At 45.4% G+C, this 1,153,433-nt stretch overlaps 9 protein-coding genes and 2 pseudogenes across 29 annotated transcripts; 3 read left to right on the top strand and 8 right to left on the bottom strand.

The window, feature by feature from the left end:
- Positions 1 to 60,798: 60,798 nt before the first annotated feature.
- Bms1 (BMS1 ribosome biogenesis factor) lies at positions 60,799 to 98,989 on the bottom strand. Its single transcript, XM_057780633.1, has 23 exons — positions 98,853 to 98,989; positions 97,967 to 98,172; positions 96,858 to 97,048; positions 94,873 to 94,952; positions 92,651 to 92,839; positions 92,070 to 92,212; positions 90,566 to 90,687; positions 89,907 to 90,100; positions 86,725 to 86,864; positions 84,022 to 84,785; positions 83,764 to 83,865; positions 82,578 to 82,735; positions 77,155 to 77,236; positions 75,114 to 75,187; positions 74,342 to 74,518; positions 67,804 to 67,992; positions 67,547 to 67,727; positions 67,324 to 67,382; positions 66,210 to 66,332; positions 65,150 to 65,297; positions 64,659 to 64,834; positions 61,769 to 61,930; positions 60,799 to 61,300 (listed from the first exon to the last, which is right to left on the bottom strand). Exons 2-23 carry the CDS (start codon positions 98,140 to 98,142, stop codon positions 61,070 to 61,072), a joined length of 3,861 nt encoding a protein of 1,286 aa, XP_057636616.1. The 5' UTR covers positions 98,143 to 98,172; positions 98,853 to 98,989; the 3' UTR covers positions 60,799 to 61,069.
- Positions 95,312 to 96,320, top strand: LOC130876523 (rRNA-processing protein FCF1 homolog; annotated as a pseudogene).
- A 4,075-nt stretch (positions 98,990 to 103,064) lies between the features above and the next one.
- Znf248 (zinc finger protein 248) lies at positions 103,065 to 127,399 on the bottom strand. Of its 5 annotated transcripts, XM_057789282.1 has the most exons (6): positions 127,309 to 127,399; positions 126,589 to 126,855; positions 123,202 to 123,244; positions 112,864 to 112,990; positions 112,491 to 112,580; positions 103,066 to 107,109 (listed from the first exon to the last, which is right to left on the bottom strand). In XM_057789282.1, exons 3-6 carry the CDS (start codon positions 123,214 to 123,216, stop codon positions 105,611 to 105,613), a joined length of 1,731 nt encoding a protein of 576 aa, XP_057645265.1. In that variant the 5' UTR covers positions 123,217 to 123,244; positions 126,589 to 126,855; positions 127,309 to 127,399; the 3' UTR covers positions 103,066 to 105,610. The 5 variants fall into 5 exon arrangements, with proteins under 5 accessions (XP_057645279.1, XP_057645288.1, XP_057645293.1 ...); XM_057789296.1 differs by lacking the exon at positions 126,589 to 126,855 and having other exon boundaries at positions 103,065 to 107,109; positions 127,309 to 127,331; XM_057789288.1 differs by lacking the exon at positions 127,309 to 127,399 and having other exon boundaries at positions 126,589 to 126,890.
- Positions 127,400 to 134,866: 7,467 nt separating this feature from the next.
- Positions 134,867 to 156,572, bottom strand: Znf25 (zinc finger protein 25). 2 transcript variants are annotated; one of them, XM_057791203.1, is made up of 7 exons: positions 156,517 to 156,572; positions 156,219 to 156,319; positions 154,222 to 154,324; positions 139,916 to 140,042; positions 139,194 to 139,289; positions 138,405 to 138,465; positions 134,867 to 137,963 (listed from the first exon to the last, which is right to left on the bottom strand). In XM_057791203.1, exons 3-7 carry the CDS (start codon positions 154,234 to 154,236, stop codon positions 136,898 to 136,900), a joined length of 1,365 nt encoding a protein of 454 aa, XP_057647186.1. In that variant the 5' UTR covers positions 154,237 to 154,324; positions 156,219 to 156,319; positions 156,517 to 156,572; the 3' UTR covers positions 134,867 to 136,897. The 2 variants fall into 2 exon arrangements, with proteins under 2 accessions (XP_057647186.1, XP_057647178.1); XM_057791195.1 differs by lacking the exon at positions 156,517 to 156,572 and having other exon boundaries at positions 156,219 to 156,374.
- Positions 156,573 to 167,513: 10,941 nt separating this feature from the next.
- LOC130877791 (ankyrin repeat domain-containing protein 26-like) lies at positions 167,514 to 244,910 on the bottom strand. Of its 2 annotated transcripts, none has more exons than XM_057775378.1 (34): positions 244,480 to 244,910; positions 239,371 to 239,485; positions 239,042 to 239,215; positions 236,003 to 236,109; positions 232,991 to 233,052; positions 231,155 to 231,188; positions 227,696 to 227,768; positions 224,429 to 224,489; positions 224,184 to 224,335; positions 223,476 to 223,713; positions 222,922 to 222,983; positions 220,737 to 220,830; positions 214,771 to 214,869; positions 214,174 to 214,202; positions 213,981 to 214,053; positions 210,524 to 210,579; positions 208,619 to 208,773; positions 206,253 to 206,420; positions 203,975 to 204,008; positions 203,559 to 203,700; positions 201,471 to 201,684; positions 197,790 to 197,973; positions 196,765 to 196,902; positions 194,826 to 195,782; positions 188,502 to 188,654; positions 184,499 to 184,569; positions 183,772 to 183,865; positions 181,230 to 181,342; positions 178,098 to 178,227; positions 175,489 to 175,779; positions 174,718 to 174,932; positions 173,153 to 173,381; positions 171,707 to 171,752; positions 167,514 to 169,098 (listed from the first exon to the last, which is right to left on the bottom strand). In XM_057775378.1, exons 1-34 carry the CDS (start codon positions 244,722 to 244,724, stop codon positions 168,965 to 168,967), a joined length of 5,142 nt encoding a protein of 1,713 aa, XP_057631361.1. In that variant the 5' UTR covers positions 244,725 to 244,910; the 3' UTR covers positions 167,514 to 168,964. The 2 variants fall into 2 exon arrangements, with proteins under 2 accessions (XP_057631361.1, XP_057631351.1); XM_057775368.1 differs by lacking the exon at positions 167,514 to 169,098 and adding an exon at positions 169,121 to 170,425.
- A 27,333-nt stretch (positions 244,911 to 272,243) lies between these two features.
- On the bottom strand, positions 272,244 to 834,984 carry Cacna1c (calcium voltage-gated channel subunit alpha1 C). 6 transcript variants are annotated; one of them, XM_057773598.1, is made up of 48 exons: positions 834,334 to 834,984; positions 780,307 to 780,628; positions 775,512 to 775,617; positions 482,923 to 483,062; positions 474,407 to 474,546; positions 450,947 to 451,105; positions 445,143 to 445,339; positions 436,770 to 436,873; positions 429,739 to 429,911; positions 406,783 to 406,873; positions 398,579 to 398,605; positions 390,559 to 390,719; positions 389,419 to 389,644; positions 378,619 to 378,826; positions 377,433 to 377,553; positions 375,518 to 375,632; positions 374,701 to 374,821; positions 374,300 to 374,369; positions 368,894 to 369,026; positions 368,444 to 368,573; positions 366,973 to 367,032; positions 363,115 to 363,221; positions 360,237 to 360,324; positions 350,362 to 350,469; positions 349,658 to 349,710; positions 349,246 to 349,392; positions 347,525 to 347,726; positions 345,549 to 345,707; positions 344,849 to 344,959; positions 331,380 to 331,463; positions 330,718 to 330,801; positions 323,591 to 323,623; positions 320,691 to 320,819; positions 318,601 to 318,666; positions 317,458 to 317,549; positions 309,061 to 309,226; positions 308,388 to 308,515; positions 307,679 to 307,775; positions 305,379 to 305,481; positions 295,651 to 295,752; positions 293,148 to 293,275; positions 292,532 to 292,666; positions 290,926 to 291,278; positions 286,987 to 287,112; positions 284,152 to 284,258; positions 282,627 to 282,730; positions 280,473 to 280,808; positions 272,244 to 278,835 (listed from the first exon to the last, which is right to left on the bottom strand). In XM_057773598.1, exons 1-48 carry the CDS (start codon positions 834,380 to 834,382, stop codon positions 278,533 to 278,535), a joined length of 6,504 nt encoding a protein of 2,167 aa, XP_057629581.1. In that variant the 5' UTR covers positions 834,383 to 834,984; the 3' UTR covers positions 272,244 to 278,532. The 6 variants fall into 6 exon arrangements, with proteins under 6 accessions (XP_057629581.1, XP_057629555.1, XP_057629565.1 ...); XM_057773572.1 differs by lacking the exon at positions 330,718 to 330,801; XM_057773582.1 differs by lacking the exons at positions 330,718 to 330,801; positions 436,770 to 436,873 and adding an exon at positions 437,176 to 437,279 and having other exon boundaries at positions 834,334 to 834,983.
- LOC130876908 (proteasome subunit alpha type-5-like) lies at positions 697,928 to 698,628 on the bottom strand (annotated as a pseudogene).
- An 81,080-nt stretch (positions 834,985 to 916,064) lies between the features above and the next one.
- Positions 916,065 to 959,762, top strand: Dcp1b (decapping mRNA 1B). 5 transcript variants are annotated; one of them, XM_057773619.1, is made up of 9 exons: positions 916,065 to 916,214; positions 920,865 to 920,905; positions 925,115 to 925,242; positions 942,089 to 942,155; positions 944,053 to 944,182; positions 949,036 to 949,164; positions 951,285 to 952,160; positions 954,459 to 954,635; positions 956,635 to 959,762. In XM_057773619.1, the coding sequence occupies exons 1-9, from the start codon at positions 916,065 to 916,067 to the stop codon at positions 956,713 to 956,715; spliced, it is 1,779 nt and encodes a 592-aa protein (XP_057629602.1). In that variant the 3' UTR covers positions 956,716 to 959,762. The 5 variants fall into 5 exon arrangements, with proteins under 5 accessions (XP_057629602.1, XP_057629594.1, XP_057629611.1 ...); XM_057773611.1 differs by having other exon boundaries at positions 954,390 to 954,635; XM_057773628.1 differs by lacking the exon at positions 956,635 to 959,762 and having other exon boundaries at positions 954,264 to 954,529.
- Positions 959,763 to 978,272: 18,510 nt separating this feature from the next.
- On the top strand, positions 978,273 to 1,082,343 carry Cacna2d4 (calcium voltage-gated channel auxiliary subunit alpha2delta 4). 3 transcript variants are annotated; one of them, XM_057779954.1, is made up of 38 exons: positions 978,273 to 978,518; positions 981,546 to 981,627; positions 983,148 to 983,264; positions 983,607 to 983,666; positions 985,538 to 985,700; positions 986,474 to 986,605; positions 1,007,958 to 1,008,018; positions 1,008,604 to 1,008,754; positions 1,010,299 to 1,010,373; positions 1,010,739 to 1,010,828; positions 1,010,926 to 1,011,039; positions 1,011,454 to 1,011,532; positions 1,015,847 to 1,015,980; positions 1,017,378 to 1,017,455; positions 1,018,130 to 1,018,210; positions 1,018,920 to 1,018,994; positions 1,022,437 to 1,022,523; positions 1,023,019 to 1,023,090; positions 1,030,562 to 1,030,623; positions 1,031,532 to 1,031,599; positions 1,032,189 to 1,032,234; positions 1,032,310 to 1,032,407; positions 1,033,726 to 1,033,819; positions 1,039,129 to 1,039,224; positions 1,040,704 to 1,040,831; positions 1,044,530 to 1,044,610; positions 1,070,366 to 1,070,427; positions 1,071,420 to 1,071,464; positions 1,071,646 to 1,071,708; positions 1,076,116 to 1,076,186; positions 1,076,634 to 1,076,709; positions 1,077,130 to 1,077,182; positions 1,077,640 to 1,077,692; positions 1,077,982 to 1,078,002; positions 1,079,477 to 1,079,594; positions 1,081,084 to 1,081,196; positions 1,081,443 to 1,081,525; positions 1,082,239 to 1,082,343. In XM_057779954.1, exons 1-38 carry the CDS (start codon positions 978,355 to 978,357, stop codon positions 1,082,341 to 1,082,343), a joined length of 3,351 nt encoding a protein of 1,116 aa, XP_057635937.1. In that variant the 5' UTR covers positions 978,273 to 978,354. The 3 variants fall into 3 exon arrangements, with proteins under 3 accessions (XP_057635937.1, XP_057635953.1, XP_057635944.1); XM_057779970.1 differs by lacking the exon at positions 1,018,920 to 1,018,994 and having other exon boundaries at positions 978,355 to 978,518; XM_057779961.1 differs by lacking the exon at positions 1,077,982 to 1,078,002 and having other exon boundaries at positions 978,355 to 978,518.
- Positions 1,047,177 to 1,063,986, bottom strand: Lrtm2 (leucine rich repeats and transmembrane domains 2). The gene is made up of 5 exons (XM_057779981.1): positions 1,063,731 to 1,063,986; positions 1,057,197 to 1,057,422; positions 1,056,608 to 1,056,740; positions 1,053,128 to 1,053,718; positions 1,047,177 to 1,049,846 (listed from the first exon to the last, which is right to left on the bottom strand). The coding sequence occupies exons 3-5, from the start codon at positions 1,056,672 to 1,056,674 to the stop codon at positions 1,049,392 to 1,049,394; spliced, it is 1,113 nt and encodes a 370-aa protein (XP_057635964.1). The 5' UTR covers positions 1,056,675 to 1,056,740; positions 1,057,197 to 1,057,422; positions 1,063,731 to 1,063,986; the 3' UTR covers positions 1,047,177 to 1,049,391.
- A 5,786-nt stretch (positions 1,082,344 to 1,088,129) lies between the features above and the next one.
- Adipor2 (adiponectin receptor 2) lies at positions 1,088,130 to 1,151,141 on the bottom strand. 4 transcript variants are annotated; one of them, XM_057779492.1, is made up of 8 exons: positions 1,151,030 to 1,151,141; positions 1,110,982 to 1,111,240; positions 1,101,581 to 1,101,700; positions 1,098,250 to 1,098,421; positions 1,094,927 to 1,095,113; positions 1,094,499 to 1,094,686; positions 1,092,598 to 1,092,791; positions 1,088,130 to 1,090,882 (listed from the first exon to the last, which is right to left on the bottom strand). In XM_057779492.1, exons 2-8 carry the CDS (start codon positions 1,111,150 to 1,111,152, stop codon positions 1,090,754 to 1,090,756), a joined length of 1,161 nt encoding a protein of 386 aa, XP_057635475.1. In that variant the 5' UTR covers positions 1,111,153 to 1,111,240; positions 1,151,030 to 1,151,141; the 3' UTR covers positions 1,088,130 to 1,090,753. The 4 variants fall into 4 exon arrangements, with proteins under 4 accessions (XP_057635475.1, XP_057635483.1, XP_057635466.1 ...); XM_057779500.1 differs by lacking the exon at positions 1,151,030 to 1,151,141 and adding an exon at positions 1,130,025 to 1,130,277; XM_057779483.1 differs by lacking the exon at positions 1,151,030 to 1,151,141 and adding an exon at positions 1,130,087 to 1,130,277.
- Between the last annotated feature and the right edge of the window lie 2,292 nt (positions 1,151,142 to 1,153,433).

The following is a 1,153,433-nucleotide window of genomic DNA, read 5'->3' as shown; positions in this document are numbered from 1 at the left end:
CTCTGCAAGAGGTATCGAAGCCAAGGACAGAGCAGATCACTGCCAACAGGAGCAACTCTCAGGGCGTCTAGCTGACTGTGGGTAAAGTCGGGCCCTTAGAGAACATCACCAAGGGAAACTGGCCACTGGCTTCTTCATAGTGGTCCACTGCAGGCTCTGCCACAGGCCCCATTCCCGATAGAGACAATGTCCAGGCTCACTCTGGAGCCACATCTCTTGCTCTCTCGCCAGTCTGTTCCCACCTCATGAATTTGGCCTTCTTTGGCCTTTAGAAATAGAGAAGTGGCAGACTGTGGACCAGGATCCTAGGTGCAGCAGTGAGTTAAATAGCTTGGAACCAGGGGCGCACCTAGGGCCAGATGGGAGAACAGGAGACCAGACATTGGGTGCCAGCAGGTGTTTTTACCTCCTGGAGAGAAGAGGCTCAAGATTAGCATTCAAGAAGGGCATGGAGGTACACATCTGCAACTCCTCGCACTTGAGAGGTTGAGGCAGGGGGATCAAGACTTCAAGACCAACCTTGACTCTATAAGAAGCTCAATAGGCTGTGGAATGGGCTACTAGTGAGACCCTGTCTGAAAACAAACAAAATTAGCACCTGAGTGGTGGAGAGCATTCCTCTTAGATTGCAGACAGCTTGTGGAAGGTGTCAGCTGCAGGGACTGAGGGCACCTAGCACTCAGTAAACCGCCAAAGGACTGCAGCTCCAAACCCCTGAGGAGCTAGAGCCCCGGTGTAGCTGAGATAGGGCCGCCTGCAGCTGCTCTCCTATGAGAAAAGGAGATTGAGCCAAAGGAAAGGAAAGGTACCATGGAGTCTCAGCCAGGCCATGAGGGCCTATGTAGTGCAGGAGCCGACGGAGCTGAGGCCTGCCCGCCATCTGCTTGGTCACCTTGTTCCCCTTATGTTCCTACAGGCAGGAAGCTCTGATCACAAAGACCGTACCCTGACTGCCGACCAGCCACTTCACTGGCATTCCTACTGCTACTGGCACGGAGTAGGCTCTGGGGGCCCGTTGTGGGAACCAACCACAGCACCCATTCCGAGTTGTCCCACCTTCCAGGCCATTCTTGTAACGCCTTGACCTCTGGTTTACATCTGCGGTACGGATGGAGAAATGTTCCCTATTTCCTTCACACACTGATAGCTTTTCTGGAATTCTAGCTTTGGTGAACTGGATAAAAGATTCTGAGGCGTTCTGAAGCCTGCAACCTCTCTTGAGTGGATCCCTGACTCATCTAGCACATTTCTACCACCATGCCTTCTTGGACCTGCCTCTCAGCCCCAGGCAAGATACCCTGTATCCGCTGCCATTCTTCTACCCGCCATTTCAAGACATAGACCTAGCTCCATTTGGACCTGAGTTCTCCAAAGCTTCCTTATGCCTGGCCAGCGAACTACATCGTGCCCTCACAGAGGCCTGCAACCTGTTACTCATTCTTCACACAGCCCACGTCTCGACTCCGGCCTGTGCTCCCCTACAGGGGCATTCACTCTAATTCCATCCCCGCATTCTACCTTCTAAAGAACCAAGGTCATCCCCGATCAGGGCAATTCATTCCCTGGGCAAGAATTTTCAGGCCAGTGTTGGACAAACTTAACTTCCAGACCCTCCACCCACTCAGGGGTTGGTCTGTGCTTTTGTCCAAGTGATGACAATGTCACTTCAGAGGCTTCCGAGAGCATCGCCTGCCATCAGGACACACGCCCACTTTGAGCCACCAGCTGCAGCTGCACACGCTCCTCATGGACTCATAGGGAGAAGGTCTGAAAGGGTGTATCCCAATTGCTCTTTCCCCAGGTGGGGCTTCGGCCTGGTGTCAGTGGACATGGAAGAGACCGTCTTCTGAACACCCCAGGTTGAGGATGGTAGCCTTCCAACAGAGCCACCTGCCACAGCTGGACAGACTGACGTAAGGAAGGTGGAAACACTCTGTTCCTGGCCTTGGCTGACCAGCAGAGGAGGATTGAGAAATGTGTCTGGCACTGAGGATGCAGGAGAATGCATAAGTAGCCAGCTCACTTACTGGAAGCAAAATGATCTAATCCGCCAAGCCAGCCTGAATCTTAATGGGAAGACCAGGCACAAGAATGAGAAGACTGGAAAGAGACCTTCTCTGTGCCCAGGGTAGAAGCTTGGCGGTGGCCAACTCCTGTGGCCATCTGCCACTTGTCCTGCCTGGGAAAAGCAGAGGTCCTTCCAAAACAGTGGTGCTTCTGAAAATGTCACTCTGTAACCCAGGAGCTCTCCTGTTGGACTAAAACACATGCAGACAAGGAGCAGGACTTTCCGGAGCCACTGGGTGGGCCTGGCCCTCTCCCTCTCCCGCCTGCTGTCTTCTGTTAAAGTTTCATTGACCCCAAATACACTATGCATTTTACAGAGAATATCATTTTTTTCCTTGCTGTGGCAATAACACATATTTGTCCCCAATAAATAAATAAAACCCCCTTCAGTCCACATACAGAACTTGCATTTTATGGACCTGCACCACAGTAAACCACACAGTGCACAAGAAACACCCAAAGCTTCTCAGCAGCCCAGATGCCGTCTCTTCTTTTCTCTGCCACCCCCTTCATTTAAACTTAAACTCACAAACACAGTTTTCTATATAGTGTAGGCTGGCCTCAAACTCACCATCCTCCTGAGTGCTGGGATTACCAGTCTGTAATGTTCAACTTGTGTTCTACATTTCTGATAAGTTCCAAGGTGATGACTTGGAGTAGCGAGATCTTGCTAGGTGTCTTTTAGGTATGTGTATTTGTTTTTATTCTACTATGTCTCTATAAAATACATGTTTTTTAATGACCTGACTCCATTCAATTACTTGTTGTGACTCTCTTCATCCACATTCAAGATATATTTCACACCAGGGATGGTGGTATATGCCTTTGGTGCTTACCTTTAATCCCAGCACTCAGGAGGGAGAGGCAGGCAGAGTTCAAGGCCAGCCTGGTCTACAGAGTGAGTTCCAGGACAGTTAGGGTTACACAGCTCACACATACCCAAAACCCCAATAAAGTATATATACACTTCAGGAATTGGAGAGATGGCTCAGCAGTTAGGAGTACTTGCTACTCTTCCAGAGAACCCCAATCAGTTCCCAGCACACACATCAGGTGACTTACCTGTAACTCCAGCCCCACCAGATTTGACAGCTTCTAGAGGCAACCACAGCATCCCTACTCATACTCATAAATAAAAATGAGATAAATCTTTTAAAACTGTACTTCAATAATAATTGATAGCTACCCAGAATTCCATTGGCTCTAAATTCTAATATTTATTTAACTAATCCCTTATTATTAGACATAAGTTGTTTTCAATTTTTTCTATTATAAACAGCATTAGCAAAGCTAAACTTTTTGCCGTTCACGCTTTGTGTGTGTGCACACACCTGTGCAGGCACCAAGTCAGAAGTTGGCACTGGAGTTGGTTCTCTCCTTATACTATGAGGGTTCCAGGTATTGAACTCAAATCAGCAGGCTTGACCGCAAGCACCTTATATACTGGGCTGTCTTGCCTGCCCAAAGCTAAATTTTAGTCTCTATTTTTAATTACTTCTTCAGAAATTTAATAAATAAAATTAAATACATGTAAGTTTAAAGCTTCATATACACATTATTAAACTTCTTTCCAAAAATGTCTATCAGCTAACACAGTTGCCAACAATGACCCAGTCACTCTTGTTAAAACAATTCTCCAGGGAAATAAAATCAAATGGCCTTGCCACTTCAGGAATGGTATGCATTTTCCCAATTTAAAAAAAAGCACAGGATCTTGCTCCTTCACTTATTACACAGCCACTTATACTTCATGTACAATGAGCCATCACTATGGGCACTCAAGAGGGCAAACACAATCCCATTGAAGTCAGTCAAGAAAAGAACAAAGAGTGCATAAAAATGGGCTGTTTGCCAGATTTTCTCCAAATACTCTTAGGTGATCATAGAGTGAGTCTTGAGAACTCCCTGCTGCTGTAATTCACTGATGAAGAACCTGAAGACAGATGGCAAAGTGACCCGCCTGGCACTTGGCAGGTGGTCCAAGCCACTCACCTCCTTTTCTGCTCTCATTTCTACCACATGTCGTTGGTACCTCTCTCAGATGGGCATCCATCTCTTCTGATGTCTTCCATCCACAGAACCCAAGGCTGCCCAGGGGTCCAAGAGAGGAGGTTACATGAAGATGGGGTTCTGCATAGGAGGGGTCTGTAATGGTCTGAGCTGCAGTACTTAGCTGGGGGAAACATGCAGCTTGTATCGTTCCAATTTTAGTATATGTGCTGCCGAAGCGAGCACAACATGCAGCTTGTAGATGGTGCTAGTCCAAGTATGTAAAGGCCCAAGAGGCCTCTGGGTGGGACAGAGTGAGTCATACTGCGATAGGCTCGGATGCACTTGGCTTCCCTGCCCTGAATGCCTTGTGGGTTGTGTGAGCCCAGAAGGGATGTGGACACATTCTCACATGTGTGAATCCATTCACACAATCTGTGTAAGTGAGGAATGGGCTGCCAGTGGGGCAGCAAGCCTCTTAAAGATGGTGAATTTAGACCAGGACTGGATCGGGATAGCGACAAAGGGATGTGAAAGAAGAGATGGCATGGAGGGACCCAAAGTACAGCCAGGAAGGGAGGGAAAGTAAAGAAAGGGGAGATGAAGAGCCATCAATCCTGGGCGTGGATTATGGAAAACTGGAAAAGCAAGTTTGTAGGTAGAAACACAAAACTTAATTTGGGACCCTGAATCCGGAATAATTCCAGACAGCCAGTGAGACATCGCTGTAGGAACTTTGACAAGTGGGTCTGGAAAAGTGGATAACTCAGTCTAGTTTCTGTTTCTTTAACAAAAATACCTACGTCCAGGTAATTATAAAGAGTGTCTTACTTGTTTATACGTTAAAAACCAACAAACAAACAAGAACACAAGGCCAGTAAGACGGCTCAGCAGACAAAGGTGCTTATGGCCAAGCCTGGTAAGTTAAGCTTGATTCCCAGAATACACATGGTGAAAGAAGAGAACTGATTCCCCTACATGCATGGGCACACACACACGTGCGCGCGCACACACACACACACACACACACACAAGTAAACACAGAAAGGCTTAAAAGGATGTAGGTGCATATAGCCTATGATTCTGGAGACTAGGTCCAAGTCCTGCATCTGGGGTGATGTGGGATTCCCCTCTGTATGCTGTGAACATCATTGGTTAATAAAGAAACTGTCTTGGGCCTGAGCAGAGCAGAATAGAGGTAGATGGGAAAAACTAAGCTGAATGCTGGGAGAAAGGAGGCAGAGTCAAAGAGAAGCCCTGGAGCTGCTGCTGGAGACAGACACGCTGAAACTTTGCTGGTAGGCCGTGACCTTGTGGTGATGCACAGATTAATGGAGATAAGTTAAATTAAGATGTAAGAGTTAGCCAATAAGAAACTAGAGCTAATGGGCCAAGCAGTGATTTAAATAATATAGTTTCTGTATGATTATTTCAGGGCTGAGCAGCTGAGAATCTATAAGTGGCTTCCCTTAAAACCCTGGGGCCTTCTGCTGCCTTGTGACATGGCAGAAGGAATGGGAGACAGAGAAGCATGACAAAGAAAGCTGCTGTTTTGACATCTACTCTTACGGTAATCTGTTAACCCATCATCCCATAGATGGATGCATGCATTTCTAAGTGCAGTGATGCCGTAACCAGCAGCCAGTCAGCATGGCTGCATTAGGGACCAGTTTCCAACGCATGAACTTCTAGGGAATCCTTTCAACCACAGTGTGGGTCACTTGCTTTCTGTGAGTCCTCTGTCCTTCATCTAAGCCATCTCCTCTTTGGCTTCCCTTTGCCGCTGTCCCAGTCCACTTCTGGTCTGGATTCCCTGGGAGAAAACTGGGGAGGAGCCCCTGCACTCCTGGTGTCAGGGGAAGCAGGAAGAAAGGAGAACTGCATGGATGGTGCTTCCCAGAATGCACTTGGCCCCCAGGGGAAGAGCATGGGAGGAAGGAAGAGCAGGAAGAGAAGGGAGATACACAGCAAGGAGCTTTGGCTCCAGTTCAAGCAGGAACATTTCCTTTTAGAGGACCCATTAAAACCGTAAATGCAGTTTCTCTCTGACCCATGATTTCATCTCCAAGAATTTATCCTCCAAAACCACTTACACAAATGCTTGAATATGCTTTAAAAATATTTCTGTTTTTTTTTTCCTAAGAGAAAAAAAAAGTTAAAGACAACCCCAGGGCTTAAAGCAGCACCTGGCAAGCAATGGTTCTTTGGGAACTGTTTGTTTAATGAATGAATGAACTCAATCTCATTAGCAGGGCTATTGATCAGTTCTGGAGAGAATCCTGCTGTCATCAAAATAAGTAGACTTATTTTCAGAGTCTGTAGTATATCATCAGGTGAAAAAAGGCCACTCCCAAAAGCTTAGGGTACACACACGCTCTTCTTTGAATTTACTCACGTGTGTACATGTGCACAGATAGGTAGACTACACCCTCGCAGTTCTACACAAGGGTTTTGCTGGGGAAATGTTCTCAGATAAAACCTGTAAAGGACTCGGGGAAGCAGGGAAGGACTGGGGAGAAGAAAGACAAGGTGAGAATGCCTGGCTCCATGGAGAATGTTGGCCATGGATGGCACCACAGGGCTGCCCAACCTGGACGCCAAGGAACCAGACTGCCCCTGTGCTTTGCTGTCACTGGGTAAGGGGGGCCCTGCAGGTAGGTGTGGCGTCTTGTCAGACTTTTCTAAATAACTGCCAAGGATGATTCTTCAGAGAAAGGTGCTACTGGGAGGCACCGGGGACAGAATCGGGGAGTTTGTCTAACTCTCACTGTGTGTATGGGCAAGTGTGCAAGCTCTCCGGTTCACCCCAAACATCTGGGATATAACCCAAGCCACCACTAAATAGTGGCTACCTCTGAAAACGGAAGCTGGTGTTTATAGAGGACAGTGGAAGAAGGAACTTTTCTATTTTACCTAATGTATTTATGTACACTGGCGGTGCCTACCTTTATAGCCTTCCTAACTTCATTTGTAATATAAAACCAGTGAGCTGGGCCAGCAAGCGTGCAAGGCTGTTAGACTCCGCAAACGGCAAAGCTGCCTGTGGGGTGGAGAGTGAGGAGCCCACTGGATTGAAGGGTGTCATCAGGGAACGTGAGGAGCCGTGAAGACAGGTTGGGCCTCAGGCAAAAGGGGCAGGAGATTCCAAACCACTCCTTGCCTCCCAACTCACTCCCAGTGCTCACTGTCCTACTCATTATATAGTGGTTTTCTTTCTTTTGAAATGGATTAGAAAATTGGGAAAGTTAGAGACTTTAAGCCAAAGGATGCACGTTCCTTTGCAGAAGACAAAAGCTTATACCTTCTCATAAGGAGGACGAAGAACTGTCAGGGATTAAGGGTGTGCCTTGGCATCTATCAGAAATCCCTCACTGTACTGGTCCATCACACCTTGAACGTACGGTCTCCAGAGGGAACAGCAATGCTCTGCAGGAGGCAGAGAGGAGACATGCCCTGGGGACCTGAAAGCCCTTGCATGCTCTTCCTCTATAGACATGTTTCCTAGGAGCCAGGCAGCCTCGCCACATCTTCCTCACCATGCCTACGAGAGCCTGGAGGAAGCCGACCACCTAGGAGGCGGCTGCAGCCAAGGTGACAGGGCGGGAGCTCCAGATGACACCAGTGTCTCCTGCTGCAGTCGGGGAATCACCATTGACGCTTCCTCCTGAGCTCCTCAGGGAAAGATGGGTTTCTGAAAATGCTTGACAAATTTGGGTCAACTTGTCATTTGATGATGATGACTCGCCCACAAATGGCCCTACAAAACCTGAAGACATAAGTCATGCCAAGGAAATGCATGGTACTGGCACAAATGAGCTGTCAGTGTGCTTGGCAGACCAGTCTCGGTCACTCTACAGGGAAGGAGTCGCTGTCCAGGAAACCCTGAGCAGCCAAGAGGAGGCAGCCAAGTGCCTCCTCTGGTGGCCGAGCATCTCCTCTAGGGAACATGGGAAATGCGTGGAAAAGCAGAGTCCTAAGAGAAAGGAAATTCTCAAACGGGTGAATTAATTCAATAAAACAAGTATGTGTGTGGTAGCTACTGAATCCTAAACTCTAAATATCTAAATAACTGTAGGAAAGAATAGCAACAGCTGGGACCAGAAAATGTCATGTTGGACAGTGAGATGCTACAGCGAAGGCCAGTAGGAATGACAAGCAAGCTCAGCTCGGGAAAGAAGGCTGTAGGTCCCACAGGCAGCTACGGCCTCTCCCAGATGGCTACCAAATGGGACAGTAAGCATTAAACAGACTGGAAAGAACTAAAAAAGACTTGACAGAATCCAGCTTGCCATATCTCAACTACAGATAATCACAATTACTTCCTCCTTTGCTTTCCGTTAGGTTTTCGCGCTGTTGTGGATGTTTCTTCACAGAGTCTGCTATCCTCACACACACCGGTATCCGTTCTCTTTTTTTCCTGCTCCCTTCTGCTTCCCTCCCCATCATTTCTTTTTGATTATTCGAATATTCTTGACTGTCCTTAACCTTCCACAACTTTGAAAATCCCTAAAATCCGCGGACTCTGACAGTAGCCCCGCTTGCCCTCCCAGCTGCTTCTCCCACCTTGAGCTTTTGGAAATGCTGTATCAATCTGTATCTTTACTCTCACACTCGAACCTCCATGACCCAAACCCAAGCAAACACCACACGCTCCTTGTTTGTCCCCTAGCACTCTGAGTTAGAGTAGCCATGGCTGTCATCTGGCTATTTTGAGGTGGGAGTAGTGGGCATGGCCAGCAGCTGTGGTTGTTCCTGCCATCAACACAGAGGCCACCTTAGCACCTGGACTGAAAACCTAATTTCTGAGCTACAGTCCTCAGCTCTCCCACAATTTGGCCTCCCTGGAGCATTGTGACTACTTCAACTGAAAGAACGCAACGAATGAAATAGAACCCATGGGGAAAGCCTCACGCCCAAATCCCAGTGTGGCCGTGAGAAACATGAAATACCAAGGCACCATGATGTTGGGGATCTTATTTTAAAGTGTGTTGCTTTTGTTTATGCTTCATTTAACTCTGTGAAGCTGTGATTCTTTGCCCGTCTAACACACCCGATGGTCTAATAAAGAGCTGAACAGCCATTGCAAGGCAGGAGCAAGGATAGGCAGGACTGGCAGGCAGAGAGGATAAACAGAAGGAGAAATCTGGAAAGGAGGAGCAACAAGAAAACAACAAGAAGAGGACATCAGGGGGGCAGCCACTGAGCTGGACAGCAAGCCACAGAGAAAGAGGTAAAGAAAGGTAGGCAGAAATAGAGAAAGATAAAAGCCCAGAGGCAAAAGATAGTTGGGATAATTTAAGTTAAGAAAATCTGGCACGAAACAAGCCAAACTAAGGTCAGGCATTCATAACTAAGACTAAGCCTCTGTGTGCGATTTATTTGGGAGCTTGGGAGTGCACCCCTCCAAGAGCCAAAAGAGTAAAGCATCCCACAACACCATAACTCCTCCAAAATTACTGATACCACAGTAATATCCACCAACAAACTGGAGATCCCAAATAACGTGGAAGAGTGATTGTAAGTGCATGGAGAGAAACCAAAGAAGACAAAACCCTGGATGAATTCCAGGAAAACACAAATAGCTGAATGAAGAAAGTCAACACAAGACAAAAGAGGAATTCAACAAAGGGCTGGAAATATTGAAGACAAACCAAACTAAAGCACAGGAAATGAAAAACACACTAAGGCGAATAGAGTTATTAGGAAAGCAGGACAGAAGAGCTGACATGAAGTGGACGAGGTGTGACATTCGAACAAGGACAAAGGAACTTTCAAGATATACGGCACGCCATAAAGAGACCAAATCTGAGAACCATGGCCATAAAAAGAGACACATTTCATTCAGACGGCATGGAAAACAGTTTCAACAAGGTCATGGTTTTCGTTTCTGGAAAATCAAGGAAAGAGATGCTGTTCCCGGGACAGAAAAGGCATCTAGGACACACCAAATAGACAAGACTGGAACGGAACCTCCCTTGGCCGGCGTACTGATGACCTGCTGAATATACAGAGCCAAGATAGAACTTGGAATGGGGCAAAAGGGAACCATGGAGCTGTGTGTGGCGACAGACCCCAGGTCAGCAGCATCTGTCAACAGACACTTTAAAAGAAAGAAGGGCTGGAAGGGAGGCATTTCAAACTCTGAAGGACAACTGGGCAGAGTTCTGGTAAAATGGCAGACTAGAGGCTGCCTTCGTGGGAGTCACTGAAGGAGAGAGTCAAAATGAAAAAAGAGTAAGAATAAAGACTAGAGAGAAATTGGGAAAAAGGTGTTGGGAATCTATGAAAGAATTCAAAGACATAAATATAAAATTTGTAAAAGGAGAGAAAAATGAGGTGTATGGGTGTGGAAAACGCCGTGGCAGGTGGATTCCTGCCCACAGACCAGCCCTGCTACAAAGCGCAGGGTGTGTGTCTGGAACCCTGAGTATCAGGACTCTATGCGCATGGCCATAGAGGAAAGTGCTGGGTAACACTTCTCCAGCTGGACCCAAATCAGAGGCAGAGCTGTCTCCAGCAGGGCTTGCGTCAGCACAAGACAAGAAACACAGAGATCTGAAACTGAGTGCTTCAGTGTCCACGATACCTCATCCTGCCATAACCCAGAGAAAAACTTGCTGGCCAAGGCACCACAAGAATGGACCCTCCTGCAAGTGGAGAGCTTGAGACCCCAAAAGCAAAGGATAGCATTCAGCAGCTGCACACACAGTTCTACAGAAAGGTAAGAGACCCCAAAGTCAGTAGACTCTCATGACACATCCACTCACCCCCATTTGTGCCCTGTGGAGCGAGAACCACAGGAAGTACAGGGCAGGATGGGAAACCTGTTGTTTCTCCCTGATCAAAGCAATGGACCCCAGACACACAAACTGAGGACAATGGTAAGGAAGCCTGAGGCTGAGGCACTGTCTGAGGAGGTATGGGGAACTCAATGTGACGTCCTATAGACAGAACTCAGGAAAATACCAAGGGTAGACTCTCCCCAGTCAGGATGAACCAACTGAGAATATAATACTTCTTACAGTTTGTTGAGCACACCTATTCCATTTTACTGATTATCTGTACTTATGTGTCTTATACTCTATTTTTTTATTTTAATGTTCTGTTTTTATATGCATACATATTCTGTTTAATATTATTAAATTTTTAGTTTTTATCTTAAAAATTATTTGCTTTTTTTCTCTTAATATGTACACTTTTAAATGTCCAATTGATATCTTGTAACTTGTATTAGATTGTGAAACGTCCGTATGTCTGTCCTTTTCTCCAAATGTAATAAGTAATATCTTCTCTAGTGTTCCTCATACTTATAACTATATAATTTTCTTCTTACTTCACCTCTATTCATTCCATCTTATTGTATCACTCATTCCCCGTTCCTGTCACTACTTGAATATATCACACTTTCTCTAGCCCATCAACCTAAAGGGACACAAGCCAAGGGCACAATACCTTCCAGTGTAGCTAACATGGAGACTTCTCTCAAATCACCATTGTTGCTACTGCAGGTGACCTTTGGCATGAACATAAATGCAAGCCAAGACAACTCACCAGGAGGACACACAGGAAATAAATGAGAACCCTGAAGTCACTGGACTTGTGTTGTGAGATAGTGTCTTCCGTATATGGCAGGAAAACTGTTCCCATGAAGTCTCAATATGGCCACCTAAACAAGACCAGGACAGAGACAACAGCAGCTGACACAGTGTGTGTGTGGCGGGGGGAACATCTCACAAGGTCCCACCCCTAGATGAAGAGCTACAGGAAACTGACAGCTGCCGAGAAAAAGGCAATCAGTGGATGAGACTCTTGACAGGTTATCCAGTCCCAGGTGGTCAGCCCTAACACATGTACATATAAGCAACACTAAATGAACTTAGCAGGTTGTATGTATATGTGCATATGTGTTCACACATGCACACACATATACACATACATACATATGCAATAGTAAAACTGAAAAAGATGTCATAAATTTGAGAGAAAAGTTGGAGAGGGAAGAAATAGGAGTAGAAATTACATAAACACAGCACTTATGTACAAAATTCTCAAAATTCAAGTTTTAAAAATTGGGAAAATGAACAAAACCTATCCACCAGGAGACACATGCTTCCCAACAGACGAGCAAAGCACAACAAAGAACTACAAAGCCACGAGACAACACTCACCGCAAGCCACAAGGCGCCCTTCTTGGGGATGGAAACAAAGACAGTGAGACAGGAAACGCCAGAGAGATTTCAGAGTCTTGTTTTTTAAAAAGTTCAAACACCAAGTAGAAGATCAAATAAACAGATAAGGAAATTAATCTAAGACCTGGATGAAGTGGGCTGGCCCATGGGGTGAAGTCAGTTTCCAGTCTATATGACATTCCCCAAGCACCCGCCTGGGCTGGTGAGCCCCCAACGCTCACACACCCTGTTACTTGGACAGAGAGGTTGGGCTGTGGCCAGTGCTGGAGTGTCTATGGATTGCTTTAACTCTGTCAAATGAGTTAAACAAAAACTAGATATTTCTATGTCTTTACTTGGCAATGAGTTCCGATGAATCTCTTTCTAAGGTGACTAAGAATAAAATTTAAATAATTTTTAATTACAATGATATTCTTTATAGAATTAGAAAAAAAACCACAATCCTAAAACACAAAAGAGCACAAATAGATGAAACAATTCCAAGCAAAAAGAACACAGCCAGAGGCATCCGGGTACCCAGCCACAAACCACACAGCAGGCCAGTAGTAATAAAAGCAGTGTGATAGTGGCATAAAACCAGATGTGTGGACCAATGAATGGGACATAGTAGTAAACCCGTATAGTCTGGACATTGTTTTTATAAATGTGTCAAAAACATGCACTGGGGAAAAGACAGACTTTTCAATAAATGGTGGTTGCAAAACTGAACATCAACCGGCAGAAGAATGAAATTATATCCGTATTTCTCACCCTGAGCAAAAATCAATTCAAAGTGGATCAAAGACCTTAATTTCAACCCAGAAAGGTTGAGACTGCTAAAGCAACACATGGCGGAAATGCTTCAGGACAGATATTGGCAACACATTTTTAAATAGAGCCCCACAAATAGGAAATAACCCTCAAGAGTTGGTAAACAGGACTTCAGGTAAACGGCAGATTAGATGCATCCCACTGGTACTTGGTGAAAGGAAATATCATGATAACAAGCAATCAGCTCTTTGCCCACAAGGGACAAGGCCTGTAAGTGAACTAAGCCATGGGAAAGTGGAGTAGTGAGAACCAGTGCTGGGCAGGGCAGGGCCACAGCCCTCTGTATCAGGGTCACACTGACCAGAGCACAGTATCCAGAGGAGGACAGCAGAAGCTGCACAAAAGGTGCTCCTCAAGTACAGCAGGGTCTGTAGCATCCCAAGAGGTCCAGGTGGAGGTGGAGGGCTGAGGGAAGCATTGGGAAAGGCTTACAGCCTCCCTCCCCACACACCAGAACATCCCAGCCAGCTTCCATTTGTCCTTCTCGCACATGGTACCAAATGAATCCTGCTGGAGTCATCCTGGCCTGTATCTAAGAGTGTTGTCTTGTAAAATAGCACAGTTGTGTGTGACAGCAATTTGCTCCAGAAAGGTTCTCTTTATTTCCTACTTCCTTTGTGTGTGTGTGTGTGTGTGTGTGTGTGTGTGTGTGTGTGTGTGAAAAATATCAAGGCAAAGAGAAATCACTGACATGGAAGAAATTATAACAATAATGAGAGATCGCCTACAAAATAATTTTTAAAATCCATTATTAAATTCTGAAGTGTGTGTATTAGAATTTAGTGATTCTATTTTGAAGAGAAGAAAACAAAAAATATAGAGTAAGGCAAAGAGAAGAATCATGTGGTGTTGGATTAGAAGTAGCATATAGGATTGACTCTTAATTTATGAACCCAACCAGGCTCCAGATCCATTTCTAAATGTCAGGCCCAACTCAACTGAACCAACACTTCCTAAGGAACATGGCAGAATGCAAATTTATCCTGTGGGACCATGATGATTAATTTTAGTCATCAGTTTGACTGAGTTAGGGGTGCCCAGTGATATGCTTCATATGGGGTTTATCCCCTAGACAAAAACTTCATGTTGAAAAATTAATCTTCATTATAAGATGCTGGGAAATGGGATCAAATGGGACCATTAGAAGATTGGGATCTTCCCTCATTTAATGGATTGCAGTGGGTTTTCTATAAAAGCCATTTTGACCAGGACTTGTCAATGTTCCTTGTGCCCCTTCATGTGGTACCCTGGACCATTTTGGAACCCTGTCCTCACAGGTCCCCTGACTTTGATCAGAACCATAAGCCTAAAAAATCCTCTTTTCTTGAGCTGGTAAAACACTATTTCAGAGGAAGACAGCAAGCATGTCTAAACACTATTGAGACTGTCAAAGTCTATCAGGATTTTGATTTGGGATCTACATTTGCCTATAATGTGGCCATGAGCCTATGGTGGCCAGGGAGTGGAAAGGGATAATTTGAAAAAGAGATACCCCTGGCTGGCTTAGGTATTTGAACACTTGGGTCTATAGCTGGTAGTGCTGTTGGAGAGGGGATTCGGCATGGCTGGAGGAAGTACATCACTGGGAGTAGGCTTTGAGAGTTCATAGTCCTGCCCTGCTTCAAATACACTCTTCTGCTTCCTGTTGCTGCTGCAGATGTGATCTGTCAGCTTCCTGCTCTTATTGTCTGCTGCCACGCCTTGCCTATCAGCATGGACTCTTCCCCCAGAACCGTGAGCCAAAGCGAGCTCTTTCATAAGTTGCTTTGGTCATGTTTTGTTGTTGTCGTTTTAAATCACAGCAACAGAAAAGTAGCTAATACACATGATAAAACCCTGCAAGCCGGGCAGCGGTGGCACACACCTTTAATCCCAGCACTCAGGAGGTAGACACAGATTCCTTAGTTCAAGGCCAGCCTGGTCTACAGAGCAAGTTCCAGAACAACCAGGGGTACACAGAAAAGCCCTGTTTCAAAAAGCAAAAACAAATAACGAAATCTGGAAATTCATGGCATACAATAGTCTTGAATCATTCACTAGCGTCGGATGGCATTTGTGGTGCAAATCTCCCAGGCTGATGCTGAGAAGCTGAGTGATGGATCAAGGACAAGTACTACATGAAGCACTGTGGACTCATTGGGTGTTGGATTCTGAATTACTTTTCAACTATTGCAAAAAAAAAGTTTCCAAAATCGTTTGCTGTTGACAAATTTTACACAATTTTAGTGACCTCCCCCCACATTCAGTCATGACACCCACAGGGGGTCGTGGCTCACAGTTAAAGGAGCAGGGTATTAGAAACCACCACGCTGCAGTGATCCACACACTTTTTAAGAAGAAATTTAAGGGACCTGCACAAATCATTTTGCAATGATTTATAATCATTGATTCACCACCAATGGATGTTCAAATCATTAAATGAAGAAGATTAGGGGATAGATAACCAATAGAGATTATTTATAAATCTTAAGGCCCAAAGCAGATGCCTGCACAATGGAAAACTCCGGCAGAGACGACCTTGCTGACTGAAGGTTAATAGCATGCAATGGGACGAGTCAGTGTCAGTTGTCACCCCAAGAAAGACATAGAGTGGCTTCAGCCCACAGCGTGCAACCTAAATCTAATCAAGAAAGAACATCAAACCGAAAGAGAAAAAAAGGCTCTATAGAACTGGCCTGCACTACTCGGAACTGTCAAAAAGTCGATGTGAAATTAAATAATTATTTTAGTTTACATAAGTGAACGTCCTTGTTTTAAAAGACAGAGTGAAATTCTCGGGAATGATTGTTGTGTTCACAATTTCTTTCTCTCATGATTGAGAGAAGGAAGGAGGGAGAAACACAGAGAGGGAGAAAGGGACATAGAGAGAGGAATGGGGAAGGAAAGGGGAGAGAAAAAGTGAGGAGGAGAGAGCGAAAGAGCAGGGAGAGAGAGGATACTAATCGGGACCTTAGGCACAGGGCAGTAGAGATTGACCCCGTCAGTCCTGCTAAGCATTTTCAGACAGCACCTCACTGTGTAAACCAGGCAGGCCTGGAACAGAGATCCACGCTCAAGTGCTGGGATTAAAGGCGGATGCCACCACGCCCAGCCACCTTGTTAATTTTAAAGCCCAGACAGGCATGCCAGCTCAGGGGTCACAAGCTACTTGGTGTGTGAAGTAAATGCTCACATTAACCAGAGGGCTGTAAACAAGACAAGAGGCATCTGAGAGCTTGCTACGATAGCAGCTGCCAGCAGGCGACAAACATACTCTACAGAACACTTGAGCTCCCAGACGACTCAAACAATGGATCCCAAGAAACAGAAATCTCCCCCAAGGATCTCACACTGGAAGAAGAAAAACTCTGAGGCCTGGTGCTGGAGAAGAAACCAGAAACAGACTCGTGGAGTTCTGACAGGTCGATGGACCGCCTCATAGGAGGAAATTAAGGCTCAGGCAATGGTGATCAACAGTTGGCAGGACCACACGGTAACTGGAAGAGCTTAGAAGTGCATAGTTAGACTTTCAAATCACTCCAGGACCCTGAGGATGGGATAGAGGAGGTCACTGAACACTTTATCTCTTTTCCCAATGTGGCCACATTGAATAAATCTCCTTTTTCTGCCTTTGACTAATAATTGGGCTATTTTAATTGACTTCTAGGATAGACGGCCAAACTTGGCTTCTTGGGGTGAAGATCATGGATCCAAGTTGGATAACAATATGTTGACCCAGATTGGACAAAAGACACATTTTTGAAGTATCTACTATTCACAGCAAGCTGACTCTGTAAGGAGAATAAAAAAGTAGAGGGCTCATCCACCGCTGAAGTCTTTCTTTTTCCCTTCCCACTTCAGCTGGCAGAAACTGATTTTTTCTTTTTTTAACGTCTGCTTTGTGAAGCACAGAAACAAGTACTTGGACTTTGTCTTGGATTTTCAGGCAGGCTAAACCTTTGGAAGCTTCTTTCCCATGGATGCAGCTCAGGGTTAGTTTCCTGCTTGCTCTCTTCAGCCCTTTGGTGACTGGCTGCCTTGGGCTGTTCTCTGCTGCACTAACTTGGCTATTCCACCATTTGAAGGACAGGCTCTGACAATGAGAAGCTCTTTCATCTGGGGCCTCTGATGTGTGACAGAAAAGGTTGGGGTTCCATTAAACTATGGGGTTCTCTACCGCCATCCCTGATGGCAAAGGTGCTGAGTAGCTCTCGGCTGTGATTTATGTGACCATGAAAATAGCGCCTTGAAAAGACCTCCTAGTGGGGCTGGTAGCTGACTGGTCGTTTACAAACTCAAGACAGCAGACAAAGTCCATCTCAGCCCCCAGAGCATATAAAGATCCCCGAGTGAGAAACGCCTGGCCACTTTTAATTGTATTTCTTTCTTTTAAACGCACTGTGCACTAAAGTAAAGACTATTGGTGTGCTCTTTTGAAATTAGTATGCATAACATGTTTGAACAAACACGCATGCTTTTAAGAGCTCTTCAGGCGACGGAAGAGATAATGCTTTTGCTTCTGTTTTTCCTTCCTTCCTTTCTTCAAAAATGAAGCTAGCTAAAATAAAAAAAAGAAATCAAGACTAAAAAGAAAGCTAGAGTTTAGTTGGGGTGGCTACAGGTCTGTGTGGGAGTTAACTAATGGGAAGGTTAACCGTGTTTCCTCAATGGCAGACTGAGCCTGATGCCGTCAAATAACCACAAAGACAGGAATAAAGAAAAAACATTATTACAAGCTAGCTAAAATTATAAGACCGTGACATCCAAAATGCTTTATATTAATAAACATCTCTCTAATATAAATTCAACTTTTGTTAGGTTATAACTATGGTTCTATGATAAATATAAGACTTTTGGTAAGACACATACAAAATAGATTTGTCTGTCAAATCATTAAGTTAATTAATTAAATTTAAAATTAAATTTGAATTTAAATTTCATTAAGTTAAAGGAAAGTTACAGGAAACATTTCCTACCAACGGAAACTCCAAGGGTCTACAGCGACTTACTCTGTAATAAAAAGGCTTGTTCCATTAGTTCTTATAAAATAATATAAACTATTATATTATTTAAAATTAAATGGTGGCTGAATTAGTAAGGTGTGCTTTTAATAAGTGGACAAAATGATCTCTGTACCACTTGTTGCTAGGCAAACTGTTTTTAGCATTCATCTGTCTAGAGACACTTTTACATGATTTCTCAGTCTTGTTCTATGAAGAAAGTATGGAATATATACATATTAGAGTACTACTCAGCAGTAAAAAACAATGACTTCTTGAATTTTGCATACAAATGGATGGAAATTGAAAACACTATCCTGAGTGAGGTAAGCCAGACCCAAAAAGAGGAACATGGGATGTACTCACTCATATTTGGTTTCTAGCCATAAATAAAGGACATTGAGACTATAATTCGTGATTCTAGAGAAGCTAAATAAGAAGGTGAACCCAAAGAAAAACATATAAGCATCCCCCTGAATATTAACCTTCATCAGGCGATGAAAGAAGACAGAGACAGAGACCAACATTGGAGCACTGGACTGAAGTCTCACGATCCAAAGGAGGAGCAGAAGGAGAGTGAGCACGAGCAAGGAACTCAGGACTGCGAGGGGTGCACCCACACACTGAGGCAATGGGGATGTTCTATCGGGAACTCACCAAGGCCAGCTGGCCGGGGACTGAAAAAGCATGGGACAAAACCGGTCCCGCTGAACATAATGGACAATGAGGACTACTGAGAACTGAAGAACAATGGCAATGGGTTCTTGATCCTATTGCACGTAATGGCTTTGTGGGAGCCCAGGTAGTTTGGATGCTCACCTTAATAGACCTGGATGGAGGTGGGTGGTCCTTGGACCTCCCACAGGGCAGAGAAACCTGCTTGCTCTTTGGGCTGAGGAGGAAGGAAGACTTGATTGGGGGAGGGGGAGGGAATGGGAGGTGGTGGCGGGGAAGAGGCAGAAATCTTTAATAATTAAATAAATTAATTAATAAAAAAAATTAAAAAAAAAAAGAATGGGCAGGGTTGGGGTAGGGTCCATGGACACCCCACGCATAGGTATTTCAACAGGTTATCTTGGAAGGATGGGGAAGTCACTGTCAAAACCTACTTTTTAAACTCGCTCCCTCCCTCTAGTTTAAATAATTGTTATTATAAAATTATTATGTAAGATAATAATTTTAATATTCATTTTAAAAATACAAAACAAATAAAGACAAAACTAAAAACAAAAAAAACAAAAAAAAATAAAATAAAATATACATAGCTGGTCAATGTTAAAATGGGCTAATTTTACTATTGGTATAATTGCTAAGAGGTAATGCATTTTATTATAAATAATGTTACAAATTAGGTTACTTAATATCTACATAAGTCATCAGAGCCCAGATGAATCTCAGACAGTGATGGGTCAGTGGTTGGTAGCACCACATCCAGACTAGACTTCTTAGACACACATATCCCAGGCCCTCTTCTTAATCTCATTTCAGGACCCCAAAGATTGAATTGCGGGAGACTTGGGTGTCTTTGTCTCTTCCCAAAGTGGCCAGGTAGAATAAGTCTCCCACTTCTACTTTTCACTACATATTTGTGGTTTTTTCTTTATATAAATTTAGTCTTCTGTTATTTTGCTTTTTTATTTATTTAAAATTTTACTTATTTATTATTTTTTATTTTGGCTTTTCGAGACAGGGTTTCTCAGTGTAGCCTTGACTATCCTGGAACTTGCTCTATAGACCAGGCTGGCCTCGAATTCAGAGATCCACCTGCTTCTTCCTTCTGAGTGCTGGGAGTTAAGCTGTGTGCTACCACTGTTCATATATTTGTGTTTTAATTGACTTCTTGAGGATGAGCAACTAAACCTGTTTTTTTTTTTTTTTGGGTATAGACTGTGATTCCAACATCAGCAACATTACCTTAGTTAACATATGCTGGGCCTGAGCAATAGCTCAGGATAAAAATGCTTTTGGTGAATAAAAGCATTTGCTACTGCTGCTGACCTAAGTTTAAACCCTGGAATTCAAGTAAAAGTTGAAGGAGAGAATCAGCTCCACAAAACTATGCTCTATGGTCATGACATAAAAAATAAAATAATTAATATAGAATAATACAAATGATTGTACTTACTTGATTAACAAATCTCATATAATAAAAACAAACAAACAAACAAACAAAAATCTGGAGCTTGCCAGCAGCTGAGAGACCTGCAAGCAGATGGCATCACTGGACTCAGTTCCCAGAAGACACCCTCCACTGCCTACCCCTGTATATCTCAGCATCCTCCCCATGGACAGCCCTCTCAGGCAACATCAGCAGCTCCTATAGGCACAAGAACTACCTCCAACATTTGGGAGAAGGGATGGTTAAACATCAGTGTAAGAACACATTCAATAACATAAAGGGCCGTGTGGCACCACCAGAACCCAGTGGTTCTACAACAGCAAGACCCGACATCCCAACACAGATGAAGCAGATGAAGATGTTAGGAGCCCTTAAAGATGAAATGAAAAATTCCCTTAAAGAAATTGAGAAAAAACAAACAAAAAATTGGAAGAAATCAGTAAATCCCTTAAAGAAAGAGAAGAAAGTCAAGAAAAAAAATAATCAACAGGTAAAGAAAACAGTTCAAGACTTCAAAATTGAAATAGAGGCTATAAAGAAAACACAAACTGAGGGAATTCTGGAAATGGAAAATCTGGGTAAGTGAACAGGAACTGCAGATGCCCATCACCAACAGAATAGAGGAAATAGATTCATCAGTCAAAGCAAACATTAAATCAAAAATATTCTTAATACAAAACATCCAGGAAATCTGGGACACCATGAAAAGACCAAACCTAAGAATAACAGGGATAGAAGAAGGAGAATTCCAGCTCAAAGGCACAGAAAATATATTCAACAAAATCATAGAAGAAAACTTTCCCAACCTAAAGAAGGACATGCCTATGAAAGTACAGGAAGCTTAAAGAACACCAAATAAATTGGATCAGAAAAGAAAATCTCCTTGCCATATAATAATCAAAACACTAAACATACAGAATAAAGAAAAAATATTAAGAACTGCAAAGGAGAAAGGCCAAGTAACATATAAAGGCAGACATATCAGAATTACATCCAACTTCTTTTTTTTTTCCATTTTTTTTAATTCTTTTTTAATTAAAATTTCCAACTGCTCCCCGTTTCCCATTTCCCTCCCCTCCTCCCACACATTGCCCCCTCCCCCCACTCCCCTCCCCCATCCCCACTCCTCTTCTCCTCCCCCCAGTCCATTCCCCCTCCCTCTCGATACTGAAGAGCAGTCCAAATTCCCTGCCCTTCAGGAAGACCAAGGTCCTCCCACTTCCATCCAGGCCCAGGAAGGTGAGCATCCAAACAGGCTAAGCTCCCACAAAGCCAGTTCATGTATTAGGATCGAAACCTAGTGCCATTGTCCTTGGCTTCTCATCAGCCTTCATTGTCCGCCATGTTCAGAGAGTCCAGTTTCAACCCATGCTTATTCAGTCCCAGTCCAGCTGGCCTTGAAGAGCTCCCAATAGATCAGTTCCACTGTCACAGTGGGTGGGTGCACGCCTCGTGGTCCTGATTTCCTTGCTCATGTTCTCCCTCCTTCTGCTCCTCATTTGGACCTTAAGAGCTCAGACCGTTGCTCCAATTTGGGTCTCTGTCTCTCTCTCGATCTATCGCCAGTTGAAAGTTCCTGTGCCATTCTCCTTGGCCTCTCGTCAGCTCTCATTGTCCGCCACATTCCGAGAGTCCGGTTTTATCCCATGTTTTTTCAGTAGCAGTCCAGCTGACCTTGGTGAGCTCCCAATAGATCGGCCCCACTGTCTCAGTGGTTGGGTGCACCCCTCATGGTCCTGACTTCCTTGTTCATGTTCTCTCTCCTTCTGCTCCTCATTATAACCTTGGGAGCTCAGTCCGGTGCTCCAGTGTGGGTCTCTGGCTCTATCTCCATCCATCGCTAGATGAAGGTTCTATGGCGATATGCAAGATATTCATCAGTATGATTATAGGATAGGTTCATTTCAGGTTCCCTATCCTCAGGTGCCCCAATGAACTAACTGGGGACATTGCCCTGGGCATCTGGTAGCCATTCCAAGTTCAAGTCTCTTGCCACCCCTTAGGTGGTTCCCTTACCTAAGGTATGAGTTTCCCTGCTCCCCTATCCAACCTTCCTTTATCCCCAATCACCCCGATTCCCCCAGTTCCCCTCATCCTCTCCTTCACACTTTTCTCTCCCCATCACCCCTCATCCCCATCCCACCCCACCCCCAAGATTCCAATTTTTTGCCCATCAGTCATGTCTATTTCCCATAGCTGGGAGGATATCTATATGTTTTTCCTTGGGTTTACCCTCTTGTTTAGCTTCTTTAGGATCACAAATTATAGACTCAGTGGCCCCTATCCATGGCTAGAAACCAATTATGAGTGAGTACATCCCATGTTCTTCTTTTTGGGTCTGGGTTACCTCACTCAGGATAGGATTTTCTATTTCCATCCATTTGCATGCAAAATTCGAGAAGTCATTGTTTTTCACCGCAGAGTAGTACTCTAATGTGTATATATTCCACACTTTCTTCATCCATTCTTCCATTGAAGGGCATCTAGGTTGCTTCCAGGTTCTGGCTATTACAAATAATGCTGCTATGAACATAGTTGGACAAATGCTTTTGTCATATGATAGGGCATCTCTTGGGTATATTCCCAAGAGTGGTATTGCTGGGTCCAGGGGTAGGTTGATCCCAATTTTTCTGAGAAACCGCCACACTGATTTCCAAAGTGGTTGCACAAGTTTGCAGTCCCACCAGCAATGGATGAGGGTACCCCTTTCTCCACAACCTCTCCAGCAAAGGCTATCCTTGGTGTTTTTGATTTTAGCCATTCTGACAGGTGTAAGATGATATCTCAAAGTTGTTTTGATTTGCATTTCTCTGATCGCTAAGGAGGTTGAGCATGACCTTAAGTATCTTTTGGCCATTTTAACTTCTTCTGTTGAGAATTCTCTGTTCAGTTCAGTGCCCCATTTTTTAATTGGGTTAATTATCCTTTTAAAGTCTAGTTTCTTGAGTTCTTTATATATTTTGGAGATCAGACCTTTGTCTGTTGCGGGGTTGGTGAAGATCTTCTCCCAGTCAGTAGGCTGCCTTTTTGTCTTAATGACAGTGTCCTTTGCTTTACAGAAGCTTCTCAGTTTCAGGAGGTCCCATTTATTCAATGTTGCCCTTAATGTCTGTGCTGCTGGGGTTATACATAGGAAGCGATCTCCAGTGCCCATATGTTGTAGGGTACTTCCCATTTTCTCTTCTATCAGGTTCAGTGTGTTCAGATTGATATTGAGGTCTTTGATCCATTTGGACTTGAGTTTTGTGCATGGTGATAGATATGGGTCTATTTTCATTCTTCTACAGGTTGACATCCAATTGTGCCAGCACCATTTGTTGAAGATGCTTTCTTTCTTCCATTGTATACTTTTAGCTCCTTTATCGAAAATCAGTTGTTCATAGGTTTGTGGGTTAAAATCCGGGTCTTCTATACGATTCCATTGGTCGACTTCTCTGTTTTTATGCCAGTACCACGCTGTTTTCATTACTGTAGCTCTGTAATAGAGTTTGAAGTCAGGGATGGTAATGCCTCCAGAAGTTCCTTTATTGTATAAGATTGTTTTGGCTATCCTGGGTTTTTTGTTTCTCCATATAAAGTTGATTATTGTCCTTTCAAGATCTGTGAAGAATTTTGATGGGATTTTAATGGGGATTGCATTGAATCTATAAATTGCCCTTGGTAGAATTGCCATTTTTACTATGTTGATTCTCCCAATCCAAGAGCAAGGGAGATCCTTCCATTTTCTGGTATCCTCTTCAATTTCTTTCTTCAATGCCTTAAAGTTTTTGTCAAATAGATCTTTCACTTCCTTGGTTAGAGTTACCTCAAGATATTTTATGCTGTTTGTGGCTATCGTGAAAGGTGATGATTCTCTTATTTCTCTCTCTGCTTCCAGATCCTTTGTGTATAAGAGGGCGACTGATTTTTTGGAGTTGATCTTGTATCCTGCCACATTACTAAAGGCGTTTATCAGCTGTAGGAGTTCTTTGGAGGAGTTTTTGGGGTCGCTCATGTACACTATCATATCATCTGCAAATAATGCAAGTTTAACTTCTTCCTTTCCAATTTGAATCCCCTTTATCCCCTTTTGTTGTCTTATTGCTATTGCTAAAACTTCGAGAACTATATTGAAGAGGTATGGAGAGAGTGGACAGCCTTGGCGTGTTCCTGATTTTAGTGGGATGGCTTTAAGTTTCTCTCCATTTAATTTGATATTAGCTGTCGGCTTGCTGTATATAGCTTTAATTATATTTAGGTATGACCCTTGTATCCCTAATCTCTCCAAGACTTTTATCATAAAGGGATGTTGAATTTTGTCAAATGCTTTTTCAGCATCTAATGAAACGATCATATGGTTTTTTTCTTTCAGTTTATTTATATGATGGATTACATTGATAGATTTGCGTATGTTAAACCAGCCCTGCATCTCTGGTATGAAGCCTACTTGATCATAATGGATAATTTTTCTAATGTGTTCTTGGATTCGGTTTGCCAGAATTTTGTTGAGGATTTTTGCGTCGATGTTCATGAGTGAGATTGGCCTGTAATTCTCTTTCTTGGTTGGGTCTTTGTGTGGTTTTGGTATCAGAGTTACTGTAGCTTCATAAAAGGAATTTGGCAATGACTCTTCTGTTTCTATATTGTGAAATACATTAAGGAGAATAGGTATTAGGTCTTCTTGGAAGTTCTGGTAGAATTCCGCATTGAAACCATCTGGTCCTGGACTTTTTTTGGAAGGGAGGTTTTTGATAACAGCTTCTAATTCTTCACGACTAACAGGTCTATTTAGGTTGTTCACCTGGTCCTGGTTTAACTTTGGTAAATGGTATTTATCTAAAAAAGCGTCCATTTCTTTTACATTTTCCAGTTTTGTGGCATACAGGCTTTTGTAGTAAGATCTAATGATTCTCTGAATTTCCTCTGTGTCTGTGGTTATGTCTCCCTTTTCATTTCTGATCTTATTAATTTGCAAATTCTCTCTCTGCCATTTGATTAGTTTGGATAGGGGTTTATCAATCTTGTTGATTTTCTCCAGGAACCAGCTTTTTGATTCATTGATTCTTTCAATTGTTTTCTGTGTTTCTATTTTGTTGATTTCAGCCCTCAGTTTGATTATTTCCAGTCTTCTACCCCTTCTAGGTGAGTCTGCTTCTTTTTTTTCTAGAGCTTTCAGGTGGGCTGTTAAGTCTCCAATGTGTGCTTTCTCTGTTTTCTTTAAGTGGGCAGTTAGTGCTATGAACTTTCCTCTCAGAACTGCTTTCATAGTGTCCCATAGGTTTGAGTATGTTGTTTCTTTATTTTCATTGTCTTCAAGGAAGAGTTTAATTTCTTTCTTTATTTCTTCCTTAATCCAGGTATGGTTCAGTAGTTGACTATTCAGTTTCCATGAGTTTGTAGGCTTTCTGGGGGTAGCATTGTTGCTGAATTCTAGCTTTAATCCATGGTGATCTGATAAGATACAGGTGGTTATTAATATTTTTTTGTAACTGTGGATGTTTGCTTTGTTACCGAGTATGTGGTCGATTTTTGAGAAGGTTCCATGAGCTGCAGAGAAGAAGGTATATTCTTTCCTATTTGGGTAATATTCTATAGATGTCTGTTAAGTCCATTTGATTCATTACCTCCATTAATTCTCTTATTTCTCTGTTAGGTTTCTGTCTGATTGACCTGTCCATTGGTGAGAGAGGAGTATTAAAGTCTCCTACTATTAATGTGTGTGGTTTGATGGCTGCCTTGAGTTTTAACAATGGTTCTTTTACGTACGTGGGTGCTTTTATATTAGGGGCATAGATATTCAGGATTGAGACTTCATCCTGATGAATTGTTCCTGTTATGAGTAGAAAATGTCCCTCTCCATCTCTCCTGATTGATTTAAGTTTGAAGTCAACTTTGTTAGAAATTAGTATGGCCACCCCTGCTTGTTTCTTAGGTCCATTTACTTGATAAGCCTTATCCCAACCCTTTACTCTGAGTAGGTGCCTGTCTTTGTGGTTGAGGTGTGTTTCTTGTAAACAGCAGAATGTTGGATCCTGTTTTCGTATCCAATCTCTTAGTCTGTGCCTTTTTATAGGAGAGTTGAGTCCATTGACATTAAGTGATATTAATGACCAGTGGTTGTTAACTCCGGTCATTTTTTAAGTTGTAAATTTTGTGTGTTCCCCTTCTTTGTGTTGCGCTGGTGAAGGGTCTCTAGTTGTCTGAGATATTGTGGTCATTGTTGGACTCCTTGGTTAGTGATTTTCCTTCTATTACTTTCTGTAAGGCTGGATTTGTGGCTACGTATTGTTTAAATTTGTTTTTATCCTGGAAAATTTTGTTTTCTCCATTTATAGTGAATGAGAGCTTGGCTGGGTATAGTAGTCTGGGCTTGCATCCATGGTCTCTTAGTTTCTGCAGTACATCTATCCAGGACCTTCTGGCTTTCATGGTTTCCATAGAGAAGTCAGGTGTAAGTCTGATAGGTTTACCTTTATAAGTAACTTGGCCTTTTTCCTTTGCTGCTCTTAGTATTCTTTCTTTATTCTGTATGCTTTGTGTTTTGATTATTATATGGCGAGAGGATGTTTTTTTTTGATCCAGCCTATTCGGTGTTCTGTATGCTTCTTGAACCTTCATAGGTATATCTTTCTTTAGGTTGGGAAAGTTTTCTTCTATAATTTTATTAAATATATTTTCTGGACCGTTGAGCTGCGCTTCTTCTCCTTCTTCTATTCCTATTATTCTTAGGTTTGGTCTTTTTATTGTGTCCCATATTTCCTGAATGTTTTGTGATGAGAATTTGTTGGCCTTGCTGTTTTCTTTGATCAGCGTGTTTATTTTCTCTATGGTATCTTCAGAATCTGAGATTCTTTCTTCTATCTCTTGTATTCTGTTGGTTATGCTTGCTTCTGTAGTCTCTATTCGTTTACCTAGATTTTCCCTGTCCAGCTGGCCTTCTGTTTGTGTTTTCTTCTTTGCCTCCATTTCAGTTTTTAAGTCTTGAACTGTTTCCATTATCTGTTTGATTGTTTTTCCTTGGTTTCCTAGGGTATCATTCACTGATTTACTCAATTCTTCAAACTTTCTGTTATACTTCTCATCCATTTCTATAAGGGCATTTTTTACATGTTGTTTAAGGGCGTCAATCACTTTCATAAAGTCAATTTTATCTACTTCTTCATGATTAAGGTGTTCATGTCCACCTGTTGGGAGGTCGCTGGGTTCTGGTGGTTTCATATAGTTTTTCAGATTGTTAGGTGAATTCTTGCATTGGCGCCTGCCCATCTCTTTCTCCGAATGCTCCCCTCTGGATCTTCTTTTACCGGATCAGGTCTCCTTGCCTACTGATGTACCTTCCCAGTGATGGCTCTCTGCAGTGCTAGCTCTCCTGGTGTTCTAGTGATGTCTCTCCTTGCTTGTTGCAGGCAGGCCAGTGTAACAAAGGAAGTCTCGCCTGCCTACTTGCCCTGAGGATTTGCCCCCAGCGCCAGACAGACTGAGCTGGATGGTGTTATGTGCCCCAAGAGGAAAGGGGGCAGAAGGAAGAAGGGTTCTGGATGCAAGCTAGGTGGGACAAGAAGAGAGAGGCAGTATGGGGGGGTAGAGCCCCTGCAGGGAGCCCGGGGAGTATAGGGAGGGGGATGAGGAACTTCAGAGTTCCCTGTCCAGGGCTGCTTCCGCCGCCGCTGGTCACAAACTCACCGCACTGCTGTCTCTCCTGGTGCCGAGATCAGATCTCCGTGCAGGTTGGGTAGTTCGTAAACAAAGCGCCTACCTTGGTTGGTGCAGGCGGGCCAGTGAGACAAAGGAGGTCTAGCCTGCCTACTTGCCCTGAGGATTTGCCCCCAGCGCCAGACAGACTGAGCTGGATGGTGATATGTGCCCAAAGAGGAAAGGGGACAGAGGGAAGAAGGGTTCTGGATGCAAGCTGGGTGGGGCAAGAAGAGAGAGGCAGTATGGGGGGGTAGAGCCCCTGCAGGGAGCCCGGGGAGTATAGGGAGGGGGATGAGGAACTTCAGAGTTCCCTGTCCAGGGCTGCTTCCGCCGCTGGTCACAAACTCACCGCACTGCTGTCTCTCCTGGTGCCGAGATCAGATCTCCGTGCAGGTTGGGTAGTTCGTAAACAAAGCGCCTACCTTGGTTGGTGCAGGCGGGCCAGTGAGACAAAGGAGGTCTAGCCTGCCTACTTGCCCTGAGGATTTGCCCCCAGTGCCAGACAGACTGAGCTGGATGGTGTTATGTGCCCAAAGAGGAAAGGGGACAGAAGCTACATCCAACTTCTTAATGGAAACTCTAAAAGACAGAAAATCCTGGGCAGATGTTTTACAGACTCTAAGAGACCACGGATGCCAGTCCAGACTACTATACCCAGCAAAACTTTCAGTCACCACAGACAGAGAAAACAAGATATTCCATGAAAAAAAAAACAGATCTAAACAATACTTATCCACAAATCTAGTCCTACAGAAAGTATTTGAAGGTAAACTCCAATCCAAGGAAGCTAGCTGCAACCGTGAAAATACAGACACTAGCTAATCCCACACCAGCAAAACCCAAAGAAGGCAAACAAAAATACACTACCACCAACAACAATAACATCAAAAAATAACAGGAATTAACCATCACTGGTCATTAATATCCCTTAATATCAATCTATTCAACTCACCTATAAAAACTCACAAGCTAACAGAATGGATACAAAAACAGGATCCATCCTTCTGCTGCATACAAGAAACATACCTCGCCGGGCGGTGGTGGCGCACGCCTTTAATCCCAGCACTCGGGAGGCAGAGGCAGGCGGATCTCTGTGAGTTCGAGACCAGCCTGGTCTACAAGAGCTAGTTCCAGGACAGGCTCCAAAAACCACAGAGAAACCCTGTCTCGAAAAACCAAAAAAAAAAAAAAAAAAAAAAAAAGAAAAAAGAAACATACCTCAATATCAATTACTTGGAGTAAGGGATTGGGAAACAAGCTGGTATAGCTATACTAATGTCTAACAAAATAAACTTCAAACTAAAATTAATCAAAAGAGATGGAGAAAGGAATTTCATATTCATCAAAGGAAAACCCCATTAAGATGAATTCTCAATTCTGAACATTTATGCCCCAAACACAAGGTCACCCACATTTGTAAAAGCTTAAATCACACATTAAACCCCACACACTAATAGTGGGAGACTTCAACACCCCACTCTCATCAATGGACAGAAACTTACAGAGAAATAAGGGAACTAACAGATGTTATGACTCAAATGGACTTATAGAATGTAGGACCCAGCCATGACAAGCTCAATAGAGGCCTGAGTCTCAGTAGTTTACCCTGGTGCCAAGAAAGACCACAAACTGAGACTGCCCAGGCACCACCCAGGAACAGACCATCCAACGGAAATTCCTAATGTTCCAACCGGCCAGAACACACCTGTGGCTTTTCACCAGGACACTCTTAGACAAATGTCAGCCAAGCAAGAGTCCTGAGCCTTAGAAATTCCTCACCTCCACCTTTGCTACTACAAAAACCCAACCCCAACTGAGCTTGGGGCTCTCCCACCACCCCAATACATTGGATACACAGAGAGTCTGAGTGTAAACTTGTGTAAGAATAAAGGCTCTTTGCTTTTACATAAAGGACTCGGTCTTCTAGTTTGTTTGGGGGGAAGACACTCCATGATCTGGGCATAACATAGAACATTTCACCTAAACACAAAAGAATAATGTATCTTCTTCTCCTCAGCACCTCATGGAACCTTCTCTAAAACTGACCACACACTTGGTGACAAAACAAATCTCAACAGTTACAAAAAAAAAAATGGAAACGCCCCCCCATATCTTATAGGATCACCATGGGTTAAAGAAGAGATCTCCTGGGTAAACTGGAGGTGGGATGAGGAGATGAGGGATGGGAACTTGAGGGAGAGGGTGGGGCAGGCTGGGTGCAAGAGGGGCTTGGGGGCCAGGATGGAGGGCTAGAGAGAAATTTATTGCCAGAGAAACTCCCGGGAATCCACAAGGATGACCTGAGCTAAGACTCCCTAGCAATAGTGGAGAGGGGGCCAGAAATGACCTGCTACTGTAAGCAGATTATGACCCTATTGTCATCACAGAGCCTTCATCCAGTAACTGAGGGAAGCAGATGCAGCAATCCACAGCCAATCACTGGGCTGAGCTCTAGGAGTCCTCCTGAAGAAAGAGAGGAGGGATTATACCAGCTGAATGGGGGGATGGTCAAGGTCATGATGAAGTAATACACAGAGACAGTGGACCTGAACTCGTGGGAGCACGTGGACTCTGGACCAATAGTTAGGTAGCCTGCATGGGACCCATCTAGGCTCTGTGCATGTGTATGACAGTTGTATAATTTGGTCACTAGCTGTGACATCAGAACCTGCCCCTGCTGCTTAACTGACTTTGGGGAACCTGTTCCCCATGCTGGATTGCTTAGCCTAATCTTTTTTACAGGGGAAGAAGCTTGGTCCTGCCTCAACTTGATGTGCTATGCTATGTTCAAGCCCATGGGAGGCTTGCTCCTCTCTGAGTGGAGATGGAGGAGGAATGGATGGATGGGGAAAGGGATACATGGGAGTCAGGGCAGGGAGGGAATGGGAGGAGAAGAGGGTGGTTGGTATATAAAATAAAGGGGAAAATGTTAATAAAAATAAACACCTGTGGGCTGGACAGTGGTGGCACACACCTTTAACATTAGCATTCAGGAGGCAGAGGAAGGCAGATCTCTGTGAGTTTGAGGTCAGGCTGAGTTACAAGAGCTAATTCCAGGACAGACTCCAAAGCTACGGAGAAACTGCCTTGAAAACAAAAAGACAAACAAAAAGCTTTATGTTTTAACCTCTGTAGTTGCACCATGGCACATGCACACACAATACAATAATAATAATAAGAGAGTGCAGTCTGTAGCAGAACTGAATCCTTGTGTCTTAACAGCCTTATGATCGTTGTTGAGTTTGTTAGTTGATTTAGGTTTTTAGTCACCTCGTCTAAATAGGTATACTGATAGCAGCTATGCTGTTTTGGTTTTTTAAAAAAATATTTACTTATTTATTATGTATATAATATTCTGTCTACATTTTTGTCTGCAGGCCAGAAGAGGGCACCACACCTCATTACCATGTGGTTGCTGGGAATTAAATTCAGGACCTTTGGAAGAGCAGGCAATTCTCTTAACTGATGAGCCATCTCTCCACCCCTTGTAGAGCTGTTTTGAAGACTGACATCTATGATTCTTCTAAGACTAATTGACACACAGTAAACATGTGCAATTATGTAGTGTTTCAGGGTGGGGTGGGGAATAAAAAAATGAAAAAATAATATAGTGTTTCTTATTTAGTAATATTAATTAGTCTAAAGCTTTAACTAGTCCTGCTCTGCAAAGTGAAGTCTCCTCAATTTTGGAAACATTTGAAAACATTACATTCTTGCTAGGATATTTTATGTTTCTTGAAAAAAGTAGGGAGGATTTGAAAGTCAGAACAGCGATGAACCAGACGCAAGGAAATGATAGCACCCACACAGAAAAACAAAGCAAAACAAACAAACAAAAGCAAGGAGCTGCAGATGAGTGAGAAGCCAGCACTATTTGCTTTTGGCTACCACTGAGAGAGCCAGACTGAACTATCCACATTCTGGAATACTTTTAGCACCTAAGAAGTATGTTAGAGCCACAGGAAGAATGCCAAAGCTATCCTGAGCAATGAATTCAGAGTTTCAAAGGACTTAAAGTTAAACAGGCAGAAAATTTCATTAGCCATCACTCTCACACCTTCCAGAGCTGAAGCTGCCTAAGTTTCTGCCTGAAGAAATGGCAGAGACTGCATGCAGGTAAGTGTATGGCAGGACGACATGGGGCATATAAGTACATTAGTCAACAGGGGAAATAATGAAAGCTCAAATGCCCAATGGCGACAGAAAAATATTGCATGTGTGAGATTGAGTACAACTTCATAGCAGTAGAAAGCAATAAATTGTAGCTATGTTTACCAATATGGACACATTTCAAATTTTTGACATAGAGAAAAACAAAAGAATATGTGTAAGGGGTTGGAGAGATGACTCTGAAGTCAAGAACACTGACTACACTTCTAGAGGACCCAGGTTTGATATCCAGAACCTACATGGCAGCTAACAACTGTCTGTAACTCCAGTTCCAGGGGAGCCAACATCCTCTTCTGACCAGCATTGGTACTGCATGCACATGATGTGCAGACATACATGCAGGCAAGACACCCACACACATAAAACAAAAATAAGTGTGGTGGTTTGAATGAGAAAGGTCCCATAGACTCATAGATTTGGATGCTTGGTCACCAGAATCAAACTGTTTGGGAAGGATTAGAATCTCTCTATCTCTCTCTCGCTCTCTCTCTCTCCCTCCCTCCCTCCCTCCCTTTCCCTATCTCTGTCTCCCCCTCTCCCTTCTCTCTCTTTCCCCAAACCAGGATGTAAAGCATTCACCTAATGCTCTAGACCCATACTTGTCTGCTTCCTGCCATAATGAACATGCACTAACCCTCTGAAACAGTAAGCAAGGCCCCTGATTAAATGCTTTTCTTTATGAGACAGAGTTGCCTTGGTCATGGTGTCTCCTCACAGCAATAGAACACTAACTAAGTCAATAAATAAATCTCAAAAAAGTTTTAAGAATACTTCTAAAAAAGATTGTGATGTCACACATCTGTAATCCTAACATTCAAGAGACTGAGAAAAATCAGAACAATAAAAAGTCCACTCTATATACTAGCAAAGAAAGCCATAGACGCCATGGTGAAAGTAAGGACAGTATTGTCTGGCAAGAGCAAGAAAGTGATGGCCTAAGAGTATCAAGCAGGAAGGTGGAGGGTGTGTTTCTTTTCTTTTTGATTTTTTTTGAAGCACTGTATAGTTCTGACTATCCTAGAACTCTGTAGATCAGGCTGGCCTTGAACTCAGAGATCCACCTGCCTCTGCCTCCCAAGTGCTGGGTTTAGAGGTGTGTGTCACCATTACCTGGTTCAAGAAGATATACTTCAAGCCACCGGAAATGCTATAGTCTAAACTAGATGTGCGTATAGACATATCCACAGCACTAGTATTTGAACAATACAGTTGTAGAGTTTCTTTCATGTACATTTTGCATTTTGACACATTAAATGATATATAAGGAGAGTAGTAACCACAGTGTGCTAAGTTCCATGAATGTGGATGGTACCATGGGCATGTGTTGCATGGAGCTGCTTGTTTGTCCCAGCCGCCCAGAACCAAAATAATCACACAGAACTTGTACTAATTAAATCACTGCTTGGCCCATTAGCTCAAACTTCTTATTGGCTAACTCTTACATCTTAATTTAACCCATCTCCATTAATCTGTGTATTGCCATGTGGCTCTGGCTTGCCAGCAAGATTCTAACCACTGTCTGTCTCAGGCAGAGGATCCATGGCTTCTTTCTCTCTGCCTTCTTCTCCCAGCATTCAGTCTAGTTTTCCCCGCCTAGCTCTGTTCCCCTATAGCTCTGCTATAGGCCCAAAGCAGTTCCTTTATTAACCAATGAAAGCAACACATAGACAGAAGGACCTCCTACATCAGACATGGGAGCAGAAAGCATGGGTGAAGCACGATTAATAAAAACTCAGAGACAGAAATTAGGATTCAATCTAAAGGTCAGAAAAGAAAAGCATCCAGCCACTGGTTCTTACCTCGACCTCAGTCTGAAAAACGGCGACTGTCTCCAGGAATTTCAGGATTAGATTGTGTCTGAGAGCTGTCTCCTCCCGTTTTACATTCCTCTCTAGGGCTGGGATTAAAGGCAAGCACCACCCGGTTTCTATGACAAACTAGTGTGGCCACTGGGATTAAAGGTGTGTGTTACCACTGCCTGGTATGTAAGGCTGACAAGTGGGGCCGTTTTACTCTCTGATCTTCAGGCAAGCTTTATTTATTAAGATACAAGTCACTACACATGGGCACCTGTTGTTTTTTGCAGCTAGAGCGAGGGAGGGCTAAAGGCTTATGAATTGCAGGGGTGTGAGTCACAGCTGGGAGGTTTCCTGGCAAGAAGCAAGGAGGCATCTTCTAAGCAGAAGGAACTGCACAGGCAAAGGATCAGATTCTCCCAGGTACAGTCTCACCTGTTGAGTGTGTGTACACGCGTATTTAGATTGCTGACAAAAGAAACAGCTCTCACCATAAAGAAAGAAAATAATGGCTTATTTTGTAGTCAAATATGAGTGGCCATGGCTCAGGAACACCAAATTAGGCTTCTCCCAAATGCCATGTTCCAATGAGGTAGTAATTTTATGAACTTTTTATAACAACAGAACAAAGTCAACACAACATACTTACAAATACATTGGTGGGTACATCAGGTAGGCGGGTTATAGGAAATTGAGGAAAACTCTACCACAGGCCTTGGATGCTATCTGACAGCATTCTTAGCCTTTTGGTTGGTTAGAAACTAAGAGCCTGCTTGTACTTTACACATGATTTACCTAAGGGTCACAAAGTTGCTAGGTCACGTACAGAGAAGAGCAACACATGGCTATTAATGGGTCCAAACGTGACCCCAGAAAATTTGGATCTGAGGTTATGACATTCTAAATTTCCACAATCATTGACTTATTAATCAGTTAAACATCCTTGCATCCTCAGATACAGCTTGCAATCTGAGGTTGGTGTAATCCTCAGAGCCACGCAGCCTCAGAGCCATGCATTAGTGGTATCTGGAGATAACGCTTTTGAAAGTGATTGGTCATTAAAGGCTTTTCCCTTGTGAATGGATGAATAGTGTGCTGGCTAGTTGGATGTCAGCTTGACACAAAGTCATCTGAGATGAGGGAACCTCCATTAAGAAAATGCTTCCACAAGATCCTGCTGTGGGCGATCCTGTAGAGCAGTTTCTTAGTTAGTGATTGATAGGTGATGGCCCAGCCCATTGTAGGTGGGGCTATCCCTGTTCTGGTGGTCCTGGGTTCTATAAGAAAGCAGGATAAGCAAGCCATGAGGAACAAGACAGAAAGAAGCACCCTTCTATGGCCTCTGCATGGGCTCCAGTTTCCTGCCTTGCTTGGAGTTCCTTTCCTGACTACCTTTAATGATGAACAGTGACAGGAGTGTAAGCCAAATAAACCCTTTCCTCCCCAAGTTGTTTTTGGCCATGGTGTTTCATCACAGCAATAGTAATCCTAACTAAGACAAATAAGTTATCAAGAAAATACCTTGGTCATTAAAATGAGCTTTCTCTGTTTCTGTTGTGATGCCCTTCATCATGTTAGGATTCAGCAAGGCCTTGCACCAGATAGATGCTCAGCAGCTGCTAGCCTGATTCTTTTGGACCTCAGCCTCCGGAACTAGGAGCTAAGTAAGTCTCAATTTCTTATAATGACTGTGGCGTCCCATTATAGCAAGAGAAAATGAATTATGACAGATCTAAAACAATGTTGAAAAGGAAAACTAATAATAATAAATAGCTGTATTAAACATGAGGAAAACTTAGAAATCAATTGTTTAAGAAACTATAAATTAAGAATGAAATAAATCCAAAACAAAGAGAAGAAAAACAGCAAATAAAAGTAGGCACTCAGCAGAGAAGAGGTAGACAGGGAGAGGACCAGAGATTGGACCAAGGTACCCACCCAGTCAGCAGACCCCAGCAAAACCACTGGGACATATGCACCAGTAGGCTGGAGACAATAGCAGGAACCTGTAGTGTTCTATAGCATCATGGAAGCGATTGTAAGAAGTGGAATTGCAGAAACCATCAAGCAGCATGAAGCATGTGATGGAGAAAACACACCGCTGCTGTTCCCCGACACTGTCTATTACCCTGCAGCAAGGAGGTAGCAGATTGTACTGAACTCTGAAACCAAGCTATTTCTCCAGACAGAATAGGAAATACTGGACAGCCACAGCCCAAAAACACTAAAGCCTTTCCCCACCCACATGTTGTAATGGAATCCCAAAACTTGCAACACACACACACACACACACACACACAGGTTCATCAAGAACACTCAGAAAGCAGGAGCTGCTGGTGCCAATTGTTCCAAAGTGTTTGTTCCAGGCATAGGTATGTGCGCGTACACACACACACACACACACACCTTGAGAAGTCAAGAAAGCATGACTGCTAAAGTCAAGACTGGCCATTGCTCAGAACACATCCCTGTGTGGTGCTGTCTCTTCCCCACCTTCACAGCTGACTCTGCATCTGGGCCCTGATCTAACAGACTCCACGCCCCCCACCACCACTCAGAAACGAGAGACAGCCCGAGTTCAGCACATCCTGTGGACGCCTCATCAGTCTCAGGGCATAGAACCTCCCTTTACGGTGAAACCTTTAAGGGAGGCTGCCCCTGCTTTGCCACCCGGGCCTGAGCTCTCCTCAGAACCCCTGCCATTCTTCTGCCTACCTGTCTCTCTGTCCACAGAATTAGTGACTCTTCTGATCTCTTCCCCAAAGGACAATCGGTCTCACTGTCTTCCTGGAACCACAGACCTGAAGTCTTTCAATGACTACTCTGAAGATCACCACTTCAATATTAATTGATTCCAGTAATAATGAACTGAATAAAATACCAGACAAATAATTTGAAAAAATTAGAGGCAGATGTGCAACTGAATCAAAGACGATATGAATAAACTTCTAAATGGATAGAAAGAGAGTGCCAGTCATTAAATGAAATAAAAGAATGATATAAAAAGTAAATTAAAGAGAAAACTGAAAAATTGAAACTTTGGAAGCAAAAAGTTTACTTCATCAAAAAAAAAAAATAATGGAAAGTTTTACCATTAAAATTGATCAAGTAGAATACAGAATATTAGGACCAGAAGATAGGTGGATGAATTAAAAGAGTCAGGTAACTATTAATGAGAGTATGGACAGAGCTTGAAAGATCTGCAAGACATCATTAAAAGGTCAAGTTTATGAAGCATGGGCATAGAAAAGGTACAAGCTAAAAACACAGAAAGTAGATTCAATTCAGATCATTTCCTAAGTTTAGGAAAGAGATGGGTGTCCAGATGTAGGATGCCTTGAGAATAGCAAACAGACAGAATCAGATTAAAAGCCACATCTCCAGCGCCATGCCTGTCTACCTGCTGCCATGCTCCCTGCCATGGACTCTATCCCTCTGATACTGTAATCCCCAAATAAACTTTTTCTTTTATAAGTTGCTTTGGTCATATCTTATCAGAGCATTAAAAAATAACTAAGACTTTTTTTTTGCTCTGCATACCCAACACTTTCACCATAATATGGTATGAGCAGTTTCTTTCCTGATCTTGTCTGTTGGATGAGGCAGAGAGATAACTGGGACTGGCCTGGGCTTTTGAAACCTCAAAGTCTGCTCCCAGTGACACACCTCCTCCAACAAGGCCACACCTCCTAATCCTTCCCAAACAGTTCCACCAACTGGGGACCAAGCATTCAAACAGATGAGTCAATGGAGGCCATTTTCATTCACACCACTACAGAAAGAATATTGAAAGTTTCAAGAGAGAAGCACCAAGATCTAGGAAGACAATCTATTTCAAGCTCTGAAATTCCACTGCCAACTGAAATCACTGTACCCAGAAAAACTATTCTTTAAAATCAAAAGAGTGCACCAACTAGGTTTATGTCAGCTTGATACAAGCTAGAGTCACGTGAAAGGAGGAACCTCAATTGAGAAAATGACGTAAGATCAGGCTGTAGGACACTTTCTTAATTAGTGACTGATGGGGGAGTCCAGCCCATTGTGGATGTCACCACCCGTGGGTTCTATAAGAAAGCAGGCTGAGCAAGCCATGATGAGCAATCCATTAGGCAGCACCCCATTCATGGCACCCCATTGGCTCCTGTCTCCAGGTTCCTGCCTTGTTTGAGTTCCTGTCCTGACTTCCTCCTGTGATGGATTCTGGATGTGGAAGCGTAAGGTGGATCAACCTTTTCCTCCCCAGCTTGCTTTTTGTCATGATGTTTCATCACAGAATAATAACCCAAACTAAGACAGAAATTAGTACAAAGAGTGGGGTATTGCTGTGACAGACATAACCGTACAGCTTTGGGGGGAGGATTATTGAAGGACTTTGGAGCTGTGGCTACAAAAACTATTTGGTGTTGAGAGCTCAGTGGGCTGTTCTTTAGGAATTTAGAAGATTCAAGTGCTGAGGATAGAGGCCTGGCCTGTAAATTTCAAAGGGAAGCAAAGACGCTACTGGTCATCTGTGTGAAGAATCTGTGCTATCTGTTCGTCTGGAGCTGAAGAATTGACAGTGATTTCCACGAGACCAAAACTGCTAAAGTAAAACTTTTGTTTGGCTGGGACAATGGATGCTGGCCAACAGGGACTGAAGACTCAGCTCTGATTAAAAAGATGCCATCAGTCAGGTGGTGGTAGTGCACACCTTTAATCCCATCACTGGGGAGGCAGAAGCAAGCGGATCTCTGTGAATTCGAGGCCAGCCTGGTCTACAGAGCTAGTTCTAGGACAGGCTACAAAGTTAGAGAGAAACCCTGTCTTGAAAAACCAAACAAAAAAGAAAGTGCCATCATCATTAAGTTGAAATATTCTGGGCAGTGTTTCCTCCGAGTCAGCACATGCAAACTGTGGCCAGAGTTGTACCTTGTGCTGTGCACCAAGTAAACCTTGGTCCTGTATAAAAGTCTCTCAGGCTGTGCTGTTTTGAATGGGTCATGAATGGGTCAATGAAAGGGTCATGGAGAGCAGCTGAGGCATGGCACTGTGAGAGGCCAGGAGAGGCCATTGGTGTAGGCACAGCCAGAGTAACAATGGAAGCTCCAAGATAGGAGGGGTCATGGGGAAAAGTTGAGAGAGTCCAGGAAAGGCTACTGGTGAAAATGCAGCCCTGTTGTAGTAGAAGACCCAGCATTTTGGAGATGCCAGTACTTTGGGAGGATCACCAAACACAGCAGCAGCTGCGGCGTGCAGATGGCTGGAGCTTAGAAAACAAGCTGTTTGTGCTGCGGAGGGCAGAGCCAGAGAAGGGACTGGAGCCCCTCAGAGGAGCCCAGAAGGTTAGGAATGGGTCCTAGACACTGGATGTGGAGTGATTTCCACTGTTGGGGTGTGGTCGTGTTTTATTCAGATTGAGACTGTGCTCTGGTTCTCCCCTCTCGAAGTGAGAATATTTTTACATTTAAAGGAGCTCACGGTCTAGAGACTTCAAACTTTTGAAGAGACATTCGGATTTTGCAGACTTTGGATTGTAAAGGAGACCTAATTTTTTAAGTGTTTGAATTTTTAGAGACTGTGTGGTATTTTTAAAATTTGGAATGTTTATGTCGTAATGTTGCTATTTATATGTAATCTTGGGGATGCAGAAAAAGAAAGGTTATGGCTTCACAGTGATGTGTTTGTGTGTCGAGCTGACAAGGGGTCAGTTGTGGTGGCTACTTCATGCCAACTTGGCATAAGCTGGGGTCATCTGAAAGGAGGGAACCTCAACTGAGAAAAAGGCTAGAGGGCTAAATAAAGTCTTCCCTCCCCAACTTGCTTTTGGTGATGGTGTTCATCACAGCAGTAATAACCCACACTAAGAGGAGGAGAAAGAAAACGTTTTCATATTATAGATGAAAGGAATCCATAACCAATGAGTGAGCAAAACAGAAGCTACTTCAAAGAAGTCCGCACACTGAGAAGAAAGATAGACACATCCATGAAGTCACAGGGATGGCTAAACTACTCTAGAATGGCAGCTAATTAAACGGAGATTATGAAAATATCAAACATATAGAAAGAACAAAATGAAAGGAATTAGTGCATATCTTTCAGTAATAACTCTAAGATGGCCTGGCAGGTATTGGACATTTACCACCAGGCCTAATGGCCTGAGTTTGACTTCTAGCACATACAAAGGAAGGAATGAACCATCACTCACAAGTTATCTTCTGACCTCCACATGCACACCAAGGTACATGTGCACCAACACCATGGTGCGCGCGCACACACACACACACACACACACACTAAAATAAATATTAAAAATATTTTAAAATTTTGAATGTTTACAGTCATAATTCGCCAATCAAAAGACAGGGTATCTAGTTAGACTAAAAACATATTGAACCCTTTGTTGCCTACAAGAAACACACCTCACTTGCAAAAAGAAACATGGCTTCTGGGGAAATGATGTAAAAAAAAGACATCCTAAGCAGGTGTGTTGAATTAGTCCAAATTAGACTTCAAACCAAAATTAACCAAAAAGAGCTCACTTTATATTAATTAAAGGAGTATTCCCTCATGATGATATATCAACTATAATCATATGCACTGAACATTAGACATCCAGCTTCATAAAACAAACACTACTGGACATGAAGGCACAGACTGACCTCAACACACTAATATTGTATGACTCCAACATGCCACTCTTTCTAATAGACAAATCATCCAGACAAAAAGTAAATAAAAAACACAAAATTTTTACAATATTACAGATCAAATGGGCTTAGCAGTCATTTACAGAATTTTCTATCAAGACTGTAGAATACACACACATTCTTCTCATGAGCCATGGAACATTCTCTAAAATAGACCTTATTTCAAAACTACCAAGCAGTGGGACCAGGATTTATCCCCAGTTCATGAATTGACTTTTTGAAGCCCATTCCCTATGGAGGGATGCTTTTCTCAGTCTGATACACAGGGGCGGGGGCTTGGTCCTGCCGCAACTTGACATGTCAGTCTTTGTTGACTCCCCATGGGAAGCCTTACCCTTTCTGAGGAGTGGATGGGGTGGGTGGGGAAAGGGGAGGAGAGCGGGAGGAGGAGAGGGAAGGGAAACCGTGGTTGGTGTGTAAAATGAAAAAGAAACTTTTAAATACAAAATTTAAAAAACTGCCAAGCAAATCTTAGCATATATAAGAAATAATATAAGCATATATAAATACATGATTTCTTATAGTTGATCATAATGGCTAACACTACACATTAATAGCAAACTGAGAAAATATACAAACTTGAAAAGACAACACAACACAGTGTTGAACAATAAATGGTCCATCAAAGAAAGTAGAAGAGGCATTTTAATTTCCTAGAATTGAATAATGAAAATACAACATGCAAGAACCTGTGAGATAGAATGAAAGTGATTCTAAGATAAAAATATATAACAATAAATATTTTCACTCAAAAAAAAATGAGTGAGACCCACTCAAACTTTGCCAGAAGCCACTCTCAAGGGCTTTCCTGATGAGGCCACTCAGTCCCTCACTATGTACTGCCCCTCCCCCAACTCAGGCTCAACAAAAGTCTACACTCTGAAGTGTTCTTAGTGTACCCTCTATTGTCCCACCAATGTGCCACCTTCGTACACAAAGACCCAGAAAAGAGCCACACTTGCTAGCTTGAGCACCTTAGTTCTCCTCTCTGAACCTTGTACTAGCAACCATCAGTGAGACTTTTTGGTAAGTCCCATTTATCCTGTCAGGTTGGAGAGAAGGCTCAGCAGTTAAGAGCACTGACTGCTCTTCCAAAGGTCCTGAGTTCAATTCCCAGCAGCGACATGGTGGCTCACAACCATCTGTAATGCGATCTGGTGCCCTCTTGAGGAAGAGACCCAGTCAGTTATATGGACAAGTTCAACAGAACCGTCATATATGGGCTCCCTGTGCATGCTTCAACGTGGCCAGGGCATAAATTTCATTTTTCTTTTTATTTATCCTATCCCCTGCCCCACCCCCAAACCTTGCCCAAACACTGACCCTGGACCACCCGTGTCCCAGGACCTCACCCCAGCAATCACACACTGCCACTGAGCCCACAGTGACACTAGTGAATTGGAATCACCCGGCCTCTTTAATAAGAAACAAACTCCCTCTCAGCAAAGATGGATAAGAAAGTCATATCAGATACACAACCAATGGGCTAACTCCACACACCCAAGGCCCATTGCAAAAACACAAATGATGAAAGACCAAGTCAACACCTCTAACACCCCCAGTCCTGTAAGAATGTTCTTCATGGAAATTACAAAATGAATCTCAGGACACAGAATTTAAAAGAACAGTTGCAGACAGGGTGTGGTTGTACACATCTTTAATCCATCACTCCGGAGGCAGAGAGAGTTCCCAGGTCAATCAGAGCTCCATTGTGAGACCCAGTCCTCAAACAAAATCAAATAAAAGAACAATGCAAACGTGATCAAATAAAAGAACTGAAAGAGGACACAAAGCCCTGAGCAAACTTAAAAGAGGATGGGAATAAACTCCTGATTGGGGTTCAAGAAAATGCAGATGGCTGGACCTGGCTTTTCCTTTTAGGCCACCATCAGCTCCCCACTCATAACACAGGGACTTATTATTATTTATGAACACTTGGCCTTCGCTTATGCCCATTTCTAGTTACTTTCAACTGAAACAAATCTGTTTCTCTTCATCTATATTTTGCCTCAGGACTGTTTACCTTTTCTTTCTGTCTGTCTTTCTCCATCTAGCTGGCTGGTAGCTGCCTGGTTGGCTGGTCCTGGACATCTCTCTCTCTCTTCCTCATTCTCTCCTCCTTCTTCTCTTTCTCTAGATTACTCCTATTTATTCTCTGCCTGCCAGCCCCACCTATCCCTCTCCTGCCTAGCTATTGGCCATTCATCTTTTTATTAGACCAATCAAATACCTTAGGCAGGCAAGGTGAAACAGATGTAATACATCTTTACACAGTTAAATACTGCACGAAACCACCGAGGCAAGCTGATCCTCCTTCTGGTTCCAGTCTGAGCTCCTTCCTTTTCCATTTCTCTCTCAAAGAGGTAGCTGCTGCCATGGCTCCTCTCCTCCCCCTCCTTCCCTCCCTCCTTCCCTCCCTCCCTCTCTCTGTTTCTTTCCTCATCCCCCTTCTCCCTCCCTCTCCCCTTCCCTTCTATAAACCACTAAATAAATATCCAACCTCAAAAAAAAAATACTGCACGACAGATGACTGAAGGAAATAATGAAGACACTCGGGATTTTAACAAGCGATTTAATAAAGAGAAATTGCGAAGAAAACTCAAGGTGAAATGAAGATGGAAAGGAAAGTCTCAATAATCCAATCAGAAAAACTCAGTGGGAAAAACTCCCAAGCAGAGAAGTGGAGTAGGTCGAATAGAAGACAGAAGATCAGGACTTGAGGACAAAATAGAGGAAAGCAGTGAAAGGAATGTGTGGCGCTCTGGTGGTGTAGGAGGTCCTTCTGTTTGTGTGTTGCTTTCATTGGTTAATAAAGAAACTGCCTTGTCCTGTTGATAGGGTAGAACTTAGGTAGGCGGAGAAGATGGAAATGAATGCTGGGAAGAAGAAGGGCGGAGTCAGAGAGACGCCATGGATCTGCCGCCAGAGACAGACATGTTGAAACTTTGCTGATAGGCCACAACTTCGTGGCGATACACAGATTAATAGAAATGGGTTAAATTAAGATGTAAGAATTAGCCAATAAGAAGCTAGAGCTAATGGGTCAAGCAGTGATTTAATTAATACAGTTTCTGTGTGATTATTTCAGTTCTGGGCAGACGGGGCAAACAAGCAGTCCCTCCTCTTGCACTCTGGGACATCATGAATAGACAAATCTATGAGTTTAAGTCACAGAAAAAGGAGAAGAACCCCAAGTCAATGGAATAGACTAGATCTCAATAGACTCGAAGAAGAAATTCTCCTCACTAAGAAATGACACACCCATTCATCCACAGAACACATAATAGAGAGGACCAGAAAACAATACACATAAAACAATAGATAAATTAAACAATTACTTTTCACAACCCACATCTCCTCCCACATCCTCTCTGTGGGACAAAGTCCTCTGAGGATTCTGGTCATTTAAGTTCCTGATACAGCTGTCTCCTGTGGCATAGATGGTTCTCTCTGAGAATCTCTATCATAGGGCTCTGGCTTATTTGGCACTGTGACTTCTGCTTACTCCCTTGGGGACACCAGCCACTTTGGTTGTGCAAGCCCTGTTCTTCAGTGTTACAGCTTGTGCTTCTACTTTGTGAGAGGTGGATTGGATGGGAAACAGTCACATGCGGGCTCCACACTCACCGCCAGCAGCCCCGTGCCAAAGCTGACCCAAGAAAATCATGTCACTAAACTGATGCTAGCGCCTGCTGCCCAGCTCCCACCTGTAGGACGTTAGGAGAGGCTGGTAGCCAGACTGAAGGTAGCTGCTAATGGCTCATGTACATGTGTTTGGACTTTGTGTTGTGTCTGAGTTTCCTGCTCCAAAGACATCTGTCTGGTGAAGAACCAGCCTCTCTGTGCTCAGAGGTCAGTGTCCTTCGTGTGGGCTTAACGCTGGCAAGGCAGAGGATAACTGGAAGGCTCCTCCAAATCTTCCTTCTTTGCCCCTTATGGTCCCAATAACCTGGAACTCCTCTGCTTTCTCTCCGGGCATCCTTCTAATTTCCCATTGTTTCTGGGCTTCCCTTCATCCCAATGTTTCATGCACTGGGTCAGGGGAAGTTGCTAGCCACCCTAGCTGTTCACTATTTCCTCTAGGACCAGAAGCTTCCAGCTACCCAAAAGGGAACGTTCCCTCCTCCCCCAGCTTCCACTCTGCCCTGTGCCTCTCATGAGCTTTCACTCCTCTTCTGACCCCCATGAAGTTCCCAACCTCTGCTCAACATCCACTCTCTAGTATCTTGTTCTTGCCCTTTCTCTCTCACTGACCGCTTGCCCCAATGCACGCTGTCCACTGAAGCCTTGCCCATCCACAGGCTCACACACATACTCACATTTATACATGTAGCCATATTTAAATGCACACACAGAGGTATTTCCACATACCCACACACATGAATGGATACACCCATGAACTCACAAGCATTTGCAGAGCTCACATGTGCACACACACACATGATTACAGAGTTACTGGCATCAGGAGCGAGGTAACATGGTATCTGTTGGTCCACCAAAGTCCCACTCCCACAGGAGCTGCAAGACCCTCCCATCTGACCCTTTCCGTTCCTTTTCTTCCCCACTTCCTTCTCTGGAGTATAATTGCTTACATTTCTCCTCTCTGGAGAAAAAAAAAGTGGAGAAGAGGAGGAGGAAGAGGAGAAGAAGAAAGGTCAGGAGGAGGAGAAGGAAAAGAAATTTCACTTCATCCCAAGTTTCTCCCTGGTCTATCCTTTCGTCTTCCTATTGCAGCAGCCAAGCCCTGTGCACACCTGAAACGGTCCTCCCCTCGTCTATCCTTGCCCCGTGCAAGCATGCCAGTGCTGAGTCTTCGACCAGAGGATTCTTTGAACTTTGTTGTTCCATTTTTTTCCAAACTTACCTGCTCTGAGGACCCTTGTTTACTTCTGTGTGTATGTGTGAGCTGTGCATGTGAGTGGCTGTGTGTTCACAGGACTGTAGGTACATGTGTACGTGTGTGGAGATCTGAAGTGATGTCTGGTGTCTTCTTCCATGGCTCTCCATTTTACTTACTGAGGTTTGGTCCCTAGCTAAGTGCAGAGCTCATCAATTATGGCTAGTCTATCTAACCAGCTTTGCTCTGGGGATCTTCTATTTCTGCTGCTTAAGTGCTTGGATTACAGGCTGCCATCACCCTCAGTCCCCACAGTGGCTGTGCCCCTGGTCCAAGTCCCCAGTCAGTCTCTGGTTCTCCCATCAGTGCCTCTCTGTTGCAGCCCTGGCCCTTCTTGTCTGAACACTCCCCACAGACTCAGAACATTTGTTAGACAACTCACTGGGACCCACCGATCCTGGTGCCTGCGGCCCAGGGCCCCCTGTATTTCAGTCCTATCCAGATACAGACTGGACCTCCTCCACTCACCAAAATCTCATCACAGCTGGTCAGCTCCCTGGGATAAAGGGGGTTTCACTACAGACCCCCTAAAGCCCAACTTGCCTTCAGGTCCAGCCTGCATAGCACCGATGTTCTTGGATAGGGTCTGGAGCCCTCAGCCTCCAAGGACCTTCCTCCCCACCCCCTGCTTCTGAGAATCTTCTTGAAACACGTTCTTCCCCGAAGCACCCAGATCCTACCGTGTTGTTCCATCAGGGATGTGAGCATGTTTGTCAAAATCCAAGCACTGCCTGTGCTCCTGGACTCTCTTCTTATGCTACACCCCCATCTTCCATACAGGGAATCAACTACCCACATAGCCAGCATTAATCATGGGATTTTCAACGTGAAAATGAAGGTAGTCATGACAAACCACGTCCCCATGTCCCTGGTCTGTGTACACTGTTGCCTTCCCAGCAGGGATAGTCCATTTTGCCCGCAGAGGTGACCCACCCAATCCAAGTTTCACTTCAAGAGCCTCTTGAGTCTTCCTAAAATTTGCCACATGAACTCTGCCTGTTCACTGCTGACTCCTAACTACTACAGGCTTGGCTCCTGCAGAGGGACTATGCACCTCCTCTCCAACTGGAGCTCATCTTCCAGGAGGATATTCACATTTCCAGTAAGCATGAGAGATGGTCTTGCCGTGTCTCCAACCACACACTACTTCTCTCTTGGGGCAGGAGATGCAGGAAAACAGGCTCAGAGGGGAACCTATAGAATGCCACCTACCCACAGACCCAAGATGGTGAGGGCAGGAGAGAAGCCCTGAAGGATTAGCTCTAAATCCCTGAGTATGATGTGGGACCAGGCATCCTCCATGATGCCCACAGAGAAGATGACCAGCTGCTTCTCTGGGGGACACACAGCACTTGGTGACTTCACTAAAGATGGCAGCGAGGACCCCAGGAAGTGGAGGGAGAGCTCTCATCTATCTACACGAACAGTCCAAGGTGTCCATCCAAGGGAACTTGTCCTCTGCCCTGCCCTTAGCTGTGCGCATGACAGCTTGAGTGGAGGCTAAGGTCAGAATAAGGACCCTTTGCAGGACACAAGTACCAAAGACTGAGGTCAGTCCTGCAGGTTAGCTGCTGAGATTGGCCGCTTCCACAACAGATCCATTAAGGACCAAGAGGCTCTCACCCATGGAGGGTGAGCACATCCCCACAGATTCCTGGCTCACAGGGCCCAGAGTGGACAGGCCAAGGATGGGAAAACTCATGACTAGGGAGAGAGAAACTGAGACTTCAACCCAGGGTCAGTAGCCTCAAAGCTCCCAGGCACTGGCCCTGTTCCTCTCCATGGGAACACCTCTTAGTACACAAGGACAGCACCATGCTAGGTGTACTCAGTCCTGAGACAGACAACACGTCCTGGGCGAGTCTAACGTGTCTGCTGGAATCCTGCAGGGAAGGGTGTATGTTTACCCTTCTCTATCTGGATGGATTTGTAGCCATTCACAACAGAACACAAGCAAAACTGAATACCCTTGCAGCTAGTCAACTATGGTTAGTTTACATAACTATCACACCAGTACTTGAAGGCATGTGTCACACACACACACACACACACACACACACACACACACACACACACTTCATCCAGACTGCTACACAGAAGGAAGAGTCCTAGGCAAGGGGCCATCTGCGTCCACCTCTCTTCACATTAGCTACTAGATGTTATGGGAAGGCTAAGGAAGACAGCAGCATCAGGCCTCAATGATTTCTTAAGGACGTGTCTCTAAATGATTTAATCTCTTCCTGAGACACTGCCCATGAATTGACGACCTTTGCTTTCCTCTCTCTTGTCTGATGAGCAATGGCTCTCTGACAAGCCAGTAAATTTTTCCAATTGCTTCTGCTGAGGATTTTTTTCAAGATGATGAAGTGAAAGTGCTTTATGGCAAAGCACTCTGCACCCTCCTCACTCTTCACCCCACCCCTCACTCTGCACCCCCCCACTCTGCACCCACCCCTCACTCTGCACTCCCCCACTCTGCACCCCCCTCACTCTGCACCTCCCCACTCTGCACCCCCCCCACTCTGCACCCCCCTCATTCTGCACCTCCCCACTCTGCACCTTCCCCCCACTCTGCACCCACCCCTCACTCTGCACCCCCCACTCTGCACCCCCCTCACTCTGCACCCCCCACTCTGCACCCACCCCTCACTCTGCACCCTCTTCACTCTGCACCCCCCCACTCTGCATCCCCCTCACTCTGCACCCCCTCACTCTGCACCCCTTCACTCTGCACCCCCTCTGCATTCCCCTCACTCTGTACACCCCCACTCTGTACCCGCCCCCTCACTCTGCACCCACCCCTTACTCTGCACCCACCCCTCGCTCTGCACCCCCCACTCTGCACCCCCCACTCTGTACCCGCCTCTTCCCTCTGCACCCACCCCTCACTCTGCATCCCCCCCCACTCTGCACCCACCTCTTACTCTGTACCCGCCCCTCACTTAGCTACCAGGGAAGGAAGGACAGGCTGCTGGTGACAGTATCCGGGCTGAGTGATGCACTGTTAAACGAATGCAGGTACGTTCCAGATGGTGACTTAAGCACAGAAGAGGCTGGAGACAAGGAGAGAGAGCTGGTCACCTTCCTAAACTCTGTGAGGCTCTGCAATGACGGGGCTAGGAGTATGGCACCTCTAATCTCTCCCTAACCAAAACACTCATAATCGGCCATCTAAGGGGAAATCCCAGAAGGCTCTTCAAAAATCTGAGTGCGATCCAACCATCTGCTAAACAGTCACAACCACCTACTGTGGCTCTGCGGACCAGGCACACAGCAGACCCACACCTGCCAGACTCCTGCCCAGGACATCTGGAACACAGCAGATACTGTGGTGCTGTAGAAACCCATTGACTGACTAGGGCAGCTGGAGGGGAAGACTGGTGGAGGTGACAGGACAGGTACAGCATCAGAGGGACTGTGGCAGGGACAATCAAACCTATGGGGACAACAAAGAGGGTAAAGGACTTAGTAGGTGCGAGGTTTTAGGGAACCCAAGGGGGTCTTCATTGGGTGCTGAAGAGTCTCCTGGCCATGCATGCAAGACCACCCCTTTGTGGATTCTGCAGCTGCATGACGCCCCCTGCTGGGCATATTCATCCCGCTCCTATGCCATAATGGTCACAGGCTGCTGACCTTGGCACTGCAGGATGCTGGAGCCCCAAGTTCTTCACATCTAGAATAAGGAGTCTGAATGAGAATGAAAGCACTGGCAGCACCAAGAATGGCCTCTCAAGCCAAGCCAGCATTGTGAGTGTGTTCTTGGCGTGGCTTCAAGGTCACCCCTCTTCCTTCAGAATTACCATGGCCCACAGCCTTGACCGGCACCGCCACACCCTGTCATTGCTTACTCAATATGCTGAAATTTACTTTATTTACATTGATGTGCGTGCATGTGCACGCGTTGAGCACGTGCATGTGTTGAGCACGTGCACGCGTTGAGCACATGCACGCGTTGAGCACGTATGGATGTAGTAGGAGCCACGGGACTGCATCCCACCGCCTGGCTAGCTTTATGGGAAATAATTACACGGAAACTGTATTCTTTTGAACACTGCCTGGCCCATTAGTTCCAGCCTCATATTGGCTAACTCTCACATCTCGATTAACCCATTTTTAATAATCTGTGTAGCCCCACGAGGTGTGGCTTACCAGGAAAGATCTTAACCTGTGTCTGTGTCGGGTGGGAGGATCATGGCAACTGCCTGACTCAACTTCTTTCTCCCAGCATTCTGTTCTGTCTACTCCACCTACCTAATTTTCTGTCCTATTAAAGGGCCAAGGCAGTTTCTTTATTAACCAATAAAATCAACACAAAACAGAAGACTCTCCCACATCATATGGAAGTCAAAGGACAGCCTGCAGAAGTTGGCTGTTTTCAACTCCTGTGTGAATGCCAGGAGTCAGATGACCGGGCTTCATGGTCAGCACCATTGCCCACTGAGCCGTCTTAATAGCCAATGCTTACTTGTTCTTGATGTCCAACCTCTCCAGAAGTGACATCCTGCAACTGTCAATCATGATGCACAAAAATCAAACAAAAGGTTCCTTCCATGAAAAACCAAGAGAGAACACGGGCTATACCAGAGAAACAGCCAAATGGAACAAATCTGGCACTGGCCTAAAATGGTCCTGAGCTTCCTAAGGCCAAAGCACAAAGGAACTCCATGACCAGAAGCCATAGTCATGTTGAAAAAAGCTGCTGTTACTACTAGTCAAGCCAAGATACATTATCACTTTCGGGTCTTAGAAAGACACTGAACACACATTCTCTATGGGACTTAGTTTTGTTCTGACCTCACGAGAGCATCATGTTAGGTCCTAGTTCACTGACATGTTATATTACTTACTAATTAGCTCAAGCTTGAGTTTTGTCAGACATGTATAAATGCTACAGTCCCAGCTTCTGGTTCCCCAGCCCAGTGTTAATGTTCATCCAAGAAGGGGCACAGACAGGAGGAAGGGGTGTGACAGGAAATGAAAGCCGTTAGCAGCTCCCCTTCCCTGGCTAAGAAGAGGAGGTGATGTCCACTGTCTGCTCAAAGGTCCCAGTTCTGGGCTGAAACACAAAGGAGACAGGCAGGTGACAAAGAGGAGGGGCACCAGCTTGAAAACTCCCTTGTGAGCCATCGGCCAGAGACATGGCTGGAGCACAGACCTTCAGGATGCCCACTGTCCTTCGTCAGTGCTCCTCTTCCTCTCAGCCCAGCACCACAAGCAGGACCTGATTTCTGTGTCTCCTGGGACACGTCATGTGCAGCTGGTGACCCAGAATGGGCTACTGTGTCCTGAAGCTAAGCTACACTCCAGTTACCCGGGGTTGACGGAACATAAAGGACAAGCTCATTCTAGGGAACCTGCCATAGGTCAAAGGTCTAGATACAAAAAAGCACAGGGTAGTTGTGCTTTCTAATTGCCTAGGTTGAATCTGAACCCTGGAGAGAGTAAACATCCCGGAGTCTCCAAAGCATGCCTCAGGAAAGCCCAACGGGTAAGACTTAGAGGGACTGGTAAGAAGGAGAAACTAGTGATGATGTGGGCACTGCATTTTATTATACTGCACACGCACAATCTATGGTCACACACACACACACGACCTTCACCATTTCCCCTGCCAAGTCAACCATGTCGTAAGCTGCAGATAATCTGTGTGCTCAGAGTCTGGGGCCAGGGGATGGTATTCTGCTGAGGCCAGTGAGCACAACTCCCAAGAAAGCCTGCAGGGACCAGAGGACATCAATGGGTGTCCCTTTGTCTTTGCTGCATCCATAGGAACCCACAGGGAAACATCAAGTAGTATAGGGAGTAAAGAGGCCCAGGCTCTCCTGTCCAGCCCCACTAGAGAATGGGACACTATAAGCAGATGGCCTGGTGACCACACTCAGCCACTAGGATGTAGACGGAGAAGCATCGTGTCTCGAAGGTCCCCCTGCAGTCTTGTATGGACCCTGTGATCTACCAGTGCCTCTCTGCTTTTTTCTCCCACGCCCTGCCTGCAGGAGATGCTCAGAGGACCAACTTCCATCACTCTGTCTGGGGACACTTAAGAAGCACACCCTGGCAGCTGCCTGCACTGCTCCTTGTCCTGCTGGACTGTCCATCTGTCCCTCTGTCTGTTGCTGCGAATGAAGGTCAGCCAGGAGCCAAGTGGGTCACGGGTGGAGAAACTTGAGAAGCAGGTGTCCCCTCGTTCATCCTCTGGAATGCCCCTGCCTCTTCCACTAGCTTCTACCTGCTTTGGCTGCCTGTTGATGCCCTGGGCAATCCTGGGGAGAAATCTGGGAATTTACACAACCCTGAGTCTGGTTACGGCTCATTACCGTAATGGAGAGAATTTCTGGACATTTCCCAAGTTTCTTCCCTTAAAATGTTCCATTAAGGACCTAGCCTTAATAAGAAATGACCACTTTCTGGAGAAGTCTCCTAAGTACTGACTCTTGTTGTTCAGTGTTTTTTGTTTTGTTTTTTTCTAACCTGATGAAACTCAATCATTCCAAATAAAACCAGAGCCAAAGCAGAGAGGTAGACGGACCAGTAGGGCTGGGGGAGGCAGCCTGGGCCCTTTCTGTCTTGTATCCAGCTGGTCCCTGGAGGCGCTGGGCTCTTCCTGTCCAGAGAAAAGCTGTAAGTACAGAGAAGCGTGCACGCCCTGGGAGCCGGCCAGGCTGCCAGCGAGGCAGCTGAAGTCTTGAGAAAACTTCCTGATTGCATTAACAAGGTCACACCACCAGGACCTAATCCAATCCCCCTGGAGAAGGCGGCTTCTGGAAAAGCTGCTGGTCACACATGGCAGAACCAGGGGCCACCAGGGCCAGAGGAAATGGGACAATCTGTCCTGGGACCTAAGGTGGGAAGGCAGAAGTCTTACTGCCTCTACCAGGCTGAAGGGGCACACAAGCCAGGAAGCCGGACGGGTTTGATAACTCGGGACCTCCCCTTTCCAGAGGGTCCATGGTGATCCTTGGTAAGCCAGGTCCCCAGTGATGACCATGTCATACGCCATTCTGTACAGCTCGGGGCGGGGGTTACTTTGAGAAGGCATGGGGCTGCAGAGGGCAGGGTCTGAGGCCGGCCTGCAGCTGCTCCTGCACAGCCATGCTCACCCTGTTTAGGAAGAGCACCGCAAGCACAGCAGTTCCCGATCTGTGAGTGGCAATCCCCTCACGCGCCAAATATCTGACATTTACATTATGATTCATAACAGTAGCAAAATCAGTTATGAAATAGCAATGAAATAGTCTTATGGTTGGGGTCACCACAACATGAGGAACTAGATTAAAGGGGTGCAGCATTGGGAAGGTTGAGAACCACTAGGCTAGACCCTTGTTTTAGACTGGAGCCACCTGCACCTCACCCACCAGAAGGAAGGCTGTGAGCACTGTGAGGCGTCCACTTCGCTTCTCTTTGGCTCAGTTTCTTTAGCTGTGCAACAAGAGGAACACGCTGAGGTTCAAAATAAAGGGCATGTCAATCATACCTTGCCTAGTACAAAAAAAAGTTGCAGGAGATGACAGGTGCCCGAACTCTCTTACGCAGAAGGGAACCTCTAATCTGCGTTTTCCTTTGCAGTCCCAGAGTACTTGAGAAACAACTCCTACAAACCCAATCCACAAAAGACCAAGGGATAAACCCAAGGTATATCCTGTGCCCATGCTTCTACATTCCTTCTCTAAAAACACCCTCTTTTCTGAAAGTTCCCGGGAGCCTGTGCATATTCCTAGACACCCACTGTAGAAGAAACGGTATTAGAGACAGTACAAACACAAAGATGGATGCAGACACAACAGACCGGCTGCCTTCTGATGCTCCTGAGGTCAGCCTGCTGTGGGCCCCCAACAGACTCCATCAGCTGGGCCTGAGCCGAGACCCCTCTGGCTTTGCTAGTTTGTGCCACACTCCATTGGGTTTTCCTGCTTCCCAGGACTCCTGGAATCCTTCACCAGCTAGCAGTTCCTTGTTGTCTTGAAGGTTTGGGCCTGTTTCCCTTCCCCAGACCACTTTGTTGGTGGCCCTTTGCATCCAGGACAGGGTTCCAGTTGTTACTTCACCTAAGCATTCCCCTTTCCTGATTCGGGAACTCACCTCAGCTTCCCTGGGACAGAGACCGGAAGTCCTCTCCAAGCCCTGCATCTTCTGCCTGGTCCCTAGACCCTAGGCCAGCAGTGGTTCACTCTTCTGTGTCCACTGCCCTACTCCTGCTTCCTGTGATTGGCCCCAATTAACTACCTTAAAAATGGGCTGAGAATTGAAGGCAGGGCCTGACATATGTCAAGCAAGTGCTGTACCACTGAGCTACAATCTTCATTATTTATTTATGTATTTATTTATTTCGCTTAAAATTTTAATCTACCTGGGGTTTATAAGGCATAGCAGAGGAGTGACTCTGGGTCTCTTCAGTGGAGCACCGCAGCTAACCCCAGCACTGGTGTTGAACACCAGTGTTTCCTGTCTCAAAGGTGCCTTGGTCCAGAACATGGTCACATGTCTGATTGTTGATCATGCCCCACTTCCAGGCTCAATCCTACTGTGACCTCTTCCCAAAGGAAGGACCTCCACCCAGATCCACAGCTGCCTTCTCTGAGCCTCTTTGCCATGTTTTCTAGCTCAGCTGTGCCTCTCTCTCCCTCCCCCAAAGCATGGGATAAAGACCTCTCTCCCCAGCCTTACACCCCTAAACATGACCCTAGACTGCATCTAGATGTCTCTACTGACAAATGTATGTTTTCTACCAACTTCAGTGACTTCCTCTCAACTCTTCAACCTGCCCTCCCTCCCTCCCTCCTTCCCTCCCTCCCAGCATTAACCTACCTGCACCTATAGCTGTGAGGAGACACCATGACCAAAAGCAACTTGGGGACGAAAGAGTTATTCTACTCATTGGTCCACAACACAGTCCAGCACAGAAGTCAGGCAGGACCTCGAGCAGGGTAGGAACCTGGATGCAGGAGCTGGAGCAGAAGCGGGGGAGCAACACAGCTCACTGGCTTGCCCCTCATGGCTTTCTTGACCTGCTTTCTTAAGCCACACTGGACCACACCCAGGGCAACACTGCCCTCAGTGCGCTGGGCCATCCACATCAACTGCTAATCAGGAAAATGCACTATGATCTTGTCCGCAGGCAGATCTGATGGGGCATTTCCTCAACTGAGGGTCCCTCTTCCCAAATGACTCTAGCTTGTGCCAGGTTGACATAAAATGAACCAGGACGCTCACACACAGATACACTCATGTGCAGAAAGATGCAAACACACACATGCGTTCCCACAGCATAGGTGTACATTATATACATGCATACTCCCCACATTAATGCTAAAATTTGATTTTATATAAAAGAATATATATATAGCAGACTCAAAGATGTCCAAAGGCACATAGCTACTGACTAGCAAAATAAAACACTTTTGTACTTTTAGCTCGACACTGGATGTTTTAAACGACACTTTTTTCTTTCTTAGACAGCAACAAACAAGCCAGCGTGCAAAGTTCCCGATAAGATGAGCAAACTCATGTTATGCAGTCAGCCTTGGGAATATAAGCACTAAATAATCGTTAAGTGCTCTGACTAGCAATTATTCTTGTGGTCAGTGCTCATTGTATGCACGGGTTAGCCTCCCCAGACTGGCCGCAACCTCAGCCTTCAATTTGAGGGGGAATCTGAGGCTGAACCCCCCCCCCATGACTCCCTCCTGGCTGGCCTTACTCTTGAAGTGCTTGCCTATGGCGCCACCTCGTGGCCGCTGCGGTAACTCCCAGTGAAGAAGCCCTGATGGGGATTCCTTAGACTGTGCCACAGGGCAGCATGCAGTCTCTCTGGGACCGCAGCAGCTGCTGACAATCTCACATGGAGATGCAGGGAAGGGGACTCATCCTTTAATCCCCTAGGTTCTAGAGGGAAAGAAAGTCCCCCGAGCACACTAACCACGTGTGATCACGTGTGTTTACAGCTGTACACATACAATGCAGCCTCCTGAGTGCATTCAGAAGCTCACACTTGCAGGTGTTCAGATGCAGCTGTATACCTTTACTCCTTCCCTCGCTCACCCCCCCCTCCCCCGCCATGGAGGTACAGTGGCTCACACGGGAATCAAAGCTGCTTCTACTCACAAAGGCAGACTTCAGTCAGAGCCGTGGTGCATGCCTGGTTCAGCTTATATAGAGAGGAATCCCGAAGCTCCTCTGTGGCAGGCCTAATATCCGCTGGTCTGCATGCCCTGTGTGGAAGGCCCCAGGCCTAGAACGGCAACCCAAGAGAACAGCCACCAGCTTCCCATAGCCTGGTCAAGGCAGCAGAGCCTCAGGAGGTACCCACCACAGCAGGTCAGCCTTCCAGTCCTCTGATGTCTCAGCAAACAGATGTAAATACAGTTATGAGCTGGCATGGGTGCCCCAGGGGACAGACACAGGAGCCAGGGCCAGGGCATGGAGCTCCTAAGTAGGGGTGAATCTAAAGAAGTCACAAGGCAAGTGTGGCACAGAACCAAGAGAGACTATGGAGGGAGGGAGGGCAGCTGTCAAAATGCTCCTGGAAGATGGTCGGTAAGAGCTTAGACTGGATTCTGGGGACAAAGTTAGCTCACTTTCTAGCTTCCTGTGTACACCACAGGAATATTAACTTTACAGTTTTTAAGGTCTTACTATATGTCCGTTCCCGCCGGGCGGTGGTGGCGCACGCCTTTAATCCCAGCACTCGGGAGGCAGAGGCAGGTGGATCTCTGTGAGTTCGAGACTAGCCTGATCTACAAGAGCTAGTTCCAGGACAGGCTCCAAAACCACAGAGAAACCCTGTCCCGAAAAACCAAAAAAAAAAAAACAAAAAAAACAAAAAAAAACTATATGTCCGTTCCCAACCTATTAGCATACTGGATACTGACATCCAAACTGCTGTAGAATAGAAGACACTCTTATCCAAAGGCACTCAAAAGTGCCTGGGTACATATCAGCCCTTGTGGTTCATGAGTCCCATTTAGAGAGATTCTCACAGCCCATCCCTTTTTGGAAACACAGAGCAGAGGGCACTTACCTATTCAAAGTTTTAGACTTTCAGCGGGTGGTGGTGTACACGCCTTTAATCCCAGCACTTGGGAGGCAGAGGAAGGTGGATCTCTGTGACTTCGAGGCCAGCAGTTCTAGGACAGGCTCCAAAGCTATAGAGAAACCCTATCTCAAACCCCCGTACCCACAAAAGAAGTTAAAGACTTCCTAGAATTCAATGAAAATGAATGCACCCCGTACCCAAACTTATGGGATACAATGAAAGTGGTGCTCAGAGGAAAGTGCAGAGCACTAAGTGCCTTCATGAAGAATATGGCGAGATCTCACACCAGTAACTTAACAGCACACCTGAAAATCTAGAACAAAAAGGAGCAGACTCACCTAAGAGGAGCAGACAAGAGGAGACAATAAAACTGGGGCTGAAATCAGTAAAATAGAAACAAAGAGAGCAATACAAGAATCAATGCACCAAAGAGTTGGTTCTTCAAGAAAAAAATCAACAAAATAAACCCTTATCCAAACTAACTAAAAGGCAGAGGGAGACTATCCAAAATCAACAAAACCAGAAATGAAAAGGGTAACAATAAGAACTCACTTCGAGGAAACACAGAGAATCATCAGGTCATCCTTGGAAAACCTGTACTCCAAAAACTGGGAGGAGATCTAAAAGATATGGACAAATTTCTGAATAGATACCACCTACCAAAGTTAAATCAAGAGCAGATAAACAGTTTAAAAAGACTAGTAACCCCTAAGGAAACAGAAGCAGTTCATTAAGTCTCCCAACCAAAAAAAAAGCCCACGGCCAGATGGTTTCAGTGCAGAATTCTACCAGAGTTTCAAAGAAGACCTAATAATACCAACACTCCTCAAACTATTCCACACAGTATAAACAGAAGGAATGTTGCCAAATTCTGAGGCCACAGTCATCCTGATATCCAAACCACACAAAGACACAACAAAGAGAGAGAATTACAGACCAATTTCACTTATAAACACTGATGCAAAAAAAATACCCAAAAAAATAGTGGCAAACCATCCAAGGACACAATAAAAAGATCATCTACCATGTTCAAGTCAGCTTCATCCCAGAGATGCAGGGATAGTTCAACATATGAAAATCTGTTGATATAATCAACCATATAAACAAGCTGAAAGAAAGAAAAACACATGAACATCTCTTTAAATGCTGAAAAAGCCTTTGACAGAATCCAGTGCTCCTTCATGATAAAAGTCATGGAGTGATCAGGGGTACAAAGGACATACCTAAACATAATAAAAGCAATATACAGCAAGCCGATTGTCAATATCAAATTAAAAGGAGCGAAACTCAAAGCGATTCCATTAAAATTGACAAGACAAGGTTGTTTATTCTCTCCATAGTACTTGAAGTTCTAGCTAGAGCAATAAGACAACTAAAGGAGATCAAGGGGATACAAATTGGAAAAGAAGTCAAAGTGTCATTATTCAAAGATGGTATAATACTATACATAAACAATCCCAAAAACTCTACCATGAAACTCCTACAGCTGATAACTTTAGTCAAGTGGCTGGATACAAGATAAACTCAAAAATAAATCAGTAATCCTCCTATATACCAACAATAAGTGAGCTGAGAAAGAAATCAGAGAATCAGCACCCTTTACAATAGCCTCAAATAATATAAAATATCTTGGGGTGACTCTAACCAAGTAAGTAAAAGACCTGTATGACAAGAACGTCAAGTCTTTGAAAAAAGAAATTGAAAAAGATATCAGGAGATGAAAAGATCTCTCATGTTCATGGATTGGTAGGATTAACACAGTAAATATGGCAATCTTACCAAAAGCAATCTGTAGATTCAATGCAATCCCCACTAATATTCCAACACAATTCTTTACAGACCTTCAAAGAACAATACTCAATTTCACAGGAAAAACAAAAAAAACCAAGATAGCTACAACAATTCTGTATAAATAAAAGAACTTCCAGAGGTAATACCGTCCCTGATTTCAAACTCTACTACAGAGCTATAGTAATAAAAACAATATGGCATAAAAACAGACAGGTGAATAAATGGAATCGAATCAAAGACCCAGATGTAAACCCACAAGGCTATGGACACCTGATTTTCAACAAAGTCAAAGTTATACAATGAAAGAAAGAAAACATCATGTCGGCATGTAGAAGACTGCAAATCGATCCATCTCTGACACCCTGCACAAAACCCAAGTTCAAGTGGATCAAAGACCTCAACATAAATCTAGATACATTGAACCTGATAGAAGAGAAAATGGGAAATAATCTCGAATGCATTGGCACAGGAGACAACTTCCTGAACAGAACACCAACAGCACAGGCACTAAGACCAACAATAGATGGGACTTCCTGAAACTGAAAAGTTTCTGTAAGGCAAAAGACACCGTCAATAGGACAACACGGCAGCCTATAGAATGGGGAAAGATTTTCACCAAACCCACATTTGACAGAGGATTGATTTCCAAAATACATAAAGAACTCAAGAAACTAGATACCAACAAACTAAATAATCCAATTAAAATATGGGGTACAGATCTAAACACAGAATTCTCAATAGAAGAATCTCAAATAACCAAGAAATATTTAAGATGTTCGACATCCTTAGCATCAGTAAAATGAAATTAAAATGAAAATCAAAACAACTCTGAGATTCCATCTTACAGCTACCAGAATGGCCAAGATCAAAAACAGAAGTGACAGCTCACACTGGAAGGGATTGGAAGCAAGGAGAACACTCCTCCATTGCTGGTGGGAGTACCAACGTGCACTCTTGGGCATATACCCAAAGAATGCCCAATCATACCATGAGGACACTTGCTCATCTATGTTCATAGCAGCTTTATTTGTAATAGCCAGAACCTGGAAACACCTAGATCTCCCTCAACCAAGGAACGGATAAGGAAAATGTGGTACATTCACACAACAGAGTATTACTAAGCTGTTAAAAACAAAGACACCAGGAAATCTGAAGGCAAATGGATGGAACTAGAAAACATGGTATGTCCTCACTCATAAGTGGATACTAGCTGTAAAATAAAGGACGACTATGCTACAATCCACAGACCCAGAGAGACTAGGTAACGAGGGCTCATGGGAGGAAACCCAGAACTCCCTGGGAATGGGAAACAGAAGAGATTTCATGAGAGGACTGAGGGCTGGTGGGGGTGAGAACATGAGCAAGCAGGTTGGGGGTGTGTGTGGAGGGGAAGAATACTGAAAGAGACTACTGGAAAGGGGGTGGCATCCTGGGGTCAGGTAAAAACCTTGCACAAGGGATCTCCCAGGAATCTACAAGGATGACCCTAGCTAAGACACTAAGCAATAGCCAATACATAGTCTGAACTGGGTATCTCATGTGCCTAACCCAATTGTCATCAGAAAGGTATCATCCAGCAACTGACGGAAACAGATAGAGATCCACAGTCAAACATTAGGAGGGAGTTCGGAGAATCCTGTAGAAGAGGACAAAGGATTGCAGGAGCCAGAGGGTCAAGGACATCACAAGAAAACCCACAGAATCAGCTCACCTGGGCTCCTAGGGGCTCACAGAGACTGGAGCGACAACCAGGGAGCCTGCGTGGGACTGACCTAGGCCCTCTATATATATGTTACAGTTATGTAGCTTGGTCCTCTTGTGGGACTCCTAACAGTGTGAACAGTTAGCTGTCTCCAACTCTTACAGGCTTTTGGGACCCTACTTCTCATACTGGGTCGCCTTGCTCAGGCTTAATACATGCAACTTGATATGTCATACTTTGTTGATACCCATGGAAGACCTGGTCTTTCCTGAAGAGAAATGGAGAAGAGGATTAAGGGTGGGAACGGAGGGGGAATGGACTGAGGGACTAGGAGGAGGGAGGGGAAACTATAGCAAGGGTGTAAAATAAGTAAATTTATCTTAAAAAACCAAAACAAATATAGTCACGTGTAATGCATGAGGATCATCTAAGCCAGCACCACAATCCCCTGGTTTAGAACATTTTAAAAGCATGATGGAGCCTACCTTTAATTCCAGCTCTCAGGATGCAGATGCAGGCAGTGGGTCTCTGTGAGTTCAAGGCCAGCTTGGTTTACAAAGTAAGTTCCAGGATAGCCAGAGCTACACAGAGAGACCCTAGCTCAAAAACACCAAAACCAAAACCAAAAGTACTTACTTTACCTAGCTACTATACTATCCAATGAAAGAAAACATGAAATTTTTATTACTATCCACTAGGAACAGTAATAAAAGAGTTTTTTAAAAAAATTAAAGATTGGTTAGAACAATGCACTTTTCACACAGAATCCAAAAGCTTGAGTTATTATTTTTCCCCCAGGACCCTCATGCAGACAGCAGAGTAAGCAGTTATTTCTCAGTTATTTATAGCAAACTGTCATATATTGCCTTCAAACAAATCACTTGGTCAGAATTAATGGGAAAATAGTTTAATACTTTTATATCACAAAATAAACCGAGACAGGAGAAGCAGTGAGCTAATTCACAAGCCCTCGGTTCCCCTGCCGTGGTCCCGTCTCACCGGACACTGGGAACAAGCACACACCCACTGGCAGGTTCTACAGTTCCTGCTCAAGGCAGAGTCAGGAGGACACATCCCAGTCTCCTGGGCTCGCACCCTGATGTGTCCTAAGCACTGAAGTCACCATGGCTGCCGCTCTAGAGGACAGCCCCTCCATTATGGAGACACTTCAGCTCTCCTTAGCCCTAGCTCCTTTCAGACTGGACTTCTGACTCCGTTTCTCCTTCTGACCCTGGATCGAGAAGAACTTCTTCCTCAGGTCCTTCAGCCGCCTCAGCTTTTCCTCTTCCTCCTTCTGCTTCATCTTCACGTGCTCCTTGTTGTGCAAGCTTCTCTGTTCTTTGGCGTTTTTCATTTTATGGTTGTGTACTGTGCTCAGAGCACCTAGCAGAGCCAGGACCTAACAAGACAAAAGATGGTGAGCACAAGCCAGCCAAAGCCTGCCTGTCACCTACATGATCAGGACCTCACCACACCGACCGCTGGTATCAAATGAGATTCAATCCCAAATGGAAACTGAGTGAAAATTCATCATGACTTGCACGGGGATGTAGGTTTGCATGCATTTGATACAACTAATATGATAAAACAATCCACATTTACCACTGTATGGAATCATATGCAGCTAGCTGCTGAGTGGTTCACCAGACAGGTGTCCCTATTCAAATATAGGCGGAATATGACTAACCAAGGATGTCAAACAGCCTCTGGGTTTTCCCCCAATTTCCAGTTCAGGGGCCTTGTATCAGTCTGGCCCTTATGCTTTCCCAGTGAAGACTCAGAACACAGTGGAAATGACAAGCGTGCTGCCCAAAGCACTGTTTTCATATCTAAACACAATGAGAAATAAGTCCCTCTCTGACAGTACCTTCCTCTCGTGAGGTTCACGTATGACAGCCGGTCTCTGCTTGTCCCTTGGCACTTTGCCTGCCTTTGCTTGGATCTTGGGCTTGTTCTTAAATGGCAGAGCCTTCTGCAAGGCTTTCGGAATGTGCAGTGAATTAAAATGTTTCTTTTGTCTAAGGATTGGCTGAAAAAGAAAAAATAAAACTGAGACTATATTTAAAGTATAACTCATATGTACTTAAAACTGTATCTAAGATCTTTTCATGGACCGCCTTTTCTACAAACTAGCCACATTACCATCTGACTGCCAGAAATCAGGATTCAGTCACCCATCCAATGTGGACACTTCAACAGGCATCTACACAGCTAGGCAAAACAAAGAGTACACACATCACAGCCACAGGTCTCCTGAAAAGCCAACAGGCCTACTTGAACAGAGCAGAGCTACGGGTCTTCAACAGAACATAAGAGATTCAAAGTATCTCAGCAGAGAACTTGGGTTTTCTCTTTGGGAATCTGGGGTGGTGCTCTTCTAGCATAACAAGGAGAGTCTAGATTCTCATTGTGACTGTCAACTTCTTTTCCTCAGCAGTCAAAGTTGAACTTAATTCTGACAGAAGGACAGTAGACAGCACACAAGGCACAATCTAGACACTGAATTCTATGCTCAAATGAAATAGTCTGACCTGGATATTTAACCACTCCAGAGATTACTGTAAACAGAGTTCTGCAGGAGCCACGCCAAAGGTGAGAGGTGGTGTGCAGGGAATCTCTGCTGGGCTTCTATTTCTCTAAGATATCGCCCACAGTGTCTTTCAGAACCCTGGTTAAAGAACTCAAACCTTCAGATTTAAAGAACTTGGATAAGCCTTCTCCAAAAAGGGGTAAACAGGACAGGATGGGATAAGAGGCCCCACCTGTAACTGAGGAGCTACTGACATTTGGTGGCTACTAGAGAGAGAAAGTAGTTGTTTTGGGGGTACAGTCAATAGCAGAGGACAGCCAATTGCCTAGACCCACATGGATTCAGTAGGCTGTTCTTTAAAAACAAAGAAGAGGACATGGGGGGGTGGGGGGGCTAGGAGGAAGAGGTCGGGGGTATCTGTGGGTGGATATGATCAAGACATACACATATACATATACGCATATTGTTGTGGAATATTTAGCTGTGCAAAGATGTGTTGCATTTATGTTGCAGAGTATTTAACTATGTAAAGATGTGTTGCATTTATGTTGCAGAGTATTTAACTATGTAAAGACGTGTTGCATTTATGTTGCAGAGTATTTAACTATGTAAAGATGTGTTGCTGTCTTATCTTGCCTGCCTAAGGCACCTGACTGACGTAATAAGAAGCTGAATGGACTACAGTGAGAGAGAAGGTATAGGGTGACTTCTGGGCAGGAAGAGTAAGTAGGAGGAATTTAGGCTCAGGGAAGAAAGAAAAGGAGACACCGGGATCCATCCAGTCAGACACGGAGAAAACAGGAAAGGAGGACATACAGAGTGAACGGTAAAAATCACTGCGGCAAAACGCTGATGACTAGAAACAGGAAAATTAATTTAGAAGAGATAGTGGGACAAGCCTAAGCTAAGGCTGAGCTTTTATTACTAATAATAAGTCTTCGTGTCTTTACTGGGAGCTGGGAGCAGACCAAAGGAAACTCTAACTACAGCATATACTCACATATATAATTATATAACTTATGTAATATAAATGCACATGCATTGCCAAAGAATAAATTAAACAGTCTTTAGAAACTTGTATTACTAGGCTACAGTAAGGAAAATAGAAACAGACTATCAGTATGGAAGGGAAAGCTCAGAAACCTCCAGATCCATGTGGTCAACTATGCAAAGGCAAGCAAAGACACAAGATAACCTTGTCAAGAAACATGTGAAAACTGTATCTCACTGAAAGTATAAAAGTAAGTTTTTAATCCTACAGCTAAATCAACTCAAAATGGCTCAGTGTTAGACCCAAACCCTAAATGTTTCCAGGAGAAAATTGCCTATATTTTTTCTGGGTGTCACACCAGAAAGAAGCAAAACCCCAAAGGGAAATGACATCAAAGTAAAAAGCTTCTGCACCGCACCACAGAACAATCTACAAAACGTAAAAGCAAACGCTAAACAGGAAAAGAATTATTTGTGAGCTGCCTACCTGAAAGGGGTTAGGACAGGGCTTAAAAAGGGCTCTCACAAGCAAATCACACAAAACAAATAAGCAGGGCCGGGAACCCATTCAGTCTAACAATGATAATAGTGTCAAGGGGTGAAGGCCCCACCCCCCAACCCCCAGAAGCTCCTCCAAAACAACCTGTCTAAAACAATGGGCAAAACACCTGAGCAAGCATCTCTCCTAAGGAAACAAAATGAGTGATGAGAACAGGGAGACAGGGGTGAGAAGATACAAAATGACAGAAATGCAGGACCAGTGTGACAATGTCCAGAGCAGAGGAGATCTGATACACAGAAGAACCATGGTTCATACAAATGTTTCATGTTTGGGATTTTTGTAAAGTATTTGAGCAAGGGGATGAAATGGTAGATTCATGAAATCTGCTTCACCCACAGTACGTAAGCACCTTACCAAATCCACATGCACCTCACAATGTCATTGGGAATTCTCAAACAGAACATTATGATTTTACAAAATATTTTAATTTCATTTCCAATTTTGAGAAAACCAATGGCACCATTTTTCTGTGTTCTTCCCCCAAAACAGCAAACAAATATATAATTGTTCAAATCAGATTCAGCACCTGACTTTATAATTGAAAATACAAGTCATATAAATAGGACATTACAGGGTTGGTATTTGGTTTGATCTCTGGTGCCGTAAGAACTAATAGTACAAATAAAGCCCCTGAGTGATGCCGCTAGGAACACAGACATGCAGACCCTTCCTTACCTTATAGAGTGAGTCCTTGTTTGGCTTCAGTTTGATGCCATGGGCAAGCCTCAGCTGATATGTTGTCCGCATCCCTGACCAGGTGTCTTTCTCACCCACAGGTTTCAGCAAAGATGTTACAGGGTTATAGAAGGCCGGGATGGAGACAGGATACCAAGTCCGCATGAAAACAATATCTAGAAGAAGATTCCAAAGGTCTGTATCCATCTCGAGTAATACACATACATGTGCACACCCCAAGTCGCCCCAACATCTCTACCTGATTAAACAGTATTGGAAAAAGAACTTAGCCAATTAAACTCCTGCTAACTATCACAAGGCTGTGGGTGTGAGCCCAGCAAGTACAAACACAGTGTGGATACTCCAACTGGACAGGGCTGGAGCTGACAGGCCTGAAGATCAGAACTCCTTCTAATCAATACCAGTGACAGTCAGTAACAAACCAGTAACAAACAGCACAGTGTCCTTAGCACACCACAAAGGAGTCTTACCACTCATTAACAACTTGTCCTCAAAGCTGGCTCGGAACGCCCCTTCTGGAGCCCGGAGCGCTTTCTTGATTTGTCCCCTTATTCCACTGACAGTTCGAATGACAGCACCTTCAAATTTGGCTACTTCCAAGGCAGAGTTAAACATTCCCTAAATGCAACAAAATAAAAACACTCACATATATACATTGCCATTTATTTCACTGGTTAAAAAACAAAAATCAATTCACTAAACGTGAAATTACTAACATCAAAAAGTATGCTACTCAATTTTATTTTCACGGAAATAAACTCTACAAGAGCAAAGAGGTATTTATGGATGTGAAGTGGCCTAGACAGCCTTGGCATCCTCTTCTGTGCAGGCTTCACAGGCACTCTACCACTGTACCGCCCTCTGTACAAGCACTGAGCTCCACCGCCTGCCCTTACGATCTTATTCCGAATGAAATTTCCCACCTGCCCTCTCTGACCCTGTGAAGCTAAGTGCACAGTCTGCTGAAATCTTGTCGTTTGCTGCAAACTGCTTTGTACTTTCTACTCAACAATCAGACAAATGTAATATTTTCTTTCCCCTCACTAACACAGCTTTAAAGTAATAAAACCCAATGGATGAGTCTGTGTTGGTTCTGGGATAGTCTCACAGCTATAGTTACTAAGTATTTCTGACTTTAAGTGCAGTACAAATCAATAAAAATAAAAAAAAAATATCAAATGTCAAGATTTCAAACACTTTCCTAAAAACTCTAAACTTGCACTTTCAAGTACAGGAAAATCTGCTATCTAACCCCACTTCATGACTCCCAGTCAAAACAAACGCACATCTAGACACTGTCTAACAGGACCTTCATGCTTGTGGATGATGTGTAGGACCCACAGACGAACTTGTAGCTAGACTTCAGTTTCTAGCCCAAAGATAGCCCATTACAAACATAAAATTATCTCAAAATCTGAGAAGAAAAACCACATTGGAAATATTGCTAGCTCTAAATATTATAGGCAATCAAAGAACATTCTACTCTTTCTTTAACAATATATAACTTGAGGAATATATGGATATACAGACCTTAATAAATGAAGTATTCTTGAATATTTTAAAAGGAAAACCAGTTAGTTTTAATTTCTTCACAATTTTTATGGATTTATCCAGGTCAAGGACAACTCCAGTCGCAGCAATCCGAAAGTCAGGCTAAAAAGAACAACAAAAATTTGAAAATAATAATATAAAAAGAAAAATTACAACTATCTGATATAATAATACCAAATTTTCATTCACATAAACAGTACAAAAGACAGAATTTTATTTCTTTTCTTACTAGGTACTTATAGTTTTGTTTGCTGTAGAAACAGTCTAACGCTCCTGGGCTCACCAACTCTGTGGCACAGGATGTCCTAGAATGCTGCCTCCACCTTCCTGGCTGTAAACTAGGATTTTAAGGATGCTAAGTCACTGCTGCTAACTTAAATATGCTCCTGAGAGTGATTTCATAGTAACAGTTTCACAACAACAATCAACTCAGAATCAAAGGAAAAGGCAAATTCAGTTGCAACATTTAAAAATGAGATTTTGGACCTCTAGGTAGCCCGCCTATTTATTACTCTTTTTTCTCATGTTATGTAGAGCCGATAAATAAAGCTTGTTTTCTGCCCAAAGACAACAGTGAACACAGTTTGTCCACATCACTACTAAGGGACAGCACCATGCCTAAAGGGTTACAGTGGATTCATAAAACGTGATGTAATAATTAGTATCCAGTGAACACGATTACAGACTTTTTAAGTAAGCCCAAACAAGGCACTAAAATATACAGTGACGTCAGTGCCATTATAATTCTCCCTCTCTCATGACTCCCACACTCTACTTAGGAAAGCCAGGCAGGGCGATTCACACCAGGAATTCCGACATTCAGATGACTGAGGTTAGTGAGTTCTAGGCCAGTCTGGGCTACATATCAAGATCTTCTTCGAAAGAAAAGCGGGGAGGGAGGGAGGGAGGGAGGGAGGGAGGGAGGGAGGGAGGGAGGGAGGGAGGGAGGGAGGGAGGGAGGACAAAGACTGAGGAAGACGCAGGGCAAGGAGAAACATCAAATGTGGTTGATTTTCAACTTAGTTTCAAGAATTCAGTTCATAGTCTCTAGTTTATTTGACTGACTGATGAAGAATGCATCTCTGATATTTACCATTGCACCACTGACAGACTGTACTGCCAAAAATCCAGTTCCTTGTGGGGTGATAGGACCTTAAAGAAAACAGAAAAGAAAATATAATAGACCACACATTTTACTCCAACCTCTTTTCTCAAACAAATCTTTGATGTTGGGCTTTCGTGACAAGCAGAGAACATACAGCGATATAACCCTAAATGGCAAAAACTGATCTTATATTATTATAATCACAATTTACCCCAGAAAGTTGCTCCACAATGCATGTGCTGTGGGGTGTATTTTAGAAGCCTCTGTCTGCCATTGTGGTCTTCAATATAGTACAGTGGGATTGTCTGAAACCTCCTCCATCCTACAGAAAAAATAATTGGATCTCGAGACTTGAGGATTTTCTTATACCAGCGATGTTTCTTGAGGCGCATCTAGAGACATAAACATTCAATAAAACAGTGTACATCCAAACAACCTGTCTCCAAGCCTGCAGCAAAAAGCACCTACCTGCACATATCCCACAGTGCCCTCACTATTGCCCAAACCACCCAGAATAATTGGGTAGTGTGGGTCGAAGTTCTGCACAAATTCACAGGGGATGTTTTCAATCTCAATTCGAACATACATTCCAGGTCGAAAACCCTCATATTGAACTCTGGTTTCATCTTCTTGGTCTTCAAATTCAGCATGGTTAAGCTACAGATGAGAAAAGGGACCAGAACAGAAGCACAATGAACCCACACCACCAGTATTCTTAGTCAGCATTAAGATTAAAGTTTTAAAAATACAAAGGAATCATGGACACGACAATTTAGGTTTTTATTGTAATAAAAAGCCATATCCTCTTCAACTCTAAGACATTTACAACTTTAAGATATTTTCCAACTGTATTTTCTGTTGCTCTAAGTCACAGCCACTAACTCCAAAAGATCTCTGAATGGTGCTCAGCAAATGGTGCTGGGCTATACTCTAACTCTCCTGGCTCTCTGTCAATCATTTTATATAACTTTGCTCATCATCAGTCTTAGGACAGCCAACCCATCCTCCCTTATCCTCATTCTAGCTGTTTCTGCTTCCAGGCAGCTGTGTTCTGGTGTTTGTACCCACACAGGCTTTTATTATGACTCTGCACTGTGCGTTAAGGACAAGTAACAACTTGGCCAAATAATTTTTTTTTTTTTTTGGAAACAAGATCTGTGTAATCCAGGCTAGCCTCAGTCTTCTGAGTGCATGAATTATTAAGGTTGCACACGTGTATTGGCAGGTATCTGTGACCCAGCAGCACAGGAGGCAACAGTCTACAGATTATTAAATCACATCTCTATTCAAGGGCAAACTTTCGGTTCCCAAAAGATCTTCCTTCTATTACTTTTTCTCATTTTTCCAAAATCCTTTGAGTTCTCTTTCTTCACCAACTACTGTTCCATTTCTCTGCTTCACTTTGAACAAAATTCCATGTTCCCTCTGAGTCAGTCTCCAGACCAGCAGCTGCTTGTCTTGTAGCCGCCTTTACCTACCATTGTTTGAAAGCATTTGTCAGTCACCACAGACCTCTGCCATGCCTTATCCAGTGGTTGTTCGCCCCTAGCAATAAGAACTGAAGTATATTCTGTCTATACGGTTGGCTTCTCCGTTTCTTGGCCACTCTTCAGCCTATGCCCCATCTCTCCACTCAACTGTTCTCCCTCTCTGTGCTAATTTCCCAAGTACCTTATGGCCTGAAGGAGCCTGAGTCCTGCGCGTCAAGGCCCTGATTGAACTTAACACTGTTTGTCTGAGCATCATCACTAACCTAACCAGTTATCAAAGCTACACTACCTAAAGGCTTCCTACCCTATCGTGAAAACTGACCTTTTCAGGAATTTCCAGGTGAGCTTCCACTCACTCTCTACTCCTACATATAGTCCACCAGAAAACTTACCAATCCATCCTTTGGAAAAAATTACATCTAGACCTCACCTACACTGCCATCTCCACCCAAACTGCTACCTTAATCCCTGCGTCCCTTCAAAAGGGAGAGATCATGACTATCTTTTTCTGCCTAAAACCTTCCTTAAGCCCCACATCACTCAGGAAAACATGAAGTTCTATATAACTGCCCACAAGGTTTTAAATTCTGGGGCTAGAGAGATGGCTCAGTGGGTAAGAGCACTGGCTGCTCTTCCAGAGGTACTGAGTCCAGTTCCCAGAAATCACATGGTGGCTAACAACCATCTGTAATGAGATCTGGTGGCCTCATCTGGCCTGCAGGCACACATGCAGGCAGAACACTATATTCTTCTTCTTTTTCTTTTTTAATATTTATTTATTACGTATACAATGTTCTCTCTGTGTGTATGCCTGAAGGCCAGAAGAGGGCACCAAACCTCATTACAGATGTTTGTGAGCCACTATGTGGTTGCTGGGAATTGAACTCAGGACCTTTGGAAGAGCAGGCAATGCTCTTAACCACTGAGCCATCTCTCCAGCCCCCAGAACACTATATTCTTAATAAACTTTAAAAACAAAAAGATTTTAAATTGCAAATGGCTTGAACTAGAGACTACAAAGATTATCTCTATATTGTTTAGTCACTCCCGTAAAAAGTCAATACAGACTAGAAACCACTAATTTATGACTACCAGGAGACATTTCTTCACACTGGAGTCTCTACCCTTCACACGCTAAGCTCTACCTTCCAATCTTAGGATGTGCTGAAGTGAGCAGCAGAGACACTTTCTCTGACTAGATGAAGGTCTAGACGAGCAAAGCTTGCCAACCACGTTTTCAAGTTCAAAGGAATTCTCAGTGCTTCCACCAACAAAGTGTGACTCAAACACTCCATCAATTGTGCACAGCTTTGTGTCCTTTGTGCCTGCTTCTGGTGAAATCACCGCCCACCACGGCCATAAGCAGGAGCACCCCCACTTCTCCTTCTGCATGCACTCCTCTCCCATCTGCATCTGCCTTGACATATAATACCCATCTGAACAACAAAGATGTGTCAAAACTCCCCCAGAAAGAACTTTGTGCACATAAGTCAATCAAACCATTCAGCTACTTGTTCAAAGCATTAAGTGATCAGAATTTGAACCTAGGCTTGTACCGCACATCAATATGTACACCAAGAGATGCAGTCAGCACCACTATTAGTAGCCTTTAGGGACCTCCACTCAGGTAAACCAGACCCTTAGGAACTTCAGGGCAATTGGAGAGAGGCTAAGTTACAGCGTGCCAGGTAATAACAGAGACAGGCAGTATGCAGTTACAAGTCAGGGTGTGGACTTCTTGAGAGTGACTCTTCCTTAGCTGTCCTTATAATGAGAGGTAACTTTATGCATTGTTGTAAGCTATATTTTTTTCAAAGTATGTAATTTACAAGGTATCAAGCTTAAAAACTAAAGTTTATTTAAGTGAAAATATATACAAGCTGGTTTACTTACTCATCTTAAAGTGCCTTCTTTAGTGGGCTGGGGAGATGGCTCAGTGAGTAAGAGTGCTTGCTAGGTGCAGGCATGAGGACCTAGTTTGGACCCCCAGAACACACATAAAAAGTAGGCATGGCTATGCATGCCTACAACCTCAGCTCTGTGGTAGGTGGAAATGGGGGGCTTGGGGTCTACCAGCAGTGCTCCAGCAGGGTTCAGCAGGAGATCTGTCTCAAAGGACGACAGTAGACAGCAACGGAGCATGGCAGATGTCCTCTTTCAGCTACGCAGGTGTTCAGAGGCGTGCATTCACACATTCACAGAAAGACAATTTTCCTTTGTAAATGAAATTTTAGGTGGTTTTTATGTGATGCACTGTTTAGATTTAGAAATGAGTTCAGAGAGGAGTGCTAACATGTTTAAATCCAAGGCCACAAACAATTTAGCCTGAAAAAATTATAGTTTGAGGATTTTTAACATTCTTGAAGTGTTATCTTTGTAGGCAGTTCTGATTTTTCAACTGTGTTGGTGCTTCTTGACTCTCATACAAAATATAAACTAGATCCCAGAATAAGTACCTCTCTGATGGAGGAGTTACTTTCATTTAATAAAGAAACTGCCATGGCCCATTTATAGGACAGTCCTTAGGTGGGTGGAGTAAACAGAACAGAATGCTGGGAGAAAGAAGCCGAGTGAGGAGTCGCCATGATTCTCCCACTCCAGACAGACGCAGGTTAAGATCTTTCCTGGTAAGCCAGCTCATGGGCTACACAGAATATTAGAAATGGGTTAGATCAATATGTAAGAGCTAGCCAATAAGAGGCCGGAACTAATGGGCCAGGCAGTGATTAAAAGAATACAGTTTCTGTGTAATTATTTTGGGGCATAAGCCATGCGGGCAGCCGGGTGCCGGGGACGCAGCCCTGCTGCTCATATTACAACAGAGTGGCACCCAACATGCTAATGAACTCCACGTAAAACCTGAGAGGGCTTAAAAAGGACACAGAGAGAATTTAAGACAGCTTTTTGCTGTTTGTGGGTTGCGTGCGGCAAAGAAATTGTCCTGACTCAGCAACAGGAAAAAACTGGCTGTTTTAAAATGCCGGCTTTCTGGGCTGTGCCGCCATCGCAATCTCTGTCTGGCTCCTGCTGGAGACAGAGCTTTTGAATGGAGCATTTGGAGTAAAGTGCTACGGCTTGCTTGATGGCAATGTGGACTGCTGTGTGCCTGGAACTGTGTGTGGCCAGGGGCACCAAATGGCTCTAAGGCAGGAGGGCTCAGCTCTGCCATGCTGAACTGTGCTGGTCTCAGGCAGGAACTACCATAATTACCATAATAACAGCGCAGTTAAGGTTTCGACTGGGAAGGACACAGGCGGTACCGTATTACCCCTACATGGTGCAACTTAAGTTTTTAAGAACTGCTTAACATTTTAAGAAATGCTCCTGAAAAAAAAAAAATTACAGATTCACAATAAAACAGATTCAGACATAAAAGACCTCTATGGGTCACAGTGTTGGATGAATGTACGTAGGCTTGAGAGAAACAAAATATATATATATATAGAATAAAGTTAATGCCCTTAAAAAAGGGGGATAAAGTCTTTAAAGAGACAGAGTACAGATAGTTATAGATTAAAAGAAATAAAAAAATAAGCCACGTAAAAATGTAAATTCACAGAGTCTGGATTTTTTGTATTATTGTGTTTTCTTTAAAATTTTTGACTGTAAAGGAGCTAACTGCAGAGAGACATTTCATTATATGGGCTGCCAAGTTAAACCAAAATGGATATAAGGGTATTATGATTTCAGAATATGGGTCTAAGGATATGATGCTTTGGAGAGGGTCTTCTTTTGTTTTCACAGAGGACGAGACCCTGTTAATTGCTTCTATCCCAATATGGTATGACAGACCACGCCCTCCTGAAAGGTTACTGTGAACACCCTCAAAAAATTACTTCACTCAACTGCCAACTGAGATGACCCTGGCACACAGGTTATACCATAAAAGACCCCAATAACAGCGCCCCCATTCAGCAGGAAGCAGTTTGGAGAAAAAAACTGGGCCCATGTTCCCAAATATTGTTTATAAATGTTCTTTTACATTTAAAGGGGGATATGATATAGATATGAATAATTTGCATTGGTGTGGATTTGAAGGTCAATTTTGTTATATGTATATGCATATTTCTAATCTTGATTAAGGTATTGTGATTGTATAGTTCATTTAAAAATGTAATGTATATAGGTTGTTAATGGATAATCATCGATAATTGTCAAGCTTTTAGTCATGTTAGTTAGATTTTCTAGATATGCATAGATATATTTCAGCTAGATAGGCATTCTTCATATCTTTCAAAGACTGCAGAATATGGCATTTAATGTTTTAATAACTTAGGGCTTTTCATGACAATGAGACACGTCTGCTCCTGGAAGCACCAATCTACTTCAAGAGGAAGATGGGCATCGAAGAGGCTCCTTATGGAGTTTGATAGCCATTTGGGCAAGAAACTGCTCTTGCCTGGACTGATGTATAAACTGGATGCAAAGAACCCGCAGAGAGAGGACTGCTGAACTTGCCTAAAGGTGAGATGGTCTTTCGGGATTCCTGACTCATGAAAGAGTCTGCGAGACATTCTGCAGGACACAGCAGATAGTGACTGGACTGTCTTTGGAATTTCCTGCTTCATGAAAATGTGTCTGCTGGATACTATGGGCCTGTAGGCCGAAGATGGATGCCCCAACGGTACAAAAGAACTTTGGGTGACTGTCCAGGCAGCGAGATGTCTCTGTCATTTCTAAAGTTTGAAGTTTCTTATTTCTTGTTTACTTAGGTAATATTATATCCTTCTGGAGTCTTTGATGGAGTTGAAGAATGGTTAGTTATAGTTATAGTTTTCCTTACTTATGATAAAAGATAAAATAGATATAAATATTGTAACTGTAATTCTTGCTTGATAACCGTTTTGTTATATGTAATTTTACTATGTTAAAGTTAAAGCCTTTCTTTTTTGTTTAAACAAAAAAAGGGGAAATGATGGAGGAGTTACTTTCATTTAATAAAGAAACTGCCTTGGCCCATTTATAGGCCAGCCCTTAGGTGGGTGGAGTAAACAGAACAGAATGCTGGGAGAAAGAAGCTGAGTGAGGAGTCGCCATGATTCTCCCACCTGACACAGACGCAGGTTAAGATCCCCCTGGTAAGCCACCTCGTGGGGCTACACAGAATATTAGAAATGGGTTAGATCACTATGTAAGAGCTAGCCAATAAGAGGCTGGAACTAATGGGCCAGGCAGTGTTTAAAAGAATACAGTTTCCGTGTAATTATTTCGGGGCATAAGCTAGCCAATGCGGGAGCCAGGGCGGCCGGAATGCAGCCCCGCTGTTCATATTACAACACCTCTCTTCTCACGTTCCCTTAACTTTTCTATCATCCTATCCTGCCTCGACGGCATGAGTTCCTTGGAAGCAGGGACCATGTCTCAGTCATCACTGCTTGCCAAGTATGTGGGGCTTGGTACAAGGTGGTGCTGATGAGAAGAGAAGGCAATCAAGGTCTGAAGAATTCCATAATCTGGGCTCAAAGTCAAAGGAAAACAAGGAGCAGGCCAGTAGGTGGCGCTGCCTGCTTTCTTACCTGCGCTTGTCTCTGCATTTCACCCTTAAGATCATCGAAATACGTGCTTTCTCCCCCATCGTACTCTGCATCAAACAGCTCCTTCAACTTCCTCTTCTTATTCAGGTGCTTTTTCTTGGCACTTTCCTCCTCATCTGGGTCATTTTCTTCCTTAATGTCTTCTTCTGTATCTTCACTCTTAAATTTCCAGATTAAAAATTATTGAGAAGCTTAGGGAGAACTTTCTTTAAACAAACAAAGCAGATTTTTATAGTGTTTGAGCTTACAAATTCTTTGATATGGCTATCATGACCAACAGACTTTGGCGCTGATCTGGGTGTGGCAAATTGCATGAGAGAAGTGTCTCCCAGCTAGATGTTCCAAGACACTGTTCAAACTACTATCCGGAAGAACAAGGAACTTTTTTGTTTAATTGTGTTTTTATCATTGAATGTTGGCAAAAGAAAGACAAATAAAAAGCATGAACTTCTCTGTGAGTTCGAGGCCAGCCTGGTTTACAAAAGCTAGTTCCAGGACAGGCACCAAAAAAGCTACGGAGAAACCATGTCTTGAAAATTAAAAAAAAAAAAAAAAAAAAAAGCATGAACTTGAGAGATGACTTCAGCAAGGAGGAGGGATGGACAGCAGCAGCATCCATACGCTGTACAAATCAACTGTCTGATCATCTGCTGCCACTCTCTAGGAAGCTATCAATCCATGACAGGGAAGTCAAAGCAGACCCCATAAGACACACTGACCAGATCAAGCTGGCAGAGCCACATCAAAGCCATACCTGAGTATCCGGACCCGGTTTTCCCTTGTGCACGTCCCCTGTTTCTAGGTCTTCGAAGTCCCCATAGAGCTCCTCTGAAAAAGAACATCTCCATGTGTGTCTGTGACACTAGCACCGCCCAGCTGGCCACCCCTGTGCTCTGCACTGCAAACCTCATCTCTGTTGTTCCCATCACTATACATGAGTCCTAAGCTTACATGGCCTTACATGCTTAGGAAAAGTAGATAGATCCGAGACTTAAACCTCACTTAGTGAAGGACTATCTCTCATGTCAAAGTAATGGACACTGGATAAGACACATAAGTGCAGCCATGAAGGTCAACTCCAAAACATTTCAAAGAATAAGTGAAGAGACAGCCTGATAGCAGCCCATGTGAAGTGTCTCAGAGAAGACAACACAACAGAGGCACCATGATAACACAACAGAGGCACCATGCTAAGACGATGTAAGTACAGAACCTGGAACAAAACTAGAGCTCAAAACTGTTGATCTCATAGGAAGAGTTCATTAATTCATGTATTTGCTCACTGTAGAGCTCTGGGTTCGGTTATAGGCTGTTCTCTTTAAAATACACAAGTTAAGAATGCCTTTGGGAGGGAGACATTTACTGTTATTAAGATATATTCACATAACAGATAGAAAGCTCTTATTTATAATAAAAACAATTTAAGTATATAACTAGAAGTGTTGGAAATTTACACACTAAAAAAAAAAAAATCAATAAAAAATAACAGGGCTAGTGACATAGCCCAGTAAGCAGAGGGGCCCACTGCCAAGCCTGAAGACCTGAGACCAATTCCCAGGACCCCCAGCTCCTGCAGGCTGTCTTCTGTCTCCACACACATGCTAGCTATGTAAGAGTTTTATGATGTCACCAGGGGGCACAAAAGGAATATCGGCAGACACTGCTTTCTTTCATAACAGCTTTCTGTAACACTGGGTCCAGCACACCTGACACCCTCTTCTGGCCTTCAGGGGCATGCGGCACACACATGGTGCACATACATGCAGGCAAAATATTTATGCAAGGAAAACTAAGAATACATTTATAAAAATTTCTAAATAAAATCTAAACCCCGGCCCAAAGTTTATATATAATAATGTTAAATGAAAGCAATAAAACAGATGTTAAGGCACCCTGCTTATGGGCACACGAACAAAATGACCTTCAGAATAAAAATGGTAATTGTGGACTACAAAAGGTGATCCAAGAGTTATCTGAAAATCATGTGCGCTCTCTCTCTCTCTCTCTCTCTCTCTCTCTCTCTCTCTCTCTCTCTCTCTCTGTGTGTGTGTGTGTGTGTGTGTGTGTGTGTGTGTGTGGTGTGTGTGATGGGATACCGGGAATGAACTCAAGGCCTCTGTATGTCAGATGAGAACTCTATTACTGAGGATGTATTCCAGGCCTTTTCCATTATGAGTAGGAGGACAGATCTCAAAATGTTAACGGATCTTTTATGTGCAGCAAGCAGACTTTTAGTATTATATGTCCTTTCTAAAACATTCTGCTATTGGTATGTACCTTTTACTTCGAAAGTTCCATGACTATTACATTCACTAAAACAAACATGTTGAGGACAACCCCCACCCACATAAATATATTTATTTATAAAAAACCTGTAGGAGGTTTCCCACTTTCCTTTAAAGTCCCCATAGAGCAAATGTGGGGGTCTTATCTGTCAGTTCCCCACAGCACTCACGACGGACTAAACTTCAACCTGACGATAGCATTAAAGAAAAGATGAAGGTAAGAATGGCTGCTGGTAAAGCCCTTGTACTTGCAAGTTCAAAGACCTAAGTTCTCTCCCCAGAATTCATGTAAACAAAACCAAGTGTCTCGCAAACCCAGTTAGAGAGGTGGATCTCTGGGTCTTGCTGGGCAGCCAGCCTAACATACTTAGTACAGGGAAATAAGAGATCAGGACTAAAGGTAAACAAACAAATGGGCCGGAAGTGCCTGAGGAAGGAACACCACCTGACGCTGCTTCAGAGGCGTGTGCACGCTCGAACATACAAAGGAAATATGCAGCCCTTACTTACCATCTGCTGCTAAGATCTTGGCAGCATCTTTCTCATCTTCCCACTTCCCCGTCACAAAGCAATCTCTGATACTGTTCATAACCTTAGACAGAAAAACCAGCACTTAGTTGACTTACACAAAACTATTTTTGAGAAATGAAGACCAGACAACAATTGCCTCTAAATACTTCTCAGGACACTTCAAACTGGCCCTGTAATCCTAGTACATACCTAGAATCCCAGCACCAGGGTTGTTGAGGCAGAATATTCAAGCTCAGTCTAAACCACACAGTGAGCTCTTAGTCAGTTTTGAATACACAGAGACTGTCTCAAAAATTAATAAGAAAGGAAATACATACTTTTGTGGATACATTCATTTCACATAAGTGTGTGAGATAATTCCTATAGAGTGACAGAAAAACATCTGCAACTTATGTATAGAAGGGACATGTACCCAGAATATATAAACTGATAAGGGGCATGTTCTCAGAAAACATAAACAACTCATAACTAAACGTGCATTTCTTCAAAACAGGAGAACAGTATGAACAGGTATAAAGACAAATAAACAGCAATCACCTGAAATGATGCTTGACAGAATTAACTATCTAAGAAATGCAAATCAATACCATGACGTGGCACATTTCACACCTTCTAATGTGACTAAAACAAAAAAAGGACAAAAATAACTCTTCAAGATGTAAATAAATTAGAACCCACAAATAATGCTGGTGGGAATGAAAAATTGCACAACTGCTTTTGAAAACAATGGATACTAGTGTAGGAGGGTCTTCTGTCTATGGGTTACTTTCATTGGTTAAATAAAGAAGCTGCCTTGGCCTTTTGATAGGCCAGCCCTTAGGTGGGTGGAGTAGACAAAACAGAATTCTGGGAGGAAGAAGGCAGTGTGGCAGATGCCATGGCTCTCCTCGCCTAGATGGACGCTGGTTAGGCTCATGCTGGTAATCCACAGTCAAGTGGCAATACAGATTATTAGAAATGGGTTAGATCAATATGTGAGAGTTAGCTAATATGGGCTAGAAATAATGGGCCAGGGAGCAATTTAATTAATACAGATCTCCGTGTGATTATTTCGGGGGTTAAGCGGCCAGGTGCCAGGAACACAGCCCACTGCTCCCTTTTACTACAGGATACTATGAGGGAAAAACTTACTTTCTCTAATCTTATCGCCAGTAACTAACATATTGTCCTGATACAGTTTTGTATATAACACTGAGATTAACGAGATAAGCAATTACATGATTTTTCTAATTTTGTTCCTTCAGATTCAACGAAGGACTAATTCTCTGGGGGGAATGTAGTTAAATATATAAATAGATAAAGAACATGAAATTGAGGAGAGACAGTGCAGGGTGGATATGATCAAAATACATTGTATACATACAGAAAAGTATCAAAGAATAAATATTATATCAGGTTCCCTAGCCACTTTTCCTGGGAAAATGACTTTTTTCCCTTCCCCACTCTTCTGCCAACAAGCAGCCATATGCAAAAAGAACAAGCCTAGTTCTAGACCTGAACCACATCCACCTAGTAAGTCTGTTCTTCCCTTTGCCATCTGTGCAGACTAGTAAGCTCTATGTCAGCTTGACACAGTCATTTGGGAAGAGGGAGCGTCAATCGAGAAAAATGCCCATAAGCCAGTATTCCATTTTTTGGATTGATAATTGATATGGGAGGGCCCAGCTCACTGTGGGCAGTGCCACCCCTGGGCTGGTGGTCCTGGGTGCTATAAGAAAGAATGCTGAGCAAGCCATGGGGAGCAAGTCACCAGGTAATACTCCTCTTCAGTTTCTTCATCAGTTCCTGCCTCCATGTTCCTGCCTTGAGTTCTTGCCCTGACTCTCTGGATATGATGAACTATGAACTTCGAGAAATAAACCCTTCCTCCCAAGCTGTTTCTGATCACATGTTTTACCCCAGCAATAGAAATCCTAGTTAAGACACCACTACAACGCTCTCCTGTCACTACCTGAAAATACAAAGGCCAGTTCTAGACCAACGCCCAACCCTCTTTGTTACTGAGACACCTCTGCTGAGTAAGTCACTTCCTTCATCTCCCACCCCCTTGTATTCATTCCCCCTTCAAAAAAAAAAGCAAAACAACAACAAAAACCAGTTACCATATCCACACCCACAAGCCTAGCTCCAGATCCATGGCCTTTGAACCTGCTTTCTTCAAGAGCCATCCTTGACTGGTGAGACACTCCTTTCCTCTCCGATCTTTCCATCTGCCCATTGCCATCGCTGCACCCACTGGCCTAGCCCTAGACCATCGGGAGCCATCTTTATGTGGTCTAACTACACAGCTCATCCACTAATTTTGTATGACCTGACTCAGGCCATACATCTGCACTGGCCCAATCCAAGGAAGGCTAGATTTTCACTTTCAGACATACAACCAAAGAAAGAAGTCCACATGCCCAGGTCAAATCCCCACAGCCAGCAAAAATAACATGAACGGCCATGACAGCATATTTCCCATCAAACCCAGTAGTCTTACTGAAGTGTTCTCTATTGAGAACTACCTAGGTGAACCCCAGGACACAATTTAAAAGCACAAGCATAAACTTTATCAAAAAAGTCAAGGAATTTAAAGACATCATCAAATACTTCATTGCACTCCACGAGGGGAACGAGAAACACCTGAGTGATGTCCAAGAAAATACAAATACATGGATGAATAAAATGAAGATAATTCACAATTTGAAAGCCGATTCAATAAAGAAAAGCACTGAAGTGTACACACGTTGAAATGAAGATGGAATTAAAAAAACCTCAATATCCTGATTAGAAAACTGCAGGGAAAGTCTGGCAAGTGAATGAATCAAGCAGAAGACAGAACATCAGGACTCGAAGCTAAAGAAGAGAATCCGGATGAAAGAAGTAAAGAAAATGAGATAATATTGAAGCACAGGAAAGGAACATTCAGGAAATGTGGGACACTATCAAAAGACCAGATCTTCTAATTATAGGCATAACTGAGGCAGAAGAATCCCAGATCTTCAACAAGATCACAGAAGCAAACTTCCCCCAAATTAAGGAAGGACAAACCCATGCAGACATAGGAAGCACACAGAACACCAAAGCCAGAAAAGAAACACCCCACAGCATATCATAGCAAAGACACTAAAGATACAGAACAAATAAAAAACCCTGGAAGCTGCCAGGAAAAAAAACACAAGTCACATATAAAGGAAAGCCCTTCAGAAAACCCGTTTTAACCCCAGGAAGGACTTCTCAGAGATGACCTCTCACTTCCGGAGCGTGCACTCTAAGCTCTAAAGCCACGGCTACCAACCAAGATCATGTACTCAGCATATTATCTGCTGTCAGTAAGAAAGAAACAAATTTTCCATGATCCAAACCTTAAAAAATTAATTTCTAACAACAAAAAAATGCTCAACAGAATACTGGAAGCAAGACTCCAAACTGAAGAGAAGAACAAACACAACCAAGAGACTTAGGAAGGAAACAAAGCTAAAATTAATGAAATACAAAGTACAACGATGAACACAAATTAGCAGGAAAAAAAGCAACAAATTGATTTCAATACACACACACAAACACACACATATATCTTTTAAATAATAACGCTATTCAATTTCCTGAACTCTTCAACCAAAAGACACAGGTTAGCTGAATGGATTAAGATACAAAACCCAGGGTCTAAACAGTTGGTTCAGCAGTAAAGAGCACTGGCTACTCCTTTAGAGGACCCAGGTTCAAGTCTCGGCACCCACATGACAGCTCACAGCTGTCTCTATCTCTAGTGCAGGAGATCTGACACCCTCACCCAGACATACATGAGGCAAAACATTAAGGCACATAAAATAAAAAGTTAAAAACAAAACAAAACAAAATCCATTTATCAATCATCTTAGGAAACTCATCTTAGCTTTAACAACACCACCTTGAAGTGAAAGGTGGATCTAAGAAAATGGGATCAAGAAGTAGGCAGGCACGGCCATCCTAATACCTGACAAAATATCTGACAAACTAAAACTAATCAGAATAGACGACGAAGAGTACTTCATTCTAATCAAGGGATCAATTAATCAGGAAAATTCACATGCATCAAACTCTGCTGTGCCCAATGTGGCTCAGCAGTCACAGGAACAAGCACTGACAAGCACTGACTGGACTTCCAGAGGACCTGGGTTTGATTCCCAACACCCATACTGTGCCTCCTAAGGGTTCCCTGGGATCTGATGTCTGCTCACCTTCACGGGCACCAGGCCCACACAGAGGCATATTGGCAGACAAAATATCCATACACACAAATCCAATTACTGTAGGTGATTTCAATACCCCACTTTCTCTAATAGATAAAAAACAACAGAGAAACCTCCGAATCAAACAGCTCTAACAGACAGACAGAATGTTCCACCCAAATGCCAAACATATTTTACTCAGCAGCACATGGAAGCTTTTCTAAAACAGGCTTGGTCACAAAACAAACCTTAACAAAGACAACTCCATGTATTCTACCCAATATTACACAATAAAAGCTGATAGCAAAAAATCCCCCAGAAAATGCATAAACTCTAAATGCATGGAGATTAAACATTTCATTACTGAATAATGGATAGGTCAAAAAAGAAACAAAGATATTCATGGAACTAAACGACTATGAAAACAACACAACAAAACCTCTGGAGCACAACAAAACCTCTGGAGCACAACAAAACCTCTGGAGCACAACAAAACCTCTGGAACACATAAAAACCTCTGGAACACATAAAAACCTCTGGAACACATAAAAACCTCTGGAACACATAAAAAGCAGTTCTGGGAGAGAAGTTTAGAACCTTGAGCATCCATAAGGTCAGAAAATGGTTTAATAATGCAACTCAAGAAAAAAACAAACCAAACCCAAACCCAGCAGATGAAAGGCAAGAAATAATAAAAATCAAAGTAGCAATTAATGAAATGGAAACAAGGAAAACAACACAAACAATCAATGACTCTAAGGCTGGTCCACTGAGAAAAGCAAGGACAACAGATTCTTGACCCAACTATCCAAAGGAAAGAAAAAGGAGACCCAAACTAATGAAATTAGAGATAACCATCGAAACATGACAACAGATAACAAAGAAGTTCAGAATATTTTAAGGAAATACTTTCAAAATCTGTACTCTGTTTAAGTTTGAAACTTGAAAGAAATGGATAAAGGATGAAAGTTAAAACAGGATGGGGGAAACCCCAAAAGGCAGCAATGCTTTCACACCAGTAGCGGGACATTTCCTTTCCTGTTCACAACACAAGTACGGAGTCCAACTAAATTCAGAACCTACTCCTGCCTGTGTGACAGAAACACGGATGTGGGCAAACAACCTGTTAGAGAAGAAGAAGCCAGGGACAGACGTGCAACACTGACATCAGCCTTTGTCTTTTCACAGCAAGCAGCTGCTCAGCATTACCTCCTCTAAATCCCAATCGTGAGGCGCCTCCACAAGGAACCGAGAGCAGTCCAGAGAGTCAGCCTTGTGCTTACACCCACGATCCGGCTGGCTGACACGGAACAGCCCTCCAAGCTCCTCTACGGCATCTCCATCATCGTCTTCATTATCCTCTGTCACTAAAGAGATCACCACAAGGGAAAGGTGAAAATAAAAACTTCAATCCTAGGACTCATTGCCCTGAACTAGTTAATACCTTAGAATTCAAGGAACTATAGTTCCTGCTCATTAGACATGTTGTGTCCTGGCCCACTCACCCACAAAAAGTCAAAAGGTCAAAGAACTTCCCCTTAATGTGTCTGGAAGACTTATCCTCTTGCAAAGCAGCAGCAAGAGAACTGGGGAGTGAAATACTGGAGGTTGGGAAAGGGAAGACATTTAAAAGAACACATCCTACAGAAGATCTTCTATGCAGAGCTCCCTTAGAACTTACTGTCACTAAATGTCTGCAGACAAAATCTACATGAAAATCAGTTCAGATCCCTCTCCAATTTTCTTATCACAGGGGCAACTTATTTCTGTACCTTTTCCCAAAGAGAACTGATAAACAAGTTTAATAAACTATAAAAATTAGTGAATACAGGCAAAGAAAATATAGAGTTCTCATTCTTACAAGGGAGGGGTGTTTCAACTATTATAGGCAGAAATATGTTCCTAACATTAAATTTAATAATGGATAATATTCTCATTAAAACTTTCATGCCAATTGAACAGCATAAGACCAATTTATGGTCCTTGTGACATTATTATAAACATCTGCCAAAGCCAGCAAAAGGCTCGGTCCTTGTGACATGATTATAAACATCTGCCAAAGCCAGCAAAAGGCTTGGTAGGGGAGGATGCTTGGCATGCAAGTCTGGTGACCTGAGTTAGATCCTGGAAAGCCATAAAAGGGTAGAAAGAGAGAACCAACTCCATACATTGCCCTCTAACCTTCACTCATATCCTTGGCACCGGTACTCTCCCATACCATAAATACACACACACACACACACAATTTAAAATGTTTGGTAAATATATAGAAGCTGATAGCCAGAAATAACGGATGTCAAAAGTATAATCCCAATCTTTGTATCAATGACCTCATTTCCTTTTCAGAAAATAATCGAAGACTTAAAACATTATAAGCTCTGGGCAGAGTTCTTACCTGTCCCATAAACCAGCTTTCGAAGATTTGGAGCTGCTTGTTGCTGCCTCAGAAAGGCCTCTGCTGCCTTCCTGGAAAGGTCTTCCTTCCACTTGAGGGCACCTGAAAGACCAACACCCAGTTACATCTGCTTACTGACCAGGGGTCACTCATTCATGACATATTCAAGCGGTTAACAACCCAAAGAGCAGACTGAAAATGTGAGCATCCTACAGATAACAATGGTGTGAGGATGCGGGCGCTCTGTGGAGCATTTACCTGACGTTTCTACAGAGTTGCTGTTCTCTTCCTTGTGATCCTCTTCCTCTCCGAGTAAGTTTTCAATGTCACTGGTCTCATCAACCAGGTTCTCTGACTCGAGTTTCTGCCCACTGCCTCCATGATGACTTGCAGGCTTTCCCCTGACAATGCCTCTGCATTCTGAGTCTTCCTCCTCTGAACTCAGCTCGGAGGCTTCAGACTCGTCTTCAGATGGACAAGCCTCTTCGGCTGTACAGTGACCAGAGTCAGAAGTGGTGAGGGCTGCTTTTGTCACTAGGGAAGGCTTCTCTCTACCCAGATGGTCCCTCCACTGATGAGATGCTGACAGTCTTGCTCCACTGTCTCCTCCAACAGATTTGGAATCCCCATCGTCTCTTTCTCCTGCAGAAGAGTCTTCATCTTCACTGCTTTCATCTGCTTCCTCTGCTGCCTCCTCTTCCCCAGAGCTCCTCTCGAGATCGTCATCGCTATCAGCAAATGCTGGCAAGTCCGCATCGCTGTCTTCTTCCTGCTCCTCGAGTTTTGGCCTTTTGCTTCCCCTAGCAGACATGTATTTACAGTCAGTGGTTTCAGCCCCGTCCTCTTCCCCTTCAGCTTCGTTGTCACTAGAGCCATTTTCCATCTGGTCACCTTCACACATTTCTTCATCATCCTCACTCTCTTCATCTCCAGACTCATCTTCCGTGTCCTCAAAAATGGCTTTCCGACGTACGCGACCAGTCTTCACGTCAAGTTGCTTTTCCTCTTTTGGCATCCACAGCCTGTATTTCAAATAAATAAAAGCTAATTCAAACTGTACAACAGTTAGTTATTCTAGAAATGTCAACCGACTGTGCAGAGGAATGAGAGGCTGAGGCAGGAGGGTTCAAGGTTCTAGTCTGCCTGAGCTATCATAGTAAAGTAAGACTACGTGTGCAACTTAGTAATTTAGTGAAACCCTGTCCCCATAGAGACGTTTAAAGAAAAATGGACTGGGGAAGAGTTTGTTGGTAGAGCTCTGAGCCAGACTGTGTGGGACCCTATGTGCACTTCTGCATTACTGAAGGAACAGCACCATCACTGTCCCAAAATGGTGACAAACCACTAACAAGAAAACTCACCTAGCTGCCTAAGGGCACGCTTGCAAAGCACTAACAGAACAAAGAGAACCATGCCTATTTCAGGAAGACTATTTGAAAGGGAAATGAGTATTTAGTACATCTTCAAAAACTGACTCCAGGTCCAAAGGACAGTGTAAGCCTGGATCACCCTGTTGTATCAGAAAGTACTATGCCTATGCTCACAGTTAATGGGGATAAGCCTAGAAGACATGGGAAACTCAACACTGAGGGTCACATCTGGGACCATGCCAAGCATCAGAGAAAAATGACAGTAATGGGATGGTAACGAAGTCCAGAGTCAGCAGTGATACAGAAAGCATCAGGAAGGGGAATGCCTACTGGCCCGAGTTCTGAACACAGCTCTGGGCACTGAGTTTGTAGAGCATGATGACACAGGCTGAGGAGACGCCTCAGGAGTTCAGAGCATTCGCTGATCTCAGAGAAGACGTGGGTTCCATTAATTGTTACAGTATTACTGACATGGTAAAGTTATGAGATAAAATTTAAATTAAACAAAGCTCTTCAATGTGTTACATTTAAAACTGTGACACCATCAATTGTAAAAGACTACAGAATACCATAAGACAGTTCCTAAGTCAGAAACACAAATAACAAAACAATGACTATATAAAGAAAATGCTTAAATTATAAAGGTATTAATTAAGTGTATGTGTGTGTGTGCCTACAGCGTTTATGTGTTCCATGAGCACGCAGGTGGCCAAGCCTGTCAGAGGATGTCAGAGGCATTTGTGAGGCAATAGATATGGGTGCTGGGCACTAAACCCAAGTCCTATGCAGAAGCAGGATGTGCTCTTAACCACTGAGCAATCTCTCAGGCCCTGGGAATAATGACTGTTAAATGAACTCTTTAATTTTCAAGTTACCATGCTAAGCAATAACGTACAGTATAATAAATAATACTATACACAGTCTACCATTTTCAGAATGATTATAAGCCATGAGTAGAACAAAAATCAATGTTCAGCAAGCACCCACTAAGTACAATGGCATATAAGCTCCCAATCCAGGCTGAAAAATGAGCCACGTTAGTGGCTATCTATCATGGTGACAACAATGTATGGAAGCCCTGCAGAGAGAAGGCAGATGCCTTCAAATAGGACCTAAATAAGCAGCTACACAGTGTTTGGGAATTTGTCACTAAAAGATAGCCAAGTGGGCTCCTAGAAAAATAAAAGCAATCAATAGTAAGGTTTGTGTAATATTTGAGTAATATTCTGAATATTTCTGTTGAAAACAAGTCTTATATTTTACATGAGAAAATATGTAATGCTACATAAATGAAAAACTGACAAAAAGCACATGAATATACACAGTAAACCAAAAAACCTGGGGTCAAATTCCATCAAAATAAAGACTGATGGTGCAACGGTAATGTAATTTTTACTTTAACTTTTTAAAATTAAAAATTAGGAAAGATTCAATAACACGGGTCATTAGGTAAAGAAAGGCACTTGCTGCCAAGCCTGACTTTCTGAGTTTGATTCCTGGCACTGACACAGTAAACAGAGATGCACCCACGCACACACAAATGTTTTTTTAAAAAAATTAAATAGAAAATTTAGAAAAATGGTAGACTTACCCTTGATTATCTATATCTTCTGACCCCAGAGGTTTGGAATCAGAAAAAAGTGTCACTCTGCTTGAAGCCATCTTGGCATCGATACTGGCATGGGTGGAGATGAGACTCTGGACCAGTTCATGCGTAGGGCCTGCTTCCTCCTGCCAAAGCCAAGAAAAGGTGCAAGTGAGGAAAGCACAGCACTCTGGAGACGTGCTGGTTTCATCATTCCTCAAAATTACCGTAAACTTGGGCTAGAGACAGCTCCGCAGTTCCGACAGCACACTGCTCATGCAGAAGACCTGAGAGTTCAGTTCCCAGCACAGCGCACACACCAGGAGGCTCACAGCTGCCTGTGACGCCAGCACCAATACTCGACAGCTCTGCCTCTGTGGCCACCTGAACACACGCATGCATGTATGTACACAGACGGGGACACACACACAAATAATAAATACAATGGTATATTATTTGTATTTTAACAAATAAAGCTTGCCTGAGGATCAGAGGGCAAAGCAGCCATACTAGTCAGCCATACAGACCTTTAATTCCAGGACACGAGAAACAGAGGCAGAGAGATCCCTATGAGTTCCCTCTGGGGTACACAAGAATGAATCTGTCTAAGAAAAATAAAGCTCATACAAAAGTGATCCCAGCACTTCGGATCCCACGCCTTTAATCCAGCACTAGGGAGGAGAAGACAGGAGTGATATGGCTAGGCAGAGAAATGAATATAAAGGGGAAACAGGAACTCAGTGGAATGTGGAGTCTGAGGTTGGTGGAGAGTATTGCTGGACTGCCCCTTGTTTGAGCCTTGGTAGAGTTAAGGTCTCTCTAGTTGTTGGCTGCTTTATTTTTTTGATCTTCAGGTTGAATCACAATATCTGTCTCTAGGTTTTTATTATTTGTGCTACAAATAAATCTTTTAAAAAATTCTTATAGTTCTAAAAACCTTTCTGTCTCACGAAAGAGAAGAAAATTCTTGCAACAAAGCTTAGACTTGACCCCCAACACCGCAAACACCGCTCAGCTCATGCACTGCATCAGTCTGGGACCACGGCCCTAGCTAGGAAAGCTCCCGGTCTCAGCACCACAGACAAGAACTAACAAAAACCTCAAGTCCCCATGACTCCCAAGGCGCAGGGAAGACCTTGGAATACGGGATGGAAGAATGTAAGCTGGGGGACAGGAACAGTGCTGTGTAACACTCCTCTGCACACAGCATAGCCACTGTACTCATGAACCAACAGCAGCCGTGCTGAACTGCACAAGGTGGAGCCTGCCAACGTTCGCATTTGGGCTGGGGAGGGGTTCATGAGGCACCATCTCTCCCTGAGGAGCAACTGACTGTTAATGGCTGCTGAATGGGGAATCTTTGCTTGCTATTGCTGTTTAACATGTAGTGTGTAAGGGTGTTTTGTCTGTACACTCTCATTTGTGCATGCCTTTGTGACTGCAGGGGTCAGAAGAGGGCAATGCTTTCCCTGGAACTGGATTAAGTCAGTTGTGGGTCACCATGCAGGTGCTGGAAAGGTCCCAGGTCCTCTGGAAGAGCAGGTAGTGCTCCTAACCTCTGTAGTCCACAACCAGTAAATAACTCCAAACCTATTCTCATGTAAACACCCTGATTAATTTCAGTGGGTCACTATAAAAAAATGACACGCTGAGAAGAGCTTCAGCAGGAAAGGAGAGGGACAAGGGAGGAAGCAAGTGTGAGAACTGCCACAGTCCATCACACACACACCGAAACTAGTTTGAGAACTGCCATGGTCCATCACACACACACACACACACACACACACACACGAACTGTCAGAGGACGTACTGAAAAGATGTCTAGCAGGACTGTGAGGGTGACAATGACCAAAACATCATATACACATATATAAAACTGTCAAAGAAATTTTTCAAAAGAACAAAAGTACCTCAAATGTCTTACACTTATGCACATATTCGGCTCTAACCAAGGGAAGAGAAAGTTCAACAGGAAAAAGAAGGAGGATAAACAACACAGTATGCTTAATAAAGCCTCAAGAAATCATTATTTTATATTTACATAAAATTATATATAATACACACACACACACACAGTAAGAGGCACGGCACTTAGACTGACAATGTTCTTCTTAAGAACCACAGTCTAACAAAAACCCCAGGACTCAGCATGAAAAACAGAAAACCTCCATGTGAGTTGCTGGTCAGGGGAGTCCAAGTGACTCCCAAAACAATCCAGGCTATCACTGTTGCCCTTGGTTGCTTCTCAGAGTTTGAAGGTAAGTTCCTATTGCTGAAGACAATGCAAACTCAGGACACAGAACCTAGAGGATTGAAGCTGGATCCAACCTATAAGCTCCTTCCTGAGGTCCAGCCATCACAGTACCAGAAAATACTAAGCAAGCCACGAAGGAAGGGAAGCAATGAATAGTCCTACCCGGCTGTGATGCCTACGAACCACACAATGACAATCTGTCCCTAAGGGTGTAATACTGGCACTCATATCTGGATGATAAAGGCCTGCTCAACAGGAAGGAAACCATGCTTGGTATTGGAAAGCTAACGGACTAGGGGCTAGTGAAGTCATGGATCTTCGAGGACTTACTATCTCTTCTAGCCCAGCACAATCCCACTACATCCTAAATGTGTCCATATACCCACAGATAAGGAGCTTCTCTTCACAGCAATGAGACCATTATAGGAGCCACACAGGTCACGATGCAGAGATCAACAGGTGGCGGGAGCCCAGTCTCAATGGCTGCAGCTACAACACAACTCCTGACCTAAGGTTCAGAGAACATCAGAGAGGGGGCAGAAAGACTGTAGGAGGCGGAGAAGAAGAGTTCTGTGGTAAAGAGGAAGGAAGGAAGGAAGGAAGGAAGGAAGGAAGGAAGGAAGGAAGGAAGGAAGGAAGGAAGGAAGGAAGGAAGGAAAAGAAAAACCAAAATAAGAGTATTCTAGACCTAGAAAACACTATCGTTTTCTAGAAAGAAAATGAGCATGGCAGTGGCGGTAACTACTGGGAACTTTAAATCTGAAGAGTATGAAAGTATTTTTTATTTTCTGTTTGTTACAATGAAAAACATCTTTTATAATCAATTCTTTTTTGCATAACTTGGATTAAAAGAAAAAAGCTTTAATAACTAGAAGATGAACACAGTACTTGACAAAGGTTTGTAAACAGTAATTTAGAAGAGACCCCTTCTTACCATTGCCTGAAAGCCATGGCTCCCACCGAGGTCGACATAGACAGCATCCTTGTCATACAGCACACCCCCAACTCCAGAGAGCGGCGCATAAACCAGCTTCTCCTTCTCATTCAAACAGCGCTTCTTTTGCTGTTCCGGAAGAGCACAGGGGTCTGGGAGAAAACTGACATCACTGACAGCAAAATCTCCTACGCCTGGAAAACAGAACCCAGGAAGCCAAGCACTCACAAACAAGTGTCAACTGATGGCATCTGAAGGCTTGCACTTGACACGGAAATGCACCATAGGCAGCAGCCCCTGCTAACCAGCAATATCTGCATCCACTCAACACTCTGGCAGATGATTCACAACAGGGTTATCTCTAAAACCTCAAGATCATGTTTCTGTCTTGTTTGATAATTTTTCAATGTTCCAGAGGAACAAAACCATCCCAAGAGGTCAACAAATACAAAAGAGAAGCCGGGCGGTGGTGGCGCACGCCTTTAATCCCAGCACTCGGGAGGCAGAGGCAGGCGGATCTCTGGGAGTTCGAGGCCAGCCTGGTCTACAAGAGCTAGTTCCGGAACAGGGACCAAAGCTACAAAGAAACCCTGTCTCGAAAAAAACAAAAAAACAAAAAACAAAACAACAACAACAAAAAGAAACACAAAAGAGAATACCTGGCATGTGAACCTGGCTGTTATTTTTCAGGTAGGCCCCTCGTAAATAACCATAAAGAGACACCTTTCGGTCACACTTGATGTTTGTGCGGATGTCCTCAGGGTTTGTCAAATCTTCCATCCTAGAATAAAACGCAATCATATGACAGGAAGGAGCGTAAGAACTTCTACTTCTCACCACATGCTGACCACTGTGTTCATGGGCCGGGAGTACAGCTCAATGGTTCAATGCAGTACATGAGGCTTGGAACTCAATATCAAGAACCACAAGAACAAGACTTGCTCCTTAAGCACATCATTTAGAAGACTACAAATACAGAAACAAGGAAGAATGGTTCCCCGTGTTCCAGAGGACAAGGAGTAAAAGCTTGACTGCCTCCAACGGGCTCATATGATAACGTACTCCACAAGACACTTGAAGGGAAAGGAGACCCTTATTAGGACAGGGGAGAGCACAGAACATGTATAGAGTAACCCTTTATGTAAGAACTAAGGTTACCCTGCTGGCTGAGGTTTTCTGGCTTATCTTGGATTCCTCTAAGGAAAGGTCTTATAGCCGGGTGGTCCTCTAAGGAAAGGTATTATAGCCGGGTGGTGGTGGTGCAAGCCATTAATCCCAGCACTTGGGAGGCAGGGCAGGCAGATCTTTGTGAGTTCAAGGATAGCTAGGGTTGTTACTACACAGAGAAACTCAGTTTTGAAAAACCAAAAAAATAAAAAGGGGGTCTATTATAGGCTGAGAGAACAAAACAGCACATGGACATCATCACTGATGCCTCAAAATTTCTCCATTCTTCAGTTATCCAATTTGTTTGGTTTTCTTGTTGTTGCTTTTGTTATTTTGTCTTTTTTTTTTTTTTTTTTTTTTGGTTTTTCGAGACAGGGTTTCTCTGTGGCTTTGGAGCCTGTCCTGGAACTAGCTCTGTAGACCAAGCTGGTCTCGAGTTATTTTGTCTTTTTGAGACAGGATCTCTCTGTGTGTATCTCTGGCTGTCCTGAACTCGCTCTATAGACCAAGCTGGCCTCAAACTCAGAATTCAAGAGATCCACTTGCCTCTGCCTCCTGAGTGCTGGGATTAAAGGCATGTGCCACCACCGCCTGGTTTGTTTAGGAAGGAAGAGCAAGTCAGGCAGTGGTGGCACACGCCGTTAGTCCCAGCACTCCAAGACAGATGTAAGCAGATCTCTGAGTTCATGGCCAGCCTGGTCTACAGAGCAATTCCCAGGACAGCCAGGGCTAAAGAGAGAAACCCTGTCTCAAAAAATAAACAAACAAAAAAGACAAGAAGAAAAAGGAAAAAAATACTGGGAATCAGACAGAGGTTTTGTGCAAGTCCTCTACACACTGAGCTCTACCCCAGCCTTTAGCTATAATTATTCACCCTAGAAAGCACAGCATCTTCCAATGACTGCATATGATAGGCTCTATCACTGATCTCTCTCAAAACCTTAAAGAAGCTAAAAAGAAATACATCACCAGGAGGAAAAAAACCTCATAGTTTACCTGTCTGCCAGGATGTACGGATGAGATGTTTGCCATGTGAGAGGCCTAAATTTCATAACTGTAATAAATCGGCCCAGGTTGTGAATCTCTTGGTTCTGATACTCTCCATGTACCATTCCAGAAAGGTAGAACAGCTTGGCACCCTAAACATCAAAAAGGAAAAAAAAAAGTAAAATGAATGTCAATTAAACGCCTGGGTGCCTTTGTCAGGACCTGTCATGTGAGGGTCTCACCAAAGCAAACTTCTCTCAGTTAAACACCAGCACCTGGGAAGAAGGCACGGAAGTTCCTGGGCAGAGAAAGGACTCTGTGAACAATGAGCCACAGCAGTACGAGAACGGCAGCCCTGGACGAGCAGAAATGTCTCAAGCTATGACCAGTAGAGGGTCCACTGTCTCATGCATGTGTACAGAAGCAAGTGAGATAGACCAAGAGACCCAGAGAAAGATCATGTGGAGGAAACAGGCCAAGGACTAGATATGCATGCATCCACGAACACCCCAGGGATTTAAGGAAGAGTTCTTCATTCTGGCTACTTTAAAGGATTACAGGTGACATGACTCAATATCTCTTCTTCCTACCGGGTAGACTTCTGTCCAGAACCTATGCTTTAACCGCTTCTTTGTCTTCTTGAGTTGCTTGTTGTGCTTGAAGGAGTCTAGATGGGTGAGAACTCCCATAATTTTAGGGAAGCCATGTACTTGACAGATGTTTAGAAACTCAAATGTCTCCATTTCAAACCCAAAGCTGGCATCTATAAGCATTAGCACCTAAAAACAGAACACAATTTCTCACACAAGTCATGAAAATACTCCACCCAGACCAAAAGTCAGCAAGTTATGGCCCATGGGTCAAATCAAGCCACACACTTGGTTTTTTAATAGTCAACAAAATGCCACAAAAGGTATCTCCATTAATAATGTTCTCAAACTACAAAATATTAGTATTTCAGTCATTTTAAAAACATAAGGCTTAGCAAGCTTATACTAAGTTGTACTAAGAGTAATACTTTATTAATAAATCCAAAACTAAAAATACCTATCTTTAACATCAATATAGTTTGGTGGGACTAGAGAGAGAGATGGCTCAACAGTTAGAGCACTTGTTCTTGCAGAGGACCCAGGTTCAATTCCCACCACTCTCACAACCATCTATAACTTAAGTTCCAAAGGACCAGATACCCTGTTCTGACCTCCACAGGCACCAGGCATGTACACAGTACACAGACTCACATGCAATCAAACCCCTTATATACATAAATAAATGAATCCTTAAAAAATTTTTGATCAGGAATGATAACTTTTATATTTTTGGAGTCTTTCTGGTCCAAAGGACAAAAATCTGTAGCTCTTTGACATCTAGTTAAATACACACACACATAAGTCACAAAATTCAGGGTATCTGTTATCCTGTCTTGCTGAGACAGCAAAAAAAGAGAAAAAAAGAAGAAGAAGAAGAAAAAAAAGGGAATGCCCACCACCACTTTCCATTAGCTACAACAAAGAAGACCTGCCAGGCAAGCTATGTTCACCACTCAAATGACCATTATGGTGGTAATCAACTGCTTTTTGATTCGAGGCCTGTTTCACAGAACTCATGCCTAGCATTGTAAACCTGGTCAAGAGCCAGTGGCTGGGGAGGCCATGGTTCTAAAGGAGTCTACTACTAAAAGGACAGTGTCCAACTGTCTTCTCAATGGTTATGTTTAGCCAGTTACAGTGATGCACACCTTTAATCTGTAAGACAGGGACAGGCAGATTTCTGAGTTTGAGGCTAGACTGGTTTACACAGTGAGTTCTATGCCAGCACACAGGGCTCATAATCAGATCCTGTATCAGAAATCAAAAACAATACAAATCAGATTAGTTGAACTCGAGACCTTTTCCGGGGATTCTTTTTGCAATGGGTGGCAGTTAACATAAATTCACTGCTGGTCAAAGTGCTAAGAATAATGACCGTAGAGTGCCTGGCCCTAGACAGGACATTGGTATCACTGTATTCCCCTCAGCACGCTCACAATACTGCAAAGGATAGGGTGAAAAGAAGGTAAAAGCCAGAAGATGGGGAAGAATGCACTCAAGAACTCACTGTGACTACCTGGACCCCTGCATGGAGTTCCGCCCCCTCAGACTACATGCAGCAATGGATACTGGGAGGGCAGCGGTGATGAACTGCTGCCGTTCCAATAAATAACCAAAGTCACACAAGCAGTCATAATTAAACACAGTGGGTCAAATAAATCACTAACTAAATGAATATAAAGACATCAGCAAGCATGGCGGAGCACACCTTTAATCCCAGCACTCTGGAGGCAGAGGCAGGGGGATCTCTGAGTCTAAAAAAGGCAAGAAAGAGAGAAAGGGCTCATTCCAAGACAAATTATTTAGCTGATGGGAGCCTCAATTTCATCATATGTAAAATACACATAATACCTGAATGAGCACATTGATGGTTATGTGAGCTAAACTTACAGAAAGCTATTAGTACAGTGCCTAGGGAGAGTTCCAGAAAAGGCAAGCATTGTGAGAGCAAGTGTGTGCATGTGTGTGTGCATTAATATAATCTTGCCATGTGTGTCTCTGTGTATTCATATATTAATCTTGTCCATTATTTTCTCAACCCTATGGTTTTACAATACATTCATTATGCAGATTTCATCTTTATGACAGTAACAATATCATAATTTCAATCACTTCTACTCATCTTTCCTTAACAATCACAAGTATTTCCCTGCAAATGAGATAGACAACCCATCTCACTGCCACACTCTCCATCGGGATCCCAGGCCACCTGACCAACTTACCAGATCTGCCACTTTGGCTAGATCAATCATTACATTGATGTCACACCCACATTCAATAATGGTAAGTCTGCGCTTTTTACCTGTAAGTACAAAGAAAATTTTACCTTTTAAAAATCTTGAAAATGCATTGTCATTAGCTCTATAATGACAATGCTTTTAATGAACCCAGTAAAACACCATACACCTCTATAGGAATGTGACAGTTCATTTTTATGGCCAAAACTATCAAACTAGTACCAATTCCATCCTGTTTTGCTTGTACTGATCGCACTTTACTTCTAAAAACATACAACTGCACCCAGATTTTTAAAAAAAGGTACAATCCTAGATGGGGTTTATAACTACCATGATCCTGCTGAACCATAGGCCACTCTCTTATCTCCATCAAATTTTTCTATGCTCTCAATATGGCTAAAAATACCATCAAACTGGCATGAACATGGGGAAGCAAATGAAAACAAGAGAATATGCTGACTATGCAGCGAATGCTTAGTCTCAGAGACGAGAGACTTAAAGAAAAGGATAGATTAAAGCCTAAAAAGAAAGAGAAGAAAGATCCCAGTGCGCTGAAGGAAAAGTCCCCCAACATCTCTCCTGCTTATTCTTCCAGTACAATACACAGCTGGGCCCACCATACCACATCCTTGTTGATACCAACTTCATCAACTTTTCCATCAAAGCCAAACTAGACTTAGTGCAGTCCATGATGGACTGTCTGTACGCCAAGTGTATCCCTTGTATAACTGATTGTGTGACGGCTGAAATTGAGAAAATGGGCCAGAAGTACCAAGTGGCACTAAGAATCGCCAAGGAGCCACGATTTGACCGACTTCCGTGCACACACAAAGGAACCTATGCTGATGACTGCTTGGTACAGAGAGTCACTCAGCACAAGGGTTACACTGTGGCTACAGTTGATCAGGACCTCAAGTGAAGAATCTGGAAGATAGCTGGGTGGTGGTGGCGCACGCCTTTAATCCCAGCACTCGGGAGGCAGAGGCAGGCGGATCTCTGGGAGTTGGAGGCCATCCTGGTCTACAAGAGCTAGTTCCGGGACAGGCACCAAAGCTACAGAGAAACCCTGTCTCGAAAAACCGAAAAAAAAAAAAAAAAAAAGAATCCGGAAGATCCCTGGAGTTCCTATCATGTATATTTCTAACCATAGATACAAGACTGAACGGATGCCAGACGATTATGGAACTCCTCAGTTCCAGTTCTTACTTGACCAAGTTTACCTGCCTTTCTTTACCAGTTTTCTCTGTTGTCAGTTAAACACACTTTTTGTTGTGTTTTTTAATCAAAAAAAAAAAAATACCATCAAACCTAACACAACAGGGTGTTCACAGGATAGTCATATGTTCCTGTACTACTATTACGAATACAAATATCCCCAAGCTTAATAAACCAAAATGTTTGTGGAACTTTCCCAGTTAAAAGGCAATGATTAAGGATATTCTCTTCCAGAGCTAAAGAAATGCTCTGTTCTACCACTACTGCCACAGAGGCACTTTGGGAACTGACTTCATTTTCCTTCACTTAAGCACACTGGGTTTAGGCAACAGGGGCATCTCTGTGAGTTCAAGGTCAGAATGGGCTACAAAGCAAGTTCCAAGGGAGCCAGAGACACACAGAGACTCTGTTTCAAAAACAGAAACAAACAAAAAGCACATGAATTCTCATAAGAGTAGCTTTGAGAAGAAAATGATGTATATGGTAGATGGGAGCAAACTTATTGTGAAATGAATGTGCTCACAAAAGACGGGACCAGTCTAAGCACAACTCGCAAAGTCAGCCAGTCAGGCTAAGGTGGTACACATCAACATTGTCATGTCTAAGAAGCTACAGGCAAATATGTGGTAATATGACGTAATAGTGTATTACGTAATGGTATATACTTTCCGCTTGAGCAAACAATGGAACTCAGATATGTTATCCCTCAGGCAATAATACTTGTCCCCTCCCAGCTCCAAAGCAGCGTACCCTACCTGACACAATTGTCACAGGGCCTCTGATCTCAGTCAACTTCTGTCTGGTGAAATTCCGAATGAGGCACCGTATCAAAGTGCTCTTCCCAACTTTTGGAGGCCCCATTACCACTACCACTATTGGTGGGGGTTCTAGTGGAGTTCGGTCAACCACTGGAATGTGATGCTTTTTTGTCTTTAAATCCTGAGTCCTATTTAAAATTAAAAAAAAAGTTACTTCCACAAAAGACCTTATCGTGCTAAGTTAAATTTTATAAAGAACAGATAATATACAGAAACAATTAACTTGAATTTAAATGTTTAATTTCTAAGCCCCCCAGTGCGAAACTATTCTTCAGTAAAGATAAAACAGATGACTAAAAAATAAAGTTAATAATCAAACACATCATAAATGAAGACTGATTTGACTTTAAGAGAATAAAAGGCACAGATGGAGACAGTGTATTATACAAATAGAGGTACAGGAGATAAAGCAAAAGTTCCATCAGTCAACTGGCTATTTAATTTTTGCCCTGGACCTGTTTTCTCATCCACAGAAAAGCGATGAGAATAACTCCTAACCTCTGCTCTTGAAAGAACTGAATTCAGGCTGGGCAGCAGTGGTACATGCCTTTAATCTTTAATCCCAGCACTCAGAGGCAGCGGCAGAGGCAGGAGGATCTCTGTGAGTTTGAGGCCAGCCTGGTCTACAGAGTGAGTTCCAAGAAAGTCAGGAAAAAACAAAAACAAACAAAAGAATTTAATTCAGTAACATTTAAAGGAAACTGCTGGATATACAGAATGTCTCCCGAAATACAGCAATTTCGTACTTTACATTAAATGAAGGATGGGGGGAGGCACCACACATACTGTCATGGAGATAGTTAAAGTTTACAAATTTTGTCTGTGAACTAAAATTCTTTTCTCTTGGATTTAAAAAAAAAAAAAAAGCAAAGGGCAGATGTTGGAGGCAAAACGCTTCTGTGGCTGGAGTTCTAAAACATTAGGAAAGTTCTATGGTATGCCTATGGCCTTCAGATCGGAGACAGACTTGCAAAGCCAAATACCATCTGAGAGAGGCTTCTAGTACTTCATGAAACGGAAGAACCATCAACCCCAGGTAAACACACCTGTGAAAGGACCGAGCCATCCGCACAGCGGACTGAACGGAAAAAGCTTTAGGGTTTCTCTTCCGGGCATCCTCTTCATCGCCAAGCTGTAGGTCCTGCAGGTACCGTTTCTTTTTCTTCTCAGCTTTAGGCCCACTGTGCTTCTTTCTGTGTTTCTTGTGTTCCTTGGCCTCCATGGCGGCCACTTATCAACTGTAAGTCTTAACCTATATGATGGTGGGAAATACTATCATCAGGGCAACATGGGGGGGGCAGTAAATTTCATTTGTTTATGAAGTAATGATATATTTGTTCTCCGAACAGAGGTAGAAATTGCTTAGCCACCTTCTTCAAATTCATTTCTTTCTTATGCCATAAAGTAGAAGAGTTGCCAGCACCAGTATTATCCCTTTTATTGTTTTACGTATCTTAAAACCATCGGCAGTGTTCGTTTTTGTGATGACAGAAATATACGCTATGCGGTTCTCTACACAGTAGCAATCAACTACACGTGGTTACAGAGAGTTTCAAGCGTATCTTGAGAAACTGAAAACTAATCTTCAATTTTAACTAATTTTAAATCGAAACAGCCATATGAGGCAAGTGCCGACTGTACCGGACAACTCAGGCCAGCCTTTCACGTTCAGTTCACAGTGAAGTTCATAACGAAGTGATTTTCTAAGTTAAGAGAAAACGAACATAAAAGTTTACAACAGTGCTGGTCCGACCGGTCTCGCAGCGACCGCAGGAAGCACATTTTTTCCCTACCTGTGCTCTCCTCTTTTTGCTCGGAAAAGTGCATCCGTCAGAACCGGCTAAGACCTAGGTCACCTGTTGGAGGGACCCCTCCCGCCCCATCTCCTCGGGGTCGGGCACCCCCGTACTCCCCGGCGGTTGGAAAACTTGCCTTCTAGCCCAGACGCGTGGATTGGGAGCAGCCTGTCGGAGGCTGGAGGACCGACCTCACCGGGAAGAGGACTGACTGACGGCGCCTGCGGTGAATCGCCCAATCCCTCGGTTGCAACTGACCGGGCCCGCAAGCACGATACCGGAAGCGGAAGTTGTCCTTCGCGTGCACCCGCCGGGGGAAACCGAGAAACAGGAGAGAAAGAGAGACCGGCAAACGGACGCTATTCGGGAGAAAGCCGGAAGTAAGCTCTCGATTGGCTGAGGGTGTGCGCAGGCGTAGCTGCCGGTTTTGCCGAGTTCCTCGGGTAAATCCTCCTCACTCAGCTGGAGGGGCCCAGCTGCAGGACTCGGCGGAGAGGAGCTGCGCACGCCTACTCCACGCCAGGGGTCCGGGCGGCCCTGGAGCCTCGCCCGCTTGGATAGCAGAGGAAAGCCAGGGGGCCCTTGAGTCACCAACAGCTTCAGTTTCAAAGCTCAGAACCCCACTGTGCAGGGCTAGTCCAGCAGCCTACCGCTCACTGGTAGGCCCCCACGGACAGTGCTTAGATTCTTCAGCTCTCTAGTGCCCTCTTGTGCCAGGGCCGACGGGCCGAGGGCAGAGCCAAAGAGTGCTTCTCTATGCTCCTGGAGAGGGCTGTTTTTGCAAGAAACATAGCCGCTTACCATTTTCTTTGGGTTCAGCCTTGTATTCCCAGGACTCTTTCCAGTCCCGCCTGAAGAAAAGTCCATGAACACTCCCCCCCAAACACACACACACAGTCCCAGTTCTTTGCTATAACTATGCCAGATCCAAAACGCACCCCTATCTCAAGAAGAGTAAGAAACAGGTTATTGCACCAAATATAAGTGACTGTGGCTTGGGAATGTGGAGTTCCCATCAAATATATGTCCATGCAAAACAGCTCTCACCTCAAAGGCAACATAAGCTTATTGTTCAACTGTAGTGATACTGGGCTAAAAACACGGATTCAGGTTGCCTCAAACTACCCTGTTTTGTTCCTCTTCATAGCATATCAACACAAAACAATTTTAAAGGTTTATAAGGAAATGATGAAACAAAATCAAAGGCTTAGCAATTTACAGTGTGTAAGGTTTGCGTGCCCCTCTCCTCCCATCCTTTGACCACCATTCCAGCCTTCCAGCCCCCTCCCCGCAAAATGCTCCCATTTCAGCAGGAAAGACTCTCTGACTTCCAAACCAGCCTGGTCTATGGAGCGAGTTCAGGACAGGGAGGGCTACACAAAGAAATACTTTCTCAAAAAACCAACCAACCAACCAAAAAAACCAAAACAAACAACAACAAAAATAAGCCCTCTGGACACTTTATCTGCTTTTGCGTTTTGCAAATCCTTTTAAAAGTCATTGTGCACTAAAAATTATGACTTATCCATATTCTTTCCAAGACATTTATCGTGAATGGACTTTGGATTTTGTCAAAGGCTTTTTTGGTATCAATTCAGATGATCATGTTATTTCTGTCTTTGGGACCATTTATATATGAAATTTAATCCATTTGTGTATTCTGAACGATCTCAGCATCTCCGAAATAAAACCAACTTGTTCATAGTGAATGATGTGTGGTTTTTTTTTGGGGGGGTAGTTTATGTTTGTATGACTTTTGGCGATTTCATATTTGTATATAAAGTGCTGATTATGTGCACCACCCATGATCTACTGTGGTCCCCCTCCCCCACCTACTGCCTCCTTTTTTCTTCACAACTCCTCCTCCTTTTTTTTTTTTTTTTTTTTTTGATTTTCGAGACAGGGTTTCTCCGTAGCTTTTTGGTTCCTGTCCTGGAACTAGCTCTTGTAGACCAGGCTGGCCTCGAACTCACAGAGATCCGCCTGCCTCTGCCTCCCGAGTGCTGGGATTAAAGGCGTGCGCCACCACCGCCCGGCTTTCCTCCTCTATTTATACTGTTTTTTTTTCTTTTGCAGGATTTACAAAGGTGGTCACAGCTCCCACGCACTTATCCTTCTTTTCGGTCCATAGTATTCCTTCGCGAATACTTCTATAGGAATAACTGCTGATTATATGATTAAAGCAACAGAGGGAGGTTCATTCCAAGCTGGCAGCCAAACTTGGCGGTTTCCTTCTCATGTACTCTGGCTTTGGAGACCTGAACAGTCCAGCACTGATGGGGGGGGGGGGTGTTGATTCTTCCTCCAGAGAGTCATTCAGTCAAGACAATGTGTGGCAGAGTTAAGAGTCCCTGCAAGGGGCACCGAGAGACCACTGGAGGTAAAGCTGGGTCATGGTGGAGACTCCAAAATATTGGACGTACCAAAGCACTGAGACATCTGCCAAGAAGAACTGCACACAGGATATGCAGCCAGCCTAAGACAGAGATATAATGTTGAAAGCAACAAAGTGAGAGAGGTAGAGCCATACAAATCCTTTAAGACTGAAGTCCCAGACACTGGGAGCATAGCTCGAGGATTTGGGTCTGCCCTAATTATTCCAGTATTTCCTCACTACGCGGCCATTCCTCACTTCTGGAAGGGAATGTACATTCTGTTTCATTATGGGTTGAAAGTATGTGACTTGGTTTGTTTTTCTTTTTAATCTACAGGGTGGTCACACATAAGAGACTGCCTTAAGTCTCCAAAGAAACTGGATTTTGAGTAGTTTGGATGCTAAAGACTCTTGGGCCTTTTGAAGTTAAGATGCATTTTGTAACATCTTGAGACAGCCAAATGCCTACAAGATCTAGGAGCCAAATGTGCTAGCCTGAATGAGAAATTACCATGGGTTCATGTATTTGAACACTTGGTCCACAGTTAGTGGTTCAGTTGGGGTGTTCCAGGCACAGAAATGAAACACCATGTTCTCTCACATGTGGGTTGTAGCTTCAAATCTTCTGCTACATGTATTTAATTTGGAGTACATGTGGAGGCCAGAAATCTACCAATGGGTCATTGTAGGATTAGAAAGCTCATTCTAAGGATCATAGGTGTTTTAGACAGAGAATCACAGCTTCGCAGAGTTAAGCAAATGCAGTATAAACCAAAGCAACAAATCTTTACATCATTAAACAAATGTTCCATTGCATAAACAAAAGTAACACACCTTAAAATAATATTCTACAACATACAGGCCGAGAATATCTGACAGACTTTTTTGTGAAGCAGGAATTTTGAAGGACTGTCCTATCGTGTTTTGGCAAAGTTCAGCAACTGCCTTCTTTTGTGTCCTGTTTGTTCAAGTTGGACAGCATTTTGTCAGTAGTCGAGGCAAGGGCAGCTTTTTGGCCTAGTGGATAACCCTGCCACAAATGAAAGCAAACACCATATGGTGGTTCTTTGATTCCCATCTCCTCTTTTGAAGTAAATTGGTGCTGCTAGGAGCAGATGTGTTTCACTATCATGAAAAGATTTATGTTATGAAAGCATCGTAAATGGCATATTCTGTTGGCCTCTGAAGTCTTTGAAGATCATCTGTCTAAAATATATCTTTGTTTGACATTGAAAACATATGGGGGCTGGAGAGATGGCTCAGTGGTTAAGAGCATTGCCTGCTCTTCCAAAGGTCCTGAGTTCAATTCCCAGCAACCCCATGGTGGCTCACAACCATCTGTAATGAGGTCTGGTGCCTTCTTCTGGCCTACAGGCATACACACAGACAGAACATTGTATACATAATAAATAAATAAATAAATAAATAAATAAATAAATAAATAAATATTAAAAAAACCATACCTAACATGTCTTACAAGTTGGATTGTTATAGATAACTAACTCCTAAGTTGCATTTTTTAATTAACCTAAATACTTTATAATATAGCTTTCAAGGACTAGAACTTTACATTTTTAAATGGGCTGTATAAATACAATACCTTACAGTGGGAAAATAACCTTAAATTTGTATCAAGACACAAAAATACATTAAACAGAAGTAGAAATATATACACAGGATTAAAAAAATAAACTCAGATTTGTGCAGAGGCATGCCACTAATTTATAGGAAAAAATGCAATGGGACTTAACTTCACACAACCTGTAACAAGGAACATCACAAATATGTTTGTAAATCATGTACCTTAACATACACTCTGCTGCAAAACACTTCAGAAGGTAGCATAGCTGCTATAGGACTCATTTTCAAAAGGGATTTATTCATATCAATTTTTTCTCACATGAAAGCACAACACAGAGAAAATAATTGTTTCAATTAGTACAATAGCTTTATTTCCAATACTAAGAGGTTAGGAGTTTACAGAAATGAAAACCACTACACTGCTTATTCTGTATTTTTGGAACCTGGACTATCTCTCCACCTTCTCTGGGCTCACATGCAGTTGCATCTAGTTGGGTTCTTCAAAATAAGGTACTAGCAATTTGGGCTATAATTTTGGTAGTGACAGTATCTCCTCAACGACATTAGCTTGAACTGGAATATGCTAATCCAGTTTACATCCTTGTCAGAAGGAAAATGGCAACCTGTATGCACTAGTTTCTGTGTGTTTCAACATCCCTTGCTCCTGGACAACATTACTAGAGTTAGTCTACCAGTAATGTCTCTTTATTTGCGGCATTCTATTTTCCCCCAGAAAGAACTGTGGCTTTACAAAGCATCCATCCATCCATGCAGCAAACTGTTAAAAGGACTTTCCCCCCACAAACCACTATATAAAATGTTAGCACTTGAAAAAGTGATCTCTGTTATTAACTGGAATGGCTTCAACTCTATGTGTCAGACAGTCCTAATAATAAACAAGTAACAGGTATTGTTGAAAATAATACAAAGTCCCAGAAAGAAGTGGTGTAGAGGACTAAACAGCTCAGTGACGTCATACCTGGGTCAGCTTTTTGCACTGTGTGCATTGCCATCGTTGGGTCACTGCCCTTCCAGACCACAGACTATATGCCAATATCATATACGGTCTAAGTAAACGCATCCAGCAGGTATAATATCTTTTCGTGTCTCTTAATGTCATCTCATGTTAGGACAATTTCATCACTGAGATCTATTCCAGTATTACACAGCATTCCCTAACTTCAAAAACTTGTCAGAATGGAGCTGCCATGACTAGCTTTGACTAATCTCAACTTATTTCCCAAAACATCTTTGGGCGGAGGAAAAAGAGACAAAACTCAGCTCAGCAAAGAAGTGACCAGAGCATCTCTTAAAACTACTGATCAGTGTGTTTCTAGGAGGTATTGGAAATAGCACAAAGGAGGTGGAGCCACTACGAAGGAGTCTATAGTTCTATATACAGATATATATTACTGAATTACACAGAAGTATGGTTACATGTAACCATGCCTAAACAGATACACAATGAAATACCAAGGGTTAAAAAATGAGCATTTTATTATACACTACCATATTTCATTTTTAGAGCGCAGCATTACCATTTACAACTCATGTTAAGTCATGTAAATACATGCCATTTTTACTAACAGCATTTATATGGTTGACACAGAGGTAGCTAAGAAAAACCCTCAGAAATATACTGCTTTATTCTTTTTCACCAAATGGGTAGTTTGGTAATAATGATCACACCTACTCATGGTCAAAAATAGTGAAAAGTATGTGACAATGTTTTGTGTGTGTGTTAAACAATGCCATTCGAAACATATACTGGCCAAACTAACAAGAGAATGCTAGTATTTAGAACTAGACAATTCTGAGGTAATTAAAAGGCTCAATAAACCATCTTTCGGCTTCTTTACTATAGAGGCAGTTTGGTAATGATGGCTATAGCCATTTCTATTTATTTATTTATTTATTTATTTATTTATTTTTTAGGAACTAGAAAGAAGGATGGGTGATTTATACTTTAAGTCTGCCATATAGCTCACATGCACACAGCTTCTCTGAGGAAATCCATACCCTGACACATGCTTTGTCAGTTTTGAAGGCCAAGCTACCAACATGAGAGTAGGGATGGATATGGTGGAGTCTGGAGAGACAGCAGCAGTAGCCTCACTCTGCAACACTCTCCGCACGGAGGCCAATGTCATGCAGCAAAGGTTAACAGGGAAAGATATCAAATTATCAGGAATGACGAGGGCTGTTTATTTCCTTTGCTGTCAATATAATTTAACTGCAACTTCGTGTAACTTTAAGCAATTGATTCACACAATTCTTGAAGTTTTAACAATTATTAGCACTTTTAAGTTGGTATGAGCTGCCTTTATGACATCTCCATTTGTGTACATGCATATAAATATATTTACATATGCATACATGTAGATCCACATTCACACACATGTCCATAAACATACATAATCTTATCAACCTAAAAAGACACTGGTGGTACTTAGTATTGAAAGTATACCATAATAGCTATTACACTAAGGGTTCAATTTTTCCTCACATCTTTACTGGGTTCTAATACACAGATCAAGCACTTCCTAAAGTACATAAATATTACATTAGCATATGCACACAAGGTCTATAAACATCAGATGTTCTTTACATACATGCTTAATGCTACTGTCACTCACTTTAAGTTTCATACTCTCCTATGAATACAAGTAAAATTAATATTACCCATTATATTTAAAATACAATTTTGAAACGCATTTGGAAGACATTACACAATTTAAACTTTATAGATTTTTTAATCATATGTTTATATGAATGATTTCCCTTTAAAACAATCTTCTAATGAAAGTTTGTATTTTCTTGAAAGCTTTCATGTATTTCAACAAAATGGCATTTTCTAGGAGTCTGGTATTCTTTGGCAGGCTCTAAGCTCACTTTTCAAACCGTACAACCAACTTAACAGGCATAAGGAAGGTGGCCATCTAGGAGGCTGCAAGAGCCTTCACCCTGGAGTGAATTCTCTGATGCTTGGTGAGCACCGACCTCTGACTGAAGGTCTTCCCACACACGTTACACTCGTAGGGCTTCTCCCCCGTGTGAGTTCTCTGGTGTTTAGTGAGAGCTGACTTTTCACAGAACGTTTTCCCACACACGTTACATTTGTAGGGCTTCTCCCCTGTGTGAGTTCTTTGATGTACAATCAGGTTTGACTTCACACAAAAGGACTTCCCACATTCGCCGCATATAAACGGTTTCTCTCCTGTATGTGTTCTCTGATGAACGGTGAGGGCGGACCTGTGGCAGAAGGATTTCCTACATGCATTACATTCATAGGGCTTCTCCCCTGTATGTGTTCTTTGATGTTCAGTGAGGTTTGATTTGACACAGAATGTCTTCCCACATTGCTTACATTCGTAGGGTTTCTCTCCCGTATGTGTTCGCTGGTGGTTGGTAAGGTGTGGTTTTTGGCAAAAGGCTTTCCCACATTCGGTACATTCGTATGGTTTCTCTCCAGTGTGTGTTCTCTGGTGCTGGGTGAGGTTTGATTTCTCCCAAAACATTTTACCACACTCACCACATTCAAAGGTTTTTTCTCCCAAGTGAGCTCTTCGAGACTGGGTGGGATGCATTTTCTTGCTGAAAAGTTTCCCGTTTTCATGGTACTGATAGGGCTTCGCCCCCATCTGGACTAGCTGGTGTTTAAAGAGAGCTGACTTTGCCCACCCTTTGTTTCTCACTTTATACTCCTGGGCACTCTGTCTTGAGTAAGCTCCCTGGTGAACAATGAAAGCTGAGCCATCGCAGAAGATTTTGTCATAGGTGTTCCGCTCACAAGGACTGCTCCGGGGAAGAGCTCCCTCATGTCCAAACTGCAAATCCACATGAAGGGACTTTCTACAAATGCTGCATTCGTGCGGCTCCATACGCAGGTGAGTTTTCTGCGACACACTGAGCTTCAAACTGTCGAAGAACGTTCTTCCGCAGTCAGTGTGTTTACAGAGCGTCTGCCCTGGCTGAGAGAGCTGACTCGGGCACAGTGCCACTTCCTCACCGAAGCCTTGTCCGTTTTCGTGACACTCAAAAGGCTGACCAGAAACTGGCCGTGTGAGACCCTGGCAAAGGCTGAGGCCACCCCTTTTCTCATTGTATTTATACGACTTTGCTCCTATGGGGATTTTCTCATGCCCAATTTTAAGGAGTGGTTTCTCACCTATATTAAACTCATCAAGTTTCTTTCTGGAATAGTTCTTTTTACTAATAATGACACCTGAAATATTCTTTAAATTCATTTCACATGAGTCACATATTTTGAGCAGAAAACTTGTTGAAGAAACAGGGTCCATTTCTAGGGTGGAGGTTTTTCTTGGGTTACCGCCACTGTCTACATGCATGAGCTTGTTGGTGAGCATGAGCGGCCACAAATGGTCACCTTGATCTTCCTGGATGCTCTCCAATAGGCCATCCACTTTCCATTTCCTTTCTATGAATGAGAAAAAAAATCACCAAACCTTGTATAATACTTTAAAAAAAAATTACTAGGGTTGAGGAAACACACAGAAAAAAGACACAGAGAAGGGACTTGGGAAGCTGAAGTACCTCAACACATTTCTGAGAATGTGTGGACGTTCACAGAAGTCCTCTACTCTATTCTTTTGTTTTAGATTCAGTGTTCTGGTACAAACTGAATCCAGCACATTTTCTTTAGCATCCTGGTTTGAGGAGAAAAACCAAATACGCTGCTGTGGAAGCAGGAATGGGGAACTGGGTGTAACATTTAAAACATAAATATAAACTTCAAAACCAGACACAAAAGGACTGGAGCAAAATGCAACTCACGGGAAACTAGCATGACTGATTTAGCAATCATCATATTCAAAAGGATAAGGTGAGCCCAACAAACAGCGAAAACTAGCAAAGCGGCAGCACAGATCTGTACACGGGGTTAGAGGATGATCTGCCCTGGGTGGAAACAAGACAGTGAGCCTGACGCCCCACACACAGCACCGGATCTCCAAAATATATAAAGAACTCAAGAAACTAGACTTTAAAATGCTAATTAACCCAATTAAAAAATGGGGCACTGAACTGAACAGAGAATTCTCAACAGAAGAAGTTCAAATGGCCAAAAGACACTTAAGGTCATGCTCAACTTCCTTAGCGATCAGGGAAATGCAAATCAAAACAACTTTGAGATACCATCTTACACCTGTCAGAATGGCTAAAATAAAAAACACCAACGATAGCCTTTGCTGGAGAGGGTGTGGAGAAAGGGGTACACTCATCCATTGCTGGTCGGAATGCAAATTTGTGCAACCACTATGGAAATCAGTGTGGCAGTTTCTCAGGAAATTTGGGATCAACCTACCCCAGGACCCAGCAATACCACTCTTGGGAATATACCCAAGAGATGCCTTATCATATAACAGAAGTATATGCTCAACTATGTTCATAGCAGCATTGTTTGTAATAGCCAGAACCTGGAAACAACCTAGACGCCCTTCAATGGAAGAATGGATGAAGAAAGTATGGAATATATACATATTAGAGTACTACTCAGCAGTAAAAAACAATTTCTTGAATTTTGCAGGCAAATGGACAGAAATTGAAAACACTATCCTGAGTGAGGTAAGCCAGACCCAAAAAGAGGAACATGGGATGTACTCACTCATAATGGGTTTCTAGCCATAAATAAAGGACATTGAGCCTATAATACGTGATCCTAGAGAAGCTAAATAAGAAGATGAACCCAAAGAAAAACATATAGTTATCCTCCTGGATATTAACCTTCATCAGGCGATGAAAGAAGACACAGACAGAGACCCACATTGGAGCACCGGACTGAAATCTCAAGGCCCAAATCAGGAGCAGAAGGAGAAAGAGCACGAGCAAGGAACTCAGGACCGCGAGGGGTGCACCCACACACTGAGACAATGGGAATGTTCTATCGGGAACTCACCAAGGCCAGCTGGACTGGGTCTAAAAAAAGCATGGGATAAAACCAAACTCACTGAACATAGCAGACAATGAGGGCTGCTGAGAAGTCAAGAACAATTGCACTGGGTTTTGTTCCAACTGTACGGACTGGCTTTGTGGGAGCCTAGGCTGTTTGGATGCTCACCTTACTAGTCCTGGAAGGAGGTGGGACATCCTTGGACTTCCTACAAGACAGGGAACCCTGACTGCTCTTTGGGCTGCTGAGGGAGGGGGAGTTGGTTGGGGGAGGGGGAGGGAAATGGGAGGCGGTGGCAGGGAGGAGGCAGAAATCTATAATAAATAAATAAATAAATAAAATATTTTGGCTATCCTTAACTGTTGGTACTCAATGCAAGAATGCTAATTATATACTTAATTTTAAAAAATCTATAGCGATCTACTGCCCTAAATATCAACAAAGTTATGATCCTAGCAAAAACAGTTCAAAAAAAATAAGCAAGCAAGTAAAACTTTATATCAACTGATTCACATTAAGTGTTTAAATCAACATTCAATATATCCATTAATACTCTGTACATGGAGGGATGAAAAAAAGCCCTCTCTGTAGGGCTCGCTCCATGTCCAACATGTAACTGCTCATCATCAGGATTGTTTCACCCTCAAGGAGGCACATGTCAGCCTTGGTTCTCTTCAGAACCTACACACCTTTCAATAAAATTTTAACTGAAAAATGATGAAAAACAATAAAGAGAATGAAACCCAAACTTCCTACAACATCCACACCACTTCAGACTCCACTTGTTCTAACCATCACAAGCTGGCGTTCATATGACCCACTGTAACTGGAATACATCCTTTGCCCACTGCTGCACCTCTTCCCAGGACCAGAGTCTGGCTCTTAGCCATTACTAGTCTGTTTTCTTTGCATCCTCTGAGGAGACCATCATGTAGTGATTCTGGAAAGCCATGACATATGGATTAGCGTCAGTTCTCCCTGATGGGTTGGAACACGCAGAAACATGCTGCAGAACATTTCCTAACTGCACTAAGAGAATGATCCACTAAAGCCGGGACCATAGTTAACCAACACGACCGTCAGAGCAGAAGAGGACAACCTAGAGATCCTTCCTTTTGGAAGACTAAAATCTTAGTGGGAAAGAAATCTTATGCAACCTGGATGATCAGATGTGAGTTCTGGGCCTATAGCCACTGGTGGGCTGTAGAAATAAAATATGTGCTAATAATAGCAAAAATGCTCTAACTTAAAGGATATAGTAAGCACACAAGGTTTAAATACCTCACAGATACAGTGTTACTTATTTGAAAAAATATTAAAAGGAAATGAAAAGTTAGACAAAGGAGAAACTATAAATATACTTCAAGTACAGAAAGGTGTGCGGGCTAGTTTTATGTCATTGACAGAGCCAATAGTCATCTGAGGGGAGGGAAACTCAATTAAGAAATTGCTTCCATAAGGCCCCACTGTAGGTAAGCCTGTAGGGCATTTTCTAATTACTGATGACGGAGGGCCCAGACCATTGTGGGTGGTGCCACCGCTGGGCTGGTGGTCCTGGGTGCTATAAGAAAGCAGGCTGAGCAAGCCAGTAAGCAGCGCTCATCCGTGGCATCTGCATCAGCCCCTGCCTCCAGAGTCCCACCTGTTTTGAGTTTCTGTCTTGGCTTCCCTCAGTGGACTGTGATTCAGGATACATAAGCCAAATAAACTCTTTTCTCTCCAAGTTGCTTTTAGTCATGGTGTTTTACCACAGCTAAATACAACCTAACTAAGACAGCAATTATGAGGCTTAGTATAAATTCTAGAGAACAAGAGAAATATAAGACAGGAAGAATAGAATCATGTCATAGACTTTAGTTTATTTTTATGGATGTTTCATGTGAAAAGGGGGAATGAAAGAGGAGGGGAGATGAAACAACGACAGTCGGGCATGGTGGCGCACGCCTTTAATCCCAGCCCTGGGGAGGCAGAGGCGGGCGGAGCGCCGGGAGTTCAAGGCCAGCCTGGTCTACAGAGTGAATTCCAGGACAATCAGGGCTACACAGAGAAACCCTATCTTGTAAAACCAAAAAGAAAGAAGGGGGAAAGAAAAGAAAAGAAAAGAAAAGAAAGAAGGAAGGAAGGAAGGAAGGAAGGAAGGAAGGAAGGAAGGAAGGAAGGAAGGAAGGAAGGAGAGCAGAGCAAAGAGAATAAATAAACCACAGCAGGAATTATACCAGGGTAAGGATGAAGAGAACATAGACATAACTTCTTTTGCATGTGCGCAATGATAATCAGCCTTATAAACAGGTGCAGGTGGTTTTGAAAGAAAAATAGTGAGAGTAGAGATGAAGCCAGCAAGAGCTGAGCAGATGCAGTACAGGGAAATCCATGGATGCCATGCAGAGGAACTAGTAAGATGGTAAGGTTGGGCTATACTTGATTCCTCAGAAATGGAACTGGATTTTGTATAGCTTAGGTTTTCCTTCTACTTCTCCTCTAATGGATGGATTTAATAACTTTATGAACAAGTATCATCCCATGACTGTTCTGACAAAACCATGCCCTAGAAAAGGGACTGGAAAACTATGGCTTGAGGCACTTCCTTACAACTGAAAGTATCTTTTATGTTTTTAAAGGGGAAACAGTAGAAGAAGCAATAGGGATGGGGGTGGAGGGGAGAGGGTCATGAGGACCAAGCAGAAAAAGACAGAAGAGCAGCAGCAGCAACAACGACCAGGAATGCACCGAAAATATCTACTGTCTGGTCTTCTAAAAGGAAATCTATCTATCTCAGCTTCAGATTTCATCCAAACCACATATAAAATACCATCTAAAACAATGATCTCTCTGCTACTGTTCAAGCAGAGGCCTGGCACTTCAAGTTTTCTCTGTCTAGAATAATTTCCGTTCATACAGTTTATTCTTACTCCCTTAAAGTATTCTATATAACACAGGCCTCATTCAAGTTTTCTCTGGCCTCTCTGCCAAATAGCATACACCATTATGCTGTCCTCCCCTCCCTGTGTGAGCTCTCTTCATCATACTTACCACCAACCCACGCTATGTGTATATACACATATATGTATGACAATAAATAATTGCATCTACATGATTCTGTTCTTCATTGTAGCATATACTCTATAATACATGGTATATTACTCTCTTGGTTACCTAGAACATGACTGTACCACAGTGAATGTTCTTCACTATACATCTGTTAAGTGGAATATATGGAAGTATATGGGTTTCTGCTAGCTAACAAATGGTGTCCAAAGAAAATAGAAGTTGCATAATTTGTAAAGACAAAGAGAAATTAACTAAGAAAAATATCTAAGATGAAGCCAACTGACTTTGGATTTATAGGTAGAAATAAATCACTCCAAAATGTCTAAGCAAAAGAAAAGTATGGAGAACAAGAGACAGATGGAGTAGTCGTTAGGGCAACAGTAGGGAGCTGTTCTTGGTCATTTCCAGAAGTCTGGAATTTCACAGGAATTGTGGTGGTGAATAGAAGTGGTCCCCATAGGCTCATGAAGTTGAATATTTGGTCACCAGGGAGTGGCACAACTTGAGAGGGATTAGGAGGTGTGGCCTTGTTGAAGGAATTTTGCGTCACTAGGGAGTGTGCTTTGAGGTTTCAGAAGCTCAAGCCAGGCTCAATGACTCACTGTGTCTTCCTGCTGCCTGCAGATTCAAATGCAGAACTCTCAGCCACCTCTCCAGCACCATGTCTGCCTGTATGCCACCATGCTTCCCACCATGATGATAATGGACTAAACTTCTGACTTAGGAGCCAGTACCAGTTTTTTCCTTTATAAGAGTTGCCATGGACATGGTGTTTCTTCACAGCAATAGAAACCCGAAGTTAGTAATCTGCCTTACCCAATGATACAGGGTCACTTTCCCTTGCCAATAACTCAGGACTGTACCTGGGTGACATGGGAATCCATTTTCTTGTATCCATGGCTCTTCTCCTTGCTCTATTTTGAAGATCACATCTGGTTTAGTAACACAATACCCTGTTAAGACAAAATAATACAGGCTGGTGTGCAATAGTTTAGCTTTGTGAACTGAAAAAAAAATGAAGGAAAAGAAAGGCACAGCCTCAGCTATGGTTCAGGAAGGTTCTCAGCATTCTGTAGAGAGATGAGAAGACACCGTTGTCACAGCAAAGAGGTCAGTCATCTTAGACCCGTAAGCCTTAAGACTCCTAAGGCTCAAAATGGAAATTACAAATATTCCCTCCCAACCTTGGAGATGTGTATGACTGGTAGCCACTGAGAAAAAGCCCTAAACCCTTACCTACTGAGACAAAGTTGCTATAGTTCTCCAGGGTCACATCTCTGTAAAGCACTTTCTGAGCAGGGTCCAGCAGAAACCACTCCTCCTTGGTGAAATCCACACAAACATCCCTGAATGACACTTGCTCCTGCAAGACAATATTCTTTTCCTGTATGAAGTCATCGGAACTGGGCAATATAGAGAAGATTTAACACAACAAGTTTCTTTAGAGTTTACTGAAAAATAATGAACCGGATACCCCCTCCCTTTTTTTCCTGCTACACTATGTAGAATAAAGGGATATATCTTGTACAAATTGAGACGCTGCTAAAGGTCTAGGAGTGTTTCAGCTGCAACATAAATATAATGAGGCAGGCAGAAACACAGTTCCTACTTTCAGAGTGCCTGTGCGACCTGTGTGGCCTGTGTGACCTGTGTGAACTGTGTGGCCTGTGTGGCCTGTACGACCTGTGTGGCCTGTGTGGCCTGTATGACCTGTGTGACCTGGTAAGAATTTTGCAGGCAAATGGACGGAAACAGAAAACACTATACTGAGTGAGGTGAGCCAGACCCAAAAAGAGGAACATGGGATGTACTCACACATATTTGGTTTCTAGCCATGAATAGGGGACGTTGAGCCTATTATGCGTGATCCTAGACAAGCTAATTAAGAAGGTGAACCCTAAGCAAAACATTTAGGTGATGAAAGGAGACAGAGACAAAGACCCACATTGGAGCACCGGACTGAAATCTCAAGGTCCAAATCAAGAGCAGGAGACAGAGCACGAGCAAGGAACTCAGGACCGCGAGGGGTGCACCCACACACTGAGACAATGGGGATGTTCTATCAGGAACTCACCAAGGCCAGCTGGCCTGGGTCTGAAAAAGCATGGGATAAAACCGGACTTGCTGAACATAATGGACAATGAGGACTACTGAGAACTCAAGAACAATGGCAATGGGTTTTTGATCCTACTGCACGTACTGGGTTTGTGGGAGCCTAGGCAGTTTGGATGCTCACCTTACTAGACCTGGATGGAGGTGGGTGGTCCTTGGACTTCCCACAGGGCAGGGAACCCGGATTACTCTTAGGGATGATGAGGGAGGGGAACTTGTTGGGGGAGGGGGAGGGAAATGGGAGGTGGTGGCAGGGAGAAGGCAGAAATCTTTAATAAATAAATTTAAAAAAAGTGATTAAAAAAAAAAAGAATGCACCAAAATGCATCCTCTGCATGGATGGATATTTAGCCAAAAAACAAAAAACAAAAAACAAAAAAAAAAAGAACACACACATGTACATTTATCAGGTGGACATTGCAAACCTTGGAGTAGACTCCACTTTTTCTTAGGAAGCACAACTTGAAATTGTTAAATAAATAATGATATTGATAAACAATAGGCTCCCACTAAAAAAGTCCATGACATCTTTTTTTAGTCCAGTGCTTGCCCTGGAGTCTAACCCCACAGGATAGAGCAAACCTCTCTGCCTGAGGAGACCATTTTCTGAAGTCTCATGGATTTTTTTTTTTTTTGGACAAGCACGGTAGTTTTATTAAACCTAGTAAACAGTTTCACGGTGTGTGAACCAATAGTCAACGAGAAGTAAAAGAAGCAATATAAACAGACCCATATTGACGGTTATTGAAATCATTAAATGTGAACTTCAAAATAAATTGTAGCTAATGTGTTCAATAAAGCATGAAATTCAGAAAAAAATATTGAAAGGATGAAAGAATTCAACAGATAGACGAAGTGGTATGGTGTGTGTGTGTTGTAGGAAAAGGTCACGACAGCAGACCAAAGGTTACCATCCTCCCAAAAGTTTTCTGCTTTCTCTGGTTCTCTTCCCCCTCACACATTAGCACACAAAGCACTACGATGAGTACCCTATATTCTCTAAAGCTGGTATGACTGCAAAGAGGAAGGTTAACTCTATTTTCACAGTGTAATCACCCTTGGATGGTGACTGACTGTGAACAATCCCCAGGGAAGGACTAGGAATAAAGCCTGCAGGGGGCAACTTTACTTGGATGACAATGTCCTCTGCTGCAGAGTTTTACAGGGTCCCATTTATCAGCTTTTGGTTGACTACACTATCAGGACATTGTTCAGAATGCCCTCACCTGTACCTGTTAGTTGGAACCTTTTCCTCGAATAGGTTCTAGGTATCAAGTCTTAAGTTGAGGTCTTGTATTCATTTTTATTTTGGACTTTTATTAGAAGTCAAAGGGAAGGATGCTGCTTCATTCTCTGACATGCAGCTATTCAGTTAGACCACTATTTATTGAAGATGCTATCTACTCTGATATGTATTTTGGGCCTCTTTATCAGAATTCACATGGGCTATAAGTCTATGGAGTTTTATCTGGGTCCTCAGTTTCGTTCCATTAATCAACGTGTCTATTTTAAAGACACCATTATATGACTTTTACTACTACAGTTGTATATTATAACTTAAAACTACAGATGCTACAGATGGCAATTCCCCTTTTGTGTCTGTGTTCATCACATTAACCATATAATCCTCTTTGTTGGGTCTTTGTCCTATTTTGGTATTACAGCAATACTGGCTTCACAAAAAGAATTTGGGCAAGACATGGTGGTGTAACCTTTAATCCTAGAACTTGGAAGCAGAGGCAGGTGGGTCTCTGTGAGTTTGAGGTCAGCCTGGTCTACATAGTGAATTTCAAGACAGCAAGATTGGCATAGTGAGAACGTATCTCAATAATACTAATGACAATAATAATTATTATATTAATTATATCATATTGCATACAATAGTTAATATAAATAATACATATAATACATAATATTAAAATATAATAATTATTACTATAATTGGAAGGGCTCCATCCTTTTTATTTTATGGAATAATTTCACACATATTAGTGTCAATTATTCTTTAAAAATCTGTCAGAACTCTGCTCTGAACCTATTTGGACCTGTTTTCACTTGGAGATTTTAAATTAATACTTCTACCTCATTGGCTCTTTAGGGTCTATTATTATTTATCTCAATCTGATTTAACTTCAGTGGATTACACACATTTAGAAATTCATCCACTTCTTTTAAAGTTTACTGGAGCACAAACTTTTAAAGTATATTCTTAATGAATCTCTCAATTTCCTCAGTATCTGTCTTTTTATTGTTTTTATTGTGCTATACATTTTTCTCTGTTCCCCTCCCTTTCTCCCCTCCCCTTCTTCCCTCTCCCATGACCCCCTTGCTCCCAATTTACTCAGAAGATCTTGTCTTTTTGTCTTTCCTATTTAGATCCATGTATGTCTCTTTAGGGTCCTCTTTGTTGTCTAGGTTCTCTCGGACTGTGGGTTGTAGGCTGGATTTTTTTTTTTTTTTTGCTTTATGCCTAAAAGCCACTTCTAAGTCAGTACATATGATATTTGTCCATCCTTTTGCCTGCAAATTTCAAGAGGTCAATATATATATATATATATAATTTTACCGCTGAGAAGTACTCCATTGTATAAATGTACCACATTTTCCTTATCCACTCTTCGGTTGAGGGGCATCTAGGTTGTTTCCAGGTTCTGGCTATTGAAAATAATGCTGCTATGAACATAGTTGAGCACATGTCCTTGTGGTATGAATGAGCTTCCTTTGGATATATACCCAAAAGTGGTATTGCTGGGTCTTGAAGTAGGTTGTTTCCTAATTTTCTGAGAAATCACCATAGTGATTTCCAAAATATGTCTTAACATCTCCCTTTTCATCTGTAATTTCATTAATGAGTCTCTTCTTTGGAAGGGGAGTTTAATTTGTTTAATGACTTGTCAATCATCAATTCTTTTTCAAAGATTCAACTCTTTGTACATTTGTTTCTACTTTATTACTTTCAACGCTGGTTATGATTACCTCTTCCCTTCTAGTGTTTTGGAAGGTTGTTTATTCTTATTTTTTCCACTGTTTGTAGGTTCATCATCAAGTTATTAAGGTCTCTCAGATTTAACGATGTAGCCACGAAGTACTATGAACTTTCTCCTTAGGATCACCTCCAGTGTGTTCCACAGATTTTACTATGTTATTTTCATTTGTATGTAATTTTAAGATTTTTGAATTTTCCTTCTTAATATCTTCCTTGACTCTATTATCGTAAAATAGTGTGTGTTGTTTAGTCTGTGGGTTTGTATTTTTCCCTTACTTTCTGCCATAGTTAGGGTTACTATTGCCATGATGAAACAACATGACGAAAAGCAAGCTGTCTTACACTTCCATAACATAGTCTATCACTGAAGGAAGTCAAGACAGTCAAACCAGGCTGAAACCTGGAAGCAGGAGCTGATGCAGAGACCATGGAGGATGCTGCTTACTTCTGCTCTCCAAAGCTTGTTCATCCTGCTTTCCTATAGAACCTAGGACACCAGTGCAGGGAGGGCACCATCCACAATGGCACAGACCCACCCCATCAACCACTAATGAAGAAAACTGCCTACAGCCAGATCTTGAGGAATCATTTTCTCAATTGAGGTTCCCTTCTGTCAGATGACTCTAGCTTGTGTCAAGTTGACTTAAAACTAGCCAGTCCTTTCTAATGCTGTTGCTATCTAGCCCATTCCAAGTGGTCAGACAGAATACAGATGTCTTTTTCAATTTTCTTGTATTTGGTAAAACCTGCTTTGTGTTTTAATTTGTGGTTGACTTTGGAAAGAATTACATGTGCTGCTGAAAAGAAAGTGTATTTAGTGTTTTGGTGGTGTGTTCTACAGAACCCTAATAGATTCATTTGATACATTATTTAACTCTAATGTTTGTTTAGTTTTTGTCCAGCTTACCCATTCATTGGTAATTGGTAATTGGTATTAAAGTCACCCACTATTACTGTATTGGGTTAATCTGTGGGGTTAGATCTAATAGTATTTCTCTTATGAAACTGGGTCCCCTTGGGTTTGGTATATATGTGTTAGGAATTATAAAGTCTTCTTAGTGGATTGTTCCTCTCATGAGTATGGAGCCTCATTAACCCTCCTAACCAGCTTTGGTGTGAAGTCTATGTTGTTGGATATCACAACACCCGTGCTGCCTGCTTCCGGTTCTGTTTACTAGGAACAGCTTTGCCATCCTTTTACCCTAAGGAAGGGTCTATTGTTGTGTGAGGTTATTGCTGGAGGCAACAAAAAGATGAATACTCTTTTCTAATCCAAACTGCAAGTCTGTGTCTCTTTATTGGAGGACTGAGGCCATTAAGAGTTATTATTGAACAATTGTATGAATGTCTGCCATCTTGTTGGGGGTATTTTTAGGCCTCATTTCTTCTTTGTGACTAACTCTCTTCTAAAACTGTTCCAGGTGAACTCTTTGGTGTGTTTACCCTTGACTTCAGACTAAAGTATTCCTTCCAGTAGCCTCTGTAGAGTTAGCTCAGCAGACATAAATTCTTTTTTTTATTTTTTATTTTTTTTAATTTATTTATTTATTATGTATACAGTATTTTGCCTGGGTGTATGCTTGTACACCAGACCTCATTACAGATGGTTGTGAGCCACCATGTGGTTGCTGGGAATTGAACTCAGGATCTTTGGAAGAGTAGTCAGTGCTCTTAACCTCTGAGCCATCTCTCCAGCCCTCAAAAATTCTTTTAATCTGTTTCTATCATGAGAAGTTATTTCTTCTTCAATTTGAATAGTTTTGCTGGCCGACAGGTATGGCCTTTCAGAACTCTGAATACATCTTTCCAGGCCCTTCTTACTTTAAATCTCTCTTCCAAATAATCAAGTATTATTTTGATGGGTCTGCTTTATATGGGATTTAACTTTCCTCTCTTGTAGATTTTAATATCCTTTCTTTATTCAATGGTTTTATTGTGTTATAGGGAGTTTATTTTCTGGCCATAAGTATTTGGGAAGTCTGTGGGTCTCTTGTGTCTAGATGATCATCTTATTCTCTATTTTGGGAAGTTTTTCTATAATTACATTGAAAATATTCTCTATTTCCTAACTACGGTGTTATCTTTTTATGCTCCTAATCTGAATGTTAATCTTTTCATGGTATCCCAATACTTTCCCACCTTCTGCTGGCGTTTATTTTTAAATTTATCACAATCTATAACTGAATGATCCAGTTCCTTTACTCTGCTGTTCATCTTTGAGTCTCTGTTTCACTCTGCTGGTAAGGCTTGCCACTTGTGCTTTTATTTGGTTTACTGATTTTGTCAATTCCAGCATCATTTTAGTTTGGATTTTCTTCAGTAATTCTATCTTCCTAATTGAGACTGACTTCCTTTTCATCCATCTTTTTGGAGTGTCCCATGCCTTCTTTGAATTGTTTGGGCTTATAATCACTGCTTGAACACACTTAATGTTCTTAATTGTCTGAACATTCTTCCAAGTCGTTTTCATGATGTCCCAATGCTTCCCCTGTGCTTGCTAGTTTTTATGTCAACTTAACACAAGCTGGGTTCACTTTAGAGGAGAAAACTTGTTGATACCTCCATAAAATCTGGCTGTTGGCAAGCTGGTATTGCATACTGTGGGCAGTGTCACCCTTGGGCTGGTGGTCCTAGGTGCTAGAAGAAAGCAGGCTGAGCAAGCCATAAGGAGTAAGCCAGTAAGCAGCACTCCTCCACGGCCTCTGCTTCAATTCCCACCTCTGGGTTCCTGCCTTGAGTACCTGCCCTGACTTCCTTTGATAAGGACGGACTGTGGTGTAGGAGTATAAGGGAAACAAACCCATTCTTCCTAAGTTGTTTTTAGTTGTGGTTTTCATCACAGTTATAGAAACCCAAACTGAGACAGTACCAATTTAGGATTAGCTCTTTGTTAAGGAGACGTGCTGTCTTGGTATTTCATGTTGTTCTGGTTTCTATGCTGGGACTTGCGCATCTGGAGTTTGATTGTTGGTTGAGTTTGTTTGTTTGTTTGTTTTATCTTTATTTTTTAAACTTAAATCACCCTCTTTCTTTCAGCAGTGGTTGTCTCCAGTATTCAGTAGAGGAATAAGTCCTAGTAGGGTTGAGATGTTATTTTCCTTGTGTTGGTATTTAGGACTGGAAGTTCTATCCCAAATATTCCTCCAAGGGTCTAGTATTGCCCTGTGTCAGCTAAGGCCTCCTGCATGCATCTGTGGCTTCAGCTGGGAGTTACATGACTCTCTGTGTTTGTGGGCTTCACCCAGAGTCAAATCTAGTCCCTCCCTGAGTCTGAAGTTTTACCTAAAGCCACTGGGAGGTGGGGGAACTTCAAACAAGCCTGTGGTCTGAGTTTAATCCAGTTCCCCATCCTATGACCAAAGTTTCCTCTGAAGCCACTGAGTGATATGGAATCTGCTAAGCACCAAGTCAATTAAGGACCTGTCCCCGCCCTGAGTCCACAGCTTCTATTGGAGCTGCTGGGAGACGGGGAACTTCTTGACCCCCTTGCAGTGCAACCCAGAATCAGATCTGCTCTCTGCCCCAGGTCTGCACCTTCTCCTGAAGCCCCTGGAAGTTGTGGATTTCCCTGAGCACCAACAGGCCTAGCCCTGGTTCAGGCCAGGTCCATACCTCGCATCTGCTGGGAGAAAATCTTTTCTTATACATCTGACAGAGAATTACCATCTAGAATATACAAGGAACGAAAAAACTAAACATCAAGAAAAGAAATTACCCAATTAAAAGATGTGCGTGGGCTGAACAGAGTTCACAAAAGAATATAAATGGCTAGGAAACATTTTTCTTAAACACCAAAATACTTCGTTACCAGGGAAAACAGGATTCTGCCTTATGCCCCTCAGAATGGTAATCATCAAGAATGCAACTGATAACAAATGCTGGCATGGGCTTAGGAAAGGGGGAGCCTGTATACACTGTGAGCAGAGTGGAAGTCTGGTGAACTTCAGCAACTCTGATACACCACTTGTGAACATGCACCTAAAGGACCCTAAACCCTACTGTAGAGATATTGTGGTTCACTGTTCTGTTCACAATAGGTAAGAAATGGAATCTGTTTAAATGACAATCAACTGATGAACAGACAATGAAAATGTGGTGCATACAAACAGTGGAAATTTATTCAGCTGTAAATAAAAATAAAATTATGATATTTGTAGAAAAAAATAATGGTGAAATTAAAAAATACTACACTGTGTGAGGTAATCCAGGTCCATAATATCAAAAGCCAAATGTTCTCTCCTATGTGTGGATCACCGTTTCAAATCTTGCCATGTGTATCCTCGTTATGTTTATAGAGACTTGGAAGTGGAAAGGGGCCTTGTGGAGGTAGAGGGGAAGAGGCATCAAGGAGAGGGGGACAGAAGAACACAGACTATATGAAATTGGACAGGAGAAATACTGGAGACGCAAGATACAAACAGAAACAGTTGCACTAGAGAGGAGTGAGGAAGGAGGATTAACAAAACTAAAGATGTATTAAAAAGTCACACTGAAAACTACTACTATATAAGCTAATTTATATCTTTTTGTCTTCTATTTTTATGCATTATTAGTATGGGGGTGTGTGGTGGTTGAAATAAAATGGCCCCCAAAGGGAGTGTCACTACTAGGAGGTGTGGCCTTGTTGGAGGAAGTGTGTCACTGTGAAGGCGGACTTTGAGGTCTCATATATGCTCAAGCCATACCCAGTGTCTCAGTTCACTTCCTGTTGCCTGAGAGTCAAGATGTTCAGTACCTCTTATTCTATGAAAATCAACTCAAAATGAACCAAACATCTTAATTTAAGACTGAGATAAGACCTGCACAGTAAGAGAAAGCACCTCAAATTAAACACACTAGTCAGAATTTCCTATAGAGGCCTCTGATAGCTTAGGAAATAATACCAAAAACTGAAACATAGCATTTCAGCAAAGTAAAAGGTTTAGCCACAGCAAAGAGAAAAAAGGCAACAAAAAAAAAAAAAAAAAAAAAAAAAAAAAAAAAAAAAAAAAAAAAAAAACAGACAAGGGACAGCATGCAGAATGCAGAAAAAAATAAACTTTGCTAGCAACACATAAAACAGAGGATTTATATACAAGAACATAAAAAGAACTCAAACAATCCAACCAATAAATGAGCTAATGAAATGAACATACTGCTTTCAAAAGCTGGAATACAAACGGCCTTTTGTGAGCAGCGTGCTGCAAGTTACTTGGTTTAAACAGAAAAGGGGAAATGGTGTGGGGAAGGCCTTCTGCATATGTGTTGCTTTCATTGGTTAATGAATAAAGAAGCTGCCTTGACCTGTGATAGGGCAGAGTAGAGCTAGACGGTGAAAACTAAACTGAATGCTGGGAGAAAGAAGGCTGAGTAGGGAGAAGTCATGGAGCCCTGCCGGAGACAGACGCTGGATGATGGAACCTTGCTGGTAAGCCACAGCCATGTGGCGATACACAAATTAATAGAAATGGGTTAGTTTAAGATATAAGAGCTAGCCAATAAGAAGCTAAGGCTAATAGGCCAACCAGTGATTTAATTAATACTGTTTCTGTGTGATTATTTTGGTTCTGGGCGGTCAGAATGAATAAGCAGAATGTAGGTCACTGTGCCTACAGTGGTGAGGGGGTAAGGCCTTATTTCTCAGGGTGAATGTAAAGGAGAAATGAACAAACATAAGCTGCCTGCATGCACATTTGCCTAGAAGCACAAATGAGCTGGCTAGACATTTAAGAGAGCTGCTTGATGGAGACTTCTCCACCTACTTTAGTGTTTGTTCCTGAACAAACAGGGGTACCAGAACAGTCTGCTCCAGTCTCAGTGTTGTGACCGACCTGACACACTCAGGCTCTGCTCTGGCACATTACAAGACGTGGTTATAGGAAATGTATCACAATCACCTCAGTGTGACTAAAAAACACAGAGACGTTTCTACAACCCGAATACTCCCGTAAGCTTAAAAATCTTCCATCTCATTCTGTCAATTCTCCTAATTCAAAATCTTCTGTGGCTGTACAATTCTGCCTTTTTTTTTTTTTTTTTTTTTTTTTGATTTTTGAGACAGGGTTTCTCTGTAGCTTTTGGTTCCTGTCCTGGAACTAGCTCTTGTAGACCAGGCTGGTCTCGAACTCACAGAGATTCACCTGCCTCTGCCTCCCAAGTGCTGGAATTAAAGGCGTGTTCCACCACCGCCCGGCTTTTTTTAAAATTTCTTTTTCTTTTCTTTTTTTTTTTTTTTTTTGGTTTTTCAAGACAGGGTTTCTCTGTAGCTTTGGTGCCCATCCCAGAACTAGCTCTTGTAGACCAGGCTGGCCTCGAACTCCCAGAGATCCACCTGCCTCTGCCTCCCGAGTGCTGGGATTAAAGGAGTGCGCCACCACCGCCCGGCCAATTCTGCCTATTTTTACGTTCTCATTAAAACACACACATACACACACACACACACACACACACACACAAATTCTTAAAACAAAATGGAAATAAGTAAGCCAAAAACTCACCTGGGATTTGTTCATTTTCTGCTCTGAGTGGAAGAGGGAAGATCTGAGGGGAAAGGAAGAAGGAAGTCAGGAGAGATGTGGCCTGCCCTGCAGTTCCTGGACTCACATGTGGATGCAGGACCATGCAAGGTGTTTTTACCTCAACTGTGGCCCTAACATGTGTCAAGTTTAGATAGTTTTCACTGAATGACTACAAACACCTGTTTCTTATTATCACCCATTTTAAAGAAAAATTAAACAGATGAGAAGATCTTTTTAATTCACCAAATAATAATCTAAAGGAGGGGGAGACGAGCGTGCGGACACGACAAGCTGTCCACTCTCTCCAACGTCTTCAATATAGTGCTTGAAGTTCTAGCAATAGCAATAAGACAACATAAGGGGATCAAGGGGATTCGTATTGGAAAGGAAGAAGTTAAGCTTTCATTATTTGCATATGATATGATAGTATACATAAGCGACCCCAAAAACTCTACCAAAGAACTCCTACAGCTGATAAACACCTTTAGTAATGTGGCAGGATACAAGATCAACTCCAAAAAATCAGTTGCCTTCCTAGACACTAAGGATAAGGAAGCAGAGGGAAATCAGAGAAGTATCACCTTTCACGATAGTCACAAATAGCATAAAATATCTTGGGGTAACTCTGACCAAGGAAGTGAAAGATCTATTTGACAAGAACTTTAAGTCTTTGAAGAAAGAAATTGAAGAGGACACCAGAAAATGGAAGGATCTCCCTTGCTCTTGGATTGGGAGAATCAACATAGTAAAAATGGCAATTCTACCAAAAGCAATCTATAGATTCAATGCAATCCCCATCAAAATTCTTCACAGATCTGGAGAAGACAATAATCAACTTTATATGGAAAAACAAAAAACCCAGGATAGCCAAAACAATCTTATCCAATAAAGGATCGTCTGGAGGCATTACCATCCCTGACCTCAAACTCTATTACAGAGCTACAGTAATGAAAACAGCTTGGTATTGGCATAAAAACAGAGAACTCGACCAATGGAATCGAATAGAAGACCCGGACTTTAACCCACAAACCTATGAACACCTGATTTTCGATAAAGGAGCTAAAAGTATACAATGGAAAAAAGAGAGCATCTTCAACAAATTGTGCTGGCAAAACTGGATGTCAATCTGTAGAAGAATGAAAATAGAATCATATAGATCCATATCTATCACCATGCACAAAACTCAAGTCCAAATGGATTAAAGACCTCAATATCAGTCTGAACACACTGAACCTGATAGAAGAGAGAGTGGGAAGTACTCTACAACACATGGGCACAGGAGACCACTTCCTACGTACAACCCCAGCAGCACAGACATTAAGGGCGTCATTGAATAAATGGGACCTCCTGAGACTGAGAAGCTTCTGTAAAGCAAAGGACACTGTCACTAAGACAAAAAGGCAACCCACTGACTGGGAGAAGATCTTCACCAACCCCGCAACTGACAAAGATCTGATCTCCAAAATATATAAAGAACTCAAGAAACTAGACCGTAAAAGGCTAATCAACCCAATTATAAAATGGGGCACTGAACTGAACAGAGAATTCTCAACAGAAGAAGTTCAAATGGCCAAAAGACACTTAAGGTCATGCTCAACTTCCTTAGTGATCAGGGAAATGCAAATCAAGACAACTTTAAGATACCATCTTACACCTGTCAGAATGGCTAAAATAAAAAACACCAATGATAGCCTTTGCTGGAGAGGTTGTGGAGAAAGGGTTACACTCATCCATTGCTGGTGGGAATGCAAACTTGTGCAACCACTTTGGAAAGCAGTGTGGCGGTTTCTTAGGAAATTCGGAATCAACCTACCCCTGGACCCAGCAATACCTCTCTTGGGAATATACCCAAGAGATGCCCTAACATACAACAAAAGTATATGCTCAACTATGTTCATAGCAGCATTGTTTGTAATAGCCAGAACCTGGAAACAACCTAGATGCCCTTCAGTGGAAGAATGGATGAAGAAAGTAAGGAATATATACATGTTAGAGTACTACTCAGCAGTAAAGAACAATGACTTCTTGAATTTTGCATGCAAATGGACGGAAATAGAAAACACTATCCTGAGTGAGGTAAGCCAGACCCAAAAAGAGGAACATGGGATGTACTCACTCATATTTGGGTTCTAGCCATAAATAAAGGACATTGAGCCTATAATTCGTGATCCTAGAGAAGCTAAATAAGAAGATGAACCCAAAGAAAAACATATAGGCATCCTCCTGAATATTAACCTTCATCAGGCGATGAAAGGAGACAGAGACAGAGACCCACATTGGAGCACCGGACTGAAATTTCAAGGTCCAAATGAGGAGCAGAAGGAGAGAGAGCACGAGCAAGGAACTCAGGACCGCGAGGGGTGCACCCACACACTGAGACAATGGGGATGTTCTATCAGGAACTCACCAAGGCCAGCTGGCCTGGGTCTGAAAAAGCATGGGATAAAACCGGACTTGCTGAACATAATGGACAATGAGGGCTACTGAGAACTCAAGAACAATGACAATGGGTTTTTGTTGCTACTGCATGTACTGGCTTTGTGGGAGCCTAGGCAGTTTGGATGCTCACCTTACTAGACCTGGATGGAGGTGTGTGGTCCTTGGACTTCCCACAGGGCAGGGAACCCTGATTGCTCTTAGGGTTGATGAGGGAGGGGGACTTAATGGGGGAGGGGGAGGGAAATGGGAAGCAGTGGCGGGAAGGAGGCAGAAATCTTTAATAAAGAAATAAAGAAATAAATTTAAAAAAATAATAATCTAAAGGAGGAAATGCCATGGCTTTGTCTGGACTGATAATCAAGGGGAGGAAGGGGAAAATCAGGACATATTGTTTATCTGACACCATTAATCCCTGGAAGTCAGATAATAGAAGAAAATTTGAGAAAAGAGATGGGATTCTTAAAGCAAGATAAAAATTTCAAAGTGTGTCCCAAGTTGCTTCTTGCCAATTCTCTTGATAAGAAACTTTGAATGACAAGTGAGAAATGTACAACCATTTGCATATGACAAATACACAACCATCTGCATCACTAAAAACTTACAAGATATTCTTAGATTTTCGGGCTTAACGTAAAAAATCAAAACAAAACTCTAAAACTGAGTAATTGCAGGATCTATCTACACTGTCTAGTGGACATTTATGGCCAGATAAGCATGGCCCTCAACATCTCCCTTCCTGCCACCTTTGGATTAGTCTGTCAGTGTCTAGAAACAGCCCCTCCATAGTTAACAAGGTAGGACGGGTGCATGGGATGTTCAGGAAGGAGGGTGACAGCAATTCCGGACCTGTGGCTGGTGAACCTTTCACCCCCAAGTGACATTCCCTGTGCAGCCTGGGTGCACCCATCTCTCTTAACTCCAGCTCACCTCTCTCTCCTTAAACTTGTCTCAGACTTTCGGCGGGCACACAGTCTTCCATGGTTTCAGGATATTGTGTCATTACACACAACAAATGAGCGAATATCAAATTCAAAACGGGGATCCCAAGTGTTTGAGGAGCAGAAGGCTAGCTAGGCCGGCTCTTTCCTCTTCCACTCCAAACACTGCGCGCTAGGGACCAGTCCAAAGGCCCGCGGCAAGGGTGGGCTACCTGCGACCCTCACAGGGTATTCCCTGCACAGGAAGTAGTTGCAGCTTTAAAAAAAAGAAAAAAAAGAAGTATTCGTAATAATCACATTGTGCAGAAAAGGAAACCGAGTCCCGAGTGGGTTATCCTGTCCCAGTAATTCATTCACTCGGGACCAGAGTGGTCCATTCGCCCCCACATCCCAGCATCTGGCCCCAGGAGCCAGAGGACAAACGCGTCTCAGCATCACGCTCACGCCTCGCAAGCGCGTAACTCCTCACGTTCCCTCCCTACAACCCTGCACCGGCCCCGCCTGCTGCACAAAATGCGCACGCGCAGCACCGCTAGCGGCCCTAGGTTTGCTCTGCAGAGGTGCAGACCATCTGGACCCCCGCAGCCCGAGACCCGGCGTCCGAATGCACCCCAGACCGGCCCCCCGCGGGTCCCTGTTTGCTGCCGACAGCGGTCCCAAGGCCCCGAGCTCCCAGAACCCTCCGCCCTTGCCGCCATGTAGGGCTCACCCGCTGCTCCCGCAGTGCGCGGAGCCGAAGGCCAAGAAATGTTCCCAGGAGGGACGCAGGGCCGGGTATCGACCAGAGCCCGAATGCAGCCTGCGCATGCGCAGGAGAAGGGGCGGTGCGCCCTTCTGTGCTAGGAGTGGGGTTCCTGTGTCCAGTGTTGGAAGGAGTGTTGCCCTGAGAACAGAGTCAGCTTTTGTCTCCGTTGTAAAATGATGCTATTGATGGCGTCTAGAAACCAGAGTTTCCAGAATTAAAGGCGTTTACAGCATAAACACAAACCTTGCCAGACTCATTTCTCGGGACAGGGCTTTCTGGTACACCATGCCAGCTTCTGCATCTTTATTACTTCTATCTAGAGCCAACATTCTGTCAGTACCCAGGGCATTGGGAATCAAATCAGAATATTTTTACATTCAAAAAGAAGGAGAGATGTGCTTAAATTTATGTTGGAATGTCAACTGGTGTGGTTAAGGTCTTGGACATGTAGAGATTTCATGGATTAACTCATAAATCCGGGCAGGACAGAAACCTCTGTCAACAGCGTAGCTTTTCTGTTATACCTAGAAGGCACAGTCTCACAGCAGACTTCGTGGTCCTCTTGCCCTACAAAATTCTCTGCCAGGTCTTCTGCAGTGTTGCCTGAGCCTTAGGTGCAAGCGTCCTGTTGTATCAGTTGGTGCAAGGAACTTCACCCTCCGTTGCTCTCTGTAATTTGGTAAGTTGTGACCTTCCGTAATGGTCTCCTGCTACTGTAGAAGAAGCCTCTTTGATAAGGGGTGAAGTCTACACTTACTTGTGGGTATAACGATAAGTTTTGGGAGTGCAGCTAGGAATTACACTAATTTAGGGAAGTGGCAGTAGTTGTTCTACAAGGTCCATCCGCTCACCAGTCACGTGCTGTTGTCTGGGTTTACAGTGTCAGGCAGAGTTATTCTCCTGTCATCTCTAGATGAAGAGTTACAAGCAATTAACAACTGCCGAGAGGGGAAATTCCTCTTCCCTGGAAATGAGCCCTCTGTTTATCCAATACCAGTGATCAGCCCAGAATTATATACATGTAGGTAACACTGAAGGGTTTCAGTGTTGTGTTTATATGTTTGTTTATAGGTATAGGTAAAAACAATGGTTAAAGAAGAAAAGGCTGTGCAGGAAGGGGAGCTAGATATGGAAGAGGTAGGAAGCAGGGAGGAGAGTATAGTGATATTTTATTTGTGTTTTTAGAAATAAAGCTTGTCTGAAGATCAGAGTGCAGAGCTAAGTCACTAGAGATCAGGTGACACACCTGGTGTGGTGGCCCACACCTTTAATCCCAAAACTCAAGGCCACCCTGGGTTACACAAGATTGAATCTGTCTAAAAAGAGAAATAGAACTCACACAAAGATGTTCCCAGCACTTGGGAGTCACACACCTTCAATTCCAGTACTAGGGAGGTGGAGACAGGAGTGATATGGCTGGGCAGAGAGAGGTATATCAGGCAGGAGGAGACAAGAGCTATTTTCAGTCTGAGGTTTAGTGGGGGGCATTGCAGTCTGCAGTCACATTGAGGACAGGATCTCCCCTTTGTCTGAGCCTTGATAGAGGGTAAGAGCTCTCTAGTGGCTTGGCTGCTTTGTTTTTCTGATCTTCAGCTTGAACCCCAATGCCTGTCTCTGGGTGTTTATTAGTCGTGCTACAGGAGAGGGAATGGGGCAATCATGTAAAATTTTAATTAAATCAAAAAATTAATTTATGCATATGAAACAAATTTAACTAGAATCCTGGAAAATAATTTAAGCTGAAAGAGCATCTAGTATCCATGTGAGTATTTCTGGAATAAGGAGAGAGACAAGCAACCAATTTGTACCAAATAACACAAAAAGGATAGGCTTCCAATCCCCAGCAAGATCAAGAGTTATGTCATTTTCTGCTACAGAGCCAGGTCAAAGCCCGCCTGGGCTACAGGAAATTCAAATCTTAAGAAATAAGTAACAGATATTTGTAGATTCCACCCATATTGAACTCATGTTAGCAGATGATGCTTCTGAGGAATATTTAATATAAGAAATAGCATGGGAATAATGTTACAAACTAAACTATAGGGTTTATTCAAATTTCCCCTCTTTCCACTGATTTCCTTTTCTTGCTCCAGGAACAAATCCAGACTACCAGAAGTCCCTGAAGTCGGTCATCAAGTCTACTTAGTCTCTGCCAGTTTATACTGGTTTCTTGGTCTTGTCTTCCATAGCCTTGATATGCTTGAGAGGAAATATTTCATTGCTCATCTTTGTGTGCCCGATGTCACTTACATTAGTATGGACCTGTGTATTTGTTCTGCTCTCAGTTATTATTCTACCTTTCTCCTTACCCTTCCTCCCTTTAGGCCGGTTTGTTCTATGCACTATCATTCTACCTTTCCCAGAATTCCAAATAAATGCAATTAGCTAGCTTCTGAATTTGACTTTTATTATATACCAAACTTTGTGTTTTAGGTCAGGGTCTTTACCTCTTACACTTTTTATTTCATAATATGATCCAACAATAGTTTGTTAATTCTGACCCTCAGTATTCGAATGCTAGACACTGGGAGCTCTTAGATATATAATATAGCCCTATTACTTTTAAGAAACTTTTCCTGACTTTTCGATACCACAAGATGGTACAGACTCAACCTGAATTTTCACTACACATAGGCCTAGAACTAAGCATTTCTCAAAGACCTATTATTAGAGATTTTGAGATCTTAGCTCTCTAACTGCACTCAGTGCTCTGAGGCAGAAATTTACCTAAATGTCTCACCAGATAGAGGTAAGAAATATGTATTTACAGGCTGGAGAGATGGCTCAGAGTTTAAGAGCACAGGCTGCTTCCAGAGGTCCTGAGTTCAATTACCAGCAATCACGTGGTGGCTCACAGCCATCTGTAATGAGGTCAGGTGTTCTCTTCTGGCCTGCAGGCATGCAGGCAGGCAGAACACTGTATGCATAATAAATACATAAATCTTAAAAAAATAAAGAAATATGTGTTTACTAACCCAAAATAGACATCTGTGTGTGGGTTACAACACAGTATTGGGGAATCGTGAGATATTTAGCAGCAACAACAAAAAAATGTTTATTGATGTGCAGTGAGCAAAGGTTCATTCAAGGTTCCCTGGAAACCCTGCCCATCCTCTGTCAATCAAACCTCATCTGTGCCCTTGGAGGAAGGTTGCAACCACCATAGCCAGCAGACTAGCAATCCATGGGAGGCAAGAAAGCAGTTCAGTTCAACATGACTAAGTAGCTGGTGTTGGTTCAAACTCTCTGGCTGGGATGAGGTTAATTTAGACTAACACACATACTTACATTATTTCAATGTTCACGGTGTATCCAGAGAGGGACCCCTCTTTTCTTTTAGGGGGCACTTTCTGAACCACTGTGGAAATTCCCAGTTAAGGACCCATTCCCTGTCTAGTCTCTCAGTCGTACCCTTCTATACACATGGGCCCCTGGCAGCAACAAGCCTACTCCTGTAGAATTGGTTAGAGGTGTGTTTTCTGGTACCTTCTGTGTGATTAACATGGTGGCTGACCAGATCTTACCAATATCTTTTTTTTTGGTATGGCAAGTGCTTCATGAAGAACCATAAATGTAGAATCATCATTATGGATGGAATTTATAGAAGATCTGTATTGCTTGGTCCAAAAAGTATTAAAAGAATTGGAGCTTTTGTGGTTGAAAGAACTGCAAAGCATCACCTGGAGTTAGAACTGTTGAGCACTAGAAGAAATAAACTTGACACGTAGGTTAAAAACGCAGGAACCAAGTGGAAGAAACAGATGGATGGGTGCGAGTGGTCCCTGAGAGGAAAGTAACCAGGCAAGATGGCCAGCCACTTCCTTCAAATCCCATGAACTAAATCTTCTTTTTGTTCCTTGTTCTCAAAAAAATCACTGGCATGCTTGAATTTTTAGAGATTTTGTTGTGTTTGTGAAGACTTGTATAAAGACAAGATGTATAAGACAACATGTCTTTCTTTGTTACCCCTCCCACTTGAGCTGTGCTCAGTAAAACTAGGGTCCAATAGCTCTAGACTATGATTATTGCATGTTAATTTTATATTCCTGTATTATCAAAAGCCTGTGACTTGGTGTAGTTAGTTGTGAGTTCTATAGATAGTTTCTGGGTAGTAAAAATAGAATTTGTAAGACCCTCCCCTAACTCTTATACCTATGGTGAGAGTAAGGCCTGGAACCTAACAATTTACTTTGGATCAGAGAGATATATTAAGGTAGGGGTATTCACTTCTGATCAAATGTGACTTTTGGAAGGGTATAAGCAGAGTATGTAGTTCTGATCAGTTGATTGGGAGGCAAAGCTAGGCTTGCCAAGGTTATATAAGCAAAGTTTGTGTGGTCATTGGGATCCAAGAGGTTAGTAGTGAGGGAAAGAGTGAGCTTTGGAATGGTTGCGACAGTGCATATACAAGACGGAGGTCATGGACATGCTTGTTAGTGGTATAAAGCACTGTGCACGAAAGGAGAGTATAGGCAGGGGCCGGGGTGAGAGATGAGGTTCTGGGGTGGCCTTTGGGACTGAGGAGGAGGGATAAGGTAGAGGCTGAGGGAGAGGAAGAAGGCAGTGCTAAGAAGACTAAATGGTCAGGAGTGTGAGGGAGGAAAGGCAGGGTTAAGAGATCTGGTTCAGAGGGAGTTTGGAGGCCAATGACGAGCGATTCGGTGGAAGAGGGGGTGTGATGCAGAGAAAGGAAGCCGCAGGTGAAGCTTGATGGGGGGACGGGGAGCTCATCTGCCAGATCAGGATCTGAGAAAGAGTCCAGGAGATTAGGCTTAAGAATTCAAGCTAGGTTGATCCCAAAATTCCCGAGAAACCGCCACACTGTTTCCCTGGACCCAGCAATACCACTCTTGGGAATATACCCAAGAGATGCCCTATCATACAACAAAAGTATATGCTCAACTATGTTCATAGCAGCATTGTTTGTAATAGCCAGAACCTGGAAACAACCTAGATGCCCTTCAATGGAAGAATGGATGAAGAAAGTATGGAATATATACATATTAGAGTACTACTCAGCAGTAAAGAAAAATGACTTCTTGAATTTTGCATGCAAATGGACAGAAATAGAAAACACTATCCTGAGTGAGGTGAGCCAGACCCAAAAAGAGGAACAGGGGATGTACTCACTCATATTTGGGTTCTAGCCATAAATAAAGGACATTGAGCCTATAATACGTGATCCTAGAGAAGCTAAATAAGAAGGTGAACCCAAAGAAAAACATATAGGCATCCTCCTGAATATTAACCTTCATCAGGCGATGAAAGGAGACAGAGACAGAGACCCACATTGGAGCATCGGACTGAAATTTCAAGGTCCAAATCAGGAGCAGAAGGAGGGAGAGCACGAGCAAGGAACTCAGGACCGCGAGGGGTGCACCCACACACTGAGACAATGGGGATGTTCTATCAGGAACTCACCAAGGCCAGCTGGCCTGGGTCTGAAAAAGCATGGGATAAAACCGGACTTGCTGAACATAATGGACAATGAGGACTACTGAGAACTCAAGAACAATGGCAATGGGTTTTTGATCCTCCTGCACGTACTGGCTTTGTGGGAGCCTAGGCAGTTTGGATGCTCACCTTACTAGACCTGGATGGAGGTGGGTGGTCCTTGGACTTCCCACAGGGCAGGGAACCCTGATTGCTCTTAGGGATGACAGGGAAGGGGACTTGATGGGGGAGGGGGAGGGAAATGGGAGGCGGTGGCGGGGAGGAAAGGGAAGGAACAGGCGTGCAGATAAACGAGGCCTGGAGCTAGAGAACCTCTAACCTCTTACCATTGCCTTGGAGGTCCCACAAGATGGCAGGGTTGAATGTACCAAATTCATGCCATGAGTTTTGGTTGTTGAGGGCAAATTGGGGCCAGATCTTAATAGAAATTCAGTTGAGGCAGGGGACTTCACTATTCCATTGAGCTCAAATTGATTGTTTTTTTTGTTTGTTGTAACCACATCTCATTGTGTAGATCTGGCTGTCCTGGGAGTCATGATGTAGGCATCATACCCTACTTGTTTGTATTTTTAATTAGATTTTTTATGTGTATGAGTGTTTTGCCTGCATGTATGTGCAAAATGTGTATTCCTGGTGCCTGTGGAGGACGTTAGATCTCCTGGAACTGGAGTTACAGATGGTTGTGATCCACCATGTGGGTTCAGGGAACTGAATCCGGGTCCTCTGGAAGAGGGGCAAGCGCTCTTGAACACTGAGCCATCTCTCCAACCTCTCGTTTGAAAGTTTTTAGGAGGCAGGTTGTCTTAGTTTTCTAGCAGTGTTGACAAAACCCCATGACCAGAGACGTTCACTTTCTTTATAGAAAAAAAAAGGTTTAATTGGGTGCACAATTCCAGGGTGTTAGAGTCCACGAGGAGCAAAGGCGAGGCGACAGGAACAGCCGATCCACAAGTAGGAGGCAGGGAGACACAATGGGAATGGCGCCAGCCTTTAGAAACCTCAAAGCCCACCCTCAGTAACACATCTCCTCCCGCAAGGTCTTGCTACATGTTGAATCTTTTAGATAAAATCTACTGTCGGGTTTTATTTTTATTGTTTGAAAATTTGATACGTGTATACAACATAACTTTATCATATAACCCCACTCCCTTCCTCCAACTCTCTCTGCCTCCTTCCAATACATCTCCCTCCCAACTTCTTAATTACTTTAGACAATGATCTGCTGAATCTAATTAGTGCCGCCCATGTGCAGATGGGCATGGGGACATCCCCTAGGACATGGGCAACCTACCAGTGACTACTCCCAATATTTTCTCTTCCCAATATTTACTTTAAAATTCTGGACATTGCGGGGGGTATTTTTGCTCTACAATTTCAAGATCTAGATAAACGCAGGGGTGATAATCTAACTTGAACAATATTGCTTTTCATTCATGAGGGTACAGTTGGGCAAGCTCTTCTTATAAATCAGAATCGACAGTTGGCACAAATGCTAATAAACTCCTGAGTGCCAGATATCCCAGACCATCCCTGGAAAGCCACAGACTAGCCATGGCATAGATGCTGGCAAACTCCTGAGTGCCAAAGATACCCCAGACCACCCTTGTAAAGCAAGAGACTACCCATGGCTTAAATGCTGGCAAACTCCTGGGGGCCACAGTTACCCCAGACCACCCCTGTAAAGTGAGAGACTAGCCATCCAACAATAACGTGATTCACAGTTTCCTTCATGTTTCACTTCTACATACTCAAAACTTAAGTTTAAATTCATTTCTTATTTCTTTGTGCATAAACTGAGCTATTTCTTCCATAAGCCCTGGCACTGGCTAGAGTCTGTCATTTGGCTGGCTTCATCCAACCAGTGGCAGGCTGAGTTGACTAGGCTAAGAAATCTCTCACACACACACACACACACACAAATACTAATAAATAACATAGATGCCATGTTTTATGAGCTAGTTAGAAAATGATAAATGATATTAGAAAAACTAGCCATTGCCTTGGAAGAAAATAAATGAATGTCAAGGGAAAAGAACAATTGAAAATTTAGTTTGATTTAATTGACACAATGTTTATTTCATATATTTGTTACATTTCATCAGGAAATTGTGTTAATGTAACAATTCAGTAAGTAAAAAAAAATCACATTTCTTTGGGAAAAATACTTCTAAGCCTAGGCTTTTTCCACATATAAATACAATGCACGAAATAAATATACTACACAGAAGTCACCCACCCATATATACTGCTGCATCATGTTTAATAAACAGAACATGTATAAGAGTGGGCTCAGGACCCGCTGCAGGGTGTGCAGCCCGGAGTAACAGGAACCTGTGTGGTAAAGTGCTGAGTCATCTTAGGCGCTATTAGCCATGTGGTCTGCCTCTATTACTCAGCTCCGCCAGCAGTGTGAGGGCGGCCACAGGCAGAGGGTAAGCAAACGAGTTTGGATTAGTGTTTTCAAAGTGCTTCATTTAGAGACACTGGCATTTTGTTTCGTGTCACCTTCATGTGTCAAAAACCATTTCATTCTTGCAGTAATTGAGTAATAAAAACGTAATCTCAGCTTAGAGGCTATAAGAATGGGCTGTGGATCTGGCAGATGGACCATTGTTCATGGATCTGCTCCTGAGCCACCATGGGTAGACACACAGCCAAATCAAATCAAGGCACTATCAGCAACAAGGTGGGAGATAGGTGGTGGGCGGCCGACCTTCCAATGTATGATTCCGGATATACAAATTAATGACAATATTACTGAATGTCGAGTTTTTACGTTTACGGACACTGTTCTGAGTGCTTTAAGATGCCAACCTATTTCAACCTCAAGGCAATTTTAGGATGCCACTGCCGTTGCTCTCACAGGAAGTGAAGCTGAGACACAGTGAAGTTGCATGGCATGGCCATGCTGGGGTCTGGGTCAAGGTAGTAGGAGCCTAGAATCTCAGTTCTAGCCACTGGCCATGTTGCCTCCGCTACCCAGAAAGAGAAGAAAAAACAATGAGGTATTTTTCATACAAAATACAAACACAGATACCACCGCTCCACAACATCTACAGTAAGAAAAGTTCAGACTGCTACAGCTGCGTCTCCAACCCAAAGTTTAGCAGATCACCATATAGCTGGAAAAATCACAAAGGCATTTAAGTGTCTTCTGAAGGGTCCACTTAGTAACAATGTCTGAACCCATTTGTAAGTGCCGGGAAGTAGATGAAAAGATACACTATGTGTTTAAAGTACACACCAACGGAGGTTCCAGAGACAACACTGTCAATGGAGATCACTGCTGACGTGCAAGTGTTCGCGCACATTCTAGCTACTGAGCTTAGGCACAATAACCGACGAGTCCCACGGGCAAGTTACACACGTACAAATGTGTTTTGTAGATACCCACATACACACCTACATTCTACATTTCAAAAATACATCAGTTTAGTGGTGTTTCCTGATTATTTTAGCTCTCTAAACAGTTTGATATGTGTGGTATTTGTTGGTTTCTGGTTTTGTTGTTTGTTTCTTTAGGAAGGAAAATCAGTCTTGGAACTGGCAACGTGATTCACAGCGTGACTGCTGCCTTCAGGATAAATTCCTTTCATTTTTCTTAAAAATATTTCAAATACTGAAAATGCCTACCTAGCTATGATCAAAGTATTAATATAACTAACACTCAGTGATGGATGTGTTCCTGCTAAGGCTTCCATATCTGCTGCAATCTGTGCACTAATCCCCCTTGATCTTTTTAAGTGCAACTGTGTGAGAGACTCTTGAGGGCTCGGACACCCATGGGAGGTCCTCACTGTATACTTGGGATGTGTAGTGCCTGACGCTAGGACAGAACTTCAGGACACTCACTTACTTGATTTCTGCCCCATTTTATCTCTCATGTCTTACAGTTTCTGTCACCTGATGTCTATAAAAATCGGCCGTATTGTAAAGGTCTTCCTAATAATACCACAGAATTTCCTTCTATACACGTGCTGATAATTCTATACGGAAAAGATAATCATGGCTGACATATCTTTCCTCGTTACTTAGACGGTTCTCCTTCTGTGTGGATTACATCAGAAGGATGAACTACGGCAGGAACCTGGAACTCAGGCTACTTGGAAGTTTTCCCTTTCTTGGCATGTGTCTTCTGATGTGTGGTGAGTTGTGACCTCTGGATAAAGTTTTCCCCACACTCCTGGCACTCATAGGGCTTCTCCCCTGTGTGCTTCCTCTGGTGTATGACAAAATGTGACTTCTGAGAAAAGGACTTCCCACATATGTCACACTCATAGGGCTTCTCTCCCGTGTGAGTCCTCTCGTGTAGTCTGAGGACTGAGTTTACAGAGAAGGACTTGCCACACTCCGTACACTCGTAGGGCTTCTCCCCGCTGTGTTTCCTCTCGTGTTTGGTGAGGTCTGACTTATAGTAAAAGGTTTTCCCACACTTACTGCATTCAAAGGGCTTCTCCCCAGTGTGGGTTCGCTGGTGCACAGTGAGGGCTGACTTCTGGTAGAAGCAGTTGCCACATTCCTTACACTTGTAGGGCTTCTCGCCTGTGTGCGTTCTCTGGTGTGTTTTGAGGTGTGAATTCCTCGAGAAGAGTTTCCCGCACTCCTTACATTTATAGGGTTTCTCCCCTGTGTGGGTCCTCTGATGGACTGTGAGGTGTGACTTTTGGGAAAAGAACTTCCCACACTCCTTACACTCAAAAGGTTTCTCCCCTGTGTGTGTCTTTTGGTGCACCAGGAGGTATGCCTTCACATAGAAGAACTTCCCACACTCCTTACACTCAAAGGGTTTCTCCCCGGTGTGTGTTTTCTGATGTTCCATGAGGTGTGGCTTCTGGTAGAATGATTTCTCACACTGGCTACATTCATAGGGTTTCTCCCCTGCATGGATTCTCAGGTGTCGAGTGAGGGATGATAAGTGGTAGAAGATTTTGTTACATTCTTTACACGCGTAGGTTTTCTCTCGGGTGTGAACTTTCTGATGCACCGTGAGCTCTTCATTTGTATAGAAAGACTGCCCACATTTCTCACACTTATAGGACTTCTTGGTGTGTGTTTCCTGGTGCGCGGCGAGGGAAGACTTCTGGCAGAAGGACTTTCCGCATTCGCCGCAGTCGTAGCTTTCGTGCTGGGTGGCAGTTTTCCGACGTCGGTTCAGTTCTCCTTTCCTAGAGGGAAAGTTCCCAGTTTGTTAATAGGACTTTCAAAGCTTTATTGGTGCTGTGCATCTCAATAACTTTGATGATGACTTCACTAATCCTGTTTGTCAGGTTCCTGGGGCTTCTCCACTGTGAACACTGACTTAACACTGTACAGAATGAGGCTTCTCCTGAAGTCTCGGGGTTTCCTAATGGCCACACTGTACTGTAAGTCTCCCTTAGTGCATAGTTCAGAAAAAGGAAAAGATAACTACAGAGTTTGGCTCTCTTGGTCCTAAACCACACCCCTCAGGAAGGCATGCCTGTTTGGGTCATAATCTTTTGGATTCACTCCAATGCCTGTTTAATGACATTTCATTAATCAACAATCTCTCTCCCATTCCCAGCATTCCAAACAAGACTATTCTTCCTCACAAAGCTTCTATCCTACACATTAATTCTTGAACTTGCCTTGCATTTCCAGCCTGATGTTCCTGGTGTTTGGCTCTGTCAGCAGCATTCCCTCGTTTGTCTACAAAGGAATCAAGATTTTAACACACCATTATGGTCAAAGGTTGATTTTTAGTCCTCAGGCAAGTATGTCAAGATGAAAGCACTCTTAAATGAAATTTTCCTCTAAACCATTGGTGACAGTTTTCCTTTTTTGTTATTCTAGAGGGTCGGGGTGGGGGGATGTCATCTAGATCTATGCTAGTGACTAACAGCAAGACTACCCACCATGCTGCTCAGAATGGCATTGAGCTTAAATTTTATGAATTTTGGATTTCTGGAATTTTCCATTTAATATCTCCAGATTGCAGTAGACCAGGGATAACAGAAACCACAAAGGAAAATTCAAGTGGACCGGCATCACTGTAATCAGCAGACCGCAGAGCTGTATCAGATTTCTTCACGTGTCCAGAGCAATCTGGAGACCAACAATAAAGTGAATTTCTCAGAACACCAATCTCCTCATGTGCTGAGGAATATCGCTGTTTTCTAGACTTTTGCTTTCCACACAGTTGGCTGCAGGATCCCGAGTGGCTGCAGCAGGCAGCTGGCCCTGAGACCATGCTGCAGGTCTTTCCGTGGAGAGAAGAAAAATTGGTGTGTTGTGGGATTCAAACATATGTAGACAATATCTTCAATCATTTCTAGAACTATAGAAAACTTAGGGAGATTCCTGAGAAACTGTTTCTAAAGGAAATCTTGACAAATATTTCAAAGGGTCACATGCAACATGAATTTTTTCAAACGTACCAGCACGGTTCCGATTTGGAAGTTCTCTTTCTAATACCCACGGCTCTTTTCCTTTCCTCAACTTGGAGATCACACTCGGTCTAATCACACGGTAACCTATTAAAGAGAAAGGAGATGACATAGTTTCCTTGGAAGTGAGGTACAGTTTCAGACAAGTAGTGAGGATCTCGCTTGTGCTTCCCACACTTATTCTTTCTTCCTTTCTTTTCCTTCCTTCCTTCCTTCCTTCCTTCCTTCCTTCCTTCCTTCCTTCCTTCCTTCCTTCCTTCCTTTCTTCCTTCCTTCCTTTCTCTTCCTTCCTTCCTTCCTTCCTTTCTCTTCCTTCCTTCCTTCCTTCCTTTTTTCTTTCTTTCTTTCTTTCTTTCTTTCTTTCTTTCTTTTTGGGGGGGTGCAGGCTTTTGAAGACAGGGTTTCTCAGAAGCTTTAGAGCCCGTCCTGCAACTAGCTCTTGTAGTAGACCAGACTGGCCTTGAACTTACAGAGATCCACCTGCTTCCGCCAGTCGAATGCTGGGATTAAAGGCGTGTGTCACCACCACCCAGCCACAAATTTCTTCTCTAAATGAAGTGGCAGAAACACACATATTTTCTCAGCTATTCCCAAACAGATTAACTATGAATCGTGAAACAAAGTATCACTTGACTTACAGAGACTTTAGGTGGTCCAGCCAACGGGAGAGGAAATGGAAACAACTGTAGTTATAGATGAGGAAATTTTCTCACCCACAGAGACCAGGTGACGGTAGTTCTCCAGCATCACGTTCTTGTAAAGCGACTTCTGAGCAGGGGTCAGTAATTTCCATTCTGCCTTGGTGAATTCCACAGTAACATCCCTTAATGTCACGGGTCCCTGAAACAACAATTCCAGTTCAGTCTGAAGTGACCGGGGAGGAAGACACAAGGTTGGGAGGTAGGCCAACAGCAGAGCACTGGCTTAGCGTTTGCGAGGCCCTGAGTTCAACCCCAGGACAAGAGAAATAAAGACAAGGCTAGTGTATTAAACTAGCGCTGAGTGGCCTCGTCACAGTCACCCTGGATAGCAATTACACATTTTGTCAAGGAATTTCTCTTTTGACAAGAGGCAAAGATAATAGATCCCTAATGTCCGTATTGTAGCAGATCTACGGCAGACGTATGTTCAGGACACAAGGCGTTCAGATGGTGACAGCTATCTGCTGTGTAATAGCTGTTAGATTTTATAAGGTGGTCAAACCATCCAATACAAACTAGAAAGAAAGGGTTCATAAGCAGCAATGAGATGAAGCGTGAGGAACAACAACTATAGGAAAATGGAAGCCACAGAGTGAGAGCTGGCTGTAGAACCGAGTCGACTCACTTAAGAAGTCAGGGAAGAGGACACAGCCAACAGAGCATGTTTTGCACATAATGTAACAGAACTCATGTCACATGTATTTACATCTGTTCATGAACTTTCCCAGGGGAGACACAGATATCCCCTCGCCACAGACAGGACACCAATGACAGACCAAAATACAATTCTATCGAAGTCCAAGTTGGTGAATCAAAGGGTTTACATCACTTTTCAAACTTAAGCTTATTTACATAAGAGGAAAATGTGAGCAGATATTCCTCCATTTTACATCATGTGGAGCACCTTAGACATTTTGGTGATGCTTGCCCACTTTGCAGATACAAATGCAGACAACGGGAACCACTGGTGAGACAGAGAGTGCGGTAGTTATAGGAGTAGATCAGTCAGCTACAGAGAAACTAAACAAATGGGGCACGACAGTGATGTGGGCAGTGCGCACAGCATCGCAGACACAGTGAAACCAAGAAGTATAATACAGCTTTTGTGTGCAGGGGTAGGTACGTGTGCATATGTACGTGCAAGCATGGGGGCCAGAGGCTGAGACTGTGTCTCTTGCTCTATGATCCTCCCTGCAGTAGTTTGAAGGAGAATGCCCCAGAGGCTCTGGCATTTGAACACTTGGTCCCTGATGGAGGTGGGTCATCTTTTTATCTGTTGTTTCATTGGTTAAGTAATAAAGAAACTGCCTTGGCCCCTTTAATAGGCCAAACCTTAGGTGGGTGGAGTAAACAGAAGAGAAGGCTGGGAGAAAGAAGCCGAGTCAGGAGTCGCCATGATTCTCCCACTCCAGACAGACGCAGGTTAAGATCTTTCCTGGTAAGCCAGCTCGTGGTACTACACAGAATATTAGAAATGGGTTAGATCAATATGTAAGAGCTAGCCAATAAGAGGATAGAGCTAATGGGCCAGACAGTGATTAAAAAAATAGTTTCCGTGTAATTATTTCGGGGCCCCGCCGCTCATATTACAACAGGTCCCCAGTTGGTGTACTGATCAGGGAGGTCTAGGAGGTGAGGCCTTGCTGGAGGAGGTGTGTCACTGGGATTAGGCTTCAAGGATCATGTGCACGTGTGTCCATCTTGTTTTTGTTTTACTTTGGGTTTTTGTTTTCTGTGAGACAGGGTTTCTCACATGGCCTGAATTTCACCAAATGTGGTGCTGCTCGGGGAGGTTTCGGTGGTGTGACGGTGGTGTGGTCCTCCTAAAGGAAGCATAGCTTCACCTATTTCCAGTTCATGCTCTGTTTCATGCTTGTGTTTGAGGCTGGAGCCCTCAGCATCCTGCTCCAGCCTATGTATGCTGTTTGCTTACATGCTTCCCCACCATCGTGGACTCTTGCTCCTCTGTAGCCATAAGCCCAAGTAAACTCTTTATTCCACGGGTTGCTTTTGGTCATAGTGTTGTATCACAGCAACAGAAACATTATCGACACATCCAGCTTTCTACATGGGTACAAGGCATCAATTCAAGTCCTCAGAGCTACCTGGCAAGTGCTTTACCAACTAAACTATCTTCCTGGCTTCTAGGAATTTATTTTATTCATGATCAAATCACAATAAAAGTTGATTTTATTATGATGTGGTATGAGAATATAGCTCAAGCGTTGGTTCAAAAGTCTATCCTTCTGTTAGAAAAGTAAGTTATATATTCCTAAAAATACATGGGAAGGTGGTCCTGAAGTGTATAAGAAAGCAAACTGAGCAAGCCAGTAAGTTGGGTTCTCCTATGGCCTCTGCTTCAGTTTCAGCCTCTAAGTTCCTGCTTGAGTTCCTGAGCTGACTTCCCTCAATGCTGGACTGTGTCTTGGAAGTACACCAAATAAATCCTTTCCTCCTTGAGTTTGTTTTGGTCAGTGTTTTTAGCACAGCACTAGAAAACAAGCTAAGGTATTAGCTTACAGAGTTTATACATTTACATGTGAGTGTGAGTGTGGGTGTAGGCTGGGAAGCTGGGGAGAGAAGGTGTTCAGGAGGGGAGACTAGGACACACACCCTGAGAGCAGAAAGGAAGCTATGGGGTAGGACGGAGGGGTGCAAGGCAGGATGTCATCGGGAATGGGGAGAACAATGAGTTGTGGGATCAACCTAACAATTTTTGCTTGAAAATGACAAAAATGAAACCTAATACTGAATATACGTTTCAAAAATTTAAAAACAAGTGACACAGAATTCACTAGAGAAGATCAGCCTCAGATCTGAGCAGCCCCAAACAGAATCTGTAAAGCTGACAGCATCCTAGGACAACTCTGACTCAGCGCTCTAGTGTCCGTGGAAGGCATTACCTGTGACTACTAACTCAAAAAGAGAAGCGGGACCATCATCTCAGAAGATCCCCGCCCTCAGGAGGCAGAGGCTGGCGGATCTCTGTGAGTTCCAGGCCAGCCTGGCCCACAGAGTGAGTTCCAGGCCAGCCAGGACTACACAGAGAAACCCTGTCTTCAAAACAAATAAACATGTTCATCATGAAAAACAGAAACTGTAAAAACTATGAGGTGGTGGTGCCAAGGTTTGGCTTATAAGTGTCCTTCGAAAGTCCGTAGGTTTCGAGGCTTGTTGGGAAGCTGACAGAATCCTTAGAGAGCCTAGACAGACATGGTCAGGTCCCTGGGTGTGTGTCACTGAAGAGCACTGTAGAGCCCTGGTCCCTTAGTCATAGTTATAAGAAGTTTTTCCCCGTTACCCCATGACTCCTACCATGATGTGGTGGTTTGTGACAGGCATAAATAAACCCAACTGAGCCAACTGACCACAGACTAGCACTTCTGAAGCCAAGAGCCGAAACAACCCATTTTTCCCTCTAAGATGACAGGGTATTTGTTATCGTGACAGCAAACTGACGCAGAGGGGACTTCCTTAGTTTGACCAAAGATGTTGCTATATGACCTGCACTTAGTGAGATACTCATGAATGACTAAAGCCTTCCCCTGAAGGGGGACAAACCAGTAAGTCTGCTCTCAGCATTCCTATTCCAGCAGCAGCCTAGACAGGAATCATAGCCAGTGCTAAAAATAACAGAAAATATAAAGATTACAAAAGGATAAATAAAACTATTTCTCTTTGTAGATAATTTTCATTTCTGTGGACAACATCACAGAATCATCAAAACACTTTCTATGATTAATTATTGAGTTAACTAAGGTCGATATTGTTTAAGTATGTATTTCTATGAATACAACCACTAGATACTTAAGTGTTAATCCAACTAAATATGTGCATGGCCTATATAAAGAAAATCATATAACAATGAAGAAAAAGCTCAAAGGCCTGAGCTCAGAAGACTACTGTGTCAATCTTAGACCAATCAGTATATTTAATGCAGTTCCAATCCAATTTTTACAAGGTATTTTATAATTATCAAACTAATTCGAAAATGTGGTTTTGCCAGCACAGAGGACGTGAGGCTGACCAATACCTGTAAGTTTGAGGCAAACTCAGTTTATGTTATATTGAAAGCCTTTTTCAAAAAACATGAACTTGCTAAAAATTGAATTTATATTTCCCAAATGACCAAACATGTTGGACATTTTTTCACATATATACTAGCCATTTGTATTTCTCTATTTGTAAGCAAATTTTGTGTATTTATTAAATTATTTATTCTACTGTGTTCAAGTTTTTGGGTCTTTATATATTCTAGATATTAATCCTTGTTAGATGAAAAGCTGACAGAGATTTTCTCCCATTATGCAGGCCGTGACTTCAGTCTGGTAATCGCTGTCCTTTGCTGTGCAGAAATCTTTAGCTCAGTGTGATACATTTCTCAATTTTTGAAACTCTTTCCTGAGCTACTGGAGTCCTGCCCAGGAAATCATTATCTATGATTGTATTTGGAAGTGTTTCTTGTTTTCCTCCAGCCTTTTCAAAGTTTTAGTCTTACATTAAGTGGGGGAAAGAAGACATGGTGATTGGAGAAAGGTTATCACAGAGTAGGAAGAGGGTACGTGGGGTGGGGGGACTGACAATTGCTGCTGTGAGAAATAACCTCAACCCATAATTTAAAACTTTATACAAAATTAACTAGAGATGGAGCAGAACAAAATAATGTAAATCTAGGAGCTGGAGAGAGGGTTAAGGGCACTGGCTGCTCTCCCAGAGGTCCTGAGTTCAATTCCCAGCACCCACATTACAGCTCACAACAATCCATAACTTGAGTCCATGGGATCCTATGCCCTCTTCTGGTGTGCAGACATACATGCAGATAAAACACCCATATACAATAAAGTAAATAAACAAATCTTTTAAAAATGTACATCTATACTTTTTTCATTTTGAATGTTGTTTAGTAACTTAAATATAAATATATTTAACTAAACTTGCACGGAAATTTGTTTCAGTCGGGTGGGAGATACTTGTTGAGTTGGTGTGGACTCCAAAAAAGAGGTAGATGGACTTTTTTTTTTTTTTTTTTTTTTTCGAGACAGGGTTTCTCCGTAGCTTTTTTGGTTCCTGTCCTGGAACTAGCTTTTGTAGACAAGACTGGCCTCGAACTCACAGAGATCTGCCTGCCTCTGCCTCCCGGGTGCTTGGATTAAAGGCGTGCACCACTACCGCCTGGCACTTTCTTTTTTTTTTAACCTAAGCTTTAAATACTGAAGTTACAGATTAACAAAAAAAAAATCAGTGATAATTTATAGAGTCTTTGCTATGTTATGTATCTTTGTATGTAATTAGTATGTTAAAATTTAATCCCTAATGTGATAGAATGCCAAGATAAGGCCATTGGGAACTCAGGAGCTATGATGGCACAGCCCTCATGGGTGTGACCGAGGATCTTATTAAACAGGGAGGGGTAAAGCTCATTTTCTTCTGCTCTACCCACGGGAGGACACAGCTGCCAGAAAAGATACACCATCTCCTGCAGATCTGCTGCACCCCATTCTGAAATTCTTGGTTGCCGAAACAGTAAGGAAGTCATTGTTCTGTGTAAGTTAGCCTGTTTCAGGTCTTTCCTTATAACATCACAAACAGACCTAAGACAGTTCTTATACGTGGATTACTCAGTTTGGTCCCCCAGGCAAGATGTTTCTGAAACATGGTAAAGTTTCCAAAACTAAGAAACATTTAACTCACTAAATTCCATTTGACCTTAATGCCCTCAGCCCTAGTACATCAAAAAGGAGCGGGATTATGGTGGCTAAAACAATTTTGAGAAGAAAAAATCCAAGCTATCTACTTTCAAGTTTTAAGCTTGTCACATCTATGGCAGTCTTTCCTTGATTTTCAGTTGAATGTTTACTTAGTTTTGGAATGTTGTAGACGAACAAGTGCCGTGTGAGCCCTGGATTACTGCCATGGCCCCATTCTTGACTTTGATAACAACTCTAACGAGCACTAATCAGAACTGCATTAGTTATATGGCTGTGATAGAATATCTTAAGAAAATGCCCAAAGAAGTACGAGTTTCCTGTGGCTCCAAGTTTGAGGGTGCACAGTCCGTCATGGAGGCAAGGCCACAGCAGCAGGGCCTGAGCAGCTGCCTACCTACACAGTCTGCAGTCCAGAAGCGCAGGCTAGTGAAAGCCCACCTTCACCCCGTTTTCATCCTGCCCAGGGCTGCAGCCCGTGGGGCGGTACCACTCACACCTAGTGTTTGTCTCTCTGCTGTCATTAGCCTGATCTTAAAGTCCTTCACAAACGTGAGTGGGGGCATGTTTCCATTGTAGTTATAAATCCCACCACGTGGACAATATGAAACACCACAACTTCACTGCTTGTGAACTTGAGAGTCACACACATCATTTTAAATGATATAAACCATCCATACCTCATGATCTTAGAATGAAAAATGCATCCAGTCCACCTTCAAAAGTCCCTATAGTCTTTAACAGTCCTAACAATATTTAAGTTCAAAGTCTCCCCCGAGACTCAAGCTATGGGTCCTTACAACACTAAAAACGAGGTCATACTTCCAACATACAATGGTACAGGGTGAACATTCCTATTCCAAAATGTAGGGAGAAAATATATCAAGGAAAGCAGATGGAAGCAAGACAGAAACCTAGCAGGAAAAACACCAAATCCTTCAGCTCCATGTCCAGGATATAGGATGCACAATGGACTCTCTCGGGTTCCCAAAGACATGGGTAGCCCTGCCCTTCAGCTCTGCTGCCTGCGGTACATATAAACTCTCTTTTGAGTTGGCTCCAATATAGACTTACCCTTTTTCTCAGGAGACATCCCACAGCTCTAGCATCCCCAACATCTTGGGTCTCCATTACAACTTGGGCATCATCTTCATAGCCTCACGGGTTCAGAGAAGAATTCCCCTTTCATCACAGTATTACAGGGGACCCGCGGTGCACTGGGGATGGGCACTCATTCAATGTTACAGGGGACCCGCGGTGCACTGGGGATGGGCACTCATTCAATGTTACAGGGGACACGCGGTGCACTGGGGATGGGCACTCATTCAATGTTACAGGGGACACGCGGTGCACTGGGGATGGGCACTCATTCAATGTTACAGGGGACACGCGGTGCACTGGGGATGGGCACTCATTCAATGTTACAGGGGACACGCGGTGCACTGGGGATGGGCACTCATTTGAGAATATACGCCAGTTTTCCTTTATAGCTATTTTTCTCTATCATAAAATATACTTGAAAACAAACCAAAAGTCTACTCTAGTCTTGACAAGAAGGGAGAGAATATATCCCATCTCCTGGAGGGAGTAGTATCCATACATATTATTTTAACTGTTTTATGAGGAAGAATGCGCTTTTCTCATTTGCTTATTCAATAATTTATATTAAAATGGCCTCATATACTTAATTCATTATGTTTTTTTACAAAGAAGCCCAAAATACACACTAGAGAAAGGACAGCATCTTCAACAAATGGTGCTGGTTTAACAGATAGCTCCATGGAGAAGAATAAAACCAGATTCTTATTTCTCACTCTGTATAAAACTCAACTCCAAATGGACCAAGGACCCCAATGGGAGACCTGCATATTATTAAGGAGAAAAGTATGGAATAAGCTTCACCTTACAGGCACAGGAAAACACTTTCTCCTTGGACTCTACAGCACAAGCATTAATACTAACAAATGACAAATGGGGCCACGAGAAACTAAAACGTTTTTTAGGCAAAGGACAATAGCATCCAAGTAAAGAGACAGCCTATGGAATGAGCAAAAGTCCTTACCAGCTATGCGTCTGACAGAGGATCAGTGTATACAAAGAACTAATAAATAGATAAATACCAAGAAAATCTGATTTTAGAAATGGGGCACAGAACTAAAAACAATTCTCAAAAGATGAAATACAAATGGCAGAGAAATACTTTTTAAAAAATGTTTATCATCCTTAGCACAGGGAAACACAAATTAAAATTACTTTGAGTTTTCATCTTGTCCCAGTCAAATAGATAAGATCAAAGAGCAAATGACAATAAAGACTGCAATAAAGTAGAAAGGGGGCCAACTTGCTCACTGCTGGTGGGAGTGAAAAGGGCGCATCCATTATGGAAATCAGCGCAGAGGTGCATCAAAGAGCTAGAAGTGTATCTACCATGTGCTCCAGCTGTGCCATTCTTGGGCACACAACCAAAGGATGCTCTGTCTTACAACAGAGGTGCACTCATTCGCGCCCACTGCTGCTGTATTCACCACAGCCAGCGACAGAAACAGTCCGATGTCCATCATGTGATGAGCAGAAAATGCAAATATGGTACATACACACAATGGAATATTATTCAGCCGGAAAGAACGAAATTTGAAGATAAATAAACAGAGCTGGACATAATCATTCTGAGTGAAGTAACATATTTTCTCTCATGATGTGCAGGTTAGCTTGGACTCCTTAGATGTGTGCTCAAATTCCTACAGAAAGCAGCAAATTAGTAAGAGGCCAGGCAGTGGTTCAATAGAAGGGGAACAGAACACAAGTGGTATGAAGGGAGAAAGAGGAATAATGGAACAGGAAGAGTTAAGTTGGGTGGGGAAGAGGAGGGCTGGGTAGAGGGGTGCTTATGGAGAGGGATAGCCTACACTAAATGCCTTTGAAAAGCAATATGTAAAACTCTACAGAAGCTTCCTAAATAACAAACATATAAATCATATATGCAAGGAGTTTAAATGGAGTCATTCTGCAATAGATACAATACCTCTCCCAGATGCATTGGGCTATCAAATAAAAATCCCTTTTGAGATGTTGGCCAGTGGGGTCTCACAGACAATCCAAATATTACAGGCTATTGCCACGACTCTTGGTTACCCACAGAACTTGATGGTAGTTAACTTGATGTCCCTATTACTGAAGGTAGCATATACTTGAGTCCTAAGACATGGATAAATCAAACTGCTACCAACCCGGAAGCTGCATCCCTGCTGACTAGCTGTCATAGTGCTGGAAGGTTCTATGTACAGTGAAAAATCACCAGTCATCTTACTGAGCCCCAGTAATGATCGTCCTGGCAGATATGATGACTGGTACAATAGCATCACAAATGCTAAGGGAGTAACCACCTAGCTTTAAGGCCTGCTTCACAACGCAGAACTCATACCTGGTACCATTAACAGAATCGAAAAACAATTGCCGGCTAGGTCATAGTCACTAGGGAAGAACCTATCACTATTACTCTGCTAATGGACATAGTAATAAACTACCCACTAGGTTCTTATCACTACACCCATAGATTAAGGAATCTCTCAGTTCACGAGCAGAGAAGCTTCTTCTGGTGATTAACGCAGACCCACAATAAGAGACTACAGCATGCTCCGACCTAACTGGACAGGTCATCGTCCCCCTTTCTTCCAAGACTCAGGGACCAGTGGAGAGACTGCAGTGCCAGAGGTGGTGGATAAAAACTACAATTCAATGGTGTTCTCCAGACACGTCGGGACACAGATGAATCCACAGTGGTTGTGACAGCACGTGCAAGACCTGTGCAAACTCCTGCCAGATGAAATGCCAGCCCGGGGAGGGGATGGGTGTGAAGCCCCACCCTAGCTGAGGAGTTACTGTCAACTGATAGCTGCTGGGGGAGGAAGAACAGTTTTGTTTTGTTTTGGGGAGCGGTGGGGAGGGTGTTTCGAGACAGTTTCTTTGTGTGTCCCTGGCTGTCCTGGAACTAGCTCTGTAGACCAGGCTGGCTTCAGACTCACAGAGATCCATCTGCCTCTACCTCCTGAGCACTGGGATTTTAAAGGCATGTGCTACCACTGAAGAACATTTTTCAAAAGATGTGGCTCCTTATAGGTAGTCTGGCTCCAGTGGAAGGTGACATATATCAATGTATATTGGACTTAATGGTATTCTTTTTAATGAGGACACAAAGTTGGGTGGGTAGGAGGTGGAAGTGGATCTGGGAGGAGTTGGGGACTAGGAGTGAACCTGATCAAATTATCAAATTATCAATGAGTTTTTAAAAATATTCTTGAAATGTTAAGATACAAATTAAAGGCTCTGACAAGCTCTCTGACAGATGCAGACTTCTATCTTAAAGTAACTTTAACACAGTTCACCCTTGTAAGGATATCCAGAGATGCAGGTTTACTCTTCTTAGCCAAATTACACGGTAACAATCAACACCAAATGACAACAGCATTCATAATGTGAACATCTTAAAGGGCCTGTGTTTCTTGATTAAATGGCATTTAATGAATGAAAACTATAATATAACTAGTTGAGATCAAAAAATATACTAAAAATTTATATTTTATTAATGAGAAGTAGATATTACAAAACAATCCCCACTGCAATCCCCTTTCCCTTACTAATTATAAATAAAACAAGAAGATTTAAATCAACATACCACGAAGACACTTGCACATCAATGTTTCCTGTGGCACTATTCATAATGGCTACGTTATAAAACTAACCTGTGTTCAACAAGAGGAAAATGGCTAAAGAAAATGTGGCAAATACACACAAAGGAATTACCGCCCTAAGGAATAAAGAAGCCACCGCGTTTGGCAGGTAAATAGCCGCAACAGCAAATAGACGTATTAACTGAGTCCCAATCTCAGAGGGACAGATATAGCATGTTTTCACTCACTTGAGGGTCCCTAAATTATAGAGATGCACAAAGTCACACATGTATGCATGACACAAGAATAAAAGTAAAACTGCAGAGGGGACAGAGGGGCCTAATGTAAAGGAGGGGAACAGGATGGTGGAGATGGGACCAGAAAGACGGAGGCATTCTGTAACCAGGATCACATTATACACTTGAATGACACCTTAAAACAATGTTTGCAGTGCTTCCCAATATAATTTAAGAATGTTTATCATTTTTGTTGAATTTTTAAATTAAAATATTTCACACATTTTGATTATATTGTCTCCCCTCTTCTAACTTCTTCTAGATCCTTCCTACCTCCCCATCCACCCAACTTCATATTCTCTCTTTCTCTCTCTCCTCAAATGAAAATTAAAACAAAACAAAAACAAAACCAGTCTAACCAAAAAAAAAATCAAAACAAAACAAAAAAATCATACAAAAACCCTGCCTTGGGATCAGCTTTGTGCTGGCCAACTATGCCAGGTTATGGGACCTGCCCGGAGTGTGGACAGCAACTCAGGCTTCAGTTGCAAATAGATCTTGGTTAGGGGTGGGACTTTGAGTCCATTTTCCTGTCTTTGTGCTGGGATTTTTTTTTTCTGGTTTGAACTTATACATAGTGCAATCACGGTTTCTATGAATTCATGTGTCAACTCTGTCCCAGAGAGGGAGCAAGAAGAGGGCGTGGCCTGATCACTGGGGGTGCAGCTAAAGGGTGTATAATGTAACAAGGCCACACTGTGTCCTTGGTCATTTTAAGTTTAGCTATAATAATCCTATTTTATGCCAAAGCATATGTTATGTAAGAGACGGGGGGGGAGGGGTCAGATCCAGCTCATGGTGGCCAGTAGATGTGATTCAGAAATTGCTTCCATAATGACTTTACCAACCGGATCTCTCTCCTGAAGATGGCATCCCTGCCTACTGAGTCTTGCCTGTACCAGATCTTAGGAATCAGTCTCTCTGCCATCACAGGACATCAAACAACATTTGTCCTCTGCACGCACAGAATGTGATGCTTACTTAAGCAACAAGGAGAACTATCAACTAAAGTGCCCAGAAAAGGGGCTGCACCTGTGCTAAAGATTCTACTGACTGAGTGGCTGCATCCGCTCGTAAATGAAGCCCTAGAACAATACTAATCCAAATCCAAATTACCTTGGACTATCTTCAGCCTTCTTAACAGCCATCCATCTCCATCCTTCGTGTTTGACCCGACATCCCTCCTTGTTAAAACTCCCTTTGGAACATACAAACAGACCCCCAGCTTCCGTCAATGCAAGGGTGCCATGAGATAGTATTGGGGCTATATCAGCCCTGCTTCACTGTAACCTGACACCCTGAGGCTTTCGCTTATTATCTTAAGGCACCTTGTTTTATAACTTTTGTCTGTCATTACAAAAACTTCATTAAATTGTCATCAACCTGGGACATGGTATTTGAGATAACTGGAGTCTAGGTTCCTGAGCCACAGCCAACATATTTTGCTCCAGAATAAGCTGTCTCTCATTCCTTCTGACTTGAGTGCTGTGGTTTTGCAATGACATTCTTGATTTCCAATTACCTCCCTCTTATTAAATTCAGGCGTCTCCTCAATTATTACATTTGAGAACAGCATTCTCTAATAAACACAAGATCTGTTTTTTTACTTTGCTTTCAAATTGCTTGACTCCACTACTGAACGTAAATCAGAAATGTTAGTCAAATACTGATAAATTTTACATTTATTTTTAAAATCATATTTGTTAACAACAAAAGTGACCTAGTCAGAAAATTCTTTAGAAAGTTGTCACGTTCAGTTCATTATAGAGGTCATACATTTTCCAAAATTCTAATTTAATCAAATTTTAAAATTAGCAAAAAAGAAACAAAAATACTAGCGGTTGTTTTCCTGGAAGTGACAGACTTTCATAAGATTAAGAAAAAGTTTGTAACTGGTCTTGTGGTGGCACACACCTCTAATCTGGGCACTTCCAGGGCAGAAACAAGAAGATCTCTGTGAGTTCCGGTCAAGCCAGAGCTACATAGTGAGACTCTGTTAATTCTCAATAACTACAGTTTTCTGCCAATTCTTTCAAATATAAAAGATATTCCAATGTTCCATGAAAAACTGTCAAGATATTTGCATAAAAATCAAATAAGTGCTTGCCCTAGGGCACCAATCGCTACAGTTCAGGATTAGCAGAGGGGCGTTAGGTGAACGTCCCATTCCATCACACAATGTTACAAAGATGTGCACTTAATGGTCAAGGGTTAACAAAATCAGCAATTTTTACAGAAGCATTAAGGATGAATGTAAATGTAAAGTATGCAAAGGAATCAGGAGAGTGTGTTCTCATTATCTTTTAATATCAAAAAGGAAGTTTTTACTGTTCCACTGAAGATATTCTTAAGTAAAGTAGAAATTTTTTACTTGGCTCTTTGCAAAAATCCAAAGATAATTAATAAATCTGTGTCACTGTCCTATTTTTGCAAGGTCTAAACTTTCATGCTATGTTGAAAGTCAAATATAGATCAGTCACCTTATGTCTTTAAAGCAGTGGTTCTCAACCTGTGGGTCATGACCCTTTGGGGGGGCAAACAATCCTTTCACGGGGGTCACCTAAGACCATTGGAAAACACAGATATTTATATTACAATTCATAACAGTAGCAGAATTGCAGCTATAAAGTAGTAAGAAAAGTAAGTTTACGATGGGGGAGAGCACAACCTGAGGAGCTGGATTAAAGGGTGATGGCTTAGGAAGGTGAAGAATTCTATGTTCAAAGCAGAATGCTGCCGGGCGGTGGTGGCGCACGCCTTTTATCCCAGCACTCGGGAGGCAGAGGCAGGCGGATCTCTGTGAGTTCGAGGCCAGCCTGGTCTACAAGAGCTAGTTCCAGGACAGGCTCCAAAACCACAGAGAAACCCTGTCTCGAAAAAACGAAAAAAAAAAAAAAGCAGAATGCCGACTTCCTGTGGCACAAGTATTGTAGGGACAGTGTATCTGAGATGAACTTTCAGCAAGGAAATAGGAAAGAGCTTTGCTCCCACCACAATACATTTACTATGTAAACACAGTACAATAATAGGTACCAAAAATGTACAATACTTTTCATATGTCAGCATAACTCACACCTTCTGCTTCTCGACTGATGCGATCTTTCCTCAGCTGCTCCCTTCCATCACCCTCATTGTTTCCAATTATGCAGGATAGTTATCAATCTATTATTACCTTCACACTAGTAGAACACATGCAATTTGTTCATTAATATGACCTTTGACATTACCAGATCCCTTGAAAGAGGCTGAGGGTGCTTGGGCTCTGCAAACCATACTTTGATAGCTATTGTTTTATTCAACCCTGAAGGAGATTTTAAACCAGTCATACTTTCCTAATTAAATACAGAGATTCACTTTTTAAAGATTTATTTTATTATTTTATGTGTATGAGTGTTTTGCGTGCCTATATGTATGACTGTGCATCATGCAAATGCCTGTGGAGGTCAGAAGAGGGCATTGAATCCTCTAGGACTGGAGTTACGAATGATTTTGAGACATCACATGGGTGCTGGGGATCAAACCAGGCTCCTCTGCAAGAGCAACAGCTGCTCTTAACCACTGTGTCAATTCTCCAACCCCGCAGTCTCTTTGGAAAAACCTCGCTAAACATGTGTGTGCACACACAGAGTTAAACAAATTAAGTTACTCACCTTGAACTTGTTCATTTTCTGTTGTGCTTTTAGAAGGGGTTTCTACCCTTTAAAGTTGGGAGAGTGAAGTCATAAGAAACCGTATGCCACAACTCCAGGTCACCTGTGAGAAATTTACATACAATGTTTTAGTACTGTCTACAGAGCTGTCCTTTTGATCAGTTCAGAAGGACGACCATGAAGTAACACTCACCTATCTATTGATAGTTCTAACAATCTTGATGAGTCTGAGACATTTTTTTCTTTTACTAAATCTAAACATTTCAACTGTTTGTTTGAAATGCATGTGTCTGCTTACTAACACAAAATAACTGAATACTTAAACACTGAATAAGAGATTAATTTCAAAGGGGCTATAACATATGCACACTGAGAACTGTGTTTATGTTGGAGACAACATTTTTTTTTCTGTTAATATTACAATCCCCCCCAGGTTAGAAAGTCATTTCAAAACTTTCAAACACGAGATATTTCTTCTGCCTAAATTACATTTTCTCTGAGCAAAAAGAAAATAAAACACTTCTTCAAGAATCTTACAAATGATACATTTTCAGTTACATAGGATACATTTTGTCTTTTGTTCTGTTGCAGGGTTAGCTGCTAATATAGGGAGGCAGTTTCAATGCTATTATCTCTCACCACCCCCATCTCCAGACAGGGTTTCACTTTGTAACAGTCCTAGCTGTCCTGGAACTCACTTTGTAGACCAGGCTGGCCTTGAACTCACAGAGATCCACCTTGCCTCTGCACCCCAAGTGCTGGGATTAAAGGTGTGTACCATCACTGCCCAGCTCAAAGTTGTTATCTTTAAAATGAGAGGAATTAGGTAATTGTGAACAACCCTTCCGGCAACCTTGAGTCAGTCTTGACACAGGAACACAAGTCTAGATCCCTGTAATTGACTATCCTCTCAAAATAGCCTAAATCTGGGGGAAATTTTAATCAAATCTCAATGAACTTTGACATGGCTCCCAAATCTAGTTTAGAAACAACTCTACCCTCAAAATATCAATTTGAAGCCAGATGTGGTGATGCACACCTTTAACCCATCATGGAAAGGTGGAGGCGGAGGGCTGACAAGAACAAGGGCAGTTTAAGCTACACACTGAGAGCTAGGCCAGCTTGTAATATATAGTGAGACCTTGTTTCAAAAAAGGTTATTAACTGGACAACAAGTTTAGAAAGATAGTCACTGAACAGGCATGTTGTGTATACAGTTAAAGAAACGAAATGCTCAAATCCAGCCAGCAGGGTGCTTACAAAATGCCTAATATGTAAGTGTAAGGTAATAAGATCAGATACAAATAAGCCAATCATCCGCGTTAGGAAATCGCCTTCATAACTGAGAATATAAATGAACTACAATTTTCATCTTTTAAGGAAAAAAATTGTCTCTGCTAGACGTGGTGGCACACACATTCCCAAGGCTGATGCTAGAGGCAACAGCTCCAAACTAGTCTGGAGCTACAGGAGCAGATTGCTCACACACACACACACACCCCGCCCAATCTCATTTCTATTCTCTTTGAGGGCGAATACGACATCCAGCTTCTCAGTGAAATTTAATATTGAAAGGTGTTTCTAAAAGTAAGACTGTTCTTCCAAATAACTGCTCAACAGTCTAACAAAGGCTGGTTGAGGGATGTAGGGAGAGCCTCAATTAATCGTTCACACTAAGGGATCGAGAGGAGGTTCAAGAATTTTTAGAAATAGAAGACTCCAGATATGATCAAGTATGCTTCATCGCTATGTTTTCAATCGCTGAGCAGAAAGCAACCGCAGACGTGACTGCCTGCCAGGAACAGGCGGCAACCACAGAGTAAAACAATAGAGGATTAAGGCACCCACAGGTCCTGGGTAAACGGAATAGCCTCTGTGACCGCCACCGGAGGCCGAGATGAAAAGACCCAGCGCGGGCAATCGGGAAGCATCCCGCCCTGCTGCTCCTCGGCACTCTGCACGACTGCCCTGCTCCGTGCGCCCCGGGCGAGTCTCACCTCCGTGACAGCGGTGTCAGGGAGTCCCGCGGTCTCCGCTGCAGACGTTCGGGGGTGGCTGAGAAGCGGGCCGACGCTGACGTGGCGGGCGGACGAGGAAGCTGCGAGTGGGCGCCACGTCACTTGGGCTGCGGCTCAGGCCGGCCTCCCGCCGCTGTCCTCTTCACCCCTCCTCTCCCCTCCCCTCGCCTGCCCTCCGCTCCCGCCCCTCCCCGCGCCCCTCCCCGCGCCCCGCCCGCCGCGCCCGCCGCGCCCGCTGCTCCCGCAGCTCCTCCGCCTCCGTGCTCGCCCGCCTCACCCTCTGCACACCGAGGTCCCCAGGCCGGGGGGTTCCGCAGCGCTGTTACCACCACCACCACCCCGTCCCAGCTCCCCAGACCCCCCTAGGCGGAAGACAAAATTTCCGCGGGTGACAGACGAGGGCTCCGCCCATGCGCCGAACGACCCTTCCCGGGGAACTACGCTTTCCAGCAGCCTCCGCGACGACTCCATATTGGATCACATTATGAAGTTTGTCGCTGAGTGCCTCACTGAATGCTGCGCCGCTTCCCCTCAGGCCTGGTCATTAAGGGAATGACTGAACTAGCAATTAACACCCTGGGAGGGAAGACAGATGCTGTCTGAGGCTGTACAGCGTGTATTGGGGGTAGCATATGTAGTTGAAACCAAGTGCGATTGTACACTCAAGTGAGATCTCAGTTTTATCCTAGGGTTGCTAGCTTTCAAAACTATGTAAATGAGAACACGAAACGTGAGAAACTAAATGTATGTGTGTGTAGTATATATAAACCAAAGACCAGACACCAAGTAAAGTGTCATACACGTTACTTCCCTAAGAATTTTAAAGCCTTATCCAACTGATACAGATGTCATTATTACCATCTCACTACGGACATACTGAATATGTAAAACAACTTGTTGATAACTGATAACTTCAGTTTGCAATGTACTTAACTTTAGAAATATGGAAATATTAAATGTTTCATAAGAAAATTACAATTGCTACTCATAAAATGTATGTATTATACGTTTATATGGTGTCAGAGCTTTTAGGAGCAAAGGCTGAGCCCTAAGACTAGTTCTCAAAGGGCCAACTTAAGAGAAGATGGTACTGCCAGGTGGCGATGGGCCCTTACTCCCAGAGTAGAAAGGTGTATATCTGAGTTCGAGGCCTGCCTGGTCTTCAGAGCGAGTCCAGGACAGCCAGGGCTACACAGAGAAACCCTGTCTCAACAAAACAATCAAAAGGAGACAATGGTACTGTAAGAACAAACAGTCTGCAAGATTTGGGGTAACTGACAGAGAAACACAGCTCTTGCCTCAAAGGGGATAAGAAAAAGATGACTTTGGAACCAAATTTAGTGATTCTGGTCCTGGAGCACAGATTTAGGGTACCCCAAACTTCATGTTCCAACGTGGAAGCAGATTCATGGAGCTATTTTATTTTATGTATATGGGTGTTTTGCCTGCATGTATGTGTTTGTGTACCATGTGCACCATGTATGATGAGGCGAGAAGGGGGACATCTGATCCCCCGACCGAGAGAGAATTATGATCAGTTGTGAGCCATAAAGTGGTGCTGAGAACTGAACCCTGGTCCTCTGGAAGAGCACCCAGTGTTCTTAACCTCTGATCCATCTCTCTAGTCCATCTCAAAGCCTTTATAATGGAACAAAAGGAGTCTAAGCCAGGATACTTAAATACATAGTGAAAGCATTAGGTAGGTTAGCATCAAGTGGGAAAATCTTGGCTATAAGCCTCAGATTCTATCTTTGGTTGGTGGGGACTGGATGTCTGTAAACTCTACACAATGTACCTAATGGCCACAGAGATGTTAGCTTATGCACAGAAGAGGACAAACAATGGGTATTAAGAGGGCAAAAGTTGCAGGGGCAAGATAGCACGTGCCGTTTATGCCAGCACCTTTAACGCGTGCACATTTGAGGCAGGCTAGCTTCAAACTTACAGAGCAAGTTCTACATAGCAAGTGCCAGGCCTGCCGGGGCTGCGTAGCGAGATCCTGTCTGTCAGGGCTACGTGTGTGCAGTCACTAAAGGTGGTCCGTAAAAACTTGGCTTTGGACTTGCAGCATGCCAACTTCTCCATAATCATTGAAGTCCTAGTTGGTTAATTAGCATTGCAGAAGACTCAGTGAAAGGTACAGGACTTTCGCTCATAGTTTTACCAGCCAGAATTGATAGAAAGGTTTTAATAAAGAATAGACACCATACACAAAAATACAGTGTGCAGCTTCTCAGGGGCTAGGGAGTAAATGGCACCCCTAAGAGGAATCAGGGTCGTTCTTAAGTCACCTACTTTGCCTGCAAGGCTGGTGTGTGGGATGGATTTGAACGATGTCAAGAGGGAAGCTCAGTAACAGAGGAGTGAATTTCAGTCTGCAACCTGTCCCCTTGAAACCAACCATTTGGGGTGAGATGTCAGAGCCATTACCAGTTAGGCCCTAATCGTTACTGTCAAAGCAGACTACTGGGGCAGGAGCCCAGCAGTCAGAACCTGCCTGTTGGACAGTGAGATATGCTTTTTATTTTCAACCCTTTTAGTTTTTTTTTTTTTTTTGTGTGTGTGTGTGTGTGTGTGCTGTCTCTACAAGTAACAGGAACAAAGCAAAGAAGAGAATGTCATTCAGTGTGGCCACATTGGGAAGAGGCAGAGAGGACGAGCGCCAGCCATCCTAAGGTCCACTTTCAGGGTACCGACTTGAGGTTGGTCTAGATGAGTAGAGGAAGTACGCACAGCCAAGTAGTCCTAGTTCATATGTGGTCCTGCATGCTGGACCCGCATCGTCTCTGCTCCTGGCCGGGGCTCCCAGTGGGTCACATAAATCATGAATACTGTGTGATGATGTTTTTCCCTTGGTTGGCATCAAGGACCAGCCTTGTCCTTCCCCTGGAAAAAGTCCAACTCATTAGGGCTTATTCTGTAGATATTCTGATAGCCTAAGGGAGGGGACACAAGTGTCTCTCTTAGAATAGCTTCAGGACAGTTACACATATGCCCAATGTAGAGTTAAAAAAAAAATAAAAATAGAACCCAAAGTCCTCCATTTTAACAAGCAAACACTGACTTCTCGGAGCCTAGCCCAGTGATTTGTTGAGGTCTTCCACACACATTTAGAAACCAAGACCTTGGGTTGGAGAGATGGCTCAATAGCTAAGAGCACTTGTTCTTGCTAAGGACCTAAATTCAGTTCGAAGCACCCACATGGTAGTTAACAACTGTAATTCCAGCTCCGGGGAATCTGCTGCCCTCTTCTAGCCTCTGGGAGCACTGCAAGCACATGGTGCATCAACTACCTGCTCACTAAACACTCATACACATAAAATAAAAAATATATTAAAAAATAAACTAACATGTAATGGTCTGTGGCACCTTAATGGCTACTCTAACTTTAAATGGCTAGAGTTAGGAAAGACAAGCGGTGAAGTAAAACTCACTGCTTAAGAATAAACAAATAAATAAGCTTGTCCTCTTAGATAGAGATTCAGTGCTTTGGAGAATGTTGATCCCAAATTACTTTATAATCAATCCCTAAGTCCTCTGTGTTTTTTTTCTTCTTGTTTTGGCACCAGGCCATATCCTCATATCCTATGCTGTTTGTTCTGCAACCAATTTCTTGAATGTCCTAGAATATCCTTGTCTTTTCTTGTGCTTTGGTCTTAAGCTTCTGAGAAGCTCAAAATAACCAATATTACTCATCCTTTGTATGCTTAAGTTGTATGATCTCTACTTTATCATTGCAATGTAGCACTTTATATCCCATGTTTTCATATCAGGTCCTCGAATACATGGTTTTGATAAAATGAACCTCCAGAGTACATTAGGAGAATTGCTCATTTCCACATAGATTTTTAACTTGGCACTATGGCAACATGTTCCTATTATTATTGTCCTCCCACAAAACAGAAAATGAAGCAAATATTCTAAAAACATCTTGATGAGCCGTAAGCAGTAATCAGTAAAGATTCACCCCACACATCTTTTTTCATAACACCCAAGTTTAACTATTTCAGATGGAAGAAAAAAATCCAGAAACTCACATCATTTAAAGATGTGACTGTGGGCTTCACCCAGGACCAGCCAGCAGTCCCCATACAGGGATGTGATACTGGAGAACTATAGCCACACTGTCTCCATCCGTGAGACCATTTTCTGTGTAATGCAGAAAAACATTGTAACATTGTATATCCTTGGGGCTGGAGAGATGGCTCAGCAGTTAAGAGCACTGGCTGCTCTTCCAGAGGTCCTGAGTTCTATTCCCAGCAACTATATGGTGGCTCATAGCCATCTATAGTGGGATTTGGTGCCCTCTTCTGGCATACAGGCATACATGCAGATAGACCCTCATATACATAAAATAAATTAACTAATTAAAAAACATTGTATATCCTTCCTTCCTTCCTTTCTTGTTTTTTCAAGATAGGGTTTCTCTGAGCTAAAGTCCTAGCTGTCCTGGAACTATCTCTGTAGACCAGGCTGGCCTTGAACTCATAGGGATCTACCTGTCTCTGCCTCCTGAGTGCTGGGATTAAAGGTGTGCATCACCTAAAGATTAGATTTAAACAAGAGACACCCCTTGATTAGAAGAAGTAATGTTTAATCAAACAGCTTGGAAATTCAATCTAAACTAACTTTAAAACTGACAAATGCTTTTCATTTGATCAGATATAACTTGCAATAAGGGAACCTCCCAAAAATTAGGGTTGGAGTAGGTTTTGTTTTTGTCTTTTCAGGAAAACAACGGCATCTAAGTAAGGAATCTGAAGACCACTGGACAAATGAGACATCTAAAAAAAGGAAAAATCATCCATAAAATATGTACCAAGAAAAATAGCAAATTGGCCTCTTGGTATATCACATTTCCAACAAGATAAAATTTCATAAATCTTCCCAAATGTTTGTTTCTGGTATTCTCTACGAACATATAATGCAAGTGATCTGTTTGTTGTCCCAGTTCAATTAAAAACTAAAGCTGGGGGAAAAAAGGTGTGCATCACCACCACCTGGCTTTTGTATATTCTTTTAATTGTGAAGCATCTGGGCACTTTGTAGAGTTTAATACTTTATTGGGTATCAGAAGATTGTGTGTGTGTGTGTGTGTGTGTGTGTGTGTGTGCATGCTTGCATGTGTGAGAATCATACGAAATAATGTGTGTGTGCAAGTCAGAAGACAACATTCGGTCAGTCCTGGACTTCCACCTTATTTGAGCAGGGTGTCTCTCTCTCTCTCTCTCTCTCTCTCTCTCTCTCTCTCTCTCTCTCTCTCTCTCTCTCTCTCTCTCTGCCACACACATCAGGCTAACTGGCCTACAATTTTCCAAGAATTCTCCTGTCTCTCCCATTTCTCCATAGTTGTTCTGATCTGGGATTACAGCTCACAACACACACCTGAGGATTGCTGGATTCGGTCTCGGGTCCTCAGGCTTGTTCAGCGAGTGCTTTTACCCACTGATCCATTTCCCCAGCCCTGAAGATATTTCTGTTCATTTCTCTATTGAGATGTTCCAGGAGCCTCATGTTTCCACCTGTATTAGAAGACATGACTTCTGGGCTGCCTGCCTATGTCCTTAACTATTTCTGTTAACGGTGTATTGTATGAACAAGCCAGAGGTGATCTTCAAACTGCAGCAAGGAGAGGAACCATGGCTACTAGAGGGAAATGACTTAAGTCAGTGAGATAATTTGTCTACTGTGTAGATGAACACTGGACATACTAAATGCCTGTAGCTAATTAGAAATTGGCAATCTCAAAACATTTTTCAAGAATATCTTTGTTTCCCACTATGTGCATTTATTATACATAGAGACATTTTTATACAAATAAGTAATATCTTTGAACATTTCCCCCGCACTCATCAACCCTCCCCTTCCTACTCATCCACCAATAGGTTTATATAATCTGCCCAAATAAATGTAATTTTGTGTACTATATAAGATTTGGGAACTACGAAAGAGTGAAAACACATTTGTCTTTCTGAGACTTTCTAATCATCTTAATATAATCCTCTCCCAGTTACCTCCATCTTCCTGTAAATGTAACTTCTTTTTTGTAGCAGAAAAAATACAATGTGTGTGTGTGTGTGTGTGTGTGTGTGTGTACCCTTCAGTTCACATTTTTCCTGAATTTCTTGAATTTGTTTTCCCTCCCTCTCTTTTTTCTTTCTTTCTGGTTTCTCAAGGCAGGTCTCTAGCCCTGGCTCCTAGACTTGCTCTATTCAGAAAGAATCCATTACTTGTAGACTCTGCTTTCCCTGGGTTATCACCAGTTTCCAGCAAACGTCTCAGATGTGGGTTCACAGTTTCTCCTATGTGTAAACTTTTGTTTAGTAGCAATTAGGGTACTGTAGTAATGTTATGCTAAAACCACCAGTGACTATAGGTAATGTCATTGGCTCGTCTGTCGATCCTTATCATTTTTGAAGGCTGCATGGAAAGATGTAGATTGATTCTACATTGGAAATCAAAACTATATCTTATCATAATCATATTCTTTCCTTTCCTCTACACCAGACCTTTCTGTGTAGCACAAATAATCAAAACCCAGAGACGGATATTGGGGTTCAACCTGAAGATCAGAAAAGCAAAGCAGACAAGCCTCTAAAGAGCTCTCTTACCTCTATGGAATCTTCAGACTGAAAGAGAGAGAGTTCCTGTCTCATCCTGCTTTATATTCCTCTCTAGTGCTGGGATTAAAGGCATGCACTCCCCCCTCCCCCCAAAGCCTCTATGGCTGATGTGGCTGGGATTAAAGGTGTGTGCCACCACTGACAGGCCTACATGGCTGACTGGTGAGGCTGCTTGCATTCTGATCTTCAGGTGAGCTTTATTAAACAGAATGAACTGCCACTACATTTCTGTAAGTTTTACTTTTGATCACAAACTCACATAATAGAATTGTGTCCACGCAGTCATTCTCATTCCTGACAGCCGGACAAAAGAGGACCACAGTGAATCATCTTAGGATTTTTGTAGTAGCAAGGTATTATTTTATAAGCGATGTGCTAGTGTTTCTGTGGGAAGATTAGTTTGTCTTATTTCTAGAACATTAGACAGTTGACCACTTGAATGGCTAGAGTCAAGAAAGGTAACCTAAATATCTCTGGGAAGCTGCATTCACCAATAACAAAACGCTGACTGAGGAACAAGGTAATGTTAACAGCAAAACCACTTCACTTGGCCATTAATTCTTTCCCTCCACAAAAACGCTCTGTGAGTGTGACTCAGAGCGAAATTCTAGCAGCATTTCAGAATTTGTTAGCAGGAAAAATTTCTCAAGAAAAAAATCCTAATGAACCTGGGCAGTGGTGGCCTATGCCTTTAATCCCAGAATTTGGGAGGCAGGGGTAGGTGAATCTCTGAGTTTGAGGCCAGCCTGGTCTACAGAGTGAGTTCCAGGACAACCCAAACAGCCAAGGCTACACAGAGAAGCCCTGATTTGGGGGCGGGGGAGGAAAGAACATCAAAACACAAAATCCTAATGAATCTAACGCCTATGGGGAAATTATTCCTCAACATTAAACGTGAGAAAATTCTTACTAGAGAGAAAAGTGAAGTTTTAAAAATAAGGCTACAAGCAATGTTCATGAAACACCCATTCAACATGAAAAGGTCCGGACTACAGAACAGATGTTTTGATACAATGTATGTCCAGATGCCATCCTGGGGAAAAAAAAAAGATGAGTAAGCTACAAAATAGGGAGAGCACAGAGCACACATGCTGTGAATCCAATAAACACGAGAGACTGTACTGTGCCGGCTCATCCCTTTTGTTCCTCAGACAGCTGTCTCTGAAGATAATCATTTGTGTATGAAATCCACTGCTTCCAAACGTGATGATATGCATTTGAAACACTGTGACTCTAATAAAGTTGAAAAAAAAAAACTTTAGGAGTAAATTTTCTCTCACAGCTTCAGAAAACTTGTAAAAATGAAAAATACAAAACAAAATTGGTCATATCAATCCATGCTAAACAAGCATTTGATGATATTCCATGCCCACGCACGAAAAAACCTCTCAGGCAACAGGTCTACAGCAAAGGAGCTTCAGTACAGTAAAGAATTGCTCCACTACAGCTAGCATCATGCTTTCAAGAAGATATTCTCTCTCTCTCTCTCTCTCTCTCTCTCTCTCTCTCTCTCTCTCTCTCTCTCTCTCTCTCTCTCTGTGTGTGTGTATACATGCTACAAAGGTACATGCCGGTGCCTGCAGAGGGCAGATGAGGGCCCTGGAGTTCAAGTTACAAGCAATTGTGAGCTGCTCAGTATGGATGCTGAGAACCAAACTCTGGTCCTTTGAAAAAGCAGCAAGAACTCTTAACCACTGAGCTGCCTCTCCAGCCCCTGACCACCACACTCACTGGCTTACACAGAGAGGCCTCCTTGCTCAAATCAGGAAGGATGCAAGGATGCTCTCTCACCTGTGCTTTTCAGCAGCTTTCTCAAAGTCCCACTAAAGGGAATAAAAGATGTAATTCTAAAAGACGCATTGGTCTTGAAGGTTTGAAGGGTTCTTACCAGCCCATCCAGCTGCCAGTTAAGTTGAGAGACAAAGTACTGAGGCAAGAAGGTAGAGAACTATTCTAAAACTTGGCTACAGGAGCTGAGGGCTCTCCTCATAAAGCTCTTCTTACCCAGAAGCTGATGGGAGTGGTCTGGTAGGAGTGACCAGCGGAGATTCGCACAGCAGGTACAATGGGTGATGCTCTTTTAATATATATTATGTAGGCCTGAGATATTTCTGATGTTTTTTTGCAAGTTTTGGGAGGACGGATGGTCATTCCTTCAACCTATGTCTGTCACCAGTTTGCATATATTGTATGATGGACAGGCTGGGGTAAAGCACGTGGCTGCCTGAGCGCCTCCTGCTGTTACGTAAGTGTGAACCAGCACACTGCAGACACGCCCGTCTTCTGGGGTGTGAAACTCTGTTACACTTGACCCAGGCCTCCCACTGTCAGAGGTCAAGGTTCTACAGTCTTGAGGGTATTGTCAGTCCTTCTGACCTGATTACTTACTACTCAATGGGGAACCCACAAGGGGAAAAGCGGGCAATGGAGAGGGAGAAGCCGATCTGATGGTACTTGAATATAGGCCTGTCTTCTAAACCTTATGTGATTTAGTAGTTAAAGACTTTAAAGGCAAAGTAAATGAGTGCCCTCTAAATAATACTTCTCAATTAAGAAGTAATTGGAATAAGCTGGAATTTTAGTTCCCAGTCCCATACCCCATGCCTACTCAGGTCCATACGGGGAATTAAAGCCCCACATGGTGAAACCAACTCATCTTAAACCACATCATATTCCAAACAATCTGAGAAGGCCTCAGGTCCAAAGACATCCCTGGGCCAACTTATACTGTCTGCTTCTAGAGGAGGGTTGCTGATCAAATTGGGTGCCCCGATTCATCTACATACTGTTTCTGTTCTCAAGAATACCTTGTCTGGTGTATTGAAGCAAATCCCTGCCTCCCCAAACACTATTCTATGGAGGAGAATAACAGAACCATACTGAGGAGATGGCTCAGTTGAAAAGAGATCTGCATGAACACAAGGACCTGAACTGGGACTCCAAGCACCCATGTAAACAGCCAGGCACGATATCCAACTACAACCTCAGAGCTTGCTCTTGATGTTTCTATTGCTCTGATAAAGCACCCCAGCCAAAAGCATCGTGGGAAGGAAAGGGTTCGCTCCTTCTTCCGGTTTATAGTCTTTTATGAAGGGAAGTCAGGGCAGGAAATCAAGGCAGGAACCTAGAGGCAGGAACTGAAGCAGTGGTCATGAAGGAATACTGTTTACTGCTTTGCCTTTACTATACCTCACAGGACCAGCTGCCCAGGGGTGGCATCACCTGTGGGCTGGGCCCTCTCATATCAATCATTAATAAAGAAAATGCTTTCCATAGACTTGCTTACAGACCAATCTGATTTGCTCAATTGAGGTCCCCTCTTCTCAGGTGACTAGCTTGTGTCAAATTGGGGCAGGAGGGGGGTGACGACTAATTTACACAGCACTAGAGGCCAGAAAGAGTCCTCAGAGCTCACTGGGGAGAGTGGGTCTAGATAAAGTAGCTTAAGGTTTACCATGTGGTCCCATCTCAAAAAATAAAGGGGAGAAGACAACTGAGGAAGACGCCCCTGCATCAACCGCCAATCTTCACAGACAAACACGCACATTGAAAGAGGGACCAACTTCTGTCTGGTTACCAGAAAGAGCAATCGTTTTTCCAATACAAAAAACCAGTGTCCTTGTACTTGGAAGGGTATTAGAGAATTTGTTTGTGAGAATGTAAAATGGGAAGTTAGTTTATAGAACAATTTGGCAGTTAAATGTTGATTTGCCATTTAGCCCAGCAATTCTCCAGCAATATTCTCAACAAAATGTAATATCCAAACATAAACATCTGTACGGAAGTATTCCTAGTCTTGTTTATACTGCCTGGATGTGTGTGACAACTTGACACAGCTAGAGTCGGAGGAAGGAGCCTCTGCAGCAGACAGCAATTAGCAGAGAAGCCCCCCCGTGGGTCAAGGTGAGACAATACTGGAGGTGGAGTGGGCAGCAATCCTCATGGAAGAGGCGGCAGAAATCTCTAAGAGCCAGAGATGGTGGACACCAAAAGAAGTGTTTTCTGGGCATAATAGGGCAGCTGAACATGTGAATTCCCAGCCATTGCTCTAGCACACTGCAAGACCTTTGCGAGTTCAAGCCAGACAAAAATTCTGGCACAGAAAGAAGGTGGGTACAGAATTCCATTTTGAATTTTCTACCTATAAAAAGTTATTGAGATAATTGTTAAAATTGAAATAGATGCTGAAATTCCTGACTCTGATTATTCCACTACAGGTATGTAAGAGCTCCTTGTTTCTAAAAGACACATACTTGGGAATAAATGTGTCATGTTTGCCACTCACAAGGGAAACATGCTCTTTCACACCCTTTAACCTGCATTTATTTTGAAAGAGGACAAGAAGGGGAAGGACAAAAACCAATGCTTACATTTGGGAAAAGAGTGGCAATAACCAAGATTTCTTTGTACTATTCTTTAAAAAATTTCTATGGTGCTCCAATTACCGAAACAGAACATTTACAAGCCCCCGAACACACATACAAAGGAATACTAACTGGACTCAATAGGTGGGTGCATTTCTACATGTGTATAAGTATAAAAACAACAAAGAGGCCATGAATGTGAGAGGGAGTTGGGAGGGACACAGGAGGAGCTGGAGGGAGGGAGGGAAGGGTGGACATGATAGAAATATAGCACTCACGTATGAAATTCTCAAAATTTTTATTTATCAAAATATAAAAATAATTAAAAACGTTATCAACCATTTACAACTCATTAAGTAAAATGAAGAACCATTAATCCACATGGATACTAGTAACTGAATATATTTTAAGTTTGACGAGAAACAGGTATTTACAGTCACAAATTACCTCCCCACAAAACAATTATTACAAAAGTAAATATAGGGAAAACCACAGCAGATAATTGCTTTAGTGATCAAAATCAACATCATAATTATAGGGAAAGTCTAAATTAGAGATTACCTAATAGGACAAAATGAGAAAAATTTTCATCTGTAATACTCTTGCCAAGAAATGCATGATTTAATCATAATGAAACAGAAAATTCAATTCAAGGGCATTACATGAATTCTACCACGAAGATTTAGTTATAAAAAGCAAGGAAAGACTGGGCAATGTTCCAGGCTGAAGGAGTCTAGGAAATGTGAGTAGCTGGAATCCAGGAGTCTGAAGGGGCAGTTTTTGCTAAAGGACACTGTAGTCAAGACGTCAAACTGGAAAAGAATTTGAGGATTAAATGGCAAGGGTGTATTAGTGTCAGTCGGCTCATTACAACGGTGACACCACAGTTAATTACAAAAATACTAAAATAGCCAAGGACAGTGGGAGATGGCAGCAAGGCTCTTTCAAATGGTCGAGTGGGGTGGGTGGGCACAATTCTTTGACGTTTTGCCTAATTTTAAGACTGCTTAGGAGACCATCAAGGATGAACAAGCAATGAATGAACAGAACAGGCGGGAAGGATCAAGAACTACAAATCAGGGCTTAAAATCGAAGCCAGGTTTGGTGGTGATACCGCGGCTGTAATACATTAAAACGTTCACAATGCTGACAACAGCAGCAGACCAAAGTGACAAAACCAGAAAAGTATCAACACAAAGACGGGATCTCATCCCACCAAAGTACTCAATGAGAAGCAGGCTTTTAGGGGTTTTTGTATGTAAAACCTGGTAATACTGGTTTAATAATACTTGCAAAATCTGCTTAAACCACCAAAAAACCCCATGTAAACATATTAATTTTCTAATACACATGACAAAAAAGTTTTCTTCACTTCTGTTTTCAAGTCATACATTTAATAGGACAATTAAAATATATAAAGTCTAATAAATATATTATATTTTAGACCATATGTAATAATATATATTATTTGTACAAAATTGTAGGTTTCATCACGACTTTCTCTGTGTGAGACTTGTAGCCCTGGCTGTCCTTGACCTTGGGAGACCTGCCCTTGGGAGACCTGCCCTTGGGAGACCTGCCTGCTCTGCTGCTCGAGTGCTGGGGCTGAAGGTGTGTGCCCTCACACACACAGTGAGTGCCCCTTTATCTTCGCAGGTGCTCTCTTCCTCTGGATCTTCTTCCAAACAGTCCCGCTTCTACTGTTATGCCTTTTCTTTCTTCCTTTCTTTTTATAAATTCAGCAGATTGTGTATTTTTTCTTTAAAATGTCTATATATTCTTGTGATGCTTCTGAGAGTAGATCTTGGCCTGGTTTAGTAGCAGATCCAAGGGGAGAAACTCTGCAGAATTCAGATTCAAGCTCAGCAGCAGCTGGAAAGAAAGGGTTACATATCTAAATGCCTATCAGAGACTTCCCAGTTAGTCAAACCCATGCCAGCAGAAGAGTTGAAACTGAACTGGCAGTGTGTATGCGTGACTAGAGTGCACAATCATAACTAAATTTGACTGCTCACACGTGCACACTTACTACCACTGTGAATATTGAAGCGTCTGGGCTGACTCATTTACTCAACAATCATGTGCAAATCTACTGTAACAAGCACAGGAATGACAAGATGAAATGATACAGTCCACTCCCAAAAATCACATGCAGATTATATCACAGAGCCATAGTACTGAAAACAGCATGGCGCAGCACACAAACAGGCAGGTAGACTAGTGCAGCAGAAGGCCACATATTTATAGCTGCCTGATATTTGACAAGATTACAAAAATATACACTGGAGGAAAGGAAACATCTTTAACAAAAGGTGATGGGAAACTGACGTTCACAAATGGAAGAACGAAACCAGACCTGTCTCCATCACTCTGCACAACAACAACTCCAAATGGGTAAAAGAAGACTTCAACGTAAAACCTGACAGCTGGAAGGAAACAGAGGTAGTACAGTACAAGATACACTCGCAGGAAAGGACTTTCTGAATAGGATTCAATTTGCTTAGGAACAACTGACAAACTGGGCCTCTTCCATACAGCACTGGAAACAATCAAGTAAGGAGGAAACCCGCATAACAGGAGAGAATCTTAGTGTGTAGCTGGATTACTATTCAGAATATACAAATACTGGAGAGTCAAGAAAACCAATCTCAAAAAAGGAACTAAACCCAGGAAAGTATAAAGGGAGCACATGTTGGTATGGGGAAGGTTGAGAGAACAGCAGGATACAGGGGATAGGAAGTGGGAAATGGAATATTGGGGAGGGGCACCAACTGGGGAGGAGGAAGAAGGTCAATACAGAAGGAGAGGGACGAATGCCAAGGTTGGTTGATAAAACTTCAAGGTAGCATATTATCTTATATTTACCAGTGTGTGTGTGTGTGTGTGTGTGTATTGTGTGTGTGTAAAATCTTAAAGGAAGTTATGTCACTAAGGCTGACAGTACTTCCCACGAGAACTCCAGTAACAGTCATGAGAAACCTCCTTTGGAATGGTCAGCTAATGGTTGGTTCATCCAGGTGACTCTCAAAACAACACAGACCATTGATGTAGCCCTTGGTTACCTCTTGGAGGTTGAAGTAAGCCCACATTGCTAAAGACACTGAAAACTTAGGACAAAGGACAAGATGAATTGAACCGGATCTGACCGGAAAGCTTCCTACCTGAGGCCAGCTCTTAGTATCAGAAGGTTCTATGTAAGCTGCCAAGGGAGGAAAGTTGTCAACATCTCTACTTGGCTGGAAAGCCCGAGAACCACAACAGTTGCTCAGCTGGACAGGCCACAGACCTTAGAGGAGAACCCTTTACTACAACATTATTAAAGAGATACAGTCTCCAAGGGCCTTGTAAACGTCTAACTTCTTATGTCCACAGATACATGTAGCTCTCATCTGTCATCAAAGATGCCTCTGTGTAGCACAAGGAGGCAATCACAGACCCACCCCTGGTCAAAATGCAAACAATAAGTGACTATGTGGTATCTTATCCCCAGACAGAACATCTGTCACAACTCCTACTCCCAGCGCTCAGGGAATCACGGAAGAGAAGGTGGGAAGAAGGTAAAGCCTAGGGTCCTGACACCCGCTGTGATATGTCCTCTGGTCAAGAGGATGCTGTATCCATAAACTCCCAACAACATGGTAACCTCCACAATATCTGCAAAGACTCCATCAGCTGGCATGCCTACAAGGATGAAGAAAAATCCACAAAGGCCCTGTCTTGTTTTATTTTTGTTTTTCCTGGTCAAATTGACACAATTTATCTGGGAAGAGGGAACTAAAATTGAGAAAATGCCACCATCATACCGCCCTATGCAAATCTATGGGGCATTTTCTTGATTAATGACTCAATGTCTGTGGTGCTACCGTGGGCAAGTGGCTCTGAACTGTGTAAGAAAGAAGGACGGTCAGTAAGCAGCCTTCCTCCACGGCTTCTGCTTCAGTTTCTGACTCCAGGTTCCCGACTTGCCTCAGTGATAGAAGTGAAAGATGAACAAACCCTTTCCTCCCCAAGTTGCCTTTGGTCATGGTCTTTACACAGCAGGAGAAACCCTACCTAAGGCAGTCCTACCCTGAGATGAAGAGCTAGGAACCAGTCTTTTTCAAGGACGAGACCTCATTCTTAAGTGGTTAGTTCTAAACACAGGCAAATACAGGCAACACTAATTGGGCCTCTAGGTTGCATATATCAGAGGAAGAGGTCATGAGAGGCGGTGGGGAGCATGGGTGGAGTCAGAGTGCAGAGGGAGGTGGGAATGATGCTAATACAGTGCACTTAAATATGAAATTCTCAAAAATAAAAGAAACAAACATTTGCTGCATTAAACCATGAAAGGAATATCTTCACATCTTTAATTTTATGTAAGACAATGATTAATTAAAAAAATCTATTCAATGAACAAGAAAAATGATGTCATTTAATATTTATAATTTATTTCAGAAATTAGTCAATCTAAACTTAATTCATCGATTTTGGTACATACCTTCTTTAAGTTCTCTATTTATACTTTTTTCTAACTCCTGGTGCATCTGAAATGAGTTGAATATTTATAATGTTAATAAAATGGAACATTTTTAACTTAGAAATTAATCTTATGGAATGGTACATTTATTTAATTAATAAGTAGTATCTGCATGAGATTCCTTTAAATCATAAATATTCACATGTAGGTATTTGGATGTTACCCATTCTCTTGTCATCCGAATGGAAAGTTCAGGACACTGCAGAGAAATGGTCATTAGAAGGCGTATGGTCACATTTTAAGCTGTACCTGTAGTCACAACCATGTCTAATTTCCAAAACCTAATGTAAGCATTCCTTTTAAGGAAATGGACTGCCTTAGCTGAAGAGTCCAAGAATAAGAATATAAAAATGTAGATTCCAAAAATAAGCAAAAGTAAATAAATATAAAGTTGTAAGCCTAGGAGAATAAAAACAGGCTGTCAGCAGCTTTCTCAGTAGCATAAGGATGGACTATGAACAGTGGGTTACTCTGCTTTACAACCCACAGATTGAGAGGCTGAAGAGGCCTCTGCAAACTTAGGGTGGTTCTGCAAACTGAGGATCAGCCTTTAGATACCCCGGGCCACTCATGACCAGCAATTGATGTGAGCTGAGGTAACTTTTTTTTTTTTTTTTTGGATTTTCGACACAGGGTTTCTCCGTAGCTTTTGGTTCCTGTCCTGGAACTAGCTCTTGTAAACCAAGCTGTCCTCGAACTCACAGAGATCCGCCTGCCTCTGCCTCCCGAGTGCTGGGATTAAAGGCATGCGCCACCATCGCCCGGCATGAGGTAACTTTTAAATGATGGGTTGTATGTGACGGTTGACTTTTTGGTTGTGCATCTTCCCATACCCTTTCCTGCCAGGAAAAAACAATGGACTGAATACAAACACTAGTTTAACTGAAAAACTCTGTTAATGGAAGTTGCAAAGAAGGGCAATCTGTGTCTAAGTTTCACCTCAAGATTGTAAAAATCCCTTTGTTACTACCTAATTCTTGTTACTTCTTAATATAAAAAGGGAGGGTTCGAAAGCTGGCCTTTGCCGCAGCCTTACAAGTCCATCCATCTCTGGCTGCGGTCTCAGCCAGCTGATAAGCTTTTTGTGCTCCATGGAGATTTATTTTTTTTTAATTTTTTATTTTTTCCTGGAATGAAGTTTGCTTCTGGTTTATTAGATTTGGTGGTCTGTCCTCATCTTTGCGTGACCCCTGTGGACCCAACATTAGCTGCATTCCCTGAACCAGGTAACAGTGAGCAACTGTTGAAATGAAAACTCTAGGAACTTCAGTGACTTTTCTCCTTTAGCAAAGTTACTATGACTTTAGTGTGCAAAGATCAACAAAACAACTCAGGATCATGCATTAAATTAAAAGTGAGAATTTTATCAGAAACTTGAAACCAAAAGGAAAAACGAAATATACTAACTTTGGTCAGGTAGATTTCCATTCTTTTATTTGACGGCTGTAGGCTTGAGGTAGGAATCACTATGTTTTCTCTTGGAATAAGAGTTCTGTTGAATACCAAACTATTATGAAGACCTCCAACGCAAGGACACTCTACAATAGGCCTTGTACTAAGAGAGCTTAGCAGCGATCTGTTCTGCTGTTCCTCCAGGAGCAGTTTAGTGCTGGCCTCCTCCAGCCTCTCATTAGTCCTGTGAAGTCCACAAAAGGCCAATGCTTAGTATCACAAGGTCCTAGATGAGTCTTGAGTAAGGGTTGTTTAAAAAGCTGTCCTGTGAATACATGCAATTTGCACCTCAACAGGGACTTAGCATGAAAAACCTGTCAGAATGTAAATGCTGAATATTACAGGTTTTAAATTATTCTAAAAAGTGCAGGTATTTCTAGAGGGACTCTTTTTTTTGGAGACAGATTTTCTCTGTAGTTTTGGAGCCTGCTCTGTAGACCCCAGGCTGGCCTTGAACTCACAGTGGTCCTCCTGCCTCTGCCTCCTGAGTGCTGAGATTAAAAGCATGTACCACTATCACTACCACGAGGCAAATATTTTTTTATTTTACATACCAATCCCAGTTCCCTCCCCCTTTCCTCCTTCACCACCTTTCCCCATTCACTTTTCAGAGAGGGTGAGGCCTCCCATGGGGAGTCAATAAAGTCTCCCACATCATTTGAGGCAGGAGCAAGACCCTCCCCCCTGTATCTAGAGGGATATTTAACAAGTAATTCCAACAAAGTAGGAGGGAGAGACAGGGCTGTTGAGATGTAACCGGTAACAGCTGCCTTCTGGAAAGGCTCTGCTTCCTGGCATCCTGAAGGTGTCATCAGAAACACCCTGTTAAGTGCTAACTGGGAGATGACTGGAGGATCAGCTTCCCTGTGTATAATTGAAACCTTTCACTCCCTGAAGAGATGAAGGAGAAACTTCCCTCACGAGATGTTTACACATTTGCTCCCATTACTCAGGATAAACTGAGCACCTGACACCAAGGACTAACTTGGAGCAGCACCAGGAATGCGGCGCTTCTGTTCTGTGTTAACACTTCCTACATCACATGTAAATTCGACACAGACTAGAAAATCTGTCCATTAGTCTGTTCACAGGAACCTCTAATGGAAACACTAAAGATGACAATCAGAGAAAACTGAAGTATCAAATGCTGAAAGTGCCCAAAGGAGGAATATCAGCAGTACCCTTGGGACTACGCTGTCTTCTTCCCAAAACAAAACATAACCAAGTCTGTGCACAATCCTATTTAAAGGATGTGGAAATACAATTGTATAACAATATAACCGTCTTAACTATAACGCTTCAAAAATATCTATCCGGAAGCCCAACAGATCATATCAACTAAGACAAAAATGACAAAGAAGAATATGAACTATGCCCAAGTAACATTTGCGGGTCACCGCCGACATTCCTTCTAGACACGTGTTGCTAGTTAGCATTCCCAATCTCCCAGTCTTACTGAAAATGTTGCTGCCGAGACAGAGCAGTGAGCTGATTTCCTGAGCGCCGACATCATGACTTACTTGTTCAGTTTACTTGACAACGATTTTCTAACTCGGAGTTCTTCTTGGTAGAGTTGCTTGTATTTTTCTAGTTCTATTTTATCAAAGTCTTCCTGACTTTTCATTCTGGAGAGCTGGGATTCCAGGTCTTTAATCCGGAGCTCCATCTGACTCCTCACTGAAGCGTTACTGCTCTCCCTCAACTGCTCCAGGTTTTCCTGAGATGCTGCCTGTGCCTGCAGCAAACCGGAAGAATATGCTTTAGGAGTAATTACAAGCCAGTCATTATCCACGTGCAAACGAGTGCTGACACTCAACTGCATTCGGTGTGAACTACAACACACTCAATCTTCATCTTCTCTTGTTTATTATAGTGCTGAGAGTCCAATCCAGGGCCTGGTGCGTGCTAACTGAGCATGGCACCTCTGCAGTGTATCCCCAGTTCTGTGTGTTAGTACACAAGTAATCTGAGAATTCAAGGAGCAGTAGAATCAGCTCCCAAGTTTAAAGCTGGAACTAGATAACTTAACAACTCAAGAGTTTGGTACACTTTACGCATCAATTTGTTTTCCTTCTAGCAATCTGTTTTATACAAAATAGCTTTAAAAGTCAAATGATTCTCTAATGAGAGATCACGAGTTATAACAATGAAGAACACTCGAACACAGGACACACATGTCCTCGTCTCTCTAGAACCCTGGGAAACAAACCAGAGCAAACACACACTATGCACACAGCCAGAGCGCACCTGCAGTGAGATGAACTGCGCCCATCACAGAAACGGAAACTAACCTGCAGGAAGAGGTTGACCTGTTTTAACTTCTCCACCAAGTCCTGCCTGGCTTGCTCTTCGACCTCCCGCCTATACTGCTGCAGCTGACTGTGCTCCACCATATTCTTCTCCATGTGGCTTCTGAGGCTGTCGACTTCTTGTTCCAGTTTCCTTTTGTTCTTCTCTAGTTTCACACACTTCTTCTGTATGGTTTTCATCAATAGCAACTCCTGCTGAAGAACCTGATTTTTTTTACCCAAATGTAGACATTTTGAAGATGTGGTTTCCAGTTTTGATGTAAGATCATCAATCTGCAGGAATAAAGTGATACAGTTTGGTCATGAAGAAGGCTGAGAACACGGCAGCATAAAACCAATCACAAATTTTACCTAAGCTCAGTTGTAATTAACCTGCAATGACTCTTATAATGATGTTTCTTTTTTCCTTTTTGGTCTCTCAAGACAGGGTTTTTCTGTGTAGACCTGGCTCTCCTGGAACTCCCTCTGTAGACCAGGCTGGCTGCAAACTCAGAGACCTGCCTGCCTCTGCCTCCTGAGTACTGAGATTAAAAGCATGTGGCACCATGCCCAGTTCATAACGGGGTTTCTAATTACTCGAAAGATAAAGTCAGAGGAGTAGCAGTCATAAAACATGCTCCTTAGGATCAGTATTCTGCTACGCCACAGCACTCAGATTAGATCGTTTTCACGGGACTGTCTCCCATCTTTCCTTCTCAAAATGACTCTAGCTCCTTTTGGAAAATCTGCATGGTGGTCCAGTGTGGTTTCGAACTGCAATTCTCCTGCCTCAGCTTACTTAAGTGCTAGGACCAGAGGTAATATCACAGTGCCAGGCTCCTGCAATCTCTACTGAGCCATGAAGTTTTAGTTTGTTTTCTGTGCCAAGAAAATGAATCCTAAGAACCAGATACTAGGTTGAGAGAGGATTAGCTGGGACTGGTGGACTGTAGTCCCAGGGCTCAGGAGACTGAGGAGGGAGGACTCTGAGTTCAAGGCTAGCCTCGGCTACATGGCAAGCTCCTAAAAGGAAAGATGAAAGGAAAGAAACAGAAAGAATTTGAATCTAAACTCCAAAATCAGCCCCATTCCCAATGAGAAGAGCCAGAAGCTCACGCTTCTTTCTTGTTGGTAAAGGTCCTCAGGTGATCTTACAACTGCAGTAATGAAAGCCAGGGCAGTGAGTGTCAATGTGCTGAGCTGGCAGGTCTTGTGCCCGAGATTAGAGGCAGATGGAGGGAAGGGAGGCGCACTGGGAAAGAAGTCAAAAGCTTCAATTAAGAAAGAAAATTAACGAACCCTATCTTTACAAGTCTACCTTCATTGTGTCATGGCATCGGCAAGGCAGAAAATGGGCACAGGCTTCTTCTAGACGTGAAGCAAAGTTTCCACGGGAGTGAAACTAAAGCCCCTACTTTTTTTTTTTTTTTTTTTTTTTGGTTTTTTTTCAAGACAGGGTTTCTCTGTGGTTTTGGAGCCTGTCCTGGAACTAGCTCTTGTAGACCAGGCTGGTCTCGAACTCACAGAGATCCGCCTGCCTCTGCCTCCCAAGTGCTGGGATTAAAGGCGTGCGCCACCACCACCCGGCTACTAAAGCCCCTACTATGCTGCTGTTTGCTATTACCTAAGGCATGGAGTGATATGCAACCTGCCTGGGAAGTTCTCCCTCGAGAACCCACTTGACTTGGTACTGGCCTAGAGAAGGCATGTAAAACAGCGGGAAACAAGTGCTACTAAGGCCACGGAGAAACTGTCCACCCCAACAGTGCAGGTGACACAGTGCGGCCACTCGGGAAGTACACTGGCAGTGGGAGCTGCCCGATTAGCAGTTTCCACACGATGACTCAGTTCCCGAGAACTCAAGAAAAAGTGAAAATAGATGCAGGCTATACTTGCCATAGCGATGTTATTAGTACCTGACCAAAGTGGAAACAATAAATGATGAAGAGTTAAATCTAATGTGTGTTCTCTCATATGACAGGGCATGACTCAGCAACAAGAAGACATTAGGTGCAGATGCTTGCTACCACACAGGTGGACTTAACACTGTGTTAAGTCAAAGGAGCCAGCACACACTGACATAGATCACTAGAACAGGGAGCTACAGGGACAAAGCAAGAAATATTCTTAAGTGGTAGAGATTGCACAATTCTATGGATATAATATGGGTGGGATATCTTTACTATATCCCAATAAAGCTGCTACCAACCAATCAATCAATAAAAAAAGACTTGGGACTCATGATTTAGGATCACATAATGATAGATTGCAGCCTGGGTTCAAGATTTAAGATCAACAGTATGAAGCCGGGCGGTGGTGGCGCACGCCTTTAATCCCAGCACTCGGGAGGCAGAGGCAGGCGGATCTCTGTGAGTTCGAGACCAGCCTGGTCTACAAGAGCTAGTTCCAGGACAACAGGCTCCAAAACCACAGAGAAACCCTGTCTCGAAAAACCAAGAAAAAAAAAGAACAACAGTACGACTTTTTAATAGAAAATAATACACTTTTCATTAACATCATGTTCATAAAACAAAACAATATAAAACTTCAATGTATCCAGAGATTTATATTGCTTAAAATTATTCTTGGGCCCAAAACTGATTAAAAATTACCTTTTTTATTAGCATATTAACTGGGATATCCATTTCAAATTGACTGTTTTTTATATCTTGATGGCGATTAAGTTCTCTGTTTTCATGCTCACTTAATTCTTTTTTGGTCTTTTTTAAGAGTTCCTTAAATCTGCAAAAGTATATAGAGTAAGTTAAGTCTTTAAGAGTACGTTCAACAGTTATTAAACACACACTAAGTTCTAGCATTCAACAGAGATACATTTGTAAACTGTGACCCTCTCGTGTGTACAAAAGTTTATGCTATGTATAGGCGATAGAGCTAATATAACTACAGAATGCCTGTAATTATTTATATCCACTTTAGTATATTAGTATTAAGCACTCTTATATATTATTTGTAACCCAGGTATCAGTAACCAAGGAGAAGACATGAATACTCTTTGTTGCCTGTCGGCAGTCTTCTCCAAGGCAAAGCACACACGTCAGCACTGAGGACGTAGCAGACAGTGAACGCTTAGCATCCAATCCCAACAAGTATCGAGGAGATTATCCAAGGCAGAAAAAAAGAGATGGAAAAACCAGTTTGCGTAGAGGGAAAACAAAATAGAATGTCAAAAGGAATGAAAGAGGAAAGTCGCATGTGAAGGCTCAGAGAGATGAGAAGAAATCTACAAGTCTTCGACAGGAATATCAACAAAATCCAAGAAATGCAAAACCACATACAGAGAGAGCACAGGGCTGCACACGACACTCAGTGATGGAACTCCAGTGCAGTGCAAGCAAGGCCCTGGGGTCCTCTCTAGCACCCCATCCTTCCATATAACAGACGCACACAAGACAGTTGAATAAGAAGAAAATCATTGATTAGAATCAGAGAGAAAACTGAAAATCTGAGCAACAAACAGAGAAGCAATCATGTTGGGGGCTGCGGAGACTGGGAAATACTCCACTGTAAAAGACGGGTGACATGGGGACCAAAGCAGCAAGCACTGGGCTTGCACGGTCTGCACCAGGCCCTCTGCGTAAATACTACAGCCTTCAGTTTAATATTTTCACGGGGCTCCTGAGAGTGTGAAAGAGTGGGGTCTCTGGTTCTTGTGCCTGCTCTTGGGCTCTTTCCAACTTTCATGTGATAGTGTTTGTTTTATTTTGTTATGCATTGTTATTTCTTAGAAGCCTGTTCTTTTCTAAAGACAGACAAAAGGGAGTGGATCGGATTGGGAGGGGAAGGTAAGGAGTAACTGGGAGGAGTAGAGGAAGGGGAAACTGTAATCAGGATACAGGGTATGAGAAAAGACTCTGTTTTCAGTAAAGGGGGCTGGTAACAGAAACACAAATGCTCACTTCACTGTATTTAAGTCATTTGTATATGGCTGTAAGCATGAGACATACAGTCAGCTCTTTGTACTTGTGGGTTCCACATCTAAATAACTTTGCCTGCAAAATACTGAAAAAGGAAAAACTGCACTTCCACTGAACATACGCAAATTCTTTTCCTTTTCCTTATTTCCCAAACAACACAGTATAACAATTGCTTAATTAACATTTACACTTTATTTGGAATTTGAAGTGATTTAGAGAAGAAAACAGTATATTGGAAGTTGAGAATAGGTTAAAGGCAAGTAGTACACTATTTAAGGGTGTGAGAATCCATGGGTTCTGCCATCTGAAGGAGTCCTAGATTCCATCTCCTACACGTACCACAGCAGAGACTTATTGGTTGTATGGAAAGCCCTGCCTCCTCATTTAGGCCTGTGAATGTCCAATGGGAAACTCAAAGCACACACAAGCTTGGCCTTTGTTCTTAATCCCTTTTTCAACACCGAAATGTGAATCACATTCTTGCTCAAATCCGAGGACATTCTAGTCATTCAAGGGGAGTTTACCTACAGCTAGCTGGTAATCCTCCTCCTTCAAGACTAAGGATACAAAGATATGAGTAATAAGGTATTTTTAAGGTGTTCAGGGACAAGATAATCACCAGACTGTCAAATGTCAATGTTTACAGTGTCACATTCCAGGCCCCTGGTGTGACACCTGAAATCTTGTCATTACTCTGAACCCCTGAATCCATCTTCCCTTGCAGACTTGACCTCTTCTCTGATTCACCGCAGTGACCCTCGATTCTAGGATAGCGGACATTATCTAGAAACACCGGCAACAGTTAAAGCTATTTCTAGACAGCAGCCACCTTACTGATAAAATTCCACAAGGACTCCACAGACACTCTGACACATGCACCTTCCTCTCACCCCAGCCCTTCTCTAAAACAATCCGGGCTGGTGCTCTTCTCTGTGTCCTGAGTGCAGGGTACCCCAACTTTCCCCAGTATTAGTATTCCAAACAAACTCCTGCCTTGTGGTCACTGTCGTTTTTCTAACCTTTCAGTCAACTGGAAAGAGGAGCTAAGCTGGCCTCTTGGGGACACCCTGTCTAGATTCCGGTAGCAGTACCAAGGGATGACTATATAGTATTATGTATGTGTGTGTATGCATTTAAAATTGTTTAAATAGAAGCTCAATATCATGTTAACCTTATATACATATTAGAGATGCCCATGGAACAACAATTTATGTCCATGATAAACTTTTGATTTTAAAAAGAGAAAGAAAATGTTATATAAAGATAGTTTCTGATATAGTTAAAGAAAAACACAAATAGGTTTTTAAGATATCAAAATGCCTAAACGGTGAAGGGAAGGATACTACAAAGGCAGGAAAAAGATCAAAAGCGTGTTCAAAAATGAAACTTCAGCTGGGCGGTGGTGGCGCACACCTTTAATCCCAGCATTCAGGAGGCAGAGGCAGGCGGATCTTGTGAGTTCAGGCTAGCCTGCTCTACAGAGTGAGTTTCAGGACAGCCAGAGCTACACACAAAAAAACTCTGCCTCAGAATACCAAAAATAAAAATATAAAAATTAAAAAAAAGAAAGAAACTTCAAGGTTGAAGAGTTCAGTTGACATTATATGCCAAAGGCATTTACTATTGTCTTAAGAAAATTTAAAGAGTAATTGCAATATTTTAGCAATCAAAAAACTTTAGTCTTTACCAATATGTTTCTGAAGTAAATTTTAAAGTAATAATGAGAATGCAGATAGGAAATGCATTTGTATTTAGGCTTCAGTTAAAGCAATAGAGAAAGGCCGAGGAGACTGAAATATTAAACCTTACCCCCTCAGTTCTTCCTCTAATGCATCGTTTCTCTTCTGTTCCTGCTCCAAAGTACACTCCAGAGATTCCTTCACCTCAGCAAGTTTCTTCAGTTTTTCTTTATCCTCTTCAGACTTTGAAAATAATTTTGAAAGAAAATAATTAGTAAAGGATTATTTCTTTTGTGTGTCTGTTGGGGGTGGGGTGTGTGTCCCACCATGTGGGTCCCAGGGAACCCCTCAGGTTGTCTGGCTACCTGGACAAGTGCCTTTTTCTGATGAGCCATCTCACTGGTCCCAAGAAAATAATTTTAAAATTTAAAGCCCAATTCTTTAAAAAAGTATATTATCCTGCAGGAGTTCATGCATATTGTATTTATACAGATCTATAAACCGGATACCAATGTGTACACACTACATTGGTTAATTTTGAGTGTCAGCTGGACTGCATAAAGAGCTAACCAGGGATTAGTGAATCTGAGTGTATCTGTGATGACCTGCCAGAGACAAGCAACTCAAACTACGACGGCTACATCAGGCGGTGATAAGAAGGGAGAAGAGGGTCAGGACAGGTATGTCTCAGAGGTCCTGTCTTGCCATGACCTCTTCTTGTCTGCCCTTTGCTCTGTGTTCATGTGCTCTGACTGCCATGATGTTCTGCTTACAACTGGCCCAGAAACACGGGGTCAAGTGACCACAGGCTGCACTCTCTGGAACATTCCACTCTTTCAAGCTGTTTGTGCATGCCACGCATCTTGTCACAGAAGGCATAAAAGGAACACGAGGACAGACATTTGAAACAGCTCAAACCAAATTATGCTTTCATCATTATCCTCTCTGGAATTTCAGCTGCCAATTATTTTAAATAAGTTTTTACACATAAGTGTACCATGAACAACTAGAGAAGTTAGAGGCTACTGACTGGATTGGCTAAAAGCTGTCTCTCAGCAATTTTTGTTTATATTTATTTATTTGGTGTGTGTGTGTGCGCGTGCGTGTGTGCGTGTGTGTGTGTGTGAGGACAGCGTTCAGGAGTTAGTTCTCTCCTTTTACCATACAGAGATTCCAGGGAGCAAACTCGGGCCAGGCTTGGAGCCCAGGCGTATACCTGCCGAGTTCATCATGCAGTTCTTAGGTTTGTTTGTTGTCAGTTTGCTTTATTTTGCTTGTTTTAAAGTTTTTCAGAGAGATCAATGGTTATCCCAGGCTAGCTTGAAACTGACTAAGCAGCCCAAGCTGGCTTTAAACTTTTGGCAATCCTCCACCTTCAGTCTCCAAAATGCTGAGATTTCATGTCTTTCCCTCCATCAAAGAAAATAAAGAAAACATAAACTAGGTATAATGGCGCACACCTTTAATCCCAGCACCTGAGAGGCAGGCAGATCTCTGTGAGTTCAAGACTAGCTTGGTCTACAGAGGGAGTTTAGGACACCCAGGGCTTACATAGTGAGGCCCTGTCTCAAAAAACAAAACAAGTCAGGCAGTGGTAGCTCACACCTTTAATCCCAGCACTTGAGAGACAGAGACAGGTAGAGCTCTGAGTTAGAAGTCAGCCTGGTCTACAGAAGTAGTCAGTTCCAGGAAAGCCAGGACTGTTACAAAGAGAAACCCTGCCTCAAATCAATCAATCAATCAATCAATCAATCAATCAATCAATCAAAAAACAAAAAGAACCCCATAAAACAAATTTAAATTTGTATTCTTAATACATTTCTTTACAGCTCCTATACAGTAAGATTTCTTTCAACAGTTTCATTTTTGTAGATTCCCCATCAACATAACATCATGTTAGAAAATATTAAATTAGGAAATAAAATTGGATAGTTTATATGAAACTACTCTTTGATGTTTCTTTGGCCCCAGAAAGAAGAATCAACATAAATAATCTAGACTACCTGGCCCATGTGCCCTTGGGATGGACCGCACAGTGTTCAAGTCAGTAGTGAGAGCATCTAGGATTTGGTGTCCAATGCATCTACCTTGTGATCTTTTCTAGCATTAACTTTGCTTTGTTTTTGGTTTTATTTTGTTTTAATTCAAAGTGGAAAATAGTTCAGTGGGGGTGGGGGACAGGACACTTGTATCATGATTTAGTATCTATTTTTGATTAATACAAATTATAAGCGATTCATTTTCAAAATCTCAGTGAAAGTCTTTGATTACTAAAAAAAAGTCAGAAGCCTAGATCAAATCACTTAAATTTCTTAGAATTTAAAAATTACTGTAAAGTACGAGCGGAGCAACACTGTCAATGTCAATGTCCATAGTAACATTACATCAATTACAAAGTCCATCAATGGACGGACGTGTAAACAAGGTGTGGTATGTATAAAGCATTAGTACTGAAATCATTAATTCACGAACTCAGCCGACTTCCCTATAGAGAGAAGGACTTGTATGTGAGGGACAAACAGTGGGCATAGAACACAACACCGAGACTTTGCACACTGCCCACCATGTTCAGTTACTACAGAGGACTGCCCTCTATGTCCCCACAGGGCAACTACAGGGCACAGAGACCATGCCCTCTTAGTATCAGAGAATCCAGGAAGAGGATCACTTACCAAATTCACACTTGACAGGTTTTCCTGAAGTTGCTCAATTTTCTCTGACTGGTTTTTTATTGTAATTTTAAAGTTGGAGTTTTCAAGTTCAAGCCTAAAATTGTATTGTAAAATAATTATATTTATGAAGCATTTTTTTTAAAAAAATCACATATTTTCTGAAAATCAATTAAGTCACTATATAAATTCTTAAGGGTCTGAAACGCAAATGATTGGGTAACTATGACTTCTCTAGGTGTGGATCAGGAATCAAACCCAGATCCTCATGCACAGGCTACACCCCTAACTGCATCCCTACTCAAAGGTGTGCACTCCAGGGAACCTAGAGGTGAGACTGGCCTGGTCAGAGACTGCTATCAGAACTGACACAGCTGCCACAAAACACTGAGTCACAGCTGCCCCACTGCACTGCTATTTGCTGTATAAACACTGAGTCACAGCTGCCCCACTGCACTGCTTCTTTGTTGTATAAACACTGAGTCACAGCTGCCACACTGCACTGCTATTTGTTGTATAAACACTGAGTCACAGCTGCCCCACTGCACTGCTATTTGTTGTATAAACACTGAGTCACAGCTGCCACACTGCACTGCTATTTGCTGTATAAACACTGAGTCACAGCTGCCACACTGCACTGCTATTTGCTGTATAAACACTGAGTCACAGCTGCCACACTGTACTGATAATTTGCTTTTTAAACACCGGAGTCATGCTGTTTAAACTGTACTTTTGTAGGTGGTCTTGCATCTTCTCAGCATGTTGTACAGCCTCTCTGTGTTGATCCTGTGCTTCTTGCAACTGGAATAAAGAATAAAACAAAACTTTACTAATACACTATTCTAAATCTGCACACCTCATTCCCTAATCTACAGTGTTCATGTGCACTTCTCTGCAGTGAAAGCAAATTTAACTGAGTTGCTGCAACAACTTAATGCTCTCAAAAACTAAAGTATTACCTGACACCCCCCCTTTTTTACAGAAAAGTTTATCAATATCTGCTCTGTGACTGACAGTTCATTTGTAAATCATAATCTACTATGCCTGCTAGATCAGCCAGCAAAGTCTTCAATTGTATCCTACTGGATATGTAAACTGACCACATGGGGGAAACCAAGAAAAAGGGAATTTCTGACAGTTCTTATGCATAGGTGTTTTGTATCCACATATCTATGAACTGCCACAGCTCTGCCAGCTGTGATGAACATGGTGTTTAATGACAGCTGACAGTCTTATGAAAGTTTCAATGGAGGTATAGCCACACAGAAGCCAGAACACTGTTGCAGGGCATTATTTACTGGGAAAACCTGTTTCTAGTTGTGCTGTGGCTCAGCCCTAGCACACACCTTTAATCCAAGAGCTTTCTGCTTGAATATTGTAAACAGGATTAAATCAAGTCAACCATAGGTCAAGAGGCAGAGCAAGCAACAGGAAGTGAAGATAGGATTATGAAGAAAAAAACAATAGAGAGGATGAGGGACCAGGAGGACAGAGAGAGAGAGATGCATAGAAAGTGTGAGGGAGGGACACTGACATCAGAAGAGAAATGGGGTCTTTGGGGATGCTGGCTGAGGAGGAAGGCCAACTGGATGCTTTCTCTGACTTTGAACTTTCACCCCAGCATCTGGCTTTACTTTATTAACAAAACTGATTGAGAGTTTGATAAAAACAACAGACTGCTTGGGTCCAAAGCCCATCCTCACCAGCTGCTAGATGTATAGATTCTGAGCAAATGAACTTCCTGTATCTTAGTTTCTTCCTCTGTGAAATGGAAACAATCCTATCCATATCAATGGACTACTGAAAAGATTAGTTAGGGAATATAAATAAAGCACTTGAACTGAACATGGCAGCGAGTTAGATTTTAGGCGGGTGCTATGGCAACCATAGAAGAGGTCATTTAGGCACACTGTATTGGCTCATTCCTTGTGTAACTGATTGTGGCAGGAAATGGAGAGTGAGATCCATACTACATCTTTAGTACTTCCTGTAACTTCCAGAAATATCACTAGCCACCAGCAACTGCGCATGTGGAATACTTTTTAACTTCTTTTTATTCCATGCTTCTCAGCTGGCAAGGATCATACAGTGCGGTGCAGACAGTGTTTCCTGGTGTAGGCACTAATGGCCTGAGAGTCAGCTGAAATATGGGGCTCCATTGATAAACTGAGGGTCCTAAATTCACTCCTCCCGAGAACATTGGGTTGCTTTATCCAGCACTCTAATGATACATGAAGGTTTTGCAGTACAGGATACCAGAAAAGTTGTGGACAGAGCTTTGCAGTTGGTCAGCTTCTACAGACTTATAGATCCTGACCCTGTCTATATAATGAAAGAAGACAAATGCAGTCATTTTTTTCCCTCAGAATGAGAAAAAAATGTTTGATAGAACATTTCTCCTCTATTAAATTATGTGCTTTCTACTTCATATGCAATTCCTTAAAATATATTTACAATAAGAGCCTTATTATAGAGGCTAAGTATATAACTCAGTTGGTAAAGTGCTTGCCTGGTATGCATGAAGCAAGCCCTGGGTTAGAGCCTCAGCAATAATAAACAAGGCATGGTGGCCTTCACCTATGTATAAGTGTAGCACTTGAGAGGTGGAGGTAGGAGGATCCGAAGTTCAAAGCTATCCTCAGCTATGTAACAGTTTGAAGCCATGCTAGGACACCAGGCCACATCTAAAAAAAGAAAGAAAAAGAAAAAAGACTGGGCGGTGGTGGCTCACGCCTTTAATCCCAGCACTCGGGAGGCAGAGGCAGGTGAATCCCTGTGAGTTCGAGGCCAGCCTGGTCTACAAGAGCTAGTTGCTAGGACTGTTACACAAGGAAAGCCTGTCTTGAAAAACAAAAAAACAAAAAAACAAAACAAAACAAAAAGTCATCACCTTAATGCCTCAAAAGAAGTAATTACTGTAATTACTGGACTGGTACGAAATACTTAATGACTACTAAGCAAAAACATTTTCAATTTATTCGATATATGCATATCAGCTCTCAACCCTTTAAGTTAATTTATATCCCAATAAGAGACAGCTCATACAAAGAACAAAAATAAAAGAAACCAACCAAAGAAGCAAAAGCCTATTAAGAGTAATGGAAAATCAGGATGTCAGACTGAGGTAAATGGAGTCAGAGTCAGGAAATGCTTCATGAAGATGTTAACTGTGAGTCAGTTCTAAATTGAATGAGGCAAAAAGAATAAAGACTGGGAAGATAAGAAGGCAGCACGAGTGAAGATGCACAGCTGGTGCGGCAGCCTCGTTAACTAAGATGCTAAACCCCACAGCAGCCTAGAAACGGGAAGTGCCCTGCTAGTGACAGCTCATTACCTGACAGCAGGAAAATAGGAAGGGCTGACAACATCATGCTGAGAAAGAGAGCCATTCAAAAGGACTAAACACCACATGAAATGCTCAGAAAAAAAGAAATTACATCTAGACAGAGAGATAGACTGGTAGGTCTGGGGAAGACGGAAGGATTAGGGTGACAAGAAGCTCATGGCTTATTTAAGATGATGAAAACATTCTAATTGACTGTGATGACTATGTAAATCTGTCAATACCCTAAGAGATATCAATTTTTTTACTTTTAGTGACTTATGCATTATATGTTCATTATAGGTCAATAATGCTCTTCTGTTTGAAAAACTCCAATGGCATGCCAGGTGTACTGGGCCTGCTTATAACCTCAGCACTCGAGGGGAGGCGGCAGGGAAGGCTCTGAACTGAGGAGAGCTGCTCTATGCAGCTACTCCAGACCAGCTGGAGCTGCAGGAAGATTCTAAAACAAACACACAGAAAACAGATGGCAGAATCTAGACGCTGGTTTTCATTCTGTTTGGGGAAAGAATACTATATATGATCTGAGTATTTCCATGTGGTTATATTTCTAAGTGAAAGAAATGCCTAGCTTTGGAGACAGGTTTTAGAACACCCTCAAACATTTGCTTTCTTGTTTCCAGCACAGCGGATAGAGCATAAGGACTCACACATTTGAGGCAAACACTCTGTCTCTGAGCATACTCCTCAGCCCTTTAAAAGTTTTCCAGGCTGGCCTCAAATTCTTGCGTTGGTCTCCCAAGTAGCTTACATTACACTTGGCTAACATCTGCATTTTGAGCAACGTAAATGGCTTTTCTGTCCAAATTATCCTGATATCTATTAAATAAGTATCAAAGATGCTGTATCCACTCACAAAAATGAGGATAAGAAGGAAGCCAATTTTCTGGAACTTTCTATAAACACCATCTCTGGTTTAACCTACTTTACCTCATCTGCAATAGAAATATCTCTGAGGAAAGATATACAGTTCTCAATTTTTCCCAAGGATAAAAAAGGTTTACAAAAATTGTAAGAAAAAATGGGGCCAGTGAGACTCCGGGAGTCTGAAGACGCTGGTGGCCAATTTGAGGATCTCAGCTGGGTCTCAGGGGCCACGTGGAGGAAGGAGGGCAAATACCCTCCCTACCCACATACAAGTTGACCTCTGACCTCCACTGGAATGAGGTAGCATGTTTGGCCTGTTCCCCCACACGAAATAAGTATTTTTTTAAGTCAAAGAAAAAATAAATATCAGAATAAAACCGGAGTTTAAGAAGTAAGCTCATTATAAAGGTGATGGCAAATTACAATGAAAACATGAAAGAAAGCTGTCTTCTGGAATTATCCTAAGACTCTATCATTTTACAGGCTGTACATGAACAGTAGACACATTAAATTTCATACGTACCTGACTTCTGAGCTGACCTAATTTCTTCTTTAAATCTCGTGCCTCGTCTTCTAAATTACTGCGGTAGCGTGAGGAGACCTCGAGGGAAGCCTCTGACATCGACTGCTTCTTGAGGGTATCAGCCAGTTCCTGCTGGAGCCGCCTCACCACCACCTGGCGAGGTATTCGTTACAGATTTCATAAGTCATATTACAACACTGAGCTCTTCTCCATGCTCTGAAGAAAATCTGCACATTTGGTAGTGTGTGTATCAGTGAGGCTGGCAGGAATGAATTCCACATTGTGGAACTGTTTTACATATTTTAATTTACTCATATCTTAAATTTTCATTTTTAACTGATATGTAAAAACATAAAACTGTACATGTTAGCAAGGTATCACATGATATTTGATACATGTACCCTTAAAAGGTTAGACACAATTATGGCTACTAACATTGATCATTTCTTTAGGCTGAAATCCTTTCTTCTAGCAGTTTGAAATATACAGCATATTATTGTTTAGTAGCTCCACGCTTCCTGTTCTTAACTGTAGCTGAGCACCCACGGCCTCCATCACTGTAACCGAGCACCCATGGCCTCCATCACTATAACCCAGCACCCACTGACCACGGCCTCTATCACTGTAACCGAGCACCCCCGGCCTCCATCACTGTAACCGAGCACCAATGGCCTCCATCACTGTAACCGAGCACCCCCGGCCTCCATCACTGTAACCGAGCACCCACGGTCTCCATCACTGTAACCGAGCACCCCCGGCCTCCATCACTGTAACCGAGCACCCCCGGCCTCCATCACTGTAACCGAGCACCCACTGACCACAGCCTCCATCACTGTAACCGAGCACCCACTGACCACGGCCTCCATCACTGTAACTGAGCACCCACTGACCATGGCCTCCATCACTGTAACCGAGTACCCACTGACCACGGCCTCCATCACTGTAACCAAGCACCCAGCGACCACTGTAACTGAGCACCCACCGACCGCTGCCTCCCATCACTCCTCCCTCTTCTTCTCAATCCAATCTCTGAGAACCACTATTGTATACTTTGAAGAAATCAGTTTTTAAGGTTCTCTATTGTAAGTAGGATCACGAGGTCCCTGTGTTTCTGCGCTGGTCTTCAGTTATCAGCCTTTGGTCAAGCACCAAAGGATTCTGTCTAGTTGTGGGCAGAGTCAATGTGGATGGACTACTCCACTCCCCTGTAGCACCCGAGGCCACCTGATGGAGGAAGGTCATTGGCTAATAAAGAAACTGCCTTGGCCCATCTGATAGGGCAGAATTTAGATAGGTGGAGTAAACAGAATAGAATGCTGGGAGGAAGAGGAAGTGAGCTCAGACTCGACAGCTCTGCTCTCTGGAGCAGACGCCATGCTCCCCTCTCCCCAGCAGACGCGATGAAGCTCCGACCCAGGATGGATGTAGGCTAGAATCTTCCCGGTAAGCGCTCCTTGGGGTGCTACATACATGAACAGAAATGGGCCAAGCAGTGTTTAAATGAATACAATCTGTGTGTTGTTATTTTGGGGCATAAGCTAGCCAGGCAGCCATGAGCCGAGCTGTGGGAAGAGGCCCACAGCTCCTACTACAGATGGCGCCCAGACGTGGATGACTGAATCTACAGAAAGCCTGAGAAAGCTTGGGGAAGAATAGAGTAAAGCATGTTTTCTTGGTAGCAGCAATTTCTCGGGTCTGCTCTGCTTGCTACAGGCAAGCAAGCGCTCTCATCTAAGAGAGGCTTCCTGACTCAGCTTTAGCTGCAAAATCCTGCAGCTCATTAAGAGGTCCTACCACGAAACACTTAAAAGGTATTGATAAAAGCTGACTGCATGCTTGTTTGTTTTCAGCCGTAGCAGGAAAAAAGTTGTGCTGTTTTAAAATGCTGGCGTTCTGGTCTGTCCTGCCAGGGCAAACTCTGTTTGAGGTAGGAGGGCTGACTACAGAGAGAGGACTTGAATGTTGTCTGTGGATATAGTATTGCAGCTTGTTTGTTGGCAAGGACCTTGAAACGCCACAGACTTGTGGTGATAAACATGGCTACAGCCGGTACCTCCGCCATGAGGCTGGAAAGCTAAGGAATGGCCTGGATTTAGCTGGCAAAGCCGCGGCTTTAATCCTACCCATATTGCTCAGTAATTTAAAGGCTCGTGTGGTCAGAAAAAGAGATACAGTAAAGACAGATTCAAAGACAAAGAAAACTTTAAATGATTTACAGTGTGTTTAAAAATATATGCAGGCTGAAAGATAAAGTTCTTAAAAGTAAAAAAACAAAAATAAGGAAGTAGTTGGGTGTGGTAGTACACATCTTTAATCCCAACACTTGGGAGGCAGAGGGAGATTGACCTCTGAGACTTCAAGGTGTGGTAGCATACGCCTTTAATCCCTCTGCCTGGGAGGCAGAGACAGACAGATCTCTGAGTTCAAGGACAGCCTGGTCTAAAGAGTTATTCCAGGACGAAGATATACAGAAAATATAAAATAAAAGTAAAAGTAAACAAAATAGAGTTAAAATAAAGCTGCACAAAGATGGAAAATACACAGAGAATCTTGATACTGTATGCTATTATGCTCTCTTTGAATTGTTTTAATGCTGAGGAAGGAGCAACAGATACTAAAAGATATTTGTTTATAAATGCTGCTGAATTAATCCAAGATAGATATTTTCAAAATACCTTGACTTCAGAATTTGGATCTAAGGATATGATACTTTGGAAAAGAGTTTCTTCTTTTGTTTTCACAGAGGATGAGACTCTTTGGATCGCTTCTATTTCAATATGGTATGACAGACCACGCCCTCCTGAAGGGTTGCTGTGAACACCTTCAAAAAATTGCTTCGCTCAACTGCCAACTGAGATGAACCTAGCAGACAGGTTATCCCAAAAAGACCCAAATAACAGCGCCCCCATTCAGCAGGAAGCAGTTTGGAGAGAAAAAACTGCGCCCATGTTCCCATATATTGTTTATAAATGCTCTTTTACATTTAAAGGGGGAGATGATATAGATGTGAATAATTTGCATTGATATGAATCTTGGTTTACTGATATTAATTTAAGGTCAATTTTATTATATGTATATGTATTTCTGATATTGATTAAGGTATTGTGATTGTGTAGTTCACTTAAAAATGTAATGTATATAGGTTGTTAATAATTATCAATAATAGTCAAACTTGTAGTCATGTTAGTTAGATTTTCTAGATGTACATAGATATATTTTAGATAGGCATTCTTCATATCTTTCAAAGATTATAAAATATGGCATTTTAAGTGTTTTAATAACTTAAGGTTTTTCATGACAATGAGACACGTCTGCTCCTGGCAGCACCAATCTACTTCAAGAAGAAAGAAGATGGGCATCGAAGAGGCACCTTATGGAATTTGATAGCCATTTGGGCAAGAAACTGCTCTTGCCTGGACTATTGCATAAACTGGACACAAAGAACCCGCAGAGAGAGGACTGCTGAACTTGCCTAAAGGTGAGATGATCTTTCGGGGTTCCTGATTTATGAAAGAGTCTGCGAGACATTCTGCAGGACCTAGCAGATAGTGACTGAACTACCTTTGAAATTTCCTGCTTCATGGAAATGTGTGCTGGAAACTATGGGCCTTTAGGCCGAAGATGGACGCCCCAACGGTACAGAGAAACTTTGGGTGACTGTCAAGGCAGCGAGATGTCTCTGTCATTTCTAGAGTTTAGAAGTTGCTTATTTCTTGTTTGCTTAGGTAATATTATATCCTTCTGGAGTCTTTGATAGAGTTGAAGAATAGATAGATAGATATAGTTTTCTTTAGTTATGATAAAGATAAAATAGATGTAAATATTGTAACTGTAATTCTTACTTGATAACTGTTTTGCTATATGTAATTTTGCTATGTTAGAGCCTTTCCTTTTTGTTTAAACAGAAAAAGGGGAAATGATGGAGGAAGGTCATTGGCTAATAAAGAAACTGTCTTGGCCCATCTGATAGGGCAGAATTTAGATAGGTGGAGTAAACAGAATAGAATGCTGGGAGGAAGAGGAAGTGAGCTCAGACTCGACAGCTCTGCTCTCTGGAGCAGACGCCATGCTCCCCTCTCCCCGGCAGACGCGATAAAGCTCCAACCCAGGATGGACGTAGGCTAGAATCTTCCCGGTAAGCGCTCCTTGGGGTGCTACACACATGAATAGAAATGGGCCAAGCAGTGTTTAAAAGAATACAGTTTCCGTGTAATTATTTCTGGTGTAAAGCTAGCCGTGCAGGAGCCAGGCAGGACGAAAAGCAGGCCCGCAGCTCACACTACAGCCACCAAAGAACTGAGGCCCACACAGACATGTGCTGTTGCCAATTCAAAGCTCAACAGTAACCGCAGTGTGAGATAGTGTTCATGAAGCTTGACCCTTGGCCACTTGGGCTGACGCTAAGTTGGGTCACACTCACAGCCACTAAGACCCATGTCCCATGGTGATCCAGGATTAAACAGGCACCCATCCCTACATACAAGTCTCTGCCTGTTGCCAGGGCAATATCCAAGCCCTGCCTTGCTAGGTATCAAGGTGAGACTGTAAGTCTATGTAGCTTAGAACAATCTCAAATTTGAAGTGTCCTGCTCCTGCCTCCTGACTGTAGGACTTACAGTGGTGCATCGCCATGCATGCACACAGAATTTCAAGAAGCCAGCTTTCTCCTAATTCAACCTCCTTCTCAAATCCTTCCAACAGTCTTCCTTCAGAATAAAAGCAAAGCCCTCGGTAAGCTGACGCCAGCTCCCACAACTCTCTCCCCTGCCCACTGCATCTCTGCTGTACATGAATCCTCACACTCTTTACTTTTCATTAGTTTGGACGTGCAGATTTAATGATAATTAATAAACCACCGGTAACTACATTTATTTCCATACTGAACAAAGCTGCATCCTCTAAGATCACGACTAAGCCCTAAGATGGAAACAGGAGCCTATTACTTATTAAAATGTGGAAAATTACAAATGCTGACATGAGAGATTAACATATTTTTGACTCTGTTAAAGTTTACACATCTGTCCCAACTTAGGATTTAATGGAAAGCAGATGTTTTTGGAGTTATGGTCAGAAGAATATATAATTTGGGACAAGCATTAAATTCAAGTAACATCAGACAATATTATACCAACAGGAAGATATACAAAGCTACTGAAAGGAAAAGAAACACTACAAAATACAGCATCTCTATTTTAGTTCCCTGATGAAATACAAAGCCTCCTGGCCTGTGGAATCATAACTGCAAACTCCGCATTTTAGTCATGAAAGTTCCCACTTAACCTGCCTCATCATGGTCCAAAAACTTGGCAAGAAAAAAAAGCATTAAAATTATTTCAGGACTGGGGTGTGTAGGTACAGTGTATGTGCAGCATGCCAAAGCCTAGGGTTCAGTTCCCAGCACCAAAAATCATAATTTAAAAGCGCATGCCCTCCTAATTATTATTTCATCAGCATAAAACCACATTATTAATACCAGTATATAACTAGCAAAATTTTTAAGTTAATCTTCTACAATTCCAAAGGCTATACAATGTGTCTACTCAAAATAACACATCTGTCAGGTCTAATTGTCCCTTCTTGCTGAGCAGTGGTAGCGCACACCTTTAATCCCAGCACTTAGGAGGCAGAGGCAGGCAGATGTGAGCTCAAGGCCAGCCTGGTCTACAAGAGCTAGTTCCAGAACAGGCCCCAAAGCTACAGAGAAACCCTGTCTCAAAAGACCAAAGAATTGCCCCTTCTTTCTGGATTTCAAATTCAGTTCTATGTATGTAATTACGATTCTTTCAAAAATTTAAACACAACTATGGTGCATGTTTTTAAGTACAATGTGATATTTCAAAGCACAAATACAACATGTAACAGTCAATTCTGAGTAATTGACACAATTTACCAAATCAAATGTGGATTATCTTTGTTTCAGGAATAAGATCTAAATTATATTTGCCGACACAGTTTTGTTTCTAAGGTAATATAACAAATATGATCAATAGATTTTTATAGCCAGCTAGATTCAACACTTAGTATTAATGAATAGTATTTTGAATATCCTCATGGGATGTTTTAAAAATGTTAATCTTTCTTGGGGTTAAAAAGATAGCTCAGAAAGAAAGCAATGACTGTTCTTCCAGAGGACCTGGAATTCCTAGCATGACATGGTAGCTCACAAGCATGTATAACTCCCATTCCAGGGGATCTGATGCCCTCATCTGGCCTCTAGTAAGCACTAGGCAGGCACATGGTGTGCAGACATACATGTAAGGCACACACCATACACCTAAGATAGAAAAAGAAGTTGAAAATCTCCTTCTCTTTACTGATACTCACTTCTCTTTCCGCTTTCTCATTTTCATACTGGCACAGTCTCTCTTTGAAGTGACTGCACTCGCTGACTAGCTCCTTGTTTCTGTCTTCCAGCATTAGCCTGTGCTTCTGGCCCTCCGCTTGGAGTCTGCCTAGCATATCATGGAACTGGTCTTGGATATTAACTATCGTCTTGTCTTTGCTGTCGGCTTTGTTGGAAGCATCGTCCAGCTGCTGTCGGAGCAGCATGTTCTCGCTCTGCAGCTGAGACAGCCGCTCCTCTATGGATTCTTGCTTTCCCATGTATTTGTTCACCTTCCCTTGCTCATCTTGGTACAGATGCTCAACCTCCTTCATCTGGCACTGTGTCTGGTTGAGGTCTCTTTGTACATGCTTCAAAGCCAAAGTCTTTTCTCTAAGCGCATCTTTTGTATGATGAAACTCAATTTCTAGGCTATTCAACTTTTTCTCAGTTTTAGAAAGCTGTTGGGAGAGAATCTCATTGTTATCTCTGAGGTTAGACAGATCAAAGTTCATCTTGTCTTGCAAACGAAGCCACTCATCTCTTGCCCTCTGGAAAGCAATTTCTAGGTCTCTTTTCGAGGCCTGAATTTCAGCATGGTCGTGCATAGCAGAAGCCAGTCTAGAGCGGAATGATTCAACGTCTGTTTCCAGTCTTTCTTTATTTTGTTTTTCATTCTCCAGCTTAGAACTCAGCATTGTATTCTCAGTCTTAAGATTATTAAGCTGCCCGTTATACTGGAATATTGTTTTTGTAAATGTTTCTTCGTTTAGCTTTATTGTTCTTTGAAGCTTATCACTCTTCTCATTTGCAGTCTTAATATCCTCAAGATACTTCTTTTCCTTTTCCTGGTTATGGCTTTTTACTGTGTCCATCTCCAGTCTTAGCATGGCAATTTCATCCTGCAACCTCTGGTTTTTATGCAACAGATCTTTTTCTTTTTCATGACTGACAGAAACCTAGGAAAGGAAACAAACATTTAGCTCTCACAATTCCTTATAGAATTCAGGAATAGCACGCGAAGTCTACAATCTAAGAACTGAAATACACACATGCAACTAAAAGCATCTAATTTCTGAGCTTAGAGAAGCCTAAGTTCCCCAAAGTTCATAAATGTAACTGAAGACAATGACTTTATGAAATTAAGGGAGAAACGATACTTTCTGAGAAACTCAGCACTGGGAAAGCCGTTCTCTGGAGGACAACAAACTTAAGGCACAAAACAAGATTATTAAATTGGCTCACATTTCACATTAGGAGATGCCTTAATGCAAGTGTCAATGCCAGGGTGTGTGGCAACTCACTGGCAGTCCCAGCACCTAGGAAGCAGAGAAGGGAGATCCTGGGGGCAAGCTGGACTAGCCAAGACAGTTCTGTGAGAGGGCCTGCATCAACACCTGAAAGGCAGTGATCAAAAAGCCACCTAGCATCAACCTCCGGCCTCAGTATGCATGCACATACATGTGCTCCCAAACAGATATGAACACATGGTTACATTATGCGTGCACGTGCGCACACATACACACACAAATTAGGCTTACACTTTAATATCTAACATATACAACTGGTCCAAAGTAAGTTTTGAGTCTGTTGTAGCAACTACATTTGTTGATAAATGCTTAAAAATAAGCATCATACAAATAAGTATGCTTGCACAAGGGTGAACTAGTCACCACCATTCTGAAAAGGGAAGACTGAAAATGTAACAAGCTGCAGAATTCTCAGGTCCCCTTAGCCGGCTGCTAGTGCTCCTTCACCAAAGCACTGGCTCCATATGTTAAACAGTGGGGCAATGTTTCTGCCATCTACCCCTAAAACAAATATATTATGTATACATACATATGGTTCAAAATCCTCTATAATTCCCACAGTGCGTAAGGTTGGCTCTGAAAATATGTAAGTATATAAATACACACATATTTAGAAAACTAAAGAACGCACCTCGGAAGTCATTCTCTTCTGTGCCATTTCGATCTCCTTTTGCTTGCAAAGGTGATTTGCAAGAATCCCATCTTGTAACATTCTGGCATTCTGTTCTTGGGAAAGCTGCCTCTGAATCTCATTCCGCTCCTCTAGAACCTAGAGACACATTCATGAAGTTTTCAGTCTCATACTATTGTACTGCTGTGGACAGGGCATCCAAAAGCTCAGTTAAGAGTAGAACAATGGAAACAAACTGGAAGCAGCCTATGAAAACAAGTGATTCTATTCCATATAAAACACAGTATAATATGTACTGCATATTATAGTTAAATTGCTTAAAAAACAAACAGTTCTTACAGGCAGAAAGAGTATTGCAAACTAGTTTGTTACAAACAGCCAGTTTTAACACAGTTTCAAAGACAGCCTGCATTTTGAAGAGGGCTAGACTAGCACTTATTTTCCATGGTAAACTTATCTTCCATTACCTCACCTAGAAAGGACATCTGTAGTACCTATTAGTTTCCAAGAGTCATAAATAATTGCCACTATCTGTATTAAAATTTATTCTTAGCATGAGGCACCACTGGTCAACAATGGATTGAATATATCCTGGCGACCCCACACAATTACATCAACTAGGGATGAGGCTGATCTCTGACATGATCATGAAGTTTGCACTATAATAATGAAACCAATAGATATTTTCATCAATGAGACATGGAGATATATATGTGGTATGTGCATATATAAATATAATAATATGTAATTAAAGTGACATTAAAAGTACAACAAATAAAGGTAGGATTAAGGAATTTTTATCAGTCAGGAACACCTTACTCCTAGCACTTGGGAGACAGAGGCAGGCGGATTTCTGAACTCAAGGACAGCCTGGTCTACAGAGTAAGGCCAGGATAGCTGAGGTTATGCAGAGAAACCCTATTTCAACCCTGACCCCCCTTCAAAACAAACAAACAAAAACAAACAAACAAAACTAACCAAACCAAAAAATCCCCCAAAGAAATTTTTCTAGAATATTAACGTACCTGGTTCAAATGATTTCTTACTGTCTTCAGCTCCATATCCAGTGTTCTGAGAGAGACTTCAAGCTGCTGCTTCCCCTCAACCTCGCTCTGATATTGCTCATCTTTTCTCCTAAGCTGCTCCATAGTTTTCTCAGAAAGCAGATCTGCACTTCTCCGCTTCTCTTCCTCTTGCTTCAGTGCAAATCTGAAATTAAATGTGCTTATCATAAAACTAATCTGTTTATAGAAAATGACGTTGACTTTGTGACCTGGACCTCACGATGGTTACGTGGTGTCCTAATAAAATCTGTTGTTAAATAATTGTTTCTCTTTTTGACTCCTGAGTTTAATTCCTCACTTCAGTCTCTTCTAAAGGCCATATGCTCTTGATAACAAGGATGAATAAAAACTTTAACTGGCAAATTTACAGATATCTGGTAAATATTATTGAAAAGAAAATTTAAAATTATTCAGTAAAGTTACAGGTTAATAATTATCTTTTGTAGGGATAGCGAGATGTCTCAGTAGTTAGAGCACTGGCTGCTCCTCAGTTTCCAGCACCCACATGGTGGCTCACAACCATTTATAGCAACAGTTCTAGGGGTTCTGATGCCCTTCTCTGCCCTCAGCAGGCACTGCACACATGCAGTACACACACATACATGTGGACAAAACTCCCATATACATAAAATAAAGTTAAGTAAATTAAAAAAAATTGAACTACTTGGGGAGCAAGTGCACATTCTGTAGTGGATTGAGACTTCATGAGAACTGGGCCTTGAAGGCCCACATGGCTGTGGGCTCTTGTCCAGCAGGAGGGTATTCACATAGGTGCTGAGTCAGACAGCAGTTATGTTGACTGGGGTAGCAGAGATGTGGCCTTGGGAAGTTGGGAGGGTCCTAATATGTGGTGATTTGATTCCAGTGGGCGGGGCTGTCCCTCTCATCTGGGGGGGGGGAGGTGATTAGCACAGGTCATGATATGACAGGCTTAAGTAAGGTATGAGGGACCTTAAACAAGATGCTGGGGGAAATGTCTGTGGTGCAAAGAGATGCTCCCCACAGGTCTTCAGATGAGAACACTGGACAAAGCGGGAGAAAGCGGCACTCAGCCTCATGCGGCAGAGATGGGGTGCTGAAGAGCAAGGTAAGTGCGGACTCTACTTGCAAGCAAGAGCTGCAAAGGGATCCTGGTTGGCCAGCTCTGAGAGCCAGGGGCACAGTGGGCAACCTTCCTACAGAGCAAGCAGGAAGTACGGAGATCTTTAGATGAGGGAGGCGGATGCCAGGGATGGAGGGCTTGGGATCAACTTACTAAGCAAGAGGTAAAGTCCAGCAAAGCAACAGGTGGGAGCCCCAGAAGGGTGGGTTTATAGCACAAAAGTAAGGAGAAGATGAAAACTGAAAGGAAATTAGAACTCTGTCTGCAATGCGGGTGGCCGTAGTCCTGGGAGGTGGGGCTGTGATATCCCAAAGAGCAGAACAGGCCTTACTGGTCGTGATTCAGGCACAGGTCCAGTCTGAAGGTCTCGGGGAGGGAGGGAGGAAGGTGGCCTTTATTAGCAGCATGTATGGAGGGAGTCCTGGAAGGGGGAGGAGTCTGAGGTGACCAAGGGATGGTAAAAGGAGAACCATCAATAGTGATGTATAGGGCATGGATCCTGGGGAGGCAGTGGGGTTGGGGCACCCAGAAGAGGAAGGAAGATCCTTTCTGGAAATGTATGTGGAGGGGATTCTGGGAGGGCTGAGTGTTTGGAGTGGCTGAGGCAAGGATAATAAACCTATGCTGGCACCTTGTGGGGCAGTGGGGAGACCTGAGAAGGTGGTAGGGGCTTAGGTGACCATTTGTATAGCAGGCCCTAGGGAAATTACAGGGATCTGGGGAAGTTATGGGAGAAGGAGGGCAGGCTCTGAAGGCGATGCCTGTGGTGTTGGTCCTGGGAAGGCAGCAGGGTTGGAATAGCTGAGGGAGAAGCTCAACCAGATAACCCTTATTCCCGATACACACTGTCAACAAAGTAGCTATATATAACAAACAACATATAAAAACCAGAAAGGACTTCCTGAGAAAGAAATTTGGGGAAAATGCCATTCACAATAGCTTAAAGCAGATACAACTTAGAACAAAAGTCGTCAACAGGTGAAAAGCATCTCTAGCAAAATGGCACCAGAGGGAGGTGCTACAAGGCACACACCTCATACTCAGGGACTGACAGAATCAATCCAGCAAAAACTGCCAAGAGCTATCTACAGATTAAATGCAATCTTCACGACATCTAACGACACATTCGTCCTCCTTCCCTCCCTCTCCCTGTAATTTCTATGAAGTATTACACAGAAATCACATGGTTGTGTGATGAGCATGAAGACCAGGCTGGTCTCGAACTCACAGAGATCCGCCTGCCTCTGCCTCCCGAGTGCTGGGATTAAAGGCGTGCGCCACCACCGCCCGGCTTTAAGACTTATTTTATCAGCTGGGCGGTGGTGCACACCAGCAGCTGGGAGGCAGAGACGGGTAGATCTCTGTGAGTTTGAGATCAGTCTGGTCTACACAGTGAGTTCCAGGACAAACCAGGCAATACAGAGAAACCCTGTCTTAAAAAAAAGAAAAAGAAAAAAAAAGTTATCTGATCAATAAATAAAGATGTTTTGTTTTTTTATGGCTGTTTTTATGTAGCCACTAAAATATGATTTCAGGGGGCTGGAGAGATGGCTCAGTGGTTAAGAGCACTAACTGCTCTTCCAGAGGTCCTGAGTTCAATTCCCAGCAACCACATGGTAGCTCACAGCCATCTATAATGAGACCCGGCGCCCCCTTCTGGCCTGCGGGCATACACGGAAGGAATGCTGTACACATAATAAATAAATAAATCTTTAAAAAAAATGATTTTAGTGGAATCTATGGTAGAATATCTATTTAATTCTTAGAATAATTCATAGTTAAATTCATTATATTATTTGCAAGAATTTCACATTTCAAAAGACTTAAGAAATTTTCTCTCTTGTAAACTCCATGACATGCAACAAAGGCCAACATTCAAGTATATCTCTGTATCATAAACAGTGAAAACATTTATTTAAAGCTAGGCTATCACGGCTGGGTAAATGGCTCAGTGGGTAACGGAGCCTACTCTAAGCCCAACTACTTGAGCTGGATCTTGGGGACCTGATGGAGGAAGGTCATTGGTTAAATAATAAAGAAACTGCTTGGCCCTCATAGGTTAGAACATAGGTGGGTGGAGTAAACAGAACAGAATGCTTGGAGGAAGAGGAAGTGAGCTCAGACTCGATAGCTCTCCTCTCTGGGGCAGACGCGATGAAGCAAGCCGCCAGGTCAGACATGCTGAATCTTTCCTGGTAAGACTGGTGCTACACAGATTATTAGAGATGGGTTGATCGGGATATGAGAAGTAGCCAGTAAGGGCTAGAGCTAATGGGCCAAGCAGTGTATAAAAGAATACAGTTTGTGTGTTGTTATTTTGGGGCATAAGCTAGCCAGGCGACCAGGAGCTGGGGCGGCAGGAACACAGCCCGCAGCTCCTATTACAGGGACCCACATGATGGAAGGAGACTGACTTTCCCAAGTCAGCACCCAACTTCAACACACATGCCAAGGCATGTGCTCAATATGAGCACACTCGCATAGAGTGAACGTCACAGGACATTGAACACTGATGAATGACATAAACCAAGACGGCACACCTCAGACTGGAGAGCTCCTGCTCCCATTCCGCCTTTTCATGCTCTAGCAGTGATCTTACTTCTTTTGTTTCTGATACTTCCTTCTGCAATTCCTTAAATTTATTTTCCATTCTTTTAAGTTTTCCTGTAAGTAGTTCACAATGGCTTCTTTTAAATTCTATTAATCTTTTATAGGAATAAACTGCATCCCGGATTTTCAGAAGACTAACAATATCTGAAGGGGGGGGGAGAAGAGACAAATAAAATGAGTGAGCATATTAAAAGACTGCATTTCTATGCTCTTTTGCTTATACACGGATGGAATATACAGTAGGTGCCGACAGTGTGAAAAACATCACATAAGCTCTGCAGATAACAAAAAGAAAATATGGAATTATACATCTGGAGTTTTTTTCATATGAAACTGGATAAAAGTGGAGATCTTCATGTTAAGCAAATAAGCTAAACTCAGTCAAATGTTCCATGTTAGATTTAAAAAATAGAAAGCACAAAGCATTTAATGAGTCTCTGTGTCTACTTTTAGCCAAGTTGAGGTAACAGCTATGGAGCCATGTTTTCACTTAAAACAACCCAGATGAACACAGTTAAAGTATCTCAAATAATAATTCTCAGGACAATGATCCTGAGCAGACAGGGAGTAAATGGATTCCACGAATGTCCCAGGTGTCTGACTCTCACCATCCTAGGAGAAAGAACTGAGGCAGAGCTCCCTAGACTTCAGCGTCTGAGAAGCCAAGACAGCGTAAGAGTACAGGACAGAGCAGAGAGGAAACAGCACCGCAGAGGAACACCCTGCAGGTCTGTGGAGGGCCCCTGGAATACTTCACCAAGCACTGAACAAGGGACGTATAGGAAGAAACTACATGAACCAAGGATAAAACACCTGAAAAGGTTACATGAAATCTCATCGTTGCTCCCACAGGACCCAGAAGAATATCTACTCTGCTTAGTCAGACTGGACAAACACGAGATGATGGATACAGATCAGAAAGGAGTTCATCATAGCAAAGGAAAATAAGCACATAGAAAATGTTCAGCATTTATCAGCAGTGTAAGGCACTTTAAGACCATGATGATATATAGATCACACACCTATAAGAATAACTAAGACTTAAAATACTGACAAGCAGTGTTTGTGAAGACAGAGCCCTGGATCTCTCCTATTCTGTGGACTGGAAAACAGAAGCATGGGAGAAGATCAGAGGTTTTTGTGACAGATTGGCTATCTTGATTACGGTGTTTATTAAGTATGTGTTTAATACACATGTTGACACTAACCAAATAGCCTTTATATATCAATATGCCTTGCTGACGCTGTGTAAGACAAAACAGTCTACTGCAAGAGCAAACTTCTAAGACAGCAACTAGGACACAGAAAAGGCAGGAGACAACTAAAAGATTGAGAAGCCTAACCTTGTAGCAAAGGGTTGATGTGATCAGGTCAAAATTTTTGCAACTACGCAATTACAGTTAGAGACAGACAGAGAGGGGGGTGGGGTGGAAAGGGTTTATCCACATCACTGTTCATCATCAAAGGAGTCAGGACAGGAACCCAAGCAGGGTAGAATCTTTGAGGAAAAGAACTGATGCAGAGTCCATGGAGGGGTGCTGCTTACTGGCTTGCTCCTCATGATTTGCTCAGCAGAATACTGGCCCAGGGTGGAACTACCCATAGTAATTTGGACCCTCCTGCATCAATCACTAATTAAGAAAAATGTCCTATAGGTTTGCCTATGGCCGAATCTTATAGAAGCAATTTCTCAATTGAGGCTCCCTCCTCTCCCATGACTCTAGCTTGTGTCAAGCTGACATATAACTAGCCTGCACACCAGGTAACCTCATCCAGTGACAGTAGGCACAGAAGAAAAGCAAGATCAACGGAAAGACTGGATGTGTCAGTCCTACGAAGCAAAGTCCAGTGAGCATGACTACAGTGCTTTGGCTGATGGTATAAATGAATGGCTCACATACTACTGTAACATGAAGTCTGTTTCTACATGCACAGCGGTGTGCTGGGTCAATGCGAAGCAAAGTGCATGTATTACCATGTGCAGGAAGGCTGCTCATTCATTCACACAAGCGTCATACCTCTACACTCCATCCTGAGATGCTCGATTTCACACAAAACACTCTCATAATCGGGGCACTGGAGCTCACAGTCCTCAGAGGCTGTTTCAGACAACTCATTCAAGTCATCGAGGTCGTCCACAGCGGCGACCTGCTTTTTGACCTACAAAATAAACACCATTTTAAACTGTTTCCCTAATATTTACATTATACATGAAATAATGCTTTATACAAGAAACAGTTCTTAAAAGAGCTGACAGTTGGCAGAAGGATGCCTTTATTTATGGCCACTCTTTCTTCCTTTTGAAGGCCAATGTCTTTCCATAACAAGATCCTTGATTTTTTCACTTTATCTTTCTTATCTTTTAACTTATATATCACTACCTTTCATAATTTATTTTAAAACAAAATACCAGTTTTTATTATTTTTACATTACCTTGTTATTTTTAATGGATGCTTTCTTTGTGGGCCTAAAATAAAAAACAAACCCATAAAAATCCTTTAAGACTAATAGTATGTGAAATACAAAGAATATCTAAGATTATTGACTTTTATACAAAGCCTCTACATTTGAAATTCATTTCTCCCACTAATAAAGTTTACAGGCTATTTAATATAAAACATTTTTCTATAAGGGAATTTGATTACAAACGGAGAGTAAAAATAATTATTAATATTGTAAGAAGGAATTAAAACATACACACACACACATAATTTTTATTTAGCTGAGGACGACCTTGAGCCTCCTCCCCTGATGACCAGTGCTGGGGATTTAAGTGTGTGCCACCAATGCCCACAGTGGGCTGCTGGCAATCAAATAAGGGTTTTGTCTATTCTAGGCAAGCACTCTACCAACAGCCAACTACCAACTCAAGACAGAAAGAATTAAACTTAGATCAAAGTTCTGGTTCTAAAAGTAAAGGAAAAACATGCTATTTACTTTTTTGATAGAAATATATAGAGACAGCTGAACCGAGCTCGTGGGAACTCACGAAATCGAGACTGACAGCTGTGGAGTCTGCATGGGACAGAACTGGGTTCTCTGCATGTGGAAGACAGTTGTGTAGCTTGGTCTACCTAAGGGGTGTCTATAGTATTGGGGCCAGGATCTATCCCTGGAGTGTGAACTGGCTTTTGGGAGCCCATTCCCTCTGGTGGGATGCCTTGTTCAGCCTTGATGCAGAGGGGAGGGGTTGGTTCCACTTCAACTTAATGTGCCAGGCTTTGTTGACTCCCCATGAGAGGCCTTACCCTTTGGGAGGAGTGGATGGGACATGGGCTGGGAGGGAAGAGGAGGTGGGAGGAAAAATGGGAGGGAGAACTCTGGTTGGAATGTAAGATGAATAAAATATAAATAAACAAACAAAAGAAAGAAACCCTTAGAGGAGAAAAAAGAAGAAGAAACTAGAAAAGTTTGTTTGGGGTTACTGAGTCATGAATACATACAGATTCCTTTGCTTATATATAAATTAATTATATGATGATTGTTTTTACAGTTAGAATAAGGGGGAGGAGAGAAAAGCTTTTTACATTTCTTTTTAGTACAGGTGTATGCATGTGCGTGTGTGTACACATATGTGTTAGGTCAGAGAACAACATGTATGAGCTGGTTCTCCCCATCAAATTCAGGTCCTCGGGCTTGGTGGCAAACACTCTCATCTAAAGCTACACTGCTGGCTCCCGTCTGCTGTTCCTGTACCTGCAGGAAAACAGCTCTGCGTTTACAGCCTATGTGGGAGTGCATCTCCAGTCCTCACATTAGGGAACCTTTTTTTGGTTTTGTTTTGTTCTAAAGATAAGGTCTAACTCTGTAGCCTAGGCAAGCCTGGAATCTAGTGAGTGGTCCAGGCTGGCCTTGAACTCATGATTAGCTAATTGCCTCAGTCTTCCTAGTGTTGAATTACCAGCATAACCCAGGAGCAAGCTATAGGTGTGAAGAAGAATCCTACCTATCTTCAAGTGTTTTTCAGTAATACAGTAGTAAATGAATCCACATTATCACTATACCTTTAGTTGTAATTATTAATAATTTCTGAATTTTATTTCTGAATCAAGTATTTTCTAAATAAAAAGACTTATACTGCAATAATTTTAGGAAATTGCTTTGTATGAAAATATAATTTGCATTACATTCAGGAAATACTGAGCGCACGATACATAAGACATTTGCTACAAGGAATTGTTTCCATACTTTTTTATTTTACTGAATTTCTATGCTAGTTTAACTTTCAGGACATCATTTTCATGTTTAATTCATATCGGTATATTCCATTTCCCAACTTATTTAGAGAAATCTTAACACCAGAATGAATCTTAAAAAAATTAACTAGAAATTGTGAGGACAATTAATAATAACTCTTCAGGGAAAATGTCGTTTAATACCTTAGATACACACCCAAATCGCACTGAGTAGGCATACACTTCTCTGCTGGTCCCGACATCATGCAAACATACTCTAAATGCCTCCTTTAAAGACGATTCGTAAACCACACATCTTCCTCCAGCCATTGCCTGCTTTTCTATTATCATTCCCAGCATAGAGATCTGAGGCGTGGTGACCCTTTACTGAAACCGCACTTGCCCTGCCTTCCCCTTTCAGCGACACTGATACAGGTTAGCTCTTTGTCTGGAGACTTCCACGCTGTGTTTTATTTCCACGACTGACTAGTCACAGCTAATGTTCCTTCACAGGGAATAAAGAGCTCCGACCTCACCTCGTTTCACTTTGGTCTGTGTCACTGAGACTGGAGCCATCCTGCAGGTGTAGTGGACCACCGGGTGGTGAGCCAGGCTTCTCAGTCATTGGCATCGTGACGGATTCTCTGGATACACACTTTTCATTTTCCTTTTTCTTCATTTCCTTCATAAGCAAGGGAGGACCTCTAAAACAATCCATTAAAAAAGCTGGTGTCTTACAAATAATTCTACTGACAAAGATTCAAGAAAAGTAATTTTGGGGAAATTCTGATTCTTTTCCACCTCAGTTTACTAAAAGCCAAAAAAAAAAAAAAAAAAAAAAAAAAGGTAATTAAATCCTAGCTAACAGCAAATGTATAAATATACATTAATGGTCCATGTGATGTATCGAGTTGCTATATGAGAAGTTTTATCTAAGGCTAAGAAAAGCTTTTCTGAAGAGGCCAAACTGAGCCTGTTCCCATCCTGGAAGTGTTTCCAGATAGGGCCTGCCCCTCCCAACTCCACAGGCCACCTGACTACACAGCCAGCTTCCAAAGATCTCCTCCCACAACGCCCACTACCCAGAGTTTATTCAAAGCACAGCAACCATACTTAGTGAGCCACACTAAAAGGAAACAGAAGAAAACCAGCAAGGTGGTGATGTTAGGATCAAGTATGCTCATGAAAATAGTAACCTGTTTTCAAGCCTGCAAGCCGTCAATAAAAGTTCCACAAAACAAAGCAAGCCTCAACTCTCTTACAGAAATAAACATAAAAAACCCAGACATGTGCCCCCCTCCAATCTACTAGTTCCAGAGCAACAAATACCAACGAGAGCGACTCAGATCATAGAGACAAAAAAAAAAAAAAAAAAAAAAAAAAAGATCATAACTGTGCTGAGACAACTCAGAGGGTCTGAACACACCCCAAGAAAACAACAAAAGCCAAGACCTGGAGGAATACAGATGTTAATCAAAGATATGAAAATGGAATTAACTATAGAGGTAGAATTGCTAGAGAAAAGCAGACTGAGGTGGTGCTGGAAACAAAACACTCAGTAAACCAAGCAAACTCCTCAGCGGAAAGGCTCTATGGAAGAATCAGGACTGGGTGACAAGGAGGAGAACCAGATCACTCAGTAAAGGTCAATCAGAAATTTAAAAAAAAAAAAAAAGGAATAGAGCATGTGTACACTTTGGGACACCATGAAAAGAACTAGCCTTCAAATTATTGGCATCTACAGAAGAAGGAAAATAATACTACAGTGAAGGTATAAAAGAAATCTCCCCAAATCTAGAGAAAGAGATGTCCATCCAAATACAAGAAGCCTACAGAACTTGAAATGAAACTCTCTACAACACACTACAGTCAAAACATTAAAAACACAATAAAAAAATCTGAGAGAAAGGTCAAGTCACATATAAAGGTTGGTCAATCGGAATAACCTGATGATTGACAGAACACGTAATACTTTTCTTTTTGAGAAGCATTTAGATTATCTCCAACTTTAAGAGATATTAAAATACATGTTCTTAAAATATACATACATGTAATATATTTACGTAAATATACAGAACATACATAACATAGCCTTAATGTACATTGTTAGTTACCTATCGTGTGTAACACAATATATAAATATACGTATGAATGCATGTGCGTTTGTAATCATATTCTCCTATTTCAGAGGATTTGACCCCAGAGTGAAGCTTCAGGCACTAGAAGGGTGCATGTCAAACTACGATACACACTGTTGAACCAACTGCAAAGTACTTATCATTCCACTTGTTAGCAGTCACGAGAATGCCTCCACTTTTGCCAATTCTAGCTATTTTTTAATAAAATATTAATTAATGTAAGTAGAAAAAACATTTTATGTTTTCTTGATAATCATGTAAGGGTGAATATGTATAATATATCCATAACATTATTTAATAGTGAACAGTAGTCCAAATTAGAACTGGTTTTGTAGAATAGTAACAACTACGTATACACCGCTAAATACTTGATGGAGGTGGGTCATCTTTCTATCTGTTGTTTCATTGGTTAAGTAATAAAGAAACTGCCTTGGCCCCTTTAATAGGACAGAAAATTAGGTAGGCGGAGTAGACAGAACAGAATGCTGGGAGAAAGAAGCCGAGTCAGGAGTCGCTATGATTCTCCCACTCCAGACAGACGCAGGTTAAGATCTTCCCTGGTAAGCCAGCTCGTGGAGCTACACAGAATATTAGAAATGGGTTAGATCAATATGTAAGAGCTAACCAATAAGAGGCTGGAACTAATGGGCCGGGCAGTGTTTAAAAGAATACAGTTTCCATGTAATTATTTCGGGTATAAAGCTAGCCGGGTGGCAGGACGCAGCCCTGCCGCTCACATTACAACAAATACTGCATAACCTTACCTATCATGTTCTTTATCTCCCTTCACAGGGAACTGCTGGTCATCAGCTTTTCCACTCTGTTGATTTACTCCATTCTCAACACTGTCAGCAGCACCGCTGTACAGACTTCCTGATAATTTTGCTTCGTTATTTTTGTATTTTCTTTTTTCTTCAACCTTTAAAGAAAAGTTGGGAGTCAGGATAACTTACTTTTCAAAAGACTTTTTCTGTGAGGGCACTGAAGAAATGGCTCCATGGCTAAGAGTACTGAATTGGTTCCCAGCACTCACACGGCAGCTGACAACTATCCCCAGGGATCCAGCGTCCTCCTCTGCTTTCTACAGGCACCAAGCATACCCACAGCGCGCGCACATGCTAACACACACACACACACACACACACACACACACACACATGGTCAGACACACCCACATGCAAAATAAAATAAAAACCATTACTCAATGGAAGAGGAATTATTCTTTTTAAAAGTCCCTAGTTTTCACTGATTTTTACCACTTGATAGTTTAGTCATGACTTAGATTTGACACTGGAGACCTGTGTTTTGTATATTGAGAAAGAGGGATGATATGCAAAATTTTATTCTCAGGAGTTCTTCTTTAAGTATGTAGATTTTTTAAAAAAAGAACCTTATTTTTAAATACTGAGTATACAAAAAGAAAAACTAGAAAACAATTGAAATTTTCACTGGTAAAAATGTTTTTAGCTATCTCTAAATCACTAGGCTGTAACTAAGAAGAACAACCAATTTACCTCACTCTAAAGCAGGATGCTCTGAAGCAGCCGACTGAACGTGTCTACTGTTTGTCTGCTCTATACTTCCGTGCTACCCTTACGAAAAACAAGTTAGAGGGGTTTTGTTTCGGTATCCCAAGGCTTACCCCATCATCCATTAAAGAGTACATCACTAAGTGGGGAGGAGGCACACTACTAAGTGCCAAAGTCAATAAATAGCAATTGGACAGAAGAGCAACACCAATTTCCACTATAAACTACGACGGTGTATTCATTGCTATTAAGTCCAGTTCTAATTGTCTCTGTTCGATAAACACGGTGGACGAAATCATTTAGAATATCTACCAGTTTCTAACAATGAAATAAAGTTTGAAAGTTAATGCATTTACCCCAATACCGCAGGCCTCACTCCAGTATGAACTCTCTTAAGAGGCGAATGAGGTTGTTTAATATGCTGGATGGAGAATAGTTTACCTGAGGCACTGAGGGCGGAGTGAAGGATGCATGCATGTGAACACATCTGTGTGTGCATGAGTGTGGACATGTGTGGGGGTCCTGAGGCCAGACGGAAATGTTGGTGTCTGCTCTAACACTCTGCCTTACTCTACTGACACACTGCCTTTTACTGAAGCGGAAGCTTTTCATTTTGGTGCTGGCTACTGAGCTCCCAGAATCAGCTCTCACTGCCCCAGTGCTGGGGTTACCAACACACATGCCCATGTTAGACGTTTTGTACATGAGTGCTGGGGATTTGAACTCAGGTCTACAGATTCTTATACAGTGAGCACTCCTATCCAAGAAGAATCTCCCTAGCCCTATTTTAAATTTGATAACTAGTTATAATGTTTTTAAAATGAAGTATTAGGGGATGGAGAAATGGTTCAGTGGTTAAGAGCACATACTCTTGCAGAAGACTGAATTTGGATCTCAGAACACTGTTAAGCTAATACCTACTTGTAATTCCAGCTCCAAGGGATCCTATACCCTCTTCTGCCCTCTGCAGGCACCTGCACACATATGCACTTGCCCCTACCCACCACATAATAAAAAATTTTTAAATTAAATATTAAATTATAATATACTAAGCCTAAAAGGCTAGTCTGAATGATACTCATCCAACATGCCGTACCACAGAGTCATGAGCAGTGAAATCCAGGACTAACTTTCACGTACCTTTCGCTGGCTGTCTTCACTGCCACCAAGCCTTTTCTGCTCTTCTAAGTCTGGTTCTGCAGACAAAGGAATATTCAGATAAAGTAAACTTAGCTAGATAAAGTCTTTATAAACATAGGAAAATAAATAAAAATTTGTTTTTTCATCTAAGAGTTTAAGTTTAATCATTAGCTACAAAGCTAAATATTTACGACCTTAGGAAATACTTTCAATTACCCAAAACTTCAACAAACCATTCAGAGACACTACCTGGAACCAAATTCACTGCATATAAAAATCTCAAGGATTCATGCACAAACTCTCTCAACATAAATACATCCTGGGGAGAGGCACTAAAAATACCAGAGAAGCATAGCCTCACAGTGCACACCATTATATCTCTGCCTTCGGGAACCACTGCCACTTCTCACACCTCTACTGCTCAACGCTGCCACACCTGCGGCGTTTCCAGCACTGTGCTGATGGGGTGCTGTTATAACAAGACTCGAGTCCACTCTGTGAAGCTCCAAGTGTCTGCATGCACGTACACACATACATACACACACACACACACACACACACACACACACACACACACACACAAGAGGCACAATGTGCCCATTTACAATCTGACTGATTTAAGATCATCAATATGATACTGCCAAGGTAAAATGATTTAAAGTACAAACACTGCTGCTGTTAAGAAACAAAGCTTGATTCTCAGCAAGCATCAGCATCTTCGAAAGCATATTTTTCAGAAGACAGCAACTCGCGAGGCTGCCGAGGTCAGTCCCAAGCTCCAGGGTTCAAGTGATCCTCACTACAGCTTCCTGAGATGTTAGGTCCACAGGTATGCAGCACTGTGTCCAACTCTCCAGCAAGCATTTTCAAAGTTTGGGAGGCTAAAAGCAAAAAAACCTTACAATCTCATAATTAAGCTTTATGAATCCCCAGAAAGTGTCAGGATTCTGAACCGTAAACAAATTTCTGAAATATTACAGTAAGGACATCTGAGTTGAAGCTTGCATTTAAAAAAAAAAATCCTTTTTACAGCCTGGTATTGGCATAAGAACAGACAGGAGGACCAATGGAACCAAATAGAAGACCCGGATATCAATCCACACATCTTCGAACACCTGATCTTTGATAAAGAAGCAAAAAATATCAAATGGAAAAAAGAAAGCATATTTAACAAGTGGTGCTGGCATAACTGGATATCAACATGTAGAATGAAAATAGACCCATATCTATCACCATGCACAAAACTCAAGTCCAAATGGATCAAAGGCCAGCCACACTGAACCTTATAGAAGAGAAAGTGGGAAGTACACTTCAATACATTGGCACAGGGAACCACTTCCTAAATATATCCCAGCAGCATAGACACTGAGAGAAACAATAAATGAGAACCCCTGAAACTGACAAGCTTCTGTACAGCAAAGGACACGGTCAATAAGACAAAATGACAGCCTACAGAATGGGAAAAGATCTTCACTAACCCCACATAAGACAGAGGTCTGATCTCCAAAATATACAAAGAACTCAAGAAATTGGACACCAAAAGATCACATAATCCAATAAAAAAATATGGAGTACAGACCTAAACAGAGAAAGAGGAATCTAAAATGGCTGAAATACACTTAAGGAAATGTTCAACATCCTTAGTCATCAGAGAAATGCAAATCAAAACAACTCTGAGACTCCATCTTACACCTGTAAGAATGGCCAAGATCAAAAACACTGATGACAACTTATGCTGGAGAGGTTGTGGGGAAAAGGGAACACTCCTGCACTGCTGGTGGGAATGCAAGCTGGTACAACCTCTTTGGATGTCAGCGTGGTGATTTCTCAGAAAATTAGGAAACAACCTTCCTCAAGACCCAGTAATACCACTTTTGGAGATATATATATATCCAAAGGATGCTCAATCGTGCCACAAGGACATGTGCTCAACTATGTTCATAGCAGCTTTGTCTGTCACAGGCAGAACCTGGAAACAACCTAAATGCCCCTCAACTGAAGAATAGATAAGGAAAATGGAGTACTACACAGCAGAAAAAAATAATGACAGCTTGAATTTTGCAGGAAAATGGATGGAGCTATAAAACATTATTTTGAGTGAGGTAACCCAGACATAGAAAGACAATTATCACATGTACTCACTCAGGTGGTTTTTAAACATAAAGCAAAGAAAGCCAGCCTACAAACCACAATCCCAGAGAACTTAGACAATGATACGGACACTAAGAGAGACTTACATAGACCTAATCTACATGGGAAGTAGAAAGTAGAAAAAGACAAGATCTCCTGAGTAAATTGGGAGCATGGGGACCTTGAAGGAGGGTTGAAGGGGGGGTGGGAGAGGCAGGGAGGGGAGTAGAGAAAAATGTAGAGCTCAATAAATATCAATAAAAAAGACTTAAAGTTATTTTCAAACAAAAAATCCTTTTTATTCTTGTAAGTACACTTAAAAACAGATAGTGACAATTATGGAGATAAAAGAAAGGAGCCACCGCCACAGCATCTGAGAAGCAAGGAGTCAAGTGCAACTGCTACCAGCTTTTGAGCAGTGGTTCTCATCCTAGGGTGGAGACCCTCTGGTTTTAGGAGTCTCAGATCAGATATCCTGCATTATCAGATAGTCACATTAAGTAGCATCAAAATCATTTTAGGGTTGAGGGTCAGTACAGCATGAGGAACTGTATCAAAACATTAGGAAGGTTGAAGACCACTGCATTAGAGACTTCTCTTTTCTCAGCTGTAAACCTACAGTTTTCTAGGGGTCTCACCAGAAACCCTGTTTACACTAAATGATATAACCCCCTTGCATGGCTCTTATTTATCCTTAAAGTTCCATTCAAGGGATCTTGGGAGTCACCTTATAATCTCATTATCAAAACAAGAGACAAGTGGAAGAAAAATAAAGGTTTCTAAAAGCCATTTGCAATGGATGTAACTTGATAGCCCCCGTCTGGCTAACGATTAAACACCGCGGTTCCTGAGAAGCCCACATCCACCTTGTGCATGTCTTCCTCTTTCCATGAGTCTCTCTTGACTCCTCTGTTTAGGAGCTACACTCAGAAGGTCTTTTGGTAAATCACGGCTCACCGAGACGTGCATCCCCACGCTTAGCTGTGCTTTCATTCATTTCCTGAATGTCTTCTACTCTTAGTAAAAACCTCAATTCTGTTTCACCCTGGCTAGCCCTAAAACTTGTTTTGTATGTGTGTGTCAAAGCCACAAGCTCAGAGTTTGACTGAGTTGAAGTCCCTAAGCGATTCCGGGAACTCCTCCGACCTCCAAGGGTAAGAGTGGGGAATTGTGTTCCTGTCTCCTTACTATGACAAATACCAATAATAATGTTCCATTATTTATTTCAAATCCTTGAACAAAACTGGGAGTAAAAAATGTTTAGGAATCAGAAGACTGAGCATTTCCAATATTTAGTGTACCTTCCCCAGAGTATTACACAACTTACCTGATCTGAACGTCTGTACATCCTTCATTCCTGCTGTTTTGTTCAGAACAGGATCCGGCTTTTTGATGCTAGGCTGGATGGGTTTGGAGAAGTTAAATTGTTAAAAGTAATTTGTTAAATTGTTAAATATACATTTAAGAAATATATATTTCATAACATGTAGTTAAAATTCATGATGAAAATATTATTATACCTCCATGACTGGGTACTTCCTGAGGGTCTCTAAAAAGCAAAAGGGAAATTATATGTAATTAAAAATCTGGTACACCAACTGTCTATTTATGCAGTTACTATGGAGCCAAACCCTCATGCTGCATCTGAAAATGATCAACCCTGCCACCCTCCTCTGCTTAGACCAGCAACATGTCAGAAATATATTCAATAAGGAACAAGAGGGTAAGTTTGACAAAACATGCAGGAAGGACTCAAAGTGAGGAGTTTCCAACGACTGTAAGTAAAACAGAACCGGGTATTTGCCAATGTCAGCATGCTGATGAGCAGACAGAAACGTGACCATTAGTTAGAGGACCAAGTTACAACTGTGACGATTATTTCAGAGACGATGGCAAAAGCGTGTCTTAATGCAGCACACCAGGATGGCTTATGAGATTATTCTACAAGCATTTATCACGTTCTTCAACTCACCCTGTAATTTAGAAAGTACAAAGATGGGACAATAGTTCACTTGAAAGTACAATTCACTTCTCAACAGGGAAAATTTTCTAAATTGACTAGGTTGGATATATACTTGTAGAATAATAATTAATAAAAATACCAGTTTTTTCCATACCCTTGTGGGCTACTGGAATGCCTACATTTCTTGATTCCTCTAGTTTAGCCATCTTAAAGTTTCTTGATCCACTCATGCAAGAAGGTATATAAGTCACATCTAAGAAATAATGTATGTGTTTTTAATATTAAATGATTATCAAAAGGAAAAAGTAAACTGAGTTGTCAGATATTAGCATCATAGATATTAATAAACTTTTATTTCAAAGTTGGTTTAATATTTAAATTAGTAATTAAGAGATGAACCATATTGGCGCACACCTTTAATCCCAGTACTCAGGAGGCAGAAGCAAGCAGAGCTCTGTGAGCTCAAGGCCAGCTTGGTTTACAGAGCGAGTTCCAGTATAGGCTACACAGAGAAACCCTGTCTCAAAAAAAAAAAAAAAAAAAAAAAAGAATTGAACCATAATTCTGTGCTTTTAAACCAATTTGCTTTGGCTGTTAACTATGTTAGTCTTTAACAGATTTTCATGAAACATCTATTTCACCAGAAATGAGCTATCTGGAAAGATAGCAAAGGCTTCCATAATTAATTACTCTAATCCAACTAATGCATTAGTGAGACCCGATGCTTGCTAGGTATTCAGAGGACAGCTGGGTGGCTGCGGTAAATCAAATGCTAACACCACTTTCTACCTCCAGCAACATCCGAAGCACAATAACCTAACGTGTCTGCCAACGTACTGACACCGCCACGAGTTCCCTAGCATTCTCTCTTCATCAGCTCCAACATAAACGTGCTCCTTCCTCCATCTCCAGGGGATCCCACACCCTCACACAGACATACATGCAGGCAAAACACCAGTGACCATAAAATAAAAATTCCTAAGGTCAAAATTCAGTATGTTGATAAAACATGGAACCTGGCTCTCTGGTATTAAAATATGGCATTCTAAAAACACTCATCTACTCTTTGTAACATTCACAGAAAACTGGCCTACATTTACTGAATGAGTCATTTGGGACTCGGTGACTCAATTAGATCCAAATGTTAAATCTGGCAGCTTTCTCACTGGATAAGGTGACCAACATAAAAAAGTAGGAAATTTTCCATTAAGAATGATTCCCTCATTCTGTGGGCTATCTGCTTGTTCTGTTAATAGGTTCTTTTGCTATGCAGAAACTTGACTCCATGAAGCCCCTCTAGTGGTATCTGGCTGGGGCTTTTCCCTGTGCTGCTAAAGTCCTATTTAAACTTCTTACTCAATTCAAAAGTATTCAAAGGTTTTCTGTCTTTGCTTGGACAGCTTTTGTTTTTGTTTTTTCAAAAGAGGGCCTCACTGGGTAGTCCTGTCCTGGAACTCACCATGTACCTCAGGCTGGCCTCGAACTCTCAGAGATCTGTCTGCCTCTGCCTCTGAGTACTGGGGCTAAAGGCATCGGTCACCATGCCTGATTTCCCTTGTGTTTCCTCTTAGAAATCTTAGAATTTAAGGGTTTGTTTTAAGGCCTTTGATGCTCATCTTAAACCGACTCTGTACAGAGAGAGGCACAAATCTAATCTCACTCTTCTGCAGGCAGGCATAGAGTTCTATCAACACCATTTGTTAAAAGGTCTCTTTTCCCATTGCACGTTTTAGACTTTGTTGAAGATTAGGTGACCATAGTCTGCTGGTCTACCTCTGGGTCTTCTAGTCTGCTCAACTGCTCACATGCACGTTTTTATGCCAGGAGGTCTGCCTTGAGCATTCTAGCTCTATAGTATAGTTTGAGACCAGAGATTGTGAAACCTCCAGCTGCATTACAATTCCTTGGGGTTGCTTTGGTTATTTGTGGTATTTTATGGTTCCTTATTAAGTTCTTAGATTTTTTTCTATGTTAGTAAAATATGACATGGGGTTTTTGATGGTTATTGCACTAAATCTGTAGGTTAATTTTGGTCACCTTGTCATTTTCATGATATTAATAATGCCAGTCCAGGAGCATGGAAGTTCTTTCCATCATCTGGCATCTCCTTGGGTTTCGTTCGTCAAAGTCTTGACATTCTCATTAGAAAGGCCTTTCACATCTTTGGTTAGGTATGTTCCAGGTATACTTAATTCTTCTAAGCTATTATAAATGGGATATTTTTCTTAATTTCTTTTTCTGAGTGTATACTGCTAGTATATATGAAGGTTACTTTACCAACTACTTCAAAAAGAGGGCTAATACTGAGAATTTACAAAGAACTGCAGAAGTTAAACACCAAGGAAACAAAACTACCAACCAACATACGGGCTAATAAAATGGATAGTTTTCAAAAGAAATAAAAATAGCTAATAACTTTTTGAAAGTCTTGAATATCCCTAGTCATCAGGGACATCTAAATTAAACTACTCAGATTCCACTTCATCCCAATCAACATGACTGACATCAAGAAGTTGGAGAGGCTGGGTGGTGGTGGCACACGCCTTTAATCCCAGCACTCAGGAGGCAGAGGCAGGAGGATCTCTGTGAGTTTGAGGCCAGCCTGGACTACAAGAGCTAGTTCCAGGACAGGTTCCAAAGCTACAGATGAAGCCCTGCCTCAAAAAACAAAAAAGAAAGAAAGAAAGAGGGAGAGAGAGAGAGAGAGAGAGAGAGAGAGAGAGAGAGAGAGAACAGAGAGGATGAGTGCACTGCTGAACCCTCAGCAAGAAGCTTCTTCGTGCAGAAGATGGGAATTAGCACAGAGACCTAGAACTGGACAGTGTGCAGAGTGAGAGATCTTGGAGCACTCAGCCCTAAGTGGGATGTCTTTATCAAGTCCTTACTTTCAAGGCTCAGAGGCCTGTGCAGAAGAGGAGCTGGAAAGATTCTAAAAGCCAGAGGTGGTGGATGACTCCAAGGGAAACAATGTCTTCCAGACGCAATAGGGCTGGCAGACATATGAACCCACAGAACTTGGAGAACATGCACAAAACACGCACATGTTCAAGTAAGACAAGATCCCAGAACAAAGAAGAAGAGGACACAAAGTCCCACCCCTAACCAAGAGCTGTTTGCAATCGATGCCTGCTGGGAGAGGAAAATCAGTTTTCTCCAATGGAGTGTCACCGGTACATCAACCACACTCCAGGGCAGGCTCCATGCTCAGGAATAGTTGGCCAACACAAAACAGATTCCATGGTTTTTGTACTATTGTTTGTTGGCTGGTTTTTGTTTTATTTTTGAAGAACATGAAGTTGAGTGGGTAAAAAGGGTAGGAAAGGATATGACCAAAAAATATAGCATATGAATAAAATTTCAGCCACTAAATAAGATGAATATTCTTAAATTACACTAGGAGATATCATATACATAAAAAGAAACTCTCAAAGAATTAAAAGTAGCTGGGCGGTGGTGGCGCACGCCTTTAATCCCAGCACTCGGGAGGCAGAGGCAGGCGGATCTCTGTGAGTTCGAGGCCAGCCTGGTCTACAAGAGCGAGAAGCCCTGTCTCGAAAATCCAAAAAAAAAAAAAAAGAATTAAAAAGTATTTAAAAATAAAAATGAAAGAAATAGACACAATTATTAAGAGACTTTTAAACATGGTAATTTAAAACTCAGAATTGTTTATCATCTTTTCAAAGTGAGCTTCCAGGGGAGAAGAAATTTGTAGAACGAGAGCTAAAAAAGGCAGCTCCATCAATGGGAAAGATATCATCCAGTCTAGAAAGGGAGGACTCCACAAGGTACTGGGACCAACCTCCTGCACTCAAACCATGACACAAACTCTTATCTCCCCTCCAACTTGTGCCACCCCGGAAGAGCACATCCAGAGAACTGCAGCTGGGTGACATTCATCCCAGCGACACTGGCAACTGTCTGCCTCAAGTAACTGACTTAAAACCCTTGTAACAAAAATTCTCTCACTTTTTATGCTTCTTAAATAATTAACATTTAGGTATTAATTTTATTGATATATTCATAAATGGCAAAAATGTTAGTTTTGGCTTTAGTAAAGTCACACTGAAGACATGATGTCCTTCCTTTAATCAAGATTTTGCAATGTCTGTCTACGTACTCAGACATACTAAATTACTTAAAGAAAGTCTTACATGTTTAGAGACTCCACTTTTATCACTATCTTCTAACAAGAACTCTTGCATTATTTACTATAAATTATACTTTTTAAATTAAATAATATTCCTATTATTAAACTATACTTTTTAAATTAAATAATATTCCTGTATTACCAAGTGACTCCTGTTGATATTCCATTTATTTCCCTTCCTACAGATAAAATAAGAAGATTTGGCTCTTCCTATGAAACCTATGAAATCTTAATGTATGAGTTCTAACTCTGCCTCTTATATCTGGTACACAAAAATAGACGATTTTGGTAGAGGGAAATTAAAAGTCAAACAATATTGTCATTTGCTTTCTTTTATAATGTGACTTTTCACTTGGCTACTCAAACTAAAATGTAGTATAATACCAAGATAATCGGACAGATGAAGTAATTATCCCCAAATAATTATGAGGCAGGAGGAGACGACGTAGCGGTTAAGAGCACTTACTCCTCTTCTTCTAGAGATGCTCTCCTGCTACTCATCCTCATCTTTACACGATTCTAGAAGTGCATCTTCCCAGGACCACAGGACATCAAAGTATAATTGACTTTCCATGCAGAAATCGAGATGGTTGGCCAACTGGGAGAACTGTCAACCAGTGTTCTCAGGGGAGCAGTCTCGTTTCTGTTAAAGATTCCTGCGACTGAAAGCCACAACCCCTGACATCACAGGTCAGAACCAAATCATCTCGGGCTATCATCAGCACTCTCAACGGCCATTCCAGCCTCACCTCGGGGTCTGACCCGAGTCCTCGGTCAACATGGGAAAGTATGAACACATGTTACAGAAAAAAGCCACGCTATGTTACACACTTCACGAGGCTGACCGAGTGCACTAATTAGAGAGAACTGGGATGATGCAGGTCCAGAGCCCCCAAACAGTCAGCTGTTTATCATCCGTCTCTGTTTCTGGCCCATCATCCCTGTGACCACCAAGGACACTCCTTTTTGAAATGTACAGACCCATAGATTCCACCAACTCAAAGGCTGAGAACATTATTAAACACCATCTGATGCCTGGAACAGAGACTTTCTATAACCCATTCCCCTGATATCTCTACCCATGTACTATGGGGGGTGGATGTGTGTGTGTGTGTGTGTGTGTATGGTGGGTACGTGTGTGGTGGAGAGGGAGAGGGAGGGAAGAGAGGACTGAGTACATGTGTCTGCAGGAACACATAGAGGCCATGGCTGTTCAGATATTGTCCATTGTGGGCTTTTTTTTTTTTTTTTTTTTTTGGTGGAAGTGGTTCTTGGTGTTTTTGAGACAGAATCTCTCATTGACTTGGTACTTTCTGAGCAGGTGAGGCTGGCTAATCAGCGAACTCTACAGATCTGCCTGTGTTTGCCTTCCCAGCCCTGAATTACAAGCAAATGCCACCTTTTTTTTTGGGGGGGGGGGGATTAGATTATTTTATTAATGTGTGTTGTGAGGTTTAAATGCAGGTCCTCAAGCTTGCACAGCAAACACAGAAGCAGAGGCAGCTTCTATCAAGTAGTTTTGTTTGTTTGTTTTGAGACAGGGTTTCTCTGTCAGGACAGCCCTGGCTGTCCTGGAACTAGTTCTTGTAGACCAGGCAGGCCTCGAACTCACAGAGATCTGCCTGCCTCTGCTGGGATTAAAGGTACGTGCCACCACCTGCAAATGCCATTTTCACCTACAGGCTTACTGAACTTCCCCCACCCATCATGAAGCACACCCTTCTTGCATCATCTGTCCTCACACTTGCTGCTGTCCTTGTCTTCAGTGCTCTTCCCCTCAAGCTTGGGCACAGTTTCCAGTGAACTAAAGTGCAGTGCGGGGTGCAGCTCTTAGCAACACTCCCAGTACTCTGCTGCTGGACCTTGGGAATTCATACACAACTTACCACTGCTTCCTCCTACGGACTCAGCTGACAACACATGATACTCTAAATAGAGACCTGTCAAATGGCTTTAAATAAAGCAGTTCTTACCTTCTACCTGTCCGTGTACTCTTGTCTGTCCTGTCGGATCTGCAGCACCATAGAAACGATCCACACCTTTCAGTGAAACACTGTCAGAGATACTCTGTGGAAGCAGATATCAAAATGAGTTGCATACGGATTTCTTAATAGTTTTCTAAAATAGTTCAATTTCCTGTTTAAACAGAAAAATAAGACAGCATGCACTCATAAGAAACATGCCAGTAAACGAAACTCTCTAAATTTGCTCTCTAGATCAAACCTAACTTTGCTCTGCATCTATGAAGGAAAGCATGAAAGATCAGAAGAACATATTCATAAAAATATTAATTTATTTTCATGTTTCAATGAGCAACTAAGCTCAGAATACTTAACATTACTTCTTATTCTTCATGCAATGTAAGGGGATGATTTAAGAAAACAGACATTTTAAGACAGCATGAAACACTTAAAATATACCCAATGGTAGAAGTTTAAAGTAAACTAAGAAACCTGGCACACGTGGTAAGAGACTCCAGAGTGTGCCACACTGGTTACACACAGAGTGTGCCACGCTGGTTACACACAGAGTGTGCCACGCTGGTTACACACAGAGCACGGTAGAAGCTCCTATATTTAGGTAAAGGAAGCTTAGAAAAATCTAAGAATTTTTGTGTAAAATTTTTACTGCCAGCAAAAATGACTGAATAAAAACAATAAAAACCTTTTGTTTGTATAAGTAAAAGCCAAAAAAAATCAGATGTAGAATATGACCCCTTCTCAATCAAAAAGGAACTTCTAAAATATGCAGCAAGCTTTGATAAGAAAGGATATAAAATATTTAAGTGTTTAAAATGTGCCAGGGAATTGTTTTGTATATATTGTGTGTATGTGGATATCATACTTCGTGCTTCTGAATCATCTCAGGACATTTAGAGCAAATGATGAACAAATGTGATCCACTGTTCTTTGGAACGTTCTGGACTCTCATGGGCTGGCTGCTGCTTCCATCCTCTAGGTGGGAGTCTAAATGCCATTCTGAGAAAGCACCCTAGTAAGGCCACCTCCACTCCGCCTGAAATCCAAACTCCCTCCTACTTTCTTTATACGAAGCAGTTAGACTGACTTACAATATGTCATTTGGTCCTCTGTTCTATCGTTACTTGAGCACTGAGCCCTCATTTGCAATATTCAGCATCTAACTGCCTCGGACGTAACATAACTCAGCCACAGAAACGTATTCACGGGCGAAGCATTCAAGATCTCATTAGAAAGACCGCATGCATGGAACCACTAGATGCTTCTCGGTTATCTCAACTAATGGCTTATTGAGATTTACCATTTCCAGACTGGAAATGTGTCTGCCCCTTCTACCTTCCCTTTCTTTAATAGACACTACTTCTCCACTGTAGGAAACTGGCCCTCGGTGTCCATCTCGTTTTGAAGAGCACTCGGATCTTGCTGCTACATATTTGCAGACACCTGTTACACCTCACAAGATGTTTATCTCCTCACCACACCTGCGCACCACACGTCTTTATGGCACAACAAAGTCACTGATGTTCAGAAAGGTTAATTTCCCCACCCCCCAAATTCTATAAATATTAAATGCCAGAACTATGTATGAACACGTCTTGGCTGTGGTGATTCCAGTGTCACTACACTTCCAAGCCGGCCCCAACTCGTTGTATGGTGGTGTCATTACAACTGGCAATCATTACTGATATTTATGTTACTTCAAGCATGGATCCTACACTGAACTCAATGCACTTCACTTCTGAAAATGATTTAAATATATTAAAGAAGTTAAATTAAGACAAATTTAAACGAAATCTCTGTAACCCCACAGTTACGTTCATTCTCTCCCTTCTCCTGACTTACAGTTTCCAGTCTCATTTGCTATCCTTTTAGGGTTCAGAAGTAAGAACTTAAGAGCTCATGTTCCCTTTTGGATCCTATGGCACTTGCACACCCCACATCTATCACAGCACCTTGCAGGTCACAGGTTCAAATGATTTTTTAATTTTTAACTTAAACTTAACCCAAAGTTGTTCCTTCTGACTTCTACATTATTAAACGAGTCACACAAACTAGCAAAATTGTACTATGAGCCGCACGCGGTAGCTAACTGTTATCTATAGGTTAACATGGGAGGAAACAGCCCTCAAAGGCATCATGTAGACGAGAAAGCAAGCATCTTATGTTTCCTTGTCAGTACCTCAGAATCCCAAGGTGATTCTTCATCTTCATCTTCTCCTAATCCTAACGCAGTCATCATTTCTGTAAAATGTGGTCACACATACATTAATGAGAATATTTATCACTAATTTCTTTCTTTTCTTTTGCTTTCTTTCTTTTCTTTTTTTTTTTTTCAAGACAGGGTTTCTCTGTGTAGCTCGGGCTGTCCATCCTGGAACTCACTTTGTAGACCAGGCTGGTCTTGAACTCACAGAGATCCACCTGCCTCTGCCTCCTGAGTCCTGGGACTAAAGGTGTGTGCCACCACTGCCTAGCTTATCACTGAATTCTAAACAGATGCATATTTACCTATTTTCATAAAATTACAGTAGAGATAATAGCAAAAAGGAATTTCAGTGGATTGAAGCAGTTTCAGAAAGAACTGGTAGCAGCAAAAAATTAAAAAAAAGAAAAAGGAACAAAAAGCAAGAGAAAACTATTAAGAAGAAATGGATACTATTTCTGGATGTAGAACTAATGCTTTTTATAGCAGTGTTAAAACATGGAAAGTGTTTTAAGTATTCACCAACTCACCACTTTTATTACTTTTGTGCCAACCACTGGCATAGGCTAAATTGCTATGGTTTGGTTGTTCTTGTGAAGCCCTTTCAACAATATTAGCACCGTTTTCTTGTGAAGCACTTTCGACAATCTCAGCACCGTTTTCTTGTGAAGTACTTTCAACAATATCAGTATCATTTTCTTGTGAAGCACTTTCAACAATATCAGTACCATTTTCTTCCCTTCCAATTGCAGGCTCAGTTGCTCCTTCCTGTGGGGAAAACATCCAACATCAGTATTTCAGTGCAATTTACAGGGGCCTATTTACTGTTTAGTGAAAACGGCAGATCACAGTAAGATAAAGGTCGGAGCCTTCAGTCTGAGCTGTACCAAATGAAGTGTAGAGTACATGGCCGGCAGACCCGCAGAGTGCTTTAAGAACAGCATATGGGGCTGGAGAGAGGGCTCCGCAGGTGAGAGCACCTGCTGTGTTTCTGAGGGCACAGCTATAACTCCCAACACCACATGGTAGCTCAGAACCATATAAGTAAATCCAGGTCCAGGGCTCCTGATGCTTCTGGTCTACATGCATCTATACATGTGGTAAAATGCTCATATAAATAAATCTTAAGAAAAGAATATGAACCAATAATTATATGAAAAGAGAAAGGATCCCTCCCCCTCCAATCCCATCTAATCAAAAGGGATTCCTGAGCTTTAAAGATAAAACAATCTACATACCACTGGCTCAGGTGACGGACAGGACGGAGAAGAGGTCCGGACTCCGGCTGATGTTCCAGGACCAATTTCAACTGCATCTTCATGTTCACTGTTGGAATTACTATTGTCAAACAGGCTACTATTTTCTAGGTTCTCAATGCCACATTTTGTTTCTATTACCAAAAAAAAAAAAGAAAAGAAAAGATAGAAATATTTACCTTTAAATCAAGAATAGCACAAAAATAGGCCATCTTCAAATGACTTACGGTTTTTCTTGGACTGCTGAGCAGCTGCCCACAGCTCTGTTAAGTTAATTTTGGGGACATTCTAGAAAAACAAAAATAATTTCAAAAATAACATATAATAAAAACAAAACAATTATAATATTCACTCTTACTATCTGGTTTATTATGAAGAATATATTTCTGAATCCTTCAGATAGATTTAAATATTAATTCTTCCATTTACTAACCTAGAAACCTCTACTGCATAAAGATCATGGGATAGGAATATCACCAAAATTTTAATTTCCTTAAACCTGATTATTAAATATTTTTTGATAATCTTTAGTGTATTACTTACATGAAAATAACCTAGAACAAAAATTTATTCACAATTTAGAGTACTTCTGAAAACATTATCATTTAAAAAATTTAAAATACTTTGAATATACCGCCATGACTTATATTTACATGAATTACTCCTAGAGGAGAAACCATTAAGGCTTATTTTTCTGCAGTTCATGGGCAAACCGTGTAGTTATTCTACCCTGTGTGCCAAGAAGCAAAATGCAAATTATTATATATATATTTAGCTCTTTCTAAGAGAGAAGGGGAAAAAAGAATAAATATTTTTTGAGAGGCAAAGACTGACAGAGCCACACATAGCAACTAAAGAGACAGATGCGACTAAATATGCCAACAATGAAGAAAAAAGACACCTAAGACATGTGACATGTGTTCTGAAGGAAGAGTTTATGTTGGGAATAAGTCATATTAAAAGAGTAAGGGAGGCTGGGCGGTGGTGACACACACCTTTCGTCTCAGCACTCAGGGCAGAGGCAGGCAGCTCTCTGTGAGTTCAAGGCCAGACTGGTCTACAGAGCACAGAGCAAGTTCCAGGGCAGGCTCCAAAGGTACAACAGAGAAACCCTGTCTCAAAAAGAAAACAAAACAAAACACACCACCAACAACAACAAGGTAAGGGAGGGACAGAAAGAGTAAATGAGGGAGGAAAAATATAGAATGAGTTTAAGTGAAGAAGAAAAGAGAAAAGCTTGTCTTAATTAGGGTTACTATTGCTGTGACGGAACAGCATGACCAAAGCCAGTTGGGGAGGAAAGCGTTTATTTGGTTTTCCCTTCCATATCTGTTCATTATGAAGGAAGTCAGGAAAGAAACACAAATAGGGCGGAGACCAGAAGGCAGGAGCTAATGCACAGGCCGTGGAGGAGTACTGCTTACTGGCTTGCTCCTCATGGCTTGCTCAGACTGCTTTCTTATAGAACCCAGGAATGGTTCCATCTACAATCGACTGGGCCCTCCCCCATCAATCACTAATTTAAAAAATGCCTTATATCCTGACCTTATGGAGGCATTTTCTCAATTGAGGTTTGCTGTGAAACAATGGTGTGTACCCTGTCAATTGTATTTTAATAAAACGCTGATTGGCCAGTAGTCAGGCAGGAAGTATAGGTGGGGTGACCAGACAGGAAGAGGTGGGGCAACAAGAATTCTGGGAAGAAGGAAGTTTCAGTCTGCAGTTGTCACCCAGACAGAGAGGAAGCCACACACAGAGCAAGCAAAATGTGACTGCCTTGCCGAAAAAGGTACCAAGCCACATGGCTAACACAGACAAGAATTATGGGCTAATATAAGTTATAAGAATGAATTAATAAGAAGCATGAGCTACTAGGCCAACCAGTTTATAATTAATGTAGACCTCTGTGTATTTCTTTGGGACTGAACGGCTGCAGGACTGGGTGGGACGGAAAGCTCCATCAACAGAGGTTCCCTCCTTTCAGACAACACTGGCCTGCATCAAGTTGACATGAAACTATCCAGCACAACATAAGCCTGAGATTTGTAAAGAAGTATGAAAGCCTTGATTCATAGTACATCCCTACTAATGATTTGTAATTACATTTTGTAGACATTACTATAAAGAAAAGATTAATTCTGTGTTATAAAATAATGCTTTATTAGTCAATCATGGTTGTCTAACATCACCTGAGAGATATAACATCATTACAAGATAAAGTAAATGCGCAAAAAACAATGCCCCATTAATGTCCTACTTGGAGAACGATTTGCTAATCAAAGTTCAATGGGTAATATATAGCTTCAAAAATATATTATTTAATCCAATATGGGTAGGTCTCAAAATAATCTTAGGATATTTTAATCATCTCATTCATAATTGAAATCCACAATTTCAGGATGGCAGACATACACTGATGCCTTCTTCCTTTCCATGATATCTCTTTAATCTGTTTTTGGTTTTGCTTTTTGTTTTGTTTTTTTTTTTACATGACACATTTCCTCAGTGTAGCTCACAAGAATTTATATCTAAACATCAAAAGGGAACATGTTTTTAGAAATTCAATAGACTTTATGTTTTTATATATGATATTTTCTCAATACAATGCACCTGAATTTACATTAAAAGGGAATATAAAGGTAGGCCATATTTCTAGAAATTCAATAGACTTTATTTGGGGTAGAACATCTACTCCTCAAGTATACAGATAAAATCCGGAGTGAAAAAAGTGAGACAACCCTTTCAACATAGACTGTAATAAACAGATTTAAATTAGTGTATTTTTACAATTTCTGGTATTAGGTCATTTATATGCAGATTAAGAATAGAAAAAGAGAAAAAGATCACCTAAAATCTATATTATACAGCTAGGCAGTGAATGTGCATGCCACTAATCACAGCACTCGGGAAGTAAAGACAGGAGGATCTCTGTGAGTTCGAGGCCAGTCTGGTCTACAGAGTTTCAGGATATCCAAGGCTACACAAAGAAACCCTGTCTTGAAAAACAAACAAACCAACAAAAACCAAAAACTCTATCATACTAAGAGGTGTCCAAGGAAAAAGAGAAACAGAAACTTCATGCTGTGTGTTTACAGTTTTGAATGTAAAGGTACCACAGAGGGTCCATGATTTATTATACTATCTGGGCCCATCAGAGATTAATTTGGGTATATTATAAAAGTCACAGTCATATTAATTTACAAATTATATCAAGGTACATTTATGAAAGTAATTTTTATTCAATCTCATGTTTTCTGTACTGCAGGAAGTCTTCCATGATGGAATTTTCCTGTCACTGTGGATTTTCCAGCTCACTCACTTTTCTAGTCTCTACCTCCTCAAGAAACAGTCCTTGATATTCATCACAATTAAAAAAAAAAAGCAATTCAGTTAGTCATTGATAGACACTGATAAGACAGTGATAGGTCACCACTAAATTTAAGAGCAAACACTCAACAAAACCAAACCATTATTTTCACAAAACTGCATTTTACCTTGGTATCAAAACTGTAGTCATCCTCATCTGATGAAGGCCAAGAATCAGCAGGATCAGGTTTGTGAGAAGACCTTAGGACAATATCCAATAAAATTCTAAGTCAAGTTCTTAAAAGAAATCTAGGAACAAATCAGTGGCATCATCGATGTCTGCTATCACTTTTGTCTCCAGAACATAAGGGAATCTGACATCCCAAAGCATGGACAAACCCTGCCTTCCCTGCTCAAACACTCAGTGCGGAAAAAGGAATGGCGGCCTTGTACTCAGCCTGGAAACCGTCACACCAGGTCTGATGGCCATGCCTACAATCACAACGCGCAGCGGACTGCCACAAGCTGAAGGCCAGTGTGGTTTACATGGAGAGCTGCAGGCTGAGGAGGGCTATGCGGTAAGACCTAGGATCTGAGAGCTTCCAGGACCTTAAAACAGTACAGGGAATCCCAAGAAATACTTAAAGGGTTTGAAAATTAAGTTACTTAAGTACAAGCTAATATTGTTGGCAATATATATTCTAGAGATTAAAACACTAAAAACTATAAAAATCCAATTGTTTTTCCCAAATAGGTCATGTCTTACTTGATTAAGTACACAGAAACAATCAATCCATTGAAAACCATCATAGGTACTGACATATTGTACCTTTTACTTCCTTATGAAGAACCTAAATATCTTTATTCCTACAAAAGGTCCCTTTTCTGCAAGGCTCAATGGCAATTTTCTTTTTTCTTTTTTTTCCTTTTTTTTTTTTTTTTTTTGGTTTTTCGAGACAGGGTTTCTCTGTAGCTTTGGAGCCTGTCCTGGAACTAGCTCTTGTAGACCAGGCTGGTCTCGAACTCACAGAGATCCACCTGCCTCTGCCTCCCGAGTGCTGGAATTAAAGGCGTGCGCCACCACCGCCCGGCGCTCAATGGCAATTTTCAACCTTTAAACCTTTACCTTGCAAAGGCACAGATCCTGAGACAAGGAAGGGCTCAAAGGCAGCAGGCAGCAACTCTGTCTTCCTACGAATAACATCGCTGTCACCTGCCACCAACCTAGAAAGAGCTCATGACTGACTGTGCTTCTGGTTAATTCTGCTGTGGCTCACCATAAGGACATCAGTGAGCAGGGAAGAGGCACAGAGGAGGGGACACATGCACTTCCAGGCTGGTACTGAGGGCGCTAGACTGCCTTCTGTGAGTGGGGGGCGCTAGACTGCCTTCTGTGAGTGGGGGGCGCTAGACTGCCTTCTGTGAGTGGGGGGCGCTAGACTGCCTTCTGTGAGTGGGGGGCGCTAGACTGCCTTCTGTGAGTGGGGGGCGCTAGACTGCCTTCTGTGAGTGGGGGGCGCTAGACTGCCTTCTGTGAGTGGGGGGCGCGAGACTGCCTTCTGTGAGTGGGGGGCGCGAGACTGCCTTCTGTGAGTGGGGAGCGCTAGACTGCCTTCTGTGAGTGGGGGGCGCTAGACTGCCTTCTGTGAGTGGGGGGCGCTAGACTGCCTTCTGTGAGTGGGGGGCGCTAGACTGCCTTCTGTGAGTGGGGGTGACGGCAGGTGTGGAGCCACATTCCTGCCTGCTAAAGGACGGACTACCCAGGAGCTCAAACTAGATCTAACAATTTTCAGCAGAAACCTAAGTTTCCTTGAGATTCTGAAATTCTAGAGGTTTTCACTTTGTCTAAAGAGTATCAGGAATACTTAGCTGACAAAAAGAAAATGGGAAAAAAGAATTTATTTTATTTGAAAAAAATTAGGCCACAGAGAAACCCTGTCTCGAAAAACAAAAAAAAAAAAAAAAAAAGAAAGAAAAAAAAATTAGTTATGAAAATTAAATACAAGTTAAAAACAGTTAAAGAAATAAGAGATGAAGCCGGGTGGTGGTGGCGCACGCCTTTAATCCCAGCACTTGGGAGGCAGAGGCAGGTGGATCTCTGTGAGTTCGAGACCAGCCTGGTCTACAGAGCTAGTTCCAGGACAGGCTCCAAAACCACAGAGAAACCCTGTCTCGAAAAACCAAAAAAAAAAAAAAAAAAAAAGAAATAAGAGATGAACTAGGAGATGATGCAGTAGTTAAAAGCGTTCAACTATGCAAGCGTAAGGACCAGAACCACATAAATCCACATAAATGCCAGAAGGGGCATGCCATCTGTAACTACAGCCTCAGAAAGTAGAAACAGGATCCCCAAAGCAACTCGGCTTGCAGGACCAGACATAATGGCAAGTTCAGGTTTAAATCTGATACCCCGCCTCAATGAATACAGTTGAAGAGCAATCAAGGACAATTCCCATTATCAACCTCAAGCCTTCTCAATATATCCCACTCCTAAAATCATCTCTCCCTCTCAGAAATCTGTAAGTTGAAAATCAATTTAAATCATCGTCTAGGACTGAGATTTCTAGAAGGCTCATCTAGGATGCACAGAGGCCTGCGTTCAGACTCCAGTATGGTATAAAACTGGCCACGGTGGTTTGTACCTATAATCTTCCTGAGATGGAGGCAGGAAGATCAGAAGTTGAAGGACATCCTTGACTAGATAGCAAGTTTGAGGCCAACCTGGACTATATGTGACTCATTTCAAATAAATAAAACAATATTTTTATAATCTTGTAAATAGATCCAAATGTAATTAAGACAACATAGTCTGCACACTATTCTTCCTTCCAGTCTGAGTTCCTCTCCAGAGCTTGCCTGATTTGGAATGTCTGTGGTCCTACAGTCATAGCTGGGTAAGAGCTATCCTAAAATAGCTTGACACTGCAACTGTCAAAATGATTAGGGCAAACTCTATGAATATAACTACTTCTAAGGAAGACTTTTGACCAAAGTTAACATAACCGAATTTGACTTTCTAAACTGTTCTGTCCTAAATCTTACCCCAGTGCTGCACAGGCCCCTGTCGATCTATGCAGAGGGGCAGCAGACTGGATTTGGGAGCTGAAGAGATGGCTCAGCAATTAAGAGCACTGGAAGCTTCTCCAAAGGAGCCAAGTTTGGTTTCCAGCACCCACACGGCAGCTCACAACCACCTGTAACTTCAGTTCCAGGGAATCTGATCCCCTCTTCTGGTCTCCATGGGAACCAAGAACACACATGGGGCACAGACCTACATGCAGGTAAAACACTCATAAACATAAAATAATAATTTAAAAAACAGCATAAATAAATGCTTTTTCTACAAAAAAAAAAAAAAAGATAGACTGACAGTAAGGTACCGATAAACCATGCGCTCATAGGCTAAGTAACCCTTCTGAGTGACTGCTGTCTAATGAGTCGGAAGGAAAGCAGAATGTGGGTATGGGGGTTAACAACAACAGATACTTTGCGAAACTCTTGCGACTACTGTAAGAAATAAGTGTTAATCACACCACACAGTATACTTACCTGCTCACAGCAGAACACTTAACAAATCTTAGCTTCTATCCCTGCATTCTCTAATCAGTTAACATCTAATTTTAACAATGTTATATATTCCTACCCACCTGCTTAAAGATTCATCTTCAGAACCGTTATCCACTGTTGAAGAAAAATAAAAAGTACATTTTAAATTAACAATAGGAAACTGTTAAATTAATATGTGTTGTCATTATTCAGCTTTCTCTTTGATACCACACCAGAGGCTATCCTACAATGAATACTAATACTACTACTGATTAGGTAATTAATTCATTAAGAATGCTTGTCCCTCCTTCTTCGTATTCATCAAATCCAAGAAAGAACAGAATGATACACATCCGATACCGAAAGGAAAACTGCCGGGATATGCCCACAGTCCTAACTGAACACTACCAGAGCGACAGCAGATGGCACAATTAGCAGCATCCACATCACATGCAGGGCTTCTCTGGACTAACAGCACTGGGAACAATTGCAGCACAGGTATTCTGTTGTGATGCAGTACAGCTTTCCCAGGTTTTCAGTCAATACTGCAGTTGACGATAAAAAACGCTGGTACAAATAAGCACAATCTAAGAGTACCGTGTAATTTTAATGTATAAAAATAAGGCTATTAACCCAAGCTTTCAGAATGTGACAATCGGCTTTCCCTGGCAAAAGAAAAATAAATCTCATTCCATGCAAAATATAAATTAAACAAACTAATCAGCGTCTTGGCATTTCCCATGATGCTATCTATACATGTCAAGTTTGAGGCTTTGTTCAGTGGCAGAGCACCTGCCCTACAAAACAGAACAGAACAAGATGGGCCTAGTGGTGTGGTGGAAGCAAGGGTACCTTAAACGACTATATTCAATCACCTTGGTACTGAACTTAATGTTTCAAACACCAGGAAACTCATTCACTGTATTATTCCAACCACGCAACTGTGCAGGAAAAAGTATAATTATGAAGACAGTAAAAAGAGCAGTGGCTGCCAGGGGGTGGGGTCCAGGAGAAAGAAATAGTGACAGTCTGGGGAATATTTAGGACAATGCAGTTATTCTGATTGTGATGCTACAGTGGTAACTACACGTCATACACTGGCCTACAGCCATCGGACGTACAAGACTAAGAGTGAAGTCTTGTTTACACTAGACGCGCTGGAGTATGATGTCAGCGTAGGGCTAACAGTTTCAGCAGGTGGACCCACTACTCAGGTAATGACAACGCGAGAGGCTATGTATGCATGGGAGTCACAGGCTACATGGGAATTCTGTTCCTTCCTGATAATTTTGCTGTGAACCTGAAAGTTCCCTCAAAACTAAAGGTTCATTCTTAGCACATGCACGCACATACAAATGCACATACACAGGGGAAAAAAGAAGTTATTTATCGCTTGAAAAAATAGCAAGTCTTCTATGAAAAGAAGGAACAATACTGATATCCTCTTCTAAACTGAAGACTCTGAAAACACACAGAACAATTTTAATTCCATACCTAGCGGAGAAATTGGTAAAAATCAGTGAAAACATTTTGTACCTACTTTTAGTTGCCATACTTTATTAGTGACTCCAACAACTAGATAACATTCTCTTAATAAGTGCAAGCTATTTGCTGTAAAATCCACTCTGATGCTAAGTGCAACCTGCCGCAATGTGGCTGGGGGAAAGACCTGCATATAATAACTGGAAATTATTTTCCCAGTGGATTTCAGGGACCAACACTAAATGATCTAATTTTTCAGGAATAGTTTAGTCTGCAAATTTCCTTTAACTAATTTCTTAAATAATCCTCACTTCTAGACTGAGAATAAGGGAAAAAGTACAAAGGTCACTTACATGATTTTTGTTTATACTGCTCTTCTGTGATCTAAACTCTCTGAACTGCACGTGTTCACCCAGGGAAGGCCACAAAGAAAGACTCTGTAGGAGGAATCTTACCTGGATTGCTATTTTCAGAAGTTTTTTGTCTTTTCCCATCATATTCAAATAATTGTCTGTTGCTATGTTAAAAAAAATGACAAAAATTACTATTTTAATCCTGAAAAGTACAATTACTAAATATATTAATTAAATTCATAACGATATTACAATCAAAATCAGAGCTAATGTCAGAACCATATCCCATGTGATTCAAATGTAGAAGTTCTTCAAGCTTTTGAGTGTGCTTCAATAAAAAGAAAATCAACCAACCAAACAAACAAACAAAAAAACAAAACCACAGGTGAAATGGTGAGGAACTGAAGAAGGACGGTTAAACCAGAATGGCTGGGCAGAATATATAGTGATATTTTCTTTATGTTTTAATAACTGAAGCTTGCCTAACGACCAGAAGGGCAAAGCTAAACCATTAGGGGTCAGGCAGTGGTGGCACACACATTTAATCCCAGGATTTGGGAGACAGAGGCAGCAGGATCTGACTCCCAGTACTAAGGAGTTACATGCCTTTAATCCCAACACAAGAGGGAAAATAAGATGAGAGGAGAGAGAGGCTTAGTCCACTTAGTCTGAGGCCGCCCAGCCTTGGTAGAGCTAAGACTTCTCCAGTGACTTGGCTGCCTTGCTTTTCTGGTTTAAACCCAGTATCTGTCTCTGGGATCTTATTATTCGCACTACAAGGATGGAAGGTTCCCTCAGCACAGAGCCCCAGCCCTGGAGGTGACAGTTAACTCTTAGGCAGCACATTCTCTTAGGCTCAATGCTCCCTTTCAAAATATTATGGAATGTAGTACTTTTGGTTACTCAGTTCCTCTGAAGATCCACAGAGAAAATATAAATACATGCTCAGCTATTCTGGAGTTCTAAGCAGAATCTAAATGAGTGTGTGTGAGTGTGTGTGTGTGTGTGTTCACAGGTTCTAATACAAAATACTAAGGTTTACCTTGATTGTTAGCACTTCAGTTCTTTGTGGCTGTTTGTGCCAAGTCAGCTACACAGTAAATTGAACTAAATGTACTGGCAAGCATCTTATTAAATTAGGTAAATGCTTCCTATGACTGAACTAATAAATCACACCAAGGGCAGAAAACATAAAGATTAAGACTTGGTTTGGACACTATTCCTTGTCTGTCTACTCCAACTCTGAACCAGTAGTTCTCTCTTAAACAATGCTTAATTTCGACATTTATCTCTAACTGGCGTGGAAGACAAATTACTCTGTTATATGCGGTTGGGCATGAGGAGGACCTGGGTCTGGAGGAGTGTAATCTTCCTCGATTTAGAGATGTCTGCTGAAAACTTAAACACTTTGAAAAGCTAAGGCAGATCCGGGAGCTTTGCCTGGCCAGCCGGCCTGGCCCAAAAGGTAAGCTTCTGGTTTATCACTCTCCACCCTACCCTTTAAAACAGGCTTTCACCAAACCAGAAGTGCTTTTGGATGGTTAGCCAAAGCTAGGCGGGCTGGCCAGGAAGGCCCCAGGATCTTCCTGCCTCTTCCCATCAACGCTAGGGTTACAGACACACACATCCTCGCCTGGCCATTTACACAGGGGCTGGAGATTCTAACTACGATGCTCCTGCTGGCACAGCAGGCACTCTTACCCACTGGGCCATCTCCTCGACCCTGGTATAATCCAAAGGGTGCATTATCCTCCTTTCCATATGACAAAGCTAGGAGTTGAGCTTGGTAATATGTGAATCTAAAGCTATCTGCACATGTATGTATTATTCCCATTATTATCCACCAATGACTTATTTTCACTAAAGAACAAGATTAACCATTTCAAGTTATCCCTTTCCCTCTGCTTGAGCTAATTAAAACAATGTTAGCCTATTAGAAACAAAAGTGGAAAAAATGAACAGCGTGTAATGACGATCAGACACTTGGCAACCTAACGTCAGCATTCTCCACACAAGTAAGTGAAGACAAAAAAATGCAAAGGAAGAATAATTTGCAACTTCTACTTAGGCTCAACTTCTACTTAAAAGGAATATGTAAGTAATTAAGAATTCAGTGCTGACTCTGAAAGCAAACTAAAGGTTTGTAGAACTAACGTGAAATTGGTATAGCTAATATCAGATCAGGCTACAACATCACTCATTAAAAGAGAACATGGATCCCATTACAGGCTGTGCTGTCCAGTCTGAACAACTGCTTGTCTACCGAACTAATGTGGGTATTGATGTTTTTCAACATCTTAGTACTTAAGTTAATCTTAACTCGTATTTGAGTGGTTGTTAACATGCCACAACATCAATTTTTGCTTGTTTGTTTAGTGTGTGTAGTATATGCATACATGTGTATGTTGTGTGCATATGTGTGTGGGGTGCATGGTGTATGACTACATGTGTGTTGTGTGTGGTATATGGTATATGTGTGCATGTGTGTGGTGCATGCACACATGTGTGTGGTGTATGCATACATGTGTGTGGTGTGCGGTGTATGGTACGTGTGGGTGGGATATAGTGTGTGCGTACATGTGTGTGGTATACGCACGTGTGTGTACGTGGTTATGTGTATGTGCGTGTGGTATATGCAAACATGTGTGTGTAGTGTATGTTGTGTGTATGTGTGTGGTGCATGGTGTATGAGTACATGTGTATTGTGTGTGATGTATGATGTATGTGTACGTGTATTTGATGTATGCACATGTGTGTGGTATATGGTGTATGTGTACACATATGTGGTGTATGCACGTGTGTGTATGGTGAATGAGTACATGTGGTTATAGTATATGCGTACATGTGTGTGTGGTATGTGGTGCAGGTGTGCACACATGCAAAGACCAGAGGAAGATATTAGATGTCTTCCTCTATCATGCTCCACACTGAATCTGAACTCCCCCAATCCGCCTCGGCTGGCATGCTTCTCTCCACTCCCCATCATTTGGGTTCTAAGCATGCATGGCCATGCCTGGTTTTCCATGAGTGTTAGGGATTTAGACACAGAGCAAGCACTCTCAAAGGAGTCATTCCCCAGCCCCAACTGCTTCTTGAAAGAACAAACTACTGTACCTTCCCAGCTGATCAACTGCATGACAACTGGTTTTTTTCTTTACTAAAAATTCCACAATATGCTGTTTATTTTCCTTTACAGCAAGTAACAGAGGTGTGAGGTCATCCTGTAAGACATTAAGAGCAATGTGTAATTCACAAATTGCTGACTTCTCAACTGCACTGTGCTTAGGAATCACGTGAGTGCAATCCAGCCAACCCCGCATCTCTTGAGGGTAAGTGATGTTGTCTCTTCTGTTTCCGCAGCTCTAAAAGAACTACAACTTTTAAATCTCACCAAATTACAGAGCAAAATTACTATTTAATAAACTGCACAACAGTGTGTGGCATGCTGGTAGTGAAGGAAATCTCCAACTTTATTTGATCTTTATTTGAAAATATTTTCTTTGTGGCAAACATTAACACTGAAGGAGTAAGTCAGGGAAGTGGGCTCAAAAGCTTTTTATTTATTTATTTATTTATTTTTAAATATTTATTATGCATACAATGTTCTGTATATATGCCTGAAGGTCAGAAGAGGGCACCAGACCTCATTACAGATGGTTGTGAGCCACCATGTGGTTGCTGGGAATTGAACTCAGGACCTTTGGAAGAGCAGGCAATGCTCTTAACCACTGAGCCATCTCTCCAGCCCCTCAAAAGCTTTGTAAGACTGTGAAGTTTCCACTAGGCCAGCTCAACCTGCGGGTTGTGACCCTTTTGGGGTTGCATATCAGAGAGATATTTACATGATGATTCATCACAGTGGCAAAATTATAGTTATAAAGTAGCAATGAAATAATTTATGGTTGGGTCACCACAACACGAGGAACTGTATTACAGGTTGGGAGCCACTGCCCTGGGATATGCAAACTTGTTGCTTCTCATCTGTTTACCATGCCAGGATCCCAGAATCCAATGTCTGATATTCCTGCTCCAGGGAGTCACAAAGGAAATGGCACTGAATAAGAAGACAGAGACGCAAATGGACAGACACGATCTGTGGGTTTTCTCTTATCATCTGAAGGAATGCTGTTCCCGTTAGACAGCGCAGGAGGGTGAGTCTTGCTTTGAAAGATCCTGGATACCCTGTTCACATCTACTGGCTTTCATTTGTTTTCACTCTGGTATCATTTTAATTGAGACTTATATTTTTGTTTCTGCTTTTAATCTTAGGCAAAATATAAATCAACAATAGAAATGTAACGCTTATGAACCAGTGGAGTAGACAAAGGTGCTGAAATGAACACTAACGGCAAGAATAATCTGTTCGATGAAATTATAACAACAAAAATCCTAAGTCTAAAAAAAGAAGCGTTCAAAAACAAGAGGCATCAATGACATGACAAGAGAAGACCTGCCCCACGACCTATAACAGTCAAGATATCAAAACACGAAAAAAAAAATATGAAAAGTCGTAAGGGAAAAACGCCAACTGACTTCCAAAAGGAAACATGTCAGATCTCTCATCAATAATCTTCAAGCCAGGAGAGCTGTATGCATATCAGGAACAATTATTTCAAGCCCTGGAAGTAAGAAACTGCTGACTAGACTTCTCTATCCAGCAAGGCTGTCATTGATAGTAGACAGAGAAATAAGAACACTTCATGACAAGCACATACTAGGCAATCCACAACAAGCAAGCCACCACTGTAAAACTTCCTTACAGGAGACTGGCAAGGTGGCTCAGTGGGTAAAAGTACTTGTCATGCACGCCCGGAGACCTGATTCCACAGTGGGAAGAGAAAAATGGACTCCCAAATTCCTCGAGAGGAACAGATGAACAGGAGAACTATCACACCCGGAACAGCAGAACAGAAGACTCATAAGATTAACAGGTGACAGATAAAAGAACAAGCAGCAATCTGATCACAGAAAAACTAACAATTACAACAGATATAAAATGTCAGATTTTGATAACAACAACAGTGGGTGACTTCAACACCCTGCTCTAACCTTTAGATAGTTCACTTTCACTAAAGACCATGAAGGGAACTTCAGAGTTAAAGTGCACCACGGCTCAAATGCACCTAACGCATCTCCACAGACGGTTTCCCACAACAGATATGGAATACACATTCTTCACACAGCCTACGCAAACTTCTCTAAAACAGACCTCATTCTAGACCAAATCAAGTCTAACAATAAAAAAGATAACTTCTTGTATGATCACAGTGAAATAAAACAGAAATCGAAAGCAAGGAAACTACACAAATATCTGGAGACTGGAGAAACTGGTGGGCGGGGGGGGGGGGGGATTTAAGTTCCTAGAATCAAATTCACCGACCCCAAGAGGAGCACTTACAGCTACAAGGGCTTACGTTGAAAATCAGAGCGCTCTCAAACAAACAGCCTAGTGATGCACTTCACAGTCTTAGAGAAGCAAGGACCATCCAGACAAGGATAAGAGGTGTTGGGTCCCTGGAACAGGAGCTATGGATGTGAGCCAGTGTGGTGTGGGGAACAGAGCTTGGGTCCTTTGTAAGGCAATGACTGCACTTCATCTCTGAGCCATCTCTCCAGCACCCCCAAACATCTGATTTTTCGAAAGGGTAAAAAGGAAATCTTTTTAAAATGCAGTGGTCTGAGTGGTGGTGGGGGGATGGGGCAGCAGGTAAAGGCTCTTATTGCCAAGTCTGTCAATCCAAGTTCAACCCTGAGATCCACAAGGTAGAAGGAGAAAAGCAACTCCCTAAAGTTGTCCTCTGATCTCCATAAGCACCTGCACGCATACCCACCCCACCCCTCCTATGCACACAAATAAATAAACAAAATAAGAAGAAAATGAGGAAATGGTTTAATCAGTGAGTTTCTGATACTGATCGAGGGCTCTTTTCATCACAATGAAAGTACCCTTAAGGGGGCAATTATATTCAAACTTAGATTCCACCAATGGTTTAAAACATTGATTAGATCTAGAGTTCTCACGATCTAATCATTTCTATAAATATCCTCACAAAAATCCACAGAAGTGTGTTTTCTCAATCCGATCATGGTGACATCACAATATGTCACTGGTAAATGTACTCTGATTACTAGGAAATAAAATCAGTATCATACCTTGTTTTTGGCTTCCATATTTGCATTGTGTGCAAGTAGTTTGGCCGCTATGGACGTGTTCTCACTGAGGACGGCATAGTGGAGGGCAGTGTTGCCGCGGCTGTCCATCACATCCGGATTGGCACCGTGCTCCAGCAGTATAGTGGCACATTCTTCTTCTTGGCACTGTACGGCCTGTTGTTATTGCATCAAGAAACAGATAGTTTAGGAGCTCAAAATAAGCACATTCTAGGTTTGACTTATTGCCGTATTCAAATGAAACTGATTTCTTTTTGTCCGAAGCACTTAAACCAAACCCGTCTCCGTTTGACCTGCTGGCTGCTAGGTACCTTAATGAGCGCAGTGCTGCTCTCGCCGTCACAGGCATCGATCTCACATTTTCTCTCTACTAAGAGAGTCACCACTTCTGGATGGCCGTAAGCACAGGCAAGATGGAGCGCCGTTCTGTGAAAGCGAGAGCACTGTTTAGTAAATTACAGAGCATCATCTAAAAGCATATCTCCTGTAACGTAAACACTAACCAGTATGTAATGTCTCCTCTTTCTAAGCAAACAATTCTCTTCTGGCAGCAGTCCATTCACAGACAACCTACTGGATTTGTGTGTGTGGCTGCAGGGAAGCCCCAAGACTCCTGCTAGGTAAACAATTACCCAGCGAGGTTCCTAGCCCAGAGTAGCCAATGTGCAAAAAAGTGCAGCCTTTGGATTGAGCTTGACTTGGGTACCAAAACTCTTTAAGGTCTCCTATTTATCAGCCATCACTTAGCCTTTCTCTGCCTCAATTTTCCCACCCATGAAATAGACAAAGGCATTTGACACAAGCTTCATGACCCAAGTTCACACCCTAAATTCCAAGTCAAAAGGAGAACCGATGCCTGAAAGTTGTCACCTGGCCTCTACATGCACAGCACACACGCACACACATGTGCACACACACAAACACATGCAAACACACACCCCACATTAATATCAAATTAAACAAAACCTTAAAAATAGTAAGTCATCTCATGGGATGCCACTGTGATACTTAAACAAGAATCTATACAAAGTATCTAAAATGCTTTCTAACTCATGTACCATAATAACAGTTATTATAACTATTTCTATTATTTTACAAAGACAACATTGTAATGAAATAAAAGAACACAATGAAACCTACTTAGACAAAATGTTTAATCCCAGCACTCAGGAGGCAGTGGCAGGTAGATCTCTAAGTTTGAGGCCAGCCTGGTCTACAGAGTGAGTTCTAGGACAACCAGGGCCTAGAGAAACCCTGTCTAGAAAAACCGAAAAGCATATGATGCTCTGTAGTTAATGCTTGTGTTGGTCTCCTAGCAGACCTGAGTTTAGCTCCACACCTACGTCAGGCTGTTCACAACAACCTGTAACTCTAGCTTCGGGTACCTGGCACCCTTTCTGCCACTGTAGATACTAGTACACATGTGAAGCATGCACGCGTGCGCGCACACACACACACACACACACTTGCACATGCCACACACACAGAATATTTAAAAAGAAAGAAGACAGAATGACAGTCCTGGCCACAGGGCAAGCCCATAGTTCATGTCTGCTTCAAGTCTGTGTGGGAGTGAGGAGTGGGGTGCAACAGTGATTGCTCCAGGGTGACAGGCCAGCACTGAAGAAAAAAATCTATTTTGTTGCCTCCCATTTCTTTGAGTGATACAACCAGGTTCCATCTTGAGCGTGGGCCAATTATTTGAGACTGGGCTATTCTGGTTATCTGAACAAGAAGCAGCTACAACCCAGGGAGCCTGGGGGCCATGAAGCCACAGGGTCTGGGTAGTAGACAGTCGCAGGATAGGCAGAGATAGAAGTTAAGTCCCTATTGCTGAAGACACCATGCACTTCAGACATAGGGTCCAGAGGCCCCTGAGCTGGAACTGACCTGAATACCTCCTCCCCAAGGACTAACTTTTATGGTCCCAGAAGGAGCCATGTCAGCTTCCAAAGGAGAGAAGCAACCAACAGTCCTACCCAGTTACGACGCCTGTGAAACACAAGCATGGAACTATACTCCTAAGTGTGTAGGAGTGGCACACACACCTTGATAGTAACCAGCAGCTCACTAATTGGATTTCAGGCCTATCCAACATGAGGAAAACCATGCCTGGTACTGGAAATCTAGCCAACTAGATTTAGTTTACTAGTGATTCTGGTAGTGATCAAGGATCCTGAGTGACGTCATGGATCCTGGAGAAGACCCTACAACCACTGCTTAGCTAAACCAGCACAATCCCTAACCACATTCTAGATATTTGTCCTTACACCCACAGGTAAGTGTACACAGATTTCTCTTTGGAACAGACCATTACATAAAACCACAACCAGTCAAAATGCAGAGTTGTGGAGTCCAGTCCCAATGCATACATCTACAAAACAATTGTTTCATTGCAAAGGAGGAGTAAAAAAAAGATTTTAAGAGCCAAAGGAACAGGGAGCTTTGTTATGGTTTAGATTAAAACGGTGCTGTTCCCCAAGGGGCCTGCGGGCCACGAGGGGCAGCAAGTCCCAGGCAGGGTAGCTGAGTGGAGGTGTGAGCCACTTGGTGGGTGAGAGACAAAGACATCATGCAGAGAAAGTGGGTATTTATTTAGTGAGTTATGGAGGGGAAACAAAAAGGGGGAAAGGGGAGAAGGGAGAAGAGCAGAAAGAGAGAGAGAGAGAGAGAGAGAGAGAGAGAGAGAGAGAGAGAGAGAGAGAGAGAGAGAGAGAGAGAGAGAGAAGGGGGGGGAGAAGAGAGACAGAAGCTGCCTCTTCAGGAGAGAAGCTCAGGCTGCAAGCAGAAGGAAGGAAGGAAGATGGTGGGGGGGAGCTTGCCTCTTAAAGGGACAGCACAGACCATTACAAGCTTACTTGAGACTGTCTCCCAGAAATGTCAGAAGCTATCTGCACCCATAAAGTCTCACAATATGACTGGCCAAATGAGAACTGAACAAGGACAACACCAATGGACTGTCAAAGTGGATGGGGAGGAGCCTGTGGGCTTTCAACCCTACACAAAGAACTATAGACAACTGAGGAAAGCTGGGGGCAGGAGGGGGCCTTCCCCAAGGAAGAGCACACAGACTGGTTATCCAATACTAAACAGTCAGCCCTAAATACATACATATGAATAACATCATACAGACTGAGCAGGTTATACTTAGAAATACATATGTATACATATACAAATATGCACGTAACAACAATTAATGAAAAGACAAGGCCATGAATTTGAAGTAGATCAAGTGAGCTTATATGGGAGCATTTGGACGGAGGAAAGGGAAGTGGGAAATGATGTAATTATAATCGAAAAAAAAAGTCAGTAACTTTTATTTTTTATCACATTTTCAATATATTATGGTTAAGACAGAGCATACCTTATGTGTGTATATGTATAATCAAACTGATGTCTTCTTACTTGATGTACCATCTTCCCATGTTAATCTGTATCTACATCTACACTACCTTCAGGGCTCATATATTCCTAATGGATGCACTGCAATTTACTTATAAAATACATTTTCCAGCTTCTTCTTAATACACTGCTATTTCAAGCAGTGCCAAGAAAGAGAAATTGCCTCCTTATTCCCCAAACATGCTTTAGGGACAGAAACATGTTTAAGGGGGGCAGACTACTTACTACCAGTTTGCCTATTTGAAAAGTCTTAAGCAACATACACTTCAGCAGCAGAAGTTGCACTGTCCTTCACCCTTATACAGTGAGTCCCTAAAAACTGACATTTCATTTCTCTCTTGACTTACTTTCCTGTTCTTACCACGGACGTGGAAAATTTTTCTAATGTTCATAGATTACTTATAGATCTACAAAAAGAAAAAAAAAAGGAAGGAAGGAAGGAGGGAGGGAGGGAGGCAGGGAGGAAGGGAGGGAAGGAGAAAGAAAAAGAAAAAAGGGCAACAACTTTATATAAATTAAATTAAGAGTTCAGGGGCTAGGAATCCAGTTCACCTCCAGAGAACCTGCCTGATATTTGCAAGGCCACATGTTTGATCCCCAGCAAAAATATACAAATGACTAAATTTAAAAAAAAAAATAAGAGTTTAAGTTTTTCCTCATTGAGTTAAAAAAAATTCTCTGTAAGATGAAGATGGTTTTTTATGTGATATTCTCACACACACACACACACACACACACAGTGAATGCTTTGCAAGTTTACAGTTGCTTTATCCTCGCTGTGCTTAGTCAGTTCTTGAGAATGCTTCATTTCAGCCTTTTACAAAGCTCAAAGGTAGACTGTATTCTGAGCATACATCACAACCTGCATTCAGTCCCCAACACATACAGACATGTACACAGGCACATAGACACACATACGTGACGCAGTGTTTTGTAGTCATTCTTAGTCTTGTTTTGGTACTTTTCTCATTATGTTTTATTAACGTTTAAATTATAATCTATCAGGAATTTATTTTAGTGACATAAACCTGCAGTTAGTTTTCTCCAAACAAGTTAACAAGCATCTTATTCATGAATGACGTTTCCTACTCATAGGGGTGTTACCAGAATCAATTTCTAAATTCTTATAGATATTCGATTGGGTACTTCTAGGTTTTCTATTCTGCTCTATTCACTGATGTGCCTCTTGGCTGCCAGTAAACGACCGATGTGTGAGAACTAATGTTAGGTTTTGATACTTTAGAAAGGTTTTTTTTTTTCCTACTCTCATAACAAAATCAAAAGCAGCATGAGAAACTCAAAATTGTTAAAATGATGATATTCTTATTTGGCATATGTAAAATTGATAAGGATACAGAGTTCACATTTCTGGGAATTATTCATCCTCTATTTCAGAACATGGAACTATTTTCCCACTTCAAAATGTAGCACAAAGGCCGGGCGGTGGTGGCGCACGCCTTTAATCCCAGCACTTGGGAGGCAGAGTCAGGCGGATCTCTGTGAGTTCGAGACCAGCCTGGTCTACAAGAGCTAGTTCCAGGACAGGCTCCAAAAACCACAGAGAAACCCTGTCTTGAAAAACCAAAAAAAAAAAAACAAAAAAACAAAAACCAAAATGTAGCACAAAACATAGTCACACTGGTATGTATTGATATGTTATTGGATATTACTGGAAGAATCGTTAACCTTCAACAGAAACATTTCTCCCATTATGTATTTTTTTACAATGTAAAACACTTTTAAATGTGTGCAAAAAATTAAATTGTTTAGTTAACGCACTTTACACAGCCAATAAAGGGAACTGTAAGTGGATCAGAAGTCTGCTAGAGTGTTTTCTAATGTAGTCTTTGCTGCTCATACAGGAGCGGGTCCCAGATCCCACAGAGGCTCTGGCATCCAAAAGCAAGATAGGAAGAGTCAGCTTCCTTAGTGACAGCCAGCAGCCTCTGTTCCAGACAAGGTGCCTGCTCCGCCACCAGCCACGTCCCGCCCCGCTAGCTCGGGGCCCTATTTATTACCTGTCCTTCTTGTCTCTATCGTTCACGCCACTTTTCCCAAGGATAAGGATATGCTGTACTTTGGCTACATCACCCACGCTGGCAGCCTTGTGGATCTTGCCCATATCCTTGTCGTGAATGTGGTACCTGGGCATGTGGGCGCCACTAGCACTCTCACGCCCAAAGCCCACGCAGTTGTTCCGCGGGCGAGCAGAGGGGCCTAACGGCGACGGGCCCTTACTTCTGAAGCCAAAAATCTTCTTCATGGCAAGGGGGTACGCCCCTCACAGGCACCTTCTCCGCGCGTGGCTTCGGCTGCCTCCACAACGCAGCCCTAGCGTCTACTGAAGAGCCAGCCAAGTTTCATGGAGTCCCAGCAGGAAAGTCGCTGCATGGCTCGGCAGGGTTTTAAAGCACGATAATCGCCAAGCAAAGCTGCAAACTAGCAACCCGCGCCGTCTAGTCCCCGCGCACGCGCGTACTGGCCCGGCCCAGCCGGTGCCAGGCACGCATGCGCAGAGCCAGGCTCCGCCCTCTGCTCTTCGCATAGGTCAAGCAGCTGCTGAGTTGGTTCTCCAGCCTTGGGCTTTTGCCCGAGGTTTGCGGTGTCTTCCCTAGCCGTGCAGGTCTATCCTCAGCTAGTGTGGCCTGCGGGCCAGCCTCGGCTTCGGGATCCCCGCAGGGCTCCGACAGGGATCGGAGCGAGGACCCAGCACTCCAGGCTTTCTGGGTGTCTGCAGAAGAGCCCAGAACCTTGACCCGCTGGAGGCCTGCTTCCCTGCTTAGCTTTGGCCTTGTTTTCCAGTGTCAGTTATAAGGTCCTTGGGGGGCAGGCAGGCGACTCTTTTAACCTGGGCCATAATCCAAAGTTGGACCAAACTACAGGCAGCATGGATGGAATTATAGCATGAGAGACGAAGGGAAGAGATATTTTTTTGTCAAGCTAATCCATTAAATATTTGGGAATTAGTGAAATATGGTTGTTTTTCATAGCCCAGAGAGTCAATGTATGAATTACACAAGCTGCCTGAATGAAATAATGTGACCTTAGTTTTTGGTTTTGGACTTGGGAAAAGTAATTCATAGTAAACAGTTTTGCCAGTTGAAATATCTGCTTTGACGTTTTAAAATCCTAATAATTTTGTCAATCTAGAAACAGCTCACTTCAAAGGGTGTGGTAGCTAGTATTAGATCAAGTTGGCACACAAACTAGCATTATCGAAGAGGAGGGAATGTCAATTGAACAAAATGCCTCCATAAGATCGAATGTAAAGCATTTTCTTAATTAGTGATTGATGGAGGAGGGCCCAGCCCATTGTGAATGGTGCCATCCCTGGACTGATGATCCTGGGTTCTATAAGAAAGCAGGTTGAGCAAACCAGTAAGTAAGCAGCAGCCTTTCATGACCTCTGCGTCATCGGCTCCAGCCTCCATGTTCCTGGGCTGTTTGACATGTCGTCCTGAGGTTCTTTGATGATGAACAGCAATATGGAAGGATAAGCTAAGTAAACCCTTCCGTCCCCAACTTGCTTTTTGTTCATGGTGTTTCATGGCAGCAATAGAAACACTAAGACAAAGGGAATAAAATACCATTAATTTTGGAGCCAAATCTTACTGCCCAAGTTTCAGGAACACAGGTTCAGATTACCCCAAATTCCGTTCTATGTTCTAATTTTAAGAAGTTGTATAAAAAGAATAAATCAAAACACTTTTCAATACATTGGTGGGTACATCAGGTAGGTAGGTTTTTAGCAACACTGGAGATGATGGTGACTGTGTTACTCTCCTCAAATGCCTTTTGATGGATTTCTTAGCCCTTCTGATTGATGGAAACAGACTGATTGAACATTCCAAAGATTTTACCTAATGGTAACAAAGAGGTTAGGTCCCTCACATAGCAGAACAAGATGTCTCGATGTAATTTGGCTCCGGATTTGCAAGATTAAGAGCTCTTTGCTGCTGTAGTTCTGGTCAGTCGGTCTTGTGCTCACTGCTTCTTTCTGGGAATTCTGCTACACAGTGTGGGCCTATTTTACATGCTGTACTCTGTTCATAATGATTTGACTATTGCGAATTTAGTTTTTGTAATAAAAATAGAAATAATCTCTACTGCTACTGATCTTATATGTGTATGGAGGAGGGGGTGTCTCACTCTAGCCGGAGCTGGCCTTGAACCTACAGTTATTCTCCTGCCTCTGCCTTGGAATGTTGGTGGTATGGGTGTCAACCGCTTCTCCTGCCTTCTATTACTCAATCACACTTCTTTGGACCCTGCTCTGAATCTTTTTCTATCCACTAGTGGTTCTCCGTAATAGCCTCCATCTGCTGCAAAAAGGAGCTTCTTCCAGGAGTGTTGGGACCAATTGGAGTCCTGGCCTTTAGCTGCTCTTCCCTGCTAGAACCTTCTAATTGAACTTACTAAAAGCTGTGCCTTGCTTAGAGGATCAGAGGATGGGATTTTCACCTGTTGGCCATTGACTGCAGGGTATTTAAGCCTCCGTGGTGCTATTAAAGAGGGGCTTTTGTACCAGTGAGGTCCGTGTGTCGGTCTGCCTCTGTGTGTGTTTCCTCAACCTCCAGCCCCTTGCCTGAAGCTCACGAACTGATTATAGCACTTAGAGCACAGACGGGGGCACGGTGTGTGGCAATTGGAGGTCCTAAGGAGATATTGGGAACTAGGGAACGCTGAGACGCTGAGGGGGGAGGGGGGAGGGGGAGGGGAGAGAGTGGAGGGGGGAGTAGTTCCCGGCCGGTGGGGACATATTGAGGAATTAAGATGGGAATTGTTAGCAGTATCTTCTCTTCCTTGTTCAGAAAACAGTCAGTCACTAGGGAGGAGTTTGATTTAGAGTTCGTAGAGGATAGTGAGGATTCATCGGAAGATGAGGAAATTATACGCAGGCAAATAAGAAATCTCTGTAGAAAACTGAGAATATGTAAAGTAAAAAAAAGATTCACACTTAACTCCCTCAGCCCCACTGGTAATGGCAGTTAAGTAGGGGCTCTAATGTTGAACAAAACAAAGGGGTTTACTTTCGTCCTACACACATGGTTGCTCCAGTAATGGAGGTGCCAGACACCAACAACCCAGGGCAAATAATTCGCCAACATTTTGCAATACGATGTAAAGAAATGAAGCAATTGAAGGAAGCTGTAGCTGTATATGGGGCTCAAGCACCCTTCACACTGGCTATGGTGGAATCTTTCTCCGCTCTGAATTTCACAAGTGATTGGCAGCAATTATGTCGTGCTGTCTTATCTGGGGGAGATTTTTTCCTATGGCGAGGGGAATATCAGGAAAATTGTATACAAATGGCCCAATTAAATGCTCTAGCGGGTCAAGCTCAAAGTAATTTAGATATGTTAACTGGGGCTGGGGCTTATGTTGATTTGCAGCAACAAATTCTGTATGATCCACGAGTATTCGCCCAAATAGCTGCAGCTGCCACGAAAGCGTGGAAGGCCCTACCTAACAGGGCAGCTGGATATTAATTATCAAAAGTTTTACAAGGACCATCTGAACCATTCCAAGATTATGTAGATAGACTTACAATTAGCAGGTAGATTGTTTGGAGACAACAGCCATGCCTATAATAAAGCAACTTGTATTTGAAAATGCCAACAATATTGTAAGGAAGGCTTACGCCATCACAAAGCAAAGAGTTTAAATGAATATATCAGGATATGCAGAGCTATAGATGGGAATTTCATTCAAGGCCAGGTTATAGCAGCAGCTATTCAACCTCGGAGAAACATAGGAGAACTGGGAGAGAAGGCCGGAGGCCATAATTGTTTGAATTGCTGAATTCCTGGTCATTTTCAAAAGGAATGCCCACAGCTGATAATGAAGGGAAGGAGGAAACCTGGCATGTGCCCTAGATGCAGAAGGGGAGCACATTGGGCTAATGATTGCCTCTCCAAAACAGATAGATGGGAAACCCCTGCCGCCTACCATTTTAGTCAACAGCAGGGAAACTGGCAGAGGGCCCTGCTCTAGGGCTCCAAAACCTCAGTGTACAGGGCAATACACTGGTGAAAGGAACTGTTTGTGTTTTTCCTCCAGGAACGGACAAGCCCATTTGGGAACCAGAGCGATATGTTCAGGCTGTGGAAAATGATGGGAAAGGATCCTGTGATGGGCCTGAGAATGACACCTGTCATTCCTCTTGATGAGCCTCCTGCTGAGTCCCAATCAAGCGGAAAGCTCTGTGTGAAGCCTGGTAAGGAACCCCCTTGTATTGACCAGTGAGCCAAGCTAGTTCTTGGTATTTATCTTTTTATTCCTCAAACTATACAGCTGGAACAACTGCTTTAAGCAATATGGTGAAAAAACAGGCTTTATTAATCAAACCTTTTCCTTTGTGAATGTTTTATGCTTTGCTACATTTGTTGGGCTATGAATATTACTTTAACGGAATATCCTATACAAGTGAGTGTAGTTCCTATCTTTCTTTTTTTTGGAATATTTCTTTGAGAGCCCAGGCACTATTAAATCCCGTGTTTGTTTTAGTTTTCTTTTTTCTTTTCCTTTTTGTAGTATGGAATAGCACCTTTGAGGGAAAAGATATTCTTGGAGGTTCTTTCAAAAACTGTGGCCTGAGAGACTGCTGGAATGATCTCCGGTGCTGCCTTGTTGGTTCGGGTACCAGCCATCATACCACTGCCAATTACCAAAAAGGCTAAGCAGACTGAGATGACCCTGTATCTAGAGAAACGAGATTCTGGAGAGACAGCTGCAGTGGTTGATGTCATTGCAGTGTCTGCTGCAATTCATTTTTTTCATGATTTATTCTCTCGATGTCTGCAACCGAGTACTTTTGGTTATCAACAATATTCTGTAGCCGATCGTTCTCCTGTCTCATTGTTTCACAATCTAATTCTAGTCTACCAATTTCTTCATCAAGACCATTCAGTTTCTGGTCTAGGATGGATGAATTTGACTCCAAATTGCTCATGTATGCTTTATACTTTTGAACATCTGTTTGCAAGGAAGTTTTCAGTTTCTTCAATGATACTAGACGATTTGGTTCTTTTTCTTGCTCTAACCTTGCAATCTGTTCATTGAGTGCTTTGTTTTCTGCTGTTTTCTAATGACTCCAGCTTGGACGCATCTACCTCATATAAATCCTTCAGCTTCGACTGCAGCTCTGCATTCATCTCTTCAAAGGTGTCAGCACCGGTCATGAAACTCTCAGAGCATTTGATGGTATAGTCCAGAAACAACTTATTATGTTTAATTCCATCTTCTGTTTCTTCTCCCCAAGGCTTCCCATCATCAAATAAAGGTGTGCTTTCTTTCATGACTCTATGAATCTTAATGTAGTCTATCAGCCATACCAAGGCTGCCACGATGTGAGGCCAGGTATGAGGGGCTTCCACTGCATACATGGAGCTCTTGGACAGTGCAAAGGGATACCCAAGGTCTTTAAAAATTATTTGCCCTGGGTTGTTGGTGTCTGGCACCTTCATTACTGGTGCAACCATGTGTGTAGGACAAAAATAAACCCCTTTGTTTTGTTCAACGTTAGAGCCCCTACTCAACTGCGACCACCAACCTTCATCATTATAAGCGGGTGGGGCCGAGGGAGTTGGGTATGATCTTTTTTTACTTTACATTTTCTCAGTTTTCTACAGAGATTTCTTATTTGCCTGCGTATAATTTCCTCCTCATCTTCTGATGAATCCTCACTATCCTCTACAAACTCTAAATCAAACTCATCCCTAGTGACTATTTTCTGAACAAGGAAGAGAAGATACTGCTAACAATTCCCATCTTAATTCATCCCCGCCGGCCGGGAACGACCCTGTCCGCTTTTGTGGTATGGAATAGCACCTTTGGGGGAAAAGAGATTCTTGGTGGTTCTTTTAGAAACTGTGGCCTGAGCGACTGCTGGGATGACCACTCCAGTGCTGCCTTGTTGGTTTGGGTACCAGCCATACCACTGCCAATTACCAAAAAGGCTAAGCAGACTGAGATGACCCTGTATCTAGAGAAACGAGATTATGGAGAGACAGCTGCAGTGGTTGCTGTCATTGCGGTGTCTGCTGCTGCAGCCATGGTCGCAGGACTAGTACAAACATCGTTGGTGTCGGACACCATGGATAAACTGGCGAGACAAATCAATGATGCTCTCCAGACTCAGAATGTCCTGAATGTCCACATTAAATTTGGACTTTCGAATTTAAATCAAGAGACTGCCCTATTGTAGGAGCAGGTGGACTTATGGCTGGTACAACAAATGTCTTGTTCACACTTTTATCATTCCATTTGTGTGACATCTGTTAATATTTCTAATGCCTCTTATGTGGTGAAACAACTCAATGGTTACTTGAATAGCCCTTGGAATGCTACAATTAGCACACCAGATTGTTACCTGTGTGCCCTGTTTTAGCCAAAGGGTTGGTAGAATACCATAGCCCAAATGGAAGGCTGGGTCTGGTGGTGATTGGGGACCCTATTGCTGGCAATCTTAACACCTGTTGCCATGGGCATTCATCTCTGAATTCTGTGTAAGATCAGACAAACCATGAAAATGCAGCATATGGTCACTTAGCAAGTCCTTCTGAGCCTGTTGGCCAGTAACTCGAATGTATTCCAGGTTTGGTTGCAAATACTGCACCAACAATGGAGACTCCTTCGACACCTCCATAGACGGGCAAGTTCTACAGAAGACGGCCCGTCTAAGACAGGGAAAGGGCCTCCCAAAGACGGGTAAGGGTTTACTCTTCTGAGATGACCTAAGACAGGAGAGTCTTCTGTTTTATAAAAAATGTAGGGGGGAGATGTTGGGACCAATTGGAGTCCTGTCCTTCAGCTGCTCTTCCCTGCTAGAACCTTCTAATTGAACTTACTAAAAGCTGTGCCTTGTCTAGAGGATCAGAGGATGGGATTTTCACCTGTTGGCCATTGACTGCTGGGTAATTAAACCTTCATGGTGCTATTAAAGAGGGGCTTTTGTACCAGTGGTTGGAGGTCCGTGTGTCGGTCTGCCTCTGTGTGTTTCCTCAACCTGCAGCCCCTTGCCTGAATCTCGCGAACTGATTGTAGTGCATAGAGCACAGACGGGGGCGCGGTGTGCGGCACAGGAGAAGTGAGACTTACACTCATCCGTGGGTCTAAGAAGGTATTTAGGATGAAGGTGGGGGAGGGCTAGAGAAATGACTCGGCCAACAAGAGAACCTGCCTTCACTTCTCAGCACCCACATGATGGTGGCTAGCAGTGCTCTGTAATATTATTTCCAAGGGATGTGGTGCCCTCTTCTGCCTTCCATGGGCACTGCGCAGACATACATACAAACAAAACATTCATACACAATTCAAGAGGAAATCTCAATACTGAACATCTATGCCCCAAATACAAGGACACCCTCATTTGTAAAAAACACTACTAAAACCTAAGTCACACATTAAACCCCACACACTAATAGTGGGAGACTTCAACACCCCACTCTCAACACTGGACAGGTCGCTCAGACAGAAAATTAACAGAAAAATAAGGGAACTAACAGATGTTATGAATCAATTGGACTTTGCAGACATATAAAGAACATTCCATCCAAACAGAAAAGAATATACCTTCTTAGCACCTCATGGAACCATTTCTATAATTGACCACATACTATGTAACAAAATAAACCTTGACAGATAACAAAAAAAATAACTCCATGTATCTTATTGGATCACCATGGCTTAAAATTAGAATTCAACAGCAACACTAATTTCAGAAAGTCCACAAGCACATGGAAATTAAACAATGCTCACATGAATCATCAATGGGTCAAAGAAGAAATAAAGAAATTAAAGATTTCCTTAAAATTTAATGAAAATGACCATGCAACATACCCAAATTTGTGGGACACTATGAAAGCAGTGTTAAGAGGAAACTTCATAGCACTAAACACCTACATAAAGAAACTGGAGAAATCCCACACTAGTGAGTTAACAGAACACCTGAAAACTCTAGAACAAAAAGAAGCAAACTCACCCAGGAGGACTAGATGGCAAGAAATAATCAAATTGAGAGCTGAAATGAACAAAATAGAAACAAAACAAAGAATGAGACAAAGAGTTGGTTCCTTGAGAAAATCAAAGTAGACAAACCTTTATCCAAACTAATCAAAAGGCAGAGAGAGATTATCCAAATTATCAAAATCAGAAAGGAAAAGGGGGACATAGCAACAGACATGGAGGAAATCCAGAGAATCATTAGATCCTATTTCAAAAACCTGTACTCCACAAAATTGAAAAACTTAAAGGAAATGGGACAATTTTTTGGATAAATATCACTTATATAAATTAAATCAAGACCAGATAAGCAAATTAAATAGATCTATAACTGCTAATGATATCGAAACAGTTATCAGAAGTATCCCAGAAAAAAAAAAAGCCTAGGGTCAGATGGTTTCAGCACAAAATTCTACAAGATTTTCAAAGAAGAACTAATACCAATACTCCTCAAATTGTTCCACACAATAGAAACAGAAGGAACATTGCCAAGCTCCTTTTATTAAGTTACAACAAATCTGATACCCAAACCACACAAAGATATTAGAGAGAATTACAGACCAATCTCACTCATGAACATCGATGCAAAAAAAGTTCAATAAAATACTAGCAAACCGAATTCAAGAACACATCAGAAACATCATCCACCATGATCAAGGTGAATTTATCCCAGAGATACAGGGATGGTTCAACATATGAAAATCTGTCAATGTCATCTGCCATATAAACAAACTGTAAAAGAAACCACATGATTTTCTTATTAGATGCTGAAAAAGCCTTTGACAAAACACAACATCCCTTCATGATAAAGGTCTTGGAGGGAGCAGGGATACAAGAAACATACCTAAACATAATAAAGGCCATATAAAGCAAGCCAACAGCCAACATCAAACTAAATGAAGAGAAACTCAAAGCAATCCCACTGAAATCAGGAACAAGACAAGGTTGTTCACTCTCTCCATATCTGTTCAATATAGTACTTGAGGTTCTAGTTAGAGCAATAAGAGAACAAAAAGAGATCAAGGGGATACAAATCGGAAAAGAAGTCAAGCTCTCTCTATTTGCTGATGATATGATAGTTTACATAAGTGACCCCAAAAATTCTACCAAGGAACTTCTACAACTCATAAACACCTTCAGTAATACAGCTGGATACAAGATTAACTAAAAAAAAAATCAGTAGCCCCCCTGTACACAGATGATAATCGGGCTGAGAAAGAAATAAGAGAAACATTACTGCAATGGTCTGTCCTGTCTCTTTAAGAGACAAGCCATGCCTCCAATGCCCCCCTAAACCTCCCCCCCCCGCCCCCACGGATCTGCAGTCTCCCTGGCCAGGACCAGCCGCCTTCAGAGACCAGCAGCATGGTCTCCTGGCATGCCCATCTTTCTGTCTCTCCTGTGGCCTGCTGCAGCCTCTCGGGGAACTGCGCAATCCCTGCTTGGGACTGGTCTCTCTTGGGACCTGCTGCCACCCCTTGGTGACCTGCAGCGTTTCTGCCACTGCAGACCCTGGGGATCCTGCAGCAATTTTAATTAATCCATTACACATTACTCTTCACAATAGCCATAAATAACATAAAATGTCTTGGAGTAACTCTAACCAAACAAGTGGAAGACATGTATGACAAAAACTTTAAATCTTTGAAGAAAGAAATTGAAGAAGACACCACAAAATGGAAGAATCTCCCATGCTCTTGGGTAGGTAGAATTAACATAGTAAAAATGACAATCTTACCAAAAGCAATTTACAGATTCAATGCAATGTCCATCAAAATCCCAGAAAAATTCTTCACAGACCTCGAAAGAACAGTACTCAACATCTATGGAAAAACTAAAAACCCAGGATAGCCAAAACAATCCTGTACAATAAAGGAACTTCTGGAGGCATCAGAATCCCTGACTTCAAACTCTACTACAGAGCTACAGTACTGAAAACAGCCAAATTGAAGACCTGGATATCAATCCACACACCTACGAACACCTGATTTTTGACAAAGAAGCAAAAAATATAAAATGGAAAAGAAGAAAGCATATTCAACAAATAGTGTTGGTTTAACTGGATATCAACATGTGGAAGAATGAAAATAGATCCATATCTATTGCCATGCACAAAACTCAAATCTAAGTGGGTCAAAGACCTCGACATAAAACGAACCACACTGAACCTCATAGCAGAGAAAGTGGGAAGTACATTTGAACACATTGGCACAGGAGATCACTTCCTAAATATAACCCCAGTAGCACAGACACTGAGAGAATCAATTAATAAATGGGACCTTCTGAAACCGAGAAGCTTCTGTAAAGTAAAGGACTCGGTCAACAAGATAAAATGGTAGCCTACAGAATGGGAAAAGATCTTCACTAACCCCACATCAGACAGAGGGTTGATCTTCAAAATATACAAAGAACTCAAGAAATTGGTCATCAAAAAAACAATTCAATAAAAAAATGGGGTGCAGACCTAAACAGGGAACTCTTATCAGATAAATCTAAAATGGTTGAAAGACAGTTAAGAAAATGCTCAACATCCTTAGCCATCAGAGAAATGCAAATCAAAACAACTCTGAGATTCCATCTTAACACCTGTAAGATGGCCAAGATCAAAAACACTGATGACAACTTATGCTGGAGAGGATGTGGGGTAAAGGGAACACTCCTGCATTGCTGGTGGAAATGCAAGCTGGTACAGCCACTTTGAATTTCAGTATGGCGATTTCTCAGAAAATTAGGAAACAACCTTCCTCAAGAACCAGTAATACCACTTTTGGGTGTATACCCAAAGGATGCTCAATCATACCAGAAGGACATGTACTCAACTATGTTCATAGCAGTATTATTTGTCATAGCCAGAACCTAGAAACAACCTAAATGTTCCTCTATTGAAGAATGGACAAAGAAAATGTGGCCCATTTATACAATGGAGTACTACACAGCAGAAAAAATAATGACATCTTGAAATCTGCGGTCAAATGGATGAATATAATAAACATCATATTGAGTGAGGTAACCCAATGCCAGAAATATTATATGTACTCACTCATAAGTGACTTTTAGAAATAAAGCAAAGAAAAACCAGCCTACAATTCACAATCCCAGAGAACCTAGACAACAAAGATGACCATAAGAGAGACATACATGGATCTAATCTACATGGGAAGTAGAAAAAGACAAGACCTCCTGAGTAAATTGGGAGCATGGGAACCATGGGAGAGGGTAGAATGGGAGGGGAGAGGAAGTAGAGGAGCAGAGAAACATACATAGCTCAATAAAAACAATTTAAAAAACCATTCATACACATAATAAAAAATGAATCTCAATTATACAATGAAATTATATTAGAAATAATACTAGCTAAGGAAAATGGCAGTAGAAGACCATAGGGTGCCCAACCCCCAACTGAGGCATCTAGAATAAAGTCTATACCTAGGTCTCAGGGAACAGCTTGAAAGAGGCTGTGGAATGATTGTCAGGACAAGAGGAGCAGCACCCCTGCTGCTCGTGTCCTCTATACGTGAGAGGGAAGCAGCACCCACAAAATCTCATCAAGGCCTAGACAAGAACTGCATAATAACACCATCACTTAGTATGCCAATGGAGTAAGGGAAATCCCAGAAGGCCCCACCCCTAGATGAATTGCTACAGGCAGTTAATGGTTGCTGAGTCACGGAGAATTGGTCTCTCTCAGGGACTAGCCCTGATAATTTATGTAGTCTCAAGTGGTTAACCCTAAATACAAGCAGCACCAAAAGAACTCAGCAGGATATATGAGATTTTATGAATTTGAAGGAGAGTGAGGGGTACATGGGAGAAATTGGAGGGAGGGGGATGAGGTAGAAATGACGGAATACAATACAGTATGGAGTTCTCAAAAAATGATTTAAGAAAATAGACTTGTTTGTTATTCATTAAATTTATATTGAAGTACAGTTTTCACTTCTTGTTGTTGTTAGATAAAGTTTTCTACCCCCAGTCTGGCCTTTTAACTAGCTCTGGAACTGAAAAAGATGTTGAACTTGTGATCCCCCTGCCTGTACTTTCCTAGTGCCAGGATCACAGGCATGCATTACTGTGCCAGGTTCATGTTATACTGGGGTGGGGTTAACACTTGGCAGGCTTTCTGAGGGAGGGGCACTATTTAGTGGGCTTTCTGCGGGGCACAGTGTCTGGGGAGAGGGGAGGTGGTGCTTCCACCTAATCAGCTACCAGTATTGCATGGCTCTCAGAACTCACACAGGTGAAAGACATGTCTCTGTCCTTGATCTGTATACTCTCATGAGAAATTGAGGACCTATTTGATTTTCTTTAAAAACCACAACTTTCTCTTTAAAAATTATCAAATTTTAAATAAACCTATGAGAATAAGGTAAGAACTTCCATTTGTGAAAGAGGGCATAGATCATGATGGCAAGTTGAGAGAGAATTTCCTTCAAGGTATGGTCAAACTGCTTCTATCCAATTTGTACGAATGAATTTTATGGAGGACTTTAAAATTAGCTATGTACATGTTTATCATAAAATTCTTTATGTGCGCTGATGTTTTGACTATATATATATATATATATATATATATATATATATTTGTATATGTGTGTGTGTGTCTATGTGTGTGTCTATGTGAGGGTGTCAGGTCCTCTGGAATTAGAGTTATAAACAGTTGTGAGCAGCCATCATATCATAAAATTCTTGAGTTAATCCCATTGATCGAGAATAAGACCACTACCACAGTTTAAAGTCAAATTTAAAACAAGCTTTAATTAAACAGTGGCCAGGTGGATGGGCTCTGGCAAGGTCCATACCCAGGTTCCTGGGAAATGGCCCAGGATCAAGTATGGCAAGGGCTTAAGAAGGAAATTCACTGCATTTCCCATCTGGTCCAATCAGGAACAAGCAGACATCCTGAAGTGCCTCCAGCCTGTGGACGTCCTGCCCATGTGTGATCAAGCACAACCGGTGTGTGTGGGTCAAACAAACTTGTTTGGGGGAATGAAAAATACAAGGCTTGCTATCTCCCATAAACGATAGCCTCCTTCATTTCAGGATCTCTCTGTCCTTGGGCAAGGGGTTTGCAGATCAGAAGCATGTTTGTTTCAAGGATCTCTTAGGCATAGTAATTAAAACTTAAAATGTAACTTTGGCTTTCTCACTTGCTCCATTATTTTTTAATCTTTTGATTAGTAGTCATCTGCATTTATTTCTTACAAGGAAAGGAAAAACACACACACACACACACACACACACATATAAAACACCTTAACCCCAGCATTCCTGAGCCTACATCAGAGTTCAATTTTAATCTGCAGGCTTCTTTTCCTCTTCATATTTTCACAAGTGTTGATACTAAGAAAGCAACAACAGGCTCCTAAAAGCTGTGGATGTTCCTTTGTCTGTGTGCCTTTTAACACCTTGACTTGAGAGAGCCTGCTAGCCTTCCTGGGAATGGGGCCTGGACACCATGTTTCCCTTTCTAAACATCCAGAGTCCTACCTCACACGCCTTGGAAACTCTGGCATCTTGTGCCCGCAGAGTAAAAGGCTGCTGAACCCAAGTGTCAGGCAGACCCAGCCGCATATTTTATGACCTGGAATTTCTAGTTAGTGCTCCATATAAACGAGTTTGCTGTGATATAGGGCTACCTCCCACTGTCATTGGTCTCACTCCTTAAGAATCATGCCCACATTCCTTATGTTTCTGCCAATATATATTTTAAAAAGTCTTACGATAATTCTGATTAAATTTTCCTTCCTGGGCCAATAGGTGCTCCTGAGGTTTTGAAGTACTTGAGGTTTGATTTAAGCTGCAGGTTAGGGCAACAGAAAGTAATTAGGGGAGCCTCTTTTCTTAGGCTTCAGACCTTGACATTATCAGAACAGGTTTCCCAATCCCAAGTATCAGGGTCTCATTGTTTCCCAATCAAGATCCCATCTTGCATCTGTATGAAAAGCTTGCAAAGGTCATGAATTCAATTGCTACCTAATCCAGCCAATTGCACAGTTGCTTTTGTGTTTGATTTTCAACACCAGTGGCCTTGTGGTTACTAGAAATGAAATTCTATTAGGGCTGCCATGGAGCCCTCTGATTCTCATGCTATAAACCGAGTGTTTCTTTTTATTTCTTGAAGAGCTACACTGCACTCAGCACATTCAATTACATGCTGCAGGCTTGTTGCAGCACCATTACCATGGCAACCAAGCAGTCCTTGGGCTCCCCAGGGAGTTGCTTCAGTTAGCACTTTATCAAAACCAGGCACAGGTGGTGATTTAATTACTTAGAGTGGAATGTGTGTCATGCCAACATGTAGTTCCTCTGGTAACAACTTTAGCAGTGCCCTTAAACCTGAACACATGGTTGAATACTCCTAAATCCCAGTGATGAAAGTCCCTCTCCATAGACCACTCCTATTGCCAATTCTATATCAGGGACTAATCTGGAAACAAACAGACAAAAATATGCTAGAAATTTGAATAGGAAGTTTTTTAATGTAAAGAATTGTAACATGGAAAGTCTTAACTATCCAATCAGAAGTAGTGAATGCAAAATTCAGCTATTGTCTTTGGGCCAGAGTGACTTCAGACAGAAACTGGAGTTGTGAAGGACCCTTCACACAGTCTTCTGGGGGTTGGGGGGATCCTGCCTGGGAGCATACCCCAATGCTAGGTGGAAGAGGAATGCTGAAACACTACAGGCTGGAACTGATCAATTGGAGCGACTGAACTGAGCATAACTGTGACCCTGGCACTGTGGAGAACCTGAACAACTCAATGCTTTCATAGAGACCCAGTGAAAGGACAAAGGGAGCTTCAATTCTATGTCCTTGTTCAGACAGGAATGGACTTGCCAAGGTTATGTAGCATGAATAATAAAAACCCAGAGACAAATATTGGCATTCAGCCTGAAGATCAGAAAAGCAAAACAGCCAAGCCACTAGAGAGCCCTTACCTCTATGAAATTTTCAGACTGAAAGAGAACAAGTTCCTGTCTCATCTTGCTTTGTATTCCTTTCTAGTACTGGGATTAAAGGTGTACCACCAATGCCAGGCCTCTATGGCTAACTAGTGTGGCTGCTGGGATTAAAGGTGTGTGCCACCACTGCCTGGCCTGTATGGCTGACTAGTCTGGTTGTTTTGCATTCTAGTCTTCAGGCAAGATTTATTTATTAAAATACAAATAAAATATCACTACATTTCCCCTTCTGTCTAAAATAAAAAGGCTATAACTAATGTAAGAAAAACTATATATAAGTACAATAACTATATACAATATACACAGGCAATAAATGCATCAACAATGTCTAGTTCATTTACATTTTACAAATGAAGAGAAAATGCTCCATATCTATCCTATCTTGGTGAGTCCAAAATCTTGTACCTAATTTACTTTCTATCATAACTTGCTTTCTGCATCTGGTAAACAAGGAAAATTATAACTATCTAGTCTTCAACTCCCCTAGAGATCCAAGAAGGAAATAATATTAACTACTCTGAGTAAGCAGAAAGTAAAGCAAGTGACTTCCAACAAATGTGAGAAATGGGGCTGGAGAGATGGCTCAGTGGTTAAAAGCACTGTCTGCTCTTCCAGAAGTCCTGAGTTCAATTCCCAGCAACCACATAGTGGTTCCAAACCATCTGTAATGAGATCTGGCGCCCTCCTCTGGCGTGTGGGTATACATGGAGGCAGAAAGTTGTATACATAATAAATAAATAAATCTTTAAAAAAAAAAAAACCAAATGTGAGAAATGAAGGAAACAGGTGGCTACCTGGACATTCACCCAAAATTTCTCTGCAATGTTGGGGCATCCATCTTCAGCCTACAGGCCAAGCTTATTCAACAGACTTTTCCATGAAGCAGGATATTCTGAAAGGCTGCTCTACCTTATCTTGACAATGTTTGGCAGTCACTCTCTTTTGTGTTCTGCCTGTCCAGTGTACTGTCAGCAATTGAGGCAAGGGCATTTTCTTGCCCGGTGTCTTACTTTTGCTACAAAGAAAGTAAACGCCATGTGGAGTTACTCTGATGCTCATTTATCTTCTCTGAAGTAGATTGATGCTAGTAAGAGGACATGATTCATTGTTTTATAAAAGAGCCTATGTTATTAAAACATTTCTGTAGATCTCTGAGGTGTTTGAAGATGAGATGCCTATCTTAAATATATCTTTGTTTGGTCTTGAAAAGCACACCTAATGTGAATACAAGTTCGAATGTAATAGGTGACTTGTTGCTATACTGCATTTCCTTATTATTCTAAAGAACTGATAACAATAATTTTCAAGGACTAGAAATTTGCACTACATTGTTGATTGAGTTGTATAGGCATAATACCTTGAACAAGAGTAGAAATGTATGTACAGTATATTCTAACAAAATTAATCTCAAATTTGTATTAATACACAAAATTTGTATACAATATACAAAGGTCCGATTCAATGTAAAACATTTAAAACTAGTAGTTGCTTTTTAGAAGTAGATTCAATAACCTAACTTTTTATCTTATTGTATCTATATCTTGCCTTTTTTTCTTTTCAGAGTAGATTTAATAATATATCCTTTTATCCTATCATATCTGTATCCTCCTTTTTTTCAAAACAATAACTCTGTATCTGATCTCTTTCATTCAACTTTCCTCCTCACCATAACAACTTATGACCAATCTCTCTGAATAATGACAAATATCCATAACCCATTGAATGACCGAAAACTACCCATCCCACCTCTTGGGAATGTGGGTGTCATTTTCTTAAATTTACTTCCTGCTGTCTGGGGGCAATAACATCTTTAAGAGATCCTGAAAAGAAAAATATATGACCATTAATATCATGACAAAAAGTTTAAAAATATATATATATATTTGATTTTACAATATTTTATCATTTTAGCTCTCACATTTATGCCCTTGATTTAGTTTTTGTATATTGTATTACATAAGAACATAACTTCATTCTTTTCCACATGGACATCTGACTTTCTAAGATCTATCAGCTGAAAACTGTTGTGTGATATTTTAGTCTTTTGGCTTTTGGGGGGTGGTCCCCCACCCAGCTTCTAAATAAATCACACATGGAGATTTATTTTTAGTTATGAATACCTGGACTTAGCTTGACTTTTTTTCTTGCCAGTTTTTCTTAACCTAAATTATCCCAGTTACCTTTTGCCTCTGGGCTTTTATCTTTCTTTATTTCTGTATACCTCTTTTTACTTCTTTCTCTGTGGCTTTCTGTATAGTTGGGTGACTGACCCCCGATGTCATCCTCTCCTTGTTCTCTTGCTCCTCATTCTCTTCAGTTCTCCTTCTATTTATACTCTCTGCCTGCCAGCCCTGCCTATCCTTGCTCTTGCATCTAAGATATGTATTGGCCATTCATCTCTTAGGACCATCATGTGTTTTAGACAGGCATAGTAACAGCTTCACAGAGCTAAACAAATGTAGCGTAAACAAAGTCACACACCTGAAAATAATACTCACCAATATTTCCCCCTTTTTTCTTTCTAAACAAAAATGAAAAGGTTTAACTTAAACATAGTTAAGACTGTATACAATAAGAACAATTATCAAGTAAAGATTACATTCACAATGTCTGAATTCCAATTCATGTCTGGTAAATTTAAAAACAATACTCCATAATCTATATTATCTTAGTAAATTGTCGGGGACCATGCTTCCACAAAGATATCACTTACCAGGGTGGGGCATGAGGATTAGAAAAATAAGCAAAGAGTCGAAGACACAAGTAAAAATAATAAAACAGAAACATAGGATAGTAAAATAATATAGCAGAAACATAGAATAGTAATGAGAGGGTATTCCAATGAAATTTCGCTGCATTTAACTTTCCACACACTTTTATACCCCAATTCCACAGGGGAAAGAAGACAAAATACTGCTTTAACATAATACAAAGGACAACTAGAACAGTTATTTGTTTCAATACTTTGAGACATCAAATCATTATCATTTTGTTGTTTAGACAAAAAAAAAAAAACCTATCTTAGACCAAATATTGTGAAGGCATCTACTCCTAAGGTCAAACCTCCTATTTCAAAAGAAGGAGGAGAAGTACTCTTGAATATCCTGACCATTGGTCGGGGTGGAGTGGATTTACCTATATGGACCATCTTAATGTCAAAACCACAAAGTAATCACACCCTAGGTCAGGAAGTGTAGCCACACATCTTGTCAACAACTTTGAACAAGTTAAAACTCTGTGACCTTCAGACAAGGTGGAAGTAGGCTCACACACATCTTTGGGCCTCCACAGTAAATCCAAAAATTTTATACCTAACTTACTTCCTATCATATCTAAGGAAAATTGTAACTATACATATCTAGTCTTCAACTCCATCAAAGGCACCAGAAGGATAATATTATTTAAATAAACAAAAAGTGCATTGCAAATGACTTTAAAATCTCTAGAAATGCCGGGCAATGGTGGCACATGCCTTTAATCCCAGCACTCGGGAGGCAGAGGCAGGTGAATCTCTGTGAGTTTGAGGCCGAGAAGAGCTAGTTCAAGGACAGGCTCCAAAGCTAGAGAGAAACCCTGTCTTGAAAAAACAAACAAACAAACAAATAAATTCTCTAGAAATTACAAGACTTCTGACTGCCTGGACAGTCACCCAAAGTTCCTTTGCAATGTTGGGTCATCCATCTTCAGCCTACAGGCCCAGAGTATCTGGAAGACTTTTCAATGAAGTAGGAAATTTGAAAAACTGTTTCGCCTATATTTGCAGTTTGTCAGTCACTTTTCTCTGTGTCCTGCAGAATGCCTGGCAGTTTCTTCTGTGAAGCAGGAACCCTGAAGGACCATCCTGCCTTTTTCAGTCTTGCAAAGTTCACTGGTCTCTTTCCTGTGGGTCCTGCATGCTCAGTTAAAACAACATATAGTCAAGCAGTCTAAGCAAGAGCAGCTTCTTTGCTCAGTGATTAACCTTGCCACAATGGAAGCAAACTCCATAAGGAATTTTTTCAATGCCTGTTTCTTCTCTGATGCATACTGGTGCTGCCAGGAGCAGATGTATCTCATTGTCATAAAAAACTTTAGCAAAACATTTTAAATACCATATTCTATAGGTCTTTGAAGTATTTGAAGACTATCTATCTATCTATCTATCTATCTATCTATGTCTCTATATGATCTGGAAAACATACCTAGCATATCTACAAATTTGATTGTTATAGGTGACTAACTACTGGCCTGTATTTCTTGATTATCTTAAACAATTCATAATAATGGTTTTCAAAAACTTGAATTTTACCTTACATTTTTAAATGAACTGCATAGGTACAACACCTTAAGCAAGAGCAAAAACATATATACAACATGGTGTAACAAAAATAACCTTAAATTTGTATCACTATACAAAATCCTTTAAGCAGAGTAGTAACATATATACAGTGTGTTATAACAAAAATTACCTTAAATTTGTATCAATATACAAAAGTCCTTAAACAGGAGTAAAAAAATATATACAGTGTAACAAAATTGACTTTGAATTTGTACCCATATACCAAAATCCATGCCAATGCAAAATATCTGAGATTAATAATTGTCTTTTTATCTTATATTTCCTTAAATATAAAAAAATCCATAACCCATAAAATAACAAAAGACCACCCACATCCCCTTTTCTTTTGGGAATGTGGACATTGTATTCTCTAGACTGCTTCCTGCTGAATGTGGGTGAAGTATTTTTAGTGTCCCAGAGAGAAAATTTGAGATAATGACCAAGTCCTGGAAAGACCAGTTATAACCCTTGTTGATAGATATCACCTGTCAAGTTTCAGGAGGTCTCCCTTCATCAAACCAGATCCAAATCAACCTGGAATGAATCTATAGCCTCTTGTTTCCTGTGAAAACAAAAGCAAAACCTTTTCTCCAAAGCATTTATGATTTCCATTTGACAAACACATTACTTGGCTTTTTTAAAGTTAAGGCATTATTAAAATATCTAGGCTGGTTTATTTTAACAGTCCCTCTTTCAATTCCAGATCTCTTAGCGGCTGTCCTTTGCTTTTCAGCAATCAAAAAATCCAAAATCAACACAATTACAGGATCCAGACTCCCTGTGTGTTTCCTGACTCTGCCCACTCTTAGATCATGAAAGTTAAGCCCAAAGCTTACAGCCAGGTCAGAGGTACCTGACCAGGAACTAGAGCTCTAGAATGCTGATACTTGCACTGTGGTAGGCATTTTTACTTTGTTTGTTGTTCCTACTTAACATATGAGGTGTCAAGATCTTACTGACCAGCAGAAACTGCCCTGCTGAAACCCTTAAAGGAGCCATATCTTTTTTTTAAGAGTTCTCAGACTCTTGATGGATATTTGAGCCCCAACTTGTTATGCCATCATGTTGTATGATTTTTTTACTCTTTTGACTTTTTGGGGGGCCCACCACCCAGCTTCCAAATAAATAACACACAGAGGCTTATTCTTAATTATGAATGCCTGGCCTTAGCTTGGCTTATTTCTTGCCAGCTTTTCTTAAATTATGCCAACTACCTTTTACCTCTTGGCTTTATCTTTTTTATTTCAGTATACTTTTCTTTCCTTCTTACTCCGTGACTAGTTGGGTGGATGGCCCCTGATATCCTCCTCTTCTTGTTCTTGCTCCTCCCAGATTTCTCCTTCTATTTATACTCTCTGCTAGCCAGCCCCGTCTATCCTTGCTCCTGCTTCGCTATTGGCCATTCATCTCTTTATTAGGACCATCAGGGATTTGACACAGGCTCAGTAACACAGCTTCACAGAGTTAAACAAATGCAGCATAAACAAAAGTTACACACCTGAAAATATCCTCCAACAGAAAAGACTGACCTTCCCTACAATGAATGGCCTTCAGTCCTCCTCAAAGATGACTTATCGGGGCTGGAGAGATGGCTCAGTGGTAAAGAGCACTGGCTGCTCTTCCAGAGGTCCTGAGCTCAATTCCCAGCAACCACATGGTGGCTCACAACCATCTGTAATGAGATATGGCGCCCTCTTCTGGCATGCGGGCATACATGGAGGCAGAATGTTGTATACATAATAAATAAATAAATCTCTTTTTAAAAGATGACTTATCATGTGTATGAGGGGTTGGTTATTTCTGTGATCTTTATATCATCCCAATTGGCCCATGTTTTAGGGTTTCTATTGCTGCAACAAAACAACATGACCAAAAAGCAAGTCAGGGAGGAAAGAGTTTATTTGGCTTACTTGCCCATATTGATGTCTGTCACTGAAGGAAGTCAGGACAGGAACTCAAACAGGGCTGGGTCCTGGAGGCAGGAACTGATGCAGAAGCCATGGAGGAGAGCTCTTTACTGGCTTACTTCCATGGCTTTCTCTTCTTATAGAACCCAGGACCAGCAGCCCAGGGATGACACCACCCACCACGGGCTGGGCCCTCCTCCATTTATCACTAATTTAGAAATGCCTTACAGCTGGATCTCATGGAGACATTTCCTCAACTGTGGCTCCTCCCTCTAACGACTCTAGCTTGTGTCAAGCTGACACACAAAACCAGGCAGTACAATTTTTATGTCTGTGTTTAACCTAGTATTCTACAACCTTACTGTTCTCTAGGTTTTGAAATAAGAAAGCATATGGCTGCAGCTTTGCTCTTATTTTTCAGGATAGTTTTAAATATTTGGATTTTTTTGTAGATTCCTATAAATTTTAGAGTGGATTTTCTATTTTGGTAGACAGTATGATTGAGAGTTTGATAGGAACTTTATGGAGTTTTATGACTGCTTTGAGTCATTTTGACATCTATGAATATGGAACATTTCTTCTTGGTATGCCTTTTCATTTGGAAACACTTTGTAATTCTCTTGTGTAAGTTTATTTTTTACCTCCTTGGTCAAATTAATTCCTAACTATTTCTATCTTTTTGATACTGTCATAGACGGAACTGTTTTCATAATTTTACTTCCATATTGTTCATTGTTAGTGTATGGAATATAGCAAATGTGGGGATGTGGTTCCGTGGTCCAGCACTTGCCTGGTATAAAACTGTGGGTCTTCTCCTCCCAACACAAAGAAATGCAACTGAGTTTTGTATGTTTTGTTTTCTGCTATTTTGCTAGACTCATTTATTAGTCCAGCTTTCTTTGTGTGTGAGTTTGTTAAGGGTTTCTACATATTCCATGAGTGAAAATAGATGGTTTTACATCATGCTTTCCTACTAAATGCTTTGTTTTTTGCCCACTTGCTATGTCTAGAATTTGCAGTACTGTTTTGAATAGACACGACAAAAGTGGTCATCCTTGCCTTGCTCCTGATCTTAGAGGATTCATCTTTCTCCATCGAGTGTGCGATGTTCACTATCGGCTTTTTGTGCAAGGTTTTTTATTATATCAAGGTAGTTTGTTTTAATAATGTAGTATTTTTGATAAGTCTTTGAGAATTTTATACATTCACATGATGGAATTTGGATCAGATTTGCTCTCATCCCTCCCCATTACTCTCCCCAGTTTATGAAGTTATTAAATTTCATTGATGTTCTCAAAGTAACATAGTTAGGCTTCATTTATCTTTTCTCTTCTATCTTTCCTTCCTTTTCTTGAGATGGGGTTGTACTATGTAGCTCTGGTTGTCCTGGAACTCACTATGTAGACCAGGCTGGCCTCAAACTCACAGATATATGTATGCTTTTGCCTCCTGAGTGCTGGGATTAGAGGTGTGCAGCACCATGCCCAGCTTAAATTTTTAAAATTAGTATACACGATTGTAGACTTCATTTGTTTCCAGTGATTCTCCATCACATCGTCCTACCCCTTTGCTCTCTCTTGGTCACACATCCCCAGTAGCCTCTGTTCTGCTTCCGGGCCATGCATTTTCTGTTGCACACTCTCCCCATGTCCTCTTTTTTCTCTTGCATGTTTTCCTTACTGTTTTCCTAGCCTATACCTGCACTCAACCCTCTTACACACATATAATAGACATTATGGGCTAGGACAGTAGTTCTCAACCTGGGGTCGAATGATCCTTTCACAGGGGGTCACCAAAGATTGCTGCAAAACACAGATATTTGCATTACAGTTCATGACAGCAGCAAATTAACAGTTATAAAGTAGCAATGAAAATAATTTTATGGTTGAGATCACCACAACATGAGGAACTGTATCAAAGGGTTGCAGTATTAGGAAGATTGAGAACCACTGGGCTAGGATCTGCACAGACAGACATGTGGGCTTGTTTTGTTGTTGGTGGTTTTTTTTTGTCTTTTCAAGTAATTAACATAAGACTTTCCAGATCATCCATTTCATTGAAATTTTCATAATTTCATTTTTTTACAGCCTAATAAAATTCCATTGTGTGTATGTGTGTGAATTTTTCATTATCTACTCATCTACAGATGGGCATTTAGGCTGACTTCATTTCCTCGTCTATTGTAAACAGTGGAACAATAAACATGGATGTGCAAGTATTTGCACTGTAGGACAGACTCATTCTGATACGTGCCCAGGAGTGGTACAGCTGGATCATATGGAAATTTGTTTTTAATTATTTGAGAAACTTCCATATCGGGAGGCCCTGTTGGTCAGAGGCAGGAGTCTACCGTGGCCTGGCAGCTTTCTCCAAGCTTTACAACATGGAGGACTCCCTTCCCAGTGAGACTTCCTGCTCTCTGCCTGCCCTTATTTGGAGGATGTCTTTAGGTCTGCATGCCTGACTTATCTCAAGGGTGACCCTTGACATGGTTCCCTGCAAACTCTTCCCCTGATGCCCACATGATGACTGGGCCAATGCTCTAGCCATTTTGATAAGGCCATGTTTCCACTAATCCAGCTACATGATAGGAGCATGACACTCACTGCAACTTAGGGTTTGTCCCCAGGCCTCCCATCCTATATGTTTCCTATAGTCTGGAATTGAGTCGTCCCACTGAGGTCATTTCCCGGAGGGCTATCTCAGTCACATCCACAGCCCTCAGAACCCTGTTCCCCTCTTCTGCTCCCTCCTCCCGCATGACCCAGGTGGTCAACAATCTTGAGGAAGAAGGAGAACCACGTCACCATAATGACTGCATCAATCTACACTCCCACCAGCCAGATTAAGTGGTTACCTGTGCCTACATCCAAATCAGCATGTTTTTTCTTGTTGGGGATGAAGGTGGAATCCCAATGTAATTTAATTGTGTTTCCTGGATGGGTAAAGATGCTGTACTCTTTAAAAAAATATCTATCTACAACAAGTGTAGTGACTTATGCCTTTACTCCCAGTAGGAGGTACAGGAGGCAAAGGCGGGCTGAGCCCTGTAAGTTTCATGCCAGTCAGGACTATATAGATCCAGCCCCAACACCAAAATAAAACACCAACCAAAATATCTTTTTCCAAGCAAAATCTTATCTGTCATTTGCATTTCTGCATTAGAGAACTGTCTGCTCACTCCATCAGTGTATTTATTGACGGACAGCTTTGGATTTTGTGGGTGTTTAATTTTTGATAATCTTTGTATATTCTAAGTATTAACTGCCTGTCTGAAAAAGATTACCTCTCACTCTGTGGACTATCTATCCAGCCTGCTGGTAGTTTCCTTAGCTATGCAGAAACTTTTTATTTCATGTGATTCCAATTGTCAGTTCTTGGGGCTATTTTCCTATGCAAAATCTTTTTCAGAAAATTCTTGCGTATATCTATGTTTGGAGTGTATTATCTATGTTATCCTGTTGCAGTTTCAGAATTTCAATTAAAATTAAATTTAATTTTTTTTGTGTGAAGGAATCCAACTTCATTTTTCTGCAAATGGGCACCAGTTTTGCCAACATTTTTTGAGTGGATTTTTTTTCCTTTTGAGACAGAGTCTCTCTATGGAGTCCTGGCTGTCCTGAAACTCATTATGTAGACCAGGCTGACTTCGAACTCACAGAGATCCTCCTGCCTCTGCCTCCCAAGTGCTGGGATTAAAGGCATGCGCCACCACGCCTGGCTGTGCTCTTTCTTCTAAGGATTGTTTTGACTATTTGTGGTCTTTTGTGTTTCCATTGGGAGTTTTGGATTATTTTTCCAAGTTCTCTGAAGAGTGTCATTGTAATTTTGATGGCAAAGTCACTGAATCTACAGATCACTTTTGGCAACAGAGCCATGTTCACAGTATAAAGTCTGCCAATTTGGGAGCACATAAGGTTTCTTTTCATTATCAGGTATTTTAATTTCTCTTCTTATTGTCTTCAAGTTTCCTTTTTAAAAGGATTTACATGTCAACACAAGAATTATTCCACAATACTTTATTTTGCAGGGGGCTATTGTGAATGAAATGATGTGTCTGTGTGTTCAGGGGGTGGAGGTCTCTAAGTAGCCCTGCCTGTTCAGGAACTTGCTTTGTCGATCATGCTGGTCTCTGCCTTGAGTGCTGGGATCAAAGGCCTCATGGTTGGAATGTTTTTCAACTCATTTTTAGTATATGTGAATGCTACTGGGTTTTGTGTGTTAGTTTTATATTCTGCAAATATACTAGAACTATTTATTAAATCTAAAAGATCTCTGGTGGAGTCTGTAGGGTCTTTTAGGTATAAAATCACATCATTTGCAGATAAATATAACTCATCTCCTTCCTTTCCCAATTTTATCCCTTTTATATCTTTCATCTTCTTGCTTGGCCTAGCCCTTCATGAACTATACTAACTATGTGTGAAGAGAGAGAGTGGGCACCCTTGTCTCCTCCACATTTTAGGGGAAATGCTCTCCATTTTCCCATCTCATAATGTTGGTAGACTTGTCATACACAGCCTTTATTGTTTCTAGGTATGTTCTGCCTGTTCCTAATTTCTCCAAGTCCTTCATCATGTCTGCATGGCAAGCTCTGTCAAAAACTTACTCTGCATCTATTGGGAGAATCCTATGATTTCTATCCTTAAGACTGGCTCTTTAAGATGTAAGTTTTTAAAGAAACTTTAGCCAGACAGTATACAGTTGGATTGTTTCTGAAACAAAAAACCCAAACTATTCTGCTAATCCCTGTCTTTGAATTGGAAATTTTAATTCATTTAATTTTAAAATAATTTAGTAGGATGGACTACTGTTATCTGCTGTACATTTGCCTTGCCATAGAGCACTCTGTGCATGTGCGTGTGTGCGTGTGCACGGGGTGTGTGTGTGTATGCGTGTGCACATGTCACTAACCCTGGAGCTGACCTACTGGCTAGACTAGCTGATCAGCAAGCTCCTGGAGCCCTCATCTCTAGTTCCTATACTAGGATTACAAACTTGCTGTTCGATTTGCATACCATTTTCTTGACTTCCTCTGTTTCTCTTTAGTTTTGAGATCATCCAGAAAATTAGAGCCCTGGAAGGAGGGAACTGGTTCCTGAAAGTTACCCTTTGATATCCACATGTGTACCTTGGCACCGTATACCGTGCCTCCCCAAACAAATAAATGTAATTATAAAAGAGTAATCTTTGTTTAGTTAATTTAATCTTTGTTAGTACTTTCTCCAGGTCTTGTTCAGAGATGGTCCGTTGATTTGTTGCCTTTTGATTGGGTCACAGTTGCCTGCCTCTTTGTATGCTTTGTGATTTCTCGTTGCACAACGAACAGCTGAATCTAGAACAGGGTGACTCTGGAAATGAGATGTCCCTTCTTCCACATTTTCTCATGGTTGTTCTTTCCTGGTGGGTGCTAGTTTGCTAGTTTCCCAGCCCCCTGTTGTTTGTTCAAGGTCTCCCTGTAGCGCGGACTGGCCTGGAACTCATGACGTAGGCCATACTAGCCTCAAACTCATAGTCACCTACTGCCTCAGCCTCCCTGAGTGTTGGGGTTATAATGAAGAAGGGTAAGCTCCGTGGCCAGGATCGGTTTGGATGAGCATACTATATAAACTTAGGATTTCTTGAGTCTTTCTGAGGCCAAACTTTTCCCGGATATGGGCAATCACTTCCCAATGTTCTGTCTAGTTTCCAAAAGGAGGAAAAAGGGGAAAAGGGTACAGGCCCTTTAAATCTAAGAAGTTACTTCAGTTGGATGGGGGTACAATAATGACTTCCTGCTTCTGTGTTTACACATCAGTGATTAGAAGCAGCAATCTCTGCTGAGCACACATCTTTGATGTTCAGGAAGATTAGCTTTTCCATCTGCTGTGGTCCCGACAGGCTCCATGCCAGGTGCCCTGGATGAGGGTTCAGTTGCTGTGCCAGGCTGGGTGGGGCACGGTGCTGCTGCTGGGCTGCAAGCTGAACTTGCCAAAGTTAAGTTGGCTGTTTATGCATTCCTCTTCGGGGATTCCAAAGCACCAACAGCCTCCAAACTCCAGGAAAGTTACAAGAAGCCAGAGTCCAGCAGATGAGTGGTTCCCTAGGCAGGGGGCAGGTTCTGGAGCCGCTTCCCTCACCTCCCAGAATCCCTGCAACCATTGTTTTTCATGGGCTTATTCTGGGAGCTTTGCTTGAGCCAGTTTACATCGACATGGTAACCGCAGAACCTTGCATTTGGTGGCTGCAAAACACATCCTACTTTCTGTCCCTTTCCCCCTATATCTCCCTCCCCACTTTATCCAAGATCATTTACTTAGGGGACAGTACTACTATTTCCTGAGCTAACCATTTGTTTCTCTTGTTTTGCCTCCTTATTCGCCTTGGGCCATTTTTGTTGACCCTTGTACAGATGAAAGAACATCTTTGTGAGATCCACTGGGGTCATGAAGTTAGGAAATTATGCTGGAGTCACATCCCCTATTGTCCCCTGCTTTGAAGGATCTGATGCAAGTGAAATAATGAAGGTTAAATCTATTTCTGTGACCTGTAGGAACAGGAGACAAGACAAGGAGAGGTGTGGAACAGGGGAGATACTGATTAAACCAAGAGCGACATTGTTAAGAAATTTATTTGCAATTCTTTTTTGCGTTTTTTTGTTTGTTTTTTAAATAACATCATTCCTTAGATAAAAATGCAATCTTACAGGAATATACAGTAGCGTCCCACACAGAGATGGACCCTGAAGCTCTCCTTGAAGGTTTCCCCTTCTGGATTCCCTGGCCTCGCTCGAGGGGGAGAAGGCGCAGCAGGCAGGGCCTTTGACAACAGGATTATTGGATGATTACAAACTGTACAATATTTACAACAGTCGGACTGTGGTGTCGTGGAGTCTGGAGGGGCAGGCGTGAGATGTGCAGGTGTGTATGAGCGACACAGAAGCCTGTTTATCTTTCCGTGCCTCTCTGGGAACAGGCATGGCACATGACACAGGTTTTCTCAGGGACATGAAGTGGACTGAGTAGACACATGGCGCGTGGGGGATGGGCGCGGCGTGATGTGGACCCCTGACATGGAGGACGTCTTCCGTAGCAACACTGGCAGATCAAAGTAGAATTGCAGTACTATGGGAGAGGCAGCGTTCACTCCTGGGATCTATTTCCCAATGACTTCTTTCCCCGTAGGTTGCTCTTAACTGCTATGGTCACAGATGTGGGTAAACCCAGCGGTTCTCCTGCCATACAGGCTCTGCTCGGGGCGGCTAGCAAGCAGCTCACGCCCGAGATGGGCAGGGTAGATGGGTGCATGGTCTGGCGGGAAGGCTGAGGGGGGATTTCAAGTCTGGGGGACGGGATGCAGGTGTGGATGTGTGCTGGGTGGGGCACAGAAAGGGACCCATAGCCTGCAGTCCCTGTGATGCCTTCTAAGGGGCCCTCTGGGGGGACTGCTTGCTCACAAATCACCTGTCCTCAATTCCCAAGGGTTCTCCCCTGCTTTTAACTTTGGTGTGGTTCTCCATGCTGGGAAGTCTTAGGAGGCAACATAGAAGCTAAAGTGCTTGCCCAGCATGCACAGGGAAGGCCCTTGGCTCAACCCCCAGTACCTCCATGCTGCTCCCCAAAAAAGGAAAAGAAAAAAGAAACTACCTTCCAGTTCCCTATAGCCTCTGTCTTCCCCAAACCGTCTCTGTAATGACCCTGCTGAGGGAAGCCTCAGGGAAGTTTTAGGTGGCAAATTTGCATGAACTGGACTCATTCACGCTGGAGTAAGTGACACGTCACCTGGTCTGTAACCTTTATACATCCAATCATTTAGATTCTGGGAAATTGGGGTGCATATGATTTCCCATGGGGATGAGGGGGCTACACCTCTAATGAGCATCTGAGACGGTTTGACTCTGGTGATATGACATTTCATATTTTCATTGCATTTTCTGGCCTTGCCTTCCTTATTGCTAGCAGAGACCTAGAAGAAACATAACAGGAAAAATCTCAATTCTGACTTTACTGTCAGTATTGAATTGATTTGCAATGCTTGATATATCCAGCTACATACTCCAACTCCCTTTCAGAGATGGTACCTGGTCTTCCTCACATACCAGGAAGGCCAGGCCTTTATCACGTACTGTATGGGTCAAATCTCTTAAGATGGCTGGAGGAAAAGCATTTCCTCACTGTAGATGAATAAACGGTCACCATTTCCACCCATGGAAACTGTTCTAGTTTCTTCCACACGTTCCCCTTCAAAGGTGTTCAGTGTTTTTGTTATAATAGGATATCACCTACACATGCGCTGTGCACATCCATAGCTGTTCTGGAGCACAGAGCTACAGACTGAACAGGTTGAATGTGCCTACCACGTGGCCAACACCTCAGCACTTGTGCTTTAGGGTGTGAGTGAGTGTGTGTGTGTGTGTGGTGTGTATCAACTATCTCCCTAACAAGGTGAAGCGCTATGGCATAAAAAACACTGTAAAAATCTGCAAATGGTTCCTTTCGCCTCTGTGTTCCCTTCACTGGGCTTGCAGAGGAGGAGAAGGGGGAAGGGAGAAAGAGGAGTAAATGCTGAAGGAAGGGACGGTTCCTGTTACTGATGTCATAGATAGGGTGCTTCCCCTCCCTGCCCACAGCCTTCTAGGACACCTCTACCATGGCAGCTGCTGTAGAACATGGGCTTTGCTGAGGGAGACCAAGCTCCCCCAACCACTTTCCCATTGGCAAACTCTTTGGCAAGCTATGGCGGAGGGGCCTCACATGGTCAGGTGAGGACCATATCTCTCTAGCTAGGTTGATTTAGCTGGAAAAACACCCAGGGTAGGAGTTCATTTTTCACAGCTTCCAAAGCAGATTATGGAGCCATCGGCCTTTTCCAGGGCTTTCCATATGATGAGGTGACACGGATGGGGTCAGGACGCACCCTTTCCTCGCCCTCACTCCCCTCTAACTCTCTCTGTGCTGGTGCCTGCTTCCGAGCCAGGGACTTGTTGAAGACAGAATCAACCAGGACGCTTACAGCCCGTTTTGGCTTCCCTGGGCTCTGAGTAGCTCTTCTGAAAGCTAGACAATCCTTCCTCAGGTCAATTGTTTCTAGCTCCCGAATGAGGACATTTCAGTCATTCAAGGTCCCAGGATGGAAGGTCCTTCCCCTTGGTGACATTTGAAATGTGGGGTAAGAAGGCTAAAAGCCCTGATTATCAGATTCGACTCCGTGCTTGATCTGGGTCCTTGATCTCTTGACCTGCCTTATGGAGCAGTGGTGAGTATCTCCTGGCCTCTGGACAGCAGCCACTTTCCTTCTACTGACTTCCAGCATGTTCTCAAAAACGTGCTGATGTTGGCAAAGGAAGGGCTGCCTACTGCATTCTGTTAGGGTGTCTGGTACCAGGGGAAGGGGAATGACAGAGTTGGGCCTTGGATTTGTCAGGTTACGATGGAAACCACAGCTAATAGGAAAGACATTTACAAATCAAACAATGCCTAGGAAAGTCTCTCTCTTTTAACCTGAAAATATGAAGAACTTTCTAGGACCAGGCAGAAAGGAACCAACAGGATTCTGTCTGTATAAAATGGCCACACACATGGACAGAGCGTAAAGAAAAGAGACAGCTAATCACGGAGATGAAAGTACAAGCCCTTCGCTCCTGGTCCCTTTGGTCCCCAGCTGCGGGCTAATTCCCTGCCATCCAGGGACTGTCGGGATTGCAGAAGGCCTGCAGTTCCATTCAGAAGAGTCACTGGGAAAACTCCATGGTGGGCGGGGAGGAGACAGTCTGGTGTACTGTTCAATGGCTCTCCTACTCACTGTCCCCTCTGTCCTGGCCACAGGCAGCATGCATTAGTCTTATGTAGGTGGTCATGACGCCAAGCATGAAAGCCCCACTGTGCACTGAACCTTCTTTCCTCCTAGCAATAAAGGGCAGGGACCCATCGTCCCTGATGGCGCCACCCCCACAGGGTGCAGTGTACACGTGAAAGGCTACTCTGGTCTTCTTGGCCATAAAGGAGAAGGCAGTCTGTGGGTATGACTAGTGAGGGGCAGGGGGAGTTGGGGAGCCACACTGAGCAGAGTCCTGGCAGGGGTTGCAGAAGCTTGGCCTGTACTTGTGTCATTGGCCAGAAGACTGGCAATGCAGATCAAAGCTTCTACAGGAAGTCAAGGCAGCATGGGGAGAGAGTATGCAGCCTATGCATGTCTGTGGGTAGGAGCAATCAAAACACCACATTTCCCTAGGGGTCAGATGCATGCCAGAACCAGACAGCCAATCAGAGGGCTCACCTCTCCATCGTCACTCTAGGCACATCAACAGTCTCGGAAACAAGACAAAGGATGTCGTCTAATCCTCATATCTAGAAGCCCTTATGGTACTGAAGAGGATACATAAACGCTGGGTCGACGGTGCACGGGAATTCAAGGAGAAATGCTGTTTCTAGACTCTGGTTAACCTGTGAACACTGCCTCTCTCTGCATTTTCATGAAATAGCCCACGAGAGCATTATCACTGAGGAACAACCTTGCTGAATTTCTAGCAGATTCTCACATAATTCCCCAAATAGGCTGGAAGGACCCTGGGACCGGAAGATATTCTGTACGTAGGTAAATTCTGGGTGAATGGTTGAGTCTTATTTTCCCCAGAGCCCTTCCTTTCCAACCATTCTTGTTAAGACACCACTGAAGGACCTGGTACTATTGTAATGGTTTCTGAAGGCAGACATAGAGGAGCCGAAATAAAAGTCCCACACAATCTGTTCCTTCCATCCCTATGAGATCCCGATGTCCCTGACTTCATCAAGATCCCTTGCTTTTCCGCTTTCCTGCTTTGGAGGAAGGAAAGGATGTAGTTTCTAGAAGGATCACAGACCTACCCAGTCACCTTTATCTAGCCACGGCTATGGCTATCCGTGCTTGGGTAGATCATGGGTCCATGATGAATCTGTTCTACCTCTGCCCCAGCCTGATTGTCACCTCATCCTCTCAGTGGAGATGTGGGCTGTGGGAGTGCTTGACAAAGTCAGCCACCTCTCCAGAGGAGCATCCTGAACAAGTATCCACAGAGAAGGCAGCAAGTGAAGAGCTGGATGAAACATGTCCTGATCTTGCAAAGCAAGATGTGGAATGGACTGTCTTACCACACGGTTTTTGGAAAGATTGAGGGAAATGGAAACAAGACACAAGATATGCAGAAAGGTACCTCCCAGACCTTCCCACTGAGAGCAGGATGAGGACTGACACCGGGACACCTTTGCTCACTTTGCAAATGAAAGAAAACCATCTCCTCCCCAACCACAGGTAGAAAAAGCACTTAAGAGTTCAAAGGGAAAGCTTGTCACACTCCAAATACAAAATGATTTACTTTACATGCAGCAAAATATACAAGAAGTGAATTTTAAAACAAACTTAAGTCATTATATTTGCTTGGCACAATTGCAATTCAGTTTTTAAAAAAATATTTGAAAAATACTGAAACTGACCTGAATTCAAGTATAACAGTTTCTTCAACAGAAACATTATCAATGCAATAAAACATTACACAGAATATATCGAAGCAAAATGTCTTCTTGAGTTTTTTCCCTTAAATTTTGTGTTTTTTAAAATAGAATTTTAATGCCGACACAACTCACAATCGTATTTTAAAATGGATATTATTGCATTGCTTTTGCATATCTCGTGGGACAGGAAATGCAGTTACCGATTCTCGTTTCAGAAGCAGAAGCGGAGACAGTGAATTGTTTTTGCTTTCGAATAGCCCCAGATTCAGATTCCCTGCAGTCAAACCGGAACGGGGATCTATGGACTTTTGTGCGGGGTGGGGAGGGCGGGGTGGAGAGGGTGCGCACGCACCGTGTGGGTGCGCGCGCGCGCGCGCACACACACACACACACACACACAGACGACACTATGGACACATGTGTGACACACAGATGCTCATACATCCTCTCTCTTGAACCTGTCCATACACCCAGCTTAGAAAGGAGCCCAGTTCAACCGCTCAGGCACGCAACACCTTATCTAACAGCCCTGTTACCTGCAGATTGTGACTGTCAACCAAACCGGAAAGAAGGGGGGGAGGGGAAGGTGCTGTTACTTAAGGAAATTATAACAAATTACTGGGCATACACAGAACAGGTAAACTTTCCTGTGGTGCTATTGAGCTCTCGCTCCATGGGTGGAAAAAGAGGGGTGGGGGAAACCGCACCATTTGAAGAATATAATAAAACCAAATCCGCAAATGTGGAAACAGTGAGTGAGGCTGCGCAACTGTAAACGCTCTTCTTCCTCCCTTCCCCGTGGGAAAGCACAACAAATACAAAATAATAAAGAAATCCAAACTCAGAAAACCGAAACATGCTAACAAGAACCATCAAACCGTGAAACCAAGATCACCGAGCAGCAGCCTGTGCCCCCTGGCCTGGCTAGCTGAGGGCGGTGGTGCGGTCTGCACCAGCTCCGATCACCTGCATCTACTCCCGCAGGGGACGGGTCCCTGAAGGGACCAAACCTGCATTACTGGAACCTCACAGCCACCTCCCCTACTTGGGGCACTGGCCTACTCCCGCCATAGATCTCTGGGTCACTGCTCCATTGAGACCGCCAGGCTCAGACAGAACATGTGCAAATGACTGTTTATACAAGCAAGGGGAAAACACCCTTTTGGTTAGGGGGGTGGGGTCCTTTGGGCGGTGCTGCCGCGGGAAGGTGCTGGAGCCTGCACCACGGCCTTGGCCTTCTCCCCTGACAAGCCGACTCCGCACACCGCCCAGCTCTGAGACTTGTCCCGACAGCAGTGAATGAAGACGCTGTTCCGGTTACCTCCAGGTCACGAGAACAGTGAGGCACTTCTGAAACGAACCCATTAGGAACATTGAAACGAATAAAAAACACCCGCGTCTGGTCAGTCCTGCGGACTACAGGTTGCTGACGTAGGCCCTGCTGTCCGGGAGCGCCTCCTCGCTCCGGCCTCGCCCCAGGGCATATGCGCAGCTTTCGTCCTCCGGGACCACAGCCCTGTCCTGCCCTGGGTCCCTGCAGTTCACAAAAGGTAAGAGGGTGCCGTTAGGGCTCTGCTGGGCGCCCCCACTGAGGATGTTGTCTGCGGCGTTCTCCATCTCCTCTATTGTCATGTCACAGGCGTCAGCCAGCTCCTGGGTGGTGACTTCGATGAACTTGGGATCTTGAGCAAACTGTCCCAATCCTTCTGAAATCAAGACCTAAAAAGGAAGGGCAAGAAGAAGACAGAAGAGGGGCGTGGTCACTAGAGTTCCAAGCTCCCGAAGGTTAAAGTCACAGGCTGCTGTAAAGAAGAGCATCTGTGTGTACATAACATGTGCATGTGGGTATGTATGTATAGATGGGTGTACGCATGAGTGTGTGAACGTGTATATAAGCGTGCATGTGTGTGGGGTGTGCATGCATGTTTGTGGTCTGTATTTGTGTACTAAGAGGGGCACTCACAGGAAAGTAGAGATGTAGTATGGACCAAAGGAAGTGGGCATGCACAGATAGATCGGAGGAGAGAGCTTTAGGTTGGAGGATATCCTATCACCAAGTGAGAAACTGGCAGAGGGGCTGTGGACTCTGTTTTCCCATAGGCAGATCTTAACTTGCCCTTTCTTTTCTCCTCTCTGCCCTCCAAGACATCCTTCATGCCACCCTTTCCAAGAAGCCTTCACTTTTATTTGGTGTTAGCCACTGCCCCCACCTGTCGGCCTCTCCAGGGCTGCCCGTGCAGGATGCATGCTCCAGGACTCTTTGTGGAGGACACAAGCTCGGTTTTTGTTTGCAAGGGCTGCGGGTGACTAACATGTGACTAGCTAGAAGGAAGATCACTAAATCTCTGAGCCAAGGGGTAGAATGCGGCAGCGAGGGGCGTCTCTCTTTCTCCCAGGCTCCTGTTCCTCCTCCTCTGCCCGAGTCACTCTCTCCTCATCTTGCCTGAGTTTTCTACTGCGACCCTGCCTGTTCCGGCCACACCGTGCTAATTTTGAACCTGTTTGTCCTCACCAGCACAAACCTATAGGTGCCACACCTGGGAAAACTCTCACAGATTTCTGAGATGAATCGAGGACAATAAAGCTCAAGAATTAGTGTTTCTGACTTGGAAGGACCAAGGTTACTTGATTGCACTCCACTCCCAGGTCCATCTGACCACAGGACAGATGCAGCCTCTGCTTGGCACGTCCAGCGATGGAGGTTAGCTCCTTTACAAGCCTCTTAGTGGGGAGAGCTGTGTCGGCAAGTCTCCCCTCCACCAGCTCTCATAGGAGATGGTTTCTAAGGACCTTGCCACACTCACTGGGGTCTGTTTCAGTTTGTCAAAGGCCCATAAATGTGGTGCTAGGGCTGGAACAGATGCTCCTCAAAGGCAGAGAAATTGGGACAGTAAAATCTCTCTAAAGGAGGAACAGAAGCCAAGGAGGGAAAGCGCCATCTTAAACTTGGCCACTCGTGCATTAGAATCACTGGAAGCCCTGAAAAGGCCAGCCCTCTGGCAAGCTTCCAAAGCGCTGGGACGTTGTTCTGAGCAGTCCAGGCTGCGCACAGAGAACCCTGGCCCTCTTTGTGGGAACAAGCTCCAGTACATGTGAACACTGGGAGGCAGTAGAACCTCTCCTAGGGTTCACTGGTCTGTGCTTTACTAAGGGCTTTCTATCTGTCCACTACACTGGAGACTATCATCTTGTATAGTCATGGTTGCAATTTTCTGCAGGTCAGGCTTCCTTCAGCATTTCTCTAGTTTACCCACTTGACACCCAGTCTACTTGGGAAGGAGCCAGGCTTCCTTCCCTGTACAAAAGTCTCTTGTTTTCTGGGGCCTCTCCCTCCCCAAGACCTTGAATTTACATACCGCTTCCACCAGGCTGCTGGCACTGCCATGGAACTGTCTCCCTGGAGCTCCAGCCGGGCTGGGCACGGTGAGGGAGACGGGCCGGGCTCTCCGGGCCATGCTGCTGCCACCACTACAGGCAGTGGTCTCATCAGACCAGGAGCTGCAGTGGATGGATGGGAAGCTGCTGTTGAGTTTCTCGCTGGACTCAGCCCCCTCCAGCCGTAGGGTGGGGATAGGCTGGAGAGGCCTGCCCCTGCTGCCTGGAGTGACAGGGGGTGTGGGACATGGCCTGGGGAACTTGGTAGGAGGATGGCTTCTCTGCAGGAGTGGGCTCAAACCTGCCACTGCCAATGCCTGTGGACATAAGACAAGGAGTTACCAGGAGGGTTTAGTCCTCTGCCTTCTGAGTAACTTTGAAGCAAATATTTTTCCAGTGGGTCCTGCCTAGAATTCTCAAAGTCCAAGTCCTGTCTACTTCACTGAGACCTGGTGTGAGGTTCAATAATATCCAGAAATATTTTAATGAGCATTTCTTTCTAATACAATGACATTTCCCTCTAACTTCAGGACAACCGGTATCATCCGCTGTTTAGAGTGGCTCTGCCATCCACAGTCTCTGGATGTAGTCACTCCGGCTTTCCCATTAGGGCAGAGAGGGCCATGATGAGGCGTTCTCCACAGAGCCAGAGTTCACCAGTGCCCGCTCTATGCATCGGCCTAACGGCCAGTGTGAAGCCAAGCTTGATAAGGCCATCATAAAGGACTAGACAAAACCGGTAGTCATTATTTTAACTTTTAGGATGACATAGGCCCATTTTAGGATGACATAACACCTGTCAATCTCAAGCGGAGTGTTTCGACTCCTGTTTAACAGTCAACTGCACCACGATTAATGGTCTGCTTTCTCTATCCCCAAATGCTCCAGAGCATCCTGAGGGTGACCCTGCTTTCCCGCTGCCACTGTGACTCCCAGCAGTGTCTACTGTTCAGAGGCGATATGTCTGTTAAAAAGAATGACACTCTGTGGTGGGAACAGAGAGAACGGATTGGAGGTGGCACAGTGATACAAAGAGAACCTCATTTCCTGCCTGTGGGCACAAGGACAGATGGACAAAACCAACTTGGAGAAATCTTTCGAAATAGTACACATAGTGTCCCTCCATCTTCCTTTTCTTCCCTCTCCCCAGCTTACGAGGGTTCCGAGCTTCTGGGGACCTGGAAATCTAAGGGAAGCATAAAACTATGTTCATAATGTTGGGAAGTTCATGACAATAATCCCTATTTAGACAGTGCTTTGGCTTTGAGACGAAGTTGGAGTAGTTTATAAAATACATTTGTGAGCATGTTACCACACACATATACACATGCACACATGTACTAGCAGAGATACACATGAACACATGTGTATACACACGTGCAAGTGTACATACACACACACACACACACACACACACACACACACACACACACACACACACTGTAAGCACAGGCCCCAAAGGGAGTTTGTAATTACAATGGGGGGAGGGCTCAGGTTTAGGTCCCTATTTGCTGCAGGTAACGTACTGACTGTAGCCTGAAGTTCCTACTTGTTCTAGGTTACCAAGAGCGAGGTGACACTGTGTTTTCACTTTCTCAGCTGTTCCACGCTAGCGTAGACTTCATTAATTAGCCTCCTGGCCTTTTCTCCTTCGAGACCATTCCCTACCTCCTCTTGCCTTAGTCTCTTGGAGTGCTGTGATTAGCATGACCACCATGCCCAGCTTTCCCTACTCTTAACCGTGCTGCTGGCGGGTACTGCCATCATTTCTGCGCTACAGTGGGTAGACAGATGGCTGTGACGCTCAGCTCCCAGGTCCCATCGAACCCCAGGTATGACTGTCTCTGCTTCAGAGTGTACGGAGAAAGGCAGTGTGTCGGGGAGGGATATCTGCGCACTGTAAGGAGAAAGCTCGCGAGCCCTGGAGCTTGCAGTTACAATCATGAAAGGAACCCCTGCCAAGATTTCACAGGGACCTGCCTTTCAGGGTCACAAACTGTGGTATCTGCAGAGCAGTGGATGGCCCTCCCCAGGGGAGCGGATTCCCAGAGACCTGAGAAGGGGAAACAGGGTTTCTGGGACCTGCCATCATCCTAGGGGGGTAAGGCTTGTGGCCTGTCCACAGGTGTTAATACCTGATGGTGAACCAGATGCAAGGGCAAGGCTGTCTTCTGAGAGATGTCTCCCCCTTGATCCTTTTGTCTCTTCAGACATTCCAGATGGAAGGAGGCCCTTCGCCCTGCAAAAGCGGATAAAGAACTAGAATCAGGGCATGGGCGATGGCACCGGCCTGTGACAGCTCTGCCACACTTTAGATCTAGCAAGCGTCATGTCTTAAAGGCTTAGTCCCCAGTTTGATACAAATGAAAGGTTGGTTGAACATTTAAAAGGAGGAGCCTCATGGGAGGTTTTCCACCTTTGATGATGTGTCTTTGAGAAAGATCATGAAACGCCGACCTCTTTCCCTCCGTTATATTCCTGGCCAGGAAGCATTTCCATCATGATGCTCCACCTTGCCACAGGCCCAAAAGTAATGAGTCGAGCTTCCAAAATCGTGAGCTCAAAATTGTCTTTCTTATTTTTAAGCTGATCATGTCAGGTGTTTCCCTACAGTGATAGAAAGCTGACCGAGAGAGGCTCATTCTCAGGTGAGGTACGAGGGTTAATGCTATCTGTCCCAAGCTCTTTTTTTTTTTTTTTTGCCTCAGTTTATCTCTGAGGCATCTGAGTAGTCAATGTCTAGGTCCCATTCCAACAAACTATGTCTTTGGAGAACTATCTTTCTGTGGGGGTAATCTTTTTGTACACTGTGAAGATGTATCTTTGCCAAGGTGCCTTCTGATTGCTTTAATAAAGAGCTGAAGGGTCAATAACTAGGAAGGAAGAGGTTATGATGTGGGAGTGTCATATATCAATCTGTTGCTTTCATTGATTAATTAATAATGAAACTGCTTGGCCTGATAGGTTAGAACATAGGTGGGTGGAGTAACAGAACAGAATGCTGGGAGGAAGAGGAAGTGAGGCAGACACCATGCTGCTCCTCTCCAGGGCAGCCGCGATGAAGCTCTGACCCAGGATGGACATAGACTAGAATCTTCCTGGGAAGCGGACCTCGTGGTGCTACACACATTAATAGAAATGGGCCAAGCAGTGTTTATATGAATACAGTTTGTGTGTTGTTATTTCGGGGCATAAGCTAGCCAGGTGGCCGGGAGCTGGCGGCAGGAATGCAGCCCGCAGCTCCTTCAACAAGGTTAGGCAGGACTTCCTGGTAGAGAGAAAAGAAGAGAAGATGAATCTAGGTACGTGAGAGTCACCAGAGGACATGGAGAGAAAACAGGAGGTACAAGATGGAAGAGGGGTAAAAAGTCATAGGCAAAATATAGATTAATATAAATGGGTTAATTAAAGTTATAAGAGCTAGTTAGAAACAAGCCTAACCTAAGGCTGAGCTTTCACAATTAATACGTTTCTGTGTCATGATTTGGGGGCCGGTGGTCCAAGAAAGCCTGCCACATCATCTTGTCAATGTGCACATCTACGAGCCCATCTCTAGAGGCCGCCTCAGTAGGCTCAGTTTCTCAGGTGTCCCTGGTGCCTGACCATTGCCACCCTGGAGGCGACGGCTGTCTGCATCTACAGGGCAGCGCGTGAATTTACCTAGAGAGGCAGAGCGGAGGAAACTCCTCTTCGGAGACTGCTGCATCTCCCTCTTGTCCTCCTCTGGGGATGTCAGCTGCCGGTTTTCATCATCCTGGTAGGAGAGACTGGAACAGAAAACCCTTAGTTCTGGCTCCTGAAGGCTGAGGGGTGCCACTCGCCGGGACAGCTGCTCTCCCCAAAAGCAGTTTCCATTTTCCTTAGTGAAGGCAATGTCCATGTGTGTGCCTATACTACAGGTGTGGGGAGCAGATAGCAAGGTGTGCTAAGAGACTTGTGTCTGCACTTAGGCACTGTAGTTGTTTAACAGGCCTGTATGTTGCGGTGGGGGTGGGTGTGGGGGGTGTCCCGGCTCTTAATACATATGCTGTGCAGGAGCCTTGTGGTTGATTTTTTTGTTTATTGTTTTCCCGTGGGCTGAGGGCTGGAATTACAGGCCTCATGCATGCTAGACAAGTACTCTAACACTGAACTGCTATCCCATCCCTGAGCCTTGCATTTTTAGTTTCGGCCAGCAGAGGCTCTCTTGGTTATAGAGAAGTAGGACGAAGAATTCTAGGCCTAGAGCATTCTCTCAGAAGTACCTTAGATGCTTGCCTGTCTTTATATAGTAGTTCTATGCTGTTCACTTTGGTAACTCTTGATGCTGCCCCAAGATCCCCCACTTCTCCAATTTTTCTCTGTGTGACTATCTCTTCACTATCAAAAGCACATAAGTCACAGTCTGTAGTGATCCTGCAATCATCCAGTCAGTAGATAGCAGGACAGTAGCAGCAATTAAGACAGTGGTTCTCAACCTTCCTAATGCAGTGACCCTTTAATACAGCAGCTCCTCAGGTTGTGGTGACCCTCAACCACAAAATTATTTTCATTGCTACTTCATAATTATAATTTTGCTACTGTTATGAATCATAATGTCAATATCCGTGTTCTCCAAGAGTATAGACGAATCTCAAACGGATTGCAAACCATCAGCTGAGAATAACTGCCCAGGGCCCCCAGTTGAGGACTTCCAAGCTTCTAGATGATGTCTCATAATGAAAACTGTATTGTACCTATCCCCGGTATCAGACATCCCTAGCCATGTGAGACCCTGCACTCTTTGCAAGCCACTCTCTGATTCAATTTCTCTGTTACTGTGGTCGGTATTATCTTTTTCAATGACTGTTGGCCATCACCCACTGAAGTCTCTCAGTCTTCAGTTTGAGAAGCACAGTTACATTCCAGCCCTCAGTGGTGTAGATTAGATCACAGACTGCCACCACTAACACTCTTTTGTTAAGTTTACTTTTTTTCTTTGCTTGCAGTGCTGAGGATGGAACACAGGACCATGAGCATGCCATGAAAGCATCCTACCACTGAGCTAGGCTTGAAGGCTGACACTGTGCAGCCTGCTTCCTGACTCCACCCCTGCAACCAAGCACAGTGATTCCAAGAACATATATCTGTGCAGGGGAGTTTGGGACATGAGGATCTCATATTCCTATGCTGCCCAAGCCGCGTGTGCATTTCCAGCTAGATAAGCCCTCCCCAGTACATTTTCTTCTTACTCAGCTGTCCTCATTCTTACAGACCTGACTTCTGCTTGGTCTGCTACACAACACCAGCTACACTGCTTCTGGGCTTGTTCAGATGTCTGTGCCCCTTGGCACTGGTACTACTCTGTGGGCGGTTGGTTAGAAAGGTCCACATTTTTTCCCTTTTCTTAGCTTCCTAACTAGTTAGTAAAATCTCCCAGATTTGAAGCTGGCCTTTTCGGAGTTAGGTAAGCATGCAATAAGAATAGGAATCTCTCCATTCAGGCCTTTCTTAACTTTAAGGGCCCGAGAAGCTGGTATGCTTTCAGGAATATGAAGGGTGTGTGCAGTAGTCATAAACGTTGCTCAAGGAGCCTAGAGAGGCACATACTTAGGAACACGCGTCATAAACAATATTTACTCTTGCAGTACCTTTCTGTTGTCTTCTGCTGATCTTCTATTTTATTTATTTGTATCAATTATTATTAACTGCATATTTATGAGGCATGGTGTGACCATCTGACATATGTAGAGAATGTGTGATGACTGAGTCTAGCAGTCAATGCCCACTTCCTTAAACAGTAGTCTGCTGTCGGGTGTATAATAGACAGTATTTCTGGAGTGCACTGTGCCAATTCAGTAGACATGGACAGTACGGCATGAACGCTCCATCTTTTTACATTATGTTGTGTTTGCCATCTTTGAGGTCCTTTTTTTCTAGGTATTCATAAAATATATGCTGATCCAATTCTTAAGAGCACTGGTCCTAGCCAGGTGGTGGCGGTGCACGGCATGCCTTTAATCCCAAGACTCAGGAGGTAGAGGCAGGTGGATCTCTGTGAGAGTTCGAGGCCAGCCTGGTCTACAGAGTCAAGTTCCAGGATGGCCAGGGCTACACAGAGAAACCCTGTCTCAAAATAACCAAAACCAAAACAAACAAAAAAAATAAGCACTGGTCCTTCTCACCAGATGGGCACTACAGTCACCCAGTGGATCTAGATGGAAGCGAAATATTCCCAAGAGATATGCCAATTGTACTTCTTCTGGGCAGACTTAAAAGAATCTATTCCAGAACAAGTTTATTTAAGCATCATATGTATCTACTGACTCACACTAAGAAATACACGTATAACTTGATCTCACAGTTTAAGAACAATATTTAGAAGGCTTTCTGGAAGTGTTCCGCAGTGAGGCCACCCAAACTGCAGAGGGAAGGTGTTGCTGATATGCCACTGTCTGTCCCAGAGGAGGGGTCTCAGCACTGCTCCCGAGCCCCCACCCTTTCCCACACTTTGGGTCACCTGGGCAGAAGGCTTACATATCTGTGGTGAGCAGGCTGGGCTCGCTGCAGTACTCGGCGTCCTCACTCATCCTCACGCTGCAGGTCTCATCGGGGAACATCTCTTGACTCACCGAGGCCCCCTGGCTCTCTCGGGAGTGGCACCTGCAGCATCCAGAGTGGAGAAAGGCATCAGCATCTTCCAGCCCCCCTGCCTCTTCCTCAGCAAGGAAGATGACCCTGGCCACATGCAGAGATACAGTCCCACGGCTTCTGATGAAGCCGCAGAGCCGTAGATGCCACAAGCTGTGTCGGGGCTGTATGGAAGAGTCAGGGAGGTCTGAATTCTGCCTTAGCTCACTTACTCTTCGGCCCAAGACCTTTAGCTCACCCCATGCCTCAGTTTTCTCCTTGATGACACTAGAGTAACACATGCCCTGCCTGCTGCGGAGGCCTAGTCAGTGGGCTGATTATCACACAGCACGAGGATCTGAATGCCAGCCTGGAGAAGCAGGGCATGACTAGCTAAATGGGTGAGCTCCAAGTTCAGTGAGAGATCCTGTCTCAGTGGACTATAATTGAGGAAGATATCTGAGGTCAATCTCTGGCCTCTAAACACACGCACACATGAGCGCATGTACCCCTACACAAACCCGAACATGCACAAAGACAGAAGTGGGGAAGGCTTGACTTTGAAACAGAGTCCTGGACTGTGCAATTAATACGGGGCTTCACAGGCTGGCTGTGGACAGCTGAGCCTTTAGGTGACTGTTTGAAACTGGTAAGTCCCTGGATCGTATTCAGTGTGCCTTTGTTCTGACTCTGAAGTGAAGGCGTGGGGAAGAAACTTCACATAGAGGGCTTGCTCTACGCAGGCAGAATAAGCCCGAGGCTGTGCTGAGCGTGGGTATTTCCTGAGCTAAGAACCTGCCACACCTGGATGTGCCTTTGAATAGAGTGCTGTCGCTTCTAGGACAGGTCCTCCTGCCCATTCGGCCTTTTCTTCTCCAACTCTGGTCAAGTGCTCTTCCTCTCCATGTGTGTGGTTCAGTACTTTTCTGTAGCTCTGTTCTCACGGACCCGGCATGTCAGGGCCCTAGGCCTATGGGAACCTACTGTTGTTTACTACACAGACATGCTGTCAAAATGCCTTCTAAGTATTTATACCTAGTGCCCTGCTTAGCCTCGGTCAGAGACACTTCTTTTAGCTGTGAGCGGCAGGGACTCATAGGTGAGTGCTGAGAATCATTTCCTGTTGACAGCTCAGTCCTAAACAAGAATCTGCATCACTCCTTCTGAGGGGAGAATGGGTAGCAAGCCGGAGGATTCCACTTGCCTTCACGCAAGCCTGGGTCTATCAACATGCCATCACGGAGGCACACCCCTCCACGAGGAGCTATTGGCTGGCGGAGGAGAATGGGCAACCTTCAGTGTGTAACCTTTCACCCACTCTTATCCAGGCAACCCTAACTAAACTCAGCGGGCCACATAAAAAAGAAAAGGCAGGAAAGTAGGAAGGAGACGAGTGGGAGTGGAAAGAGATAAGAGAGAGTGATGGACGGGAGAATATCATGGAAATATTGTAGATGTGTATGAAACTGTCAAAGAAAAAACCAGATAAAATGAAAGTTAAAAAAAGTTAGAAGCTTCAAAGAACAGTACTCAACTTCATATAGAAAAGCAAAAAACCCAGGATAGCCAAGACAATCCTATAAAGGAACTTCTAGAGGCATCACAATCCCAGACTTCAAACTCTACTACAGAGCTACAGTACTCAAAATAGCTTGATATTGCCATAAACATAGACAGAAGGACCAACAGAACCAGATTGATGACCCGGATATCAACCCACATACCTACGAACTCTTGATTTTTGACAAAGAAGCAAACAAATATAAAATGGAAAAAAGAAAGCATATTCAACAACTGATGCTGGCATAACTGGATATCAACATGCAGAAGAATGAAAATAGATCCGTATCTATTGCTATGCACAAAACTCAAGTCCAAACGTATCAAAGACCTCAACATAAAACCAAGCACACTGAATCTCACAGAAGAGAAAGTGGGAAGTACACTTGAACATATTGGCATAGGAGACCACTTCCTAAATATAACCCCAGTAGCACAGACACTGAGAGAAACAATTAATAAATGGGACCTCCTGAAACTGAGAAGTTTCTGTAAAGCAAAGGACACGGTCAACAAGACAAAATGGCAGTCTGCAGAATGGGAAAAGATCTTCACTAACCCCACATCAGACAGAGGCCTGATCTCCAAAATATACAAAGAACTCAAGAAGTTGGTTATCAAAACTTATGCTGGAGAGGTTGTGGGGTATAAAGGGGACACTTTTGCATTGCTGGTGGGAGTGCAAAGTGATGCAGTCCCTTTGGATGTCAGTGTGGCGATTTCTCAGAAATTAGGAAACAACCTTCCTCAAGACCCAGTAATACCACTTTCGGGTATAAACCCAAAGGATGCTGATTCATGCCACAAGGACATGTGCTCAACTATGTTCACAGCAGCTTTGTTTGTCATAGCCAGAACCTGGAAACAACCTAAATGAACCTCAGCTGAAGAATGGATAAGAAAAATGTGGTACATTTACACAATGGAGTATTACACAGCAGGAAAAAAATGACATCTTGAAATTTGTGGGCAAATGGATGAATCTAGAAAACATCATATTGAGTGAGGTAACCCAGACCCAGAAAGACAAATACCATATGTCCTCACTCACAAGTGACTTTTAGACATAAAGCAAAGAAAAACCAGCCTACAATTCACAATCCCAGAGAACCTAGTCAACAATGAGGACCCTAAGAGAGACATGCTTGGATTTAAGGTACATGGGAAGTAGAAAAAGACAAGATCTCCTGAGTAAATGGGGAGCATGGGGACCATGGGAGAGGGTAGAAGGAAAAGGGAGAGGAAGGGAGAGGAGCAGCTCAATTAAAAATAATTTTAAAAAGTTAGAGGTTTTTGCAAGGCATAGGAGGGAAGAGCTGGTACTAGGACTGAATCCTCAAAGGTGGGACAGAAGTGGTGTTGCAGAAAAGGGTGGGGCCACCAGAACAGGCATGGGACAACTGCTTCATCTTAATAATGCCCTAGGTGGAGCCAACCATCAGAGCAGCACACACTGCCTGTGTGTGGAGATCTCCTGGGTTCAAGGGCTCAGCCCACAATGTTGTTGGGTGATTAGAGCAGCTAGTGTCCCAGAGTATATACCAGGTAGGATGGATGCCATGGCAATAGCCATTCAAATGTGTGGGCCATGGAGACTAGTATGTAGCCACCTATAAATGGGACGGTGTGAAAACCAGCGAGCAGGTACGCTGCTCTGTGGGTAGCAGATCAGGACACTTGGGATTTGAAGAGATGCCTGAAATTCTTGATTATAGTCTAGGCCAGTGGGCAAGGGAAAGGACAGTCATATTGCAAACTGGTGGGCTGGAAGGGCAGCTAGGTAAGGGTGATGAAGAAGATGCAGAGGGGGTCCTCTTCCATCCTGGCTCAGGAGCCTACAGCTGATGGAGCAGGTAAAGAGGGGACCTGCTGCAGCGCATGACATGCTTCCTTAAGCTATAGAGGTGGATATATTGCCCAATCTCATCTGGATGAAAAGTCAGGCTTAGGGACCTGGGAAGGGGCAGGGGCTGCTCTTGTTGCACAGGCCCAAGTCACACGTCTTGGATGGTCACAGGTCAATATGAGGAGGGACGAGGGGGAAAGGACTGTCAGAGGTGTGGCATCTCAGAAGACATGGGAAACAGTAACGTCATCACTGTCATTGCCGTGTGTGAGCAGGAACGGATGGGGGTGACAAGCTGGCTGCAACCTCTAGTTCAGAGCAGCAGTCTCTACCCGAGATTGGCGGCTGTGCAGAAGGCCGAGGGATCTAAGTCTGTCATTCCTGGTGTCATCTGGCTAGGGCGTGTGAAGCCTCATGCCCAGGCCTATCCCCCTGCTTACCTCTTAGAGCTGAGCTTCCAAGCTGCCTCCTGTACCCGGACAGCAGGGGACAAGGGAGGCCCATGGCCCTCCACAGTGCTGACCCTGCTGGAGTAGCCGGTGGGGTGGGGGAAGCGACCCAAGGCAGTGTTGTTGGCATTGTTGATGTTGGCGTTGGAGCCTGTGGATGAGTAGCTGCTGGGGGTGAAAGTGGAGTCCACCAGTTTCTCATGGGATGGCGACTCGGTGTCGCCCTGGCTGTTTCCCGTCTTGTTAATGTGCAGCGGGCGCTGGGTTGTGAAGGTCTGGGGAAAGTTGCTCCTGCTGTCGCTCTGATAGTAGCTGACGTGGTTGCCAAACAGGCCTCCAGCCCTCTACAGACAAGAGAGAGGATTGGGTGGAGAAGACTTCTCTGCATTCTCTCTCTCCTCCCTCCCTCACCCGCTCTAAGAAGCACAGACCGCAGGAAACCATCTTGCCCTCCAAAGAGGCACACACTCTGGTCACATGGTAGAGGAAGGACTTAGATGCTCAAGGTTCCACAATTCTCTCTACATGTAACACCATGATACGAATTCCCTCATGGGCCTGGGCAGGCAGGAGGTTGCTGGTCTAGAAGCCTCCCTGGAAGTCTGTTTCTAAGGGAACACCAGAGACTGAGGCTGGGTTTCAAGGACAAGTCTAAGATGAATGTCCTTCACAGAAACCAGCTGCTTAGCTTGGTGGAGCTCGCTGTGGATGCGGAGGGGTGGGAAGAAGGAACGGAAAAGGCGAACCAGATTGTTTTAGTGGAAACACAGCTGGTTCTTGGAGCGACAAGCTGTATCGGGCAAGTTGAAACTAAGGGAAGAGTTTACTGTATTGATTATACCTGCCTTCCTTTCCTGTATGGGTTCTTTGAGATTCAAAATCAGGAACAAGTATTTTTCTCCAATATTCCTTCTTCGTCCTGGAACAAGGGGTCTGGGGAATAGTGGTTTTGGCAAGGTTTGTCTAATGTGGTATCTGAAGGTCCTCGGGAGCCAGACCTGGGAACTGGGATTGGCAGGAACTAGGAGGGAGGGAGTCGGATGGGAAACCGTGGGCTCATGGCCCAGCAGTGTGTGGATTTACTCACTACCTTAATGTTTCGCACTGCAGGGAAAGAGCAAGAGGCCTAGAGGGGACGCTGTGGCTTGGAGATCACATGCTCCATCTTAACAAGGCAACCACTGCTCTCCAGCTGTGCCTAGGAACCCACCCCTAACACGGCTACTTAACCTGATTTCTTCTCTCCAAGAAAAGTCAGAAGCTTGTATTTTTATTTAGCTAGGCCAAATATTCAAATAGTGGTGAATAAAATAGGTTTTCAGATTATAAGAAGCCCAGAGTTCCTACTCCACGCCTTCTCCAGGAAAATGTATTTACAGCAGCAGACACCCCTGTTCTCTGAGAGTTGGCCATATTTTGAACTGCTGTGTCCTAGGAGGAAGTCATGGCATGGAGTTGGCTTGGAAAGAAGGTAGGGAATCCGGAGACAGCTGACTAGGAAGAACGTGGCACCCCTCAGAGAGATCTGGCAAACACCAAGTTAACACACCGTTTCTCCATAACTGAACTTCGTGAAGACACTACTCATGGCACTTACCCTGAAGATGTCGTCTTCGGAGGCAGCGGACACAGCCTCCTTCATAGCCTTGTCCAACTCTTCCTCAGCGGTAAGATCCCCAGAGATGGCCCGTCGGATCTCGGGCCCAATGTCATGCAATGTGCGCAAGCCAGCCTGGAATCCAGAGGGACATGTGAAAACCCAGGTCCTTTTCACTAATCTTTAGTCAGCCAGGACCCTATTGCTCCTCCACAAGTCCCTGCCTCTCTGTTTCTCTGCCAGGCAGCTGGGCACCCACACCAGGAGACGGGCTTCCCTGGACCCCCATCCCCACCTCACCCAACCATGCTAGAGCAGAAGAACCTACTTCTCTACCTAGGAGGAATGAAGGCATATTACTGACCACCAAGAATCTGCTGACTCAGGAGCAGAGGTGAGGACTGGGGGCTGGGAAGGCTGGCAGGACGGTTGAGGGAAGGATGTGGGCAAGGATGCATGAGGGGAAGATGGCATTGCCTTTTCATTGTTTAGAGAGCTCACAAGCTTTCTTGGGATGGGACCTGGCCTCTACGTAGCTGGCAAGACTTGGACCCTGGCTAGAATCAAGGGGAGGTGACCAGGACCTGAGTGTGGGTACCTCCCTCTAGCCCCTCACCTGCAGGGACAGTGCATTCCTCTGAGAGGGCTTGCCCACCAGCCCCTGCTCTTTTCGCTTCTTGAATTTTCGGAAGTACTCTTGGATCAGGAAGGTGGCATAGAACTTGCCGACTGTGACCTCGTCATCTAAGGCACAGAGAGGAGAAGAGGATGAGCGATTCTGCCAGAACTCCTTGATTGTTTGCAGCACCGAAAGCTTCTCTAACATATTTGCTTTAATTTCTTAGTGCAAAAGAAAACATGTAAAGAGGCATATGGCTGAAAACTCCCCACATCCCTGCCTGCTTGCTTACCACCTCTTGACAGCTCGTCACGCCACCAGTTTCTTGAGTTCTTTTCCAGAAATAAGCAAGCATGTTCATATCCTCTTTTTTCAAGAATGTTTTCTTCTCTCATATATTGTATCCCAACCTCAATTTCCCCTCCCTCCATTCCTCCCAGGCCCTATCCCTCACCCCCACTCTGCTAGATTCACACCTCTATTTCCCTTCTGAAAAGGGGAGGCCTCCCAGGGATATCAACTGAACACGGCATAACAAGTTGCAATAAGACTAAGAACATCCCCTCATATTAAGGTTGGATGAGGCAACCCAGTAGGAGGAAAAGGGTTCCAGGAGCGGGCAAAAGAGTCAGAGACAGCCCTGCTTACACTGTTAGGAGGCCAACAAGAACACCAAGCCACACAATCATAACATATATGTAGAGGACCTGACTCAGACCCATGCAGGTTCCTGATGGTCACTTCAGTCTGTGAGCCCCTGTGACCCTTGCTTAGCTGATTCTGTGGGCCGTGTTCTTGTGGTGCCCTTGACCCCTCTGGCTCCTACAATCCTTCCCCCTCTTTCTTTTGAATTAGGACAAGGTCTCCTATCTTGTCCAAGTGGCCTCCAATTCCTGGGATCAAGTGACCCATTCCCTCCTGAGTAGCTGGGACCAGAAGCGTATGCTGATGTCTGTGCCTGGCTGCTTTTTTCTCATTTCCCCCCCTCACAGAAAAGGGAGGTTATTATCAAGGTTACTTCACACTTTGCTTTTTCCACCTTATTGAGTGGACATTTACTAAGTCTTGTTTGATCCCACTTACCACCAAATGACCAGTCTCCTAATTGCCAACACAATTCTAGTTGGGTGATATGTGCTAGTGGCAGGGAGTCTTCCTTCTTTATGGAGGGTGATTTCCTTTTCAGCCAGCTTGCTGGCTTAGACCATGTTGCTGGGCTGGGCACACAAGACTACACATGACATGGTCTTGATCTTAGGAGTGAGCTAAATGTTAGGAGTGTCCCCAGGGGGAGTATTTCATGGAAATCAAGTGGTCCCTTCATCTACTTTCCTGCTCTGTGTGAGAAGAACAGATGGTTGGGCTGGGCCTCAGGACCTGCAGTGGCTTTCCTGATCCTCACTGTCCTTTAGAGTAGCCAACTCTACAGAAGCTCTGGGCTTACCATGGGCAGGGGCTCATTTCTACACCTGGGAAACCCTGGAGATCCCTGACGAGGGAAATTGGGAATGAACTTGAGAGTCCTGTGTTTGCTCAGGCCTGAGCCAGATGCCCGAGTCTACACTGTACCCACTGGGAAACCCACATGGCTTCTACGAGCATCATTTCCTAGAGAGAACTTCATAAAGACGAAGCAGCAAAGCATTAGGTGACACAGGCTGACTCCTAGCACACCTTGCCTTCCCCTTTGGACGGGGTTTCAAACAGGAAGTCTCACCTCCAGAGGATGTTTCCGGAATCTGTAGGCTCAACTAACATGCTAATATAATGTAAATGACACATGTAAAGTGTTGACAGTATTCAGCGCTGTCTTGTTTATGTTCAACAGTTACTCATTTTCAGTGTTTCATGTGAGGGTCCCATCAGTTATCATAGCTTTCTGTATGGGTGTACCAGGCATTTCTACAGTGAATGCATTTGCTTTTAACATACCTCATTTGAAAGCATTCTACTAGTGCTGTGGGAATTACGAGTGCAGGCAGGGTACCTATGAATTTGACTTGGAATTACAGGAGGGATGGTGTGAAGTACTTGCTAGGGAAGGGAGGCTTGTGGACTGACAGGCATGAGAAATGCTACTCTAGGGGAAAAAAAGAGCTTTTAAAAAGATGGAATGAGTTCCAGGCAATTTTCCTTCCAAAACTCTGGAGCAACTCTAGAGCAGTCAGCCCAGTGGCTTATGGGTATTTCTATACCCATATATGGTAGAGTTCCCATGAAAGTTATGCCAAACTCCTAAGCATGGAAGGGCTTGCCTGTTCCCAGGGTGACTGTGGCATTACAGCAGGTTTCTAATGGGATAGTTTACATCCAACCTTGTGTAGGGCCTCTGAGTCCACGGAAGGGTCCAGAGAAAGAAGGATTCAGAAGCACGGAGGACTCAAGCATGTAAGTCTCAAGGGCTGTCTGCACTGCCAAAGATGGCATAGCTAGAGAAGGTGGAGAAGCCCTACAGGCTGGGCTAGAGTAGCCCTGGTCTGGGAATGCAGGGAACACTCACCACCTGCAGGGGGCACCACCTGGTCCAGCAGCTTCATGCTGGTCCTCTTCCAGATTTTCTTGATGATGGCCCGCAGCTCCTCATTGGCTTGTTCTAGGTTTCCTGATAGAAGGAAGTGCAGACTGAAAACACCCCCACCCCCAACTGCGCTGGGAAGCCCCACAAGTCACCCTGACTCATCACATTCTGCTCCCCAATCTTCCTATTTCTAGTTCCTTCCATTTTCCCTTCCCAGATCTCTTTACTTACTTCCTTTCCTTGTGACTTTCCTCTCTTGTCTTGTCCAATGCCATTCTCCTTCATTTCCTACTCCATTGTAAGACAGCTCAAAGCCCACACCCCCAGCCCCCAGCTGTGTTCCCTCCTGCTTAGTGCTGAAGAGTCTGATGGTGCCTGCAGACACTCATGTTTCAGCTCTGATCCGTTTGCACTGCAGGGCAGCATTAAGGCTGACCCTGAGGCTGACATTTTACAATGACCTCTGTGGTGACCCAAAGGGAGTGGCACTATTAGGAGGTGTGGCCTTATTGGAGTAGGTGTGTGGTCTTGGAGGAAGTGTGTCACTATGGGGGCGTGCTTTAAAGTCTTTTTCTCAAGCTTCACTCAGTGTGCCAGTCAGTTGACTTCCTGTTGCCTGCAAGATGTAACATTCTCATCTTCAGCACCACATCTGCCTGCATGCCACCATGCTCCCCACCATGATGATAATGGACTGAACCTCTGAAACTGTAAGTGAGCCATCCTCAAGTAAATGTTTCCTTTATAAGAGTTGCCATGGTCATGGTGTCTCTTCACAGCAATAGTAAACCCTAAGACAGAAGTTGGTACCAAAAGTGGGGAATTTCTGTGCTAAGCCTGACCATGCTTTTATATGGAGGAATGAGGACTTTGGTACTCTGGGTCAGGCAAGCAGCAGAATGCTGTAAGCACTGCTTACTTGGGCATACTAGTAGGAGCATGAAAGACAATGGTTTGAAATGTCAGAAGCTGGCACAAGAGGTTTCAGAGAAGACTTTTAATATGTTGTCTGAAAATTGTTCTTGTGATATTTTGGTGGAGAGAGTAGCTGCCTTTTGCTCTTGTCCAAATGATCTGCCTGAGGTTAAAGTGAAGAGTTTTGGATTAATTACCATGGTGGGGAAGTCTTAAAACTGCCTAGTATAAACTCTTTTGTGTGGTTTTTGGTGGCAACTCTAAAGAAGATTTATAATGAAAAGGAGCTAGCTGAGCAGGGTAAATTACAAAATGTAAATTTTGAGGAGAAAAAGAGCATCAGGAAGAGGAATGGACCTAAATCCTTGTTCAAGGAGATAAATGGATTGAGAAATGAAATAAAGGGAGTGGTGTCCTCAGGACAAGATCCTACTCAGATAAGTTCCCAACTTGTGGAATGGAATAAATGAAAGTCTAGAGTCACAGGTGTTGGTGCAAACCTTTAATCCCAGCATTGAGAAGGTAGAGGCTGGTGGATCTCTGAGTTTGAGACCTGCCTGGTCTAAACAGCAAGTTCAAGGACAGCCAAGCTTAGGCAGTGAAGGAAAACAGAAAGCTGGCGAAGATGTAATTTAACATGGGGGCCATGTTTTAGCTCCAGTAAGCAGCAGAACTTGGCAACTTTGGTCACATGGTTCTGGCTTTAGCATTAAAGATTGAAGAAACGGGTTATGGAATTTGCCTCTGCACTCAAAGAAAGCCACTGAGGCCAGGAATGTGTCAGGGGTGTCTCTGAATTAAGGTCTAGTAGAGAGGTCATAGACTGAAGCTGTGAAGTTGAAGCCTGGATTGCCTTGGAGAACCCAAGATGTTAGAGAGTCTTGGGATACCTGACGAAGAGAGCTGGTCACAGGGAATAGAACCAGCCCAAGAGAAAGAAGTGTGTCGCAGTCAACAAAGCTGAATGGAGTTGGGGATCTGAAGAGCACTTTGACATTAGACATAGAGATGCAGAGTTTGGAGTTTTCACAGCTGTTTTTTGGTCTTGCGTTGGTCCAGTATTTCCTTGCTATGCTCCCTTCCCTATGTTTTGAAATGGTAATGCATATCCTGTAACATTATATGTTGGAAGTATGTGATCTGATATTTGAGTTTGATTTTTACAAGTGATTACAGTTAAGAGATTGTCATGGTTCCCAGAAGAGACTTTGGACTTTGAAATAAGTTTGAGACTGTTATAGACTATGGGGAATTTTGAAGTTGGGCTGAATACATTTTTGCATTATGATATGACTATAAGCCTTTGGGGGACAGAGAGTGGAATAAGGTGGTTTGAAAGAAAATGGCCCCAAAGACAGTGGCACCAATAGGAGGCATGGCCTTATTGGAGTAGGTGTGGTTTTGTTGGAGGAAGTGTGTCACTGTGGGGCAGGCTTTGAGGTCTTTTTCTCAAGCTTCACTCAGTGTGACAGTCAGTTGACTTCCTGTTGCCTGCATGATATAGCACTCTCAGCTTCGGTGCCAAGTCTGTCTTCATGCCACCATGCTCCCCTTCATGACCATAATGAACTGAACCTCTGAAACTGTAAGTGAGCTACCCTCAATTAAATGTTTCCTTTCTAAGAGTTGCTGTGGTCCTGGCATCTCTTCATAGCAACAGTAAACCCTAACTATGACAATCTCCTTGTGTGGTTGCAGGAAACGAGAGGTTTTGATGGAAGGATGATCCACTCCTGCCCCACACATACACAACACAGGGACACCCATGTGATGGAGGAAGGTCATTGGTTAATTAATAAAGAAACTGCTTGGCCTGATAGGTTAGAACATAGGTGGGTGGAGTAAACAGAACAGAATGCTGGGAGGAAGAGGAAGTGAGGTAAGACACCTCAGACAGACACCATGCCTCCTCTCTCCAGGGCAGATGTGATGAGGCTCCGACCAAAGATGGATGTAGGCTAGAATCTCCCTGGTAAGTCACCACCTCGTGGTGCTACACACATTAATAGAAATGGGCCAGGCAGTGTTTATATGAATACAGTTTGTGTGTTGTTATTTTGGGGCATAAACTAGCCAGGTGGCCGGGAGCTGGGTGGTAGGAACGCAGCCCGCAGCTCCTTTCTACAGAATGGCGCCCAGACGTGGATGACTGAACTCCACATAAAGCCTGAGACAGCTTGGGAAGTAATTCTAGAACAAAATGAAAGCATTGCGCCTGTTTTCTTATTAGCAACAACTTCTCAGGTCTGCTCTGCTTGCTAGAGGCAAGCAAGCGCTCTCATCTAAGAGACACTTCCTGACTCAGCTTTAGCTGCAAAACCCTGCAGCTCTTTTAAGAGGTCCTGCCACGAAACACTTAAATGGTGTTGATGAAAAAAAAGCTGAACGCATGCTTTTCGGTTTTCAGCTGTAGCAGGAAAAAAGCTGTGCCGTTTAAAAATGTTGGCTTTCTGGGCCGTCCTGCCAGTGCAAACTCTGACTGTTTGAGGCAGGAGGGCCGGCTACAGAGAGAGGACTTGAGTGTTGTCTGTGGATATACTGTTGCAGCTTGTTTGCTGGCAAGGACCTTGAAATGCCATAGACTTGTGGCAATAAAAATGGCTACAGCTGGTACCTCAGCCATGAGGCTGGAAAGCTAAGGAATGGGCTGGATCCAGCCGGCAAAGCCTCGGCTTTAATCCTACCCATATTGCTCAGTAATTTAAAGGCTAATATGGTCAGAAAAAGAGAGAGAGATACAGTAAAGAGAGATTCAAAAACAAAACAAAACAAAACAAAAAATCTTTAAATAATTTACAGTGTGTTAAAAATACATGCAGGCTAAGAGTTAAAGTTCTTAAAGTAAAAAAAAGAAAGAAAGAAATAGAGGTTAAAATAAAGCTGTACAAAGATGGAAAATACACAGAGAATCTTGATATTGTACACTATTATGCTTTCTTTGAATTGTTTGCATGCTGAGGAAAGAGCAATAGCTGCTAAAATATATTTGTTTATAAATGCTGCTGAACTAATCCAACATAGATATTTTGAAAATACATTGACTTTAAAATTTGGATCTAAGGACATGATGCTTTGGAAAGGAGTTTCTTCTTTTGTTTTCACAGAGGATGAGACCCTGTGAATTGCTTCTATCCCAATATGGTATGATGGACCACACCCTCCTGAAGGGTTGCTGTGAACACCTTCAAAAAATTACTTCACTCGACTGCTGACTGAGAAGAATCTAGCACACAGGTTATACCATGAAAGACCTGAATAACAGAGCTCCCATACAGCAGGAAGCAGTTTGGAGAGAAATAACTGTGCCCATATTCCCAAATATTGTTTATAAATGTTCTTTTACATTTAAAGAGGGATATTATATAGATATGAATAATTTGCATTAGTATGTATTTTAAGGTCAATTTTGTTATATGTATATGTATTTCTGCTACTGATTAAGGTATTGTGATTGTGTAGTTCATTTAAAAATGTAATGTATATAGGTTGTTAATGGATAATAATAATCAAGCTTGTAGTCATGTTAGATTTTCTAGATGTGCATAGATATATTTTAGGTAGACATTCTTCATATCTTTCAAAGACTACAGAATATGACATTTAATGATTTAATTACTTAGGACTATTCATGACAATGAGACATGTTTGCTCTTGGCAGCACCAATCTACTTCAAGAAGAAGATGGGCATCAAAGAGGCACCTTATGGAGTTTGATAGCCATTTGGGTAAGAAACTGCTCTTGCCTGGACTGTTGCATAAACTGGACACAAAGAACCCGCAGAGAGAGGACTTCTGAACTTGCCTAATGTCTGCTGGAAACTATGGGCCTGTAGGCCAAAGATGGATGCCCCAACAGTACAAAGAACTTTGGGTGACTGTCCAGGCAGCGAGTTGTCTCTGTCATTTCTAGAGTTTTGAAAGTTGCTTATTTCTTGTTTAATTTGGTAATATTATATTCTTCTGGAGTCTTTGATAGAGTTGAAGAATGGATAGTCATAGTTTTAGTTTTCCTTAGTTATGATAAAAGATAAAGTAGATATAAATATTGTAACTGTAATTTTTACTTGATAACTGTTTTGTTATATGTAATTTTGCTATGTTAAAGTTAAAGCCTTCCTTTTTTTTTGTTGTTTAAACAGAAAAAGGGGAAATGATGGAGGAAGGTCATTGGTTAATTAATAAAGAAACTGCTTGGCCTGATAGGTTAGAACATAGGTGGGTGGAGTAAACAGAACAGAATGCTGGGAGGAAGAGGAAGTGAGGTAAGACACCTCAGACAGACGCCATGCCTCCTCTCTCCAGGGCAGATACGATGAAGCTCCGACCAAAGATGGATGTAGGCTAGAATCTCCCTGGTAAGTCACCACCTCGTGGTGCTACACACATTAATAGAAATGGGCCAAGCAGTGTTTATATGAATATAGTTGTGTGTTATTATTTTGGGGCTAAGCTAGCCAGGTGGCCGGGAGCTGGGTGGTAGGAACGCAGCCTGCAGCTCCTTTCTACGTCTATGTGTCCAAAGGATCTCTGCTGAGTCCTCCAGAGGAGGAAGTGTAAAAAACTAACAGTGAAGGCAGAAACTTGAAGACCTATGCTATGGCAGTTTGGATTAGATGCATGCTGCCTGGGACACTGGTCTCATGCTGGTGGAGAAGCAAAGTTAAAAAGTAATCATAAGAGGAGATGTGCTAGATAGGATTCCAGGGTTCTCCCAATGATACCTGCTTCTTGCTTACCAGTGTGCACGCACTGTGTAATCCCGTGGAGGGACTGCACACAAACAGAAGTGGGAGGATTTCAGCCACAGTCTGAATGGACTTAGCAGTGACACCTTCTCCTGGTTTAATTAGTGTACCTAGTTTGGTCCTGAGAGTCCCCAAGTAGAGCGCCTCATTTCTCCACAGCTGGACTTCTGACAGAACTGTGAATTAGTAACTGGGTGTTCTTCGAAGCTGTGGAGTTTATGGGGTTTTCTGTGTAGACTGGGAAGAGGATTGGCTGGCAGTAACATCCATCATATGGGAGCTGATGGCGAACAATGTGAGCTATGGGGCCAAACTGCCTGAGTTCAAACCCAGCTGCGGATTGGTGTGTGTGAGCAAGCAGAGGCACTCATGAGGACTGCCTCTGCTTAAATGATGGCTCCTGAACATGCTGAGCATCACATTCTGACTGCAGCTGAAGCCAGAACATCTCCTGGCCATTCCGACATGCCCTCAGTTCCCTTCACTAAAGATCATCCATAGCTTCTTTCTTTGTTTGTTTTCTGAAACAAGAGCTTATTATTGATCCCTGATTTGCCTCAAACTCATAATCTTTCTGTGTTGGGTTTTCAAATGCTGGGATTACAGGCATGTCCTGCCATTCTGGACTTGGTTTCTGACACATGCGGTGAAAGAATCCTGACTATAACAATGTGCAAGTGAACTTATCTTCTGTATTGGGTTGAAAGGAACACCCCCAAACTCAAGTCTACCTGAAAACTCAAAATATGAGTTTATCTAGTGTGGTGGTTTGAATGTAATTGGCCCTTGTAAGCTCACAGGGAGTTGGCACTATTAATAGGTGTGGCCTTGTTGGAGGAAGTGTGTCACTGTGGGGGGTGGATTTTGAGGTCTCCTCTTTTCAACTTTCCCTCATTGTGACACTCAGTTCACTTCCTGCTGTCTTCAGATCAAGATGACTCTCAGCTACTTCTCCAGCACTGTGTCTGCCTGCACGCAGTCATACTCCCTGCTATGGTGATAACTGATTAAACGTCTGAAACTGTAAGCCATCACCTCAATTAAATGTTTTCTTTGTAAGAGATGCTGTGGTCATGGCATCTCTTCACAGCAACATAAACCCTAACTAAGATGGAAGCTGGTACTGGGAGTAGGGTGTTGTTGTGACAGACCTGACCACACTTTTGTTTAAAGGAACAAAGACCTTGGGATTGAGGACTAGAAAAGCAGTTGACTGCGTAAAGTGTCACTTTATAGGCCATACTAGCAGGAGCATGAAAGACCACGGCTCTGAATAAGGTCTGAGGAACTGTGGGACCTGGCTTAGGAGTTTCCGAGGAGAATTTTAGTGTATTGGCTAGAGATTGTTCTTGTGGAATTTTGGTGAATAATGTGGCTGCTTTTCATCCTTGTCCAAAAAGTCTGCCGCCAGCTAAATTGAAGAATTTTGGATTAATTTCATTGGGAGAAGAAATCTCAAAACAGCCTAGTACAGACTCTGTTGTATGGTTATTAGTGTTAGCTCTAATGAAGATTTATAACGAAAAGGAGCAAGTTCAGAAAGTGAAAATACAAAATGTACAATCTGAGGAGAAAAATAGCATCAGGAAGTAGAATGGAGGTTAGTCTATGTTCGAGGAGACAACAAATTAAGAAATGGACTAGGTCATACTAGGTCATACTGTGAAGAGGAAGGCAGAGACTAAGGGATGGAGCCACGTACTTGAGACCACCTGAAGCCAGAGAGAGACATGGAGCCCATTCTCCCTCAAGGCCTCTGGAAAGAACCAGGCTGCCAAAACCTTAGTTTGGGTGGTTCCTCTCTTAAATTGTGAGGGGAATCAAGCTCGTGATCATTTAGTTAGACCTAAGGAACAAATGTATCTTCCAAAGGATCCTACACATTTTTAGGCTTTCATTCATTTTCTTAACAACTCAATGTAACTGGAATTTCACCAATAATTGTTTCATGTTGTAAATGTTTTATTTTTATTGTTCTGTTTTTGGTGTTGGGGTCTGAATCTTGGGCCTTGTGCATGTTAGGCACCTGCTCTACCACTGAGCTATGTTCCAAACTCTAATTTAATACCTTCTTCCTTCAGTGTTCCAATAGAAAATCTTGATACCTGGCTTGGGATAAAGTTTCTGGTTCTCAAGGTACATGTTAAATTTTTTTAGTTACTTCCACTTCTTATAACTGCCTGAAGGGTGAGTGAAGACTGATCTGTCTTATCTCTATGAATGCTGATGTTTTCTCCCATCTCGTCTGAGTGTGGTGTTGACCCTCCGTCTTATGGAACAAGTTCACAGAGGCCTGTTTTGGATGAAGGTTCATTCTTAATTTTTTTAATTTTTTTTTTGAAGGTTCATTCTTGAATACTAGAGTATTACATGCCCTTGGCAGATATTCCCAAGAGTCTTTATGTTTAAGTGCTTTTCTTTAATTCTTAATTAACTGTATGTCCCATTGACTGGCTTCTCCCTTAGGCATTCCCATTTGCTAACAGTGGTTATCTGCGGTTGAGTGTTTGGCAACCCTTCAGGTACTGGCATTATTTCCTCGAGATCTGGTTTGCCTGTGCAGCGCATCTTGGCTGCTATGCACAAATCCTTTTTATTCCTTTCTGGAGCCAAAACCCACAGTATTAGTCTCTCTCAAGCCTTAAGTATCACAACACACTCCTTCTAGCAGGCATTCGGTCTTTTCTCCTTGGAAAAGGAAGTCCTTCCCTGGGAATGGAAAGGAAGTAATATTCATGTAGAAAATCTGGAAAGATCAGAACTGAAAGAAGAATGTTCCACTACATGGATATTCAGTATTAATTTATCAGCAGACACACTTCCAGTTTTGTCTGTTATATATATGTGTGCATTAAGCGTGTATTGGATTATCTCATCAGCAACAGGCCTATTTATATCTACCCCCCAGAATGAAGTTTTGCACTAACCACTAATGGATTTTTTTTGCCTTTGCTTTTTTTTTAGTTTACCAGGAAAATTTGATCCATTTTTCTTTATTAAAGTTTGGATCATTACCTTGACTTGTATCTTACAGGATTGGTTTTTGGTTCCCTCATGTCTGTTACTCTCTGGAAGAGTACAGCTAAAGAAGGCACCTCTCTGGGTGACCCTGTGAAATAAATGCCAGGTGCCACCGCCTTTCATTATTTCACAATATGGAAACCGAATCAAGGCAGTAAGTAGTTATACAATGAGATGCCCAGTGCCCTTCCACTGTACCAAGGACCCCGGCCAGAAGCCTGGGGCTCTCAGGTTGCACCAGTGGTGTCGATCTCTAGTTCATACATGAGACGTGTATGTAGCTATCTCCAAATGCAGGTTCTCACGCTCTCCCTCAGACATGTGGAGTCACAGACTCACTCAGTGCTTCAGTGTAGCCTTCAGAGCATCTCATGATTCTGAGGCCTTTGCTCACTCTTACGAGGTACTTAAGCTGGGTCTTGGGGAGCAGCAGCTTCTTTGGAGTTGTGTACACACAGCCTATCCCAGAGCAGTTCAAGGTACTTATCAGTGAGATGACAAGAGGTGCCTTCAACAGGACTGCTTCTAACCCACGGGGCAGCTCTTGGCCCCTCTATTGTATGCAGTCTGAGGATTTTAACCATTAGTAATTGTAGACAATGACCTCTATTTACCACAGTCACTGCTTGTCACTGTCACCTTTCCAACATAGGTCCTTTTAATTTCAGAAGAGATCTGAATGTTTGGGAGACAGGCCTGTCGCTAATACAAGGCCATCAGTATGGGGCTTAGCCCTGCTCTGCATAACAACCATCTCTTCCGTGTTTTGCATTAAACCTTCAGTCCTCAGGAGTTACCAGGACGATTTCTAGGGTTTGGTGGAAAAGAAAAGTTCAAAATGAATAAGCTATGGCAAGGAGGACATTTAGAAACCAAAGAAGATGTAAATGTGGTGCACCTCTTGGAGAGTCAGCGTGCAGGCTCTTGATGTTATTCTGCTCTGATGCTGTGTAGGCAGGAGCATCTTCCTGGTGGGGATGCTAGACCTTCCCATGCACCCTCCTCCCAGTGGTCCTCGAGAGCCATTACCTTCTGTTTTGATCCTCAGGGCTGTCCTGACCAGGGCAAACAGGGTAGCATTGAACATGACTGTCCCATCGCTGTTCAGAGGCATGTTCATGGACACCAGACGCTGGAGGGAGAAGGAGGCTCAATCAGTGACAAGGACAGGCAGTTCTTAAAGGCTCTGCACAACCCTTGTGGCAGGGAGGCTGGGAGGTCCCTGGAAACTTGGATGGGTGCTGTTGGGAGTGGGAGGGGTACATATGTGGTCACCACAGTGTTTCCAAAGCTTTTCCAGGGAGAAACTAGGCTTTGGGGTAAGAACTCTTGTGCCTCCACATTCCTTAGACCCTTGGTTCCACATGAGTTCCTTCCTGTTCTGTGCTCGAGCCTACAGACACAGCTATGCTATCTTCTAGCAGCAAGAACAGCCACCTGCCTGTCAGACAGAATTATTCAACTCCAAAGCAAAAGAATAGGAGATGGCTATGTGGGGATAGAGCGCTCTCTCTCTCTCTCTCTCTCTCTCTCTCTCTCTCTCTCTCTCTCTCTCTCTCTCTCTCTCCCTCCCTCCCTCCCTCCCTCCCTCCCTCTCCCTCTCCCTCTCCCTCTCTCTCTCTCTCCATATCCCTACTTCAGTCCTGGTCCCAAATTCACGACCCAAACAGGATTCTGTTGTTCTTCACCCCCACACATGCTCCCCTGGTCTCCTCCTCCTTCTCCTCCTCCTCCTCCTCCTCCTCCTCCTCCTCCTCCTCCTCCTCCTCCTTCTCCTCCTCCCTTGGTGAGCCAGCAGCACACACAGGGGTCATCGGGAGAAAGAACAGTATGATGCCCACTGTAGATGGCAGTGATGTCATCCCTTAGACCACATGGCGCCTTCCTGTGGCTATCCTGTCAAGGTTTGTATTTTTCCCGAGTGAATGCATCATTGTGAATCTTGTAGACACCAAGGTAGAAAGCGTCAGTCTTGGCTTTTGCCCCTGACAGACCCACGTGGCAGTCATGACCTGTACACTCCAGCTCCCTCTAGACTGTTTGATCTTACATTTGAGCTGTACTTCCTACAGCTTGAATCCTAAATGTCACCCAAAGGCCATGCCATAAAAGCTCAGTTCCCAGCCTCAGTACTCTTGGGAAGTGGTGGACCCTTCAGGAGGTGGGGCCTAGTGAGAAGAAGTTATGGGAAACCATGCCTTTGAGGGGGGTATTGGGATCTTTCTTTCTTTCTTTCTTTCTTTCTTTCTTTCTTTCTTTCTTTCTTTCTTTCTTTCTTTCTTTCTTTCTTTTCTCTCCTTCTGAGGTCCTGAGGTGAGTGTGCTTCTTTCTCAACTGTAAAGTTCCAAAGCAGCTACAGACCCAAAGCTCAGGCCTGACGATCACAGACTGAAGCCTCCAAAACTGTCAGTCAAAAGAAACTTTTTTTTTTCCCCACAGGTTGAGCAACTCAGGTACTTGTCACAGCACCAGGAAACAGAATGACAGAATGCTCCTGTTTCTCACATTTTCAGGACTCTTGGAGTTCTTTCTGGAATAAAGTGGGGTTCTGATGAGGGGAATCGGACTACCACAGAGCATAAATCAAAGTTCCATGCCTCCTAAACTCCATTTCCCACAGATGGGTTATCCAAGGAGCTCAGTGATTGGCCATTGTGTTTCTTCTTCTCTATGGCTCGACTCTCTGCTATTGCTTTCCCCAGCTCTTTCCAAGCTCAACATAATTCTCACTGGAAACACAGGATGGGGAGAATGGAGGCGGGATGGTGACCAAAGTCAGCTCTTCTCAGCAGCTACTGGGCCACATGGCAGGATCTAGAGCAGGTATAAGGGTCCCTCCTCTCCAGGTCAGTCAGAGGCTGTTTATCAGTGCCCAATGCGTTTGTTCCAGCCGGTTCAGGATCACAGATTCATTTAGGAATTTGATAAAAACAGCAGGTCCTTGTGTAGGTAAAGTCTGTATTTTGGGGATGATACATCACTTGTGACCTTTCTAACAGTCCTCTGACTTCAGGCCAAAATTTCTAGCCCATCACCCTAGATTACGAGAGTCACCTAGGCCTGGGCCGTGCAGCCTGAGGGACCAAATAAACCCTTTATCCACATAGGATATTTGTTTCCCTCACTGGGGAACAAGGGATTCATTGTGACAGTTGTTCTTTTATAGCCTTGGGACTTTAGCTCTGGGAGGTCCTTAAAATAGAATCTGGTTCACATTTATTTCTTTAAATACCTAAAATATCTTTATTCCCTAAATAATCACAAAGGCAAACAGGTATCCAGCTTCCCATATTTGTCCTCTCCCCTCAGTAGCCCAGGACATTTCTTACTTTGCAGGCCACACGGTGTGGACACAACTTCCCAAAACCCAAGGGGGGCTGAATTCGACGGAGGAGGGTCACCACATCCAAGTGTTTGATCCGACCCCTAGAGAAGGAAGGAGAGAAGGAAAGGAAGTTAGGAGCTCAGGACTTGTGTACTGGGGTGGGGCCAGATGTAGGGGCATTCCCTGCAGGGTCCCTGAAGGCCCTGGGCAGTGCAGAGATCCATTATAGAACGGCAAACCCCGGGCACATGTTACTGTTCTCATTCCAGGAGAAGTTTGTTAGTACTGTGCTCCAGGTAGAAGGGATTTTAGTAGTGCCATTAAGTCCCAGGATGTATTTGTTGCTCAACCAACCATTGGGTCTTAAGGCATTTTAGAGATACTCACTTAACAGTTATGGGTAAACGGGAGTTACCCATAAACTTGAGGTCAAGACGACACTGAAATCTACCTAATCCTAAATGACCCAATGGAAGCATTACTAGTTTCATCTGACATTAGAGGTTTTTTTGTTTTTCCATTCAGCTGCTATGCTCACCAGGTGTAAGAATGGTACCTGGCCTCCTCCTGCAGGCCTTTGACTCTGGGTCTGATATATCCCAAGGTTTTCAGTTGTTAGTACCCTCAATGTTGACCCCTCTTGGATCTCTTTGACAGGTCCCTTAGCTCCTGCTCAGCTTGGGGGGTTTGGGGTTTCCCCTCAAGGAACTTACTTGGCTTCGGGGTCATACTCGGCCCAGATTCTTTTGAATTCATCCAGATGGTGGGGACCAAGGATAGACCAGTCCCGTGTCAGGTAGTCAAAGTTGTCCATGATAACAGCTACAAAGAGGTTGATGATCTGCAGGGAACAGTAGGTACACTAAGGGGCTTTGCCAAGACTCTTACACATTTGCTGCCTAAGCCCACTTCACCAGCCAGTGCCCAGGTAAGCCAGAAACCAACGTTTCTAAGTATCAGCAATATGCTAGCATTTAGGATGCCAACTGCTAGAATCTGGGTCTCCTGGGTATGAGCTTAACACTATTCTCCTGAGCATCGGGAGGAATGAATCCTATGTGTAAACAGAACAACTTCCTTTGTACCAAGTTACCAGGGACAGAGAGGGGCTTTGTCTGGTTTCCTTTCCCTCACTCCTGAGCAAGGTATCAGAGACATATAAGTTCACACAGGGCTTCTATACACCTTTGTCTTCTAGAACAACTCTACCGTGACAAGAGCCATGAATGGACAGGAGTTGAGATGCTCTGCACCAAGGTTTCTGGCCCTTCTCAGGGATGAGATGTCTCTACTCATTCAGTCTTCCCAAGACAGCTCTTATGCTGGGATTTCCCTGACCCCACGCTGCCCTGAAACCGCCCGCTGTTGAGTCCCATCTCAGCTTACCAGGAAGGCACAGAGCATGTAGAAGCTGATGAAGTAGAAGACAGCGAAGCTGCTGCCACAGGGTGTCTCCCCTTCCGTGCTGTTGCCGGGCTCGGACTCTGGGGCACACTTCTTGCCCGGCATACAGGCCAGCATGATATCCTGCCAGGCTTCCCCGGTGGCACACCTAGACAAGAGAGGCAGGAGAGTCCAACCTCAGCCGGCCACTCTCACCCATGCAGGCGAAGTTGCCTCTGCCTCACCTCCCAGGAGGAGTTGCTAAAAGCAATTGAGCATTTCGTGCTCACTGGGCGCTGATCGTCAAGTTCACTAAATATGGAAATACAAAACCATCGTTTCAGGAAGTTCCTGAGAACTTGTTCTCTTATCTATGCGAAGTTTTTAGATGCAGCCACGAAGACATATTTTAGCTGTAGTTTGTTTTCACTGCTACACAGGAGTACCCTCCATGCGTATGTTAAAATGTCCACCCTTGCCATGTGAGAAAGCTTGTTTTGGCTGTCACAGCTAACACTGCAGCAAGCATGCCACTCCATGTCTTGGGTGTCTGCTCAGGAATGGGACTACCACATGGAGATGCTTCATGTCTTCGTCTTTACCAGGTGGCACTTGTCTGGCTTAGACCAGTGTCACTGCAGACAGATCAGCTCTTGGTGTTAGAGAATTCTAAACAATGCTCCTCAGATGGTAGTGTGGAGTGATATGTCACTACTATTCAAATTTGGCTTTTCTGGGCTAGCCTGGGCTACATGAGGTCCTGTCTCAAAAAGAAATAAAATGAACATCTTTCTTAAAAATGGTTTTAAAACGATTAGTATGTTGGGAGTTTTGATTCTGCCTCCTCTTGACTGCATGTTCATGACTTTGCCTCTGTGACACATGGGCTATGTATCTTCTTGTTTATTCAAGGAATCCTTGGCATGGCCACATGAATTCCTTTGTTAGCTACATCCACTACAAATGTCTCATTCCAGATATGGCTTGTCTCTAGCTTAACTCATTTTAATTGCTATATACATTTGCTCTGTCTGGAGTGCCACCACTCCTGCTGAGGTTCTCAGTTCAGGACCCATGCTCTCAAGGCAGGGATGTTACCCACCATCTACCACCCCAGCCCATCCTTCTCATATTGTTGCACTGGGTAGAGCTTTCAACAAAATACTGACTAGAGAAAGTGATAGCACAATGTGTCTATTGTATTTATTAATTGGCTCTCACAAGCTGGGGGTTTTCTCGCTGGCTCTCCCACCTCACACTAATCCTCCCCACTGTTATAAAGTTGATTTGCTTTCATTTTCTACTGAATTAGCCTTTGTCTTCAGATGGCAGAACCCTACACTGTAGTGTTCGTGACTTCTGCCTTCTCTTTAAAAACAAAATAATCAGTACTAGTTCATCTTCTCAGCTGAGTCGGGAGGTTCCCGCCTCTTTCTATTTCTGAGAGTTTGGATGACTCGGAATGACTTAGTGCTGGGTCACAGATGAAAACACAGGAGCGTAAGCCTTGTAAAGGCTGTGATTTTGACAACCTTCTCAATATCTATTGTAGCTAATGCTACTCATTTATTGAGAGCATTTTGGTGTTAAAATTAGCACTAATCTGCTCCTGGCAGGGAACGCCACTTCTCTGATAAGCTGGAACTAATGGATCGCTCACGTTGATCTGTGTGAATATGTAGCAGTCCAGAACACTACACTCGGACATTTTTTCAAAGAATAATTTGTTCTTTAAATTTATAGTAGTTTCTTGATTTATCAATGCTTTTCCAGTTAATAGCATTACTATCATGATCAGTCTATTGCTGCCCAAATATTCCTGGGTGTGTGGTCTTCCATTGGAGCAACATTTTCCTTAACAAAATTTTTGTAATCCGTATTTTCCTAGATAAAAGCATGTACTTCAGCTGGGCGTAGTGGCACACACCTTTAATTGCAGCACTTTTGAGGCAGAGGCAGGCAGATCTCTGTGAGTCTGAGGCCAGCCTAGTCTACATAATGAGTTCCATGCCAGTCAGGAATAGGCAGAGAGACCCTGAATTAATAATAATAATAATGATAATAATAATAATAATAATTTAATAATGAAGCACCTACTTCATTTAGATTCTCTAACAGATTGGCATAAATTTGTTCATAGTACTTTGTTTTAGTTGTTGAATTTTGTTGCTTGCTTCTTTCTCAAGGTCTGATCTTATTTTGCAAACCCTCAAACTGACTAGCCTTGGTCAGAAGTAGAGACAGCTGGATGGTCTCAGGGAGAACAGCCCTATCGCTTGGCAACTGATTTCTGGCTTCCCTGGTTTTATCCATTTCTTTAGTGTATTTTGGCATTTTGCCTTTTCCTTCCTTCCTTTCTTCTTCCTCCTTCCTTTCTTTCTGTTTTTTAGTACATTGTTTCTCCTAGAGCATCAGGCTAGTGTTCACGTTGCAGGACACCGGAGGGAAGCAGGATTCAGACTCCTGGGTGCTCTGGTCCAGGGTAGTTTACATTCTTTCTTTGTGGGCCTCTTCACAAAATATTGGTGAAGATAACGTTAAAGAGACTGAAATGTTTGTGTATCTTGCCAACTTTGGGGTCCAGATAATGAGATGGTCAGGAATATCCTTCTGCCTTTTCCTCAAAGTAACCAAAAGCAGGATACAAGCAACCTGGGGTAGGATTTGCATATGCTTTTCTCCAGCGCACATTGGTCCACAATAACAGGAAGGCCCCACTCCTTGGTGCAGGAAAGCAGCCCTGCTTCGGTATACCATTCTCTCATTTATTTAGCACGCACAGCCTCTCAGCCTTCACCTGAGTGACAAAGGCCACTTCTGCGGCCACATGCTTATTGTATAACGTTTGTGTTCACTGCCTGCTTTAAAGAATTTCCAGCAGCTAGTGGCCAGAAAGACATGCAGCTTCCTTCATTCTGAAGTAGCTGATCACCTCAGAGATGAAGCAAAATGAGACACGAAATTCACTCATCATTTTAAAAACCATTTCCACATCCACAATTATGCTGTACTCCCACGCTTACTCTTATGCTTTTGTTTTATTAGTGTTTATATTTAATAAATGCATATTTACTTATTGGTATTTTCAAAGAATCATCTTCTAAGGATTAAAAAAATCTAGTTTTGTTTTTTATTTTGGCAGCTTACACTTTTATTTTCATGAGTGAACTCCTTCATAATTTGGGATTATTTTTGATGTTCATTTGCTCATCTGTTTATCTTATATAATCTCCCAAGTAAGGACACTTGGGCTCTCATTTTATTTGGTATTGACCAGTCATCTCGTCCTGCCTCCTGCTTTCATGGTTGAGAAGCTGTACTGTCAACTCAAGCTGATTAGGGGAGGGTCTTAACATTTTACGTGGGTAGATTTTACAGGGGCTGTTTCTGTGCACAATTTCTAGCTTGCTGTATGAATGCTGGAGAAGCTTTAGAACTTGTTAAACTATGACTTAAGTTTGGCTACTTTTATAGATGTTTGTTTCTGAGTGTTCAAAGAGAATGTGTCTTTTGCCATTTAGTCTATAAATAACACCTCTTAATTGTGTCATTTAGATGGTCTTTTGCCTATGCCAAGCTATTATTTTTTATAAATAGTATATTCAGCCACTCACCATTATGTAATTGCTTCCTCCTTGTGTCCCATTACTACATGTATTTCCAAAGAATATTGTTAAGCTTACATTGTTTGTAATTGTTATATATTATTGGTTGACTAAACCTTTTATCCGCATTGAATCCTTCTCGTTTTGTTTAATGCTTCTTACCTGGAATTTCACTTCTACTGATGCTGTGACTGTGCATACACACATCAAGCACTGCTGGTGCTCCCATTTCCCACCTCTTAGTCCTCACTGGGTCATTTATCCTCTCTTTGGGTCATTTTGTTTTAATATGTCTATTACAAATATTCTAGAGTTAGAATTCTTTCTTTCTTTCTTTCTTTCTTTCTTTCTTTCTTTCTTTCTTTCTTTCTTTCTTTCTTTCTTTCTTTCTTTCTTTCTTTCTCTTTTTCAGACAAGGTTTCTCTGTGTAACATCCCTGGCTGTTCTGGAACTTGCTTTGTAGACCAGGCTGGCCTCAAACTCACAGCAATCTGCCTGCCTCTGCCTCCTGAGTGTTGGTACTAAAAGGCATGTGCTACCATGTCTGGCTAGTGTGAGGCCAGAAAAGATTCCATTTTTATTCTGGGACCTTGTGGAGGAAAGTTGGGGGTCGCTAGCCCCCTTTTAGGGGAAGTAATAGCTATGGGAAAAACCCAAGCTACACAAAACTGCTGGCAAGATGCTGACCACCTAACCTCCCCTATCGATTGAGTAACAATGGACCAAAATCAGGTAAGTCTCCAGGCAGACCCTATGTTAGTAAAGGGTCAGCAGATGTCTGGAGGATGTAACCAGAGGGGGTGTTTGCTATCCCCCTTCAATACTAATGGCCTATCAGGAACTAACAGCTGAGCTGTACCTCACCTTTAGCCAATTGTGACACAGGATAAGGAATTTTGTAGTTTGAGACTGTAACCTTGTGACTGCTTTATGGCTTTTATCTTTATAAACCCCTTATAGTAGTAGATGTGGTCCTTCTCCCTCCATCTGCTGTGTCAGACTGTGAGGCAGAGGAACACTGCTAGCCCGTACTTAAAAAAAAAACAAAAAACAAAAAACAAAAAAAAAAAACCCTGCTTTTGCATTCGGAAGTGTGGCTCCGTGGTGGTCTTCTTGGGGGTCCTAGGACTCAGGCACACTAGCACCAGCAGTGGAGTATCAATCTTTGAAAACTGTGATTGTTCAATCATATTAATTGTACAAATGAATAGGTTTCACTATGAAATTTCTATATATGTGTGCATCATGCCTGATTTTTTTAAATATTTATTTATTATGTATACAATATTCTGACTGTGTGTATGCCTGCAGGCCAGAAGAGGGCACCAAACCCCATTACAGATGATTGTGAACCACCATGTGGTTGCTGGGAATTGAACTCAGGACCTTTGGAAGAGCAGGCAATGCTCTTAACCTCTGAGCCATTTCTCCAGCCCCCATGCCTGATTTTTTTTTAAAAAAAGAATTAAAAATTATTTTTTGGGGTGTGTGTGTGCCACAGCACATGTGTGGTGGTCAAAGAACACCTTGGAGGAGTTGGTTTTCCCTTCTTCCGTGTGGGTCCTGGGGGACTGAACTGAGGTTGTCAGTCTTGCCAGCAAGCTCCTTTACCCACTGAGCCATTTTGCTGGTCCTAATGCTTGATTTTTAATGTAAAATTTTAACAAGCTTAATTTTTAATATCTTTGTATTATCTTTCTTCTCCCCTTTTACTTTATTCTCCTAATTTTTTCTTTATTCAAAGCCACTTTTGCCCTTCCTTCTGCTAAACCATTGATGTTTCCCTTGTCCAGTGTTTCGACCTAGTGGTTTGCTTTCAGGCGGTGCTGGGAATCCAACCCAGGGCTTGGGTTTGTCAGATAAGCACCGTACCACTGAGCTACACATCCGCTCCCCTCCCCTTGCTTTGAGATGCTCTTTCAGTGTCTGTGTATCTAGTTGCTAACTTTCCATATTTAACACATATGTTTACCAGCACTTTCCTCCCAGACATAGATGAGTCACACAGAAAGTCTCATCTACTGAGATTGAGATGGCCACAAGGTTTTTGTTCTTCTTCATTTTGTTAATGTGCTGTATCACACTTCTTTTTTTTTTTTTTTTTTTTTTCGGTTTTTTGAGACAGGGTTTCTCTGTAGCTTTGATGCCTGTCCCGGAACTAGCTCTTGTAGACCAGGCTGGCCTCGAACTCACAGAGATCCACCTGCCTCTGCCTCCCGAGTGCTGGGATTAAAGGCGTGCGCCACCACCGCCCGGCTACCACACTTCTTGATTTGCATATGGAGGACCCAATTTCCTTTCAGGTTTAAATCCCACCTGTACACAATGATTGATGCTTTTATTGCATTGTTCAATTCAGTCTGCTAGGATTCTGTTGAGGATTCTTTTGTATTTATGTTAACTATGGATATCCGTCTATGGCAGTGGTTCTCAACCTGTAAGCCACAACCTCTTTGGGGGTTTTAAGACCATCAGAAAACACAGATATTTATATTACAATTCATAACACTAGCAAAATTACAGTTTTGAAAGTAATTTTATGGTTGGGGTCATCACAACATGCAGAATTGAATCAAAGACACCAGGAAAGTTGAAATCACTGGTCTATAGTTTCCTTTTCTTGTAGTGTCTTTGTACAGCTTGCCACAACAAACAAACAATTCTCTTTCTCTAACATTTTTATAGGTTGGGAACCTTCAATTTTTTTTTTATTATTGGTATTCTAAAAAGTCAGCATAAACGATCAGTTAAGGATATTTGAGGATAAGCCTGAGAGAGGGCATTGCCATGTAACCCACACTAGCTTTGAACTCACGGTGCCCCTGCTCCAGCCTTCCGAGTTCTGAGTATACAGACATGAGCCACCACCCCTTGTCAACTCAGTCTGCCCTTGGTAAACCTTTTCAAACTGGAGACTTGCGTCTTTTTGGGAATTTCATTTGATCAGCCGTTGTTTCACTCTCTTTGACTCTTTTGCTCTTGTCTAGAACTTCTATTTTTACCTCTAGTCTTTGTCTTAATCTTTATTTCATACCTTATTTTCCTTTGTGCTTTGGCTATATAGTAAAAGAACCTTAGTAGATATTTAAGCTCATCAATACATGTTTAGATGTATCCTCTCTGCTATATGTCTCATCTATTTAAAAACATTTTAGAAAGGAAAAAGATTTAACCTTTGTATTTTCTCTTCCTTCTTTGCTCTGTTTAGTAATGGCTGCTGTTGCTGTTTCTTCTAATTTAACAGAAGGGTCCGTCTTTAGTCGCCTTAACAATGGGAACCGCATTTATTTAAAATCTTTAGGATCTGGTCCGTCCTTCCCCCTCCCTGTATGCTCATTTATTTGTGACTTGGGCATGACACAGACACCTCTCTTTCCTGATGCTGGCTTTCTCAAATATTTTGGGATTACTGTCAGTTGCTCTTTGTGACTGAGACCGCAGCTCTCTGGATAAAGTCCTTATGTGAGTTCTCTGGGGAACACAGACTAAAGGCAAGGTGCACCAGGGGCCTGAGGGGTAGCTTCTCTCCGAGAGAGAGAGAGAGAGAGAGAGAGAGAGAGAGAGAGAGAGAGAGAGAGAGAGAGAGAGAGAGAGCATGCGCGTGCGCGCACACCCTGCTGGGTCTATCAGACTGCCAAGCCCTGGGGTGATGCTGTCACACCTTAGGAACACAGAAGAGCTTCCCCAGAATGCAGGCCCCAGAGGGATAAGTTCAAGCAGTGGCCCAGATCTCTCTAGTCCCTTGTTCCCTTGTATCTGTTGACACTCAGGTTGGAGAAGCTCCAGGCTGCTCTCACCCCCTCCCTGGTCTTAAAACTGTCTGGAAACGTGAATCTTCTCAGCTCATTCTTTGGTGAACTGAACCCTATCTGCTTTCTTCCACTTAGAAGTTCCTCAACACTCCCAGTTCACCTGTAGCCTCTCTCATTTTCCCTTTTCCATCCTCAGCAGTGTTATGGATTTATTCTTCAAAAAGGCATTTTCTGCTGTTAAGAACTTTAGAAAGGAGGGAGAGATCAGTGGCCAGCCTGAGGTCTGTGACCATTTCCTGCATCTGAGTGTGGCATAAGCTTGTCGATGTGAAACAGCAGATTTATAACAAGCAGCTTTGTTCTGACGGCATGTGAGGTGGGAGGCAGTGGCATCAGGCGGATAGGAAGGAGACCCATCGTTTGGAGCAGTGATAAACTTGGGTGTGGTTCTGTAGAAGGTGGGGGGGCAACATCAGTTAACAGCTCTTTTCCCCATGTGCTCTGGGAAAGCATTTGCCTCAGATACAAGAGAAATGGTCTCATCTACCAGTCTGGGACTAGACGGAGTCTCAGCGTGTGACGTGCAAAACAGGAAAGTGTGAAGATGGAAGCAGATAAGGGGACCACGGTGAGCCAGGAGAACAAGAAGATGGTGGCATAAGAGATGAACTCTGAGCAGCATAAGAAAACTACCTTCTCAGCCACACCCGTGGTGGCAGAGTTGCAAAAAGTACGGATGCCTTGGTGAATATATTGTCAGAGAAAGGAGACACATTAATCAAGGCCAGTGTGTTGCGGCTTGCCTATGCCCTAGTCCAGATCTGAGCCACCATGCCTCTGGTGTTTAACTCTGACCCCCTAATGGCTGGGGTAGGGGACTCCCAGAAAATGCGTGTGGTGCCCTGTGGCTACACATGGAAAGTTGGTGTAAATGACAGTGTGAGGGGAGGAGAGGCCATTCTTTTCTGGCCCCTTCGGCTCTCCCGGGGATGGACTACCGTCCTGGAAGTGTGCACCGTGCACCTACGTCATCAGAGACCCACCTGAAGAGCAGGAGCACAGCTTGGGGGAACGTCTGGAAGTTGTTGTTCCGATTGATCTCTGTGGTGTCATTCAGGGCGATCTTTCCAAACACCTGAAGAAAGAGGCACTCAGGGACCAGAGCAGGACAGTGTGATCATCTCCAGCCACCGTCTAACAGCCTCTCCGGGCCTACCGGGCCAAGCAGCAGACACCTGCTGTCCCCTGAGCCCTGGAGTCAGCTCCAGCACTGACAGCTTTAGGAAGGAATGTACCCTCAGCCCACAGGAAAGGTCTCCCACCCAGGGGAAGCTGGGGGCGGTAAATGTATGCTGAGATCAGGGTGCTCAGGGTAGGAACCAGGGCTCACTGCCTTCTTGCCTTCGCTACTCCAGATACCCAAATACATAGCTGATTCTTGGATTCTGCACTGCTATGGAATGGGCGGTCCAGAGCTTGGACAAGCTTTGTTCATTTCTAATGCCAGAGGTCTGCTTGTGTTCTTCCTGGCCCTCTGAGGCCATGCTTCTCTCAGAGGCCGCCAGTACTCTCCCTGTATCTGCTGTCAGTGTATCTTTTTTTCCCTTTAAAGTGCAGAAGACTTTTCCCCTCAGGAACTTTCAGGGATTTTGTACAGGGAGTTGCTAAGTGAATATCCTGGCTAGTGTACATGCTTGGCTGGGGTGGCACTGCCTTACAGAAAGACTCAGCTGGAGCCTTGAAGGGGTGGGGGGACTCTGGGTGAGGGAACAGAGAAAGTACAGCAGGCCCCTGGGAAGGAGGCTTCTGAAAAGGGCTGCATGTTTGATGGGCAGTGCTTTTTCTTCTTTTCTCACTCCAAATTGAGCACATCCAGCCTGAACAAAGCAGAGGATGCTGGTGGGACACACCCACTTTCTGCTGTCTCTGGCGGGAGGCTATTCTCTCCTGAGGCCCACTGCTTAATTTATGAGTGTCTTCCCACTGCAGAACCCAAGCTAGTACTGTAAGGAGGGACCACTGTGCTGTCTCTTGCCCATGGCCTACAGCACATAATCGTATTGGGGGAAGTTCCGCTCTTTGGAGGTTGAGTGACAGGCAGGGACAAAAGTCAGAAGAGAAGGAATTGGGAAGGAGCTACCGTGCTGGGGGCTGGGAAGAGACCAAGGAGGCGGAGTTTCTCATACCTGCATCCCAATCACTGCATAGATAAAGAACAGCATCACGATCAGAAGGGCCACATAGGGCAGGGCCTAGAAGGAAGCACACAGCGACCATGAGACCCAGGGGTTCAGGCCAGCAGGATCTTTTCCCAGAAAGCATTGCATCCCCAGTTCCACAGCAATCAGCTGCTGTTTAGCTGAGAGGGAACTGAGTACCAGGGAGAGAACCTGAGAGGTGGGCTCTGGCTTGCCATATCAGCAGTTTGTCTCTTCGTCTGTCTATCTATCTATATCATCTATTTATATATCTATCAATAATCATCTATTTGTCTCTATCAATCAATAAATATATCTATCAATAACCATCTATCTGTATCTATCAATATATCTATCAATAATCACTATCTACCTATTAATATGTCATCAATAATCATCTATCCCCCCCCCCCCACCTATGTATTCCTCTATCTGTTGGGAATGGAGCTGAGGGCCTCTACTACTGAGCCCTGGTCCCAGCCCATAGTTTGGTTTTAAAATACACTTCAGAATAATGGAGGTAGCTCCACATTGTTTACTGAGAACAATCAAGGAGCAGTCCTCCTCAGACTACAGTTATGTATTTGCACAAAGAAGGAAGGGGCGATAGAAATTACCCCCAAAAGACCACTGTAGTCACCAGGGAAAAGCGGAAAGGAGGCAGCTTATACCCCGTCTTGATCCAGATACTTTCGTAGAAATGAGCAGTCAGCACCATTGCCATAAAAACAGTTAATAAGGAGAAATGTAAAAAAAAAATAATCATCTGTTGCTCCCCTCTCTTCCCAGCTCTACAGCTTGGACACAGTGTTTAAGTTCTCTGGACCTGTTTCCTGATCTGAATGACGAGGAATGTACAACCCTTCTACCTGGCAGGGGTGTGGCATTTGAAGGGTGTAAGGCTTGTGAAATGCATGACACAACAGTGCATACACAATCGGGTTCACACATTTTACTTATTCAGTATATCCCCTAAACAGAGCCATAGCCACTTGGGAGGAGGCACCATGAGTCTCAATGCCTTTTGTGGGATCATGGAAAACTGGCTTTCCGGCTTAGGAACGATGTTGCCCATGTACCACTAGATGGCACCAAGAGATCACACAATTTTTTCATGTGTGGCAGGCTCTCTTGCTCACTGATCAAGTCCCAGTCTTCAAGGTCACCCCAGCCACTTTTCATTACAAGGAAATGTTGGGGTGTCTCAGGGGCCAAGGCAAGATAACCCTCGCATCCTGATCCCACGAGGGCCAAGGATTCAAATCCTTAGAACCCCCCCTTCACCTTGACCTGAGAAGGATCTTGGGGTGGGTGTGAGGAGCCCCAGCTTCTCATTAGGGGTCCAGAGGCCAGCGGGGTGGGGCATGTCTGGAAGAACTCTAGATCTGTGTGTAGCTGGGCTAGACTTGAGGTCATCTCTCAGAGAGCTTTGGGTGGCACTGTCCGCAGAGCTGTGAGTTTGGAAGAGGACTCCAAATAGGGCAGGCAAGTCACCACCACAAGACATCTGTCCCCTGGGTACAGTCACAACTCTGAGCACATCTGGATGGAGACAGACTCCATGACCGATTTGAACTTGCGCTGTCAAGGGCAGGGGACACGGAGGCCTAGATGCTGGTCTAGGGAAGTCTAAGAGCAGCTCTGTGGGAAGAGAAGCTGGCTGTTGTGTGGTGTTTGGGAAGCACAGCTAGGAATTTCTACAGACCTTTCCCAGGGGTCCAAGTGCCCTAACTCACTTCTCATGAACTTTGCACTTACAAAGCACTCCTCAGGACTGCACTTGCAATCCGTTTTTTTTTTTTCTAGTAAATTCTTTGGAATGTGTTGAGTCCTGGATTTTGGAATCACAGGTCTACTTGCATCCTCTCTCCCTTCAGAACGAGGAAAGCCAGGTACTATCATATTGCCATCTCACACTGGACCACTTGGACCAGTGTGAGAGCCGGCGTCAGCCAACCCTGGGCCCCATATGCTGTTTCTTTCCTGGTCTGCCCTTTGTGGGGAGCCCCAGGGAAAGTAACGGTGGAGCACTAGGTCACTCTCTTCTTGGGAGCAGTGGACGGGGAGGGCATGGCTACCTGGAAGGACTTGATGAATGTCCACAGCAGGGTCCGGATGCCTTCCCCTCGGCTCAGCAGCTTCACCAGGCGCATGACCCGGAAGAGGCGGAAGAAGGTGATGGAGATGCGGGAATTCTCCTCTGCGCTCTAGAACCCGTTGGCAATAGGGGGTGCAGTTAACACAGCAAGAAGACAAGGCAGGAAGGGATCCTCTGAGAAACAGCCATTGGTTGAGAGGAGGCAGGCCAGGGTGGGGTCAGCTGCACTAGACTCTTCCCTTAGGTTCCTTTCCAGGTCGGCAGCCTATCCCAAGGTGTCTGCTAAGACAGCCTGGGCTCATGGCCTTGTTTTCCTATTCCCATAATTCCTAGGTTTTTTTTTTTTTTTTTTTTTTTTTACTATTACAAGCCGTGGAATCTGGGCCCAGAGCCACTGCCCTAGAGGCTCCTGCCCTCCTGTGACGGGAGAAAGCAGCCCAGCGGCTCCGTTTGTCTGTTGGGAGTTCTGCCCTGTGACTGGACCGCTGCTCTATCGGGAGGAGGCTGGATGGTGATGGCGTCTCTCCCAGCTGCCTGAAATCGCCTCTGAGCATGCCTTGGATGCTTAGATCTCCCTTCTCCCGGTCACCACTTTCTACTTCCCGTGGTCCTGCCCTAAAAGCCTGCTGGGGAATGGTGGTAGCGGGTTGCTGTGTTATAATGGGGGGATCACAGTCCCGTGCCTCTGGAGTTGCTGCCCTTTCATGGTCCTTGACATATGGCCTCAGTGGCTGTGACCTTCCCTAGAGGTCCAATCTGGAAGGGCTGGCGATGCCAGCAGGACAAGGCAGGAGAGGCATCCTGTGCACTGAGTCCCCAAAAAGACTGAGCCTGGTACATGGCCACTGTGGGGTGCCACCCAGTGTACCTCTTGCATGGTCTTAGACAGAGAGAAAGAGACAGAGGCAGCATTGAGGTTAGGGGCAGCTGAGGTGGGCACAGAATTTCTGAGCTGCTGGGAATCTATGGCCACAGGTTCACGACTGCCTTCTTAACCTGGAGGAGATTGAAGGTGTGGACACGTGCCTCTGAGGCACGAGTGTCGTGTTTTGCCCCCATACCTGAGAACAAGAACTAATCATGCCCTTGGCCCACCTGCTTATGTGATTGGCTGTGCTCCAAAGCTCCAAGAGCTCCTGGGAGCCCTTCTGCCTTCCCCAAAGCTAGTGCGGCCTACCCAGCCCTGCTGGCAGCGGCACCCGGAGAGAAAGGACCCCAGAATTTCCTGTTACGGCTCCCATCCCAGGTACCCCTTGAAGGAGGGGTCTGACATTGCTTGTTCTCCTGTCTTAGCCCTTTAACTTGTGTTCCTGCTGTACTTGACAGTGTTTCTAGCTCAGTCCCTCACTGACAGCACCACACCTATATGTACCCTGGACCGTTCCTTGGCGCTAAAGGGCTCTACAAACCCTTTAGTTCTTCCTCTATGGCCTTCTGGACCATCTCTGAGTTCAGGTCAGTTTATCTCAGGTCTGTCAGTAGGGGTGCATGTAATGGACTTTAGGAATATGCAAGGAATATGCAACAGACTGGAGTGATGAGATATCTAACCTCCATGTCAATGACCACCCACCAAGGGAGGCAGCAATGTGGGGTAGATTTTCTGGATCAGCCCCACCCTCCATACTAGGAGTGCTCTGAAGAAAGCAAGGCAGAGGGTTCTGGTTTTTAGACCCTCTAGATAGGACAAGAACCAAAACATTTCTTATATTTTAAAATTGGAGGTACCCCAATTGCTATTAAGATGCTAGCCCGCCAGTCAATGGGCAGACTCACAGGTACTGGGAACTCCTAAGGCCTGCGATGTGGGCTGCTGGTCCTACCCAGAAGTCTTTGGCTCCCTCTCCCTCTGCATCTGTTTGCCTCCTCCAAGTTCTGTTTTCTGTCCTCAGAAGGTTTTCTCCTTAGAGAATCCTACCAGGAGCTCAGAGCCTTTTGCTACCTGTCAGTTCTACCCACAACAAAACACAACAGAACAGAATCAACTTAAGGGACTTCAGTTGTGGGTGTCAACCATTTGTGAAGCTGGTGTCGCTGGGACAACTGGGTCTGATGAGTTAAAAAACAAAACGAGAATTTCCTAGACAGCCTTTTGGCCAGCGTGGGCTGCCATGGGGATCGCCACAACACTCCCCATGTATCTCACATGAGTTTGGAGAATGATTAGCCTGGTTTGAAAGGTGTGACGTAGCTCTTAGGGGAAGCCATTTCAAGGAGCTTCAAGGTCATATCACTCAGACAAAAGAAATGTATACTTCTCCGTCAGAAGTGGCTCGGTTGGTTTGCTTTCCCATTTCCCACATTATAGAAAAGTGGTTCTAGCACAAATGGAATGGACTTGGAAAATTCAAGAGTAAAGCTTAGGTTACAGTAGAGAGACTGTCGGGCCAACCTGTGCCACGGCAAATCCCAGCTTGTGCCTCTCACACAGCTTTCCACATGAAGCCCAGGAGAGGCTGGTGGTTCCAGCGCCGGTTAGAACTGCCTTTCCCTCTAGCTAGCCCTCACCCCCGCTTTTGTCTTCTCCCTGGAACCCTCATCACAGTTCTCAGAAGCATCCATCACAAATTCCCACGTGAGATGAAACACAGAGTCCTTGGGATGTTTAACAGGAAATCGCAAGGGTCCAGTTCTCTCCCAGTGGATCACGGTGACTCACCACCCAAAGGAAGCTTGAGGAGGTAGAGGAACCCACTGCACACACACCCTCGCGCAGCTCGCGTGAGCACAGGCAGGTAAGGCACACAATGGACATGGTGGCCACATGCAATGGGAGCTGGGCTGGGCTCCCAGGGCTCTGGAAATTGGGGTGGATAAGAAGTGGTGGCTAGAGGGGGGGGGCACAGAAGCTGGGAGTGTGGTCTGGAGGGTTGTTCTTACCATAGAGGGAGAGCATTGAGTATGTTCAGCTGGCTTTAAAGAAAGGCAGACAGAGATAAGCTGTAATGAGTCTCCAACGAAGAGCCTGGTATTCTAGGTCTTGGCTAACAGAGGAACAACACAGTGGTAGGAGAGGGCATAAGGAAACAAGTGAAAGAAATACACAAGCATGGGCCTGGCAGGGGGAGGGACATCAGTGAGAGCATGGGCTGTGTGTCACTAGGCCATGCGGCCAACAAGGACCCACAAGAGTCTCCTATCCGATCCAGTCACCACCCGTGGCTATGAGGGAACTAACTCAGCTCCCAATACAGAGGAGGAAGTGAGGTCGCCCAGATTTGTGGGTGGAGATCAAGTTATTTATTTATTTATTTATTTATTTTGTTTTCAGGTAGTCTGTTTAAAGTGAATCCGACTCAGGCTGGACATGGACTTGCTTAGAGCTCAGTTCAGATTAGCAATGTGGGGGCCCTTGGCCATTGACATGGGAGTCAGTTGAACTTCTTTTTAATCCCGAAGGCCTGGCACACAATTTAGGATGTCACCAATAGTGCCCCAAGTTGTTGTTTTCTAGGGTTAGATTACTGAATTTGTTTGGGGGGGGAGGAGCTCACAGGGAGCACCTAAGGCCCCTCCTCTCCCAGTTTCCCTAGTAATTTTCGCAGGGAGCTACCCCCACACTGGGCTCTAGCACACAACAGTCATACCTGGCTGATCTCAGCCACTGGGGCTGGAGCCTAGGCCTTGATCAGCTACTTTTAGATGTTGCCCATGATTGTTTTCAAGGTGCACAAACAAGGAAAGACGTAATAGAATGTTTGAAGGAAAGAACTGTTCATAATCAGACACCTTCTTGAAGTATGAAAATAACTTCTTGGTAACAGTTCTTACCAATTAATTAAAAAAAATTTTTTTCCCATAGAGTTGGTTTTGATGGTTTGGGAGGATGGTAGAGTGAGTTGGGGTGGGGGGTGGGGTGGAAGGGCCTTCTTTAGTCATTTACGGAACACGTTCTGTGTCTGCGAGGATTGCCAGCTGTCCGGCCAGTCTATGTGTCTAGAGGGGATGGGTCAGTAGGATTTGGCTACTGGGTTCGTAGGAGACACAGAGACAGATGGACAGACATACACATTCACACAGACAGGCCATTCCTTGTCCATGCACCCAAGCCTCTCTTCCACCAGCATGAGGCAGCTGCCATGATGGCCAACCCTATGTCTCTTAGTGTATCTCTTTGCCCTCCCCTGCCCTGGTTGGTTGCTCCAGGGCTTTTGCCCATGGATTACTAAATAAGAGTTCCGTGTCTGGCAATTTGGCAGTGGAATGGGAGAGCCACATGGAGGTGACGTGCTCTGTAGACATGTCAGGGGGCTGTTCTGGGATACTGCTTTGCTCCGAGGAACATCCTAATGTCATCACAGCTACCTGTCACTTTCAAGGACCTTGGGTCAGCCTTTAAAGGACTTCTAGACCAATCTCAACCTACATAAGAACAAAATGGAGGCAATTTAGAAAATTCGCCAGCTCAGCTGGCCCTACTAAAGCAGCCTTGAGCCATTGCAAAGAAATAAAATGGTTTATTTTACCACTTGAACACTGGGGATCCCTCATTGGAGGAGTTTAAAGATTCATTTGCCATGACCACTTTCCCTCCTGATGCTTTTCCTTGGCCTTTTGTTGATTAAAATATCATCTACTAAGGGGAGGGAGGGGAACTGGGGTTGGTACGCAAAATGAAAAAAATTTAAAGAAAAAAAGAAAAAAAGATCATTTACTTAAGTTATATTTTACTTCAAAATTTAGGCTTAGCTGGGCGGTGGTGGCGCACGCCTTTAATCCCAGCACTCGGGAGGCGGAGGCAGGCGGATCTCTGTGAGTTCAAGACTAGCCTGGTCTACAAGAGCTAGTTCCAGGACAGGCTCCAAAACCACAGAGAAACCCTGTCAAACCCTGTCTCGAAAAACCAAAAAAAAAAAAAAAAAAAAAAAAAAAAAAAAAAAAAAAATTAGGCTTAGATCTGATTACTTCTCCAGTATTTTATTGTTTTAGTATCATGCCTTAGCTTGATAGTCCTCAGGTCATGTCTTATAGCACAAGACAAGATTGTGGAGCAGCTTGGGGATGAGGGCTGAGATCTGGGTCTTACGCTTCCCAGCCCAGGTAATAACAACTTTGTAAAAAAGGCTGAGAAACTGTGGGGTAACTGTTCCTTGAGCCTTAAAGCCATACTACTCAGAAAGCTTTTGCTTGGCTGGAGTAGTGTTTCCTTAGCATTCGCCACACACTGTGCTTACACGCTCTCAGAAACAACCATTCAAACAGCCAGGATGCAATCATGGAGTGAGTTCTGCATGGGAAGAAGCCTAGGCAGGCCAGATGGTGATCCCTAAACCACCTCATGCCATCATCTGGGTCTTCAGGACCCTCCTAGCTGCAAGTGAAAAGCCTCTGCTGTGCTACATAGGGGGCATGGAACTATTGCCACTGGATGCCCATGCAAAGCAGTTTAAGCCTATGGTCACATCTGTCTTGTTTGCTATACTTTGTGAGTTCCTCATATTTGTCAGGGTGGACACATAGTAGGCAGCGGTCTCTATGCCCAGGCTTTTCTCCATTGTAACAAGGAACTGGAGGCAGGGAAGAAGCTGACAGGCTCCATTATCAGGGAGCTAGGAAGTTGTGCATGGGGGTCTATGGTGGAAAGATGCTGCAGGGGAAAGGCAGCACCAAGGATGGCAGTGAGGGAGACCTGGAGCTAGCACCATAACCCATCCTTTCCTGAAACTGACCCCAACTCCTGTGTCCTCTGCCTGTTCGCTCTCCTTGTCTCTTGTCCCTGTTGATCTGGCCAGTGCATGTGATATGCATTCCATCCCCATGCCTGCTCTCCCTAGAGTCTCTCTCCTGCTTCTGCCCCTGTGATGTGCTTTGCCTGAGCATTCCAGGTGTATCCAACGTCCTCTGGCTGAGCATCAGCACAGGGAATCTGGTTAGCAGCTCTGTATAGGTCAGCTGCAGAAAGTACCAGAAGAGGGCCCAGGAGTGGCAGAAGCCACCAATGCCTACATTTAGTGTTGCTATGCTGATGCCATCTCAATACATGGCCATAGCTCTGTGGGAGTGAAAGAGCTGATTGACAGGAATGGCTTGAATCATAGACTTGTCACCATTTAGCTGGAAGACTTTGGACCGATTGTTTGCCTTGCGTATGCCTAGATTTCACATGTGCAGGGGGTCCTGTGGTCTTGATTCAATCGTGAGTCACACAGTTGTCCTGATGACCGACATTGTCAAGGACAAGATCTCATGTTGCCCCTTTTCCCTTTTCTTCCTCACCAGCCAAGCTCACAGAAAATGACTTTAATCCTTAGTTTATTCTCCTGCTCTGGTCATTTCTGTCGTCCAGCACACTGCGTCTAGTACCCTTCCATATTTCTTCCTCTTAACTTGCCTAGAATCCCCCAAGGGTTGGGGTTCTTTCCCCAGGACCTCTCCCAGTGCCTGCAGCTCTCCCTGGAGGGCTCGCTCTTGTCCCTGCCTCTGTTTAGTCCTACATGAACCACACTGGAGTCCAGACAGAGCTGAGTACATTGAGGGCCGGGAGGCTAGGAAAGCAACAAGGAACTCTTACCTCACCATGCAGGAATCACAGAGGCCAGGAGCTACAGGAGACTCTCAGGCCTCTCAATCCAACTCCTCCCACATTCAAATAAATGGAGGCCCAGGGACCTGGACTGATGGCTCTAAGGTACCTGGTTCCTGGAGTTTAGTCTAGAAAGATAATCATGGCTTCTTAATAGACAATTTGAAAATGGTTTTCCACATCCATAATGTAAGAAATGAGGTCTTCTAGCACTTTCTATTGTTCAAAGTCCTTTCAGAGGCAGCACAAAAAAACAGTGCGCAGAAAGGCTGTTGGTCACATCCCCAAACTGATTCTCATTTGGGATATCAGGGAGCACTCTGGGGGAATGCTATCAGATCTTCCATGGATGACCATGGAACACTTCTAGAAGGTGTGATTTCATATCCCCGGACTGGAGAAGCTCAAGGCTTCACCAGAGTGCGTGGAGTCACACCACGCTTTGACCCTACAGGGGTCACAAAGGCAGAACAGGGGAGATTTAGGCAGAGGCCTGGGTCAGAGACAGAGTGGGGGCTTGGAGCGGAGCTTGGAAACATCCTGCCGTGGTCAGGAGGATGCCCTTCTGAATCTTCAGAGCTCAAAACTGAGGATAAAAAGAACTATCAATACAAAGTGGCTCTGAACTCAAAGGTGCCCACCTGTTCATGCCAGGTGCCTCTGACCTGCCCTCTTTGAACCTCCTTGCCCTTGACTGCTTTCTCGGTAGGAAGCAAACCGTTAACATAGAACCTTTTTTGACTCAGGTGTATCCTGGGTGACAGACTATGAGCATACAGAGTTGAGTGGGTGCTGATCCCCGGAACTAATGAAAAGTACATTTCCTGAAAGGGAAGGACACTCACCTGGGGAAAATGGATTTAAATATGCAAAATACTCATAAGGACATTAGGGTGAACGAGAGATTCCATGAGAGGACAACAGCCAGCCATGTCCCAAAGGAGCCTGACGTGATGGTTTTCAGGTGAAAAGCCATCATGGATAGCTTCTGGATAGAACAGGTGCCTGGGAATCTATGCTTGTGGTAATGGGATGTGTCTAGAGAAATATGGGAAGGCCTGGCGCAGGTGTTAGGGATGCAGGATTTCCTGAGTTTTCCCACAAGGTCATAAGAAAATCCTGACTCTGCAGCTCGTCACTGTCACCTAGCGGCAGAGGCAGGTGAGCAGGGTGATCTTATCATGCAGCTATCCTATTGGCTGCTGTTCGGGTGCAGGGTTTTTTGGCAACCAGTGTGGCCACAGGCCTACCAAGGCTCTGGTCATGTGGCTGTAGATGGTCTGCACTTTCTCTGATGGCTGTACCTGCTGGTCACCTCCATGAGTCTCATTAACAGCAACTAGAAAAGGCGGGCACTCCTGGTGTGTGCAGGCTTTAAGTTATGGGCATACCAAGGCAAGGGTTTTGATGTGATTTGTTTGGATGCTTTAGCTTTTACTTCATAGATCTTTACAGTTGACCCAGGGCTTTAGGATAGGTGCTGTTATGTGAGCAGACATCCACACACATATTTTATATAGGGAACTACATATTTGCGTTGTCTTTGTTTTCATTGAGAACAGAAACAACGATGTTACGGCAGGATGAGAGCTATGGCTTTTGCTAGCAGTCCAAGAACCCCAGAGGGACTCCTAGGGCTACAATGGGTTTTCTGTCACCATGGGAAGCAGCCGGCTGTCCTTCCCTGTGTTTTCTTACTGCACATCTCTGCATTGATTTCTCTGCCAGCCTGCGCTACTGCCTACATACAGATGGCAGAGCCCATGCCTCAGTCTTTCTTTTTACTGCTCTCTCTGTGGGACCCTTAGGCGGCACAGTGCATGACATCTGTGATCAGCAAAGAGTCTGGCCTTGAGGTTCTGAGACTTAAATAACAACAGGAAAATAACTTAGGGTTCACGTGGACTGCATACCGGGAGTCTACTCAGAAAGGAAGTTAGCAGCAATTGCGGAAGATTGATTTTGCTTTTAATTATCTGAGTTTTTACCTGAAGGAGTCAAGCCTAAGGGTTTACATGCATGCATATGTGCGCACACACACATGCGCACGTGCATACATGCACACACACGCCCGCACATACATGTACACACACGCACATACACACACACACACACACTGAGGCAAAGACAAACTCAAGTTCTCAGAGACAGAGGGGCAATTGTTGCTGGAGTTACAGGATAGGCGAGGGCATAGGCCAGGGGACAGAGGAAGGGATGTATGGAGAATGTAAACTCCTTCCTCCTAAGCACGGTGGCTACATAGAGGAGAATCACACCAGTGCAATGTCTTGGGGATGGCCAGTCTACATGGAGGTAGTGGAACATGTGGAGGAGAGCAAGAGAATTCCAAACATCTACGATCGAGTCCCAGAATCAGGTGCTCCAGGCTGTTATTCAATGGTTCTATCCATCAAAGGTATAGACAAATATTATCAAATCTCTTTCTTATGGAAAACTAATGACAGAAACTAAACAATACATGTTAAGGACTAACAGCAAGAAGACTTGCTTATAGATAAAGAGGACACCCAAACATGCCAGGTAACAAGAAGACATGTGCGAGAACTGTATAGAAGGAGGCAGCTCTGGGGAGGGGAGGGCAGCAGGGCTGGGGTGTGGGGCCTGCCTGAGGTCCGCGGGCCAGGGGCAGGTTTTGAAGGGCAAGGGGAAGGAGAGCAGGCAGGTGTACAGTCTATGAACTCTAGGATGAGTTCATATGGATATGAGGCTCTTACATGGATCCTGTTTCCATGGCAACAGAAGGACAAAACCCACCCGGAAGGCTCTCAGTAAATCACCAGCCACCAGGCTCTTTACTGTTTCCAGAGAAGGGAGGACAAGTAAATCCCAAACACTAACAATACTTCTCTCCCTCAGAGTGCCCGATATGGGATGCTGATGCTTAGTCAAAGCAAACAAGAGTTTGTTCAATGTGAAGACAATCAAGTAGTTCTTGGGAGAGAGTAGGCCATGGCTGACAATGCAGGCAAATTCCTAGCTTTGACTCCGGGTGTTCTTTTTGCGGGCACACCTTTTGGGAAGTTATGGGAATGGAAAACAAACAGGAGGAGAGGCAGAATCTGGAGGTGAAGTTTTGGGTTAGGAAAGGTTTGGGTTCCAGCTCCAGTGGTTGCCCAGAACTCGTAAAGAACCCTTCATTTCCTCACTCCGTAATTTGCGTAGCTGCACCCTCCTATACAGTGTGAGTCATGCCAGGCTGATTATAGAGGGAGAGAGAAAAAGATGCAGCAACCAACACTTAAAAGGAAGTCTTAGTGCGTTCCAAAGATTAAAAAAAAAATAAAAAGAAATCTCCGAACAATGCAGTAAAAAAATAATTTTTAAACCAATTTAAAAATGAAATAAAAAATAAAGAAGTGGGGCAGCACAGAAAATAAAAATGAAAGACAAAAATAAAGCAGGGAGAAACAAATGGATGTTAGAGCAGGCGGGGTCAGCTGGGTCACAGACACCATGTACTTACGTGTACCTCGGTGATTGCTATATCAACAATGCTACCCACAACAATCAAGGCATCAAATGTATTCCATGCATCACAGAAATAGTGCTGCATGGGGCAGAAAAGCCAGGAAAGAGAGAAGGGGACAAACCAACAAAAGAGGAGAAAATAAAATAAAGGGAGGGAAATGAAAAAAAAGAGGCATGAAAGAAAGGAGAGAAGAGAAAAAAAATGAGAAAAGAAAGAGGTTACGTGGGTATATTAAATACTCTTACCACTCTATAGTTCTGGCGGCTCAAACCTGGGCAACCTGGTTTCGCAGGATTGAGAGGCCTGACAAAAGCTAGGTTAGTTCCGAGGTGGGTGGGCGACAGCCACCCGGAAGGCAGCCAGTGTTGGCCCAACCAGTGTGCAGCCTGTTCCCTCCGCTCAGATCTGCGCCCTTGGGCCCAGCGCAGCCAGGACAAGTGGGAAAAAAAGGAGAAGAGATTTCTGCTTTTTTTCCCCTACAAGACGACGGCAGGTTCAATAAAAAGCATGACTGGAGGTGGGTAAAAATCAGAAATTAAAAAAAAAAAACAACAACAACATAAAAAGAGGCAAAGAAAGAGTGAGAGAGAGAAGAGCGGAGGAAGTAGGAGAGGTGGAAGGACTAGGGTCCCTGGGGAGGGCAGAGCGATACTCACATTAGTCTCACTGAGAATGACATCAATTATGCTCCCAATCACGATGAGGAAGTCAAAAACATTCCAGGGATCACTAAAGTAACCCTACATGAGGGAGGGGCAGGCAGGATGGGGATTAAAAAGGAATATTAGACAGACAAGAACAGAGCAACATCACCATCAGAATCACTGTCCAGGCACCTGAGTGTTGCTGTTAGGGGTTCCGAACATCAGCATCTGGCCAGGAGCCTGGTTGGGATAGGAGCAGCAGAGAGGCGGTCAGTTCAGCCCTCCTGTCCTGCCTTTCATGGGTCATGTGGTTTGCATTCTCTCTGCCTCCTGCACAGAGGACCCTTCCACTCCCTCAGGGTGGAAGTGGCCATGGGTATAGGGACAAAGGCAGGTAAGGCACAGTGGTGCGGGGTGTGGCTGGATTCTACTGTTTATGTGTCAGCTCCTATAGTACGGAGTATACAGTTAGTATATAGTTTCTAGCAGATAGTATATGTCATATAGCATATAGTAAAGGATCTATACCTTTAGTTCCCTCTACTAGAAGGACCTATCAGAAGGGAGGGAAGTCAGTGGCTCATGTCCTAGAGTTGACAGGACTGGGATGCAAGCTCAGAGACAACCAAAGGACCAAATGACTCCAACAGTGTCCACGCTAAGTCGGACTCTGTGGAGATGGAAAGGGGCTTAGCCTCTTTCGTGCACTGGACGTGCCCATCTGTCTCAGGGCAAGTTTGCCTTGGGAAAACTTTCCTCGTGGGATAGAAGTGTCTCCTGGTCTAGAAGTACCCGAATGCCTGCAGGGGTGTCTCTTAGGTACCATCCCAGGTTCCTTGAAAATGCTACCGAAAGTGATGGCCATTATTAAGGACTTCCTGAGCTGGGCTGGGGGCGGTGGGATTGATTGGTGGGCAGGAATACTGCCTTCTTAGAAAGGGAGTAAGGTAGCAGAGCCTTGTGGAGGGGAGTTAGGCTCAGAAGGGAAAGACCAGGCTCCCAACTTTACTACTGCCGCCTGTATACATGGCTTCACTGACTTTCCACTTACTCACAAGAGGGAAAAGTGGAAGACTTTTCGAAGGACATGGACAACTGTGTGACCAGGTATCCAGAATGCCCAAAGGGCTGGGGACTCCTGGGTAGGCAGCCACAAAACAAAGAGCAAGTGGCATTCTCAGGTCTTGAGTATTGCCTCTGTGGGAGGTGTGGCAGCTTAAATGGCCATGTCCCAAGACCTTACAGAGCACAGAGCCACAGCCAGGAAATAGCAAGTCAGTCATGTGCCCATTGGTGGCATCAAGGAGATCTGTCCTCTTAAAAAATGACATTTGTTCCTTTTGTTTCTCAGGTGATGCTCCCCAAAGAGGACAGATTAGCGCTGCTGGCGTTTGCTCAGCGGGGCCACTGCTCCCTGCCTGGAGCTTTCTGGAGATGGATGTCTGGAGGTTGGCCAGAGGCTTTGGAAGCAGGAAGAGCGCTCAGGGAGGTTCTCCGTTCTTTGCTCTCAAAGGCTTCTAGCTCTCTTTGGCATTTTGTACTTCTAAGAGCTGAGCCTGCGTTCTTCCATCCTCCTCACCCTATCCAGATCCCCAAACTGCCTCTTTTCCCAGCCATCTCCTTCTAGAGCAAGCTACCAGACAGGCTGCCCTACGGCTATTATTCTTAGAAGAGGTCAAGCCCCAAGGAAAGGGGACTCGAAGTTCCCAGGCATTTCTGCCCAAAGAAAACCTGTGTTTCCCCAGGAGGCTTTGGGCGGTCAGACTGGGGCTGAGACTGTCCAGGTCACAGGGCACATGAGGGTCAGCCTGTGCCAGGGCTCTTTTGCTGGCTTCCTGGAGCAACACCCTGAATATCTCAGGCAGGCACTTCTCTCTTCCAGTTAAGTCACATGGTCTAAGCAGCAAATAACCAGTGCACTTCTAGGTTCTTATACCCGCTCAGGGTAGAAAGGGAACACTAATCTGGGGGAGGGAGGGTGGGAGCGAATCTCTCAAATGAATCCTGTATATGTGTATGCTTTAAAAGTGGACCCTGGAAAAGGCTGGAGACATCTCTAAGTATGAGCTGCTTGTTTGGGAATAGAGCTATTTCAGAAGAATAAGGAAGAGAAGGCAAAGAAGAGGAGGGAGAGAAACAGGGCCAAAAAAACCCCCCCAAAACAAAAAAACAAAACAAAACAAAACCAACCAGAGGATGACCAGCACCAGCCTAGAAAACAGGGCAAGCAAACATTATTGGGGTATGGAACAGGAAGAGAGAGGAGGGCGGAAGTCACAGTTTTCCCACAAAGCTGTGGAGCTGTGGAGTCTCTCCATCCAAAGACCTGAAACAAACGGGCAATCTGGCTGTGTCTGCAGTCTCTGAAGGAGGAACGGGGAGACGGAAGAAAGCAAAGAGTGGGCTACTGGGTGAAAAACAGATACACACACAATTAATCCGCTAGTACGCACCAGGGGAAGGGGCTGAGATTGAAAGGGACTCTGTCAGCCTCCCGCTGTGCAGCTCTGCTCACCGCTTCTCTTGGATTTATTTTTTATGTGCAGAGAGAAAGAAATGGTCTTCAGTCACGGCCCTCCCCCAGCCATAGCTGCAGATAACTGGACTGGCTAGGACTGTTGGGGTTAGTTACACCTCCTGGTTGCCTGAACCAGGCTGTGTGGCTGGGGCTTTTGCTTGGCTTCTCTGTTCCCTGCCAAAGTACCTTGTGGAAACCACTGGGTGCAGAAACCAACTAGTTATCTTGTTGCCAAAGGCTCCAGTGGACCCAGTCCTGGCGGACAGATGCACAGCTGGAGAGAGCGGCGTCAGAGTGACTCCAGGAGGGTGGAGAGTCCCTTTAAGGGGCAGTTTTTCACCATGACCTATAGACCCACCTTCCCATCCCTTTAGCCCACCAGTCCTCCCAGCTGGTCCTTGAGGATGACTTCAGATCCAGCTTCCGGGTCCCCATTCCCTTGGCTGGTTTCTTCCTCTGCTATTTCAAGAATCATGACTTCCTACTTGCCCCACACCAGTTCCAGAAACAAAATCCACGTCCACCCATTTGGTAATAAATAGGTTGTCAAGGGAGACACCTGGCCAAGTCCTTACATGAGGGGCCTGGAAGAAGATTTCTTCTGTGTGCTCTGGTGTGTAAGGGTCAAGTGTTTTCTTTCATATGCACACACATGTATGCACATGCACCTGCTTCCCCCTCTCATTTTCCCATGAGTAATTGAGGCTTGGGGATGTAACAGAGAGGAAGGTGGGGGAAAAGCGCAGGTCTTTTCTTTAATAAAATCCATTTGACAAGGACCAGCTTATACTTGCCATCAATCTTTTTTTATGATGAGTGGGTTGGGACATCAGGGCTAGAAAGCTTTGTGCTGGCTCTCTTAGAAGTGGCAAACCAAACCTCTGAGCGCCCAGCTCCTCAGAGCCAGGGAATGTGGTGTGTATATATAATATAAAAGATGGAGCTTGTACAACTAGAAGATCTCTCTTGCCACCTTCAATAGCCTACATGCTGAGTGCCTCCCCTTTCAAATTACCACCATAGAATAGGGGCCTCCCCTCTGGCCCAGCCAGAGAAGGCTGGCATGGCCCCCAGAGCCAGAGTCTGATTATCTGTCACCCCTGCTTAACCTCCCCCCACTAGGTGAAGCTGCCGAGTAACGGACAGCTAACTGGCTCCAGCAAATCATTTATAGGAAGGAAAATTCACTACACAAGCTTCATGCCATGCATTTCATATGCACAAGGATTCTGGATTTTCTTCTCTTTTGGATTAGCTGTATCTCTATTCAGTGATGTCATGGGAGGCCTACCATTTTGACAAAGACAGTAGTAGTAACGGTATGGTCTCTGGAGACTGCGGGTTTGAATCCTATTCTGCCACTTACTAACCAGATAGCTGTGTGTATCACTTTCCTATCATGACGAAACACACGTGGGAACCAGTAAGGAAGGAAGCTGACTCTGGCTCACGGTTTCAGTTCACCTCACTGCTTCCACTGCTCTGGGTCTCTGGTGAGGTAGCTCACGGTGGTAGAATAGGTCTGTTTATCCCACAGAGGTTGTGGAGGTTTGAAAGAAAATTATCCCCAAAGGGAGTGGCACTACCGAGAGGTATGCCTTTGTTGGAGTAGGTGTGGCCTTGTTGAAGGAAGTGTGTCACTGTGGGGGTGGGCTTTGAGGTCTCAAATATGCTCAAGCTTCACTCAGTGTGATACTCAGACTACTTCCTGTTGCCTGCAGGATGTAGGACTCTCAGCTATTTCTCCAGTACCATGTATGCCTGCACACCATGTGCCACCATGATGATAATGGACTGAACCTATGAACTGTAAGACACCCCGATTAAATATTTTCCTTTGTATCCTTTGTAAGAGTTGTTGTGGTCATGGTGTCTCTTCACAGCAATAGAAACCCTAAACTAAGACATTGGTCAAGCAAAGGAAAACAGAAAGGGTCCCTACACTTCAAAAACACTCTTTCAAGGACCTACCTTTCACCAGGCACCTACTTCTAAATATCCAACTGCATCTCAATAGACTCAAGATCCAAACTATAGCATTAAGAGTGAGCAAATAACCTTCTATGCCTGTTTTCCTATGTAGAAAACGGGACTGACTATAGTGGTGAGGTGAGGTTTAAAGATACCACACACACACAGCACTTAGACTTGTGTCTAATCTGGAGGAGCTCTAAATTCATACTAGCTCTGGTCATCATTAGCTAGAGTCAACCTGCCTGCCTCATTGTTTAGAAGCATCTACAAGTTCAACTTTCTTGTGGGACCGAGCAAAGAGAAAATCAAAAGCAGGCATATGGAAGCCAAGAATGTAGAAGAGGGAAGAAGCTGAAGGCCTGAGCTTGTCAAGGCCGTTTCTGCTCACTATCTGGTCTGGAGATGCTCCTGAGTACAGTCAGGCGGCACTGTTGACATTGTGGCAGTATGCAGGTTGTTATGGCTTAATTTTTTTTTATCAGATTCAAGTTCATATAGATAGCTCACTGTTAAGTTCTTAAAAAGGAACTATTCAAACCAGAGGGGATGTGGTCTTCCTTGGGCTAGAAGGCTAGATGAGAAGGGTGCTAGACTGCCAGGTGGCCTCCATCTCCGACAAAGAGAGTGAGATCACTGCAGAAGAGGTTGTAGGCACACACCTTTGCAGAATTCTGAATTCTGTTCCTTCTCTGCCCAGACCAGAGGCCCCCTCTCTCAGGAGCACAAACCTCACAACAGGTACGTAAGAAGCCACAGAAGCTCTGTCCATACTTTCACTGGTATGCCAAGGTTATGCGACTCATTCTTAGGAATTTTAAGGTAAAGATTATGTCCTTGCTAGTCTTTGTTATTTTTTGTGTCCTATGTTCCTTCCTGCCCATCTTCATTATCTACCTTGTATGGGTCTGGCAAAGTCAAGCAAAGAGGCAGCCAGGACCTTGTTGGTACCCGCATGGATGGTGATACAGTTTCAGTCCATCCGGGGCACTGACTCAGGACTGCACTCTCCCAGGCCCAGGATAGCTTTGGGAGATCTGAGCTCAGATTAGAAGCGAGACTGCTGACACAGAGAGGTGAAAAGTCAAAACCAGACAAAAGCACAGATAAAGGGAGACTTGATGCCATGGATTGGAGATGCCAAAAACATTCAGGAATCACAGAAATAACGTGAAAAGCAAGAGATGGGGAGAGTATTGGTGAAAAGGGTCACTGAAGGTCAGTGGGAAAAGGGGAGACTGTGCAGGAGGGGGAGACATAGAACACACAGATGGTAAGAAATAGGGATAATGAGAACAGGGAAAATGAAAAAAAAAAGCAAGGAGGAAACAAGGGGAAACAGAAGAGGAAGAAGACAAAGAGGCTGTGAATGATGTGAAGTACCCAATGCTGGGTACCAGAACTCTGGACTGACCACACAATTCTGACAGCGAAAAGAAACATCAGCCAACACAAAACCAGAGCGAGTAGCCGAACCCTCTTTACAGAGCAGGTCTACAGAGAGAGGGACAAAGACGGCTAGACCCAATCCAGGGCAGGGGTCCCAAACAAATGGAGCTTCCTGGTTTGGGGGAGCAAATGTCTGAAGAAAGATGTGAGGCACGAGGCTGAGGGGAGCAGGTTGTGAGTTGGTGTGGAGGGGACCGACATAAGGTGAGGCTGAGCCTAGTTCCTAGGAGGGATGATTTTTTGGGGTCCTGGACTGTGGAGCTGAGAGGTAGCGAACTTGATGAACTGGAGAGAGAGGTGCTGAATCCAGCCAGAAACAGCAGTGACTGTGGCAAAGCCTCGTTGTGTCTGTGAAGAGATGATATTATGGGATATCACGGAATCAATGGTTAACTGACACCAAGCAGAGATAATATAGATCGTATTACATTAGGGTGCCACTTAGATATAACTAATCATGGAGATTAGTGGCGTCTAGTGGCGAAGGCATCACAGAGCACACAGCTGCTCATGGCCTACAGCCTGAGAGGCAGTGAAGATTTCTGCTTTCCCGTCAGGCCCATCCTATGGTCTGCTAATTCAGAAGCTCTGGAGAGCTCCCACAGAAAGCTGGCTACCGTAGGACAATGGACAAGAGCAGGCCAGGGTTGGGTCCCTGCCCTGAAGATGCCCTCACTGGGACAGGGAAATGGCACTCCCAGGATGGTTAGAGGAATATAGACCTGGGAATGTGTGCTTTCCATAGACGCCTTCTGCTCTGGAGTTCCACTGGAACAGACTGAAGGCATTCATTATTCATCTCATCAACATGCAATGAGGGCTATTAGGAGCACAGAGACATGTAAGGCTTGGCATCCATAGACCCTGATCTAACCCCCAAAGCTGGTGGTCTGTCCCCTGAAGCAGACAGAATTGGGGACTATGGGCTCCTTTTGGGGACTCAGGAGCTTTTTTCTTTCTTTGCCTTAGTTGTGCCTGGGTAGACTGGAGGATCCCATAGCTGCTTCTCCTTACTCACTTTAGAGTGAGCATATCTATGCAAAAGACTCCCCTCAGATTAGGGTGCCTGCCGAAGGCTGTATGCCTGGAGGCAGGCATGGCAAACGGTTTCAGGTTCAAGCACACACTGCCCTGAAGTTCACAGTAAAGAGGACCCAGTAGCAGTGGGAGTGGGTGTAGCAAGGACAAGCAGGCTGCCTTTGCTGAGTGGGCAAGCTTGGTCCTGCCATGGCTCTCTAAAGAGTGCAATGGCACAGGCTGTGGGGAGGCTTTCAGAGTCCAGCCAAGACATGCTCCTTCCTGCTCACTACCCTTCCTCACTCCCCACCCTCACCTATCATCCCTTGGTCCCAGGCCCCACGCCTGCTGGATTTCACAGGCATGATTCAAGGGAGGTCATCTGATCCAGCCACTTGCACCTCCTTTGTAATGAGACACCAATGAAATAGTGAACCGCGCGCTCTCTCTCAGATGAGTCTCCAGAGCTCTGAGCAAGCGGGCTGACCTCTCTGTGCTTCAGCTTCCTCATGCAGGGCATGGCAAGAATAACTGCGCACGCCTCTGTGGGTACGGGAAGTTTGTGCATGGGAAGTACCTACAAGGTCTGACTCTGATGGAGTGCTCAGTGCCCACTCTTGGTGACATTACTGCCTCACTTCTTGGTGGCTCCTGCATCACAGAAGGCCCTTCCTGCCCAGGAGGATCTGGGAGTCTTGTGGCCACCCAGTCAGGGTCACTGTTTTGTGTGGGCTGAGTTCATGCCTCAGCACCTTCGAGGCTTGGGAATCCCCCTCCTCGTGGGTTCAGTTTCTTTTCCACTGGCAGGCTCAGAGACAGGGAACCACAGTGTACTTTCCCACTGGGCGCTTACCCAGTGTGAATGCTTTTCCACATTAAATAATTAAATGTAATAGCTAACACTTTCCTTCCCACACGAAGGCTTTATGTAAGTCATATAATTATTTTTTATCATTCACGGTAAAAGCACCATGCAGGAAAGAAACCTGTCACAATGTTGCAACAATATGCAAATCTCTGGGTACAAGAGCTGCGGTGAGTAGGCCCCTCCAGAGGAGCCCATTTGTGCCTGTCTGCTGGGCACTGTGAACATCAGGTGTCCGTGGGCACACCATAAATAAACAATAATCAGGGGAATGCCTTCTTACCAATCAGCTGTTAAAAAGCAAGCAGGGGCTGGCTGTACACCCACAGGTCCCTGGGCTCTCCTAACGAGGCCAGAAGGAGTGGAAGGGGTGGTGGCATGCCATACCCAGTGCCCTCCTCCCGCCATTTTTCTATTTCTATGCCTTTAAGTGACATGCGTGCCAGGTCTGTGGGACCATTGGCTCCCCTGGCAGCGAAAGACACTGATTCTTAGTAGCTGAGGTGAACAGAGTTCAACTAACAGTTAACAGGCTCTATGAAGTCCCACCTGGCTCTGTGTTCCACTTATCAGCCTCCAGGGGGCACTGTGGAACTGGGTAGAGCTACAGAATAGGTCCTGGAAGCCAAGCCAGCATTTTGGATTCTGTGGGTGGGAACAGGGACACCAACTAGCCTGCTGTGTGGGACAGCTGAGACTTAAGAGTGATGTAGCCACAGGACTTCTGAGAGACATGTGTGTAGGTACTGTGCACAAATCAAACTGGCCTGTGGCAACTTCAGTTTTTATTCTAAGGTTCCGCACCTTCTTCTGTTGTCTTCAACTTTTGTGGGAAATGAATTTTTTAGCATATACAACCTTTTTCACTTAAATTATGGCTAAGAGATTCTGTATTTTAGACATTTTATGAATGTGTGTGAATGTCTGGGAACTAAAAATCCATTACAGAATATTTATCATGAAAGAGGGGCTTGTAGGTCTAGAAAGGATTCAAGACCATTAGCCTAAAAATGATGACTAACTTCCCATACAAGTTTTAAGAGAAAATATTTTTACTTACTCCTCAAGTTGTTTAAACTGAATTTTCTAGATCAATGTGACTTTCAAGAAATACAGTCCTCTGCACCATTCACAGAGGGGGTCTAGTACATCTAGGGTCCCCTCCTGCTCCCCTGGAGAAGCAGGGCAGCCTCCAGGCTCTTGTTCGCCCTCCCTTCATTCTCTGTGTCTGGTTTCGCTCACACAGCCCTTTAGCCTGAGAAACAGTGGTTTTTCCTGATCTTTGTTCTGGCCATGGCAGCTCTTGGCCTCCAGACTCCCTCCACCTTTCCCTCCTCCCTAGTGCCCCACCTGTTAGCTCAGCATCCACTTTCTGGGATGAGGAGGCTCCAGGACAGCTCTCTTGGAACTTTTACTTGGGAGAGCCATATGTAGTACTGATTCCTAAGATAGATCTCTTGCCCAGACTGCCTGTTCCAGATTTTAAAAGCTTTTAAAACCCAATACATCTGCGGATCCCCTTCGGGCTAGCTTCGCCCTGCTCTCCTCAATTTCAATGAATTGTTGCACCAGTCCGTTCCCCGGGGGACAGGCCAGGAAACTTTGAGCCATCTTTCATTCCTTGTCTGCATCCTCACAGCTGATTCGCATCAGATGATATCAGCATGATGCTGACACCATGCTGTACTGCTGGTCCAGCAGGCTCTGTCAGACAAGGCATCCTCTGAGCCCACGTCAGGCGATTCCTTACTAAGTAACCAACACACTAGTCCCAAAGCTCCCTACTCGGTGCCGAGGTGAGTTTCACTCTTACTGAGAACCTTCTGAAGCAGGGAGGTCAAAAGCCTTCCATTAGGGTGACCCCTGATGTCCTAGACCTACTGCACTGGGAGAAGTGTGCAACTCAGGGCTCATTAAGTCTTCATTTTGTTGTTCTTGCTGAACCTTTGTCACCAGCAAAGCCTAGGGATGTAGGTGATGACATTATCCCCGGCACTCAGCCCTCTTGCTAAGAGTGGAATGTCGAGGCTACACCACCCTTCACCGGGCCCTGTACTGCCCTCCACAATTGGGGCAGAGCTGCCAACATGAGCTCAAACCTTGAGCTCCAAGGCTTATCCAACAACTCCCTGGGTCTGCTGTGTGTCTCCCTCCCTTCTGCTTTTCTGGCTGGGGTAGGGTTCCTTACGAATTTTATTTGGGGTTGTGCTGAATCTATAGATCAAGTCGAGAGGAAATAAAGTTTTAGCAATGGAGTGTTTCCCAGCCCGGGAGTTCATCTCTTCAGTTATTAGCTTTTATTTATTCCTTGGTATAAAATTTTAGTTTTCTTTTTGTTTTATTTATTTTTAGAGACTGAACATTTTTCAGCATCTATCATAAAAGTTTTCTTATTTTTTTCTGTAATTATTGACACATTTCAGGTCATGGTAGAAATATAATCTCTCTTGTAATTAAACAACCATTTAGTTACTCTTTGAACATCCAACCAAACCTTTCCACCAGCTTGCATCTGCATATTTATGCAGAATCGAGTATCATCCCTGTTTCTTTAGCCTGTTTTCCCTATAGCTGAGGACAGAACTCCGTTGGCATTCACCCATCCTTTTCTGTGGGTCACCTTTGCTTTCTCCAGGTTGTTTGAGTCAGAGGTCTTTAAACTTGTTTATATTAACATCTCATATTTCTGCGAAGGTTTCGGATGAACAAAGTATGGATTTAGGGAGTTGGGGAGTTGGATTCAGGGCAGAGATTTTCTTGAGTAAACTTATTTTACATTGAGAAGTGAGGAAAATAGGTATGGATGAAAAGATCACAAGCATCAATCACAGTAGAGACAACGGAAGAAAGAAATAGAACCAAACTGATAGATTAACCCATCAACCAATCAGATATGAAGAGGATGTGACAAGGAAAATTGAATCAGGGACCCCTCCAGATGATGTAGCCATGATTACGGGTAATGGCTATTGCTGTGGTTTGGATGTTAAGTAGCCATCAAAGGACCATGAGTTAAAAGTTTGGTCCCCAAGAATGGTTCTAGGGAAGGGGAAACTTTCAGACAATGGAGCCTAGTGGAAGGAAGGAAGGAAGGAAGGAAGGAAGGAAGGAAGGAAGGAAGGAAAGAAAAAAGGAAGGAAGCGGGGATTGGAGGAAGTAACTCAAGGCCTGCTCTTTGAGGACTGTGAGATTCTAGCCTGAACTCTCGCACTGATTCCTGGTTACAGATGTGACTGAACTGCTCCTATACACACCTGCTTTGATGTACCACTACCTACCAGCCTCCCTGGAATGTGTTGATGGAAGCATATAGCACTCAAACCTTCAAAACTATGTTAGTCGCTGCAGGTATTTTATAATTATAAAAATTATAAAAATATAATTATGCCAGGATGACTAACAGATTCACCTTCTTCATTCTTGCTAACCGTCCTTTCCCAGGGAACTCACTTCATACATGAGCAATTGGTAAAAATGAAAGTCCGGAAGTAGTCCAGGTCTGTTAGAAGTGACTCCGTTGTTCTTGGGCAAACTCCAGGCAGATGTTCCTACCAGAGTTACGAGTGTTTCTGCTTGGTATTCTGCCTGAAAGCTCAAGGGCCCATTTCCTAGTCTGTCTGTCAGCGAAGAATACAGTCAATGAGGGTGCACAGGGACCGGGCTCTCCTTCATCTTCTCAATTAACTAGTCAGCTGTCTTTGTCACAAGCACTAATAGTCTTCCTCTCTATTGTCCGGGGTCCCTTTTGAGGAATTAGTAGAAGAGACTCCCTTGCCCTCCACTGAAGCCAGAGACTGACTCTTGCTATGTGAGATGCCTCTCTTTTGCACCCAGGAAAAATTTCTCATATTTTACCCTATCTTCTCATTATAGAAAACTAGGCATTGAAGAAAATAGGAAACCCTTTATGGCTTAGGCCATCCCAATTGGTTATGTCTTATGAACTGGTTTCTTTCTCATCAGTAGGATATACCAAATGTGTGTTTCAGGCCAACATCCCTGAAGATATCAATCTCATGGGCTTCGCAGAGCAGGTGGCTTGGTGCTAGAGACATGATCCAGAAAGTCTGTCCACAGTAGGCTCTGGAGATCCCTCAGACACCAGGACCATATCTGAGTCCACCGTGGGATGATCAAACACTAAATATTTAAGTCATATGTTTCATGCCCAAAGTGAAAGTGATGGCAGCTTCCTGAGAGGCTGAAAACTGGGGGTGAAGCCCAGTACTCCTGCTCCCCTCGCCTGGCTCAGGATGCATGGGTGATGCTTCTGTATTCTCAGGCACGGAACCTGGAACAGGGCGACATGTGGGCGGCAATGCTTGCAGGTCCCAGGAAAGGTGGCCACAACAACTTGGTGATCTTTTCCAGGGCAGAACACCGATTATCCCTTAATGGGTCTGAACTTAGAAAGAACAACGACAGAGAATGTATGTCCTTCTTGGAGGTAGGGAAACACTGTTGTTACGATTGTTCCAGATGAGCCTCACTAGGAGTCTCCGTGTTCTGATCCCTCCGTGTTCTGTGGCCGAAAGGAAGGACCAGTGTTTCTGAACCTTGCATGGACTATGTTTACGTGACTTAAATGTCTCTGCTCTTCTGAAAAGTATTCAGCAGAGCCCTTGCCAAGGACGGACCCTTGTGACACTCCACACGACAGAACGCACCAACTCCTTCCTTAATAATTACGTAGTTGATTGTAGGTATGTTGTCAAAACATGCACTATAACACGATCTAGCTGGAGATTTGTCTTTTTGCCTCCCTGCTGCTCTGTGTTGCATCTGGTAAAGCTGGTGAAGGACGGGGAAAGGAAGCTCGGGAAATTGGTTAATGTTTCAAATCTCTAAGTGTGCATCTCCAGGCACGTCCTTTTCGCCACTCTCCAGGCCGTGTTAGGGCGGCCACAGGAGCTACTGAGCTGTGGCTACAGCTGCCCCCTGAAGAGGCTGTCAGTCACAGGCCAGTGCCTAGCAGAGATTCTGGCCTTCTATGCAGGTCACGGACTGTAGGCACTACTTCCTCTAGTCTACTCTGCAGTCACCTGGGACGGCGGGCAGGGCTGGTGAGGAAGAGTGACAGGTGGTCAGTTTTGTCAGTTCCACCTCACTCAGACAGTGCTAGCCCCCCTCTTCTATGAGGTGCTCTTTGCGAGAAGTGACATAAGAAAATCTGCAGGCAACTGCTCGTCCTGTGCTGAGGACAAAGGGAGCAACGGCAGTGTCTCTGACCATGGTCCATGGCTTGGAGGACTGGGCCCTGAGCAAACACAGGCCCAGCCTGCACTTCTCACAGTCACCTGCTCTGCATGACACATGGAATGGGAGAGGGGTATATCACGGACCTTCCCAGATCTGAGGCGCTGGGCCAGGAGAAGTTTGGTTTGCCAGGTTGTGGGAAATAGGAGGGGAAGGGGTGTGGCTGAGCTCATGGAAAGACCACAGCTCTGCTCATGGAGAAATCTATTTCCCAGTCACGGACCAGACTACAAGATAAGGTTGTATTTCAAGGAGTTGGCCTGGTTCACCTCTTGGCCAGTGTAGCTTTTAGAGCACTCTTCAGGGAAGGGATGGCCCTTCACTGGGCCGTTCTCCCGCCACATCCCTCGCCCTGTGGACACATGCCCACCCTGTCCCATCAACAGCTCTTTCTCAGAGGCCTACCTTGGGTTTGAAGGCAATGAGTTTCAGGATCATCTCCACTGTGAAGAGGCCAGTGAACAGCATGTTGAGGATATTCATGGCGATTTTGAAGAGGCAGCTCTGGCCATAATGCTAAGAGGAAGGAAGCGGAAGACCATGAACATGAAGCTGAAGCCCTCCGGCTCTTTATCACCTTTGCCCCACTTTCTCAGACGCCTCCAGGTCTGCAGAGATCTTTCTGGAGCCATCCTCAGAAGGCAACCCACCATGACTTGGGCAGGCAGGCAGACCCTGGAGACATTGCAGGCTCTTGCCTTTCCTACTGTCTGATAGCTGGGCAGCAGAGATCTGAGTTCCTGATGACTGGGCATGATGACTTCTGGATGTTTCTGGCACTTGAGAGCCCTGGCACAAACTGACTTCCTCGTAGGTGGGATTTGAATCCACCTCCACACCCATGCCTTATGATGATGACTCCAAGCTTACTCCCATGGTTCTCTACCTCCTCTATTCCCTGTTATCAATCCAGGGCCCCGGGGATTCTTCCATAAGCTCTTAGAGGAACCCCATCCCTGAGAAGGGCTACTTGTCTTTCTCTCACTCTTCGGACTCCCACACTGTCCCAGCTGCAGGCAGTGACCACTGGCCCGGCCTTGCGGCTCCTTCTACTACATCCTTCCCCAGCCCTTTCCCTAGGCTAGCCCCCCACCCGCAGACTGACCTGCATGGCCAGGCAGATGGTGTTGAGCAGGATAAGGACGAACATCAGATACTCGAAGTAGGTAGAGTTGACCACGTACCACACTTTATACTGGTGCTGGTTCTTGGGGATGTACCTTCGCAAGGGTCGGGCCTTGAGGGCATATTCCACACATTGTCTCTGGAAGGAAAGGAGGAGAAGTGAAGGCACATGGAGGAAGAGTGGGGGTGACAGAGGGCGTGGGACAATAAAAGGCAGGATGCTTGCGAAACCACAACCCGGGAAGGTGTTCTCGGGCTCTGCTCACACGTGTGGCATGTAATGGCTTTTGATTTTTCTGGCATCCCTTGTCAAGGACAGAGGCCCCTTCCAGCAACTCTTCTCCAGATTGCAAGCAATGAGCTCAGCTCCTTTTCTCCAACCGGTAATGACTGGTGCATTGCTCAGCAAGTGCTTGGCGCCTGATAAATACTGACTGGCTCATAGCTCTCATTGGCTTTGTCCCACACCACAAATTCTCCATGGGGTATTTCTTGCCTAATTTGTTTTTTTATCCCAAATCCTTCTTCCTTATTGTTGAGCATCTACACGATCAGAAGACACAGAACTGTCAAGAGAGGAACTCTTGTTCTAACTAGAGTCTTGGGAATACAGAAAATGTCAGGCAATCTCTATGCACAGCACCCAAATCTCTAAATCAGGAAGCAGAAAACCAACCACTGTAGCCTGCTTGACCCTTGACCTCCATGCTTAATCCCCAAGTCTTGCTGATCTGACCTCCGGTTTTATATCAGTTAGGTCAGATTCTCTACATGCCTCATCTATGCTTCCCTCCTTCTCTTTCTTTCAATGCTAAGTCTACACAGTAGCCCAAATGCTGAATCTAAAGCTAAATAGCAGATATCAAAGCCCACAAAGGGTCCAGCTTTCCTGTCAAGCACAGAGCTGGGCATACTGGGCTGTATCCTCATGAGCTGGCTTTATTCAGAACATGTTTTCACTGGGAGGGCAAAGGGAGCTGAGGTTTCACACCAATGTCCAATCCTAACAGCACCTTACTCACCCAGGGAAGCTGAGAGAGCACATTCTAGACCTCAGTGTCACCATGCCATACCCCCTTAAGACTCTTCTCTCTACCCCTGCTCAGACCTTTGTTTTGCTTGAAAAGCCATCTAAGTGGCTTTCTAAAACTGCTCTCTTGGCCATCCCCAGCTCTCTCTTTACAACATTGTTCTAGTTTCTCCTTTGACAATTAGTGTGGGAGATCCTTCTGTCAATGTGTTGCTTTTATTGGTTAATGAATAAAGAAACTAGCTTTGCCTGATAGGGTAGAACAGAGCTAGGCAGGGAAAACTAAACTCAATGCTGGGAGAAGGAAGGCGGAGTGAAGAGAAGCCATGAAGCCCCGTCAGAGACAGATTCTAGTCAGAATCTTGCCGGTAAGCCACAGCCTTGTGGCAATACACAAATTAATAGAAATGGGTTAAATTAAGATGTAAGAGTTAGCCAATAAGAAGTTAGAGCTAATGGGCCAACAGTGATTTAATTAATACAGTTTCTCTGTGGTTATTTTGGGGCAGAGCAGCCAGGAACTAACAAGTGGCCTCATACTACAGACAAAGATGCCAACATACCTGGGCATAGAGTAACTTCCTAAGTTTTGGATATGACATAAATTTCTTTTTTCCATGTTGCCTGAAACAAAGTGTCCCTAAGGGGAAGTTTAGCAAATATTCGCTGATTGATCATATTTTCCAGACCTGGGATTTGGGAGGATTTCGTGTCTGTCAGGTCTGAGAAAGACTGGATCCACATTTCTGCCACAGGGATTTGGAACAAAAACCCTGTTCTAGTGCATGACAGGACAGAGAACCTTAGCATCCACACACATCTCTCTAAGTCCCCTAGGCTCTCTTCTGATGGCTCTTGGGCAGCCAACTTCTGCCCTTCCTTCTGGGGTCCTCTTGGCTTTTCTCCTTTCCCTCCCAGAAAGCTACCTGGTTCTTGTCCAGCTCACAGTTCTTGTACTCTTGCTCCCCCTGCTCCTGGAAGGTGACGATGACGAAACCCACGAAGATGTTCATCATGAAGAAGGCGATGATGATGATGTAGATGATGAAGAAGATGGAGATCTCCACACGGTAGTTGTAGATGGGGCCCTTGTCTTCCGTGTGGGAGTCGATGGAACGGTACAGCAGCCTAGAGGAGGAGACAGGCTCACAGAGCGAACTGGAGAAGCAGTGCCACCTCCATGAGATGATGGCACCACTGCTCCCAGGGATCCCTGCAATCAAAGGAAACAGCTCCAGGCTGAGGCCAGAGGGTCTGGGGCTCAAGTCCCATCTAGGAAGAGCAATGAATCTCTTTGGCACTGAGTCCACAACTGTCAAGTGGAAATGATAATTCCCTACTTTCCTATCTGACAGAGCAGCTGATATAATATATACACAGTGTTTTGAAACTGTCAAGAGCTGTTGAACTGTAACATTCATCACTGACACCAATTTCAAACACAGAAGTATTGGTAAATATTGAAACAGCTTTGCAAACTGGCATGGGCTAAAGGAGGTGAGGCCAAACAAAAAGTAAACCTGAGGAAAAAATATTCATTTAGATAAAATAAAACTAGCATGACCTTAGATTATTCACATCATCTACAGTAGTACACACACACACACACACACGCGCGCGCGCGCGCGCGTGCACGCGTACACCTGCCATACATTGCAGTCTGGGCTGTGGGGCCAGAATTATTTCTTTCTCTTCTATTGTAATTTCCCTGGCATATGGTTATTCTCCAAGTAGCGCTTATATATTGCCATATAACAACGGCAAATCCCATCCATGCACTGTTGGATGGGGACATAGGTATTTAAACCAAGACACAAAGGGTACTAGATGGGCCAGCCTGCTACCAGCCATGCCATGTGAGGACCAATGATCTGGTCCTGTAGGGAAACTATCACATCTGCAGAGGGACTGGGCCCCTGGCTTTTGTCTCTTTCTTACTCGACAGTGTCAGGGTAGATAAGGCTTTCCCCAAGGAGACTAGTACACAGTCTAATGGGACAGAGACCTCTTGGTAACCTTTACCTATGCCAGCGACACTGGTAAACTGGAGCTCTGGTGATCAAAGGTTTACACAGAGAAATTCTGTATTTGACTCAGAAATGCAATAAAGATAATGGCAGGGACTTCCAATCCTGTGACTCATACTGAGCTTGGGGAAAGAGTTAAAGGCATCCATCTTTGGTTGGGATTTCTAAGATGCTGCAGATGTATCGAGTGGTACAGCGCTTGGATGACATGTACAAGGTCCTCAGTGAAATCCTCTGCATCCCCATCTCCTGTAATACCTTCTATAAGAGATAGTTTCTGCTCTTGAGATAGAGTCTCACTGTGTAGTTTTGGCTGGCTTGGAACTCACTACATAGTCTAGGCTAGCCTCAAACTCAGAGATTCTGTCTCAGAGTTCTATCTGCCTCTGGCTCCCCAGTGCTGGGATTAAAGGTGTGCACCACTATGTCCAGCTAAAAGTCTATGTTTCTGTGGTGATCATGTTCTGTGAGAATTCTCGAAGCAATCTCACTGCCCGGGGACAACACAAGTATGACCTCTGGGTAAGAATTCAGAGAAAGTATAAGACTTTGGATAATACATAGATAGTCAGTGTCTAGACTCTAATGTTAGGGCTGTGAGCCTTGGTATTCATACTCACTCTGGCCACCCCTCAAAGGTGGAGACGGTGAAGAGGGCCATCATGGCTGCCAGAACATTGTCAAAGTCAAACTTGCTGTTCTCCCAGCTTCGAGGCTGGATAATCGGGTGGTCAACTTCTCCATCTTTGTATGTGATGTAGTTACCCCTGAGAAAGGGAGAGAAAGGTAATCACAGAATGTCCCATATCTCTACCATCAATAATTCCTGGCATGCTGGGTAGGATGCAACCACATTATCCCAGCCACCAGATGACTCAGTGGCTTGAACTTTGAGGAATAAAGTCACATGTCACAAAAGTGAGGTCAGATAATGAGAGGGTAAGAGGACAGGCTTCACTCCTCTCTAACCAAGCCACCAGCCTCCCCTGAGTTAACCAGCCCTGGCTCTGCAGCCTCTTAGCTTAAACTCACTTGCATTCTGCCTCCGTCTGTTTGGAGCTATCCGAGCAAGTATAGAGCTTGCCCTAGGAGAGAAGAACGAAGTGATTAGACAGGCTCTGCAAGGGATGGGTCTGCCAGAAGATAATCAGTGAGCTTCAGGGATAACGGGCTAAAGATGAACAGAGTTCAGATGCAGCGGACGTGGTTCACGTCAGAGCCCAGAGTGCACTCAAATTCAAAAGCAGGGTGCACCAGTCTTTGAAGACTGCTCTCTAGGAAGGCCTTGAGAGGAAGAAAGAAGGGGATCTGGGATTGAAGGGAGTTCATGGGAGGAAGTCAGTGGAAATTTATATAGTGCGGGGTGAGGGACAGAGAGAGCGCTTCAGATGAGAGGCTAGCAGAAAAGAAGAGACCAGCCAGGCCTCTGGCCTCGGGCTGGGTGGTGTAGGGGAAGGGTGGCATAACAGAGAACACAGAGGCCTATAGCGGGGAGAGGCAGAGCCGGTTTCCCTCTACTCTCTTGGTCTAAAAACCTCAAGTAGATTGTGGTGAGAGGTCACGGTGCCTCAGGTCTGAATGACAGGTTGTTGTCTGAGGTCACACTGCCACAGTGTGACAGGCTGTAGTTTCAGGTCGTACTGTTCTGCACACCTGACCTAGACTGATGTCCCCTCTTGCATCTTTGGCTCCTTTTCCTGGAATGCTGTTGAGAGGGGAAGGAGGCGGGACTTTACCTTGAAGAGCTGAACCCCAATGCAGGCAAACATGAACTGCAGCAGAGTGGTGACAATTACAATGTTCCCAATGGTCCGGATGGCCACAAACACACACTGGACCACGTGCTGTAATGGGAAGAAGAATGGGAACGGGATAAGGTTTCAGCCTAAGCAGGTTTGAGCCAGTCCCAGGGCCCCTCCATGCAGGCAGTGCGGGTGCAGGCAGATCTTATGCTCCACTGAGTGGGAGAAAGCAGGCCAGGCAACCTTTCCAGAGTCATGATGATGGAACTCAGAATGCGAAGGGCTCCTTGGACTCTGGGAAATGACAGGGACATAAGCCCTTCCAAACTCCTGTCTGAGTGGTGAAAATACCAAACAATGCTAACTCAAAAATGGCTTCTCCCTTGCCTTCACCCTACTTTTGAATCAATTAGATTACCCTCATGTAGAGTAAGTCTTGTAATTACTCTAGAGCCAGTCCTGTAACTGCCCCGTAGATGCCTTCTAGGAACCAGTTACTAACTACCCACATAAATCCTAGTCCCTGACCAAGAGGGACAACACCTTCCTTAGTGTTCTGGCCTTTCTCTGTCTATAAAGAATAAATAATTTTTTTTTGTTTTTCTGTCTTTGTGGAAATCTTGGCACTCTAATCTTGACCGCGATTTCCACCTAAACACTGTGGTAGAATAAAAAGGAGAACCTTCTTTTATTTCCTTGTTCCTCTTTCACTGTGGGGCCTATAGTAATTGGCTGAATCCACCGGCAACTGAAGAGCTCTGGCTGGGCCTAATCTTCAGGGATATCCAAAGGCCTACAGGGTAGGTGACTCCAGATGGCCAGCATCAATCCTTTTGTCTCCTTGTAGAAGGCCTTATTCCACACTTGCAGCTGATGGACCCTAACTAAAGCTATTCTTTGGTGGATCACTAAGGCAGTAAGGAAAAGGATGGTCCGCTATAGCCTGGAAAGGGTAGGAGCTGCTTCTTCTTTCTGGGAATCTCATGGGACCCCCCCTTTCTAATCTCCCCCTTGCTTCTCTTTTTCCATACGTTGAATACTACCAGACCTCAACAAACCTCCTAGCTGCTGGTGATCCTCTTTCAGGAATATTGTGAGTTAAAAGGGGAATTTTAGGAGCCGACTCTGACTCTGTTGGTACGAGAGAAAAGACTTCACTGTTTCAGATGGGAAGCTCCTTTTCATCTCTCACTTGGTGTGCAAGGTCCACCACTCCTTCATCTTGTTAGAGACAGCTTTGAGAGTGTCTTCAGGGAAGACGCTGATGGGGTAGGGACACCCCCTCTGTTCTCCTTTTACCAGTCAAGGTTGACCCCTCTCCTTGGGGTGTTGGGGAGGTGCCCCCTTCATTTGCCTTATCCTGGCTTTTTACTCCTCATGACTGTTTTTCTCTTCCCTGTATGTGATGGTTATTGCTAATTATCACTTGACAGGATCTGGGATCACCTAGGAGACATCCTCCAGGCAACTTACGAGGGATCATTTAGCTTCTGGGCTGCCTGTGAGAGGTTATGCTGATTAGGTTAACTGAGGCGGGAAACCCTAGATGAAAATTTCGGCAGCACCATTGCCTGGCCTTGGGTCCTGGTTAGAAGAAAGGAGAAGGCCAGCTGAACACATGCTTCACTCTCTGATTGCCTACTGTCATGTGACCAGTGGCTTCGGGCTCCTGCTGCATGATTTTATACCATTATGTACTGTATCCTTGAACTTGAACTGAAGTAAATCATTTTCCCCTTGATCTACTTTAGTTAGAGTATTTGTTTTTATCACAGTAATAGGAAAAGAAGCTAAGACACCATAGGGGTTACCATGGGGAATGCCCAACTGATCTCCTTTGGGCTGTCAACTCTTCTTCAGAGTACAAGAACACAGAACATGTGGCTAAAATGTTTACATCTGTGCCTGTGGTTTTCTTTCCTGGACAGAATTTCTGATCTGAGAAATCTACAGGAAGCCAGACTTTCAGTTTCCTCAAGATTTCCCCAGAATTTCCCTTCTCTAATAGCTGGTAGTCAAATCCCGATTTTCTGACTCCTCCCTGGGGCTGTTATATCCACTCCTGGACCATAACTTCTGCCCATTTAACGGCCCATGATGACTTCTCTCTACTTGCAACCCAGCCATGCCTGCAGTCTCAGCCCTGCTCTGGTTTCCTCCCGAGCCCTTTTACTTGCCTAGCTTTCTTCCTCTCTGATACAAAGCAGAGTTTTTTCTCAATGCTCAGGCTCACTGCCCAAATGAACTCTCTTACACACTGGCTTGAGAACGTCATACGGAAAAAATTCAATAAACAAAATTATCCCCTCTCGTTTGAACATCTCTGACGAACACTAACTGCCTTACCCCATCCACCTAATACAGACATCACTGTTGTTTGCCTTCACTGGGCCCTTCTCAATGTTTAAGTGAAGCTCTGTATCTTTGAGATATAAATTTCCTACCTATTTGCTACTAAAAAGCATATCTGATTATGTTGTGTCTGTTCATGGCAATTATTTTTATGCGATTGGCTTTTATGTGTCATTTTGTGTCCCAAGAAAAATTGAACAACAAAATTGGTGGCTATTTATTTATCTTTCAAGAAGTTAGCAAGTGCTATTCTTGGTATATGCTTTGTTTTAAGATTCATACATATGCACATAAATATAAACACTTTAAAGACTATTTTTAACTGCTACAAACACTTGAAAAACAGATTTTCAAGGTCCTTATCTAGCCAAGCCTAGGTAAGAGACAACACTAAAACTATGATAAACAAAACTGTCATTTAAAGAACCGATTAACCTACTGAGAGGTAGACAATGACATCTTAAGATTTACAGATAATCCTAACTTGTTTCCTTAAAACATAAAACACATTTTTTTCCTTTGCATTCTATTTAGAGTAATAACTTACTATGCCTTCCGGTTTAAAGAAGGAGAAAATATAAAAAAGGAGAAAATATTTTAAATAAAACATTGGCTAAACTATTAAAACCTTTACTATAAAGGTAAACAAATTGACCCAAAAGTAAAGGTGATAAAAAGGATAGAGACACAATGTCTCATTTTAATGCTGCCTTCTGGTTGCCATGTAGACCTAAATGACAAGCCACTGCAGTGATGGCATATGTCTTTAACCCCAGCACTCAGGAGGCAGAGGCAGGCAGATCTCTTGAGTTTGGGCCATCCTGGTTTATAAAGTGAGTTCCAGGACAGCCAAGGCTACACAAAGAAATCCTGTCTCAAAAAAAAACTTTAAGGCTTAAATCTTAAAACAAATAATGTAAATTTGTTGAAAATGTCTCCAGAACTGTTCACATTTTTGTGTTTCAACTTCCTGTGTTTTCTTTTAAATTTTCATATAAATTGAGGCATATTCAAATACACTGGTCTAAATACCACATAGGTGGGTTATAGCAAAGTGGGAAAATCTCTGTCATAGGCCTTTGATGTCACCTGATGGCATTCTTGGCCCAGGGTTGGTGAAAGTTTGGGATCTGTTGCTGTTTTCCAAAAGGATTTACCTAATAATAAGCATGCGTTAGATGACACCCAAAGACATGGAGAGCCTAGCAGTGTTGCTATCTCTGTAGAGGAAAAAAGTGAAGGATGGCTTTGTTTTTGGTTGGCTGATTATCCCAAGGACGTTCACGTCACTATTTGCACCAGTGGACTAATCCTGCCAGGACAGTCATCATTTTACCGCATAGGGTTCACAGCTTGGAAAGATGGATGATTGCTTCTCTCCTCTGGCAGCATGCACAGCACTTTCCAGCACCAGAAAAGCTAGCCAGGGATAAAGCTTCCAGGTCAGTCTGATTTCCTCATGTTCCATGACTCAAGTACGTGGTACTGTCAACAGTAGGGTCTTACTGTCAAGTTCTGGAGGGTAACTAAGAATAATGGCAATAGCCTATAATGTTTGGGGATTTATGGGACCCAACTTGTCAACAAGTCCAAAAGCGGTAACCCATTCCTGGTTCTAGATTCTTCATTTGTGACCCTGTGGTGTCTAAAAGGAGCATTGTTCCTGCCCTGTTATAGGGTAACTCCACTTAAACCGTTTCCATATGTGTATATTATATATTTAGAATCTTCTATAGTAGTAGGTTTCCATATAACTTTTTAAAAAGGCCTTAAGTGTTAGTTCTCCCTTCCCCATAATCCCTCCTCAACCCTGCCAATGCCCCTACCCCATTTAATCATTCCTTTCCTATAACACATTCTTCCAAGGCTCAGGGATGAGCCTAGAAGAGGGGACAGAAGACCGTAAGAGTGAGAGACAGTGGATGATGCAAGGAGTCTCATAGACACACAGGGCACTTGCACATATCAACTCCCAGCAGTTGTGACACATGTCCAAGACCTGCAAAAGTTCAATCCAGAAAAACTCCAGCATGGAGGAGAGAGATTGGCACAAGGCCCTCCCTCTAGCTGAGGAGCTATTGGTGACTGGTAGTTGTTGGGAGGAGAGTCCATTTCCCTTAAGGGCATGACTCCTGTAAATCAACCATAATCCAGAGGATGGTCTCACATCCAAGAGTATTTGGGTAGCACAAATTAGACTCGATGGATTAAAAAAAAAAAGAACATGAAGTTGGGTGAGCAGGTAGGTGGGGGTGGATCTAGGCAAAATAAGAGTAGCAGGGATGAGTAGGATCAAAATATATTGCATGAGATTCTCAAAGAATTAATAAAATATTATTAAAATACTTTCAATATTGTAAAGCATAAAAATTAAAAAAAGAGATGACACTGGTATGACTAAACTGGCTATAAAGAAAGGTTATTAAAAAATACCTTGAGATAAAACTGATGCTTAAATAGAATAAAAAAAGAAAAGGCCCAGAGAACTAGGGTATTCTATTTTATGCTTTTATCAAGTAAACCATTTGAAACTTAGTGATTAGATTTCATATGAATGTTAAAATACTAAGACTGTGTGTTTACCAATGGGGTAAAGCCTTCTTTAGCTAGATGGCCACCATCTTCATAGTAGGAGAAATGCTATTAAAAAGAATTACTTGAAAAAAAATTATTCCTACTTGGGGACATGCCTTTCAAATCACTTAACAATTGCAAAACTTATTTTAGTAGACAATATTTTAAACTATTTTAAAACTTTGATCTATTATACAAAATTCTATCTGCCTGCCTGTGATCTTCAGTCTTTTAGCTTGGTGGGTAAGTAACCATATTACACCAGCTGTTCAAAACTAAAGCGTTTGCTTCCTTAGCCTATAGCATTCTTGTTGGCTCTCTGAAATCTAAAATCTACTTACCCTCTTCGAAAACATTTATTATCCCTTTATAAAATAATTATTGGGTGTCCCATTAAATTAAGTTAACCAATGAACCATCTTTTTTGTCCAATTTGACCCAAGCTAGACTTATCTGGAAAGGGAAACCTCAACTGAGAAAATGTTTCCATCAGACTGTTTATAATGTGGGACTAATGATTCGTGTGGGAAGGCCCAGTCCACTGGGTGCAGCGCCTCTTGCAGACAGTCCTGAGGTATATAAGAAAGCAGACTGAGCAAGTCATAAAGAGCAAGCCAATAAGCAGCACTCCTTTATAGCTTCTGCTTCCATTCCTGCCTTCTTGTTCCTGCCCTGACTTCCCTTTATGATGGACTACAACCCTAAGCTAAACAAATAAACAAACAAACAAGCAAACAAACAAACAAACACCAACCCCCCCCCCCCCCAAGAAAAACAACTCCAAAAAAACCAACTTGTTTTTGGTCATCATGATAGATAATCTTGGCTGTCAACTAGACTATACCTTGAGTCAATGAAAACCTAAGTAATCTGGGCATGCCTATGAAGGATTTTCTTGATTAGATCATTTAAGGTGGGAAGATGTCCCTAAATCTGGGCCACACTTTCTGGTGGCAGCCTACATTAAAGTACGAGGAAAAGGAAACTTGCACTGTTTGCTGCTTGCGCCCTCTCCCATCGGCAAGCACCTCTATCCTGTTGCTGAGGCATTCCTTTGTTCATGATAGAACCTACTTCTTTGGGATTCCAATGTATAATGAAGAACAACAGCCCTCTAGGTCTTCCCTGGGGCTCCAGCATGAGACAGGGACTGCTGAGACATTTCAGTCTCCGTGACTGAACAACTACAGAATTCTTGGCCTTTACACTGTAAAGACAGCTACTGTTGGATGACTTGGACCACAGCCCATAAGCCACTCGAATAAATTATATATATATATATATATATATATATATATATATATATATATATTCATATCATAGCAATAGGAACCTAAGTAGGACATTTTTTTTTTAAACCAGGTTCATGGGCTATTGCTGTGACGACCTATCCATGTTGCTTTCATGAGGATTGCAGAAGGACTTTGAAACTTTGTACTGGAAAAACCATTTAGTGCTCATAGCTTTACTGGGATGCTAAAGGAGCTTGGATGACAGGGATGCTGAAAGAGATGCAGATGATGGAGAGGCCTGGCCTGTGATGTTTCAAAGGGATGTTTGAGTGATACTTTGAATCAAGAATCTGGAGCTCTGGTCAGCTGGGACTGAAGAATCGGCTGTGATTAACAGGAGGCCAGCACCATTAAAGAGAAACCTCTGTTTTGATGGGACAGTGGATGCTGGTTATTGGGAACAGAGAAATTAGTGCTGATCAAGAAGAGACTGGGATCACAGAAGTGAGCCTTTTGGGAGTATTTTCTCAGGAGCAGCAGACAGAAGTTGTGCTCCAAAGAGGGCCAAGGCTATATCTCAGGTTGACAGCTGGAGGTATTACTGGTTTCAAAGGCATGATGAAGTCATGGAGAGTAGCTGAGGCCTGGCACTGGGTAAAAGGGCTGGAGCCCCTGAAGAGAGTTCTGGGGAGGCTGTTGGTGAAGGTGTAGCTTTAGTTGCCATGGAGACCCCAGAATATTGGAGACAGCAGTACCACAGGGTGGGTGACTGCCAAGGACCAGCCTAAGCCTATGAGATGAGCTGGAGAAGGGAAGCTGTCCAGGCATGTTGGAGTTCAGAAGACCATGAGTGAGGCCCAGAGGCTAAGTACTGCACATTCAACACTGCTTACTTTTGGTTTTGCTTTTATTTGACTGTGACTGCGCCCTGGTTCTTTCCTCTTGGAACAAGAAAGTATTTAACTTAGTTTGAACATAATAGGAGCCCACAGTTAAAAGGTGAAACTCTTATAAGGAAACACTGGATTTTTAAAAAGACCGAACTTTCAAGTGCTGAAAAATTTAAAGACCATGGGACTTAAAAAGTTATATCGCATTTATATTATGGTATTAATATTAGCATGACATCTTGGGGATAAACGAGAAAGGAAACTTCATGGTTTAACAGCAATATGTTTGTGTGTCAAATATTAACAAGAGGACCATTTTCCTGGCTGGTTTGTCAGCCTGACACAAACTAGAGTTATCTGGGAGCAGGAACCTCAGTTGAGAAAATGCTTCAGTCAGATTTCTGTAGGCAAGTCTATGGGACATTTTCTTGATTAATGACTGATGTGGAAGGGCACAGTCCATTGGGGGTGGTGCCACCCCTAAATGGGTAGAAAGCAGGTTGCGCAAGCCATGAAGAGCAAGTCAGTAGGCATCACTCCTCCATGGCTTCTGCTTCAGTTCCTGCCTTAAGTTCCTACCCTGGCTTCTCTTCATGATGGGCAATGATTGTAAGCTGAAATAATCTCTTTCTTCCTCAGCTTGCCTTTGGTCATGGTGTTCAACACAGCAAAGGAAACCCAACTATCATCTTTGTTAAAGATAGACATAAACTGTAAAGAAAATGAATTTACAAAATTTGCAGAAAAATGGATGGATCTGGAAAGTATTATATTAAATGAGGTAACCCCAACTCAGAAGGACAAAAATTGTACGTTTTCTCTCATATGATGGTTGTTAGCTTCAAATAATGTGTTTTGTGTATCTATCCTGGAGTAGATATGGAAGTCTGGGAACTAGCAGTGGGCTAGTGGATGTGGGATACACTCACGACAAGGGGACAGGTTACAGAAACAAGGTAGAGAAGATGGAAAAGTTTAAGCAGGTCCTGTAGTGGTGGGGCTGAAGGAAAAGGGGTGGGGAAAGGATTAAGCAAAATGAAGTGTGCATGAAGAAGACACGTGGGAACTATGACCTTGAAAGCAAAGCAAACATTATAATAAAATGGGAGAGTAGAACACGTATGAAAAGGGGGGGTTGTGGATCCTGAGAGCTAAAGTTTTACATGGAGATGGGAGAAAGGGGGTTGGGAAAATCAGAGGTGGTGAATGGGCTAAACAAAATTTAGGCTTCATGAAGAAGTCTTATGAAATGACACCAGTTTTATCAAAAGAGTTAAGAATTCCAGCATGGAGGCAGAGGGGCTCTTGATACCTGACCCTAGCTGAGGAGCTAATGGCACTCTGAGGGACAGGATGGAGAGTCACTGGCCATTGGCAGATTGCCAGTGCCCCAGTTGATAACCTTCCCCCAATGCACATATGCACAACACCAACTGGACTGAATTTGTGAGTTGTTTAAGAGTAGAAGTTGGGAGGAAGACAGGAGATGGTAGGGGGAAGTGTGTGGGGGCAGGAGAGAAAGGGGGAGAGATAAGATTGTGATACATTGTATATGCATACACACACACATAAACTTTTCAACTGGTACCACACGAAAACATGGTGTTTGTAGACGAGTGGATAATGAAAATGTGGTACGTATAAACAGTGGAATTATTTTTTCAACATAAAGAAAAGTTAATGAAATTTGTTGGAAAATGTATGGAATCGGAGAACTGTATTATGTAAGGTGATCTAGGCACAGAAAGACAATACCTACAAGTTCTCTCATCCATACCCCGGCTTCTAATTAAGTGCGTGTATTTAGGTGGGAGCAAATGAGGGCAATTTCCAGGAAACAAGAAAGGGGGCAATGAGATGGAAAAAGAGGCTTCAAGGAAGGGGGATAGGAGAACACGCGGCATACGAAAGTGGAAGAGGGAATCCTGAGGGTGGAGGGGTACAGCAGGGGAGGGGGCAGGTGTGAAGGGGACAAGGGAAAAGAGGGGAGATGATTAGAGCGACGGTGAGAACTCCATGAGGAGAAAACCTGTTATACTGCAACCCAATTAAAAAAAAAAAAGGAATGAGTAACTAATAACAAAAACATGATATTTGGAGCACCAAGTTAGGATCATTTATATTTGGCACCAAAATAAACTACCTCGTATCCTCTTTAAGGGAAAATCTGTGGGTTGTGTTTGTTTATTTGTTTGCCTTGACAAGGGTTTGGAAGATCAAACAATATGTTAGTTAACTTAAAAATGGCTTCTCCCTTGTCTTAGTTCTACCTATCTGAATGTTAACCTAAGTGGGCGAGTATTGTGTGTGCCTTGTGGCATCTGTCGGCTGAGCTGGGTAAGAAACAAATGAGGGAAATTCAATTGCTCTGGAAGCCACTCCCTGGAGCCAACCCTGTAACCCCGTGGATGCCTCCTAGGAAGCAGCTAGGAGAACCATCGATACTTCATGAATTCTAGATCCTGGCAAGGGATGGCCAACAACTTCCTAGTGTTCTGGCCCCTCTCTGTCCATTTCAAGTCAGTAAACTTCTCTGCTTATGCTATCTTGATGCAAATTAACATTCCTGGGGTGCCAGCTTCAGTGACTACCTTGCCAAGAACCAGGTACACAGAGACTGACTTATCGTGTGTGTGTGTGTGTGTGTGTGTGTGTGTGTGTGGGCAACCCTTTGAAACACTTAGCTTTAGAGAGTGACTCTACCACAGGTGACACTCATTCACCTGTCCTGTAGCCTGTCCGTCACCTCAGCTTCCACCAGTCAGAGGGAGAGATAATGTTTACTGCATTGATGCTGTCCGCCCAGACCCTCTTACTTTACCTTTAGCCCCTTGGCCCTGTTGATGGCCCTCAAGGGTCTGAGGACCCGCAGCACTCGTAAAATCTTCACAACGTTGATTGCACTGGACCTGGGAGAGAAGCAGGGTGGGTGGTTAGTTCCCCTGCCTGGGCTACAGCGAAGAATGGTGTGTGTTTGGATGCTGTTCTGAGCGGTTGCTCTTAGACAGACAATAAAGGAGGAAAAAAAGGAAAAAGGAAGGAAGGAAGGTAGGAAGGGAGGAAAGAAGGAAGGAAGGAAGGAAGGAAGGAAGGAAGGAAGGAAGGAAGGAAGGAAGGAAGGAAGGAAGGAAGAAAGACTCTGTCTTGGGGACTGAGAACTTCTATCACTCAGTGCTAAGAACCTGGGACCTCTTTGTTCCCCTGGGACCCTTGTGACCCTGGCAGTAAAGGCACAGCAGCAGTGGGGACACCACTCAGGGTGAGGGCTCGCCTGGCATGCTTGGGGCCTTCTTTTGATCTCCAGCCCTGGTGTAGGGAGGGCTGGGGCACAAAAACCAAGTCACTAGCAAATTAATATGTAACTTAAGAGATGTCTACAGTGTCAAAAGTGACAACGAAAGCCAGCCAGATGTGCATCAGTCCCCATGCTGTAACCAGCCAGCTGCACGCAGGACACATTTCTTAATTTTCTGTGCCCTGGTTTTTCATCTGGAAAATGGGGCAGTAATTAGCTCAAAGGATTGTTTCAGGGACTGAAGGGGAATTTATGGACATTAGGTAGAAGGGACTTGGCACAGTATAAATGCAACAAATAAAATGGCAGTTTTCACTATCTTGCCTGCTGAAGACATCACCATAGTGCATACCAAATGCACATTGATGGTGAAACTTCAGGCTTTGTGGTTGGAGGTGGTAGGCACGGGAAAGTAATTCTGGAATATTTCCAAATACAATGCCTGGGCCATTGCCCACTACTGTATATAAACTCTACCACAGTTCAGGACATGCTCAGACTTCCAGGAGGCAGTGGTGTGCCAGGAAAAATGTTCAAAGAAGAAGTGGTGTCCCAAGAACCATGGAATGCTAAGGTCACACCAGCGTATCTGGGTGCTTTGGATTATGGCTACTTCCTGATGGGAAGCGGTGACAGGTATCTCCATAAGCCCTTCATCGAGATGGCTAGATGGCTTCCATCTGTCCAACCCAAGTAGAAGTCATTAACCACACTCAGTGGTTGAGCAGCCTCTGAAGTGACCTCTGACCTGAGGTGCTGTCTAATGAAGGCATCTGCTCCAGCATGTGACAAGAGGATTCAAACTTGACTGGGAACCAACCAACCAACCAACCAAACAACCAACCAACCAACCAACCAACCAACCAACCAACCAACCAAACAACCAACCAACCAACCAACCAAACAACCAACCAACCAACCAACCAAACAAACAAACAACCAAAAAAACAACCAAACAACCAACCAACCAACCAAACAACCAACCAACCAACCAACCAACCAACCAACCAACCAACCAAACAACCAACCAACCAACCAAACAACAACAACAACAAAACCAGGGTCTGATGTGTTAGCAAGTGCTGATCTTATTCTTCCAATGTCAAGAGAGAGCTAGTACAAAAATGCAGTTTCTCTGGTCCATGGATCTTTACTTCAAAAGCCACAAAGGCCATTTCTCTCTGTCACTGTTCCCCCAGCATTTGGGAGGCAGGAGGTTAGGATTGCATCACAATGGAAAAAAATTAAGGGCAGATTCGAAAACAAAACAAAACAAAATATCGAAATAACCAAGAGGAATTGTTGGTTCAATGTGAAATAGTGACCTTGGTAGTGTTGAGGTGGGACTCTAGATGTTTAGGCTCCGAAAGAGAAATTTTAGGTAACATAATTGATGACCAAAGAAAAAGGTCTCATTTCTATGGCCCCCATATCACCATAGAAGCTAACCATGAGTCAACCTTGGAAGGGAGACCCAAGATGCCTGGGATACAAGCCTTGGTAACGGGTATAACCTTGGCTTAGTCTCTGAATGTCTTGAACACCAAAATTTATAAAAGCATTTCCTTGCCTACCTCATAGGTAGTGTGTGTGTACCTCTGTGTGTGTGTATGCACCATGGAAAAAGGCATTCTTTTTAACTTCCCCAGAAGGTTCCTCTGTGCAGCTAGAGGTTGAGAATCAGTGCTAACCACCCTCCTCCTTCTTAATCTCTATCTTCCCCATCCCCATTGTAGAACAGAAGTGCATACCCCCACCATGTGTAGGTGTGTACATGGGAATCAGGGGAAAAGGCTGGGCTAGGCCAGGGTGGGTCACAGCAATGGCCGGTTTGTGCAGCTCTAGGGCAGCCTCAGGCCTTAGGCACAGTGAATGAGGCTTGAGAGAGGAAGGTACCACAGATACCTGTTTGTTTGTAATGGGGCCTGAACCTGCCATGACAAAAATACTGACATTTAAACAAATTCTTGTGGATTAATGTACCTCAAGTGTCAGACCATGAAAGACACAGATATAAGAAATTAAGTAGGACCTGGTGGTGCAGGTCTATAATCCTCTCTACTCAGGAGCTAAAGTAGGAAGTCGTAAGTTCAAGGTCAGCCTGGGCAACTTAGTGGGATCTATGTCAAATAAAAACTAAAAGAGTTTGGAGCACTTGTCTAACAAGATAGGTCCTGTGTTCAGTCCCAAGTACCACGAGGAAAGGATGGGGAAGAGGAGGAGGAGAGGGAGGAGGGGGGAGGAGAAAGACACAAAAACAAACACTGGGTACTACTTTAGGCTCCACCCCATTCCAATCCTAGTCACACTGTCAGAGTCCTGCAAGAAGGCCCTCCAGGGCTTGACTGACTTCTCTGACACCCACTCCTAGATGCTTGCCCCCATCTTGGGTTGAGGGACTCACTGGATGCCAAAGGAGATGAGGGACACGCTAACCACCAGCAGGTCCAAGATATTGAAGTAGTTTCGGCAGAAAGAGCCCTTGTGCAGGAAAGCCCCGTAAGCGGTCATCTGCAGGGAGGAGAGAACACGAGTGAGTGACCCACCCAGGCTTCAGAGACGTTTAGACACCGGGCTTCCTGCCTACAGCATCAGCATCCCCAGGGAAGAGCCCAAGCACTGCACAGGGATAGCAGGGAGGACCAAAGGTGACACAGTGCCAAGAAACTCCTCCGCCATTCCTTCAGCTACCAAAGGACACCTCCCCGCCAGCTCGGGACATTAAGTAGCTCTGACAAGTGTCAGATTCTTCAACCCCAAACCTCAGATCGGCACCATGACACTCTGCTAAAATTCCACTGTCCTTCATCCCCAGGCCAACATAGCTGCACCCTGCAGGGTCCTTTGCTACTTCTGCATAGGTTATGTTCCCCCTGTGTGCATGGCTTCTAACTTCCTTTCTCCATCTCACCCTCAGGGCCAGCCAAGACACAAGGCATCAATGGAAGAATGAGACATGCCCAGATGGACGTCCGACCATCCTGATTTGTCCAGGACTTAATTGGATTTACCATTAAAAAAAAAATCCCATACCCCAGAAAATCTCTGTCGGTACCAATAACCATAGTTAGCCTTTCTCTACATGCTGGTCTCAGCAATGCTTAGGGTCTCTGTCAAATGTAGAGGCTCGATGGGGTCTTTTAAAGAGTAGGAGCTACGTTCAGAGGGCCAAGGTGGAACAGTGGGGTCAAATACAGCCCCTGAAGCTAGATGACCTGGATTCAAAGTCCAGCTCTATTATATTTCATACGTCTCATGCAAAAAAAATGAACGTTTTTGTGACTCATTTTCTTCATCTGCAACATTAGGATAATGGTAACACTTGTCCCATGGGTTGTGAGCATCAGTGGAGTGGTCACACATGAAGCACTTAGGACATGTTTCTGCACATGACAAGCTCCATAGGTGTGTTCGCTTTCACTATGGCTTGGGTTTGAAATCTATATTCCTCCTATACAACAGAAGCTGTGCCCTTATCTATAAAGTGTGAGTGATATTTCATGTTTTTGCACGGGTCAGACAGCAAAGAACGTTCTCTGAAAATGTTCAAAACAAGAGCATGTCAGGTGATGATTATTGTTTTAGGATCTGATACACATTGTTCCCTGTGCTTGTAAGAAACTGCACTCTGGACACTCACACTTTGCTGACTGCAGTGAAGGCTCACAGAGACCCAGGAGGAGCCTAAATAAAGCTACTGGTCACGGAGCATCTGCCCAAGAAAAAAATGTGGAACTGACGGTTGAGAGACCAAGAACGAACAGTTTCCTGGTCATCTGGAGTCCAGTTTTTCTCTTTGGAATCAGAGCATGTCTAGGGAGGTACACCCAAAGACCAATACATGGGGAAATTGGCAAAAATAGCTCTTGCGACCTAATTCTTGCCATTTATCTCCTACAGCGGGAGATCACAGGGGACTTGGGAATCTGTGCTCGGCAGCAGTTTTTAGAAGTGGGGAGATTACATAAAAGATTCTGGGGTAATATGGCTACAGATCCCTCCCAAAGATTACAATCTGGAGGGCTCACTGTCCTACGGTTCTGTGAAGACCTGGACCCCAGACAGTAGAGTTAAGTGACTGTCACAGTTCATATTCATCAGAAAGTCCTGGACAGGGACAATGTGGCTCACAACACAACTTCTGTCTCTTGACTTTGGGCATGTTTTGTCATGGATGCTAGAATTAGAGCAGCCCTTTAGAATGCATGAGGATGTTGGGTGGGAGCAATGGACATGTGCCCAGGTGAGACCAGAGTAAGAGTGGGGTGAGAATGGGGAAGTAGATACTCGGAAGAGAGAACATTCATTTGAAGTCTACGTGCATTCATGGCACCAGAAAAAGCCAGGACAAGTGACCTTCTTCTACCCTGTGCCACTAGATTGTCACCCGCCTGGTCCCTACTTCCTGAAGCTATTTCCCAAGGAAGGCCTGGGATTAGGCATCTACGCTCTGAGAAAGGGATGGAGTGAGAAAGAAGCTTCCACGTTCTTTGAGCTGGAGGTGAAGTTTTCTCCTCGCACCCAACCCAGACAATCACCTTTCTCCAGGTAACCTCTAGGGACAAGCCACCCTGTCACTTATGCCACTTCCTTGGCTGGTTCTTATTTTACTTTCGTTCTCCTCGACAGAACAGGCTAACTAGTATGCTCCTACCTGTCCTGTCCTTTCAAAGACAAATGGCTCTTCAACAATCCTTTGGAGCAAATGATGCTCTGGGTACCATCACAATCAGTGTCTTGGCATGATACAGGACCTCCCAGCTGGGCAGACAAACCCAGGCGCGGGAGGTATGGGAAGTGGAGTGGGAATGCGGGAGGAGTATTCGGAAGCACAGTGAGCGGAAAAGAGACTGGAAGCCAAAGGAAGAAGTGGGGGGAAGGGCTTGCCATGGCAATGCTTGCAGAAACTCTCATCTCCGCTTGCATGGCAATCTTAAGGAGAAAGCACCATTGAAATCCTCAAGTGAAGCTCGGCCTGGGGTCCTGGGAACTGGGCCTCAGAGATTTTCTTGTCCTGGGAAAGCTCTTCCAGGACCCGTATGCGACCTTGAGTCTAGGGTGCAGCAGCAAAGCAGAAAGGAGGAATCGAGATGTAGGCTCTAGGCACCTACTTCCAGGAACCTGTCCCCCATCTAACATCTCTGAGCAGGAAAGAAAAATCTGAGCCACACAGTTGGTGAGCAAAGGAAGCTAAGGGTCAGGACCACTGAGCCTCTGAGGTATAAGGACATCCTGGGAGACACAGAATCTGCCCAACTCAAGTCATATCTGGATGGCATAGAAATGTCAAGCCCTCTAAAAGGCTGGGTGCAATCTGAGGGTTTCATCAGGAAAAGAGAGGTCTGGAGCTGGTACTGGTGCACACTCAGAGTGGACAGAGGCTTGTATCCACCCCAAGGATGAGCTGAAGAGAGGCCTGAGCTTTTTTGGGAGAGGGCGTCCCAGGCAAGCGTCCCAGGAAGATGCTTAAGCTGAAGCCTGTGACCAGAGACTAGGACTCCTGTTTGTTCTGCTCAAGGGTAAAATCTCCCTCTTGCTCAGAGAGAAGCCAATATCACCCGAGGTCCTGCAGCCTAGGTAGACTACCAAGGCCATGCATTGATTTACAGGTGCAGACATATTTGTAACAACCTGTAAAAACCTCTCTCATCTGAGCTGCAGCTTACTGGGGGTTAGAGAAGCAGGTCATACGGGGTTAGAAACAACCTCTAGTTGTCTGCTGTATGTCTCAGTTGTGATGCTGGCTCCCAGTCCTGTTTCAGGCTCACCATTACTAACCATTATATGGCCCAACTAATGTTTGCCTTGATACTGAGAAAGGTATTGATGATAAGCCTCCAACCACAGGAGCCAAAGTGACTCCTTCATGCTCCAGAGGGTTTGCCTTCCTAGAGCTTGTTTGGCATTTCCTCTACGCAGGAGGAGGGAGAGAGAATTTCAAGTAGGGCTCAGCCACTGACTGATTCTAGAAGGTACATGCGAATGTGGGTTCTGAGCACCCCCGACAGCCACCGTGCTCAGCCAGTGACGGGCTAGCATCCACATGGTGACACAGCCAGCGCGTGACTTTTCGAGGCCTAGAACTGCGGCTGAGTGAGTGGATGGGAGTGGTGTGGTAGGGTGGGTTCCTCCTGGCAGCTGAGCTGAGGCGAAGTGAGAGCATGAAGTGAGGACACAAGAGTCAGAGAGTGAAGGAAACGGAAGAGTCACCAGACAGAGCAGAGACACAGAGAGACGGAGACACATGGCTCAGGGGCATTACCTTAAGGATAATTTCTAATGTAAAGATACTAGTGAAGACATAGTCTGCATTGCCTAGGATCTGAAAAATAAGCAGAATTGGATTAGTGGCTCTGAGAGTGCACCCAACACCAACAGGAGCATGTGTTAGCAACAAGACAGACAGCAGCAGAGAGCTGGGACTGGCAGAGAGAGGAAGGAAGAGAGAGGGAGATGGGGCTTTACCTTCAGAGCAATTTCAATGGTGAAAATGGTAGTGAAAACAATGTCAAAATAAAACAGAATCTGCAAAACAAAAACAAATAGGATGGGGGGGGTGGGCAGGACACAAGCAGGAAAGGGGCGAGGTCAGTGGATGTTCACCAGAAAAGGAAAAGCACTTCAAAACAAGGCGCATCCCCCGTACACCACCAGAGCCTTTCCACACGGAGATAGGCAAGGAGACAGGTAGGAAAGACTTCCCCACATTAGTTCCCACTCAGAGCTAGCACAGGTGGCTCTGGCTCAGCTTGGTGTCTGTAGGCAGGTAGGAGGAGCTGCCAGGGCAGACCTCAACAGGAACCAGGTCAGAACAGCGTCCATCTGGATGCTTCCTTCCATCATCCACTCGATTTACTTATAAACCCAGAATAGACCATGGGATGTTGGTCAGGAGAGCAGAGAATGGGTTTGTTTTTGCAGGGCCACAAGAATGCCCAGCTCTCATACAGGTGGGGCATGCTATGTCAGAGGAGGACATTCACATTGCTGTCACGGCCTGGGGCCCTAGGAAGGAAGTCCTCCAGGCCAGCCCAGGCTGAGAACAAACTCTAGCATTGATATTTGATTTAATCTTATGAGATGGTCCAGGTCTGAGGCTACTCCTCCTGACCTCAGCAAACAGCCCAGAACAGGCAGAATCCCAGAGTTGAGAACTTTGTTTATAGACGTAGCTTTGGAGAGTAGCTCTTTTTTCTTCATGCCTGTGTGGCTGAAATTTAATAAAGTTTTGGGATTTTTGAAGTATGGCAATTCTTTTTAGTATTTAATGTTGATCACAAGAGCCTTGGGTAGCTCCAAACATATTTACTCTTGAAGATTACCATGCTTGTTTTTTAAATTACTTTTCTTATAAGGTCAGCCTTAACATCAGCACCTAATTGCCAATGCTCCTTCTTAGTCAGAGGGAATGGGAGCAGGGCGCGAAATCAGTGGCCACATTGCTTACTTACAGGCAACTTGAGCTTCCTGGGGAACATCCACAGGCAACAAGATGCCTGATCACTGTCCATTATCAACTAGCCAGATGCATTGGATACATGCTCACTTGCTCAGTGAAAACTCCCGGGCTGGGTTTTCTATCAAGGTTCTAATCTCTTAGAGGACTCTTCACTGTAATTGGAATATGATGTCAGAACGGGCCTCCTAACTGAGCAAAGACAGCAGCAGCAGAAGCTGTGGGCCCGCTCCACTCTCAGAAGGACAGGGTGCAGAGAGCAAAATCGAGTGCATACATGGTTCCTGAAGGAGGTGTGTTGCACGGGGTCCTCGGCAGCCAGAGAGATGCTGCTGAGCAGAATGAAGAAGAGGATCAGGTTGGTGAAGATAGTGTCGTTGACGATGCGGTGACACTGGAGGCGGAACCTGTGTGCGAAGGAGGAAGAGGGAAGAGATGTCAGGAAAGGTGGGATACAGGCAGGACAATTCCAGTACCGCTGAGCCTCGGTGTCTTAGGGTAAACGGACTTAGTGTGGCCCACTAGGAATACTTCACACGTGAAAATCCTGAAGAAGGAATTAACCACAGACCAACTGATTCATGATCCAGAACATTCCTAATTTAGTGTCTCCACATAAGTTGTGGGGAGCCAGGGGCACCGAGGCTTCTCCTGTAGGTTGGATACAGGCAAGTGCTAAATTCGGATCCAGGGGAATCAGTTTCCTTCCCTTGCCACTCTTACACACCTGTTGTTGGGGCTGAAGATAAAAAACGCACTGGCTTCTGGCATAGGCACCGCCTTTTCCTTAAGGTGTAGCTCAGACAGGGGCCGGGGGCGTGGCCCCACAGGCATCTCTGGCTCCTCCTCATCCTCTTCCCCTGTAAGAAAGAGCAAAAGCTCCATTCTCAACTCCAGCACTCGCTCTCCCCTCTGTGCCTCCTTCCGGACACCTCCTACGGCAGGATCAAGACATTATTGGTGCTCTGAGCTGTAGAATGTTAATCCAGGCCGATGCTCTGCCCTGCCCCATGGGGCTGTCGAAGGCTTTGCTGGAAGTATATAGTTCTAAGGGCTGTAAATAGGATATGTTCTACTTTGTCCAAACTTGTGGTTTTAAAACTGAAAATCCCCTACGCTGGAAAATCCCCTAACACTGAGAAAAAGAGAAGATTGGTTACGATTGGTTGAAAGGTGCAAGAGAGCAGGTTGGGATAGGCTCGGGCACTGCCAGGTGTCACCCTTTATCTTAGCTGCAGGTGAGAGAAGGGGGTGGCCTAGCTGACTTGCGCAATCCTGTCTGGTCAAGTCCGATTTTGAAACTCCCATTGATCAAATGAGGGAACTTTCTATTGCTTTGTACCCAAAATGACATGGCCACAAACTGCCTTCTAAAGAGTTTATCTTTATGCCCATAGACAAACGCTACTTTCAGCAGTAATCTGAGAATTTTCCAGTCACCATGGATGGTAGTGAACACAGAGACACATGGCTACTGTAGGTGCCAAGCATAAGCGACAGTTCCGTGCTTAGTCCTAAATAGGACATTTATATCTAAGACTCAGGGAGCATGACAAAAGAAGGGCTGGACGGAACATGTGAGCCTGAAGTCAGGAACGAGGGCCGCAAACTGCTATCTTCTGGGAATGACAGCCATTGCAGGCGAGATCCCACAGCAGTTCACGTTGCCTCTACTCGCCTGCATAAGACTGGGCCTGCATTTTCCTATGATTTCCCAGAAGGTGAGGCAGGGATAACGGAGCTCAAACAATGACAAGAGGTTTTGGTCCTGATGCTGGACAGTGACATCAGGTGAAGGGTTCCTCTGCTCTCCTGGCCAGTGGCTAGACCGCATGGAAATCAGTCGACCCATTCCTACTTAGCTCGCCTCACAGCATCTCCGGGGAAGGTGCTATGTGTTCTTGGAAATCAACATCCTGGGAAAGGTAGCTTGCAATGGCTGCCATACCCAGAAATGTTCCAGAAAATGCCTTCATCTAAATCATGACTCTACTGCTTTCTGAATACGGCGCTTACACTTAGTCTCCCCATGCTCCGCTTCTCCTCTGAAGGAATAACAGTAACAGCACATAGATATTTCAGGACACTGATGTGTAGCTGAAGTCGTGCAAGTGGCAGCTCTCACGCTACCATCTCCCCAGAAGACAGATACAGAGCATGTGAAGTTCGTCTTCGACGTCTTTCTCAGTCTCATCCTGTCTGTTCTGAATTCCTAACAGACTATCGCTTAAATTCAATCGTTGTGTGGCCAGTAACTTCAGTGAGTTGACTGGTAGTCTCCAAGTTAGGCTCACCCGGATTTCAGAGTGTGACCTTAGACACAGGGTCTTCTCAGATGTGATCAGTTATGGTGGACTATGTTGGGCCGTACATCTAATGACAGTTGGTCTTCTGAGATGGTCTAAAGGCACACACAGTTTAGAAGGCCATGCGAATGAAGACAGAGGCAGAGATGAGCGTGGTAGGTCTATAAGCTGAGCATTTCTGGCTACCAAAAGGAAAGAGGAAGAGACACGCAAGGATTCTTTCCTTGCAGAAGGAGAACGGCGCTGCTAACACTCTGATGTCAGACATGTGAAAGTGTGATAGAATCAACCTAGTTTATTTTAAGGTGCCCGGGGTGTAGTTATTTCTTAGGGCCCAAGAAGCTGTAATACTGTGTGCTTTGGCTGAAGCTAATGCTCTTCCACTTTGAGCTTCCTGTCATTGCCTGCTCTGCAGAACTGACAAGAATGTTAGTGCAGAGACATGGATATGAGAAAGGGCCTTGTAGGCGCAGGGGGAGGGGACTCACATGGGTAGGCGGGCAATAGGAGAGGATAGGCTGCAGAAGGCAAACAGAATGTATCAGATATTAAGAAAATAGGAATAAATTTAATAGAACTATTCCTTTAAAATTAACAATTTATACTTGAGACTAAAAACAAAAGCAAAAAAACAAACACTTTCCAGTACTCAGGAGGCACAGGCAGGTAGATGTCCGTGTGAGTTTGAGGCCAGCCTGGTTTATATACTAAGTTTCAGGCCAACCAGAATTACAACATGAGACCCTGTCTCAAAACAAAAAGGAAAAAACCAAAACAAAACAAAAAATTCATCAAAATTCTAGTCAACTAAACAAACAAACAAAAATCCCCACCCATATTTTCCCATCTGATTCCCAGAAAACATACGCTGGAGAGTAACCTTTCCCCCAGTGTCCCGACTACCCGGCCTTCAGGGACTGACCTCCCCGTCCATCCCTCCATCATATCTGGGGTTATATGTGTGGGTTACCACATCTGTTTTATGTGGTGCCCACGCGGTCTGTGGATAGAACCACGGCTATGTGATTGGAGATAAGCATTCAACCAGCTGAGCTACACCCCATCCCAGCAGCCCTTGGTTCTGTTGATGATGAAACTTCCACACTTTCTTAAGAAACAGAACCTACACCCACTCACCCTTGACCTATTGGGCCTTGCCAAAGGCCCATGTGACTTCATCAAAAGACCACGGACTTCGACCTCTGAACCTGTGAGTGAGTCAGAGCCCTTCATCCTGAAAGAGTCACTATTTCTGGTATTTTTCTCTGACAGGAAGCTGACTAAAATAAGAATGAAAGGGGTGAAAGGACCAAGAAAAATGAAGGCAAATGTCTACCAGAGGCTTAAAAAGCCAACACTCTGCGTTCTGCTTAGAACAACACAGCTCAAGGTCACTGCCACAGACTTAGGAGGTCTGCCATCCCTCTGACATGCAGAAGTGGGGGGTTCAAGGGGCTCAGCTGAGTACACATGTGAAAAGACTCAGATACAGGCACAGTGTACATGGGGCTGCCTCCTACAGGGCACGCTAGCCTGGGATGGGCTCTTCTCAGGGTCCAGAGCAGTGATATATATATATAATTTTACTTAGACTTTACAGGAGTAGAGAGACTTGTAAGGTGGCTCTCTGTATGCTTTCAACATCTACTGACATTTTGGCTGATGTAGTTTTACTTATCTTTTCTGCTCTCACTTTAGGAGATTGTTGAACCATTTTTAAAGCAACTTCTAAACACTCCAGACTCTAGACATAAACACTGTAGTATTTGAGAAACAGATTACCACATTATTATACTAACATGATTAGCAAAAATCTACTTAAAATAATTTAGCCCCAGGTCCATATTCAATTTTTCTCCCAATTATCTCGAAAGCATCATTTCAGAATAGAATTTATTTATTGGGGACATAGACAAAAATCTTTCCTTTGCTTTGAGTCATTGCTTCTAGCAAGTCTTTAAGATTCTTCACAGCCTTCCCCATAAACCCTTAGGGTTTTGAGACATCAAACCCTGGACACACTCTGCTCTTCCTGCGAGCAGCAGACACCAACTCCTACTTCTCTTGCAGGGAGAAGGGAGTAAGGGTGGAGGAGAAAGCGAGCTGCTTCCAGGGAGGAGGCCTATAGCATCTCTGTAGACCCAGCAGAAAACCAGTGGGGAAAAGCAACAAGGAGACATAGTTTTGCTTGGCTTTTGGCCACCTTCCTGGGTTAGCAGCCGAGTGCAGTCTGACCTGGCTAAAGAAGAAAGGTCATTACAATCCACAGTCATTTGCTGCGCGTTGGCTTCAAGTTTGGAGCTTGAGACAAATTGGCAGCTTGAGGAAGCAAGCCTAAGGTTCACGTTGGGATGGGGCTTCCAGAAGTTGGGATGTAGATTGGGGCGGGACAGCTAGGGCCTCCAACCTTAAAACCCTCTGAAAGGAGACTGCCTGTCAGGTCACGCATCAGAAAAATGCACAGAATCTTGTCAGCAAGAGTTCCTTTGGCAACGAGAGACCTGAGAGTATTTTATGAAGCCACAAATGGGACATCTGTGACAGCAGCTGTCCTCCTAGTGAGCAATGCCTCCTGAGTAATGACAAGATGGATTCTGGATTGACTATTATTAGGTGAGCATAATGCAGCAGCATATGCTATACTAATAAAATACGTCAGTTGACAGTGATAGCGACACACGTGGTGGGATGAAACGTTAACCACATTGGTGGCGCAGGAGCACAGCTCCTTAAACTGTGGGCCGCGGCTGTCATACGGGGCTTGTAAAAACTTCGCCCATAGTGGAAGGTTTATGACTGTGCAGCCACCAAAATGGAACTCGAAAGCAAAGGTGAGAGGCACCGAAGGTGCTTCTGCCAGCGCCCGCTATGATTCACACAGCTTTAGTGCAGCCTCGGTTCTCCACATCCAGCAGGCACTTGCACTGAGCGTGCTAACACGCCAAGCCATGCCAGCGAGTGCTGCTGGAGATGTCGCAATTCGGATTTAAAACCATTGCCTGTTGTAAAGTTCATACAGAGTCTTCTGCTGTTGAAGACACATAATGGTTTAATTGTGGGAAACAGGCAATAGTTCACTATCATCATTCCTCTAATGTAAGAATCAGCTTATCTCTAGATTTTAAAAAGTGCTGTTTGAGTTGCTGAATTGAGTGTCATTAAGAAAATTCATGAAATGAATTTTGGTTTGGGATTAGGATGACACTTCTAGCAATTGCTTTATCTGGCCCTAAGCATAGGTCTATTGCTTAATATGTCTTATGTGAGAAGCATTCTTAGCGCTGACAATTATAAAATAAAAATGTTGATCAACTATGAGAATTGCTGAAGACCTCTGTGACCTGCAACATCGAATATTTAGCCAAGATTTGTTTCTTTATATGAATATAAGCCTATATATCTCATTAGTATGACAATTTGCATTAGTCCTTAATAGCTGGTAAATGATCTGTATATGACAGAATTATTTTATGATAAATTTCTTCATGAAATTTAATACTATTAGAAAATATTTAATTTGTATCCTGGATACTTCCCCCTTTTCCTAAACAATAAAACAGAAATTTTAAAAAGAATAAGCCAAAGTAATTATAATTCAAAAAGTCTTCCTCAAATATGGTATTATCCCAATATTATCGAGAGGAACCCAGGAAGAGCATTTCCCGCAGACTGCAACTGGCAATACTTAAATCCAGACACGAGATGCTTAGTGATGAAGGTGTTCATAGAGGAGACCAGTCCCAGGGTCCCCAGGGCTCGGCCACTCCCACATAGCTGAGTCTCCACCCACAGCCTTTCAGTCTCAGGACCAGGTAGTACAAAGGTACCTGCAGTGTCGGGGTTGGAGTGGGGGCTCTTATCCTCATTTTCACTGGGCTGGAGGTCATCCATGTTGATCTAGGCAGCCAAATGAAGGAAAAAGAATTCAGTTAGATGGGTGCTAGGGTTCTCGGGCTTAGAGGAGCCTTGGAATTACACCATAGTCAGGCGCTGAGCTTAAAACAAAAAATGAATCTTTGTCCTGGCTTTCAGCTCCCCTTGGAATATCAGAAAGGCCGAGGTTCCACCAGTATGTCTTTTCTTCCCCCTCAATTCCATTGTCACTCTCTTCTCCCCTCATCCTTCCCCTTCCCTTTTTTTCCTTTCATTCAGGTAAAGAACAGGAAGACCCCCCTCACCCCGCCACTTAGTGACAGTCCCTGAGCTCCCAGAGATGCCCGCCCCTCACCTTGGTAGTGGGCGGAGACTCTCCATCTGCAGTAATGGACTTCAGCTCAATTTTCTCCTCTTTGCTCTCCTCCACTGCTGGCTTCTCCATCACCTCCTGTTTCTTCTCTGGACTGGCAGTCCTGGCCGGTCAGCAGGAAAAAAACCCAGAAATGGATGTTTACTGAATGATAGTGGACAGTGTAGACAGGAACTGCTTTGTGGTCTTCTAGGGGCAGCAAGACCAGCCCTGGGTCTATATATATTATCTCTGCTCTAGAGATATCACACCTGCAGCTCCATGATAGGTACCACAGCGCTGCTCCCCCCCCCACACTCTGTCCGGGATACATTTGACCTCTCCCAGATCCTTCGTCGCTCCCCCTTTTAAATCAGAGGATCTGAGTCTCACTTAGGATTCCTAAAGGATCTCTGCTCAGTGTCCAACAAGGGCATAAGACAGTTCTAGCTACACAACTGGGGTGGAATGTAGAACCTTATTCTGTCTTTCTAACACACCAAGGGTACAAAAATAGTGAGAAAAACATCATTTTCTGAGCTGGAGTTGTATTTTCTTCTGAAGGCAGCTTTTCCCCTCCCCCATCTCCTCCTTGTGTTTCCATGACTTCTCTTCCCAAGGGATGGCCCCGGACTTCCTGGACCAGTGCGGGAAATGCAACGTCTCTGCAGAGACTATACAGCAATGGTTGGGAGCTACAGGAGGAGCCAAAGTACTGTAAAAGCATCACTCCAGTCCAATTCAGCCAAAAATGGCCATTGGATGAGCACCAGTCCTTTCTCTCATCAGTGGGGATGACATTCTAAGCTTAGAGGGTTACCTGGCCAGCTTCTTTCTCTCCTTCTCTTCTTCTTCTTCCTTTTGGGCAGAAGTGAGGCTCTCGGCATCAGCCAGGTTGTCCACCGCAATGGCCAAGAACACATTTAGTAGGATATCTGTTTGTGTCCATTCTTAAAGAAAACGACCCTTGGTTTTGGGAAACATGATGACCACAGGGGGCAGGGAGAGTACAGAGCATGCAGAAGTAAGAGTTCCCCAGGAGAAACCCACTGTGAGGGGTGGAGACCAGTCCTGTACCTTCTTTTCTGTCCCCACCTGCCTACTCACTGTTCAGAGTTTTCTAAGTGAGACCAGGCAGGCTTTGCAGACTGGAGCAGGACAGGTCTGAAGCACCAGATGCTGCCTTGCTCTTTAACTGCTGGATTTCATTCTTTATTTTACCACTGAAATGCCTGGCTTTGATAGGCAGCACCACCTCTATCAGATTGTTCTTAATTCACATAACATGGCACTGAAGAGGTGGTTTGGAACCCCTGTCAGTCTGCGACATACAAACACCCTTTGAGGGTCTGACTAGAGCTGGGCCGATTTGAGAGTTCTTGCTGAAGCATCATCTGCCTGTCTCTCCCACCCTGCCAAGCCCTGCTTTTCTACCAACAGAAACACTATGGACCAGAGAACCAGAGAACCAAGAAGGTATAGCTTGGCAGTTTTAAGTTTGTTGAACCCAATACCCAGTCCTGGGCACCCATAAATCCACACCATTGGCTACACAGAGCTAGAACTCCCCAGAGAAGGGTTTGTCCTAGATTGACTTTTGGCCCTTGAATCTGGAGCTAAGAAGCCCTTATGTGCATTTTCCCAGTAAATTCACAGGGACCCTTTAAGCAGTACTTTCTATTATTATACTGCAAATTCAGAACGCCTGCAGCAAAGATCTGGATGTCAATTTATTTTTCAAATTTTGAAATACACATGATGGGATTTATCTCGGGGATAGGGCCCAAAGTACTTTCGTTTTCATATAATCCTTTACACATACTTTGACATCGACTTCTACAAACCTTTAATAATTTTGTACATGAGAAGCTCATGTGGTTTTCTACCTAATGCAATCTGTAGGCACATAAAAGGTTCCAGATACTGGGTTATTGGATCAGGGATTCTCACCCTGTCTTGCACTGTAGATATACCAAAGAAGAAGGCCTTTGATATACCAAAGGCCATCCAGCTGACAGAATGCCACTTTTGTCTGCAGGTAGCATAGTGTTCTTGACTTTTGAACCACCCCCAAGGGTTTCTCTCAAATTTGGGGCTAGAGGTTTCTATCTTATCAACCAGCTCTAGACTCCACTCTCACAGGCTCAACCAGTGGGAGAAAAGAAAAGCCTAGGGCTTGAGGCCCTGGAGTCCTGTCCCTGACTCTGATCGGGAAGGAGCTATCAGGAAAAACTTGGTAATTTGTTCGTCTCTGTCTATGACTGTAGCCCTAAGAAGAACTTCCATAAAAGGGAGAAAACTGATCAACACACAGAGTGAAGATCTGAGTGAGTGCAGTGGCTCCAGAGTGGCCAGGGCACACAACTCCAGACACACTGCGTCCTAGTCTGTGCGAGTTTGGTTGCACTGGCTGCAAAGTTTGGGGGCCTCATTTACCTAGTCTATGACCAGAGCACACCTCCTAGAGAGGGTGGCCCTCGAGTGTAAATGGGCTCAGGAATGTGAGGTGCACTGTCTCCTGGGTCCCGGCTGCAGCATGCACCCAGACCCACACCATGGCTGAAGTGGTTCTAAGCCAGAACACATTTCCTTCCAAGAGTGGTCTTGCCCAGCTAGCCTGCAGATGGGCAGCCACAGCACAGAGCCCCAGTCAGGGCCTTAGAGCACACATATGACACTGTGCAAAAGGCCGAGTGGGATAGCAGGGTTGGGGCAGCATCAGCATCAAAGGATACAATTTCCACAGATGAAGAGGATGATGAAGTAAATACAGACTAACATCCCTGGAAAAGAGGGGCCGCCATAAGCCATGATCCCATCATACATCACCGAATTCCAGTCCTCCCCGGTCAGGATCTGAATGACACATTCCCACCAATAAGGGACACAGCGTTAGACCAACAGCAAACCCCCAAACTCCCCTGCCCTGCCCTGCCTGCCCTGCCCTGTCCCACTTTGTTAACAGAAATGCCCCAAATCTCATTTAGACTTTTCCTGTTCTGGCTCCCAATTATTCTTGGGAACCACAAGCCTGGGCAAGTTGACCTCTACCCACACACAAACTGCATGGCCACTGGCACATATAAAAGCTTTGTGATCAAAATATCATGTTGCTCTTAACATTCAGTATAAGAGATGGTCACCATTAGTTCCCTGGGTGGCAGTGTCAGGTGAATTAAACATAATTATTTGGTGCCATCATTAAGATTTTAGCAATATAAATTTATACATAATATTCCCTTCATTTGTAATTAAGTATATTCTGAAACTCAAATACATGTTTCAAATACATGTAGCTGTCATTTACCGAAACATTCATGAAAGCACTACTCTGGACCATCTGGAATTCTTCCAGTGTCAAGGATGCTGGAGCAAGGATGCTGGAGAGCAAATTCAGGTCCTTTACCTCCCAACCAGATCAGTCTCCTCTCTGTTTGCTGTGTTCATACAGGTTTTGTTTGTTTTGACTAATGGGTGCCATGGCCACACAAACATTTTTTTTTTTTTTTTTTTTTTTTTTTTTTTTTTTTGGTTTTTCGAGACAGGGTTTCTCTGTGGTTTTGGAGCCTGTCCTGGAACTAGCTCTTGTAGACCAGGCTGGTCTCGAACTCCCAGAGATTCGCCTGCCTCTGCCTCCCGAGTGCTGGGATTAAAGGCGTGTGCCACCACCGCCCGGCTCACACAAACATTTTAAAACTGATCAATTAGATTGGTGCATCATTAGTCTAGTCACGTATGCAGCTCCGTGGAAGGTTGAGAGACAAGACACTACAGAAAGGCCTTCCACGATGACCTAGGCTGGCATCATGCCCAGAGAAAGGGTCCTGCTTTCCCCGCCCCACCTTTTCAAGGCTTCTTCTTGCCCACCTCCCACTTGGCTGAACTCCCCTCCCGGTGCGAATGGCAGCAGCGAGTCCGTACCTGGAACACAGTGAGCAGTGACTGCGGGAAGTTATCGAAGGTGCTCCTACGGGTCTGCATCTCATCAAAGTTGAACTTCCCTCCAAACAGCTGCATCCCCAGGAGGGAGAAGATGATGATGAAGAGGAAGAGGAGCAGCAGCAAGGAGGCGATGGAGCGCACTGAGTTCAGCAAGGACGCCACGAGGTTGCTCAAGGAGTTCCAGTACCTGGGGACAGACAGGGAGTTCAGCTGCCCGTCCTCTGCTGCCCTCCATCAGCTTTCACGTGTGCACCCCTGCTGGCTCTGCCACAAACTCCATTCCCTGATATTGCTCCCATTTCCTTTGTTTGGTTGGGTAGCGGTGTGAATGGACTCACAATTAGGATGCAGAGCTATAAATTCAGCATCAGCTAGGAGAGAGGGCTCAGAGGCCAGACATTCCCACGGCTCTGCCAGCTGCTGATGCCCTGGGAAAAGTCATTAACCCCCCTCCCTTTCCTGCCTTCCTGCCTGGAAAGAAATGGAGAGAGCAGGACTGTGTACAGTCATTAGGTAACCTGGAAGATAATTTCCTCCCTCTTCTCAAGGCTGCCCAGTCTGTCACACAGCTAATTTAAGTTTATAATTACCACGGACATTTCTGCCTTTTTAACAGAGAAAACACACTCCCCTCACCGAGAATGCCAGTCTGAGCAGATTGCAGCGGCCGCTACCTGGGGAGATGGGAACAGTACTACTCACAGCAAAGAGTGGGAAAGAGCTTAGCGATGGCCCTGACCTCCCTGTCACGGTGGTCTGTTTTTAAAGGTCATTCCTTTGGAAATTCTGACCCTGTATCTGGGCCCAGAGAGCTACAGTTTCAATAAGAACCCACAGGATTTTGATAATTTTAGATTACAGCTAACTCATCACTCTACTGGGGACAGCTCCAGGCAAGGGTCCTCCAGGGAGCCCTCCAGGGAGTCCTCTGGGCCTCTGTTTACAGCTTATTAGCTCAGTGATCAGAGGGAATAAGCCTTTCTTCAAGAGCCTGCTGGAGTAACCCATTCTGGCAGCAGAGCTCCCACCCACAGCCCAGATTACTGGTTCAACGTCACACGACCATGGCCATCTTGAGTCTTATCCACTGCAATTACCCCAGGCTAACCCTTACTGTTTCTTTTTCTTGCATACTTTGGCAGTAAACTACAGAGATAAGACCATTAGAATAGCATGCAGGGCTTTGCAATCAGACCTGGCTCGGGAGAGGCCCCTGACTCTTTGATACTGTACTAAGACAACAGGTCCATTATGGCGATAATTGAATAACTTTTGTTCTAATCTAGAAACTCATCATTTTTTTTTCTGAATCAAATTATAGGATCCAATTGGCCTGTCTGCCCCTCCAGACTACCCATTCATCAGCAAGTCACTGAACTGAACTGCACGTAACCATAATCTGTTTCCCTCACCTTCCTCAGTCTCACAGCTTCTCTGTGTCAGTTCTTACAGGCTAGGATTGGCGGCTCTGAAAACCCCTGATGTGCGAGTGGCTCCCTGGAGTCCCTATTGGTCAGAGTTGGTGCTGATATGCTTAATGCAAGAAGTCGGAGAGAGATTTGGGGTTGGAACACCTTTCCCTATTATACTTGAAAGAACTCTTCAAACCTGCCGGAGAGCAGAAGCTGCTCAGATATTAACCAGGTCCTAAAAGTGTCTTCTCAGGTCCCCCAGGAACCACGAGGTCACACTCTCTGATGCTGGGGCTTGAGTGATTCACAAACAGTCAATGCAGGGCCTGTCAACACACTGGTATTCGAAATCAGCAACTTTAGATCGTATTAAATGTCCAGTCATACAAAGTGGAGGGCGTCTGCATGGAGACTGAGTTCAACTGTCATGGAAGGTCATAACAGTCAAGGGAAGTCGTGAAGTACACGGGGATGGGGGAACTAGCATCCTGGGCTTGAACCGAGATTCAGCTATATCTGGGAGTCATGGGGTCACTCAAAGGAGTCAGGCACAGAGGCTCTGGACTCCAGAGGATAAGTCACTGCGGAGACCAGGTGAAGAGGAAACAAGGCAGGACAGAGAACATTTCTTGAACCGGTCTCCTGAGGCCTGAAGCTCTAGGGAAGTGGAGTCTATGGCAAAGGACTGGAGCACAGGGCAAAGCAGAACCCATCCAAGAGCCAGAGGAGATCAACAGGCTGGCCAAGGGGAAACACCAGCTAAAGCATAGCCCAATATGGCCCGCATCCCCAACCCAAGTGCTATCCTGGTTAGTCTGGGCTTCAGGTAGTGAGGTAGGCATACCACATCATGAGTCGTGAGGTTTCCTGCTGACCTTTCTCCCATGTCAGGAGATAAGAACAGCAGGGCCAACCTGTACTTTTCTTACCCACAGTAGTAAGTCCTAAGGTTCCATCTTCAAAACAAATCTTGACTTTGGCCACCTCCCACTGAGTCCATCACCTTGGCCTAGCCACCAGCCTCTCTCACTGGGATTTCTGGAACAGCCTCCTGCTTCCCATAGCAATTCACCACACCAGAACAGTGAGCCCTTTATAATGGAGCCATTCCCAGCCACCGCCATTCATGATACCTGGTAGAAAATCCTGAACCAACTGGGTGGTGGTGGTGCATGCCTTTAATCCCAGCACTCGGGAGGCAGAGGCAGGCAGATCTCTGAGTTTGAGGCCAGCCTGGTCTATAAGAGGTAGTTCCAGGACAGGCTCCAAAGCTACAGAGAAACCAACCCTGTCTCGAAAAACCAAAAAAAAAAAAAAAAAAAAGAAAGAAAGAAAGGAAAACCCTGAACTTTCATGACCTCTGGCCTGGCTCCTATGCTCGTCCTCTTTCACTCCAGTTGTATAAGTCTTGATGCTCTGCAAACAGGTCCTCATCCATCAACAGCCTATTCAGCTCCCTCCCAGAGGAAAGTATGGGACACCTCCTTTAGGTCCTGGGCCTTTGATCTCAGAGCACGCATCTCTGACCTCTGCTTTAGTCCCTTGTTCTACATTATCTCTTAAAATTTCTATTATTGGTGTGTGTGTGTGTGTGTGTGTGTGTGTGTAAGTGAACCACAGCACACATGTGGAGGTCAGAGGATAACTTTCTGCAGGCATCCTGTCCTACCTCTACAGGGTTCTGTGATTGAACTCAGACCGTCAGGCCTGCACAGTGAGAACTTCATTCAATGAGCCATTTGAACAGCAGCTCATTCTATTTTTAAAGGAAATATCACCATCAGACAAATGTCTATTTCTTGGCTTAGTGTTTCTTTTCCCTACCAGAATTGAGGTCCTTGGGGGAAGGGAGTCACATGTGCTGTTTGTTCCCTTATATCCTCTCTCTCTCTCTCTCTCTCTCTCTCTCTCTCTCTCTCTCTCTCTCTCTCTCTCTCTCTCTCTCTCTTTCTCTCTCCCCTCCCCTCCCTCCCTCCCTCCCTCTCTCTCTCTCTTTTAAAATTCCTTATTGATGCTTTGGAAATTTAACACCATGTGCCCCAACCCCAGGCATCTCCCAATCCCTCTGTATCCACCCCTCACCCTTGCAGGATGCCCCCCAAATTAATTAAAAACAAAAGCAAATAAATACATGAAAACTATCTCCTTCATCCATCTTTCCAACACTTCTTCATTTGTCCTAGTGGCAACGGGAGCTGCTGTTTGTCATGTAGTATATCCTTTTCCAATCAGCCCAACCCCAGAAATGTTCACTGCAATGAGCTATATTATATTAAATAAATTAAAATGTGATTTTTAAAAACAGAACACAACACTAGTGTGGTTCTGAGGTTAGGGAGCTGGCTGTGTGAGCCCAGCATGCCACAGCTGACAGCGGGGTGCATGGAGGGCGTATTTCCACCATGGGCAATATGGTGAGATCTGCAGGTCTCAATCAGTAGCATTGGCAATATAAGGGATGCCCTTGGGCCTGCAAACACTCTCCGTCTCCATCTCAGGGCCGTGACTGCTGAACACAGGACCATGGTCCCCACCCTGAACCGCTGTCCTTTTCAGGAAGCTAACTGGTGCTCGGCCTTCAGGCCTAACGACATCAGCTTTTATCCTAACTGATCAAAAGCACGAACCACACACCTCACACACCAACACACTTTGGAGAACAAATACTTAAGGTCTTCAACAAATATTTAGACCTCATAGAAAATCTGGGAGACCTAAACATCTGGGGTCAGGACACACAGCTGGGACCTCCAGGTTCCTCCACCCCATCACTGGACCCCCATGTTTCTTCCTCTCCAGTGTGTGTTTCTGCCTCCCGGTCCCTATCCACTGACTCATTGTTCTTTTCCTAAACTGTGGTCTGCCTGAGAGAGTCTGACCTGGCCGAGTTCCTGCCTACCTAAACCCTCCCCTCCCCCTCTGCTCGCCCTCACTGGCCTTCATGTTTTCTTCACTCACTGACGGGTGACCACTCGTTCTTTATTGCTAGCCTTGGCCCCCAGTCTCCTGGGTTGACTCAACACCCTCTGTTCAGGGACACTTTTTCACCGTCTCTTTTCCCTCTGTACATCTGTTTCGGGATCTGGGCCTCTGTAGAATTCTCCTTTCTCTTTTTTAATGATCTGAGACTTTCCAGAACCTTTCAGTTCGGAAATCTTTCGCTTCAAAGAAGTCGGGGCCAGCCCTTTACCTTCATGCTGGTGTTCACCAGCCCTGAGCCTGCTATAAATAAAAGATGGTAGAAACAACAGGATTAACTGTTGAGGATGCTTCCCGGTGCCCCATCCTACTCCTCTGTTCCAGAGAGGGGCATCACTGAAAGTACCCCTGCCAACCAATCTTATGCCAAACTGAGGAAATGTTCTCTTGGTTTTGGTGGCAAGTTATCTATTGCTGGAAGCATTCTCAAATGGATTTTCACACAGTAAGTTTGTGTACTACGGTGCTTTGTGACAAAGAACAGAAAAAAGAGGGATGAGAATCAAGCAAAGCAATGTGGGGGCCAGAATATATACAGCGAACAAGCACAGTCTCTCTCTTCCTCTCTTTGGACTTACCAAGGGACCCCAGCATGGTCATCCTTGCACCAAAACTGCAGTGTGAAGTTGAGCCTGGTCCTTGAATATGCAGCAGACTCTGGGGGTATTTGTATGACAGGAGTATAAAGTGGTGTGTGGTTGGTCAGAAGGAGCCATAAGGAATTCTAAACTGTCTTGGTTAGGGGCTAGAACAGCTTGGGCTAAGGCACAGTTCCTGCCAGTTCCTCTGTCTTCTCCATCCTGCATGGAGAATAAGACTTGGCCAAGATACCACGACTGCCTGGTCTTGACCTTGGGATGGGCTTGGGAAGGTGCTTCTCTGAGTTTCTAGACCAGAGGTACTGAACATTACCTAACTGACCCCCAACATCATAAATGTGATGGAGTCTGAGAGGAGGCACATTCAAATAATCTGTAGAGCATCTTCTTAAGCTCCTATAGGTGACAGCTAGCACCCCAGGGAGTAACTTTCTTTCCCCCCACAAGGACAGCATGTGGCTCTTTGGTCTGGGCATCTTCTCTATAGACTATAGCCTGGGAACGTCACAAATACCAGATTCCTGTTTATTGGTGGCCTTAGAGGGGGTGAGAGGCTCCATAGACTCCTGAGCTTCTGCTTTAGAAGGTGGTAAAGAAAGCTGGGAGGGCTGGGGGTCCGGTGGGGGGTTGGGCAAGACTCTGGATAAGGACTTGAAGATCACATGGGGCTTTGAGGACCCCATTAGTGGTCATGTTTTAGGGTGGGTGTGTCTTCTAACGTTGATCTAATGGCATATTTGAGAGCGAGGGAGGCAGCTGCAGGGGAGGGACAGGTGACAACAAGGGTATTTTGGTTTATAACAAGCGCAATAGAAACACTAGTGGTAATAGATGCTGACAAGCACTATGGCACACTGTGTGTTAGAGAGGCTGGTCCTGATGCTGACATCCTGTAGAGTATCTCAGCCTAATGACCTCAAAGGATGGGAAGAGGGCTGATTCCAGATGAGATGACTGGGTATAGAGTTAGGCCATTTGCCCAAGGTCGTACTGCTTAGGTATCACACTGGAGACAGTGAAGGGCGGGTCTGTCTCTCAGAGCATCCTCTGGATCCCAGCGAGCTGCAGAACCAACGGGGCAGGCTGTTTCGTTGTTCAAGTCCCGAGATAGGACTTAGCGAATTGTGTTCATACTGGCTCTTATTAGACGACTGGTCACCATATTTGGTTTTCCTGAGGTCTGAAAACACTTTCAAGTTTTCGCTGCCTCTTAAATAATTCTCACATGGCCCATGTTTGAGGTATGGATTTTTTTTTTTTTTTTTTTTTTTTGCTTTTCAGTTTCATTTAGAAAAGGAACTTCACTGTTGGATATTGTTATATGATCTTGGAGTGATTGCCCATTGATTCCCTTTTAACTATTTTGTGTATTCTCATTGTGAAAATACTGACAAGAAACAACTCTTTAAAAATTGGTTTGACCAGAGGGCATTCCAGAGCCCCACGCAAGAAGACAGGCCTCAAAAAGTCCAGAAGCAGAATAACTCTATTGTCTAACCGGAGGTTACTTCTTCAGGCCCCGAATCATCCAGAAAGGTGTATGTTCAGATGTTCACAGGTGCACAGCGGTAAGGAAATAAAAGACAGGCTATCTGTGTAGCGTGTCGTCTGCTGAAGAAACTCCTGCTTCCTAAGAATCTGTCTCCAATCTCAGACCTGAAATGCTTAGAATATGGGCTGGGTGTGGGCACTGTGAACCTGCCAGCCGAGTCTGGCAATGGGACACCCGTGTGTGGCTCTTCTGTTAAGCAAGTGTATTTCTCCTTCTCAGATCTCCCAGAGGATACCTCCCAGAGTCTTCCTAGTACTCACACACTTTAAAAGCGCACTGTGAGCAGTTTCTGTGGTTTCTGAGCTGCTGAGATCCTTAGAGAGCTCACCGAGAGCACTGCCTCTCAAAACGTCCAGACCTCCTGGTCCACGCTTAGGTCTCATGACCTCACCGTTCTCCCCTAAGAACAGTAACAATGCTGACTGGACCGGAGACAAAAGGCCCTGATGCTGGCCCTGAACTTGAATACGCGCGTGCTTCTCACTGGAGTCTCAACCATACTGTGCCTTCAGATGGCTGCTCAGAGAAGTGCAGCAAGGATAGTGACAGCTAGGATGCTTCACAGCTCCTGGTGACTCACTCAGAGGAACACCCTGTGTGAGTTATGATGTGCTTGTCCTTGACCTGGAAACACATGTCTCCAACACAATCCAAGTGAGCGGTTTGATGCTCCTGTTTCCAGAGATTGCCCACAAAGCAGATTACGAAGGGATCTGGGGACTTCTAACTGGAGGAGGGTTGAAAGACTCCCTCCAGCTTCCTCACTTAAATACATTTTTGTAAGTTGACCACATCTCACTTATGTATTACCCTGACAACCGGGGGGGGGGGGGTATCACAAAGGCTTTTATGAAACGACGTTCATGGGTTTGTGAGGCCCTCGGATGTTTTTCCAGTCAATCTCATTTTTTTTATTGAAAGTAATGGTCAAAACAAGGAAGACTAGAACTCTGTCATTTGCTGCATTGTGGAGGGAGCTAGAGGGTTACAATCTGTCCGGCACAGGAGAAAGTGCCATGAGGTTCACTTGTAGGTGGGGTCTAAAACACTCATCTCAAAGACACAGAGAACATCGAGGTAGCAGCCAGGGCAGAGAGGGAACGCGAGGGAAGGACAGATCACAGCATGGTAGTGGAAGGTACAGTCACCTCCGGTGCCCCTAACACAGAGCAGAACAACTGCCAACAACAACAACAGTGAACTGAACATTTCAAAATATTTTGTAGAGAGCATTTTGAATGCTTTTTTTTTTCTTTTGGCAGAAAGACGTAAGTATTTAAAGTAAGATGATGTGCTCCATAAATATGTAAACTACCATCTGTCATTTAAGAATAAAATAGGTAAAAAAGAAAAAAATCCTCAAATAAACCAAAAAAACACACCAAATAAACAAACAAACAAAGAGAGAACAGTTCGTATGAGTAGCGGAGATGCATTACTGGCAAGAATGTAAAATAGTCTGACCTCTCTAAAAAAAAATTATCATTTCTCAAAATCTTATAAAGAGTTTATTGAATAACCCAGAGGTTGCATTCCTAGATATATATCCAAAAGAAATGAAAATTATACATCTCTGTAAAAACTTGGAATACAAATGTTAACATAGGCATCATAAAGTAGCTCAACTCAATGCCCATCACAGAGGAATGACCATGATGTGTGAGATAACTGTGCAGTGGGATACTCTTCACCAAGAATAGGCGGAAGTTCTGATCCACGCTAAAACCTGGATATACCTTGAAGACACTAGGCTAAGTGAAGGAAGGTAGACACAAATAATCACATTGTTCACTATTACATTCAATGTAATACTGTCCACAATATGCTGCTGTATCCCAGATTTCTTCCTCAGGATATTTGTCATAATAGACAAATCCAAACAATGAGGAGTGGCTACCTAGGGCTAGCATGGAGTCAGGATTGGGGGAGAAAAATGTATGAAGTTTCTTTGGGGAATGATGAAAATGTTCTAAAATCAGAACGTAATGCTTGCAAAACTCTGAATCCATACACAGAGAAATGAAAAGTTAAATCTTAATAAAATAGTTTTTAAATGATGATGTCAGTCCGTAAATTGATTTTACCAGGCTAGGGTGAAATCAATTTCCCTGACCTGGACAGGCTGCCCACTCACACTCCCTGTACTCCTGCTATTCCCTCCTCCTGAGTCTCTGCTTGCCCTGCAGTGAGGATGAACAGTCTGTGGATGGGCCGATGGACAGACGGATGGGTGTGTGTGTGTGTGTGTGTGTGGCCAGACCGAAGCCCCGAGATATAATTCCTACCATCTGGATTCAGAGTTGGCCATCTCTGTGCATCTGTAGCAACCCATGCCTGTCAGAGAGACCCATTTCTCAGCTTTTCCTAATAACAAGAACTGTCAACGAGACCAGAAAACTTTGTTGAGATTTCTGGAAGAGATTTTTTTCCCCCATTTTTAAAAAATACATGTATTTATTTGTTTTGTGGTGAGGAAGGAAAACATGAGGAAGTCGGAGGATAACCTGCCAGCGTTGCTCCGTCACGTGGTTTACAAGGGTCAGACTCAGGGCTTCAGACCTGGGGGTAGGCTTTGACCTGCTGAACAGTCTTGTTGCCCCTCAAGTTTTAACTTGGCTTATTTAGAGAGAGCAAGTACACATGTATGGAAGTTAGAGCCAGTGCTCTCCTCTGCCATGTGGGTCTCAGGGACTGAACTCAGGATGTCAGACTTGGCGGTAAGTACTTTTGCCTACTGAGAAATCTCAGCAGTCCATTATCCCCAACATTTTTATTGTGTTAAAACACATAAAATCTACAATTACCACCTCACTCACTTTTAAGCTTACAGTGTAAGGATATTAAATACATTAATAGTATGTAGCACCCATTTCTAGGATTCTTTACATCTTCTAGAACTGAAGCTCTGGTCTTTAAATGGCAGCCACCTTTGCTCCCTGCCCTTTGCCCTTAAGTCACTGCCCTGCTTTCAGCCCCCGTGGTTCTGATGAACTTCAAATAAACGCAATCAAACAGCATTTGTCTTTTGTGACTGGCTTATTGCACTCAGCATAATGTCCCCAAAGTTCATCCATGTGGTACCAGGCATAAAAACTGTCCTTTAAAAGCTTAGAGTGTTCTGTGGGCTGTAAATGCTATTTTCCATCCATTCTCCCGACACTTGAGACACTTCTGCATTCTGGCTCTTGTAAATAACGTCATTCTAAACATCACTTCAGGATTTGGCTTTTAATCCTGTGTGTAAATACCCAGAAGTAAAGTTTTGGGGCACTTGGTAATTCTACTGTTAATTAGCTGAGAAACGGCAGCTCTGTATTTCACAGTAGCTGGACGGCAGCTCTGTATTTCACAGTAGCCCATTTCTACCACAAGTCTGTTAACCTTGACTGTCAACCTGGGGAGATTTAGAACGACTTAGGATACAAACCTCTGGGCATATCTATGAGGTTTTTTTGCAAAGAGGTTTAACTGAGTGGGGGGCATCTTGAATGTGGGCAGTACCATTTTACACACTGGAGGTACAGAGCAGATTAAGGAGGAAACGAGCTGAGCACAGCGTCCATCCTGTCCCGCTGTGCTTCCTGACTGCAGATACACTGTGCCCAGCCACCCCACACTCTGGGTGCCACACCTTCCCACCTGATGGACCCTGAGCCAAACTAAAGCCTTCTTTTTTTAAGCTGCCCTTGCCAGACATTTGGTTACAGCATTGAGAGAAGCCACAAATACACTCCAAGAGTGCCAGGGTCCCCAGCTTTCCATGTCTTCCCTCACATTTGATGTTTGTTGCCTTGTTTGGTTTTGGATAGCATCTCTAACAATGGGTCTGCCTGAGATCTGGGGGAGCAAAGAAGCAGACCCTTTTCTGCTTTTCCAGAGAATTGATGAGACCTCAATGACCAGAAGCCATCTTAGACCCTACAGTTCAATCAACGCCAATGCTGGTCAAGCCAAGGACAGGAGGTGACCAAGTCCCTGATGTTTTCCTAAAGCCACCTGGTTATCTACCTCTGGACTCCTAGTCACACAGCAGAACAAATGCAAGCAAGTTGAACGACAGCAGTCTGCAGCTAAGGGCATTTCTGAGTGGCACATGAACCACAACTCCCCTTGCTGAAGACAGTCAGAGGCTAGACCATTCCAGAACCTACAGCTCTTCCCGCATCCAGGCCATCCTCTCTGGCCCTCCAGTAGCCTTCTGAGTCCCATGCCCAAAGGGAAGCGAAGAGCCACACACCTGGTGATCTTGAAGATCCTGAGCAGGCGCACACATCTCAGCACAGAGATGCCCAGGGGAGACATGATCTTGGTCTCTACCAGGATGGTCTCCAGGATGCCCCCACACACGATGAAACAGTCGAAGCGGTTGAAGAGGGACACAAAGTAGGCCTGCAGGCCTAGGCTGTACATCTTCAGGAGCATTTCCGCAGTGAAGAGCGCCAGGAGGGCCTTGTTGGCTGTGTCTGGCAGTGTAGGTCAGGGGTGGGATTCAAGCAAGGAGCCGAGAGGAGCAAAGAGGAAGAGGAGGGAAAAAATAAAACAGTTACTGTCATAGCTGGAGAAAAAGGCTTACCCTCTCCTCTCCCCCTTTCCCTCCCTTCCCTGGAGATCTCTTCCAGCTACTTCTGAAAGAACAATTAGGTCCAGTTTCCGTCATTATAACCATGCACCGAGCATCCACGCATTAGAGCCTTAGCATATGTTGTTCTCCTTAATCCCCAGAGAAACTGAGGAGGTGCGGTGCTGTTTCTATTAAACCCAATCTTTAGAGAGGAAACAGGAGGTGCAGAAGGGTCAGTGACCCATCCAAGCCAGTAGCCAAAGCTGAGAGTAGGCTATCTGCCCTGTCCCTGTTACCTCTAGATGATCTCTTCCTAGGATCCCCATAGCCTGAGCCATATCTGCCTCACTCCCCAGAGATGCTTAGGCATGGGTTATGGATTTCTTCACAGGGGTCCAGGCATGACAAGGGGTCTTAGCTAACCTCTGGGGTTACTGTTCCTTGTCCAGGCTCTGCTTCTTGTTATGGTCTGGGGAAAGCTACCTGGAGCTATAGTAAGGCCAGAGGAACTGAAAAAGGCTTCTGGGAAGCTGGCAGCCGAGGGTCTGAAACAGTCAGATAAGCTGTCCTGTTACTGGGACTCAATGATGACCATGGCTGCAGGGGAGGGCGAGAGGCACATCGGCACTTGAGGGCTACAACTGTTTATAACAAGGAGCTTGCAAACTTCCAGGCCCTAGGTTTTTCCAGCATGGGACCAGTCAAGCCGTAGTCACCGGCTGCTTGTTTGTCAACCTCCCACCAATAACTCATCCCTCCTCAGGACCCGGAACTCGGCTGGCAAGTGTGAACATTACAAAGCCAGGGGCTGCCCACCTTGCACTTCCGTGAGCCAGTGAGGCTGGTTGTAGTGCTCGGAGGCAATGGTGAGCGTGTTGAGGAAGACCAGGAAGATCACGAGCCAGTAGAAGACATTGGACTTAACTGCTGCGCGGCACTTCCTTCTGCAGAATCTATTCCACCTGCGCCAGTAGCGGCTGGAAAAGGGCAAGGAGGGAAAGACGGGGTCGGTTGGGAGATCCAGACTTCCTGCCAACCCAAAGCACACGAGGTGCCATCTCACCTGTCGTTAGCTTGGCCTTACTACACAACCTGGTGGTGGAGCGGTCTAAGTGGGCTCCACGGTTTAGCTATCTATGTGGCCTTGGGTCTATCTATCCTCCATCTCTAAGCTTCAGTTAGAAATAAGAACAGGGACAATTTCACAGGATTCTTGTAAACATGCATAAAATGCCATATAAGCCATCTGGCACAAAGTTGAAGTTGCCCAACAAGTGGGACTGCTTTTTATCTTCTCAGCTGGGGATATACCTCAGTGGTAAAGTCAAGCACGCACAAGCCTTGGTTGCAATCTCGGGTACTGGAAGATAAAGGAGTTTCCAGCTATTTTTAATTTATTTTAACGGCATTATCAGAAATAGCGTGGCAAGTATAGGGGGAATTAGTCACTGTGCTGGTGGCAGTGACAGATCCAGTAAACGGTTACTGTGACTGAAGCCTTCTGTGGGCTTGGTATTTCAGGAACGTCGTAGGGCTTCTCCAAAAGCCTTTAAGTCAAGCTTGTGTTATCCTGATACTGAGGAGGAATCTAAGGGCCACTGAGGTTCATTTTCCAGCACACTAGAGCAGACAGGGCTGAGGCAGGGTGATGCTCTGCCCAGCCCCGCCCTCCTGCTGGACCCATACGCCTCACCATGCAGAGGAAGAGGCTGGTTTACACCAGGGGTCCTTTACACTCACGGGGTCTTAGGATATCTTTTAAGAACTCAATGAACGTTTAGATTTTCTCTTTAGAAAAATGGGCACACCCCCCTGCCCACGCATACACCGAACCCTGAAGCTCAGCTAGACTAACATAGCCTTCCCCAGCGCTCCTGATCAAGGACTCTGTCAGTGGTTTTCAGGTGTGGCTATGTGCAGAATGGCTTGGGAAACTTCCAACAACCACCCAGCCACCCCTTCCCCTAGTTCCTCACCTCAGCAGCTAAGCAATCTGATTGAAAACTCATTGATTAGGTGCTGAGTACATTCAAACACCCAAAAGATAGCCCTGGCCCTTTTGATCCTCCCCCAGCTGGTTCTAACGTATAATCATGGTTGGGAGCCATTAAGCTGGGGCTCCCAAAGAGACATCCCCATTTAATGACTCTGCGATAGAGGGTTTCCCTTGCACAACACACAGCGCTGTTGGGGACTCAGGACGATGTATTTAAGAGCTGCCTGGAATGCAATGGAGAAGCGTGAGAAGTAAGACCACAGACAACCAGGCCAAGACCCACCACAGGAAGGCTCACACGATCAGATTTTATTCCAGAAAACCAGACATCAACAGATACAAACACCTGCTGAGCTTCTAGATCAAGGTGGAACCCAGGAGACAGCTCCAGCTGTCTGGATTAGTGATGATGGAAGGAAAACGTTATTTGTGTCACAAAGGACAGTGAGGACATAGAAGACTGGAAGCAGAGGCAACAAGAGACTGGAATTCAAGAGGGGCACTGACATGCCTACCTGGCAGTCTGGGAGTGTGACACCCACAACCAATCAAAAGCCAGAGAGGAGTACTCTGGGAAGGGAGGATGGTTGAGAAAAGGGCAGTGATGCAGGGTGGTGGTGGGCAAGTATGCAGAAAGATCCCTAGGCACGCAGAGCCCCTGCTCAGGTGGTAAAAGAGGCAGGAGGAAGTGAGACAAGAACTCCCTGGTGCAGCAATTGCAGGGACCTGCACTCTACATGTGGTAACTTCCAGTCTAGGCCTCTAAGCAAGCATGCAGGACCTGCTTGCAGCAGATCTGCAAACCTCATTCTGCAGCCCAGGAGTGACTGGAACACTATCTGATAGGCCATGACTGACACTGAGAAAAGAGACAGAATGAAAATATCATAGAAATATTCAAAAAAAGTAGTAAGAAATGCTTGAATAAAATCCTTAGTGTGTGTGTATGTGTCCCGGGCCAGAATGCAAAAAAAAAAAAAAAAAAATCAGGCTTCTATTTTAGGGCAATGAAATATTGGTCTGTAGTTCTACATTCTGAATAAGTCTGTGTCATTAGTCCATATCTGCAGTCTCTGGTGAGAGAAATCATAGAGAAAATGTAGTAGACTTGAACTTGTGTGTATCAGGTGAAGAATCATGGCTGGTCCTCAGCATCACACAGCACTGCGTGCAAGCATGCCACAAGTGGGAACGGCTATATATTATATACATTGTTCCCAAACTCAGCTCTCTACTCCTTAAGGGAGACCTTTCTCACCATCACCAGCTTCATGCCAAGGACAGATTGTATTCTGTGGTCCTGGGGAGACAGACCTCTATATGAATACTTATGTCCACTTGTCCACATTGCCTTTTGGGACAACTTGGCTTCATCTATGTCTCTAACACTGCCATTTTTGTCCCTGTTGTTCCTTGGAAAATCTTGTTACCAAGGTTTAACTGAATCCTCCAGTGAGGATGGAAGAACCAGGCCAATCTAAGAACTTGAATTCTTCCCTGAAAACTACCAAGAGGATCTTGGGTTTGGACCTGCAAGCGGAAGGACAGATAGATCAGCCTCAGTGTTTTGGCATGATCTATCCTTCACTGGATGCCCCATCCTTGCAGGAGACACTCAGCTTAGTGGATGCTTTGGGGAATTCACTATGCACCATGCAAGCCAGACATTAATCTGTAAGTGGCCTTCAGGGTGCTTGAAACATCTATTCGTACCACATGCAAGTGTGGAGATGGGGGATATGTGGAGAGGGACAAGGGACTGGGACAATGAGTCCCAGGTGGTTGCAATGAAAGACAGCCTTTTGTATTTGCCTGAACTTGATACTGCATAGTCCTGTGTTATCAGAACACATCTCTATTTCTTCCCATGATCAATAATATTATTGGATAATTTAAGAAACATATATTAATTGCAAAGATATGTTTTAAAATAGACCCAATCCCCTACCGCAGAGACCACTGATAGTTGCCATGCAGACTACAAAGGTTGCTTTTACAGTCGGTAGAAACTGACTTGGATTTACCCGCGGCCATCCCTCTCTCGTTTACAGTAGTGAACACGGGTTGTTGTAAAGTCAGGCCTATCACATGGGTCCAGAACTGCTCTTTGGCCAGCTCTGTTAGATGTGGTTGCTACTGCACAGAGCCGATTTGGAGAATCACATGGATTTGGGGTTGTGGTGGGGATGGAAGTAATTACTATCCAGGGAAAGTATTTAAAGATAATTGTACAGCTCCTACTCTTCAAATGTAGCTTTGCTTGACAGCTGGTTTCCTGGCAACACTTCCTACTACATAATAGATGTAATAGTTTATTAGAATGTGTAGATTTATTTATGTGTTTACATATGCACAGAGGATATTAAATGATAAAACAGGGAGGAGAAATTTGCCTGCTATTCATGTTCTCTTCGCAGTAGCTGGAAGCCATTTGCTCTAGAAGTACAGAAGCAGGGGAGAAGGATGGAAGTGTGTCTACTGTACTCAACTGTCTGCAGCACTGTGCTCTGCTCGCTCTCCCTTGGCTCATCTTATCTTCACCCCACCCTCAGCACAGGGCTTTGCACCCTTTTTAGAAACACAAAATATGCTTCCAACCATGAAGGTTTTCACCTTCTAGTCCCATCCTCTCGGTCCTGCTCATCTTTAGGGTTCAACTCAAACCCCAGCTTCTCTGCAGTGGACTTTCTGCTCTTCTAGCCCTGGCATCCCTGCAGAGCCTGTCTGCTTTACACATTTTGTTTGTGTATGTAACACCTTATTTAACACCTGCTATGGACAAGGTATCAACCGTTAACAGACTCGGTCCTTCTCAGCACAAAGCTCAGCCGGGGCACAGCAGGGCACATGAACATGCTACATGCTGAGGAACTCTACAGTGGTGTCCCCAGATCACATCTTGTGCAGTCATGGAGGCACCCAGAGAGGTTTCTCCCAGTAGAGGCCTTCCATTGCCTGGTATTAGTGTATGGCCCCTGATTCTTTACTGAGATAATCATATTCCCAAGAGGCAGGGGCCACGTCTTCTATTTTGTTACAGACCCATAGTATTAAACACAGTTCATCTCACACAGTAAGATGCTGGCTTATAGGCTGTGTGAGACATGACACAGAGACATGCCCCAGGTCTAACTCCCTGATAAAGGCAAATCTTAAAAACCCCTGGCCTCGGGAAGGTGAAAGGACAATGCTCTCCAATGTTTTCTCATCATGCAAATGCAGACAAGACCGAGACCAGCAAACAGTGGACACAGCAGGCCGCCTGGTAGCTGGAGGGAGTTTCCATCTTCAGCAGAACCGGAAACAAGCAGCAGAGAAAAATCGCTACATTTAATTCTTTCGTGAGTAAGTAGCCTAAAAATGGGCTACAGAGACTGGGGCGGACTTGGGTTTATGCCTGGTTCCTCATGGCACAGCAGAACTACAATGAGGTGGAAGGCAGTTTCTGCTGAAGACTGGGCCTGGAGAGTCCTCACACTGGAACTCCCCGCGATTTGCTCTGAATTCTGCAGAGTTGTGCTAGGAAAGACTCCAACAGGCCTCTGGATCAATGATGCATAGTGAGTTTCAAATGTAGCCAATCCTTTATTTTCCTTTACTTGAAAACCTGAATTATCAAAAACCCAACTGTCATCTAATTTGTCTCATTTTTCCTGCAAGCTCTATTCAACCATTCTCTGAAAATTAACTATAACTTTGTATCATCCGGTCCTGCACCTAAAATAGGCCCATTTGAAGCTCAAATTCTATTACTGTCACTATTAAATTGTTTCCCCAACTGAGAGAACTATTTGGGAAATGTTGATAATTCTGGGAGCATTTTCAATCCATTACCAGCTTTAGCTGTTCTCTAACCCAAACACCATCAGGATCTAGGTTAATAGCTCAGTATTTCTAGGATCTCCTTGCCTGGGGTGATAGCCCCTAGCAACATATGACCAATCCAAACTAAGATATACATAGTAAATGTTTGTTTGTTTTTCTTTTTCTTTTTTTCAAGACAGGGTTTCTCTGTAGCTTTGGAGCCTGTCCTGGAACTAGCTCTTGTAGACCAGGCTGGACTTGAACTCACAGAGATCGGCCTGCCTCTACCTCCCGAGTGCTGGGATTAAAGGTGTACACCATCACTGCCCAGCTACACATAGTAAATGTAAGGTACACGCCAAGTTGCAAAAAGTCTTGGTGCAACAAAGAACACAAACCATCTCACTAAAATGTGTTACGTTAATTCCCATAGAAATGAGAATGTTTTCATTGCAAGTGCTTTAAATAAAAATGTTTCCTTTCCTGCTGCTCCACTGTGCTGCTTGACATGGCCACTAGAATAATTTTCAAAGCGTGCACAAAAACAGGTTCAGTACACCAGCCAGGACTTGACCTACAGGATGGCTGAGACCATCTCCAGCTCAGGGATCATCTACAGGTGTTTGTTAGTGACAGTGCCAACCCACTGACAAGAAGCCATTTGTGAATACAAGGCCATTTCTGTACTTCCCTTAAACTGGAAGTATATAGAGAGAAGCATCCACTCCTGAAAGTAAACAATTAGAGCCCTGTGGCTGGAGATGCAGAGTGGACCAAGTCCCAAGGATCAAAAGATTGTAACTTTCAAGGACATACCTAACACTATAGATTGCCCAATTCAAAGGCTTGGTCTCCTGATAATGCGTGAGTGTCCATCACGCATGGAATCTTCTGCACAAGTCTCCAGATTGTGTTTATCCATTCATTCATCTATGATTTCCTCATTTGCATGTAGCGAGAATAGAATTTGGGAAATATTTTCACTGTAAAATTTAATCTCTTTACTATTACTGTGTGGGGGCCATGGAACTGTTCAGAGTAACATGTACTTGTCAAATATGACATTTGTTTGAACGTCTGTCAAGTTTATTGTCTTATCAAGACCAGGTGATTCATCAATCCATCGATCCATCGATCTATCCATAAATATTACAGAATTCTTATTATACACCAGCTACTTTTCCACATGCAGGAGATGAAGAGGGGAGATCTAGAGAGGATTCTTGTGTGTTAGAGCTCCCTTTCATGTAATAAAAGCCAGCAACCGGTAGATCTGACCCAGGATGTTTATACTAAGGAGGCCTTGGTTTGAAAGAACAATATGGGGGAAGGAAGCTTGTATTTTCAAATCCTAATAGAAGAAGGGAGAAAGGAGGTGTTGGAATTGGAGTCAAATACTAAAGTCCTCACTCAATCTTAACGCTTGGGTGTTGAATGTCATGAAGTTAGAGGGACTTGCTTAGAAACACCTGGATGCTTAAAAACACACACCTGGATGTCATGGTGGGGCTTAAGGATTTGGGGCTTGTAGACAGGCTCTTCAGGTTCTTCCAGAAATGTCAATAATTAGCCTACCACTCTATCTGGTTGGTTCTCAGAGAGAGCTGGATGTAGGTAGCTAGAGGATGCGCTCTGGGGCCTCTGGTTCCCAGAGCTCAGTTATGGTCTATGAGAGACATGAAAGTGTGAAGGGAGGGAGAACAGAGGACCACAAAGCTTGGGAGTCAGAGAACAGTGGAGATTTCAAGACTAGAGGGGTGTGGTGCAGGCACATGGCATGGCTTGTAGTAACGTGATGTGGGATTCCCCTCCATATGCTGTGAATACCATTAGTTAATAAAGGAACTGCTTTGGGCCTATAGCAGAGCTATAGGGGAACAGAGCTAGGCGGGGGGAGACTAAACTGAATGCTGGGAGAAAGGAGGCAGAGTCAGAGAGAAGCCATGTAGCTCCACCAGAGACAGATGCTGGAACTTTAGCTGGTAAGCCACAGCCTTGTGGCGATACACAGATTACTAGAAAGGGTTAAACTAAGATAAAAGATTTAGCCAATAAGTAGCTAGAGCTAATGGGCCAAGCATTGATTTCATTAATACAGTTTCTGAGTGGTTATTTCAGGGCTGAGCTGCCGGGCTGCCGGGAAACCAACAAGCAGCCTCCTTTCAACAGTGGGGGATGTCCAAACCAGATAGACCTGCTGTATGCCAGGCTAGCCCATGTATAGGTTTTGTAGAATTAAATGCACATTCCCATCCTACATATATAACCAGTCAAGCAGTCAGGGAGCTTGCAGAGTTCACCCGTGGGGTAGCTAGGTAGGCACTGAGCGGCCTGCAGTGTGCAAAATTCAATGGAGGCATCAGGCCTTTGAATCAATATCTAGAGTGTAATACGGTAAGTTCTAGGAGAAGGGCGTGGCCAAGCATGCAGGGGTGGAGGATGAAGGGAAGACCATTTCAGTCTCATTGGGAGTGTGCCAAGGGTGCCACAGAAGGTGTAACCTTTGAGTTGATTGACAAGCCTGACGTTTCCAGATAGAGACGTAGATGGTGAATTTGGTGGAGGAAAAGCCCCATAAAAATCTTAGTGTGCAAGAGAGTAGAGAACATTCAGGGACCTGCAAGGAGTTGCATGCAGTGGGAAGATGTGCAGCCACAGGCAAGCCACAGGGTGGGTATTCTGGAAGCTTCTGACATCGTCTCAAAGCAGTGGCAGAATCTATGTTCTGTCTATAATCCTTAAAGTTGTTCCATATGCCAAGTAGTAACAAATGTTCATACATTTATTTGAACCGACTTTATCTTATACAGGAAATAGACACATTTGTTCTAACCACTCAGAGCCTACCCAAGAGAACCTAAGTCTCAATCCTTGAGGTAGTTCCCTTGACCAAACTGTGAACCCCCATATCAAAGGGAGCAGTTATACCCCCAGAAGGGCCCAAGCTGATGGGACTTACCTTGGTCATCTGACACTGTAGCTGGGAATCAAACTAGAGGGGCAGAAGGGAAGGGGAGCAATCTGCATCTCACTCACCTGAACTTGGATTTGGAGATCCGGTGTCTGAAAGAGGAAAAGGAAATATTAGCAAAGACAATTGATGGAGGAGGGTCATCTTTCTATCTGTTGTTTCATTGGTTAAGTAATAAAGAAACTGCTTGGCCTTTAATAGGACAGAAAATTAGGTAGGCGGAGTAGACAGACAGAATGCTGGGAGAAAGAAGCCGAGTCAGGCAGTCGCCATGATTCTCCCACTTCAGACAGACACAGGTTAAGATCTTTCCTGGTAAGCCAGCTCGTGGTGCTACACAGAATATTAGAAATGGGTTAGATCAATATGTAAGAGCTAGCCAATAAGAGGCTGGAACTAATGGGCCAGGCAGTGATTAAAAGAATACAGTTTCCGTGTAATTATTTCGGGGGAAAGCTAGCCGGGTGGGCTGCCGGGCGCCGGAACGCAGCCGGCCGCTCCTCACAACAGACAATGTACTCACTTTCTTCCACATAGAGAGTGTTTAGCTGTCCCCGAAGTATGTGGAGTTCCCCAGGACTATGTGGGAACTGGAAGGGTTTGCGGGGCTAGTGATAACGCTGCAGAGAATGAACGCTCTGCATTTGAACGTGGCTGGCCTGGCGGACATCTGCAAACCTAGTATCTTCTAAGTGTGGTGACACTTACAGGAGAGGGGAGCACACAGTCTGACAGGATCAGTGTCTGCCCACAATCTCCATGACCGGATAAGCACAGCACCCCTTGAGGAAAGCCGTGGCAGATGGAAAGTCTCTCCTGCAGACAACAGAGAACTCTTGGTGTAGAGCTCACTGTGGTCCACCAGGATCTTTACCAGAGCTGGATTAGGAGGCCACCGGAGACAGCCTGAGGGAAGGTCATTGCTTCCCTAGCTCAGAGCTGCTCGCTAGATCTGAACACAAAGCCTCAGGTTCTAAAGGGACATTGTGTGTACTGAAGGCGGGTGTGGCCCTGGAGATCTAAGCACAGGTGGAGTGTCCTGACAACAACTGCCTTGAAGGATCCTGTGTACTGAAAGGTAGCGCCCTCAGGGAGGCTGTGGGCTGTCCAGTCCATCTAGAACAGATTAGGTAGCGCCCTCAGGGAGGCTGTGGGCTGTCCAGTCCATCTAGAACAGATTAGGTAGCGCCCTCAGGGAGGCTGTGGGCTGTCCAGTCCATCTAGAACAGATTAGGTAGCGCCCTCAGGGAGGCTGTGGGCTGTCCAGTCCATCTAGAACAGATTAGGTAGCGCCCTCAGGGAGGCTGTGGGCTGTCTAGTCCATCTAGAACAGATTAGGTAGCACCCTCAGGGAGGCTCTGGGACTGTCCTGTCCATCTAGAACAGATTCCAGGAAAGCTACACAGAGTTAGGAGGAGGAAAGAGGGCAAGAGAGAGGCTTGTTAATGTACAGAAAAGTGAGGGAGAGAGGGAAGGAGAAGGGGGAGAAAGGGAAGAAATAGGAAGAGGAGGAAGGAGGATGTGAACAACCAACAGAAAACATTTTGGAAAAAAGACCCCAAATATTTGAAGGTACATGCCAGCTTAGCTTTGAGGCTGAGAGAAAGGGGAACACAGACAAAATAGCAGGTTGACTGAGTCTACTCAGACAGCCACGAGCAAGACTTGTAAAATGGCAATGCCAGGGCAGACGGGGGAAATCTCAGAAAGGCCCACCCTGAAATGAAGAACTACAGGCAACCAATGCTGCCAAGAGAGGGGGAATCCGTCTTCTCCAGGGATGAGGTCCCTGACAGGTGACAACCCAAGTCAGCTCTAAACACATTGCATATGAGCAATAATAAGTGGATTCAGCGGGTCACATATTTATAAATATATACCAGTAATAATGAAAGAGAAAGAGGTCATGAGGTTGAGAGGAATGGGGGGATATGGAAGGTGCTGAAAGGAGAGAAGAGTGAGGATGATATAAATACAGTACTCATGCAAGAAATTCTCAAACAAAATCAGTTTAAATTTAAAATGCCCATAACTCCTAGCCGTGGAACCAGGATCTATCCCTCGTGCATGAGCTGGCTCTGTGGACCCCATTCCTATAGTGGGATGCCTTGTTCAGCTTTGATACGGGCAGCAGGGGGCGGGGGAGAGCTTGGTCCTGCCTCAACTTAATGTGCCAGGCTTTGTTGGCTACCCATGGGAGGCCTTCCTTACCCTTTTGGAGGATGCAGGATGGGTTGGGATGGGGAGTGGGGTTGGAGCATGAGGAGGGGAGTGAGGTGGAATTGTGGTTGGTGTGTAAAATGAATAAAAAATTAAAACAAAAATGGCCACAAAGAACAGAATTCAAATGAGACATGACAATGACCAGAGACTCTTGTAGGGACATTGGAAGGTGACTGCTTGGAGCCATGTTGTCCCAGTCAGCAAAAAGCAAGCTATGTCTCGTAAGAAAAAAAATCAATCCCTCTCATTTTTTTTATTATTAAAAAAAATAAAGCAGAAGATGTGACAGGTGGCAAAGCCATCGTGCATGAGATAATTATATCTCCAGGGCACTGGGAAGCTGAGCCAAGTGCCTTTATTGCTCTGAACTGTTAGCTAACAACCCTTTGCCACCCCCAAGACTGCCTGCTAGGCTGCAGGGTTTAATCACATGTTAACTGAGCATGTGGGAGGGGGACCTAGAGCCCAGGGCAGCATCTTTTCATCCAGAGTCACCGTTTAATGGGGGATGAAATGTTTGCTAGCTGCTAAATGGAGAGAGGGAGGCAGGCTACTCTCTGCAGCAAGGACGTGCTAAGCTCAGGCATCTTTAAGACTGTGGTATCGGTTCCAGGCTTTCTTGCAGAGGGTCTCAGTGGTTCCTGGCTCATCTCAGACCCTTGGCCTCTTGCAAGTCTCACTCTCAGTTCAATTAAAGTCCCAAGCAAAAGTGAGACCTTAGAAACTCCCTGTCGAGGAACTTCGGAGTTCTCTTAAGGAGATGAATCTGTGATATGGGATAAGGGGAGATCAGAGCTGTGTGAGAATTTATCCTCGTTCATGTGTGGCCACTGTTTGGTGTCCTTGTACTCGCTGGTCCAAAGGAAATGGTCCATGAGCCGCCTGCTTATTTGGCTCTGAGTCCTGATGTCTAACCCTGTACACCTCACATGAAGAAGGCTTCTTCTGGCTTGCAGGAGCCTGTGAGAATGACTTTGGGTTTTCTGTATCCAATATATCTCTTTGTTTTAATAGACGCATATTTCCTTGACCCCCAGCAGCACATAGGAAAGGAGTACTAGCATTCAAGTGGGTCCTCGAAGAGCTGGGCTTAGAACTTCTAATAAGATTAAAGACTTCGACTCCTCAGCACTCCCTGAATGTAGGAGCAGTTAGCTACAGGACCTCACAAAATAGAAGGACACTACTGCCTACGGCCCACTGTCTCCTGGCGGTAGTGATAGACTCCATCTCTGGACAGCTGCTCTCACTGTGGAGAGAGGGGCCAAAGAGCAGTGAGCATCTTTGCATGTTTGCCTCCTACTGATGCTTGATATCCGTGCAGACTGCAGAGTCCTGGGAACAGCAGAAGCCTCCAGTGTACCCAACCCCCAATGGGCATGAGCGGCTTGCTCCGGAGTTTCTGGATTTTTCCATCATTCATATACAAGTGCAACACCATCCCTACTTCATGTCTCCGGTGGATTTGTTAAAGGCAAGGAAGGGGAGGAGGTTAATAACTAGCTGTCACACGAGACCTCCAGAATACACCCCTGGGCGGGGACTGAAGTCTGTTTATCCGCAAGTGCTCACCCGAATCTCCAGGACCAACCTGGAAGATCAAGATTTTCCTCCCTGGTTTTATCATTCAAAATTTGAGACAACTCCCAAACCATTTTCCCTTTTAGTTACCTGCTTTGTATTGATCATTATCTGACAACTATTTGAACTCCTTGAGAGCTGTTCACGCTTTAGGCTTCCCCTTCCTTCTTTGGGCCATAAGTACCGCACACTTACTACCTGCAGTGGAAGAGTGCTTTCCTGAATTGCTCTCAATTTGCCTTCAGCACGCGCTGAAGGACAGCTGACTCAGCTTCTCTAATCCCACAGCTTAATCACGACCCCAGTTGTTATGGTGAGAGGGGACATATCCTGGAGTTTGCTGAAGTTGAACATCGCTCCAGTTATTGGGTGCTAAACCCAGTTGCTCCCCATTTCTAGCCTGAACCTCCTTCCTGGAATTCAGGCTTTGCCTGTAGAGGATCCTCTCGACCACTCTGCTTCTTCCAAGGCTCCCAAGCAAACAACAGACTTGACTTCTAGTTCAGCTTGGCCTTCAGTGATGTTCATGTGGCCCTTGACATAAGGCAGATGACCCATTTGGCCTTTAGCTGGGTCACTGTGGCTAATCCCCACCTAGATTCACATAATTTTTGGTGATTCACATATATATTTTTTTAGTGCTTTTAGGCTATAAAAAGTTCCAAGAACACATTTCAAAGATGCCAAGTCTACATCAACAGTGTCAGTCTCCAGGATGGCCAGAGCTGCATACCTAGTGGTCCCTTGGTGGTCCTCCCATTTGGATTTCTCAGGTTATCCTTCAAGTTTCTACATACCCAACCCCCACCCTGCGAAAGACGATGGATCTTAGAATGGTTCCCGTCACCGACCAGTGTGCTCCTGACTCCACATTCTTTACAGAGTCACAGACCCTCAGAGCTAGAAGGAGCCCTTCATGTCACGTGATTTCTCAAGCTGTAGAGCGCCTTAGTCATTTGTGATCGCACATGGAGACAGATATGCCCAAGAGAAGGAGGTGGTGCCCCTTTAAGTAGCCCTGGAAGGCAGCGTCCAGCCTTGGCTTCTGCTGGAATCCAAGGTCCATCCTGTCCCTTTTTCGGGAGCAGGAGCTTAGAGAGAGTGCCTGCTTGATGTCTGATGTCGGCTCCCTTTCATTTTCCAAGGCAGTGGAAATCTACTTCCTGTGTTCAATTCCTCTGCAGTTTCTTTAGCCTCTTGATTTTCCATGGCTTCTCAGCACCTTGAAGATCTCCTTGATGGCACTGAATGCCATCCCTTTATTCCCGCGGCACCTTCTCCTTTCCCTATCCCATTTCTCTCTCCCTTTGCATGTCCTCAGTGTTTTGGTGGGTGCCCTGCACTGGCACATTTCCACCCTCCCCTCGCAGAGAGTGGCTCCCAGAGTCAGTATACCCCCAGGCCCCTTAGAGTAGAGAGCTCCAGGACACACTGACAATTGGCATATTCTTTCTGTACCCGTTAGAATTCTACCCGAGGTTGCCATTACCCCATACACAAGCAGCCACAGGGGGTGCTTCATCTTGTATATTAGCCTCTTTCCTAATGGCTCCTAATGTCAAGGTGATCCTTCGAGAGCACAAGACATGAAACAGACTCCCTCACATGCTCTGTGTTCTTGCTGCTTTATAACAAAGACAAAGCTCACGGAAGAGCCTACTCGTCTTTGCCCTGCCCCTGAAACACCGCTCCTCACACACACGCTGGCCCTCATACGTGGTGTTTATATTCATCCTTAGTTTTCTCCAAACCAGGACTCTCCGCTATTGAGGACACATTTCATTGTTTTACACACCACGACACCCTGATTTCTAGTCTTCCATACTAGATGGTCAGCTTCATGGAGTCAGTGCTCCTTTTCTGGATGACTACAATCTCTACTACCCAGCACAGGGTGTGACTGCCATGAAGGCTCACCCAAAGAAGGCTTTCCTGACATCTCCCTCCCACATCATCTCCCTCCCATGTCTCCCTCCCACACCATCTCCCTCCCATGTCTCCCTCCCACACCATCTCCCTCCCACATCATCTCCCTCCCATGTCTCCCTCCTACACCATCTCCCTCCCATGTCTCCCTCCCACACCATCTCCCTCCCACATCATCTCCCTCCCACCTCTCCCTCCCACATCTCCCTCCCACACCATCTCCCTTCCAATCTCCCTCCCACGTCTCTCTCCCACATCTCCCTCCCACATCTCTCTCCCACATCTCCCAGCGTGACTGTCCGTTTGCCTGCTTCTGTCTATTCTGTGTGTCAGTTTCTCCAAGTTTGGTCCATGTCTCCCGCTTCCTGCACCTCTCTGAACAAACTGTGACTTATGAGTGGTTGCAAATGCCAGTCTCCATCTCTACCGAGAACTGAACCTCAGAGTTCCTCACCCAGCTGTCCACACAGCACCTGCATATCCTTTAGGCTGGACCTCCTCTTCCAATCCTGCTTTGGCCTTGATATCAATTTGTCTTATCAAATTTTGGTGAGCCCTTCCTTTGTCTCTTCCCTTGTCACTGCATAAGTGATGTCCTTCTTTCTGCACCCCTTTGCCACCCACGCGACATCTTTACCCCAGCCTTCTCCTTACATGCAAGTCCTCGTCCTAACCTCAAGACTTTAACTTAGAGGATATAAAACAATGATCTCTCACTCTGCCCTCAGCCTGCTTCTCATCTCAGGCCGACTCACCGATGGGAACAGTGGCTATCTTAGCTCATCACTGTCTTGCTGGTGATGGGGAAAGACACTAGAGGATGAAGTGCATGTTATAATTCTGGCACCATAATCGTATCCCTTGTAGATGTTTATCGACCCCAGCATGTGTAGAAATAAGATCAGCCTCGAAGCAGAGCACATCTTCCTAGGAGGTGACAGACCAGTGACACCAGTTTTCCTCCACAGGGGACAATCGGGTTTGCTGTCCAGCCAACATCATGGACTCTGAGGATGTGCTGTTCAGTGAGTTCCCGGTAGCAGCTCCCTGGCCCCTCCTGGTTTATACCTTGGGCCACGCCGCCCCAAAGCCAGCGCTGTAATAACCTTGATGATCTTTTCTCCAAACTCCCCATCCTTGATGTCAAGCAAGCTGAAGGACCTAGAACTTATGGGCTAGAAGGGCCCCATATGCCTGTCCCTATCATTGCTATTTGGGGCCACTTCTAGAAACTCGAGTGCTATTTTGTAGAATTCCGAAAGAGAAAAGAAAAAAAATGGCCAGGAGTACTGCTTACAGATGTAATTAGCACCATATTTTAACAGCATTTTGACAATAATTGCTTTGCGACAGCACTGAGAAGTTTGCAGTGCAGACTCCCTGGTGCCATTGTCACAGTGAGTGATGCCACAGCCCCGCGTACCCTGGAACCGGGCTGCACTGCTCCTCAGTCTTGCTCACCTCCCTCCTCTGGCTCACTCCCAGGCACACTCAGATTCGCCTGCAGCTACTGTCGTGAGGAGGCTGGGCCGGCCTGGCAGTGAGTCACGCTACACGGGAAGGTGCTGTTCTACCGGGGAGCATTTGGAGACACATTTTACTTGGGCTAATCCTGGCCGGGGCTTTCTCTCTGCAGTTCCTTCAGTGGTCAAGACAAGGTTACAGCTGTCATGCTCATGGCCAGAGGAAAAGCAGTCATCGCCTCCTAAAGTGAAGCCTGAACGTGGTGACCTAGTGGTCATATTCTACCTAGTGGCATACCCCTTTGTCCCCAGGCTCCGCTTTTGTGGACACTAGCAATCAAACAGGTTTTGCCATTTTTAGTAATGAAACCATCTCCCCCTCTATTTAGGGAGTGAGGGTCATGGATATGGATGACCTGACTCTGTGTTCCAGATCATGACAATCCACACGCAACTGATCCCATGACAACAGCGCTCATATTTGGCTAAGTCACAGGTCAGAGTTCCTGGCAGCCAGGGGTTGGGAGGAAGGCTCGGATGCTCAGTATTGCTACCTCCTAGGCTGAGGACATTCCAGGCGGTACACCATGCACTGGCTCTCCATCATTAGGAGGGCTGCTCAGAGCTGCACAGGATGAGGATCATCATTCCCGGGCAGTGGACTTCTTAGCTGGTGATTTACTTTGAGGCCATGTTTGTCAGAATAGAAAGGATGACCATGTAGCTACAAGGACCTGATCTATTGGCTCTTATGAAAAAATATAAATGACAGGGAATAAAGAAAAAAGAGACATCAGAGCACCCTACTTCTGTACTTCTCTGGTGGGCTGAAAGGCTCCAGCATCCAAGTTTGGTGGCCCTCACAGAAGTGAGGGCTTCAATGTGAAGAGCCCACTACCATATACGAGGCCATGCTTCAGCCCAGGCCTCTTCTCTCTCCACACAGGGCACAGGCTGTCAACCACGGTTCTGATTCTGCCCCTGCAGTGAGGAGCCACCACACTGGACTCCGCGAGCCAGTTTCCCAGGCCATGTCCCAGGAAGAACTCAGCGCTAAGTTTGCTATGGGTACTTACGCAAGCCTGGCTCCACAGTTTTCGCCCTCGATGTCACCTCCAGCCACATTTTCAGTGTTGACAGACTCGGTCTCACTTGTGGGCATGCTCACTGTGGGGGAACGGAGGCACGGAAGGCGTTAAGGGTAGGGAGAGAGAAAGAGAAGAGTATTAGTGTGTACTGTACCATCCTAACCCGGGGCTGGTCGGGCACCACCTGCTGGCCTGTGTGTGGGGGCCTGGCCCTGTCCTCATCCGGCTGGGCAAGACAGCTGCCAGGACTCTGCAGATGAGCAGGAATGTGGGGGGACTCTGGTGATCAGACAGGATGCATTCGGGAAAGAAGGATGGTGGAATCCTTCATCTGCCCTCAACTTCGTAGTCCCAGAAAGGCAGGAAACTTTTCCATTTGCGTCGTCAACTTAGCATAGGGAGAGAAGCCCTCAAATCAAGACTCCGCTGCCCTCTTTCTTTTCCCTACCAGCTCCAACCTAAGACTGGAGTCTAGCTTGTTTGCAGGAAGGGCACTTTTGCTACTCAAAAAAGTTTTTTTGATAAATTTGAGGACATTATTTTTCCGCAGTGCACCGTGTCATAGAGCAGTGACACTTAAGGCCGAACTGAGGTGCTGGGCTTGAGGTGACCAGCCACTGTCAAACTCATGGGTTTAGCCTCACACAACAGGGCAGACACAAGAGATACTAGTGACCTGATTTTCCTGGAGCCGATCTGCCCAAGCAATGTCCAGCATCTTACACCATGGCAGCAGCAGGCTAGATTTCCAGAGGGGAGTTTTCTAGCTTAGACTCAGCATGGTGGCTTAGAAGAGATAAATTCTTCCAGTATCATTTATTCTAGGAAATTAAAAGTTTAGCTCAAAGAGTTCTTCAGAATTGCCATCATCCTTTTAATATAATATGAATCCATATATGTGTAGGGGTGTGTGTGTGTGTGTATTTACTTTTTTTTTTTTTTTAAAAAAAGATATGGTCATGATATATTCCCAGCTGTCCTCAAACTTGCAGTTCCCCTGCCTCAGCCTCTTGAATGCTGGCATTAGTGAAGTGTACCACAACTCCCAGGGAGTCCCCTGATTTTATCACTCCTTCTTTGGAGCAATGTGGACCAGCACCTCCGCCAAAATAAACCTCATCCGGTAAGAAATCACCAGCCCTTGGCAGCCACAGTGTCTATGGCTAGTCGGAATGTGGGCTAGTGACAAGTTCCCATGGGCCATCATTCCTAGGTCACATGGTGATGTGGATGGAGGTGCACTTTTCCCAGTTCCCTTTCTTCTGGTTTAAGGCAAGTCAGGTGGATGAAAAGAATTTCACTTCAAAAAAACGGATGATATAAACAGGAAACCCATGAGTTACTATGTTCTGACTATCACATGGAGTAGTTCTCTTGGACTTAGGATTCTGCCTCAAAAATGTTGAGGAAAAAGATCTTAAGGGCTGGAGGAAACTACAGAAATTACCTGACTCTATGTTACAGGAGAGGGAAGTGAGGCCAGAGAACGGGTATGACGGTCAAGGTCACATGGCACACCTAGAAAGGGCTAGTGACTGGGCACTGTCCCTGTCCCATGCTCACCTTGACTGCTCCAGTGTAGACCAAGTCTCTTCTCTACATCTAGGGTAAGTCAATAATAGGGAAGCCGAGCCAGTCTCTGGGCACACCACTGGATGGCATAGAATAGCCCAGCAATGTTGGAACTGTCAATGCTATGAAACTGAACACTGTTGGATGGGATTAGTCATTTGAGGCGGCTTAGTACTGGGGACTGGGAATAGGGGCCCTCAGAGGTTTCCATGGGTTGTAGACAATCCACGTTAAGTGAGAAGCTGTAACAGCGAGAAGTACTTCGCCTCTCAGTTCATTTATCTTTAGTCACCAGGACTCCGGGTGTCATTCTTGGGAGGTCTGAGCCCTATGGAGAAAGCCACTTGACTCTGTGGTACTTGGCTGTCAGAGAACCCTTTGTATGTGAGTAGGCTGGTGTGGGAGTAGTAGTTCTAGGCTCAGGAAGCCACCAAAACTAGGAAGAAGCAGCCTGAGTCTTAGGAGTAAGCATATCCTCTAAAGTCAAGGTACTTCCAGTACCAGGGCTCATTCTGTATTTACAGTGACTGGTTCTGGCTGTCACTATCTAAAGGAATGACTCCATCTTCTATCAGGGAACAGTTGGTGCTGGTTGTAAAGCTTGCTGACTTGATCCAGTGGAGGAGATGAGGGTTAGTGGTCCTCCCCTCATAAATAAACACACACACAAACATATACCAACAGAAGAGCACACGTGTGTGTGTGTGCGCACACATACACCCCCCCACCACACACAAATACCAGACATCAAGAGCAGCATTCTCCCATGCAATCTGTATGGACCAATACACATTTACACACAGAGAGCATAGGAGACATTACCATGGGTCTCTGTAGAGTGACTAAACCAAGCAAACTTCCCTTTCTTCTGATCAAGCAAGCCCGCCGCGGCACCTCCTTTCACAGACACGATGGCCAGTGTCAAGATCAGGGACAAGACATCAACAGAGAACATGCAATCAGCACAGGCATAAGAAATAACCCAGTTCTTACACAGAACACTGTTATCTCCAAAAATTAACAAAAACCATGAAAAACATAAACCAAGACATGTAAGAAAACATAACAAAATCTGGTCAAAATTCTTAAGTCAGGTGAATTATCAACATAAAACAAATGATGGACCCTTAGTAATGCAAATGACGGATGCTAGAAGATGCTCCCAACCACACTGGCGCATGTAACTGGGACTTCCTAGTATCTATGTCTGCTTAAGGTAGGTGTCCCGTTTACAGATTTAAGTAGGTAACTACTGAGATCAAGCTAGTGCCTGAATTTGCCCCGTCCCACTAGCTAGGTGTCAAGTGCCCCCCTCACAGGGACCGTAAATGCCAGCTTCAGTGGGCTCCAGTGCTTCCTTCCCACTTGTCCCCTGATGATGTCACTTGTCTATTGATCTACTTGCCCCTTCTCTGGCTCAGTCATTGCCTTTCATTCAGTAAGAGGCTCCCCAACGGCTCGATCTCGGTCACATCCAGAGCACATAGGCACCTGCTTGCTTCAGATTTCACGCTCGAATGTTTACTTTGTTCAGTTTTGCATATACTATGCATGCAATTCATACACAGTCCTTTTCACATTCCATTTCCTTTGGAAGAGCAATAACCTGAGAGTCTTGGGAAGCTGTCTTGGGGATTCACTTTTCATCGGAGTTCAGTTTCCTGTGCACAGAAAGCCTTACGCTCTGTTTTGCTTGTGTCTGGGCTTAACCAAAGAGGAAGGAGCTGAAGGACAAGGCCGTCTGGGTTACACAGCGGCCTGAAGTCCCGGGAGTCAACGCTCTAGCTAACTCCCCAGCAAGGGTGTTTCTCCTGATAACATTCATACTTGTGTGCTTCTGTGAACCACAGAGCTGCTGTGGGAAACAAGCGAAGGGCACGATTAACCACCGTGCTCTTATTGATGAGGAGCAGCAGTGACGGGGATAGGAAGTTACCAGAGAGGCCTACAAGAAAGTGTGTGTGTGGATGAGGACAGGCAAGTGGCCCATGTGCTCCAGCGAAGGCAGTGAAGGGAACTCATCCTGGCCTCCCGCAACTTAGATGATAGCCAATGGGCTTTTTTGTTAGTGGGGACTCAGAAATCTGGCTCCTCTCAAAAATGGGTCAAACTTATTGTCAACCTATAGGAAGGTCCATGTGTACAAAACACAGGGTATGATAACAGCAACTCTCAAATCAGCTCTGGGTTTCTCTTTATTCTAAAAAATCCAACCTGAATCAAACACAGAAGTGATTTAACTCCTATGTCCCCTCTAGAGAGGTGCTTTTTAGAGCAAGAACTAGGGAAAGAATGAGAGTCCCATGAGGACCAGGCTTCCTGTGTGTGGGGGGTGTGTGTGTGTGAAATGGAAGCAGAAGGCTGCTTGTTGCCAGGCTCCTGCCGCTGATGTGAGGACGAAAGGATGCTGGTCAGTGGCTCAAGGCTCAGAGAGCTGTCAGACAGCAGCACTGCCCAGCATTTGGCTTGACAAAAAGCGTGCCATATCTTGTTCAGTTTCGGAAACAACTGTGGGATAACTTTAAAAGCCATATGAAGAACCCGATAAATATATGGGTGTCCAGATGTAACCTCACATGGTCAGGATACACCTCACGTGGTGGGATTTGGCAGAAGCTCCAGCTCAGTTTCCTACGTGGCCTGCATGGCCTCCACTCAATCTGCTATGCAGGTGAAGTTGCATCTAAAGGTCCCTGGCTGACATGAACGTCTCCCACCAGAACGGCACATAATATGACAGCTTATTCCATAAGCACCTGGGAGAACAAAACAGCTGAAAATGAAGCCTGTGCTCCTGTCAGGAAAGTATCACACAGCAGTCTGTGCTCCTGTCAGGAAAGAATCACACAGCAGTCCGGCAGCTGCTGTTAAGGGAGACTTCTGGGGAACCATGTGCCCAGAGTCTTTAGGTCTAGAATCATGTGAGACACCTACCCCACAGGTGAGCCAGAAAGCTTGACCACCTGTGCTTACTTAGCTAAGGTGGTTGGCTGAAAGATGGGAAGGAACTTGGAGTCAGAGGACACCCCATTTCAATGTGATTATGTGAATGCCTGTGTCTCTCCAGACATGTTGTGAGAACATACCCTTTGTATAAACACAGTGTGTGTGTCTGTATATGTATGAGTGTGTCTATATGTGTGTGTCTGTGTGTCTTTGTGTTCTCTCTCTGTGTGTACATGTGTGTGTTTGTGTGGTGTATATTGTATGTACCTGTTCATGTGTATGCTGTGATAGCATGTATGTGGATGGATGTCAGAGGTCAATCTCAAGCGTCTGTTGGGAATTGGAGTTTGCCAATTTGGCTGGGATGGCTGGTGAGCAGGCCCTAGGTGTCCACTTGTCTCTGCCTCCCCAGCATGGGGACTAAAGCGCTCATCACCAGGCCCAGATTTGGTGACGTGCTGGGGTCAGGCTCAGGTGCTCACGCTTGCGCAGTAAGCGCTTTACTGTCTGAACTGTCTCCCCAGCCCAACTTGATGCAGCTTTGAGGGAAGAGGCTGAGGAAGCAGTCTAGAAATGGAGTTCATTTTTTGACTTTACTGATAACAGGCACTATCACCAAATGTACATCTCTGGGGTTTGGGAAGGAAGACTCTAAAACAAAACAAAAAATAAAGATTTCTTGAGAAAGCAATTCACAGTTGTCATTGCAAGTGACAGGTGGCATCACTATTTTCTTAGTTTTAGCAGCAATGCCTAAAATGAGTTGTACAGATTCTACTCTTTCTGTTTTATTTAGCATACAGGGTCCTGTGAGGCTGTCAGGATGCCTAAACTCCTTAACTTAAAGAATCCTTCTTCTGCCTCCCAGATAGCTAGAAGCCACCACGCCCACTTAGGCAGTATTTTGCCAACAGCTCATTTCATGCCCGGATTAGTAAGTACCAACCCTCCATCCCTCTTAACATCCACTCTCTGTAGCCACTCTTACTTGAGTGGCACTTCGTAATGTGTTTCTATCTCAGGAGAGGTGTAGCTAGTGTCTCTCCTCGGCTTGCTTGGAAAATGACTGGGTAGATACCGTGGAAATTGTAATAAATTATCACAATCTCCACATATAATTTCTCCACGAGATAATGTGAAAACCGCACAATAATATACCTCAGAGGAGGGTAGATCTAAGCTGTTGTCCAGTTGGGTGTTTCCAGGCATGTCTGAGTCTACAAACCCTCTGGAAATCTTAGCCCTGGGCTCTGGGACTCCACCATGAGACACCATGTGGAGTTTTTGAATTATGGTGGCACAGCTCATCTGGCAGTCTTCCTGCAGCTGTGGTCAACGAGGAGGCTTACAGCTCGTGGTCCTCGTGGTCCACTATAGGAAGCCAGAGCCCTGTAAAACTACAGCTCCCTCCGGACGGACCTTTGGGAAACAGATCCACAAGGGGCAGGGCTGATCGGGGCTGGGCCTGTGAATCAAAACTCATGTTTCCCTCAAGAGGAAATTAGCTCCAGCCTGGCCCCACAACATCAGCATAATGTAATACGTGCATTGGAAGATGAACAGTTGCATCCACATAAGTAAGAAAAAAAAATCTCAGAAGGGGTTTGACAAAGGTTTGAGAGTCAAAGCAATTTGTGTTTTGGTAAAGGAAAATATTAGTATGGTTACTGAGCACGGAAAATGGAAGAGATACAGGGAGAAACAGTCACACAGAACACACCTAGGCTGGCCCGGTCTCAGACTTTCCTACGTATTCTTACCACTGAAGAGGCACCTAAGAGGCATCTTTTCCAGGGGATAAAGATGAAATGTATTGAGTTCTGAAACTTTTGAGTCCCCAAACAGCCCTGACTTTGTCCCGGGTGTGTGTATGTGTGTGTGGGGAGGTCTCTAGGGTCTTCATTTGACATCAGTGGGGATGGTCAGCTTCTCCTGAGACTTGCAAAGAAAAATATTGTCATTTTTGCAATATAGCTGTTAGGCCATTATGTGAACTCAAGAGAACTCACCTGCTACTTTTGAACCCTGTCCTTTCCTGTTGAGAAAGAGTTACCACACCAACATAGGCATTACTGGCAGTGGCTGAAGGTCTTTCCCCATGAGGCCGAATGCTGGCAGGAGTCCCGGGGTGACTCCTGGCATCCAGCCTGCTGGGCTGCAATGGCCGGGCCCATCCATTCCTATATGAAGCCTTGCCATTTACTTGGCCAGATGACAATTTTATTACATTTTTATACAAAAATGGTATAGCTAGCATTTGTTTCCTCGAAGTACTAATGACAGTATGGCTAACAAACAAAAAAAATTTCTAGTGCCTAGCCTTATAGGCTCCACTCCCTTTAACTTGGGCATCTCATCTGCTGTGGGTTGAATTATGCCCCCTAGAAACCTACATGCTGATATCTTAAACCATCTTAACTAGAATGGACGATTTTAGGAGACAGGGTCCTTAAATATGTATAATTAAATGAGGTCACAATCTAACATGACTTGTGCCCCAATAAAAAGACATCTGGACAGAGACAGAGGAGAGATCAGAGAAAGATACAGGGTGAAGACAGTGCGTATACACCCAGGAGTGGGGCCTATAATGGACCCCTCCTTCACAGCTTTGTAGCCTCTGTGGAGCCAGCCTGACCTATACCTTAATCTGAGATTCCAGCTTCCAGAATCAGAAAAGCAATCCCTTACTGTCACTTGAGTCTGTAGTACAAGCAGGCAACCTAGGCTGTGATGGTACCTGTTTCCACCCATCCTGAAGAATTTTCCAGGCAAGCTGAGCTGCCTCATCACTGTCCCTCGATGCACTGTCCCTCAGCTGCTGTCTAAGTAGCATCAAACAGCATCCATCCCTCCTCCGGGGAGGGTCTGGTCCCTCCACCTCATATCCTGTAGGCGGGCAAACTACTGCATCCAAGTCTAGATGGCCACTTATTTCCATGAATAAAGTTTTGCTGGGTCCCAGCAGGGGCCTCTTCTGATGTTGTGGACCGGTCACCTCTCTCTAGAGAGCAGAGCTAAAGACCTACAGGAGTTACCGCAGGGCCTGCAGAGGCAGGGACTCTTACCAGTTGGACCATCCCAGGCAGTGCCTGCCAGTCCTGTAGCCACTCATTCATTCTTGGAGGCCCAGGTTTAGCCTCTGGTGGCTTCTAGAACCATCCACTGCTCAGAGGCTGTCCTCCTCATCTAGAGCACTTGAGTCACTTAGTAAATACAATCTAGATGTCAGCTTTTGTCCCACCGTCTACCAACGACAGGACGTCAGGTAAGCCACTTAGCTTTTCTGGACTCCCATTTCCTCCTCCACAGAGAGATCATGGTATTATTTACTCAAAGAGCTTTCCGTATGGGGTAAGTGGAATAATATTTGTAAAAAGAACTTTGTAAAATGGTTACTGACATAAACACTCGCTAGTAGTATCAACTAGTTTTAAACTGTTTTTCTTAAAGTTTATTATTTCTTAAGTAAACCCAAACTTTCTCAAGGCTAGGAACTTCGTCTTGGAATTCTCTGAACCCATAGTCCGATTCTCTGCAAGAGTAGCAGTCATGTTTTGTACCGCCATAGCTGTCAGGATACTCCTACGTGCTGCCTGTGTGCCCCCCGCCTGTGCTCCGGACCCCAAGAGGCTGACCCGTGTAAACCATATCAAAGGTCCTGTTTCTGAGGCTGGCCAGAAGGGAGCACTAGCAAGAGTCTGTGGCTGGGTCAGAGGAGATGGGGCTCAGGTCCTTACTCTGCTACTTCTGGGCACAGGGCATAGTGGCTGCAACTTGATACCAAAGGCTGTGGCCCTCTTCACACGGCTGCTCTCTCCTTTGTACCTGCAGGCAGGCCCACAGCAAAAGCTCCCCGACTGCTAGTTTAGGGTGCTGTTCTGACTTCCTGAATCCCCTGCCCATCTTTCTGGAACCCTGACTCCATCTTCATCATAATCTCCTTAAACCACCCGTCTAAAGCATTCTCTGTGAGGATCTGACAGAAGAGCACTTAGGGTGTCATGCAAAGATATGAATTCCCAGTGAATATTCAATGAAAGATAGGTACCCGAGGGGGAAGCTGGTACATGGCAGACAATGGATGGCAACGAGTCCAGGGCTTATTGCCACATCAGGCCATGGCCTGGACAGTTTGCTTAAGTCCACACCATGAAGGGTGAAAGATAACAGGTGGCTCACTGTGGTGCAGGGGGACACAGCCCAGCCGGGAAGGAGGTGGATATCCTAGCTATAGATGCTGCTCTGGTCACTCTCGGGAGGAGCAGCGGCATAGACCATGTGATGGTCTTCTCTCTTGCAGAATAGATACTTGCGTTCATCATTTTTCCATGATTACCAAATCAAACCCACGGCCAGAGATCTCTCACTGTGTGGGTTTGTGAAATCCAGGATCTGCCACCCCCAGTGCCATTGGTCTAGGACACATCAAGGCACTTCTGGCTTGGATACTAAACAGCTCCTGCAGTTCCCAACCAGTTGAAGTCCTGTGCACTCCACCTCTGATGTGGCTGAGTTCATCTACATGACTGGTGAAAGGCTTTCTTATAGGACGAACCCACAGTTATGGAGAAAGAGGGTGGAGGCGGTGAGAGAGAGCAGAGAAACAACGGGGTACCAGTGACAGCGGTCTGCCTGAGAAGGAAGGTCACATGAAAAGGTACCACCACTTCCAGAACCTTCTCAATCACTTCCTGTCAGCCCAGGCCAGCTTAGCTTCCTCCATATTAGCAATTAAGCCTAGGGCTGATTTTAAGCCAATAAGGCAAATATAAAACAAGATCAAACATGAAGACTCCAAATAGAGGCCTTACTTATTAAAAAGGAGCAATACAGGTGTGGTGTGCCATCATCCTAATTATTACTACTGCTGCAAACTGGGAGGAGGTATAAATGGCTGCCCTGGCTCTGCAGCCCTACCTCTAAGAAGGATGCTGGGGGCTGTTGTGATCCCAGCAGGTTAGAAGCATCCATCACTCCAAGCAGAAAATCCCTTTCCAGCACTGGGACTGCAGGGACTGCGGGAGGGAAGGAGGGTGAGGAGAGCAGGAGGAGGCGGGGAGGGAGCTCGGCTACACCAGACAAGCTGCTAAATGTGGGTGCACATCTCTCCTTTCCTTTCCCACAATGCCTACCTCTGTCAGGAGTGACAGGGCCAGGGACAGCCCCTCTGCAGCCCAAAGGGATGTGGCAGGGATCCTCCACACACGGGTAGGAAGGCTCTTTTGTAGGGCTCCTCTGTGAACCCAGTTATTTTAAGCATAAAGTTCTTCTGAGGTTACAGGCAGTGTTTTTCTAGTTACCCAGGCTTAGAAGAATATGTTGCCTTATCTGGCCTGGTATCAAAGAAAAGAAAAGAGATGTGTGCCCCTGATCTCTTTCTAAGTGTGGTCCAGGTCCGTCTTGGGCTTTGTCCCCCCAGCAGTACATACAGTGTAATACTCTGTCTTAATCGGAACAGTCTAGCTTTTAAGCATTTGCTATAAACTAGCCTCTCTTTCAGGTTTTACACATATGAACTGAGAGCACCCATGTGTGAGATATTACATGAGCCCATCTTACAGATGAGGAAACTGAGGCTTGGAATTTAATCACTTGTTCAAAGCAATCAGCTAACTAGGACCCAGGACTTTGAAGCCAGGTAGATCTGGTGCCAAGCATCCTCTTAGCCACTGTGTAACCAGATGAGCTGTTTATTCTAATCATGAAAAGGGCAAGGCTGCTGGAGGTGCCCAGGTCATTGAAGGAGAAGTCCCTTAATTGATGACCCTGTCATAGCCTCCATGTTAGCACTTTGAGCCAAGGGAAGACAGGAATCAAAACCCCATGAGCTTTGGAGCTAGAGGTCTGCTTCTGAATCCAAAATTCTTCTGGCAAAGTCACCACAGTCCAGAGTCCTAGTCACGACGGGTGGCACTAAGAACGGCTCTTCGGGGAAGGGAAAGTCTGTCTTGCGGACTGTGGGGCATGCCGATGTTCACGAGCTGTGTAAGAGCACCAGGGCTCCTCGGGCAAATTCAGTCAGCTCTGTTGCTGTGGCCCCTTGCATTGTGGGGGTGATAACTGTAAGGATACCTGGCTGAAGGAAGCAAAGACACGAGCAGTCAGGCATAGAGAGACCCACTGGACAAAGGCGGGAAGCGGAGGAGGAGGCTGGCCTTGCTCTTTCTAGCCATAGCAGGAAAAAGCAGCAGCAGCAACCTCAGGAGCCTCACTGAGGTGTGGTACTGTGACAGCTTCCAGGGGCCACTGGGGGAACTGACTGCTGGGGAAGGCAGGAGAAACTTTCAAAGGTGTAAGCACGAGTGGACACATGAGGCGGATGAGAAGGCAGAGAGAAAGCAATCAGGGTAACTAACCATTCAAAGGTAATTAACAGTAGCAGTGCTGCCCCACAGCACCCAAGACCAGCATGGGAGCGTTACATAACTGTAGGCGACAGCTGAGGGTGCCAACAAGTGCCCTAGGTTCTTTAGTAGCAAGCACTTTCCTCGGTCAGAATCAGGACAGTGAGCCCCTACAAATTAGCACTGTCTCCTCTCTGAGCCAGGCACACATCCATTCTGCAACAGGGAACTCAAAGAGATGGGCAGTGCCAGAATGGTCGCTGAGAGGGCTCGAAAGCCCAAAGATGTAGAGAAAATTTGAGTGGATCTATATATTATTTTACAGAGCAAGAAACTGAGTCTCACGGAGGGGAGGGAAAGGAAGGAGGGGTTGTCTGAGGACATTGAGCTAACTCAGATTGAAGCTAAGACCAGGAACCAGAGCTCCTGACTTGCTCACCTGGATGAGAAGCAGAGAATGGGTTTTAGGGTCCAGGGATATAGACCTTGGGGAGAGGCGAGCGTGTGCCTCCTGCTAAGCAGACATCCATTCGAGCAGATGATCTTAACCTGACGTTTTCTTCTGAAACTGGAGAGATAATCCCACTGCTCTGGGAAGGTTTGATGAGGATTAGACACTATAACTAAGATGAGGAGTTTGATAATGACTGCCAGTCATAATACTAAAAAACAATATAGTATGTATGTGGAGAACACTTGTCTACTGGGCAGGCGAAAATGAAGTGTAGGCTGACACAAGGAACCTCAAAGTCACCTTATGTCTCAAAAGGAAGCAGGACTCTAAGCACTTAGTGGCGATAATAGCTGTCTCAGGGTCAGTCCCTAAGAATGACCGCAGCTGCCTGGTCCTTTTGGGGCTGGCTGTTTTTCAGATGCATCCATTCCTGCTGTCTTCTTAGCATAAAGTAGTCAAGATGCCTAGTTGTGTGCTAAGAGAAACTTACCCGTAGAATGGCCTCATCCTGGAAATGCTCAAGGCCTTGCGAAAAGACTGAAAAGTCTCAAACTTCGGTTAACATCAAGATTTAAGTCCAACAGGGAAAAGAGAGCTTTTAAAACTCCCTTCTGTGTCTCTTGATTTTTTTCTTCTTTAGAGACAAGGCCTGTCTACAGCTTCAAACTCTCAATCCTCCTGTCTCAGCCTCCCAAGTGAGCCACCACACTGGACTTAGATTATTATGATTTTTTTATAACCTTACGCTGAACCAAGGCTGTACCAGAGACAGTGTTCTGCTCTTTTAGTCTCATCTCTAGCATGTCAGGAAAGTTATCTGTGACCACCATCTGGGCTTTGCGGTTGGCCATCTGGCTTTGCCAGCTCATCAGTGAGGTCAAGCTGACATCTTGGAAGACTACTACCACGGATTTCTGTGTTTTAACTAGAAAGAGATTTAGATTCTGTGAAGCAATGAGATCAGGAGCAGGGTGATGCCCGGCTTCAGCTCCCGATTGGTTTTAAGTAGATTATAGTCTAAGCGTATTTTTCAATATGCAACAATTGGGTTAGTCTAATGACAAATGTCATTCCCAACTATTGCCAGAGCAATATGCCATTTCCATTAGGAGTGAAGTTTCCTGGCCAGATTAAGACATGGAAAATAATTTTTGGTTATCAACAATTCCCTTCAGTCTCACTGATCAGATTAGGCCTAGCTACGGAAAGAGGAATGTACAAATTAGATGCTGTTCTCTATTTATTACCAAAATGGTCGCTTTCCACTCCATCCAGGAGGTATAGCAGAGATCTCACTGGTTCTCAGCTGGCGATAACACTCACTCCATAAATCACTGTCCTTTGCCAGCAGTGGGTGGATGAGCAGCGTGCTGAAGACCACACAGTGGATGGAATCAAACCTCAGGACCCCTCGCAGTGAGACCGGCCTTACAGGCCTAAAATGCCTTCAGTGTTCTGGACCCGAGGAAGCACAGGGCATCTAGCCTCACTTGCCTCTTAACCATTTGCTGACAGCTATTCTTGGCTGGCTAGCTGGCGTTCCTGAGACAGGATGAAAGGCGAGAGATATTTCCAGCGCTCAACCCTCACATATTTGACGAAGGCAAAAAAAGGCAAGCGTGCGAAGAGAGAAGCATTGTGGGACAGTCTTGCCTTTAGAGAAGTGTAAAAGAAAGGCTGGCAGATAAACAAAATGGAAGATGGAAAATTAATTTACAGATCGGATGCATTATATATCCTTAGCTGAATCAAATCCAGCCTACTCTGGTTTCAGATCTGAGAGAGTGACAAGACAGGTCCAAGTCCCTGCTTCCAACCAATATTTACTGTCCATCCATACTGCCCCAGGCTCTGCTAGTGCTGAGCCGACAGAGGTGCTGCTTCTAAGAATGGACAGCCCAGCACAGCATAGGATAAACATGCAAACAGACACAAGTACATTTAGGAAGCACTGTGCAGCAGGTTGACAAGCATGCTGGACTCGGGGTGGTGGGGTGGGGGAGCAATGCAGTCCTTCAGGGAGGGGCGGCAGGAGAGGGGAGGAAGGCTTAAAGTTAACCTTAGTCCAGGTGGCTTAGGTTTCCCATGCAGAGAAACTTGGATGTGTGTTGGGTCTTAAGGTGGCTTTGGGGGCACAGACTGCTGTGCAGGGATCCCATGCCATTCCAGAAGTCTAGAGATGACAGGATTCTAGACTCCCAAATGCCTCAGCGCTCTGATAGACTAGAATGAGCACTCCAGGTCTGACCAAGACACCTAGGGTTAAAGCTAACATAGATGACCCAAGCGCCATGGCAACAGCTCACCAGAGCTAGAAGGTGTGTTTTTCACAGTTGCTCTTCCTCCTCTATGTACCAGCAAGCAAGTGTGGAGAGGCAAACTGCAGATTAGTTACTGAGTGGGGCCTGAAGGGACAAGCTTCCAATTTTCTCAACCACTTACTAGTTTTACTCCAACACAGTGCTGGGACCCCAAACTCCAATAATCCCATTAGAAAATATAATTATATATATGTATATATACATATATACATACATACATATTTTTCCCCCTGAAATTTTTAGCACTTGCATACAATGAAACATTATCTAGCCACCATTTTCTCCCTTCTAAATCCCACCAACATGTTCCCCTCCAAATTTCATGTCTAATTTTTGGGTAACTCATTAAGTCCAGTTAGTGCGGCCCATATGTGTCCAGGTGTAGGGCCATCCACTGGAACATGGGAAACCTAGCAATGGCTGCACACTAGAGAAAGGATGATTTGCACCCATCAACTACCAATGGTCAATAGTGAGGGGTGGCCCTGGAGAGCGCCTTCCTGGGGTGGGGGTTTTTCTTGCCTTAATAAATTCTCAACTCCTCTGGTCACGGGAAAGGACTTGAATTCACAGAACAAGAGAAGGGACTGTGGAAATCCTAGATAGATAGAAATGACGTCACACCCTCCATAGGCTCTACATGAAGGGCTACAGTTTTCAAGAAAGTTTGGGATCTTCCTGGGGGAACACGGGCACTCCGCCTCATGATTAGCAGCTGACCCTTAACTTCCATATCCATGCAGAGGGGCAGAGTAAGCTGGGTACCTACCTGTCCACAGGGACCCTCTGCCACGGACTCAATTTCATGCTTAGCACCTGTCCACCCTCTGCCTCTGCTGGGCATGGAAGACATCACAGCTTCCACTCTAGCGGGACCCAGCTGGCCTCAGTGAAACTAATAAATACAGGGAGATGCTAATGAACACTCCAACAAAAAATGGGCTCTTGATTTCTTTCCATCCTGTGCCTGGCATGCGTGTGTGTGTGTGTGTGTGTGCACCTGTGTGAGAGAGTTCTGGAGGACCTTGTTAACATGATAGCTGGACACCACGGTCACGTCTCATGAGTCATGTGACTTGCTCATGCAATGGATGGACCTGCTGATGTGTACCCTGGGACGGAGGAGGGCAACCAAAGCTTTCCCCCTAGTGCCAGCCTGACAAGCATGGAAGCAGGTTAGGTCAGCAGCAAACCTAGCTGGTTGAAGTAACTTTCTGCTCTCCCACATAAGGTGCTGGATTTCTGAACATAGGAGTCCTCAGAGTGAGGCCTGGGGCATATTAGTTAAATTCAGTCTCGTGGACTATTTTTCCTCTATTATTATTGATTAAATTTATTTGACAACTGTATGTAATACATTCTGAATACTCTCACTCCCCAACTTCTCGCTGCTCCCTGATGCTCCCACCAGCCTTCATTCCCCACAGTTCCTTTCTCATATCCATGTCTTTTTGTTTCGTGATCCACTGAATCCAACTAGGGCACTCCTCTGAGTGACCATGGGTATGACACAATCCAATGGATCCTGGTGGGCTCACCATTGGGTGCACATCCGAATACAATACCACCCTCCAGAACCCATCAGCAGCCAATCATTCATCAGGGAAGGGATAGAGCCCCAAGAGCCCTACCCTATTCATGACTGGCCCAGTATTTATGAGTGCATCACTGAGTTCATGATTACAATGGCCATTGTCATACCCTTGATGACTTATCTTTAGTGAAAGATTTAAGGGCCAGCCAGAAGTCCTATGTCCAGAAACTTTAAAAAGTCTTAACATTTTTTTTTTGTGTGTGTGTGTGTGTGTAAAATAAGCCAAAACAAAGAAACTTATCAGAATTCACACATATGTTTCTGGAAATGATAGACATTTAATCTTATCAAAGGTTATCAAAGTTGGGCATGGTGGCACATGCCTGTAGTTTCAGTACTTGGGAGGTAGAGGCAGAAGGATCAGGAGTTCAAAGCCAGCCTGGATTAAGTGAACTACCATCTAAACTCACCCTGAATCCCTCAAAAAGCCCATCTGTTCATTATCCATCTCACTAGAAAGACCTGAAGATCTTCGATGGGAGTAGTTTCTGTCAGTCTGAGGGAGGACTAAGAATGACTCTCAACTGCAGTAGATGCTTGTTTATTTGTAACGGAGTCAATGGCTGACACTTAGCTTTACATTTTTCCCCTATAGGGCATCTGGACAAATTCTCTGGGTTTGGTCTATCCCGATGACCTCACCAGAGCCCACCCATGCACTGTGGGCGTCTGGGACTCAGTTAGAAAGCTGACTTCTCTAATAATTTGTCCAGGAAGTGGTTTCCCATTTGTGGCTCCCACTTCATTACCCAATTCTGAAGGCTACTTTTCAGGACTTGGGGGGGGTCTCATCTGAATTTCTGGTGCCATAGGACCTGCATCTGGCTTTGATAGCCTCTGTCTCCTGGGAGCAAGGTGGCTCTGGAGCATGCTGGCTTCAGACTGCGCAGTCAAGATAAGCAAGGAAAACAGTGAAGTGGAATGTCTCCTGAGATCTGAGTAGATCCTTTATGGATTTCTCTAACCGGAGGAGATGTGGGACGAGCCCTGGCATCAAGGTAGACCCAGGGAAATGCTGACTATACCTTTAAAAAAATGTTTTAAGATCACATGATTCATGAGCAAGAAACTCAGGACCGCGAGGGGTGTGCCCACACACTGAGACAATGGGGATGTTCTATCGGGAACTCACCAAGGCCAGCTGGCCTGGGTCTGAAAAAGCATGGGATAAAACCGGACTTGCTGAACATAATGGACAATGCGGACTACTGAGAACTCAAGAACAATGGCAATGGGTTTTTGATCCTACTGCACCTACTGGCTTTGTGGGAGCCTAGGCAGTTTGGATGCTCACCTTACTAGACCAGGATGGAGGTGGGTGGTCCTTGGACTTCCCACAGGGCAGGGAACCCTGATTGCTCTTCGGGCTGATGAGGGAGGGGGACTTTATTGGGGGAGGGGGAGGGAAATGGGAGGTGGTGGCAGGGAAGAGGCAGAAATCTTTAATAAATAAATAAATTAATTAAAAAAAGATCAAATGATTATGTTTATGTCCTTGACACGTATCTAATATAAATCAATGATATTCAGATTATGCTTGCAAACTGCATGGAGCTCTTTGTGGCAACTGCAGTCTCCTGGGCCCTCAAATTTCTGTATTTCAATAATGCATTATCCTGAGTCCTGTGGGGCACACAGCAGGCATGTGGTTCTGTTGGTTAATGATGATTGCAAAAGTGACTCTACAGAGTCACGTTACCAACCAGCACTGGTACAAATATTTAATCTTCCTTATCTGGGTAGAAACTCCATGTTTGGTTCTACTGTGTGTCCATCTTTATCTTTACTGCTCATCCAAATAAACATGCATCTTACAGTAAGTTTCAGAAGGCTGGGTCCATACTTAAATTGTCTTAGTAATATGAGAGAGAAATTCCAATATGAGTAAACATTTAACAGATGCATTTATTTTTTATCTTGAAGAGAAGAAATTCCCATTTCTCTCTTTTTAAAAACTGCATTAGTCTGTATGGGTGTGTGTGTAGGTGTCTGGAGGTCAGAGGACAACTTTGTGGAGCTGTTTTTTCTCCTTCCAAACCATATATGGGTTCCAGAGATGGAACATGGGTTTCCAGGTGTGCTCAGCAAATAGTTTCACCTGCTGGGCCATGTTGCTGGCTCCCCAACACCTTATACCCAGCTGTTCCCTCGAATGCCTTCCATCAGAATAGAGACTGGACCCGAAAATGGACTATGTGATTGGAGCGGGGCCTCTCCACCAATGACAATGAGCTGGAAGCATCAGCAATAGTCTTCAGTGGATACCTTGGAAAGGAGTCTTCACTGGAGCCTTAGAAGAAGGCTAGAGGCAGTCAACAGGGCAGCGAGATCTCATTGTTGTCCTGGTCTTTACCAGACAGAAGAGGAACTTGGAGACCAAGACTGTTTCCTCACATAGAAGCTACACATGTCCCTTTCTTGTGTCTTGGGATGGCCCTTGAGTATCTACCGTGTCCTTCTTTGTCAAGGCTGTCTATGAGCAGTTGTGTGGCAAGGCCCGGTGCCGACATGGCTATGATGGGGTCATGACTAAAGACTGGGATCTGGCTATGGTCTTGTTTGGGCCACAGATACACTGGACTGATTGAGTGAGCCTCTTCCTCCCTCCTGTATGATACGAAGGCCTGAGTCATTAGATCTCTGGCAGCTAATCCAGGTCATGCTTGAGGCCATCCTAAAGCAGACTGGAACTCAAGAGACTGAGGAATGAGAATGAGTGGGCCCAGATTTCGGCCAGTGTTTCCTGCCAGTGTCTCCTCATCCCGCTGGTCTTCAGCAGCACTGCCACGCTTCCTCTGTTTCTTAGTTCTCTGGTCTCACTTTGCAAATCTTTTCGGCAGGTTCTTTTTTTTCAATCAACTTGTTTCCAAACCTCAGTCTTAGTTCTTGACTTTACTTCCTCTCTAGCTATTCTTTCCTAGTAATGTCACCCAGACAAGTGTGTCTCAGCGCCTTCTCCATGTGGTCACCCAGACAAGTGTGTCTCGGCGCCTTCTCCATGTGGTTGACCTCCCAAATTACAGCCCAGTGTCACCCAAACAAGTGTGTCTCAATGCCTTCTCCATGTGGCTGACCTCCCAGATTACAGCCCAACGCTAACGCTTTATCTTGAACTCAGTTATTGTCAGTCACCCACTTAACATTTCCTTTTGCACATTTGACAGGCATTTAAACCTAAAGGTCTGAGTTGTTTGTCTTTCTTCATATTCTTGCCCCATTTGGCTCTGTTTTCCTTCTGCCAGTAAAGGACAATCCCATTCTTACATTGACTTGGAATATCATCGACTTTTCTCTCTCATGTCCCACATTTTATCTGTCAGCAAATGATGTCATCTTGAATTTTGAACTTACTACCTCCATTATTGCCAAGATAAGACACCATCATCTCCCAGGGAGTGTCCTCTCAGCTAACCCCTGCCCTGGTGGCCTCCGTTTCACTCTACACAGGGATGGTGGCCACAGGGATCCTGTTAGATGCATGTCAGATCACATCATACTCTTCTCAAAACCTCCAGTGGCTTCTGGCTTACTTCCAGCTCAAATCCAGGTCCTCATGTGAACAAATGGCTCAGACTTCTCCCAGCTTCCCTTGGCATCCTCTCCACCACTTTCTTCCCCACTTCCACCAAGATCTAACTGCATGAGCCCCTTTTCCTCTCAAATGTAGCAGCCAAGCTCCTGTTAACATCACCCTTCCCATTCTCTGAATGATCTCTTCCCAAATATCTGTGTGTTTCCTTTTAATCTTCAAATCAATCAGAGTTCCATGACCATCTAACACCACAACCTCTCGAGACTTACCATTCTGACAGTTTAATCTATCCTTCACCCATTAGAATAGAACCTCCCCAAAGGCAGGGAGTTTTAACTGCTTTGCTCGTGGTTCTATCGCCAGTGCCAACAACAGTGCCTGTAAGAGTAGACATCTAATTTACACCTGGATGGCTGAATGGTAAGAATAACTGGAGTCTGTGTTTATAGAGAATTAACTGTTTACATATAGTTTACATAATTTTCTCTCATCTTGTAAGTGAAAAAAAATCTCGCTCTGCACTTTTTTTCCTTAGGAAAGTTGACTGACAGATCCACTTAGGCTTGTTCAGCTACTGCACAATCATGTGTCACGGAGCTGCCCCCACAAAGCAGTGAACATTGCCTCCAAGTGACTGGCACCAGTGGCCAATGGTCTGTGCTGATAGGGATGCTGGCTGGGGCACAGTCACCAGAATTGTGATAAAGTAGTCACACATCGCTCTACTTTCTGAGCTGGGGCGGCAACTCAGTTGGTAAAGGGCTTGCTGCCTAAGCCTGAGGACCTGAGTTCCATTCCTGGCATCCATGCAAAAACCCAGACAGAGCCACAAGCACTTGTAACCCTAGGGATGAGGAAGTGGAGATGGACAGATCCCTACAGGTTTTAGCCAACCTAATCAACCAGCCCCAGGTCCCAGTGAAAGACCCTGTCTAAGAAAACAAGGCGAATGGGTCCTTAGGAATGATACCTGAGATTAACCCGTCCTCCCTGTCCTTCACATGCATGTGAAGGTGTGTGCATATATCCACACACAGGGATATACATGTCTTTCATGCATGTGCATGCACACATACATTCACAGTCTCCTGCTCTCTCTCTCTCTCTCTCTCTCTCTCTCTCTCTCTCTCTCTCTCTCTCTCTCTCACACACACACACACACACACACACAATTTTATTTCTGAACTGAAAAGAACTGGCAAAAATCCCACAGTGTAATCTTTTAGACATTTCAGAAGCTAATTAAAACACAAGCGTTTATTCCCTTATATTTCTTTCAAAGAACAAACCATGAAGTCCTAAAGAGAAGACTACAGATTCCAAGCCACAGAATTGCCCTTTCTTCAAATAAACTACATATAAATAGCAAACTGTCTATAAACATAGAATCCAGTTCACTTCTTCATCCACAAATGAACTAAAGGTCTACTCTTTGCAAGGTCTTCCTTGAATTCAATCATTAAATTACATCTACTCCACATTTATTGGGAATCCTATGATTGCTCCAGCTTTGTTCTGGAGTCCCACATCCCCTTTATCACATGTAACTAGTGTACCTTCCATTTCTTGCTTCTTTGGATCTTTGTTCCCCTGACCCCCGCGCCCCCCATGGAACAGTCCCTCCATCTATCATATATGTAGGATCTAGAATCTCACTCCAGTTTTCCTAGGGCATGGCTGACCTGGGACAAGAAGCATACTCCAGATGTTTCTCCAGCCATAATGAAGCAGTATGGGGGGGGCAGGTATTTCTCTGGAGTGTTGTGGGAATTCCTTTAGCCAATAGCCAACTCCTTCAGCCAATAGTCTTTTAGATACCAGCCCACCGTGGGTGTGGTCTCAGGTACTATAAGTGCAGATGAAAAGCTCGCAGACCATCTGGATTCAGTTCCTAGTTTCCAGCATACACAGAGGACTGTGGATTGCTACCCTTATTGTGAGTTTATCCAGAAATAAATAATCCTTTTTTAACCTCCATTCCAGACTATTGTGGGACTCTTTGATACACCTACACTGAAATCTAACCTATCAAAGTTGAGCTTCAGGAAACCTTAGCAGTGACCACCTACTGGACAATCCTGTTAGTGTAAGCTGCTCCAACAACAAGGTATGCTCCATGCCGGGAACACTCTTTGGAATTCACTCCTATAAAGGGCAAGATGGAGAAGCTCTTAATTTAACAGAAGGCAACATAATCATGTGTCTCTGTGTATGGTTACTGGCTGTGAAGCAAGTTGTGAGTGTTACCCGTTTCTACATGACACATCCTAACAAAACATGTATCCCGATTAATCCTGAGCAAGGGCAGAGAGAGCCAAGGCGTCAACCCCTCTGTAAGCTCCTCTGTGACTCACAGGCCAACGAACTTTGTACTATTCCACTCAGTGCCACAAACTAATCAATTGCCATGGTTCCATCACCAGTGTAACAGAGGCTGCCATGCATTTTTCCAGAAAAACCCTCAGTGGCATAGTTGCTCATTGTAATCATCTATCAAAGGCCCCATCTTCCAGCCTGCAAAGCTACTTAGTGGAGCATGAAGGCTTCCTTGGGTTATAAAATTACGTCGTTACCAGTCCCTTGTTGTTTCTGTGTTTTAATTTTGTCTTTGTACCTTGAGCAGGGTTATTGGGAAGGGAGCAGTTGATAGGTTTATTACATCAGTCTTTGGAGTGAGAGAGCGAGAGTCTGCTTGCACCTTTGGCTGTCTTCTTCCTCCACCTTTTCTTCTCGTGCAGAATCTCCTCTGAGTCCCTCTCTGCTTAGAGGCAGATTCTGTCTTGCTACCCTCACCCGCATGGCTTTGGGCTTGAGAAACCCAATGTTTAAGAAAATCTGTCTCTAAACCATGCTGCTTGAAAGGACAGAAACACAACTATTCAAATACAAAATGTAAGAGAAATGCTGAACACAGGAGAAGACACAGGGTATTAAATCCACAAAGATCAAGGTCACAGGAAGAATGTACTGTTAGGATAATCATTTTGTACACGGTATAAAGATGTGGCTCTATTTTATCTTACCTGCCTAAGACACCTTCTGATTGGCTTAACAAAGGGCCAATAGCTAGGCAGGAAGATGATAGGTGGGACTTCTGGGAAGAGATTTCTGAACTCTGGGAAAGAATCTGAGGCAGGAGATTCACCAGCCAGGCACAGAAGAAGTTGGACTTATGATACTGAGGAGAGGCTATGAGCCACGTGGCAGAACATAAAATGGTTAAGTTAAATTAAGTTTTAAGAGCTAGTTGGGAACTAGGCCAAGCCAAGCTTTCATAATTAATAAAAAGTCTTTTTGTCATTATTCGGGAGCTGGAGGTCCAAAGAAAGATCCATTATGATGTACAGTAGTTAGAGCTAACCCAAAGGTTATAAGACTCACCAGGCACCACAGTCTTTGGTTAACTCACTCCATGGCTCCTTAGTCAGTGGGTTTGGGAAGGAACCCGAGAGTTTGCATTTCTAAGTTCCAGCTGCCACCATTGATGCAGGGATCCCACTTGGAAAAGACTGGGCTAATCAGATTTAAGTCTGATTTCCCATGATTTGTTGTCTTAAACATTTACAGTCACCTGTTTTTCCCATTTTTATCCTGCTCTAGTTTCTCCAGCAATCTGCCATGAGAAAATCCAGTGGAGGAGATTTGGCTCGGTGTTTATACTCTCAACGGATTCTGTGGAATTCCTCCGTGTTTGCTCCAGCCTTCCCAGGAGCACTTCCTCAGATCCTTGACTATAACTTACCGACCCAATGAGGATGCTCACTCTGTTCCTCTAGAAAAATCTGGGGGGGGGGGGGACCTGGAAGGCCTCTGCCAGTGCAGAGGGAATCCTGTCCAAGTACACAACTTCCTAAGAAGCTGGCTAGTGGAAACTGTTCCTGAGGAACAAGGACAGGATGTCTGCCCCACCCACCTTAAGGGACAGAGCCCACAGGAGAGGCAAGCTTTACTCTCCTTACACAAAGCTTCTAAATGGAATGTGAGATTTCTACATTAATAGCAGTTATTTCCCTTCTGACTAATGCCTATGAGTAGCAAATGACAGCAATCACTGAGAAGACTATTCCTCCAAGCACATCAGTTATGGGCTAGAAAGAAAGGTTGGTGTGAAACACCTTTTCCTTCCTTACTGGCCTTCCCAACTCCCAGACCCCCTCAAAGAGAAGATAGTTGCTCACTGTTTCGGGGCTTGTCTTCATCCATGCCCTCATCCTCATTCTCAGGGTCAATGTCTTCTGCTTGGGTGATCCAATCCAGGTAGCCTTTCAGATCTTCTTCTAGCTGCTGCTTTTCTCGAAGCTTCTGGAAATCGCCCCGAGCTTTGGCTTTCTCCCTCTCTTTGGAAAACTCTCTGGTGTGAGAGGGAGGGGAGTGGGTACACGGGGCAGCACAGAGGGCCACCCGGGAGGAAAGATGGAGAGGAGAGACAAGCAGGTATTAATTCTCAGTGTGGCAAACCCTGTGCAAATCAGCACCCCCTTCTGTCTTCACTCCCACAAGAGGGGGAGCACTGAGAGCATGCTCTTGACACAGGCCAGGAAAATCTAAGGGGATGAAGGATGTTCATTCACTTTCTAGATCATAATTGTTTTGCCCTCGAGTAACAGCTATTCTCCAAAGCCTGGAGACCCCTTCCAAACGGTCACACTAATGCTCTCTACAACTAGGAAACATGTGTCACCCAGGATTAGGTCATACCTTTAAAAAAATGACAACACATCTGCAAATGACAGATTATTAGGACCCAGTGATGACAGATCCCACTTACTTGTACTGGGTCTCAGAGAAATAATGTGTTCTTTTCCCAACTCTGGCTTCAGCAATGTCCCCTTGATAGTATGATAACAGCTGAATTCGGAATATTTACACCATGAAAACTGGCCAATGTATGTAATTGATCCGGGTGTTTCCCCACAGAAGGGTGGTAAAGATTTACCAGTACCCCATTGTCTAGGGGACCAGAGGGTTTGACTTTCTCAATCTCTATTTTCATGGCTACAGTTCACTCTACTGTTCTTAGCATGCCTGGAGGGAGTTCAACCTACATGGCTACCCATAAGGATTCCAAACACAAGAAAATATCCTGTGGCCTGCCATCTAGGTTAAAGTAATCTATCCAGGATAGAAAAATATGTAAAACAAAGATGGTTTCAAAGTTAATGTTGCAGTTTAAAGCAATGATCATGAGATGTTGTAATTTGCCTGGGATTTGCTGGAAGAACGAAGCATAGAGGACATTCTCTCCTCAGTTGTCTCTGACGTAGGCCTTCTTTTTTCTAACTCGGAATTCATGTGGAGCAGAGGCAATGGCAAACAAGCCAGCTCCACAGCAAGTGTGAACGCCTACTTTCTGCGGGTGGCAGGGGAGTTTGGTTTGCTTGGGTTTTTGACCTATTGCAAATGGAGTCCTTGTTGGCAGGGTGGGGAAAGGGGTGTGCATGTGACTTCTCTGGTGTCTTGACTCAGTCCTGGGCCATGGTTCCCACCTCTCTTCTCAGGAAGAGCCTGATTCAGGACAACCAGCAGGGGACCCAGCCTACAGAGCTTCGTGTACAAGCTCGGTGCCACAGAGCAAAGGCGCCTTGGAGGTAGCCATGTCACCATCACCAACAACTTCGGGGGACAAAAGGCTCAGTGAAGCCCAGTGTCATACAGGGGAGGCTCTGTCACCTCATGCCACCTGCCTAGTGTTTGCCTTCTGTCCCTGGTACTTCAGAGCTCGGTTTTAGCACTCTCGCCATTGCGGTGAACCGGAGTTGAGACCCAGGAGGAACCTTGGGAAGGTTTTTATTGGGAGAATTGGGGGCTCTCGAGCTAACGAATCTTCTTAACTACCTCCTTCACAAGGCTCTGCTTCAGATTGAATTTTCTTCTCAAATCTGATTGAGTCCAATTATAATCGGATTGAATTTGCTATCTCTTGGGCTTCCTGCCAACCAGTGGGCACTTTTATTTCCTTCCCAGAAAGTTGTATGCCAGGGAAGAGGCGCTGGATTGACAGATCACGGTGAAGGTAGGATCTGGCTTGGCTCACCTTGCTTTTGCTTTTGGGGTGGCCATGGAAAGATGCCAGCCCCTTCTTGCCTTACATATGGTGAAACCTCCTCTGCTTTAACCTTGCTCTCTAGAGACAACAGTTTCGGAGTGCCTAACCCCTCCGTACGGAAAGAAACAATAAACTAAAAACCTGGCACCTAGAGGATCCTCTCCTGAAACTTTCTGCTATGCCCATGTGCTTTCCTTTGCCCATTTGTCCTAAAGTGGGTTTGAGTAAAATCGCTAAAGGAGTCCTTTACCTCTGGACAATTTCAGAGTGTTCCATCTCTGGTTTTAAGATGCCCATCATCCCTCTTAAAGCCTTGGAAGAACAGGTCCCACATTCAGCTGGAGTTAGGAATCAGTCCTGGTCCTATTCCACAGCATCTGCCCTCGGAGTGGAAGCTCACTGTCTCCATCTCCGGAGCCACAAGCAGTGGTCCAAGCAGCAAGGCATCATGGGGCTTTAAGAGTACCATGGGCAGGCACTATCAAAATCTGGGCAGTCAGATTGTGACTGCATGGAACTCCAGGCTGCACGTGGTGGTGATGCACTGGTGACAGCCCCTGTCTCTTTCCTCTCCTGGATGCCGGCTATATGCCTGCTCTGGAGTCTGAGCTGATGAAGACATGAAACCCCAGTCTGACAGGCTGTGCCCAGCCTAGGGGCCAGAGCCAGCAAGACCATCAGTTACTACTGTGGGATTTGTCACAAGGCAGGAATGCATCTGTCACTAGCAATGGCCAAGATAAAACATGGGAAGGGGGGGGGGGGTCGGGCTCAGTCTGGTAAAACATGCAACAGGGTGTGGTTGGGGCTAATGACATGGGACACGAGGCCCTTTGAAAATCAATACTGAACAGATAACAGTAACTCGACTATTTCTGGGTTTGCTAAGATTTGTTCACAACTCCCTAATCAATGTTCATGGCATGTTCAGTCATGTGTAGGCAGATATGCATGTAATAGCAAAAAAAAAAGTCACTTCCTGTTGAGGTCAGACAAGGTAAGGTGCTCTTCCTAATTCAGTTGCCATAGCATAAGCAAATTTCTTTAGGGTCAGTCTATTTAGTTCCGTATCTCCTCTGTTTGTGTATTTTTTGTGCTATTTATCAGAGATTTTGATGTTGAAAAGGCCCCAAGCACAGCTCTGATGAGCAAGAAGGCTGTGACATGTCTTACAGAGAAAATGTGTGTTAGATGAGCCCATCAGGCACAAGTTCCAGTGCCGATGGCTGTGAGTCTAATGTTAACGAATAGGTTACTAAGTCGTGGACAGAAACACACGTAGGGCTATGTTTTAACGGGTGGCCAAATGTAGCCAGATACTCACTAGCAGGAATCTAGCTCTGTACTTTGCACTGGCGATCCAGTATTGACCAGTACATTGCCCACCATGAGTTGGGGGAACATAACCACTGAACAGCGAGAACCTGTTCTGTGTGGCCACCTCTCTTGCTCCTGTCACAGCGCTGCTGGCCTCCTTCTCGCTTTGGGCCTTCTGTCTTGACAGTGGCATCATATTCCAGGAATACTTTCAGGCTGTAACTCTCCCACCCATCAGAGACTTTGCTTTTTCAAGCTAGAGACATGCTTGTCTCCTGATGTGGAAAAGGATGGGGCAGCTACCCAGGTAAGAGATCCTTGGTACAGACATATCCGAAGGCCCAGATTTCAGAGAACAGGCTTCCACTCCCCTCCCCACAGCTTCAAGTGCAGTTTCAAAAGTCTGACGGTCACTGTTGTTTGGGTTCTAATAGGCTGGGGGCTGTAATGTCTGGAAGAGAACGCATTTCTAATCCAGTCATTACCTGTCCTGGCGCCAGTCCTGTGCCTTGCATAGGGTGGATATGAGGGTCACTACATAACCCGGGAGATTTCTGAAATGCATCCAAGAGACGAATGTTCTTTTCACACTATGTGGCCTCATTAGAATGAAGCCTTTCTGGATATGTGAGGGTTGCATTTAAAGGATGCAGCGTCCTCAGGTAACCAAAATCTTGGGATTTCTACCTTTATAATAAAAACCATTTGGAATGCCAACCTTATCCTGAGTGGAACACACAGGGCGCACTTTAGCCTTTCCTTGCTGGCTAAAGGACACAGTTTATGAGGTGAGTTACTTCATTGGGCTGTGAAAGAGGATTACTAATTGACGGATAGAGGGTTCACACCCCAACCATTTGGTCACAATTGCCTCAGCTCTCAGAGCCCATCAAGTTCTACAGAGCTTCCGATCTGTGCCAGCCAGGTAGCATTTTCCAGCTTGGGCCTTTTCTGTCCCCTGGCTGTGTGCAGAAGCCTGTAGACTGTTTCTGCTATGATCTCCTTCCCCTGTTTACCTTTGCAGGCCTGGCCTTTAGCACCCTACTTCCTCCTGTGGCAGGGGAGAGCAGGAGTAGCATGGACGCTAAAGGAAGAGACTATGGACCGACAACGTTCTGGCCTAACACTCTGTTCTCGAATTTCCCCCTTTATTAGAAGGGATGTGGCTTCCTCATCTAAACCTCATTCATTTCTTCTGTGAAATGGAAACATGACGAGCATCCAGGTCAAGGAGTTGTTGATGTATAACTCAGTAACTTAATATATGAGATGCTCAGAGCAGACCTTGGCACGTGTGGGGGAGACTGTTCGTGCTGTCCTTGGGATGGTGCAGTTCATGGGCTCTAAGACTTTGTGAATATTCTGGAAGGTTGATTTAATTAAAGTCTAATTGCTGAGTAGGTGGGTGTTCCTCTGCATATTTGTGGTTAATTATTACACTGTTGTCTGGATTAATCAAGATGCCAACTTCAAACCATTGTCAGTGTGGTCAACCAACAGGAGGCTGTTTCCAGGTTTGTCACTGTACAGGTTAGAAGCAACACATTTGGAGAAACTGGCTCTTGATAAAAATCCAGAAGGGGTAGCCAATAGCTTACAGACACCTGCCTGGCTGGGCAAAGGGTCCATAAATATTTTTGGAGCTGCCAGAAACATCTGTAACTTTGAGAATGTCTGGGTACCAGAAGGTTCCAGAACAGACCAATTGAACTCTGGATCACAGACCCAAAGGTTAAAGAGCCTCTGTATTCCTGTCCCATGTCAATCAAATGTTCTGAAAACAAGTAAGCATCAGAATTCTAGGTTCTGCACATCTATCCCATTTGACCTAAATGAGACCAATTTGTGATTTCAAAGCTACCAGGCCTTCAGCAGCAGCAGCAGCAGCTCCTTTGACACCAGCAGGTTGGTCATTCCTTTGGGGATGGGGTGGCAATGACGGTGAGCTGAAGAAGCGGCCTTTGGAGTCTAGTCCTTATTCTCCATATTGGATTCCCGGAGGAACTTTACATGCTAAGATTTGGTTCCTAACAGCTGAGGGAGGAAAATGATTTTTTTTTTTTTTTGGCATAGAGCTCTGAACTATGCTAAAACTAGGCTCTTCAGTGCAGGCAGTCATAAGAAAATAGGGGCCAAACGAAGACTCCAGGCCCAGGTCTGCTGACTGCCAGGAAAGTGGCATCTCTTGGCTCGTGTTACTCATCTTAAAAGAGATGTCAAAGCAAGCACTGCAGTTTCAGCACCGCCACTGACCGCAAACTAGTCCTCGTGCTAAGTATTCTACACGGCCATCCCTGTTCATTCTCCAGTGACAACCACCTAAGAGTTGATGGTATCTTCATTTTTTTGACATGGGAAATGAAGGTTTAAAAAAATAAAGTTGCCAGATATTATATATCAAGCAAATACAGAGCTACGCTGGCCAAGTTTCTGTCTTCAAAGGGGATAATGAGTTTGATTTTTTTCCAATGCTGTCTGTGAGATTCACGTATAAACAACAGGCCATTTTCTTGTGTTGGAAGAGAAAAATGAGCCCCTTGCCCCCTCCAGGCAGCTAACTAGGAGCTTGTATGCCACTCCATCTCCCTCTCATCTTGCTCTCCTATGTGGTCTCACCTCGGCAAAAGGCAAGATGCCATCCAGGGCCATGGGAGGGTAAGGAAGGAATAGGTTCCTCACTCCATTCTAGAATGAACCCCATGCCCTGGCCATGGTGGGAGGCAGAGCACTGCCCGGTCTGCAAAGACAGGGAATCCCTAGGTGCCGGAGAAGACTATGAAAGCAGCTGGCCTGTCCAAGCACAGCAGAAACAGATCGCCCGCAGCCTCCCCCTGCTACAAAGTCAGTAGGAAGGTCCCCTATTAGAGGGCCAGAGGGTCACCAGGAGCATTTAGGTGTCAGGTCTTGGCATGGCTGACATGAGCTAGTGAAAAATAGGTGGCTGAGGAAATAAATATCCCAGGTCTCCATGATGAGAAGGTGGCCATGCTTGGGGTCACGTGATACTCCTGCCATGAGCCATTTTTTTTCACTTCTAATTGCATCTTAGCAAGGGCTGAAAACAGGTAGGTTTATATCTGTGGCCATCTAGCTAAATTAATAATTTAAAGAAAAATAAATTATGCCTCATCTATTATCTCATAATAACCTGTGGCTTTACACAGTTCCATTTCCTTTGTATTCAAAAAGGTAAACATTTGGTGATGGGCTGCTTGGTCTTGAAATGAGAATTAGTATTTGTTTGCATATATATGTAATCATACACACAAACACACACACACACACAGTCACAGAGTTTTGGCTGGTCTTGTTTATGACAATGCTGGTCCAAAACCCAAACTTCCTTCTCTGGCCTGTTCACTCAATAAAAGTGATTTCAAGTCTGTATTGTTTGCCTGCAGATAGTAACTGGCTCAGGATATCAGGCCCATGTTTATTTTCAAGGGCACTGTGAGTGTTGTGTGTGTTTGAGAACCTTCTTACAGATTCCTGCTGTCAAGTCCTCCCCTCTCAAGGGTCTGTGCTTCTCCTCAGTTTGAGTGAGCAGGGCACAAGGGAAGCAGCTGACTGCCTGAGCAGCTACTGGGGCTGGGAAGGTTGGTGTGTACGTTGGGATAGGGGTGGGACTGGGTGTCTCTTCGCCAGGACCCACCACCCATACCAATGGGTTAACTCCTATGCATCTGACCCTCTTCACAGTCAGGCCAGAGACCTTCACTTCAAGGCTCCTGAGTGACCCTTTCTCCCAGGTTCATCAGAGCCAGAAACAGAAGAGTGCCAGGAATAGCAGAAAGAATGAATAAAAATGAATGGAAAAATCAAGACCATTTCCTTGGTCCTGCTTACCCGCTAAGAACACCGAGAACCAAGTTAAGTACAAAAAATGACCCTATGATGATTAGTGTAACAAAATAGATCCAGGGCCAGTCCCTTCCTACGGCATCATTGACCTGGAAGAATGGAATGATAGTTAGTCAGGCACACACAGCAACCGAGCATGGCCAAGCGCCAGCCACCGGCTCCCCAGCGCTGATCTGAGCAGCGTGGGACCCGGGATCCTCATTGTGCAACTCAGAAGCCAAACCGCCTGTGCAGCCAATGGTCAGAATCTGTGCTTGCATGGAGAATTTTGTTTTTCCTGTTTTCCTGGGCCTGTTAGGGTCCTGTCTCTGAGGATTCTGCATTGAACGCAGTGGAACCTGGGACCTTGCTCGGCTGCCTTGTATAGAGGACACAGAAATGGTCAGCTTACCCGCTCAAAACACCGAGAACCAGATTTAGAACGAAAAAGGATCCAAAGATGACCAGACTGACAAAGTACACCCAGGGCAACTCATAGCCCATAGCGTCTTGCATCTGGAAAGATGAAGGAGAGTTAGGACAGAGCAAGCAAAGGACAGGGCGAGACGGACAGGCAGGGAAGTGTGAGCAGACCCACAGGAAGCAGAGGGCGGACCCTGGCTTTCGGTAAGAGGGCCAGGATCTGTCATTATATTTGGTTTCATCCCTACTCAAATTCTTTCCCTCCAACTTTGACCTGAGCTATAAGGACCTGCGGGGTCTTGGAGGGGGTCGTGGGGCAGGGGGATCTTGCCTGAGCTGTAAGGACCTGTGGAGGGTCTCGAGGGCAGGGGGAATCTTGCCTGAGCTGTAAGGACCTGTGGAGGGTCTTGAGGGCAGGGGGATCTTGCCTGACTTTTCCTGCGGTTTATCTTCTGGAAAAGAAATAGTTCCCCAGTGCTTTTTCTTCCTGAAGGTGGGTCACCTCACAAAACATTTTTTTTTCATTTTAGAATAGGCTTAGCTTATTTGGGCTTCTGTGGCCATTAAATCTTAAGATGCACCCTGAAGATGGCTGTGAAAAGGGCCAGCTTTACTGACAGGGCTGGAGACTGAAGCTTACATCACACAAGAAAGTGATCGTCTTTCCTGGAGCCTAGAGGGCACGACCTTGGTGCTTCACTAACAGTACCCTCCCTGGCTTATGTGTTGGAGAAGGGGCCTCGTCCCTGACACCACAGCTGAGTTGGAAGAGGTACCTAGGCTGCAACTGATGGACTGATGGAGTCATTTCGTGGCAAGTCACAAATGCCTTCAGGAATCGGAGGCAATGGGAGACAGAACCGGCTCCTTTGGGCGGTGGGGGCGGGGTTTGCTGTGAGAAACCTCTTCAGACCTCCCTGTCCGCTAACTTCCACCCTCTCCCTCCAGCTCCTAGAGGTGGTTGTCAGATGCCCCCTAAACTTCTGGCAGAAGGGAGCGCGAATACAAGTCACAGTGTGTCTATCAAAGAGGACATATACTCAGCCTCAGATCCTCAAATCTATTTCTTCCAGTGTTTTCCAAGCATTAAACATGCTTTACTTCTGGTTTACTGAAAATGAGCCCCAAGGTTGTCTTTTGTGAACCCGGCTTAGAAAACTCTAGACTCTAAGGTACCAGATTCCCGACTGACTACCATCAGCAGCTTTCGAAGGGTGGCCTCCGGTAGGAGCACCATTAGGTGCTCATTCAGAAGTGCTCACACTCCATCTCCCTGGAGCTCTGGAGGTGGCAACCAAGCACTACAGGTTAACTGGATGTGGGCTACACGACAGAGCTTGTGGGCCCCTCACCAATACCACTGTCTTCATGCTACCAATTGCATATGGAAGAACATAACTGTGTATCTCCACTACACTGGGCCCTACGACACTACATAATTGTGTATCTCCACTACACTGGGCCCTACGACACTACATAATTGTGTATCTCCACTACATTGGGCTCAACAACAGTAGATTACTGGGTCTTGTCGCGTGGCCTAGGAGCTCAGTACAGTTAGTACATCTGCATTATGACTGCAGTCATGGTCATCCCAAGTGATCTTCCTAAGGAATAGGAAAATCCGATAACTGCTGCCTCAATTTGATTTCTATCGTGGTGCCTCAATTGAGTTATAGATGCACTGTTCTCAGTGTGATAGGACTAAAGATGGAGAGGCACTCAGACCTGCCTGCTCCAAACGGCTTGCTGTTTTATGGTGAGAGATATTGTGTAAAAAAAAAAAAAAAGTGCCTGTGGCTCACTGGCTTGAGCTGAGTCAGTGAGGAAGAGTTCCCACACACGTCCACGGCGCAGTGAAATTCAATTTAACAAATTGTTGAGCATCCCCCTTCCCACACGCCTTGCTCTAGTTTTTCCACAGCATTTATCACTTTGCGGCTGTGTGGTCTCCTTATGTGTCACACTGGGTATTCATTGTCTAGCGACAGTGTAGGTTTCACGAGCACAGGTGGCCTTGGTTTGGTTAAGTCACCGGAGAATCCCAAGTGTCTGGAGCAGGGCTTTGTGTTTGATAGGTACTCAGAGAATGTTTGAGCGGGATTCATAAACATAATACCTGCTAGGCTTAGTACTATAAATACGAAGTCCTCAACGGCAGGGGGCATAGGCATAAAAAGCAATGATAAGCAAAGGGTGGGAGATGCAATTTAGGGGGAAATAAGAAGTGGAAGGCAGGAAGTAGAGAAGACAGCTGGATGGGGTCAGGTCAGGCAGGGCTGCATGGACTTTGCATGGTGGCATCCCTGACAGCAGAGGGAGAGGTGTAGCATAAGGAAGTCTGGGGTCCAAATGACCCTGTGATAACAATAGATATCCCCTCCCTCGCCCCAGGACTTGGTCATTGTCAGAACGATGAACACGGCTGTTAAAGCCTTCCTGGCTGTGGAATAGTTGCAAAGCAGAGTGAAGTATCCAGGAAAGGGGCAGTGGTGGCTAGCAGAGGCGGGGCAGTCATCTTTAGATGGATGCTGTTCTCAGGGTCCTTCCTTGACCAGTGGTAATCTGCTGAGCTAGGAGTGCAAAGGAAACCAGAACGGGGCACTAGAAGTATGTTTTCATGCCGGGAAGAGGAAGGCAAAGCAGTCAAGACAAGCAGGAGAGACGAAAGAGTACCAGGGAGAGAAGGGCAAGCAAGGGAGCCATGTACCCAGCCACGAGGCTTCACCACACCAGGGCCTGCACACGCCTCTGTAACATGGGACCTGCGCAGGAATCTGTTGTCTGTTCACACAGCATCCACTTGCATTCACCAAGTGCTTGCTGTGGGATGTGCAAGAGGTGGGTGCACTGAACTTGAGGTTGTAGTAAAGGAACTGTGTGGAGAGCAACCCCAGATGGGGTTCTAGACATGCGCCAAGAGAGGGGTTCTAGGGTAATTTGGGTCTGGGGCAATGAGCATTTTTTTGTGGTTTTCCCCTCCCATTACTTTGCGTTAACACAGGCCAGAAGTGGCTGTCCCTTTGCCTCTAAGCGCTTCTGCCATGTGTAGTGAGAGTTGGGCGAGCAGGAAAAGCTGCTGAGAATGAGAGATCCTCACCCGAAAACAGGCAAGCAGACCCAGCGCTCGGGCACCGTCCTGCAGTGTGCCCCCAACCCCCCTGGAGCCCATACCCAGCTTCAGTGTTGCCAACCTGCTCTAAGGAAGCTGGAGAAGGCCACTAGCCCTACTTCTGGATTTCTTTCCCCAAAACAGCCCTCCAGGTCCTTTTCACCTTAGAGGTTCCCTTGGGTTCTTGATTAGCCTGGGGTTCACACATGACAAGGTAGCTTAGCTTCATCAGGAACTGCAGTGGAAAGCATCCCCCGGCTGTCCTCTTTATCCTAGGCCACATACTTTCAGGCTGACTGGCTGGAGGCACACACTGGTGGCCGTCTCCTAAGTGGGGTGATGATGGAATGGCACGGTCATTGTCTCCAATCTGAGAGCAGATCTACTCACACCGAAAAGGGAGCCAGCTTGCTATCACCGTTATCCGGAGAGGCACACAGCGCAGGTCTTGGGGCTGTTACAGCAGGGGCTCTGCAACTTTCCCAAAGAAGGTGAGACAGCCTGGCTCCTTGAGCCCAAAGTCAGGCAGTTTTCAGGACCCCCCAGACCTGAGACAGAGCTTTCTTATTCGAGCCAGACCCAACAAAAAGGAAGACTAGAAGGAAAATACCAAGACATTTCTGACCCTAGCATCTAACTGGGTGACAGAACCCCTGCCTTTTACCTTCAAACCAACCACTATCTCTTCCTTGGGGATGGGGGGTAAGGGTAGGAAATACCTCCACAGTGAACTTCCCAAGGCCTCTCTGATCCAAGTTAATTTCCACATCATGTGTACCTAGGACAAGCCCTATGGATCTAGACACTAGATGGTTTCCACAAGTACCAAGAGAGGCCATTTTCCGTCCAAGAGGAGGTGCCAGTCATAAAAGCCACGGTGCTTTCCACTCCGTGTCTCTGGTGTCCATGCATGTCTTCAGGGCAATAGCTCAGTGCGTGGCTGCACTTGATGACCTATGCTGCCTGGAACATGAGTGTCCATCACACAGGTCACAGAGTAAGGAGTAAGCGGAATACTCCCCCAGCCCTGGGCACTGACTCATTCTTTGAGGAAAACTCCCCAGGCAGCCGAAACAGTTAAGAGCCTCATCCGGGTAGGAAAAAAACAACAGATTCCAACAACAGGTTAGACAGCAAACCATCTGCATGTGTTCAAACAACTTCTGAAAGCAATGGGCTGGTGTCCTAACCTTGTGGGGAGGGTATGAGCAGTGATATCCTAGTCTAAGCACCATGTTGGGAACCACTGACTTACAGATGGAAAGGCTGCCAGAAGTGTATGGTCCTCAATGATGCCTAAAACTACATCCCACAGCCACCAGACACTATGAGCAAGGACACTCTGGGTGCCACAGTGGTTTCCTGGGCTTGCTAAGACACTAAAGCACACTTTAGTCCAGTATCCAAAGCTACCGATGATGTTTTTCCAAAGTATGGGCATCCGCTCTCTGGTTCCTTGTCCAGCCTCAGGACTCTCAGAGTGGTCTACCTCCTGCACAGCCTTGCCATCCTATCAGGGAGTCTTCCTTCTTTCTGAATACTGCATGTCTCATATTCTGAACTCCTGGAAGGCAGGTCTTACTCTTCTCTGTCCCTGCTTCTGGGAACATAAGGAATGCTCAATAAATATGTTTTAAATTGAATTATTGATCTGTAAGAATTCATCTAGCACTGGTAAACTGAGTGAGATGGATGGATGGATGGATGGATGGATGGATGGATGGATGGATGAATGGATGGATGACTGACTAAGTGGGCAAGTCAACAGGGGCTTTGGGAGATGCTAACTCTCTTGGATACTGTGTTTATAATCCCCAGCATACTGGTTAGGTATCATATTCTCTCAGTTAAGCAGCTATTTGGTTCAAAGGTTAAAAAAAAAAAATCCCACATTTGAAAAAAGACAAGAGAACCAATGGAAATGGTGCTTGACTCTAGAGACTTCCTTCTTTTGGTGCTTAAAAAAAAAAAAACAACAAAACTTGGGCATCCTGGGAGTACATGGAGAAACTTTGGTTTAAAGAGATATTTCCTAGTAAAAATACATGGGATCTTGAGTTTTGATCTAGTTTCTTTCCCCTAGAAATGTCTCTTGACTGGGTGTTTAAAATGAACCCAGCTCTGGGGGTTCCATTCATTGCTACACATGGGAGTCTTCACTGACCCTCTCGGGGTTCTCTAGACTTGTACTTTACACTTGAAGGGAAATGTGTCCTGGGCAGAAGACCCACACCCCACACTCCGTCAGAACTAGCTCCAGTCTGGTTCTAATCCAGTGGTATCCTAGGAGCACTAGGGAGATTCAGCTGCTCCTATTTCTAGGGCTTCAGACTCAAAGGTGCATCATAACAGCTTGGACAACTTCCTCTTCAGACACTAAGTTACTAACTGGGGACTAGTGGGGGCAGCTCTGAGGATTTTTATATTTTATATGTTTGATGCTAAAACATGCTGAGATTTGAGTCTCTGGGTTAGTGATACAAATCTAGAGCTGAGGAGGAGAACTGCCTAAGGGGGAAGAAAGGAGGAGAGAGAAAGAGAATAGAAAATGAACCGGCCATAGAAAGGTCAAAGTCATGAGAGGAATTGTCTGAGAGCAGGAGTGCTGAGCGAGGAGGTGCCTCTATCATGAATACACACCAGGGAACACAGTCTCAACGTATGTGTGCGTGCTCACGGGCACATGCAACTCTCATGTGCACACGCGTGCACAGTCATAACCTGATTGTTTTGGAAAGGTGCTGGGAATGTCAGAATGAGAGGCATCCCCAGACCCTGGTGCTCTCTCACCTCTGACAGGTTTCCTGCCCTCGGCCTGAGCTCTATCACACCCCCAGGGGAGAAGGGAGAACACAGCTGCTGGAAATTGGTACTTACTGCTGTGTGTGTCTTCAGGCCCCACTCTGGCTGTCACTATGACAGCATCTTAGGGCCGCATCTGGCTGGTAGGGTATCAGTGACTCGCAGAAAAGCACAGCAGGGCCATCAGCAAAGTAAACTATATTTATGCCCCCTGCCTGCACCTGTCCCCAATCTGATGTATCAGCTGGCTTTCCAACAGCGGCTGAAGGCACAGGCTGAGACTACCATGATAAGATGCTGGAGCCCAGGACCACACAGTTATAGGGTCTGTGGCTCACAGGTAGAAATCTGCAAAGAGACCTTTCTGTCCATGGCTCAACCAGACAGGAAATAAAAGCTCCTTTGTGAAAAACAGAGGGGAGAGTTAAGGCCACTTGGGAATCTGAACTGCTCTACGAAGTGGAAGAATTTGCCTAACTATAGAGAACCCAACCTCCATTTCATTGTCTTTCAAGTTATATTAAAAAAAAATCAGGTTCTTATTGAGGCCAAGGCTGAAAATGCCTCCCAGTGTTTCATTTTAGTTTGAGGTAGATGCAGATGACAACCAGTGTTGTCTGCCCACAGCAAGTCAGAACAGCCCGCCCCAGCGCAGGTTTCTGCGGTACTCAGCTCAGAATCTCGATATTCTACAGACTGAGCTTCTTTGGCCGAATTGGATCTTTTTCATTACCAAATCCTCAGTGCCTAGAGCACCCTGGCTCACACGGACACTCGTTTGGTGGGAACACGGTGCAGGCAAACTGTAAGTAGTCACTTCAAGAGAGGTACACACTTCACAGCAACACTGGGCTCTGGCATGCTAACAGTGATGTTGAGGCTGGGAAGAGGAGGGCTTGGGGTTTACAGGAGAGGGTGCACATGGAAGCAGCGGGAAGCTACATCTCCGTGCAGCTACAAGACTGCCTCGGATTCTGGGAGAAGTCAGCACTTCTCTTGGCCTTGCTTGTCTTTCTGGCTAGCAAACACGGGACGTTCTGTTGCTTCCCCCTCCCTCTCCTTGCTCTAGTTTGCAGACAGGAGGATGCAGCCGTTTAGATGTTTTCACCAGGGCTACATGGATTTGACTATCTGAGAAACTTGAGAAGGATGTTATTTTCAAGACTGGCAACACACTGTATTCACCCAAATTCCGAAAAGCAACACTGGATTCTGGCAAATCATCTCTCATGCTGAAGTGGAAAGCACCACAAAGAGATTTTCTGTATTTTTTTCTAAACAAATAATGGACTCCATTCTGCCAGAATGAAGACAGCTCAAATATGGCCTGCGTATTTACGGGCTCTGCAAGGACTCAAAGGGGGGCAAAGCAGGCATGGCTAGCTAGGCCTTATGAGCGGCATTTTTAACGTTAAAGGAGATATACTCAGGATGGGTTGGCACTCAGAATGTGTGTTTCTAAATGTGCACTGTACACTGAGCAGTTGCTGGCTGACAGCGAGAAGGACTTTGATGGAGAGGTTTAATATGTTAAAACTAACATGAGAATCAAAGCAAGCAGCACACCACAAGGCAATACAGATCAATAAAATGTCAGTTTTCTTTATGGTGATTCCTTTTAGATCAGACCTGACTTTTCTCTGAGAAGTCCGCCTGCAGCTCCCTTTTAGGTAAGACACAGTAGAGGTTAAAAGCAGAAGGGATTACAGAGCAGGAAAAGGAGCTGGATAGAGTCCTTAGCCAGGTGTAGCCCAGTTCATCGGCATAGCATCAGCCGCACACTAGCGGCCCAGACCATGTCCGGCAGCGAGAAATAACCCTCGCTAAGGCTGGTAGTGGGGCAACCCTTACAAAAGTGGACATGCTATGCTTTGTTTCTCAGGAAAGCACTGGAACAAATCAAAGACATTCATCAATTACCCCTCAGCTTGTGGGTGCATGTGTGGGGTCACGCAGGTACCTGTAAGCTGAGGGTAGAAAGATGAGATGTCCAGACAGGCCTCCTTCCACAAACCCACCCTCTAAGTGCCCCATCTACGTACCCAGTACAGCACATCCGTCCAGCCCTCCATGGTAATGCACTGGAACACTGTCAGCATGGCGAAGGCGAAGTTGTCGAAGTTGGTGATGCCATGCTTGGGCCCGTCCCACCCGGGCCTGCACACGGTCCCGTTCTGACACTGCCGCCCATGGCCTGTCTCCAAAGCACAAGGGGAAGGGTCCTCTTCCGCTGGAACATCTCCACCGCCAAGGAAATATGAGATGGAAGGGGAAGGGAAGGAGGGGCAATGATGGGCAGAGAATGGAGAAGAGAAGTTAGAAAGATAACAGGATGAGGCTTATGGGTAACCATAGCAGCGATCGCATCCATTTCGCTCGGTGCCCTCATGTGGGGATTAAAAACACATGAGCCCAGACATTCATTTCAGGGGCACAATGACATAGGTAAGTGCTTTCCCACAAGTGTTGTGAACACTGCATTTTAACCACAATTGACTTCACAGACACTACACGTATTGTCTGTTCTGTCATAGCATGGTATCATGTCCAAGTGTCCAATCAGAAAGTAATAATGATGTCTCCATTTCAAGGCCAAGCTGTTCTGGAAAACAGAAGACAAGGTTAGGAATTCGGAGTTTGTGAAACCAAGGGTTTCATCTTGCAGCGATAGAAAGTAAAGGCAATAACAAAGAGAAGACCTGAGCTTGAACAAACAATTGCCTCTGACAATGGTGAAAATGCAACTCCAGAGACAGAATTTGCCTGTGGTTCTTCATTTAGGGATAATAAGATACCCAGAATCGTCGCTTCTTTTATAAGGATCCAAACCATCACAGTGTGATTATTTTGCCCATGGGACACAGGCTCTTTATGGAAGATGACAGGCTGGATGGCTGTTGGTGTCTGTGACTTCTAATTGAAACTGTTTACTCTCACGTAAAAGGGGGGCAGAGAAATGTTAACCCTTAACTGTGGGAGGATTCTTAGGAGAATGGAGGTGGGTGCTGAGGTTCAAATGGTGTGCGAGTGTCTTCCTGGGGACAGCAGTGGCACCTATCACTTCCTCTTCTATGCCACCCCAACTACTCCATGTCCTTGTTTGTAGTCCATTCTTGTTTCTGTCCCCAACTCCAAAGAAGCCGATTTGTTTTCCATCTTCACAGCTTGCCTTTCCTATACATAAAACCACACCTGAAGAGGCTTTTTGTACCCCGCATCCCTCTGCAGCACAGGGCTTCTGAGCTGAACCAGGCTACAGCATTCCAATCTCTCCTGTTCCTCTGTATTGTTGAGCAGCGTGTTTCACCGCATGCGTTCTCCAGATGATGGGGCATCTGGTGCACTCCCAGACTTGGGCCATTCAGAATAAAGCTGCTTCCTGCCTTATTTTCTGCGCATGCTATAGTCAGGGACCAAGGGGGACAGGTCTACATTACTGATCTCTGAGCTGTCTGAGGGTATCAAGTGTCCAAACCATTTCCTTATCCACCGTCTGGCTTCCAGAGGCTACATATTAAGGAATCTGAACGGAATTACCTCTAGTTACAACTTTTTATGGCCTTAAGATTGTCAAATCTTTAGAGACGTGGATTTAGGGTTGTTGGAAGTAGAAACATGAAAGTTATTTTTCAAACCTAAATAGTATGTTAAAAATAGCAAAGCAAAGCACCTAAAAAACGAGAGTTGAAAAATAGGGAAACCAAGAACCAAATAGATCATTAATTTCATTCTTATTCTGGAACCAGTTTCCTAATGTCAGCGGGGACAAAGAGACAATGGGAAGAGAAAGGGAAACTTCCATTTGGCTTGTGTTTATTTGTTGCACAAAGATGCCGGCTGCCTATTCATAATGTGGCTCCTGGGCTGATAGTCTACCCTGGATTTTCAGTTCCTAAAACAGTAGAAACAGGGAAAGGACGGGGACAGGGTGCTGCCCAAGCCAGCTCTGAGTGTTCACGGGGAGGAAAACAGACCTGCTGAGTTTACAAATATATGTTAGAAGAAAATGGAACCGAGGGGTAGAGATCTCACAGCTAGAGGGAGGAACGGAATGGGCCTTGGGACGATCATCCACAGGCGCAAGGGCTACTGTGCTATTTTGAGTCTTCCCTGAACAATAAAAAAAAAAAATCACAGAACAATTAAGAAGCCGCGATGAGCCAGTAAAAATAGGTATCTATAAAAAGGAACACTTGAAAAATGTGAACACACAGATCAGCAGGTCCTAGTGACATACGCGCCGGGGTGAGGGAGGTAAGCTTAACCATAGGACGAGCTGCAGAGTCTCTCATGAGGTCCTGGATAGGAAAACAGGAGAAATAAAGCCATGTGGGCTATACACTTCACAACAGAATTGAAGAGAGTCGTCAGTGTGGAAAGACCAAATTAAGTCTTTGGTAAAATAAAGGAGGTTTTAGAAACGGACTCAACTTCAGCGAGAACGGAATCCTGAGGGAGCTTTTGGCCGTGTCCCAAGGAAAAACCACCAAGACATCAGCAATTACATTTTTTAGCTCTCAACTTGAAGGACAAAATAGAATGGTAGTGATTTCATTGCAAGGTTTAGCCAACAAATTCCGTGCCAGTCTCAGGGGTAATTATCGTGCTGAGCAGAGCTACTGAGTGCCCTGGCTCCAGATCCTCTGGACAGATGGGACACCAGAAACAAAAGGTATTGGCATATGGCAACATATCTGCTGAGCAACCAGGAGGGCGCCTTACAGTTGCTAGAGAGATTGAGAGAAAATCGCCTCTTCTGAGAACATCACCATTGGACACTAGACATAGAAAGAGAAGCCTTAAGTCAGGACAATAGCTCCTTGGAAGGCTCAAAAGCTTCCTTGCAGGGCTCCTACAAGAAACATGGCTTAGAAAATTTAGAAGAATGTAAAATTCAGTCTGTGAAATAATATCAGTTTAAAAGGAAATGTAAATATACACATATATTCTATTAAAATTATAACAAAGACTCATTAAGCCTTTTGTAAAATCTAAATATTGCAGAAAGTATGTTATTTTAATCTAAAATCTAAAAAACAACAACAAAAACAAAAATAAACCAAACAAAAAGCCAAGCAAACAAAACATTCCAAAGGTTCTATAAACACTGATGCTGGCTCTTTGTTTGCTTGTTTGTTTCTTAGGGAAACAACAAGAGTCTGTGCTGTGGGCAGACAGTGTGAAGAGGAAGGAAGGGGGCAAATTCAACTGCTTTCTTCTGAAAGTAAGGTTGCTGCAGCCAGGAATCTTTGGCCTCTTTCCCAATAGTGGCTCTGGCTCCTACTGGAGCCCAGTGTCACCTTTCTGAGGGACATTACTCTCATTGCCCTGACATCCTGGCTCATTAGGTTTTCACCCAGGAGGCTAACTGGCTTCTGAAGTGGCTGAACGGGGGTTAAACCCATCACAAAATGCTGTCATGAGTGTTGTTGAAGGACGCACGTGGTGGTTCAGATGATTTTCCTGACCCTGTGAACTATCAAGGCCAGGATGACCTGAAGTTGACCCCTTCAAAAGTTGAAGCCCAGTATGATCGTCTTTCTAAGGGCAGACAAAGAATGTCTTTGGTGCTGGAGTGGCGTTCCACAGAACTTCTGGCTGTGCCCGAGAAAGAGGGTGCTGTCTGGTTTCCTTTGACTCTGATACTCATCATTCCTGTCATTGGAGGCCACCGAGGACTGGTAACAAACCCCATGACTGCAACAATTATTCAAGGCTGCATTTTGCTCACAGTCTGGCAGGACCTCCACCAGCAGGAGAAGACATACTTTTGCCATCTTTCCTTTAAGATGACAGAGATGGCTGAAGGTTTTAAGCAGCTCCCCAGGGCTCCGTGGCGCACTGCATCAGTGTCTGAAGGCATGCTCCAGTCGCTGTCTTGGCTATCTGACAGGATTTCTCCCTATATTTTTGGTGAGTGTCCGACCATCAGTCACGGCCAAATTGATGGGGAATCACTGGGATCCTGTAGCTCTGGGAGAGCCTGGTGAGTGTGGGTCCAGTGGACCACTGATGTCATAGTGTATCTGCATCAATTTTCTCATGATGCAGGTTGTCCTTAAGGAGCTCCAACCAAGCTGCACCATTACCATAAGTTACTGGTTCAGGGTTAGCTACAGATCGGTTAGGTAAGTTACTGGTTTGGGGTTAACTACAGAACAACTGAGAAAGGGGAAGGATCTGAATTAAAACGAGACACTGATCATTATGTTGGCTGGTATTCTTCAAGCGAGGTGTAATGTTCCAGAATGTTAGCAGAATGCAGGAACTTGCTCTTCCAATTAAAAATTATATATCAGCTAACATTTTAAGTTGTCACCAATTTCACAGAATTACAAGTCAAATAATTCTGAATTTCTCTTGAGAGTGAATAATTTATCTTACAAAGAATCTAATCTCTTTTTAAACTAAAATAATTCTGTAAATATAGATTTATAGGTGTGATTTGTCTTGCTGTGACTCTGTGATGACTGAGCAGCCTTGAAGACACCTAGCTAGTCTACCTAGGCACAATACCCTTTGCATCCTAGGTAGTAACGTCGGTTCCTGGGTGCGAGTTTCGCATTTCTGTCATACAGACTGGTGCCATCACCAGTCCTAACTTGCAGCTCAGGCTAGATGGGAGTGACGGGACACAGAGGAAGGGCACCTCTGACATGACTAGAGCACATGCGCCAGACATGTGCTCTCCCTTTTCCTATATAATGTCCAAATGAAAACAGCAGATCTGTTTTGAAAAACGAAATAGTGTAACAGCTAATAACTTTAGAATCAAATGTGTGCTGTATACACATACATGTGTATCTATATGTACATCTGTGTATGATCAGTGTGCCTGGTGCCCTCAGAAGCAGAAGAGGGTGTATGACCCCCCCAGGAACGGGAGTTATAGAAGGCTGTGAGCCACTATGTGGGTGCTGGGAATTGAACCCAGGTCTTTTGGAGGACTTGGTGCTCTTCACCACTGAGCCATCTCCCTAGCCTCCTATTTAATTCTGCTGAAGGCCAGGTTAAGACGTTAAGACGTTAGTTACTTTAGAGAGCAGTCTATAGCTTATCCAGCAAGCCAACACTCTGGTGCCACTTAACACAGTGCTTAATGAGCCAGCACTGCCTGTTAAATTCAATGATTTATGAAAGGAACACAAAGAGGGGAGGTTCAGAAAGGCAGGATTGATGGTTGTGATACGGAGCTGAACCTTTTCCATGGGGAATACAGATTTCACTGGTGGCAAGGGGGTATTCAATGGCAGCCTTTTCCCCTAGTCTGGCAGCCTCTTCACCCAGTCTGGGATAGGGAGGAGCCCTGTGGCTTCTGCCTTTAAGTGGAGAAAAAATAATAGCTGCAAAGGAGCCAGGGCCAGCTCTAGGAGGGTAGAGAGATGGGTGGTGATGAGAACTGGTGGCGAAGACTCCCCGAAGGGCTTGCATGCTGAACCACATTGGTGTGCTGCTGGATATTCATGCCCATCAGTTCACAGTGGAGCTCACATGCTCAGTATCTGCCTCAAGAGTGAGAAACCGGCGAAAGGTGGGCGCTTAATCTTTAACTGCTTCTCCAATTGGGTTGATCTTTTCTTGGTGTATCGCAGTATCGCAGTGCTGGACAAAGCTTACACCTGCTGTTTGATCAGAGATCTGCAGTAGTGAAAGCAGAGATTAGAAATGAGAGGGAAGAATGCCAAGCCCGGCCTTTCATTGTGGTCTGAAGTATGGGAAACTGGATGCCTCATCCAGCTCCGTGGCACAGGTGGCTGCAGCAATTCGCTCCAAGGGAAGCAGCTATGAGGAGAGAGAGCAACCTCCTCCCGGGTACCCGCTGCCTACAGTGAGCCCCGCCTCTTACCTGTTATGCCCTCCTGGTTGTAGCAAGTCTTGTGCATCTTCCCCATGAAGAGTTCCAGGCCGATGATGGCATAAATGATGATGACGAACAGCACAAGGAGGGCAATGTGCAGCAGAGGCACCATGGCCTTGATGATGGAGTTCAGGACCACCTGGAGACCTGCGCAACAAAAGCATCAATAGCAGCAACACAACCGCCACCTCCTCGTTTGAGCCAATGCTGCCTTAGGTACCATGCTAACACGACCTCCTGCACTCTCCTCAACAGCTCGAGTGGGAGCCAGGAGTCCCATGCTTTAGATGAGGAAACAGAGTCTCGGGGTCACAGCCCATGAACAAAAGGGCAAGAATCTAAATTCAGGTTGGCTTGATGCCAACTCTGTCCTGGAGGCACATCCAAATAGAAGGATCAGCAGATGCTGTACTTCCAAGGGGGAGAACATGTTGTTTTCATCTGTAGCTATCAAGATTTTAAATAGCCCGTCTCTGAGACAGTGTGTTTTCTCCTGGAGTTTGGCACAATGAGAACTCACTGTGACTACCCACAGCCACACGGGACTTAATCATCTCCCGGGCTTCTCGGTGGTGGATTACTAGAGCCGATCATCAGCCCACCTGTTCTCAAACACAGATCAGCCTGATGGGGAGGAATCCAGGAGGGGTGATTTCCAGTGAAGAAACTACCTCACCAGCAGGATATAGCTGAGAACAACTGTATCACAGCCAATGGTGTATCCCTAACGGTATCTTCCTAGTGGTAAATAAGGGGACCACTGCATAGTTCTACCAGGGGAAACACCACCTGAACATCACACTCAAAAGCTTCACGGGAAGGGGCTTCTTATTTAACAGCATGGGGTTTCAGTTTGGGGACAAGGAAAGTTCTGCAGATCAGATGAACTGTCGCAAATACACAGAGTGCCCCTGGGCCACACTCGCAAAAGTAGTTAACACAGCAAACTTTGTCCTATACGTATTATCAAGAAAAATAAACTAAAAGTCCCCAGACACCATTGGGAGGCAGAGGAGTGAATAGGCAGTCCCGCGGAGAACACTCATCAGGCTGCCACAGAGTTGGCAGGGCAGAGGGATGGGCATGTAGTGGCTGCACCAAGGATGCTCACGTGGAACGCTACCAGGAAGGGACTGTGACAGGACAACGAGGTGACAGTAACAGGTTACTCTGAAGCTTGTGGCAGTTCCTGAGCACTTTCTATGGACAGCAAGCACATTAGGTGTCCGTGGTCCGGGAGAGCAGGGAGAAGACAGCTGAGAGCATAGTCCTGAGGGTGCCTGCAGCACCCAGAGGAGAGCAAAGCCCATGCAAGTCTTACACGAGGTTGACATGTTTATAGCATCTTCATAGGACTTGCCATCTTCCCCAGTCCTCTCAGACACCAAGGTCTTTCTGTACTGTTCTTCGGCATTGCTGTGGCCAGTAACCCTGGATAACCACAGTTGGCCACATTTCTCAAGTCCCTAAGCTGTCACCAAAGTTCTGAGCTGCAGCCAGTGATTTCCACAAGACTAATTAGAAGAACTCTCCCCAGATATGAAGCCAAGCTGAGGAAAAGGAAAAAAAAAATAAAAAAGAAAGATAGAATAATTTTACCTGAGAATTAATGTGAGCGCTTCATAGGCTCCCATTAGATCCAAACGATTCCATTAATTAGCAAGTTGTACACACATTAGCATTAAAGTCTGCCAAGCCACGAAGAAAGCCGAGTCGCAAAGCAACTTCCAGGAGAGGCTGATGGGTGCTGAGGAGTCTTCTAAGTGCTCCCCACAGGAGCAAGGAACCCCATCCTGGCTGCCAGGCCACCAGGGAGACATCAGGTCTCCAGCACCAGCCTCCAAGTGCCAAGAAACAGACAGGCGACAGACATAGAAGGAGATGTGCTCTGGGTGGAAGCCAGACAGGTCACATATAAAGCCACTCTGGAACATTCAGTGCCTCTCAGGAGGAAGGCCAGATTTCCTAGAGCTCCGAAGTCACTGCAGGGTCCACCCCTCCTCCATGCAGTCTCTGCCCTGTCCCACTCTCTGGGTTTCAGACAAATAGCATTTCTCTTAGATTTAAAGACGCCTCAGCCACATGTCGCAGAACATGTGGTACCCGAGGATAAAAATGGAGCTAGAAGTGCCTATTGCTTCCCGGCGCTATGACTGTCAGAATACTGACCAAGACATGCATCCCTCACACGACTGTGGTGCTTCCTACGACAATCAAAACATGACACACGCAGTTATGGACGGTGAGTAATATTTAAGATGACAGTAGATGGCTGAGTGACTTCTTAATGCATTTACTGTACTGTCAGAGTTTGATTCCTGGGAGTCACATGGCAGAAAGAGAACTGACACTCACAGTTGCCCTCTGATCTCTACGTGTACTGCGGGGCATGTGTGCACGCATGTGTGCGTGCGCGCACACACACATACACACATGCATAGACAAGCAATTCACAAATAAGTGAAATGATACGTTTAATTGTTTTTGAATGCTCATGATAAAATGGTGTGGTGACAGTAGTAAGGACAGCATCTTGTACTTGTTCCATCTCTGTACCCAGAGGCCACCTCCAGCAACTGACTTGTACTAATGAGGTGTGTGCAAGTGCCCTGCAGGACATTCACTGGACAATGGGAACACCTAGTGTGCAGTTCTCAGACACAGCACCGTTAAGGATGGGGCAGCTGTACTGCCACCCCACAGCACAGATACAGGGACCATTCCCTCCCCTCAGAACGCCTAATCTGAATTTTCCCTGGCACCCGTTCTCCAGCTCCCTCCCCAAGAATCCTCCAAACCCCTCATCAGAGTCATTTCCTCTGATATACACCCTCTTAGAATCATCTGCATTCCTTCGTAACATTCTATGTGAATTGTATGTTGTGAATGCTCTGTGAGTTAAAGGGATTTAAAATATTTACATCTGTCTTTCCAATTAGGTGGCATTCTGTGAAGATAGACCGTGCCTGCTCTTTTCATCAGCCAGGCCTGCCTGTGAAGTGCATCCCCGGGGCACTATGTAAATACTGACTGACAGCAGAAGCGTGTTCTCTGAGCAGCTGCACCACAGGGCTGGTTCTACAGTAGTGCAGTCAGTTGTCCGGTTGGTGTAGCATGGCCAGGTGACTTCAGGAACCGTGAAACACCACGAGGAAGGCACCAGCTGGAAGCCACAGCAGCCCATGTGTTTCAATCAGCCATCAACACTGCTAAGAGTTATGCACTCTGTTCTTTGCACCCCTACCTCTCTGGTGAACATACTACCCACTTGAGCTTCGGTCCTGGATGTGCATTCCCCAAACTCCCCATCCAATCAGATTCCAAATCCTGCTAGCTTCATGTTCAACTATCAATAGACAGGCATAAACTATTTTATTATATAAATACTACATGCTGATTACAGAGAGAAAATGCTTATGAAAGAAAAATTAGAAAACATAGTTGGGGAGGTACAATCGCTCACTGTCTCAACCTCAGAGAGACATCAGTTAGTTTTTCATGTATGTATGTCTGGGGGACTTCAGTTCATGACTCCACCCACTTTCCATCCTCTCAGATGTTCAGCTACCCAGCCCTCCAGCTTGCACGCCTTCCCTGTTCTCGTGCGGCAATTAGATTGTTCTTTATCAAGGGAGGCAGTGAAACACGTCACTTTTAAGTGCACCAGTGATCCCTGTCATTTACAGTGACAAGTCCACCTCCTCCTTTGCTGTTTTGGCTTCTATGGCTCCTAGTTTCTCCTTACACTCCAGCAGCATGCCCAGACGTCTGGAGGTCCCTGGCTTCATGCCTCTCTGCCTGAAATGCTGGCCCCTGCCTGCCCTAGCCAGAGCTCCTTGAGTCTCATCTTGTCTTCTCATCTTTGTGTTCAGGCATGTAGCAGAACTCCCAGAGTGAAATAACACTAAGCACGGGGTGTCTTCAGAAGGCAAAGGGCACAGCAGCCAAGGGGTCCGCAAGCACACCAGCAAGCACAACAATCACCCAGAAAACGGAAAGTTACATCAGAAGATAAGATTCACGGGATAGGACAAGGACGCAGGCAACAGGGCTTCTTGTTAGTATCAAATGATTTTCCCATGACTTGGGTTGCTGTTTTGAGGATGGTGGGGATAGTTATTTTGATAAGACCAGAGGAAGAAAGGAGGACTAACTAGGAAGTATCCAGGAACAAACAGAATAGGTCCAAGAGCATCCCTGTGTGCAGAGGGCATGGGATACCTTAAAAGGTAGTGTATCATGATCCTCGGGGGCAACCACTGACTGACTGAATGAGCTCTTGTGAAAGGGCTTGGGGAATCGCAAAGACTGGGTAAAAGATCCCACCGACACATCGAAGCCATGCAACCACACAAATCATGTACTGAGAACACCCCAGCTGAGGTACAGCTGTTGCTATTCCATTTGGATTATTCTGCTTCCTTCTGGTCACAACTCTGAGAATTAGATGCTATAAACCATAGTTGACAAGGCAGCACAAAAAGAGGAAATGACCTGATTATGGGGGCACAGCTAGTAGATGGTGGCCCTGGGAGCAGAAGACAATTCTGACTCGGTTTGTCTAGGCTGGGACGTGAGTTTGCATTTCCAAGCAAGTCCCAGCAATTACTAATGCTGCGTGCTGGTTCAGCACCACTATGCAAGGCAAGGCCTCAGAGCACCTGTCGGGAGCCGCAGCAACTGCATCCACAGCCTACCCGGGAACTCTGAAGCAGTTTGAATGCCATGGAGGTGTGAGTTACTCCTAACAATACCATACTTTTGGGGTATTTGCAATTAGTAAAACAGGAAATGTCCATGTGAGATACCGAAAACCGCACTGCCAGCCTGACTACACTACAGACTTATTTATTATGTTTTTCGTTTACTTTGTTTTGGACATATGAACGCTGCAGAGGATGACACAGGAAGACTATTCTTGTACCCTTCACCCCGGGAGCATAAGTGATGGGCACTGGAGCCACTACTTCCAGTAGCAGTAAGAGTCATTCAGTAGAGTTATGGGTGAGACCAATGACTGCATCCAACACTACAGCAAAGGCAGGAGCTTAGCATTTTTTTTCTGACAGTGACCTCCACCATTATCACCCTGCCTATGCAGCACTCTGAGGGCTGCTGACATCCTCTCCCCAGCCAGCCTAGGCCTCCACCTCCACCGCTCTTTCCCTGCCCATTTGTCCATGATTATTCTTCATCTAAAAACTCCTCTTGTCCCGTCTCTGCAACTGTAGCTTTAGCTCTCTGTGACCCGGACAGTTAATTCTTCTCCTTTACTCCCCCATTCCGGGACCCTTTTGAGGGCTGACTATGTAAGAAGCACAAAAATGCAGGCCTGGCCACAGAAGCTTCCAACTAGATAGGGAGACAAATGACCAGATGTTTGCAAAGCCAGCTAACTATAGTCCCAAATATTACAGCTGAGTGGAAGTGATGCAAGCACAGCCGCTCACCTATGAAATTCTCAAATAATAAAAAAGAGAGAGAAACCTATAGGCAAAGACTTACCTATTACTGTAGAAGCTTCTTAAACCGTATATATACATACAAAAGTTTAAATGAAATTAATCTTTGACAGGGGGACAATACCCCAACTAGATACCATATGCTAACAAATAAAGTACCAGTACCAGGAATGAGTTTTTATCTTTTTAAATTATTTGCCAGTGGAGTCCCATAGACCACAAAATATTACAGGTTATTGCCATTGTTCTTGGCTATCATCCAGAGTTTGATGGTAAGAGCCTATTGCTGAAGATATAGTATAAACTTGAGTCATAAAACATGGAGAAATCGAGTAGTTATTCACCTGGAAACCCCATCCCAACTGGCTAGCTTTCATAGTGCTGGAAGTGCCAGGTAAACTACCAGGGGAAAATGAATCACCAGTCTTACCCAACTGAAACCCCATGAGCTACAACAGTGAGTGCCCTGGCAAGATATAAACCCTGGTGCAACAGTGGCATGAAAGGGGTCACTAATCATGTTCTGGTTGGGTTTAAGGCCTGAATTACATGATGGAATCCATACCTGGCACTACTGTAGAGGTAAAAAGATGGGGCCAGGCAGTTATAGGCTCCTGGAAGAATGTACTACTAAATTCTGCTAAATGAACAGATTTAGATAAACCGCATCCTAATGACTCACCCCTATACCTAAAGATCGGTGGACCTCTCAACCCTCATCAGATAAGATTCTTCTGGCAATAAATTGTACTGAACGCAGGTCTATAACTGGTCAATATGGAGAGAATAAGACTATGGAAAGGTCAGCCTTAAAAGTGGTATTTATGTCACACTCCTCTAAGTCTCAGGGATCTCCATAGAAGAGGGGGATTAAAAGCTGTAAGAACTAAAGACAGCAGACTAATATAAGTAAACTGTGTTTTCTGGACCCAGCAGTATCACCGAACACATGAACTCATGGCAGCTATGACAGTACACAAGACTTGCTTGTGTTAAAGCCAGACAAAGTATCAGCACAGAGAGGGGAGGTGAGCATGAAGTCGCACACCCAGACCAGGACCGATTGGCAATTAACAGCTACTGGAGAGGAAGGGGGAGTTTTCTTTAAGGGTGTGATCCTTCTCTTCTAATTTCAATTCATGCTTCTCCTACCATGTCCTACCAACCCAACACATTCACAGACCTAAACTTGAGTTGATCTTCTTAAAGCCAGAACCCATAAATATGAACATGTGCAGTCATTTAGGCCTGCCCTGCTTCCTTTTTGTTTATTTGTTTGTTTTTGTTTTTTGGGACAAGGTTTCTATGTGTAACAGCTCTGGCTGTCCTGGAACTTTCTTTGTAGACCAGGCTGGCCTCGAACTCAGAGATCTGCCTGCTTCTGCCTCCCAAGTGCTGGGATTAAAGGCATCTGCCACTACCGCCTGATTATGCCTGCTTCCTAAACACCATGGCTACCATTGCCATAGTTTCCATTGCAGCCACTGCCGTTCTTCCTGTTTCCTGCTTGGACTGGAACACAGGACATTCTCTTTAATTCTTTTACACCCCAAACCCATTCTGCAGCCTCACCCATGATTCACATGGCCCAGACCAGAAACCTGCAGTTCTCCACCTAGATGGCATCTACCAAATTCTCTCCTACAGGATCTGCACATGGTGAACACTAAAAACATCTTTGGAGAAAGGTTTAACTTCCAGGATAGCAGGTTCCAGCAAGAAACGAACAGCACACTCAGAGCAGGATCACTCCCTGTTCTCCATGTTCTATGCAGGTAAAGGGTAAAAGGACCACAGGTAGAGCAATATCCTGGGAGAGGCAGTAATCACCTCACCCTGAAGAGGTGACTGAGGCTCGCTGCCGACAGGGAGCAAGGAGGCCAAGACTACCTGGTGACGGTCCTCAAGGAATGATCAGGGGATCCAACAATACCCTCTTCCCTCCTTCTGAGTTCCCCCTTGATTCTCCTTCCACTGAACCCAACCAGAAGCTGGAAGGAAAGGCAGCTTTCTAAGATAGTGCCTTCAGTTGGCATACCCTGCTGTAGGAGGTTCTTCTGTGTTTGTGTTGCTTTCTCTGGTTAAATAAAGAAACTGCCTTGGCCTTTTGATAGGACAGAACTTAGATAGGCGGGAAGACAGAACTGAATTCTGGGAGGAAGAAGACAGTGTGGCAGACGCCATGGAGCTTCTGCCTGAGACTAACGCTGATTAGAATCTTTCGCCATAAGCCACGACCTCGATTGGTAGATATCTACATAGATTGGTAGAAATGGGTTAAATCAAAATGTGAGAGTTAGCCAATAACAGGTTAGAGATAATGGGTCAGGGAGTAATTTAATTAATACAATTTCTGTGTGATTATTTCGGGTATAAAGCTCCACCTCCTACAATACCTGGCCTGACAGAAGAGTGGGGAAAGCCAATAAGGTGAAGAAAAGATGAGCTAGAACAGGGGGAAAGTGTCAGACCTTCTGTGTAGCACCATCGCCCATCCATTAAAGCCAGCAGGTGTTTCTCTATTTGGAAGCCTGCTAAGCTCTGTGAACCAACAGCTTCCTTCTGAAGGAGTAATAATATAAACAACCTTTGAACCTAACTCACTAGTCAACTCCAGGTCCTCATCCCAGAGGTGAAACCAACCCAGTGTAGAGCACATGAGCCGCCAGCTCTGGTGGATGTGCTGGTCATGAGCATCACTAGTTACGACCACTGACTTGTATCTATAGGAACCTGTTGTTTGTGCTCACTAGGAATTAGAGACGTGATGAATCTCACAGAACTGAAGTCTGTGATTCCCTTTAGTTAATGAGACAACAGACACATTTAAATAGTCTCATAAGTGTAATGGCTTTTGCGAGAAAATAGGTCTGAAGCTAGGAAGGGAGGCTAACAGCTCGTTCTTAGGCTAAGGAGTAATGGCTGCACTGAGCTTAGGGGTGCTAGCATATTCTCTTTCTGGAAGAGTCTTCCTATTGCAGGGGGAGGGGTTCTTGCCCGTCTAGTTTCTGGGAGTCCCACATCTTAGGATTTTGCATGTTGTCCTTTAGATGTGCACGTTCATTTATTTTCAATTTAATCCTCCCATTCAAATATATTTCTGTACCCAACAGAGATTGCTGAACACTAAGGGACAATTGTGTCCCTGGGAAGGACTGTGGCCACCCCGCTGCCTAATGACTTAGAAACCTAGAGGATCATTTTAGATTGGCAATCTGGATTAGTGAGAGAGAGGCTCAGAGAAAAGGACATTAAAGAAACCCTGCGGTCAGAAGAAAATTGAATATGGAAGGAAGGAGACAAGGTGATCCGAAGCTACCTATACTTCCCGAAGATTCAGACATGCTAGGTGTTGTGTTGGTGTGATCCGCACATCAATCTACTGAATTTCTCCACACTCCTAAATAGAAACAAACCAAGGTTTGAATACGATAAATAACTTGTCCAAGTCTATAAATCTGCTCAATGGTAGGGCTGAAATTCAAAGAAAAAACTTTGAAACTCATACTCCTTAGTGACTATCCAGGCAAAAATGACAAATTGCTCATAAGGCCCACCCACTCTGCTCCATGTCAGATGAAGTTCTCTGTCCTCTGGTCTCCAGGGAGGCCTCACAGCTCTTCACAGCACGTCTCCCATAGCAACTCTAGCCCTGAAGAAGACCCCACAACGCAATGTGCCCTTCTCTGCCCACCCCTGCTGCTTACGAACTGCATCTTTCTGACGTACACAGAGCAGAAACAAACCCTCTGGGGCAACTTCTGGGGGCTCCGAGGCATCAGTTCCTCCTGTTTCTTATTCTCTTTTAAAAGCTACAGAAAGTGAAGGCATGACACAAGGTGATTTATCACAGGCCAGTGCCACCCAGAATGGAAGAGTGCATTCCTAGCTCAGTAGATAGCCTAGGTCCTTCTCTGTCAGCGTCCCCCACTGTGTCAGAAAAGTCACTGCATGAACAAGCTAAGATGCAATTATCACAGAATAACAACTGTGAGTAAGTGTGGAAGAAACATTTAATAAAATTCAATACCCACTTATTCTTCAGTCTTGCTAGATTTCTCATGTTTTTTTTTTATTCTTGTTGAATCTTCTTCCTCTGTTCTCTCTACAGCTGAATAATTCTGTTTTCAGCTATGTCAACATTTACTTTGAAATTTTTTAATTTTAGCTTTTGTAGTCTTCGCTTCTAAACTTACATCTGGTTGTTTCCCACATCTTCTGGCTCTCTGGGAAACTACTGACCTTGTCTTTGATGTCTTTATATTCAGTAAACAACATTCCACATCCTCTAGCTGGCAAGTATCAGTACCCAGGTCTCCTGTGCGTCTCTTTTTATTGTCTATAATCTTTGCTCATTTTCATTTATTTACTTTGTTTCCCTGCATACCTAGCTATTTTGTATAATGAGTTACTTATTTTCAAAAAACTGCTTTTCAAAATAATTTGACAGCTTTGACGGTGTTGTGTTTCTCCAGAGACTTTTCATGTTTGTTACTGTCAAGCATCTTTTCCTAGTGTTCCACAATTCGGAAGATTTTCCCAGCATATCAAATGCTGTCTTCATCAGGACAGTTGATCCAAATGACCTCACCTGACATTTCCAAAAGCAAGAGTAGCCTGCACTTCTGAAGAGCGACACCACGTGAGGGAAATTGCCCCACTGTCTTCCTGCAGACGCCACTCCCAGCACTAGAGAATCGGGTCTCTGAAAGCCTGTGGCTACTTTTAGAATAAAATTTCTGGAGACTGGCTATCTGTGGAGTGATCTAACAATAAGGTTAGATAGGAGGGGAGAAGATGGTATGGCCATACTCACCACAGGTTTTTTACTCTTAAAAAATGCACAGAAAGTGCAGTTTTGGGGGAAAATGATGAATTTTCTCATGAGTTTGGTGGCAAATCACTCACTGAAGTGTTACCAAACGAACTCTCCCTTTCCATATTTATACGTATTTCTCCAACAAATACTTTTCTACCCAAGCAGCTCACAACTTCTTCTCTCCTGGCTGAGGTGATGTGAAAGCAAGAACCATGGTCTAGTTGCTGTCCACTTGCTCAAGGTGACCGCTAACTATCCGCTCATTCTCCTACAGTTTCAACAAAACGCTCATCATCTCTTCATTCTGGTCCAACTAACATATCAGTGGAAACTCTGCCACTGATAGTTTTCATGGAGGCAAATCCTCCAAACTCTAAAAAGAAATCATATAATAAAAAAATCGTACATATTTTCAGATTGGGAAGATGGCTCAGTGGAAATGGAATTTGAAGGCTGAGGAGTATGGTTTTTCAGTTGACCTACACCAATAAGAATAAAATCAAGTGTATACAAGCTCAGAACCTCAGCTGCCTGCTGAGGAATTTAAAAGCTTAGGAAGATTCCAGAGTCTCTATAGCATATTACCCATGATTCCATGGCTCATAAAAATCACCAGATACACAAAGAAATGGGAAAATGGGATATGCATCCAACACAAAATGAGACTCTCTAGATGCTAGAATCAGCAGACGCCTATTTTTAAACAGTTGTTATATACATGCACTTGAACACACACATGCATACACATACACACACACAGGAAAACACAGCTAGTCAAATAAGTATATTGTATTAAAGAGGGAAGAGAGGCATGCCATAGGTGGTTGGGAACTATATTAACGGGAACCAAATTAAAACTCTGCAATTAAAAAGCAACTGAGCTGAAGACTAGAAGAAAAAATATCATTCAATAAGATCAATGAAGATAGAAACAGCAGAAGAAGAAAAGAATAAAACAAAAACAAGTGAATTAGAAAGATAAAAGAAGTTATCCAGCCGGGCAGTGGTGGTGCACACCTTTAATGCCAGCACTCAGGAGGCAGAGGCAGGCGGAGCTCTGTGAGTTCAAGGCCAGCCTGGTCTATAAGAGCTAGTTGCAGGACAGGCTCCACAAAGCTATGAGAAACCCTGTCTTGAAAAAGAAAAAAAAGAAAGAAAAAAGAAAGAGAGGAATCATCTAATCTGTAGAATGCAGACCAAAAAAGAAGTGGGAAAAATGAACGAATAAGGACAAACAGAATGATCTGTGATGACTAAACATGTGTGTACGTGGGGTTCTGAAATAAGAGTGTGAGGAGAGCAGAAAGCAGTGTCTGAAGACGTAGCACCCACTTAAACAGCAGGAGACCCAGAAACGGCAGGTAAACAGGCACATAGAAGTCTGTGTTTCAGTTTTTTCTCTAATTTACTTAAGCCATCTGATTGTTTACTGAGAAACAGTAACATAGGGTATGATTATAAAATATGTATACCAACAGAAGAAGACTGCAATGAAATTGTGCAATCATAAAATTGTATGATACTGCACTTGTACCTCTATATGTAAGATCTGCCAGTTTTATGGACTATTATCTGCCCTCCAGAAAAGCTGTCACCGTCTGGATCTTGACCACATGCATTATAGGTGTGGTCTCCAGGATGGCATTATTGAGAGGTGACAGAAACTTCAGAGGTGGGGCCTAGTGCAAGTCTTGGTCACTAGAGGTGTGTGTGTCACTTTGAGGGGAGAGCACCTGCACCAATTAATCACAGATGAGATTCTCTGAAACCATGAGCTGAAACGAGCCCCTCCTCATAATTTCCTTCTTCAGCTTCTGTTGCAGCAACAGAAAGCTGACTGATGTGAGTGTTATTTTAGAATGCAAGCATAGAAAGCCTGCCTTTCGTAACTAACCAACTTGGAACCCAATGCAAATAGATAGGAAGCTGAGGTCATAGGAATGCAGACAACCAATAGTTGTTGCTGTAGGAAATCCTACAGCCAGTAGCCTTTACATTACCTGTCCACTGGGGCGTGGCCTCTTATACTATTTATGTCCTCATTTGTTACATGGTTGTTTATTGTATAATATTCTAATATGAAGGCTTTGTCTTTAAATTATATAGGCATTAAGAATTATAGATCAATAGTCATCTATGTTTGTTATACTTATATTTAGACTAATCTGGTTCTTTAGATATATAAAGACTGTATTCTGCATATATAGGTAATCTTCAACCACTTCAAAAAGTTGTAGAATATGGTATTTAAATAACTTAGGGTTCTGTTGAAGTGAGACATGATTGCTCCTGAGAGAATGTTGGGCACTGAAGACACTCCACTCGGAGTTTGTTTCCTTCTTGGAAAAACTGGCCTTTGGGCAAGAAACTGTCCATGCCTCAACCACTGACAAGGTACATGGTATCCGGAAATGGATAAGCAGGACACAAGGAAAAAGACTGTCAAATCTTACCATACAGGGTAAGATGGTTTTGAAAAATTTGAAAATGGTCTGTCAGTTAATCTAGGCCTTAGCCAAAGTTGGATGCTTCAATGTTGCAAATGAAACTTTGGGTGATTGCCCAGGTAACCAGTTGTCTCTGTCATTTGCTGCACATTTTGGAAGTTGCTTGATTGCACCTCCTACTTACTCAAGTAATATTATTTCCCTTCTCGGATCTTCAATGGGGTTGAAGACTAGATAGTTGTAGTTACTTTCCTCTCATGACTTGGCCAAGTTATTATATAAGACTTAAACTCATTAGGATAGGATAATTATTGAATATATTTGTTCTTACTGTATATAATTTTGCATTAGGTTTAGAACTCTCTTATTTAAACAAAAGGGGGAGGTGCTGTAGGAAATCCTATAGCCAGTATCCTTTACGTTACCTACCCACTTGGGTGTGGCCTCTTATACTATTTATGCTGAAGTAAAGTGCACGTCTGACCTCTTTTCCAGCTGTAGGATTTGGTTGCTGTTCTCTGTTCTAACAGAGGATTCTGATTTGTGAGTCTACCCCTAAATAAATAACCATCTATTATTCTCAATTCTGAGCTAATATGGGATTTCTTTTAAGCATCCTTCTTCAAGTTGTAGTATGCTTCCAATGTATAGAATGCAACCCTAAATTTCTAGCCAGCATCCACTTATTGAATCCTCAAAATTTCCATAAGACAGATGCAATTTTAGCCCCCATCTTATGGACTAAGGAACTGGGGTATATGGCCAGCCCATGAGGATTCTGGGAATGTGGTCCTCAGCAGTGTTGCTGCTGTCATTTAACTAGAGACTGTAGGAGTCAGCAAGTGGAAGTAAGCACAAGAAAGGCATGGAGCTCATGGTCGGCACAGTGACCACTCACCAGGATCCTGAATCTGTTTTCATTTTATTCCTTTCCAGCACTTAGTATGGGTCACTTCACGTCTAAGCGGACTTTATTGCTACCATTAGTTCTAATTAAGTGCTAGTCACCTTGCTATTGGCTGCTTTTGCATGGTCGAGATTTCCAAAAAAGGCCAGGCACAGAAATGCATGTTGACTTCTCACGTGGCATACTTCTCACCACTGATCATGTCTGTTGACTTAGCATGTGCTACACACACACACACACACACACACATACACACACACACACACCAACACCAACTGTCTGACCACTACTATCTCAGGAGTAAACGACTTGCCAACGACTACCAAAATTCTAAAATTAGTATCTCAAAAAGAATTCCTAGACCACTGTTATTCTCTATTTTCAAAATACAGAATGACAATACTCAGGATATAATGTTAGAACAGTTTAACCCTCTCATTTCACAGCTAAGAAAGCTGAAGTCTCCTGGAGGAATGAAAGTCAAGCAGCTGGCTCCATGCAGGCATAAATCCATGCTTGCTCACCTGCAGGCCAACTTCACCACTGAATCCTGAGGTGGCAATAGAGCCATGTCTCATTATCCCTTGTAGCCCAAGGAATTCACGACTTCTTGAAAGGCAAGCTCGGCTATCAGCTCCCTCATTCTCCCCAGCTAGTCCTCTCTGTGGGGCAATCCAGCACATCTATCCGGACTGCATTCTTTAGTGCCCACCTTCCTGCATTCCTGAGGGTGAAGTGTGGCAGGCTGTCCTTTCTGCGTATAAATCAGGGGTGATATCCCTGCCTCCTGGACCACTGGGCCGGCTAATCACCCAATCAAGCTCCTGGAGTCAAAGGTTCACCTTGAGGCTGTCCACTGCCTCAATGGGCTACCTCTTGCTGACCTCCTGCTTGTGTTCCTTTTAGTTACTGGGTGAGGACTGCACTCCACAGTACATTTAACTTTGCTGTTGGTGGCATGTATTCTTTGTCACTGATATTTTTCTTTTACCCTGCTCTCCCCAGTAATGTGATTCCTCCAGTTTAGGCAATACTGCTATTCATTTTTCTTAAAACTCCATGGCAGCAGAAACGAGAAAGCATGAGTTGCTCACTGAATGAATTCACTGACTTCATGACCTCGGGGTCATTTTCTCTTACGACTGCTGTGGCTTGTCCAGGAATGGACCGAAAAGACTTTATTGCTGGAGGGGAACAGGGCTCTATCAGGAAAAGGTTTGTTATAATTTGTGGTGTGCATATTATTAATCACAATTTATATACAGAGAAACTGGGGCAAAGCAGGAAACAGACAAATGTAGGCAGCAGACCCAGGCCTCCTGGACCACTGGGCCGGCTAATCACCTAATCAAGCTCCTGGAGTCAAAGGTTCACCTTGAGGTTGTCCACTGCCCCAATGGGCCTCGTCCTGCTACCTGTGACCTGGACTTGTGCCACAGACTACCTGGAAGGAGAAAGATGAGCTGCTTAGCAGAGAAAAGAGCAGGGCACAAGAAAGCACTGTTTGCAGTTGGGGTTGGAGAAAAAGTGGCTATCACTTCTTCCTTGCAGCCATGCTTCTGCTCTGACGCTGGCAGGCAAGCCACACCAGCAACAGGAACTTCATGAAGCTCCTTGAAACAAAGCAGGCCAGGGGATGTGCACAGGAGCTTGTCTGGAAGCCACCTCTGTGGAGTATGGGAAAATCATGCTGTTCACAGAAACCCTCCAGAGTACCTTGAGGACAACAGTCCTGGGCTGCCACTTGCCATGGGGTAGACAGGTACAGAATAGAGAGAATAGTGTGCTGTGTCTGCATGCATGCTTGCATAAATGTGTGTTGGCCCAGTGTATGCCACAGATGCCACAAAATTAGGGGCCCATCATGTTCCCTGGCAGAGTCTTGTGGGAAGCATAAGAATCTGAGTCCTGTTTGCTGCTACCAAATAGCTTTATCATATTGGGAGCTTTGGAATTTGCTGGCCGAAGCATCCCCATTTTGATAGTGGTCAAGTAGATAGCCATGGTTGCTTCCCAGCCACACATTCTGACTCAGGAAGAGGGGCAGAAGGTTAAGGATTATGATAAGATGTGGTTACTCTGCCTGCTTACTGGGACAAAGGAGCAGAGGTGGCAGACTGGGCTATGTTGCAAAGTTGATTCTGAGGAGAGGACAGGGGGCCTGGTAGTCTCAGAAGTAAAATGCAGGAAGGCCAGTGGGTGATACCCATGTCCTCAATATAGCTCTGTAAGAGAAACTTCATGTTGATAAGGTGTGTGCGGCAGTCTTTTAGAAGTACTGGTGAAAAAGCAGAGGAAGCAAGGCAGGAAGAAAAAGGAAAAGATAGGAGACAAGAACAGCAAGCAAGAAGCAGCACACTCAGCAAGGAGCAGGAGTGTGGACAGGTTCAGAGGCTGAGTGCGGAAGGAAGACACAGATACAGGGCCAGCTCATGTCCTGCAAGATGGAGGAGCAGAGCTGAGTCTGCCAGGCTGGGGGTCAGTGAGGGCTGATGGAGTCCCATCATCTGCTCTGCTCACTACCTGTACTCTAACGCACTGCCTGCCGCCACCCAAGGGATTATGTAATGTTCACCAGAATTAAAGGGCCAGAGGCAGTTATAGGCAGTCAGAAATGCCAGGGATGCGGATGAAGCATTGCGGCTGAGCCTCTGCTCTGACACGGATCTCTTTTCCGAGACTCAGCTTCCTTTAAAAGTTGCCAATGAAAGGTCCACACTCCCTAGTTTCATTTCTGTTGTGGTGACAGAACACCCCAACCAAAACAAACTCAGAGGGACAGGGTGTGCTTGTCTTATAGCTCCAAGTTACAGGTTATCACTTCAGGGAAGTCAAGGAAAAAACACCAGGAAGCTAGCCACATTACATTCAAGAGCCTAGAGGATGAATGCATCCACAGTGTTCAGTTTGCTCCCTATACTTATACAGTCCAAGATCCCTTGCCTGGGGAATGGTGCCACCCACAGTGGGCAGGTCTTCTCATATCAGCTAATCAAGACAATCTCTGCAGGCAAAGCCACAGGCCAACCTGATCTAGACAATCCCTCATTCAGACTCTTCTCAGGGATTCTAGGTCGTGCTTAATTGACAGTTAAATCTAGCCATCACAGCCAAGTTACATGATTTGGGGATGCTAGGCAGACTTGAACTTGCCATGTCTGGAATCAAGATGCATTCCCTAAACACTAGGAGGCACCACACACAAACATGCATGTATGCACACATGCACCCCACTCACGGTTGCTAGGACCTATGAAGTCTGAGCCTTCCTTCTCTCTACCAGAAAGTAAGTGCCCTTGAGTCTAGAAAACTCTGCCTGGGAGCAATGGCTGTAGCTTGAATCATGACTGTTCTTGACCATGAAGAGCACTGGCTCCCTCGTCAGTATGGCCACCCTATGGTTGCTGATTCCAGGAGGCGAAACCAAGAAGTGAAGAGGAACAGACTGAGGTGGGCACTAGGAACCATAGTCACAGACAGCTGCATAAGTGTGCCTCACCTTAGGAACTGGGCACACAGAAACATAAAGTCCTTTTTATTTTTTTAAATTTATTTTTAACATTTTTCATTTATTTTACATACTGACCACTCCTACCTCTTTGCAATAAACTACAAGACTCATAGTCTCTAGTGTGTCCCATTGCCTGGTGTTGTGGCTTGCTGTAGGATGGTCATTCTGTACACTGTGAATATATATTCCTCTCATTGGTTAATAATAAAAGCTGTTTGAGCAATAGCCAGGCAGGATATGGTTAGGCAAAAAAATCAAATTGAGAACTCAGATGTGGAGGGGTGGGGTGAGGAGATGCCAGCCAGATGTGGAGAGGGCAAGATGGGCATACAGTACTGCGAAAAGGTACCTCCACATGGCAGAGCGTAAATAAGAAATATGGGTCAACTTAAAATGTAAGAACTAGTTAATAATAAGCCTGAGCTAATGGTCAAGCATTTATAGGTCACATTAAGCCTCTGTATGGTAATTTGGGAAGCAGCTGCTGGGTATTTGGGACCACGGCTCTGAGACAGGAAACTTCCACCAGCAGTGACTGATGGGGAGAGAGCACAGCTGGTGTCCCTCTTGAATGGAGACAGCCCTTAATTCCTTTTTCCATCAGAGCAAGGGTGCTCCAGGTTTTTATCAAAGGCCTCATGAGCCTAAAAGATGACTTCATACTTCCATCTGCTGCCTCACTTGCTTTAGTCCACTCTTGGAAGGCCATATCCAGAAGGACACATGAGGAATATATGGAAAGGGGCTTACTTATTGTCCCACAAGCGAGCATACCCAGTGCATAGACACTGTAAATTTTGGATCACAGTTCTCAGTGTTCATTGTTCACAATTATTGTGTCATGCTTCTTGCTATGAGTAGCTTATCCTTTGGCTCATCTGGGAAGGAGTGGAGACCTCACAAGGAAAGGGACTTTATTATGAAAAGTCTATAAAGCAAAGCAACCACAACTTTCAATAACATGGCATTTCACTGCCATTGGGAGTTTGTCTGTTTTTTTTTTTTTCTATAATCAGCTCTTAAATTCCTCCTGTGTACATCTCCAGGACCACATTGTCCTTTCTTTTTGTAATATTCTTCCTTGTTTGTCCATTGAAATCTATTTCAAGTTCTACCTCCTTCAGGCAGACTTTCTGATCCTCAGTCCCCACCGCTGGATCCCGAAGCTTACTCATCATGGCACTCTGTACTCCTTACCTAAAACATTTTTTGGAATCTCTAGTTTTTATTTTACATACCATTTTTATGAGTATTTTTTCCTACTACAAAGCCTTTGAGAGCATACTTAGCATAGATTCACGCCTGTCTCTTGACCAGCGACTTCTCCCATACAGAAAGGTCTGGAAGAGGCTGTTGATGACTCACAAGCCTTTTTTCTCACAGTCATCCTTCTCCATGCAGGATCTTCCATCAAGATTCCAGTGACATTTAGTAAATATATTTAAAAAAATAGCAGCAACTTTTGGGGCCCCTCATCCACGGAGTTTAGAGTTACAAGTTTCAAAAACCATAGAATTTTCCTTTTTTTCTAAGAAACTTGCACCAGAGACACACATATCTATGACTATAGGTTGCACAACAGTCATGAAGAGCTGGTGCAAGAGAAGAGTTCAGACTCTGGACTGGGAAATGCAGCACACACACATGGGTCTCGAAGCATTAGTAGCATCTGAGGAGCTAGGCAGTCTTAGCCGCCATGCAGAATGGCACTCGGCATGAGGGTTTGAGATGATGCCACACTTTCTACAACACCCATCTACCACTGTCGGTGCTAAAAATATGGCTGTGAACAAGGATATTGTAAACTGTGACCCTGGCCAGAATGGATGACAAATGAACAAAAACATAATTAGTGTAAGTGACAAGTGATGTGGAGACAATTAGAACAGTAATTTGGTCTGGGACACAGCAAGTAAAGAGAATGCCTGACACAGAGTGGCAGTGACAAGCTAGAAGACTATCAGCGTAGACTAGAGAAGGAGAGTAGGCAGGTGAGGGGGTGGCCTGGTCAAGACCACAGCGGGAAGGAGCAGTGACACCTGCCTTGGCAGAGAGCCAGAGTTCTCCAGGATGGGGAGAGCGCTGATGAAATCCACAGTTGGGGAAGGGCAGAGGGGAGGAGGGGCCACAGAGGAGGAATGTGAGACAGCACAGAGGGGACTCCAGCTTCCACTATGGGTGGCTTAGGGGCTTTAGAGCTCCTCATGGGGCAAGGACAAGGCAGGACTTGGATATCAAGAGGGCCATGTTGTCTTTGCATTCAGTTTAGGCTGGGTGTGACGGCTAATCTTGGCTGTCCATTCTACTATAGCTGGAATTAACTAAAACTCAAGAAGCTGGGCACAGCTGAAGGACATTCTCCTTGGTTGTATTATCTGATGTGGAAGACCCTCTCTGATGTGGATCCTTGGCCTTTCTATCAGGAGACAGACACTGGTGTACTATGTGGACCACAGGCTGAAAATGACACTAATAAATCCCCTTTTAATATGAACACACACACACACACACACACACACACACACCCTAACTGATGCATTTTGATTAGGAATATAGGTAGAGGCAGAGAATTCTGTCCATATGAGAGATGGTGGTGGCAGAAAAGGAAGAGAATGTGAAGACAGCAAGAAACGTTCTTCACATATTTTGAAAGTAAAGTTGAGAGATTCCTCTATTGGATTTAATGCAAAGGATGAAAAGACAAAACAAACAAACAAACAAAACTAGAAGTAAGTCAGGTGTTTGGCTCAAAATAAAAAGCTGGAAAGTATGTCAGCATCTACTAAGGTGGGAAAGGATCTGGGAGCTGGAGAGTGGGTTGGGGCGTGGTCAGTTATGACGCTCACTGCGATCTGATGAGAAGAGAGGAGCTGCAATCCAGTGTGTGACTCCAGCGCTCTCAAGTCTAGAGGCTAAGAATGTGACATTCGATCCTGTGAGTCTGGATGATGCAGGACAACTGGGAAATGAGTGCAGATGGAGAAGAGGCACAAAGACCGCATCAGGAGCACCCCAGGGCCCCAAGGGTGGAGAATGAGGAACCACAAAGAACTGCAAGAAGGAAGAGCAAGGGATGCAAGGGCAAGGCTAGGAGTGAATAGTGTCTCAGATGCCAAGTGATGAGAGGTTAAAGGCCAGCTCTGCAGAATTAACCCGAGAGATAAAGGTCAATGGGCCAGACAAGAGGCCACTGGAATCACTACTGTAGCGGTACGGCAGGGAAGGAGAAAGCCTGGATGAGTGAGTGTAGCAAAGAAGGGAGGATAGAAGTGGTGACGACATGGAGATACGACTCCAATCAGGAGCGTGCTGACTAGCTTATGTCAACTTGATGCAAGCTAGTTATCTGAAAGGAGGGAACACAGCTGAGAAAATGCCTCCATCTGATCCAGCTGTAGGGCATTTTCCTAATGAGTGATTGGTGGAGGAGTGCCCAGCCCATTATGGTTGGAGCTGGCCTGGGTTGGCCCTGGGTTCTGTAAAAAAGCAGCCTGAGTAAGCCAGTAAGCAGCATCCCTTTGTGGCCTCTGCATAAGCTCCTATCTCCAGGTTCCTGACCTGTTTGAGTTCCTTCGATGATAAATGGCAATATGGAAGTGTAAGCCAAACAATCCCTTTCCTCCCCAGCTTCATTTTGGTCATAGTGTTTCATTGCAGAAATAGAAACACTAAGACAAAGAGTTTTGCTAAAGGCTGCGAGAAAAGGGGGTGGTATTAAATCACAGTGCACTTGGTCACTGTGACCTCATACTTCACTGTTTCAAATGCTGAACAGAAACTAAGACAGCACAAAAGGTTAAGCCAAGCCCTTTCCTGAAGCTCAGAGAAAACCCATTCTCGGTGTATTTGTGATTTTCACCAAATCAGCAGCAGCTTGAAATCTCTGAAGAGGACTCACAATGCAGAAGGCCTACCACACGCTTCTGTCCAATTATCTTGGAGGTTAGCTATATGAGCTGCGCTGGCCAATGGAATGTGAGCAAGCACACCTTGGGACTGTTCCTGTGCCAACTCCAGCTCATCTTCTCCAATCATCTGCTTCTGCCATGAAGACAGCACAGCGGATGCTGATGTGGCTGAGGCTCCAGACTTGGACACCACATAGAGTCTTGTTTATCCCATCCAGCAGGCTGCAGCTAATCCTCTCCATCATGAACTGTGAACCAGACACACTGTGTCTGCTCACAGGTTATATGGCATTTGGGAATCATCTGTTCTTGAAGCAAAGGCTGAGTGGAGTGCTCTTGCCCTGCGCTGCCCCAGTCCTCCACGGAAATAAGCCCTGACAGCCCTCACAATGTGGGAAGGTCCCAAGCCCCCATGGAAAATATAACAGGGTGAGAGTCAGCCTGTCTATGGTAACTTTGGGGTAGAAGTCTAGGGTTTGCTCACAGTCCCTGCCTCTCACACACTGGTTGTACTACCATAAGCTCCTTTAATGTCATGTTGACAGTCACCCCTGCCTCCCATTTTGCTCCCCAATGCCACTTTATGGAGTGATGGAAGAATAATTAAGAACAACCAAGTCATCAAGTATGACAAATGTGGAGCTTGATGTTGGCCATCATATAAACCATAAGTAGTGTGACATGGTTGAGGTGGAGTAGCCAATGGCAGTTTTAACTGTGCGTGTGAGGCTTGGCACCACGTTACTTTTCAGTCTGAGATGCTCTATAATGTCTGCTCCTGTTGTATAAGAAAGCAGATTGAGCAAGCCAAGATCAACAAGCCAGTAAGCAGTATTCTCTGTGGCTTCTGCTTCAGTTCCTGCCCCCAGAGTTCCTGCCCTGACTTCCGTCAGTGACAGAGTGTGATCTGTGAGTTGTGAGCTGAAATAAACCCTTCCATCCACAAGTCGCTTTGATCATGGTGTTTATCCATAGCAATAGGAGCCCTAACCAAGGCACCAGCTCCTGTTTTCAGTACTCACCAAGCTCCCCACCTGGGCTAGACAGAAGATGAACAGAAATCAGGGAGAATAAAGGGCACAACGCTGGCCTTCAGGGAGCCTTACTGCAGTTGAAAAGACAGGAGATCCATGCAAACATGGAAGACAACCAAGAACGATAGCCTTAATTCTTTAAACGTGGTGTGGTATGGCAGAAAGGGCAGATGGGAAACCAGGTCTAGCCCAGACTCTGTTGCTAGTTAATTAAGACCCTCCCCCAATTCTACACACCCGCTAGGCAGCTTCCTGGGGCTTTACGACTCTAAGACTCCTTCAAGCAATAAGAATGCCCTCAGGTGCTAAGCACAGGGCTATTCTCAAAGGATGTCTGTTTTCCTGCCTCTGGCCATGTGACTACATAAGTCACATGCTTACTGATCCAAGACATTCAATTTCAGCCAACAAGCCCAGACTTCTTCCCAGATTCCCAGACTGTAGAGGATGAGGGAGAAAAACCCTATAGACTCTATAGTATATGATTGCTTCCTTCCTCAGGAGCAGGTTGCTCATGGTTTGCTGCAGTCAAGAGGTACCTGAAGCTCCCGAGCTCAGAGCCTCTACACAGGGAGAGAGGGAGTGTGTGTGGCTGATATCATGAAGGGCAGCAAGTCTCCCCATACACAGTTCTGAGAGCTTGGTCCCTCTCCCTGGCAGAAACCTATTTTCTGGGTGGCAGGTATCATGTCTCTGTGTGCAGCTGAGGATGCCTCATGCGTGTGCAGAGAGGAAATGGCAGGAGACCAAGCTTTCAGAATGTCCAGTGATGCATTCTTGACATTCTTTGGGGGAAATACAGAGAACAGAATTAATCTCATGAGCTAAGGTAGACGAGGGGTTAGCCTTCTGTGGCCCAGGCTCCTCTGCTGTAAATGTGTTCATTCCGACGTTGGCACGCAAGACGCACATAGCCAGAGGGGCCCTTTCTCTACCTATCCTAGGCTGTCTTCCTTCGGCTGTGTGACTCCTGAAAATATTCCTGGGTTTCTGCAGAAGCTGGGCCCCATGTGCTTGGTGCATTTGCGCCAGGACTTCAACTTTAAATCAGAGACTTGTCTATAAAAAACTTTCCATTCGGACAGGGAACCCTGATTGCTCTTTGGGCTGACGAGGGAGGGAGACTTGATCGGGGGAGGGGGAGGGAAATGGGAGGCGGTGGCGGGGAAGAGGCAGAAATCTTTAAGAAATCAATAAATCAATCAATAAATAAATTAATTAAAAAATTTAATAAAAAATTTTAAAAAAAACCTTTCCATTCGTAGAAACCAGCACTTCGCAAAGTGCGCTCCCGGTGTTCCAGCAAAGAAAAAAAAAACAGTTATGAGAACACTACGGAGAGGAACGGGGCTTTACTTACTTGGGACTCCAGACACCAGCCGCAGGGGACGAAGCACGCGGAAAGCCCTCAGCGCCTTCACATCGAATCCAGCTCCTTTCCCTCCTAGCGCATTGGCCCCATCGGCTTTGGTGGCTTGTTCTAAAATTGCACTAAAAAGCCTAGAAGAGAGAGGGGAGAGGAGCCATCAGGACCCCAGCTGGTCGCTCAGCTGGGCTCCAGTCCAAGAACCCAGCCCAGATTGTTGCAGTCTGTCACAGGTGTGGCCACTGGAGGCTCACGAAAGGCTACAAGTTGATATTCCATCAGCGGGTGTATCACACACACGGGGAGGGGACGCTTCCCACAGAGAGTGCTGAGTGGGTGAGGGGCAGCTCTTTGCTGTCAGTGTGTGGGCATACTTGATCTGGGTGAGCTAGGGTCCTGGCACAGCTGCCCAGGCACAGGGACAACGTAGGAAGTCTAATCCTCTCTTTTGGGTGCTGTCATCACTTGCTGTGGACTCCAGCTTCCCTGCCATGAGAGCTAGGAGTCACATGCTCTGTGCCTACTCCTCCAACCTGATGACCACGCTGGACCCATGTACTCCCCGCCTGCTCTTCTATCCTGATGGTCACCTGGGTGTGATTTGTTCCAGGGAACAATAACAAAAAACATCGAAATCCACCTCACTCGTTCACGTAGCTGCCACCAAGGAGCCACATGTTGAACAAATGAATAAATGGCTGAGGTGTCGGTGGGAGAGCTTCAAGAAGGACCCACCAGCCTGTGCACACACAACACTAAAACACACAGACGTCTGCTCTCTAACGATGTCTCTGAGATTGCACATCTCCAACAAACACAAGCACCTACTGTTGCAGGCACTGTATTAGATGCTTAGGTGGGAGCAGAAGGGAGCAGTCCAGCTCTGAGCTTCAGTAAACCAGACCTCGTAGTGTGTGATACTTGGAAAGAGAAGGGGTCCGTAGTGGCACAGGTAAGAGACGAACCTTTGAACAGGGGACAGCTCAGAAAGAACCCTGCTCTGGTGATATTTTAGAAGAGAATGAGTGTGTGGCCTCTGCTGCTGTTTGGGGATCACCGCAGGCAGAGAAGTGGTTGGAACAGTGATTCTGAGAGATGCAAGGTGAGATGTTAGGGGCCAACAAACTGCCAGAACAACTGGGAGAGAGAAAATGGGAGGAAGGTGAAGCTGGAAACCTGGGCAGGAAAGGGACTCAGTCTGAGTGAGGTCTAACTAAGTCCAATGGTGCCGGCAGTGGGCAGTCAAGGGCAGGCCGGAGAAGGCTGCTGCAGTGGCCCAGGGGGAGAGGCTGGGGCTCAGGCCAGGTGATAACTGGGAGCTGGTGAGATCAGATGCTGGATTTATTTTCAAGATGGAGCTAGTAGGACTGGTACTGGACTAGTTGGGAAGTGTGGGGTGACAAGCATGAGATGTGACTCCATCAGCCTGGGCTGGAGCCAGAGGAAGGACAAATGGGGCGGTACAGGCACCCACATGCTACTGCCACCTTCTCCAAGCCCGGGCTGACTGCGGTGTGTCTGATGGTTTTCCGAGCTGCTATCACGTGTCTGGAGGTCAGAAGAAGGTCTAGGATAGAGACAAAACTGCCTTCTGTATAGGGTGTATGAGGGTTGGACAGCCTGAGGTGTGGTTGGAAGTCGGAGTGAGAAAACTGGACCATAGGGTCCTCCCACACTGTGGAGGCAATCGGAGAACAAATCAGAAGAGACTGATGAGGAGCGGTTTGTGGGCAGCAGACTTGGTACTCTATGGAGACTGTGAAAAGCGAGATGGCCATGGTCAACTGTCCAAAGCTGAAGACTCTTGTGGGAAACTAACCACTTCATTTAGCACAAGCAAGGCCCCTGAGACCTAGAAAATACCCGATGTGGGGGGCAATGGAGGAAGGCCTAGTAGAGAGGCCCAGGAGAGAGTGGCAAAAGCTGGAGCCAGAGAGAATAGCGAGCTTTGCCTGAAAGAAGCACAAAGAAGCCCAAATGTGAGCCAACTGAGCAACCTTTCCAGCTGCCATGCTAATAAAGTATAAGGAGGTGAAGTAACTATGGAGACACGTTTATACAGATCAACACTATAAAAATACAGCATCTCAACATATAGTTAAAAAAGAGGTTATTTGTTATCCTTTGTTTTATATTCAATTTTTGAAACATGTTGTATGTTTTTACGTGTGCTGTACCCTTCAGTTTCAGGTGCTATGACTGCATATGACTCTAGGTTAGCATAGAGCAACTCTCTGGAACTCCCTGCAGAGAAAAACGAAAGTGGGTGTGGTATAGAGTTTGTGTGAGATGGGAGTCATCTGAAGAAAGAGCTGGTGGTGCAGAATGGGGAGGACTCACATCCTTCAGAAGGCAGGAAGGGATGCTTTTGTGGTACCCTGAGGATGCTGGCTTTATATGGGGCAAAGTTCAGTTGAACAGAAGCTAACAAACCTTCTGGTGGAGAGGGAAGAGAAGCCCTGCTGGGGGTCCGCTTTTCTTTCAGAGACCTAGAGAGGTACATTATAAGGTTATGGATGTAGTATAAAGACATAGGAAAGCTCTCTTCTGTTTGCATTTTCCCTTGGGGAAAGTCTTTCCCAGGATACTAGCTGGAAATCTGAAGAGAGGGGCATAGTGGGAGTGTTTGAAGAGGGTAGTAAAGCTACGGAAGAGGGACCCAAGAAAGTGAAGAGGGGGTAGAGCGGGGTTACGAGGAAGGATTGCTGGGTACTAACAAAGGCCAATTTGACACTGCGGTTCTGTATTTCTGTGTTCGGGTACCAATATTTCCATGTAGTTGGACAGGATCTGGGCAGGTGTTTTTCTCCAGGTAAATAAGTCAAGCAAAGTTAAGAGAGAGTGGGCCAAGGGTCCGTGCTAGTGTGGTTATGATGATGGAGAGTGGCCCTAAACTGACTGGAGGGAAAAGGCCAGGAGTGGAGGAGGGAAAGGTACACACAGAAGGTCGCAGGGTGAAGTCATGGTATTTGAGGGAGGAAGCTGCAGAGAGGTAAGGTTAGGAGCAGCATTTGATAGGACACTCTAACTCGAGGAGGGTATTTTATTAGGCAGGACAGAGGAACTAGCTATGGATAGGGAAGGGGCAGTGGAGATGGGATGGGGATCAGGCTCTCGAGTTGAGAAGCGAGAGGCATGATGGCACGTGAGTATTAAGGAGAATGTGAGTGGCCTATGCCTTCTTGGACAAGGAAGAGGGACTCACAGGTAAGTGGAGGGTTGTGACAAGCGGCGGGTACAAAGTCTGATGACAGATGACAAAGGTAGAAACAGAAGCTCCCTCCCACTCCCCCAGCAGAGGAAAGCCTCTGCCCCCAGTGACTATGGAGAGGCAGTGCCGTGAGGAGAGCCTGATAGGGAACGGGGAGATCAGACAGAAAGCTGAGGGTTCAGGGCATGGTGGGTCACTTGCTGGCAAATGAAGTTTAACCGAAAGGCAGTTAGTTCTACATTCCCATTTACACACTGCCAGTCTCCTGGTACAGGCAGGCCCAAGCAATGAGGACAGACACTACATAGCTCTTCTGCTGACAGCTTCCATCTGACCCTTTTGAAATGGTGTCTGTAGACCCCTGGGAGAGGTGGGTGTGTGGGGAGTGGGCGGGTCTCAGCAGAACAGGGGTAAAAAGAAGGGCTTAGCCAGGAGGATACCCGATTAGGGATGGCCCAGAATTCTAGGTGTTTGGTGTCAATGGAGAGAAACGGGGAAAGGCCGTTCCAATCACTGCAGCCAAGTGTGCTGGGTGATGTGTCTATCTACATGAATGAGGATGACGTTAATGAAGAAGCCCGGTATTCGAATTGGGTCCACTATCACAGCCAGTGAGACAGAGGAGTGGATGGGGGCCAGGTGTAGAGGGGAGGCAGGAGGGGTGAGGGAACTGGAAGAGAGGAGGGAGGGGAAACTGTGATTGGAATGTAAAATAAAAAAAAATAAAAGTAGAAAACAGAATCCCAACTCATATACTCATAAAAGGGAAAAGGAAGTTTGGCCACCTCTGGAAGACTCTAAAGTCTCCGAGTTCCTTCCCTCTGCGGGGCACTCTGAGTCTTTGAGTGTGGCGCTCACACGGCCTGAGTCTGGGGCAGAAGCTGCCAGGATGAGGACAGTGGGTCACAAGGGAAGGATCTTTCCACCAAAATCTACAGCTGGGGCCCAAAGAATCAGAGCCCAGTTTGCAAGTCAGTCAAATGATTTTGTTCACAGTGCGTGTGGAAGAAATCAGCAGACCTACCGGAGGGCAGGAGGGTCACAAAAGAGAGAGGATGTCTAAGACTTTCTTCTCCTCAGCCCCGCCCCCTCTGGCTTGGACCGCTTTAGTGAGGTCTGCTTTTAATGGAGGAAGGGCAGAAAATTCAGGCAATTTGTAGGAGGAGCTCTTGGCTAGGAGCACCCCAGTATATCATCTGGATTAGAGGCTGTGCCCCTGATTCCTAAGAGCGTGGTTCCAATGTCCTGCTGGGCTGGGGGCATGACAAATATTTCTACAGCCAGGCCTTAGAGATTTTAAGAGAGGAAGATAACAAGATGCCAGAGAGCCCTGAGTTACAGAGTCATCCTGAAAGGGTGCTGGGGATACAGCAGAAGACTTTGTGGCTGGATAGAATCCCTTGAATGGGGACCTTCTGAAGAGTCCATATTTCTTGGGTTGTGCAGAAGCAGGTGGCTCACAGAGAGGGCTCTGAAGTCTTCTCTACATTCATTCAATCACCCCTTCTTCCCATCAGACCAGAGAGATCACACCACTTTGGGAAGGAAATACCTCTCAGCTCATGCCACCGGCATGGCAATCAGACACACGAAGGACAGTTGGCTATAGTCAGAGTCCCCTGTGATCTGAAGGAGGTCTCAAGAAACCTTCCCAGATGTAGCTTCAGAGAAAGGCACAGGAGGAAAGATTTCCCAAAAGACAGAGAGGCAAAGGAGAATCCACTCAGTACTGTAAAGGGGCTAAAAGGAGGTGTGGCTAGAGAGAAGGGGTAACTCATATCCTCTGGGGGCAGGGGATATTTTCCTAGTTAGAAAGAAAGCTAGGATTTAGACTTGATGTAAGACTCATAGGGTTAATACAGAAATCTAGCTGCTAAATATGGCTTCTTGTGAGATCAATGAGGGATACCCCAAAGACCACAGTAGACTGCAAGCTGAGCAAGTGGTATTTGAAGAATCCCAAGTCTGGATACTTCACATCTCAGCCCAGAGCCCAGGCAGGGAGCCGATATGGGTGGACCCTGTGAAAAATTGGCTGAGTGCTAGCAGTAAGGAGCCACCTTCTAAGGGGTGGAGCAGGGGCCAAAAGGTACTAACAGACAAGCACCAGCCAGTGATGCACTTGCTCCTGTGGCGCGGGCAGGAAAGTGCTGAATCCCACCTCCGAGGCTCCTGTTTGCAGTCCCTCACTAGTCTTGTGTCCACTTCCCATGCTCCAGCTGAGGCTATGAATGGACGGAGCACATCGAATGGCACGACTGTTGTGGAATAATCTTCCTGTACACAGTGAGGATGTATTTGTCTTTGGCAAGGCACCTTCTGATTGGTTTAGTAAATCGCTGAATGGCCAATAGCTAGATAGAAAGAGGTTAGTGAGACTTCTGGGTGGAGAGAGGGTGAGGAAGAGATGAACCTAGGCATGGGAGAGATGTGCACGGAGAGGAAAGAGGAGATGCAAGATGGAAGAAAGGTAAAAAGCCATAAGACAAAATGTAGATTAATATAAATGGGTTAATTTTAAGTTATAAGAGCTAGTGGGACTAGCCTAAACTATAGGCCAAGCTTTCATAATTAATAATAAATTTCCATGTCATTTTTTGCGAGCTCTAAGTCCAAAGAAAAATCTGTCTACACAACACCTTCCATGAGCACGGGAAGAGATGTGTTGTATCTGCCCAAAGCAAATGGTCCCTGCAGGTCACAGAGCCTCCACCATGTTCAGAAAAACTGGCTCCCCACTTGTTTCATGAACTCTCATTGAGAAAGATGCTGAACTTCTAAAAGGTTTAAAGGGCTGTGAGCAAGCCATCTTTGAGACAGTTCCTAAGGTGTGCTAAGGTGTGCTTGGTTCATTCAGATCTTAGTTTCCTCTGTTGGGAGTCAAAGCAGTGAAACCCTTCACAGAAGTGTGTCCTTCCCCAATCTTTAAACCAGATCTAGACTCAGCTAATAACCAATTAGCTCCTCAATTTCTCTTGAGGATACTCAATGTTCATGTGGCAAAAGAGGATCATTCATTGGCCAAGCCATGTGAGACAAACAGGAAAAATATTTTAACCCTTAGGAGCTGTCTGGATGGCCAAGGACAAGGAAGTCACTACGAAGGCCTCCTTGGCTCCTGTGTTATTTTCTGCAGTGACAAACGGTCGGGCGCTCCTCAGAATCATGAGCAATGGGTGCTCTGGGGAAGCCACCAGGATCTGGGTCTCCACAGGGACAGCACAAAGAATTCACCAAAAAGAAGCTCCAGGGATAAGAGCCTCCTGACATCCTGCACTTGGCACTGGAGCCGGCCAGACTCGGGAAAAGTAACGGGCAGAGCGGCTGCCCTGGAAGTGACTGCCAGGCTTCCAATGGCCCAAGCTCAGAGGAGCTGGTGTGTGGTTGCGTGGAAGCTGCTGTAAAGGCAGCTTCATTTTCAAAACGCTCCAGTATGGCTGGAATTCCACCACTGTCTTAATACGGTGTGCTTCCCTCATACTCCCTTAGTATACCGTTAGAAACAGGTATATTAAGGAGAGTCTTTTGAGGAAGTTGCTAACTTCTCAGTTTTTTTTTTTTTTTCAAACTTCTGAAAAAGACAACACTTTTCTCCTGGTCAAGAGGGTAAGCTCTGAAAAAACAAAATATAGAAAGATGGGAGGGGCACTTGGTGTTCATTCTAACACAGGTGGTGATGGTGTCCTTTATTATTGTTTGGGGTCTGACATCAGTGAAAGTGGGGGTTCTTAACAGAAGGGATGCACAGGAAATGAAGCGGGGAGGAGTCAGCCATTTTAATCAAGAACATAGCAGGGCTTTTGTGTAAACAAAGGCTGTGGGAGGGGGAAAGGAAAACATTTGCATAGAAGTTTTATAAATTGGGGAAGATTAAAAAAATCTGAATTCCTTGCCACAAGACACAAATTATATAGTATTTGATAGAAAAGACTCAAAACAAATACTTCTTAAAAACCCGCATCTCACTTTTGAAGAGTCATTTTCTTCAAACTGATTATGAAGGCACTGTTCTTCTATCCTGTCCTGAGAAAAGAGACTGCAATAGAGGGGGTACCTGTTTAGTACTGGTTGGCTCAGCATGCCTGAGTTAGGCCTTCAGTACAGGGTATTAATTACCCCATCTAGTTCCTCTGCATGGTTTAAAGTGGCCCTGCCTCCCAGGGTTGGTCCCTTGGCCAGAAGATTGGCCCGGTCTCCTTGGAATGTTCGGTCTCCACTCATGCCAGAATTTACTCTCTTGGCCAGGATGAGTTTTCTCTTAGGCCTCCATTACTATTTTTACATTCTGCCTCCCTAAAGGGGTAACCCTAGAATCATCTAGGAACCAGTTAAGAGATCAGAGCTCCCCAGATACTGTCAGTATCACTGGCTTCTGGCAAGAGTCCCAAGGACATTTCTGGCTTTTAGTCAAGAAAAAAAAAAAAAAAAAAAAAAAAAACTGGTCATTTTTTTTTTTCTGGAGAATTTACAAACTTCTTGATCACAGTCACCAATTTCTTAAATTTAAAATTTATGTGAGATTTTATATGTCTTTATATTTTTAAATTTTAATTTTTGAGAATTTCATACATATATACAATGAAATGCAATTATACCTACTCCTGCTTTACCCTCCCAGCTCTCCCATATTCCCCCAACACATCTCCTTCCCAACTTTATGGTTTTTTGTTTTTTTTTTTAATTAACACACCACGGAATCCAGTCAGATATGTGTGGATCCATCCACTGGAGCATGGAAAACTTATCAGTGCCCACACCCTTACAAAAAGAATAATTCTCCTTCTCCCAGCAGCTATTAACAGCTAGTAGTTCCTCAGAAAGGCATGGGGCCTGTGGACCCTCGACCCGGTGCTTGCTTGTTCTTGTGCGGGTGATGGCAGCCGCACTGAGTTCATGAGCGCTACAGCCATGCGTGTCCACAGGGCAGTGCTGCACGGCACTCCTCCTCTGGCTCTCAAATTCCTTCTTCCCCTCTTCTACAGTGTTCCTTAAGCTGTAGTGGTGGTGCTGGTGGTGGTGGTAGTGGGAGAAGAAGTGGTGGTGGGGGTGTTGGTGTTAGTGGGGGTGCTGGTGGGGGTGCATATGCACACATACAGTGACATGTGGGAGGGGTGGTAAGTTTATAATTTCTCTCTTGGGAGGGCAGTCTGAACCCAAAGTGATTTTTAACAGATCCTTTCACTGTGCAGATCTTTTCATTGAAGACAAACTCGGTTACATCAGATCAGAGGTAGGAATACACAGGGAAAGAGGCACAGGCAGGCAAGGTTAGGAAAAAGAACAAAACTTTCACACTTACCCTACGACCACAATTATAAAATCTAGTAAATTCCAACCATTGCGGAGGTAAGCGTTGGGGTGAAAGAGAAGTCCATAGGCAATTACTTTTAAAAATGCTTCCACGGTAAAAATTATGAGAAAGAGATATTCCACTCGCTCCTAGGAAACAAAAATAGAAAAGAGAGAAAAATAAATCATTAAGTTCAGGGATTCGGAAAGTTCAGACGCAGCAGAGTTCACAGGTGCTGTCGCACTCAGCACAAGGCTTCAGCCTGCCGTGGACTGTGTGCTCAGTGTGGTCCCAGCAAAGCACATGGCCTGTAACGTCACTGGTGTCACCGCCTGTAACTCACTGGTGAAATGGCCTACTAACATCCTTCCCAGAATGCAACGTGGTGTCCAGCAATGGTGAGCACAGGTGAACAATGGTGAGATCTACAGCCTACTCCAACACCAGAGCTCCAGCTGGAGGAGAGTAAAGAGTTTTGTTGTTGCTTTCAAATGCTGTCGTTAAAATGTAAATTAGGACCATGCAAAACTTCCACTCCCAAAGAGTCCTTTAACCAGATAGCATTTTGCTGTGCCTTCTAAAGTGAGAATTCAGATGGTCTTGGTCTCCAGGGGAATAAGACCAGGACAGTGGGGATTAGAAGCAGGTGAGCTGAGCCCCAGCAATACTGTGCCAGGCTTCTGTTAACAAGCCCCAAGGGCAGCAGGCTGGGTTTCATGAGGGGACTAGCTGACATCCAAAATAAATGTAAAAACACTGCCCTGAAGAAATTGAGGGTATCAATTTCTGAAAAGAGGCAATATGTGGATCCCGAAATTTGAGATCTCTCTTGTGGGAAAATAGCTCTCTGTCCAAAGACACACTGTAGGTAACCAACCTACAGGAGCTGAACAGGGACTAGGTGGTGAATACAAAAGCCTGCTTTTCTTCTCAAGGGGCAAAGCAGTCTTTTCTCCCCTAACACCTAGGAGAAACATTGGTGCTTAGCATGTAATTCTTATCCTAACTGCACTCACCTGAATTGACTCTGGGGAGCACATGTTTTTCTTCTTAACCACTGTTTTCCCTCTCCCTACCCTAAAACAGAGCCTGGCGGCACGACCTGGACCTGGTGGAGACTGCTTGGGTCCCCTCATTCTCCACAGCTCAGCCTTGCAGGAGCCTCAGGCAGCCTCTTCCTGGAGCCAGAAAACACCAGGCAGGGACAGTCTATCCCAGGTCACAAAGCAGGCTGGGCCAGTCCACAGCTTCCAAGAGGCTCTCAGCTCAGGATCCTATGACCCTCTCTGCCAGGCCAAGGAACACTCACTGAAGACCTCTGGGCCCACACACAAACAAGCCACATACCAGAGAGGCCCACTACCCCTGATGACTTGCCATCTCCCGTGAAGGCCTTCTCTGGGGGCTATACAGGTTCTGAGGACTCTGTGGGAAACTAGGCCAGAACAGATGGCCAGTGCTTTTTGTCACTCTTCCCATCCCTAGACATCAAGGAGCACCAGGCTCACTGTGAGGAGTCCTGGGAAAAACAATCTGTGGCCTCGATGGTAAACATGACAATTCTAGGCCTCACCCAGAGTTGCCAGAGAAGGTCACCTGGCTACCGTACCTAGGAATGGGTGATCTACACAATTCCAGGGGAGTTGAGACCAAGTCTAAGAACTACCGATCCACATGCTGCTGAAGCCCTCAAGCAGGTAGGAATAATGGGGAGGAAGTGAGTGGTCAGTCGGGTTTAATTAGCACCTCAGGTCCTTTACTTCTACTTCTTTTAGCACCAACAAGTTGGCCTGCAGATGTGACTGCCTTGTTCTAGGGAGCAGGACCAATCTACCCTGCATGGTAGGGTCAACGTCTTTGTATCAGATGGTGCTGGGTGAGAACAGAGCCTTGCACATTGAAGGGACAAGCAGGTTACAGAAGGTGCTACTATAGCCTGAGGATGGTGGGAGAAGAAGCTGTCAGTCACTCGTTGGTTTCCACACTCCACCCCAGGATAGCTAAGAGCTGCATTAAACACCAGAAAACAGTTCCATTCCTATTCATACTCCCCAACCCTCCACAGCTCCACCCCATCCGGACTCCCCAACCCTCCACAGCTCCACCCCCATCAGGACTCCCCAACCCTCCACAGCTCCACCCCCATCCGGACCCCCCAACCCTCCACAGCTCCACCCCATCCGGACTCCCCAACCCTCCACAGCTCCACCCCCATCAGGACTCCCCAACCCTCCACAGCTCCACCCCCATCCGGACTCCCCAACTCTCCACAGCTCCACCCCCATCCGGACTCCCCAACCCTCCACAGCTCCACCCCCATCCGGACTCCCCAACCCTCCACAGCTCCACCCCCATCCGGACTCCCCAACCCTCCACAGCTCCACCCCCATCCGGACTCCCCAACCCTCCACAGCTCCACCCCCATCCGGACCCCCCAACCCTCCACAGCTCCACCCCATCCGGACTCCCCAACCCTCCACAGCTCCACCCCCATCAGGACTCCCCAACCCTCCACAGCTCCACCCCCATCCGGACTCCGAAGCCCTCCACAGCTCCACCCCCATCCGGACTCCCCAACTCTCCACAGCTCCACCCCCATCCGGACTCCCCAACTCTCCACAGCTCCACCCCCATCCGGACTCCCCAACCCTCCACAGCTCCACCCCATCCGGACTCCCCAACCCTCCACAGCTCCACCCCATCCGGACCCCCCAACCCTCCACAGCTCCACCCCCATCCGGACTCCCCAACCCTCCACAGCTCCACCCCCATCCGGACTCCCCAACCCTCCACACATCTCACTCAGTTGGAGGTGCGATGACAAGAAAATTAGAGCAACAGACACTATTTGGGTAGGCACCGCCAGGTTCCGTGGGTTTCCACTCATGAACACCTTCATTGCTTTTGTTTTTATTCACTTGCCCACCCACATACCCAACTACTAGGCATGCATGTACCTTTCTTCCCCTGCATCCAGCCCATTCATTCGTGTATGCATCTACCCATCTACCCATTCATTATCCATCCATCCATACACATATCCACACATTTATCCATGCCTGCGTCCTTGCTTCTGTCCACTCAGTCATTACCTGTCCATCTCACTCAGTCCTCCAGGACAACTAGGATACAATCAGATGAACTGCCAGAAACTGACTCTGGAGTTTCCTCTCAGCTGTCTGGACAATAAGCATCCTGGAAGAGACAGCACCCAAGCTCGGGTTTTACCCTCCTCAGGAAGAGCTGCTGCAGTGTCCCAAAGACACCTAGGGCCCTATATTCTGGGAAACCTGAATTCCTACATGGCTTTAATAAACAGCTGGAACTCTTGATCCAGACTACCTGGCATCAAGAAAAAGTCTGTTTATCCCCACATCACCGGTTGCTTTCCTGGCATGAAAAGAGAGCACCATAAGGAGGTGGGCCCCTCAAGGTGGTGCAGAGGCAGACCGCAGGTTTGCACACCCAGGGTGTGATACACCATTCTGCTCTCTGTGATAGGAGGATGGGAGACGTAAAGTCTGTTCTTTGTTCCAAGCCGTTTGAACTGAATCAAATCTTCATGAAGACTACCACAGACATGTTTATGTGTACTGTTGGATGCTGGAGACCCTTCGGGAGGGGCAGGCTCTGAAACAGACCCTAGCGGTCTGGTACAACAGAGAGGGAGCTGTAAATGCACAGGCAGTGCCAGCACAGTCATGAGTGGTGCCGAGGGCAAGCACCGTTGGCTGTGGAAGAACAAAGTTGGGGTCTGAGTTGACTCTGCAGGGATGAGATGAAGGCTGGGAAGCAGGAATACAGAGTATAGCTTGGAGGCCAGACACTCCAGGAGGAGAGAAACTGAAGGGGGAAGATCAAACCAAGGAGAAAAATCAAGCAGCTATAATGTAGTGTGAGAACAGACCCATAGGGTGGCAAGAGCAAGACCATTAGAGGTTTGTGGACATTCCTGAACACTAGGGGCCAGTGTTTGGAAGGGATCCATGCAGAAGTTATGGGCTAGGCTGGACTGGACTTACTGATGATGAGACATGTAGAGGCAGGTCTCACTGCAGAGTTCAGTTGACAGGTAGGACTCAATGAGGCCTCCCAGGGAGGACACAGACTAGAGAGAAGTCTAGAGGATGATTCAATGCAGTCAGGAAAATACGAAAGCAGTGTGCACATTCTGGCAGACATGACAGGACCCTGCTTCAAGTCACAGAGTGGCATACAGATGGTCTAATTAACCTCCTCTTGACACAGAAAAGAGACGGACACCAGGGAGAAATGAGGCAAGAGGATGAGAAGCCAGGCTCCCTGACATTCATTCAGTCTCAAGGTCTGTTCGCTGTGGGACAATGGTCTTGTACCCTGTAAAGATCTGTCAACTTGTATTGGTTTAATAAAACGCTGACTGGCCAGTAGTATAGGCAGGGCAACCAGAATACAAGAATTCTGGGAAAAGGAAAGGTTCAGTCTGCAGACACAGAGGGAGCAAGATGAGAATGCCTCATTGATAAAAAAGGTGCCAAGCCATGGGGTTAACACAGACAAGACTTATGGGTTAAGATATAAGAGCTAATAAGAAGCCTGAGCTAATAGGTCAACCAGTTTATAATTAATGTAGACCTCTGTGCATTTCTTTGGGATTGAACAGCTATGGGACCTGGAAGGACAGAAGTCTCTGTCAATGTCTGTTCAGCTTGTGCTGCCTCCCAGGAACCACGGAAACCTTTCTCACAGGTCCCCACTTACTCTCCAAGAATAGGTTCAAAGCCCTCGTGGTAAGTTGTCTAAAGGTCTGAGATAGAACTGAAAGAGGCCCACACCTTGAATTCCAGCACTTGGGAGGCAAAGCAGGCAAATCTCTGAGTTCTAAGTCAACTTGGTCTACTAAGGAATTTCAGGCCAGTCAGGGTTGCATAGTGAGGTAAACAGTGACAAATATATCAAAAATATCAAATGTGGGAAAAGCATGGTGTTCAGAAGGAGAGCAAGAAAGGGTAACATTTGGTGATGGGAGGACAGAATGCAGGCAAACAACACAATCATGACAGAGGACAGGAAGCTAATTGGTTTTCTTTGGCTTGTTTTTTTGAACTACACACACACACATACACACACACACACACACACACACACACACTGTCTCTCTCTGAGGATAAGTCCACAAGAATGTAATTGATAGTCCAAGTGTGAAGCCCCAGGCAAAGCTCTATGGCTCTGGAATGGCTATTCCCTGAGATGCACAGTTTGGGGCTGGGCAAGTGTCTGTTAGGCTACCATAATCTAGCTGTGAGTTCATTACAATAAATTGATAACAAAATGCAGAGAGTCCAGGAACTAAGAAAAGAAGGTCTGGACAAGAATCCAGAGACATTTGCCTTTTAGTAACAAGTCTAGTATGCAGTCACAGCATAGCCCGTGAGACTGGACAAACTTTACAGCCAGCTGGTTGATCCCTTCAGAGCATACACTGAACTGCCACAGAAATATCTAAGTGCCCAAGGGGATGAGCGGAAGTCAAGTTTGTCAAAGAGCATTCCTTCAGGTGTTCAGATGCTTCTGGGCCCTGAGTACACACACAATCCCTCATAGCCCTCCCAAGGCATCAGGTCCAACACCAGAGGACTGTGTGTGCACGCGTATGCACGTGCACCTGTTTGTGTATTCTGAAGAGCACACAGCTCCCTGGGGAAGTGGTATAAGTCTGACATGTGACCCGTCCCTTTCTGTGATCCTGGGACTTGAGAAATGTCAGCAACCAACTAGAGCAGACTAAAATCCCTGTTCGCGCTGTTCTGGGTGGAGGAGGTACCTGCAGCAGAGGCTAAAACAGCTTCTCTGGGCTTCCTGGGGACTCTGCTGTTCCTCTGACAGTGGGAGTCCTGGCTGCCCGGGGCGGCATGATGGCTGCCTTCTTCCTAGCACTCTCTCTTGCAACCCCATATCGTTTCCCCTCATCCTTTCCTTTCAAATGTCTCCTCACTTTCTCCTCTCCTTGGCCACGTTCTAGCAGATCTGCTGACCGATGGAGGCCCATGGCTGCACTCAAGTCTGAAATCTTCAGATGAACTGAATGGAAAGGGCCATGGCTTTAGGAACAGGACATTTTCCAAACACCTCATAGAACTTGGCATGGATATGTATGGGATTTCACCATCTTCCATTTATCTTGTATTTATGTATGTCTTACCCATTCAGCTACATGGTAGGCTCTCAAGGGACACAAGTCTATGACATTTCGATAGTAATAATGAATCAATCCTCTTGATTCCAGCACTGAGTGGTTTGTGTCTTTAAGCAAGTCACTTCACTTATCTGAATCAGTTTTATCATATGTAAAAGGAGGAGAAACTCTGTCTTACTGCACTGAGCCCTGGGCATCTCAGGCTGTGGCAAGACAGGGGAAGTCAGTGGCATTAGGGTGCTTGAATGTTAACAGGGCTGTGTTAGCTCAATATTGGTTTCCAGAGGTCCTGACCCTGGGGAATGGAGTCCAGGGAGCTAGTCTGATGTAAACAGAAAACATGGACAGAACGCAAGGGCCTCCCTTTTACTGGCAAGTCTGAAAACTTTTGTCAACTAACTATGTTTGGGATGTAATCTAACAGAAGGAACACTACTCTGTGCCTTTTTCTTATAGCTGGGAACCCACCTCTTGCCCCTCCAAAATCCAGTAGTATGTAAGAATGGCAGTCTCAGATCTGGTTAAGGCCAGGTGGACATCAGGGAATGGAAGACATCTGTCATTAATGAATTTATATTCATGAGCAGAAGCCACAGCAGTGTAGGTCTTTTAGGATGGGGACAACCATGGAGGACTAGCAGGCTATTCACATATGTGTGTGTAGGCAGCACACACACCCGAAAGAGCTAGGAGATGCTAAATGCCACCAACCAAAGTTGGGAACTCACACCAGAGAGCCTGTGGGTACCAACGGAAATTTATGTGAGTGTATTTCTCAAAGCTGCCAAGAAGTCTGCCCCAAGTAGAATTGATGAGCTCAGTTGCACAATTTCCTCTCAGGACAACACACACAGACAGCAAGCACAACAGCCCATTTTACACAGCACGCCATATTCCAAATTGCTTCATAACGTAAGCACCATTCACCCCGACCTCTAAGCCATCTTCTGTCTTTTCTCCAGCCGAGAGACCAAGAAGCATACAGCCTTAACTCTATGATTTCCGGGCCTTCTCTCACACATTCCTTCAATGTCACTAAATCTTTCCTGAGTTCCACTCTGCCCGGCTAAGCAGGACATGGGTGGGCCTGTGGAACAAGAAAGCAGGACAATTAAGACCCGCATGTCCACTGCTCTCCACAGCAGAGAAGCCCCATCTGGGTGAGTATCTAGTCCAGACAATGGGCTACACCGCAGCTGTTGCTGTTCACACATTGACTGAAAGAAGCCCCGAGTCACTGTGCCCATTAGTGGATGAAGAGCCACCCCCTGGCATGGTTAGCAAAGCGGGCAGCAAGGCACAGACACTACAGAGAAATGCACATTTCGTCAGGGGTCCCCACTGCAGCCTGAAATGCGGGAAGAGGACGAGTTCCTTTCATTCCCAGAGCAAGGACTGAACAGAAGACGGAGACTATGCGTGATGGAATATCATCTAGCTGTGAAAAGGAATGAAGCTTTCATGTATGCCACAACAAGGGTAATGATTCGAAATCAAAGAACCCAATTGCAAGAGATCAAATACTGTGTGGTTCTACTCACAACAAACACCTGCACGAGCGAATTTACAGACCCAGAGAGCACATCAAAGCACTGGGGGCTGGGGAAGAAGATGAGTCCATGTTTAATGGGTGTAAAGTTTCAGTTTGGGGCAAGGATGATTCTCGGGGTGTACCTAACACCACTGAGTCAGACACTTATCTGTGGTCAGAATGGCAAGTCTTACGTTGTGTCTTTTCGCCACTGTGAAAATGGAAAGGGAACATTCTTCAGGACACTGGGTGCTTCTCAGCTCTACCCATCTAGAGTTCTGAGGTAAGAATTAAAGTGGGGTGTGCTCCACCTTGATGGGGGGTTCTTCAGAGGTGGATTAGGAGCCTGTCTGGTTGTGGGTAGGAAGTCCACATTTCAAAAGATGAAAGTGGGGGATTTGAGGGCAAGCCTCATTCGGAAGCCTTCTTTAGAAACTGTGCGGTGTTTCCAACAGTTTGGACATTACTGTAAAGGGCAAAGGGATAAGAAAAACAACCAACCAACCAAAACATTCAATGTCCCAGAGTAAAAGGAGACTTAAAAAGAAAAGTGCTACTTATTGCGGGCAAGAGGCAGGTGCATTTGGATGGTTGAAGAGGCTGTTGGTCCCACTGCCTTTCTAGGAGTTATGCACACCCCACATCCTACACAGGCTGTTTCTCTGTGCCTGCCTATTGTGCAAAGTTGAGTGATTACCAGTTTCCTTCATGCACATCTCCTTCCCTAAGGGCCTGTCTTACTTCACTACCAGGGAACAGCAGGAAGTTCGGGGCTCAAGTCAGAGTGTGGGGGACGAGACCTGCTCACCGCCTCCCAGTCCTACCCTACCTCAGACCTGTATTCTCCTGGAGCACATGGTTTTCTAAGTGGAAACCCCTGCCAGGAGGCAGGCTCCTCCATTCCTGCTTGGTGTCCAGCATTTGAACTATTGACCTTTACAAACTGTTGCCCTTTTCTTGGAGACAACAGGAAGCCTAAGGTCGCTCAGGCCAGTCTTCTCCCTCCCCACTGAACCTCCCCACCTAAGGCCACTGATCTCATTGGAGTCTGTTAGAATCCTTTCCTCTCTTAGGTGAAAAAGAGATGACCATGGGTGACAAATATTGCCAATTAGGGCTGGATCGTGGAAGGACAAGCATTGGCTTAGTGAGTGTGGGTTGATGGGTAATTTTCCAATTTGGAGGAGTATCCAGGCAAAGCCTTTCGCACTTTACTAACTACCTAACATTCACTTGAGGTGAGCAACACTTAGCTAGGCAACAGGACTACTCTCTGCCCATCTCACAGCTACCCCCATTCTGGGTCCAATTATTGACTATCTAAATACTGGCTTAGTTAGGATTTTTATTGCTGTGAAGAGACACCATGACCACGGCAACTCTTATAAAGAAAATATTTAATTGGGGTGGCTTGGTTACAGTTTCAGAGGTTCAGTGATGGAGGAAGGTCATTGGTTAATTAATAAAGAAACTGCTTGGCCTGATAGGTTAGAACATAGGTGGGTGGAGTAAACAGAACAGAATGCTGGGAGGAAGAGGAAGTGAGCTCAGATGCGAGGCCGCTGCTCTCCAGGGCAGACGCGATGAAGCTCCGACCCAGGATGGATGTAGACTAGAATCTTCCCGATAAGCACACCTTGGGGGGCTATACACATTAATAGAAATGGGTAATCAAGATGTAAGAATTAGCCATTAAGAAGCTAGAGCTAATGGGCCAGGCAGTGTTTAAAAGAATACAGTTTGTGTGTTGTTATTTCGGGGCATAAGCTAGCCAGGCGGCAGGGAACTGGGTGGCAGGAATGCAGCCCGCAGCTCCCCACAACAGTTCAGTCCATTATCATCATGATGGGGAACATAGGGGCGCTCAGACAGACAAGGTGCTGGAGGAACAGCTGAGAGTCCTATATCTCGCAGGCAACAGGAAGCTGACTGACACACTTGGTATCCTGAGTATAGGAAACCTCAAAACCCAACCCTACAATGACACACTTCCTCCAACAAGGCCATACCCACCCCAACAAAGTTGCACCTCCTAACAGTGACACTCACTATGAGATTATGGGGACCAGGTGCATCCATACCACCACAGACACTCAAACAGCATTAGCCCTGTTTTACAGTCATCTAGGCAATTTTATTGCTCAGAAGCCTTCAGCAGTTCCCCGTGACCTTCAAGCGAGTCCAGCTTTCTGAGAGCAGATCCAGGATTCATCATAATCTAGCCACATCCCTGATCACCACTCATTGTTCCAGCCAACCCAGAATCTCACGACACCCAAACCAGATTGGCTAGCTGTGAAAGGTCCCTTTTTCCACTCCTCTATCCTCCTTCATCACCTAAGGTCCAGTTCAATGGCCACCACCTGCCTCCCTTGCCTCAAGGGGTGGAAGGAGCCCACTTGGGCCTGCAGCACCCTTTGCACACAGGGCCATCACAGCACACTTTATGGTGCATGTGGTTTCTTCGTTCTTCTCTCCTCCAGGGAATCAGCATCTACAGGGCAGAAGTAGGTGTCTTTGCCGCCCATGGTTCAGGGGAGCCTTTCCACTAAAGGCAAAGGAGCGGAGGAGAAACGGCTCAAGGTTCATACATATCTGGGCTCAAACCACAAGCTACACAAACTGTTTCAGGTTCAGCTTCTTTGCTATTGAAGTGGGAATAATTAATCATGCCCTTGGGTCATTCTGAGAATGAGAAACCAGAGCTGCCACTTTGAGTGGCAATTGCCGTCTTGCAAGCTTGCATTCACGGCTGCATTCTATGTGCAAACATGCATGTACATAGAAAGTGTGCAACACACCTTTGTTGAGTGGACCCATCATCTCTGTTCTAATGGCTCTGAGTATCCTCCCAGAGGGCAGCAGTCAGCAACACTGCCTGATGCCTCTCCTCCTCCTCCCTGCTCACATCAGCTGTCCTCCCTTTTAAGTGGTGGCATATTCCCGGTCCTCTCTTGATTGTCTTTATTTCAACAAAAACAAGAGGCACGAGGCCCCACATCTACTCTCTATTATCAAAACCACACGAAAACATCAAAATAAACTCCCCTGCTGTATTCTGTTTGCTGAGTTCTATTTGTTCAGAACCCTCATGGGCATCTCGTTCCTCAGCCCTCTGATCCACAGGAATAGGTTCCATTCTAGTTTCACAGACTCCCATAGCTATGTGCATTTTCCTGTATCTCGGGAAAGCCACTGTCCCTTGGTATGAATGAGGGGACTAAGGAAGGTCTTAGAGGTGGAGGTTCCATGTCTTTAGAAGGTTTGATAACCACATGATCATCGCCTCCGTGGGAACTGTCTGGGCAGAACTTCAGCTCCCACAGTGGGTACTTTTGCATCCATCTGGTATGCATGCTGAGTCTCATGGCCCCAAGTGGACAAGGAAGAGTGAGTACTTTTCTCCTCTTCCCTGTCCTCTTTCTATCCCATCCCCACCATCACCACATCACAATCACAATGCATGACCACTGTTATCTCCTTCTCCACCTCCATCACACCACCGTCACCGCCACTAGCATCACCACCACACTACCCACGTGATCACTGCCACTGTCACCCGCCATCTTCATGCCATCCTTTGTAGAAACATTTCCTCCATTTGCACTGCAGTTGACCAGATTCTTCAGTCCTGCTCCCACTAGCAGCGCTGCATGCGCGGTGCGAGCCTCATCTCTGTGACTACATAAGGAAGCTCACCAGAGAGGGTAGAGGATCTTCCACAACATAGTTAGTGAGAGATAGAGCTGCAATAACATTTGTTTTGTTTTTCTTCATTTGGGGGGTTTATAGAGAAAGCTAAACCCTACCAGCTTTCTCCTCCACTACGCTAGGGCTCTAGCATTTTTGTCAGAATGAGGATGTGTTCTGGGGTGGGATGACTGGTCTCTGGGTGACACTCAGCAATGTAAGCAAGCCTGTGCCAGCATCCCCAGCCCAGGACACTCAGTCCTTGCATGGCATTTAGACATAGGGCTGCAGAAGTCACCACAGCTGTTCTAAAGACCCATGGTCTTTTCCCACAACTGGTCAAACCCCACCACCAAGTGTGGCGTGCAGCTAACTACAAACCAACCACTGGTCTCATTTCTCATGGGACTGCAATCCTTGCCACCACCCACTGTGGTATGTGACCCAGCCTAACAACTGTGGTGAGAAGGAAAGGTTTCTGATTGGTGCTCTGGTGCTGGCCACACTCATGTTTGTAGGACATAATTGGGACCATGATGGGCGCAGGGTGAGGGCGGCAGCAGTGAGCCAAGGGTGACAAGAGCATGGGATGGAAAGGCCTCAAATCTAACACGAGTCGCAAAGTGGTGAGTTAATTCGGATGCTGCCCTCGTTTGGGGCTCCTTTACCCTGTCCTCATGAAAGCTGTTCTAGACGTGCATTTTCCACCTCCGTCCACACAGTCCACATCTCACTCAAGTCCAGCTCATTTTCACACATCGGGGAAAAAGCAAGTGCGTGTAAGCCTGGCACGGGAAGATGATCTCAGATCATGGTCCGACTAGACCTCCAGCACGGCCTAGACTGCTATCAGAGGGCAGCCGGCAGGGCTCCAAGCTCAGCTCTCCTTGCAGCACATGACTGACAGTGGAGGACTCGCTGCAGGGGGCAGGTACTCACTCTACAGGCCTTGAAGCAGCCAGGCTGAACCACAGAGGCCCTGTTATCCTACCACCAGCGACACCCAGGGGTGAAGAATGTGGGGGCACAGACTTGGGGTTCTCCTATCTTATCTGAGCATGTTCTTACCTTCAAAGGATGAAGGAACATTTGAGCAAGGAATGTCCCATCACCTCACACTGAGTGCTGTACCGTTTTAGCAGAGGTCCCTAGTCCTGAGTCATCAGGCTCCACTCCTCTTCCCTCCCCACGTGCTGTCCCTTGTCATCCCCCAGAGCCTCACTTCCTACCTTCCTGCTCTCACACCCCTAGGGGCCAACTGTATTCAGTCCCTAGGAGAGGACTGTTCTGCCTTCTCCATGTCTGGTGACCTCCTTCTCCTGTGCTCACCCTTGCCTTTGGTCCATCTGCCTGTCTGCTTATTTAGCATATTCCTATCTGGCTCTAGAGCTCACATGACAAACTTTCTGAGTGTAGCCAGCGACTTAGGAACTGAGTAACCTGGAGCTATGTCTCAGCATATTCTATGCCCGCAATGCTTTGTGCAGGGCTAAGAACCCACATGACTTCCCACCATGAAGGACAGCGAGAGTCACCATGGTTAATGTCCCAGCCCTTTCCTTCCTCTCCTGTCCAGAGCTCCTTATGCAGACAGTGGGCTGTCCTGGCCCAAGCTGCTTCACTGAGCAGGTGTGCAACTTGGTGTGCAACTCCAGGCACAGTGAAAGATGGCTTCCTTCTAAAACAACCCTTCTCCACCCATACCATGTGAATTCAACAAGGAGCCCCATCACTGTCAATATGGAGAACAAGGTCTGGGGACGCTGCACTCTGAGGCATAGACACAAAGATACGCCTATAAGCACTGTATGTCCTCACTCATATGTGGAGATCAAGAGGCTTGATCCTCATAGAAAAGACTCAAATAATCACTAGAGGCTGGAGGTGGAGGCAAAGAGTGTGGCCTGGCCATAGGCACCAACATGTAATAATAGAGGAACAACTGGTTCTGGTGTTCTATAGCACAGCACAGTGACTGCGCTCTATAACTAGGGACAATACAGTCACTAAAAGCACAGCAGTGACCATGGTCCACAGCCATGAACAGTATGGACACTAAAAGCAGAAACTAAAGGACCCTGACTCACCCAAGTATAGGCACTGGAGGAGGTAAAAATGCTAATGACACTAGGTTGGTCATTATGTCTTAGAGACATGCTTACAATTTCCTTATTGTCTCCAATAAATATGCACAGATATCACATATCAATTAGGAAATCAAAGAGTATAAGATGCTACCTCTGTCATGTGGCCTCACAGTCTACAGGAGGCTGGACAGCACACATCATGCAGACAAATTATCATGCAGGGCCACATGTGGACACGCCTTCAGTGATCACCACGGACACCAGAAATGTAGGACAGGAGAAAGGGTAGATTTGCTAGGGCTGGAGGCTGGCGTGTATGACGTCAGATAATTGAGTCTTTGTCACATGTGGGCAATAAGGTTTCCCAGGAGACACAAAAGGAAGAGCCTTTTTTGCCTTAATTTTCACTGTAGAACAAAATGGTAGATGTATTTGGTGAAAAATATATGAATATGTGAAAATATCATAATGATGATCATGGCAGTGTTTGCTGAGACAGTGAAACAGCTACTAATATTTTGCACTTATTATAACCTAGACTATGTGCTAAATGATGCCGGGTGGAAAGAGAAGGCTTAGAGCACAGCAGGTTTTGAGTGATAGCACAGGGGCCACATTTGCACTAAAGAGATAGCACCTGGGTGTAAGACCCACCGTGAAGGCCTCAGGCTGTAACTCAGTGGTGGAGGCCCTGTGTTCAAACCTCAGTGAGGTGTGTGTGTGTGTGTGTGTGTGTGTGTGTGTGTGTGTGTGTGTGTGTGTGAGAGAGAGAGAGAGAGAGAGAGAGAGAGAGAGAGAGAGAGAGAACCACAGTGATGAAGTGATAATGGTTTGAGACTGAAGGGTAATAAGTGTTTTAGGGAGATAATAGGTAAGGCCACGTTTGGATGCCCTCGACTGGACAGAGAGACACCTGCAGGGTTCCAGAAATGGAATAGTGATGGTTGACTAGAAAGGGCACGAGTAGCTCGGAGAGCAGGCATTCTGCACACAGCCTACAGGCCACAGAGCCGCCATGGCTAGATGGCTGCCTCGTTATCCCAAAGGCAATCTAATTTTAAAAAGTGTTTCTTGCGAGCTATAAACAGTCATAATTCTGGCTTTCTGTTGGCGTCTCCTTTTCCCTGTAAAAATGGACCTGCACATGTTGCTGATTGGTTCAATTATGGTATTATAAAACAGAAAGCAGAAAACGGTAGGGGGCATGCCCTGAAATGGGGTATTTAGTCAAGGTGACTCATGACCTCGTCCTTGGGGTCCTCAGCAGGGGGAGGTGAGCTCTGGGTCGTCTCCCCAGGTGAGGAGGAATTCAGTGCTGGGAATCTTAGGACATGGACCTCCAGGGGCCATGGACTGGAGATCCCCGCAATCCCCCGATCTTTCCAATGGCCCGTGTCCCAGGGTCTTCACCCTAAAGCTGCAGAACGGCCACTGAAGTATTGTTCGCTGTGGCTTCCTTGGTCGCTGTCATAGTGGGGAGGCAGAGCACTGACCCAAAATGTGGCTTGGCCAATCTGAACTCCTAGCTCCTGCTTCATGCTTCCTGCCAGGTCCTAGGCCCAGTGCTTTATATAAATTTTTACACACTTATCTCTGACCCCTGGGAGGCTAGTTGACAGCCCCACGCTGCACTGACTTTTACAGCATGGCAGAGCACACTGAATTGCTGGGTCCCTTACGGCCTCTAACTGTTTCTCCCTCTGGGAACACGGCAAGGCAATGACTAGGTTACAGCAGCAACAGACTGTTCTTGAAGTCAGAACCCTAGGTTCTAATTTTAGTCTCTCCGATGTCACCTGGTGACCCGGGAGAGGTCACCAGTCTCTGCAGATCTGATTTTTCTCATCCATGAAATGAACAGGCTGGTTTATCCGTCGCTCCTAAACTTGGCTCTCTCAGACACCTAGATAGGCTCTGGGCCTCCATCCAAGATCTACTGATCCGAAGTCTTCTGGATTTGGCTATCAGAACTTCTGGCAAGCTCCCCAGCCTGAAGAATGTAAATAATCTCCATGGCTACTTTCGGGCACAGTATTCTCTTAATCTCATATGTGTTCCCCACCCAGGGCCCGCTTTGGCAGCTGAGAGGGAGAACGCTCTGCAAGAAATCAGCCTGGGTTCCACGCATGGGGTGTGAAGGAAGCACTGCCCACAGAGTGGCAGTATGGGGCTAATGCACTGGGTGGACAGAACCAGCATCAGGCAGCCTACAGGTGAGAGGCTCTGGCGGGCCAGCAGTCAGCTAGGGCAATACGCTGACTACGCTCCATGTACACAGCTTCACGGTGAGGACTCCGGGGAACACACAGAAAGGTCTGTCTGTATTCCTGGGGACTGTCACCCACACAGGGTGACCACTACAGACCCAGGAATACAAGTAACAAGTACAGACTGAAGAACAGGGTGGGGCTGCTCCCATGGGAGCAAACAGTGTTTACATACATGAGAGTCCAGCATTGGTCCCATGCATGCCTGGCTGCCCTCGACAAGAGAAGAGGAAGGGGGCAGGGTAGGGAGGCATTCAAGATGAGTTATCTCATTTCTGATCCTCAGGTAAGACATTTCATGTTTCTGCCTTCCAGTTGGGAACAATCTTTGCCCTGCTCACTCAGGATGAACACTAAGAGCAGATCTACAGCAAGTTAGGGACATCGCTTGTTACTGTCTGAGTGTTTGTGTCTGCCGTGCCCCCAGCTCATATGCTCAAATTTGAACCACAGGGCTAATGGCTTGGCTCAGATCTCAGGCCTTGGTAGGAATGGCACTGGCACCCACTACCTAGGCTGGGCTGAGGTGGGAGGCATGTGGTACCCGAGGGTGAGCAAAGGGCTTGAATTCTATCTAAAGTACTTCCAACCTCCTAGAAGTTTCTCAACTTGATAATCAGAGCCATCCCTTGCAGATGGGGAGCACAGGATGATCCAGAATGGGGATGACACCTGGAGGTTATGGGGGGCTTTTATTTGCTTAGGTGTATTTTATCACTCTTTGTCCTGCGAGGAAAGAAAGAGTGTCTGTCTTGCAGTGTGAGAGAGGCAGAAGTTGAAGCGGGCTTAGCTGCTCCATGGTAGAGAGGTTGATACCCAAGTTCTCCAATTCCAGACTTTGTGTCCAAAGCAGCCTGAGGGGTGCCGGGTGACTACGGGGCCCAGCTTCGCTCTAACAGTCCAGCAGGCAGATTTCCTTTCCTAGTCTCTGAATCTAGACCTCTGTGGGCTGGAATGGTGTCCCCTTCCTCAGAGCCTCAAGATGAAACCTTATCTGGAAATGGCCCCTGTGGATAGAACTGGACAGTGTGAGGTCATCCCAGAGGAGAGCATGTGCAGCCACATGCTGGCAGAGGCAGAGCCAGGCCATCTGGTGCTTCCAGAGGAAAGTCAAGGTTTCTGGCCATCACCAAAAGCGAAGCGAAAACTCGGGACAGCTTCCCTTGAGAGCGGCCCTACCCACAGCTTAATTCCGGATTCTGGCCTCCAGAATATAAAAATACTTTGTCTTAAGAACTTCCTTTTTATTGTACTTTGGTCCAGTACCCCTGAGAAACGAACACAAAGCCACTGTGAAGCTCCAGTTCCTCTACAGTGCAGTCTACATAGTCCACAGAGGAGGCACCAGCATGGGATAAACACTGCTCCCCAACTACTTCAGATTTACCACCACTGCAGCCTGGGGGACATCTCTGATTTTAAGGAGCTATCCCATGTCCTGCCTCTTGGGGACACATTATGGGGACCCATGTTAGAGAGGCAGGCAGAGGAGCACGCGCACGTGCGCACACACACACACACACACACACACACACCACACCACACAAAGTTGGCTGACTGGCCCTCAGGCTGGGGCTTCTGCTATACTGTAGAGAGCTGAGCTCCCCTCCGAGACAGTCCTGTGACTGGATGACTTACTACTCCATATCTGTCTCACTAGATGCCTCTGGCACTTGGATCTCACCTCAGAGTCTCCAAGGAGGTGCATGCTGTCAGGAGCACAGCTCTCTGCCATTACCAGAAGGGTATAGTCAATATCTCTAAAAAATAGAGCAAAGCAAGGCTGGGGAGATGTTTCGGTGGCTGAAGGGCTTGCTGTTCAAACATGAGGGCCTGTGTTCAGATCCTCAGAACCCACAGGAGGCTGGACACAGCAGCATGTGGAATCCCCGCACTCCTACCATGAGATGTTAGGTAGAGAGAGCCCAGGAGCTCCCAGGCCAGCGAGGCTGGTGTACAGTGACAGACAACAAGCCTGTTTGAAACAAGGCAGGACCAGGGACAGATGTGAGAGGTTGTCCTTTGACCTTTATATGCATGTCACGTCACACAAGTGCCCCTCCCCCCACACACCACACATCACAGAAAAAGAAAGGAACAAGCCTGAAAGAACAAACTGAATAGGTGCCACGGTGGTTGATGTGGTAAGTCCCTCTGTACGCTGTGAATATGCTTTATTACCACTGGTTAATAACGAAGCTGCTTTGGCCTAAGGCAGAGCAGAATATGGCTAGGTGAGAAATCCCAGCAGAGAGATAAGGAGAAAGAAGGCAGAGTCGGGGAGATGCCAGCAGCAGTTGAGGGGAGCAAGGCATGAGGTAACAAGTCAAGAGCCACATGGCAAAATACAGAATAATAAAAATGGATTAATTTATATGTCAGAGCTAGCCAATAAGAAGCCTGAGCCATCAGTCAAGCAACTATAAATGATATCAAGCCTCTGAATGATTATTTATAAGTGGCTGGGGGGACTGGTGGGTGGGAGAGAAAGCGGTCCAGAGGGGCCTGAAGAGACTGAGAAAAGACTTCTGCTCCAAGTGGTTGCCTGGAGGAGGTGGGGTAGGAACTGAGCTGTGGAAAGGACAGAGCGGAAAGGTGGCAAAAGTGAGGGTCAGAAGCCAAATTCGCCCAAATATGGAAGTCAGAGCTGCTAGATAGGTTTTCCCTGAAAACGACAATGGTAAATTTTATACTAAGACAATTCTGTGTCAAACCTCCCAGGGAAGAAAGAACAATATCTCCTTACCATGGCTATCATTCCAGTATGTATGAGTAATTTATTTTTGTGTATGTATGTTTTGTTTCGAAACTGTGTCCATGCCTTCTCCTCACAATGTTTAAATATCTGGTGTCTTTCTTCAGCTTTTTCTATGGCACACACAGTAATCCTGCAACATCAGAGCAGCGTTGGGAGGGGCATATGTGTGTATGTTTCTGTGATGTCTGTTTGTGTGTGAGACCAGGCCCTGATTTGGACCTGAAGTTCCTACCAACCTGGTAGTTCCAGGCTTTTCCCTTACAGGGGAAGTATGTCTGCTGCCACACTGGGTCTCACCCTTGGACTTGCTTTTCTTATGTGGCCAAGAATAAGTCAGGGCCAGGTACTTTGTTAGGCCTTTTCTGATCACCTGCCCTCAGCTTAAGCTCTGCCCATGTCCCATGCAGCACCCTCAGCTAAGCAGGCTTGCCCACCAGCCTGGAGAAGTATGAAGGGAAATGCGTGGCACAGAGGCTAGCCAGGATACTGATGTGGGCATTACTTTGTGGGCAGGGTTGAACTAATAAAGCACAGATCACTCTTAGGGGACTCTTCTTCAGGTAGCGTAAAAACAGGTCTGTACTTTGAAAGTGAAGAACTGAAGACAGCTTTCCTGAAACTTCTGCATTGTTCTCTTGGCCAAACAACAAGCCACAGAGCCAGCTCAGCTTAAGGAAGAGAGGAAACAAGTATTAACTCTTGATGAGATTCACTACGTAGCCCAGACTGACCTTGAACCCGTAATCCTCCTACTGGGACACTCCTGCTAGGGCACGGCCTAAAGTAGAAAACTATTCACCCTGGGTTGTTGGGTCTTTAGGACTTCAGTCTTTGAAGGCATCAGTGTCAGATAAAACTATGCCAAATAAAATTATTGTGCTACAAAACAGAAAAGAATCTTGATCTACTTGCCGGACTCCTAGAGGTGGAAGCAGAGCCTGTCCCTAACGCTTTGGTTGGTTTTGGAACCTATTCTTCATACTAAGTTGCCTTGGCAGCCTTAATACAAGGGGAGGAGCTTAGTCCTACCTAAACTTGATACACCATACTTTGTCAATACCCATGGGAGGTCTCCCCCTTTCTGAACAGAAACAGAGAAGTAAATTGGAAGCAGGCAGGGGGAGGTGGGAGGAGGAAACGGGAGGAGAGAGGGAGGGAAATGCGGTCAGGATGTAAAATAAAATGAATAAATAATAATAATAATAGAATCTTTTTAAAAAGCCACATTTCACACAAAATCCTAGTCCAGCCGGAACCTTGATTAGCTGGGCAGCCTTCCTGATCACACAGATCATCAGTAAGATAGTTCTCATTTTTGAAAAGCCTTGGTTTCAGTAATCCAAGTGATTCCCAGGCTCTTGTCAAGATTTCAGAGATCAACAAAACAGCAGAAGAAGCATCAGAGACACAGGGCTGCCAATTCATCTTTCTGCCAAGAAGAAATGTTTAAAAAATAATTACCACCTATAATCCTAGAATAAAGAGCACTCAGCCACCTCCACCAACTGTCCCTATCACCGTCACACACATGTCTCCCTGCATTCTTCCTATTCTCGTGCAATAGACTGAAGAATCTTCTCTGCAAATTGCCCAGGCCACAGATGGCCATGCTCTGTGGCTCAATGAAACTTCCTGTGTCCCTTCCATGAAGGTCTCCTTTGGCATGAAATCCAACCAACCATCTGATAGAAGTTGGCAAAAACAAAACAAACAAACAAACAAAACTCTGCACAGTGGTTAAGAGCACTGCCTGCTCTTCCAAAGGTGATGAGTTCAATTCCCAGCAACCACATGGAGGCTCACAACCATCTCTAATGAGATCTGGTGCTCTCTTGAGGAAGAGACATGGTCAGTCATCCTCATCAACTTAGACCATGAAACCCAATATGAACAAATTCAACTGCCATATATGGGCTGCCCATGCGTGCTTCAGCATTGCCAGGAAATAAATTTTCATTTTTTTTAAATTTCAATGCAAGTTAAGTACTGTGATGGACACCTTTAATAACAGCGCTTCAGAGGCTGAGGCAGGAGGATTATAGGTTTAAAGTCAGCCTGGGCTACATAGTGATTTTCATCAAGAGTCGATGTGTTTCCTCACTTCTTTAAGCTGAGCTGGCTCTATCACTTGTTGTTTGACTAAGAGAACATTGCAGAGGTTAGAGTGTGTGTCTAGGCCTTAGGCCCGCAATGTTCTGGACTGTTTCTCTAGAGGAACAAGCTTCTGATAGACTCCTAGAGATAAGGACACAATCATCCAAACATGCCTGGGCCAGCTCCATCCAGCATCCTCCCAGTTCACAGCAGATGTCTGATGAATGACCTGGCTAAGACAAGACCCCTTCACCACCATCCTAGGGCCAACATCCTTGGGTCAGCAACACCACACAACTGAGCCCAATCCCAGTGACCAACCTACATGTGAGCTAAATAGAGAGTTGTTGTTTAAAGCCACTGTGGATGTGAGAGGAGGGGACACCGTCTTTCTTGCCATAATTTGCATAGATCTTCTACTCCTTCCCTTTCAAACAGAAGTGCCTAGTGCTTTGCCTAAATTACCCCCTCTCGAACCTCAGGCCTATTATATCTGCTCTTTCTAGCCATTCTTAAAGAGTCAACATTCCCTATCACTTTGTTGGCCTTGATTGCATACTGATCACCTTGTGATATTTCTTGCTGTTAATTTATTTCTCATAGTGTTAACTTTACATGCTGCCTTCTCAATGAGATTGTTGTCTTCCACGGGCAAAGGCTTGTCTTGCATTCAGACTTCGCTTCACAGGGTTGGTGAGATCTGGCAACCCCACAGAGACCTGAGCACAAGCCTCCTGAGTCACTTGTTTCTTGCCAGTGTCCTATCCGTTTCCAAGCTGCACTGTGCTTCCTCCAAAGGTTTTTCCAGGTCTGTGCTCATATCTAGGCCTTGCCCCAAAGGAGTCCGAAAACATGGGGCATGGCCAGTGTTTTAGTTTCATCCCTGTTGCTCTGATGAAATAGCTTGGTAAAAAGCAGTGTAGAGGAGGAAAAGGTTCATTTGGGTTACAGTTACAGGCTAGAGTCCGTCATTTCAGGGAAGTCAGAGTAGAAACTGCATCATGTAGAAATACCACATCCTCAGTCCAGAGCCGAGAAACAAATGGCTCCTTGCTTTTGACTTGCTCTCATCTAGCTTTCTCCTGTCTCAATCCAGGAGCCACAGCCTGGAAATGGTACCACCCACAGTGGGCAGGATCTTCCTCTATTAATCGACAATCAAGTCAGTCTCCCACAGACATGCCTACAGGTCCACCTGATTCCCCGTTAAGACTCCTCACAAAGTTGGAAAGACAGCTTAGTGGTTAAAGAGCACCTGCTGCTCTTGTAGAGGACCCAGGTTTGGTGTCCTGCACCTATATGGTGGCTCACAAACTCCTGAACTTCAGTTTCAGGGAATCTGATGTCTTCCTCTGGCCTCTGTGGACTCCAGAAAACTCACAGTGCACATAAACTCAAGTAGACTTGTCCATATACACATAAATTTAATATTAAAAAAGACTCCTGGGGCTGGATAAATAGCTTAGCAGTTAAGAGCCCTTTCTGTTCTTAGAATCTTGGTTTAGTTTCCAGCACCCACAGGGCAGTTCACAACCATCTGTAACTCCAGACCCAGGGAATCTGAACCCCTCTTCTGGCCTCCTCAGGCACTGCACACATGCGCTACATAGACTTACATACAGACAAAGCATCCATACACACAAAATAAAGATAAACATCTTTAAAGAGGAAAAGGTAGAGTCTCCTCTCAGATGAGCCTAGGTTATGGTTAATCAAAAACTAGCCATCTCAGCCATGGCCCGCACGCCCTTGTGAGTACCCTAGAAAACCAGAGACGCATTCCAGTCCAAAGCAGGCAAAACCTCACTTGAAGAAACACTGGCTTCTCTAATCTGAACTACCTGGAAATGGCCCCCTTTATTCTGGTGACCTCCATTTGTCCCAGGTACTGGCCTTGGCTCCTGCAGGCTCCCAGGGCCTCTCAGCCCTCACTAAGGTCTTTCAAGTTAACTACAGCGCTTTGAGGGGAAGACAGATAAAAAGCTTAGCATTGCAAATGAGGGGAGTGGAGCTGGTGCTGAAAAAGAAGAAGGCATTTAAAGCAGACCTGAGGAAGCCGGCTGCTTGGAAGAGGGCAGAGGCCCTCCCTGCTGGTCCCACTCTTGGCCTCACTTCTCTGAAGTGGCCAAGAATATGTGAGTGTCAGGTGCTTTGCTGGCCCTTCCCCCATCCTCCATCCTCCATCTGAGCTCTGTCCTTATCCAGGTAGCACACCCTCAGTCGAGCAGGTTTTCCTATCAGTTTGTGTGTGTGTGTGTGTGTGTGTGTGTGTGGTGCTCTTTTTGTTTTTTTTTTTTTTCTGTGATAATAATACATAGAAATCTCTAAGGCAAAACCTCTGATAAAGAAGAATGGGTAATGTTCTGTTATCAGGGCTATCATTTGGGTATATATGGTTATTTCTTTTGTGCTCTCAATTTTTTTTTTCAAAATTATGACCATACCTTCTTCACATGGTGTTTAAACATCCTGTACATTTCTTCAGCTTTCTCTAGGTCATTGCTCATGAAAACGCTCCAGAATCAGAGCAGCATGGGAAGGTAAATGTGTTTGTGTGTGTGTGTGTGTGTGTGTGTGTGTGTGTACATGTGTGTGCATGTGTGCATGCTTGCAGGCATGTCTTACTCTTGGGGCTGAGGTTTCCATCAGTCTGATGAATCTAGGCCTGTCTCTTGCAGGAGAGCTCTGATACTTGACCTTAGCTGGGACCCTCTCCTTTCTACTCAGTTACCCAGATAAGGGGCCCTGCATTCTCTTGCGGTAAGAAGTAACTACAAAGAGCCAGCAGGGTGCTGGTACCACACTGCCAAGACCCTGCACCAGTGTGAGTACTCTCCCCTCTCTGTCCCTCAGCCTCTAAGCCATGGCCTCTGCCAGCTTCTCCAAATGTTAAAGTTACCTCCTTGCCTTGGACCTTGATACTCCATAAGCCAGCAGAAGAAGCAGGCAAGGTGAGGGGCTCAGATCTCTGGAACTCTATGACACATCAGTGCTAGACTAACACACTCAGGTCTCCATGCTCAGCACGTCTGAGATTTGCCCCATCCACAGATGAGTCCTTCTGCAAAATGTTACACTACTTTTTGTTGTATTGGAACCTCCTGCTTGCCCCTGCACTTGCCCGCCCCCCTTCCTGCCCAATGACAGAACCTCTGACAAAGGAACCAAGAAGGCCAGTCGTGAATTTTTAGTGGCTACTGAAGCTTCCTCCTCTGCAGTTGTCAGCTGCCCAAGTCCCCACTAAGTGCTCAATTTTGACCATATTTGAACATAAACCCAGTTTGTGGCAGATACGCCATCACCCCTTGCTGACAACCCATAAAGGCTCCCTGCTTTCATTTGCAGGCATGACTTCTCTGACTTAGATCTCTGGGACCTAACAACTGCCCAGGAGTTGCTCTGCTCGAATATCACTGTTGTTATACTTTTCCAATTCAGTTTGATCTGGCTTACGGCATCAGCAGACCAACTTACTAAGGGGGGCGGGGACACAGGGGCAGAAAACCTATTACTTTCCAGGTAGTCCTCTGACATCACTCAGCTGACCTACTTTTTTTTTTTTTAAAATATTTTATTTATTATGTATACAATATTCGGTCTGTGTGTATGCCTGCAGACCAGAAGAGGGCACCAGACCTCATTATAGATGGTTGAGAGTCACCATGTGGTTGCTGGGAATTGAACTCAGGACCTTTGGAAGAGCAGGCAGTGCTCTTAACCTCTGAGCCATCTCTCCAGCCCAGCTGACCTACTTTTTAGACAAGGCAGCAAGCACTGAAGTGTCTGTCGCATGCCCCATAAAGACAATCCCATCCTCACATCTGGATAGCTTTAGCTTCTCTTCCTCCCCACATCTCCTTTTCCCATCCTCTTGAGCCTTCTAAGTTTTTCCTTTTTCCAACTATTCCTTCCGTCTTCCTTGGCCATCTCATATTTACCTTTCGTCCAGTGAAGGAATAGGCATCCTGTCTCTAGTAACTCAGCTAATTGCGACATTTCTTGTACAATTCTGGAGTTGGGAGGGCGCTTAGATGTCACCTCATGCAATTTCCCACAAGGACCAAGATTCGATTTGCATTAGGAAATCGAAAAAGACTTACAAATAACCTGGCCCCATGTCAGACTGGGACAATGGCCCACCAAAGATGAACTGGGAAGGGAGGAACCCAGCTGGGTCTGAATTCCAAACATCTTGACTCCTGCCTAGTGGTCAACCCAACCAGGAGATGCTGCTGACCCAGAAACTCAAGTTTCACATGCTGAGCTCCGGCAGGACCTCAGGCTCTCTCCTACTGTCTCATCAATGGATGGATGTTAATGCCCTTCTGTTCCCCACATCTTATGTGCCCAGTCACTCAATCATTCAAATAAGAACCTTTTTGAAAGTGAAAAGCTAGAAACCGTTGTGTGAAGACATAGGTGTAAAGTAGGCAAACTGGAAAATAAGATCAACATTCAAGACAGGTCTTTGTTCCTCTAAGGTAGAAGAGCCAGGAACCTGATTTGAAAGCAGGTTTACTGTGATCATCCATACAGACGGTGGTGGGGCACTGAAGGGAAAGAACCAAAAGCCTCCGGGTAAGAAAGATGGAGGCGCACCTTGGGCTTAGGGGTGGTCTGCAGAAACAGAACACTGTCAGGATCTTTCCCCTCAGACCCCGGCTGGGATGACTAATGCCTTCCCACTGGGAGGTCATACGGGTCTGCTCAGCCGCCGGCCTTCTCTTCTGATCTCTTTCTTTATGCTGAATAATTGTTTCTGTATTTCTTTAATTAGCCAATTACGAATGTGTTCAGGTATCTTAAGGAGAAAGAGTTTGCCCAATAATTAAACAGGCTGCTTTAGATTTCTGGTTCTGAAAAGTTACAGCCACTTAAATTTCTACATGGCAAGACTTAAAAATGAAGCTCTCGTTATGATGGAATTCCTGGAGCAGAGGAACTGCGAAGGGCACTCTGCTCCTTGCCAGGCTCACCAGGGTGCCCTGCTCCGTGCCAGGCTCACCATACTACCGCACAGTGCAAAGAATCATGATCGCGACCATGTCAGAGGAAGCCTTGTGGCTCAATGAATAAGGGACATACACAGCAGCAGTGCCTCTTGGCCTCTAGGCCATGCTATTGGGCTGTCCTGACCACTGCTTTCCATCTTGGAGGCCCCTCAGATGCTGTTTCCTGGGAGGAATACCACTGAGTCGGTGAAACAAAGAGACTTACCCAACAGTCTGAAAGGCCACCTATGGAAAGCGCTGCCTGGTATTGCTTCTGATTTCTTTTTGTTTTCCTCATTTTCATTTGTCTCTGGGGATGAGACTCACGATCTCACACCTTATCTTAAGCACACACACTGAGAAACATTGACAGCCCTTCTAACTTGTTTTCATTTTCTTTTCGCTATCACGAATGCAGTACTAAGAACTGCGCGAGCCAGGCGTGAGCTCTGCTACTGACCCCCACCCCCGGCCCTCGCTCTGCTTTTCACTTTAAGGAGTCTAACTTTCCCAGGCAGGCCTAGAACGTGCGAGCCACCTGCCTCAGCCCGTCTTACAGCTTGATCTCAGGCTACTGGGCGTGCCCGTTTGCCTTTTTTTTTCTTTGCCTTTTGGCTCTCGACCTATAATACAATATTTTCAGAAGTTTCTGTTAAGAGAATTGGACAGATCTGGACAGATCCTCCAGTTAAAAATGACTGCAATACCAAGCCGCATAGAAAATCAATTTTCTTATTATCTGGATTGAGAGAATGAGAATTGTATTAATTGTATTAAAGACAAGACTTTGATGTCAACCCATGACTACTGGACCAGTCGATGTGGACTTCAACTCTACGGCCACCTTAGTTCTGGGGCCATTTATAACCATATTCTCAAGACCTGACTGCAGGAAGCTCAGGTCATGCAGGGGTGAGAAGCAGGGCAGCTACCAGGATGTCCAGAAAATACAAATACAAAGAACATCAAATATAGAGTATCATTTAGTCCTTACAACTTCTGCAGAAAATATAAATGTGTTCTCTAGATAGGGAACCTAGACTCAGAGAGGTTAAGTCACTGACGAAAGTAAGAAGGAGGCAGGATCAGAACCCAGCCTGGACTTCTCCTCAGTTGTTCTGCGGGTACCTGATGCCTGCCAAAAATGTCTGCACATCAGCAAACCATGATCCAAGATTTCAAAGTACTTAAGAACGTTCTAGAAACCTGCTTACAGAGTTCCTGCAAGCAAGACAAACTTCAATCTTGTTCTTCACTCAGAGGACCCACTTAAAAAGACTTAAGCACCTTGGTCCTTTACCTGATTTGGGACTGAGACAGTCAGCCCCTGTGTGAGAAAAGAACCGCGATCGGGGAGAGCACCACACAGCAAGGCCTAGTGTCCCTTCAGGACGACACCAGCTCTAAAGGTTGCAGTCAGCGCTCCTACCCCTCCCGGTGCCTCCAGCATCACTGCTGGGGCAAAGGACAGGCTCTGCCTTCCTTGGCCAATCTCTCACATAAATTAACAGTGGCAACTGATTACCGGAAAATAAAAAGATGCCACATAAGGAGGGCAGAGAAACCCTCTTGGGAGAGACAAGGAAGAGGGAATTGGAATAGTGGAGCTCTCGGCTCAGGTCCCTGTGTGGCTCTTTAGCTTCCCCTCTTCTGGTGCTCACTCCCCTCATCAAACAGTACCCAGACCATTTTGCCTAGCACAAGGTACTATGTCAGCTCTATTATCGGGATCATAGAAGCACAAAGCTGTAGCCACAACGACCCAGTAAGACAAGCTTGACAGCATCCAGAGCAAGGTTCAAGTACAGGCCAGGCTGGAGCCTGTGGGAAACACAGAGATGGCCAGGAAGTGAGCCCCACACAGATATGCTCTGCTCCCGGCAGCCACTAGGACATGGCTGTGACATACATTCTGCTCTGAGCCCAACTGGCTGCTTCTTGCCAAGGGAGTTGAAATTGGAATCTCGTCAGAAATGAGGCACTGTGCACCTTTGCAAATTCCACTCTCATGCCTCCTCCACTGTAACCATTAACAGGGGACCACTGTGTTCTACAACATGGGTGCACACTACGTGGAAGGACTATTCTTTGAGCCTCCAAATCAAAATACACAGACAGACATGTGACCCCTGGGGAGTGTGGCCCTTGCTTGTGCCCTGGAGTCTAGTTGGCAGGGGCAATGACTGCCAGTAGGCTTGAAATGACAGGAAGGACCATGAAATGAGCACTCTGATGGCTAATCTCGGTTGTCAACTTGACTGCATCTAGAAACTGAAACCCAAGCTGCTAGGCCCTCCTGTGATTTCCCTCAATCACATTATTTGAAGCAGGAAGACCCACCCTAAACCTGCGTGTCAGCCCAGGTGAAGGGATGTGGCTGAAGGAGACAGCTCCCGCCTGCTCTCACTCTCATGGTAAGTCCATCCATGCCATGACTCCCGCATTCCTTCACCAGTGTCAGAACCAACTTCTCTGTGACTCCAGAGACTGACGCCCAGCGGCTCTCCAGGAATCCTCCAGGCCTCCAGGGTTGGACTGGGGCTGTGAAGACATCCAGCCTTAATGGACTAAACAACTACAGAAGCTCAGCCTCTCCAGTGTGAGGTGGCCACTGTTGGACTCCTCGGAGCATATCCTGTAGGAAGCCAATCCACTAAATTCCCACGTCTGTCTGTCTGTTCATCCATCTAAATATCTCTCTATCCATCTACTGATCAGTTGACAGACATACAAATATATCCATACTATTTCTGTTTTTTTTTTTTTTTTTTTTTTTTTTTTTGAGAACCCTGACTAATATAGGTCATCAGGCTTCTATTTCCTAACCTATCACATGCACAACCCCATCCCTCACCTTTGCCCGGGGATGATGCTATGCTATAAAATCCTATACTAGGTTTGCTCTGAGTATTGGTAGACATGCTTCTACCAGTGTCTGGGAGGTGGAAAATCCCTCTGCGAAGTTCCTTTCAGTGGTTGGAGCTAGGTAATTAGCATGTTCTCTCTCAGGTAAGCAGGGCAAAGCTCTACAACACCAGAGAGGTGAACCACCGCTACTCCTGCTACCCAGTTGACCAGCTGCTCAGGCATCAGCTCCTTGAAGTCAGTGATAACCGTGGGTGGGGTCTCCTTGCAGTTCATTTTACTTCCGGAAGGAGTCCTATGCCCTTGTGGGATGGTCTGTCTTCAGCAAGCTGTTTTCCTTCTTTCCCATAGTCCTTCTCTCTACACCTCTGTACTCAAATAGATCTGGCCTCCTCCATGAAGCTCGCAAAGATGATGCAGGTAGAGTTTGTTTGCCAGTTCTCCCCAGCGTCTGCTACCCTTGCCTCTGTCCAGTTCTCCCCACCGTCTGCTACCCTTGCCTCTGTCCAGTTCTCCCCAGCCGTCTGCTACCCTCACCTCTGTCCAGTTCTCCCCAGCCGTCTGCTACCCTCACCTCTGTCCAGTTCTCCCCAGCCGTCTGCTACCCTTGCCTCTGTCCAGTTCTCTCAAAACCTGCTCTCAGGATAGACCACTTCCACCTAACTGTAAAATAAATCCTGGAGGTCCCTCTCCCTGGGAGTAACTGAACTAACACACACTTTCCTTTGTAGCATTTGAAACAGAGCAGAAAGATGCAAGGACCGTGTGGCAGCCACATGCAATACTTTGTAAGAGACTCCAAAATCAAGGGCCACATTTAATCCTACCAAAGCCTCCTTGACATGAGGGCTCAGTGTTGCAAGAAGCTGACGGGATCAGACACTCAGGAAAGAGGCAACTCGTTGGTTGTTTAGTGATGGTGAAAATAATTATTACAACAACATCTACTTCCTCGCTGCCTACAAGTCCAAGAGGGCAGGGCCGCCCTGGGTGGATCACTGCTGAAACCCCCTCAGCAAGTCAGCCTGCCCCAGGGTAGCCTTCCCAGGTGTGGGCAGGCCAGAAGAAAGCCTACCTGTCTTGGAGCCTGAGTAGCAAGCAGGAAAGGTGGCCATTTACAGGGAAGGCAGGGTGTAGTGACAAGTCTGCTCAAAATAACTCTGCAGTCAATTCCTGGAGTCCTCGACACTGACACCACTCCCTTCTCAAGGGCTCTCTCAAGGAGAAGTGATTGTAACCGAATTAGACTCCGGGAGGGAGTGTGCATTGCACATCTCCGATTGAGAGCACCCTCACCTTCCCCCTCTCATCTGATGGACCATCTCACAGACACAGGACATGCCATGAAGACAGGGGCTGGGAAATTCAGGGCTCCTTGCTGTGCGAGGCTGGAAGAGGCCATCACTGCTGACCTCCTGGGCAACAGAGTGCTAGGCCTGTCCCAGAGCTGGCATTAACTGGAGGAGGGTATGGTTTTAAAAGCACACTACAGGACTGTAATGGCAGTCAAGGAGGAGACCTCTGACCCGGACATGGGTATTTAAAGCAGTTCCATGAGGGGCCTGGAGGCCAAGGCCCCCTACAGCGAGTGGGTCAGGTTTTGAAGTTCAGTGTCCTAGGATTGACAGGTGCAGAGTACTGGGTACATGGACGGTCACTCCCGAAGGAAGTTCCATTTAATTCCGCATGGCTTGAGCTGCCTCCTTGCCTGAGGGTTTCGTGTTCAACACTCTGTAAGGTGACCTCAGCACCACACTAATCCGCTAAAAACCATGCTCGTGTTATGTGCACATGGTCATGTTTTCAAACGGAAAAGGTGCCCATAAGTCAAAAGTGACATCCGGGGCAGGACACTTACAACAGTGGAATAGGACACTGGATTCAGCCCCCAGGCTCCCTACATCTGAGTACTCATTTGTCAAGATGGTGATACCTTTGTCAGAGGTTTTTGACACTAATGAAATCTTATGCATAACGGTGACTTCTGCAGTTGGTACCGAGCACCCGCTAACTGCCCTCCTCCTATGGTGACAACCTCTGGTCAGGGGAGTTGGATCCAGTTGCCACTGGCAGAGCTCTAGGCTAGGATGGATCAGAGCACAGCACTTGTGAGCCTGGTTTCAGAGAGAAATATTTCAAGGCCCCTTATTGGCACGTCACTGCAGGCAAGCTGCACCAAAACCATGTCCGAAGCTTCCTTATTTATCCAGCGGAGGCGACAGAAGCTAGCTCGAGTGACTGTTAGGAAGACACCAAGGGTTAGAACTTGTGCATCTTCCAGCTGATCCCATCTCTCCACTCTTTCCTCTGTCCTCTCCTGTGTGTCACACCTCCTGAGCCTCGGGCACTGAGATCAGCAAGTGGAGAAACAGTCAACAGCCAAAGGTCTTGCTCTTACTGAACTTGGACTCAGCAAGAAGAACTGGGCACTAAGAAAGAGGGCAAACAAAGCATTTCAGAAACAACAGCAAGTTTCTGCGAGCTTGGCAGCATTCCAAGGCAATCTGTACACTAGGTCAAAAGTGGGGCGGGTCTGTACTGAGTCCTCTATGTGTACATGGCGATGTCCTTCTTCCCGCATGTCCTCTGTATGTAAGCTGGCTCTTGCTCCTCTGAGAGGTCAGGAAGAGAAGGCCATCACGGGCAGGGAGGTCACTAAGAATACCAGGAGAGGGTGGCGGGTGAAGAAGTTCGAGGAAGGCACTGCAGGGACTCCGCAGGCTAAGAAGGACAAGCCCTGTGATGGTCAGAGGAATAGGCTGGGGTAGAAGCATTAGGACAGCTCAAGTTTTATCTCAAAATAGCTATTCATTTCTCAAAAGACACTGGACTTCCCAAGGGCAGTGACTGGGAGGCCCTGGCCCGCGCATAAGGGCACCTGTAGCGGTATTTCATTTGTATTTTAATAAATAAAGCTATCTGAAGATCAGAGAGTAAAACAGCCGCCCTGGTCAGCCTTACAGATCAGGAAATGGTGACATACACCTTTAATCCCAGAAGCCACACTAGCTTGCCATAGAAACCCGGCAGTAATGGTGCGCACCTTTAATTCCAGCACTGGAGAGGAATGATCATAAGACAAGAGGAGACAGCTCTCACTCACAGTCTTATTCTGAGATTCCTGGAGGCAGGATTGTCATTTCAGACTGAGGTAGAAGTAAGAGCCAGTGGCTGGCTGTTTTGCTTTTCTGACCTTCAGGTTGAACCCCAACACCAGTCTCTGGGTTTTTATTAATTGTACTACAGACACCAGTGGAACCTGGTACTGTGCAAACCTGCCCAAGGCCTCCTCCTTCAGCCCTCAAAACTCACAGACTGCCCACTGAACACAAGCGATTAAAATCTGTGCATCCAAAGCTGGGCGGTGATGGTGCACACCTTTAATCCCAGCACTCGGGAGGCAGTGGTGGGAGAATCTCTGTGTCTGAGGCCAGCCTGGTCTACAAGAGCTAGTTCCAGGACAGGCTCCAAAGCAACAGAGAGAAACCCTGTCTCGAAAAAATAAAAATAAAATAAAATCTATGCATCCTAGGGAGCTGGTGCCCTGCCCATGACACATGACCCTCAGATTGCTGCAGTAAGACTTTCACTGTCCAGCTCAGAACTCTGAAGGACCTGACAGGCGGCCACACTGTGTAGGTGGTCAGCCTCTTAAGAGAAATACTCAGAGTGACAAGAAGTCAGGAGGGTCAAAGTAGCCAAGCGACTGCCAAGCAATCAGATAATTCTCACAGCTCCAGTGATGGTGTTGGTCCCATTTTCTTGGCAAGAAAAGCAGAGCTCAGAGAAGCCAAAGCATCTTACCCCAGGCCCTGTGGCTAGCCCAGGACGGAGCTGGGATGTGAGTGTGGGATGGCCTCACTCTGAGTCCATTCTTTTGTCACTAGTGCATGCCAGGTGCTGCTATGAGCGAGATGTGCAGGAAAGGATATCTGAAAATCCAAGGGTCTTAGCTTTGGACGCCTTTATAGTCCCACCGTAGAAGAAACTTGTGTGCTCAAATGATGAGCAGACAAAATGGTGCCCAGGATAGAGGGAGAGAAGCAGGTCTCCACTGGGGAGGGGACAGACACATGGAGAACTAACCTTTGGGCTGGCCCTCAGTGGACAAGAGGGTCCTGTGCCCAAGATAGCCAGGGAGGGTTTTCTGCATGAAAGGGTCATGGTGAACACAGAGTTGGGAGGAGAGGGGCAGGGAAGTTTCGGGGACCTGCGTGGCCATGTGGAATTGAGGAAGAAGCAGTAGGGTTGGGAAGATGATCCAGCTAAAGCCACCATGAACTTAAGCATGAAGATTTGGTAGTAGTGGGGCAAGTGGTCTCAAGACAACCGGGCTTGGGAATGGCATGTCAGTGGGCTCCGGTAGCCTTGCTGGCAACACATTGTTGTAAACTAGTCCTCCCATTTCAACACACTTTTTTACAGAAGCAATCATTGGCATGGCAATTTCCACATAAATGAGGGAAGAAACTTGGAGGGCAGTTGGGGTTTGAGGAAATCACAGACACATTGAGCTCCATCCAAGAGCTCACTGACTTGATGCTCGTATTTCTGCTAGTGCACTCGTCACTTCACCTGCATTCCTTGTGGTAGGCTTGGCCAAAGGGGCTTGCCTTCCAGTCTGCCCTGCAGGTGCACCCTCTTCCTTATTCTGTAGAGCAGCATTGGCAGCTCCTCAACAAGAGACCCCAGGGCTCTGGAGCTGGATTTCTCTCCAATCCCATGCCACCCAGCTCAGTTTGCAAAGATGGCAAATCCATTTTTATAGGCACCTGCTAAGTAGCTCTTTTAAATCTCCCTCCAGATAGTTCAACTCTCTGGCTGAAATGCTTTGTTGAGCATTCTATGAGCACTGAAAATGGTCAGGCTAAGCTGGGCAAGTGACCAAGATCAGGCCTGAATTTGGGTCCCTTTATCGGCACCTTACTGCTCTCTGCAAGTTTCTAAGCAGCTAGGCCCGCAGCTTGGAGATGCGCAGTCTGAGAACTTGTCTCATGGCAGACCCTTATCGTTCACGTGATTCTTCCTCCTGGAAAGCGGGGTGTGAGCAACACATCTGCACCTGCTGGCAGGGCTCAGGAAAACGGCACTTTGTGAAGGGCATCACACACTTAGCACCTGACCTAATTCTCCACGAGGCTGGCATGAGACACTTGCACCCAGTACAGGAGCCCTCTAGACACATGCCTTAAAGAGACCAGCACCCAACCTGCCCCACAGTCCTTTGGGTGTCTACCTCCATGCACCTCATTTTAAGTTCTACTTTCTGGAGTATTTTCCCATGCCTTCAGCAGGATTGAGGCTAACAGATCCTCTGCCCTGCTCGCCCTGCTGCTGCTGAGAAACAGCGCTTGAGTGTCCAAGGACAGATGTCAGGAAGGCCAGTGCCTGTCACTGTTTGCACGCAGCAGCTGGTGATGAGCTGGCCAGCTGTATAAACCTGTGTCAATGATCACAAAAGGGCCACGGTGGTACTTAGCTAGCATGGCTGGGTAAGCTGTGGCGGTAGGCTGGCGTTCACTGGAACCACGGCGATGGGCACCAGCTGGTTTCGTTTGCTACCTGGCTGGCTGGGCAGGAGAATTCCATACCTGTGATCTGTTTTATTATCACTCCCCAAACAGAAGAAACACATAGCCTAGCGTGTGGTTGTAAACAGTGGCTACTGTTGCCAGAGAGAGAGAGAGAGAGAGAGAGAGAGAGAGGGAGGGAGGGAGGGAGGGAGAGAGGGAGGGAGGGAGGGAGGGAGAGAGGGAGAGGGAGAGGGGAAAGAGGGAGGGAGGGGATAAAGAGGGAGGGAGAGAGAAAGGGGGAGAGAGAGGGAGGGGGAAAGAGGGAGGGAAGGAGGGAGGGAGGGAGAGAGAGAGAGAGAGAGAGAGAGAGAGAGAGAGAGAGAGAGAGAGAGAGAGAGAATGACAAGGTGATGACATTCAGAATATCCAGAGGGAGGGCAGGAGTCCAGTTCCTTGGCAGCTGTCCCCTTCTACCCTTACTTACAGATCATTTCTACGACTCAGTCCAGCTTGTCCCATTCCTTGATGTACACAGGTACTCAAGGCCACCAAACACCCTTGCACCCACAAAGCCCAAGTTCAGGCTCAGAGTGAGTCACAGGTTACACAGGGGCCTGGGTTACCATTCGAATTCTTGGGAGCCTTCAGGTTTTCTCCCTGGGCCTGCCTTCCAGAAGGACCATGGAAAACCTGCTGGGAGAGAGGCTGCGGTCTGGTTGCAGCAGCCTGGGGCATGCTCTCCTTGAAGAGCCTCTGGCCTGCAGCACCAATCAGCATTAAAGAGGAACTGGGGCAGCAACCTGGACACCTCAGCCATGAATAAGGACCAAGCTGCAAGGAGAAGGCAGCTCTGGACCCCAGAAAAGACGTTTGCTGGCTCCCAGTGAGAGCCCCGGGAAAGACTGGGGAGCCTAGATGCCCCCCATCCCGACTTTCTTTCCATACCCCCAGATGAAGGCAAACAGACACATCAGTTCCTTCCCTGCCCTGGACTTTCCTGTTGAGGGTCAATTCAGAGACAGAAAGACCAATCACAAGAGGGGCCGGGGGGAACTGCTCACTGGGTTAATGCTCCTGCCACTGACAAGAGCTCTGTGATCTTATTCTCACTAGAATTCCCTTCAGTGTGCTCAGGGACTTCCAGGGCAGCAGTCTGAGAGGAAGAATGCATGGTTGCCTTCTGAAGCAGCCAGAAGGCTCCTCCAGAGACTGCTGAGTCAGGGAAGCATAGCAAATGGTTTAGTACCCTGGGGCCCCATTTGGCTTTCAGTTACGCACCCCCTTTATAATAATGCATCTGGCATTCGGGTCCCTTCACCTGCACATGCTATGCAGACATCCCTCTCTACAATGTACCCTGCATCTGCAGAGCAGCCTCCCCGCAACCCACACCTGCACTGGGCTACACATTTTCCCACCCCTCAACAATTGAATCAGTTCCTCCATCCTTGGTCACAATTGAATTTAGACAGTTTCTATTCGATATATCCCCAATGTATCCAGGTATTAAGAAAAGAAGGACTGATCTGGCCTGAACTGGTTTTGGATGCATGCACAGCAAGACAAAATTATGTCCTCCAGTAATCTTTTAGGGAGAATTTTCTATTTACTGATTATGTCTATACATAATTGGAGAGGCATATGATTAAAATCAGACGTGTTACGGGAAAGGGCATGGTCAGTACAGAAATGATTAAACAACCCAGTCTATCAATCAGAATGAAGAATGACCCAAACTACGTCCCTTAGTAGCCAAGTCCTTGCTTCCTTAGACCCAAAGAAGTCCTCTGAGTGTATCAGTCATGTCAATCCTGACAGCACTTCCCTCCTTAAGGTGTACTATTTATTCCTTTGCTCAATGAAATCCTATTGTTTCTTTGTAAATCTGCATAAGCCTTTATTGTTAATTCTTTGGCTAAGAGACTCAGAACTTCAGAATATTTGATGCAGACCTCAAGCATCAGGAAAACTTCCGTATCACAGGGGCAGGGTGGGGGGTGAGGGGGTTGGGGCAAGGGAGACAACCAAGAGTGTGTTCCCTTGTTCTGCTCCTCAGGTTCTCTTTTGGTTTGTTTGACTCAGCACCTCACCGTGTAGCCCTAGGTCTGTCTGTTTGACTCAGGGTCTCACCATGTAGCACTGGGTGGCCTAGAACTTTCACTAAGCAGAGTAGGATGGCCTCAAACTCATAGACATCAACCTGCCTCTGCCTCACAAACATGGCCTCTTCAGTATTTTTAATGGCTGTGTCCACGGAGTCCACCACACCACCCAAGCTCTTAGAGAGAACAAGGTTTCCATGGTAACACTGGGTGGTTTGTGAGTGCTCCTTGGCAGCCCCCAGCCCTCAAGTGCCTTGTCCGCAAAGGTCCCTAGTCAGTTCTTCCGGGAGCTCTATCTGGTCACTTTCCCCATGATCACTCAGGATTAGTTTCTCACAGGACTGCTTGACCACACTCCCAGGAGTGGGAGGGGCAAGGCAGACATGCTCTAACCCTTCTCTTTCTTCTTCCGAGTGGTGACCGCTCTGAGTCCCACAGAGTTAGGAGGTTGGGAAGAGTCAGGCTTTGCTCAGGGAAGTTAGGAACACATGACACGCATATCCAGGGAGTCTGGAAGGGCACCCTGATGGTGTCATTTGTCCTCGCAGCCATGGGAATGGGGCTGTTTCTCTGGCCCGCAAAGTGCGGTAGGAGACAGATGAACAAAAACTCCACGCCATGGTAGAAGGCACAAGGAGAAACGAAGGACAGGAACCATCCTGAGAGCTGAGGTCACCTTTGGAAAAACACACATACGCATAACACATTCACAGTCACACATAAATACATACACTCATAAACATACACTTATAAACATACACAGTCACATACATTTACACACATTCATATATGCACACATATTTACAGACTCACACATATTCATAACATACATATTTATACACATTCATATATGCGCATTTACACACATAATAGTCACATATACACATATTCATATATGCGCACATAATCACACATGAATCTTCACATTTACCCACATACCTATACACACAAACACACACTCATACATTCACATATGCATACATTCACTCATACACACATATACACATACATGCACACACATATTGACATATACACTTACACACCATTCACACTCATACTCACACACTCACACCCACACAATCCAGAGGCTTTTCACGCCAGGCATATTTTTGCCAGCTCACTTTAAACACTTGCTTTTGGCTTCCTTTGCACAAAAGGGTTCACAGGAACCATGGCCCTTTAGAAACAAAAGCCATATTGCACACCGGGTTCCTCGTGAAGGTCCCTTTCTTGAAGACCTGTTTTGGTAAGGGATTCCTGGAGTGGAACATGGCCGGCCTGGTGAACAGCCAGAGTCTGTTCCCAGGATCTGAGTGGTGGGGCTCTGACAATATGCCCTGCAGCAAGTGAGGGCATGAAGATTTTTGTGATCACTGTACCCAAGTAACTGGCTAAGCCACACTGCTCTGGAGAGTGACCCTATCCCTCTGGCCAGGTCTGATAGACACAGAATGCATAATGCTGCCATTTGAGACTGGCAGACAAACACAAGGCAGAGTCTCCGAGAGCAGCAAGGTGCCAGCCTGCTGAGGCCTGCAGCTGGGCGGGAGGATCTGCACCACCCTCAGGAACCTTTCTGCGTAGAGTCCAGTCCCCCAGAGCTCCCTGCTCACGCCTCTGGTGCCTGCTTCCCACCCTTGCTTCCTCCTCTCTTGCCAGGTTTTCTTTCACACCTTCTATTCTCTTCTCCAACAGTAATCCTGTGTCAAACATCCGAGGGCCTTCCAGTGCACTGGCATGGACGGAACACAGGTGGACTGCTTTGTTAAGGGGGGTACTTCAGTGTCAGGCAAGGGGGGCACAAGATCACAAAGGAAGCAGTAAGAGGGGAAAGCCCTGCAATGAAGGACCTAACTTCAAATGGAAACGTATCTAAGAGTCACTGATAACTTCTCTGGCTTTCTAAACACAACTGCCAAAGAGAATTCAAAATTATGGGCAAAACCTGAAATGGGAGTCTGAAGGAAAACTCTGCACACCACCACACACTATGGGTGGAGAGCCGTCAGCAGACTTCCCCAGAGAGCCCAACCACAGTACCGCCTGTTTGTTTGTTTCCATCCCCTGCTCTGACAGCCTTTGGCTTCAGGAGAGCTGATGAGTCTCAGAGCACAGGTGTGTCCACAGGAGGTGGCCAGAGAGCTGAGCGGATGGAGTCTCACTTCTGTGAGGGGGCTCTGAGGCTCATGAGCCCTGGGAATGAGCTTTGTCAGCAAACAGGGACTTGAACCCACGCATCCCACTGGAGCTCCTGGCATTACAGCAACAACAGACTGTCATCCAAGAAGCATTCTTAAAAGTCAGAAGTCATCATAGAGACCACATAACCTTAACACAAGGACTATTTGATCACATGAATAACATAGAGGGAATGGACTGTGGCCAGGAGCTAAAGAAACTACTGTTTAGGTCAAGAAGAGACGGGACAGCATAAGTAGAATAAACTGGCTCATGATGGACAATGGGCACAAGCTAAAGTCAACCATAACCAGTATCACTCACCATAAGCAAGAGTGCTCAGTGATACAATGTTTCGGTGGACAAGTGATACAATGTTTCGGTGGACAAGTGATACAATGTTTTGGTGGACAATTGATACAATGTTTCAGTGGACAAGTGAGCCAATGTTTCGGTGGACAAGTGATACAATGTTTCGGTGGACAAGTGATACAATGTTTTGGTGGACAACAAGGTGCAACTTACCCAGTGCCAGGACTGCAGCCCAAGAACTGTTAGCAGAAACTTCAGCAGTCTTTCTACTAAGTCCATCTGAGAAAATAGATTTTCTTTTCAAGTGTAAAGTGGAATGACTGAGACTGTGCTGCCTAGCAAAGAAGAAGGAGAAAGAAGAGACAACAGAACTTTTCCTAGAAAACAGAGTGCCCTGGGAAATGCGGCAGGAAATACACAGAGACTTATTTTCTTCTATGTTTCCACTAAGTGCAATTGAAACACAGGCAACTGGAGTGTGGCTTGGTGGCAGAGCATTCACCGGGCACATGTAAGGCACCGTGCTCCGTTCCCAGTACAATACGAATGAAAGGCTCTAGCAGCAGTGAGAAACTGCCTGGCTAGGAGCCACAGGCCCTGAGGATGGTACCACCTGAGTGCTCGATCAAACAGAGACCCAGCGAGTACACAGAAGACAAGCCCAACTAAAGTTTCCACCCCTCCGCCAAAGAATCAGGAAAGAGAACTCCTATCAAGAGAAACATTGTCTTAAAAGTTATCAATGAACAAAACAAAATTCAGTGCTGTGGCTTGATTTATTCTTCTGGCATCTTCTTTCCAGATAGACCCTCATTATGTAGCTCAGACTCAAACTTGTGATCCTCCTGCCTCTACCTTCCAAATACAGGGGTGCCATGATGCACAGAAGTTTCGTTTTGTTTATTCAGTTTTGGTTGTTTGCACTCCTATTGTTTGAATCTTGACTGTATCCCAAAGGCACAGATGCCGAAGGCTTGGTCTCCAGCCCATGGAGCTACCACAAGGGGCTGAGACTCTTCTTAGAGGGTGGGGCCTAGGAGAAGAAAGCTAGGTCACGTGGTGAAGGGGATGTCTTTGAAGAGGACAATGCCTTCCTCTCTCCTTTCTGCCATTTTCTCTTTGCTTCCTGACCGCCACAGGAAGAACAGGCCCCATCATAAGACACCATGACGTGTTAGACCTGAAACATGGAGCCAAGTGGCCATGCACTGAAACCAGGGGTCCAACAAACCCTTCTCTTGATACACTCCCTCGACGACTGAAGGTTAGCTATTTGCTATTTTAACCATTTTTAAGTGTCTGGATCTCTAACATGCTGTGCTGTTATCATTGCGATCCATCTTTCGAACTCCTTCATCCCAAACTAAAGTTCAGAACCTCTGGAAGGATAACATCCCATGTCTGGCTCTATGAGTTTAAATATTCTAGGTACCTCCTCTAAGCAGAAGCACAAACTCTTTGAATATTTGTGACTGGCTTATTTTACCCAGCACAATGTTTTCAAGATTCATTTATCCGGATTGTGACATAAGCCAGAATCTCCTTCCTTGAAAGGCTAAAGCATGCTGCACTATTTATAGCTGCCAGTTTTGCTTATTACCCATCAGTGGTATTGATGGGTACTGTGTCTACTTTTTGGATGCTGCAATTAACACTGCTATAAACATAGGTGTATATATATCCCCTCAATCTGCTTTTAGTTCTTTCGAGCATATACCTAGAAGTAAAATTTCTGCGTGGTAAGGCAATGTTCATCATATGCCTTCTCTTTCCAGTAGGGCCCAAATTCCGCGGGCTTCTACTAGTAATGAACGACAGCTCTGGGTTCTGCACACCACCCCTAATGCTGCTTATTTTCACTCCACTGCTGCCGTCTGAGTAAGTGTGAGGAGGTGTTTTACTGCGGTTTTGACTGTCATCTCTCCATGGCCATTCGTAGGTATTCTTTGGAAAGGGACCTCTTCAAGTCCTTTGCCTTATTTTGATCACGAGTTTTTTAAATTTTGGTGACACTGAGAATTAAATCCAGGACTTCATGCATGTTAGGCAGGTGTTCTACCACCGAGCTACACCCTCTGTCTTCACCTATTTCTAAATAAAGACAGAAAAATTTAGGCAATAGTTATTCTAATCCCATCATTTAGCAAGCAGCTCCACTGCCATGGCTCTGAGCACAGGCTGAGCAGGGTATTCTAGACCTCCGACCTAACCAAGCTACAATGAAGCACCTGAGCCTTCCTGCAGGATGGGATCTAGAATAGTAGGGAGTTATGGTGTCCTTTCCCACTGGGTGGTAAGGAGGCATCCCAGAGCTCCTGGAGGCTTTGTGAAGAACAGGACGTCTATCCTGAGAGGAGCTAAGATTTTTCTTGTTGCCCAGTGGCAATGAGGTTTCCCTGCATAGTGGAGCAGTGGGATTTCCTCTTTTCTCTTCTTTTGGGGTGGTGCCAACAGAGGCCTGTGGGAAGATGAGCATGAAGAACAGCAGTCACGAGGAGCCCCGCCCCTGCTGAGTATAAGCAGATAGCCATGGGAAACCAGGCTTCCATCTCCACCTGGCAACAAGATGGAAAATGCTTCTTCCCTGCCATGTCAAGGGAAACTGGTTTGAAATAATAACCAGGACAATAGCATACATCAGATCCAGAATTGCCAGATTTAAATAAAAACCATCGATTACACCAGGAATCGGGAAACCTCATATGACTGAGAAAGACAACCAAGAGTTTCAACCATGAAGCCACATAGGTTGTAGAATTATCCAACAAGGAGAAACTCAAGCAGCCATCAAAAGAATACAGTGACACACAGATACCTGCACACTTAGTGACACGGTGAAGCAGGGAATTCTCAGAAAGAAAATAGAAGGTCCGAAAAGAAAACGGGGTGGGGGGGCTCAGTGCTAGAAACACACACACCACAGGACATGAGAAGACCAAAGGACAGGCTCAGAGGGAAGCAGAGGGAACAGGAAGGAATCTGTGACCATGGAGGCAGAACGATAGAAATGACCCACGAAACTATGATGGGCAGGGTTCCTTGATTAGCCGAGACTTAGCCGGGAGGTGGGCCTCTGGGCAGATTCATGGGAACTGTGTAGATGGCACTAACTGTTGTGGGAAGACCCATCTTACTTTTGGATGGGAACTGGGCTGTCTAAATGAGGATGTGAGCTGAGCATCAGCACAGGAGCATTTTCTTCTGACTGTAGGCAGGTCTGGGGCCAGCCGCCTCACGCTTCCACTGCTGGGGCTTCCTCGCTCTGGTGGGCTGCAGCCTGGAACTGTGAGCTAACAAAATGCTTTCTCCCTTAAGTTCCTACTGTTGTTATGTATACAGTGTTCTGCCTGCACATCTGAAGAGGGCACCAGATCTCATTATTCATGGTTGTGAGCCACAATGTGGTTGCTGGGAATTGAACTCAGGACCTTTGAGAAGAGCAGCCAGTGCTCTTAACCTCTAAGCCATCTCTCCAGCCCCCTTTTGTTGTTTAACAACAGCAGCAGGAAAGAAAAAATCAAAACAAAACCTAAGACAGCAACATAGAGGGAACGTATTTTAAAACTGACCTGAGTTCAAGAGATCTACAAGAATATAACGGAAGACCTAGCATCCAAGCCATCAGGGTTTCAGAAGAAGAGAAGGAGAATAAAGTGACCCAAAGAGATAATGGCTGAAAACGTTGTATATCTAACAAAAGACACAAACTTACACATTCAAGAATATGAGTCAACTTGAAACAGGATAAACCCAGAGGATATCTACATTAGGACACATCATACTTGAACACTTGATAATTAAAGCCAGTGAAAAAAGTCGTAAAGGCAAAGCTTCTTAAGGGAAATGGCCCCTTCCCTAGCTGGGAAAGCAAGATGAATGACAGCAGATGCCTCCTTGGAAACCATGGCTGTCAGGTGGAAGTGGCGCTAGATGAAGAGGACCATCCACTAGAGTGCTATACCCAATGGGAATATTTTTGCACAAACAAAGGAGAAATAAGGCTAAAAGTGCTTACACAGATGAAAGAAAACTCAGTGACTCTATCACCCACAGACATGCCCTAAAAAAACAGCTAAATTCTCTAAGTGGAAAGAGATAATTCTTTTAAACAAAAGAAAAATGCAATAAATACCTTTTAACACCCCTCCCCCGAATTTTCTAAACAGAGTGTGATGATTGAAGCAGAAGTCACAACCCTGATGCATTTTTTATGCACGTGGAGGAGATATCTAAGGGAATTATATTATAAATGAAGGAGAGTAGAGGGAGATAAAACAGCTGCACTTCATCTGAGTGGGGAAAAGTAATACCGCTATACCAATAAATATGACAAAGTATGCATATATAATATTTAGAGCTATACACAGAGATATTGGATATAAATAAAAATGGGGTTCTGGAAAACGTTCCCATAATCCTTAGGAAGGAAAAAAAGCCATTTATACAACACTGATAAAGTGACAAGCTTATAGAGCTGGAGCACACTCTACTATCTGCTAAGAGCTGGGGAGGGGGAAGGGCGGGTGAGTGACAGGACTCATGCGGGTCCTCCGGAGCACTGGGGCAGTGTGCACACGATTGTGCAGTACTCGTCATCTACACACGATAAATGAGAAGAGACGGAACACGCACACCAGTGTCAGCTTTCTGGCTTTCATCTGACACCATAACCATGTCAGAAGTGTAAATTGGAGAAAACCGAGGAAAGGGCACAAGGGGTCTTTCTGTCCTCTCGAAACTTTGTATGGATTCATCATTTTCAAAAATTAAAATCTAAAATGACTTGGGAGGGTAGAACTGATCTGCATTCCTTCCTCCCTTCTTCCCTAGCCTCACAGTGGGTAGCTCAATTCACCTCCAAAGAATTCACTGGAAAATTTTGTTTGGCAGTTGGGGAAACAGAGGCAGGGGGTATCTCAGAAATGAAAGAGTCACCCAGGCAATGTCCTCAGCATTGTGCCAGGATCTCCCTTAAAAGCCCCAGAGTGTTCTCTTTCCCAGAGCCTCTCCAGTCACTGATGCTTGGCCTTCCACAAGCAGAGCCATGGAACCAGAGCCACGGGATTCTCCAGTGGAAATCTCAAATGACTGCGTCCACACACGTGAACAATCTCCCGGAAGTCAGGCAGTTGTCTCTCTGCTCCATCTTCAGAAAGCCAAATGAATTCATTCAGAAGGCTGCCCCCAGTTATCATGTCTCGGCATGGGATAGGCTCTGTATCAGAAAGGGCAAGTGATGCTAACCAGGGTTCGACAAAGAAGGAATTGTTCCTACAATGACCAGGACCATGCGCTGCGTCACTGCCCTAACCTTGACTTAAGAGTAATATGCATACACTGTGTGCTTGCCACCCCACGCCTGCTAAGTGGGTCATTTGTGACCTGTTGGGGAGCTCTGGAGAAGAGAGACACACAGAATGTTAGTCTAAGGCAAGAGAACATAGATATATGTTTCTCTCCAAAAAGGTTTGTGGGGCATCAGTTTTATCCGTCTTTTTGGATGAAACATGTTTCCCCATGTCCTGCTCTCAAGACTAGCTTCCTGTGTGTCCTCTGAGTCACAAGGGACACACTCAACAGCTTACGGTGTCCACCCTGTAGATGTAACAATCAGTTCTAAGGCAAGATTCTGTCAGTGACACCGAACACAGTCCCGTTCATTGAAAGGGAAATCCTCTGTCCTCACTGAGTCCTGGATAACAGCACATGAATATGCAGAACCTCTCCCACGGCCCAGGAAGAACTGAGCCCTCAGCTGGGAGGAGACTCCGGGACAGTGCAAACGTCCAAGTGTCATGGGAGTGCCTAATAAGGAATCCTCTCTGCCATCTGGGAACAGTGGGGGGCAGGGAGACACCTGGGCTTGTGTTCCTGAGAAGCCAGCAGAAGTCCACCTGCAGTTCTCTTGGGATCTGTGGGACAGGGGTGGGAGGGGACGAGGAGGAGGGCCCTTCGGATTGCCAGAGCTGTCTTCTCATCTGCTATTTACCACTGCCTTCTTAATCACATGGTGCCAATACAGCTCTAAATTATCTTGTCTCTCAGCAGCTGCCAAGAATGATGAAAGCTGTCACCTCATCAAGAAAGTTTAATTAAAGAGGGAAAAAAAAGCCAGAGAAGGCAAAGCAGCCTTGAGATGGCACCCCAGACCTCGAGTCTCAGAGGCAGAGAGGCCGCGGCAGTGTGGGGGTTGCGTACCTTCGCTCGTGTCTCCAGAAACCACCGGCACAGGCCAGCTATGGGTGGAGGGGGGCGTGCTGAGTGTGCACAATTAGTCATCAGGCAAAGACTATTGTCAAAAATAAGCGGAGTCTAGGTCCTTCAGGGCTGGATCTGTTCAGCCTTCACTTTGGAGGAAGGGCTGACCTTGGGGAATCCTGGGAAGACTAGTTTGTCCTTTGCCCTGCAGGCCCTTATCTCAGCTCCATATATCTCTGAGCTGCTACCCATACAGTCAACTGTCCCTTCCTCTTTCCATGATGATATTCTAGGTTCTCTCACAAGGTGGCTGAATGTTTTTAACTCTTACCGCAAAACAAAACCCAAAGAAAAGTCTTGCTCCTTTTACAGGCCCATGTGTAGAGGCAACTAATGGATCTTCTGTTCATAAGGTCTTATCGCTGACAATGACCTAAATCATGACCCTCCCCCAAGAATAACCGCAAAGAGAGTGAGAGAGATGTTCTGGTGGCTACAATACTAAGCCTTTCTGTGACAGGAGACTGGGAGGCAGGACTGAGGAGGCTCCAGCTGGCATTAGGATGCCCCAGGCTGGCTCTCAGCAAAAGAACAAGAAAACTGGGCACATCTTGCTGCTGGCGAATGAAATCCTTGCTAGTATACTGCTGCCTGTCTCCATTGGTACCTTAAGGCCATAGCATCCCACATGGGAAGTCAGCAGGACCAGCATAACAATTCTCACTTTGTAGAGCAACAGTGAGACCCGGAGAGGAGAAATGTCTTGCTTAGGATCACATAGCTGGTGTGGGATTCCCCTCTGTATGCTGTGAATATGTTTCATTACCATTGGTTAACGAATAAAGCTGTTTAGGCCAAAGGTTTAGCAGAGTAAAGCCAGACGAGAAATCCAAACAGAGATAGAGAGAGAGAGTAGGCAGAGTGAAAGAGATGCCATGTAGCTGCTGAAGGAGAATGAGACGCCGGAACCTTAGGACCTTACCAGTAAGCCACAGTCTTGTGGTGATACAGAGATTGATAGTAATGGGTTAATTTAAGATGTAAGCTATCTAGGAATATGTTAGAGTCCTTGGCCAAACAGTGTTGTAATTAATACAGTTTCTGTGTAATATTTAGGTCTTGGTGTCCAGGAAATGAACAAGCAGTCTCCACCCACAAATGGTACCACAATGTGGGGCAACTACATCCACATAGAATCTGAGAAAACTTGGGAAGGAATTCTAGACACAGAAGAACAGAATTAAGCATGGCTTCTTGGAGGCAGCATTTTTTCGGGTTCTGTTTGCTGGCCACAAGCAGAGATGTGGCTCTTTTAAGAAAGCTTCCTGGTTCATACTGGCAGCACCAACAGAACAGCTCTGGCTCTTTTGGGAGGTCCCATTACAGAACACTTAAATGGGGTTCATGAGCAGAGCACAGTGCTACAAGTTGCTTAATGGCAACACAGACCTGTTGCATCCCTGGAGCTGGGGCGGTATTCAAGGCTTGCAGAGGCAGTGGATATGCCTCCACCATGCTGGACTAGGCAGAATAAACAGGCATAGCTGCGGAGTTTGTCCTAGTCATGCCCATTTAGCCTTCAGTGTGACAAGGCTGGCCATTTTGTCAAGAAACTGCTCTTGCCTAGACTGCTGTATGAACTGGACATGCAAGACCCACAAAAAAAGTGGCTGCTGAATTTTCCAAAAGATGGGATGGTCCTTCAACATTCCTGCTTCACAGAAGAAACTGCCAGACATTCTGCAGGACACAGAAGAAAGCAAGTGATGAACTTTGTCATTACAAGGCAGAACAGATCTTCAAATTTCCTGTTTCATGGAAAAGTCTGGATACTATGGGGCTGTAGGCTGAAGACTAGATGCCCCAATGTTACAGAATTTTGGGTGACTGTCCAGGAAGCAAGATGTCACAGAGTTTTGAAAGTTGCTTACAATGTACTTTCTGCTTACTTAGGCAATATTATATCCTTCTGGAATCTTTGAAGAGCTGAAGACAGATAGTTACAGTTTTCCTTAGTTATGACAAAAGATAAATTAAATATGAAACTTTAGACTTACAATGAATTATTGTAACTGTAATTTTTGCTGATATATATTTGTTATATATAATTTTACTATGTTAAAGTTAAAACCTTCCTTTCTATTTAGACAAAAATGGGGAGATCTTGTGGGATTCCCCTCTGTAGGCTGTAAATATGTTTTATTACCATTGGTTAATGAATAATTGTTTTGGCCAATGGCTTAGCAGAATAAAGCCAGGCAGGAAATCCAAACAGAGATAGAGAAAGAGAGTAGGTGGAGTGAAAGAGACCCGAAGGAGAAGAAGACCCTGGAACCTTAGGAACCTTACTAGTAGACCACAGCTTCATGGCAATACAGAGATTGATAGAAATAGGTTAATTTAAAATGTAAGAGCTAGCTAGGAATACACTAGAGTCATTGGCCAAACAGTGTTGTAATTAATATAGCTTCTGTGTGATTATTTGGGTCAGGGTGGCTGGGAAATGAAAGAGCAGCCTCAGCTTACACATAGCAGCTAGTGACAGAGAGACCTGAGATCTCCTGCCTTTTACTTTCCATACCCACTCAGTTTGTGGTACTCCCTGAGTCTGTCTCTAAGCTACCACATCTAGCACTAGAGCACCACATCGACCCATAGAAGCACCTAGAGTTGCACCTTCAAACATATGCTCCCTGTCAGCCACACTGCACACAGCACTCTTCTTGTTTCTTTATCATCCTCAGAATGCCAGAAACAGGAGAGGCTTCACCGGAAAAGCCTGGAGCATTTGTATTTAGTGAAGACTCAGAGTGATCACGTGTCAAGCACATAGGTTGATACTTGTTTGTAGACATTAACTCAGTGAATCCTTACAAGGAAGTGAAATGAGCATTCCACCCTTTCCAGAAATAATGGGAGACACACGCATACTTGTGTATGCACACACACGGGCACACAAAGACACACACACACACACCACATAGGCACACATACCACACATGGGCACACACAGACACACACACACAGAGACAAACAACACATACCACACACAGGCACACACACACACACACACACACTGCGCACACATGCAGGGAAGTAAAGCAATTAGCTATGGAGACACAGCAGAGCCAGAGAAGTGGCCAGGGTTCACTGTCTAGTTCCCAGGGCCATGTTTTCCTATCACACAGTCCCACCCACCCAGGAACATGAGGGCGTCTTCTGTCCATAAGTCTCAGGGTGCTTTGTTTTTCTGTCTGGTGATTTCTGGGGATCTGTTCTCCCACCTGCTGGACGCTTAGCCTCAATTTCTTTATCACGGTTTATTCATTAGCTCACAGGAGAGACCATCCCACCTGCCCCCTCACTGACTGGTTGGTATGACCCTGAACCTGGGATCTTAAGACAACCAAAGTTACAAGTGAAAATACTGCACCTTTGCCCTCTGCCGGTCGGCAACTCTACCACCAAGGTGGGAATGCTCTGACCAGGTGCCAAAAGGCTCTTAAAACTGTCTCACAGAAGCTGAGGCAGGGGCCTGTTCCTTTGCATGGCTGCTTTATCACTCACCTCTGCACCAGAAGGGGGAGAGCACTGGCCCTTTTTCACCCAAGTGGGAAGTGAGGCTCCAGAAGCTAAAATTTGCTTCCAAGACAGATTCGGCCTTGCATCCTGAGTGATGGGTCACTGTTGCAGTTGTGAGTGGGCCAGTGAGGGCACTGACCTTAGGACACTGAGGGAGGGGAATAGCAGAGGTCACGGAACGAGCTGAGTGCCGTGGCTTGACGAGTAGGAGAATACAAACGAGCGCAGGTTATCGGGGACTAAGCTGCTGGGCTGCGCACTTCATCCGCACCACGCCATTCAGTTTCACGGCAGTCCCGTGCAGGTTACTGGGTTACAGAGAAGGATATGCCCCTCAGCAAGGCCAGACCAGACAGAAGATGCAGTGAGTAGTGGAGCCATCCTCAGACCCAGTCCCGGTAACTCCAGAGCTCACGTGGCTGATCACGTGGCAGAGCAGAGGTCTGTGATGGGCCACACGTCACCTGCTGCATAGGTGCCACCTGAGATTGGTGGCTTGCTTTGCTGTTCCTGGACCTGCATAGTCCTCACTGGAAGTTAGCCTGCACCGCAGAAAAGCGGCGATGGAACACAAAGAAATGGTCTCTTTCCTGGAGCTAAGCAAAGCTACACTTGGACTCTATGGTCAGATGGTTTAACCTCGGCTCTCTCCTGGGTAAAAAAGACTCAAAGTAGACTCAGGACCGCCCCCCTCGCCCTGATATTCACCTTTAGGGAGGGTGTTTTGCTGTTTTGTTTTTAATGGGCTGTGACTGCTACGAGACTATCTAAATCTCTTAGATCCATGACTAAGTGGAGAACTGAACCCCTGGTGCATAAAAGCAGATGCTAGCATTAACTCCAAACAGCCATGAGACAGGAGAGCCGGGGCTCAGTTAGCAAAGAACAGCCTATTCTGAGTAATTAAGGAGCCAAGGCTGCATCACGGAAACAAAACAGAGGAGGCTGTGGAGAAAGGATCTGAAGACAGGGAAGCTGCTGTTTTCTCAGGTCTGTGACAGGGACAGCGGCCTCGGCCCTGAGACAGCACTTCTGTCATCACTGACACGGGAGTATCTCAAACACTTCTCCATTCACTGGGCTCATCTGTCCTCTTCAGAGCCTGTGCTTGTTTCTGAGCTATAGCTGGGGTGAGTGAATTTCCTGGCCAAGTGATGAGAAGTCGGGGAGGCACAAAGTGGGTCCTCGAGGGTCCTATGGTGAAAGTGTAGGGCATTCGAGGCTGGGCAGCCCCTGACCCACCTCTGGTCCTCAGTAATGTGGGCTTATTGATGATCAACTCTGAAACAAATGGAAAGTTCTAGAAGCTCTGGGGCTTTTACGATAGAGAGGGATGAAGATTTTGCGGCTGAGCCTGGCTAGTGATCAGGAAGGAATGCTGTCAGGTACAGCAAGAAGTCCTTCTGGAACCCCTGCAGCAGGCTGCCAGCTCCTGGCAAGGACTCCACTTTCCTTCTCAGAGCACAGGCATCCCCTTTGTTTTCCCACCAGCCCCTGGGTTGTTTCCTCCTTAGTATAAAGGAAGGTCAGAAAGGTTAAGTGATGTATTTAAATATGTCAAACAGTGGCACCTTGGGCTCTAAGTTAAGGAGATGTCTGATCCTCATATGACCTTACAGCCACGGCACAGGCCTAGCTCTACCTGGGTGAGCCGCAGGATGTTCATGTTTAGAAAAGCAGTCACTGCTAGGCAAAGGCACCTTTCCCTGCACAGCTGTAGGTGCTCCCAGCTGCCCACTCCAGTGCCTGTCAGAGCCGTGCCCAGTGAGCTTAATCCCTAATCTAATCGGTTTTCAAGGTGATGTGACTGTCGTCCCCCCGGGTGCCAGGATAACATGTTCAGTATTACTCACAGCAAGTCTGTCATGTACAGCAGAGGCAGCAGGGCACAGCTCAGTCCCTCTCATTTCCCCGGGACATTTTCACCTGCAGCCTGTCCCTTGTCCTTCACCTGATCTGGAGCCAAGCAGCTCCTACAGAGGCTGGAGGGGTTGGATACAGTCTTTAAGATACTCCCAGCCCTAGATGGAGCTAGTCACAGCTGTGGAAAAAGCTCTCTGGGAGTCTGCCCTAGACATCAAAGACCTAGCCAGGAGTTATGAGTTCTCTGGGTGAGTAGCCTCAGATTACTGTCTCTACATGGTCCCCCATGCCCAGGTCTAGCTGGAACCCATGGACCTGCTGTTTTGGTGACTTCACCCCAAACCCAAGCCCAGTGTTGTCCCTCTGCAACCCAGTAGAGCCACAGCCAAATCTGTGCCCGTGTGTTCTTTTGAAGAGTCTTCCCAGGCCCTACAGGCAGAATCAAGAATACTATCAGAATATGCCCTCTCTCCATAAGCTGCCCCGATTCTTGCCCTGGGCTGTACCTCCATGCCCAAGTTCAGCAAGGGCTCGTATTCTCTACTTGACTTTACCATAAGTCCCTTACGTTAGGCAGCTTTTCAGCACCCAGAGCCAGGTAGGAGCTACATCCATGCACCTTCTCAGATGGAGACTGGAACCACCCCAGTCTCTCCAATCAAAACCAACACCCAACCTCTGAAGGGCTGACCTATGAATTCTTCCTATTTGCCTGAAATCACCAGGCTTGGTCAACAGCAGAAACAGAACCAACCTTCCACTCAACACAGGCAGCCACACAACTAATAAAATAAATCCATATACCTAGGTCCCATGGAAAAAATAAAAACAATATGAGAGGCCAAGAAAACATGCACCTCCCCAAAGACCACTATCTTACAGAAAAATGGCATAGGTGAGCCTCAGGACACGGAATTTAAAACAGCAATCATAAATATAATCCAACAATTCAGGAAGCTTACAGAGGACAGAGGACACGAAGAAATACCTGAATGAACTTCAAATGGATGGGAATGAACTCCCGATTGCAGCCAAAAAACCAAAACCTACAAATATATATTGCTGAGCAAAATAATGAAGACAATTCAAGATTTGAAAAGATTGAGAATTCAATAAAGACGTAGAAATACTAAAGAAAACTCAACTGAAATGAAGATGGAATTGAAAGACTAAACAACCCAGCTAGAAAACTCGGAGAAAGTCTTACCGATGGAACTGATCATGTGGAAGACAGAACGTTAAGATGCAAAGAGAAGGCAAAGGGATTAGATCACAAAATCAAATAATAAGATATACGGAAACACACACATACAAATATTCAGGGACTTTTGGGACACTGTGAAACATCAAATCTATGAATCACAGGCACAGAAGAAGAATTCCAGGTCAATGGCACAGAACAGATCTTCAACAGGATCACAGAAGAAAACTTCCTCAAACTCAGGAAAGGCACACTCATATAGACACAAGTAGTACACAGAACGCCAAATAGACAGAACCAGAAAAAACTCCACGCATCATATTATAAATGACACAGTAAATACACAGAACAATGAAAGGGTCCGGAAAGCTGCCAGAGAAGAAAGTCACAAGTCACATAGAAAGTAAAGCCTGTCAGAATAACAGCTGATATCTCAGTGGAAGCTTTCCCGGAGCAATGTGCTCCCAGTTCTCAGAGAACACAGATATTTTACCCACTAACACTACCTGCTAGAGTTGAAGGAGAAAGATAAGCTCTCTAAGAGATAAACAGGAATCCATGTCTACCAAACCTGCCCTACAGAGGATATTGCAATCAATACTTAGGACTGAAAAGATGAATAAATATAGCCAAGAGACCCCAGAGAGAAAACAAATGATCTTATGATAACAGAAACACATTAAATAGGACTTAAAGGTAGGGCATGGTGGCATGTACCTTCAAATTCATGAGGCAGCGGCAGGCAGATCTCTGTGAGTTTGAGGCCAGCTTGATCTACACAGTTAATTTTAGCCAGTCAGGACTACATAATGAGACCCGGACTCAGATATAAAACAAGAAAAGTATGGAGTTGGAGAGATGGCTGAGGGGCTAAGGACACTTCCTGCTTTTGAATAAGACTTCAGTTCAGTTCCCAGCACCCACACGGAGGCTCAACACCTTCTGAAACTCCAGTTCCAGGGGCCCCAAAACTCTCTTCTGACTCTGTCTAATAAAAATAAGATAACTCTATATTGATGATGATGATGATAATGATAATGATAATAATCATAATAAATGTTCTCTTCAAACCCCAAAGCAAAGCATGGATTTGGAAAAGCTTTGTAGCGTGTTACCTTTATATTTAGAGATGATCTAACAAAAAAACAAAAACCTATTGCTTTTATAAAACAAACTTCATGAAGTAAAACTCAGTAAAATTTTCTTGATCAGTGGACTCACAGAAGGGGTTGGGATTCGCTAGGGAGGCAATATATGAAGTGGGCATCAGCTCTAAGAAGGCTTGACTACTTGGCAATGCCAAGGGCAATGCCATTTAAAAGACAGAAATAATGAATCAGTATTTTAAAGCATAGAAGTAAAGCCTTCTCTCCTTACTTTGGAAGAGGCCAAATAGTCCTCTTTGATCTCACTGTCCCTCCAACCTGTCCTGAGCTTATCTTACCCCTTGAGCAGATATGGAGATTTAGGGACTGCAGTCACAAGGGGCCTGGGTAAGAGGCCTTTGGACCAACTCTATGAGACTGACTGTGTCACTATGACCAAATATCTGACAGGAACAGGGAGGAGGGTTATTTGTTTGTAGATTTAGGGGTTTGGGTCCATCATGGTGATGGACATCACAGAAGACAGGAAACGGGAATGAAAGCAGGACGGGGCTAGTGCAAGGCGGGGCTCCTGACGACACATCTCACTGTGCCCCAGCCCACAAAGCTCCAGTACCCCAATACTTTACTCAAAGTCCAAGTCCTTCGGTGGATGAAGCCTTAACTAGGCCAGACTCTCATGATCCGATCACTCCGCCTTTGGAAACACCCTCGTAGACATTCCCCGAGATATCTCTACTAATAATCTCCTGGGGAACGCTCAACCCAATCAACTGTCAATCAGGGCTAACCACCATGGGCCAGTGGAGTGATGCAAGAGGGACAGACACTTGCCAAAATGTCTGGCAACCTGAGTTCACAACTCAGAATCCACAGGATGGAAGGAGAGAACCAATTCCTGAAAGTTGTCCTCTGATCTGATGGTACAACGCATAGACATTCCCTATGACATCCTGCATGCATAAATAAAGTTTAGAAAAAGATTAATCATCACACTATCTCTTTTGGCTCCCAGACTTCAATGCCTTCCCTGTCACATAGGATACCTGCAGGACAAGGCATGCTGTTCACAGACTGGCTGCCATACGTTCTAACTCTGCCTTCCTTCTAAGGTCTCCCTTCCTCCTAAGTCCTGAGCTTCAGGTTCAGGGGAAAAACTCCTGCCAACACTGATTATACTCCCGCATAGTGGTGTGTTTCCCCACCCTCAGGGGCTTTATAACTCCTGTCTACCCAATACTGACAACTTAGTTTATTGAGCCAAACACTTTGTACACCTGAATTTCCCGTGTCCAGAGCTATAGCCTCAAGACTTACCAAGTGCTATGGGGGATCAATCAATAGCAAGGAACATTTGAATTCAGGTTTATCCCCTCCAAAGTTTGCGAGTTCCCCTCCATGCTAGGCTGCTGCCAGTGGCACTAGTTCAAAACCAGCCCTGGGCCCTGCTGCAACTAACCTGATTCATCCCTAAGCTCAAAATGCCTCTGGCTCAGGCTGGAGAGATGGCTCAGTGGTTAAGAGCACTGCCTGCTCTTCCAAAGGTCCTGAGTTCAATTCCCAGCAACCACATGGTGGCTCATAACCATCTGTAATGAGATCTGGTGCCCTCTTCTGGCCTGCAGGCATACATGAAGACAGAATACTGAGAATACTGTAAACATAATAAATAAATAAATCTTTACACAGCTGCCATGGGGTGACTGTGGCTGAAGAGGGCCTCTTATGACTGAGCTAGTACGTACACCCATCACGTCTGCAGTGAGTGGAGTGATCCATCCCCATTGTACAACTCACAGACTTCCAGAAATTCTAGACAAATAAACTTCAAAAGCAGAAAAACACAGCCTATTTTTGCTGTTCTTGGTGGTATCATTCCACATCGGCATGTCTAACTCTGGAAGAAGCTATGGGTTAGCATCCATTGCAGTTTCAAGCCCTACACTATATGTTATATGCATGTGCATAGCTATGTTCTTCTAGGGAGAGTCCAAAGCTTGCATCAGATATTCAAAGAGGCTCATTGTCCTAATCAGAGTCACGATTGCTGTGATAAAACACCATGACCAAAAGCAAGCAGGGAAGGAAAGGGTTTACTCGGCTTACACTTCCACATCATTGTTCATCACTGAAGGAAGTCGGGGCAGGAACTCAAACAGGGCAGGACCCAATGCAGAGACCCTGGAGGGGGAGCTGCTTTCTAGCTTGTTTCTCGTGTCTTGCTCAGGCTGCTTTCTTATAGAACTCAGGACCATCAGCCCAGAGGTAGCCCCACCCACAGTGGGCTGGGCTTGACCCTATCAATCACTGATTAAGAAAATGCTCTACAGACCTAATCTTTTTTAAAAAATAAAAAAATAAATAAAATTTATGTTTTTAAAAAAACAATCTTTTCTCACTTTACATACCTATTTATTTTCTACTCCCTGCCCTCCTCTCGATCCCCTCACCTTCCCCAGCCCTCAGTCCACTCCTCAGAGTGACACATCACTTAGAGGCAAGACTGAGGACCTCCCCCCTATATCTAGGCTAAGCAAGGTATCCCTCCGAAAAGAAGGGGTTCCAAAACAGCACTAGGGATAAATCCTGGTCCCAGTGCCAGTGGTCCCACAGACAGCCCAAGCCACACAACTGTCACCCACATTCATGCCCTAGTTTGGTCCTATGCAGGTTCCCCCACTTTCAATTCAGAGTAAGTGAGCTCTCACTACTCAGGTCAGCCCCTACGGCCTAATCTTTGGGAGGCATTTTCTCAATTGAGGTTCCCATCTCTCAACTCTAGCCTGTGTCAAGCTGGTATAACACTAGCCAGCATACTTATGGATACCAAAATAGTTATGAAACACCAATAAGCTGGACAGCTGTGTGACATGAAAGTGCCCACCGGAAGGTGGCTGAGACACCGCGGCAGTCTTCCCAGGCCTCCAGCTGGGACTCCTAAAGGAACAGATTCCTGGGATGGTGAGCCTTCAACACTTTGTTTTTATTAAGTGTTCCTGTAGTTCTGAATGGAGTGCTTCAGCCAAGCTTGGAGTTGTGCCTTCGGAAAACCACTAATGAAACATTAAATAGTCGGGGAGGCCCAGTTCATGCCAGAGCTCTGGGTCAGCAGGAGGCTGAGGCGGTTAGGTCCCCAGAAAATTTAATAGGTGGTGACAGGGCTCATCCGGGTAGCTACAGCACATTGGGCTCATAGGAGCTGAGTCTTAGAGGCCTGGGAGCCTCAGGAAGCAAGACACTGTTCAGCCCACTCCAAGCCAGAACATTTCCCAGGCCAGAGACCCCATCAGTCCTGTGCAAGCCACGGGTTCTCCTGGATGGTCCTTCTGCTCCCAAACCACAGGAAGAGAAAAACGATCCTCCCTCTTGTTAAACAGATATCCACAACTTTAGACTCGGAGACTATGGTGTGCTGCATGCAAAAATAACACAACTGCCCATATTCCAGCATTTCCCAAGGCAAGGCTTCTCGTTATCTCTTTCTGCCACTCTGCTTCTGGGAACACTAAGAAACAGAGACACTCGGGTATACCCAGTTCAACAAAGACATCCCCAGGGAGTCGCCCTAACTCAGCCAACGCACTCATCTCGAGAGGTCTTATGCTTTTAAGTTGGATTCAGCGGCCAAAACTGTCCAGAAGACACCTTAATATCATTAACACACCTTCACCTGCCCAGCCATATACTGCTGAAGTCCAGTTGTCAGGAGAGGAGACGGCCATAAAGCTCTACTAATCAAAGACCCTGACAAATTAGTCTCTGAAGACACAGTTCCCTTCACCAGACTGAGGTACACATGCCTGTATGCTATAAGCTCTCAGGGAGGCAGATGTTGGCAGCCGAGCTGCCTGTGGCTCAGGCCTGTGCTAATGCAAATACTGAGGAGGAAGTGGAGTCTGCACCTTACCCACTGCCTTCCCTTCCTAAATCACAGGTCTCCTGAAGGTGCTCTGGGGTCCCCTCCCTGTGAGGAATACAGGGGAGGTTTCTGGTCACGTGAAAGACACAGCTCATCTTAGAAAAAATCCCACTTTCATTGTAACTGCAACCAACCTCTGTCCATTAAGGGTACACTGATTCCTGTTGTCTTCAACGCTGGTGAATAAAAAGTCCCTTTCCCTTTACTGAGCTCGACAAAGCTGGAACTTGTCACATGGAAATGTCATTAGGATAGCAAGAAAACAGAAAACAAACATGCACAGAATGAGGCGAGCTGGCAATGTGCGACCCTGGCAGGCCGGCCTTGCACTGGAGTCACAGACTAGTTACAGAGGGCACCCCCTCTGCCCCCCACCAGTGGCAGGCTGGCCGGTACTGTTTCATGTATTCTTCTCCACTTCTGCAGCCCTTTCTGCTGGGCTCTGTTCACTCCCCTGCAGGGCATCTCTGGACTCCAGCGGAGAACCCTGGAGAAGCCAGAGTGTCCCAGCATAGAAAACTCTTCAATTTGTGCATCCAGTAAACTCGAGGACACCAGCGTTGCCAAGGAGAGAAAATGGCTGTTCTCCCTAGGCATCAGAAGGCTTTTTATAAGTTTTAAAACAAAGGTTTACAGTTTAAAGGTCTCCCTGGAGCATCTCGCATTCATCCTGCCTCTTCCCTATGCATCAAGAATGGAGAATTTTTTCTTTTATTAGCCACAATTACTTTTTCCTAGGCCTTAGATTCTAATGTGATATTTATCATGGCCAAGTCCAGATTTTTCCCATGAGATGGGAGGTGGTACCAGGGTGCACACCAGTGCAGCCTCATCAGAAACAAGGTGATGTTAAGACTAGAAAACAGGGCCCCAGCTTCCAACCTGGACTACCACTGAGTAGCCTTTGAATTCTTGGAGAATTGTCTAGCTTTTCTCCCCACCTCCCTTCCCAGGCAATTTAGAGATGCAACCATTTTCCAAAGGGCTGTGGACAACAGAATGTTAAATCATCTGCCCTAGTAGGCAAGAAAATCAGTACCCAAAAGGATTTAAACACGAGAGAACAGGGAGCGGAGTGCTGTCAGAGCATCTGTTTCGGGCATTTGCCATGCATCACTGAATTCTGAAACAGCCCTGAGAAATAACAGCTCTCCTCATCTCACATAAACCAGAAACAGGCGCACAGGAGTCCAGAGGTTTGCTCTGGACCATCTAAGGGGTAGGAGCAAAATCTGGGTTCTTCCCACTCACAGCCCGCTCAAGATTATGCAGCTAGTTGACAGCAATGCAGAAACATGGGCAGGACAGCAGCGGTTGTCCCTGTACACAAGCTGACTGCTGGGTGCAGGACATTCTCTGGAGGAGACACCGAGGAAGCAGTCTTGCTGAAGACAGGCCCATTGTCCACAGCCGCCATAGCCAGAGCTAGGAATCACTCCATGCTGCTTGTCCCTCCTCATCTCAGCCAGTGCTCACTTAAAGAGGTTCCCTCAGCCAGGCTGGATTTCTACAGTCTGCCAGACATCATAGCAGTGTCTGGGGGCCTTGCTGTTCCCAATGAGACCAGGTTCCTGTGGAAGCTGAAGTTTCAGGGTAAGTTTCTGGCTATGACGTGGGGCACTGAACTGCATGGACTGTTAATTCAGAAGAAGCTATTGGGGTAAGCTGTAGTTGGAGGCTGCGCATTCATTTCCCAGCTGCCCAGACAGGAAATAATCACACATAAACTGAATTAAAACACTGCTTGGTTAATCATTTAAGCGTATTGCTAGCTAGCTCTTATATCTTAAATTAACTCATTTCTATTATTCTATATTTTACCGGCAAGGTTCCTGCATCTGTCTGCTGCAGCAGCTACATGCTGTCTCACTGACTCTGCCTACTTTCTCCCAGCATTCAGCTTAGTTTCCTCGCCTAGTTCTATTCTGCCCTATCACTGGACAAAGCGACTTCTTTATTCATTAGCCAATAAAAGCAGCACATATACAGAAGGACTTCCCACACCAGTAAGCTTTGACTGAGAGCTAGGTATTAGTACCCAAAGAGTGGGAAGTACTCCATTGCACTAATACCAAAGGGCTTAAAGAAGCTAGTGACTGACCGATGCCACAGACTCTTAAAAATGTCGATTGTCTAAGGAATCTAAGTAATATAACAAAGGCCAGATGTTCCTTAAGAAACTCCTTCTCGATGCCACAACATATCGAATGTTTCCATAAATCAACCCCTAAGACATTCAGTCAGTGGGCTCACAGGTAAGGGCTGGTACCAAATCAGAAGGCAGAATATTGTACCCAAGTGCCTGCTCCTGTGGATACTAGATACTTATGTACAAAGAACAATGCAAAAGAGATTGTTACTTTTAAAAACATAATTCTCTCGGAGACATAAAACCATCCAGAGACAAATTCCCAGTAAGAAATGACTGGGCATGCTGGATTAGGAAGGAATGAAAAGTATGCTCTTTACTGCCAACAAATGGCCACATCCAAGGTCCTGGGAAACTGGATACTTTTCTTCCTACTGATAACAAGACCTTCTTAAAAGGGTCCAGACAGCTGGGAAGCTAGTTGGGCTTCCGTAGCTTCCTAGAAGAGCCTGAACTACAACTGCCAAATTTTCCTTATGAACACATAGCTTTAAAAAAAATAGAAATTAAGTTATATAGCTACCCAAAAGCTAATTATCCAATGGAAAGAGTTACTATAGTAACTATAAAAAGACAGTGCGTGTTAGTCAGAAATAATTCATGTATTTCCATCGCTCTTTTTCCTTTATTATGGACACTTCATTATAAGCCGGCATTTGGGGAAATGTTGGCTTTAAGATAATCACAGTTCTTCGACCAATTTGAAAAAAAAATATCCTCTGGCTCTCTTCGCTTTAGAACTGAGTTTGTAAACAAGAATAAGATGCTCAATTCTAAGCGCAGGGTTGAGAAGCTGATGGACTGTACTGGGGTCCTGAGCGAGACGGCCCAGGAAAACTCCTTCGCCATGGAGGTCCTACCCAATCTGGTAGCCACTGGCCAGGAGGTGACCAAGCACCTGCTAGCAGTGGCTAGTGCTGCTGAAGAACTGAATTTTAACTTGTATCTAATTTTAATTCATTTGAACTTAAACAGTTACACATAGGTAGTGGCAAAAAGTGGCATGCTCTGTATGCTGACAAGCAGAGTGGCTGTTTTTCTTTTAATGGTAAAAGGAACTTTCTTCAGATGTCATTATCCTGAAAAAGAAATTCTCTTTCTTAATCTGAGTTCCTGTTTAAATACTAGAAAAAGACACGAACACACCAGTGTTTCCTGAAACTCAACCAGACCTCACTTTAGCTACGCCTCCTGCCCAATCCTACTGAACTGTTCCTATGACCCCAAGTAACTGCCCAGTCTGAGACCCAGCAGCTCCTCTGGGCACCTCTGATGTTACTGAGAACCCTCCCTTTGCTTTTTTCTCTCTTGGCCTCCTGAGAATCTCCTTGGTTTTCTATCTGTCTGTGGTACTAAGAAGATCAAGCCTGGGTCCCCAAGCACCCCCTACTCCACATCTGCTCCCCACCACCTCAAGCACAAAGCAGACAGAAGGCCTCTGGGGATGCCTCCAGCCCTCAGCATTCTTTAAAGCCTCACTTTCATAGGGCCTCCTCTGCTGGAGCCCTTCCAATCCAGCCACTTCTGCTTTGTTCCCATGATGGCTGATCTTGGTTGTCAACCTCACACACCTAGGAGACAGACCCTTGACTGAGGATGATCCTCCATGGGACTGGCTTGTGGGCATGTTTGCAGGGCATTTTGTTGATTGCTAACTGATGTTGGAGGGTCCAGTCCACCGCAGGAGGTACCAGTGCACAGGTAGGTCTGAGTTATATAAGAAAAGGAGCTGGAAGCCAGCCTGGAAGCAGGCCAGCAAGCAGCACTCCTCCGTGGTCTAAACTTCAGTTTCTGTCTGCAGGATCCTGTTTGAGCTCTGCCCTGACTTCCCTCAGTGATGAGCTGTGACCCGGAATAAGCCTAAGCCAAACAAACCCATTCCTCTTCAATTTGCTTATCACAGCAGCAGAAGAATAACTAGAGAATTTTCCAATGCATCTTTTTCCCACAAAGCCTATCAAAGCGCATCAAACTTAATTATGGAAATTTTATCTTTCTTTCTCAACAAACTTTCAATACAAGGGATGTATCTCATTCATTTTGGCCTCAGAAAGCAGAACAACCCTGATCCACAGGGAGTGCTCAATTATTAGCCCCAAAAGTCAAACACCAGTCAAAATGAGACTCTGGTCTATAGGTCAGAGAGCATATCCATCATAGGTAAGGTGACCGTATGTTCCAGCTAGCTTATAATAGTCCCCAGGTATATCAGTTGTCCTGATATTCTACTTAATTCTTACGAGTATCCCCATTTAAGGGCTAAATTATATGGTTGCCTTAGTTATAAGGCTTGGGTCTGTGAAGTCTTTTATGAAAAAATTTCTTAAAGAAGATGATCTGCCGATGGTAAACAGATTACAAATAGATCTGCCCGGAAGTACAGAAAAGGCCGGATGACCTTTCATCTTCCCCAGCCACGAGCGTCCAGAGTCTATGATTTCTGCAAGTATTTTTAAGAGAATTTTTTTAAAAATCAGCCATTTTAACTTCCTCAGCCTGGGAACCGGAGGCACTGGAGACAGTTTTCTCTTCAAGCTGATAAATGAGAAATAAAAGAACCAGGCACAAACTGGAGCTTGCCTAGTAAAGACAGAAGGAGCAGTGAGTCAGGCCCATAAGAGTTAAAGAAAATAGTGGTTGATTGCCTGACGCCAGAGCAGGAGTGAACACACAGAATACACTGCCTCCCAGAGGCTGGTGACGGGAAGAGGTTTTTTTTAAAACCTGTCAATGAAAAGAAAAACAAAGGCCCAACATGTGGACAGCTAACCGGCAGTCTGCAGAAACATTTATCAACAAAATGAGGCAAAGCCAGGAAACATTTGTGACAATCCTAAATGTTTATCAGGTTAAACATAGGGGGTTATAAAGTGAAATGTGGCATTGATTACTTCAGAAGGTCACTCTCCTTCATTCATGGAGGGCAAGTTAACAATCTCTCTCTCTACTCAAAATTTAGACAGCTTGCTTCCTCTATCATAAAGCAAAGACAACAAAGTAGAAAAAAGCCTTTCATCTCAAATCTCTTTTCCCTCACCTCTGCAAATCTCTTTTCCCTCACCTCTGCTTCCCAGTTAAGGAGGAGTCTGGATGACTGAATCCACAGCCCCCTCCCTCTCCACACAGAAACAGCATTTTCTGGCCTCCACCTTGTGTGTCCATTGGCAGCCTGGCATACTTTCATCCTGGGCCCACTGTGTTTGAAGGTACAGTAGCCAAGGCTTTACCTTCTGCTGTGGAATAATCCTTCTGTAAACTGTGGGAATAGATGTTGCTATGATTGGTTTAATAAACAAGCTGACTGGACAATAGTTGAACAGAATAAAGTTAGAGAATGCTGGGAAGGAGAAGGATGGAGTGAGAGGAGTCGCCAGTCAGAAGGAGAATGAGTCAGACACAGAAAACGAGATAGAGGTAAAAGCTATGAGCCTTGGGGCAGCACACAGATGAATAGAAATGGCTTAAGTTGTAAGAGCTAGTTAGTAATAAGCCTGAGCTATTGGCCAACATTTATAAGTAATCTCGTCTCCATGTTGGTTATTTGGGAGCAGGTGTTTGGGACAGAAAAATTCAGCCTACAGCCTTCCTTTCCCTGCTTTGCAGAAGAACAGGAGAGTTTGTTCATCACTCGCTAATCTCATACTATTATCTTTAGAGTGTCCATGACTTTATAATTCCTGCTTTTCTTTCCTTCTTCCCACCCACTCCATTTGTTGGTCTCTTCCTACAATGGCATTTATTCAATGTGATGCCCGAGAAGTCCAAACTCCTCATACTCTCGTCATTCTTCCCAGATGATGCGCAGCCATTATTCCTGTGGCTTTGGTTGCTACCCAGAAGCTGATGATCCAGATAATAAAACATAATCACAGCATACAGAGGGGAATCCCACATAAATGTTTTTCTATTATACCTCTCCCATCTGAGTTCACAATAAAAAAAAAATCTGTTGTACTTGGTTTTGTAATAAACACAGCTAACTTCACTAACCCAAAGATAACAATAAAACCATCCATAAATGTCATAGATATGGCCAACCTGATGAAGCTAAAGGTCAACAATGGAACCCAGCATCTTCACTTGAAGACATCATAGACATGGCCATCCTGATGAACAATGGAACCCCTTTGCTGCACCTGAGATGTTATAGACATGGCCAACCTACCAACCCAAAGATGAATAATGGAACCCCTCTGCTACACTTGAAGATGTCATAGACATGGCCAACCTACCAACCCAAAGATGAATAATGGAACCCCTCTGCTGTACCTGAGATGTCATAGATATGGCCAACCTACCAATCTAAAGATAAACCATGAAGCAGCCAGCTCCCCCTGACTATCCCAGGTTCTTTATTCTTTCCTCAACTTCACCGCCAAATCTGATCATCATGCTCCATGATTCTGTTTCGATTCAGCTCTTTCATAGTCTAATAAATGCTACATATGACTGAGGTGCATATTTTGATGTTTGGATAGCTATACATCATGAAGCAATTGTCACAATCAAGCCACTTCTCATATCTACCACTCACATAGCTTTACCTTTGTGTGTATGGTAGAAGCCGTGTTTGTTTGCAGAAAATTTCCAAGTACGTGATTTTATTAACCATAGTTGTCATTCTACATATTTGTTTTCTAGAACTTATTCCTCTTTAATTGAAGCTGTATGACCTGGATGGCCTGGAATATACTATGTAGACCAGGTTACCCTCAAACTCACAGAGATCTACCTCCTGCTCTAATTGATAGGATTAATTATGTATACCAACATGTCCAGCTCTAGGTGAGTTCTAATAAGATCTGATTTATACCATGGTGGTGTCTCACTTCTCTGAGGATATAGACCAGACTTCTGAAGCTGCCTTTCAAGACCCTTTTATCCTGACCCCTGACTGACTCTCTAGGCCAGCTCTCTTTACCTTCCAAAGGCTCTCATCAATTCATTTCAGATCCTTAAAGTTGCTGGTCTCCCTGGCAGGAACTTATCATGCAAATAAGGAGGCAGTGAGAGCTCCAGGCAGAAGAATCCACTTCATGTCGTGGAGTGAAAATACATTAACAAGAGTAACGGGATACATCTGGGTTACTACAAGTAGTTGTGGGCCACTGGACTGAAGGAAGATGGGGCACTGGGTTTCCAAGACGTAAGGGAGGAAGGCAGGAGCAAGACTCTGCCTGGAGTCTCTTAACTCTGGCTGCTCTGCTCATTACAGTCAACTGGGGAAAAATTTTTAAAATTATGCAAAGTTCTACCCCCATAGACAGGTGTGTATGTATTTGTGTGTGTGTGTGTGTGTATGTATTTGTGTGTGATGATTCTGCAGCTGGTGCACAAGTGCTATAGGTACATGTATATGTATGTGTACATGGTACATGCATGCATGTAGTTGTTCACTAGGGCCGCATTTTACAGTTTCCATGGTATTAATATTTCTACCATGGTCAGCTTCAAGCTACAATGATCTGTCACTGAGGGAGAGTCAGGAGGGATAAGCAATAGTAGCAGACTATAATATTCTCACTTTACAGATCCAAACCAATGTAAATAACCTTAAGAGCACAGTCAATATGACTTCTGAACATTATCACCCTTATAAAATACCATTTATTAAACTATACATTTATATGATTTATATATATATATGTTTTTGTGTAAAATTTTGTTAGATGTCTTTACATTTTTTAAAAAATTTATTTTATTGAGCTATACATTTTTCTCTGCTCCCTTCCCTCCCTCTTCCCTCCCCTTCAACTCTCTCCCATGGTCCCCATGCTCCCCATTTACTCAGGAGATTTTGTCTTTTTCTACTTCCCATGTAGATTAGATCCATGTATGTCTCTCTTACGGTTCTCAGAGATTGTGATTTGTGGGCTGGTTTTCTTTGCTTTATGTTTAACAACGACTTATGAGTGAATACATGTGATAATTGTCTTTCTGGGTCTGGGTTACCTCACTCAAAATGATGTTTTATAGCTCCATTCATTTGCCTGCAAATTTCATGATGTCATTATTTTTCTCTCCTGTGTAGTACTCCACTGTGTAAATGTACCACATTTTCCTTGTCCATTCTTCGTTTGAGGGACATTTAGATGTTTTCAGGTTCTGGCTATGACAAACAATGCTGCTATGAACATAGTTGAGCACATATCTTTGTGGTACAATTGATCATTCTTTGGGTATATACCCAAAAGTGGTATTGCTGGGTCTTGAGGAGGGTTGTTTCCTAATTTTCTGAAAAATTGCATACTGATATCCAAAGGGGCTGTACTAGCTTACATTACCACATAAGTTGTCATCAGTGTTTTTGATCTTGGCCATTCTTACAGGTGTAAGATGGAATCTCAGAGTTGTTTTGATTTGCATTTCTCTGAAGAAATGTCTTTACATGTTACTATCCAGACTCCTACTGTAGTTGCTAGGGAGACTGTGTTATGCTAAAGGGACTGCCTGAGGCATGGCAGGCAGCGTTGAATTCTGTTCTGAAACAGGAGTGGGGGTTTATCTTCGGTTCCCATGATGTTCACGTGGTACAGCAAGGGATTCTTAAGGCCAATCTTACTGAGTGGGTCCCAGGCCACACTTTGTCTGAGCAGGACATTGTATAAGCCGCATTAGTATAGTAGCGAACAGCGAACCTACTATGGGTCACCAGACCATCTACATGGATTTAGCCATCAGTCCTTAGAGTTCCCCAGATACAACAGCCTTAGTCCTTGGCTGAACTCTCCCAGGCACACCACAGCACACCATAGCAATGCCTTTGCACAGAGGCCAGCCTAGTCACAGAGACCACTTGTGGTCACCCTCAAGCTCTACTTTGTCCTCAGAGAACACAAGACTTTCTGAACTACCTCAATCAATTCCCAGATCCACCAAGACCATTCTGTACCCTAGTGCTTAAGACTGATTTCTATCCCTGTCATTGTGCCTCAAGATTTCACCTCCAGAGTAGCCATCTTCAGCTAGCCCTGTGTGAGCAACTCATCCAGTCAGCTTCAGAGATGCCATTAGCAACCAATTTCCTCTTCCTGAAAATCTGCATCCACCATCGCGCCACTGTACACTGCCAAGAGGAAAGCTATATAATTTAATTTTAACAATGGCTGCATTTAACAACCCATTTGCATGAGTCCTGAAACTTTAATCATTGGCTGTCGCAGGCCATTCAGGGATAGCTCCGCTGTGTATATTACACACCGCGAGTTCAAAGCAGTTGCAATGATGTGGAGTCAACAGGGGTCAGGCATGGGCATTGGTAGTTTCTAAAGGAGCCCCAAGTGACTGAAATGTGCTTCTCAGGCCAGCACCACTGATGTGTAAGCCCCATTAAGTAGTTGGACAGAACCAGAAGGAGCAGTGAAGTTGCCGACATACTGAAGGCTTAAACAGTAGCAAGAGCCTCCAGGATGTGCTTTACAGAGAGACCCCCTTGATTCTCTGACATTTGCATTGGCTGAGGGGGCAGGGAGGCTAGTCCTGGCAGCAGCTATGCAGGTAAAGGAGGTCCAGAGAGAGTGGAGAAGGGAGGGGACGACAGACTGACTGTTGAACAAGAACAGGCTGCAGGCGCTGATTTCTCTGTTGGTGACCACTGAGAAGATCGAGGAAGGTGGTTTCTGAAGGCCCCATTTTCCAAAAGCTCTTCTGAACCAAATCATGAGGTTTGCTAAGAAGGGGAGGCAGGAAATAGGATGGGGCGCTCGAGGACAGCAATGCTTTGTCCTCGCCTCCTATGGGCAGCCAGCCTGGAGTCTGAACAGGCTCTACTTCATAGAGTGAGGCAGGTCAGCAGAACCCTGGATCCTCTTCCAGCCTCGAGTCTCATTCTCTCCTGCTGGGTCTTGCCGGTGCTTTTTTCTCCCCTCCTGTTTCCTCTTCCTTAACTTCCTCTGTGACTCACGTCACACCCTGCTGCAGGTGGGGAGGCTCCCTTGCCCTAGGAATCTACACTGCATCTGTGTGCGTTTCCAGACAACGGAAGCAACTTCTCACTGAAGATGAAGCTGTTTCCCCATCTTTCTTTGCACAGGGAGCTGTCTCCCAGACTCTAAAACTGAACATTTTCAGCCCCTTCCCAAATGGGACAAAGTAGGTCCCATTAGAGTGTCATGGGACATGGACATACCTTGTGGGGAATCATTCTTGCAATAAATTCCCCTAATTGAATAAGGCTAGGAATGGATTCTGATTGAATCCGGAGATCCCAAGGATGTTGCTATCATATGGTGCTGTCTGTCCTTCGGTGGCTCCTGTTGGTGGATGATAGTCCATCCTGCTTACCCCTCCTCTGGGCTTCTCTTACCTTTCCCTCTGCCCGGGGCAGGAAAACTGTACAGCTGAGCACCATGAAAAACAAAACAAAACCCAACTATGCTTGGTTCAGCAGCACATAGACTAAAACTGGAACAAGACTCAGATACGCACATGGCCCTGGGTAAGGACAGCACACACACTTGTGCAGTAGCCTATATTCTTAGTATCTCATACTTAGAAAAATGCTGCAGGAGCCTGAAGGTCATTTTGAAGAGCCATCTTAAGTACTGAGCAAAATACAGAAGGCGCTGAGAAAAAGCAACAGATGGTTCAAGAACACAATAACTTGAGACTGAGCTCGGAGGTATTTGCAATGATGCATTGCATAAAATAAAGGAGATTACTGCCATTACTGCCCGAGGTTTCTGTTGGTGATGAGGAGAAAGGAACTGTACAGCAAAGAGGATATGCAACCCATCCTATCGGGCTGGGCATGACCCTTCAGTGTTGCGACGTCTGACTCTGAACTCCCCGGAGATGATGCGTGCTCTCTTGTAAGGCAGATTTTTGATGTAGCCATTGCTGAGCTTGCTACATCAAGTAGAGTCATACAGAGACAGCATGGGAGGAAGACGGTTACTGACAGGTAGCCTGACTGGAGGCACTGGACACCCACAGAAGTGAAGTGGAAGAAGGGAAATAGGAACTTGTTAACCAGTTTTCCGACTTTTGTCTGGTTCATTCTAAAATTTACAGCACAATGCCATTTGAGCTGTCCCACAGATAGTTTTGGCTTACAATTTATAACAATTATTTTTATGAGTTGTGAGATTCTATTACTTCTATTTAAATTTCTATGTTTCTCATTAGGTTTTCATGTTAAACATTAGGGGAATAGAGACAGCTAACATTTAGGGAGTTAATATTTCCAACTTGAAATGCCCAGTCTGGGTATGTGGAATTTTTATGTAAGTTATAAATATATTTTGCAGAACAATTTTTTTTTTCTTGAGATAGGGTCTTACCATGTGGTTCTGGCTGATCCAAAATTGACTTTGTAAATTATATTGACCTAGAACTCACAGAGATCTGCCTGTCTGTGTCTCCCAAATGCTTGGATTAAAGAAGTGTGCCTCTTTGCAGCTGGCGTAATACTTTTGACATACACAAGGGGTTATATTTTTGTTTGATCTAATAGGGAATAAAAGGACCGACTGATTCCAGCCACAGGTATAGTTACTGCAGATATTTTAATGTCTGGAGCACTTCAGGGTTGTGGGACAAATACCCCACTAATACACGTTAGACTCTTGCATTTCTGTGAACAGTCCATCTCAGGGTACACACCTTTGTCCACAGCTGCAGAAGTGATCCTTCAGGAAATGCTGTGACCCTGGCAGTGGGGTCAGCATCTGTCCCTGGTGCATGAACTGGTTTCTTAGAGCCCATTCCATGTGGTGGGACGCCTCACTCAGCCTTGATGTGGCAGGGAGGGGCCTGGTCCTGCCTCAACTGAATGTGCCAGGTTTTTTTTTTTGACTCCCTTTGGGAGGCCTTACCCTTTCTGAGGAGTAGGGTATGAGTTGGGGGAGAGAGGGAAGGGGAATGGAGGAGGACTGTAGTTGGTATGTAAAATAAATTTTAAAAAATTTAAAAAAGAAAATGCTGTGACCCAATTACTCTGGATCAAGGCAGAAACAGCTCACATTCCATTGTTTGTAAAGTTACCTGCTGTTTATTTTGCTACATGCTTTATATATATTTGAATATTTCAAACAATCTGAGAACAAACAGAAAAATAAAGATAGGGTAAGAATGAATTGCTTGATTATTTCATGTACTAAGCACAGCAGTCAAAAATAAATTAAATCCCATGTGTTTGAGTTCTTTTAGCTCTTTCTGCTTTTGTGATTTCTTTTTATACTTACCTAACATGCATGTTCTATAAAAATACATAGCAGATATGAAACAGTGGTTTCTGGACACGACATGCCCACGACACAGAGGGACTCAGAGCGGCTGTTGTTTCCCACATAAGACTCACACAAGATCAAGCCAGTCGAAATTCCAGCATGGATGGCAGGGGTGGAGGAAGGAAGCTACTGGCAGCTGATGGCTGCTGGGGGGGGGCGTCAGTTTCCTTCAGGGAGCTGACCCTTGGTAGGCTTACAGCCTCCAGTGGATGACATAAAGTCAGCACCAACCATAATCAGTGGGCTGAAAAAAGAGCGTGAAGTTCAGAGGTGAAATGGGAGGCTCATGGGGGAGGTGGAGAGGGAGGAGGGGGTTAAAATGATCAAAACGCACTGTATACACATATGAAAATTCTCCAAGAATGAATTAAAAATATATGTTAAGATACGTAAAAGTTTTTTTTAAAAAAAAGTTGCTGAATTGTTTAGTTATCAAATAATATCTTTGAACAATATGGTTTTATTTACAAAATACTATATATTTTCCTTCGACTGCCATATTTCATTAAAAATATTTCATAAGTTACAAGTGGAAAATTTTTAGTAAGGAAATAACACGAGATGATGGCTAATTTTGTTTAATGCTTTATGAAGTTTTCATGAATAATCCAAGACTAATTGTTAAGAACACATGTATTAAATTTTTGAAAGTGTAATAGATTCTTATGAATGTACTTTTCAACTACTTTCTTTACAGCTTTTCATGTAAATTAGTGTTTTGGTTTTGAAATTTCTCTAGAGGAAACTGTACATTCTTGGAAATTGATTCCTTATTCCCTTTTGGCAGCTAATGTGTTTTATCAAGTTTAAATGCAAATTGTATCGTAACAACAGGCGACACTGACATAACTGCCATCCTCAACCTTGTCATATGTCCCCCCAATACGGTGAAAGGGAAACTGAGTGGCAAAAGATGATGTTCCACTTAAAGCTTTGGTTCATAGAATTTTCAAATAGGAAACCACAACGTTCCTGGCTCACTGTAACACTGGGTGATAATCACTACTGTTTCTTGAAGAACTTCTTTCTTATTTCTATTTTTTTTTACAGGTACACAAGAATGTCTTCCTTCTCAGCCATCTGTCTTGTCCCCAACCATTCCCACTTGGTGGCAGTGCTCTTGGGAAAAGACCACGTGATCTTTCTCCAGTCAGTGTTTAGGATACCTGCTTCTTCTGCTTGCATCTCACGAACTTCCCTCATCCTCTTTCCTGCTATGCATCTCTCCATGGTTGAGACTGTGCTATCTCTCTGGAAACTTAAGCTACCCAAATGATGTCTCTGCCTGCCTTTAAAATCCTTCTCCTTGCTCTCTGAATAACTGTGGAGCTGAGTTATACCCAAAGCCCACACACTGCTGGATATTTCCCCAATACTTTACAGAAAAAACCAAACAAAAATGACATTTTAAATGTATTGGATCCCCTAACACACACACACACACACACACACACACCTTTTAGAATGTAAATTCAGGAAGCAAGAATGATGCTTTCTGCATGGTCTGTTGTGCCCATTTCTGCATGGTCTGTTGTGCCCATTTCTGCATGGTCTATTGTACTCATAAATGTGGATAATGAGGTGGGGGCACACATCAAAAGGAAAGGACAGCTGTGCATTGCAGAGGAAAACCACCTGCTTTTGTTTAAAGACAAAGGTAGTGTGGCAGACTTTTAGGGAGACATCCAATTGTACCCATTTTTGCTAAGTCCCTCATGGACTCTATACTCAGTTTCAGGATCCACAACTAATGTGGGAGCAGTGGGACCTGAAAACTCAGCACAACACTGAGAGGTGATACGGATCAGAAAGAACACAGTGGTGGTTTCAAAGAAAATGGCTGCCAAAAGGGAGTAGCACTATTAGGAGGTGTGGCCTTGTTGGAGTGGGTGTGGCCTTGCTGGAGGAAGTGTGTCACTGTGGAGGAGGGCTTTGCAGTTTCATGTGTGCTCAAGATAATGCGCAGGGTCTGCAAGATGCAAACTCTCAGGTACCTCTCCAGCACCATGTCTGCCTGTACACCACTATTTCACATCATAATGATAACGGACTGAACCTCCGAAACTGTAAGTGAGCTCCAATTAAATGGTTTCCTTTATAAGAGTTGCCATGGTCATGGTGGCTCTTCACAGCCATAGAAACCCTAACTCAGACAAATATTGGCGGAAAGGGTGGAAGCTGCACAGCTAAGCACGTTGTGAATGGAGAGGAAGGATGAAGACTGAAGAACATCTTTGAAAAGGTAACTCTCAGAGACTCGGTGTTACACGATCACCTAGACAGAAACCCGCAGAGACCGTGGACTGGGATGAAGGAAGCATGGTGGGACTGGTGTGGGATCAACGGAGGCCAAAAGCTTGCTTGGCTAGAGACATGGCCACTGTGTGAGTACTTGAGATTCTCACTTCTGAAGGATCCTTGACTCCCAAGCTCCTCGGCCCCTCTGGCAGTGGGGCTGGGAGGTGTAAGCTGTCCACTGAACAGCTCTGCTCAGTGACTAAAACAGAAAGCTAAGCCTAACCCATCCAGGCTGACTCCTCATTCTCCCCCTCCTAGACCATTCTCCAGTGGTATGTCCTTTGTGGTGGCTCTGTGAAGGTCACTGGGGTAAAGGGCATGTGACTGGTTTTCTTTCCTTCTGCTTTCCAAGTCGGGGTCTCCATTTTCCCAAGAAGTCATGGGAAGAGGCCTCTCACCTTGACTGACTCCATAGTGGAACCCTCAACTATGATCATTAACTTTATCTTCACCGACGAAGCAGTGAAATTCCCCAGCTTGCCCTGCTGCCTCCTTGGATCCCCTCCTCCATGTTCGGAACTTGACCCTTCTTTGTAAAACTGGCATGACCTACTCCAGAGTTAAAGCTGACCCCTCACTCAACTTGACAGCCAAACACCGTAGCTTAGACATTAAGACAGAAGGGCCGAGCCCTCCCACCCCCTCAAAGAGCTGCTCTACATGGCCATTCTCGTCAGCCAGGAGCTGGTCGATGACGGCAGCAGTAGCAGACAGAAGGGAAACTCCAGGCCTCTGACTCACTGTCGCCTCAAGACTCCACGCTTCAGCCCCCACTGCTCCTCTCACTGTTTGCTGCCCTTTGCATCTTCAGCATTCTCCAGAGGTCCACGTGTGTTGTAGACGTGGTCCCCAGTTTGTGGGGCAATTGAGGGGCAGTGGAACCTTGGACAGGTGGGACTTAGCGTAATTAAAGTAGGTCACTGGCAGCATGCCTTTGAAAGGAATACTGGGAATCCATCCCCTCCCATCTTGTTGTCTCCGGGCCACAGTAAGATGAACAAGCCTCTTCTACCACATGCGCCTACCAGGAGAAGCGACAGGGAGAGCCAAGTGCTCATGCTCTGAAACCAGGAGAAGCATACTTCTCAGCTGAGGGTCTCCGGTATTTATTGCATCAACAGTAAGCTCCTTCTTCCTGAGTTTCCCAAATACTGCAGAGGCCTACAGCAATAGTTCCATCTACTTGGTACTTAAGGTTACCCAGGCATGCCTAAGAGACAGAGCACCCCATTTAAAGATGAGAAAGCAAACCCCCACAACAACACACATGATGCTACAGTTGGTTAATTGCAGGGTTGCTGACTTTAGAATGCATGATTCCAGCCCTGAGATAGAATGCTCCTCTCACCTGCAGCTAAGTGGGTTCCTATTATGATCACCCTGCCCTTTCTTACAGAACTCAAGTTGCTGAAAGAGACCCCAACAAACAAGACGATCTGAGGAGTTCTACTCGAAGTCAGCATGTCCCATGCTGGTTCAACTACCCATCCACACTTATGGGTTTTTTCCTTATTTGATTATCTGGTAAAGGGGTACTCAGGGCAAAACAACTCCAGAATCTGACAAATTAACTCTTCCCTCTTAGGGTATTTGACTTGTCTAAACTCTTAGCACACACAACACTGCCTCTTACATCTCTGAGTTCACATCCCTGTACCCATGTGAGCTACAAGTTCTAAGCCTTGTGTGATTCAGACACAAGCAGCACTGCAGGGGACAGGTGAGTGACTGAGAGCAAGGTGATCTTCAGCACTATGGGGACGCTGTAAATCCTTTTCAGAAGAATGTTATAATGCAATCAAGGAATGCAAATAAAACCAACTCACACAGAATAAAGGATTGTAATAAAAACAAACAACACTGAACTATATTTATCAAAATATGTATGAACTAAGAATTCACATACTTCTTTCTTAAGGAAGTCAACACTAAAATTGAATGGATTCTTAACATTTCAAAGTAGAAATGTATTTTTGAGACATCTGCACCCAACTTAATGTGATTTCAAAACAGTCACGGTTTCTAGCAGTGGACAAAGTCATGGAAAATGCTAATGCTGCAGCTTGTTGCCTCCACTCCTAAAGGCAACACACAAGGAATACCAGTTAGGAGTCTGAAAGTAAAGATCTAGCCATTCTCCATCTAGTTCAGGGACACTCTGGAATTCCACCTAGAGACCTCCTGGACCACAATAAAGAACTGGTGACCTCAGTGAGGATGTGTTCAGAGCAGAGAGAGTCTCTGTAACTGGACGGAGGCATTACCAACTTGGAAGCAGTGAGTAGTCCCTGGGAATTAATCTCTCCAATCAGTCTCCCTGATTCTTTTGGAAGTCTTCAAAGATAATTGTTTGGATTTTCTGACAGCATCCTCCCAAGTACTCATGGTGAGCATCTCCAACATTCCTAACAGTTAATCCATTTATTACTAATTTATTAGTAAAACTGCCAGTGAGAAATGCTGTCCACTGCTCTGTGAATCCCTCTCTAGGAAGGCAAGCTATATGATGCATATCCTAGGGATAGCTTGGACCCCTAGGTAGCAAGCTGTAGGATTTATATCCTAAGGATAGCTTGGACCCCTAGGTAGCAAGCTGTAGGATGTATATCCTAAGGATAGCTTGGACCCCTAGGTAGCAAGCTGTAAGATGCATATCCTAAGGATAGCTTGGACCCCTAGGTAGCAAGCTGTAGGATGTATATTCTAGGGATTGCTTGAACCTCTAGGTAGCAAGCTGTAGGATGCATATCCTAGGCATAGCTTGGACTCCAAGGTAGCAAGCTTGGGAGACCATCTCAGTTCGCTGCCACAAACCATGAGGCCCAACAATAAAAGTACTCCCCCAAATTGGCAGATGTCACACAGTGAACAACCTGGGAAGGTTCTCAGAGCTGGGGCTCCTGAGGTAGGAAAGCTGCAGCGAGCCTGTCAGGAACACTGACAGAGTCTTGCAGGTCAATTATTTAAAGCAGTAGTTTATAGGGTGTTTCTAACCCAAGGCTCCTTCTCCTGAATCCATAAACCCTTTGTTGAGTGTGACTCAGCTGATAAAATGCATCAGGTTTGATGGCTCTAATGTCATCCACTGACAGACCATGCTGAGTCCACAGGGACCGTCTCATTCCATCCTTAACCGTGAGTTCAAAGACCCCTCCAAAAATCAGCACTTAGCAAAGGACATCTGACCCCTGAGAAAGCAGCCAGGGGCATATCCCATATGCATGCAATTTCAGGACGTTCAAGGACCACTGAAGCATGTCTAGGTCAAAACTGTTTTGATGTCATTCCCTCCCCACCTTTTTTTATTCATACATAATAAGGCAGGGACCAAGGAAGTAGGGAACCTCCTCCTATCACAAGTGGCTAAGCTGAACACTGCTGTTCGCAGCAGTCCATGAAGGCAAATGCTAAGGACTTGAACCTGATAAGAGGCCAGGCCACCAGAAATCGTTTCTCTTAGTCCCCATACCTTAGCTACTATCCCTGCATGACATGGTGCCAACAGAAAGCCTTGGGTCTGATCCAGAAGAAGGCTGCACCTGCCGCACGTTCTCTGCAGGCCATGCCTCGGTCTCGGAACATCATCCATCTCTCCTGCTGTAATGAGGACAGTCCTTTACCCCAAGTGGGGCTCCCAAAGAGGCTGGCCCTGTTATTTAAGGCTTTGTCTCTCTACAAATAATAAATGCAGAGAGCACAGGCCTGGGAAAGTTAATTAGTATTATTATGTCTGTAATTCTAATGTCGCTCACTGGCAGAGCTCTTTCGTGCCAGCTTTCAGCCCAGAACACACTTTTGGGATATGTTGTACTGGGATAAGCCCTGCTGAAGCTGAGCTTTTCTTGTGTCTAGAATGGGCAGTGCCTCTGCTTGGGGTTGAGGAGTCTAGAGGATGAAGCTGTTGGGAGAGTGTCTCAGTGTGGAACCACCCCCACCCCTGCACAGTGTCTCAGGCCCCAGCAAAAGGAGTCAACGCACCAGGAATGCAAGCATTACAGCCTTCTTATTAGAAAAGGATCACACGGTGGATACGGCCTCAAGCGGCTTGTGTATTCATTCTTCGGGGGAGGAAAGGGGCTTGAGGAAACATCTAGAATCTCATCAATCTATTAAGAGCCCAGCTTCTAAGAGAAAGCAGAATGCTCTGAAAGAGGTGAAACTCTGCTAAGCATCAGATAGAGAAGAGTGACGCTCAACATTGAGATACATCCAAACACACGGATGAAATGCTTGAGCTCCTTCTCGTTATCATTCCCTCCTCTAGAGGCTGTGTTCAGATCAGACCACGGTCTAGAGGCAGGAGGGGGTAGTGCAGCTGGTAGCATGCATGCTGACGTACATACCATGCATGAGGCCAGGGTTTGATCCCCAGCACCATATAATCCAGAATGGTGGCAGGAGAATCAGGCAAGGCCAGCTTGGGATACATTATTCCCCGTCTCACAACAACAAAACTAAACACCATTGTCTAGATAGTGCTTTTCAGTTGCCCAAATCACAATCATTCTCCCTAAAAAGAAACAGGCCGCTTTATATGTTAAAGCAGCAAAAACAAGTCCAGAAAGGACACCAGAGTGGCAAAGTCTGTTGAGCCTGAGGCAGATTTGAACCACACACATACCACCCAACACGGTTAATCCAGGGACAGCATCTCTCTTCAACAGCTCACGCTCAACTAACAAGACTTCTGACACAGAAGTACCCCTAGGGGACACCCAAGCACTGGGCTGTACTGGATACATGTTAAAACTGATTTGATCATTCTAAGGATGGCAGTGGGATTCAGGGGACCCAAACGAAGAACAACATTCTGACACTGTGTTCAACTCTCTGTAACAGGCAAGATTAGCTCAATGCCACTTCCCAGTGCCTCTGCCATGTATGTGCCAATGTGAGCTTAAACAAGTTACTTCTACCTCTTGGCATCACATCTTCTTACCCATGGAATGGGAACTTGACGGGACCACTTCTCAGGCTTGGAAAGTCTTACAGCTTATGGGAAAGGCAAAACAAAAGAATAAAAACAAAAAAAGAAAGAAAGGGAAAGAAATAGAAAGAGAAGAGCCTTTTGGATCTGTCTCTGGCTACCTATCCCCTTTACACTTTTAACAACACACATTCCCTTCTTCGCCCCAAGCCCCGGTGAGTGCAATGCTCAAGGTTAAAAACCCTTTCCACTTATGCTAAAGCGTGAAAGAGAAAACCGAGGAAGGGATGCAAATGGTTACTTACAATTCCTCTAAAGGCTGCGGGAGCTAAATAAAGGGTTCGTGACTATTAGTCCGGGACAGCCTATCATCACTGTTGCATGGACAAATTGTATTGCACGTCAGATGCACAGAAAACGCACGATAATTTATCAGTCAGGACCCAGAAAATTGTACAGTACGTGAGCTCTGCAGCCCCACGCATCCCTGCCATGCCGTCCTCCCTGCTCTGTTAAAGGGACACTGCCAAGAAAGTCCCCCATTTAGGCCTTGGTTTAAAAAAAGCACTTTACTAAAACACAAAATGAATAGAAATATTTCCATGACATTTATCAGGAAACAACAGCAAGAAGAAAACAGTGTTTTTCTCTCTTGTTCTCCTTTCCTCCTGTGGTTTTTACCATTCTCTAGGTAGTTTCTTAAACACAGTTACAGAAAAGAAAATTAAACTCATGTTGTAAACATGGACTTGGCCAGGAAGACAGATGAGACAGACCATCCATGGGGCCTGTTTAAGGAAAAAAAAAAAAAAAACAGAAAAGGGGATAAAAGAAAAGGAAATGAAGGAAGTAAAAAGAAGGACAGAGCCACAAGAGAAATCAAGCCGAGCGAGCACACAGTGGCCAGCGACAGGGTCATACTTAGTCGGTGTCCAGTGTAGAAGGCATTCCTCCCAGTGGAGAGACATATTTTATCATGACGGTATTTGGAACTTGTAGGACACAATGACAAATTTTTAAAAGGACCCAAATTTTGTCAGTTTTATTATGACTTTTAAATTCCCCATAGACAACAAGTCCCTAGAGACCATAGAGGGTGGATGGCTCCCATCAACCTGCCCTTGGAAGGCCCTTGAACTCATTAGTTGGCCTAAATGTGTTAGGCTGGACCACTGCAGGGATCTGACATCCTCAGGATGGATTTATGAGAGGAATCCTCCAGCCCTGGGATATTCTGATGGAAAAGAGAGAATTTAGGGACTGCAGACTAAAGAGACAGAGAGAGGCATCCCAACAGAAGGGCCTGTCGTCTGGGACACACAGACAACCCCTTGGAAGCTGGTCTTGTTTTTCCAACTTCTGCTCCTAGGACTGTCTTGACCTTGGAAGCTTGCTCCTAAGACCTTGTGCTCCACCTTCAGCAGGGTCTCGCTGTATTGTGTCTAGTGTCCGTCAGCATTAAAGCTGGATGGTACGGAAGCCTGAAGGAGTGCAACAGTATCCATGATCTACTAAAGTGTGTGTGTGTGTGCGTGTGTGTGTTGGGGAGTGTATGACAGCACTGCAAAGCCATGAGCCTAGCCCAAATCCCCATCTCCCCTCCACTGGGACCACCGAAATCTACACTATACTACTCAGCTATTTTACTTCCTTCCCCGGATTCCTCAGAACTACTTCTCATCCTGTCTTCCCGTGTAAGAGATAGTGACACTCCCATGTGACACAGGGAGACCCTGTACCTTACTCCGAGGATGGCACACAGAACCAGAAAGAACTCTGGAAGCCACGGGTAATTTTACATCTTTGTCCGTGCTACTGGTAGGACTTGGGGACAGCCACAAAATGTCTGTGAGCTTCATTTCACTCAGGGCCACCATGCCACGCTTCCAAGTGAGCAGTGTCAGTCACATGGACAAAGATACACCTTTGTGCAGAGGGTCCATACTGCAGTGAAGGAAGCAGGTGCTTTTCGGAATTTCCTTGCTGTCACCCCATAACAAAAATGACAGTCTAAAGGACACCAATGGTGAGTAAACTAAACGCTGAATCTCTCCTTGTGAGGGCCCTCCTGCACACCTGTGGCCTGTGAGTCACAGAAGCAACACACGTGAAGTCTAATGAAATGCAGATAGCAATACTGTCCAGAAGCCCAGTTTGGCTTCTGAGCTTGGTCAGTCTGGTGCCCTGTGTCAGTAGTCTGGATGCGCACTCCCAGACCTCCAGAAAAAACAAAAATGGAACTGAGAAGCAGAAGGCACCCCTGAGAGGAAGGGCACTGAGCCCTCACTCAGGAAGGTTTGCTTCTGTGGAACCTTAGCCTACTGGAGCTGAAATGCTAACTATGGGTTTCTAGGCCAGCCCCTTTAATTCCTCCTTTTGTTGGCTGGATCTCAGCCCTCCCTTCTCCTCCAGGCCCCTCCCCAAAGATCTCACCAGCTGGGGAGTTGCCCCACCCCTAATTATTAGCCCAGGGCTGCCAAGATGCAGCTCCACCCCCGCAGAGGATGGCAGCAGAGCACAGACTGTGACAATGGCAGCAGCAGGTGGCCCTTCAGAAAAGGCCAGATCCTCTCTCTGTGATTACTGTTACCCATCTGGAGGCCAGCAAGCCTGGGCAACTCGGCTCTTAGGGCTACTGTCCTCTCTCGGCGGACACAGTGGTATCTAGGCAGAAAGGTGAGATAGGAACACACTCAGCTGGCCATACTAGGGAGGGGCTGGTCAGTTCAGGACCTTGGTGTTCCGGTTAGAGCTCAGTGTCCTCAGAGCCCTCCCAAAGGGAGGAGTCAAGCCCTCCATAGCTCCCAGGGTACAGAGGACTCCTGACACAGGAAGAGTCCCCAGTCTGACCAAAGGGCTGAGCCTCCTGGCCTGTCACAAAAGGGCACAGCAACCCTTTAGGAGGAAGTGACAAGAATCTTTAGGAACAACCCAGAATTCCTTGTATATTTACTTGTCCCGTGTCCCTGAGCTGGCCACCCAGCAACTGCTCGCCTACTGTATAACCCTGTGCTGTGCGACGTGTTGGAGTTATGAAAATGGAGAGGCCTTACCCACTCTATCCGTCCCCAAGCACAGGTCTTCCGGAAGCGTCACACACGTGATTTTCTAGAGACTTTGTCACGAGCCTGACAAGGAATGCTTTCCTCACAAATGGGGCTCAGACTTACCCCAAGTCACCAGAGGGTCCCACACCTGGGGTCCAGCCTGACTTCTACTGTAGTATGCTTTCTATGGATACACGGCTAGCGCTTGCCCAAGCAACAGCCAGGGGCCAAGGAGAAGCTGTGTCTGTGAGTACAGCTTCTGCCTCCGTGTGAGCAATCGTGGCAATTCCCGCGACATTTATCAAACAGCCACTGGCAGAGAGCACGGTGCTGAGGCAGGTGGTGTAAGTGGCGCGGTGCCCTGCTTCCCTGCTTGCTCGGATTCTCCCCCTCTTCTATCTTGTTTATTTGATTCTTCTCTACCAACTTCAGTGTGGTTTAATCTATGCCCCCCCCCCCCCCCGCAGGTGATTTCATTCCTCTTGATCTGGTGGCCTGCACCAGCAGTGTCTCTCCAGGGTGGTCAGCCTGCGTCACCACCGAGCCTTGGCCAACACTGAGGCTGGGGATCTTGTTAATTGCAGCTCCATCGGACTGGTTAGGGCCTTGTCTGGGAAAATGATTGTCAATTGAGGAAATGTCTCCGTGAGATCGGGTTGCAGGCAAGTCTATGGGGACATTTTGGTAATTAGTGATTGGTTTGGGAGGTTCTAGTCCATTTGGGTACCAGCCCTGGTCAGGTGGGGCCCTGGTCAGGCTGAGAAAGTCATTGAGAGCAAGTCAGTAAGCAGCACTCCTCTGTGGTCTCTGCTTAGTTTCCGACTCCAGGTTCCTTCCCTGCTTGAGATCCTGCCTTGACTTTCCCAGTTAAACAGCATGGATCATATGACGGACTGCATGATGCATGATAAACCCCTCTTCCTCATGTTACTTCCACGTATGGTGTTTCTCATAGCAACAGAAACCAAACTAGTGACAATCTGTGAGAAAGTCTCTGTCCCAGATAGGTCTATTAAGATGTATACAGTCACCAGGCCGAAGGCTCCCTATCAGTAACAGTGGCAATAATCCTTAGGGTATAATGTACAGAAAGGAGAGGCAGTGGGGACCAAGGAAAACCACAAGTGACAATTTCACATTAACTACACACAGGGAGTCAGAAATACTTCCAGAAGGAAGCATGCAGTCATCCATGGCAAGCTGTTCAATCTGAGAGGGTTTGCAGTCTGGCCTTCCACTCTGCAGTGAGTCAGCTAAGCCTGGCCAGTTTACGACACAAGACTTGCTCATGGTTCCAAAGGAACCCAGAAAATGCACCTCTTGTACATTGTGCCAAGCTCGCATGGCTGAGGTGGGCACTGCCTGCACCTTACACGTCATAGCTCCATGGCACACTGGCATCTCTGCAGAATACAGGACATTGTCTTAGCTATGCTCTTTCCTTGGTGGCCAGTGAGCCATAGCAAAGTGTTTTCCAGTGGGAGGGGAGCAGGCAAGCGATCAGCCTGACCTTTCCCAGATCACAGACCCTCGATGAATCGGGTCTCCTCTTAGCTGTTTTCACATCTGAAGGTCAAGTCACCTACACAGCTGAAAGCTATACAGAGTGGGTAATAGAGAGACTAGGTATACCCAGCACTCAGAAGCCAGAGGCAGAAAGTTCGAGCTCTGTATTACCTGAACAACAGAGCTAACAAATGTCTATGTGATGTTAGGCACCGGTGGACAATGGAAGCTCTTTATGACTGCTGCTGGACAGGCCACAGAGAAGGTTACCAAATATGGGCTCCTGCCATAGATACTCATGGAGAGCCACTTGGGTTTCTAAAAAATCCAGAATCTAATAGTTGGGTGAGTGTAGTCAAGCGTCCATCTCTTGGATTCAGCAGGGCTGTTAGGGACAGGAGCTGGCCTATTGCCACCCAATGCTGATGTATCATTCCTGCAGCTGGGGGTATTGCCTATTCTTAGATTCTATGACTTCTAAAGGAATGGTAGTCAGACCTCTCTGAAGTGATGGAGGAGGAGGAGGAAGAGGATCTCTATGGAAGCAGGGACCTCAACATGGGTTCGCACCAGAGAGACCTGGCCATGCTGCCAAAACCTAGGACTGGGAGAAATTACCCAGTGCAAATTTCCATGCTACAGCCTAGCCCATAGGAGGCAGCATGGTATAGGCTGCGACACAATTCTAAGTGACAAAGGACCGTGGCTATAATGACATTATTCAGGCTGTTTCACCGGCACATCTGCCTAGTGACTAAAGATGAACACGTACTCCCATCACAGGAGCATCAGAAAGACCTAGGCGGTCAGGGAAGATGTCAGGAAGCCCAAGAGAGCCCCAAACTCCCCCAAAACAGAAAGGGTGAAGACGGCAACTGCCACCACAGTGAAAACTTCAGTGCAATCCAATGTGGGAGCCAGATTTTCCACCTGATGCAACTGACATTCCAGGACTCGACCATTCTAGCATACCAAAGAAGGCTGCCAGGACTTGGCAAAGAGTGGAGAAGATTGATCAGGAAAGGAAGAGAAAATAAAATACCAATTCTGTAAATAAAATTGCCCATGGAAAAAACACTAGACAAAGAAAGGGGCAAAAGCGGGCTTCAGGACCGGAGGCCCAACCTCACTAGCTGTTAGACCCTGCTCAAGGAGGAACATCGGTCCCCTAGCAGCTAAGCTCCATCTCCTGTGAAATAGAGGTTGGAGTCTGCAATCCTTCAGGACTCAACTTGTTCTTGCATGTCCCAGCTCCACGGGCACCTCTGCAGAGTGCAGACACTCTCCCTTCTGCACTGTCTCAGCTTGGTGGCCACCGAGTCACAGAACAGCACATAGATCCTTGCTTGCTGCCGCTACTCAGCTATGTTCTCTAAACGTCCAGGCCGGGGCCCAGCTGGTGAAACCACTCACTCTGAGTGCCTTACACCTCAGTGATAATCAGACATCCCCCCAGACATGCCCACAGGCCAGACCACTCTGAATAACTGTTAATCCTGCTTCCTGAGAGACTCTAGGCTATGGCAGGTTGACATTTAAGACTGACCATCACAAAGGGGCAGCACATGGCTCTCCTTTCTTTTCCTTTTTCTTTCTTTCTCTTTTTTCTTTTCTTTTCTTTTCTTTTTTTTTTTTTTTACTATGAATAGGCTCTATCTTATTACATGTTCCTTGAGAAATAACAGGGAAGCTTCACCTGTGATACCCCAACAACAAGGCTGCCTAAACAAGAACTACAAGGACCATGTGAACAGATATGGTAAAGAAGAGGGGGAAATATCATGGGGACCCACCCCAAAACAAAGAATTGTAGGCAACTAAGGACTGCTGAGAGCTGGAGAAGCAGTCTCCCTCAGGGGCGAACCCTAATCCCTGAAGCCATATACATACAAACAACACTGAGCAGACTCAGAAGGTTGTAATTACGTATTTATGCATATATATAATAGCAACTAAATAAATGTTTTTTTTTCATTTGTCACTGTCTAGTTCTGAATGGCCCCGAAACTACTGTTGACGTGGAAGCATTTGGAGATGACATCTGTGAGGGGAAATTAGGATGAGATGAGGTCACAGAGTGGGCTCCTCCTCCTTGGTGTGATTGGTGGTTCTATAAGAAGAGAGACCAGAGCTAACACACACTTGGCCTGCTTACAAGTTGGTTTATTGTCATCGTAATGAAATATGTGAGATGCACAATTTACAGATAAAAAGGGTTTACTTTGAGTCATGTGTTCCATGGTTGGTGGGCCCATTAATTTGGACCCACAAGTAGGCAGTGAACCATGATGGAAGTGCATGGACCCACAATGAGGCAGTGCACCGTGGTGGAAGTGCATGGACCCACAATGAGGCAGTGCACCGTGGTGGAAGTGCATGGACCCACAATGAGGCAGGGCACCATGGTGGAAGTGCATGGACCCACAATGAGGCAGGGCATCATGGCGGAAGAACATAGAGAAGCAAAATTGCTCCCCTCATGGTAACCAGAAAGAAGAAAGAAAAACAAAGGACTGGACTCTTCAAATCCCTTTTGGGGCACAGGTCCAGTGACCTAACTTCCTTCCGCTAGGCCCCAAGGCTCTACGTCATAAAGGTCCCATTGCCTTCCAACAGCACGGTAGGCTATGGGGCAACCCTTTAACACAGGGACCTTTAGGGAATATTCAAGATTTAAACTGTTACTGTCTTTGAAGTCCTTTGCCGTGTTATGATGAAGCTTCACCAAATACCAAGCGAAGCCTAACTTCTCGAGCTAAACAACCCTCTAGTTTCTATAAATTACCCAGTATTCACTTATAAAACAGAACACAATCACAAATAGGAAGGCCAAGAGGGAAGGAGACAGGTGGGGACACTTGACAAATGTGAATCCCACTACTTCCCTTCCCTTCTACACACTGCCAGGGATTCCATGCTGGTTACTCAGGACTCCTATCTTCTTGAGGCAGGTAAGCGCTACAGACGTGCTTTCTGGCCCCATCTTCCTCCCGCTGCCCCCCGTGAAAGGTTGAACCCTGAATTTACCCGCTGCCTGGGAAGTTCTTTCTACAACTCTGGCAGCTCCCCTCCTAAGCTCTAACAAGTCATTAAGTCCCCATTCCTGATCTTTCCCTCTCCTGGCTTATTGGCTGTTTACTCCCCTGACTAGAACACAGGCACAGGAGAGAAGTCCTGTCCTGTGCTCTTTCATGCTGAGGGTCTGCACGTGGAGATGCTCAGGGAACACCCGTGGCATGAGGAGAGCTGTGAGGACGGTGAATAGGAAATTAACCACGCCTGCTTCCCACAAGGGACACTATAAGGCACTGAACAGCCACAAAAGTGGGATCTTCCTTCACCAAAGGTCTATAGAGACCAACCAGATTCCTTCCTGTCATGATGGATTCAGGTTGCTGTCCTTTGTTTGACCAAAAACCCAGGTCACAAACGGATCCTAAAGCCATAGGTCAGCTCTGCGCATAACGTGCAAATGGATGGAGACCCTCTGTTTGTTTGATCAGCGAGTGGAAAAGCTTCTGCAAACTAGGAAAGACTGATCTTTCCTAGGGTTGATCCCACCCCTGGCATTAATACTGCTAAGGAATCTCCAGAATGAAGTTGCATGAAGAAGCGCTGGCCCTCTCCACCCTGATCAGAGAGCTAGTCCCCTCACGGGACCCTGGGGCTCTGTAACTGATTGGACTTCCCAGCAACAGGCTAGACCTGTGGGCAGATCTACATGATTAGATGGCATGCCAGTGTCTTGGAATGGGGAGGGATAACTCAAAATGACACCAAAGTCATGCTTTGGTTGATTCTTGTGGTTTATAAATACACACACACACACACATACACACAAAACAAAGTGTGGAGTGTGTGTGCCTTTACTCTTATTATTACTCTGATTGTGTGACGTGGGAGGGTGCAGGCAGGAAGGGGTGCACGGGTTGTAGGCAAACCGATCACTTTTCAGTACATCCTGTGCCGTCAGTCCCAACCTATGCGGGATCACATAAGCTCCTGCCTGAGCTCTGCCAATGGTCTGAGGTGCATCAAGTCAACTTGATGTTGCTATGAGAACCAAATTCCTCCCCAGCACCATAGCAACAGACTCCAAAGTGTGTTAAGCACACAGTCTGCTCACACTTTACACCATAAGCTGGGAAAGAGAGCAGCAGGAGTTGTGGGGGTGTGCACATGGATATTTTCCTAAACCAATTAGCTGAAAACTCAAATACATCAGGCTCAGTTTGAATGGGGACGATCATAGGGGCCACACGTCGTCATTAAAATTCCTCAGAGTCACTGAGAATCCTTCTCTCACTACCAAACTTTGGGGGCCTATTTGTGGCTTCCTACAGCCTATCTAGATCTGCTGTAGTCAGAAGAAGCACTTTACTGAGAAAGCTTTCCTCTCCAGGCCACGGAGAGCAGTCAGCACGACACAGGCAGCCATCTAACGCTCTAGACCAAGACTCTAGTCCTTGGTGCACTTCTTGGGGACAACACACTTCCCCACCATCTAAGAGCAGTTCAAAGACCAGCAAATGGTGGTGCCTGTACCTATCCTAACGATCAGTGCCTACAGGTTTGGCCTGGTGGTGGGACTGCCCCAGGGTCAGGGCAGGAAAGTGGCTCTGGGAAGAATGGCCTGCCAAACAGCCCACGTACTGCAATAATGTTTTCCAGGAGACAGAGCTAAGAAAGGAAGTGATTCTTCAGCGTGTGTCCCCCAGATGCCACAGTTTGTTCCCGGGCTGTCTATACCAGCAAGCATTAGTATATTTGTTGCAACTGGGTGAAGCAGTGGGCCCCAAAATGGGATTCTCAGGCAGTCACAGCATCAGAGAACTTATTTAAAATGCAAATCCAGACATCTTCCACCAGCCCTGTGACTCAGAAACTCTGGGGTAGGCCCAGCAGTCTGTGTGAACCAGCTCGGCAGGTGATCCAACTGCAAAGGCAAGTGGAGGCCCACAGGCTTAAACAATCTGTGCAAGCCCTCCACATTTCTCTCCTCCTCAACCTACTTGGCCATTAGGCCAACTGTCAGCTAGAATCACAGACTCTCACAGGTAGAAGAGGCATAAGACATCATTCCCCCAACGGTGGTGCTGGGTACCACGCACAGCCTTTTGCATGATGAATACTTGCATGGACCATATAGAGCACCTGTCCCTTTAATGCTGATCCAGGAAAACTAGTTCCCCTTTCTGCAGCCACTTACAGTTTTCTACCTTCATATATTAGCAGCCAGGGAAAATGTTGTCCCTTAACTTCTCTGTCTCTAGGTAAACACTCCTAGGTCTCTCTACAGTCCCTGATATAACAATATTTCTCGTTGGTCCTGTAGGATCCTCCCTGCCAGTGATCAAAATGAGATGAACAAGACCACTGGAATCATGGAGGAAAATATCCTAGCCATACCTGACTTACAGAGAGCATGGGGACTGTGCCTCCCACCCCCGCATGGACAATAAGAAAAGCTCTCAAGGACACCTTGCTTTGCTATGACCACATCTCCTGGCCCATGCAGCAAAACCCCTCTGGTCTTTTTAATAATGTTGTAATTAAAGTCCTCTTCTATTTATATTTTGGAGCTTGAGCATATAATTCTACATTTCTAATAATAAATTTATCTCCTAGTTCTGGTCTAGAATTTTTATTCATGTGTGCCATTAAATTTCTCCTCATACTAAATTGAAAATATGATGCTCTGTATAATTATTTTCTTTTTAAACTTTATGACTGTACTCCATATGTTTTATATTTTACTATATAAAATGAGCATTTCGACTTGTCGGTTTTTGAAACAATTCTTATTAGCTCATACAAATGATAACATTTATTGGTTGATTTAAACACCCTCTCCTGATATGAAGGTCTTTCCTTTTTGACTGTTATACATAATGCTACAGCGAACAGCTTTGTACATAAAATATAAATTTAGTTTCTTAGTCCAGATTCCTGGAAGGAAAATGACGGGCAGAAGAGCAGTAGCATTCCAAGGACCCCGTGCCTATTAGCAAGCGGCTTCCTGCCGTCTTTGTTTTTCTCTGTTCTGACCGCTGTACTTGAGACCCGGCTCCGTCAGAGTTTGCTACTTCACAACGACTTTTTAAAAAGTCAGTTTAATACATGAAAAACAGAATCGTTACCTGTTTTTTTTTTTACTAGTAGGTTGTAGAATATTATTTTAAGGTGTGTTACTTTTGTTTATGCTGTGGAACATTTGTCTAATGACCTAAAGATGTGTTGCTTTTGTTTCTGCTGCGTTTGTTTGACTCCGTGAAGCTGTGATTCTCTGCCTGGCTAATACAGAGCTGAATAGCCAATAGCAAGGCAGGAGCAAGGATAGGCCGGGCTGGCAGACAGAGAGCAGAAACAGAAGGAGAAAACTGGGAGGAAGGAGCAAGAGAAGGAGAGAACACCAGGGATCAGCCATCCGGCTACCCAGTCAGCCATGAAGTAAGAATGAAAGCAAGATATACAGAAGGAAAAAAGAAAAAGCCAAGAGGCAAAAGGTAGTGGAGATAATTCAAGAAAATCTGGCTAGAAATAAGCCAAGCTAAGGTCAGGTATTTATAAGTAATAATAAGTCTTTGTGTGTGATTTATTTGGGAGCTGGGTCCCTAAGAGGATAAAGAGTAAAAACAACAACACTAGAACGCTAACTACATACACATACATATAATGATAACCACACAGCTCACAGTTTGTGAATCTGTTTCTGCTCTTACCAAACAGCGGAGCTGTTGTTTCTCGTACTGTTCCCAGGGTCTCTGTCACAGCAGCAGCAATAACCGGGCGTTTCTCTTCCATTGCATGGAAGAGCACCTTCCTGCTTTGGACTTGCCGTTCATATTTTCCTGTGTTTTATATATTTTAGGCTTTATATTTTAGGAGTTGTATCTCTCAATGTTTCCATTTATGTCTACCTTTATGTCTAAAAAGACCCTTCTGATGCTGCCACCGGTTACGAGCCCTCCCCCAATTCTTACAGCTTTTGCATTGACAATACATTTTACACTTAGCTCGAATCCATCTGTGATTTGTTTCGGGTCAATGGACCAGGTCAGCACAAAAGGCAATTTTCTTCCTAAATACTTTTCGGCACCTTCTCCTCTCCAACCCTGGATGACCCTGCCCCTTCCTTTATTGTGACTGCTCACTAGTCATATGTGTCCCCAAGAAGACACACCTTCCTGTCACGGTGTAGCTATTCGTAGTGTACGACTGCTGCAGGGAATTTCAAGCGGGTTCTGTCAGGGAGATCATCCTTGTGGGCTGGAGCACAGCATGTGTGTTTCGCCTCTCACAGGTGACAGTCTGACTGCTGGTGCCTCCGGCTCCCACTTTTAAAATGGTGCCACACACGAGTTCCACTGGACACCTTTCTTCTTAAGGACTTTGTCGTTCATACTTAGGGTCGTTTCTCCTAGGGTTTTGTTTTCCGTCATGTTTTACTGTGCTGCCTGGTTCTTTGTGTCCATGCCACCCTGTGGAGTAAGACACTCTCTTGCTGTGGGTGCACTCCTCACTATGGTTTTTACATGTTTTCCTTGGTAAATTCTGTCTGTTTTTCTTCCATATAAACTACTAAACTATTTTTGCCGAGTACCCTTCTTTCCATATCAGAAAAATCAGAAAACAATCAAATAAGCAAACACCCTAAGCAACTAATTATATTTGTCATCTCCATGAGGTTCAGTCTTACCGGTATTCAGACTGTTCATCTATTAGTTGAATTTATCATCATGTACTCAGGTGTGTTTAAGAATATCCCATCTAATCCGGGCGGTGGTGGCACACACTTTAATCCCAGCACTTGGGAGGCAGAGGCAGGCAGATCTCTTTTTGAGTTTGAGATCAGCCTGGTCTACAGAGCAAGTTCTAGAACAGGCTCCAAAGCTACAGAGAAACCCAGTCTCAAAAAACAAACAAACAAATCCCATCTAAGCTGAACAGTGGTGGCGCATGTCTTTAATCCCAGTACTGGCGAGGTAGAAGCAGGTGTATCTCTTTGAGTTCAAGGCCAGCTTGGTCTACAGAGTTCCAAGACAGACTCCAAAGCTACACAGAGAAAGCCTGTCTCAAAAAACAAAAACAAAAAGAATATCCCATCTAAAGATGGTCTAAAGTTTTGTAATTTCTACATATGAACATCATTTTCCCTTCTATTTTCTAAATGGGCATTTTTGACAACTAAAACATTATTTTAAAATATTAATGCCATACGCAGCCACCTTTCTGAATGTTTTTGTTAACCCTAACCATTAGATATTCTAAGATTATAATAATGTTTACAAATATTGGCAATTTTGTCCCTTCCTTTCCATTCCTGCATCATTGTGCCCTCTAGACCTTTCTATGCCTTTATGTGTATGTATGCATGCATGCATGCATGTATAGGTGAACATGGGCATACTATGGCACACATGTGGAGATTAGAGGACAACTTGGCAAGTGGATCCCGGGGACTGAGCTCAGGTTGTCAATTGAGAGCTGGCCCCTTCCCCCACTAAGTCACCTCAGTGCCCCCTCTAGACCCTTTTAAATACCAGCCAGCACTGGTAAGCATACAGACCTTTGGGATCTTTATTTAAAAGGGAATACCTCGAGGGTTTCATTACTAAACTTCTGTTCTAGTTTTAAATGGATTTCTTTTTATAGAAAAAAAATTTGAGCCTAGTAAGCCCGATTAATGCTGTCTATATACATACGTGTTGGGCCATCCACTGTAGTGGCCATATTTCTAAAGAAACCTACTAAAGGCCACATTCCTTTCTCTCATCCCAACAATTTCAAGTGCCAGTAGCTCCTCAGCTAGGGTGGCCCCTCAGGAGTCCCACCTCTTACATGTTGGAAGATTTTAACTTGCTTCATGTTGTGCAGGCCTGTGAAGGCAACCATAGCTGCTGTGGACTCACAGGGTAACAGCCACGTCATGTCCACAGGACAGCATGTCACAGCACCCTTCCCACCCTCCTGCTCTTTCTGGTCCGTCCTTCTAGGTGTTTTGATTACGTGTATGATAGCAGGAATAAAACCCCTTGTGTGGAGCAGATCTCAGATCCACTCACCCCAATCCAAACCACGGTTGATGGTTACCCTCCTACAGCAGTGCCAGGATTACACCAACAGGCACATCCTGCCTGGCAGTACAGTACAGTTCAGCAACAGATAAAACCATAGACATCTTTTCTCTCGAGGAATCTTGGATAACACCTTCTAGAATTGAAATTTAGCCAGTATGGAGAGTTTCCTGGTCCGTTCAAGATTGATTTCTCTGTGTTGTGCAAGCAAGTTATAGGATATCTTTAGCAATAGGGTCTTGATTTCTAGTTATGGTGGATAACCCAAGCAATGGCAGTGACCTGTAACTGATTTGGATGCCTCTGAGGTCTTCTTAACCACTACCTCATAGGGAGGTGACCCGAGTGTGGCATTGAGACTTTCATTTAGTAACTCCTATCTTCTGCGATAAACATTATTCACCAATGCGGGGTATTTTTGTTCAAATTCCCTTTTTTTAAAGAAAAAAATAATTAGTTTTCAAATTAGTAGGATTCTCCATACATCCTTAGTTTTAGTTAATTCACCCCTACCTTTCCTTTCCCTACTCCCCATATGCACCCCTCCTGCACCTTTAGCTCCCTCTTTTCTTCTCGTCCTGCCACATGTTTTAATATCTCCTCTTTTATTCTATTTTTATATTTGGATCATAAGATCATAGGTTCCCAAGAAGTTTCTCACTGCACACTTCCCTTACTCTGCACCCCGCCTCTCTCTTAGCTGCATGAATCCTTGTCCTCCAGTGCCATTCCCTCTACTTTCTCCACATATATTCTACCATCTCCACTCCCTAACGCATCCTTCCTGCCAGTGGCTTGCTGCTTGTTCCTAGCTTCTATCTGTTAAAACAGTCCATATTAAATATGCAAAACTAAGGATCTGAAGCTAGGACCCTCATATGAGATAAAACATGTAGTGTTTGTCCTTTTGACCTTAATATATACACATATATGTATGTATGTGTGTTTACTTAATATTATACATGTATTATATATAAAATATATATTATGTATATAAAAAGGGTGAATTTATTTGATATTTTTACAGTTGTGTTGATTTTGGAAAAACTGTATTGCCTGTTTAGATATTTTTACATATGCATGTGTGGTGAGGGCACATGCATGTCTGTGCATTGATGCATGCCGTGATGCACACGTGGAAGGCAGAAATCAGGTCCTCTTTCCACTATGTGGGTCCTTGGGATCTAATTCAGGCTTAGCAATAATACTCTTAATCTTAAAATCTCTTCTGTGTATGCTGCTATGCTTTCTTGTTCATTTCCTTGTTCTCTATTACTTCTGAAGTTCCTGAAGTAATATAATTTCATAGCACCAGTTCCTTGATACATTTATCAAATCTATTCTTAAACTATTTCCTAAATAATTAATTCAATGTTAGGACTTCAAATCACTTCATTTTTTAAAGGTTGCTTTTATGTTTAAGGATATACACACGTATGTCTTTATGTGGGTATGTACTTCTGAGTACAGGCACCCAAGGAGGCTGGAAGAGTGTGCTTAACTACTGAGCCATCTTTCCAGCCCCAAATCACTTTATTTTTACTGTATCTCTTGTATAGAATATGAATGGATTTTATTTTTAACCTAATTCTTCAATTCTTGAGGGTATTTTATTTTTGAGATTTTAATATTAAATCATTTCTTCCACCCAAAACTCCCACATATCCCTCCTTGCTTGTTTTCAAATTCATAGCCTCTTTTTTCTTTAGTTGTTAATACATGCCCATGTATATGCATACTTGCATATATATTCCTAAATATGACCTACTTTGTCTATACAATATTATTGTCTGTGTGTTTTGGCGGCTGCCATTTGGTACTGGACAGCTAACTGTCATGCTGTTCTCTGAGAATGACCACTTCACCCACTCTTTGACCCTACTTATATCATAGTTAACATGCTGGGACCTTACTTTACCATTTTTTCTATGCTTACTGATATTTTTGTGCATTTACCTTGCAGTTTTGTTTCACAGAATATATCTTCTTCTATTTTGGGCTTTTGATGGCTTTTGAAACCTCATTTTTAGCCTTTGTATTTGTTAAATATATTCACAACCTAAACCTCCAATTTTACAAAGTTCAAAACAGAACTGTAACTTATGGCTTCCTGCACCACGACAAGCTAAACCTGATTTCCCCAGCATTTTGTACTTCTTTGCTATCACTAATTAATCATGTATATGCAGTCTCTATAATATATTTTAATTATTTCTCAAGACTAAATTCTGGTTGGGCAGGAGTGAACACAAAATCTGGGGTCTCACACACGCTAGGCAAGCACTCTTACCACCAAGTTATACCCCAGCCCTCTCATTTATATTCTGTAACTACAGCATGGTTATTTTATTAATAGCACTAATAGGGTTGACACAAGTTGTAACTTATTGTGTGCTTTTCATCGTCTGTGGAATGCTTACAGAAGTCATACTTTCTCGATGAGGTTCACAAAGGTTAAGTAAATCTTGTTCAATTCTAAATTCAGCAGCAGCAGAGGCAAGGTTCATTTGCAGATGTCTGTTCTCTTGCGTGGTACGGCCTAACTCTATTTATTATTGCCTTCAAGCTGACCTAATTCTCAAATACATTTCTACTTAGGCTTTGACAATTTCATACAAGTATTTTGGCCATGTGTACCCCCTCATTTCTCTCTTAACTCCCCTCCCCCCCACTCCTTCAAGAATTCTTATTTTGCCCAGTAACTCCCCAATGCTCCATGCTTTTTCTATGAAACACTGAATTTAATTTGGGCTGCTTGCTTGATCATGGCTGTGGGTTATTTATTGAATCATGGACAACTTATCAGTGTCTACATCATTGGGGGGAAATGATTCTCCCTGCCTCAGCAGCCACCAACAGCCAAAGCTCTTCAAGGAGCACTGGGGCCTCATGGGCTTCTCCCCGATCCATGCTGGAATGTTTATAGGCTCGGTTTTGTCCAGGGAACCACGGCTGCCATGAGTTTAAGAACCCATTGGCTATGATGTCCAGAAGACAGGATTTCCAAGCATTCTGCTGCTCACCACTAAAATAAGTCTCCTTAATAAAACTGGGGAATATAAACTCAAATATTTAGAGCGCAGTTTGCCAATGTGTCCACTTAGCCCAGTAACAGCAGTAGGTTCGACACTTTGGGCCTATGACCTCCCCAGCCATGGATTTGGGCTAGGTTTACAATATCAAGCATGAACCCCTCCTATGGAACAGACCTCAAACCCAATCAGAAAGCTGTTGGTTACTACCACACTGCCATGCCACTATTACACCACTGGGTGCATCTTGCCTGGCAGGTATTGTGGCATGCGGAGCCCACCCGTGGGTAAGACTGTGGGTGACTTGTCTCCCCTGGTCATCTGCACAACAGTTCCTAACATCTTGAAAGCTAGATTGCCAACAGGATACTTCTCAGTTTCAGTTTGATTCCTTTTGGTCCTGCAACCGAAACATGTAGTGTCTTCAGCAACAGGGTTTTGCCATCTAGTAACCAATAGCAATAGTAATGCCCTGCTTTGTTCTTAGAGCTTCTAGGACCACTTTGTCTGTTTTGTACTGTCTTGGGGACCTTGGTTTAGATTCCTTTCAGTCACCTGGATCATTGAGGACTAACTGACCCACTGTCTCATGGGGAAGACATAAGCAATTTGTTTTCTGAGGCCTTGTGTGAGAGCTAGCTTAGGCTGTCAACTTGACTACACCTGGAATTAACTAAAACCCAAGCAGCTGGGCACACCTGGGAGGGATCTGTCTTGATTGGATCATTTGAGGTGGGAGACCCACCCTAAACATTTGGGCTACATCTTCTGGTAGCAGCCCACATGAAGGGACATGGAAGAAGGAAGCTTTAGGCCTGCTTTGCTCACTCTCCTGCAAGTTCCTCACCCTGTTACTTATGCTCATGTTACACCTTACTTGTTTGGGATTCCAATATATACTGAAAACCGGCAGCTCTCTAAGACGTCTCTAGGAAGGACTCCAGCACCAGACTGACTCCTGAGACTGCCAGTCTCATGGACTGAGCAACCAGCAAGTCCTTGACCTTTGCATCAGAAGATAGCCATTGTTGGGCTACTCAAACCACAGTCTGTGCCTGTAAACCACTCTAATCAATCTCTCTCTCTCTCTCTCTCTCTCTCTCTCTGTCTCTGTCTCTGTCTCTCTCTCTCTCACACACACACACACACACAGAGAGAGAGAGAGAGAGAGAGAATCATTTCTGTTCCCTTAAAAAAACCCTGATTAATATGCTTTGCATATCTTTATGTGTATATTTTTGTGGCATTTCCCTATGTGAATTTTACCACACCTGTCCAGTATTAGGGGCTATCAAGAGCAGCCATGAGACGTGCAGGCCAAGAATGCGCCTCTCCCTGCGCACAACTGCTCTCTCTGAGACATCCCTTTACTTTCACTGAATTGCCATGTGGTTTCTGGTTCCAAGCCTGTGGCGTGTTTATAGTCCTTTATTTGGAAGCTCTTAGGAAGAGCATCAAGCTTGTTTGGTCTCCTGTCATGTTAAGTGGGAAGGCAGCATAGATTTTGTAAACATTTTTTTCTATTTGTGGCATTGATCATTTCTCCCAAGTTGGTGACCTCAATGAATCTCAGTAACCTTCATCTTTATAGTTCTATGAAATCTAGTGAAAAGTAGGTCTAAATCCCGTGACTGTGGACTCTGGTTATAGATTACCAACCAGATAATCAACTACAAACCCGTTTCTCCAAAGAAATACTGAAAAGCATTCTTCCTCGAATACCTTCTTAAGTCAGCATGGTCCTTGGCGTTCCTTTGATATAAGCACTAGTCATCCGTGCCAAAGATAAACTAGATAACACAGTGTTGCTAAGTCAACTGATTTCTTTCTAGAATATGCACACATTCATCAGCATCTTTTAAGGATGTTTTCTACACGGGCAAGACTAGAACCTACAGACACTTGGCCTTCTCTGTCCCTACACAGACTCGGGAATTTCACCAGAGCATGGTAAGAAGCTTTGATAAAACACCAGGAGCATTCCTGGCTTCCAGGCAAATGAGACTTTAGCCAGAGACAGGGCTATTTCTGCACCTATTTCATACACTGTATTGATACATCACCATTCTTACCTCATTTACACAGCCAGCCTAAATACTCCTGTCACATGACTCCTCCTCTGCACCAAGCCACCACACTCAGGTGGGAGGTTACATACCTGCACAGACTTGAGTGGTGGAAGACCTCACTTCCACCCTCTTCTGCCGGAGCTTGACCTTTCCAACAGGATAGCAAGCTCCTTTGTTACCGCTGCTCTCAAAAATGCCCAGAAAACAGTGTTTTCCCTTTTACACTAACATCATAATGTCTTTCCCTTATCCTTCCAGACATTTCCCATAGACCTTACAATCATACCAGTTATTACAGGAGGGCTATGAGAGATGGCTCAGTGTATACAGTATGTGCTGTGTGGTGCCAGCATGAGGACATGGGGTTGGAGCCTCAGAACCCACCAGACACAAAAGCACATATCTGTAATCCCAGAGCTCCTACTGCAAGATGGGGGACAGACAGAAGAATCACACACTCATGTGTGCGCACACGCACGCATGCGTGTGCATGCACACACACACACCAGGTAAGAGAAAAAGAGATCAAAAACAGCTAAAGGGCAAAGGGTGCTGCCCTTCACTTTGATCTCATTTAGAACTGAGGGCTGCAGAGGCCCCGGCCCCAGGGCTGTGATAGATTCCCACGGAGAAGACTTGCCGACATCCTCATACTCTTTGGAGCAGCAATTCGGGTTCTGGTTCCAGGTCAAAGCCAGACATAAAAGATTATCCATGATGTTCCCATGGCTTCCAGGCCTGAAATACACCTTGGCTATCGCTCAGGGGACCGGATTACTATGTGAATACGCTTAGGCTTCTCTTTTCCAAAGGTCACATAACTGTGTTTCCTCCAGTCACATACATCCCAGCCTCCCACAGAACCCACACAAGGGCACATCACCAGAAAACTCCAGAAAAGCTTGCCCCTTGAGGCTGTAAAAGACCTTCCATGCATCTGCCTTCCACTCGCCACCCATACATCCTGTCTCTGCTTCTACACAAGCTGCCACCAAAAGAAAGAACAGAATTCTGGAAAGTTCTGTAACATGGGGGAGGGCAGACAGAAATCTCAGTGCTAGGCATTTGGCAAGCAGCATGCAAGCTGGGGCAGAACTCACCAGAAAACTAGTGTTTGCAGACAGATAGATAATCACAGCCTCAAATAATTGAAGCTGGTTTTGTTGGCATGGGTTAGTTACTTCCTCAGAAGAGGCATAAAACTACATACATTTATATAACACAGTGGTTCTCAACCTTCCTAATGCTGTGACACTTTAATACAGTTCCCCATGTTGTACTGACCCCAACCATAAAATTATTTCGTTGCTACTTGATAACTGTAATTTTGTCGCTGTTATAAATCATAATGTAAATATTTGATATGCAGTTTATCTGATATGCGACCTCCAAGGGATTGCAACCCACAGGTTGAGAACTGTGGATATAAAAAGTACTGTATAAAACCCAGAAACCTATTAAAATAGGGAAACAGAAATGATACAGGAAGGGAACTGTTGCCATGACTTCTGAAGTTTCCCCACTCTGTTCCCAGACTCCACAGGTGGTTTCTGGAGAACAGCAGGCGTCTGTCAGGAAGCGCACCAAGCTTCTTGTCTGTAGCCTCACACACAGAGCCCAGCACAGTCAGTAAGGGAAGGCAGCATGTTCTCTGGGCCTGAGGAACCAGCCTGTCTCGTGAGTCAGACAGTGTCCCTCTGGAGAGCCAGGAGGATAACACGTGAGACCTCGAGGGTCACTCCTGAGAAGAGGGGTTGTACATCCTTGCTGCCTGGCACCTGATCACCCTGGGAGCACTGCTAGCCTGGTACAGTCACCCATAGGATTGTAATAAGGAGTCTTCTGGCTGAAGGCTTCCTTAGGATGAGACCAGTTCTTCCCATGCTGCCCACAGCTAAGGAAAGGGGTAAATTCCAACGACCGTCAGAGATGCCACCACCAGAGTCTAGGCCAGGTCTGTGTACATCTCAGGTATCCTTCGCTGGCTCCAACCTCCTGCTCTATCACCAGTGGGCTGATCTACACTTGCTTAGAAAAAGGAAATTTAACCCAAAAAGTTCTGCTTTCTCTCCAATAATACCGAGCCCAAACTATATTCTGCATAAAGTGTATAAGCTTGTCTTTGCTTCCTTGTCCATGTGGAGAACACATATTCATTCTCTCTGTCTCTCTCTGTCTCTGTCTCTCTGTGTCTCTGTTTCCGTCTCTCTCTCTCTCACACACACACACATACACACATACACTCATCCTATGGAAAAGCAGGCCAGCCCTAAACTGCATGGTCTTCAAATAAACCCAGCGAAATGTTGGGGACAGCTTGCAGGGCTCCACAGATGAAGACTCAGCAGGGCCAAAAAAATGAACACTAAAAGCAGATTCAGAGGCGTAAAGGGCGTCGCATCCCATAGCAGGCCCATTACGTGAGCTCCTTCAGCCATTGGCACCTGGCCTGCTCCGCACCCTTCCTACAGTACAACAGCAGACAGAACCTGCTTTATGCTTGGCCCCGTTCCAGGGTCCCAAGATATTCCCAGCCCATGCCCAGGTCCTGGAGAGTGGGAGTTGTTATATGTATATCCTCAGAGTTCAGCACAAAAGAGGCATGCAGCCACTACTTGGAAACACCTACTGTGTGCTACATACTAAGCCAGTACCTTATAAATATGACATTTACTTTGAGCAGCCTGTGTATTCTTTATTGCTATGATCAAAATGACAAACTTCAAAGGGGAAGGGTTTATTTGAGCTCATGGTTTTAGAGAATCCAGTCCATGGGTACCTTGCCCCTAGCACTTTGCCAGAAAATCATGGCAGCAGATTCCTGGTGGACAGGAAGCAAAGAAGTTGGGGGTGGGTGACCAGATAAAACCTTCAAAGGCCTGCCTCCGATGGCCTACTTTCTCCGGCTAGGCTCCACCCCTAAAAGTATCCAGAACCTCCCAGACAGCACCATCATCTGGAGCCCAAGGATTCAACACCCTTGCCAGCCAAGGTCATTTCAGATTCAACCATAAGAGCCTGGGTGGTGGAGACTTTTATCCTCATTTACAAATGAAGGCATTGAGGGTCAAGAGGACTGTTCTGTTTGGTCAAGGTTTTGGTTAATCTGAGGCAGAGCTGTGTGTCACACCGTGTCTAGCTCTGAAGCCTGGGCCCTCTCCCACGCTATGCTGCCACAAGTGCCTATGGCTCAGAGGAACTCGGCTGCAGTTCTTTGCCTTTTATCCAGGTTTTCGTCAACTAAGGGAGCCTCCCTGGACCCTACAGGACCTGCAGGGAATTAGTTCACTGCATAAACGAAAGCACAAGTGACCACGACATCACTGCCTCTCAGAGAAGAGCTGCCCCAAGGGAGGCGGCTCAGAGTCGGGTGGCAGAACCATAGCTACTGAATTTCAGGCTCCTGACTTTTTTCTCTGCTTTACACTACAGCATGCAACACTTGTTGGTTGCCCTTGAGGGTGTGTCTCTCATGCACAGAGAGGCACCTCTGGTATTCTCACCTAAATAGTGGTGTGATCTAGGAAGGTAACACACCTGATGAAAGGCAAGTAGGAAGAGACCTAGGGTTTTTTTCTTATGCTACAATTTGATTTTCCCCCCAAATATCAGAATGTGCCTGATCCCCAAAGACTCAGAAGCAGAGTTAATAATTGCCAATGGAGCTTTTACCCCTCTTTAGTGCTGCAGAAGTCTGCAACACACTGGGGAAAATGCAAGCAAGGCCAGGATCACCTAGAAATTCCCATTTTCCCTCGGCAGTGTACTCTTTGATCAAAATAAACACATTTAAAGCATACAGGAAACCATCCCAAGGCCAAAGTTAAGAATCCATATGTCTGCCACTAAATGAGGGAAAAGCTTGTTCATGGATCCGTGCAGTAGACAGCAGGCTCTGGTCTAAGCCTGGCTAACTGCCCCGAGTCCACAAGTGTATCCTCCACACCCATCCAGCTTCTCCCAGACAAGGAATGTACAGAGGGCAATGTGCACAGTTGTAAATATTCCGTCGAGTATGACAGTAAATCTACTGTTCTGTCCTCGGGATCTTTAAGGAGCTCTTCAGCCAGAGTCGCAGGACGGGTGGCACTTACAAGATACCTACTCCAGCCACCTCCTTTGCCAGAGGAACGAGCCACCGCAGCTGGAAAGATAAAGCCCCCTGCTCAGGTTTAAGGAGAGAGCAGCCCTCAAATGCCAGGCTCTGTAATTCTCACACTAGTCACTCTCGGTATCAGAAACGCCACAGATCTTCTATGTTAGGGCTATGGCGCTGCCACACAATGTGGGAGTGAGTATTTTCCCAGCAGATGTGTGCGCTCAAGGAGAGACACAAGGACTCCTCAGAGCCACAGGGAAGTTCTGGCCCATCTTGGGTCTACCCCAGTATCCTAACAGGGGTAGTGGATGTAGCCAATGGGGCTCCTATTGACTGGGTTCCTGGAGAAGCTTATGCATGGCGAAGAACTTGTCTGACACAGAAAGGACAGCAAGAGGCATTTAGGGAGGAGTTTTCTCTCAACACATAACTAGTCCCTGGGCTCTTGTCTACCACCACAACAAATATGGAAGATGGTCAACTTTAAAAATGAAAGGTTTGTTTGGGCCACAGTTTTGGACGATCGATCTTATCTAAAATCTTTCGGTTGGCCAGTGAGACAGCATATCCTGGTAAGTATGAGATGTTACCAAACTTCTCATCTGGTAGACATGAAGCAAAATGGAGAAAGAAGAGACCAAGGTCCACAGTCCCCTTCGAGGACACGTCCAATAGCCTAACATTCAATGAGGCCCCACCTCTCAATGGAGCAACCCTGAGTGTCTGAACCAGGACCTGTGGAGGTCCCTTAAATTCCAAATTACAGCATTTCTCATTGGCTTAGATGTGTCTCTTGGGAGAGGACTGGGCTTCCCTTCTAGGAATTCAAAACCAAGAAGCCAAAACCAGGAGCTTAAATTAGGCTTCTCAGAAAAAAAGAAAAGAAAAAAAAAAAAAAAGACAGACTTTCTGTGTGTCTCACATTGGAACTTTTGGGCCTTTTGGAATCCTCCAATTTCAATCTCCTTAGTAGTGAGACTACAGGTATGTGCCAACATACTAGTCATGAGAAATTATTGTGTGTCCCAGGAAATACTGATGCTGCAGTAGTGTGTGTATGTGTGTCTGTCTATCTCTCTGTGTGTATCTGTGTGTCTGTGTGTATCTGAGTGTAAATTGTTACTTGCTGTTTATACTTGTAAACAGTGGACCCTGGGAACAAGGTCACCCTTAAGAGGGAGAGGAAAAAGGAGCGAACAGCTAAGGACTGTGCTCTAGAGAGCAGCTAGAAGAGAAAATATTTCCAACAGAAGTTACCGTTGTCTACCTCTTGGTATAAAAGCGTCTGTGGTGGGAAAGACAACGGGAAGCTCACCTGGGGAGAGCAAGCTCAACATGCCTCCTCTGCCCCAGTCAGTTTTTGCTGGATGTTTCCAAGTCCCGATTGATGATGACTTACTATCTATCTTCTACTTGCTGTTTGTTCTTTTACTTGTGCCTGTTGTAGTCTTAATCTGGTCACTAATTCAAAACCGGAAGCCTGACTATCGTGGTTCATCCTCCGGACTGTACACACCATTGCCACTGCACTGTAGTGCTGACCTCACCCACCCAATTTCTGATGTAAGAATTCCTCCAGCACCCATTTCCTGCTCCAAGCCACTCTCCCTGTCAGGGCCAGGCTCCAGGCCCCATCCGTCATGGCCTGTAGTGATTGTCTAGTCACCTGTTAGCCTTCTTTGTCCATCTGACCTCTCATCCAAGGGCCTGTCTTCTAGCCCATCAATTATCTCCACGATTTTCTTTAAATGCTTTCCAACTTCTCTTCAGGCCTTAGTTCTTTGTTCTCAATTCTTATCTTGAACAGTTTGTGTCTCTCATAATACAAAAAAAGAAAGAAAGAAAAAAGAAAAAGAAAAAAAAAGTCCCGCTTTGAAAGAAGTCAAAAGCTATTTTGACAGGATTAATTTAAGAAACTTCCATGTAGCATCCCAGCAATCCAGGAAAGAGGGCAGGTTGCATAAGAATGCCTGAGAAAGGTACTAGGTGATACCCCATCATCTCCATAGCAACAGGCCCCCAAATTTTCCTGAGTGCTTGCTTAGGCAACAAGGAAAGTTGCCAGAATGAAGGTCTGCCCACTGGACACCAGAAAGCAGGCAAGATTGCTGAGGCCTCCAGAGACCGCAGGAGCAACCAGCAAGATGAGCTGGCACAGGACCAACCAATGAGACTGCAGAAGATGAACTAGAAGAGCTTGAGATGAAGGCAAGGAACAGGAGGAGAGACAGTGGGTCATCAGCGACCCCTGGTGACAATGGCCTCAGCTAACCTTAAAGAAATACACTTTGAAAACTTTTAAGAGCCACAAAAAGCCTGTCTCAAGGGGATAACATGAAAAGTCAGTCAAGCAGGTGGCAGGGAGAGAGAAGGCAAGTCGGGCACCAGCAGCATGCGGACGGGACAGACCCGTGCAGCAGCCACAGAGTTATTTTCTCTGAGGAGTGGGAAGAATGGGGGTGGGGAGGACAGCAAAGGAAGGCAGTGTGGAGAAAGAGCAGAAGGGTACAGGAGGCCTGGCCTGGCCAATGCAGCCTCCAGTCACCTGGGACAATTACAAAATAGGCATTTATTAGTTATCAACACCCAAGATTATGGGTACCAGATTTGGGTATCAGTTAGTCCTTAGTACTGATGTTTACTGATGCACCCCTGAGCACGCCTGCAAGTCCTAGTCCAGCAGATGGAGAGGGATGTAAGGAGGCTGAAAAGAAATGATGTAATCACATAGCAAAAAAAAAATGTGAGCCAACTATGAATTATGAATGCGGGGGAGGGGAGTATGGACACAACCAAGAACCATTTCTTCTCCTGGAAGCACCTGCTGCAATCTTTTCTCAAGTGGAGGAAATGCTGGCTAGGAGCATTTCAGATGTGCCTGCTAAATCAGCAGCAGGAAAGTCTGGGGTTTGGTTGTGACTTTCTTTTTTGTAGGAAAAATAAAATAAAACAAGCAGAAGTAGACGGAGACCTTCCCGCCTTTTGGTTCATACAAATCCTGGCCCAAGAGGTAATTTCGTTATTAGCCTCTTTTCTTCTCTAATTAGTCATTATGAGCAGCTGGAGAGGGATTACTCACCTTGAGAGGAAGGAACTATGCGCCTCTGAGAGATGTCACTTAGGGAGAAAGGCAGAAACAAGAGGAATGGACAGAACAGGCCCCCAAATTAGACACATCTTGACTAGGGCCAGGCAAGGAAACCTGGGCAACACGCCACCTCCTGGTTTCTGCGTTCCACTCTCTAGTATCCACTTCCATGGGGCAGAGAAACAGCAGCTGCCTTACAGCAAGGTAGTGCTTGTAATTTTAGACACGCTGGCAACTAGGAGTACAGCCGGGGGGTGGCAGGTTCTTCTGGACGGAAACGGAAAAGCTAATCTTGAAAAGAAGGCAAGCCCAGTTCCAATCCAGTCTAAGAGAAACACACGCAGCCCAGGACAGCCCTGTGAACAGTACAAGGATAGCTTACAACACCCAGGCTAAGCAAGACCCCATGGAGAGCACGCAAAGAGGGGCAGATGCTACACTTTGGAGGTTACAAAGAAAAGGATGAGGGCGTGTTGTAGGATGGGCAAGACATGAGTCCCGGGGCTGCGAGCAACGCTCTTCCTTGCGCTTGTCTACTGAGTGGAAATGCTGCTGGAAGGGAAAGGAAGCATCCAGAACACATCCTGTATCTGGAGGAAGGCACGTGCGACAATCAAGTCCAGCTTCCTGCTTGCTTATGTAAGAACTGATTTCTCTCATTTGCAAATTAGGCCACTAATCCCACAGGTCAGAGTCAGAGTTCGCCCTGGGGTAGAAGTGGTTGGCCAAAACGCAAGTCATTTGCCTCTCTGCGACATATTTCTCCTTCATCTGAGCTCCCCAAAGTGGGTGCCCTCAAGGCATGTCTGGTATGCCAGCCTTCTGTTCTGACAGCCTCAGGACAGAAGGATGGGGACCCAGGGCTGCAGAAACACCCAGACCATTGTCTGCCTCCCTCTGTCTCCCTCACGATTACAATGTGAATATTTTCTCTGTGCATTCACGGGTTAAGAATGCTGGGACGCTCTGCCCCTCATACTGCCCTTGGGACTGGGTCTGGACAGTTCCATTTTGCACCCTACTTTGAAAGAGACTGGAGCAAATTGAGGTCTGAGTCGCATCTCCTGGTGACAATGAAATTTGAGAGGTGTGTGACTAATGAGGAGCCCACAGGCCTTTACAGATGTCCCCTTTGTCCCTAAGCCTCTGCATCTACCTTCTTGGGTGGCCTCCTGCTCTGGGCCACCAGGTAGGCTGGAGCTGGGCCCAAAGCACTCCTTGACAGGAAACAGAGGACGGCTGGGCTTCTGCCGTGTAATTGGTGCATATGCCTAATGATCTGTGGGGCAGCTTAGGTTCTATTCAATTTGATTCAATTTAACTAAATGAATTCAATTCCGCCCTGTTTATTGAGTGTCCAGCTAAATGCAATGTCTTCTCCTGGCTCTTGGGGAGCGGATTAGGAAGGAGTGGGTCAGTGGGCTGGAGCAAGACACACTCAAGAAGGTATTTCCCCTATCCTAGCTGCTTGGTCTGCTCCAAAAGCAATACCCTGCTCCCCACGGTTTCCACCATGACTGCAGCCACCTTGGGACTCTGGCTTCCTGGTGAACAGCTCTGTTAGGGAAGGACAGTCCAAGCTGTGACTGGAGAGTGGCCCTGGGACACAGGAGGAGGCCCTGAGCACAAAGTCGCCCTCTTGGGCTGCTGCAGAAGGTGCAGGCAGGAGAGCAAGGGTTTTGGACACTCTGGCAATTTAACTATACCACACAGACACAGAAGGAAGGCTTCCACCATCCAAGAGTTTCTGGAAAACAGATTCCATCTAGGCTCCCAGCAACCTCCACACTTTAGAAGCAAGTTCCTTAGTTGTCTTCTTTCCCCAGCTCTGTGAGGCCTAGCCCATGCCTTTGTCTATTTCCAGACACGCTTTCCTCCGAATTCTGTAAACACAGCGGCCAGACGAGCCACACTAGAACAGGACTAGAGTTTTACACCTCCCTTGTGACCACATCCATTGGCCCCATGGCCTACAGAAGGATGCCAAGACGACACTCTGACAGGAGTGAGGGGAGCAGCCATCTGCCATTTTCAGGCCCTTCCCACTCTGCACCTTGCTGCTCTCTACACAACGTATACTGCCCCTGCAGACAGAACCCCCAGCACGGGCCAGACTCAGCTTCTCTTATCCTAAAGATTCTCATTAATCCTGCACATAGCTGATGCATGGTTTATATATACCTCACCTCCTCCAGAGAGCTCCAACTCTGAAGTCCATACCTGAACCCCAACACCACTGAGGTGCCCTGATTCCAAAGCACATTACCTGATCCCCAACACCACTGAGGCATTCCAACTCTGAAGTCCATTACCTGAACCTCAACATCAATGAGGCACCCACACTCCGAAGTCTATTACCTGAACCCCAATACCACTGAGGTGCCCCAAATCTGAAGTCCATTATCTGAACCCCAATACCACTGAGTTGGCCTGACTCTGAAGCACATTACCTGAACCCCAATACCACTGAGGCGCCCCAACTCCGAAGTCTATTACCTGAATACCAACACTACTGAGGTGCTTGACAGATTCAAGAAAGGGCAGATGCTCTGGACTTCCCCTTTGGGCAGTATCTTCATCAGAGCAAACCCTTGGGGTTTCCTCCCTCTTTACCCTGTTTTCTGGTAGGATTTCCCCATTCTGAGAGGAGATGGACAGGGCATAAGTACTTGTCTACCCCACAAATCTCCAAGACAGTGGTTCTCAACCTTCTTGATGCTGCAACTCTTTAGTGTAGCTCCTCATGTTGTGATGACTCTCAATCTTAAAATGATTTTCATTGCTGCTTTTCGTAACTGTTTTTCTACTGTTATGAATCATCATACAAATACCTGGTATGCAGGAGAGCTGATATGTGACCCCTGTGAAAGGGTCATGAACCTCCAAGGGGTCACACCCCACAGACTGAGAAGCACTGCTCCCGACTCTGTCCACCTCCGGTGCCTGGATGCTGACCTCCCTACAGTACCATGTCTGGCACATGATGGAGCACCCAATCCGCCTTTTCTTTCACAGTAACAATCCATCTATCTCTTGTGTATGCTTTGTAAGTTGAAAATCCATTCATCTTGAAAAGTCTCATTTGACCTGAGAGCTCTGACAGAGTCCATGTGAGCACCAGGATCCAGCTTTCCGGACTGACAAGGCTGAATGAGGTCCAGAGAGACTGTTTATCCAGCGCTTGCCTCTTAAGCACAATGTAGGTCAAGGTGAATCAAGCTTGTTTCCCAGACTCTCCCTGTCCGCAGCATCCACATCCTCCAGCAGGTAACCAGAGCTTCTTCTGCTCAGTGGTCGTGGGGAGCAGCAAATCTCTCCCCTCACAGATTTTTTTTTTAAATGAAGATGTTACTAGCAGAGATAGGGAGAACAGCAGTAAGGCAGAATTTGCCTGCTACATCTCATCAAGGACCTCACGCCCTACCACGTTACCCCATCTTCCTGCAACCCGGACGCATCAGAGGCGAGCATCTTACTCTGTGTAATTGATTATGATGTTGCTAACATGACTATTTAATTACGGGGCAACTGCATTTCCAGATGGTCTGCCAATGGAGGTCCCACTATTCTGACCCCCCTCCTCCCCGACACCCGTAAGTGGAAAGGAAGCCTTGTTAGCAAGCGGGAGAGGGAGGGGAGACAACAGCTGCAGGCAGCCTTTTCCCAGGGCATCTCTTGCCAACCTGAAGTGCCAAACATAGGACATCAAGCCAGGGTCTGATGGCGGTACCCCAAGCTGTCCACAAGCCACACTGCTTTAGAGGAAGCAGGAGCCCATGAAGAGGAAGTGTGGCCCTGAAGACATGGAAACTGTATCGCATTGGAGGAGTACAGGCACGGTGGCCAACGTGCTCCTGAGTCGGGTCCCTGAGAACAGGGCAGTTATCAAGACCTTCTGGACAGACGGAAAGCCCGGTGACACAAAGTCCTAGCACCTGTCCTCAGACCTCCCCACAGCCAGGATTTGAGTGACCCTTGCCTCCACACTGCTTGATGGAACATTTCCAGGCCTGAGTACATATGTGGAGAGGCAGGGTGGTATCACGAGGACACTCTAAACCACATATGCCAGGAAACGTGTCCCTGGGCCACCAGCCGCGCGTGCTACAAGCGCTCACATTCACTTTTGAGTGAATGGCTGTCACAGATACCAAGGACGTGCACTGTAGGAAACATACTACTCGCCACCCCCACCCAGCCCCTGTCTCCCCACAGCTTTTGAGGTGAAAAGTGGGTGATTCCAGGAAGTAAGTGGCTCACCCATCACAATCCAGTTCTCTCTCCAAGGAAACCAAGGGGCCTCTGGGTCCAGGGAACGGTTCAGAGGATACCTACCTTGCAGCCTCTGGGCTACTTCAGCAGAGACCAGGCAAAGGAGGTTTCTACTAGCCAGAGGTTGACAGAGACTAGGTTTTGGGCTGGTCTTTGAACCACTGACTTGACCAAAGGCAACTGTATTCTCTTTAACCCAAGGCACATCTGAATGGAAATGCAGATTTTTGGTTGCTCACACTGGACAAGGAAGGCTGCTTTGACACCAAATAGTCAGGAAATGGGGATGCTGTGCAGCTTCCTGTAGTGTGTAGGATACCCCTGATAACAGAGATATACACCCCCAATAATCAACAGGCCCATAGCTGAGGGTGACCAAATTATAGTAAGTGAAGCAATTCTGCCTTCAAAGCAGCTCTCGAAGGAACAGACCAGAGCCGAGGCAGGAGCAGGAACCACTGCGAGGTCCACTCTTCGGAACCTTCTGCAGAACCAAATAGGCACGTGAGACACCTCAGTCACCTTGGGATGTTCCCATCCATCCTTCCAAGATGGCAGAGGGGCTGCTGGGTTAGGGAGCAGAGGTGAATGAACTGTACCGCCCTTTCTAAATTACAAGACTCTAGTGTGCAAAGATTACCAGACTCTGGGGCTAAGAGAAGAAGGAGGAGGCTGAAAAATGCCTGCGGAAGGAGCTAAGCCCAGCAATGTCAGTGATACGGAAGACGGGATTCATTCCAGCCTATGAGAATGGAGCCTGAAGGGAATGCATGTCACCCATTTAAGGAGGCATCCAGCTGTGCAACATCTGGGGACTTGGGCTTTTCTTTCATGGAGAACAAGGACTATCCAACCCAGCCTCTTCCTCTGCTGCTTATTACCATCACAGGGGTGTACAGACCCGTGTTCCTCCTTGATACTTCTCTTTTGGACCTGCAAGGCACCATGAGAGTAGAAGTGAGGGACACAGAAATCCTGGCTCATACTCCAGCACTGTCCCTGAATGGTCATGGGAATTTGGCAAGTTAGACTCATGCAGAACCTCTACATCTCATTTGCAAACTGGGGTAACATCAGTGCCTTCCTCAGGGTGTTGCCATGGAGCACACAACACCGTACCTGCTGTGCAATGAACTGATTGTTTTCAATATTGCCACCGTCCGCTGCTGCGCATGGAAGGACCCATCCGGGGCTCCTCTTGACTTTGGTCCTCAACAGACCAAAGTGAAGTGTGTGCCTAGCCTTACATGGCATGGGAAAAGAAGGCATCTGCAGCAATAAAGAATTCCTTATAAGCCATCACAAATATGTACATGGGAGAAAGGAGCCCAATTTTCACAGTTTCTGAGACAGGCCACTGACTACATAAGCATAATTGCCAGGGTGAATGTCATATCCAAAGGCCCAAAAAGGAATTCTAAAACCTTGTAAATGTGGGGGCACCTCCATTTTCTCACTCCCTTTCTTACCCTGGTCCTCTCAGGAACTGTGGTGTTTATGGAAAGTTACCCTTCTTTCCCCGAGTCCCAGCGAATCAGACTTGCAAACTCCTGGTGAGACAGCAGAATTCCCAGTGCGCTAAGACAGGCAGCATCCATTCCCAGGAAGCTGTGGTCCGACTCTGTGTAAGGCTCAGCACCCAAGGCACCCTCCTATCTCTGTCCTAAAGTGAGGACCCAGAGGCCTACAGAGCTAGAGGGGTTCAAGATTGCACAGCTACTGAAGCCCAGAGCTGGGCTATAAAAGCAGCCCTGTGTGGTGCTGTGAGCTCTTCCACAGGCTCTTCCTTCAGTTGTTCAAGCTCTAGAATTTCCCATCCACGGTGAGGCCAAACGTGGGGCTAGGCTTCCAGACAGGAGGCGAGCAGGGCAGGAAAGAGCTCTTCTCTTTGCATATGACACCCTATTCTGAGTCCATGTGATCCCTTCCATTCTCCTTAGCTTTGAAAAGAGATTGTTACATTTGACCCCATTCTGGGAGTCTTTAGATAATCTGTCAAAACCTCCCACCTGTCTAGAGATGAGCCCAAACTCCTACCTTATCCTATATCTTCCAAGGAAAATGTCCTTCCCAAACCAGGCTGCAGTTCCTGCAGGATTAGGGGGCGTTATTGGTCCCACCCTGAACCTAGCATCATTCCCACTTACACTCACAGCGGCGCTGGTACTGAATATGGCAGTGTAACCTCAAGTGCTGCCATTCTCCCCCCAGGCCTCGGTTTTCCCATCTCAAAGATGAATGGAATGGAAAAGGTTACATAGTCTTTTCTGGGACCACCATATTCCAATTTCCTGCGGATTTGGAGACAGCCAGTTTAGTGTCCTGAGCTAACTGAACTCCAATGTATGAACCTGAAGGTAGTGCCTCGCTCCAGGAGGCATTCCATTATCCACCCATTTAGGAACTGGGTCAACTTCAAAGAAAGGTTTTTCTGCAGGAATCTGAATGCTGACATTACTGGGTCACATCTATCCACATCCTCATCCTTTGTGTGTGTGCGCGCTGGGGATGGGACAAGCATGCGCCCAGCACACACCCAGCTGATAGTCTACCACTGACGGAGCCATACCCATCTATGGCCCACTTATTCTGCGGTTTCCAGGCAGGAGGAAGCTGGGCAGCTGCTTCCTCAGGGTTCTACGGGTCCTGGAAAAGCACTTGTCCTCTAGGGAGCCCAACATTCTGGGTCCCCAAGGAATAAATCCTTTAAGCAGCATGGCAGGCAGTTTGTATTCAAGATGCCAAACATTCTCTGGATTCCTCCTAAGCATAAGCAGGCCTTAGTTCATCTTCCTTTTCCTGTGCTGACCACTCCTCAGCCCTGTTCTCTGAGATCCCATGCCCCGTTCCCATGGGAAGAGGACATGGTAACTGCCCACAGAAAGTAGATTCTTCAACATGACAATCACTTCCATGTCTGAACCACCTCGCTGAGCTGCTAAGAAGGGGTGTGATGGAGTCATGGGTGGAAAACCACCCGAATATTCTGAAACACAGTATCTGGAGCCCAGGGGCCATGACTTGGAACTCTGACCTGTGCTGGGTGACAGACAGCAGTCCTTCAATGCTTCTCAGAAACAAAAGATACATGGGAGAGTCCACACAGTTAGCACTCCAGGACCCTCCCTACTTAGGCCTGCCATCCCTGGAATGTTCCCATTCTCACAAGAGAGAAGGAGCACGCAGACAGGGTTCATTCACTATGACTGCCGCCCCACTGTGGTCTCTAGGTCATGCTTCTGCATATAAGCCTTCCTGAATACCTGGCTTAGACTGGTTTGCCCAATAGGCACCAAAAGCCATTTCTAACAGCCCTGGACAAAACCCTCACATTTCAGATCCCTATTCTTGGGCACCTGGTCCTTCTTTAGTAAGACCCTGGCCTTCCATATGCTCAGCCTCCCGAAACAGGGAGAGAAAAAGATAAATTCAGCTCCCAACGTGCAGATTTCCCTTCCAACAGAAACTTGCCAAGGGCATCACCCAAGTCAATCTTGAACCAGATAGAGATGCCTAGCCAGGTAAGGTTTGGAACATGGGATTCCAGAAGACCAGTCGCCCAGAACTCCGAGATCCTGAGCTGGAAAGAAAGCCCTGTGGCTCCTGAGTTCCTGGCTTTTAGAGTCTCCAGGTGACCAGCTGTTACAGAGACCTGAGACCTGGAACCTGATGGTTAATGACCTAGACTGCCTGTTTTCAGAGTCCATGAGAAAACACATGGGGCCTAGCACCCTGTCCTGTCCAGCCCCAGAAAGAATAAACCAGGCAGCTGGACCAGGGCTTGAGGATCTGTTTCAGGACAAATGAAACAGATTCTCCACTTGGGCTCAGCATCCAGATGTTGGCTGAAGAGCAAAGCTGAAGCTGTCTGGCAGGTGGACTGCCTGGATCCCAGAAAAATCCATTTCGTCCTCTTGTCAGTGATGAATGAGGTCAGCACAGCATGGGGAGGCGAGGAAGGGCACTCTCACTTCCTCACGGACCATCACTGCCTACCGATGGAGGAGGCGCCTCTGAAGAAAGGCTGATGAGGGAGCCTGGCCTCTGCCAGCGGGAAGAGAAGCAAAGCAACATGGGAGGTGGAGTAAAAGAGGTCATAATCCCAGGCAAGAGGGGGGGCTTGCCTCTCCAGCAGAGACCAGATAACTTTGAGTCCTTCAGTACTCTGGCCAGAGGAAATGAGCTCATCCGGAATCAGCACTTAGAAGAGAGTTAACACAAACCACCCCAAACTGAACAAATGTCACATGTACACTGTTTCCTGTGTGCCTTTGTAATGTGTGTACATGGTCCCGTGAATTACATACAAACAAGGGTTTTCTTCACATCATGTTTGACTTCTGACTTCTAAACATTACTTTTTAAGGTTTTCCCGTCACCTACCACAGAGCTACCAAACCCATTCTTTATCACTCTGGAGATGAAGGAAGGCATTGCAAGGCTTGCAGGGTCTGTGGCTCTGCTTCAGACTGAGGAATCACTGTCAGAGCCCCACTCCTCTTGCACACAGCAAGCCAAGGTGCAGAGAACAAGGCCTGTGAAGTGGAAGCCTGTTCCAGACTCAAGGAAGGAATGGAGCATAGTCTGGATAGACACAGACAACCCCTTAGATACAGCTTCCAGAATTCTCTGGCTTCCGTCACGGTTGGCCAGGTCATAGCCATTATCCAGGACACAGGAGAGCCAGGACACAGGACAGCTGTCAGAGAGCCTGGATCTCCCTGGTGCCTCCTGAGGTAGCAATAGGGAGCATGCTGGTCTCTTATGCACACCTTCAAATCCTGTTTCCCTGCCACTATGTGGCTAAGCTTCCTTATAGACTAAGCCACAAATCAAAGGCAACTAACAGAGTTAGTGTCACTGAGCAGAGCCCTAGGCTGGTAAATTGGTTTGTACTTCTCTCCCTCTACATCCTGGACTTTGGAATTTGGTCCATCGAAGAATAGAGAACCCACACAATTATACCTTATTCCTCATGATGGACTCAAGGACACTGGGCACTATATGAGCCAACCAGGCAATCACCTCTGTAGCTCAGTTTAGAAACTGTTTCTGGTGGTCAGTCTCTGTCACCTTCAGGGAAAGCAGTCGGCCATTTGCACGGTCTTCAAAATTAAGCAGGCTATTCCAAGATGCCTTAGCACTTTCTAGCCAGGGTCTTTAGGAAGTTATTTAACAATGCTGTATTGTTCAAATTCAACTCATATAGAAGACAGCAGCTACTCGGACTCTAACCTCTGGAATTAAGCGTGAGGTGGCTGAGCTAATACATGTCATGGAGCACTTGGCATTGACTGAACTACCATAACATTTCAGAACAGGTTGGTGACCAATGTCTTGGCCCACAGAGAATCTTCCTATGCCTTGGTCCTTCTTAAAGTACTCAGAACTTCCCTGTGATACAGTTCCTAAGGAGTAAATGCCTGACAGTCAAGTAAAGCAGGCCTGTACCTGCAGAGGGATCAATACACAGCAATGTGGGGTGTCTGAATGTCACCCCTGCACTCCTAGATTTCAATAAATTCCCTTTTAATCTCTGTGCCCTCCAAAATACTTCAGATACCCTGCACCCTGCTTCTGGACACTGAGCCTTTTACTGAGCACCAGAGGTTCCCACAATCCACCTGCTCAGCTTTCTCCTGGTTGTTATCAGCATGCACTTCCTCTGCAGATCATTCAAACCGAGACACATGGGCTCCCAGCCAGACGACTTGACCTTACATGGCTCCCAGCATCATTTTTACGCTGGAGATATTTGGGAAAGGCTAGAATTTACGTCTACACTTTTTGTTAAGCTTGGAAAACCCCAAAGATAGTCCCTCGAGGCCACAGCACATACACACAGCAGTATCTAAGCTGGAACGGAATCCATTTAACTCCCTCCACTGTTGGTAATCATGGTCTGAAGCAGGTAGCAAGGATAACATTGAAAAAAGAGGGGGTGCTGCTCAACCCTAGTATTATCTGAGTGAGGGACACAGGGCAAGTTCATGGAGACCCATCTGAAACGAGGCAGAAGTTAGAAAGTTGAGCACCCCAACTGAGGGAAGGAGGTTAGACTATCCACCTACATGGGCTTCATTCCTAGTTAGCACTTCATAAAAGGAGTTGAATATACCTTTTAAAGGGTATCGCTTGGTTTTTAGATTTTTAAAATTTAATTCATTCCCTCTCCAAGAAAGAAGAGCTGTAGTGCGCGGCTCAGACAAAGGCATGGAGCATGTCCCTACCTCCCAAAAGTGAAAAAGGGCACAGAGCAATCTTCATCCTTCAGACACCTGAACAACAGGGTGTGCGGCACTTGCACACCCTAAGCCTTTCCTTGCTGCGCTCCCTTCATCGGAGGCACCCCAGACACATCGCCCAAAAGCAGGGAACTATTACCCTTACCAGCATGACTGGAAAAACTCAAGAAGACTTTCTAGGGGAAATATGCTTCCTGAGGTTTCAAGAAGTTCTGTGTGTCCTAAAAGATGCTGTCTATAATATGATACATGATACTACCTACCAAGGCTGAGTGGATGCAGAGTACCACCCAAGGAACTGAAGCTTTACAGATCCACCAGGCTTTCGGGAAGGGGCATTGTCTTTCCCATCTCCAGCATGGGCACCAAGCACCCACCTCATGGGGCAAGAGACAAACTCTGCCCCGTTCATAGAGAAACACACTCTTAAAGAGTACAAACCTGATGGACTTATGAAGCAGCTCTTTGCTGTTTCCTGTTTTTTAGTTATATGAATAGTTCCCTTAAAACATCTTACAACATATTTTCATTAATAAATATTAATAAAACAAATTAAGAGAGTTTGGTGTGATATCTCCATGCTTACATACCTCACCCCATGCATTCTCTCCAGTTCCTAGTAATTCCTGTTCTACTCTCAGATTGCTTTGCGTTACCTTGTGCCTATGACAAAGAGTATGTGTCCTCCTATGTCTGGTTTACTTCACTTAACATGATGTTCTCTGTTTCCAACCATTCTGCTGCCAATGACAGAATTTTATTTTTCTGCATGGCTTAATAATGCTCTCTTATAAAGAGAGAGCACTTTTCTTTAGTTATTTTAGCTATTGTGAATAGTGCCAACATAGATATGGCATGAAAGTATATCGCTGGTGTGTTGAGTTACTTTCCTTTAAGATGAATACTAGGAAGAGGGATAACTGAGTCATGTAGTATATCTGTTTTTACTACCTGGAAGAACCCCTATGCTGGTTTCCATAGTGACTGTACTAATAGCTCCTTCTCTAGCCAATTAAAGAACAACCACAAACTGGGGAGTGGTGGTGCGCATCTTTAATCCCAGCATTCAGGAGGCAGAGACAGGTGGATCTCTGTGTGTCTGAGGCCAGCCTGGTCTGCAGAGCAAGTTCCAGGGCTGGCTCCATAGCTACAGAGAAACACTGTCTTGCAAAAACTAAAACCAAAGGAAAAGAAAAGAAAAACACCAACCAAACAAAAGAAACCTAATGCCATGTGAATCAGCTCAAGATCCAATTTTTTTCCTGGAAGCTTTATCTATCAGGACAGATAGAGTCTGAAATCCTACAGCACGGTCCCAGCCCATACTCTCCCTCAAGTCACCTAAAGGAAATTTACAAAATTCTGGACTGCTGGTTGAGCCAGAGTGTTGCCATTGGAGCCTCAGATAAAATGTCAGCTAGATCTAGAGTTCAGGAAAAAATCATTTTTATATAAATATGTTCCAAATATCACATGAAATATACTAAAATTACTTGTTGTACATTCAACTGGGCATCTTCTGTTTGTTTTAGTTCTGTTGGTTGTTTTGTCTTATTTCTTTTTTTCTTTCTTGCTAAGTCTCACTATCCATCTGTTTTGCTTATACATGTGAAAAAAGAAACAGGTCTATGAAGTCCAAATAAAGAGAGATGGTAAAATCAACACATTAAATCTCTAACACTCTAAAGATCCTTATAGACCTTCACTGAAATATTTAGACCCCATTCTTCACAGCAAATTATCAACACCAAGCTAGAAGGAGGTAAACAGTGGCTGACGGAAGAAGAACTGTGGCATGGGAATCCCAAACTCAGAATCAGAAAACCTGGCTCTCGGCCATAGTGCACTTCTGGCAATGTGGCCTCTGAGCACACTGCTCAGCTCTTGAAGTTTTAGTTTTTTTCCTATTTTTCCTTTCCCCTTTTCTTTTAATCAACAGAATTGATGGAAAGAGTAAAGGAAATGATGCATGCATACAGAAGGTGCTAAATTAATGGAGGAGCCCTGTTAACACACGGAGACATTAGGAAATTAGCACCCTCAGCTTCACAGTCAAGAAAGAGACAAAGTATAAAAAACAAATACAGGTGTTCTTACCCCATATAAGAGCAAAGTACTCTGTACACTCAAGCTGATGGTGCACCATGTAAATCCTAGGAGCATGGATGTTCACAATGACAGCCCTTTGTGTCATCACAAAAGGCTGCACGTTCTTTAAGGAGGCAGAGAAGTGCTCCAACAAGGCAAACCTATTAGGGCCCAAGGCCTTCAGCAACTGACTCAGCCCAACCGAGACCTCCAAGACTTGACTTCTAAAGTGTGTTCAGGACTCTGATGGGCCAGGTGCTTATTCACATTCCAGAGCTTAGACTGTCTGTGTTCATAACTACTGACTAGCGTGCACGGATAATCAGTGTCCCATTGAGAAAGGAACAAAATATGGGTGGACAATTCCCCATGGAATTCCAAAGTGCTGGAAATGTGAAAAGAACACTGGATATATTGGAAGGATGATTAGCTCCCTTTATAAGTGACAGCACAGAGCAGGACAATGAAAAGATGCTAGTATGGTCCCAAATAGATACAAGATGCTCCTTGCTGAGGGAGATGTGGAGTCAGTTAGAAGTGGGTCATACGGCAGCAAGTTTCAGTGAGCAATTGGAGGCGTATTACAACCAATCAGATGACACTCTTGTATGGAACCAAGGTTCCTAACACTATTCAAGTGGTTGAGATTTAATGAACCATCTCATTGCTCTCATATTTAGAGAATAAGTAGATAGTCTGGCTCCCCCCCCACCACCACCACCAAACAAATGTCTGGGCTCATCACAACTCTGATGTGAGAAGCAGGAGGATAGTCAGAAATTAGCCTAAAGAGAGTGAGATGGACGTCCCTCCACTCAGGGTATTAGCAAGAGCTAAATGCAGTTCTTCTGGAATGAGGATGTCGGGGGTCATACCAGGATAAAATAACCCAACAGTGAACAAGACATCACAGCCAGGGCAATAGGCTGGCCTACCAAAGGATGTTCTTTTCCATTCCATCTTCTTAACATTTAAGCAATAACCCCTGAATGTAGGCCCCATGGCACAGGAACTTACTGCTTAGAATCCCAGAAGAGGGTAGGGAGTGTCAGAAGACAGAACAGACATAGTCTCGCCCACAGGAAATTCATTTGCTAAATTACTAGACAAAAGGCAGCCGGGCGGTGGTGGCGCACGCCTTTAATCCCAGCACTCGGGAGGCAGAGGCAGGCGGATCTCTGTGAGTTCGAGGCCAGCCTGGTCTACAAAGGGAGTTCCAGGACAGGCTCCAAAGCTACAGAGAAACCCTGTCTCAAAAAACCAAAAAACAAAACAAAACAAAAAAAAATCAAAAGGCATCAAGGCAAGAAGACAAGTGCAGAAGTGCAGATATGTGCTAAAGGATCACGTGCAACATCACCACAAGGAGTGCTGGACAGGCCGCTTCCCTTAGAGGAGCCTCAAGGCCTAAGGCCATCTATGCAAAATGTAAATTCAGAAAAAGCCAAGATTCCCTTGCTACTCCACCACTGATTCTTGGAAAGGCAGGCTTTCCAAGGTCTGGTTTAGAACCGTAATAAAACATACCTGCAAGGGTTCTCACAGATCTGATACAGGGATGCCTAGTTTGAACAAATGAAAAAGGGAGAGTGGGTGGCTCTGTGCTGGGCTCTCAAAACATTATCTGAACCCCAGTGACCCCCATGAGGTGGACTGCACATTCCTTTCAGGTCACTCACCAGAGCATAAGGCTGGGAGGTCAGTCGGGGATAGACCAGCTGGAAAAAGGGATGGAGAGCTGGGGATAGACCAGCTGGAAAAAAGGCCTGGGGCAGGGGTTGCTTCATTGCTCGATGTCTGCTCTCACTTCCAGGGCATCTTTCAGGCCTCAGGATACTTGTGTTTTCCAGACCCTGGTCCATGCACATTGTTCTCTCCCCAGTCCTCACCCAGTCCTCGGGGGCACCAGAACCAGACCTTCCAGAACAGTACAGAGGAAATACCCGTGGTCAGTAAGGAGACTGGGGAGAAGGAAGCGCTTCCACGCTACCACCTGCCAAGGCAGTGGGATGGAGCCATTTCCTCATGAAGAGCTCTCTCTATTCTAAAAACTCTCAAGCTGTGTAGCCAGAACCTGGAGGCAAGCACCTCCCCCACCTTTATCACTGTCAAGATCTTTATGGCCCACAGTGTCCGTCTTAGTGAACCTAGTTCTTGGCTCACAGATGTTCATCTCATTAATTCAAAGGCTCTCTCTGACTTGCTGACGCAAATGAGGAATGCTGTTAATTAATCGCCCTTTTGCCATAGGTACAGCAGAAAAAACAGCAGCCTCTCTCCTATCCTGCATCTGGCCAATCCAATGATCTACGTAGGCTGCGACATAGTCCAACCAAGTCCCTCCTGCTGTAGAGAAGAGAATCTGAGGGTAGCTGGTAGCTGGTGGGGGTGGGTAGGGGAGATGGAGAAGACAATGGTACTGAGACCTTGGACCTAACCCTTGGATGGTCACTCTAAGCATTAGAGCAAGAGAAGAGCACAGTTAAGGTATCTGATCTGACGACCACAGGTAAGATACTATGGGGTGCTGACACCAGAGACAGAGAACAAAACTGGATGGACAATTTCTGGCTGTGGAGTCTACAAGTGACCTTGGTCATCTTCTGTGATCCCAGAATGGGCTCCCCAGAACAGCTAATATCATGGGTCAATCACCCATGATAGCCTGCCCTTGGGCGTCCATGGGCCACTGCAAAGAGCTCAGGAGGCTGAGTGTGTTAAAGGTGCTTTGTTAAACTGTAGAGTGCTGTACAAATGTTAGCTATTATTATTAAATGGCTGAGACAGTATTTTGTCAGTAGCTTAGTTCTGCTTGGTTGAGCACTATGCTACAAACACTTTACCAAATACAAAACATGACTTTTTATTTAGGGAAGAGATTCGGGAGCTTTCATGGAACACTGGAAAATCAAAACAGCAGTTAAAAACACAATTACTGGTGCTTCCAGATAAGAATCTTGACCCTGGTGGGTTTGGAGGAGGGACTATTGATCCCTAGAACCCTCAACCACACTAAGAGAAGGTATCATCTCAGGTGGTGGCCTAAACTCTGAACGGGGTCTTCGGGGGAACTACAAAGGACTACAAGGGTGCTCATGTGATTAAAAATGATTCTGGCTTCATCTATTCAGGTTCATCTTATGGTTGATCCTGAGAGTCCATTATCTCAACTGGAGCAGAGCCTCTCAGGGTACACAAGCATTTTAAGAGCACACATGCCGACAACCTGGCATCATGAAACTTTCACCTTGGAAGGCATACTGTAGCAAGATCGCCTCTGTGTCAGTTTTCCTTCAACCAATCTGGAGGCTTCTCAGGTACAGGCGTTGTTCTCTTAGCACCTAGCGAAGAGCTTAATGTATAGTCAGATTTCCATACATAATATGCTGGAGGGATGACTGAAGAGATTGTAGATGTGTGTGTATGATTGGAAAGATAGATGAAATGGATGGATGGATGACAGATGCATGGATAGATAGATGGATAGATGGGTGTGGATCGCAGATGGAAAGATAGATGAACAGGTGGGTAGGTGGGAGAATAAATGCTCATGTGGACGAATGAAAGAATAAACTGTAGTGAATGTGCTTTGGTGAATGACTGAAAGCATTGATGGATGGGTAGGTGGTTAGATAGATGGATGAAAAGAGAGATGAGAGGGTAGGTGGGTGGCAGCAGATAGGGGCTGGGTAGATGAGTGATAGACAGGTAGGTGGGAAGATAAATGAGTATATGGATGGAGGGATGGATGGATGGTTAGATAACAGATGAATAGCTGATGGGTTGGTAGATGACTGGAACGATGGACAGCTGGATAGACGAACAGACAGATGATTGGGTGTTTGGATAGATGGATAAATAGATCAGGAAAAAAACAGCTGGCTAGATGTACTGGAAGATATCTGAATGGGTAGGCTGATAGATAAATAAATTATGATAATTTCTTATCCAATATCTAATCTAGGAGCTATCAACCTGTTTCTTCTCATCTTCTCAAAACATCTACCACTTCCTACAGTTTCTTGACCCTAAAACAATAAAATCCCAAGATTACATGTGTCCCTGGCCTGCCCCCCTTATCTGTTCTCTGTTTCTTTGACCCACCATTGCTGACCATGAAGAGGTTGTTTTGTTAATTCCTGATGCTGATGTGACCCAGAAATCCCTCCCTCAGGCTGCCAGGAAGGCTCTTGAGGTGGAGGAAATGGCCCTATTTCTAGGCCAGCAGCTCAGGTTCCTCCCCGGGTAGAGGATGAAAACTTTCAGGGATGAAGGCAAAGAACCTTCCCAGAAGGGCAACAGATTTCTATTTAAACATCTGTTTTCTTGTACGTTTTCCACTAGGCACAAAAGCTTTGCTTTAAACCCTCACCTCCTGGTGACTGGACTATTCTTGCCATCTGAGTCACATATCTCTGGGCAGACAGACCTTCTGACTCACTGGGGGTTGAAGTCTGGGATTCACAATACCACAAAGCTGCTAAAAATAGGAGCCACGGACCTGGGCAGCAAAATAGGACACTGACAAACACAGCGCTGTATGAGAACCACTGCCCTGTCGATCACAGAAAAATCAAAGAGGGCCGCCAGTCAACCTTGCTCGTGTTACCTGAAATTTAAGAAGATCATCTCCAATCCTAGAGAAGTCCACAAAGCAGATGAGTAACGCACAGAAAGCCAGCAGACAGAGCCAGAATAATGATTTCTAATGCATGTTGGATGTTTTTATTAGAAAACTCTATACCTTACATTGGCAGAGGGGCATTTCCACGCAGTGGGAGGGAAACAGAATTTCTCTAGTCCTGTTTTCCTTGTGGTTTTCCCCTTGAGAATCAATGTGGCTTCAAATAGTTTGTGAAATTGTCACAGAGAAGCAAAGAGGATGTTTGGTGCTCTTCCCCTTCCACTCTCCCCCAGCTCCTGTTATTATTTCTAACTTCTTCGATGATGACAAATTATCCATATTTGAGTAAAACTGACCTAGGGAGGGAACACGCACATCACTGTATTTGAGTAGCATTGACCCTGTGAGGAAGACGCACATCACTGTATTTGAGTAGCATTGACCCTGGGAGGAAGACGCATATCACTGTATTTGAGGAGCATTGACCCTGGGAGGAAGACGCATATCACTGTATTTGGGTGGTATTGACCCTGGGAGAAAGATGCATATCACTGTATTTGAGGAGCATTGATTCTGGGAGGAAGACGCACATCACTGTATTTGAGGAGCATTGACCCTGGGAGGAAGACGCACATCACTGTATTTGGGTGGTATTGATCCTGGGAGAAAGATGCATATCACTGTATTTGAGGAGCATTGATTCTGGGAGGAAGACGCACATCACTGTATTTGGGTGGTATTGACTCTGGGAGAAAGATGCATATCACTGTATTTGAGGAGCATTGACCCTGGGAGGAAGACGCACATCACTGTATTTGAGGAGCATTGATTCTGGGAGGAAGACGCACAACACTGTATTTGAGTGACAACTGTGACAGTTTATTTCATCCTGACTCTGTACTTCAGAACTCAACATGAGGCTTTACTTGATACCAATACAAGTTATGGAGAGACAGACAGACATCACCACCCTAAACCTTCTGGGGAAATGCTGTACTCAGGGTAAGTGCTTATATGGAGTGGGGTCCTGGCAGACTTCCACACAACATTTTACCCCTTAGTTGCAAAGCTAAGAGATTCATTTGAAGGAAGAGGGCTGGGGACTGTCTTCAAGGCAACAGGAGCAGTGTTGGTCAAGAGGGAAGCTCTTTGTTATCATTGTGCTTCGAATTCCCAATGGCTTCAGCTAGTGGGAAGCAGCAGGCCTGTGGCATAGCCTACCAGGAGACAAAGATCATGGAGGCTGCCTAGAGAACACAGCCCACAACAAGACTTCTGGGTGATGACTGGTCGTCATCGTCACACTGACTAGCTAGAGTAACGAAAAGTGGCACGGCTGGCAGGCCGCTGAAACACTGGGACTACCAAGCTCAGTTCTCCTGCAGGATGATGCCAGAGCTCATGTGTGTCTGCCACTCACGGGGAAGCACACAAAAGGCTCTCTGAGTAGGCTGTGTCAGTCTTGGGGCATCTGTATAGGTCTACGGAGCTGCGTTATATCTGAAGTCCTGCAAACACAGCTTAAGATAATTAGCGCGCACAAGGAAACGCAAAAGCACTACTACATAAATAACTGCTTAAGTAGGAGGGACATGCAATTGGCAAGAATGGGTTATGACAAGTCTTTGGTATTCGCCTTTTCTTCTAAAGCTTGTGATGGTTTGTTATCTTTAATAATAAAAGCAACAGGTAACAAATTTGCTGGAAACCACACGGCTATGAAGAAATGAAGTCCCGACCTATGGGGAATCAAAGCCCATTCTTGTTTCACTATAGCTCCATTCCTCCCTGGAGAACTTGCCCTGATCACCAGACGGTGGTTAGGCCATATGAGTGAAGCAACATAGTGTCCTCCTCTGGCTTTCAGCTTATCTCCAAGCCTGCGGTGTCATTACTATGAGCTGCTAAGAGCCAGACTGCAGTAAGAGTGGTACCTCGTTATGAGGTGAAATAGGAAGTGTAAGAATGGCCTAATGGGAATTCCAACCTTTTCACCAGAGGCAGCAACCCAAGGGAAAGAGGTTTACAACTAGTGAAAACCTATTAGAAGTAACTTTCTCTTCCAAGGCAGGAGACGGGGGCAGAAAGGAGGATACATATAAGTTGATATGTCAGGATCAGAGAAGAAAGGGAGAACAGATCTCACCTACTGATCTCCTGAGCCAGGAGGTCAACCAGGGCTGTAGTGCAGGTTATAGAGTCCCTGCTGTGGTTTAAATACAGAGTGCCTCCCCAAAAGGCTCATGGGTTAGAGACTTGGTTTCTGGCTTTGTGATGCTAAAGGGGCGGGGGAATCATTCGGTAATAGGGCCAAATGGGAAAGTGTTGGGTCAGTTGGGCCATGATTTTTTAAAGAAAACTGCAGGACTCTGGCCCTTTCCTCTCTCCCTTGTCTTCCTGGCATCGTCGGCTGGCATGCCCACCTGACCGAAAGCAGTGGGTGAGCCTGATCATACACTGCCACCAAAGAAAACATTTTATGCTATCTCAAGTGTGCATTTTAGTCAAAGAGAGCTAACCCGATGCCACGTCGAATCCCAGCTTCAGCTGTAGTTACACACTGGCCTTGCTGTATCATTTCTCTTCCCAGTTCTATTTCCCGCACCTACCGATGATTAAATGAGATTCCGTAGTGCCTGCCACAGCCCTCCACGGCCCATGCAGGCTACACTCCATGCTGTCTCCGCGACCTCTCAAGCACCATTAGAGCTAATCCTTATATGCTTTCTTCATCTAGAACTAAAGCTAAAGGTAGTAAGTTTTCCTAAGATTCCCAATACAAACTGACAGACTGTATTTCCAGAGAAACCTGTTGGCAGTCCTCAAGAGCTCCTCTTCACTGTCAGTCCGTGCTCCTTTCATGCTTATCCTTGAACTTACGGTTTTAACTTTTTATTTTGAAATCATTCAGATTTACAGAAAAGTTGCAAGAATGGTGAAACACCCCATCTCCTCTTCCATCCACTGCCCAATTGTTAACATTTTCTTTGTTTTTGTTCCATCATTTCTGCAAGGTATATATATATGTATATATATATGTGCCACCTTATACATAAATATACATAAATACATGTAGATTTTCTGATTCATCTGAGACTGAGTTCCAAATATGATACCCTTTTATGCCAGGATTCTCAGATGTGATGAGCAAAATCAGAAAGCTGACATTGATGCAACATGGTATCTATCTCGCAAACCTCAAATTTTACTTGACATCGTTCATAGCTCAAAAGAAAAAGAAAACTAATCCAGGAATCAATCCAAGATCCTGCGTTGCATTTAGCTGTTCCATGCGGAGGCTTCTTTAATATTCAGTGGCTCCCTCGGGCTCTGCTTTTCATGACCATGGCTTTTAGAAAAGGATACCCAGGGATATTTGCCATCTATCCTTCAGTTTGCATTTGCCTGATATTTCTTCCTGATTAGATGAAGACTGTGTTTGGGCAAGCCCACCACTGATGGGACACTGTGCTCATCTCGAGAAGTGAGATTTGGAGCGTGATGCTGCTATGTCCATGCAGTAGCGAGGCTAACTCCAGTCACTGTGTTAGGGCTATGTCTAGGTTCTGCACTGAAAGGTTACTGTTGGGTTACATCAATAATTGATACAAACATCATGATCCTCATTCAAGGCCCATCTGCTAGCTTTAGCATACACTGACGATTCTTTAGAAGTCAAGGGACGGCGGCCAAGGTGTGGGTGACATTCTGACATCACTGTCCCACTCGCACTTGTCGTGTTGTGTGACCCACGGTGAAGCGTTTCTCATTCTCCACTACTTACATCAGCACAGACTTGTGGATCCGGTTTGTCTGTTAATACCGTCATTCCTCTCTACGTATGAAGTATCTTAGACCAGGCCAGTGGCTGTTCCTTGGGACTGGTCTGTGTCACATCCTTGTCTTATCCTTCTCGGGGACTTTCTCACATCAGACATTGCAGGAGGTTCTCCTGTAGCAACTTTGATTTTGATTTCTTTTAGTGGAGAGCCGAGGTCTAGGTGGCAGGTGCTACAGAGTGTGGCTGCTTCTTAATCCTACACACATAATCACAAACGTGTGTGTGTGTGTGATGTGGATGTACAAATATAATAATAGTATGGCATTTCTTTCGTTTTGTTTTGAGACAGGGTTTCTCTGTGTAGAATTTTAAAATTACAACTCGGATACTGAATGACTCCTTTGCCCACTTATCTATCAGAGTCTTTGTATTTCTTATTGCTTTAAGCATATGTTTAATACTAACATAAGAAAAATGTAATGTTTGTGGTAAATGCTTTCCCAGATTTCCTGTTTGCCCCTTTATTTCTGACGGAGGTATTTCTGACACTGTGCAGCAGAGACTGTCATCAACATTTGTAGTTTCTTCTATTGTTTGGAGCGATATAAAGTCTGATCCCTGGCAGAGATTTGATATTCACCCCTATTTTCTTCTTTATTTTCCCATTAATCTACTTACTTAACTTAGACTATATTATGGGAAAACGAACGAGATGAAGACCTAAACCTCTTTGATATTTTTTTTTTTCCAGTAGCTAACTGATTGTCCTAGCGCCATTTATTATATAACCCTTCCCTTCATCACTGATTTATCATTGTTGTTTTTGGAAATTGCTTTTGATATCTCCATCTGGCCAAGAGTTTGTATAAAGGTTGCAGGGTAAAACTGTTATTCTCTCCTAATATTACATAATTTAGAGCCTCAGAAAAATCGTACACTAGCTAAGCGTTTTGGCCTCCGTATTTAACACAAGCTCACAGCTCTCACCAGTAAAACGGAAACAACACTAGAAGTTTCTTCCCAGGGCCTCATAAGGATTTAAGGGGTCTCCACACTTACAGTGTTTGAAACAGCATTTAGTGCACAGATGAGTAGAACGAAGGTCAGCTCTTATTTTGGGGGGACCTTTGTGCCCCCCTGTTTCTAGGATGAGACACTGAAACTCACAAAAATGAGATGATTTTCCCAAGATTATGCAATCTATCCCATTCCAGCCCTCTGCACTGCACACCACATGAAGGTGGGTCCCTCCGGGCATCTCCCACATTCCTATTACCTACGCTGTGGTGCTAATTCCATTATCTTGCCATGCTGGTAAGTTCCCAGCGTTTAAGTGAAATTTTTGGTAGAATGCATGGACCCTTATGTTGATCCCACTCAGAATCCATCTGTATTTACTCAAAGACTGTAACAGCAATACCACAACTCTCAGATGATACTCTCTTTTTGCGCTTATTTTAGTTCTTACCCTCTTCTGGTGTTGTTTTTCTCTGATATTAACTTCAGAAAACATATACGGACCTGCATTTTTTCCATACCTTGAAAGTCTCCGTCATCACCACACAAGCAAACCACAATCACAGCTGGTCATCAGAACTGTTTTTAGTTTTCCCAAAATGATAAAATTAAATTGGTATTATCGGAGGTAGGCGAACACTTGAAGAATCTAAAGTGACAAGCAAGGATAGGGGACATGGAATGTATTGAAGAGGACAGGCTTTCTTGACAGGGCACATAAGGAAGCTGTTTTATCAACGAGCCTGGCACGAGGCTTCACTGTGGTGACTATTTGCCACGGTGCCGCAGGCACAGGCACTACAGAGGAAGGAAGCGCTCCTTCTGCACAGTCCACACTTGGGGCTTGAGTGTGGCAGCAAAACCCTTATGCTGTAAGACAGACCTAATTTTGCTACAGAGTTCTGTTGGAAACCATGTATCTAAACAACAGACCCTGCTGATAACGCTGACCCTTTCATCAAAGTCATTCCAACATCAAGTGCAGAAAGAGGACATGATTCTGGCGAAGAACGTGTGTTAAGGCTGAAAGACAGGAATATCTGGCTAACATCTAGCACGGGTAACGGGTCTGCATGTTCCGTGGTGGCCCAGTGACCAGGAGGTACTGCCCATTCATCCTGTCATTCCGGTCTTTAGTTCCCAGAAGAGCCAGCTCTGTTAATGCTCATGCAGCTGCTGTTTCCACTGAACACATGAACTAAGGAGATAAAAATAGAACAGGAATGATAATGCATGGCACTTAATTTCATCTGACTCGTAGACAGACAAGCTCCTCGGCATGTCACTTGCTCTTAGCCATTCAGTGGTGGCTAAGTGATCTTGTCTTACCTCTGCTGTCAAAATGCATGTTTCGGGTGATCGATGGCACAATAAAAATGCCTCAACAATATTTAAAATGACTTTCTAATGGAAGGTGGCACTGTGAAACCCCTGTCTAGTCATCAGCTTCAAACCAGACCAGGATGGCAAACACACAGCTCAAGAACAGACCGGCGGAACATTTGCTGATCTTGTACCCAGCTTTCTCCAGAACCAATTTGTCAAGAAATATGGCTGTCCACATTCCCACACGGGCTTGGAGTGTCAATTCAATTCACTGGTCTTCACTTTTTTTATTCCAAAACCCTATCCGAGAGGCAATGGGGAAGTGAAAGAATCTGACAACATAGGTTGTACTGTGGCTTGACTTTACCCATCCATCTCTACCTTCAGCTCACTGCAACATCCATGCTGGAGTCAGAACTGTGTGACTGAACACACTGAAATAAAACAAAGGAAAATACTAGCCTCCCAGTGACTATTGTGATGTTATCCTGAGAACTGCAGTAAGCCACAGCCCACAGGTCTACTCGATAGAAATGGTCCAGCCATGGTAGCCAAGTATTTCCTAGGAGATTCAACTGACCAGGACAAGAAGCAGTAAGAGGCCATGTTGCTTAGAACACCCTTCAAAATTCTGGGATTATTAAGGAGCAAGAAATCCCAGCCAATACCCTCTACTCAGTGCAACTAACATAGTTGCTGGCAGTCCTGATTCTAGATTAATCTAACATGACTACCCTGCTTTCCCTCCATCTGGTGGTGCAAGCCAATAGACCCAACTACTTGAGGAAGCTGAAGCAAGAAGATTGAAAGTGCAAGACCTACTGGGATGCATCATAAGGCCTGCTCTTAAAATAGCCTCACATCCCCAGAGGCTAGGGATGTAGCTCAGTGGTGCACAATTGTCTAGTAAACATGGATAACATCCTGGACCTTAGGCCCTAGCCCCAGCATGAAAAGAGAGGAAGACATGTTATCCATTGGGCTGATGTTGTATCAAACTTCCTCTCTAAGAACAGGTACCACATGTAGATTGCCTACCATAGGTGAAGGACCAAAGGAGGTGTAACTTCATCTTCCAGGGCTGAATTTTCACTTGTAAGGACTAATAACAAGGGAACTGAATGTTCATCTTTCACAAGAACGTGACATTCCAAGCTCATGATCTTGCTTCCAACCACACTACTGCATCATCCATCCCCAACTCCATCCTTTTTCTAACCATCCTTCAGCCAGCATTGTCCCCAAGTGAATCAGTCAACCAGGCGCATACACCCTGAACTTCCTAACGGACACCAATGCCTCTTAGAATTTTGGGCAGTCTCAGGGGCCATTAGAAATGATTGGAGCATGGCGGCCATCCAGTGGAAAACTGTCAGTGCACTGTGGATCACAATGAACTCAAAGCCACAGAGCTAGTTACTGGCAGAATAAGGTACCTTTGCCACCCAGGAGAACGCTTGCTGAAAAACTGAACATGCCTGACTGTGTTTCTCTGTATGGCTTTGCAAGGGAAACATCAGCTAACAGATACACAGAGGATGTATAAAGTTATTGAAAACATAAAAGGGGAAGGAGCCTCACATCCAACACCTGAGTCCCAAAGGGTAGGTCTGGCCTTCCTTTCTGTGAATTAAACAAAATGGAAGTGGATCGGTTTCATCTTGTGTGGAGCTATGGAGGGAAACTGTCTGCTCTGGGCAGCTTAGAGAGACCAAGTACTTGCAGCGTACTGTTCTACCGTCTGCTACTGGTGGTCCAAGACAGCTACTATCCACCTTCCTCGCAGAAGAGAAAGAAAAGAACGGACACCAGAAGACCAGTAATGTATCTGTCATAGCAATATAGAGAAGACGTGGACTAAATCCCGAGCCTCGGGGCTCATGGATGTTTAGAAAGCTTCCTGGAGTTTGCTGAGACATATCCCAGTTAGGACAATTAGACTAGATTAACTCTCAGATACCTTTCAAGCATGAGCCATTCTGAGTGAAAAGAACTGGAGAGATCAATGAAGCTAAGTTTTGCTTCCTGCAGTGAATCCAGTATACTCTTCCATGCAGTTAAGCCTAAAGACTCGGGTGGGATGTGGGATGTCCCTGTGCCAAGGACAGCACTGAGATCTGCAGGGGTGTTCACTAGGAGATACAGCATATGGAGGGCTAAAAGGCAGGGGTCTTGCCTGATGATACTTGTGAAAAATAGGCCCTGTCACCTGAGGGAAACAGGGTAGCTAGCCCCCTCCACCAAGTTGGGGACCTATATGATCTGCAAGAAAATGACAGGGTGTCTTCTCCTAGGAGAAGAAGGAGCCTGGGGGCTTGTTTGAAGCTGTGTGACTCAACCTCTCGGGTCAGTCCTAGAACCTCCTTAGTGTTCTCACTTCTAAAATTAGGAATAGCAATTCCTTCTTGGCAGGGTGCTAGGGAAGACTGAGTGGCACTATAAGCACGCCCCTGTGCCTGGTGATAGCTAGACCCACAAGTACCTTCCTACCTGTGAATACTGTGTGGAGAGCCAAGCCAGGTACCTGCCACCTCTCCATCCCTTGATGCCCTGCCAGAAGTAGGGGTTTATGGAGACCTGCTGAGTCCCTTTGCATATCTTTAACAATTGGAGGGCCCAACAGTAAATCTTTCCCATCTCCTCTGGAAGTCAGGGAGAAAGGTGACTGATGACCTCAGGGTCAGGCAGAGGCAGGTGGAGGAAACTTTTTCTAGGAATACAAGTTGGAGGAGTGGCTAGGTTAGCTACAGGCTCACAGGTAAAGTGGAATGGATCTAGTGTGTCCTCTGGGCACTTGCTCAGATGCCCTCAGGCAAAGCTCTGCCGCAGTCAATGTGCTAAGCCCTTCCTTGGGCCTGAAAAGAAATCTAACTGCCTCCGGGGGTGGGGGGGGGGATGCCTACACGCACACATTTAGGCTCCCCGAATACTTCCTGCCCAGGCGAGGTCCTTGAAGTGCCTGGCCGTCCACTCTGCCCGTCCACTCTGCCCTCCTCCTGGGAAGGATGCAGGCTTGAGAGAGCTACTTTTAAGCCACAGAGTTGGGGCCTGACTCACATCTCCAGACTTGAAGGAAAGGCTTGACAATCTTCTGGACATTCTGGACATTCTGGACATTGAGGATCACAGAGAGCAGAAGGCTTATTCTCAAACAGGAAATATCCAGAGGACTCCATAACCAGCTCCCCAGATCAAGGGCAGCACGGATCTCCCTCAACCGTCTTTATCATCAGTACCACACACTACTACCTCGGCCGGGAGGATGGGGTCCTGTTCCGAGAGCCACAAATGACGTCCCACCACGTCCTCCCTGACGTCATCTAAGCCTACTCCAGTCGACCCACTGGTTCCCACGAGCCTGCCACAGTCCAGGGGAAAGACACAAGAGGACCCATCAGAATGCCATGAGAGAAACTAGGTGAGCTGGCATCCCTCACAGAGGGTAGAGCAGCACCAGGCCTGGTCTTCTGAGGGCTGCCAGGTGATAGGTCCAGTGCAGAATGTTCAGAGACGTGGGACAGTGGAAGAGAAGAGTGGGGGATAGCACAGGCCAGGGAGCCTGCCCTGCTCAGGATTGGGCCCAATCCCAGTCTGCGTGGCTGTGCTTCACACTTCTATTCACAGGACCCCATTTTGCTCCCTGAAATCTATTATTACTCTCCTGTTCCACTGTCTTTCCCAATGGTTCTGGCCCAAACGGAGCTGGATATGGTAAACACACATTTATCTGGCCGCAGATAATCTGTCAAACAGACATAGTGCTGTCAAGTAAGCCTGAATTTTTTTTTCATTTTTATGGATTAACAATCATCTCCTAAACTTCACGTTTACATAGAGATAGACTTACCAGACTGAGACAAAAGGAACAAGCCTGTTTAAAAGGCACAGCAACTGGGAATTTGTGGCACTATCTGGAGAGCGGGGTGGGGATGTGCCCATGTTCCTGTACCCACCTAGAGGAGAAAAGGGAAGGAGGAAGGAAGGGGAGGGGAAGATGAGGCCACAGATGTGGCTGATGCTTTTAGCCTCACTGCTCTCACCCCCTCATCTGGTGGCCCTCAGAGTGTTGGCTTAATCATAAACATGGTGCCACTGGTGGAAGGGACCCCTACTGCCTGGCTCCACACATATCTGTGGTATCATGACCGCTCTGGCCACGAGGAACTTCTCAAGGTGGAGAGAAGGATGCACAGCCTGGAGTCTATGCTTCCCCACCTCAGGTATCAGTCACTCTGTACCACAAAGCCAAGAATATTACTACTTCAGTTAAACACACACACGCACACACACACACACACACACACACACACACACACACACACCTTAACCCCCACCCAAGAATCCACCTTGCAGGCAACCGGGCCCTCCCCAGGGTCTCAGCCACTACCTCTGATTCATCCTCAGAGCAGCGACAGCAGCCCTGGGGATAACCTGCACAGATTAAACTAGCCATGCACAGGTGAAGGGCAATGCCATCACCCAGAAGAACAACTTGAGTTAATTTTTTTAAAACAACTTCTGTTTATTTTTATGTGTGTATATGCATGTGCCATGTATGTCTGGGTGCTGAGAGTCTAGAACAGGGTTTCAGATCCCTTGGAGCTTGAGTTCCAGGCAGCTGAGAGCTATCCAACATGGGGTACTGGGAACCAAACTCAGGTCTTCGAGAAGAGCACAAGCACTTTTAACCGCTGAGCCATTTTTCTAATGCCTTGCGTTAATTTCTTAATAATGTCCTATAAATAAACTTTGGCTACTGGAAAAAAAAGAGTAACAAGCCCTGCCAGAGCATGTAGATGCAATGAACCTGGCCAATGTAGGGGTCCTCCAGGAGTCCAGCTGAGATGAACTGGCCCTTGACTCTAATGACACATTAATTTTCTTTCTTCGCAGCACATAACACCACCTCAAACTGTCCTATTTGTTAACTAGTCTGTTTGCCAATGACCATCCCTCCACCTCCACCCCCTCATACAGTATTCCATGTGAGCCCTGTCTCTCACTGCCCTCTTCCCAGAACCTACAGGAGGCCACACGGGACCCACAATTGATGCTCATTCATTCTTGCATCATCAGAACTAATTACCTGATTGACCCATGTCAGCACAGGGCTGGGGCATCAATGCCTTTCACCATCCCATCAGCCTTACAAGAAATTCCAAGTCTTCACGGTACAGATGCAAAATTGGCCCTGCCTGATGCAAACTTTCCAGGAAGGGGCTCCCAAACTAGCACTGTCTGAGCTGAAAACAGACAACAGAACCTATCCATAGCTGAACAGATGGGGCCAAGATTTACACGGTCTCTCTTCCTTCCACAGCTCCTCTGGAAGTCAGAAAGAGGCTCCTGGATGGACAGAGAGGATCCAAGGAACTCAAGAGGCTGTGACAGCTACTGGTGACACCACAGCCACCGTGAAGCCTGAGTGGTTGGCTGCCCTGTGGCTAGAGGGAGAAGCTAGATCCCGCAACTGTGAATCTGTGTTCACAGGCTGGAACCCCAGCCACCCATGACCTTAAACCACCTGCTGCCACATTGTTCCGGCCCTTGAAACCCTTCACAGGATGAGGGCTACAGGGGCGCTGCAGGGACTGGCTCTCACTTTTTTAAGGACAGAGAGCGGAGAAGCACGCACGGTACAAAAGGACTCTGGTTTCCAGGAACACCAGCACTTGGCCTGTGTGCGTGACCATGGCTACACCTAAGCTGCTGGCCACATGCAGTTTTTCTGGAGTCCTAGATGGGGGACAGAGGATCAGGAACTGGCAGCCACAGAGAATGTAATGGTGACATCTTTTCTGAAAAAGAACAGGGCCTTGGAGTAAAAACACCCAAAGAAGCCAGGCACCGTCTTCTTCCTTAGCTGGTGGCCCCACAGTATCCATTAATCCACTGGCAAGGTAAACCAGAGGAGCTGGGCACAAGGGTGCACATCCTGCTAATTATGGTAATTGCTATTTAATGATTTGTGTACACTGCTCAGACTGCAAGTCGTACACAGCTGCCGGATGGATAGGGAATCAAGATTGGAGTTGCTACTTTCATTTTTCTTTTTCACTAAAACATACATTCGTGTGTGTGTGTGTGTGTGTGTGTGTGTGTGTGTGTGTTCACATATTCATTCAACAAACAAGTGGGAAACAAACAAAAGCAAGCCTGACCATTAGACATAGCAGAACCGATCTCCAGGATTCGAACCACTGGAGTTTGGAACCCAAAGATCAGTAACAAAGTGACTTGTCCTTTGGCAAGGGATATCCCATGGCCTGAATAGCAGACCAGTTTGAAGTAGAATTAGAAAGGTCCTCCAGCAGAACTCCCAGATCCAGAGACTTGAATGCTACAGAGGTGGGAGCTGGTGTCAAGACCAGAGTAGCTCATGGGGCTTCCTCAGTCTTGGGAAGTAATGAGTACCTTCTGGGAAATGTCAAAATGACTCAGATATAAGGAATGAGCTGGAGCCTCCTGTGGCACAGGAAGGCCCCAGTAGAGCTGCCACAGGCCCTGACCCTCCTCTTAGCACTCCCACAGCCATCTTCTCAGGGCAGGTATGGCCTACCTCAGCCTAAAACCATCCCTCTGGCCCCTAACACAAACACCAATCAAATCCAAATGCACAGGGCCTGGAGAGACGACTTACTTCTCTTCTGAGACAGCTCCATGTTTGGTTCTCAGGACCCTCATCTGGCAGCCCCCAATTGCCAAGCTCTGGGGTATCCAACCTCCTCCTCTGGCATTTGTGGGCACCCATGTATGTGTAGCAAACATTCACATAGGCACATAAGAAAATCAAAATAAAGTGCATAGGGGGAGCAAATCAAGAGTAAAAGAAGTTTCTGTAAACCACTGACTAGAGGGATGCGGAGGGAAGGGAGCAGCATCCGTGTCCCTGGTGAGTACCTGGCGGCCAGTGTCCCCAAGCCCTCCCACCCCATGGCTCCCCTCAGGCTGGAGTCCAGGTCAGGCACATGGCAGGACTAGTCTTCAGAGCCGTGCTCTGTGGCATGTTCAGAGCTCTGTCACCTGTTCCCGTGCCCTGTCCTAGCAACTTCCATGGTATAATGTGAGCTGCCATGGGGCGAACAGAAGAGCCACCTCCCCGGGCCGGGTCCTCAATACCCTACTGTCACAGAAGGAACTCAATTCTGAATTATTCCACTCTCAGCCCCAGTTGAAAACTGATAGACGGGCACTCCTGGCCTCCCTCCCTCCCTTTACTTCCTCGGTCAAGTCTCCTCTGGACAATGACCCTCGAGGCAGGAGCTCCAGTGTATCCAAGTGTGCTCAACCTGTACCCGCACTATGCTTGACCCAGAGGCCATGCTGTAGGAGATGAGGATGGCTGGTGGGAGACGGGTAGGTGGTGTCGCTCTCTGTCCTGCCCCACACTCTAGGGATAAAGGCAACTGATCTCAGTGTCCTTGGAACTCTCTACCTCTGATCTTCTAAGAAGGAAGTTGCTTGCCCTGGAAGTAACTGTGTCTGGGGATTTGGAGCTGGTCACTTCTGGCCCATGTGCTCGAGAGAATCCTCCACTCTCCCCCTGCTTAAAACCATTGTCTCAGTGTCTACAGAGTAAGCTGTTTCTTCTGACTCGCTGTCACCTGTCAGGTCTGTAATTACACTGCACAGTTCTAACAGAAGCACCGTGGGCTCTAGAAAAGTAGAGACAGGCGAAATTCCTGCAGATCGTCCCTAACATTTTATGCACTCCATCCTGAGTCGGGCGCAAGCCATTCGGAACCTTCCCAAACATGGTCAATTATTCTAAGTGGCTTCTAGCCATTGACACAGGCCCCGCCCCATGTGCCCCTGAGCCCCTGCCACACACACTCACTGTGTCTGCACAGGAGAGGAGGAACATACATTTCCTCAGGCCCATGTCCCTAACCGCTCTCCGCTAATTAAGACAGGATGTCAGTACTCATTCTTTAGGATGAGCTGAAGCCACAGTGATAGCGCCTCTCCCAGGGCTGTTTCAATTTGATTATGAAACAAGAGGGATGTGTGCTATTCTCTGTGATCCTGAAGTCTCTCCACGCTGTCTGGGTGAGCAAGGAACCTAGCGGTGGCAGCTGTCCCTGAGCTAGGTTCGCTCCTCCATAATTTCTCAAATCCTTTTACCAGCAGGTCCTCTCTTGTACAGCCCTGGACCACAGTTCTCATTCTCCCTGCCACGGTGTACGTGTGGTCGGTCCTTCAATGTTCCCATGTTAGAAATTTGGTCCCCAGTGTGGCATCATGAGGAGAGACAGGACCTTTAAGAAGCAGAGGTGAGAAGTAATTAGGTCATTGGGGATTGCGCCATTGAAAGGGACTGATAGATCTCATGGGAACCTGGAGAATTCTCGGCAGACATTCGTTTTAAAAACTCAGGTTGAACTCTTCTCTCTGCCTGTTGTCTCACAACATGCTGTCTGCCTCCCCAAATAACTCCCTACAATGTGATGCCCATAATACCTCTCCCAGAAGCCACTGTTCTGCTTGCAGACTCCCTCTCCCGAGACCATGAGCTAAACATCCTTTTATTTATGCATTACTCAGTCTCGGGTATTCTGTGACTGAAACAGAAAGCGGACTATGACATCAAGACATTTCTTTGATTCTATTAGTTGTTGCCATAATTATTTTCTGAAATCATTTACGTCTGTTTCATAAAGCCACGGTAATACACATTATAAAATCTTCCCCTTGTGTTTAAGTGTGTAAGCTCTCAACAGTGTCATGCACACTTGTATTACTGTGCAACCAGTATCCAGAATTCTCCTAACCTTGAGAACCTGAAGTTCTGTCCTCATTAAACATGGACTCACTACTCTCTCCCCATCTGATCCCTCGTAACTGCTATTCTATCTCTGTCTCTGTGGAGTTGACTACTTGGGGACTTTGTTCATTTAGCACAGTGTCCCTGGGTTGATCATCCACAGGGACTTATTTCTCTTAGAGTCTGACGATTCGTTGTAGTAAAGCATTATATGCATACAGTGTTTTGCTCGCCTATTTACTTGTCTGTGGGCACTGGGAGCATCTCTACCCTTTGTGTGTTGTGGATGCTGCTGCTCTGGTCAATGATGTACAACTGTCTCTTTGCCACCATACTTTCTATTATTTTAGCAGTATAGAGAGAAATTGAGACCATACTTTCTATTATTTTAGCAATATATAGAGAAATTCCTATTTTGGTTTTATTTTTAAATCCATCACACTGTTTTCTGTAGTAGCTATATCATCTTACATCTCCACCAGAAATACACAAGAAATCCAACTTTTCCACATCTTAGCTACCTTGGTTTTCTTTTCATATTTGTTTTTTTTTAATTTTTTAATTTATTTATTTTTATCATTTAATGCTATTTTATTATTCAATATTTTAATTAATTTTTATCATTATTTAATTATAATTTGATTTTATTATTTAATTGATAATTAAATATTGTTACAATAACATATTTTTATGTTCTCTTACAATTTAGTCTACTCCCAGTTCATAATGATGATCATCATTTCTTATAACACACATTATAGGATAAATTCACCAAATTCTTTTTTTCTTTTTTCTTTTTTTTTTTTTTAAATTTCCACCTCCTTTCATTTCCCTCCTTCTCCCCCATTTCCCTCTCCCACCCTCTCCAGTCCAAAGAGCAGTCAGGGTTCCCTGCCCTGTGGGAAGTCCAAGGTCCACCCCCCTCCATTCAGGTCTAGGAAGGTGAGCATCCGAACAGACTAATTGGTAGTCATCTTACTAGATGTGAAAATGATCTTTTTTTTTTTTCCTTTTAAGGTTTGAATACTATGCTGGGCGTTTGGCTTGAATAATCTCTTTTAACCCACAAAACCAAACTGACAGTTTGCTAGCCATGGCTGCCTTCTACGCCGTGATACTGGCTGTCTTTCTATGCATGTATGCTTCCTCCCAGAACACACCAGCTTGTACAGTACATATGTCTACATGCATGCATACATACTCACACGGTGTACACTAAGGCTCTGACATAGCACAGACGCATCATTTTCTGCTGGTGAACTACTGAGCTAAGGCATCTCTTTTGGGCCATGGGGGTCTCTAAAGCTTGGCAGGCACATACGTGTCACTCTCCTGAGCCTGAGGTTAAACCTCTTTTACCCAAGAGCACCAGGACTTTCCAAAGCAAACTCATAAGCAATGGCCTGCCCTAACTGGGACAGCAGCACCTCCATGGTGCACAGAGCAGGTGTCTTGAAGGCCTGTGCTGGCTGGGCCTGCGTCTGCACATAACAGATGCATCAAACATCTCCTGCCTCTACAAGAATAGTCAAAGAGCTCTCAACATTCACCACCTGCCCTACACACTACACGTACTGATTTCCTCTCTGAGAAGCCTGGTGGAACAGACACATTTAGTCACAGTTTATGAATGAGGAACTGGAGAGCTCAGAGAAGTATGCACCCCCTTCTAAAGACACACACCTAAGTGGCATCAAACAGAGAAGTTGACTCTAAACTGTTCTTAACTGTTCTGCCCTACTGTCTCTTTGGATACATCAGCTTTGGATCTGCCCCACACTGATAGACAACAACAAACAAGAACAGTACTCCTGCCTTCCTGTCACTGCTATGGTTATCCTGAGGGTTGAATATGGAAGGAGCAGGAGAATCTCGACACCCGAGCAACACATTACTGACTGACCTTTCTGTTGTCATTTTGCCCCATGAAAATTGTACTTTTCTGGAATTTGTTGATGCCAAGAGACTTTCGTTAAAAAGCCATGCCTCCTGGAGTACTGTATTTTGGGGAGATCTAAGTGAACATCCCAAAGGACTCTATTTTGGGGAGGGAAGCAAGGCTCTAATGACCTGTGCATGTCTTTGCTCAGTCATCCCTATCTGCATATATAAAACAAAGGCTTGAACCGGATCTTTATACAATCAATTGTTTTTCTTCCTCTCTCAAGCTTCTTTCTCCAGTCCACACAGGAGGATAAAGGAGGATGTAGGGGGAATATAGGAGTATGCAGGAGGATGGAGGAGGATGCAGGAGCATGAAGGAGAATGCAGGAAAATGGAGGAGGATACAGGAGTATGCAGGAAGATGGCAGAGGATGCAGAAGGATGCAGGAGGATGGAGGAGAATGTAGAAGGATGCAGGAGAATGGAGGAGGATGCAGAAGGATGCAGGAGGATGGAGGAGAATGCAGGAAAATGGAGGAGGATGAAGGAGGAGACAGGAGGATGGAGGACACAGGGGTATGCATGAGGATGGCAGAGGATGCAGAAAGATGCAGGAGGATGGAGGATGCAGAAGGATGCAGGAGGATGGAGGAGGACACAGGGGTATGCATGAGGATGGCAGAGGATGCAGAAAGATGCAGGAGGATGGAGGATGCAGAAGGATGCAGGAGGATGGAGGAGGACACAGGGGTATGCATGAGGATGGCAGAGGATGCAGAAGGATGCAAGAGGATGCAGGAGGATGGAGGAGGATGCAGAAGGATGCAGGAGGATGGAGGAGGACACAGGGGTATGCATGAGGATGGCAGAGGATGCAGGAGGATGGAGGAGGATGCAGGAGGACAGAGAAGGATGGAGGATGGCTTGAGGAAATGGTTAGCTTTAGGCTTCATGCTAGAGGCACAGGACACAAAGGCACATCTTCCTTTCATTCCTTAATGAAAAGTAGCTACAGTCTGAAGGACATGGAGAACTCTTTGACAAGCCATCCTAACCAAGAAAGGCCAGTAGGGAGAAAGAAAAGCAATCCACAAGTATGTGCCGTGTTCCCCCAGGCACCCATCAGTCTAGCAGAGGGAGCCTGGCCTTCTGTCATAAATTCAATCTTAAGCACTCATTTCCCCCTCCTTGGTTATCACATAGACAGAAAGCAGGCGTTCTCCTTCGGGAGAGGATCAGGGACTCACGCTATCCCAAGTCCTCTGAACACACAGGAAAGGCCATCCTGCTCTGCTTTAGGCCTCAGCATTTCTAAGAAAATTCTATGTGCAGGAGAAGGTGGAGGATCTGCATGGTCTCCTCTAACATCCTTCAGAATGAAGGGTCCTTAGGGGACTAAGGGGAAGGTAACGAGGTGAGGTATCAAGAAAGAGATGGAAGCTTCTGAGTTTTGACAAGTCACAATCTTTGGGCTTCTTCTAAAGGCAAGATGGCAGAGCTGACAGTAGGGTGGCCCTCCCTGCACTTTTTCTATGTGGGAAAAATAGCTAACGACTGATAGTGCTCGCTGGAGAGACAGTATCATTTTCTCTAATAATATAACCACAGGAGGACTAAGAGGGAAGAAGGCATTCATGGGGAAAGGAAGGGGATACCACAGGGTAACTGGAGATGAATATCAGCATAATAATTTGTACACATACATAAAACTGTCAAAATTTTCAAGTTTCTATTTTAAAATATCAAATATCACATGGCAGTAATCCCAGAACTTGGGGGAAGTGGAAGCAGTAGGACCAGCAGTTCAAGGCCAGGCTGGGCTACATAGCAAGTCTGAGGCCAGCCTGGGCTACATGATAACCTATTTTAAAAGAGAGGGAATGAGGGAGAAAGAGGTTGTTAAGTTAGACTTGTGTTTACAACATTCCTTTGCTGTTTTTTTTTTTTTTTTTTTTTTTTACATGTCCTGTCCTCATCATGGTGGACAGTGCTAGAGCGACTTTCCTTGTCACAATGACCAAACACACGACTAAAATCAAGGGAGAAAGAGCGTCTGCAGTGGGGAGAAGGCACGGTGACAGAGGCAGCTTGATACCTGACGTCAACCAGGAAGTAACGAGAGGGGAAAGGCAGCGCTCATCTGGCTTTCTTTTTCCCCTGCCTTACACTCGGTGTGGGACGGCTATCCATGGGACAGTGCTACGCATGTTCAGGCTGGGCCCTCCCTCCTCAGTTATTCCTTTTGGGCAATGCCCTCACAGACACACTCAGGTATGTCTCCTAGGTGATTCCAAATCCAGTCCAGCTGACGGAGACTATTCACCATCACCAACAAAGCACTGATATGGCTTTATATAGTGTTGCTACATAGCTGAATACAGTAACAGTACTTCCAGGCCTGAAGACTGAGTCAGTGAGACTACAATCTCAGAAGATACTGGCTTCTGGGAGCAGGCAGAGGCAGGAGATGACATGCCAGTGAGAATTCTCAACACTGACAGTGGTTTCTAAGACATGGAGAGGGGAAACAGGGATGGGGATATAGCTCAGCAGGAGGACACTTGCCTAGCATGTATGAAAACTGGCTTTCAAACTCTAGTACCCAAAAGGTCAGGGGTGTGGATTTTGAAAGATCAGGAGCCTGCAGAGAGTCGGTATCCATAGCTGCAAACCCCGTGCTCACAGAGCTGCGGCTGCAAATGGAGAAAGCCATTGATTCATCTTCTCCACTTCCACAGCATGGGAAGAACATGTGATATGTAATGGAGCTGCCCTGATGGTAATTATTTCCTTATCAGACAGGGAGGTGATAGATCATCTCAGAGGAGATGCCTTAATTGAAGAAGTGCCAGGAGATAAAGAGCAGTGAAAACTTTTTCAGCCCAAAGTGCAGCTCCCTCAGCCCTGAGTGCTCCAGTCTTTCCCATCAGGCCCCTCTCCTAAGGGAGCAGGGACCAGTACATTTTCATAATTGGAGACAAAGCGTCTGTTTTCTTTAAAGCTAGGGAACACAGTCCTCTGTAAACTAAGAAACCAATAAAAACAAGTGCCATATATTTCACTTTTCCTGATTACAGGGTGGCCTTTGGAAAGGAGAACTATCCAGGCCCTTGCTTCTCTGTCCAAAGACACCCAGGCGAGGTCCGGAGGACTCTGGGAGAACTCTAGCTCACAGGCCTCAGTCTGCAATGCGAATAGCTTAGAAGTTCCTGGGTGAAGATATGATATTTGACTGATCTATAACAGTGAGGTCTAGGGCAACCAGGGTCTTCCTGGAAGGCCACAGACCACGGAATGGATTGGCCACCCACCACATGATGCCACAGAGCATTCTGCCCTTTGAGACTGTCCAATACTCGGTCCATTTATCTGGAAACAAGGCTGAATAGGTGGAAACTGGGTTTAATAGCTATCTTTTGGTACTATGGTTAGCTAGTGGCTTACCATAACAACAAAGGAGGTCACCAGGCTCCTGGCCCAATCCTGTCCAACAGCACCACCAAGCCATGAGAGGTAGACCGTTTTAACTCAGATGAAGATGAGGGAAGGAAGGTTGAAGGAGATTAGGAGTCAAGTAGATATGCTGCTCCCAGCATAACTAGTCATAGTAAAGCTGGTGGCAAACTCCTGGATATAGGCTAAATTTATTTAATTTCAGAATTGAAAACCATATCAAGTCATTCATGGAAAAACAACTTGAGGATTGCAATGATCACAAGGTGTTTTGCTTTGTTTTTTAAAGACAACAGTGATATATTTGGGCATCAATGTTGGATGACAGTGTGGGACAGAAGAGGACAGAGAGAAGCAGATTCGCTCCCCTCTCTTGGCAGACTGCTATTCATGCTGTGTTTGATGCTGGAGTTAGCCTAAAATCTGCTGTGAATCTAGGGAAGCTGCTGAGGATGAGAGGCCTAGGATGAAAGTCACATGAAGATCATCGGAAGGAACTGAAGGGAGGAAGTGAAGGATCTACCAGCATAGAGTCACTATACAATATTGAAGGGCAGACATCTACTGGCACCTTATTCTGCATACTACCAGGAGGCGGAATGGGGGTCAGTAAGCATGGTCATGCTTACTAAGGCTTACTAAGGAAGAGTCTTCAACAGTGAATTCTGTCAACAGAAAAGTTAGTATTTGTATATACATCAACACACCTGACCCTGCAAGACTAAAGAACACGGGCTCCCTCTTCTCCTTCCAGAGCTGAGCTGAGCCAGCTGACTTCCAGCACCCTGTGGCGGCTACAGTCAGTATTGATTATTATAATTTTTATCTGGAGTGTCCCCCCAAAGGCCCACGTGTTGAGGTTTGGTCCCCAAAGTGGGACTATTAGGAGGTATGTTAATAAGAATGGCCCTCTTAGGCTCATATATTTGAAAGCTTAGTCACCAGGGAGTGGCACTACTTGAAAGGGATGAGGAGGTGTGGCCTTGTTGGAGGAAGTGTGCCACTGGGAGGTGGGCTTTGAGGTTTCAAAAGCTCATGCCAGGCCCTGGTTCTCTTTCTGTTTGTGGATTGGGATGTGACACTATAAGCTAGCCCCAAACTAAATAATTGATTTTATAGGCATTGCCACGGTCATGGTGTCTTTTCATAGCAGTAGAGCAATGTCTAAGACAGGAGGTGATGAACTCTTTTTTTTTTTTAAAGATTTATTTATGTATTATACATACCATGTTCTGCCTGCATGCCAGAAGAGGGCACCTGACCTGATCTCATTATAGATGGTTGTGAGCCACCATGTGGTTGCTGAGACTAGAATTCAGGACCTCTGGGAGAGCAGCCAGTGCTCTTAACCTCTAAGCCATCTGTCCAGGCCCCAGATGATGGACTTTAAGGTGGGACTTGATTAGAAGTTAGGTCACTGGGGGTTGCTTTTGAAGGGAATGCTGGAATCTCAATACTTTCTTCTTTCTTCTCTGCTCCCTAGTTCATGAGATTGTTCCTTTCCTTTGCTGCAAAATCCTTCAGATGCGATATTTTGCCAGAGGCCCAGGTAATGGAACCACTAAATAGTGGAGCAGACCCTTCAAACTTTGGACGTTTCCTCTTTATAAGTCATTTGCTTCAGTGATAGAGAACTAACAAGGTGTGTATCACCATTTACTCAGCTTTCTTATAGCTCCTTCAGGGTCAACGTGCTACAGATAGAGGGCATGTGGAGGGCTGGTCCGTTCTAAGGGTGTGGCTTTCACGTGTCTTAAATACATGTTCCTGAAATCTCAGGGCATTGCTGAAACAGTTCTCAGGGAGCCACGACTTCACCCTCTTACAGCATATGAGAGGAGAGGAATATTCTAAAGATTCTGATCGTTTACATAATCCTAGAGAACCTTTACTGCCTGAATATTCTGCCTTTTAGTTTAGGAGGTGAACTATATGTTACTTAAAATTAACCATGTTAACCGTCTTGAAGTTTGCAGCTCAGTGACATTAAATACACTCACACTGTCACTTCTGAATGCCATCGTGAACTTAAAATTTACCTCCAGGAGTTATTTCTAGTTTTATCAGCCAAGTACTAGATGCCATGGTTTTCTTTCCCTGCCCACCACGGACAGTGCTGCTGCTCTTGCCCATGTGTGCACTTGTATTCCTGGTCAAGTAAGCTTCCAGCAAGTCTGTAGTGCTCTGTGCCTGTGATTGGTTCCATATGAACATATGATGAACAGCTATGCTTCCCATGTTCTGACTGCTGTGTGCTTGATAGGGATCATCTTGGAACCCCTCCTTTTAGGTAAGCAGGTCAGCTCAGGTCCTGTGACATGGGGTTTTTTTTGGGGGGGAAGGTAAAGGTGGGGAGGGTGTGGTTATCAAAGACTCCTGTAGCCTCCAGTTGCTCTGCTCGTCTTGGTGTTCATGCAAACAGTTCATTTTAGCCTTGCAAGCCTAGAGAATACAGGGCAGCTTTAATTAATTCTAGTATATGCCTTGCAATGTTTACATTCCAAATTACCTTCGAGTCAGAAGTATGCGGCCCAGAACCACAGTTTGGGGCAATAAAATTCCACTGGCCACTGCTTCCAGCATCTGGAAGTCTTTAGCTGAAAGAGCCCAAGTTTGCTATTTGGTGTAGTTAACTACACTTCACGATAGAGACAAGGTACTACGGGCTCCTCCTGAGCTGCCGATACAGGCTGTCTCCTGAGCAATGCAAGCAAACAAGCAGAGAAACATGGAGAAAATCCACTATGGTGCTCACAATCAGGATCAGTTTCCCAAAAGCTGTATACTTTGCTCGGGCCCCAGCCCTGAGTTCTGCTGAAGAGAGATGGGGTGAGTTTTCTCCATCATCTCCCAACCCTGCTGGACCTGCGGTACATCTCACAGCCTAAACACTGAAGGAAATGGAGGTCCAGCGAGCGGAAGGACCTCAGATTCCAGTCTGTCCACTTGAACGGAGCTGCACATCACCATCCCAGGCTTCCGGTTGCCTTCTCTATCACTTCCCTCTTCAAATCTCAGAAAATCCAGGTTGGTAGGAAAAATACTTAACATTTGCTCCTTTGGAAGTCAAATTTCCAAGTGACTCACCAATACTGGAGGGTTCAAAGCATCTCCGAACAAATCAAAACTCTATGAAAATCCCATTGTTTGTCAATGTCATTTTCCTCCTACTCATTAAAAAGCCAGTTGCAATTGTTTATGATATATTTCAAGAATTCTACATTCTTACAATCTGAGGGTGGGGATAGGGTGGTACCCTGCTTTCCAGTTAAAGAAACCGAGGGAAGAGAGTGCAGGCACCCTTATGAAGCAGACAAGGGTTGATCCTGTCTCTTAACTCATAAAATGATACTACTGCTCATCTGGTGGGTTGTCATCCCTGGGGAAGGGACTCTGCACACCAGGTGCTCCACACATTGCAGTCAGACAGTGAAACCCGTTGCTCTAGGAACCAAGCAGCAGGAGTTGAACGCAGGCCTTATGGACTTGCGGGTCACCAGATCTCAAATCAGAGATGGACTAGATTTTCCAGAATGGTTCCTGCTGAAACTCCAGAGAGAGTGCATACTCAGACTTCAGGAAGCTCCGGGAGCACATGAGGCTTCTCAGCAGCCATGGATCTCAGCTGTTCTTTCCACATGCTTTTGCTATATTCCCTCATTTCCCTTGCCACCAGTACCTCAACCCTGGCAGCTGCAAGCCCATGCTATCCAAGACATCTTTAGAGTCCACATTAAAATACAGACAGCTGGACTTTTTGAACACAGTGTCCTCCATGCTTGCCCATGTTGTCACAAATGGCAATATTTGCTTCTTTAGAGTTGAACAATAAATATTAGACACACACACACAGCACATTCTCTTCATCCAATCATCTCTCAACAAGCTCGGTTTTATTTCCATACCTTGGCTATTGTGACTAAGTGCTGCAGTGACCACGGGAGAAATGATATCTTAATGTCCTTTGGACATGTACCCTGATACAGGCTTGTTGTGTCACGTAGTACTTCAATTCTTACTTTTCTAATTTTTCAAATGCATTTCTGTAGTATTTTCCATAGTGGACGTGCAAATTTACATTTCTAGCAGCAGGCAAGGATTCTATATTTGCTATACTCTCACCAACATTAGCTATAGCCTTTTTCTTGTATTTATTTTTTGTGATTTTTTTATAGTTTTGGGGAACAAACACCCTAACAAGCATAAAATGAGAGCACTAGGCGACAGTGGTTTGTCTGTCCGTGGCGACCAGTGATGGAGCTCACCTTTCTCTCTTCCTGTTGGCTCTCTGCATAGTTCACCAGAAAAATGGCCACTCAGGCCTGTCTTAGTTTCTTTTCTGTCTCTATGATAAAACACTGAAAATATCATCTTAAAAAAGAAAGGGGGTATCTGGGCTCACAGCTCAGGGTACAGCTCATCATGGCAGGGAAGTCAAGACAGTGGGAACTTGAAGCAGCTGGTCACATGACAACCACAGTAAAGAAGCAGAGAGGCTTGGATTCATGAGTTCAGCTACCTTCCCCATTTTATGTACAGAGGGAATGGTGCCACCCACAGTGAGCACGGTGGGGTCACTTGATACAGTGGTCATGGGAGCCCAGAGACCCACAAACAAGAGAATGAAATAGCACACTTAAGTTAAAGTCTTCGATGTAAGATAAAAGCTGTAAAACTACTAGCAGAAAGAATAAGAAAAAGGCTCTTTGATGCTGACCTTGGCAATGATCTTTGAGATATGGCTCTAAAATGAAGAGAAACAAAAGCAAAAATATCCAAGGGAGATTCCACCAGCTTAGGGAAGGCTTAATACCTTCCCTACACCTTCTTACCTGAGAGGTCAGACTGTGAAAGAGGGGAAAATGTTTGCAGAGCACATATCTCACAAAGGATTAATATTCTAAGTATGGGAGGAATCTGCAGCCCTCAAGAACCAAATGAGTGCTTTCAGTGACCGTGGGAGTGGTGTCACTGTGCCCAGGCCATCCTCACTAGATGAGGAAAATGCTTAGCTCATCTCTCCAGCCCCGTGGGGGCGATCATGGGCCTGAGTTTTCAACCTCATATTCTAGCAGGTGGTGTTTAGTGGCTGCTATAATCACAATGTCCGGGCACTGCAGCTTCTTCCGGGGAAGCTGCATCAAAGCCACAGGACATACGCCCGGCCAAGTGGGTGTGCTTACCACAGATGCAGAGTCGCAGGCCTCCCGAGACACAGTTAAGGTTCTTTTCTTGAAATGGACCCACTCAAAGGAGTGAGTGTGCGCAGCTCCATGGCTTCTACTTCCAGACTTAACTTTTCAAAGTCCACAACGGTGGGCAATACTGATCTTTCAGAAGAAGAGCTGGCTACAGAAAGTGAACTAAAGCAACGGGGATTTGCACCTCTTTTCCCAAGAAATAGGCAGTGTATGTTTATATACACTGGAGAGCAAGCAAAGACCCTCAGGGCTGCAGCTGCAGCAGCAACCACTTCAGAGCCACTGAAGGATGCAATCTTTTCCAGGTGGTGTCCCTGGTCCCACCCCATATGGTCCTGGTCCTCTGAGATGGATGGTTCTATAATTTTTAGGAAGTACCCATGGTGGTTCTGCTACACAGCAAACTCTGACAAAACAAGCTCAAAGCCATGCTCTCTGCTCAGCACCTCTGTGGAGGCAGTGCTCTGGAGCCAAAAGCCCCACAAATGCCAGGAGGGTAGGCGGCTGTGCTTAAACTCCGGCTCTGCATCTTTGAGAGGCTATGGACCCTGCACAAGTCCTTGAGGGCCATGGAACCTTAATTTGCCTCCACTGCCCAATGAAGGCATTAAAATAAATCAGCAGCTTGAAGATTTTCTTTTTGCAGTCGAATCATTTTCCCAAAGAAACGAACTCAGAATCTGTGTGTAGGAAAGACGTTAGAGTAAAGCAGAAGGCTGGACAGCTTCTGTGGGACGTAAGGGTGGAAGGACTTCTCCTGGGCCACCTGCATCTAGATCAGACTCATAGCTGTGCATGTCCCAAGCATACACCCCAGGATGGGAGGAAATGAAAGACATCATGCTCAAGGGCAGACATGAAGGGTGCTGGCAGAAGGATGGCTCCTGGGTTCAACTGAGTGCAGGGTGGCCAGGACAGTCAGACTACCTCTATACATAGTCACTGGGCAACAGACACTATTTAGTTGCCCATCAGTGCAGCTGTTCAGACATTGAAAACCCTCTTCACTGCATGTGAGCTGAGGAGAAGGGCTTCTGTGTCATCGACTAAGCTTAGATTTGTTCTTCCACCAAAGGGCATCTGTAGGTAATGGCCTCTCTAAGTCCTATGGCAGGCAACCAGTGTTCAGTCTGTTCTTAAGCCAGCAAGCCTACCAGTGTTTATTTACTTGTCTGTTTGTTTGTTGTTAGATGAAAAGACCCTTTCACAAGTAAAATTTACCCAGCATTCTCTGGGAGACCACCTACGATATACAAATATGTAGTTTCAGATGTGCTGAGAACGTAACTCTGGGGAAATAATGAGCATTTAGAGGGTTTAGCAGTAGGGAGAGTAACGTAACTATTGGGACGGGGGTTTCTCCCTCCTTTCAGTTTTATATCCTGCAGGATCAAAGGTCACCAGGAGTTAACTTTCTCACTATGTCAATCCTGGAACTCAGGCTAGTTATTGATGAGGACTCCCCAGGATCACTGGAGCCTGCAGGTTCTGCAGTGACAGCCAGAAGACCCTCCTGTCATGCTCTCCTTCTGGGATGCCCACCGCGATCCCTGAGGGCACCATCAGGCTGACTGGGCTGCATGACTGCCCACTCAGAGCTTGCTTTCCTGGACCGCAGGCTGAGAAACACATGCGGGCAGAACATAAGGTCTAAAGCCCCATGCACAGCCCAGTCACCTGACATTCAGCACACTGAGGGGCATGGTGGGTCCTGTGTGGAAAGATACACACCATTAAGGACATGGATCTGAAATGAAACTGCCTGGGCCCAAGCCTAATTGCTGCTCTACCCAAGGTAATATAGTTTCCAGAAACTTCCTTAACCTCTTGGTTCCTTGATTTCTTCAACTGGAAAACAGGGAAGGACAATATGAGGAGTAAATTAGCTTGCATAAGCAACATGCTTAAAATAGTGCCTGAGGTATAACAAACGCTAGAAAGACATCTGTATTATTAGCGTTATTCCCAATCGTGCCTGCCAGCAGTCAGGGGGGGATGTTCATCACGGATGCAGATGGGCTGATGGAGTGTCTGAATCTCCATGAATACACCTAGCAGAGCAAGAGGTAGGAAGACAGAGAGCATGCACAAGGTATGTCCAGTTGGGGGTGGGGCTAACGAAACACACTGTCCTATAGGAAGGGAGATCTGCCAGGAGCTGAGAGATCTGAGCTCCATATCACACTATCATAAAACAAAGCAATCTTTGCTTCATGGCCAGTGACAAGTCCCTGAGCCTCCCTGAGCCTTAGCTTCCTCCTGGGTAAAATGATGAGGTTAATAAAGTAGCCTCAGAGTCCCTCCAAAGTTGCTGGGTTCAGGGAGGGGCTGGGGGTAACAGAAAGGGCCAGGTTGAGTAGAGGAATATGCCCGCAGTGTATATACTCATGGAGTGTTAGGAGACCCAAGAGGATGGCTGTTCGGATGCCTCCTGAGGTGTCTCTGCCAAGCAATTCTCTGAGTAGCTCAAGGTGGTGCCAATACTGGGGCAGTTTTCCTACAAACACAACACAGCTTCCACTGAGTACCTGTTCAGCTAGGAAAGAGCTGCCTGTTCCACGGCAGAACAAGGCTCTGCAAAGGCAAGGTCTCCGGATACAGCCACTTTTCTACCGTGGCTTGTCTGGAACAGGTGGGCGACTGTGCACACTTCAACTTCACTCTGCAGTCCAGGGCATGGGGCATCTTTAGAACTATAAGGCGTGCAGGGCCGAAGGTACATCCTCATTCTCAAGGATGACTGAATGTCCCTGGAGTCCTCCTGCAACCTGCTGCGGTGTTTGGACTCAGTATGTCCTCTGTCCCTTCATAAAGGGAGGAGGAGTAGAAGCTGCCTTCCCAGAACCTTGATCACAAGAGATGGCATAGCCTCGTCCAGCTCTGGGAGGCCTGCCTGTGGGGTGGAACTATTCAGTACTGGGGACACCACACAGCACAGCAGTCAGCTAACCAGCTACTAGGGGTGTTCTGGAATGCTGGGCTAATGTGTTGAACGTGGGCTTTGTTATTGCAAATTGCCGCTTTACAAGGGTGCTTGTCCAGAGAAGTCCGCAGTTCCAGACTCTCCCAGGACGGGTCACTCTCCAGACATCTAGAGCTTTCCCAGTTCCTCACCACCATTTCACACCCGTGTGTATGCAAGCACATGAATATCCATCCCCTGGCTGGCAGCTCAGCAGACCCACCCCTCCACTTCCCACTTCCCACTGGAGCTCTGAGCCCTCGCAGACATCCCTCACCTGTCCTTGTCTGAACTCTAAGAACGCTCTGACAAAAGTGACAAACTACCTCCCCCTCGTGCTCCCCGGCAGTGAGGGAGGCCAAGCCACCCGCCCCTACACCTCACCTTGCTGGCTTAGGAGACACTATGTTTCCCTAGGTGGGGGAAGCAGCTCTGTAGAAAGTCCCCTCGGCTTCTATCCAAAGTTTGGGAAAAGCAGGAAGCAGGGAGGAGTGGGGGTAGTACAGCCTATCCCTTCCTCAGAGTGACTCACTCCCCAAACCTGGGGGAGTCACACTGGCTTCCAAGGCCCCCTCTAACCTACAGATAGCTAGGTAGAAATTAGACTTAGGTGCCTCTCCATGGTCTGGCCACCTAACCTGTGTGGAGACAGAAACACAGACAGATTCTACTATGGGCACCAATGTCCTGCATTTATATCTGGAAGTTCCACGAGCTGGGAGCTGGGACTACACTTAGAGGCAAGGTGTATAAAGAGGCAATTAGTTAAAATGAGGTCATTAGGGTAGGTATTCAATGTCACGAGTGTCCCTTTCAAAGAAGAGCTTAGATAATGACAGATACATAGAATAATGGTGACGTGAAGACACAAAGAGAGAAGCCCGAGAAGAAACAAGAAACCAACCCTGCCTTAGACTTCTGGCCCCTAGAGCTGTGGGAAAATCAACTCCCATAAGTGACATGGTCTGTAGTATGTTGTTCTAGGAGTTCCAACAAACTAATTTCAGGGTAACAGAATGTTAATCCGAGCACCCAATCCTGTCACCTCTGAGGCAGTTAACGCTCACAATTTCCATAGCAGATGCCTCTCGCCAATCCCTGGCTGGCTTAGGCTAAGAGAGATCAGAAGCAGAGGATCAAGTCTGGGAAGGAGGTTCTTGGAGATGGCCCCCACACAGTGGTGTTCCCATCACTAGACCTGTTGCCTTGTGGCATGAAGAACCAGCTCTGTGGCTTTGTCTGTGGCTGTTCCTCTTTACATTATAATGGTGTTTTACATCTATGAGGACCCTGGGGATGGAATGAGTCCCTTACCACTGTGGAGGCACCAGAATCCAGCCCAAGCACTTAGCCTACATCCTGGCACCAAGGGAGAGCTGTTATGCCGGGCGACCCTAAATTAAAAGCAAAGGGCTGAGAAACCAAACAGACCAAAATACCATTCTTCTCACGAGGGAATATTTACTGAATAGTTTATATATACTGAATGAATCTTATGTAAGAGTCAACATGTTCAAAGCACTAAAAATAGGTCTGGATACATTCTGGGGAAGAAGCTAATGGTGTATTTAACCCTTCTAAAGAAAAAGTAGACATGCCAAGGGAGAGAAGTAGCTGTTCCTTATCTACACACGCTCCTCGTGCCACCGTGGTTTGCCAGGGGACCTCAAAGGGTAGGCAAAGCACAGGAAGAGCAGCCCAGCTAGCAAGGCAGCCGTGTCCTCAGGCTTGCATGGGCTAGGGCCACTAGGGAGAAACTTCTAGGAATAGATAACTGGGGGAGGAAATGGGAGTGTGTCTGGCCTTCGGGTCTATGCAAGAGGGTAGACTAAATCTGGTGGATGGGAGGCCTTCAGAGAGGAATGGCTGAGCAGTCTTGGGGTTGTGCTGAGCGTTTATGATATAGACTCTCCACCATAAAGCCCCAGGATCAGGAGTTATCAAGACAGAGCCCAGGAGGGTGTTCTAGTGAAACAGCCACCAGAGAAGGCAGAGAGTAGGAACTCAGTGTGGACTCCCTGAGTGCAGTGGTGGTCAGAATCTGTTCATAAATGCTACCTGTGATAGTTTTTTTCATTGACAACTTGACACAAACCTAGATATATGGAGGAAGAAGGAATCTCACCTGAGAAACTGCCTTCATCAGTTTGTCTGTGGGCATGTCTGTCGGGCATTTTCTTGACTGCTAATTGATATTGGTGGGCCCAGGTAGGACTGGACTGTATAAGGAAGTGGAATGTGAAGGCCAGGGGAGACAGCTTAAGAAGCAGCATTCCTCCATGGTCTCTGCTTCAGCTATTGTCTCTAGCTTTCTGCCTGGGCCCTGTCCTGACCTCCCTTTATGATGGACTTTAAGCAGGAAGGTTGCTCCCCAAAGTTGCTTATGGCCATGGTGTTTATCACAGCAACAGAAAACAAACGAGGACACTGGTCACACAAACACCACGTAGCCTCAAAAGCAGCGTCTTTTTGCAAGAAAACTAAATACACATGAGTAGACCAAAGTTTTCAAATTTTCCTAATAAATCCATTGGATTATACTTCATTTGTAAAGCAACTGACCCAGAAACACAGCCTCTCGGTCACTTCAATCACTTATTTTATTGCAGTGCCTACCTACAGCCCCCCGCCATTCATCCTAGGTTTCAGCTAATGAACAAGCAACATGAAAGCAGACCTGGACCTGGGACTCCTGCACACGCCAAGGACAGGCTGGGACCTCTCTCAAGCACGCAGGGTCTGAATTCTAGCAGTACAGGGTAGGTGATTCTCTGCTTTGTTCTGCGGGACCCTCTACTGCGGTGACTCAGGGTATGCACAGGTGCTGAGGGGCGCACAGTGTCTTGGTGAGGCACTGGAGGGATGGTGTGGGCTCTTCCCTAAGATTCTTCTCTCAATCTTCAGACTGCTCTGAGGATCTCTGTGGCTGTCTTGGAGAGAGAAGGGGTTGCAGCTTGTCTTTGGCTCCTATGAGCATAGGAACCTGCCTATTTCCTGACCTCGGGCAAATCATGGATGTGGAACTTTGGGGAATTCTTCTTTGGTCTTCTCTGTTCAGCTGCTGACCCCAAATGAAGAGCCTGCCTGATGATCAAACCTAAGGAATGAAGAGGTCTTGAGTAGACCCAGCTAGAAACCTGCTCATAAAAGTAAGATGCACATGCTCACGGAACGTGGCAGCTGGCAGGAGACCATAGACCCAGATACCCCAGAACAAGTGTCTGTGCAGCCGGAAGGTGATGGTAACCCACACTGTCCCTCCCAGGTAGCTGGCTATTCATGGTTCCCCATTGCTGGGAGCCGATTGAGTGGCTGCCATTACAAGATGGTGCTTGGCCCCGGCCTCGCTTGCTGGACAGCTCCATATTAGGCAATGCAGTGGAACCGTGCCTCTCGTATGTGCAGTGATGATGATGTGCTTAGGGCCAATCCCGTGGCCAGGAGCATCGGCAGGCGCGCATCGGCCAATCCAGGCACGACTCGTTCCCTTACCCCCATATAAGCAGCTGCCGTTTGGCGCTCGGGGCCCCTCGCTTCCGCTCTCCCTTCAACCAAGAGGCTCCAATAAAGCGTGATTTGGGAAGAATCCTCGTCTGGTGGTCGTCCTTTCCTGCTGGTCAGGGAGTTCGCCGCACCCCATTACTACTCTCATTCTTGTCCCAGGCTACTGCCCTGAGACCTTTCCTCAGTCACCACTGTCTTTGTATTTCTGTACCTTTAGCCCCTCTCCAGAGGCCCTCGCTAGCCATCCTCGGAGCTCGATCAGTTCCATCTTGAAATTCTTCAGCTCAGGATGGCCCCAGGGACATGGTAAGCACTTAACTACATAGCCTTTCCTCCTTCTTTCTTCAGAGTGCTGACTGTGCTCCCAAATCAGACTACCAGGGTCAGAAAGAGGCGAAGCCCCGTTACCTGTGGTACCAGTAACTCAAAGCTGTGCAAATAACAGGCACTCAATAAAGACAGGCTAACTGAATCGTGGGGATGAAGATCAGGACCTGGCTATTTTCTCAAGAAAGGCTTTTATTCCTAACAATATGCATCCAGTCTGACACATACAATCTTATTCCAGCTCTCCCTGTGGAAGTTTCTGGTTCAAATTCAAGTTAAAAAACAATTTATGCCCCCTCTGCCTCTAGGTATGCCTCAGGCTTCAAGGCCACAATTACTCATTCCAACTCTTAAACCATGTAAGTTCCTCCTCTAGCCCGTCAACTCTATCTGAGTCACGCTTTGACTATGATGATAGCTCGATATGGTGCACACATGGAATGTCTGTGATGTACAAACATCCTATGGGCCTTACCTCCTTTACTTCTTGAAACGTTTTTGTGAGACCAAGTATCACTGAGGCATCTACTTCATAAAAGATGAGCCCAAAGCTCAAAGAGGCTGTGTCCTTTGTCCAGGTCCCAACACTCATCTGCATGAACCTGATGGACCTCAGAGTCACTCAGTGACCAAAAGAAAAGACAGAAAATGTTTCTCCCTGAAAATGAGGAGTCTTCCCCTCCTGTCTGGGAATCTGTGGGTTCTTTAGGTAGCTTTAGTAAAATAACTGCTCTAACAACAGTAATAGTGGTCAACCTTTTTCGTGTCTACCTCAGGGTGGAGCCAGAGGGTCTTCCCGAGGATCACTGGGTGATTCTGACGGTCATTTGAGAGCACAGAGATCTGACCCTGCACGAATGCCCATTGCTCACAGCATTGACAGAGGTCATACCTATATCTGACATGGGGTGACCAATCAGTGCTCACGTGCATGTCCCCAGCTGGCAACAGGAAACCTTTGGCTGGTGTGTCGGCCCACCTTCCTTCCTCTCTGGGGCTGAGTTCCTTTTAGCTCAGTAGAACTCAACCGCAGCTGTACTTTAGGAACACTCGAAGGACTTATAAAAGCAACAGATGATGATGAAGAAGAAGATGATGACGATGAAGATGATGGTGTGGCGGTGGTGGTGGTGATGATGATGATGACGATGATGAAGATGATGGTGTGGTGGTAGTGGTGATAGTGATGATGATGATGATGATGACGATGAAGATGATGGTGTGGCGGTGGTGGTGGTGATGATGATGATGACGATGATGAAGATGATGGTGTGGTGGTAGTGGTGATAGTGATGATGATGATGATGATGACGATGAAGATGATGGTGTGGCGGTGGTGGTGATGGTGATGATGATGATGAAGAAGAAGATGATGACGATGAAGATGATGGTGTGGTGGTGGTGGTGGTGATGATGATGACGATGAAGATGATGGTGTGGTGGTGGTGATGGTGATGATGATGATGATGATGAAGATGATGGTGTGGTGGTGGTGGTGGTGGTGATGATGATGATGATGATGATGATGATGAAGATGATGGTGTGGTGGTGGTGGTGGTGATGGTGGTGATGATGATGATGATGATGATGATGATGAGAATAAAAATAAAAATTTAAAAAGCCCTGGTATTTGGGGAAGGTGAGCAGAACAAAGAAAAACATGGGCCCTGGGTCACAAAAGGTCCATGGTGAATGAGGAGCAGAAGGAGGGAGAACATGAGAAAGGAAGTCAGGACCACGAGGGGTGCACCCACCCACTGTGACATTGGAACTGATTTATTGGGACCCCACCAAGGCCAGCTGGACTGGGACTGAATAAGCATGGGTTGAAACTGGACTCTCTGAACATGGCGGACAATGAAGGCTGATGAGAAGCCAAGGACAATGGCACTAGGTTTCGATACTAATACATGAACTGGCTATGTGGGAGCTTAGCCTGTTTGGATGATCACCTTCCTGGACCTAGATAGAAGTGGAAGGACCTTGGTCTTCCCGCAGGGCAGGGAATTTGTACTGCTCTTCAGTATCGAGAGGGAGGGGGAATGGAGTGGGGGGAGGAGAAGAGGAGTGGGGATAGGGAAAGGGGAGTGGGGGGAGGGGCAATATTTGGGAGGAGGGGGAGGGAAATGGGAAACGGGGACAGGTGGAAATTTTAATTAAAAAAGAATAAAAATAATAATAATAATAAAAAAAGAAAAACCAAAAAAATTATGTAAATAAATAAATAATAAAAATCAGGGTAATAAAAAGAGGCAGGTTCCTTTAAAGTATTCAGAACAAAAAAAAATAAAAAAAAAATAAAAAATAAAAATAAAATGAAAGACTGGAATTCGACCTCGGCCTCTGAAACTTCCTTTCCCACATAAACAAAGTGTGCTCTCCTTGATAGCTCCAGTTAGTTTCAAAACTAAAAACACTAAAGACTTCAGTGCCCCCATTAGTTTGCCTTGACTTCTTTAAGATAAGTATATAAAATAGAACTTATACCCCCAAACTTATGAAGCTGTGTCTCTGGAAAATGTCCCATTCTCCAAGTGCCTGCTCCATGCTGATTGATCTGAGAACGACAGACTAGGAGGGACAGTGAGGGTTGGGGGTTCACTGATGAGTCATCTGTGCTCAGAGAGTAAAGCAGAGCGTTTCTGGCCACAGAAAACTAATGTTGACTAAAAACCAGTCCTGTGGCTGACGGATGGTGCTGTGACCAGCAACCGTGTATCTGAGGCCCTAGGCTCTGCCTTTTTGGTTTCCCAATGCCAGGGCAAGTATGATTAATTTAATATTGGCCATTGAAGCCTCTTTCACCTCAGAGATACTTGAATTTTAAACTCCAGTTCTAATCATGGGATGATCAAGTCATTTGTTTCCTGCTAAAAGGCCTTGTGGCCCATGTGGATACTCATCCTAGAAGGAGAGAGGCCAAGTCTTTCCAGTACTTCCCTTGGTTTAGGCCTCACAACAGCCCAGTGAGCAGCCGTAAGATTGGCTGCCTTCCTCAGTTGAGGAAGAGGAGACTGTGAGAGGATAAACCCCAGCATCACAACACAGCTGAGTGTTTGAGATGGAATGTCTGTATCCATGCACACTTCCCTTGTATTTGCTCACTGGCCAGGAAGGGGGCACATTATGAGAAGAACCACTAAGGCATGAAATGAAGAGGTAGCTCCTTCAGGCTGTTTCGTCTTTCTTCTCATGTGTGTATGGTGTGCATGTATGATGTTTCTTGGGGAAGGTTAGGATGTCAACACAGATTTGTACTTATCTAATGGTTAGACACAGATCATATACACACATCATATACACAGGCACATGCATATAGAGTGTTGAGAAATACTCATATATGTGACATGCAGGAATGCACATAACTTTATACGTTCATATTTATACTGTGAAGAAGAGAAGAGCCAAGATTTTCAAAGATGCACCTTGAGTGACTTAGATACTGCAGTGTCAGGCATACACTTCCCAAGCATGGGGTGACGGTGGGGAGACTGCACATCTGGGTCAGACAGAAGCAACCGCACACCACTCTCTGGCCGGTGCATCCTTTCAGAAGAAAGAACTGCATGACAGATTCTCAGACATCCCATTGTCTGAAGAACTGAAGTAATAACCACAGTGACACGCTAGAGGACCAAGCTAGTGCACCCGTTCACCAAGGACAACCCTGGAACTCTACAGGGACTCTACAGCATCCGAGAGCCAACAGCTCTCAAAGCCCACACAGTGTGGGGATGTAGCAATGTCTCCGACCCACATTGCTCTCCTTCAGACTGTGCCTTGTCCCACATGCTATGTGTCCTGTCCCCAGAAAGTAAACGTTCACAGAATTGAGTGGCCAGGTTCAAAGGACAGCATTCAGGATGCTCTCAGACGTCCGCTGATAAGGTTCACTATGAAGTTCTTGCCTCTTCTGTCATCTCATTGTAGGCGCCTGTCCCCCACAAACATGATCTTTCCTGAGGCTAAATGGCGAGGGAGACAAGCACTTATTTTCAGAGCAGCATTTATGTGACCTAAGATGAGATGGTTCTGATATAAGTTAAGGAACATTTTCACTTTCCCTGGAGGATTAGAAAGAACCCTTGCAGAGGTTAGCAGAGCTGGTGAGTTTCAAGCACTGGTGCTTACAAGGAAGAGAAGTTCCTGCTCCTTGGAAACCCGTCCCTACTGCTGGACCACTTGGTGCTCAGCATCAGCCTGCCATCCCTCCCCTTCCCTAGTCCTCTATGGTAACAAATCTGCATGGTCTGCAGTGTCATAAGTGTTTTAGACAGAGGGTGGGAACAGAGGACTCCATGTGGGTGGGGGCGACAGGTGGTCTCGGTTAAGTGTATTTTGGGTTGACTCTGGGATAGAAAGAATGCATCACTTTTGACCCTAGTAATTCTCCTCTAGCCTCCCAGTGGGTCTTAGGGCAGGGCCACAAATGGCCTTGCACTTCCCAAAGAGCCAGAGTCCAGTGTCAAAGCTCAGTATCCCTGAATGTCAAGCACCTGGTTGTCTCTGACCTCCCTTTTGAGCCAATGGGAGGAGACTGTGTGAGGGCTTCTGGCTTCTTCCATCTCTAGGTTTGACAGCTGAGCGACTATTCCTCGGGTCCATTAGAGCAGAGAGCCCATCACACCCCACTCCATTAGCATGGGCAAACACTTGCGTCCACTTCCCATCTGTCAACATCCCTTCCCCACTCCCTTTTCATTTTCCCGTCCCCAAGGCGCAGGGAGCAAATCATCCATTCTGATGACACCTGACGAGAAACCTCATTTTCCCAGCCACTCTGGCATGTGACATCTCTTCCATTCTCCTGGCTTTGGCAAAGGCGGTTTCCTATCACAGGGCTAAGGAGGCAGCATGATCAGAAAAGCAATGAACTCACGCTGCACTGTGACAGAGGACGTGTGCCCAGAGGTCAGGCTGTGTGTTCCCAGACAAGGAACATCGTTTCTTAGTCACCTGCAACATGGACAACGCCAACCCACGTGTAGTCACATGACATCACACAATGGTGACAATTGGGTCTAGTGCTGTGCCTGTCCTGCCATGAGCACATAGCAGGTATTGTGATTAATTTGAACCCCTAAATTCTCTTAATAACACTTGTCCCCTATTAACTATTTGGTATCTCAAGTAGATTCCAAATCATCCCTCCTGGCAGCCATTCGCTGAATGGTCACTCTTTTAGGGAATTTTGCTAGAAACTTGGAATAAAGAGAACTGCCCAAAACTCCCCTATGCTAGGAAGAGAACCAAGGGCACACAGGAGTGCTAGCCAGGACCTAAGGTATGACATGACATTAAGGGCTGTAAGGCCACAGGAAGGATGCTGAGCTGAGAAGTGACCATGGAAGCTTCCTGGAGAAAGAACTCAGGAAGAAACTTTGAGAGGTGCTGGGGGGTGTGAGGGTTCTTAAAACGGGCTTGGAAAAAGGGAGAAGAAACTAAACACGAACTAAAAATGAAGACTTTTACTGTGCTGGGAGATTGACAGCAGGAAGTAATGACAACAGGGTGGGGAGGGTGTGAGTCCAAAGCAACTTTTAAGGTTCCTAGGGGAGAGTAGTCTGGGGTGGAGACTCAGCAGGGGCACCCATGAAAGCCTGGCTAGCAGAGCTCTCTGTAATGCCCGAATCTCTGAGGGTGGTTATGACAGTCCTCAGAAGACATGGTGGAAGACGAGTCAGAGAGGAAAGGAGGGAAAAAGGGATGGGGGAAGGGGAAGTAGGAGGGAAGAGGGAGGAGCAGAAGAAGGTAGGGGAGTCTGGAAAGGGAATGGGGGTGGAGTGAAGGAGAGAAGAAGAGAGCAGAGAAGGAGAAGAAAAAAAAAGGAAGGGCGAAGGGGAGTGTGGGAGGAGAGGCAGGGGTAGAAGGAGGAAGATATGGAAGGAAGTACAGGGAGGGGCAAGGGAGACTTCTAGAACCATTCTGCATTCAGCTTGTATATCACTGCCATGTAGAAACAAGTGTCACATGAGGTGGATGTCATCAGGTCCTTAGGAGCCCCTGTTGCTTCTGGGACAGGAGAAGGCAAATAGGAAACAACCTGGGCTGTCACAAGAAAATGCTTCCAAAGGCTGCTGCAGACAATGTGTCCAGCATCTGTCAGACAAGCCCTTGCGTTCCCCGCAGCGTGATGCTTCAGTGACAAGATTTAATAAAAATCTATTTACACCAAACACAAGACCAAACAGAAATTTTATTTAAAGTACCCCCATTTCAAGGGTTGCAAACCACCACTTGTCTTGCTTCTCCATCCCCACCTTGTCCTACTCATGCAGAAGGAGCTTGCAGTCCCCAGAGGCTACCAGTAGGTGGTGCTGGCAAATTCCACATGTGGGCTGCAAGAGGAGCCAAGGGTCCTATGAAAAAACTGTCTGGTTCCATGCTGAACACTAGGCTATTGTTCAGATTTTGAGACCCCCTCATCAAATAACTTCTGTTTCCAAACTTTTTTTTACTTCAAATAAAGGACTTTTAATATTCTTATTTTCATAAGAGCCTTTTGTACCAGACATACCCGTAGGTATTTCAGACACCTCGAATCTGGGAAACAAGCCTATGACATACTGATTACCACCTCATAACACATAGGAAATGGAAGTCACCTAGTTCAAATGCCTTGTGTGCATGATTGGCAACTGGTCAAACTGGAGACTTAAATCTAGTCTATAGGACATCCATGCAATCACCTCCCTTTTTCATGAATAACTTTACTGACAAAGACCTGAGAAGTCTTATAGGAGTCAGCAAGGTATCCGCTACATCTCACAGACACGTGGTCACCCACGTGGACCATGCTTCTCAGATCCCCATAGCATGGCAGTTGCTCCACAAATGGTTATCACTGCACACCGCCTCAAGTCCTTGACTCTTCTCACTCCCTGTGATGCTAAGCGGAAGAGTCAGACAAGAGGGGTCCTGGGAGTGCAACCCTAAGCGTGTTTCCTTAGTAAAGTCAGGCACACAGCTCCTCTGGCTGTTCTCCATGGGCAGTGCAATTAACCATGCTCCCACTGAAGCCTCCACGGCATCTCCCACTGCTTTGTGGTCATCTTTCTAGGTCTGTAGAGTTCCTTAGCACAGCACATCTCTTTCTCCCAAAGAGGGCGCTTCCTCTGTCCCCATCACCCTTTTCTCCTTTGGAGGTATCTGACCCAGGGTTTTCCCAGGGAATGCCACATCGCAGGACTTGCAGAAGACAGCCCACCTAGAAGCCTGCATCTGTCCTGCTGCACCTGGGAGACCCAAAGGGCAGTGCCATTGTATCTTCCCCTCTACTTGGTCACAGCCAGCCCCCAGTTCCCAATCGCCATGGCATCTGCTGAGGTACCAGGTGCTGGCCAGAAGGTTCTCGGCTGCTGCTGCTCCTCCACCTGTCCTCACTTACCCACCTGCAGACTTCAGCTCTGCTAGGCCAATTAAGATATTAACTCTTCAGCGTCGGGGCATCTGGTCCTAAGTGCCCAGAAACTTTCCCCGAGCTAGCTCTACTTCTCCGGAGGTGGCAGAAGAGACAGAAGTACTGAGTGGGCCATCAGAAAGGCTGGTTTGCATCAAGTGTTACTGCCGGGAGCCACAGAAATATGGACTGGTTGCTTAACTTCTCTAGATTTAGTACCTTCTTGCTCAAAGCCAACGGGCTGGATCAGGTGACCTCTAAATGCAAACATTTGGCGCTTCTATGTTCCTTGACACAGATGTCCTCTTATTAATAAAGAGTAACCTGGGCTCAGTGTGAGCATGTAACATCAAAAGACAAACGCTGTCCCTTTACAAACAAAACATCTCAGTCAATCACTCAGAATCCTAAGATGTTATCTCATGTACTCGAGCACCTTAGACCATCACTCGTATGGCCAAGCCAGCAGCCTCTGTGAACACAGATGTCTCCCTAAGGACAGGGACTCGCTGCTGTAGCCCCAGTGCCCACCACTACCAGCATACTGTGCACACTCAGTATAGGTTTAATTTCCTAAATAGACTAAGGACGAAGCAAGCACACCTTTATTAGATTTTGAGTTCTTCTCTAGCCTTATCCTGCAGAATTTCATGAAAATTTAGTTTCTGGTAACTCCAATTTTGGGTTTTGTCCAACAAAGCTGTGTCTGGAGGTGGCTGGCTTTCCCCCACCAGCTACACCGTCACTGGACAGTCAGGAAAACTCAGGATGGCCACTAGGGCTAATACCCTGACACACTCTCCTGGAGAGATACCACTTGCTGACCGCTGTGAGCTCTTATTTTCAGATGCTCACACTCCATCTAGTCCGTCTGCCATCAGACACAGTAAGAGAGGAAGCCCCGCACTTCTGGAGGCTTTGACTCCTAACCACTCTGGTCACCACCTCGGGTTTCTCTTCCCATAGCGGACACATTGGGCACTTACATTATCGGAGACATTCAATTCAGTGAAGCCCTAATTCTTCCCATTGGTCTCTGATAATTCGGGGACCAGTGAACGCTCTCAGACGATGCCATTAATTGATAAATAGAAACAGCTTTTAGCTAGAGCTGGTCACTAGAATCACTTGGGTAGTTTGAAGATCCTGTCTGTGGAGATCCCAACTGAATGGCAGCACTGATCTTCCAAGAATGTCTCAGTTCAGCAGCTCAGCCTGAGCACAAGCTGATTAAAAATGCAGGCTCCCGTGCTCTGCCCAGAGCCACGAAGAACCTGTGCCCAAGCAATCCTCCAGACTAGATGGTTACAATGTCTGGCCACAGACAAGAACTATTAATGTAAAAAGCAAAAACTACAGGGTCCTTGCCAAGGGAACCTGGCCCCTCTGCACAAGATCACCAAGCTTTTCATGGACAAGACCACAGGGGGCATGCTGACTAAAGCTGCAAGACCACAGGGGGCATGCAGGTTAAAGCCGCTATGCTGGATGCTCGCTCTGACGCAACCTTCCTAAATTCCAGGGACAGACAAATCACATTCATCTCTCTCTGTTTCGATGGAAGCACACCCTGCACAGAACCACCTCAGTGGCAGTCATGATGGCACACGTGCTTAGATCACAGTCATAACAGACAAGGATGACTCGGTTCTTGCCCGGGTCAAGTGAGAGGGAAACCCATCCCCAGAACACTCCTGGGGAAGATGGGAGAAAGTGGTTAAAGTATGTACGAGGAAACCAAGACACTATAGTGTCAACACTTGTGTCCCCAGCTACTGGAGAAGTTGAGGCAGGTGGGCTGTCACTAGGGGAAGCCCTGTGGCACTTCCTGCAACTGGGCCCAGGTGCCCCCACTATATAAGGGTCAGCTTATAGGACCCTTACCCCCAAATTTTTGATTTTATCTCCAGAAAACAGTAATGTATTAGATCTGTTTAAAGTTCCTCTGGGATTGTCAAGTGTGTGGGACAGAGGTACAAGGGAATGTCACTATCAACTTCTGTTCTGGCCAATGCCAGACACGGTACATCCTTCTGGAATTAGGGAGAAATACATTATCCTAGTGTGAGCATCCCTTAGTGACAGAAAACATAACAAAGAAATAAAGACCATCTCCGACAATACTTCCAGAAAAGAGGTGCTTCAGGAGCTCTGAGGCTTAGGCAACATTATAGCTCACTGGGCACCTACCATTAACTGGGAAGCACATCAGTTAAGGACTGTGGCACCCCCATTTCTACAATTCCAGTTGCTCTTGGACAAAATCCTCCTTGAAGCCAGAGAGACTACAGTGGAGAGAGCCCTACATCACTGGTGAAGTCTTGGCCCACGGGGGGTGGGGGCTTTCTCTCTAGCATCCTGCTTCTGGAATATTTTCGTCTGTTCAGTCCACCCCAAATAATTCTTTTCAGTTAAGACCCGAATGTGGGGCAGACCTGAGCTTCACCAAAGAGCTCCCTCCCCAAGAGAACAGCCATTCAAACCCGCTGGTCTAGGGGAGCTCTGACTCCAGTTCTAAAGCATGGGTAGACATGACATTCTGGTCCCAAGGCTTTCAGAGAGGACAAAGGACATGCAAGACACAGAAATGGCTAAGTACAAGTGTCAAGGGCGCAGCTTTCGGTAAATGTCCCTTCTTTCTCTATCCTCCAGTAGGGATTCATCTGAGCAGACAGACATTAACTTTAGTTAGAGTCCAGACACTAAAGACTTCTGCAGGCCTCTGCTTTCTGGTTATAAAATGAGGCTGCTGGAGCCCTAAAAGGTGATGGTTTAAACATACGAAAGCCTGAAATACTGCTTAATTTCAAACCACCACCCCATCCCCAGTAGGAAATACAGAACGTGCCCTCCCCCAGGATGGTATTCTTGGGATTCATAAGTTAACACTTCTCATCCTCCAGCGAAGGCCTGCCTTGAAGGGACACACGAGGGCAAGAGAAGAGCAGAAATAATGTCACCTAGGAGATCCCAAACACAGAACGGGGGAGGGGAGTGCAGGGCAGACAGTGGAAGTCTCTACTTTATTCTACCACAGCTTTCTCCTAGAACACAGCCTCTCCTGGAACTGGGTCAAGCCACATGGGGAAGAGAATTATCGGGGAACATTCAGGAGGCTCCTCTGGGCTGCCAGCACAGGTTTACAAACCACCCTACCTTCCCTTCACAAGTGGTCCAACCAGCCCTGTGCTGGTAAATGTGGGATAGGCAAGAAAGCTCTTGGTGTAGCATCTACCCACTGTGTATCTTCAAGGGTGGCTCCATCTTGGCTGGCCATGTGGTGCTACTGAATAAAAGGTTCAGGGTTGAGCTACCCCTAGCTCCCTTGATCCGAGGTTGGTGAGCTCCTGTTGGGTAAGCAGATATAAGTGGACTGGAGAGGATGAAGCAGTTGCTAGAGAGGGGGTGAGGGACGAGAGTAAACCACTGCCAGCAATTAGTGACCGCTATTTTAGGGGATCGAGAGAGAAGACAGGCTGGCGGGAGGCAGGGTCTCTGCACAGTCCTAGGCCCTGTCACTAAAGGAGGGCTCCCACTAGGGGAGAGTCTGGAAAACTCATACCACGCTGTGGCTACATAGAAGATAGCAAGGAAGATGCTGTGGACTGAGAAAAAATAAGTCTGGGGATCGCTCAAAGAAGCTAATTATGGCCCAGCTGCAGACTCACACTCAAGTGGAAATGAGGGCTGCATGTGGCCCAGGCAGGCAGGGAGGCAAACGAAACACGAAGACCTAGAGCGCAGAGCCCTGAATTACGGTCATTTACAAAGCACCGATAATGGCTTGCATGTGTACACGCCTGACACAAGCAAACCTCGCTTTAATGGATCATTTCAATTGTTTTTTTTTTTCTTCTTTTTATCCTGGGAAAAGAACATGGGCAGCTAGGTTCTCCCTGAAATATTGACAGTCGCAGGCTACAAATGGGCAGTGCCCAACCATTCCTGGCCACACCCTAGGGTCCTCATGCCCCCTTGCTGCCTCTTCTTCCAGCAGCTCTTCTCATTCATTCCATCTTGGCAGCAGACTCTTGTGTAACTAAAACCACAAGAAACTTTTTGTTTGGCTTCTAATTCAGAAGAAATTCCAGTAACTCAGTTCCTGAATTTTTTTTTTTTTAAATAGGGACAAAAGTTTACAAAAAAAAAAATCATTATTTTCCTGCTATGCAGACTGGTGACCTCAGTCACAGCTCAAACAGTTGAAGAGCTTAGTCTCTGAGTCTCTTAGGCAACATCCCCTAAGGCCAGGGCTGAGGGCTTGTTCTAGAACCCCAGTCCCAGAGGAGGTTGGGATGACTACCTGGTAGGCCTCTACTTCAAGTGTTCCTTTTGGTGAGGCAACTGCTGAGGAACCAGGCAGGAGAGGCCGCATCCCCATACCGCCCCACACCCCATACCGCGCCACACCCCATACCGCCCCACACCCCATACCGCCCCACACCCCATACCGCGCCCACACCCCATACCGCCCCACACCCCATACCGCCCCACACCCCATACCGCTCCCACACCCCATACCGCCCCACACCCCACAGGGCTCCCACACCTCATACCGCTCCCACGCATAGGGCCCAGGTCTAAAGTGTGCAGGATGCTCAACAACAGTTTCTCCCTTGACAGGGCAGTCCTGGTGGGCTTGGAGCTGTATATCCTAGGACCTCTGCGTTCAAAGTCAGAGCCAAGATAGGTGACAACTTCCTCCATTGGGAGCTATCTCCATCAATGACATCCTGAGTCCCCATTCTGGATCTTATGAGCGCCCCCCCCCCCCCAAATCAACATTTTGACCGGCTTTCCTGGGCCAAATAAACCTCCATTAAGCCTGAAAGCAGACTTGAGGTCTTGAGACCAACCAACACCTATTGATGTCCTGTCTGTGTCAGGTTCTGTGCCTGATGCTAATGAAATTCCCTAAGTAGGATTCCTGCTTCATGCGCCATGTAAGGTAGGCTGGCTTGTGTCGCTACAGGCTGGCGGGACAGGATAACGGAGGACACTCTGAACTCTTCCGAGACCAACTTTGTGGCCTCCGGTGCCTATGCACTGTGCGTGTGTGGCTAACCCTGACTTCCACTGGACTTCCTTCTTACTGCTTTCTCCTAGCAAAGCTGAAGGGCAACGGCCTACCCGCTTCCCAGCTACTTGTTACTCTGTGAGTAAATTCTGGTCGTAAGATGAAAGAGAATCTTTGTGAGGACCTGCTGCTTGAAAGAATCCAGCTTCCAGAAGCACTGCTTGCTCTCTGAACTCAGCCAAAATGCAGAGTTTCAGGCTCCATTGTAGATCTGCTGTATCTAAACCTGTATTTCAGCAAGGAACTCCCAAGGGATACTGGGGTATGAAGTTCAGAGCTTCTGGGAAAACAGAAGGCAGAGTGTTACTGGCACGACTTTGTTGTTCCTGCCTTGAAAGAGGCTATGATGTCAGGAACTACGTCCACCTCCTTGCAACCAAGAGAAGACAAGCTTGGGTAAGGAAAGCCAACAGAGCAAAGGATAAGGAAGCAGAAAGAGAAGAGGAGCCTTGGTTCTCAGCAGTATCTCAAGCTGTTATGCCCATTCCAAGGCTATTGCCACACTTACGTGCCATACGACTTGAATCTACTCAAATCCTTTAGCATGAGGAAGGGTCTCGAAGCAGATGACCAGTATGAAGAAAACTAAATTTACTGAGACTTGTCACAGCCTGATAGCCAGTTTCTCTGTTCCTTCAGGATAGGAGGGACGGGGTGGGAGCAAGCTAAGGACACAGGTGGCTGACACGCTGCATACGGAGAACACTTATATTCCTCCCTCCATCACCCCCAGGACAGAACAGTTTTCATTACTGGGCGATGGGAGAAAGTACACAGTGACCTCCCCCTAAAGCTGCTTCACAGGCAGGGCTTCCTGGGTCGCTGGTGGCCTGCTGAGATCAGGCTATGTTCTACCAGAAGTTACTCTATATCAGAAAACATTTATTCAGGCAGTGCCTTGCTCTGGGAGATTCTAGGGTGGAAGATTACTGTTAACAAGTGAACATCAACATTTATCCAGTACCACCCATGCAGCAAAGACCAATAAATGACTTATTCTTGGTCATAGAAAGGGAGCTGTCCTATACATTTATTGGGATTTTAATACACATATCAGGGAAACTGTGCCCAATAACTACTGACAAGGTAGACGGAGAAAGGGTGTGATTCCCTCACATGGCCCCCATTAACTCATGTTGCCATACACTGTGATGGCAATGGCCCCACAGCAACATGCTGTCTGATGCTTGGTATGTGTGTTAAGAACCAACAGGCAGGGCTGGGCAGTGGTGGCTCACATCTTTAATCCCGGCACCTGGGAGGCAGAGGCATCCTGTTTTCAAAAACAACAACAACAACAACCAAAAAAAAAAAATCAACAAGCAAACTCCCAACTTCCCCTAAGACTTTAGCTGAGCTAGGTCTCCTGGGGTTAACACAACTACTCAACCCACTTGCACCTCTGTTTGGAGCTGAAGCTGTGGTTTTTCTGCTCCCCGCCCAGATCTGCCCTTTCATCTCTGCAGCTGAGTAGACTTAGCTCTCAGCTCTGATTCCCCTGCAGCCTGATTTCCACAGCAACAGCTTCTTCCCTAAGGTTTGGGTTTCTTATCTTATCGCTACACACCTACTACATTTCTATAAGCCCACTACTGAGACCTCTTGAACCGTGCTATTTCCTCCTTAACTTGCATTCATTATCTGTGTGTGTGTGTGTGTGTGTGTGTGTGTGTGTGTGTGTGCTAGCACTCTGTGCTAGTACTATTAGTGCCAGGTATAGTATCCGACAGGAAAGTTCCAGACTGTCTTGCAGTGACTTGTGATAAGTTACAAACTTAAGTCATACAGAAGTGTTAGGGTTTGAAGACCTCAGATGGTTTCACTGAGTGGCCACATTTTAGAGATTTTCCCTAGTTCTTCTGGTCTCCACTGTCCTGATTTGGGCACCTAGTTTCCACATAACCCTTGGGTCCTCTCTGCTACCACCCTTGCATACCTCAGCTAAACTTGCTTCTCTTATGCTGTGGGTATCTATTGTCTTTTCAAAGAGTTCCCTAATCAGAAAGGGTTCTGTTGGGAGCCCTGTTCTGTGCAGTGTTGATCTCTGTTTAAGTTATTCTGCTAGAAAGTAAGTACAGGCTACAGGATGGTAGCACAGAGCCACCTGCCCTGATACAGTGTTTTCTTACCACAACCCACTGGGCTCCCAGGGTCCTAGAAGATGCCTAAGGTTTTCTTGGGTAATCAGGAGAAGCATAGCTGGTGGGTTCTGGGTCACTATCTCCTCCCCATGATCCAAGGTATTTCCTGTGCTGCTGAAGGTCTTACAGAAGAGATCAGAAGAGAAATATTGTTGGTTGCTTTCTCTAGATTGAATTTGATCATTGCCACTTATATCAGAGTGAGATATCCGGTAGACATGGCCTGTTGGCACTGCCTCATAGGGAGAGGCTCACAGGCTGCTGACATCCTCCCTGAGGTCATTAGAGGTAAACAATGGATAGAATGGGATTCTTCAGAGATGATGTGGCCCTGAATTTGCCCAGAGGACTTTCCAGTAGTATAGTTTGCCACCAGGCTACCCATGCTCCTGTAAGTAACTTCACTAAACCTGCCAAGGTTCTATAAGCCAGACTTGCAGAGTATCATTTATTTGCAGTATTGGTGCCCTCAGTGGCTGGGGCAGATAGGAAATGTCATGGTTCGATAGAAATCTTTTGTAATAAAATAGCTGCTGGTCTGTGACCTTCTTCAAAACTGATTTTTTTAAGTGGGACTCCCAAAGAAAGGGAGCCTCAGCCCAAACTCACTGTCGTTGAAGGCACAGAAGCAGCTCACCCTCCTCCAGAAAGGGCGCAGCAGCAGAAGCCTGGTCCTTCCCAGAGAGGATGCCAACTTGTGTCCTGAGTACCACCCTGCCCTCTCCTCCAGGCCTGGGCTTCACGCTGGGAATGCAAACATCTGAAGGCCCTCTGGCTTCTAATACTCTGATCTGCTTTGCTTTGCTGAGCATCCACAGTGGGTGACCCCTCAAGAAAAGGTCTGTGATAAACATTCATCTCTGGAAACACTGGGACCCTCCACCTGCAGGGTCGGCTCCTGTCTCCACGCTGCGAATTCTCTGCAGTCTTCCTCCTCATCTGGGTCTGATCATGGAAGCCATGACACAGGCTGAGACTGCCACATTCGCTGGAGGGATGTGGTAGTGCTGGGATGGTAGGAGTCAGCCCCATGCTTTCCCATGGGTTCAGGCTTCTCCTAAGGACTGACAGAGGGAGTGGGTTCTCAGTGACAACCACGGCTGTGTGAGGCTGTGTTGTGTGGTACTTCTCCCTCTGGATATAGTAAGATGCCATCCTGGAGTGTGTCCTAGTCGCCATGGCAACTAGAATAGACAAACACAATGATATCCAGGCCTATAGTAATAGTAAGAGCTACTGACACTCCCTAGAAGATGGAGGATAGAAAAGTTTTGAGACCTGAACTTGAAGGTCTAGCCTTTACCCCCTTGACCAGCTATGAGTGATCTTGGGAAATTCCAGAACAAATTGGATGCGAAGGTTAACTAAAAACAAGATGCTACAATTCAGCTTCATGAAGTCCTAATCTTGATGGGATAGGACTCTGCGGTGATGTGAAGTCCTCATCTTGATGGGATGGGACTCTGGTGATGTGAGGTCCTCATCTTGATGGGCTAGGACTCTGCAGTGATGTGAGGTCCTCATCTCAATGGAATAGGACTCTGCAGTGATGTGCTATTTTGGAGTCACCCACATTCCTGTGAGTAACCCCTCACCTGGGCTCTGTAAAAAAGATCAGTAAACTGACAATTCCTACCAAGCTAAACTTTGGTGAAATTGTAATTTGTCTGTTGTTAGTGCCCTTCTGGGATGAAGAGATTTTTGTTCTCATCTCCCCAGGGAAACTTAGTATTCCGGTTGCAAGCTAGAACAGGGTGGGGGCGCTGCCTGTGGTGGGGGATAGCAAGGAAGGATCGCTACAGAGGCAGAGAAGGAGGAACAGAGAGAGCCAGGCATGTAAGGGTGGGAGAAACAGCTCAGGGCAACACAGTTCAGGAGGGACGCTCACCAGACATGGGAATAGGCCCTTCCAAAGGCTCCATCTATTACTATTAGGGCATTGAGGAGGAGTCATGGCAGACAGGCAGTCAACAGACACACAGAGCCTTACATGAACTAAGGATAGGCAAGAAAAGCCATGTGCTGCTGAGCTTACATTGAGCCCATGGCTGCGAGCTTACAGGACGGGGATTACATACTCAATCCACGGCAGCAACTAATTTCCAGGCAGATCAAAATAAATCAGAAAACAAAACCACCCTGACAGCAGAGAAATGCGGAGATGTGTTAAGTGATAACTGCAATCTCCCATTTCACCGCATCTCTGCTGCCACTGGTGCCAGCGCTGAATCACAGTCGTCTCTCCATCAAGAGGCCATGGACACTGGAGGAAGGATGCAGAGTGTGCCGGCCAAGCAAGCTACCACACTGGGCCGGGGGATAACTACTGACAAGAACATCCGTCCCATCCCCAAATCTTAGAACTGGAGCCAGAGGGGGTACCGCATACCAGAGAGAGGCCACTGTGCAAGCTAATCCTCACCTCCATCTCCTGGGGCTCCTTCCAGCAAGACCACTGTCACCTACTCTGCAAAGTGCATGGCCTCATGCCCTCCAATAGCATATCCTAGAGTCAGATGGGTCCGGTTCCACGGGCTTCTAATCAGGTGGCCTTGAGCAAGATCCCAGAGTTCTATCAGCCTCAGTTTCCCCACCAGAGAGAAAATAGGCAAGTGCCAATGGCGGAAAGTCACTAGAAGCATTAGGATGGCGGAGGTACAGCATTTGTAACTAGTAGGGTTTACGGTTAGGCATCACAGTTATTAGCCTTACAAAGCTGATCTGAGAGGTCACAAATTTCCCGATCCTTCAGACTACTGCCCTAGGCCTGCTTAGGAGCAAGCCTGGAGTAGCAGGAGTGTCCTTGGATGTCTTTCAAGGGCTAGAATGGCTAGAAGGGAAGCGTCCATCTTCTCCTTCTCCAAATCGGTCTTCCTGCTATTTCCCAAAGAAACAGGTGCAGCCTAGAACATCAACAGACACTTCCAAGTAAACAGGAGAAGTACCCTGGGCTTTTCTTGTTGAAATGACTCAGACATTTTCTTATCTTTTGAATGGATGCCGGAAGGGTCGTCAGAACTCCTGAGGTGGCTGCTGGGTACGCAGCTTAGAAGAGGGTCCATAGCATGATGACCTGAGGCCAGGAAGGAGGAAGATATAGAGGAAGCAACTCGATCCTTGGGGGATGTTCGCGCCTGAACGGCCTCACCAGTATCCCATCTCTCCAGAGTCCTGTGAGGATGCTCCCCGATAGTTAGACAGGCATGTAGGTGGGACATTTATGCAATAAGCCCAGGTGTTCTGTACACAACACTGAGCATTCTTAATCTCCCTCCCACAGATCTTACTCCTCCATAGGTTGAGAAAACAAAGGTCTTGGGTGTTGAATAAATTACACCTAGCTATTAAATGGCTACACCATGCCTGGCACTCTCTTCGCAGCTTTCTCTGTGTCTTCCCATGAGAGGATCTATTTCGGCCAAAATGGTAAATACCTGTCTGGGCACCCACTGCGGCTTGGACATAAGTCTACAGCTATTTTTTTCTACCTAATACAAAAGAGGGAGAAAGTGGAAGGAAATCTGAACAGTCAATAGCCGGTCCTGGAAGATATGAAGGGCATTCCAGGCGCCATGCTCCTGGCCTTCTGTGCCGGCTAACAAGGCAGGAGTGGCTAACTCCTGAGTGACAGAGCCCACTCTGGGCCCTATGAAGCAAAGAGCTCCTGGACGTTTCAGGACAGGAAGAGGAAGGGACATATGAAAGAGCAATGTCTGCCTCCACCCTGCACAGGGCGCCCAGAGACTGGAGAGTGAGCTGCAAGCCACCAAGTCAGCACTTGGCTCTCGCTCTCCAGCAGCCCCCAGCCGCTGGCTGTGTGACTCTCTCAAACATGCTAAAGACTTCACCTGTCCCTCTCAGGTGGACTAGGGCGTCACCAGGAGAACACCTGCACATCTGCACAGTGACATCGAAAGACACCATGACATCTGGATGAAAGAGGCATTAAGAGACAAGAAGTCCTGCTTGATCCTGCATGACCATGGGCCTCCTCAGTCCAAGGAAAGTCCAATGTCAAGCCTGTTGCCTTGTTCTCCACTGTCCTCAGCACTGGGTCCTACAGGGCTATGACCTTCCTGTGTAGAGCACATCATCGGTTTCGAGTGTCCCACCCTCAGTTCCTTAGGCCCACTCATTTTTTCTCACCAGAGACTCAGGTCATGTGACAAGATGGCCATCTATGCCAATAAGCCAGCTTAAGGGCTATCATGGAGGTCACAGAGCTCCTGGGCCCTAGGAACCGGAATCTCTGGATACTGCCAAAGCCGATGGGGAGGGTTAAGGTCACTCATACTAACTGGTAATAAGTGGCTCTGTCCTTGCCCTCAGAATACTGCTGTCTTAGCCGGGTGGTGGTGGCGCACGCCTTTAATCCCAGCACTCGGGAGGCAGAGGCAGGTGGATCTCTGTGAGTTCGAGGCCAGCCTGGTCTACAAAGGGAGTTCCAGGACAGGCTCCAAAGCTACAGAGAAACCCTGTCTCGAAAAATCCAAAAAAAAAAAAAAAAAAAAAAAGAATACTGCTGTCTCAAAGAAGGAACACTGTGGGCACCTCTCAGAGGCCCCGTCGATTTGCTCGGTATGTTTTCATATACACATGCAAGGCTTGAGGGCAGTAAGAAAAGGAAAAGGCCCAATGGCAAAAGGTAGGTGGGATAATTTAAGCTGGTTAGCGACAAGCCAAGGCCAGACATTTGTAAGTAATAGTAAGTCTCTGTATGTGATTTATTTGGGAGCTGGGTGAAGCACCCCTCAAAGAGAGAAAAGAAAGACAAACGACAGGAGTACTCCATCTCAGGACGCACTTTCTGGAAGGGTTTAAACTAAACCAATACCCAATCTCTTGCCCACGTACCTCAACCCACTTGCCTCTCTTTCCCTCCTTGGCCTGTGATCTATATCTGGGAGGGGTCTTCCAGTACTCTGGCTTCTGCATCTGAGCAATGAGAAGCTACATAGAACATGACACCCTCTAACTTGGTGTTATGTTCTTAGCAAAAACCAAAGTTTCCACCTTACAGTCGCTCCTTCACGTTACCTAAACCACGGCTGTTTTGTCCTTGCACCTTTGGACATGGGGTGGCAACGCTGTCCGTGCCAGCTGGCATGCTGACACCTCACCGCCTTTGATGTTTATTCTCCGCTAAGATGCCCTTTGATTTTTTTTTCAGCTGAGCCATCTGTATAGACGATGCTTCTTATCATGATACCAATGGAACACTTGATGCTCAATGTGACATTTAGTTCGGAGTCTAAGCAAAAAGCACAGAGTAACTGACCCAATCCTAAAAAGACAGCCCTGCTCTCAAATCTCAGAATGTCTGCACAATGTCTTCTGTCCTAGAGGGTTACATGCGCCTCCAACTCCAGAAACTAGGGACTCAGAGTTGCTGTCCCTCAGCCACAGCTAGGGGCTTCACTGGCACTGTCACCAGCAACCGACTTAACTCCCGAGGCTCACATGTGGATGGCAGCACGCAGCAGAGTTAGTCTAGCTTATTTCTTGCAGCCAGTCTGTAAATCAAGCCCTGATCCCCTGCTCCCTCCCTGGTTTTGGATTAGCATTCTCTCCACCCTCTACAGAATGTGCTCTGCATATTGAAGTCATTTTGCTCATTGCTCGCCCTTTCCTGAGCAGAGGTGGAGGCATTTTGTAACCGTCAGTGTTTTGATAAAGCCTAAGTATTTAATCATATGCCTATCACCCTTGTTCGACACAGGAGTTTTGGGCACCTGCCACCTGGACAGCCGAGGAAAGGCCAGGTCCTGGAACACCTACACCGTATACAAGAACCTTCAAATCTGCCTAACCAAAGTTTGGCCAGAATACTCAGCACGAATGTGCAGTGTAAGATTGAGTGGGACAGCAAGGACCATTCCGTTCTTTCCCTTGCCTCTTCCGGAACTAAATCATCTTTAGCAGATGGTGTTTCTATCCACGGTCTCCCTGGGAAACCTCCCCACTGCCTAGCAACCTCCAGCCCCGGGAAGTCCTCACTGCAGCCTTTACTAACTGCCCACGACTCTACTGGCCCACTAGCCAGGGCACTCACAAAAAGAGGCCTTGGAGCAACACTCCCCCAGCTGTAGACTCCATGAGTGTTCCCTTCTTGTAGTCCTTGCTCATCCTTGAACACAAGGTGACCCACACAATCCCCAGCCTACCCAGGGGCATCTTCTTTTCAGCCATTTAAACCTTCCTTTCTGGAAAAGAAACCATTTTTGAAGCCTGGGATAGGATTGCACACAATCCTCTGGAACTAAGGTGGCTGGGGCAGTCTGTGAGTGGATCAGAGTCAAGCCAGAGATCTGCCCTTTCTTCCAGGAGTATGGGCCCTGCTAGAACCCCAGGCTCTTCAGCCTCCCCTTGGCTCTGCCTCTCTTCAACCCTGCCATGTCCTTGAAAACTAACTCTTCAGAGGAACCAAGTCAACCTCTCCCAGCTTCTCCCAGCTTCTCCCAGCTTCTCCCTTTCCAGAAATCACCTGATTGAAATACACAAGATCAAGTCAAAGTTCGGGGACAGGAAAACAAACCGGTTGGTCCTTAGCAAACACATAGGCTGTTCAGAATGGAGGCCCAAATGGTAACTATTCCAGCAGAAATCCGAAGATCCTGAAAATCTGCCTCTTCCACACTGACAGCAACATGGGAGGGGGCACAGAAACCCTGTTTTTAAAGCCGCTCTTCGCTTTCCATGCAATCTATCCTGAGCAGTGTCAGTGGTCTGGCAGTGCTCTGAGACCAAAGGACCAGTCTGTCAGAGAAGCAAGTTTGGGGACAGAATCCACACTAGATTTCCCCCGAATCACATCAGGGACACTGCCCCTAGACATACCCACTATAAAAATCCCAAAGTAAGAGAAGTTCCATCCCTCCACCTCCTCCTACTTCTCCTCAGTGGGAGGCAGAGGGTGGAAGTGGGAACAGAGAAGCCACCAAGCATTCTCTACAGATCCTGTCCTGGGACGAAAGAACTCTGGGACAATGGGTTTTCCCTTTTATGGTTCAATCCTTTCCCTGGACACAGTCCCAAGCCTAGACCAATGCTGAGCATTCCTTTTGGTTCTTTTCCTCCCAAACCAAGCCTCAGTTTCTCGTCTGTACAATGGGTATGGTAATGTCTGTCTGTGGACTGTGTGGATGGGGTTATATCATGAGTTTACGGAGTCAGCAAGTGCCAGCCCTGCCTAGGCTCACCACTAGCTCTCCTAGGTCTCATTTCCCTCCCACTTTACATGGGATGCTATATACAGGCTGAGACGCTTCAAAAGCCCATGTGTTTTGAGAACCAGCGTGAGGACACAAGCAGAAAGCGGGGTCACGGACACACTGCAGCCGCACCAAACGACTGCAAACATCTTCAGTTCTGGGTCTGACATGTGTGAAGCGTACGTGAACCCCACGCCAGAGCTGGAATCACACCCCTCAAGACACCTTCCTGTGCCTATGTAAGTTTTCAGAAGCCCAGACCAGAAGCTCAAGCACTTTGGGATGGACACATGCAACCCATACCTCATGTGCCTGCTGTGGGTGGGAACGGAGGGGAGGACAGAGAGATAAGCCCTCAGGTCACTTCTGTCTCAGTTCCTTGTGTACCCAGAGAGCCAGGAGACAGGCTGAGCTACAGAGCTCAGCAACAGGCAGTGCCCACTGGAACTGGTGCTCTCACAAAGCAATCAGGGAGATACTATACAAAATGCAGGGGGAAAATCATACAAAGCCACATAGCGCTGAAGATTCTCCTTCATTCCCTGGAGGCTTCAGGAAGGAGAATAAGGCTCACGGACCCTAATAAGAACCCAAAGCTCACAGATACTCTTGTCACTAGTCTTCTTAGGAACTGTCCCCGTGGTTTAATCCCACAGCACACAGATGAGCAGAGAGGCTAAGAACAGAGAAATATGGTGTTCAGGTGCTGTAGCCTGCAGCAAAGGAGAAACGCAGGTCCAGACCTTCCCAGCTCGAAGCCTTCCCCCAGCCTCCACAAGCTCAGGTTTAATATATAAACTACAAGTTTTCCTAGGAGCTTCATTTTGTCTTACTGGATCTTTACAGTGTTCACCAAAGCAGCAGGATCTTGTTTTTATCCTTCTGCCTCAAAGGAAACCAAGGCCCAATGTTTCTCGCCCAGCACAATAGAGCCAAACCTATTTTCATCACAAGACCACAATGGCTCCTGCTTCCCTCTGACCCCAATATGTCTTCCATAAACAGGGCAGCGACATAAAAACACATTCAGCTCTGGCAAGCACCGACCTCAAACCCCAAACTCCACCTGACAAGTGAGCCTGGAGTAGAAGCGGGATCCTGGAGAAGGAAACGAGAGCAGGTGTCAAAGGTTGGAGTGTGCCCAATGCCCCGCCCCCCGCCCCAGAGCAATATGCCCAGTTTAATGACTCCAGACCCCTGCCAGTTGCTAATGCTCCAACCCATGCTCTGTGAAAGATAATGATGCCATATGCTCCCGCCACCAACAGCCCAACACCAAATCCAAAAAGCACGCGCAGGAGGCTCATTCCGAAGACAGAGGAAGGGGAAAGTGAGGCCACTTTGGGACAATGTGGCTCTGAAGGCAGGCCTATTGGGCTCTCCTTCCTGCCCATTTCTCATGCCAGCCTGGGCTGTACAGCTCTTGGCGAGTGGGTCAGTGGAACTGCTGCTCTGACCACAAAGCCAAGGAGAAGGCATTTAATGCCTCACACTTCCAGATCCGGTGTGGGTGTTCGGATGCTGTGACTGCATAGAGCAGGGTACAGAGAAGGGGCAGACACCAAGATAAACAGGGCAACCAGAAGGCCTCCGAGGAGCTCGTCATGATCAAGCCCACCCACTTTTCCCTTGATAGCAGAGAGAACCATGGTAGTGGTGGTGGTGAGAGACCCATGGGTAGCACAGGAAGTGGGGACAGACCCTGCAAAGCTCAGTCCTCCCTCCTCACTTCTGGACTCTACCCACTGCCTGTCCCCAAGGCGTCACTCTGGCATCTCCAGATGAGACAAGGCTGCCTCAAAGCGGCTGCACCATCTGCAGAGGAGATTTGCAAGGAGATGCGCTGCCCAGCTACCACGGAATGAAGGAGGCTTGATTACCTGCAAAGAGAGGCTAGATGTGGGAGGAAATGACAACGGGGGAGAGGAGTCCCTGGTCCTTACCAACCGTCTACCTTTCCCACTATCTACTGGGGTGTAAGCAGGAGACTTGGGGCAATTTCCCTCCCTTGATGTAGACGCTGCATCGTAAAGGGAAGCTCAGAGCACCTATGGGTTCAGGGGGACCCAGACCTAAGCTTTTTTGTTTATTTTTTTATTTTTTCTTTCTTTTTAAATTTTTTTTCCTGAAATAGGAATGAGGCAAGTGCCCCAGTTTGCTGGCTACCAGCTCTGTATTCAAAAGCTGTTGGTTGGGAGCCAAGAGAAGAGACCTTTACCAAGACAGCCGGACAGCAGCGGTCATAGCAGTCCCTCCTAAGGTCTGGGCAGGTCAGTATAACTTCCTGCTTCAAATGGATCAAGGCCTGCTATCACCATGCCAGCAGAGATACCAATCTCTGGACTCACTGTCCTGGAATCCCTGCTATTGTTGCCAGGTCACTTGCTGGCATGAATGACCTCAGTGCCACAGGAAGGCACCCAATGGCCAACTTTTAAGAAGAAATCCAGGAGCTGAAGACAAAGTTTAGAAAGAGGCAGCTCAGAGTCCTGGCAGAAGAGAGGGGTTTGCAAAATAATAGTCTGGTGTGGGGTTGGCCATGCCAGAGGAACCAACTCAGATCTGGGTGAAGTGGATGTGGATGAAGACAAAGACAGACTTGGTGCAAAGCTAAGCACCCACACGGAGAACACAGGGACAATGCACCTAAAGACACTGCTTGAGGAAATACTGAATGCTGAATGAACCACGTTCCTACACCAGGCAGTCCAGGCCTGCCATTCCTCCCAACCTTGTTCTAGAAGCAGGAGGTTCAAGTGGAGAGGGCCCAGGGTGAGCACAGAGGAAATACAAGTACACAGCCATATCTAAAACTGCACGTGCCTGGGACAGTCACAAAGGTCCTCCGACAACATCCTGAAGCTTCCTGGTTATATCATCTCACGGTACAGAAAGGAAACAAAGTCAGGCAGGATGCTCTCTGTGGTCATTGTGGATTGGGAGTTCATGACCAGCCTGGTCTACATAGTAAGTTCCAGACCACTCAGGGCTACATGGTAAAATCCTGTCTCAAAAACACAAAACCAGAAACCTCAGAGATCCTTCTGCCTCTGCCTCCAGAGTCCTAAGACTAAAGGCATGTGCTACTACACTGGCCTTCTAGACTGCTATGTGTCCACCAGCCTCAGGAGCTCATGAGCTCACTGTTTTTTAAGACATGATTCTATCATGCCCCTCCTTCGCTACAGCCCCATGAGCTTCCATCTCACGACGAGGAGGAGCCACATTCATCCCCCCCATGACTGATGTGTGGAGCCTCAAGTGGTTCTTCCCCTCTATTGCCCACTGTCCTCATTCCATCACAAAGCACACTGTAGTCCCACCCGCTTCCTCCCTGTTTCCTCCGCCCTTGAGTGTCCTTTACCCAGACACACACAGAGCGGACTCACCCACCTCCAGCTAGTCTTCGCGCCACTGTCTTCCCAACTGGACTTTCTCTACGCCTTCTATTTGAAGCTGTCGCCACATGCTGAATCATCTACAGCCTTCTTTTCACTTCTTCCCTTCTGTAGCTAACACTACATATTTTCTTTTCTCTCTTCCTTTATTTTCTTCCAGGAAAGCACAATTTCCCAGAGGGCAAAATTTTTTTGTTACATTTGTTCACGGATGTAACTAATGATACACATATAACAATGCTGGAACATCAAAGTCACTTGCCAAATATTTGTCGAGTGACCAGTAGTCCCCTCTACCTATAGGAACCTAGAGAACAGTTAAAGAGATGGGAGGGGCTGGAGAGCTGGCTCGGTAGTTAAGATCACTTGGTGCTCCTGCAGAAGACCTGGATTTGGTTCCTAGTACCTGGAACATGGCTCGCAAACATCCTTCACTCCAGTTTCAGGAGATCTGATACAATCTTTTGATGTCCACAGGTACCAGGCACACATGGTGCAATACATACATGCAAGCAAAACACCACACACATAAAATAAGTAGAAAATCTTAAAAAAAAAAAAAAACTATTTAAGTGGGGCTGCAGGTCAACTTCTGAACTCCCGTCTCTTTCCTGATGTGCCTGTTTGTTACTCTTCGTTCTCACTAACGTTTGGACTCAGCGTTTGCCCCACACTCTAGAGACCTACCTCAAACCTTGAAGCATCAGGCTGGCTTTTGGCTGCCATCTAGCTTCCTCAGGATCTGACTGACTCTGACCCTACCACACACAGATGCGAGTCTGCTAGACTATAGCTGGTAGCTCAAGTCCAGTTCCTCAGCTGGTTCCCTGTCCCCTGACATCTGCCTCTGACCACAGATCAATGACCGGAGAGAGTGAGAGGAGAGAGAGAGAGAGAGAGAGAGAGAGAGAGAGAGAGAGAGAGAGAGAGAGAGAGAGAGCCTGCAAGCTCGTGCTCTCACGGGTCCAGGATCCCCCACCCCCACCCCCTTGAAGATGAGAGAGGAAACAGATTGGGACTCCAAACACACCAGGTGTTTAATAGCGGGCTAAGTGAAAAGGGCTTCCAAACAACACGCCAACACAGCAGCTTGCTGCAGCTTTCGGCCTATTTCCTACGTTATGGCTTTTGACTTCACAAAAGGCAGAGGGGAAGGTAGCGGGGAGTTCCAGCTGCCATATGGTGGGAAGACAAAGTCTTGGACTCTGTTGGGCTCTAGGCTCCTGCCTCGGCCTCTCCTGAGCCTCGAAGCTCCGTATGCTCCTAGGCAAACCCCTGCCAATCCAAAGACAACTCCTCCCGTTGCCCCCTCCCTGCCGCTGCTCTGGTAAACTCAGGTAAAGTTTAGATCTAAGAGACCCTACCACATTTCTACCTCTCAAAGACACCAAGGAGAGAAAGAGGTGATGGCAAGGTGAGATGAGTAAGCCTCTGTCTCCTAGGAGGAAAGGAGACAATGTGACACCTAATTAACATAATTTGCATGTTAGTGCACAAGGACACAGCCTATGATAGTGTTGCAAACGAATACAAGTAAGTGTGTTCTAGGAGGCTGCTTGTTGTTCTCGGCTTTCCAGACCCAAAGTAACCACACAGAAACTGTATTAATTAAATTACTGCTTGGTCTATTAGCTCTAGCTTTTTATTGGCTAGCTCTTACATCTTAATTTTAACCCATTTCTATTAATCTGTGTTATTGCCACAAGGCTGTGGCTTACCAGGTAAAATTTTTGCATCTGTCTCCAGCAGGGCTACAAAGCTTCTGCTTGATTCTGCCTCCTTTCTCCCAGCATTCAGTTTAGTTCCCCCCACCTCTGCTCTACCCTATCACAGGCCCAAAACAGCTGCTTCTTTATTAACCAATGGTATTCGCAACACACAGAGGGGATCCCACATCACACGTGCAAAGATCTTCTGGGCTCCTGCTCACCACAGGAGAAGATAAGGGACCATGATGAAGAAGCCACAAAGGTATTTGCTGCTGTATGAGTTATATGGAGATCCCTGCAGATTGACTCCATAGATGTGTAAGAAACTCTCCATAAGATTATGTCTGCTAGTTCATGGTGACATTTACAATAATTTCTCATTCACTGACTACCACAAGCAAAGCATTATACTAAACACAAGTCAGAAGGGCTTAACTCAGGGGTTCTTTAAATTTCTTCAGGGAATCTGAGCACCTCAGAGACCTCTGTATCACCTCTGTGAACACTCCTGATAATTCACAGATGGGATTTCCCTTTTACTACAATGTCCTCACAAATGTCATTTCATGGAGGCTACCTGACATGACTCTGAGATACACTGAGTGGCAGTAATTACAAGGATCCAACTGTTTGCATCAAGCAGGACTCTAAAGAAACATACAAAAAAAGGAAAAGGTAAAGTAGGGCCCCTCTCACTAATTTTTTTTTTCAGAAAATAGCTGCTTTTCATTAAACATATTATTTATATTTATCTCTACCGAGTTCATTATTTTGAGTAAATTTCAGTTACTGGAACAATGAAACACCTGTATGTATAAAAGTCCACGGAATCTACAGTTACTGTTAAATGCATAAAGGAATCTTGTGAGCAGAGGGGCTGAGAGTTGCTGCATTCGCTACACTGTTCTCAGGACAATACTCCATGGTTTCAGCTCAGCCCTTGTCTGGTGTATCTTCTCACTTCGACCTGGTGACCGGGAGCCTCTCACCAACTCAACAAGCCTGTGTCACAACTGGGGCATGAAACCAGGCAAGTGATAAAACTTTAACTCAGCTGGTTCACATCCTCTGTCTCCAGGCTATTAGAATAGGAAAGACAGGGTCTGGAGATGCAGCTTCGATCCTAGAGTGACTGATCCCCATGAGTGACACTCCGGGTTTGAGCCCCAATCCTGCATAAATCAGGATGGTGGTATGTGCCTAGAATCCTAACACTCAGAAGGTAGATGTGCCAGGATCAAAAGATGAAGGCCAACCTACATGACAAGCTTGAGGTCAGCTTGGTATACAGCAAAAGAGGAATGGAAACAGGACTTCTCCAGCAATCAGAATGTAGGAAGAGGGGCTTGGCCAGCAGTGCTGTGTAGTTCCTTCTTGCAGTACCAGATAAGCTCCGAATGGCTACCCATCCTCTGCGATGAGGGAGAGAGAGGTAAGCAGTTCTCAACATACAAGGAAGAACCACAGAGGCTGCTGAAGATGCCCCGGCTTAACCATGATGCAGGCTGGGACAAGAGCTCTGAGGTATGCATGATCACCTCCCTCCCCTGTTCCACCCATGATGAACACGCAAGCGTCACGGAACAGCAGGTGTGATGTGACGTAAGTGAGGTGGCCTGGCCGACTCTGTTTAATATCACGGCCCTTTGTTTCTGGCTCATCCTAGATACTGACCTCCCTTGCAGAAGATGTGTGATGTGGGTGACCCTCTGGTCCTCTGAAGGCCACACTGTCACACAGCAGCCAGGAACTTCTTTCCAGACTGCCTCAGGCCCATCTGCTCAGAGGTCTAAGCAAGGATGTCGACCTCTTGATTGACACTTCCCTCTCGCTCTGCCAGAGACCATCTGTACAGGTACCAACCTGACAGCCTGGGCCAGCCATCCTCCTGAGGGTGCGAACGGGCAACAGCAATGATAAGCAGGCTGAGACCCAGGAGTGAGAATCCTTCCTTCCTCATCGACTCCCCCACTCACCCCCCCACCCATACAACAGACCTAGGGAAGCTCTTCCTTCTCTGGGAGAAGATTCTTTCTCCCAGAAGGCTTTGTTCCTACAGCAGCATGAGGCCTGGCCTCGCTCCTTCCCATGCTTTCCAGGCCTTACAGTGCCTGAGTAAGATCAGTATGCATCCAGGTCCTTCCCGCACATTCTGTAGATGGCAGAGAGAATGGAAAGCAGACTTATCCAAGGTTACGCAGCATGTCAGTCAGGAAGGACATTCAAGCTCCCTGCATCCAAGCCGTTGCGTTCACATAACTTTGAACATATTGCATTCAAAGCCTTCTTTGCATTGGTGGGGCACAGGACCACTGTAACTTAAGATTGTGTTCCCTCTGCCTTATATCATAGGCCTCTTGCTCTTCGGAAAAGAGATGCCATGCTAAGCTGGGCATCCCTTCATCTAAAAGTCCTTCAGAGAAACCTTTCATCAATTGGCATCCAGTCTGAAGAAACAGAAACAACGGACACTTTCCTCTTAACAGCTCTCAAAGTGGGAGGGGTCACTTAGCATGCCCAGTGTCCTCAGTTCGGTACAGGTTGCATGGGAAAGCAATAGACATAGCTTCAAGCTGGCATTATTATTATTATTATTATTAATCAGTTTTACATTCTGGCCACAGTTTCCTCTCCCTCCTCTCCTCCCAGTTCTCCCACAACTCCCTCTGTCCGCTCGCCACCCCAATCAACTCCATGTTTCTATTCTGGAAATGGCAGACCTCCCACGACTATCAACAAAACATGGCATATCAAGTTGCAGTAAGACTAATCACCTCCCCTTGCATTAGGGTGAAGAAAACCAGTATGAGGAGTAGGGTCCCAAAAGCCAGGAAAAGAGTCAGAGACAGCCCCTCCTCCCACTGTTAGGAGTCCCTCAAGGAGACCATGCTACACAACTGTCACACATATGCAGAGGGCCTAGGTCAGTTGTCGCTTCAGTCTCTGTGAGTCCCTGTGAGCCCAGGTTAGTTGATTCCGTGGGGTTTTTTTGAACCTCAGTCTCTATTTCTGCACAAAAAAGGCAATTCTGAAATAAAATGTTGGGTCTGGGGTGTAGCAGAAATGGTTCAGTGGTAAGAGCATTTGCTGCTCTTCCAGAAGAACCAAGTTAGTTTTCCCAGTTACTGTGTCCAGTTCATAAATGCCTGCAACTCTAGCTCCAGGGGTATCGGATGTCTCTGGCTTCCACAGGTACTTGAATGCTCACACACACACACACACACACAATCTTTAAAAATACATGGTTAGTGAGGTCTACACAGAGCTCTAGATGAACAGAGAGCAGAGTAGGTTATGTGAGGAGGAAACACAAAGGCTCGCACATATCCATGAGCCTCAGCCTGAGTCCTCAGCAGCCTACTAACCAGAGCGTTGGGTCTCAGCAGGTCTCTTCTGTTCTCTCCTCTCCTGCCCACCAGCCTGGGGCACATGGAGTGAAGGCACGTATGCAGGTCCGCAGGCGTGAGGAACATGAGACCTGATTAGTTCCAGGAAAGGCAAGCGCCTGACACTAGGAGCTGCAGGGGAGAAACTACATTCACAGAGCACAGCTCAGTGACATTCTGGCCCTGCTCATTTTTGTCCTAAATGTGGTCCAGCCAACCCAGCAAGGGTCTGGGGAGGGTCAACAAACCCAGGAATGCCTGAGGATCATCTATCCTGTGTCTTATGGCACAGATAGCCATGTTAGAATCCCTTTAACGGTCCCTTCACTTTCACCTGAGCCCTCAGCCTCACTTCTCATTTTCAGAAGGTTCTCAATGGTTCTATAGATCAAGCATATGAGATAGAAAGTTTCCTACTATCTATTTAGCTGATTCTAAAAGAAACGTCACAACTGCGGTTAGACAGGGATGGTTTAGACTTCAGAACAAACATCTGGCAACATGTACTACTTACAGACCCCCAGACATGAGGGGAGGGGTAGGCACCAGCAAATTTTTAGGACCCACTGTGGCATTCAGAGAACACCAGGCAAGAAGCATAGTTCTGGAGAGACAGCTCTAGAAGTAACGGGTGATGCTACGTTTTTGTGAAATAATGTCATGGCCTGACTGGAGTGTCCAGTGCTCTGGGCACTGGCCAGTAAATAATATTTTCTGTCCTTTTCATGTTCAGAATTGATTAATAAATAGTACACAGGAAGCATACAGATTAACCAGAATAAAGCTTTATTACAAACAAATTCTAAAATGAAAGTGGCTTAGATCAACTTCAAGGGACTTGGTAAGTACTTCACCTAAAAGTAAACCTATTGACCCTGGTGAAAAATAGGACTTTGAAGACTTTCCCCTCAGGGCCACAGCAGGCCCCAGGAATTTGGTGACCTAATCTTTGAGGACAAGTGAATTTCAAAGGGGGTCCTGGGGGGCTAGGCTTGTGGGTAAATCAGGTTGAGTCCTTCTCTGTGCTGGTTAGCTACTGTCAAGTTGACACAAACTATGGCTACCCAGAAAGAGGAACCCTCAATTGAGAAATCCCCTCCATCAAACTGACCTGTCTATTGGGGTACTCTCTTACTGACTGACTTGGGAGATCCTCTCCCACCGTGGGCAGTGTCATCCCTAGATAGATACTCCTGGCTTTTACAAGAAGCCAGGCTGAGCAAGCCATGGAGGACAAGCCAATAATCAGCATTCCTATGCTGTTTCTGCCTCAGATCCTGCCTTGAGTTTCTGACTCAAAGAAGGATCAAGATCAGAATGTATAATCCAAATAAACTCTTTCCTTCCTGCAAGAATCCTTCCCCAACTCCCTTCCGTCTCCTACTCAGGATCTGCCCTCCTCCCTTGTCCTCCTTCCAGACAGTCTTTAAACCCCCAGAGATTTGTGTATATATCAGAGCTAAAGAGTAGAAGAAGCCCTTGAATGCAGCCAGATCATAGAGGCCACTCTGTATAAACCAAGCCTTTTTTGGACTTTCTGTTTCGGGCGTAGTATTTGCACACCACGAACCCCATAAGGCCGCCCAGTGGATAAACACATCCATGCAAGCAGCTGTCTCTAGTGGAGAGACATTATTATTAATTGGGGTTCTAGTTCTCCCATAAAGTGCAGCAGGCCCCGAGCTGACTTGATTTAATGGTATGCAGGCTCTTCCAGAACTCCAGGAGACACTTCACAAATAATGATACAAATGTGAACTGCAGAACAGACGTGAATTCAGACAGCCTTTATCACCATGCCCACGGACCTGAACTCTTTCAAGTGGCTGGCCACTTGGCACAGCCTGTCACAGAGTGATTTTCATGGGGTGGAGTCATAGGAAGGGACAGGTTTGGGAGCTCTCTCTTGCCAATGCCAAAGCCCAAGAGAATGGAACTGACTGGGATCTACTGGACCTGGTGCCAGACATCCGGCTAAGACCCGCCTCCCACCCAGTTCCCACTTGGACTTGGCTCTGATTCCCAAAGTGTTTTCACTTTATGGGGACTAGGAAGATTCCATTCTCGGTAGCACTCCAGGGCAGCTGTTTCTAATTCTTTTTCTAAGAGCAACACATAACCAAAGGGAATTTTGATTACAAAGCATTTTATTTTTCTACCTACCAGAAGTTACACACATTCATTCATTCATTCATTCATCCATTCATTCATCCATTCATTCCGGACTAGTACTGGGCTTGGTTACACTGGCCTGGATTCAGGTCAGGAAGGTTGGTAATGGGAGCACTCAAGGGTAGCAGTGCCACCCACATAAGCACCAGGGCACCTGACTCCTTCCTAGTATCTCTGAGAAAGTTCAACCCCCCTGACTTGCGTATACCTGCTGGAAATCTTGATGCCATTTCTTGTCTCAAAACAACCAACTGCCATCCCAAAGAGGGGCCTCAACAAGGTCAAGTGTGTTTTTGTCACCTCATTGCCCTAAACTGTTGAGTGGAGCTCCACCAGTCATCCACTGTCTGCCCTATGCATAACGGAAGCCTTGGGAGGCCATCAGGTGAGCCATCTTCTCCACCTCGTCTTGCATTCCTTTGGTCACAAGTATTCCGGTCCTTGCCCAGGCTCTCCAGTCAGTTAAGAGTGAGTTTTCATTTCCCAAACAATCACTGTGACAAGTAGTAGATGACCACATACACATGCACAGACGAGAGAGAGAGAGAGAGAGAGAGAGAGAGAGAGTTAAGTAGCTCACACCATCTTACATCACAAGGTTCTCAAAGTACAGGATCCACCATGTTAGATGCAAGGGTCTCTTTCCCAGAAAACACACAAGAACAGGAAAGCCACCCTAGGTTAATGAGAAAGTAAAATTTTCAAGGTCAAAGATGAAAAAGTAGTTATCTTGAGTGTCTTTTCATCCCCTTTGAGAACACAGCAAATCCTTACAACACACAGAACTTCCACCATAGCCATGAGACGAGAGATGGTATTCTCACGAGGAGGATCACTGGCTGGTTCAGGAAGTGCATGAGGAACTTACTGTTGACCCCTCCACAATTCTCAGGCCTGGGCTGACACAGAGCATCTGTCGGAGTCTTCACCTTACTGTGGTTAGCTACCTCAGCACACTGGAAATGACATGCCATAACTACTAAAGGAAACTAGGTGCCAATCAAATGCAAAAGTAGTAGTTAGTGAGACCTGTTGAATGTCAGGCATTGAGCCAAATGACCATTCTCCCAGCAGCATGGTCTGTGGTACCATGGTGCTCACTTCATTGATGAAGAAACCAAGACTGGGGTTGATATCACTTGTTAAAGTCCCACAGTTGGTAAACATCAGAACCACAGTTGTATTTAGTAGGACAGGAGGATACAGCCAAGCCTGGGGCTTACTTCTTTGCTGCATGTAATCAGACATTGCTCTCCTCCAGAGTTTATTCCTACTGAATCTGGGAGCATCTCTGTACTGTACTGATGTTAACGAGGCTGCCTCACCTTCAGAAAAAGGAAGATCCACATCTGTCCCCCAATGGAAATCATTACCTCTCCTGTGTCATTTCTTATTTGCCTTGGATGTCACCTGGCAGCATGTGGCATCGCTGCCTTCTGTGACACTGGGCTTACCACCTCACCTATGAGCTGCTAACCTGACAAACAGGGTGTGGTGTACAGGGATGGCCCAGCCCTTTCCCCATGGAAAGGGATGCTTCCCTGGGTCGCTGGTCTGCCTGCAGTCCAGCTCTCCTTGAAAGGACACACAGGGTCCCCAGAATTATTGTCTGGCTCCTCATACAGTCATTCCTCTCCTTAGCTAATAAGGAACTGAGCATGAGACAGAGAAGACTCACAGACTGTTTTGTAAAGAATAGTCCAGAAGCCAGGAAGTGGCCATCACAGGACCGTGAAATGTAAACAGCCTAAAGAAAGCATTTGTCCGTTGTGGTGTCAGCAGACCTTTGACTAGAGCATTTTTAGGTCATATAAGCTGTTGAGATGGTGGTGTCCCTCATACATACATACATACACACACAGAGATAGATAGATAGATAGATAGATAGATAGATAGATAGATAGATAGATAGATAGATAGATAGATAGATAGAGACAGAGAGAGAGCGCAGGGTGTTATGGGAAAAAGTTCTGAGTACAGAAAGATAACCAAAGTCCTTCTCAATTTCAGAATAACTTCTCTTGAGAAAGAGAAAGGTTATCCTTGAGGTGACATAGCCCTCTTTCGAGTCAACAGGTCCGCAGTTACTTATCTAAGACCTCTATGACACCTGCCTTGCACACTCCCTAAGTGGTTAGAATGTAAGACCATCAAGTCAGATAACCACAGCTGTAGTTCCTATGAGCATATTGTGTCATCACCCTAGTTATCAACAGCTGTATATGAACAGTCCTTACTCCTCAAGAGCCCACAATGCACTAACAGCTGACCCCAACAAGAGACTTCCGTCCATTCTCTCCAAACAAAATACCCAAATTCCAGGCTAGCCCTACTTACAAGCCATGTTGTGACCTTGTGTAAGCCAATTCATCTCTTTTATCTTAACAGCAATGCTTCTCAATGCTACCACATAGAAGTCTTTTATGTTCACATAAAAGTATTCTTGAAAGCCAGGCAACTGTGTTCTACGGCTGAACGGGCCAGTCATTGTTCTCATTCACAAATGAGGAGACTGAGGTCTGAGCAGAACCAGGTGTAGGGTCTGGCCTCACAGTCTTTGACCCGGGTCTTTCTGTTACATAATGTGTCTCCATTCATGAGGATAAACAGGAAGGGTCACTCAGGTCCCAGGGCAGAGCTCACCACGGACGCCAGCAGGCCACTGTGACACACAGCACAGGCAGCAACACTCAAACAAAAAGCAACCCCAGGTCCCACTCATTCATCTTCTCCAGTCACTGGATATCTTCAGAATTCAAACAGATGCCATGGGCCCTGTCCTTCCTCTGACCTACTTTCTTAGACTGTTCCTGTCTGATGATTGATCACCTATCTATCCCCTCACAAGCTCATGCATGCTCTCTCGCTCGCTCTCTTGCTCACCCTCTCTCTGGAGTCAGTGTGTGGGTGGTGGGCAAAGACACGAAGGGCAAAAATAAATAACACAAACATAATGGAAAGATGTGGAACTGGGGCAGCTTTAACCTTAGTTCTTTCATAAGACTTTGGGCAAATTGGCTTCATTACAAGCCTCTGTTTTTATCATATTTAAAAATGGGAATAATGATGTTTACTTTGAAGAATTGTTATGAGGGAGAAATGGCACAATAAACAAGAGCACAGAGCCGATTCACCCACCCTGAGGCCCAGTGAGTCTGTGGCAAACATTGTCTCCACTCGGCACCTTTGCTCCTTCACTTGTGGAGGAGGCAGGCTTCTAGAACAAATCAAGTCAGAAACAAAGCTGCCCGGAGCCTTTCAGAACAATGCCTCCCTCTCCCACTGCCATTACCTCCCGCTGTTCAAAGGGTCACAGCACAGGCTGGTCATACACACTATACTTCTCTTTTGAAGCATTATTTCAGAAAACTGGAGCTGTCCCCTGAGGACTAAGATACGCATCCACTAAAAGTCATTAAAATGCAAGTATGAGTGCTGGCAGGAACTCTGTGATGGCCAAACCACGGGAAGATGGTGGGGTGAGGAGGTGAGAAATAGAAGAACCTGAGACAGGTAGACTAGTGTTATTCATAGGATGAAGAACAAGGCAAAGAAAATGGCCAGAAGAGGGGCGGGAAAGGAGGTAGCAGAAGGCCAACCATAGCCCATTGTAACCGTGGAATGGACAGGTAAGGGTGAAGACATCACCTTGTATCTTGGCCACTATCTATTATATTGGCCATTTAGCAAGTTCAATGTGAGTAGCCTGCTGGACAGTGGGCCAAGCTTGGATGCTGTCCACAGAGATTTTAAAAGAAGTGTTGTTTTTTACAGTAGCTGTTCTAGCTTCGTGGGATTCACCCTCCTGGTCTATGCTGTCCACAGCACTTCCAAAGCAGCTCTACCACGTGGATGGCTTTGTGCTAGCTTCTGCTTACCTCAGGAGGATGACAGACACTTCTCCACACAAGTGGACTTCATCAGAAGACTAGAAACATGCAATCCAGATTTCTACCCTCCCCCACTTTTCAAGATCGCTCAGGTCACATATTCTTTAAACTACATTATTATAATTAACTCACAAATAAACACATCACACAAGCCAGGTTAAGGAAGCCACTCAAATGCTTGCCCAGCCCCACACTTCATACATCTCAGTGGACTTCTGGGCAGTTGGAATGGCCACTCTGAAGCCATGGGGCTTTGCTCAGGATTTCACACTTGTCACTATCAATTAATTTGTTTGTATTCACTTATCCAATACACACACACACACACACACACACACTGTGGCAGTTAGAAAACAGATAGCTTTGTATTATCTTGAAAGACTCTCATCCTTATCCTTTTGTCTACATTCAGTCCTTCCCCATCACTTAATATTAGTCTCCCTGCCTGCCAAGGGAAAGAATTTCCTACTCTGTTCTTGTAATTCCTATGAGGAAGGAAACCATGGCAGGGGAGTCTGAGCCTGTGGATCAGGTGACCAGGCAACACAATGGCAGCTTCCAGCTTCTCTGAAGAATTATCATCTGGGCCATTTCTGAACCCTAAGGATTCTGTTAGCATTGATTCCGGAGCAGCAACAATATTTTCTAACTGATCCAGCAATTTAGCCCTTGCTGCGACTGATACAATCCCTGTGAGTAATAAAGCAGTTTGAGAGCAATTTAATTCTTCACAAATGTGTCAAACATTTCAGTTTAATTTTATCCACAATTTCTGTTTCTTTTCAAAAATCCATGGAGGTCCCAGAACCTTTACACCAAGGCTTACTGACCATACTGCGAATGGCCAGTTCCTCCCTGCCCCTTGTCTGAGCCCTGTCAGCTTACACCACCCCTACAGATGCTCAAAGGTCCCAGCCAGAAAAACAGATGGACACAGTTGCTGAGCTGCAGCGAATGGCACCTGGATACCCAGCCTCGGTGGAAAGAGCCGGACAGGAGCCAATGAAGCATCCCCAAAACCTGCTCTGGGGATACCACTGAAATGGGAAAGGAGGCCGGGGATGCAAGGAGCAGAGTAGGAAGGCTGGTAGAAGGGAAGAGGAATGTGCCCAAAGCATAGAGCAAGGAAGATGGGCTGGAGGGATGATACCTACCAGAGGGAACCTGAGCTTCCTGGGAGAGAAAGGAAAATGCCTGTGGCTGGTGAGAGGAGCCCAGAGATGGCACAGTAACAGGGACATCAGGGACTAAGAATACTCTCCAGAAACCCAGCTTCCAAGACCCCTCCATTAAAAAAGTAAGCATGCATTTAAAAAGCGTGGAATCAGGGAGTGGGGAACACATCCTTTAGTCTCCGCACTCCAGAGGCAGAATCAGGCGGAATTCAGTCCAGGCCAGCCATAAAAGGACAGGGCTACATAGTGAGACCTTGTCCTTCAAAAGTAAATAAATAAATGAAATGACGGCAGGAAAGCCTTGGGGACTGGAAGTTAGAGCTGTCCCAAGCTCTGCTGCCACTCAGGTAACTACCGGAGGACACAGTGGGGAAAAGCTGAGTCTACATTCCCAGATCCATATAAATCCAGACACGGCAGCACCCATTTGCAAGCCCAGCGCTCTAGTGGTGATGTGAGAAGCAGCCCCGGAGAATGCCTGGAAGCCAGTGGGCCAGCAGCCTGGCCTACAGAACCGCAAACAAGGTGGAAAACATGAGAAATAACCTCTGAGGCTGCCCTCTGACCTCCACATTCAGGCCATAGCACGTGCACACACACACATTTACACCCCCATACACACACAAATACACATGCATGCGGAGAGGGGAGTGGGGAGAAAGAGAGGGGGGGCTGTTAAAAGACACAAAATCCATCCTTGGATGTAAGTGATTACACTACCCACTGGACAGAGCAATTCAGAGTCCTTCTCCTTCCAGAGAGTGGCCTCACAGAAGATACTTCATGGCCCAACGTCAGAACCCCGTCTGCCCTACCTGGGCTGTGAAGTCTCGTCCTAGCTACTTGCCAGCTTTGCAGCAGAAAGGAGCCTGACTTTCCAGTGTCTTTTAAGATGCCACAGGATCTTGGTGGAATTTCTCTCCAAACTCCCCAGTTAACAAACCTTTTAGTCACCCCCACCATAATCATGAGATAATAGAATGTGATAATCTTCTGGGTCTGCAGCTCAGAAACGATATGGAAGGCAGGGATGAGGAAATATGATGCCTTTCTGTAATGTTCAAGTTATTTCTAAATTCAGTAAAGAAAGGCATTTTTGCTTATACCGTATGTATATGGTTCAACACCATTATCTCTGTAAGATGAGCATATCATCTTCAACTAGCCACGCCTTCACAGGAACTACGGATATATATATATATATATATATATACATATATATATATATATATGTATATATATATATTCCTTATTAACAGCTTCTCAGTTTCCAGTGCTTGAGACATGATCCCAAACAAGACTGTCTCCCTTTGGTGACAGCTAGAACAAAGAATCTATGGAATCAGCAGTATTTCGTGGCTTTTGAATAAACTTATATAACAGAGAGAAAGGAAGATCAGTCAAAATGCATTTATTGCTGTAGGTTTTGAATATTAAAGCCTATCACTGTCACCTTTATGCCAGAGGGATCGTTCAGTATGTAAAAGTAGAGATGGGGAAGGGAAAGGAAGGCATTGTGGGTCTTAATTCAGTCGGACAGACAATTTGTTAATTAATATTCTATCAAAAGATGTTCTTTCCCGAAGTTCTGCTTAGCCGAGGAATACAGCGTTGCTGGCTGGCCTGGTGCATGCATACGTCTGTACTGTGCTTTGAAGCTTAGCTGTGAAACCGAAGGACCCAGGGAGGATTAAAGGTACTGTGTCTTTCTCAGGTCATTTCTTCAGGCAACACGAAGAAAGATGAGGATCCATAGGCGGCAGAAGAGCTCATCTTTCCTTCCAGCTGGCGACATCTCAAAGGAGGTCAAATATTTACCCTTGGTAACAGAGTACTTGAGCCTTCTTAGACTTAGCACAAGCCTCTGCCACAGTCCCAGAGGAATGAGTCTAAGAGACACCAGACCAGCTAATGCAACCGAGTCTGTCATTTCTTCTAGTGAACAGCGGTAGAATAAACATTCACATGCCATCGGGTCTTGGGGTTCTTGTTCCTTGGCTCCATCCGACATTAGTCATCTTATGGGTCTCGCCTGAGAGGGACAGAGTGCTTCTCCGATGATGTCATCCAACTGAGACAACAAAGTGAACCACTTTACCAGGCCCCGAGCAGGGCAGGCCACCAGAGGACAGGGTAGACAGGCAAGAGCACTCCAAACAAGGGAGATGCTTACATTAACAAATCCAGAACCTTCTCTGATTTCATCCATTAACATCGACATTCTCCTAAGACCACCACATGGCACAGTCTGGTGAACCCTGGCTAACTATTGGATTTGCCATATACCCCACACCACCAATAAGCAGATGAACCAAAATATTGATACATTAACACAGCAAGATTCAGAAGTGGTTATCCACCAGAACTCAAACAAGAAGAAAAGAAGTATCCCAAGGCACTGCAGAATCCTCATGATGTTGGAATCTGACGGTTAGAAAGGCCCTCGCCAGAGGCTGACTTCAGGATTCCTAGGGAAAGCTGTTGTGTGTGTGGCCTCTTCAGTTAGTAGAAGCTCCCACAGCATGGTGAAGCAGTCTTGTGTGGAAGGACATACCACTGGTCTACATTTTCAGAAGAACTTGGTTCAATTCACCTATCAGTTCTGCTTGAGTTGCTAGGCACACTCAAAAGCCAATAGTTGCCATGGCAATTCTGCTTTGTGATGGAATCTAACATTGTGTCTGATCTCTTGTACACTGTGTTTGGGGGAACTGTTTATGGAGTAACTCAAAAGAAGTAAAGACTGAAAATAGCCCAGAATTGCCAAGTTGAAACCAAGGAAGTGACCACTACAAAAGCCCATTAGACAAGATGCTGGAGAGCAGGCAGTGCTGAGGGCAGGGTGTGGTAAGATTTCTGTTTTGTACTGAAGTCTCAAGAACATGAGTGTACAAGCAAAAACCGATTTTCCTCGCTGGCCACAGTTCTCTTCTCCAGTGTGTTTCTAGTAAAAGTCTTACTGGTATTACTCTATTGCTCATGGGATCCACTAAGTGTACTCTTGACAGTGAAATCCACGGAGGAAACGGTCTACTTTAACAAGCTCTTTCCCAGTCAGCCACACTGGTATCCAGGGAGCTGGACAGGGATGAGAGTCTCCAACCCACTCCACACGGGCTGACTCAGCGCCTGCATCTCACTACAATGCCCTGATGATTCGTGCCTACAATAAGGTTAGAACGTCCTAAGACACACTGTGAGTTCTCAAATGAGAAGGCTCTTGGCTAGGAAAGTCTTGGCGGAGTGACTTCGATATTGCACGATAGATTTTAAGGTCACATTGCCTGACATAACTCCTGAAGCAATTCCTGATATGCAAAATTATTAGCTCTTAAATAATTCAATATTCTTATTTGTAAAACAGTATCACCTGCCTCATAGAGTCCAGTGAGCACTAAAGGAGCTCACATATGCAAGGCACTTAGAACAGTGTCAGCCATGTTGTTAGCATTATAGCTGTCCTCAGTATCTGAGGAAGCACAGTTCTCGAAACCTTTCCAGGATCTAAATCCACAAATGCCCAAGTTCCTTATTTGTAGAAATGGCATGCTGCCTTTATTTGAATACTTGTATGCTCTGATACACTTAAAAACATCTACATTTAATATCTAACACTATGAATTAGTGTTATACAAAACTGTAAAGGGAAAAATTGACCAAAGTCTGTGCATGGCCAGTAGAGATGAAATCTTCTTCAAATGTCCTCTACTGATTGCTGGTTGAATCTGAGAATATCAAATATCCATCGGCCAGATAAATGGAAAGATGGTTGTACATAAGAACTGATGGAAACAGAAGTGGTTTCTACACCTGACTACTGCCATACAAGCTGACAGACAAGTCCTTTGTGGATGCATTCTCTTACCAAACTCAACCTGACATACCCCTGCCAGGACCCTGTTCCCAAGGAAGCACACAGATATGCCCCATAGAGCACTGTGTTTCACCCCATCGCAACCTGAGTAAACCTTCCTTGGGTGGTCAGGTAGGAAGGGAGACACTTCTCCATGGGTAACTGATCCCTCTTCCTCCTACCAGAACGAAAGATCTACATGTATAAGCAAATAAACATACAAATGCAGCCTGCTGAGTCCATTTACCATAGCAATAATAACAGAAAAGAGGCCACAGATTTGAGAGGGAGTGGATGGGGAAAACTGAGAGGGGTTGGAGGGAGGAGGGGGAGGAAAGAAATGATAATGTTACATTTTAATTTTGTTTTACATTTCAAAACAAGCCAGAGATTTAAGAAAAAGTAACCCACGATTTTCTGCATTAACCACTCAGTCCAAGTTGCTCCTATACTTGGCAGTTCTGTCCTACAATGCCAGGTTGGGGCAGTGACCAGCTGCGAATCTGGGTGTGAAAAGGAGAGAATCCAGGCTGCATAAAGGCCATATGGCCTTTCCGACGTGGTAGCTCCAGATGTTGGCTTGTTACTATAGAGAAACTGAGCCAATTATCAGTTTCTGTGGAATTAAAACCCTGGGATATGGAGGATAAATGAAAATAAGAAATCAAGACTGTATGGCATACCATGTCCTTGTCCATAGCCACCCCGCCCCCAGGAACCTTTAGAGAATCCAGCACAGAGACAGCTGAAAGGGGAAAGATGGTGTTTAGAAAGTTAAGGAGCAGTGCTGCAGAATTCCTCCCTGAAGGGAGTTTCCACGGAGTTCTTAGCAAGATGACATCAAGAGGTTAACATGCCTAAGAATGTCAGTTATGGAAGGGTATGGAGGTTTCTATGACAGCTAGTATGATTCTTTCCCTGAATTCCTTGTCGTTCCCATTGTTTTGCCTGAACCAATGCTCTCAGGAGTGAGCTTCTGCCCCATCCTCACCCTCTTGCCAATCTGTAATGTCTGCTACTTTTCACTGAAATAAATTATGTAGGTCAACCGATTTAAAATTTTCAAGGGCAGTAGTGTATTACAAACAAGAGGGACATACCATGCTATACTCTGGGTTGCATATAATATATTAAAATTCAAACACACAGATGATTTCATCAGCATAAAAAACAAAGAGTAGTACCAAAGAGTCATTTCTTAAATCTCTGGTCATCAGCAACCTTCTAAGGGGCTCAGCTCTGCATTGCCCATTTCTCTGGCAGTTCTAACAGACATCAGGTGCCTGGGGCCTGTCTTACCTTTCAAGGCAAATGCAAACTATTCCTATTATCCTAAGGATCTGACTGCAGGATGCACAGCAACCATCTTGACCACAGCCTGATGGTCCATGAGAGGCAGTATCGTGTGTGCATTTTTGCATACTGAGAAGACACATTTGCTCAGTGACACAAAAAACATAATTTAACAGATACCAGAAAAGGACAGAAAGAGAGAACCAGTCTCAGCACGGGTCTTCAGCATCTCACCTCTCCCGAAAGAAGGCAGGCAGCGGAGGCTCTCAGGCAACTACTCCATCTGAAGAAGCTGCATCATTTATTCAGCAAGGTACCCTTGGAAGTCACACCTTTCTATCCATTTATACTCAAAAATTTAAAGACAATGATCATTAACACACCAAGAAAAAGCACCAGAATAATGCCATGAAAACAAATCTGAAGGGGAGTGGGAGCGGTGGGAGCAAGGTCAGGACACACTCAAATGACCTTTGGTGACATCACTTAGAAGTCCCTTCAGCCTGCACCTGTTCAACCAGATGAGAAGGGGGTCCATTAAAGCCAGACTGGGACCTCTGAAGTCACACTGCTGCTGACGGTCATCCTGGAGTCTAGGAGCCTCATGGGAGAGGGTGGCACTGGCAAGGAGCCTATTCTGGCAGCACGTGTCCTCTTCCGCCAGCAGTCTCCCTTCCCCATCCTGCTTGTTGTGTGCGGGGAACCCCCAAAGGCCAGCCAACGTGCAAACATGCATCTCCAGCTTCCTTGAAAGAAGCATAAAGAGGCTAACCTGTTTCAGAACCACGTAGTGGCCCAAAGTGTCCAGTAGCTCTTGTGGTGTTGTGGTTCACCTTCTAACAGCTTCCGGGCCAGACATCAGAGCTAACCATGTCAGCTCTGCCTGAATCTGCAAAGTTGGAGAATGCTAAATAATCTGAAGAGGGTTCTCAAAATATGCAGTGAACAAGAAAAAGCAACATCACCCAGGTTTCACAGACAGGACAGGGCTGCATTATAAACTGTGGGCAACATTTAAGCTACCAATGCAAAGCAAACTCACATCAGGAGCCCTAGGATACAGCCTGCCCTCCGCAAAGATGTGAGGAAACACTGGAGGAAGGGCAGCGCTGTTTCATAACCCGAACTCATGTGTGAGCGGTAACAGGGCAGAATGTAAAGATCCCTGGGATCAAGACAGAAGGGTCACAAACTATTACTGATCCTAGACAAGATAAAAAGCCAGTGCCCCGGAGTTCATGCTTCCATCATCAAGAAAGAACTGACATAAGACAAGAGCAAGTGCACACAGCGGCATCCACATACCACTCTCAGATGAAAGGAGCCAGGATGCCCTGGAGAAATAGTAGATTCCTATAGAGCAGACCAATCATGAGGTGCCCTAAGGACCCTGGGGTTCAAGAGTAGAAAAGAATTGTTGGGTGTCAAATAGCAGGAAGGATCTCTCAGGGGACAAAGTTATGAGAACCTGAACAAAACCAGTCTTGCTGAATTATCTTCCCAAAACAAAGCAAATAACCATGATGTTGTAAGACTGACGAAATAGGAAGAGGCAGAAAGAGCAAGAGTTCTTCCTATCAGAAGACCCATTCATAAATATAGAATGGAAGGAAACAACAAAAATCTTTCTCAGACAGTAGCAGTGACCACAGCTGTTGCAAGCAAGAGCCCCTGATGAATTCTAAAACCATACGCAAAAGTCTGACAAAAGCCAGGGTATTTTCGAAGCCTCATGCTCTCTCCCCTAGGAAGTGCACTAGGGGAATGAGAAACAGCAGCATCTCAGTGAAGGAAGACATCAGATATCAGCAGTCACGGGGTGATAAAGGGCTGAGCACAGACAAAGGCATCCTTTTCCCAAAGCTGAAACTCACTGAAGGGCATAGCACCTCTGTAACACCCGGAACCATGTGCTCAGTCTGTAGAAACGTACGTCCTCAGACTATTCTAAGGAAAGAAACCCAAACCAACACACGAGGTAATGGATCTGCAATCTTCAAAAGTCAGGATGATAAAAAACAAAGGAGGAGCATCTTGGCCCCAGTGGGAGGTGATGGGGAAGAAGGGGAAGCAAGAAATGATGACTAAAGGCAATGTGAGTTCCTGAACTGGAGCCAGGACCAAAACAAGGATGTAACTGGAAAAACTAGCAAACTCACAAATTCAACTAAGAGACTTGCAAGTCACCATTAATTTCTTGGTTTTAATCATTTTAATACAATTCTGCACGATGCTGAACTTCTAGGAAGCAGGCTGAAAAGGGGATATAGGAACTCTGTACTATTTTATGATCTCCATGCAACCCTAAAATTACTTCAACATTAAAATGGAGTTGGGGGAGTGAAGCTGACTATAAAGTCTGTTTATTGGCATAGTATATGCCCTGGAAAAGTCTTGATCTTGTCAAGGACCCATAACTGGTCAGGGAAGCATGCATTCAGCAGCACCACCATGCCCAATGGTTTGCATGCTATTGGAAAGAAAGAGCGAGTATTCTTAGACCCTGGGACCAAGTTCTGCACTCAGCAAGAGTGCAGACTGACCTCACTCAGGCACTGAGAAAACACATGAGATTCTGGTGTCTAACTTCACATCCACACCAAAAGAGTGAGCCTACCGTGACCTTGGGCAGCTCACCTGTTGCCTTTGAACTCAGTTTTTTCAGAGTTAAGTTGGAGAATAATGTGGGCTCTACCCCTTCACAAGGACTGGCTGAAAGACGGACTCTGTGGAAAAGTTTTGAAAAATCACAAAACATTATTTGACTCTATAACTATCTTATCATTCCAAGCTTTAAAATGTTCTCATTTCACTGTTTTCCATCTTTGGTGGAAACTGCTTATCAAACAAATCAGAAACCATTGTGTGATTCTAGGCATCTACTATGTTTGGGGTGTTGGCTTAGATTCTATGGCAAATATTAAAAGTGAAAGCACATGACTCTGGATGAGTGTCCACCGTTTGTAAGAGGATGGTGACCTGTGCATCAGTAAATGAGAACATAAAACAAGAAGCGGAAATGGCCAGGTGCCTGGCACAGATCCCATTGGACATGTGGAAGAAGAACTCAGGACACTTTTTCTTATCGTTCTAATCACATGAAACTTTGTGCTTATTTGTGCGCATTATTCCAGAAACTTCTTCACAAAATCCCACAGGGTAAATAAAGAACTCCAAGTCTGACAAAGGAAAAGGGGACAAATCTCCTGAGTCAGCCACCTCAGACTGAGTAATATTCCCACCACTCAACCCCTCTGGCTCCTACCACCCTTCCTCCCCCTCTTCTGGGGGAGGCCTGGCTGTGAGCCTCTGTTCTGCTCCCATCAGCTGCTGGATGAAGCCTCTCCTCTGATGATGACCGGGCTAGGCACCAATCTGCTATATATAGCAGAATATCATTAAGAATCGTTTCATAATTTTTTGGGGGGGTCAGTCATGTTTGGTTCTACCCTAGGTCTCTGAGCCATCCACCTGCAGGTTCCTGGCCATCCAGGCAGTGTCAGGCATGACCTCCCTCTCATTGCTGAGCCTTAAGTTAGACCAGTCATCGGTTGGCCACTCCCATAAGTTCTGAGCCACCACGGCCCCAAGTCTTCCAGGCAGAACTGCTTATGGGAGTGGAGATGTCCTGGACTCTTGCCTGCTCTTGGGGACCTTCTCCCTCTTACTGGGTTGCCTCATCTAGCCTTGATATGTGTCTAGTCGTATTGCATCTTGTTATGCTGTGTTTGGCTAATATCACTGGAAGACCTAATCTTTTCTGAAGGGAAATGAAGCAGGGTATCTTGGGGAGAGGGGAGATGGGGGTGATCAGGAAGAGGGGAAGCTGTGGTTGGAATGTATTGTATAAGAGAAGAATAAAAATTTTTTAAATAAATAATAAATAGTCCCACCATTTATGAACAGTGGACTTCTAGGGCAAGGAAGGTCCTTAGCCTCTGTAGTGTTTCCTGGAAAATGGGGATAAAGATGTGCTCACCTTACAGGCTTCTTCCAAAGACTGAAGCAGCCAACAAAAATCAAACACAGTGTCTTGCGCAAAATAAGTGTGGCACAAGGGTTATTTTTCTTGTCTCGGATTTACTTTTTGTGGCTTTGTGATTGACAGCAGAAAACACACACACATGTATGTGTGCAGAGAGTCAGAGATAGAGATAGAGAGACAGTGACAGAATTCTAGTTACAAATGCCTCTTTGCTTCAGAAAAAGCCACCTCCCCTGACCCCAAAGAGGAAGAAAACAGATCAGCAGCGGAGAACTAGCTGGCCTCAAGGCTGTTGGAGTTCAACAAGTTGTGTGACTAGGTTTTCCAAGCCTGAGTCTGTGGGGTTGCATTCTCAGCTTTCAGGGTCATGGGTTCTTCCAGAGGGCCTGGGCCAGGCATACAAATAACTTCTTACCAATGGTAACGTAGCTTTCAGTTCTTGGCCACACATCTCCCAGAGATCCAACATGGTACCATGGAATAAGCCAGAGGGGGAAAAAAACCACAAAGAAATAAACAAACAAACAAAAACCCTACTCTCTGTCCTCAGCATGACCCTAGTCTCAGCCCCCAGGCTCTACTCTTATTTCTCTCAGGAACCAATGAAATGGGCCTTTCTCGAGTTCAACCACAGTCTGGACGTGGGACCTTAGCTGTAAAGGCAGCCCAGCAGCCCAGCAGCCCAGCAGCCCAGCAGCCCGTGTCTTGCACAATGTTCCAAGCCCACACTAATGGGAAACCATTCAGAACAGGCACAAGGAAGAGCCAAACCCAAAATGCAAACCATATTTCTTCAACCTCTTCCTCCTCCTCCTGTCTGCTTATATTTGGCCTTGAGACCAAAGATGATTACATCTCATCTTACATCAAGACTCCTCTGAACTATTGCTAACACACACACACACACATACACACACACACACAACCCCACATTACTTCTCTCATAGATATAAGTCACCTTCATAACACAGTAGACCAGGCCACGCTTTCCCACAGCTCCTGTCTTGCTCCAAGCGATAGCTGACGAGATCACAAGGGCCTCCCAGGTCCTGTTCTACGTGACCTGCCACTTACAGTCCTTGCTCAGGCCACTCCTGATGCGCTTCCTCCCGGCTGTGTCCTCATCATATCAGGTCTATTACCTATGGACATTTGTTCTCACAGTTCTCTCTGCTTGCCACAAATCCCCTCAGTATCCATCTCACCAGACCTCTAGGTCCCAGAAGCCTCTGCCAATGCTCAAACATCCCACTGGGCAGCTTTCCCTTATCATTCCATAGAATGTAAAACCCCAACCACAACCTACGCTCTCCTGCTTGCCTTCTTCTATAGCATTGATCCCATCCAACAAATTGCCTCATTCTTTGTACTATCTCTCTCCACTGGAGCTTAAGTCTCCTGTGTAGGAATTTGGTGCTGTTCTATTGTTATATCCACATACATGAGCACACATGTATATGTCCCTACACATGCGTATTAAGGAGCACCATACTCTGAATGCTTAATAAATCTTCACAATGGGGCTATGAAAAAGTTATGCTAGTCCACAGTATAAGACAACAAAGCCAAAGTTTGGGGTTCAGGCTACTTATCAAGTGAGCCAGTAAGGAACTCTAACACCAAAATGCAATCCTGGGGGTCCATTGTTCCTTGTGTAACTGTCTCCCAGAGATCCAGAAAGTTGTTCTCGGCTGTTCCTGTACCCAGATGTCAGTGTGCCATGCGGACACTAGGCAGGTGATAGAGAAGAAGGAACCAGGTTACTGAGAGTAAGACATACTTATTTTTTGTTGTGTTTTTTGAGACAGGGTTTCTCTGTAGCTTTGGAACCTGTCCAAGACTGTTCTGGAACTAGCTCTTGTAGACCAGGCTGGCCTCGAACTCACAGACATCCACCTGTCTCTGCCTCCCGAGTGCTGGGATTAAAGGTGTGCACCACCACTACCTGGCCATACTTAGTATTTTTTAAACCAGTAAGAAAGGAAAAAATTCTACCACTTCAGTTCCAGCCTACCATCCATTAGAAAAAGTATCTTGATGTTATAGAAATTAAAGTCTAGGGTTGAATGCCTTAGAGTCAACAGAATCAACAGAACACAGTCCGATTCGTTTGAGGTGGCTCCTTAGTGCAGCAGGCAATGCATCGGTCTCAGTCCCTTACCTGAAATTCTCGAGATCAAGTGTCTTGGAGCACAGATGTTTTTTTTAGATTTTTAAAAATATTTGTACATGCATAATGAGATATCTTAGGGATGGAATCCAAGACAAAATGGGAGTTTGCTCATTTTTCATATACATGTAACCTCAAAGTCATTTTATACAACGCTTTAGGGCTTCTAGGTTAGATTTTTAGTGCAATTTGCAACACGTGGCATCACGATACACTCAAAACCTTTTGGATTAGGATGCTCAACCTGAGCATCAACCTCTTTGTCACACCAAAACCAAACTGATACCTAACATATGTTAGCAGCTAGAAGTGAAACACATGGCAAAGCCACCAGCAGGATGTCTCACCCACATGTCACGCACTGGCTTCCATCACAAGGTTCTCTGAAGAGGCTTATGAGCTCTTTAGAAGGGAAAGAGTAGAACCACAGTGGCTAAGCATGGGCACCACTTCCAAAGGAGGTACCCATCTCAAAGGATAACATCATCATCATTCTACAGACCCAAAGAGGTGAAATAACATGCTAATGAAAAAAAATGAAGCTGGGATTCAACTCATGTGTCTGCTCACAAAGCCTATGGCTGAGCCACCTGACTATGAGAAACCCCTGTCACTAGATAGGTTTCCAAGTTTGACATTCCCCCCCCCCGCTAGAATGTTCAAAAAGGTGAATATTAGTTGGAAGGCAGATCATTAAATAGATGCCCTTAAGGATGGCTGTGAGATGCTGCTCTGTTCTCTCTGTGGCTCCTAACCACAAGGTAAGCATCTTCCTCCATCATGCGGCCCTGCCAACATGTGCTCCACCACAACCAAAGCAACAGGGGCCAACTAATCCTGGACAATAGCCCAAATAAATTGTGGGCCACAGGGAACCTTCCCTCTTTAAGGTATCTCAGTTTCTCTCTAGGGCTCCACTTTCCAGTGTCTAGTTGATGAGAAAGTCATTCCAACAGCTCAGTGGGAACACTTGCATCTTCCTGGCTGGCTCGGGGTTCATCCACGTCCAGCTCGATTTGGATCTCAATCTCATGAAGTCCTAGAGTTTTAGGAAGACTAGTAAACCTGGTGTCTGCTAGGTTACTGAGGCATCACTAAAGCAGTCCTAAGTCACTGTCATCTTGAGTCTTAGTAGACATTAGGAGATTAAGTCGGCGACAGAAGCCACAACACCAGGATCCCAGCTAAAAACCTCCAAAGTCTCTCCCCTCCCTCTTCCCCCACTGGGGTCTCTTTGCTCAAACCTCAGTGGGTCACATTTATCAGTTTCATTTGCACGAAACAAGATCCCTGTGTAACTTAGTTCTAGAAACACAGAAACTTCCTAGCCAGTTTCTCTATGTACTCTCTGACAAGAGGAAATTCCTCTCAGTCTGAGCTCCGGTTAATAATTTATGCTGTCAGTTTTTGTGTAACATGAAACACGGCATTTGAATGATTGCTCACCTTAGCTTTTAGCGGCTGCCTTTAAGAGAAGGCATTAGAATATAGTCCTGCAGGCAAACAGGAGTCCCAGGCTTTATCCTTCTCCTTATGTAACACACGTAAGTGCTGAATAAATGCTTTCTAATGATGCAGCAGATGAAAGGGCTCCGCACATTATCTTATTCATGTTGAAGATATCCTGGCAAAGCGAGCAGTGTCTCACAGATGGAGAAACAAAGGAGCAGAGGTGAAGTGACGCACATGAGATCAGAAAGCAAATCAGAAACGGAGCCTTGACAAGCTCGTGCTCTTCACTCCAGAGAGCTAATGTTTATTCATTCATTCCAGAAAGCCACAACCCCAAACATTCAAGTTCTCCAGTCCTGCAAAATTTGGGTGTGATTAAAAGCACTTTATAGATTGCGCTAGAAGAAGAATAGCCCTTACAGTTGGCTCTGGGACAAACTATTGCTTCCTCCCAAACATCAGAAAACCACTTTGCAAGAAGTAAACATTACATTTTCACCCCCTTGTGACAACACTGGCAATGGAAGGGCAGTGCTCACACGAGACCTCCCATCTTTGCACCACAAGGTACTTTATAGTTTAATCATCTCCAGCTCTGAGCTGCATTCTTGTAGGAAGGAAGCCAAATTGTCCTTGCTTAATCTAAAAATGAATGGAAAATACCCAAGATGTCAAAGTGGGGCAACCTATGAACTCAGCCTCTAACATCACCTTGAACACAAGGCAAAAGCCTATCCCTCCATCCTCCCCTTGACACTGAAATATAGTGGAACTCCCCATGTCATGTTCCAGCATGAGAAGACAAGCACACAGAAGGCTGAGGAGGGAGGGGCCCATGCAGAAGGGACAATGGGAGGGAACACGGTGTGTTCTGAGCTTTAATGTTGGACAATTATACTTAGATTCTTTGCCAGGTGCATGAAAACTAGATACAGATACAGACACATGACCTGTTCCCAGAGAAGTGATAAGAGCTGGGAATCCTACTTTCTCATAGAGATCCCTTATAACCACCATATTTATTATGATAAGATATTCCTTTCTGAGCTTGCAGTTAACTCTGAAAATCAGAACTAGAAAAGACAAACAGGACACATGTAGGGTGGGTGAGGAGAAACTGGCCAGCAAGCAGAAGGCCGATCTACACCCCATAAAGCAATGTCAGAGAAGTAATCCTTACTGTCCAACCTGCCAAGGAAAACTGCACACATCGTGTCTCGAACTTCTTTTCCTCTGGTTTCTCAGAGACACTCTCTCCCTTCTTTAAACTTCCAAAGACTTCTCTGTACACCAGACTGGAGGTAGAGATACCTGTCAGCTTAAACTACAATGTTTAAGCTGTTTGCATGTTATTTCTCACTCAAAATTTATTAACTGAACTCTTTCCATAAACGTTAAACTCTTAAAAGCATGTTTCTTGAGGGCATGAACCATGCCTCCTTGTTTTTAGCTGCAACTGGCTATACACACAGTCATACTGTGAGATACACATGAACCTTAGTGCTAAAAAAGCAGTTTAGTTGCCGGGCAGTGGTGGCGCACGCCTTTAATCCCAGCACTCGGGAGGCAGAGGCAGGCGGATCTCTATGAGTTCGAGACCAGCCTGGTCTACAAGAGCTAGTTCCAGGACAGGCTCCAAAACCACAGAGAAACCCTGTCTTGAAACCCCCCCCCCGCCAAAAAAAAAAAAAGCAATTTAGTGAGATGCAGGAAAATAGAAGAGTTTGGACATAGGCCTGAGAGGGGAAGAGATCTAGTCCCCAGTGCAGGACTGTTCAGCTTTGTGACCTGGAGACAAGTTACTTTACCTGCTTCCTAATCTGTGACATGGGGACAGTAATCCTGAACCTTGCAAGGCTGCTGCTACTAAAGAGATGATGCATGTAAGCCTGTAGGCACAGTGCTCACTCAGAGAGCATGCTGATCAACAAGTGTTACCTGCATCAGTATCCTTCTTGAGCATCTTATCAACATGAGGGTCAAGAAGGCCATCCACTTCAGGAAACAGTGCATTCCATCAGAGGTAACTACACTACTGACCCCTCAGTCAGTAGCTGTCAGGACACTAATTCGAATGGCAAGTTAGTTTCTACTCAGGTTCACAAGACATTGGTGACCAAGATACCCTTTTGAAGAGGCATCTGGACCCCCTGTAGTCACAGCTGTCTGAAACTGGCCTGGAAGGTATCTTCCAGGTTGGAGCTGTGATTCCTCAGAAAAATAAATCTCAAAGGTTGGTGAGGCATGGCTGCTGTGTCTTCCTTTCCGCAGGAATCTCCAGCTGCCATGGGAGCCAAGCCTTCTTTCTGCCATTGCTCTGGGTTCATTTCCTACAGCTTCTCTCTAGAATGGGACTCCTTCCTCAGACATCCTCATGTGGACACACTATCCAGGATACTCTGAGGCCTGTGGCAGGCCGGATGTCCCCAGCATTGTGCAACTTAAGGTTTTAAATCATGTGTGTCTGCTAAATTGTTCAGCATTTCTATTCATGTCCAGCCAAAGCCGCCAGGGTTATGACATTGCAGACTGCAGCATCTAGGGTCCATTGAAAGCAAATGCCTCCCATTAAAGGAGAGGTAGTTCCTATTTCCTTCTCTCTTCCTCAGTCGCCTGCACCCCTCTCTGCTCCACTTCTACACAGGTCTCCAGGAGAGCACAGACCAGCAACAGCCCACAGAGGTCCGGCCGTTCGGCTTCACCTTCAGGTTGAGAATGGCCCCATCCCAATTTTCAAAAATTAACACATTTTTCCTATTTTTAAAAATGTGTGTGGTGACTTGCCTGTATGCATGATTATGCACCACATGTGTGCTTCAAGCCTATGGAGGGCAAAAGAGGGTGCTGGATCCCCCAGAAATAAAATGTCAAATGGCTGTGAGCCACCATGTGGGTACTGGAACACAAAACTCCCGTTCTCTGGAAGAGTGGTCGGTGCTTGTAAACATGGAGTCATCTTTCCAGCCCTCCTCCCCTTTTTTTCTTTTTATTTCAAATGTTTATTACAGAAATTTAGTAGAGCGCAACAGAGAATAAAGCAATCCGTCCTTTTGCTTCTTGAACTCCAGCATACGCCCTCTGGACTCTCTGAAATTCTGGCTCTCATCTATACCATACACTCCTAAAATTAAGATCATAGTAATTAGTATCCTATTAGCTACTGTTTCATTTAGCAGTCCAATTGAACACTTGCTTGCCACTACACACCCTCCACAACACCATCTGAAAGAGACATGACATTCCTTCATGTGAATACATCCTAACTTAGTCAATTCCAAAAGGACTAGCAGATACTAGAGGAAAGTAAATCACGCCAAGTTTGGCACCATTATGAAGGAGACTTCCAAACAGCCTGGTAAATGAAGTTTCAGGAACCTCTGAATGGTGGTTGTTTTTAGTTTTCCTATCCAGGAGAGAAATTCAGCAATTTTTTTCACTTTTTAAAAATTAAAATGAAATTACATCGTTTCTCCCGTCTCTTCTCAATCCAGCTCCTCTGACTGATTTCATAGGGTAAAATCTTACAGAATTGTTGAACCAAATGGAACACTGTTAACTCTTATGTGTTGTCAAACTGCCCAAAAAAGTACTCTATGTACACTGCCATCAGCCAGGAGTGAGAATGTCCAGCTCACGATACCTCCATCCACGCGCTCATCAGTGGGGCTCATTCTGGGCCAAGAGCCACCTGCCTAGCACCTGGAGGCCCTCGGAAGCACCACAACCAGCACGCCTTGGCAACTGCCCTCCACAGCACAGGCCTCTTCCATATAATAGTAAAGCTAGGTCCACGTCCATCCATCTCGCATCCACCACCGGCGTTTGGAACCGGCCCTTATGTCTCCCCAGCAGCTGGCCTCCCATATGGCTTGTCACCCCTGCCAAGCCCATCTCCTAAGCCACAGGCAGAAGTAAACAAGCCACCATTCTACCTGCCATGCTTCCCCTCCTCCAACGCGGCTCACCTGCCACCCTCTCCACTCGCAGCACTGTCCACCAGTCCGGCTTCTCCTTTCTTTGACATTTTCATTTTTAACTGACATGGTAATTGTACGTATTTACATGGGTTCACTGTGTGATGGCCAGACCAGAGAAACTGCTGTATCTGTCATCTCAGGTAAAATCGGAACATCCAAAGCAGTCTTTACTAGTCATTCTATAACACTCAATGAATCGTTACCACCCCAGCTGTCCCATGGTTGTATACTACATGAGATTTGTCCCAACCGAGCCTTGTTTCTCTCTCTGACACATGTCAAGGTTGTCCTGCCTGGGCCTCTGCACTTTCTGGCCCTTCACTCAGAAGTCTCTTCTCTTTTTCGCAAGGTTAGTTCCTTTTTATCTTCCAAGTTCCATAAAGGTCTTATCTGGCCAGCAATTTAAGTTACCATCTTATCCTGTGTTCTGTTCCTCCTTGATGTTTTTTTTCACATGGCTTATCAAAACATCAAGATTTCTTATTTGTGTATGCCTAGATCTCCATTTTTCTGCGCTCCTCCCCGGGCAGAGAGAGACTATTAACCCCTACTCCCTGCTCTGTCACCGGCGCAGGCCCAGAAACCCAGCCCACAGCCTCCCTGGGCAACACTTGTTGGATGAATGAATGAATGAATGAATGAATGAAGAGAACAGAACAAGAGACTCATTCAAGTAGTGCCCTCGCCAAGCACAATATTAAGGCTAAGTTGTTTTTAAGAACACATTGCTGACTGCCTTCGGGATCAAGAGGGGAAGACAGGAAGCACTGAGCAGTAGGGAGCCTGCCTGTACCTGCACTTACTGGGATCCATCAGCCTACATCCGCCTTTCCTATACGACCAACGATCTCTCAGAATCCAACCAAACGTTACAGTGCTATCCTTAGACACCAGAAGTAAGCCCCTGTTAGCAGACCCAGAGAAGATGCATCGAGAAGAAATAACACCATATTTTCAAATGGCTGAGAACATCTAGTTCGATCAACTATGAATAGGGATTCAAGAACCAGCATGTATCAAAAAGATAAAAATATGAGACACGCAGGTCACATCTTTAGCTTTCAAATAGAATAGGGGTGTGCATGCAGCCCTTTCGATGGCACGAGCCGCTCCACACCTGCAATCCCAGGATAAGCAGAGGTGAGGGCTGTCCTAGTGCCTATGCTATGCCAGCGCTCGACCTGGCACAGCGCATACATTATCTCATAGAATCCACAATGCTCTCAGCAATGTCCTTTCCTTACTCATACAGATAAGGAAACGAAAGGCTACAGTCAGGATTCCAGCATATCTAACTGCAGACAACGACCATGGGAGCCCAACAAATTTGAGAGTGGTGTTCTAGGTCCTTGGAGTCTAGCCCACTTGCCCATCTTAGATTGACTCCAAGGATACAGTACCATGCTATAGTTAATGACTGAGAGGCAGAGTCCTTTCTGTCCACTGTGGAGCACGCCTCCATTTAGATACTCATGACAGCCACAGCATAGTGGAGGTCATCCAAGGTCAGAGAATGCTCTTCAAGGCCAGTTCCCTGGCCCTCCTTCACCCTGTCAACAGGCTCCAGGCACTAGACAATGCACCTCTCTCAGGTTCTTAGCTCCAACATCTGCAAACCCTGCTCATATGTAACAAGTTGCATGGTGTGTGAGAGGCGTTTCCATGGATTCCAAGAAGTCCTCCTAGTCATAAGGAGGAGCCCATCTCTACTCTATGTCATCACCCAGGGACAAAGCTGACCTGCAGGGTAACAGTCTGCAGCTCCCTCAAACTAGACACAGGTTGGATTAAGCCATTTCTGTTTCTAGCTCAAGGGAGTGTGTGCTTAGCAATACTTGACTCTAGACTTTTAAAAATTAGTTCAAAACTCACGATTATTTTCTAGCTGAGCAGATAAATAAGAAAGGAGAGATCCAGGGTGGTGTTAGAGGCCTGCTTGTGGGTGTGACGTAACCATGTCTATCAGTTCTGTTGGATCTGGAATCACCTAGGAGATACAGTCCTGGGTGTGTCTGTGAAGAAGTCTCCAGAGAAGCATAATTGAGGTACGAGGTCTGCCCTGAATGTGGTGACACCATCATGTGTGCTGGGATCCTGGACTGATAAAGAGAGGAAGAGAGTTGAACACCAGATATTCAACTCTTCTGCTTCCTGATTAAGGGCACAAATGTAACCAGTCCCCACCACCATTTATTCCCTGGGCTGTGATAGGCTGAATCTCTTCAAACTGTGACCTTCCTTCCTTGCATTGCTTTGGTAGCGTGTCCTGCCATGGCAGTGAGAAAGGTAACCAATGAAGTGGCTGTCTGCTGCAGCAAGCACTCTGACTGGCAAAATGAAGGCAGAGGAGAGGAGAACTTCGGTATCAGGCTAAAAAGTAAGAGTGGAGTCAGGAAGGAAACAGAAGATAGAAGAGACAAGGCATGAAGTCGCTTGGCAGGCTCCTCATCTAAGTTTTACATGGCCAACAACCCACAAGCCCTGAAAGGGACCAGGAAGAGAGGACATACCTGTGCTTATGATGATCAACAAGGGGACAGTGGACTGGGAACAGAAATTCCTCTAGGTGTCCTCAGCTGTGATGAACCTACTGAGCACAGGTTCCAATGAGCCCTTCCCCTCCAAACACTAGGCACACCAACATCCAGTGCCCATTTTACACCTACAACTCCCCACCATTGCTTCCAGTCTTGTTCTTCCCAAAGGGAGTTTTTCAGGCTAGACTAATCAGAAGCTCGTGTGTGCACGCACACGCATGCACATATACACGTATGCATGACAGCACACACACACACACACACACACACACACACGGGATCAGGGGATGGGTTTCTGGGCACTGATCAGTGATCCCCTGGCAAGCAGACACTGAATGACTGGAAACCAACTTGAAATGACCTGAACGCTCTGAGGAGACATGCTCTACAGTAGACATGGGAACCCTACTCACACAAACACACATTTCTTTTATTTTCTGTTGTTTTAACACAACAAATCTTAAATATAGTTCATGTATTGCAGTAGCTAGACACTGTTTCCTAGAGTGAAACTAAACACAGCATTGTATTTGGAAAAGGCTGCCTGACTCAGTTTCCCTCCCAGCATTGCCAGACAGCCCTTCCACTTGACAAGTGGAGAGCTGGGCTGGACTTGAGATTTCCTTCTATGGCCCTAAGGTCTACCAGCCTCCTCTGCCAGGGGAAGCACCATGGGTACCATAAGAATAGGTGTATTTATAACACCGCACGGCCTTCAAGGGGGAAAACTCTTGTCCTCACCCCACCCCCAGACAACCCAGAGCATAGTCCTGTCCTACTGGCAATACACTGCCTAAGAGAGGGGAGTGGGCTTGAGAGGGGAGTGGGTTTGCAATGGAGCCTTCTTTGGGGGATAAGGACACTGTCTAGGACACAGTTGCATCTTTTGGGACATCACTGACAATCCACTATAGGAGAGCAGCTGGAGAGGTTCTGCCGTTGTTTATTGCACACCCCTGGAGGGCACCTCAAGGAATGGAAGGTGGTGGAGAAGCAAGGGTGGCAAGGCAGGATGGTGGAGGGAACCTGAGTTCCTAACATCTAATGTAGATGCAGAAATCAAGACGACAAGATCAGCTCACACTCTCCTCCCCCAATGCAGCAAAGGTCTATAAGAAAAAAGTGCAAAAGCAAAGTGAGTCCAAGTGAAAATCTAGATTCCGAGCACCAGATAAAGCAGGATCTGAAGTGTGTGTTTCCACACGCACACATAAAAAGAGCATGTCTAAATACTAAGGGATTTTAAAATTTTCTTCTTGATAATTTTTTTTCTAAAATCTTAGAGTAAGGTCATTCCTATTAATCGGAAAATAATTTCAGTTGTTTTAAGATGCACATGGCATAAAACCAGCAGCTTAGCCATTCTAGGAACTCATGTAAATGAAGTCCTTTCTCCTTTTGCGACTGACTTATTCCACTTAGCATATCCTCCAGTTCATCCCTGTGACGGCATGTGTCAGCATGCCCCTCTCTTTAAAGCTGAACAATATTCCACTGGGTATCCATACCACATTTGTTTACCCACAAATCTGCTAATGGAAAGTTGGGTTGCATTTACTTTGGGGCTATTATGAACATGAATATACGAATAATTTTTGAGCAGCTAAGCTTTAAAAATCCTGCGATGTATTTCCAGACAGTGCTTCTGCACATTAAAAACAGAACATGTCTCCCACTGCCCCCTGGATGACAAGCAGAGCAAGTCCCCTGTTGAAGCTGGCTTATTTTTTCCTCTTCTATGTTTCAACACTTCTGCATTGGTGATTCTCATTCTGACTATGTATTAGCATCATCTCTGATGTTTCTAAACCGCCACAGAGGCCACAGCTCTGCAATGTCCTCTGAATCAAGTGTCTCTGGTGGAGGTAGAGGAAATGGGTATTTTAAAAAGTTTATGTCTTTTGTTTATGTGTGTACACCTGCAGGAGCCCATGGAGGTCAAAAGAGGGCATCAGATCCACGAGAGCTAAAGCAACAGGCAACCGTGAAATGTCATCTGGGTGCTGCTAACTGAACCTGGGTACAGTGACGGGCAATAAGTGTTCTGTTCACAGAGCTGTCTCTCCAGCCTCCAGAAACGGGTATTTTTTAGAAGCTGCCAAGACTGTTCAAGCGATGAATGAAGTGAAGACCACCATTGTAAACCTTCTTCCTGGGGCTCTAGATTTAGAAAATCTCTGACCCATTAATTTGTGTCTTTTCCCATCAAAACCCAGAAGGGTGTGATGTCCACGCAGTCGCTCCAGTGGCCTCACTGACTGCATTTCAGCTGAGAACGCTCGTGGTTCACAGCTGCCTCCTTGGCTAAGCCTCTTATCTGACCGTGCAGCAAGAGCTGCATATTTCTCGGAAGGAACACACGGATGAGCTAGCAGGTAGGCAAGGGTGCCTAGGCTTATTCAATCCTCAGGCAACTGTAATTTAGTCATTAAGGCCATGGGGCAGCAAGAGCAACCAGACAATGTGACAAGAGAGGCTCTGCCGTCTAAGAGGCAGGTCCCTAGCCCACACAGACCTGTGACCATCCTTCACTCTCCGCGATCCTTCACTCTCCCACTGCACCCGCAGCACTGTGGCCAGTCTCTCCTCACTCTCGCCCAGAAGGACGGCCAGCTACTTCCGTGAAGTTTGGAAAACAATGGCAGGGCCGTGTCTGGTGTCACACTTGCTTTCCCTGTGGGACTGGTTTCCCGTGTGACATCTCAGAACTCATCTCAGGTCCACATGTAGAAACCTAACAGACAAAAGGTGACGCCATTGGCCATGTAACAGAGGATCCAGGTGCACTGAAGGACAGGAACCACCATAGGAGTTACAGAAATAGGGGCACATGGTCTCCCTGTGCATCGCTTGGCCTTTGCAAGCCCAACTCTGAGTTCTCCCTGTAGCCTGTCAATCAAGCTCAGCCCCACCAACCTGGTGAACTACCTGCACAGAAGGATGCTTGGTGCCATACCTGCTGACCTGACTCTGCTTGGCTTAACAAGCATAAAAGTTCATAGCAAAAGCGAGGGAGAGGATGTTTCAAAAGAGTAAGGGAGCGGCTGGAGAGATAGCTCAGCAGTTAAGAGCACTGGCTGCTCTTCCAGAGGACCCAGGTTTGATTCCCAGCACCCACATGGTAGCTCATAAGTGTCTGTACCTCTAGTTCCAAGGGATCTGACACCCACACACCAATAGACATAAAATAAAGTAAAAAAAAAAAAAAGAGTAAGAGAAATGAAGATATAAAGAAATTCAGACCTGTGTGTTTCTGACGCCGTGTCTCTGAGCAGAGAATCCCAAATACGCAGCTGAGCAGAATCTGTTTCTCCCTGCCATTTTGCAATGCATCCTGAGTGTCTGCTGCTTGGTGCAAGATGTAGGCCTGGGGTACCTCCTGTCTGTTTTGTTAGGTTTCTCTACTAATGGTGCTATGGATAGAACCCAGGCCCTCAGGAATTCTAGCCAAAAATTCTATCATGGGTCCAGCCATGGTTTTTAATCTCACCTTTTGCACAATTCCCCACTCACAAGTGGGATGCTACTTGCATTTCTTCTTCAGCATCTTTCCGGCAGGGTGAGACATTCCTGACAATTCTCTAGGTCTATAAAACCCAGCGGTACAGACAGAGAAGAGACAGAGCTCAGATGAGCCCTACGTATCAGCAAACACCCTGCGTTAATCAGAACTGTGTGCCCAAGGATTAACGCCACGCCAGGCAGAATGAGAGGCGCTGCCCATCAATGCCACTGTCAATTGAAAAGATCATGGTGCCATCCAAGGAGTGGCCCTCCAGCTCAGGCTGTGTTTGCAACAGTCTGAGCACGTTTATAGATGAGGAGGTGCACACTGTGTCACTGAGAGGACATGGAGACAGCATCTTCATAGGTCCTGTGACTTAGGATTCCAGAGCTACACCAGCGCTGTAAAGGAGGAAAAAGAAAAAACGGGTGGGGGGGGTTCTAAGTTGGAAGGGGGAGGGAGGACACTACAGAAGGAAAAAAGGGGGGGAATAAATAGTACTAAGATCTTCTTAAGGCATAGTAAAATAATACTTTATGTTTGTTTAAAATACATAGTGTGTGTGTGTGTGTGTGTGTGTGTGTGTATTCACACATAGAGATAGATAGACAGAGTTTGAATGAACACATTTGGGTGGTAACAGTCTCTCGTTGAGAGCCATAGACTACCTAACAAAAATCCCACTACCAGGCAACAGAAACGCCTCCTTGAGTTGTTTGTCAGGGGAGTCAAAGAGACTCCCACAATAATATAGGATATTACCATTGCCCTTCTCTGCAACCCCCAGAACTTGAAGATAAGACCCTATTGCTGACAAGACCCTGTCGCTGGAAACACTACAAACTTTGTACAGAGGAATTAGAGGCATAGCTGGAACTACCTGGAAGCCTTCTCCCTGAGGACTATCTCATGATATCCATGGGTGCTATGCAAGCTGCCAATGAAGAGAAACAATATTCCTACCCACCGACAAAGTCCATGGACCGCAACAATGAGCAGCACAACAAATAGCCCCGGGAGTACAACAGAGGCGCGTAGATCTTGGAGGTAACCAACAGCTAACTGGAGTCTAACTGGACTCCAGGTCTGTTCAGTAGGATAGAATTCATTCTTGGTACTATAAACCTAGGCAACTCCCTCAGGCTGGAGAGGGCATAGACCCTGGAGAGAAACTACTACTGTGGCTTTCCTAAACCAGTATAATTCCCAACGGCACCTAAATGCTTAACGTTCTACCCACAGACAAATGCAGCTCCTATCCCTCACTAAAGAGCCTTTCTGCAGCAGATGGAGATCTACAACGGATCAAAACACAGAGAATAATGACTGTGGAGTGCCCATCCCCCATTGATAGAGAATCAACACAACTTCTACACTTAGGCTCAGGGAGCACTGTAAAGAGAGTGTGGAAAGGTTGAGGAGCCAGAGGACCATGACATTTGCTTCAAGATAGTGCCTTCTATAGATGACAGGGAGGCCGTACCCACGAAACCTCAACAACACAGGGCTTCCTAAACAAGACCTGAACAATGACAACAGCTGTAGATATGCCAGTGTGGATGGGGGACATCGCATAGGCCCCACGCTGGAGGGATGGCTACTAAGACAGGGAGAATCGTCCTCTCCAGGAATGAGCCCCTTCACGGGTCACCAATGCCAAGCAGTCAGCCCTAAACACATAAGAACACTAAATGGGCTCAGCAGGCTCTGTGTTTGTGTTGTGTATGTGTGTGTGGAACAAAAATTAAAGAACAAGAGGTTATGAATTTGAAGGGGGGAAAAGGGGACATGGAGGAGCTGCAGTGAGGAGAAGGAGAGGTGGAAGTACGCAAATACAATGTGCATAGATGAAATTCTCAAAAAAGAACCTTTTGATTGTTTTTTTTTTTTTTTGGTTTTTCGAGACAGGGTTTCTCTGTAGCTTTGGTGCCTGTCCCGGAACTAGCTCTTGTAGACCAGGCTGGCCTCGAACTCCCAGAGATCCGCCTGCCTCTGCCTCCCAAGTGCTGGGATTAAAGGCGTGCGCCACCACCGCCCGGCAGAACCTTTTAATTTTAATTTTAAAAATACACCTGAAATTAAATGACTGTTTCGGCGATGGCAAGAATCCTTTATTAATGTCATTGCGGCGACAATGGTTCCCTATCAATAATTACTCGTTAGGTGTTCTTAAGCTTATTCACGATTAGCACACCTGATCTCCTTTACCAGGAGCAACAAAATGCTTCATCTGCTGAGAATGAATGAATCATCCACTGTGTACTAACGTGGAGCATTCCCACAGATGCGCTGGCAAGGACTAGAGGACCAGAGCCTATGTCGAACAGAAGACACAAAGATCAACATGTTTATACTCACTCGAGAAGCCCAGGGGCTGGGGTGAGGGGAGAAGGATAGCATCTCACCAAATTCCCTGTGTGCTCTTTATTTTATAGTACACAAATGTGCTGCCTTCGAGCACTATGAAAAATGTAAGCAATAAAGCTGTGGCGCGCTGCTGAGACTTTCACTGCACTGGCAGGGGTCCCCCAGTGCCACTACACCTTCCTCGGTCGACACAGCAGCAGTGCTGGGGGTTCCGGTCTCGGACACAGTTGAGCTCATGGGAAGGTGGCGTGAGGAAGTGCCACCTCCACTGCTCATTGCAGAGCCTTGCAGTATCACCCTCAAGACAATCGTGACAGTTATGAGCCATCTCTCTGGAAGCAACACTTAGTCATGGTGGCAGCACGCCACGTTCACATAGCACCTTAAATCCAAAGAGTACAAAGGGATTGGGCAAGCTCCTGCAGCCCGAGGCCATCTCCAGAAGGAGGAAGCCCGTGCAGGCTACTGCACCATGTGAAGAGATCTGATACACCAAGGTTCTATGTGTTGTCCTGTCCATCTTTCCCAGTGACCCTGCAGGTGGTTTTTTATTATTATTTTAAATTTTTTATTTCAGAATTGCTGTTATGTACAGACATCATGGGAGGACCTTGGACTTCCCGCAGGGCAGGGAATTTGGACTGCTCTTCAGTACCTAGAGGGAGGGGGGAACGGAGTGGGGGGAGGGGGGAAGGAGTGGGGAGAGGGGGAGGGGAGGGGAGGAGGGGGCGATGTGTGGGAGGAGGGGGAGGGAAATGGGAAACGGGGAGGAGGCGGAAATTTTAATTAAAAAAGAATAAAATAAAGAAAAAAAACACATACTGGATATTTTCCATGACATAAGAGCTGGAAATAAAGTTTAAGGGCAATTAGAAGAACTGAAATTGTCCCATAGATGTCTGAGGATAGCTCCTCCTTAAATGTCCTCCATCACCTCCTCCAGTTCTTCCTTTGTGAACGTGTGGAAATTTAGACCAGGTTGCACCATGGCTAGCTCTGTGTTTGTGGCGTTCAGCTTCTCCTCCACTACTTGTTAGAGTGAAGACTTGGTGGCTTCTTCCAGTGTCAGAGACTTCTGATAAACATCCTGCAAGGAGCACCCTCCGAAGCAGAGCCAATTGCTCGAGCCTCACACTGTACAAAGGTCCCAGATGGGTCCATATGGAACAGCTGGGGTCCTTTCTCATCAGCTCCACCAAACAGCAATGCTACTCCAAAGGGATGAGACATGGCACCTGGATCTGCATCTTCTTCTCCAAACTGCAAAGCTGGATTGAACACAACCTGGGTGACACTCTCCACCGTCACTGTCTCATTATAGGTGAACCAATGGTTCTGTGTCTCCACTCTGGCTTGATCAATTCAAGTTTTAGCATCAGCAATTAGCCCACTCATGGCACAGCCTATATGAGCATCAATCTCTACAATTTTCTCAGTGCTGCTAGACTCCATTAGTAGGGAGGTAATTCTCTTCTCCACAGCTAGACACACACCCCATGATGGCAATGGCCATAGAACCAAGCTTAAAAGCCTAATGGCATATTCCACTTGAAACAGTCTTCCTTCAGGAGAAAAAGTATTCACACCCCTGCCATACTCGGACCGAGTGAGGAACATGGCGAGGACAAGAGGAGGCAGCAGTGGATGCACGGGGTTTGCAAGGGCCACACGACTCCAAGTAGCAGCCTAGTCAACCACACCGCCACAGCACCAAGGACCCTGCTGACCCTGCAGGTGTTTAACCACGCTTTGCCAGGTTTCCTTCCTTGTAATTCAGAATAACAGTATTTTAGTTCATAAAATTAGACTGCAAATTAAGTAATAAGCTGACATAATAAAAGCTAATACTTAGGGAGCCATGAGTTTATTCTAGATCCTGCCTCGAGCACTAGACCCACTCTGCCCTGGTGGAGGGCTTGTGATAAGGCTCAGAAGTCAGTGCCATTGCTATCCAGGATTGTAGTGAGGAAGCAAAGCCAAGGTTCCAGCAAGTGACCCACATCACAGAGCTTCTAAAATATGGGAGGGCAGAACACCTCACAGACCTCTGCGGGACAGTGAGAAGCACCAAGAATTTGGATGACTGCTACTTCCATTGGGAAACGAAGAAGCAGGAGCAGATGGCTGCCCCTCCTCAAAGAGTCCCGCAAAGCAGCAAAGACCACAGGGGACAGGAAAGGAAGAGGACAGGAGTGTGGGGTGGGTCGCTGACTCCCCGCCTAGGCAAGCTACAGGTCGTCACACTGTGGGCACCGGCCCCTTCAATGGCAGCACCAAATGACACAGGAGTCTTCTGACTAACTGCCATTAAAAATCAGCACAACCTCAAGATCCCTGAAAGACAAACCAGTTCCTATTCCTTAGCCTGTGGGTGCCACTTAAGAATGTGAAGGGTACAGGCCACTCGGAGGCAGGGTGTAGGAAACTTGTGGGCACATTAGTAATGGGGACATGTAACCAGAGCCACGGGCTCCTTGTTGGCGATGGCTCCATTCCCTTCCTGTAAGAAAGTGTCTAGGAGACCTGTGGAGGAGCAGGGACTCTTGCGTTTGAGCCCTGCAGGGCCAGAAAGATAGTTCTGCACCAAGTGTCTGTCACAGAGCAACGGGTAGGGCAGACACACAGGAGAGCTTCACTCATTAACATTGGTGTTGCCATGACAATAAGCTGTTGCCAGGTAGCAGTGAACTAGAAGAGTGAGAATTAGCAAAGCCTAAAAATAAAGCTGTTGTTTCTTCCCCATCTAGATGTCCATGGCTAACAGGCAGTGAGCTCGCCTCCTCCTCTGCACCCAGCCTCTCTCCAGCCAGCCCCCACTGTGGCCTGACCCGGGAGCACACAAGACAGCATCCAGCTCAGAGCAAGAGCGTCTGACATGGGGACAGAATCTTACCGAAGCAAAGACCACACCCAAAATCACTGAGCAAACCCAGAGGGCTCGCTCCCTCCCTTGGACCTAGAGTGCTAACCTCAGTTCCTGGCTGGATGAGGAACAACTAACCCCTCTGTTCTGAGAGCTGGGACATGTTCTTCTCCCCCGCACTATACATGCCTCTCCAAAAAATGCTCAAATGGGTCCATGTCCCAGAGGCAAGAGTGGAGTCAGACGCCTGTGGCTCCTTTTATAACTATACTACCACCCAGAAGCCACTGCCTAATAATGAAGAAGTGGTGGTAAATATCTCTGAGGCGCACTACCTTAAGTCTTCTGATTTGGTTTTGGTAGCAAAGACTCAAGAATTGAGCATGACTTTTGACCACTGTCCCTGACAGCACATTAAGTTCCAAGACGACAGACACTGAAGCTAGCTGGACACCTTTCTGGCCTCAGCATGTGGTATCACCCCAGATGTGTCGTGAGAGCATGGTAAATACCCTGAAGACAGGAGGGAGGGGAAGAGGCGCCTGGCTGACATGGCAGGCACAAACAGCAAGGCATGGGCAACAGTGCCATCTGGCCTAAGTGAAGGACTTCTCTCTGGAATTCTAAGCTCTGCATTCTAAGAACCTAAGCCCATCCCCTAAGCGGGTCTCTAGCCTCAGACACTGAGTTATCATGTATATAGCTGTGTCTTGTGTTAAATGTATCTGACAGACTGAAATCCAGAGCTTTGGTGGCCATGAATTCTTTTATAAGTAATGTTAGTAAGATCTCCTCACACACAGCATCCACTTCGCTTCTCTGCTATAAAATACCATGTGCTCAATTTAGACGGAGGGTGCTCACATGGCTCTGTACTCGGAGCGAAGCTAGCGGCAGCATTTGCTTTCCTGGTGTCTTTCCCTGCAGCCTCGCTCTCAGTTCTCCCTACCCATCAACACTGCTGCGCTGAGCAAGGGCAAGCAGGGACCTCCAACCCCCATGCAGGAAGGAAATGAAATTCCCCTCCTTCCAGAAAGCACACAACCCAGAGAAAGAGAGAGGTGATTGCTTGGTTCTTTATTCTGAATCATCCCAACCATGTAAGTTTGAGTACATAACTTAAAGGTGGGAGAGACAGTGACAGGCTAAAGAGGGAGCTAAACCAATGGGGACCTGAGAACAAGCACCTTTCATGTCTCCAGCTCACAACTTCCAAGTAAGACCACACCTAAAAGTTATTTTCCACTCTAGGGAGAGTGGAAAATCAGTCCAACAGATTTGACCTGCCATCTGCCACTGCCACTGGCCTGTGAGTGCAAGCTCAGAGAGGAGGTATCATCTTAGAAACCACAAACCCCCTAATCATGCTGCCCTTGAGCCCTGGGAGGTATGATCCAGCGGACCTGCTGTTGATGGATGCCGTCCCTCTGAGGGCTAGAGTACCTTCATGCCAGCCCCTGCCTTGGCCCACAACCAGCAGGACATCCCCTTGGCCACAGAGCACAGGAAAGCTGGTCTAAGGCTGTCCAGAGCAAAGGCCTCTCTTGGATGGTTTGTGATAAAATGCACCCTGACTTCAAGTGAAGCCACTACCTTGGTGTTCAGGAGCCCAGCCTATTACCACTCCCAAACTGTGAAGTTCTCTCATTGATGGTAAAAAAATTCCATTTACACCTGCAAGTTAAAGTGCAAAGGACTCGCTGTCCCTGGCTCCAGCAACCCCAACAGTTATCCCTGTAACGGGCTGTTAGGGGATCATGAAATATAGGTCGGACAGATGAATGATGAGAACCCTGACTCGACCCAAACTTTCCCTGTCACGCTGCCTTGGTCCTGACTCACAGGTCACCTAGCACACCAGGTGGATGCCAGCACAAACACGGATGAACTGGGATGAAGGCTCCCCACCCCCAATTTCTCAGGCTTCAGGGTGGATGGAGGTGTTACCATCAAACCCAGGCCTCCTCACGGGAAAAGGAGACAAGGCAAACCACTTGAATACTTTCAAATAAAGCGCTGTCGCTCCAAAGCCATTGTAACTAGTATTCTTCCTGTCTTCCCACAACAGTATTCACTATTTGGGGTCACAATGTCAGCTCAGCTTACCCTGAGCACCCCATGACATAGGATGTGCTTATGTCCAGCAACGGCTCCCATGAAAGCAAGCACAGTGGCCCTAAGGAAGTCATTGAAATAGCAGGTCCCAGGAGGACAGGGCTCCCTGCTTGTCCTGCCTTTCTCCTGCACAGAGCAAGCTGTGTTCTCACTCTGAATCTGCCATTTTTAGAAGGGGTTGAAGTAAAATTCCGATTTCCTCTGCCCTCCCCTACCTCTGCTCCTCTACCACGTGGCCCTGTATTCTATGTAGTGTGACTTGCTAAGTCCCCGATACAAACTCCTCGGCAGACACACACATTTTAAGAGTGTGCATCCCTTAAAATAACCGGATTGTAAACCTTCTGGTTTGAGCTGAGAATTCGATTTGACGACTAGAGAGATTTGGGTTCTTAAGAAAACAAAAAAAAAAATGGCTATTTTGAAGAAATGTGTGAGTAATTTTTAAGAAACTGGTGGTTGAAGGATAAAAGTGTCTGACTTGCTTTGTGCCCAGCAGATTCTCCTTTCGAAGTACAAATATCTTTCCACACAGTTCCCACAGGGAGTTTCTGAAGCTCAAGACAGTATCATAAGACCCCACCTCCTTTCGCTGCATTCCTAAACTATAGCTTCACCCTTTGCCAAAGAAGTGCCAACCGGGCACTGTGTGAAGTGTAGTTAACCACCACGAGCCAGCTGCTAACCATACAAAGTGGTACACTGTCTGCAGAGAAGCCCCAACCTGCTACACACACACACACAGACACAGAGACACAGAGACACACAGACACACACACACACACACACACACACACCGTGAAACACATTGTCTTCTGAGGACCATCAAATCTCAGGCACATGACAGCCCCCCTCGGTGAATTTCAAACACACGCTCCAGGCCTGCTGTGGAGAGACTCACTGGTGTCTGTTTAATTTTGGTCTGCTTTCCAACCACACAGATTTATAGAAGGGATGCTTGCAAAAATCTCTGAGATGTTTGATTATTGTTTTCATGAATGATCATGCACATGTAAAGCCCAGATGTCAGAGAGTCTTAAGACACTGACATGGTTTGGGGCTGAAGTAGAAGAGAAGGAGAAGACCCAAGAACAAGAGTTGCCAGGATGTATAATACCCACTGTCAGATGTGCGCCATGGCTGGCCCTGCCCAGTGCACACGCCCCTGTTTGATAAGCAAGGGGCAAGGTGAGTTGTATGTGGCTTAGTAACCATGTTCAGGTAACAGACTTCTCTAGGAAGATGGAGTGGGTGACAATATACACTTGAGGTTCACTAGGCTGCCACTCCAGGGCTCAGATATGATTTATATCTTAGTGGCTGTATAGTCATAGTACTCTGGCCATTAAATAGTCGTCTCTTCTTCACGTTTCCCTAATGTTCAAGGGCCCCAGCCATCTGCCCCTATGGCTGGCACTAATTGCACAGATCCCATTGAAGCGGGGGTGGGGATGGGAGAGCTGCAGCACCAGTTGTCCCTGCAGGGGAGGAGGGGCTCCAGAGGTCCACGGCAGCACCAGGCATTGTTACATGGGACTTCATCAAGATCTTACCGAAGGCTATCTCACTCAACCCAACCATCTAGCCAAAACCAGAGTAGCCTCTCAGGAGCAACCAGACTCTCACCTCCTCTCTACTGGCCCGTGTGCTATCCAGCCATTCCCTCTTTTAGCAAGCTATAACTTTGCTGCCTTTGGGCAGTGTGTGTGTGTGTGTGTGTGTGTGTGTGTGTGTGTGTGTGTGTGTGTTCCTTCATTCAATGTAGACTCAGAGAAAATTAGAGGAGACATCCTACTGTGTTTTATGTTTCTTTGCTCATCAGCTCAGAACTTACAAAGAACATGTTGTATTCTAGGTACTAACGAATACTCACTAGAAGAAACTTCTACTTTCTGGAAATCAAGTAGCCAAGGTATCACATACTCTCCAGACCCCTAGCCTTCTAAGTCTGGCGGGGCTACTACCCTCCATACAACCCTTCTGGCTAATCCCTTCCTCCCATCAATCCCTTTCTTTCTAACATCGCGGATCCACAGACCACACTATCTACTATAGCATCCTGACTGACGGAATCACCTTATGTCATTTGTTAAGCTCTACGTGGAAAAGCTTGTCCTGACACCCTAAGTAAACTGCTCATTTTTTCTTTTAAAGGTAGAAATATGGCACATCAACAACCCTCTTCTGATGCCCTGGGAGATACTAACCTATCTTATTAACTTAAATAGGAAAAACTACAAAGCATTAGGCTTTGGCCTCAAAGTGCCTCTTAAAGCATCAGCAAAAACCACTTAGGATGCATTTCCTGAAAGGTAACAAGCATGCAGCGAGATGCCTGCTGCACAGCACCCTATAAACAACCCATGAGGATCCAGGGGACGTAAAGCACTCAGAGTGCGCTTGCCAACTCCTCAGCTTCATGTGTGAAACCCTTCCCACTGCTTTCACTGGTCCTCTACAAGGACCTAAGAGGAATTCTCTTTCTAGGAGAAGCGACAGGAAGAAGGAAAGGGAAGAGAAGCTGGAGACATTGCCGGCTTGGCCAACCCTCTGACCCTCGTGCTGTGAAGGGCTTCCTAGACACAGGTCCCAGCCCGGGAACGCCCCCACTGAGTGTCTCCTCTTAACAAAGCAGCCACAAAAACACCTATGAGGGATTCTTCTGTCTTACCAATGTATTTGAAATATAACTTAAGATGTATATTTACAAAGGTCTATAGAGCTTTGGGGATGTATTTTTAATTTTTCTAACAACAGCATCCACTTAAGTCATTTTACTCAGAGATGCATTTAAAATATGAAATTGCGGTATTTAAAACTATGGTGTAGGAAACACAGTGCAGGATAAACTTTTACTTCCACAACAAAATGATGGGTGTCTCATGTCCCCTACAGACTATGCGGGTAGGCTACATAAGGATTGGCAGAGTAAGTCAGAATAGGTCACAGAGCTAAAGAAATGTGAAACTGGCCCTTTAAGAGAGCAGAGAGCTAGAAATGCTGGGCCTCTCTCTAGGGGGCAAGGTTGGGTATAAGAAAGAGTAGGGGTCATCTTATTTCATATTTAAGTGAGGACACAATGAAGAGACAGCCTCTGTGATTCAAGAAACAGTTCAAATCAGGCACCTTGATCTTGAACTTCCCGAGATTCAGAACTGTGAGCAACAAACTTCTGTTGTTTATGGGCCACCTTGTGGGCCGTGTTCCAGCCCAGGTGTCTGAACAGACTGAGAGCACCAAATCTGCTTCCTACTTCCTGTTACACAAACACCAAGCCCAGACAGTCACCAGTTGTCCACTCAGCATCAATTGGGGACGCCGGATGATCCTGACTTGTGCAGCTTACCATCCACCGCCGCAGGGAACATCCAGATAACACAGATACAAAGGGTTCTAAGTGCACATGGCAAGATAAAGGGAACTCTGTTCAGAGCAGAGGCCCGGGAAAGCCTATTCAGGAGAAGGGACATATATCGAGACTGGAAGAAACAGGAAAGGAAAGGAGTATGTGCACTGGACAGTCCACTTCCTCCCTGTAACTTAGCTAACTGTCACTTCCCAAGGCCCTGCTCTACCAGTTCCTATGTGGAAATGCAGAGCCTAGCCTCTCAAGGAGAAAGGACACACCCACTCCACCACACAAAGACCCTTCCAAGTCTAATGCCCTAGAATCCTGCAGTGCGGTTTTACCCCATCCTTTAAAAGGCTAAAAGAAATGGGTCTATTTAGGAAGAAAGGCAGGCAGAAAGGAAAAAGAGAAGTGGGCCCGGAAGTCTCGCTGGGTGGGAAAGCACTCTAGTTTTACAATCTTCCAAAACATGTGGCTATGACCCCTCTCCCCTGGGAAGGGATAAATGTTCTTTGGGGCAGAGTGTGAGTGTGTGTTTTAAATAAGCATTCTGAGAGAAATGTAACTAGTCTGTTTCTGATTCATTCATAACTCACCAAATTATTGTTTTGCAATCACCATTTGATGTTCAAGAAACTGCCCAGCCTCCCTAACCCCCTTTCTCCCCCTTTGAAGTGGCAGCTGTGTGGACATCACGGAGCCTGCACTGTACTGAAGAACCCAGCCTGGGGCTCTGGCCCTGAGGTCTGACAAGAAGCAGACCCTTGAAGTCACAACAACCCCTTCTACCCTCCTGGGTTCTGTTTAGCAAGCTCCCTGGTGCAAAAATGTTTCCCAATTACATATCTAAGTAGACCACAGCACGAGGGGAGAAGAGGAAGAGAGACAGCTTTTCCCAGTCCTGACATTAACACACTGGAGGAAGCCAAGGCATGCTGGCAACTGGCTGAACACAAGGGGGAGTGTCCCCAACATGTGTCACCTCCAATTCCTGAGGCTTGGTGGAAGCAAGGAGGCCAGCTGAACACAATGCAATGTGGCCTCCAGCAGAATGACTCAGTCAGTTCTGGGTCTAACACATTCTCTACAGGAACTGTATGGTCCCAGCAGACAGCAAGAATCAAGTGGGGCCACTTCTGGTTGTCGTGATACCTGGGTAGAGAACAGAAGCAAAAGGCCAGAAAACTCCATAACTGAGAAATACTGTACCCTAACAGCGCCCCTACTGAGAGACATCACACCCCAGCAGAAGCCCAACTGACAGATACGATACTTTGCAAGAAGTCTCTACCTACACCTGCTGCCTGTGGCACTAAAGAGGATGGCACTGAGCATGGGGAACTGGACAGAGCCCCTATGTCATCCCCCAAGTACTAGCTTGCTGCTTCTGTGGCCTGGTAGTCCAAACATGTGTGCCTCACTCCAGACAGGAAACATGTGGCCAGAACTCCAAGGTGGAAATCAAGTTACTTTCTAGCGTTCTCGGAAATGCTTCTAGGATCCCATGACGATTCTGTTTCCAGCTACTTTCTTGATCCGTTAACAGGCACCAGGCATCCCAGAAGCGTGGTGTCTCTGTAAGTTGCAGACTGCTTTGTCAGGGACGCCTGACTCGTGGGGTCACAGTATCCTCAGGGCCTCCCTCATCCTTTTCATTGCAAAGGAATAAAGCTTGGAATTTATACACAAAACACTTTCAAATTAAATAAAGGCTCCAGGGATCGCGTCAGATGGGATGCTCTCCTGTCATCAGGCATGCCCCGGCTCTGCTGGGATTGGAGGAGCTTGGGTAAGGTTTATCTTACAGCAGGAAGAGGCGCTGCCCAAGTATAAAGATCCAATAAGCAAAATGAAAATCCTCCAGCCAGTGATTCTCAACTTCCCTAACGATGCAAACCCTTAATACAGGTTCCATATATTGTGGTGACCCCAACCATAAAAATATTTTCACTGCTACTTCATAACTGTAATTCTGCTACTGCTATGAATCATAATGTAAATATCTGACATGCGACCCCTTTGAAAGGGTCATTCGACCCCCAAGGGAGTCTCAACCCGTAGGTTGAGAACTGCTGTTCTTGACCAAAATAACTTCTATATACGCTAAGAATGTGGGAACTGTCTTTCAATGATCCACATGCAGACTTAAAATGTGAAAATCTAATATGCTGAACTAATATGCTAAGCTGTAATTGATGTTCTATATAGTTATTAAGCTCTTCTGCAGGTTTTAGCTCAGATAAAAATTTCAAAGTGCACAACAGCACTGATTGCCTGAGGGAAAGGAATTGAGACTGTGGGAAGAGAAAGGAGAAGCCAACCGGGAACCCCTGGCATCAGGAGTACTGCAGGCTTCATGGCAGGCTAGGAGACTGAACAGGGTCCTCAGTGGGCTGTGCCTCAGTGTCCCTGAGAAGGAGCTGGATGTTGCTAAGACCTGTCTACTCTAAAACTCTGTAGGTCAATGTAACCTATCAACCTTATCAATGAGGGGCCTTTGTTTCAAGGTCAGCATCATCTTCCCTCTGATTACAACTCATAAAAGAACCATCCGTGTTTGCATACGTGAGGAAGGCTTTGCATCATCACTCTGAGCTCCACCCCACTCCAATAAGAAAAATTAAGATACTGGAAGTATGCCTGCCATGGAGCGATCACATGTTCTCCCTTACTGAAGGGTCCAGATAGCATTCACGTGTCCAACCTTTCTCCAAAACTGCAATTCTAATGCATTTAAACCAATAAAGACAACCCGTTCTCCTCGCCAGAGAGTTGTGTGGTAAGCCCCTAAAAGACAAACCATGGTTCAGTCTGCTGCGGGCCACTTGGAAAGGCTGACTACTCTTAAAGGACGATAGATAGATAGATAGATAGATAGATAGATAGATAGATAGATAGATAGATAGATAGATAGATAGACAGATAGATAGACAGATAGATAAATAATATGTACTTCCTCCTATGCCTTCTACTCTGCACTCTGCTGTGTAAACTGATAATGCCATGGACACTGCCACAGACATCTGATTTCCAGGGCCACTTCCCAAGGACTGAACCTCCCCACTCAAGGTGGCAGAACACTATCAGAAAGACAAGAGCCTGCAGACACTGTTACCTGCTGGTTACCCAGTCCTGGAGACACCTCTCATCACTATCAGAAAGACAAGAGCCTGCAGACACTGTTACCTGCTGGTTACCCAGTCCTGGAGACACCTCTCATCACTATCAGAAAGACAAGAGCCTGCAGACACTGTTACCTGCTGGTTACCCAGTCCTGGAGATGCCTCTCATCACTTGCTGGCACCTGACTCAATGCTAACGAGGACAGGTGAAGCTGTACACAACCGACTTGACTCATAAGTAGTAAAAATACTACATTTATATAAAAGATGAGTAAATTGCAAATATTTCTTTTAAGGCTGAAGCCCTAACAGTTCCAAGACTGGCAGCAAAGACAGTATGTAGTCTTCTGATGAGTGTGGGAGAAGATGAAGAAGAGGCGGAAAGCGCAGGTTAGGAACTACTCACATGGTACTTAAGGGAGCAGTGAGACTTCTCAGGGACAGACTCCTTGTGCCACAATGGGGCTTGGCTGCAGGAGCCTTGTAAACCAAGAGAGCACCAAATTGCTACCAAAGAAATGGAAAAAATGATCGCTCAGCTTTGGTCACAGAAAACCCAATTGGGGCTCTTTCTCCATTCACTGCCATAGCCTACAGCCCGTCCTGCCATGGCACCAGGGAGATGGAGATATAGAAATCCCAGTGTGGACAGGAAGAGGCTGGATGAGGGTTGTGGCACATACCTGTATCAGCAGCATTCTGGAGTCTAAGACAATAAAATTGAGAGTTCCAAGGCTAGCCTGGGCTCCACAGTGAGACCCTACCACAAAAAAAAAGAAAGGTAGTGGAAAAAGAATGAAGAGGAGAGAGAAGGGGAAGGAAAGAAGAGAAAAGAAAGAAGGAGAAGAAAAAAAGAACAAACCACCAATGGGCATATTCATTTAACGACTGCCAGCACTAGTTCCCCAACTGGGATGAGGCTTTGTGAGAGGGGCTTTGTCCCTCACTGTCACAATCCTGGTCTCCCGAGTTCTCACCCTCTTACTAGGAACACCAGGCCAGATATGTCTTCATCACAGGGCCACCGGGTGCAGATCAGGGTGAACAGAAGCATCCAGACCTCCGAGACCTAACTGATGCTGTTGGCATGCCCGCCACCCATGCTGACCATCAAAAACACTTCTAGACCCTGACCGTCTCCCCTACTAGGAAAAACCCATCTCTGACAACCGCTGCTATGAAATGGTCCTTGGAACTTTGTAAGCTCCCATAAATGTCCTCTAGAAGATTTAACCCCTCACAAGATAAGGTAATCACTATGGCATTAGTCACCTCCAGGTAAGGGGGAGCTGGTTTTAGACCCCACTGCTACCAAATTCAAGGATACTCAGGTCCTGTCACCTCTGCACGTAAGTGACACACACCTTTGGTCTTCTCTAACTGATTTAAAATGCTATCATGCAAATGGGACAACATCATTCTGTAGTTTAGGGAATAATGACAAGAAAAAAAAGGCTGTATCTGTTGGTAACAGACCCATTTTCTTTCCATATTTTCCATTCGGTTGAAAGTGAATATTGCAAACCATACACTAAAAGGGCCAAGACACTCACAGAGAGGGTTTTGTGTTGCGTGACCAGTCTTCTTTGTGGATATGCTGATAGATATCCTCTTGAATGTGCAATGGATTTTTGACATCAAACCAAGGGAAGCCCTGAGCCACCCATTCCCCCAGCTTCACCCCGCCTTTCTGCAGGCACTAGGTGCTGGCCTATAGAGCCAGTGGTGGCAGGATGACAGAGACCAAATCAGCACATTAGATCACCTCAGCTTTCCTAAGCTCCACAACTGAGTGACTCCCACGAGTTAAGAAACAAGTAGGACAATGGCCACTTCACAAAGGTGATGGGAGACAAGTGGGCAACACCCGTGGTCTGTGGCAGGAGCAGTGTGTAAGCATGAAAGGCATCGGCTGAGCTGAAGTGTGGGGGCTAGGGGCAGTGGGGAGCACAGCCTGATGTAGGGGATGCTGGAGAATCCCGATAGTGGCCTGTGGGACACGGGGATTCACTGCTACTGCAGCCTATGGGACACGGGGATTCACTGCTACTGCAGCCTGTGGAAACACGCGGATTCCTCTGCTACTTCAGCCTATGGTACACGCGGATTTCACTGCTACTGCGGCCTATGGTACATGCGGATTTCACTGCTACTGCAGCCTATGGGACACGGGGATTCTATTGCTATTACAGCCTATGGTACACGCGGATTCCACAGCTACTGTGGCCTATGAAACACGGGGATTCCACTGCTACTGCAGCCACTCCCTGTGTGCTCAGAAAGGGCAAATTTACAACACAGTGGAGTACCAGTACACATACTACATAGGTTAACATACTACACAGGCCAACACACATCAGGAAAAGCTTAGAAAAGAGGTTAGGGAAAGAGATCATAATATTGGATCAAAAACTGTAAAATATTAAAATGCATCCTCACTTTGAAAAATTTCTTAAAATAAAATGACAAAATATACGGCACATCTATTAAAGCTTGTCATATCTCCATGAGCCTGTGACAATAAATGCCAGCCCCAGCTGCCACCAGGGACACTACCTGTGAGCAGCTTCCCTGCATTTCCCAGGACCACCTGCCTAACCCTGCCAAGTTTTCACTTCTCCGTGCCTCCCCCTAGGAGAACCTGAAACACACCAGGAAGAAAGCAAAAGATTTCAAATCAAAGATGCTAATGAATTTGCCTTTTCCCGCAAATCTGGTTCAAGTCTTTACAGTCTGGAGACACGGAAAAAATCATTAACATCATGCAAGGCAGAGATTACACCCCCACGTATGTGCAGCAACTATAATACATGGAGCTGTAATTAATTGTTAAATCGTGAGTCATCTTTGAGGCTAAGGAACACATTTAAATAGCGCTAAGGGGAAGTCTCGGGCTCCAGGGTGACAAGGAAATCTCCTGGTCACAAAAGCAGCAGCTCCCTGAGAACCCACTCTTCAAGGAAACATGGTTGGGGACACCAGTGCTACAAGCCGTAGGGCCTTACTGCAGGGACCAGGCTGCCAGGCAAGAAGCTGAAACACAGGGGACAGAGGTGCACACTGGAGCTCGGGCCTTTCCAGGACAGCTTTGGCCCCGCCTCCACTGCTGACAGCCTTGATAGGACTCCTCCCACTCTCCAGACCTGGCCAACCCACTACCCTGGAGGCTACCCCACCAAGATTGGAAGTCCATTTCCAAACAAAGGTCTCTGGGTCATAAAAATTCATTAAAGCAGAAATAAAAATCGAATCAAACTGACTAGATGTAAATCAAAGGCAGACTCTCAACAAAATGGCAATTGACTCCAGAGGAACCCTGATGTTGCCAGTCACACATCAGGCTTTCTCGAGCTAAACTGGTTTGCACGACTTTGTTTTTTTTTGTTTTTTTTTTTTCCCTAAACAGGGTTTCTCTGTGGCTTTGGAGCCTGTCCTGGAACTAGCTCTGTAGACCAGGCTGGTCTCGAACTCACAGAGATCCGCCTGCCTCTGCCTCCCGAGTACTGGGATTAAAGGCATGCGCCACCATCGCCCGGCTGCACGACTTTGTTTAGCAAGACTAATATTTTCAAGCCAGACTCAACCTTCCAGATTTAGAAATTAATACAATTCATTTCAATTTGGTGCTTATAGTAAAAATTTACTATAACCCATTTGCCTTATTTAGTCATTGACCTAAACATAGGGAAATCTCACTTATCGAAATGTTTTGGGGAGATGGCAGATCTTATCCTTGAACAACTCCAAATTGCTGACTTTTGACAAAAACAAAAACCATGGTTTCAGTACCTGTATCAAACATATTTTAAGCTAAGACCTAAATGAACACTAATAAGTAAAATTAAATTAGTCACTGAAAATTGCTATCCATAATAGGTTTTTATTACATAATAAATAATTGCATTATATCACTAAGTCTTAATTCAATGGGAAACACACACTGTGACAGATTTCCTGGGGTGTAATTTGGATTTAAACTGCAGAGCACTCTGGGTTTAATTGGCTGTTCTCAATGGTCCACAAGAGCTTCCAGAGGCACAAGGAACAAGACGGCAGAAGGGGTGGGGCAGGGGACACGGTGATCATCCAGCGCAGACAAATACACTCTCACATGTGGTATCTCAGCCTCCACGGCGACAGTGAGGCGGCAAGGGATTTCGATGTCTTCGGTTTGTGTTCTGTGAGGCCTGGGCAGAGTCAACTGACAGCTTGAGCCTCCGGCCTCAGATGAGGCTGGTGGGAGCTGTACCTAGAGCCAGCGGTGCCTGGTAGAGAACTGGCTGTGGAAGCAGAGCTAGGCCTGGGATTTCTGACCCACAGCAGGTGGAGCCAGTCTTTGCAGAGCAGCTTCCGACTGTCCATTAAGAGAAACTTCTAACATAGCCTGGCCTGCTTGAAACCAAAGACACCCTGATGGCCTTCACTTCTTATCACCAGCCGTGTCCTAGCAGCAAGATGGAGCAAAGGGTGTGCGTGTGTACAAGTGAGTGTGTGTGTGGTGTGTGTGTGTGTGTACGCAAGGAAATAGACAGGCGGCAGCATTTCCAGGACACAAGAGTGTGCACAGCTTAGGGTACACATGGTCCTGCCCCTGCCCCTGACTGCCCATACCCCTGGTCTCTCCTCACACCTTCTATCAGACTGTGGATGAGTGCAGGACCCTGCCCCTGACTGCCCATACCCCTGGTCTCTCCTCACACCTTCTATCAGACTGTGGATGAGTGCAGGACCCTGCCCCGACTGCCCATACCCCTGGTCTCTCCTCACACCTTCTATCAGACGACGGATGACTAGCGCAGTCTTCATCCTCCCCTGGAGAGAAACCTGTTTTCCTACGGGACCGCTGCCAGCCTTTCTTCTCAAGGTGATTTAACACATAGGGAGTCTATAGCTACAATTCCACATTATTCATTTGCAAAAACATTGTCTTCCATTATGATTCATAGCAACTATATAATGTTTCAGCTGAGTTACAACTAGGCAGGCCAGCCTGGAAAACTAAGTGCCAGTCACAGCTTTCTCCGCTAGAAACATCAACTTAATAATGAATGAAAAAGCAGTTCAAAAGCTGAGAACTACATAAATTACTTGTATGTGTAAAAACTCAAAATGCCTTAGCAATCAAACTCATTCAGATTTTCATCACACCTAAGCTCAGGAATCTTCACTGAATTTTATCATAACATACCACCTCAGGGAAAGCAAGGAATCCTGGGCCGTTTCTCTTGCTTGCTAAGATGGCTGTTAACTGTTAACTGAGTGAGCTGTCAGTCAGGGGTGGTGGCACGCTCCTTTAATCCCAGCGCTTGGGAGGCAGAGGCAGGCGGATCTCTGTGGGTTCCAAGCCATCCTGGTCTATATAGTAAGTTCTATAACAGCACAGAAAGAGTCTCGTCTCGAATATATATACATACATACATATGAGCTGGGAGATCACAAGAGCTCAAATGAGACAGACAAAAGGAGCTTCCCAGACATACAGGGAGTTCCAGATCCCTGGTCGAGATGTACTACAGAAAAGCAGCCTGCCTTGTAAATTTCATCAAGATTGCTAAAGTTAAAGCTATCAGTAGAGGCCAAAGGGTCCTCCTAAGTTAAACACTACTGAAGTAAGCCTTGCTCTGCCCAGACGGGGCCCCAAGACACAGCAGGAACAGTACCGTGGCCCTTGGTGGGCATAGCCTCAGAGCAGAGACTGCAAAACACCTACAGCCTAAGAAGTCTCTCTCTTCCCAGGGTTGACTCTTCCAGTGACGTAGAATCAAGTGAAAGAACAGATTTGTAAGTTCCTGGAGTCCCTTTCCAGGCCCAACCCACAAATCCCGCAAGTGGGAAGGACCCCATGGATTCAGACATTCCCCGTCCTGAGCACATGGAGCAGGGGAAAGACTCAAAAATGTACTCTCTTGTGGTTTCCTAAAGTCAGGTAAATTCACAACAGTTGTCTTTTAGGATGTTGCCCCCCACCTTCACCCTCACCTGCTCCAGGTTCTCACAGGAATGCTGATTTAACTTCATTAAAGTTGTCCAACACTAGACAGCATTTTAACAGAGATTTTGTTTTACTTGTGACAATTCTATTCTCCAGAGAAACCTGGTTCTGAGTTAGCAGGGACATTGAACTGTAGCTCTGGAGTTAGAAAAGCCCTTAGGAACTTTTAAACCACCCACCTCGATCCCAGCAGAGACTGAAGCCCAGAGGCGGATTAGCATCGGCAGTGGTAACACAGCGTTATCCCCGGTGGTCTTACCCTGTCCTGTGCAGGTGATGGAAAATAGGATTCCCTAATTGTGAGTGGCTGCTTCTCAAAAGAAGCAGGGGAGAGGTCCTAGGATTCACCCTAGCTCTCTGCCCTCCAACTGTGTGACAGGGCAGATTTTGTGACCTCTGAAGACCTGCTCCTCAACATTTACCACACGAACAAACCAGATGACAAAGATGTGTCAGCAAAGCTGCCGTAGCACAGCACATAAAGATGAATGGTCACTGTACTGTTCTTATCAGTGATTTTTTAAATACCTCCCCCCACACACACACTTTCATTCAGAGAAACACATTTGTTTCATTTTAAAAACAGCATTAGAACACATTCCCTATTTTAGTAACTTGAAACTTTCTCCCAGATCCCATCGAAACCAAAAAGATATCCTAGTCCATTTTTGCTCTTGGGAAAAAAGTGTCCCCTGTGTCCTCAAAAGACCTTAGTTTGGACAACATTCCTACTTCCTCTGGTGATGGAATCTGCAGATTCTCTCCAGTGTAAAACTAAGGCTGCAGGGTAAATCCTGAAGAACATTGTTGGGGGGAGGGGTGAACCGTGAAGTTTTCCATGGGCAGGTCAAGCCTCTGGAGATGAATGTTCTTATGTGGGACGAAGTAGAAGAGCCAGATGGGACATCTGCTGGCGGTCAGTTCAAACCACTAAGTTCCAAATTCCTCTGGTCACTGGAACACCGAGTTCACTTCGGGGAAAGTATGTGTGAACACTTACAGAGCAGAGGGGGTGTGGTTAGAGACAACAAACTCATCAATAAAAAGCATGGGGGGGGGGGGAAGTGACCATGGAGTGCTCCGCTACAAATGGGGCGTTTATATCACACCCCATCCCCAAGGCTCGGGAACCAATATGAGAGAGTAGGTGGGAAGACGGTAAGAGCCAGAGGTGCGGAGGACAGGCACAAAACTGTGTCCTCTGGGCATAGCAGGACCACGGCACTCATCAATACAGCTGCTGTGGCTGCCGACATAAGACCCACACAAGACCAAACCCACCAACATTCAGCACGGAGTGGGGAAGAGCTCTAAGGAGGTATGAGCTACTCTATGGTTTCTCAGGGAGGGACAGTCATTTTTTTCTTAAAGGATGTGGCCCCTGACAGGTTGAGGGTGACTCCATACTCAGAGGCACAAATTGGAGTCAATGGGATATTAAATTTTTTTTTCTTTTTTTGGTTTTTCGAGACAGGGTTTCTCTGTGGCTTTGGAGCCTGTCCTGGAATTAGCTCTGTAGACCAGGCTGGTCTCGAACTCACAGAGATCCACCTGCCTCTGCCTCCCAAGTGCTGGGATTAAAGGCGTGCGCCACCATCGCCCGGCCAGGATACTAAAATTTTTAATAAAAGGACACAAAGTTAAAGGTAGGGAGGTGGGAGTAGACCCAAGAGTCTCCCAGTGGGACTTTCAGTGATCATAAAAGGCACATTCCTGTCTCAAAAGGGGATGAAATAGTCTCACGGCTCAAGTAGACAGCTGGCACTCTAGGCCAGGACAAGGTCATGTCATTACAAATGGAGGACCAGCGTACAGTTGTATATGAAGGCCCAATCCCAGCTATCCCTGCTTCCTTTGATAGACTACTCCCCATCATCATGCACACAGGACCCTGCTTCTTCCGCAGGAAAGCTCTACCCAGCCCTCAGCAGTCACAATAGCCTTGAACCTCTCCTGGCCTTCCCAAATGAGTAAATAGGTTTTTGCAGTAGATATGTTACTGATATCCACCAAACATTCCATGTTCACAGTTAGACTCCATTCCAGTCTCCTGCTGGAGCCAAGGCCATGAACTCTTAGGAAGCTGTGAGCCAATTCTCTACCTGTACCCTAAAATTTGGTCCCACCTTAAAGCACCCTTTCTTGTTCTGTGTCTGTAAGCTAAAGAACATGCAGAGAAAACATCAAGACCCACAGTCTTCTACGGACAGTGCAGTTGTGAGGCAGGAGCCTCAAACCCTGCATTACCCTCCTGGCAACCTAATATACACTTGGGATATACATATTGGAGAAATATATGAACCTTTCACGGGAAGCGTTCAAGAGTTGGGGATGTTTGTTATTGCAGTGAGGCACCTCTGACTATTGCATTATCCCCGAGGCGTCCATAGTAATCTATCTCCGGCCCATTCACCTTGCCTATAAAGTTGTATGTTGATTTCAAAACAGAAGTGCCTATTTCCCATCAGATCATCCACTCCAGGAAGGGAATGGCACTGTCCTTCTTCTCTTCCCTTATGCTTATGCCTCCCGTCTGAAACACTTAGCACATGCTCTCATTACATGGACAATGAAACAAGAGAGGATGCCAGAGCCCGGGCTGAGCCAACACAAGCAATCATACCTTAAAAATTAATACAAAAAACCAGCCACAACAGAAAGCCCAAGGCTAGAGTCTCCCTTGGAGAAATGTATGCCTAAACTAGATATGTGGAAGGGTGAAGCTTCTAAGAAAAGGACTCAATGCTGTATGGAGACTGTGGCTTCTTATTTGGAGACCGATTCAGGGTTCTGGCTGTATTGTCTAAGCCAAGGAGATCATGTCTAGCTTTCAAAGGCTGCTTAAAGATTGAGAACTGTTATCCATTTGCAAAATTATTCTACACTGAGAATGAACCAGTAGGGAAGAGGGAACATGTGGCTGGCCTCAGCCACAGTGACTCACCTGACATAAGAAAAGTTCAAATAAAATGGCATGAGACTGTGACATCCCTTGCTAAAGTGACGTGCTCATTAAGAGCTCTGCTAACGAGCACTATCCAGAGAAACCGAAGGGAAGAAGAAAAAGGACCTCCTAAGAACACCTGGGACAAAGCTTCAAGGGAAGTCAGCGACCCTTGAAGTCACCAGCAAGAGAGCGGAGGCCCTGAATGATCTCCTCCTGATCATGCTCAGACCAGGGTTTTGAGCCCAGGAGTCAAGGCCAGAGGAAGGATCTTTTAGGTTATTCCATTAAGGGAATAGCACGCCCCATTAGGACGGACTCTTTGTAAGTGAAGTAAGATCTTCTTTTGCACTAAAAATGAGATGATGTGAACAAAACCCTTTCAAATGTATTTGAAAGGAGATCTTTCTTGAGCATAATCCATTACCATAAATGTCTTCCTCCTATTGCCTCATTAGTAATATTGTACTTCAGTGTGAAATGTGGCGTTTAAATATTGCCAACAGATTGAAACAAAAGACTTGAAAATACTTTAAGACAGAGAATCATACGACTCTCTTGCCAGGCAGCATTCTCCCGAGTAAGGTTTGTTACTGGCATGTGACTGCTCAGTGAGAAGCTGAACTTCCAAAGGAGGGAGGCGAACTCACCCCGTGTACCCAACCCACTGTGTTCTCCAAACATTTTCATCCCTTGATCCAGGGTTAAACTAGTCTTGAGTCCAGTCTTGGGCTTCCTGTCGTTGCTAGGTTTGTTCCATTAATTTTTAGGGCATGGCAGCTTGTGTTGGCTCAGCTGCACTGTCATCACTCACGTTTCACTCTCCAGGTGACGAAAGCACCTGCTCGGGTGTGTAAATGGGAGGCCTACAGGATAAGGATAATGCTGCCCCCTTTCCAAAGGAGGTGATCTGATGGAAAATGGGTGCTTCCATTTTAAAATTGAAGTACAACCATGTAGACAAGAGGATGAACAGGAGGTGAGCAGATGACCCTGTAAACCTTGGGAAATTATGCACATTCCTCAGGCTTTTCTCTTCTAAAACTCTCAGCCATTTGATAATTTCATGTATAGAATTTATTCTCACTCTTCTTTTAATGGATATGAGGCAACTAATTTGGTATCATCTGTATGGGATACTCTGAAATTTTCCAGCAATCACCTCTGAATTAGTCGGCTTTCCATTGCTACGACAAAATACCTGTACTCAATGACATAAAGAGAAGATGTTTTATTTGGGCTCATAGTTTCAGAGCCCTCGCTTGTTGGGTCTGTGGTGAAGCAGTACATCATGGTAGAAGCTACATGATAGTACCTGGAAGACAGAGAACCAGGAAGAGCCAGGCGCCCAATAACCTTAACTTCCTCCCACTGAATCCTACATCCTTGAGTCAAGTCCTCAAAACATAAGCCTCTGGGCACCATCAAACTAAGAAAAGCACTTACACTTCATGGTTACAAATAAAACATCAAACATTATAGGGTCTGTGAATCCGGCACAATCTAGGCTAGAAGCTGAGCATCAAGTCACTAAAACAGAATTGCTTTCTCCTTTCTTCTCTGAAGACAGAAATGCATGGGACAGACAAGATTTAATATATCCAATGAATCCATTAGTGTAACAGGCTCAACCCCAGTATTCACAAGTTTCTCATTGTCCTATGAAACCCTTCAAAGCTGAAACCAAAACAAAACTAGATTTGGAACACTGTAAAATCAAAATGAATATTTAACTCAATACCTACAAACACTGTGTCAGTTAGGAAAATGTAGCTCAATTCACTGAGTTATTGATCAGTGTCATAGAGATTAGGTTGAAAGACCAAACTGATTTATTCTTAGCAAAGCTCATTCATCTAAAAAGTACAACAATGCCTTCTAATCTCATTACAGCAAACATATTCTCTTTGATGTGAGCTGTGGGTACATTGTGATACATTTGGTGTATTATAGACTGCAGTTACCAAATACCAGGGGCTTACAAGTCAAAACCAATCAGGGAAAGCGGTGAGATCTACAAGTGAGAGCCACATCTACAAGAAGTTGTTTTGTTTATTTTAACTGTAAGTGGAAAGACTTCCTTGCAAGCCCCTGTTCCTCCTACAGACATCTTCTCAAGACCAGGTGAGTAATTTAAATAGACCTATAAATCGTAAGGAAACAGAAGCTGTCATCAAAAACCTCCCAACCGTAAAAAGCCCAGGACCAGATGGTTTTAGTGCAGAATTCTACCAGAACTTCCAAGAAGAGCTAATACCTATACTCCTCAATGTATTCCACATAACAGAAACAGAAAGGTCATTGGCAAACTCATTTTATGAAGCTACAGTTACCCTGATAACAGAACCACACAAAGACATTGCTAAGAAAGAGAATTACAGACCAATCTCACTCATGAACATCGACGCAAAAATTCTCAATAAAATACTGGCAAACTGAATCCAAGAACACATCAAAAAATCATCTGATCACCTTTTAAAGCAGAGGAATGACTCCATTCACCGCATCTCTGCTACTGGAGCTTGGCCATTCCCATTCTGCCCCACTTGCTAGCTTATGGGGACTGACTCACACCCTGGAAAAGATAAGCTTCACACTCCCCTATGAGAACTGTCCTTCCATTTTGTGGCCATGATGTAGGAACTCCAAAGAAGGTACAGATACCGTCCTGGTCCAGACACTCAGCCTTGGGCCAAGGGAAGGTTCTGTGTGCTCCCTCTCCCGCTTTGCCACTAAATGTAGATCATCAATGTAGTACAACTCCTCTGGCTCAAGGTAAGTGGCTGCCATGAAAAGGCAGCTTTCTCAGGGAGAAAAACAGACAAAAGTGCTAGACTTGAACTCTGTTAGAGTGGGTCTTTTCCAAGCCCCACCATCTAGAAGCTGCATAGAGTAATCCTAAGTGATCACTTAACCTCTCCTAGTTCCTCATCCATAAGACAAAGAACAGTATGCCTTCACAGAGGAATGGCAAGATTATTTGTAAACACCACCTGGGAAAGGCCCTGGAAACAACAATGAATAAATGTATACCAAGAGTTTACGTGCGTGGGTCTGCTGACAACAGTGAAAGCTCAAAGTAGTGGCAAGGTACAGGATGATCAACAGCTGGAGCATGCCAGTAGATGGCCTGGGGACAGTACCAAGGAGAGAACAAAGAAGTGTCCCGTGTGCTTAACATGACAAACTTTGGGTTTACAGACTTAAATACAAAGTCCTAGTTCAGTGCCCTGAAAGTCATGCGACCTACTCTGAGCCTTAATTTTCTGTTCACTAAAGCAACATCATAAGACTATCAGGAGATTAAAGGTCATGTTTGTCAGTGGTCTGGCATGAAGCCTGGCATACAGCCATGAACCATGGAATCATATTATTAATTTATATCTAAATACATCCATACGATGGAAATCTGTAAGTACCGGATTTCAGGTAGAAGTAGGGACAAGCCAGGATCAAAACATCCACAGGCGGTATGTGCTTGGGGCTCTCTGCCTCCACTTCTTCATCCTCCACTCTCTGCTCTTATCTGTGGCCATCTATCTTCCTGTTCTTTCCCTCCTATCTGTCTGTCTGTCACCATCTTCTAGATCCCTGTAGATTTCTCCTCTCTGACTCTGTCTCAACCTCAGCATCCCTTTCTCTGAGATGCTCATAGATAAAATCCCAGAGGACTCTCTTCACCCTTCTGTTTCTTTAAGATAAAAATCTAGGAGTTGTTGGTACAGCCTGGTGGTAGGGTACCTATCTAACATATGCCCAGACTTTGGTTCACCCTCAGCCACTGCAAAAATAAAAATAAGATCCAAGTTCTTTGGGGCAGAGGGCACAGTGACCACTGCAAAGCACCCTCTCTACCAGTGGCATCTCTATCTGTTTGCCACTCCTGGATCCCCTTACAATCAACCCCCTCTCCCCATGCCTCCACCCTCACCTAGCTGCCCTGGCCAAAACATAGGGACAAATTTTACCTCTAGTCTATGTGGCAACTGACCAGAAGGCTCAGAGGAAAACAGGTAAGACTATTATCTCATCTCAGGACATTATAGAAAGGGGAACTCTATTGTGACCATGACATTCTAACCAGTTCTTGGCCAGACAGCTGTGTATTAAGAAGGTAAGGCCTTGCAAGCAGCTCACCAGGACCCATAGTCACAGACACACGAGGAACAGCTGTTGACATGAATTTCTTCACTGCTCCCTTAGAGCGGGGTCAAGGCAAGTGCTTAAAATGGAAGCCATAATATGTTCAGGGAACACCTGATGCGTCTGTCACTTTCCTCAGCCCACGGGCCTTTGTGGACACTCATCTCATTAAGACCAGAGTTTCCCATGCTGTAGGATGCCAGGCCAGTGCTCAAAAAGCAAGCTGGGAGTCAACTAGAGCAAGATCATAGACACAAGAGAAGGGAAGCACTGCTAGGGCCACAAGCAGGGCCTGCGCTGGTGTCCTGGCTAGGTGTGACAAAGCATGGCTTTGGTTCCCAAAACACATTTCCTTGCAGTCTGGAGGCTCGAGATCTGAGGTCAAGATAAGGGAGGACTGGCTACTTCTGACACTTCTTGCCTTGACTTCGTGAGGGGGTGTCATCTCTGCATCCTAGGATGGTCTCTCTTCACACACCCGCGTCTTAGTCCTGTCTTCTCCTTGGGATACTCATGGCGCTGCATTAGAGCCTAACAACCTCACTGTAAGTTAATTGCCTCTTTAAAAAACCCATCTCCAAATACTGTCATATTCTGCGTATCTGGGTTTAGGACATCAGTGTATGAATTTGAGGAGACAGAACTCATTCACGGAGCCATTCACGGTCATGCACAAGTGAGTTTCAGGGCCTCAGCCAGGCTCTGCTACATGAGAGGAAGGAGAGTGGAGGGGGAAACAGGGGAGGTGCCACAGGAGAGGGACTGACCCATCTCACCTGGGAATCCTTTGCCCTAACTCTACCCTGTCTGCGGCATACTAGTACAGGTAGTAATCTGGGATGTAACCAATGAGGTGTGAGTGACAGAGACAGAGAGCTCAAATGAGAGGAAACCTGGAAGGTACAGAGACGGTGACAACCGAATTTACTGCTTGGCAAGAAGTAATGGATGACCTACAGTTCTGTTGGGTTAGAAGTATACAGCTGGCCCAGGAGAAATGAGTCACTGATCCAGAAAGCCTGGGGCTTCCGCTGGAGTCGGGTTCCCTAAGGAAGAAAGGACTCCTTTCTTGAAAAGTTTCACCCCAGCTAAGAAGCAGACACTCAGAGAAAGGAGGACATTCAGTTCTTAGTGCCCAGTACTAGAGGATCAAGGACAAAGGGGGACAAAGACACAGTGCTTCTGACAGAGGTGATTTCTTTGTGTGCTTCCTCACTGCAACTGTAAGCTCCATGAGGGCAGGCATTGGCTTGGCTTCCACCAGACTTCCAGAGCTGGCAACAGTGCCTGGTGCTTGGGAGATAATGAGGAAATGCTTCCTACACAAATAAACCAACACGTAGGAAGGTACTCAAGGCATGCCTTGACTCTTCCATATTCTAGATGTAGCAGGCAAATCACAACCTCAAGTCAGTGTGCTCTACTTAGTTATGGCTAAAAAAGAGCAAGGAATAGGTACCCTCAAGTCTTAACCCAAGATGACAAACTTACATAAGCTTACTAGGGGGCAGTCATTCCGTCATTCTGGGACAGACCAGAGTGGTTAGAAATCTCTGTGCTTGTCAGGCGGTGGTGGTACATGCCTTTAATCCCAGCACTCAGGAGGCAGAGGCAGGCAGATCTCTGTGAGTTCGAAGCTATCCTGGTTTACAAGAGTTAGTTTCAGGACAGGCTCCAAAGCTTCAGAGAAACCCTGTCTCGAAAAAAGAAAGAAAGAGGAAGGAAGGAAGGGAGGAAGGGAGGAAGGGAGGAAGGGAGAAAGGGAGGGAGGGAGGGAGGGAGGGAGGGAGGGAGAGAGAGAGAGAGAGAGAGAGAGAGAGAGAGAGAGAGAGAGAGAGAGAGAGAGAAAGGAGGGAAGGAGGAAATGGAAGGGAAGGGAAGGGAAGGGAAGGGAAGGGAAGGGAAGGGAAGGGAAGGGAAGGGAAGGAAAGGAAAGGAAAGGAAAGGAAAGGAAAGGAAAGGAAAGGAAAGGAAAGGAAAGGAAAGGAAAGGAATCTCTGTGCGTGTTTCAGTGGGCCACCAAGATCCCAGGAAGAGAAGGAGAGTTCCTCTCATCCACCATGAGCATGCTGGGAGACATGCTAAGAATAAAGACATCAGTTAAAACACCCAGGCCCCCTAGCTCAGGAGACCTGATGAAGAACCAGCTCTCTCTGCTGATGTCCTGCTCCTGCCCCTCACACACACCTGAAAATCCTTTAGAGAAGCAACATCCGCTCTGGCGTCTGCAGTGCCAGGAAATCAGGAGCAGCTGGCAGTGGGGGACAGAGTAGAGAGGACATTCCTTTCAGATAAGGAATGAGCCAATTAGGAAAATTACAAAAGCTTTCAAAGCAGGCCCAGGCTGGCCCTCCCGTTCTGCCTCTTTTTCACTAGGGCGTAATTCATGAACAGTTTTAACATTTGCCAGAAGTAGTTGGAAACATTTCCCATGTCAACCTTTCACACACGCTACAACCAAGAATCCTGTGAACCTCTGGAGACAGCTGATGACAGACCTCTAGCTCCCCAGCTACTTGCCAGAGTTCCAACCTGGGGATACCCTGGAAGCGGAGCACATCATTTTATTTCCTAGACCCACAAGCACAAAGGTGCCCTTTAGTATTTGTGGGACCATAAAGCACTGACGGTCAAAATGGTGATTTGGGGAACTCTCTTTACAAAAGTGCATACACGCAGGGGGTGAGGGATCTTTCTGCGCGTGCAGTCCCCTGCGTACATTGGTCTGAGTTAAGATTTATAACGTTCTCCTTAAAAAACGTATTTTTATTTATGTGCACACGTGCATGTGAGTAAAGGTGCCTGTGCAAGCAAGCCGATGTCAGATCCCCTGGAGCTAGAGACAATGAGGCTTGTGAGGCGCTCAAGCGGGTGCTGGAAAACAAACTCAAGTCCTCTGTAAAGTAGCAAGCACTCTTAACCCCTGAGCCATCTCTCCGGCCCTGATTCTTCAACTTGATGGCTACACGAAAACAATCTGCATCTAGCAGAAACCACACTTCAAACTTTTCATTTCAGTCTCAGTCTTTTCCAGGTTAGTGAAATCTGGCCCCATCGACAAAGGGAAACAAGCTACGGAATGTGTGTTGGGTGGCTGACTGAGGTTTGGCCATGGAGGTGTATTCAGTGTGTTTCAACAGAGACACTCTGACTTCAATGGATCTGGACGAAAGCGGCATGTGTGGAAGAACACCTAGGTATTTCCAGCGTGTCTCCTGACCTGGCTGTGCAGCAGAATCATTTTCACAGTTTGCCGAGTTCTGTGCAGTTCTTCCCCATAAGTCACCAACACAGGGGACTTTGTAGTTCAGAAGCTCGTAAGTAGGTCCTGGCAACTGTGCACCAGTGTGAGACCAAGGCTTTAGGAACTTCTAATATGGGGACTCACGGAGTTCAGGGGAGGTATTCCCACTTTCCTCCAAAGTCAGAAAGAGAGCGAACCTTCGTTTAGTTTCTTTCCGTTAACTTGTTCAACCCGACCCTCACAGACATGTGAAGAAACATTTTCCCACTTGACATTTAACCAGTGAGGAGTGAAAGCCAGTCTGAGGGCTTGTGAGCTTACCAGCACAGGGCAGTCTAAGGACAAGACTGAGGATGGAATTCCGGAGTCTATCCTTGCAAGGAGGCACCATGAAATCCCACCCCGCTGGGCTGTGTGGCTTCTGGGTAAGTAGTCTCCTAAGCTGGCACAGAGTTTCATATGTCTTTGTCACAAGGCTTTCTCTACTGTGTCACCAATGCCTCCTAATGTCCTTATGTTCCCTCAGAGCAGGGTACAGGAATCAGTTCCTGGCACATTCTGCTCCACAATGGTGTCTGGACCAAGACTCCCTGGACAAATGTGAGACACAAGGTGAGGAATGGAGGGCTAAGCTGGCCACTTCCCCTATAGAAACTTCAGTGGAGAAGCCACTTTCCCAGTATGAACTCAGGTTATGTGACCTTGGTAATATAAGACACCAATGACATCACCATGCCTCACCAATATGCCAAAACTGCAAATCTCCAGAAATATGAGCCAACTTCACATTGAAGTGGTATAGGAGGGGGAAAATCCCAATAAGGAGAATAACTATGAAAAGATATTAGGAAAGGACCTAGTGGAAGAATCAAGGACCAGCAAAGAGCCTAGGACAGGAACTAACAGCATGAAGATGCTGACACCTGGATCTGGGCAGCACCTCCTCCCTCGCTCACATGATCTTAAGTGGGCGAGCTTCTCACTGGGGATTTGTGGCTTCAAAGCAGGTACCATCATTTTATTTTTTTAACCGAAAAAGTCTCTAATGAAAGTTGTGCACGAGACACCTCTACTCCTGCGTCTTCTCAATCGTTACCTCCTTGGTTTGCCCTTCTCCTTTACTACTTGTCCACACTTGGCTCCCCTTTCCAGATCATTCTGCGGTCTTTGTCCAGCTGTAGCCTGGAGATACCCACCTTGCTGGGGTGGATGCCCACATGGACAGATGTACCATTAGCCTTTTCTCCTTGCACTCGTCAGTGTAGATGACGTATCTCTTCCTGTACACTTGGACCACTGTGCCAATCTGCTGGCCTTTGCAGTGTCCTCAGACAACCTGAACCTCATCATTCTTCTGAATGGACATAGATCAAACGTTGTACTTCTGTCTCAGCTCTTTGGAAAGAGGGGAAGACGGGATCTTCTTCTGAATATGAGAAGGTACACTGAAATGCCATTTGTGGTCTTTGCTTTGGTCGGAAGTCACAAAGGGACTTTATTTTGGTGGCTACCCCAGCATTGTTTTTTCAGAAATAAGCTCACACATAAGCCCATCAATTCCTTTATGCTATTAAATTTTCCTTTATGATATTTCAGGCAGTCACTCAACCTCTGTTTACATGTTTTCAGGGATGGAAAACTTATGTTCTCTCTATATGATCCATTTCTGAACAGCCCCTCACTGAACTAAGATATAATCTATATAGGTTTATTCTCCAGAAACAATAACTCAGGCCCAGCTCCCTCCCCCCTATAGGATCTTCTGGGAAGACATCTTCTTGCCTGAGTCCTCAGCTGTTCAACATGGGCCCTGAGCACTGCATCCCTTACAATGCATTTCTCATCTATAGAATGGTAACAACAACCATATCTACCCCGTGGAGCTGTGCTGGGGAAAGAAAAATAAGTTGCAATTAAACAATACCATATGTATCAGCCTGTTATCATCCTACAACAACTTCAAGATGTTGGCTATAATCACTCTTACTTTTTCCCTGGTCTACTCACTATTCATTTGTGGTTCCATCTTGGAGTTGTACCATATTTTAGCAGTACTGATCACAAGGATAAAATAAAATGTGCATTTCTTTGTTTGCTTTCCCGTGTGCTCATCTTCAAACTGATAGTCCCTGTCATGAATCTGGGCCACAGTGTTTTGGAACCTAAACATGGGCACTCCAGTGCTCTAGTGTGTCCAAGCTGGCACGCCAGTCAGCTGTGCCCACACTGTAACCTGCAGTGAACCAAGGTCTTCGGAACTCCATGACCAAACCTGGAAACCAAAGACTTGAGATCCCCTGCCTCTCTGACATGATCAGATTTCAGTTCCACATTTTATAGAGAATGAAACTGATTCAAATATATTTTCTGGCTCCCCAAAGCTGGCACTTGACATTCATAAACATCATCATCGCATTCTCTCTGCCCCCCAGGACTGTTCACACACAGTAGGCCTTCTGTAGACAGCTTCATTAAGCAACTCCATGGTCTCCCTTGGCAACCTCATGGGACACACCCTCATGGTTTGGGGAAGTGTTGTGTTGTAATTCAGTCTGCAGCTCTACAGCCAGCCACCTTCACTGTGGTTTGACTTTCTTCTCTATGTATAGGCTATTATAGAAACCAGCCCTCTGGACAGTAGGAGGGTGCACTTTTAAATCAACCTAAAAAGCTATACACAAAAGTCAGACACCCCAACTTACATGTAGATCAGATCAGTAAGGAGAGGCCTAGTGAGACCTAAATATCTTTGAGCAGAGAAAGAAGATCTTAAGTTTATCCTCCCAGTGATTCACACCCTGGTTCCATTCTCCACTGACTCATCCTGCAGGGACAGCTAACTCCCTGACAGGCAGAAGGGTTCTCTTGGCATGCTATGACCAGGCCCTGCTTGGTTCTTAGTGGATGTTGGTTCTGAGGGGGAACAAAAAATGACTTCCATCCTGGTGTCTTTCTTACCCAGCCCAGGGGGCAATGTATGTTGCTCCAGGTCCTGTGATATCTGCAAACACCATGAAGGAGGTAGGACTCAAGGCCATCTCTCCTTCATTCACCAACCTCATGATGCATGGATACTAAGGGGGCACAAGAAACTGAAAGACACAGCCCTATTCTAGTGGGTACCAGCAATGCCTGTTTAGGGAGCAGCAAGTGCATCTACCCAACCAAGGTAACAACAGCGAACAAAGCCTGGGGCACTAAAGAGTAAATTAAGAAGTACCTTAATATTGGTAATCACTGGCAAAAAAAAAGTCCAGGTACTACACTTTCCTTGTCGGGGATGGGGAGGAACAGTGTAGGTGGATTAATCAAGGTTCTGCCTCCTAAACTCCTGTATGGACCTGAGGTGGCTTCATTGCAGAGCCACACACCAGATGAACAGATGTCTCCCTATAACCTATCGCCAAAAAGTCCAATAAATGTCTCCACCGCTAAAAAAAAAAAAAAAAGAAGTTCCTATCTTTCTTCTGTCAGACAAAGACGAACTAGAAGGTTCAGTCTAAGCAGGATAGAGCAGGGAACGGGGGAGGTGAGCCCTTGGATAGACGAGCAGCAGTAGATACAATGAAGGTTAAACAAGGCAAAGGCAGGAAGCAAAGAGCTCTCTCAGAGGGAAGGCCGGCGTCTAATGCATGTGGAATACGATCTTTCTCAGTGACCACTCATGCCCACTGCGGTCACTGCTCAGAGACCCCGACTGCTCCCTGACTCTGCCTATCCTCACTTTCTCACTTACAGTCACATCTGGTCCTTCCTCTGCGCGCCCATGTCGCTGAACCTCTTCCAATTTATGCATTCAGGTCTCGAGTCAGAGTATTACAGAGTCAGTCCAATAATTCCAATCAAATCCTTTAATTCAGGAACTCCTAACCAAGCACTCCATAAGACAATTAGCTAGATAACCTCGGTGATGTTTAAACCTCGGTCTGCATGTTGCGGGACATGTGGTGCACACCTGTAGCCACCAGAAAACTAAGCTAAAGAGTGTGAGGTCAGCCTGGGCAGCAAAAGTGGAAGCAAGGTCTTTGCTGAACGTGTGTCATGCCCACGCCACTGTAAGGTCATACACCTCCTGTGCTGAGGACTATCTAGGTTAGGCTGCTCTGCCTACAGAAAAGATGCCCAAGTCCCCTGGTTTCTCATTTCCCTCTCAGGCTCTTTAGAGCTCACTGCTAGGACTCCTGCTAAGACCTGGTCCTGGGACCTCATTCAGCACCACCCATGAGTACCCATCTCGCTGAGACCCAGACCATAAAAGAATCTTTAGGATATACCCAGGGATGAGAAAAGGAGAGATTTTCCAGGGGCAGAGATGCTAACACGTTTTGAACCAGCCCCAGGAGGGACTATAGGCTAGATCTCAGTGTCCAGTTTACTAAATCCAGGCTTCTTGATGCTGTAAGTCCGGTGCATACATTCCAAGTCATTCTTAGAGCATCTATGCATCCCGGGGTGGTGTGAAGAACACAAACTACCCTTAGCACTGATCCTGAGCTACATTTACACTATGTGTAAGGATTTGCACTTTCTATATGTCTGCTTAAGAAAAACAGTTGACAGTTCACATCCAAAGAAACCCAGTGAACTCCAGCTCCCCTTCTCCCAACAGCGACGGACTCTTCCAGCAGCTCCCTGCCGTTTCTGCTAAGGTGGCCATAAGAACTACAGTTGTCCCAACCGAAATGCTTGCCGGTTCCCCAGCAGGCAACTTTCCTTTAACAAGGGGCTGAGGATCCAGGTCTAAGGCACAGGATTCATGAATGGGAGAAGCTGCTTCCTTGGTTCTATCTTCCCTTTGTGTCCTCAGAAACTGAAGCTCAAGCAGACACTGTAGTCAGCCCCTTGACCTTCTATCCCCTCTCATGTGTCTCAGTTTCATGGAGGACTCGGGAAGCATCTAGAAGGATGCCAGGAAGGACCAGAAATAGTGACAAGGAAAGACTAGAAGGGGAGATTGCACACTTTCTTTGAAACCAACCCTGCTTGAATTAGATGTAGGTTAGTGTTTCACATGTTAAGATCCCTGTTCTTATTCAATCCAATAGTTCAAGCCCCGTTCCACCCCATCATACAATCCCTTCACCACTTTCTTTCTGCATTTTTCTTCATAGTCTCTGCCACCTCTTAACTCAGTTGTCTATTTCCCATCTGCCCCCACTAGAACGCCAGTTTCAAGAAAGCAAGGATCTGCGTCGTTTTGTTGATAAGCCACTGGGAATTAGAACAATGCCCAGCACACAGTCAGAATTCAGTAAATAACATCCTTCCTCCTTTGCTAGGAAATCAGTTCTTTGTTCTTAAACGGATAAACAATGGGGAGGCATTTGCCCTGCCTTGTCTGTCAAATTGCAGCTCCAGATGATGATAGAGTTCTTCATGGCAACCTCAGCTATTAATGTGTAAGAGTAAAGGAGTCAAAATGCACCAAGAAAATGATGGGCCTGAGTGATGGGACCCTGCAGACACAGACAGTGAGGGAAGGTTACCAGGCACGTCCTTATAGACACAGGACGCTGACATCCGGGAACCCACTCGGTCTAAGAGCGCTAACTAGTAGAGCACCATCCCAACCACAGCACCCTAAACTATCCCTCAGAACAGAAGAGCCAGAACCTAACTTCAGGGTGCTGAAAATATAGAAGACAAAGTAACAAATGAATTGACAAAAGGAAGAAGTAATCAACAAAATCAAAATGTGAACAATTTTAACCAATCTCTTCAACAAACAAATGATATTCCCAGTAGGAGGTGGGGATCATTACAGATCCAGAGAGATCTCCAAGACGCTGACATGCTCATCCTGTTATCCCCGCCCCCCACTCCAGCAGACATCCCTTGGGAATCCAGCAGAGGAGCAAGTTGGCCAGCAAAGCAAGCAGGAGAGCCTCAGATCTTCATTCTTCCTCCTCTGCTCCATACCAAATCCCCCAGTCTCATCGCCAGCTCTGCAGCACACTAACTGTGTGGCCTCTCCTCATTCTCTGTCCCCATTCCCAGGGTACTCAAAAGATCCTGGTGCAACACCCTGCTTTTCTCCCTCCTGGTGGGCCCTCTCCCCTCTCCAGCCCATCACCATTCCTAAGTGTCAGCTACCAATACCTAAAACACATTTTACCCACAAACCCCAATGGCATGATCCCAGAAGAATTCCCAACCAGGCAAGACACAGCCACTGTGCCTACCTAAGAGCAGTGACAGCAACAGAAGGCAAGGAGCAAAATAACACCCAAAAAAGACAAGACCAGATATTGGCACCAAGAATTACAATGCTCCCAAACCCAGATGCCTAGATGCCAGCATAAAATCACAACCATACCCACTAGAGCCCAGCAACCTTACCACAGTAACTCTGAGAAACGCAACATAGCTAAAGCACAAAACAAGAAACTTATCTAGCTTTTATGAATATGATAAAGACTAAAGAAAAAAATTAGTAAACTCCTTAAAGAAATTTACAAAGCAACAATAGAAGTAAATGAATAAAATATTTCAAGACCTAAAAGTGGAAATAGAAATCAATAAAAAGAATGCAAACTGAAAGAAATCTGGAAATAAAAATTTAGGAATTGGCCGGGCGGTGGTGGCGCACGCCTTTAATCCCAGCACTCGGGAGGCAGAGGCAGGCGGATCTCTGTGAGTTCGAGGCCAGCCTGTTCTACAAGAGCTAGTTCCAGGACAGGCACCAAAACTACAGAGAAACCCTGTCTCGAAAAACCAAAAAAAAAAAAAATTTAGGAATTGAACCATGAACCACAATGGCAAATACCACCAATAAAACACAAGAGATGGAAGACAGAATATAGGGCATTGAAGACATGATTGAAAAAATAAGTACATTGGTCAAAGAAAATGTTGTCTAAAAAAATCCTAGCACAAAACATGCAGGGAATCTAGAACACCATGAAAACATCTTCAAATAATAAAAATATAGAAAGGAGAAGAAACCCAAGTCAATTAGTATCAAAACATAAAGAAGTCAAAAAACGGGATACCAAGGAAACAACCCAATTTTAAAGAGATGGTGTACAGATCTAAACAGAGAACTCTTAAAAGATAAACTCAGATGGTTGAAACACTTAAAGAAATGTTCACCATCCTTAGTCAACAGGGAAATGCAACTCAAAACCACTCTGAGATTTCATTTTACACCAGTCAGAACAGCTAAGATCAATAAAACAGATGATAGCTCATGCTGGTGAGGATGTAGAGTAAGGTGAACACTCTTCCATTGCTGATGGGAGTGTAAACTTATACACTCACTATGGAAGCCAGTATGGCAGATCCTCGGGGAGATGGGAATCATCATAAAATCCAGTTATACCACTCGGGTGTATACTAAAGGATGCTTCATCCTACCAGAGACACTTGCTTAACCATGTTCATTGCTGCTCTATGAATAATACCAAGAAACTAGAAACAATCTAGGTATCTCTCAACAGATGAATGGTTAATGAAAATGTACAACATTTACACCATGGAATATTAGTCAGTCATTTAAAAAATGCAGTTTTCAGGTAAATGGATAGAGCTAGAAAAAAATCATCCTGAATAAGGTAACTCTGCAACTTAGACAAATATGGTATGTAATCACTTATATGTGGATATTAGCTGCTATGTTAATGATAAGAAAGCTACAATCTGTAGAACCACAGAGGTTAAGCAGAGTAGGGGGCTAGGGGGACAGATAGATCTCCCTAGGGAAGAGAAATAGAATAGATAGCTACGGGCTGATGAGGATGATGATGGGGTGGATGGAAAGATCAAATAGAGATGGGGAGGGAAGAGGGGAACAAGAAAAGGAATCTAAGGAGAGGCAGATACAATTAAAGGCCATTAAAGGGGTAGCGTGGAAACTTAATATAGTAGACGCTTCCTAAAATATATACATATATGAAGGTACATAAAGGTGATCTAAATGAAATCACCAAATAATAGGGGAGACAGAGCCCCAACTGAACATCTCTTGTCACCAAATAAAGATCCCAAGATTAGAAATGAGTTATATCTAATTGAACTGTTGGTCAAAGGGGTCCCATGGAAATTCCCAAACAAGCCAGGCTGTCGCCAAGACTGTATGTTGCTCTCCTCAAACTGATGGCAATTCTCCTTATTGCTGAAGGTAATGCATAGACAACTCACTGAACATAGGGAAGTGAACTAGTGCCTGGCTACAGCCTTCACCACCATGCTGTGTCTTTAGTACAGAGGGTACTAAACATAAACACTAACCCAACACAGCTACAAACCCCTTGACCTACAGTGGTGTCCTGCCTGCAATATACGCTAATCAATAGTGATACAAAGGTTATGGGAGTAACCAACCAATATCTGATTTAACTTAAGGCCCACTCCACGAGATGGAGTCCCTACCCAATGCTGCTTGGATGACCAAGAACCTGAGACTAGATAGCCCAAAACTTAGAGTACAATTAAATACTACTATTCTACTAAAAGAACAGCCATAAGATGACTTCTAATGACATTCTACTATCCTCATAGATCAGTGCCTTGCTCAGCCATCATCAGAGAAGCTTCCTCCTCCAGTAGGAAACAAATACAGATAACCAGTCAGGGAATATGCAAAGAGTGGGAGACCTTGGAACACAGAGCCCTAAATGGAATGTCTCCATCATCCCTCCCTTCAGGGTGCAGGGAACCTGCGGAATTAGGAGGCAGAAGGAATAGAGGACGCCAAGGAAACAAGATCGTCTAAAGCAACAGGATCTACGCACATATGAGCTCACAGAGGTTGAGGCAGCATGCACGGGCCTGGACAGATCTGCATCTGATGGAGTCCTAGAGCTGAAGGGAGAAGTGCACACATGCCTCCACTCCTAGCCCAGAAGCTATCTCCAGCTGATAACCACTTACAAATGAGAATTTAGTTTTCTCCAGGAGGGTCCCACTGGAAAAACAAGCTACCCTTAAGGGTAGGCTTCATGCCTAACAGAAGATGGCCAACAGAAAATGTACTCAACAAATCTTTGGAGGTTTCTTGTCCTACAGTGTTGTATAGGGCTTTTTAAAAATCTTTTTAATTTTTTTTTAATCTTACAGGTTCTTTGGATATATATCGTGGCAGCCAGTGCTGTATTTTTACGGGATTTCTGAGTATGAAAACAAGTAGGCTTGTGCCTTTTCTTGGGCTTTTTGTCTTCTGTTTGTTTTGTCCTATTAGTGATAACTTTGTTTGTTTTCTTAGCATATTATATTTTGTCATTATTCCTTAAAATCCTATCTCTTATCTAATGAGACAGAAAGGGGTGGAACCAGATGGGAGGGGAGGTAGGGAGGAACTATGAATTGTAGAGAGGGAGAAAACATAATTAAGATATATTATATGAGAAAAAAATGTATTTTCAGTAAAAGAAACAAATAAATGTGCCTGAGTATCAAATGATATTAAGGATCTTGGCTGTTATTGTTGTCTAGAGTAATACAGACATTTTAAAAATAGTTTTTGTCTGCATACTAAAGTACCTACAGGTGAAATTACATAATGGCTGAATTCGGCTTTCAAATACGCAGGGGAAAAATGATCTGGAGGAAAATATTTAAAACCAATTGACAAGAGTTGATAACCACAGAAACTAGAGCTGGAGGTGGAGACAAGGAGACGCTACCTGTGAATCTCCACACTTTAACTATATCGGGAACCTTCCAATACAGAACCAGTTTTAAATGAATTCCTATTTTATAGAGAAACAAAATGAAGCAAAAGTAATATTCAAAGTACACAGAAGAGTTTTCGGTCTCCATCGTTTCTGGGTGAGGTCTAATTCTAGAAGTGAAGGAGTCAATCACTTGGGCAGAGATGCCCTCCTTAGTTAGAGAAAGTCCATCTGGTCCATGTCCACACCACCCTAAGCACACACCATCTAATCTGATCTTGGAGACAAAGCAGGGTCAGGCCTGGTTAATAATTAGATGAGAAAGAAAGCCCCTATACTTCTCATCCCAAAGAAAGGCCGCCTGCTCTGGTGTGTCTAAGAGTTTCTTAGCTTCCCCAAGGTACCAGGAAGTCTGGCCCTTTGTCATTCTGGGTGCCTGTTCCCCTTTCCCCATGTAAGGACACATACTGCTCTCATTTGCTTCCTTCCCCTTGGGCAATTCCTCTGCCACTATGGGGAGGTATTCCACATCTAGATAAATTGTGCAGTAAATCTGTGAACTTACATGGAAGGTATTAAACCCATCCTTTGATGTCTGGTGTTGAGTTTAGGGAAGTGCCGTGCCGGGGTAACTTTCATCAAATTCCAGGTCCTTAAAAGGCAGTTATTATTAATATCCCTGATTCCCAGATGAAGAAGCAATGTGCAAGCTGGCCAGTCATTGAGAGGATCACGCTGACAGCCAGTGTGTACACAGTGTTCATGCCAAGCACTCATCTGCAGCAAAACCACAGCCATTCATCTCAGTTTCACCCCAACTGCAAGACACAACTGTTTCCCCACACACACACTTTATGGGGAAACTGAGGCACAAACCTAGTCAGGTGGGGGTGGCAGGTCCTGAGACAAGGAGGATGCGTTTGAAGAGAAAAGAAGCAAGTCCCACTCTTGGGAGAAGAGGCCTGGTATATAATGGTCATTTCACAGTGTCTGCTTGCCAACGGTGTGCTATGCATCTCAAGGATAACAACCAGGGTGACCAAAGGGTCTGGCTTACCTGAGCTGGGGGGGAGGGGTAGCTGTTGGCCCCATGTTGCTATTAATACTATCGCAAGTGGGAAAGGTGATCAACTGTATGATGACCTTAATCACAAGCTCTGATGGGGGCAGACCAGCACTTCACAGCCCACTCACTAACACCAGGTGACTAAAAAGGTCCTTGTTATGCAGATTTCTAGGAAGAGAGGGCTAAGTTCATAGGAACTGTGTGACAGTCTGTGCCTGGCAGCTCTTTCCGACATCCCCCTTAAGACCCAACACAAACTCTTACCAGCCTGTGCAAGGCAGAAAGCTGACCCAACTGTCTGTTCAGTGATCAAGGGGACCAGGGGATGAATGGAGAGGCTTGTACTTTGTTACTGATCCTAAACAACTGTCCTGTACGAAACACCCCACCTTCACCAGAGCAAAGCTTCACTGGGGCGACAGTCACCAAACCTTTAACCTAGACACCCCGCCACGCCCCCTCACTTGGATAACATCACCTTCCCTTAGGCACTCAGCACCCTACCCTTCACCCCACTCTTTGGGTGGGCAGATTATCACCAGACCTTTCACCTGTGTGTCTGTCATCCCACCCTCCACTTGGGCAAGGTCACCCCTCTCCTAACAGCCCTCGTGATGCATCCATGCCTCTCTTGGATTAGTGCCAGCGTCTTAACCAGAGCCTTCCCGCCACTGAGGCATCACTCCATGAGGAATCCTCTCCCTGCCCACTCTGCCCTCGTCTCCCCTGCCCAGGCTGTGAGACCCGAGAGAGCCTCCCTTTCTTCACCTTTCTCTTTCCACTGTGTCCTCCCTCCAGACAAGGTCCACGCGTGCAAATCTCTTCAGATTTCTCCACTCTTGTCAGGTTGTGCAAGACAATCATCTTTATTTGTGTTCCATCCCATCTCTGTGGCACTGATAAGCATGTTCCCCTAATCCTGCCGCTATTCTAATTTATTGTTATAAAGGAAGGGCTATCTTTACATGGTTGGAGTTTTTCAATGAAATAAAATAAAAGGAAGGATTTGAGTCTCTTTGAGTCTTAAGCCATGTCTCTGACTTCTCTGTGGGTATTCCTTTACCCATTAGGTTAAGCTGGTGGAATAGTTGGACATTCATTCTTAATACTTGCATTCTGAGCTATTACAAAGAAAAACAGACATAAAAATGTGAGGTTTACTGTCATCAATACTAATATTAATTTTTATAGTTAAGATAATTTGGTCTTAACTCATTACAACCATATGGCACTCATTGGACAAGCACATTTCTACTTAATTAGAGGACCAAGAGCTCCCGGTGACAAGAACTTGGAACTACTCTTCAGAGCTAACATTCCATGAGACAGGACCTCTGGCTCACAGCTAGGAGGGCTGAAATCACTGCAACCTTAAGTCTTGGTGGAGACGAGCATCCCCTTTGGCTATTCCACTAGCTCCAGTGTGGAGGCAGACACTGCTTACTCCTCGGTGCTGAAGTCCCCACATCTGCTTCAGATCCTCAGCTCTGTTACATACAGTGATTCAGATGGTATCAGTTAGGGTGGCGCTAAACACTTACAAATGAACCCAACATGTATGTGGCTCAACAGACCAGAGTTTGCAATCAAAAGCATTAAGGCCACCTGTCTGTTGGTCTTGCTTGCCTGAGGACCATTGTCTTTGTGATTCCTCCTGCCCTGTGACCTTCTAGTAGACCTGTGAAGTCCCTCAGGGAGGCTTCTCTCCTACATGGCCTAAGGAAGTCAGGTACCTAGATAAGCCCCACTCACACCACTGTCTTCCTATGAGTCTTAGGGGCATTTGCAGCTGTCCTATCTCGTTGGGATGCTTTCTTCACCTCTCTTTTTTGTCGTATGAAATGTCCACCTTCTCTATATAGTCCCCTCTGCATTTCTAGCACTTGCATCCCAATGAGCATTCAAAAGATACCCGCAGGGGAAAGGGAACAAAAGGAGGAGTGGGGGAGAGAAGGTCAAGGAATTTAAATGATATTCCTATGGTCACCTACTTAGAACGTGACAGAAGAGGGCCCCGTCCGAGATTTTTCAGTAGAGGATTCTGCACACTTTTGCCTAGCCAAGGTCACTCACCCAGGTCAGACATGCTAGAGAGCAGACGCCTAAGGCTTGCTCCAGCAGCGGCAGGGGTGTGTTGTCAGCATTGCCCACCCCATCAGCCATGTGGCTGGAGGCAACTCATGAGAAGAGAGGTCCCAGACTTGGGCTCTCTGGCCCGGGGTTCACATTTCTAAAGTACGTTCTGTTCCAACAGAGTTACCTCTGATTTTAGTCAGACGGGCAGATTTGTGACCCTATCAGGTCACTCTACCCCCAGCCAGCCTTTGGAGAATAGGCTAATTTTCCAGACCCAGGCCAACTCGATGCCAGGGAAAAGCTTTGTGATATGAACTTGTCCCCAGGGCCAAGGGCATCTCTCCCTGCCAGATAGGACTGTGCAGGACACAGAGAGCACCCAGCCTTTGTCCCTGTCCCTGAGCTGGGGCTGGTGTCACTCTGGCTAGAAGGAGTCCTGCAAACACTCCCCGGAAGCCCCTGCAGTCCTGGCCAGCAGCGCCTGCTTTCTTTATGCCAGACTACCCACCACATCCAGGTCACCTTCATTTCCCTCTCCACTTGGATACAGGAAGGGAGAAAGTCAAAAGCAGGCAGAGTGGAACTCAAGTCTGCCTCCATTAGCCGCAGCTAGCAGGCTCCCTGGGGATGAGGAGGCAGGAGTCTTCCATCTCAACCCCCTAGCTCTCCGACCAGAACACGATGTCTTTAAATGGTGACTCATGTTCGCAGTGAAAACTGACTAATTATTTTGATCTTCTTGAAGTCACTTGCCTCATTAGTGGATACTCTCCATCCTGGGCCAAGACCCAGCACTGAAGCAAGCTTGGCTTACTTAAGGTACATGAGGCGGGGCAGCCAGGCCTGTCCTCTCTTTATGTCCGGCTTCAGTTCCGAGCACCTTATCTTAAAGGGATTGTTTCTCCTTTGGCGCTTGTCCCCATAAGAAGACAATACCCTTTTCCCCAGAGCCCTTTTTTCTGAAGCCACATTAAGCAGGATGAGACTGAGAGAAAATTCCAAGTCTAAAGATGCAGAGACTCCCGAAATGATTTGGCCTTGTACGGACGAAAGTCATGGCAGTGTCGCATACCTGACTGTCAACCACAGCTGGGCCGGGCTCTCATTTCCTGAGCATTTACTGCACCCGAGCATAATGTTAAGTGCTTGAGACAAAGGATGCAGGAAGCAGGCCCCAAATCTACAAAAGCCTGGATGACAGCCTTCCTACACTCTCCCTCCTCTATTCCTCTGATCTCTCTCCCTGGTCCCAGGGACTCACACACATGGAGCGACGCGAGCAGGTGACGGTATTCCCTCACTCCCCTTCTTCCAATATAACAGGCAGTTGTCAATAGGTAAAGCCAGGAAACAGCTCCTGGATCCACATAAACCGCTGCACTGGGAGAGATTTCAGATAAAGGCAAGGAACCACGAGTCCTACCCAGAAAAGACCTCAGAGCGCAATTGGAGAGAGGGTGGTCTGAGCAGAGGCCCCGCTTCTTCCAGATCCAAGAGGTTAGCAATCGTGTGGTGCGATCTGACTTGAACATCCTATGCCACAGGTACATTCTCCCTCTTCTTGGTATTGTCACAAGACCAATGTGGAAAGTTAAACCGTGTCTGTAAGCTTGGCACACACAGCATACAGCCAGCACTTCCACCCGGACTTCCCAACGTGACATTTGTGGAAATAAAAACACAGGCGGTAACTCACAGGTCACCATCCTGGGCCTTGCACCTCAAGGAGGAAAGCCTTGGCTAGCACGTGCGCTAACTGCAGCTTGGAGGAACTGTGCTGCTGCCTCCCCAGCTCCAGAGACGTCTTGAGCTGCTCCTTTCCCAGGCGGCACCCTACTTCCTTGAGCACCCCAAACCTCAAGTTCCACGAAGGTGGGGCAGGTCAGAGTGTTAAAGACAGATGCTAGGCCCAAGGCATCCTTCCCCAAGAAACAATGGGCATAGATTGTCAGAGTGGTACCCTACTCTGATGCAGCCAGGCCGAAGGGCTCTACTCTCCAGGTAGCCTACACACCACCAGGGGTCTGGGGTGGGAGACCTCCTGACTGGGCAAATCTACTTTTCTATTAATTCAGAGCCAAGAATTTCCTATTGATTTAGAACCAACAAACTGATATACCTTCCTACTGCCACGTGTACAGTCTGGAGTTCTCAGGGTCCAGATGGAAATGCATCCCCACCTTCTCCAATTCCAACACCCTGGTATAAGGACTACTGTGCTATTGTGCAATCCAAGTTCTGACAGGCCCATATCCTCTAATAGGACTGAGGGGGGAAGATCACAGTGGTCTTGACCCAATCAGACACCAATAGTGATACCAGCAGTATGAAGCAAACGGCTGTTAACCTCCTATAGGGAATTAGCATGTGTTGTCTCTTGCCTACTTCCAGAATTTGTTCAGAAACCATTACAAGACCAACAAGCATTTTGTTGTTATTCTTGCTAATGCCATCAGCTAAAGATTAGGCTGAAAGATCTGCGTATGGGACTCTGCAAAAGACAGCCTTGCAAGAACTCTGAGCTCCAGGAAAGCCAAGCGATTCAAGTCATAACAGACGTTAATCATCGGCTTACAGAGGAGAAGCATGTACTCTGCTTTATATATGAATTCCCAACCATCTTGCGTCTCTCCTAACTCATCCTGCAGACAGCTACCAAGCAAAGACTCCAAGACACATGATTATCTTACTGTCATGATTAGCATTCCTCATCACAGCACTTGAGGTGAAGTTCAGCTTGCTATAACACACAGGGCTCTGGATGACCTGACCTCTACCCTTCCCTAAGCTGTGTGTCCTTCAGTCCCCCTGCAATACACACATGTACCCCTTCAACCTCAAAATCACTTGCAGTTTCTGAACTATTCCTATGGGAGCTTTGTTTCCAATGCAATAAAGTAGTTTATTTGATGTAATAATCATCATCATCACACACACACACACACACACACACACTACAAATACCTGTTCATTTGCAATAAAGAAAACCTGGAAGAAGGAAGTAAGGCTTCTAAATTTCAAAAGCTTTTTTTCCCCCTCAAGAACAGGTAGCAATCATCACTATATGAAAAGGCTGAAACTATACAGAAACCTGCAAAATCAACAAATAAAATTGGGGCAGCTGAAAAATAAGAGGTATAAGAGTGAGCAGAGAGGAAGGGAGCTCAGACTACGTTTAATCAGCTTCCGCATTTCTGGCTGACTCCTGCGCTACATACAAATGTATGAGGCACGCTCCAAGCACCACAGCTAAGATTAGCAGAATTCAGGGCTGGAAAGATGGCTTTCAGGATGGGAAGATTTGCCACTAAGCCTGACAACCCGAATTTGGTCCTCAGAAGCCAGACGGTAGAAGGAGAGAAGGCCAACTCTCAGAGGCAGCCCTCTGACCTGCACTCCCATGAACTGTCATTGTGTGAACACGCATGCATACACACGCACACACACACACACATACACACTTTTTAAAAAGTTTGCAACTTCTGCCAACTGTACATAGATTTGGGGTTTCAGGTAAGTGAAATAAGATGCCTGCTAAAATAAAATAATGAACACACTTCAGAGGAATGAAACAGAACTCATAAACTCTACTGTATGTCACTGACAATATCCACAATATAATCCAAGATCATTAGGCATGTATAAATATGGCATACACTTAAGAGCCCGGATAAGAGAGAGCAAGCCTGAGAGACTCGGGTGTATATTAGCAGAGAGACTTTGTCACCCACGCCTTTGTGCACGAAGCAGCTGCTACTGGGGCCCCCTTGTCCTCCCACTGGCTACTTCTCTCCTATCTCATCTCAGCATGGGCTCCCAGGAAACCTTCCCATTCCCCATCCCTGTTCTCATCACTGGGGAACTTCCTGTCTAACGCCTGGTTAGCTTCTGCCTCCTGGTCAGTTTTCTTAAGGGCAGGGGGCAGATCGCTTTTCTTCACAGTGTTAATATGCAAAAAAGGGCTAACAGGAAATGCTGGCTGAAGGGAAGAAGCATCACTAGCATGGAGCTAGTAATGACATCCAGAGTTTGGCCATCACTGCATTGGCTGGTGACTTTGTGCTGCTCTCACAGTTGAAAACACACGGGCTACACTGTGACACAGAAGGTGCAGACACTTCAGACGGAGACCAGCTCACAACCTGCCTATTCTCAAAATCAGAACTCTATGATCTCTTCTACACACCCTGTTCCCAAGATGAATGGAACTTCTCGTCAGCTCCGAATGCCTACTGGACCCTACCCACAGACAAGTAAATGCTAGATAATCTTTACTGGTTACCGCCTTAGGCACAATGCTCTTAGTATTTAACAAGACTAAGTCATTTAATTTTCCTAACAACCTTGAGGAAGTGTTATTATTACTGTCACTTTAGATATGAAAAACTAAGACTAGGTCTAGAATGTAGCTCAGTAGTATAGTTGCTGAGCACAGTCCCTGGGTTTAGTCTCTAGTAATGGCCCCCATCACATGTGGAGGCTGTTAGTAGGGTTATTCTCCAGATTGGTGGTGGGTATACTCCTTTGCCTATTATACCAGGATGAGGAGCAAGAAGAAGAGGAGGAGAAAGAGAAGAAGAGGAGAAGGAGAAAAATAAAAAGGGCCCAAGACCAGCCTTTTCCTTTCCTTTTTAGCCCACCATAGGCATGTTGCTTCTAATCCAAAGAGGCCATTTCGATGGGAACAATATGTTACCAGAAACTACATGCAGAATTGGTCAGCCAACTAAAGATAAGCTGAGCACAGGCTGCCTGCTCATTCTGTTTCTCTCACCTACAGAGAGTACAAGTGAGCATCCCAAAGACTGACCACATCGAAGTGCAGACAACCCGTGGGATAAGAAAGCCGACAGACTCCAGAAAGGCTGGTAAATGTGCCACCGCAGCTCATCACTCGCCAGTGCAAAATGTGTGCTGGCCTTCCAGTCAGTGTGCCTACGTGATACATTTCCCTGAAGCAAGGTCTCAGAAACAACCAGAGAGGCTGGAGATTTGGCTCAGTGGTTAAGAGCACGGGCTGCTCTTCCAGAGCACAAAAGTTAAAATCCCAGCAACCACATGGTTGCTGTAACTCCATTCTCAGAGGACCTGACACCCTCTTCTGACCTCCTCGGGTACCAGGAATGCATGTATGTGATACACTGGCATATATGCAGGCAAAACATTCACACATATCAAATAATAAAGTAATAATAATTTTTTAAAAATCCTTGGAGCACTGATGGGATTGGTGGGTAAAAGACACTTCCTTTAAGTTTCATCTTGTCCTGCTTGCCTGCTTGCTGGCTGGCTTGGTTGGTTGGTTAGAGACATGGTCTAATGAGGCATAGGCAGGTCTTTAACTCTCTCTTCTTCCCTCCCTTTCTCCTCCCTCCCTTCCTCCCCCCCCCCAGTCAAGGATAACCTTGAACCCTAGCCCCCAGCTTGTACCCCGAGTACTGACATTACAGTTATACGCCATCATTCTAGGTTTATGCAGTGCTGGAGGTGGAACCTGGAACCTCACGCATCCTAGTCAAGTACTCTACAAACTGAGAGGCGTTCCCAGGCCCCTGGTCCTGCTCTATCAAAAGCTGTTTCTTCACTGTCTATGTACCCTCTGATTAGAGGCCAATTCCATTCGGTTATCTTGCTCTCTGAACTCTTATTCTGCTCCTCATTTCCTTGTGCCATTCTTTCTGACTCTAAGAGTCAATGGTAAACTTAAACATCACTTGTCAAGATAAAAAATGGGAGACCTAGAAGGCCTCCTATGTGTGATTTACCCATCACCAGCAAAAAAGAACACAACTTTTGTCAGGCCGCCCTCTCTGTGTAATGAGGACACTGTGCACTAGGATGCTTTTAAGCATTTGAACTCCAGATGCAAACACATAAACACATACACACACACACACACACACACATACATACATACATACATACACACACACCACTCTAGAGTCTATCTAGAAATTATCCAAAAGATAACACTCACCAAACATTTTTTTCACTTAAATAGATAAAAGACCTTTAAAAGTGCCGGGTCTTTGCTAAAGCCGGTGATGCTCATCCTGTTCTCAAAGTATCACGTTCAGTGACGTACGTCCCCAGCATCTCGGAGCAAGGCAGTTGCTTGAATTCTGTCTCCTTCCTATTAATTCCTCCTCTCACCAAGCTATCCTCCTGTGTTAACACTTGATGGTCTCTGGTGCTTCAGAGCAGAGCTTCCAGAGAAAGCAAAGCAAGGATAAGGCCATCTGAGAGCAAACTGGAGAACTCTCCTCAGCAGACACCTGAAGAATGTGGGCCTTGTTAAAGCAGCTTCCTCTCCTAGAATCCTTGCCATTTTTCACTGTTTGATTAGAGGTTAAGGCTGGAGTGTGGTTTATTTGTGCTGGCAGGGAACACCCATGACTGTTTGAATCACTCACTAGTAATCCAAGGCTCCGGAGAGTCAATCCATGTTTATCTCTCCCAATGCCATAAATCATAGCACTCTATTAAAATGTTATCATGTGCGTAATTAGCAGTGCTCGTGTTCTTATTAGAACTGAAATGATTTCCTCAAATCATTAATTGCTTGTTGAAGTGATAAAGGCATTGCCTTACAATACAGTGTACAAGTCAGAAAATGCTCGAGGGAGGATTGATTGGAAGACACGCCTCTCTGTGCTTCCTGCCCCTTCCCAGGTGTGATCATTATGACTGCCACCACTACTTGTGAGCCTTACACTTGTAGTGTGTGCACCACACATGTGCTACCACACTTAGCCCTCATCTTAAGAGGTGGGTGTTAACTCCCTATCTCTAGTGAGAAGGATGGCAATAGAAAGATAACTTGGTCAGGATGATACAATTATGGAGTCGGGCTTAAGATGTAACCCGGGCTTTGTCTGACTCCCGAATCTCTAAATTTAAACACTGCTTGATTATCGCTCAGCCTCTTCTGTGACTTCCCTCTGATAACACAGAGAGTTGAGGTTTTGCTGTTTATCTGTTTTACATATAAAGTCGAGATCACGGTTGCAATGACAAGACAAAGACAGCTGAGTGGAGTGCCACGTGGGGCAGCCTGCAGAGAAGCAGGGACAGTGAAGACTCCCGATTAATCTGCAATTAGTTCTAGCATGAAATCTGGAGTGGTCCCCAGAGATCATTCCTGTTTGCTTCTTTCTTCTTCTTAAGACAGGGTATCATTATGTAGCCCCTGTTGTACAGTAACTCACTATGGAGACCAGACCAGCCTCAAACTCAGAGATCCACCTGCTCCTGACACCCAAGCTAAGATCAAAGGCATTCAGCACCGCACCAGAACTTTCATTCTACAAACAAGGGCTATCGAGCCAATCAAAGGGACGAGGCTGGCCTTAGGTAACAAAACCAGACCTCTAGGTTTCCAGCCATTGTTCACCCGTTTAAAAAAGTGTCCAAAGAAAGTAGCCAGGATTACTATTGTTACGGCAGTCACAAAATCCATCTACCAAAGGACTACTGTATGAAGAAGCAGAAGACCCACAGAACCTCTATGGAGGAAGCAGGATCTTTCAAGCAAGAAGGACCAAGAAAAAGTAAAAGTGATGGCCCAGGGACAGGATGAAATCCAAGCAGCTTGGTGGAACTCAGTATGGCAGCGGACAATTTGCTTTTCCAATTACTCAGGCAAACCACAGAGAAAAAGGTGCTGTTCTTGATATCTGCCACATTTGGTAGACGTCACTTCACTTTGCTCCACCCTTGGACTAAGGTGGCGCCAGTTGTGTTTGAGAGCACTCACAAATAGCCCTTGCTTGCACCAGGGCCGTGACCCTGACAAGCCATCATCGACACTAGCGTAGTCCGAGGCCAACCGAAATACACAGCCACCAGAGTCCTTGCAAACTAATCTAACTCCAAACAATGGGGAGGAAAGGGAAAGCAAGCCCCAGCTGCAGTAAACATGTTCAGCAAACTCTCCTTGCATCTGGACCAGGTCTGAAACCATTTCTGGACCCCATCTTCCCTATGAACTGTCGCCACAAACTAAAAGCCATTTTCTTTACTGCCGGAAGAACAGAAAGGGGCTACCTCTGATGTGATGTCTCCCATCAATGAGTGGTGAGGAAGGTAACACAATTACTTCCAGGCTGTCAACAACGGTGCCAAGGCAGCATGACAATAAAAGAATCCAGGATGTGGAGTCCAGACCATCGCAGCCATCTGATTCTTGTATCCCCACAACACCACTGATCCCTTTCTCTTAAAAGAGAGCCTCCACCGAGCTATCACACAGGCCTGCCATTTGGCTTAAAAGGAAGCTGGCCGTCAGTTTTAAAAATTATATAAATTGGAGCCACCCTGTTTTAAAATTGGGGAGACATATCCATAAGTCTTCCATGGCAGAGGTTAATGGCTGGCGGCAATTGTTCTGCTCCATGAAGACCTTCAGGAAGACCATGGCTTTGTGTTGGCTTCCTATGAAGGAGGCCATAAGAGCACAAGGACAATTATCTTTCATCTCAGCAAAGGCCCTGTTCACTGCACACTCATCAATGCTGAGGATAAACACACATGACTAAGAACAGCTGCCCTCTGGGAAGCCCCCCTCCAGGGCAGGAGCATGATAGGAGCCCTCTGTGTTCTATCTCTGACTTCCCTGCAAGGCAGGCAAGTCCTCTTCAGACTTCTGTCACCCACTCGTGGAGGACAGGTACAGCTCTACACCCTGTCTCCAGGGCTTCAGACAGACAGAGCAGCTCTTGCTTTATTTACTCCCACGAGTGTTCGCTGCGCAGGTTAGGAAAGGTGCCTCAGACCTTTACTGCTTTGTTGGGTTTTCTTTTGTAGACAGTAAGAAACAATGGGCCATGTCCCTCTATAATGGCTTGCTTCTGTTTCTTTATGGAAAGCAAACTGGTCAGTTTTTCCCTACAGATAAAAATCAGCATCTTCATCCAGGATGGACCAAAGGGTGAACCACCTCTGCCCATGCTTTCTGGGACTCGGTGGAGAGAGCAGAGAGGCCTAACATAGAAAGTGGTGGGTATATCCCTGTATGAACAGGACAAACTGGTGTGGTGGCACATACCGTTAATCCCAGCACTCAGAAGGCAGAGGCAGGCAGATCTATGAGTTTGAAGCCAGCAAGTTCGGGGCTAACTAGGGCTACATTATAAAACCTTTCTCAAAACACAAAGAACAAAAGACACAACCACCTCTTTCCTGCTTCAGTATTTGCTTAATATTGTTCTTTGGAAGTAAGTTCTGTTCCCAAGAACCCTGGAAGGGGGGACGGGGATATTCACAACCAAAATTAAACCCCTCCACCCTAACACTCATAGCAAACCTACAAAACAGACATTTTTATACTGATTTCACAGATGAGAAAATAGTCCTTGCTTGTTAAAACAAACAAACAAAACAAAAAAACTGAAACCAATGACCTCACAATCCGGTTGGCAACAAAATTTAGACCATACCAAACAAACTGAGAAAGGCTGAGTAACAAAGCCCTCGGCAGAGGCTGCAATAGTCTTGGAGGTTGGGTGTATTAATTGAGTACTTCTTCATTTAATAATCAACGACACAAAACATAAGTTCCAAGTTTCTGCTCTCAGCTATCCAGGAGGTAAATGGCTCACAAAGTCATACGCAGTTTGCTGCTCCTCTCTCTGTTGTTAGTGTTCAGAAACCGAACCACTCGACACCAGAGAGAGCCCTTTGTTTTCCAAACAGCAGCCTTACACATCCTTCTACAGGGCAAGCAATGTCCCAGAAAAGTGCAAGTGACTTTTACAAAGGAAAAAAGTAGGCTATAATCTCCATCATTTTTCATGATTTGAGGCTCCTATTCCCCGTGGGTTCATTTGCCTTGCTGGAGCATTTATCTTTGCTGCCAGGCAGCTCCATGGCAGAATCTGGACTGCATACAGAGGTATAGAAACACCGGCACCTCAGGACAGCCCTGAGCAAAACGATGAAGCGATGAAATTGATCTTTGATGTTCTCAGACAGCTCTATGCACCCCCTGATCTGTACCCCAATCTTTGTACCCCTTCTCTGACATCTGTCTGCAGCCCAACAGGGCTCAGTGAGTAGCCCACAGGGTTTCACAACGATGCACTCCCAAAGGCCCTTGTCATGGACCATCATGTCAACAATGCAATTCACAAGATGCTGTCAGCCAACTAAACCTCAGAAGATGATGACCTGCCCTGTCCTTGTATTTTCCAAAGATAGATGGCCACCAAGAGAGCATCCCATCAGCACCGGCAGAGCTGCCGCACCACGTCAACAGGAAAACATATTCTCAGCGGGAAGCAGAGGAACCTGACACTGCAGTTACTCTTTGCAGCTTTATCTGAAATAAACGGGCAATTTCCACTTAGGTAGCTTGAAATATTAAAGAGTTCTCCAGTCACCATTCTGCCCTTTAGGAGACATTGGGGTGTGGAAACTCTGGGTTGAAAATTATTATAATGACGCATAGTATGGAGGCATTTATACTTTCTTAAAATTCAAAATATCATTCAAGACCCAAAGTATTAAATCTCAATAATTATATTGCAGAAAGAAAAACTGTATTTAGGGAACAGGAAAGACTTTGGTGATTCCGACCTGAAACCCACTCTGAGTAATGTCATGACCACTGCAAGGACACAAGAAGGTGGATGGCTGGTCCACTTAGGAAAACAATGAGCTAGCATGCTCATTCATCTATGGGTATTTGCAATGTGCTAAGCACTGTGCTTAGCAAATAAACCATGTCCTGTGCTTCCTGGAAGACTGGGGGTAGGGTGTGCTTTTCCGTACTTAAAAAAAAAAAAGCAAAATACATCCCTCCTGACGTTCTGCTGCTGGAGAAGCAGGCCGGAGACTTTAGAGCCAACGTCATGCCCACCAGAAATTGAGGAATAAGAGCGTGGGACAGACAGGCTCTATGAGAGAACTTATTACTACTGTTTAGTTAAGTTGACAGTGTCCAACTGCCTTCCAAATATCTCTGTTTATACCCACAGACAAAAGCTACTCTTGCCCTAATCAGAGAAGCCTCTCTTTGCAGAGAACAACAGTGAGTTGTAGAGTTCAAGATACTGAGAAGAAGTGATATAGCTGAATGTTCAGTCCTAAATAAAACATCCAGACCACCATCTCTCAAGCTCCGGGAACATCTCGGAAGAGCGGTGAGAGGAATGTAAAAGTCAGAAGCTAGGGAGAAGGGATGGGAAATGCCATTTCCTGGGCATCGCAATCTTGAACTCATAGTAACTGCAGTCACCCAAACTGGGCCTGTCAATCATCAGACAGGAATGGGGAGCTCATGGGTCCCTACTCCTCCCACAAACTACTGGCTACAGATAAGACTCTGGGAAATAGGGAGTCAAGATTTTCTGTTGTATACCCACTCGGGAGCCCAACAGAATACAAAGCACAGTTCCAAACCCATGGTCGCATAGATGACTCTGGGAAACTCAAGAGATTTCAAAAAAGGGATGGGTGGTAGGGATGCTGATAATTCAGATATATTGTATACATATATGAAAATGTCCAAGAACAAATTTAACAAAATGGAAAAAGATGAAGAATCCTTATACTGGAGTAATGCAATAATTTTAAAACCAAATTATAGTGACTTTTGTGGTTTCTGCTGATAAACTAAAAAGTCACTGAAATTTTATACTTAAAGCAAGTAAATTTCATTGTATATGTGTTATTGATTCAATACCAGTTAATTATTACAAAATTTATTATACTATGCATAAATACATGATAAAATGAAGATATCCATTCTTTCTAAAGAATGAGTATTTTAAAAAGTGCAGGACAGGAAGTCGGTAGTCTCTTAAACTTAAGACCCCAGCAAATTGGTCTAGAAAGAAGTAATGGAAAGAAAGGGACAGTGGAGAGACAGCTCAGCAGGTAAGGCACTGGCCACACAAACAAGAGCCCCTGGGTTCAGATCCTCAGCACCCACACATGAAGCCAGGCATGGCTGCACACAGCTGTGACCCCTGGACTGGGGAGTGGGGACAACACAGAAGCAGGAGGGTCACTGAGGCTTGCTAGCTGCCAGCCTAGCTGCAGAGGGAAAAGAGAGATAAGCTCCTGGTTCAGGGAGAGAATAAAGTGAGGACAACCAACATCCCCCATGGCCCCTGCAGACATGCATGTGTTCCTACATACCACCACCACCACCACCCTCACACACAATTAAAAAGGAAAATAGCACAAAATACTGAAAAAGAAATAGCTACATTGTACATAATATACATTAAAGGAGAAAAGATCTGTGGAATAAGTGAGCAATACGGATTATTTGATTTATGTAAAATAATTCGAAAGGACATGGCAATTTATCAGCCATAACCTGTTGGCTTTTTCTAGTTGTTTGGGGGTTTTTTTGCCCCCATCATGAGACATAAAAGTTAAACAGGACTGAAAGTTTCATTGCAAAAATAAGAAGGAAGAGGAGAAGAAAAGAAATAAGGAAGGAAGGAAGGAAGGAAGGAAGGAAGGAAGGAAGGAAGGAAGGAAGGAAGGAAGGAAGAACAAAAAGAACTAGAGTTGTCTTCCATAGTTGTTACTCTTCTATGTAAGTGAGAATCACCATGGAAACAATCTCCGGCTGTGTCTCTCAGAGTGTCTTCAGGGAAGTTTTAACTGAGGTGGCAAAATCAACCCTGCATGTAGGCTGGGCCTTCCACGGGCTGACGACTGGGCAATCTAAGAGGGAGATGTAAGTCAAACACCAGTATTCCTTCCTCTGCTTCCTGACACAGATGCCATGGACACCGAGCTCCCCACTCCTGCTGCCATGCCTCCCCTGCTGTGGCTCCTCTACCATGATGGACGTACATTCACAGAGTGAGCCAAAATACGGCCTCTCCCAGGAGTGCTTTAGGTCCAGCATTTGTCACAGCAACAAGAGAAACATTAATACATCTTTCTTACTCACTCTCATTTCCCCTCCATCACAAACTTCTTTTAACCCCTTAGCTATATCTTTTGTCACTTAATTCCATATTTACACTAACATGGTTCTTGGTGCTTTTTTTTATCACTTATTCCCCACTATTTAAGGGGAGAATTGAGATTTTTCCCATCTCTTGAACAGGCTCCCCCCAGGTTATAGCATGTGTATGTCATGGCAATGTGTTGTGTTTTCATTGTCATGCTGGGGAGAATCTCTTTTCACAGATTCTATTTGTGTCTTCCCTATGCTGTAGCCTAACTTCCTGAACTCAGTACTGCCCTTGGTTTGACCTTTCCTCAGGGTTACTTCTTCAAGTAACTCCCTATTTGGTATAGACTTATAACAATCTGAAAGGGCTTTGTTCTACTTTTTTGATGGCGTGATAGTTTAGTTGGGTATAAAATTCTCAACTAGAAATCATTTTCTTCCAGAAATTTTAGGGCATTGCTCCATTGCCTTTTAGACTCCCATGCTCCTGTTATATCTAGCTGATTCCTAAGCTCTTGCAATACAGTTTTCTTATTTTTAGGCACCAGAATGTCACAGTTGTCTCTACTTTTCTGAAACTCTGCAATTCTGCACCATCATGTGGGCATGTTCACTTGTATGAACACACAGGGAGCCCTTCAATAAGGAAATACGTGTCTTCTGCTCCAGATGGTCACTAGTATTTCTTCCCTCTGATTTTTCATGCATCCCTTTCTTGAATTCCTACCATTCAGATGTGGGACTTCTCACTCCTTCTAGTTTCCATTTCTGGTTTTGTTCTGCTCTTTCCTAAAGATTCTTAATGAAGTTTTTATTTACAACCATTCATAGCCCTCAGTGATAGTATTTTTATTTTCAAAAAATCCCCAATTTTCTGAATGTTTATTCCATAGAGCAATTAGTTCCCATTTCTATCTTTCTAAAGATAGGGTTAAAGGAGATATCTATTTCCTTTTTTGTCTGTTTTGTTTGTTTCTTCCCTAAGACTCTGCTTTAAATAGATATTTAATTTTGGTTTCTAATTTCAGGCTTTCTCAGATATTTAGAGTGAAATAACAAAGACTTAGAACAATAATTATTCTGAATGGCAGGTGGGACTCATATCCTGGACTTCACTGTGGATGGTTTTGCTGGGTAGATCTTTCTATACCTCTGAAGTCTCCTTCTGTAGGCTGAGTGTCTCTAGACAAAGAGGAATTCAAACCTTCTGCTTGAAAGTTACAAGTTGGTATTCTGTCACTTAGAGAAGCAGCTTGAAAAGGCATCTCTGTTGGACCCCACTCATATCTTGCCCAGTCCAGAGAGCTTCTGCCTTATGCTTGCTAAAGAATAGCCTTCCAGTATCTAGCTAATGTAAAGAAAGAAACTGGCAGAAAGAAAGAAAGAAAGAAAGAAAGAAAGAAAGAAAGAAAGAAAGAGAGAGAGAGAGAGAGAGAGAGAGAGAGAGAGAGAGAGAGAGAGAGAGAGAAAGAGAGGAAGAGAGAGAGAGAGAGAGAGGAAGAGAGAGAGAAAGAAAGAGAGAAAGAGAGAGAGAATGAAAGAGAGAAAGAAAGGGAAGAGGTGATGGGTACCAGTGTCTATTTCTTATACCAATTCTCCACATTTTAGCCCTATTTTAACCACCATTTCCAAAATAGCCAAATGACACGAATTCCCCAATTTGGAGAAGTGATAAATTAGATTTTAACTATCTGAACTTTCCCCTTTGCAGCCTGGAATTCAGTTGACTTATATATGCATAGTCAGTTACTATTTTTCCATCAACTTGCCAGTTCTCAAAACACTGTTGCCATCTTGTCTACTGCTGCTGCATGCAAAAGGAGAATCTCCCTGGTGAGTCCAAGATTTGGCTCTAACCTTAACTTGTGGTCATGGCCAACAAAGGCATTGCTGTAGAGTAAAATGGGCACAAACATCAATTTGAATGAGGCACTGGAGACCAACATCCTCCACACTGTCTGGCTTTGGACTTTCTGTACGCACGAGTCTATGTTGAAAAACCTGAATGCTAAAACCAAACTGTCTTAACTGAAGTCAGTCAAAACAAAAAACTAGAAAATTAATAGTCTTCTGTGAAATCAATAGAAAAGCAATTCCCTGTAAAGCAGTGATTACAGTTGTTTGGTTCTTATATATCATCGCAAAAATTTTCAGGTAAAATATGCTATCAGCAAATATTTCAGGCATCGTCAAAATGGCTTCAGTGAGAGAACATGTTTGACACAAAGTGTGAATTCAGTCTCTGAGATGCACATGGTGGAAGGGGAGAACCAACTTACAACTTGACCTTCAAACTCCACACATGCCACGGCATATGTGCCACACACTCACATAGACTCATAAAAGCAGATATATAAACAAAATGTAATAAAAATTATAAAAGAATGCTTCAGATACTAAAAAGTGAATACCGGGTGAAAAAGTGAGCAAGTGAAAACCAATCCATGCAGAAAGTGTGTGTGTGTTTGTGTGTGTATGTGTGTGTGTGCGCATGTGTGTGTGTAAGTATGGATGCTAATGTGTTTTTTTCCTTGAATTCTTGCCTTTGTGGTTTAATCATTTTTTAAAGATTTCTTTACCATCATTATAAGATGGTTTTGGAAAAGAACATTCAATGTGAAATATTTATCTGCATTTCTTAAGTACTGAGCCCATTTTTTGTAATTTTTGAATCACTTTATTATGTCTACAAAATACACCATACATTTAGGATGAAAGATAAAGCATTTTTACAGCTTAATGAATAATGATGGAACAAAGTCTCAATCCAAGCACCACCCAGATCCAGGAATACATTATTGTCAACCTCCAAGGAGCTCATTTCTGTATGCCCTTTCCCAGACAACCCACTTCCCCTTCCAACCAATGCCCCCACCCTTTGCAATAACCATTCAATAAACATTTGAGGGAAGAACTGAAGACCTAGGACCTCCTACATGCATGCAAGGCCCTACCACTGAGCTGTATCCCCAGTTTTTTTTATTTCTTATTTTATTTCCTTATTTATTTGCTTTTTAAAACTTTATTTTATTTTTTACTTTGAGGTTATAGCTCACTAAGTTGCTAAGGCTAACCTTGAACTCACTCTGTAACCCAGGAAGTTCTGGAATTGCAATGCTCCTGCCTCTTCCATCTCCAAAGCATCTAGGTTAGAGGCCTGTGCTCTACCCATTTCCAGCCTTCCAGTTCTATCTGTTCTCGTGTGCTATAACGGGAATCCTCCTGGAATGCTCTTTTGTCTCCTTTCACTCTCCCATATGTTAGTCAGAATTATTAGTGTCACATGTGAGCTTTCAGAATTTCCCATGTTAAGGAAAACACTTTATAACACTAACGATGAAATGAAAGGGGGGGGGGGCTATAGAGGATATGTGTAAAAAAGAGAAAAATAATTCGATCAAAGTTTGAGAGAGGAGATTCTATTTCTAATGTTTCTCTCTTAAGTGTGAAACATAATTTCACATTTCAAAGCAAGAGAAAAGTGCCCCCAAAATGGTTGTCCAGAGAATTCTGGCTCATTCCCCCACCAAGCCTTGTCCACACCCCTAAACATCATCTTCACATCCTTGCTAGGAAAGGAGATGCCACAGGCTGGTTCCGGATGCAGTGCCTCCCAAAGTGGCCATCTTCTTTTCCCAGCATTCATATACAGCAGTCTTCAGTGAGCTAGAGCCCCTCCACATTCATGTCCTCAGGGGATTAACTCGTTCTCTGAGAAAACGAGACTGAGGTCAGAAGCTCCTCAACAATCTCGTCATTCTAGACAGTTCTACAAACACCAAAGATCAACAGAGAAAGAATGGTTATGAAAGCTCGTCGAGTGGGGACTAGGAAGATGGCACTTTCAGTGAAGTGCTTGCCCTCCAAGTGAGCTCAATACCCGGCACTCGTGTAAAATCCAGCAGGGAAACACTAGCCAGTGCTGTGGGCACGGAGGCAGGTGGATCTCTGGGAACTGCTGCCTGCCAGTGTTACCTATTCGAAAGCTCCAGGCCCATGAGAGATTCTGTCTCAAAAAAGAAAAGGTAGATGGCACTTGTGGAACGACACCTAGGATTGCACGCATGTATACACATGCACACACATGCACACACATCATAGAAACAGCTAGTTCCAGGCTCCTTGTCTGTGGGAGAATGGTACCGTCATCACAACTGTCCCAAACAATAACAATACCCTAACTCCTGCTGGCTATAAGCCAGTCACTCTAGCCATAAAATATGGGCCTCGGGTCTCTGAATTCTCTTTCTGCAGAACAAGGTCCTTATACATCAATATGACTGTGTGAGGGCACCAGTCCTGCTGACACCTACAGGCCTGGGAGCCTGCACTGTCAGAGGATGTGCAGCCGATTGTTGAACCGACAGAGGCCATCTGCAGTGAGAGGCACAGTCCTTCTGCTTTCGTCATTTTACAACTTCCACATGGGGTGTTAGGAGCCAGGGAGAAGAATGGGGACAAAGAAACAAGAAAAGCACCACGGGTTACTGAGAACGTAATTAACCTAGACCCTGTGGGTCGAGGCATGGATCACAGTCATCAATGGCATCTTCATTTAGCTTTCTTCAGAGAGTATTTAATTTTTTTCAGTGCTGGGTGGTAAACCCAGGCCTCCCAGAATCCAGCAGCTAGTCCACTACTAAACTATACCCCAACATCCTACAAAGGACATACCAGTTAATTTATTCAGGATCAATGCCACATTTCCCAGTAATAAAAGTTAAAAGTTGAAGTGGCAGACAGCATTTTGACACCAGGTTACTGCATCTTGTCCTGGAGAAAAATGCAGAATTCCAGTCTGCGTTTCTTCCATTCTTGGTCATCATGGACCCCGGCTCCTTCTGACTAGTAAAGAATCCATCCCCCTCCATTTACAAAAGGGCTGCAGGACTCCTCCACCATGAGGTGCTAGCATACCACATTCAAAAACACAAAGCACAAGGAATGGTGTTTGAGGCAGAGGGGAGTTATAGCTTAACAAGTACCAGAATTCTGTTTATAAGATGAACAGTTCTGCAGGTGGGATCTGATAATAATTATACGACAATCTATCTATACTTAATGTCATTATATGCATACTTCCAAATGGCTAAAACAGCAAGTTTCACCAAATGTATATCTTAGTACAACAACAAAAAGTGGCCTTCAATCTAAAATGAAGAGTTGCATAAGGACAATGTCAATGTGAAACTCAAAGAAAGCCAAATAAGACAAATTACAATGGCTCTTTTCGCAACTTCAGACTCAAGAACTAAAGGGGTAAAGCAACCCTTGCACTTGCTCTTAAACACTAAAGCTGATGATTAAAGCTGGTCAGATCTGAGTCCTCCTAACGCTATAGTCTGCTAATCTTACTGCTGTAGCTACATACTGATAGGCAGCTAGTTGCTCAACACTTGTTAATTGGTGATGTTTCTGAAACTAATTTCTCAGCTTCTATTTCTACTTTAATTTCTTGTCGCCATGGGCAATCTCTAAAAGAACCAAGTAATGGAATTACCTAATACAAAAATCCACTGGAGACTCATATCAGTGAGATCTACCTATATTACCTAGGAGCATACAAGTCCTGTCTATGATGTGGGAACCATAAAAGAGGGCTTCTTAGAATCAGGATGCCCCATTCTCTGGTTCTGGTTTCCCACCTTCCATGTCTCTTGAATTTGCCATCATATTCAATTGCTATCTTGTTTTATTTTTCTAAAGTAAAAGTTCCCAATAAACCATACAGAACTTGTTATAAATTGAGCTGTGGTTGGTAGAGACCAAAATGATTGACCTTACATAGGAGACTCACATGAAATCTCTCTACCAGCGGTCAGTGTCCCAGGTCCCTTCCATGTTGTTGCTCTATATTCCAGGATGCTGCTTTGTTCTGCACGATCTGACACAGCTATGTGCATTCATGCCAGAATGAATAGAAAAGCCCCATGGCTTCCCTTCAAGGGTATAACCAGTCAGCCTAGTATATCGCTCCTACTGATTTACCCCCAGGTAGGTCTTGGCTATACAACATCACTCAACTAAGAACTGCAGCATTTTATTCTAGACAGTCATGAGCTCAGCCAATACACCTGTTGCTGTGGAAGGTTATGGAGACCAGATTCTTAACAAGCAGAGTCTGCTCTTATGCAGGACCAATCCCACCATAATATATGTATCATAACAGGGTCCATGGGTGTGGTGGTTTGAATTGGAATGGTTCCCAGAGACTCGTGTGTTTAAATGGTTGGCCTATAGGGGGTGGTACTATTAGGAGGTGTGGCTTTGTTGAAGTAGATATGGCCTTATTGGAGGGAGTGTGTCACTGTGGGGGTGACACTTTGCTCAAGCTACGCCCAGTGTGAGACATAGTTGCTTCTGCTACCTGCAGATCAAGATGTAGAACTCTCACCTCCTACTCCAGCACCATGTCTGCCTGCATGCCATCATGAAGATAATGGACTAAACCTCTGAAACCATAAGCCAGCCCCAATTCAATGTTTTTTTTTAATAAGAGTTGCTGTGACCATGGTGTCTCTTCACATCAACAGAAATCCTAACTAAGACAGTGGGCATGTGATTCCCTAGAGAATGACATATCTGATCCTATTTTCTGACATCACCACAATTAGCAAATGAAAGACAAAGTTCTTCTCCCATGCAGCGGGGCACCGAGTACACTAGGTTCAAAGGCTATGCAGAAAGGGTCAAAGTATGTCACTTAGGCCTTGCCAAGTCCCTGCTGCCTTCAGATCTCTGTGAGGCATACTACAACCCTGGGCAGCACAGGTTAGGTTAACTGACAGATAACAAGCCATTGAAAGAGACCTCTGCCCAAACTTTGGCTCATATCCTCTATAGCAAGGCAAACACCAGTGATGAATGTTACCTCTGGGTAGGTGCCAAGAACCTGAGGCCAGCTTGCCTTCTTGCACCCTGTATGTTTTGTGTTGGTAACACTGCCACTATTATCAGAGGGTTCACTCACCATGTTTTAGTGTAGAAGGGAATAAGCTCGAAGGCCCCCCCAGAGCAGCCCGGGGTCATCTCCACTTTGCTGCAGCTAGCAGTCTCGCTGTGGAGGTCAAGGCAAAGCACAGCTCTCCCATCCTCATCAATACAAATCCACTCAGCAAACCTGGCTCTTTGCCCAACTACACGACTCATTCCGTGACAAGTGTTTGTTCTCTGGCTGGGACATACCCAGCTTCCTGGCCAGGTCCCTTGGTCTGGCTATTGCAATGGATATGACAGGGACTTAATCCAAAGCCAGTGAGTCTTTATGCAGAGTTGCTCCGGAAAGAGGAAAGTCTATTTTGGGTTCTGCTACTCTAAGCCTATGCAAATGTCTCAAGAGTGATGAATGTAGCTTTCAACTACAAAAAATGGTAGTCAGAAATCTCAAACTCCATTTTCTAGCTCCCGCCAGTCAGCCAGCCACACATACATAGCACACCGGCCACAGTGAATGTGGCTTCAGTTTAGACTTGAGCAAAATTGAGCTTAGCCCCAGTTTCCTCATTCTGTATAGTCAAGACACTAAATTGGATCATTACTATGTTTTTTTCTTAGCTTGAAGTATCCATGAGCTTCGATTTCTGCCACAGTTGAGACTGGCTGTGATCAAAGACGCGCACAGCACTGGAAGTTTGTTGTGAACACAGCACAAGGGTTTTCTCACAAAATCTTTGAGTTTTCTCATCCTTCTCCATAACTGTCAAAAACTGACACAGTGAAGCCAGCCAGAAGAACCAGTCAACACGAAGAATGCGTACAGGATCCAAGAAGGCAAGCTGCCCTCAGGCCCTTGGCACCTGCCCAGAGGTAACATTCGCCACTGAGTTTTACATATAATCCTCCCAAGATGTTTACCCAAGTGCACTGGACTTCAGGCCGCACTATGCAAATACTGTCATAAGAGATTGATGGAACAGGAAACAAGTGCCACCTCCACTCCTCAAGAAACTGAGAACCCAAGTTGGTGACATTGCTTTTCATGTGGGTTTTGTTTGATATGCTTTTTTTCTGGTGCATGTGTGCATCGTGTGTGTGTGTCTGTGTGTGTGTGTGTCTGTGTGTGTGTGTCTCTGTGTGTCTGTGTGTGTGTGTGTCCGTGTCTGTGTGCTTGAGAGAGACAATATATATAGCCTTGGCTGGCCTGGAACTTACTATACCAATCAGGTTAGCCTCAACTCAAAGAGATCTACCTGCCTCTGTCCCCTGAGTGCGGAATTAAAGGTATGTGCCGCCACCACCAGGCTGTGTCACTTTAAAACCACCCATTTAAATAAGTTTCTACTCCAGGTCTTCCCCCAACCCCCCAGGGTTTTCCCTAAAGCTCTTTCCATCAAGATTTAGACAGAATGAAACTGGCCTTGTCTAAGTCTCCTAGGAGAGAAATGAATAGCTACTTCTCTTTAATACTTCAGCCCACCCTGCCCCACCTCAAGCTCTCATCCTACCCAAACCAGGACCAAGCCCAACTTTACAAATATGGAAAAATCCCAGGCTGATGAACAAGATGGCCATCCCCTTTCGAGGGCTGCAGCCCCCACAGAGTCTATGAGTATAAGGCTGCTCTGTGCCTTGGGCTCCTTGCTGGGCCTCTGACTGCTCCTTATGCAGTCTCTGTTCCTGGCCATGTCACTGGGTCATGTCTGGGTCCTTACCTTGCTTCCTACTTGCTGTCTTGCCCTCACACATAAAGCCAGCTTCATTTTAAGCTCATTTGTTGCCCACACTCCTGAGCCTCTGGCTTGCTGGCATCCCATTCAGCAGCCTCTGGCTCCTTGGCAGCCCTAATTTGGTGTTTTCACCAGCCTTGGCACATGTCTGTGAAGAGTTTCCCTCTCTTCAAGACTGGCTTTCAAATGGCCAGCTCCCGCTTGCTGCCCTGAGCTAAAGGAAAACTCCTCCTGCATGTTCCAGGTATCATCTCTTCTTAAAGACATTCCTAACCAGAAAACATTCTGACGAAGTAGTTAACAAGCAGCTGGGAAAACTAACACTCTGTGTTCGCTTTCTGTCACTCTAACCAAGAAGATAACTAAGATCCAAAAGACAGCAGATTTGCTTCAGTTCATGATCTTGGAGGTTCCAATCACTGGTGTGTTAGTCCCATTACTTTGGGATGTGGTCAGCAACGGGTCACATGCTAATTATGAAGAAAAACAAAAACACACCAAAAAGGGGATCTCAGCCTCACTATCCCCCTAAAAGTGCACTCACAATGATTTCAAGAATGCTCACTAAGCCCTGCTTCTTAAAGGTCACAATACTTCTCAGAAGGGTCACTGTGGGACCAGTCCTTTAACACCTGGGCGTTCGGGAGCATTTAAGGCCGAGGCTATAGCACTGTGGAAAGGCAGAAGCCTGCTGTATGCAACTGACCATTCCTACAGCCAGGATCTTCCTAAACTCCGGCTTCCCAAAATACTATTAATAGAAATGTCTTGAAATCAAAAGTAAATGGGTCTTGGGCTTTTTAAGTGAATCCAGAAGGGACCATGACATTTCCCATGATATTTTGCCAAGTCTTTCTCATTCCATTGGCTTAGAGCCTGGGATGGATGGATATTCGGCCTGATTCTTCACTGGCCTGAACATGGGCATCAATCTGCAGGTCTACAGGGTCAAGAGAATAAAGCACGAAATCTCAAGGCAGTTTAGCTGTCCTTTCTTCCTCAAACCCAGACACCCAAGCACCTTTTGAGTCCTAAAATGAAAACAGCTCAACCAGTTTCTAAGGAATCCTACACTACCCCAATGTTAGCACCTAAGTCTTCTGCTGCTGCTCAAGTGAACCCCCAGCCCAAAAAGACCACGTCTTCCCAAATCCAAAATATCACCTCCCGAGTCCTTACAGATAACCTCAGGAAAAACTGAATTCTATATAAAATATTACCAGAAAGGCAAAAAAAGAAGGAGAAAGAGGTGAAGAAGGAGGGGGAGGAAGGAATAAACAAGCTATTAAGGCTGATCTCGACCTGATGCAAAGCGAGGGTCCAAGGGATACCCAGCAACCCACCTTGAGCGGTGCATAGAACCAGAAGGCACAGTTACTACAACACATCCCGCTCCTACTCACCCTTGTAATCACAGGCATCAAAACATCTTCAACCCTTCTTACTCCATTATTGGGGTAGACATGGAAGCAAAAGGTTCCATACACTAGAGAGAATAAGTTCTGTGTGATTTGAAAAACACAGAATTTGTGTTTGATTCTGGGCTCCTCCAACTCCTAGCTGTGTGGTCCTAGATAGGTCACTTTGCCTCTGAATTGTTTCTTTGCTAAATGAGAGCTGAAAACATCTCACTAGAAAATGGTTACCAGGATTAAAAACTACAAAATTACAATTTGAAAAGTTCTTGGTAAACACTATATGCAGGAGAAAACTACTAGGAAGTGATGTTTGTGTAACCTAAGGTAACTGGGAACTAAAGAGAAGGCGCGACAGAGAACCCAAGACTGTAATGTACTCCCCAAAATCAGGAGCCTAGGATGCTGGGTGGGGAGTGGGGGGCTTAGTGGAATACATAAAATGACAGCGAGCAGTTGTTCAGCGGTGGCTGAAAGACAAGTTCAAATGTTTGTCAGTGGATGGGGTGAGTCTTGAAACGAAAGGTCTGTTTTACGGCAGGTCTTCCCAATCCGTGTTTTCATAGATGCGCACGGGCAACACTTCCATGACCATCTCTCAGGCTCGGGTCACAAAAGATTCATCGGATTTCTGCAGTTGTGCAGACAACTGTTGCCGAGTGATGCACGCTTGGGCCTTTCCCCACAGTCACATGTGTCATCTCAGGGACCTTCTTATTTGCAGGACTCCATGGGTGTTTTAAAAATGTGTGTACATGCATGTGAGTCTGCCTATCTGAGCATAACTGTCTGTATATGTATAGAAGCATACAAACCATAACATGGTCCCAGCAGTTGCATGAATTCCTCATTCTTGGCATCGTCCTAATTCTTGCCAGATGTGCCTAGGCATACTATTTTCCAGTATGACTCTGCACACTGGTGGTGCTAATTCCAATATTAGTGACAAAGAACATGAAAAAACAAGCATTAGGGAGAAACTTTCCCAAATGATTCACCTGGGCCTACTTAATTACCAAAAACTAGCCCCTATGCAGTCAGGGGATGGTAGGAAGGGGTCTCCTTACTGGTCTCCTTTTGCACATTGTTGTTCGGAGATACATGCTTCTTCTGTTCCTTCCCATTCCCATTTCTCCAGTGAAGTCTGGGGTTATCTCTACCAAGTAGAAAAGTAGACAGAATGCCATACGACAGTATGACAGGATCTTGGGAAGTATTTAGCAGAAGAGCATTTTGGTGATACCCCATACCAATAGAGAAGAGTCTGCTTTAGTATTTTGTTGCCTAAAGCCATTGTCGATGATCCTTCCATTGTATTAGGGTCACACAAAAGCAGGCTGGCTAGGGGGCACTGTGGCCTGGCTCAAGGGCAGGATTTACATCCGTTTCCCTCTCCTGGCAGTGCACTGTCTCTACCTCCTCCTCTCTGGTCACTCTGGCTTCCTGAAAGTTAGCTGGATCCTTTTGAAGTCTCTAAAACATTAAACAAGCAGGCCATGGCACTCCAGGGACTGTCACGAAGCCATGCTATATGTTGTCATTTCACACTGATGTCCTCAGCCTGAAAGCCTTGTACTTTACAGATCTAGGGTGGGGAACAAAGACAGATCCGGAACTGAGCTGTGACTTCAGCAGAACCAACCTGTGATAAAGGGAAGGCTCCAGAGATCCCAGGGAGTGTGGCACTCCCTTTCCTAAACCATCTCTGGATGTATACAGGTTCTCCACCCTCCCCCTTTCCAGTCTCCTCCTTACACCTCATACCCCACATTTGGTCTTGGCTTGGGTCACAAACCCTTAGACAAGTACCCTGAATGAGTCAGAACCTCTAAAATTCACAGCCAAGTTCCTACAAAGTCCTTAAACAAAGCAAAGGGAACAGTGGGGAGGTGCAAAGTTCATCTGATCCTTCCGCTGAGCAGGAGGACAGGAAGGACTGAATACGGGTGCAGATGTTCCAACCCTACTAGGAATAGGTTGTGATTAAAGGGAAACTACCAGCAAAGGCCTAGAAGGTTCTCTGGTGTGTCATCCTGTCTTCTTGGATTACCATGGAATCTCAGGCCTAAACCAGGTATCTCTTCTGCCTCTCATAAGACCTAGCACTTCCACACTCTTTCTCCAAGAAGAAATATGGCACCCATACTTATCTTCTTTAGGAAGTACTTGATTCCCCAACCAAAATGTATTTATATGGCTCCCCCTGCACACTGCCTGCTACCCAATAAATATTCATTTGATTCATGATAGTCTCAAGATGATTCTTATTTTCCGGTTAGTGACAGCTAAGTTCATGTCTCTTTCCCAGGAAAGCCTTTCCTGACTATAGTTAGAGAATGTTGGAGAATGAAAGATCCACAGACTCTAGGCGACCTATTCGTCGCTCCCTCTGCAATGCTTGTCTCCCTGTCTGACCATGAATTCTTCCATGGCTTATTCATGGCCTTTCCCTGCATGGCCCTTCCATCCACACACACATCCCAGTACCCAGCTACGAAGGAGCAATGGTGAGAACAATGGCCTTTTCTTTCTTCACCACCTCTGGTGCTGAATTAGTAGCACTCAATAATAAAAATAACAATGCTTACCATTTGAAAATGCTACACAAAATTTCAAAGCACTTTTAAGAATATTATCTCTAATGAGATAATGCTTCTCACAAAAGTTGGTAGTTAAGTAGGTGCAATTAGCCCTAAGTAACAGATGGAAACTGAGGCTCGGAAGGTTAAGAGACCTGCCCTGGGGCACACAGCCAGGTCCGCACTTCTGTTCCTGTTAGCACTTCCCTCTGCAATTTGGGGCCTCTCCAGACTCCTCAAAGCGCCATTAGCAAGAAATGATCATTAAGCAAATTGAGACAAGGAAGAGAAATGCCAGGAAAATGCACACTTCTCCCAAAACCACCAGCCTGGTGATACCTGACCTCCACAGTCATCGGGTGAGTCTCCAGTTGTTCTCAGAAAACTGGGAACTACACAGGCTAGCAGATACTATATCTTTTATAACTGGATGTCTCTTCCCCAGGGACTAGAACGTAACAGATGCCCGGTTATGTGACAATCGGCTAATGAATGATGAAAAGCAAGTAAGGTTAAAAATGAATAAACCTGAAATAAAAGGTATGCTGTGACCACAGACATACGAGATTTCAAATCTAAATCGTTCCACACGTTTAAACACCTGGTTTTCATTTACACAATTAAAAATGGCAGAGAATAAGTGTGGGTAAGAATATCCTCACCCCAGGTCAGTTGTATAGTGACCAAGCGCTTCCAGACACATAGAAACCTGGAGCCCCCCTTGCTAATCAGGCAAATGAGATCTAAGTGACCAAAATCCAGTGTACAGAGGTGGGAAATCTCGTCCCAAGAACCCACCCCATGTCCCTCTCCATTGGGGCACATTTCCTAAGACTTCCTTCCCTTCTAGAAAGGGCAGCTTGTACCTTCCAGGGCACTCTCAGTGACAGATTTGGGCCGGTGGCAGCCATACAAGTGCTCTCTTGGAAAGCTAAGGGTCCTCTGGTCACTCAGTTTTCAAAGCTCCTCCTTCTAATCCAGTCAGGCAGGACACTGCTCTTCTGAAGGCTGGTAGCAGCTAACTAACCATCAACCCCACCCTCAGGACAAACCCCAGACTCCTCATCGGCTCCACGGTACCTCTGTCCAAGTGCGTGCACTTCCTCCTTCACCTGACTCCAGGTGCCACAGATACCCTGAGTTCCTCTCCACATCAACCTGTTGCCCTGATGTGCTCTAGATGCGCTCTAGATGCAGGATTCTCCATGGGTGTTGCGCACTTGGCCCCGTCTCATCCCTGTGTCTCTGTTGCTATTCGGCAGCCATCTCCTCAGAGAGCCCTTCCGTGTTAACCAACCCACTGTCAACGCCGCTTGCTCTCTTTTGGCCTCTTTTACCTTCTTCCCTGTGGCATTTATGATGCCCTGCCTGAGCCTCTCTCGTTTACTACTCTGCCTACTGACTTTGTACGAAGCCTGAACGCAGGATCCCCAAAGACAGAACCTTGTGTTAGGCGGGAGGTGAGCTCCCAGAAGGGACTATCCAGCAGGCCTCCCAATTAAGGTCGCCAGAATCATAGGTGGGCCTGCTCAAGATCTTAAAACAGGATGTAGACATAATGGTGGCTCCCGGCTGATGGTCAGGGTGTAAAGACAGCAGCGGTGGCCAACTCCAGATCGGCAGTTTAGGGCCTCAACAACAGGATGCAATCACTGACAGTGGTCCATAACAGCTAGGGGAACACGCAGAGGGCCACTGCCCTTTCCCCAAGTAAGTATTTCAATGTTAAAAGCTTAAGTCCCATACACATTCCTGCATCTTTATATATTTACTTGGACAGAATTCTGTGTAAAATGGGCTTCCCAGAAAAAAAAAAAAAAGTTCTCTTCCTAGAAGTGCCTACGCTGAGAGAGGCACCAGGGACAGGCTCATCAGGAGAGAGAGAAAGGCACCATGCTAGCAGAGGGGTTGAAGCTGCACAAGTCAGCCCACTCTACCTAAAAAGCAGGTTGTTCGCTAATCGCTCTTGACTGCTTACTCTGCTACTGTGTTGCTTCTGAAATCTCATCCTTCAGAAGCACAGGAACCAAGACTGCCACTAGGGTAGAGACCAGAGGATATGAGGGACATCCCTGTGATGCTGGCCAGCCTTTGTGCAGCTTTGTATTTCCAACACACTCCCTGAACACAGCTGCTATCCAGTAAGTATCTGAACCAGTGTGTACACGGGTGCACTAGGATGTCAGCAGGCTTACTCATCAGGAAGGGAGGCACAGATGTCTGGAATATCTAAGAACACCTTACCAGACTCTCTTCTGAACAAACAGAAAGCAAACGCTATCCCAAGAGCACTCAGAAAGTGGAGGGAGAAGGAACGAGTCCAGAGATAAGTAACAGTGGCGCTAAATGAATAAGGGCCACCAGACCTAACCTCTGCAGAGAGACATGCACACAGCCCTCACTGTCCCAACACCACCACAATCAAGGCTGGGCAGTCACTCCTGAGCTTCTTACCAACTGCCAGGCACTGCACCAGGAGCTGGGCACAGGTGATCCCTACTCCCTCTTGCTGTGAGCAGACGCTGAACTGTGCCCTTCAGAAAGGTCTATTTATGATCTCATGGTCAAGCCTGAGAACGTGACTTTATTTGAAAATAGTCTGTGCAGATGAATCAGTATAAAAAGAAGCTATCACACAGCGTAGTGGGTCCGTTCAGAAAGGTAAGCTGGACCCAGAAGAAGTGAGAAGCATTCTGAATGAGTCCTCCAGCCATGGAGAGAGGGGCTGTCACTCCAGTCTGTGCACATACAAAGTACTTTCCCAACCAGAGCGGTCCATCCAGTTCTCCAGAAATCAGGTGACAGCCACACCGCTCTCCATCCATCTTAGAAAGGTCAGAAACTAAATTTGGAACTTGGCTTTTACCTCTTTTACATCTCAAAGTTATCTTGAGGCTAAGGGGAAAGGTTCACAGAGGAATGTGCCAGAAACACAGAGTAAACATTCCAGAGACAGAATATCCATGTAGCTTTAATAGCAGCAGTAAGCGCAGTTGTGGGGCTTTTTCTATGTTTCCCAGAATTTCTACACATTTTCTCACTTGACTCTCCATGGCCCACTGTGTTATTATCTATATTTCACAACTAAGAAGTCTCAAGTCCACAGCAGGACACTGGCAAGGACTAATCGGTAGTCAGTGGTAGAGGTGGATCAGACCCTAGGACCACAGCAGCCAGTTCAACTTCCTCTTGGTCCGGTACCCAGCCTGTTAGATACAGTTCTGTGGTATTTCCACAAAACCTGGCTGCTCAGATGTCTCCAACGAAGCCGCACTGCATGAGAGAGCCGCAGAGGAGCTCTATTGTACCTTGAGAGGTAGGGGAAGGATGCCTTCAGAATGGGTGACCACAGCTGGATGTCCTTGTAGCCCCCTACCTGATGTCCCCAGTCCTGTGGCTACCACCACAGTACTGACAGATCCCAGGAGACCTGTAGCTCACACGCAGCTTTCCAAGTTCTCTTTCTGACTGTAAACCTGTCTCAGGAAGTGTACCCCTCACTCCAATTCACAATGTTTTCTCTATTTAGGAAAATGCCCAGAGTCCTGTGTGATTGGAGATCTCAGCTAACATGAGTCACTGGTCCATGGGGAAGCCAGGTCTCAAAGCCCAGCCCATGTCTCAGGAGCCAGCGGATGCTCTGTGCCCTCCCCTGGGGGACTAGTGGACCCTAGGATACTCAGAGACACAGAACACCCTGAGGACCTCCACTCCTGATAGGGGCTATAGGAAACCCACTCCCTCCCACTCAGGGAGGCCACGCCACACAGCAGGCAAGGGTACAGACTCGGGAGCCACCTGCTTGGATGGGACCTCAGAACTACTGCTTTGATTCCTAGGCTGTGACCTCACACAAGTTAGCTCCCTGCACCTCTCCCCTCTTTAAAAAGAGGATGACTGTGGCAAATATGTTCACTCCTTGTTATGTCAGTGAAATACATAAATAAGAACGTGAAGGGCTGACTATAATTCTACCCGGAGTCTGATGGGGTTGTTGAAAAGACTAAATGAGTTAACACATGTCGTGTACTTAAAACACTGCCAGCAGTGAGTGCTGACATTAAAGTCGTCAGTAGGCACAGATCCAAGTGCCTCAGTCACACAGGAACTAGCGAGAACAGAGCGAGTAGTGGGGGATAGGCACCGCGCAGCCAAACTCAACACCGCTGTCCCCAGAGCTAACGTAACTCATTCACAGGTAAGCTGGCCATCAAAGTCTATCTGCCTTTACTTTGTACACAGCTAGCAAGGACCATGAATGACTTCCAGAGTCCACAGGAGAGGAAGGAAGAGAAGATGGCAGGAGCCGGAGCAGTGGACCCCAAACCTTTCAGATCACGGCGCATTGCAAAGGCACACTGCAAGTAGTTCCGTCCCCCGATGGCTTCACAGGATTACTGCAAGTCTCAAAGTCCAATTTCCTAGGGGTGAAGCAATCCCCAAAAGAGGATGGAATATGTTCATTATTATTAAGGATCCAGGGGTCTCTATTTTATATTCTAGAAGGCTTTCTTCACATATGTGTAAGTGCCAAGGTACCTGGGAAAAGGTTCCACTACATGAGGAGTCAACTAGACTTCCCACAGAGTGAACAGGGATTGGTGAAAACAGAGCAAGAGGGGTCATCATATTTAGACTTCAAAGTGTCCCCTCCTGTGTTCCACAGGCAAATGCAAAGCAGACACTGCCTTCTCCCCCAGAAATAGTAAGCGTGCAAGCGCCAAGTCAAACAATAACCTAGGCACCCTGATCAACCACACATCTACCAAGGGCCTTGCCATCCCACGTGAACTTGCCGCCACGCTCTCAACCAGCAATCTAAGGCTCTCTGCTGGTTTTGGTTTGTGTGTGTGTGTGTGTGTGTATGTGTTTTTCTGCCTTGCCTCACCAGGTCCTAGCCCGAACTCAGCACCTACACTGTGGTTTAAACCTCTATGAAGTTTTCTGAGGAACCTGTGCCTCCTCTGCCTGGTCCGGCCAGAAATGAGGAACAATGTCCCCATAGGACACGGGGAGACAGACACCTGGGCCGGGATGATAAGAACACAAACTGGCAGTACATACCCATAATCATTTCACACTAATCTTCCATGGGCAATAGTTTATGGTCTCTGAGCTTTGGTGGCCACATCAATAAAGCAGAGCAATACTCATATCCAGCCCACACCATCTAAGCACATTTGTGTCTAAATGCACATAGGACAGCAACTGCACATACAAATATCACCGGAGCCACTGAGGAAAAGCTGTTTCTTCCTAGGCTAGAGAGTAGAGTCTGCCTCTGGCCTGAATACAAACCCAATTTTCCGAGCTATGCAAAACACAAGGTTCATCGAGTTTGACTGGTCAATGACCTGGCTAAAAAGTACCTCACCCCATCCCCAGAGAAGTGGCTTCCTCTAAAGAGGTGTAGGAATAAGTATTGTCTTGGTGAGACAGCCTGCTTTTCCTTCCCAGGATCTTGCTCTCTGCACAGTTCCTGCGAAGTCTGGAGCTCTGGAAGGGGCTCTGAGAGTTTAAGGTCGCTTTCTCTACACTTGGGCCCTTTTCACTCTCGCTCTAAAGCTGATCCCCCTTTGCCATGGGGCTTCTTGCTGAACCTCCATGTGAAACCCATGACTCTTTTCCCTCCTCTGGACAGCTGCCAAAATTGACAGCTTTCCTAGCCTGTGGTTTCCTTTTAAACGTCTTCCATCTTCCTTCTGAGTCGTCCTCAAATTCTTTAATTGAGGAGATGAAAAACCCTAAGAGGGGATCCCAGTGTCCCCAGTAACAAGTGGCACCCATCACAGAGCACCACAAAATTTCTGATTACACAGATTTGTCAGCTGTTTGTCGTTATTGTGTTAAAGCCAGGAGACGGGGTCGGGACTGGGGCTCAGGCAGAGCATGTGTCTAGCAGGCATCAGGAGACGGGGTCGGGACTGGGGCTCAGGTACAGAGCATGTGTCTAGCAGGCAGAAGACCCTGTGCTCCGTGGCCAGCATCACACCCACTTCCCCCCCCTCCAAAAAAAAGTATTTAAGTAGACTCAGAGAAATCTTAGAACAATTTGCTTAACTCCATTTAGCTTCAAACGCATTAAGTTTGCTTTTGAAAAGGAACAAGTGTGATCTTGTTTTGGTTTGGTTGGCTTTTTCAAAATATCTGCTAGGACTGTCACAGCTTCATCTTTGAAACATTTTCCACAAAGACCGGAGCGAAGGGCCCATGCTGTACTTTTGTTCCGACTTTCGTTCCAACTCTCTTTCTGCCCCTTGTTCACCAAGTCGTCTTACTTCTATAAGCCTTCATTTCCCCGTCCGCATGCACAAAGAAAGAACAAAGCCTGGCGGCCTTCAGTCATTTCACTCGACATCATTTATCAAGAGCCAGGCAGGGGCCAGTCACCTGAGATGCAGTCTCGAACAAGATGAGCTAAATCCCCACTTTAAGGAGACAAAGAAACATAAATGGCCATGTGTCAGTAGGGGATTATAAATAGTATATGCAAATCCCTAGCACCTGGAAGAGTTGCAATAAAGGTGCTACGTTCTCTCTGCCAGAAAAGACACAACCGAAGTTAAGCTAAGCACTTGACCTCAGGCCACAGGGCAGACCTCTCCCTGCATAGCACAGTTCCGCCCCCCCCCCCCCCAATTCTGATTTTGCTCACACACACTTACTGCTGTTTTGTTTTTTGGTTTGTTTTGGTTTTGTTGTTGTTGTTTTGTTTTGTTTGGGGGGTTTTTTGGTTTGGTTCTTTTTTTACTGGAGGCCTTGCTCTGTAAAAGTCTTTTCGTGTTTACTGGTCTAAGCTTTTTCCTCTCACTTAAAAACAGGCTGCCTTCTGCAGCCTCGTGCCGCCTCTCTATATGAAGGAGGAGGTCTACAGAAGCAAGCAGGGGTGCTGTGGCTCATGACTGTGGTTACGCAGTGTGTACGTTGCAGCCCTTGTACACTTACACAGTATGTCTACTCAATCAGGACGACACACAGATGGCAGCAGGAAAACCTGATTGTCATGCCATTGTTGTAGCTGTACCAACCCAGAGCAAGACAGCTCACTCCCAGGCAAAACTGACTACGGAATTAACTACAGATCACTGAGAGGAGTGTAGAGAAACGCACACAGGCATTGTTAGTCATTCCTCGGGCCTGGCCAGCAGGAATCACACCTCAGAACTTGGAGCAGTCAAAATGCAGGCCAGGCTTCAACCTAGTGGTGTCCAAGAATGGGGACATACTGAGTCCCTGAGCTGACTGACTAGTGGCAGGGGAGGCGGGGCGGGGGGGGGAGTGTTCACAGGATTGTCCCTCCCAGGCTCCCTCCTTCTACATCAGCATACCCAGGTTAAAGCCCAGCCACACAGCCATCCTCCTGCAGCCTTCTGAGGCTGAGGTCATCCTGAGGTGTTGCAGATCCTAGCATGCTCCCACACATCTGGGTGGTGGTCTTTAGTTCTAATGGATGAAAGTGTCTGCTGGCCCAGGACACCAGGGCATGGCTCCATGCCTCTCACAACCACCTCATTTAACCTTCACAACAGGTGAGAGTGCAGTGTAATTGCCCTGATTTTACAACAGTGCATGGGACTGTCATGTCCCAAGCTCGTCACTCCAAACTCTGAAGAGGAAAAGGTGGGGCTCACGTAATTCTCCTTCTTGCTCTGCCTTCCTCTCTAATGGCACTCAGAGCCTGGCTCTTGCATGGTACATGTTCTCCACAAAACACCAAATGCCAGCATATTCTCTTAACAGTCAACTCCAGCCAAGTCTTTGTGAACTTCAGGGTTTACAGAGAGCCGGGCATTCGGCACACACAATAGGTTCCCTTGGCTGGCAGACGCTGTTCACCAGGCACGGCAGAATTTACCTACAGAGTAACAGCTGTCGGCAGGTGGGGCTCACAGTGGCTGTGCTATAAATGATGTACTTCACCGTGGGTGGCATGGTCAACAACAGGACAGCGATTAGTAACAACGGAAATGCCATGCCACTGGCCAGTTTAGCTTCACTGACTTCACTAGAAAAGGTAACCAAGATGATGTGACTGCAGAAATGTGCGCTAGATGCAGCCTACGCCACATAAACTCACTTAGACAAAGGAGCTACCTTAAAAATAAAACTACTGCTCTACTCTGGATTGTTTGTAATCTGTTAACAAAAGCAAGCCAAGTGTTAGAAATGGGGATGAATGGGAGCTGGGAGAGCTGCAAGAGAAACCGAGACTAGGAGCAGGCACACATGCGAGTTTACAGGCTCTGTACTGGGGCGAGCATGCCTCGCTAAATAAACTGCTCTTGCACCCAGCAGAGTGGGAGGCCTCCCAGCAGCTGACATGTGTCATCTTTCTGTTTGGATCCTCAAGAGAGCTGTGGGTAGACAGAGACCGACTGTGTGGGGAGCTGAGGGTGGAGTCACTCACACAATAGAGAACATTCTAGATCACTTTTCACAAAGAGCAAGGCATACCCCCTCCCCCCCCACACCACACGCTTCAGAAGCAGTAAGAAAAACTGTGAAAAACACGGACTACACGGACCCCACTCCAGACTCAGAATCAGGTCTGGGAACATGTATGTCCCCAGGTGCTGTACAATTCTCAAGTCAGAGAGTTTGAGAACCCTGGCTTCAGACACAGTTTGGTCTCTCCCCTGCTGGAACTCAAGTCAGGACTCTGAAATGGCAATTCTCTAGTAAGACAAGCTAGTAACCTGCTGTGGGGATTCTCAAGCTTCATTTCAGGGGCAGTGAGCACTTTTGTCAAAGGACTGTTTTGGCCAGAGAGAGCCTCCATGAGCAGATGTGACACACCCCCTGGGTCAAGACAGATGAAGCCACACTCAAGGGTCTCTTCTCCTTAGAGCCTAAGTTCACCCCAGCATCTCAGTCAGCGCAGCCTTCTTGCCGTCTGATTCTGGTCACTGTAATGACAAGCCTAGCCATCAACGAGTCCCTGTTGGGTACTTTATAACTTCCTCTCGGCCTACAAGGCCCCACCACGGGATTTCACTTTCCACAAGTCGTTTTCTGGCTCGCCTCCCTTTACTACCTCCATAAATAGCGGTGCTCGCAGAGTCTAACACGGGCCTTCTGTTCCTGGTGCTCTCTGTCCTGCAGACCCTCCTCTCCCTCTTTACCTTCCTCCCTCATCCCCCCCTCATCATGAGCTGGAGTGCCCAGCCCTTCCATCACTCACAGGAATCTCCATTCACATGTTCCACAGATCCTCACTAGGCCAGTCCCTCAGGCCCCTTCCGTGGGACCCTCCTAAAGTCCTTCTAGCTTATAACACAGTGCATACATATCAACGTCCCAAGACCAAAGCATGCATGTGGTCATAAAAGTTTGTTTCCTAATCCCACCCCGCCCCCATCTCTGGGCCTACCGTCACTGTCAGCCTAAACTTGCAACACTTCATTTCCTCTTCACAAACACCGAGGCACAATCTCAGCATCTCACTCACCCTGCAAGACTCTCTCCTAGTCTCAGAGATGCAAGGGACTCCCCATTGCCTGCAGTGGAGTCCAGCGGTTGGCATACGCTGAGCATCCTGTCATGTGGCTCTTCTCATTCACTCCAAGCTAGTAGCACACCATAAAAAGTGTGACCACATGGCTTCACACACGGGCCTCAGCTCCAAATACCTACTGTAACCTTGAAATCGCCTCCCATAAGACCCTGCACTATGCGGACATCTACTCACACATCACTTTCCCTACTAGTCGTGGGTTCTATCTCTCACGGTAGCACCTGACTCCTGCTCTGAACAAGATGTACCACTAAAAAAAGAGCCTGGAGAGCAGAAGTGGCCATGCAAGTCTGGGAAAAGACAGTAACAACACCCAGTGTTGGGAAGCCCCATCTTCATCCCCTCCTACAGTGCTCTCCGAAGAACTACTAAGAACTGCTACCATCTGACTCTGTCAACTCACCCCAAGCCTGTGACATAAGCACTATTGTTCCCACTTCATAGATGAAGAAACTAAGACACAGAAAACTTAAACAAATGATTGAGAATGGGAAGGGGTTCAACACGGTCTATGCACAGTTAAAATCTCCGGACAGGCGAGCACAGGAGAGCTGCAAGGACCAAGAGCCTCTACTGCAGGAAGTACTGCCGAGGTACAGAGGGGTCTAGAGCTGGAGAAGCAAGTCCTAGAAGTTGCTTCCTTAGGTAAAGGCTTTCCTGCTCTGCTAGGGAACAGAGATGAGATCAAGGAGAGAGAGGGAAAGAAATTAGAGGCACAGGATCAATCGCTGGCAAAGTTCCTGTTTATGGAGGAAGACAAGTCAAAACTGCTGAGGGAAAAGAAGGGGTGAAGACTTTGTCAAGGAGAGATGCCTTAGAGAAGGAGGAGCAGACTCCGGGCCACAGCACTCCCAGGGTATCTCCACAGCAGAGTACTTCTGCCCACATGTGGGGCGGGGCTTGGTTGTTTGGTCTATAGGGTCCTCAAATTCATCCTTGGTTCCCACCTCCCCCACCAACCAGTTGGTTCCATGCCCTCATCTCCAGGGCAGAGAATGGGGATGATAGCCATAGATATATCAAAGAATTATTTACTTGCCATAAAATCTACCCAACGTTGAGTATCCAACTTGGTTTTCTTTTCTTTTCTTTTTTTGGTAAGTTCTAGTTTTAAAACATTTCATCACTCTGTTGTGGTTGGAAGCAAACTGCCACCCCTCCATCGTCTCCCTAGTCTAGCCACCCCAAGAGCAAGTTCAACGCTGGCTCCTTATCACCTACCACGCTACCATCTCACAGAGAGAGGCTGAGGGTTTTAGCCAGCCAAGGATACATTGGTCTGAGAACAGATATGAATTAGTTCCAATCAGAGCTGCTTCTGAAGCTCCCTCAGGTTAAACGACGGGACAAGAGCTCCAAGGAAGGGCAACAGAGGAGAGAGGCAAACACTTCAAAGAGACAGAACCAACGGGAGGTGCTCCTGCTTTGGGACGGCACTTTAGCTCACAAATCTTGACATGGGAAGGTTTCTTTATGTTAAGAAACAAGGTCGTACCGACAGGGCTGCATGGACTACAGAGAACACGTCCTGCCTACTGACTCTGGCCTTACCATCATTCAGTACTTGATGCCTATCTCGGGGACTTTGGGAAGCTATCCCCAGTACATGGCCCCCATACTAGCCATGAGACACAGAAGAACCCCAACTCATACACATGACGGAACACCTTCCCTAGTACAGGTCTGTAGCTAATAGCAAAAGCTGAGGAAATCGGAGAGAACTCTAAAATGTGCATCTAATCCAGAGGTTCTCAACCTTCCTAATGCTGTAACCCTTTAGCACAGTTCCTCCCAACCAAAAAGTATCTCATTGCTATTTCATAACTATAAAGTTGCTGTTATGAATCATAATGTAAATATCTGATATGCAGGAGATCTTACATGTGACCCTCAAGTTGAGAGATTTAATCTCTGGAAATGCCGAAGGTTCTGAAAGAAGTGGGACCCCCCCCTTTGAGAGCATCAGGAGCCACAACTACAGGAAGGAAAATCCCCTAACATTCCTGTTTCTCCTAAACAGACTCCATGCAAGTCCAATTTCATGGAACTAGAAGGCACCAGTGACAGGCAAGACGGTGGGCTTGATGACCAAACATGCTTTGGGAAAATCACATGGAGACTACCAATGTCTCGGTGCAAGTTGGAGAAAGTCGAGAGTCCTCTGCAGGCTTTTGCTGGAGCTCTCCAGGCAGCCCCAGCTCTGCCAAGTGCATTCCAGAGCTTGCCTCACATGCCCAGACCAGCAAAGACCTTTGCATTTGCAATGACTTCACACTCAGCCAAAAGTAAACACGCTCTCCACTTTTTCCATGGACAAATTCTAACCCCAAATTGCCAGTGTTGGCCTCTGTGCAATCCAAATGGAAAGCCGCCTTTCCCCAAAAAATTTTTAAAAAAATTAAAAAAAAAAAAAAAACCATTTTAACTCAATGATACCTCTTGGCCGCAAAAGAAAACTTTGCTAAAAGCTTCCTAGAAATTATTTATCATGTAATCATGCAGGATGCTATGATCACGCAAGCGAAGCCTCACAATGGAACAGCGGCACTCAAAATACAACTGATGATCCAAGAACGCTCGCTCCAACTGCACTCAAGACTTAAGCAGAGCATTTGTGTCACAGAAGAGCCACCACTCTCGCACCCATACGCGCGCACGGCTCATCGCCGCCTGATTGGAACAGTCTTCTAATCAGGAAGTAGACCGTGACAAGGCAGGTACTGATCAGAATAAAAAGCAAAATGCCCCGAAGATCTGAGCTGTGCCAAGCCCTGGCACCTGTCAAACACACATCTCACTTCTCTCCCACCTCGCACCCAGAACCCATGTGGCGTAAGCTCAGTTGCCACAAGTAGTAAGAAACGCAGACGCTCCAGACTTACCAGGTTAGAGTTGGTGGCGTTAGAGTCATCTTCTGGAAAGGGGATATAGATCGCTAAGGCCACACAATTGGCAAAAATAGTCAGTAAAATAATGATTTCAAATGGTCTGAGAAAGGAGTTAAGGAAATCAATGCCACTGTTAACACAAGTGAAACAAACATACATATATATATTTTTTAATGAATCAAAGATTCGTAAGAATTCTGTTTAAACAATGCATTCCAAGCCCCTTGTATTCTGAAGAGAAACATATGCCTTTTAAGTGCTTCTAGTGGACCCCCGCCAAAATTTTTTCCTAATATGTCAAGAGCAGTGGAGGCCAGTCGCGTGCCAGAGTAAACACAGATTTCTAAATACTTCTTCCCCTCTTTTATTTATTTAGATTACATTTGATTTCATTTTCCTCATGTGAGCTTGGGGTAAAGAGCTCTGTCTGCCCCAGGAAGGATTCCCCCCAGGACCCGATTTCCATGACAGTTCATGGCTCATGACTGTCACCAGTGAACCCATGCATACACGGTAGGGAGAGCAGTGAGTGGGGGTTTACACAAAGCAACTCCTCATGGAAATCTACAGATTTTGCTTTTCTGTGTTTGGAAGAAAAGTTCTATCTCCCTAGGGTTTAGGACTCCCCAAAGCCAGGCAGGATCTACTCTGTGGGGTCAGAGGTAGGGATTGCCTCCCCTTGCCAGTTCGGCTCCGCAGAGGAATGGGGCATACCAGCTTTGCGGAGGCCCTGTCGTTAGTGTACAAGTACTAACGGGTCCTCTTACCACGAGTAGTGATGGCCTGGGCTATAGAGCATCAGCCCAGGGTCCACTCACCCGTAACAGCATCCTCTGATGTTCTCTCACCATGGAAACATCAGGGCAGGACACAGTGAGCAGTAGGTTAATGTAACAACACTCCTCTACAGAGACCATACCACACCCACCGCTGAAAGCAAGAAAGGGAGACTTCACAGAAAGTCCCAATCTGTGTTTCCACAACTAAGTTCCCGGCCACTTTCACAGAGCCTCTTCTAACTAGCTTCCTATTGCAACGATAAAACCCTGTGACCAAAAGCAACCTGGGGAGGAAAGGGTTCGCTGCAGCTTATAGCTTGTAGTCCATCACAAAGGGAAGTTGGGGTAGGAACTTGAGCCAGGGACCTGCACACAGAGGGTGCTGCTTACCGGCTTGCTCAGCCAGCTTTCTTCTACAACCTGAGTGGCCCTGCCCACAGTGAGCTGTGTCCTCCCGCATCTATCACTGATCAGGACAATGTTCCACAGACTTGGCTACAGGCCACTCCGAGGGAAGCATTTTCTTAACTGAGGTTCCCTTTCCCCGCATGACCTGGGCTTGTGCCACGTTGACAAAAAAAAAAAAAACTAACCAGCACTGAGCCTAATGAGAGGAAAGGAACGGGTGAAAACTGCGGGGAAGAGGGACCAACCGAACTCTCACAGAAGTAGCAAACTCTGAAGGAGGAAGATGCCCTAGAGACTACTTGTTCCAAACTTTTGAGGCCCAGAAAAGCTAAAAACCACCCCACAGGTGAGTGGGCATGCAGCACTGGAACCATCTCCTGCCCCCATGTCCAGTATCACCTCATGGCACAGCATTTACGCTTAGAGTCAAAAGCCCGCTAGGCTAGGACACAGAGTTCTACACTCCGGGGAATCTGAATGGCTGCTTTCCTGATGAATGCCTAGCAGCCCTAGGGCAGAGTTGAAGATGCCTCTTAAGATGTGCCATTGCCCACATGTGTCTTGGTATCACCAGATGACCTGTAGGCAGGGCCTAACCAATCTCCCCTTTACAGACATGGCCACCATCACATCTGTCCAAGATCTCCAGAAGGCAAGGAGCAAAGCCAGGCTCAGGGCCCAGTCAAAGCAATAGGTTCATACTATTATGACCTGCTGTCCTGAGGTGGCCAGGATCCAACAGCAATGGAGACAGGAGCTGGCGTTAGGGAGGTGACAGCAAGGACAGGATCTAGCACTCCTACAGAGGCTCTGTGGTGATTGCCTCCCCCCCCCCAACTCCCTGTCCCACTACCAAACACCTGGAATGACACAGTAATCTCTACTGCTAATGGAGGGAACTAAAGCTTACAAAGGTAGAATTGTGTCTGAAGTCATCAAGTTAGAGACCCAGACCCATCCCATAAAGTAGGCTTCTGAGTCAGTTTTGAAACTACTTTGTGCTGGTCTGTATGAGGTAGCCCTGAAGGCATCTCAGAAAGCTAGCTCTCCTGGTCCTCCTACTGCATGCCCCTCTTCCTAACCACACCCCAACCTGCTCAGGACAGTGACTGTCAGCCCAGGCTACGAGGTTCCAGTCTTACTGTCTGGTGCCCTATCAGAAAGGGGTACAGGAAGGCAACTGAGCCAGGCCCCATGAATATCTACTGGTCAGATGTCCTCACTGCCTTGACAGGTCAGAGAGCCAAGCCTGAAGTGTTTCAAGGGCTGTGCCCCCACCTTCCCTGTGACATGCACACATACGCAAGAGCAAGCACCTACTGCCACACACCAAAGCCCCAGGCTGACACTGGAGGAGTCTGTCTGCCAAGAAGACAAACAAGCAGACAGGGAGAGCTGCAGCTGAGATGCAGAGGAGCACCCAGAAAGCATCATGCCCCCTTCAAGAACCAAATCGCTGTTTAAGCTGTCCATCTGACGACAGCACCAGGCCCCACTCTTCAGGAGCTGTTGAGCACATACGCTCTCTCCACATCTGACCTCGGCAGTCTGGAGCTTTCACACAGCTAAGACTGTGTGCTGAATCCCTCCCTCTGCCCAGCTGGGAAAGCACCCTCTCTCGGGAGGTTCAGCCACACTAATCATCCAGGAAGGGCTGCGGATTCTGGGCCCTGCAGACCTACACTGGAATGCACGTGCTGAATATCAAGTTGATAGCTATCTATTCCCATCCAGTAACTACTTCCATCTAGTAACCGTTTCTACCTAGTAACTACATAGTCCCACCTCGTTACTATCTAGTCCCACCTAGTAATTTGCTATCAGATAGCACCAAGTAACTACCTTGTCCTACCTGTTAAATATCTTGTCCAACTAATAATTCCCTATCTGGTTGCACGTAGTAACTACCTAGTACCACTTAGTTACTATCCAGTCTTGCCTAGTCCTCTGGCACACTACTAAGTACTTAGCACAGGGAGTTTGGAAAGCGCATGGGTTTTAAATGTGGGGGATCTGGATTTAAAACCAACTTATGGGAAGTCTTTTGGATCTCAGAGTCTCCCTGCTCTCCCTTCATAGTGGTTATCTCCGGGTCCCAGTTCTCTTACTCCGTGGCTCTGAAGGCAGCCTGAGAAGATTGACCAAGTCTAATTTCTCGCCCATTCATGGACTATTTGCAGTTTAGCAGACTAGACAATTTAGGAGCAGCCCTTGCTGCTCTAACTGCATCCTGTTGTAGTTACTTTTGGAAAAGGAATTCAGTTATTCCCAATGGGTGTTGTCTGCACCACTGAACTTCATTTTCACCCCAGGTCTCCTTTTCACCTTCCAACCACTACCCAAGGTTTTTAAATCTTTCCCTAGAAACTCACAAATGAGATGAACACTCCATCCAGATGGAAAGAATCTTGAGGCTTTTTAAAAAAAATTGAATTTCATTTCTTAACTCAAATTTGAATTTGAGTTTAAAAAAAAATACCTAGCACTAGAGTCAGGGAACTAATGCTGTGTATTCCTGGTCACGTGTCCTGGGGAGTTTCATGTGACTTATTTCATCCCTGGTGATAGCCAGGGCTGTGCTTTGAGGTCTTTTCCAGTGTAACTCAATACTCAGACATTAAGACTTGTGTCCATGGTAACATTCCAGCCCTTAAGAGACCCGGTTCCTAAAGGCCCCTGCTTCCACTCCTTCCTGTGTGTTCAAAGTAGATACACATTACTTTAGATGATGCTTTCAACCTTGGCTATACCAGAGCCTGGCCTGGAGAACTCTATAGAATGTCTGGGGATGAGTGGGACCTTTGGCATCTAGAATTTGATAAACCTTTCCAGGTGATTCCAGTGCAGAGCCCAGGCTGAGAATTCCTGCTGCCAAGCCCTGGGGTTCTCATGCATTTCCTGGTCCATTCACACCAGAAAGAGGTCAGGTTGTGAGCTACTGCCACACCATGTAGGAAAGAAAGTTATAGATCAGCATACATCAACAATGAAAACTACATAGGCAGGTAGCTTGGATACGATTTCATATTTCACACTGATACCTACAAATTTTCTCTAAAGTTACTGGTGACAGGCCCAGTGCCCTGTCTTTCAAATGCTTGGGACTCAAAGAGTTTCATGCCTAAATCCATGTTTGGATTTTGGAATCTCTTTAGATTCATGAGAAATCATGGGAATGGGACCCAAGTCTGAACTCAAAATTCATTTATGTCCTATGTACACCTTATAAACACAGACAACACAAATTTTTAGAGCCTGCATTTTGACTGCAACCTGTCACATAAGATCAAATGGACAACTTTCCATCTGTGTTGATACTATAAAAGTTCTAGACTTTAGGAAAATTGACATTTTGGATTTTTGGTTTAGGGATGCTTGTAATACCAACAAATTCTGGGACCTTGTCTTCTGAGATAGTGACTCATGGAGTCCAGCGGGGAGGTCGAGAATTCTAACTTTCATCGGTGAAGCAGTAAATATAAGATAAACTTAACATCACCAACACAAGTCTACGCTTGATACCCCCGGGGTGCAAGCCAGTCCCCCACCCCCGCGGTGCAGATCCAAGGAACACCTCAGCCATCCCAGAGCATAAAGGATATTTCCATTCAACGATGCTTATGCATGCCCTCCGGATGGGGTTCTTCAGAGTCAGGCAGAGCAGAGCACGGGGTGGCCGCGTGGCAGTTGTACCACCCTGCTTCTTGGGTTTCCCGTACTGCTGCCGCTTCCGCTGCGTGGAACTGACAGTAGAGATGGTTGCGTTGCCAGCACTGCCCATTAGCTTGGCCTGCCGGGCGGCATCAATGGCTGCCTGCCAGGACAGCGCTGCTCCTGGAGTAGGGATGTGCTCGGGAGCGAGGCCTGCAGCTGCATTGGCATTCATGTTGGCATGAGCTGGGCGTGGGCTCCCATAGTTGGAACCTGCAATGAGAGAAAAGACTGCCGTTACTATGGTGAAAAGAAGAGCATGGGGGACACACTTTGGATTCTAGACACAATTTTTGAAAAAAAAAAAAAAAACCAAACTTTTTATCAGGCTGCTGTTGGAATTTGGGAAGCGACATACCATAAAACACTAATATGTATGCTGAGAACTACAGCCAGGAAATCTATTCTAGGCCTTGCCTGACTTAGTTCAACTGACCGTGAACATGTCGCTCTGCTGTTTGGTCTCATGGACTTGACTTAGGCACACAAGAGATGAGACTGTGCTTTCCTAGTACTGAGATAGTGAGAAAGAGTACAGGGGGAGGTGAAATTAAGGCAACATATGGGCCTTAACATATTCATAAGAACGCATGAATACAATGGCTACTTAAAAAAGAAAAGGGAGACTAGGCAGGGGTAGTGCAACGCCTTTAATCCCAGCACTTGGGAGGCAGAGACAGGCAGATCTCTGTAAGTTCAAGGCCAGCCTGGTCTACAGAGTGAGTTCCAGGACAGGCTCCAAAGCTACAAGGAAAGAAGGAAAGGGAGAAATGAGGGTAGGGTATAGGATTTAGGAAGAAGGAAAAGCTAATGAGTGGCACACCAGCTCAGAAACCAACGATGCAAACACACAGTACACTGAAGAGAGGATACCCTCAACACTGACTGGAGCTCCAACAGCAAAGACACACGCAATGCAGGGAGGGGACTAGGCTAAAGGAAGATCCTATCCAGTGAGTGATCTGGATGTTGAATGTCCCCCTCCCAGACCATACCGATGAGGTCCCAGGGAGGCACTCCTGGGAGTTATTGGAACCTTTGTGGTAGGGCCTTCCCCAAGCCACTTTCTTCCATCACTGAGATGACTGTCACTTTGGTAACTTAGTTATTGCTCAGTTAAGATGCGTCAGTTATCTCATGCAATCAAAACAGAGCCAACCAACATGCTTGCCCAGTGCTCAGCACACTTTCCGGGTTCCAAAGTCTGTCTGTATTCCCCAACACAACAGCCACAGGCAATAAATTTCAACTGTAAGTCCAATGATTGACATCAGATTCCAAAAAGGTGAGGAAGGGCCGGGCGGTGGTGGCGCACGCCTTTAATCCCAGCACTTGGGAGGCAGAGGCAGGCGGATCTCTGTGAGTTCGAGACCAGCCTGGTCTACAAGAGCTAGTTCCAGGACTGGCTCCAAAACCACAGAGAAACCCTGTCTCGAAAAAGCGGGGGAAAAAAAAAGTGAGGAAGGGATTCTGAGACGTTTCCGGGCACAAGAGTGTAGGCTTATCATAACAGATTATCGCTGTCTACCGTGGACAGAGGAGAAGGTGTGAGAAACGTACAGATACCTTCTACTCATCAGTCACTGGATAGAAAGGCAAGCACATCAGGCCTTCGTTGGTACCAGCTGTCATCAGCCACCTGCACAGCTGTTGTCTGCAGTCTATAGCATTAGACCTGTGCTTTATTCCACAGATCCTGGTAAAGCGTCTCCATTGTACCCACTTCCCTGGCACACTCACCTCACCACACAACCCCCTCACTCTCTTCCCTTGCTCTGCCCAGTGGCTCCAGGCAGTTGCTGCACCCCAGGGACACAGCATACTTATCAGAGTACCAGGCTTGTGAAGAACAGACCTTTCCTAGACTGAGAAGGCCCCTCTCTGTCACAGCTTGTCATTTCCTGCCCAGCTCTCAATATATAGATGCCGAAGTATAAAGTAAGGAAGGTCCCAAGAAGGCTGGGAACTGGGTTTCCTTATTAAGACTCCAGAGCAGAACGTGAGAGCATGGGTTTGGATTAGTCAAGGCAGCTGAAGCAGAGCTGCTCTCCTCAGCGGCAAGATAAGTGCCTTCATTCGACACACAAGAAAACAAAGGAGCACATGACTCACTAAAGGTCACAAAATAAGACAGTGGAAGACTCTGCTGCACTCAGAACTCATCGTGAACTGCCACACTATACCCCTCCCTCCTCAGATCCTTCAACACTTCATACACATGCACACGTGTGTGCACAAAGCCCAGAAATACATCTGCACCTCCTGCTATTTCTGGGCAGAGGAGAAAGTGATGAATACCTATATTTAATGAACACCATCTCCAATACTAACACCTATGGTGACTTCCCAGGGACCTCCCTGGTGACTGAGAGTGGAAAGTATCCCTGTTTCATTTTCTTACACTGGCGTGACCAATTCCAAAGTGGCCCTGTGTTCCATCTTGGTTTGGCAAACTGGACTGTGACTTAATTCTTCCCTGCTTTTTGTTCTATCTGTGGCATGCAAGCTTGACATTCTAGACTCTATTTGGCATTGGCAGAATTTAGTGGATGCTGTTTTAGCTCCTGGACTGATCTTCCCCCACATCTATAAAAGCAGCCATGTTCCCCTACTGGATGCCTTGTGGCACCCCAATTTCCTACTCGTGTCAATGCATCACAATGGCCTTTAGTCGAGTACCACCATTGCTCACATAGTAGTTGCCTCGTATCACAAACCAAGCAGCACTAGGGCTCTGGGATGACTCTTAAGAAGAAGGAGGAAAGCGTTGGTGTAAAAAACCAGCAAGGGTTCCTGGGCACCTTAAGCAAAAGGCAGGGTCTCCCTGAACAAGCCATGGGGTCCACCAATGTCAAGGCCTCTTGTGCGGAGTCCTGAGCACCCTCATACTCCATAGGGTCCCTTATTTATATTGAGAGCCATTTCCAGAACACCAGGATACCTCCATCTGGAGAATACACATATGCAGGGGCTTGAGAGTGCAGGGGAACACAATTTCAACTTGTCCCTGGCCAGGGGACAAGAATACAGTTATCTTCAAATACTGGTACGGCCTTTGAGTGATAAAGGGCACTTCCATCATAACTGTCCACATGCAGAAAGGTAAGAAGTATATTCTCCAAGGTCAGTCTCCATGAGGGCTGTGGAGACTGTGACCTTGATCTCTCCAAGTCACTTTTCCATCCAGACCTGAGGTTCCAGGCGTGCCTCTAGGAGCACTCACAATGAGAACTACAACCATCCAGGAGTCCCAGGAGTAGGGAACGCCCATCTCTGTAGCAAGGATTCTGAGTCCAGAGTAACACCACGAAGGTAGGGCAGCCTGCATTGTTTCTCTGATGCTTTTTGTTAGCACAAAATCACCACCCAACACAAAGACCAATTTTCAAATTATAAGGCTGATTCAAAGCTTTGCCTCCTGGCTGCCAGCTGAACTGATGCCACCGGTTAAGTCTGATCTGGCTCTAGCCTTACTGGGCTATATCCATGGATGCTCTGGTGCCCAAGAAAATCCCAGAATAGCAGCTCAGCAAACCAGGCCACATGGAAACAGGTAAGAGGTCTAGAGCATATTCCGCTTACTCCTATTTGTCTTGTGACTGGGCTCCCTTGAAAACAGCCGCATCCATGCCTACTACATGCAGGTATTGCCTCTTCTCAGAAGGACAAGGACACAAACAGGTCCCCATCACAGACTCCTTACCCTCATACCACCCTGCCATGCAAGAGCCTAGAGAGACATTCCAGCCAGGGAATAGACAGGTGCATCCTCACTTCCTCCCAGTCAATGATGGAACAATGGCGTGGTTTGTTTGCATTCACTCCCCACTCCAGAAGATGCTCAACATCTATTGGTGTGACTATAACAATAACGATGTCCTGATAACCAACAACATTGCCCTGGTTTGTATCGTAAGCATTTCCTGGGGGCTCACACATTTTATTCTCCTTACATGAAGGTGGCAGACCTTCAAGGGGTGGGACCTGATGAGAGGGACTTGACTCACTGGGGATATGTCCTTGAGGGAATATAATAACCCACCCCTTCCTGTCCTTTGCTTTCCAGCCACCGTGAGGTGAAAGGTCTGTGCAAGCCATACTCCCTGACCCCAAACGCAGTGCCTCCCACAGATCTGAAAGCAATGATCCAATGGGCCATGGACTGAATCTTCTAAAACTGTGAGTCTCTGGCAGTTTCATGGTGACAGAGAGGTAACCAACATGAAATAGACCACAGGCAACATTAAAAGCTTCCTTGATGGGTTCTGTCCATCTACACCGTGAGCACTGAGTCCTTCCACTTGCTCCATGGACAGGGGAGAAGTTCTGAGGAAACAGAGGTGACCAATGGTTTCTGCCTCCTGTGCCACCACTCTAGTCCAAGCCACCATCCATTGCCTGCCCAGAAATGCTGCAGGAATCCCTGACATTTCTCTCATTACCAGGCTTTCCATCTCGAACCTAAGTCCCACTCATAACCTGTTGCAATGCTCTTTTGGGAAATACAAACAGTACACCAGGCCCTGCCATTCTCCTGCTTCAATCATTTTCTTTTTTTCTTTTTTTTTTGTTTGTTTGTTTGTTTTTTGTTTTTTTTATTAATTAATTTATTTAATTATTAAAGATTTCTGCCTCTTCCCCGCCACCACCTCCCATTCCCTCCCCCTCCCCCAATCAAGTCTTCCTTCCTCCTCAGCCCAAAGAGCAAGCAGGTTTCTCTGCCCTGTGGGAGGTCCAAGGACCACCCACCTCCATCCAGGTCTATTACGGTGAGCATCCAAACTACCTGGGCTCCCACAAAGCCATTACGTGCAATAGGATCAAGAACCCATTGCCATTGTTCTTCAGTTCTCAGTAGTCCTCATTGTCCATTATGTTCAGCGAGACCGGTTTTGTCCCATGCTTTTTCAGTCCCCGGCCAGCTGGCCTTGGTGAGTTCCCGATAGAACATCCCCATTGCCTCAGTGTGTGGGTGCACCCCTCGCAGTCCTGAGTTCCTTGCTCGTGCTCACTCTCCTTCTGTTTTGCTTCAATCATTTTCAAACCCAAACTCTTTGTCCTCTTTCTTGAAGCCTGTGCATGCCGGCCCAGGTCAACTCCCCTGAGCTTATTACATCCGGGACTCCTCTCATCCTCACACATGCCCGGTTCTTGCCTGCCACAGTGCCTTCACATGTTCTTAGAATGTTCTTCCTTCTGCTCTTTGCTTAGTGGCTCCTTTCCATACTTCAGAGCTGGCTTTAACAATTCTGCCTTAAAACCTCTGATCTAAGGAAGCAGAACCCAACCTGTAGCTTCCAGTATTCCCGCCCCTCCTTCCTCCATGCCACCGTTGAGTAAAGATGCAGATCCCCAGTGAGCCATAAACATAGAAGAGGTATGAGCTTCAACAGCACAGCCGACTTCATTGGTCATGTGCCTTCTGCCACAAATAGAGCTGGTGAGTCCTGAAGAATACCCTAGTTCAGAAGGCAGTTCACCCCAGGAAGGAAAAGCTGCAAAATGATGTCCTACTAGAGTCTGATGTCACTCAAGAGTCTCTGAGCACACAAAGGCCTTCTTTTGGGCAGAAGCCACCCAAGACCTTCGCAAACATCTATCGGGATTTTACATATATCAATTCCCCATGATGACAAGGGCCCCATAGTCCCCTAAAAGCACAGTAGTCATCCTCAAGCAGGAGCTACACTGGCTTGAACTAGGGCAAACCTGGTGGCTAAAGTACAAGAGGACCCTGACTCCTGGTCTTGAATCAGCCAAGACTCTGCCTATCACCAGCTCAGAGCAGCTTCTCCACGGATTACCCCCGTGGGCCTTCAAGGGTCACCCTGTGGTATGGAGTGACAGGCTATCTTACTGGACTACAGAGGCAAGGAGCTGAGCAAGGTTCAATCTCCCTGAAGCCAGAATTCCTAATGCAGCTCTGAGACTGAACAACTGAGACCCAAAGTGAAGTTTACCCAGGAGGGGCGGGGATCTGCTCGCTGATACAGTGCTTCAGGGTCCTGCCTGCAGAGTCCTAATCTCACAGTGCACAGAGGGCTGCGATTTCCCAGCGTCCTGACCAAATGCGGTCCCTTGACCTGCTCCACAGTGTTGCTTGGGTGTCACTCCTACAAGCCCATCCTAGGGCCTCCTCCCGCAACCCTTTCTGCTCACTCTAAATGCACAGCAGCTCAGGGCATGTCACCCTACTGCAGCGAGCTGTGCAGTGCAGCTCAGGGCATGTCACCCTACTGTAGTGAGCTGTGCAGTGCAGCTCAGGGCATGTCACCCTACTGCAGCGAGCTGTGCAGTGCAGCTTTATTGCTGTCATCTGGACTTGGGGTTTTACTTTCTGAGACAGAGTCTCACTCTATAGCCCTGGCTGAGCCAGAACTCACTTATAACCCAATCTTGTCAAACTAAACACAATTCTCCAGCCTTAGCCACTCAAATACTTAACCCAATCTGGTCTCAAACTAAAGGCAATTCCCCAGCCTCAGCCATCTAAATGCTGGGATTACAGGCATTAGCTATCATATCTAGGTCCAATTATAACTTTTAAAATAGTTAAAATGGAACATCATTTTGAATTATCCAATATGGTAGGTACCAGGCAAATGTGTCGGTAGATCACATGAAATGTCTTTGGTACAACTAAGGAAGTACATTTTAAGTTCTATTTCATTTCAATTAATCTCCACCTGAGTAGCCACATGAGTCTGGAGACTACCAGGAAGTACTCAGGGAAGTGTATGGTGACGACTAGGGTGTGAGGTGGGAAAGGGAGATTATTAAGCACTTGATTCTAAGAGGAGGAGGGTAGCAGCTAAGAACTGGTCTGGACATGATAGATGGATAGTTTTTTTTGATCTTGAAATAACCACTTCCTACAAAAAGACCGACCAAAGAATAAGGATTCCCAGATCCAACAGACAACAAGGCCATGACTACATTTACCTCACTGACACTCAAAAGATATGTATGAAACAATTTTCCTCAATGGGCAGAGAGAAACCTGATAGTGGCCCTGAAGCTGGGAGGGGAGATTGAAATGAAAAGCTCCCTTGCATGAACAGTCTTGGTGTTGTGCACCCAAACTGCTTGAACACAATACAGCGGCATCCCAACTCTTCCTCGTCTTTCCAGAAGAGATGGTGCAGCCCACAGCCATCACATTGGCTCCATAAGGGACAGCAAGGGGCAAGGGATTCTGCAGCATCTCCCCAACTCAGCAGATCAGTGCTGCCTTAAATAGAGCACCTTCCTCCAGTGACCCGCCAAAGGCAGGAGGGAAGGCAGGTGGAGAACCTGAGCATTCCGAAGGCCACGCTAACCAGAAGGCGGTCATGCCGACAGCACCCACACCTCCTCTGACCCAGTACAGAAACCTCTTCTCTACACTCCTGGTAGCACAACAACTCAAGAAGGTAACAGAGGAGAAGGAACCCCAAAAGGGAGTTCCACGGAGGAAAGCCATCTGCTCCTGATCAAGGTTAACCTTTCCGTACTAGATACTAATCATAATGCCACTTTATCCTTGGTACCAGCAGGCATGAAGGGGAAAACCTGCAGATGCATGCAGCTAAATCTCAGGCTTCAACTGCTCAGGGCAAACCACAAGAACAGTAAAATACTCCTTTGTGTCTCCCCTGGCACGGAAGAAAGGGAGCCCTCCACTTCTGCTGCTCACCACCACCACCGAGAGATGACACACCTAAACTCCGTGAGTTCACTGAGTCTACTGAATGTCAGCATTTCCGACCCTGAAGTTAACAGAATTGGCTCTGCCTGAGGACAGACATCACGCTGGACAAACAGGAAGTCTTTGGGGTAGCTGGTATCTGGGGACAGTGCCATAGCAGCTTGGCAAAACCCTGACAGGACGGCTGAGAGTTCAGCCCTTATAATTTTCACGTTTTATTACATTTTCCAAATTCTGCACATTAAGTGATTCTTTGGTAAGGGAGGACATGTCTGATTTGGTTATATAGATTACAGATTCCACCAGAATTACCACAGATGCACCAGTGCCAGACTCCTGTCCCACTGTCGAAAGCCCTGTCTAGAGGGGGGGGGGCACAGGTCCACCTGGCAAACACCTGCCTGCTGTCACAGAGAGGAGCAGGGAGTTCCACACACCCTCTACATGAACTCCAGGCAACTTTGTGCCACCCGAAGCCAAGGATCTAGACACACAGCCAGGGGTTCCCAGCAGAGGCACTCCAGGACAGAACTATGTGGGCTGAAGGTGACCAAGGTTGGAAGGAAGCTAAGAAGAGGCCAGATCTTTTTCTTTCTCTTTCTATGTGGTCCAGAGACAATTCTGCTTCCACTGATGCATGCCCATGAAAAAGATTAGGACGGCACATCAGAAGTGAGGCATGCTCCTATATCTGCCCCGACACCTAGTTGGACCAGGTCTCTGAGGGACTATCTATCCAGCCACAAGATGTGGAAGAAGTCCAAGCAGAATCAGACATCAGAGAGGGCAGGTGCCTTGCCATGAGCTGCACAGCTATGTGGTCTCACGCTACTGTGTAACATCTTCCTGAAGAAGAAAACATTCCATCTTATGGAAAGCTTCTTAAGCAGAAAGGTAAACAACTCAAAATAGATTCAGGAAGTCCCTGAAACTGACCAGATTCACTAACCTCCTCCTTGCCAGAGTAAGCAATAAAAGCTTAGAGTCCCCCTCTATGGTAGAAAGCTGAGCTGCAAAGAAGACTCTGAAAAGAGAAAAATTGCAAAGACTCTGCGGCCAGACCATTACCTGGAATAAACATAAAATAAACAAGCTGCCCTAAAGAGCTTTAGACCTGAGGCATCTGGAAAGGACACTCGCAGCCTTCAGGGTGTGCACTGTGCTCTGTTCGAAGCTTTGTGGGCTATCATCTATGCTGGGGTAAGCTTTGGTGATGCAGCCATCTTTGGGTCATTTTCTGCTCCTGTGAGAAACCCCTCACACCTACTCCTGTGCGTAACCCAAATAAAATGCATTGGTTCACCAAACTGGACTAAGGTGGTCTACTTTCTTGGGCCTGTTGTGGGTTCCTGATCTGGGGTGAGTAGACAAGTGTGTTGCATCTCTCCAGGGAAAGTTTTGTCACACAACCTGCACCCAGGCCCCTGAGTCTATAAAGAAGCAAGTAGACAGGCATTGCTCTGGGCCTTAGCAACTGTTCTGAAAGGCAGAATTAGCAGTGCATTCCTTGTAGGGCAACCCAGAGTACTAACTGAGATTGTATATCTGAAAGTTCTACCCAAATAGCAATAGTTTTTAATAAACTTTCCAGATACCCACACAGAGAGCCTCAGGTCACAAAGGAAGGCTACTTTCTTTCAGAGAAGAGAAGCATGAACAGCATGTTACTATTATTTAGTATTTTCCCTATACAATCATTAGGGTTAAGCACCATCTCTTTAAATTGTTGCAGTCCACACGCACAGATCAAGTGTCAGTTTGTGAGAGGAAACAAATGAACAAAGAGATCCAGAGCCCATAAAATGCTGCTCCCTTTCCAAGGAGTCCATCAAGGAAAGGCTCTGAAATTGTTCCACTTCTGGGGCTGCATGGCCGAGAGGGGAGGTGATAACCCTCACATTCCCACAGTGGAAAACATTATATGTACAGAAACGGAGCCACTCAGGCCTGCTTGTCTTTCTCCTTGATGTCTCTCATCCTCACTAAGGTGGGAGAAAGACACATCAGTCCCTTGTTGCTTCCCTTTCCCAGTACATGTAATAATGATGCTATGTATATTACATTTACAATGACTACACCCATTTGTCTTGTTAACCCCCAAAGCCTCTGCCAACAGGCAGACAACAAGGTGGGAGGCAAAAGCAAAACCAACATCAATAAACCCTCAGGTAGACAATAAGCTCCATTCCAATATAAAGCTATTTGGATCTAGACTGTCCCCGTGTTTGGTGGGAAGACTAAGATCAAAAACTCAGAGATCTAAACCCCATTCCCAGCCCCTTCCCTCCTGTTCTGCACTCACCCCTGCAAGTCCTATCCTTAGCTCTCCTTGTTTTCAGAATGAAATACTGAAAAACACTGTAAGAAGTCAGGTACCACTTGGCTCTCACATTCTCGCCAACCAGTCTTACCCTACCAAGGCCTCTCCTGCCCATCATTTGAGCTAAGTGTCCCAACATCCCCTCCCCAAATAACAGTAGGGCTCTTTCCAGTGGAGAAGCAGTACCCAGCTCCCCTACTCACTTCTGGTAGCATTGTGCACAGGAACTCACAACCTCCTGAAAGCCCATGCCTAAGAGCCGAGGGCAACCCGTGGACATTCATCTGGGAAGAGTAGGAAAGAAGACCCCATCCTGCGCTCACCATAGTTTACATGGAAGTCCACAAAGCCAGAGAGACTGTACGACAACGAGTGTGTTATGACCAGTAGAGAGTAGCAGTGTTGGCAAAAATACAGAAAGGCAGAACCACCGCACGTCTTGTTGGCCGTGTGAAAAGCAGTAAGCCACTGGAAAGCAGGGGGCAAGTTCCTCACAAAACTAAATGTTCGATTATTACGTGACCCAGCAGCTCCACTAGTGGGCAAACACCCAAAATTCTTAAGAGGCAAAGGCTCCAATGGGTATTTGCGAACCAGGTCTCACAGCAGAATTATTCACAAGAGACAACAGACAGAGACAGCACACGTGCCCATCGAGGGAGCAATGGGTTATCAAGATGTGGCCTGCACTGGGATATTGTTCAACCCTGGATGGGATTACTCTGACACGTGCTTCAACATGAGGGAAAACACTGTGATACGCAAAATAAGCCAGATATAAATTCCATTCCTGCATATGATACAGGACTGTCCTCCGAGCCAAACTCTCTTCGTCAGACCAGATGTGCCCATTTACAAAAGATAACCACAGCTGGACTCGGACTGCTGCCATTCCGTCAGAGGAGGAAGCAGGAATGGCCACTGCACTTGGACGTCCAGACACTCATCCTAACCAGTTGTATGAGATTCCGCCATAATTGCTCATGGGGTTTTAGGGAGGGCTGCAGTAAACAGGCCAGGGAAGACACAGACGGGGGCATCCATCTGTGCAGCTGTGGGAAAGCCATCACCCAGGCTAGTACAGACTCTCCAGTTTACTATTCTGAGGTCATCCAAGCTCCTATTGTAATCCTCACCAATGCTATGTATGTAAGTCCAAAAAAAAAAAAAACCCTTATAACTCAAATAAGAAAGCAGAAGCTTGCACTTTAAGATACCCAAGTCATCCTTCCGGCAGGAATAACGAGAATTTGCACCCACACTGAAGGAAGCCCAGGCCCTGCCCTCCACAAGCACTTCCTGGGAGCTTTCAGCAGTGACAGGGGACCGGGGAAGGATTCAAAGAATCTTGGTTATAAATTACTTTCAAATATCAAATAAATCATACATGCAGATGCACAAACATGCCTTCACAAGTGAGTGGAACCAGACTCCTGTCTAAATACATCTCAAGCGCCATTAAACGGCAGACGTCAGAGCCTCGGCTGGGTGTCGTCCCAGCTTTGGTCTCACCCAACACTTCTGCAGGGTAGACCGTAGCACAGGCACTACACCCCTCTGGCACCTCTCCTAGAGCTGGCGCACTGGAGCTGGCCCACACTGCGTATGAAAAGAGGAGAAAAGGAAAAATATCAGCCCAAGACCCCCCAAGACCAACTTCTCAGCACAAAGGAGGCTTATTTGCTCCAGAGGGACAGAGGGCTGGGAATAAGAGACAAACACAGGAGATAGAGGATGAGGGAAAGGGGGAAGGGAACAAGAGGAAGGGGGCGGGGATATTTGTCCTAGAGGGGAACAAAGGACTGCCACTGGATAGAGGGAAGACAGGCACGGCACATGGGAAAATGGCATTTATAAAGGTGCAAAGGGAAAGCCAGTGCTAGGATGAGGTGTTTAACGTCAATTGGCTATGCTAATTAAGTAGGCCAATGGGTTTTGATCACTGAGCTTCAATACTTTGATAGCTGGACCTTGATAGTCAGCCTCAGGAGGAGGAAGTGGCCAAATAAGGAACTAGACCTTGGGGACTAGCTTTTGGAATGTAATCTATTGGGTTTTAGCAAGGCAGAGGGTAAGGAAGGGAAGGACAAGGCCTTCTGGGGCCATGCTCACCACACTTGAGCTGGTCAGAGTCCCTTCCCTGGTGACGGATGAAGGAATGCCTTTTTATTTCTACAACCTGACAACTCAAATCTGGGAACTGAAGCATCATCGCCACTGGTGACAGTACACTGAGGCAGAGAGATGCCTGTGGCCTTATCCAGTGACACCCAGGCTAGGGCTGACTTGTCTGCCACCAACCCTCCAACTTCTTGGGCACCTTAAGCCCGCACTGGTGATCCCCTGCACTCAGGAAATTCCTGGACGCTCTCTCCGCCTGCATCTCACCCTCCCTGTGCTCCCAGCGGTCCTCTTCCTTCTGCTTAGATTGTTCTGACACTTCATGGACCCAGTCATATTGGGAGGTCCCCCTACTCCAACATCCCTTTCTCCTTTAGGACAGAGGAAGCATCTGATGCCTTCATCTTCGGGTGTGGCCGAGGCTTGGGACAATGGACATCATCAAGTAGAGGGTCCTTGGAGATCCTAGTCCCCTACTAAGGCCGAGACACTTCCGTGCTACTTGGCTTTTCCTTTGCCTCAACTGCTTAAAACGGCCAAGTCAGAAGGCAGTCGCAGAGGAGTGGCATGGACAACTACCCTGAAGATGAAGGTAGAGGACCAAAGGCCCCAGTGCTCTGCATCTCAAAACAGATTGTACAAAGCAGAAACAAGACCTGTAGCATCTATAAAGCTCTTCAACCTGTGACTTTGTCCCCTTGTTTATGTTCCTCTTCTCTGTGTCCTCATGGTAATCAGGAGGGCTGTAGCCTTTAAGGCAAAGTGTATCTGGTCTTGTTCTATGAAGAAAACAAACACTGGAGAATAGAGTGTCGCATGTGGAAATGCTTGAGTTTAGGGCGACTGGACAGCTAATGATTACAGTAACTACCTTCCCAAAGGAAAGACAGCATCACTAGTGGTTAGAGGCACAGCTGATGATCATGAAAGCCCCTAGGGCATGTTCTGAAGTGCCAGTCTTTAACCCCATGACCTCAGCATGCTGCTCAAGCATTTTAAGACACTATGAGCACTTAGACTGGCACAGCATCTTCCAAGGTCCCTGTGGCACTGTTGGCACTGTTTTGTGATTATGAAGACTTCTGGAGCCCAGGGCTATAAAAATGAAGGAAGATTCAGGGATGGAGTCTGGGAAAACTCAAGACATGGACTTATCCAGTACCTAACTCATACCCATAATTCCAATGAGGTGCACATGATTCCAGCCATCCCCACTTCCTGGAGAACATTTTCTCTTGAGTCCATTTTTTTTAGCAGAGAGGGATACCTGGATCTCATCTTCTCTCTCCTAGGAAGCCCCCTGAACAAGTACATAAGACCCCTGAACACGGTCACCTCCCTCCTGCGTGCAGTTACTCAGCAGCAGACAAACATTCACCAAATGATCTCCAAGGTCCTGCATGCTTTCCTGACACTCAGATTCTAGAATTCTTATGTGGGTGGTAGAGGAATTTATTGTTTGGAACATGCTGTCAAAAGGACTAAGCTTCCCAGATGGATGTGGAGGCCCCTACACACCCACACCCACCCCGAAGTCCCTCCTTGAATGATGACATAAACTTGACTGCAAAGTCCCTGCTGTGAACGTCAGGCACTTGCCAAGGTGTTCCTCGATCTCCGAGGCAGGACTCTGAGAGTGGAGAGCACCACCTATACTCCAAACCATGCGGCTTTACATGGCACTGGAACTGGTTTACCTGCTCTCCCTGGCGGCTTCCTCAGGAGCAGAAAGAAGCAGAATAACGACCTCTACACTCAGTAGGCGGCTGAAGGAGCCCCTGCTTCTAGCATGGAGCATGGATGCTCAACACAGCTTTGGTTCCTATGGTCCCTGATGCAGATTCTGCACCCTAAGCTCCATGACAAAAACATGGGGTGCTTATGAGACTATAGAAGGAGCTCAGATTCAGGATGGTAAGTGCTTGGCCCAACTTCCCTGTGCTATGGAGATATTATGACTTCAGGGCAGTGACCACACAGCTGGATGAAGGAATACCGGTGGGAAAGAGTATGCAGCTCCTTTATTATACTCAAGAAGAAAGGGGCCAGTGAGGCAAGGCCCTTCCGTGACCATGGACTTGCTCTTAATTAAACTGTTGTGTTCACACAGACACATGTCACCAATGAAGCATGTGGAGGCATAGAGGATTGTCACTCTCGTCTGTGTAGCTCGTGGCCTTTGCCATAGTATCTGCGTATCAGCTGCAGTCTGTAACCCCTACTCAGGTAGGACCTACAGTAGATCCCGGTCCCCTCCCAGTGTGTAGCCTCACAGTACAGGATAAGGGATTCAGAAGTGTGTGCATGACTCTCAGGGTCCCCTCACAGCAGGAGCTGTGGATGATGCGGTTATACAAAACAGTCGCCGCTCAGGGAGCCACAACCTACTGGGAAAGACTGACCACAACTACAGTCACCTATCCAGACACCTACAGTCACACACACACACATGCGCATGTGCACACACACACACACACACAACCACGCATGCACTAACACACACATGCTCAAACACCTACAGTCTCACTCACACACAGACACATGCACACACACGCACACACGTGCACACACACACACACACACGTACACAGGGAAAGATGACTGCCCATCCGGGAACATTTTTCTTTCAATCTGTAGCTTAATTTGGACAGGAAGCCGAAACAGTCAAGACCAGATTAGCTGAAGGTTAGCTACAGGCAGCTGGAATTTCTGATATGTGACTGGCTAGAGTTTGAGGCCATCCCTTCTCCAGACTGTGGCTTAGTGTGTCAGTGACAGCCGTCTCCTCCCCTTCATCCATGGCTCCTATATCCCATATCCAAAAGCCTGACTCAGATAGGAGACTAATCCAGGAAATGCAGGTGGCATTCGTAGAAAGATGTGTATGGGAATTGGGCATTTACTTAGACTCAACTCTGTATGCTTCTCATCTCTCTATAACTGCAGGATATTCCCTAAATTAACTTAACCTCTTAGACACTGAGCATTCTTATCAGTAAAATGGAACAACATAATATAATAAGGATCAAATATGGAGCATCCGTGCTCATGCCTGCTCACTGAAGGCTAACTATTCCACAGCAACATTGTTATGGAGATATTATGACTTCAGGGCAGTGACCACACAGCTGGATGAAGGAATACCGGTGGGAAAGAGTATGCAGCTCCTTTATTATACTCCAGACACTGCAGGATGCCGGCTGTCCTGCTGTCACCCCTCACAGCCCCTGCACAGCAGGGTCAGACCACAAAGAGCATCTCAAAAGACCTTCCTCTCATTGCCATACCCTGGGCTACAAGACTTACCCCAGGGCAGCAGCCCATCTCGGTCCCCATACACAATCCATTACAGATCATCAGAGGCACAGAGAGACACACGTGTACCTGGTCAGCACCTTGCGATATTTTGCCATATCAGATATAAACTGGAGCATACCTAAAGTTTCATATGAGCCACTGTATGAGTTACACATAACCCACAAGTACACGCAGCTCACAGGGTAAAGCCAGTTTCTTTCATTTGACCCATGGAACTTGCTGCAGGACCTGGAGGAAGTGGACAAGCAACAGAGTGGTGCCCTGCCATCTTTCATTTCCACAACTCTGTCTCCTTTTAAAGTAACTGGTACCCAGGAGCCATCCTCCCTAAGCCTCATCTTCCCTTTTAACAGGCTCCAGGCAGTTTCATTGCTCCATGAGTTGGGGGGAGAAAGCATACTGAACACACCAGATGAGAAGCAGAAGCTAGGGACTAGGGGCAGACTAGGCATGGCAGAACTGTGAGGGTCCCAGAGAGTGCCTGCCCTCATCACCATCCCCCATACTTGGTATAGAGAAAGCAAGCCTCTTGCTGTAGGCTCTACTTAGGCCAAGGAAAATTCACATTCAAACCCAGGACTCCAGATCCATGGATGCCATTCCATTAACCCAGGATGGAGTCTGAAGCTAGAAAGCACAAAATTAGATGTCTTGCTATCAAACTGCCTTAAGCTGGCCAAGGCCCGTTGTTGATTGAATAGAAACTTTCAGTCTCAAAGAAGACCATGTCCAAGTTGTTGTCCTTATTATCCAAATGGAGGGGATGTAACCACCTAGGTCCTTACCAAGGGTCAGGAGAACAGAGAGCAGATGCTACCATGCTAGCCTGGCAGACAGAGAGGGTGCACCTTCCAGAAGCTGGAGAGATGGAAAAAGAACTCGCCCCCATGGCATCCTGAGGAACCTCGGGTCTTTGGGCCCATTGAGACATGTGCTCTCTAGAAGTGAAAGATGGTAAATCAATCCTGTTAACCACGTCTTCCTTGACTCGTTACGGCAGCAGAAGGGAAGGACACACCCTGCACCCCTCTGGGTAAGATCTGTAAACTGAAAAGCAGCAGGCCAGGATGGAGTCATATTTTCAAGAGGTGCTGGTTTTTCAGTCAGAGAGAATGTGGACCTCAAACTCTGGTTTCAAACAGGAAGCACTCACTCTCCAGTTCTGCTGGGGCAGAGCTGGGACAACTAGCCTTGCAGGAAGCAATCCCCAGAGTTTGAGAAAACATGGACCAGAAAGAAGAGTCTCCCAGTATTGATTTAAAATGAACCAAGGAGACAGGGTGAAGCCCAATAGTAGAGCATATGTGAGCATGCAGAAAACCCCAGGCTCATCCCGTGGCTGAAAACAAAATAAACCACTAACTTAGTTTACATTTATTTGTTTGTTTATTCATTTATTTATTTATTGAGAGAGGAAGATACAGGGGGAGAGAGAGAGACAGAGAGACAGAGAGAGAGAGAAGAGGTCAGAGGACAGTTTGCAGGAGTCAGTTCTCCCCTTCCACCATTCCTTTGGCTGCAGAGACTTGGTGGCAGGCATCTTTTTCTACTAAGCCATTTCATAGGCCCCCAAATGTTTTCTTTTACAAGGGCATTTCTTAAAATGTGATAGAAAATATCCAGCATTGGAAAATATCAAAGAAATACACTACAGTCAGCTACTACCCCACACCCATTAAGGTGGCTGCTATTATCAAAAGACAGAAATGAAGTGTTGGAGGGGGGCATGGGGAAGTTGGAAGCCTTGTGCAGTGCTGGTGGGGATATGAAATGGTGCAATTGCCGGAGGGAAATGCATGGCAGCTCCTCAAACACACAGAGATAGAGCCACTCTATGGTCCAGTAATGCACTGCTGGATATGGATCCGAAAGAAGTGAAGGCAGAAACTCAAAGAGATGCTTCACCCCCATGTTCATATGGTAGCAGAGGGGTGAGAATAACCCAACTGTCTGTCAAGAAGAGAACAAGCCCCAGCCTGTGATTCCATGAACCAGAGGGAGTACTTCTCTGCCTTAAGAGCAATGACGACGACCCATGCCACGGCTAAGACCAACTGAGGGCATTACAGGAGGTGAAATACGCCAGTACCAAAGGACTAGCCTGGGACACCTGCAGCATTCGCCCTCCTAGGAATGACAAGTAACACTGCGGTTCCCAGAGCTGGAGAGAGTGAGCAATGGTTCCAAGTTCAGGTTTTCAAGATTCAAGTTTTCTGATTATGTTTTTCACAACACTTGAATATACTTAACACTACTAGATTGTATACGTACCTATCCAAATGGTGAAGTTCATGCTTTGTGCTCTTTACTAGAAAATGAAATTATACTACATCCTAAAACTCTCATCCCAGTAGCACCAAAAACTCAAAGACTCTCACAGTGCATGGAGACCCTGGTTCTGTACCTCTGTGCCCAAATGTACCACCACCTATTTTATGTAAGTGTTCACCTCCCACAAGCAGTCAAGAGTTCCCCCTGTATGGGAACTAGATGTCATTCCAAGTACCTCATTGTTGCAGGGAGGCTGCTAGTTAGTTCCCAGCCGTTAGTCCTGAAATAATCATACAGAAACTGTATTAATTAAATCATTGCTTGACCTATTAGTTCTAGCTTCTTATTGGCTAACTCTTACATATTAATTTAACCCATTTCTGTTAATCTGTGTATTGCCATGCAGCTGTAGCTTACAGGCTAAAGTTCTGTTGTCCGTCTCTGGCAGGGCTACATGGCTTCTCTCTGACTCTGCCCTTCTTTTCCCAGCATTCAGTTTAGTTTTCCCTACCTCGCTCTGTTCCCCTATAGCTCTGCTATAGGCACAAAGCAGTTCCTTTATTCCAATGAAAGCAGCACATAGACAGAAGGACCTCTCACGCCACCTCATACTGGTGCCTACCTGTATACATGGCAGGGCCCAATAAACACCTACTGATTCAGTTTTCCAAGAGTATGACCTTTGCCTCCTACTAACAAATCCTAATCCTCAAAAAGTATAGCACAAATAATAAAAACCTAGAGACAGATATTGGAATTCAAGCTGAAGCTCAGAAAAGCAAAGGCCTTTTACCAAATCTTCAGACCAAATGGCCAAGATCCTGTCTCCACGAATCCTCAGACTCCACACTCCAGTGAGTTCCTGTCTTTTCCCCTTTATATTCCTTTGTTTGCCCAGCCATATCACTCCTGTCTCCACTTTCCTAGTGCTGGGATTAGAGGTGTGTGACTTCCAAACACTGGGATTAAAGGTGTGAGCCGCCACCACCACCTGGATATGTTTCTGGATTGATCTTGTGTAGCCCAGGGTGGCCTTGAATTTACAGAGATTTGTCTGCCTCTGTCTCCTGAGTTCTGGGATTAAAGGTGTGTGCCATCACTCCCTGGCCTCTAGTGGCTTAACTTTACATTTTGATCTTCAGGAGAGCTTTATTTATTAAAATAAAAATAAAACCACTACACAAAAGGGCATACAATTCACCGGCAACCCTCGCCATGGCTAAGCCCAGGCTAGGAAGAGCAGGAGAGAACAGGGACATAGAGAAGCATCTTAGTCTGCTGGTACTGCGTGTGCCCCCACCATGCCATCATCCAGTCCTTGCCCAGCATTAATCAGGTTAAAACCAAGAGCATGGGAGTCGAGGTTAGAGCAAGGCTTCTCACCAAGAATAAGGAAAAACTTCAGTCTGTCTCAACTCTAAAGCAAACTCGCAGCCCAGCAGACTCTACAGAAGCAACAGCGTTGCTCTGGGGTGCAGGCTCTGCACTTCCACCATCCTGACTCACTAACTTCAGCAGAACACCAGGTCTACCTGTTCCACGAAGAGACTGAGGAACCCCTCCACACTACAGTACACAGAACAAATGCCTCAACTAAACCCTACCAGTTACAATGTTGGCGTCTCCGAAAGCAGTTCAACCAACTTGAGGACAGTGAAGAATCCCGCTCCTCAGGTCCACAGTGGCCTTGAAATACCAGGGGAGGCTGCTTACCTAGCAGACAGCACTGGAGCCAGGGCATCTTTCTGAAGTACTTGGTATGAACACCAGTCGACACAGACAGTAGTGATGGGCCAGACCTTTTCCCATGGTTGAGCATATGTTCATCTACTTGATCCTCATAACACCCCCTGAGATGGGCATTATTATACCACTTCACAGATGAGAAGCCCGAGGCAGACAGAGATTAACTGACTCGCTCCCAAAATGAACCAAGCAGCCCGGCAATGGAAGATATGTTTGAACTTCACCTTAGCTTTCCCTAGCGTAAATTACAGGTGGGGGCTCCTGGTGTCCCCTCTCTCCAGCCCCCAATGTCCCTCATACACATAAGGATCAGAGAGCCCCTTCAGGCTTATCCTCTTCAAGGTACAAAGGGTGCTGACTCTTGCCTTCCCAAAGGGCCTCACTGCAGCTCTACTTCCTCCATTGTTACATTACCACAAGCCCAAATCCAGGCCCAGGACTCTGTGGGTGCTGGATGAAACGGAAGGATTCGCCTCCATCACGCCCAGACTTGGGACAGAGTGGGCTGTGGCCACAGCAGCACACATGACACCTCACTCTGTGAGGTGGCCTTCCCTACACAGTCCAGGGCAAGAGAAACACATAACCAAGCAGTTACAGTGAAGTCCAGAAAGCCAAGGACGGCCTAAGAAACAGATGCTCTGCAATGCCCTTGAGGGGTAAAGCCCATCACTGCCAAGGCACCTCTCTGCCTTTGCTACTAGGTGCCAAGGCCATAACCAAAGTCTATCACAGGCACAGGTCATATGGTACTGCTGTGAAGAAGTAGTGACGGGCACTCAGGCTGGTTTAACTGGGAAAAGTAGGTTAGGGGCCCTTTCAAATTCTGAGCACTTGGAAGGTGCTGAGAGTTTCAGCTAAAAATCAGCCTGGCCCTGATGCCCTAGAAAGTCCTCCAAGCAAGAGGAAGTACTGACAGCTGGTACCCTGCCACTGTACAAGTTATCTAACAGACAGCTGAGTGAAGGGTCAGCTAATGCGGTCTAGAGAGAGGCAACAAGCGTGAGACTCTTGAAGAAAAAGCAGTTGACTGACTGGGGAAAGTGGAAACATGTGGCCCAAATGACGGGAACGACACGAACACAGAAGGAGTCAATATCGCCTACCTGAGAGCTAGCTACCAGCAGGACACGTAGAGGGTGGGGCTGGTTGGAAGGACAGGAAGAAATCAGGTTGGTGGAACAAGCCAATGATGGAGGCTCAACCATCAAGGACAGTGGACAAGAAGCCAGAAAGGCACTTGGGGTAGCACAGGAGTTGTCATTCAGTTTTGACTCTTAAGAGTCTGCCTTCGAAATCCCCTGCCCTGCCTGCCTTTCCCTGAAGTCCCCAGGCAGCAGGGAGCTCTAGGCACCTGAGCTGGGCCATTCCCTTCCACTTCAGAAAGCAAGGACGGTAGCCCTTTGGTGCAGGAGAATTGTCTGTATTCTGTCAATCATGTTTTAAATAAATGCTGATTGGCCCCAGGCAGGAAGTATAGGTGGGAAAACCAAACAGGAAGTAGATGAATATGATGCAAGAAGGAGAATTCTGGGAAGGAGGAAGTTGATTCTTCCCACTCCTGCCCAGACCACCAAAGCAGCAGGATGTGATCTGCCCCACTAAAAAAAGGTACTGAGCCACATGGCTAACATAGATCAGAAAAATGGGTTAATCAAGATGTGAGAGTTAGCTAGTGAGAGGCTAGAGCTAATGGGCCAATCGGCATTCTAAACAGCTAGGGGGCCAGGCGGGACAGAAACCCCAAACAAGTAGGCCTGGCCCTGTTCATGTTACAGCCCTTGAAACACAAGAGATCTGGTGTTTGCTTTTGCTTTCTGGTGACATAGAGGGTGACAAACTAGAAGAAGCAGGACCAAGAATGCAGACTGCAGCCAGAGGCTGTCACAGCTGTGGCGATATAATAAATCAGAACCTGCAGGTGGCTTCTATGGCCCTAGGTGGACAAACGTCTAACGTCAGCCGAGGCATCCTGCACAGTGAAGAGACAGCAATGTTTAGAATGCCTCCTGGGAGCCCAGCTTGGCCAGCTTGGTGACAGCGTCACAAAGCAGTACTTTCAGACACAGGAGCAGTCTCCAGGGCGGAGAGATTGATCAGAACATCCTGGGCTAAGAGTAACCAGCACAAATGAGGTAAACTGGAGACAGGAACCCTAACCATGCCACTAGAGTTCAACAACGGGCACAGCTGCTACCACCGGCAGAAGAAATCGGGCACAGGATGGCCAGCCGCAGCAAGGACGAGACACTTGGGTAGGTGTGGAATTGGTAGATACAAGACTCACTGGTGACAAATGACACAGTTGAGGTAACTGATTCTATGCAGAGTTGTGGTTGCACTGAAACCTAGAAGGTCTCTACCGATGTGATCAAAAGCTTTTCCTTTGGTTCTCACGTTTTTAACACCGAGTTAAGGTATTCAACAAAAAATGTTAACTGTGCTGTTGACACACAGAAAGAGAGAAGAGCAACAGCTAATGCTAGAAGGTTGAGTCAGGATTCAAAGGACCTCAACGTGCTAAAAACCCGGGCCAAACTGACAAGATGAAGGCGACTCGGCACACACTGTCAAAGCCTGTGCTTCCATGAGAAAGGCGCACTGCCTAGCAGGGGTAGGAGGAATACTAGTTTCATGGCCATGGATTCAACAAGGACTCTGAGAGTCAGAAGACTCAAACTCCATGAGTCAGCAGTATAGCTCATCTGCCAAAAAGGCAAATACCATTTTTGCTTCCTCATTCTGTGTTCAAAGAGCAGGATGAGCCCTTGGGACAAGACAGCTCATGCTAAAGCCGAGCACCTCACAGGCAGTTCTACCCAACAGGAGCACTGGCTAAGCAGAGGAACAGAAGAGGAGGGGCTGGAGACATGGCTCAGTGGGTTAAGCACTTGCCACACAAGGCCCTGGGTACCCCTAGCACCCATGTAAAAGCTGGGTGAGTATTTAGGCCCACAAATAACCCCAGGACTCAAAAGGCAGAGAGAGCAGGGACAGGGAATCTCTGTGAACTGGCTAGCCAGACTAGCCACAGCAGGTGAACTCCAGTTTCGGTGAGAGACCATGGGTCAATGAATAAGGTGTGGAGCAATACAGAGAACAACCAAGATCAACTTCTGGCCTCCACGTACACACATGTGCATGAATACCTCCACATACACACATGTACATGAGTACCTACATGCACACATGTGCCCGTACTCATGCAAAGCATACACGTGTGCCCGCATACAAATACAAAATAAAGACGGAGGGAGCAATACTCCCGTCCACTTGAAACAGAGAAGGAAGAACTGACGGGCAGAAATAACGGGACGGCAGACTTCTGCTCAGGATAAGAGACAGCATTCCAAAGATGAATGTTATTGAGAACTGGATCGACTGCTTTCCGAAGACAACAGGTCCTCAACTGGATGCCCTGTGTGTAATCAGCCAAGGCCAAGTCCGCACTGGGAAGGAGACTAGGCTAGATCAGCAGCTCCTCGATGTCAGTATTTCAAAGGCCAGCAACATGTCTTCCTACCTGCACTACGAAGTTCTATGAAGATCAGCTGCCATCTATTGCCACCACCATGGCCCCAGTGAACACACGTTTCTTCACCAAAGAACAGGGGAGATAAACCAGTAGGAAGAACAATGCTTTCTACTGAGCAAATAGAACTCTATGAAAACTAGCTATGGCTTCCAACTCTGTAAGGCTACAGGAAACATTAATCACAGCCCCGCCTGTCTTATTCACTGCTGTATTCCCAGGATCCAGCATTTAGTAGACACTCAATAAATATTTGCCCCATGAATGACAAATAAGTGCATGCACTTAATTTACAAAGCCCTGGCTTCCAGAGTCAGCCAGCCTCTCTGCCTCGTCATTAATGGAGAGCTATTGACAGCTTTGCTATCCCCGGCACTGAAACACGGCACAGTAAAGGTCATTAACTTCCCACAAGCCATCCTCTGAGAACCGAGAGAAACAATACCTTGTGTCTGTTTTGTCTTGGGGTTTACAAAGGTTTTCTCCTGCATCCTCTCACTAAGTTCTCTTTACAATAAAGCAGTAGATGCCACCATTTCCAACTAGAGGAGCCAAGGGCCAACAGCTTTATCAACACCGCATCAGAGATGGCTGGATAGGTAAAACAGGCCCCGCTTCCACTGCCTGATGGTCCTCATTGGTCCTTCCACTCACCTCCTAAGGGAGGAACAACTGGGTCCTCCACCACACCCCCAGGAAGTCAGAAAGCGCTGTCTTAGTCACAGACCCAAACACACAGGCCTCCACAGCACGGGCTGCTATAGCGATGCTGGAATCTCCAGACAGGGCCTTTGTGGGGAAAGCAGAGATTGGAGATGCCCACGACTTCTGTTAGCAGCAAGCCAAGAGCCTTTGTTTGCCTTCACCACACCATCTGTCCCCATGCCCGCTAATGCCGGTGATTTAAATCAGGAGCCCTGCTGGTATGAATTTGGACTCAGGTCTGCCCAATGCACGAAGAAAGATCCTCAAAGGAGTGATGGCGGTGCATAGGAAACCAGGAACGAGAGCTCCCCATTCTTTCGGCACTTGAGCAGGGTCACCTGGGGCCATGGACTAACTCTTTCAGCCTGAAACTAACTCGCAATTCAGAAAACCAAACAGTACATGATTAAACAAACCCAAGGGGCAAAAGTCAAGAAACAACAAAAACGTTTTCCACAGACATAACAACTAATTCAGTACATATGTATGGATGCATGTACATGTGTATGTATGTATGAGAATATACACACCTAAGTGTGTACTTACAGATAATATACATATCTAGGGTATAAAGTAGACAAGTGCTCTTGGCACCCATTTTCCAGTGTATGACTAGGACAGGGTCCACTGTGCTTAGTAACTCCCCGCACTGGGCCTGTGTCTAGAGCAAAGAAAGTCAAACTAATATCCACAGTTCAAAGCACAGCAGAGCATCTCTGCATGGAGAGGGTCAAGGTGCCAGAAGCATCCCTAGCAGATGGCAAAGGCAGGTGTATATGGGCGGGAAGAGAGGATGATCCAGCACCATGATCATTACTGCATTTCCTAGCAACACCATGCTGGAGATATTGTCTGGGTGCCACACAGAAACTCAGGAGACAGCAAGCCCAGGCTTGTGCAAATCAAAACAAAGATTGAGGAGACCCAGCTGGTCCGCACAACACATGGAACAACACAGCATTGCATCTGAATAGAACAAGCTCCGCACAGTCAAGAATGTGCAGCAAGATGTGCAGCATTCCATGTACAGGAGTACAAGGCCAGGGTCTGACGTTTTCAGAAAAGCGTTTGCCCAGAGACAGGAACAGTAAAGGGCAGAGCCCTGCAGAGAGCTTAGCCGGCCCCTTGAAGTTAGACAAGCTTGAATCAGAACACTCTGCTATCACTCTACCAACACAGGGCCTGGGCAATGCACTGCATTTTAACCTCAGCTCAACTTGGTTCATCCACATTTCATTACTGGTCCTTAATTTGGCATTGGGTACAAAGGCAAATAGGCTGCTTCATGCCTTTCAAAGCAAGGGCTTTGTCTTTTCTATATGGGCACTGTGAGACCGGGTGAAATAGCATCAGTGAGACACCCTGCATTCAGTGAGAACTCAGGGCAGGGTAGTTGTTACTCCACTAATAATGATGGTGTCCAAAGGTCAATGTCTAAATTCTTTTTTTTTCTTTTGAATTATGAGATATTTTCAACAGTAGCTCATTATCCCTCTGGAAAATACCAAGACCTTGGAATACATTCAGTTCTGATCTTTGTACCCAGCCCATCTCATATCATCTACCTTGTTGTTCATATTTAAGCCACCTTAGTTCTAAAATACTCTGAACCTTATTCGTCTTTAAAATAAGATTAAGGCATCTCTACAAAGCATGTCCCTTGATAGCAATTTCACTGGGAATCAGTTGAGAAGTAAATATCCTGCATTTGTTGTTTATGTAAAAAGTGTCTTTTCATCTTAACTTGTAAATGATGTGCTAGCTGTACTCAGAACTCAAGTTTAAACTCACCTGAGCACTTTAAATACACCATCCTGCCCTTTGACCTCTGTTCTGGTGGGAAAGGTTGGTTGTCCATGGGGAAAGAATCCACCTCCTCTACTGATTTATTATCTCCTTTTAATGTTTGAGTTGTTTTCCATACTGGTAAATATACTGTTAATTATCCAATCTATATTCAGTGCACTGTTACAATATAAAATCAGTACCTTCCCTAAATTTTGAAATATTTTTGGCATTAGCCTTTAAAGTAATGCCTTTACATCACTCCCAATAATGTTCAGAAGTAAATGAAAAGATACAACGAATCTTTACCCACTTTCTTTAAATTCTTTCAGTTACTTTTCCACAAATAAAGCATTTTATCTCTTTACTTTTTTCTGGACAATTTCCTCATATCTCTCTTCCAATACACTGATTTTATCTTCTGCTATGTTTAACCCAGACATTAAGTTATTTACTGCAAAATGTTCAGTTCCAGAAAAACATATATCTGGGTCCTTTATCAAATCTTCTCCTTTTTAGTTTTTTTCTGGTTTTCATTTTTATTAAATTTGATCTGATAATTTCACACATGTATATAACATTTGCTAGCACGCTCCATCCTCCCCCAGCTCCCTCGTACCCCATCCACTTTTCCTCTTCCCCACAGATCTCTCTCAGTCCTATCTATCTGTTTTGGTTTTGGTTATGATTTTTGTGATTTTTTTTTCCTTTTCCTTTTGAACCACTGAGTTTGTCTATTTGGTGCCTCTTCTAAGGATATCGGTCTTACCATAAAAGCCTATGCATTATTTTTCTCATCACTCTAAGCAAATACACAACAAAAAGCAACATAAGGGAGTAAGGGTTAATGATGGCTAACACTTCAGAGGAAGACAGTGTGTTGTGGTGGAGAAGGCACGGTGACAGGGTGACAGAAGCAGCAGGTTCCATGGGACCAACCAGAAAGCAGAGAAAGGGTCTGTTGGTGCTCACCAGCTCTTTCTCCTCCTTCCCTTTTTATGCACTCTGAGACTCCAGTCTGTGTTCAAGGCGGGTCTTCCCTATACAGTTAAGGTCCTCAAAGACTTGCTTAAATATGTATCTCCTAGGTGACTGATTCAAAATCCAGTCGACAATGAAGACAAACCAAAACAAGGCCTCCTCCTTATTGTCTGGTACAAACCTGATTACCTTCCCAAAGCCCCATCTCCAAATGCTAGTACACCCAGGCTAGGGTTTCGGGAACAAAGTGTTCAGTCCACAATAATATACATATAGCAAATTTTCTTTACTTACTCATAGACAGTCTACATTTAGTTGTGCTGATTTTTATTTGCTTCCTGCAAAGTACAAGCCCAGCCATCCCCGAGAACTGCAATGACAGGTGATCTCATCACAAGCTTGGCCGTGTCAGTAGGCCATATAATCTAGGGTCCATTCTGTACCCACCAAAGTGCGGCATGTGTTCGCAAATTCAAATGCCATGCCTGTAGGTGGCATTAGCCTAAGGTTTCTCCTTATTACTTATGCTAGGGAAGTAGAAAGCTTTAGTAATTTTACATCATGCACCCCAGTTCTGTTCAACTCCCAGTCCCTCCATACCTTCCCCTCCCTACTGCAATGCCTCCCAGATGAAAATTTCAAAAAAAAAAAAAAATCAAAACCAAACAAGCAAACAAAACCAAAAAGAAAAACAAAACAACAATGACAACAGCAACAAAAATCCCTCTTCACTCCTCCATCTTTCCCAGTTCTCCGACACCTCTTTATCAGTCCTGGTGGCACTGGGAGCTTCAGTGAGTCACACACTATGCCCTTCTGTCCAATCACTTTACTTGCTAATGTTCACTGTAATGAGTCACTGGTTTGGTTCAAGGCCTCTGGTTTCTGGTACACAGCCATCACTGGAGCTTCACTGATTCTCCTCTAGGATGTACTATAGCCAACCCAAGACATGGAGCTCCTGCGGCTACTGTTCCACAGGACCAGTCCCTTCCCAGGTCCAGCAGGACCTACACGGGGTAGATGCTAGGGTGGGCCAACCCAGGCCCAGTTGTCAGTCTGGGTGGTAGTTGAGCTTGCCAGACCAGGCCACTGGGGCTGCCCACTTTAGGTGAGGGACAGAGCCAGCCCCCCTCTGCCTGTGCCATCAGGGTCAGCTCTCCCCAGCCATTGGTCAGGGGTGTCTCTCACCTTTTTAAACAGGAAGTTTCTTAAGTTCTGACCTTTCTCAAAAGCTCCATTCCCATTCCTCCAACCTCAGAGGCCTAAAGTCATGATTCTTACCCACCTCCTAGTCTCCAGCCATCTACCCTACACCATATACCCAGATCCACACTCTCTGACCACCAGGACACTGGGACTTGCTATTTTTGCCTAGTCTTTTTCCATGTTCAGATATTAGTGCACACACACACACAAGAAATTGTAGTTGCTCTTACTTCCAAATCTCAGTCATCCACGTCTAGTCAATGTTGGTCTCCTTTTCCCTAAAGTAATAATTAAAACTATAAAATATAACATTATATACCAAGGTCTAGGCATATATTAAAGGTTCCCTTTCGCTTGAAAAAAGACAAAAGGAAAAATTTAGACAATTGATATCTACAACCAACTGCAAAATCCAGATAGAAGTATCATTTCTGTATGTAAGATATCTCAATATCAAACTCTTGCTTAGGTCCGCCAATAATGCAAACTAAACAACACATGACGCTCTCAGCAATCTACCATTCAAAAAGTTACACGGCTATTTGTCGTCCCTAAATTAAAATTTCCAACTGTCCATTCATCTTTCCAGTGAGTAATATGGTGGACTTTGACTAAGCGTACGATACAGCTGCTAGCACCACCCAGAAGAACCCACGGCCCAGCCGAGTCCTAATCCTCATGGTGATAGGTTGCCCTGACCCAGCTGCAGCTTTATCCTTCTCCCAGTTTCAAGGGCATCTGATCCGAGTTCCACTTCCAGTGCCCTTTTTGGAGCACAGAGCAGCCTGCACCGCAGAACCAGACATCCTCCAAATACCAGTCACTGCGCATGCAGGGGGCAGCAGGTGTCCTGAGCCTCAAACAGACTGAAGAGTCACATTATACAAAATATCATCTGAACTGGGTCACCTCATGGAAAATAGCAATAGTCCAATACAAAGGTGGCTGGCTCCAGGACAAATGGTTAACCAACTTGGAAGAAAAGCTGGGAGCAAATGACTGCAAGTCCAAATCCCTGGTGCTGGGGAGGCCTCCGTGCCCTTTCCCCATTTCTCACAAACTGTCTAACGAGTGGCAATATATTTGCTTAATGAAAGAACGAAATATAAGAAGGGAAGACAGGAGGAGAGGGGAGAGAAAGAAATGGGCTTCCTTCAAGCTGCTGGCTCCACATGAGCAATGCAGCCACGAAGCGAGCTGGGTATGGTTTTTGTTTTTGTTTTTTGTTTATCGTGTCCTCTCAGAACACATTCAAAGCAAGAACATTAAGCATGTATAACATGCAGCCATGAAAATAGACCCTCTTGACATTGCTCTTCAAGTTTCTGCCCTAAATTAGACAGTGAATAGAAAGGTATGTCTATAGGAGGGCCGGAGAGGAAAAGAGACAGGCAGCATGTTGGGGAAAGGCTGTGCGGTAAAGCATGCCCGCCAACATGATCTTTCCGTCCTATCAGGAAAGGCAGATTGGGCTAGTCTTTTACTACAGAACAGACAGGGACAGTTCCCAACTGATAAAGGAAGACCCTAAAACAGGCTCTGTGCCTCGGGCTGTGTCCCTGAGAAAGAGCCATATGTCAACTGGATGTCAACCCAAGCATTTTCTTCCTGACCCCTCCCTGACTTTGATCTCTGAGCGTGCAGATAAACACATATGACAGTCTCTGGAGACTGTGTCTAAATATACCCAACCCTGTTTATACCAAAACGGATTCCCTGGCTAGTCAGAGGGCAGGCAGGCTCAAATACAAGCCCTAGCACACCAGATTCCCAAGAGAAACCTGGGATGTGGGACTAAAACTGTGGGCCCCAGTCTGGCTGATCTGCACCTGTGGGTAGGACCAGAATGAAGCCATCGTTTTGATGAGGGCACACATTCCTATCCAAACTTCCCAGAAAGAATTCTATGTCCACAGCATCTAAGGTCTCTTCTGTTCACTTAAGCAACTACAACAACGGGGGGGGGGGGGATATCCCCAAAACCCAACACGAACTATCCAAGAAGAGAAAGGACATAATCACAGAAAGAAAGCAGACCCTCCCGGAGGCAAGCCTCAGTTTGGCTTTTGTTAGCTACATGACCAAGGCAAATAACTTGACTCTTAGAACCTCTGATTTCTCCTTTGTAAAGAGGGGCGAACAGTAGTTTCACCCATAAGTCAGAGGTGAGGATTACATGGGGAAAGGTGTGAAGCACTTAGCCAAGAGTTGCTGAGAGCCAGGGCAGGGCTCATGCTGTGTCTGTCCCCATAAGCAGCTATCCCACACACACAGGAGTGCAGGATGGAATCCAAGAAGTGTATTCTTCAGAATGACCCCCTCACCATGCCTCGCAATCACAGATTCCCAGCTGTAGAAACAAATCCAAATGAAGGCCCAGGCTAAAGGGAGCAGTGAGAGACTGCTTGCTGGCTGACGCGACTCCAAACTGTTTAGAACCAAAGGAATGCATTCAGGCGCTTGCACCCTGAGAGCTGATTTATGTTAAGTAAATGGCCCCAAGTCAGTGGCAGCCTCCACTTGAGCTCCCTCCGAACTCTTGCCATTTAAATGCATGGCTTACTCTGGTTGCACTTGGGTGTTGGCAGGTTGAAAGGCACTTCCAAATCTAAGCGCTTGAGAAAGCCAAATATGGCCAAACTCAGACCACTCTAGGTGGACCACAGAGAGGCCCCCCACGGGTGCCAGAGGCGGTGAGGGGTGACTCACAGCATTAGCTCCTGACCTCGAGGCTTGAGTGGCTATGGGCTGTTTTCATTTCCAAGCAAAAAAATTCCATCCTATAAACCCCAAAGTATTTTATCGAAGCAGTGGGGTCTAACTCATCAGTATGCTATAAAAAGGGCAGCCTCATAAGCAGGGAAGAGACAGCTATTTTGAGTCACAGCACCAAACAGCCCTGCCTGAGAGAGCACCTCAACCACCAACAGGATGGAATTTTCCACCCCTCGAGGAGACCCCAGAGAGGTCCCTGAGAGTTCTTAGCAAGCAAGAAGACCAGAGTCACGGCCACCGATTGCTGACTACCACACTACCTACAGCAAGCCAGATTATTCAAGCATGTTTCCTGCCCACATCAGAAACAAAGCTGCCGCAAGGATCAAGTGAGAATAAAATAGTGTGAGATATTCTGAAAAACACTGAGAAAGAAAGTACATTCAAACTATAAATAACTGTCAGCAAGCATTAGAAGCTCTTGGATATAATTCGCCTTTAAAAGTATATCTATATTTATCACCTAGCTGAATATAAGGTTGGAGGGATTTTTTATTCTACATTATACCAAACATTTCAAATGATTTTTACTTTAATTGAATTGGCTACTTGTTTGACAGATATGACTGACTTAACTAACTATATAAAATACAACGTAAGCACCTCTATAATTCTGTGTGGAATAGTCAAATAGTAGCCCTGTTACCAGTCTGGCATTCCCACCGCTCTGTCTGCCATCACTAATCAATAACCAAATAGTAGACGGGCTACCTATCTTGTTGTCTGTCTCTGGCAGACATCACTAATCAGTCATTGGGGGCTTTCCTATGAACTTAGCTGGCAGATCTAAATCCCTTTCAACACAGCAGTCCAGGGAGCCATAACCAGGTGCAAATCTGAACCTACTTGTCACCTTAGATATTTCTTCTGCCTGACTTACTTTGAAACCCTGGCCCAGTAGAATCATCCCCAGCCTGGCTTTTGGTATTATTAATTCTCCCTGAACTTATTTGCTGATGCCAGAAATTCCTGGTTAGGAGACAGAATCTTTCATTTTACAATTAGAGAAAAGGCTGAACATGCAATACTTCAGAAAGAAGATAAAATGGTGAATTTACATAAAATGTAAATAAATAATTCCAGCCTTCCTCTGTGCAGGGCTCAGGTGGCCCAGCCCTTCCCAGTGGAGTCTTAGCCTCTTCCTTAAAAGGACAGGTCTCCTCTGAATGCCTCTTCCCTACACAGTGGACCTCCGGGGACAGCCAAGCTCATCCAAGACACACCCAGGGCTGCCAGGAGGAACCCTGCTGCTGTCGAGCCTTTTGCCGTGGGAACAGAGTCCTGGGTCCCTTGGGGTGAAGCGAGGAAGTTCTGCAGTAACAGGAAACACACAGGCAGGAAAGGTAACAGGCAAATAGTGAACCTCATTACCCACACAGACAACCTTCAACACCATAGAATATCGTCCTCACCGTGCCCCGCCTACCCTGCCAAAAGCTGCCCCAGTGCTGAACTAAGTGTGTTTAGAGCTGGGGCTGGAAAGGCTCACGGTGATATCCGGATAGTGCTCTGAGCCAGGCAAGACCCTCAGAGTGCAGAGGTCCCCTCGTTTCTAACAAAGCAGCTACCTGCAGGGACACCAGTGATCTCCACACCTCTAGTGGGGCAGATGTCCATCCACTTCACCCATCAGTGTGCCCAACACTATCTAGAAGCTGCTGGTTCGTAATGCCTGACTGTCCAAACTGGCCATGCGTGAACACTCCTCCACCAGGGCTACTCAGCTTCGTAGGAAGCTCTCAGGCAACCCTGGTGAAGGACTGAAGACACCTGGTAGAATATCCTGGCTTTGGTTCCCTTGGTGAAGACACAGGATAAGTTAACCTGATATACCAGGTGTATGGTTTATACCTGACATCAACAACTTTCCTAATGCTATAGTTTAGCTTGAATCTGGAATGTTCCCTGAAGGCTTCTTCTCCAGCTTGGTGCTATAAGGAGGTGAGGGAAACTTTGAGGCAAGGCCTAGTAGCAGACCTTAGGTCATTTAGAAACAAGTCCTTGAAGGAGACACTGGGGCCCACCATCTCTTTTCGCCCTCTCTTTAAGCCTCCTCCTCTACTCCACCCCTCCCTCTCCTGACTAGACACTCACGATAAACTAAATCACTAAAGGTTTCTAAAGAAGCAGGGCCAGGGAATCACAGAACCAGCAGAACTTCAAACTTCCAAAACTATCATCAAAACAACTTCTTCTTTATAGGCTTATCATCCCAGATATTAGTGACAGTATTAAAAAGCTGAAAACACACCTACTGCACTAAACACATATTTAATGTAGACCTAGTATGTGCCTTTTATATCAAATGACTTAGAAAAGGACAACAATGTGCTGATGACATACAAGGTTAAAAGTCTATCAACAAGGAATTTCTACCCGGTAGGACAGAACTCACTGGTTTGGGCTGGAGTCAAGGAAATAGACTACTAAATAACATATCTCATCTCACTGGTCTCTGAGTTTCTCCGTACAAACAGTCTCTAAAGTCCAGTCTTTGGGAGAACTGCTTTACAAACCAAGCGAGGAGTTCCCACAATCCCCTCCCCATTATTTTATCGGGGCTTTCACAGCACAGCCACACTCTCTGTCTTGCTGTCTTCTCAGCATCCTTGGGATGGAAGCACAGGCATTGCTAGCGGCCTGTAGAACACAGATTCAAATTTCCAGTCCCAGCACTGTGGCAGTCCATGCCCACACCTGGCGGATGCCAGCAGGAAACGGAGAATTTATTGTTTTGATGCTGAAGAGTAACGCTGAGCAATGGGGGCTGAACACAAAGGGAAGAAGATTCTTCTATTCCAGAGCGGGAGAAGGCAAAGTCGAGCCATGAGCTGAGATGACCAGCTGAGAAAGCCAGGGTGTGGGTGGGTCATAGGCCAAGGGCCAGGGCCAGGCGAGAGGCTCTACATGCATCGAGAGGTTGCTGTGAGAGGCCACGAAGCAGAGAGCCAGAACCGAGCTCCGGCATACAGCCCAGGCCTAACGTAACTTCTCCAGTAAAAGGGGTCTAAAACTTTTACCTCCCTGCCCAAGGAAAGACAGAATATATGGGAAAACGTGTATTAGCTTGGGCTTTTTCCTGCTGTCTCTGAATGTTAGCTAAGCATCAATAGCATGTTGCTCACACAAGAGAGACATGGGCTAGATGCCTTGTGGGACTGGAGGAGCTGAACCGGCCTGAAGATGACCCCTCTACCAGCCGCACAAGCTCTAAGCACAGAGCTATACACACGAAAGCTAGCATGCCAGTATGAACTCAGCCTTCCCCTCCTGATGCCCCAACATAGGACGCGGGCCTCAAGGCAGGCATCGTTGGGGGATAGGATGGCACAAAACAGAGGGGGCCCTGCGTGACACCTACAGGTAACAGCACCTGAACCTCACAGTGTAACAGAGCATAGCATAGGAGCTCCCTGTCTTGTGTGCTGAGTCTGGAGGATGCATCCACGCCAAGATAGCACCTATTTTCTACCTGGAGAATCTCCACAGGCGTGCTGGCAAAGCGAGAAGAATGGGTAGCAATGGCAAGCAGCCTGAAGCCGAGTTCTAACTAAATATGGTGTCCTCCACCAGACTGAGTGGATGATACAAAAGCAGCTGGCTTCAGGCCACTGGAAAGTGCTTTGCCCAAGAAGGCTGCCTCTCAGGAAGAGGTAGCAAAAGTAAACCATGGCCTGGAGGAGATCACATCACCATCATCGTTTCGGGGTTCTCAGCCATAAGAAGGAGCCCAGGAGCAGCCTTCAGAGAACTCACAAAGGTGCCCTAAGTGCTAGTGTGGGCTGGCTAACAGCAGACGGCAGCCAGCCAATGTCAGGCAAAAGCATCACCAAGGGAAAACACTTTGGCTCTGCTTTCTTTACGTCTTTCCCCTCTCCCTAAGCCTGGAAACCTCAGCACAGGAAAGAGGCAGAAGAGGGAAACAGTCCTGACCCTTTCCCTTCGCCCAGACCTAGAGCCTCGATTCTAGCAGCCTAGTGGACTGTTGAGTACTGTAAAATGAGTCCCGATTATTGGTGTGAGGCTGTCCCGACAACTGAGTGTGAGGAGGGAGTACAGACAGCAAGGATCACAGCAAAGACCAGGAACAGGGAGTCCTACCGAGCTAATGTGAACAGCAGCAGTTAAAACTTAAGCAACTTCTTGAAATATGCTGAACTCAGTTATCCTACCCTTATGCAGTCCTAGTCGGACTAAGAGCCTGCGTGTGAACATGTTTACTGATGAGACTCACAGAACAAGTATGCTCTACCACTCTGAATCAAAAAGTAAACTTTAGAAACATTTTTTTAGCCAGGCGGTGATGGCATACACCTTTAATCCCAGCACTCGGGAGGCAGAGGCAGGCGGCTGTCTTTGAGTTGGACGCCACCCTGGTCTACAGAGCAAGGTACAGGACAGGCTCCAAAGCTACACAGAGAAATCCTGTCTTGAACACCCCCACTCAAAAAAAGCAACAATGACACAGTACGCAATGGGGCAGAAATTACAGGACATGTGGGACCACTCTGCATCTTCATAAGGAAACGACCCATCATCTACAAATGTCTGCGGACCCAACAGCAGGAGAGCTGTTCCCCAAGAGCCAGAGCCCACAAAACAGTGGTGTAAATTATTTAAAACCTGAAATATGGAATAAAAGCATAAAAGGAAAATACTATTTGAAAAGTATCAGAGTACATTTTAGGAACAAAATGTCATCAAAAGCAAAAACTTACTTAAAGGTGGAAAAAATTGATAAATTGTAAGACAGAGGGGAAGAAGTTGTCCAGATAGTGAAATACAGAACATGAAAGAGCATTTAAGCAAAAAGAAAAAATAAAGATGTTCAAACTCTGTTTCCTTGGTTGAGTTTTCTGTGGGTTTGGGGAAGACATTGCAGGGCAGGAGTTTTATTTTGAGAGAGCCTGCTATTTAATCCAGGCTGGCCTCCAATTTATATTCCTCTTGCTGCTCCCCCAGAGCCCCGGGATTAGAGTTTCAGGAGAATAAAATCCACTAAGGGCAGGCAATGTTTGATAATTACTGAACCCAATTTAAACATTATACACTATATCTGATATTGATACATTGTATTTTATCCACTAATGCATATAATTTTATAAGAAAAACAGATAATTGCATAATTTCCCTGAGTTGAACAATTGCTGATTGAGGTCTCACGAAGAGCAAGCAAGCTGTCAACCAAGTCTATGTACTTAACACAGCACTAAAAAATTGCATGGACAAAACCAGTACCTTTTAACTTTTCAGAATAGCACCAGTAGCAGACATTTCATGGAAACAACAGGAGCCAGAAAACAATAGAATATCTTTAAATTGATATAGAGTAATTGTTGACACAGCTTTATACCTGCCTAAACCATCATTCCAAAATAAAGAAACCCCTAAGCTAAGTATTACAGGCCTATGATCTCAGCTACTAAGGAGGCTAAGGAAGAGGAACCTAGGCCCAAGTTCAGAATGAGCATGGATAATCTAATAACCCAGTCTCAAAAAAAAAGAGGGATTGGGATTGGGGGCATGCTGGGGATATAGCTCAGTGGTAGCCACACATATATGCACACACGTACATCCATACATACAAACCCTCATATATTGAGTGTGTGTGTGTGTGTGTGTGTGTGTGTGTTAAGAAGAAACCAGAAGGAAGACATGCAAGATGAAGGAAGTCACCCTCGCTAAGACTTTCTAAGAAGTGGGCGTGATTTCTTAGTCACCACTACTGCACATAGACAAAGCAACCCTGAATCAACGTCCCTCCATAGTCTCATACACGAAGACACAGAAATGTGAGTCAGGGAGAGGGAGATGGCTCCATGAGTAAAGAGTTTACTGGGCAAGTTTAAGGAACTGAATTTGAATCCCCAGCACATACGGAGACAGCTTGGGATGCCTGCACATGTCTATAACTTCAGCACCATGGGGCAGAGACGAGCGACGTAGGGAGCAGTAGTCAAAAGGATGAGCCTCTGGACCAACAGGAGACCTTGTCTCAAGGAAGAAGGCAGACAGCTACAGAGGACCGCAGGTCCTACGCCTTTAAAGCTCCGAGCCCTCTGGTGCTGTTCTACAAGTTAGAGAGGGATGTTTTACATTCTTCTTGCTCAGCCTCAAAACACTTGTTCACTGTGTAAACTCAGCTAGGAGTATTTGGTCGGCAGCAGAGTCCATTTTATAATTTCCCAGTGCAGCTGACGATACAAAAGGAACCAGACACAAGGTTTTCTATTTTGGTATTTCAATCCATCCTTCTGCCATTCTCAAATGGCCCTTTATAAATAGAGTTAAAAGAATAAACAGGTTCCTAAATAAATGGGAGGCAGGGCAAGGAGGGTTTAGTGCCATTGACAGGGAACATACCACAAAATACCCAATATACCAAAACCCACAATACCAAAACAGAAGTGAATGTCCTTATTCCAGACAAGGCTGCACCTGCAACAACATGCTTTCTGGGATTTCAATCTAAGCCTCAATCCTCTTTTCTCACACACAAACACATTGCTAGCCTTACCCATAAGCTATGCATATGCACCATGCACACGCATGCACACACTCCGGCACACAGATCAAAGGACTTGGGAAGGTGGGGCCCAGTTTTAGGAGCTGTCCCTCAGGGTTCTGGGTTTAGAATTTCTGTTGGAGTACTTTCAGGCCTGGGAGATACAAATTAAATAACCTCCACTATAGCCATTTTCTTCCTTCCTTCTTTTCTTTTTGTTTTATTTGTTTATTTGCTTGTTTGCTGGTTAAGCCAGGCTCTCCCTAGGTAGACCAGACAGAACATCCCTCAGCAGCCCCAGCCCTAGGACTCTTGATTCTCCTGTCTCAGATTCTCACATGCTAAGGTTACAGACCTAATCCACTATAACTGGCTTATTCCCTTTCAAACCAATCATGCCCTAAACATAACCACTTGGCAAGTGCTGTTTGTGCCAGTCAACAAACTGATTCCAGAACAACCTGGGCCTCTGGCTCTCTAGAACAACCAAGATAGATGTCTGTAGTGATCTAGCCCATCCCTCTGCTTCCCCTCCGTAGGGACCCAGCCCACCTCTCTGCTTCTCCCGCACCCCCACTGTAGGGACCCAGCCCATCCCTCTGCTTCCCCAACCTCACTGCAGAGACCCAGTCCATCCCTCTGCTTCTTCTCACTGCAGGGACCCAGTCCATCCCTCTGCTTCCCCAACCCCACTGTAGGGACCCACTCCATCCCTCTGCTCCCCACCCCCTTGCTAGGACCCAGCCCATGCCTCTTTCTCCCCCTCTTCTGAGACTCAGCACACCTTTCTTCTCCCTACACAAGCACATGTTTCTTTGGGTTCAGTCTTCTGGATTTCCTTTTTTCCTTTGTCTTATAAAAGTCAAACTCCAAAGAAATGCCAAACCCAGTTGTCCAGAGTGTGACAGCAGCTGAAATGGAGATAACCTGTCCATCTGGACCCCGAGTTCTTTCCACATTGACACTTTTAGATGAAAACATTTCACTCTGCCCAAGTTTCCTTGAGGAGAGAGGGCAATCCCAAAGCATTTCAATGCCGAGACCCCTCACAAGATAGAATTGGGTCAGCACTGCCCTTGAGGTGCACCAGAATAAAACCAAATTCTGCAAGTAAAATTACAGATGAAGCTCATCTGGTAAGGTGAGAAGGTGGCCACCCAGTGACCATGCCACTCCTGGGAGGCCTGTCAAAACACACCACTTTCAAGCAAGGCTGTCACACAAGTCTGCCTACTCCCTATCAAGAAAGATGAGAAAAGGCAAGGCTCTAAGATTGGCGGGCTATGGGTGCCTGTCATAATGGCCGGCACTCCAAACATGTGGATAGGCTTCTGGAATGAGAAATCAACACTTCTCATCATATGAGGACAAAATTGTCCTCCATTCAACCCAGAGGCACTGGCCAATGCAAAACACTCAACGAGCATGTTGGTGCCAGACCCCTCTCCAACCAATTCAGAGGTATCAGCCTTCCTGATACTTCTAGGAAAGCCCCCTCACAGCCACTAATGAGGTTGGCCAGACTCTCCCTCCATCACAGATTCCAGCACATTTCAGAGACTGGGGGTCAGGACCTTAGGTACCTCCTGGCCACTAACTCCCCCTTCCTGCACAAGAGTAAGTCCAGAGGTATCCAACCGAATATAACTCCATGGCATCCAAAGAGTTCTAATATTGTCCTTGGCATCCAAAACTTGTGCCTTTTCATAAAACGCTCCAGACATATTTTTCTCAATTACAAGAAAATAAAAGCGTCGCAAATCTTAAGGGGTCCAACTGAGATTTTTCCCATGGTCATAACATCTTGGTTGCAGTGTTTTAAGGTGGTGAGGATAAAGAAAAAGCAACAAAATGTTCTATTTTTAGGAATTTCATATTTGCTATAATTATAAGTATATAAAAATCATAGAGTTTCAATGCCACATGGGCTAGCAGGTTCTTTGGGAAACCAGTACTTCAGACTGAAAGCTAGGATAAATGGGGAACACGGGGCACCAGGTAGAAGATGGAGGAAAGTGGCCTTACCATCCTAAGGATGGCACTCCCTGTGTACCTTCTGGAACATTATTCTCTCCTGTCCCCAGGACTCCTGGGACTGAGGCCAGCAGAGCAATGTCTGTGTCCAAATTCCCAAGTCATCATGAATGCTACATGGTTGAAGATCACGGGATTGGAGTCTAACATGCACCCGCAGCAGTTCCCCAGGTACCTGCTTCCTTCCATCCACATCCTGAACACTCCTGCCATCTCTAAACCATAGACTCTACCTTAGTTTCGTCACCTAGACGATGCTGGGGAGGCCAAAGTGTGGGGGCAATGAAGTTCATCGTCATGTGCCTTTGCTTACATACACACATACATCTGTACACACATCCTACCTCACCACTGAGCTCATGGCTAGGCAGCTGTACCAGGAACAAATGCCTGAGTTAACCGGCTAACAAAAAGGAAAGGTTTTGGCTTAGAGGTATGTGGAGGTTTCAGCCTAGAGTCAGTTGGTGCATTAATGTTGACCAGTGTCAGAAGCAGACAGCGTGCAAATCCACTCACCGGATAGCCAAAAAGTCAAAAAAGGAGCTGGGGCCAGAGGCCCAGGACTCCCTTGGAGAGCATGCATCCAATGGCCCAAAGACGGCCCACTAGCCCTTACCTTTCAAAGGGACTACCATCTCCCTAAAGTGCCTTTAACACATGGACCATTGGAGGGTAGTTAAGATGCCTGAAACCACAACCACCCTGTTGCCCAAGTTTGTCATCTTGTGTTCTGTGCTTCCCAGTAAAACCCTTTCTACACTGTATATTTACTCAGAGAACGTCAGCAGGTTACCTGACCATGGGAAGGTCATGACCATGGGAAGAGGCAGGTTGTGTAGCTCAAATCCCAAGCCTCTGCCAGCAAAGTCTGTTCTGGGACCCCACCCCACCAGCCACTTCACGTGACCAGAGCCATCCCAATTCTCCTACACTGACTCCTGGAAGGGCCAGAGTCGTCTGCCCATTTGGCCTGGCTAGCACTTGTCTCACTTGGCCACACAGTACTGGGAAGCCTTTCTCTAGACATGCTGGCCCCTAGCACAAGCCAGCTCTCTCGCGGACTTGGGAAGCCTTAGTGATTTCTCTGGGTGTCCCTAAAAGTCCCTCTGACTGTTGTCCGTCCCATCTTCCTCGGCCTCGGCCCACACTCCATCTGCCCATCCCCCCACACCCAGCACTCCTCCTGGGGGCCCCAATGGGCAAGCTTCAGCTCTCCCTGCAACAGCACTCTGTATTTCCTCACCTTGGGATGGCTCATACCCGTGACTGAAAGCAGACCCCTTCCTACATTCTTGGGGCGCGGCTTCCACTCCTGCCCATAACTGTTGTCTACGTTTTCTTCCCGGACCTTCCTCACCAACAGGTTTTTTGTTCTTCCTTTCCACCCATCCTATGACTTCTCACCAACAGTCAAAATCCTTGAAAGATAGGTCCTAGTGTAGAGTTTAACTGGACAGCATCTCCACTCTAAAGGCCACTGATGACCAAAAGATATCCAAATCATCAAATCTAGGGAGTTTTCCCACCACCCTTCCCTTCCACCCTGTTCATCCAACACTGATAGTGGATTGGTGCCTGAAACATCATCCCACCTTGACCCTGCAGGAGGAAGCTATTTCCTGCCTCATAACTGCTGCCACTGCTCCCTCTCCCTTGTCTGTAACAAGGGCTCCATCTCAACCCTGCATAATTCTTCCTCTGTTCTCTCCCTAGCAATGTTATCAATCCCACGGTTTCAACCATCACCTTTGTGTGTGTGTGTGTGTTATGAATGCACAGGCACACTTGTGGGTGTGCTGTCAGTGCACCTGTGGAGAGAGAGAGAGAGGTCTAAGCCAGGTATCAATCTCCACCTTACTCTCTGAAACAAGAGTTTCTCACTGATCCTGGGGCTCACCCATTGACTAGCTAAGATGCCTGGGTAAACAGGAGATTCTCATGTCTATGTGCCCCAAGTGCTGGGTTTCAGTTGCTCACCACCACACTCAATATTTTATATGCTTCTGGGGCCTAACTCAGATCCTTATGTTTGCAAAGCAAGCATTTACCCACTAAGCCATCTTTCCAGCTTTCCACCTTATTGTATGTAGAGCTCACTGATTCAAGGAGATCAGCTAGCCGGCTCTAGGGACCATCAGACTCCAGGGATCCAGCTGTCTAAGTTATTTGCCTCTTCACTGGGATTACACACACATATTCCTGCACACGGCTTGTACATGGTGCTGGGGATCCAAACTCAGATCCCCATACTTACATAATAAGCACTTTACTGTGAGCCATCAGCCCAGACCTTCTTAAAAAGAATTCTACTCTGCACACATGCCAGATTCCCTATATGAAGGAGCTCCTCTAGTTGTGCCCTGGGGAAATCTCTCCTTTTTGTCCTGCCTGGGCAATGCCAAGAGCCTCAGAACGGGACTGCACCCACACAGCCTTGACTAGCCTGCCTCACTTTCAGTCATACCAATCCCTCACTCTGAATGTCTTCCCATTGTCTGCCAAACAGGAGCTAATGCCCCAGCCTCAGACAAGGGCCTTTGACAGTCATTCACGTTCTCCCCAACTTCTTTTCCATCAGGTATACAGGCCCTGCATGTTACCCCAACCTCAGCTAACTAGTCCTTTAAAACTCAATGCTTGCACCTCAAACACATGAACACATTACTGCTCTTTATGTCGGGGATGTTTGCCTCTCATCTCTGTCCCATTATGTCAAACTGGCCAAGGCGCCCAACTGGTCAGATTGGATTCTTCATTTTATTAATTAGTGTTTGAGAATTTTATACACACATATAATGCATTTTGACCAAAGCTACCATGTTGTGTAATGTTAGTTTAAGATGTGTAACAACATTTGTTTATGCTGTGGAATATTTGTTTAATGATGCAACTCTATTTGTATTCTTTTATGTTGCATTTGTTTAACTCTGTGGAGCTGTGTTACTTTGCCTGGCCTAATAAAAAGCTGAACGGCCAATAGCTAGGCAGGAGAGAGAAATAGGCGGAGCTGGTGGGCAGAGAGAACTCTAGGGAAGAGAGCAAGGGGGAGCAGTGAGCAAAGGAGAAGGAAAGGAGGACTCTGGGGCCAGCCACCCAGCCACCCAGCCAGCTGTGGTGTAAGAAGGAAAGAAAGATACATAGAATAAAGAATAAAGAAAGGTAACAAAGCCCAGAGATAAAATGTAGTTAAAGAGAAACAGGATAATTTAAGTTAGGAAAGCCGGCTAGAAACAAAGAAGCCAAACAAAGGCAGCCAGGCATTCATGAGTATTCAGTGTATTTATCTGGGAGCTGGGTGGTGGATCCCCAAAGAGTAGGAAAAAATTCAACTACAGTACCCCTCTTCTCCCTTCCAATAGTTCCTCTACTCCCCTACTTTTCATTCCCAAGTAGATACACTTTTTTTTTAATTAAATCCATTAAGTTCATTTAGTGCTGCTCTATGCTCAGGGGTACAGGACCCTCCTTCGATGCACAGAGACCCACCTCAGGCATCAAATCCTTCAAGAAAACTGACTCTCCTCCCCTCAGCAGAGCAGGACTTCATGAGTGCCTCCTCCAGCCATGCTCGGACTTGGGTGGGCTTGGTCATGCCCAGGCCTTGTGCATATAGTCCCAGCAGCTGTGAGTTCAAGTGTGGTGGTGCTGCTATGCCCGGCAACACTGTTTCACTGAAGATGTCAACCACCTCTGGCTATGAAGATCTTTGTATGATGGAGGTGGGTCTTGTATCTTATCTGTTGCTTTCATTGGTTAACTAATAAAGAAAACTGCTTGGCCTGATAGGACAGAAAATTAGGTAAGCGGAGTAGACAGAACAGAATGCTGGGAGAAAGAAGCTGAGTCAGTGAGTCGCCATGATTCTCCCACTCCAGACAGACGCAGGTTAAGATCTTTCCTGGTAAGCCAGCTCGTGGTGCTACACAGAATATTAGAAATGGGTTAGATCAATATGTAAGAGCTAGCCAATAAGAGCTTAAAACTAATGGGCCAAGCAGTGTTTAAAAGAATACAGTTTCCATGTAATTATTTCAGGTATAAAGCTAGCCGGGTGGCGGGAAGCAGCCTGCAGCTTCAAATACAACATTTGTAGCCCTCTTCCTCAATGACCCTTGAGATCTGGGGGGGAGTGGATAGGATACAGATGTATCATTGAGAGCTGAGCAGTCCACAGACTCTTATTCTCTGCAGGTTGACCAGTTGTATTAATTGCCAGCTACCTATACAAAGAAACTTCTCTGATCAGGGATAGGAAATACATTAATCCATGAAACTAAAGATAAGAATTTAGGAAGCACTTTATTATTGTGTCATTGGATCCTTTGTAAGAGACCTTTACCTTCTTGTAACATCAATCCGAGTCTGTATTTCCAAACAGCTGAAGAGTATGTGTATCTGCGTGTGTGGGAAGATGCCTTATCTGTTGGTAGAAGGGATGTCTACAGCCCTTGAAGCTCAGATCCTGTAAACAAACTGCCTTGGGAGAAGCAGATGCCCTGTGACTTCTAGTGAATGACTAACCATCTCATTCTGTGTGGAGCTTGGAGAATTGTTTAGGATTGTCTTCATCACAGCTGGTCTGAGATACCACATTCTCAGAAACATTTCACAAGCAGTTTAGCTTCAAAAGGCTCATCTCCTGGTCTTGCAGATAGTTGGGCAGAGGTCAAAATTTTTGCCTTTTAAATATTTGAAAACCAGAGTGTAAGATCCTGTCCAATGTAGACCAAACATGAGTTCTGAGTCATTGTAATCCACTTGGATCCCCAGAATTTCCCCTAAAGCTAGAGAGAACAACCAGATCATCAACTCAGATAAACCCAAGTAACACTGGGACCACATTCCAGCTCTGAACAGGGCCAGATGCACCTGTACTCAAGAGCAGGGAGGGAAGTGAAGGCAGAACCCGCAACACGAAATCTACTAGAGTGGGGGTCAAACCACATGCACAGACAAGTCTTCAGACACCGGTCCACTCAGGGACACAGCCAAGGCATCACTGAGCACTTTCCTCCTTCCTTGTCATCCAAGCGCAGCACTCAGAGGCAGAAGAACAATAAATAAATTTTTACTTTCAAGTAAAATGGTCATTTTTAATCATGTTAATGATTAATTAAATAATCAATTTAATGATTACTTGTTCATCGCCCATAGCACATGCCCCTATTTCCCTTGGTCTGCCAGCCCGGATCACTCCCTTTATGAGTTTCTTCTTTCGTGACCTACTACACAAACATACACTCTCACACATACAAGAGAGGGAGAGGGAGAAAGAGGGAGAAAGAGAGAGAGAGAGAGAGAGAGAGAGAGAGAGAGAGAGAGAGACTATTTACTGTCTTCTTCCTTGCCCAATTCTTAGCTGACGTGCACCACTTAAGAGCCCTAAGAAGCTATTCTTCCCAAAGGCAGCATTATGGCCAGAGACAGCGACCTTCATGAACCAGGCCACATGACACCACTCAGCCAACACTGGTGCACACTATCCACTGAGACTGGAAGAGAGCAGAAACAGATGAAATAGCTTTGTCTTGCCAATGCCCATTTCCTGTTGCGTTACAGAGCTCAGCAAGCAAGGCAGTGAGAGTTGAACTCGAGGTGAGATCTCCATTAGTTTAGGATTCAGGCAGGGATAGCCAGTCCTCAACAGAAAGCAGCTGCTTAACTGTCAAACACTCAGTGTCAAATCTCAGATACGTGTGCTGGGTACCGAGTAGCATACTGGACCCTCGCTCCTAACACAGTGGGATTCCCTAAGGCCATATTCTCATGCAAAGGTAATCAAACTTGGGAAGCCACATAGGGAAATAGCCAGTACAATTATCTTTACAGTTCAGGCCCAAAGGAAATCAAATATGTGCCTGTGTCCCAAACTACTGCACGGCCTTATAGCAACAGCCACAGGTGGAAAATCCAAGTAACCAACAGATGAGGAGCTGAAGACACTGGGACACACACGAGAAAAAGTATTCAGCAACAAAGAAGTATGGCGTCAGGCACATGCTACAACAGCATGATGAAACCTTGAAGACACTTTGCTAAGCAAGCCAGCCGCAGACAAAACAGCGCTTCCAGGAAGCATCCAGAATAAGCAGAGAGCAATAGAATAATACAGAGAGCAAGTTGCTTAAATATCATCAGACTAAGGAAAGGAGTTGGGGCGTTGGGAAATAATGTCTGATGAAGGCATTGTGAGTGAAATCAATGCCACTGGTTTGCGGACATTACATTACAGATTTTAAAAGAGCACGGTAATCTGTAAGTCTCGCAGACCTAGCATTACACGCGCAAATATTTAAGCCCACTTTATTTTCTTTGCAATTTTAAATTTTTTATTATTTAATATTTTCATTCAACATATTTTGCTTAAATTCTTTTCACTTTCCCAACTCCTTCCAGATCTTCCACCTCTCTACCTTCTAAACATCTCTCTCAAAACAAAAAATAAAAATCAAAAATAAACAACAGCCAAAAAATAAAACACTCAAAATAAACCAAAAACACACTTAAGGCAACCCAAAACAAAAGCGCGAGCACACACAATGTCTGCTTTGCACTGGCCAACTATGCCTGGCCATGGGGACTGCCCTGGAGTGTGGTTGATGTACCCAATGACACTTCATTGGGGGAAAAATGGATTTTTCCCTTTCCTGGAAGGTATAAATTGAAATAGCTTCTTGGTTAGGGATGGGAGTTTGTGTCCATTTCCCTTTTCCATGATGGGATCATGTCTGTCAACCCCAGTCCAAAATGACCCAGACTCTATCTTTTAACTCACACAGATTATCACAAACATTCCAATATTTCTATGTTTTTATGGTGTATTATCTACATGGAGAACTCCACTTGTAGAATTATTGTTGCTGTCAATAGAGCAGAAGAAGCCACTGAAACAAAAGTAAATCTTAGGTGTCAAGGCCTGGGCAGGGATGGAGTATGTGAACCAGAGGTTACTTGACTTCCTTTTGAGATAGATGAAGTTGTTCGGGAACTAGACAGTGGAGATGATTTAAAAATTCTATTAAATACTCTAAAAGCCATGTTTCAGTGAATATATGCTATACCATGTGAATTATATCTCAACAAAGATGCTATTCAAAAATAAACAGCCAGGCCTGGTGGCACATGCTTCTAATCCTAGCTCTTGTAAGATACAGGCAGAAGGATAAGGAGCTTAAGGTTAGCCTCAGCTACATAGAAAGTCTAAGGCCAGCCTGTCTCAAATAACAAAATAAATAAACAAGCAAAACTAATTAAGTTTAGACACATAATACATGATGCTGGAAGTCATGACAAGGACAAGCAATGTACCAGAAGGCTGCTGGAGAGTAGAGGGTGCCCATTCTTCCAGAGGGGCACCAAGAGCTACCCATGAACAGGCTAGAACAAGGCCATATTTCCATACGGCTTAGAACTAATCCTAACCAAACTAAACTGTGGACTTAGTCATTAGCCAGGACATGGCTAAGGGAGGAGAGGCCAGAGAAAGACCCCACGTCCAGTTATAGAAGCCCAACCTTCAGTTCTTCGTCCATGACATCATCACAGCAGAAACAAAAACAAATCTGAGGGCAGCTCCATGAGGCCACAGATGGCTTCCCAAAGAAAGAAGCAGATTTCTCTTCCAGTTCCTCCCCGCATGAGGTGCTATGGTTTTGATCTGAAATGTCCCCAAAGGTTTTGGTGTTGAAGTTTGCTTATCAGCCTTCAGCCATACTTGAAGGTGTCAAGGTTGTAAGAGGTGGGGCCTGGTGGGAGGATGGTAGGTCATTGGAGCTTGCTTGTCCTTGCTGGCGACATTGGAACTCTAGCCCCTTCTTTTCTCTGGGCTTCCCATGGCCATGAGGCAAGAAGCTTTGCTCTACACACACTCCCTGTCCTGTTTCACCACAGGCCCCAAAAGCAACTGAGCCATCAGACTACAGAGGTAACTAGACCTCTGAAACTATGTAGCAAAATAAACCTTCCCTCTTTAGAAGTTGGTTACTGCAGATATTTTGCAACTGAGAGCTGACTAACAATAGGAAAGTAATAGAACAAACTTTATCTGCTCTATTTTAAAACCCCAGCAGACAGTTTTCAACTTCCTGGGAAATGCTGTGAATAACCACCTCATTATAAAGATGAGCGACACTAAGCACAAGCATGTGACACCCCAAGAACTATACCTAAACCATGCTGGGTGTTCATTAACTATTAGGCAATACTCCTGACCCTTTCTAAGCTACAAAAGGGTCGGTAGGCTTCAGTGCAGGCACCGCTGCCCTTACATCAAAATGAAAACACGGGCAGCTCTACAGATCCTGGGACCAGAGGCTGGAAGCGCAAGGTGCAAAGGGGATGCAAAAGTTTCCCAACATACTTTCTGATGATGAGATTGTTTTTATTTCAGAAAATTAAAAGGCTAATCCTGCGACTTAAAACGGACACTTAAGCCCTTCTCTATTCGATAAGTGTCTTAAAGCACCATCCGACGTTACTGCCTCTCTTTATCTACAAACAACCAGAACTTTTGCCATTAAAAAAAAAAAATTGGTCCATTTTCCAAAATCTAGTGTACTTTTGAAGCAAAGCTTTCCTTTCCAAATCTTCTGTCCCTCTGCACAGGGCAGTGGTGAAGCGGTCTGGGAAACTGGATGCTGGAAAGAACACAGAGCAACAAGTAGCATCTGTTCCCCTTTTATCTCTACATAGCCTATGCATCAGAAGACTGACCCACTGGGCTTTAAACTTGAAACTTGAAGGCAGGGAATCATGCACTGTATCTGTGAGTCAGTGACAGCATGGCAGCTGGCCCTATAAGGTAACCCCACCCCCACCTCAGGTCCTGCCCCTCAAAAGTTGGAATACCGGTGCTGATGGAGCCTTAGTCCTAGAATGCTACTGACCAACAGTGACTGACAGCTGTCAAGAACTCTCAATGTCAAAAGACAAGACCGATCTTAACTAGCTTTTCACTTCCTTCTTGGTTATCCGGGGATAAGTCAGACTCTTGTTTGTTTTCATCTCTAGACGCTGGAGTATCTCAGTCCCCCAGTAACACTTGGGAAATGCTGTCAACATGGCTCCAATGTGTTGCTTTCCCAGATTCTGGTACTCTGTGCCTCTCCAACCCAGTAGCTTGGTGCATATGGGGAGTCGGCAGACGCAAAATACTTGAGACATATCTACTAGGAAGGGGGTGCAAAATCCTGGATTCTGTGTTTCTGGGGACACATATGGACTTTCACTCTGCAGTTTAAGAAATTATTTTTAAGCCTTTCCAATGATAGATACCTCCCACCCCTCTCAACTCTGTTCCTAAAATCTAATGCCTCAGGCATTAATTTAAGTCAGTACCTAACTGGAGGCAGGAGATTCAAGAAGAGGGAGAGGTAGAGATGCTCACTACACAAAGCCCAACTTGAAACCCTGGGAGAGCCTAGGACAGTTTCTAGTCACATCCAGCCCAAATGACCCTTCTGGAGCCTCTATTTTCTCAAATGTAAATGGGAATTTTTCCTGAGGTTCCTTTACCTTTACTCTGAGCCTAAAAAGTAAACCCTGATGAGACATCGTATTTATTCCATGTTTGACAGGCCTTTCTAAGAGCATATATTCATGCTCTCAGAAAGAAATTCTACCTCCTCTCCCTGTACACACACACACACACATAAACAGCATAAGATCACGCACCAGTTAATGTAACAAGGAGGTTTTGTGGGGTTTTAGAATTTCTTGCCAATCAACCCCTGCTTTCTTCATCCTCTGTCGAAAGCCAATGTAACGATTGCCTTGGTTCCCTTGGGGATAAAAGGGTCTATTTTCAACCTTCGCTTGACTCTCAGCTGCCAAGGTCCAGACTTGCTCCTTATGGAACCTTTACTTCCTTCTTGAGTCCGAGGAGTCCACGAGTAGCAACTGCATTCCCTATGACCTCCCCAAGCTCCCCGCAGACAGCACAGTCAACCGGGCCTCTGGTCGTTTCTGTCATATTCTGAGACCTCGACTTTCTAAAGTACCAGTCTTTCCACAACTAACCTATCCGTGAGGTAACCCTGGATGCCACCCTTGCCCATCACCCCACTGGGATCCCTCTCCCACATAACACATACTGAGAACATAAGCAAAGCCCTGGAATGTCCCCAGGGCCCCCATATTCAGCAGAAAAGGGGGTAAACACAGAGTCAGCACCACTTCACTTGTTGCCATGACAAACAACTACCTCCGTGAGTTTCCAAACTGTGGAAGCAGCTCTGGTCTGCTGAGACCTCCTGACCTCAATCTGCATGCGATCACCAGAGCCTAGGCATGGGCAAGCTGCCGTCAATTGTCAGCAAACACACAGGCTTCAGCTCCACAGGTCTCTGTGTCGTCTACCAGAGGCCCAGCTGCAGCCAAGGCGCTGGGCTTTGCAATGGCACTGAATACCTCTCCTTCCCCCCCCCCCCTGAAGCCTCTGTCACTCTCCTGTCACTACTTGTCTTACTCACTACCAGCCCTGAGGACCAGTAAACAAGTGTTTACTAAATTATTCTCCTGCTGATGGCCATGACGCCAAATGTCATTTCATTAGCAGGATGTTTAGCATGTCGCCAAGTATTTAGCACCTGATATTTTGCTAAACAATTCCCCATGCCTTTTTTTTTTAATCAAAAAATTTGGTTATGCTATCCTCCACAGTGCCCCACATTAACTTAAGCCACAGAAAAGACCGAATCTAAAATCAGACTAAACTGATTATTTTGCTAATCAGCCTTGTTGCTCATGTCTTCAGGCCATGTTTCCCCAGCAGGCCAGGGGTTTTCTTTAGTGGGTACTAGAGTAAACGCATCTTCATTTTTGGGGGGAGACAGTGAGAAAGACCTGGTGTGCCTGGCTGCTGGCCAGTAATCCCTGCTTTCGCCCAGAGCCGGAACACCGAACAGGCAGGATGACTGTAAAAGGAAGAGCGCTCCAGCGGTCACTCTCAGGCCCTCTTAGTCAGGATCTTACAGAACAACTCCAAAACCAGGGGCAGCAGGATAGATAGAGAGGGGACAGCAAGAGTTGGAAAACAGCAATGAATGTCAAAATGGGCTTCAGGGACTTCCTACCCAGGTCTCCAGACCCTCCCTGCCGCCACCCAGCAGGAGACGGCTGAGGCAGAAATCAGCAGGGAAATGAGCCCACAGCTGTCTTCGGTCCCCCTAACAAAGCTAAGGAAATGCTGTGGAGCCACTGACGAAAACAGGTCAGCATCCCCGCAACCCCAACTTCAGGTTGCCTCAGGCTTGGGGACCTTGGGCCCACTCGTTTTTAGCCTATCCCTTTGGAATCCTGAAGGGAATCAGCACGAGGCCATGATGTGTTCAGCTGCCCCATCCAAAGGCTCCCTCAAGGCTCTCTCTGTGGGAGTCTACAGACTAGGTAAACAGGAGTCTGAGGTAAGAAAGTGCAATGGAGCCCAGCAATCCAAAGGGGAAGGTCTATGGAGGGACTCGGGGCCTCCTTCATTCTGGAAGGCCTCCGGTGAACAGTGCCATGGAGACACAAGCTGCTCTGTAAGGTCCTCTGCACCAGGCCCTGAGGGAACAGCTTCTCCATCTTTCCAATGTCTTTCCTCATCTCCATGGCCCTGGAGACCATGGCCTGACTCTTAAGCCCTGTAGCGCCACCTACTGGGAGAGGCAGAAGTCAGATCTAAGGCTGGTCCAGAAGAGTCTGGTCCTGCAAGATTAGGGTCAATTATGCATCCAGTCCCTTGCAATGAACTTCTACTTATACTATGGAGTATATCCAAAGATCAGTAAAGCCCCAGAAACCTCTATTGGTGTCCCCTTGGGCTCCTCTAGTAAGCCCTATTCACGGAAGAGCCCACCTAAAGCAGTTTGGGGTAGAAGAGGCAATTTAACAATCCTAAATCTTTTCCAAGTCTCTAAGAGATGGGGGGGGGGGCGTGGAGCTAGTGGCTCGCCACTGTTTTGACAAATCACTGTTAACCTTGTGGCATCCGCACTCCCGGAATGAGTCTCTCCTCAACGGGAAATTTAAATGGGGAAAAAGATTCCCACAAACCATTTTAGGAGAATGTATTGTCAACATTCCTTTGCATAACACCCAGGGTGAGGAGCACTAAGTCCTATGCAATCTCTTAACCATCATTCTATGTGTTCTATGGAAATAGATAACACTGTGTGGGTCATTCCCAGGAACAGCATTTGGAATTTAAAAAGCCCCCTTCTCCAGCATCTCCCATGTAACTTGCAGAGAAGAACTGATGTCAAATCTTCTTCTAAACTTCACAGAACATGCAGCTCTCGGACCATGTGAAAAGAGTTAACTGTGATCATTGTATTATTACTTTATTTTAAATAATTACTACTCTCTTGTATGGCTAAGTGGTTTAAAGAAAAGCACAGTGCCTTGTCTCCAGCAGATAGGGGACATTCTGATGTTTTCCTGTTAAATGGTGGAGTATTAAGAAATTCACTTGCTAGCTGGAGCCTACACGGGGTAAGCAGCCCAGAAAAGTGGTAGCCTGGAATGGGACCAGAGCTGCTGGGGCACCAGAAATGAGGCACAGCTTGGGTGCATAACCTCCAGTCTGAAGCCTGTGAGCAGAGCCCTTCCCTGCCTTGACTTCCAGGTTGTTTCGAGGTACTGGCCTCTGACCGCCACAGTCTGAACCTCTTCCTTCATAGGTGCACGCAGCCCACTGGGAAGCTGTGGGAAGGAGATGCATTCAGTCCTTATAAGCCAGTCAGGAGAGAAGAAAACAGCCACCTGGCAACTTATTTGCTTCTCCGCTCTGATTGGTCACCGCTGCTGTTCTGAGGTCATCATTTGGCTCCTGTTCTCCCTGCCTTCGGAAACTCTAGCCCCCAACTATGTTTCATCACCCATGAGTTACTAAGTCAGCCGCTTCTTTCTTGTAAATATTCACACTCCTCCAGGCCTGTCCTTCCCACCTCTACCACCTTCCCCAACCCTCCAAAAAGCCCAGCCAATCAACGAAAAGAAGGTGGGAGGCAGAGGGGGATAGGGACCCTGGGGCTCTTTTACCTAAGAACTGCATCTAGGGATGGAGGCGAAAGCGCTCCTGTGAATTATGTAACCGCTGCAGCTCTGAGAGAGAGTACCATCCAGGTTGCTATAGTGGTTGCTGCCTTCCTACTAGAAAGGTAGAGTTGCTGACCACTGCCACCTCCTCTTCCCCTACTACATCCTCCTCCAAAACCTATGGGGTTGCTGCTCCTTCAGTTAAAGCCTGCTTCCTGCAAGGGGCCTGGGGATGATGTTGAGAAGCAAAGTGGCAAAAGAAAGGCAGAGTAAGGAAGTTAGCTAAGAAGGGGTTTATTCTACACTTCTGGGAGACCTTGCAAACTATGGGCATAGCTTGCTTTACAAAGATGTCTTGCCCTCGGTATTAATCGCTAGGACAACACTACTGAGTTCTCCATCAAGTTGCTTAGACTGAGGACATGGCCAGAACCTGAGAAATCTAGCCCACCTCACTCTTCAAAAATATCACCCTTTCTTTTGCGTCTCATCCTGCCCTCTTCCTAATCCATCCAGAACTCCAATCAGCTAAGAAAGTGGTTCCAGGACAGATGAACGAGGAAGGCAGGTAACTCAGAGACAGGGATTGCCTTTATGCCATAAAAGACCAGTATCCATGACCCTTGACAAGTCTTTCTTCTTAAGGAGGCCAAAATCCCACCACCGCCACCCAAGATGGGAAGCAGAAAGGCAGTGGAAATCCAAATCAGCTTCCAGATGAAGACCAGGCAGCTAAGCAGCTCCCCAATAGCCCTAATCCGCAAAGGCAATAGCCCTGTCCCCAAATGGTGATGATAGGGCAAAGGGGAAAGGGGCTGGATGCCAGGCCTGGATACTTGTTCTACAAGGCTGGGCTCTGGGGAGTCACTGGGAAGTAGCCTGGCAAAGCAAGGGAAGGCACAATGTGGAAGAGCAATGGTAGCTGCTGAGGGCAAAAAGAGAAAGGGAACGGTGGAGGGGGCAGAGAGCCTGTAGAAAGGGCATCCTGAGACTACAGCATACTTCAGCTTCATCACCTTAATCACTGAGCAATGTCAAAACAGTAACTTGTCGATGGAGACTGAGAAGGAGAGGGAGAAAGTTTCCAGGAAGTGGGGAGTTACCTGGAAGCCTTTCACCATCAGAGGGGGAGCTGGAGACACTTGATGCCCAGCATGGAGATGCTTAGAGAACACTAAGTATGGAGCCTCAGAGCTAGTCACACCCTTTCCTGATTCTCTGAAAACATGAAAAAGCGAAGCCCACACATCTCTGGGCTTCTAGCTGCTTCCATCCTCAGGTGCGAGTCCACACAGGCGTGCCAACAATAACACACCTGGCATGGGCTCGCTCGGGGTCAAAGACAGTGGAGAGGTGGGCGGTGTTGAGAAGCTGAGGACCCGAGATGGAGAGAGGAGGCGCACGGAGACGCACAGCTGCAGCTCCCGCCCCCACCCCCCACCCGCGACCTGGAGCGCACGGCCCGAGGAAGTGGCGCCGGGAAGAGTGGACGCCGGGCAGCCTGGGGGACCACCGGCGCGGGGCTGGTCTCCGCGGGGTGCACGCGCGCCGCGCGTTCCCTGCCGCGCCCCGGCAAAGCAAAGGACCCCGAAGCCGCCGCTCCCCAGCTGGCCGTGGCCCGGGCGGCTGGCCGGCTTTCGAGGCAAAGGCGAGAAACGCAGGCAGCGCTGACACTTGGGGAACTTTCCCCCTCGCCCGGGATTTCATGGGAACCACATGCTCCGAAGAAGGCCGGCCGCGGAGGGGGAGGGGCGGGAATTTTCCGCTCCGGCTCGCACGGCGGCTCGGCCGGCTCCCGCGGGCTCCCGCGCGCGGCATTGGCGCCCCTCGCGCACGCGGCGCGGGCAGCTCCACGGGGACCCGCCGTGGGCAGCTACGGGCGAGCCGGGTGCGGCGATGGGGTCCCGCTTACCTTGGTGGTTTTCCTCCGGAACGTACATCCTCGTGTTTTCATTGACCATTGGCCAAAAACTGCTTGGAAAGGAGAAGCCACAAAGAGGAAGAAATGCAGCAACAGCCGCGAGCGGGTCTGGATGAATCCCTCCTCCGAGGCCGGCGGCGGCTTTCGCGCAAAACGAGGAAGCCGTGGATCCGCAGTATTTCTTGCTCCCTTCGCTGATTACCTGATCCCCATTATTGCACCAAACACCAAAAACTGCTGCTTTCCACTACCGCCTCCTTTCGTGAGATTGTAATGCATCCTCAGTACATCCGGGCCCCTTCCAAGAATTTAGCACCGCACCTCTGGCGGCTACACCATTTGAAAAAATAATAATAATAATAATAAATGGAGAGGCAGAGCAAGAAGAGGCGCAAAGGCGAGGCAAGGGAGAGCGGCGGGCCCGCGACGCGGGGTGGACCCCGAGCCGCCAGGGGGCCGAGGCGTCTCCGGCCCGCCCAGGGCGATCGCCAAGAGGCCCAGAGCCGCGTTCTTCGGCGACGGCAGCCGCGAACACCTGAGGGCGAGCCCGCGGGAAGCGCCGCCGCCGCTCCGGGCCGCGCCGCGCCGAGCGCCGTTCTGGCAGGGAGCTGTTTCTGCAGAGGCAGCGAGAGGGAGACACCGGGCGCGAGAGCGCGGCGCGGCCTCCCTCCTCCCTCCAGCCCCGCCGCGCCCGCGCCCGCCCCTGCCCGCGCCCGCCCGCTCGCCCGCCCGCCCGCCCGCCCGGCGCGCCGGAGCAGACGCGCTGAACGCTTCCAGATGTGGCGGCGGCGCGCGGCGGGGACCGGAGCCCGAGTGGAGCGGCGGCGCCACGCGAGAAGCCCTGGCCGCGAGACGGCGGGGAGCGAACCCCGGGCGCGGACACACCTCCAGGCGCCTGGCCTCGGCCTGCAGACCCCCACCCTCCCCAGGCCCCCCGCGGCTCCCGCGCGTCCCGGGTGGAGGTGGAGCGGGGGGAGCACCGCCACGCCAGCAAGGCCTGGGAGGGGAATCCCGGGAACACGGAATACAATATGCCCAACTCCCCGGCCTCTTTCACATCGACCGAACGAAACAGCAAAATGAGCCGTGATTCTGTTTATCAATTACAATCAGAACGGTTGTAGAAGTGACACATACAGGCGAGGATGGGCAGATGGGCGGGGAGAGAGAAAGAGCCCAAGAGGCGGAGCCTCGTGGGCCAGGCAGCGGTGGTGCCCAGATGTCTGAACAGATTAATACAGCCAGGTTTGCTCCCTCCTTGGGGACAAGCGAAGCACGTGTTCTGCCAGTGTACCTTTACCTACTTCTCTTAATTATTTCTACCACCCGGGCGGGGAGCTATGAAGCACTTCTCTCCGACACCCGCCGTCACATTTAATATCCAAAGCACCTCCTGCAGGCACGACCCTCTAGATGGGGCTGGTGAGCCCATGCTTGGAGGGCCTAGCACTGGGAAACCCGGTCTAGAGATCAGCCCTTAGACTGCCTCGCTCCCTGTCTCCAGGTGACTTTAAGCAAGAGACTCTGTCAGCTGTGAATCTTCATTCTAGACCCTCTCTTCTGACTCAGACGCCAGCCAGCTTGCCCTCCTCTCCCTTGAGAATGAAACATATATCCAGGCTTGCTCCTCACACAGCCTTCCCCCAACTCAGCTGACCCCTCTAGTTGCTCATGGAAGAACCCCGGAGTCATCTTGGCTTGATTTCCCTTGCGATCCCACATCATGGAATTCACTTTAGACAAAATGCAGCATAACCTCCACCACTTTTTCTGCTGCCCCCTTCTGGGGTTGAGCCAGTAGCTGGTTCTCTCTGGTAAGCCTCCTCTCCTGGGCGCATTCTCCTCACAGCATGGGAACACACTTAAAATGGTGCTGTTCTAACCCAGACCATCCAATGGCCTCTCTGTCACTTAAGTGAAAGTCATGCTAACCCACAAAGACTGCAGGAATGAATGTCTATGCACGACTTCCATCACCGCTCCCCCCCCGCCATTGTATACCCTTGCTCCTCCTCTTGCTGCACACCAGACATAATCCCCTCGCCCTGCACACACAAACCTCTTGTCCTACTTCTTGCACTGTTCCTTGTATATTTAGAAGATGCTTTCACTCCTTGGAGACCTTGCTCAGAGTTCACCTCAGTGACCCCCATCTTGATCTTACCCCGAGGAAACACTGCAGCCTGACACCCCTACCAGCAGTTCTTGTCCATTTTCCTAATTACTATATAGAGCAGTATATGGCAGGTAGCAGGTACCTAATACATTAACGTTGAGTGAATGAATGGAGTACCACTCTCTGCACCATCTCAGATTGCCTCCCTGGCCACTGCTTGAGACCTGAAACCTTAACACTCCTCATTTTCCTTTGTGCAGTGATGTTTGCACCAGATTAAAATGCGAGACCCCCGGGACAGGTATTAAACCCTATCATCTTTATTCTATGTCAAAGGGATCTAATTGTTTATGGTTGCTGTTATTGTTAATAAGGGATGTGTCTTTGCCATCCTGGTGTGTGATTACCCAACTTTCGGCCTCCAGTCTGAGAAAGGAAGTTAGAAATTACACGGCCCCATTTAGGGAGATTATGGGACTACATCTCAAGGGCAAGTGTAGCTGATTGCATAAGCAATAATAAAATTGGTTTGTGTTTCCATTGCACCCTGCAGCACAAGAAGGGTGGTGGCTAATCTCGTCACATACTCTGCCAGCCGTAGAGTGATGCTCGACAGGCATGGCCTTGCTGACTGCTCACTGCTGCATCATATATAAGGATTATTGTCTCTATTTTACAGATGGAGGAAACTGAAACCCATGTTCCATAGCCAGGGGCACACAACTGGGACTTAGCCCAGGAGAATCTGACACCAAATTCATGTTTCTTGTATTATATTGCTCTCTGCTGAGAGGATGGCCAGGGGTGACATGGCGGGGATAGAGTTTCAAGAGCTGACTGAAAAATATACTTTACACAATACCATGGAATTGAGAACCAAACGCTTGTGTGTTGGGGGTCACAGGTTTGATTGGCTGCCTGACTTTTCTGTGAGTAGGAAACCTAACAGGCAAGTGTGAGCTCCATGCAGCTTCGCTTCCATTTTCCACTTCTCTTTTCAGCTATTAATACGTTCTTTCCTTTCCCGAAAAAGTTATTTCCTAAATATTTGGCCTTCAAAGTACACCCATATCCCACTTTCTAACTTTGGAACCCAGCCCTGGGTGTTCTTCTGCGAGGTAACAAATTCTCCACCCACCAGAGACCGTTTAGAATTGTGATGTGGGGATGTGGGAGGTGGCAGGAGCAGAAGCAGCAGCCTGCCTCTTTCCCTGGCAGCTTTGACCCTAGCTACAAGTGTTCTCTCTTCTCTTCCTGCTCCTCAAGTCTTTCCCTGTGTCAGGCCTGCCACGGAGCATTGGACCTGTGCACATGCCACCCCATTCCCAACACACACACACAGACACATGCATGCACACAGCACGCATACACACTTCCTACCTCCCTGCTCTGCACAGTGCTTTGTACATAAGAACACTCAATGTCTACTTAGGTATGGCTTACTCTGGATAAGATTCTGCTCCGTGACCACACATATTTCCTTTGGAAACAAGAGTTAAGTGAATAAGTTCATTGCAGTGTATTTATGTGAGTGGAGAAACCTAAAAATAATCTAAATAACAAAATGTCAGTTAAATAATAATATTTCAAAAGTTTGCCTCTGTGTCTGTGAAATTGACTGCTCTCTAGCACAGCCCTGTGAAGCATTTCTATTGCCATATTACAAAGGAGTAAAAGACAGGAAGGTTTGCTTGCTTGCTCATGTTTTCACAGGCAGTAAGTGTGGGTGGGATTTGAACCCCAGTAGTTGGACCTCTTAGCCACTCTACATATAAACTAAGGAAGATCAACATAAGAAATTCCAACTGGCATAAATGATACCACAGAGAAATACTGGTGATGAGAAAAAACAGTTACAAAATATCATATAATGTTTGGTTCTCTGTTTTTTTTAAGATGTGAATTCTAGAATTAGTAAAAAGACAAAAGAGGGTCCCACCAAAATGCTGGCAGTAGCTCCCTTAGTGAGCTAAAATAGGTAAGTTTTTCTTCATCTTTCTTCTTGTCTGACCAGAGGTATGGGAGCCAGGCTACCAAGCAGGCACTCAAGCTTATAGGCAGCTGCATCCCAGTCATAGGGACTAGGACCCCATAGGCCTGCCAGGGAGGACAGAAGCTAAGCCCCAAGGTGTCCTCTGCCCACCCGACAACCACCTACTCTCAAGTTACCACCCACCTTTGATGGTCAATTTTGTCAACAACGTAAGTTGGCCTCGTAGGGCATCATCCTCTATGCGTGCCTGTAAGGGATTGGTTAAACTAGGCTAATCGATGTGGGAAAGACCTGCCTTAACTGTAGACCTCACCATTCCGTGGGCTGGGGAGGAGAAGGATGGAGGAGCAGGCTTCATCTCTCTGCTTCCTGACTGCTGATGCTGTGACCGACAGCCTCAAGCTCCTGCAGCCGTGCCTCCCCCACCATGCTAGGCTGTACCCTCAGACTGTGAATCAAAAAATCTTTCCTTCTATAAATTGTCTTTGCCAGATACTTTATCCCAGCAACAAGACCAAAAATCTAAAGCATTCCCTGACCAGTGATTCAAGCCCAAATGTACTGTTAGGTCCTCACTCCTCACCCAAGGAATCTGACTAAAGCACCAGTCGCTCTACTGGTAGCAGAGTGCCGGCAAGGAGGTCGTGGATACCACCTAACACCAACCTTCTCGGATGACATCTTGTCAGTTAATCCCTCGTTCGTGGGATTGTGTGTAAGAGCGGATGTTTGAAACCAGATAATGATGAGCGAAGGAGGGACAACTGGGAAAGGTCCACAGGCTGCTGCCTTCTGCCAAGGGTCCCTAGAGCATGCTCTGACAGAGACCTGAACCTGGAAGCAGCACTGGGCAGTGGCTCCTCACTGGTCAGCTTAGCTTCTGGGGCCTTCTTTTGTGGGATTATCTTCTTCACATGGCTCCCGGCCATAGATGTCTACAAGAGATCTCTGGGGGAATTTGAACGGCAGAGACAAAACATCAGCGTGTATGCTGTGATGTCCACATCCACGCTGTCATCAATAGAGTGCATCCTTCTCAGAGGACCACAGCTCCCCCTGACCCCTTCCTTCTCCTTTCTCCTCCAGCTATGGAGTCGTGGGAGAAAGGTGTAGCCAGCTTTGCAGGAAGATCCCAGCTTTGTTTCAGAGTCAGAGTCCAAAGCGGTGAGAATCAATGGCTTTTGGTCCATTTTGACCATGATCATTCCCACCTCTCATTGGCTCTTTTTCACACTTCTGGTCCTGCTGGTCCACAGCAACTTCAGACCCATCATTAGTTACAGAGAGAGCAGCTTTCTGTTGGTTCTTCCCTAACCCCACCCCCAAGTGGAGAGGCAAGCCCTATAATCAATCCCCTGCCCCATATGGGACTCCTTCCTCCATCAACCCTTAAATGACGTGTCTGGACAATACACCGCCCTTTTTCCAGGCTACTCCCTTAATGTTGAATTACCGAGTAACATCATTTCATAGCACCTAGATATAAAGAGGAGGCCACACCTGTGTGAACTCATTTCCCGGGACTGTCAAAGTTGTCACTGACCAGGGGGTTCAAACAACACTAATGAGTTCTTCCTTTTTTTGGCAACTACAACTTCAAAACCAAGCAGGGTCACGGTCCTTCTGGGGCTCTAGAGAAGACCTAGTCTTCTCCTTGTCTATCTTCTGGTGGTCAGCAGTATTCGTTGGCTTGTGGCCACATGTCTCTCTGGTCACATTGCCTTCTCCTTTAACTGTCAAATGTCCTTCTGCTGCATTCTAATAAGACACGTGCCACTGGAGTTAGGGGTTGTTGGGTATTCCAACTTGATTTCTTCATCTCAAGATCCTTAAAGTAGCTACATCTGCAAAGACCCGTTTTCCAAGTTACACTCACATGTTCTGTGGATTGGGATACCCGCTCGCATTTGGGCAGACCATCACTCAGCTACCAGGGACCCTGATCTCTGCTAATGTCCCTTCACTCACATTCCCTTGCAGCTCACATCTAATACCTATGAGCCCTGTGAAGCTTAGGAAACTCTCACTGAGACTGTTTCTTCACACACACACACACACACACACACACAACACACACACACATATACATTACATATACACATTGAATACGCATTATCACTTGAGTGGGGCCAGCATAGTCACTCATGCTTGTTCAACTTATGCAATCATCTTTGCAATTAATATAACTTTATTAAATGATTACTGAACAACAACTCTTAGTGATCATTATGCTGTTTATGAAATGCCACTCAGTGCACTTCCCAACTGCTCTGCCTTTAGATACATCTTCGGACAAGTTCTGACTAATAAAGTGTATGATTACTTTTAATTTTCATATATTTTTTTATTTTTGAGATTTTTTAAAAATTTTATGTGTATGGATATCTTGCCTCTGTGTGGTGTGTGTGTGTGTGTGTGTGTGTGTGTGTGTGTGTGTGTGTACACCACATGCACGTAGTGCCTGAGGGGACCAGAAGAGAGCAATGGAGCCCCTGAAACTGGAATTACAGATGGTGATTAACTTCCATGTGGGTGCTGGGACTTGAACCCGGGTCCTCTGAAAGAGCAGTCAGTGCTCTTAACCACTGAGCCATCTCTCCAGCCTCAAGATTACTTTTCTAAAGTGCGATCTCTTCTGCCATACAATTCAAATGGTACAGAATGGAGAAGCATCCTTCCATCTGAAACCCTGTGGCGACTTCGTGAACTCCCCACTAACTGGTTCTAGATGAAGAATGTGATTGCAGGATGTGGGTGCTGGGGTCGGGGATGGGGGTTGCCTTATCCAGTGGGGAGAAAGGGAGATAATATAGAAAAGGGGAGATAAATAACACTGAGAATGTTTGGAGAAGTCATAAGGAAACACATGCTAAAAAACATGAAATACGTATGCACTCAAATGTGAAATTCTCAAAAATATAAAAAATTCAAACTAAGAAGTTCAAAATTCACAATAATTATATGAAGGCCCAGGAATCTGGAAATCATTGTCATAGTATAACATTGCCCTTTTTGACCAGCAGACTGGAATAAAACAACAGCTCCCTGTGTGTGACCAGCATGCAATGAGGATTTATACGGAGTTGCCCTTGGTAAATTGACTTCCATTCCAATCACTGAAGTGTCAGTCAATTGGTCCTCAGAAGAGGACAGGTTGTAACCTTAACAATCTTTGATAGTGGCTCATACAGCATATTCATCTAATTTTTTTCAGCATGTGAGTTGTTATTTGTTTTAGGTAAATTAATGGCAATATCCATTACAACTTATTCTACAGTTTAAAAATAAAAACAAAATTCTTTCCCAGACACACTTAGGTCTCTGTTTTTGTGAAGTAGCTTGTGTCAACTATTCTCAAGTGGAGGAAACAAGAGTATGTCACTAGTCCGCCATGTGGGCCTGCATAATGTGGTGGTTTAGAACCTCTTCGAGCTGTTCTGAAGTAGTCCTCTTGGCGAATGTTGAATCCATTTACAGACACTAGCATCTATCTGTATTTCATCTTAGTCCAAAGAGGACAACCAGAGGAGGCCAGAGCCCTCTTGCTGCCTCTCCTTTCTCTCAGGCATGCCTCTGCTGCTCCCGTCTTACCAGGGGCATCCTCCTGTGGATGGACACCCGCCAGGAATGCATGGACGTGGGGACCCAGGAAGCCTGTGTTACCAGAGACGACACTCCTCCAATTATCTCTCTTTCCAAGGGGTGTATTTCCAATATGATTTTAATTACTTTTAAAGGCTCATAATGTGAGTACATTGTTTTGCTCAATTATACATTAATAATTTCTGCAATGAGACAGTGGTCACTAGAGATTAAGAGGGGGAGAGGGAGGAAGGAGAGCGGAGGTTAAATAAGAGGTTCCAAGGTGCAGATAGGTAGATGGATGGAATCTGTCCTGCTGCTGTATAGCACGGTAATGTAATTAACAGTCGAGAATTAATGACATATCCCAAAATAACCAGAAGGGTTCAGAGGTTTCCAACGCATGGAAGTGATAAGTGTTCACAGAAATGGAAATGCTAATTGCTATGATCATTGGATACACATATAGACATGCTTTTAATCCATGTACACATTTTAATTTTTTTTTTCATTTTTGGTTTTCCAAAGCAGGGTTTCTCTATGTAAATTTGGCTGTCCTGTAATTAGCTCTGTAGACTAGGCTGGCCTTGACCTCACAGAGATCTGTCTACCTTTGCCTCCCAAGTGCTGGGATTAAAAGTGCAGGCCACTACCACCCAGCCTACATTTTAATTTTTAAGTATAAAAAAATTAAAAGAATATCAAATGCAAAAACTGTAACAAGGAGTCTTATGGTCACAGAAAGATAGTTAATTTCAATTTCTCTGCCCCTTTTTGATACACTATGATACCATGGTCAATGAAAGATTTTCAATGATATACAAACATATATCCAAGTATATATGATGTGTGTGTGTGTGTGTGTGTATTAAAAGTAAGATTTTTTAAAGGAAGAAGTGGAGGTCATCTCCAAGGATAAAAGGAAATGCTGCAACATCTTTGACGACCAAACACAGACTTTATGTGTTTCTGAAAGGATAATAAAGTGTGTGTCCATTACGTTCTGTTGCAGAGATCTAACACCATCACGAAAAGTGACTCGGGAGGGAGAGGTTTCGTTTTGGATTGTGTTCCAGAGGAAGAGGAGTCCATCATGGCGGGAAAGCATAGCACCAAGCAGCAGGCTGGGGGACGGGAACAGGAAGCTTGAGAGATCACATCTTTAACAGCAAGCACTAAGCAGAAAAAACAAATGGGCAGGAGAGCAGGGTTGTATGCTTTCAAAGCAGGGTCCCCAGTGACACACTTTCCCCATCAAGACCACACCTCCTAAAACTTCCCAAACGATGCAGCTGACTGACGACCAAGTGCTCAAATGCTTGTGCCTATGGGGGACGTTCTCACTCAAACTACCGCCAAGGGATATCAGGTAGCTATGGTGCCTACATGTCATTGGCAACTCTTCGCGAGTGATACAACATGGCCTAGACCAGCAAAGCACCCGAAATTGCGTCATTTACAAGCATTTATAATTTCAGGTGCTAAGTGGAAAATGGCTGAGAGAGCACATACTTCCTTAAAATTGAGAAACTGAGTGAGAGAAAGGAGGAAGACCCACACCCAGCCTCAGGCTACAGCCAATGCTACCAGTGAACACCAGGTGGGATGCTGTGCTGGAGGAAGAGAAAGGAGGAAGACCAACACCCAGCCTCAGGCTACAGCCAATGCTACCAGTGAACACCAGGTGGGATGCTGTGCTGGAGGAAGAGAAAGGAGGAAGATCCACACCCAGCCTCAGGCTACAGCCAATGCTACCAGTGAACACCAGGCGGGATGCTGTGCTGGAGGAAGAGAAAGGAGGAAGATCTACACCCAGCCTCAGGCTACAGCCAATGCTGCCCTCACACACCATGTGGGATGCTGTGCTGGAGGGAGAAAGCTGAGTGTTAAGACCTTGGATTATGAGTGAATGTTCAGGAAATAAACACCTCTGGGTCCTAATTCGCAGTCTGTCTTCTAGTCGCAAGGTGACCTAAAACCATTTACCTCCCTTGTCAAGGAATTTTATCTCCTTGACATCCTTGCAAAGTACCGAGAAACACACGATTACTTATCCTTAGGATACTACTACCCATGAACTCCTGGACAGCTTTGGAACTCTGGGTTGCATGTATTTTATACCATGAAAAAAAAATCATCCCATTTTTAAATGTGGTTTTAATCCTGGAAGGCCAAGCAGAGCTAACACTGGGCATCACCGCCAGCTCTTCCGAAGGTTTAACAGTCTAAGCTGTCAAAGCAGTTCTTCGAGTCTGTCCTTCTGTGGGGATTTATTGGAGAAATATGAATGTGCTGTGTTTTTGTTTATGGGGAGAAGCCAAAGGTCACACAGTAGAATGAGCTCTCAAATCAAAGCTCCGGCTGTTGCTGTCGGCCTTACGTCTCCTTTAACTATAAAACCGGAGAACTCCCAAGAACGGGATTTGGGTACCAGATAAAGTGTTAGTGTGGAAATGCTTGGTAAGAAAAATATAGAAATAACAAATTGTTCACTAGCAGGAAGATGAAATGGCCTCTAACAGTCTCTCATCGCTCCCAGTAATTATTCCTGGTACCTCCTCTATATCACTGCCACGATTCCAGCCCTCTTGGTTTGCCCTCCTTTCCTTGGAAAAACAGAACAACTGGTGACCTTTTTAAAAAATAATAGAAATACCAGAAATAAGGCCAGTTTATTAAGAAGTGAAAGGCACTCCCAAGAATGGCAGCGGGTTCGTGAGCATACACTCAAAAGCACTGGGCAGAGTCTCCTGTCGCTTCAGAGGTCATTTGCACAGCGCCTGTCTCCTATATGAGCATATTAGTGCCTTCTTCACACTTTCTCTGTGTTGTTAGCCTAAGTGTGGAAGGCGTTCCAGTTTCTTCTGTCAACCAGTTTCTATTTTTTAATATTTTTAATTTTTATGTGTATAGGTATGTTGCCTGTTATGTGTGTGCACCACATGCATGCAGTATCCACAGAATCCAGAAGAGGGCGTTGGATGTCATGGAACTAGAGTTACTGATGACAGATAGCCAGCCACTAGGAAGGAGCTGGGATTTGAATCCAGGTCTTCTGGAAAAGCAGACAGTGTTCTTAACCACTGAACTATCTCTCCAGCCTCAACAGATTTCTGTTATATGTAAACCTCTCTTTTATGTGTGTCTCTCTGTCCCCAACCCCACTCTCCTGCCACAATTCCTCCCTGGGAGCTACAGACCCAGGAATCTTTTGGGGTAGCAGAAAGACGATTATCCATCAGTCTCTGGTAACGTCTTCCATGCTGGTGAGGAACAGTACCCATGCCTAAGAGGGACCACAACACTTTCTCCCCGCTTTACCTCTAACTTAACAAGGACAATTTGGATTTTCAGTGACAGAACTTGGCTAGCAACCCAGCTTCATAAGGAATTTAGTCTGAAATTTACATATATGGGTCATTGTTTCTTGAGTGTAAGGCTTCACTATCTGGGCTGAGAACTGGCTCTGTTGGTCAGAGCGCTTGCTGTGCAAGCATAAGGACCCGAGTTCAAATCCCTAGAACCTGTACAAAAAGCTAACTGTGGCCACGCATATGCCTGTAACTCCAGTGCTGGGGGTAGCAAGAGAGAGAAGCAGAGAGATCACTGGGACTTGCAGGCTGGAGGCCCAGATCTAGATTTAATGAGAGACCTTTTCTCAAGGAAATGAGATGGAGTCTTATAAAGCAGAATGCCTGACTTCTTCCTCTGGCCACCACACTGGCACATAAGCACACACCCCACACACGCATGTGTATATACCACACAACACACACACACACACACACACAGAGGGAGAAAGGAGCGGGGAGAAACAGGGCAGAGTTATAAAAACTCCAGGACTGTCATGATAGAAGGGATGGCAAGATGGTTCAGCAGGTAAATGCTGCCAGGGCCTGCATGATAGAAGGGAAAGAGCCAACTCATCCTCTGAGCATCACACGTGTCTATGGAGCACATATATGCACAAATGCACACACAAATAAATGTAATCAATTTGTTTTTTAAAGAACTCACTATTTGCAAAATGTATGGAACCAATATTCATAAATGAAAATTAAGGGTATTTGCTATTTCCCCAGTGCCCAGCCAACTGCTGACACTTCTCCAGTGCCCCAGCCAACTGCTGAGAGAGATTTTCGTAACCAAATTCTGCCAAATGTTTTAAAAAGTCAAATTAAATTTCAATTATTTTGTCCAAGTAACCAATTTGATCTTGAAATTTCCCCTTAAAGCTCTGAAAGCATTCCAGGGGTGGGGCTGAGTGCTTGGGTTAGTCCTCACTTCCCCATCTCAGCAACTGGCAAAGGCCCCACTCTGGCAATGTTTTGAGACAAGAGATCAGCACTCTCCACTCTCTGAAGCTCATTCATGCTGCCAAGGCTTGGGGGCATGGGGCTAAAATCATTTCCCATCACACATGGGATGCTGTTAGGGAAGGAAAAAACAGAGTCCTCCATGCATTCGCCAGTATCCAGGTATGGTAGGGGACAATTCTGTATTCTGTCAATTATGTTTTAAATAAATGCCGATTGGCCAGTAGCCAGACAGGAAGTATAGGTGGGACAACCAGACAGGAAATAGAGGCGGGGAAATGGGAACAGGAGATTCTGGGAAGGAGGAAGCCCATTCCTCCCCAGTCCTGTCCAGACACCAAAGAAGCAGGATGTGACCTGCCCCGCTGAAAAAGGTACCAAGCCACGTAGTTAACATATACTAGAATAATGGGCTAATATAAGTTATAAAAGTTAATAAGAAGCCTGAGCTAATGGGCCAATCAGTTTATAACTAATGCAGATTCTCTGTGATTTCTTTGAGGGGCTAAAGGGCTGTAGGAACTGGGCAGAACAGAAACCCCAACAAGCAGGCCCACATGTTACACAAGTAGACAAACTGGTCCACCCCAACACTCCACAAAGCACCCTGAGCACACATCGGTGTCCAGCACCGACATAGGATTCCAGGAGGTTCAAGGCCCAATGTCATCACTTATTCCTTCTTCTGGTCCACACTCGAACTGCCAGCTTCCATCCTTTGTATCTTCTCATTTAAGACCCAATCCCAAAGTCGTGCATGGCTTGGACTCCTCTTCCTCTGCACTCAAGCAGCTGTTCCCTTACCACTACTAAATCAGAGGTCACACTGCTGGGAGTGTGTGTCCCCTGGATCTCCAGCTGGCGTTTGAGCAGTCCAAGGGCAAGAACCCTGTCCTACTTACCTTTGAAGCAGAAAGTGTTTGATGAACATCTGAGGGATGAATGAGTGAGTGAGAGGGTGATGTCTTTGTCACTAAAGGCGGTAGAGGGTTAATTCAAAGTGATAGATTGCCAATGGTGCAATTTCAGTCTGATAAAGGGAAAATTTGAGGACCAAGAGACCTGCCCTACTTCCTTCAATCACTTCACAGAAGTATCTACATGAAAGACTGGCCTTGAGCTGGTAGATAATGTTCCTGAAAAATCTTCCTGGGAGGTTACCAGGGAGAGCAGTTCAAAAGGAGTTTGTCCTCTCATCGTTGTTCAGTGAGTTACTTAGCTAAGCAGACCCTTTCCTGGGGGGCTGGGCCTCTGCATAAACGGTTGGGCTCTTTCTCTTACCACTAAGAGGTCTGCCCCGTGTGCATGAAGCCTCACCAACCATCAAACGCTGTCTCTGTCTTTTGCAGTTGCTACCTACAAAAGGTGTGTTTACTTTCATAACACTTACAGATGGGCGTACCCATTTTCCTTTCCTTATATCTGTCTTTCATAAGCTCTGTTTGAACGAAAGCCACACAGAGGAATGTCCCGCGAAACACCTGAACCCGAGCCCCCACGACACTGCTATGGAAGTGGAATGGACCCCTGGGAAATGACTTAAATGAGTTAAAAAAAATCAGTTCAGGCAATAAAAAAAGGAATGCCCTAGAATCCAGACCTGTCCCTACAACAATTGGAAATCAACACTTAAAGCTGGCTGAGCAGTCATTGTGACTCCAAGATGCCAGGCCCAAATCCAGTGCACTGTTAAACCTAGGTCCAGTCATCTCCAGGAACAGGGTCTGAATCATAGCTCAACACTCCTCTCCTTCTGTGGTTCTTTGGCTGGTAAAAAATTACCTTAAATATATAGAATGTTTTTAAAATATTGCTTATTTTAAAAACAAACATTGTATCTCTTTAAAATTATGTGCATGGGCGGGGGGATTGTGCACACGAGTGTAGTTGACTCCAGCGGCAAGAGGAAGATGTCAAGTTCCCTGGTGCTAGAGAGGTGGGTGATTGTGCGCCATAGGTGCTGGGAATTAAACTTTGGTCCCATGCAAGAACAGTACGTGCTTTCAACTGCTCAGTCATCTCCTCAGCCCCATGAACTTTGCATCTTCGGTGGCTTAGTGTATCAACAAAGGTAAGAAAGCAATTGCTCAGGAAGCAGCTAGCAGAACTAATTGACTGCAAGCAATAAGGAGGCTTCCTAAGCCAAAAAGTCTGGGTCACCCTTTCAGTAAAGATCAGCTGTTATGGTGTTGGGTTAAGCAGCTACCCACACAATGTCACAGTCATGGAGAGGAAAGTCTCAATAGCCCTCGGAAATCCAAGGTCTCTGTCAGAGTGTCAGAGTGACTCAAATTCCATCAATGGAAATGTGATCTTTGGGTTAAACTGTGATTCATTAAGTATCCTGTTTCAAAGTGTGATATCCTGTTGAGAAAGAACTCTGTTTTTAAGTCACAACAGCTCAATCAATTCCTATCCTCTCAAAATTCTCAACCCCAGTAGACTGGGAGCTTGGGTCATGCTAAGTGCACAGTTTGTGTTGTGATTTGTTTGTCTGAGCTTTGGGGGCTGGGAAGAGGTGTGCTTGTTAGCTTACTGTCAACTTGACACAAGCTAGGGACATCTGGGAAAAGAAAAGTCTCAACTGAGAACATGCCTTCATCAGATTGGCCTGTAGGCAGGCCTGTGGTGCATTTTCTGGATTAATTTGGTGTGGGAAGGCCCAGCTCACTGTGAGCAGTGCCATCCCTGGGCTGGTGGTCCTGGGTTGTATAAGAAAGCATGCTAAGCAAGTCAGTAAATGGCACCCCTCCCTCCATGGCCTCTACTTGGGTTCCTGATTCCATGTTTGTACCCTGATGAGTTCCTACCTAACTTCCCTCAATGATGGACTGTGAGAGGAATGTATAGACCAAATACCCTTTCTGCCAAAAGCTGGACTTTTTGTCCTGGTGTTTATCACAGTTACTGAGAGAAAACCAGGAAAAGGAGCATAGGAGTAGAATGCGAAGGAAACATGTATGAAAGGAAAAAAATACAAGAAGGTTGTTGGTCGTTTCAAGAAAACAACTGCACTCAACAGACAGTCTTCAATTGCACACACACATACAATACATCTATAAGAACTCTATATTCTAGTGAGTTAGAGTAGTCTCACCCAAATTTTAATATGCATTCTAGTCAACTAGGGTTCTTATCAAAGTCCTGATTCTGACTCAGTGTCTGGGCAGGATCTAGGTTTCTTTCAGTTGATCGTGATGCAGCTGACCACCTAAACTAGACTAAAGTAACAGGGGAGGGTGATACAGAGGCTAATTCGGAAATTAACTTGGTTGGATCTAGCAATGCCTAGAGGGCGTCCTCCAGCAGTGGAATCTGTGGACAAGATAGGATCCTGGTGGAAGCTCGAATGCACACACGGGAGCAGCAGGCACTATAGACGCAGGGTGAAGACTGATCTGGCCCACAGCACAGCCCACATGCACAGGGAGTTCCTCAATTCCCTATGCACAGTGAAGCTGCCGAGGAGACTAGAGCTGACTCTGGGTAGATCTGACACTCGGATAAGACTAGAGGCAGACTTCTCACCCAAGTATCTACCCCGCAGAGAAAACACTCCACTCTGCTACAGCCTCGCCTTCTCCTGAGCACTGTCAATACCTCCACCCAAAGAAGAAAAGATGCGTGAACTTAAAAATAAAAATATGAAAGGGCACTAACTACCGACTCCAGATGTGCGAGTCTTAGCATAGAGATGAAAACAATAAGGAAATCCAAGATAACACGTCCTCCTCCAAGAGTATTAATCCCAGAGTCACGGCTCCTAATGAGAACAAATCGGTAGAACTTCTGGATAAAGAAGCTTAAACAATAATTACAACGCAAACAACGTAAAGAAGCCATGGTGCACGACAAGAGCAGAAAGGCGAAGAGTTGAATGAATAAGGAAGTCAATCCAAGACGTGAAAAGGGAATTGCTGAAGAGAACCATGACTGGAATGAGGCTGGGAGTCAATGTTCAAAGGGCAAAATTCAAAACTCAGTCTCAAAATGGATCATGTAGAAAGCATGGCTGGAAACAGAGGCGAGGAATTAGATCATTTAGTAAGAGACCAGCAACAGAAGAGCTCCGAGACACCATGAAAAGATCAAGTTATGGGCACAGAGGAAAGAATATCATAGCAGAGTCAGGGAAGATAATTTCAATAAATCATAGGAAAAATTTCCTAAACATAGTGAAAAAGATATCATCCAGGTACAAGAAGCCCGCATAACACCAGAGAGAGAAGACCAGAAGAGAAAATTCTCCACATCAAATTACAGTTAGAACACTAACAGACCTTGGAAGCTGCAAAAGAGAAAGGTCTAGTTGCCTCTGGCGGTTCACCAGAGCAACACCTGATCATCTGACAGGAACTTCTAAAGCCATTAGGGTATGGAAAGATACATTCCAAGCCCTGAAAGACCTTAACTTGCCAACCCAAAATAGTATAGCCAGCAAAACTATCTGTTAAATAAAAATAAAAAAGAATAGGAGGGGGCTGGAGAGATGGCTCAGAGGTTAAGAGCACTGACTGCTCTTCCAAAGGTCCTGAGTTCAATTCCCAGCAACCACATGGTGGCTCACAACCATCTGTAATGAGATCTGGTGCCCTCTCCTGGCCTGCAAGCATACAGACAGACAGAACACTGTATAGATAATAAATAAATAAATCTTTAAAAAAAAAAAGAATAGGAATGTTCCATGATAAAAATAGACTAAGGAAATTTATGACCAGTAAGCCAGATGCACAGAAGATACTGGACAGAATAGTTTCATCTGAAGGCAAGGATAAACACAACCAAGATGTTGCGGGAATAAACAATACTAGGATAAGTAATCAAAAGAGACCTAGGATAATACTAAAAAATGAGCAAAATGGCAGGAACAGATTCTCATCTTTCCGTAATAACAGAATACTAATGATCTCCTCAGTGGTAAAGGAGGTTTAAGTGAGAGAGGGGTGGGAAGATAGGGCAGAGGAGGAGCTATGAGAAAGAATAATTAACAGGAAAGATGTTTGTAAAATCTTTATGGGAACTTATTGTTTTATATGGAATTACCCTGCACATGGGATAATGCTTCTCCCAGAACCCATAGGCTACCAAATAAAAAACGCAGTGCCAGTTTGGGATAGATATACCCCCCTCAAATTGTTAGTAAGGAACTTCCTGGAGATTTCCAATACAAAATATTGCCATAGCTCTGTATTGCCCACCAGAACTTGACTGTGAGACTTAATCACTGATTATACAACACATTTTGTCATGGGACGTGGAGCAATCAGGTTGGCAGTGACCAGGAAGCTTCCTTTAGGATAGCTGACTTTCATTGTACTGAAAAGGACTACCCGCCTGCGAAACTGTGAAATGCAGTAAAGATTGATACGACAAGATATGCCCATGGGTACAGTAGTGTCTTGTTATGTGGGTAAAAAACTGCTTTCTGATAGAATCTAAGTCACCACGACCACCACCACTACACACACACACATACACACGGAAACACATGCTTGTTACTGTAAATCTGGCCAAGAGCCCATTGTTTGTGGAGTTCATAGGCCCCATGGATAAACCAACTTCTATTATTTTGCTAAACAGACACAGTATCAAACTGCCCTCTAAGTCCATATCTCTATAGCCATAGACTTTATTGCAGCTCTCAGGCCTCATCACAGAAGTGTCCCTTTGCAGGGCACAGCGGAAACTCAGTACAGAGACTATGTGTCTGTGGAGTGCTCAGTCCCAAATTGGACTTCTCTATCACAGTAGCCCCAAAGCTCAGGGGCCTTTACAGGGGAGAGGGCGGGAAAACTGTAAGAGCCAGAGGTTGGGGAGGACCAGAATAAAACGGTGTCTTTGGGATAGGACAAGACTGTTGCCCTCGTGGACTCTTGCAGTCATGGTTGCCTTCACAAGGCCCATACAAGAACAAGCCAGTAAAAACAAATCCAGCTAGGAGAGGGAATAGGCTCACAACACCCCCATACTTCCCTCTGAGGACCTATTGATAGTTGCTAGCTTCTGGGGGAGGGAGAACCAATCTTCTTTAACGGTATGGCCCTTAGTAGGTCAACTGTGCTCCAACACAAATTGGCCTGCTCCTTGTTTTATGGCTGGCGCTGTTGCTATCTTCTTCAGTTGTGGTATTGTAAATGTGCCTCCTGAATATTTGTATTCACATCTGTAGAGTTTAGCTGCTCTTTCTCTTGGTCCGGTCTTTCTGCCGTAGGCAGCAGTCAATGCTGACATGTGCAACTGGTCAGAGCTCTAAGAATACGAGATTGGGTGTGCAACCTTACATGGGACACCTTTCCCGACACCTCCACCCCACCATCACCAGAGTTCAGGGAACATGTTGGAGGAGAGGGCAGAAGGAAGGTCAGGTGCAGATGGCAGAGAGAACTCTGCAAAGTGCAAACTTCTAGACTTGTCACGGCTACCACGTTCAAGGGGGTTCCCAGCATAAGACCTGCACAAGATCAGGCAACCCACAAGACCAGCATCGACGGAGGATGCTCTCTAGGCCCTGCCCTCACTGAGGCATTATCGGCAGTTGATGCCTGCTGAAGGAGGAAGAATCGTTCCTGCTGTTGTTTTCTCTTAGCGTATATCCACTGTAGGTTTCTCATGCTCCAGCGATGCCCACACCCATACGCATGCAAGCAGCACTAATTAGACTGCGTAGGTTATATTAAAAAGATGACATGAAGTTGGGAGAGGACAATGTCGAAGGTAGAAATAGTAAGGGTATATGATTATGTCTCATTTGTACATGTATGAATAAAGAAAAATAATACTAAAAAGTAAGTTCCTGGGGATTAGTGAGGCATACCTCTAGGTTGTGTCCATGTTGGTATTTTCAGAGATGAATGGATCACAAGAACTCTGACAGAGCAATGGATTGCCTCTGGAAAGATGCCATTGCTAGAAGGACAGGGTGGGACCTAGGTGGATGAAGTAGTTCATTAGGGGCCTGTCCCTGGGGGTCACATCTCTTATTGGCCCCTTCTGGCATCCTTGTCTTTGCTTGCTTTCTATCAAGAAGTGAACAACAGGGCTAGTCATATAGCTCAGCAGGTAAAGGCACATGCAGCCAAGCCCGAAGACCTGAGTCCTCTCCTTAGGACCTACACGACTGAAGAAGGGAACTCACTTCTTCAGACTGCTTCCCCCCAACACACACACAATCACACACACACAACACATAACATGAAAGTACAATTTTTAAGAAAAGTGAGCAATAGCCCCCACCACACAGTCCTGTTGCTGTGGTACTCGAAGCATATGGGCCAAACCTGTGCGCACTGAATCCTTTAAAGGTTCTATCAGATAAGGGTATGGATCTGGATGGGAGGGGAGATGGAGAGAAACGGGGAGGAGAAGGGGAAGGGAGAATGTAATCAGAATATATTGTATGAAAAAAATCCATTTTCAATAAAAAAAAGTTCTGTCAGGTATTGGGAACAAGAAAAACTAAGCTGTTGAGGGACACACAAACCTCAAGCATTTCCAGATTTTGTGCTATTCCCCTGGTGGCGCATAACTAGACTCTGGAGCCACAGTAGATCCCGCTCCGCTGCCATCCTGGTAAGAAACAGTTCTGCGGTGCACTCCTACACAAAGTGGAGAATTCTGCCCCCTACCCAGGAGAGCCACATCTGGGGTGCAATCGTCCTATTCCACCATTGCACCCCCAGAGGTCCTCGGCCATCTTGGTATAACCCAAAGCCTTTGAACAAACAGTTTTCAGACTGAGTTGGGTCAGAGGCACTGTAACCTCCAGCTGACTCTGAAATATCCTGAGCATTTCTGTCGAGGATAGCATGCCAGGACAGTAGAAATCCGATGGCCTTCTGCTGCCATGTGCGGGAGATTAACATTCCTGGCCAGCCTACTCAACAAGAGGGTCTTTCTCCTCTCTCCCTCTAAAGAGCTTGAGGAGGTAAGAGTATACCGCAACTGGCAGATTAATGTCTCTCATGACAGGATGGGTCATTGGCAGATTGGTATCTGCTCCTGCCTACAACAAGGCCCAGAGCTCAGAGAGCTTGAGTTAGTGGAATTGTGCCCAGGAGGAACAAGTAACATTCCATAAACAAAGCAACAAAATGTTGTGTTTCGCAAGTCATGGCTCTCAGGACACACATACCAGAATGTTTTAGGACTAGCTGGAAATAGGGTAAGTACCTTGAGCATCCTCCTGCTCCCTGAGAGCACCTGACCCTAGCATGTCGGCCTCCCATGGGTACCCGGAATCCTGCGGCACTAGGCCCTGCTGTCTATAGACCAAGGAATGCCTCTGTGGCCCGCTTCCTTTCTCCTGGTACAGAGTTGCCTGTGCACTAAAAGCTTACTCGCTAATAACTGGCGGTGTTGCCCTCCTTCAGCATGTGTTCTCCAAAGCTAGGGGGGCAGAGAGGACAAAATTTAACCAGTTACTCACATGTCCTCTGGAGCTGGAAACAGGGCAGCACCTCAAAACATGCTGTCCTGATTCTGCCAACCAGTGCACCGCAGGTGACATCAGAAAAGCCCAGAGTGGCCCTGCCCCCTCACTGCCCACTCCTCTGTGAAGCTCTGCTGTCTCCACGGGAGAGGGGCTTCGTGAACCAGGACTGTACGGCGCTGCTTCACGGTTCAACACAAAGTGGTAAACGGCACGTGACCACGACACAGCACTTTTGCTTGAGAACGCACAGCTTCTGGAGCTAGAAGAGTCCTTGAGACCCATCCAAACTCAACCCCCTGTTTACCAACAATGAAAATAAACTCCAGAGGCTGTTTACATAAATGATTCCTAAGATGGCAAAAATTAAAAACAGAATCTGCCTCCTCCCTCAAAGCCAAAGATCCATAGTATCTCCCCCACGAGAAAAAAAAAAAAGGCTTAAATCACAGCCAAAGAGATTTAGAATGGGCATGAAGAACTCGCTGGCAATAAAGATGATTAAATACTAGAACAGACAGCCACAGGGAATTTTGAAATCGCCCTCCCTGGAGACCTGTTAAAATAGGACAGTTAACCATCTGTCTGAGATGATTTAAGTACAGTCCTGCCTCGGAGGAAGGAAAACAATGAGCCGAGTCCCTCACCTACTTCATTCCGGCTTCTAGAATCACACCTGGGTGTAGACACATATGTTATGGGGATCCCAGGTTGAACCTGATTGTGTCCCCACTGGAACTCAGATGAGTCTATTCTGGTGAGAGGACAGGAGCCCACGGGGCTCCATTTGGCTGCAGTTGGAAGGTACCTGCAACAGGAGACTCTGTGCTGGGGCTACTGACAGGGAGAGAAATAGGAAACAGAGATGTCTATTTCTCACCAGCCAGGGACATCTTGTAACACCTTGCTTCCCATGTCCTGCCTTATGACAACAAACTGTAGCTACTGTGGGCAGATTCAAGGACTCTACTAAACACAGGCACACAGCATCCCGCTTCAGTGACCCAGCCTTCAATGACACAGCCTACCATACCACTCACAGGAGTCAAGAAAAGCTTCCCTGATCTCCCCCCCCCTTTTTTTTTTAGTTCAGACTATCTCTGGCCAAGTGAAAATTTCAAAGAGACAGTTCCTTCTCAGGACTTTGAAACTAGAGCAACAAGAGACTTTCTTGGAACAGCCACCAGCATTCTGGATGTGGCAAAAGAAAACTCTGCCCCCTGGGGCAGGGAGACCTCCATCCACCAGCAGGGGGAGCACACACAGAGAGGACCAAGCTTTCTCTCCCAATTAGCATACAAAACAATGAGTTTCATAATGACATTTTTATACCTATACCTTATGGTACCCTGCTCATATTCGCCTTCTGTCTTCTGTCACCCCTCCAGATCCTCTACTGAAGTTATCTCCCTTTTCCTTTCATGTCATATATTATATACATGTTAATATATATATATATATATATAGTCATGTTATTCAATCTAAAACATCCTTCTTTCCCATTACCCTCTCTTAAGTCCTCTCCTTCCCCCTCAGAGTCCTCCTTGTACTTTTATGTCCTATGCATGTGTGTATATGTGTGTATGTATGTGTGTGTGTTTAAATATGTATTTTTGCACATGACGAACATGCTGTTTGTCTGAGTCTGACTTATTTCTCTTAGCATGGTGATCTCCAGCTCCACCCGCTGGGAAGAGCTCTTCATATATTCATATTTATATGCTAGATCCTAAACCTTCTCCTTTCCCACAAGCTTGGATTAAGTTTCTTACATCCTGTATCTTAAAAATTAAGTTTATACGCAAAATTAAAAACACCTATTTACATGACTCTCGGCTCTTACACTCAAAGTTTCCTCCCCGACCCCCAGCGCTCAGGATGGAACCCAGGACCTGGCGCATTCGAGGCAAGCACTCTACCGCTGAGCTTCATCCCAGCAGTGCCTCACAGAGTCTTTGAGGACAGGGACTGTTATCAAACACTAATGTCCAGAACCTGATTCAGAGGAAGTGCTTGTAAAAATATCTGTTGATAAGTGGGTAGATAAATGAATGAATGCAAGACTGTGAACTTGACTAACACAAGATGACGTATTATTTCCAACTAATCAGAAGCTGGCACAGCAAATCACACTGATTCCTTTGTACTTGTGTGTTTGGGGGTTTAAAGTCATAAAAAAAGGGAAGATCATTATAATATATATGTATACTATGATACAGAAGATTATAATATACAGTATCAGTTTTCTCTGCTGCCCTCATCTTGTCCCCAATCCTGGTTTTTCCACCTCTAGATGTTGGCAATAGCTCATGGGTTGCCTGTTCCTTGGAAGTCTTCTGTCTGCTTCTCATTGGCTCCCTGGCATCACACACAGTAAGTGTTCTTTCTCTTCCATGTACCAGGAAGACACAGAAAGAGCATAGCCTCTGATGTGAACCTTAACTTTGCACTTACAGGATGTATGAGAGTTTAGGCAGGCAAATCATGAAGCCTGCCCCTGCCTCAGCACCATCAGCAATGGGAATCCAGCTAGAAACAGATGGAGCCTGGCAAGCCCTGGGAGGTCCTGTGTATACATCCTCCAGATTTCTCTTTCGGGGGAGGATGGGGAGCCCAACTGTATCAGGCTAGCAAGACCCTCTCAGAGATGGCGTGGGCACATTAGCACACCAGATGAATGTGCTTGACCACGAGAACTATGGACTTTTCCAGGCTCTACTCTGTTACACCCACCTGCAGTTTAAAACCGGCTTGATGAGGATGGGAGCGTGGCTCGGACAGCAAAGCAACTGCTGCACAGCGTGAGCACCTTGAGTCTAGATCCCCAAACACCCACGTAGAAGCTGGGTGTGGTGGTTTGGGTTTGTAATTCTAGCAACAAGAGGCAGAAATGGGAGTATCCCCAGGGATTACTGGACAGCCAGTCTAGCCAATCAGTGATCTTCCAGAGTCAGCAGGAGCCCTGTCTCAAAAAACACAGTGGAGAGCAATCAAGGAAGAAGCCCAGTGTCACCCGCTGGCCGTCATATGCACATGATTTTTTTTTTTTATTTTAAATAACATTTTGTTTCTTTTATTTTACATACCAGCCAGTTCTCCCTCCCTCCTCTTCTCCTGTCCCCTCCTCTTTCCCATCTACCCCCTTCCCCATTCGCTTCTCCTTCATCTCCATTCAGAAAGGGGCAGGCCTCCCAAGGGCTTGCACAAAGTATGGGCTCATCAAATTGAGGAAGGACCAAGTTCCTCCCCTTACATGATGGCGGGACCAGGTAAGCCAGCACCAGGAACAAGTTACCAAAACCCAGCTAAGTCCCAAGGAGAAGTCCTACTCTTGCTGTTAGAAGCTTAAGAGACCAAGCTACACGATTGTCACACACATGCAGTGGTCAGTCCCATGCAGGCTCCCGGACTGTCCAGAATCCATGAGCTCCCATGAACTCAGCTGTCTCTGTGGGTTCCCCTATCGTGACCTCCCTGACTGGTACAATGTCTCCTCCCTTCCTTCCACAAGACTCTCGGAGGTTAGTGCAGGGCTTGTTTGGGGATCTCTGCTTCGGTTTCCATCAGTTACTGGACAGACAATCTAAAGTGGCAATTAGAGAAGTCACCAATCTACTTACAGTAGATGGCCAGTTAGGTGTCCTCTCCAGCATTGCTAGGAGTCTTGGTTGGGGTCGTCCGTGTGGGTTCCTGGGGTCTCCCTGGCACCAAGTTTCTCTCTAACCCTGAAATGCCCTCCATCAAGACATTTCTTTTGTTACTTTCCCCCTCCATCCTGCCTCCAACCTGCCTCCTGCACCCAGCCTACCCAGGCCTTACTTTCAGTTGCCATCCCTCCATTCCCCAACCCCCACCCAGTTTACCCATGAGACCTTTTCTACTTTCCCTTGCCAGGAAAATCCATGCATCCCTCTTTGGACCCTTCTTGCTATCTAGCATTTCTGGGGCTATGGATGGTAGGTTTATTATCCTATATCTTATTCCTAATAACCACCTATGAGTGAGTCTACACCATCTTTGTCTTTCTGGGTCTGAATTACCTCACTCAGAATGACTTTTTCTAGTTCCATCCATTTGCCTGCAAATTTCACAAGATCATCATTTTTTACAACTGAGTACTACTCCATTGGGTAAATGTACCACATTTTCCTTATTCATTCTTTGGTTGAGGGGCATCTAGGTTGCTTCTAGGTTCTGGCTATTATGAATAATACTGCTATGAACATAGTTGAGCAAGCGTCCTTGTGGTATAATTGTGTATCTTTTGGGTATATGGAATAAAATTGGTATAGCTGGGTCTTGAGGTAAATTGATTCCCAATTTTCTAAGAAACCGCCATACTGCTTTCCAAAGTGGCTGTACAAGTTTGAACTTCTACCAGCAGTGGAGGAGTGCTATTCCTTATTCCACATCATTTTTTTTTTTTTCGAGACAGGGTTTCTCTGTAGCTTTTTTCCTGGAACTAGCTCTTCTAGACCAGGCTGGCCTCGAACTCACAGAGATCTGCCTGCCTCTGCCTCCCGAGTGCTGGGATTAAAGGCATGCACCACTACCACCCGGCTCACTTCCTTTCTAACAGAAGCTGACATCAGTGTTTTTTATCTTGGCCATTCTGACTGGTGTAAGATGATATCTCAGAGTCGTTTTGATTTTCATTTCTCTGATGACCAAGGATGTTGAGGAATTCTTTAACTGTCTTTCAGCCATTTGAGATTCTTCTATTGAGAAGTCGCTGTTTAGATTTAGATCTATACCCCATTTTTAAATTGGATTATTTGGTATTATTTGTTTAGCTCCTTGAGTTCTTTATATATTTTAGAGATTATTCCTCTGTCAGATGTGGTGTTGGTGAAGATCTTTTTCCATTCTGTAAGCTGCTGTTTTGTCTTATTGACTGTGTCCTTTGCCTTACAGAAGCTTCTCAGTTTCAGGAGTTTCCATTTATTAATTGTCTATCTCAGGGACTGTGCTATATTTAGGAAGTTGTCTCCTGTGTTAATGTGTTCAAGGCCACTTCCCACTTTCTTTTCTATCAGGTTGAGTGTAACTAGATTTATGTTGAGTTCTTTGATCCACGTGTTTTTCACAGGGCGATAGATATGGATCTATTTGCATTCTTCTACATGTTGACATCCAGTTATGCAAGCACCATTTTTGAATATGCCTTCTTTTTGCCAGTTTGTAATTTTGACTTCTTTCTTAATGCACACATACACTACACTACAACACACACACACATATACACACAAATAAAAACAGAAAGAAAAGAAAATCTGCTAATCAGACTGGCAAACCTTACATTTTCACCAAAAACACCCCAAAGAGATCTAAGCCCTTGTGGGGTGTTCCTTACAGAGTGAGAGATTCTCCCTTCCTGATTTATATTATTTCCAACACAACTGTTTCAGAAATTGTTCAATCAGCTGAATTCTATAAATATTTCTGGTGTGAAAAGCCACATTCATATCTTCTACTTAATCCAGGCCCGAGATGGCAGCATCACCTCAAAGATGCAGAAGACGACAAAACCGCCACACAGTTATTTACATCAGCCCCTGATGTTCTGAGCCACTCGTCCATAACTCAGAGGACACAACAAGGTCGCTAATAAACACTACTGAACTGTGTCTCGGGCTCTGCATAAAAATATTGCAGCCCCAATGAACACCAAACAAGTGTAATGGATTGGTTCAGTTCACATCTGAACACCCACGGACACAGGCTCCTAATAACATTGCTGTTTCCAGCCAGGTTTTACACTTGTCAGTCATTCTGAAACATCCACTGTCTCGCTCCAACTCCAGCATCAGTACGATGCAGTGAAGGCAAAAGCAGATACTAATTTTGTCTTCAAATCTTTTTGTCAAGAGCAAAAGGGGCTGTTCTTAACATGCATATATTTAAGCATGCAGGTGAGCCTCCGAGCTGGCTATGCCAGATTCCCCAGGCCTCTCAAAATTCAGGAGATGGGCAGGGGAATTACTGCACATGTTAGGGCTTGTCTTTGACACTGAGGCTGACGTATCATACTGTTGCAATGCACGTGTGTAAAACATAGAAGGAAATAACTTAAGCAGGGATGGAGGATGTTGGGATTGAAGAATTTCCCCTAGGTTACACCGAGAATGTGTACCTATCTCCAGTTACTGCGATTCAGACTGGCAGTGTCTACCAAGGTCACCTGGGTCAGCCCTGCTTAGCTTGGTAGCATGATTTTCAGATAGGAGCATGTGGCCTTGCCACTCCTCCAAATACACACAGAGACACATGTGGGTACACACACGTGCACACACATATCACACATACCACACACATGCCACACATACACACATCATATACCTTACATATCACACATTCACACCGCATACACATCCTACACACTGTATACATCCAACCTATACCACACATGCACATACAACATGCATACCACACACATGTATATCACATAACACATATCATATGTATGTACAAATAGCCCATGCATACACCACATACTATTCACACAAATACTACATGCATAACACATATACCACACAAGCATACATACATCATACACACACATACCACACACATGTATCACATAGATATATCATATATCATACCACGTGCATATACACACACCATGTATATACACCCCATATGCCACACACACAACATACACAACTGCATGCATACCACACATCTCACATGCATACACATGTGCACTTATACCTGTGCAAGTGGGTGCACACACAGAAAGTACACTACATTTTTGTACCAGTATGGGAGATGGCAAAGATGATTATCACAGGCTCACAGGAGGATTGCATAGAAACAGCCCCTGCTGCTGTCTCACTTCTGTAAACCAGCTGCTCCTACAGAATCTGGGATTCTCCAAGCATCTTGGAAAAGACTGTGTGAGATGATGAGAACTCTTTATAAAACTTGTCAATTCAAAGGCTCTAAAGCAGTGGTTCTCAGCCTTCCTAATGCTGCGACCCTTTAATACAGTTCCTCATGTTGTAGTGACTCCAACCATAAAATTATTTCGTTACTACTCCATAGCTGCAATTTTGCTACTGCTATGAATTGTTATGTAAGTATCTGATATGCAGGATATCTGATACATGACCCCCAAAAGGGGTGGCAACCCACAGGCTGAGGAACACTGCCCTAAAGAAAGCCACGGAGCCATTTGCTCCAAGACTGGTATCAACATATTCCTTTCCGTGCACTGAAATCTAGTGGTTTCTTGGGTTGGGGGTGTAGTCTAAGCAGCAGGATCTCTAAATCTCCTGCAGTGAATCTACTTCGCATGCAGAGCCTTTGTTGTGGGACAGAGAAAGTAAGTGAGGGGAGGGCTAGAACCCAGGCAGACTAACTGGGAATGCTTTCCTTCCACCATAAACAAGAGGAGAATAAAAATAAGCTCTCTCATCAACCCTCTTTTCTCCTAAAGACCTGGGAAATAAGCAGAGATGGCAGACGGGGTTGTCTCCTGGGAAGGTCACTGGACTCTTAGCTTGCTCGTTCTGCCCCCTTTCCACCCGCCTCCTCACTGTGCAGTCTGCTTACCACACTACCCATTCCCATCAGAGCCAGAGCCACCATTTTGCAGGCAGAAACCCCTCTGGATACCACCCTGAGACCATGATACTGATCATGATAAAGTCTTCCCTGGAGGGAACTGAACACCTTAATTGTTAGGAGCATTTTCATGGTCTGGCTGATTGGAGAGACTCCAGATGGTCATGGGCAGATAAACAGAGGGTCTCTGTGTCTTTTTGTCACAGCAGAAGTAATATCTTGGGAAAAATACCCATTGGATGTGCTCTGGGTAGGTCTAAGCCACTGTTGTCCTTCAGAGACAGGCAGTGTCTGGAAAGTGTTAGCTTGACTGTAAAGTCCCTCAAACAAAGGGAACAAAAGATAAAATACGGGAAGAAAGGACAAAGCTGACCTTTGCCTCACAGTAACATATTTTCAGGGTCCCCACCCTGTTGCCTCCCTCTGGTATCTAGCTACTTGATCCTTTCTTCTTCACTTAGGTCCCATGAGTTCAAGTCTAGATCAACACCATTGCTCAGCCCTTCAGCAACATGCCTTTGCTCATGAGGTGACTGGCTGAGGTTCCAGTCCCTTCCAGGCAACTCTGCCCTGCTGGGGCCTATGCCTGCACTCTAGAAAGATAAGCATAATTCATTCCATTAGCAAGTCAGACACCTTCCACCAGAGTCACAGGTCCAGTAGAGAGGTCCTGTATGTAGACCAAGTACAGCCCAGGCAGGGCACTTATGGGAACCATTGGAAAATCCAGGCATCATAGCTTCCCAGTGAAGGTCAGATCAACACAGCTGGTAAGTGTGGCTCAGAAGTGTGCTGTTGGCAAAAATTATCTATGACATTCTTGGTTTATGAGAGTAGGAAAAATCAAAAAATGCAACACTATGTTGCAAAGATTTTTGTCTTGACAATATTCTTTTAACAGATGTAAATGTGAAGAAATTGCCCGTAGCTGATTCTTCGGAAGAATACTGGGATTCTTCAGCCTTACACTCATGCTAAAAAAGAGAGATTCCTGGGCCTTATTTAGACTCAATATTACTGCTTTTAAATGTGTTCTCTCCCATTCAGGTGTCCATCTTCAGCAGTAACAAGGAGAGCTTTGGTAACCTGCATTGGGACCGTGTCACCAAGACCCAGTGGACCCATACGTCTATAGAGCTTCCATTTCAGTGCGTGGCTACTGTCAGAGTTTCTAGCAGTGAAGAGAGAGCCTTCTACCGCCATATGGGCACTGCACAAACCCAGGTACCCTTTACAGTAAGTCTTTCGGCCCCCGGTTCCTCTTCCTTCTCAGGCTACAGCCACAGATGCCTGCGCACAAGAGCAGTCTGGCTGGCAGGCAGAGAGGTGCGTAAATAGGTCCCAGGAACAACAGGTGACTGACCTGAGGTACTGAGGACGAGTTTGTGAAAGGACATGGGGTCACAATATTACTGCCTTATCCTGAAGTTGGGGAGGAAGAGGACTCAGAAACAAGTCAATGAATCCAATGAGAACCAACTTCAATTCAAAGAGCAGTGGTAAGCCGGGCAGTGGTGGCACACGCCTTTAATCCCAGCACTCGGGAGGCAGAGGCAGGCGGATCTCTGTGAGTTCGAGGCCAGCCTGGTCTACAAGAGCTACTTCCAGGACAGGAACCAAAAGCTACAGAGAAACCCTGTCTCGAAAATCAAAAACAAACAAACAAACAAACAAACAAAAAACAACAACAAAGAGCAGTGGTACACAAGGGAGAAAAACAGACCATGGCCAAAACAACACAGAGCCACAAAAAGGATAAAGTGCATCCCTGTGTTGGCTCAAAGTGGAGGAGGCAGCACTCCACCTCCATCAGAGGAGCTTCGTCCTGCATTTGATGAGAACTAGCACAGTGACCCACAGCTGGAAAACGTGCAGAGTGGGAGACTTTGGAGCACTCAGTCTTAAATGGGATGTCTCCATCAAAACTCTCCTTTCAAGGCTCAGGACCATGCAAAAGAGGAGGCAGAAACAGTCTAAGAGCCAGAGGTGGTGAATGACTTCTGGGAAACAATGTCCACCAGACACAACAGGGCTGGTGCACATGGCCCTCACAGAGACTGGGGCAGTCAGCATGCATGGGACCAACACAGGCTTGAGTCAGATGGGGTCTCCAGACAGAGAGGGGGATGTAGACCCTGGGTCCCCTACCTGACCAAGAAGCTATTTGTAATTGATACAACTGATACCTGATGGCAACGGGAAAATCTGTTTTCTCTAGTGAAATCTGACTGGGATACCAACCACACGTTAGGGCCAACTCCATGCCTAGGAGTAGTTGGCCAGCATAAAATGAACTCAATTTATTTTTGTGGATTTTTTTGTTTCATCCTGTTTTGTTTGGGCATTGTTGTCAAGTTGGTATTCTGTTAGTTCTGATTTTTGTTTTGTGGGATTTTTGTTTCTTTTTGCTGTTGGTTTGCTTGTTTTGAAAGAAAGAGAATAAAAAAGAACATATAGTTGGGTGGTGGCGAGGTGAAGAGAATCTAGGAGGAACGGAGGAAAGGAAAATGATCAAAATATATTGTGTAAAAAATTTTTTTCAATTTTTTTTTTAAGTGGAGAAAGCAGAATGTAAGACTCCTGCCCTGGTGGAAGGCTTCCTAAGTCACTGTCCTAGAGTTCCTGTAGCTCTGGAACACAGGTAAAAATCATTTGACTGTTCAGTCAGATACTCTTTTTAGTTTAAAAAAAAAATCCTGAGATCCCAATGCCTTTTCTATGACACTCTTTAACACTGGAAAGACCGATACTGTCCCCATTAATCCGCCCGTAGAAACCTGACAGACTGATGGAGTTAAGTGGTAGAGGTGAGTGAGGGCCTGGACAAGATGCATAGGTGACCCTCTTAGACAAGGAGCAGTGATCGACATCCCAGCTTCCCCAGGGCTGGGCACCCCGCTAACTACTCTGGGTTACAGGCCCACCTGGGCCTTCTTTGGAGAAAGACTCTTCAGCTTTGCATGTCTCTAAAGTCAGTTGGCTAGACTGCGCATCACACACATGCTCGCCCCACCAAGGCAATTCCACATAATTCTTCCCAAAACCCGGTGCTGGTGCCTCATGTGGTCTCTTCAATTAAATGTGGCCAACGAGTCACTTAGATAAAGAGTGTCGGGAGCGTCAGAGTTAGTCTGAGTGTTCTAGAGAGAACAGAGAAGGGTCTCTTGTTCTCAGTGTCCACACTTTCATACCCGCCTTGTTCTGTCCTCTCACTCCGCAAATGTTGCTACACTGGAGTTACCGCAGTGCTGGAGAAGGTTACACAATTGCCGTGATGCAATGCTCTGGGCAGAGGGACACTCATAACTCAGGAGAAGACAAACAGGAATATATTAATAGCAGCCTTAACAAAATGAGAATTTATTTTCGGTCTCTGGAAGCTGAGGAGATCAGCAGATAGACTGTTAAGCAGGTAGGAGCTGAAGCAGAGACGCTAAACACATAGGGGAAGAGAGAAAGGCAGAGGGAAATGGAGAGAAGAAAGACAGATTACAGCTCACCTGAACCAATTAACTGAAAGACAATTATGTGCCCTGGGCAATGCCAGGCAAGAAGGAAAAGAAATCCTTCCAAGACCCGTTGTCTGATCTTTGGGTGCCGTGTACCATGAAAAGAAAAACAAAACAAAACAAAACCACCTTTTCAGTACAAGAAGAGTACTCAGGAAGTATTTTCTTTCTCCTTATGATACCCCCCATTGTTTATGTTGCTGAACCATAAATAGCAGTAAACACAGACAACAGATTGGATTTAGTGAAATATTACAGTACCTTTCTTGGAGAGGTGACAAGAAAGAGTTGGGAAAGATGCTCCTTTAAACCAACAAACCCAAAAGAAAAGCATCCTTTGCCGTGTTCCTTCTTTTAAAGCATAGCAGAGACAGCTTGCGCATTTTGACTGTGTCCTTCCACAAACCCAAATGCCCACCTAGCACTGGTGAAAAGCTACAGCTCCCAGCTAAACTAAGCAGCACTACACAAGCTTGCAACTCTCACAGTGAACTCTCATGGATGTCCGAATAATCGGCCTGCAAACGAGCAGCCACCTATGGTTAGGGGTTTGTGTGAGAAACAAAACAGTCACCAAAATATACATATCTCTGCAGTGTTCAAAAACCTGCCAGAGCCTGGTCATATAAAAGTGAGAATCAGCCTTGGTGGCATCTGTACTTGCCATTCCTGCAGGCTCCCTCCACCTCTCATCCTTGGCCACTGTCAACATCTGGCAGAGATTGTGTCTAACTAAGTGCCTGTCTCCAGGCTCAACTCCCAACCTCCATCACTAAATCTAACATCATTCTCCTAAAGCAACGTGGGACCCCTGAAGGACTCTCGAGGCTCCATGCTACCCAGAGGATGTCCAAAGCTTTATAGAGCCTCCTTCTTCACCAGTTCATCTTCTAGTCTCGCCCCTCTTCAGCCTCATCTTTCATTTCCCCTTCCCGATACCAACACTCATGTTCCACCATCTCTCTCCCCTTCCAGACTGTCGGGTGGTTATCCTCCATTCCCTGCAGCCAGCAGCGGCTCCCACCTTCTCTGCTGTCTTACAGTCCAACAAAAAAGCCAGCTCCTCCATTCTCAAAGTAGTTGATTGAATCCTTGGAAATATTGTGCATCTGTACCCATGAGAAAAGGGACATTTCTTCCCTATTGTTTCTTCCCAGGTCTGCACCTTCTTCCGGCCAGGAAGTGAAAGTGTGTTCAGTGCGCAGGACAGTGATGCACAGCAAAGATGACTGATAAAGGCATAGGTCCAAAAGTCAGAAGTTTATAACCCCAGCAAAGACAAAAACACACAATGTTGAGTGTTGGGCAACAGAGATAAGGGGGGGAGTCAACAAGACTCACCACATTTCAGGGCGATGATTGCAAACAACCTTCCCCAGGAGGAGACCTTTGAGTGACCGGAGCAGGGAAAGCCTCTGAGTCACAAGTCACAAGATGGACCAACATTCCAAGAAGATGACACAGAGTAAGGGGAAGTGGGAAAGTGCAAAACATGGAGCTTTGGATGCAGAAGGCAACGCCAAACATGAGAATGTCCTTTGGAGACTAAAAGTGGATTGGTTCTGAGCAAGAAGGTCTGCTTCCCCATTCTTCAGGTGGCCAGGATTGTGGGAACCTTCATTCCATACTCACACAGTGCCTGTGCCACTGGTGGGCTTGCCCAAACCTCCATTACTGTGACAAGTGGTATGGGACAATTCTGTATTCTGTCAATTATGTTTTAAATAAACACTGATTGGCCAGTAGCCAGGCAGAAAGTATAGGTGGAACAACCAGACAGGAAGTAGAGGCAGGATAACTATACAGGAAGTAGAGGTGGGGCAATGAGAACAGGAGTATTCTGGGAAGAAGGAAGCTCCTCCTGCAGTCCTGCCCAAACACTGAAGAAGGAAGATGTAACCTACCCTGCTGAAAAAGGTACCAAGCCATGTGGCTAACATAGATAATAATGGGTTAATATAAGTTATAAGAGCTAATACAAAGCCTGAGCTAATGGACCAATCAGTTTATCATTAATATAGACCTCTGTGTGATTTTCTTTGGGACATAACAACTACATAAACAGGGCATGACAGAAACCCCAATAAGCAGGCCCCCATGTTACAGACAAGTACCTGGGGAAGCAACATAAAAGGAAGAACAACTTATTTTTAGAGTCTCAGCGACTTTAGTCCAGTGGTTCTCAACCTTCCTAATGCTCCGACCCTTTAGTACAGCTCCTCATGTTGTGGTAACCCCCAACCTGTTGTTGGAGGCTGCTCATTCATTTCCCAGCCACCCAGACTCCTGAAATAATCACACAGAAATCTGTATTAATTAAAACACTGAAAAAAAAAAAACACTGTTTGCCAGGCGGTGGTGGTGCACGCTTTTAATCCCAGCACTCAGGAGGCAGGGGCAGGTGGATCTCTGTGAGTTCAAGGCCAGCCTGGTCTATAAGAGCTAATTCCAGAACAGGAACCAAAAAGCTACAGAGAAACCCTGTCTCGAAAAAAACAAAGCAAAACAAAACAAACACTGCTTGGTCCATCACTTAGGCATATTGCTAGTTAGCTCTTATATCTTAAATTAACCCATTTCTATTCATCTGTATATTGCCACATGACTGTGGCCTACCAGTAAAGTTCCATCTGGCACCCGTTGTCTGTCTCCTGTGGCAGCTCCATGGCTTCTCCCTGACTCTGCCTTCTTTCTCTCTCTATATATATTTCTTTCAGCCTGGATATATTCTGTTAAATCATTGGCTGAAAGTAGCTTCTTTATTAGCCAATGGCAGTAAAACACATTCACAGCATACATCACCTCCCACATCACCAACCATACAGTTATTTTGTTGCTACTTCATGATTGTAATTTCACTCCTATAATGAATCATAATGTAAATATCTGATGTACAGGATAGCTGATATGCAGCCTCCAACAGGGTAGTGACCCACAGGTTGAGAACCGCTGCTTTAGTTGCTAGTCCCTGAGCCCTGTCACTTTGGGTCTAAGCATAACAGCAACAGAAGCGTGAGAAGAGGGGCCTGGTCACTTCATGGTGGTCAGGAGCCAAAGAAAGAACACCTGGAGTCTCAGACATCCCCCTTGTCCTTCATCAGGGCCCTGCCTACGAGATGGTACAATTCACATTTAAGGTCAATCTCCCCCCCGCGCTTACTCCTCTCTGGAAACACACTTGCAGGTACATCCAGAGGTGCTTTACTAATTACCTAAGCTCTTCGCAGTCCAATCAAGTTGGCAATCAAAATCAACCTTCATAAATCCATCCTTTGGCAACTCAACACTCAAACACAACTCCTCATACCATACTCCATCTCCAAATAAAGACAATAACAAAGTCATAATTCTGCATGGCATCACCATTCTGAGCACAACCAAAAATGCACCACTTCCTTCTCCCAAAGTCTCAACAGTTTTAGCATTGTTCAAAAGTTCAAGTCCAAAATATCCTGAGCCTCAGAGAAAGCTCTTAGCTATGAGTCCCTTTTTCAAAAAGAATCATAAAATAGTCTATATACTGCCAACAAATGACACAGAAGAAACATTCCCACACCCGAAGGGATGAATATAGGAAGATAGTAGGGGAAGATCAGACAAACGCAAGACCCAAATTTACCAAATTTACCCAGATTTACAGGTGAGCAGTAAATCCTGTAGCTCTATCTGAGACACACTAGCCTGGAGTTAGCTCCCAAGGACTGGCTACTCTTGTCCCTATGGCCTTGTCCCTATGGCCTTGTTACTTGCAGCCCATGTGCCTTACCCATGACTCAACTGCTCAGTAGCTGTGGTCTTCCTCAGAACATACTCCTTGCTCTCAGCATCTCTAACTTCCTGGGGTTACTTTCTGCTGCTGTGATAAGACACCATGACCAAAAGCAATTTATGGACTAAAGCACTTTACTTGACTTATGGTTCCAGAGGGAGCGTGCAGAAGAGTGAGGAAGGCATGGTGGCCAACATAGAGTAGGAAGCTGATAGATCGCCTCTTCACCCACAGGCAGGAAGCAGAGGGTGCTAACTGGGATGGGGAAGGCTATCAGTTCCCAAAGCCACTCCCAGTGATGTACTTCCTCCAGCAAGGCCCCATTCAGTAGCCTTCCCTAACAGTACTATCAGCTGGGGAACAAGTGTTCAAATGCATAAGTCTATAAGGACCATCTTTCCTTAAAACCACTGCAGGTCTCCTCTGCAACATAGGCCTTGTTCTGATAACTTCATACATTTGCTCTCTCGAGGGCTGCCCTCAAGAATTCTAACCCTGCTGCACCGCACATTTCCTGCCTCACCCCTTAGGCCTTCTAAGGAGACGTCTTCATGACCCTGTAACTCTCACATTCTTTATGTATGCAAAGCTAGCATCACATAGATGATGCCACCAACTGTTTAGGGAGCCTTAGACCAGGACTACATCATTGGCCTCTATTGTTCAGAGCTTCCAGTTCCTTAGATTGAGAAGCTTCCAGGTTTTTTGGTTCTCCAGCATGTAAGGTAGCCATGATGTACTATCCAGTTTTTAATTATGTAAGCCAGTCTAATACACACACACACACACACACACACACACACACACACACACCTCCTGTTCCTCTAGAGGTCCCTGACTAACACACTTGCTTATCAGATGTTGGCTTGGAACAGGAAGGGAGATCAGATGGGCACTGCTCCAGCTGTGCTGGGATACCTCTTCAGTCAACTCCTCCAGATGTTGCAAGGAACATGGAACCATGGAACATGTTTCTGTACAGCTGAAGGCCAGTTTCCCACTCTGCATCTAAATAAGAAGCAATTCTTCTCTTCAAAATAGACCCTCTTCTTTTAAGCCCACAAAAGACTTGCAGAGACTATAGTTCAGATGATTTGGTTTGGATCTGGAACACGCAGCGTAACTCTTTCTGGCAATGCGAGGTACTGTAAGGGAACAGTGAGAGGTTCTCAGGTCACTGGGGATATGACCTTGAAAGTGTTAATGGCATCCTTGACCCTTCCTCCTTGTTTCGCTTGCTCTCCATGACAGTATGCTCTACCGCGTACTCTCGCCATGATGTGTTGCCTCAGTACTATCCACAAAGTGATGAAACCAATTGATCTTATACTAGGACCACAAAGCAGTGAGCTGAATGTCCCATACTGATTATCTCAGGCAGGCGGTTATTTATAGCAACAAAGAGCTGACGAGTCCACTCTTAGAGCAGCTGAATCTGTATCCCCAATCTAAGGATGTCATAGACAGATGCCTGGACCAAGTGGATATCGCCTGGAAGAGAGACTATTCCATGGGGGCTAAGTGAAAACTAGGAGAGCGGCTCATTTTCAGTTTCCTCATAATGAGCCTCCAGTTGCCTGGATAAGCCACGCATCATTCTGACATAGCGCTCACAGTGTAGTAAATTAAAAGACTTCAGCAAATACATCCCGACTGATTGAGAGCCTGTTTACTTTGAGCCAAGGGAAGTAAACCTAGACTCACCATCTCTCTTCCCTACCACAAAGCCTCACAAATGCCTGTGCTGGATACTCAGAGCAGGCTTTGGCCATTGTCTACTCTGACTTCTTCATGCACTTTCTTCTGGAAAGATCAATCAGGAGAGAAACACAGATTTCTGGTCCATCCCAGTGCTGTCCCCCTGACACTTTGAAGGAATTTGTAATCAAGGTGACAACTAACCAGCAGTAGTAGGGCCCAGCGCTGGAGCTACAAAGAAGGGCTAGGAGGATGTGTGCTCTTGTCAGGAGCAGAGTCCACTGGCCAAACTGAGCCTACGTGGATGCCTAGAAACAAGATACCTAGAAGCAAGGTATACCCAGAGAGTGACAGAGAGGGAGGGATGGAGGAAAGGAGGGAGGGAGGGAGAGAGAGAGAGAGAGAGAGAGAGAGAGAGAGAGAGAGAGAGATGCCAATGCAGAATCTTTCACTCAGCAGGTAGAGGCCCCTCCTGGGAAAATCTTATGCTCTCAACTCCTATCTGTGTCCATAAATTTCATTTGACAGGAGACATGATGCTAAAGAAGTAGAAAGTGAGAAAACACAAAAACGTGGAACTCAGAACTCAGCCTGTCCCCAGGCATGGCACTGAGGATGCAAGGAAGAAAAAGCCTCGCTGCTCCGTGCTCCAACCCTACAGCATCCCATCCCAGGATTTCCTTGGTGGTAGAAGTAGGAACCACTGAATGAGGCGTGGGTTTTAAAGATGAGTCAGACATATATTAACCTGAGAACACTAGACAACCGCACTGCCAAAAGAGGGACTATTTATCAGTTTGATTGTGTTCTTCCTTTTCTTTTCCACAGTAGACTAAGAACAGGTAATAATTTTGAATCTCGGTACAAAATGAAAATTCAGGGCTTCCTGTTCAAAATATACTAAGAATTTCAAGACCGAGGCAACAGAGTATGAAGTCAAGCACAAAGCCCCTCTCAGAGGCAGACTGGACAAGCTGCAAGTATGAGGTAGATCCTACCTTCCAGAGCGTTCTCTTTTTGTGCTAGGTGTAATTTATTTTTAGGTACTCGCTATGGGCTGAATGTATTCCCAAAATTGATGTATTGGAAAGTTAATCCTCCAAATGTGCTGATGGAACGTTGTTGGGTCTTGAAGACAACACCCACTGAGCCACTAAGGTCACTGTGAGAAATGCTGTGGAGTAGGTTTGCCCATTCTTGGTCTAGCGCCTTCTGTGGTGTGGTGGCGCATTAAAGAAGGCCCATGGCACCTCACGGTTGGATTTTTTGGCCTCCGGAACTATAGGAATAAATTTATGGTCTTCGTAAACTACCGTGTCTTGAGAATTATATTGGAGAAACACAAAACAGTTGAGGGATGAACCTGCCTATATACACCTCCAGACTGCTACAAGTCCAAGGTCTCTGGGGAACCCTGAGCAAGCCACCAAAGTGCTGATCCTCAGCTTCCACAACTGTAGCACAGAGGGATGACCGCATGCAAGCTGTGCCAGCTGGCACAGGCATTCCCAGCAGAGAGGTGGGGACAGGAGAACCACATTTTTAAGGTCTGTCTGGGCTACAGAGTGAGTTCAAGGTCAGACTGGGCTTTCGTGTTTTAAAACCTTCCCATTGATTCAAATTCCATCTTAAAATGTAAAACAAAATGCATGTAGTGGGCTATGGATGTAACTCTATCATAATACTACGTGCCTTAGTTTAAATCATCAATATTGAGAAAATAAATTTATACAAAGCCACCTACACGAAGCACACAAAACCAGCCTTACCAGCTGTTATATTAGCTAGTATGAATAAAGAGATGCCCCGGATGCCGGCTGGGGACTCGTAAACCAAGTGCACATGGGTGGTCTGGCCCCAGGGAATGCTCTGTGAAAGGTTGTGTGTGGCCCGAGAACCTGCTTCTGGCCAGAGCAGAAATCACTAGTTGGCAAATTGAGGTCCCACTAGGAGAAGAATTTTCTGTCATGCCATCTGTGGAAAGAAGCTAATGAGTTCTCCATTTCCAAGGACATCCAAGGAGGCGGAGCCACCACCTTGTCAATATGCAGAGCAAATTTATGTATTAGGCAGATGGTACTCAAGTTTTCTCCCACCCTGAGACTCTCTAGATTCCATGGAGTTTCAGGGCTTCTTTTCTGTAGCTACAGTGACTAATTTTATTCCTTCCGTGGCCCTCCACCAAATCAGCCTTCTGTCTTCCCTCCTTTCCCGCTCAACCACTCCAGTGCAGCCAAGCCAGTCTCGGGAAGCCTGAGGTTTCCTCTCCTGTCACCCTCTCTGCCACCGAGAGCAGTCCACCTGTGCCTGGGGCTCAGCCTCACCTCAGGAAACCTGTTCTGCTTAGCACATTCAGTAAGGAAGGAGCTTGCGTCAGGATGCAGTAGTGAGGCAAACAGCCCTGGTACCCAAGTCAGTCCCCACCTACGACACGAGACCCCCACGACACGAGACCCCGGGCAGTTTAGCCTCTCTGAGCTTCTTTATTGTATCAGTGGAAAGAGTTATTCTGAGGGCATTTGCTGGCTGCATCCTAGTCCTGTGTTTTGTTTTTCTTTTAAGGTATGTGTGTGGTAGGGGATGTGCGGGGTGGACAGGCAGTGAGACTCTGAAAAAAAAAATCCTACCTCCTTTTCTGTTTGTGCTCAGCACTGTTGTGAAGATTGCTCTCGGTGTTTGCATCACAATGCTTTCCTGGGAAATAATAGGAAGAGAAAGTGCATAACGGCTTCTCTCTGCAGAGCATGTAAGAACTTAAGACACACAGAGAAACGTGGGTTGGGAGATGGTTCAGTGAGGGAAACTGCTTGCTGGGCAAAGATGAGGACCGGGTTCAGATCCCCAGGACCCACAAAGTCTGATGCAACAGTATGTGTCTGTAATTCCAGCACTCCTGTAGTGAGATGAGACGCAGAGGTAGAACAGCGGAAGCTCACAGGCCAGCTGGTGGCCAACAAGGTGGAAGGTGAGGATCCACACCCAAGGTTGTCCTCTGTCCTCTGCATACACACCAGAGCATACCAACGCCTGCATTTACACAATAAGAACACACATACATTGTACAAACACAACAAAGAAAATGATTTTAAAGATTATTTTTAAGAAATCAAAGCATAAAAGCATCCTATCACTGACATCTTAAAGGTGCCATTACATGGTAAGTGTTAAACACAGCTAAGGTACATATTTCCTACCAAAATATACTTAGTGCATCATGGCACTGTACACATTAGTCTATGAGAAAATTAAATGAATTCCATTTCTGACCTTCAGCCACTGTGACCCCTGCTTTCCCCTTTCCTGTGCCCAGTCACCAATCATTCCACCCCACACCACCCAGAGCCTTAGGAGACACACAGTGACTCAAAAATCACCCAGCTTGATTCCTACTTCCCCCGCCCCTATCAATAACATCCACAGAGACTCTATTTGACCAGTAGAGATGGAGGTTACTCCCATGTTGGCTGTGTTTAAAGGAGAGTCCAACTCTGTAGAAACAAAGCCAACAAACCATGTCCAGGGCTTGATCGGGCCACGGCTTGGCTGGTTCCATTCATCTGCCTGTTTGTAGGAAAGCCAGGTTAGGAAGGAAACTGGGCCTTAAGGTTTGACTGTGAAAGCCCCAAAGTCGCATGTGTTTGCACAGTTGGTCCCCAAGTGGTAGCACTGTTGGTGGAAGGTGTTGACCCTTTCGGAGGTGGAGCCTTCCTGGAAGAAATGGGTCACTGGAGGTGAACCTTGTCATTTTACACCTGGTCCCACTTTCTGTTCATTTTCTGCTCCCTGACTAGAGATGCATGTGACCAGCCGACCTCCACTCCTGCTGCCAAGCCCCCCCCCCCCCACCATGGTGGAATGCATCTATTCTAACAGTAAACCAGAATAAATACCTCCTTCCTTCCTTCGCTTCTTGTTGGGTCTTTTTGTAGTTGTTGTTGTTGTTGTAGCAACAAGAAAACTAACCAGTACACCCCAATGCTATGGTAAGGGAAAATCTCTATCGTTTTCCATGTTTCATCCCCCTATACACATAAATAAAGAGTGAATGTATAAACCAGCTTCTCTGGGCTGCCTGTCTACCTGGTTCCTTGAACCCCAGGCCACCAGAGTTCATGACTGGCTTCTCCAGAGTCTTAATTCTCTGCACCACAAAGCCACCTGGCTCCTTTGGCCTTTTGTCTCCATGCGTCCAGATGGACCTTCTCTTTCCCACTTCGCAAGCCACCAAGCATCTCTATGATTTAAATCCCCCAATCTGCCAAGGTACCCTACTTCTCCCAAACCACACAGTCCCATGTCACCAGCTACGCCGTACTCCTTTTCACACCATAGGCTACCAAGATCTGAGATCTCTCTTCCAGGCACCATGAGGTAGGTCTCGCTCCTTTTCACCCCATAAGGTACCTAGCTCCTTCAGAAACTAATTTCCTATTCTGCTAAAGTAAGTCCTGCTTTTCCCTACTCCATAGGCCTTCCGACTCCACACAGTTTCCAGGAGTATTATACACCATAACCCCAGTTGATCAGAGCTGGATCCAGGTAGGAAGGCCACCTGGTGGCAGAAGGCAGGACTGCCATGTGGTGTGCTGACCGTGGGTTAGTGGCTCTTAGCACAAAGGCCAGTCAATTCATTCTCTCTCCTCTTTTATTTATTCTTCTCTCAGGCAATAAATCCAAAACAGATTCTTCCCTCCCTCAACTCCTCCCAGTTACCCCCATCCCCATCCCACAGATCCACTGCTCCTCCATTTCCCTTCAAAAAAGAATAGGCCTCCCAAGGATATCAACGAAATGTGCAGTAAGACTGGGCACAACCCCTCATATCAAGGCTGGATGAAACAGTAAGAGAAAAAGTGTTCCGAGAGCAGGCAAAAGAGTCAGAGATGTTAGGGGCTCAACAAAAATCCCAAGCTAAACAAGCACAACATGATGCAGAGAACCTAGTGCAAACCCATGCAGACTCCATGATTGCTGCTTCAGTTTCTGTGAGCCCTTATTAGGCCTGCTTAATTAATTCTGTAGGCCATGTTCCCCTGGTGTCCTCTGGCTCCTACAATTCTTTCTCCCCCTCTTCTGCAGGCTTCCCAGTGCTCCACCTAATGTTTGGATGGGGGTCTCCGCATCTGCACCATCAGTTGCTGTAGGAAGCCTCTCTGATGATAATTAGGCAAGGCACCAATTTATGAGTATAGCAGAATATCATTAGGAATCATTTCATTGACTGCTTTGTTTTGTTTTTGTTTGTTTGTTTGTTTGTTTGGCCAGTCATGTTTGGTTCTACTCTAGGACTCTGGGTCATCCAGCTTCAGGATCCTGGCTGTGTTGGGCATGAGCTCTCTCACAGCACTCAGTCTTAAAAGGAGACTAAGGATGGAACTCATACCCTTAAATATCAATGCCATGAAGAAAAGCAATGCCTCAACCCTCTCTGAGCTTTTCCTCCTGAACATCAGGTAGAACTACAGTAAAGGAGACTTCAAAAAGAGAAAGAAAGCAAGCAAGGAAAAAGAAAAAACTGAAAGACCTACTCAATCAACAATGACTCAAGATATTCAAGTCCTGACATAGAAACCAAAACAGTGTAAGAAGACACAACAACAGCCCCTTCAAGAATTTCTAATTCTATCATCATTACCCTCAATGAGAATGATCTCTAAGAAATTCTAGACAAAAGTCATAAAAATGTTAACTCTATTCAAATAACATGAAGATATGGATATACTTCAAGAGAAGCATAAACAAAAAAAACTGAATGAATTGAGGGAGTCAATCAAGATATAAAAGTAGAATTCAATAAAGAGATAACACGAGTGAAGAAAACCTGAATTGTAATGATAGTGGAAATAAAAAACTCATTAAATCTAAACTTAAATCTCAATGGAAAACGTCAACAATAGAATGGACCATGTGAAAGACAGAGTATCAGAGGTGGATGGGAAAGCAGAGGAATTGGATCAGTTAGTAATGGTCAAAGATTAATTTTTAAAAATATGAACAGACATAGAAGAGCTCTGGGATATGAAAAAGGCAAAATCTTTGAATTATGGCCAAGGAAGAAGGAGAATACCACACCAAAGGCATATAAAATATTTTCAATATAATCACAGAAGAAAATTTCCCAAACCCAAAGAAAGACATATATTTAGCTACAAGAGGCCTGCAGAGCACCAAATCGAGAGAACCTGCAAAGAAACACTCCACGACCCATTATAGTTGACACTAAAAACAGAGACTAAAGATGGGTATTGAACTCTCTGAGAAATGTCTAGTCGCCTACAAATGAAGCCTATGAGGCTAGCACCTGATTGTTTGGTGGAAACTTTTAAAGCCACAGGATCTGGAAAGATACATTCCAAACTCCAAAAGACCATAACTGCCAACCCAGAGTATTAGACCCAGCAAAAAATACCTATTAAAATAGAATTATAAATAAAAACATTCCATGATAAAAATAGACTAAGAAATTTATGACAAATAAGTCAGATCTAGGGAATTCTGGGAGAAATACTTGGGTCTGAAGACAAAGATACACAACAAAGATGTCACAGGGATAAATAACAATATTAGGCTAATTAATCAAAAGATGTCTAGGAAAATACTACAGAATCAGCAAAATGAGAATTACATCTTTCACTCATAACTCTGAATGCAAGTGGTCTCAATGGGGAGGGAGGCTAAATGGGGCCAAGATGGGAGAGTAGAGTGGAGGATGCGGTGGAACAAATAGCACTAAGGATGCTTTTAAAAGCCATATGGAAACCTGCTGCTTTATCAGCTTCATACTCACATAGAGGGAGACATTACAGCAGATTCCAATGAAATTCAAAGAAATCGCAAGAACATTCTACTGAACTGAAAAATCGAATAGAGGTGGATACACTTCTAGATACATATGACACACCAAAATTAAACTAAAAAGAAACAGGTTATTCAAACAGTTCCATAAGCAGCAATGAGATTAAAGCAGTAATTTAAAAAAACCTCCCAACTATAAAAATCCCAAGACCAGATGGATTCAGTATAGAATTCTACCAGAACTTCAAAGTATTAACACCAATACTACCTAAATTATACCATGAGATAGAAAAGGCAGGAAGGCTTCCAAATGCTTTACAAAGTCAGCATTGCCCATTACCCAAACCAAATAAAGACACAACAAAAAAATAAATAATACAGCCTGATCTCCTTGCTGAATGAAGATACAAAAATTCTCAATAAACTACTAGTACAATGAGTTGAAGATCATATATCAAGACGAACACTCATGGTAACAAAGTTTATTGTATTCCAGAGATGTAAGAAAGGTTCAGTGTATGTAAATCAATACCCGTTATCCATTACATATGTAAACACAAAGACAGAAATCATATGATCACCTCAATAGATGCAGAAAAGACCTGTGGCAGTTTCTGACATCACTCCCTAGTGAGACTGGAGATGATGGGAACTTACCTCTGCATATTATTATTATTATTATTATTATTATTGGTTTTGCGAGACAGGGTTTCTCTGTGTAGCCTTGGCTGTCCTGAAACTAGCTCTGTAGACCAGGCTGACCTCAAACTGACAGAGATCTGCCTGCCTCTGCCTCCTGAGTGCTGGAATTAAAGGCATGCACCACCACCGCCCGGCCATAATAAATGTTTTACACTGTATACCTATATCCAGCACTGTGCTTAATGGAGAAAACCTCAAAGTATTCCTGATAAAATAAGGAGCAAGACAAGGTGCTCGCCCTCCCCTCTCCTGTTCGACAAAGAGTTTGCAGTCTTAGTGAGAGCAATAAAATGAGAGAAGGGAACAAAGTGGGTACAAAGGGAGTAGGGGAGTCAAAGTGGATACAAAGGGAGTAGGGAGTCAAAGTGTTCCTAATAGCAGACAGTATAATTCTATACAAAAGAGACCTGAAAGATTCAATTTGAAAATTTCTAGAAAGGCTGGAGAGTTTGTTCAGCAGTTCCAAGCACCTGTTATTCTTTTTTTTTTTTTTTTTTTGGATTTTTCAAGACAGGGTTTCTCCGTAGCTTTTGGTTCCTGTCCTGGAACTAGCTCTTGTAGACCAGGATGGCCTCGAACTCACAGAGATCCGCCTGCCTCTGCCTCCCGAGTGCTGGGATTAAAGGCGTGTGCCACCACCGCCTGGCTAGCACCTGTTATTCTTGCAGAAAACTTTGGTTCAGTGCTCAGCACCCACAATGGTGGTCACAACCATTTATAACTCCAGTCTCAAGGGAATCAGACACTCTCTTCTGATATCCTCTGCCCCACACACACACTTGTTACACACACACACACACATACACAATACTCATACACATAACATATGTGTATACATATACAAATCTTAAAACATATTTTAAAAAACGCTTAAGAGATGATAAAGGCATTCAACAAAGTGTCAGGATACAAAATTGACACATGCAAATCGGTAGTTTCCTTATATACCAATGACAAACATCTGAAAAGAAATCAGAGAAACAATTCCACTCACAAAAACCACAAGAATGATAAAATGCTTTGGAATAAACCTAGCCAAAGAAACAAAAGGTTTCTACGATGAAAACCTGAAGACCACGAAGAAAGAAATCAAGGAAGATACAAGACAGAACGACCTTCCGTACTTGTGAATGGAACAGCTAACTTTGTTAAAATGGCCAGCCCACTGAAAGCAATCTGCACAGTCAATGAAATCTCAATTATAATTCAGTGAAATCCCAATTATAATTCCAGAACCGAGGATCGCTCCTCATAGTTTTAGGTGGGAAAACTGTCAATATTTATATGGCCAAACAAACAAAGACAGGCAAAGCAATCTTGAACAACAAGACTACTACAGATCTAGGATCTGCCTCTGCACAGGACATGAGCCATTCTGCCTCTGTCTCTCCCACCCCACACCACATATTGGCTCACCATATAGTACCTTCTTGGCACTGGGCAGGCATGCGCTTTTTCCTCGCCGTCCAGGGCAGGCCGCCCCCAGCAAGCATGTGAGTCTCCTTCTCCCACTCAGTCATAATGGCCTACTTTCATGATTTTTTATAAAGATTCCCAAAATATATATTAGAGAAAAGATGGCATCTTCAATAAATAGTGCTGGGAAAACTGGATCTAATGTGTAGAAAAATGAAACTGGAAACTTCTCTCTCACCCGACACAAATCTCAATTCCAGATGGATCCGTTACCTCAACACAAGAGCCAATGCTGTGAAATGAAACAGCTAGGGGGAGAGTGGGTGTGGCCCCAGTTTATAGCAGACTTCCTGACTAGGAGCCTGCTAACATAGATCAATTTGTGACTGGGTCCACATGAGATTAAAATCTTCTGTACAGTGAATTGTTAATTGATTGAAGAGTTCTCCCATAGAATGGAAGAAAATCTTTGTTAGCCATACATTTCACAAGGAGTTAGTGTCTAACATATACAAAGAACTCCAAAAATTAATCATCAAGGAAACAAACAACCCAATTAACAAAAATACTATGGAGATTTACACAGTGCCTGTCCTGAAGGCTTCTTTTTAAAATCAAATAAAATTGTCCTTGAGTTTAAAAGGGGTTAAGGTGGGGTGTGGGAATAAATGCTGATTGGCCAATAGCCAGGCAGGAAGTAGAGGCAGGGTGACAAGAGCAGAGAATTCTGGGAAGAAGGAAGCTCATTCCTCTGCAGTTGTGAGCCTGTCACAGAAGAAGCATGATGTGACTGCCTCGTTGAAAAAGGCCCCGAGCCATGTGGCTAGCATAGACAAAAATAATGGGCTAATATCAGTTATAAGAGTTAATAAGAAGCCTGAGCTAATGGGCCAATCAGTTTATAGTTAATGCAGACCTCTGTGTGATTTCTTTGGGACCTAACGACTGCGGGAACCGGGCAGGCCAGAAACCCTGACGACAGTGGGGGGCTATGGGGCTGACAGAAAAACCTTCAAAGAAGAAATGCAAATAGCTAGGAAGCATATTTTAAAATGTCCAACATCCTCAGCTATCAAGGAAATACAAAAATAAGACCAATTTATTATTCCATCCTGCCCCAGTCACAATGACCATAGTCAGTCAGGAATACAAAAGGCATTAAAGGCTGATATGGATATGGGAGAAGGAAAAGCCCTTAAACACTGCTAGTGGTAGGGTAAGCCATTACAGCCACCTTGGAAATCAGTCTGAAAGTTTCTAAAAAAATTAGAAATAGACCTACTACCTGACCCAAATATATTACTCCTAGACACACATTCATAGGACTCTATCTGAACCCAACTATATTACTCCTGGACACACATCCAAAGGACTATATCAGACCCAACAATATTACAACTGGACACACAACCAAAGGACTCTATCTGACCCAATTATAATCCTAGCCCAAACCCTAATCCTAACCCTAACCATATTAATCCTGGACACACATCCAGGGACTCTATCTGACCCAACTATATTACTCCTGGACACACATCCAAAGGACTATCTGACCCAACTCTAACCCTAACCCTAACCCTAACCCAAACCCTAACCCTAACCCTAACCCTAACCCTAACCATATTAATCCTGGACACACATCCAAAGGACTCTATCCTACTGCAGAGACACTTGACATCCATGTTCACTGTAGCTCTTTTCACCAAAGTTGAAAAATAGAATCAGCTTAGATGTCCATCAACAGATGGGTGGGTAATGAAAATGTGGTACAAGTGTAAAATGGAATACTATTCAGCTAAAAAGAGAAATGAAATCACAGAATTTATAAATGAATGGATCTGGGAAAAATAATACTGAGTGATGTTACCCAGGCTCAGAAAGACAAATGCCTAACGTTGTCTCCCACAGATGGATCTTAGTTTTAAATCTTTCCTTTCGTGTGTTTAAAATGGAGAAGATGTGGAATCTGGGAAACTAGAAATGGGGCAGTGGGGAAGGAGGGAAAGATGCCTTAGGTGGGGAGATAGGAGAATACAGGTGACAAGAAAGCAGAGCTGGAGAGCAGCGAGGGCGGGAAGGGCCAAGCAAGGAGGTGGGAGACGAAGGATGGCATCAGGCTCCGCCAAAATGACAGGTACATTAAAGGCTTACCAGGAAAACTATGCTCTTCCAACCCAGAGGAAAATTAATTAAAGGGCATTTGCAGAACCCAGGTGGCATAAAATGGAGGTGGGGCAATTGTGAGGATTAAAGGTTTAAGTGGGAAATAACAGGATTAGACGTAGCAGATGAGAGGGGGCGGGTTAATCAAATCTACAAGTATATGAGGCTTTACAGAAATCTACTAGTTTGTAAACTAAGTAAAAATAAAATGAAATGACTACAGACACAAGAGCAGAACAACAGCAATATCAATGGCCATGTTCGTGTGGGAAGGGGGAGATTCTTGTGGGCTCCTAGACCAAGAACTACAGTCAGTTAATGACTGCTGGGAGGAGAATTGACCACTGCCAGGGATGAACTCACTTATTGGTTACTCAATATAGAGCGGTCAGCCCTGGAACCATATACACACAAACAACAGAAATATACTTAACAGGTTGTATTTATATACATTTGTGCACACACATACATATGGAACATTGATAATCAAAGCAAAGAAGGTTTATTAGTTTGGAGGAGGTACGGGAGTGGTAGGAGGCAAGAAAGTAGGGGAGAAAGAGATATAATTCAATTTCAATTTAAAATATACTTTAAAATAATAATAAAACACACATATATATATTAAGCAGTTAAAACAAGGCGGCTGTACATTAGTGAACAAGGCTGCTCCCAGAAGATATAGGTTATTAAGTGAAAATCTCAGTGCCAGGCACAGGATGTCTCCTACGAGTTTCTGGTCTGTGAGGCCTCAGAAGTGCCTAAAACAATACAAACTATTACCATTGCTTAACCACCATATACAAAGTAAGCCCCTGCTGCTGAAGATACCACACACTTGGGACGTAGGCTTAGAAAAATCAACCTTGACAGCCACAGAAGAGTGGCAGAAAGCATGCAAGAGCCAGCATTTGGAAAGAAGTAGTGGTGGCAATAGATGATCAACATACATTATATGAATGCATAAAACCTTCAAAGAATAATTTAATAATAAATAAAAGTAAAGGGAAACATTAATAAAAGATTTCTATAGGAAAACTCTATACATCTGGACTTGACTTAACACACCAATTGTTTAGACTATGGGGTCTGCAAGCTTGGACAAGCTGATTTTGCATGGTCCACGAGGGCTAAGAAAAGTCTTTCTTTCTTTTTTATTATACTAATTTGTTTATCTTATATGTATGCATAAGGGCACTCATGTGTGCCATGGCATGCATGTGAAGTCAGAGGACAATTTGTAGAAATTCTCTCCTTCTATCATGTGGGTCTTGGGATTCAAACTCATATTAGCAGGCATGGTGGCAGACACCTTTACCTGTTGAGCCATCTGACTGGCCCTGGTTTTTGCATTTAAAAGACTATAATTAAAAATCATCTTACATTGGTACAGAGTATAATATTGTGTTGAGTCAGTTTCGAAGGCAAATCATGATCCTTCCTAACTGCTTGTGCTATACCTGCAAGCCCACCTGTGGGCCACCAGCTCCTTTGGCCTTCTAGCCCTTCCTGAATATCTTAGCTTAGGCTAGACACAAGCAGCTGCTCTTAATGGAACATGTAGCAAATAGAATCCAATCATCTCATCACCAGAGCCATCTAGCACTAGAGAACTGGTAACAGTAAAAATATCTTAAACGGTACAAACATTAAATGAAAGGGAAAAAAGGCTACATTGACTAAAGCCATCTTCATATCACAACTTTAACTGGATATTTGGTGATTATCCAAGTAATTGGATCACTTTAACGTAGCCAGAAGACTTATGTTTTCCCCTCCTGGTGAAAAATCTATATGGGCGCTTAATGATCTACACTGCCAAGATTAACTGGGTTGTTATGAAGCTAACTGGACCCTTTCGCTTTTAAAGTGTTGGTTATTCATGCCTGTGTCATCCTGAAACCAAAAAAAAATGTGTGGTTTTGACAGATGTTCTCATTTAATGTCAACCTGTAAGAATCACCAGCGTTCTTTAAGCGCTAAAAAAAAAAGGCAACAAAGAAATTTTACAACTGGAGACAAGATGAAGAACAAATTTCAGCTGGGCAGTGGTGGTGCACACACATACATGTGGAACATTGAGCACTAGGGTGACAGAGGCAGGTGGGTCTCTGTGAGTTCGAGGCCAGCCTGGTCTACAGAGCAATGTCCAGGGCAATCAAGGCTACACACAAAGAAACCCTATGCTGAAGAAACAAAATAATTTTAGTTTCTTTCTTTTACCATGTGCCAGTACCCCTCCCCTCGCTTGCTGCCAGAGTCTAAGTCAGGACCTTGTAGTTGCCTTGCCCTCCTACCTAATCATCCTGTCTCTGGCCTCACTCATTTTGTCCTTATGGCCAGAACTATTTTTCTGATGTTTAGCCATTATCCCCCCCACCCGAAAAACAACTTGTAGATATAGCTCAGTTGGTAGGGTGCTTGCCTAATATGCACATAGCCCTGGATTCCATCACCACAACGGGATACCCAGAACGTTGGTGCATGCCTGTAATTTCGGCACTTGGAGGTGGAGATAGGTAGATGGGAAGTTCCAGACCATTGTTTGCTACATAGAGAATCTGAAGTCTTCCTGGGCTACGTGAAATCATGCCTCAGATTACAAGCAAATACAATAAAAGATTGTAGATGGTTAGACGGGGTGAATATAACACAGTACATGATATCTGTCCAAAAATGTCACAACAAAAATCCTCCATCACATGCCCATTGTCTGGAGAATATATTCCCAATTCCCAACATCCGAGACAGAACCAAGAATGCTCCTAACCTTCCAGCTCCAGGATTTGCTGCATCCTTAGTAAATGTAAAGTTTCTAAATTGCTGGTTCTCAAACTTTCCTATACAGCATAATCTTTTGGGAACTTTCAAAGAGATCTCCATGGCCAAGTTGTGTGTATCATTTAAATCAGAACATCAGAGCATAAGGCAACACTTAACACATGAGGTAACTTCAGAATCCATAATGACACTACCCACCCTGCCAGCCTAGTACCCCATGGCATCCTACATACCTGACCCCAGGAAGCAAGTCCCACTCACCTGCCTTCCAACTATTCCACCTACTGTGTCACCCAGGGACCACATGGCAACCCATGCTGTTGACCCAAGCCCCAGCTTCCTCTCTACTGGAAGATGGTACACTCTACCTTAAGGAAGCACTATCTACTCCCACTGCGACCCCAGCCCCTAAAACCCAAGGGCCATCTACAGAACCCAGGGAGACTTCCACAGACCCTTGAAGATCAGCAGCAAGGATCTTCTAATGCCACAGAAAGTTTCCTCCCGTGCTAAGGAGTCTCATTTATCCCTAGTTAATCTAGCAACACTTCTGACATCCCATTCACATAGCAACACAGAGTCGCACTAAGACTGAACCCAAGCAGCTGTGTGGTGGTGGCCTGTGCCTTTAATCCCAGCATTCGGAAGGCAGAGGCAGGTGAATCTCTGTGAGTTTTAGGCCAGCCTGGTCTACAGAACAAGTTCCAGAAGAGGCTCCAAAACTACAGAGACATCTTGTCTCAAAACAAACAAACAAAAAAGATTGAAGCTAAGAATTAGCATCATTCACCTGGTTCACAAACTTACAAGGTGGAGTAGCAGCAAGCAAAGATGCAGCACTCACTTAATGAAAGTGAAAACAGACATACACACCAAAAACAGCATCAACAACCTAACTCCAGATATCTAGGTCCCATCACAAAGTCACACACATGAATAACCAAGAAAACATGTATGTCTCCTTCAGAAATTAGTATCCCCATAGTATGTTCCCTGAAAAAAAAGCAACTTAGTAGATGAATAAGGCAATGATTTCAAAATAGCCATTATAAATACATTCAAGGAACTAAAAGAGGATTTGCATAAATTCTGCAATAAAGACTAGAAATCATAAACAAACAATTGAATAAAATAATGAAAAAGCTTGCAGTATGAAAATAAAATTTAATGAAGATATAAGTTTAAAGAAAAGCCAAATTGAAATAAAACTTGAAACAACAGATTTAGTCAGTAAAATAGAAAAAATAATCAATGAAAAACCTCACTAACAGAATGAATCAATGGAAGAAAGGACTGAAGACAAAGTGGGAGACTTTGATTACTCAAATAAAGTGTTAAACCTAAACAAACAAACAAAATAACCCCTCCAGGAAAGGAACATGCAGGAAGTCTGGTATACCATTAAAGACCAAACCTATGAATGGCAGCTATAGACTTTAAAAGCCTTAAGAGCCTGGACTTGTGTTCTACAAATTCTGATAAACCACAGGTCCCACAGATCATTTATATCCAGCAAAACTATCATTCTTAACTGAAGGAGAAAAAAGCTTTTTATGATAAGAACAGATTTAAGGAATTCATTACTACTCACCCAACTCTACAGAGGATACTAAAAAGAATACTTCAGTCTGAAGAGAAGAATAAATACATCCAAGAGGTCACAGAGAACAAATAAAACAATGCTAGGCCAGGTAATTAAAAGAGACCTGAGAAAATACTATAAAACCAACAAAATGGCAGGAATTATATCTTTTAACAATTGACTCTAAATATTGATGGCCTCAATACTTCCATAAAAAGACAGACTACAGACTAGATCAGAAAACAACATTCATCCTTTTGCTTCTTCCAAGAAACACACCTCACAATCAATGATAGATACCACCTTAAGATAAGAAGATGAAAAGGCATATTGTAAGCAAATGGAACTAAGAAAGAAGCTGGGGTAGTTACTCTATTATTTGACAAAATAGACTTCAGACTAATCAAAAGAGATAAGGTGAGACATTTCAAACTCATAAAAAGAAAAACATCCACCAATAAGATACTACAACCCAGCTGCCCATGGTGGCACACACGTTTAATGCCAGCACTCAGGAAATAAAGACAGGAGGATCTCTGTTAGTTTGAGGCCAGCTTGATCTACAAAGTGAGTTCCAGGACAGCCATAGCTACATAGAGATCCATCTGCCTCTGCCTCCCAAGTGCTGGGATTAAAGGTGTGCACCACGGCTGCCTGGGTGTGCATTGTAACTTTTTAAGGACAGGAGGCAGAGGCAGGTGAATCTCGGTGAGTTCACGGCCAGTCTGATCTATGGGGTGAGTTCCAGGACAGCCATAGCTACACAGAGAAACCTATCTCAAAAAAAAAAAAAACCCATATAACAATCCTAAACAAATATACAACAAATACAAGGGCACCCAACTTCATAAAGAACTATTGTTAGATCTAAAAGCACAGATTAACCACAACACAGAGATAGTGAGTGACTTTAATATTCTGCTCTCCTCAATAGACAGACCATCTGGAAAATACTAGGAGGAGAAACTCTGGAGTTATAGGACATCATAAATCAAATGTACTTACAAATTCCTATAGAATATCTACCCAAACACTAAAGAATACACATGAGGTGGGGTTCCCCTCTGTCTGCTGTAAATATGTTTTATTAGCATTGGTTAATAAAGAAGCTGCTATTTTGGGCCTATAGCAGTGCAGGATAGAGCAAGGCAGGAATTCCAAGCAGACATAGAGGAGAAAAGAAGGCAGAGTCAGGGAGACACCATGTAGCTGCTAAAGGAGACAGACGCCAGAATCGTACCAGTAAACCATAAGTCTTGTGGAAATATATAGAATAATAGAAATAGGTTAATTTAAGATGTTAACGTTAGTTAATAAGAATCCTAAGCTAATAGGCCAAGCAGTGTTGCAATTAAAATAGTTTCTGTGTGATTATTTTGGGTCTGGGCAGCTGAGAAATGAACAAGCAGCCTCCATCTCCACACACATTCTTGTTGGAAGCCCATATAAAATTCTCAAAAATTGATTACATATTATGACACAGAACAAGTTTCAACAGGTATCTGAAAATTCAAGCATCTTGTATTCTATCTGACCATTATGGAATAAAGCTGAACACCAACACCAATAAGAACTAAATAAAGTATACAAACTCAGGAAAACTAAACAACACACTTCTGAATGATAACTGGATCAAGGGAGAAATCAAGAAGGAAATTTAAAGATTCCTAGAGTTGAATGAAAATAAAAACACAACATCCAAAAACTATGGGACACAATGAGAGTGGTCCTGAATGCAGACAGAGGTTTCTGACCCGCCCAGTCCCACAGCCATTCAGTCCTCATCTTGCTTCCTCTGCATCTGGCTGGTGACTGCCTCTCTGCCTTTCCTCTTCCCAGAATTCTTAGTCTGGTTATCCTGCTTATACTTCCTTCCTTGCTACTGGCCAATCAGTATTTTATTAAACTAATACAAGTGACAAATCTTTATAGTGTACAAGAGTATTATCCCACAGCACCTAAAAGGAAAGTTTATGGCTCTAAATGCTTACATCAAAACATTTGAGAGATCTCAAATTAATAACTTAATGATGCACATAAAAGGTTTAAACAAAGAACAAACAACACCCCTTTCCCCCCCCAAAAAAAAACACTAGATGGGAGAGATAATCAAAATCAGGGCTAAAATCAACGGAATAAAAATGAAAAAATACAAAGATTCAATGAAACAAAGAGTTGACTCCCTGAAAAAGTTAAAAAAAACAATGAACATTTAGCTATATTAATAAAAAGAAAAAAGAGAAGATACAAATTAATAAAATTGAAGATCTAAGAGAGACAACTAAAGAAATCCAGAGAATCATGAAGATAGGCTTTATAATCTATATTCCAGGAAACTGGAAAATTAAAAGAAACAGATGAATTTCTAGATATATATGACCTACCAAAGTTAAATCAAGATGAAGTAAATAATTTAAATAGAATAATAATATCCAATGAGATTCAGTAATTAAAACTCTTCCAATTAAAAGATCCCAGAACCAGAGCAGAATTCTATCAGACCTTCAAAAAATAATTAGTACAAATACTCCTCAAATTATTTCATAAAATAGAAAAGAACATTTCCAAATTCCTTTTAGAAATCCAATATTACCCTGATTCCAAAGTCTAAAGTCTAACAAATATATATTGAAGATGGATGCAAAAAATTATTTTTAAATGTTTTTATATTTTAAGAATTTCATAAAATGTATTTTGGCCATATTCTTTCTTGTCCTCCAACTGCATAAATTCTTGATAAATATCTACAAACCAAATTCAAGAACACATAAAAAAGATTATTTAATATTTTAGATCTGGTTAATTTTGGTATGTGATACTTTAATTTATATGCAAATACTATAGTAAAGTTTATTTTAAAAAACTATTTCCCAAGATTAAGTTGCCTTCATCCCAGGGATGAAGGGTTACAGGGATGGTTCAACATACATAAATTAATAAATATAATCCACCACATAAATAGAATCAAGGACAGAAATCACCATTAGATACAAAATCTAACATCCCTTTATCATAAAATTTCTGAAGAATCTAGGGATATATGAGACATATCTCAATATAATAAAGGCAATACGCTATAAGCCTTCAGCCAACATCATGGCAAACAGAGCAGAACTCAGAGCATTTCCACTAAAATTAGGAACAAGACAAGGATGCCTCACTCTCCCCTCCTGTAAATATAGTTCTCAAAATTTTGGTTGAGCCAAATGAGAACAAGGGGAATACAAATAAGAGAGAAGCCAAAGTGTCCTTACTTGCAAATGATATTTTTCTAGATATAAAAGTCCCTAAAGACTCCCCCACAAAAAAATCCTTCAACAGACAAATATCCTAGGAGGTAAGGAACTTGTACAATGAAAACATTAAGACACCGAAAAAAAAATTGCAGCTGATATCAGAAGTGGAAAGACCTCTCTGATCATGGATTTGTAGGATTCATATTGTGAATATGGTCATCCTACCAAAAGCAATCTACAGATTCATCACGGCCCCTAACAAAATTCCAACCCAGTTCTTCAAAGAAATTGAAGAACAACTTAAAATTTCATATAGAAACACATATGTGTGTGAGTATGTGTGCACGTGTATGCATGCATGCACACACACACACACACACACACACACACACATATATATACACACACCAAAAAAATGGTCAAAGCATTCCTGAAAGATCAGAACAAAAGATTGTTGATGGTACCACCATCCCTTACTTCAACTTACACTATAGAGCTACAGTATAAAAATAGCATGGCACTTATATAAAAACAGACACATTGAACAATGGACTATGGAGGACCCACACGAGCAGACAAACTTACAGTCACCCAGTTTTTGCCAAAGAGATCAATAATACACATTGAGAAGAGACAGAAACTCCAAAAAAAAAAAAAAAAAAAACAGTGCTGGTCCAACTGGATAGCTACATATAGAAGAATTAAGCCAGATCCTTATCTCTCACTCTGCACAAAATTCACTTCCAAATGGATCAAAGCTGGGTTTCGGTCAACTTGACATGTTAGAGTCATTTGGGAAGAGGGAAAGTCATTGAGAAAATGTCCTCAGCAGACTGGTTTGTGGGATTATTGCTGTGGAAGGACCCAGGTTATTGTGGGTAGTGCCACCCCTGAGCTGGTGGTCCTGGGTGCTATAAAAAAAAGCAAGTTGAGCAAGCCAAGGGAAGTAAGCCAGTAAGCAGTGTTCCTCCATGGTTTCTACTTCAGTTCCCACCGCTAGGTTCCTACCTTGAGTTTCTGCCCCACCTTCCTTCAATGAAGTGCTAACAAAACAACAAACCCTTTCCTCCACAAATTGCTTTTGATCATTGTGTTTATCACAGCAATAGAACCCTAAAACAGACCTCAACAAAAGATCTGATACTCAGACTCTGATAGAGGAGAAAATAAGAAATATACCTGAATTTAGAGGCACAGGAAATGAGTTTCTGGATAGGACCCTGGTAGCACATGCATCAAGGACAACAAATGGCAAATGGAACTTCATGAAACTAAAAACTTCTCTACAGCACAGGACATCATTTGAGTGAAGAAGCAGTCTACAGAATGGGAAAAAAATATTTACCAGCTATTCATCTGACAGAGAGTTAGTATCTAGAATATATAAAGAACTAAAAACAACTCAATTAAAAAATGGGGCATGGAACTAAACAGAGTTTTTCTCAACTGATGGAATGCATATGGTGAGAAATACTTTCATAAATGTTTAGCATACTTAGCCATCATGGAAATGTAAATTACAACTGCTTGGAGAGGAAATCTTACCCTAGTTAGAATGGCTAAGATAAAAAGAAGACAACAAATGCTGGCGTGTATGTGGGTAAAGGGAAACAATTATTCACTGCTGGTAGGAGTGCAAACTGGTGCAGGCATTCGGAAAACCTTTAAAAAGCTAGAAATAGATCTACCACATAATCTCACATACACCACTCTTGGGCATCATGCTAGCCAGTTTTATGTCAATTTGACCCAAGGCTGGGTCATTTGGAGAGAATCTTAATCAAGAAAATGCTTCCACAGAATTAGCTATAGACAGGTCTGTAGGGAATTTTCCTGATTAATGATTGATGTAAGAGGTCCCAGTGCATTGTGGGTAGAGCCACCCATGGGCAGGTGGTTCTGGAGGAAAAGTAGGCAGCATTGCTCCATATCTTCTTTAGTTCCTACTCCCAGGTTCTTGCCCTGCTTTGAGTTTCTTCTCTGCTTTCCCTCAGTGATGGGCTGTTGCCTGGTAATGGAAACTGAAATAAACCTTGTCCTCTCCAAGTTGGTTTTGGTGAAAGTGTTATGTCACAGCAACAGCAACCCAAGTAAGACATACACTCAAAGGACTCCATATCCTACTACAGAGACACTTGCTCATCCACGTACCTTGCTGCTTAGCAAGTAAACGAAAACAAACTACCTATGTATCCCTCAGTTGACATATGGGAAGTTTAAATGTGGTGCATTTACACAATAGAATATTAACTAGCTCTTAAGAAAAATGAAATTAACAGGTAAATGGAGTTGGAGACAATTATCCCAAAGAAGGCAACCCAGATCCAAAAAGACAAGCACGGCATGTTTTCTCCCCTATGTGAGTGCTAAATTTGAATCTTTCGATATGTATGTGTGGTAGTTTGCATGAGAAATGTGGCACATAGACTCAGACATTTGAACACCTGGTCCCCAGTTTGTGGCACTGTTTGGGGATGCTGTGGGAGGTGTAGCCTTGCTTGAGGAAGTATGTCACTGGGGTTGGGCTTTGAGGGTATATAGCCTTGCCCTACTTCCAGTTTGCTCACCCTACTTCATGTTTAAAGATGTGACCTCCCAGTGTTTTGCCTCTGTCATGATATCTGCTAGCTGCCACCATGACCCTCGGCCATGATGGCCTCTGAAACTGTAAACCAAAATAAATTCTTTGTTCCGTAAGACACTTTTGGTCACGGTGCTTTGTTACAGCAGCAGAAAAGTAACTAATACATTATGTTTAGTATGGAATATCCATAGAGGTCAGGAAATTAGTAAGGAACTGTAATGAGGGGGTGTTTCCAAGGGAGCAGAGCTAGAACACAGTGTTATAAAGGGGTAATATGAAATAAATGAACAGGGAAGGTTCAATGAGGTGAGGAACAGGAGGGCAGAGTAGAGGAGAGAATAGAGGAAGGATTATTAACAATAAGAACATTTTGGAAAAGTCACGTAGAAACCCACTACTGTAGAAGTTTCCTAAAGTATATACACGCACACTTACAAAATGAATTTAAGTTGAATGACCCTATAATGAAGCAACAATGCCCTACTAGACACTAGAGGCTAACAAATAAAAGGACCGCTGCCAGAAATGGGTTTCTTCTTTTGGAACTGTTGGCCAATCAGAACCAATACACACACACACACACACACACACACACACACACCTTGCAGGCTATTGCCATTTTTCTGGGCTAAATTCCAAGCTGACCTATTGTTGAAAACAAAACATAATTGAGTAATAGAATATGAAGAAATCAAGCTGGTACCCACATGGAAACATCATCCCTACTAGTTAGCTTCTATAGTGCTGGGAGTCGCTGTGCAAGATACTGGAGGAGGAAAGGAATCCTCCATCTCACCCAGCTGTGAAACGTGAACTACAACAATGACTACAAGACATGCCCAGTAATGTGATGTTTGCACACATGTCATGGGAGTAACCAACCACCTTCTGATTGGCTTTAAGGCCTGTTCCACAAAACGGAAACCCTTACTTAGCACCGCTTGTGGGAGCTCCTTCAGTTCCTTCAGCCAATAGCCTTTAAGATACCAGCCCACTTGGGTGTGGCCTCTTATACTATAAATGCAGCTGTAAAGCATGCACATGCTCTCTCGTGCTCTCCCCCCACCCCTTGCTTCCTGTTCTCACTTCCAGCTGCTAGACTCTGTTCCTGTTCACTGTTCGTGCAGAGGACTGTGATCTAGAACAGTGATCTGTGAGTCTCCCCTAAATTAATAACCCTTTATTAAATGTAATTCTGAAGTAGTGTGGGATTATTTTGTAACTTCTGTCATCATAACACCATTATTAGGGCCAAGAAGTATGGCAAAAGACCGGTTATAGGCCCTAAGGGAGAACCTACTGCTGTTACCCTACTAAATGGGCATAATATTAAACCCACTCCTAATGATGTATTTCTATACCCATAAGTAAGTGATTCTCTTAACCCTCATCACAGAAGTGTCCCTTGCAGTAGACTGCTATTAATACAGAGATCCACAACTTGTCAGGATGTAGAGAATAAGAGACTATGGAATGTCAGTCCTAAATGGGATAGCTGTATCACATCCTTTCTTGAAAGGCTCAGGGATCTTTGTGGGAGAGGCGGCAGAAAAATGTTTATGAGCCAGAGGATGTGGATGACCTTAAGGAAATGGAGTTTTCCAGGCAGAGAGGGATAGTTGTACAGATGAGCTCAGCACATGGGCAAGACCTGCATGAACTCAAGCTAGACAGAATTCCAGCATAGAGGAAGGTGGCTGGGTATGAAGTCCCCCCCCCCAGCTGAAGAGCTGTTGTCAATTGATAGCTTCTGAAAGAGGGGGATCAGTTTTCTTTAAGGGTATGGTCACTGTAGTCAACCACCCTCCAGTAGGTACCCACACACCCAAGAATATACTGACAGCACATTGGACTCAATGGATTTTTTTAAATAACCTAAAATTGGGTGGGGAGGGCAGAGGTGGGTATGGGAGGTGTTGGGAGAGAAAGGGATAAATGTGATCAAAATACATTGTACAAGGTTCTCAAAGAGTTAAAAAAAATGAATATTCTTTATTACATCTAAAATAAGGACACGAGACTAGAAAGTTAGCGTAGCAGTGAGGAGCACTTGGTCTTTCAGAGGATCCAAACTCTGTTCCCTGCACCCACATCTGAACCCTGTTACTCCAGGTCGAGGAGAGCCAACCTCTTTCCTCTGGCCTCCTAGAAAACCCACACACCCATGGCAGACACAGAGGCATACACACATAAACGGATAAAAAGAAATATTAAGAAAGATATAAAGTAATTTGTTTCCATTTTCTAAAAAAAAAAAAAAAAAAAAAAAAAAAAAAAAAAAAGAGTGTCCTTACAAAGGAAATACTCCACCTTCCACTGAACCAAGGGCCTTGGTGGATGATACTGATGGAAAGATCCTTGCCAGGAGGACAGGAGATGTGAAATTCATTCCTGTATGCCATTTCCAAGTAACAATAACCCGTCAGTTGTTGGCACGAAGGGCCTGCTGTGTCCGTGTGCTTTACTTGTGATCTTTTGTTCAAACTCTCTAATCAGTGAGCAGATATTATTAACAGCCTCCTCTGATGAAGAAGGAAGTGGCAGTTTGCAGAGACATATGAGATGCTTCAGTTCCATTAGCAGAATCATAAACCCAGCCAGGAAGCTTGTTCTTGACCCTGAGGCTACCGTCCATGCGGTCCAATGGACTCCAGGGTGCATACAGCTAGAACGCCACTGAAATCTGCCAACCTCTGAGTCTGACTGACTTGTCTGTGTGGGCTATGGTCCCTGGTACTTCTTTGTAAATGCCTTCCAGCAACTCCAAAAATACAACCAGAGATGAGAACCTTGGCTCCTGATCTTTCTATTCTAACCTAATGGGACCACTCAAAAGCCACTTCTCTGAGTGCTAGTTTCCTCTGTGCAAAGAAAGGCAGCTGAACCCACTTAGTTTGGCCATAATTCTAGCCCAAGTGCCTGGAAATCATCCCTACCCTTTCTCTGCTCCAACCTCAGGTCCAAGAGAACAGGGGGCTTATGGAGCCCCATGTGTGGCTCAGCCAGCATTTCTGTGGACTTTACAGACTCTATGAGAGAGAACTCGGGGCTGTGAGAAGCTAACACCATCTTTATGTGTGTGTGTGTTGTGTGTGTGTGTATGTGTGTGATGTGATGCTGAAGGAAGGAAAAGCCACATCACTCCTTTGATAGCAAAGGCCTAAATGTGGCTCCACAGACAGCATGCTATGTTGGTGACTTCTCATCTTAAAGGTAAGTGGATGCAGCCGGCCTGTCCTGGACCTCTCTAGGCTTCTACCAACTGTCTTGGAGGGGCAGGTGTGAATAAGTAGATAGTCCAGTCTATTCTCTTAGGAAAGGAACAAGAGAAAGCTAAGCGGGTGAAACAATAGCAGTTCAAGCAGGTGTTCTTCATGTAGGGAGACACTGGGTGCAGACTCGCAGTCTCTGAGGAGATCACCCTAATTCTAGAAGCTTTTGAGACATCCTTTCCTAGACTAACATGCCCTGGCACCAGTGGGGACCAAAGTGTCTTTAAGACGACATCTATGGAATGATTTAAACAAGTCTCTAGATCTTCTGTGAGGCCTATATCCCAAACCAGACTAGAGGAGCCTGATGTCCCGAAACAACCAGACCCAGCCTGTGGCCACCAGGACTACTCCACCCACCCTGCTCTGGGCACAATGACAGGACGAAGTGTCTGCATTGTGTTACACTCGGCAACTCCTTTCGAGTAACTGAAACCTCTCATTGTACCTCTGCTATTCTCCCAGGGCACCCCAAGCTTTCGACAATTTTATCATGATAACCTGTTCATATGCGAATGTCTAAAGAGGTGCTGGACTGCAGAGGGTGGGGTGTGCCCATGTCACTCACAGAAGCATTGCCCACTCCCAGCCTAGCATCCTTTCCAACATAAAGCCATAGCAAGCATGCATAGAACAAGCAGACAATTAAACATAAAGGTTATCTGGCGTACAAGTAACACAGAACTACTTCCTCTTCACAGGGGAATACCAGGATAAGTTTCTCTCTCAATTTAGATTAAACATGGCTCATTTTTTTTAAAGGAAGTTTATCTTTCTGACAGTTCTTTGTTTCCTTTTATAAGTCCATATTATTCTTAAGAAAAGCAAATAAACCCAAACAGCAGTGTTTGCAATTTTTAATAGGTGCATTATAGAGATCTTAGCAAGAGCCCTGCCAGTATCCTGGGCCATGGGGTGGAGATGCAGGCACCACTCCTGGAGTCCCCATTACCCAGCCAGGGTCAAGACACTGACTGGGGAGAACTACTCATTAGCACCAGGAAAGGTGGCAACACTCGCCCTTTCGTCCTCAAACCACCTCAGAGAAAACAAAGGACAATTCTACACCAGGCATTATCTGTAGAGAAAGCTCAGCTGCCTCTGGACTCGTGGATCCTGCTCGGAACGCCTCATATTTTATGATTATATCAAAACACTTCAAGTGTGCAAAGAGCTCTTTGAGCAATTCTCACAATAGCCACAGAAATAGATGCTGTTATCGTCTTATCACAGATAAGAACTAGTGTGGTTTCTGAATTCCTCCTGCGAGAGCAGAGACAAAATCTCCTGAGGCTGAGTCCCCACCAACAGCCACACCTCCTAATGCAGCCACCACCACCCCTGAAAATGCCAGTCTTGCAGCAACTTATTCCTGCCGATCACTATTTGCACTTTTGTGTCATATCCCTGACCCAAGGTCCCTAATGACATCACAGAGATAGCAGAGTTTGGAGATGGTGACCATAAAAGAAAAAATCCCAGCCATTAATAAACTAAGGACGAGGAGCAATGCCTCTGCCTTTGCCTTTGTATATTTCGAATACTAACAATAAACTGCTCATTTTTGTTCTGGAAGTCATACTTCCCTCTTGTCCAAGATATAAATCTTTCTATTACTGGGGGCAATGGTCAACAGCTTAATATGTATGTATTTATACATACATAGCTTTGTAATGTGTTCTTCATACGCTAAACCCTTCACAGACATTGTGCCTCTTAGTTCTTGTAACAGATCCTGAAGCAGACAGTATCAATAGCTCTCTTTTATAGTGAACAAACTGAGGGCCAGTGTTTGCAGAGCCCTCCCAAGGCTATGCAACTAGGAGATAGAGCCAAGGTTTAGGCCTGGCTCCCTTAGGGCTCAAAGAATGTTTGTGGAGATTGTCTCCAAAGAAGAACATTACATTGTACGAGTAAATTCTCTGTAGTTTGAGAAGATTGAAGAAATTCCAAATCCCAGAACAATCAGTCAACTGAGGTTACTCAGAAATATTTCTGGTCAGTAAGGTAGCTACTAATCACAAGACCAAAAATAGCAGTAACTTAAATGGTGCTAGGGTACAAATACAGGACAGACAAATTACAGCATTGCTCCCCAGAGGATTTAGACTTTTCTTGTTCTGGAACTTCATCATAGCAAATACAACCTTCTCTTACCACCAGGGGTATCTCTGCCCCCTTCCCCTCAAAATTCCGGTACTTTCCTACGTATCAAACTAAATTTCTAACTATATATTGTGGGTTTGGGTTTGTTTGTTTTACATGTGTGGTAGCCTTTGTCATCCCAACTAGATTTTCAATTCCTTGAAAATAGAAACTGGGATTTTTGTCAGCTTTTTTGTTCTATTATTTGTTCTCACGTGCACAAATTGTTTGTCTACTGGGAAGGTCCAATATTATCAGCGTAACATCCTCATTGATTTGCTTGAATGATATAGACCAAAAACTTCTTTTGAAAAGGCCCAGCCAGTAAATACTGTAGGCTTAGCATAGCATAAGGTTTCTGTTCTCAGTGCCAATGTTGTGAGGTGAAAGGCATAGACAGTGCTATGGCTGTGTCCCAGTAAAATTTGCTTCACAAAACAGAAAAAAATAGACAGATATGGCCTGTGGGCTCTCGTAGTTGAACCCAACATGAATTATTGGTAATGGGCTTAGAAGACTAACCAGGGAAACAGTGTCTCTGCTCTGCACTTTGCAGACAGATTCTCTACCTACCTTTTAGTCCTTTGGCCCACAGATTCTCAATGTTTTTTGGTCCTAATTTCTGACTAAAACATGTCATTTGCAAAAGCTTCTCACTTTGAACTTAAGTTCAATTCAGTACAATCTTTCCACCTCCTCTTCTGGGTAGAAGCCTGAACGCTGAGGGAAGGGGTGAATATAACCTACTTAAGGCTTACTGCTCCAAAGTAGTCTCTCTCCAAACACTGTCTAGCTGTGGTTCTCTTTCTTAATTACCAATTACTTCAAGAAGCTTCTCTTCTGAGGGTTGAGCAATGTTCTGATACGTGGATATAGGGATATATCATTAGGAGTCATCTTATTGTCAAGTTCCTTTAGCAGGGTACTAAGAGCAGGTTTTCTTCTAGGCCCACAGACATTTACTCTCAGGTTTTCAGCTGCTTTAGCAGTGTTAGGCATGGGTCCTATCCGACGAAGTGCCCCTTAAACCCAATCAAAAGTGGTTGGTTACTTCTATAAAGTCTGTGCTACTATTGCACCAGTGTGCTTGTGGCCTGGTCTCTGTTGTAGGTTGTGGGGTTTATATGTGAAAGAAGAGGCAAAAAGATTGTAAGAGCTGGGGGGGGGGTAGATGGCTCTAAGGAAACAGTGTCTGCCAGACAAAGCGGGATTGACTGATACACGTGTGAGCTCACACCGACTGTGATGGGGTGAACAAGGTCTGTACAGGCTCAAAACAGGCAAATTCCCAACACCACGAAGAGGAAGTGGACACAAAATCTCTAACCAATAACATATTTGAAATTGGAACACACTGGGAAAATCAATTTTCTCCAATGGAGTGTCACTGTGTATCAACTACACTCTAGGGTACCATGTTCCCAGGAGTAGTTGGCCACCACAAAACAAAACTTTGAGGATTTTTCCCCTTAGTGTTGTTTTGTTTTGTGTGTATGTGTTTTGTTTTGATTTGGTACTTTTGTCTTCTTGCTCTTCATGGTTATTTTTGTCTATTTTGATTCATTTTTTTATTATTATTTGAAAGAGAGAACATGAAGTTGGTGGGTAGGGAGGTGGGAAAGATCTAGGAGGAGTTGGGGAAGAAATTATACTATAAAAACAATTATATTATGAAAATATAATCAAAACATATTAAGAAAACTTAAATTAAAAATGTATTTAAAAGTTTAGTTCAGTACATACAATATTGCAAGTTCAATTTCCTTCAGTCTTTACAGATCCACTTAAAAAAAGAGAGAAATTAAGCATAAAAGAAGGCTACCATAAAAGGCAGCCCCTGCGTGTGTAATTAGGAAACTTGCCCACAGCCTCTGCTACTCTTTCCTAATGTTCTTACAGACTGCAGGCCACTTGGAATATGTGTTCACCTGGATAGACCACCTGGAGAGGAGGTGGGTCTTCCTGGTAACCAGCCACTTACCATCTGGAGAGGAGGTGGGTCTTCCTGGTAACCAGCCACTCAGTGTGTGGCAAAAGCAAACATTTCTTCCTCTCCGCAGTAGCTGCTTTCCTTGAGAATAAGGAAACACAAAAAGTGGAAGAAGAGTCCTCTTCTCGTCCAAAGCTCACAGCCTCAGTTCTGGATGGCAGTGAGATATCGTGAATGCTGCCCTAACCTAATTTTGCTGTGATGCTTCTATGAGCAGGTTGTTCATCCTTGTTTCTAGACTTAGCTAGGCATCTGTAAAATTTGATATGTATTTGATACATATAGAAGGCATGAAATAGAAAACCACAGAAATGGAAGCTGGGAAGCAGACATGGAACTCCTTTATTCCACACAAAAGCAAGCAGACATGCCCAGAATTATATTTGCTCAAACCAGATAGTCATTTGAAAGATCCCTACATGGAGCTATGATAACAAGCCAATGTGAAGAACAATCCAGTAACGACCCCACCCTCCCCTCTGTCCAGGACAAGACTCCTACATGCAAAACCAGCCACACTGAATAACATCCTCAGTGACACATGTGATTTCCCAGACACAGGGGTCTATGTGGAGACATACTCCATTGGATCTTCCATGGTACACTAAGCATAAAGCAGAACACTTGTCTTTTGCAGTCTCAGCCCACCCTTTCCACACCATTTCCTTCTTCTTGGTAATCAAGCAGTCGTCAGCTGTAACCAAAATCAAGGGTATGAATTGCCACCATTGGGTCTTAGCATTTTAAGCCAATTTTCTCTCCATGTAGAATTAAATGCATGCCCTGACGTCTCAGGATTCAAAGGATGTTATGGTAGAGATTTTGTATACCCACTAAATCTTCACTTTACTCCCTAAAAATGACATTAAAATTATTGGCGTTTATGAAGCTGATGAAGAGAGACCAAGGGATATATATATATATATATATATATATATATATATATATATATTAGATGATTTGGGCATTGATTTCTTCCTGGTGTGTACTTGACATAATAACATGATATACAAATATATGTACATCAGCAATTAAAGAAAAAGAAGCTGAGTGGTAGTGTTGTACACCTTTAATCCCAGCACTTGGGAGGCAGAGAGAGGCAGATCGAAGTGAGTCTGATTCCAGCCTGGTCTACAAAGAAGTTCCAGGACAGCCAGGACTGTTACATAAAGAGACCGCATCTCAAAAAATCAAAAATAAATAAATAAATAGCAGCCATGAATTTGAGAGAGAGCAAGGGGAACATGGGGAGGTTGAAGGGAGGAAAGGGAGGTAAGAAATGATGTAACAATATTATAATCTCAATTTTTTTAAATAAAAGGAAGATATTAAGCTATGTTTTCTTTTGAATGGTGGTTGCTTTCTGCTATGAGCCACACACTGAAAACAACCAATAACACATTTCTTCAAACTGTTTCTCTCTGTACTGTTGCTTGGAATAAAATTGCCAGCAAAGTGTGTTTAAGTTACTTTATAATACCCAGCTCTCAAAGCAGTCTTGAAGCACCTCTTTTCCACTACAGCCTAACTTAGAAGTCAATTACAGAAAGAAGAAAACAAGAAAGCAGGTTGTGCCGGGCGGTGGTGGCGCACGCCTTTAATTCCAGCACTTGGGAGGCAGAGGCAGGCGGATCTCTGTGAGTTCGAGACCAGCCTGGTCTACAAGAGCTAGTTCCAGGAAAGGTTCCAAAACCACAGAGAAACCCTATCTCAAAAACCAAAAAAAAAAAAAAAAAAAAAAGCAGGTTGTGTATTTGTGTTTTTAAATTAGTATGAAAAACAAGGCTGGTCATATTTGTATTCAAACATTCATGCATGCTACAAAGATATAGATGAAAGTTTCTGTTTTACCTGGACCCACAACCATTCAGTCCCAAATAAACACACAGAGGCTTATATTAATTATAAAGTGTTTGGCCTATTGCTTAGGCTTATTATTAGCTAACTCTTACAACTTAAATTAACCCATAATTATCATCTATGTTTAGCTGCGTGACTTGGTACCTTTTCTCAATAAGACAGTCGCATCTTGCTTTCTCTGCATCTGGCTTGCAACTGTGTCTCTGCTGAAAGAGAATTCTTTTTCCAGAATTCTCCTAGTCTGGTCGCTCTGCCTATACTTCCTGCCTGGCTACTAGTCAATCAGCATTTTATTAAACCAATATGAGTGACAAATCTTTAAAGTATACAAAAGCATTATCCCACAAAATTCCTCCCTTTTTCTTTTAACAAAACAAGAATCCTGAATCTAATCTCCTTTGCTTAGATTTTTTCCTGACCTTTATCTGTAACAACTTGTGTCAACATTCTAACAAAGACAAACATCCATAATCCATTTTGGGGGAATGTAAGCATAGTTTTCCAGGATACTTCCTGCTGATTGGGGGCACTAGTAATCTCTGGGTGACCCTGAGAAAATTTAGAATTAGGGTCAAATCCTGACTGGAGTATTCTGTGAAGCTAGATTACCTCAACCAGTCACATTGAAACTATTCTGGATGTAGAACTCACAGAAAACTGAAACAAAGGTACTCTGAGACATTGGATCATCTCGGTCATCCACTCCTATCAGAGATTTTTCAGGGAGTCTTACTTTACAGGGGGTCTTCCTTGGTCAAATCTGATTTTTTTTTAACTCAGAATGAATACACAGACTCTCATTTCCTGTGGAAATAAAAGCAGAACCTCTTTCCCAAAAGTAGCATATCTTTTAACTTAAAATTTGAAGTCAAGATATTTTAAAAATATATAGGTTGGTTTAATCTAGCAGCATTTATAATCAAATGTCTTTTAGCAGCTGTTGCTCCTTCCTCAGCAGTCAAACAATTCAAAGACAACACAATAACATACAGAGACACTCAGTGTATTTTCCATGTTTATGTGACTTTTTTATTACTCTATTTCTTTTTAAAGGACTTTCTCTATCCTTTTTCATTTCTCTCCCAAGCCTGTTTATTGTTTAACACACTGAAACCTGTTTAGAGGTTTTTTCATCTGAATCTGTCTTTACTATATTTTTCTGTCTCTTTCTGACCACATGAGTCTTTAATCTGTTAAATGGCATGCTGGGATTAAATAGCAGTTTTGGCAGTTTGCTCAGCTCCATTCCTTGGCTTCCCGAGAGTCTAACTCCATGAAGGAGGTACTGGCAGAAGCCACGTTTATTGCCACAACTCCGTGGAGTTTCTAGGTCCATGCCACCATCAAGAATCATGTCACCAGCTGCTCATAAACACCACTTAAGTGTTTGCTAGCAGGGCCTCTGAAAAGAGCTGCGAGGGTTTTGCCGCTAAGCCTCTCTTAAAGGAGCGGCACCTCTGCTTGCCTCTAGCAAACAGTTCACCTGAGACAATGCTTCTACCAAGAAACTGCACTCGACTCTCTTCTTTTGTGTCTAGAATCCCTTATCAAGCTCTCTCATGTTTTATGTGGAAGTAGCTGCCCCACATTGGGTGACATTTATAGACAAAAGTTTCTGTCCTGCCTGGTCCTGCAACCATTCAGTTCCAATTAAACACACAGAGGCTTATATTAATTATAAACTGTTTGGTCTATTGTTCAGGCTTATTACTAACTAGCTCTTACAACTTAAATTAACCCATAATTCTTATCTATATTTAGCCACACAGCTTGGTACCTTTTCTGTGAGACATTCTCATCTTGCTTTCTCTGCATCTGGCTTGGGACTGTGTCACTCACTGCCTTTCCTTATTTTAGAAGCCCCCTAGTCTGGTCATCCCACCTATATTTCCTGTGTGGTCACTGGCCAATTAGCATTTTATTAAATCAATATAAGTGACAAATCTGTACAGTGTACAAGAGCATTATCCCACAGCACTAAAACAATTTTATATTGTATTTTCAAAGAAATTTATCATTTTATATTTATATCTACCTTGTTGAATTATGTGGCCAATTTTGTCTTGTCACCACACTGGTATAAATATCCGAGACACAGACACTACCTTTTATCACTCTACATACTTATTTTGAATTGCAATATCTAACCCCAGAGAACAAAGTTCTGGCACATATTTATCTCATAATGGCAATTACAAGATAATCATGAAACCTGAAGGCACGCGGTTAGCCTGCAGCATCAGGCTGAGGACTATGGATACACCATGGCTGCATCATACCCTGCAGCTCTAAGGAGCTCATAGAAACATAAGAGATATGGATTAAAAGGTCTTTGTTCAAACTTGTCCTTTGCTGACCTCAAATGTACAGTGTAGACAGGAGCACTGATAAACTGATTCTAAATATACCGGTTATTCAAACAGAAATATACAGACACATGGCAGCACTTTAGGAAACCAGACTTTGGGCATTTAGGAGAAACAAAGAAAAAAAATGATGTTCTGTGGGCCAGAGAGATGAGCAACCTGCCAATGCTGAAGTCATCTTGACATCATTTGTGTTTTTCTTTTGCCAAGTGTGGTTTCTGATATTTAGGGTTTATAAATGATTTGAAAAATTATAAACAATATAAGCAAAAACCATTTCTTTTCATCTCTCCCATATCTTTCATATTTTAACTCCAAAAGATGAGGATTCACTTCAGTATGCTCCTTTATCTCAGTTTGGATTTCAATATTCTGTAAATCCATGGCTCTTTAAAAACGGATGTTTAATGTAGAAAGTCAGCTAATTCACGTTTTGTTCAATAGAGTGAGCATTTTCTAGATTTCTATTATGCACAAGACTTGGACCAAGTGGTACAGAGACAACAAAGGGCATAAAAAATAAACACATGAAATAAAATGTTATTGTATGAAATTAGTAGCTATTTGCTCCATCTGTTTATTTGTAAAGAGACTCTAGGCTAGGTTTGTGCAAGTGCAGGAACTGTTTTTAAGCTTTCTGTAACAATTCCCTTTGATCATGGTAATTCCTATTTTAACCATTTTAGAATTAGAATTATATGTATCATATAAATACATTAATATCTCTAATTCAGGGCCTACTAAGTTAAGTGCCACAAGGAAAATGACAATGGGATACATGAAGCTTTCAAAGGTAGAGAGAGTTCCACAGAGAAATCGGCAGTGAGCGAGCATTCTGGGAAAAGGTCATTCAAGGAGAAGGCGAGGAACACAGATGGCAATGTGTGAGGTGCTCAGGTGAAAACTGCCAGGCACAGGATGATTGAACAGAGATGGAGTGCCGCCTTCATTAATCCCAGCACCAGATGAAGAAAACAAGCAAATATTCCATGAAATTTGCCTGTGTGAATCTGTAAGCAGGTGGTGGGATGCTCTTTTTATTCCCTGTGAGGGGAGGACTGGGAATGTCAAGGTGCTGAACAAGTCATTGGGTAGGGATGGATGAATTTCAAGCAGTGTGCTCTCTGTAGGAGGCTGTGACTGTGGCCATGTTGGTCACTCAGGTGATAAAGCCTGGATATTTTTATGACTATTTCTGGTATGATAATGCAGTGATTCTCAACCTGTGGGTTGTGACTCTTTGGGGATCGAATGGCCCTTTCACAGGGTTGCCTAAGAACACCAGAAAACACATATACTTACATTGTGATTCATAACAGTAGCAAAATTACAGTTATGAAGTAGCAAAAAAATAATCCTATGTCTGGGGGTTGCTACAACATGAAGAATTGCATTGAAGGGCCTCAGCATTGGGAAAGGTAAGAACCATTGCTAAAGGGGCTCCTGCATTGCCCGACTTCTCTGTTGCTTTCAGAGCAGTCTCTTCTTTGGAAAGTAGGATTTCCTGGATGGAGGTGGGTGGTCCTTGGACCTCCCACAGGGCAGAGAAACCTGCTTACTCTTTGGGCTGAGGAGGAAGGAAGACTTGATTGGGGGAGGGGGAGGGAATGGGAGGTGGTGGCGGGGAAGAGGCAGAAATCTTTAATAATTAAATTAATTAATTAATAAAAAAAATAAAATTAAAAAAAAAAAAAAGAAAGTAGGATTTCATCATCTCATTTTAAGCATGAAAAGACTGAAAAAATTTAAGAAAAAAGTGGTCTGTGGGGATTATGATGAAAAGCTAAGGAAAAAGTAAGGAATGTCCCACTACCCCTGGCGAGGAAAACACACAACAGAATCTGTGCACTACCCCAAGTGAACAAAAGCAGAAGCATTGAGGAAGGGCTCCAGAGTTAACCAGCAAACTCAACTTTACCCATATGACAAATTAAACTTTGTCGTGTAATGCTATCCTCTGAGAGAAACAGACATCATTTTCAAGAGTTTGGGTGTGCCTACTTGTGGAAGTTCATCACAGCTGAGCCTGTGGACTATTGGCATTCCTTCCAGGTAGAAGAGTCAGGGTAGATTACTGGAACTCCATCTACCAGCATTTGGCCATTCTTCAGTCATTTATATGCAATTTTACCCTGGTGCCATATGGCCTTAGGGTCTCATGAAGGGACTTGTGCATACAGACTGGGGAAGAATAAAATAAGAATCCTTCATGTAGGTGACGATCAGGATGTCCTGACATCATCAATGATGGATAACAACTTTGCAATGCCACTACTTCAGGGCCACCCATGCTCCTGCCAGTAACCCCTCACCCATGTTCTGTAAGTAAGTCTCATTGGTTCTCTAAGGTGAACTTTGACAGAATCAAACTTTGGCCTATTGTTGGGACCTTATGGGTATGGTGTACATGTTGTTTATCTCCAAGGGGAAGGAATTTTAGTGACAAGCTTACTTTTAGAAATATGTGACCAGAAGCACAAAGCTTAGTAGAATCAGCAGTAAGTTGGTGGACTAACTTGGAACAGTGTCTAGTCAGCCTTATATGGCTGCTGAAAGGAAATAGAAGGCCACAAGGACCAAATTATATGTACAGAACACGGTTTCATTCTGTTGCTCAAACTGTGGGTCATGAAATCAACTTTACAGAATCACAGCCAACATTTTTAAATAAAAACAGTGTGTGTGTATGCATCTCCAGCTATCCAACTACCTATGTATTTATTTATAACAGTTAATATTAGTGTTGGTTGGATTTAATGTCAATTTGTCACAAATTGCAATCACTTGAGTAAGAAACCTCACCTGAAGACCTGTCCTGATTGCCTTCATTGATTAACTGATTGACTGATGTGGAAAGATCTACCGCAAGTATGGATAGCTCCTTCTAAATCCAGCCCAGGAGAAAGAGGATGTGGCAGAAGAGAGATTATGCCCTTTGCCTTCTGGCCTTCCCTGTTTCCACAGAGCTGAGTTGCTGCTGGTAGTGATATGAGAACTTGCATTTCCATGATACAATTGTTGAGTAAAGAACAGCAGCTGTTCAGATACCCAGGTATTTGGTGCCATTGATGTGGGATTCCCCTCTGTATGCTGCCAATATGTTTTATTACCATTGGTAAATAAAGAAGCTGCTTTGGTCTATGGCAGGACAGAATAGAACTAGGCGGGAAAAGCTAAACTAAATGCTGGGGAAAAGAAGGTAGAGTCAGGGAGGTGGCATGTAGCTGCCGAAGAAGAAAGACACCACCAGAACCTTACCAGTAGGCCACAGCCTCATGATGATACACAGATTAATAGAAATAGGTTAACTTAAGATGTAAGAGATAGCTAGAAATATGCCTAAGTTATTGGCCAAACAGTGTTGTAATTAATACACGTTCTGTGTAACTATTCAGCTCTTGGTGGCTAGGAAATGAATGAGCAGTTTCCATTTACAAAATGGCACCCAACGTGAGGCAACTATATCCACATAAAACCTGAGAGAGCTTAGCAAAGAATTCTAGACACAAAAGAACAGAGTTAAGCATAGCTTCTTGGTAACAGCATTTTCTTGGGTGGGTTTTGTTTGCTAGAGGCAAGTAGAAACATGATTCCTTTAAGAGAAGACTTCCTAACTCAGCATTAGCAGCAAAAACTGTGTAGCTCCTTTAAGAGTCGGTTTCCTGGGTCATGCTGGCAGCTAGAACCTCTGGCTCTTTTGGAAGGCCCTGTACTTAAATGTGTTTTGTAAGCAGTATGCTACTAGTTACTTAATGGTAGCATAGATAGCTACATCCCTGGGGCTGTGGCAGTGAGCATGGCTCACAGAGGTGTTGAACATACCTCCACCATGGTGTGGGAGAATTGTCTGTATTCTGTCAATCATGTTTTAAATAAATGCTAATTGGCCAGGCAGGAAGTATAGGTGGGTCAACCAGACAGGAAGTAGAGGCAGGGCGATGAGAACAAGAGAATTCTAGGAAGGAGGAAGCCCATTCCCCCAAGTCCTGCCCAGACCACTGAAGAAGCAGGATGTGATCTGTCCCACTGAAAAAGGTACTGAGCCATGTGGCTAACACAGATAATAATAGTGGGTTAATATAAGTTATAAGACCTAATAGGAAGCCTGAGATAATGGGCCAATCAGTTTTATAACTTATGGAGATCTCTGTGTGATTTTCTTTGGGGCTTACCAGCTATGGAAACTGGGCAGGACAAAAACCGCAATAAGCAGGCCTTTGTGTTACAGAATGGCACCCACGTGGATAACTACATCCACATAAAGCCCGAGAAAGCTTGGGAAAGAATAAAGCATGTTTTCTTGGTAGCAGCAATTTCTCAGGTCTGCTCTCCTTGCTAGAGGCAAGCAAGTGCTCACATCTAAGAGAGGCTTCCTGACTCAGCTTTATCTGTAAAGCCTTGCAGCTATTTTATGAGGTCCTGTCAAGAAACACTTAGATAGTGCTGATAAAAAGCTGACCGCAGCCGGGCGGTGGTGGTGCACGCCTTTAATCCCAGCACTCTGGAGGCAGAGGCAGGCGGATATCTGGGAGTTGGAGGCCAGCCTGGTCTACAAGAGCTAGTTCTGGGACGGGCACCAAAGCTACAGAGAAACTCTGTCTCGAAAAACCAAAAAAAAAAAAAAAAAACCCAAAAAGAAAAAAAAAGCTAACTGCATGCTTTTCGGTTGTTTAAAAAAAAAAGAGGGGGAAGTGGTACAGGAGAATTGTCTGTATTATGTCAATCATGTTTTAAATAAATGCTGATTGGCCAGGCAGGAAGTATAGGTGGGTAAACCAGACAGGAAGTAGAGGCTAGGTGATGAGAACAGGAGTATTCTGGGAAGAAGGAAGCTCTTTCAGCAGTTCTGCCCAGACCACTGAAGAAGCAGAATGTGACTTCCCTGCTGAAAAAGGTACTGAGCCATGTGGCTAACATAGATAAGAACAATGGGTTGATATAAGTTTTAAGAGTTAGCAAGAAGCCTGAGCTAATGGACCAATCAGTGTGATGGACTCTCTGTGTGATTTTCTTTGGGACTTGCAAACTGTGGGAACTGGGCAGGACAGAAACCCCAACAAGCAGGCATGTTACACCACAATGTTGGATGGGGTAGAGCCAAGAAGCAGGACCACAGAGTTGGTCCTAGCTGTGCCCACTTAGCATTGTTTTAAAAGGGTGCTCCTAGTCAGAAAATGATCACAGATATGAAATAAAGACAAATTCAGACAAAACTAAACCTCTGGGTCACAGTGTGTTTTAAAATTGTACATAGGCTTGGGAGAGAGAGGAAAAAGATTATAGACAGTTATAAAAAGAAATTAATAGTTTAAAAAATAAGACAAATCCTTTAAAGATACAGTAAAAGTAATATAAAAGAGTACAGACAGTCATAGACAAAAGGAATAAAGAAAAATAAGCTACATAAAGAAGAAATATATACAGAGAGTCAAGATAACATATATCATTGGGTTTTCTTTGAATTTTTTTGACTGCAGAGAGACATTTGATTCTGGGAGTTGCTAAACTAAACCAACATGAATATTTTAAAGGTATCTCAACTTCAAACTTTGAGTCTAAGCATATGTTACTTTAGAAAAGAGATTGTGCTTTTGTTTCCACCAAAATGAGAACCTGTGGATTCCTTCAAGGGTAATGTGGTTTGATGGAACAAGACCTCACAAAAGCTCTCCATGAACCTTAAAAATACTTTTCCCAACAAACAGCAGGAAGCAGTTTGGAGAAAACTATGCCCAAATTCTCAAAATGATTGTTTATAAATGTTTATTTTCATTTTAAAAGAATTGGCTATAAATGGTTAATGGTCACAGTCAAATTCTAAAAACAAAAAGAGGAAGATATGGTATAGAGATGAATACTTTGCATTGGTATGGATCTTGGTCTATTGATACAGATTTGAGGTTGATTTTGTTACTCTGTGTATATGTATATTTCTACCTTTGTTTAAGGTGTTGTGTTTGTGCAGCTCATTTAAAACCTTTAATCCCAGTCTACTGGAGGCAGAGAGAGATAGGCAGATCTCTATGAATTTAAGGCCAGCCTGGTCTACAAGAGCTAGTTCCAGGACAGGCTCCAAAGCTACGAAGAAGCCTGTCTTGAGAAACAAAACAAAACAAAACAAAAATTTAATGTATAATTTAAAATTGCAGCTTAATAGATCGTCATTTTTAATAGTCAAACTTGTAGTCATGTTAAGTTTTCTAAATGTATAGAGATATATTTCAGATGGATAGTTCAAACCTTTCGAATAACTACAGAATATGACTTATTATTTAAAAGGTTTTAAGAACTTAGACTTTTCTCAACAGTGAGACATGCCTGTTCCTGGCAGCACCAATTACTTGAGAATGGTTGATGGGCATCAAAGAAACCCATTATGAAATTTTCCTTCACTCTCACAAAGTTAGTCATCTAGGCAAGAAACTGCTCTTGCCTGGACTGCTTAATGGCATGCTGTACAAATTGAACAGGCGGGAACCACAAAAAATGACTGCTGAACTTGCCAAAAGAAGGTGAGATGGTCCTTAAAGGTTCCTGCTTCATGAAAGAGTCTTCCAAACATTCTGCAGAACACAGATGAAAGTGATTGACAAACTGCCAATACAGGCAAAACAGTCTTTCAGATTTCCTGATTCATGGAAAAGTCTGCCAGAGACTATGGACCTGAAGGCTGAACACAGATGCCCCAATATTACAAAAGAACTTTGAGTGACTTTCCAGGCAGCAAGATGTCTCTGTCAATTCTAAAGTTTTGGAAGTTGCTTACAACATACTTCCTGTTTACTTAGGTAATATTATATTCTTCTGAGGTCTTTAATGGAGTTGAAGACAGATGTTATAGTTTTCCTTAGTTATGATAAAAGATAAATTAGATATAAAACTTTAGATTCACATACATCTAAACACCAAGATAGGATTGATGGGCCAGGTGGTGGTGGCGCAAGCCTTTAATCCCAGCACTCAGGAGGCAGAGGCAGGCAGATCTCTGTGTGTTCACAGCCAGCCCAGCCTACAAGAGCTAGTTCCAGGACATATTCCAGAGCTACAGAGAAACTCTGTCTTAAAAAACCAAAAAAAAAAGATAGGATAAATGACATTTTTCTTAATTTGCCAAATATAAATGGATGAAATATTGTAACTATAACTCAGGGCAGAATAATAGTTTTAGTGAAAACTAAACTGAATGGTGGGAGAAATAAGGCAGAGTCAGGGAGATGCCATGTAGATGCCAAAGGAGAAAGATGCCACTGTGACCGGTAGGTCACAGCCTCATGGTGATACACAGATTAATTGAAAAGGGTTAATTTAAGATGTAAGAGCTACAATCGTACCACAGGTGCTCAACTATGTTCATAGCAGCATTGTCATAACCAGAACCTGGAAACAACTTAAATGCCTCTCAACTGAAGAATGGATAAGGAAAATGTGGTACATTTACACAATGGAGTACTACACAGCAGAAAAAATAATGACATTTTGAAATTTTCAGGCAAATGGATGGATCTAGAAAGTATCATATTGAGTGTGGTAACCCATACCCAGAAAGACAAGTATCATATGTACTCACTCATAAGTGGCTTTTACACATAAAGCAAAGAAAAACAGCCTACAGTTCACAATCCCAGAGAACTTAGACAACAATGAGAACCCTAAGAGAGACATACATGAATCTAATCTCCTGACTAAACTGCGAGCATGGGAGAGGGTAGAAGGGGAGGGGAGAGAAAAGAAGGGGAGTGAAGAAAAATATAGCTCAATAAAAACAATTTTAAAAAAAGGGAAAAAGAGATAAAAGAGCTAACTACGAATACGCCTAAGCTATTGGCCAACCAGTGTTATAATTAATATAGTTTCTCTGTGATTATTTGGGTCTGGGTGGCTGGGAAACCAATGAGCTGTCTCTGTTTGCATGCCATAGTGAGACTCACACGACACTGGGCTTCATGCACTGAGCAACTACCAGGTTCTCTACCTTCCAAGTTTTAAACAACTACTATTTCTGTTTTCATGTAAGCTGACTTTATAAATCACCTACATGTGCACACACACACACGGTCTCATCCTATCCTACCCACTCTCTCCATCTAGAGAACCTTGACTAATACGATATTATTTCATGGATTTTTTTTTTTAGTTAAATATCAGATGTCACTCATCCTGACTTCCTTTCCTGTGACTGTGACAAAAGGAACTCACGGGGAATTGGGTTTATTTCACCTCACTGGTCCAGGACAAGTGGTGGAGAAATCACGGTGCCAAGAGTCTGGAGCAGTCAGTCAGTCACATCTCACGTAAATCGGGGAACAGGGAGAAATGAAGGTCTGGCTCGTCTCCTCTATCTTCTGTAGCTCAGGATCTCAGCCCAGGGAATGATGCCACCTGACTGCCACTCTTCTCGTCCCATAGACCTCTTCAGGATAATTCCCCACAAGCATGCCCAGAGACTGACCTGGGTAACACTGCACAAGTGTGCTCAGAAGTGTCTTTCTTGGGCAATTCCAGAGCCTGACAAGTTGACAATTTACACTAACCATTACATTGTTATAAAAACATCTGTCTGGGTCAGTCTGCCAATGAGCCTCAGGCCCAGTTTTAAAACTTCTGGAAGGTCCACTGTACTCCCCTGCACTGGGAGGCTGAACTTATATTTGATAGGACTGACAATTCAAAATGGAGTTTAACCAAGAATGTCAATAAAAAGAAAATTTTAACTATAAAATTATATTGTCATTTATTGCTTTGAGAGGCCACTTATGCTCCTATTTCTGCCAATTAGGCTAGAATTCATAAGTGTGGCTTTAGGGTTTCTTAATGCAAAGCAAATGGTTCTCAACCTTTTAGTCTCAAGGCTTTATAAATTATTAAGGATACTCTCAAAGAGGTTTCATTTATGAGAGTTATGTCATTGTTCTGTAATTAAAGCTGATAACTACAAAGAATTCATTCATTTATAATAAAAGTAGAATGGGTTGGTGAGTTGGCTCAGTGGAAAAAGTATTTTTCATATAACTTGAAGGACCTAAATTCAGAACCCCAGAGCCCCTGCGAAGTCAGATGTGGAAGCGCCTCTCTGTAATCCCAACACTCTGATGGTGAGTTGGAAACAGAGGCAGAAAAATCCCTCATAGTTTGTGGGCAAGCTAGCCACAGACAATATTATTTTAAAGGGTTCGTTTTAGTTTGTGGATATTTGTGGTTTGCCTGTGTGTATGCATGTTCACTGCACACCTGGTGCTTGGAGGCCAGAAATGGGCTTGAGATCCCATCCAATTGGAGATACAGACTGTTGTGAGCTTTCAAATGTGGATGCTTGGTATCAAATCGGGGTCCTCTGAAAAGCAAACGTGCTCTTAACTGTTAGGGCAGGCCCATGCCTTCATTTTTCTCTGTATCCCAAGTACTTGTATTAAAGGCATTGCTTTAAATTAAAAAAGAAAAAAATAGGGTGCTAGTTCAGAGAGAAAGCCCATCTCAAAAGACAAGGTGGCAGACAATCAAGGAAGGTACCCAATGTCAACTTTTGCCTTCCCGACACATTCATATGTACCTGCACACACATATAAATACATACTCAGGTAAATGAAAAAGAGTAAGCAGGGAGAGGTTGCAGGATGGAGACAGGAGGATCAGGAGTACAAGGTCACTTGACTATATAGTGAGTATTAGATTAGCATTGGCTACATAAGCCCGTCTCAGTGAAAACAACATAAAGCTATTAAATATAGATATGATTTATGAAAAATAATTATGTTCTCATAACGAAGTGATTAAAATAGTTTACATTTTAAAAAATATCTTTCCTGTCTGGCTTAGTAGACAATGAGATTGTATTTGTTTCGACCTATAATTTGCTGCCGTATATATCTCCTTTCGCATATATGAACAAGCCCTGGCCAGCCTCAGGGACATCTTTAATGCCGATTCCAGGTAAGTATGGATATTCTTTGATGATCATCTTAGCTAGGGTTTCTACTGCTGTGAGGAGACACCATGACCCAGACAACTCTTATAAAGGAAAACATTTATTGTGGTGGCTTGGTTACAGTTAAGAGATTTAGTCCATTATTATCAGGGCAGGAAGTAGACAGAATGCAGGCAGATGTGGTGCTGGAGCCTCAGAGTCCTTACTTACATTTTGATCAAAGACAACAGGAAGTGAACTGAGATACTGGGCAGTATCTTGAGCATGTATGAGACCTCACAGCCTGCCTCCACAGTGACACACCTACTCCTACAAAGCCACACCTACTCCTACAAAGCCACACCTACTCCTACAAAGCCACACCTTCTAACAGTGCCACTCCCTTTGAGAGGGCATTTTCTTTCAAACCACCACAATGATATATCAAAAATTTGCAAATTGTAGTTTCTTGAAGGCTATCTGGAATCCTATCTATCCACTTCATATTCTGTAACTCACTGATGTCTATTGGTCCACCTTGACCTTGAATGGATCTCTCATCTACACACGATTTTGTGACACCCTTTTATTATCTGAAAAACATTAAGTCACTGAATTGAGAGAGAAATATCTTTTAAATGTCGACAGTTTCCATTAGACAGTAATTTTTTTAAGTGCACTCATTAATATCACACGATCTCATCAGAAAAGATTTAAGTATTGAGACACTGTCAAGGTCTTGGCCCATTTCTTAAAATTAATCTCAAGAATTATCACTGGCAACAATAAGTGTCCCTGTTTTCTTGGAAATGACAAGTAAATCTTAGTTTTGAAAAAGTCGGTCCAGAGCCAGGTAGGTGGTAGAGGCATGTGCTTTTAATCCCAGCACTCGGGAGGCAGAAGCAGGGAAGGTCTCTGAGTTTAAGGCCAGATTGGTCTACAGAGTGAGTTCCAGGACAGCCAGGGCTACTTGGAGAAACCCTGTTTTGAAAAAATTAAAAAGAATTAAAAAAAAAAAAAAGCAAAAGCCTGTCCAGTATCTATCTGAATAATTATAGTGTACCCATCTTTCTCTCATGCTAAACTAATGTAAAAATAAAAACCTTGGGCTAGGTGGTGGCACACCCCAGTTAATTCTAGTACTGGAGACCCCAAGGCAGGAGTGGGGTAGGTTGAAGCCCTCCATGACTACATAGCTAGACTCTGCCTCAAGAAACCAGCCTCCCCGCCAAATCAACAAAAGTGAACAGTACAACCACAAATTCAGCCCAACTCAAGCACAGAACATTTTTCCTAGAGGCAAATATGGCATGCGATGGCTGTTTTATCCACACTTTCTATTTTTCCCCCCTGCATTATTCTAAAAAGCATACCCAGGGATTGAATTTCAACCGAATTATTAGTTTTGTCAAGTGACACCTGGCTTCAGCTGCTTGTCGTTTTCCAGTGAACGCACAGCAGCAAAAATACACTGACTGGTGGTACAGTTTTGGGCCTGCGTTAGGTCAGTGTCGGTGCACACATCACAGGTCTCAGCATTGCTGTGGACAATCTTAACATCGCAGGCCTCTTAGAGTCTCAAGAAATCCCTCAGGGATTTGGGGGCGCACCCTTTAAGAATCTCCAGAGTTGTTCTTTTTGGAGTTACTGTCTTTGATTGGGTTTTGTAGGGAAGAGTCAACGAAGAGCTAAGCCAAGGCGTGGGCCACAGCCGAGAAGGAAATGTACGCTGCTCAGAGGCTCCCGTAGGAAGAAATAACGGAAAAAACCGGCTTCAGAAAGCAGGCCTGGGCTTCTCGTTGCCAAGGCGACGATCCTCCGCGAGAGGGCCGGCCGTCGATTGGCGAAGCCTAGCTTGGGTCCCCAAGAGGCGGAAGGTCGCCCAGCTGCGGTCGCTCGCTCGGCGGTCGATTGAGGGGGCTTCGCGGAGGCCGGGCAAGAGGGCGGGTGGGAAGATGGCGGCCAGTGCCGCCGGTGGGCTCCCTGGGAAGGGGCATGATATCAGCCTGGCGGCCCTGCAGCGCCACGACCCCTACATCAGTCGCATCGTGGATGTGGCCAGCCAGGTGGCTCTGTACACTTTCTTCCATCGGGCCAACAAGTGGGTGCGTGCGGACGCGGCGGACATACGGACGGCGGAGCGGGGACGGGGCGGGGGATGCTGGGCTCGTATGGGCGGGAGGGGGCCCCCCCCGATCCTGGAGGAGGGCGGTCCGGGCGACCCACCCTCAGGTAGGGGGGGAAGATGGATCCCGGAGGTGTGGCTGGCGCCGCAGCGAGCCCGGCTCAGGCCTCGAGACCGGAAGACAGAAGCGCTCTGGCAGCGGAGGGCAGAGCGGAGCTCCAAGCCTCGCCGATGGGAAGAAGCCAGGGTCAGAAATGTAGGGCAGGCACCCACCTAAAGAGCAAGAGGCTTTGGGGAATAAAGAGTAAGTGGGAATGTATGGGACGCTCCAGACTTTGATGTAGGAGTCCATGGTTGGGAGCCTAACCATTTCGGTGCATTTCACAAGACCGAACCACATCCTACAGCAACCGAATGAAATTTAGTTTCCTTCACAACTGGAGTGGGATTGGAACAGGAGACAAATTAGTTCTGGCTTAGGTATTATTGAGTCATATAATTTATAAGCCATACCTTTGAATATAAAGGTGTCATTTCCCCCTCTCGCGTGACTTTGGACCAAATATTATTATTCACCTTTAACCTAATATTATTCACCTATAACCATCGATTTTCACACAGTTCAATGGGGTATGAAGAACAGCTTGCAAGGATTTCAAATGATTTTTTTTTTTTTTTTTTTTTTTTTTTGCTTTGTTCACCAAGTCCGAAACAAACATCAAAATCTATACAAGGAAAGCTTTGGTTGTTGAGCAAAGTCAGCATTGGGTAGGCTGTAATAGCAACTACCCGGAAACCATGAACACAAAAAGAGAATGAATGCGGCCATGGAGATGGAGCTTGGGTCAGGCACTTGGTTCCGTCCCCGGCACTCCTGAAAAAAAGGTCAGGAATGATCATGATAGTTGCAGAGAATTTATGTCTTTTCACCTAGTAGCCAAATCCGAAGGGGAAATGTGCAGAGTTCTAATGTTCAGGGTTCTGAATATCCCTGGCTCGATTAACTGAGGCTGTTTTTCATGGTCACCAGAGGAAATTACCACTTGGGTCTTCATGTAATGAAACGTGTATTTATGTGAAGATCCTTTATTTCCCTCTAGAGCAGTGGTTCTGAACTTTCCAGTGCTGAGCCCCTTAATACAGTTCCCCATGTTGTGGTGACCCCCCAACCATAACATTATTGTTGCTGCTGTTTTGTAACTAATTTTGGTACGGTTATGATGGTAATGAAAATATTTTTGGAAATAGATGTTTGTTTGGGATCGCGATCCCCTGGTTGAGAACCACTGCTCCAGAACCACATAATGTCATTATTTGGAAGTAATTCTTGTAGTAGTGTAGAACCCAATAAAAGTTCACGGTGTAAGTTGACTCAGCACGGGGCTCAGTCCAGAAGACCAGAAGCTATTGAAAGGCACAGTGGAGCATCCTCCCTTGGGAAGCAGGCTTCCTAAAGCCTCTTCCCAGTCCTGTGTGACAGAGACCTTTTCAAAGCTTTACAGAGGCTTACCAGATCCCCAGTGACACCCAGCAGCAAATGCTGCATCGAAGGTGTCACAATGCATTATTTACAGGAGTTTTGTTTTCCTGCCTCCTGGACTTGTTTTCTCTAGACAGGGCATAATTCATTCAGTGAAAGGTCATTCTTTCAAAGTACTAATCTTCTAGGCTGTGGTTGCCTGGCAAAGGAGAGACACCTAGTTCAACAACAGAGCAGTGGGGGGGGGTGTCAATCACATTGTCACTGCTGTCCCCCTGTGCTGTCACTCATATCTCCTGATGGGAGCCTTTCGAATGTAAACTTAATCAGAAGTATAAGAATATTCTTCAGAATGGAAGAGAAAGTATTGCAAGAAGGCAGGGTGAGCATGAGCAGAGGTGCCCTTATTACACTGGAAATCAGCATCGGGTGTTGGAATGAGGCCTGAAGGGTGCAGAGGATGAGTTCCTGTAAGGAAGGCCAAGGGACTGCAGATAGAGCAATAGCGCATGCGCCTAGCACGCATAGCACGTGCACAGCTCTGCTTTAATCCCCAGGGCACACACATAGGTGCACAAAGGATTAAGAAGAGTCTTCCCTTGACAAGAATAGGAATTTTAGAACTAAATTTACTCCTTTTTGCCAGGAAAGACTCCTTCCCCGAAATACCCTGTGTGTCTTTCTTTGCAGTCAGTTCTCAGCTGGAATTGATCCCCACCCCACCCCCACCCGCTCCCACCCTCCCCACACACACACCAGTGACTTTTGACAATATCAGAAAACTTTGAGGATGAGGATGTTGGTGACTTCTGCAGAGTAGAAGCAGAGGTGTTGCCAGATGTCCTGCAAGTGAGCAGGCATTGGTGTGGCTAGCCCACACCACGAACAATGTGAAGCTAGAGGCGTGTTTTAGAATTGCAGTGCCCCTTATTTCTGGCTAACAACCCTGAGTTCCCCGTACATCACTGAGCTGAGAGGTGCAGCGCATCAGATCAGAACCCTGGATGAGACCTAGACAGCTGTGAAAGAGACGAAGCTGCAGAGGTGGCTTTGCTGCCACACGTGCAGTGACGAGAGACAGCTTCAGGAAGATAAAGTGGGCCCACTTTTTCTTATCTTAGAATATTCAGTAAAATTGAAATTGCTTTCAATTATTCTAGATGTGTCAGTGTATTTACCAATAATTTATGAAACAACATTTTTTATACTCTTCATTATTTTGAACACTGAACTTCGTGTGTGTCTTGTGTGTGTGTGTGTGTGTGTGTGTGTTACCTTTATTTTCAGAGTTTAGGCTAAAATACTCCAGAACTATAAACTTACAACTTTTAAGTCTGCCTTACTAGGAGGATTTGAGGAAAGCTAGTAAAACCCTGTTCTATCTATTGCCACACCCTAAAGTCATTGCTTTGTACAGAAAGGACAAAAAAAAACCTGCCCTTCAATATCAGCAAAATACATTCCAAAGCTCCTTTTAACCAAGTAAGAGCTCTTGCATTTTTTTTTTCATTGAAAGGTTTGAGTTGTATAAGTCAGTTACCTTTTCAGTGGAGAAGATGAGACAGAAAAGTAAATGAATTGTCCCAGTGTGATCTGGCAGAAACCTCACCCAGGCTCAAGTTGTAATTACTGAGCTATAATTCCATGAGCTGCTCCAAACAAGACTCAAGTTTGAGAATTGTTTTTGTGAGTTATAGTTACAATCCTGATTTTGGATTATTCTAAACTAAAATAAGGCATTAAAGAGTTTTGTTTTTGAAGTAAAGAGAATTTTTGTTGCAAGCAAAAAAGAAATCAGTCGGAAGCAATTAGCTTATGTGTGCTGTTCGTGTGAGAGAGCTGATCTGCATTCCAAAGCAGGCCCAAGTCACAGGCTGCAGAGTAAGGAGCTGCCTTGGTCTTCCACCCGAGGAGCCCCACAGCGTGTGCACAGGCGTCCTTACACCTGCCTCTGCTTCAGTTCCTTTGAGGGTCGCTCATAGGACCATTCGGCTGTTATGGTTTCCTTTTAAAGGTGTTGTATATTGCCTAAACACTTGCCGCCTCTCAGTTCAGCTCTGAATGGGTTTGCTCAGGGGCCTAAGAATGTGCATTTCTAACAGACTCCCAAGTGACGATGGTGCTTCCTACCTGGAGACCTGAGATGGTGCTTCAAAACCCCTGCCCTAAGTCCCTGAGGAAACAGCTGTAATCAAGTAGATTACTTGAAAAGATCATGCTTTCAATTCTGTGCCTTTAAAAAAGAAACTATTTTAATGTTACATCTTTTTCTTAAAGTATATATCTTGCATCTGAATTATAGAGTACTTAGTTTTAAATAATTTGGATAATGAATATTGTAAAATACTGGGGCCTTAAATAGGATAATAGGATGCTGAAATTAAATGATATAAACACCAAAAGCATGCGTTAAATTCTGAGTTACAACAATCTGATTAGTAGTTAAGCAGAAGAACTGCATGTGCGTTGTGGTGAAGAACTGGATCCCTCCTGGCTTGGAGAAGTGGAAGGGATGCCAAAGAACTCAGACTCTCCCTATAGCTTGACCACCTCCCCCAGATTTCCTCCGGCAGTTCTTGAGTCCTAACTTGGTAATATTTCTGTGTAATGTTATTTCAAGCCTTTGGCCAAAGTAACTCTACAGTATTTCATACCAAGAAGGTATTTGTTCAGCTGAAGACTCGCACACACTCCTTGTCTGTCTAGCAGTCAGAGCAGTTATTGACAGATGATCTGTTCTCCTAGTGACAGGATATGGCGGTGAACACAAGTGAAGGCGGAGGGTAATGAGGTGCAGATAGCAGTTCATTTGACAGCTTGCGCGCATGCAGTTAGGTGGATGGCGGAGAAGGCTGTGCCCTTAACATCTCCTCTTTCTGATGATGTCTGGAGCACATGTTCTCGGCTCCAGCCAGGTGGGCCACTCATAGTGTGTTTGGGAAAGAGAATAGTGACCACGCACTGCTCATTCAGCAGGCCCTGGTAACGTCAAAGTCCATGTCTTCCCCCTCCTGGTAGCCCCTCTGTTCCATACTGCCACTTCGCCTACTTGAAATTGTATGCCATCCCCTGGTATTCTGTAAGAAGTTCGTGTTTTCTGCCATAGAATGAAGAGAACATACATATGGTATGTGTTTGCTTTATTTTTAGGAGAAGACTGATGTGGAAGGAACCTTATTTGTTTATACAAGGTAAGAGTGATTTTAGAAAAACAATTTTTGAAATGATATTTTAGCTTAGTTTTGTCACATCTTGAAGGGCAATTTTATTTCAAAGAAGTACCACAACCAAATCCATCCAGAATTACTAGTTGGCAAGAGGACTAACACAGAATGTGACCTGGGCATTCTGATGGTACTGGCTTCAGGATAGAATTCCAACTTAAATCTTAATATTTGTTCTAGCAGTACATATTCATCATCTGATTGCAATGAATTGCACACAGCTTGCGAACACTGTGCACTGCCAAGAGATTAGAGGTGCACTGTTAGCTAAATTAGGCAGTGGTTGGGAAGGACTTGTGGCTCACCTTCTCTCACCCTTTACTGCTTAAAAAAGCATGCCCCAGGGTTGAATCTGTTTCTCAGTCTTCCACTGTCTAGTTAATAATGTGTCTGGATTAATTTAATAAGTTGATGCTTTTGGTAATTCCTTTTTTATCACATTATTAATATCACATATGCACACAGACACACTGTATATATATTGTCTTAATGACTACATGCAAATTTATTGTTAATGCAAATATCCACATAAGTATCTTGAATTCTGTCACCTAGGGGAGTACATAGATGAAATATAAAACTGGTAGTCTAAACCCCGATTGATGGAAGTTTTCCTGGAGAAAGTATACAAGTATATATACCCATATTCAAGTTTAAGATGACCACAATACAGGATATACCGTCCCAAGTACTGGTTGCTGTAAAAGCTGCCCAGAACTCCTGTGGTTGTGGGAGACATTGTAGAATGACAGAGCTTGGGTTGGACTTCAGGACAGAAAGTCCCAACAGAAAGAAAGGCAAAAGTAGGGATACAGCCTCCTGTTTAAAGGGACAGTAGGGATTTAATCTGGTGTAGATGGTTTATATTAGCATAAGTGATACGATTGGGTAGAGTGGTAGCCTAAGGATCCGAAGTTTATTTTTCTTGCAGTAGGGAGTAACTGAAGGCTTATGAACATGAGGATGCTTAATAAGCTGTGCGAAAACGCATGGAGAGTCAGTGTGTTAGATCATAAGGAGGCACTTATGGTAAAAGAAACTGGAGTTGGGCAGGATATTAGAGGGTGACTGCCATGAAGTAGATAGGAGATAAAGCTGGGACCAGAATAACAGAAGTCGAAGTGAAAGTTCATGGATAGAGAGCACAGTGACACTGAGACAGGGAGCCTCTAGGTAAATGGCAGTGCTTGAACGGAATGACAGACCTTTGGTAGAACTCAAGTGGTGGGGGGCATGGGGCTGGTCAAGGATCTGGGCCTCATCTGATCTCTGTGAAGTTCACCCCCCACCTGGGCCTTTGGTCTTTAGGGTTCTGAAGTAATACTTTTGCGATGGTCTCAGTGGATTCAGATTGAGGAATCCAGGCACTTGGTCATCTTTGGAGAGTTTTGTATTGTCTAAGAGTAGTGCCAACAGGAAATAGGAGTGAGTTGACAGGTGAATTTGGGGGCCAACAGGGACATAGAAAGCAGAACTAGAATATAGAATAGCCTTAAGAGGCCAGCTGGGGTGCAATACAGAACCAGTGAGGGGAGGGTGTCAGCTGCCCTGTCATCCGGGGAGAGGGAGTGGAAGGAAGGAATGACTGGCCAGGCTACAGGCTGGACCACAAGTAAGACAAATGTTTAGGGTTGTGAATCCAAGAATTACTAGCCTATTAGTCCATGTTTTATGCCAGAACATTCCAGAAGCACCAAGTGGATTTGTTCGGCGTGAGTACTTGAGAAGGTGAAATGTAAAGAGAAACTGAAGCACGGTGTGTATTCTCTCTCGTTTCTAAGAAGGATTATTTTGAGGAGAGAGATGCAGTAGTATGTATTAATGATGGTTTTAAGGACTTTTCTGCTGAATTATACAATTATTTTCTCTTTTCTACCTAAACCAAGTATAGCTTTGTATTTTATCTTGTTTTTGAGGTAGTGTCTCATGTAGACCTGGTTGACCTCGAACTAACCGTATAGCAAAGGATAGCTGGAATTACAGCCTTGTGCCGGTTTTATGTAATACTGGAGATGGAGCTCAGGGCTTTGTGCGTGCTAGGCAACTACTCTCCCAACTGAACTACGGCCCAGCACTTAAGTCCTTCTTGATATATGCCCCACATGGCTAACGAAATAAGTCATACCATTACACTGAGAAAAATAATCCTTCCTTGTCTCTTAATCCTGTTCCCCAAACTATCTCGTTGGGATGACATCTCTGCTTCCTCCCCTTCCCGCATGTACACCTGCCCTTCCCGCGTGTACACCTGCCCTTCCTGCACGTACACCCTCCCTTCCCGTGTGTACACCTCCCCTTCCCGCGTGTACACCCTCCCTTCCCGTGTATACACCTCCCCTTCCTGCGTGTACACCCTCCCTTCCCGTGTATACACCTCCCCTTCCCGCTTGTACACCCTCCCTTCCCGTGTATGCACCTCCCCTTCCCGCATGTACACCTGCCCTTCCCGCGTGTACACCCTCCCTTCCCGCGTGTACACCCTCCCTTCCCGTGTATGCACCTCCCCTTCCCGCATGTACACCTGCCCTTCCCGCGTGTACACCCTCCCTTCCCGCGTGTACACTCTCCCTTCCCGCGTGTACACCCTCCCTTCCCGTGTGTACACCTGCCCTTCCCACATAGACCCATGTGCCTGGTCTGGTGAGGTCTTCTCAGTGTGGAGGCAGCAGTTTAGCTAAGGTAATAAAGCTGTCTGTGGTACACCTTTATTTCTCCTTCAGAAGTGTCTCGGTGCACCTGGCATCTTTGTTTCTGGGCCTGTTGTGTAAACTGTGGTATAGTTTCTTCCGTTTATGCTGTAAAATGTTATGCTACTGAAATACATGTCAAGAAATATTTCTTTGAGTTCCCATGTCTTCCTATTTGTGATGGAGTTCATGGAGACACAGTCACCGGAATGTCTAAATTTAATATTCAGGACCCTCTGTCTGTCTTAGGAGTGCATTTTCATCTTCTCTTTAGTTTAAATAGAAACGGCCGTTTGGGAAATTGTGGCTATACCTGTCAGTGCTTTACCTCTTGTAGGATAAGCACATCAGAGATCGCCTTCCATCAGTTAAAAGGTTGGTGCTTTAAAAATAAAATCCTGTAAGTGGCAATGTTGTACTTTATCAGTATAAAGTAGTTAAAAGCAAAATAAAACTAATTTTCTTCCTGTTTGTACTGATAGGCCAGGAATCTCCTTTAACTTGAATGAATGAATGCTACTCTCTTCTGTTAAATGCGGATGTTGCCCTTCTGCGTCACTGGGAGAGTCTTGGTTGACTTATGATGTGGCTGTCACCTCAGCACAGACAAATGTGCATATGATTGTTAGTTTACACTGTGAATACTGTGGGTCTCTGGGCCTGACAGATGGGCAGTCAAGGTTTATTGAATGGAATGAAAAATGAAACTCTCTAAAGGTCACTTTTTACCAGATAAAGTTTTATAGTGGCTTGTCCAGAAAAACGGTTTGCTTTGTAGTGAAGAGAACGGAACGCGTGTGTGTGTGCGCGCACACACACACACACTACCACTGTTACATGACCCTGGTTTGTACCTCCTCTCACACGTTCGTTCACTGACAAAGCTGCCTCATTTTCCTGAAGTTCTCAGTTTCAAGCTAATATTTATACTTTCAGTAAAAATTATCTTTTTGTAAGAAATATATGCTTTTTACTCTGAAACTTTTTTGAAAGTATTTTCCAGTAAGACGTTTTAAGATTTATTTTTTCCTGTATTTTATGTACATAAGCACTCTGTCTTCAGTGCACACCAGAAGAGGGAATAGACCCCATTACAGACAGCTGTGAGCCACCATGTGGTTGCTGGAATTGAACTCAGGACCTCTGGAAGAGCAGTCAAGTGCTCTTAACCACTGAGCCATCTCTCCAGCCCCTGGCAGTAAGATTTTTAAAGGCAGTTATGTCTCTATCTTAAAGGATGTGCAGCATAGGCAGAGAGACAAAGTGTACATAAGATCTGCACAGCCTCAGGTACAGTTAAAAACAATGACCTTAAGGACATAGATGTTGGTATATGATGCCCAGTGTAAAGAAATGTTGCTTCCTAGGTGCACAGACTGCTTGTGAGAAACTGGGTATACATAGCAAAGTTAATAGACACGTCAGAAGGTGGCTACACTGCAGGTACGCTCTGCTTAGCAATGTCTTTCCCCTGCTCCGTGATTTCCAGGTCTGCCTCTCCAAAGCACGGATTCACCATAATGAATAGGCTCAGCATGGAGAACAGAACAGAACCCATTACTAAAGACCTGGACCTCCAGCTCCAGGACCCTTTCCTTCTCTACAGAAATGCCACATGTGAGTCTCATTACATATGTTTATACATATGTAAACATACAGCGGTGGTCATGTGCCACATGTGAGTCTCTTAATGCAGTGGTAGTCATGTTCTGAAGTCGAGTCAAATGTCCCAAGCTGCAGTGTCCTCCTGTGCTCTGCATTTAGTATCAACAGCTTGGGTTTTAACATTTATTAGCTTGAAAGTGTTCAAGTGAGAGTTTCCTTAAGCCCTGTCTTGAGCAGCTCTTCTACCTATAGAATGAACCAGTCATTGACTTTAATCCTGAGCAGGAATGGGGAAGGTGAGTACTTGGTAGGAGACAAGAGAGGGACGGGTGGTGTCACTGAACACAGAGTCGATGATTTGATTAGTGGGAGTTTCCCTCATGTATCACCTCTGACCAAGCACTGCGAGGAGTGATTGAGGAGAGAGGGTCTATACTTTTGAGTATGTAATTACTGAAAAGTCAAAGTCCAAAGAATTTGGCCTTTTAGATTCTCTTGACCATTTGTAATGGTGAGATTGGTAGGTAACTGAATGGTCCTTGATGGACTCGAGAAGAAGCAGCAGTTGCTGGTATGGTATTATGTCCTCATTTCACTGTCTTATCTGAGAAAGACTAACGAAGCTGTTAGCTTCAGGGCCGTCTTCACCATAGGACCATACTCCTGGAAAGGTAAGTATGGGCCAGCTCTTTGGCCTTGTGGGTAACTTTCAGAGAGACTTTGCAATCCAGTTGTGGTTTGAGCTTAAGATCTAAGAGGTCGGTACTAGGGAGGGAGATGGCTCAACTGGTAAAGAGCTTGCAACATGAGGACCTGAGTTCCACGCTGCAGCAAAATCTCTCTCTCTCTCTCTCTCTCTCTCTCTCTCTCTCTCTCTCTCTCTCTCACACACACACACACACACATAAAGCCAGCGGTGGCTGTGTACATTTGTATTTCCAGTGCTGGAAGACAAAGTCACGTGGGTCCCCAGAGCTTGCTGGCCTTCCAGGCTAGCTGGAACTGGGAATTCCAGGTTCAGTGAGAGACCCCATCTCAAAAAACAAGGCAGCCGACAAAATGATTCGGCAGGTAAAGATCTTTGCTGCCAAGCCTGATAGCATAAGTTTAATCCCTGAAATCTACATACGGGTGGAAAGAGAGCACCAGCTCCCACAAGTTGTCCTCTGACCTATACACACACACACACCCCACAGTGTCACATGCTCCCTCCTCTCCAGCAAATAAATGTGAGAAAACAAATGGAGAGTGACAGAGAAATACATCTGTTGTCAACTTCTGACCCTGACACAAATGTGCGTGTGCAGACACACACACACACACACTTGCATACAGCATACAAACACAAAAGAGGCTGGGGAGATGTCTTGGTGTTTAAAGTATTTACTCTGCATGTGTGGGACCTGAGTCCTGATCCCTAGCACCCAAATAATTGTCCAGTAGCCCCAATGCTGGGGGCAGAGACGGGCAGGCCCTGGGTCTTGTGCCCATTCATTCTAGCCTAAATGGTTAGCTACGGGGTCAGTGAGAGACTCTGTCCTTAAAAAAAGAAGATGGAAACATAGAGGAAGGCATCCTGACATCAGCCTCTAGCCTCTGTACACTCATGCATTGCTAAGCACACTTGCACATGTGCACACATAAATAGCACACATCTCCTGACACAGAACTTGCCTACTGTATACTACTCGGAATTTTAACAATGTAATTCCCAATGAATAGTTTAAGACTAAATGTAGCAATACATTAAATATGATGCTATAGTTAATTGTACATAAATAGGTTGTTGTGATAAATGTCTAGTCCTTAATGAGAAAAAATAGAGTTATTAGAACAATAACGTGACTTACCAATAGTAGGCCCTATGAAAAGAAAGGTTTTGCAGTATTTTATTTAAAAATATGGTTTGTTGCTATTTTTTTGCACTATGGTTATAGTTATGTCAAAATTTATATTCTTTTTTTTTAAAAGGATATTTGGGCAAAGGACCTAGCTTAGTTAATAAAGTGCGTACCGTACAAACATTGTCACCTGAGTTTGATTCCCCAAATCCCATTGAAAAAGCTGGGTGGAGTGGTGTGTGTGTAATCCTAGCAAGCAGGGACAGGAGGCTCCCTGGGGCTCACTGGCCAGCCAGCCTAGCTTAGTTGGTGAGCTCCAAGCCAGTGAGAGACTGCTTCAAAAACCATGGTGGACAGCACCTTAAAGAATGACGCGAGTTCCAAGACAGCCAGGGGTACACAGAGAAACCTTGGTTTTGGTGGGAGAGAAGAAAGAACAACACCGATGTCTGGCTCGTACACACAAAAAATACTGTGTCCTGAATAGCATTAACATATTCACATGCTAATAGAGAAGCCACAAAAATGAATGTAGACTAGATGGCTTAGCAATTAAGAGCACTGGCTGCTTTTCCAGAAGTCCCAGGTTCAATTCTCAGCACCCACGTGGCATCTCACAACTGGCTATAACTACAGTTTCAGGGACACAGCACCCTCTTCTGGCCTCCATATGCACCAGACATGAGGCTGTGCGTATGTGCGTGCGTGCGTGCGTGCGTGCGTGTGTGTGTGTGTGTGTGTGTGTGTGTGAAATAAACCTTTAAAAGTAAACATAGAGCCGGGCGATAGTGGTGCACGCCTTTAATCCCAGCACTCGGGAGGCAGAGGCAGGCGGATCTCTGTGAGTTCGAGACCAGCCTGGTCTATAGAGCTAGTTCCGGGACAGGCTCCAAAGCCACAGAGAAACCCTGTCTTGAAAATCCAAAAAAAAAAAAAAAAAAAAAAAAAAAAAAGAACATAGAATAAATGAATACTAGTTACCTATCAGTCATTTCTGGTTGTTCTTATTTTGTACAAATAATTGATCTAGTCATAATAGATATTCTGAAATTCTTATATATTGCCTTATGTAATATACAATACCAAAAGTATAGAATTTCCTTAATGCATTGGTTTAAAAAAAAAAAATACCTTTCCTATGTCTCCCAGGGCCTGTCTGACAGAAAATGCTGTGTGGAGTTAGTAAGCACACAGGAAGCCTCACTCACTGTCTCTAGGTATGTCCAGGATGGTGGTGAGCAGCCACCTGGGACTGTTGACCTTAAAGTGTGGCTTGTCTGAAGGAACAGGACTGTGTGTTTAAAGCACACAGCATTTTTCAAAGTCCTAGCACGGAAGGAAGGAAGGGAGGGAGGGAGGGAGGGAGGGAGGGAGGGAGGGAGGAAGGAAGGAAGGAAGGAAGGAAGGAAGGAAGGAAGGAAGGAAGGAAGGAAGAATCTTTAGAAATCTTATAATAATTCTATATTGGCTAACATTAAAATGATAATATTTGGATATAAGGCTAAATAAGTAAAGTGTATTTTTAAATTTACTTTTACCTGCTTCTTTATTATTTCTAATTTAAACTTTCAGGCGTGGTTCATCCCTGTGGGTCTTCTGTGGACGACCAGTGCTGCTTTCACTGGCCTTTTCCAGATGAGAAGTTGAGGCTTGGGGAGGAGCCAGCCCAGTCTGTACTCCTACAGTGCTGGCCCTGGGTGCTAGTCCACACCCCTGCACTGCCTCCCGCAGTTAAGCATGACTACAAATGGAAGTTAGTCTTTGGGATCGCGTGTGCTTGGTATGGAAAAATGAAATCAGTTGAGCAAAGTGTGAAGGCAGTGTCTTCTCACTCTTCTGCGCTCATTTTGCTCCATTTTGTTCTCCTTAACGCCTGATGCTGATTGCCTTTGACGCCTATTGTTTTTCTTAGTTAACTTATCAGAGCTTTTCAGCCTCTGACATCCGGGGTCCACAGAGGGTTTATCACACAGGCCATCAGGTCTGGGTGCCTCTTAGTGTTTTCTGCAGCTCAGCTGGTTATGTAACAGTTACATAGGATTTTTGTGATGCCTCTGATAATGCCCCTTTGGACAGGGAGCCTGGCTTCATGCAAGCTTGTTTTCATGGTTACTTCCCCTTGGGGTCCGTACAGACCTCCAGAGGCTCTGGGCCTTTCACTTGCCATAGCTCGTGAATCATGTCTGCCATTGCAGTACAGTAGGGCCGCAAATGGTTCACAGCAAGTTTTCTCAGAGAATCAGTAAAGAAAAAAAATTATTTGATAAGTAATTTTGAATTTTAATCAAACACAAAATAGATTACTTTTTTGTAGAAAAGAATTTATAGTCTGAGCTTTATTGGAGTTTATTGAAATGATATTTGATCTAAGTGAGCTTTATTTATTTAGTGTGTGTGTGTGCGCGCGCATGCGTGTGTATTGGGTTTTTATTGTTGTGAAGACACACCATGACGACAGCAACTTTTATAAAAGAAAACATTTCATTGAAGTGGCCGCTTACAGTTCAGAGGTTCAGTCCATTATCATGACAGGGAACATGGCAGCGTGCAGGCCAACATGGTGCCGGAGAAGTAGCTGAGAGTCCTACATCAGCAAGTCTGCAACAGCAAGTCAGCTGGGACACCGGGCAGTGTCTTGATCACACAAAACCTCAAAGCCCGCCCCACAGTGACACACTTCCCCTAACAAAGCCACACCTGCAAGTAAACTCACCAACAAAGCCACACCTCCTGCCATTTTCTTTCAAACCACTACAGTGTGTGTGTGTGTGTGTGTGTGCGATATAGATGTGCAAGGATGTGTACCTGTGGGTACATGCAGAGACCAGAAGAAGATGTCAGAAATCTTCCTCTATTATTTCCTGCGTCCTCCTTTGAGACAGGTTCTCTTACTGTGCTGGAAGCCTGCTGTTTTCTGGAGGATGGCTGGCCCACCAGCCCCAGGAATGTGCCTGTATTTAATACTTCCCCTCCTCCATCCTTGCACAGCTTTTTAAAATAAGATGTAAAAATCAAAAAAGATAGTTATTAAATCTGGAGTGAAATTGCATGCATTCATTCATTCAACAAAAATTTACTGTCTGCCAGGAACTGTGTTGGATTTTATATGGGCTATCCTATTAAATTCTTGTAACTTTTTCTTGGAAATTCTGTTTCCTGTTTTATCAATGAGGATAATGGGTCTAGAGAGATAGCTCAGCGGCTAAGCACTAGCTGCTCTTCTAGGGGACCTAGTTCAATTCCCAGTACCCACAAGTTGGCTCACAATAGTCTGTAACTTCAGTTCCAGGGACTCCAACGCCCTCTTCTGCCATATGTGGGCACCAGGCGTGCAAGTGGTGCACAGATATACATGGAGGCAAAACACCTACGCACATAACTTTGAAGAAATAATAAAAAGTTCAAATATTTTGAGTGCTGAAATGGCAATCTAAAGGTTTAGCTTTGAGATTTCAGTTCTTTTCTGCTGGTCTAAGATCAAGTGTAGATGTGGAGTTTTCAGGTTGGAGATGAGTAACAGGTAAAGACTATGCAGATGTCCTTACATGAAAAAAACCTGAAGCCTGAAGCACTCTGGTCTCAAGCACTTCCCATAAGGAACATAGAGCCGCACTGTCAGTGTGAGTCCAGTGTTGGTTAGGAAACTTAAAGAAAGGATCTATGCTCTGAAAAGTCTCCCTCCCCTTCTCTCCCCCTCTGATCCCATTCTCCCTTCTCTCTCCCCTTCCTTCCCTTCCTCTTCCCCTGTCCTGTGAACCCCAGGGCCTTGGGTGTGATGGACAAGCACTACAACCCTTAGCCACACCCCAGACCCTTACTGAAAGTCTCTAGTGTTAACTGCCTGGTAGCATGAGTCCTGCGCTAGGGTGAGGAAGCACAGGAGCCAGTGGGACCCATGTCTCCCCTTCATCTGCAGTGACTCCTTGTTTCTGTCACAAATTCACTTTAAATAGCCAATTTTCCAGCAGGGATGCAGTTTTCTAATATCTTTTCTGCAATTCTTTCCCTAAAACAGTATATGACAAGTAATCAATAGTTTTAAAATATAATTTTAAGCATTTTCTTGATGGCTATTATAAAGTACCTACTTTTTTATTCCAGAGCTTTAGCTAAATTGTACCTGTATATATACACCCACAATAAATAACAGCAGTAAGAAAGTCAAATTTACAAATAAATGTTGGGCATAATTTGGAGGGAGCATTACTCAGTATACTTAGAATGTATTCTGAAAAACCTTGGCCATTTATACTACCATAAATGAATAAGTTACTATGTAGGCATGAAGAGTACATTTCAGGTTCCCTGTGGACAGAGACTGTATCTTATATTTTAAATGTGTTCTGTGATTCCACATGGGCCCAGAAAATGAATGGATCAGGGTAAGAAATAGACATGCACAGCAGACTAGAAGTGATTTCCAAATCATTTGTACCAACTCCAGAATTGTTGTGTGTGTGTGTGTGTGTGTGTGTGTGTGTGAGAGAGAGAGAGAGAGAGAGAGAGAGAGAGAGAGAGAGAGAGAGGGAGGGAGGGAGGGAGGGGGAGAGAATGAGAGAGAGAGAGAGAGAGAGAGAGAGAGAGAGAGAGAGAGAGAGAGAGAGAGAGAGAGAGAATGAGAGAGAGAGAGAATGAGAGAGATGTCTAATGATTTTGTCTCAAATTCTAATCGGTGTGCTCAAGACAAAGTGTTGACGGTTCTGCTTGGAGTGATTGATTTATAATAGCCTCGGGGTTGCCTGGCTTTCAGAAATTCTTCCCTATTCCCCACCTCATGGTCAGCGTGACAGTTCTACCTCTCAGACTAATACAAAGCAATTACCAAGGCTGAACTGTGGGGTTCCCTCAGGGATTTGAGTTTTTGTTTGTTTGCTTGTTTGTTTTGTTTCTTTTAGACAGGGTTCTCCTGTACACCCTGGCTGTCCTGGAACTTGCTATGTAGGCCATGCTGGCCTGGAACTCAGAGATCCACCCTCCCTCTGCCTCTTGGTTCTGATTTAGGCTTCTTAAGCCCTCTAGATTTCAAGATATTTAGAGCAATGAAGGTCCTCCAGTTCAGCGGGTTCTAAGGCCCTGAGACTTGTAACCTCTAACCTTAGAATCACTTAGGGTCGGTATGTTAAAAACAAACCCTGTGGAAACAGACTGCAGAGAAAGTGAAAGCCTCGTTATCTACCCATAGACAGCTGGGCTTATTTTTTTTTCCATTTTAGGATATTTGCTGATATATTGATATTCTCAAGAGTGCATTTTTAATTTTTAGATTTATTTATTTTAATGTATATGAATATCTTACCTGCATGTATGTCTGTGTACCACGTACAACCCTGGTGCCTATAGAGGTCAGAAAAGGACACTGGATCCTCTGGAACTAGCATTACAGATGGTTGTGAGCCACCATGTGGGTGCTGGGAACTGAACTGCATCCTCTATAAAAGCAGCAAGTGCTCCTAACCACTGAGCACCTCTCCAGCCCTCTCAAGTACTGATTTTTAATCCTGTTTGAGTCGTGGAATCGGATGATTCTTCCTCGCTTTCCTCCCTCCTTCTCTCCTACCCACCTCCTTCCCCTCTTTTTGATTGTATGCTTTACATTGACTTTCATGCGCCAGGTATTGTTCTAAGGTCCATGCTTTGTGCTTCGCCTTCCGAATGTCTATGCACGCCATTGTACAGACTTAAATTCTAGGAATGCAATTGAACTTCTCAAGCCATCTAAGGTCATCGCACATCTTTTAGACAGCTAAAAGTCCTTGACATCCTTTTTAGACAGAAACTTGATGTTTGCCAGAATAACAATAGCATGCTTTTCTTTCTGGATTCGCCCAGGAAGTAATATAAGATCTTCATGGGATCTTATATTAAAAAAAATAGCCGGGCGGTGGTGGCGCACGCCTTTAATCCCAGCACTTGGGAGGCAGAGGCAGGCGGATCTCTGTGAGTTTGAGACCAGCCTGGTCTACAAGAGCTAGTTCCAGGACAGGCTCCAAAACCACAGAGAAACTCTGTCTCGAAAAACCAAAAAAAAAAAAAAAAAAAGATCTTCATGGGAAACTCATCCAAGGCACAAATACTGTGGAGGAGGAGACAGAGACCTTGACTCTTCATATGCAGTCAGAATAGGAACCTCTACAAATAGAGGCTCTTATTGTATGTGGTAGGTGTGATTGCTGCCCTCAGTAACCTTCAAGGACACTAGTGTGCTTCTTAATTGGAGAGGAAGAAGGCCCCTGAAAGTTACAACTTAGTATATGCTCAGTGTCTTAGAGTTTCTATTGCTGTGAAGAGACACCGTGACCATCACAACTCTTATAAAGGAAAGCATTTAATTTGGAGTGACTCGCTTACAATTCAGAGGTTCATTCGGTTATCATCATGGTGGGACATGGTAGTGTGCAGGCAGACATGGTGCTGGAGAAGGAGCTGAGAGTCCTACATCTTTCAGGCAACAGGAAGTGGCAGTATATCGAACATATGTGAGACCTCAAAGCCCACCTTCACAGTGACATACTTCCTCCAACAAAACAGCATCTCCTGTTAGTGCCTCTAGCTTTGGGGGCCATTTTCTTTCAAACCACCACACAGTGCGTCTCAGTTGGTGTCTTTAAGCCACCATTTCCATTCCAGGTGAGAAGCCTAGCTCTTTATTATGGCTCTTGCACAGAGCTGGCACACTGTAATGAGTGATTAAGGAGTGCACACCTCCTCCGGCTCGAGCAATGAACCGTCTCTCTGGCCTTAAATCCAGAATTACCTTTTGTTCACTCAGTACTCGGCTCATGCTAAAGGGATGGAAATGCTAAAGGAGACGATTGGTGTAAAACCTGGCATTCTGTCAATTACAGAAAGCTCCAGAAGATGTTAAGTAAGGCAGTGCTTCACTTTTGAGTACTGGGTGTCCTAATTTTGGTTTCCACGCATCACAGCTCCTGTGACGGTTCCTATCAGCATCTCACAAGCCACGCTCCTTTCTCCCAGCACCCAGCTTAAGGACTCTGCACTTCCACTGTAGGATGTTAGGGGGCTTGTGGGTAGGACTTTGTGAATCTAATGGGAATGTACAGATCTTGGAGCTCAGTGAATAATATTGGCGTGCTTGGGGGAGGAGGAGTCTGTGAGACAGAGTGACACATTACAGCTAGTACACAGCTATCATGGAGTAAAATCTAAATGAAGCCACTGTGTTTTGTTCTCAGCCATACAGATGCAAGATTCTTGGCATTACAAGGAAATACGTTCACATAGTGTGCTGCTTCCATTCATATGCTGCCTTTGTGGCTTGTAGTTGCACCATCTTCTGTATTTTGTTTGAGGGAGCCAAATTTGCTAGGAGAAAAGCCTAAATCTTGGCAGAGAAAAACCGTATTTCAGAACGTTCCCCTCCATGCTTTCTGAGAGAAGCGTCCTTCCCTCTCCCTGCCTCAGCACACAGGGAGTGGGCAGTATGGCTGCACAGTGTTGGTGGACATTTTGCATTCTATTTTTCTATTGCTGATTTTTGTTCAAAAAAAAAATCACAAGATGATTTCGGATAATCATGTTGATTCCAGAAGGCATCTTATATTTATTTTATATTCGGATCCAAAAGCAAGCAAGGAATTAGGCCGTGAGCTGGTGTTGGAATCATTCCATATACAACCCCTAGTTCTTCTCTCAGAACAGAACCCAACATGACTTATTTTCAACAGGAAGGCCTTAGGAACGCTCAGTATCTCCTGTGTTCACGTAGATAAAGGTCAGAATGACAGGCGTACAGAGCATCTGTTGCACTGCTCCAGTTAGTGGCTACAGAGTCTCTGATGTGCTCCTCCCGTTAGTGGCACAGAGCCTCTGATTGGCTCCTCCAGTTAGTGGCACAGAGCCTCTGATTGGCTCCTCCCGTTAGTGGCACAGAACCTCTGTGCCAAACTTCAGCAGCTTTTCAGTGATGGTTTCGAGTTAAACTGCCTCAACAAAGCTGCGCTGTCATCATCAAATGCTGGATTAAATCATCTAACTCAAATAAGAGGAAGTCTGTGCTTTGGGACTTTATTTTTTTGAGGAGAACAATTTTTGACCTAGAAAAACATTGTTTTATGTTCGTCTTTAAGCATCACAAACTCTAATATGAGACAGGGCTTATTTCCCTTTGTTGGTGCTCATTTACGATAACAGCATTTCAGAGTTATTGAAATAATTAAGGTAACTTAGGTGCGTGTAAGCTCAAGGTTACCGTTACCACGTGTGACAAGCCTGTGTGTGTCATAGTTGTTAGCTGCTCCCAGTCCTAGTGATTGTGTATAAGGAAGAGAACTGTTTTCGTGGTCTCCCAGTTGCCAGTGGGAGTAGTAGGCAGGCAAGAAGAATGACGGGTAGAACTGTTGCGATCATAAACATGCATAAAATAAGTACATTAGTGCCTGCCCAGCTCCAGGTCAATGAAATATGTCTTTTCTAGAAACTCACATCTGAGTGGCAAAGTCCTTTCACTGAGATTTACACCTAAGAGTAACAAAGTCAACTCTCAGCAATGTTAGAAGACTCTACGGGCTTCTGAGGAGCAGCTGCCTGCTCTCTCGTAGCGTGGGTCATTTGGCAGAGGATCCAGCCTATCTGGTCCATGGTTAGTTAAGCCAGAACTGATATTAACCATGGCAAGCATTATTGGTAATGAAGTCTGATAGACACTTGTAGACTGACTATACGCGCTGCTCTCTGTTCTGCATTGTCGGAGATCTCCAGGAGCTGCGGTCTGAGCTGGGGAGAGATGTGTAGATGCCTAAGTAGCGCGCTTTAGTGCAAGGATGCACGGAAAGACCAAAGTAAAGAAAAACCACGAAAGTTTATCCCTGGAAGATAGGATGGATTCTCAAGGATAAATAGGAGCTCAGAGACATGGAGAAATGTTTTAGGAAATCCATTTGGTATTTTGACTCAGATTTTGAAATTTATCAGCAAAATTATGAATAAAGTTTAGATAAACAAGTGGTCAATAAAACAATAAATTGTTCCTATCTCTGTTACTATTAACCTAAGGTTTTCCTGATTCTGAATTTCTTTTAGGTGTGTCTTTCTTTACCCTGTTAGACTTCTTAGCATAAATGAAGTAACTTTCCCCTGAGAGAAAGTAAATGTGGAATTTAGTGTCTGGTAAAGATTGCTCTGACCTTGACATGGTGTCAAGTCTCCCTGGTGAGGAGGACAGTGACCCGGAGGAGGTTAGGAAGTCTGATGACACATGTAATCTTTGTTATAAATGAAGCTTTCTAAAAGCTAAATACAACTTTTACTTTTAAAGTAACAAATTCTTATTGGTGGTTGGAAATGCATATTTTTTCAAATTAGCAAAATCCTTTGGTATAGGGTTTTGAAATATTTAGTTTTAATAGCATTAGCATTCTAAACAGTTCATTGATTTGGAATGGGGAGTTTGTTTTTACTCCTCGGGTTTCTACTGTTTGCTCTCCCAGTGCTCCGTGGTATTAGTCGCCATTTAACAGTAACCGCTTCTCATCGGCTGTGAACCTTCCAGGTTCCCAAGATCGTGGGTCAGGACTGCTGATTTGTGAGGTGCAGTAAAACTATGTCATTTGAAGAGAACCAGACCCAGGGCCAAAGATAACAGTGCTATGTGGCTGCTCTGGGGCCAGTGGAGATTTTGTTTTACAAGACGTGTCCGTGTTTGGTCAGTAAAGCCAGAGCGGAAGGTGAACGAAAGAGCATTACGTTAAAGACATGGAAGGGCGCGCCAAAGGGGCGCGGAGTTTGTACAGCGTTCCAGGTGGGAGAAGGGGCCGAGATTGGGGCTGACAGGGAGCCAGCAGCCACAGCCTCAGTTCCCCGTCTGTGGGCCCAGGACCCAGGCCTCAGGTGCCACTCTAGAGCTTTCTGCTGTAAACACTACAACTAATACAAGTCTCCCTCCCTCTCTCCTTCCCTTTCTCCCTCCCTCTCTCCCTCCTTCTCACCCCCCCCCCCACTCTCATTTCCTTTCTTATTCTGAAAGTCCTGGCCAACTCTACAAATTTCAGATAATCCACAAAGTAAGATAACTGCGAGGTCGCGGCCAGACTGGACTGTGCAGTGAGTAGCTTTCCAGCTGAGGCTACAAAGCGAAGCCCTGTCTCAGAGCAAAGCGCTGGCTCCATGGGTAAAGGAGCTGCTGCTGTCCAGGCTGCTGACCCGAGTCCCTTCCCTGGCTGGTTGTCCTCTGACCTCCTCCCTCACACACGGTAGCACCTTTGTGCCCCCACACATGTACACACAGATAAACAAAATGTTATCAAATGAGAAGAAGCCCAAACACAGACTAATTCTAGTCTTTCCTAGGCAAGCTTAGACGTCAGATCAAAGCATGTAAATGTTTCTTGAGACTTTGTGTATCAAATTTGGAGGTCCGTCGGGCATATTCTAGACAATATAAGTTCAACGCAAAAAACCTGTGGTTGGCTCATGAGTCTTGTGTGGCCACATAGGCTCCTGTGAGGGGAGTCCCTGAGCTACACACTCCTAATGACTGTCTCTCCTTCTCTAAAATGTGTTAAGACTTTCAGATGGGTGGGTGCTATGTGTATGCTTCTGCCAGCCTCTTGGAAGTAAACTTCTTCAGCATGGCCAAACAAACAACAGCTCAAACTGGGTAAATGGGACAGTAAATTAAAAAAAAAAAATACTGTATTTGAACAAAGTCCACTAAACAGGTGTTTACACCAGTTATACACTGGGCTAGAGATTAGTACTACTCCACTCATTTGAGGAAAACCAGAACGTAGTGAGGTCTGAGAGACTCAAATTGTTTTGAGTTATGCTCAAATGCCCATCGTTTGCAGATCTGATGTCTGCCAGGTTCCCAGTAGAGAGAACTGAGAATGTTCAAAGTTGAATGGCCCGGCCATTTTACAGGAGTAAGTGAAAAGGGGAAAGGAAGGAAGGGGAGGGAGGGAGGGAGGGAGGGAGGGAGGGAGGGAGGGAGGGAGGGAGGGAGGGAAGGAAGGAAGGAAGGAAGGAAGGAAGGAAGGAAGGAAGGAAGGAAGGAAAGAGAGGGAAAAGGAGGAGGCTTGCAAGTGAGGAAGCATAGTCAAACCAGACCTCCCATTTAAAGTCTGCTATACATCCCTTAACACCTGTTTATACACTTAACTATATAGGTATATGCTTTCTTCTAAAATCTCAGCCCTGATTCTTAGTAAATGGTTTCGAGTTGAAAAATACTTGGCATAAAATAGGGAACAAATGGTCAATGTCTCAAAGGGTCATATGAAATGAAAACATTTATTAGGAGCACAAACAGGATGAGGCGGGTCCTGTTCTCATTCATCCAGAGCGAACTGCTGTGCTGTGCTAATGGGAGTCAGTGGGTGCAGGTGAGGGTGTGCACTGAAGTGACATCTGATACCGCCTCTAATGGCCGCTTGATTGGCTTTCCGGGTTCCTACTGAAGAAACTAAAGAATTGTTGCCATTATCAAGTTCATTCAGTTGCTCACCCTTGTCTGTATGTGCCCACACAGCTCAGACATGGGCTGGAATATGGAAGGTTTGCACTCCTCAGTCTCTCTCAAGGAACTGAAAGAATATAGGAGACCGGTATCTCACCCCCAGAAAGTCTGTTTTCTATGGAGAACTGTCCAAGCATGACACGGGGAAAGGGCAGTGCCAAGCAGACCTCACCCAGTGCGGCAGGAGGTCTCAGTTAAACCCAAGGATTGCATAGACAGGCAAGAACACGTGCTGGGGAGCCTTCTAAGGTCCTGTTTCAGGGGGGCGCTCAGCAGGCTCCCCTTTTCTTACCTCCAGGAGAGATGTAGAAACAGTTGAGTTGAGCTTCACGTACCACCTTGCCCTTGAACTTCCCCTCCGTTTCCTCAGACAGGTGACTGGAAAGTGGCTGGTATGGGGGCGTGGACGGCTGAACGAAGGCTCGAATCATTGTGACTTGCACTTGGCTACTGGCTGCTAATTTCACGACTAAACAATTATCCCACTTGTAATTTCCCCCCTGTACTTTTTAAAAACTCAGAACCAACTTCTGTGACCTCCTTCGAGGGCCATAAAAGCTTACAGGGCCCTAGCGCTCTGCTGTGAACTCCGGCTTCAACTTTCAGGTTTGGGATTCTGAAAGTGCGCCTCCTCTCCCGGTTCTCTGCGGCCTCGGTCTGCCTGTGCCGCTGCTGTCAGACCTTGTGCAGAGACAAGCCCTTCCCAGTGGAGCCCTTGGATGGAAATGTGAGGCAAATGGCTTCTGTCAGCCTGTCAGCTCATCACCTCCTGAAGGCCTGACGAGTCCTGGTCTTTGTGTATCACCACGAGCTGTCTGGCACAGCCTCTTGTGTGGAAGGGTGATAGGCCTGGTGGGGGTGGAGGCCTGGGCCCACGATGCTGAGAACCGGAGCTGGAATGTGCACTTCCATGGATGCACAGTGCCGCTGAGCTGCAAAACTATTTTAAGGAGAAGAAAGCACAGGCCCAGTCCTCTATCTTGGTGCTCCTTTTAGTAGCCAGGAATGCTGGGAAATTTGTGTTTTATCGTCCCCTCCCCTTGCCTGTTTAAACTTATGTTCAAGCTAAACGTTAACTGGGTAAAGACAGTTTTTCAGATGATCCTAGTTGAATGGTAAAAACCATGTTGCCTCATAGATAAACCTCCATGAGGTACTAAATCACAACCCTGGTATTTCCCTCATTCCACTTTAACATTCGAGGGTTTTCTGTTGTGTGCCCTAAACCTGTGTGTCAGCATCTCATGGTAATGAGATGTCAGAAGGCTTTTGTTCGTGCCAACAGTTTCCCTGGCATCCTGCCCTTAATGGAACTGTAGTTCTGTATGTCAGATGTCACACAGGAGGAAGAATGGCACCTGGAATGCTTGTTAGTATAGTTTCCCAGGAAGACACACATTGCCACCTTCTCTGCCACTGGGCTTTAGTTTCTGATTGTACCGTGAGTTTCTGACTTGCCATTTTGGAAAATTTAGTCCCCCAAAAAGGAAAGATTTCACTGTGGTCAGACGGTTCAAATGGTCTACCACACCTGTTGTAGCAGAGACAGAGAAGTTAGGTTCATGGGACTCAGTGCAATCCATGTAGATTCCTCACTGGCTGACTGCTAGTGATCCGTGTAACATGTAGATTCCTCACTGGCTGACTGCTAGTGATCCATGTAGAATCCTCATGGACTGAGTGTCAGTGATCCAGCCTGACCTTCCAAGAACACGAGGACAGGGGTCTAGGGATTCTGAGTGGGGAGTGACTTCTGGTAGATGGGAAGTAGCCGTAAATCTCAGTTTCCAGAGTAACATTTAATCTTGACGCTAAGGTCTTATTTTCATGTGAAAGCACTGAGCACATTGATTTGAAAACATGGATGTTCTCGTTTTTCCTAGATTTGTCACAGTGCTGTGGATGGATGTGTGTGTGTGTCTCCATTGCAGAGAGTAGCCTGGTTGAGAAAGCCTAGGGTTTCATCTTCATTTGCCCCTTCCACATGTAGGTGTCTGAGGTCAAGGTTCTGCATACACCGTGGAGTGATGGCTCAGGGATAATAAGAGCATTTTCTGCTTTTCTAGAAAGCCAGATATGGTTCCCAGCACCCACATCTGGAAGCTCAGCTACCTGCAGCTCCAGTTCCAATGGATCTGACACCCTTTCTGGCGCGTGTGTGTGTGTGTGTGTGTGTGTGTGTGTGTGCGCGCGCACACACACACACACACCGTTTAAAAGGATTCTGCGTGTGCTTGATCAGTTCAGAAATGAAGTTTAAAGCCTCAGTGCTGACTTTGGCAAGTCGGTGATTGCATTCATAAAGCTTCTTTTTGATACCTGCCTAAACTAGCTTTAAAAAGACATTTCCTGTGCTTTTGGATATTTATATCAGTGCTGTCCTAAGGGAGAAAGCTCGTGTCTGGGCACTGGTGAGATAAATGAGAAAAAAAAAGTGTTTTTAGACAATCATAGCTATCTTTAAATAAAATATAACTAAATGCTTTGAAAGTTTAAATTTTTTGTTTTCCTTTAAAATACTTTTTTTGCTAATTTTCATTGCTGTATCTAATGATATTGCTGCTATTTTCAGTGAAGTTTGGTTTTTTTAATTTATTTTTTTTTATTTTCGAGACAGAGTTTCTCCGTAGCTTTTTGGTTCCTGTCCTGGAACTAGCTCTGTAGACCAGGCTGGCCTCGAACTCACAGAGATCTGCCTGCCTCTGCTTCCCGAGTGCTGGGATTAAAGGCATGCACCACCACTGCCCAGCCAGTGAAGTTTTTTAATGTTCATGTAGTTTGCCTATTATTTATATGATTATTTGCCTATAAGACCAGGATCTCAACTAGATATTTACAAGTGTGCCCTGCAACTGTGTTAGCCTCCACCACATACTAAATTTAATAGACAACTTCTGTGAAAAATGACTAAATGAATCATTTGCAGCCATGCTGCATTTCTGTTCACTGCTGAATGACCACACCATAGTCACACCTAACTTTTCAACATTTGCAGATTGTTTTGCATGGCCATTTTAAAATGAAATTTATTTTTAAAATATATTTTTCTAGTTCCCTATCCTAATAACTCACTGCCAATTTTTCAGTTAACATATTCTTTAAAGACGGAGAGGGAAGGAGATTTCTAGGCATAATTTGAGCATCAGGTTTCTGAATATTTAAAAATAAAGATGAAATGTGTTTGTGAAATGTGCAAATGGAATGTAGAAACAATGAAGTCTCAAAGCCAAGAAGTTTAGAAATCCTGATCTCGTTTTCAATCTGTAGCCACTGTGTAAGCAGCGCTCACCAACCGCCTGTCGAGCCAGAGGCTGCACATTAGGGAAGCAGGCTTCAGTGTGGGCACAGACTCAGCGGCCCTTCCAGGACAGATGCTTTTCTTTTTGACATGTAACTCCAATGACTGGTTTCATTTATTTAATAATAAATTGAATAATTCATTGCATAGCTAATTATATATTGTCCTCTAAGACAGAAAGGGAAGTTCACCGTGTGACTGTGAAGATGCTTATGGCTTGTTCCATGTGTTCTTTTTTTCCAGTGTCCATTTATGGAATTTGGTTTTATGATAAGGAAGAGTGCCAAAGAATTGCAAAATTGATGAAAAAGTAAGTATTAAAAGGCCAAGTGTTTCCTGGTACCCAGAGCTTTGACTCATATCTCTACGTATGTGAAGCAACACTAGCTTTCCCAGGAAGTGGTTCTCAGCCATTATCTTCAACAAGATCCCCAAACACTGGACACTGCTCGCTATTCTAGGCCCGCCATCTGCATGAGGTGCCTGATTATTCTCCCCCACGTTCTGTAAGTGGTTAGTTCCATGTGGAGGTTTTCTTTGGTGTTTTCTTCATTTGTCACTAGGTAGTATTTTCTCTGGATGTGTCCATCCATGAAAAGAACATTCAGAGTCGTCCTGAAAGGCTGCCCCCAACCTTTAATGCCCTCCACTTCCTTCCTGCCCTTTAACAGCTTCCTAAACTGTGTTTGTAATTCAGAATCCCCAGTGCCTCAAACACCAAGTTCTCATTTCTGGGAAAGTCAGAATCCGTGTTAGTTTAGTAATCAGTGCACAATTTCTCCCACCCTCTCTTTCTCTCCCTCCCTCCCTCCCTCCGTCCCTCCGTCCCTCCCTCCCTCTCCCCCTACCCCTTCTCACCCCTTATTTGTCTCTTCCTCACATGCTGGCTCTGAGACTCTCCTACATCCTATCTGACTTTCCTACTCTGGGCTTCCCTAGTTCGCATCTAAAGGAGACCCAGGTGAGACTGGGGGACTGACCAGTTATGGACTTGGCCGCTCAGTTTTGCCGCTGTTTATGCAAATGGCCAAGAGCCTCAGAATGAAGTGAGTTTTTACAGCTGGGTGTCTGCCTAGTGCAGCTGATCCCCATATGAGTGTGGTGCTCTGTCTGCAAAGAACTAGAATTCATTCCAAATCCAGGGGCACTGAAATGGAAAGATGACCCCCTCCCCACTGAGAGGAAAAGATGACCCTCCCTGCCCCCAACCAAGAAACTGAAAGCCAGGGAACACATTCTTACAAAGAAAATTTACTTGTTAAATTCTTGCTTGTGAGAGCTAATTTTAGGCAACCAGCTCAAGTCCCAGATGGTGATTAAGTGTGCTCAACTGGTATTTACCACCATAACAACTAGTTCCTTAAACATTTCTTGTTGTTGTAAATTGTTCAAGGGATAATAATAGCTGGATTTCATATGGATTAAAAAATACCCTGTCGCTCAGCCAAGAGGTCACGGTAAGCTGGTAGCATCTATAGTGACTGCCCAACAGCTCAGGCAGGAGAATGATTGATTTTTACCAGCAATGAGCAGTTGATTCGTGAGGACTCAGATCCCTTCTCTAATTAGAATAAACTCTCCCGGTAACTTCCCAGGTCTTACTTTACCATTAACTTCATGGCTTTAACAAAAGAATTGGAGCTGAAATTCAAAGCAAGTAAAGAGGAGGGTTTTGTTTTTGTTTTGTTTATGTTTTCCTGCAGCACTTAAGACCATGTGGTCAGTGTTAGCATGGGACCTTTGCAGTACCTCCAAATTGCCAGAGAAGTGCAAGATGCGAGGTGGTCCAGTCCACCTTGCTTGACCTCCAGGTATTTGGGGAGGAAGAAAATCTGTGCCATGTTGGTCATCCCTGCTGAATGTTTGTTTCTTGTAAGACTTCTCCCACGGTCAACGGCAGCTCCGCTACCGCAGTGTGGAAGCAGCTGTGACTGCTATGTCCCACAGTGAGCAATCTGTGTTTGCCGTTCTCTTTACAGAAACGGGTGGGGCAGGCTGTCACCCCCAGTCATAGCTTGCTCACTCCTACCCTGAATTTGCCTATGTGGCCAGTTGACTCAAGACCTCATCTCTCATTTTCTGTTTCAAAAGCCTGAGGAGCCTTTCTGAGATGGCCCTGATGGGATGAGAGCACTTGGGAGAACACTGGAGTGAGAGCGTTGGTTTTGACTTTAGTTTCCTGATCTTCATTTCCCTTGCTGTTCCAGCCTCACTCAGTGCGAACAGGCCTGTCATGGCGCTGGAGCAGGATCCTCCCCAGTGAGCCTGAGTTCAGGAGAGGGTAGAGAAGTAGATATCTTACAGATGCTCACAAAGGCCAAGGATGAGTACACAAAGGTGGGTCTCTGTTCTTCCTTGCGGTCATACTTCACCACAGCGACAAGATCGTCACTGAGAAAGACTCAAGGCTCTGCAAAAGCCAGCTGGGGGGAAAAGAGAGGTTCACTTTTAGTAGGGCTGTAGACTGTCTTCTACAGTAAAATAAAAGATAGTCCAAGAAGTCAACAGCCTCCACACAAGCAAATCGTATTCAGTTAGAGGACTTAATACATTTACAGTGGCAACATGTAAATAAGTCATGTCTTCATTGGTGGGGCAGCCCATAATCCCAGAATCTGGAAGCTGAAGCAGGGGGACAGTGAGTTTCCAACCAGCCTGGACTACATAGTGAGATTTATCTCAAAACCTCAAAGCATGGGCCCCAGCAACATGGCTCGGTGGACAGTGAACCTGCTACCAAGCCCTATGACCTGAGTTTGATCCTTGGGATCAACATGATGGAAGGAGAAAGCTGACTTCCACAAGTTGTCCTCTGACCTCCACACATGCGCTGTGGTACCCTCCCCCATGAATAAATGAAAGGTAATAAAAACTGCTAATCAAAACAAAAGGCATAAAAGTAGACGAGCAGACGGACGTATCTGCCCTGTTGTTAGCTAAGGATTAAGAAGATTGAATGTGGGGGCTGGAGAGGTGGCTCAGTGGTTAAGAGCACTGGCTGCTTTCCCAGAGGACCCAAGTTCAATTCCCAGAGCCCACATGACAGGTCACAGCTGTCTGTAACTCCAGTTCCAGGGGATCTGGCACCTTTGCATCAATACACATAAAATAAAATTAAATAAATAAAAATTAAAAATAACAATAAAGATTGAATGTAAAGCTGTTAGTTCTCTTAAGTCCGAGGTGATTTCTAAATAAATGTCACTGTTTTCTTCTCCTTTTCTGGAACAGGTGAACTGGTAGAAAGGGGAAAATAGGCAAGAAAGAGCAGCAGGGATTGGGAGGGGAGCTATAAAAACCAGCAGTGTTGACTGGAGATAGAGCAGGGGTCATGAAGCAGCCGTACTTGATGCTAAAAATTGGTTATGAACATTTAGGATACTGTGAATTGTTAGAATTGAACATGTAGGATACTGTAGACTGTTGGTATTTATACGTAGTATCAGCTAGACAAACAGGAAAGCTGAAGTACAGAATTCAAACTGCGCCTCAAACCACACCCCAAGAAAAATCTCAAATGTGTAAGAAAATTCAGGTTCCAGAAGAAAACTTACTTGGATCTTTTTGCAATCTAGGAAAAAAAAATTCTTTTTAACTGTGCCTTAAAACTCAAAATCAATTCATTTCAACTAGATAAAAAATTAATATGTTGAAAGTTTTTTAAAAATATATAAAAACAACAACAACAAAACAAAAGGCTGGGCAGTAGTGGCGCACACCTTTAATCCCAGCACTCGGGAGGCAGAGGCAGATGGATCTCTGTGAGTTTGAGGCCAGCCTGGTCTACAAACCTAGTTCCAGGACAGCCAGAGTTGTTACACAGAGAAACCCTATCTCCAAAGACAAAAACAGAACAAAACAAACAAATAAAATGAAATGTAACAAATGAGAAGAAATATTGACACCTAAAAACTAAGAAGTGGGTTAAATCCCCTTAAAATTGAAACATAAAAGATTAACACTTTCTAGAGAAATAAAATAAAATTGAGGGGAAAAAAATCTTAGAATTTGGAAGATGTTAGGAATATTTCCTAACTGAGCCTCTCTGCTGGGACAAAGAACTCCAGTCAAACCAGATAAGACCGAATCAAAAATGCCCATGTTTAATGAATGTCACACTCTTGGGTGGCTAGGAGCATGGGGGGAAATGATGAGACAGGCGGGAGAGCACATGCAAAACCCGAAACCACGTGTTCCTTCTCTGTGCGGCTGCCTAAATACGCTGTGGGAGTGGTCACAGTTCATATGTGGAGGTCAGAGGACAGCTTTTGGAAATCAGTTTCCGCTTTTTGTCTTGTAGGTTGAGTTCTAGGAAGGAACTCAGGTCATTGAAGGTTCAGGAACTAAACTCGGGTTCTGGTCCCCTTTTCTCACTAGCTGTATCATAGGCCTCACACTGGTAATATTCTGTTTACATTCTTCTTGTTATGTGAACTCCTGGGCTCTCTGGGCTTTCTATAACATGGTCTTTGTGGTGTTCTATAAGGACTTAGAATGGACATCTGCTTCCTGAAGGTGCCTCCCTGCCTCTCCTCCCCTTCCCCACTCACCCAAACAAGATCAGACTTTCAAGGTTATTTTCAAATCCTATCTGTCACACGAGTAGTGCCCTACCTAACCAGCTAGAGGTAGTTGGTTCTCTGATGAGCGTCGGCCACGTTAGAAGCCTCCTCCCGTCTGTGCTGGCACCGCACATACATGCATGTGGGCATGTGGGGCACACACAGACTATGTGCAGACCATCAGTAGAATGGGTCTGGTCTGAAGAAGTGGAGAATGGGAACAGTAGTAAGAACACAGGATTTTTCCCTCAGAATTCTTCTTATGAAAGGTGTCTCCATTTTTGGACATGTTAAGAAAGACATAGTGAAGATGTTATGAAGGAATTTCATGTCTCTTGGTAAGGCTTAAATGAAAACTTCTGAGATCCCTTCTGTCTCTGGAGCTTGCTGGGGAATTTAGTCTTATTTTTAAATTAAGCTTTCTGATTTAATTGAAAAGTAAAATTTGTATAAATGAAGACATGCAACATGATGTTTTGATGTATACATGCATTGTAGGATGGCTAAATCAAGCTTACATACATAGCATTTTTGCGGTGAGAAAACTTAAAATCTCCTCTCAGCCTAGAAGAGTTGTGCTCTTCTAGATTCCACATGTAAGTGACGGCATGTGCTATTTGTCTTTCTGCTGGCTTGACTTCACTTAACATAGCTTTGTCCACGTGATCACAAATGGCAAGACTACTTTTTCCTTTTTTGAAAATTGAATTCTGTGTGTGTGTGTGTGTGTGTGTGAGAGAGAGAGAGAGAGAGACAGAGAGAGAGAGAGAGATTTCATTTACACATTGATCTGTTGACACACATTTAATTGATCCATGTCTTGGCTGAATGCTGCAATAAACAAGGAAGTACAGATGTCTCTTGGACATTGCAGTTTCAAAACCTCGAGTTCTGTGCCCAGAGGTGGAGTGGGTTTGTTAGGCCTTCTGATATATATATATGTATGTATGTATGTATGTATGTATGTATATATATATATATATATATATATATGGAGAGAGAGAGAGCAACACTTCATTATCTTTTGACTTTTTAAAATTAGTTTTATTTTATGTGTGTGCACCATGTGTGTGTGTCTGGTGCCCTTAGAAGCCAGAACTCCTGGAGCTAGGATTATGGGTGGTTTGTGAGTGCTGGGATCCAAACCTGTGTCCTCTGGGACAGCAACAAGCACTTTTAACTTTGAGCCATGTCTCCAGCCCCTCTTTGAGCTTATACATTCTACCTGGGATGACGTGAGGTCTCATTGTAACTTTGATTAGCATTTCCCTGTGATTAGGGTTGTCATTTTGAGTTCAGACCGGGCTGTGTAGTAAAACCCTGTCTCAAAAAAAAGGGGAGGAGAAAAGATCTAAGGAATGATGTACAATGAGAGGCAAAGTTACCTCAGCGCGTAGGAAAGGTAGGGGAAAGTCAGTTTTCTCCGTTTAAAATAGACAGTCTGTAGAATTAATACCATCGTCTTGTAAATGGCAAGAGGGGCTAGTGACTCCTCTGGCCAGCACTTTGTGAGTCAGTGTCTTATGTGTTCTTGCCTTGCTTTGCCTGCCCTGCTCCTAGGAAGACAGCAGTTGACCCATGCAGCGACACCGCCATCACTGTCACTCACTTGAGAAGAACGTAAAAATAACATTGTATGACTTGAAAGCAATTCCACACACTATTCGATCCTAACGCCTAATGGCCAAAGAATTGACAGAACTCTTGAAAAATGTAGGTAGACTGTTGTGTGGCTGATCTACAAGACAAGTGCACATAGTGGCACCCAACCCAGACCTGTGTCCTCAAACAAGAGGATGTGCTCCAATAGCTGGAAAACCCCTTGGTGCCTGCCACTCCTGCTTTGGCAGACGTGAGGCATTGACTGGGCAGCTGAAGCAAACACTACAGAGTCTGTAGCATAGAAGGTCCTGTTGTATTGATTTATTTGATTTTTTAACAAAATAAACTGCAACATTATTGCCAGGCTCTTTTGTTATGAGTCCTACTGTTAAGCCATTGCACGGTTGGTCAGATTAACAGGTGATAATGAGTCAGTATTTGAAATGATGAGGCTTCTCTCATCTGTTTGTGCAATTCTGATTTGTAGTTTGTGGCTCAGAACACTTCATCTAAATTATTCTGTTTATGCAAGAAGCCATCTACGAAATAAAGATAGTGTTAGCAATTTTTAAATCAGCAATTTGGGACAGCATTTCTTGTGGCCCACACAGGTTTAAATGCTTGGTTTAAACATTTGTAGCAGCCCCCCGCATACTCTACTCTCTATTATTTCTGTGATTTCTCACCATAGAAACCTATTAGGCTGGTTGTCTTAAAACTACTTCTTAAGCAAACAAATAGCAAATAGCCTTCCAACTGTCCAAGAGCGTGTGAGTCCTCAGCGCTCACTGACGTTAGTGCTCGTATTTTAGGGCAATGAATTACACACACACACACACACACACACACACACACACACACATTTGTAGTTCTACTCAAATACAGTCAAATATAGTTCCCATCAGAAAAGTAGAAGAGATTATCCTTCATGCATCTACCAATTAGATAAGCAAGAAAGGGGGTAAGAACACTAAAGCTTCTTTTATTTCCATCACAAATGAAATGTTTGTGTCTTTTCTATTCCAGTGTAAGAGTTGTTCTGAGCCAAAACAGATGACCAGCTCTTCTGCCATCTGTGACAACCCCAAGCTTATCAAGCCTGTGCCCGTGAGACCCAGTAGCAGCCAGAGGCTGCAAGAGCCCCCACCCAACAAGGTATGAGGCTTCTGCTTTTTGTTTCCTTGTTTGTTTGTTTTTGTTTTTTTAAAACATATTTTTCATTTTGGGAATTAAGATATAATTGCATCATTTTCCCCCTTTCCTCCCTCTAACCCTTCCCTTGTAAACTCTCTTTGCCTTCTCTCAAATTTGTGGCCTCTGTTTAATTCCTAAATATTATATATTCCTAAATATATAAGTACAACCTGTTCAGTCCAGGTCATTTATTATGTATATGCATACAATGTTACTCATATATACATGTTTTCACGGCTGACTATTTGGTATTAGATAGCTAATTGGTGTGCTCTTTCCTGGAGGGGAGACAATTTCTCCTGCTCCCAGCATTTCTTAGGTACCTGTAGCTCTTTGTCTAAGAGGGAGACCCCCGAGGTTGCCCCCTTCCACGTCAGCTCTTTGTCTAAGAGGGAGACCCCTGAGGTTGCCCCTTCCACGTCAGCATGCCTCTGTTGCTATCATGCCACTGTTCACGAGAGTTAGGAAATGGAGACAGCTAAATGTCCTTCAGCTGACGCATGGATAATGAAAATGTGGTACATGTACATGATGGAATACTGTTCAGCTGTAAAAATCTGAAATCATGAAAAATTTTGGTAAAATGTTTAAAACTGGAAAAGCTAATATTGAGTGAGTAACCCAGACCCAGAATGACAGATGTTACATGTTCTCTCATTTGAGGCTTCTAGCCCCAGATCTCCCAATCTGGGTATACAACCTGGAGTAACTACAGAAACCAGGGAAACCCTGTGCTTATCTGGGGCCCCTCTGGGAGTCTTAGAGAGCTTTTCCCACATACTGCAGGGGAGGGCCTGGCGCTTCTGAAGGACACCCAAGGTCAGTGGACAAGGGGAGAGTCTTGTTTCACTGTGCGTCCAAACTGTGGGACACGGGTGCTCTTCCTCAGGGACTATTGAATTTACCACATGCTGGGCTTGTGGCTCGTGAGCTGAGTGAGACTCCTTAGAAGATCATATATTATTAAAACACGTGTCTGGAAAGACAGATGCATAAACCTCTGGGTCTGTATTCTGGGCTAGGTGGCTTCTCGGGCACGGGAGGAGCAGCCACCATGGCAGCGCTATCAAATGTAGCCTGTCTGAGCACTACACTGTACCAGTGACGCCAGCATGGGTGTGCAGCATGGCATGTCTGCTCTGGATTAGCTTGGGCCAGGGAGTAGTCAAAGCCCTCCAGGCCTGAGGCGGTATGTGAGTTCTGTGCTATTCAGAACAGGATAGGTGAGACAAAATCTGCTGATGAGCAGGGCCCATTGTTGCCTGTGAAGAAAAGGTGTCTGTTCTTCCATCGTTACTCCTGCGTAAAGAGGTGGTTTGCAAGGAATTGGTTTAAATCATTTCTGAAAATGAGCGTGAGCCAAAGACATAAAATGGCTTGACTAAATCTTGTTTTGAATTTTTCAAAAAAGAAGTATTTCCTAACTTATTTTAGCTTTCCGTTACTTTCCATGAGAATTTATTTCATTTTAGTAGTTAAACCAAGCTTGTACTTTGACTTTAGAGCGGAGCTTCTGTTTTTAGGCAGAAGGTGTGGGGCAGGAGGGCAGGAGTGGAGGAGTGGAGGAGTGGCCAGGCGTTGTACACATCTGGTCCTGTGCATTAGATTAAAATCCTCATTTCTTTCTAGCCTTAGCTCTCTACAGTTCTGTGGAAAGCGACCAGGAGCCCAGAGCTCTTACCGTCTGCTTGTTTCTAGTACCTTTTGTTTTCAGCGAGCTAGATGGACCCTGGCTGTAGAGACGACTGTAGAGATTGCACGTGTAGCGTGTGCAGTCTTGGGCTATACAGTGTCATTTGTCCCCTAATCTGTGAGCTGCAGACCCCTCAAGGATCACATGCATGTCTTATCAAGTGAGCAGAAACTGGTGTAACGGCCTTGGGGGCCGGGAGGGGAGAGTGCTGTGGAGATATTAAACATGTCAGAGGCCTCAGGCTTTTCAAGTTAATAAATTGCACCTCTGTCATTGATCCTTTGTAAACAGAAGAAACCATCAGTTAGCTGAGTTATACTTCACGGTCTCCTGCTCCCATAACCAAACTATGTGAGCCTATTTTTGGATATCTTTTTCTTCCCCCCAGACCTCGGACCCTGAGCCCCAACACTTATCTTTGACAGCTCTGTTTGGGAAACAAGACAAAGCTCCCTGTCACGAAACTCTGAAACCTTCCCAGACCTTCGTCCACCACCATCACCACCACCTCCACCACCACCAGCATCAGCAGCAAGAACAGCTTCTAGTTCATCAAGGAGTCACATGCTCCCTGCCCTGTGAAGAGCCCAGAAAGCTCTCACTCCCTGTGGAGAAGCAGCTATGCCCAGCCATTCAGAAACTCATGGTCGGGAACACAGGGCTGCACCTGCTGCCACAGCACCCTGAGCAGTGGCCCTGTGAACGTGGCAGCCCCAGTTGTGTGGGGGGAGTTCCTCCTGGTCCTGTCCAGCTGGGGTCCCCCTGGAACGGTAGGACTGCCTGCTGTGCACAGAGCACTGCCCGCTGTGCCCAGAGCACTTGCAGAAACCACAAGCTACTAGAGCAGCTTCAAGGTGCCTCTGGGGTAGCACACAAGTGTAAGCCCTGTGCATCTGCCAGGCTGCCTGCAGCCGCTCAGGTGACTCCGGGCCAAAATGCAGCCCAGACACAGCTGGTGTACTTCGGCGGTCACCTTCCTCCTCCCACACCGGGACATGAAGCTCTCAGGAAGGAGCAGTGTGCACTGTCAGCACACGCGCTGCCCTTCTCTGGCAGCCAGGAGAGCAGCCCCAGTGTGCTCCCCACTCAGGAGCTGCTGAGAAAGCTCCAGGCTGTACATCAGGAGCAGCAGCTCCAGGCAGTCCCCCGGCCAGCCTTAGCAGCCAGGTTCCCTTTGTCAGCCCAGGGCTCAGGGACAGAAAAGCCCTTGGAAGCCTGGGCCAGTAAGACATCCAGCATGGAGAAACAGGCTCCTCTTCTGCAGGTAAGTATGTACTGGGAGATCGCTGCCATAGTAATGCAGTGGGCTTTGCTCTGCTATGGGGAGCGTGAGCCTCATGGGTTTCCATCAAGAACAGCTACCCACAGCCCCCTCAGTGTGTCTCTTTGTCTTTCACCTTGCCTGGAAAGAGAAGCTTCTGTCATCTTACAGTCTGGTGTCCTCTGCCATTTAGAGGTGGTTGTAAAGTTCAATCTTTACCATGTCATGAGCCCTGAAGACCAGCCCAGATGTGACTATGACGACCCATGGCAGTTGGCTCTAGCATTTTGGGATGGAAACACCTGACTGATATTGTTTTCATCCTATAGTTGATTATTGCTTGCTCTTTGACTCGATGCATGATTTTGAGTGCTTCCTACATACATGTTAGTCGCCACTTTACTACACAGGAGTAGAGAAAGCGGACTCCGCATCCAGAGGCCACGACCTTGCAGGTTCCCGAAGTAAACAACATAGCAGTAAAGGTGTTGCTGTTTTTATCACCTTCTAGGTGATCAGTATTGTGAAGACCAGGCAGAAACAAGTATACCAAGGGAGCACAGTGTCATTTCTAGAAATAGCGTGTCTTTCTGGGAGGATAGTGGTCTGTACCCGTCAGCACCTGGGACAGTCAGAAGCCAGAAGCCAGGGTCTATTGATCATCTGCCTGTAGTGGCATCTGAGGGTCTGACCAGCTCTGTTTCCCTTGGGTTGGCACAGAGTCCCTGAAAACGTGCTGACTTTAAAGATCAGAAAGTTATCCCTACTTATTATATATGTGTATGTGTGTGTTTATGTAAATATATATATATATATACACACACATACACATATATAAAAGACCAACAGTGACATATATACATATTATACACACACATATAATATGTATATATGTCACACTGTTGGTCTTTTTGATATGTTTTATCACATAGTAGCTCCTCAAAAATTGTTCACATTTTTTAAAAACAAAGGCCCAGGGCACAAACAGTGTATGTTTGGGTGTGTGAACCAGGTCAAGGCATTCATCTTTATGAAATCCCAGATGCAGGTGCTTTCTGTTGCACACTGAGGCTTTGTCCTCACTCTCAGTCACTGCAGGGTGTTGGCCCCTTTTAAATGGCTGCTTTCATTTCTCTTCAGTGATTTAAAATAAGAAAACCGGGGCTAATAATCAGACTTAAATTTCTGCATATACAATTCTTTGTTTTTAGTTCTCACAAATGTCAGGAACCAAATAAGGAGTGTGTGCATTCTGCCAGCCCACGCTGCGCTCCTCCTCCCTCTGGGAGCATCAGCTCTCAACACCTCTCCTCGGGATAGCAAATAGGAACACTAAAAGAAACAAGAGCCTGGCTTCCTCTGGGCCGTTTTCTGCCCCAGAGATGCCAAGGGAGTGATGATAAAATTACAGCCACGTCTAAATTGCTGCCTCTCTGCTTCCTTCTCATGAGTGTTGGAGTGCTTGGAGGCTGAGAAATAAAGTACTTTCTGTCACCTGAGTTAGAGACACATGGTAGCTGTAGGAGTCAGTCAGACCCAGTTCAGAATGTCACTTGCATAATTGGGAAAGCCATTAGAAAACTTAGTTTTAGACCTGCCAGCCAAGGGAATTAGATAGATTCAGCAGACAGATGGGTGGTCAGGGTGCTCCAGGCTCCATGTGCCCGCGCCTTGCTCTTCATCCCATGATCTAGCCCCTCATCTTCACCCTTTCCCTGTCCCCATCCCCATGCCAGCCAGGAGAAGCAGAAGGTATGCTCTCTGTAGATAAACAGAGAAGGACCAGAGGGGGCAAACCCACAAGTCACAGTTCCTCCTAGTCCCAGGGGAGGTGACTCCTTGAAGAGCCAGGGTTGGGAGCTGTGTGTGCATCTGACGAGCACATGCTGCCACTCCCACTGATGAGGGGACCTCGGAGGGCAGGGCAGCCGATGGCTGGTGCCAAGCAAAGCCGGCAATCCTAAATGCATGTTTCCTGAAAAGGAAACTCTCACCATGTGTCTAGCTTCATACACAGAGGTCATGGCATCACAGGGGGTTCCAGGGTTGTCTAGTAGCCACTGAGGGTAGAACAGGAACAGATCTGTCCGCCGTTCCCACCCACAGGATCTGGGATGGTTCCAACCGAGCACTCCTCTGCCACCATTGTGAACAGGGTCTTTTATCATTGGAGCTCCACTTTGTGGGTTGTTTCCTAACCCTGTCTTGTGTGCATGTCTTTGCTGTAAGCAGATCACCTCAGCTCAGTGTGTCCCTGCTCCAGTGGCTTCTCTGCTGATGCCCCCTGTGGTTTTCACACAGTCTACCTGTGCCCCACTGAGGGAGACTGAATCCGGGGTCATGCCCCTAGGAGGCCAAGAACTTCCTGCTGCCTCCTCCAGCCTCCTTCTGCCCCTACAGAACTGGGAATCCTCCACCGTGGCCAGCAGGCCCCTCACCAGGCTGCAGCTCCAGGAGGCACTGCTGAACCTCATCCAGGTAAGGCTGTTGACCTAACAGTGGGCACCATGGCAGACTAAGTTGACTGATGCCTTCTTTGGACGTCATAAGAGAGATTTGTGACTTGGAGGAACGAGGCAGGCCTCCTAGCTACCAGCTGCAGAAGAAAAGGAAGCATGTGATGGATGCCTGGCCAGCCAGGGTACTCTGGGAGCTCACTCTTGGGAGCAAGCTCAGAGCCATCTTGGGCAAGCTGCAGGTAAAGCTGCACCATCTACTACTGCTGTGAACATAGCTCAGCTATGGTTTTGAAACCCACTGCCCACAAGAAGATGGAATGATAGAACACCTTATCAGCTCCGCCTTGGGTGTCTCTGCTATACAGTGATAGGAACTCATACCCAACTGTGGGCCATGCACTATAATTCACTCAATGCCTATAGAAACCCTATTAATACGGGCCAATGAGATCAGGTAAAGGTACTTGCCACCAAGCCTGATGACTCGCCTAATGGAAGAAGAGAGAATGTTGTCTTTTGACCACATGACCACATGCCTACACACACAGCCCCCCACACACATATGTACACATACACACACAGAATAAGTAAGTATAAAAAATTTAGACCCTCATATTTGATTCTACAGACAAGGAAACCGAGGCTGTGTTGGTCTGGTGTTGCCCTGAGCCCGGTTGCAGTGTTCACGTCTCCTGTTGTGTGGACCATGAAAATTAATGTTCCGAGAGTAGACCAGCATGTAACGGAGCACGCTTCCGAGTGAATGATCGGCCTTGGAAAGGGTCGTGTCTGAAGCCTCACAGAAGCAGACACCTCAGCTAATGTGTTTCAGAATCTTCTTCGCGTGGGCAATCTTGAAAGTGTAGTGCTCTGTTCGTGGCCGGGTGGCTGCCTGAGGGCAGGCCAGCCTCTGTGGTGTCTGCTTCTGTTGATGTCTAATCCCCATGAGTGAAAACATTTTTAAAATGGTGTTTTAGAGGGAACCCAAAGGACGGTGTCAGAAGGAAGCATCCGAGTCTGGGAGCAGAATGGCAGCCAAGTGTGAGCCCTCCTAACCTAAATGTGTTACTCATCCTAAATACATGCCGCGATAGCAGTATGGCCCACCTGCTCACAATAAGTTCATGAGAATTATAGAGCAAATATCTGCACTTTATTTACTGGAACAGTAAGGGAAAACCTAAACGTGTATTTAGATTTTAAAGACTCTTGCTTTTCCTGCCTCATCCCTGCCTGGTCACGTTAGCCCAAAGCCATGTGTTGTGACTTAGACATGTCACGCTTCTCCTTGTTGTGGATGCTGTCTTCCTGATATTGCTAAAAAGTCACTTGGGCATCTTTGTAGGAAAAGCAGAAATATCATCTCCTTCTTCATGGTGTGAGGATGACCCTGAGTGTGTCTGGGGAGGGAGGAGACCAGGAAGGGGAATGTAGGGCTGCAGAAGCTTCCACGGACTTGAGTGGGCGGGGGCGCCTCTAGAGTTAACCAAGAGAACCATTGCTTAGACCCAGAGTTCTCTCCCCACCTCAGTGAGACAGCGAGCTCAGAGACTTGCCTCAGGTCACGGGAACAGCCGTGCTGCATTTGGGAAGGTACCATGAGCCAGGCTGTGGGTAAAATCCCCATGAATGCTCAAAACTGCACAGACATGGGGGCAACCCGGAGGAATTTTAGGAAGGACCAGCCACCTCCTAAGCTGTTGCCAAGGCATTATGACTCATCCCTCCTGGCCCATCTGCACACAGCACAGCTGGCTTCTGATGGCGGGTTTGCTATCTGTGTCGGGTGCTATGAGCACATGGACTTCGCATTCGGACTGTAAAATTCAGCAGCTCTGTCCCAACCTTGCCTCCAGCCCCTTTCCATCCACACGCATAGGCCAACCCTGCTGGCTGTCAGCACAGACTGCAGAGGTAAGGAAGGCACTGAACCCGAGGCCAGTTCAGCTCCAGGCAGGAAGTCTTGGCTTCTGCTGCTCAAGTGACAGTTCCCTGGGCCTGTTGGCTTTGTTTTTCAGAACGATGACAGCTTCTTAAGCATAATCTATGACGCCTATCTCTTCAGTGTGACACAAGCGGCCATGAGGAAAGCCACGTAACCAAAGACCGTGAGGGTGGACTCTCTAGGTCCTTCCTGTGAACTGGTGGGACCAAACATGTTTCTTCCTTTTTAACAAAGTATAGTAATACAAAGTAAAATGTTTTTGTACTGTCGAATATCTTAGGGGTTTTTTGTTCCTTGTATTTGAAGAATCCCATCTTCCTGTATACAAATTGAGTGGGTAGATGATTCGAGCTCAGTTCATATAAGATCGAATTTTTCCTACATTTATGAAGCCATTTTAAGAAGAATTGGGCTCTTCATAAGAGGGGATGTTCTCAGAGCCGTTTATTAATAGCTCACGCTAAAGAGAGCAATTTCCTGGTGTTGAGCTCTGTGTGCCATGGTGCTCAATAACCACCAGGGGGCAATATTACCCCACAAGTCATCTACTAAGGGTTTCATTAGCTCTTAGAAGCAATGATGACTTTAACAAAGTCAGCCTTTCATTTGTAAAGCTCCATTCGGTGTGTTTCATCTGGGCCTTTGGAGAAAGACTCTTTCTGAAGGCGTTTCTGGCCAGTGTCCATCTAGGAGCTGTCACAAGAGGCCCAAGACATGAAGCGACACTCACATTTCTCAATGGCCCTGACAGCAGGACCGGCTGCTCTTGCTTTTAAACAGACACTCAACTCACATTTAGAAACCGTGCTGAAGGGGAGCTCGCATGAGAATAGGTAGTGACTGTTTGTGGGCAGAAGGTCAACGATTCTCCGAGCTCTGTGGAGTCCTCTGCTATGTCCTGTGCAGAGATTAGAAGCACAATCCTGGAGAAAGGCAGAAGAGCCTGGCAGTCCCCGAAGGGTGGGCGAGCGTGGAAATTGACCCCTGCTGAATATGCACAATGAATAAAGCTTCATGTTTTTACCGCCTTAGATATTCCTGGATCGTAAAAAGATCTTTGGGTTAGTACTTCCTAGAAGAACCTTATTCTTTCTATGGAGAGTTTAAAATGGAGGCCGGGATGGGGGTGCAGGTTTCCTTCCAGCTTCTGATGCCCAGACCAGGACCAGAAGCCTTTGGGCTTTGTTCATTTGTCCTAGCAGCAGGGGACACGACCTGTCCTGTAGGAGGGTAGGCAGGCTTTCCCCTAAGGAAGAGTGGCGTACTGAGGAGGAGCTGCCCTCTCTCTGGCCTTGCTGTGCTGTGCTTTGTCCCACATCTGCTGCGTCAGCCTCTGGAAGGGATGCTCCTGTATGTCATCCCACACTGCTGGGGGCCCATAGAAATCTCGCAAACACTCACCAGTGATTATACCTGCCTCCACAGTCTCATAAGGAGAAGGAAGCCAGAGAGACGTCTGTGCTTCTGTGGTCCTAAGTCAGTAAAAACAGCATCACTTTGGTAACATGTCTACTAAAATTGGAGCAATATTAGGCTGGGAATATGGCCCTATGGAGAACACTTGCCTACATAAGGTTCTGGGCTCAATCCCTAGCACTTAAAGAAAACAAACAGGCAAAAAAAAAAAAAATGGCCAATGACAGTGACCAGTCTTTAAAAATGTGGCTTGATGATAAAAGTAAACAAAATAAAATCATGGAGAACGTTTTAACATTCTATAATTGCATGTTTAAAAATGCTTCTGCAGCCAGGAAAGATGAATTTCATTGCTAACATTTCTGTTGTATTTGTGTCAATGAGTAGCTTTATTTAATGAAATTGTTTCCCTTTCTTCACATGAATGAGTAAAACTGTAGCAGCAGCAGCTGCTGCCCTTGGCAGAGCAAGCCACGATGGGAGGTCAGAGGGCATGCAGTCTTTTTAGACCAATGCTACAGGCGTCTGTTTCGACAAAATGGTGCGTTCTCCATTGTCCACTGTTCTAAGTCATCTTAAAAGCAACAAGCCAATTCCTTTAGACCAAAGACCTGCAGAACAGTCAGGATGGGTGCTTCCCTCCTTACCTCAGCAGGCCAGAGTTGCCTTCTACTCCGTGGACAGAGGAAGAAACAGATTAGAATGGTTTTCTAGGCACCCAGGACTGAACTTCCTGTGTAAATTAACATTTCCTCTTCCCACGCGCCTCCTGAACCCAAATTCAGCTTCCACTTCATGGTCTCTGCCCCAGCAGCTGTTTTGACCTCCTTGGGTTTCAGGTAGAGCCTGGAATGCTGTGGCTAAGGCAGCTTCATCCGGTGCGGTGGGTGTCACCCTGCAGAGCCAGGGGAGTCAGGTGGCCGGGAGTGGAAGGTGGAGCATGAGTGGAGACCCTTGGCCCTGCCTTCAGCTCCTGGACAAGGCTCTTTATGAGACCCCTTATTCATGAATTAGAGACCTCACGGAGTCCCGAAGACTAAAAAGTCATGGTCCAGGGCTACATGACAGTCATTGGGAGGGCCCACAGCTGCTGTGGGCGGGGGCTCTTACCATTGCCCTGACAGCATGTGCCTGAGGGCCACCTTGCTGTGTCCCCCTACTTTACTGATGCGGTGGAAGCAGTCTTGCCCCTTCTTTATGAAGGAACTCGTGAACCGCAGCGCTGATGCCACTGTATTCCTGTGCGCGCCCCTGGCTTGTTAAGTTCCTGTCATTGTGACAGCAAGCCTGAGATGAATCCGCTTGAAGGATAAATGTTTTCCTTTGGGACACGGTTCCAAGGGTTTCAGTGTGTGGCCGGTTGGCTCTGTTGATGTGAGATCTCTTGATGAGAGGTAGAAAGCCAAGGTGGAACAAAGCTTTTACCTTGTGGCAGCCGGGAAGCAAAGAGGAAGAGGAGGTCTGTGCTGGCCAGATCTGTGTCACCTTCACACAAGCTGGAGTCATCACAGAAGAGGAAACCCCAGTTCAGAAAAGGGCTCCCTGAGATAGGGCTGTAAGCCTCGGGGAGGACCGAGCCCATTGTGGGTGGTGCCATCCCTGAGCTAGTGGTTCTGGGTTCCGGAAGGAAGTAGGCTGAATGAGCCATGTGGAACAAGGCAGTAAGCAGCACCCCTCCGTGGCCTCTGCATCAGCTCCTGCCCCCAGGTTCTGGCCCTGCTTGAGTTCCTGTCTTGGCTTTCTTCAGTGATGAGCTATGATGTAGAAATGTACACCAAATAAACTCTTTCCTCCCCAGCTTGCTTTTGGTCATGGTGTTTCTTCATAGTCATAGTAACATTAATTAAAACAGGGTCCCAGAAATATCCCCTCCAAGGGTCTGCCTCCAAAGCCTCGTTTCCTTTCGCCCTGTCCACTGCCTCCCAGAAAGATCACATATTGGGGACCAAAGCCTTTAACACATAGGTCTTCGGGGGACATTTCAAATCAAAACTAGGGCGAGCAGCATTTTACTTGCCAAGTCAGGGAAAACAGTACTGTTCAATAGTTGTGTAGGCCCCAGATATCCTAAAGACCCACCATTCTACCTCGCCACTTAGACAAGGCAAGGTGGCCACTGCAGTGGGAGAACCTGTGTTTGCATCTTCAAGAACTGTCTGACATAATAGATAGCCAGTCCTGCTGCTTCTTAGCCACTTGCAACCAGCTCTTTCCAGCCCTGTCCAGAGCTAGACCTGTAGCTCCAAACAAGACCTCCCACCACCCATAAGGCTCGGGGAAGGTCTCGAAGAGCCAGAGACCAGAGTGAAAGGCTAGGAAATGCCACTGTGTGGACTTGATGGCTATTGCAGCCATTCCATCACAGCTCTAGGTACCCACACTGGCCCACCCCAAGACGTCCCTATCAGCAGGTCAAGGGAGGGGAGGTGCTCACGGGGCCCCACCCTTTATCTCTGAAATACCAGCTGTGATTGATAGACTCTGGGAGAGGGGAACCACTTTAATCATCTTTAGATGTGTACTCATTGCTGAGCCCAACAGGTACTTCCAAATCCATGGGAACATAGGTGGCCCTGGGATGTCAGGGAGTCACAAGGCAAAATGAATAGACCGGAACACAGATTCATTGGGAAGAGGGTTGGCAGGAACGATAGAAAGTGGCAGTAAGAGTGGTGAGCGTGCAACGCACACATGTGTGAGATTGTTTAAAAACTAATTCATAAAAAGATAAAATAATAGCGCATAAAGTATAGAAAACTTAGCATTTAAAGAGAGAGCAAGAAAGGCCCAGGGCAAAGCCGCCCAGGCTGAAGGAACTCCCTAAGGACACAAGTTGTTGGTGTCATTCTGCTTTGAGGCCCAGGGACAATTTCCTCTTGAGCAAGATTGGTATGAATGGGAACCAGTATACCTCTCAACCAGAAAACCCAGCCCTGAGCATCTTAGCCTGTCCTCTTCCCTCATGGGTATTAAAGAGAACCCACCGGTTTTGTATGGTTGGCTATTTCCCTGAGCCCTTTGTGTGGTGCTAAGGATAGGAAGTGTACTTAAAAAAAAACAAACAAGCACTCAGCCCTGGGCCTTGCTGCCTTCAGCCATCAGCCAGCCCAGGCGCAGAGAAGACAAGCCTGACTGGAGTGTTGGGGTGACACAGACAATGGGGTCCCAGGATGTGGGGACAAACCTGCTGCTCACACTTGCAGCAAAGAGCCCTTCCCCCTTCCGATAACGTCTGCTTCATCGAGACATGGCCTCTTTCCCTGTTTTCAGAGGACTCAGTTTGCTTCCCAGCTTTGGAGGGTTGAGTCACCGCTAAGGTTAATTTATCATTGGCAGCCAGCTGGTTGTAGCCTTGCTTTGTCATGTGAAGTTGGCTGGCTGCACATATCGGGAAGCCTTTCCAGTGTGGTGCTGAATACTTGACTTGCAGATTGCAAACGCTTGGCACTCTGAGCCTCTTACAATTAGGGAGCGAGAGGGGCGGTTACAGATTCTCGGTGTGTTTAACCCAACCTTGCTTATCCAGACAGATTTTTCACCAAATTTAGTTCTGAGTAATGCCTTCCAACAGCTTAGGGCTCCAAGAAAAGTACACAAATAAAAACCATGTGTGAAGACTGTGGTCTTAAACACCAACGGGGGGAGAACAGCAGATCACTGTTGGTAATGAATGTTCTCCAAGGGCCAGGCAGACAGCATGGGGGGCAGGGGGTACGCTGAGCCAGCTCTGGATGCAGTTTAGGCTAAGTCCCCAGAGCTACTGGAGATGGAAATGAATGGAACTCAAAGTCTGGCAAGTTGATGAGGGACACGGCAGAACGGAAGTAAAGGGTGTTCGAAATAGGCAAGAGAAGGGGTGGTGAGCCAATGCCAACAGTTTTCCTCAGAAGTGTGAGGACCAAGAGCAGAGTCCTAAGTGCTTGTGAAAAAGCCAAGGTGGAGTCCCACAGTCTTATGGGGAGAGTCAGGTGACACTGGGGGTAACGAGGGCCCAGCTCTACAGACACTGATCAACACAAGGCCAGTTCTTCTCTCTGGCCTTCCTAGCAAGTGGGCACACGTACCAGCCCCTCAACAGGTCCAGCTCCTTCCAGAGACCTGCCCTGCCCTCCAACCATCTGTCTGGTGTACACAGCACATGGGCACCCACACCATTCCAGGGCTTGAGACCAAGCTGGCAGGTCTAAGATCTGGGCTGTCACGGGTTCCTTATCCCAAGCAATGCTGTGCCAAGGGCTGTACAGGGTGAGAATGACCTGGATTCCGGTTCCACCTCGTCTCCTCCTCCACCACGTGAGTACAAGAATCGCTGTCTTGGGAGCGGGGTTGATTTCCATGAGCCTGGAATTGACACTTAGCTTGAACCACACATGTTTACAGTGTGTACCTGTGATCCTGTTTACAGCAGTTCTGCAGAATGTGTACCACTCGGCCTCAAGGGGGAGGCATGGCCCAGCTCCTCGTCATTGCCACCCAGAGTCTTCTCTTACAAATAGCTCATGTGACAGCTTTGTATTTTCTGCCCATGACACTTTTCTAGACTCATGGGTTTCTTAAGTTTATTCCCCCACTATGTTCTTCCAGTGCTTCCAGAGTCAGAGAAAAGAGCCCCACACAATATCCATAGACAATGAGCCCCTAAATCATAAGGGGCTCTATTCTGTGGCCTCCTCTTCATGTTCATGGCCATGCCCCATCAGATGCTGCCGTTTTATCGAAGTCAAACAGCCACGTTAGCTGAGAGGCAGCCATTCCTGGCTTTCCATCCTCCTCAGTATCTTTCCCAATCCTTCACTCCTCCTTTACTCAAAAAGAGTGTACCTGTGCATCCCCAGATATCCAGAGGACACACCCGTCTTCCCATCTGCTGGAAATGGGCTGTCTCCCAAGCTCCTTGCCACACACTAAGTTGGGAGTCGCTCCATTTGCTTGTGGTATCAATATGCACCCAGCCTTCTGTGCACAGGCTGTGGGCTGCACTGGAGACACCTTGCAATCCAGGACGGAGGAAGGTTGATTATAAAACAGTATTGCCAGGGTAATCATTATTGGTCCTGCACTATTGTGAAGAATGTGAAGCAAGAGGAGGCGGGCCAAAGGGTTCCAGGAAGAGGTGATATCTGAGCAGCTCATTGAAGGGGCAAAGGTTGGTGCTGAAGGCAGAAACCACAAAGGCAGTGAGCAGCAGCCACCCTGTTTGATGTGGGAGGGGGGAAGACAGAGTACGGACCACTGTGCTAGAACATAGAAGAGGAGGTGTGACTGAAGGAGGCCATCTGGACCTACACACAGTGGGATCATGTGTGGATTCTAGCAGAAAGGGATGCTCGGGTCCTCATCTTCTCTAGGATCCCTGGCAGCTGAGAAGGAGGACAAGCCCAAGAGAACATGAGCAGCTGTGGCGGTCAGACATCCGTCTGCGAAGAAGAATCCAAGTAAATCACCTTTGCATGAGACAGGGGAGGGGTCAACTGTCTCAGAGTTTGGTTTGTGTCTCTGTCTGTTAGTTCCGTTGCTTTGAGCCTGCAGGAAAACCTAAACACACACACACACTTCAAGTCATTTTCTCCATTTGGATAATAAGGTAAATTATAGAAGTTAGCTTGATTCGAGAAATAACCAGGCTAGCTAAAAGATAAAACAATTATATTTTTATTTATTAAAAGGGAAAAACTCATGAAGCTAGAACGAGATGTCCAAGCTCAGCTGTGCTGTGAAGGAACCACACAGAAAGAGGGCACCTGGGCCGGGTGCCAAAGCCACACTCTAACTTGGTCCCACCTCCTAAAGATAATTGGTTGGCAAAGATTCCCCATCACCAAATGTTGTGGAATATTAGTTTAAGACATGGTACATTCATTTATGCTGTGGAACATTTCTTTAATGATGCAAAGATGTGTTGCATTCTTTTAGGTTACATTTGTTTAACTCCGTGAAACTTGTCACTTTGCCTGTCTAAAACACCTGATTGGTCTAATAAAGAGCTGAATGGCCAATAGCTAGGCAGGAGAGAGAAATAGGTGGGCTTGGCAGGGGTAAGAGGAGTTAACTAGGGACTAGAGCAAGGGGTGAGAAAAGGAAAGGGAAAAAAAAGAAGGGTACCAGGGGCCAGCCACAAAGCCACACAGCCATCCACAAAGTTAGAAAGAATGATGGATATACTGAATAAAGAAAGGTAAAAAACCCAGAGGCAAAATGTAATTAGAGAAACTGGATAATTTAAGTTAGAAAAGCTGGTTAGAGAAAAGCCACGCTAACTGGGATGCACCTGTCAACCATTAGTAATAGCACTAGATATTACCTTGGACCCTTTTTAGAAAGCAAGAACAAACGGTTCTTGTTTGTACAAACACCCAGCCACATATCCAGCCCTAGGGACTGTGCTGCTCAACCACGGAGTTAATGTCAGCCTTAGACCAACTGCCTGGAAGACACCAAGCCACAGACGAATGGTTCCACCCCAGACTGGGAACCTGACTTCCAGCAGAGCTTCCTGTGATGAAAGCCAGGAGGTGCAATCACTGGGCGACGCTTTTGTCTGCTGAAGGAAGGCTTGGACCACATGTGATATTTTCCAGTCTCCACATCTAGGCCCTCTCTGTTTGGTTAAGATGTAAGGTTAGAGAGGTTATGTGCTTCATCCCCGCTGGACGATGGCCTTCACTCTTTCTCCACAGCTGCCCAGGAGTGGCCCAGAAAGGGCCTCCTGGGAGTTCAGTGGGTGAGCTCCCAGTCCCACCCAGCTCTGCCATCCGCTGGATCTGAGGGCTTTGCTTTCCTAAGCCTCCCTTGGAAAGCCCAGCGTGGGTCCTCCCTGAACAGGTTGTGTGGGGGTGGTTCTGAACCAGTACAGCGCATCTGCACATGGGAGCAGCTGAACAGCCCCTGCCCACTTCTCTCAGATGCCACGTCTCTTGTGCTCAGCTCAGTACAACTGCACAACCTTGGGCATAGGTGCTGGGTAGGTTGTATGAGAAAGAATCTCACAGGCACCAGCTCAGAGGGGAGCTGTAAACTGCCCAAAGAGGCAGCTTTGGGGTACAGAAGTAGGCCCTTGGTGCACCTTCAGCCCTCGGCAGCCTCCCTTGGACTGGACACTTACCCGCCACCCAACACCTTTCTCCTCAAGCTAAGGGCTCAGACATTAGTCAACCCTTAGAAGTCTGGGTTTATTTTTAAAGCTGCTGCTTTTTCTTGTGGCATCTAAACACGTCCTACAGGCATTAATTAAGAAAGTAAGCCCAGGAGACGAGAAGGAGGAGTTTGGGGATTTTTTTTAAGGGGCCAGTTCTCCAGCTGGGTCCCTTCTCTGGCGTTTTCTTTAATTTCTCAGTGTCTCCAGAACATAAGTAGACAAAAATGATGATACACGCATTTGGACCCTGTCACACATGTACACACATTCACATTCACCAATGTGCGTGCGTGCACACACACCCACGCACACACACCCACACACCTCTTCAGGCTGCTTCCAACATCCTTCACAAAACCTCTATCACCTTCATTCTATGCATCCCTAGCTTTATCCCCGGTGGGTTGGCACCTATCAGCTATTTCTAGCGAATGCACAATCAATCAGAGGGAGGCAGTGACCTTGCTTGTCACCTTGAATGACCCTTCCCCTCCTCTAAAAATCTTTTCTATGTGCCCTATACACTCCAGCCAGAGTCATCTATCTCCTGGCTTTGGAGAAGTGACAAGTCCCAGGAAAATGGGATGGGTGCCCAGAAGAGGGCTAGGACCAAGGAGAGCGATTCAGGATCTGTTGGAACACGGCCTCTTTCTGGGGCTTCCTAAAATGCCACTGGTTGGGCCCCTTTAACAATAGAAACTCACTTTCCCACAACTCTAGAGTCCAGAAATCCAGACCAAAGTGTCAGAGGGCCAAGCCTCTCTGAGGCCAGGGAGAAAACTCTACTCTGTGGTGGCTGGCAGCTGACAGCTGGCATACTTTGCTTGGAAAAGCATCACATTGTCCCTGCTTCCGTCTATACACATTGTTCTCCTTGCTGTGTCCAAATCTGCTCCGTCCCCTTTCTGTAAGGACATCAGCTGTGTTGGATTAGCCTCCACTTCATTCCAACAAGACCTTACCTTGACCGATGACTATATCCTGTTTCCAAATAAGGACCTAATCTCGGGTACTGGAAGCCATGTGCATCCGACAGAGGACACAAACCAACTTAAAGCAACCATGCTTCTGGAGTTCCACAAAGCAGGGGCCCTTCCTGCATTGACAGGTGACCTTCAGGCACTCAGTGGGAAGACACCAGGATTGAGGCCCATTGACTATGCTAATTACATTTTCAGTAGAGAACTCACTCTAGACTTGAAGTGCAAGTATCCCAAGCTGGATTTAGAGACGTGTGTGTGAGTTACTGGGCCTTCCCAGCATGAGCTGCTACTGCCCTGACTCCTGCTGTTGGCGATGCTTTTATTGAAGTTCATATAAATGTGATTACAAGACTCTGTTCTTTATTACCTGACATCTTCACCATGTTTATTTGCTTTGCTGTGCAGTATTCAGATGCATGAATGTGCACACGCATTTGAATTGTTGGACCTTGATAAACCTTAGGTTCTTCCAGACTTTGGACTTTTATGAGTAACGCAATGAGCACTTTTTGCATGGAGCATGTGTGGGTCCTCTCAGCTTGCTTTTTCCCAAGGGTGGAACTGTGAGCATAGAGTTGTAGATGTTCCCCAGCCCCAAGACTCTTCCTTGGGTCGCATATGAACCCCTCTGGCTACACATCCACATCACAGCAAGATACTGCCCTCCCTTTCAGCCTTTCTGGTGGAACATGGCTCATGCTCTGTGCCCTGCTGCAGATGAAATGACTGTAGATTAGCTTGTGGGAAAAGCTTGACCGACATATGGGCCCATTTCCCCATGGGCTTTGCTCTTCCATATTGGTTGTAATTCTTCATACATTCACATATGCATCATTTGCTGCCTTGGACAGAAACGTTTTCTTCCCATCTGTTTTTTGCCCTTATTGTCTTAATAGTGCTTCTTGACATAGTATACATGCTCATAATTTTAATGAAATATGCCCTTATTTTTCTATTAGTGATTTTTGCATTAGGAGAAATCTTTCCATATATTTTGCATTTCTGTCGATGCTATTGTGTTAGGAACTTGATTCTCCTTGACCACCAAATGCTACATTGCTGCTTTCTGTCCTCATGTCAGGCATGTATCTAGTCGATCACTTCTTTTTTTTTTCAAAGTGGAAAACACTTTTATTTCTATTTTTTTTTATTCTTTTTTAATTAAAATTTCCAACTGCTCCCCGTTTCCCATTTCCCTCCCCCTCCTCCCACATATTGCCCCCTCCCCCCGCTCCCCTCACCCTATCCCCACTCCACTTCTCCTCCCCCTAGTCCACTCGCCCTCCCTCTCGATACTGAAGAGCAGTCCAAATTCCCTGCTCTACAGGAAGACCAAGGTCCTCCCACTTCTATATAGGTCCAGGAAGGTGAGAATCCAAACAGGCTATGCTCCCACAAAGCCAGTTCATGTATTAGGATTGAAACCTAGTGCCATTGTCCTTGGCTTCTCATGAGCCTTCATTGTCCGCCTTGTTCAGAGAGTCCAGTTTGAACCCATGCTTATTCAGTCCCAGTCCAGCTGGCCTTGGATAGCTCCCAATAGATCAGTTCCACTGTCACAGTGGGTGGGTGCACGCCTCGTGGTCCTGATTTCCTTGCTCATGTTCTCCCTCCTTCTGCTCCTCATTTGGACCTTAAGAGCTCAGACGGTTGATCCAAATTGGGTCTCTGTCTCTCTCTCGATCCATCGCCGGATGAAAGTTCCTGTGCCATTCTCCTTGGCCTCTCGTCAGCTCTCATTGTCTGCCACATTCAGAGAGTCCAGTTTTATCCCATGTTTTTTTCAGTAGCAGTCCAGCTGGCCTTGGTGAGCTCCCAATAGATCGGCCCCCCTGTCTCAGTGGTTGGGTGCACCCCTCATGGTCCTGACTTCCTTGTTCATGTTCTCTCTCCTTTTGCTCCTCATTATAACCTTGGGAGCTCAGTCCGGTGCTCCAGTGTGGGTTTCTGGCTCTATCTCCATCCATCGCTAGATGAAGGTTCTATGGCGATATGCAAGATATTCATCAGTATGATTATAGGATAGGTTCATTTCAGGTTCCCTATCCTCAGGTGCCCCAATGAACTAACTGGGGACATTGCCCTGGGCATCTGGTAGCCATTCCAGGTTGAAGTCTCTTGCCAACCCTTAGGTGGCTCCCTTAACTAAGGTATGAGTTTCCCTGCTCCCCAATCCAACCTTCCTTTAACCCCAATCACCCCGATTCCCCCAGTTCCCCTCATCCTCTCCTTCACACTTTTCTCTCCCCATCACCCCTCATCCCCATCCCACCCCACCCCCCAAGATTCCAATTTTTGGCCCATCAATCTTGTGTATTTCCCATAGCTGGGAAGATATCTATATGTTTTTCCTTGGGTTTACCCTCTTGTTTAGCTTCTTTAGGATCACAACTTATAGATTCAGTGGCCCCTATCCATGGCTAGAAACCAATTATGAGTGAGTACATCCCATGATCTTCTTTTTGGGTCTGGGTTACCTCACTCAGGATCGTATTTTCTATTTCCATCCATTTGCATGCAAAATTCGAGAAGTCATTGTTTTTTACCGCAGAGTAGTACTCTAATGTATATATATTCCACACTTTCTTCATCCATTCTTCCATTGAAGGGCATCTAGGTTGCTTCCAGGTTCTGGCTATTACAAATAATGCTACTATGAACATAGTTGGACAAATGCTTTTGTCATATGATAGGGCATCTCTTGGGTATATTCCCAAGAGTGCTATTGCTGGGTCCAGGGGTAGGTTGATCCCAATTTTTCTGAGAAACCGCCACACTGATTTCCAAAGTGGTTGCACAAGTTTGCAGTCCCACCAGCAATGGATGAGGGTACCCCTTTCTCCACAACCTCTCCAGCAAAGGCTATCCTTGGTGTTTTTGATTTTAGCCATTCTGACAGGTGTAAGATGATATCTCAAAGTTGTTTTGATTTGCATTTCTCTGATCGCTAAGGAGGTTGAGCATGACCTTAAGTATCTTTTGGCCATTTTAACTTCTTCTGATGAGAATTCTCTGTTCAGTGCCCCATTTTTTAATTGGGTTAATTATCCTTTTAAAGTCTAGTTTCTTGAGTTCTTTATATATTTTGGAGATCAGACCTTTGTCTGTAGCGGGGTTGGTGAAGATCTTCTCCCAGTCAGTAGGCTGCCTTTTTGTCTTAATGACAGTGTCCTTTGCTTTACAGAAGCTTCTCAGTTTCAGGAGGTCCCATTTATTCAATGTTGCCCTTAATGTTTGTGCTGCTGGGGTTATACATAGGAAGCGATCTCCTGTGCCCATATGTTGTAGGGTACTTCCCATTTTCTCTTCTATCAGGTTCAGTGTGTTCAGATTGATATTGAGGTCTTTGATCCATTTGGACTTGAGTTTTGTGCATGGTGATAGATATGGATCTATTTTCATTCTTCTACAGGTTGACATCCAATTGTGCCAGCACCATTTGTTGAAGATGCTTTCTTTCTTCCATTGTATACTTTTAGCTCCTTTATCGAAAATTAGTTGTTCATAGGTTTGTGGGTTAAAATCCGGGTCTTCTATACGATTCCATTGGTCGACTGCTCTGTTTTTATGCCAGTACCACGCTGTTTTCATTACTGTAGCTCTGTAATAGAGTTTGAAGTCAGGGATGGTAATGCCTCCAGAAGTTCCTTTATTGTATAAGATTGTTTTGGCTATCCTGGGTTTTTTGTTTCTCCATATAAAGTTGATTATTGTCCTTTCAAGATCTGTGAAGAATTTTGATGGGATTTTAATGGGGATTGCATTGAATCTATAAATTGCCCTTGGTAGAATTGCCATTTTTACTATGTTGATCCTCCCAATCCAGGAGCAAGGGAGATCCTTCCATTTTCTGGTATCCTCTTCAATTTCTTTCTTCAATGCCTTAAAGTTCTTGTCAAATAGATCTTTCACTTCCTTGGTTAGAGTTACCCCAAGATATTTTATGCTATTTGTGGCTATCGTGAAAGGTGATGATTCTCTTATTTCCCTCTCTGCTTCCATATCCTTTGTGTATAAGAGGGCGACTGATTTTTTGGAGTTGATCTTGTATCCTGCCACATTACTAAAGGCGTTTATCAGCTGTAGGAGTTCTTTGGTGGAGTTTTTGGGGTCGCTCATGTACACTATCATATCATCTGCAAATAATGCAAGTTTAACTTCTTCCTTTCCAATTTGAATCTCCTTTATCCCCTTATGTTGTCTTATTGCTATTGCTAAAACTTCGAGAACTATATTGAAGAGGTATGGAGAGAGTGGACAGCCTTGGCGTGTTCCTGATTTTAGTGGGATGGCTTTAAGTTTCTCTCCATTTAATTTGATAGTAGCTGTCGGCTTGCTGTATATAGCGTTAATTAAATTTAGGTATGACCCTTGTATCCCTAATCTCTCCAAGACTTTTATCATAAAGGGATGTTGAATTTTGTCAAATGCTTTTTCAGCGTCTAATGAGACGATCATATGGTTTTTTCTTTTAGTTTATTTATATGATGGATTACATTGATAGATTTGCGTATGTTAAACCAGCCCTGCATCTCTGGTATGAAGCCTACTTGATCATAATGGATAATTTTTCTAATGTGTTCTTGGATTTGGTTTGCCAGAATTTTGTTGAGGATTTTTGCGTCGATGTTCATGAGTGAGATTGGCCTGTAATTTTCTTTCTTGGTTGGGTCTTTGTGTGGTTTTGGTATCAGAGTTACTGTAGCTTCATAAAAGGAATTTGGCAATGACTCTTCTGTTTCTATATTGTGAAATACCTTAAGGAGTATAGGTATTAGGTCTTCTTGGAAGTTCTGGTAGAATTCCGCATTGAAACCATCTGGTCCTGGACTTTTTTTGGAAGGGAGGTTTTTGATAACCGCTTCTAATTCTTCACGACTAACAGGTCTATTTAGGTTGTTCACCTGGTCCTGGTTTAACTTTGGTATATGGTATTTATCTAAAAAAGTGTCCATTTCTTTTACATTTTCCAGTTTTGTGGCATACAGGCTTTTGTAGTAAGATCTAATGATTCTCTGAATTTCCTCTGTGTCTGTGGTTACGTCTCCCTTTTCATTTCTGATCTTATTAATTTGCAGATTCTCTCTCTGCCGTTTGATTAGTTTGGATAGGGGTTTATCAATCTTGTTGATTTTCTCCAGGAACCAGCTTTTTGATTTATTGATTCTTTCAATTGTTTTCTGTGTTTCTATTTTGTTGATTTCAGCCCTCAGTTTGATTATTTCCAGTCTTCTACCCCTTCTAGGTGAGTCTGCTTCTTTTTTTTCTAGAGCTTTCAGGTGGGCTGTTAAGTCTCCAATGTGTGCTTTCTCTGTTTTCTTTAAGTGGGCAGTTAGTGCTATGAACTTTCCTCTCAGGACTGCTTTCATAGTGTCCCATAGGTTTGAGTATGTTGTTTCTTTATTTTCATTGTCTTCAAGGAAGACTTTAATTTTTTTCTTTATTTCTTCCTTAATCCAGGTATGGTTCAGTAGTTGACTATTCAGTTTCCATGAGTTTGTAGGCTTTCTGGGGGTAGCATTGTTGCTGAATTCTAGCTTTAATCCATGGTGATCTGATAAGATACAGGTGGTTATTAATATTTTTTTGTAACTGTGAATGTTTGCTTTGTTACCGAGTATGTGGTCGATTTTTGAGAAGGTTCCATGAGCTGCAGAGAAGAAGGTATATTCTTTCCTATTTGGGTGGAATATTCTATAGATGTCTGTTAAGTCCATTTGATTCATTACCTCCATTAATTCTCTTATTTCTCTGTTAGGTTTCTGTCTAATTGACCTGTCCGTTGGTGAGAGAGGAGTATTAAAGTCTCCTACTATTAATGTGTGCGGTTTGATGGCTGCCTTGAGTTTTAACAATGTTTCTTTTACGTACGTGGGTGCTTTTATATTAGGGGCATAGATATTCAGGATTGAGATTTCATCCTGATGAATTGTTCCTGTTATGAGTAGAAAATGTCCCTCTCCATCTCTTCTGATTGATTTAAGTTTGAAGTCAACTTTGTTAGAAATTAGTATGGCCACACCTGCTTGTTTCCTAGGTCCATTTACTTGATAAGCCTTATCCCAGCCCTTTACTCTGAGTAGGTGCCTGTCTTTGTGGTTGAGGTGTGTTTCTTGTAAACAGCAGAATGTTGGATCCTGTTTTCGTATCCAATCTCTTAGTCTGTGCCTTTTTATAGGTGAGTTGAGTCCATTGACATTAAGTGATATTAAAGACCAGTGGTTGTTAACTCCGGTCATTTTTTTTTAGTAGTAGATTTTGTGTGTTTCCCTTCTTTGAGATGTGCTGGTAAAGGGTCTCTAGATGTCTGAGTTACTGTGGTCATTGTTGGACTCCTTGATTAGTGATTTTCCTTCTATTACTTTCTGTAAGGCTGGATTTGTGGCTACGTATTGTTTAAATTTGTTTTTATCCTGGAAAATTTTGTTTTCTCCATTTATAGTGAACGAGAGCTTGGCTGGGTATAGTAGTCTGGGCTTGCATCCATGGTCTCTTAGTTTCTGCAGTACATCTATCCAGGACCTTCTGGCTTTCATGGTTTCCATAGAGAAGTCAGGTGTAAGTCTGATAGGTTTACCTTTATAAGTAACTTGGCCTTTTTCCTTTGCTGCTCTTAGTATTCTTTCTTTATTCTGTATGTTTTGTGTTTTGATTATTATATGGCGAGAGTATGTTTTTTTTGATCCAGCCTATTCGGTGTTCTGTATGCTTCTTGAACCTTTATAGGTATATCTTTCTTTAGGTTGGGAAAGTTTTCTTCTATAATTTTATTAAATATATTTTCTAGACCGTTGAGCTGCGCTTCTTCTCCTTCTTCTATTCCTATTATTCTTAGGTTTGGTCTTTTTATTGTGTCCCATATTTCCTGAATGTTTTGTGATGAGAATTTGTTGGCCTTGCTGTTTTCTTTGATCAGCGTGTTTATTTTCTCTATGGTGTCTTCAGAATCTGAGATTCTTTCTTCTATCTCTTGTATTCTGTTGGTTATGCTTGCTTCTGTAGTCTCTATTCATTTACCTAGATTTTCCCTGTCCAGCTGGCCTTCTGTTTGTGTTTTCTTCTTTGCCTCCATTTCAGTTTTTAAGTCTTGAACTGTTTCCATTATCTGTTTGATTGTTTTTCCTTGGTTTCCTAGGGTATCATTCACTGATTTACTCAATTCTTCAAACTTTCTGTTATACTTCTCATCCATTTCTATAAGGGCATTTTTTACATGCTGTTTAAGGGCGTCAATCACTTTCATAAAGTCAATTTTATCTACTTCTTCATGATTAAGGTGTTCATGTCCTCCTGTTGTGAGGTCGCTGGGTTCTGGTGGTTTCATATAGTTTTTCAGATTGTTGGGTGAATTCTTGCATTGGCGCCTGCCCATCTCTTTCTCCGAATGCTCCCCTATGGATCTTCTTTTACCGGATCAGGTCTCCTTGCCTACTGATGTACCTTCCCAGTGATGGCACCCTGCAGTGATAGCTCTCCTGGTGCTCCAGTGATGTCTCTCCTGGTACCAATATCAGATCTCCGTGCCCAAAGACGGCTCTCCTGGTACCCAGATTAGCTCTCCCACTGATGGCTCTCCTGGTGCCAAGATCATATCTCTGTGCAGGTTGGGTAGTTCCTAAACAAAGCTCCTACCTTGCTTGGTGCAGGCAGGCCAGTGAACCAAAGGAAGTCTCGCCTGCCTACTTGCCCTGAGGATTTGCCCCCAGCGCCAGACAGACTGAGCTGGATGGTGTTATGTGCCCAAAGAGGAAAGGGGGCAGAAGGAAGAAGGGTTCTGGATGCAAGCTGGGTGGGACAAGAAGAGAGAGGCAGTATGCAGGGTGTAGAGCCCCTGCAGGGAGCCCAGGGAGTATAGGGTGGGGGGTGAGGAACTTCAGAGTTCCCTGTCCAGGGCTGCTTCCGCCGCCGCTGGTCACAAACTCACCCGCTGCTGTCTCTCCTGGTGCCTAGATCATGTCTCCGTGCAGGTCGGGTAGTTCCTAAACAAAGCCCTTACCTTCTTGTTGCAGGCAGGCCAGTGAAACAAAGGGAGTCTTGCCTGCCTACTTGCCCTGAGGATTTGCCCCCAGCGCCAGACAGACTGAGCTGGATGGTGTTATGTGCCCAAAGAGGAAAGGGGGCAGAAGGAAGAAGGGTTCTGGATGCAAGCTGGGTGGGACAAGAAGAGAGAGGCAGTATGCAGGGTGTAGAGCCCCTGCAGGGAGCCCAGGGAGTATAGGGTGGGGGGTGAGGAACTTCAGAGTTCCCTGTCCAGGGCTGCTTCCGCCACTGCGGGTCACAAACTCACCCGCTGCTGTCTCTCCTGGTGCCTAGATCAGGTCTCCGTGCAGGTTGGGTAGTTCCTAAACAAAGCCCTTACCTTCTTGTTCAGGCAGGCCAGTGAAACAAAGGAAGTCTCGCCTGCCTACTTGCCCTGAGGATTTGCCCCCAGCGCCAGACAGACTGAGCTGGATGGTGTTATGTGCCCAAAGAGGAAAGGGGGCAGAAGGAAGAAGGGTTCTGGATGCAAGCTGGGTGGGACAAGAAGAGAGAGGCAGTATGCAGGGTGTAGAGCCCCTGCAGGGAGCCCAGGGAGTATAGGGTGGGGGGTGAGGAACTTCAGAGTTCCCTGTCCAGGGCTGCTTCCGCCACCGCTGGTCACAAACTCACCCGCTGCTGTCTCTCCTGGTGCCTAGATCAGGTCTCCGTGCAGGTTGGGTAGTTCCTAAACAAAGCCCTTACCTTCTTGTTGCAGGCAGGCCAGTGAAACAAAGGAAGTCTCGCCTGCCTACTTGCCCTGAGGATTTGCCCCCAGCGCCAGACAGACTGAGCTGGATGGTGTTATGTGCCCAAAGAGAGCAGTCGATCACTTCTTGCTCTGACACACGGTTTCCCTTGTGAGCCTGCCTCCATAAACCAGTGTCATTTTATGAATCCACTGTACAGATGGCAATAGGATGCTCAACCCAGCCAACCCACAAGCATTTGAAAACCGTCATCTCTATGATTGACGACATCTTAATACAGAAGCCCAGGCTCCCACAATCCACCACCTACCTCACCATTTGCAGCGTTTCTCTTGAGTGTACCTGACTCTAGACACGTAAGAAGCCAAGAGACTGGGTTCCAGCTATTAGCCAGCACCAAAGATACCTGAGAAGCCAAGATGCCCACACCTTGGAAATAGCACTTAGCAGGTCTAGGCTGTCCCTGGAGTATCACTGGCTCTATCCCTAAGGCCTATGAAAGGGGTGCTCACTAGCTAAAGAAGAAGTCTAATGTACACACTGTGGGCACCCTGACAGGGTGGGTGGCAGGGACCTGTCCTTCCCCACCCTGCTTCCATTCCAGCAGATCCTAGATTTTCTGGAATTGCCTGTGTGGCTACACTTTTTGGAGGGTAGCCCTATCCCCATCCAGGAGGCACCTGTGATGTCTCTAACCTAGACATGGTGTCCTATTTCCTGGCTACCTCCAGTCAGGACAGAGTGGAGAATGCTGTCTGTACAAAGACAGGTAGACAGAAGTCTGCTGGGCAGTTTTGGGAGTATTTTGTTTACCAGATACAAGAGATCTACAGAAAAATTAGTCACTTGCCTCCATCAAGATGCTATCATGTGTACAATTCCTGGAACAATGACAATCCAAAATTCAGAGAATGACAGATGATGACAGTGCAAGGAACTTTGGTCCTTGGTAACATCTTTGACCTGCACTAGCCAATTCTGGGACCATCTGCCTCTACCCTTGTGGAAAGATATTGGATTTTCATCATTTCAGTAACCTTGGCCATAATGTTTTATGACAATAACAGGAAAGGAACTAATACAGTGGCCATCCATATGTTCATGTGTGTGACTATGTGTATAAATGTTTGTGAATATTCACATGGGCTCAAGTATGTGTATGCACGTGCATATAGGATTACATGTAGATGTGTGCAAATGCATGTGCCTTTGTGTTTACACACATGTGTATGCTCCTTGCATTGTGTGCATGCACACTAGCGTGTGTGTGTGTGTGTGTGTGTGTGTGATTTGTACTCAGGAAGTAGAATCAAGAGAATTCGAAGTTCCCAGTCACCTTTGGCTACATAATAACTTCAAAGTCATCTTTGGATGCATGAGACCTTTTTTGAAAAACAATAAATCAGGACGACCTCACCTGTGAGATGGGACTTGGAAATGTTGGCTTTGATCAGATCATCTCAGATTTCCAATTTCAAATCCTGACTAGGGACATTCAACTAGTAAAACCACTGTAAATACACCCAAAAAATCCTCTAAGTAGGAAGTGGACACAAAGCCCTCGCTCTAACCAAAAAGCTGTTTGCTATGGATACCTATGGAGATGAGGAAAGCCAGTTTTCTCCAATGACGGTCACTGGACATATTGATAACACTCCAGGGCAGGCCCTGTGCCCAGGAGGATTTATCTAGCCAACACAAAATGAATTCCATTGTGTGCACGTGTGCATGCATGCATATGTGTGTGTTTTCCATTGTGTTTGTGCATGTGTGTATGTGTGTGTGTTTTCCATAGTGTGTACATGAGTGTATGTGTGTGTTTTCATTGTGTGTGTGTATGCATGTGTGCGTGCATTGTGTGTGTGTGTATGATTCTTGTGTTGTTTTTGGTAACTTTTTGTCTGTGAGCCTCACCTCTCTTTGGCTTTCTGCGGTGAAAGAGGCTTCACAGGCCCTCACCAGACTCCAACATCCTGCTTCTGGGAATTCTGACTCCAGGACCATGGACAGAAACCAAATGCTCCATGTCCTAGGAACAGAGAGCAAACGGTCAAGACCCAATTCAATGACACTAGACCCAAGTGAGGGAGCCAGTCATGGGAAGGGGAAGGCACCGTTGCAGGGGGGCCACAGACTCCACAGTGTAGGCCCTGAAGCAGAGCACACCCAATGTGCCTAAGGAAAAGCAAGGACCCAAACAGGGAGGGAGACAGAAGCAGGGAGGAAGCCAGGCCCAGTAGGCACTGGACCTAATAACCTGCAGTTTAAAAAACCTCTTTGAGTCAGATGGCAGCTACAGGGTCCCCTGAGCAGAGCAAAGACAAAGGCCTTGCATTTCCAAAGAGTCCCTGAGTTTTTAAATACAGGGTGATGTGGAGTTGATTCTGGGCCAAGGAGACCAGCTGTCAGACAAGGGCCACAGGAAGTACAGGGACTTCATGGAACAACCCAAGCATGGCTAACTAACGGTGGTGCTTGGTGAGGCCAGATATAAGGAAAGTAGAGGAGGCACGGCAGGGACAAAGGGACACCTGCTGAAGCTGACAGGAAAGTAAAAGGAGGTGGCCTCCCAAGGGCTGAGAGACAGCTATATAGAAGGACAACTGTATGTCAGATTTCTGCCCAGGCTCCTGCAACGGATTCCTGCTGATGGGTCCATGAATAGAAAATAAAAGCACCAGACCCCAAGAGGTTCCCATGCCAATTAGTCCAGATGTGCACATGACCGGCCAGCAGAAGAACCCCAAGGTTAGGCCATAGGGAGTAACTGGCTGTAATCTGGGGAAGACAGTGATGAAAAGGAAGAAAATGACAGGATTTCACTAAAATGAGGCAGTGGAAATCCGAGATGGAAAGTGGAGGGATGACTTCCGGCTGGGTGGAGGGGATGGGGAAACTTTGATATTTTTTCCTTGGAGCAGGTCAAAACTCAAGTAAGAAGCATCGTTTGCAGAGGGGTGTGTGTGCACAGCCTGTGAGGTCCGGGTCCCCTTCCCTCTGTCCTTTTCAGCACCCGCAGAGCCTAGCTCCACAGAGTAGGTTGGTCATGCCCTCCTAGGGATACTCAGCGGGTTATGAGGGTCCTTCAGGGTCTGAGCCCAACACAGCTCTGAACAAGCTCAGCCCCTGGAGTGGGAAATCCTCATTCCATTGAGCTCAGAGGCTGTTCTGTGGACACGGGATGGCCTCTTAGGAGCAGAAGGGTGTGCTGGCCCAGCTGCTCAGAGCCGGAATCAGGGTAATCCTACTGAGGTCCCCCACTCCTGCACTAACCCCTCTTCTGGCAACAAGAAGGGATTAGAGGAGAGGCTAAAGGATTAGAGGGGGGCATTTGCTCACTGCCTCTCCCTCTGAACAGCAAAGCCTTGATCATCTGAGGCTGCCCCTCTGCTAGCTGCAGCTGGAGGCAGAGCCTTTTAACTTAGGATTTGCCAGCAGGGAGAACGCTTGGATGCCCAGGGATCCAGGTGGCAGCTAGCACACTTACAGCAAGGGGCTCAGTCTTCCCCTTGGCCATTCCTGGTGGAAGCATCATGCCAAGATGTCCCATGCTGCCCTCCAACCACAACCAGGGCCATTATGGACAGCGGTCAGCAACCTGGACCTTCCTGAGGAAGACGCTGCTCATCCTGTGCTTGCTTCTTTTGGACACCTCCCTGACTGCTGTGAGGGGCCAGACCAGAATTCCTCCGGAAATGTGAGCCTGAGTTCGATGCTACCCTGAAGACTCTTCTCATGACCTCCCACCTCTGGCCAATTGTCCTGCCTCTGAGAGACCCTTTCCTTCCTGCCTCTACCCTTCTCAAATCCTTACTGATTTGGAGCCTACCTGCCCTTACCTCCTGTCTTTGTGTGGTTGATGTCGGGGCTAGATGAGGGTGTAGGCTTCCAGCTGGGAGGATAACTACAAGAGAGGGTGGGATTGGGCTACCATGGTTCTAGAAGTGGCCCCTGAGGACTCATTGGATGATTGGTGCTTGCACACTGAGAAAGGGTAAAGCCACTGTCAATGGACAGCCAGGATGGTGCCTCCAAACAGCAGGGTCTTATCTAGGAACTCAGTTAGGATGGGTTCCAATGGCCTCATTCTCTCTATACCTCTCTGCCTCCTTCAGGTCTTTGATTCTACACCCCACCATGGCACCCATCATGCATACAATCTCTCCGGGTGTCTGTTCTTTAGTCTGGAACATTCCAGATACTAAGGGGAGCAGAGCATCCTAGACTGACTCTTCACAGTTCACATCTGAGCACAACCGCTAGAGCCTGAGCGCCAGAACAGGGGCCCAGGGAAGCAGTTTCTGCTTTGGAAAGAGTGGGCTTCCACGACACCCGGTGACCCCTCCTTGTTCTGCTCAGCACTGTGCCAATGCTGTCTTCATCTCAGACAGTCCCTTGGTGATGGAGATAATACCATTCTCCAGTCACACAGACCCAAAGATGAAAGTGCTGGAATTCATGCTGCTGAGCCAGCCTGGTGTTTGAGACATCCCCTGCAGCCTTGCATAAGCTCAGCAGTCTTTATCTCAGAAGGCAAGTTCCAGGATGGCAGGGGGCCAAGAAAAGACGGCTGGCATCCAGGCAGGCTGTCCACACAGAAACTTCGGGAGCAGCATAGGATAGCCACCCCCACAACGCCCTGCTGCTGCTGATTGCCCGTCCCAGGAGATCTGCCACCCACTCTCCTCCCTCTCTCACCAGGTCCCTTGCAGTCCTCTGCCTCTGTCCTGTTGACCCTCCCACTCAGCCTCAGCCATGGCCACTTGCCCTCTGCATCTGCTCTACACAAGGGTGCCAAAACTCTCCTGCTGATTGATCCTGGAAACTGTGGCCCCCACACCTTGTTGCTTAGGGTGCTCCCCTTTTCTCTTGATACCCCCACACCTTGATTCCTGAAGCACAATGACTGGCTTCCTGTGGGCTCCTGAGTGACTTTCCTGCCAACTTCAAGAGAACTTTGGCATCTGCATGCCCCTCAAACCATGGATGCCCCACTGCCTGTCATCACAGATCAACCCATACTACACACTTTCCTTGCTAAGAGTCCATTTGCCCTGTGTCTCAGTCCTTTTCTTGTTCTAATTAGCTCTACCCAGTCTCTTACCTACCAGACCCCACACTCAATGCCTGTGCCCACTTATTCCTGAGCATCATGGGAGCTCATCAAGTATGCAGTGTTTCTGTGACCCCTAAAGTTATGGGGTGTGCAACCGACCCAGTGACACTTGCTACCTTGCGTCAGAAGGTTGACGTTCAACAAAGCCCAAGAGACATGCATCACCTTTCTCTCTCTCTCTCTCTCTCTCTCTCTCTCTCTCTCTCTCTCTATCTCTCTCTCTCTCTCTCTCGCTCAGGCCACCTTCCTTACAGTCTCAGCAATGGTCATCAAGTCAAGCTGAAGGTCTTGAAGTCATTCCCACTTCTCCAAGCTCTCCACCTAAAATTCTTTTCCAGATCTCATCACGCTAACCTCTATCCCACTATAGATGCCGAACTCAGATTCTGCTTCCTCGGCTTCTCCCCTCCCCATCACCACCATCCTCCTCCAAAAGAGTACCACTCTACCCCATGGAAAGGGCATGTCCCTAAGAGTGTGTGGCTGCTATGGAGATAGTGTGCCATGCAGTCAGACCTCAGTAAGTGCCAGTGCGAGTGGATGCTGCTGACCTTAAAGGAGCCATACTTATTCTGGTTGCATGGCCCCTGACAGGACCTGAAGTCTACCTTCTAGGGAGGAAGGAAGGGTCAGGGCCCAGACCAGGTTTCCCTTCTAACCTGCCCTACTCCAGACAGATACTTGGAGTCATTCTGCCCTGCCCCCACCATCTGAGGGTTCAACAGGTCAGTGTCCTATAGCCTTGAGTAGACATAGTAACGGACTGGTCATTGAAATGTCCAAGTTGGCTCAGGAAGTGCCGCACTGGTTCAGGGTTTTTCCCTTCTAGTCTGGACCTGCACAGACTCCCTCCTCTTTCTCTTCTCACTGGAAAGTCCTTGAGACCATGGGGTTAGAATCCACTTTGAGCCCATCAGCTCTGGGGCCCACTGAAGCCAGGCAGAGTGTGTGTACCACAGCCAGAGTTTCCCACCCCGGCCAGGCTGCCGTTCGGGAGGGGTTTGGATAGGAGCTGGCCTAGTTTACCTCTGTCCTGTGAGAGACACTCGGACCAAAGCAACTCAGAGTAGAGAGTTCACAATCCCAGGCTCCAGTCCACCACAGCAGGGAAGAAAGGTAGCAGAACCTGAACAGAGATGATAACATCACATCCATAGTTAAAAACAAAGAGAAGTGCGTGCACGCAGGCTTCCTTGCTTGCTCACTTGTGCTCGGCTCAATTCTCTGGTTCTATTCAGTTCAGGGCTGGTGCCAAGGAAATGATGCCATCCACAGTGGGCTGGATCTTCCCAGACCAGTTAATTAAGACAGTCCCTCGACAGACACACCCGCAGTCCAACCTAATATAAACAGCCCCTCGTTGAGACTCTCTTCCTGGGTGGCTCTAGGCTGGTGACAAAGTTGACTAAGCTAACCATTACAGGAATGCTGGTGTTGGTGTGTGTGTGTATATGTGTGTATGTGTGTTCATGTGTGTGGATGTCTGTGGGTCACAAGTGTGTCTGTGTGTGAGATGCCTGCTTTGCATGTACATGATGTGACCATCACCTTGAGGATCTGACTCCTGATCATAGTGAGAACGTGCACTTAGGATTTCCTGTCCTACAGAGTGAAGCTGTGGGCCGACACCTTCGGCAGGAATCTGTACAACACGGTGACCAGATACTCAGGCTCGCTGTTGCTGCAGAAGGTCGGTGACCTCTCCCGGGGAGTTCCAGAATGGTCACAGGGCCCCTTCTCACAGAGGGATAGAACTCTCAACATCAGAGCTGTAAGGGGCCTGAGAGATCATCTCTGTCAATCTTACCATATTCAGATGGGGCCCCAGGAGGCTCCATTCCTAAGGCATCGTGTGGACAGTGAGCTCAAGAGCATTCTGTCAGTTTGCATCTTGGGAAGCCAAGGACAAGATTAGACCTGCACGGGGTTCATTGGGTGGGTAGTGGAGGCTTGGTATGGATGCCTGGGGAGGAGCCAGAGAGCAGATCAGAGCGTGGGGGTTGGGCGCAGAAGGAGCATCAAACAGCCCAGCAGTGCCAGCTGCAAGCAGCAGCTGTCAGTTTCCTCTCTGCAGGCAGAGCAGTTCCAGTGCACCCCAACAGCCAGGCTGTGCTCGGGTATCTGGCATCCCATGCACCCTGACAAGATGATCCCATGCCCAGTTCCCAGCAGAAGTGGGCCTGACAGAAGGGCAACCCTGGCATCTTTTTCTGGGACCTGACTCCCTGGACATGCTCTCAGGGTCTTGTCTTCTTTCAGCACCATAACCCAAGAGGGATGAAAGGCTTAATTCATCCCAAGAGGCAGCCTCTCCATCTTGGAAGTGATGGATGTCTCCGCTTTTATGCCAGCCCTGAGCACCTGCCACCCTCCCTCATCCCCTTAGTGCTGCAGGAGGTGGGAGGGGCCAGGGCAGACCCTGGGGTCTCTCCCAGCCTTAAGACTACAGGAGCCCTCTCAACACCCCATTATGTTGTGAACAACAGCTTGTTTGATTTTCCTGCTTGAACCCTGCAGCCCCAGGTGAGGAAGACAATGAGGGATTGTTAGTCCTTGAAGCTGAAAGTGTTCTCTAGAATCTATGCATGCTACAGCACTGTCAAAAGCTCTAGATGCATCACATCTTACAGAAGATGACGCCGGGTACCTTGTCTAAGATCGCAGGGACAGCAGGCTGCAGGGGCTGGCCAAGAGTCACTGGTGACTCATTGAGGATTGTCCCAGGGCAGACAGGAATTTGAAGCTAGTTCTTAGGCTCCCCTAGGCTCACCAGCATCACTCTTGGAACTCCTGCCCTGGGTCCTCAGTAGGATGCAGGCCCAGTACAGGAGGTGATGCTCTTGGGAGCTGGGCAAAGGTGAACAGACACAGAGGCTGCTTCTTGGCCTCACAGCAGGTGCCAGGGAAGCTGTGCTTCACAAAGAGCAAGGACAGGGACTCTGGTACTCTGTCTCCCCCAGGGTCCTAGCTGCCCAGCTCACTGGCTCTGGCTGGTGTCAAGTTTAATTCCTACCCAAGTGTCAGTCAGCTCCCATTGGGGATAATAACTTCCTTGTGTCTGGAGTCATGAACAGAGGACATCTGAGGACAGGCTGTTTGAGACTGTGATTAGGATGTCATGGGGTGGGTACATGGAGAGCTGGTAAGGTCTTAGAGCAAGGACGGCCCTGGTGCACTCAGGCCCACGTCTTTCTCCTTTGCCCTGCCCAGAAGTACAAGGATGCAGAAGCCAGTCTGAAGATCGAAGAGGTAGATGGCTTAGAGCTGGTGAAGAAGTTCTCAGAGGACATGGAGACCATGCTTAGGAGGAAAGTCGAGGCCGTTAAGGTACTGCTGCCCATCCCCAGCACTGGCCTTTCGGACTCCATTGACTGTAGATGGGCCTCTGCTGGCTGTGTGGAGTGTAGACCTCATTATACTAACCAGGTCACCACAGGTGTCAGGGTAGGCATATCACACAATGCTATTCCCAGCCAGGCTTTGTAGGCATTCAGGGATGAGGTCCCCTGAGCTCCTCGGAGCATGTAGGAACCACGAAGGGTGGGTCCTCGTGGCTGAAAGGGAAAAAGAAGAAAGCAGAGGGTTGGAGAGGGAAGAGAAGAGCAGAGAGCTTGGGGTGGGGTGGCGGAGGAGAACAGCTGATGGTAACGGTCATGTTCCCTCCCTCAGAGCCTGGTGGAGGCCGCTGAGGAGGCCGACCTGAATCATGAGTATAATGCTTCTCTGGTGGTAAGTCCTCTTGGGAGTGGATGCCAGGCTGGCTGGCTGAGTAGATGCCAGACTGGCTGGCTCTGCCCCACCCCCACGTCAGCCAGAACAGCAGCCGTTCAGGGAGCTGAGCAACAGCTATTCAATCTATGTCCCTGCGCCACGCTGTGCCCTGGGTTTGTCAGTGAGGTCTTCACACCAGCTCCTGAGGCTCCCCGAGACAGCATGGAGTCAGCATGTGGGGTGGGCCAGCGAGCACTAGGAAGTGGACAGGAGAGGGGAAGTTCAGCAGGGATGGCCCTGGGAAGGGCATTTGGAAGACTGAGGTATAAACAAGTGTCTCTGAGCTGAGAGATCCTAAAAGGCACAGGAAGAAGGAAGCTCAAGGCAGATGAGGACACAATGGATACAAACCCTCTGTGTCCAGGGGACAGCAAAATGGGACGTCCACTGAGGGAGGCCAGGGCCAAGATCCTGGATGCTGGGTGCCATGGCTGCCTTCCATTACATGTGGTAAACACCATGGCCAAAAGCAACTGGTGGAGGAAAGAGTTTATTATGCTTACACATCACAACCACAGTCCATCACTGGGTGAGGCCTAGATGGGAAATCGAGGCAGGAATCTGGAGGCAGAAACTGAAGCAGACCCGGGGAGGAAAGTACTTATTGTGGTTTTCCTTCATTTTGCTCAATTTGTTTTCTTATATAACCATTCACCATCTTCCCAGGGGTGGCACTGCCCACAGGGGACTCGGCCCTCTTCCCAGGGGTGCCACTGCCCACAGTGGACTTGGCCCTCTTCCCGGGGTGGCACTGCCCACAGTGGACATGGCCATCTTTCCAGGAATGCCACTGCCTACACTGGGCTTGGCCCTCCCACAAGTGGCACTGCCCACAGTGGACTTGGCCCTCTTCCCGGGGTGGCACTGCCCACAGTGGACATGGCCATCTTTCCAGGAATGCCACTGCCTACACTGGGCTTGGCCCTCCCACAAGTGGCACTGCCCACAGTAGGCTTGGCCCTCTTCCCGGGGTGGCACTGCCCACAGTAGGCTTGGCCCTCTTCCCAGGGTGGCACTGCCCACAGGGGATTCGGCCCTCCATAGCAATCATCAATAGAAGGATGCCTGCACAGACTTGCCTCCAGGCCAATCTGACAGAGGCATTTTCTCAATTTAGGATCCCTCTTCCAAAATGGCCCAAGCTTGTACGTGTGGGTTGGAGTCAGGGATGGACATAGCTGGAACTGAGCTCACAAAGCCAATATTGACCAGAGGGCAGCAAGATGAAGCTGGGACGGATCTGTGGCCACGGTTCTAGAGGGAGCCAAAGTGTGGGGCTTGTGGTGTGGGGGAGTAAGGAAGAAAGTGCGTCTGATTATGGCCTCTTGGGTCACAGCCTTCCTGCCCTGTGGGGAGGAGACAGCAGGACACAGGCCCCCTGGCAGGGCAGGGCCCCAGACGCTCCTCCTTGAATTATCTGGGCCTCCAGGACCCTCACCCCTTGGAAGAAACTGATGGTGCTGACATGGTCCTGTGCCTCCATATGGCTCTTGAGTCTCGGGTTGTCTGTCAGTCTGTCTGTCTCTGACTTGTGACTTTCCCACGCATAGTAAGCCAAGTGGAGAATCAAAGCAACCACTAGGCCGATTTGACCTTATCCAGTTAGGAAGCCCTCAGATTCAACTATCTTTATGTGTGCTGTGGCCTCCCTGCCCCATCTTTGCCTGATTTTTCCACCAAGTGCAGCATAACCAGGCACCACCAGTCCTTCCTGCCTGGCCTTATGCTCGGTTCCTCTGGCCCTTGAAGCTCCCCTCCCTCCCTTTCTCTTCCCTTCTCCCTCTTTGTGCCTGGGCTGCCTCTTCTGGACCTGTCCCCTCTTTCCCCAGTTTAACTACTACAACTCGGTGCTTATCAATGAGAAGGACGAGAAGGGCAACTACGTGGAGCTGGGAGCCGAGTTTCTTCTTGAACCCAATGCACACTTCAGCAACCAGAGGGTGAACGTCTCCCTGAGCAGTGTGCAGCTACCTACCAACGTGTACAACAAAGGTGGCCATGTCCTCACCATCGGGTAGACTAGGGGACAGGACAGGGGCCCTGGAGGGCTTTTAAACAGTTTGTGTCAATTTTCCCAAGAAGCCCTATAGGGCGTTAGCTGTCTCTCCAATCTTCTTGATAGGGTGAGAAAGGAGATTATTCTACACACACATGGTGTTTTCTGTTTTCTGTTGCTTTGACGAAATACCTGAAGCTGAATAACTTAGGCGAGGTTTCCCGAGCTCAAGGTCTGGGAAGCTGAGTCCGGCCAGCACTACACTGCTTTGGTGAGGTCCCCAGCTGCATCCTACTCTTGTAGAGGGTATCATGATGGGGATCTGTGTAAGAGAGTGCAACCACGCAAAAAGCTAGAGAGTGGGAAAACCGGTCTCTTCCACAGAAACTCTTTCAAGGGAACTCACCAGAATCCATAGAATTGTAAAAACTCTGCCCTGGGGTGATGATCCAATCATCCCCCCCCCCCCCGCCATACTCCATCCTCTCTCATACGTCAGTACTGAACACTGCACATTCAAACACAAACCCTGGGCACACACACACACACACACACACACACACACACACACACACAGACTACATCCAAACCTCAGCATGTGGGCTGGTAGAGAGGTGATGCTTCTGGGTTAGGGAGCACGGGTTACATGTGAGCCTGATGCAGGTCTAAGGGAAGCAGGGGAAGTTTGCCCGTGTTTGCATGTGTAGCATGAGACAGATGCATCTAATGTCAACGGCCTCTGAAGTTCCCTCCATGATCTCACTCTCAGACCCAGACATCTTAAATGGAGTCTACATGTCCGAGGCCCTGAACCCTGTGTTTGTGGAGAACTTCCAGAGAGACCCCACACTGACCTGGCAGTATTTTGGCAGTTCAACTGGGTTCTTCAGGATCTATCCAGGTAAGGATAGTGGGCAGCACCTTCGCTGCCTCTGCGCTTGTTCTCTGAGAACAAAGTATGAAGACTCGAAGGCCTCATAGCCAAGGCATTTTTGACCCATGCTTGGCCTTCTTACAACCTACTATGAGGTAGTCAGAGGGAGCTGCTGGGTGAACGCCTGAGTAACGCCACTAAGCAATCACGGTAGTCACCAACGCTGAGTAAGTGCCTGTCCTTGGATAGCCTGCTGACAATGTCACGGAGGACCCTGCAATCCCTCACCTTAAGGGATCTTCCGAGTTGGAGAGCCGAGAACACTGCCCTCATACAAAATGGGGAAAGTTCTCTTAATCACACAGAAACAGGAAAGGGATGGGGAGTGACTCCCTGGAAAGGCATTTGCTGCACAATCGTAAGGACCTGGGTTCGCATCCTTAGAACCTATGTGCATGTGCACACCTGTAATCCCAGCCCTGCAGGGCTGGAGACAGGGGATCCTGGGAAATCACTGGGCACCCTCTCTGGTGGAATTGGTGAGCTCCATGGATTCAGTGAAGACTGTGTCTCAAATAATAAGGTGGAGGGCAACAGGAAGACACACGCTGTTGATCTTTTGCCTCCACAAGTGCTAGCCCCCATACACGTATGTCCACAAATATCACACACACACACACACACACACACACACACACATACTCACACCCCATATACCAAAAAAATGGGAATAGAAAAACCCCCACCAACCACAGTGTTTGTGGGTCTTTTCTGGTTTCTTGCCACTTAGAAAAATTCACCTCCACATCTCATGTTTCTATGTCCAAAAAGACGTTCAGTGTTCCCTTGTCTGGCCAGACCCTGGAATGATAAAAATGGACCTCTTTATGTCTCCAGGATGGGAGGTCAACCCCTCTCACAGGGTGCAAAGAGCAAGTGTGTCTCTCATCACTCCCAAACTCCCCGATGTCTTTGTCATACATTCTCGGTTGGCTGCGGGTTTCCACTTCAATGTCTAGGTTCATTTAACCCTCTCCAATACAGAGACCCTGATGCTGCAGGAACTCGCACTGTCCCCAGAGTAGGAATCCTGTGAAGAGCCCTCTGGGTCCATTTCTAACGGATTTTTTTTTTCTCGTTGAGCCTCAGGAGTTCTCTGTATATTCTGAGTATTATTTCATATTGGCTAAATGATTTACAAATATTTCCTCCCATTTTGTGGGTTGCTCTTTTAATTTGTTGATATTGTCTTGTAGTCTTTTAATAGATAGTGTTTAAATTATCCCACCTTTCTTTTATTGTCTATGCCTTTGGTACTGTGGCCAAGAAATTGTTGCCAACTCTGGTGTCAGGGTAATTTTCCACTATGTGTTCTAGTAAGAATTTTGCAGTTGTGAGTCTTACGCTTAAGCTTCTGCTCATTTTGAGTTACTTTTGTGTATTGTGCTAGGAAGGGCTCAGCTTCTTTCTCTCGCATGTAGCTGCCCAGTTTTCTATTTGTTTAAAGACTGTCGTTTGCATGCCAACAGTGATTTGATCATGACGTGAGGGTTTCTTTCCCGTGTCTCTCGTCTATTTCACGGGTCCCTGTGTCATTGTGTGTGTGAATAGCACCATTTTGATTGCCATAGCCTTGCGTGGTAGAATCGGAAGATGTAACTCGTCTTGTACATCACTGTGACAGAATGCCGCTCCACACAGTATGTGGGAGGAAAGATGTGTTTCGATCCATGACTTCAGAGGATCTCAGTCCTCTTCGGAGAAAAGGTATAACAGTGGCCAGGGTCCTGCACCTTATAGCAGACCTGTAGCAGAAAAAGTGTCAGACTGGGGCCAGACTATATGATTTTACGACTGTGTCCCCGCACATGTATTGCCTGTGCACCACATACAGCACCCATGGAGGCAAGGGGGTGTTGGAATTCTTGGAACTAGAGTTACAGATGACTGCGGGTGTTGGGAACTGAACTTGGTCTTTTGTGAGAGCAGTAAAGCTCCAGCCCCCCAATAATTTATAGCTTTTATTATATACAAAGTTGTGGTGGAATATTTAACTGCATAAAGGTGTGTTATGTTTGTTTTGCTGCGTTTGTTTAACAATGTAAAAATGTGTGTTTAATTATAAAAAGATACATTACTATTTCACCTAGCCTGCCTAAAGCCCATGATACGTCTAATAAAAAGCTGAATGGCCAATAGCTATGCGGGAAAGGGATAGATGAGTCTGGCAGGCAGAACGAATAAATAGGAGGAGAAATCAAGGTACATAAAAGAACGATAGGAAGAAGAACGAGAGGAGAGAAGGAGGGAGATCACACCCAGAGTAAGAAACCAGGCAGATGCCAGCCAGCCATACATCAGAAGCAGTGAAAGTAAGATATACAGAAAGAAAGAAAAGCCCCAAGGCAAAAGGTTAAAAAAAAAAAAAAGCTAGCCTGAAATGAGCCCAAGCGGGGCCAAACATTCATAATTAATAAGAAATCTCGGTGTCAGAGCTGGTTGGAGGCCCAAAAGAAAAGGCCTGGTACACAAAGTCTTTGGTTCTTTTGTGATGCTCCTGAAAACTGGACAATTTTGGTAACTTCCTTTTCAGGTTGTTCATAGCAACTGCTCTTGCTTGCTTGCTATGTTGCTGAATTTGTTTATGAGGCCTAACGCCTGTTGTTTGGGGCTTCCCACGAATCAAGCCCACAGTGTGTAAGCATAGTCTTCTCCCTTCCTCCCCTCACCTTTGCATTTTTCTTTTTGCAGCCTAATTGCTCTAACTAGAACTTCCAGTACTGGTTTAAACACAACTATTTTAAAACAACTCTGTTTGGACAACTAAGAGCGAGCACTTTCAACCTTATGCTGTGGATTTTTCCATTTGTGGCTTTTGCTATGTTGAAGTAATTTTCATCTGTTGCTAGTTTGTAGAATCTTTTTGTCATAAAAGTGATTTGGATTTTGCCAAATTTGTTTTCTGCTTCATTTGGGACAAGCATGTTGTTTTTCTCCTCGTTCTGTTAAGGTGATCTTTGATGTCTATCAGTTTTCACGGGTTAGAAAATCCTTACATTCTAGGAATAATGTATCACCCTTTTCTTTTTTTAATTTTTTTATTTATTGATTGATTGATTGATTTCTTAAAGATTTCTGCCTCTTCCCCGCCACAGCCTCCCATTTCCCTCCCCCGATCAAGTCTCCCTCCCTCATCAGCCCAAAGAGCAATCAGGGTTCCCTGTCCTATGGGAAGTCCAAGGACCACCCACCTCCATCCAGGTCTAGTAAGGTGAGCATCCAAACTGCCTAGGCTCCCACAAAGCCAGTACGTGCAGTGGGATCAAAAACCCATTGCCAGCCGGGCGGTGGTGGCACACGCCTTTAATCCCAGCACTCAGGAGGCAGAGGCAGGTGGATCGCTGTGAGTTCGAGACCAGCCTGGTCTACAAGAGCTAGTTCCAGGACAGGCTCCAAAACCACAGACAAACCCTGTCTCGAAAAAACAAAAAAAAAAACCATTGCCATTGTTCTTGAGTTCTCAGTAGTCCTCATTGTCCGCTATGTTCAGCAAGTCCGTTTTTATCCCATGCTTTTTCAGACCCAGGCCAGCTGGCCTTGGTGAGTTCCTGATAGAACATCCCCATTGTCTCAGTGTGTGGGTGCACCCCTCGCGATCCTGAGTTCCTTGTTCGTGCTCTCTCTCCTTCTGCTCCTGATCTGGACCTTGAGATTTCAGTCCGGTGCTCCAATGTGGGTCTCTGTCTCTGTCTCCTTTCATCACCTGATGAAGGTTAATATTCAGGAGGATGCTTATATGTTTTTCTTTGGGTTCACGTTCTTATTTAGCTTCTCTAGGATCACGAATTATAGGCTCAAGGTCCTTTATTTATGGCTAGAAACCAAATATGAGTGAGTACATCCCATGTTCCTCTTTTTGGGTCTGGCTTACCTCACTCAGGATAGTGTTTTCTATTTCCATCCATTTGTATGCAAAATTCAAGAAGTCACTGTTTTTTACTGCTGAGTAGTACTCTAATATGTATATATTCCATACTTTCTTCATCCATTCTTCCATTAAAGGGCATCTAGGTTGTTTCCAGGTTCTGGCTATTACAAACAATGCTGCTATGAACATAGTTGAGCATATACTTTTGTTGTATGATAGGGCATCTCTTGGGTATATTCCCAAGAGTGGTATTGCTGGGTCCAGGGGTAGGTGGATCCCGAATTTCCTGAGAAACCGCCACACTGCTTTCCAAATGGTTGCACAAGTTTGCATTCCCACAAGAAATGGATGAGTGTACCCCTTTCTCCACAACCTCTCCAGCAGAGGCTATCATTGGTGTTTTTTATTTTAGCCATTCTGACAGGTGTAAGATGGTATCTTAATATTGTCTTGATTTGCATTTCCCTGATCGCTAAGGAAGTTGAGCATGATCTTAAGTGTCTTTTGGCCATTTGAACTTCTTCTGTTGAGAATTCTCTGTTCAGCTCAGTGCCCCATTTTATAATTGGGTTGATTAGCCTTTTACGGTCTAGTTTCTTGAGTTCTTTATATATTTTGGAGATCAGACCTTTGTCAGTTGCAGGGTTGGTGAAGATCTTCTCCCAGTCAGTGGGTTGCCTTTTAGTCTTAGTGACAGTGTCCCTTTCTTTACAGAAGCTTCTCAATCTCAGGAGGTCCCATTAGTTCAATGATGCCCTTAGTGTCTGTGCTGCTGGGGTTTTACATAGGAAGTGGTCTCCTGTGCCCATGTGTTGTAGAGTACTTCCCACTTACTCTTCTATCAGGTTCAGTGTGTTCGGACTGATATTGAGGTCTTTAATCCATTTGAACTTGAGTTTTGTGCATGGTGATAGATATGGATCTATTTTCATTTTTCTACAGATTGACATCCAGTTTTGCCAGCACAATTTGTTGAAGATGCACTCTTTTTTCCGTTGTATACTTTTAGCTCCTTTATAGAAAATCAGGTGTTCATAGGTTTGTGGGCTAAAGTCAGGGTCTTCTATACGATTCCATTGGTCGACTGCTCTGTTTTTATGCCAGTACCACGCTGTTTTCATTACTGTAGCTCTGTAATAGAGTTTGAAGTCAGGGATGGTAATGCCTCCAGAAGTTCCTTTATTGTATAAGATTGTTTTGGCTATCCTGGGTTTTTTGTTTTTCCATATAAAGTTGGTTATTGTCTTCTCCAGATCTGTGAAGAATTTTGATGGGATATTGATGGGTATTGCATTGAATCTATAGATTGCTTTTGGTAGAATTGCCATTTTTACTATGTTGATCCTCCCAATCCAAGAGCAAGGGAGATCCTTCCATTTTCTGGTGTCCTCCTCAATTTCTTTCTTCAAAGACTTAAAGTTCTTGTCAAATAGATCTTTCACTTCCTTGGTCAGAGTTACCCCAAGATATTTTATGCTATTTGTGGCTATCGTGAAAGGTGATGCTTCTCTGAATTCCCTCTCTGCTTCCTTATCCTTAGTGTATAGGAAGGCAACTGATTTTTTGGAGTTGATCTTGTATCCTGCCACCTTCCCAAAGGTGTTTATCAGCTGTAGGAGTTCTTTGGTAGAGTTTTTGGGGTCGCTTATGTACACTATCATATCATCTGTAAATAACGAAAGCTTAACTTCTTCTTTTCCAATACGAATCCCCTTGATCCCCTTATGTTGTCTTATTGCTATTGCTAGAACTTCAAGCACTATATTGAAGAGGTATGGAGAGAGTGGACATCCTTGTCGTGTTCCTGATTTTAGTGGGATGGCTTTGAGTTTTTCTCCGTTTAATTTAATGTTAGCTGTCGGCTTGCTGTAAATAGCTTTTATTATATTTAGGTATGACCCTTGTATCCCTAATCTCTCCAAGACCTTTATCATAAAGGGGTGTTGAATTTTGTCGAATGCTTTTTCAGCATATAATGAAATGACCATATAGTTTTTTTCTTTCAGTTTATTTATATGGTGGATTACATTGATAGATTTGCATATGTTGAACCAGTTCTGCATCTCTGGGATGAAACCTACTTGATCATAATGGATAATTTTTCTAATGTGTTCTTGGATTCGGTTTGCCAGTATTTTATTGAGAATTTTTGCATCGATGTTCATGAGTGATATAGGCCTGTAATTCTCTTTCTTGGTTGGGTCTTTGTGTGGTTTTGGTATCAGGGTAACTGTAGCTTCATAAAAGGAATTTGGCAATGACTCTTCTGTTTCTATATTGTGGGATACATTAAGGAGTATAGGTATTAGCTCTTCTTGGAAGTTCTGGTAGAATTCTGCATTGAAACCATCTGGTCCTGGGCTTTTTTTGGAGGGGAGATTTTTGATAACAGTTTCTAATTCTTCGCGACTAACAGGTCTATTTAGATCGTTCACCTGGTCTTGGTTTAGCTTTGGTATATGGTACTTGTCTAAAAAAAATGTCCATTTCTTTTGCATTTTCCAGTTTTGTGGCATACAGGCTCTTGTAGTAAGATCTAATGATTCTCTGAATTTCCTCTGTGTCTGTGGTTATGTCCCTCTTTTCATTTCTGATCTTATTTATTTGCGTGTTCTCTCTCTGTCATTTAGTTTGGATAGGGGTTTGTCGATCTTGTTGATTTTCTCCAAGGACCAACTTTTTGTTTCATTGATTCTTTGGACTGTTTTCTGTGTTTCTATTTTGTTGATTTCTGCCCTCAGTTTGATTATTTCCAGTCTTCTACTCCTCCTGGGCGCATCTGCTTCTTTTTTTTTCTAGAGCTTTCAGGTGTGCTGTTAAGTCCCCAATGTATGCTTTCTCCGTTTTCTTTAAGTGGGCACTTAGTGCTATGAACTTTCCTCTTAGCACTGCTTTCATCATGTCCCATAGGTTTGAGTATGTTGTCTCTTTATTTTCATTAAATTCAAGGAAGACTTTAATTTCTTTCTTAATTTCTTCCTTGACCCAAGTGTGGTTCAGTAGTTGACTGTTCAGTTTCTATGAGTTTGTCGGCTTTCTGGGGGCAGCATTGTTGTTGCCTTCTAACTTTAATCAGTGGTGATCTGATAAGACACAGGTGAACACTGATTTTTTTTGTATCTGTGGAGGTTTCCTTTGTTTCTGAGTATGTGGTCAATTTTCGAGAAGGTTCCATGAGCTACAGAGAAAAAGGTGTATTCTTTCCTATTTGGGTGGAGTGTTCTATAGATGTCTGTTGAGTCATCTTCATTACCTCCAATAATTCTCTTAGTTCTCTATTAGGTTTCTGTCTGATTGACCTGTCCATTGGTGAGAGAGGTGTGTTGAAGTTTTCTACTACTAGTGTGTGTGGTTTGATGTCTGCCTTGAGTTTTAGTAATATTTCTTTTACATAAGTGGGTGCTTTTATATTAGGGGCATAGGTATTCAGGATTGAGACTTCATCCTGCTAAATTGTTCCTGTTATGAGTATAAAGTGTCCATCTCGATCTCTTCTGATTGATTTTAGTTTGAAGTTAGTTTTGTTAGAAATTAGTATGGCCACACCTGCTTTTTCTTAGGACCATTTTCTTGAAAAACCTTTTCCCAACCCTTTACTCTGAGTAGATGCCTGTCTTTGTGGTTGAGATGTGTTTCTTGCAGACTGTTGGATCCTGTTTTCATATCCAATCTCTTAGCCTGTGCCTTTTTATAGGTGAATTGAGACCATTGACATTAAGTGATATTAATGACCAGTGGTTGTTTACTCCGGTTATTTCTATTGCTTTTGGTAGTAGAGTTTGTGTGTCTCCCTTCTTTGAGTTTGCTGTTGAAGGGTCGCTAGATGCCTGAGTTATTGTAGGCAGTGTTGGCAATGTTGAATCCGTGGGTTGTGATTTTCCTTCTATTACTTTCTGTAGGGCTGGATTTGTGGCTACGTATTGTTTAAATTTGTTCTTATCCTGGAATGTCTTGTTTTCTCCATTGATAGTGAACGATAGCTTGGCTGGGTATAGTAGTTTGGGTTTGCATCCATGGTCTCTTAGTTTCTGCAGTACCTCTATCCAGGACCTTCTGGCTTTCATGGTTTCCATAGAGAAGTCAGGTGCAAATCTGATCGGTTTACCTTTATAGGTTACTTGGCCTTTTTCCTTTGCAGCTCTTAATATTCTTTCTTTAATCTGTATATTTTGTGTTTTGATTATTATATGGTGAGGGGATTTTTTTTGATCCAGTCTGTTTGGTGTTCTGTATGTTTCTTGGATATTCAAAGGAATATCTTTCTTTATGTTGGGAAAATTTTCTTCCATAATTTTGTTAAAAATATTTTCTGGGCCTTTGAGCTGTGACTCTTCTCCTTTTTCTATCCCTATTATTCTTAGGTTTGGTCTTTTTATTGTGTCCCATATTTCCTGGATGTTTTGTGATGAGAATTTGTTGGCTTTGCTGTTTTCTTTGATCAGTGCGTTTATTTTCTCTATGGTGTCTTCAGAATCTGAGATTCTTTCTTCTATCTCTTGTATTCTATTGATTATGCTTGTTTCTGTAGTCTCTGCTCGTTGACCTAGATTTTCCATATCCAGCTGGTCCTCAGTTTGTGTTTTCTTCCTTGCTTCCATTTCAGTTTTCAATTCTTGAACTGTTTCCATTACCTGTTTGATCGTTTTTTCTTGGTTTCCCAGGATATCATTTACGTATTTGCTCATTTCTTCAAACTTTTTATTATACTTTTCATCCATATTTCTATGAGGACGTTTTTTACATGCTGTTTAAGGGACTCTATTGTTTTCATAAAGTCCATTTTTTCCTCTTCTTCTGTGTTAGGGTGTTCAAGTCCTTGTGTTGTAAGATCATTGGGTTTACTTTGCTGGGCTTTGTTGAGGAATTGTGAATCAGTGTTCTTTGGGGTTTATTGTACCTCATGGACTAAGTTAAGAAGTAGTGTCTCCTCTTCAATTTTGTGGAAGATTTTGAGGATCTGTATGGAGTTTTTAAGGATTTGGTACTGCTCATTGAGAGGCCATTAGCATCTGGACTTCACTTTGCTGGGAGATTTTTACTTTTTGCTTCCATCTCCTTATTTTTATTTGTTTGATTGTTGTTTTCTGTGGTTTTTTAAAAATATTTTTCATTGTTTTTATTGAGCTATACATTTTTCTCCACTCCCCTCTCTTCCTCCCCTCTCCCCTTTTATCCTCCCCTGTGACCCCCACACTCCCAGTTTACTTAGGCAATCTTGTCTTTTTCACTTCCCTATGTAGATTCTTGTATGTCTTTCTCTTGTCTAGTTTCTCTGGGGTTGTGGCCTATAGGCAGGTTTTTCTCTGCTTTATGTTTAAAAGAAATGACATGAATGAATAGATGAATGAATGAATGAATGAATGAATGAATGAATGCATGCATAGTATATTTGTCTATCTGGGTATGGGTTACTTCACACAATGTAATGTTTTCTATATCCATCTATTTGCCCATAAATTTCAAGATGTAATTATTTTTTCCTGTTGTGTAATACTCCATTGTGTAAATATACCACATTTTCCTTATCCATTCTTCTGCCAAGAGGCATTTAGGTTGTTTCCAGGTTCTGACTGTGACAATCAATGCTGCTATGAACATAGTTGAGCACATGTCCTTGTGGTAAGATTGAGTGTCTTTTGGGTATATGCCCAACAGTAGTATTGCTTGGGCTTGAGGTAGATTATTTCCTAATCTTCTGCGAAGATTCCCAAAGCAGCTATACAAGTTTTCACTCCCATCAGCAATGCAGAAGTGTTTCCCTTACCCAACAACCTCTCCAGCATAAGTTGTCATCAGTGTTTAGATCATGGCCATCTTACAGGTGTAAGATGGAATCTCAAAGGTGTTTTGATTTGCACATCTCTGATGACTAAGGATGTTGAGCTTTTCTTGTTTTGAGAAAGTTCTTGCCTAACTTTGAAGAATATTCCATTTCCCTTTGGCAGTTTCAGTGTTTCGGATTTTAAATTAAGACCTTTGATCCATTTTCAACTGACTTTTGTACAAGATGCTTTCATTGTTCTGCTGATAGATGTGCACTTCTGCTGGCACCATTTGTTGAATAGGATCTTTATTCTATTGCATGCTTTTGCCCCCTTTGAGAAAGATTAGGTGGTCATAGAGTTATCAGCATATTCCCAAGTCCTCTCTTTTGACTCATGGGTCTGCCTTACTATTTTTATGCCAGTACCGAGCTGTCTTTATCACTCTAGCTTGTTTGCTTTGCATATGCCCTGTAGGGTAAGTTGAGGTCAATCATTGTGATGCCTCCAACTGTGTTCTTACTCAGGCTGGCTTCGGGTATGTGCAGTTTCATGATTCCATATGAATTCTTGGATTGTTTTTTCTGCATCTGTAAGAATTTTGATGTATCTTGCATTAAACATATGGATTAATTTTAGTTGAATAGCCATTTTCACACTATTAATTCTGCCAATCCAGGAGCATGGACGAACTGTCTATCTTTTGCATCTTTTTTTTTCTCTTTTTCAATGCATTCATGTTTTTATAGTAGAGGTCTTTCACTTATTTTGTAAGGTTTATTTTTAGATACTTAATTTTGAAGCTGTTAATTAATGAATGAAATATTCTTCCTAATTTTTTTCTGAGTATTTGTCGTTCATATATATGAAGGCTACTGGGCTTGCATGTGTGTGTGTATGCATATATATTGATTTATATCCTGCAACTTTGATATAAATGTTTATTAGATCTAGGGTTTTCTAGTAGATTCTATAGTTTGTTAAGTATAAAATCATGTTGTCTACAAATAGGTACAGTTTGACTTCTTTCTTCCCTATTTCTATCCCTTTTATGCCTTTTTCTTGTCTACTTGCTATAGATAACACTTAAAGTATATATTGAATAAGAGAAGGGAGAGTGGGTATTGCCTCATTCCTGATTTTAGAGGAAATACTCTCAGTTTGTCTCTGTTTAATATAATGTTGGCATATTTTGTTTCAAATCTGCTTTATTGTTCAGAGGTGTGCTCCATCTATCCCTATGTCTCCGGGACTTTTATGATAAGGGCATGCTGAGGTTGAGCTTAGTCAGTTAAGACAATTTTGTGGTTTCTGTCCTTAGTTTTGTTTATATGGTATATTGTATTTATTGATTTAACGTGTTAAACCAGCCTTGCATCTCTGGGATGAGGGTCACTTGGTCATGATGTATGGTTTTTTTTTATGTGTTTCTGAATTTCATTGGTGTCTGTCATAGTGGCTCTCGTTTTATATCTAATTTGGGCCTTTTATCTGTTTTTATTTAAGTTGGTTAAAGGTTTGTCAATCTTGTTTATCCTTTTTTAAAAAAACTTCTTTGGGTGGGAACTTGGATTGATATGTTTTTAAGTCTAATAAATTAAAAAAAAAACCTTCTTTGGTTGTGTGACCTTCCACTGGAACATAGTTGACCCATCAGGAGATACAACATTAAAGAAAACAGGCCTTCCCTCTCCTGGTAGCTATCAATTGTAGGTGGAATTTTTCTGTGTCCCAGCAACTGCTTCTCAATAACCACAAAGAGACTTAATATTAATTATAAATGCTCGGCCGATGGCTCAGGCTTGTTACATACAGCTCTCACAACTTAGATTAACCCATTTCTATTAATCTACATTCGGCCATGTGGTGTTACCTGTCTTTCATCTTGCACCTCTTGTTTCCTCTCTGTCTCCCTGGTGTCTCCTCTGACTCTGCCCTTCTTCTTCATAGAGTCCTTAGTCTTGTTCTCCTGCCTAACCTTAGCCCATCCAGCTATTGGCCGGTCAGCTTCTTTATTAAACTAATCATAGTGACATATATTTACATGGTGTAGAGGAATATTCCACAATTAATAGCCCCTTGGTTAGCCATGAGATTTCATGCCCATGCCCCCTCTCCACGCTTGGATTTGCCTGGCTTGTGCTTCTACAGGTCTCATCTGTTATGAATTCATGTGTACAGCTGTCCTGATGTACCTGGAAAGCACTGTTTCCTGCAGTCATTCACCTCTGTCTCTTACAACCTTTCCACATGGTCTTCCACAATGACCCCTGAACCTCGGAAGGAGGGGTTGTGATACAGATGTCCTATTTAGGGTGGATCATTCAGCAGTCCCTTGTTCTGTGCACCCTGGCCAGCTGTGGGCTTGTGTGTGTGTGTGTGTGTTAATCACCATCAACTGCAGAAGATGCTTCTCTGATGAGGGTTAAGAGATACATTGAACTATTGATAGAATGGTAATTCATTAGAAGTTAGTGCAATGCTATGCCCATTTAACATAGTAATAGTAATAAGTTCTCCCTAAAGCTATGACCGGTCTGCCACAGGCTCTTGACCCTGATATTGGTGCCAGAAATTATTTTTTATTGATATTTATTGAGCTCTACATTTTTTTCTGCTTACCTCCCTGCCTCTCCCCTCCCTCCTTCAATCCTCCCCCAAGGTCCCCATGCTCCCAATTTACTCAGGAGATCTTGTCTTTTTCTACTTTCCATGTAGATTAGATCCATGTTTGTCTCTTTTAGGGTCCTCATTGTTGTCTAAGTTCTCTGTGATTGTGAATTGTAGGCTGGTTTTTCTTTGCTTTATGTATAAAGCCACTTATAAGTGCATACATATGATATTTGTCTTTCTGGATCTGGGTTACCTCACTCAATATGATGTTTTCTAGATCCATCCATTTGCCCGCAAATTTCAAGATGTCTTTTTTTTTTTTCTGCCGTGTAGTACTCCATTGCGTAAATTTCCTTATTGAGTTTTTGGTCGAGGGGCATTTAGGTTGTTTCCAGGTTTTGGCTATGACAAACAATGCTGTTATGAACATAGTTGAGCACATGTCCTTGTGGCATAATTGAGCATCTTTTGGATATATACCCAAAAGTGGTCTTGCTGGGTCTTGAGGAAGGTTGTTTCCTAATTTTCTGAGAAATCACTACACTGATATCCAAAGGGGCTGTACCAATTTGTACTCCCATCAGCAATGCAGGAGTGTTCTCCTTACCCCACAACATCTCCAGCAGAAGTTTTCATCAGTGTTTTGATCTTGGCCATCTTACAGGTGTTGTTTGATTTGCATTTCTCTGATTGCTAAGGATGTTGAGCATTTCCTTAAGTGTCTTTCAGCCATTATAAATTTCTCTGTTGAGAGTTCTCTGTTTAGGCCTGTACTCCATTTTTTATTGGATTATTTGTTCTTATGATGACCAATTTCTTGAGTTCTTTGTATATTTTGGAGATCAGTCCTCTATCTGAGGTGGGATTGGTGAAGATCTTTTCCTATTCTGTAGGCTGCCATTTTGTCTTGTTGACCACGTCCTTTGCTTTACAGAAGCTTTTCGGTTTCAGGGGCTCCCATTTATTAATTGTTTCTCTCAGTGTCTGTGATACTGGGGTTATATTTAGGAAGTGATCTCTGGTGCCAATGCGTTCAAGGGTATGTTTTCTATTTTCTCTTCTGTGACATTCAGTGTGACTAGCTTTATGTTGAGGTCTTTGATCCATTTGGACTTAAGTTTTGTACATGGTGATATATACGGGTCTACTTTCATTCTTCTACATGTTGATATCCAGTTATGCCAGCACCATTTTTTAAATATGCTTTCTTTTTTTATTTTTTTCTTCTTTGTCAAAAATCAGGTATTTGTGGGAGTGTGGATTAATATCTGGGTCTTTGATTTGGTTCCATTGGTCCTCCTGTCTGTGTTTATGCCAGTACCAGGCTGTTTTCGGTACTGTAGCTCTATAGTAGAGTTTGAAGTCAGAGATTATGATGCCTCCAGAAGTTTCTTTATTGTACAGGGTTGTTTTGGCTATCCTGGGATTTTTGCTTTCCTTTTTTTTTTTTCCAATTCAAGTTGCTAAATTTATATTTCTTTCTTTTTTTAATTGTAGCTCATTTTTGTTGCAGCACTTTTATTTTTTTTTTAATCTTTTTATTAAAGATTTCTGCCTTCTCCCCACCACCACCTCCCATTTCCCTCCCCCTCCCCCATCAAATCCCTCTCCCTCATCATCCCTAAGAGTAATCTGGGTTCCCTGCCCTGTGGGAAGTTCTATCAGGAACTCACTAAGGCCAGCTGGCCTGGGTCTGAAAAAGCATGGGATAAAACCGGACTTGCTAAACATAATGGACAATGAGGACTACTGAGAACTCAAGAACAATGGCAATGGGTTTTTGATCCTACTGCACGTACTGGCTTTGTGGGAGCCTAGGCAGTTTGGATGCTCACCTTACTAGACCTGGATGGAGGTGGGTGGTCCTTGGATTTTTGCTTTTCTATGTGAAGTTGAGTACCATTCTTTCAAGGTCTGTAAAGAAGTTTGCTAGGATTTTGATGGGCATTGCATTGAATCTGTAGATTGCTTTTGGTAAGATTGCCATTTTTGCTATGTTAATTCTACCTACCCAAGAGCATGAGAGATCTTTCCTCAGTGGTTGCTCCCTGTGAAGTTTGCTGCCTTAGACCTGCTCTGGTGGAGGTCACTGGCTCAGACCTGTTTCCGTAGATGTCCCTGGCCTAAGTCTACATCCGCAGAGGTCCCTGGCTTGGGCCCAGTCCCGCAAATGTCTTTGGCTCAGGCCTACTCCTTTGGAGGTGGCAGACTCATGCCAGGACCCTCAGCAGTCTCTGGCTCCAGCCTACTCCCTCAGCTGTTGCTCCCTTGTACCCACTCTGTGGAGTTCATGCCTCAAGCCTGCTCCAGCAGAGGTCGCTGGCTCAGACCTGTTTCTGTAGGTGTCCCTGGACTGGGCCTCTCCCGCGGAGTTCCCTGACTTGGGCCTGGTCCACAAAGGTCTCTGAATTCTCTCTACTCCCCCGGAGGTCCCAGACTCATGCCTGTATTGTTATTTTTAATCTTAGTCTTTCATATTGGAGTAAGTTGAAATCTCAAGGTAGTTTTAATTTGCATTTTTCTGAAAAGTAAGAATATAGAACATTTTTAAGAAATGATTTCTCCATCATTTTTATTTCATCCTTGGAGAATTTTGTTTACTTCCATACCTAATTTTTATCAAAGTAATTTATTTTCTTGATGTTTAATTTTTTAGCTCTTTGTATAGTCTAGATACTAATTCTTTGTCAGATATATATCTGACATTTCTATCATCTACCTTTTCACATGAATAATAGTATCTTTTATTTTTAGTTCCCTGAGGTCCCATTTATTAATTGTAGGTCTTAATGTCCTTGCTATCAGGATCCCATTCAAAAAGTCCTTTCCTCTCTATACCCACAACATCAGTGTGTTTTATACTTTGGGATGGAATACATACAGCATGCCAGGTCTTTTGTTGAGGTTTTTAATTTATCTGGAGTTGAGTTTTGTGCAGGGTAAGAGAGAAGAATCTAGTTCTATTGTTCTACATGTAGCTATCTATTTTGATTGGCAATGTTTGTTGAAGATGCTATTTTTTTTTCCAATGTGCATTGTTGGCCTCTTGGTCAAAAACTGGATAGTTGTAAGACTGTGGGCTTACATGCGGTTCCTCGTTGATCAATGTGTCTGTTTTTATGCCAGTGCCACACTGTTTTTGCTACTTTGGCTCCGTACTGAGACTTGAAACCTGGTCATACAGCTAACGTGAATTCCTTCCAAAGTGCAGGATTCTCCTGAGCATTTCATACAAAGCATATCTAGTAGCAACTAACTCCCTCTGCTATCATTTCTTTATCAGAGGATTGTCCTGATTTCTTGTTCACTTTCTACTTTTTAGTATTAATTGATGTGTAACTGTGATAGTGTAATGTTTCCATACTTGTACACTTTTAATAAATCAGCCCACTGACTTCTGGCCTCCTAATACTGATGTGAAATCTCCTATTATCTTATTAATAGATCAATTCTTTCTTGTACTTTTAGCATCATTTCCATGTCTTTGATGCTGTGGTCATAGCATCTCTTAGAACTGGCCCTTCATGTTGATTCTACTTAAAATTGAGGGAGAGGTTTATGTTTTTATACACCATCAAATGTTATATTTACACATTTATATTTATATACTTCATCCAATTTGAGAAGTTTGGGGTTAATTTTTCTTCAAATAGTCCCCCTCTTTGTCTCTCATCTCTTCCTGGGACTCCTCCAATACATTGGTGGTCAGCTCAATGGTGTCCCCCAGATCCCTTAGCGTCTCGATACTCATTGACAAACTCTGTTCTTTCTTCCCTCACACTTAATAATCTCTGTTGTCCTACCTTCACTTTCACTATTTTCTGTCTGCCAAAATCTACCTTTCAGACTTTCCAGTCAGTTTTTCACTTTGGTTATAATATTTGCAACTCCACCAAATTTTTTTTATTTCATTTTAACCTTTTCTTTGTTGATATATTCTTTTGTTCATATATTGCTGCTTGATCTTCTCCATACCTTCCTTTGGCCCTTTGGATGTCTTGAAGACTGTTGAAAAGTCTTTGTCTGATATATCTGCCCTCTGGCGTTTTTCAGAGATAGTTTCTATGGATCTCCCCGCTCCCGCACACACACACACATACCCTGAATGGGCCATACTTTCCCATTCCTTTGTAATCCTGGTGCTTTTGTTTTTCTTAATTGAAAGGTGAGCATTTGAATCTAATACTGTAACAATCCCAGAAGTCAGATTCCTTTCTCCATAGTTTGCTATTGTTTTGTCTTTTTTTTATTTTAAGCTGCCTGTGTATTGAAAGATCAGTCTGAGGTGTAGATTGAAGGCCTCAGATCTTTCTAATCGCGTGAAACACTTTACAATTCTCTTTATATATGTAGTTGTTTTATAATGTTCTTCCTTTTAATGCATGGTTGCAAAAGGAGCAAAATATATTAATGGGAAGGGAAATACCTGGTCTTAAAATTTCCTAGAAGTGACTTGGGTCAGGAGGAGGGACTCAGACCAAAGTGGGAAGCACAATGAAGAAGGCCAGCGGTCTTAATGCGTGCATCATAATAATCAGATGCAGCAACGGGAGCCCGGATCTTCTATTTTCAGAAAGCAGGGTTTTGGGAGCCAAACCTGGCTCCTGTAAGCTGTGTGTTAGCTGCTCTAAGAATACAAGCACAGCTGCCTGCCACAGGACTGACATGGGAGGTGGGCAGCCACTACGCTAAGAGCTGAAACTGATAGACACTAACTACAATTTACCATCAAAGAATTCTCCCGCAAGTTGAAAGCCTTTAATAGACTCCAAAGTTCCAAAATAGTGATATCAGATATATTCAAACCATGCAATTATTGTCTAGGTGGGCAGGCCCCCAGAGCCTCCCACTCTGCCATCTTATCTTCTAGAATACTTTCTCTGCTCAATTGTTTTTAAAGTTTATAAAGCTGGTTTAGTATGTGTGCCTTTAGGAGTTGCTTTTTTGTTCAGTTTGACACCACCAGTCCCCCCCCCTTCCAGCCTGCTAGGCAAGCATTTCACTTCTGAACTCTGTCCCCACCCTGAGAATATTCCCTTTTTTTTTTGGATTTTCGAGACAGGGTTTCTCTGTAGCTTTTGGTTTCTGTCCTGGAACTAGCTCTTGTAGTCCAAGCTGGCCTCAAACTCACAGAGATCCTCCTGCCTCTGCCTCCCGAGTGCTGGGATTAAAGGCGTGCGCCACCACCGCCCGGCACCTGAGAATATTCTTATACATGTTTTGGTTTTAGACATGATTTCAAGAGTTTCTCTTGAGTCTGTATCTAAGAATAAATTTTCTAGGCCTTAAGATTTCTAGGTATTCAATTTTGGCAAGAAAATCACAAATTGTTTTCCAAACCGTTTGTATCCCTCGCATTCCCTCAAAGTAATGAGTCAGCTATCCCACTGAGTCACACTTTCTTTAACTGAGTATAGTTGAGCCTTGAAATCCTCTGTTAGTCTACGCTGGCATCTCACTGTGGTCTGACGTCACATTTTCCTATCATGCAGTAAGAGCAGCACCCTTCCATTCATTATTAACTGTATGTGTTGTCTCCGTGTGGAAGGCACACTGCATGTTCCCACGTAACTCTTCGATTTCCTGCTGTCAGCCCATCTTTGTGTTCCTGTTGTTACCATGACTTGATTTTAGCAAATCCTTTCTTGCTTGCTACATTGGACCCACTAATATTTTGTTTAGGACTTCCGCATCTATTTTTGTGAGAAAAGTGATTGTGTAAATTTCCTTTCTTGCCAGACGTGGTGGCTCACACCTGTAATACCAAGACCCAGGGGGCTTAGGCAAGAGAACTGTTACAAAATGAAACCCAGTCTGAGGTACATAATGAGTTCCATTCCAGACAGAGAGAAGGAACAGGGAGGGGTGTAATCTGAATACGTCGACATAAACATAAAAAGTAAGAACTAAAACGGATGAAATTTGAAACTAAGAAATAAAGAAAGACAAAGGAAGATTCCTGAAGGGCTGAAGAGTGGTCCAGTGGAAGCACATTTATCTAGCGTGCTCAGGATCTTGGGTTCCACCCCCGATGCTAAACAACAACAAAGAACTCCTGTAAAGACCAACCAACAGACATAGAAACCACTTGGAAATTAATTTTTAATATAGAATGTTATAAATAAAAATCATTATTACATATACAGCAGACATTTAAAAAACAGTAATAGATACAAATGTATTAATCTGAAAACTCAGATAAAATAGATTTTGAATTTTAAAAAAGTATCTTATTAAATTTTCAAGACTAAATAGCAGGGCATGGTGGTGCACATCTTTAATCCCAGCATTCCATAAGCAGAGGCAGGCAGAGTTCAAGGCCAGCTTAGTCTACATAATGAGATCTAGGCCAGCCTGCACTGTGAGATCCTGTATTTAAAAGAAAGAAAGAAAGAAAGAAAGAAAGAAAGAAAGAAAGAAAGAAGAAGAAGAAGAAGAAGAAGAAGAAGAAGAAGAAGAAGAAAGAAAGAAGAAGAAGAAAGAAAGAAAGAAAGAAAGAAAGAAAGAAAGAAAGAAAGAAAGAAGAAAATGAAAAAGCAGACTTATTGGTTTCACATTGAACAGTGGTTCTATCTGTCTGAAAATGACTGATTAAGCCTTCAAAAGGATGGCCATTTTGATCTTACTCAAATACTTCCAGAAACTAGAAGAGGGAAATTATTTCCCAATCTAGTCTAGGAAACTGGTAAAATTTTGAAAATCCAGTAAGAACAGTACAAGAAGTTATTATTTTAAAGACACAGACTGACAGATACATACACAGAGATGAGAGAGAGAGATTGAGAGAGATTAAAATTGAATACCAGTCTATAGTCGAGAGAGAGAGAGAAGAGAGAGATTAATTTATTTGGCCAGCACACAAACATCATGGCATGAGTGTGGAGGTCAGGGGACAGCTTGCAGGAGTCAGTTTTTTCCTTTGCCATGTGGGCCCCAGGAATTGAACTCAGGTCATGAGCCTTGACAGCATGCCCCTTTATTCAGTCAGTCAGGCATCTCAGCAGCCTGATCATGGGTTCTGGACCTCCTGTCTCCATCCCCCTGGTGCTAAGATCACAGGCACACACCGTCATGCCTGCTACACATGTACTGAAAACCGAACCAGGGCTCTGTGCACGCAAGATGAGCACTCTAACCACTCTGCCACCCTCCCAGCCCAGTCTCCCTGGGACTTCTTCAGTGATGCTTCAGCTATCTGAGGTATAGGTTTTAATCTCCAGGCATACAGAAATTACAAGTTATTTCCTCACTATCAGTTCTTAACCCTGGCTGGAGAGAGAGCTCAGTGGCTAACAGTGTACATTACCCTCAAAGAAAAGCCAGAGTTCAGTCTCCAGCGGTTTCATCTGGTGGCTCACAACGGCCTGTAGTCCCAGCTCTAGGGGAATTCTGCACCTTCAACAATCATGTGTGTGTATTCACACACAGACCCGCACACATATATCTAATTTAAAATAATAAAATAAATTTCTAACTCAGCGGCTCTGCGATCTGTGTGGTAACAACGGAAGTTAATTGAGATCAGTTTTAACGACCTGACACATCTCGAGCTTGAACTTCCTTTGTGGGCTTGAGAAGGGTTCATGAGATCATTCTGCCAGCAGAAAATGCTGAGCCTTTGGCTCTATCGTGTTGATTGTTTTGCTTCCATTTTCCGTGACCCTGTTGCTTTGTGTGCTTATTGTATCTGACCTTTAATCAGCCCCATGACACTTCATTTTAAATCTTTCTTGGATGCCATAGGATGACATCCTCATGATATATTCTTTTCATTCCTTTTTATGCCATTTTATCTTAACCATGTATTTGATGGTTCCACCATCTGTAACTCTTGGGAAGATAAATCCAATGGCCTTGATCTCACTGCCTCTCACATTTGCTCCTCATGGCTTTGTGAGGCCAGTGCTGCTTGCACTCTGAGGGAACACTATAGGCCGGAAACCATGAGGGAAGGAAAGAGAGGGGTGTTGAGGGGAGGGAGAGGGAAAGGAGGGAACTTCCCTTTATGTTGCCACTTGAGGATCAGGCACCCAGACCTGCTAAAGTTCTCTTCTAAGATCTTAATTCAGACCAAGAACACCAGATCAGCTTCTCCTCAACACTCTTCTGAGTTCAGGTTCTCCATGACCCCACTGCTGTCCGTCTGAGATCAAGTTTCCCCCAACCTCGCTGCTGGCAGTGTGGCCTTAGGAAAGCTTCCCTCTTCTGCTCACCGGAGAATAGGTCAGAGCCACACCACACAACTCCCACTGTATGATCTTGGCTTCTGGCTGCCCCACTCCCCACCCTCGCTCCTAGGACTCCATCCTTACCTCCTTAGATCCCACCTGCTATCAACCCAGAAGCAACTCCAAAGCCGCCAGACTGCTGGAATCTGCCACAGTGCTTTGTCTAGTCCCAGCATAGCATATTACAACCCATCTGTTCTTCTCACTCGTTTTGAACCCATTATTCCTGATTACCAAGGTCTTTCTCTACAGAGGATTTGTGGATCACGCTGGTGGTTTTTGTGCATTTTTCCCAACTAATGTTTAGATGAAGAGACAGAATCCACCCTCTGCATTCTGCTGGGGTTCAAGCGAGGTCTCTCAGGCTCCTTATTTCGTTCAGCAGACTGCTGTCGAACACCTACTCTGCTTGGAGCCAGGAGTTCCTGACATCAGATTACTTAGCAACACTTTTTTCTCAGCCCAGGAGGGACCACACATGCTAATGAGCCACTTGAAGAGTGAGAGCAGGTCAGAGCGCGGGTTCTCACTGCTATGCTGTGTCCAGATGGCTTCCGCAGCTCTTCCTCCGCTGATACGAGGTTTATCCTCACAAAGAAGCTCTGGCACATGTAAGGGGGTCCTACCCTAGATCTGATAGTTTGGATGGCAAGTTTCTCTCTGTAGAAGTGACCTCCATCCTTGCCAGCTGCCTCAGTTTACAGGGCATGGCTTAGTGTCCTCACCATATTCTCCATTTTAAAAGCAGAACCTACCCTGGGAGTCACGGCCATTGTGGGAGCCAGCAATAGCCAGCATCCCCAGGCAGCTCCCCGAGCTGGTGAGAGATGCTGCCTTTGTTTCCCCAGGCATCAAGTGGAAGCCCGATGAAAACGGAGTCATTGTCTTCGACTGCAGAAACCGTGGCTGGTAAGTGTTCCCAGAGGAGGGGCACAGTGCCCCAGCATTTACCTTCCAGCCTGTGGGCTTGGCTTAGCTTTCTTGCCCCTCCCTCTACACGGAGTTTTAAGGAGGAACTTCAGTGACTTAATCCAAGCCAGGAATAGGAAGATTTGCTAGCTATACTCCTCATTCCCTCCCCACTGTCTCCAACTCAGACCTCCCTGCAGTCTCCCAAGCAGCTGCCTCTAGCTCTGCTCTTGCCAAGTCCTTTCCCAGGTAGATCAGCTGTGTCTCCTCCTCCTTTCCTGCTGCCAGACCCTCAGGGATCCTGGCTGCCCTCTGTCAAAAAGGAGGGGGCTTTCTTCCAATCTCACCACCCCAATGAGCTCAGTGTCCAGGGGTTACAGCACATACTGGCCTAAACTTGGAGGAACCAAGTTTATTACAGGCCAGATCAAATAAATTCAACTGGAGGCTCCCAGCCAGGAGGCAGTACCCGACTTAATATTAATTATAAATGCTTGGCCGATGGCTCAGGCTTGTTACTTACAGCTCTTACAACTTAGATTAACCCATTTCTATTAATCTACATTCTGCCACATGATGCTAAAGGTACATACAAGCAGCCACCTCTCCCAAGGACATAGTGATTCTGGTGGACGTGAGTGGCAGCATGAAGGGGCTGAGGATGGCCATCGCGAAGCACACTATCACTACCATTCTGGACACCCTGGGGGAAAATGACTTCGTGAATATCATTGCGGTAATGGCGGCTTCCTGTTTGGCAGTTGTTCTCACCTGCTCTGGGAAAATATTCTTTTCCTGAACCAAAAGGGCTGTGTTTCCAGCCAGCCACGGGTACATCCCACCATAGAGGGACACTGTCCTCCACACTGAAGACTCGTGAACTAGTACCCGCAGTCCGCCTGTGGGTGGTTTTACGAGGTTCCCTCAAAGCATCTGAAGTAATGTGTGAGTGTGCACAGCCCTCATTGAGGCCAAACGCTCCGTCCATTTCTCAGTGTCTGACACAGACAGAGAACCAGAGGCCCCAGCAGAGCCTCCATTCCCTCTGTGGGCTCCTGGTAGCATCGCTGCTGGCAGCCTCCCCATCCACACGGGGTCAGATGGGATCTTGGGCCCTTGATCTCTTAGGATCCCAGTCTCTCGCTTTCCTTATCCCATAAGCCCAGACACAAAGGCAGAAAGGAAGTACACGGGAAAAAGAGGGAGGGTGCTTAAAAATCCAACCATTAGGGGACCACCTGAGCTCCATGGAAGCAGAGTTGACAGCCACTCTGGGGTGTTTAGAGAGGCCACTGATCCAAAATTCCTTCTCAGCCTGCATAGTTGCTAACATTTCTAGCTGTTAGTGGAATTTATATAGCGTGTAGACATGCTTGAGACAAAAGTGTCTTGCTTCAGAAGGATCATGTTGAGGGATCCAGACCCTGACTTGCTACCCAAGGCTCAGCTGGCCCATGGCAGCACTAATAACCATCACACAGCCCAGGGCTGACTCCCACACCCATCCCAGGGTCTGCACCAACAAGATGGCCACAGAAACAGGTTCCATATTCTACTAGGGAGGGGAAGTTTGCTATCCCTCTAAGCCTGGAGCCCCTCCCTCCCATACGCTGCCCTGCTTCCTCAGAAACTCCCAGAAGGAACCCTGACTCCTGCATTCCCCAGTTCCCCCCACAGCTCTTCCATGATGTAGCTATGTGTCCTCTCTCTTTCCTCTTACGTCAGCAGAAGGAAGATTAGGGACCCTGAAAATTTGTATTCTAACTGCTAGGGAGATAAAGAAAAGGGGGTGTTAACAATTCATGATTCTCCCTAGTCCCACCCCTGTGGATAACTAATGACCATCTACATGTATGTAAAGAACAAGAGTACATTTGTAGCTAGCTTGGTAGCCCACACCTATCATCTCAACATTCTAAACATTTAGCCAAAAGATTTAAATCCTAGGCTAGCCTGGGATACATAATGAAAGTCACTCTCAAGTAAACAATAACAAAAAGTAGTTTAGAGTTCCCTACCCATGTTGGGGAGGGTCCCATGCAAGGGAAGCTTTGGGATTGGTGGACGGTGGCTTGGCTGGTCTGAGTGCACAAAGGAATGCCCCCTGGATGACAGGTTCTCAGTACACCCTAGAAAGGGCACCTTACATCAGAACCAGGACTTGGGGAGCAGTTTTAGAGTCAAGATCCTCTGCTTGCTCTGTTCAGACACCCCAAGACAGCACTGCCCATTTGCCCAGGTGAGACATTGTTTTCTCTCTATCTTCACTGTGCCTTGCAGTACAATGACTATGTCCACTACATTGAGCCCTGCTTCAAAGGCATCCTCGTCCAGGCAGACCGAGACAACCGAGAGGTGAGCGTCCACCATGACCAAAGCTCGAATCCGGATGGGGGAGGTGTCTGGGAAGATTCTATATGGGGCTCTGCCCACCACATGGCCTCCGGCAAGAACAAACCAAATCAGTGGTTACCCTGGACTGTCCACCTTCTGGCCAGCCTCATCCTCGGCCCCGCCATCTAGGAGGAGATAGGGATTGGTACCAAGCCTTTTGTACTTACTTTATCTTTGGGCATTTAAGAAACACGGACTCAAGAGAATGTGGTTGGCTGTGCTGTGGAGCTCTGGTCTTGCCCTGACAACATTTCTAAACACTCTCCGCGTTAGGGTTCCTGGGTCCATTTGACCCTCTATGCCTCATCTCATGTTTACCCTGACAGCATTTCAAGCAGTTGGTGGATGAACTGATGGTCAAAGGTGTGGGTGTTGTGAGCCAGGCCCTAATCGAGGCTTTCCAGATCCTGAATCAGGTACCTCCTTGGGGAAAGCCTGGGTAGGTGGAGGTAGAGGAAGGCCATTGCAACTACAGGTGTGGCTGTGGTGACAGCCTCACTCCTGATCCCTCAGTTTCAAGAGTCCAGACGAGGAAGTCTCTGTAACCAGGCCATTATGCTTATCACCGACGGAGCCGTGGAAGACTATGAGCCTGTGTTTGAAAAATATAACTGGCCAGACCGCAAGGTAACTCCCGCTGCAAGTCAGAGCAGAGGAGGCCTCTCCCAGTGCCAGGAGAGAGTTCTCGAAACCATGGTAGTCTTACATGCAGCACAACCCCACATTTAGAGTTCTTTCCCTTAGACCTGTTCACCAGGTCAGGTACATTCTTATTGGGTGTCTGAAAGTAAGCAACCTGGGCCAGGAGGAGGGATGCGGAAGGATACAGGACAAAGGACCAGAGTGGTTTTGAGACTTAACTGCTCCGTGCTCACCGGGACCCTGGCAGTTCATGTTCTCACCAGGGTCTCTGGGTTTTCTCTGGCCCAAGAGGGTGCAGGCAGAGAACCCAGAAGAAAGACCTGCATGGCTGTGTATGTAAGCCCATCATAAATGGTTCCAATGCTGCCTGCAGCTGCTGAGTCCCTCTCTTGTGGACAGGTCCGAGTTTTCACTTACCTTATCGGAAGAGAAGTGACGTTCGCCGACCGCATGAAGTGGATCGCCTGCAACAACAAAGGTAAGCTATGGTAAGAGAGCGCCCTGTGGTCTGCACTGAGCCAGCAGGATGGCAAGACTTCGGGGCTTATAGACATCCAAAACCCAGGGTGTACACAAGACAACTGTCTCCTCAAATAAAGCCTTGTACAAATATGTAACACAGAATACAGGGCAGGAGGCAAGAGGGGACCCACATTTTTTTTCTTTTTTTAATTTTTTATTTAATAGCATTTTTTACTTATTTTGCATACCAACCAGTTTTCCATTCCCTTCCATTTCTCATCTACCCCACTCCCCATCCACTTCTCCTCCATCTCCATTCAGAAGGGGACAGGCCTCCCATGAGCTTGCACAAAGCATGGCACGTCAGTTTGAGGCAGGACCAAGCTCATTCCCCTATATCAAGGCAGGGCCAGGTAATCCAGCATGGGGAACAGGTTACCAAAAGGCAGTTAAGTCGCAGGAGAGGCTCTTCTCTCGCTGTTGGAAGCTTTACTCAGAGACAAAGCTACAGGATGGTCACACACTTGCAGAGGGCTAGGTTGGTTCCATGCAGTCTTCCTGACTGTTGGTCTGGTGTCTGTGAGTTCCCATGAGCTTGGGTCAGCTGTCCCTGTGGGTTTCCCCATCATGACCCCCCAGGCTGGTACAATCCCTCCTCCCTTTCTTCTGCAAGACTCTCTGAGCTCAGCACAGTGCTTGTCTGTGGATCTCTGCTTCTGCTTCCATCACTTACTGGATAAGAGTATCTCTGATGAAAATTAGGGGAGTCACCATTCTGTTTCCAGTAGATGGTCAGTTCAGACACCATCTCCACTATTGCTAGGAGCCTTAGTTGGGGTCATCCTTGTGGGTTCCTAGGGATTTCCCTGGCACCAGTTTCTCCCTAACTCTGAAATAACCCCCTATCAAGATGTCTCTTTTGTTACTCTCTCCCTCCATCCTGCCTCCCTCTTGCTTCCCACATGCAGCCTCCCAACCCAGTTCCCTCTAGTTCTCATTCCTCCATCTCCACCCCCGCCCCCAGTTTACCCAGGAGATCTCCTCTAGTTCCCCTTCCCAGGGAAATCATGCATCCCCCTTTGGGCCCTCCTTGTTATCTAAACTCTCTGGGGCTGTGGACTGTAGGTTGGTTATCCTGTACTTTATTCCTAATATCCATTTACGACTGAGTATGTTGTACTCAGAGTCAAGACTCCCAAAGACCACCAAGAGACCATATCCGATGCAAAAGCGAAGAGTCTTTTTTTAGTATACCAGCGTGCTGGGACCAACTATCCTACACAAAGGGAAGATGGCAATGACCCCAATTAGCCTGGACAAGTCTCAGGCCTTGTTCCTGAGCTGCTGTAGAGGCTGGCTCAGGCCTGGCTGGCCTAGTACCACATGCACCAGGCCTCCTCCGTGCTGTTGGGCATGTTGGAGATTGTCCTCTATTCGTGGCTTTTCTTCAGAAACTGCTTGTTTAGTTTCAGGAAGCTGAAACTGAGGCCTGAGAGAAGACGGAGCAGCCTGTTATGGCGTCCGCTTGGTTCTTTCAAGTACACACCATGTTTGTCTTTCTGGCTCTGGGTAACCTCACTCAGAATGACTTTTCTAGTTCCATCCATTTGCCTGCAAATTTTGTGAGGTTGTTTTTTACAACTGAGTGAAATACTCCATTGTGTAAATGTATCACATTTTCCTTATCCATTCCTTGGTTGAGGGGCATCTAGGTTGTTTTCAGGTTCTGGCTATTACGAATAATTCTGCTATGAACATAGTTGAGCAAATGTCTTGTGGTATGATGGTGCATCCTTTGGGTATTTGCCTAAAATTGGTATATCTGGGTCTTGAGTTAAATTGATTCCCAATTTTCTAAGAAACTGCAATACCAATTTCCAAGTGGCTGTACAAGTTTGCACTCCCTCCAGCAGTGGGGTGATCCCGTTACTCGACATCTTCACCATATAAGCTGCCATCAGTGGTTTTGATCTTGGCCATTCTGGCTGGTGTAAGATGAAATCTCAGAGTTGTTTTGATTTGCATTTCCCTGATAGCTGCAAATGTTAAACACTTCTTTAAATGTATGTCTGCCATTTGAGATTCTTCCATTAAGAATTCTCTGTTTTGATCTGTACCCCATTTTTAAATTGGATCATTTGATATTTGGATGTTTCACTCCTTGAGTTCTGTATATACTTTGGAGATTATCCCTCTTTCAGATGTGGGGTTTGTGAAGATCTTATCCCATTCTGTAGGCTGTCATTTTGTCTTACTGACAGTGTCCTTTGTCTTACAGAATTTTCTCAGTTTCAGGAGGTCCCATTTATTAATTGTTGACCTCAGTGTCTGTGCTCCTGGTGTTAAACTCAGGAAGTGATCTTCTGTGCCAATGTTTTTTAGGTTTTTCCCACTTTCACCTCTATCAGGTTCAGTGTAACTGGATTTATGCTGAGGTCTTTGATCCACTTGGACTTGAGCTTTGTACAGGGCGATAGACATGGATCTATCTGTGTTCTTCTACATGTCGACATCCAGTTATGCCGGCCCCATTTGTTGATACTTTCTTTATTCCACAGTATAATTTTGGCTTCTTTGTCAAAAATTAGGTATTCATAGCTGTGTGCATTTATATCGGGAGACCCACATTTTAAATATCAGCTCCCTTATGCCCCGCCTTATTCCTGTTGTGGCAAATTAAGGTACTGACTCTGTTCAAAGACAAAAGCAGGGGGTCATCTTATTTCTTTTGTGTGTGTGCACACATTGAGGAAATGCATGAATGTGTGTGTGTGCACATGTGTGGAGGCCAGAGGACCTCAGGAGAAGCTGTTCCTTGAGAGGGGCCTTCTATCTTGGGTTTTTGAAACAGGTTTTTCTTACAGCTGAGCTAGTCAGGCTGACTGGAGAGTCTTGGGAATCCACCTATCTCTGCCTCCCCAGTGCTGGCATTACAAGGGCAGGCCACAACACACATCTTTTTACACGGGTTCTGGTATGAGGCTTATGTCTTCATGCTTGGAAAGTATTTTACTGACTGAGCTATTTGCAGCCCCATTTTTTTTTTCATTTTTTTTCCTTATTTATTTGTTGATTGATTTTTCTAAGGGAGGTTAATTTTTTTAATTTGACATTTATTTATTTAGTTAGTTATTTAGAGCATACATGTACATGTGCGTCTGTGTGTGTGTGCTCCCATCTGTGCACCTACCCAATCACATGTCTGTGATAGGGGTCAGAGGACAACCTGTGGAACTCGGTTCTCTCTTTTGAACACGCAGGTTACAGGAATTGAACCTACTAGGTTGCCAGACTTCTTGGCAAATGCCCCTATTTATTAGTTTTATGAGACAAGCTGTCACTGGGTATCCCAGCCTGACCTCAGGTCATAATGATCCTCCTGCCTCAGCCTTCCAAGTGCTGTGATTATATGTACAGGTGGCCACAACTAGCAGGTGTGGTATTTTCTCTAGAACAATGTTTTGTGTACCAGTGGCTGTCTTTTATCTGAGATCAGAACCCAAAACCTGGCCTTGCAATGCAATTCTGTTTATTCAACAGAAATTTACTGAGTCTGTACTTGGTACCTGGTGCTGTTTGAAGACTGTGGATCAAGAGTGATGGGGCAAGGGGGCTCAGTCTTGATCTTCGTGTAGCTAGCACATGGACTTCAGTTGAATATGATGGGAATGTGTCATGCTGGCACCAAGACATAGGCCAGGCAGGGTGCAGGGAACAACGGGGAAAAATACTTTCCCAGTCTGGGGATTATGAGGAAAGGTCTTGCACATAGAGGAAATGGCATTCTCTAGGTGTCTGAGGCAAGAGGCTTGGAAAGAAGGAAGCTGTCCCATTTTGCTGGCTTGGGGGAGGTGGTGGGCAATGAAACCCAAAGTTACTAAACCATCCACAGCCCTTTCCAATAGCACTGCGCCTACCCTGAAGAGAATAAAGCAGCCTGCTCCATAGCCTGACCCTGCACCAGAGCCTTAGGGAGAACAAAGGTGAGGGAAACTGAGAGCTGTGGAGGCAGGAGAACAGAAGGCACCATATTGTTGGGGTCCCACTTCTCAGAGAGCATAACAAGTGGGAGACTTGGTGGCACTGCTGCTGCAGCTGAGGCCCCTAGCAGTTGTCTGGGGAAGTGTTAGCAGTGAGAAGATCCCCCCAAGATCTCCCAAGCGGGAGCTGGGCAGGCCTTTGTCTTATACTGGGTACAACTCATGGCCTCCAGGAAGTAGAGCAGCCCAGCTAGCGCTACCCCACAGCTGGGAGTGTGCATGGCCCTATGCAGAGAACACGTGGAGCCTGATCTTTGCATCCCATGATCACACAGCTTTGCCCCCTTCAGGCTACTACACACAGATCTCCACATTGGCCGATGCCCAGGAGAACGTGATGGAGTACCTGCATGTGCTCAGCCGTCCCATGGTCATCAACCACGATCATGACATCATCTGGACAGAGGCGTATATGGACAGCAGGGTGAGCGTGACGATGGCTCCAGGTGGGCGGGAGGGGCAGAGTTCAGGGAAGGAGCAAGAGGTGACTTCTTGGTCAGGAGAGGCCAGTATCCACAGGAGGACTCACGAAGGGTGATAAAAACCATCCATGCCCTCCTTCCCGTAGCGGCTCTCATCCCACCACCAGCTTTGTGCCCACCCGTCCTAAATGTTCACACCAACAGTTCACCATCCTGCAGCTTCATCCTGGCACTTCCTGGTGCATTGTCTGGAAGAAGCAATGCCTTACACAGAGGGGAAAATATCAAAGATAAGAGGTCACGGAGGATGCTTGGGTAAAGGAGACCTTCCTGCCTCTTCCCCAGATTGCATCCTGTATGAAGCCCCTGCCTTGGTGACAATATACAGACTAGGGTTACTGACAACAGAGGCTAAGATAAGACAAAGGTGGAGAAGACACTTCGACATTGTGCTGGGCATCACAGAGCTGATGTGATGAGGGAGCCAGGCTTCTTCCTGCAGCCATTTTTACTCCCCAGGCTGAGCCTCCTCCTTCTTCCCCTGGTCCTAGAGGCCAGTGGTACAAGGTCATGCTTCGCCGTCTAAAGGGGACTGCTCAGGGCCCCGCTGGCTCAAGCACTTCCTTACCTCTTATTGACCGGAACTCAGAGGCAGAGGTGGCTGGGACAGCACACTTTCAGCTTTTCTCCTTCCCTTCTCTGTGTCTAAGGGTAGGGGCACACTTATTCTAGCGTGTAGCAGAAGATAAAAACCACCTTGCCAACCTGGGGACAAAAGCCTCAGGAGTTCATTCTAAAGTCCCTTCATAGTTAGAGGAGTCACTGACCAGCTCGAGTGGGCTCTTCCCTAAGGCATTGCCCAGGAGATGCCATCTGTCCCACACTGTTGGCCACAGGGAAGAGCCTTGCCCATCTAAGTAGGTGACCCTCTATTGTCCAGGAAGTCAGTGGTCACAGGCTGTCTGCCCCAGGATGGAGAAAAGGGAGAGGGGCAAAAGGAAGGCAAGAAAAGAGGCTCAGATCTGCTTCAGCATTGTCTTGACTTCCCTACATTGCGTGCTTATGCTTGTCTCTTCTTGTTTGTTCCTCCTCCATCCATCCATGCCCTCCAGCCCATGCCCACCCCGTGCTCCCTGTGCCTCTCGCACATGAGAGTATTAAGGACATGCTGGGGACCTGGCGGAAGGAAGTTTGAGAACTTGAAACACAGCAAAAAGGAACTGAGTTGTGAATAGTGGTGGCCAACCCACACCTAGGTAGCAGCCGGGCCTGAGTCTAGCCGAGAGCTGGGAGAGAGAGGACAGCAGCAGAAACAAAGCCTCTTTGCTAAGCTGCTGTGCAAAGGATTTTTGCACACCCGGGCTCACTCATCTGACTTCTGCCCTTTAATCCATAACAGCTCTTCACCTCAGAGGCACAAAGCCTGGTGCTCCTGACCACGGTGGCCATGCCAGTCTTCAGCAAAAAGAACGAGACAGTGAGCAACTGCTCCCCACGCCCCTGCACGTAGCTTAGATCCCAGACCTCTGAGTTTTATAACCAGCTGCAAGGGTTGAATACAAATTCCCGAGCTCAGTCCTGGGGTAGCCTTGCAAGAACCTCTTGGTCAACTGTGGAGCTGAGAGTCCGTGCTTTCCCAAAGCTCCCAGCCTCAGCCAGGGGAAGGGAGGAGGGGGTGACTGCCACCTGCTCTGTTCTTAAAACAGAATCTTCTGCTAGCCTTCCAGATGAACCACACTTAACTAGCCAAAGTGGGTAGATTCTGCTTGTACATGAAGGCCTCTAGTGAGGGAATTTCCAGAGCTTTCTATAGTCTGTTTGGTCAGAAAATACTCCCTTATGCTTGTGCTAGAGAGGCTACATAAGCTATGGTCCTTATAGTCAGTCCTCCACTGTGAATATTAATATTTCACTTAGCTTTGTATTTCATTTAAATGTCACTACTTAAATATTAATACAGGGCATTAATCTTCCTAACAGCTGAGCTTGCCCCTGGAGCCTCCTCTGACAATCTACACTTTTATCTGGGGAACTCAGCCTACAATGAACTGCAAAGGAAGATCAGTAAAGGTTTCCTCTTCCAGGCTCCGGGGAGGCCAGAGTCCCGTCTGAGAAGCCCAGTTTTTCTGACCCTTGTATTTTTCCTTCTAGCGATCCCATGGCATTCTCCTGGGCGTAGTGGGCTCTGACGTGACCCTAAGAGAGCTCATGAAGCTGGCACCCCGATACAAGGTGAGCCTGAGGGGGATCTTGGGGAGGGGGCGTCTGAGCCAGAACATCCCACTACTGTGACAAAATAGCTGAGAAAATCAGCTTGAAGAGAGGAGAAATTCACTCGAGCTCACATTTCTGTGGCTGCAGTCCACGGTGTCTTGACCAGAAACCAGTAGGGACGCATGACACTGGCTCAGTATGATTGTCAGGAACTCACCAAGGCCAGCTGGCCTGGGTCTGAAAAAGCATGGGATAAAACCGGACTTGCTGAACATAGCGGACAATGAGGACTACTGAGAACTCAAGAACAATGGCAATGAGTTTTTGATCCTACTGCACGTACTGGCTTTGTGGGAGCCTAGGCAGTTTGGATGCTCACCTTACTAGACCTAGATGGAGGTGGGTGGTCCTTGGACTTCCCACAGGGCAGGGAACCCTGATTGCTCTTAGGGCTGACGAGGGAGGGAGACTTGATCGGGGGAGGGGGAGGGAAATGGGAGGCGGTGGCAGGGAGGAGGCAGAAATCTTTAATAAATAAATAAATAAATAAATAAAAAGAAATGATAGCTACAACAATAAAGGAATACAGTTGATTCAAAGACTTAGAAAAAAATAAATAAATAAAACTCTCCACTAGGAGCTTCTGTCTTCAGTCCTTCCCTTCCCCAACCCCTCCTCCACCTAGCCATCCAGTGCATCTAATGCCCTCAACCGTTGGCTTTGGCAGCTTGGGGTACATGGATATGCCTTTTTGAACACTAACAACGGCTACATTCTCTCTCATCCTGACCTCCGACCTTTGGTAGGTACAGATCTTTGCCTTAAGATCTAACAATATGAGATTGGGGACAGTTCATAAAGTTGGCTAAAAAATCATTGGCTAGGACCGGGCGGTGGTGGCGCACGCCTTTAATCCCAGCACTCGGGAGGCAGAGGCAGGCGGATCTCTGTGAGTTCGAGGCCAGCCTGGTCTAGAAGAACTAGTTCCAGGACAGGAACCAAAAAGCTACAGAGAAACCCTGTCTCGAAAAATCAAAAAAAAAAAAAAATCATTGGCTAGTCCAAGAGAAAAATGAACATCATTGTACCTGTTTTCAAGCTACTTGTTATCTAACAGGATGTGCACGGTAAAAAATACATGAAACCACACCATAGAGCAGAAATGCAGGCTGGGGTTGTGAGGATGGAGCCCTGAAGGACAGTCCACCTTCCATTACTGAAATGAACATCTGAGATCACCACCTTACAAAGAAAGAACTACTTCAGTCCATGGCTGGTTGAGCCTGTTGTTTTATGCCATTGTGGGGTGTATGCAGCATAGCGTGATGGGACCATGAGACAGAGTAAACCTTGTTAACCCCAGGCAATAAAATGAGAGAAACTCCAGTCCCATAACCCTCTTGAAGGACATTAAACCCCTAACTAGGCTTCATCTCCAAACACCCACCATTTTCCAACTGTGCCATGCTGGAATCCAGCCTTCTACACAGAGACCTTGGGGAACTGTTTAAGAGCCAAACCATGAGGGAGAGATGGCTCAGCAGTTAAGAACACCTGGGTTCAGTTCCCAGAACCCTTTTCAGCCAGCTCATAACCCCCTTTAGCTCCAGTCCCAGATGATCCAATACCTCTGGCCTTCATGGGCACCTGCATTCACATACCCACATGCAAATATACCCACATGCATATACTTAATTAGAAAAAAATAATCTTTTTTAAAGTCCTAATCACTGCAGACGTCTATCACAGATAAACTGTCCCAGTGAGTCCATCCTTCCTACAACCCACAGAATGGACCAGCAGAACCCCAGAGGACCAGGAAGGGATTGTGAACAATGGATTGACAATTTAAAAAGCAAGGCCCTCTCACAAGGGCAGTGAACGGCCCCCTGAGCTTGCCTTTTGATGCTGCCCAGAGCCCCTGTACCCTTCGGACTTTGTCCAGAAGCTGTGGGTGTTTTCACGTCAGATCCCCTGAGCACCTGATATCTGAAAACACTGCCTCCAGGGCATCAACACTGTCCATAGTAGCAATGACCACACGGCTGGCGTGATGGCTGGAGAGAAAAAGGAAGCTGGCGTCATGGAGACATCTTAAATCTGCTCCTCTTCAGTCTTCTAAGGAACCCCAGGGGAGTCTTGGGTAGCAGGAGAATTGATGAAGCAGCTTCTCTGCCCCAGGAGTCATTTGGGAGACTAGCTGAACCATGGCGCATGTCAGTTAGTTCAAGTGGATACAGAATATTCCCTAAGACATTTGACTGAGCCACTTAAGGCTCATGGTAAGGCTTCTATGGGGATACATATGTCTTTCCGATTCAGACTCAGCAGGGCCTATATCTGAACCCAAAATGGATGGTCTTATACTAACAGGTTCTTGGGGACTGGTGCTATCAAATGACTCGCAGTGAGAGAACATGTAGGTTGATCCCAGAGCTGACAGATAGAATGAAGGGGCATGGACCAGAAACTCGCCTATCAGCATCCATGTAGGCAACTCACACGAATAATGCTTTCACCAGCCAATCATGTTGTAGACCTACTATGTGCCTGATTTAACTGTGCCTGTAAACATAAGGACACATGTAATTAAGAAAAGAAAATGCGTGAAGGCACATGGCAGGCAGTGCTTACCAAAGGACGCAGTAAGGTTAATGCCATGTACTGCATAAGGAAACGCTATCAGGCAAGCAAAAGGTACAATTTTAGAAATCAAAATAATAGAGGATATTCCTAACAATAGAATAAAAGAAGGCCAAGATGCAAGCCAGGGCCTTTCTGTGTCAATGGCCTAGCCAGATGTAGTCACATGTTTATTCAGAGAGGCTGAGGACTGACTACCATCTGCCAGGTGTAGTCAGGACTTAGGAAATGGCACTGGACTGTTTCCGAGAAACAACTCAGGCATAAGAGGGCAGGGCAGCGCTGTGTGGTGAGCGTGGACGTCAGGAAGACGTCTGAGAGCAGAGCATCGTGTGGGCGATGGGAAAGGAGGCAAGGCGAGTATGGACAGTGTTGGGACAGCCATGCTACAATCAGGATAGAAAAAAAAAAGCACACGTAAATGAAACAACTAACAGAAGCAAGACAAGCAATGACAGGGACTCAGCCTCCCAGACATCTACTGGGGACCCACTTTCAGGAGGAGATGGCACTGTTTTTAACGTACTCTGATGATAAACTCCCCTTTGCTGATGGCTTTACAAGGCTAGACCAGGGAAGTACCACAGGCATAATTATAGACAACTGATGGCATCTGTCACAAAGAAAGGCTACGAAAGCAAGAAAACGAGAGAGCGCGAGAGGGATAAAGAACAAGAGAATAACGCCCCGCGCGGAGAACTGCCTCATGGATCTGTGTCAAATTTTGGAGCCAGGTGGTTATTAAGCACTGTTGATCTGCCCTTGGACCTGACCAATTAAAATAAATCTATCAAGATGAAATGCTCCTGCAGCTGCCTTAAAATCTGGAAGAGAAAACCGATTGCTCAGAAAGTATTCTAAAATGATCATCTGAGATTAACAAGATGGAATGTATGAGAAATAGGTGGGCGCTCGCAAACTGAGCACCCTCGTGTGGGAGGGAGTGCGCCGCATGAGAACACCGAGGGGATTCGCCTGGCTAATGGCACCATCTGGGCTGCCAAGCTGGCCTGGCTGTCCAAGCTGCCAACAGAGACAGTCAGAGCTGTACTGTGCTTCAGTCCACACAGCGTACCTCTTACCTCCTGGCCAGACTCCGTGGGCAATAGTGATTTCTTCCCTGGCAGCTCCGTTTTCAGGGTGACATTGACAGAGCTGAGCATCGCTTCAGAGAGCTGAGATATTTTCAGACTGAATGTTTAGCTGAGACAGTCAAGATTGAGCATCCCAAGCTCTGTCAGGAGGAACACATTCTGGGTGGTTCCAGAAGAAAACTGACAGCCATAAGTGAAAGTTCGGAAACAGGTTTGAACTCCACGGGAGGGAGAACTTTCTAGCAATGAGGGCTGTCCAAACTGTGACAAGCTGTCTCACAAACTAAGGAGATCCCTGGCATGGGAATGTGCAAAGCTCAGGAGGCCGGAGGCCATCTGTGGCACACACGGGCTGGAGCAGTTTTACGCTGAGTAAAAGTTTGGCCTGGGTCATCCTGGGAGATCATAGGATGCTTTGATTTTGTGAGGGTATTTGAAAGATTTTAGAGTGGAGGGAACAGGGTAAATGCTGACCCCCACCTTTTCGTCCCATCTGGCCCACTCCAGTACAGAGATGGCAAGACGGTGAGACCCAAACCCAACTACAACAGTGTGGACCTCTCGGAAGTGGAGTGGGAGGACCAAGCAGAAACCGTGAGTGGGGAGACAGGCGGCATAAGACGTTACTCACCCAGTGAGCCCTGTAGCCAGAGAGCAAGCCCTGGGGGCACGGGGATGCTGAGGCTGCTGGACAGCTCTGGAGCAGAGCCTTTGGCTCTGTGCCTGCGATTCTTCCAGCAACTAAAGATGTCACAGGGTGACTGAAAAGGACTGAAATTGTGCCTGCAAGCCCAGCATGGGCTCGGTGTTTTGCTTAGCTTCCAGTTTCTCTATCACACGCAGAGGAGATTATGTCTCTGCAACACAACACTGTATCCCAGAGCATCCATCCCTTCAGACCACTGCCTCCATGAAAGCCCAGATCTGTGAGCCAGAGGTGCCTAGACCCAGGCCCATCTCCCCTCCTAGAACTCTGCTCAGAGGAAAACAGAAGAACTAGTATCCTAGGGATCCTAAGACAGGGTCAAAGCCCCAAATCTCCCTTCTTCAGGTGAACAGGCACCAACTCCCCTTTCTTTCCTCTTAAAGCTAAGAACTGCCATGATCAACGGGGAAACGGGTTCTCACTCCATGGATGTGAAAGTACCACTGGACAAAGGGGTAAGGAGCGAGGGACAGTGCCCATGAGGTCCCAGCAGGCAGCACTGAGCCCGGACTTGGATTTTACTGTGGCTTTGGGAGTGTGAGGAGAGAGGAAAGGTGGGGGCGGGGTAGGAACTGTGCTGCTGATTTCATTGATGCTCCATTCTTTTATGTTTGTTTGCTTGTTTGTTTTTATTTCTTGAAACAGGGTTTCTCTGTGTAACAGCTCTGGCTGTCCTGGAACTCACATTGTAGACTAGGCTGGCCTCGAACTCACAGAGATCTGCCTGTGACCCTCCATTCTTTAGAAACCACAGAGTAGGGAGGTTGTCTGGGTCCCTCACAGCTCTTCCTTCTTCCCTCCACTGCCTGCTATTTGGCCCTGTGGTTGTTTATGATAGAAGGGGAGAAAGTGACAGTTAATTTTGCAAACTGCCAGCAGCTCTGCTAAAACATGTCACATGGGGAAAGGCTGGAGAGGCTCACTGCTCCTTATAGCTGACTTTTATCCAAACACAGAGCGTGGAAACGAATACCCTCACGATAGAGAGTCAAAATCAGAAACCCCCACTATCTGTATAGGCCTGTGTATCATCTGAAAAGACATTTCATCTTCTCACTTAAAAGGTTCTGATGAGTCCTCTGAATTTGCATCGTCCCTTGACATATTAGCAAATGTCACCTCCTCCTATGCAACCACCCCCACCACCTCCTTCATTACCCACCTGCCTCCGCTCAAAGAACATAGCATCTGTCTGCAGCAACTAGACCCAAGTCCTCCACTGTACTCAGCTCTCTGCAGAGGCCAAACTGAGAGGTGCTGCCCAGTGTCCCTTCTATAAAGGGACTTTGTCTCCACCAGGACTGCTGTGGGACTTCTGCCTTATCAGATACACTGGGAATGTCAGTAAAGCCAGGTCACCACTGACAGCAAAAGAGTCATGGTCCCTTCCCTGTGTCTTCAACATGCCCTATGACCTCTGCCAAGGTACAGCGTGCCAGGACATTGAACCTAGCATGAAAACCCTAATGTGTGCATGGCCACTCGACAGCCAGAACAGTTGTGCCATGTCCAACGCATTGGCACACCTAGTGGGTGAATGTGCGCTCGCCCTTTCTCCCAGGGCCCGGGCTTATCTCCAGGCCTCTCCATCCTTCTCAAAGCCACCAGGCAGGATTTTAACCGGGAGCAACAGAAATTTCTTCCTGCCTAGGAAATTTGTTCATTGCTACAATAAATCATTTCAGTGTGTCAAGACTTCCTGAAACATGCAGGCATCAGAGGAGCAGGATGGGGGTGGCGATGGTAACTGGGATGCTGGCTTCTTAGGACACAGATGTCCTGTCTTCCTACTGCTAACACCACCGATAATGGCAGTCTAGATTTATCAGAAGTGAGACTGAGCACAGTACAGAGGCCCATTTATTCAGCCACCCTTCAGAGGCCGGTTTCTTATCATCTACATCTTGCGGATGGAGACATCAGAGAAGCCAGAAACTAGACTAGGACCATGGAAAATCACAGATTCTAGACTTCAGGCCTTTGAGCTCAGTTTGATTGGAGTTCCAGTCTCAAAGACTTCTCCTAGTGTCTAGAAAAACATTTCTTTATGAAATTGGATTATGGAGCAACAGTTTTCCTTATGTCATTTCCTGCATAGTTTTAGTTAGTCCCCCCCACTCTCCCTCCCCCCATCTTCCCATCCTCCACCCAGGGCTCCTTCCACTTCTGTATTCCATTTGTCCCATTGCCCTGTCTACCGCTCTCCTTTAAAGTCTCCTTTCCCCTTCCATGAGCCCCTTTCTGGTTTCCTAACCTCTACACACACTTGCTCCCACATAGATATGTGTGTGATACATATATAATTATATGTGATATATATGTGTGTACATTATATAATTATATAGGTCATATATACTTATATAATTGGAAGCTAGGACCCACATGTGAGAGAAAACACATAGTGTTTTCCTTTCTGGGACTGGGCTACCCACACTCAGGACATTTTCCAGCCCCATCCTGCCCCTTTCTGTCTAGTTCCATTCCTCCCCCGAGATCCCTTCCCATCTGCTTCATGTCACACGTATCCCATGATCCTCTTTTCCCTCCTCTGCCATGTTGCCCATCCCCTCGTGACTCCTTTTCAAGTTTCATAACTTTCGCACATGGATACATAAATACACACATTTGTATAGACACCCACGAGTCATTTTAAATCTACATCCCACACGAGTGAAAACATGGAGTGTTTGTCTTCCTTAGTCTGCCTTATTTCACTTAACATATGATCTCCACTTCCGTTCATTTTCCTGCAAATGTCATGACTTCGCTTTTCTTTTGAGGAGTTCCAAAACTTCGTGTGTGTGCGCGCACGCGCGCGAGCACATGCTCTGCCTGTTTTTAAATCATTCATCTGTTGATAGAGATCTAGACTGATTCATTTCTTAGCTGCCATGAACAGAGCACCAATGAACAAGGAAGGACAGGTGGACTTGTGGGGTGTTGCCTTAGATTCCCCAGACACACACCCAAGAGTGTCCTGACCGGGTCATATGGCAGTCCTATGTCTGTGCCTTGAGAACTGTCAAGTTTGTGTTTGTCTTGAAATGCACTTACGTCTCCATCAACTTTTGAAGACATCTTTGCTGGACACAGCGATATTAGTCAGCAGGTCTTTATTCTCAGGGCTCAGATACATTATTGCATCTTTTCCTGGCACCGAGTGCTGCTAAAAATATGCCTGATGCTTCTTTCTTTGTTGATGTGTTAGATTTTTTTCTCTTACTGCTTTTAGTTAATTTATTTTATTTTATTTTTAATTGCCTGGGTAAATGTACAGACGTGCACGTGTCCTGGGAAACCCAGAAGGGACTTTTAGATCCCCTGGAGCTGGAATTACAGAAGATTGTGAGCTGCCATGTGGGTGCTAAGAATCAAACCCAAGTCCCCTGCAAGAGCAGTAGGTGTTTTTGACCACTGCACCATCTCTCCACCCCCTCTCAAAGTCCTTGTTATTGCTTCTGTGGTAGTTTGGATGTAATTGGCTCACCTCATCTCATAGGAAGTGGCACTATTAGGAGGTGTGGCCTTGTTGGAGGAAGTGTATCACTCTGGGGGCAGACTTTGAGGTTTCCTATGCTCAGGTGACTGCCCAGTGTCTGTCTCAGTCAGCTTCCTATTGCCTACAAAACCATAAGCCTCTCAGCTATTTCTCCCACACCACATCTGCCTGCATGCCATCATGCTCCCTGCCATGATGATAACGGACTGAACCTCTGAAACTGTAATTCAGCCCCAAATTAAATGTTTTCCTTTGTAAGAGTTGCCATGGTCATGGTGTCTCCACAGCAATAAAACCCCTAACCAAGACAGTGCCTTTGCTTCTTATTTTTGACTTCCTGTCTGTAATATGCCATATGCCATAGTGAAGATCTTCTCTGGTCACGTCTATTTGGGGTTCTAAATGCCTGGTGTGTTTAGGTGTCTATTTCTTTCTCTAAATCTGGGGAGGAGCTGTTCTGCTATACTTCATTAAGTAAATATATTATCTCCACCTTGAGTGTTTAGTCTAAGCTCTTTATTCTGCTGGAGATTCTTAGGTTTGGTACCTTAAATACATCCCAGAGTTCTTGGAAGTTGTGATCATGTTCACTTTTATCCTTAGTAATGTTTAAATGCAGGGGTTCATCAACCTTGTCCTGCACCCCTGCTGTTTTTCCTTCTATGTATCTATTGCTAATGCTTTCCACTGTGGTTTTTTTATTTAATTCGTTAAGTTCTTAGTTTCCAACTTTTCTAATTTCTTTTAAGACCCAATCTCCTCGCCGCCCTTTTTCTTTCTGATGACTTTCTCATGTTCGTCTTCCGACTTTTCTCTCTAGGTTGCTGTCTTTTTTTTAATCCAGGTCCCTAACTAAATTAATTTGATGACTCATAGCCCATTTCAGGTCCCTTTCAGTGTTTATTATTTTATTTGTTGGCAGTTTTATTCTGGCCACATTCATCCCTCCGTCCTTTCTCCACCCTCACCAACACTCTCCCCCCACTAAGCTCCCTGTCTCACTTTCCTGGCTTTTTGGTTTTGCTTTGTGATCCACTGGGTTGATCCAGGGCCACTCACGTGGGGTTAGATGTAAACCTACCCACTGGCAGATGAGTAACTCTCCAGTGGCTCTGTCACCAAAGAATTGTCTGCCCCCAGCAGCCACTGGCTGCTGTTGGTTCTCTTGGTGAGACAGGGACAACTGAGCTCTTTACCCTTTGTGAATGCGTGAGTCTGGTCTTGCACCAGCTCCACGTGAGAAACCACAGGTCCACCAGTGCCAACACATAGCATTTTCTACTTTTTGTTAAGTTTTCAGGTTTATTTTCTACCAAGTTTTCTAAATCTTGCTCTCTTTTGATGAAACTGTGTGTCACACTAGACAACAAACCCACATGCACATTCTTATTGTCAAAAGGGGAACAAAAACCTGCATCTCAGGGAAATTTTATATTTCAGTGAGTTACAAAGCAGCGTGGTGACATTCCAGCCCTGTCAGTGTGGGAACAGCAGCGTTGACTGGGGGGAAGCCAGGCTGGTGTCAGCAAAGGGCTTGGTGCTCAAGGCCAGCTGGGCTCCTTGCTTCCTCTCTGATATGAGACAGACACTTGAAGACCGTCAGCTGCCACTGGAGAACTAGACATCAGGAGCTCCAGAGATCACAATAGGGACGAGAAGAAACCTCAACATATCCTGCAAGCCCCAATCTCACCCGAGACAGCTGTCTCATTGGTTCCATAATGGCAGGGAAGGCATGTCAGCCAGAGCAGGAAATGACTGACCTCATTTTGTCTGCATACAGAAGCAGAGAGGTCTCTGTGTGCCCTTAGGTTGGTCCTCCTACCTACTGTTCAGATCTTGCATCCTTTCTGCCCTTCTTCAGCAGTGTTCTCTTGGGGGAGGCGATGGGCGTGTCCTGCCTCCATTTCAGCAGTTGCTTGTTCTCAGCGCCTTGACCATGAACCCCCATGAACAGTATGCTGCCACCACTCTCTGTAAAGAGAAGTGTCTTTGACCAAGGCAGGGGTCAGCACTACTGCCTGGATAGAAACATAAATATTTAGTAGGCAGTCTGGGATTGCCATTATCCACCTATACATGGAGCCTCTATTCAGAACCTTTTTAAACTTGTTTGTAAATCAGCTTATAAAGTAGTGTGTCTACATGTGACTTCTTACAGCCTAATTTTGGTTAACGCCATTGTAAACTCGCCATGTTCTAGAATCGCCTGAGAAGAGAGGCTTCACGCTGGATTGTCTAGATAAGGTTTTCCCATGGATATGTCAGTGTGTGGTTGTCTTGGTTACCTTATCTGAGGTGGGAACCCCATCCTAAAAGTGGGACGCACCACCCCCTGAGTTTGAGTTCCAGGCTCTAAGAGGGAAGGAGAAGGGGGCCTGAGTACCAGGCAGACACGCATTCGCGCTCTCTCTGCTGCAGCTGACTGGGTATAACTAGCTGCTTCAAGTACCTGCCACCCTGAACAACAACGGGCTACGACCTGGCATTGTGAGCATAACTAAACCCTTTCTTCCCTTGTGGCTTTTGTCTAGGTGTTTTATCGCATAAACATAGAGAAACTAGGGCACCGTGTTCTGCCCGGGCCGCACCCTTTCCCTGTTTAAACCTCGCCAGCCTCCGTATTCCCTCTATTTTCATGTTATGTGTACCCTGCCACCTGCATCCTCCTGGGCGTTTTTTTAAGTTGGAAGAATTATTTTATTGCTGCTTCAGTCTTGCTGCTGGCTATGGGTCTGTTTACATTATTTATTTAATCTTAGTTTAATTTTGGTTGGTCATATGCATGTAGGATCTCATCCATTTATTGTAGACTTTCCAGTTGTCTAGAATCTACGTTTTTAGGGTGTGCTCTGAGGGTGTTCCGAATTCCACTGGGGCCTGTTCTTGTATCTCGCCTTCCATCTTGAATTTTATGAATGTGGGGTATTCTTCTTAATTCTTTATTTTGGGTAATTGGCTCAACTTGTCAGTCTTGTTTCTCTTTTCAATGAACCAACCCTTCATTTCATTGGTTCTTTGTGTTGTTTCTGTTGTTCCTTCTGGTTCATTTCATTTCTGTCCTTATCATAATTATTTCTCCTTATTTACTGCTTTGGAGTTTGGTTTGTTCCTTTTTTCTATCTATCTTTCTTTCTGTTGTTTGTTTTGTTTTTCAAGAAAGGGTTTCTCTGTGTAGCCCTGGTTGTCCTGGAACTCACTCTGTAGACCAGGCTGGCCTCAAACTCACAGAGCTCCACCTGCCTCTGCTTCCCTAGTGCTGGGATTAAAGGTGTGTGCTACCACCACCTGGCTGTTTTTGTTTTTCTAAGTCCTTAAAGTACATCATTATGTTATTTGAGTTCTCTCTGACTTTATGTAGGTACTTTGCTTTTAAGACTTCATTGTGTCCCATAGCTTTCTGTGTGTTTTCCTTTCTATTCCATTCTAGATTTGTTTTACTTCTTACTTGATTTCTTGAGTGATCTATTCGTCATTCAGTAGTGTGCTGTTTCATATCCATGTGTCTATGTGCTTTCTACAGTTTCTGCTGCTATTGCTGTCTAGCTTTACTTCATGGCCATAGAAGCTGTGGGCTTGTCGTGGGGGCTGTGGGCTTGTCATGGGGGCTGTGGGCTTGTCATGGGGGCTTTGGGCTTATCGTGGGGCTCTAGACTTGCCATGGGGGCTATGGGCTTGTCGTGGGAGCTGTAGGCTTGCTGTGGGGGCTGTGGGCTTGTCATGGGAGCTGCGGGTTTGCTGTAGGGTCAGAACTGCTGATTTTCCTCAGGTTGGCCCTCCAGCTGTGATTTCTGTCCTACCTCCAACCATCTAAGCCCCCACCTCCACCTCCCCACCCCACACCCCCGTGAGCACACAACTGAGGCTGAGTACTGCTGACGTCTGTCCTTCCACTTCCTTTGTGGGTTTCTGGGACTCTCCCTCTCATTCACTCTTTAGAATAGCGTCTATTTTTTTCTAGCAATTTTTCTAAAAGTTAAAGAGGTAGGGTCGGGAGAACAGTGTCCCTATCTCCTCCGGGAAGATGTGAGTCAAATGTACACACCCCAGCTCTAGATATTTCCAGCCCTAGTGTCACCTCACTGTCCTGAAGGAAGCCTACACTCACACTGCCTGCAGGGTCCAACACAGCAGCCAATGGATCATCTAAATTACATGGATGTTGGTTAAAAATGATTAATATGTTGCAAGTGCTGAGCTGGCTGCACAGGCTGGGCAAGCTTGGATCTTAGAGGCAGCACCAAAAGGCCGGTTTGCTGAGCTGTGAGTTGTTTCTGACCACAAGTGTCCATAAACGGGGTTGAGATGGCTGAGGAGCGAGGTCTGAGGAGGGTACAGGGAGATGATCAACAACCAAGGGTGTGGGTGGAGGCAGGAGGCCAGCACCACTCTGGCACCTAGCCAGGACCCTTTTCTTTTGCTCTCAGAAGCGGGTTCTGTTTCTGACCAATGACTACTTCTTCACGGACATCAGCGACACGCCTTTCAGGTGAGGGAGTAATGCCACACGAGCCAGGGGTGGGAGACAGAGTGGAAATGCCACCGGCTCATGAGGGAACTTTCGGGTTTGAGAGCCGATTCGTTCTTACCAACTTAGCAATTTTGTGCTATTAGCAGCGGATCCTAGTCAGTTAGCATTCAGGAAATGAGCTCTAGATGGGCTTTGCCAGCATGGCTAAATGTCCAGTTCTGAAGCCCAACTTTGAGTTTGAATCCCAGCTCCCCCACTTACGGTCTTTGTGGCCTGAGTCAAGGCATGTGACGTCCTCAGATGTCATCTGTGATGTGTGAGTGACGGCGATAGCAGCTGCTTCCGACCGAGTGGAGGATGACATGAGACACTCTACATAGATGGCAGTGCGGGATGGGAGGAAGAGCTCTAAGGTTCCCTCCATCATTTCCCGGTGGCACTCAGGTTCCCTGCTCTCACCGCCCACTAGAATACCTGAGAGCATCTCAAGATTGCCAACTGCTCGGCCCATGCAAACCAACTGTGTCAGCACTGAGGCAGAGCCCAGGTGCCACACCTTTGAATGCTCCCCAAATTCAAATCTAATGTGCTACCGAGAGATGGGATTCAGTAGGGAAGGAGCCTCCTCAGGGAATCCTGAGAGCCATAAACATGTCAGAGTCCCTGGAAAATCAAGTACTTCCTTACTCCTTAAGTAGCCTGGGAGCCCCAGAAACCATGGTCTGTGGCATTTCCAGGGCCCTTCCTGGGAAGAATGACTGATAAACTAGCAGTCCCTTCCCAGTTCCCAAGGGGACGACCTGTGAGGCCAGGCTAAAGGGGACAGCTATAAAGGTGGGCCATTGCCCTGTGTCCAAAGGCTCCTTGAACAACTAGCGAGAACAGATGCAGCAACTGTGCACACAGCCGCCCTCTCTTCTCTCTAGCTTGGGAGTGGTGCTGACCAGAGGCCATGGAGAATACATCCTCCTGGGAAACACGTCTGTAGAGGAAGGTAGGTCACGCCATGTGCTGACTGTGATGTGGTAGGGGATTCGCTCTCCCAGGTTGCTGGGCAGGGTCAACCCAGGGTGGACTCAGGGTGAGCATTTCCTGCCAGGCAAGGTGGCAGAGAAGGGCCTCACCCCTATCCCAGTCCCTGAGCCGACTTAACCTCAGCTGTTTGCCCATGGTCTCTGCCTACAATTTCCCAAAGCTTCATTGAACACCCACTTATGTTTGAGCACCGGGATCTCTCTCACTCATTCCATCGGCAAGTGTACTAAGTGTGCAGTCAGATGGGCTAAGAGCCCAGCGAGGCTCCAGAGTTCACTAGGCAGGCACAGCCCACCAGGCTCATTTCTAGCTGGCCACTGTCACAGTCATGTATGTTAAAATCAAGGAAGGCAAAATCACTGCTTTCCAAGCGTTAGCTCCTCCAAGGGAGGCGTTAAGAGGGTGGGGTTTGCAAGACACTGGTGTCTAAAGAGGTTTGAGCTCTAGCCCCCAAAGCCAAGAGGTGTGTTCACGGAAACCCTTCCTGCAAAGAGATCTGTAGACCCCGGGCCACAGGTTATGAGCTTGAGTATGGACTTTGTTTTCAGGCCTGCATGACTTGCTTCATCCGGATCTGACCCTTGCCAGTGACTGGTAGGCAGGGAGGTAAGGGTGGGAGGGAGAAAGGCGGGGGAGATCTGAGGTAACATGGGTTCCCTGCATTTCCAGGATCTACTGCATCACGGATATCGACCCAGACCACCGGAAACTCAGTCAGTTGGAAGCTGTGGTCCGCTTCCTGACAGGGATGGATCCAGGCCTGGAGTGTGAGTCCCCTAATCCACGCCTCTGAACTTGCCCTCTACGCTCCAGCAGCTCAGAGCTTCCCAGGGGTGGAGAGTGCCATGAACCCTGTCTTCAGGGTCTCAGTTCTGCCAAGCATGGCATTTGGTCACGTGGTTTCTTCAGTCCCTTGGTCTGGAAGGATATGCCAAGTCTAGGCACTCAGGCCTCTGGCCAGCTCACTCGGCCATGGCCCTCAGCAAGTCCCTTCCTCCTCTCCAGTTGTCCTGCTACATATGTGTTCTCCCCGTGAAAAGACCATCTCCCAAACCAATCTGCCAGGGCATCCATTTGTCTCCCCATCAGCTAACAAGACTGAAGTGACCATGTGCTTGCACTAGACCTGGGGCAAGGACCGAGATACAGACAACCCAGGCAAAGCCAGGCACTTACGGAACTGGAAATTTAGGGAAGAAGTCAGATAGCGATCTAGGCTTCTCACATAGGTAATGATACAGTCATGACAGGTGGATGGGGCGCTGAAGAAGGTGTGGAGGGAGGGGAGAGTAGGATTAGCAAGAATGAAGACCTCAGGTGTCTGGGACCTTCTTTGAAGGCAAAAAAAGTTGTTGTTTTTTTGAAGTCGATGGAGTGGGTTGTACAGTCATGTACATGTGGACATTGAGTTGAATACTGTAAGTTAGTTTGGTGCGATGTAAACTTCACTTCAATGAAAAATTAAAGCAGTTCTAAGAGAGGTGCAGAGAATGCCACCTAAGCAGAGAGGAGGAAGAGCAGCCAGGCCAGGGAAGCAGCAGACATGGGGGCACTGAGGCAGGGCAACATAGAACCAGGTCAGTCCTGCAGCACCCACAGCTACCGTCATGTCCTGCATCCAGGAGCAGGAGGGTGGGAGCTGTCACAGCTGGGCAGGCCCTGGCCGGATCAAGAGAATATCTAGACTCCCCAGTGTTGAGCTGGCGGGGGCCTTCAGTGCTAACCCCCATCTTTTCTGTGGCTGAGAACTTGAAGGCAGAACAAGGAGGGTTGGTATTTTTATGCCCACTCAGATGGCTTGAATAACCAGAGACACCAGCAAGACTCATCCTTCTCCTGACTTCGATAGGGTGGGGGGCTGTGCTGTGGGTATTGTTGTTATTATTATTGGACAGACTAGTCTCAAACCTGCTATGTCGCCAAAGATGCCCTCCAACTTGTGAGCCTCTGCTTTCAAGAGCTGGGATCCTAGGCTTGCACCACAACTGAGCCAGATCCCCAGCTTCTAGAAGCTGTGCACTTCCTGATAGGTTGGGGCTGGGGTAATAGGTGACACATGGCTAGCTCCTGTGACTTTACCTCCAGGTGACGAGGAGCTGATACGGGAGGTGCTGTTTGACGCAGTGGTGACAGCCCCCATGGAAGCCTACTGGACAGCACTGGCGCTCAACATCTCTGAGTATGTACAAGAGGGACCCCGATGAGGACAGGGACACAGGGATATGATGGAATGGGGAGGGGTGAGACTGGCCTTCACACACTGCTGTGAAGCAGGCTCCCATCCCGCAGCTCCTACCAGCTCCTCACTCAAAAACATCAGGTACAGCTTTTCCAAGCCCTGGGATGAACGTCTTCTCTTGGTTGGTCTCCCACTATCTAAGAAGGTCCCCCGGGGAAGCGCAAGACAGACAAATGGAAACTTATTTCCAGCTTCGAAGGAAAACTACCCAGCCTGTTTGACCTCAGTGCTTCCCAGACCCGAGATTTCCCTTATCCTCCCGCAGGCTTTGTCTTGTTGGCACTGTATTTCGTGGCTAGACAGAAAAATGAGTACCATGTATGTGCCGCAAGAGGTAGGCGGTCAGGGTGACATTAATGAGGTAAGGGCTATAGCGCTTGTTTCTGAATAGGAAGGTTCAAGATCATAGATGTCAAACCTCCCTAACACTCGAGTTTACTGCCACTCCCCTAACGAAACAAATTCCTATTTTGAAAGGCACGTTTGCAATGTGCTCCATTTCTTCTAGAGAGGGGACAGAGGGGCCAGAACACAGTGTCTGTGTGCATGTACGCATGTGCATCTGTTTTCCAGGAAGGCTGTTCAGCAAAGGTTCTGAGGACTTCTCTCTGGTTACAAAAATAGATCGTTGAACTGCATACGTTTTTGGTGCAACTTTGAACCATATAAATGTGGGAATACAAATAAACCTAAAATAAAATCTATAGCACCAGATACTAGCACATAGTGTGTTGAGGGGCAAATGTTCTTCACTAGCCTCTACACTACCAAGAAAAATGATCTGAAAAGGGGCTAAGAAGATGGCTTGGTAGCGTGTCATGCAAGCATGAGGACCTAGGTTTGGACCCCCAGAACCCACACAAAAAGTCACGCATAGTACCCCACTCCTATAACCCCGTGCTGGGGAGGTGGAGATAGGCAGATCCTTAGAGTCACTGGCCATCCAACCCAGCCCAATCAGTGAGCTCCAGGGTCAGCGAGTGACCTTTGTCCACATAAACAAGGTAGAGAGCAACTGAAGAAGACACTCCACACCAACTCTGACCTCCAAGTACATGTGTACACACATGCACATGCTCCCACAGACACAAGTATACACATATAACACACACATAAAATTAAAAGCCGGCATGTTGTGGGGCTTGGAGGCTAGCTCTCCCACTGAAGATGCCCACAAGCATACCCCATCCCATTCCTATATAAAAAGATCAGAAAGCACTAAAGCAGCTTGGCAAGAGAAAGTACTTATAGCCAATGAGAACGTACTTCTAGCCAATGAGAGCATACTTCTAGCCAATGAGAGCGTACTTCTAGCGAATGAGAACTGGAGAAAGAAAATTGTCTCTGGTTAAAGATGACATGAGCAGGGGCAAGGTGGGGGTGACTCCATGGTAGAACAACTGCCTAGCATGTATGAGGCCCCAGGCTCCATACCCAGCACCATAAAATAAATAGCTATTGTATATCAGGAAACTTCGAAATAACAGGAAAATCACTATAGCCAATTAGGGAATTTAGTAAAGTGGAATGTTATAATATCAATGTTCAAAAATTAATAAAACCTGGAGCTGGAGAGATGGATTAGTGGTTAAAGGTACATATTGCTCTTACAGAGGACCTGAGTTTGGTCCCCAGCACCCGTGCTCAGTGACTCACAGCTGCCTGTAACTCCAGCTCCTGGGGATCTGACACCATCTTCTGGCTTCCATGGGTACCTGTGCTCACAGGCATTTACCCACACAGAGACATGTCCATTAGAAATAAAAATTTATTTTTAAAATTAATAATACTTGTGCATATAAATAGCCCCCGAAAGAGATACAATATGAAAAGACTTTAGGCTGGTAAGAAATAAAAATATTGTTCTAGAATTGTCAGAATACATTGAGCACACTGTGTGAGATCTGCTAAGACATTGGGCAACATTGGGTCTGTGGCACCAGCCTGTGATTCCAGCTACTCTGAGAGCTGAGGCAGGAGGATTGAAGGCTCCAGGCCTGCCTGGGCTACAGGGTAAGATGCTGTCTCAAAAAGTAACGCAGGATACAGCTCAGTGGTAACAGGCATGAAGCCCTAGGTTTAATCTTGGGATATGGGGGTTAGAAAACAACAAAGAAGTAGGCCTGAATACATGGGAAGACTCACGGTAACTCTGAGTGGAAAGACAGACATCATAAGGCTCCTCCCTAGCGCAGACTCCAAGGGCATGCATGCCTTTGAGACTGTTTCTCTCTGTCTAGGTGACTACTTGTAAAGCTCATTAGAACAATAAGAAACAGCTCAATGTCTCAAACCAGAATGGTCCTACCTAGATGTAAAGACATTATCAAACCTCTGCCCACTCTGAGTTGTGGTACACAAAAGAACAGCCAGACCCAGGTGGCACACGTGTGGACTTGTGGTGCATCCTGAGGTACTATGTCACGTTAATGAGGGGAGGCGGGCTTGAAAGCTGAGCTGGTGCTGAGGCCAATGGGACCAGCGCTGTTGGGTGAGGACACACACCTGGATGAAGTGACTCATTCAAACACACAGGAAAGAAGTTGTATAAGCGCTAACAGATGCTGTGATCCAGCTGAGCTGAAATCCAGGCGTCAGCAAGCTTTCCTAATGCTGACTCAAAGCTCGGAAGCAATGCAAGAATGAGTGATAAACTTAACAACCCGGAAATGTCTGTATGAGCCAAGAAGGGACGAGCTGGGGAGCTGTGGCCAGGAGCAGGTGGAGCACACTGCAGCCACAGTGTGGATGACGGAGAGCTTCAGGAGCAGACAAGAAGTACAGAACCATATAGGGACAAGAGTCAAAAAAAAGGATCAGTCCTTAAATGTGTGTTGACCCAGTTCTGAATAAAAGATTTTTACCAACCCAGATCTGAATAAAAGATTTTTACCACTCAAGATAGCGCCTCTCACCATCCGGTACCACTGAAGCTGGCACTCACTCAATGTGTGTGCTGTAAGCGGAGACTGACAAAGCTGTGGCCTGTGCTTGGTAAACATGCTGCTAGAAAGGATGCTGGTGTGTCTTACCCTGGGTTAATAAGGTCGTACTGTTAGTATCGTTAGGAGCTGATGTTTCCAACAAAAGGAAAAAAGAGACGCAAGTTTCAAATATCGAAACGGTTTAAATATAAAAGGTAAATACAATGGGCTGGAGAAATGGCTCAGTTGTTAAGAGCACATCTTACTCCTGCAGAGGACCAGAGTTCAATTCCCAGCACCCACATCAGGCAGCTCACAATTGCATATAATTTCAGCTACAGGGGATCGGATGCCCTCTTCTGGCCTCTGTGAGTATCCACAAAAATAAAAATAAATCTTAAAAAAAAGTGACTGAATTGTAAACGTTCACCTGGGTTCCAGATCTATTTTCTCTTAAAGCAAAAAAAGGAAGCCCCTAGCCTGCCCTGCTGGGGATCACAGTGTCTGGAGCACCCGACTATCACGAGGACTGGCAGTGTTGGTCCTCGCTAAAGTGAGTCTGGGGACATCGCTGGCTACAGGACAGGGGCAGGAAATGACCAGGTGAACCAGGAGCATCCTGTCACCCCAGGAAGGGAGAAGCTAGCGAGACCAATGGGACTCAGAGACCCCTGCAGAAAGCTCATGAGCCAAGGACGGGGTGCGAGCAGAAGGCAGCCGTGGCTGCAATGCGCTACACCCCAAATTCTGCATCCATGAAGAGACTGTGGAAGACAAGACCCATTCATTGGTCACCTTTGGAGGTGTGACACACACTATTTTAAATAAGCAAAAGCATCAACTACTTATTTACCTTGCCTCTTCTGTGCCAATTGTTCCTTAGGATATAGTTTTTTCTGTATACAAGTATTTCCGGTAAAAGCAGAATAAAGAGAAATTCAAAGGGGTGTGCTTGTGAGTATCCCCCAGTCAACAGTGTGTGCTTGCCTGTCAGGACCGAATTGCCTGTGAATTAGCTTCATAGCTTTGTGATAAAACAAATACCAGAGACAGCCTCCGTGGGAGAATGTTCATTTGGTTTCCAAGTCAGTCATGTGTCAGCTGACCTATAGTTGAAGGGTCTGTGCTGAGGGACATATATCATGGCATACCGCAATGCTTATGGGGGTGGAAGGCACCAGGGTCCCAATGGCCCCTTCAGGAACACCTCCTCCCACCATGCCTCACTCCTCAAAGGTGCTATAGCCTCCTGATGGGGCCACCCAGGGAACCAAGCCTTCCATAACTGGGACTTTGAGGGACATCCACCCAAACCACAGAAAGTAAAAGCTCTCAGCTGGATACAGCCAGGCCCAGAGGTCTAAGAGGTAATTTACAAGAAATACAAGGGGCAACAAAATAAGGGTGCTAAACAATACTTCAGCAATTGACCTGGTCCTGCTGGGTGGTCTGGCATGTGCAGGAAGTGGAAGCTGGGATGGGAGACCCAGAGCCAGATTTAAAAGGCTAATGATTGCCATGGGTGTGGCGTTTCCCCCAAGGATGACAATAAATAGTCTAAAGTCACAGAGGCAAGGACTGTGCCGTTTGATGCATGCACTTAAAGAAATACACTTTAGATGAGGAAATTATATGGTTCAAGAGTTGTAGCTCAAGACAGGGAATAGGGAGACTGGCTTACTAAGCCACCGTACTGAACAGACCATAGTAAGAACCTAGTTTGCCCAACTGAAACTCACAAGCTACCGGGCTATCTGGTGACACTGGGCATCAGGGAGCTTTGGGGGAGGTACGACAGTGACACGGAGGGTGTTTTTTGTTTGTTTTAGTTCCTGGTATTCTGATGATATAAATTTAAATATTTACTGATTAAATACCTAGGAATTTCTTGAGAATATCCAGTTGCTGTAGTGCCATGGGAAGTCTTGACTGGTGTTTGTTAAAGCTGGGTTATGGGAGAGGTCTGTAGACTCTAAGAGCAAATTGGATCGGCGCTTTTTAGAGATGCCGACCCCAGGGTCTGACTTAGTACAGCTAATGCAGAGTGTTGGTACCTATAACATTTAAACCCTGAGTAGCCCAGACACCCACCTGCAGAAACCCCATATCTCTAGGTCTTTCTCTTCAGGGACTCCCCAGACTTCTAACCAACTGTGTTAGCCCAGGCCTGGTGCTGTACCTGGATGCTGCCAGTGTAGGCCATCCCGTAGCCTCCAGGCCCTAGCGATGCTTTTAGTACTGCCTTGTGCCTTCATGGAGCCCAAGTACCACAGACCCAGGTATGAGAAAAGACAGTTTACACATTGTCATTGCTTTGCCTTACAGAGCAACAGAGCCTGGCGTGGATGTGGCCTTTCTGGGGACCCGGGCTGGTCTCCTAAGACGAAGTTTGTTTGTGGGCTCTGAGAAAATCTCTGACAGGTGAGTCCTGGGCACCCTGAGGCTTCTAGAAAGGAGGAACATGGCACAAGTCTTGAGTCCCCTTGGGGCACATAGAGCAAAGACGGTCTCACCATCCAGACCCACAGAACTACTCTAGCAAAGTGTAGACTGTGGGAGAACACTACTGAGGGCCCACATACTGCCCAGTCCTCCACACCGCCGCGGACAGCAGCTGCCTTCTGGCCGACTCTGCATGGAGGCTGGAGTCCAGAAGAGGGCAGGATAGTGCCACCTGGTGTCCTAAAGCTCAGAAGGCTCAGATACCTGGAGAACAGTGACAGCCAAGAGCTGATGGGTGACTTCACACACCCGTCTTTCCTCCCACTCGCTCACTGCCCCCCTCACTACATCACAGTGCAGTCAACGGGGAAGTATCTCTGTGCCTCTCTTGGGACTCAGTGAAAGTCCACTAATGCTGAGCAAGGCTGCAGGTTTTCTAGAAAAACAAATTCTTTCGTTTTCCGCTTCTCCCCCCTTCTTTCCCTTACCTAATCCCCAGAGAGGTGGGGAGAGGAAAATGGCACCTTCCTAAAAGGACTCCTAAGGATGGGAAGCCATGGCAACACAAACAGGCCTCCCTTGAGTGGTCAAAGACTCTGGGAAGCTGGGAAGACAGCTGCCCGGAGGGCCACAGGTGCCCCGTGCACACCAGCGAACTCCCTTTACCTGGACCATGATGCAGAGGCGACCTGGGGACTCAAGTCTGCTTTCAGAGCTGGCAAGGCACTCACTCACCCAAACGTCAGTCCTCTACCTGTGAATTACCCATAGGTGCCACTTCATCGTGCAGCCCACCCGGCTTCGCCTACTTCCTAGTCAGCGTCTGGACCAGCCTCCCTCTGTAAGCTTGTGTGTGTTCAGGGAAAGCAAACCCATAATTAGCAAGGAAAAGCTGCTCCAAAAGGAGACGAATGTTGCGCATCAAAGCCTTTCGAAGTAACCATGTAGGGCAGTCCGTGCTTCTCTACTGCAGGGATAGAACTGGCTGTCTGGTTTCCTCACTCGGATCTGCCAGTGAGCCAGACCAAAGGAAATTACCTATACCCAAGGGACATGTACTTTGTTGGTCACACATCTGTATCTTCCTGCTCCACTGGCCGGCCTCCCCTGCCACCAGATGTTGCAGTGTTTTGCTTCTGGAAGAAGCAGAGCTGCCTGGGGCAATGCGTACTTAGGAGCTGATGGCTCTTTTCATTCTTTCTTTGTTGAGTGATCCTGAGATGGGTCTTGCCATGCAGCCAACTTAACTGAGAAGCGGGGACATTCTCCCTCACTCTCAGAGTGCTGGGATAAGGTGCATGTCTATGCTGAGGGTGGGGGGGGGGGTTCCTGTCCACAACTGGACCAGCACAGAGTGGGGGTCTTGGTCTTGGCCCAGCCAAGATGATTGCATATGCCACGGGGGAAAGGGACGAATGTCTTCCCAGATTTGAGAAGGCACCCATCCTATTCTGGCAGGAAGTTCCTGACACCTGAAGACGAAGCCAGTCTTTTTACCATGGACCACTTCCCGCTGTGGTATCGCCAGGCCTCTGAGCAGCCCCCAGGCAGTTTTGTCTTCAATCTCCGCTGGGAAGAGGGACCAGGTAACATACACCCCTGTGCTCTCCCCAAGAGTGGGAAATGAGGGCAGGATGATACAGAAGAGAGGACGACCCTGGGACTCCTTCCTGCCTTCTCTCCTGACACTGCAGCTTTGGAGCATGCCTGGTGTTGCACACAGAATGTAGGCCTACGTGTTCTCATCCCCCACCCAGCAGTCAAGCTCCAGCATGAAGGAAAGGAAAGAGATCTGACCCGAAAGTCAACCGGTTGACTCCTGGCCCACATTCCTAGTGTCAGGTCAGCAGGGCTGATCTTGATCGCCAGGAGGCTTCTGTTTCTAAGGACCCGAGCAGCTTTAAAACTTCTTTAAAGCTTTCATAGCTGCCCATGTGGCTCTTCCCATCTCCACTGCTGTCAGGTTACGAAGAAAGCAGCTCCCAGGACATAAGGAGAGACAGTCAGGGCCAGTCAGCAGACCCCCACAGACCCAGGCCACTGGGCAGGGAAGAGAGGTGGAGAGGTGGCACCAAGCTGAGGGCTCCCAGTTCCAGCCCTGGTTACTTTGGAGAACGACAGGAAAGAACACCAGAGTGTGAGGGAATCAGACCACTGAGAACCCAGGCGCCTAAGGCTCAGTGCAGCCTTACCCTTGGTTACCTTTGAGGAAATGGCAGCCCAGAGAGGCTGAGGGGCTGGTCCAGGGCCCAGGAATCTAAGAAGCAGGAAGTATCTACCAGGATACCAGGATACCAAGGGGGCTGAGCCCAATCCAGAGGGGCTGGGACTTGGACAGTACCTACTTGTGGAATGGGTGAATATGGTGGACAAGAGGTCAGGGGGGCACTGGCAGGCATCTTAGAGATGACAGCTCTCTCTCTCTCTCTCTCTCTCTCTCTCTCTCTCTCTCTCTCTCTCTCGTGTGCGTGTTTAAACTGAGGCAAGTGTGCAGAAAGTGGTGGCCTGAAGAAGAACACCACTGTGTGCGTGTGCTTGCACACCTAGGGACACACCCCCACACACACACACACAGAGCTGCCCTGGGGCTGTCAGCTTCAGGAACCCAGAATTTCCAGGGCTCCCCCTCTAGGCTGAAGACAGCAAGGGGGAGTTCCTTCTTACCCATTAAGCCTGTCACTCCATCCTGTGTCGTTCCCTCCACCCACATACGGATGTCTGAAATGCTTTACAAACATTTCCCTACAAAAACCCCAGGAGATAAGTGCTGTTGATGGCGTCTCCTGGGGAGGCTTGAAGGCTCAGAGATCTCATTCTGTGGTTTGCTCAAGCTTCTCAGCACAGGAGCAGTTTTTACAGCAAGCTAGAGTCAGGTCTGCCTCAGGACACCCTAGATCTGGGGCAGGAGGCAGGAGAGAAAGGAGGTGTTTTCATTCCTGGGACTCACAAAGGAGGTTCTTAATGCCAAGCCGAAGGTTTTCCCATGGTGTACACCTGAGGCAGAGAGGCAGGTCCTCCCACCGTGTGAAGGGTTCCCCTCAGGAGAGACACCCACGGACTCCATAGACGTTCCCTGGTGAGACCCTGGGCCCCACCCAGCCGGGTGACAGGCTGCCTCCTGCGGGCTCTGTCACCAGAAATGCCTGCTGGCTGCTAGGGGGAGCTTTATGTGTCCACAAGGTAGGAGGGCAGGTGGGTGGGGAATTGAGCTGCCAGGAGAAGAGAAGGAAGCTGGGAACCCAAAAGGGGACTGCTGAGGAGGGAGGCAGGAGCTCGCTCGCTTCCTACGCCCTTGCTCACTCGCTCAGCCCCAGCACACGCTTAAAGCCACGTGGACACTTCTGGGTCTCCCATCCTCCACAAGAGAACGAAAATCATCTCATCTCAACAGGTATGGGGCTGCTGAGGAGGCGGCCGAGTGGGGCAGCCTCCCGGCAGGTCTGAAGTCTGGGAAGATTGAGTGCTGCCCCCTTGAGTTGTGCCTATGCCACCCGCCAGCACACTACAACCCACCAGCACCAAGGACCTGGGCCTGGGTCTTCACATTCGTCTCTCCTCCTCCTGGGCTTATTCCCACAGGTCCCATGCCATGAGACCATTGATCCTAACCTTGAAATTCACAAGTTCTCCAGAGATTACCTGAGTGTTTCCCACAAGCCTGTGCTAGCTGGAAGGCAGGCTACAGAACCAAGGCTACAGAGTTGAGGATTCCTGCAGGAGTCCCCACGTTCATGTCTTATGGGTGTTCCCAAAAACAAAGTGAGGGGTCTGGTCTCTGTGTCTACTCTAGTTCTTTGATTCTGGCATGGTAAATTTCTGGAATCAAGGACAGCTCAAGTGTCGTGAGTTCCCAGAGTCTGGGTATAGTTAGAGTCTTGAGACGTGTTGAAGATAGCAAGGTATCAGGGGAACTATAACAACACAGCCAGCATGTGACCATGCTTGGCCCCATTACAGAGGCTCTGTTCTTCGTCAATCTCCAGGAGGCTCTGAGAACTGGTTATCATAGGCAGTGTTCACCACGAGGGCATTTGACAGAACAGGACAGTACATGATCTTGGACCATGTAATGGAATCTGACCTCTAGACAAGAGGCGGCCTTTGGAAAGCTGGCCTAGGATGTGGATGGAGGTCAGAGGTCATACAGCAGCCAGCTAGGAAGATGCTCTCATATGGAGCTGAACCGACCCCCAAGACGGTCTGGTTCTTCTAAAAGAAGTGAGAGGCAACCCAGGCCTCTAGGCACCTGGCAGAAAGTTCTAGAAGGGCAGCAATGAAACAGGAAGTCATTATGGTGGTGAGTTGGGTGTCACCCACAAGGATCCATGAAACATCATAGATGTGTTAGATACCATCCTGGCTGCGAGGGGAGTCTGTTGTCCACTGCATCTGGCCTCTGAGCAGGACCGTCGCTGTCACCTCTCTGTGACTCTGAAAGGCAAGGCAGGGTCACCTACCACCCAGGCCTGGGATGCTTGCAGCCCGTCCCTCAATATGAGGAATATATGTGGCTCCCGTCCAGGTAGATTTTATTGTCAACTTGACAGCAGACAGTCAGCTGGCAAGAAGACAGGGAACCCAGACTCAAGAATTGCCTTGATCAGTGGCACAATCTTGTTAACTGTAGAAGGGCCTAGATCAGCATGGCCAGCGCCATCCCCAGGCAGCTGGGCCTGAGTTGTGCAGGAAAGCAGGCTGAGCACAAACCAGGGAGTGATCTAGAGAGCAAGCCAGGAGTCGGCATTATCCCACTCATTTCTGCTTCCTGCTCCTGCCTTGACTGCCTGTCCTGGCTTCCCTCGATGGTGCAGTGTGGCCTGGAGTGGAAGATGAAATCCACCCTTTCCTCCCCAGGCTGCTGCTGGCTGTGGTGTCTATCACAGCAGCAGGATACGACGACGAGTGTACGGGAAAGCAGGCTGCGGCAGGGTCCCGTCACAACTGCAAGGGAGCTAAGCGGGAGCAGCAGGCAGATGGGTTTGCTCCCTGGAGACGGAGCAAAGTCACAGTGCCACCGTGATGCCAGAATCACTTGGCTCAGGCTGGCAGGGGCAGTTCTGATTTGTTCAGATTCGGAGACAGCAAGGGACCTTCAGGACACTGTTGAAAGACAGGTGGTGGGCAGCAACAACCCATTGTCAACAGGATTCTTCACCTACCTCACCGTTTTCAGGGCGAGCTTATCCTGGAATCCCTGTTTGTCTCCTATCCCAAGAAAGAGACAGGCTCACCCCTAACCTCCCTCTGCAGGAACCGAGAATAACGATAATTCTCACTTTCCCAGATAGCCCAAGCGAGCCAGTGGCGGTAAGGGCCAGCACTGCGGTAACTGTGACAGTGGATGGGAAGACGGCCATTGCAGCAGGTAGGCGCTACCCTGAACGGCTGAGGTAGGAGCCCCAAGGCAATGTCAAGGTGAGGGCTGGCAGGGCAGGGCTGGCTCTGCCAGAGCACCTGTCTAGCTGGCCTGAGGCCATTTCCATTCCCAGCACCACACACACAGGAAGAGAGAATAAGATGCCCTGGATATGGGGATTCTAAATTTTCCCAGGAGGAATGCCGGGGACAGGAAGTGGATGCTTACGTCATTTTGTTTATAAAACCATAAAGCCCAAAAGATTCATGGAGTAAAATAAAGCTCAGAAAGGTTAAAATACCTTCTCAAGGTCACACAGGGCAGGGACGACCTGACCCCTGTTCTATCCCTGAAACACTGACATTACCTTGAGCTCTATACCTGAGCTCATGACTCTGCACTTTCTACCTGGAATTCAGGGTAACCTAGCGAGGCTGTATTACAGACAAAGAAACCAAGGGATGGATGGAGGGGTTATTTGTCCAAAGTCCCACAACAAGCAGTAAAGCTAGAACCTGGACTCAGAACACCTCTCTTTGGGACCCAGGGTTACCCCCATGCTGTCTGCCTCCGCTTCTAAAACAACAGCACCCGGTGGGCCTCATAAGCTTGGCCTGACTTTGCAGTTTCTTGATGGCTAGGACAGTCCCTGGCATCTGTGCCTTGCTCTTTGAGCATCTGTGATCACTCCCTCCATGTTCCTCGAGAAGCTGTGCAATCCATGGTCACTCAACCTGGTGGAGCTGGGGTGCCAGGCACTTGTCCCATGCCCCAGGAGCCTGGGGAGGCCAGCAGCAGGTAGGACCCGGGCCTCTTCCCAAGGCTGGGAGTGTCTAGAGGAGGAGCAGGAGGGCCGGCCTGAGTTTCCTCAAGGAACCCTTGCTGCCCAGAGTCAGGGTTCCTGTGCGTTCCCTCCTGGACTGAGGTAGGGGAAGGTGGCTCAGCAGCACATCCAGCCCAGCATCCTTGGCAGTCTGTAAGATGCCTCCCACCCTGCAGAGAGGATGATTATATCCCAGCAGCTCTTCCGGAGCCCATGGCATGCCAATCCCTGGCCAGCTGTGAGGCTCACTTATCTCCTGTGGTTTAGTCCCAGCAGACCCATGACTACCTTGTTCTACCCAGAGGTGGCCCTCCTGGCCCCTCTACCTTGAAGACCCGGGAAAGGAGAGAAGGGATATGAGACCAGGCCACTGACTGTGCTTCCCCACACTCCCCAATTATCTGATTTAATTTTTAACTCAGAGCTGAGTTAGAGCCAGGAGGGGTTGCCATAGAAACCGTGTCCCAGTGCCTCTGGTTGAACTCCTTCAGACGGTCCCTGTGACGCTCAGGGTACACGGCTGTGACAGAAAAAGCATGAGGCGTTAGAGACCTGACACCGCGAGTTCACCTGCATCTCATTCTAGATTTTCCTCTCCCTGGTTCCGGGCACCATCTCCCTGATCCTGGGACCAGCTGGGACCGTCAGCTCAAGGAGGGCAAGGTGGCATGTCTGCTGTCCCTGAACGCTGGGGCCTTGGGTGCTCTCCAGAACACAGTGTATCAGCAAGGGCTGTGTCAGAGACCTGTCCTGCTGTCTGGAGAGGCTTGGGTCACCATAGGGGTCTAGACAGACAGGACTGCCGCCCTCTGAGCATTCCCTCTATGAACCGTGCCTGTGGCTTCAGTAGCAATGTGTTTTCTGCAGGGGGCTCAGAGGGGACAAGATTTGGCTCTGTTATACAGGGACTAGAGCAGGGGGACCCCACTCTGACCTAGGATGAAAGTCTCTCTGGCTGCGTGGCCTTCTGTACCCTGGGAGTTTACATCTCCCTGAGGTCCGTTTCTGTCTTAAGCCCAGGAAAGCTCCCAAGGTCCTGCCCTGGGGGTAACGAGCAATCCCAGAGGCCATGCTTTCTTCTTCCTTCCCTTTTAGGCGCTGCCCTCCCAGCTTTCCCGTTCCTAATTCTATCTCCCTACTGGCTGACAGGGGCTTATTTCTAGGCCCAGGTGTGGGGTGCTTGTGCGGTATTGAAAGGCTGAGGTGGCATTCGCGAAACTCCAGCAAAGCTCCCACAGACCCCAGGTGAGGCAGCCTTAACTAATCACCTCGCCTCCTGGCAAGACAAGGGTCCTCAGGCAAGCACAGGGCGTCTTCTGCGCAAATGCAAGCCTCGTGCCACTTGGGTCATCGTCTGCCCATAGCTGCCAGGACAGAACGGTCAGGAGCTGGGTGGACACCCCAGGTGCAGAGCTAGCAAGGTCTGCTCACCTCGGCTCCATGAGCTTACTGTTCTCTGAGACTCCCATTGGTTGCCGCCAGACTGGAGCAGACAGGTTTAAAATCCCAGCTCAGCCCTGCCCGGAGCTTGTCACCCTTGTCCTGAGCCAAATCCTCCCCGGGATACTGCCTTCACATCCCTCTCAGCCCTGAGGTCCTGGGTACTGAGCAGGGGACCCATCTGTCACATAGAGCTCTCTGCACCAGGGTGACATTCCTCTACAAATGGCTCGGCTGTCTGGCGACGCAGGGAGACAGGACACCAGTCTCCCCATGCCCACATCCCCTCCCACCCAATGAAGCAAGGAAATACATAGGAAAATAGTCTTTATTGGTCTTCTGAAACAACAAACCAGAAATATAATTTTGCCTTTAAAAATCTTCTGTCTCAGGCTAAAGATATCACCACTGACAACACCCTCCCTCCCCCAGGCCCTTAGAAAATCCCAGCTCTGGGATTGGCCCACCAGCCAAAAGAGGAAGGAAGACGGTGGCCGGGCCTAGAGGATCCTGTGCCCTCTGTCTGTCAGCCAGAGAACAACCTTGAAAGCTGTCCTGAGACTCCTGGTGCACGCCCCTGCTAGTAGAGTAGGTGGTAGAAGAAAAGGAGAAGGATGCCAGGTTGTCCCGACGCCCCCATGGACACATCCTTAGTACCTGTGTCTAGCTGGTCTCTTTCTGGCTACCAACAAGGCCATGCTCAAGGCAAGGTCTCAGCCTAGCATCTTCGGGCAGAGGGATACCAGTCTCTAAGGAGGGGACAGCTGAGAACAGAGAGGACAGCAACCCTGAAAATGTGCACAGCCCCGGGGGCAAGAGTCTCCATCCCAGATAGGACCGCAGCCCCTTTTTAGCTTGGCCAGCCCAGGTGCAACTGCACGCTCCCAGGAAACCAGGCAGAGCCTATGAGCCTCTGGGAAAGGAGGTCCCCCCCCACTGAGGACTCTGAACAGAATGTAGCCATCCTGTTCCTGTCCCTGCAGTCTGTTGGGAATGTGTTGAAGGCAGCCAGCCTCGGTGAGCCCCACTGCCTGATGTCTGCTCTCCTTAAGGTGAACCACCCATCTCAGAGCATAGCCCAAACCCAGCCTGGAGGTCACAAACAAAAGATGCAGATGACAGCAGGGGCAGGAGAAGCAGAGGAACAGAAGTAAGGTTGCAGGCTGCAGGAGTGGAAACTGCTCAGGGTGCCCGGGACCTGGCAGGATGGAGGTTCCTAGGCACACCCAGGGGTCTGCAGCTGAACTCTCAGAAGCCTGGAACTTGTCCTGCGTACACGCACAACTCCTGTGTCCCTGGTAAACCTAGCAGGAGAGGTGCTAAGGTTTCCATGGCAATAGGCAATTCTTCCAGCAGCACGCTTTGGCCCACTTTCTAAAGGATCCCTGTGTTGTTGTCCAGGACCTAACCCCTGATGACATAGGAAGACTGTAGTCAAGAAGAAAGAGAGACTATGGCCTCCAGGCTGAAGGGACAGCAGGCCTCGGCCTCAAGTCCTTATGGCCTCCTTTCCCACCTGGTGTGTGTGTCTGTGTGTGTCTCTGTGTGTGTATCTGTGTGTATCTGTGTGTGTATCTGTGTGTATCTGTGTGTCTGTTGTATGTGTGCCTATGTGTGTGTCTCTGTGTGTGTATCTGTGTATCTGTGTGTATCTGTGTGTGTATCTGTGTGTCTGTGTGTCTGTTGTATGTGTGCCTATGTGTGTGCCTCTGTGTGTGTATCTTTGTGTGTGTTTGTGTGTGTATGTCTGTGAATGTGACTGTGCATGTGTGTGATTTTGATCCATGGGACTGTGACAGCCCTGTATGTGACAGTGAACTAATGTATAGAGTAAGACCCTGTCTCAAAACCCTACACTAAAACAAAAATATAAAATTAATAAACCCGAAGAACATAGTCAGAGGAGTCTATAGCAGATAAAGGGACAGAATGGCATCCACCCAAGGAAGACATTATAGTCACTTTGGTTTTTCTAAGCACTGGACCCAGATCACAGGGCTGGGGGGTGTTTGCACGTTGGCACCAGCTGCTGCGAGCCGGACAAGCTTCACACTGCAAGGACCTAAGAATATCTTTCTGTCTCCAAAAGGAGTCACAGAAATCTACCTCTGGCTCCCCTGTCCCTCCCTCTCAGGCCCTAATGCAGACTGAAGTGGGAATGAGCAAGAGGTAAGGAGGGTCACCAGCTGTGCTGGCCCTGGGCAGGAAGGACGTGCTCTGTGCAGAGCGTGGGGCCGGTGTAGGTTTCTTTCCCTGTGGCCGGAAACCTACACGGACACTCAGGTGTCCCAAAGACCAGGGGCCCAGAGAGGGCCTTCCCCGGGAACCTTTGGCCAGGGGAAGTGTCTAGAAACTTGGAAAGAGACCAGGAGGCTGCTCTACTGAAGGGCAGACGCGGGCCAGGGAGCTGAGGCAGGCAGTACCAGTATCAGGCTGAGGCAGGGCCTGTGATGGAGGGAAGGGCAGCCCTTTGGTAGCAGTCCCAAGGAGTCTCCTTGCTGTCCTACCTGGGCCAGACAGACAGCTCTCATGCCACAGAAGAGATCTGTTTCTGATCTTCATGCTCACCCTCGGGGTCCCCCATCAGTGGCTGGCGCTTCTTGAGCTCCCGGTGGTACTTGGCCATGAGGGAGGCGTAGATGCAGCCGTAAGCAGCAGCCACCACCATCATGATGCAGACAATACCACACACGACACCCGCGATGATCACGGTGCCGATGGCTCGCCGCACACTCACTGGCCGGTACCTCTGCTTCTGAGGACAAGCAGTGCTGGGCTCGGGCTCAGGCTCCACCCCAGGCTTAGGTTTTGCAGGCTCTGGACTGGCCTTAGTGCAGGGTGGCCCTGGAGCATCCATCCCAGCAGAGTTGTTCTCATCCTCTAGCTGGGAACAGTAGTTAAACATCTCCATGGGGACCGCACGCATGTCCTTCCCCCGTAGCTCCTTGGGTAGGGTGCAGGCAAGTTGGTCCAGGCGACCCCCTGCATCCAGGAAAAAAAAGAGAGGTGCTGAACCTCCAAATGGGAAGGCCCAAAAAGTACAGTCCTGCCAGTAATGTAGTCAGTCCTGATTATGGAAGAGTAAAAGGAGGTAGTACCAATGGACCAAGGACTATGATAGACGCATGTCACAGAGGAGGCCACCACAGCTGCCAAAGCCATTTAAAATGGGCATTGCCATTACTTTTAGTTCACAGAGAAGCTCACATCCATCTCATTCAAACCTGTCCCTCCAAGGTCACACTGACCTGCAAGAGCACAGCAGTTCCAGCTGGAGGCATGCTCAGGACATGGCTTTAGTACAGCAAGCCATGTTCCTGCCCAGACTGTACGTCTACTTCTCTGCCCAGGACCCAGCTGCTTGCTGATGTCTGTGAATCCCTGCCATTGCTTCCAACACAGTACCTTGGCCTGTGTTTCTTCTCACAAAGAGAACAAAAGCCAGAGCCACTGCCTCAGTCCCTCCTCCACATAAGGCTCTGATGGCCTGAGAACACCAAGAAGAGGGCATGGTATCTGCCTGGGCCTGTCAGGTGTCCCAGCACAGCGGTATCTAGGGAGGAAATCCTGAACAGGAGGCTGGAGCTGACAATACAGCTATCAAACTACCTTTATGACACTGGGGAGGCCAGATAGGGCAGAGGAAAAATATCAATCAGTGCCTAACTGGGCAGTGTTGGAGGAGGCTGCTTGTTTCGTTCCCGGCTGCTTAGCAGCCTAGACCCGAAATAATCACACAAAAACCATATTATTTAAATCACTGCTTGGCCCATTAGCTCTAGCTTCTTAATGGCTCACTCTTACATATTAATCTAAGCCATTTCTATTAATCTGTGTATGGCCACATGGTGTCTATCTCCCACGGGGCTACATGGCTTCTCTCTAACTCCTCCTTCTTTCTCCCAGCATTCAGTTTAGTTTTCCCCACCTACCTCTATTCCCTATACAGGCCCAAGACAGTTTCTTTATTAACCAATGGTATTCACATACAGAGGGGCATCCCACATCAGGGTAGGGTATGAGAGCTGGGACTAAGGACTGTCTGTAACCTGGGCAGACATACCCTGGAAAGTTGGAGACGGAGTCTGACTTTCTTTCAGCTTAGGAGAGGCTCAGCTACAGCATCACTTCCAGCTCCCTCTCCCAGCCCTGCCACCTCGAGTCCAATCTTACAACAGGCGTCCATCTTATCCCAGGATGTCCAGGATGCTGATGGAAACACTGAGATTTTCATTTAGTTTTTTAAGGAGCACAAGTCTGAAGACAAAGTCTGGGAAGCTGGCTCCAGCCTGCTGTGTTAAGGGCAAAGATGCGCCCTAAGGCCAGCACCAGGTCTTTAATTCCACCTGGATGGTTCTGGAAAAGCTGAAGTGCAGTAAGCATATAACCAAGGCCACCTTGGTTAGAATGAGGGATATACACTAGGGCAGTGAGTAGGAGTGACCTCATTTTCCTGCGCCAATGACCTGGGATTGAATCCTGGCTGTGTTGTCACCTGGAAATTATTTAACTTACTTAATTATGCCTAGGTCTTAGTATTCTTAGCTGCAAAATAAGGATATCTACCTCAATAAGCTGCTTGAGAGATTAAAACAGATAATGTGCACAAAAAGGTATTTGTAAACTGAGAACTAGACAATAGCATTAATCATCTCTCCACTTCAAAAACAGAATTATCATGGTGACTAACATCTCAAAGTACTTTATCGTTTGTAAAGTGTTTTTTAATTAATGCATCCGAGTAGCATGGAAATATTGAGTTAGTGGCTGGATGGGAAATGAACGGGGTAAGATAAGGGAACAACTGTACTATTTTTAGAATCCCAACACTGATTTGTTAATCCCACATACGCCAAGTAGCTGCCTTGTCCTGGGCACTGACTGTGTCTTACTGTGTGCACTTGATTTTATGACTACCACTAGCAAATGAGCAAATGAGGCAGTGCTTCACCGAGCACTTCCTTTACGCTGGGCACTTTTCAAAGACCTTGTATGCATTTTCCTATTTAATTCCCACAATCGACCTTTCTCCCTTTTACAGATATACCACAGAGATGTTAATTAACTTCTCAAGATCACTCAGCTAGTAGGTGGCAGGGCCAAAATTCAAACAAGATCTGACACTTTTAAACCCTGTGCTCATTTATTCAGCCTCCCATCCATCCCTGCTCTGCCTCCCAAGTGCTGAGATCACAGGGATAAGCCTGGCTAAGCATTCATTCGCTCAATTCATTTATTCATTACAGAACTTTTCCAAGCTAAAGAAAGGGAGAGGGGTCTGGAGAGGAGGCTCAGCAGGTAAGAGCACCTGCTGCTCTTGTAGAGGACCCAGGTTCAGTTTCCAGAACCCACATGGGGTTGCTCTTAACTGCCTATAACTCTAGTTCCAGAGGACGCCCTCTTCTGGCTTCTGAGGGCACTGCATGCACGAGGTGTACATAATACACTTGGGCACACACACACATATACATAAAGTAAATAAATAAAACCTTTTTTAAAGTATGGGGAGAAACCAAGAGTGGTGCTTCACAATGTTTAGGTTCAGCGTGGAATATATAGAGTCCCAAGCCTGGGCCAAGAGTCTCCGGGTTAACAACAAAGAGTTGTCAAGATGGCTCAGAGGATAAAGTCACTTGCTGACTGACCAGGCTGATGACCTGAGTTAGATCCCTGGAACATACATGGTAGAAGCAGAGAACCAACTCCTGAAACCACCCTCTGACTTTCACATGTGTTCTGGGGTGTACTGTGCACATATGTGCATACATCTGCATGTGCACAGGTGCACACGTGTGTATGCAAATAAATAACAAGTTTTTTAAAGGAGGGGGAGGGAACGGAAGCAAAAATAAAACCCTCTAGCTGCTTACTAAGTTTTCTGTCAAAAATTCTTGGGACAGGAAGCTGGCACCTCCTTCATAGGAAAATGGTTGTGTCTATGGGTTTCAGTCACATTCCGCCCTCATGTAAGAGGCAGGAGGCCTTATTATTCGCAGAAAAGGTGGTTGCTCCTCTTCCTGTCCTGCAGGGAAGCCCCAGGGGCCTACTAGTGGAATAAAGAGCACAGAAAAAGCACCATGTGTCTCTAAGTCCCCATAGAAAAGCTAAGAGACGGAGGCAAAGATACAGTAGGCCCTTAATGAGTCCTGATAAACAGAGGGGAGCGGTGCCTCCGCTGCCTGCAGGGAATGGAGGGTGGAGCCCTTCTTCCCCCTGACCTCAGCCCAGCTCTTCACACGTGCGGGGTAGGAGGGAGGACTCACCTCTGTAGGAGAACCACTCCAGCCAGTGTTTGAACTCTCGAAGGTTACAGTCACACTCCCATGGGTTGTCCCCAACCTGAAGCAGCTGTAGGCTCGCCAGGGGCTCAAAGGTCAGCCGGTCCAGGCTCTGCAAACGGTTGGAGCGAAGGGACAAGGACCGCAGAGCCAGGAGCCCGTCAAAAAGGCCCTGGGGCAGCTGGGCCAAGCCATTGACAGACAAATCCAGGTGGCGCAGCAGCGGGGCGTGCTGGAGCAGTTCCCTGTCCAGGGTCCTGATGCTGTTGTTCCGCAGCTGCAGCTCTGTCAGGTTGACCAGGTCCTGGAAAATGGACCGAGGTAGCTGGTCCAGGAAGTTGTTGGACAGGTCCAGCCGCTGCAGGTTGGACAGGTTAGCGAAAGTCCAGCTTGGCAGGGCACTCAGTTTATTATTCAGGAGCAGAAGGCTTTGGGTGGCGACGGGCACATCTGGGGGCACAGCGGTGAGGCCCAGGCCACTGCAGTCCACCTCCAAGGTGCGGCTGTCACAGGTGCAGGAGAAAGGGCAGGCAGGGAGCACCTCCACGGCACACAGGGCAATCCAGCAGGTGATCCCTAGGGAGGAGTCCGGAGGAGAGAGTAACAGGCTTGGGTTTTCCTGCCTCAGTTTCCCCTTTCCCAATTCATGCCCTAGTACCTTATTGGCCTCATTTCCTTTAGAACAAGCTACAGTCAGCTCATGGGTATTTACTGACCACACAGGAAGGTGCTCGGGAATCTGAAACACCCAGTAAAAGTATATCACACTGTGACCAAAACTGTCACCTTTGTCAGTGCAATGGCCTACAGGACAAGCCATACAGGTTTTCAGGTCTGGTTCACAGCCTCCTCCATTAAGTGTCTCTGAACTTAGATGCCTTAATGCTCCAATTGTTTACAAAATGTAGTGTTTTAAAATACCAGAGCAATTTCTCCAAGTCAATGGCCACAAGGTTTGGGTCCTTCCTGTGGAAGCCTCAACCCCAGCTGAAGCAGCTTCACACTGAGATATGAAAGGGGCCCAGAACATGCCCTCTGGCATCTTAACTGCTGCCTCATTTACCTGATTCTCATGTCTAAGCTGGGACGCAGACCCATCTCGGATATGCATCAGAGCACTGTGATAACGGTGGGGTAAACCAGCTGCTTCCAATGCTAGAAGTCTGTCCAGGATTGGCTCCACCTACCCTTGAACTCTGAAGCCGCCAGGCCTTCTAGCGTTAGGGTGCAAGGTAGCACTTCTGAGTGGGTCAAGTAGCAGGATTCTTGCCATGTCTTGTTTTGGCCCAAGACCCTTCTGAGTAGAATATGTGGATCCAGCCTATGGGCAGCTGCTGGAAGTGAGCCCCGAAGTGGGCCCCCTCAGGGGGTGGTCCTGTAGTCAGCCCCGATACCCTAGTGCTAGAGAGCCTGCCTTTCTGGGAACCTGGGACATAGCTCACACAGTTCTGTCTCCATTGAATCAGCTCCACCTTGGGTCCCAAGGAAAGCCTCCAGATGGAGAACTGACCAAGTCCAGCCCAGATGGCCCTACTTGGGTGGCTGGCAGCAAACCCAACCAGGACACCTGGATGAGACAGTCTCCAGTTTGTCTGTTGGGTGTCTCGTCATCTAAGTCCCAGGGGGCAGGCTTGAGGAGACAGGATGACACTCTCCCTGCCCTTTCCGTGGGATTAATGGCAGTGAAAAAATACACCATGAGGCTGACCCCTGAGTGACTTTGCTCCTGATGAGAAATGAGCACAGCTTGGCTATTGCGGTCACCCGGAGATCTCTCCTTGCTCCCTAAGACCACAGCTTGGCTATTGCGGTCACCCGGAGATCTCTCCTTGCTCCCTAAGACCACAGCTTGGCTATTGCGGTCACCCGGAGATCTCTCCTTGCTCCCTAAGACCACATGAAATGAGCTCCACCTCTCTGAGTCAGCATGCCCCACACCACGCACACATGCACACACCACACACAGAGAGGCACATACACACACACCATACATACATGCACACGCACACACACCCCACATACATACACAGTCCCCACACACATACCCTACATACATACACACACCACAAACACCACATACATATACACATACACCCCACACACATACACACAAACACATACACACACCACACACAGAGAGACACATACACACCACACACACACATCACTATCTGAACAGCAACACTATATTTTACTTTTAAGGAGATGCCAAGCGTGATGTGCACATCTGTATTCAGTACTTAGGAGGCTGGGGCAGAGAACCACACGTTAGACTAGCCAGCACTACATAACAACTATCTAAAGAAAATGAAAGGAGGAATGAAGGGGGCATAGAAGGAGGAAGAGAAAGAAAGAAAGGAAAGAATTGGAAGAAACCAGATAGGAGAGGAGAGGAGGGAGGGGAGAGGAGAGAAAGGGAGGATGGGAGAAGGAAGGGAGGGAGGAGATAGGAGGAGGGGAAGGGAAGGGAAGAAAGGAGAGGAGAGGAGGGAAGGGGAGGAGGGAAAGGAAGGAGAGGGGAGGGGAGGAGAGGGGAGGGGAAGAGAGGAGAGGAGGGGAGGAGAGGACTCAACCCATCATGTCAGCATCGGGAGCCACACTCCACACACTTTGCGGTGAATAAACTAGCTGCTGGAAAGGGATGAGACAACTCCTCTCCCCTCCCCCTCTTGCGCCCCATCCACCTCCGCCAAATTCAGAGCCGCAGCAAGGCTCTGGTGACAGAAAACATAATCCTGAGCTGAGAAGTGTCAGCACGATCCTAGGATGAAAGGGATCTGAGCCCCTCGGATCAGCCATACACCTGGTGAATAATTCAGGCTGTGCCATGCTGGGGCAACTGGACTGAAGGCCAGGGGAGGTCAGGCAGAGCAGTGTCCCTTTGGGCCACTTCTTACTTTTTCCTGTATAGCCGTGGGCAAACCAGCTGGGGCTGACCTTATCCCTTTGAAGAGAATTTTCACGGACAAGGCTACTTTCACTACCATGTATCTTTAATGTGCCGTGTGTACAGGGAGGAATGGACCCAGTCCCTGTGACTTCCACTGCTGCACACCAAGAGCTCCCTACAGAGCTGGGAAGACTGCAGGAGAGAGATCCTGCTGGGGCCTCTGGGTTCATCCAGCAGAGGAGATGGCTGGGGCTGACTGGGACTGCGACCCAGGAGGAACTGATTTCTGTCCCAGCTCGGCACATGCTGCACATAGCACAGATCCCAGTTAAAAGGAGTGAGACTGGACCACTCTCCAGCAGAACCCTTGGCTGGCGACTGCCAGGGAACGAGAAGCATGAGGCAGAACCAGCTGTCCAGCCTCCCTCTCCCAGCCTCAGGAAAGCACACCGCAAATGGACTGTCTTTACTTAGCAAGGCTGTGAGTCTGAGCCTCCAAAGCAAGGCCTTGGGCACCCAGGAAGGTCAGATAGCAAGCTGTCATCCCCCTGCCCCCACGCTGGACCCATACTCACAGGAGACCTGCCTCCACTGCAAGGCAAGTTTGTTCCTCTGCTCTGGGCCACTGCCTGGTGCCAGCATGGTGGAACCCACACTCTCTGCAGCTCTGGAGAGAGAGAGCCCCTCAGCACGCACCAGTTGTCAGTCCTGAGAGAGAGAGGGGCAGGAAGGGAGGGAGATAGGTGGAGCAAAACATTTGGAGCTTGTTCCAGCCCAGGGGTTAGGGACAAGGCCCAGGTGGCCCTTTACACTCCTCATTCCCTCCCTTGTTGCTCTCGCTGTGATACTCTGTAGGGAGGGGGTCAAGAGGAGCAAGCAAGTTGTTTGCTTCCTAGGGGCACTGCGGGGCACAGTAACTCCCGGCTGAACCCCAACTCAGCCCCCTCTTTCCCTCCCCTGCCTTTCCCTGACTCCCCCCCCGGGGGGGGCCTCTCAACACCTTGGTGGGCTTTACAAACGACTTCACAGCAATATTGCTCCCTTCCCCCAGGCTTACCACGTCCCAGGTGGGAAAATCAAGGCATACTTCTCCTAGGTAAAGGAATGAGGCCCCAGCTCCTGGTCCCCTCATTTCTCCACCCGGATCACCCCGTCCCAGCTTACCATAGCCGTGGGGAGGCAGAGGCTGGGCCCTTCCCTTCGTAGTGCTTGCTGACGAGATGTGAGTTGCTGTGCGGCCCCTGCTTCTGACCCCACTGTCACCTTGAGGTGAATCACAGTGAGCTGTCTTCTGCCCACTAGCCGATCTGTAACTATTTCAGCTCGAGGTTGTGTGTGTGGGGGGGGGGTGGTCCTGCTCTTCGGCCGCTGGCCCGGGAGAAACTGAGGCCTAGAGAGGGTGAAATGGCAGAGGGCTAGAAGTATGTTAAGTGTAGGCAGCAGGTCGCTCTTCCAAGGCAGAAGTGGGCTCCTTATCCTTTCTAGGGTCTGCCACAACCCAGTCTCCTGAAGGGGACCCAGGCCTTCTTAGCACCCCAGTTCCCTCCAGACATAGGTAAGAGCTATGAGCCTGCATCTTGTCATCTCCATCAGAGGGGAGGCTAACACCACTGCAAGGCACTAGGGACAGTGGGAACCAGAAAACGGGTCATATGGGGAGGGGGCTATCTTGTACCCCAGCTCCCCTTTAGCTCCCAAAGGGCACTGTTTCTGGAACCACTACTCCCTGGATAGCAGCAAGCGTGGCCTTCTTTGACTACCAAGTTTGTGGCCCCTGTATAGTTCCGGTTGCAGCCTTCATAGTTCCGGTTAGTCCCTGAGCTCCCAGCAAATGGTGAAATGGAGCTGACTCTGAGGAGGTGACCAGAGCAGCCAGGATGCTTGGGGCGTTAGAAGCCTGCACGGCCTGGCCGAGGTTTCCCTCCATGTTTGGGGAACACTCCCATTGCATTCTCTCATCCTAACCCCATTTTGTTGGTTTACTGTTTTGTTGTTTGTTTGTTGTCTGGGCCCAGGCTGTCTTGGAACTTGTTCTGTAGACCAGGCTGGCCTCAATTTTGCAGAGATCTGCCTGCCTCTGCCTCCCAAGTGCTGGGATTAAAGGCGTGCACCATCATGCCTAACCCCCCATTCCACTCTCTATCTCACTCCATCCCACCCTAGTGATCTTCAGGAAGCCACCAAGGTGACCCCATGCTGAAGTGATCTATGCGGCCCTCAGATACTCTGCTCTGCTCCCAGCAATGGCAGCTTGCTTAGTGTCCATCTGCCAACCTTGACTTTACCTCCCCTCTTCCCATTAGGAGGCAACAGCTTGTGAAAGGTCCAGCAGGTGCTGTACCCCAAAACTGAGCATGGTTGTAAGTCATCCATGGAGGCTAAGGGCAGAAGCCTGGCCCTTGCTGCCATATTGTGGGTTACAGTGGTTACAGTGCCTTGACCTCAGTTCTGGTATTGTCCTGGCTCAGGGGCACAGGCAGAGTCTGTGGTTCAAATCCATGACCTCCATCTCCTTCCAACACTCTGCAAACTCTGCCCTAGCTTTCCAACTCCAACAGTGACAATCCGATGCTCAGTGGGTGGGAACAGAGTGGGCACGTAGGAGGTACACATCACCTAAGGAATTTCGGCAAAGGTTCCCACCTCATCTTGAGCCCACGATGGGCATCTTCATCACCATGTGAGGTCAGTTTCACAGCCTCCTGAGCCCGATGTAGGCTGTGGCCAGTCTCAGGTGCCCGTTCCATGTCATGCCCACTGTATTCTGATTCAGTAGATTTCTGCCCCTTCTATGCAATGCCCAAACAGACCTGCCCTCTGAGAAATCTCCCTCTCACTATGGCCCCCAGCCCTGACCTTCAAAACAGCAGTCACACTACAGGTCACAGCACCTGTTAAAGAGGAGGTAGGTTACAGCCACCCAAATGTGTAGTATAACCAGTTTACCAAGGTTACATGGCAAGTGAGGATGAGTTACAGCCCTCTGAGTCAGACTGTTTACCCACTTCCTGACGGCTGTCAGCCTGCAGGAGTCCAGAAAGTGAAAGGCTTGTGTGTGCACAGAGCTCTCGGGCACAATCTTGAAGCATTGTATGCAGCAGAGAGAAGTGGGCACAAGGAGAAATATACGACTAAGCATGTCATAACACGTGTGCTTGCACACATGCCTTCCCACACACAAATACCAGATCTGTGCAGCTAGGCATGTACATAGGCACATACATGCACACCCATACACACACACATGCCTTCCCACACACAAATACCAGATCTGTGCGGCTAGGTGTGTACATAGGCACATACATGCACACACACACACACATATACATGCCTTGCTGGCAACATTCCAGCACTTCATTCAGGCAGCAGAGGGATCCTCACAATTCCAGCAAACCCCAGCAAGGGGACACAGGGACACTTCCAGCCTGGTAGGAAGATCTGCTGAGAACCCCACAAGGCAGCCATGAAGACAAGCCAGTTTTCTTGTGCAGCCTAGGTAGCGCTGAAGGCCCAGGGCAGCTCCTGCTCCCATTTCTGTGTCCTCCCACAGGGGGACAGGCTCTACCTGAGATTACCTGAAGGTTCTTCCACCCACTCTGCCCCTTCAGCGCCATCCTGCCTATGATGGCCAGGAACCACGCGTGAACAGTGCAGCCCAGGGTGTTGTCTACCGAGATGGCAGAAAGGACTCTGGTGATTGTTATCCTCTGGAGAAAAGAGGACACATCTAGAAGTCACCGCGGCTCTCTCTAGGTAGCTGATCTACCTCCTCTGATCTGTGCCCCCACCCCATGATGTCAGTGCCTTCCGGATCCTTGGATCCTCGGAGCGAGGTTGAGAGGGGCGCTTCCTAGCCTCTCCACCCCAAGCCCACCCACAAACCACCCAGCCAAAGACCTTTCCACCCTGAAACAGCAGAGATTCCTCAGGAAAGGGGTGACCTATATTGGAAAGCAGAGGACAGATGCTGTTGCTGCTGCTGCATGCTGCTAGAGCCACTGACTAACTGCTGGAATAAATGAACACTCTGTGGGAGTGGGAGACAGAATAGAGTTGGAGGTCCTGCCAGAGGATCCTCTGTCCGTCTACCAGATCCCAACACACACATACACACACACACACACACACACACACACACACACACACACACACACACACCTCATGCTGCAGCTCATGGGCACTGTATTTGGGGCCTGCTAGGAAAACTAACCTGTGTTTGTTCTAGCCCCAGGAACAGAGAGCAGAGGGACAGGGACTGGGCCCAGCAGGGGGTCCCAGACTCCTCTGGGCTCTGGTTTAGAGAACGGGGTGATAAGCTAGGAGTGGCCAACCTTGGTACCTCCCGAACCAGAAACATGTGATATTGACTCTGGTGGGCTGGTGAAAGCAGATAGCCTGGAACCTTTCAGAGATGCAAGTCTCAGGTCCCACCCAGACTCGCTAAGTGAGAATCTGCCCAGTACTAAGATCTCTGACCAATCGGGGACATACTCAGGATTGAGGAGTATAGGACAGCACTCTCAGCCAGGGTCTAGCAGTTACCCATCTCTAGGCCAGGGAATTGGAGACACCACAGGCTGCAGACAGTGAGCCTGGTGGAGCTGGAACAGAAAATGGCAGATATAAAGGAAAAATAAGTCTGGGGCTCACCCAAAATCTTAACTAACCTTGCCTAAGGCAGAGCAAGACAAGGGCACTAACCTGAGGGTCTCCAAGCCTTTACATGTGAAGACGCCAATGGCTACAGTCAAAAAACTACGCGGTGTTCTTGGCGTTCATACAGTCCAGTAAGATTAGAGTAACTATCAGCATCATAGGGAAACTGAGGCATGGAAAAGCTTGGGAAAATGGAAGACTTTTAGATTGGACTTGAGTTGCCTGACCACAAAGTTGCTAATCTAGTTGTCCATCCCTCGGTTGAAGGTTGAATCAGATACAGGGACAGACAGCCCTCATTCGTATAGGACTTTACAGTTTATCTCATCACTGTCTCACTGGAGATGAGCAAAGAGTCATTCCTGTCCCCATCCTACCCATAGGCTGAATAGCCTAGAAAACCACTCCTGGCTGGGAGCTGGGGGGTATGATGGGGCGGTCCAGGAGTGAAGGGTTGGAGCAGCAGGCCGGCGAGGCAGGAGCGTAGCCTGGTGCAGTCTGAAGCCCCACATGCTCCTGCTAACCCAACGGCTGCTGTACCCATTAGAGCTAGGGCGTGGGAGCTGTTTCCCCTGGAAGCCCAGCTGCCCCCTCCCCCAGCCTGGAGCCGCCAGTCAGACTTGCTCTGCAGAGCATCAAGGTTAGGTTGACAGAGTACACCTGCTACCTGCTCTCCGATTTCTCCCACAGATGTAGGCCTACTCTCCCTATGATGTGTGCTCACACTCAACTAAAATTGAAAAAAAAAAAAAAGCCACCTCACCCCAGGCGTGGGATCCACAGCATTCCTCTGAGTTCCTTCTCAGTAACCCACAGTACCCCCTCAGGACCCCTCAAATCAAGTGTGCACAACATGCGGCCTGTGAGTGCCCTCAGCTCCCTGACGCCTGGGCCAACTGCTGTGCATATCCTCCCACGAATCTCCCCCAGATCAAGGCTTCTGCACCAACGCCAGCTCCATACACCAAGAGGGGGAGCAGAAAGGGCATGCATGGGCTACTCTACCCCCTTGGTTCTTCAGGGAGGCTCAAGGCTAGTGGGTGGCTGAGCTAGGGCGGGAAGCCTGCAAGTCATCCTGCCCCACCTCTGAGGACTTCCAGGGAGCCTGGACATCTGGTCTGAGCAACTGGAATGCCATGAGGCCCAGAACACAGAAAAATGAAATGTCCCCTGGATTGGTGTCACCAGTCTGGCCATGAGGCCCTTCTAAGAAGTACCCCCACATCTGCTCATCAGTTACCCCTCAGCACATACCACCCGGTGAAGCAGTTTCTAACCCCCCCTCCCCCAATAGATGTCTGCTTGGAACAGCCACACACCCGCGCCCTCCCTCCAGGCTCCTCTCAGCACACTGCCGTCTCACTTCCAGTTTCCTTGTCAAATTCTCCCTGCCTCTGACAGAAACCCTGGGAAGCAGAACAGGAAGGTCCTTGAGTCACCCAGCATACACCAGGGTTGCTCTGGGAAGCCAGAGAGTCCATTGAGGACCCAGAAGGCTCCCATGGTTCACTGCCTCCCTGGGCAGAAGCCAAGACAGATCACCCACCCCACACCCAAGTTTCACCCTGACTCCCCCCTCTTCCCAACATTGCACACACATGTACACACACACACACATACACACACACACACACACACACACACACACACACACTAGTTCCCTCCCTCACCGCCCACCTGACCAAAGCAAGACCCTGGCTCTGGGTCTTCGCACTTGAGAAATGAGAATAGGGTACGCTTGTCCTGCAAGCAGATATATCCTCTAGCCAAACCTCAAAGAACACAGCTAGGGGGCTTAAGAAGCCCGCCTCTTTGCCTGCCCTGCCTGGCTTTCCCCGGCTCCCTCTTCTGGCAGAGACGGAGCCCTCCTGCAGTGGGAAGGTGGGGGTGGGAGCGCTGGGCTCTTCTTGGCAGCTTGGAAGCTGATGTTGGATTTCCCTACCAGCTGGACTTCCCCCGCCCAGGGCCACATGCCGGCTCCTTCCCCTCCCCCACCTGCTGTAGTTATCTAAGCTGCGGGCCTGTCAATCTGAGTCACACAAGGCAATGCCCAACAAACCCTGGCAGCCTGGTGCCAACATCCCCACCACCACCCTGGAATGCAGACAGCTGGGGGTGGGAGGCAGAGCAACCAATCAGAGCCCAGTCCCAGACCTGCCGGCCATACAGGAATTTGAACTGCAGATTCCTGGGCAGAATCCAGCATTATGAAATGGGCCTGGGGCTCCTGAAAACCAATGTCCTGCTCCAAGCCGGGCATCCGTGCCCATGAGGGCCAAGCAGCCAGGTGAATGTGACCTGGCTGTGCACTGCCCCTACACTGAGTGCCCAGTGCTCCTAAGGCGTCTGGCCCACCTGCTGCAAAGGCCATTATGCAGTGGCGGGCCACCTAAGCATCTCATGTTCCTGGTTTGTCTAGCTCTCCGGTGTGCTAAAATCAAGGGCTGGGTTTGTAAGGAAGAAGGGTGCAGACACCCCTTCTTCACTCCCAGCCACACCCCCACCAGTGAGGCTCCATCAGGACTGCAAAGACTGTTCCAACTAGCAAGGGCTCCTTTGCACCCTTGTCCAAGGACAGCTACCTGAGGGCCAGCAAACCCAGCCAGAGCAACTGGTATAAAAGTCCAGCCCTTGCCTCGCTCAGTGGGGTCCTCCACCCTCCGGACCCATTCCAAGCCTCTCTGTGTGCCAGCCTGTCTCCAACACCCAAGCTGTCTCCCTCTCCTCTGGCTTGCCGCTCCTCCTGCTGCAGGGACATTTCTATGCTACCCGGGGCCATCATGTGGCACCGACTCTGCTCTCCTCCCTGTCCCCTCCTCCCTACCCACTCCTTAACAGAAACCACAGCTATGTCCCCAGCACTGAGGGGTCAGAGTTTCTAATGCTCTGTACCTTTGGGTTGCCCAGGTGTCTGGTCACCCCACCCCACCCTGCTAACCCTGCCGGGCCAGGTGGCCCAACGTAGATGACCCTAGTTCCTATATTCGGTCCAACCTCCTTTTGCGCCGACCCATTCTCTCCCAGAAGCTCCTCGCAACTCACCTTTTTGCACTGGGACCTGATGCTCAGACCAGGTAGCTGGACACGGGCAGCTCGGCAGGCAGGACGCGGGGATGTCGGGTCTGGTTCAGGGCAGCGGGAGCTTGGGCAGCGCCTGTGAAGGAGGCGGACCCGCAAGCTGAGCTGCCGCTGCCGGGGAGGGGGTTGCGGGGTCAGCGACACACTGAAGCGAAAGAGGGAGGGCGGGAGGAAGACAGACCGAAGAGGGGGAGAGGCAGAGGGAGCAGAGCGCGCGTGCTCAACAGCGAGAGAGAGAGCAGAGGGAGGAGAGCGCGCAGCGGAGTGACAGCTGGGGCGCATCTGCGATGGCGGGCACGCGCATCGGTCGGTGAAGCTCTGTGGTAGCAGGAGAGCGTTGTGGGTGAATCACCCCTGCCCCAGATCAAAGGAACCGTGCCTCCTCTTACCACCCAGCACTCTCACTAGCGGCCACCTCTGTCTGTCCATTTGGAAGGCAGGATCTTTCAAGGAGTACAGGACCCAGACCACAGCTTCACGGACTGACTTGGATCCCAGACCTGATGGGACACTGGCTGTCTCCTGTGTCAGAGCCCCCTCTTTAAAGCCTGACTTCTCTTGCAAGAAGAGTCTTGAGGGTCCTCAGCGATGCGGAGGGAACCGAGGGCCTTCTAGACAGGGGGCTGAGCCTCTAGATGTGACCACCGTTGGCCAGGACTATTTAGAACAGGGTGTCAGAGTAGGCAGCTGCCGCCTGAAGGACGAGATGCCGGACAAGCACAGAGACCATGTGCCTCCATGCCCACAGGGTACCCTGGGGGAGCCAGCTCCTTGCTGGTCTAAAGGATAGTCAGACACGTGAAGGGAAAAGCTGCATCCAAGGATGCAAAGGCCTCCAGGAGCCGAGACAAAACCTGTCTAACAAACTGCTGTTCACCAGGACAGTGTTCCATCCAAAGATGAACTGAGCCGGGGCTAAGACAGCCAGCCTTTCCTGCCTGCAGCATGAAACCCCCCTCATTCCTTTACATCCTGAAAGTCTGTCTGTCCGGCAGATGTTCTAGCTTGTAGGTAACATAGCAGAGGTGTGTGTCTCAGTGTCCTTCATGTTATATTCAGCGCTGGGGCCAAGGGCTGGAAGCCTCTTGATTCAGGATTGCTATCTAAGAGAGCTGTGCAAGCCCCCATCTACTCTGAAGTCCCCTGCACCTACCCTTCCAACAAGGCAAGCCGCCACTGCCCTAACACACTCCTACCTCTTGTCTCAGGAAAACAGGTCCTTTAGGAGCTTGGTGCTCTCTGCCCATAGTGATCCAACCCCAACTTAAAAGCTCAGCTTCAGGCTGGCAGGATGGCTCTACTCATAGGTTATGGTACCTGCCATCAAGCCTGATGACCTGAGGTTGATGCCCCCAGAGGCCACATGGTAGAAAGAAATAACAGACTCCCACAGGTTGTCCTGGGAATAGATGGACACACACACACACACACAAGTAAACTTAACATCAACATACTAACATCCCCTCTGCAGAGATATTTTCTCTGGGTCATTTTATGGTTCTGATCACAGAGAAATTTGGTGGCTTTCTGTCTTGTATTGTGAGCTATTTGGGGACAACTGACCTTACGCTCTCCCTATCCCCCATAGTTCTAGGCCCTCTTGTTGGCTAAGTCTATACTTTTGTTAAGTAACTGGTAACCTGGAGTCTGGCTAAGTTCTTGTCTTATAGACCAAGCAGGTGGGTTGGGGTTCTGCAGTTGCCTCCAGCCCTGGAATCCTAGGACCCTGGTGCTCACTGAGTGCTAATGCTGCAGAAATCAGGTCCCTCCTACACAGCCTCTGTTCAGCTAGTCATAGGCCAAGAAGGTTCACCACAGGTGCAGAGGGAGTGTGTGTGTGTACTTGTGGTACATATGTATGTCTGTGTCTGTGTTTATGGTACATATATCTCTGTGTGTGTCTGTGCTTATGGTAAATTTGTGTGTCTGTATCTGTGCTTGTGGTACATGTGTGTGTGTGTGTCTGTGCTTGTGTCTATGCATGTGTGTGTGTCTGTGTTTGTGGTACATGTGTGTGTCTGTATCTCTGTGTGTGCTTTTGTTTGCCATTCCTGGTGACAGAGCAACACCGTAGAGCAAGGATATATGTCCCACTAAGGCTCCAGCTGCCTGTAGTCCTCCTGGAGTGCTCTGTTAGGCTATGGGCCTGAATGCGAGGACATTAAAGCACTGGGGTCTTAGAGAAAAACACAAGAACCCTGTGGAGAGATAGCAGGAGGGGAAGACAGGAGGCAGCCTGAGGCAGGGAGGACAAGGACAGGGGAAGGACCCAGGTAAACTTTGGCAGGTAGAAGGAGATCTGAGATTCATCCTTCCTTCATGGCAGCTCCCTCACAAAATAAGGCCAAGGTATAAAACAGGGACCCATCAGACCCAACCGTAGAGAAGATCACTCAATTACACCCAGGGAAACCAAGCAGGAAGCCTCCCCACCCTGGCCTCTTTGCCTGTTTCGCCTCATCAAAAATTCTGGGCAGATGCAGCCACACAGCAGGTAGCAGGAGGTGACCCAGGAAGATGGTTCTCCCAGGCACTCCAGGATCTCCTAGAGTCCATCATCCCAGCAGAACAGGGGCACTAGGCCTGAAGGCTGAGCTCTGTAAATGTTCTATGGCGGGATTAAAACCTAGGAGTATGGAAGGAAGAGCCTCTGGCAGGAAGACTCCATTGTTGAAGGCGATATGTGTGCCCCCCCCACTGCTCCCTTCCCACTTCTGTGTCAGCCTCTTGCTCTTCTTACCAGAAGGAAGATCCGCTTTGTTTCTCTCATTTCCCAGTGGATTGCAGAGGGACTTGGGGCACGGGTCACACTAAGCTGACAGATTAGTGTGAGTGATAACAAGGAGTCTGGGAAGGTCTGAACCTTTGCAGTCACAGAAGTGAGGTCACTGCTCCCCCCCAGTCAAGTGCTGGCACAAATTGACTAAGAAACATTTACTGAACCCTGTTAAGTGACAGTGTGACTCTAGATCTAAGAATCAGGGCTCAGTCCGTTTGCCCTCTGTGAACCCCACTCCACAGGGTGAGATAAACAAATCATATCACTTAGGAAATAAAGCAATACTAGAGAGATCATAAGGGCGAGGAGGAGGGCAGCTTTATCTGGGGAGAGCAGGAGGTCTCTGCCAAGTGATGAGGTTGAGTTGATTACAGGCAAGTTGAGTTCTAGGTAGGAGCATTCCAGAAAGACACTTGACCCTGTACGAAGGAACTGACCCTGTTCAAGGAAGACAACAATTGAGGCTGAAACCAAAGACACCAGCAAGGCTGCCTCGTGGGTTTGCAGGGATCTAAATTTTGCTCTAAGTGGGAAGGCAAGATGGGGTCAAGTAAAGAAGGGATGGGTTTTAGTCTTCAGGGAGATGACTGTGGTGACATGGAGAAAGGCCAGAGTGGGAATCTGGGACCCTAAAGGCACAGGGCAAGAGAATGTTGGCTTGGCCGCCATGGTCACAGCAGAAAGTATTTCTGTATGGAGTCCTGGAACCAAGGTCTTCAGAACGTAGGTGGACAAAGAGAAATGACAGTCATGAGAAAAATGAGCCTTGTAATGCAGACTATACAAGACTACTTCAGGTAGCGGGTAGGGTAGCTTCTGAACATGTGCAAATGCTTTTGGAGCTATCAGTAACACAGGGGCTTGGGAAGCTACTGAGATATTCCAAATTCTGAAAGGATAGACAGCTGTCTTTGTGGTGTGACCACCACTAACCCGCCCTTTGCTAAGCCCTCATGTCTACCCAAGTAGCCCTGAAGCCTGGCTTTTGCTGAGGCAGAATCAAACCCTGCCTTCTCCAGACTTCCCATATGAGAGTCACAGAGCTCAGAAACTGTGTGAGTCTGTGGGACACACCCTGAGCTGCAGAAGAGAGAGCTAGAGTCTCATTCTAGAGCCAGTCTGGGACCCTTTGACCACTGGAGCCGGGTGATGGAGGAGGGTCATCTGTCTTATCTGTTGCTTTCATTGGTTAATTAATAAAGAAACTGCTTGGCCTGATAGGTCAGAACATAGGTGGGTGGAGTAGACAGAACAGAATGCTGGGAAGAAGGGAAATGAGGCAGATGCCTCAGACAGATGCTATAGCTCTCCTCTCCAAGATGGACGCAGGTTAAGATCCTTCCCGGTAAGCCACCACCTCGTGGTGCTACACAGATTATTAGAAATGGGTTAATCAAGATGTGAGAGTTAGCCAGTAAGATGCTAGAGATAATGAGCCAGGCAGTATTTAAAAGAATACAGTTTCCATGTAATTATTTCGGGTAAAGCTAGCCGGTGGCTGGGAGCCCTTCTGGGTGGCAGGAAGTGGCCCGCAGCTCCATCTACAGCTGGGGATGAAGTCGAATAAGCTCCCTTAGCTCCCAAGGAGCTGACTCTCCTCAGTATCAGCACTTCCGCCCTGTAATAGCCCTCCGAAGCAGAGTTCAGCACTGTTTCTGTAGGTGAAGGAAGTCTGTGTGTGATGAGCTCCAGGGTAATCCTCCATGAAGTGAACAACCACACTCGCTGGGACAGAGCATTTGCCCACTTGGGACGACATGTCACATCTGTGTTTGTCACGGATCTACCTGCCTCCTGCCTTCACCTACCCCTTACAGTCACCTGGACCTTCAGGCTCAGCTGTCACTTTCACAGAGGCTCCCCAGACCCACCTCAGAAATCCGGAGACTGTGGGGGAGGGGAGGGGCCTTCTAGGACCTCAGGTGTTGCTGTTGCTGTTTTAACTGCAGATTAGCCGCAGGATGCTACTGTCCAACACGGAAGTTGCCATCTATATGGGGTTAGCCACATTTACATTAAGATAAAATAATACTAAAAACTCAGGCCCTCAATTTCAAGAGCCACATATGGGGTCTCCGGCAGCCATAGTGATTAATGGCTACCGTTTGGGACAGGACAGGTGTAGGACATCCCCAGCATCTTATAAAACCCATCTACATGGGGAGGCTTTGGGTCAGGGTCTCCTGGGACCTGCTACAACATCACCTATTGCCACGAGAAATGCAGGCTCCCAGGCCTGGGCCGCCTCCTGGGTGGGAAACTCTGCAGTGACTTCACCTGCCCTTCACGGGGCTTTGGTCTAGAATCCAGACCTTGCACCATTTCCCTCCTGTCTCAACAGTAGTTCAGGCTTGTACAGAAGCAACACAAGTTCAAGACTAGCCTGGGCAACTTAGCAAAACCCTGTTTCAAAATGAGAAACACCAAAAAGGCTGGGTCTGCAGCTTAGTGGCAACGGCAATCTCAATGCATTGCTGAAGAAAGCCAGATGTGGATTGTGGCCCTGGAGAACCCAGCGCAACAGCTGCACTGGCTGGAACACTGCTGGCATGGCTGCTCCCTAATTTCTTTCCCCCTCAAACCTTCCCAGGATACAGGTGCATCGTGGAAGAGCCATGAGGCCCTCAGAATCAGAATGGCATCGAGTGACTTTAGACTTTCTTAGGCAGGTGGCAATAATGATTGAAAACCCTGAGCTTCCCCATGCTCGGAATGTATGAGAGGCCTGCCAGGCCTCCGAGCCAGACACAGAGGGAAGAACTCAGAGCTATGCTTCAGAGGTTCAGAGCCTGTTCATTGTTACTTCCTGGCTGGCAACTTAGCTGAGCCACATGGAACCCCTGCTCTCAGCTCTGTTCCCTCATCCTGTGAAGTCTAAATGAGGCTAGTGCCAGTCTATGAAGGATTAAACACCCTTATGCCTGTAAAGGTGCCTAACTCACCCAAAGCCCCCAAACGCCTTTAATATTATTCTAGGTACTAAGAAGTTGGCCTAGTTTGGACTCTCTTTCTGCCCAGCATAGCCAGGCTTTTCTTTCTATTCTTTGGCCCCAAGTTCTCCTGTCGCTCTTTGTCCCAGATTTCTCTTAGTATGTGAGTGCCCCCTTGGGTTTTCCAGACCTATTTGGGAATCAAAGAGGCAGATGGCGCTTATGTTGGGGGACATCAAAAGGGAAGTGTTTGTGCACTGGCGGCATTCCTGGTCTCCGGGAAATGGCCTTGCAAACTCAGGTGGTTGGCTTATGGCTCAACCTCCAACAACTTGGGTTTCTTCCTGTGTGCCTCCAGGGACTGTGCCTCCAGGGAGTGCCACACCAGGACTGAAATCCACGGGGCCTCCAAGTTTCCAGACTCACAAGGACCTTTGTTCCAGACTTAGCTCGCCACTTTGGGTCCCACGATCTTGCACAAACAATGCTAGCCAGCCTCTCTTTTCACGCGTGTCAAGGGAGAAGCACCAGCCAGAGAGTGTTCCCTGAGCTCCCAGGGACCAGAGAGGAAGCCATCCATCCTCACGGTTCTCTGGCCTTAGAGCCCGACCTTTCTCGGGCATCTCTTGGTATTGCTTCTCCCACAGGGAGCATCTCCTGACCTGGGTCCCTTCCTCTAATCCCCTGGGTCCTATTCCAGAGGCCCTAGATTCCCTTTGCCAATGACTAAGGCTCCATCATTCCCGCCCGCCCATGCTTCTCTCCCCACAGCCACTGCCACTGATAAGCTTTCTCTCTTTCAGTGGATTCTATTCTTTTCTGCTCTCACTGTTTCCTCCTCCCCCAAATATTCATCTGGCCTTGCCCCTCCTCTTTCTTGCTCTCTGCAGCTGTGGGCATCCAGATGCAAGTGGACTACCTCCAGCGCCAGTTCTGGGCAGCCATGAAGCAGGTAAGCATCATAGGGAAGGACTGTCCCCACGGCCCGGCCCATCAGTCCCACAGGAGACATCTCCACTCTATTTCTGCCTTCCCTGCCCTTCTATGGACCCTGCATATTGGGCTTCTTCCCCCTCCTACTCCAGTACTCTGTCCCCTGATCAGATCCAGGGCAAAGGATAAAACAGGGCCACCGCTGTTGTCCCCAAACTACCCTAGCCTTGCCTGCTACAGAGTAAATTAGAACTTCACTAGGCCCCTCCCTCTAAGGACACACACACACACCTGAAATCTTCACTGTCCTCTGTATGTCCTTCTAGCCTGAGTCATCCTCTCAGGGAAAAGTCCCATCTACTCCTTCACTCCAGGCTGCCAGGTCCCTGCCTTGGGTACAGTTAGCTGGGTAATGAAGGTAGAAAGGCCACAGAGGTGGAGGGGACCACTAAGAGCCCACTCACCATGTGAAAGTCCTAGTGCCATGCAGGCAGGTGGCCTGTGTTTGTCCTCAGAAGAGCACGGCCTGCTGCTCAGTTCCCTGCCTGCTGGGAGACACCTACATGTGTGTACATGACCCTCATAGACTCCATTTGCCAAGGCCGGTCCTCCACATGCAACAGGCTCTTCACAAATGTGCCGCACAACGTGTGTATATATATACAGACACACATACAAACACACACACACCACAGGCAGACCTTCCTCGTACAAGACACAGTCCATAGGTATCCACATACAATAGACTCCTCATAACCATAGCACACTGCACATATACAGATACGCACATGTACACAGAATATACAAGCCATGTGTATACCACACATAAAATGTATCCAAACACTCGACATACACAGCACACATAAACCTACCTTTAACACACACATTGTGTACATACAGATGCATAGTTCACATGATGCTACACATAGGCACCCCCACACACACACACATGCACATGTACTTGCACCCACAAATGCACACACTGTTCACAATGTCCCCTCTTCCTTCCAGTGCAGCACTGTGGAGGGTCCGTGTCTGAAGAGCTGCGAGGACACTGTAAGTGACTCCTGAAGGAGGGCACAGGCGGAGTTCACTGTCCTGTGTCCCCCTGTGAACTACTTCCCTCCTTCCTGAGCCTGCCTGCAGGGCTCAGCCCTCCTCAGTCCTTTGAGTGAGCAGGAGGGCTAGAGCCAGCCGTGGTCTTGGCTATGACCTCCTGTCCTGGCCTCTCCCCCAGGATCTGGATTGCTTCCTTATAGACAACAATGGCTTCATTCTGGTCTCCCAGAGACCCCAAAAGGTAAGTGACTGAAGAGCCAGAACTTAGAGAGAAGGGCGGGGGGTGGGGAGCCAAGACCTTTAGCAGCTTCATCAGCCAAGCAGGCCAAAAGCTGGGGTCTTTGCCCCACTTCAGAACAAATCTGGGTGGGAGGAAAGGAGTTACCCTCCGTCCAAACCACAGATCAAGAGGACAAACGCAAAGCGGCATTCAAAGGCAGAAATACTTCTCCCTGTTAGCTGTGACTAAGCTGACCTCTCTGCCATGTGACATGTCACATCTGTGAGGAGCTACTCAACAAGCTCAAGGCTCAGGGAGGGCCTGGCTGCACTGCCACCAAGTGTCCTGCTCCCTCCCCTGCACAGCCATGGGGACCTTTGAACCCTATCTCTGCTGCTTGTATCTTCCCCTCTCTCACCCATCCTCCCACCCTTTTCTACCATCATCGTCTCCAGGGGGACTGTCCCCACCCCTGTGCTCCTCTCCTTTCTGGGTCCCCTTGTAGAAATTTTTACCGCTACCACCAAGCCAGGGTGCCAACAGGCTAGCAGGGGCATGGGGGGCAGCCCTTACTTTGCTCAGCAGCCTGCCTTCCCTTCAGCCACCTACTCAGACAGAAGAGGAAGTCACGATGGCAGTTTTATATCTGCTCAGCCACAAATCAGACCCTGAAATTAGCCAGGGATTATACTTTAAATCGCACTTTTAAAAGAAGCTTGTTCCACCCAGAGCCAAACCTGAACACAAACACCTGAAGCAGTTCTTTGACACAAGCCCACAGCCCTGAATAACCTCCAAGAGGAATTTCGCCTGCAGGCATATGTTCAATTCGGTTAACAGCTTCCAAGATCAGGGCCTCAGTTTTCTCCTCTGGAAAAGCACAGGCTGGATCACCTGAGATCAGGGTTCAACCCTAAGCTGTAGGCTCCAGATGCCTGGATGGTACCAGAGTTGCAGGATCAGAGCTGACGCTGGCCAGGGTCCTGGTAGTCTCGCCCTCCCCCCCCCCCAAAGTCAAACTGTAGCAGGGCTGAGGGTCCATGGAAATTGTCCGAACGTGACAGGAAGTAGAGCCGGGACATCAGGAGACTGGGCACAGATAGAGTCAAGATAGAAGGGGACCAAAGGACCATGGGACGGCTCCCCGGGGACAGTTCTTAAATAGCCCGCTTGACATGCAGCAAAGGCTGAGAAGAGAAAGCAGATTTTACTGTTTCTTCCTACTGGAAAGGTCTAGGCTGTCAATCAGGACACTGTCCGAATTCTGGCCAATCACTAGTCCTGGCACACGGTGTCCAGTCCCGCCTACCTCCTCCCTTGCCTCCCCTGCCCTTCTTCACACAGAGACAGTCCATTCTGTCAGAAAACGGAGGAAAACAGAAGTTGGCTATATGGCTGAAGGGTCCTAAGGACACTCACACGCTGGTCCCAGGGCCATACGACCATGACTGACTGTGGGACCTGCTCTCCCGTGGGGTAGCTCAGGAGTCAGAAGGTGGCCATGAACAGAAGGAGTGACAATGGAGCCAGGTGGCTTGGTCAGGCAAGATAAGATTACAGATCGGCCCAAGAGTACGCCAGAGCATGGGCCAGGGAGCCTATGGAGCGGGGAAGGGAGGGGGCATGGGTGGGCAGAGAGCACCTGGGGGCATCAGCCCTGTGAGTCAGGGCTCTCTGATGGCGACTGAGCAGGAACCGGGACAGAGGACACACGAGTGAGCAGGCACCATCCCAACAGGATCCTGCTATGGATACTGAAACATCTCATGCAATGTTCATGAGCTTGAAATATTAATGGCCTTTTGGATCTTTTCCCTAACCATTTGAAAACAGCAATAACGAAAAAGGCTATTCTTCTATCACGAAGCCAGGCAAGTCCCCAACAGGCCGAACAGAGTTCTCTCACCCCTAGCTTGTCAATCGTTGCCCCCAACCCAGTCCAGCTGCGACCACTGCAAAGGGCCACCTCAGTGAAGAAGACCCCAGGGCCCTTGGATAGCACATTGGGTCGAATGGCTCCCATTCTGTCTAGAGCATCCCCGCCCATGTGCTCATGAATTGTGATCCCAGGACATCACAGAAATAGTCAGTCTGTTCTGAGGTTTATATTTGACGTAACATACATTTTCATTCCCTATTTTAAGTGCTTAGCTTATGTGCCTTCATTTTCTCAAGTGTTGTATTATCTTATGTTTTGCATAGGCTTACAAGCTGATCCAAATCCTTTATGAAATTAAACAAAGTATAAATAAAACTAGCTTCTAGAGCGGCAGTTCTCAACCGGTGGGTCCCAACTCCTTTGGGGGTCTAGTAATCACTTCACAGGGGTTGCCTAAGGCCATCAGAAAACACAGATATTTACATTATGATTCATAACAATAACAAAATCACAGTTTTGAAACAAAAACAATTTCAAGGCTGGGGGTCACCACAACATGAAGAACTGTATAAAAGGGTTGAAGCAATAGGAAGGTGGAGAACCACCGATCTAGAGGCTTTTGCCAGCTCAAAGACACCCTCCAAACACACACACACACACACACACACACACACACACACGGGGTTGGTGAACTCAGACCAGCTTTGTCTTGGGGTCAAGGGTAGCGTACAAGTCTGGGTAATCTCTTGCCTTCTAGTCCACGTCCCAAATAGAAGGGCAACAGTGGAGTTTGGGTACCCCAACACAGTCCTCTCACTTTAAGTGGATTCCCAGAAGGCCTCATCTGGGCTTTACTCCATTTCATTGGCCAGCTCTCAGTACAAGGGTTTTTGGGAAGTGTAGTCTTTTTGTGGACCACAGTGCTTCCATTGTTGCAGAAACTGCCTTACAAAAAGAAGGGCAGTGGACATTTCCTGCTAACTGGCATTTTCTAGGATATGGAGTTTTGTTTGCAGAGGCAGAAGTGTTTTCCAAGGTGTACTTTCTTACAGTCAAATCTCCTGCCTCAGAACTGGGCATTTGATCAGCAGGGCTGGTGAGGAATGAGCCTACAATTTAGCAAGAGAATGGGATGGGCTTACAGCCCTAGTCTGTACCCAGTTTCCCTGTCTTAAGGAGCATAAGTTTCAGGTTTCACACGCACACACACACACACACACACACACACACACACACCAAACAGCCAAAGGGTAGAGACAAGTCTCTGCAGGGATCTTGCTCCCTGCTGATGGAAGGGAAACACACAGTCACTGGAATAGGAAAGAGCTAATCCAGCTGACCATAACCATCCAGGGGCAAGGCCTTGGAGGATGCTGGGCAGCAGGTGTCCCCGGATACCAACTGATTAGATCATGAGCAAGGAGGTCTTGTCTTATTTTGGGGGTGAGGGGTGACATTAATACTTTCCCAAACCCAAGCTGTCTGAGAAATTTTGGCAACAAATCTAGGGGCAGGGAAAAGGATGTGCAAAGAAGAGGGCGAGAACCCAAGAGGTGAAAGACAAATACAAGAGATGCAGAGAAGGCAGGGAACAGAGGGCGATCCCAGGCTCCTGCCCTCCTCCACTCAATAAAGAGGCCAGGACAGCAAAGCTCATGGCATAACTTGCTGAAAACTACCTTCAACAGCATACAGTACCACCACAACCACCGTCACCACTGCCACCATTATCATCATCACTGCTACCACATATTACATCTTCATCATCAGCACCACCACCACTAGCATCACTGCTGTGAATCAAGGGCAGCAGCTTGCAGCAGCTTGCAGAAGCACCTGCCACACCAGGTGCGGCACATTTCTACTGTAGCAACTCAAAGTGGCATACACCCCCTTTAAAAGATCCTTCTAAACATCAGAGCTCGAGCTCTCTCTTTCTCTCTCTCTCTCTCTCTTTCTCTCTCCCCACTCCAAGATGGCCTTTCACTCACCTGCTCCCTCAGTAAACCTCTTGCATTAGATCTGTTGTGTGCCGTGATCTCTTAGTGGCACACCTCGGCCCAGGCCTGGCAAAGGTACATTCCCACTCCTTTATCCTAACAACCATGACCACCTCACCATCACCATCACCATCACCACACACACATACACACACACCACCACTACTAACCTCACCTCACCCCCACCACCATCACCACCACCATCACCACACACACATACACACACACCATCACCACCACTAACCTCACCACCTCACCTCCACCACCATCACCACCCCACCCCACACAACAAAAAGCACACGCAACAAAGGGGGCCCACAAACTCGTTTCCTTGGAAGCTCGGACTCGTGTTTAAGGAACCCTGGACCACTTCTGGAGCGCCCTCTGGGCCGATTTCACAGTCTGCTGCAGATGGCAACATGATTTAGAAAGCCTTGATTGCGATGGGCAGCTGGGGGAAGGGCGGGCTGCGGGGGAGAAGAAAGGATTCCGTGGAAGAGCAACTACAGGGACAGCCTGGTGGTAGCTCTCTCGGGTTCCCCCCCACAGATGGGAAGATTTCTGGGGGAAGTGGATGGAGCTCTCATGGCGCAGCTTCTCAGCATGGGGGTGTTCAGCCGGTAAGTGAGACACTCCCCTCTCTGGTCCTCAGATAGCCCTCAGGGTCTGACCCCAGACACCCCCAGAGAGGCCCCAAAGATGCCTTTCTGGGGCCAGAGACTGAAGTAAATCTGGGGGTGGGCGTAAGGTGCATGGCCGTCCCGCAGAGTGACTCTCCAGCCTTAGGGGTGGGTGTAAGATGCATGGCGGTCCCACAGAGTGACTCTCCAGCCTCCGCTCAGGGCTCTGAGGAAAGCACAGGCCAACACAGCAAGCATGCTGTCTGTGTTCTTGAAGCCATCCACGCATGGGAGTGACATTTTGGTATGAGCTGGCTTCTACTCTGGCTCACTCTTCTAAGTTGGGCACCCACATGGACCCTAGTCAACACAAATCCTGCAACCAAGGCCTCCAGGCCAGGGCATGGAGTAGTCTTGGCTGTGACACAGCTTACTTCTGCATTTCAGTGTTACCATGTATGACTACCAGGCCATGTGTGAGCCCCCAGATCACCGCCACAGTGCAGCCCAGACCCTGATCAGTGTGAGTCCCGGGCCGTCCCTCTAGTGGGACTCATCCTCTGCCCTGTCCTTCAGGATGTCACCTGGTCCCATCCTCATCCAGCCCCAGACCTTCTGGCTCAGGCTATTCTGGACCCTGTTCTGATGCTCACCCCTTCCCCTGGGGCTGTGGGGCTGACTTGTCCTGGGGGGGTTGCTCATTCTCACCTTCCAGACTGACATTAACATCTTCAGGGATCCCTAGCACTGATCAGAGATGGGAAATGACCAGACTCCTGAAGGGTTTTTCAAATCCTACCTGTGGGGAGTCTGACCTACAGGAGGCCTTTGAGGTCCCTCTGCTCTGGTGCTCCTTCTGAGGGGCAGGCAGGTTGGGTCTGGAGGGCGGTTGTTAAGGGACATCACTCGAGGTTTCCCTGAAATAGCTCTGCTCTTCCTCCAGCCTCTCTCCGCCTCCTTGATGGTGGTCAGATGGCTACTGGACGAATGTCTGCTGTGAGTAGGGGTTAGATGGAGTGGGGAGATAAACCATGGTCAGGGTTCAGGGTTCATGAGAGGGGAGGGCTCCCTGGACCAGGGAATTAGACCATGAGGCCAAGACCAAAGGAGAGTGCTCTCTGCAAGCGGGTCATGAGTCTTGGGTTGGAGGGGGGATTCCAGGTGACAAGAATTCCCTTTGGGGAAGGACTGGGTCATGATTAGAGGTGACAGGCAAGATTCCCTGCATAAAGAGACGAGGTCATGAGGCTATCCTTAAGAGGGGCTGCCTATGGCCCACAAGATAGCTTGGTTCACCAGCCACGGGAGGAGGGAAACATTCAACCCCACCCTACACCCTCCTTCATTCATGCCCTCAAGCATAAAGATGGGTTCCTGCAGGGGGCAGCTAGAGGCAGTGGCACCCCGAGAGCTTAACATGCCAGCCCCCGAGACTGTGTTCTGTATCCTGCAGGTTCCTGCTACAGTGGAGTACCTGGGGATCTTGGCAGGACAAAGGGTCAGAGGGTAAGTGCCAGGAAGCAGCTGTGGGCAGCACTCTGGGAAGCTCATTAGAAAGGTTCTTCCTGGGGTGGGTGGCAGTGGGGTGGGTGTCGAAGCCTTCATGTTCATAATCTCATCTCATCACCTTCCCCTTCACGCCGGGCTCCCTCGCCTCTGTGTGTGACATCACATCACCTCTGATCACCTTCGCTCCGTGTGCCATCATTCACTGCCCTATGCCATCCTGTCCTCGTGTGATGCTGTGCTTTCCTGTGCCGTGCCCAACCCTGTGCTGGGCTCTTGTCCTGGGCAGCCAAGGCTGTCTTTCATCATTGTAAGTAGTTCTGACACAGAGAGAGCCTACCTTGCCCAGTGCCCAAGGGAGCTGTAAAGGATTTGTCTTTAAGTCAGTGTCCTGGGAGTGAGCACAGGCAGGCCGAGTTTCTTTATCCTAGGACACTCCTTGATTGGGGACGGGAGGTGGTCCCCAAACCTTTAGAGCACCATTTTGAGGAAGCAAGAAAGCCCAGAGCTCAGGCCACACAAGTACAGGCCTGCCTTAGGAAATAGCCGTCTCCTCTTGAGGGGTTCCGATAGTTAAAAGGGAGGTATAGCCCATCATGTCTTTGAGATGCCACCAGGTCACCCTAGAGAAGAAAGCAGCCTCGGCAAGGCTCCAGATTTGAGGGAGTGTCCTCTAGAATGGCACCCCTCCCCTGAAATTGTGCCTAAGGACAGTCCCCAAGGACAATGACGTGTCATGGCGGCTCTGACACAAAGCAAACGGAAAGCTTTGTCCCAGCTGCTGTTGACTCCTGCCGGCCTGGGAAGGGGACACCTGACCTCAGACTGGAAAGGGGGACACCTGACCTCAGCCTGGGAAGGGGACACCTGACCTCAGCCTGGAATGGGGGACGCCTGACCTTTACAAGCCGAGAGACACAAACACTCTTAGGTCCTGGAGATGTGGGCTTCCCAGGCCAAAACGATGGCCAACCTCAGCCCACCCCGCTAAACTCTCTCTGGGTTCTGGACATCCGGTGGCCAGGAGACTCCCACTGCCTTCTTGTCTGACTTCATTATATGAACAATGTCCCCTCCTTCTCTCTGTCTCCTCAGCTGCTGCTGCTGACCAGGGCAGGTCCTTGGACCTTAGTTCCTGTGGTTAGGCCCCCTTCATAACTGGAGTTATGAAGCCAGTGGCCCCAGTGGCAAGAAAATAGCTCAGTTCTAAGCCTGAACCCCTGGGAAGAGAAGAGCCAATTGTGAGGTGTCTGTCCTCTGATGCTGAGGGCCAGGAGCAGGGGTGCCCAGTGGCATGAACAGGGATGGAAGCCGGCTGGGCTGTGGGTGCTTTCCCAGGCCACAAGGATTGTTCAGCCTGCCCTCCCCTCTTAGATTTACTATCTGTGAGGGAAGCTTCTGGGTTCAGGCATTGAGGAGACCTGTGACTTTCCTCACGCCTTGTGTGACCTTGCAAAAGCAATGTCATGTCTGCACCTCCACTTCCAGGTGTTTCCAGGTCACTCGTGTCTTACCTACACTTCCTTCGCTGCTGGGCCGTAAGAGGTAGCAAAGTGTGCTTTGGCGTAGCAGCACTGCAGGGTGCCCACGAGTGCTCTGCAGAAAGATTTCAGGGCTCCTGGCGAGGGCCACCCAGTAGCTCAGCGAGGCCTCCAGACTCCACGGTGCCTTTTGCTGAGTGCTGGTCACTTATAGCAAACTAAAGGATGCTGCCCTTGCAGATGGGCTTCCTAGGACCTCTGTGAGGTGATAGCCCTCCTCACACACATTCCTGTCACCCACAGCCCACAAGCACAAGAAGCAGGACCTGCTGCACCCCTGTGACACAGAATACCCAGTGTTCGTGCACCAGACGTCTATCCAGGAGGCCAATGGGATCATCGAATGTGAGGCCTGCCAGAAGTAAGTCCCCATGCAGCCACCAAGCCCAGTTAGGGTGCAACTTCTCACTCCTGACACCCACCGGAAGGTCCACGGTAGGAAAGGATGGCGCCTCAGGGAAAGGTCACCTTCCTCATCTCCCTACTCCTCAGTATAGGGAAAACCCAGGCTGAGGCAGGAGAGAGGAAGAGGGTCATGAACAATTTGGGGGTCTGCATTAGGGGACACAGGGAAAAGGAATCCAGAAGCCAATTCCCATGTCCACGAGTCTCTCCAAGGCCACAGGCCTCTCTTAGAATTCCCTTGCTTGCTTCCCTTCTGCTCAACCAAACCAGCCATGGCAAGCTAGTGTTGGGGCCTTTCACACTTAGGCCCCAGGCAGGGAAAGAAGCAGGAGTTCTGCCCTCTACAAAGCAGGAACTGTGTGCAGGTCTGCAGTGTCCCCAGCAAATGCTCAGGGGTGGGGGGAGCCTCGGCCTATATTCCCAGAGCTGCCATACTCTGGGGCATCGGCACCCCAAGTCAATAGTTTCCAAGCAGGACCCAGTCAGGCTAACTCCTGGGTGGAAACCTCTAGCTTCATCCAGACAAGCTTAGAAGGCCAAGCATACTGACTTCCCACTGCAAACCTTGGAGGAACCGGCCCGGAGACTTCTGCCCCAACCCAGGAGGACAGTGCATCTAGAGAGCCCCTCAATCCGTTTCCCTTCTCACCAGGGCCACTAGCAGGTCTGGGGAACCCCAGACCCACGCCAGCTATTTTGTAGCCTCAGATTCTGACATCAGACGGATTTAGGTTTCTGTCTCTTTATCACGTGTGACATCTTATGAACACACAGAGCAGCCCCCCTGGGACTGGCACTATTGACTGTGATCATCTCGAGGCTTAAAGGAAACAGCAAGGGGATGGCAGAAAGTAAGGGCCTCCTGCAGACAGCCTTGACTCTTTAAATCTAGCTCTGCTCCTCTCTGCCTCTAACTATAACCGTAGGCAAGTTTAGCCCTTCTCGTCTGTTTTGTCTATGCAGAATGGGAACGATACCAAGTTCACATAATGCTGTGAGTTTATATGTGTGATATATACGTGTGTGTGTGTGTGTGTAACATCACCCACTCCATACAAAATGCTTGGTGGCAGCCGGCACTGCTGTGTTTCTAACACCTGGCCAATGCAAAAACGCCTTTCCCTACCTCCTACCTCAAGCTGTGTATAGGAGCATTGTGCCACCTTGTGGCCAAACTCAGAACTGCAAGTTCTCCAGCTCTCAAGCCGAGATAGTTAATATATCCCTGTTTGCTGGGAATGGCCCCTGTGCCTGTTAAAGACAGCTCCTTCTTCATCTTCTCTGGCTATTGGGAAAGGAGGGAATGCCTTGTAAGTACCGGGCTACTGGCCTCAGTCTGCCTATGACTACATGGCTTTCCAGGTGCCCCAGAAGGTCTCTCCCCCAAGTCCTTCTCCTTGGCCTACACCCCTACTACTCAGAGCCCTCCACCCTCTCTGCTGCAGGACATTTGTGATGCAACAGATTCCCAGCAGCAACCTGCTCCTCCTAGTGACAGACCTTACCTGTGACTGCAGCGCCTACTCTCCCATCCTCCAGGAGGCCACAGAAGTCAAATATATCCTTCATATCCTCCAAGGGGGAGGGGGTGGCTGAGGGATCATGGAGAAGCTCAGATTTGGGGTGCAGAGCCCAGCCTGTACCCCCATTCCCTTCCTTACAGGATGACTTATGGGCCAGCCCTCTGCCCCTGCGAGGGGTGCTCCCCATCCTGAACCTGCTTGCAGGGCCACTGACCGCCCAGATCTTGACCCAGGATCTCCAGAACTACGTAGAGTTGTGACCTTGACAGTGAGCTCTGCACATAATGCCTCTGTCAAATGCGACAGGATGCGCTCCCAGAAGCCCCGGCGGCGCCCAGGATCCTGCCATGCCTTCCATCCAGAGGTGTGGGCTGTGAACTAAGGGGCCTGGTCTTCACTCCCCAGTTGTGTCTTGTGTGTGACTTCCTGGGATATGAATGTGTCTGGACATTGATGGCTGTATGTGCCCATCATACTGGGAGACCCTTACACTCACATTTATGTGGTGTGATGTAAAAAATTAGATTGGCCAGGCCTGTCATCCCAGCACTAGGGGGCAGAAGCAAGCAAGAGAATTCCAGGTCAGTTTGTGTGGGACAGAGAGGCCACAAGGGGGTTGGGGGGGGGAGGTGAGAGACAAGAAGCAGAGAGGAAGAAAGAGAAGGGAAGAGAATAGAACAAAGGACCCAAGGGAATCTATACTTCCTAGGGCCTGGGGCCCATGGAGTTTCACCTCTCCGTCCACACTCGGGCTACCTCAGCACGAATCACTATTACGTGGCTAGTGACAATAGCAAGTGGTATTTATTAACACCTGAGCTGCGGGCCTTACTACCGGTCTCAGCTGGGTGTGGTTGCCACAAACCACCTCCCCTAGAGATGCCCCTGGAGGTCAGGGCTACTCCACACAATTATGAGAAGACCCCAAAAACTAAGTATGCTGTTTTTACTGTCCCTAAAAGCTGGAAGAAAGGTAGGTTTCCTGTCTTCTGTCTGTGTCTATCCACACTGCATGCTGGCCCTTGGGTTGGGAGGACCAGCCCACTCCTAATGCCCCTTACCTCTCTGTCTCTACAGGAGAATGCTCAGGACTGTGGTGGTGCTTCAGACACTGCAATTTCATTCCCTCTGCTCCTGCTACCGCTGTGGGCCTGGCTGCTTCCACCCCAGCTTCTGTGGTGACCCCATTCTATCTGACTTTCACAGAAGGGAACCCTTAGAGAGACATTCTAAAGTCACCAGCTGGTGAGATCCCAGCTTCTTAGCAGTAAGGTGTCTCCTGGGTTACCGCTGGTCTCTGCCTCTTAGAGACTGTTGGAAGGATCCCCAAGGCTCTCCAAGGTGCTGGGGACCAGGTACTCCAAGTCTTCTACTCTTCTCTCTGCTTCAGGACTCCCAACAAGAGCTTAACTGGAGGAAGGATACAAGTCACCAAAGATCAGAAACAGTCAAAGGGGCAGGTGTTGGGGGCCAGGGTTGAGCAGTGAGACCCATGCAGAGGCTATGCCAAGAGCACACTTGCCATCAACACAGGAGTCTTTAGGAAGATGCCTTCATCCACTACAGATAGTACGAGGTAAGGCAGGCAGAAGGAGAGACAAGACTCAAAGAAGGAGCAGGAAGGAGGTGTTGAAATAAGAGCGGCGGGGCTGCGTCCCCGGCACCCGGCCGCCCGCATGGCTAGCTTATGTCCCGAAATAATTACACGGAAACTGTATTTTTTTAATTACTGCCTGGCTCATTAGTTCCAGCCTCTTATTGGCTAACTCTTACATATTGATCTAACCCATTTCTAATATTCTGTGTAGTACCATGAGCTGGCTTACCAGGGAGATCTTAACCTGCGTCTGTCTGGAGTGGGAGAATCATGGCGACTCCCGACTCGGCTTCTTTCTCCCAGCATTCTGTTCTGTCTACTCCGCCTACCTCATTTTCTGTCCTATTAAAGGGGCCAAGGCAGTTTCTTTATTACTTAACCAATGAAACAACAGATAGAAAGATGACCCACCTCCATCATTTCCCCTTTTTCTGTTTAAACAAAAAATGGCTTTCACTTTAACATAGTAAGATTACATATAACAAAATGGTTATCAAGCAAGAATTAAAGTTACAATATTTATATCTATTTTATCTTTTATCATAACTAAGGAAAACTATAACTATAACTAACCATTCTTCAACTCCATCAAAGACTCCAGAAGGATATAATATTACCTAAGTAAACAAGAGATCCAAAACTCTAGAAATGACAGAGACATCTCACTGTCTGGACAGTCCCCAAAGTTCTTTTGTACCGTTGGGGCATCCATCTTCAGCCTTCAGGCCCATAGTATCTAGCAGACATTTTTATCAAGCAGGAAATTCCAAAGACAGTTTAGTCACTTTTTGTTGTGTCCTGCAGAATGTCTCGCAGACTCTTTTATGAGTCAGGAACCCCAAAAAACCATCTCACCTTTAGGCAAGTTCAGCAGTCCTCTTTCTGCGGGTTTTTTGTGTCCAGTTTATGTAACAGTCCAGGCAAGAGCAGTTTCTTGCCCAAATGGCTATCAAACTCCTTAAGGAGCCTCTTCGGTGTCCATCTTTCTCTTGAAGTAGATTGGTGCTGCCAGGAGCAGACGTGTCTCATTATCATGAAAAGCCCTAAGTTATTAAAACATTAAATGTCATGTTCTGTAGTCTTTGAAAGATATGAAGAATGCCTAATTGAAATATATCTATGCACATCTAGAAAATCTAACTAACATGACTACAAGCTTGACTATTATTTATGATTATCCAGTAGCAACCTATATTTCCTAATTATACATTACATTTTTAAATGAACTACATAATCACAATACCTTAATCAAGATTAGAAATACATATAAATATAACAAAATTGACCTTAAAATCTATACCAATGTAAATTATTTATATCTATATCATATCCCCCTTTAAATGTAAAAGAACATTTATAAACAATATTTGGGAATATGGGCGCAGTTTTTTTTCTCCAAACTGCTTTCTGCTGAATGGGGGCGCTGTATTTAGATCTTTTATGGTGTAACCTGTGTGTCAGGGTCATCTCAGTTGGCAGTTGAGTGAAGTAATTTTTTGAGGGTGTTTACAGCAACCTTTTAGGAGGGCGTGGTCTATCATACCATATTGGGATAGAAGAAATCCACAGGGTCGCATCCTCTGTGAAAACAAAAGAAGACCCTCTCCAAAGCATCATATTCTTAGACCCATATTCTGAAATCATAATACCCTTATATCCATTTTGGTTTAGCTTGGCAGCCCATATAATGAAATGTCTCTCTGTACTTAGCTCCTTTACAGTCAAAAATTTTAAAGAAAACACAATAATACAAAGAATCCAGACTCTCTGTGAATTTTTCATTTTTATGTGGCTTATTTTTTTTTATTTTTTTTAATTTATAACTATTTGTACTCTGTCTCTTTAAAGACTTTATCCCCCTTTTTTTTAAGGGCATTAACTTTTTTTTTTTTTATTTTTTTTCTCAAGCCTATGTACATTCATCCAACATTGTGACTCATTTATAGATCTTTTATGTTTGAAATCTGTTCTATTGTGAATCTGTAATTTTTTTACTATCCAGGAGCATTTTTTAAAATGTTAAGCATTTCTTAAAAACCTAAGTTGTACCATTTAGAGGTATTACGGTACTGCCTGTGTCCTGTCCAGTCTAAACCTTAACTGCACTGTTATTATGGTAATTACCATAGTTTCTGCCTGAGACCAGCAGAGTTCCACATGGCAGAGCTGAGCTGATCCTGCATCAGAACCATTTGGTGCCCCTGAGTCACACACAGTTCCAGACACACAGCAGTCCACATTGCCATCAAGCAAGCCGTAGCACTTTACTCCAAATGCTCCATTCAAAAGCTCTGTCTCCTGTAGGAGCCAGACAGAGATCGTAATGGCGGCATAGCCCAGAAAGCCGGCATTTTAAAACAGCCAGTTTTTTCCTGCTGCTGAGTCAGGACAATTTTTTTGCGGTACGCAACCCACAAACAGCAAAAAGCTTTCTTAAATTCTCTCTCTCTCCTTTTTAAGCCCTCTCAGGTTTTACGTGGAGTTCATTAGCACGCTGGGTGCCACTCTGTTGTAATATGACCGGCATGGCTGCGTCCCCGGCACCCGGCCGCCCGCATGGCTAGCTTATGTCCCGAAATAATTACACGGAAACTGTATTTTTTTAATTACTGCCTGGCTCATTAGTTCCAGCCTCTTATTGGCTAGCTCTTACATATTGATCTAACCCATTTCTAATATTCTGTGTAGTACCATGAGCTGGCTTACCAGGGAGATCTTAACCTGCGTCTGTCTGGAGTGGGAGAATCATGGCGACTCCCGACTCGGCTTCTTTCTCCCAGCATTCTGTTGTCTACTCCGCCTACCTCATTTTCTGTCCTATTAAAGGGGCCAAGGCAGTTTCTTTATTACTTAACCAATAAAACAACAGATAAAAAGATGACCCACCTCCATCAAGGAGGAAAGAAATGGAAATAAAATCCTGTGAGCTATATCAGAATGCCACCCACTGAAGAACTCCAACCTTTTTATACCAATAATCTGAAGAAGAGCGGGGAGGAGAGGGGTATCTGGAGGGAGGAAAGGGAAGGGAGACATGTTAAAATTATAATCTCAAAAAGAAAAGAAGAAAAAGAAAAGCTACCAGGCTGAGACCTGCAGCTGCAGCACTATATAATAGTGTGGTCCAGAGGAGGAGCTACAAAAGGCAGAGCCAGGTCAGGATCCTCACTAAGGTCAGGGGCACATACAGTCTCCGAGACCATGGTGGGCTTTCTGTGGCTCATGTTCTACAAAAGTAACTAACCACCTGTCTGGTGAAAGCCCTTGAGGTTACAAACACATATAATCCTGGCCACCATGCCTTGAAGTAGGTACAATTTACCTGCCCTTTTTTGGCACGTGTGATGTATGTGACTGTGTATGTTTGTGGACCTGTTTGTGCACAGATGCAGAGGCCAGAGGATGCTGTTGGTCATCTTCCTCACCCACTCCCTACCTTATTTTTTGAGATAAGGTCTTTCGCTAAACCTGGGGCCCTCCAATTCAGCCACATAGGTGGCCAGCAAGTCCTAGGGATCCTTCTGTTACCACCTCCCCCAGTGCTGGGATTACAAGCATGCCCTGCTATTTCCCCACTGTTTCAAGGATGTGGGGGAATCTAACTTGGGTCCTTGTACTTCACTAGCTAAGCCTCTCAAGCCCCATGATTTCCTGTCTTTTACATGAGGAAACTAATCCCCGCAAAGTGGCATACACATCTTTAGTCCCAGCCCTCAAGAGGCAGAGGCAGGCAAATCTCTTAATTTGAGGTCAGTCTGGTCTACAAAGTGAGGACCAGAACACCCAGAGCTACACAGAAAATCCTGTCTTGGAACAAATAAAGTAAAAAGGGGAAACTAAAGTTTGCAGAGGGGAACCTGGTTCTAAATCTTGGCTTTGTGAAGATCCTGTGGAACAGGCAACGTACTTAGAGCTGCCAACCCGCAGCAGTGGGCACTGGGCAGACTAAGCACTCCCCCCACGCCCCTAAGCATCTTGTTCCACAGCATAGAAGGCAGGAAAGATCAGAGGTGCTGCCCAGCTCAGGTGAGGTACAAATCACTGCATGTGAGCATCCTCCTCCATGCCACCAAGACAGTGTTGCCAGGCATGGCAGGGTAGGTCTTTCCCAGTGCCTGCCTCCCTGGCTTTGCCTTTAGTGTTGTTACCTCTACTCAGCAGCATTAGGTCTCAGTGACAAGCACTGCATGGTCTCTCGGGGGAGCTCCTCTCCCTCATCCACCCAGGCAAAGCATTTGAACCAACTTATCAACTATTTTGGGCACAGGATAAAAATGTTAAGTGTAGAATGCCAGGCGGTTCCTGGCCACGAATATGGAGCTCTTGTACCCGGCACTGCTAAAGGACTGTAGGTTTTCAAGCATCACTAGAAGCAGCTGAAGTAAAGGCATTCCCGACAGACTGCCACTGTCCCTACGATGCAGAACTCCATCAAGATGCTTGCAGGTGGTAGCCTAGCTTTGGTTAAAGATCCAGTCCTTTGACTTCTGAGGAAAGAAGTTGGTGTCCCTGCCATTCACTAAGTGGGATATGGTGTTCTGGCGTCTTTATGCGTCACCTTCAATGGAAGAGCTCAAGGACGCCGTCAGAAGCACATGCTCTACTAGAACCACCTCAAATAAAAGGCTTCAACACCATCTCATGATGCTAAGTGAAGTTTGCTTCAGGAGAACTTGGGAGTGGACGTATCTTAAGGTCAGAAAAGTATAGGGGTAAGACGGGCTCAAAAAATACCAGTTAGCACAAGCGTTTGGCAGAAGCCAAGCCAAGCTCAATGGCAGTTTGGGGAACACTCTTCACAGTGTAAAAGAAGGCTGCAAAGGGTGCTTTTATTTTTTGGCAGGTGAGAGCATATGGGAGGGGCCAGGGACTCATGTCCCATGGCAAAAGACAGACTGAGGATGCATACTTGCCTCTCTATTCCAAGGCTACTGTAGTCAAAGGACAGGCAGACAGGTGAGGTTCTCGAGGGGCTGAGCCAACAAGTATTTACATGGGGGTGGGGGAATAACCGGTGCTTCAGTGCAACTACAGCAAAGCATTTGAGACAGTACTGCTCCAGGGCTGCAGCAGTGCCATGCAGAGCTTCTCTAGGGAGTGCAGACTGCCCTGATAAAACACAGTGACCAATGTGCATGTGCAAGGCTCCCTCAGCTCTCAGACCTCTATGGCCACTGCAACCAGGTATAGAGAAAGCTCATCTTATTTTAAAGATGAGGACTGTGTAGCCCAGGTTGGCCTTAAACTCATGATCTTTCTGCATCAACCTCCTGATAACAAGAAGTTTCTAAAAATTCCTTAAATTTCCTGTCTAAATTAGGGTGTTAAGGATATCCCCAAAGTGAAGTAAGGCAATAAAAACACAACAAAGTTGATCTTCCATTTGGCTCTTTTTATTAGAGAAATTGAGAAGACAGCAAGTAGGGAAATCCCATGGTGAATGGAACGGTCACATAGATGCCTTTCTGGAACCCCAACCTTCTACAATCCCCAAAAGTGTGCTTTGTGACATCAGCAACTTAGAAAGGGGAAATACTGACAAAGGCCACTATTTACTGATGAAAGAATGAAGGTGTACAGGTTCCTAACTGGCCTAGGGCCAAGAAGAAAATGAAACACGTGCGCAGAGCAAGCCAGCCTCAAACTGCTGAAGGTAAGGCACTCAGGTGCCAACCTGACGAGCTCCCGGGGGCACCAGGTCAAGTGCACATGGAGGCTGTTGTAGTGAGCTGCAGAGACACACGTGGGCACACATGTGCCCGCGCACACACACACACACACACAGAAGGGAAGTTACTAGACATACTAGTGGTGTTGATTCTTTTCCCTAAGAGTTTGTGCTATGGTGAACCAGATTCTCCCTGCTTGGGAAAGGGATGACTGGACCCAAAGACCTCTACTGCTGTAGAGCCATGGGTAGCATCTCATACTCTCTCCCAAGTACAGGACCAGGGAGTAAGTCTGGCTTCTGATATGTGCTGTTGCTACCACAAACCTAGGTGAGCTTCCTTCTAGATGGACATTGTTCTGCTGAACTGCTTGAGGAATTAACACTGTTCTCTAACTCTGCCTGACACAATGTTGTTCACCCGGAGTCTTCTGTTTGGTCTACCTAGGGCAGTGACCTTATCCACAATCAAGCACTCCTAAGTTCTTCCCAGATTTTACAGTGGATGCCTTCCTGGATCCCCAGCTGCAGCTGGAGATCTGAAGGTAAAGGAAGGACAATGCCCAAGAGAACACTACTGAATAAAGAGAACCTTCTCCCATTCCCAAGCATCCCTTTTGAGATGCCTGGGGCCCTATGTTACACCGCAATACCCACCAGCCCCAGGATGTGATGCCTGCCTGAAGTCTTGAAGACTCAAATGCTTGGCTTCTCACTTAGGAGCCAAGATCAGAATTCTATAAACCAGACCCAACTCATCCCCAGTCTCTAAAACCCATAACACAATAGCCCTGGGACAGAGAAATTGTCTTCTAGCAGCCATCCAAAATTGTGGGCTTAAGTCTATCAGACTACCTAGCAGGAACACACCACTTCCTTTCCAACTCTGTACCACACTCCTTGCAAACGGCACTCAGTGAGTGCTAACTACTCCACAGTAGGTATCGCTGACTTTCTGTCCAAGGGGAACAGAAGAACCTGTTCTGCCATACCACACTTGCCAAGACAGTGCACCAGAGAAAAACGCCATCACTCCCAGTAGGGATGGCTCTCTATACCTGCCTATTTGACTTCATTAGAATTTCACTAGTGACTGGCTCCATGCCAGGAGCTATGGTGGGAGGGAGAAGGTGGGAGGAGAAGCGGGGGCAGTTTTTTTATTTCCAGGAGGAAGGATCGTTAGGGCAGTGATTCTCAAGAGAGCAAAGTTTGCAGAATGGCTCAAGGCTCCAAAGAGAGGGTCTGGAAAATGGCCACATCTCTATTCAGATAAGAACTACCACCTGGTTAAACAGGACACGGGGAAGAACTAGACAGGCCCTGTGCTGATGCTCCCTCCCTCCCTCCCTCCCTCCGTCCCAGGGGACCTCCTCCCCTTCATCATCTCTTTACTACACCACTCTTCAGAGAGGGCCTACGTGTCAGCCTCTCAACTGACGCCTTCTCTAGAGCCATGGCAACAGCCTGTGCTACTTTCACTTGAAAAGCACACACCACTGCCTTCCATTTGCCTCCCCTCACTGTTGAGAGTGGCCAGAAGATCCCTGGGCTGGGGCTGTACCCTCTGTCCCAGCAGGATCCAAGTGTTATCAGCCTATGAAAGGCACCTTGGTGCACCAAGACATCGTGCATTCTGGGGCTACCACCTCATCCTCCATCACTTTGTGCAAAATTGAAACAGTGTGTGGTACTTGCATGTTTCATTCTTTTAAAAAAGTCTCCCTCCCTCCCCTGCCCCTATGTTTTAAATGTTTATATAAATTCTTATTTAAACAGTAAATTAGAAATCTTATTTACATTAATTTCTTTGTTCTCCCAAAAGAGTGCCTAAACTCACACTCCAACCCCTTTGTTGGATATAAATGTTCACCTAAACTGGTTTGGTTATTGTTTTGAGGAGCTCCAGTGGCACAATCTGTCGGTACACGGTACTCATGTATTACTGCTTTAAGGAGAGAGAAAGGGAGAAGAAAGAACCACCAACGAACATTCCCATCTTCTACAAATAAATACGATCACATCAGAAGCCAGTCTGTCAGGCAAGAGTCTTGCAGAGTTGCCTTCAATCGGTAGATCCCAAAAGGAAGTAAGGGGACGAGCCATTTCACCTTTTCTCCAAATTGATGCACTCCATCCTTTGAGGTATGATTTATTTTTGTTTTTCTCTTCTTAGTCTTGAACCCCATGGAGCCCTTGGGCCATCACAAGGCCCGTGAGGCTGTCCAAGTTTTGGGGCTTCTCTGGCACTGGCACCAGCAGCCAGTAAGCAGGCCTGTGGGAGCTGCAGGCCTGGGTTCGGGGTCACAGTCCCTGGCTCCTGCGAAGTTTCACAGTGCATCCTCTTCAGTGCACCCCCCGCCAATCATGAAACGGAATTCCTGCAGGTTTGAGACGCCGTGGAAGTGAACGAAGGCGCCAGCAACCACAAAGATGTGGAAGAGCTGGTGGGAGTGGAACTGGAGGGAGAGAGGAGGAGACCATTACTAAGCCTGCTATAGATACCTAGGAAGAGATACTGCTTCCCAGCTTGACAGTGGAAATGCATATGATACAATTCAAATTCAAGATGGGACAAGAATATCCATTGGGGACCTCTATTCTAGTGTCAAAAGCCAGCTCTCCTAGAGAAATACAGGTATTGCCTATAAGTTCAGTGAGCACAGGGGTAAATTCCATACAGACCTTACAGTTAGATCACCAAATTCCCCAAGACCCCTGACAATCAGCAGCAGGGTATGGTTTACTGACAAACACTTGAGAAATTACAACACTCTCTCATGGTCTCAAAATGGAAAGACACAGTGCCAGACACTGGTATCAGAAGTATAACTGAGCCAGGTGGTGATGGTGTAGGCCTTTAATCCCAGCCTTCAGGAGGCAGAGACAGGCAGATCTCAGTGAGTTTGAGACCAACCTGGTCTACAAAGCAAGTTCCAGGACAACCAGGGCCGTTACACAGAGAAACCCTGTCTCAAAAAACAAAACAAACGAACAAACAAAAAAAGAAGTATACCTGAGAAGAAACGAAAGGTAAGTTAGCTAACCTGAAGCTCAGAAGACTGAGTTCAGGACCATCTATCCTCATTTACTTTAAGAACATGAGTGGCCAGCTCAGCATACAACTGTGAGCAGTAGTGAGAAGCAGGACCTACGAGTCAGACCTCACTTTAAGAGCACTCCACATCTATTTACTACACTGCTGAAAATGTTTCAGATCCTCTTCGGGTAGAAATGTTCATCTTTACTAGTTCCTCAGTTTTTCTCCCTAATCTTTCCTCTCTCCCATTATTAACCACAGTCTAGCTACCTCCCTTTCCTCCATTCCCCCACCAGACACATACAGGATCAATCTCCTATCAATATCACTGGGTTGGTTACCAAAAAGGATCTTAGTATCAGCAAGATAGCTCAACAGGTAAAAGCACTTGTTGCACAAAGCCTAGCAACCACACTAGCAGAAGACAGCCAATTCCAGAAAGATCTCCTTTGACCTCTACATGGGCACCATAGCAGGCATGTGCCCATTCTAAACACACAGGCATCAAACATGCACAATAATAATAACTAATAACTAAATTAGTAACCCAGCCCTCTCTCCCTCCCATATCTCTCTCTCTCTGTCCCTCCCTCCCTCCCTCTCCCCCCTTCTCTCTCTCTCTCTTTCTGTTTTTTGTTGTTTGAGTACTGGGCTTAAAGTTGTGCACCAGCACACCCAGCTTCAGCCTTCTCTTTAAAAATGATCTCAGTAGAAGACTGCCCCTCTTTCATAGTGAGAAACAAGATGGGAAGCAGATAGAATGACCAATGACTCCACTATAGCAAACAAGAACACAGATGGACACTAAAACCAGCTTGATTCTGTTTCTGTTTACCACTTAATGGCCACTTGCTTTAGACAAGCTGTTGAGCCTTCCTGAGCCATAGCTTCCTATCTGTAAAGTGAAAACAAGAACACGTATGACTTGTGGGACTGACACTGGATGACCTGCTACATTTGCAGTACTCAGTACCGTGCCAGGCAGGCACTGAGCGCTTAATCATCAGGGTTAGCACTATGCTCACTACCCAGAGAAACCAGACAACAAGGGACAGAGCTAAGACCAGAACACAAGTCACTTAACTTTCAATTACATCACTCCCAATGTGCCGAACTTCCATTGACTACACTTACCCAGATGTCACATTTGCCAGGAAAGAAGCGTTCAGGGATGCGGGCAGCGTAGAGGGCAGCTCCTGTGATATAGAGGCTAGCCATGAGCATTAGCCAGCCTATCTGCCCTATGGTGGCAGCCTTCAGGAAGCCTTCTGAGATGACATAGTGCAGAGTAGGGATGATTCCACTCAGGCCTAAGCCCACAAATACTCCTAAGACATCAGGAGAACAGAATAAAAAGAGAACACACAAAAAAATAAGAAAGAAGTCAGTATTACAACATAATACTATTCACTCTGATCAACTTAAAATTTCAAAGTACAGTCATTCTTGTTTTAAAGAAAAAAGAAGGGCCGGGCGGTGGTGGCGCACGCCTTTAATCCCAGCACTTGGGAGGCAGAGGCAGGCGGATCTCTGTGAGTTTGAGACCAGCCTGGTCTACAAGAGCTAGTGCCAGGACAGGCTCCAAAACCACAGAGAAACCCTGTCTCGAAAAACCAAAAAAAAAAAAAAAGAAAAAAGAAGGTCCTTCAACCTTTGAGACACCATCACACAAGACAATGGAGGTATGCTCCATTACAGATATGAGAAACCTCACAGTAAGCCAGGCTATGTAAGCAACCCTGAGGGTTAGTTAGAAAGAACCACTCTGTGAAGAGTTTTAGGAAAAGAAAGCACGGGGAGTTAGCTTAAGCTTCCTTAAATGCCTCCTTTTTACAGACAGACTGCAATAGGCTGTAAATGGCTTTCCCCAGACTCTAGGGCTCTACCCAGCATCACCAGTAAGCTGCTGGCGTGCCACAATATATGCGAGAATGCATGCAGGATGCACAATCAGAAAACATGTGCACCTAAATAAGAGGAGGAAATAGCATACTAACTGTATGAAATTCAGGGACCAAGCAGACCTAATAAAAACTAACACCCCCCCACACACACACTGTCCTCTAAGGCATTGCTACACTCCTGTTCTTTTCCTTTGCATATGAAGAAAGGCTGCTAATAGTGCTTTTCACTCTCAAAGAAAAGGCTCAGGACTTAACCTTCTGGTGTTTATAAATAGTAGAATGCTCAGCTCCACTCAGCAAAGATGTTCTTATCTCATGCACTCCAATAGGTTTAACACCACTGACCTAGTGAAGAACTACAGAGCCAGCGCTGGCTACTGGACGTCTTATGTGGACGTCCTAAAAAGAAGGAGAGCAGACTGCTATGCCATCAACATGAGGTTAGTTCTGTTTCTAGTATCTAGTTGCATGCAAATGAATCAGGGCTTGAGTTTATAACAAGAAAAACGTGTGTGGTAGTACCACTTGGGAGACAGAAAGTAGAAGACACAACTTCAGGCAACACAGACTCCGAGTTCTGAAAGATTTTGTCAGAGTCATTCAGCACAGGCTACTGATTTCAAAATTAAAGGCAGATTTTTCAATCTTCTGGTTCTACAAATGCCACATTCAAGCAAGAAGACTACCGATGTCACAGGGCACTCAGCAGGCATTACCTAAATACCAAAGACCCCTATATCAGAAGAAAAGTATAATATCTACTTTATTGGTACATAATCAGCAATGAACTCAGGTCTTATTTATTAAAGCAATTTAAATTAAAATATAAAACACTAAATATAAACCAAAAAAAAAAAAAAATCAGTCACCAAAAAGTATACTAAGATGAAACAATTACAGAAGTCATTATATTGTAGTATTTCTTCAAGGATACAACATTGCCCAAAATATATGTGTGCGCCCGCCCATCTTATCACTCACTGCCCCTCAACCCTGTGCTTTCTAATAATTGAGCACCAGGCTAGAAGTCCCACAAGAACAATGGTTACTTCATCTCTACACTGCAAAAGTATCGGTTTATAATAGCATACCATAAATGACCCATAGAACGACACGTTCACATACACTCACCTGCTCTGACCCCCCGATACTGAGGGGTGGCAAACATGTCCCACTGGGAGACAATAATGGCTGCAATGCCCAGCACACAGATGACAATCAGGTAGATGAAGCAAGGTTGTGGGTTACAGTAGAAAGAATAATAAAGCCAAGGAACAAAACTTCCCATGATCAGAAGAGCAATACCAGAGTAATCCAACCTAGGATTGAAATGTAAAAGAACTCCATTTAATGTTAAAAAATATCATCTGTTACAGACTCCAATTAATCCCCTACGACTTAAGACATCTGCAGCAACTAAGAAACAAACTGGGTTGTCTACATTAAGGGAAGACATTTCCATATGGTAACATTAAGAATTCTGCCAGCTCTGCTGGAGGGTGTTCCTGCCCCACTGATCCTAAAGCACAGACGATAACACGGACAGCATGAATACTTACTTAGAGAAGAGTCGGGAGACCCCTTCCGAGTGGCAGTAGACTGTGTGGAAGAGCCATGAAAATGAAAGGCAGAGAATGGCTCCCAGGAAGAACAACCCAAAGACCACTTTCTCTTGCAGAGGGGCCACGAAGGAGATATTTGGGCGAAACATATAGAAGATGCCCAGGCACAGGAAGAAGACACAACCTAGGAGAAGAGTATGAGTGAGGGTAAGATGTGACCCATGGTGTTGTATGCTGTTTTCAGCTTTTCCCAGTAGCAGTGATACCAGAGCCATAAATTCTTTGAGAAAAATTTTCAAAGCAAGTTTATCCATATTTTAGTTTACTTCCAATACTGCTGGTGTCATACACACTTCAGCTTCATAAACTTTAAAGAATATAATGACTAGTTAAGGATGCAACAAGTGGTAGCCCAGCATGCACAAAGACCTGGTTCTATCTCCAGCACCACACACACCAGGTGTGGTGGCTCACACCTTAACCTTAATTTGAGAGGAAGAAGAAGGAGGATTACAAATTCAAGGCCATCCTCAGCAGAGGGAACAAGGTAGCCTGGTATATATAAAAGCCTGACTCAAAAAAGGAAAAATAAATAAATCAGTAAATAAATAAAAAGTCAGGTGGGGGTGGCATACACCTTTAATTCTACAACTTGGGAAGCAGAGGCAGGAAGATGTCTGTGAGTTTGAGGTCTACGAAGTGAATTCCAGGACAACCAGAGCTATTACACAGAGAGACCCTGTCTTGAGGGAAAAAAAAAAAGTGGGGGAGGGGGGAACTGGAGAGATGGCTCAGTGGATAGGAGCACTGGCTGCTCTTCCAGAGGTCCTGAGTACAATTCCCAGCAATCACATGGTGGCTCACAGCCATCTGTAATGAGATTTCATGCCCTCTTCTGGCCTGCAATTTAAAAGCAGGCAGAACACTGTATACATAATAAATAAATGGAAGAACAAATAAATAAATAAATAAATAAATGGAAGGAAGGAAGGAAGGAAGGAAGGAAGGAAGGAAGGAAGGAAGGAAGGAAGGAAGGAAGAAAAAAAGGAGGGAGGGAAAGAAGAGGGAGGAAGGGAGGGAGGGAGGTTAATAATTTCTCATTCACCTAAGGACCACAATCCAAAATGAAGGCAAAGTAGAGTTACCTCTTAGATTTTGGTATATACTATCATTTGTGCACTCTGACATATGCCGTGGGGGCTTTCAAAGCTCTATTTTACATTTGTTTACAGATGCTGAAGGGTTCTGTGTTGTTTCTCTGGTTCTCATTAGTGACCCAGAACATTGGTGTCAGAAATTCTATACCTGTCCGTTTTTTGTTTTTGTTTTGTTTTGTTTTGTTTTTTGAGACAGGGTCTCACTACTAAGTGGCCCTACTTTCTGTCTCTATGGATTTGCCTTTTCTGGGCATTTCATGTACATGGAATCAAGCGATTATGTAGCCTGTTGTGTCTTTTCACTTAATTCACTCAGCAGGTTGTAACAAACATCAGTACTTCACTCTTACAGCTAAATTCTTCTTTTAAGAAAGATCTTACTTTTACTCGTTTTTGTATCCATGTGTGGAGGCCAGGGAACAACTTGCAGGAGCCAGTTTTCCTTCCACCACTGTAGGTCCTAGGGATTGAATTTAGGGCATAAAATCTGGAGCAACAACCTTTCCCCACTGACCATCTCACTGGCCCCTAAACGGTGTTCTATCGCATGGGTATACCACATTTGGTTTATCTAATCAGCAGCAGGTCGTTTCTATTAATAATGCCGCTAAAACATCCATCTACATATTTTGCTGAATAGTCAACTGAAGTAAAATTGCCAGTGATCCTGTTAACTGTCTAAGGAGCTATCTACCATGCTGCTTTCCACAGGTATTCGCCCATTTTTTGTTACTATTAGCAACATTTCTCCATATCCCTGGCCGAGACTTACTTTCCATTTTCATAGAAATCCTGGAGGGAATAAAACGTATCTCATTGTATATCTCGATATATCTGTCTTGTATGTCCCCAAATAACTGATAAAAATAAACCTTTTCCAAGTACATGTTTGTCATGTGTGTACCTTTCTCTATAAAAATGTCCACAGTATGTTTGTGATCTGTGTACCTTTCTTAGAAATATTCAGAGAAGCTTTACTGCCTGCAAAGAGGGTGAACCATTTATACTGACTTGTAAGAGTCCTATAGTAGACCAGACATACTATAATTTGTAAAGATTCTCTCACTCTGTGGGTTATCTTTTTAACTTTCTTGACAATATTCTGTGTCATACATAATTTTGTTTTGCCAAAAACCCAATTTATTCTCTTTGGCTGCATGTACTTTAGGTTTCAATTCTAAAAAGCTATTATCTGCAGGGTGGTGGTGGCACATGCCTTTAACCCCAGCATTTGTGGGTGATTCCAGCACTCAGGAGTCAGGGGCAGGCCTCTCTGAGTTTGAGGCCAGCCTGGTATACAGAGCAAGCTCCAGGACAGCCAGGCCTACACAGAGAAACCCTGTCTCGAAAAAAAAAAAAAAATCAAAAAACAAAAACAAAAGAAAAATCTGTTACCTAACTTAGGTCACCAAGGCCTACACCTGTATTTCCTAAAGGTTTCTAGTTCTGGATCTTGTAGGAGACTAAGATTGAATTTGATCTGGTTTTGGTTTCACGACAGACTCTCACTCTATAGCCCAGGATGACCTGATACTTAAATCGTGACTCACTCCCAGGTGCTGGGATTACAGGTATGTTCCTTATTGACTTATCTCAGCTGGACTGTTCCTTTTACTGAAAAGATCGTCCTTCCTCCCCACTGTATTCTTTACTTAATAAAAAAAAAATTGAAAAACATCTATTTCATATGCTACTCACAATAATTGAAACTTAACTGAAAACAATCTAAGCAATGACTGAAAAACATCTTTCTCATATTCTTCCTTTCACTGCTTATTAAAATACTATACATTTTTCTATAACACTTCTTGCCTTGCCTCACTTGAAGCCACTGTCTAAAGGTCTAGAAAAGAAGGCAGGTGTGAGGGGCACATGGCAAACAGCAGTGGCCCTATGGCCCTTGGCCTTAGGAGCCTGGGATACACGGTGGGACTCTGTCTCAAAATAAGGATCTAGGGAAGAGAAAGATGCATTGGTCATAATAAAGTCATAGCACAAGTTAGAATGAAAAAAGTAAACCAATGAAAAACTACCAACGAAAATCTAAGGGGAAGGGGGTAAATTCTAACATATTTTTCAAGAGTTGTACTTACTCTCAAAATACATTAAAATCAAAGAAAAAAAGTAAATTACTAATTTAATTATACCACTGATGTTACATACCTAGGAGATGTGTCCAAATGTTGCCTGTCTCTGTGTGTATTCTGAAAATGCTCTTAAAACAGGCCCGGAAAGAAGGCATAGGAGGTCGGTGTCCATGGAGAAGGAAATCATTATCCTTAAGCCAATCTGGTAGCACATCATGAGGGATTACTCGCCATCGACCTTCCCAAACCTAGTTAATCATTGAGAATGTTATCAAACTTTAGTTGTCATTTAGCAACACTGTTCCCAAACAACTTTTTACCATAATCTTATATTGAATAAAAGACTGATAAAAAATAAATTTCTAAATGGTAGTCTTTGTTAGGAACAGGAGATCATAAACAGATACACCAAATTATATCCTAAAAGGCCTTGGTTTTAGTCCAGCTTAAAAAAAAAAAAAATGAGGAATTCAAAGTCCTAGCTACACAGAACTTCATTCATCAACGACAGACTTTACTTCAGAAAAAACAGTCATTAAATATGACCATTTCATACTTAACGTTCTTGTTACTACAGAAAAATATCACACTTTCATGTCTTTTCCTAAAAATCTCCCCTCTGCTCTGCTACAAGAAAACCGAGGTGTTAAATGGAAGAAGCACAGGGTAGGAAATGTGGGGTCTACTGTTAACTAGTGAGTATTAATCAATTACAAAAACCCCAAGGCTTAATCTCCTTGCCTATGAGAAAAACAGTACTTCACTTGATAAATTCAGAAGACCAAACAAATGACATACAGACCACCTCACATGTGTCTACACTGCTAGCATTCCCCCTGGGCTGGATGCAATTCCAACTGTGCAGAGGCGATCCATTCACCAGGGAGATCCCAATGAAAGGTGTTTCCTCACCAGACCTTTTCTCCTTCCTTCTCCTGTTGTCCCTCCCCAGGAGGGGAAAGGGGGTTAGGATCTTGATGCTGCCTCCTAAGAAAGTCTGTTCACCACTGTACCCTATTTATTTTAGCCCCCATATCTCATTTAAGCCTCACACCATAATGATCAACTTCACCCACCCAGGATCCAGCTGAAGCAAAGGAGAAAAGTCTCTGCTACAGCACTCCACCGTGCCTCCATCTAATGCATTATCAGGACTCAAAGACTTCTCCCCACTATCCCTCAGGGGTCTTGGAACTAAGCCACATAAATTGGGCTCTCCTCCCCACTATGTAGAAAGATTGCCACTTGCCCCCTATGGTGCCCCTCCTTTTACTCTACAACCTATTTCCTGTTCTCTGCTCTCTTATTTCCTTACTGACAACTATAAAAAGAAGTGTTCCTCTATGTGACACTTCCATTCTCCCAAGGATGTGCCAAATTCAGAACAGATGCAGTCCTCTTACCTATTAAATCAGTCTTATCCCTTCCTTCCTCTCTGTTATCTCTCTCACCTTCCAGTTCAAAACTCAGGGCCTATGCTCACTGATGCTAACCTGGTCAATCCGTGTATAGCCCCTAAAGTCAAATAAAATAAGTCAAGATGATGCTCATTTTCACTGCTTCCTGCTAGTACTTCAGCTGTCCCATGGAGCTATGAAGAACTGCTTCCAAGACCACTTGTTGACAGAAAATTCTGCAGATGCCTAATTCTTTAAATAAAATGGCACAGTGCACAAAACTCATGTATATTTGTGCATATGACAACCCATTTTTCTTAAATATTTTCATTCTTCTTTTAAAATTTTATTTTCCTTAGATGAGGATTTCACTATACTGTTTAAGCTGGCTGTGAATTCATGGACTAACGTGATTCTCTTGTCTCAGACTATCAAGAAACTGTAACTGGATGCAATGAAACAGCTATAAGGAGGGAAAAGGAGACCACAATACGTTTTTAATGCCAGCCACCTGCCACTCAAGATGTTTTTAAAAAGGGAACTTATATACATATACAGACACATACATAAACACACACATACACACAGGATGGAGGAGGAAGGCTTATACAGACATACCTAGTTGTGATGGTTAGTTTTGTTACTTTGATACAACCAAGAGACTCTTACTAAGAGATTATCTAGATCAGGTTGGCCTGGAGGCATGTTTGTGGGGAACTGTCTGGCTTACATTAATCACGTTGATTACATTAATTGAGAAGGCCTGTCCCTTGCGGGAAGCACCATTCCCTGGGTTTGGGTCCTAAGCTATATAAGAAAAGAAAAAACAAGCTTGCCAAGGCAAGCATACGTTCATTCCCTCCGCTCTTGACCATGGGTGTGACTGTTTCACATGCCTGATGCCAAGGCTCTCCAATGAATGATGGACTCTAACCTGGGACTGTGAGCTGAAACAAACCCATTCTCTCCTGCGCTGCTTTGTCAATGTATTTCATCACAGCAAAAGAGATGGAAGAACAGAGGCAGGTGCCACAGGTGCCACAGATCTTGCTCCATCTGAGTGAGCTTTTGCATGGTTTTACTAGAGTGGGGGAGAGCTGAAAACCAAGCTAGAAAAGCCGCTGAATGTTGTAGACAAAACTTAATGGGTTGTCCTTGTGGGAGCTTGAAGAAATGCAGAACAATGAAGGCTTGGCTCACGGGCTCTCAGTGGGATTGAGGGTTCTACCAAAAACTTGCATAGGGGCTATTAATGGAATGAATACTGGCTTCATTCTGCTCAGGTCCTGAGAACCTAAGTGAAGTTGATTTCCTTGTAATAATAAACTATAACCTAAAATTACAGGCTAAAATAAAATCTTTCTCCCTTAGGTTGCTTTCTGTCAGGGTATTAATGACAGCAACATGAAACACGATACTACCCTAGACACTTGCTCATCTAACTAAAAAGCATACCAGTCTCTATTTTTTTCAACAAACTTTAATTCTAGCTATCTTTTTAAAAAACATCCTACAGTGGATCCTAGGGACTCAGATAATGGCCTGAAAAAAAAAAAAAAAAAAACACTTAAAAGACACCCACACCCACAGCCCCCAACACACACAATAGCTGAACTGAAAATACTAAATGTGCATGAAAATCCTGCAATGTCTACCTCAGTAGTTACCTGCGGAATCTCTAGAAACAGCAACTACACTGTCCATATTAAACAGAAAAATGGCTTTGGTATGGTTTTTTAATAACTCTAGTACAACCAATCCAAATTGTTTCATCCTATCTTATCTAATCTACATTTACTCTGCTACTCTGTATCAGAAGAGATACATATCCCAATTGGACATTCTGGTTACAATGCAACTCTATCGGTATGTTTTACAAATGTGTCTTTAACAGGTTAAAGTCAGGAGAATTATTTGTCTCCATCTTGCCATGGATTTTCCCCCCAAGTAGGACAAAAAGCAAATGACTACTACCTTCTTTACCTGTCTGTTTGGAAAAGGCAATCTTACCTTACAAACAAACTCTTCCATTCTCTCCATAGCATGATGGGCCTGTAGGAGAGGAGACATACCCATAAACCCTTCATCTTCCTGGGAATTGTCATCTTTACACTCGAGTTCCTCAGAGCTCTGCAAAGACATCACAGCAAGAGTCAAGGGCAGGACCAATCACCACGCTTTCCTTGCAGATGTAAAGGATTAAAGTCAGTCCTCAGTCAAGCATCAACAACAGTCAGTAGCAGTTAACTTCACTGTAAACCTATCAGCAGTAAAAATGAAGCTGGGCATAGAGGTGTATGCCTTTAATCCCAGTGAAGGAAGATAGATCTCCAAGCCAGCCAGGACTACACAGTGAGACCCTGTCTCAAAGAAACAAAACCAAAACTAAAATAAGACAAAACAAATACAAACAAGTAAAAAACACCATTTCTCCATTCGGAGGGACAAACAACTCTCTACTCTACCACAGCATCCCTATGCTTGCTTCAGTCTGTTCCTTGAATAGCTGCATTAGTTTCCTCTTGGTTTAACAATGACTTTGACAGGCCAGTGAGAGCTGGATGATGGAATCTGACGAAACAACCCCACAAGGGCGTATGACGACCTCCACATGTGTACCCTGGCACATGTGCCAGCCCCTTGCATCATACACTCACACACAAATAATTTCAAACTACCTTTGACAAAGTCCAACATTCCTTCATGATAAAGGCCAGAACCCACTATGTAAATCACTACAGAACACACTATGTAGACCAGGCTGGCCTGAAATTCAGAGACCTGCCTGCCACTGCCCACCAAGTACAGGGATTAAAGACATGCACTACTATGCCTGGCTGGGGACTAGTTTTTCAAAGAGGATGAATATAGCCTCTCTGCTAGTATGAGCAGCAAAGATAATGGAAATGGTGAAAGAAGATTTACGTAATTGGAAGGAATGAAGCAGGAGTCTTGGCCAGTGACTTCTGTGCTTTGTTTTAAAGAATGCATAGAAATGCAGAGACTCAAAGCTTAGGAAGAATGAAAAAGGTGCTGTTGTGGTTTGAGAAATAACATCTGGTAGCCAGTTGGGGGCAGCTTGGGGAGGTCTAAAGGGTACAGCCTTGCTGCAAAAGTATGTCATTAGGAATGGGCTCTGAAATTAAAACTTGCACCATTTCCAGTTTAATCTCTCCATATTGTGCTTGGGGTAAAGGATGTTCCTGCCACTGTGCCTGCTACTTGCTTTATGCTTTCCTGTCACTCATCCCTCTGGAATTGTAAGCACAAAATACCTTCTCTAAGTTGCTTCGGTCATGGAGTTTTATCACAGCAACAGAAAATTAATTTTACAGATACTGAAGCTACTTGGTGAATATGATGATAGTTTTTCCCAAATTCAAATATTTGGGACCTTAGAACACAGGCACAAGCCAAAGGGACAGATTCAGAAAGGAATGGACCAAGGTCCTGGCTCAATATTCAAGAACATCCTCCTAGGCTCCTAAATCCACCTATTTTTAAAAAATATCGTATTGTAGGTATACAAATGAATGCACACCATACACATGCCTCCTGCCAGCCAATATCAGGTGTTGAATCCCCTGGGACTGGACTTACAGACCATTTGTAAGCTGCCATGTGGATGCTGGGAATTGAGTTCAATTCCTCTTCAAGAATAAGTATTCTTAACCACTGAGCCAACTTTCCAGCCCCACCAAAATCCATCCTTATAAACCACAGTCTGTGTATTTATTCTTCTCTTATTTTGCATAAGATGATTGGCAGACTCCAGAAAGACTGGCAGGTGGGTCAACAAATAGGGTAGCTCCCTGACAGATTCCAAGGCAGTTGACAGAGTAGCAGTTGGTAGGCAGGGAGAGGTTCCCAATACAGGAAAGAGCTTCTGCAAGAGGCTAAGGGATTCAGCTGTCACCCCAAGAGCAGCACAATCTAAACGTCAACTGGTTGGTTTAGAAGTAAGTCTTTTAAGCAGAAATTAGATGTTATCTTATCTATAAAACAGTAATAGCTGTGCCCAGTTTTTAAGTTCAATCTAAGGACTGTGTCCATCACAAGCGTGCTCAGTGGAAGTGTTTCTCCTTGTCTCCACCCCTTTGGGCCTTCTTGATCACCTACCCCATTTGACAAGACCATCAGCTGGTCTGCCACTCGCTTCCTGCTGCTGTGCATGAACTGCACCAGTGTCACTGAACACATTAGGAATGATAATGTATGATAATATTCACACAGTACACATATAAATTTTTTTTTCTTTTTTTTCCAGAGACAGTCTCATCACACTGTGGCTCAAAGCTGTCCTGGAGCTACCTAGCCCAGTCTGGCTTCAAACTTGATGCATTCCTTCCTGGGGCTCCTCCTCAGTGTTGGGATTAAAGGATGGGCTACCATGCTTGACAAGACATTTATTTTCTCTTGGGTGTGTATGAACATACTACAGTCATGTGTGGAAGGGGCTACCATGCTTGACAAGATTCTTATAACTGGTTCTCTCCCTTTACTCAAGGCAGGACTACACAAGTACTCTAGTCACTGAGCCACCTCAACAGCTCCAGCAGAGATTCCTAAGTGAAATTCTTATATTTGATTCAGCATGAATAAACACCTATGCTATCATGCTAAGTGAGATAAGCGAGTCACTGAAGGATGAATAGTCTATAATTTCACTTACCAGTAGTCAAATTTGACTACCAAAACGCAAAATGGTGTTTCTCAGAGGCTGGAGGGTGGCAAAGGACATACAATGTTTTACAGGCACAGAGTTTCAGTTTAAGAAGATGAAAATGTTCTAGAGATGGATGGGGTTATGTACTTACTACCACAAAAATGCACACTTAGAAATCATTTAACATGGTCATGCGGTGGTGGCGCACGCCTTTAATCCCAGCACTTGGGAAGCAGTGGCAGGCAGATCTCTATGAGTTTGAGGCCAGCCTGGTCTACAAGAGCTGGTTCCAGGACAGGCTCTAAAGCTACAGAGAAACCTTGTCTCAAAACAACAACAACAACAAATCATTTGACTCCTGTATTTGACAACATGCACACCTTAAACAACAACAACAATAAAAACCCTAATACCTTTATTTACCACAATAAACCTCAAATTGCATGAATGGTTTGGTGTGTGAATACAGGTGGGGCTGGAGAGAGATGATTCAGTACTTAAGACCACTAGTTGCTCTTCCAGAGGATCTGGGTTCAATTCCCAATTGATATCTCACAACTGTCTGTAACTCCAGTTCCAGATATACATACAGTCAAAACACCATTGCACAAAACTAAATAAATTTTTTAAAAAAGAATACAGGTAAGGTTTGCTAGCCATGATGGAGTACATCTTTAATCCCATTACTTGGCAGGCAGATCTCTGTGAGCTTGAGGCCAGCCTAACCTACAAAGAGTTCCAGTCCAGCCAGGACTACAAAAAAAAGAAAAGAAAAAAGAAAAGAAAAGAAAAGAAAAGAAAAGAAAAGAAAAGAAAAGAAAAAGAACTGGAGAGATGGCTCAGTGGTTAACAACACTTGCTACTCTTAAAGGTCCAGGACTCAATTCCCTGAACTCCCATGGCAGCTCACAAACATTTTTAACTCCGGTTCTAGGGAATATACCTAACCTTATGGCCTCCTTGGGCACCAGGAACACATGTGACACATGAATAAATTAAAAATAAATCTCAAGAGAATACATTAAGACAGAATAGAGCAATGGTGCACAACTACAGTCCCTAAATTCAAGATGAGAGGCAGGAAAATGGCTAAGAGTTCAAGGTCAGACTACAATACAATACACAGTAAGATCCTGTGTCAAAAATAAAAAGGGGAAGGGTATAGTTCATCAGCAGAATACTTCCCTAGCAAGAATGAAGACACACACACAGGAGAAACACAATTACTCAAAAATAAAAAAGCTTTGAAGACCGAAAAAATAAGTTTCCCTTCTATAGAACTAATGTATGTTGCCCACCATCACAGGGCTCACTGAATGGAAGGGTTACCACTATACAGTTAGGGAGACAGTTTACCCATGAGTTGCAGATGGAAGAAGTTATGTGCACTATGTCTTCCTAATAAGAAAGAAGGGAATGCTGTGGAGAATTTCATGGTGGAGGTCTACAGAGAGTCTCATATGATACCTACGCTTGTCCAAAAGGCTGAGAAACAATACACTGACTTTTTTCCACTAGGTGTTGGTGAATGAACCCAGGGCATTCTTCTCACTAGGCTGTAGGATGACTAGAAATAGCCAAAAACAATGAGAATTTTTAATGTTACCTGTGCCTTCCATTCTTCATTTAACAAGTATAATTATATCCAAACTAACAGTAATACTCTATGCTGGATAATAGGGGTCATGTAAACATGAAGCCATACTTCATAATTTAGCAAAAAGAGATGAGATCTACACTCATGATTTTAATTTGAAGGGGTTGTTTGGTAACAGAGGAGATGATCTCTGCTGTAGCCTGTAGCAGAGAAGCAGGAAACATATATGATGCAAAGCAATGCCTTGTCTAGGGGAGTCGACAGCCAGGAAGCAGTGCTAAGAGATCAGAAACATAAACAGGCCTCTTGGATGGGGTCAGGTCACTCAACAAGTGCTCTCACGTTCTAATCTTTTTTTTTTTTTTTTTTTGGATTTTCAAGACAGGGTTTCTCCGTAGCTTTTGGTTCCTGTCCTGGAACTAGCTCTTGTAGACCAGACTGGCCTCGAACTCACAGAGATCTGCCTGCCTCTGCCTCCTGAGTGCTGGGATTAAAGGCGTGCGCCACCACCACCCGGCTTTCACGTTCTAATCTTGACTTCTTTTTTACAAGTGTTATGTGTGGGCGTGCAGGGTGGGGGAACGAGTATGAATGAGAATTGGAGCAGGTGTACACATGCAACTGTACGCATATGAAGGTCAGAAGATACCTTTAGATGTAGGAAGGTCCCCACCTTCCACATTGAAACAGTGCCTTTTTGATATTTTATTATTATGTAGGCCAGGTTAGCTCAACTGCACGTCTGAGGAATCGCCTGTCTCTAACTGCCATATCCCAGAAGTGCTGGAACTACAGACAATCCCGCTAATCAGTCATTTATGTGGGCTCAGGGAACTCACACTCAGGTACTACTGCTTGTGTGGCATGCATTTTAACCCAGTGAGCCACCTTCACAGCTCCTAATCCTGACTTCTTGCCCTGCTTTCCTTTCTAGGGGGCTGTAAAATATCTGGCCTTTTTCTGAAAAACAGGAGAACATGATGTTTGCAGTGATAATTTCAATGATTCCTGTGTTATACACAGTAGTAGGGGACAGATCTGCCTACTACATTGGGCGGGCTCTATGGTTTGGCCTCATCTGCCTATACAGCCTAGTAATGAATGTGGTCCAGGTACACTGGATCAACCTCCATGAAGAGTTCAAATGCCATGGAAATATCACCTATCCTTGTTTTGTGGAGTGTTTTGAACAGGTGTTTAGCATTCCTATCATAGAAATGTGGTACTACTTCTACTTCATCTTCATAGCCTTGTTCTTCCTCATGGAATACTTCATGGCTCAGATTCGGCATAATTACACCAAGGTAAAGGTGAAGACCACGCAGCAGTCTGAGAACTCAGGGGAAGTGGAGAAGGGCTCCATGGAGGCAATCAGGAAGCAGAGCCCCTCCCGGAAGATAGACTTCCTGAACTTCCACCAGGAGAAGAAGCTCCTATATCTGTATCTGCTGCACTCCCTCCTGCAGGTCGGCATCCAGACTGTGCTCCTATGCCTGCTCACATTCAAACACCTGCCCATAATGAGACAAGGCAAAACTCACTGCAGCACCAACAGCTGCTCTACCCCAATTCACTGCCTGATCAGGAACTCCCCGGAGAAGAGAATGTCCATCTATGGCCTCATCACCTTGTCTACAGTAAACATCTCCCTCGGGTCAGGCTACTTCATCTACAGCATTCACCATTACCTACTAGAAGCTCGTTCAGCTTCCAAGATTCAAATTTACTGATGTTTCTAAGAGATAGCACACTTCCTAAAGTCCTTTCTCCTCCACATAACGAACTTTATTATGTTCTTCTCCTCCACATAAGGAACTTTATTACGTTCTAAATTTTGTTGTTTCAGGAAGAGCCTCTTCCTTCTGACCTTCTTTGGGTTTGATTTTAAGAAATAAATATTTGCCAACCATGGTGACACATATCTTTAATCACAGCACTGGGAAAACAGAGAAAGGTGGAGTTCAAGGCCAGTCTGGTCTACACGAAGAGTTCCAGGCTAGTTAGGGCTATTTAGTGAGATCCTATCTTAAAAATAAAACGCAAATAGAATATGACTTAAAAAAAAAAAAAAAACATTCACGATTCGTTATTATCTCTAGTGTTAGGCAGGGGTCATTTGACCCTGAGGGGCAAGAACATATCCTCACAATGACCATAAGGCCTTGGTGTACACCAGCTCATTTCCCCGGTGTGGTCACCTGTAAGGTGGCGTCAGCTCCTTTTCCTGAAGCACTGGAAGATAAGTAGTTGTGAAAGCTACCTGCAGGCAGGAGGAAGCCACTTTAAACCTGGGTCTATCACCTCTCCAACCTTCACTCCACAGAAGCCGTCAGATGCCGGCTGCTCAGTGGGGTCAACTTTCCCTGTAGCAAAGCTCAATTGTAGCTGAAAACAAAACTGATTTTTGCTTTCTGAGCAGGTCTCATGGAAGACGAGAATAAGTCCAACAAACAGGGCACTGTGCCAAGTTATGTGTGGTCACACTCTCCTCAGGCCAAGGTTATGCCGCCATCCTCTCCAGTCTGAGAGGAAGAATCTGGATGCCAGCTCCTACTTAGGTACCCACAACCCAAGTGTGATTCTCTGGAAAACGTATCCAGGTGAGGAGTGGACAGGGCAGGGGACAAGACCTCTACTCATTTGTAAACAACGGAACAGATGTCAGGTTCCACTAACAGACAACGGCTGGCTCCACAGGGTGACCAGTATAGACAGGGCTGGAGTGGACACCAGGAGTCAGGAGAGACCACAATGTGGAGAGCGAGGGCAAGAGCAGGAACAAGGAGGTGGCCCTGGGAGCAACTGGGGTATGAGGTGAAGCAGAAAATCGGAGCGTACTACCCTGCCAGCTCCTCCCACAGGCTTGAGGAAGCAGCGGTGTGTTACAGTCTTCATAACAATCTTCCGTAACTAGCGTGCTGTGCTATGGCTGCTTTCCCACAACGACACATCACTGTCAGTGTGAGCCGCTGGTGGACAGAGGTGGCTTTGATAATTTCAGAAAGCAAACACTAGAGGGAGAGCGCAGTAAATGGCAGGAAAGGAGGCTGAACAAGGCCTCAGGATTCACAAGCTCCTCAGCCCCTACAATCAGCTCAGGGCAATCTTCTCAAGGAAGGGCAATCCTTCTCCTTGCCAGCCAGACTAAAACAGAGGAAAAGTGTGAACAAAATCTATGTACAACTATCTGAGACTAGGGGCCAAGCAGCATAACCTAAGACTAAACTGTCTATTTTTACTAAGAAACAAAGTGTGTGAAAGAACCCCTCCTGATTACGGAAGTCCTGTAGACAACAGAAGGATGTCTAAGTGGTACAGCACTTACCTAGCATGTACAAAGCCCTGGGACCGACCCACAAACCTTAAAACCAAACCAAATCAATCAGTCAAATACAAAGTAGGAAATTACTTTTTCTATTTAGAATGTATTAAGTATATTGTAAAAACTCAACTTTAATCAAGGCCCCCATATCGATTCTGTTTCTAACAGTATTGTTTGTTATTATTGTTTGGTTTTGTTTTAAAAAAAAACAAAACAGTTTTTCATTTATTCTTCTGTGTGTGTGTGCATGTACATACTACATGAGACCCGGTCTCACAAACCAAAATTAGATTTAATTTGAAAATAATTTAGATATAATATATATCATATAACATAAATATATAAAACTAGTTTATAAAGAAAATGTACATTTTTAAGACTTTTTGAGATAGGGTCTATGTATTCCTGGCTGGTCTGGAACACACTCTGTAGACCAGGCTGGTCTAGAACTCAGGAGAATTTATTGCCTCTACCTCCAAGTGCTAGGATTAAAGGCATGCGCCATATACCTTAACTATGTTTTTAATTTAGTTTAAATGTGTACTGATATATACATGCACCACAATAATGTTTTTCTATGTTGCTGTTTAATATTTTCTGTTTTGTGCTTTGGGTGGGGTCTCACTATATATAGCCCTGAATGACATGGACCTTATTATGTAAACCAGCCTGTAATGTTTCATAACAGCAAGATTAAGGAAGCACAAGTCTGCAGTCTGAGATACAATCTCCCAGCATATATCACTGAATGGACATAAAGTTCTACTGTAGACATCAACACGCCTGTAACACTGTCTGATGCTGTTCACAAACATGATTGCTGCCATGATGAACTGTGTTAAGTCTTCCCTTTTTCTCTGAGAAGTTATATAAGACACTAAAATCTACTTTCTGTCCTTAGGATTCTACTGATCCCAAGATATGTACTGCAGAAAAACAATTTGAGAAGTTCTACAAAATTTCTTCAAAATATCACTGACAATGTTATAACTAAAACATGGCTGGTTCTGGGGCGGAGGGTTGGCTCGGCAGTTAAGAGTACTTGCTGTTCTTCAAATTACGTGAATTCAGATCCCAGCACCCACATGGAGTCTTACAACATTCTGGTAGCTCCAGACTTGGGGTCCAGCACCTTCTTCTGACCCCAGGAGCTACCAGGCACACAATGTACTCATATACATGCAGGTAAAATACTCATAAAGCACAAAAATAAATTAACCTTTAAAAACAAACATTTATTCTCTCTTAAACAAGACAAAACAGAGTGACTATGATTTTTAAGTGCCAGCAGAAAGGTGTAAATATGAAATCAAGTAGTATCTGAGCTTAATAAGAAACTAAGTTTTGCCAGGCATGGTGATACACATCTTTAATCTCGGCACTAAGGAAGCAGAAGCAAGTAGATATCTGTGAGTTTGAGTCTAGCCTGGTCTACAGAGTGAGTTCCAAGACAGCCAGCACTATACAGAGAAACCCTGTCTTGAAAAACCAAAACAGACCAACAAACAAAAAAGCAATGCTGTTCTTGCAGAGAATCTAGGTTCAAGTCTCAGCACCCTCATGGTGACTCACAACCATATATGCATCTCCAGTTCTAGGGAATCTGGCACCTTCTGGCCTTTATAGGCAACAAGACACACACATGGTACTGACATATGCGGGAAAAACACCATACATAAAATTTTAAAAACATATTTATACTAAGTCAACATCTCTACCTTTCTACTAGAGAAATACATTATATATCACACATATGTATTCTTTTTAAATATCACCCCTCATCTCCATGTTTGCCTTGTTTGCAACCCTTTGAACTTTTAACTTACATTTTTATAATAGGAAGAACAAACAGATGTCTCTAAAATGGGCTCCAAATCTCCTTGGTGGCTGTCATTATTACCTCCCCTTGTATCATCAAGTTGGTGCTTTTTTCTGAGCCTTATATCTGGCTCTGGAGTCCTGGTGCACCCCAATCGGTGTTCTGCTGGCTCGTTCATGGGATACCAAAGCCTTTCTTACAAAGTGATCTTTCTTTCTGTCCCCTCTTCTTGGGAGAATGGATTTTTAAGGGATAGTGAGGTGACCCTAAGGAAAGAAAAGTTATAGACATGAGCACTGAGAAAACACAGGAGCTACATTGTTATATACAATCAAGGAACAGAAAATTCAATCACAAAAAAGAGCAATATTCTTAAAAATTTATACCCACTGCTAATAAAGATTGCCAAAATCTATCAATCAACCAAAGGGATGTGTAATATTTCCACTTAAGTTAATTGTAAAATATGTGGTTGTATGAATTCATGTACATACAATTACTAGAAAGTATTCAAAACCATGCTCCTGGCATAGAAACACATAAATAAGAAATAAGGGTTTAGCAAAAAGACTCACATTTTACTACGCTCTATGTCTTTTTTCAACCCTATCATTTTTTCAACTAAAAGCATGCCTAACTGAAGCTGGGCATGGTAGTGTACACCTTTAATCCCAGCACTCAGAAGACAGAGGCAGGGGAATCTCTGAGCTTGAGGCCAAGTCTACAAAGCAAGCTCTGGGCTAGGCTACATAGAAAGGGCATGTCTCAAAAATAAAGAACCCTAAATGTAAAAAGAATATATGAAAGCTTACAAATTATGTCATGTTTTACATATCCAATTCCATTTAAATACCAGTGTTTGATTTTATTAAATTTGTTTGATTTTATTAAATTTTATTAAATAATGACCAGGACTAATTTTATTTTACAAGTAAGAAAACCAAAACTCCCCACACGGTTTTTATAAAATAAGACAAAATCTCTGAATTTACACAAGTGTATACCAGCAAAATTTTATATTCAACATGTTTCATGTCTGACATTTTTAGTTGCTCTGGTCTCTAACTTGACTACCATGAAAAGCAAGAAACTTGGGACCAGAGCATATCCTTTTTATACCTGCAATCCCAGGAGTGGCCTTAAGTGGTAAAAACTTTCATAAATCATCTTTTTCCTAACTAGTCTGTGATTATTTTATTCCCTAGAAGTTCTAGCCTTTCAAATTCTTCTCATCTAACTCTTCATTCATAGCACACAATGTACTTTAATCAGTTGAATAACAAAATAGATTACTATAGTTAACCCACCTAGAAGGAAAGATTAAGAAAGATAGTATGCACTGAAATGCTGAGACACAACATTCTCTCTGGAAAAGGGAAAAGAGGAACAAAAGAGGTCTAGACTCCATAAAGACAAGGCAAGGCTACATGTAAATGTGTGGCACCTGTATAAGTTAAACTGATGGAGACACATAAACTAAGAACTAGCCAAAGAATGAGTCTCTGTAAAGACTTGAGCCTACAGGACTTCTCTTGTCACTTTCAAAGTTTATGAAGCAAGAAGCACAAGCTAGAAAAAAATTGCTCAGCAGTTAAGAGATTTTACAGGAACCAGGTTCAGTTCCCAGCACCTACATGATGGTGCATGGCAATCTGCAATGCTAGTTCCAGGGGATCTGATGCCTCTTGTGGCATCACAGGTACCACACATGCATGTAGTGCAATATATATACATGTAGGCAAACCACTCATACACATAAATTTTTTTAAAAAAACAAGCCCTGAGTGTAATTCGTACACACGTGTACGTACACACACGTACACACACACACACACAATGTTTTTAACTATCACCAGACTTGAGAATCTATCAATCATAAAAGGAAAGTAGCAAATTAATAATAATGACCTTTTTTTTTTTTTTTTTTTTTTTTTTTCCTTTTTTGGTTTTTCGAGACAGGGTTTCTCTGTGGTTTTGGAGCATGTCCTGGAACTAGCTCTTGTAGACCAGGCTGGTCTCGAACTCACAGAGATCCGCCTGCCTCTGCCTCCCAAGTGCTGGGATTAAAGGCGTGCGCCACCACCGCCCGGCAATAATGACCATTTTTAAGAGAAACAATGCTAATGGTTTATACTTAATTAATTGAGCTATAATTCCAGCTACTAGGAAGAAGGTGAAGGCAAGAGGGTGGAAGGCTAGAGGCCTACTGAACTTGGAAAGACTCTGTATCAAAAGAGAGAGAGAGAGAGAGAGAGAGAGAGAGAGAGAGAGAGAGAGAGAGAGAGAGAGAGAGAGAGGACCGATAGTTTAATGGCAGAGCTTGACTATCATGGCCAAGGTCCTAAATTCAATTCCCAGTTCCAGTTCCAAGTGGGGAAGGGAGGTTCACAGTTTACAAAGCTGTCTCATACCGACCATTTTTATTTCCTGAGAACAAATGGCACTGCTGTCTTTTCTTATACTCTTTCTTCTAATACAGCTAGTTGAAAGACTTGATTATAAGTAATGATGATTAGCTTCCACCTAAGAGATGAACCCTAGACCACCCTATAGACAAGGAGCTAAAATATGAGTAGCCAAGACTACAGCTACATCTTGGTGACTGGGATACAGTTAACTCTCTGCCACAGTACAGTTGCAAGCTGATCATGTATACATGAGTACACAGAGAGCGTAGCAATGGCAAATGGGGGAAGTAACACTGGTCAAGTGACTAACAGTCAAGGTCAAGGTAGAGTGAGCTAGAGATGGACAGAGGAGGTTTGGATCAACTCTAACCTGATGAGCAAGTGGTATAGTCATTTTCTTGGCTGGGTCAGAGGTACAAGCATAATGTATAAGGGTTCAATCCAAGATACCCTGGAGAATTCAGCAACTTCAACAGAGATTACCCCAGCCTTTGTCCAGTTTCCCTATAAAACTCCTAAGCAAAAGAAATTGAAAGGCTTTTCCCCCCTCTCTTGGAACATTCAAAAAGTCCTGTAGACATTGGGAATAGATGGAGGATACTTCTAAATAACAAGGTGATTTACAACCAACTTATACCAACATTAAATGGAGACAAACTGAGAGCATTTCCTCTAAAATCAACAATGAAATAAAGATGCCCACTCTCTCCTCTTTTGTTTGATATAATGCTCAAAGTCTTGGCCATACCAATTAGACAAGAGAAAAACACACATAAAAAGGAAAAAACGTCAAACTATCCATTTGTAGATGACATAATTCTTTACTTTTTAAAAAGATCTATAGATTGCCAGGTGGTGGTGGCGCACGCCTTTAATCCCAGCACTTGAAAGGCAGAGACAGGCGGATCTCCATGAGTTTAACACTCGCCTGGTCTACAGAGCTAGTTCCAGGACAGGAACCAAAAAGCTACAGAGAAACTGTCTCAAAAAACCAAATAAATAAATAAAAACCTTTAAAAAGTGAATTATAGATCTAGAAACCTCTTAGGCCTAATTAATATGCAGAGTAAATGTGCAGAATACACAATCAGTATTTATCCAGGCTGACAAGATGCCTCAGCAAGTAAAGGCATCTGCTGCCAAGACTGATGACCAGAGTTGATATTTAGGATCTACATGGTAGAAAGGAAGAATCAATAATACAAGTTCTACTTTGACCTTCCTACATGTTATAGCATATGTGCTCCACACACACACCAATAGAAAGGTCTCTACACTGAAAACTTCGTGATATCAAAAAGGAAACCAAAAAGATACTAGAGGACAGAGAAATCTTCCTCATTCCTAGATCAGCAGAATTAATACTATGAAGAGATACATTACCAAAATTAATAAATAGATTTAATGTGATACTGATCAAAACTTCAAATGCCATGTCTACAGATTTGGAAAAAAGCAATCCAAGAAGTCACTGGAACCACAAACAGCCAAAGCAATCCGAACGAGTAAGAACACAGCTGTACCTCAAAGTATAGTACAAAGCTACAGTAATAAAAACAGCCTGGTAATGGCATTAAGAACAAACAGAATGATAGAACAGATGATCCAGTAACGAGCTGACAAAGCTATACCTAATTTTTTTTACAGAGAAGGCAAAACCATATATTAGGAAAAAGCTTACTCAGCAAACAGTCTTAGCAAAAGTAGATATCTACCGCAGAAAAATGAAACTAGATTACTATCTTTCATCTTGTACAAAAATCAATTCAAAGCCAGGCGGTGGTGGCACAGGCCTTTAAACCCAGCAATCGGTAGGCAAAGGCAGGAGGATCTCTGTGAGTTCGAGGCCAGCCTGGTCTACAAGAACTAGTTCCAGGACAGGCACCAAAGCTACACTGAGAAACCCTGTCTCGGGGGGAAAATTTCACTTCAAGACCGTAATTTGAAATGTTAAACACTGCAAGTTGTAGAGGAAATCTTAAGGAATACTCTTTAAGACATCTGGATGGGGGAAAACTTTCTGAAAAGAAAATTAACAAACGGCACAGGAATAAGTCCCAGTGTCAATAGTGCTACATTAAATCTAAAATGTATGCAGCAGAGAAAACTATCAGCAGAGTACACAGTCCACAGAATGGAAGAAAATCTGTACTGGCTATGCTTCACACAAGGGGCTAATATTCAGAATTTACTACTTAAATTCCAAGGAAACAAAACTGTCAATCAATAAATAGGCTAATAAACTGAATGGATAGTTTAAAAACCAAAGAAATACAATGGCCCTTATCACTTTTTAAGTGTTTGAATATCCCTAGCCACAAGGAAATATAAATTAAAACTGCACTGAGATACCACGTCAGTACAGTTAGAATGGCTACCATCAAGAGATCTAACAGGCACTGGACAGGATCTGGAAAAACACCCCTACTGGCTACTTGTAGGAGTGCAAATTAATACAGCTGTGAACCAGCTTGGCGGTGCCTTGAAAAGATTAAAAACCTAACTCCATATGACCCAGCCACTTCACTCCTGGACATGCACACATTCAGAGAACTCTATCCAACTACTAGATGTTTGCATTCCCATGTTTACTGCCACTCTATGCACCATAGCAAGGAAATAGAACCGCCCTTGCTGTCCATCAATCTGGTACCTATATAAAGCAGAATACTACCCAGCCCTAAAAGAAAAAGTGAATCAAGACTGGAGAGATGGCTCAGCAGTTAAATGATGTTCTTCCAGAGGACCCAAGCAAGTTTAGTTCCCAGCACCCACATTAAGCGCTGACAGCCTTCTGAAGAAGCTCTAGGGAACTGCTGCTCTCTTCTGAACTCCAGGAACCTGGGCAAACACGTGAATGTACCAACAAAAAGACACACAGACACACACACACACACATATATATAAAATTAAAAATAAATCTTGGGCTGGAAATACAGCTCAATAATAGTGTTTACCTAGAATAACCTTATCTACTTCATGTGTGGAGCCTAAATTCCCATTACTGCAAAAAAAAAAAAAAAATCTTTTTAAAAGTGAAATTACAAACTTTTCAGAAAAATGGATATAGAATGTATGTTAAGCAATGCCATCCAATCTCAGAAAGGAGGAAAAAACATTCTGTCATAGGTGCATCCTAGCCTGTATTATATACATGTATAAAAATACATAAACGTATGTGTTGGTAGAGTATAACATATAAGGAGAAGAGAGAAAGGGTAATAATATGTGATAAAGGAGAGAATGCAGGAAAAGGCACATGAGCTGTCAAAAAGAATATAAAGCTAATTATTTTTCTAGTTTTAGATTTGGCGGTAGAGTGTTATAGAAGATTTAAGTGAATAAAAAAATGTACAATGAAAGAGTAAAGTTCAAAGCAAAGCTCCATAACTTCAGAATGGCTATTCTAATGGTAAACTAGATGTATAGTCTTTGAATCTAGACAAGTGCTTATTTGAATGTTTCTTATTTGTAAGTTCTTCACAATAAGATGATTTGAAAAAAGGAAAAGGCTGGAGATACAGCTCAGTGGTTAAAGCACTAACTGATCTTATAGAAGAACTAGGTTCGATTCCCAGCACCCACACGGTAGCTCACAACCATCCCAACTCCAGTTCCAAAGAGAGCCAACGCCCTTTTCCAGCCTCCTCAAGCAGTACACACATATGTAAGCACATATAGGCACAGACAGACATACATGCAGGCAAAACACCTACGCACATAAAATAAAAATACATAAGCCGGGCAGTGATGGCATAGGCTTTTAATCCCAGCACTTGGGAGGCAGAGGCAGGTGGAGCCCTGTGAGTTTCGAGGCCAGCCTGGTCTACAAGAGCTAGTTCCAGGACAGGCTTGATAGCTACAGTGAAACCTTGTCTCGAAGCCCCCCCTAAAAAAAATAAAAATATAAAAAAAAAAAAACACATAAAGCTCAAAAAATGTTAATCAGAGAGGGAAGGAGGGAGGGAGGGAGGGAGGGAGGGAGGGAGGGAGGGAGGGAGGGAGGGAGGGAGGGAGGGAGGGAGGGTGGGTAGCTGGGCATGGTAGCACACTTCTTTTATTTGGTTTTTTCTCCAAAACAGGGTTTCTCTGTTGTAGCCTTGGCTGTCCTGAACTCTTTAAGTAGACAGGCTGGCCTCCAACTGTTAGATAGAATTAAAAAGTGTACACCACCACGGCAGGCTGATCTCTGTGAGTTGCAGGTCTACATAGCAAGTTCTAAACTAACCAAGGCTATATTGTGAGACCTTGTATCACAATGAGGAAAAAAAGGGAGGGGGCAATTTAGGTTAACCTTAAGGTTACCAAAAACTTTGCTGCCCCAGTCAGGTTTCCGGGATCAAGTGGTGCAGGATACAGAAGGAGTAAACAGACCTCACTAAAATAAGCCTGTTAATCACTAAGCAAATAAACAAGTGCACAGTAACCTTGAAGGAAGAAGGAAGGTGCAACAAGTATTCAGATGATCTAACATCCAGCTTCCAACAAAAACAAACAAACAAACAAAAAAACATGCAAGGAATAGACAACAGTAAAGTACAGCCCTTTACTACTGCAAGAATACACCTTTCCAGAGGGCACAGTAAAAAGTACCCTCTTGGAACCAGCAGTCCTCATCAGACACCAAAGTTGCCAGTGCCTGAATCTTGGGCTTCCTTGCTATGAGAACTGAGAAAATAAGTCTATTCTTCCCCTATCTAAAGTACTTTGTCATAGCAACACAAAACAGATTAAGACATGAATTTAATTTCAACTGCATTATAAACACACTGCTACAAAGTTCCCCACTCACTCACTGATTTATGTTTCTGAAGTAACAAATTATATCTTTGGGGCTAGGAACATAATTCAGTTGGCAGTGCTTGCCCCAAATATACTAAGTCCTGGCCTCCATCTCTATCACCACATAAACTGGGTGTGGTGGCACAAGTCTATATCCCAGCACTTGGAAGGCAGAAGCAGGGTCAGAAGCTCAGATTCATCCTCAACTACAAAGCCTGGGCTACAAAACCTGTCTAAAATAAATAAATAGGTAGATGAATGGATGTAAATGAATACAGATAATTATTTTATTCCTTCATCTTGTAATCCTATAAATAAAGCAGATGAATTATATAGAGAGCAACAGTTACAAGCTGCTAAACTCTAGTGACTTCCTTAACTCTGCTATTATATTGTTCAAAATTTCTTTGGTTCCTTTTTATGACTACTTCTTTGTTAAAATATCCATTCACGGTTTCATCATAATACTTTGCATTTACCACACACCATTTTCTCCAAGTTACCAGCCAGTGGCTCACTTAAAACTCAAAGGGCTCTCCTTTGGCATTTCTTATACAGCAGGTCTCACGGCAGTTGTTTCTCTAGAAATAACTTAATTGCTTTATGTTTGACAGTTCTGATATACAGAAATTCTTGGTAAATACATGTTTTGCTTTGCTTTTCAACAATTTCAATATATCAGCCCACGTCTTTCTGGCTCTAGGGCTCCTCTTAAGAAATCTGCATTCAGGGCTTGCAAGATGGCTCTGCAATTAAGAGCACTGGCTGCTCTTTCCAGAGGACCTGACACCCACATGGCAGCTCACAACTGTCTATAACGCTAATTCCAGTGAATCAGACACTTACACAGACAAACATGCAGGCAAAACACCAATGCACATAAAATAAAAATAAATCACTTTTAAAAAGCCAGTCTGACCCTGAATTTACTATGTACCTGAGGCTTTTGATCCTCATGCCTCTATGTTCTCAGTGCTAGGGTTTCAGCATTTGCCAACTCCCGCAGCAATCTTAACAGCTTCATGATTTAAAAACAGGCCTTGGAGTGAAATTAATTAGACCTCGCTTATCATTTACCTCTCAGGTAAAAGGTCTCCTTTTGGGCAAAGGCTAATTTTCCCACTTTTACCTAAATACAGCAGACTCATTCCTCCTAACAATTAGTTAACACTTTATGCTGTTTAAAGTCTTCCTAGCTGTTACCTTCCTTCTGGCATCACTTATTTAGGTTCTGTGTCTGGGTTTTCTTGAGATAAGGTCTACAAAACCCAGCCGGTTTAAAACTTACTATGTAGCTGGGATGACTCTGTTGTTGTTGGCTTGGTGTTATTGTTAATTATGGTCATTTATTTTGGTGGGTGGGGCACATACATGCAACCATGTGGAAGTGAGAGAACAATTTGGGGAAATTACACTAAAGCCATTAGGCTTGGCAACAGGTGCCTTTACTTACTGGGCCACCTCACTGGCTCCCAAGAATGACTGAATTCCTGATTCTTCTATCTCTATCTTCTAAGAGTTATTTTTAAAGACCTGGACCATCGTGTCTGACTTTTCTGAAATTATCTTCCTATCTCCCAGCCTCCCCGCAAAAAACTATCTTGTTCATCATTCATAACCTGAACAGCATGGGTAAAGTTCACAGCAGAAAATCCTTGATGGTACAAATACATATCCCTTCAAAATTCCTATGTTGAAACCCTAATCCCCAGTACCTTATGCCATAAGGTTTGATTTGATTTCATTTTTACACATCTGTGCACCATGTGTGCAGTGTCCAAGGAGGCCAGAAGAGGGCAGTGGATACCCTGAGACTGGAAGAACAGCAAATTCTCTGCCAATCTCTCTAGCCTCTAAGACTATATTTAGCCTTTAAAGTGGTAATTAAAGCTAACTGAAGTAGTAAGAGTAGGGCCCTTAGACTGGGTGTGGGGTGTGATAGTTAGGTCTCTAATCCCCCTCAGGAGGCAGTTCAAAGCCAGCGTGGTCTCCACAGTGAACTCCAAACCAGCTTGGGCTACATAGCTAGAATCTGTCTCCAGAAAAAAATCGGGAGAGGGTGGGGGTGCCTGGCTCTAATTCAATCTGACTGATGTTTTTATAAGAGAAAGACACTAGTGATGCATGCCCAGAATAAAGACACCATCAAGACAAGAGAAGCAGCCCATCTGCCGACATTTTAAACTTGGAATTTTGGACTCAGGAAACAAATTTGTTGTTTGAGCCATTTAGAATATGGTTATTTCATTGACAACACTAACAATTAACATACCTGGCTTTTAACAAAACAGCACATTGCTTAAGTATTTTCTTTCTTTTTCCTTTTGTTTTGTTCTGTTTTGTTTGTTTTTCAAGACAAGGTTTTTCCTATGTAACCTTGGCTGCCTTGGAACTCACTTTATAGACTGCCTGCCTCTTCCCCAGGGATTAAATGTAGGAGCCACCACTCCTGACTCAAGTATTTTCTCTAAACTAGTGAGTGGCCTAAATCCCCGACCCAAAGGACCAAATTTCTAACTCAGTAAGTATACACATATACAAAACAGTTTCAGCTTCACACGTTTTGCCTTACTGCCTACAATCCAACCTACTACGTATGTTTTCTGTCTTAACCTTAAACTGACACCACACCCCGAACGATTCCCCATACACAGTTTATTAGCACTTGTAGGGCTGTACACGTCTATAATCTCAGCACTCTGGTAGCAAAATTGGGGTTCAAAATCAACTGGATTACATACTGAGTTAAAGGACAACCTGGAATATACAGCAGGACCCTGTGTCTGAGGAATAAAAACATTTGCAGGACTGAGAGTGTAGGTACATGTAAGAGTGCTCACCTAGCCCATGGTGACGACCGCCTTTAATCCAGCATTCAGAAGGCAGAGGCAGGTGGATCTCTGTGAGTTCGAGGCTTTACCCTGGTCTACAAAGCAAGTTCCAGGACAGCCAGGGTTCTATCACAAACAGAAACCCTGTCTCCAAACAAAAACAGAATGCATTGCCTGGCACACATGAGGCTCTGGACTCAATTTCCAGCAACACACACACACACACCATCACCAACCCACCAAATATCTTAAATACAAGAGCAAGAAGTCCTGATGAGGAATGTTCAATGTAGTATTAGGGTTTTTTTTTTTTTTGAGGGGGAGGGGGTATTATATCTATTTAGCTGTGAGAGTATACGTGGACAACTTGCAGGAGTTCCACCATGCCAGCCCTGAAGATCAAACTCAGGTCATCAGGCTTGGCAGCAAATGCCTTTACCTGAAGAGCCACCTAGCTGGCCCTAGCATTGATATTATCACAGGAAAAAAATGGAATAATTCTGATTGTTTTTGGTAGTTTATGGTTTTGATTAAATCTAGGACCCCACACATACTAGGCGAGTTCTCTACCACTGATGGGGGAAGCTCTGTTAACCAATCACCTTTAAGAAGTGGAACCTAGCCAGGCAGTGGTGGCACATGCCTTTAATCCCAGCACTTGGGAGGCAGAAGCAGCTGAATCTCTGTGAGTTCGAGACCAGCCTGGTCTACAAGAGCTAGTTCCAGGACAGGCTCCAAAGCCACATAGAAACCCTGTCTCAAAAAACCAAAAAAAAAAAAAAAAAAGAAAAGTGGAACCTAGTTAAGGCGTGGCTACCTGGAGCCCAGGAAGAAAAACTGGGACAGACCAGGTGCATGCACTCTGGGTGATTCCCGTGGGACACAGTGGAAGTCGGACTTCCCATTCTTGTGATGTAAGTTTCCCCTTATAATAATTATAAAATAATTGTTTATCTTTAAGCTGGCCTGGTTATTTCCCAAATCAAGCAAACAACTACAGTTGGCGCCCAACGTGGGGCTACTTGAGTCTCTGGCAGCTCTGGCCAACGGTGGCTATGCCGTGCTCATTCAGGCATAGAATTCCCACACAGTGGCCCTGATCAGCCGCTACTGGCTGACTTTGGGGTCCAGCTTTTTCTGTGCTCGAGGAAGCACTGGGCTGGTAGGGAGACACAGGGGGCGGGGGGCTGAGGCGGTGGCGGCTGAGGAGTTTGCCCCCAGCCCAGATCCGCCACTAAGGCCGTGGACAACAAGCCCTCTGTCCTGAACAGGAGATGCTGTCTTTGTCCACCCACTGTCCCATGGGGCTGTTGAACAGCCAAGGACCTTCATGGAGCACACAGTCTGTGATTTACACTAAACAACTTTTTGATTTAAGCATATTTCTTCAGCATTTAACCTAAATCAGATCTAAACCAAGCACATGTCCCCAAGTGCACACGATACCTGCTGGAACGGTTATTGCACCTACTCCAGCTAATTAAACCACAAGTGAGATTTATTATTCTAAATGTAATTCATAAGTTACTGATCTTAAAAGGGCAATATGTCAGACAATTTAACCATCCAAGGTTTCAATAGCCTTTTCACTGACACATGTGTGAGGTCTTAGAAGACACATGTGATGCCTCTTCCACATCACTATTCTTATTTCTAGGGCTTAGTTTTGTCCTCAATATTTTTCCCCAAACTCAAACAAACAGCTCATACCAGAGTTACATATCCAAAAACACTTTTTCTTCTTACTTTTGAGACAGTCTCAATAAAGTATACAGCCAGGCCTTGAATTTGTGATTCTGCTGCCTCAGACTCCCAAATAACTGGGATCACAGGCTTGCACCACCAGGTCTGATTTGGCAACAATTCAAATGCCTATCAAAATTAGAGCAAATGTTAGACTAATGACTATATTCATAGTGTATGACCAGGTGTGATGACTCAGATCTATAATCACAATACTCTTGGGGCCAAGGTAGTATTGTCATGAGTTCAAGGCCAACCTTAGTTACGTAGTAAGTTCTAAGAAAAAATTAATGGGATGTGGTACAGACCTGCAATCTTAGCACCCAGAGACGAAAACAATATGATTGGGAGTTTCAGAACCATCCTTAGCTATATAGTGAGTTCAAAGCCAATTTGGGAAACAGGAGACTGTGTCAAAATAAAACAAGCAAACAAACAAAAACACTAGGAAAAGCGGGGGCAGGAGGTGGTAATACCTGACACATGGTTGTAATTCCAGCACTTAGACTGAAATGGGAGAATCCAAAGTTGATGGCCAGTCCTAGGCTACCCCATAAGACTCTTATGTCAAAAGGTAATAAAATATAAAAACAGCAGCAGCAGCTAGAGATGTAGGTCAGTGTCAAGAGACCTATATTCAATTCCCAACACCACCAAAACAACAAACAAAACAGGGCAGATGACAATTTACTGACACAGAACGAAACCCATAAACATTGTTTTTTTTAAAATACACTACTGTAAGTGACTATAATATAGCATCACCTGCTGAGCTTCCAAGTGCTACTTCACATTGGGAAGCACAATTCTAGGCCACAGCCAAGATGGGAGAAATTCAATGTGGAGAAACCAAGTTACAACCAAATAAACCCAGCAAAAACATGAGCGCCTGGTATTTACAGGTGGTTGGGCACTGCTGCCCCAGATCATCTAGGTAACTTTCCTCAAGAGCTGGCCATCTGCTTTCCTACAATTATGCCTGAAATACGGACCTTCTAGCAGCAACACCTGATAAAGCTATGATCTCACTGAAGAATTCCTCCAATAATCAAGTTTCCTAGGTGCTCTAATAAGTTTCTCAAATTTTATATATTTTATCATGACTGATATGAATAATGCAAGTATAAAACATAACAAAACGAATGAAGATGCAATTTCATGAATGCCATGTTGTGACGTTAATGTAAGTACAGCCGAGATTTCTCTGGATGCAATGTCAAAACTGACAGTGTTATCACAACTGCATGTTTCTCTAAGACACTAAGACAGTGGTTGCTTCCTTGCCTTTTACTTTTCTTTAAATCAGACAGTCTTGTGACTTAGGTGAAGCTGGCCCAGAACTCTCAATTCATAGGCCTTAGCACACAGAATGCTGAGGTCACAGGTAGGAAATACTACACAGAACTCATTGCTGTGACTTCTTCCTAAGGAAAGAGAAAGGAGAAACAGACGGTGCCTCCAAATCCAAGGCTAAAGGAGCAACAGACCTTATCATAATATCATGGGGAAGAAGGTACAAAACATGAAACTGAAAAGATTATGAACATGTCCAAAACACAAATTAAGAAAAAAATGGCTTTAATTTTTCAACTACTCACATGATTTGCAATCCCCAAAGCTTTGCCCAAAAGCCATAAAAGAGTCTATGTAAAGCATTTTTTTTTTTAAAGAACATGAGGGTTTAGGAGAGTGTTTTAATACCTTATTTTGTAAATATATGTGCATGCGTGTCATGGTGTACATGTGAGTCATAGGACAACTTGTAAAAAAGGGTTCTCTCTTTCCACTATCTCCCTGAACCAAAAGCATCCGTACTCATATATTTGCAGGTATTATGTGTAGATGTGAGAGTGTCAGTCACATGCCACAGGATAGCCTCCTTTGTCATTCCTTGAAAGCCTTCCATCTCGGTTTTGGAAACAGGGTTTCTCACTCAGTACTTGACAGTTATGCCTGTAGGCTGACCCATAAACCCCAGAGATCCGCCTGTCCAGTCGCCATGCACAACTACTCTATATGGTTCTCAAAGCTGACTTCAGGTCCTTATGCTTGCCTGGAAAGCACTTTACTAAGCTGAATCTCTAGAGCCATGCCACCATCCCTCTTTTGGTTTTTGAGACAGGGTCTCATGAGTTCCAGATTGGTATGATCATCCTACGTAGCCAAAGGATAACTTTGAATTCCCGATCCCATCTTCCACCTCCCAAGAGCTGGGACTGTACTACCACACTGAGTCTCTAAGAAGGAGTTTAAAATGAAGACAAAGCTCTGGAGAGCTCATCACCAGAGAGGTAGGAATTCATAAGCTTCCTAATGTCTATGTCTTCTGTCTCCACAAACACAAAGTAACAACACTTCTGACTGCTGCCTAAGCATTTTATCATCTAGTAGTTCCAATGATCAGTCAGTTTATAACTGTGACCAACCAAGTTAGTCAAGAATTCTGTTGATGTGGGAGTCCCCTCTGTATACTATGAATATGTTTTATTGCCATTGGTTAAGAAGCTGCTTCAGTATATGGCAGAGCAGAATATAGCCAGGCTGGAAGAGATGTATAGAGAGTAAGTGGAGTCAAAGAGACTCTATGCAGCTGCCAAAGGAGGCAGATGCCATGTAGCTGCCCAAAAAGCAAGAGATAATAAACCATGAGCCTCATGGTAAAATATAAATGAATAGAAATGGGTTAATTTAAGATTTAAGAGTTAGTTAATGAGAAGCCTGAGCTAACAGGCCAAACAGTGTTATAATTAATATAGTTTCTGTGTGATTATTTGGGTCTGGGTGGCTGGGAAATGAATGAGCAGTTCTGTTTACATTCTGTCACTTGGACACAGTGCCAATGAGCCAAGCATTCAAGGGGGCCAGGTAAGACGATCAAGAGTCCAAAGGCCAGCCTGGGCTATACTTAGGCTAAATGACCAGACTCAGAGTCAGAAAAAAAAAAAAAAAAATAAGAAAAAAGGTGGGGAAGAGGCCAATCCTACCAGCAGTAATTAATATTCATGTTTTGGCTTTTTTTTTTTTTAAGTGATAATAGGGCCAGCTCAGCAGTTATAGAGGCAGTTACTTGGTGAGCAAGCCTGATGACCTGAGTTTGATCCCTAGAACTCATATAAAAATAGAACAGACTCAACTCCAAAGTTGTCTTCTGACTTGCAAATGTGTGCCATGGAATGCATGCTCCCTAAACAATAATGCATACCTGCCACACATATTTATTTAAAAAACAAACAAACAAACAACAAAAACTAACAGCCCAAAGTTTTCTAGCCAGGTCTGAAAGACTTGCTCAAGACTTAGTCTAGCATAAAACAAGATTTTTAAAAAGTGGTGATTCTAGGTCACATATACCCCCTTCTCATTATCCTTCCCCCACCATACACAGCCCCAAAAGTGATAATGTATGCTGTTATTTTGATATATTTCTTCTGAATCTTCAAATGTTTGCCTTGGAAGTTTTAGGCAAGCCCACAGAAGTCTACATAAAATCAAAGATGCAAAAATATGGGAGCTGAATGCTAAAGATTAGATTCCAAGTTCTAAAGGCTGTGAAAAAGCATGAGAATGCTGATGGCAGGGGAGTCCCACTTTGGACAAGGACATCAAGGGTGAGTGGGCGGCAAAGGACTTCTGTTTCAGAAAGATGCAGCAAGAAACCTCCAAGAAGCCAAACATGCCCAAGGAGTAAGAGATCCAAAGCTGCAGTAACTTTCAGAAAAATCTACAAAGTACAACAAAGAAAATAACTGAGCATCCAAGAATGCCCAAGGGAGACAGACTAAAATAGAAACGAAGAACAACTAACTGTGTGTGTCAGGGGGAGGGAAGGAATGAATTCATGCCCATGCACACCATAGAGGGCATTAGGCTTTCGGCCCATCACTCTTCACCTTATTCCTCAGAGATACTGTCTCTCACTGAACTTGGAGCTAGGCTAGCAGTCAGCACATATAAACAAAGCCAGCAGCCCCCACCACACTGGCTTTCTTCTTTCTCTTGAGGGCTAGATAATAAAAATTTCAGGCTTTACAGTCTATGAGTCTCTGTGACAACTATGAAGCAACTCAACTTTGTACCTCAACAGCAGGCACAGGTACTACCTACACACTGCATGTGCTCTATCCCAGCAGGCACAGGTACTACCTACACACTGCATGTGCTCTATCCCAGCAGGCACAGGTACTACCTACACACTGCATGTGCTCTATCCCAGCAGGCACAGATACTACCTAAACACTGCATGTGCTATATCCCAGCAGGCACAGATACTACCTAAACACTGCATGTGCTATATCCCTGGAAAACCTTCTTTACAGCAGGCAGCCTGCAGGACTTGACCTGGAAGCTGTTAAGTCAACCTCCGAAATAAAGGAAATGAAAGTATTTTCCTTTTTGAAAACAAAACATGACTTATACTAAGTGCATTACATAAACTGATACTACTCATGGGCAAAAAAAAAAATCCATCCGTTTTTAAGTTTACACAATGAGCTCAAGGATGGAAAAACACAAACTCATTAAGCTCTGGAAATCTTACTCTCATCCACAGAAGATAAGATCTGCTACTAAGTAGACCAAAGCCTGAAATATTAACTGGTGGGTAGCCAGTTACAGACAGACACTGGGGAAAATATCTTCCATATTTAATTTGAATTTCTCAAATTTCATAATTTACCACCAACCTGCTAAGGCCTACTGTGGAAGTCCCTGCTGCTGAAATAATTCTGGGTCAGAGTTCACTCACAGTCAGCACTACCACATTCTATAGGCAGGACAGAAGTGAGCTGGATGTGCGACAAGATCTTAAGGTAGCTTCTGGTAAAAAGGCAATTGAAACTCCTCTTCTCCTCCCCCCACACCATTCCCCCTCCCTCTCGATACTGAAGAGCAGTCCAAATTCTCTGCCCTGCGGGAAGACGAAGGTCTTCTATCTACGTCCAGGAAGGTGAGCTTCTAAACAGGCTAAGCTCCCACAAAGCCAGTTCATGTATTAGGATTGAAACCTAGTGCCATTGTCCTTGGCTTCTCATCAGTCTTCGTTGACCGCCATGCTCAGAGAGTCCGGAATCAACCCATGCTTATTCAGTCCCAGACCAGCTGGCCTTGGTGGGCTCCTAATAAATCAGTTCCACTGTCACAGTGGGTGGGTGCATCTCTCGTGGTCCTGATTTTTTGCTCTTGTTCTCCCTCCTTCTGCTCCTCATTTGGACCTTAAGAGCTCAGACCGTTGGCAATATTTGGGAGGAGGGGAGGGAAATGGGAAACGGGGAGCAGGTGGAAATTTTAATTAAAAAAGAATAAAAAATAAAAAAAAAAAAAAAAAAAAAAAAAAAAAAAAAAGATCAGAAAGCAAGTCACTAGTAGGAGAAACTTAAAATGAAAATAATTTTAGTGGTCAGCACCTAACACATACACATATAAGCAATGCTAAATGAACATAGTATATTGTATTTGTGGGGGTGTGTGTATATATATATAAAATAATTAAGAAGAGGTCACAAATTTGAAAGGGAGTGGCGGAGGGCAGGAGGAGCTGGAAGGGGAAAAGAATGGAGTAAAGATGATGTAATGTTCATGTATGAAATTCTCAAAGTGAGTGAAATAAAATAAATAATAAAATCATAAAATATTCACTAAAGAAAAAAAAAAAAAAAAAAAAAAAAAAAAGGCAATTGAAACTTTAGAACTGACAAATAACTCCCCTTTAAATATTAAGACTTTGAGGTTTATTTTTTTGAGTGGTGGTGGTGATGGTGCACACTTTTAATCCCACCACTTGGAAGACAGAAGCAGGTGGATCTCTGAGTTCTAGTCAGCCTGGTCTACCTAGTGAGTTCCAGTGAAACCATGTTTCAAAAGAGAATAAAAAGTTTTGAGTAGACCATCTGTCCATAATACCTGGACTCTGGAGTCAGAGGCAATAGTAAGAATCTAAGGCTTGCCTGAGTTACACAGATACAGCATGTCTCAAAACAACAACAACAACAAAAAGCTAGGTTGAGGCAAGTTCCTTTTAACTTTTTCACTAGGGCCCAACGTGGTAGACAACTCATGCCAACACTCAGAAGGCTAAAGCAAGATTGTTAGTCTGAGGCAAATGTTTGGGCTACAGAGTGATAACCTGTTATCACCCCCCCCAAAAAAGGGGGGGGAAGAAACCACTTAATTGGGAAGAGTTTTATGATCTAATAATTTTAAGTATAATAAAGACTTGGCAGTATTTTTAACTTGTTTCTTGGTGAGTAGCGGTAGGCAGTATGCTTTAGGATAATAGAGTCACGATAATAACGGAAGAATGAAAGATGGCAAGATGGCTAAGCGAGTAAAGGACCTTGCTATGCAAAATTTTAAGGCCTGGCCACCTCAGTTTGACTCCCAGAACTCACATAAATATAGACGAGAACCAACTCCATAACGTTGCCCTCTAACCTCTACTAGCATACCATGGACACACGCATCCCCCCCGGACACACACACATAATGAGTACATACAATAATAAACCGATCATTTTAATTGTTTGAAGCTTTTTTTTAAATGAGACATCTGAAGAAAAAATAAATCTAAAAGATCGTCCTACTAAAATATTAAACCCTCCGGTGAAGCACTGTACCTATCAAATCCCAACTGGCCATATAATCTACCAAAAAAAAAAAAATTCATTGCCCAACCCACTCAAAAAGTTTTCAAACTCCAAAAGCAAACGTTTGCGTCAAGGCCAAAAAAGCCTAAGGAAGAAATGCATCAACTGTCTAATCCAACGCTGTCTTCAAAACTTAGTCTAGAACCGTTACCAGCAATTCCCTAGCAAGCTAACGCTGGCAGATAAAAACCCAAAGGGGCTGAGGAACCCGGCCCAAGAACTGTCCCGCCGCGGCTGCCAGAAGCGCCACCGAAGGAGAGGTGAGGACAACCTTCCCGTCCCAGTGGCTGGAAAAGTAGCGCTGAGCGCAACCCCTCCGAAGCAAGGCTGGCTGGAGAAATCCCTAGAAGTGACAGAAGACACCAACCAGACTTGGGGCGGGAGCATTCTCGGCGCAGGCCGTCACGGGAACGCCGGCCCCGAAGGCGACGAGAGTCGGAGCGGGGGGCAAAGGACAGCAGGCGCCCGCCACCGCAGCTGCACGGAGCGCGGCCCCAGCCCCCTCCCCACCCCACCCCCGCCCTGGCCGCCACTCGGGTCCCCGCAGCGGGCGCGCGGCCGCCGGTCAGAGTTCCGGCCAAGCTCAGAGCCGGCCAGGCGCGCGCTCCCGGCCCGCGCCGGGGACACCTGTCCCTCAGCCCTCACCTCCCTCCGACCCCGGCAATCTGCTGAGCCCGGGAAGCCGCGCTCGCGCCACAGCCCCTCACCCGAGTTGGCCGCCGCCTAGCCGCGCGGCTCCGGCGCCTCGAGAAGCAGCGCCTCGGGGAGGGGAGAGGGGGCGCGGAGGGAGGGGGCCGCTCGCTGGAGCCGCCGCCGCCGCTGCCGCCACCGCGGTACCGCGTCGGGACTGTGCTCGCGCCGCCGCGACCGCCGCCGCCGCCGCCACCGCCGCGTCTCCCCGCCCCCGCGCCCGCGCGTCGCCGTGACGTGCATCGCACGAGGCGGGTCGAGCCAGTAAGACCACACCCCGTGCGCAGCCGTGCTAGTCTAAACCGGAAGCCTCCCCTCCGGTGGCTTTAGAACCCCGGTGCATCTTGGGAGTTGTGGTTCGGCCGGGAACACAATGTAAACAGTACGGGCAGAAAGCCCCTAGCCCAACTCACCCAGCTTCCTCGATGTTTCCCGTAGAGATCGGCAGAGGGGTGGGCCGCCGCGGCCGGGGGTGCTTCTCTCGATGTCCGTGGGTGCGAGTCAGAGTTTAAAGATTCGGGCTGGAGAGTGTGTTTGTGTCAGCGACCAACATAATGCTAGGCGTCGTCTTGTGAAGGTTTCGGAATTCCGAAAGCCTTAGTCAACTCTTCCTCAAACAGTAGGGCTTGTTTTTATTACTGTATTAACGTATGATGAATATGCCATGCCCTACTACTTCTAGAAGATATGTATGAACCCTTAAAATGTCTAATTCAAAACTATTTTAGATGGTCTTAAAGTAATGGTCGCTTACAAACGACTTAAGCATTCTGTCTTGTTTACACAGAAGGAGTGATTTGCGACGAGTGAGCTTTCCTATTTCTGCCTTATTAAGAACCAGATCAAAGAAATGTAGGCGCTGATTTGCAGAGAAAAATGGTTTCTTCGAGTTCAGTTATAAGAGGAATATATCTTTCACACTCTTTAGGTCAAAACTTAGTACCTATTCAACTCAGAAGCTTTAGTTTAGATTTTAGAGGAAGCCTATGTCGGCAGCCTATTGTCCTTGCCATTGGACCACAATAGGTCCGAGAAGCTGAAGTCTGATGATGGGGGATGGGGGGAAACAGACCTGGAAAGCTCCCCAACAAAGAAAAGCTCCAGAGAGATTGAAGCAGGAGGATCTTGCATGTTTCGGGTCAGCCTGTTCTACATAGCAAGTTCCTGGCCAGACTTGGCTATACAGAATAAGACCCTGTCTCAACAACAACGAAGACACAAAGGTTTGGAGACTAAGATCAAGAAAGACAATTGTACCTTTCTACAACAACAGAAGCCGAATGCAGGGAATTAATTTGACCCATAACTCTAGATATAGCTCAATGGTAGAGCACTTGATGGAATCCAAAGGCCTGGATTCCATCACCAACTTAAGAGGGAAAAATAAGATCCACAATACCAACTTAAATAGGGCAAAGCTGAAAAGATTGTTGGGGCTTAATGTAAAATGTGCCCTAAGGATAACAGGCTTATGATAGAAAGACCAACCAAAAAACATCTTCCAAAACCTTCCATCTTGCCAGATGGGGTTTGCACCCTAATTCCCAGCACTTGGGAAGCTGCTGTAGGATGACCGGGGTCACAGGAGGAGTTCCAAGTCAGCCAGGGCTAGAATGAGAGCCTGCCTCAACAAAAGAAAACAAAACCCCCATCAAATCTTCCCTGCAACTCTTTCTTTTAAAGACTCTTCTTTGACCAAAGAACTTTTCCTCTAGGAACAACCCATCTTGTGCTAAAACAGGCTTAAAAGAGAGCAAATCCATTTTCCCTCCTACCTCTCACTTGGTCTCTGTTGAAGTGATCTCATTCAAATCACTCCATGCAATTTCTGATGCTTCTATAATGATGAAACAAACCACCTTATTTCCTCAAAATGCTCACACCTTCTCAGCTAATAAGGATCTTTGCTACTCTCCCTAGCCCCAAGGGACATTGCTGAGTCCCATTGCCACACTGGCTTCATCCTTATCACTTCCTAAATGGTACCATCAAATGTTTCAAAGCAGATGTTTTTCCAGATCTCTTTCCCTGACTATGACTTAGTTATTGATTTTCAGCAGTATTCAATGTCTTCTGGTATCAGTTACAGATCTTCAGAATCAGAATCTCTCTTATTGTGTTTGTTCTTTTCTTTGTTTCTGAAGTGTTGGAGATTGAGTTTAGGGCAGTGTGAATGTTTAGGCAAGCCTCCTACTTAGCGACACCCCAACCCTTCCCTCCATTGTTTTTTAATGGGTTCAGATGCCATAGTCAGAGGACAACTTGGTGAAATCTGTTCTCTTTCCATCATGTGGGTCTGGGGGTTGAACTTCAATCATCAGGCGTGGCATCATTAGCAAGTGCCTTTACCCGCTGCGCCAGCTCATGTGCCCCGTCTCTTCAATCTTAAGGTGTTACATCTTTCCATAGTAAGTAAATCCTGCACCTCCTACAGCAACAAAAGACACTTCCTTCTACCCCCATACCAGTCACCATGACCCAACAGTGCCCTCTGGTACAGCCAGTTTGATAGAGTCACCTCTGTAATTTGTTAGCAAGGAGGACAAAACACTGGTTGAGTAACATTCATAGCCCAACTATAGCTTCGGTGACTTGTGGCTGGCATAATGACACTGAACTCACTCCTAGGACAGAGTTAGTCACCATTGTGATAGTCAAGTCAATAGCCAATGAAAATAGAAGACATTTCTAAAATTCTAAAGTCATAACCAAATGGTAGGGCAACTCTCAAAGCAAAAATTCTAGATACCATTGTGAATTTTAACACCAGTTTGAAATTGGTTTCAGTTTTCTCCTCTGAAAAATAAGATGTTTTCTGCTTAAAACAAACATTTTGAGATTAACTTTTATTTTTGTATAGGTGTTGGACCTGCATGTATGTCTGTACACCATGTGTGTCCAGTGCCTATAGGGGACAGACAGTGCATCGGATTCCTCATACGTGTGCTGAGAACCAAACCCAGGTTCTCTTGAACACTGAGCCATCTTTCCAGTCCCATAACTGCTAATTAATTCCATAACTAATGGAAACATTATTCTGCCATTGGAAACCAAAATTAGTCTGGAGTGTTGAGAAACCTGTGTCTATGACTTAAAATTTCCAAGCAGGGCATGGAAGTACATACCTGTAATCCCATGACTGGGAAGGCTAAGGCCAGCCTGAGCTTTATAGGAAGACCGTGTCTCAAAAAGCCAAAAAGTAGATAATGTCTTGAGTGTGCTATTTCAGAAACATAAACAAACACATTTGTGCCTTCCACATGTCAGAATTTATTAATGCCAACAAATTTTCAAGGTATGGAGGTTTCAGTGGCAGCGGTTTGTCCAGTGTTCCCACGTCCCATGATAGCCCTGACTAAGGCAAACGGTAACTCTCAGACTGTAGCATGCATCACACAGTAGGTGTGTGTGTGGGAACACAGAATGGCTGTAAAGGGTGAAGAGGTCACAGCAGAGTTCAAAAGGTGTAAGAAGTCTTGAAAAGTAGGGAAACGAAGAGAAGAGAGAGAGAGAGAGAGCGCTACACAATGTATAAAGTGGGTCATAAAAAATAAACCTAGCAACAATTGAGAAACATAGAAATACAAAAATAAACCTAAGAACCACAAGATGGCTCACAAGTAAGGGCCACTGGGCCTGGATGAGCCAGGTTCAATCCTAGAATCCACATGGCGAAAGGAAAGTACTGACTCCCGAAAATTGTCCTCTGATGTCCACACAAGCACTGTGGCAAACACATGAACCCAAAATAATAAATACATAAGCAATTTTAAGGGACAAGCAACACCTCATCAGCCCCTGTGACTGTGTCACACAAAGATAAAATTGTCAAGTCTAGCCAGTTAGCTAGGACGCCATGATGTTAAATGATTTGAAAATGTCTATTATAAAATCAGTATTGTACAGTCTTGGGACTGTGGAGATGGTCCAGTTATTAAACGCTTGGTGTGCAAACATGAGGACCTAAGTTCTAATCTAAAAACCCAGCGAGGCAACTCTCTTGTAATTTCAGCACAAGAGGATCCCTCATTGCGTGCTGAGAATCAAACCCAGGTCCTCTGGAAGAACAGGAAATGCTCTTGACCGCTGAGCCATCTCTCCAAGCCCACAATTGCTATATTTAATATGAACATTTATTCTGCCATTGGAAACCAAAATTAGTCTCTGGGACTTACAGGCTGGCCAGTTTAGCCAAACCAGTGAGATTAAAGCTCAGGGAGAGACCTTACGTCAAAAGTAAGAAAGCTGTTGACACTCAGCGTTGGCTACACGTACTAGACCCCACCCCATATATAAACACACACACACAAGAACTGTACTCTGTGGTACTTGGAATTACACTGCTATCAGTCAAATATCAATACTGTTTAAAAGCATATTAGTCTTGAATCTGAAAGTCTACAAGCAATGCATCTTTAAACACTTGTAGAAATGTCATAAAGTACTAAAATCCCATTTGTGCCAAGTTGCCCCAATGTTGAAAACCAAGAATTAAGATCAGCATAAACACTCTCGTAATTATATAAATAACATTAGCAGCTCCTCTAACACAGGTAGTTAGTGTAGCCCTGGGGAAGGCTCGTAAGACAGATTATTGCTGGCAATGCTGCTGCCTGACTCATTGCTTAAGTGTGGCCTGTGCAGCAAATGTGTCTATGAGTACATGCAGCTTTTGTTGTTCTTGGTCAACCCCAGGGCTTCGCATGTACTGGGTAAGCATTCTACCACTGAGCTTCATGCCCAGTCCAAATACATGTTTTAAATAGAAACATGTATTTATTTATCTGTAATTTCCAGATCTTTCCTATGAAAGAGACCAAGTACATGACAAAATGTTTAACATTTAATAATGCTCAACGGCCTATACATGGGTGTGTACTATCATGTCACCTACCTTTTGCAGTTTATATAAAATCAACTTTACTTTTTTGAGAGGGTCTCTCCCTGGCTGTCCTGGAACTAATTCACAGACATCTACCTGGTTCTGCCTTCTTGTGCTGGGATGCCCAACTAAAATCAGTTTTTGCACATCTGTGTTCCTAGCTCATTAGTCCACTTCCACCCTGAGTACCTTTTAAACATTTTTCCTGATAAACTCTCTCTATTTCTATCACTGAGAAGAAAAGAAAACTTTACTTATCAGATACATTTGTAATCTCAAAATGGGGTGGGGTGGGGTAAGAATTCTGGAATTTAAAGACAGCCTGATCTACATAGTGAGTTTAAGGCCAACCTGGGATAGATGTTGAAACTGGTCTCAACAATCTCAAAAGTGGCCAGGCATGGTGGCACACTTCTTTAATCCCAGCACTCGGGTGGCAGAGGCAGGCCGATCTCTGTGAGTTCAAGGCCAACTTGGTCTACATAGAGAGTTCCAGATGAGACAGAACTATGAAGACAGACCCTGGCGGCAGGGGAAGACTCAAAAAATGGAACTGGAGAGATGGGAAAGTGGATAAAGGTATTTGCCACTAGGCATGACAGCCTGAATCCAATCCCCCGAACCTCTGACTTCCACACATGGTACACTCACATACCTTTACACAGACACACAAAAATAAATAGTTTTTAAAATAATCTAAAAAGCAAAAATGAAACAAATGAAAGGCTTCATTGAGGTAAGCCTTGCATACAACAAAATATACCTCTCTGTGAGTCAGTAACTCTCCTCCCAAGTCTGGCTGCAGGTAGTCGCTGTTATTTTTTTTGGTCATCATTCCAGCACTTGGGAGACTGAGGTAGTAGGAGTACCAAGAGTTCCTAGCCAACCTGAGCTACAGAATAAGACCCTTCATTAAAAAAAAAACTATCAACTTTTATTACTGTTATTGTTATTAGGAAAAAACTCAAGACACGTGTTCTACACAGTGACTGCTTAATCTGCCATCCACACAAAATACTATGGGGGTGAGGGAAGCAAACACTGTGTCTGTTGTGCTGAACTCAACTATGCAGTGCAGGCTTGCTGTGAACTGCTCTTGCCTCTGCCACTAGAGTGCTAGCATTGTGGGTGCGGTCCACTGTGCCTAGCTATTGCTGGGCTAAAATTTAAAATCCATAATACCAAGAGGTCTCTTCACCTGGAAGTAGCTTGATAAAAATGTACAACTAAACCAGAATCTGGACACAGGTTTGGTTTTGTTTTGTAGAGGAGTTAGATGTTGGGGGGTTACTTTTTTATGTGGGGTTTCAGATTTGGATTTTTTGTCTGTACACTGGAGTCAGGGATCAAGATCTTGCCATATCGTCTAGGCTGACCTTAAATTCATAAATGACAATCCTTTTGCTTCAGCTTCCCCAGTGCTGGAATACAGGCATCACCTCCCAGCCAGGTGAAAATCTAGGTTTGTAGGATAATTTGATGAGAATTCTAAAAGTTTTTGTTCGTGTGCCATGTGTTCTGGCGAGGGGTTGATTTGCAGAAGTAGAAACCGAGAACTGGCGGGCATTTGCTGAGAGAAAACAGAACTGATCTGGAACTGAGGTCAAAAGAATGACTAAGTGATCTCTCTGTGCTGAGCTGAGGGGCAGAGCGGTCCCCATAGCCAATTCTCGGATTACTTTTGCTTTGCTATTGGCTTAGATAAGAAGCAAAAGCAAAAAGATACAATTTCTTCTGAACAAAGTAAGACAATCAGAAGTCAATCCTTCCTGAACTCTATTTAATAAGGTCATGTATCAAGGCTATGGGGTGACTTAGTGGGACCGCTTGCCCAAGGCCATAGGTTCTATCTCCAGCACTGCAAAATAGTAGTTCATATGGACTCCACCCACCTAGCCTTCTTGCTAGGACTTTTGCTGGCACCTGAAAGCTTTCCCAGGACTTGGTCCTTTTTCTAGCTAATCTCTGTAATGGCTTAAACTTCTTTCCTTCAGGGAGCCTGGTCTCAAGAATTCTGGTTTGGGGCTGGGAGTGGAACACCATGGAATAGCACTTGCTTAGATGCATACAGTCTTGGGTTCAAGTCCAAGATTACACAGACATGCAGGGGAGGGAGGTTGACAAACCTGTTTTTTATAGTTCCACACACACCATCATGTCAGAGACACATTTGTGCAAAGACAAATGCCAAGTCCAACAGTGAACCCACCCTTCCCCTCCCTGTAGATACACAGTGACACCGGGGCCTCTCGTGAGTCAGAGCTTTTCCCAGCTGGCAGGCATGGTGCCCTTAACCTCTGCCTTCATGAGGTTGCCACACTTCCCCCCACCCTCCTGCTCCCCACAACCCTTCCTGTCTGCACTCTATCCTGCTGATTGAAATGACGGCCGCACTCATGGAGAATTAAAGTAGCCCCGGCACACAGGGAGTGATCTCCAAGTGTCAGGTGTCATTGTGACGATGATGATGATGATGATGATGATGATGATGATGATGATGGCCTAGTCTCTTGGCTGGCTCATGCAGCGTGCCATACACAGTGGATAGAGGACTGGCATTACCCTCACCTTTACCTGCTCCAAGAGGAAGATAACTGATTGTTGTTGATTTTGTTTGTTTGTTTTTAGATAACATCCTGTTATGTTGTCTTGACTATGTAGTCCTGGTTCACCTCAAACTCATAAGAATCCACCTATCTCAGCTTCTCCAGTGTTAGGGTTACAGGCCTGTGCCACTGTGTCTCTTAAATTACTAGTTTCTTTTTATCCTTGTTTTGCAGATAAGAAAACTGAAGCACAAAAAAATAATTTTCCCAAGATCATGTCACTAGCAAAAAAGGAGCCGTGCCAGGAACAGTGGTACATGCCTATAATCCCAGCGTTAGTTTGACACACCATGATCTTAACCAAATCCATGGACTACCCTGCGCATCTGAGGCGGGACACTAGACTAGAGAAACAAAGATTACAGTCTCTGGACTTGGAATATGTGTGTGCAAGAGAAAGAGTCCCTTTTTATCTTCCTACAAACATATTTGTCCAGTACATAAGAAAAGATTGGGCTACAGCGCTGCAGCACAGGCTCCATCAGCAGCCAAATAAAAAACTTCACAAGATTCATTTTGTCTCAGGAGACAATTACACCCCAGTACACACCCTTGTGCCTGATGTGTGGATGCCAGGAACTGAACTCAGGTCCTCTGGAAGAGCAGTATATGCTCTTAACCACTGAGCCATCTCTCCAGCCCCAAGATGCTTTTTCTTAGTTCTTTTTCCCATACAAATCAAGAAAATAAATAGGAAGTTGGGATTATTTATTTATTTTTATTTATTTTTGAGATAGGCTCTCCTTATGTAGCCATGGCTGGCCTGGAACTCACTATGTAGGCAACTTTATAATTGCCTCAAATTTATAATGATCCCCCTGCTTCTGGCTCCTGAGTGCTGAGATTACAGGCATACACTACCAAAGCCAGCCCAGGGGCTTAGTCATTTACGTACAAAATCAATATCTGGAGATCTTATTAAGAACGTTGATTCTACCAAGCAACAGTAATGCTTGCCTTTAATCTCTGCACTCAAGAGGCAGAGGCAAGCGAATCTCAGTGAGTTCGAGGCCAACCTGGTCTACAAAGCAAGTTCCAGGACAGCCAGGGCTGTTACACAGAGAAACGCTGTCTCAAGAAAAAACAGTTGATTCCCTCTTGTTGTGAGCTGTTTGAGGTTGGCCTGTGAAAATGACTACTACTCTTGGAGACCTCTACCAAGTCATGTAAAACGAGACTTTCAAATGCTCGTGCTCACTTTAAGACTATCAGTGAAGCCGCCTAGACCATCAGGGTGCACATTCTCTGAAAGCCACGTATCTGAAAGATAACACTGTAAAGCAGTAGTGTGTACCCTTCTGGCGGGATAACGAAGGAGCTGGAAGCCAAATGATGAAACTTGGCGCAGGACTGGCGACCCAGAAAGAGTGCTGAATTCTTAGTGTACCTGCTTCAAAAGTCAGAAACTAGTGATAAGCTTGAAGACTCAGACCCAGATTCCCCGGTCATCAATATACTCATGTGGCAATGAATGTATCACCAAGCGCATGGAACTCATGTTCAGGTCGACCCATCCCAGAACTCCCCACCGCAGAGATATCTTCACTAAAAAGAACAAACCCATGTTAAGCCAGAAGAGAAAGCTGCACGGAAGAAAAAGACACCCCAGAAGAAACTAAAGAAACAAAACTTAGAGCACAAGGACAAATTCAGCATGGAATGCATGCAGATAAAAGGTTTTCTAAATGTTGATTTACAGACAGAGTGACACACACTTCGGAGACAGAGGCAGAGGCAGGCAGATCTTTGTGAATTCGTGAATTCCCCACCCCTTCCTGAGACAGGGTTTCTCTGTGTAACCCTGATTGTCCTGGAATTCACTCTGTAGACCAGGGTGGCCTCAAACTCAGAGATCCATCTGTCTCTGTCTCCTGAGGACTGGGATTAAAGGTGTACACCACCACTGCCCATCTTAGGCAGCTTTCTTTTGCAGCCCAGGGAATGGTACTGCCCACAGTGGACTGGGCTCTCAACCATCAACTAGCAATTAAGGCCGTCTCCCACAGACAGGCCAATGTGGTGTAGGCAGTTCCTCAATTGAGGCTGTCCTCTCCAAAAACTCTCGGTCAAGTCAAGTTGACAATCAGCAGAACTAGAACAGACCTAGTCTCAGAAAAGTGACACTGTTGGGGAGGTCTCTGAGGCCCTAAAACAGTATAGATATTGGCAACAGCTATTGGTTACCCAGCAGGATTAGATGGTAAAACCCCATTGCTGAAGGTAACATGTTCCTTGTCTAAATAGGAAATCAGGCTTGACCTAGTCTAGTGTCTTCTTTCCCCTGGGCTAGTCTCACAGTGCTGGAAGGTGCCATGCTGGAGAAAAATTTATCAGCCACAGTCTTACTCAGCTGTGGGTCCTGTGTATTAAATACCAACTGACCAGGCAGATCGAGGCTCCTCTCAAATAGTGGCGAGTCCGTTATGAGAGCGACCAACCACTGAGTATCCAACCCAGAACCTTAAGCGTATGAGGCAAGCATTCTACCAACTAAGTTACGTCCCCAACCCCAGGATTGAGAATTTGAGGCCAACTTGAGCTACATAACCAAATTTTGTCTCAAGTAAATAAGATCCAAACAATAAAAGTAAAATATCTCTTAGATTATTTTAATGCTTGGTGGGATGAGTGAAAGAGAAACTATTTTTAGGAATTCAGTCAAAAGTTTCAAAATTTGGGCCGCAAAATGGCTCAGCGATTGAAAGCACTAACCACACACACTTCAAGACCTGACTTTAATTCCTGAAACCCATAGGGAAAAAAGGAAAAAAGCCTAGCAGGGCAGAGTTAGCATGCACCTTTAGTCCCAGCACTCAGAGGGCTGGTGCATCTCTGTGAGTTTGAGACCAGCCTGGTCTACAGAGCAAGTTCCAGGACAGCCAGAGATGTTACACAGAAATACCCTTTCTCAAAAAGAAAACCATTAATAATAATAATAATAATAATAATAATAAATATTATTTTAAATAAACTTAGACTGAAGGTTCAGACCAATTTTAGAACTTGCTCACAGTAGAAGAAAAGAAAGGTTTACACGTACGTTGGCTGATGCTGGGGACCACTGTTTACTCGCTATAGTTATTGATCTGCTTTGCACAGATTTCCCCAGTTTATTAAAGTTTTGTAGATTAAGGAAACCATTTTAGGTGTGTGTGATGTCAGTGTGGGCATGTGCACACGCTGAGCCATCTCTGCAGCCCCTGCTTTCCCTATTGTTTTCTAAACTGCCCTGATACATGCTTCTCAAGTCCAGTATATTAGTCAGGGGTTCCCTAAAGGACCAAGACTGATAGAATGGAAATAGAAACGTGACTTACAGGATAGTGTTCGAACAGTCCCGCAATGGCTGTCTCACACTGGCGAGGCCAAGAATGCAGTAACTGTTCCGTCTATGAGGCTGGGTGTCTGGGCAGCCCCAGTCTGACCCTGAGGGCTGGAGGGTTCCTGGAGAGCTGCTGGTCTTCAGTCTGTTAGAACCCCACAGAGGCAGGCTCTAATGTCAGGGAAGGGATGCAGGAGCAGCAGGATAGACGGACTTGCCTGTAAGGGTGGGGGCAGCAGGCAAGAGCAGTTTCCTTTTTCCACGACCAGAAGGTGCCACCCAGATTTAGGGTGGGTCTTCCTGCTTCTAATACTGTGGTCTAGAAAATTGCTCAGGAGTGCCCCTGCAGTTTGGGTTTCAGTTGAGGCCAGATGCAGTCAAGATGACAATTGAGATTAGCCATCCGTCAGTCAGACCCGGGTTCAAATCAAAGGCGGTTGCTGACTCTACAGGCTTAGCAGGCACTTTATAAGAAGCATGTGCCTCCGTTAGGGACATCAGCGATCTCTAGGCATTTGCCCAGCTGCTCCCTTGGGAAGCAGCTCCCCTCTGGAGAGTGTCTCAGCCTGTGCATCATCTCTCAGCCCCAGTTTCATCTGTGATGACACTCTGGGCGTTTCAACAGCTCTGAGATTGTCCTACCTCAGCACTGTCACATGCTCAGGTACCTCTCTGAAAGACTGCGGTACATTCTTCACTGGTCTTCCTGTTATTACTATCTCCATCATTCATATGTGTTCTACATTCAAATGTATTGTTGCCAATATTAACTTATTAACCTTATAAGTTCAAAAACTCTTAAGCTGAACTCCAAGGCCCTCCACAATCTGTCCCTAATATGTGTTTCCAAAAATTTACTTTGTTTACTCTATGTACCCACTATTATCTTCCAGTGAAACTGACTTCCTACCAGTTATGATGGGGAGAAGTTGGGGCCCTTTATATTCTGTGTTGTAAGAGCACATTCTTTGTTTCACTTTGTAGGAAGGATTCTGACTGTACACATTGGTAGTAATCCAACATGTACACTCTGCTAATGGTTTGTTTGTTTGCTTCAAGTTAACCTTCAAACTGGATGTCCTCCAAATAGAGACTCAGGGAGAATGCAAAACCGGGTGGCCATAGTATGTTCAACCCCCTGAAACCTCAGAGTCAAGACAAACTGCCTGGCCAGGGGGAAAGAGGGAATAACTTTGGATTGATTTATCACCTCTTTTCTGATTCCCTGTAAATATGCTAACAGGGACGGTTGGGGAAGGCAGATTTCCCTCCCAGATTACCAGCTCTCTGAATAAAGTACAGTTTAAAGATCAATTCCTGGTTTTTATTTGTCAACAGGCAACACAGACTGAATTCCGATTTAATCCCCAGGACATGCCATTCATTTCCTTCTTACCCATTCTCTACTATTCATGCCTTGGAAACCCAGCCAATAGCCCACACTTCTAATTCTAGAACCCTAAAGACTGAAGCAAGAGGGTCCCCAGGAGTCTGAGGCCAACCTAGGCTTGGTGATGATGTCCAGGTTAGCCAAGGCTACAAGAGGCCCAGAAAGAAAGGGATGGAGGGGAGAGGAAAATAACGGATGAATTGGGGTTGGTCGATCAGTACCATCTAGACCAAGCATAGTAACCCACACCTGTAATCCTAGCACTCAGGTAGAAGCAGGAGGATCAGAAATTCAAGGCCATCCTTGACTACACAGTGAGCTCAAGGCAGTAAAGATTTGGGCTGGGAAATGGCTTAGCAGGTAGGAGCACTTGCTGCACAAATCCCCAGAACCCATGAAAAAAAACAAACATGGTTTCCTGTACCCCTGTAACACCAATGCTGTGGAGGGTGGGAACAGGAGGATGGATGAAGCTTGCTGGCCTCCCGTGTAGCTCCAGGTTCAGTGAGAGATTCCTCAAGGAATTAAGAGGGAAAGTGGCAGAGAAGGACACCTGGCATCCTCTGGCCTCCATGCACAAGCCCAGGCCGGCACACCCACACGTGTGCACACACACATAAACACACACATCTAAAATATATTATTTTTAATTTAGAAATCTCTACTACCTTTGTTTGTACAAATGAACAAACTGATTCTAAAACCCATGAAAAACAATAGGAGTAGCCAAAACAATCCTGAGAAAGTGGGACAGTCAGAGGGCTCGTGTTTCCCAATTCTAAAGTAACAAAGAAACTTGATCCCTAGCAAGACACAAGCAGCATGGTTGGTGCTCACACCTGTGATCCCAGCACTCAGGGATCTGAAGTTCAAGGTCATGTTTGGGTTTATAGGGAGTTTGAGAACAAAACCAACAAAAAAAAAAAAAGCAAGAAACAAGAACAGTTAAGAAGGGGGACTCTCTGAATCTGAGGCCAGCCTGGTCTACATATCAAGTTCCAGGCTGGCCAAACCAAAAAATAGAAATAAAAATGAGCCAAGCTGTGGTAGCACATGCCTTTTAGCACTCAGAAGGCAGAGGCAGGGGGATCCCTGTGAGTTCAAGGCCTGCCTGGTGTATAGAAGCTCCAACACACACGTGCCGAGGTCTTAACCCCATCCTGCCTTCAGGAAGGAAGAGGCCCACTGTCACTGCCGGGTTGAGCTTTGGTAACCAGGGAAAGCTTATGATTTTCAGCAGAAGGAAGAAGTCACAGTGAAGGTCTGTGGTCTGTGGATAGCAGCACCTGAGCAACTGCTTGTGACACACAACCCGTTACAACTTATCTGAGGGAAGATGAAAATAAAAGCCTACTGTGTGAAGGATCCTAGTGGTAGCCCATTACTTCAGAAGTCTGCCTCTTTCTCTTCTTCTTCTCCAGTCAGAAGGAATACAATTGACATAAAAAGTGTCCCTAGACAAGAACCAAACCATACAGGAATTCTTCCTTAGCTAGGTTTCTGTTTTGTTTTGTTTTATTGATTTTATCTTATGTGCATTTGTGTTCGCCTGCATGTATGTATGGAGTGCCCGAGGAAGCCAGAAAAGGACATTGGATTCTTTGGAACTGGGACTACAGATGGTTGCTGGCCACCACTTTGGTGCTAGGAACAAAACCTGGGAGCTCTGGAAGAATAGCCATTGCAGGCTCTTAATTACGGAGCTGTCTCTTTGCCTTAGGCAACTAGCTTTTGAGACAAGGTATCACTTATGTAACCCTGGCTGGCTGGGGATTCACTTTGTAGCCCTGACTGGCCTTGATCTCATTAGCAATCCACCTACCTCTACCTCTGTTTCCAGAGTGTTGGGCTTCAGTGCGGGAGACCACACCCAGTTAAGGTAGTCATCTTCTCCCCCCCCCCTTCTGTTTTCCAAGACAGAGTTTCTCTGTGTAGCCCTGACTATCCTGAAAGTCTCTCTGTAGACAAGGTTGACCCAGAACTCAGAGATCCACCTGCCTCTACCACTCGAGTGCTGGAATTAAAGGCATGACACAACCACCATCTGGCATTTCTTTAATTTTTAAATGTTTTCCCTGTGGTGATATTTCGTCAGCGCTCTAACAAATAAAGCTTTATTTATAATTAGCTCCACCCTCTGATCTTGTTAGAGCACAAACAAAATCTCCCCATACTAGAACTTTAACCCAGAGCCTCATGCATGCTCAGTAAGCGTGCTATCAGTGATGGTTAGTGCTCCCTCGTCTAGGTCCATAGCTGCTTCCAAGTCACTTAGCTGTAATAGGGTCCATGCCAGGTCCAAAGGTTGTCGGTCTCTGGGGCTTATTCGTAGAGACTCAGTGGAGTGGCTTAGCCATGAGCCACTTTGGCTCACACCCAGGCTGTTTCAAAAGGGAGACTAAAGTAAAGGGGCTGATTTGAGCTGGGACCAGTGGGGATTGGGTCATGGCTCCAGAGAGTTTCAAAACCTGTCTTGGCTGGAGAAAGGCAAGAACAGTGTCTCTTCCAGATATCAGCTTCCCTCTGCCCCAGTTCTGCTTCAGGTCCGAAGACTAAGCCTCTCCCTGCCACCGAGATCACCAGACAGGATCCCTTTCAAAAGGTCAGAAGGCAATGAAACTCCACCCTTCTGTGCTTTAACTGGGGGTGGAAGTGGGTGAAGGTTTCTCGTGTGGTTTCTCAAGTATTGGGGTTTGGTTGGTTGGTTGGTTGGTTGATTGGCTTGAAATGGGGTCTTGCTATGTACTCCATGCTGGCCTTGAAGTCTGTACCTTCCTGTTTCAGCTACCGGAGTACTAGGAATGCAATCACCCACCATACCTGGCCTGGGCTGGTTTTCCCATCACATGATGGCGTTCCCACCTCCTCGGTCTCCAGATAGCAAGTTTCCCCTCTGGTGATCACCTTTAGATTTTTTTTTTTTAGGTAATTTGTTGTCACGGTTTGTGACACAAACCTAGACACAGAGGGAGGTGGGACCCAGTTGAGGAATTACTTCCATCAGATTGGGCCATGTCTATGGGGCATTTTCTTAAAACTTGCTAGTTGATGTAGATGAGCCAAGCCCACTGTGGCCAATACCATCCCTGGGCAAGGAGGCCTGGGCTGTAGAAGAAAGACAGCTGAGCAAGCCAGTAAACAGCATTTCTTCGCGGTCTCTGCCCCAGTTTCTGCCGCAGGTTCCTGCCTTAAAGTCCTGTCTTGGTTCTGTCATTGAGGGGCTGTAGTCTGACAGCCAAATCCTCTCCTCCCCATGTTGATTCCTCTCGGTGTTTTATCACAGCATTCGTAAGCAAACAAGGACACTATCCAGTTCTGCGAGGAGAATTTCTAACACATAGACCCTCGTGTACACCACAGAGAACTCCCTATAGCATACTTTTCTGCATTTTAAACTCACTTATGTGTGGCTTTACATGTATCTGTGTTGACAAACAAGTGCCAGGCACATTGTGGAGGTCAGAGGACCACCCTTTTTGGGGTGGGGGGACAGAGAATCTTTGTGTCACCATGGCTGTCCCCGAACTCTCTGTGTAGGCCCAGGGGCCTCTGCTGGCATTGAAAGTGTGTCCGTCCACGCTCAGCTATGGAACCACTTTGAGAGTCGGTTCTCCCTTCACATCAAGGTCATTAAGTCTTGGCAGCAAGTACCTTTACCCAATGAGCCGCTTCTTTTTTTTGAGACAGAGTCTCACTATTTAGTCCCAACTGACCTTAAACTTACAGTAATCCTCCTGCCTCAGCCTCCTAGATGCAGGCACAAGACACCATACCCAGCTTCTTAGAAAACTGCTCAACCTCTTAGAAAACTCCCCTCTATAGCCAGCGTTCTTGCTGCCATAGAAGGCAAACAGAGATAAAAGAACGGGCTTCAGAAAGTTGGGTTAGAACTGGAGGTCACAGCTGTAAATCTTGGTTTGCTTCCTGCCCTCCTTCTCTTGCTCCCTCCTCCCTTCACCCACTGCCTCCTTCTTCTCTTCCATAAGCACAGAGTCCCCAGTTTTCAGTAGCTCTCTGCCTAACACTGGCTTTAGAGCTGATTCCTCAAAGGAACATGGGAGCTGTGCTTTGGCAAGCTGCAGGCTTGTAGTCTGCCTGCAAGCTTAGTGTTTGATGCTGGCCCAGGAGCATCTTGGGTTCAAGGCCTTCTGAGAACAGAGCGAGTTCCAAACCAGCCTTTTGGAGTATCAGAAAGAAAGAAAGAAAGAAAGAAAGAAAGAAAGAAAGAAAGAAAGAAAGAAAGAAAGAAAGAAAGAAAGAACCCCAGGAACCCAGGGAGATAGGTGGCTTAGTCAGGAAAGTGTCCACTGAGTAGTAAGCACAAAGATCTGAATTCTGTTGCAGCACATGTATGATGTCATATGTGGCTGTGGTTACCTCTAACCCGGCACTGTGATGATAAAGACAGGAGGATCCCTGGAGCTTGCTGGCCAGCCAGTCTAGCTGAGCTGTGGATTCTACATTCAATGAGAGAGTCTGTCTCACAAAATAAGATCGAGAGTGATTAAGGGAAATATCTGACATCAAACTGCCTCCATGTGCACACACATACATGTGCATGGATATCCACAAACACACATATATACATGTGAACACATATATACAGCACACACACACAACCAATACCAATCCAGTCACAATGAAACTCTGCAACCCAAGGTGACCTTGAACTTGCAGCAATCCTCCTGCCTAGGTCTCCCAAGTGCTAGGATTAACATGTTTTTTGTCAACCTTGTGGGAAAGGAGGACACGGAAGGCCATCCTGCCCAGATAATCATGGATTCCTTCAACTCAGTGTCTCTTGGGTCTCCTGACCCTGCGCCTGATTTTGATGTTTTGTTTTGTTTTTGACACAGTTCTGTAGTCCTGGCTGGCCTGGCACTCATTTTGTAGCCCAGTTTGGCCTCAAACTCAAGTAATCCATCTGTTTCAGCTTTCCAAGTGCTGGAGTTACAGCCATGTACCACCATGCCAGGCATCCTGGCATTTCCCCAGACAAGGGACCAGGAGACTGGTGTTCCTGCTCCATAGATGATGGTACAGGGAAGTGATCTGGTGCTTTCCACATGGCCAGGGCTACCCTTTCCGGTACTTTGCTTCCTGCTTTTTCCATCATTCACGGGTGTGCGGGGTGCAGGGTGCAGAGAGGCTACCAGTGCATGGCAGACTGCAAATCTGGCCTATGTGAGGACTCCCATATGGAAGGCTCTCAGAAGGAAAAGGACATGTTTGGAGGCAAAGAAGTGACAGAAAATTATATTTTTCTGAATCAGTGCCAAGTGGAGTAACACAGGCCAGAAGGAGCCAAAGTGGAAAGGGGCCCAGGCATGGAACACATGGTGGTGCTGCCCGGATTGGGAGCCTTGAACAATTTATCGGGAGTGATCAAGCTCCTGTGTGATTCTCTCCGCCAGCTGTGGGAGAGAGGTGGAGAGATACCAAGCCAGAGGTTGGCCAAAGGGAGGAAGGGAGGTGCTATGGCCTGTGTAAGTCCAATGGCATGCACAGACTCACAAGACCCTGTCACTGCCCCGGGGAGGTGCAGGAGCTCTCAGAGGGTGGTTTGCCCCACTGGGGAAAAGGCAGGGGTCTGTGTTCCCAGTAACTCCCTGTGGCAAGTACCACTCTGCACAAGTTGAGGGTTATTTCCCTAATCAGGTGATCAGAAACAATATGGAATTTGTGGACGCTGGTGAATGAGTCAAGGGAAATTGGGGGTCTCCCGGGGGGGGGGTTCTTAGTCTCATTAATCAAGGGATTCAAACAAAAGCATGAGGACAATTTTATTAGCATTTAAAGGAAAAACTGCAGGGCAGGCAAACTATAAACTTCAGCTACTGCCCAGAGGAGACAGGAAGAGAGAAGGGAAAAGACCATGATGCCATCATATGAGCTGGATTGGAGCTCAGACACATGACCAACAAGAAGCCACAGTGTGGGGAGGGAGACTTTGGAGAAAGAGTAAGGAAGCCAAAAAATGCTGGGGGGGGGGCATGAAGGAAAACATGCTGAGAAAAGAGAAGGAAGAAAAAGAGGAGTTTCATTTTTCAGAATAACTCAGACTGGGCTGACTTACAACCCGGTGTCTGTGGCCCTTAAGCTTCTGCACCAGGTGCAGGGATTCTGGGAAGGGAAAGTACAGTATCTCACTAAAGGACTAATTATTCCGCCCATCTCTTTAGCATGGCTTACTGTGAACCTGCCTTCCTAGGGATGTCCCTTGCCAAAGTGATTGAACCAGCCTAGCTGGAATCTCTGCCTGGGTGGTGTTCTTTCTACTCTGGTATGGTGAGGTTTCTATGGCTGACTGAGACCAGACTGAGAAAGGATAGAGAGACGAAGGGTGGCGATGAGCCTGAGAGCTGGTTTGGGGCTGTGATGACATGTGACCACTAGAGTTTTCTCGGAAAAAAGAAATGGTGAAGCTGGGTGCAGTGGTGCACACCTGGATAGCTAGTGAGACAAAGACACAGAATCACGAGCTTCGAGCCTGCTCTAGAGTGTGCCCCTGTCTAAAAACCTTTTTTGTGCCAGAGGATTAAATTAAATGAGTGAACCCAGGTGCTGGCTTGCTTGTTTGTTTTTGTCAACTTGATACAAGCAAGAATGATTTGGAAAGACAGAATCTCAATTGAGAAAATGACCCACCAGATTAGCCTGTGGGCAAACTTATGGGGCAATTTATTAATTAATGGGTTGATTGGTCATGACTTGCTCACCCTGCTTTCTCATACAGCTCAGGACCACCTGCCCAGGGGGTGGCACACCCCTCCACTACCCACTGCACAGTGGGTACTGAGGCCTGTGTAAGCCAAATGGTATGCCCAGACTGAAGGACCAAGCCAGCAAGCAGCATTCCTCAGTGGTTTCTGCATCAGTCCTGTCTCCAAGTTTCTACCCCGACTTCCTTGAGTGATGGACTGTGACGTGGAAGTGCAAGGGAAATACACCCTTTCCTGCTCAAGCTGCTTTTGGTCACAGAGTTTTATCACCACAATAGAGACCCCAGCTAAGACAGCCCACCCAGCACAGTGGCAGCCCCTATATGAAGTCCCAGCAGCTCCAGAAGGTGAGGCAGGAGAAGCTCTATCCCTTGAACCCAGGAACTGGAGGCTGACTTGGGCAACACAGAGAGATCCATCATTACAAGTGGCCAGGGTCTGGGCCCAGTGTTTTCAGGTTCTTGGCTTCTTATTCAATGAACCGAAATAATCGCACACAGATAAGCAAAGGAGACTTTGTTCAAAGAAAAAACCCAGAGCAGACTTAAAAGATATGAGAAGCTCAGGGTGAAAATGGCCCCAAGAGAGAAGGCACTCAAGGGTCCTGGCACTGTTTGAAGCTTCCTTTTATGGGGTTCAAAAGGAGGAGGAGTTTGATTGCTAAGGGGCAGAATGTGAGCATTTCTGTGCTTTTATTAACAGAATTGGATTATGTAAGCCTTCCTGCTCACAGCACATGTCCTTTCCCATGAACCATCTGATTTCAATCGTGTGCACACCCAATTAGGATAGGCAAAAGAACAGATAGAGATTTCTTCCTAAAGGTTCCTAAGAAGGAAACCAACAAAGAAAAAGACATAGTTTGCTTTATTAAACATGTGCCCCAAACCAGCATAGGCTGAACTGGCCCACTGCCCCATAACCGTGCCGCAGGATTGTTTGAATAGAAACAGGTACTACTAGGGGATCGCTAAAGAGAACAACTTATCCCATTGTTTAAAACGTGTATGTACAGCTTGATGCAAGTATAGGTCCTCACAGGTCACCAGGGATATTGTTCAGAGTAGGGGTTTGTACCTAGGATATACAGGCGAGGGTCTCAGGCTGCAAAAACACATTCTAAGCCAAGAAGAGTCCTGGCTTCCTTGCCTAACCATGTCTTAAACAAGCCAAGCCAGATAACATTTCAAGTAAGGCAAGATATAAGGGCAATATTTTAGAGAAAGTGGGTTGGTTTTGCTGTTGTTATTTTGTCTTTTTTTTTTTTTAAACAGAATAGAAAGACAGGAAAATTATAGGGACATGGGAAAGAGAAGGTGTCTCTCACCCAATTGTCCAGTTAAAGATTTTTTTTAAACTTGTTTTTATTTTATGTGCAATGGTGTTTTGCCTACCGGAGTTACAGAAAGTTGTGAACTGCTATGTGGATGCTGGGAATTGAACCCGGGTTCTCCTGAAGAACAGCCAGTGCTCCTAACCTCTGAGACATCTCTCCAGCTCCCAATTAAAGACTCTTACCAGCTGAGAAGCTATAGTAACACTCTCTGTAAAAACAGCCAACAAAGCATTAATATGCCTTCCACTTAGAGCAGCCATTCTCAACCTGGGGGTCACGACCCCTTTGCAGTCGCATATCTGCTATAAACACATTCTGATCATAACTAGCAAAGCTACAACTATGAAGGAGCCATGAAATGACTTTATGATTGGGGATCACAGCATAAAAGCTGCATTAAGGGGTCACAGCATTAAGAAGGTTGAGAAGCACCAGCGTTAGGCTATTTTATGGCGGTTTGTAACCTTGAGTACTGTCTCACTGTTTCCTCAGACACCACCGAAAACAAAGCTGCTACCTTTACCTCCAGTGAGGATGTCATCCCTCCCTCCCTCCCCACTCTGTCCCTCCCTTCCCTTCCCTCCCTCCCTATGACTTGGACTTTTATTCTGCCAAGTGCCCCTCAGGACCCTTCCAATAGTCTCCTTTAGGTTTCTTAGCTACCTACTCTGGAGATATTAATACAACAACGTGAAAACTCACCCAAATCCTGTCAAGAGTTGTGGATCTGCGTCCAAGGGCACCTGCTGAGGTCCCCAGAAGCTTGTGTCACCGGGCAAAGACTTGCACCGGGGACGTATGATAAAGAAATAGAAAAGTCTGCCAAGAAAGAGAAGGCCACTCCTGAGGATGGGAGGGGCCTAGTGAGCCTGGAAGAGGCACGTGCTGAAAGCGTGGAGCCAAAGTCTCATGACAATTTACATAGCACTGGCCTCTCTTCCATTCCAGCCTCGGTTTTTCTCACAACTGCTGTTTGTTACCCTGGTAGGGAAGGGTTTCCAGGCTTTTTGGTCAACTGGCTTCCTTCACGCGTTTTTTGTTTGTTTTGTTTTTCAAAACAGGGTTTGTCTGTGTCGCCCTGGTTATCCTGGAACTCACTCTGTAGATTAGGCTGGTTTGAACTCAGAGATCCGCCTGCCTCTGCTTCGAGTGCTGGGATTAAAGGCGTGCGCCGCCACCACCTGGCTCATCTTTTTGAAGGTATTTTCCGCATGTGTATATGTATATGGTATGTGTGCATGTGTGTATGCATGTTCAAATACGTAGGGCACAAGTGTGGGCAAGTGTGCATGCACTTTTCTCCCCTTCCCTGCTCTTCCACTGTGACCCCAGTGACAGTGTGAAAATCAGAAGCTGCAGCTCCTCCATGGAGAAGCCCAGAGTCGTGCCTTAGGTGTGGCCCACTTTCTCCAGAGCGCCTCTCTAACACCTGTGCTTAAGCCTACACTAAAATATCACTATTAAACCCCAGCACTGCTTCATAAAATGGCTCGTCCTGAAATTATTTTCTGTGTTAAAGTTAGAAATTCCAGTTTGGCCTGAGTTGAGGTCCTTAAAGGTCTAGGGGAACAAACTCTTTAGTCTGCTATAGGTGGGGAGCTGTACCTCCTGCCCCTGTCCGAAAATGCTGGTATTTCAAGACAGGCTCTCTGCTGTAGCCCAGGTTGGGGTTGAACTCACTGTGTAACCAGGGCTGGTCTTGAACTCCTGATCCTCCTGCCTGCTGCTGGAATTTTAGGAGGGCACCACTGTGCCCAGCCTCCTAGGAGCTTGGAGGGCCTCTGTCTGGGGCGTTACAGGTCAGGAGGATAAGAGGTCTTTATTGCTGTAGTTTCTATGGGAGCTGAGCTGGTATTTTTGAAAGACAGGCAGCCACGGTGGCCCGTACTCTGTCCAGTGAGTCATTTTTTTTCTTAACATTTCTTGGCCTGGATGATATCTGCAATTGCATTACCGTGACCTTACTTGAGGACACAGTTACTCAATGTCTTGGGGGACAAGTTGTGTGAGAGCCTAGTAGGACATGTGACAGTCCCATGCAAAGCGTTCTGGAGCAGGTCGGAACCAGTCACCTGTGTGTGCCCACAAATTTCTTGGCAAACACTAGGACCCTCACGTCCAAGTACTGGCCTATTTTGTAGGACTGATACCAAACTCCCCGCTCCACACCCCCCTTTCCTGAGGACTATGGGTCCCTAGGCAGAAGTCACATGGACAAAATGTCCCAAACCTCTGAATAGCCATTGTTCTCAGAAAGAGAATTTGTAAGTCAATTGTGTGGAACGGAAGGCATGTGCTCAGATAAATAAGGCCATGTATAATCTTTGTTATTCGAGACAGCCCTAAAGAACTCCTTGTGCCCCTGTACAATGGTGACCAATCAGCCTCATGCCTCAGCACCCGTAATGAGAGAGGTCTGTGCCACAACCCTAGGCCCTTGATGTGGCTGCCCGGGACTGGGTAGAGGCCTGTTCCCCTTTAGTTTCTCTGTCCTTTTGAAGTCCCTAAGGTCTTTGTCCCAGAATGATAATGGTAAACAGACAGAAAAAAAAAAAAAAAAACCTCCTGTTTTTCAGTTCCTGGCTCTTAGAAAAGACCAAGGTCAACATGAGGAAGAAAATTAGATTTCTAGGGATGCAAAAAACCAGACATATCTAGATGCCCAAGAACAACTTGCTGTTGAGTCCCCTCAGGCTATGGGGGCTATGAGGAGCTATTTCTTTTCAGCAGATTTTGCCTTTCTCTAAAAAACTAGATGATTAAAATCAAACCTCTTCCATCTGATTTTTCTCAACCCACAGCCTTACAAGTGACTAATTTTTAAAATTATCATTAATTATTATTATTTTCTTTGAGACAGTTTCTCCTTTCTGTAATCCAGTCTTGCCAAAAACTTGTGACAGTTCTTGTTAATTCAACCAGTCAAGAATAAGACCACTACCACAACTTAAAGCCAAATCAGAAGCAAGCTTTAACTAAATACTTACTAGGTGAATGGGTTCTAACCAGGTCCATCACTGAGTTTCTGATGGAGGAGGGTACATAAAGTGGCCCCAATCAGGGTGTACAACAGTTTAAGTACTTCCCATCAGGTCCAATCAGGAGC

The sequence above is a fragment of the Chionomys nivalis genome, chromosome 1 (genome assembly GCF_950005125.1).
Source record: "Chionomys nivalis chromosome 1, mChiNiv1.1, whole genome shotgun sequence".
NCBI lineage: Eukaryota > Metazoa > Chordata > Mammalia > Rodentia > Cricetidae > Chionomys > Chionomys nivalis.
This window is presented reverse-complemented; position numbering and strand designations above follow the sequence as displayed.

Coding starts and splice junctions, on each gene's coding strand:
- Bms1 (XM_057780633.1), bottom strand. CDS start 98,142: ATGGAGGCCAAGGAACACAAGAAACACAGAAAGAAGCACAGTGGGCCT. Junction 90,101..90,565: donor CAGCCAGGTTCACATGCCAG/GTATTCTCTTTT, acceptor TCTGTTTTCCAG/GCGTAGGAGATTTTGCTGTC. Junction 65,298..66,209: donor AGAATACTTCATTTATTAAG/GTCTGTATATCC, acceptor TGTTGCATTTAG/GGAATGTTTAACTCTGCCTT.
- Znf248 (XM_057789282.1), bottom strand. Junction 112,581..112,863: donor TAGCAACTTTGTCTCAGTAG/GTAAGGGTTTAG, acceptor TTGTCTTAACAG/GGTATTGTGTTACTAAACCA. Junction 107,110..112,490: donor TGGATTCCCATGTCACCCAG/GTACAGTCCTGA, acceptor TCTCATTCATAG/AAAGGAAATGGAAAGTGGAT.
- Znf25 (XM_057791203.1), bottom strand. Junction 139,290..139,915: donor CCGTCACCTGGTCTCTGTGG/GTGAGAAAATTT, acceptor TCTCTTTAATAG/GTTACCGTGTGATTAGACCG. Junction 138,466..139,193: donor TCCAAATCGGAACCGTGCTG/GTACGTTTGAAA, acceptor ATTCCTTTGTAG/ACAAACGAGGGAATGCTGCT.
- LOC130877791 (XM_057775368.1), bottom strand. CDS start 244,724: ATGAAGAAGATTTTTGGCTTCAGAAGTAAGGGCCCGTCGCCGTTAGGC. Junction 195,783..196,764: donor AGAAGAGAATGACTTCCGAG/GTGCGTTCTTTA, acceptor TTCCTTTCCTAG/GTTTCTGTCAGTCATGAAAA. Junction 178,228..181,229: donor TTAGAGGAAGAACTGAGGGG/GTAAGGTTTAAT, acceptor ATACTTTTGCAG/ATTTAAGGAACTCTTAAAAA.
- Cacna1c (XM_057773598.1), bottom strand. CDS start 834,382: ATGGTCAATGAAAACACGAGGATGTACGTTCCGGAGGAAAACCACCAA. Junction 345,708..347,524: donor GTGAGCTGGACAAGAACCAG/GTAGCTTTCTGG, acceptor CTTTCCTTCCAG/AGACAATGTGTGGAATATGC. Junction 331,464..344,848: donor TCATTGCCTTCAAACCCAAG/GTAGGCCTCTGA, acceptor TCCCTCATGTAG/GGTTACTTTAGTGATCCCTG.
- Dcp1b (XM_057773611.1), top strand. CDS start 916,065: ATGGCGGCCAGTGCCGCCGGTGGGCTCCCTGGGAAGGGGCATGATATC. Junction 916,215..920,864: donor TCCATCGGGCCAACAAGTGG/GTGCGTGCGGAC, acceptor CTTTATTTTTAG/GAGAAGACTGATGTGGAAGG. Junction 942,156..944,052: donor ATTGCAAAATTGATGAAAAA/GTAAGTATTAAA, acceptor TTGCTGTTCCAG/CCTCACTCAGTGCGAACAGG.
- Cacna2d4 (XM_057779954.1), top strand. CDS start 978,355: ATGCCAAGATGTCCCATGCTGCCCTCCAACCACAACCAGGGCCATTAT. Junction 1,010,374..1,010,738: donor CAGACCGAGACAACCGAGAG/GTGAGCGTCCAC, acceptor TTACCCTGACAG/CATTTCAAGCAGTTGGTGGA. Junction 1,030,624..1,031,531: donor ATCAGCGACACGCCTTTCAG/GTGAGGGAGTAA, acceptor TCTTCTCTCTAG/CTTGGGAGTGGTGCTGACCA.
- Lrtm2 (XM_057779981.1), bottom strand. CDS start 1,056,674: ATGCTGGCACCAGGCAGTGGCCCAGAGCAGAGGAACAAACTTGCCTTG. Junction 1,053,719..1,056,607: donor GCAGTGGAGGCAGGTCTCCT/GTGAGTATGGGT, acceptor ACTCCTCCCTAG/GGATCACCTGCTGGATTGCC. Junction 1,049,847..1,053,127: donor GGAGTGGTTCTCCTACAGAG/GTGAGTCCTCCC, acceptor TCCTGGATGCAG/GGGGTCGCCTGGACCAACTT.
- Adipor2 (XM_057779492.1), bottom strand. CDS start 1,111,152: ATGAACGAGCCAGCAGAACACCGATTGGGGTGCACCAGGACTCCAGAG. Junction 1,098,422..1,101,580: donor TGGAAGAGTTTGTTTGTAAG/GTAAGATTGCCT, acceptor ATGATTAACTAG/GTTTGGGAAGGTCGATGGCG. Junction 1,095,114..1,098,249: donor CATTTGGACACATCTCCTAG/GTATGTAACATC, acceptor CTCTTCTCCTAG/GTTGTGTCTTCTTCCTGTGC.